This window comes from Lemur catta, chromosome 1 (assembly GCF_020740605.2).
Source record: "Lemur catta isolate mLemCat1 chromosome 1, mLemCat1.pri, whole genome shotgun sequence".
In the NCBI taxonomy this organism is placed as follows: domain Eukaryota; kingdom Metazoa; phylum Chordata; class Mammalia; order Primates; family Lemuridae; genus Lemur; species Lemur catta.
Window position 1 is genome coordinate 151,025,135 of NC_059128.1, and position 1,084,156 is coordinate 152,109,290.

Genomic DNA, 1,084,156 nt, shown 5'->3' on the forward strand with positions numbered 1-1,084,156 from the left:
GCCTCTACCTTGAAGCCTCCAACTTTAATGATGCGAGTGACCTGCAGGAGAAACTGGCATGCTTCATCGCATGGCTAAATATGCGCCTGTCCCAGGAGCTGAGGTACCTGAAGGAAGAGACCTGGTGAAAGCCAAAGGAGCTGCATTCCTGGCCTCTGGTCAATGTCAACAAGGTGAGCCAGAGAGCAGCAATCCCGTGTGTGAGCTGCTACAGTGCTGGTGCCCTGCACTTGTGCATGCAACAATCTTCAGAGCTTTGAAAGAATATGGTTGACGCTTACCTTCAGCCTTGCCAATCCCAAAGTATGTTTCTTGTGGCCCATACTAACCTGAAATTATGCAGGGATGGGAATCCTAGGAAACATAGTTTCTGCTTAGCTAAATTGATACAGCACAAATCTATAATACAAATTCATTGTCCCTAGAGACAGTCTGGGGAATTCATAGTTTTACAGCTTTTCTTCCTGTCTCAAATCCTTGTCAGGTCCCTTTGGCTCACTCTCCAGTTCTGTCCTGGGGACAGCAGGCACGATGGCTTATTCCTTGGCCTTGCAGTCATAGATTCAGAAAGAGATCATGCTGTGGAGAATGGGAGAAAAACGCCATGTTGGAATCACAGCCTTTCCCAGATTTGGTTGTTTCTCCCCTTCCCCCTTGGGGCTGCAGCATGGTTCTCGTGGTAGTTCCCAAGTAAACCGCCCTTACTTCCTGGCTTTCTCTAATCAGGGTGGCAGGGGGATGTGTCCACCTCTACAGCAGCCTTCCTGTGTTGACAACACTGTTTGTTCTTCCCATATCCCTAGGGAGAAGTTGCCTTATCTTTTCTGTGCAACATATTTGGAAAAAACACATTTTTCTCTCTTAAAGGAATGGATTATTGTGCTTCTCAAGACCAAAAAGAAAAGCCATTCTAGACCCAAACACTGGCTTTTAAAAAATAACAAATTCCTCTTACATAGCAAGAGAAAGGGCTATTTTGGTGGTGATTGGCGGTACACTTTTGAATCACTCTGTGCACTAAAATATAGTGTTTGAGTGTGCGTGGGTGAGAGAAACAGAGAGAGACAGAGACAAAGAGACAGGTATAGAGAAAAAGAAAGACAGAAAGAAATAGTTTGAAGTATTTTCCAATCTGCTGACCTAAATTTCTTGTTTGGACAGCTTCCTTGATCCTACAGTGCCAGCAATACGAGGAAGATTGCTTGTCTTTATATAAAAAAATAGTCTGGGCATTTGTAGGGATTAGTTAAGGAGCTCAGGGTTTTGATGATCAAACTTTAATAAGTACTTAAAGGCACCTAAAACTTAAAATTATTTCTGCACAGGAATTATTTGTGTGAAGGGATCCTAAGCTAGTTCCATTGACTTGTGACAATACCTTTTGTGGGAAAAACATTTTAAAAAATATATTTGCAACTGCAAGGAAATTTGTCATTAACTCTGTATTCTAGCTATCTTTGTCAGGTGGATTCCAATCTTCCCTTTCATTCATAACAGAGGGCAACAAAGAGCTTCTGGAATTTCCTCTTAATACAATTCTATGTGTACAACCATTGGTTTTTTTTTTCTTCTTGGGTCTTTTCTGTGAGGTTAACTTAGGAGAGGGTGGGACTAGCTCTAGATCGTTCACTGATTAGCGTAATACATGGTTTCCCTTGAAAAATTGTATTTCATATTAAATTATAAATTAAGGCTATATGTACATTTTCACTTTTGAGACAAAGTTGGAGAAACACAATCAATTGTGTACATGTGTGTATATTTGTGTGTGTTTAGTGTTTTGTTGTCTATGAAAATATTTTCTGGTCTCAATATTAATTAAATAGACATTTATTGAATTGTTTACTATGTTAAAAGCATTAGACTCTATTTGTAATTAGAGACAAGTTCTTAAGAATTTCCTTAATTACTTGGTGAGAGAGTCATTCAATTATCTAAAAAAACAAGGAGAAAGAACTAATTGTTGCAAGTAGGGGCAAACACAAGGCATTTGGGGGACTTAGAAAAAACAGGAATTAATTATCAAATTTGTGGAATTGAAGGAAGCTTTCTCAAGGTCAGGTTGAGTTGAGTTGAGCCTTGAAGGATAAATAGAAAAGAGATAAGAGATGAATAAACTTGTTTAAAGGAACCATGTCAGCACTGACTGGACCAAGAGCTCTTGTTCCCTTTTTTATATTCATTTCTTCATCATTTTTTCCTTGTTTTAGAACAAGCTGGAATACTACTTAGAGATGTTTTTGTTTGCTAAACTATAGATCAGAGCACAGAATAAGAGTGATTTCCAAGATCTAATACGAAGAGCTAACAGATATTGAGCACTTATTCTCCACCAAGCACTTTGTGTGGATGTTCTCATTGAACCTTCACAGCCCACCTGCAAGGGAGATACTATACTTATGTCCATTTGAAGCTTCAAGGGATCAGTTTACTTGCAAAAGATATGGTTAGAAGGTGATGAAACAAGGATTCAAAGCCAGGCAGTCTAAATCTGGAGACTGAACTCTAAGATATGCTATATCATTATTTTCTTAACAGAACACTTTATGGCCTATTATTCTAATGGAGGTAGATCTGAAATTGGCCTTGCCTCAACTATGCCGGCTCCCTTGCCGTCCAGGACACTCCTGCGTGCTGGGTGCAGCTGTGTGCTACAGTGAGTCACCTGGTCCTTACTCATCCCCTCCATGCTCTTCATTATCCCTGGGGCCCCTTCCTCCCAGCTTGCTACTATGGCCAGAAGAACTTAATTCTTGCTCCAGCTCTTCCCTTCAAAGCCTCCTGTTTTATTCTTCTGATTTATATCAGGAATCATTTGAGATTAATATTCCAGTTATTTTTATTTCACGTTTTATTTTCCAACTTACAGAAACATGCAATGTCAACAATCTGCAAGACATAATGAACACTCTTTGTGTTGTGCCTGAGAATGATGTCTCAGGGTACATCACAACCCCAGCAAGATCTTTTAAGATGCTATTTCAAAATAACGTACACTGCCTTTACAAAGCTATATTTTCTAGAAGGTTAATTATCTCAGATGGAAACTTGCCAAAGTCTTAATTATTAATTTTCTGTGACATAGCACGCCTTTCATTTTCTATCATGGATCCTACATATATTAAGAAAAAGCATGAAACTGGTATCTAGCAATCCATGTTCAAATCTCTACTCCACTATTTATTAAGGGGCTAACATCTTCAAGATATAATCAGAATGTACGTCAGTCTTACTCCAAAGCCTATGTTGCTTCCACTAACCTGCAAAACTTTGCTTTGGAAAGACTGAGCACTGTATTATTCAAAAATCCCAAGCAGGAAATGAGTTCTCGCTTCCTGTTGAGAAAAATCCTTGTTAATGAACCCAGGATAATTCAACTCCATCTAAGCATAATGGACTGAGGCTTCAATACTTCTCTTTACTAAATAGCATTGGCTACCATGGCCTATGCACCTGGCCATGTATTTTACTTCCTCTGACTTAAGCTGCCCATTTTTCTTGCAGGTGGAAAATTACTAGTATTACAGTCTTGGACTGGCTAATTAAATGCACTTGGGCCTCCCAATGGTTGCAGGGCCTAATTGCATTTGCAAGCAGCCACCTGCAGGCATAAATTGTCAGCTTAACACTGCACATGGAGGCGGACAGCCAAAGCTTCTAATACTGTCCAGTTGTCCCTATGGATGTTGAATTCTTCAGAACATTGCAGGTATGTGTGCAAGCACTTGATTTGTGTGTAAAAAATGGGGAATGTGGAACAGAAGGCAGAGAAAGGCAATAATGCTTGTTCCAGCCTAACAACAAAACTCAAACCTTTTGAAAATATATCCTTAAAATCATTACAAATGTACGCTCTCCCTGTAGCATCCCTAGTTACAATTTCTTCCTTAAAGAACTTTGGAGGTGAGTTATACACTTAAAGATTGCCATCATCTCACACAGTATTGGACAAGACAGGGCTGGTTTAAGTAGTGTGCATGTCTATTCAGTTTCTTGCTAAGTCATTCAGATGAAGCTAGTTTAATAAACATGAAGTGAGACGAAATAAAGGAAATGATGAAACTGTTCGTTTATTTTGAATCTTCCTGTGCTCTATTCTTTAAGAAAAAATTTGACCCACTTTGAAAAAAAAAAAGGGAACCTCCCTTGATTTTATTTTTATTGACTGAGGTGTAATACTAACTGAAGATTTTAAGAATGTTTTTTGGTAAAATATCTTGGGACAGAGAAAAACTGGAATTAAAACTAAGCAGGATGAAATAATAGTAATCCAGTTAGCTGAATATGTTATAAGTGATCTATAACCTTACAAATAGAAACTCATCTTCTATCAGAATTGACTTCCTTCGAAATGATAATAATAAATCTCTAGCAATCCCAAATTGGCAAAAGCTGTTGTTTATTATAATGTGGCAGTGGGTACAGGGGAAGGAATTTGTTTTATAATTTTAGTTTGAGTTTGACAGAAATTAAATTCTTCTGGGCCTCTATGAAAGAGAACATATTTTGTAAGTTTCCATCACAGGAAATCAGTATCATTCTTTTCTACCTTTGCCCTTTACTCCATCTCTTGGTTTACTTTTTAATAACATTTCCCTAATAGTTTCCTTCTCTTGCTTTCACCAACACAGAAGTCATGCAGATCTCTGATGATGGTACCAGAAATTAGCCTTGGCCCGTGGTTTAAGCAAAAAATCTCTGGAGTTAAACAAAGACACTTGGGCCTGGTGCCCAACACTGTCACTAACTAGGCTATGACATTGTACAAAACACCCAACTTTTCTATGATAAAATGGAAATGATGATAATTCCAACTTCATAAAGTTGTTGATAGAATTCAGTGATTTGAATCATGTAAAGCAATTAGCTAGCTTAGTGCCTGACACGTTGGAATTGCTTATAAAAGGACAGGAATTTTTATTACCACTTTCAAGAGACCAAATGAACACTCTCTTCCTTAATAATGCTGTAACCTCTAAGCTATCCTGAGGCTTTATTTTAGGGAGTAGATATGTGTTATTTTTTTTGTATTTTTTATACGTATAATTACATATAAAAATACACGTAAGTGTTCAGTATGATTACTGTACATACTAACCAAATTTATATGGTGTGTATATATCAATGTAGTTAACACCCCAATCAAAGTATAGAGCATTTTCATCACCCTAGAAAGTCCCTGTCATCTCTTTCCAGCCTATGCTCCTCCCTTCCATAGCTAACCATTATTCTAATTTTTATCCCCATAAACTTGTTTGCCTATTCTTGGGCTTCCATATAGGTGAAAGTACATACAGTAAGTACTCTTTTTTTCTGACTTTTTTTTAGCTCACTATAATGTTTTTGAGATTCATCCATGTTGTTGCAGCTTTCAGTCACTTTTTTTTTCATTCTTGGGGTATTCCATTATGCAAATACAGCACATTTTGTTTATCTGTTCTCTTATTGTTGGACATTTGGGTTTTTTCCTGTGTTGTTTGTAACTTACATTAAAGGAATTAAATAGAGATGGTATGGTATACATAATTTTGTATTAGTTGGCTTTATCCTATATCTTAGATGTGGCACTTAATAAGCATTCCCTCTCTTACATGAATTAAGGTATAAGAATCTAATGTAGGCTTCAGACGAGATCAGACACATTCTGGGTGGGATGGCCATAGATAGATTATGGGCTTCAGAATGGAACCTTAAATTTAGATTCCAAAATGGCCCATGTATAGCCATAGATTTCTAGGATTCTTTGTTGCCTGACTTCTACTAGAAGGTTGGCTGATTCCTGCCAGTAAAACCTTGTTGTGTTTGTCCTGAGTAGAACTTTCCTGTAATGTCCTGTCAAAGCACTTAAATGAACACAGAGTTGTCACTTCCCGAGTTTGCTCACTAGATTATAAACTGTTGTTATGCCTGTTTGATAATAAATGTCTGCATGTGTGACAGAATTTGACCTTAGACTTATTTTCACTGCAACCTGATCATACAAAGGAGAGATGCAAATTTTCCTCATGGTTGCCAATAACTGGAAATTACTGTTAGTTACCAAAAAAACAAAACAAAACAAAACAAAAAAAAACCCATGATAATTTTGAATGAGGCTTGGCTCAGTACATATTAGCTCAATACAAAAACAATATATTTCACAAAATTTAACTGTAAAACAGAATCATTATAAAGAAAATTCTATTTTTCCACTGACCTAAGTATCTTTCCATGGTACCAGGTGAAAATTTTTCTCTAGCAAGGGCTTGTGGTTTATACTAACAAATGGAAATTAAAATTTAACTTCCCATTTCCAATGTAAAGGACTCCAGTTGAGTCACAATCAATACGTATCCAGAAAGGCTCACATCTTGCTGATGTGCTTATAGATCTGATCTTGTAGGTTCCAAAACTCTTATCTGCATTCATGCACTTGTTTCTTCATTTCCTGCCCAAAGAATGTCATGAAAGTTATTTTAATCCTACTGTGTGTTTAAAATCATGCCCTTTCATGGTTTTGTTTTGTTTGTTTTTCGGATATTTTACTTGCTTATTTTTATTTTGTTTAATTTTTTTGAGCCTTTAAGAACCAGTGGGATTGTTGGTTGAATTATATGGGGCTGAATTCACCCATCCCATCACTATCTTTTTTTCAAATGAAAGCTTGCCATTCATGTTGCCCTCACTTGCTAATGACCTCATTCATACCAAAATTGGAACTGGAAGCTGAGGCTCAGATTTTTCTCTGACTCAGTTTCCTGTGTTCTGAAAGAAATTCCTTTTCCTATATTAATTGTTATTCTTCTTTTGTTAAGACTTAAGTGGTATTAAGGTAAATTCTCATGTTATCCTCTAATGCCAACATAAGCTTTTTAAAATATTGGAAGAACTCCCACAAATGAATTGTTCCCACCATTTCCTAGCATCATTCATTGCTCTTATTTCACAGATGAAAACACAAAAACACATCCTTTTGTGCATAACAATCATAAATACTTTCCCAAGGTCAGGAATATTTGTGTCAGGAAAGCCCTATTTTACCAAAGAACAGGATGTTTTGAAAAACTCGATATTCTGAGAATTATCACATGTACCTATCAAAGTTCCCACTGTGAAGTCTTCTACTGTCTCTTTACTGAGAAAGAGGTGAGTCCTTAATCTATCTTCCCTGCCTCCTAAGCTGCCCCTACACAAAGGGTCCAAGTATTGGCTCAATGATTCATAAATTGTGACGATGGAGAATTACATTATTAGGGGAAAAAAAGGAAGGCTCTATGACTGAAAAATTTTAAGATTGCTCCCATGTGTTATTCCTAGGTCTATTGGTGCTTTAACTCTATTCTTCTGCTATATTTTTGATTTGACTTTCATCTTTTTTACTGCATTTTTAAAATTTCAATAATTTAGGGAGTACAAGTGTTTTTTTCATTACATGATTGCATTGTATAATGGTGAAGTCTGGGCTTTTAGTATACCCATCACCTGAACAGTGTACATTGTACCCGATAGATAATTTTTCATCCCTCACTCTCATCCCACCCTCTCTCCTTCTGAGTCTCCAGTGTTCATTATACCACTCTGTGTGAGCATGCATACCCATAGCTTAGCTCCCACTTATAAGTGAGAACATGTGATATTTGGTTTTCCATTTGTGGGTTACTTCACTTAGGGTAATGGCCTCCAGTTCCATCCAAGTTGGTGCAAAAGACATTATTTTATTCTTTTTGTGTGTCTGAGTCATATTATTAATATATATGTGTGCATATATGTATATGTATAGATATAGATATATACACACATACAGAGCACATTTCCATTATCTACTCATTGATTGATGAGCACTTAGGTTGATTTTCCATCTTTATAATTATAAATTGTTCTGACATAAACATACAAGTACAGGTGTCTTTTGATATAATGACTTCTTTTCCTCTGGATGAATACCCAGTAGTGGGATTCCTGTATCAGATGGTAGATCTACTTTTAGTTCTTTGACAAAGCTCCATACCATTTCCCATAAAGGTTATACTAATTTGCATTCATACAAAAACTGTGTATAAGTGTTCCCTTTTCACCACGTCCATGCAAAATATCTATTGTTTTTTGACTTTTTAATAATGGACATTCTGACTGTGGTAATGTGATGTCTTATTGTGGTTGTAATTTGAATTTCCCTCATGATTAGTGATATGGAGCATTTTTTCATATCTTTCTTGACCAATTTGTATGTCTTCTTTTGAAAAATGTCTGTTCATGTTGTTTAGCCCAATTTTAATGGGGTTGTCTTTTCTTTCTGATGTATTTGAGTTTGTTGTAGATTCTGGATATTAGTTCCTGGTCAGATACATAGTTTGCAAATATTTTCTCCCATTCTGTAGGTTGTCTGTTTACTCTATTGATGATTTCTTTTGCCGTACAGAAGCTTTTTAGTTTATTTAGGTCTCATTTATTTATTTAATTTTGGTTTTGTTGCATTTGCTTTTGGGGTCTTAACCATAAATTCTTTTCCTAGGCCAATGTCCAGAAAAGTTTCTCCTAGGTTTTATTCTAGAATTTTTATGATTTCATGTCTTACATTTAAGTCTTTAATCCATCTGGAGTTAATTTTTGTACATGGTGAGAGAAAGGGATTCAGTGTCATTCTTTTGCATGTAGTTATCCAATTTTTTCAGCACCATTTACTGAATAGCATGTCCTTTCCCTGATGTATGCTTTTGTTCATTTTGTTGAAGATCAGTTGGTTGTAGGTATATGGCTGTATTTCTGTGTTCTCTACTCTGTTCCATTGATCTATGTGTCTACTTTTATACCAGTACCATGCTGTTTTGGTTACCATAGCCTTGTAGTATAATCTGAAGTTGAGTAATGTGATGCCTCTAGATTTTTTCTTGTTGCTGAGGATTGCTTTGGCTATTCAGGCTTGTTTTGGGTTCCATATGAATTTTAGGTTCGTGTTTTTCTAATTCTGTGAAAAATGATGTTGATATTTTAATAGGACTTGCATTAAATTTTCAGATTGCTTTGGGAATTATGGTCATTTTAACAATATTGATTCTTCCAATCCATGAGCATGGAATATTTTTCTACCTGTTTATGTCATTCATGACTCCTTTCATCAGTGTTTTATAGTTCTCCTTATAGAGATCTTTCATCTTCTTCATTATGTATTAATACATTCCTACTTTTTTTTAAATTGCAGCTATAGTAAATAGGATTGAGTTCCTGATTGGAGTCTTAGTTTGGTCATTATTGGTGTAGAGAAGTGCTACTGATTTGCATATGTTGATTTTGTAACCTGAGACTTTATTGAATTCATTTTCTTTTTTTTTTTATTTCAGAATATTATGGAAGTATAAACATTTTAATTACGTATAATGCCTTTGCCTCACCCAAGTCAGGGCTACAAGTGTGCCCTTCCCCCATACAGTGCATTCCATATCCATTAGTTGTGAGTTTACCCACCCCACTACCCCTCTCCCACTTGACCAGCACCCAATGAATATCACTTCCATGTGAGCACCTTAGTGTTGATCAGTTAGTACCAATTTGATGGCGAGTGCATGTGGTGCTCGTTTTTCCATTCTTGTGATACTTCACTTCAAAGGATGGGCTCAAGCTCTATCCAGGATAATACAAGAGGTACTATATCACCATTGTTTCTTATAGCTGAATAGTACTCCATGGTACACATATACCACATTTTATTAATCCACTCATGTATTGATGGGCACTTGGGTTGTTTCCACATCTTTGCAGTTGTGAATTGTACTGCCATACACATTTGAGTGCAGATGTCTTTATTATAGAATGTCTTTTTTTTCCTTTGAGTAGATGTCTAGTAGTGGGATTGCTGGATCAAATGGTATTTCTATTTTTAGCTCTTTGAGGTATCTCCAAATTACTTTCCACAGGGGTTGTACTAATTTTTAGTCCCACCCGCAGTGTGAAAGTATTCCTATCTTTCCATATTCATGCCAGCATTTGTTGTTTTGGGACTTTTTGATAAAAGACATCCTCCCTAGAATTAGGTGATATTTCATTGTGGTTTTGATTTGCATTTCCCTAATGATTAGAGATGTTGAGCACTTTTCTATAAGTTTGCTGGCCTTTATTCTGTCTTCTTTTGAAAAGTTTCTGTTCATGTCGTTTGCCCACTTTTTGATGGGGTTGTTTGATTTTTTTCTTGCTGATTTTCCTGAATTCTATATAGATTCTAGTTATCGGCCCTTTATTGGATGTGTAATCTGCAAATATTTTCTCCCATTCTGTAGGTTGTCTATTCACTCTAATAATAGTTTCCTTGGCTGTGCAGAAGCTTTTTCATTTGATCAGGTCCCATTTATTTATATTTCTTGCTACTGTGATTGCTTTGGGGGTCTTGATCATAAATTCTTTGGCTAGACTGATGTCTATAAGAATTTTTCCAACATTTTCTTCTAGAATTCTTAAGGTTTCACACCTTAGATTTAAGTCTGTTATCCATCATGAGTTGATTTTTGTTAAAGGTGAGAGGTGGGGAATCCAGTTTCAATCTTATACATGTGATTATACAGTTTTTCTGGCACTATTTATTGAATAGGGATTCTTTTCCCCAATGTATATTTTTGTCTGCTTTGTCAAAGATTAGATGACAGTATGAGGATGGTTTTATTTCTGGGTTTTCAGTCCTGTTCCAAAGGTCTATATCTCTGTTCTTGTGCCAGTACCATACTGTTTTGACTACTATTGCCTTGTAGTAAAGCTTGAAGTTCGGTAAACTGATGCCTCTCAATTTGTTCTTTTTGGTTAAGATTGCTTTGGCTATACAAGATCTTCTCTGGTTTCATATAAAGCATAGAATTATTTTTTCTAGATCTGTAAAGAATGATGATGGGATTTTGCTAGGGATTGCATTAATTCTGTAGATCACTTTAGTATGGACATTTTAACAATATTGATTCTGCCAATCCATGAGAATGGTAGGGTTTTCCATCTGTTTATATCTTCTATAATTTCTCAGTGTTTCATAATTTTCTCTACATAGGTCTCTCACCTCCTTCGTTAAATATATTCCTAAATATTTAATTTTCTTTGCTGCTATTGTGAAAATTATTGTGTCTTTGATTTGATTTTTGGCTTGACTGTTACTGGCATATATTAATGCCACTGATTCGTGTGAACTGATTTTGTATCCTGACTCTTTACTGAATTCACTTATGAATTCCAGGAGTCTTTTGGTTGAATCCTTGGGATTTTCTAGATATATTATCATATTGTCAGCAAAGAGTGAGAGTTTGACCTCTTTTACCCCCATTTGGATACCCTTTATTTTCTAAATCTAGGTGTTTTCAGTTTTTTGGCTTTCATCTTGATGTTTACTGCTATCACCTCTGGAATTTCTGGTCTTCATTACTGGTTGAACTCCTATGCTTGTCACTTTTTGGTTGGCTTTATTTATTTATTTATTTATTTATTTTGTTGAGGGGAAGCAGGATATAATCCCTTGCGCTTAGCCAAAAGTGAATCCTGATCCAAAGAACTTTTCCTCAGAGTCTAGGTCATTTATTTAGTATATCTCATGTGTTTAGGTAAGAGTGCTGTCATGTTTTGAAAAGTTTGTAGGTATTCTGTGAATAAAAACAATGTCAGGTTTGTTTCTTCTTCTATAAAGTTCTAAATATATATGTATATATACATTTGAGAAAAACATTAAGCATACGCATATAGTTCTTATTATGATACAATAATTTGCCTTTCAAAATGATAAGAAAACCAGGATGTTGCATGCAGTTGATGTGATTATGATAGCATTGCTCCATTATGCCCAGAAACGACTACCTGACAAAGTTTGGATTTTTCACAATTCTGAGTCTGACTCAGATACCTAGTCTTGTAGACTTCCAAGAGTGACTCATTAGTGACTCAGATTCAAAAGACTGTAGCATTCAAAGGTTGAGCCCCACAGGCTTGGGAGTCAAACATGTTGGTCCAAAATCCAGCTGAGATATCCTAAGTATATTCCTTAGAAATTTGAGATTTGGTTATTTCCTTTATAAATGAAGACATCTACCTCATAACATATAGTCTCATGTATACACAAAAACATATAGCAGGTAAGATGGAGTAAAAATGATAGCTCTAATTATCCTGAGAATAATAATAAAGCAGAATTTGTAGAAAGAGACATATTTCTAAGAGGCTTATATAATTTATATGAGACAAATTATATTTAGAAACTCAGTCAAATCTATTATGCAAATTTTAAATGAGTCAGGCTGTGACAATCTAATGCTCCCATTTGCACAAGATGAACATACCTGCCTCCAGGGCCACATGGATGGAGATAGTGGAAGGACATCGTTGATCTGAAATTAGCATCATCAGTCTTTCATTTCAGGTCACTCAGCACTCCTCACTGACACATGCATCAGTTATCTTAAGACCTTTGGTCTGGGTCTAGGCATGTCTTGCTGGTTTCTGAGTTATTTTCTTTCACTAAGATAGTTGAATAGGCCGTGTATGGTGGCTCATGCCTGTAATCCTAGCATGAAAGGCCAAGGCAGGAGGATTGCTTGAGCTCTGGCGTTCAAGACCAGCCTGAGCAAGAGCGAGACCCTGTCTCTACTAAAAATAGAAAAAATTAGCCTGGTGTGATGTCACGCACCTGTAGTCCCAGCTACTCGGGAGGCTGAGGAAGGAGAATTGCTTGAGCTCAGGAGTTTGAGGTTGCAGTGAGCTATGGTGACACCACTGCACTTTACCAGGGTGCCAGAGTGAGACTCTGTCTTAAAAAAAAAAAAAAAAAAAAAGTTGGATATATTTTTTTCTGATCCATTTTTGGGAAAGAATATCTCTCTTCGCACTTATGTGCTGATACAGTTGGAAGACTCAAGATAGCAATTATATTTGCTTTTACTCCCATATCAAAAAAGTCTAAAGACTGAAGAGTAGATATGGATGTTCTTAAATCACATCCACTTAAGCAGGAAGGAGTAGCATGGTTAAGTGATGGGTGGGTGAGGAGGTCAGCAGGGATTAGGCTGGCAGCAAAGTCAAGTATTTGTTGACACTGGGGTAGATCTTATACAATAGCATGAACACTTAAAATAAAAGTACATATCTGGTAATTGTTTGCCTAAACCTTTTAGTTATGAAAGTAGAAGACAGAATATATAACATTGTCTCCAGTTTTTTGAGCTTTCTTCTTAAGTATTCATTATTAACTCTTTTTACACATCCAGAAGCAGACCAGCTCCTAGAAGCCAATTCACTGAATGACCATCTTGCCAAAGGCAAATGTGTTTAATGACCAATTCACCAAACTTCCATTTTTAATACTACTTTTGATGGACAACTTTTCATTTTTGCCTTCATAATGACATGCTAAAGAATCTTCAATGCCTTTTTGTCCCTGCTTCCTGCTGCTTGCTGCTAGAAGATGAGAGGATGAGAGGTAGAGACAAAAACGACTTGGGACATAGGTAGATATTTCACATGATTAATTGCTGAGTATAAAAAAATGCCTGTGAATATACTATTTTGCACGAGGAGATTATGTTGATGAGAATTTTTCACATATATTCAATGAAAATACATTCTGCAATATTTGCTTGAATATTAAGAGCTATAACAAATGTCCACTTGCAAGATTAATAATATATTCTTAAAAATAAATTCAAAAGAATGCTTCATATTTTAGACCATAGTGTTACCATTATACCTTTCTTACTCTCTGCAGTCTATCTTCTACCTTTTCCAGCTTGCCCTTCTCAATTCCCATTCCTCTGTTCTTTCTTCCCTCGGCCTCCTCCTTTCTTTGTTTTGTAGCTGCAGCTAGAAAGGTAGTAACTGTTACAGAAACAAACTAAACATTCCTTAAAATGCTAAAATAAGGATAAGATCAAAACTCATGAACCACAACTAAGTAGGTGAAAGATATAAGTAAATTTGATGAATTAGTCATTTGGTGACTTGCACTTTCAACTATTTGGCTTTAGGCAAATTGTACACTTAACAAATTGACTTCTGATGGATTCACCTAACCTATGTATTCTGGGAAGAGGTAGAGTGACAAAAAACAGGGAACTTGGAAGAGATTAGATTTTTGCATATAAATGGCTTTGGGGATCTATAGTAACTATAGTTCTATGCAAGCAAAGGTGACATGACTCAACTGATCATCAGTCTAGAAACGTAGGTGCAGTAGTTGTGTCCAAAACAATGATAATTTAATACAACTTAATATTTATGTGTTCACTGGGAACCTCATCAATTTTATGGCATATAGAAAATGAGGAGAATAAGCCTGGAAGTTTATGTGATGTGTATGACCAAAATCTTTTTTAAAGTAATTGGCAACAAAGATTATTAAAGTGCCTAGTTACTATGCTTGGCATATTTTTAAAATATGAAGCATCAAATAATTTTTGTTCAGTGGTGCTTATTGAAATCCTCATGCTATACCTCATTTTCAAGGTGTAAACCACATGTGTTGAGCGCCTTATTTGGTTCTCTAATTTAATCATCACGATGACCCGGTGAAGGAAACACTGTTATTATTCCAAGTTTACAAGAGAAAACTGAACTTAGTGAAATTAAGTAACTTGCTCATAGTCTTTCTGCTAGTAGGTCAGGATTCAGAATTTGAATTAAATAGCATTACTAAATCTAGACCAGCACTCTCCAATAAAAATATAATGTGAGACACATATATAATTTTACATTTTCTGGTAGCCATATTTAAAAAGCTAAAAGAAATAAGTTAAATTAATTAATTTCTACAGTATATCTTACTCAGCTCAGTTATAGCCGAAACACTATAATTTCAACATGAAAAATCTATAAAAAATTAATGATATATTTTCTCCCTTTTTCATATTAAGCCTTCAAAATCCAGTATGCATTCTATACTTAAAGCATAGCACATCTCAATTCAGACTGGTCACATTTCAAGTGCTCAATGGCCACATGTAGTAAGTGGCTGTTGTATTGGACAATGCAAGTCTAGACCCTGTTTTTCAATGTAGTCCATGGGCCAGCAGAATACGTGTCACCTGAAAGCTTTTTAGAAATGCAGGCTCTCAGACCCCACCCTATTCTACTGAATCATAATCTTCATTTTAACTAGATGGGTAGGGGAATTATGTGCCCATCAAAGTTGGAAGGCGCTGTGCTAGAGTCCATGGTCTTCACCATTTTACCACAATGATGGCTCAGGGGGCTCACTTGCTACCTTATGTCACAAATGTGTATGCACTGCTTATACATGGCAACCCTCTGTAAGATAAGATTGATGGCAGTGTTACATTGTGAAAAGTACATTGTATTTAGGATGACATAGATTACTTGCCATAATATCTCATAATTCTGTGCAATTAACCACACTAAGCCTTAATGTCTGCATCTGTAGTATGAAGATCACATCTATGTTAGTTGCCAATTAAATATCATTCTCCCCTTCCTTGCAAACTCTCAGTTTTTAGATGAGGACATTGTCTCCAGAAATAAAAAATGCTTTTCTCAGTCTTCCTGTGACTAAGTTCTCATCAATCAGATGTTAACCTAAGTGTCTTCTTTAAAGTTTCTGACACAGTGGAGAGTTATAGTCCGTTTCCCTTCTTTCTTCTTTCTCTCTTTTGGGCTAGACTATAAACATTATAGCTGGAACTCCAGCAACCATACTAAACCATGAGGTGATCTTAATAATAGAAGGTACACACCAGGATAGTAAGGCAGAAAGATAGAATGCTTCCGAATTCCTGGCTACAGAGAAGCCTCCATAAAAACCTAATTGCCTGTCATATTTATTTTTTCTGTGAGAAAGAAAAGTCTGCCTTGTTTAGGCCACTTTGGGTTTTCTGTTTTATACAATTGAACATAATTCTGTTACATCCACCCAGAATGTTTGTTGTACAGATTAAATAAATTAATATATGTGCAGAGCCTCAGTAGGCACTAAATAAACCACTTAATAAATATGAGAGACAGTGCCGGCCCACAAGGAGCTCAAAACAGAAGGTATACAATAAAGTAAATAAGCATTTTCAATAAACATTTACCTGGCATTCCATGAATTATTTCTTGCCTTCAGCATGTAAGTGTAAGCTCACATCTTCTGATTTACTGAAACCAATAACAGATTAATGTAGCTAGTGCTAAATGTGTTTATGTCTAGGTGAGATTTCCTCCTCAAATTAGTAATGAGAAACTGCTAGTGGCAATGATGATTCTTAATCAAATCTGCTCTATTGAATTGCTTTAAAGATTTTTTTTTGTACTATCTGCTACCTTAGCAACACTGTTCTGGATTGTAATACATTGGAATCACCCCCTCTGGCATTGCTTCTAGTCATTTAGGGAGAACATCTCTATTTTCAATGGTCTTTAGCCACAGAACACAGAAGCAGAAATTTTGTTTGGCCATATTTATTATCTAGTTGTTTATTTTGAGACAAAGGATAGAATTAGAAGAGAATCAACACCTGGATTTACAGAATCATTAGTAAAGGTTTTTAGGTTAAGGAACCTTAGATTAAGTTCATCCAACCATCTTCTTTTACAGATAAGGAAACTGAGACCCATAGATGAAAAAGGGCTCATTAGTGTCCATGGAAAGCAGCTTGTGAGTAGAGCTGGCAGTAGAACAGTTTCCCGGCTTCCTGGTGCAATGCACTTTGCAGTGTAGTAATCTATACACACACACACACACACACACACACACACATAAAAACATACATGTTTTTATATCCATGTACTCATACGTACATATGATGGTAATGACTATTCTAAATGTGGGCAGTGAAATGCAGTTTAACAAAGAGCTTTCCCGAACATGATCACATTTTACTCTTTCAAGAGCACTGAGAAGTAGACATTCTTTCTCAGCTGTCAGATAAGGAAACTAAGACGTAGAAACTTAAATTACAGTCAAAGGTTGTCACCCACTATGGAAGAGCACACGATGGACTTGAAAGGGCCTCTCCTGAGTTAAAGGAATAGAGCTATGAGTGCCCTATAGCATATAAACATGCTCTCTGAAGATGTCTTCAAAATTTCCAAATGGATTTGTATTAATGTATTAAATGCATTATCATAATGCTTAATTTTCTATCACCATGGTTAAAACAAGGCAGTCACTAAAGGAGCTCTTAGAGAAAGGTGCTGGGTCATGACATAGAAAACAGGATCTGTCCACTTCATAAGTTCTTAGAAATATTGAGAGAAGAGGCTTATCCATATTTTAGGGGTAAAAGTATGTAGTTTTAAAATATATATTCAAAATACATGAAAAAAATCTGTGATGCCTAATAAAATGCTTTCATAATATAAAATACAAAGTATATAATAGAAATACAAAATATCTTCTTGTTTGAGTGTCAGGGAAGATACAACGATTTTGAAACATGAACATGGTCCCTTTAGGAGACCATACTAGAATCTTTGAGGGGTGGGGGAGACTGAGTTTTTTAAACTGAGAAATAGGTTAAAAGAGTTAAAGTATTGATCAAGATTTTTGTGACTTCAAAAATGAAAAATGTTTAAATGCCCAAGAATTAAAAGTTCATCCTCCTTCTCCCTAAAGAAACTCTATATTGAAGCTGGCAGTCTAGGAGTAGAGTACAAGAATGTGGAGTTACACACCGCCAGGGGGCTATATGCATATCACAGTCTCCATGAGTGGTGTTTCCAGGAGTGGTACAGTATACAGTTGGCACTCTAGGTATCATCCCTAGGCATTTTAGAAGACTATTTTCCACATACAAGTTGGGAACACACGAAAGGAAAAAGCATGGATTTTGCAAAGGCTTAGATTATCATATGTAAATTTTAGTTTCTTTCAGCTTTTTAATTTATTTTTTAATTTTTATAGATTTATGGGGTACATGTTCAGATTTATTACATGGATATATTGTGTGGTGGTAAAGTCTGCACTTTTTGTATAACCTTCACCCAATTAGTGTGCATAGTATCCATTAGGTAATTTCTCATCCCACGTTGCCCTCCACCCTTCGACCCTCCCACCTTTCTGAGTCTCTAATGTCTATTATTCCACTTTCTATGTCCATGCATACTCATTATTAGCTCCCACTTATAAGTGAGAACGTACAGTATTTGACTTTCTGAGTTATTTTACTTAAGATAATGGCCTTCAGTTCCATTCATGTTGCTGTAAAAGACATGATTTCATTCTTTTTGGCTGAGTACTATTCCATGGTGTGGGTGTGTGTATGTGTGTGTATATACACACACATAGACACACCACATTTTTCTTATGCAATCATCAGTTGATGGACTCTTAGGTTGATTCAATATCTTTGCTATTGTGAATAGTGCTGTGATAAACCTATAAGTACAGGTATCTTTTTGATATAATGATTTATTTTCCTTTGGATAGATATCCAGTAGTGGGATTGCTGGATCAAATGATAGCTCTATTTTTAGTTCATTGAGAAATCTCCATACTGTTTTCCATAGAGGTTGTTCTAATTTACCTTCCCACCAACAGTGAGTAACTATTCCCTTTATTCTGCATCCATTTATTGTTTTTTGAGTTTTTAATAATGGTCATTCTAACTGGTGTAAGAAGGTATCTCACTGTAGTTTTGATTTGTATTTCTCTGATAATTAATGATGTTAAGCAGTTTTTCATATGTTTGTTGGCCATTTGTATGTCTTCTTTTGAGAAATGTCTGTTCACGTACTTTGTCCACTTTCTAATTGGGTTATTTGGTTTTTGTTTCTTGTTGAATTATTTGAGTTCCTTGTAGAAAATGGATATTAGTCCTTTGTTGGATGCACACTTTGTTTCATCTTTAAAATGAGTGTGATATAATAAAACCTATCTCTTAAAGTTCTTCCTATGAGAGACTAAGTTTTTTAAGAATAGCAAAATGACCTCAGCTTGGAAGTAAACTCATTAATAGAAATGATGACATTTACCTCTTTTGTGGTAGATGTGGTCATTGAAATGAGGGCAGGTTCCCAGTCATATGGGGCCAGGCATGACAATGACACAGAGTCAAGACAGGAAGTGTCATGGCCATTGCAGCAGACCCTTGGTGCTCCACCCAGCCCCCACATTACTCCAGCTTCTGTGTGCTTTTGCTTGCAATGGATTGTTCCCATAACTTCCTTCAGAGGACTGCCCTCAGGTTACTGGTGCCACTTTTCCACTTTGCATGGAGATCTGGATGCACCAGGGAGAGGATGACCTCTGGGGAAGACCCTCACCCTCGGATGGACTCCTGCAGGTGTATGAAAGCCCAGATCTCTTTCTGAAGGCCAGACAACTCTGAGGGGGAATTCAGACCCCAGAGTTCCTGTAGGATCAGGTGGAGGCTGGGGTTCTGCCTAAAATCATACCCTTCCTTGGACTCTTAACCTTCTCTGCCCTGCTTTCCCCTTGCTCTTGTTGGTTTCTCCTAGGAGCTTGCTTAATAAACCATTTGTACAAGAGTCTAAGAAAAATTAATTGCTTGTGCAATCCAAATATTACCTGGAGTCCTGCTGCACTGGGAAATTAGGTTAAACTTGGCTTGAACCCCAAGTCTGGGTCTTGTGATTGCAAAGCCTGCCACTGTCTCTGCATGCAGCCGGCCCCATTCCAACATGCTTCTCTGCTATTGCTCCCACCCTCATTGTTTGCCTATTCCTGTTGACAATCTCTATACTGTCAGTGATTTTTGAGTTAGTGAAGAAAATGAAGTTATAAACTTTGTGGAATATCTCAAAAATAAGTGCAACCATTGTAAAAATCTCATAGTCTAATTTTTTAAAAGCTACAAGTTAAAATAGAATCACAGAGCAAGAGAGCTAACAGCAATCTCTTGGTAGAGAGCAGAGCTGGTATCATTTTGCTCCATTCATAGCTTTGTTTTACCTATGAATATTAGTAAGTCAAAAATTATTAAATAGAGGGACATATTTTATGTAAAGATAAAAGAATCCCAAACCACTACATGAGTATATATTATAATATATGCCCTCATACATGTATATATGATATAATTATACATGTTTACATATATAGGGATACATATATAAAGGAAATATTCCAAAATGTAAAGGTGACTCTGAGTTTTGGAGTGATTGGTGATTTTAAATGTTTTCCTTTGTACTGAGGTATATTACACATAAAGTGCATAAAATGTATCACTTAATTCATTCATTGAATATGTGATCCTTATGCTACCAGCACCCAGATCAAGATATAAAATTTGTCAAACAATCCAAAGTCTCCTTTGTGTCTCTTCTTAGCCAGTACCACCACCTACACCTCTCTACTCCCCTGCTGAAATACAGCCTTCTCAATTGCTCAACGAGACTGAGGGAATCTTCTCTTATTAATATATGGGTGAATTTTCACCTCTGTTTACTTGGCTATGTTTTCAAATTTTCTACAGTGCACTTGACTTGTTTCATAATTACTAAATAAAGCAAAGTTGACAAATGGACAGCTTCACCCAACAGTCTGGGTGTCTCATATAAATGAGGAAAGTAATTCTCAGAAATTCTAATTCAGGTAGTAAGGAGGAATGTAGGATAGATTTACCACTGGAGTAGAGAGCAGAAGGAAGTTTTTGGACAGAGAGGTCCCTGTGTTGAATGGAGGCCTGAATTTCAGCTCCAATGCTTTCCTTAGGGGGAGGGGTCTTAGGGTGGCAGCCAATGATTTCATTTCTCTTACATTCCTTTCACTTTCTATGCAGTAAAATGGGATTATAGGTTTCAAGAATCAGATTCGCACTGATCTGTATGAGACCCATATTTTTCAAGCCCATCATTATTCAATTGAAGAGTTTGATGTTCCTGAGGAGAGCCAAATTATTGCCTCTGAAGAGTTTTGCTAGCAGAAAGGAAAATATCGCTGATACTGTGGCTCTCTAATTATTTTCAAGTCTGTGCTAGAGTAGAGTCTAAAGCAGCGAGACTGGGGAGATCTTCATTCCATCTCTCCAGCCCTTCATTTTGGAAGGGGGTCTGATGATGGGGAAGTAACAATTTTGCCATGACTGAAGAAAAATTGCTATTCTTCAAACCACCTTTTTGAAGGTTTCAAAGATATGGAGAATTTCTTAGATTTTGAGGCAAGATTTGAAAAGAACTAAATTTTGCTGGCCTGCCACCATCTTCAAACTCTTCTAATAATTCTTTAAAGGGAGTTTTTGTACTGATTTCTGGAGGTACTTAATAGTAGGATTGCTCATTTTTCCCCAAATTTTATTTTTTTTTTATTTCAGCTCATCATGGGGGTACATAAGTTCAGGTCATATACATTGTCCATGTCCCGCCCATCCCCCCAAGTCAGAGTCCCAAGCATGTCCATTCTCATTCTCCAGACAGTGCGCCTGGCACTCATCATGTAGTCATACCTCCATCCCCTCCCCCCCACCTCCCCGGGTCTGCACCTTCAAGCATGACCATTCCCCAGAGGGTGTGCAATGCACTCGTCATGTAGGCATACACCCATCCCCTTCCCCCACCCCCCCCATCCCAGTCTGATATCCAATTGGTATCCTTCCCTGATGTACCTTTAGGTGATGATCAGGGAAACCAGTTTTCTGGTGAGTACATGTGATGCTTGTTTTTCCATTCTTTGGATACTTCACTTAATATAATGGGTTCCAGCTCTCTCCAGGAGAACCAAAGAGATGTCGTATCATCGTTATTTCTTATAGCTGAGTAGTACTCCATGGTATACATATACCATGGTTTACTAATACACTCATGGATTGATGGGCACTTGGGTTGTTTCCACATCTTTGCGATTGTGAATTGTGCTGCTATAAACATTTGGGTACAGGTGTCTTTGTTAAAGAATGACTTTTGTTCTTCTGGGTAGATGCCCAATAATGGGATTGCTGGATCAAATGGTAGGTCTACTTGAATCTGTTTAAGGTATCTCCACATTGCTTTCCATAGGGGTTGCACTAGTTTGCATTCCCACCAGCAGTGTATGAGTGTTCCTGTCTCTCCGCATCCACGCCAACATGTGTTGTTTTGGGATTTTTTGATAAAGGCCATTCTCACTGGAGTTAAGTGGTATCTCATTGTGGTTTTGATTTGCATTTCCCTGATGATTAGGGATGTTGAGCATTTTTTGATATGTTTTTTGGCCATTCCTATGTCTTCTTTTGAAAAATTTCTATTCATGTCCTTTGCCCATTTTTTGATAGGATTGTTTGATTTTTTTCTTGCTGATTTTCCTGAGTTCTAAATAGATTCTTGTTATCAGTCTTTTATCTGATGTGTAGTATGCGAAAATTTTTTACCATTCTGTAGGCTGTCTGTTTATTTTCGTGACTGTTTCCTTGGCTCTGCAGAAGCTTTTTAATTTAATCAGGTCCCATTCGTTTATTTTTGTTGTTGCTGTGATTGCCTTAGGGGTTTTCTTCATAAATTCTTTGCCTAGACCAATGTCTGTAAGAGTCTTTCCTACATTTTCTTCTAGAATTCTAATCGTTTCCCATTTAAGGTTTAAATCTGTTATCCACCGTGATTTGATTTTTGTGAGAGGTGAAATCTGTGGGTCCTGTTTCAGTCTTCTACATGTGGCTATCCAGTATTCCCAGCACCATTGATTGAATAGGGACTCTTGTCCCCAGAGTATGTTTTTGTCTATTTTGTCAAAGATTAGATGGTTATATGAGGATGGTTTTATATTTGGGTTTTCTGTTCTGTTCCACTGGTCTGTGTCCCTGCCCTTGTGCCAATACCAAGCAGTTTTAAGAACCACAGCTTTGTAGTATAGTTTGAAGTCTGGCAAATCAATACCTCCCATTTTGTTTTTATTGCTTAAGATTGCTTTTGCTATACGGGGTCTTCTCTGATTCCATACAAAGTGTATAATTATTTTTTCTAAATCTGTGAAAAATGATGTTGGTAATTTAATAGGAATTGCATTGAATCTATAGATTACTTTGGGTAGTATAGACATTTTAACAATGTTAATTCTTCCAATCCATGAGCATGGTATGGATTTCCACTTATTTACATGTTCTGCAATTTCCTTCCTTAGCGTTTCATAGTTCTCTTTATAGAGGTCCTTTACCTCTTTAGTTAAATATATTCCTAGATATTTTATTTTCTTTGTTGCTATTTTTGAAAGGTATTGAGTCCTTAATTTGGTTCTCCGATTGAATGGTATTGGCATATATGAATGCCTCTGATTTGTGTGTATTGACTTTGTAACCTGAGACATTACTGAATTTGTTAATTAATTCCAGGAGTCTCTTGGTTGAGTCCTTGGGGTTTTCCAGATACAACATCATATCATCAGTGAAGAGTGAGAGTTTGATCTCTTCTGTCCCTATTTGGACACCTTTGATTCTGCTCTCTTGTCTGATAGCTCTCGCAAGGACTTCCAATACTATGTTGAAAAGTAATGGGGACAGTGGGCAGCCTTGTCTGGTTCCAGTTCTGAGTGGGAATGCTTTCAATTTTTCCCCATTGAGTATGATGTTGGCTGTGGGTTTGTCATATATGGCTTGTATTATTTTTAGGTAGCTTTTTCTGCATCTATTGAGAGGATCATATGGTCTTTATTTTTGCTTCTATTTATGTGGTTAATTACATTTATAGATTTCTGTATGTTGAACCACCCCTGCATCTCTGGGATGAAGCCTACTTGGTCGTGATGAATTATTTTTTTAATAAGCACTTGGATACGATTTGCTAGGATTTTATTGAGAATTTTTGCATCTACGTTCATGAGAGAAATTGGTCTGTAGTTTTCTTTTTTTGTTGCATCCTTTCCTGGTTTTGGTATCAATGTTATATTGGCCTGGTAGAATGTGTTGGGGAGAATTCCATCCTTCTCAATATTGAAGAATAGTTTATGTAGGATGGGCACCAGTTCATCTTTGTATGTATGGTAAAATTCAGGTGTGAACCCATCTGGACCAGGGCTTTTCTTTTTGGGAAGGTTTTTTATTGCTGTTTCAATTTCAGTTCTTGATATTGGTCTATTCAGGAATTCTATTTCTTCCTGATTGAGCTTGGGAAGGCTGTGTGTTTCTAAAAATTTGTCCATTTCCTCCTCATTTTCCAATTTGTGTGCATAAAGATTTTTGTAATATTCATAGATAATGCCATGTATCTCTGTGGCTTCGGTTGTGATTTCTCCTTTCATGTTCCTGATGGAAGTTATTAAAGATTTTTCTTTTCTGCTCTTGGTTAGTCTAGCCAGTGGTGTGTCTATTTTATTTATCTTTTCAAAGAACCAACTTTTTGTTTTATTAATTTCTCTTATAGTATTTTTGTTGTCCTTTTCATTTAATTCTGATTTGATCTTAATAATTTCTCACCTTCTGCTGGGTTTGGGGTCAGTCTGTTCTTCTTTCTCCAGCTCTTTGAGTCTATTCATTAAGTTGTCTACTTGTAAGTTGTCTGTCTTTTTGAAATAGGCATTTATGGAAATGAATTTTCCTCTCAGGACTGCTTTAGCTGCATCCCATAGATTTTGATAAGTTGTGTCACCTTTGTCATTTAATTCAAAGAATGTTTTGATTTCTGACTTAATTTCTTCCTTTACAAAATTGTTTTTCAGGAGAAGGTTGTTTAGCTTCCATGACTTTGAGTAGGAATGAGAGTTCCTGTTAGGGTTCATTATTACTTTTATTCCATTGTGATCTGAGAAGATGCAGGGTATGATTTCTATGTTTTTAATTTTTTTAAGACTTGCTTTATGTCCTAGGATATGGTCAATCTTAGAGAATGTCCCGTGAGCTGATGAGAAGAATGTATATTCAGTGGATTTCAGGTAGAATGTCCTGTAGATGTCAGTCAGGCCCATTTGTTCTAGCATTCTGTTTAAGTCTACCATGTCTTTGCTTATTTTCTGCTTGGAGGATCTGTCCAGTGCTGTCAGTGGGGTGTTAAAGTCTCCAACTATTAAAATGTTGTTGTCTATCATTTGGTTTAGATCAAGAAGGATTTGCTTTATGAATCTGGGTGCGCCTAGATTGGGTGCATATATATTAAGTATGGTTATGTCTTCTTGTTGAATTGTGCCTTTCACCAGTATGTAGTAACCGTCTTTGTCTTTTATTACTTTTGTTGGTTTAAAGACTAAGTTATTGGAAATTAAAACTGCCACACTAGCTTTCTTTTGGCTACCATTTGCTTGAAATATCAATTTCCATCCTTTTATTTTCAGTCTAAATGCATCTTTGCCAGTTAAGTGAGTTTCTTGAAGGCAGCAGATACTTGGTTTGTGTTTTTTTATCCATTGGCCCAGTCTATGTCTCTTGAGTGGGGAATTCAGGCCATTGACATTTAGTGAGAGAACTGATAATTGGGACAGATTTCTGTTTATCTAATTGGGTAGAACTTCATTGCTATGTTTTCTCTCTTGAGCCATTGTGGTGGCTAGAATTTGATCTTTAGCTCTTGGATGGTTTTACATTCATTGGTCTTTGTTGTGATGATCCATGTGTAACTCTCTTTTGAGTACTTCTTGGAGGGGTGGTCTTGTCTTGGTGAATTTCCTCAGTCCTTGTTTATCTGAGAATGTCTTAATTTCTCCTTCATATAGAAAGCTTAGCTTAGCTGGGTACAAGATTCTAGGCTGGGCATTATTCTGTTTCAGAAGAGTGAGAATGGGGCCCCAACTTCTTCTTGCTTGTAAAGTTTCAGTTGAGAAATCTGGCGTAATTCTAATGGGTCTCCCTTTGTATGTTACTTGTTTCTTTCCCCTTACAGCTCGAAGAAGGGTCTCTTTAGTGGATATTTTGGTCAGTCTGACGACTACATGGCGTGGTGTTTTCCTATTTGCTATGAATCTACCAGGGGTTTTTTGAGCGTCTTGAACCTGTATATCTAAAGTTTTAGCAAGGCCTGGGAAATTTTCTTCTATTATGTCTTCAAATAGTTTATCCAGCCCTTGCTTATTATCTTCTTCACCTTCAGGGATGCCTATAACTCTCACGTTAGGTTTCTTCACATAATCCCACATTTCTTGAAGACTCTGATCTTTTTTCTTATTTCTTTGCTCTATCTCTGTGACTGTCTTATTTAATTGGAAAGAGTTATCTTCGATCTCTGAGATTATGTCTTCTATTTGATCTACCCTGTTCTTGAGACTTTCCACTGTGTTTTGTAGCTCCCTGAATAAATCTCTCATTTCTAGGAGTTCAGTTTGGTTTTTCTTCAATATGTCTATTTCTTTAGTGAATTTTTCTTCCAAATCCTGGAATTTTTTTGTGGTTTCTTTGTGTTGGATATCTATTTTTTCTTGTATATCATTCAGCTTATTTATAACCCAAGACTGAAATTCTTCTGGTAACATGTTGGTATTCTGAAACTGGCTTGTGCCAATTGGAGGAGAGTTGGTATTTCTCTTTGGGGGCGAGGTTTCCGTTTGGTTTTTTTGTGCTCCCCATATTTTTGCACTGAGCCCTTCCCATCTGGCTCTATCGTTAGATCTTTTCTCACAGCTTTAGTCTGGTTAACAGCATGTCTTATACTCTGTTCTTAGGCTGTGAAACAGTCTAGGTATGTTGCTTCCTTTGTCTAGAGGGGGAGACTGTTGTGTGTTGTTTAGAGTTTTTTTCTATCTCAGTTGGGGGACTGCTTCTGATGGGTCCACCCCCAGAGGGTTGGCTTGACCTAAGACCAGTTTGGCAAGTTAAATCACTGTGTTGTGGACTTTCAGTTAGTAGGCAGGATTCACACTATTTGCAAGCAGAAAGCCTCTTCTCCCTCTCTTTTTCTTTTTTTTCCCCCTGTCTTTTGGTTCTTCCTCTGGATGTGTGGTTTCTGTCTCTTTCCACAGGAAAGACACTGGCTAGGCGGAGGAGGCGGTGCCCTCACTCACTCAGTGCCCCAGCTGCTGCAGCTCCCACGGGCAAAGGTCTACACTGTCCCAGTGTTCCCAAGGTCCGGGCTCCACACTCTTGCATCTGGGGAAGCACTCAGTGTTCACGCCTGGGAAGGGGACCTGGAGAGGGTCTATGGATCAGGGGATGGAGCCTCCTGGGGAGCCGCCTGGCACCCTATGGCTCTGCAGCAGTTAGACCTTGGCCCGCACAATTGCTGCTGCCCACCCGCAGATCACTGGCACTGGGGGGCAATTTTCAGGGTCCGATAGGAATCAGAGCTGGGGGTCTGGAGCACTCAGGAGTATAGAGTAGCTCCTGGGCTGAAGGGCCACCGAAAAGGAGAAAAGAAAAAGAAAGAAAAAAAAGAGAAACAATATGAATAACAAGAAGAAGAAAGAGAAAACAAGAAAGAAAAGAGAAAGGAAGAAAGAAAGAAAGAGAGAGATAAAAAAAAAAAAAATCCCGCTTTAATATTTCATGCTCGCCTCGCCTCGGTGCAGGTCCGCGTCTGTCCCTTTAAGAGATAGGGCACCAAGGAGACCCGCCCGAGTCCAAGCTCTCTCCCGTTTATGTCACCTGTCCTCGGAGCTCCACATCTCCCGCGGTGATTCTGCACCAATTTCAGTCAGATCCCTGACCGAGTGGATGTGGGGGTCAGTGGGGAGATCAAGTCGCTTTGCTGTGGGGCTGAACCCGCCCCACTCTTCGGTGAGGCGGGCACGGCCGTCCCGCACTCCGCTGTCTGTTTTCCGTCCCGCACTCTCCAAATTATCTCGGTCTGATTTCTCACTCGCCTCTGTTTTTTCCTGTTCCCCGTGTCCCACGGTGATTCTCCGTGGGTTCACCCCACCGTTCCTGTGGAGGAGCAATCCTCTAGCGTTGTGGCAGGTGGAGATCCATGCCTTCCTTTCCGGGAGCACAAATCCAGGAGGTCACCTCCACTCTGCCATCTTGCCCCTCCCTCTTTCCCCAAATTTTAGAGGTAGAAGAGGAGGAGTGTATTTTCTGGGATAGTATAATAAAAAAATTAACTATTTGGTAAGTTCAATGTTAGCACGTTAGCCTTGTAAACTATACATCCTTTCACAGTGAGAATAAACAAAGGGATATGGATTCAAGTAGGACTCAGTTGAAATCACATGGAAAATTCTTTTGGGCAAATTGTGTTGAGTCAACACTTAAGTCTTGTGGGCTTATTTTCACCTGTAAATTGAGAACAATATTACTCCTCATAATATTATTGTGGAAATTAAATATTTAAAAAAGAAAAATATCTAAAGCATCAAATGGATACTTCATAAATGCTGGTTTCATCTCTCTCTAACTTTAATTAGATATCCTAAGAAAGGAATAATAAGGGAAATAGGGCATTATGCAATTAAGAACATGTATTTGGGAATTAGCATTTAATAGCTTTAAATTGCAGATCTTCCATCTACTTCCTGTGCCAAACTTGGTGCCCAACCTTGGGCAGGTTACTTAGCCTCTCTGAACCATGGTTTCCTCATTTTAAAAACAGGATTAAAAATGTTTACTAATTCATAGGTTAAATGAAAATTAAATGATATGGACACCTATCAAGTGCTTAGAACAATGTCTTACATGTAGGAAAAAAACAATAAAAAAGAGTTTTTTATCATTTAGATTAGACCTTAGCTACTATCACATTACTCATAAAAGTAGAGAGAGGATATTAATATTTTTGTGTTACATTAAATGGTATCTCTCTATATACATGTGATTTCTCTAAATCTGAGAACACTTTTTTAGGGATGTATTCAGTATTCAGAATCTTTGCCAAAAATTGACTCTATTGACTCCTTAGACTTATATTTCTTTCTTAATTTTGATGTTGTCTTATTAAGAAACTATTCATTGAATAAGGACATGAAATTCTTAGCATTACCTGGACAAATAATAGACATTCTTATATAGAACCAAATTCCTTAAAATTATTTCTGAATTTATAAGTCTTTAATTGGTCCAGTCTCCAGGAGAAAAGACCATTGTATTGCTGAACCTTAGAGGGAAATTAAAAGATTCAGTGATGAATATAATGGTGGCAACATCTAATTCTAGGAGCATAACACACCTGTACCTTTTACTTTCTTGAAATGGCTTGATTAAAAGTAGGGTTCATTCATACATCCATTATTACTCGTTAGAATCAAGTTTGTCTTTTGGTAAACCATGTAGTACCTTATTTTCTATAACCCATAAAATCATTTTATTATCTTCTTTGGCACAAATCAATTTGTGATCTCAGAGAGCAGACATTTCAATAATATCTCTACCTTTATAATTTTGTTTTACTGTAAATAAACTATGTTTTTCAAAGTAGTTTTAGGTTCACAGTAAAATTGATTAGACAGTATAGAGAATTTCCATATACCACACATACAACCTCCTCAACTATTAACATTTCACTCCACAGTGTTACATTGGTTATAATTGATGAACCTATGTTGATACATCATTATTATCTGGAAGCCATAGTTTATGTTATGACTCACTCCTGGTGTTGTACATTATATGGGTTTTGATAAATGTGTAATGACATGTATTCGCCATTGTAATATCATACAAAACAATATCACTGTCCCCAAAATCCTCTGTGCTCTGATTATTCATCTCTCACTCCCCCTACAACCCTAGCAACTGTGGATTTTTTTTTTTTACTGTTGTTATAGTTTTGCATTTTCCAGAATGTCATATAGTTGGAATCATACAGCATGTAGTCTATTCAGATTGGCTTCCTTCACTCAGTAGTATACATTTAAGGTTCTTCCATGTCTCTCCATAGCTTGATAATTCATTTTCTTTTATCACTGAATAATAGTTTATTGTCTGGATGTACCAGAATATTTTCACTTTCTGAAGGACATCTTGATTGCTTCCAAGTTTTGGCAATTATGAATGTAGCTGCTGTAAACATTCATATGCAGGTTTTTATGTGGACATTAAGTTCTCAACTCATTTGGGTTATTACCTAGGGACATTATTTTTGGATCATCTGGGAAAAATATGTTTAGTTTTGTAAGAAACTGCCAAACTGTCTGTAAAATTGACTGTAATATTTTGCATTTTCAAGAGCAATGGTTGAGAGTTCCAGTGTCTCCACATCGTTGTTAGCATTTGTTGTTGTCAGTGTTTTGGATTTTGGTCATTCTAATAGGTATGTATTGGTATCTCATTGTCATATGCATTTGAAGTTCCCTAATGATATATGATGTTGAACTTCTTTTCATATACTATTTGAAATTTGTATATAATCTTTAATAAGACATATGTTAAGATCTTTGGCTTATTTTTTAATAAGATTGTTTTCTCATTGTTTAAAGAATTCTTTGTATATTTTGGATAACAGTCCATTATCAAACTTGTCTTTTGCAAATATTTTCTCCCAAGCTATGGCTTGTCATCTCATTCTCTTGACATTGTCTTTCACAGAACAGAAGTTTTTCATTTTAATGAAGTTCAGCTTATCAATTTCTTTCATGGATCGTGCCTTGTTATATCCAAAGTCATTGTCATATTCCAGGCCTCCTGTGTTATTTTTTGGAGTTTTATAGTTTTATATTTTAAATTTAAGTCTATAAGCCATTTTATTTTTTTAAATGAAAGTTGTAAGGACTGTGTCTAGATTCTTTTTGCTTGTTTTTGCATGTAAATGTCTATTTCTATCACCATTTATTGAAATATGCATTGTATTGCCTTTGCTCCTTTGTCAAAGATCAGTAGGTTATATTTATGTGGGTTTATTTCTGGGCTCTCTAATCTGTTCCACTAATCTATTTGTCTTTTTTTTTTTTTTTTCACTAGTACCACACTGTCTTGATTATGGTAGCTTTACAGTAAATCTTGAAGTCAGGTAGTGCCAATCTTCCAACTTTGTTCTTCTCCTTTAATATTGAGTTGGCTATTCTATTTTCTCTCCATATAAACTTAAGGATCAGTTTGTCTGTATTCACAAAAAAACTTCCTGGGATTTTGATTGGGATTATATTGAATCTGTAGATCAAGTTGGGCAGAATTGACATCTTGACAATATTGAGTCTTGTTATCCATGAACATAAAATACCTTTCCATTTATCTAGTGGATAAATTGATGTCCAACTTGAAAACAGGTGGAAGAACAGCTACTGTAGTCAGTTCTAGAAAGGAAGGTAACAATTTTCACAAAAATCTCCGTGATCACCTCTGAGTTCAAGCAGTGCCAAGGAAAACCTGAGTAGCTCTTAATTAGGATGAAAAGAGGAAAAAAAGGAGGAAAAGCAGAAGGATTATTAACTTCCCAATCTAATTGTCTGTAGCAATAAGTAGGAATTTAGTCAAAGAGATGATGTAAAAGAATAAAAATAAGCTAAGATCTTCGGAGAAAAAAAAGCAGTTAATCAGAATTTTGTAGTTTTTTTTCATATAGGTCTCACACATATTTTGTTAGATTTACATCTATTTTATTTTTAGGGTGCTAATTTTTTAAATTGCTTATATATGGGAAATTAATGTTCTTAAATTTTTTCATCCTCCTTTGCTTTTTATTTTCCAATTATTGTTTGCTACTGCTACATTGTCAATATTTATAACATTTATTTCCTGTCACTGTATTTCCCATAGTTCTATATTCTGTGATTACTTTTGATCCCTTTTGTGCTGTGTCTTCTTTAATCATCCAGTTGTCTGGATTTCATTGTTGAGTGATCTGTTTGTTTAAAAAACAGGCTACTTGGTATTATACTACCGGATTCCTTCACATTTGAAAACCTCCACGTTTGGGCTATTCCATGAGAAACAACTTAACTAGACTTCATACTTCTGTGTCATACTTTTATTTACCTTAAAAGTCATTTTTGTTGTTGTTGTTGTGCATTTGAATGTTTCTTTAGAAAAGTCTGGGCCCAGAGAATTCCTTAGTCTTATCAATTAACGTTATTCTTATCAATTAATGTTAATGCTTATCTAGAAGGTATCTTGATGTCAGTTGTTTATATCAATTTTCCCTTTGATTTGCTTATTTAGTTTTTCCTTCATTTCAGGGACCTCTTTTACTATGACATTTGGTAGAGACCCTTGGCCCTCTGAACACTCTCTGAAAAATCAGCTCACAAAAGCCAGATTAATTGGAGAAAAGGAATACAAATTTATTGAACATGTATATATAGGAGCCTTCAGAATGAAAACCCAGCCCCCCCAGTGGGGTGCAGAGGCTTATATACCATCTTGAGGTTAAAGAAATAATGGGGACTTGGATCCTGGCAAAAGAGCTTGTGGGAGAAGGGAGAGGAATTCTGTTGCAGGCAATAAATGATTACTAGGGAGAATTCGATGAGCTTGAAGAACATATTATATAATCCTCTGGGGCAAAGTCTGTTGGGCCCGGAGAGCAGACAATGGTTTGTGATAAAAGTCTGTCCAGGTTTACTGATAGACTTTAATCTTCCTCTGTGATATGAGTTCAGTTAATGAAAATCAGGGAAGGGACTGGAGGTAATTGTTTTCTTCATTGATAGGTTCTGCAGATAAAGGAATTTCAGCTTTTGCTTTTGGAAAGGTAGGGTATTGAGGGTTAGGAGGAAGAACAATCATTTTTTTTGGTGGTCTGTCCAGTCTTTATGTAGATATGGGAAAAATCTCTTCTAACATCCATTGATATCTAAGGGCTTCTAATTCAAAATACCCGTTATACCAGGGAGCTGTGTTTTGGGGTGAAGTTCTCCACACTCCTTCACATTGATGATACTTTCCCTTCTATTTTGGGTTTTCTATTTCAAGGATACCAGTTAACTTTTTGGTGGATCACCTTTGTATACTGTTAATATCTATTTTCTTCTTTTGAATTATATTAGTATATTAGTCCTTTTTTCCTCTACATTTTACATGGTTATCTTTAGCTTTTTCTCATTGTCCACAGTTTGGTTGTCATCCATGCTTACTTATTTGTGTTTATTTTAAAATATGTTTTTAATTTATGTGTAGTTGTGTTTTTATTCTCCTCAATTTATTATTTTTGTTTTTTTGTTGTTGTGGTCTTGTTCTGTTGCCAAGGCTGGAGTGTAGTGGTGTGATCATAGCTCAATGCAGCCTCAATCTCCTGGCTTCAAGAAATCCTGCTGCCACAGCTTCCCAAATATTTAATAGCTAGGACTACAGGCATGCAACACCATGCCTGGCTAATTTTTAAATTTCTTTTTTTAGAGATAGGGTTTCCCTATGTTGACCAGGCTAGTTTTGAACTACTGACCTTAAGTGGTCTTCCTGGTTTCTCAAGGTGCTAGGATCATAGGAGTGAGCCACCACACCCAGCCTGCTTCCTGTTCTTATCTTGTCTTTGAACACTTATGTCTTAAATTTATGGTCTTATTTAATTCATCTCTCGCCTAAAGCATTTCTAGGGACTTTTCCTCTTTTCTGAAGTGTTATATTTTCTTCCACAATAGATTTGTCACGTATTTTTGGCAGTGTGCCAAAATAGTTCTTTTCACCATCATTTTACTACATGTGCTAGAAGAATTACATTGCAGCTCTCCTCTTTTCCTCTCTTTTATACTGGGTACTCATAAGTGGTCAGTGATGTCCAGGTTTAAAACCTTTCCAACCCAGTTGTGAACTGGTTTTCTTCTAACGTAAAACTTGAAGTTAGAGTTTATGTAGCTCTACCTTCAATGGTGTGGAAAGCAGGAGTGTACTGGGGCCTGCTCATACAAGCTCACGAGAGCAGGTTATTAAAGTTTAATGAGTCAGCTCTTAAAAATATATGGACAGTATTAAAAATTAAATTATATGAAATAAATACATTGTATTAAAAACAAAGGTAACACATCCTCAAAACTTCCTGACCTGATTAGTGCATTTTACTGTTACGTATACAATTGAGGTTGTTTAGGGCCATTTTTGTGCATTCTGTGATGTCACATTAGTTGCTTGAAATCAGCTATGGTGGGAGTTTGTACATCATGGAAATTGGTAAATGCTACAAATCAGGGATTTACTTACTGTTTTGTTGATAATCTAGACTTAATAAAGTGATAGGTACAATATTAACAGTGCAGGTTAAACATATATGTGTGTTGTATATGTTGCCATCACATTGTGATTAGAACAGAAGATTGAGAAACTATTTTTTTGGAATTTGGAAACTACTACTCAATTTGGAAGGAAGTTGCTTAATTTATTGACAAATGACAAACATCTTTGTGGTTTTACTTTATTCTTACTTGATAATTAAGAAAAAATGTCAATGAATATTCATGTTGGAACTACACTCATTTATTGAATGCAACCATAGTTTGGCTATGAATACAAGAATTCAGCAAAAATCAACAAAAATTTACTATGAGAATTATTTGGCTCTATGGAATGTATTATACATTTTTATTATTACTTGTAAATAATATTTGTAACTTTATTATTTTTCATTTGTATGCCACTCACCCTTCACATCAGCACAAATTTTATAAACCTATACATATGCACACATTCCCCTACCCGGGCCCAGAGAGCCAGCTGTTAAACATTTACCAACATCCCTCCAGTGGGAAGGATTGGATGGTGTTGGCTCCACATTTATTTGTGAATCTGAGCATTGTTTTCATGGTTTTTTTGTTTTTGTTTTTGAGACAGAGTTTCACTCTGTTGCCCTGAGTAGAGTGTGGTGGCGTCAGCCTAGCTCACAGCAACCTCAAATTCCTGGGCTCAAGCCATCCTGTTGCTTCAGCCTCCCTAGTAGCTGGGACTACAGGCGAACACCACGATGCCTGGCTAATTTTTCTGTTTTCAGTGGAGACAGGGTCTTGCTGTTGCTCAGGCTGGTCTCGAACTCCTGAGCTCAAGCAATCCTCCCACCTCGGTCTCCCAGAGTGCTAGGATTATAAGAGTGAGCCACCGTGCCTGGCCTGCTGTCATATTTTATGGGCGAGTTCATTCTTTTTTGTCAGATTATATCCAGAAGTTGTAGTCAAAATATTTAACAACCTAAAAGACAAGTGCTCAGGAATCAAAACACCACCGTTGGATATTAGCCATGGTATACTGGCCCCATGAAAAGATACTTTTAGGGATCAAATAATTTTTCCAATTTACCTTGAGGCACTGGAACTTTCTATTCAGTTAGTGAGTCAGCCATATTCTATTATCCCTTTTTAACCCATTGTTTCCAGTAACTATGACCACTTTCTCCCTTTGCCCTGCTCTCCCCGTGATTTGGGAAGAATCTCATGAGAGTCTCTTCCTTCCACTGCCTTTTTTTCTCCAAACATCTTAGCTTATTTTTATTCTTTTACATCATCTCTTTGTCTAAATTCCTGCTTATTGCTACAGACAATTAGATTGGGAAGTTAATAATCCTTCTGCTTTTCCTCCTTTTTTGTCCTCTTTTCATCCTAATTAAGAACTACTCAGGTTTTCCTTGGCACTGCTTGAACTCAGAGGTGATCATGGAGACTTTTGTGAAAATTGTTACCTCCCCTTCTAGAACTGACTACGGTAGCTATTCTTCCACCTCTTTCCAAGTTGGACATCGATTGTAAGAGGTGTGTGTGTGTGTGTGTGTGTGTGTGTGTGTGTGTGTGGTGGAGGGTGTGTTTACTTTCCATTTCCCTTACATTGTCCCTTACATACTTCTGGGGAAGGCAGGCTTTGGAACAGCGAGGATGTCTGCCAAACCCAGTATATTAGTTTTATATGGCCAAGTAACAATTTACTACAAACTTAGTGACTCAAAACAACAGACACATTTATTGTCTTACAGTGTCGGTGGGTCAGAAGTCAGGGCATGGCTCTGCTGGAACCTCTGCTCACCACTGGTGAGCAAGGAATGAGTTGTTCACTTTATTGACAAACGGATACATTTAATTTCCTTGTGGGTGTATGACTGAGATCTCCATTTCATTACTAGCTGCCAGCCATGGACTGCTCCCAGCAGCTAGAGGCCACCCTCAGGTCCTTGCCTCCTGCTCCCCAGAGGCCATTTGCAACATGGCTGTTCGCTTTCTTCCAGGCCAGCAGATGCTCTCTTTGACACTTCAGCTTGTTCCGCTTGATTAAGTCAGGATAATCCATCCAGGATAATCTCTCTTTTGATGAACTCCAAGTCAACTGATTAGTAACCTAGCCACAGGAATGACATCCCATCATATTCTCCGGTTCTACCCAGAGTTAAGGTGGGGAACTACAAGGCATGCATGCACACAAGGGGAGAGCGGATTGAGGGTCCTTTTTAGAATTCTGCCTACCACACTCAGCTGTGCCAGTTTTTAATATTTTCAATCTTTCTCACCAGCAACTAACTTTTTCTGTATTCTCATGATTGATGCTAGTCTATTTTAGCTGTTCTTTTGTTTATTTGCTTTTTTCCTCTGAGTTTACAAGAAAAAGAGAATTTTGAGGTTTGCCTTTACTTTACCATCTTAATCTGAAATCAATAACTGCTTCTATTTATTATTAGCTTTATTATAATGTGCTAAACGTGTTCTGTGTACAATGGGTGAATATTTATGCAATACTTCTCAATGGATTTTCTTTAATCCCTTTTATTTTATTCCCTGTAGGTCTTTCAAAATTCACACCTAAGTCCTGAATATTGTTATATTAACTTTAGAGTAAAGAATTCCAAAGAAAGTATGATATTGGGAAAGTTCCCATCAAAGAGAAAAGGTAGGTGAAAGCTTTTTATATGGGAGAGAAAAAAAGAGATTTGGAAGGATCAATGTTAAAGTAAAGATAAAGCCTGAGACCTTCAGTAGCGCAGTGCACCCTCCCATGGCTGGGAGGGTTCCTGGAGAGAAAAGCCAAGGACAAGACGGGCAGTGACTGAGAGGGTGTCCATGGTGAGTGGTGGTGAGGCAACTGCTGAGTCCCTGCCAGTCTGCAGTATAAAAAAGACCTGGATTGGTGCCAATGCAGCAATGTAGGGAAATGAAGTCTTTACTGTGCCAAGAGGCCAGCCCAGGAGTTACAGTGTCTGTGAACACTTCAGAAGTGGATGCAATGAGAGCAGAGCTTGATGACTAGAGCATTGGCAATATGAGCTACCTTCCACTTGTGGGTCCATGAAGCCATTAAGAATTGTAGTATGAGACAGGAGATTCTCTGAGGCTATGTGAGCTTTCCCACGTGTCCACATGTCATCTTGGGAAGGTATGGGGATAGAAAGATCTTTCAGAAAGAAATGCAAACCTTGTTTTACCCTCAAATGAGACTGTTTACAAAAGGAAAGACTTTATTACTTGTGATTGGAAATAGCTTCTGCCATCAGTGGAAATAGGAACAGCAGAAAAAGTTTGTATTTGTTATAGAAATAGAGAAGCTAAATTCCATGTACATTCCAGGTTGTGTGGCACTAAATTTTGACCCTACTCTTCAAATATTAACTCATTTAATCATTTCATAAACTCTACTATTTCTCTCATTTTAGAACAGATAGTACTGAGATTATAGGACTGCAGATAACTTGGGCAACAACACAGAGCTAGTAAGTCATAGATATAAAATTCTGTTTGACCCCAAAGCTGTCTATTTTAATCATCTTGCTTAATAATATAGAATATAAATTATTTCAGTGACAATGTAAGTACTACCAACATGGGCTTCAATTGAAGTCAATATATGAATTTGTCACTGGGATTCTCAGATAGAAAGTATGTTAATTTTTAAAGTTTAAAGGACAATATTAAACTACAAGGTAGTTTTCTTTGTATCTATGTCTGCATCAAGGCTTAGTTATTTGTCCTCCCTACAGACAATAAAATCAGTATATAATAAAGATGCTTTGTTTGGAATCCTTCTAACCCCTGAAAACAGTATTAGATGCCTCTGTTTTGTATTTCTACATTGTTTGGTACCATATATTACCCCTTATCCAGACCTACCACTGTGCTTGAGCTCAAGGCCAAGGGGTTCAGAGCTGGGGGTTAAATCTAGTCTACCTCCATTTGCCAAGCTGGATATTCACCCTGTAAGCCAGTGGTGGCCCTGACAGTATTTTTTTATGGCAAATGCCTGTTTACCCAAAATGTTCTAGATACCAGGTCCTTGAGGACTAACACCATTTGGTTTCTACTTATCCCCTTCATCCTGTCCTTGATTGCCTCTTTTCTGGGTGTTTCTCATGCTCTTTCCTATATCATCCATTTTGTTCTTTCTCTAAGTGTCAGCTATTTTATCAACAGGCAAAAATCCTCGACTTAATAGGCTGAACCACGCACGATAGGCATATGCTAACTACTACTGTCTTTTTAATTTGGAGAAAGTAAGTAGAAAAAGATTCTGATGTATTTATTTGGAAAAAAAATGGAAATCCAAAAATACTAAGAAAATATATCTTTTCATGTCTTAAAATTTATCTTCCAACAGAACCTACTCAGGGATACTTCATTGTCACCATTGGCCTTTGAAAGATTCAGGCTGAAGATTGATGTGCAATTTCATACCATTTCTGGTAGCTTTAAATGTGCTTGGGCACAGTCAGGTGATCACATAGGTTTCCATCATACTGAAACAGCAGAACCAGGTCAGTAAAATGAGCAAGGTATTTCATTCTAATTTGTTGTTCATATATGAATATTTGCCTGCAAATATAAGTACACATTCTAGATGTACCATGAAATAAAAAAATCTTACATGCTCTTATATATAAGAAAACTCTAGCAGTCACTTGAATATAAATGTACATTTATTATTCCAAGTATAATATGCTATAATTGATAATAATTGATAATTTTGAAAACTGTTAATGTTGTATACTAACTATTATTGAGAACTTTTAAATAATTAAATGAATTGGGAAATGATTGACAAAAAATACTAGTGCTATAAGAGAGTATGTTATCTAGATAACTTGGGAAGAATATTATATTCTTCTTGGATAAAATATATTTACAAAAGTTAAATAATAATATGAGGCAGAAAAATCAAGTTTAAATTATATCATACTTCTAATCTTTATAGGATTATAATAAATTATATAATTAGCATTCACAACATTAAACAAGATACCATTTAAGACTGCATTTAATTTTCACTTCTTTAATTATACTTAGGCCATGAGTCTGTCAAGAAAAATTCTTAATAAGGAATTGTTCCCATTTTGTGAGAATGAGTCAAAAGAAGAATGTCAACTTTCCCAACTTTTTATAGAATGGGAAATCAGAAAAATGTCATACAATTGTCATTGACAATGGAACAAACATAAAAGCTCTGAATGATTCAGGCATCATAAACATTCAATTTTTTCACACTCTCAGAAATGTGTTTGGAAAGTAATTATAGCAATATGTAATGTAACAGATTTGCTGGCTGCAAGCAGAAAGATAGTAGCCATTTTCCTCATTTTCTTTAAGCCATAAACAATCTTCATGAGGTGCTATAAAAGTTGAAACTTCTTATCTGTAATTTTACAAAAATGTTCAACAAAATTGAATAGCAACTATTCCATGTTTAAAACAAAACTGTCTGAAATAAAGCAAGCCTAAATACTAAATTTTGCAAATATGAAAACCTAATTAACAAAAGATGACTGCTTGAAGAGAAGGTAATTTATTAATTGGAATATACTAAAGAATAAAACCAACTGATATTTCTTAAGAATGAAAGTATTTCTTATGTGTATGCTATAAGAATAAAGAATAATCATTCCATTATCCTATTCCAGGAAAGATGCAGCTTCCCAGCTAGTCTTCATTTCTCCATTCTCAAAGTCATTCTAATGATCATGTATGTATTGACTGGTCCAATTAGTTATTCAGCATAGGAAAAGAACTTGTTTCTGGCTGAGTGGCAGAATTTATTAATTATGGTCACTCATTAGGAAGGGACACTGGGAAATTTTAGAGCACAGTGTTATTTGCATAAACACATTATTACCACAAAAATGTTTCCAAAAGTGTTCAGAAATACCTTGTGCCTATTTCTTCCCTGACTATTGCTTCTGACAAGCTTCATAAGACAACAAAGAACCCAAGGAAAGTAATAGTGACCTATAGTCCTCATTTGGAATCAAATGTGAAGGAACTCTTCATCTTGAAGAGAAAAGCTTGAGTTTTAGCAAATTTCAATTGGCTACAATTGAACCCTTCCCATTCAGAATTAGCAAGAATAAAAAAGCAAGAAGAGAGGGATCCACAGTGATATATGGTGAAACATAGGTCAGATTTTGAATTGTTAGCCATTTAGGGTTATAATCCTAGTTCTGCCACTTCACAGCTGTGTGATCTTTAAATTTTCTAAACCTCAGTTTTCTCTTCTATAAAATAGGAATTGTAATAGAGTCTACTGTGTAAGAGCATTACAAGGATTAAAGGAATATTTATAAAATGTTTACCAGTTAGTTATTATTGCATGACAAATACCCCAATACTCATGTCTCAAATAAAAACCACTTAATATTTACCCAGAGTCTGTGGGTTAGCTTGACCCTGCTGCTGATGTAGCCCAGGCCTGAGTAATGTTCTTTGAGCCCTCACATATTCATCGTCAGGGGCAGCCTACTGGGGGATGGTCTAGAATGGCCTCTCTCACATGTATGGAGATTTACCAGATGTTGTTGTCTGGTTACTAAGGTGATTCAGGGACACATATTTCTCATCCTCCAGGTGTCTATCTCAGGCTCATTCTCATAGCAGAAGCAGAAGTGAACACATTTGAGGCTTCTTGAGGGGCTAGGGCTGGAAGTGGCACATCGCTACTTATACTGTATTCTATTGGCCAACACAAATCATGTGACCCAAACCCAACAGTAAGGGAGTGGAAGTACATTCTGCCTCTGTGAGAGGAACGGTAATGTCACATGGCAAAGGTTATGGAAACCAGGGAAAACTGGAGGCCTGAACAGTTGTGGCTATTTATGCAACCTACCACAATGCCTAATACAATGGTTGGCACATAGTGAGCATTCAATAGGAGATCACTATATTCCTATTGTGGAGTAGGTTGGAGAGGGTTAGGGGAGAGGAGAATATTCTGGAGGGGGTGGGAAGCTGGCTTAGGAATGAGGGTGCAATTGAAGAACCATTTGTGCTCTGGTCTTTTGGGAAGAAGGCTGAGCTCTGAGGATGTGCTAGACACCAGCTTCCCCTGTTTCTCTAACTGATCAAGGTCACTGAATTGGAATGTTTGTATCATTCTTTTCAACTACAGGGCACTCTTCAAATATTAAGAAATCCTCGAATTCTTATTCCATAGCTGAATAGAGAATGAATACTCCTATATTCCCAGAGAAGCTTTCTTTATCACAGTGGCAAAGTGATTCATCCACGCAAGGTCACTGGTAAACTGAAGTTTGAGCCAGGACTTTGAGGGAGTTACTATCTTATGACTAAGTGTTTTGACAAGGTGGGATGAGCCAGGTTAATAGAAAAAGCCACTTATAAAGGGGATTTTTTTTTTTCATCTACACACTTTGCTGGAATCCTTAACATAAAGACTGATAGAAAGTTGGAAAAACTGCAGGGGAAAAGAGAAAGGCATTACTGAATATAAGTAGTATAATTTGCTTTTAAAACACCCCATGAGCTACCAATAGGAGCTAACAAAAGGGCTTGGGGGCTTTGGAGTGAAAGTGTACAAATGGAAAAGAGTTATTTTAGGAAGATGGAAGCAAGGATTAAAATTTGGGCTAGGAAAATTTATTACAAACGTGTCTCTCATTATAAATGAAGAAAAACATTGCAATCCTCTACAGACAAGCCCAGAGGCTTATCTGTAACCTCTATTCACACACATATAAGGTACATGCCCAGAATTCTTTTTAATGCAAGCAGATCCCTTCCTCTCTCCTCATCGTATCACTTTAAGACTTATGGTCTTTATTGTCTTGCTCACATTTATATTTAAGAAGGTATAGTAGAATTCAAGTTTGGAATGTTATTATACACCTGTCCCTCTTATAACCTACTCACCTTCTATCTGAAAGGGGTCTCAGAAAACTGAATGATCCTGACAAGAGCTCTACCCCTCCCAATTTTCCACTAATCACAGTTTTAGTGCCTTTATTGGACTTGAGGCCACAGAAATAATATAAATTTGGCTTTTATGCCAGTTTCCTTCAGGCAGCACAAATTGTCCAGGACCCCTAGGCCTCATCATGCCCAGGCCCAAATGCTAACAGTCGGTGTGGGCAGAGAGCTACCTCAGCTACCAACCTCCCCCCCATTTCTACCCTCTTCCATATGTTATTTTTTCCATAGCACTTATCACCAATTGTTCCATGTATCTAAGTTTTTTTTACTAAATTATGTGTTTAATGTGTTTATTTTCTATCCCTGCTAGAATGAAAGCTCAATAAAGGTTGGTATTTCCATTTTGTCTTTTGCTATATTCCTAGTGTCTAGGACAGCATATGGCTATAGGGACACTAAATAAATATTTCTTGAGTTAGTAAATGTCAATGCACCCCGTGTATATATAGAGTTTGGGTGAAAAGCTGTTATGAGGCACACTATTGTATAAATATGAATGTATTATATAACTGAAAACTGGTAGAAATAATCAGAAAAATTGGGCTCCAATCTTGGTAATAAAATGTGAGTGAAAATGATTTGTGTCATGTTGGGATGGAGCATGCTACAGGCAGTGGGAGATGCTGCTATATTCTTTTCTCAATACACGGTAGTCAAAAGCATGGGTCAGGATGGACTGCTTGCCAACTTGGTTCTGTGAGTGACGACAGCAGGCAGAGACCCTTGATGACCCACAGTGAACATATAACATGAACAAGAAATAAACTTATGGTGTGTTAACCATTGAGATGTAGGGCTTGTTACTGAGGTCTAACTAGCCTACCCTGACTGACTCATACACTGTGTGTGATAGGAAGTGCCTATGAAGGTAATGAAGCTATACTGTAGAAATAATGAGGCTTACTGCACAAAACCATAATCAAATTAAATAATGTGTGTAAAGTACTTAGCATGACCTGTTGATTCAAAGCATGTCTTTAATAAAACATAAAAAGATAACTATATGCAGCAGAAATAAAATATCAGTAATGTAACTATATATCACCAAGGTTTTCAGCCTTCTAAGGTCGTCTCTTCATTCAATAGCCAAGGATAATAGCTGCAGCCTTTATATTACAGTGATTGCAGAATGCAATGCCTTCCCCAATAATCCTTCAGGAAAATAGGAATAGGAGAGACTAGAGGATAATTACTCTCTCCTGCTTGCTATTTGCCATTGTTTCTTCCAAAATACTACTTTTGTTCTTGCCTTGGTCCCCTCTGTCCTCTCCCTCTTGATTCTACTAGCTGCACCATCTCAATGAGGTCCATTTCACACCAACGTGTGGAAGATGCCTTCTCCCCTTCATTCACACAGCTGCTAAAATTAGTGCCCTCAAGTGGTTAACGGACCAATACGCATAGAGGTAAGAGGCATCTTGTGTGTCTATGGCAAATCCTGCAATAGTATTAAGTACATAGCAAGCATTCGGTAATTACTTGCAGCTACTTCCTTGTATATAATATTTCCTTTTCATTTAAGCCAGGGGTCAACATTTTCTTTTTTCTGTAAAGGACCAGGTAATAAATGCTTTTGGCTTTGTGGCCCATACAGTTCCTGTCACAACCATTCAATTGGTATTGTAGCATGCAAGCAGACATAAACATCACATGAGCCTGGCCATATTGTAATGAAACTTTACTTAAAATACAGGTAGCCACTGGATTTGGTCCTCAGGCTGACCCATGATTTAATTTATTCCAATTGCCTTTATCTTTCCAGAGAATATATACATTTAAAACACTTCCAGAGATCTTTTCTGCAACTTCCCTTTATTTTTGTTTATTTGACAATGTTATTGGCCATCTACTCTGTCTTGGGCTCTATGTAACATTTTGTCCCTCCCAAGACAAGTAACCAATATCCCTGTCCTCTGGGGTCTCTTAGTCCAGGGGAGGAAATAGAGATGGAAACACAGATAACAATACAACTTGGTGTGAGACTCTTTATAATAAAATCTTCTTTCTCAAAGTGTAGGAACATAGGTATTGTCCTGGAGAGTTTATTTCACCCTTCAAACCTCCTGGAAAAACTGACACACACCAGCCAATCTCACAGGTATATTCTCCATGGTAGGGATTTGAGGAAACCGTCATAACTGAGATGTTAATTTTTTTCCTTAACTTCTGTTTGTTTCTTATCTTAGAAAAAAACAGGAATTTAAAAGAATCAAGGAGTATTTCCAAACAGAATTTCTTCCAATGCTTACAGGCTATGTTTAAATGACAAAACCTAGGGGTGGAAGTATCTATCAAAAATTATGACTGTGCCTTATGAGATTTAAGCAGGCCAATGTCAGCCCCAAGCAATCCATGCAGCTATCACAGTTTATACACACAAAATATTTTTTAAAGTACTACCTTTTTTTTTTTATATTTCCAAAGTCAATAGCAAGCACTTCACAAGGGCAAAGGAACTGCATACTATTCTTCATTCACAAGGATGCTCTGATAAGTCCTAGGAGAATGTAGGATAAGCTGAGAAGGGAGCAAGAGCTGGAATCCTGCCAGCCACTGGCACCACTTCTTGATGGCCATACCAGATGTCTGAATCAACCTCAGCAGATGGGCCAGGCATTCCTCTTTTGAATTTGAAATCATAAGCAGAAACATAAGACAGTTCTTTGTCTTCTTTAAAGGAAAGGGAATTAAGAAGGGAGGCATTTAGAGAATAAAGAAGTAGGGGCCATTGACCTGACTTGTAATGAAGCTTCTCAGCCAAATCCCCATTAGGAAGAAGTCCTTTTCTACGCAGAAATAGTGATGGCCCCACAGCCTCAGACACAATCCCTCTTTGCTGGACTGCAGAGAAGTCCTCAGGTGATCAAAGTGGAGAAGTGCTCCAAAGAAACAGCTTCACCTCAGTGAGTGGAGGACATTTAAACCTTTCTGGGTGGCTGTTTCCTCTGGATAACCTATAGCAGCCATGGCAGCATCTTAAAAATGTCAAGAAGTCAACTTTCAGGTTTGTGTTAAGAAAGGAAGAAGAGAGGTTAGTAAAAATTATACCTAGTAGACATGTAATCAGTGAGCTGGTGTGCTGTTCCTAAGCCAACAAACAAAAAGCAAGACATGATGGCATCCATTGGCTGGATTAGGAACAAGGGCACTGCAAAAGAATTTTCCAAGGATGCTTTTTTTTTTCAGATTTACATTTTTTTATTGATACATAATAGATATACATATTTTTAAGGTACATGTAATATTTTGACACATTCATATAATGTGTAGTAATCAAATCAGGGTAATTGAGATATCCATCACCTTAAACTTTATGTTTTCTTTATGCTGGGAACATTTGAATTATTCTCTACTAGCTATTTTGAAATATACAATAGATTATTGTTGACTGTAGTCACTCTACTGATTTATTGAACACTAGGTCTTATTTTTTTCTACCTGTATTTTTGTACCCATTAATCAACCTCTTGAATGGGTCCACTCTCCTTCCAATAAGGCTGCTCTGTGTGCAAAATAGATTTTTCAGACTCAGTGTTCTAAGTCCTTTATTATTTTAATAGGCCTTAGGAAGACAAATTCTTTTGGCCCCAGTGAGGGTTCTGTAACTGAAATACTGCATGGATTGGCAAAAAGCCTGCAGTATATACCTCCTGGAAGTGATACTTCATCATACACTCGGCTGTAGCACTGATTCTGCTTGTAAGTAAATATTTTCTGTAACCTTACTGCATTCACCTCCAAGAAGAAAGGAGCAGCAAGTAAGTGTGCAGAAAGGTTACTTGATGACTCAAACCACAGATCTCAGGATGAAGTCATGAAAAAAGATTAGGTTACTCTTGTCATTGCTTTTCCCTTTTTCCTTATCAGCATGGTGACCTTGACTACCCTCATCTTGCCCATAGGTTTGTCCTCCAACACCATGCAAAAGGCCTTCTCACTGTGCATCCCATGTGCTGCCCCCAGACACCACTTGCTATTTCTTTCTTGTCCTGTGCTGTTGAACCTGGCTTTGGGAATAATTCTTGCATTTTGTCACTATATTTATACTTGACCTTTGGAATCTCCCTTGTTTTTGCTGTCCAATAGCAAAGTTGTAGAATTTAATTTTCCTTTCCTCCATACCCTACAGACAAGAGTTGGCGCTTTCCACTGGCTTAGACAGATGATGATCCTGGAGGGAAAACAGCCCAGCTAAGCACAGACATTCCCACCTGCTCCAGAAAAGAGGCAGGGATCTATTTTCCACCCTCACAGTTCTAGATAGTCTTTCCTCCCTAAGAGAGGACTGAGTATGCTGGTTTGGGGTTATTGTAATAGGATACAGCTGAGGGTAGAGTATTGAGGCCCAGGAGAAGAGCGTAGACTCCTGCATGGGAGTTCAATGCTGGCATGGCTGAAAGAGCCATTTCAAGTCCAAGACTTGAGAAAGATAAAAGAGAGCAAAGCCACTGGGAGACCAAACAGTACCATTCAGAGAAGGGCACACACCAGAGGAATCTCCACACCTTTACTGGCAGGAAAAGCACAGGGCATTGGTGCACAGGATTACTTTGGGTAAAGTGTTGCAAGTATGCTTTGTATTCACAGAGACAGAGTCAGACCAAACCCAGACTGCTTAGAATTTGAGCCTGTTTCTATTCTCAGGCATAAAATTAGCTGATTTGTCATCTATTTGCTTTTCTCCCAGCCACATGATGGCCAATTATTACCCATTTGACATGACTGGATAGCAATTGGCACATAACGTTAGGGAGATCCAAGGAAAGGAACTAACCATATTCTAGTGGCTTGCGCCAACTTCACATCCCTTAATATCTCCCTCTCCATTCATGGGTGAGGCTCTGTCCCAAAATAATTTTGAAAAGTTTTTCACCATAGCTCTGCAAGCCTCAGTTTTAGCATCTGTAGCATAGGGATCATAATGCCTATCTTACAGGTTGTTTAAGGTTGAACGATATAGAATATAAAGCACCAAGTCACAGTGGTGTATGCAAGGTATATTGTGCTCAATAATGCCAGCTTTGGGGGATCTCTCCAGGCTCCGCCTCTTACCCTTATGGGCTGATCTGTCAGCTCCATCTTCGTATCTCAGGTTCTGATGCTTTGTACGTCTCAGCTTAGGCCCCACAGGCTGACCACTCATCTGTCCTACCTCACTGGCTTATCTTCAGTTCTGGCATGGCACCAGTTGTGCTCATTTAACTCTATAGTTAGAATCCCTGGGACACTGTTCCACCTGTTTATGGCTTCATCTCCCAGATTCCAGACTGCCATTTGTTATGGTTTGACATGCCAACATGATGGCTTTGGCTATGGATGAATATAACTAAACAAAATAGAAAATGGTCATTATGTAGAGCTCTGAGTGAGAGGACAGCTACAAAGCTGGATGGTAAATTCTGAAATTACAGGCTCCTAGCAGAATCTCTAGGGGGGTTCTGGGGTATGTGTCCTACCAATTTTCCTAACCCTGTTTGGTATTTATTCATTTTTTAATATGCTAGAAACTTCAGAAAAGGAAAGAGACCAGGGCCTCCCTTGAACTTTGGCCTTAGCCTGAGTTTATAAGTTGCTTAACAGATTCATTCGCCTGCATTGAAAATGTAGGCTATCTCACAGGGCACATGACAGATTAGCATGGTGGTGGCAACAGCATTGCATTTTGGTTAATAATAGGAGGGAAAGGGGTTAGATCTGAGCAAGTGTGGAGAGAGCTAGGCTTTTGTCTTCCTCTGGATGCTAAAGCTAGAGAAACCAAAGTTTAGCCAAAGCAGAGCCAATGAAATCATGGTGTTCATCTATACGGGGTTGAATAGTGTCACCCCAAAATCACATCCATCTCGAACCTCAGAACATGACCTTTATTTGGAAATAGGGTCTTTGCATATGTAATTAGCTAAGATCACTTCATACTGGATTAGGGTAGACCCTGATTCAATGCTTGGTACCCTTATAAGATGAGAAAACAGAGATACAGAGACATACACAGAGAAAAAAATTCACGTAACAACAAAGGCAGAGATTGGAGTAATGTGTCTACAAGCCAAGAAACACCAAGGGTTGCTGGCAACCACCAGAAGCTAGGAAGAGGCAGAAAAGCTTTCTCCCCTAGAGCCTTCAGGGTACGCATGTCCTTGTCAACAAAGGAATTCTCGACTCCAGAACTGTGAAAGAATAAATTTCTGTTACTTGAAGACACCCTTAACATTTAAGCCTGACCCACGAATGGAGAGGGAGATATTAACGATGTCTAATTGGCTCAGACCTTTAGAATATGATTAGTGCCTTTCCTTGGATCTCCCTAACATTATGTTCCAATTACTATCCAGTCATCCCAAATGTGCTAATTTGTTACAGGAACCCCAGGAAACTAATACACTATCTTTATGGGTGAATCAAAGAGTTGAGAGCTAGAAACCCAAAGCGTAGATAATAAAAATGTCAAACAAATCTCAGTGGCCGCTTACGATCTAAGATGTTAGGTTGTGTCTCTAGCAACATCTAGAAACAATGTTGGGTTGAGCCTAATTCTAGGTGGAAGTTAATGGCCAGAGAAGAGGACATATTCTATGTTCTGACAATGCAGAAGTGTGTGAATCTGAGCATTTCGGCATGTGAGAAATAAAAAAGGAAGCTGGTAGTGGAAAATTCAGGTCCTCCAAGGCTTAGAGGTGGATCTCAATACCTTGAGACCCTTAGAAGGAGGGCTTTTAAAATCAAGAGTTTATTACCCTACAGAGACTAAAACATTTCACCTGCCATGTGAAGCTGACTGATTACTGAAATAGTGATGATGATTATGTAACTCTGATTATTAGGAAACAATTTGATTTACTGTTCTCATAAATGTTTCGCCTTGTTATTACTTTTCTGGATGAGAAACAACTCTTGAAATAAAAATAGAAATTCCCTCAACTTGTGAAGGATATACCATGACTGGATTAGTAAAAGGCAAGTGTCACCAGAGTGAACACAGGACCAAGGACAGTCACGTTGCATTAACACAGCTGGCACACTAACTCTGATTCTAATGATTTATTCAGCATTCGAAACACCCAGCACTCTGTTCAAATATTTATAACACTTCCTTGTTGCTTTGAGGCTTTTAATAGCTCTGAATAAATCTGTAAGTATTGAAAATTTGTCAGCAAATGGACTATAGTGTGGATAACAAAAATTCAAATTGTGTAGCTATATCCATTTACTTTATTTTGGCTAAAGAAAAATATTGCAGTAATCTCCTAGCATCACCAGCTTAAATGAGTTTGCCTTTCTATTTAATTAATCAGGGGATCCCTCTTTAATTATGTGATAAAATCCAATGCTAAGATGATCCTTCTGTCCACTCAGCAAAAAGCCGGGAAAAGTTGTTGTTTCATCCTTTCTTTTTAATTCTTCAGGTGCGGTTTGAATTTTTAATTGCTTAAGATGGTAATTCAAGGTTAAGATTACAGACAGGAGACCTGGACTCTTGAGCCTTCTTCTTACACCAATGAACACAAATTACCCTGCAAACAGGCAAGTTTAATGCAGTGTTTCTCAAATGTTACTCACTCATGTGCTACCTTCACAATTTTGCAAATGCTGTCATATCTAAGTAGTATCTGTAAAATTTTTTGCTTATTTCTAGATTCTTTAAATCAACCTTTCTTGCTTAAAAGCATTTAACTAAGAAAAAAAAACTATATATTGGCATGATAAATGGAAAGCTAGTATCCTGAGCCAATAGTATATGGCAGCTATAAAAATTAGTGTGCATAATTACTGAAATAAATGTGTTAATCTGTAAAAAATCTAAAATCATTTTACATTTCCCCAGTGGTATGAGTGACATAATTTTAGAATTAGTCCCCACATTTAAGGATCCTTGGACTAAAAGTAAAAAAGCTTCTTACTAGTTACCTGAATGACAAGCAAATGCCTCCCCACCTGTGGGCCACAATTTTGTTTATAAAATAAAGGGACTGACTTGGAATCAGATACACACATTTATCCTTCTCCACACACCCACCCCATGTCTATAACAGACATGGCTAATTCATCAGAGCAATTTTTCCTGAGTGAGAATGAAGGATGCTTCTCCATGGCTCTCTCACTGATCCCTCTCACCTTTATCTTTCCATTAAAATTCTTACCGGGTTAAGAATACGCTCAATTTGGGAGAAAAGAAATGCTTTCTTCAACCCCCCTCTTTCCCTTTTCCCATCCCATGCAAACTTGGGGTTATCGTGTCTGCACTTTCTGTTTCTGCTTGTTTACCTCACTCTTCAAACTAGTTCAGTCCAGCTTCATCACTCACCACTGCATCCAAGCAGAACTGACTTAGGTCACTGAAGATCTCTTTGTCTTAAAAATCAATGAACATCTCTTAGTGTTTTCCTACTTGACCTCCCAGCAGCCTTTGAAATATGGACCTAACCGCCTTCTTGAAATACTCTTTTCCCCTTTCTTTTAAGGTACTGCAGTTTTCCTTATAACTGTCTAGCAGCATGTGCTATTTTCTTTTGGACCCCAGATTCAGATCCATTTTTTCCTACTCTAGGCTGATCCTGCTCTAGGCCACTGAGCTATATGGACAGCATCAATAGATCCGCTTGCCACCTGGCTTCCCACTGACTTGGCCACTATAAAGCAACTGTTTCTTCCCTCTAGGGGGAAGCCTGACAATGGTTATGTTCCTCTACCAAGGCCATGGTCCCTGTCCAGCAGGCCTCTCCTGAAGCTATAGTCACAGCCTCAGCATTCTCCATATTTTGGTAATCTCTTCCTTCCTCTGCGTCTTTCAGACCTAAGGTTGGTGTCTTTCCACCATTCTTGCTGTCACACTATCCATTGTTGTTTCCCAAAACTCTTCCTTTCATTAATCTTCCTAATTACCCCCTTTTGATTGTGCCATTTGTTTCCTCCTAGAACTGTGATCTTCTCTTCTCTCTTTAGATTTCCAAACTTTGTAAATATGACACTTTCAAATGCATACTTTTGTTTTCTTCTTAGAATTGTGAAATGATACATGCTTCATTTCAAAGCTTGAAATGTATTATTAAATTTACTCTCTGCTATTGTTTCGACCAATAGGATCAAGTGGGCATTTCCAATAGATACAAAGGCAAATCAATAATCTCGTCAAATTTAGTCTGAAATTCTTGTTTTTAGGATTGTATACTGTGGTGGGCTAAAAACTGTCTCCCTGAAATATCAGTTTCTAATCCTGAAACCAGTAAATGTTACCTTATGTGGAAAAAAGTTTTGCAAATGTACTAAGTTAACAATCTTGAGATGAGGAGCTTATCCTGGTGGGCCCTAAATGTAATCACAAGTGTCCTAATAAGAGGGAGGAAGAATAAGATTTTTACTACAGACTGAGGAGGAGAAGGCAATGTGACCTTGGAGGAAGAAATTGAAGTGATGTGGCCACAAGCCAAGGAATGCCAGCAGCCACCAGAAGCTGGAAGAGGCAAGAAATGAATTCTCCTCTAGAACCTCTGAAAAGAATTTGGCCCTGTGAACACTTTTTGTTTGGCCCAGAAGACAATGAGGACTTCTGACCTTCAAGACTGTGAGAGAATAAATTTCTGCTGTTTTAAGAAATCAAGTGTGTGGTAATTTGTTATGCAACCACAGGCAACTAATATATTAATATATGTTGTATTTGTAACTCTGACACCTTTAAGGCCTTGGGCTCAACACTCTTCATCCACACAGGCACATCTGAGTGCATTCTATATGCAAATGTTTCCATTCACTGTAAAACATCAGTCTCAGTCTGCCTCAGCTGTGGGCAAAGTCTGCTTATGCAGTAGAGAAAAATCTACGATGATTTCTGCATAAGAGGAGATGGAGATATTTACTTTTCAAAATAATTCTGATTACAAAAATATGCTCATTTCTAATAGTATAATATAGAAAGTTATATAGACAGTTTAAAATAAAGGTTAAAATAAAAATAAGACCCATCACTTACAGATATCCCCATTTTTTAGAATTTGACATATATACTTTCAATCTTCTCTCTCTGGCTACACACACACCCATATACACACATGCACACATGCATGCATACTGAACCACGCTGTATTATGCAAATTGGATCTTGCTATACAAGATATTTTATATTTTGCCTTTTCTTCTTAATATTTCATTAAATTCTTTTCTAGTTAGTAAATATGTATATATCATCCTTTTTAATGACTTCATAATATTCTACTACATTGCTTTATCTTGATTTATTCTACTAATGACAATTTTCTTGGATATTTAGTTTCCAGGTTTATTTTGATAATAATCCTATGCATATATCTCTTTGAATTTATCTGAATATTTTTTTCTGGTGTAGATTTCTAGAAGTAAAATTTCTAAGCCAAATAAAATCACTTTTATAATCCTGACACATACTGCTAGATTAACATTTCAAAGTTTGCACCACTGTATACTCCAAAAACAGTATAGTCTTGCCTTAAGAGTTAAGGTTTTTTTGGTTGCAAGCAACAGAAAAAAATGCTAACTAAAGGAGAAAAGTAAAAGATGTATTGAAAGGATACTTGAATTAGCTAATGGGTATAAAGAAAGGACTAAATGCCAGGGCAGAGGCTAGGGCCCCACAACCCACTCTAGGGCCTTCCAGAAAGTGATGCTGATCCATCCTCCTTCTATCCTTTTGTGATTTAAATTCCCAAAAGACAAAACTAGATTGGCAGGGCTTGTTGCAAGTGCTTACTCTCTGGACCGATCACTGCCTTCTGGGCAATGTAGTGCAGCCTTTTGATTGACCATTTCTCACCATAGCCTAGAGCAAAGAGAAAATAGCAGGTCTTCATAACTTGCACGTGAAAGGCCATCAGAGGAATGCAGACTACTTTATGTTCAATCTTATAATGTGGTCTGTTACAAGAACAAATTAATAGCAGCAGTAGCTAAATCTGTAGAAAGAGAGTTGTCGGAAATTTACTTCTCAGAGTGGAAATCACTTGAGGAGTTGTAGAATGACATCAAGACCCCTGAAAATATCAGCAACAATGTGGAACCTGAAGGTCCAGAGAAAGTGACCAACATTTCCCTGAGTGACACCTATCAGGGAATTCCCAAACCACACTCAGTATTCTGCTTAGTCTGATGTTTGTGATCATGCTTATGTTATATGCTGAGCAAACCATGAACTAGAGAAAAAGCACCTCTTAAGGAATTGCCATAAGAAGTCATATTTCTTTCTTGATGAGCTTCGTGAAATTTGGCAGAAACATTATTCTGAACCTCTTCTCCATCACTGATACTCAACCCTCTTTTGCATTGTATCACTTGAATAAAAATGGCACCTCAATTTCCTGACACCCGTCCCCCACAAAACCCATCTATGTCCGTGGATACCAGTGCAATCTACTAGATAACATAAGCCCAAGATTTGACCTTTTCTTCACTCCCACATCCTGTCAGTCCCTAGATTCTACATAACAGTAGCAGCCAACACATTCATAGCATTTACCATACACTGCCTACCCTTCTATTCTTGTTATAGACTAATTCATTTCTCACTACATCTCTAGGGGGTGCTATTATCTCCATTTTGCAGATAAGAGAACTGAGGCACAGGGAGGTTACTCAGCATCTCTTGTCACAAAGGTGGTAAGTGGTGGAGCTGGGATGCAGCCTGGGGCAGTTGAGCTCCAGAATCTATGCTCTTAACTATTAGAGTTTATGTCCTAAACATTTATCAAATATTTTCTCTTTTCTCCATTTTTTCTTTGTTCAAGTCCTTATCAAATTTCACTTGGGTTGTATCTTCATTGTGATGGCCATTACATGAATCTATACATCTGATAAAACTTCATAAACCTGTAGATATGCAAAAACTGATAAAATCTGAGTATGGTCTGTAGTCTAGCTAATAGTATTGTGCCAATATTAGTTTCCTGGTTTTGATATTGTATTATAGTTATACTTTTTTTCTTTTTACTTTTTTTTTTTTTAGGCCAGTCACATAAAGCAGTGGGAGTAGAGAAGGAACAAAGAAATCTTTAACTGGTTGTGACCAATTTGTTGCAAACACCACTGCACTTGGACCAGCCAAGTTGTTACCATTAAAGAGAGCTTGGTTAAGGGCACATAGGATCTCTTCGCTCTATTTTTGCCACTTCTTATGAGTCTATAATTATTTCAAAATAAAAGGCATAAAAAAATTAACTTGGGTTATTACAGCAGCCTCCATGGGAGTCTTCCTGGTTTTCGTCTCTAGGTCCTGCTCTCCAACTCTTTTCATCATTGTAGCCAGAGGTATCTTGATTTTACCCTGTTGTCTACCTGTGGTTCTTCCACATTCTCTATTGCCCTGAAAGATGAAGCTCACATTCCTTAACATATTTAAAAATCTGGTCCCAAGCCAGATCTCCTGTTCTACCCTTAGCCACTCCCTGGTTTCCATACCTTATTCTTAAGTACAAATATTTGTTCTTTCCTGAATGTGTCATAGATTTACTGCTCTGGGACTTTGCTCCTGCTTTTACTCCTGCCTTGAAGAACCTTCCCAACACCCTCCTTCTGTAATGCTAATTCATCGTTTGAGATGAGTATGAACTTAGCATTGCCTTCTCTGGGATTTTCCAGACTGCCCTTCTTTCCCACCTGAGTTGAGTTAGACCCCTCTGAGGTCCCCAAAGCACCTGGTACATACTTCTATCTTAGCATTTCCCAACCTGCCTTATATTCATCTATTTAATCATCTGTTCCTGGCAAATTCCTTTGAAGACTAAAACAAATCTACCCTGTGTATAAAATCTCTGCAACATAGTGAGTCCCGAATAAGTTAGTGAAAAAATAGTGAATGAACTTTTGGAATGACCACTTTTTTATCTTGTCAAAGGCCTTCATTCCTATAACACTTATTCAAACTTCTTTTTCTCCATCACAAAACCATTAATGCACTTCTACATTGACCTCTTCAAAAGCCACACTTTAATTTGTTTAAAACATTTTAAGAGATATTTGAGAGAATTCATAAATGTACAGAAATAATTTCAAATGCTATCAGCTTATGGGAAAAGAAAAAGTGTACAGCATTGCTTGGATTTTAAACATTTCTACACATAAACAAATTTCATTCATATTCATTCTGTCACCCCAGGCCTGATCACTTTGTCCTTTTTCCCTCTTACCAAGGCTGCCTTGGTTTATGCTGAATGTAGCCGATACTAATAGTTCTGAGTTTCCTCAATTCGAGTGTAAAATTAAGGTTTTAAGTATTTGGAATTTTCAGTTACTTTTTCATGTTTATAATTTACAGAAATATCAGGTAGCTTCAAGCTTTGGTATATTTTCATTTCAGTCTTTCAGGTATCATGTTGCACAGAATCTATCCAAAAAAAAGAAAACTCACAAATTTGAGGTTTGCTTTATTTTTTATACATAAGGGAAGACTTTTTTTTGGTTAGATATGACCAGAAATCACTTACAGTAATTCACTGGTAGTCTGAATTCCATGATTATATACAAAAAGTAATAACTAATAGTGAATAAATCCAGCCAGACATATTTCATTCTCAAAGTGTCTCAAACTAGTTTGAGAATGTGGCTCATTTCAGAATGTCCTGTGTACAGTTAGAGCATCACCTTCCATCATTTTTAGGCCCAGGTGTAGTCCAGGGAAATTCAGGACAGATGTTCTGAATGCCTTTAAACTATAATAATTGACATGTTAGTTGAGAATATTTTCTTTAAAACTAGCACCATTGATGGGGGAATTCTGAGATGATTTCAAGACATTTGTTTAAAGCAGGAAATTATTTCTTTAAAGTGGAAGGAGAAGAGCTTGAAGCAAAGAGTGTTGGGTTGAAACTTAGAACTTGAGTAGTTGTCATGAGTTGGCAATTTGAAGTCTGGAGATGCCTTCCGGTATTCCCAAGGTGTTTGAGAGAGAAGTCTGTGCTCTATGCCCTGGTGAGGCCTTAACAATGTAATTCTAATGCCAGGTCTTCTGAAAAGTCTAAAAGTACAATAAATTGCATATTCTTATTAACTACTATAGCATTTGTAATAAGAACAAACCCTACTAGATCCACGTGCTTTTCCAAGTACTTTACATGTATTTTCTTCATTTAATCATCAAAACAGTCTATGAAATAGGTACAGTATTATTATCATCCCCATTTTTCAGATGAAGAAACTGAGGACCAGAAAAGGTAACCTGCCTGAAGTCACATAGCTGGTAACCCAGGCACTGTGGCTCCAGGAACACCTGTTCTTCAACACTTTGTTATGCTGCTTCCCATTTCATATGTGCCTCTGCCACAGCAATGACCCTACTAGAATGTAGTTGGTGTCTGTGGATGCCTTATTTGCTGACTATAAAACCTTTACCTTGTCTACTCCTATATCCACAATGCCACAAACTATCTGCCCATTGTTGGCTGCATAAATAATTGTTGTATCAGTAAATGCATCATATGTTGCTTCAATCATCAGTAAGATAAATATAGATACAAGAAAAAAATAAGGAAAAGATGAGCTCTAATAAAGCATTACTGTGTGTGACTGAGAACAGAATATGCAAAGACCCTGTGGCACCAGGGAGCATGGGGGTGAGCCAGCAGAAGGCACTAAAAGAAAGATTCAGATCATCTTGGGATTTTGTCTCCTCTGTTTTCTCTATTCCTGGTTATCACAGATAATTTGGAATTGGCTGTACCTCACAGGTTTCTAGATGAATGTATTTTTTGGAATAAATTATATTATGTCGTCTTCGTGATATTCAAATCATGTTCCAAGCTATTCAGTTTCCCTCCTCAAAAATGGACCATCACATATAATTTGGCAATTGTTTGTCTGATTTGAAAGGTCAAATCCTGCCTTTTTTATTTTCAAAACATCCTGAATTGAAAACTTTCTAAAGATTAAGGAATCTTGGAAATTATAGTGACCTGGCCAACATTACTGGAGTCCAAGGTATGCCAGCTGCTGCCATTATTGAGCTACCAAAAGAGAAGATTGTTTGAGAATTAAAGAATAATTACAGTCATTTCTTTTGGAAAGTTAAAAAACTGAAATTCCCTCTCAAGAATAAAAATAGCTACTTTATACATGAGATTACCACAGCACTGAGAAAATTCCCATGGACTGATCTAGGAGAGGAAAGAGAACTTGTTCTTAGCTTTTAAAAATAGGTCAGGACATCAGAATCAAAGTGCATGATTATCTTGGTTTCCCAATTTATCTTATTTTATAGTTTCCAAGTTTGTATCTCTCTCTTAGGGAACCATGGGGAAAACAAATGTCTAGTAAGCAGTTTTTCCTCAGAAATAAAAATGTAAAGGTAAAAATGTATTCCTCAATAAACCTATTGTCAGGGGAAATGGTGTAGGAAAGCAACATTCCAATAGACTTTTCCAGAAACCTAGATAAACTGTGAGAATAATTGGAGTTGTCTCATGAGGGATGCCATAAAATGCCATGATGTTGAAATAAATCAAAGATTAAGAAATATTGCGGAGGGCACACTCATTTCCCCGTGCATTGCTCAGGATGCACGCTTGCAGTTGCAGATGTCCTCCGTTCCCAAGGTAGACTTGTGAATTCCAGTGGCAGGGCTGTGGCTCATGGATGCCTGATGGAGTTCCTGGAGACAATTGAGATGATTAAAATTCCCAGTAACTAGAGAAAAAAAAAACTGATTATAAATATAACATAGTTAAAATTGCCAGTGTGTGGTTTGCAAATTGGGTTGCTTTCCTCTGATATATTCTTCTGGTAATGCTAAGCCAGGATATTTGATGGTGGCTGGAATTATGTTTAAAGCAAAATTTATTTGAAATCTTTTATAGTTTATTTTATTTTGCTGGTGGTAACTTGGAAGACTAGTGTTGTTGGATTTGAAATTATTTATTAACACATCTTAACCAGGATTTACTAAGCAGAGATGAATATGGTTTAAAAATGGCTGCTCTTTGATGTGGGGTACCTGATTGGTTCACGTTGGGTACTTTACTTGTAAGTCTCACTAATCTCTCTATATTCTCTAAATCACACTACACAGTCATCATCTTAAATGAGCATGAGTCATCATCTTTTAAAATCTTACTTGGCATCATTTTTTAAAACATTTTTTTATTTTGAAATAATTTCAGACTCACAACAAAATTGCAATAACAGTGCAAGTAATTACTGATTACTCTATACTCAGGTTCCCCCAAATGTTAACCTTTACACTTTTACTGCATTTATTATTCTCTCGCTCTCTCTCAATGAATCAATGAATTACAGGCTTTCTCCATTGATATGTCATACCACTTTTATGTCAGCCTTTTAAATTGTTTCTAAAAATTTTATTTGCCATTTAACTTTCATGGTTTAAAATGCCATGCCAAAAATAAAGTAATTTATCAATTTGTAGAGAACTAAATATAATGCAATCATTTGCTTATACAGCAAATGTACTTTAAAAAAAAAAAAACTAGGGTGAACCAAAGAATTTCAGGAGTAGGTCTAATGAGAAACAGAGGTAGGGAAAAATGAACTTAATTTGTGTTTCTTTGTATTTGGTTTCAGAGACATCATATTTCAAAGCACAACCCTGAGCATATTTGCAGTATGCAGATCTATATGTACTCTTAGCCCAGGAAAGTAAGAGGGAGTAGGAGGTAGGCAATTAAAGAGGCAGAATATAAATTTGGTAAGTGTAGGTGAAATCAATACTGATATAGGAAACTAAATAGAGTTTTGATTAATGTAATTATTTTTTCAAACCCTCTTGCAAAACAACTGCCTGTGAAGTTAAGACTGAAATACAAAGTACCAGCTGTATTACACCCTACCACCTCTGTACTTTGTGTGCTCTGATGTTTTCACACAAACCATGTGTACGTGTGTGCGTGCACAGGCATGTGTGTCTATGAAATAACTTCTTCATCTCATGGAAAAATTAGGATGTGACAAAATATATTTTTATATAAGAGCAGCTGTAATATTTGCTGAAGTGTGAAAAGTTAGCTAGGTGGACATTTCTATATGTATAATCTAGTCTATATCCCTTTCTAGATGAGTATATTTTGCATTTTTATGACTAGTTAGTATGCAAGTCACTTCATAAATATGGACATCGTCAAAGACCAGCAAAGTGCTTCTAATCATTTAATTGTCATTATCTGTTCATAGAATTAAGTACTCAAGAAAATATTTTAACTAAATTAACTTAATAGGTTGATATATTGCCACCAATTGTTAGAGTTGTGTGGGACATGGCTTGATCTGTGTGGTTTTACTTATTTAAAGACAAGCATCTTTTTATTTAAAAAGCCCAACCTATCATTAAAAAAAACACATAGCAGCAACTATCATTTTTGGAGCACCTACTATGTACCAAAGAGTGTGCTTGGCATGATACATACCTGATTTTATTTAATCCTTGCAACAAATTACTAATAAAGACACTATCATTTCAATAATGTAGTTGAAATGACCGAGGCTCATAGAGGACTCAGAGAGGTCACTAAACTAGTGGGTGATGAATTCAGAATTTAAATGAAATTCTCTCTCATGTCGGAGCCCATGATTTTAATAATTGTATAAAATTACCTCTCAAGCTAATTAAAAGAATAAACGTGTAAAGAAATTATCAAAACACAATAGGAATCATTATTGTTAAACTTTATCAATTTGCCTTATGTCTTGCTAAAACTGGAAGCAGAGCTGTAGCTCAGGCTTGCATGATTTGTGTAGTACACAGGTGCCCACCCCAGAGGGAGAGTGAGAGCTGACCCACAGCCCTTGCTAGGCTCCTGTCTGGATCCTTCCATGTCTGCCCACAGGGAGTACCTTTTTCTAATATCAATCAGTCAACTGGAATGAACAAAAACACTCACATAATTCACCCAATTCCTCTGCTTATTTTTAGACCTCTGTTAGAATATGTCTTGCAACTCAATTTGGTGTTCTAAACTTACAAACTTTCTTTTCTAGGTTTCAGACTGGGTTTTTGTCAGAAACTCTTAAAAATAAACCCCAGTGATAACGTTATTCTGTCTTCAGCTAATCAGAAGTACTGTTGGAATTTAATGTGTGCTCTATCCATGTTGTTATTTTCCATTCTCAACTCAAAAGGAAGCCCAAACATGTAGGCTGCAATCCCATGAGTGAATCTCCATGGTCATTTGTACCATTGGAACTAATTTTTTCTAGTCCAAAGACAATATATTTTTTTTACTCTGCATTTCAAGAAAGCATCCAGAATGTGCCCTTTGTGATATTTGAAATGCATATTGAATGCAGTTGAATTTGCATTTAAATACAACTTGATAATGTAATTTGAAAATACAATATGAAAATATGAAATGCATATTGAACTTTTTCAGTATCTCCAAATAATGACTACTCACAACTAACTTTTTTTGACCTTGGATTTTAAACAAAGACAAAAACAAAACAAAATACTTAGAACTTATTCTTAAAGATCTCGTATCCCTATATGTTTCAGTAAGATTTAACAAAATTTGAAAACTATTATTTAACATGTTTTCTCCACAGTCACAAAAATGAGTGACTTATTTCTTCAGTCTGCTTCAGTCCATGACAGGAAATTAAAATTTATATTCAGGGATGAGCAGCAAGAGAAGATAGTTGGAGGATGAGTTTCATGAGCACGTAATGTGTAGCCAAGAGCTAGTAATGAAATCCAGTATAAAATTAGAATTTTCTTTGTTTTCTCCTCCATTCCCCTCCCCCAATTTTATTCTATCATTCATTCATTTATTAAATATTCGTTGAGTATCTATTATATTTTAATCAGTGGGGGTAAAGTAAGGAAAGATAGTATTAACCCACACAGAGTGAGTGTATAGACTACTGCGAAAGGAACAAACACTGAACAAATGATTAGAAAAATAGATAATAAATTATTTGGATGCCTACTAATAAGGAAAGTATGAGGCATATGATAGGTTGGAAATTGTAAATTGAGGTCAGTCCTCAACTCAGTAGAGGGTTCCTGCCCTCTTATCTACTTAGAAGACTTTGGAATATTGCCAGTTAGGTTTCAGAAAGAATGTGAAAATATCATATGTGAGTATAGAAAATTGCACATGAAAATTATAAACTTGAAAATATATCTGTAGTTATCAGAATACACACATATGCACACACACTCTTCTCCTGAGTAAACTGTTTAGGATAAAGACAGAGAAGGGCATTGGCTAAAAGTGCCAAGCGTACATTGGGACTGAGATTGTGTCAGAGGCATCAGCACTAAAGGTGAGGAGCCCAGTGCTCAGGGCTATGTAGGAAGGCCTGCCAGACAGCAGGGACTGATAATTGCCCCATGGACTAGTTTCGTGGATGATTTCCCCACTTTGGTTTCAAGAGAACCTTACTCATCTTATTAGACTAGCCTAGGAAAGCTGCTGGATTTGTTGGCTCATCCATCTGTGGCCAACTCCATCCTTGGAGACTTTGGCTTTTTTCAATTCCTATTTCCTTGACTTTGTTCCCTGGGGAACTAGGGTTGGAAAGAAGGAAAAAAACAGCAGTTAAGAAATCCAAGTATTCCTGGTTTTTATTCTCAATCCTACTAGCCTTAGGATAAAGCTATCTGTTACTAAGGGAACAACTATAAACCTTAACTAGACTTTCAGAAATTCAAACCTGAAACATGTGGCCCTATGAAAATATGCCTTACATGGTCTGGGAGGTCAGGATGAAATGATATTTAAGCAGAAATTTTAGAGCCAGTGAAAGTAGCCAAGTGAAGGAGAGGAGGAGAGAGTACTGGAGGCAGGAGGAATAGAATTATGAACATCTTCTGTTTTAAGTAGCAGAAAGCATAGTGTATTCATTAGACTGAAGGGGAGTGCTGCCGGACCACGATGGGAGAGTGACACAAGATGAGGTCCTTGGAGTCAGGCAGAGGTCAGAATCTGCAGGTTCTCAAGGGCAACCTTAAGAAGTTGGACTATGTTCTACAGTATTGAGAAGCTCTTCAAAGTTTTTATTAAAAAGTGATTAGAAGAAAAGGAGCTCAAGCCAATCGGAGCAAGGTAGGAGATTCATGCCTTTCATTTTCATGCAAGAGAAATGTTGGCATCCAAATTAATATCCTAGCACCTTTAGCACTTGAACTTCTTACACGCACTGTATAGATAAACCTTAGGTATCCTTGGGTCTCCTATGTCTCCTCAGTACTCACCCACAATTCATGGCATTCATGGAAGAGAATTTTCAACCCATTGACAAAAGGACAAGAAACAGCAACTTGTGTTTCAAAGCCGTGAATAATTGGGTGAGATACCTAGGGACGTACTTAATTTGTGGAACAAAATATAAAATTCCATTAGAATTTCAAAGTAAGAGTCTATACAGGGAAAGTTCTTTAGTGGTTATTCCAATTTTAAAGTAAAATTTAAATTTAATTTTAAAAAGGTAAATGTAAATTGTCATTTAGATTTAAGTGCTTTTCCATGAAAATATGTAATGAACTTGGCTGAGGTTATTTCAGAACATCAGTATGAACATAATTAATATATGGAAATATATTAAAATGATCATAAGAAGAATAGAATTAAATAATGAGTGCTCATAATGCAAGGTGAGTTACAAAGGCTTAACATTCATAATGTTCCTCATTTTCAAGGCAATGATATTATTGAACATGAGTGTGATTTAACATAACCCTGCCACTTTAAGTCAGAAAATTGATAAAAGTCTCCCATTTACACATTTTCAATAAAAGTGAATATTAACATTCTCAATATCTAGTCTCAGAAATATTTATTTGCCCAGGATCTACAACACTGGCACAAGCAAAGCTAAATTTGAGTATGGACTCCCAATGTAACTGGTCTGTAAATCTTTTCAATGATTCAAGTTTACAAGTGCTTTTTAAACAAGTATTGCTGACACAGGGATATACCCAGCTCTTTGCTAGGTGCTCTGGAAACAGAAAAGATGCAGAAAATATTGCCCTTGCTTTCTAAGAGCTAATTATCTAGTTGAACACATTGCTTGGGAAAAGTGGCCACAGTGTAAGGGCAAAAATAAATTCTGAAATCATATCTCATCATTTCCTGATAAAGAAAATTTTAAATTAAAGATCAAAGCTGTATTAGTCACATGAGAGCCTTGCATTTACCTAGCACTTTATTATTTAATTTAGCATTGACAGCTCTTAAACTTATTACTTCATATCTCACTACAGTGACTACAACATCCTAGAAGCAGCAGAGTGGGGTTAAACCTTATTTCTACCGAACTCTAAAGTAAATGTTCTTTCCCTACCTGGAGAGCAGACATTTGTTGGATTGCCTGGCCCCAACCCCTCCTTTTTGGACAGCTGCTTCCCCCTCTAATGTTGTGGTTCTGAAGGGGGTTTCAATCCTAATGCTACAGACCCCTGGTCACAAGCATAGGCTCATGTAAGTCATATGTAGGCATGTGACTTAGTCTGTACCAGTCACTGTAACAATCCCCATGTGCACTCTTCTTGGTTAAGAAGTGGATAGACAATTAAACCAAAACAATAATAGCCCTTTCCTAAGCAGTTTCTCTTAGGATAAGGCAGAGAAAAATTCTGTTTCCTTGGTCATGTAGTTGTAAGATGTGACAGCAAAGCTGTTGAGGGCAATGGGTTTAGATGAAAAAGATGGTAGAGAGAATGAAGCTAATAGGTGTAAGAAACAAAAAGATGGGGATGAGAGGGAAAAGTGGAAGGGAGGGGTAGAAGAGCAGAGGGAAGAGTACTAGCCAGACAACAGTGTATATATCCATTGGAACCAATTGTTTCTGGGACTAGTACTTTCTACTCCTTCCCATGATTTGTTTATGAGAATTAATACATTCTCTACTTTTGCTTCAACTAATGTGAGTTGCACTTCCTGGCTCATATACTATTGGGAATTAGCACGTAGAATGCACAGCCATTGTAGTCCCCAGACGGGGTTGAATCCTTACCTAGATGCTTACTAGCAGATTGAACTTGGGGAAGTTACTTAACTTCTTGGAACCTCAGTTTTCTCATCTGTGAAATGGTGTTAAAGTGTTTCTGAAGAATCACACAATGTAATGCACATGATATAGTCCTAAAAGTGCCAAGCAATAACAAAGAAAGAATTAAAGCAAGGATCTTTTTCTTTCTTCACAAACCTTGGTGTCTTTTTTCTGTGTCCCTCAGAGCTTTCCATGGCCCTTTCCAGCTGGCATTCTTGAAAAGCATCTGTTCAGCTAGAGCTTGCAGAGTGACTGCAGAAGTTTCTGTTCTACTGGTGAGCATGCAGCTTTCCTTAATTCAAAGCACAAGCCGCAGCGGTCAGCTGCACACCTGAAACCGCACCAGGATCTTCCCCCCACTTTGTCTTTCCTGTTTGCCTCTATTCTCTGATGACCTTTGGAAATTTTGTAGGAAACTCAACCAGGAAAGCAAACTGAGTATAAAAAATATTTCTGACAATAAGAATTAACTACCACAGAATATAAAGTTGGAAGACTTAGAGAAACTATTGGCAACCAAATTATTTTACAACTGAAGAAGGAAGAACAGGAAAGCAAAAAAAATATTGACCTGAAACTTTATGTGTGTTTCCTTATCCAAGTCATAATTCATTTTAGAAGTAAATTTTATTACAAAATTTGGTAGGTGAGAAAACACAGGGTCAGAAAAGTCATCTGTCCAAGAACACGTGGCTACTGGATGTAGAAATAGCAGTGAGTCTTACTCCAAACACCAGACCCTTCCACTGCAGATTGTTTTTTCCCAGCAGCAAAGCAGCTGATGAAGAGGACTGAGCCAGCATCAGTGATACGTCTTAGGAAAAGAGATTTTGCTAACCAAAGGGCTTCCTGGGAAGAAAAGAGTTTTCAGGATAAGCATGAAATCTGAAATTGCATCTGGGATAAATTTCTTAGCTAAAAAAGTTAAATTCTACTTCTAGTGCCCTTCCCCTCTGTTTTAAGGCCATAATTTTATTTTATAAAATAAATTTCACTTAAGTTTAAAAAATACCACTTCTTCCATCTTTCTCTTAAAGGCTACAAAATTGTGGCTGAATCTTTCAAAAGGACCAAATGAAATGTTGCCACATGGAGAATGTAACGCCTCCTGGAAATGGGAAAGGTCTGTTTCAATTTCACTTTTTCTGAGGCATGCAGTCACTTTCCAATTTAGCTTTTCTTTTTTCCTTTTTTTAAAAAAAATCACGACTGTCCTATTGTAATACCAACACCTGTGAAAAGAATTAATACATGCTAGCAGTTGGAATGGGAGTTGGGGGCACTGGAGATTCTTAAAAGTAAAGAACTAGAATTTTGTATTTTATTGTTTTCTTCTTTCTCTCTCTCTCCCACTCCCTCCCTTTCTCCCTCTCTCTCCATTCACCCCCACCTCCCATATTCTCACACTTTTATATTAACAACTAACAACAAGTTTGGCTATGCAAATTCTCCAACACATCTCAGTATTTTCCATGGACTCTCTTTTTCAACTTCTTACTGCTTCAGGATACTTATATTTTCCATATATAGACCTATAACTAGAATGTTATGCACTTACACCAAGCCAAAATTTCATATTGCTTTGAAAATTGAAATGTTCTGTCCATTTATTTAATCTCATTAACAGCAATCATATTCATCACTATTTGGATGCTTTTAGAATGCAGCATTTTATTTATGTATTTTGAAACATCTTTTTTTAAATTGGCATAGTGCTTTAAAAGCTTAGGTTCTGGAGTCAGATTTTCCTGGGCTTGAATTCTAACTTTCACACCTTCAACCATGAGTCCTTGGCCTAATTACTTAATTGCTTTCATCATTACTTTCCTGATTTGTAAGTCAGGAAAATAATAACATCTATGTCATAGGACTATTGGGAGAGTTAAATGAGGCTATGGATAGAAAATACTTAGTAAAATGGCTGGAACATAGTATGTGTTCAGTAAGAGTTAGTTAGCTATCCATTACCATTATCTTCTTCATCATTTAACTATGAGATATTGATAAAGGAGATATATAAAATGAGAGAATGATATACCCTATCTTAGCTCATGTGTGCTGCTATAAAACCTAAGAGTGGGGAATTTATAAACAACAAAAGTTTAATTCTTATAGTTCTAGAGGCTGGGAAGTCCATGATCAAGGCACCAGCAGATTTGGTGTCTGGTGAAGGCTGCCCTCTGCTTTAAGATGGCCTTGTTGCTGCATCCTTTAGAGGGGTGGAATGAATGCCTCCTCCTCCCATGGTGGAGGGTGGAAGCACAAGACAGTGATACTGTGTGAAGCCTCTTTTATAAGACATTAACATCATTCAAGAGTCAGGAGCCCTCATGAATCAGTCTCCTAAAGGCCCATCTCTAAATACTATCACGTTGAAGATTAAGTTTCAACATAAATTTTAGTGAGGACACTAACATTCAAACCATAGCATGCACAAATCATTCTAAGAAGAGTTTTCCAATATTGATTTTTCTAGTAATTTAAAACAGTCATGGGGATCTGTGCTACTACCAAAAGCTGCAAGTGTGGCTGCAAATTGATGCCCAGCACTTCTAATTCAACTGATGTTGCAGTGAAAATGCTGTGCTTGATGCAGACATGGTTATTCTGTGAGGGCATCGGGCCTTTTGGAAATACCGCGTGGCAAACGGCCTCGTGATGGCAGAGCCAAAGCATCCACTGGATATTTGAACAGGACACATCTGTGTTGTAAGTCCAACTTTGAGTCACCACTTTTTTAACTGTTGCAGATGGAGTAAAAAATTCATGAAAACACCATCTTGTTAGATCACAGAATGCTCAAAGAGTTGAAAGAGATTGAAGCTTCTTTTCTGGAACACAACAGACGTAGAAGTCTTGAGTAGGACTGAGAAGTCATGAGCCTGTCAAAGCCATTGAACAAACATTTCCTGAGCGTCTGCCACATTCCGGCACCCTCTGCCTGGTCCTGTGGAGGCAGTGGAGCACCAGATAGTGTCCTAGAACTCAGGAAACTTAGAACGGTGAGTGGAGTGGGAAGAGAAAGGCCTTTTTAAAAGGGGAATCAGTCAGCTTTTGCTGTAATAACGCTAAACAGCAGATCTTCCAAAATCAACAACTTAAAACAAGCTAAACGGTATGCACAAGGTTACAAAAGAGCTGGTAACCCAGGATTTCTCAACCTTTTGTTCATTAATATCCCCAATGAGGAGGCTTTTCAGACATGTGCTTCTAATCATTCCCGCCAAAATGAAATTTTAATACCTCAGATAAACTGTATGTATGTTTATGTGTTACATATATGGACATCCATGCTTTATACATAAAAAGTAAGAATTTTTTTGTCTTCCTAGTGCCAATTTTTATCCCATTGTGGGCAACAGTGCTCCATTAATAATGCATGATCTACCCTCCCTTGGAGGGTTCAGAAGAAATTTCTAGAGACTGTAATCCTGGGGTTGTGCCTTGGAGGTAGCAAGAGTTTCTCAAAAAAGAAGAGGGAAGTGCATTCTAACCAGTGGGAATAGCAGTGGTACCAATGGGTGAAAGAACCTTCTGTACTTTGGAAACTGCCAGAGTGGTTGGAACGTTGAGCTAACGTCAGGGCGTGGTGTGAGAGAAAGTTGGAGAGGTAGGCATATTATGAATCAGAGCACCTCACCATAAAATCAACATTTCGCAGTTTTTTCAACTTTTCTTGCCTGCTTACACTCTAGTCATGGAAACAACTTTGCTTCTGAGGACAGCTGTCTCTCACTTTAGCCTTTAAAACGCTCCCACAATTGAAGGGGAGGACTGCTTGCAGCAATGAGGCTAGCAACTGAGGTTTAGAAACTGCAATTCTCCTTCTGAATGGGTCAGCTGGGAAATCAAAGGAAATGAATCATTGAAAACAGCTGTGTGGGTTGAACATGCTTTGGCAGTTGGCCATTGTTTGCCAGTAAAAGTAGCAGTAGAAATCAACCTGTACTGAATGTTACTCATACATTTGGCTCAACCAATGGCGAATTTCTTAGAAGCTGAATTAAATTTTCTTCCCAAATTTACTATTAACAAGAAAGCCTATACCACAGAGAGAGATATTTGGATTGACTATCAGTTTGCAGCATTTATGTCAACTCTTCTGTCTTCCACCTTTGCAGCTTTAGCAAGTAAAGAAGTGATACCATAAAGTAATGTACTTATTCTCTTTTGCCTAATTTTTGGTACATTCATATTTTCTAAGCCAAAAATTTGGTCACCATGATGTGACAAACATGAGCCTCCACAGAGGTGAGAAATAAGACAGTAAATTTGAAACCAGGACTGTTCCAAAAAATTTTGGACATAAAGTCACCAAATTTTAGGCTAATCTGGGACTTAGTAAAAACAACCATAGTATAAAATATTGAAATCATTCCCTGACCTACATCTAATTACTTTAATTTCCACTGAAACATTTTAACATTAGCAAACAGCAAAATCCCTCCACTGAATATTTGCAAAATTAAATTTCAAAGCCTGTCTTTAGGTTTGGTTAGTATAACCCAACATGGATTAGATTTCTGACATGCTAAATGGTCTATATTTTTGTAACATATGGAGAAACAGGAAGCCCGGAACTACTAAATCCAGGCCCTTATGCAGACATAATGTAATTGTGCTCAGATGGGATATTCATTCCTCTGGGTCTTATTAAGAACACTCTAATTAATTAAAAAATGGCAGATGTCACTGCTGAATTTCTGCTCTCTTGAGTTAAGGCATTTTCAGGCCGTGGTACCATCTTAGTGAAAGTGAACCATTGATACCACATTAAACACAGTGATGACTTAGTGGCCTGAAATTTTCCTGGTAACTTCACACATCTACACAGTAATAAGGTTCTAAACTTTTGCTTACTTAGACCTTCCCTTTGAATTTTTTCTTCACTGGCCCTTAAATTCATACTTACTTTTCAGGTACAGCCTCTCTCCAAGAACTTACTGACACATCTAAATTACAAATTTTATAACGTATAAATTTAAAATAAATCCTCTTTTCAGCTTCTTTGTACAAAAAGAAAAATACCATGTTAAAAAGAGACAAATAATAAAAACAAAATTAAACAGGGAGTACGGAGCCAAGCTATGCATCACAGGTGAAACTAAGCCCAGTCTCTTTTTAATGCATGAGTTTCCCTGGGTCAGAGACCCCAGTCTGGGTGGGTGCTCTCGGTTTCACATTACAGGCACCCCCTCCTGTGGCCACCACCACCAGCATTCTTAGATATCAGCACTGCAGCCTTCTTCCTCTTCACTATCCACACTCTTTTGACAGTGGGAACCTTCCGTCCAGTTCAGGGCCTGTGTATAGCTCTGAGTCTTCATCAGCCTGCCTGAGACATTGAATGCACTAAAAATGTTTTAGAAAGGGAATCACAGAATTGTGAGGACTGGAGAGGACTGGAGGACTAGGTTGATCCATATCCCTGTTCTTTTCCTCAAGGAAGATGAAGTCACATAGTGACTACATTTTGAAATAAAAAACAACTTCAATATCTATTGAATTCTGAAAATTAAGAGATCTGCTGTGTACCATACCATATCGTTCATGTGGGATTATTTTTTCTCTTAGCTTATTTTTATGAAGAGCAGAGGTGGATTTATGAAGAAACTAATGAAGCTTAAAGACTTTTCCAAAAACATGAGAGAAGCTCTAGTTATGTCTTCATTGTCATATTTTTGTAAAATTTCATAAGTACTAAATTTCTATTCCGACATGCCCTCCATCATAATGTTCCTCATATCAATGTTGAAAATCCATTTCCTTGTTACTTTTTATGCTCCAATATGTGGTCCTAGGGATGCTCATGAGTTAGCATAATATTCACTATATTTGTCCTTCATGGTTGACAATTTATAATATTAAAGAATTTGTATTATTCTAAATCTGTATGTAAGTCTAGATGAAACATGCATGAACTGTATAAGCCTTTTTTCATTGAAAACTAGACAGATATTATCAAGTAGAATTATGGATAGTTTTATTTTTAAAAAACTATTTTTAGAGATTGAGTTGCATTTTCAATAAAATTTTAAAAATTCACTTTTAAATAAATTTAAGCATAAAATATTGATATTCATGTATTATAATTGTATTTTGCTTTTTAAGTTAGTATGCAATTTTAAATATTTTTAGAATAAAATATTTTCTTATAACATGCAAAATAATTTTATTTTTTAATTTTTTACATTGATTTTAATTTATTCTTTCAATGAAAAAATATTAAATTTGTTTATTTGGAATACAATTACATTTTTTATCCTTTAGATGATTAGAACAAAATTATGTTAAAAATTTGATTATTTACAAAGAGATTTTCCTGAAATAAAGAAAAATAGAATAATTTTATGAAATAAAGATATAAAATGTTGTGAATTATGTATGTCTCTATTTGATTATTCACTTAAACATGGCTGGTCCATCAACACAAAACCCAGAAATACACATTGATAATTAAATTCAGTAATGTGTAGTATTTTTTTTTTCATTTAAAAGCCACAACTTTATACATAGTGTTCAAGTTTGTAATTATGAAGATATATTTTGAGGAAGGAATATATAATGTATTTAAGTTTGTTATTTCAATTTATAATTTTAAAATATTTAGATGTATGTTATGTGGGCTCCATCGGTATTCTTACTCCAAGTCCTACAAATATTAGGGGCAGGTGTGCCTTTCCTGACAACTCCATTTTAAAATTTCAACATCACCCACACATGCCCCTATGTACACATCTTTCTCTTCCTAGACTTACTTTTTACTTTTCTATAAAGCTCTTATCAAAATTTTTGCAACTTATGTATTTTGTTTTGTATTTATTGTCTCATTTTCCTCACTAAAATGTAAGCTTAATAACAGGGATTTTTTAAATTTTTTTTTCTTTTTGGTTCACTATTATATTCTCAGTGCTTAAAACAAAGAATGGCACACACTTGGTGCTCAATAAATTCATTTATTCATTCAACCTTCAATCAAAAAAGTTTTTCTTATGTACCTTCTATGTCTCAGACACTGTTGAAATCTGTTCATTGATACTTAGAAAGTAAAGGTAGAAAAAGAAAATGGGCAGGTCTAGTATATTTTTAATTAGAGAAAGAAATTAATGAGGTGATCTCATCCTAGGACTATGTAGTTTTTTAAAAGGGGAATGGAAGAGTACAAGCCACCAACCACTCCCACCTCCCACTGGGGGATTCCATTCAACCACCGTGTTTCAACCCCAAAATCTTTGTCACCCATTCCAGAATACAAGAAGTGACTCACAAATTCTTTAATCCCTTCTGGCACCAAGGTTGTCTCCGCGTCCACATATTTAATTGTTGCCTCAGGAATCATCCCAAAGTAAAGATGAATGTGAACCAATGTTAAATGGTAAGTCTCGCTGTGTCAGACTACAAAGGCTTTTTCTCCTACAAAGGGAATTCACACACATACAGCGGACATCAAAGCCTATTGGCAATTAAACAAGGTCTTATATGGTTACTCATGTACTTTTACCTAGTAGAATAAAAACTGAGCTCATTGCTGAAGCTAACATCATCATTGCCTCTTTTTATAGCAATGCAAGTAGTATTATCTTTGAAAACAATAAACACAGACTAGAAATCTGAGTTCTATTTTCTGCTCTGCCACTATTACCGTGCGACCTTGGGAAAGGTGCTAGAGATTATGTGTGCAAATGATTGGCTGTGTAAATGATAGAGAATGTTCATGGGCTTTCAATATTGAAATAACATATTTGTAATTTAATCTACTTACAATTTGTATTGAATGTATTATATATTCAATATGTTTATAATTGAATAAATCTATAATTTGTATTTGATCTATGTTATATATTTATCCCACTTTGTAGGATTTTTATGTAGAGAAAGGCAAGAGGGGAGACATAAACAAAGCAAGACCTGCTTAAAATATGTGAATTGAATGTTTAATCCAAATGAATTAATAACAAATCAAATGGATGAAAGGAAAAAGCTAATCTAATTCTGGATTTAATTGGCCATTCAGTTTAGTCAAATATCAGTTGACCCCATGTGTGGAAACATAGAAGACCATGTGCCAGCAGGACTGTTGGATTCCCTGCTTACCAGCAGTGCCAGGCAATGTCTCTGCCTGAGGCCAGAAATATGTACAAAGAAGGGTTCTGAAACTCTAATAGGTAATCCAAGGCCCGGATGGATGTGCAAGGATTTTCAACTCGTATTGCCTCTAACAGCAAGAAGGAAGAAATAAACTAAATACCCATTAAAACGAATTGGTTAAATAAAATGTGATAATGAGATATATCCATATAAGGTGGCCATTAATAATGTGGTAGAAATAAATGGGTTGATATGGAAAGATGCTCATGAGATATTAGAGGAAAATTAAAGTTTATAGTGATAAAGCTGACATGATCATTTGCATATGAAAAAGCGTGATATATGAATATACGCAAGTATATTTCCTTTATCTCTTTCATATATGCACATACATATACCCCTATAGAGATGATACACCAAAATCTCTTTTTTTCTTTTACCTTCTTTTTATTATATTTTATTTTTATTTTTATTTTTATTTTTATTTCAGCATATTATGGGGGGTACAAAAGTTTAGGTTATGTATATTGCCCCTGACCCCCCCCCTCCGAATCAGAGCTTCAAGCGTGTCCATCCCCTAGATGGTACGCATCGCGCTCATTATGTATGTATACACCCATCCCCTCCCCCACCCACATCTGCCCAACCCCCAATTAATGTTATTCCTAAATGTGCTCTTAGGTGATGATCAGTGAAACCAATTTGATGGTGAGTACATGTGGTGCTTATTTTTCCATTCTTGGGCTACTTCACTTAGTAGAATGGGTTCCAGCTCTATCCAGGAAAATACAAGAGGTGCTATATTCCCATTATTTCTTATAGCTGAGTAGTACTCCATGGTATATATATACCACATTTTATTAATCCACTCAGATACACCAAAATCTTTACAGCAATTACCTTTGAATAATGTGATTATGGGTAATTATTATTTTATTTCTTATGAATATGCTAATTTTTAAATTTTATTTGATGAACATTATCTATAAACTATTAGTAATATTTAACAACTAAACATTTGAATATTAAAAGCAGTCAATTGCTCTGCCTGCGATCCTAATCCCAGAAACTTAAGAGGTCTTCAGGGTTTTCTACATCAAGAACTTGCACCTCTAATAGGGCATAGCTGATTAACTCTTTCTTGTCAACAGAATGACCATTTAGGGATTCTCCTGGCAGTCCTGTTACTGGAGCTATTCAATCCTGGCTATATAATAATTATCCCTTAGCTTGATACCTTGCTGAAAAATTCAAAACATTAATGCATGCCTCTATTTCTTGAATTAGCCAGCAAATATTTATTAAATGCCAAGCATTTAAAAATTATCATTTTATTTATTATTTTATTATTTATTAAACACCAAGCATTTATTAAACAGAAGCCCAGCTCTGTGCTAGGCAATAGACTTATAAGGGATGCCCCCCCCCAAAAAAAAAAAAGAGAGACATAGTCCCTTCTTCCATGGGCAGCTAAAAAGTTCATTCTCCTATTTTAAAGATGATTAAACTTCAGCACAGAAAGTTTGGGTGACCTGCCGCTAAGTTGTTGAGCATTGACTAGATCACAGCTCTTCTTGTTCTTATAAATCTTGTTCTAGAGCGTTTTCCCATACATGACACTTAAATTAAAAAAAAAAATGCAACCAAGATATAACCCAAATAGGCAATTATCTCCTATAGTAAATGGGATCAAATCAGGGAAATAAGAAGAAAAAGAATTATCACCAGGAAGTTCACCTCTCTAAGCCAACTACTGTTAAAAAAAAATGTATCACTCATCATGCCAGACATTTTTCAATGCTTATAGGTTGGCTGTATACTTTATAAAGAACAAACATGCAGTTAATTAATTAATATAAATTATACAATGAAATGCATACAAATAGTTCACCCTGTCCCCATTAACATTAGACTAAGTCTTTATCATAGATAATCCACTTAATTTTAAAAACCTAATGAATTATTAATAGTTCAATAAGCAGTGATATTTAATACCTATATGTAATGGAGTTTCATATATAATCTATTAAATCTATCATCACAATGCTCATATTTTTACCATAAGCTGAAACAGATACGTTTTACTTGTAAGAAATACAGTATCTTCATCATAATTGGCATCTAGGTTTCTCTCTACACTATATATTGCCAGGGTCATGGCATCTTCAGTTTTTACAAGAATCAACTTATTTTGTAAAACAAAAACAATAATAGTTTCAAAAATTAAAACAGGCCACTTGCCATCTCCTGTCTTCCTCCTCTCATCCAGCACCTTCTCAATGCTTTGGATTGACAAATGAGTTTGCTTCACATCAAATAATAAAAGCCAAAGGTAGGTGCAAGGCGATTTAAGAAAAGGGACAAAAATGTAACCTTTACTGTATAGAAGCATATAAATGTGTATATTTTTTAATGCCATAAGTATATAGGATGTGTTTTTGTCAGAAGTTTCTTCAAGAAAAAATAAGTTTTTCCACAATATCGTAAGACTACTGAGAAGCAGCACACATGCATACATACATAGATGCCCAATTCCAATCAAAGGTTAATTAAACCTTAGTACATAGGCACAGCAACCCCTTCCAGTCCCCCAGCTGTGATGGTACAGAGTCCTCACTGCATCACTGCTGTGAGTTCCTAGGGTGGAGCTTTTATTCTCAGGGCCACTACACCCCCCCAGGTCCCTGAACCAGGTCTCTGTTCCTCTCCACATCCAGCTTTACTTGAATCTCAGTTTGTTTCTCTTCATCTCAAAAATTATAATAATTCACATCAAACTATTTATGAGAATAATGGGCTTTCCTGAACGAGGAAGAACATAGTTTAGAACACAAGTAGGATTTGCTTTTCAGCGACATAAACAACTTCTCAAGGAACAAGCAGGCATCATGCTTCCACAGTGGAATTTTACTGGCCACATTCAGTCCTCACCCGTCTTCATTGGTCTGACTCCTCTCCTGCTCCTCTCAGCCTTGCTCCTTAATCCTTCCCTTCTGCATCGTCCAGGAGTTCAAATTTCACCTACTGTTACGCAGAGCAACTCCATCCCCATTGCACCACTGCGGTCACACTTACACCAGCACAGAGGCTCCCATTTCTCTCAGGCTTTTCAAAGCATTTTTCTCAGATGAAGATAATACTCTCCCAAGAAACTTTTGTTGTACACTGTTAAAACAAATCCTTTATCTCTCTGCGGAGGTCCCCCACAGCTACCTGTTATTCTTGTAGGCACAATTCTTCTCCAAATTTTAGCATTTCTGAAATCCAGGTAAATGTGTACATGTAGTAATAGAGGAAAATTTTGATGGTCAAGGGATTCTGGGTTTGGGGTTGCTGAAAAGTGGTGGTGATGACTCAAATAACATTTTTTCAAAAGGAAAAATAAGTTTGCTTTTGTCTTCTCTGCCTGAAATGCCCAATGAGCTTTGTAACAGAGCCAGATTGTTTCCCTCTGTCCTGGGAAGGTAGTTTTTATTTTAGAGGACTGTTAAGCCCAGTCTTGTCAACTGCTGGATCTTCAGTTTGGATGAATCTTATATGACCATGACATCTCCATGTACGTGCTCAAATACTGTGGTTTGATGAAAACACAGGACCACTTATACTGCACGGTCAGAGTTCCAGCTGCCTAATAATGTAGGTTTTGATGCTCATCTCAAAGTGGCAGTTCCAGAGAAATGTCATTATGTGAATAAACTTTAGAACAATGAAATTTCCGTGGAACAACCAGAAATTAATGATGGCGAAACTCATTTTGAAAATGTCAAGACAGAATGTACAATCCAAACATGTCTGGACTTGCTGCAAAGAGATTTTGAATCATTATTGTCAGAAGTGGCTACCAGGCAACTAATGATAATAACTGTAACACAGAAAATGGCTAATGATGTGACCATTTGTATTAAGGAGATGGAAAACAGAGATACAGCATTAGCTACAAGAAATGAAGAAATGTTTATAAATGGTGAGAAGGAGATTTGCTATATTGTGTGAAGGTGAACAGGTTGATTCTATGGACCACTGTAGCAGACTTTGTCAGTGCTCCAGCTATATGTGTTGGACTTGACAGTGTGCTCATACTGATGTTCATCAATGAGAGTTTTCCTCTCTGTGTATGAGGGTTTATTTTCTCAGAATCACAGATTTCTCTGTCTAGAAGCATGACTATAAGGCCGAAATCCAGGTAATTTAACAATCCTCAGGAGCAGTTCTCAACCAATAACTCTGGAGTATATGTACATATACCCCAGTTCTCTCACTCCTTGGATAGGACAATTCCAAGGTGTGTGTTTTCCTCCACTCCCCAAAACTTTCTCTGTGAAGTTAATCTCCAGTTGCCCTTGTGATAGATGCCTCAACTACTTTTCCTTCCCTCTCTCACTTTATCATTTACCTGCTAGTGTTCCCTGAACTGACCAGATGTCATGTCTCAGATCTGCTTCTGAGAACCAAACCATGGCACCCACCTATCAGATTAAAAATTTGGGGTGTCTGTACATAAAACACTATTTTTTAAGCAGATTAATGTTAACGTTAAGATTCTTTGTTGATGATCTTGGCTGCTAAGTATGATTTGTCATTAGTCTCCATAGTACCCATGTGCAACACCAGACAGCCACATTATAAAGAAGTGAAGTAGAAATTAGCTGATGATGTCATTTTTTTTCTGCATTTTTGGTACTTGGCATTTAGGTTGGCCTATGAATATTGTCAAGAGACTTCAGTGTTTAAAACATACTCATTTTTGGTTATTTATTTCAATGTCTGTGAATTTACAACTTTGGCAAGTGATTTGTGTTTATTTTTAATGGCAGATGTCCATTTTAATGTGGACATTTTAAAATGTTGACACATCCACATTGTGTAGAATATGATCATTAACTTGTAACCAAAGTATGATCTCATATTATTACTTCTCCCTTTGATTGAAAAAAAAGTCTATGTTTTTATTATTTCCCTCTAAGAATAAGTCAGACATTTGGTTGAAATTTTTAAAATGGTAATAAAAAACAGTGATTTTTTTTTTGAACTGAGAAGCTGTTATTTCTATGGTGCTCTTATAATCAATGGTGTCTTAAAATTGAGGAAATGCATGTATACATTTTACTAGCAATATGTACTTATTATAAAGTTTCCTTTAAAGAAAAAGCATAAAGAAAAAAATCAGCCACAATCTGAACACTCAAATGTAAATACTATTAACATTTTCATAGGTTTCTAAACATCTTTTTTCCTATGTCTGTACTCATACTTATGGGCATAAAGAAGATCATAATATAATACATATTGTTTTATAAACTACTTTATTTACATGATAATGCTTCATGAATGTTTTTCTACATTACCTCCTCCTATTCAAAATGCCAACATCTTTCCTGACTAGAGTAGATGCTGTGCAGAGGAGAAATGGATGATCAGTGTCTAGTATTGATCGAATGCACCTTCTGCTTTGAAGTAGCTTCTTCTGCCAACAGCATCTGAAATACTCACCATTGTATTCATTATTTTTAGCTTCTACCTTTTTTGGAGAGGGAGAATATCCAAGGATGTATATGGAAATATTACACAAAATTATATATAACTTTATATATATAACATATATATATATATTTTATATATATATACATTATACATATATATATTATATATATACATATAACTTTATAATGTTTCTGTCTATTCTGATGAACCCAGCAGGATTGTAGAGAGGTAAAATAAACTTGTTCTGAATTTTGGATCTTGTCTCAGCAAGACGGGCTTAGGAAGATCCCCAATGATGAAGGCCCTAGAATATTTAGGGAGCATGGAAAGAAAAAAAACAAAGGTGAGACCATTCTTCTCCTAAGTTTCTGTGTAAAGGACTATTTTCTCAAGCTCTCTTGAGCTTTGGTTTTATCCACTGTACCAAGAGGAGGCTGGTTTTTCTCTATGATCATTTTGCTTGCCAAGACTTTCGAAGTTGACCAGTCTTCGAGTTCCTGGACACTGTTGTGGACATGTATAAAGAGAGCCTAGCTCTCTTTCTCCTGATAACACATCCCGTCTCTTCCTTTTAGAGAACTACACCTTCCCCATTGTCCACTATGCAGCTTATGTGGGGCTGACCCCAGCTCTGGCTCTAGGACAAGGCATGTCAACCAGTCCTGGCCAATCAGAATACCAAATCCCTTTCATCACAATGATTGGTTCAGAGGATGACACGTGACCCAAGTCAGCCAATGAGAACCCTGCTTGGGAAAAAGTCTCTCTACTCAAGTTGCAAATCTAATAGAAGGTAACTCTGGAGCTCCTGATGGCTATCTTTGCTATTGCTTGGGGAGTCTTTGGAGAATAAAGTAAACAATAAACACACAGGAAAGCAGAGCTTGTAGATTGAGGTTCTTTCTGTCTGTACTTCTGAAAGTGTTTTAAGAGAAAGAGGTTTAGGGTCTGCAACAGCAACAGTGACCCCTGAACCACAGTGTGTCCGTTACACAAAGAAGCAGTCAGACATTGAGGAGGCAGGACCAAGACTCTGGCCACGAGATTTCCAGCTTCAACAGTGATTCTCATACTTCATACCTGTCATGGAAGCAGTGATCCACCACTGTGGGCTTGGATGATGAGGATGTGAGTGTTTTTGAGATCTGGCTGTTAGAGATCTTTCCTGTGTTTTCCAGCTACCACATAAACCTCCTGGATTCTGCCGTGAGTCTAAGAGGAGGAGAGGGCTGTAAAATGCACTTAAATTTCCTACCAAGCCAGTTCTGTAAAGGCTTGATGGTAGAATTAAGTTACTTTTTAAAAATTATAAAAATACAGAAATGTGATATTTCTTGCATACCTGAATAATTTAAATAACAACCATGCCAATTGCAGAGTGTGTTTTTTTCTTTTCTCTACACTGCTTTGGAGACTTCACAGAGCTTGACAGCCTGACAGGTTGTCCTTCACAAAGTAGGTGCCATTGCAAGTTGTCAATTTTTTGAAAGGAAATGAGAAGAGCTTTGTTACTGGTATGAGCAATCTGCTAAGAAGGTAGAGTAAGGGGTGTGACAAAACAAGGGTTTCTGCTTGGTAGGGAAAAAAAAGGTGATGCTCAATCTGTTTCTTAGAGCATTCGTAGGACTCAGCTCAGGCAAGGGTGGCAGAAGAAGACACCACATAAGAAGAGTCACAACACCAAAAGGTCACAGCCTTGTAGCCAACAGAAAATGCCTTGTAAGTGAGTATGAATTGAGCTTAGGAAGGAGTGGTGGAAAGTGGGTTAGATTCTGAAGGGATTTGAAAGTTGAACTAGGATTATGAAATTTATCCAACTGGTAACTGAGGTTCCTAAAGAGAACTCACATGAATAATTTTTGGTTTAAAATTTGTCTGATCAAAAGAATATAAGAATAATTATGCTTACTTGGCATTCTCTACATTTTAATTAGTACAAAAGTATAGTGACAGCACTTTTGTTTACCAAACTTAGAATAAAGGAAAAATACGTGAAATTCTCAAAAGACAATTTCAGCCTTCCTAGGATATTTATGTGTAAATAAAATGTTAATATGAATAGAAAAAAAGTTAGTCTGATCATATTGTTTAGGATAATGGTTCAAAGAGTGATCCCAGACCAGCAGCAAAAGCGTCACCCAGAAACTTCTCTGAAATGCAAATGCTCAGGCCACAATCTAGACCTACTAAATCAGAAACATAGCAATCTGTTTTTTTAATAAGCCTTGTGGGTGATTATGATGCACACTCGGGAACCAATGGAATTGTAGAGAAGGGGAAAGTGCCTTTCCTATGAGTCACCTGATGAAACTTGAATTTATTGCCTTCAGATGTGTTAAGTCAAAGGTAATTCAGCCAGCAGCATGTTAACAGGTTGCCCACCCCATAAACAGAGAAAGTAGAATTTATTCCTCCATGTAAGGAACCCGTGAAAGTGCTGCTTTTTTATTTCTTTGTTGAATTACACACTAACTATACAAAACACACCGCAACCTCAACTGTTTTCCAGAGAAATAGAAGCAAGTAGCGTAGGGCTAATATTAAACCACAGGCTCCTCTGATTTCTAATTACCAGAAATCTCTCGTTCTACTAGCCCCTGCTCTGGAGGCATGTGGATACCTTTGGGACAGTGTTTCTTCATGTGAATACCGCACTCAGAGGAACACCAACTTTACTTTGGATTTCTGTGGGTCTGGTTTCAAAGTTATTTCTGAAAGTGTTTGTGATTTAATACCCATGAGATGTTGCTCAGTCAGGCAGGCAAGGTTAGCAGAAAACCCTTCTCTGAGTCCTGCCAAGCCTTGACTGTGCTCACTGGTGCACAGTGCTGCCATGTCAGACCAAGGAGCCTGGAATTCTCCTCACACTGTGGGAGCATCCTATGCTGCAGGAGCAGGGCAGAGGAAGACAAAGCCTTTATTCCCCCAGTCAGAGCCAGCCAACACTATAGTCCCAGTAAAAACACAGTGCCTATTACCACTGATTTTCCAACACATCGGCTCATGCACATTTTGTTTCAAAGACTTATTGTGAATGCAATGAGATGCTCCTGGTGTTTGTAAGAAACTCTATTGGCCTTGAAGAATTACCCTCACTTTCTTCTGCTATTGTGGTCTCTTAAACACTTTCAGAGATGGGTCACGCATTTCTTTGTGGCCACATGGAAAGTGTGAAGCATCAGAGTGTGAACGTGTCAGATACTCCCACATTCTTGGGTGTGGTGTTAGATTGCCAAAGCAGGCCTTCAGAGAAGTTACCTGAGAAGCAGCTATGAAACTGTTAGCAGACCACCCATCTTACCCTACAAATGGAGTCAGAGATGCCAAGAATGAGGTTGGAATGGGAAAGAGCATTTCTTTGGAGAGGATTGATGTGGATATGCTGTGAGTCCCTCCCACCTCCCTCTAAAAATAGTATAAAATATTAGTGTTATTGTGTGTAGAGACTCTTTGCAGGGTAAATTATATTATGTATCTAGAGCAGGGTTTCTGACCTTTAGTACTAATGACATTTGGGCTTGGATAATTTTTTGTTTGGGGAGCCTATTGTGCATTGTAGAATGTTTAACAGCACCCCTGGATTCTATTCACTGGATGCCAACAGCACCCTCCTATCCTCAGTTGTGACAACCAAAAATGTCTCTGAACATTGCCAATGTTCCCTGGTAAACAAAATCACCTCTGGTAGAGAAGCTGTCTAATCCATTTGTTTTGCTATACAGGAATACCTGAGGCTGGGTAATTTTTAAAGAAAAGGGGTTTGTCTGACAGCTCAGCAGCCTATAGAAGAAGCATGGTTCCAGCATCTGCTTCTGGAGAGGGCCTCAGACTTCTACTCATGGCAGCAGTCAAAGGGGAGCCAATGTGTACAGAGACCACATGGCCATGGAGGAAGCAAGAGAGCGAGGGGAGGTGCCAGGCTGTTTTTAACAACAAGCTCTCATGGGAACTAATAGAGCAAGAACTCACTTGCCACCCCCCAGGGAGGGCATTAATCTATTCATAAGGATTCTGCCTCCATGACTCAAACACCTCCCATTAGGCCCCACCTGCAACATTGAAATAGAATTTCAATATAACATTTGGGGGGAACAAATATCCAAACCATAGCCAAAGCATTGATCTAGACTCTATTGCCTCTGAAAATTATTGTGTGCATATATGTGTGTGTGTGTGTGTGTGTGTGTGTGTGTATGTGTGTGTTTGATATGACGGCTACCTGCTTACTGGCCAGGAAAAAGGACAAATGTGCCTTTACCTCACAAGGTTGAGAGACCTCAGAGGAAGCCAGTTGTTGGGATGAAATGTCCAAGATCACTTTGCTTCGTCTTTTGTGGTACCCTCCTTGGCCTCATGTTTCCCTCCCCTACGTGTTATTCAAGACTTAACGCAAACATTTAGAACCACACTGCACTGGGGAAGACCTTGTGATCTATAGACTAGGCTGTTGGGATTGGGGGAGAGAATGAGATAGATCCCAGGGCCAGAGTACTTCTGGCAGCAGGGAATGGTTCTCTCTAAAGTAAGGACTGAGAGTCACATTATAGAAATTTTTAAAATGAGACATTCTATGAGTACAAAGTTGAAGGTTGGGCCTCATTCAAGGATCAAGTATAGGAACAGGGGCCCCAGTGAAGAATTTAACTTTAGTTGTTACTGAATTATTTCTCCTTGGATTCTAGGAACTATTACGTAGAATTCAATGTAAGTGGTAAATTTTCTCTATACCCTAATTCTTGTTGTTTACCCCAATCTCTTAGCTCTCTTACACAGCCTGTGCGGTGGTGGTGTGGGGAACTGAGGAATGGGTGTGCCGGCTAATTGAGTCGTCATCTCTCATTGTACCCTCCTTTCCTGGCTCTCTGTGATGCTGGGCTGGAACGCCACATTTCCGCTTTGCCAGCTGATTCCTTGTTAGGCTCTGATGATAGGGAGTTGTAGAGACAGAGGGACTGTGAGGCTGGAGGAGGCAGGAAGTGTTTTCTTCCTGTCCACTCAGTGTCACCTGGGCAGTGATCCACACTGTCAGTGACAGTTTATGTTAGCAGCAGTTGATTACAGCTTCATTTTTTTTCTTCCTCCAGGAACCAACCATGTAGGGTAACTCCCCCACTCCTGATACCTACCAGAGATATCAGTACCAGCTGGCTGGTTCTGCCACCTTGGAGATCTGTGTTTTACTTCTGTAGGGGTCCTCTTCTGAGCTCCTAAGGCATTTGTCCTGGCTGGAAGTGCCCCCTCTTCAAAGGCCTGACTCCCAGCTCTGCCAGCCCCAAAGTTTTAATAAACCGATTTTTTCTTTATCCTCCCAGGGGTGGTAACTGCTTCCTGTAGTTACTATATCTTTGTTACCTCCAGGATCCTTTTACGGCTTGTTAATACTCTATTGCATATTTTACCAAATCCTTACACTCAATTCTCTGTTAAAATTCCTGGTCTGATTTCTATTTTGCTGGCCAGACCTTGATGGGAACAAGGGAAACAGGGGTATGTCTATGGCATCTTTCTGCTGGGGCCAGGATAGTGGTAGCATTTCTGACTTGAGGCATTCAGCAACCCCACCAGTGTTTCCAGCATGGCCAGCAACAGAGCTCTCAGAGGACTCCAGAGAATGAGTTTGTGATGCTGAGAAACAACTGCTTAATGGACAAACTGGCCACACCCGTGAGAAAATGCCCTTTTTATTCCAAATCTAGAGGTAACTATGGGTTTGCTTCTGTTTTCTTTATAACAAAATAGAGTCTAATCTGGTAAAGAAAACTGTATCCGAGTACATCACATGCAATAAAGATATTATCTTATGAACCTTTGTTTCAGTTTTATATAAAGATATTATCTTATGAACCTTTTGTTTCAGTTTTATATTAATGCATGTATGTGTGTACTGATACCTAATATAAAATGCCTTTTTTTGTTGTAAGTCTGGAGAAAAAGAAAAGGGAACAAGAGCTCGTGGCTGACACTTAGGATTCATGTGAAATCATGACACTTCTGGGCTTTTCGTTAATTCCAAGAAAATTAACCTGGGCAAATGTCTGCACAGTCATTTAGTCTTAGGGTCTCTTCATTCGCTAAAAGGGCTTTCAGTAGGAAATCCCTGTGCTCCCTCAAACTTGACAAATGGAGGCCCAGGAAGGCTCGAGGACCCGTGGAGAGGCCATTGCCCTGGACCCTGCCTACCATTTCTCCTGGGAGCCGCGGTGCTGGCCCTGGCTTTCCCGCTCTCTCCCCATGCTTGCTCTCATTTAAACACACCCACGCCTGCCCCGCTCACTAACATAAGTGGAGGCTCAGAATCCACTGACGTAAAATTATATACACTTTTCAACTTAGCAACATGGCATTCGAAATTATTTAGGCTTTGTGCTAAGGATTATTGGACTTTATCCAATCCAGTGTTGCCTGGGCTTCTAGGATCAGTTTTCTCTTTCTTTCTAAAACTCTATCCCTACTACACAAACACACACACACACACACACACACACACACACACACACACACCCTACTTCCCTTTTATTATAATCCCAGCTGACAGGTATCTGAGGTTAGAATCGTTTTCCCCCCTGAAAGACACAGCACCAGCTGGGTAGAACCCCCTGACCTCAGGAGTCTGTGTCTCTCCTAAAATGTCTGTTCACAGACTGGCCATATTGGGGCAAGAAACTGAGATGAAAGTGTCTGACCTGCTTAAGAATAAAAGGGCCTACATCATCCTAAAAATTGAGAGTAAGCCATTCTCCTGGAGTTTATTTTAAAAGAAGAATATTCCTAATGCAAAAGATGAATGACAAATTTATCTATTTCTTAGGAACCAGGTTTCTGTTATTGTCTAATTTTTCATCAATAAGCTCCTTCCCTAGGCCACTTACCCTAACCTACCAGCATCTGGTCCTGTGATTATACAGTGAGTTCCTTGGAGTGCTTCAGCAACTCCTTGACATTCAATCATATATACTTCATTTTGGAGCCGAGCTGGACTACATTGCTGAGATTTTAAAACTCTTTCATGCTAGGTAAAATAAAGGAAACAGTTACCTTAAGTGCAATTAATGAAGGGCCCAGAGGAGTCCATTCACAAAAGAATGCAGGGGGTGGGGGGTTGGGGGGGAACATTTGCCTGTGAATTCACTTTGTCCTTCCAGACTCTTCAAATCTTCAGTAAATTTTAAAATTTCAATTCTGTGCTGAAACTTGGATGAGATGCATAGAGATTACCTGATCTAATGTTGCAAGCAAGAAAAATAAGAATCGAGGCATTTAAATGACTTATCTGAGCTCATTTAACTGGTCATCAGCAAGGCTGTTGGACATAGCATTGATTTCCAATAGATAATTTATTTTAGGAACAGCAAATATAATCCATTGTTAAGCAGCACACCATATGGCAGGAGGATTGCAATTTCACAAGCATTTACTTGGCATTGAACATTTAATTTAAAAGTTTGCATCAACTAGAAAGCCCCTAATGGAATATCTGGCTCAAGCTCCAGATGGCTTACCACCCCCACCTCAATTCACTATGCCAATGAAAAGGAACATTGTTACTCAAACAGGTAGAGGCGCACAGCATCATTTCCTTGCTCAGGTGTGGGTGCAATTGTGGATACAGTTGTATTCATACCAAAAGTGAGATTTTCAAGAAATGAAGATGAATTTATAGATCTTCAAACTCATGGAATGTCTGAAGAAATGGCATGATCTCAGCTGGCGTGTTGGTATTGAGCACTCAAGATTTCAAATGTCAGCCTGTATTGATATGTTATCAAGTTGGAGAAAGGAGACACTATACTTGTAAGTCACTGTTAGAGCCCTTCTCAAAGTTGAACGTCAACTGGAATCTTGTTAAAAATGCAGACTCAGACTCAGTAGATCTAGGGTGGAATCTGAAATGCTGCCTTTGTAGCAAGCGTCCAGGTGATGCTGTTGCTGCTGCCGCGTGGACCACACTCTAAGTAGCAGGATCTAGTACATTTGTACACAAAGATGAGTAGTAGAAAGATTATAGACCCTGGAGTCAGAACTGCAGGCACCTAAACCTTGTTTCTACCACTCTCTAGATGAATAATCTTAGGAAAATCATTGAACCACTTTAAACATTAGTCTTCTTATGAGTAAAGTGAAATAATAATAATGATACCTGTTCCAAGCAAATGAGAAAATACACGGGCAAGTAGTTTTCAAAAGCCAGGCCATATAAATAATTGCTAGCTATGAATATCATCCTATTATGTACTCAATTGGAACTGAAGGGAAAATGCTTTATGGTTACTACTTAAGGAAAAGTTCCTCAATAAAACTCAGAGAAGTGAATTTTTCTCTATCTGCACTTTATAATCAATATTCCAATAGTTTGGTGGAGAGAAAGTTTCTAGAAGGAAGTGGCTAATATGCCGACAAACACAAGAGCACATTTAACCTTCATGCACTGTGTTTGGTCTTGTTGAGATTTAATTTAACTGATGACATTCATAGGCTGCACTATAAAAACTGAGCCTGACAGTAATGACTCTGCAAACTCTTTGCTTTATTATAGACTTAGGACTTTTGAGGGCTTTCCAGACAATGGTGGGTCTTGAAAGGATGGCACTGCAAGCTGTGCAAACACAGTGTGTGCAGGCGAACTTCTGCTTGGTTAATGGATATCTCACAGCTGAGCAAACTGAAGGCCTATTTGTTAGGCCTTTTTTCCCTTCCATGGTAAACCAAGCAGGAAAGTGAATTCCTTTGGGATAACCCACAGGATGCCTCTCTTAGGTAAATAAGCAGATTTGTAAAAAGTTCTCTGTTCAAACCTTCCCTATTTATATCGCAAAATGGCTTTCTTGGAGCATTTTAAGCTTCCAATGCATGCTGATGTAAGGGATAGATTTATCTGTTAGACTATGGCCCTCTTCCTCCCTCTTGCCTCCTCCCCCAACTAAATTAAAGCAATAAGACCACTCCAATTTATAGTCTGTCCTATTTTAATGGCATGGGAACAGTTTCATAATAACAGCTTTCAACAATCTAATGTGACTAATGAAAATGGGGCCATACTTTATTCTGAGTGCCCAGGTAATAATTTTTTCACTCACAAGACAATATCTTAGCAATGCAAGCTAATACTTAATGTTTATTTTATAAAACTACCTTAAAATTAAAAGCAAGAATAATAATCTCTCTTGAATTAATAAAGAAGAGATTACCTCTAGCAAGTACTTTACAAATATTTGTTCTTATAACTCATTGGTGAAGAAGGCAGCTATAAAGTCAGACCTTTGTTCAAATCCTAGTTCCACCTCCTTCTAGTTGTATAATCTTGGATCATTTACTTGACATCTTACACTTCAGTCTCTTCATCTGTAAAATATGGTAACACCAGCACACAGGGAGTCATTGTGAGACTTAAATAAGATATTTTATGTTTAATGCTTAGCACAGTACTTGGTACATAGTAAGAGTTCAAAAAAATACTAATTATTTACTAGTATCATCTCCACGCTAACCTACTGTCATCATAGTATTACCTACAGACTAGTAGAACACATTTTCTGGGGCCAGAAATTTATAGAAGCAATTTCTATGGTCTTGTAGATGTCTGAGTTCAGTTGATATTGATAGTCATAATGATAGTAGCTGCCATTAATTTAGGAAGACAGAACTGTTTTACATGCATCAATTCTCAGGGCAATTCTAAGATATTTTATCTCCATATACCAGTGAAGAAGACAAGATTTAGAGACTGCTATTGTTTGAATATGGTTTGTGCCCTCCAAAACTCATGTTGAAATTTGATCCCTAGTATATTGGCCTTAGGAGGTAGGGCCTAGTGGGAGGTGTTTGAGTCATGGGTACAGATCCCTTAAGAACAGATTAATGCCCTCCTGTAGGGGTGAATGAGAGCAGGTTGTTAAAAAGAGTCTGGCTTCCTCAGTTTTTGTCTTTTGCTTCCTCCCTTGCCTTATGATCTCTGCACATGTCCACTCCCTTTTCACTTTCCACCATTAGTGGATGCAGCATGAGGCCCAGAGTGGAGCAGATGCTCACAGCATGATTCCCAGCCTGCAGAACCATAAGTTAAATAAACCTCTTTTCTTTATAAATTACCCAGCCTCAGGTATCCTTCAATAGCAACACCAAATGGACTAAGATGGAGACAGAACTGGTAAGTTATAGAATTAGCATTTGAAATTCTGAATGTCTAATCTTTGTGCTCCACAATCTGACATGCTAATTAGCACATGTGCTAAAGCCCAGATGGTTCACACCTGTTTAGTCTCACTCATACTCAACAGCTGTGTACTACTGGAGTACACCACTGGGGACTTCCTGGGGGAGGCACATTTTCCTTCCAGAAAATGAAAAAATTTAGGAAAGTTACAACCATACATTTATGAAAATAATCTCTTCTTTATAAAAGGGAGGTTTCTACCTGTCTCTCAGATATGCTTCGACTTGTAATGAGAAAGATCCACAGGCAAGTTTCACTCTGACAGGGAAGATACCTCTGTCATCTTCAAACATTTATCTGTAAGTCTTACCCTCATGTATCAGGGCAAGTACTCATAGTGTGATTTCAGAAACTTCCATGACCACCCAGATCAGATGATCTCTACCTGTTCCTCAGTGCCCAACTGCCATCAAGGAGGTGCAAACCCATTCTGTTATTGTAGACTATGTAAGACACAAATATATCTGGGAAAAGCAGCAAAATGACATGTTATAGAGGCAGCATTTGTGAAATGAAAAGAATCATGGCTTTAGAGTTCAATAGACCTGAGTTTGCAATCTGAGCAAGCAAGTTTCTTTTAACTTCCCTAAGCCACTTTAAAATAAGTGTAATAAAAATTACCTCACGGACCATTGCAAAGATCAAATGAGGTAACACTTCTAAAACACTTACCAGTTGGAATACAGTAAATGCAACACGAGTAGCTATTGTTATTGCCAGTTATTTTCCAGAAATTAATTTGGAATAAAACATATGGCTCCCAGATACCTGTGAGATGTACGGTATGTTGTGGAAGTGGGGAGGGTAGAAAGTGAAGAGAAGGATAACAATAGGAAGAGACAGACTTCTGAAAATAGTTCACTTACCTCTCAGGGACACTCACGGTGAGCCTTACTATGAATGATCCTCAACTTTGATTGGAGGCATTTTCTGAGTGTGCAGACGTGATCCCCTTTAAGGAGCTTCTATAAATGACTGAAGAATACCAACCTCTTTAAATAGTGACAAGTCCTTCTTGCTCAGCTTGTGAACTGACATTTTTCAGAGGTATAATAATAAAACTTGTTTTAAACCTAAATGATTTTAAAGGATGATAGAAGTAGGCATTAGAAAAGATGATAGGGATGATTAAGAATTTCTTATAACTTGAAAGAATAATTGTGCTATTCCCTGCAGCCCATGACACCCAGTGGTGCTTGATAAAGGTTCATTAAATGAAATGCTTAATAAAGGTTCATTAATGAAATGGAGATGGGTGTTTCGAGGTTTTACTCAATAACCAATGATGTGGGGTGCTATATCTTGGTGTCTCTGAAGTTATTATAAAGATCCTTTCCTAGATATATACACAGGAAAATACCTCTCGTCTCAGCTTTCTACAGTAGAAATGTCTTTTTTCAAAACTTGGATAAAATGCAAGTACTCCCTGAATAGCAACACTTTAGGTCATTCTTATTATTTACTTGGTTATTTTCTTGGAAGAGTCTTCTAATAGCATGTTAGAACTCAGAATAAAATAACTTCTTATCAGTAGGTAGGGAGAGACTAAGTTAAAGAACACATAACCCTAATCTTGAATGCTTGCAACAGTGGCAGCTAAAAGGGACAAGAGGGAAAAAAGAAAGACACTTAGACAAGTTGTTTCTCAAACTTAAGCTGCAGAAGAGACACCTGAAGGGCTTGTTAAAATCCAAGTCCCTAGGCACTGCCCTCAGAGATTCTGATTCAGTAGGTTCAAGATGGTGGCCAAGAAGTCGTATTTCTAAAATGCTCACAAGTGATGCTGATGCTATGAGAACCACACTTTGAATGGCAATGATGAAAGATGTTATGAGGGTATGTATCTGTGTAAAGGAGTGAGGGGTCATATGGGAAGAGGACGAGGCATTCCAAACACTAAGGAATGTATCTAGAGCTAGCCCTTAGTAGAGTATGAGGACAAATTTATAAATCCAACAGAATTAGAGGTGGGAGCCATGTTCTCCAGACTTTGCAAATGCCATATCCATCACCAGGAATGTCCTTAGATCCTTAATCATCTGCTGATGTCCAGTCATCTTTTAAAGGTTTCTGCTACCATCACCTCTTTAAATTGTTCTGTGACCAACAAAGGCCTGGTCACTGACACTTTTGAGCATGCTCCCATAGTACTCTAGTTGGACCTTCATTAACACATTTCACACTGACATGTACTTCCTTGTTTACATCTATCTTTCTTCCAAACCATGAGTGCAGCAAGTTCAGAGTGTGTCATAGTTATCTTTGTAACCATAGCATTTAGTGTCATGTCTTTTATGTAACTGACATGCAGTAAATGGTTGAGGAATTAGTGGAAGCAAATTAGTGGCTACCTTAGATTTACTTTAAAGAACTAATCATTTATTTGCTCTACTTTCCTGCAAAAATCTTCAAAGAGTCCCCTCTACTTGTGCCTCGACTTTCCTCTCATTCTATATTGAACTGACTTCACTTGACTTCAGTTAAGCTTTCATCCCCATTTCTTCATCTTGAAAAGTCACCAAAGATGTCCACATTGATTAAGCCAATGGCCCTTAATGGATTCTCAATTTAATTAACCAACAGCATTTGAATTTTTTATTCCATTGGCTTTAATTAAATCTTCTCTTGAATCACTTCTCTGGGTGCATATTTCTCATAACATTTTGCTCTTTGGCTACACATTCTTAATTTTTCTTTTATTTTTTTTGCTGATTCTTCTTTATCTATTTGACCTCTTAATGTTGGACTGTTCCAAGGCTCTGTCCTTGGACCTCTTCTTTTTTCTGTCTACATTCATTCTGTTGGTGACTGCCTTCAGTCTCATGGCCTAAATGCCATCTCTATGATGATGAACCTCTTGTAGCCTCAACCTCTCTGCTGAATCCCAGATATATGTCTCCATGTAGATGTCTAATTTAACTTATTAAATGACTAATTTAACTTATTTGAGACTTCTTACATTTAACTTTTTCAAAATTGAACCCTTCTGATCTCCCCATATCCTTGTTCCTCTCATAGACTTCTAATATTAGTAAATCTCAGTCTATTCTACCAGTTGATCAAGGCTGAAACTTCAGAGTAGTCTTTGCCTCCTCACTTTTTATTACATTACACCTTCAGCAAATCCCTTTTATACCTTCAAAATATATTCTAAATACATCCACTTCTCTCCAACTTCACTACGTCTACTCAGCTCCATCATCTCTCACCTAGAATATTGTAACAATTTCATGATTGAACTCTTTCTACATCCTTGCCCTATATTGCTAAGTGTAAACTCTACAGTGGATACCTAACAAAGCATCATAAGTTTTAAATGTCTGACTTTTAAAATTTTGTGTGATTATACCATGCTTGTGCTCAAAATACTCCAATGGCTGAACACGTCAGAGTAGAAGCCAGTCTTTACAATGGCCTGGATCTCGGACTTACTCTTCTACCAATACTGGCTTGCTCACCCTGCTCCGGTCACCCCAGCCTTCTTGCTATTCTTCTTACCAAGTACATTCTTGCCATTCTTGCCTTAGGGCTTGTACTTCCTGTCTTTTCTATGTGGAATGCTCTTTCCTTAGACATTCTCACTTCCTTTAGGTTTCTGCTACATATTGCCTTATCAGAGAGATCCTGAAAACTCTTATCTAATATAACCCCCCATGAACTCTTTATCCCTGTCTACTGCTTTATTCTTCTTCACAATACCTGATGTATATTTATTTTATTGTTATTTTATTTTTCTATCTCTCCCAACTAGAACAAATCCTTCCAAAGGAAGGGACTTTATTTAATTTGTTCACTTTTCTATTTCCAGTGCCTAAAATAGTGCCAGCCATATGAATGTGCTATGTGTGCCAGACATAGCAAAAGTAACATATGTGGCAAAAATTAGCTAGAGACCCATGGAATCGATTTCTTCTTTGTGGGACTATTGTTAATTTAACATTGATCAGCACCTTGAGTCTAAGTGGTAACCTTCACCAGTTTTCACCAATGGGAGAGGTGTATTTTCCTGTCTAATTTTATTGAGACCATATTTTGAAAATGACAAAGCCATAAAAAGAAGTCCTTAAGAAGAATGTCCTTAAGCCACCATGTGGAAGACAACCCATGGAACCCCACTGAAAGGAATGTGAACAAGAAAAATACCTCACGCTGTAGTAAGTCACCAAAAATTAAGGACCATTTGTTATAGCAGTTAGCCTTTCCTAACTTTGAAAATCCTATTAAAGCTAAAAAATGTTTAGATTAAAACTAATCTAATATGAAAATACTGAGGCTCAGAAAGATTATATTTGTGATTTCTCCAAGGAAGAGTTGCCAGATAAAATATAGGATGCTCAGTTAAATTTTAATTTTAGATAAACAATGAATAATTTTTACTATAATATTTCATGGGACATCACATACTAAAAAGGTACTCATCATTTATTTGAAATAAAAATTTAACTGTACATTCTGTATTTTCATTTGCTCAATCTGGCAACTTAGTCTAAGAGGACTTTGTAACAGAGCCAGGACTTGAACCTAATTTTAATTACCAATCCAATTTCCTTCCCATTAGTCTACAAAAAAAAAAAAAAAATTGCTAATGTCAACATGTCAGGAGGCAAAACCTCTGAAATTTACATTTTCTATCTTGCATTTAAAAAGAAACCTAACAACATTCAGAAACCTTGAGAAGCCATTCTTCTAGTTCTTTCTCCCCAGAGAGAGTTGTGGTTTTAATATATGATATGGCCTATGGGTATGTCTAATTCTGTGTTCCACACAGCTCAGCTTTAGTATTAATATCCAACAACTTATTATTACCAGCAGAAGTAATTATAACTAGATAATCCCACTGATTATATGACAAGGTCAATTTAAAGGTTAGCTTTGAAATTTAAAAGTGCTATAAAAAATTCATTTGTTCTTGATGCTCATTTCCGGCCAGAAATCACAAATCTCAATGGAGCTTTGGTAATCATCTCCATGGCAACTATTTACTACCTTCATTGTGGAATGAGGACTGTGAAATTCCAGAGAAAAAAGCAAGTATTTGAATAGGCCTTGCTTTCAAACCGAAGCAAAAAAAATAGAAACATATTCACAATATGGAAAAAAATACAATAAATATAAACCTGAAACTGAATGGCTTTCAAAATATTTGCTATTTTTACAAGCCCATCATGGTAAGAACTAATGGATTGCTTTATGAAATTCAAAGATCCTAAGTTTTCTTTTACAGCAACCTATACTCAACAATGACAATTACAATTCATTAAAAGGAAAACTGTAAAAATATAATGCATAAATTAACTTACAGTCAGATGAATAAAAGTTTGAAATGGCCAATAGTTGCTAGAAAATGCATTGTTTATTACAGAACTTTGCACATATGCATTTACAATGTAAATGTTTTACTTTAGATTTTAAAGGATTTAAAATACTGGGTTGTGCTTTAGATCACAAGGGTCAGCAAATTGCAGTTTATGGGCCACATCTTGTCCACCACCACCTGTTTTTAAAAATAAAGTTCATTTGTGCCTTCTCTATGACCATTTTCCACTACAGTGGCAGAGCTGGTAGTTGCAACAGAGACAATAAGGCCTACAAATCCTAAAATGTTTACTCTCTGGCCCTTTACAGAAAAAGTTTGCCAAACCCTGCTTTAGATCCTGCAAATCTGTTACAGGACACTCTTCTTTAAAGTAATTTTACTTCAACTTTAAGTCGTATATTTTTAAGTATATGTTAAAAGATATGACAAAATGCCCCCAAAGTCGTTCTGAACCTAACAAAGTTATAAGGACAAGTCCTGTTATGAACTCCTTAGCTAAAATGGGGAGAGGGCTTTTCTCACTAGAATTCTGAAAATAGAAGCAATATCAAAGATGTGAGATCCACCAAGAGAGCCTAGAAAGAGACAAGGACAACAAACGAAGAGGAACACAAGGGCTGTAGTGAACCTGGCTTCTCCACTGACGGTATCTGCAGTGCAATGTTCCAATGAGAGAATTTCTGAGCCTGCACTGGAGGAAGTTTCTGCCCAGCCAGTGCCATGAAGAGTTGGGTGAATGATTGTTCTGGTCCTATAATTAGCTGGTGGCAAGGCCAGTTCCCCAATTGTCACATTTTCTCCATATCACCCATGTGTGGGTGACATGCTGCATCAACATCCAAGAAACAACCTCAATTAGATGCCATTCTCTAAGTGGTGGCTACCTATTTCATTTTCTTATATTAGATGTGAGATTATTGACTCAAACTCCACTGGGATCCACTTGTTTACAAACTTTGAAGGAAGCCTTTTACCTGAGGATTAAAAGTAACAATAGGAAGGATAAAGTGAGACTAGCTGGATCTATCTGTACATAGAATGAATTTGTGCAGTTCTGGACCTTTAACTTAAATGTACAATAGGCACTATGTAGAAGAAGGACCTTATACAGAATCCACAGATTTCATTCATGGTCATGACTACAACCCCCTTCTAAGGGCTGAAGAATGTCAAACCTGGATCTCCAGCCTAGACCTCTATGCTCAGTTCTGGATTCACAGATCTTCCTGTGTTAGTGGAATCTTCTGAGAAGCAGGTACCAAGCTGAATTTAGAAATCCAAGAGATTTATTAGGAGGAATGCTGTGAAATGTAAAGGGGAAAAGAAGCAGGACTAGGCAGAGAGAACCTTCAGCCCATAGGTCTGAGACCTGTGAAACAAAGGGAGAGGGAGGGAGGGAGATTGGCCAGGAAAAGCCTCAGACTGCAGTGAAGCTCTGGCAAAGTCCCAGCCAACCCAATGGGAAGCTCCCAGTGCAAAGATTGCCTGTAGAAGATCTCTACATTGGACAGAAATGACCAGGGCCCAGTACTCCCATAGTCGCTGGCTGGGGTTGCCTAGGGCATAGCCTAGCCTTGACTCAAAAACTGCAGTAGATCCAGAACATGCTGCAGCTGGAGACTGTTAGAGTGCTGGAGAACAGCACTCTTTCCTGGTTCTTTTTGATAATGACAATTATTATAATATGCTAGTGTCACTAATATGGGATTGTCTGTATTTCTTTTAAAACCAGAAAAACAGTTAGCCCCAACATGTACTGCTCTATGATTTCCATAGCATGTACAGGCAGGAAATGGCACCTTTTAGCATCACTCACTCCCTTCCTTCCTCTTCCCCTCACAGGTGCTGGGGAAAGAAGCAGGAGACAGGACCCTTGGGAAAATATCACAGCCCAGAATGGGACATTTGCCTAATGGTCTATTTGGTACAAACCCTCTGTGTTTGCATTAGAGGAAAAGAGAAAATAGAAATAAGAGTGAGAGCATCAGGAGATTGCCCTGAAAGACCAATCCTCCCCACTTTCGTCCTTCTTGTCAGTAGCCCTGTTCCGTGATTAAATGCATCTCCATGACAGCTGAGATCTCTGGAATCCTCCCAAGGTTGTAGTAATTATATTGAAATTGCATGTTTTTTTTTCAGTTTTCTTTTACATTTTTTGTGTGTGTACGTGTGTGTATGCGTGGATATCTTCATTCATGTTTTAATAAAAAGATTTCACTGGAAACCTCAAACTGTATTTTTAAGCATTGTCTCATAGTAAACTTTGTCATTTAAAACACTTATTTTAATTAAATAAATCTACCTGAACTTAAGAAGTTCTCATCACAATCTTATATAAATTACTCTACTTATAAATGTAATGGATGGAAGAATATCCGTATGTTATTTTTAATTAAAATATGGCTAATGTAGGTAACTAGGTGACACAGATAAGTTCTGTGTTTCTTTTCTCATACTATGTCTACACAAGACCCATTCATCTAGCTAAATATATATAAAAAACATATATATATACTATATCATAGCCAAATGCCAAAAATTTTTGGATACAATGCAAAAAAACAATTAAGGTTAAAAGTTAAAAAATCTAAGAAATGTGTCAGTAAGATTAGAATGTAGACCAGTATTAGCTCACATGGATTGGTGCAGAACACAGAACAGCAGGATGAAATACAAAAAAAGAGATAAGACCAGTATAGAAAAAAGCAAAACAAACAGACCAATTATAGTCTCTGTCATCTTCTATTTACATATCTTCTCAGAACTTTAGTTTTTAATCTGTAAAATGGAGATAATAACACCAGATTATAGTAAGGAAGGATTAAATGAAATAGTATATGTAAAATGTCTAATTAAATCTTCAGCACTTAGTAACCACACAGCAAATGGTAGTTGTTACTACTGCTGATTAATGTGCAGAAAGGGTGGTGATCTTCATGGTAGAAACAAACAAAAAAGAGGCTGAAGAATAAGAATTTATATTTCTCTGAACTTCCAACAGACCCCTTCTACTATGTTTTTCTTTCTACTCTTTAATTAAGTTCTCATTTTTACCTAGAATAAGATTAGGGAAGCTCTCAACCAGATGGACTATGTCTTACTGACACTGGCTGTATCCTGTACTTTTCCTGATCCTTGCATAGCTTCTCATAGTTCTGAGCCGGCTGAAGTAATTGTCTTCCAATTTTCAAACACTGCCTGTGTATCAGTCAGCTATCGTTACATAAAAGCCACCTCAAAACTGAATGGTTGAAAACACCAGCTATTTGTTGTCACTCATGTATCTGAGGACCAGCTGTTGATCAGTGAAACGTTCCTGGGCTTGGACCTAAGCTTCAGGTTAGGCCTAGATCCTCAGACCAGCAAGCTACCAGGGACAGGCTCTTGTCATGGTGATGGCAAAGGCAGAAGAGAGTGATCCAAACCACATAAACATATTCCAAGCCTTTGCTTATGTGGAGTCTGCTAACATCTTAATAGCCAAAGTAATTTTCATGGTTGAACCTAAATTCAGACAGTAGGGTAGAAATGGGAGGAACTGCAAAACAACATTGCAAAGGGCATGGATACTTGGAGGGTAGAAGGAATGGAACCATTACTTCAGTCCATCAATCTACCACAACCTGTTTGCTGACGAGATCTACAGATATCTTTCTTGCCCAGCTCTCTCCTCCAAAACCTCTTACAGCTGGATATGTCTGTACTTGCCCATCTACCTCTCTGTCTCTCCTCTTGAGGATATAATTTGTGAGGAATACTCTAGCTGTTCATTGGAAAATGAGTATTTTCATTTAACTCTCTGATTATAAAGTAAAGATTTATCAGCTCCATAACAAAAAGCTTGCAGAAGGAAAGTGGTAGGTTTAAATTTCTCTTGACTTCATTTTTCAAATCAGAACCTAAAAACCTTATAAAACGCTTTTCATTTATTCCCCTTTTGTCAAAGCTTTGTGAATTCAAAGGGTACATCATGTGCTTCCTCTCTCATATGCACATTCCTTCATCATTAAGTTCTTTGATGTACTGTGAAAAACATTTTAAATTTTAAAATGGAAGTCTCCTCACACAGGCTGTTCTAGATATCTGTGAAAATGCCATGGTGCACGTGGAAGGGGGGTAGCAAAAGAAAGAAAAGGAAAGGAAGAGAAGCGAAGGGAAGGAAAGGAAAGGCTTCTTTTAGCTTGAGTGAAAATGCTAATTTTTACATGCCTTCCCAGCAGTTGCAATCTTACAATCGTGATTTATTGTGGGGCTCCTGCTGGCATGGCCAGGTGCCAAATTACTGTAAAATTATGTAGTTATCAATATATCTCTACCTTGTGCAATCCCTTGCCATCAGCACCCATGCTGCACTGATTCCCATTTGGAATCAAACCAAAGGCAATCATCTGTTTGTTGGGTTTGTCCAAATTTTTGCCCTTTCTTGAGCTGAGAGCTCCGTGGTCCAAATTGAAAGTATTCTGTCTGCCCTGTCAGGAGGCATGACATGGCCCAGCAGCCTCCACATAGAACAAAGGACAGAAAGCCACTTAAGGGACCCTGGCAAACTGAACCTGAATGCCAGGCAGCCAGGCTAGATGATTCGTCTGCCTGCTGTCAAGGCAAGTGAGCTTTTTGTTGTTGTTTTAAATTATCCATCCCTTTCACTGTCCTTATATAATATTCCATGATTTTATTGCCCCTACAGCTAGAATTTAATGAATTTGACTCTCTCTGTTCTTATCTGGCCCTTTGGCAAAAATACTGCTACTCAAGTGAACATCAGGTGAAGGCATCGTTGGATGCCAACATGAGATTTCCTTGAGGTTGAAACAGAATTAACTGTTGGGTTTTTTTCTGCCCCTGTTCTTAGAACTTTCATACCACTGAAGCTGACTGACTACATATTAGGGGTAAATAAGGTTAAATTCCCTTAGTTCTTCACTGATTCATTAAAAACTATTCTCCCGGGTGTTGCGGGAGGTGAAATGAAGCAGATGCTCTGATCCTTGTCTCCAGGGAGCTCATAGAGGAGGTTAAATGCACAAACAGAGGAAAAGAACCAATATTTCAGAATCCATCCATGGTGAGAACAGATGAATAATTTGGGAAATAAGTTTAGAAGAGTTGGATGATGTCAGTTTTTTTCATACTTTTAATTCTGTAACAATGTTTTTCAAATTTAATCTTAGAGTAGGAAAGCACTAAATATAAAATAGATTACAGTGGCTCTCTTTGAAATATCTTCAACCTTGTTCTTCAAAGTTTTAATGATAGAGGTGTTCCCCCTCTAGCTCTGGTACCACTTTGTTAAGCATGTTAGTTAGTTATCCACAAGTGTCATCACTAACTCATGAGCTCCTAGAAGGCAAGTGTCTGTTCATTCTGCACTCCTGAGGCAAGGACAGAGCAAATGTAAGGCAAATGCATTCCAACTTCCCTCTCCCTCTTCAGGGACAGACATTGCTTATTGATTACAGAGTGCTTTTAGTTTGATCCAAGACTTGGCTTAAAAACCCTCATCTCTGTACTCAAGGCAGCCATCACTAATCTACTATGTTGGCAAAGGAGAATAAATTGCCTTGCCTTTTCTGTCCTATTATTAAACACAGTGTTAGAAAATGCTAAGCGCCCAGCAAATGTTCAAAGAAATGATTTTTAAAGAATAGTCTTATTTTCATAGAATGGTAAGTAAAATATAGCCAAAATTTATGCAAGATCCAATGTGGTGAGAAGTGAACACAAAAACATTTCTGTGTCTTGACAATTTTTCCTGCCCTTGAACTTCCATATCCTTCCAATCATTTTCCCTAATCCTAGGAATCTGCACATGAGGATTGCAGATGAATTCTTCTTGTTCACATAAATTTTTATAGGAGTCATTTCAAAGCTGACTTGCATACATATAATTTGTACACAACTTTTTTCCCACTATTAAATCAAAAACTCTGTCAAAATAACAAAGCAATAAATTTCCATTTGCTCTTGGATAGCAAACAATACTTAGACATTTAAATTGCTCTTCAGTTTGTAAAAAATAGCTAAGAACTCAGATCTAAGCAACATTCACATAGTGAGCAATTATTAAGTGCCAGGGACTTTGCAAGTTTTTACTGAGTGAATGAAAGAAAGAATAAATTCTACCAAGTTGTATAATATTTGTTCCTTCTCCTCAAATAATTTATAATCAAATCTGGAATGCAAATGATTAAATAGGTAGTGTCTATAATGCACTTTTGTACCTCTTTTCCTTTCATTCATGCTACTGTCTTGGCTTTAGCTGCCCTGTCTCACCTCCCTTAGCTACCTGGCATAATTCTTCTCATTTGAAGCCTATCTTCTGTACTGAGGCAATCGACCCTATGTCCACTAGCAGAATTTAATGTCATTTCATCTATGTCCCCTTAGTACTTTGTTCATAGCTCTATTATTGCAGGGACCTCTAGTTTTGGATAAAATTCATGTTTCTTTTCCTCAAATATATCCTTCAGGATGAGAGGATGAGAATTATATTTTCTTCTTCCTTTTTTTTTTTATTCGTAGCATTGAGTATAGGCACATATGATGTCATAGTCTGGGTCTCCCAGAGAGCAAAGCATATGGCAAAAGCTTATATGCATTTTTATTAGGTAGTAAAATTTCTGGGAGCAAGAGAAAAAGGAATAGTGGGATGTATAAAGGGAAAGAAGAATTTGCTATGAAGCTGAGTGCTGTCAGCTATCAAATGCGAATGATTGCTTGATCTCACAAGACAGTCTTTTTGAAAGTCATCTGAACAACATTTTTTAGACAACCTATCCTTGAGGAAAATGATGGAAGAATTTATTTCCCATTTTATGTCTCCTATTGGTGAGCTTTGCCCCATATAGCCTGAAGTGGCCCATACTTCTACGTTGTGCATGTATGAGATCAAAATAGATTTTTGCAGTCTTTAATGCGTCAACATCCATAGGGAGATTCACTGCAGGAAGAGAAAGGGGATAAACATGGGCTTCAGGTAGAGTACTGGCAGGTTGTATTTGCTGGAGTGTATCTGAGCCCACACAGAGCTGGTCTACGCAGCAGTGACTGGACCTATGCACAAATAAGACTGAGAGGATCTGAAATGCCTCATAAGAGATGCCTGATGCACAGCATGTATGTAATAATTTTTACAATTGATTTCAATACAAGGTAACCTATAGTGAAACATGAAATGGAGGCACACATGATATGCTGTGGGATCAATTAGCCCTGTCAGGGAGCAAAGGAAGTATCTTGAAGGAGGTATATAGTTTCTATAGATAGAAGAGGCCCATGGACAGGGAATTTGAGGCAGAAGTATCATAAGAAAAAGAATATGAAAAACACATGGAAAATTCAGTAAATGTAAGAAAATCCCATTGAACTCAGAAGATGGCCTGATTATTAAAGAAGGAATAAAGTTAGAAAATTTATAAAGGTTCTTGAATTAATTCATTCAACAAATGCTTTACTGAACACCTACTATGTTCCAAGCATTTTTCTAGTCACTGGAAAAACAGATCCGAGGCTAAAGCATTTGGACTTAATTCAGAAGGCAGTAGAGAGTTAGAGGAGGATTTCCTTTCAAGCTAGGTAATTAAAAGCTGTGAGCTATAGGGCACAAAGCAAAGAAATGGTAAATATCTTTCCTGTGTTTCAGCTGAAGAAAGAATAGTTAATCATGTTACACAGGAAATGCCATGCAGGGGAAATTTATTTTCAGGTCAGGAAGTGACTTTTTCTGCCAGGGAGGATTTATAACACTTCCAACCTCTACTGCTTGGCAGAAAGTGCTCTTTACTGCAGACAATGGAGACACGAGGCAAATAACTCAACTTAGTAAGTAAGTTGCACAAGCACTAAATAGACAGCATTTGAAATAAGCGTGAACATTTAAAGAGCATCATCTGTTTTTGTAAAAGGAATTGGAGAGGCAGCCTTCAATATACAACCATAGATAAATAAAAGTATGCATTTAAGATGAACTTTGAACAGGTACAAATGCAAACAATGAGGTTGTCCCATGCATTCAAAAATAATGCCTAAATCAAGATTTAATGAATTCTAGGCCAGATAGAATTAAATGTAAACAATGCAAAATACATTTAAAAAGCAGCATGTGAAGAAGGAAGATGTTGTATTGGACCAGAATAGAGGCTCTGCCTTTATTATCACTGTATTTAGTAAGAAACAAGTACATCATAATATTAGACTTGACACCACTGGAGTCCCCGAAATTATTGCCTATAGTTAGGCTCAGGTTAATGTATAATATAATATACTACTTTGAACCATATGAAATTGTCTTTTTTATAAGTCAAAAATGGTCAAACATCAGACATTGTATGATTCAAAATTATGAGGGGACTTCAAAACATTTGTGGAAAAATGGAACTAAAAGATAAAAATTTTAAAAATCAACTTTTTTTCTCAACATAAGCTCCATCAAGTTGAAGACACTTTTCTAAGTGATGATACCTGCCATTTTGTCCATCCCTAAAGAACTTAAGGTCCTGAGAATTTAACCATGTCAATGCAGTCTTTTTACACTATTAACTGAAGAGAAAATGGGTGCCCTTTAAAGATTTTTTTTAAGATTAAGAAAGAAAAACATGTCAGAAGGAGCTATAAGGTGGGTGCCTAATGGGTTCCCATAAAAACTCTTACAAAATTGCCCTCGTTCCCTGAGAGGAATGAGCAGGAACATTGTTATGGACTCTGTGGTGAGGCTTTCGTGAACTTTTTCTGTTAAAGCTTTGGCTGACTTTCTCAAAGCATTCTCATAATAAGCATATGTTATTGTTCTTTGGTCTTCCAGAAATTCAACAAGCAAAATGCCTTGAGTATCCAAAAAAACTGTTATCATGACCTTTGCTCTTGACTAGTCTACTTTTACTTTAATTTGGTCACTTTCACCTCTTTGTAGCCATTGCTTTGATTGTACTTTGTCTTCAAGATTGTACCAGTAAACCCATGTTTCATCTCCTATTATAATTCTTCAAAGAAATGCTTTAGGACCTTGATCCTACTTGTTTAAAATTTCCATTGAAAACTCTGCCTTTGTTTGCAGCTGATCTGGGTGCAATGGTTGAGGCACTCATCAAGTGGAAAGCTTGCTTAACTTTAATTTTTTAGTCAGAATTGTGCAAGCTGAACCAATTGAAATGTTGACAATGTTGGGTAATTTTTCTGCTGTTAACTATTGATTCTCTCCAATTAAGGCACAAACAAGATGAGTTTCTTTCCTCACAGATTGATGTGGATGATCTGCTGCTGTGGGCTTCATCTTCACATCATCTTACCTCTTCCTAAAACAAATTATCCATTTGTAAACTGGTGATTTCTTTGAGACATTGTCCCCATAAACTTTTTATAAAGCATCAATGATTTCACCATTCTTTCATTCAAGCTTCACTGTAAATTTGATATTTGTTTTTACTTCAGTTTTAGCAGAATTCATGTTGTTTGGATAGGGGCTCTTTTCAGATTGAAGTCTTGTTCTTCTCAGTGTCTCAAACTAGATCCTGTTCAGACACATTATAACAAGTTAGTTCAAGTTTATTGTGGTGCAAAAATTTCAAAATCCATGCATAGTTTTTTTAATAATAGTCATTTTCCATGAACTTTTTGAAGACCCATTATATAATTCTCTGTTTTCAAATCCAAGAATGGTGAAGTAAGGACCTCTGAAAATCAGCTTCTCCATTAAAAAAATGACAACACTAGTAAGAACGTCAAAATCAACTTTTTTAGAACTCTAAAAATTGACAAAAGACTTGCAATATTCCATGGGTGTTTATTCAAGAAAATGACTGAATTTCAGTAAGAACCATGACTTTGTGCATTTTAACTTTCCCTGAACCCATCACTTTTTTCCACAGGTCCATGGTAGACTTAAAAGCAAAATCCTCAAAACTACAGTAGCTGTGAGAGTCAGCTGCTTATCCGCAACTAGAAAAGGGAAAAATGAATTTGGAGCACCCCAAAAGTTTTATTGCCAGAGAATTGTCACTGTTTCACCTGGCAGCTCACTGAAAATCTCAGCTCGAAGGATTTGTCTTTAATTGACTTGACTCAGAACTTGCTCTATGCAAACAGCACTTTCCACAAGATATTTGTCAAAAATAACCAATAACAATTGTTAATATCAAAGATACCTGAGAAGGCATACTCCTTGGGATATGTCAGAACTAAAAAGTGGTTGAGTGAAAAAATAAAAATAAATAAATAAATCTAGATAATGAACCATCTATAATGGGCTTTGAAAAGCTCTGACATATTCCTGGGAATCTAGAAGGCCAAACCCATAAGCAAGGCCATACAAATGAAAGACATGAGAAGAACCAAATCTCTCACCTTGGCTAAATTTGAGGCTCAGAACAATCAGGAAGTAAAGACTAAAGCAAAGATGTAAAGTGCCTTCTAGAGTATGCCCCAACACATACACTGAGACCACTTGAAAAACTTTGGGAGACTTATTGGTTCAAAGCATTTAACTAAACTTTGATCTAATCGTTAGTCAGCTGACTGAGAAACTGAGCAAATACTCTCATGGCCACACACTACAAAAAATACATATTTCACAGAATTCATCCAGAGAAGGAAAACTAAACAAACACACATAAACAACTACAGCAATAAATTATAACAACAAATCCTGGGGAGGCAAACATCTTATTTCCAGAGTTGCCACTTTACATTATTTAAAATGTTTTCAATAAAAAAAATCACAACATGCAAAGAAGTAGAAAAGTGTTGCCCATACATAGGAGAGAAAAAAAAAAAAAAAAAGACTCAATAGAAACCATTCTCAAAAAACAAAAAACAAAAAAAAGCCCAGATATTGGATGTAATAGACAATGACTCTAAGTAAAGTTTTAAAAATATGCCTAAAGAACTAAAGGAAATGTCTAAAGAACTAAAGAGAGGTGTGAAAACAACACCTCACCAAACAGAGAATATTAATATAGGCATAAGAATCATAAAAAGAGCCAAATAAAAATTCTAGAGCTGACGAGTACAACAACTGAAATAAAACATTTACTAGATGGGAATAACAGCAGATTTGAAGTAGCTGAAGAATGAATCAGCCTAGAGAACAGAAAGAAAAAAATCAAGAAAAAATGAACAGAGCATCAGAGACTCTGGTGCACCAATAAGCAGCATATTCATAATAAAATTTCTAGAAGGAAAGGAGGAAGAGAAAGGGACAAAGATAATTTGAAGAAATAATGGCTAAAATCTTTCGAAACTTGATGAAAAACATTAATCCACATATTCAAAAAACTCAATGAACATCAAGTAGGACAAACTCAAAGAGAGTCACACTTACACACATCATAGTCAAGTTGTCTAAACCAAAGGCAAAGAGATTATCTTGAAAGTAGCAAGAGAAAAAAACTCACCATGTAAAAGGGATCCTCAGTCAACTTTTCAGAAACCATGGAGGAGAGAAAACGGTAGGATGACATAAGGTGCTGAAAGAAGAGACTGTCAACCAAAACTCTATGTTCCGAGAAATTTTTCTTCAAATTAAAGAAAAAATGAAGACATTTCCAGATAAACAAGAAGAGAATTCATCACCAGTAGATTGCCCTATAAGAAATACTAATAGGAATCATTCAACCTTTCAAGAAAAAACAATAGACAGTCAGTCTAATTTACATGAAGAAATCAAGAGAACTGTAAAGGTAAATACATAATTAAATTTAAAATACCATATAAATGTACCTTTGTTGGTGAATTTTTTCTTCTTCTATCTTATTTAAAAGACAGTTTCATAAAGCAATAATTATAAAACTGTGATCACGGGCTTAAAATGAATAAAGATGTAATGTATATGACAACAATAGTACATAAGAGGGGGAGAGAAAGAAGCAAAGTTTTTGCGTACTATTCAAGTTAAACTAGGTCATTAAAAAACACTTTTAAATAAAGTGTCAAAGAAGAAATCACAAGAGTAATTAGAAAATACTTTGAAATGAAATGAATAAAAATGAAAGCACAGTACAACAAAACTTACAAGATGCAGATAAAGCAGCCCTTAGAATGAAATTTATACCTGTGAGGTCTCAAATAAATAATCTAACTTATAACTTAAGGCAATATAAAAAGAAGAGCAAATTAGAAACAAAGCAGTGTGCATCTCCATAAATGCTATAATGCTTGCAAAGTCTTTAATATCATGATGTAATTGTGAATTCCTAAGGGAAAGCATAATATGTTGAATTTCTCAAATTAATTATTAATTTCTCAAATTAATTACTGATGTTTTTCAAGGGACACATTGGGGGAGTATTATCTAGAATTATATTTTTTGAGAAATACTGGCTTAGATAAAGAATCTCTTCTAAAATGTACAGATGACAAATAATGGACTAGAGCAAGGGTACATCTACTCTGCCACTACCAAGATGTAAGCTTAGAAATTGTGTGTAGTGGGTCACAATGAACATTTAAACAAATGGACCTAGGAAAGAACATTTTAGAATTAAATTTCTTAGCAAAAAGAGGACCTTATTTGCTTTAGGAAAAAAAAAAACAAACCCATGAATTCTGGTTGTACACTTCAGATCAACTAGGATGAGTATGATAAAAATTAACTCCAGAGCAACCTACTTTTATAATATCTCCAACTAAATAAAAATAACAAAGCCATGAACCTCTTAAATTTCATCTGAAGATGTATTTTGAGGACAAGGTAGTAGCAGCTTGCATCCTCTATCTGCTTTTGGTCCATTTCCAGCAGCTATCATGAATGTACTTAACTCTCAGTTACAAGTGATTGAAGAACTGACATTTTGGAATGAGTTCATAGATTCACAGATAACATAAAGCCATTTCTAATGGTGCTTGGTGATAATTTTGTTCAGAGATATTTAAAGATTACTATTAAGACTTGTTTATTTTAAATTGTGAAATAAACGGACACATTTCCCAGAACTCCTTAAATATTAACAATGAGAAAAAGCATTTTAAATTATCTTATAGTTGACAGTGCCAAAGCCACTTCCTGAACATGACATCAGATCATTCCTGACCCCTAGGTCCATCTGTTTATACTAAATTTACTGAATCTTAACAACTTGAAGGGATGTTAAAGTCAATTCACTTATTCTAATGAATTCCTTCCTATAACAGTGCTATTGCAAGTCAATTAGATGTAGCTATCACTAAAATGAATAGTGACTCTTAGTTAAAATCCTTTTGAACATGTATTTTTCTTTCTGGTACCTTGAGTCATTCAACAAATATTTGCATGCTTACTACACGCCAGACTCTGTTTTTGTTTGTTTATTTTGCATTTTTTATATAAATAAAACAACTGAGGAGGTAAAATGTGTGCCCCACTGTCAAGTTGCTTTATCTTTTTCATGAGGACATTATTGTGCTGTTTGCTTATGATGTTTTTAACATATACACATCTTATTTTAGTCTGTTTTTGTTGTTGTTGTTCAACCAACACCATTAATCGAATTAGAATACAAAATCAAAACCAAAATGAGATTTTTTTAAACTCTAAGTAAAGGAATATGAAATGTAAATAGCTACAAACAGAATTCTTTCTGTAAATATTCCTGTGACATATGCAATGTTTGAGAGAACAGATCTGATAAAAAAAAAAACTAAGGATTTGCAAATTCTCCATCTGACTCAGCCCTACCCTTTTAATGGTTCAGAACACCAAACCTCCAAAGGAAGAACGGGGCTTAGACACTTAATAGACTACAAGTTGTGGAAGGCACCATCCCCTTCACCCCATTCCTTCTGCTTGAGGAGGGACTAGGTGGAGCTAGCTCAAGGACCGTCACCTACCTTTGAACATGGCCAAGTGAAAACATTCCCTTAATCTACTCCCTTAACCACTGGGGCCCTTGGATAGAGCAGCGATGTTTAAGTTTGTTCGGAAGAAAATGACATCTCACTTTTACTAACCTCAAACTGATATCTAATACTTCTTTTAATTTTGAATGTAGGGAACAACCCACGGTAGTATTAGTAGTATCTACAACTTTGTCACAGATATTTTTATATCATGTTATAGTTGGTGCAGGTATTCCCAAATGTAGTTGACACTTAATCACTACTTCAAAATTGTAGGAATATTAGCTCTGCTTCAAGATATTATCTTTCAATGCCTGAATATAAAAACATATATACAACTGTATCTCATATTTCCTTTTGTTACCATTTTGATAACTTAATATATCTCAATGTAATTGTTTTTCTTTATCATATATATTTTCTTCTATTATTTAGAAACTATTCTGTGGAAGGGCTTATAGGCTTTGCCAGACTACTAAAGAGCCCTATACATGCTAAAAAATAATAACAATAACAATAATAGTTTCTGGCTTAGAGTGAGAGAAAACCCTCAAACATACAATAAAACAAACATACCTCTAAAAGGAACAGACCACTTGGCTCTTTGCCCCAAATACCTGCCACGTGAAACCATCCCTGTGACTCTCCAATGGACTGCATGGGAATCACCTGGAAAATCTTGTTAAAATGCCAAGTTTGAGTCAGCAGGTCTGAGTGGTGCCCACAAATTTGTATTTCTAAGCTCCCAGGTGAAACCAATCTGCTTGCTGGTCCATGGATCATACTGAGTAGTAAGGTTGTAAGTCTCATATTTCACAACGTTTATCTTTTTTTCACCTACCTAGTGCTAAGCTGCAGATAGTATTTATAAAAGCTGATGCAAGTTTACATCACAAATTTTAGAGATAGTGTTTTCTGGCTTGCTGGCCATTTACAAGCATTGTGTCATCATTGTCAGAAAAGTAAATATCTCTAAGAAGCTTAAAAGCAAAAAGCTGTGCCCTCAGCCCAAATAATTAGCACGAGTATTTTTAGCACCATCTTTTTTTCAGGGTGGTCTAATGGGTTGTCCTGGTGTAGAATTTCAACAAGATTATAAGGCTGGTGCCATTAAGTGGAGAGATTTTATTTTATTTTATTTTTTTTTTTATATATATATTTTTTTTATTTCAGCTCATCATGGGGGTACATAAGTTTAGGTTATATACATTTTCCATGTCCCACCCATCCCCCCGAGTCTACTAAGTGGAGAGATTTTAAAATCAAACTGAGCAATCACATTCCCTACCCCCACTTAGGAAGCGAAGAATCACAATAGAGGCTTTAAAAAAGCTCTGTGCATTTTTCCCAGCTTAGCTAAGTGTAAGCTTGGTTAGGTAAATGGCCTTTATGTTTCCGCATTTCCTATCATTGGAAACATCTGTGGAGAGGAAAGATGGTTATCAAGGCAATCACCATTGTCACAGGTTAGTAGTCCCTGGTGGCTTTTTCTAAACCCTTCCCTAGGGCTTTATTTCCCAAAGCAAAGTGGTAAGCATCTGATCTATCCAACCTTCTCATACTGCGCTCACAACCATGCCTCACTTTTAGCCTCAGCTGATGGCTAATCATGAGCCCTCCTTTAAAGACAGGGCCCCAGGGCTCCTCTTGTGGCCAGTCCTGGACATCTTATTTCTCTGGTGGCTCATACACTTCTTGCCCACCTCACACAATAGCCCAGTTCTGTAAGTGAAAGAAACTTGTCTCAATCCCAAAAATATGAGACAGGTTCAGAATTTGGAAAAAGAGAGAATGAAACCAGAAATGTAAGGATGGCCTGGCCAAGTGTGACTGTTTTCAAGAATTAAAATGAGTCAGCAATACCACTGTTTCCTGATCCAGTTACCAGTTCCTTAGTGACTCAAATTTCTGGTATCACAGCTTCAATCCAAGTGTTATGTCCTGTCGCCGTTCACATAGGCTCAGGGCCTATGTTATAGTGTCTAATTCTGCCAGTACCCTGCTAAAATTCTTCGTTGTCCTCCTTGGTCTGCAGTTAAAGGTTCTCTGTTAATGGAGCACCTTTTTACCCTTATCCCCTTTGCACTCTGGCCTTTCTCACCATTTCTGCCACCCTCCAACTTCAGTCAACCCAAACTGCTGACTGTTCCCCAAATGCCCCATGTTCTTAGAGACATTTATCCATGTGCCCACACTGTTTCCTTTGCCTGGAATGTCATCTGTCTCCTTATCTGCCTAAAAAAAAATATCAGAATCTCTGGGTTAAGGAGTTTCTGGTGAAAAGCCTTTGTTCACTTTGCAAAAGAAATTGTTTTTCCTTATATCTCTGTCTTGTTCATAATATCACTGACTCTTGTCACAGTGCTGCACTGTAGTTCCCTGGCTATAGGATACCCTGCTAAATTTTTAGCCACTGGAGCAACAAGGTTTGGTTTATTCCTCTCATTCCCAGACTCTAGCACAGTGCCTGGCACATAGGAGGCACTTCATCAATGTCAGTTAAATGGTTGATTATTTAGCTGATTTATTTTCTCTCTTTACTTTTTAACTAACTGAAAAAAGAAATGGCTTATACAATAGCATTCAACAATGTTGGCATGTCCACAGCTATGTGAAATAAAGACTTGAGCCATTGTTAGCATAATGAAAAGAAGCAGGAATGTTTGTCTGTAAAGAAACATCTGAGCGGTGATCTTTCATTCTCTGCCTGACTTTACAAGATAGAAAAGTTTCACTTGACCTTCAAGCATTATTTATTCTCCTCAAAGATGGCTGGGCTCCATGTGTGTAGATAGGCATGTAGAATTTTGGAGAAGAGAATATGGCCAGGTTATTATTACTTGAATGGTTTGTTTATTGTTTTTCTCTATAGAAACAGAGTTTCACTGATGAGAGATGGACTTGCTTAAGTCAGAGAAAACCTTTTTCTTTCTCTTTCCTTTAAACAACAAAGAAAGCATTTGTTCTTATTTAGTCTCTGTGATCTTTTATTATTCCCTATATTTCAGCAACTAAAGATATTCCTTAGTGGTTAAAAAATATTGATAAAATATAAAATGTTCCTTTGATTATGCATTTTCTCTCTACCTATTCAAATCTGACTGTCTTGTGGGTTAGGTATTCTCACCAGATGAGTCAGTCGAAAGGGTATTTGAGTGGGTACAGCATTGTTGGTCTGAACAAAAATGAAATATCAGAAAATAAGCTCTATAATAGTAAGATTTTTTATTTAAAAAGCAAACTTTTACCAAATGGTAAAACTTAGACTTCACTGGGGCTGGATTTATGTTTTGTCTTCAACTGAATATCTGATACATCTAGAATTAGCTTTAATTCCCTTTGCTGACTTACAATATTTTAGCAATGGACACCTAAATAATCTCTCTGCAGTTTTAAACAAGGTTAACAATGTCAGTCCTTTCTCTTATTCATAGAAATCAACTAGCTTCAAGGAATGATTGCATAAGTTGACCTAAAACATTTTATAAAATTCATGGATTGTTTAAAATGTAAATATAAAAATACATTAGCTGGACCTATGTTCCAGTGGGATACTTCCAGAAGACGGTGGGATATTATTTGATGATGACAGATAGGCTTCCTTTTTTTTTTAGTTTACATAAAAATATATTTAATACAATACTCATTATCTATCTCCATAAATAGATTTGAATAAATGTAATTTTATAATCTGCTTGACCTTGTTAGTAACAGTCTACTTCTGCTATTGAAACCAGGGTTACCCATTTCAGATTTATAATGTCCTGTACTTGTTACAAATTTGCCGCTTATCCTTATGCGAAGTAGCTTTCCTGTTGAGACAACTAATGGGATTTCAATATTTGAAGCCCCTCACTATTTCTAGAGGTCATTGCTTGTTTTGTTTTTAGTTTCTTCCCTCTTAATGTCTCCACCCTTGTTAAACTAGAGTTCACAGAAAGAAGAGAAGAAAACAGAGTAGGGGGTGTTCCTGTTGCATCTTCAGCTCAGCAGGAAAGCTCAGAAATTTTATAAGAAGGTGTTTTGATATGAAGACTTTATTTTACTGATTAGTTTCAGACATCTGGACTTCACATGGTCGCTTGGCCCACACCCAACCCATCTCCGCACGTAGGACTTTCTTGGCCCTTTCAGTGTTGCTATTTCTTTCCTTCTCTTCTCCTATTCGTTTATTTCTACAAACCAGTTCTGTACATGTCACTTAACTGTCATAATTAAATTACTGTGTGGCAATAATAAAAAGCCACCCACATAGCAAGAGAAATATGTTATAAAGCCAACTATTCCAAGGAGCATTTCCTCTGGGGGTGATTTTGAAAATGCCCCAAATATTTAGGGTTTGAATCTATGGGAACCCAGCGCTAGTTTTGTTACTCAATACATTTTCTTTTTTTTGAGACAGGGTCTCGCTTTGCTGCCCAGTGCTAGAGTGCAGTGACATCATCATAGCTCACTGAAACCTCAAACTCCTGGGCTCAAGCAATTCTCTTGCCTCAGCCTCCAGAGTAGCTAGGAATACAGGTGTGCCACCACATCCAGCTAAATTTTTCTATTTTTTTGTAGAGACAGGGGTCTCGCTCTTGCTCAGGCTGGTCTTGAACTCCTGGCCTCAAGGGATCCTCCCACCTCAGCCTCCCAAAGTGCTAGGATTATAGGCATGAGCCACTGAGTCCGTCCTGTTACTCAATACATTTTTCAAGAATGGCATCTATATGTTTCTCCTGAGGGCTAATATGTTGTCTGGTTGGAGGACAGAAGCAGCTGTTAAGTTATCACTTAGTCATCTCCTCATGAAAGTAATATTTGATTTTTTTGGCAGTGACTGACCCTCTATGGGAAAGACCAACATCAAATTTTAACAAGCAGTTATACTCAGAACAGAAATATTAGAGAAGGTACAGGAGGGAGCAATGATGGCTACCAAAGCACAAGAAGTAGGAATTAAAAAAAGAAAGAGCAAAGCAACTGGAGTCCCTCCATCTGATCAGGAAGCAGGGGAGAGCATGAAGACAGTTTTAAAAAGTAGGTAAACAGACTTCTTGGGGCCAGGCACAGTGGCTCATGCCTGTAATCCTAGCACTCCGGGAGGCTGAGGCGGTTGGATCATTTGAGCTCAGGAGTTTGAGACCAGCCTGAGCAAGAGCGAGACCCTGTCTCTACCAAAAATAGAAAGAAATTATATGGACAACTAAAAATATATAGAGAAAAAATTAGCCAGGCATGGTGGCGCATGCCTGTAGTCCCAGCTACTCGGGAGGCGGAGGCAGGAGGATCACTTGAGCCTAGGAGTTTGAGGTTGCTGTGAGCTAGGCTGATGCCACGGCACTTGAACCCAGGCAACAGAGTGAGACTCTGTCTCAAAAAAAAAAAAAAAAAAAAAACAAAAAAGACAGACTTCTTGGGAAGTTAAAACAATGAGGAGATAAAATAGTTAAAGTTTCTAGAATTTTTGACTCTGAAGAAAACAGAAGTCTGAGAGATAATTTTTCATTTGCTTATAGAGTGACACTAGTTGGAGAGGAATGGTAGACTATCTGGTCTGTTTTCAAGAAAAATCATATGAAAAGAATTCCATTTTGTGCTTCAGTGTTAGGGATTGAGGCCAACTCTTGGGATCATTTCAGGACACTGAGGTTTGTAAACACTGGATTAGGCACGTCTGGAATTTACTATCATTTGCAGTAAAACTCTCTGAAGTTTGGAGGAAAATTAATGTTCTCTTTAGTCTGAATTGGTAAAATGTGTCTAGCTCAATGGCAAGAGACAGGAATACAATATATGACTGATGCTCTTTCTGATTGACAATTCTAGGTAGTCGCTGAAAGCAGAATGAAGGATCTCAAATTGAACCCAAGTTTTGTGCATGGTTGGGTTTCACATGACTCTGGAAATATCTAGAAGTTTGATTGGAAGAGCTGCCCAAATTATATTTGCTTCTGGGAAACCAGAGGAAGAAAGAGAGAGAGAACCCATCAGCCAAGCCTTAGTCAATAGACATGAAGAAAAGACTCCATTTGAGGTATGACGATTGCCTCGCCTAACTGTACCAAAGGAGTTAAGTATAGAAAAGTGAGATAATATGTATAGGGTTAGCAAGCAGAGAGAGGCCAAAAATAGAGGTCTAAAAATTTATTTTCATTAAAGTTCCTGTAAAATGTTGGGCTCTCAATAAAACTACCTTGAGATCCACATTTCTAAGAGCAACATAAAATAGGGAGAAATGTGCAGCCCCCATTTCTGCACAAAACAGTCATGGCCTTCGCATTCTGAACAATCCGGCAGGCACCACTTACTCATGTTGAGGGTTCTAATGTCTTCATGACACCAGAGATGTCTGCTAGAGTCAGGGCCACCAACAGAGGTGGCATTGCCAAGTGGAAGGTAACCATAGTGGTGGCAGTGGCAATCATTTCCTGGCTTTTCCTCAGGAAGCTGAGGTCTTGGTAGTCAACCTCAAGAAAGGTCAGGTCTACTGGTGGGGCACAAGTAAGCCACTCTGGAAGATGTCTGAAAATCACTGGGAAATTGTCAGTTCTATTGGTAGGTAGGTGGGGTGGGAGTAAAACAAATAGAGTTTAGGTTATTCCAGTTGTGCACTGGACTATTGTGGCTAAAGAAACATTGGTTCATGTAAAGAAAAACAAATTCTAGTAATGTCAACCCCATGAAGTTTTAAGATAGAAGTGATCCTGAGCAGTTGCAATAGAGTCAGAAACAAAATAGAGCCAATATACATGGAGGAGGGCAATGATCAGGCTTGAAAAATAGCTTGTATATTACAAATGTCATCCACTATTTATATAATTATATAGCTATATACATGTGTGTGTGTGTGTGTGTGTGTGTGAAGCCTTGTATTTGAATGGCTTGTATTTTATTATAGGTGCATTCTCTCCTTTAACCCTCACAATAACCCTGAAAGTAATGATTATTGTATCTGTTATGAGCTGTTCAGCTCTAATTACAGAAGACCTAGCTAAAATTGGTGTAACATTAAGGACCATTATATCTCTTATAGTAAGATGACTGGAGCCAGTGAGGTGCCAGAGCTGATGCACTAATTTATAAATGTCATTAGGAATCCAGGATCTTTGCATCTCTCCGCTATGTCACCCTTTGTGTATTTGCTTCTTTCTCAGCATTGTCTATCACAGTTGCAAGGTGGCTACAGTCCTAGCATCATCATGAAATAACAATTTCTGGCAAAGGAAAGGAGAGTTTTCTCCCTTGCATCTCAGAGGTCTCTAAGTGGATTTTCCTGCAGATCTCACTGGATTTCATTGGATTGAATGAAATCCAGCTGCTAGGTGCAAAGGGAGCTGAGCACGCTCCCTAGCATTTTTGATCAGTTGTGTGGGATCCAGGCTCTCCCAACTAAGACGGGAGGTAGAATGGCAAATAAGTAGGTGACAACCGTTTTATATGTAAAGGGAGCAGAGAGGATAAAAACTTGCCCCAGAGCACAGGGCTGAGTGTAAATTCCATGCACTTAACCATCATGCTACTGTGTGCTTACCACAGAGAGTCACCCTAACCACCTCTTGGAATACCTTGAAAATGTAAGATGACCAAAGCATGGCCTGGGGCCTAGATATACCCTACTGGTGTTTCTTCCATCACATTCTGCCGTCTGGCTTTGTGAAGAAGTCAGTGAGTGAAGTTTGCTGTCTGCTTTAACTTCACTTTCCAGTGTTTCAATTGACATTGGAATATCTCATTTCCTCTGAGTAACTGGAAAAGCCCCTCACTGCGGTTCGAAAACACATTCTATATAAGTCCCTATCAAACATCAAGGAAGCCTCTTTGATTTTAATACTTCTTTAAGTCTCTCAAAGGCTACAAGAAGGACATTTTGCTAAAGAAATAACGAGCTTCAAAAACTGTTAGAAGAATTTTCTTTGTGGTTGCCATTTCAGATTTCTTAAATCCTCATTGTTGCACTTGAAGCTTCCCTTTGGTTTTCAAACGCTTCTTTTGAACACTGATAATTTGCCAAGACATATCTAAGAGCTGAAAGGAAAGGAGTTGTAAAGTACAGTCTCAGTGACATGGTGTGTACCGATGAGTACTGGAGCAGAGTCCCATGTCCAGACTGCGTCTAATTAGCAGTCCTGCACTCACACCTCAACTCGCCCAGCCCTAGCATCACCACAGGGCCGAGAATATCGATCACAGTCCAGTAATCAGGCAAATAAGGTTTCCAATTTAGTCTGTGGTGCTATTAACATTTTGGCCATGACATAAAATATTGACACTCAAAGAATCATTTTTTTTTATTTAGCTCTCAGGTTGTATTTGACATTTTAGCTGAGTCAAGAAAAGGTCCTCTGATGTAGTAAAGTGAGCATGTGAGGACTTGGAGTCCAAAATAAGTCCGTTACACTCACTGACAAACGTGTGACCTTGCACTTGCCACTTTCCACCTCTGATGATCAGTTTCCTCGGGTGATAAATGAACACGATTGTGTCCACTCACAATAACTGTGATAGAGTGAAAAGGGTACCAATGGATACAGGTACAACTTGTTAAGAGACTATCAGAATAATGTTACTAACTTTAGAGTAAATAAAATACAGGCATACCTTGTTTTATTGAGTTTTTAACAAATAGAAAATTTGTGGCAAACTTGTGTCTATCAGTGCCAGTTTTCCAGCAGCATGGGCTCCCTTCATGTCTGTGTCACGTTTTGGTAATTCTTGCAGTATTTCAAAATTTTCATTATTATTGTATCTGTTATGGGGATCTCTGATCAGTGATCTTTGATGTTACTATTGTAATTGTTCTGGGATGTCACAAACTGTGCCCATATAAAACAGCAAACTTCTGTTTGCTCCCTTTTTCCCCCTTTCCATGAACCTCCCTATTCTCTGAGACACAACAATATTGAAGTTATGCCAATTAATAAACCTACAATGGCCTCTAAGTGCTCAAGTGAAGGGAAGAGTCTCTTTAAATCAAAAGCCAGAAATGATTTAAGCATACATAGTGAGGAAGGCATGTCAAAAGCCAAGATAGGCTGAAAACTAGGGCTTTTGCCCCAAACAGTTAGCCAAATTGTGAATGCAAAGGAAAAGTTCTTGAAGGAAATTAAATGTGTTACTTCAGTGAACACACAAATTATAAGAAAGCAAAAGAGCCTTTTTTTCTGATATGGAGAAAGTTTTAATGGTCTGGCTAGAAGATCAAACCAGCCACAACATTCCCTTAAGCCAAAGCCTAGAGAAAGACCCTAACTCTCTTCAAATTCTATGAAGGCTGAGAGGGGTAAGAAAGATGCAGAAGAAAGTGTGAAGCTAGCAGAGGTTGGTTCATGAGGTTTAAGGAAAGAAGCCATCTCCATAGCATAAAAGTGCAAGGTGAAGCAGTAAGTGCTGTTGTAGAAGCTGCAGCAGGTTATCCAAAGACCTAGCCAAGATAATTGATGAAAGCGGCTATGCTAAACAACAGATTTTTAATGTAGATGAAACAGCCTTTTACTAAAAGAAGATGCCATCTAGGAATTTCACAGCTAGAGAGAAGTCAATGCCTGGCTCCAAACTTCAAAAAACAGACTGACTCCCATGTTAAAGGCTAACCAGCTGAAGACTTTAAGTTGAAGCCAATGCTCATTTACCATTTTGAAAATCTTAAAAATTATGCTAAATCTACTCTGTCTGTGCTCTGTAAATGGAAAAACAAAGCCTAGATGACAGCAGATCTGTTTATAGCATGGTTTACTGAATATTTTAAGCCCACTATTGAGACCTACTTCTCAGAAAAAAAAAAAATATTGCTTTCAAAATATTTTTGCTCATTGACAATGCACCTAGTCACCCAACAGCTCTGATAAAGATGTACAAGGAAATTAATATCATTTTCATGTCTGCTAACACAACATCCATTCTGCAGCCCATGAATCAAGAAGTAATTTCAATTTCTAGGTCTTATTATTTAAGAAATAATTCTCATAAGGCAATAGCTTCCACAGAGCGATTCGTCTGTTGAATTTGGGCAAAGTACAATTAAAACCTTCCAGAAAGATTCACCATTCTGGATGTCATGAAGAACATTCATGATTTATGGGAGGAGGTCAAAACATGAACATTAAGAGGAGTTTGGAAGAAGTTGGTCCCAATCTTCATGGATCACTTTCAGGGGTTCAAAATGTTAATGGAGGAAGTTTCTGCAGATGTGGCAGAAATAGCAAGAGAACTAGAATTAGAAGAGGAGCCCAAAGATGTGACTGAATTTTTGCAATCTCATGATAAAATTTGAATGAGTAAACAGTTACTTCTAATGGATAAGCAAAAAAGTGTTTTCTTGCAATGAAATCTACTCCTAGTGAAAATGCTGTGAACATTGTTGCAATGACAAAAAAAAAGGATTTAGAATATTACATAAACTTAATTTATAAAGCAGCAGCAAAGTTTGAGAGGATTGACTCTAATTTTGAAAGAAGTTCTGTGGGTAAAATGCTATGAAATAGCATCACATGCTACAGAGAAATCTTTCATGAAAGGAAACGTCAGTTGATACAGAAAACTTCATTGTTGTCTTATTTTAAGAAATTGCCACATTGACCCCAACCTTTAGCAACCATCATCCTGATCAGTCAGCAGCCATCAACATCCAGGCAAGACCCTCCACCAGCAAAAAATTATGACTCTCTAAAGGCTCAGATTATCATTAGCATTTTTTAGCAATAAAGTATTTTTTATTTAAGGTATGTACTTTTTTTAGACTTAATGCTATTATACACTTCATGGACTACAGTACAGTCTAAACATAACTTTTATATGCCCTGGGAAACCAAAAATTTTGTCTGGTTCACTATAATGCATTATTCCCTTATTGTGGTGGTCTGGAACCAAACCCACCATATCTCCAAGATATGTCTATGGTGGAAATGGTCCCAAATGTGTCTTATTTGTGGGATCTAGTTTGGCTTTCTGATGTCTAGATACAAATCCTACTAGGGAAGAAGCAATTATGTTCTACCATGTCTGCAAGGAACATCTGCCTCTAGGATATGGATGCAAGAAAACTGGCTTGAAATCAAATTTCAAGATGAATAATTCAAGTGAAATATTTTTCAATTATTTTAACTAGAAAATTTATTAACTGGAAAACAATTTTAAAATGATTTTAATAAAGGGGACTTCGACCATCCAACAGCTTTTATTTACATTTTAATTTCATTTTCTTTCATCGCCAGATATCTTATTTGCACTATATAATGATCTTTTTAAGTCCTAAAAAGCAGAATTTGTGTTGGTTTGAGCAGAGTTGGAACAAGAGTCTGGAAGCAAGACCCAAATCCATGCTGATCCTGGCTCCCACTGACTGATGGTTGTCTGCTCTGGCTTAAATATCAATAGAGATGATTCTGGGTCTTGCAGCTGGCTGACACATCCAGGATAGTGACAGCAAAACCACAAGTTCTCCCATTTAGTGGTTTCAGTTTCTCATCTGGGAGAGTACATGTGTGTAGAGATCCCCTGCATTTTCATACTTGCCAAACCATTTCCCTTCCTGACATTGCTTACCTCCCTATGTCCACCTTTGTCCACCTACTGGCATAAATAAGAGTAGGTGCTAATTGGACAAAAGGGGTCAACAACTAATTACATCAAAATCTTGTTGTGTTAGGGTATCATCACAGGGTTTTGCTGTATATACTTCATTTTGCTTTAAAGTTAGCCAGACCTTTGTATGCTTGTCTTTCTGTGAAGACTACAAAGTTCTTCAGGTCTTGCATGCTGTGTGCCCCTTCTTCTCCAATGCCTTGCATTATATATAGTAGATGCTCAATAACAGTTGGTTGAACAAAGTTGATGAATGAGAGACAGAATTAATACTGGAAAAATGAATAGTAATTCTCCATTTTAATTCCAGCTCCATCCAGTGGTGTCCTTGTCAAGGATTCCAAGTATATATGTGAGTGTATACACACATGTATGCTACAAATATTTATGTGTAGCATGATTTGATTGTACAGGAGTACCTTATAGTGAGTACTACTGGTGGAATGCTTGATGCTATAACGCAGGAGCTAAGTTTTCAGTTTAAGACCCAATTTGAAAGTGACTGCACTCACCTAAGCAAAGGAAATATGCTTTTACCTTTCAGTGGGCAGTAGAAAAAAGAGTTGATCAAAACAATACAAATACACAGAGATCAAATTACATATAAAAATTATCACCCTGAATAATAAATAATAATGATTTTCATTTGCCAAAATAAACAGAAAAGAAAAAATTTGTGAAGATATCAATTTACAATAATAATATTGAAGTGAATTTTCAGTGACACATGCCAATTCAAATAAATTAGATATAATTCTTTTAGTTCATAAATATTTGTTGAGCACCTAATATGAGCAAGACGTCATATTAGTGAAAAATGTAAAGGTTTCTACTCTCATGAAACTTAAATTAGTTAATTATCAAATTAGCAAAGACATTTAATAGCCATGCTGCTGAGTGTGAATGAAAATGAGCATTCTCATAAAAGGCTAGTAGAAGTGTCACTTGATGGAAAAATTTTGGAGGAAAATTGGGCAGAAACATTTATACTCATATGTTATAAAATGTATACTATTTGACTCAACAATTACACCTCTACAACTTTACATTAAGGCAGCAATCAGAGATGAAATAAAGATTTATACATATGGGGGTTTATTGTGCTCTATTTTATAAGAGGAGCAGAGAGCAAAGTCAAAATCTCCAAAATTGGGTGATTGTTTAAATAAACATGGCACAATATGTCAAGGGACATCTTTTGAAATCCATTTTCATTTATTTTTTCATCTCTATTGTATATATTAGAGGTGTACAATATGATGTTTTGATATACATAGTGAAGTGCTTACTACACTCAAGTAAATTAACATATCCATCATCTTGCATAGTTACCTTTTTTTTTTTGTGATAACGTGCCTAAAATATACTCTCTGGGCAAATTGATAGCATACAATACCATTATTAGTAACTGTAATCCTCATGGTGTACTTTAGATATCTAGACATTCATTACAGATCACTGTATCTTTGTACCCTTTCAGATCCATTTTTCAAAGCCACTTAATTGTGTGGAAAAATAACCATCATTAATTACTAAGCTAAAAAATAAGTAGGTTATTGTATGCCATATGAGCTTTTTAAAAATATTTGTATTGTGAAGTATAAACCACATACTAAAAAGTAAACAAAACATAAATGAAGAGTTTAACAAAAGTTTCTAAAGTAAATGCCCGTGTCATCACCCCACAGAATATTACTTGAATCACGGCACTCACAAACTTCACTTTCTTTTAGAAGTAAGTATCATTTTGAATTTTACAGTGATAATTTACCATGAAAATTTATTATGATAATTTACCACCTAAGATGTATCTCAAAACAAAATGGCTTAATTTTGTCTATTTTTGAACTTCATATGAATCTAATCATACTGTATTCTTTTGGGCTTTGCTTCTTTTGCTCAACATTATATTTGTAAGGTTTATCCATGCCTGATCATAGTCGTGGTTGAAATGCAATGCTATATATAGTGCATAAAAAGACCATAATTATCATATCTATTCAGGATTCTGTTGCACATGTGCATTATCATCAAATTTACCAGATTATGGAAATTCTTTTTCTGAAGTTGTTCTACCAACTTTTATTCCCACCAGAAATGTATGAAAATATCCATTATATAATATGTAATATGACTACACAAACATTAATCACATAGGGATTTTGATTGGATTGCATCAAATTTATAGACTAATTTGTGAATATTGCTTTGTATAAAACTTTGCTTTTGTTTATGTTTTATATTTATATTGGAGGAAAGCACAGAATGTATATATTACATATACATTCCCATGTATAATATATAAACTGTATATATTTCCATATATATAATGGGAGTACTTTTACTTCCATTGTTGAAATGAGTTTGAAGGCAGAAAGGAAAATAACAAGAAGGACTTGACCATAACAGTAAGAAGGCAGTAAATGTGATGAAGGAAGTGGAGAGGTTGAGACTGATGGAGCATGCAAGTGCTATTAATGTACAGAGAAGAAAGGAAAAAGATAAAAGAACCCACAGCACATCTGAAGATGAAAGTTCAAAGGAAACAGAGAGGGAGAAGAGAAAAGGATCCAAAAATGCTCCCCAAACAAAGGGAATATGATAGATTGAAAATGGATTAAAGTGGATACAGAAGTCATGGGGTCTAGTGTTTTTAAATCTTGAAAGGAAGAGACATGAGCATTTCCCAGAAAGGTAGCTGAAAACAAGCACGTGTAACGCATGTGGAGGGAGCCATAACCCAGGCAAGCATGAAGGAGCATCAGAATGAGAACTGCATCTTGGCTATTGATTCCACCATATACTGGTCTTTGCACAGCACACTAAGTGTTCTACCCCACCCTGTAGTTATTTATAATCTGAGAAGGTGATAAACACAATAAGGTAGAGTCCAGTCCCTTTGTGTTCCCATAGGAGGAAGTCTTTGGGCTGCTCAGCGTGGTCAGTTTTGTGTGTTATACCATAGTTACAATTGATAACCAAAGTCTTATTTTTGGCATAAGGCAGAAACTTTATTATGATGATTGTTTCAATAGACAATTACTAGCTTCATGGTTTTTACAAAGTATTAACATTTTGGATCCCATTCAAAAAAATGTTTCACAGCTTTGTGGAGGTTTATTAACATAATAAACTGCGTACGTTTAAAGTGTACAACTTGACACTTTTTGACATAATGTACACACCAGTGAAACCATAACACAGCCAAGACAAAGTACACGTTTCCTCATTCCCCTTCTTTTCTGGCTCTCCTTGCCTCTTCCGCATTCTCAGGCAACCACTGGTTTGCTTTCAGTTACTACAGAATAGTTGGCATTTACTAGAATTTACATAAATGGGATCCTGCAGTATGTACTCTTTTTTGTCTGGCTATTTCTTTTTGTTTTTCTTTTTTTACTTTTCTTTTTTTAATTTATTTTTAAAATTATTATGGGTACATAATAGTTGTACATCTTTATAGGCTACATGTGATGTTTTGATACAGGCATACAAGGTGAATTAATCAAATCAGGGTAATTGGGTTATCCATCACCTCAGGCATTTATGTCTTTTTTGCGTGTATTAGGAACCATCCAATTCCACTCTTTTAGTTATTTTAAAGTATACCCCAATTTAGTGTTGATTATGGTCACTTTGTTGTGGTTCTTCTGAAGGTGTTCGCTTGCGTGAATAGTTGTTGAATTAGGTGTTTGTGTGGAGGGACGATCGCTGGAGGTTTCTCTTTGTCCATCTTGCTCTGCCTGTGGCTGTTTTCACTCAGTATAATCAGAGATTCATCCATGTTGTTGAGTATCAATAATTCATTCCTTTTTATTGATAAACTTACCCTATCGTACAGATGTATCACAAGTTGTCTATCCATTCACCTATTGATGGACATATACATAGTTTCCAGTTTAGGACTATGACAAATAAAGCTACTGTGAACATTCATACAGAAGTGTGCTTATAAACTAGCATTTTATTTCTTGTGTGTAAATACTTGGAATTGAAATGCCTGGGCTATATAATAGGCGTATGTTTAACTTTTTAAAAACTTCCAAACTGTTTTCCAAAATGATTGTGCTATGTTACATTCCTACCAGCAGCAGTGTATGAGAGTTCTAGTTGCTCTATATCCTTACTAACACTTGGTGTGATCATCCTTTTTAGACATTGTAATAGATGTGTGGTAGTATCTCATATGGTTTTATTTTGCATTTTTCTAATGACCAATGATGTTGAGCACATTTTTATATATTTATATACTGTATGTTTATAGATTGGTGAAGTGCCTATTCAAATCCTTTGTCATTTTCTATTACGGTATGCTTTTTATTGGTAATTTTTGAGAGTGATTTATACATTCTTGATACAAGTTCATTATTAGATGTTATTTGTGAATATATTCTCTCAGTGGACAGTTTTTATTTGTTACCATAATAGTGGTTTTTTTGAAGAGCAGAAATTCTTAATTTTGATAAAGTCCAATTTATTTTTGTTTAGATGGATCATGCTTTTAGTATTGTATCTAAGAAATATTTGCCTAACCCAAGGTCCTAACATATTTCACCTATTTTTTCTTCTGGAAGTTTTGTAGTTTTAAATTTTACATCTTTGCAAATAACCCATTTTAAGCTAATTTCTATATATAGTGCAAGGTATTAAAGGATTGTTTTTGTTTTTGTTTTGATTTTTTGACATATGGGTATTTAAGTTCCAAATCTCTTTGTTGAAAACACTATCCTTTCTCCACTGAATTGCCTTTTGTAACTTCAAGGAAAATCAATTGGCCATACATGGGTTCTATTTCCATACTCTGTATTCTGTTCCATTCATTAATTTGTCCATGTTGACACCAACACAGCACTGTATTGATTATTATAGCTCCATGTATAAGCTTGGAGTCAAATAGTATAAGTTCTTTAAATTTATTTTTATTTTTCAAATTTACTATTTATCATTATTATTAGTTTGCTACTCTAGATCTTGTACATTTTCATATGATTGTTAAAATCAGCTTCTCAATTCCTACAAATAAAATACCTGTTATGACTTTGACTAGGAATGTGTTGGATCCATAGATCAATTTGTATTAACAGAAGAATTCACATTTTAAAGATAAAGCGTCTTCTGATCCATGAAAGGGGCATATCTCTCTATTTCTTTCAGTCTTCTCTCAGCAACTTTTTGTAGTTTTCAGTGTACAAGTATTGTGCAACTTTGTCAGATTTATTTCCAAGTATTTCATATTTTGATGTTATTGTGACAATTTTTTATTTTAATGGCCAATTGTTGCTAGTATATTGAAATGTGATTGATTCTTTATATTGATCTTGTGCACTGCAACCTTGCTGAACTCATTTACTAGTTCTCAGAGTGATTTTGTAGATTCTATTAGACTTTCTACATAGATGATCATGCTATCTTGCAAAATGAAGACAATTTTACTTCTTTTTGTTCCAATTTGTACTTTGTTAATTTTTTTCTGTCTTCTTTTGGATTGACTATTTTATATTATTATATTTTATCTATAGCTTATTGCTTTTAGTTTTTGCTGTTTGAGTTTTTGCTTTAATGTTTATAATATTCAATCTTATCAGGGTCTATCTTTATGGAATATTACATCTTCTCCTTTTTTTATTAGAATGCATAAGGTATACATCCATTTCTCCTCTCCTGATTTTTTGCTCTTGTTTTCAGACATCTTATTTTACAAATATTATAAACAAATACATTATTATTATTTTGCTTTCAACAGTTGATTATCCTTTACAAAGATTTAAATGACAATCAAAATTTATTTATATTTGGCCACATACTTATCTTATATGGTGCTCTTTATCCTTTTGTATAGATCCAGATTTCTATCTGGTATCACTTTCCTTCTGCTGGAAGAATTTCTTTTAGCATTTTTAATAGTTGAGATCTGTTACAAATGAATTCTTTCAGCTTTGGTATGTCTGAAAAAGTCTTTATTTCACTTTCACATTTTAAAAGTATTTTTGCTAAGTAAAGAATTCAGGGTTGTCCTTATTTTTCTTTCAGTACTTTAAAAATGTTACTAAAATATAAAATTGTCTTTAATACTGCATTGTCTCCAACAAGAAATATGATGTCATTCTTATTTTTTTCCTCCATATGTAATATTTCTTTGATCTATGACTACTTGTAAGATTGTCTCTTTAGCACTGATTTTAAGCAAATCAAGGCCTTGCTGCAGTTTTCTTCACATATCTTGTGCTTTGCGTCCTTGAGCTTTATGTTGACCTTTAATTTTTATCAAATTTAGAAAGATTTTAGTCTTTATATCTTAAAATTTTTTTCTGTCCTCCTTCCCATCGTGAAGTCCAATTACATTGCAGTTGTCACACAACTCACTGATACTCTAGTCAACATGTTAAATCTTTCTTCTAGCTTCTTGCACATATGAACTGTAGTTACAATAACTGTTTTAGGGTTCTTGTTGATTAACTATCATCTGTGTCATCTGTGTCATTCTGGGTCAGTTTTAACTGCTTGATTTTTCTCCTTATATGGTTATATTGTATCGTTTCTTTGCAAACACAGTAAGTTCTGATTGGATGCCAGACATTATAATTTTTACCTTTTGGGGTGCTAAATATCCTTATATTACTATATATATTCCAGAGCTTGTTCCAAGATGCAGATAAATTACTTAAAAAACAGTTTGATCAATTTAGGTCTTGCTTTCAAGCTTTGCTGGTTGAGTTGAGAGCAGCACACAGAGGGAAAATTCTTCTGAGTATCCTACCAATGCTTCATGCCTTACGAGGCGCTGCACTGTGGTTGGTGGCAACAGGCAGTATTCCTGGTGCCCTTTATGAACTTTGGGAACTGTTTCCTCTAATTTTTTTGGTGGTTATCTTCCCATGCTTGGTGTTTTCCTCACCAAAAAAAAAAAAAATATATGTGCTACTCAATAGTCGGTTGAAGACTCAAGAGGAATCCTATACAAATTTCTGGAAATCTCTCTCTGTGCAGCTTTCTCCTGTTTGGTACTCTGCCCTGCAACTTCTAGACTTCTTATCCTTCCTGTACACCCAGTTCCATCTGCTCAACTCACAAGAATTGCTGGGCTCCACCTGAGTCCCCCTTCCCTGGATCATATCCTGGACCCTCTTTCCTTTCTTGTCTCAGAGATTTCTGTTCATTGCCTGATGGCAAACATTTTAAGAACCCTTTTTGCATTTATTTTGTCCACTTTTTTGCCATTTTAGATGGGATAAATCCAGTCTCTCTTACTCCATCTTGGCCACTAGTTAGAGTTGCATTGAAAATTTTAATAATGATAGCAATGAAATATTACTATGACATGTTAATTGCTATTATAGAAACCACAGGATAAGACACATGATAATGTATTAACGTTTTGCTTACTTTGTAGACTTTTTAAAAGTGTGTTATCTCTGAATGTGTTAAAAGCAAAAGGGTCTGTAATAAATTGCTACCAAATTTTAGCAAAATTTATTCAAACTTAGCCAAATATTGGTTCAAAGAAATGAAGTAGTTCTAGGCTATTATTGGTTTTAAATGTTTTTTATTTTCTCATGTCCTACAAGAGTGCTTGTAATTCCACATCATGTCAATTTCTACCATAATAAATATTATATTCTGATCTAGAGTCTAAACTGTGAAAAAAGTTGGGCTACTTCCTTAGAAGTAAACCAATATGAAGACTTAGGGACGTAAAAACAATTTTATGACCTCTAATGCTGGATTTACAGGTTTTTAAAACACTCCTGTTCACTTTGATTCAGCCCAACAACAAAGAAGCATAATGTTTGGTACTGAGGATTTAAAAGCAATGGAGATTTAAAGGATTTGAAGATATTGTCACAGCCTTTAGCTTATATTCCAGTGGTCAAATGTATTTATATCATCAAATCTAAACTTTGAAATTTTTTGGCCCAAGAAAACATGTAGAATTATTTTATCTTTCTACTTTCCTACTCATTTCTACCAAAGGATCCAAGGGTATTGATCTTAGGCCTGCATGTCTACAGACACCATCAGTACCCAAATTCAGAACTTTCTAGAGGTGGAGGGGCTAGAGAATCAGAAAATAAAAGAATAATGAGGGCCGGGCGCGGTGGCTCACGCCTGTAATCCTAGCTCTGGGAGGCCGAGGCGGGTGGATCGCTCGAGGTCAGGAGTTCGAGACCAGCCTGAGCAAGAGTGAGACCCCGTCTCTACTAAAAAAATAGAAAGAAATTATCTGGCCAACTAAAAATATATATATACAAAAAAATTAGCCGGGCATGGTGGCTCATGCCTGTAGTCCCAGCTACTAGGGAGGCTGAGGCAGTAGGATCGCTTAAGCCCAGGAGTCTGAGGTTGCTGTGAGCTAGGCTGATGCCACGGCACTCACTCTAGCCCGGGCAACAAAGTGACACTCTGTCTCAAAAAAAAAAAAAAAAAAAAAAAGAATAATGAGGACTAATCATTTCAAGGTTTCAAAAAGATGACCTTAATTTTTTTTCTAGATTAGAAAAGCCATAAGCCTTGCACCACTGAAAATATTTAAGCCAGAGTTGAGTGTGTATATATATTACTATAAAGGTCTTTGAATGGTTACTTATGGAATAACCTTTTTATTTTAGCTTTCCAACCAAGAGTCTGTATTGCTCAGAATTTATTATAGGTTATTTTAAATAGGAAGAAATTTACTGCAGTAAAAACTTACATGATTCTCAGAAAGCTAGATGAATCAAGGTCAACAAAGAAAACTTCAGGAAATCCAGAAGCTGAGCAATTTCAGCAAAGCCATCTCAAGTATTTCAGATACCTGTGGCACCAACATGGGTAATTCCTCGTAAGGTGTCTGAAAGCCATGGGTGAAACTCCGTGCTGGCTGCCAGTGCCCACTCACTGGCCTGCAGCTGCCACTAGAAGGTGATTACTTCTCCTTCTCTTCTGCTTTTAAATCTCATGTAAGTGCATGTATCTCACTGGCAAAATTTAACTAGATCAGGCTGGCAAGAACAACTGAGAGATGCAGCTTGCACTCTTTATGCCTATTCTGAACAGGAGAGAGCTCAGAAAAGTGGTAATAGTTTTAAGTATCAACAAAGAGTATCCACTTCAAAGTCCACAGTTTTAAGCCACCAGTGGGAAGAGAATCCCAGGAACTCAAATTTATTCACCTGTCCATCACTCCAGTAGCTCCTCTATTAACCCATCCATCTATCCATCCATCCCTCCATCCATCATCATTCATCCATATATTTAATCATTCCACAAACATTGAATGAGAATTCTATGCTTGTCAACCACTGGTGTATAGTCCACAGGCAAGGTATTAGACAGTGATTTATTTTTTAAACACACATGACAATCAAGACAATGATCAGATGATGTCATCTGTTATAGCCACATGTAAGAACTAAAATTGCACACATTACATGTACAGTTGTCCCATGGTATCCAGGGGGGTTGGTGCCGGGGACACCCATATATACCAAAATCTGTGCATACCCAAAGTCTCAGTGGAACCCACAAATATGAAAAGTCGGCCCTGCCTATACTCAGGTTTCACATCCCTTGAATACTGCATTTTTCCATCTGCAGTTTGTTTTGAATGCAGAACCGCTGATACAGAGGGACAGACAACTGTATTTATTGGGAAAATCCATGTATAAGTGTTGTTCAAGGGCCTACTGTACTGCGTTTCCCCACTGATTTTGGTGAATCACCACATTGCAATGAAGTTCAGCCAATGTAGAAAACATAACATTCTTCTCTGTTCTCCAACTGTTTTATAGTCTATTTTTATTGCTTATGACAGAACACCTGAAACTGAGTAATTTACAAAGAAAAGGAATTTATTTCACACAGTTATGGAGGCTGAGAAGTTCAAGGTTGAGGGGCCACGTCTGGTGAGGGCCTTCTTGCTGGTGGGGACTCTCTGCAGGGCATCACATGGCAAAGAGGCAGAATGTGCTCACTCAGGTCTTTTTTCCTCTTCTTATAAAGCCACCAGTCCCATTCCCATGATGACCCAGTAATCCATTAATCCATGAATCTGGGACTAGATTAATCTATTCGTGTGGACAGACCCCTCATGACTCAATCACCTCTCAAAAGCCCCACTGCTCAATATTGCCACATTGGGGATTAAATTTCAACATGAGTTTCAGAGGGGACATGTATTCAAACCATAGCACCAACTATTTGCATACTTAGAATGTAGAAAAAATAGACTTTGAATGAGATAACTGGATTACTGTGAGTATCATTAATGGCTTATCTTTCTATTTCTGGTATTTAGCAGAGCAATAGATTCATGCTTAATCTTCAGTAAACATTGTGGAACAGTTAAAAATTTGAACTGCTAAAAGATCTATCAGGATCTTTACATTAGGAAACTCATAAGCTATGTAAGGAAACCTAATATGCTAGCGGAGTTACAATACAATGGCTTCATGCTATAATAAAGATCAGTAATAAAAAAGCAGAGTGCAAGCTTATGCAACAGAGAAGCTCCTTGCCTGAGAACTTTAGAGAAAGCTCTGTAGGGGCAGTGATAATGGAAATGGACCTTGAAGGATGACTAGGAATTTGCCTGGTTCTGGGAATGAAGGACACAACAGGCTGGAGAAATTGACTGCAAATATAGACAGATGCAGAAGTCAAACAAGTGCGTGGCAAAAGGGATCCTGAATTGTAGGGGGACTGGAGGTGTTGATCCAGGAAATGAGGCTGGGCAGGAAATCTGAGCCAAATTGGAAAGTCTTATATACCATGTTAAGAAGCTTGGATTTTGGTCCCTGTTCAGTGGTTTTAAGCAGGGAAATGACACGATCCAATACGTACTTTCGAAAGATAAAGGTGACCGTGTGGAAAAATGGGAGGAGATTAGTTAGGAGGCAGTTGCAGAGTGATAGGTCACTTGTGCTAAGGTGTGATAGTGGGAACAGAAAGGGAAGGGCAGATTCAGTGATATTTTGGAAGTGGTACAACTAATAGGTTAAAGGAGAGGGTGGATTATGGACAACCCACTGTCTTCTAGTTTGGGCAATGGACCGAATGGAGAGTTAGGTTGGAGCCCCACACACATCCCCAGTATCAAGTCTGTAAGACCACTTTGCAGACACTAAGATAGCATTCAGTTGATCAGATTTGATGCAACCTGTTTTCTTTCCTCTCTAGAGTCTCCACTACTCATTGTCCTCTACCCTCAAAACTGACTGGGAAGCAACACCTGACGCCTACGTTTTCATTCTCCTTACTGCTCTCAGGAGGTGAGTTTTAAGTGTTATTTCTCCTTAAGAAACATGCTGTTAATCACTCATTTAAAAAGTAAAAATAAAAAATAGAGGTAAGTGTCTTTAATTTTGAAAGGCTTACCAGGTTTTAAATATCGTTCCTGGAGATGTTGCCTGACTTCTGTCCAGGATGGTGCATAGGAGCCCGACTGAACTCCTGGGGTCTTCCTCATCTCCAAGGGTGGGGTTCATGAATTGTTTTCCCTGTGTCAGACCTGGTCTGTGCTGTGATGACCCATTCTTCAGTTAGGTTTCCGTCTCTTTCAGATAGGCCTGAAGACGTGAGCAGAGTAAAAGAGTAGGTTGGAAATTGTTTCTTTGTTGCCTCTTGGTTCTCTCAAGTGAGCAATTAGCATTTTGAGGGAACCACAACCTTGGAGTTGGAACCACGTGTGTCTCGGTGGTACCACAGCCCCTCGTTGGCATTCCTTTACCTGGCACGAAAAACCTAGTGGGAGAAAATAAATGGATTGCTGAGAAGGATGAGGAAGGATAAGAAAAAGTTCCTCTTTGGCAAGTTTAGATTTTGTAAGTATCCTAACAGTTGCTGAAAGTTTTTAATAGGCAGATAGAGGGGTTATTAATTAAATTTCTGCTTCCAGAGTGGTGTGAACTTAAGGAATATTGTGAGAACTGCCTCTGAGACTCAATACTATTCTACTAAAAATGAAAAACATAAAGATTTCTTAAAATACATCTTCTTAAGGAGAACCAGAAAGAACCTTGAACTGAATATCTGAAAAAGTGAGTTTTGGTTCTGACAGCCTCACTACCAACCTCTACAGCTCTGAGATATAAAACATCCTAGAGTCTTGGGTGTTTTTCATCTCCACAATGAGAAGGTTATGCTAATTATTTAAAGTTATCCAGATCTGAAATTCTATCATTCTATCTTTCCATTTTCCTCTAGTGCTTCTTTAAAAATAAAATTAATGAAAATCAAGTCACCTCACAGCCATCCAGAAATAAGCAGTCCCACCCACTCTATAGAGACACATTTTTTATTTTCAAATATATGTGTGTTTAACTTAAATGTGGTCTTTGCATACCCTGCTCCTTTTTTTTTTTTTATTTTGGGGATAAGCTTTCTTGTCTATATATTAATATAAAGCTTAGGACTGTGTGGTGATTATTAACACAGCAGCCAACAGGTGGCACTGCAGGCCTGTGTCAACTTAAGTCTACAGTCACTTTGCTGTCTCTGCTTTTTTGCAGTAATAGAATATCTACCTCTCTGCATTTCTTCAGCCTGAAATAATAGGATCCAGTGAAACAGCCTAATAGGCCACCAATAAGTATAAACCCCAAGGATCAGTAATATATGTTAGCTGTTTGCTTGCAAATGAATCTGACTGTGGTAGAAAATGTACTACCAAAAAAGTTTGGTGCTTATAGTTGCCTGTATATACGGAAAGGGGAAATTTGTATACATTAAAGGGCAGCCCAGAAACATGTAGGATGATGCTATACACGTCATGGTAGAGACCAGGAAAAGTGTTACAACTATTTACGTATCACCATTCATCAGCCAAATTTGCAATGCTACCATTTTTAATCAAAGAATCATGGCATGATAGTATTCTTGGTAATAACTAAATATGAACAAGGTCATGTTACAGATAGGGTAGCAGAGTCCCAGAAATGCTGTATGACCTCTCTGAAACCATGGCTATTTAATAGCAGGTCCCAAATTATAACTGAGGTTTGTCCCAAGCCCACACTGTTGCTGGAGAACACTGGCTCACTGAGGGTAAGTCCCAGGCTCAGGCAAATCCCCAAGTCTCAATTTCCCCATTTAATGACATCAATACATCAATCAATTAATCTTTGTGACTTACCTGAGTTGCCTTTCATATTCACTACGATAGGTTATAAGCATTAGAAACTGTTATTCTATGGTCGTCAGTATAAGAAAATTAGCTTGCTTTATCGTGCAGTAAAACAATCTGGCCGACACCCTTTTATGACATATTCTATACCTCTTGGACAAGTTGTGTCAAATAAAGAACTTATATAGAATTCCTTTATTCAAGATCAATAAACTAACAAAGAGTGAAGCTGTTTAAGCCTTTAATCTACAGAGGAGCAGAGGAGCTAGCAGTGAAGGAGGAGGGTGAGTAAACATCTGCTTTTTCTCTCTCTGTCATTAAGAAAGGGGCCTCTTTAGGAAAATTCCTGGGCTCCTGCTTGCTCCAACCAATCTGCAAAAGGGACTGATTCCTGACTTCCAAAAGGGACTGATTCCTGACTTCCAAAAGGGACTGATTCTGACCTCCCCTTCACCTCTGACTTTCAGCCTTGCCAACTCCTGGGATCCTGAAGAGAGGGCAACAAAGATTATCTTTACTCAGATTAATCTGTCTGTTTTCTAAATTGTTCTTGGTCAAATGGTTTAAGCAGCTGCCCAGGAATGTTGAGGAGCAAAAACTGGAGATCTGGAGAACTGGTTCAGTTTATCATCATCTTTCTCCTGCCTCATCCCAGAAAAATTGACTCTGTGGGAAGTTCCTGCAAAATGTAATGCAGAAAGAGGGGATATCTGTCTGCCAAGTGCCAATTAATAATAATAATTAATAGTAGGTAATACTATATATATATATCAAGTATATTTCTTCTTACCACAGCATTAATGACACATTTTATTTTTATTTTTTTATTTTTTTTTATTTTTTGAGACAGAGTCTCACTCTGTTGCCCAGGCTAGAGTGAGTGCCGTGGCATCAGCCTAGCTCACAGCAACCTCAAACTCCTGGGCTTAAGCGATCCTCCTGCCTCAGCCTCCCGAGTAGCTGGGACTACAGGCATGTGCCACCATGCCCGGCTAATTTTTTCTATATATATATTTTTAGTTGGCCAGATAATTTCTTTCTATTTTTAGTAGAGACGGGGTCTCACTCTTGCTCAGGCTGGTCTTGAACTCCTGACCTTGAGTGATCCACCCGCCTCGGCCTCCCAGAGTGCTAGGATTACAGGCGTGAGCCACCACGCCCGGCCTGTGACACATTTTAGTAATTCCTTTTCCAGCTGAGAAAACTGAGATTCAGATAGGTTAAATTAGTTGTTTGAAGTCAGAATCTTAATAAGTAACCAGTATACTAGCTGCAAGTGACTCATACCACTATAAATGGTGGAACCAGAATTCAATTTCAAGTTTGTCTGACTCCATTGCTAGTGTTTTTTTGCTAGTGAGCTGACTCAAGTACAGAACCACTGCCTGGAAGCATAACAGTCTGGAAGAATATGATATTTTCAAATGCTCAGCCCAGCTGTCTTAGGCTAAACCGTAACTCCTTAAGATGAATTATTTCATTAATAACCTTTCTTTCTTAATAAATCTGTTGTGTTCTTTATAAAGAAATATGTAACAATTTAAACACATAAAAGAAATACAGTTCATAGTCCCACTGTTGCAATACAAAGCAGCTTTTCAAAATCTGACATCTGGGCCTGGGAAAGCTGAGCAGGAAGTCTAGCTTCCAGGATTGAAGCACTAGGTACAGAGGAGAATCAGACAGTTGAAATTTGAATCCCAGTTTTTTCTTCTCCATGGAGAATTATTTTTATATATTTTTTCCTGAACTCACAAGGAAAAAACCCAGAGAAGTCTCACTTTCCATCTTCCCTGTCTCAGGCACCTGGGCGAAATATCACACAGATGCAGATTGAAAATGTTTATATTGCAGATGAAAAAAGGGTGATCATTTTCCAACTCAGATGTGATCCATTTGGGTGATTTATTCTTATGATTTTTTCCATTTTGTTCCCAGATATGTTCTGTAACAGTCAGGAATTTTAATGACTACATGTAGCAGAAAACTCCTATTAGCTTAATCTGTTCATAATAGAGGTTTATTTTTCTCATGTGGCAACAAGGTTAAATGTAAGCAATTGCTGGTATTGATTGATTCAGTGTCTTGAAGGTGTTAGTGCTGACATTTGTGACTTTCAGTCTCACCTTCAGATTTGGGCGTAAGATATCTGCCCAAATATTAGACAAATACCTGCATTTGAGGCAGGAAGAAAAGAGAGGGTAGCATTACTTATGTCTGTCCTTTTTATTACTGGAGCAAAAATTTTTCAGAAACATGATAACAGACCTCTGCTTACTTCTTATTGGCAATAACTGAGTCTCATGGCTCCCCCTAGGCATGGGCAAAGTAGCCTGAAAAGGTGAGATTTTAGCTTTCGTGGCATCTGAGTGAAAGAGCAAGAGAGAAAGGGCATTGCTAGAAAGTCTGCCACACTTTCTACCACATGAAAGAATGACCCAGGTGGTATGTACCTACAAATGAGAACAGGTACATGTGACCGCTAATTCAGTAGTTTTCAAACAATGTACAATAGATGCAGGTTAGCAGTCATGCATTTAATTCAGCAAATACTTATAAAGCACTATGTTATGCCCCGAAAACCACAGATATAGCATGCTCATATAGAGGTTAAACTCTTTTGCTAGTAATGTTCCTCCACCCAGGCCTTAAATGGTTGGCCAGCTGGTGTAATGATATCAGTAGGCTAGGGATGGCCAGGTAAAGAGATCACAGAGAAGAATGACCTATGTGTAGTGATGCCAAAAACATGCTTCTCCATACCTTTGTCTTTCATAGATCTTCTGACTTTCTAAAGCAAATGCCTGAAACTGTAGTATGGAGAAAAGAAATTTCAACCACTTCTCTGGCTCCACTGCTCACTTTTTTTCTATTTCCTTGCAGTGGAAGAAATACTATTATAATTGTTCAGAGCTTGGGATGTTAAGGGGTCATGATTTCTAATGGGAAAGGAAAATATGTTTTAATAAGTCCTGAAAATGAAGTTCAGATTTCTCCCTTCTGCCCACCTGGTGCTTATGGCTGTATAGAGAGTTTTAAGCTAGATATTTAGTATAGACATGCCCATATTGTTCTCCCCATATGTTTAATTTCTTTCCTCTAGATGACCATCCAAATAATACAAAATCCCAAGACATAGGTTTAAAAACAGAACTTCATCCTAATCTCTATGTGCCAACTCAGCTTTTAATGTAGAGTTTTCTACTATGTATATTAGATTCTTACACAGCTATTAATAAAGTAAGCCTGGTTCCCTTTCTTGTATTATTCATTGTGTATATGGCTCCTTTGGGAATCCCATCCCCTGGAGACGAGATCGATACACAGGGCAGGATTGGGAATTTTTGGGTCTCTTGGAAAATATCATCAATGTAGCCCTAACCCCACATCCTTACTCCATCTCCCATCACTACCTCCCATCATCCATGCCTTTCCACCCCCCAAGTCTTCATTGTCCATCATTCCACACTCTGCTTCCCTGTGTATACATTATTTAGCTCCCACTTGTAAGTGAGAACATGCTGTATTTGCCTTTCTGTATCTGAATTGTTTCATTTAAGAAAATGGCTTCCAATTCCATCCATGGTGCTGCTTGATTTCTGATGAATGTTATTTCCATATATGCACATAAATGTTGACACATCTCAGATAGGCCTGAGATAGACCCGCTGAGACATACTGAGTCAACCTCAGAAAAGAAAAGAGGGAAAAGTAATGTTTTTCCATGGCACAAATCATGGCACTAATAAGTAGTAAACCTGAAGGGGTCTAATGGATGGTGCAAAGAGGACTCAGAGTGAGCTGCATGGGCTGATAGCCGAAGACCAGGTGGGAAAACACACACCTCAGTAGGTGTCAGCATAGATGAACCATAGACCAGACTTACACTTTTCATAACTGTTAATGCTGTACACACATATACCCTATAGAAATTGAAGGCAAAGCTAATTTTAATAGGTGGGGGTTAGGAGTGGAACAACAAGTAAATAACTGTGAATACACTGAAATGACTAACCTTAGATTTCTGCCACTAGGTGACATATGAGCTCAATTAGAAATTACTTTCAGCTGTAGAATATTAAAGTCACAGAAAAATAAATTTATATTTCCTATAAACCTAAATGTATGGTTTCATATTTAATAATTATAATCTAAGGAGTGTAGAAAAAGACAACTGAAAAAACTATTTATTAAAGCTCTAAGCAACTTAGTTTTAGAATCCCTCACAGTATGCTACTTTCTCATTAAAATGGAATTTCATCCAGTGTGGGTATCTCCAGTGCTTCAACTGTGCTGGGTAGCTGTGCTGTGGAATACTATGACTGCCTGTAATCTCATCAAATGGAGTCCCTGAGAGCAAAGATTTGGTGTAATTCTTGAACATTTGTTCTAAGAACTGGAACAAGACAGGAATGCCCACTTTCACTACTTCTACTTACCATGTACTGGAAGTCCTAGCCAGTATAATCAGGCAAGAGAAAGAAAGAAAGGACATCCAAGTTAGAAAAGAGGAAATCAAATTATTTCTGTTTGCTAAAGAATTAATCTTATATTTAGAAAACCCTAAAGACTCCTCCAAAAGACTCCTAGATTTGACAAATGAATTCATTTAAAGTCTCAGGTTATAAAATCAACACACACAAATCAGTATCTTTTCTACATACCAATAATGACCAAGCTGAGAATCAAATCAAGCACTCAATCCCATTTATAATAGCTCCAAAAATAAATACCAAATATATTTAACTGAGAAGGCGAAAGATCTTTACAAAAAGCCTACAAAACACTGATAAAAGAAATCATAGGTGACACAAACAAATGAAAAAACATCCCATGTTCATGTATTGGGAGAATCAATATTGTTAAAATGACCATACTGCCCAAAGCAATCTCAGATTCATGCTATTCCTATCTAAATACCAACATCATTTTACATAGAATTGGAAAAAACAATCCTGAAATTCATATGGAATCAAAAAAGAGCCCAAATAGCCAAAGCTTTCCTAAACAAAAAGAATAAAACTGGAGACATTGTATTACTTGATTTCAAATTGTACTACAAAACACCAGTAACCAAAATAGCATGGTACTAATATAAAAATAGACGTGTAGATTAATGGAGCAGAATTGAGAACCCAGAAATAAAGCCATATACCTAGAACCAAATGATCTTTGACAAAGCAGACAAAAACATACACTGGGTAAAGAATACCCTATTCAATAAATGGTGCTGGGAAAATTGGATAGACATAGGCAAAAGAATGAAACTGGATCCCTATCTCTCACCATATGCAGAACTTAACTCAAGATGAATTAAAAGGTTTAACTGTAAGACTTGAAATCATAAAAATCTAGAATAAAACCTAGGAAAAACTCTTCTGGACATTGGCCTAGGCAAGGAATTTATGACTAAGAGCTAAAACGCAAAAGCAACAATAAATAAATGAGACCTAATTAAACTAAAAAGCTTCTGCCCAGCAAAAGAAAGAATCAACAGTGTAAATAGATAGCCTGCAGAATGGGAGAAAATATCTACAAACTATGCATGCAAAAAAGGACTAGTATCCAGAATCTACAAGGTATTCAAACAACACAGCAAAAAAACAAAACAACAATGAAAAACCCAAATAACCCAATTAAAAATTAGGCAAAAGGCCTGGACAGGCACTTTTCAAAAGAAGATATACAAATATACAAATGACCAATAAACATATGAAAAAATGCTCAACATCACTAATCATCATGGAAATGCAAATTAAAACCACAAGATACCATCTTACTCTAGTTAGAATGTCCATTAATACAAAGTCAAAAAACAATAAATGTTGGTGGAGATACAGTGAAAGGGGAATGCTTATACACTGGTGGTTGGAATGTAAATTAGAATAACCTCTATGAACAACAGTATGGAGATTTCTCAAAGAACTAAAAGTAGATCTGCCACGCTATCCAGCAATCCCACTACTGGGCGTATACTGAAAGGAAAGTAAGTCATTATATTAAAAAGATACCTGTACTTATATGTTTATCCCAACACAATTCACAATAGCAAAGATATGTAATCTACATAAGTGTTCATCTGTGGGTGAGTGGATAAAGAAAATGGAATACTACTTAGCCATAAAAAAGAGTGAAATAATGTCTTTTGCAGCAACTTGGATGGAATAGTCTGGAATAGTCTCCAGACTATTATCCTAAGTGAAGTAACTCAGGAATAGGTAATCAAATACTGCATCTTTTCACTTGCAAGAGGAAGCTAAGCTATGGATACGCATGGTCATACTGAGAGTAATATTAATAATATACATTGGATATTCAAAAGGGGAGTGAGTGGGAGGGTAGTGAGGGATGAAAAACTACCTATTGGGTACGATGTACACTATTCATGTGATGGGTGCACTAAAAGTCCAGACTTCAACACTATATGATATAACCAAGTAACAAAATTCCACTTGTATCCCCTAAATCTGTTGAAATAAAAATATACATGTAAGATTATGGATTTTGCTTCAGAAGGTCTTTATCAATTGAAAAAAAAATTGAAGCAGTCTTTCAATTTTGATTCTGTCTAATGAAGGGGAAAAAATAAGAATCGTAACAGTAACAATTAAAGTATAAGTTGAAGGCCAGCCATGGGAAACCAGGAGGGTCATGATGCCCACAGAGTGAAAGGGTAAGATTGACAAGCACGTAGACCTGTGTGGGAAAGGCTTTGATGGGGACCTTATCCTCTTTGAATGTTCAGAACAGGGTTATGCTGAAAAGCCAAAAGCCAAGGGAACACCTTTTAAAATAAATATACCAAGTCTTGGGCATTGTTTTCCTCTCAAAATAACTTTTGCTTATCTATTTATAGCTTGGGTAACAGGAAAGAAGCTTGTCTTGTGTTAACACAGAGCAGTTAATTCTGAATGCCATTCGGAAATGAAATTTAATCAACCTAGTCCAGTTTCCTAGTTTACAAAGATATCAGAAAGTTCGGATGTGAAACCTGCCATCAGATACCATAATATCTGCTTTCTTTGTGGTTTTTTTTTTTTTGTATTTTGAAATATATCCTTTAAATAAGAGTACATATACCATATTTGTATAATTTAAGGAATAAAATGATAAAACAAATACTGTAAACCAATCACCCAGCTTAACAGAATGTAGCTTTAAAGCTCCCTGTGTATCTGTACCTGATTATTTCCTTATACCTTCTTCTAGAGATAATTAATATCCAGAATGTCATTAAGCATTCTCATAGTTTTCTTCATAGTTTTCTATTTATGCAAGTACCTGTAAACAGTATCTCATCTTATTTTACATGTTTTTATACTTGCATGTCTTATAATACATTTTTGAAAGAATTAGATCACAGTGCTGTATTCTTCCATGACTTTTTTTCATGCAATGTTATGTACTAATATGTATACATTTATACTGACATGTATAGCTACAGCACCTTCATTTTCACTGCTCTATAATATTCCATCATGAAATAAACTACAATGTATCATACATACTAAAGCCTGTAGAGATTTATGTTGGTTCCATGTTTTGTTATTATAAATAATGAGTTTATACATATCTATACAGCTCTTTGTAAAGTATGCCAAGGATATTGCCATGGGGGGATTTCCGGTACTATAAGAAATATGAAATACATTCAAATTTACTAGATTATGCTGAATTATTCTCCAAGTGGCTTCTTCATTTACACTCTCATCACTGACGTACAATATTGCCCACTGGCTCATTGTCTTGCCAACATTTGTTATAATCAGACTTTACTCTTTGCCAATCTTTAATTTGGAGTATCGTTTTCATTTTAATTTGTCATTTTATAATTACTAACAAAGTTGAGCATCTTTTTATTTTTATCAGTTGTGCTACCTTTTCTTTGAAATGTTTGTTCTTATCTTTCCCCATTTTATATTATTGGTCTTTTTCTTGTTGATTTTACAGATCTTTATATATTTTTAATAATAAAGCACTATCAATCATATTTCATACAAATATTCTCCCATCTTGTGGCTTGTGTTTGGGTTAAGGTGTCTTAATTTTAATGTAGCTGAATTTATCAATCCTTTCACTTAAACTTTGTGCTTTTTTGCATTCTTTTAAGAAATCCTTGTCTGGCTTTAAGGAATAAACTTTTTCCCCTATATTTTTGTGTATAAGTTTAGAGCTTGCCTTTAACTTTTAAGTAGTTAACCCATTTGGCATTGATTTTTTAGTATTAATTAATTGTATAATATATGAACACAGTTTCTATCTTGATTTGTTTTGGATATACTGTTATTGTCTCAATATATTTAATTAACATTTTATCCTTTCCCCATGTTCCACAATACCAGTTCTGTCATATATTAAGTTTATTTAAATGCATTAGTCTATTTGGTGTCTCAGTTGTTTCTTTGGTCTGTTTTTCTACATTTGCATCAACATCAAGCTGTCTTAATTTAGATTAAGTTTTTATCCTTGGTTGGACTAATTATCCCCCATTCTTTTCCCCTACTTTTCTATTCTTCACCCTGCTTTTACACTTCAAAATAATTCTTGCTTTAAGAAACTTTATTTCTCAAGAAAACTGTCCCCAATTTATATCCCTGGCTCCCAAGAAAAGGGATTATTTTTCAACTCTAAGAGACCATAGTCCTAGAAGAAATTATCTTACATTATTGTGAGTTATTTCACCAGCACAAATAAATCTTAAATACTGCTTTGATCTATAGGATAGCATTTTGCTCCCAAGAGTAATTAACTCATTGTAGACCACATCTAAGACTCCATAAATCGAAAACACTTGGCCTGGAGTTCCTTGGTGAGTTTATATGACACATATTGTGCTTTCATGGAGGACAGCCAACATAAAAAACGGTGCTTCTTCTCACAAAAACATATGGCTGATTATGAAGAGATTTGGCTGAAGCACAGACAGACCTAGGATCTGGAAAATAGTGTTTATAACTCTGTATCCAAAAATGGTCTTTAAGGGCATGTTAAAATTACTTAGTTTTACACTTCTTCATTCATACTTAGTGATTCATTAAACATTAAATACTCAGATATGAAGAAAAGGACATAGCTGAAGTTGAGATTTCAGTTGTTCTGTAAAGCCAATGTATCAGAGGAAAGACCATTTGATTGTTTACCAAGTACTGAAAGGATAGGATCCTTTATGGTGATGAATTTACCACACTTCAGTTTCTGTCCCTTTAGACTTAGAAGTCCAGTATGTTCAGCGACAGATAGTAGATCTATCTTCAGGGCATAGACTCACATTTAACATGCTCATAAAGGCTAAATCATGATACAGAATGCACTTTATTAATTGACAATCATTACAGGACTTGTAATATTTGACAAACCAGATCTGGAACTTCTTCCTAAGCATAGAATAGAGTCAATTAATTATTGAATACATAATTATTAAAAATCTACTGTGAACCAAGTATGATCACAAGAAGTTAGGTTAATTGTATGATTCAAAATCTTAATGATGGCAGGTGTTTCAGTGATCTGCAGAGTAACAAGGAACCCCAAACTTAGTGGTTTAAAACATCAGCAATCATGTAGTTTGCTCACAAATCTACAAATATGGAAGGACCCAGCCGAGACTGTGTATCTGTGTTCTACATCGGATTTGCTGGAAAGTCTGAATGCTAGAGGTGACTTGATGCCTGGGGGCTGGAATCACCTAAAATTCACTCACTCACGTCTGACAGCTGATGCTGGCTATACATGTGACAGATGCTGGGGCTTTTGGCGTGGATGTCTGTGGGTGGCTTGGCTTTCTCACAGCATGGTGGCTGGTTCCAAAAGTGAACAGCCCAGAGTAAAACGGCAGAAATCCATGGCAATTTTATAAAGTAATCTTGGAAGTCACACACATTACTTACACTGTACTCTACTGGGCAAGGAAGTTGAGGAGGTCTGCTTAGATCCAAGGGCATGGAAAATAAACCTCAGCAGTCTCTGGGAGTAGAGTCATAGTCACATTGTCAAAAGAATGTATAGGATGGGATATTTGTGGCAGGCATCTTTGGAAAATATAATCTGCTACATCAGTCTGTCAGAGTCTAATGCGTCTACTTCTCCACAATTGAGCTATCACTGTTCCTTGAATAAACAGATGATATTATTAACACCATTTAGGGACCCCCCCAGGCAAAGTCATTAGTTTTTAAATGACAAATTTGACATTACTAGATTGGATCTTTTGCCATAATACTCACATTTGAAAAGTATATGGACTAGGAGAAAAGGCAGTGGATAAATAATTAAGAGACATGAATATTAGTCCCAATGCTGCTATAATTTGTAAAATTGGACAATATTAATATCAACCTCTCTGAACAACAGTTTGATAATGAGTTTTCTTTTACTCTAAAATCATGTGACTCTTGCCTCTCAGCATTTTAGCTAAGATCAAGTGTAAAATCATGTGACTTACATATGTTGATGACTGGGTATCTTATTTGTTCAGTATATTTCCCTTTCTGCTTTCTTTTAAGAAAATATTTCTTTGAGTGAAGATTGTCAAGAAGGATGGCATTGAAGCTTCTGAGAGATGTAAATTTTAAAATCTAGAATCCACTGCAAGCCAGAAAATCCTCAAATGTCTTTGACTGCTATTTGGAAAAGTGACTGATTTCCCATCAGCCAATAGAAGAATAGATTTTTAAAAGTCTGGATTATCCCAACCTTCACTAAGAATATCTTCCCTTAGAGTGAAGGAGAATAGAAAGATGATTTGATGAAATCAGCACTGTCCCTCACTAATTACCCTAAAGAAAACTGTACTGATTTTCCTTTGACCTTTAGAGAACTTTGAATTTCAGTTCAGCAGATTTTATAGGTAGTGTAATAGCAAAGGGAGAAAGTCACTATCCTTTAGGCAAGGTTTCTCTACCTCAAATAGATAATTTGGGCTAGATAATTCTTTGTTGCTGGAAACTGTCCTGTTTATTATAGGATGTTTAGCATCTCTGGCCTCTACCCACTAGGTGCCTGTATCATCCTCTACTGCTGTTGTGACAACCAAAAGTGTCTTCAAACATTACCAAATGTCTGGGGCAAAATCATCCCTGATGGAGAATCACTGCTTTAGTATGCCATGCTGGAATTTTGCACATTTTCTCTACCTATTAGTCTCAATAGACAACACAACATTTGAAAATGCAGTGAATTCTGTACATTGTGACTGAGTAAAACTCTAGAACAGCAGTTTTCAGTCAGGGACTCAGCCTCCAAGATTCTGACTTAACTGGTGTGGGTATCACCAAGGCAGGGTTTTGTTGGTGGTGGTGTTTGTTTTTAGATTCTAAGGTGACTGTAATATTCCACCAGGGATAAGAGACGCAACTTTAAAGAAAAGCAAGCATCTCACTCTGAGTCCACTTATGTTTGTGGACATATGACCGTCGCCAAATTACTGAGCAAGAACAAGCTTTGACAGAGTTCAGTCTTCTCATACCAGCAGTGGTCACTCCCAGCCAGACTTAGAGTCGTCTGGCCAGTATCTCCAACAGGGAAGGGTACAATTAGGAAGACAGACTGATTTGTGAATTCAGAGATCAATCCTAGATCTGGGGGTGAAATGGAAAGAGATCTTTATAATTAGTCTGACAAAAAAGCACTAATGGAAGAATTGAAATGCATAACAAATGAATGACAGAGATAAATGCTTGTGGTGGTTGTTCTTTGTGTGAAAAGTCATTGTTACCAACATGAAATTGGTATCTATTGTTATGGGCAAGGTTAGGAAGGCAGATGCCTGCTTAGTAGCAGAGATTGCTTTCAATGGTGCTATTAATATCACTGTGCATTTGTATGCCCATTATAATCAAGTTAAGACTAAGATGGATTTGATAAGAAGTGCCTGGGAAAACTTCATGGCGTTTGGTACTGTACTAGCAAATATTTCCTACTGTTTAAACTTTCAAAATAAGCACATTATTTGTCATAGACATTTGTAAGAAATTTTTAAAATTCAAATCAATAGAAGAGTATCTTTTTTACCATGATACGAGCTAACTTATGCCAGTTCTTCAATCAGATGGAAATCTCTGAGAACTGGCTGGGTTCTGGCTCCCAGAGATATCTAAGATAAGGAAATTTTTGACATTTGGAATTACAAAAAAACATCTGGATGAAAAGTGGTATGTTTCTCAAAGGTACTGGAGGCGCATGGTTCTGAAGGAATAGTGGCATTTCAGAGGAAAAAAGGAACAGGGACTCCCGTAGTCCTTGTCCTACCTTGGCCCTGATTGTCTGTGTGTCGTCATCTAATTATCTTCATCTTGCTGCCCTTCAGTTACCCACCCAATGAGCTGGGATTGGCAAGAGCTAGAAGCCGAAACCCCCTTTCCTTTGTCTAATAGCTTCTCCACAATTTATCACCCTTTATTAAAATCATATACAATCCCCTGAGCCTAATTGCTTCTTCAGGTTTTTTACTTTCTATTGGGGAAGGCTCTATGTATGTAAAATTAAAAGTGTTTTCAAAAATCATGTGCCCTTTTTCTTGTTAATCTGTCTTTTGTCAGTTTGATACACAGGCCCCCGGATGTAGAACATAAGAGAAAAGAGGAAAAGTTTTTCCTCCTCTAAAAAGTGGCTCATACCCATCTCTGTGTCTATGAACATATTGCCTTCTTCACTCTGACCCCCTGCCTCCCTCTCATAGGAGCCCTTGGAGTACATTGAATCCACCCATATAATGCAGTATAATCTCCACCTCTCAAGATTCTTAAATTAATTACATTTGTAAGGTCCCTTTTGCCTTCTGTGGTAACATAGGTTCCAGAGCTGAGGATGTGGGTGTTTTGGAGAGCCATTATTCACCATACCATAGTATCTTATCCCCTACATATGTGGTTCTAACAGAGAGTGGCCCCATCCACTGGCTCAAGGGTGGGGCGTGACCCAGGCTTGGCCAATCAGGGCAATCCACTCTCCTCTAACCACAGTGATTAGATCAAGTTACAGTGTGTGCGTCAAGCTGATCTAATGAGACTTATATCAGAACTACTGGGAGAGGTGAAATTTGTTTCCACTTGGGTTGTGCGTGAATTCAATGAAAGTCTAGAGTTTTTGGTAGGAATATTTGTTGCCAGTTAGGGTACCTCCACCTAAAAATAAGGCATCATGGAAAAATTAGGACCAAGAGATGGAAAGATTGACATCGTTGCTTACTCATACCCAACTCTACCTGAAAGTCTATTCTCCTGATGCTCTTTTAATTAAATATGACTAAAAAGTCCTTTTCTGCTTAATCTAAATTGGATTTTAATGCCTTGAAACCCAGTGTCAAGATCAATACATTATTATTCCCTATTTAGAATATAAAGAAAAAACTAGACATCAGAAGGTGAAGTAACTAAACAATGCCACAAAGACAAAGAAAGAGGCAAGATTTGAAATTATTGACTGGTGTTTTTTTTACATATACCCAACTGAGCTGATAATATCTGATAATGTATGATAAGCATGTAATTTATCTGTTCAGGAAGTTCTTCCATAAATTAGCCAAGTATTTCCTAAGGTTTCTCTCATGATGATAAGTATTCTGCTAAATTCAAATTGGGCTCAGGTCAAGTAATCCAATTAGAGGACAAAGCCTATGCAAGTGGAGTAATTTCTCTGCAAAGGGATAGTACAGAGATAAGTGCTGATGATGTAGGTAATATAAAAATCTTAGAAGTCTATGGAAAGGGGCTGGAAGATTGGAAGATGTCAGGGCTCTTGTTTGTAAGTGACACTCGATCTAACTAGCATAAGGAAAAAGTTTCTTTAGTCAAAATGCAAGAAAGATAGTGTTTGGGTAGGAACTCGTAGCATGGGATGAGAAAGAATTCTTGACACAGAGATTAGGATAGGTTTCAGACTGAGAAGTTTACTTTCCAAAAGAGGGAAGGGCATGACATGAAAGAAAGAAAGAAGTGCCAACCCTGAGGGTGAAGGTTTTGAGCTTTTTATTGGGGATTATAAAGGGTAAAAAAAGTTATTGCTGCAAGCTGATGACAAGAGGTGGCTGTGCCACTGTTTGGTTGGTTGGTTTGTTTGTTTCTTCCTTTCTTTCTTTTTCAGTGAGGCTGGCTTTATCAGTTCCTGGGAATGTGGTTTGGTGGGATGTGGGGGAGGGTCATATTCCTTCTATCTACTCAGTTCTTTTCAAGTGCTATAAAAACAAACTGTTAAAGACAACTAGTTAAGCCACAGGTGGTTGATCAAACAAAGGGAACAGTCGTGTGCTGCGATCCCTCTCTCTTCTTTCTGTTAGTTTATTTTTCTGTGTTAGATGGTTTATTAACAATGCCATCCTTTCAGATAGGAGTAAAGTTGGCCTTAGAGAAACTCTGTATCTTATCTTTCTTGTGTCTTGTTCTCTCTGCCTCTCAGTTCTATTCTCCTCTGCTATAGATTGACTTTCTTACAAAGCAAATTGATTTCCTCCAGCTAATCTGGGGTGACTTGAAGGGGCTTATTCACACAGCTTGTGACCAGGAAGGAAAGGGCTCATCACAGCAGCTCCAGTTCACAACTCTTAAGGAAGAGATTGCCCTGGAGGGTAACCAGTGTGACAAGGAGTGGTGGGAGTGCTATAGGTCTCCAGCTGAATCAGGTGTTATTCACTGTGGCCATGGAAATGCAGTCTTACTAGGTCCCATTGATAGGAGTGATGGGAGACAGAAAGTTGGAAAAAGAGGAGTTCCCCAAAAGGAGGAGAGTGCTATTCCCTTAACAAGAGAAATGTGGTAGATTCGTAGAATAATTGTCTACCACAGCTAGAGAAGAGAGGGAATGCCTCCCAGAGGACTGAGACAGGCTTTGAAAGATGCATCAAATTTGGACATGTATAGAAAAAGGACTCTCTGGTGGCTCCAAAATCACATGCTCTGTGACCTAGAGGAACAAAAAATTATAACCAAAGGGAAAAAAAGGACAAAACCTGGAGAAAATGACCTGAGAGAAGAAGTTTCCCACAGAGAAGTGGTTGTTACTTGTTACTAACTCCTCTATATAAGAACAACCACAACTCACTGACAATATGAGAGAGAATTCAAATCAACAGTAAATGATTTTTTAATCACACAGTAAATGATTAGATTCAAGTGACACCTTCTTCTGTGCAACCATAAAGTTATAGAAAAGTGAGTTTTTATTGTGTATTTTGGTATGATACTGTTACTCTTGCCTAAAAGAGGCACTTGCCTAACCCACCCTAAACTCCAATCAAGCCCAGTTTATAGTTTACAGTTACCGAGAGAATTATGGCCACCCAGGTGGTGTTAACGAGGCAGGAGGAATGTATTCTTTGCAATTTCCTTTTTAGTTAGAAGATTCTGCATTAATTCATAGCATTGCTTTTCATCTTATCCCCATCCCCAAGAAGTAATCTTAGTGAGTAAGAAACTCATTTAGCAACCCAAGTGAGAACTCTTGCTGACATGTGCTCACTGTGGGGGGCCAGGGAAGGGGAATATGTTGTGGAAACAGTATGAATACTATTATATTAACACATTGTAGGTTAATAGGCATCTTGAAAGCCGGTCCTGACATCCCAGAACCTTGTAAAATATTGTTTCTATGAGAAAGTGCAATCTTTGTTGCCTATTGGCCAAACCACAATTTCTTCAGTAAGAGATTCACTGTCGTAGGTGGTTAGGTTGCAAGACAAGAACGATTTATGAAGAACCCTCTTAGGCCAGGCAGAGGAGTTTGCTGCAGGAGGATAGAAGAAACCATGGGAAGTGTCTGGTGATGGAAGTGACAGAATAAGAGCAGCATTATGGGCCAGTTGGATGGGCAGAGCCATGAAGACGTGACTGGATGGAGAGCCTGGCACCAGAATTATCAGCAGCAGAGCAGTGACTGTTAATCTTGTTGCTTTTGTTAGGGGGAAGGAAGGAAGATGAACGTAAACGAATTTTCTAGGATTCTTCACAAAGGCCATTAGCGGTCTCTTCGAGGAAACAAAGGCGCTTCATTTCTCTGTGGCATGATAAATCATGTTCTCTCTAGTTTATGGAGAGAGACTCTGTACTTGAAAACAGACAGCCTTTCCCTTGGAGAGGGACAAACACAAGCATAAACAGAAGTATTCTGTTGGGGTCATGCTTCTGTCAAAAGCTTTAAAAGTTCAGGGGGCACTTGCTCATGCAGAAATGGAAACAGCAGTGGTTTAAGATGAAGCATATCTGTTCAATACAGTCCAGCAGGAAATAAGTATTAATAATTCCTGTGTCCCTCAAAATTGTTTCTACCACCTCCTTAAAAATAATGGAGGCATGCACTTAGAAAAAAAAAAAAAAACACCAGGACTTTATGCCTTCAGAAATGCTTATTTCATAATTAATAATAGGTGAGGTTCTCCTTCCTGCAACTTCTAAGCAACCTTGGATTTCATTGCATACTACCAGATCTACCATTTCCTTCAGAATTCTTATAGTAGTCATGTCTTATTCCTCTGAAATCAGCATGCCAATTATTTAATCATTGAATGTATGCATTTGCTTTGCTGTTATAACAAATTACTACAAACATAATGGATTAAAACAACACAAATTTATTAACTTGCACTTCAGGAGGTCAGAATTCTAAAATGGGTCAGCAGGGCTGTATTCCTTCTGGAGTCTCTAGGAAAAGACCTATTTCCTGATCTTTTTCAGCCTCTTGAAGGTCTGTATTCCTTGACTCATAGCCCCTTGCTATGTTTTCAAAGCCAGGAGTATCACATTTTAAAATCTCTCTCTGACTTCTTCTGTAATCACATCCCTTCTCTGACTGACTCTGCTACTTTCCCCTGTAGAAATTCCCTTGTGATTACACTGGAATAATTCAGGATAATCTCCTCATCTCAAGATCCATAATAAAATGACATCTGTAAAGTCCCTTTTGCCATATTAAGTAACATATTCAAAGATTCTATGGAGTAGGATGTGAATATCACAATATGTATTTTTTAAGTGCCTACTCTACTGTGAAGGGATACTAGCCTCAGATTATCTAAATTCTCGTTAATAAAACAATCCATGTGATTAAAGAAAATTTATTGTGATATTTGATACCATAAGCAGTTGGTTTGGGGGGGGTCATGATTTTGAGGAGATGGTATAGTGGAAGAATGTCTAGAGGCATTGATTCTATTTTGGATTTTCTTAGCTCAGAATGTATAAAGGAAAACATTCCTCGGTTTTCCTCCCTCCTCAGAGGGACCCTACATACCCCTTTGCCTTTCTTCATCCCCATACAATAAAGCTGAACATTTAGGGCGATTTCTTGTGACATTTTCAATCAGCTCTTAAAATTCACTAGGTCAGGAATCAGTTGGGATTCTGCTTTTATGATGAAAAGTATGTGGTGAATGTTTTAAGAGACACAAACTTGGCAGTTCCTAAGCCAGTATAATTCCACAATGAAAGAAGGAAATATATGAACCAACAGAAGTGGGAAAAAAATCTCCACACCTCTGTGTACACTAGTGCTTGATCATTGATGAAAGGCTGATTATTGGATGTTCAAATGTACAGCCCGAGTCAGTGGTGGGCCTCTGCAATGCCTCACCACGTGGTCCCTCACCTCAGAATCTGCACAGTCCGGAGTCCAGGATGGTGATTGTTGTTTAATATTATTTTTGTCTAAGGACCATTTGTAAGACATGGTCTAGGTGTTAACAGGAGTTCAAATGCTGCCTCTAAAGCTGTTTGATCTTGAGCAAGATACTGCAATTGTGTATCTGTTTCCCATTTACAAAAAAGGGCAATGCCCACTCACTGTTCCCTTAAGGCCTTTGATACTATTAGACTTAAATTGCTAGCATATTTATTATAGCAAGAAATAGAATCATGTTAGAGTCCCACAACCCTGTGTTAGGTGTTATAACCACAAGTATCGCCAATTTGTTTTTATAGTTAGTTTTTAGCTGATGAAAGCCAGTGCATCTGAAAGTGTGATGAAGATGACAAGGACATATCTTAGCAGCACTGAAAGAATTAAAACCTAATCATTAAGAGCGTATAGGTAATTATGTCAGATTGTGGTCATATCAGAGATTTCTACCTCCCAAAAATCTATCAAATAAAATGAATACAAAATAAAAATAACATTTTAAGAAAGCAAAAAAAAAAAAAAGCAAAACATGAGCAATAAGAGGCAGAGCCCAGTATCATAAATATCAAAAGGTTTTGGCAAAGTAAAGGAAATCTGTTCCTTTGCTCACAACCTCACAACATTTCTAATAACAAAGGTGTGAGGTTTATCCCAGCAACAACCAATTCTCTAACACTCTATAGAATCAACTGGGGCACTCTATAATTTAATTTCAATTCTGACACTAGCTATCTGGAATTAGCACAAACTTCATAGGTTGAGAGCTCAGTCTCACAAGACTGTTCCTGACTTCAGACACAGTTGCAAATGGTGGGTCCCCAAATTACCCACGTTTCTGTCTGACTTGACTACGTATCAGATTCCCACACCCCTTCCTCGGTTTTTATAATTTGCTACACAGAACTCAGGAAAATACTTTACTTATGTTTGTTGTTTATTATTAAACATGTTATAAAAATGCAAATAAACAGCCAGATGAAGAGGTATATAGATGGCAAGATTGAGAAGGGTCCTTAATGCAGGAATTTCTGTCCAGTGGGGAGTTAGGGTGCACCACCCTCCTTGCATGTGGATGTGTTCACCAATCTGGGAGGAATAAATGAATTAAAAATCTATTCTAAAATAAAAATAATCCAAAAAATGGACATATATGTTTCATTAATGTTTTATGGTTTAGAATAATAAGAACGTGAATTCAACGAATATCTAGACGACAAAACAATGGAATAAAATAGAAGTGGAGGTTGTAAAATTGAGGCAATAAATAAGAAGAAAAATTATTCCATTAGGGACACAATAAATTAATTAAACATAACAAAAAACATAATAAACATAGTTGGCAATAGAATTATGGATATAAGGAAAGTCTTGAAATAATCACCAAGGAAAATGACGGAATGATTAAAGCAATCTGGGAAGAAAATCTTGTGTAAGATGGAGAAACTAATTCAATGTAAGGAAAATTCTATTCCTGAGTGTTCCTGTTAAGGTAAGAAACATCATAAGTGAAATAGAAAGGCATTAAAAGAAATGCCATGAAAAGTCAGGAGAACTTGATCTACAAGTTAGAGAAAAACTCCATTTATTTTAGAAGAAAAGATAGATTCAGAATGATTGACGCCCAGGTGAATCCTAGCTAAGATTTTAAAATTTACTGAAAAAAAGAAATTTTTTTAGGCATTCAGACAGCAAAAAAAGGAGATGCTAGTCTGGTTTTAAGCTTTTCCACATTGGCATTCAAAGGTAGAATTCAAGAGCAAAGTCTATACAATTCTGAGAGGAAAAAAAAATGTAATCCATGAATATGCCCAATCAAGTTGTCATTCCAGAATAAAGGTCATAGACATTTCTAAACATGCAAGAACTCTAGCCATACATATTCACAGATTTCATGGCATAAAAGTACTTAGTGAGTTCTCAATAACTAAGAGATCTTTAAAATAAATTTGGAAATACAGTAGATGAAATAAAAGACTATTGGAAAACATCAAATTTATTAAAAAATTGATGAATAAACCATGGGAATTATGATCCCAGAATAGAATACAAATGTAATTCTTACACACACACACACACACACACACACACACACAAACACATACACATATATGTGCACCCATGTGGATAACAAAAATTAAGTGCCAGGAAAAGGAAACAGTAGGAATTATAAAAGCCTAATTTTATTTTCACCTAGAGGAAGTAATCTGAAATAGGAAAATACATTATAAAAATACCAAAGTGACTCCAAAATCTTAATTATTTTTATAATCTTTTAAAATATAGTTTGAGGAATCTTTTAGGAAGTAATATATATTGGGATTAAGAAACATTGATACTAAGTTTTAAATTTATTTTATTGTGTTTAAATTTTTTCTGTTACATTAAGTACAATAGAATTATATCATTTAACTAATGGATGACTACAGAATTTATCTATGTAAAATCCCACTCCATTAGACCAAGACCTAGGAGCATAAGAGTGATAATTATTTAATATGATTCCAAAACAAAATGCTAAATTGGCCATTCTTTTCTATAATTTTTCAAAAAACAGAATACATGTAGCTCTGATTAAGCAAGATTTACATTCTAATTCAACAAATATTTATTGAACATATACTATGAACAGCTATTCTGTGCTAGGTGCTGTCATAGATTTTATTTGGTTAAATAATCAAAATAATAAACCATCCTACAGAGACTATTTTAAAACAGACAGAAATAATCCTTGTAAGCAACTAGAAGAGTTTCATAATTTTCTACCCTTTCTTTCATACTTATTGAATGGTTTAAATGACTAGACATTCATAGGTTTTCTTTTTTTTCCTTTTCCTTTAGTCTAGCTTAGAGAGTCTTACATGCAATATTTGTAAGAATTAGTGAACAGCATACATGAAAACAAATGTACTCTACTGAATCAGTGATTTAAAAATCTTTGGAAAAAAACAGTGCCTTTATGCACTGGTTTTAGAATCAACTAAGCTAAAGTAAAAATATCACTTCACTTAAAATTCAAATTACTTAATTAAAAAGTACGTTGTGTACTATGATTCCATTTTTATAGACAGAAATCTGTCCACCTTGTTCTCTAGTTATTAAGCTGATAACTCAGCCAAGTGGTTAAAGAGGTATAATGAAATACACTTAAAACTAAAGTTATGAATTCTGAGTGATAGAAAGTTAGGTGATTTTTAAAATTTACTCTTTTAAATACTTTGATATTTTGTTAGAATGCTCTATAATGATCACGAATTGCTATAGGCTGAATTGTATCTCCCCTCCCCCCAAATTCATGTTGATGCCTTAACCCCAATGAGTATATTTGAAGATAGGGCCTTTAAAGCGATAATTAAGGTTGAATGAGGTTGCAGGAGTGGGGCCCTAATCCAATAGGACTGTTATCCTTATCAGAAGAGCAAGAGACACCCAGAGAGCACGTTCACAGAGGAAAGGTCACACGAGAACACAGAGAGAAGATGGCCCTCTGCAAGTCAAGGAGAAAGGTCTCAGGAGAAACCAAATTTGTTGACACTGTGATCTTGGACTTCCAGCCTCTAGAACTGTGAGAAAATAAATTTCTATTGCTTAAGCCACCCAGTCTGTGGTATTTTGTTATGGTAGCCTGACAGATTAATACACCCACTGTTTTTATTAATATATAAGCTCATTCAAACACTCACTCTCCCTCTTTCTCTTTTTTCTTTCTCCCTCTTGCTCATAGTTGATACAATGCCTGAAGGCCTTTTGAGAAAAGATCCTCTAGAAGTGTAAAGATATAATCATGATAAAACTCTGGAAGTTTGAAAGGGACTTGACTTTAGCCACACTAACCAAGACTGCAAAATTGGTCTCAAGCTTTCTCAAGAACAGGCTCTCTCCTGAGTGCATTCTGAACTGTCAATTTCCAATCATGTCGGAGAACACCAAAAGAGCTCTTTTTGCAATAGGTTGGCACTTTAGCTTTTGGTCCCCTCAGGACTCAGAAAGTGCAGTGATCTATTTCTTATTTTTTAAGCTTAAAAATGTTTTGGGCTGTGGGAAGGTGATAGTTCAACTTGATATTGAACTAGCTTTTCCCCAGTACCTTGAGAAAACAAACCCTAGGTTAGGCTATTTCTCCAGCTGGCTATTTCATCACAGGGAAGAGACACATAAACAGAATTTAACTCTTCCATGAGTCCAGTATTTCCCAAAGTTTGCTTCCACTGGATGCTTTGCAAATATACTGTTTTAAAGTCAATGCATTTAAAAACATACTGCCTATCAAATATTTACAACATGGATTCCTCAGAATTCTTGGACATAATCTTAGAGCTCTGGGAGTTCTCTATGAGAACTTTTTATGTTTTTACTTTAATAATCATCAAAAAATTTACAAACGCTCTAGATTATGTATATGACCTCCTTATAATGAAACTTTTTCATGAGAATTCAGTGTCAATGTTCCCTTTTGTGTTTATTAATTGATGCCAATGCCAGGATCACAGATCCTCTGGCATCAAAAACAAACTAAATTTTGGCATCATTTCCAAAAGAGAAAAATGACTAGAGAATTGAGACATCATAAGATACATGGAGTAGATGATGCTGACCTCAAATGAACCTGCTTTGTAACAAAGCATACAATGCTTCTCTGAGAGGACACTTGGTAGGAGTTTCTCACTTTAGTGTAACAGCTTTGAGCAGTTCATTAGCAGTATAAATACTTTTCTGCTAATATCAAATATTCTGTGTATTAATGGTATTATTATAAATACACCAGGAAGAATTTTCTCTTTCTGATTCCAGCAATACTAGGATTGCATACCCATAAAACAAATAAGTAACTAAGGACTTGGATTTTGAGTACTTTGTCAATTTTTCCCTCTAATATCATTTATCTTTTTAAGACATCTGTTATTTCTGCAGCTTGTAAGTGCCCTCATTTACTCTTGCAATCTTATTTTATTATTTTTTTTTCTTTTCTGAGCACTGTAAATACCTAAAAAGAATTGTGAAATTAAAATAGACTTGCAGCTATTCTTGAAACCTAAGGCCTTTGTGCTTCAGAAGAAAGAAGGTGAATTTTTAGATAGGATTTTATCTGGCAATTGTTTCATGCTTCTGTTTCTGGCAGTCACCCAGTTCTTTGCATGTTGTGAAGCTCAAAAGCTATCATAGGGCCAAGTGCAGTGGCTCACGCCTGCAATCCTAGCACTCTGGGAGGCCGAGGCGGGCGGATTGTTCAAGCTCAGGAGTTCAAGATCAGTCTGAGCAAGAGCGAGACCCTGTCTCTACAACAAATAGAAAGAAATTATATGGACAACTAAAAATATATATAGAAAAATTAGCCGGGCATGGTGGTGCATGCCTGTAGTCCCAGCTACTCGGGAGGCTGAGGCAGGAGGATAGCTTGAGCCCAGGAGTTTGAGGTTGCTGTGAGCTAGGCTGATGCCATGGCACTCTAGCCAGGGCAACAGAGTGAGACTCTGCCTCAAAAAAAAAAAAAAAAAAAAATACAAAAGCACAAAAATTAGCCAGACATGGTGGTATGTGCTTGTAGTCCTAACTACATGGGAGGCTGAGGCAGGAGGATGGCTTGAGCCCAAGAGTTTGAGGTTGTAGTGAGCTACGATGATGCCACTGCACTCTACCTGGGGTGACAGAGCAAGACTCTGTCTCAAAAAAAAAATGCTAATATAATTAAAATTCTAGGCAAAGAAACCATTTGTGTCAATCCAGGGTTGGCTTGGTTCCTCTTCAATATCTTTTTACATTCCTAATTTCTTTTTAATGAACATGTAGGAAAAATAAAATAAATATCTTATGTCAGGCTAAATAGTCTTCCACATTCCCTGAAATCCCAGGATCTATGCATAGATCAACCAAAGATATTTTACCTACACTACTGTTCTAAGGTATTCTAAGATCTTCTTTCCCCAAACAGTTACTTATCTTTGTGAGAGCTCTCTCTTCTGTAACTGAAAATGGGGACTCCCCCCTTGTCCATTTATTTGTTGTTCTCTGTCCTTTTAGGCCTGAAATTGGTAAACTTTTTCCATAAGTATTCAGATAGTAAATATTTTCAGCTTTGTGAATCATAAGTCCTCAGTCACAACTACTTAACTCTGGCATTGTAGTGTAAATGCAGACATAGATAATATGTAAGTGAATGGACATGACTGTGTTCCAATAAAGCTTTATTTATAAAAATGGGTGGAAGGACAGATTTGGCTAAATGGGCATAGTTTTTAATTCCTGTTCTAGACTTAAAAAAGTGATGAAGAAAATGTTAATAATGCAGACTAAACTTAAAAGTATGCCACGTCTGTAGCTGTTACATAGTCAATAACATAAGAAAATGAGTAAATGTCTTCATATATTTGAAAACTGTTATGTAATTCAACAAAGAAGTCACTCACATTATTGGTGAATAAGTGAAGTTTCCATTGTCTTGTGACTTCACTCTCATCTCACTGGTTAACACAAGTAAGAATATCAACCAGCATTCAGGTCAGAACTACATTTATTTGTCAATTACAGTTGTAGGTTACTATGAATACAGAGTTTAACAAAAACCCAAGAAAGCATTCCATAAGAATTAACTGGCCATGTAAATTTTTAATAAAGAATGCTGTATATTGGCCGGGCGTGGTGGCTCACGCCTATAATCCTAGCACTCTGGGAGGCCAAGGCGGTGGATAGCTTGAGCTCAGGAGTTCGAGACCAGCCTGAGCAAGAGCGAGACCCCGTCTCTACTAAAAATAGAAAGAAATTATCTGGCCAACTAAAATATATATAGAAAAAATTAGCCGGGCATGGTGGCACATGCCTGTAGTCCCAGCTACTCGGGAGGCTGAGGCAGTAGGATCACTTAAGCGCAGGAGTTTGAGGTTGCTGTGAGCTAGGCTGACGCCACGGCACTCACTCTAGCCCGGGCAACAAAGCGAGACTCTGTCTCAAAAAAAAAAAGAATGCTGTATATTTGTTATTTGAAAATTGTATGCTATATTTCCTTTTCATCAGTAAAACTTGTAATGCATTTATGTGGATACATATAGATTACATATAGATGTGAATGTATTTGCTTTATTTGAGGAGCCATTATAGTTACATGACATCTAACTCTTCCTGAAATCTATAACAACCCAATGATTGACTTTATGTTACTATTATGCTTAGGATTTTGGTCGATGGCCTGGGAAAATCTTGGTAAAAATCATCCATTACAAAATGCTCTGGAGGCAGCATAACAAGGTGATTAAGCTCATGGATCCAATGAAGAAGACCAATCTGAGTTCAAATCCTAGCATTACCTTACAGCTGTACAATCTACTATAATTAACTTTATCCATTTTGCCCTCTATTTTCTCATCTATCAAATATACCATAATGATAATATCTAATGCACAGATTTCTGGAAGGATTAAATAAGAAAATTTACACGAAAGATTTGGTAGAGTGCCTGATAAAGACAGCCTGATAATATTAGCTATGAAATTATAACAATTATAATTGTGTGTCAGAGAGTGCTAGTTGTTTCCCATTCCTTACTTCTTCATTAGTCATCGAGCATAGATATAAATGTTTGCAATGTCCACCTAAGTGCTGTCAAGAGAGGACATTCCCTGGCATATCTCTCTAAGCCCCAGTAGCAAGCTTACAGCCATTTACCAATCAAGTCCTTGAACCCTAGAACCAAGTCCCTTGTACTCTGATTACATGCTAACCAGTCACTTTCTGGTTGTAACCTTGCAGCCCTGATGGTGTGAGGTTCTGGAGAAGTGCTGAACTTAATTATACCATCCCTTCTGCAGTTAAAATTCAAATTTTAATTTAATCAATAGGCATTTTTGTTCTTCATCATAAATTTGGTTTTACGCTGAATGCACTAACCTACATGAGAGAAAAACAAAACAAAACAATTTTGTTTTCTAAAGTTGCAAAGTTTGGAGATAAACTCTGAAAAATGGGAACATTGTATGGCTTTGCTCTCCAAGGTTTTCTAGAATGATTTCCAGGCTTGACTTTCTTAATAAAGCTACCTCTTAACAACAAAAGAAACAAGAAAATAAGGAGCAGAGGTAGGATTGCCCACTTTTATTTTTCTTGATAAGAACATTAACTATAAAATAAAACCGAAGAGATGTTAATAAAGACAGAACTATCTCCACATAAAATTTATTGTATGATATGGCATTATATAGAAACCTTTTTTGATGGAAAGTTGCCAATTCATACATATGTGCACATTTGACAGTGCAGAATAAAGTGGAGTTTGACTATCCAATTTATTCAGGTAATTTATTTTCATTACACTCACTGCCAAAAATTCAGTTTCACAAATTGTAAATTGACAGAATTGAAAACAACACATCTCAAATGATTTCACTCAATTTGGCAAATTCTGGGTGGTGGGAGAGAAGTTGAAAAACAGCTCCAAGCTTCCAGCCCTCCTCTCCTGAGCCATTTCCTCAGCCTTGAGATGAGGATCATACTGAGGGCAGGACAACTTTTCTCTGACAAAATGATGGGTTCAGAAATCCCATGCATGGAGTCAGGGGAAAGACATAATTCCCAGAAAAATGTGACTGGTAGGCAGGAAAAATGTATTTCCCATAAAGAAAAATTATCTAAAGTTTGGAAATAAAACAAAAAGCTTATTGAGATCTTTGATGTAATGCTGTTGCATCAAGAATGGCTAAGGGTCACTTGATTCTCCAGAGGAATGTAGAAGACTATTACCATTACATTAATTACGGCACATATTAATACATATTATATCTTGGTAAAGTTACAATTCTGCAAGATATCAATCTTAGAAAACGATGCAAATTATTTCTATCTCATAGGTATGTAAAAGAGTTCTTTTTCCTGACAGCGATGCAAATGACTTTTGTCTATTAGAGAAGATAACTATAGAAGCAATGTTTTATTGTATTATGGAACATGAATTGGTTTTGTCTTTAATTTATAAATATTACTTGGTCATTTTGTGGGCTTTTTTAAATTTAATGACTACACATATATTTTCTCTTTTGAAGTATTATATAAATATACAATCATTTCATCTTATCTACCTTTGAACTATCTTTATCATCCTCCTGGTTCCCTCATTAATGAGCTAAAATAAAACTCTGGTGTATGCTCACTGATCACTTTCTATTTGTATACTGGTGTGTGTGATATTTTTTTACATTTTGAAAACTAAAAACATTTGAGAGTCCACAACAGGTGTGCACCCCTCTGGGTGGCTACTCATCCATCACAGAGCTGTGAAAGTTGGGCCCTGATCATCCAACACAGGGCGTATGTGACTTTGTCTGAGCAGGATGACATAAAGAAAATTTCATCTTGGCATGGAATTTGGTAACCATTTTCCTCAGAGATAGGCAACAGGCTTTAATCGAGGTGAGCCACTATTTATATTTTTAATTTTTACAGTGATTCCAGCACCCAACTTTGAGTTATATTCCCCACCCCCCATTATCCCCTATTCAACAAGTCACTGAATTCTATTCTTTTAGGTTTAACTATTTTTATCCCATCTATTTCTTTTCCATTCTCCTTACCATTTGCATTCTGCTTAGACTTCCTTCCTCCAACCTCTTCCCAACTTCAAATTATTTCAGTAATTATTCCTGGATCCATCTTCTTAAAACATAGGTGGAATTAGGTCACTGTTCTACTAAAAAGGTCTTTGATGCATCATTATCCACTCATTGCCTATAAAATAAAGTATATAGCTCTCAGATAAATCCCATCTTTCCAGAGTATCTTCTACTCATCATTCTCCTGGTCTACCATTGTACCAAACCAAACTTCCGTTTTTCAGGCATGTCATGGACTTCCATACCTCTATGTGCATAGGAGACAAACCTGTGCTGTGGGAAGAGTGTGAACTTTGGCAGCAGATGGACTTTGGTCAAAGCACCAGTTGCTCTATTTATAAATGAACATGTCTTGAGAAATTTGCTTACCCTCTCTAGGTGTCAGTTTTCTAATCTATAAACTGGTGATAATATCACACTGGGTTATGATGAGGATTCAATGGTGTCACTACTTGATTCATTTGTTTACTTATGCAGTTATTTATCAGTTACTTCAACAAATAGGGAATGGGCGCCCAATGTGTGTCATTGTACCAAGCTCTGGGGTTAAAAAGTCCAATTAAGCAAGGTCTCTATGGCCAGGTCCAAGATATGTAAATTTTCTTTAAATATTTTACCATAGAGAGAATGATATTCTCTGAATATTGAATGAATAAGCTACAACCCAGATCCAAATAACATTCTACTTAAAGACTTCTGCACAGCCAAGGAAACTATCGTTAGAGCGAATAGACAACCTACAGAATGAGAGAAAATATTTGCATGCTACACATTCAATAAAGGGCTGATAACAAGAATCTATATAGAACTTAAGAAAATTAACAAGAAAAAATCAAACAATCTCATCAAAAAATGGACAAAGGACATGAACCAAAATTTTTCAAAAGAAGACAGATAATGGCCAGCAAACATACAAAAAAGTGCTCAACACCTCTAATCACTAGGGAAATGCAAATCAAAACCACAATGAGATATCACCTAACTCTAGTGAAAATGGCCTTTATCAAAAAGTCACAAAACAACAAGTGCTGGTGTGGATGTGGAGAGATTGGAACACTCTTAGACTGCTGGTGGGACTGCAAATTAGTACAACCCCTGTGGAAAGTAATTTGGAGACATCCCAAAGAGCTAAAAATAGAAATACCATTTGATACAGCAATCCCACTACTAGGCATCTACCCAAAGGAAAAAAAGACATTCTGTAATAAATATATCTGCACTTGAATGTTTACAGCAACACAATTCACAGTTGCAAAGATGCGGAAACAACCAAGTGCCCATTGGTATGAGTGGATTAATAAAATGTGGTATATGTATACCATGGAATTCTACTCAACTACAAAAAACAATGGTGATCTAGCACCTCTTATATTATCCTGGACAGAGCTTGAGCCCATCCTTCAAAGGATCACAAGAATGGAAAAACAAGCACCACATCTACTCGCCATCAAATTGGTACTGACTGATCACCACTGAGGTGCTTACATGGTAGTAATACTCATTGGGTGCCGGTCAGTGAGGGTGGGCTAGGGGTGGGTAAACTCACAACTAATGGATGCGGAGCGCACTGTATGGGGGAAGGGCATGCTTGCAGCCCTGGCTTGGGCGAGGCAAGGTATTATATGTAACCAAAAATTTTGTACTCCCGTAATATTCTGAAATAAAAAGAAAAGAAAAGATAAAAAAAAAGAGACACTTGCTCCAGGTTTGCTTAACTAGCAGGCTAGTCTTTACCTGAGAAGGCTGTACTCCAGAAGCACTATCACAAAGTGGATTTGTTACCAACAATAAAGGCTTTTCAATTAGCAAAGTGGATATCAGAAATTAGTTTTTGTTTGTGTAATTAGTATATTGGTAGTGTAATAAATATAAGAAATAGGTTAACATTAGAGAAATCTATGGGTTGGCTAAGTGTTTAGAGCTATTTTCCAGTCTTGCGTGAACAGGATGTAGGAATACAGTGAAGTGTGTGGCTTTCTTCCTGAGGGATGATGCCAAGAGACTTTAAATGGTTCTGTGAAATTGGAGGATTTTAGTCGCTGAATACCTGCTGAAAGGCACCTGTCTTTGCTTGTTAGCAGGGCTGCCTCAGTTGAATCTTCCCCATGCAAGGTGATGGTTAGAACACCTAAAAGCATTAAAAAATGAGATTCGATTAAGCTTTTGGAGCAGTTTATTTTGATTGTTTTTGTGATTGCTTATCATTAGATGTCTAGTTAATAAATATCTGCCTTTACAATTTTGTGAGTGAAGACGTCTACGTTTATTTATCAAAAAGCACTGAAAACGTGCACTTATGAAATTGGATGGGTCATTTTTACATCATTAGGAGACTCTCTATCAAGGGGAGGAGACAGGTGAGTAAAGCGGTAATTACAGGGAAGTATTAGAGGTGTATACACAGGGTGATACGAGAGCATAGAGAAGGCATATTTGAATCAAAGAAGGGTCTTGGTATAAAGGAACCCAAACCTGTCTGGTTATTCACAATTATTAAGTCCTTTTTGGTAAACATTTGTAGCCTCCTATAGTTAGAGTAGATAAAGGCTACAGGTTTCTTTGCCTACGATCTCATTATCAACTGCTGTGTTGAATAATGTGTTGAAAAGACAGAAAGTCTGGGACATTATTCCATCAAGCATTTGAACACTTACTAGAAAGCCAGCACAAAAGCGTAGGCCATCCATATATTTTATAAGCTCTATGAAATCCCAGTGTTCTACTCTTTAAGGTCCTCTAACAAGCACCTTTGTATAAAAGAGTCACTCAACAACATTCTAATAGTGGGATTCAGCTAACCTAGGTCTGTTCAGGTGACAAAATTGCTTGAAAATGGTCACATGCCTGTACACCTAGTGGGGTATAATTTGCTAGGTCCATGCATGGTCAAATGTGTCTATATAATATTTCTAATCAAGTCACACATCTAGAACACCATTTTTTACCTGATAAAAAATAATTTCTTATATCCATTAAACAAATTTACAACCCCAACCCTGGTATTTATCTGAGATAAATAGTTGGTAGCAGCAGCCCCCCAAAAGTGAGTTTGTGAATAGAGCTTTTAAATGCTAACTACCCATCCCTTAAGAGTGCTTTGTTGATTAGAGTACTTCAAATAATAAATGACCATACCTAGTTAGACTAAGCTAACCCAAAAATAATTGCCTCAGTTATGATTAAGTATTTTAAAAGTGCAGGTAATATAACAAAGCTGAAGGGAAAAAACAGTAGGGGGAACATTTTAAAAGGAAGCATCACTTAAACTGAGTTTTAAATACCAAAAGATCACTATAAAGTATGCAGTGCCTGAAACTCTGGGGAGAGGGGCTTAATAAATGTTTTCCTTCCATTTCTTCTTTGCTCATGTCTGTTCTTTCAGTCCAAGACATCCTTTCCATCTCTACTGCTCCAAGTCCTATCCATCTCTGAAAGTCCAGCATAAATGACATTTTTCAGTTGAATCTCCCCTAATCAATAACATAGCTAAGCAAAACCCCTACCTCCCTATTTCTTCCCCATAGCCAGAGTTGCTCTTCTGTATTCCGTGGGCTCCCACACTGTGTTGTTCACTGTATATTAGAGATGTCTTTGAGGCTCCTTTCAGACAAGCACATTATCTTATATTTTCCATGTGCCTCCCATGTAGTGGGTGCTCCATACATGTTTGGAGAATAATAAACAGATGTACAGAGAATTGTTATGACCCTGACATCATCTTATCATTCAGAATTCTTCCCTGTGTCTTTCAGACTTTCCAACTAAATCCTTTCAGAGGCAGTGAAGAGTGCAAAAGAAAGCAGGAAGCACACCTAGAAATGCAAGCAAAGACTTTTCTTTATAGGTTCTTATTTAATCTGAAAAAAAATCGTGCTACTTTGGCATCTTATTCAATATCGCAAAATAAAAATTCTTATTTAGCAAGAATTTAATGCTCAGATAAATTACTTTTAAAAGTGAAGAAAAAATGAAGTGATGTTCCATGTTTATTCTATGGTTGAATGCACTTGGAAAAGCAAGAACCAAGGTTGGCGAAGAATGACTTAGGCCAGACCCTGTTTAAACACCATGGTTCTCATAACATCATCTTTTAATATCAGCTGAGGAACTTGTTGGGAAGTAAAATTCCATGCAGGGCCCCACCTTCAAAATTCTAATTCAGATGTTTAGGGGGGACCCCCAATCAGCACTTTTAATACACAATTTAGGTGATTCCAGTGCAAGTTTATGGTTTCATAGACTCTGTAAAGGGGTAATTTTAGTTGGTTAACACTCAGATTACTAGGTATAGAATGATACTTTCCTAAGCGTTGTTCTTTTTAAGGAACAGAGCTCCAAGGTGTAACTTTGCACTGAAGTTTAAGTGATTTTGCACTGACCCAAGGCTTCTTAAAAACATGTATGGTCTTAAAGCTTTTATAAAATCAAACATGCCTTCTGGGATCATGTAGATTACAGATCTTATAGCTCAAATGGCTCTACAAATTCTAAATAGTTGTCCATTTAATCACTTTCTTCTTGCTTTTTATGATTAAAAAAAGACTCAAAAAGTTGTGACACTTGTTCAGTGTTATATTGTGGGTCAACGGGAGAGTGGGAATAGGTCAGAGAACTAATTATACTCATCTCAGAGTTCCCTCACTACCTTCTCACCAAAGGATTGTTGCATATACCATTTCAATGACTCGCTGACCTAGAAGCTGCCCCTCTGTGGCCAACCAAGCTCCTTCATCCTTGCACTTTATTCAACCTTGGCTTTGACACAGTAAATCCCTCAGGATCTTGCTGAGACTGTGGCAAGTTTTCTACTTAAGATCAGCCTGAGACCACCAGCTCATTTCACAACTGTCAGCAACTAAAGAACTGTCATCCTTCTGTACAGGTTTGAAAGCATGAGTGAGCTGAAGTTGAGCCTTCTCCTGCTTATTATAAATCTCCTGAATCACTCGGCAGGCAAAGCCACTGCAAGAAATCAAAAGTAGGCTTTTGTTCCATTTATAGAACAATATGGGCTTCCTCTAGGGCCAAAGTCACACCTGTGTATTCACTTAATGAAAATGGCTTATAATCAAAGAGTCCATTGTGCCAAAAAAATGCATTGTGATTTCACATGTTTTCTTCATTATGTCAAAAAGTAAGCAGAGAGAAACATAATTAACTTTATAAAATGATTAACAATCAAGGCATAGAGAGATCAAGAGATTTGCAAAGTTCATATAGTAAATTCTAAGGAAATGATTAGAGTGCAAATGTTCTACCCTTCCACATCCAATAGTCTTTGCATTATTTATGATGCTTCTCCTTCTGTATTTCTTCCTATTTTCAAAATATATTTGAGAAACTTTCAATAAAAGCACATACAGAATAAGGCAGATACATATAAAGATTTAAAAAGAGCTTATGAATCCTGTAGAGCAAGGAGAAACATATAAGGAACATGGAATATTAGGTTTGCTCAATTGAGCAATATGATTGGCTTAGAGCTTCCTGTTTACCAATGTGAAAAGAAATAAAAATGAATCATAGGCTTCTAATTGTCTGGTAAAGCAACTATACTGTTTTTCAGAAAGCAGAGTATGAATTTCTAGTCTAAATTCTAAAGAACAAGTATTCTATCGTGATAATGCAAAAAAGTAAAAATGATCTTCATATGATAATTTCTTCTTGCAATCCTTAAAAAAACATAAGGGCATACTATTAAATTGTAATTCAGCAAAGAGCTTTCTAAAGATTGGGTTATTATTCCAACACTTCATTTCAACATTTGCCATGCAGTTCTTCCTTCTAGCAGTGGCCTTTACTTTCCCACCTCTTGAATTTGGTGTAAGTCGTGTGACTTCCTTTTGCCAAAGGGATTTTAGCAGATGGAATGAAGGCAAATACCTGAAATACTCTTCTGTGGTTAGACTTGCTCTGTTGTGCCTCTACCATCAGCATGAGAACATGTTCTGGATATCCTGAAGGTCCAAGGAGGATGAGACTTGCAGGTTAGACCCAGACCTATAGACCTGCAGCAAGAAGCAGAGCTGCTGTAACTATGTCTAGCCAGGTCAACTGTCTATGACCCCTGTGCCAACTCACAAGTCCTAGAGATAATAATGGTATTTTATATTTATCATCACAACAATGCTATTTTAATCCACTACATTTTAGAGTGCTTTGCTGTGCAGAACTTTTTAAACTGATGTTTATTAAGATATAATTTATAGGTGAGGCAATTTGTTCTTTTTAATGCATACAGGCATTTAACCACCACCACAAACAAGGCATAAAACATTTTTATCACCCCCCAAAATTCCTTCATTCCTCTTGGCAGTCATTCCCCTCTACCACTTCCAGCCCCTGTAGATCACTGATCTGTTCTGTGTCTCTATAGTTTTGCCTTTACTAGATTGTCATATAAATAGAATCATACAGTATGTATCTTTTGTGTCTGCCTTTACTTAGAATAATCCATTTGAGATCAATCCGTGTTGTTGCACTTATCAGTGATTTGTCCTTATTATTTCTGAATAGTATTCCGTTGTGCAGCTGTACCACAGTTTGTTCATATACTCTACAGCTTTTGGACATTGGGTTGTTTCCACTTTGGGCTATATGGATAAAGGTGCTATGCAGTCATATGCAACTTTTCATGTGGACATATGTTTTCACTTAGCTTAAATACCTAGGAGCAGAATCACTGGACCATATGGAAGTATATGTTATAAAAAACTGTCAAACTGTTCCCCAAAGTGGCTATCCATTTTGCATTACCTCCAGGATTGTACCAGAGTTCCTGGTGCTCCACATCCTCGCCAAGACTGGCTATTGTCAGATTTTATTATTTCAGCCATTTTTAGAGATGCACAATGGTATCTAACTGTATTTGAGCGGTATCTTTATGCCAGTGCTTAAACCATACAAAAGAGTTAAGCCAATATGATCTAGCTACAAGGTTTCCTGGTGTTCTGAACTTCACAGTTAAACTATTTCTGTTTAAATAAAAAAATCACAAAAGTTAACCTATGTTTTAATTGTTGCAAATTCAGTGTTCCAGAAAGATTTGAAAATCTATTAGGACTTCCATAATGTCCAGTGTTAATTCCTGTAGCCTCCAATATTATAGTGACAATGTATCTGTTCTACGCAACAACTGCTGCTGCAGGTAGTTGTTCTTTCCCTTTTTGTCCTCTCATTTTATTTTAATAGCTGTAACCTGTTTGCTCCACTGACTGCATTAAAAAAATAAAAAGAAAAAGAAAAAAAGAGGCCTAGCAAGAACTGTTTTATTACTTCTGCTTTCTAAAACAGGAACAAAATCCCAGCTAGAATCAAACCTCCAGGACTGGAGGCATGAAAGTTTTCTATGTTCTAGTGTTTAATTTCTCCTTCTTAGTCAGGGAAATGAGATTTCAAAAATGTGTTCTTTTCATTTAAAACTATTTCAAAGGTAAAGTAGATAGTGTTTCAATATATTCCCTGTAAAGTAAAATCTTTTAAATGAAAACTCTGTTTTCCAAATACAAGATGACATTTAGCATAATATCTGCCTTAATTATTGTCAATTCTAAAGGAAATTAACCTAGGAAAAAATGAAATTGGATTTATATATTACCAACTAGTTCTCGGTTTAGTGGTCTGGGACCCCCTGTACCTGTAATAGCAACTGTGTAACTACCTATTCTTTCTTCTGAAAGGCTCTTCCAGGCCTAGGATGTCCTTCCTCCCACTCCAGGTGACAGGCTCCAATAAATCCCATCACATTTTAGTACCATGGGTCACACTTGAAGCAAACACTCTTTCCACCAACCCTGTTGATTCTCAAGTGTCCTAAAGTTTATATCTCAGCAATATTTAACAAGATGTTCTGGTAGGGACATTTGTCCCAAGGAAGAAAAAAACTTAGAAGAAAAGAAAAACTATGTTCAAATATGGTAATCCTCTCATGTGAATGAGAAAAGACACTTACTGTTTTCCAATGGGGAGGACTAGGTATAATGAGAGGATGCTTTGAGAAGTCAGATTTGCTTCAATATAAGGAATAACTATTTTCACTGTTAGAGCTACTGACACCACAGAAGAAATGGTTTCCCTGTGCTCTGTGACACCCAGGCAAAGTTTGAAATCACATCATCTGAATGAGAGCTGTAAGGTTAATTCTCAGCTCTGGGACTCTGTGATTCTCATGCTTGGGCTCTAGAAATAACCTTAGGATTACTTCTCTGGTAGATGTGTTTCTAAAAATGACCCTCCGCCCTTCCCGTACGTACCCCATGGTTTCTGTCTGTCTGTCTCACTCTGTCTCCCCTCTTCTTTGCTCACCTTCCTTCCCCTCCCCCCATTTTTATCTCTATCTCTGTGACAAATGTTGTGGGAAGGGAGAGAGCACAGGGAACTGTGTTTTCCAGCAAATTTTGATTCTTTTAGGATTTTTTCCAGTAAATTTTGGTCTTTGTTTGTGAGTGACAGAAACCTAAACTGAACTGAATATGCCTTCTTCTGTCCCAGAAAAGGGAATACTTTGATTCATGTAAGCAAACTGCAGGAAGGGAATGGGCATAGCTGCCTTAGAAACCAATGAAAGCAGGAACTGGAACACTGCTTATGGCCTCTTTGTTCATCTCTTGTCTCTGTTTTCCTCTGTACTGGATTTTGCTAATCAGCTTTTTCCTGGCTACATGTACAGGGTGCATGGTTTCTGGAAGCATCTAGGTTTTTAACTAACCCTTAAGAGAGAGATTGACCATCTTTCCTTTGTGCCCATCTAAAAAAATCCTAAGAAAGAACTTGGAATGGATAATGTATGCATTCCTGTGGCCTGAGGGGTAAGAAAGTTCCTATAACTGGCAGCCCTATTGAACCACATGAGAAAACAAAGCAATTCATATGCACTGCTGGCTTGAGTTGCTTGATATAACAAACAGCTATAGTGCTTACTATATGGTAGGCGCTATTGTAAGTGCTTTGCAAATATTAATTCATTTCATCCTTATACTAATCCTATAATGTTCCCATTATCATTTATTTTCTTTTAGAGATGAGGAAACTGAGGCTCAGAGCACTTAAGGAATTGCTCAGGGTAGAATGAGACTGAATCAGAATCTACTCATGTGGCACAGTCTGCTTAGCATTCACAAAGTCTGAGAACATGATCCTCAGTTGTATTTTCTAGGTTTCTCCCCCCATCTCTCTTCTCTTTACTTTTCATGGATTTTTATCCTTTTACTGTGTTCTTGCTCATATAACACCTACCAAGGCAATCTTTTGGGCTGGCTGGCTCCCAGTCCTTCTCCCCCAATTGACAGAGGAATAATCTCTATCTGGCTGAGATGTCAAGTGCTGAAAAAATATTGGCATTCCTTAAAGAAGCAATTTGTTCTCTTTTCTCAAGTGTGTCACGTGCAGTTAAATGGCACTGACTTGTGGCCCCACTGACCAAATTTCACAGAGATAGCCTGTCAGACGCTAGAGAATCTTTTGAGGAATGGGTGCCTTCTCTATGGAAATATCCCAATTACTATTTCTTGTGGGAAATGCAACATCACCCCAGAGATCTGTGGCCATCAGGAAAAGTAACCAAGCTGAAGGGACATCCATCTCCATTCCCACTGGGGACACCACCATCTTCTCTAACTTGTTCATCTTGAGCAATAGAAAACTCTAACTAAATAAACGAAAAAGGATGGCAGAAAATAATCCACAGTGACTTATGCATCTTTCTCCATCCATAAATAACTTTATATTTCACTTCTGGCAGCAGAGCTGAGCCAGAAGGTAATCAGCCATTGTGGAAAACCCATCTGTTGCTTATAAGAGGAAAGGCCGGATTTATTGAGGAAGAATCTGGAGTGTAAGTCCTGTTATTGTTAATGGGAGTTGCACATCTAATTGGTCATGCTGAAAATATGCCCTATTATATTCTTTCACTGGCCAGCCAGATGGATGTGCTGAGCTGCAATACTGAGAAGAAAAATGTACCTAAAGAATTTAAGAGTCGGAGTGGACATCACAGCCAGTAGGGAACTGACAGTTCTAATGAGGACAGATAGTACTTGTCCATGGGCCTGATTTAAAGATGATTTCAAAAGAACCTAAAAGGCCCAGTACAGGTCTTTCTAAATGGAGTCACATAGTCCACATAGCCCAGTCCCCTGGAGTGGTCCTACCAGCCCCATAATTAGAAACACTTCTGCTTCTCATTCTTTTGTAACCTGCCTGTTGGTACTTAATAATTGCTTTGAGAATTTCTTAGAATGGTGCTGGATAATGGCAATTGAAAGCCATTCCTCCCAGCTTCCTCTTTACAACTGTGGTGGGAAGAAAGACTGAGAAATCAAAGGCAAGCTATGCCTCATACACTGAATTTTCCCCAACTGAGTTAGAATTATATTTGGGGCTAGAAGGCCCCTGAAAGAAGTGGGAACTAAGCGTTAACACAATTAGTGGTACACTGTAGGTGCTTAATAAATGTTGAAGGAAGGAAAAATATAATAAATTAACAATCATTAGTAGAATCAATCAGTAGAATCTTAGGACATTGTGTCTGGAAGCAATCTTAGAGATTTTATTAGTCAGAATATGCTAATGCTATAACAAAAATTCCCTAATTCTAAGTAACTTAAAAAAGGTTTAGTGCTCTCATAGTAAGGTCTGACTTAGTAGATGTCCATGTGCGGGGGCCCTATGGGCGGGGAGGAAGTGAGGGGGTGCATAATGCTCCACACAGTCATGATACTTCCAACTTCTCTATGCACTCTCCAGGGTCATCACAGAAGGGAAGGAGGGCAAGGAGGACCTGGAAAGGTGTCTTACCATTCAGTCTTGGAGTGAGGTGTGTCACTTCCAGCCCATTCCTCCAGCCAAACCTCAGTCATCTGGTTCCAAATAAGAGAGCAAAGGCTGGGAAATGTAGTCTTCCCGTATGCCCAGAAAAAAAAAAAATTGGGGTTTGGTGAACACATAGAATTGTAACTGTCACTGAGAACTTTTAGTTAGATCCTTCATTTTACAGAAGGTCAAACTGAAATTCTAAGGCAGGAGGATTTTCAGCAAGTCACATGGCTGTTTGTTGAGTCAGGACAAGGACTCTCATACCTTACTTCCTGACACCATTGTGTGTGGAAGAGTGAGAGGAGATAGAATAGGAGAGAGAGGGAGAAGAGGGAGAAACAAGGGAAGAGGAGGGGAGGGGAGGGAAGATGGGCTGTATAACATGTGACTGTACTGAGCACCGTAGGCAATTATAACACGGTGGTAGGCATTTGTGTATCTAACCATAGAAAATGTTCAGTAAAAATACAGGATAAAGATAAAAATGGTACACCTGTATAGCACACTGACCGTGCAGGACTAAAAGTTGCTCTGGGTGAGTCAGTGAATGACTAGGGAGTAAATGTGAAAGCCTAGGACATTACTGTATAGTACTGTAGACTTTATAAGTACTGTACACTTAAGCTACACTGAATTTCAAAAAAAAAAATTCTTTCTTCAATAATAAATTTTCAGAGCTTACTGTAACTTTTTTACTTTATAAACTTTTCAGTTTTCTTAACTTTTTGACTCTTTTGTAATAACATTTAGCTTAAAACACAAACATTGTACATCTATACAAAAAGATTTTTATATTCTTATTCTAGAGCTTTCCTCTATTTTTAAAATTTTTATTTATTTATTTTTAAAATTTTTTGTTAAAAACTAAGACACAAATACACACTTTAGCCTAGGCCCACACAGGGTCAGGATCATCAGTACACTGTCTTCCACCTCCACATCTTGTTCCATTGGACGGTCTGCAGGGGTGATAACACACATGGACACACATATTTTGTACTGTATATAACTGTATATTTTGTACTGTATATAATTTATATGACTGGCAGTGCAGGTTTGTTTTCACCAACATCACCACAAACACGTGAGAAATGCACTGCACTATGACATTAAGAATGCTACAACATCATTACGTAATAGGAATTTTTTAGCTCCATGATACAATCATATGGGATCCACCATGGTATATGTGGTCTGTCGTTGACCAAAATGTCATTATGCAGCTCATGACTGTAGTAAGAAAGGCTATCAATATCAAGGAAGTGGGTGTGAGATGAAGGGTGTGATATAGCAGAAGAAAGACAGGTAGATGCAGCCTCTGGACATCACAGATGTGAGGACAGCACACAGGCCCCTCGCCTGCGGTGAATCAGAGGTCATGGGCATCTTCCCAGAGTCCATTTCACCCTCCCATACTCTCTTTCTCTCTCTCCCCATCCAATCCAGCCTGTTGCCTTCTCATCAGAGACCCATGGGGATGAGCCCCCCCACTGCCCAGCTATCACAAGGCTTGGGAGTAGCTTGACCAAGGGCAGGACTTAGGGGGCCTGGCAGCATGTAGCTGGGCAAGTGCCCCTTCTCCTCCCTTCTCGGGAGCTCGTCTCTCTTACCCACCTTCAAGTGTGCAAGCTGTAGCAGCAAAGGGATTAAGGTGACCCTATAGGAGCCTTCATTAACTGCTCCAAGGCCAGCCAAGCCAGAGAGACCGTCTCCATGCAGGGGTGATAAGAGGCCTCCACAACAAAGCAGCTGGCAGCAGTCTCAAATCCCTTTTCAATTCTGCCCATTTGGCTTGTTCAAAGGGGAAAGGGATCAATTTCTGAAATCAACCTTTCCTTTAAACACAACCAACTGGCAAGCCAAAGCATAAACAGAGGTGATCCTTCAAGGAACAGCACTTCAGGCTCATCAAGTGCTTTCATCTCAGGATTCTGAAGTCCTTTTAAATCATTAATCGCTTTCTCTAAGCCTTCTGTTCTCAGAACCAGGCAGAAGCAGTGTGGAGGCTGTGCAAGAAAGGGTGTGGGGAAACAAGGCTCTAAAAGGCACCAGGAGAGCGCAGTTACATTTCCATCTTCTACCAGGTTTCCATAAATATCATGAGCAGCAATAAAGTATTGCTTGAAATAATGGGTATCATACTGAGGCAACATTTCTCAAACCTGGAGAAGGAGCAATTATGAGCTAGGAAATCTAGAATTATGTTTTTCATTCAGCTGGACTCCACTGATGGTATTGTGGCTGGATCAATCCCTTAATCTCTCTCATAGTCATTCTGTCTTCACCTTTGACTGGGTTAACGTGGAAACATTTTCTAATCATTACGAGAGACCAGTTTGCAATATGACCTTAGACTGCAAATTCTCAAATGGGTTTATATTTGTGGAAGATATGAATTTGCAACTACAAAATCAGGTGTGGTAGAAATAATCACAATTTCTTACTTTTTAACCATCAACCTAAATCAGACTCCAGCCTTCATCTCACCAGGCTGATGGAAGATTTAATCTCAGCCCTGTAGACACTACCCCCATCAGAGTTCAGGAATTCTCAGGCACCCGGTCACTGGTCCTCACTGATTCACCGTGAGAAGTCCATTGGCAGAGCTTGCTCAGTTCCTCCAGGACTGCAACTGCTGCTTCTGTTCATGGTTTGTCAGCTGGTGCTGGAAGCCTCAGTTAGTTCCTCAGATCCTCCACTTTCTGTCCACCAGGCAGCTTCCCTCTGAGGTCTCATTGTTTCCCCAGTGCTGTCTCAGCAGAGGAGGCAATGTGTCCTCCCTGTCCACAGGATGGATGCCTTCTAACCCTTTCCTGGAGGAAGGCAGGAAGAAATTGATTGAAAGAAATCTTTCTTCTTTCTTTTACTACTGGCAAAGACTCTTTCCTTTGACCGAACTTGAGTCAGGTTCCTCTGAGCTCCCTTTTTGACTTATCCCAACGTTGGGCTCTGTTCTTTTCCTATTTAGTCCAGTTTTAGCAAAAATCCTGCTGGGTCAGTTTAGCAACTCTCCCACCCTTGATATCAGGTCAAATTCCTTATCCCCCACCCTCAATGTCTTGTCACCTTCAGCAATAACACTGTCAAGCTGGTTTAGTCAGAATCCCCTACCTATACCGCTGATGTTTCTATCCTCTGACCCCTACCTTGCTCCTTGGCTGTAAATATCTGCTTGTCCTTGTGGCATTGGGAGTTGAACTTGACTCTCTCTATCCTACTATAAAACACCATTGTAATAGCCCCCTTGAATAAGGTTTTCCTTATCAACTTTAGCAGGTGTCATGAATAATTTTTTTCCTTAACACTACCATCAGAGTCATTACACTGTTTCCTGTCCTGCTTCACACTTTTTGCTCAGCAAAAGTTTTTTTTTTTGTTTTTGTTTTGTTTTGTTTTGTTTTGTTTTAATGCAAAGTCCTTGACCTCTGGTTTGAAAAAGAGAAAATTATAGAATGAACAGATAGCTTAAAAATTATTTTAATAAAGCATCATCCTAAATTCTGTCACTAAGTAAAACAACACAGACCAGCACCACCTCAAACTACAGAGAAACCAAGCTCAGACAAAAAGAGAGCCAGAAGTAGGCAATAGGACCTGTGTGTTTGTGACACATATTCCGGTTACTAGTGTTTGCTGTAGACAAAGTTAATGGAATTATTAAAAACTGCTGTGGCTTGAGTGATTCTGTGGGAACTTTCTGTAAGTCTGTATGAGCATTTTCTTGGTTCCGTGTTAGTTAAAGGAGATGGGGTCAAATAGTTCACCGGCTTATCCTTTATCTGAAACACTGTTCTTAGTCAGCTTTCACAATGAGCCAGCACTTTCTCTTGAGGAAGCCCATTACAGATAATAGTTTTTGGACCAAATCTAAACTTCCTCTGGTTGATCACAATTCCATCCTCTAGTCCAAAGTCACAGAGGTTGTTGGGAAGAAAATTAACCTCTGCAAGATTTCCATTATGTGCCAGATATTTTTAGAGCACTTTTTACATTTGCTTCATACAGATTCTGAAAGGTAGCAATTATTGTCTCCATCATGGAGATACAGAAAAACATTCAGGGAAGGTAAGTGACTTGCCAAAAGTCAGTTATAAGAAAAAACGGTAGTACTCTGCCCAATGCAATGTCCTTCCCGCCACACCATGCTGTCTGCCGTCTTGCACATAACCTGCAGGAACGTTATTGCTAATCAGACCACCGCCATGTTCCCACTAGCTTTTCCAGGTTAATCATTCTTTCACCATCACTCTGTCAATAATAATAGTAGCCAATATTTATTAAGGGCATTGTTATGGTCAAGATGTCTGGTCGGCCTTTTATAAAGATCACCTCATTTAAGTATTTCAAGAACCCCATGAGGCAAGTGCAATTGTACTCCCATATTATATTCATAGGGTCCAACTACAGGGCATGTGGCATGTGTTGTCCACATGCTGTGGCTCTGGAGTCAGACCACTTAAGATTCATAGCCAGTTCAACCAGCTATGTGACCTTTGGCAAGCTAGTCTCTCAGTTTCTTATGTATGAAGCTATAGGTATAATAATAGTAACCACCATGTGGGTTGTTGGAGATTTAAGCGCAATCATCATTGGAGAAGCTCTGGAATGCTGTAAGTGCATAATAAATGTTAGTGACCATTACTGGGCATCCCAAGTCCTCTCATTATTATTGTTGTTAATTATGCATAAAACTACTCAATTTTGTCAATAACTGCCTCAAAATAAGGCACCAAATATTAAATATGGTAACCAGGGGCAGTTTGACCAACAAAAATGAGCAATTCAATTTCCTCTTTGTCTTTTAGCTCCCTCTAATAAACCAGTCCAAGAAGCTCTCCAGCCTTCCAGAACATTATATCATACTTTAGACACACACAGGGTACAGTTAGCTGGGGTTTATTTACAAAGAATTTAGGAAAACACAAAGACAATGAAATTTGGCCAGAGCTACTAGACCTGTCCTCTTACCCAGTTTGTTAATAAACTAGGGTCTTGTTTGCACCTCTTTGGCAAATGGCTGCCCACATTCTTTTGAGGCAATCAATTTCCTGCAGGGATTGCTTTTTCAATTGTCTGCACATTCTAAAATAGTTTATTTCCCCTGTTGAGACAGGCTCAACTCGGCATACCACTGCTTTCTGAACAAAAAAGATGAAGATTCTGCAGTTTTACTACAGTGTGGTAGAACTTACTAATAAGATGACTAAATTAAGGTTATCTTTCTGCACCAATTTTTTTTAAGAGACACTGACATGTTTCATACCAGGAAGGAGCTTCCCCCTCATTGTTGGCCCCAAATTCCCAGCCCTAATAGAGATGATGAACCCAAACTATGTTAATGCAAGCAGATAAACATAACTGGTTGTACTTGGAATTTAAACTCAAGCTTTTACATTTCTAATATGGTGTCATACACAGAAACCATAAAACAGCATTAATTCTACCTTACAATAGGAATTGCTCAGCTACATAACTAGGGCATCTGAGGACAAAGTCCTCTGAATGGCAATACACTCCCCTTCCTCCACCCTTGCCAAACTTGCAGAGGAAACATTAACTGTAATGCAGTACATTTTAGAAAGATGTTTTTTTCTCTCCCTTTCTTTTTTTTTCCTATTAAAAGCTCTCCTCAGTTGGAAGCATAATTTCAGGATGTCAGATGATAATCATGGACCTCCTGATTTTTCTAGTGAAATAAAAATTTAATACATGGCAGTTAAAAATCAATCAAAGTCTGATAATTCTGGACAAAGGAGAAGACAGATGAATCTCACTCACTGCAGTAATGACAAGTGAAAGGAGTGAGACCCAAATGAGTATACGTCGTATGTTTCCATTAATATAGAGCTCAAAGCAGGAAATTCAAACCTATGGCTTGACATCAGGCTGGGAGTTACCTTTGAAGAGGTAGTACCTAGTAGAGTGCACAGGAGGAGTTTCTGGAGTGCTGGTCATATTCTGTTCCTTGATCTGGCTGTTGGTTACATAAGTGTATATAATTTGTGAAAAGTCATTGAGCTGCAATTATATATATACTTCTCTGTATGTTACACTTTAATAAAAAGTTTACTAAAACTCAACATATCAAAAACAGATTAAAAATGTATTCACATGAAGACATGTGCACATGAGAGTTCATTCAGCATTGTAGAAAATATTAAAAAAAAAACTAGTATATGGGACATCAGAATTTTAGTTGAAGAAAGTAGTGCTTAATAAAACCATCATATTTAGATGTAGAGCCAGAGAATAATGACATTTTTCTATTCTCCTTTGTCTATCTTCCTTTTTTTTTTCTGAAAATGATACCATTTGAACTAAACAGGCATTTATAAAATATACTATGAGACAGCATATTATCTTCACTTACTCACCAAAAAATCAAAAATATCCTTCTCCATTTTAAAGAGAGTCAAGTAATTAAATCAATTTCATCCAGACTGAGACATTGTTCTCTGAGAAAAGGAAGCCAATAGTCATCGTATACTTAATTGTAACCTAGTGAGGTTTTATTTGTAGGCAACATAATGCTGTCCTAAAAACTGATATCTTTATAAAAATATTTTTCTCTAAAGGGGTTTGGAATATTGGAGAAGTTACTAACTTCTCCTCTCCACATGCTGATGCAGTGGAGACTGCAGGACTCACTTAGTTGTTCTTTTTGGAAACCTTTCCCATACCTTGAGGTCTGGGGTAGGAGGCTCTCCTTTGAGCTTCCAGAGAGCCTATGCTAATTCTATCACTGGGTTTAGCATATTACACCTTGTCAGTTTACATGTTCATCTTCCACTCTGTAACGCAAGCTCTTTGACCACAGGTGAGATGCTGGGTTGCTTTGCCCCTGTGTCCTCAGTCTACCTCAGCAATCACCTGCAGCTTCACAGAACAGGGACTGTGCGCTCTGACAGCTTCCCAATTCAAGTGCCTAAGTCTCTGTAATTCTATACCTGCTGGAACTTGCCCAGGTATGCAGGACAGCCTAAATGTCCTAGAGACTTAATGTTTCATGACTAATAAGGGCTGGATATTGGTGGATACATGCCCAGGTCTGTTTGTCTACTGCTGTGTAACAAAGTACCCCAAACTTAGAGCCATACAGCAATGCTGATTTTATCAGAGAACTCACAAATTCTGGGAGTCAGGAATTTGGAAAGAGTAAAGCAAGGACAGCTTGTCTCTGCTCCATGATGTTTAGGTCTCATTAGAGAAGATGCAAAGGCTTGGGGTGTCTTGATGATTGAAGGCTGGACGCATCAGAAGACTTGCTCACTCACTTTTCTGACAGTAAAAGCTGGCATAGCTGGGTCCTCATCTGGGTCTAAGGGCTAGGACATCTGCATGTATAATCCCCATGAAATTTGGGCTTCATGACATGTGTTCAAGGAGCGAGCATTCTAAGAGAAACTAGAAGCAGCTGTGTTGCCCTATATGTTTCAGTCTTTGAAATCACATAGCATCACTTCCACTAGTGTCTCAAGTTCACCCATATTTAGGGGGAGGGAATGTAGACCCAAGCTCTTGAGTCACATGGTAACAAGAGTATTCGGGATAGGAGGTATTGTTGTGGTCATGTTTGGAAAGGAAAATATGCCAGATTCAGTTCTTTTTTTCCTTATTGGGACAATTCTGAAGTATATTCTATATCCATGGTCCCCAACCTTTTAGGCACCAGGGACCAGTTTCATGGAAGACAATTTTTCCAGAGGCAAAGGGTGGGGGGAGTGGAGCTCAGGCAGTGATGCACAGCCTGGTTCCTAACAGGCTGTGGGCCAGTACTGGACCGTGGCCCTGGGGTTAGGAACTGCAGTTACATGTGATTCTTCCAAATGTCTCCAGTAGGACTGAGTGCCAGCTGCCTACAGCAATAACCTATTCATAAATACACACACGGCTGGCTTTTCTAACTTACTGTGTCACTTTCCCCAGCCCTCTACTTGTGCTTCCTGGGATCACCTTCCAAATACTTCTGCACCCAAGTCCTTGCCTTTCAGAATGCCTCTGGTAAACCCAATTAAGAGGAGTTGGGTCTTTATATTCTGTATAGCTGGAGTCTCACACAGTGGCTATGTCATAATTAGTGCTTAATAAAAGCTGATTGGGCATATGGATATTCTCATTTCCTGTATTGCAATAGTGCTATAAGAAAAAATTGGCAGAGCAGCTATTTTTAGAGCTAAAAATTGAACTCATGTTGACATTATTATAGTATTTTCTTTTGTACACAAGCCCAGAGCTCTTCAAGAGTTGTTGAACCATCTCTCAAATATTCTAGAAAGTAGGATCATAATTAGCCCATATAATTTGACTCTTACTCTGTTACCATCTTATTCTAACACAACCGTTGCCATTACCAGTGGGGTAATTTCTGTGTATCTCATACAGTTAATGCCTCTATGTATGATAAACAACTGTGAACTCCACAGTGCTCTGGGGGATACATGTCAGTCTGGTCAATTAAGGCAACTGAATATATTTTTATCCTTGCAGTTGTTTTGAAGGATTATTCTATCACTTTCTGTATTTTTAAGTCAGGTTCTTCCTTGGAATAGTTTTAATGATGAGGTAATTTTGTTCCAAATTCACAATTTCAGTGGCTATTGCTCTATATCTACAAAGTATCATAGAATCAACATTTCATTGTAGGGAAAAAAAAACCTTCAAAAATCTAAGGCAATCTCCTCTACATACTGAAGAATTCTGAGCAAAGTAAAGTGTAGCTCAGAGAATTCAAAATGACTCATTAAAAAATGCAGCTAGTTTATGAACCATGTTTATTAGACTCTCAGTCTTAGCTAAGGAGATGAGTTCAAAGTGAGGTAGACAAGCTTCTTCTTAATGCCTGGTCTGATAATATAAATCCTAGCTGCAATATCAGAGGTTATAAATAATTAAGTTTTAGAAGTAGAACTTATTTCATAGACAATCTATTCTAGTCTACTAGTTATAAAAGCTTACATTCAGAAAGGTTTAGTGAATTTATTTATTAGTACATTCATTCAACAAACATTTATTGAGCACCTATATTTTGTGCCAACCACTATTGTATGCATTGATGAGCCAAAGGTAAACAAAGTTTTCAAGGAGCTTACATTATGGTCTAAATAGGATCTTACTCGACCTTTAAGTTTTTTTTACTGTTATTTGCCTCTCAAATATTTGGGTTTTGAACAAACACTGAACATCATAACGTGCACTTGGCTACGTATAACACAGATGTCTCACATGCAGTTTACTGGTGAAATGTATTCTGTAATTTCCAATTTGTAAGTGTGAGAGGGACTTCTGAATATAGAAGGCCGTGAAACAGAGTATCAAGAAGGTAAATACCTAAGATCTAGAGTCCAACTTGCCAAGGAGAGTAACAAGGGGAGTTATGGCAAGAGGGGAAGACAAAGAAAGACCAAGAAGTTCCAAATGCTAATTTTGTCTCCAAAGGAAAAGTGGCTAAAAGATGGAAATTCCCATTGGGAATCATCTTTCAGCATCTGGTTTTTTCCTTTGAAGTACCAGAAATTAGTCTTTTGTCAATCTCAAGCTACAGAAAATTTGCAGACACATTACCAGGAATGTTTTGTTCTGAACCATTTGAGGCAAGTTGCCAACATGATGCCTTATCTCCTCCCACCCCATCACCAGTAAGTTAGTGTGTCCTCTCTACAAACAAGGGTATTCTGTAGAACCACAATGCACTCATCAAAATAAGGGAAGTTATCACTGATACATTACTACCTTCTAATCTGCAGACCACATTCAAGTTTTGTCAACTGTTTCAATAAAGACCTTTATGGCAAAAAGCATTCCTTTCAAAACTAAGCATTGCATTAAGTTGCCATGTCTTTCTGTTCTCTATTTGGGAATAGTTCTTCTGTCTCCCCTTGATGATGTTGATGATTACAAGCCTGTTATTTTCATAAAATATTCCTCAATGTGTCTTTACCTGATGTTTCTGCATGATTAGACTTAGATTATGCCTCCTTCACAGGAGTATCACAGATGAGTTACTGTGTTCTTTTCTTTGCAGTCTGTCAGCTGGTGGAATACAATTTTGCTTTGTCCCTTTATTGATTATGTCAACTGTGATCATTTGATTAAGGTGATATCCACCAGGTTTTTTTCACTGGAAAATCACTCATTTCCTCTTTGAAATCAATAAGGATTTTGTGGGGAAACACATTGAAACTATGTAAATATCCCATTCCTCATCAAACTTTTAATTTATTTGTTTATTTATATCCTTATAAACTCATGGTTTCCTTTTACTTAGAGGAAAACAGTTTCCTCAGATTTGGCCAGGGAAGCCCTTGCAGTCTGGTTTCTGTGTCTTTTTGACATAGCCCATCATTATTTGGGAACTTCCTTACTTCCTGTCAAAAGGTATTCTAGGTTCTTATGTTTTTCATGTCCCATCTCTAGAACTAGTCATTTATCCAAGCAGCCCTGCTTTCTTTCAATGGAGAAGAATATAAGGAACCAAAATTTGGGTGGTTGCTAAGTGTCCTCATAACTATTGGGATGTTGTTGTTCTTAGTAAACAGAACTAAAGAATGTGTGTGTGTGTGTGTGTGTGTGTGTGTGTGTGTGTGTGCATATATGTGTATGTAGTATATAGATGTGTGCTTGTGTACATTGTCCTAGTCTGTTTGTGCTGCTATAACAGAATACCATACCCTGGGTAATTTATGAAAAATAGAAATTTATTTCTCACAGTTCTAGAGACACCAGCAGGCTCTGGCATCTGGTCTGGTAAAGGCCTTCTTGTTTTGTCCTCACATGGCAGAAAGCAGAAGGGCGAGGTAGCCTAATATATGAAGGCTCCTTTTTTTTTTAAAGGCCTTAATCTCATTCATGAGGGATCACCCGTTAGAGACTCTGACTCTTAAATAATCACACTGGCACCATCTGGATTTTTGAGGGGGCACATTCAAACCATGGAATGTATATAGACATTTATCTATCCACTTATCTCTTTATCTATCTATCTTTATATTGTGACCCATCATGCACTCTAATATCTCCAATTCCAAGTGAACGTCACAAGGATAATTATGATTTTCCCCTTTTCCATATTTGTACTTTTCCTATCTGACAGTGATCGACCTGGCTCCTATTACTCTTGATATGTTTATTTATCTGATCAATCCCTTGTATGTAACCAATCTCTCTTGGCCACCATGCTCCCACCCCCATCACAGATGCCCTCCTCACCCTGCTCCTGCTATGAAAGCACTTGCTGGGCTCCACCAACATGAACATCCTCCTCACCCCACTGTGGCTGTGACACCATACACCACCCATCCATGGGGATGCTTTCCTTACCCGACTTGGGCTCTAAAAATTCATGCACTGGCTGTAACGCCTCCCCTCACCTGCCCATGTGCAGTCTTCCTCACTCTGCTTGGGTTCTGACACCTTCTCTAGGTCACTGCCCACTGTCCACCCTCTGTAGAATTTTTTTTTTTTTAGCAAGCTTGGACTCCATCACCCTGCTCTAGGCACTTGTGGCTCCCCTACATATACTTTGTTTGTTTTTAATAGTTTTTAGACTAAACTATTCAGGAAGGAACAAAAAAGGAAAGAAGGGGAAAAGGGACCAAAAAGAACAAAGGGATAAAGATGTTTTATTATTAGAAGTGATCAGACCTCAAGGAATTGACTCATAAGGAAGAGGAAATATGAAACTAAGCTAGAGCTACAAAAGTTGTTATAAAAAAAAAACTTTCCAGATGATCATGATGAGCTGCCAAGGCCGAGAACTATGGAGTTAGATGGCTCAAAGGTTGAAATGCTAATTGGCATCAGTTTATGATGCCTTAACACATACTACTTATGCTTGGACCAGAAATAACTGAGTTTGGTTAATGCCTCTCCTACTTTTTCCTTCAACAGCACAAGGAAATTCACTACCATTTTCTTTTTCTGATACTCTCATTCTTCTGTGTTTACAAATCTGATGAACATCCTTCTATTTGACATAATTATTTCTTAGGTATTGCTGATCCATTCAGTCAGGTTATAGTGGTCCAGGCTTATTCAGAAAAACTTCACATAACAGACTCAGAGCCAATATGCTGATTTTAATAATAATATGAACAGGTACCAAGGGGGTAGCATCGGGGTTCAGAACATACCACCCCAAAATATGCTACTTTGGCATATTGATTATTTTGAGTCAAAGCACTCAAAAAACAGCAGATGCAAAAAGGGGACTCTGACCTTCTGTTTTCATCCTGAAAGTAGAAGATAAAATTCCCATAAGAATGGCACCTCCCTGTACCAGGAGGAAAGAAGACATTCTTATCACCAGAGATGGGGAGTCAAGGCTGAGAGAAATCTGTACAATTTGTTTTAAACTAATCCTTATGTATCTAGCAGTTTCTCACAATTAACTGTGGTAGCCCAAACTTCTTTGTCTTGTGACATTTGCACAATTTACTACTCTTTGTCCAATTTAGTATAGAAGCTTTCAGCCCTAACTACTTCTTTGGGTCTTCATTTTTCTTGTGGAGGCTCCTATGTACATGTAAGAATTACAAAGTAAAATATGTATGCTTTTCTCTTAATTCTTTTTATGTTGATTTAATTTGTAGGCCCAATCAGAGACCCTAGAAAGATATAGGAGAAATTTTACCTTGCCTACAGTAGTTTCTATGTTCCTAGCACCGGAGCAAGAACTTTTTTATTTATCTCATTTATTACTGCAGCTCTACAAAGTAAATAAATGTGTCCCCATTTTACAGATAAGGCTGAAAGAGATTAAGCAACTTGTTTTAGGTTATTGGACAGCCAATTTTGACTCCAAATTCCGTGTTCTTCCTGTGTGTTGCTCTGCCTCTTTAGTGTTCAAAGGCCAATCACCTATTTGCTCATTTTCACATTTTTTGAAGAAATTTCCCATAATTGTAGCACTCAAGTGCTCACAACATTCGCTGTAACATAATTCACTAAAAACTGGATTTTAATGTGAGTAGGGGCAATCCTGGATGCCTCTCAAAGAGTTTTACTAACAGCGATTGGAAAGCCGAAAGGAAGTTTTCATAAACAAGATTCATGTGTGGACCCAGATGGACTCCTGTCAGAGTAAAGCTCAATATGGTAAATTGGAAGGGAAAACAGAGGCAATCTTGTTAATGTGGTTTCTTTGTGCTGTAAGCGTGCATTCTTGAGCAGCTTGAGTACAAAGTCTGAAAAGAAAATTGTTTGACCCAGGAATTGTCATTTGAATTTTCCCCAAGGGCCACACTCAGGTATATGAAAGCAATTAATTTAAATATTACATTAAAATGTCTATTATCTAATCCTCAGGTAGTTCTCAAGTAAAATATTATTATTAGGAGCTTTCCAAGAACCATTGGCTGATTTTTCTTTATATTTCTATTAATGTGAGTCGCCCATAACCTGAATTATGCAACAAAGGGAACTAAAAGGGACAAAGAAAAGGAGAATAGAGGAAACAAGCAAGGAAGAAAGAAACTGACTTTTGGCCTAGGTGGTGGAGTCAAAGTGTCACTAATTGCATAGGAGGATATAGCTCAGAAATGGGATCTACCTTAGCACAAATTTCCCTGTTCCTAGAGGAGGGAACATTTATCAGGTTATTAATGACCCATGATATTTGCAATTCATTGTTCACCCAGAAAAAATTAATACCATGTGAGGAAGTTTAAATGGATGGCTATGGCTCCATTTATCGGTTGAAGAAAAGATTGTGCAGAATTCAGAACTTGCTTTGTTCTTTATCACTTGATAGTTCTGTAAGCATTGATTTGTGAATCCAGCTAGCTTGTGTGCTCCAAGATCAGGTATTAAAGGAAAATTATAAACCATCTGGGGACAACTTATATAAAGAAGTTTTCTGGATGGTTCTATGAGGATTTTGATTAAGTCATGGATGCAATAATTAGTCCCCATGACCTTAGGATAATTGACTAACCTTGAGGGTACTTCCAGAAAATTAGAATATTCTAGGTTTTGTTCTTTCCTTTTTTATTCCTCTCTCCAAGGACTTGCATGTCAGAGTTGCAACTTTCTAAGTGGTGGTCTCCAAAAATTTTTGGCCACATATTTCTGTCAATTAAAAATAGTTTGTGAACATATCCCCAAAATTAACAGATTTGTACTACTATAATAATATAAATAATACATTAAAAATTTATTTATATGTAATCTATAAATGGCAGGAGTATGAGATGTAATAATAAATAAGAATTTTATTATTTTAATTTTGTAGTCCACTTTGAGGGTCATTTCTCAAACTTAAATGTACATAAAAATCACCTAGGGATATTGTTAAAATGCAGATATTGATTCAGTAAGAGGTGTGGCCTGAGAATTTGCATTTTTAACAAGCAAGCAAGTGATGCTGATGTTGCTGGTCCATGGTCCACATTTTTAGCAGCAAGACTCAGAATCGAATATCACATGACATAAATTATTTCCTTCTTCCTCTTTGCCACATTTTTAAAAATTTAAGGGCACATCCTTGGTCCAAGAAACCTACCAAACCACTCACATACATATTACTATGGTTGGGCTGTCTTGCTTTGAAAGGCGATGTCCCCAGATAGGTCTGTGCTGCTTTCAATCCTCTGCAAATGAGGCTGGCTTCCCCAAAACCTGGGCTTCCTCACTGATGATCCAATGGATAGATTCTTTTGGCTCTCAATCTTCCTGCTCATAATTTCCTAAATACAGTGCCTTGAGCTTATGTTTTGGTAACCAACTCCTTTTAGCTTAGTACCAACAAAACTGGGACAAGAGTGAAGCACTATCCTTGGACAACAAAATGTTAAAGGGAGGCTTAAAAAAATTAGTAATCAAGGTAGATAGTGTTATAATTCAATATTGTAAACAATTAAATTGACAAACTGTTTTTATAAATAAAGTTTTATTAGTCCAGATATTCTTCTTTGCCTCACCTGTTGGGCATTGCACACTGCAGCACAAGGGGCTAGATCAGACATCTAAATGTCCTCTTCCAGATAGTCCTTAAATGCAGCTTTCAATAAACTGACTTTAAAAAAAAAAAAAATCTTAAACCATAGTACATAATATTTGAAGAAAGAATCAAATATTTTAACATCACAACTCTGTACTATTAAAAGTTAAGAAGGAATATTTGAACTTACGAAGTCTTTTAATGGAATTAGCCTGAAAGGTAGAATGGCCCCAGTGGTAAAAATATTATATTAATTCCAGTTTTTAATATTGCCTAAAGTCTGTCCCACAATTTTGTTACCAAATCAAACTGCAGTTCACTTGCCCAGCCCAGCAAAGTCAAACATGGAAGCCAAGAGTTTCAGTGGAAGGAAAAGGTTGCACTGCAGGGCACCCAGCAAAAAGTACAGTCAGCTAACCAGCTAATGCTTAAGACCAGAACCCACAGATGGTTTATAAGCCAGGGTTTTTACAGGCAGAGGTACATTTCAGGCAGGCAAAACTGTGAATCAATACATAGAGGTTACACTTTGGTTTGGTCCAAAAAGGTGGGATATCCTGAAGTGGGGGCCTAAGGGCCATAAGGTGGATTCAAGGATTTTGGGATTGTCAGAAAAGAATGTTAAGATGGATGTGACTATCTCCACACCCCTCAGGGAGAAATTTAGAACAAAGAGCAACCAGAGTTCAATTCCTCAGTTCTCCCTTATCTGCTTTTCCCATTATTTGGGTGTTTCTGAAGGTTAGGCAGGGGTCAAATCTGCAGGTGGCTGGTACAGGTGAGGAAGGTGGTTCCTAGGGGCAGAAGGGACTGCAGGAAAATGCAGGACACCTGATAATCAGTTGGTACCATCCCACACCTCTGTAAGCCCTCCCCCGTACCAGGCCAATAAAAGGAAACCACCTGGGAGTCCTCAATATCTTTCTCCACTCGTGGATACCAATCCATTCCTCTCTCTGGAAAGTGTTTTCACTCTGGGTAGCTTTCTACTTTACTTTTATTTTGTATAGTTTCTTTCTTTTCTGTAATAAACTGTGTGTGATTGCTTTGTATTTGTGACCTCTCCATTATCAGTTCAACACGGTACCAGTACTCCCTCTTGACACTGGGAACCGAGGACCAGGGAATATTAAGATAGATCTAAGCTGCACACGAACTGAAGAACATGTGTTAAGTTTCTATATGGAACTAAAAAGTCATGACTCTAGCTTGCCTGGAGGATTATTGTTACTCTCATTCACTTTTTAAGGCTAGTGAGGTGCCCAGAACTTCCCCTGAAGGTACTCAAAATTTTCTTTATTTCCACGTTGTCCCCACCTACCCCACAGGCCCCTAGAAGGGGTCCCTGCTTTGTCTAAATTTCTCCACTGAAAATGAAATGCAAAAGGTACCAGATGTAGGGGCCAAGGGAAAAACTTCAGTTTTGCGCTCAGAAGGTTTGCTGAAAAATCAACGCACAAAAGGCAGATTAATTGGAGAAAAGGCATATAAAATTTATTAACATGTACATGGGGAGCATCACAGGGTGATTATCCAGTTCCCCAATGGGGAACAGAAGCTTATACACCATCTTGAGGTTACAGAAAGAATGGAGGCTTGGATCTTGGAAAAATAGATTATGGTTGCAAAATAGGTTATGGGAGGGGGAATGTCAGGATTCAGTGTGAAAATGTCGTTTCTTGGCATGCCCATGATTGAAGAATGACCAGATGAAATTTATTGAGGGGGAGAAAGATAGGATTACAATAGGATTACAGGACAAGAGTAAGATACAGGTTTACAGAGCATGATACATACACCACAGACTACCATTGGACCCCTTGCTACTGCAGGAAAAGAGAGAGCAAAAGTCAGGGTGCAAAAGGGAGCTGGTTATGGTCTGCATCTTGTTTTATAGTGCCCAGATTGGGACCTCCCTCGTGACTCAGATGTCACCATAGAACCACCTTGATTGGACAGTTGGGAGTTACATCACTAAGCATTCTGGTTGTTCTAGGTCAATTTCCGGACTCTGTGGTACCTATGCTGCTTGGCTCGTGTGCTAGAGAGTCCTCTGCATTCTTTTGCAGCTGGCGCACTGTTATGATTGGCCGATTCACAGGGTATTCCCTCCTCCCCAGGTATGGCAGTCGCTCAGGAGATTAGGGGTGGGGCAGGACCAAGATGGGGGAAATTGCACCAAAGCAACAGCACCCACTTTTGTCTCTAGGAGACTCAGAATCCTTTGCTGTCTACCTAAGAGGAAGAAGAGAAGGCTTGTCTGTAAAGGCGGTCTTGTTCTGTAAATAAAATCTCATAAGTAGCAGCCCTCACAGAAAATAGATGGTAAATGTTTCTTTCAGATCCTTAAGGTGTCAGACTCTTAGTTACTCTTACCTAGATCCACACAGGGAAGGCCTGGCTGCATCATGCAGATCCTGCACGGATGCAAATTTCCCCCACAAAGGACAGCTTTGGAGAACTACTGGCTCTCTGACAGCCATATCAAAATACATCAAAGAAATATACTTTGGAGTAAAATATTTTGGTTTCCTTCACAGATTTGGTAGCACTTCTACATAAAGGGTAGAAAAATTGCTTTAAAACATCTACAAAGAAATAATGCATTCAAACTCCATACTCTTGAGTTGTCTTAATACATCAGTGAATGGCATTAAGATCCACTCAATCACCAAATTGGAAACTTTTATGCCGTCTTTCCTGTTTTCTTTCTTTAACATTTGGCCACCATCAGTTGGTTGCTAAGTTGTTTTAATTCTATTCCTCAGAGGCTTTTGGATCTGCTTGTATCCTTTCTAGGCCTTCTGCCAGTAAGCCTCACCTCATGCTGCCTGCATGCCTCTTCAAGAGCCCAGGTTCTTCCAGTTCCAATTCATTTTCTACATTGCTATTAGAGTAATCCTTCTGAAATAAAGACCTATCCATTTCATTTCACAGCTTTAAAACTTTATAAAGCTCTCTGTTACATGCTAAATGTGAGGCATTCAATCTGGCTCCAATACTATCTAGCCTTATCTTCTACTATTTCCCAGTTACAACTCCCGTCACTTTGCACTGTGTTTGCTGAAATCATTGAAAAATATATATTATTGTCCTCTAGGAAATCACAGGTCTCAAATATATAAGTCTGCTACCACTTGGGGTTTTGTTTGTTTTTGTAGAGAGTCTGAGCTGGGCATGGTGGCTCATGCCTGAAATCTCAGCAACTCGGGAGGTTGAAGTGGAGAATGCCTTAAAGCTAGAAGTTGGAGACCAGCCTGGGCAACAGAGCAAGACTCTGTCTCCAAAAAATTTTTTTAAAAACTTAGCTGGGTGTGGTGGTGCATGCCCGTTGTCCCAGATTCTCAGGAGGCTGCGGCAGGAGGATCTTTTTAGCCCATGAGTTTGAGGCTGCAGAGAGCTATGATCACACCATTGTACTCCAGCCTGGGTGACAGAGCAAGACCCTGTCTCTTAAGAAAAATAAACAAATAAATAAAAATAAAAAAGAGAATCTGAGAGTAAAACCAAAAGAAAGAAAGTAATCAAGAAATAGATAAATGGAGAAAAAGATAAATGGAGATGGAGATAGGGGTGGGTAGAGAGAGAACAGGAGAGCTGACAGGATTATTTAAGACTTGGATACAACCATGCCTAAAACAATCTAGATATAAATATCCAGGTCTTTATGTAAATATATTTTTTACAATAAATTTCTTCTCTTTGCATAGACTAGTTTGAGTTGAGTTTCTGTGGTTTTCCACTAAAAGGCTCCTGACCAATACAATGAACCTGATAAAAATGGAATTCTGGTGCTGTTCAATATAATAAAATTGATATATGTACTTCTCTGGTTTCTAGTTGAGATTGGCCAAAATGAAGAGCATATAAAAAACATTCCTGTGGGTTAGGACATGGAGGAAAGCAAATATACCTGTAATTAAAGACAGGTAAACAGTATTTATTTCCATGAAGGTTTTTCATTTTCTGGTTGGCCCACATTTTAGAATTGTTCAAAACCAACTAGACCCCCATACTTACAAATATACATAGTGCAGTATATATGGATTATATGTACATACTCAACACAATCAATAATTTAAAAAATAATATGCATTTTTCAGAGCTGGTGAATTTTCTTGCTCTACTGAAACTAATATTATTCAGGGTGGGGATAAAGGACAAGAAAAAATTTATCTTCATCATTGTGCTTATACTTGCATCTTTGCTGAGTGTCACAGCAACCTTCTCAATGCAGATGCTCACAAGCTGCCGGTGTCTCAACATCTGTTACCGTTGCTACTCTGGAAATTCAGAGACTCAATGTACAGCTGGACTTTGCATTTATTAGGGTCACAAATGCAATCTCCAAAGCCAGTGGGGTTGATTATGTCAGATGATTTGACTCAAAGCACTATATACCCTTCAGCCATTTGCTCTGGCCTGAGCTACCAGGAAGTATGAGACGAACTTGGACTTGTGATTCTCCCTCCAAATTGCTGGCCACAGCAAAAGCATTTGTGGCAATCAACAGGAATTAATTAAATTATACATTTGTCCTTATTTTAATAACTTTACTCTTTTAGGTATCATAATTAACTGCCTTAAAACCATACATTGTTGTCTGAAAAAGACAAATCCTGTCTAAAAATAACCTGCAAATTGACTCACTTACTAACAAAATCAAAGGCTGGTGGCATCCTCTTCAAATCTCCAAAACTAAGCCTAGAGAGGATGTTTGGCCAAATGTTCTTGTATAAAACTTTACAGACTTTCCATCACTGTTAACATTTCATCAGGAAAGGAAGTAAGACGCATTCTTTTTGGAAATCCGCAACTCAGACCAGCAATCCCTGAAAAGCAATAGACAGTTTCTTTCATGTACAGAACATTCTTTTCTCATTAGCAAATCGGTAATGCAGGCAGGATGTTGGCTGTCCTGATGCTATTGGGCATGGACTTTGGCAGCAGCGCTCAGCTAGCGAGCCTGTAGACATGCTGAGGGTCACCCGTCACATGTCCTCTTCTCTTAATTTCACTCCCATACCTCTCATTAAGATGAGAAGTCTCACCTCCCCTACGCATGGCTTTCTCAGCAGCTTTCTGGTCTGTTCACTAGTTGGGTTGATTTATGATTTAATTTTATGGATGATATCACACAATTATCTCCAGATGGAATAATCAGGATGAAGAGCTGCCAACCAACATTAGGAATGAAGCAGGTTCATCCAGCACCAACCATTTCTGCACTGTAATTATTTTTTGTTTTGACTTCATAAATTCATCCAGAGACACTGGGGTGTTCCTTTTCAGCAGGGCCTCATTTGTCTAATTCAAATGAGATTATCTCACCCTGGTCCCATATTTTTCTTATCACTCTGCATCCAACAGGGAGACTCATAAATTATGATTTGTGGAGCTAAAAATATACAAAATCTAATCTGCCCAGTTTATGATGTACTCACAGAGTCATCTTGATGAATTGTGAATCTTAAAGTTTTGATTTAGGCTAGCACTTTGATGAGGGGAAGAAGCAGAGGAGAAGCAGCGTTGGTGATGCGCAGGTTCCCTCAGCACTGAAATCACCTGAATAAACCTTGCTGTGTGAAAAAAGAGCCAGAAATATATGGACAGATGTAATCACTGTGTCTATTGCATTCACTGAGCCTTCAATTATTGCTACGTGATCCCATTATCCAAAAGGACATTTGTTCTGTTTTATTTCATTAATCCCACACTATAGAATTCTGATGGATCTTTCTGGCCAAGTGTTTTTCATCTTTCTTGTTTTCTCCCGGGCATAAGAAAACTGCATGCCTCATGCTAGGCAAAATGTATCACAGTAGCTCGTAAGAGTATCTTAACCATAATGGCCCCTTAGTTGGGCATTGGTACTTACAAAAGTATAACAAAACATACTCCAAAAGCTCAAGACACTTGCTTATTTATTTATTTATTCAACAAATGTTCATTGTTATGACTACTTTCATGCTTGTAGGCTATATTAAGTTTCTTTAATTAAAGAATAATAAAACTGTATAATAGTATCTAAAGTAGGGATGGGAGAGCAATGAGGAATGACAATGAGATCTTACAGGTTGTGGGTTACGGAAAAACTACTGGAGTAGGCAGTAGCTCTTTAAGGGTGGTTCCTGAACCAAGCCTCTTAGCATTGCCAGTGAGCTTGTTAGAAATGTAAATTCTGAGCCCCAGCCCAGACCCATTGAATCAGAAACTTTGTGGGTGGAGCTGACTAATTTGTAGTTTAAGGAGCCCTCCAGGTGATTGTGATGCAAAGTAAAGTCACAAGTGTGGCAAGAGTGGCTGCTGAGGATTTTAGATGAACATCTTTGTTTGCTAATACGCAGTTGACCCTTGTACAACACAGGTTTGCACTGCAAAAGTCCACTTACACATGGATTTTCTCTTGTTTGTGCCACTCCTGAAATAGCAAGAACAATCCCACCTCTTCCTCCTCCTCCTCAGCCTACTCAACATGAAAACTATGAGGATGAAGACCTTTATGATGATCTACTTCCATTGAATGAGTAATAAATATATTTTCTCTTCCTTGTGATTTTAATAATATTTTCTTTTCTTTAGTTTACTTTGTTATAGGAATATGGTGTATAAAACATATAACATACAAAATATATGTTAATTGGATGTTTATGTTATTGGTAGGCTTCGCATCAACAGTAGGCTAATATATTAGTAAAGATTTGAGGGCATCAGAAGTTATACTTGGATTTGCAAATACATGAGGAGTTGGTACCCCAGCCCCCGAGTTATTTAAGGGTCAACTGTACAGTCATGCCTTGTTTAAAGACAGGGATATGTTCTGAAAAATACACTGTTAAGCAATTTCCTCATTCTGTGAACTTCATAGAGGGTGCTTACACAAACCTAGATGGTATAGCCTACTACACACCTAGGCTATATGATATAGCATACTGTTTCTAGGCTACAAACCTATACAGCATGTTACTATACTGAATGCTGTAGGCAATTGTAACACATTGGTAACTACTTGTGTTTCTAAACATATCCAAACATAGAAAAGGTACAGTAAAAATATTATAATCTTATGGGAACAGCATCATGTATGTGCAGTCCATTGTTGACCGAAACAATGCTATGTAGCACGTGATCATAATTCTCTTTGTTTTGGAATTGGAAATGCTACAAAACCTTAAAAAGTGAACTCAGAAAGTGTTCTTTCAGTTTTCTTGAATGATGAATAATCTCAAATGTAGGGCAAAAGGAAATCCAAAAAATTATCCCCACCTGACCCAGCAATATTCCACCAAAATCAGGCAAGATCTGTAGTATTTAGCTGCAAGATTTTACAAAATCTTTTAAAAAGTGCTTCAAGGCAATTGTCAAGATTATTATGAGCATATTCTTACTTGAATTAATGCAAATTTTATTGACATTATTTATTGCATTGAAAAGTCTTCACTGTGTATGACCTTAAGAGCTACTTCAAATGCATCATAAGATCATGATCTTTCATCAAATAGACTTTGGTTCACATTGTAGTTAGGTCATTTATTAGCTGTGCAACTTTGGACAAGTTACTTAACCACTGTATGTTTCCAATTATGAATGTGATGATTGTGACTGTTATAATTTTTTAAAATCATGAAATGATGTTAGCAGTTGGTCAAGCATATAATGACAGTTCTATAAATATTAGTTCTCTCCCAGTTATTCCATTTAATAACAACCGAAATCTCATGCCACTTAGTTTCTTTCCATGTATGGGTTCTAAATGTTGTGTTAGTGTTACAGGAAGGGTTGGTCCAGATTCAGATATGAGGCAGAGTTTGGTGTGCAAGGTATTTTTTAGGGGTCAACACCTATGAAAAGAAGTGCACAGAAGCAGAACTGGGAGGAGGGTGAAGTTCAACTATTAAGAAGGTCTGATGAAGCCTTGGCCAACCAGGCAAGGAGCTCAGAAATAAATATTACCCACCAGAGTTGTCCTATGGTTAAAATGACTAGATTTTTATATCTCCATCTCATTCAGTCACTGAATCTAGAACTATACTGCAAATTGTGTGACCTTGAGCAGAACAGCTTTCTATAGAAGAGGTAAACACTAAAGATGATCTCCGCTGGAGGCTCCTGCTGAGCTCAGTCTCCACAGCTATAAAGCACGACAGTCCTTGAAGTGAGACATGGTCAGTTTCCATGTCCATCATATGTGGGTACAAATCCTGACTTCACTATCTGCTATGTGTGGAACTAGTAATAATAATAATAATAATAAAAAGCCAATTCTTAGTAAGCTTTACTGTTCCAGGCACTGTTCCAAGTGCTTTACATCCCTTACATTTAACAACCCTGTGAGATAGGTACTGTAAGTATCCCCATTTTACAAAAAAGAAAACTGAGGCATAGAGAAAATAAATAACTTTCCAGAAAGTCACATAGTTAGTAAATAGCAGACCACTTTTCAAATTTTGTCTAAATTGTCTTTAGAACCTGCAATCTATTGTAAGTCTCTAAATCTAGTTGCCTCATCTGTAAAATATGATTGATATTGAGGATTAAATTAGATAATCCATTGCTATAGTTTGAATATTTTTGTCCCTCCAACATTCTTGTTGAAATTTAATCTCCAATGCAACTCTACTAAGAGGTTGGGCCTCTAACAGGTGATTAGGTCATGAAAGCTCCTCCCTCGTAAATGGGATTAAAAGCCTAACAAAGGGGCTTCCCACAGCTTTTGGCCCCTTCCTGCCATTCCACCTTCAGCCATGTGAGAACACAGCGTTCAAGGCACCATCTTAGATGAATAGACCAGGTCCTCAATGGACACCAAACCTGATGGAATCTTGACCTTGAACTTCCCAGGCTTCAGAAATGTGAGAAATAAAATTATGTTGTTTATAATTTACCCAGTCCATGATTTTTTTTTTAAATAAATAGAGACAGAGTCTCACTATTGCTCAGGTTAGTCTCAAACTCCTGAGCTCAAGCAATCCTCCCGCCTCGGCCTCCCAGAGTGCTGGAATTACAGGCATAAGCCAACACGCCTGGCTCAGTCTATGATATTTTGGTATAACAGCAAAGCATCTATCCCACTGTCTCAATTAGAGTTGTTATTATTAAAATGAAAGTTGTGAATTAGAAGCTTTAAGTCATGCATTTTCAACACGAGAGATATTGCCTCCATAGGAGGAAAAAATTGGCTCCTGGGGGACAAATATCCTCATCTTGTTCCTAATATTAGGAGGAAAGTATTTAGTTATTCAACATTATATTATATTAATATTATGTTAGCTGGGAGGTTTTACATTTCTAACTCAATATTTATATTTTGTGGCCTATTCAGATTTTCTATTTCTTCTTCAGTCAATTTGGGTTTTTCTTTTTTCTGTATATGTCCATTCATCTAGGCTATCTAATTTGTTGGCATTTACTTGTTCATTTCCTTATAATCCTTTTAAAAAAAATTTCTCTAAGATCAGTGGTAGTAATGTCCAGGATTTCTTTCTTAATTTTAGTAATTTGAATTTAGTTTTTTAAGCCAGTGTAGCTGAAGATTCATCAATTAATTTTGTGAATTTTTTTCAAAGAAACAGTTTTTAGTTTTATCAAATTTGCCCATTGGATTTTTAATTCTCTATTTTATTAATTTCTACATTAATTATTATTATTTCCTTCCTCCCGCTTGCTTGGGTTTCTTTTGCTCTATCTTTACAGTTTTTTAAAGTGAAAGTTTAGGTTACTGATTTGGGACCTTGTTTCTTTTTGTTAATATAGGTATTTGCACATACAATTTTTCTTCTAAGCATGGTTTTAGCTGCATTGTATGTGTGTTGGTATGTTGTAATTAGTTTTTATTTATTTCAAAGTATTTTGTAATGCCCCTCATGACTTTTTCCTTTGATCCATAACTTAAGAGTATTGTTTAATTTATACAGATTGAGTTTTCCTAATTTCTGTTATTGATTTCTAATTTCATTCCATTATGTTTAGAAAACAAACTTGTATAATTTCAAACCTTTGATAAAAGGCTTCTTTTATGGCTTAACATATGAACATTTGGTCTATATAGGAAAATGCTGCATATGCACTTGAGAAGAAAATCTATCTGCTGTTGTGGGTAAAGTTTTCTACAGATGTCTGTTGGTTTGTAGTGTTGTCAAATCTTCTATTTCCTAGTCAATCTTCTGTCTATTTATTCCATCTATTATTGAAAGTGAAGTAATTGACTCTTCACCTATTATTGTTGAATTGTCTATCTCTCCTTTCAATTTTGTCAGTTTTAGTGTCATGTATTTTGGGGCTCTGTTATTATATGTATGCATGCTCATAATTGTTAACATCTTTCTAATGGATTAAGCCTTTTACTATTACAAAATGTCCTTTGTGTCTAGTAACAAGTTTTGCCTTAATGTCTATTTGTCTGGTATTATTATTGCCACTCTACCTCTCTTTTGGATATTGTTTATATGGTATATCTTTTACCATTCTTTTATTTTTAACTTATGTGTGTTTTTGAAAGTGTCTCTTGTAGACAGTAAATAGCTTGATCATGTTTTTTTGTTTTATTTTATCCATACTGCCAGTCTGTGCTTTTTGATCAGACTGTTTAATACATTTACATTTAATGCCCTTACTGATAATGCAGCATTTACATATGCCATTTTGCTATTTGATTTCTATATGTATTATGTCTTTTGTTCTTCTATTCCTCCATTTCTGCCTTCTTTTTAGTTAAATAGATATTTTCTGACGTAATATTTAACTTCTTTGTTGTCTCTTTTACTATATATTTTTTAAGTTATTTTATTATTTTCCCTGAAGATTATAATGAGCAACCCAACAATTTAGTATAAATCGATACAAACTTAATTTCAATAATATACAAAAATTGTGTTCAAGTATATGTTAATTCCTCTACTTTCTTTGTACTATGATTGCCATACAAATTATATCTATATGTGTTTTAACCCTATCACTACAATTTTATAATAATTGCTGTGTGTAGTCTTTTAAATCAGATAGGAGAATCAAAAAGTTAAAAACAAAATACATTTATGCTGTCTTTTATATTTATCTGTGTATTTACCTTTACTGGTACTACTTTTTAGTTTGTGTGTTTTCAAATTATTGTCCAACAGCCTTTATTTCATCCTGAAAGAACCCCATCTTATTTCTTGCAGGTCAGGTCTAATAATAGTGAATTCTCTCTGTTTTGAGAGAATATATGAGAGAATATATATGAGAATATATTAATTTCTCCATTTTTGAGGAACAGTTTTATTGGATATAGGATTCTTGGCTAAGAATTTTTTTTTTTTTTAGCACTTTGAATATGCACCCCCTGCATTTCTGTTTCTATGACTTCTGAGGAGAACTCAGCTGTTAATCTCATTGAGGATCCCTTTTATGTGTTGAGTGGTTTCTCTCTTTCTGCCTTCAAGATTCTGTCTTTGTCCTTGGCTTACACAGTTTATTACAGTGTTTCTAGGTATTGATCTTTTTGAGTTTATCCTACTGAACTTTCATTGAGTTTCTTTACTGTGCAAACGAGTATTTTTTTATCAAATTTGTGAAGTTTTCTGTTGTTACATTTTCAAATATTCTTTCATTCCCTTTTCTCTCTTCTCATATTTTGGGACTTCTACTTTAAATATGTTGGTACACTTGATATTATCCCATAGATCTCTTAGGCTCTATTTATTTTTCTTCATTCTTTTTCCCTTGCACATAATCTGAGGGTGTATAATCTCAATTGACCTATTTTAAATTTCACTGATGAGTTTATATTTAACTCTTTTTATAATATCTAGCTCTTTATTAATATTTATTTTGTGAAATATCATTCTTATACTTTCCTTTAGTTCTTTATATGTGGTTTCTTTTAGTTCTTTGAATGCATTTATAATAGCTGATTTAAAGTCTTTATCTAAAAAATTCAAAGTTTGGGATTCCTCAGGGATAATTGCTATTGACTGCTTTTTTCCCTGTGTATAGGAGATACTTTCCTTGTGTTTTGCATGTCTTTAATTTATAGCAGGTCATGTAGGTGGCATGGTGGAGAAATGAACTCAGAACTATTTGTCTCAAAGCATGCTTTTATAGTTAAAATAAAAAATAATATTTTAATAATATAATGATGCTGTATTGCTGCTGCTTCTTGGTTAGGGATTTTTTGTTTGTTTGCTTGTTTAATGATGTTCCAGAAGTAACTCCATAACGTTTGTATTCTTTTTCATGCATGGCCACTGATTTCTCTGCTCAGTATTTTACTTGTCAGCTAATGTTTGCATAAAGATTTCCTTAAATGCCTTTAATCAATAAGTCTATCAGCCTTTGCTCAGGGAATCTGAGTATGTTGAAGCATGCCTTCAGTGCTCTAGCAGGCAGTTTAACATTCTAGCTTAGCCTTTCTTTTCTGCTTGCATAGAGGCTCAGGGTGAGAGATTAGGTCTTCTCAGGTCTTTCTGGGCATGTGTAAAAATCTGTGCATGCACACAGCCTGTTAGCATTCCAGATCATGTCACAACTTTTCAAAGGCCCCTATTGAGATTTTATTTCCTAGCTTTTCCTTTTAAGTTTTTGGTTATACTCTTGTTTTCCTTTTTTTTTTTTTTTTTTTTTGAGACAGAGTCTCGCTTTGTTGCCCGACTAGAGTGAGTGCCGAGGCGTCAGCCTAGCTCACAGCAACCTCAAACTCCTGGGCTCAAGGGATTCTCCTGCTTCAGCCTCCCGAGTAGCTGGGACTACAGGCGCAAGCCACAATGCCCGGCTAATTTTTCTGTTTCTATATTTAGTTGACTGGCTAATTTTTTCCTCATACCTGAAAACAGTTGTATGCCTAGTCTTCCCTGTTTTGTATATATTTATGGCGAGATAACTAGTTCAGTACCTGTTAGTTACTTCACCAAACCTGGAGGCAGAATCTCTCTGGGTGCCTTTTGAAGTGCTGTTAAGGAAAATCTTAAGTAAGTGATATAGTTCACGGCCCCTTCTTTCCAAATGGTAACAGGAGGATGGTTATGTTCTTGTGGGGTGGAATAATAAATGAAAAATCCTAAGAAAAATTGTTAAGCAAGGGTCAAAGTTTTATTTCAAATTTGTTGCAAAGGAATAGACTCTAAGCAAAGTCAAAATATTTTTATAGAAAATAAAGGAAGTAGTAAATGAATGTCTAGTTAAAATTTTTAACTTCTATACTAACAGTTTGCAGTGTGGATGGGTAATTAACTCCTCAAAAGAAATCTTAATCTTATTAAATGTATCAGAAAATTGCTTTAAGTATTTTCTCTGGAATGCTAACTATTTCTCAGAAGAGAAGATAGTAAATCATATTAGTTGACGTACTTCTACCTACTGTAGGTTTTGAACATTTTTTTTTCTTAATTGTAACATTTAATCCTCACTTCCTTAAAACTAGTGTCATAACTGTGGGAAGACAAATGGAGCCTGGGGCAAGCGGCTGTGATAGCCCTCATTTCCACTATTAAATCCAGACAGTGGTCATCCCCAACCTCATAAATTCCAAGATTTATACTGTGTTCTGCAGGATTCCGGAGAGGCGATGGCAAAATGACTGCTGTGTCCTCAGTTAAGATCTAATTTGGTAAATTGGAAGCAGATGAGACATGGCAATTTTAATGCTGGTTGGTTCTAGGCTGTCCTCTAGCTGCAATTAGAGAAAAACTTGTTTCTGTCTGCTGGTGCCTTGCCAGTCCCCAGTGCAGAGGTCCAACTTCACTGAAGGCGTATACTTGCATTAACACAGCTTTTCAGGTTTGAATATTATACTTTTCTAGTTCTTCCTTAGTGACTAGATACAGATGATGGTGAAGGAGGAAAAGAAAAGTAAAATAACACAAGATAATATCAATGATCAAAATTAAACTTCAAGTGACTGCATACTCATTGTCTCAAAATCCTCTCATAACTCATTTTTAACATTCTTTGTCACTAAATAAAGCATTTTAAAATTTGCTTTGATGATTAATTGGTATAATAAATTTATATCCAGTACGTTGTGGTCAAAAAGAATGAGTCTATTTGTCTTTCACGTTTAAAGGGAGATACATCCAGCAGATGGAATTAGTTTCTGCCTTCCATGTTTTCTGAGATGAGAAGTAGCAGAAATGTTTCCATTCTGCTAATTGTCAAGTAGAAAGTCCCCAGCCTGGTATGTCTATCACAGGTAGGGCCAACTGGCCTGATGGAGATCATTAGTGAAAGCATCCGCTAGCTGACTGTTTGAAGTATCTGGCACAAGATAATTAACCAGTGCAAAAATGACTTTGCATGTTCAATAAGTAAGAAAAACATTAAAGCTCCTCACTCCCAAATCAGAAACCTGTCAGGCAACTCATGCCATTATAGCAGGGTTTCTCAACCTTGGCACTACTGACATTTTGGGCTGGATAATTCTTTGTTACTAAGGGTGGGGGAACTGTGAGGGGGAAACTGTCTTATGTATTATAGGATGTCTAGTAGCATCCTTGGTCTCCATGTACTATATGCCAGTAGAAACTCTCCCCAGCAAATGTGACAATCAAATGTCTCCAGACATTGCCCAAGGTCCCCTAGAAAGGAGCAAAATCACCCATATTTGAGAATCACTTTTCTACACACAGAGAAGTATCAAAATTATTTGTTTAAATTACAAATTTCACTTTTTCCCCCCTCCCTGTATTAGTTTGCTAGGGCTGCCACAGCAGAATACCACAGACAGGGTAGCTTAACCTACAGAAATTCATTTTCTTAGAGTTCTAGAGACCGGACATCCAAGATCAAGGTGTCAGCAGGTTTGGTTTCTTCTAAGACTTCTGTTCTTGGCTTGCAGATGGTCCCCACTATGGGCTGAATATGTTTGTCCCTTCCAAAATTCATAAGCTGAAACACTAATTCCACTGTGGTGGTATCTGGAGGTGTGGATTTAGGAGGTAATTAGATCGTGAGAGTGGAGCCCTGATAAATGGGATTAGGGCTCTTATAAGAAGAGACACAAGAGCAATGAATGATTTCTCTCTCAGCCATGTGAGGATACAATGAGAAGACAGCTATCTGCAAACCAGGAAGCCTGCCCTCACCAGATACCGATCTGCAGCCACCTTGATCTTGGACTTCCTGGCCTCCAGAACTGTGAAAAATAAGTTTCTGTTGTTTAATCCACCCAGTTTATGTTATTCTGTAATAGCATCCTGAGCTAAGATAGCCACCTTCTTGCTGGGTCCTCACATGTTCTTTTCTATGTGCACATACATTCCTGGTGACTCTCACTGTGTGTCCTAATCTCTTCTTTTTATAAGGACATCAGTCATATTAGGTTAGGGCCCAATCTAAAGCACTCAATTTAATTATCTCTTTAAAGCCCTATCTACAAATACAGGCACATTCTGAAGTACTGGGGGTTAGGGCTTCAACTTACAAATTTTGGGGGACACAATTCAGTCCATAATACTCCCCTACCCTGGACGATCAAGTATTGTTTGGGGATGCTGGTGGCAAGCAATTCAATTTCTGAAAAAGAACAGGAAGGTAGTTTGAGAAAGCCAGGACCATAGGCTTTGCTTTCTTCAGCACCTTCTCCCACCCTACTGGCCACCCTTGTGCCATAGCCACCAAATGAATGCTTCATTGTCTCAACCCAGTTTAATTATAGATCAGATTTTTCACATTGACTGTGACAGAATCAGTGTGAGACTTGGTGATCCAGATAAATTCAGTCATTCTGGCAATTTCAAATGTATTCTTTTACTTGCAGTTTATACTGATGAAATGGGAAGATTGCTTTTACAAATATTTGCAAAAATTCAGGAATGGAGATCAAAAGATTAGGGATTGGGTTTGGTTACGATGAGCTTTTTGAACTTGACGTTTTAGTTTTATTTTTTAAAATCCCAAGCCATCTTTCCTTTAGGTAATAGACTTTCTTATATCAATTTTTCAATTCACCTGATGTCATCTATCCATTACATATGCTTATTAAAATATATAATACTATTTAGATCATTTAATATTTTTCTGTACTTGGTAACACTTTGAAAAGAAAGTTTAAAGTTATAAATCTAATTCAATGTAGAATAAAAAAATGTTGATGACCATTTGGTTATTGATACTCTGACTTATATCTGGTTACTGAGGTGAATTGAAAATTGAAATTTTTTTCTAAATGATACATTGAAGTACAATGTACACTGGATGGAAAGGGGCACCAAAATTGTTTTTTTCTATCCCTAACAAGATTGCAAAGGCCTTTGCAAATAACAAATAAATGTAAGATCCCTTAATGTTAAAGTTAAAAAAAAAAAGAGATAGAAATATATATCAAAATATTCTCAATATAACTAGAGACTTTAATTTTTTCTTCTTTATACTTTTCTCATTTTTTTACCATTTTCAATAAAAAGCCTGTATTAATTTTGTAATCAGAACAAAATTAAATATCCTCCATAAATATTTGTGATGGCTGTGGTGGACTGGCTTTCAACAAGAACCTCTTCCTCCTTCTCATATGCCTTAGAGTACTACAGAGCCTGACTAGCCAAAAATTGCATTTCCCCAACTCTTTTGTAGCTGTTCCAAATCATCTTTAGGCTCAACCAATTAGACTAATTTCCTTGGGATTTGGAACACAAAGGTGAGGCAGAGATATAGTTGGAATGATGTTGGGTTTCCCTGAACAGCACTAAAATTCATGGTCTTTATGGAGGTCAAGAGGCAAGGCACAGGGCATCCATTTTTTCCCCAGCAGATATCTAGTAGGCATGACATGGCTCTAGTGACATGGCAGGGACTTCCTGACCCATGGAACCTGGTCAAATTGATTTGCTTGTGGAACTCACACTTCCATTAGCTTTTTGATAGAGGTTACCACTCCTCTAGTGGACTAATCCCACAGTGTTTTTCTGGCATTCATGGAATTCATGGCACAGCCAAAGTCCTGAGACGTTCTGCAAATTTTTTTGATTTGACCTAATTCACTATATTAAGTCATTTTCTTCTTAACATAGCTGGAAAGGTTTATGTTTTGTGAAAATGTAGTTCAATGTACCAAAAACTATAGGACATTTTAAATAATCAATTATAATTCTTTGTGGGGTTGCTATTCATAAGTAAATAATACTGAAGAAAAACAAAAGAGATCTAAGTTTCTGTTTCCCTTTTACTTCACTGAGCTAATAATCTGATTGTCTTATAAGCAGCTAAAATGCAAGGAATGATGCAAGTTCGCAGAATAAACCAAATGCTGAACGCAGTTATCAAGAAGGCAGCATTGATGTAAGCGGCATATAAGGTCAACATTTAGGGGTTTTCACAGCTGGAACTGGGGATAGAGGATCAGAAGTTATAAAGAAAAATTACTAACAGGATTTGGCTAATAGCATGGCTATGAAAGGTGGAGAAAAGTGAGTAGCCAAAGATTAACTGGGTTTTACATTTGAGAGACTGGGAGAATATCGATGCCACGAAGAGAATTAGACATACAGACATGCAGTTGGGTTTGTGATGAAGATAATAAACCCAGATTTAAACATGTTAATTAAAGCCCAGGTCTGTTAAATGGGATAGATACTTCCGCTAGGGTGGTAGAAAGAGTTGAAATTATTGGGAATATTACACAAGAGACTGATCGTGGAATTGTCCAGCTAACAAAAGAAATAAGATCAATAAGTAATAAGTAGGATTCTAAGGAAGGAGAAGAGGAGAGGAAGCCACAGATCAGCACATCAAACAAATGCATATGCTACATCAAGGAAAAGATCGAACAACCACAGTGAGCTCAAGCAAGTGGAGGGGAAGCTGTGGTGGTGGGGGGAGGTCTCTCTGAAAGCCTTAATGTGGGAATATCAGGCTCAAGCCAGGGCATTCCTTTTACAAGGACCCTGGTGCTTTTGTCCAGGCTGGGGGCCTTAAGGAGCTGGGCCAGTAATGGATAAGGTGCCAATAAAGTTATCTGGCAAGAAATACCAGCAAACAATCGACAATGCCAGGCTGTGTCTTTAGTGAGTGGTTAAGGTTACAGATTTAGACTTTGAGGCCATTCTCATTGAGGTGAGAGTTGACACCACTGATGGTAAGACACAACGGGGTAGTATAGTGGAAGAATCAGCAAATGAGACTTAAAAGGAAGATTCTAAGAGACTTAAAAGGAAAATTCTGGGAGATAAAAAAACAGAGCAGTACTATTTACTGCATGAAGAGAGACAGAACTGCAAGTAGCAGAGGGTGGCTGACAGCATCAAATGCTGCTGAAAGGTGGAAGAAGGGATTGTTAAATGACTATTGGACATTGTTAACTGAAAGGTCATTTGTCATTGGTGACCTTCAAGGACAGAATTTGAGTAGCATGACCGGAGTAAAAGAAAAAAGCTACGGGATTAAGGAGGTCACAGATGGTATTATGAGAGGCTATTTTGGGCTTCCAGCTTAATCAGCAGGCAGAGATCAAAAGTCCAAGCTATTCTAGTTCATATTTCTTGGCAAGTGATGCCCTGGACTCCTGTATCTTCCTGCAATATCTTTTTGTCTTAGAATAATTGACTTCACCTTTCTCTGGGTAGAAAGGTAAAACCAATGCATTTTAAAATAACATCTGGTCTATTGAACCTGGGCAGGAGGTAGAAGACACAGGAACATCATTCCCTACTGAGATGATAAAATAACTTGGATCTTTCAGTGCTTATAGACTCCATATCACAAGATGCCAGAGCTGAAAAGGGGATAATGAGAGGGTTTCTTACAGGGGTAATAGAATTAAGAGCAAGTTTAGAGCGTCAGACTGATTTTTCTCATTGTTGCCTTAAAGGTTTTCCATTTTCCTGTCTAATACAATAATTTTTCTTGTTAGTGGGGAGTGGGGAAGAATTATGTTGACAAAAGATTATCTATTTGGGGGTTAAAGGGGATTTTATATTTCCTATATAACCTTGTCTATACTGTCTGTTTTGAGGCTGGCCGGGGGCAGGCATTACTCCAGCTCCCATAGGCTCCCCTGGGCAACATGAAATCAGAAAAATTCCAAGACAATATAAACCAGATTAGTCTCTGTCTTAAGTTACTATGGAAACACAGAACCAGGGAAATGGGTACTGAAGAGAAAGTCCTTTAACAGGTGATATTAGAAACTCAAGCTCAAAATGAAAATGTGTATCTCTAGGTGTGTATACATATATCTGTGTATGTAGGTGTGTCTGTGTATGTATATGGATGTGTTCTACTTGGAACATTCTTCCCCTCCAGATATCCACAAAACTGATTCCTTCTCCTCACTCAGATACCAGCCCAAACATCACCTCGTTAGTGGGGTTTTCCCCAGAATCCCATCTAAAGTAGCTCTACCACCTCTGCTTGTCATTTCTCAGGATACTACTCTATTTTCTTCAAAGCATTCATCACTTTCTGAAATTATCTTATTCATATCTGTTTTATTTATAGTCTGTTTCCATCTGCATTTCCAGTGTCTATGACAGTGTCTCGAATATAGTAATTGATCAATCAGCAGTTGTTAAATGAATAAATGAATGTGCCTAGATAGTAAAAGAATCTCTTAGGTCAGGAATACAGGATGACATTGAAGAGAGTTAAGGAAATATTAACAGTGTTTATAGAATAGAAGAATAGAATATGTTATAGGTAAAAATATATATATAAGATGTTGAAGATGGAAGGAAAAAAAAGTAGCTGCCTGATAGAGTAATAACCAAAGTATCGGTTTAACTTTAGAATAAAGTAGCAACTTTCTTCAGTTAGAGGGACCAGTGAAAAGAAGAGTGAAATAAGTAAATATTAGAAAAAATTTGAGGTGAAGAGAAGTGAATTACAAGAGAAGTGTTAAGAAAGAAGAAGGTTGAACACTGAATTTTTTATAGCACCTCGCCTTTACTAGCTTCTATTTTTTTCTAGAGAAGTTCTATAGTAATTGGTATTGATTTTCATAAATAACAGTAACAAATTGTGTTGGCTTCCCTTTCTCCTTTCTTCCCTCCTCTGTGTCTAAATAGGCCAAGTAGCTGTTGTTTGTGTTGGCCCAAGATCTGCAGAGGAGCTCTCATCAGCCACAGCCCTGGAAGGGTCTGCCCCAGTGCTCACTGCCCACCGAAGTTCTCTTCAAACACCATCAATTAGCATCCACTGTGTAAGCCTTGTCCTGATTGGGAACTTAGGTCTTGGTGCATACTCAGCAGTTTCCCTGTCCTTCCCAGGTGCAACGGGCCCAATCTTCTATCAGTACATTCACTCCTTGCATTATTTCTCACACACACACACACACACACACACACACACACACACACACACCACACATATCATTCCATGCGTGCATATTTGTCTTCTTCTAAATTTTAAGGCCCTTGGAAGCACATATGTGATTTTAAAAATTTTGCCAACCCTCTATGCTGCCTGAATCCATAGGCCTAGATAATGCTTTACACAGATTTTATTCTGAAGGAACATATCTATCTAATGAGCTATAAATATATCAAGGGCTTTTGCTCTCCGCTAGCTGAGATGCCAAACTACAAGGAAATATTTACACATTAACCAGTGGTGAGACTCTCCCTTCATACTATCATCATCTTTAGAGATGCCTAAATATCTAGGCAAAGAGATTAGTCAAAGATAGGTACAGGGTTAAGAGAAACCAGCAGGGAATCTTGCACTTTCCCCAGGGCTAGTAACAGTGGAGCGCCACTATTAAAGTGGCAAGGGAAAGGAGAGGCTTTCAGATCACATAGTGTGGGCTGTCTACCAGAAGCTGTGACCTTCAGAAGAAAGCCACAGACACTCCACTGCAACACAGCAGGGAAGGGGCCAGAGGGACACATACTCTGATACTCTTCAGTCTTCTGCTAGTGTCTGCACACCCACGGAGGAGCAGAAGTCAGGGAGCTGTAGGTGTATGCACCTTTCGGGGCAGCCTCTTTGGACAGGCAACAAGATAGAGGAGTCAATCTGGAGGGGAAAATTGGAAATACCTAGCATGCCCTACCTTCATTGAGGGGTGCATATGTGTGTCCAGGACTGGAAAGAAGGGTGTTCCCATGGAACGGAAAATACAGAGACTGGCAGAATCATTCTAAATGAGATGACTGACAGGTGGGGCCTACGGATGGTGACGTGGTCCTCACGGGAACGGGGGTGGGGGGAACGTGAAGGACAACTCAGCTATCTCAGTAGCAGCTCAGTGCTCCTCGTCCCAGGCTTCTCAGTCTCATGTTCTCCTCTCCAAATAGTCCCTTGCTTTTTCCGCTTTTCAAGCCCAAGTCATTTTTTTTCACTCATCTTTGAGAGAAGGAAAGTTTTCTAAGTAAGCCTGCATCGAAATTTTTATGTCTTTCACTTTAGCCAGTAGTTTGTGCCTCAGTAGTTGAGTACTTTTTAGCCTTTGTTTAAATTTTATAGCGGGTAATTTAAGTCTACTACAAGAGGGCCTTAGGGCACAAATAAAAAAGGAATTTGTGGGATGGTATTAAGGGCAAAGAAAACAAACTCAAACTTCAATATGCTACCATCTACATAAATTTTTATAGTAATAGTAACAAAAATGTATTTGTGCTATTGAATATACAGGACAGAAGGAAAGCATCTAAGATGACTATGTGTTTTATGATCCAGGCGGTGCTCTTGAAATATATTAAAAAATGGTTCTTGCCCCTCATATATATTAGCAGCTATGCATGAAAGTAAGAAGACAGAAACATTTTGTTTTACCTTTGCAATTTCCAGTATGACAACTTATGTTTAAAATTCAAGCTAAAAATAAAAGATAAAATAAAACATGAATCTTTAAATAATGGAAATTTTCTTTCTGTTTACAAATGTGAAACATGGCCATGAAAATGATTCCCTGATTGATACACAATTAGTGTAGATCATGAGTGGTCACATGGTTTATTGAATATATATGTGCCCCATTCTGTCAACCCAGGGCCCAGGGATATATTAAAAAGTCAACATCTGGTTTCAGACAGCCCTTCCTGGCTGGTTTTCCCCTCCAGCAAGTCTGAACTACTCTTTATTCCACCACCACTCTTTCCTCATCCCTTCTTTGGAACTCTACTCCTCTTTCAAGATTCCATACACATTTCTCCCACTTATTTTCACATTGACAATACTATGAATTGTATTTGTGATCAACTGTAGAAGAACAATGTCCAACATCTTTATATTTAGGGCACCATTTGATATAGCTCTCCTTAACAGCTAAGAATCCAAGCACACTGTCTAAGGCAGTGACATTCAAATTGTGGTGCAGTGACCAGCGGCATTTGCATCATCTGAGAGCTGATTAGAGAAGCAAATTGACAGGTCCTACTTGCAGAGACCATAGGAAAGGAATAAAGATAATTTTTAGTGATCAATTTTACATACCACCTAACTCTAGAGGACATTCTTAACTGAGAGATTTATTTATTTATTTATTTATTTATTTATTTATTTATTTATTTATTTATTTGTTTATTTATTTCCTTTCTTTCTTTTCTAGCCATTTAATATTTTCAAAATTAACTTCTCAGCAGTTAATGTAGTTTAGTAAAGGAATTAGTGATTTCAATGAGGCTTTCCCTGGCCCTGGATTTAGTTTGGCTTCTTCTTGTTTTCCAAGTTGATCAAAGTAATAATTGATAGAGAAAATACACATAGATCCACAGAACGTTCAAGTTAGGAAGGCTATTAGAACACCCATTTGAGGATTCTGAAATACAAAAGTCATGAAAAAGGATTTTGCCATAGTTACTTAGTGTAAACACAAAGAAGTATTATCATAATCAAGATAGTCCTCATAACAACTACACTATATGAATACTATTTGTCTATTTCACAGACAAATACAGAGAGGTTAAATAACTTGCCTAAGACACATAATGAGCAGCTAGTTTAGGTGGCATTCAAGCCTTGGCAGCCTGGCTCTAAAGTTTCCAGTCTTAACTATTATACTATAGGCTTCTTTTTAATATTATCCTGCATTTTCTAAACACTGAAGTCAAATAATCAATAATCCGTATTCACATAGTAGAGTCACCACTCTAGCTTAAGTTCTGCCCAATGCTGTAATAGAGACATACCTAGCCACACGGAGAAGACTTATGTGGCAAATATGACTAAAGCTACTATGTGTGGTAGTTTTCCAGAGTGGAAGAATTGGGTTGGGCAGTTTTCTAAAGACAGAGGGTTTGAAATACAGTATCTTATTTCCACCAAAACATATTAACCCCAAAAGAGAAATGGACGATAGGCAGAATTCAAAGGTGATGTTATGATGAGTGATTATGTCAAGCACTTGGACATAGGTAATGCTGTTTGGTGTTTAAGCGTTGAAGTTAGATACTAAATGGGGGGAATGGAAGCATTCTCTGGTTTCTGCACGGGTCACTGTTTAGCCTCGGCACCTCACGGGTTTTCAAGATGTCATTCTCAGCAGTTTGCAGCTCTTTGGAGATGGCTAACTCTCCACCTTGGGAGTGATGAGGTATCCTCAAGGGAAGAGCAATAGGCAGGTGCCATGAGGCAGAAAAGACTTTTATGGACTCACTTGGGATATTTGATAAAGACTCTCATAAATATGTGGAATATTATTTTCAAGGTATGAAAGATCTTCGTATCAGTTAGAGTTCAGTCAAATAACAAAATCGCTGTATGTATTCCGAGTATAGGAGGTCTTCAAATGTTTTTTTCACTCAATGTCATTTCATTATAACATTGATGAGGGAAAAAAATTGATTCCTGGCAGGGTCTGTGTGGATTCTTTCCAGGTACTTTGGTTTCCTCCCACATCTGAAAAGTGTGCACATTAGGTGAATTGGCATGGCTGACTGGTCGCAGTCTAAGTGAGTGTGGGTGTGTGTGAGAGCCCAGTGGAGTGGCATCCTGCCCAGGGCTGGTTTCTGAGTTGTTGGGGTAGGCTCTGGCCAGTGACCCTGAACTGTAATAAGTGGGCTGGGAAATGAATGAATGAATGAATACAGATTATTGTCAAGTAAACATTCATAAAATCTTTGATAATCAAACAAATTCATGACAATAAACATGTAGTATGAAAGCACTTAGTGAGCCTGCCGTATTTGTGATTGTTGGTTTTTGAACTCTGTGGTGGTAGGAGGTACTACTGACAATTTTTGCTTTGAAAACATTTATTCTTTGATTTACTTCACTGCCACTACAACTGCTGTCACTCACTAATGCACCAAAAGTTGGGTAAATAATTATCTTACTTGTTTTTGTTAATCTTTCTTAAATGTATGTATAGCTCACATTTATTTCAATGTTTAACACTGGAAGTGTTTTGGGTCTTTATTTAGGAGTTTGGTGATGTTTATATCAATGGCCTATTGTAAAATTGGTTTAATTATATGTTGTTTTGCTTAGAGTCACAGTTTCGAAGAATCTATAGAGGATGTCAAGTGGGGTCGTACTGCATAACAGATTTATTATAGAATTAGGGGTGTATGTGACAATTAAAAGAATGGCAGCGAAGCTACTATGGAAGGCCAGGGGACATGCCACCAAAAGTCAGAGGAATTGATGTTGAAGATTTCAGTCTGAAGCAGCAAATTTCGTAATGCTTCAAAATTTGTCTGGAGGCTGCTACAACTTTTGAGAATCACTGAGAAGCTCACACCATCTGCTTTACCTTCAAAGGGGGTCACATGCTGGAGTTCACCAGGAAGCTGCTCTGAAACTCTCATCCCCCTACACATCTAGCTGTACCTGCCTCCAGGAAATAATGATTTCTGCATTGCCTCCACCTTTCGAATTTGACATAAGCTCCTTTCATTGGCAACCATGGATCTGGAACCACACACAGCAGATTCTAAGAAATATAGTTCCCAGCCTTAGAGAACTGTGGTGGTGCAAAACTGACAGCAGATAATCTAGTTCAGTTTTGTGATTGCACTAGGAGCAAGACCCAACAAAATAGTAAATTGCTGCCAGTTATAAAATGTCTGAAAGAAACCAAAGCAGCACAGATATAAAAGAACAAATTTAAAAAATAAAACAAAATAGTCTTATACTTAACTAGTAATGATAACAGTATGAGTGAGTAGAATAAAAGATTCATAAGGGATAAACGCACAAATGATTTTGAAACAGGTCAGTGTTTTAGAAAAGAAAATACTATGCAAATTCCAGAAAGATCACCAAAAATCAGGCATTAGGTTGAGTATGAAAAATACAAATAAGAATTTCACTTTAGCTTCCAGAATATGCATGAAATCAAGGCATACATTTTGACTAGAGAGATGTAAAAGAAAGAGTAAAATAACCCCCCTAAATGCATTGACTGAATAGTCATTTGAAAGTAACCATGCGATGAGAATAAATTATATTTTCTCATAGTTTTTGATAGATACAGAAAAGAACAAGGTTACTTCAGGAAACAAATTCCGAGTTTAAAAACAAAATTTCTCAGAACCAGGAAGATAATGCTTAATTTAGGGGTTAAATGTCTTACATTATAAGCTTTAGATATCAATTCCAATATGGGTAGGAAATAACTTATATCCATATATATATTTATGTATATACCTATGTGTGTGTGTGTGTGTTTGTGTATTTTAGAGACAGGTAGAGACAGGGTCTCACTCTGTCACCCAGGCTGGAGTACAGTGGCACAATTGTAGCTCACTGCAACGTCCAACTCCTGGGCTCGAGCATCCTCCTGCCTCAGCCTCCTGAGTAGCTGGGACTACAGCCGTGCACCACCATGCCTGGCTAACTTTTTTTTATTTTTTGTAGAGACAGGGTCTCACTATGTTCTCAGGCTGGTTTCGAATTCCTGGCCTTAAGTGATATTCCTGCGTTGGCCTCCCAAAGTGTTGGGATTACAGGTATGAGCCACTGTGCAGGACCAAATAACCTATATTTTAAAGTACCATTAAATAAACTCCACAGGCTGAGCTATTAGCCATAACTCTATTCTTCTCAAAGGATATGAAATCAAATTAAAATGTTGGCAAGAGGTAAGAAACGAACAGTACAAAATAGAGGAATAATTATTTTCTCAACTACTTATAGTTTTACATTTTGCCTCTAAGACCATGGAGATTTTTGTTTGTTTTTGTTTTGTTTTGTTTTTTGGTCTATAGATTTCTTATTGCTCCTACACACCCTTTGACAAAAAGACCGTATTTCCACCACCTAAATACTTTGCACTTTTGTTAAAAAATCAGTTGAGTATTTTTGTTTGGGTGTTTGGTTTTTTTTTGGTTTCTCTATTCTGTTCTATTGATTGATGGGTTTTATCCCTCCACAGAGTTTTGATTACTGTTTTTAATTTTAGTTTCTGCATGCTCATTGTTAGTATATAAAAATGTGATTAATTTTTGCATGTTGATCTTGTATTTGGCAACCTTGCTGACATGTAAGGTTAACAGGAAAGGTTGAGAATTAACATCTTCTCCCCTGCAGAACCCCTTAACCAACAACTGACAAGAGTATAGGAATGTAAATACCTCAGTTTCCTTGTCCTTCACCAGGTAACATTGAGGAGTATATTTGCATCATTTCCAGAGCTTCTCCACAGGATTAATATATCCTTTATTGTTCATTTTTCCTCCACGGTATCTCTCTACCCCTTACCTACCTACCCATGCCTCTTGCACTTCCCAATAAACTGCTTGCACTCAAATCTTTGTCTCAGAGCCTGCTTTGGGGGAAACCAACATAAGACATTTAATGTCATATATGAGTGTCTTATGCATATGGAACATGTTGATCAAAATTTGATACTTTAAATTGAAAATCAGAAAATATTGTAAGAAAAAAACATGGAATTTATACTTAGAGCTTATATTTGTGTCTTACATGCCTGGTGTGTGTGTGTGTGTGTGTCCATGTGAATTATGCACAAATGATCATCTTATGAGGTGCACGAAAAGTAAATTTAGTGGAAATAAGTGCGCTATTTCAAATCACATGTATGTGAAACAGATTCCAAGACTCCAGTCATGCTCTTGGCTGCATGTAGGAATTTTTGTTTGGTCCTAGAGTAAAAATTTAGTGAACATAAACTAAAATTCCTCCCTAGCCTTTTCTCTTTTGAAATGACGTAGGAAAACCAAAATAACAACAAAAGTGCCTGTGAATAGCACTAGTAGAAAAGCAAATAGGATGACTATTTAAAAAACATAAGATGATTTTTTTTGCAATAAAATTACATCAATTACACACTGAAAATTTGGTATGCAACTTGGGGATATTTTCCTTCATACAATTTTGTGCTTGTAAGTGAAAGCATGCATAAAAATAAAAAATCTTTGGATGCTTCTTTTCTGAGTGCCCTTATATACAAGGGGTCATCAGGTATTTTCCTGGAATAATATGGAATTTTGAAGTTGGGTTCAGGAATTAAAGGTGGTAGCTGTAATTTTTGGAGCTCATGAGATAATTCCTTGGGAGATGCTAGTTAATAGAATGGGTTAACATTCCAAATAGTTGTTCATCTGAAGGTTCAGTGCTGGGAAGGTAAATATAGTATGAAAGCAAATGAAAGAAAGACTTTGGAACTAGGTGAGGAAGAGTAATGAGCAGCATGAGGCAAGGAGCATAATGTGGGGCTTGAAGCAATACCTGAGTCTGTGCTGCAAGGAGCTACAGTATATTTACCTACAATGCCCACAGGCTCAGTGTGGGGTGGGGATACAGTGGTGAATGTGGATCATCTCCAGGAACATTTTGTTTGTTTGAAATGCATGCAAATATCCATAAATACAGACCCCCTTCCTCTTATCACCTAAACCTGTTTAACATCAAAGTTTCAACAGTATCCTTTCCTATTACCTCACACAAAATCTTTCTCAGCAATTTTTTGAACTTCTCATCTTGTTTCCTTGAAGGCAAAAATGGGGAGAAAATATCAGAAAAGGATCTTTAAAATCTGGAGTGTGAAATCACTAGATATAAAAATTTTTAAAAGAAATGTAGCAAACTGCCCTTGGGAAAGACTAGTGAGATAAGGGTAGCAAATTTGCCCTGCTAGGAGTCTACCTGCATGTGGGATTTTAGGAGACCCATGCCTGTAACTTGTGAGCTAATTTTATTATAGTGGCCTCTTTCCTTGCTATTGGAACAGTTCTGAAGTTTTCAATATAAATGGAATTTTTTACTTATATGAACTTCAAGATTACTATGGGATTGCACATGTATTAACTAAATGATCCTCAAAACAGCTCTATGAAGTGAGTCCAGTGTATTCTCATTACTACTATAGTACAGATTAAAGAAAGGTAACTTGTCAAGGAATTTCATCTTAAAATGCAAACGTTCCTGGGAATCAGTCACTACATAACACCTCAAAAAGAAAAGAATCCTGGACAGGTGCCTGCTTGAAATTCAGGTCAGAAGAGATTAGGGCATGGAGGATGTAAAGGTACTAGAAAGTGACTTTAGAATTTCTTAATATGTCTAGGACCATCCCTGAATGAAATCTAGTGCCTCAAGTCATGACTACACTTAAAACACAAACACTTTCATTGTAAACTGCTCAAAAACTCCCCAAACATCTCTCCGGATTGCCTGTTCATGCTGTCTAAAGTTTTGAAAAACAGGAAGGGGAAAAATTGTTTTTCTCTCTTAAATCTCTGTAGTAGTTGGCCTGTTTAATTCAATTATCATAGAAGGCTTGCTTTCTCCACCTAGTGGCCAGGAAAAGAATATTTTCATCTCTACGGAGATAAAAAGTGGCAGGAAACAAAAAGCAACAGAATACATGGAGTAATCGTAAGCAACAATAGTTTGTTGAGTGTTTGTGCAGATACTGTGCTAAGTACTTTACATACACTAACAATCTCCACACCCTCGGAGACAGGAGTTACTATCCCCATTTCACTGAAGCAAAGACACGTTAAGTGACTTGCCCAGGTCTGCGTAATTTGAATGTGGCATGGCCAGAAATTTAACCCAGGTGTGTGACTCCAAAGCCAGTGCTGTACTTCATTAAAAAATTTGCTTCTAGACACACAGATGCTAGACATTCTGTGATCTTTTTTGAAATAAAGTCATATATCACATATTAATCACCAAGCTTAGCAATAAGACTAAATACGGAAGAGGATCTAGGTTTCAGTATCGAGGAACTCTAATTTGTGTGTGTGTGTGTGTGTATGTCTGTGTCGGTGTGTCTAAGATGGGTCTAGTTCTTTACCTCAGAAGGATAATTTGTTAATTTTCATTACCAAGCAGCTGTAATATTGTTCATCTTTCTCTTATTTGTCTCCCAAACAGAATATCCCAAAGGAGAATATATTTAAAACCATTAAACCACACAATACATACTTAGCAGATTCTACAGAAATCTCACCAAATAAGTGGGTTGGATGTGCAGAAAGAAGTTATAAAATATGCAGCCCATAGATTGCAGAGAATACCAGCAAGAGAGAGGGAGAGAGAGAGAGAGAGAGAACTCACAGCTACATGGGTGGCCAGTGTTCCCTACCTACAAAGAAGCAAAGTTCCAAAAAGTATATATATATTTTTTAAATGTACCTATACCATTCAAAATTTCTCTAGCACTTGCTCTGATACAAAGTAAAATGAGATGGCACATTTGGAGGTGGTTGCTTCAGATCCAGGAAAGGGTGATGAGATGAGTTGCATTTGTTCTAATGATTGCCAAAAACTAACATTTTTGCTTAATGGAACATGGGGCATATGATCCACTCTGTGAGTAGGTAGCGAGATAGAAAAGGAAAGCAGAGTTTTCTCTCTATCCAGGTAACATTTTACTGATATTTTTGGTAACTTCTGAAACTAACTAGCTAGCTGATAATATTATAAAATGAAATAAAATAAATCATGACCTAAGGTACATTAAAGCTAAAAACCTGAAATACACATCTCCTTCTGCCCCTCAAATCCTCCTGGAACACCTTTCTAATTTGGATAGTGTTTGTTACAGAACAATGGGGTTTCTCATGGTGAAGCCTTTCCCTAAGCTAGGTTAGGCTATCAGTAAAGTAGGCAGATCCAGCTATCTCATCTTAAGGCCATAGATCCTCAAATGGTGGTCTAGGACCATCAGCATCAGCAGCCTCTGGGAACTTATTAGAAAGGCAAATTCTCAGGCCCTGCCTCAGATCTACAAAAACAACTCTGGGGCTGACGCTCAGCAATCTGTTTTAATAAGCCCTCCAGGTGATTCTGATACCCGCTAAAGTTTAAGAATCATTGCATTAGGTAGTAATGACGTCTTCCAAAATTAAGAGGTAAGGTCTAGCAATAACAGCTAACATAAAAGAACGTATCACTCTCCCAACATTTTCAGATTACATTAGTACTCCAGAAATCAGAGGCAGTCCTGGATAAGAGGAAAGCACAAATTAACTGTGATTAATTTTCCACCAAAACATGCAAGGTAAAAAAGGTGCTGAAAATAAAGATTAAGTTGCGTTAGAGAAAAAAAGAAAATATCACTTCTTGCACATTTAGTTTTGTGGATTTAGAGTGTACCTGCCACACTATATTGCCACTCCTACTTACTGGTTATTAAGATTGCTAAGCCCTGTAAATTCTCATTAAATTGTTGAAAATTCCTTCTTGCTACTGCAAAAAAAAATTAAATTTTAAAAATAACAAGGCATGAATCTGATGGTAAAATAAGTTTTGGCATTTCATAAAAAAAATAAATACCCAATCTTCAACCACAAATCTTTACAAGGCTTTCATTGCTAGTGTAACCACATTTCCCCTACCCTTCCACCCCTAGATACAATTGACAATTTCCTAAGTATGGAGAAGATATGATAATTTCCAATTGTGATTTTACATGTCAATGCAATTATAAAATTTTAAATACAATAATTTATAAAGAAATTAATTTGATTAGACAGAAGTAACCTCCCTTACCCCAAACCTTAATCATAAAACAGACGTAATCTTCACCAAGTTTTTGAAAACTCCTCAGTGATCTCACTTAAGGGAAGTGCTTCTCATCATAAAAACTCCAATAATAATTTACAACTTTATATAGTGTTTTGTAGTACCTAGAGTTTTCCCATAATTTTTCTCATTTAATTTTTACAAAAGTCCTGCTCACAGGGTATTATCATTCACATTTTTTGAATGACATATCTGTGATTTGGAGAATTGGTTAGTGTCTTCCCTGAGATTGTAAAGTTAATGGAGGTAGAACCAAGCATTCCTCAGAGAATGGGTTTCCATTGGGATATCCCACTTGTCCTTGGCTGGACACTCTTAAGTGTTACAGCTGAATCCACCTGCACACCAAACCACTCAAACACAGTGATATAAAACAGCAGCAGTTACTTGTTAATGTCATTCTCATGGTTCTGGAGGTGGATTAGGCTCAGACAAGAGATTCTCACTGAGAGTCTCTCATGTTTGTAGTCACATGACTGGCACTGGAGTCGTCGTAAAGGTTTCTTCACTTACATATCTGGTTACTAGGCTGGAGAGACTTAAATGGATGGAGACCAGAACAGCTGGGTCTACTCTGGCATCTGTCTCTCTTTATGACATCTCTCCTCTGGAGCACGGCAGGTGCAGGGTAGCCAAACTTCTTACAGGATGGCGCTGCACTCCCCATGTGCATGTCTCAGGAAGTGAGTTAGGCAGAACTATAGGCACCTTTTAGAATCTAGACTCTGAAGTCACTGAATGTCATTTCCTCCATCTTATATTTGTTAGATGCATAACAGTAACGTCAGCCCATGTTCAAGGGAAAGCAAATTAGACTTCACCTCTTGATGGGAGCAGTGCCAACGAATTTACAGATACATGTGGAAGCAAGATGGTTGGATGCATAAATCCAAAATGGACCAAATCATTGATTAAGACTTTATATAAATCATTCATATGCTTAGGTCCTTTCTTGACCCCAATCAGCCAGGTTATTACCCTCCTCATCCCCTAAAGGAGACCTAGAATTTATTCTCTGGAGCAGTTAGACTGGAGATGCTCTGAACCTGGGAACACGGAAGAGCACAGGGTGGATGTGGAACATAAAGCTAAAAACATGAGGATTAAGCATCCTGAGCCCACACCACTAGTTGCCAAGCATATCCCACCTCTATCCCCATCCAGGCAGGAGCTGGGTATATTTTCTCTGGAAAAACAGAATAGCTCCTGAGCAAAGACCTTCAGACACTGATTTTTGGGTGTCTTTCAGCTAAGAGCTGTTTCACAAATAAGCACTTTGTATTGAAGCCCATCCCTGCACACAGTGCTTTTTAGTGCCTGGCACTTAGATATGGATGACAATCAATCATTTGAAAAAAGTTTCTGACAGATGAGAAGGAATCAGAAGTAAACAGAAATGGAGAACTATAAACAATTCAGAGCTCAGATCTGCTATGTGCTAGGCAGTTTTCAAGGTGCATCAAAAGCTGCGTATCTCTTATTCTTGCAGTAAACTTGCAAGTAGCCATCATGCCATCCCCATTTAGCAATGACACTTAGGCACAGGGTTTAACATGACTTGCTCACAGTCACTCAATGAGGAAGTGTGAAAGCCATTGCTGATACCTAAAGTCTCCTGCCCTGTATGCTGTGTGAGTTCTAGCTTTATAACTCTCTCCTGTGCCCATCTTTTCTTCTCTAACTTCCCTGCAACATTTTTGAAATAATTAATATACCATATAATGTCCTGTTTCCTAATTGCCTGTGCAGGACTATTTAGCTCTTTGTCATGTCTGTATACATTGTTGAATGCAAGTAGTGTTTTTTCTGCCATTTAATTTGCTATTCTGTTGAAATAGAGTCTATCACTTTACCTCTTTAATGAAACCAGGTTGTAAAAGATACCATTTTCTCAGCTTTCCAGGAAAATCTGGCACTGGGGTTTTATTTAATTAACCTTGGCTATTGTTTGCAGATAAATCCCTCCATTTTTGTAAGAGAATAACAAGAAGAGGCCCTTTTGGAAGTGAAGATAGATAATAGGCAAAGTGTTTGCCTTTTTCCCCCTAGAAGAAAATAGACCTTATTCTTCACTGGTTGGAGAGAAAAAATAAAAAAAAGACAAGAGTCATTGTGGCTTAAAGTAGCATTTCAGTTTAGCAGCAAGCATATGTCTCTCTTCTGAATCATTTCAGGAACTAGAAAAGGATCCCCTAGAGGAAGTAATTAAAATTTGGCAGTAGGAACATAAGCAGATTTTAATACTCCAAATCAGAATTATGGGTCAAATCTCTTGGAAATATTTGAAGACAAAGTTTAAGATTCACTATCAGTTACAGATCGTCAACACTGAACTAGGTTCTACCTGGGATAGAGAAAAGATGTATGTGTGTCTTTGAGAAATGTTGATTACTTTATTTTATTGGCTTTAAGAATAAATCATTTCAATTATGATTATTTTAAATAATACATGTATAAGCTCAAGCCTGTTAATTCCCTTAATTATCAGGGAAAGCAGGTGTCTTTCAGTTTAGAATTGTGTGGCAATGGTACTGTACATGACTATCTCATGATAGCACCAAGGCTAAAACACAACTGTAAAAATCCAGCCCAGAAAAAAATAATTTCTTGTGTTTCTATAGCACTTATAATTTACTGGATGCTTTTGCCAGTATTGCTTTTATTGATTCTCAAAATAATCTTGTGAGTTTTAGCTACAACATCCCTAAATTAGGTCAGAATCGATGAAGACAACTTTGAGCTGGTTATAGGATTGCGAGATTTAACAAATAAAAATACAAGATACTCAGTTAAATCTGAATTTCTTACAGATAATAAAGAATTTTTTCAGTATATTTCATGCAATATTTGGGACCCATTTATATTAAAAATGTATTCATATTTGTTTCTCATCTGAAGCTCAATTTTAACTAGGTGTTCTATATTTATCTGGCAACCCTAAGCTGGTATTATGGGCAGATATGATGAACATATTAAACATATATGTACATATTTGCCCAGAATTTCTTTAGTGAAGTGCCCCTTCTTCATTCTTAACCAGTGTGATTAAGTTCAGAGACTATGCATAGCTAAGGCCTAGCCAGTCAAAAGACTTCATCATCTTGGCCAGAGTGATTGCTCAGCAATAAGCATGTAGCTAAAGTTGGACCAATGGATAGATTCCCAGGACTTTTGGTAAAACTCTTTTCACTAGATTGCTAATTGTCAGCACAACGTGAGTTTAGAATTGCTTGAGGGTTGAAGAGATTCTTTTTTTTTTTTTTAATGTAGCAGTTTGTTCATTACAAAGTACATTTACATCAGGATACTATTTATTTTTCACAATAACTCTGTGAATTTAAGTATCCCTATAATTTTATTATTAGGTTAACTGAAGTTCAGAAAATATGTTACTTGTTCATAGCCACAGAGCTTGCTAATCCACATTCTTCTCCCCACGTAAACATCCTCCTCTTCTAGTATTCCTTATCACATTTAGATAAAGATTAGACCCACTGGTGTTTTATTTGTAACACTTTTAATCATACCTCTAACATAACACTATGGTATTATATTCTTACAACCGAAGTATAAAATGTTTTATTCCTACATTGTCTTTGTTGATATGAATCCTTAATATAATTGTCATATTTTGAGCATGTTTGTGCACCATCTGGGGAATGGTCATGCTTGAAGGTGCTGACTCGAGGAGGTGGGGGGTGGGGGAAGAGGATGGAGGTATGACTACATGGTGAGTGCCAGGCGCACTGTCTGGAGAATGGACACGCTTGAGGCTCTGACTCAGGGGGATGGGCAGGACATGGACAACGTATATAACCTGAGCTTTTGTACCCCCATGAAGAGCTGAAATAAAAAATAAATAAATAAATAAAATAAAAATAAAATAATATTAGACGATTTTCTTTTTCTAAAAGTGATCTATTTTGCTAAGTAAAGTTATTAGGTTGCTGGCATTTAAACCATTTTGGGGAGAAATTATTAACAGAAATGAAACAATAAGTATTTGTTTTATTGATGTAGTAGGCTTAGACCTGTGTTTAAGTGTTTAACAAACAAGCCTAATAATAGCACCGTGATTAGACTCTAGCCTACTTTTCCAAGCCATCATTTTACAATTTCCCAAGCAAACAAGGAATCAAATGGCTCCCATCCATTCACCTGATGTGATCTTTTATACACAAACTAAGTCCCATTTGGAACAGCTGAAAATCTTTTAGTAAAAGCTTTAAAGATGAGCTCATGAACTCAGTTTAAATATCACCAGTTAAATTAGGTCAAATGAAAGGAACTCAAATAAGTAGTTGCCCAATCAGAGCCCATTATTTGTAAGTCATCAGTTCCCCCAACCTTAAACTCCTCTTTGACTGAATTATTGAAAACCTACATATAACAAGGTGAAAGGATTAATTTCCATTCTTCAACCTCTCAATCCCAGGTTTTCAAAGAAAACCCTACCTATGGAATACTTAATTAAAATCAGGTAGGAAAATTAAAGTCTGCATAGTTATGAATCAGATTTGTTCCACTACAACCAGATTGCGTACAATTACATCAATTGGTTCTGTACACACCCTAGAACTGACCAGGACAAAGTCTGGCATAGAAAAGCTGTAAGAAATAGGTTACTAACTACAGAAGTTGAAAAGTTCAAAAGGATATGAAAAAAACTAATTTGAGGATATTCCGCATTTGTAACCAATTATTAAGCCTGAAGTCAAGTATTTTTGGCCATTACTAGGCTAATAAACTAGGACTCTTTCAAACCAAGCCAAAGTAGAACAGGCTTCTAGTTGTACAGTACTGAGGCTTCCAGTCAATTCTATTACTTGTAGCTTAAATCCATTTTATGCAGGTCACTGGCATTGTTAGTGCTTCTCTTTTAACACTACAGGAAATTAATGAATTTATGAGCATATTTAATGAATTCCATGACTATCCTGGCTATTGGCCACTCTCTGTTCTCAACAAGGAAATAAGTCTTTCCACCCTACTATCTTCACTAAATCTAAAATTCTTCCTCCACGGCCTCCCAAAGTTTGCTTGTTGCTGAAACTGAACTTTGCTTCTTTCAGACAATGACTCTTCAGTCAAGGGGGACTACTTTTCCCATATATTTATTCTTGTTAGCCATAATCCCCGTGCCACTTGCTTTTCTGAGAGGTTGCTAAGGTGGAACTCTTGGAGGTCACAGCCTGGGCAGCTTTAAGCCTAATTTCATAAATACATTTGATTCACAGACGTATGTGGTTCTGGTGGCTGTTGTTGGTTAGAATTATTGCATTTACAGGGCTATCTTACTAGATATGCCAAACCAGCTCCTACTCCAGCAACACCAGCAAAAGCCAGCAGCACATTTCTGATGTCGCCTTCCAGGGCTTCTACATGGAACAACTCCACAAATCCATTCCAGTCTATTTGACTAGCCAGTCTCTTTCGTCCTTACAAGGATGTCTGTGATTCTTTCTACTAATGGTTCGATGCAGCTGTCTTGGTTTATGCTGTTCAAGTGTTTGGCCACAAAGCCACAAAAAGAAATTAGAGTCGCAATCCTGCCCCAGTTTATTACGTTGTCACTGAAAACATGGACCATCACTCGTGACAAAGATTTGCTGTTGTCTTCATTTTTGATGTCCAGTTTCTGAAGCATGCCTTGGAAGGCTGCCTGGTGTTTGCCCTGCACATTGTCTGCAACATGTCGTAAGATCTCTAGCGCCCTCCTGCTGGTGGCCCCAGACCTGACCGTTGGCTTTGAGTCCTTGGCACCGGTTGCTTGCTCCCCTAGGTACCAAGAGACAATCTCCAGCGACTGCCGGTACAACTCGTCCTCCTAGTCTTCCTCTGCTGGGGGCGGTGACTCGTCTATGCTGGGACCATAACTGGCCTCCCAGATCAACTCCAGCAAGGGCAGGACAGACGGCCACTTCCCGAGAGGCTCCGGCTGGTACCCATCCAGCTCATCTTTGGGCAACATGATCGCTTGAGGTGATTCTGAGAATAAAGTCATCTCAGAGAAAAACAGATATAGGAAAGAAACTGTCTGTGAAATTATTTGAGCCTCCGGTTCCAGCTACACTTGAAGTGAGGTACAGTCCTTGATGTTTAAATGGGATTTTGTCACTTACAACCAATAGATTTCTGATTAACAAGCTGAGAGATGTCAATTCCTTTCTAACTTGCCCATTAAATCAGATCTTCCGGACGCCCAGGCTTGTGTGTACAGCCTTCTCTGGCTTCTTCTGACCTTCACCCCTATTTCTCCTTTCTAGAACAAGAAACTACTCAGGGACAGCACTCCCCAGAATTGTGAATTTCTCTGAAGCATAAATTCTGTATATGATGGAAGTGAGTTCTCCTCAGGCCAATCTAGCTGACGGGCTTCCTGTAAAGCCCCCAAATTATTCATCTAAAGCACAAGTCAGCAAACTTTGACTGCATGGGGCCAAAAGTGAACATTTTCAGTTTTGTAGGCTATGTGATTTCTGTCATGATGACTCAACATTGCGATTTTAGTGGGAAAGTAGCCACAGACAATAAGTCACTGAATATGCATGTCTATGTTCTAGTACAACTGTATTTACTAAAATAGGAAGGGGACCAAACTTGGCCTGCAAACCATAATTTGCTGACCCCTAACTAAAGGATTCATCAAACGGCAGCATAAAATATCAGATGGGTATTCTCAGATGATCAAAGAGTTCCCATTGTAATAATCCAACTAATTCTGAGACTAGTGAGAGTTTTAGATTTGTAAGTTCATCTCCTGGGTGGCATGCAGATATAGATGCAGCCCCAAATCTGTCAATTTGTACATCTTCTTAATTTTTGCATTTGGAATGTATGGACTCTTCAAGTTTATTTAAGAAATATTTTCTCTGTACATTTAAATGGAAAAAAGACCCTTCTTTCTTTTTTAATATTTCTTCAGCATGGGCATTTGGAGATATTGCCCGGACATTGATCTTCTGCAAGCTTTCGCACATTATTGTTTACCCCAGGTTGATCAGACAGTTATTAAAGACTGCTTATTATTTACATTTGTAACAATTTTTTGGTTATTGCTATACAAACCACCCTAAAACTTGATGACTTAAAACAATAACAATCATTAATTTTTCTCACAAATGTGTAATTTGGGTAGGTCTGGATGGAGAAGGCTCATTTCTATCCTAGGTGACATTAGCAGGAGTCTCTTGCCTAGGAGTTGAGGAATTTATTCCCAATATAGCTGACAATTGATGCTGGCTATGATGTGGAAACTCAGCAGAGCTGAAGGATAAAGTTTCAGTTCTTCTTTAAATTGGCAGAGCCATGAGGCCTGGCCTTCTTCACAGTATGGTGGCCATGTGCGAAGTCCCATCCCAAGAGGATGACCCAGATGTAAGCTGTATTACATTACAGAATTACATATCACCACCTCTGCCTCAGTCTATTCATTGAGACAGTCATAAGGGCCCACCCAATTTCAAGGGAAGGGAATGTAGACCTCACCTCTCTTTTTTGGCGAAGTGGAAAAGTTCTGGAAATATAGATAGAATCAGAAATATTTTTAAAGGGAAAATTTTAATTTTATTACAATTTTAATAAATGTTGCACAAATAAAACATTTTAATAAAATAATGGTATTAAACAGAGAGAGAGAAAGAGAGAGAGAGAGAAACAGAGAGAGAGGGAACATCCAAAAATGTTTAGAATAAGTTTAAGGTGGAAAAAATGTTAAAAATCTCATAATCCAGCATAGGAACAAGAGGTCTAAACTTATAAACTATGGATTTAAAAATTTATAACTATAAAACAAAAATATAATCCTTATGTTATCTTAATCACAGGTACATTCTTCAGCAAAACTTTAAAAGGTAAAATTATATTTCATAGTATTTGATATCTTATTTCTGGCTTTTCCACAGAAACAAAGACTGTTTATGCAATTTAATCTTATATTTTAAAAAGTTTAAACACTGAGAAGTAAGGATTCTACTAATTTTTAGAAAATAAAATGTTACAAACAATAACAACAACAACAAAAACCATGAATACAAGACATAATTAGTACTGGGGGTGTGAGCATCTTTAAATACATTATCCCATAGACAAAGGGATAATTTTATGGATGAATAAATAATTCTTTCAACAACCATCACTCTTTTATACATCAGTATGACTGTTTTGTAGTAAGTGCTGGGGACAGAAACATGGAAGACACAATAAGCCTTCAATTAGTCCAGTTCACAAGTGACATAGAAAAGTAGAAAACAACTACAATACAGTGTGGGAAAAAATGCTAAAACAAAGAATGATCTAAAAAATGCTAAATCAAATCTAGTGGAATTAAGGAAGTTATTCCCCTAGGAAGTGTTGCCTAACTTGGGTCTTGGGATGACAGAAGTTAGCCAGGGATAGATGGGAGAATGACGATGGGTATAGCATGTGCAGAGGTGGGGAGGCAGAGGAAGATGTTTGGCGATGAAGGATAAATAATAGTGTGTCTGTAACATGGGATGCATGCAAGGGCGTGGCACCTGGTGCACTGATAATGTCCACATGGGCCCAGCCATGAAGGGTCTCATCTGACATGCTGAAGAGTTAAGTTGGAATCCTCAACTCCCTCTTTTTAAGCAAGGTCTTATGGTGATATGACCAGTTCTAAACTTTTAAAAAATCCCCTGTGGTAGCACTGGACCAGTGAGTATCATTGATTAGAAATGAGAGCCTACAGTAACACAGTAACAGTGGTGACTAATTCAAGTACGATTCATGAGAAAGAAATGACTGATCTTGGTGAATGACTAGATGTGGAGAATGAAAAAGAAGATGACTAAGATATCCAAATTTTAGCTCCGTGTTCTAGCCATCTAAATACATTGCCTCAAATAAAAACAGGACTGGAAATCAATCTACTTGTGAAAAAATGCTGAGATTGTACCTGAAGTTTTAAAATACTCTGTAGGAAGTTGTAGCATAGAGGTTGGAATGTTTTCAGGCTAACGGCACCTTTTGTCACTTGATGAGCTACAGCCAATGTATTAGATCCCTAGGGCTGCTATAACAAAGTACCACAAACTGGGTGGTTTTAAACAACAGAAATTTATTTTCTCACAGTTCTGGAAGCCAGAAATCTGAAATGAAATCAAGATGTTGGCAGGGTTGGTTCCTTCTGGAAATTCTGAGGGACAATCTGTTCCAGGCTTTTCTCCTAGCTCCTGGTGGTTGATAGAAATCCTTGGTGTTCCTTGGCTTGGAGACACATCACTCCAATCTCTGCCTCTGTCTTCATGGAATGCTCCTCTGTGTCTTCTGTGCCTCTGTGCCTTCACATGACCTCTTCTCTGTATTCCTGTGTTCAAATTTTCCTTTAATAAGGACCCCTGTCATTGGATTAGGGTCCATCCTAATCTAGAATGATCTCACGGTAACTTGATTACATCTGCAAAGACCTTGTTTCCAAATGAGATCATTTTGACAGGTTCTAAGTGGACATGAAATCCGGAGGGAAATTTTTCAACCCGGTCCAGGCAGGGACACTGGTTTGGGGGCCATGCTGTCTTTTTTTTTAAGAAGTTGTGCAAAATACCTTATAACCCATAGACTCCTCTGTTGCTGACAAACTAAATTGTGCAAGTCTATCATTTTGGTAGATTGTATTAATGGCCTCACTTATCCCCTCTATGACTTTGTAGTTCTTCCCACTAAAGAATTTAAGTGTATTTTCCCCCTCTGGACTTTGGATATGACCAAATAGCATATTTTCTTTGACTAACAGAATAATTAGTGAATGTGACAGTGTGCCAATTTTAAATCTAGGACTCAAGAATTGCATGTTTTTTCTTGTTCCTTGTTGCCTCTTCCATCAGCATGAGAAGAGCGTGCCAAGGCTTACTATTGCTCCTAAAAAGAGAATTAGAAACATATGGTACAGAGCTGAGCCAAAGCCAGCCAGGCCCAACCTAGATCTGCCCACCCCCAGCTGATCCCCAGGTAATCTATAGATCCTTGGGGATAAATGGCTGTTGTTTTTTTTTTTTAGCAATCACTAGCTAATACAACTCCGACAATAGTAATATTCTATAACTTATGTTTATGTGGCATATTTCTGCTATGAATGTCATCAATTTATGTTTGAAAGGAGATACTTAAGAGACTAGTAGAAACTCAATAACAATGCAATAATAGTTAACGTCTATTGAGAGTTTATCATATACCAGGCACTTTGCTAAGCATTTTACATTAATCATACAGCAATTTGAAGAAGTAGGTTGAGTAAAGACAAAGTTGGGGAACCTTGGATTTTTGTTTCCTGCTTCTTTTCAGCAGTTTAACAAGGAGCTGGTGTACAATAAAGAACAGAAGTTGCACTCTGCAGTCTCCTTCTTTCTGATGAGGTTGTCTTCCTGAGCCAGAGGCTCTGTGTTACACACTGACCTAGGTGTTCCCTGCCCCCTTTCTCTGTTGATATGTGGAGCATTGTAGGGGCAGAGTCATTGCAGTGGACACTCACCATGGGGCATCCAACCCAATACCATTCTGTCAATGCACACATCCTTTGGTGTATTGAGAACCAAGGGATTTGTGCTCTGATACTCCACTGCTGTAATAAATGGTGTGGTATTAATATTATATGTGTATCCATGCCTACTTTGCTCAACATAGGAAATATTCTTATCCCATGTTATTGACAAGAAAAGTGAGGCTCAGGAAGTTTAATTCAACATTATACCACTGCTAGGGCTTGGACTTGAATCTAGGTCTCTGACTCGGAAGCTTGTGCTCCCAATCACTACTCCATCCTCTTTCACCTTGTCAATGGCTGTCTTCTTTGGCCTTTACCTATGATTCGGTACTCTACTATCTGCACTCCACCCACCCTGCCCCTCAGCAATCTCCACAGCCCCTGCCACTGCCATCTGAGTTCTGCACTTGATTTTAGCCAAAAGGCCGAGAAACAATGCCATCTGAGTTCTCAGGTTAGTGATGGATACTTCTTGTTATTGCTCCTTCCTTTATCATCTTACTCCTCCAGTACTCTTTGATTTTGGAGACATGTCAGTCTACCCCTTATACCACATCTTTCTTTCCTGTTACCTTATAAATTATTGACCTCCTTCCAAATAGTTCATTACCTCATGGTGAACAGAAACCATGTCTTTGTTCATTTCTTTATAGATTCATTCATTTATTAGACCGACATTTACTGAGTAACTGCTGTGAGTCAGACTTCCTGATAGGTGCTGAGAATTTTGAATATGGCAAAGTTCCAGCCCGCAAGGTCTTTACAGCTGAATTCCTCTTTTGTGTCTTCTGATGTCTGCCATAGTCCTAGGTAGATGTTAACCACTGTCATGCTGTTTCTTGACAGTGCAAGAGAAGGGTAGAGAGGCTGAAATGTTCTTGATTAAAATAACTAATTTAAAAAATATATATCACTTAAAGAACTGCCATCCTTCACCTACTTGGAAACTTGATGTTTTGTAACACTGCTTAGTCTCTTTTATTCTTTTTAAAGCAGGAGGTATGAACAAAGGGAAATAAGAAAAACAAAAAGAACTTATAAAAAAGAGGAATAAAACAAATGCACAAAGATAGCATTAATATTTAGTAAAATGTTACTACACAGAAAACCACATATATTGTTAAATAAATGAAAAGATTTCATCCTATAGAAAGCAACTGATGAAATGGCAGAGTAAAATTCAGAGAAATTAGGTAGCTGATACTTTTCCTTGGAGCCAATAAAATAAAAACACTTCAAGAAAAATTTGTAAATCAAAGTCCAATATTCTCCCGAGGTAGCTTGTATTTTCTGAAGATGTCCACACCAACATCTCCTATCCCACATACCTTTATTAAAACGATGTGACCTTGATATTCTTCCCATATAGCAGTGGAGTCTGTGGATGGATGTTTGTGATAGTCTTGTTAAATAGAGTGCTTTATGTAACTTCTAAGGTTAACTCATAAAAATATCATGTACTTCCTACTGGTTCTCTTGGGATGTTTGCTCTTGGAACACAGCTACCATGCTGTGAGGAAGCTCAAGCAGCCCATGTAGAGGATCATGTGGAGAGGAACCAAGTCGCCCAGCCCACAGCCCAACTGATCCGTCCAATAGCCAGACCAACTTGAAAGCCATGTCAGTGAGCCAGCTTGAAAGAGAACTCTCACCCAGGCTCCATTTGAGCCAACCCAGCAAAGGCCAAATAGAGCACAGTTGTCATCCCCACAAAGCCCTGTCAGTATTGTGGATTCATAATCAAAATAATGATTTTTATTGTTTTAAACCACTAAGTTTCAGAGTGATTTTTTTTATAGCAATAGCAAATGGAATATTTCTTCTTCTCCTTCTTCTTCTTCTTCTTTTTTTATTTTTTATTTTTTGGTTATTTCAGCACCACCTCAAACAGTAAAATTTTCATATTAAATTCCAGGAACAATATTGCCAATAAAACCTTACACTTAGACACTGGAAAAGCTTGAATTGTGCTTTCTTCAGTTATATTACAGTTGACCCTTGAACAACAGAAGTTTGAACTGTGTGGGCCCATTGTTATATGGATTTTATTCCACCTCTCCCATCCCTGAGACAGCAAGACCCTTTCTCTTCCTCTTCCTCCTCAGCCTACTCAATGTGAAGAGGACAAAGATGAAGATCTTATGATGATCTATTTCCATTAAATGAATAGTAAATATATTTTGTCTTTCTTACGATTTTCTTAATAACATTTTCTTTTCTCTAGCTTACTTTATTAAAATAATATAGTATATAATGTATATAACATACAAAATATGTGTTAATTGACTCTTTATGTGATTGGTAAGGCTTCTAGTCAATGATAGGCTACTAGTAGTTAAGATTTTTGGAGACTCAAAAGTTATGTTGGATTTTCAACTGCATAGGGGTTAGGGCCTCTAATCTCCATATTGTTCAAGGGTCAACTGTACCTGGTTTTTAATTTGTTTGCTGGTTGGTTAGTTCCTTGGTTAATTGAGTTTGTTTTTTGTTTTTTATTTTTGGAAAAACTGGAAAATAAAAATCAGTTACTTTTGTTTTTTACTAATGCATTAACTTGGGTAAATTTTTCTGGGTTTTTAAAATGTACTAATCAAAATAAAAATTGTTTTTCTTGAGTCTTAAAAAAATAAACAAGTCATTACTGGTTGAAATGTCAGGAGCATGTGCAGTAGGTCCTTTTTCTTAGAAAACATTGAAGTCTTAATTACCTGAGTCAATCGGCAGATTTCAGCACTAAACCAGGTGAATAAGCTAAGCTGGTTTTTCATCACTGAGACACTAAGAAGGTGTGATAGACTGAGCCAGCTGTATTTTGCATGCCTCAAGCTGTTGAAAAGAGGTTTATATTTTTAACTTGGCACAGTCTTAAGTTTCTACTGTGTGTTGTCATTGAATTAGCTAGTTGTGCTTATTTCTTTCTAGTTGTTCCCCTGTTGCCTAATCAGGTTAATTCTCTGTTCTCTGCCTTGCCTTGTACACTAGATTGAGGCAACAAATGGGCCCCCTTAATAGCTGGCCTCGGTTGGATTTCATCAATAAGAGACAGTAGCAAGAGACCAGATGGCAGAAGGAAGTAGTTTGGGTGTTTGTTCCTCATTTATTTCCTGGTCTGATGAAATATCTCTGGCAGCAGCTGCATGTCTTCATGACTCCAGCCCACTAGACATTTCCTCCATGGTTCCAGCTCTCAGTCTGGTATACTGTCTTCTGCTTTTATCTCTTCAACCCTAGTGGTGATGACAGCTTTCCACTGTGGTTAGTCTCATCATTGCCTTTTTATTTTATTTTATTTTTATTTTTTCATCTCTGCCCACACTTATTAAAGTAGTTCTTTCATCAATGTTTCTCATTTGAACCATCTGGGGTGAATTCTGTTTCATGTTTGAATAATGACTGATATGTTAATTAGTAAATTAGTTTGGAGAAAAAGATATCTTTTCTCTTTATTGTTGAGAAAGGTGCCACAAAATCACCCATGTGAAAGCATGCAAACCTTTTCCTTGCAATGGGATAATTATGTCTCTTAGAAATTCTGAAGCACCTTGAAGACAAATATATATATATATGCATACATATATATATATGTACATATATACATATGGTCCAGGACAGTTTCTTGAAGAAAGACTTTTCTGCCTAAGGGTTAGAAAAAGAGAAGTTACATAAATAGATATTCCTCCATAAGAAGGCATATGAATGTCCAGTGGGAATATTAAAAGATAGCATCACCAATCAGCAGGAAATTGCAAATCCAAATCATGCTGAGGTGTCACTTCACAAGTGTTGGTAAGGATGTGGCAAAATTGGAACCTTTGTGCATTGTCGGTATAACAGAAATGTAAAATGATACCATGGAAAATAGTATGGTCTAGGGATTTCCCAAAAATTTAAAAAGAGAACTACCATATAATCCAGCAATCCCATTTTTGGGTATTTATCCAAAAGAATTCAAATCAAGATCTTGAAGAGATATTTGTTCTTCTATGTTCATTGCAGCATTATTCACAACAGGCAAGAGGTGGAAACAACCTAAATATCCGTGGTGGATAATTAGATAAAGAAAATGTGATATATAAATACAATGGAATACTATGCAATCTTAAAAAAAGAAGGAAATCCTGCCATTGGTGACAACATGGATGAACTTTGAGGACATTATGCTAAGTGAAATATGCCAATCACATAAGGACAAATACTACATTATTCTATTTTGTTCAGTATCTAAAATTGTCAAATTGTGGAAGCAGAGAGTAGAATGGTGGTTGCTAGGTGCTGTGGGGAGAGGAAAAAGAGAGTTTTGTTCAGTGGATAAGAAGTTTCAGTTATGCAAGATGAAAAAGTTCTAGATATCTAGAGATCTTACTTTTAATAAAGTAAGCTAGAGAAAAGAAAATGTTTTAAAGAAAATCAGAAAGAAGAGAAAATATATTTAGTAGTCATTAACAGGAAGTAGATCACCATAAGATCTTCATCTTTGTCCTCTTCACATTGACTAGACTGAAGAGGAGGAGGAGGAAGAGGAAGAGAATGGGTTGGTCTTGCTGTCTCAGGGATGGAAGAGGTAAAAGAAAATCCACATAAAAATGAATCCACTTAGTTCAAACCCATGTTGTTCAAGGGTCAAATGTAATATAACTGAAGAAAGCAAAATTCAAGTTTTTCCAGAATCTTAAGTGTAAGGTTTTATTGGCAATATTGTTTTGTATTGTCACCATAGTGCCTATAGTTAACAATACTCTATTGTACACTTAAAAAAATTGTTGAGAGTTGATCTCAAGTTAAATGTTCTTACCAGAAAAAGAGGAGGGTAGAGCCAGGAGGAAACTTTTAGAGGTGATGAATATGTTTATTATTACATATGTTGATTGTGGTGATGGTTTCACAGGTGTATGCATACGTTCAAACCCATTAAATTGTGTACATTAAACATGAAATTTTTTATATCAATTGCACCTCAATAAAAGCATAAATTAATTGAAGTAGTAGTATCTGGAGAGAGGGGGAAATGGGGACTTTCTGTTCAATAGGTATAACAAAGTTTCAGTCACGCAAGATGAAAAAATTCTAGAGATCTGCCATACAGTTTTGCACTCATAGTTAACAATACTGCACTGTTAACTTAAAAAATTAAGAGGGTAGAACTCATGTGTTTTTTTTTACCACAACAATGGATAAAAAAAGTTACAATGATTATGAGCCTCCATGTCCTCATCTCAAGACATTCTATAAACAAAGTCTATAATATAACAAAGAGGGAGGCCTCAATCAGTGGTAATCCCCTAAAATGTTTGAGAAAAAGATAGGTGTCAGAACTTTGGTGTTTACAAATATAAAAGGAAGAGAGTTTGAGATAGGGGCAGGCTGAGAGAAGACAGCAGGAAGGGACAGGGAATCCTATAGTAGAATAATGTAGCTGAATCCTGAGCCTACCAGGTTGACATAGCTTTGGTTTTCCTAATGGTCCAAAAAATGTGAAGGCCCATGGGCAGGAAAAAGCATATTCTGCCCTAAGCAGTTTCTGAGACTCAGAAATGGAAAAACATCAGAGTGGAAAGTAGCTCCAATAGTAGTGAAGGATTATGAACTATCACCTTAGGACCTTGGGGCCAGGTGCCCTGGCTCATGCCTTTAATTCTAGCACTCTGGGAGGCCGAGGCGGTGGGGGGAGGGGGAGGAACTCTTGAGCTCAGAAGTTCGAGACCAGCCTGAGCAAGAGCAAGACCCTGTCTCTACAAAAAATAGAAAAATTAGCTGAGTGTGGTGGTGCTGGGCCACAGAGTGAGATTCTGCCTCCAAAAAAAACAGAAAAGAAAGAAAGAAAAAAAAGGACTATCACCTTGCAATGAAATTTGGGACAACTCTTTTATATCCAGTGCTGATATTTAGCATCCTTGAACCTCTGGTTATTCGCCACCTCAACTATCTCTCCTATCCTGGATAGAATATGCCCCATCAGCTCCTTTATTCAATTTTACATTCAATCAGATGACCACAGGTAGGCAGGTGTTCTTTCAGACTTCATCTTATTATCATTTCTTTGTTTGGGTCCATCATGCCAGGGATAGATGAGAGCTGCTACATTTGTTATAGAAGGAAAGTAAAAACCAGAAATTATTATAAAGTATCTATCATTAGAAGCAACTGAATCAAATAATTTGTTGTTTATATATTAATATAATATTTTTTAAACATCTATCTCACTAGGATTAATTCTGGAGTGTCCTGATACCACTTAGCCTCAAGAGTCCACCTTTTGGATAAACCAGTTTACCAAAATTATAATTTTAACTGATTTCCTTTAGTTTCAACATCACTGGTTTATGGATCTGTATGTTCTTCTAGATATGAAAAAAAAGAATAAACTTGTTTTGAAATTACAAAATCATAATAACTTTCATCATTCCTCTTTTGTCTTAAATTTTTACTTAATAAATCTGTTAGATTATTGTTTTCTGAATTTCTCCTAATAATTTTTATGAACCAAACCCTGTCTAGGCTTGTTAACTATTTTTCCTGAAAGATTCATGAAGAAGGAGAAAATACTTTAGGAAGGGTTGAGGCATCTGGGACCTCCAGGTGATTTTTTTTCTCCTGATAGGAACAGATAAGATTAAGAGTTTTCTTCCTTATTTTCAATGTGAGTTATGCCATTGTCACTGGGCCATTTCTTGAGACATAGGTGGTATTTCTTTCCTGAAGATTATGTGACATCAGCAAATATCCTGCTTAAAGTCTGTTTGCATAGGACTCCTGTATGCCTGAACTTTTTGATAAATTAGGGAAGATTATTTCAAACACAGAAAAGGAAGTTGCAATCCTATTACTTCACTGCGGCTCCTACAATTTCTGCTAGAAATAGACCGTCCCTTGGCTGGAATTGATGACTATAAGGGTTCCATAGTCTGCTTTGGGCATAGTCCCATGATCTGCTCCTGATCACTGAGTGGGAGGTGCCAGCCCTGGGCTTTTGGACCACGTAGAGAATTGAAGAAACCTCCTTGAAGCCAAATTCTGGAAGCAGAACAACTAACATCTGGATATCACTTCTTCTTCCATTTAATAGGCAACAAAAGCCAAGGAAAAGCTTTGTACTGCCCTCTGCTCTTGGTTTTCCCACAATTTCCATCCTATTGTGATTAAAGGAAGCAAATCACAGTATAAAAGCATCCTATTTGGCAACTGCCAACCACTAGATCTCTTATGAGAACATAGGCAGTACTTTGTGTAGAAGAAGCCATACCCTGTCTACAGTTTACAAATCCCTTTAGGGATCGGCATTTAAAGTCACTCCATATGGAGTTGACTCTTAACTTGTGGTCTGACGGAGAAGCAACAACATGCCTTATGAAGACAATAAGAATTATTTGCAGCCCATCATGGGCATTAGAGGTTATACCATTAGCTAGTTGAAACCTTCTAGTTTGCTTTTAAGTTCTCTTCCTCACTCTAACTCTAGCACTGAAATTTTCAGCTTTTCCTTTTCTTATGTTGAACTTCCATGTTCTATACTCTCAAAAAAACTATAGCAGACTGAAAACTATTCACAGAAAGTGGGTTGAGAAAATAGACTTGTGCAGAAAGGTGCAGGCATATTAAGTTGGAACATTTTCAACCTCTAAAAGAAGGGCACATTCTTAAGAAGTAAACTTTGAACACATCCAAAGATGCTAGGACCTACTTTAAGATTTATAGTTAGCACTTACTCATTGAGCATAAATAAGCATTGCTGTATGTAATTCAACATAGGATCACATACATACAATCAGATTTTCTGCTTTAAAACCTGGCTCGTAGACTTATTTAATGCAGAGTCTTGCATCTCAACAAAATTTAGAGTTGAGAGATCAAAGATAAAATTCAGAAAAATATTCTTTTTAGTAAAAAAAGACTCTAGCCAGTTAATTTCAGATTTGACACGACAATACTTGCCTAGAACTTCCCAGGACTCCTGTGCATTTCTATTAACTCTTGACATGGTATTACCAGGAACAAGATTTTAGAGAAGATTTTAAGGATGAAGATATATAATGATCTTTCCTAAAGGTTCCTAACAAATTAATCTTCTTTGAGATAAAGGCTTTAAAAGTCTGGGGTCCATTTTGTAAATTTACAGAGTAGGCAACAACATACATGATATGATTAATAGAAGACCAAAACCCTCCCTCTTCCCAGGACCTAAACCATTTCCCTGAATATATTGCCAAAATGCTCCTTTGGCCATATTTTGTGCTTCAGGCATTATATCAAGGAAGATCTTATATGGAAAAATCATCACCTGCCAGGAATGAGGTTTGGTGAATGAATAAAAAAAAAAAAAAAGAAAATTATTGAAGAGAAAAGTAGAGAAAAGTCTAAAATGTGGGGAATAATCAGAAAGCAACCTGAGGTCAAAGAGTGACCTGGTTAAGGTTTAGGTGAAAATGGAATCCAGAAATGAGTTGGAGGTGCTGAAAATATAATCAATCCCATTTTGCTTAAGGTTCATTCTTGCTTGGGTTCTTAATTAGAACCAGCAAGGGAAGAATGTTACTGTTTCTCTCAGATTTATATTAACATTAAGATAGTTCTGGTGTTCTGCCTAAGGGCATACAATGCTAGGAGATTCCCTATGGAATTGTTTCTCCAGTTCTTGCTGGGAAAGACAGAGCATACAATCAAGCTCTGCTATCCCTTAAAAAGAACACCATCTCCTTGGAATCTATCGTTTGGAGGGCACTCATCAGTGCAGTAGTTTTATAGTGTGCTATTTTATTTTAATAGTCAGCCTAAATCGACTATTAAAACAGTAACACATTAAGAATATTGCTGCACTGCTAGGGGAAAAACAAAGAAGAAGAAGAAAAAAGACTAAGAAAAACATTTTCTGGAAGTTGGCAGAAAGTATGTCAACTCAGAAACAGAATGTGTGATAGAGCAAAAGGGAATCTCTCTGCTTACTTTAAGGAATAACATGTAAAAAGAGTGGTCTTCCAAAGCATGGCTGGGCATGGAGGCTCACACCTGTAATCCCAGCACTTTGGGAGGCCAAGGAGGGAGGATCAGTTGAGGCCAGGAATTCGAGACTAGCTTGGGCAAAAGAGTGAGACCCCATCTCTAAAATAAATAAATACATTAATTAATTAAAGCAAGCACATTGATGAACAGATGGCTCTGGTCCCATCAGTAAAATTGCAACCAAATATTCACACTTAGAATTAATATACAGAGAGCTATTTAGGGGAAAGGAGAAAATGAGTGAAAGATAAAAATAAAACAGACTGATAGCAGAGCTTGCCCCTGCTCATTCTGTTATGAGATATGATTTCAGGAAAACCCTCAATAATCGGCTTTAGTTCTTGTGGTCCTTCATTCTGATTTGAATACTCTGAAAACTGGTCCTGGTAGGCAAAAACCACTCATCTACACAGAAAAGCCAACCCTTTCCTCAAGTTTTTAAGTTCTGATACCTGAAGATAAGTAGACCTTCTCCTGCCCCTGCCCCCAGTCTTAACCTGCTGGCCACTGGGCAGGGCGTCTGCCCTTTTTCCTATCCCATTGTTATGTTTAGAGGGCCAAGAGGAGGTAAGTTTGCTTTAAGAGGGATTTTTTCCAATCTCAGGGAAATCCCAGGCTTGATTTCTGTCCCAGGCAAGATTCCAATTTCATCAGGGAAGAATCTATTTTCCAAGTCTGAGAGAGCCCTGTAGAAGAAATCTGCATATCTGATTCTTTACCCAAGATCTGCTAATAACTAGTTATTCAAGATTTAAAAAGCACATGCACATTGACATGCCAATTCCACTTCTAGGCATTTATTTTCCAAATATTCTTTTATACATGTGCAAAATGCCATTTGGACAATATTAAATGCTACATTTTAGAAAAAGCAAGAGGTTGGAAACAGCACAAATTTTTAGCAATATGGGACTAGCTAAATCAATTTTGGTATACTTATATACTGAAATATTATACAGCCAGTAAAATGAGTGAAGTAATTCTCTATACAGGAAATACTGTTACATGGGAAAATTAAAGTATCAAATGTATATGTGTATATATGATAATCCCTCACATTTGTGTTGATTATCTCTGGGGAAAAAATACACAAGAAACTGATAATAATGGTTTTCACAGGGGAAAGAAAAGATACATTTTAGGTTTCAAACTTGGAGCATTTTGAATACTTCATACTATGTATTACCTACTCAAAAATATAATAAAAATATAAAGTAGAGTAAAATAATTACAATGTTACTTAAAAATTACTGACTATAGAAAGAAAGTAACTACGAAATGATAGGTAGATTATACTGCTTCACTGTCCTAACCATTTTATTCTCTATATGTATCCCATAACATCATTTTTAAACCTCAAGTCTACATAATAAAATTGATTTTAAAAATAAATTTAAAAGTATGTTCTTACAATGTTTATTTATATATGTATGTCAATATATTTTATATGATTATAAGACTATAATAAACTTACACATTAGGTGGTAACACAAATTACCTAAACACAGCATGGGGGGGGTGGTGTTGTGGGTGGGCTGAGAGATAAGCATGGAAAGATAAGTGAGAGAAAATTTAAAAAAAAAGTAGTGTGCACTTTTAAAAACCTTGCATGTGTGATATGAGCCCATTTTGTAAAAAGTGTATATGTTTGCATATATGACTGAAGAAATTAAAAAGAAAAAGAGTTTGATTTCTATCTAGTGACTGGTCTGAATATCCATGGATGGAACTGGAAACCATTACCCTAAGTGAAGTAAAGAATGGAAAAACAAACACCACGTGTACTCACTATTAAATTGGAACTGACTGATGGGCGCACATGTGCATAGAGGGTAGTAAAACTCAATGGAATCGAACAGGAGGGAGGGAGAAGGGGATGGGTGAAAACCTACCTAATGGGTACAATGAACACTATCTGGGTGACGGGAACACTTAAAACCCTGACTCAAGCATTATAAAATTGATCCTTGTAACCAAAAACATTTGTAACCCCATAATACTTTGAAATAAAAAAAATGGTTTGCAAAGTGATACATGCTATTGTTTAATTTTGGCAAAAATTAGAAACAAAAATTTCTTTTGTCTTCACCAGCATACACACATCCATATAAATACCATGGTTATGTCTTTTTAAGGATAAAGGAATGGAAGGATACTCACCTAGGCATTACCAGTAAGTTTTTTAGTAGAATGGCATTTAAGAAGAGGTGGGATGAAAAGGCGATTAGCTTTGCCTTTGTGTATCTTTATTTCACTTGTCTTATAAGAATATGTAACTTTCTTAATTTAGAAAGTATAAATAAACAAAAGGGGCCCAGGTAATATGATTTCCAAAATCACTTTCAAGAATCACCTTATGGTTTTACTATAGTTCTTAAAATAAGCAGAAGAAGACCATTGGGGTTTAACAGAATAGGCATTTGGTCATTTGAAGCACGTGTGGTTACTGCTCTGGGTGCTGATGGCTTTGAGTGGGCATTAGCACGGAGACGGTAGGTGTATATCAAAATTCCTTTGAAAGGGTAAATACATCAATACCTGAGAGTACTTGTGGATGATCTGCCACTTTTCTGCCCTCCAAAATGCTTTCCTGTCATTCATACCCAGAAACAATGACATCAGACAAAAATGTTTGACTTTATTGCTCCAAGTGGACTTCACTTCATATAAAATAATGAAGTTTTATGGGTTTCTTGATCTGGCAAGTGGTATTTTCCTTCCTGTGACTTCACAAGTTCTGTGGAATCAAATGACCACAGATAAACCTGTTCTTCCCAACATGTGAGGACTTCAGAGTCCACATCACCCTTCACCCACAAACAGATTTGTGTTTTAATCTGGCATTTACCATGTACAAGGCGGATGACCTTGACTAAGGTGAATCATTTTATGGCTCTAGAAATTTAGTTTTCTCATTTATATAAATGGGGAAAATACTATTCCTTCATAGGATTGTTGTAAGGATTACATGACATAATATATGTAAATCACTTAGCAGAAAGATTAACTGAACCCAAAGTACCTGTCATTATTATTATTGACTACTACCACTACTCTTGCTATAATTGTGGTTATAATTGTCCATGTTGTTACTACCTAGTATATTTTTATAAATACACATTTATTATACAATATAGTCATTTTATATATTATATACATCTAAATATAAATTATGTATCTTATATGCAAATGTGTATATTCATGAGTATTCATGCTATCCATATTACTATATAAATAATAAAATATGATTCTAGAAAATGTACTGTTTATTATAAGGTAAAATATATATACACATATTATACATATACTATATACATATATCTTATATTTATTTGAGAAAATGAGAGTCAGAGAGACTGGCCTGCCCTAGTTTCCTTTTTCTCTGCCAGATCATCTTTCCCAGACTACAAAGCTGCTATTATCTATTTATTTTTCACACACACACTTGAATTTAAAAAGAAAGTAAGAATAAAGTAAGAAGGGAGGTAGGAAAGAGGGAGGGAGAAAGGGAGGGAGGGAAGAAGGAAGGAAGGAAGGAAGGAAGGAAGGAAGGAAGGAAGGAAGGAAGGAAGGAAGGAAAAATGCTAGCAAAAGTCAACATATTTGGGCAAGTAATGATTTAAGCTGCTCAGAACTTCAGGTCCCAGGAACACAGGTCATCAAAGGAAAATGGGAATAGAGAGGAGAATTCGGGGTGAGCCCTGAGCTCTTCATCCCACAATGCTGTGCTGCTGACCCTGTTTTCACAGCAGGTAGAGGAAGCAGGAGCCTATTGGCATATTGATGTCATTGTCTATCTCAGGTCTGACCTGCTTAGCTTTGACAAGCTGTTTACAGCTGGCAGGAGGAAGTACCATGTGTGCAGGCTGACTGTTCCATTACTGACTTCCTCTGGAATCTTGGGTTGGCCAGACCATTTAGAAGCTGCAAGAACCAGTGGTTGGCATGGTATATCCTGAGCCTGGTTGGGGCAGGAGTAGGAAAGGGATGGAGGTGACATTTAGCCAAGAGTGACTATTCTGAAAGGGCAGAAGGAGGCCCTGCAGATTTGGCACGTTTTCCAATTTTGGAAAGAAATTACCCTACATATTTTTGCCCTGGAATTTGGCAAAGTAAGCTTTGCAGAGCTGAGTTTAAATCTCTAAAATTAAAAATATAAGGATCCAAGATTTAATTTTTATTCATGATATAGGAAAACTGTTCAAGATGATGATTATCTGCCAATCCACATACAGTGCTTCATAGTTCAAAATCATTTGTATGTGCATCACAATCCAAGATATTCATTACCACCCTCCCTTTTAGCCATGGCTGGGTATGTTCCCCTTCTCACACAAGTGGAAATTGAAACTCAGATTATGTGTGTGACCCAAAGTCACTCAAATAATATGTGGTGACATCAAGATGAGGATTCTAAAAAAATAAGATCAAGCAGAAAGATAATAGTAACTATAAATAATAATACAATGTATAAGATATTAAAAAGTTACTTCCTGCTCTGGTTCTTAGGTTGAGTTCCTCCAGAAGCAGAATCTGGACAAAGATTTAAGCACAAGTAGTTTATTTGGAAAGTGATTATCAGGAGATGTTTCTCCATGGGTATCTCACATTTCTACACACCCTGTGAACAGAACCACTGTCTTGGGTCTAAAATATTTTTTCAAGGGTAGCAGACATCCTTGGAAGATAGAGATAGTGTCTCTCTCCACAGAAAAAGGCTTTTTTTGTATTTTTACTTTCCAATAGCAAAGATGACTCACTTTTGGAGCAAAGGTTCATCTTCTATAACACAACTTGAATGTGCAAGTATCATGTGGTCCTCTGGTGTCACACTGTGGAAATTGGAGCTTGGGAAACAAGCTAGTGCACTAATGCTCTGGTTACTGTTATTGCTGTGAGTAATAAAGCCCTTTGTGTCTGACCCAGGAGTCTTGTGTCTTCTACCAGCATTCATGATATTGTGCCAAGTTAACTTAAGACCTTGCAAGTAGAACGAAATCTCAGACCCTTCATAGTTCTTGACAGTGACCCCAGGAGGCACCAGTAGGGGAGCATGAAAAAGTAAGACAGGGAAGGAAAGCAAGCCAACAAAAATGTATTTATCAAGCAGGTTACCGCTATGGGAAACTGAAGACTGGAACTTTGAAAGGCTATATAGAGCATGGCTCAGCTAACCCCTGCTATTATTCTTAGTTTGGGGCCCTGAAATAACTCTGAAATAAAAGGAAAAATTCAAATTTAAATAACATACAAAATACTCAATTTAACTTTCTTCCTATAAACTACTAGACTGAAATATTTGAGGGGTAGGAACCGTGTCTTCTGTCTCTTATTTCTTCTTTGTTTCTCCAAGTGTGGTACTTGGCCATATGTAATGCTCAAAACAAAACAAAATAAAAACAATTGAACTAAAATTTAATACCTTTGAAAGCACTGCCTGAAGACCAAAATTGTACTTGTTTTAGTTATTTCTTGAGTTGTCTATAATTTAATAATTTAAACTTGAAGTTAGCAAAATCCATAAACCCAAGTGAAAATTGGCAATGCTATATATCCACCGTTCCCTCTCTGGCTAGTTGTAAGAAATCTTTTCAGTTCCCAAGAAGAATAAAATAACAAGGCAAAAGGGAAAAGAACAGTCATCAAAGGTACATTTTTTTTTCCTTTCTTTCTGTCTTCTGGACCTCTGAGGCTGCACCTTGAGTTTGAACATGTATTAAAATTGGCACGGAGCCATTTTCCTCCCAGGCTATAATTTCAGAAAGCCTTGTCTGGGAAGAAATGACCTTTCTGCCACTTCAAAAGCAGCTCCTCCCTTAAGCCCTATGATGTCAGGCTGACTGGGACTATGGCAGAGCTCTCAATTAGAAAGATGACTTCTAAATGGTGTCTCATCGAGTCCCCTCAGGTTTGTGGTAGTGACCTCTGTGGCCAGAGGGAGAATTGTGGCTACACAGGAGTCAAAAGTTAGAGTCCTGAGTTTGGAAATGAACAGAAAAATGAAAAGGAGAATACCACCACTCTTCAGTGGAGAATGTTTTCAGAATATGAAATACAGGCGGCTCTGAATAGACCTAGAGTAGTCCACTTGGCTTCACACTGGGGATAGCTGGCTTGCTCTGGGCTCTACTTCCCAAGCCTTGTCCTGCAGCTCTTTGATCCAAAGGACATTTAAGCTTTTTGAAGATCAAAGGCATCCTTGGGAATACATCTTTATTTTTCTCAGCCTATCTTCCCTTGTTCATTCTTCTCTGAATATTTTTCATCTATCCCTCTAATGCATCTCTTGGGCTTTGGAATAAAGTTAAGAAAGGTAGTTCCCTGCGAGACAGGAAGTCTTGTTACAATTTGATCTATCCAAATAAGCTATCCATTATCTTGTTTTGACAGTTCTAGTCAAATGCAGCTATTGAGTGTTCTATCACATGTAACACTGACAGATGTATGGCCCTCACTGGCCTTCCCATTAAAAATAAAAAAAAAAAAAAAGCAAGAGATGCTTTTATCTTGCAAATGTAGGATGAAGGATTCTGACCAGTAATATAACTGCCTAAAATCCCCTAGGAGAAACTCTGAAAGGTTATATTATTCTACTCAGATTTCTAATTTCCAGATGTATGGCCAATTTAAATATACCTAGACAAAGGTTTGTATACAAATATTTCATTCAATGAACTGTGCAAGGAAAATTGGTTAACATGTTAATTTAAACAAACTTCCCACTGTACTTTACATTCCAGTAGTATAAAAGGATCAGGGTCAAGAAATTAAACTATTTTTAAAAGAATCTGACCTCAGGGTGGGAAGGAGGATAAAAAAATTTAAAGCAGTGGAAGCAAGCACAAAGAAAAAGATGGATTAGATAAGACTACAAACAACAGCAAAACTGTGTGAAAGACTGTAAGAAACAGTAGGAAGATATTAAGAAAGAATGTGGTAAACGTGAGTATGCTAAAATAGCAGGGTGTCATATTTAATTCTGAAAAGGCAAGTTGCATATAGTCTAATTCTGTTGTTTAATAATTACATATATGCATACATATGTGTGTGTTATTGATGATATATATCATCTATCTCCTGGGCTTTTATATGTTAATGCAATCACAGCAGCTGCAACTTTATCTAATTTAAATATTTACATGTCAGATTCTAGAATAAATTTAATTAAATAAAATTATTCTAATTGATTTAACAAACCTCTCTTTTTGGCCAATTTGTTTTAAGATTTTCATTACTAGAATAAAGGCTTTCAAAACATTGGTCTGCATACCTACCCTAAGTATTTCCAAAGGAGAAACTTCTAAAAGTGGAATTGCTGGGTATAAACTAGTGTATATTTTAAAACACTTCCTGTGTACTCCCCAAAATAATTTCCACTGACATTGAGCAAGATTACAATCCCACTAGTAAGGCATACCTGTAATTCCCCAACCCCCTAGCCCACCCCACTGTCAATTAAGGTATTTTCTCATTTTATTGTAATTTTTAATTGGCCCTTGTGAAGGCAAATATGTTTATTGATATACTTTGCCCACTTTAATTTGGTGTTTTAAATTTCTTTCTTTTTGATTTGTGTATCTGTTAAGAACTATGCCTGGCTTCATTTAAAGGACCATCCTCATAAAGTGCCTTAAGTAAAGAGATTGTTTTTTTTCCCCTAAAAGGAAGTCCACAGTTTTTAGGCCCTTGCTGATTTTCTTATTGTCACAAATGGCAAGGCCAACTCTAGTATTATAAAACTACTTCAGGTAAAAAGAAGCGGAAGGACAAAAAGCACAAAACATGTGCCTTCTGGGTTTGCTCCATTCTCCTTGAAGCCCCGCCCAGTGACTTCCACTTACTTTCTATTGCTCAGTACTATATCACATGGCAGCTATTCCCTCAAAAAGAGGCTGGAAAACAAAATTAGATACACACATTGCCTCCCAGCAACCCCCACATAGATACATAAATAAAACTGACGATACTGGATTAGCCAGCAGTAATGTCAGCCACAATTTCAAAATGTTTTTGCCTACTGAGGATAGCCTTTGTCTTTTGTTTTAAATGTTATCTATTGTTTTATTAACATAAATTTATTAACATTGAGATTTTTACTTTTACTATTGCTATTAAATTTACAAATCTTTTCATTCAGAGATTTTTTTTTCCTTTGCTGCTGTATTTTTCTATTTCTGTATAGTCGTATTAGTAGTATTCACCACTTTTCTGGGTTTTTCCAACTTCTATGTGCATGGTACGATTGTACCTCCAGTTGCCCCCGATGCAACCTGTGACTTAGCTTGGTCAATAAGCTCTAAGTGGAAGTGTATTTGCAGTCTTAAATATATGCATGTCTATATTCTTGCTTTTAATCTTTACTTATATATCAGTCATGAGACCATCTGGTTATGATAGGCTAGATTATGCTGCAGTATCAAATAACCCCCAAATCTCAGTGGTTTAAAACTAGAAATGTTTATTAATTCCTCATAGTAATTGTCGAAGGTGGGCTAATTAGGGCTTCTACTCTGTCAAATTGTTGAGCAGCTCTTGGCAATTTCCCTTGTAAAGTGAGTCAAATACCACTGTCATTTCCCTGGCCAAAGCAAGCAAGATGGTCATACCCAACTTGTTCAAGAGGTAGGGAAATGCAATCCTATTATACACAGAAGGCAGAAAATAGAGTAAGTTTGCCAAAAATTAGTAAATAAAAATACAAGATGCCCACTTAAATTTGAATTTCATACAAATATAATTTTTAGAATAAATATACCCTATACAATATTTCAGACATACTTATACATAAAAAATTCATTATTTGTCTAAAATTCAAATTTAACTGACTGTCCTTGATTTTATCTGGGAAACTTAACAGAGAATTATAACTACTTAGTGAAGAGTGAAGAGCACTGATGACTTACAGCCCTATAACCTCCCTTTGTCCATTTCCCTATGACTTAAGAAAGTCTTGTGCTTGTCTCTTCTCCTTCACTGATTAAAGTTTTTACAGCATTCCAATATGCTTCTCTTTCTCTTTTTTTTTTCTTTGGAGAGAGACAAGATCTTGCTCTGTCACGCTGGCTGGAGTGCAGTGGTGCAATCATAGCTTATTGTAACCTTGAACTCCTGGGCTCAAGGGACCTCTGGCCTCAACCTCCCAAGTAGCTGGGACTACAGGTACACACCACTACACTCAGGTAATTTTTTGATTTTTTGTAAATATAGAGTTTCACAGGTTGGTCTCTAACTCCTGGCCTCAAGTGAATCTCTGCCTTGGCCTCCCAAAGTGCTGTGATTACAGGCATGAGCCACCACACCCAGCTCTCAATATACTTCTTTTGTGAAGTCTTGTGTTTCTCACTACTTTGACTAATTAAGAAATTTTTATAGAATTCCATTATGTTTTCCATTGCCTCCATGACGGTTTTTAATTTGTGAGTCATATTTATGTAGTAGTTAATAGCCATGGACATTTTTCAACTCTGATATTTCCTTTTTTGTGCTCAATCAAGTTTCATCCAATGACTTTTGATGAGAATACTAATTGCAAATTTTTCTCTAGTTTTATCATTTTTATTATAGAATCTCTTTATGGTACTAATAAATTTGCTTTGATTCATTAGATTTATTAATTCATTTAATGATTACTAATTAAATGTTTTACTCATTTAAACATTCTTGTAATATCTGACCTTTCATTTGCTACTTGTTCATTCTTACAGAGAAAGATTTGTGGTTTTTTGTTTTGTTTTCAGCATTGGGATTAGAACTGGATGTTATGAGAGATGATATGGGTCATTTGTTTAATCATTCAGTAAATATGCAGAAAGAAGGGAAAGTTTATTTTTACTAGACTTTGCAGGCAGAAGGTAGAGGAAGGGATCAGAGAGATATTTTTGTTTTTATTTGTTTGACTTGTTTTGATTTGGCAGTAGGAAATGTTATTTCTCTGCAGAAGACTTTTTCCATTGTGTGTTGGCAGCCCTGAGCTAAGCAGACAGCTCCACCCTCCCTGGCAGGCTGCTCTTTCCTGGAGGCAGCTTTGGCACTTCCATTGGCGCCATATGCAAATACAGACTATGTGCCATCCTGGCCCCTGATTCTTCTAGCTTTGGGCACCTGTACCATGTCTCCAGCACTGTTGTGATTGAAATGTATCTCACTCACCTTCTTCCTCACACTCCATCTCATTTCTAGGCATACTTGCTCCAAATTAAGGAAGACAACGATAGCCTTCAGCTGAATATTCTTCCAATCACTTACAATCTGCAAGCAGGAGGTGGGGCTTAGATTGTTTTTTCCTTCAAATTGGTGTCATTTGAATCAAAGGTGGATTGCGGAGTCACCAAACTCCATAGATGGCTAGGGGTGCTACAATTGTGGGGCAAAAATATCACTGAAAACATGAAACAAAATAAAACTGTATTTGCCCATACTCCCCTTGGGAAGAGGACTTTAGATGGTGAGAAGGAATACTTTGATAAACTGTTTAGAGGGGGATTAAGCCCAAGAGGAAGCCGCTCAGGTAATACTAGATCATCACTGAATAACCCTGGGTGGGGGCTGTATTAACTGCTAAGTGGGATGTGCAAGTTGGAAGTTGAGGAACATTGTCCCTGATTAGATTTGCAGGCCCCTGCTCTTCCAGGCAATCCCTCATGTTTTTTATAAAGAAATGTTCATCAGATATTCAAAAAATATGGCTTTGAAGGGGCATCCAATTACCTGGTCCAAGGCTGTCGTGTAATTTAATCTGGCTCTAATCTGTGTTCTGTATGCAGAAATTCCTTAATATTTCTGGCCTGTGGCTGAAACCATTTTATCTAGTTTCTAGGGCTGATACAATCCCTCCCACCTTTTATTTTAGATATTCACTTGGACTTTCAGTGGATATCTGGGGATTAAACAGGATTTTTCAAGTTGCCACATTATCTGATTTTATCTATTCACAAGTTTAAAAAATTCTGGCTCTCAAAAATATCTTGATTTTCATGTATAAAACTTGGTACACATTTCTAGTCCAAAAATGAATTTGTTTCTTAAATTGGTTAAGCTACATTTTTAAGGACATGATGATATAGCTGAAGAGTTTCATACAGGAAGTCAGCATCTTAGGCATAAGTTTTAGGCATGGCTTGACTTTGATATGCCCAGGTTTTTAATGCTCTACCACAAAGATTTAAAATTAAGATGGTATGATTTCAGAGTGGGTTGTCATAACATCAAGTGAACCAAAAGTTACCCAGAGAGAAATAATGCTATACAGCAACGATAACAACACAAAAATCCATTGGAATGGATCTGTGACAATTACATGATTAATACAAATGCTAAAGGTTTCCTATCAGTAAATCCTTTACAGCATTTAATCAATTTTCAAATCCAATAAACCCAAATCATGTTCAAATTTTCTCAGATGCTTACAGATATCCAAGAGTCACTCAGATTGAATATTTTTCAGAGCTCATATTGTCAGAGCTGCACTCAGAATAGCTTCCTCTGTGGATACGTCTCATCACCCCTCTTGACATGCCTGTCACTCTTCTATCATGTTGACTGCCTTGGTTTAAATGTTTGTGATCCCTCCAAAATCCATGTTGAAACTTAACCATCAATGTGATGGTATGAAGAGGTGGGACCTTTAGGAGGTGATTAAGACATGAAGGTGGTGCTCTCATGAATGGGATCAATAACTGCATGAAAGGACTGAGGAACAAGGTAGGCCCCCTTTTGCCATTTTCCATCCTTTCTGCCATGAGATGACACAGTGTTAATCCCCTCTAGAGAACACAGCATTCAAGGTGTCACCTCAGAAGAAGAGACTGGGTCCTCTCTAGACACCAAACCTGCCAGCATCTTGATCTTGAACTTCCCAGTCTCCAGAACAAATGTCTGGTCTTTACAAATTACCTAGTCCTCAGGTATTTGGCTATAGCAGCAGGAATGGACTAATACACTGACACTTCTGCCATTTTCCTCAGGACCCTCACTTCCTCTGGGGCCTGTGCTTTGCCTCTGGTGCCATGGGATCCAGCAGGCTCAGCTCACTGCCTCCTCCCCAGACAGTCTGTCCTCCATTGTGCTAAAGGGCAGCTTCTCTGGGCCTCCCCTGCTTGCAAGAACCTGCTTCCTCTTTCACATCTGAGAGCTCATCTAATGGGAGGCACTGATTCTCCCAGTGGGAAGACTGAAAGAACAGCCTACAGGGAAGGTCAATGAGATGGGACACAGGGACCTTCTGGCTTCATTTAACCTTCACCCAAATATCAGGAGCAAGTTTTTTCCTACTAGAAGCAATGTGATTGAGGTGACGCTTTTAGATATGATAAATTTGCCTTTTGAATGATAACACAGCAAAAGGGCATTGTTGAAGGCTTCCTGAAATAGAAAGTTTTGTGTGTGTATGGCAGGGGGATAATGAAAGAAATTCATATTCTAGTAAAAGATAAAAGACAAATATGAATAGCTGAGTCTTTGTGAAGTTACTTAACTGTTCTCATCAATATTTCTAGCATTAAGGATCTGAAATTATCAGATTTTTAGCACATCAAGGGAATGAGTTATGCCTCAGGAAATTCAATTAATAAATAAGCCCTCTAGATATATTTAGACTTTATTAGAAATACACATACATATATTAGGTATCAAGTACAGAATAAAGCAGGCTTTTAGATCTAATATATTATGAAAATGTGCACTACTTTTGAAGAAAGAGAATTAAAACACACTCACACACACCCACACACAACACATTTGGGAGCTTGAATTCAGTGTCTTTCATTTGACATTAAATCCTTGAATTATGTGCTTATTTTTTTATCATCTCCCCTCAGCCCACTCCTTTTCCAACATTCCTTGCCTGGGAGATATCCTTCCTTCTCCATCTAGTCAGTTACCAAAGCCTGCTCATTTTAGCTACTTAACAGCTCTCAGATCCACCCACTCCATCATTCTCCTCTATCTGCCTCTGTTCAGTTCGGTTTCAGTCTTTGTTTCAGAGGATCAACAGAACCCTAACTGCCCTCACTGCTTGCAGCTTGCTTCCTCCAAGCTTGATATCATCACACGTGATCATCAGTTACTCTTCTAAAACAAAATGTGGTCAAGTCTTTCCCACTTCTTTTTGGCTAATAGCGATAAGAAACTGCCTAGGATGGTGCAACATGGTTTGGCCCCTCCAAGCTTTCTCATCTCAACTCTCATTACCACCCTCTTGTACTATTTACTCCCATTATACTCAACTGTTTGAAATTGCCTCTATGCATTTTATTCTCACACAGATCTTACTCCTTGACTTGGGTAAGTCCTACTCCCCCAACCCATATGAAGCAATGACTCCAGCAAGAGTTCTTCCCAGATTACCTCCAGACTGGGTGAGAATCCTTTCCTATGGCCTCCAAAAGCACTACGTGATTATCTCTCTCATAGTAGCTTTCTTACTATAGCTGAACAATCAATATACTTTCATTGCTAGACTCAAGGGCAGGGTTGACATTTTATTTTCTATTTAAACCCCTGTATCTACTGCCAAGCCTGGCATATGGGAGAAACTCATTAACTTAGAGCTTCGTACCAGCTGTTTCCTCTGCCTTCAACATTTTTCCCAAATAGCTGCATGGCTAACTCCCTCACTTCCCTCTAGTCTTTACTCAAACGTTACCTTCTCAATGACGCCAACCTTGGCAGAAAGAGACAGACTGCAAATCTAAGTTGTAATCTAACCCTAAAACTTATATACATAAGGCAAAAAAGAAAATTATGTAATCTCATTTATGAATATATATATATAAATATCTTTAAAAGTACCAGTAAATACAATTTAACAATGTAGCAAAAGAATAATTCATGCTAAACTATGGAAATGCAAAAATATATGTATTATTTTTAAAACTAACATAATATATAATATTAACTAATAAAATACTCAAAATTCAGTTGTCTCAGTAGATCCTAGAAAAGACAGTGGGTTAAATTTAACTCTAATTCTGTATAAAAGTAAGTAATAAGTAATAAACCAGAAAAAGAATGATATTTATTAACCTCATGAAGATGTTAGCAAATCAATTCATTACACCTGAAGGCAAAACATTAGAGATAATTTCTTTAAAACCATAATGAAGGCAAAGATATGAAGTATCATATATATATGTATATATATATATATATATACATAGAGAGAGAGAGAGAGACAGAGAGAGAGAGACAGAAAGAGAGACAGAGAGAGTCAGAGAGAAAGAGTCTTGTTATGTTGTCCAGGCTGGAGTGCAGTGGCTGTTCACAGGCATGATCATTGTGCAATTCAACCTTGAACTTCTGGACTCGAAGTGATTCTCCTGCCTCAGCCTTCCAAGTAGCTGGGACTACAGGTGTGTGCATTCAGCTTCATTAATATTTTTAATATTTTGGAAGTTGTAACCCAAACAATAGACAATGTAATCAAAATAAGAATTTTAATAATTAGAAAAGAAAAATCTCATTATTGGGGATTATAATATTGAGTATAGAAAACTTATTGAATCAATTGGAAAGTTAAAACAAATAAAGATTCAGAAGGATATACAAATATCTAAAAATATATTAAAAATTTTCCTAAATACCAGCAATAAACAGGTGGAAAATGTAATAGGAAATATCCTCTTCAAAATATCAACAAAGTATAAAATTGATAAAAATAATTGAAGCCATTGTGTGCTGGACTTTTATGAAAAGAAACCACCAAACATTACTGAAATATATAACAGAAATGTTAAAAAGTAAAGACAGAACAATTGTTTGACAGGTCTGTGTCAATATTATTTTTAAAAGGCAATTATTTCTAAGTGTATTTATATGTTTGACATAATCTCAATTTGAATATCTTTTGGAACTTGAAATTATAATTCTAGATTTTCTCTAGAAAAATTAAAAATAAATGAAAATGGCTATTTTTTAAAAATTAAAGTTTTGGTATTTAACAAGATTTGGCTACTAAAGTACATTATGAAACTTTGATAATGAAATGGAATAAAAGTTGAGTGGCAGATTTATGAAACAAAGTAATATCACTTAGATACAGACTCTATTGTACATAAGAGCTTAATACAGTAGATGAAGTACATAAATCAGTGCAGAAGAGTTTTATTTAAGAAATATTTTTAGAATATTGATTTGATGCTAGTAAAAAACCAAAACAATAGAAACTGAGAACAAAAAAAAAATTTAGATCCTCACCTTATGTCAAAATAGATTCCAAAGGTAATAAAAAGCAAAATATTTAAATTTTTTAAAATTTCCATAGTGTGTATATATATATGTATATATATATACATATATATATATACATATATATATTTTTTTATTCGTATTTCAGCATATTGTGGGGGTACAAAAATTTAGGTTATGTATATTTCCCTTGCCCCCCCCACCCCCTAAAAAGTACAATGTGTATGTGGCTATTTAATTTATTTCTATAGGAGAAAGATGCAATAATAAAAAAGTAGAAGAGATACCAAAGGAAAATATCTTGATTTGAATGTTAAAAATAAATAACTTTTACTTACCAAAGAAAACATAAAGTTAAAAAACAAACAACAAACATTTATAGTAAATAAGGCACTGAAATGGTTAATATAATCAATATAGGAAAAGTTCACATGAAACTCATGTATATGGTAAATTAAAACAAAAGTGATTTGCAAATAGGACTGCATTACTGCTGATACAATACAGAAACTGTTTAATCTCAGTGGTAATCAGACAAATCCAAATTAAAATATAATTTTTGCTTATTAAATTAGTAAAGATTAGAACATTCTAAAATGCAACTTCAGCAGACCATCATTGAAATATGCACCCTCATACATAATTGGGAGTAGAAAGTTGTATACTGTTTTTGAAAAGCAATTAAAATATCCCTACCCTATGACTTAGTAATTTCCCTTTTAGAAAAATCTACCCTGAGGAAAGAATTTGACATATAGATAGAGATTTATGCATTGTTTACAACAGTGAAAATTTAGCAATAACCTAATTGTTTAACCTTGGGGCAACAGCTAAGAAAATTATGATCCATCCATATAATGTATTATGCTACACAGAGGTCACAAATTCAAAATGAGTAGAGGCCAGTCAGTTAATATAAGTGAGTAAAACAGGCAGATGAAAGAAAACCCTACTGACAAGCCAATACTTGGTTTGAATTAGCTGCTGCCACTCAGCTCTAAGTAACAATAAGTTTCCTTCTGGGGATACAAGCACCTTTTTTTTTGAATTTCCTATTTTCCTAGAGCAGGTAGAAATCTGGATTATTTAATGTTAAATCAGCCAACTTTCAAATTACTGGCAGCTAATTTAAACTTCGTGTCTATAAACAAACCAAGTCCCCCCACTCCAGGTAATGGATGGAAAGTTGTTTTAAATCTTCTGTTATTCAGCTATTAAAATTAATTTTTATAGAAATCTTATTTTTATGACAAGGGAAATTGCCTATAATATAACAAACAGGAGATCAAAAAATTGAAGACTAAAAACTGCCTAAGGACAAGAATGACTAGTGTTTATCTTTATCGTCCTTGCCTGCCCAGGACCTAGCGCTGTGTCTGGTACAGAGTTAGCAGTTGCTCAGCAAACATTCAGATTGTTGTCAGAGGAAAACATTCAGTCAAGTGTAAATAAAAATGCATAAATTGATTACTAGAAAATGTATCAAAATGTCAACATTGATTGCCTCTTATTTTCCTTATCTAGTTTTGAAACTAGTACTTGAAAGAAAAATATTAGATTTATTTTACCCATTAATGTCTCATTCATTCATTCATTTCATAAATATTTATTGAGGGCCCAGCAGTTACTAGGGACTATTTAAATAATGGCGATAAAGAAGTGAAAAAAAAACCACCAAAATAAATTCCTGCTCTATGAAACTTGTGTTCTAATTAGGGAAGACTATATATTAAACTGTATAGTAGGTTATGTGCTAAGTGATAAGAAATAAGAAGTAAATGGTTTAAAATGTGTACTCGAGTTTTGTTTTAATTAGGTATGGCAAGAAACACAGACACAAGATGATTTTCATGAAGGAAGAAGTTCATACTCACAGATCCCTAGATACAAGAGGTACAGCTGGTCTTGCAGGGCCATGTGCAGAAGCACCAAGGAGAACAGAAGGCAGAGGGGCTGAGGGGAAGACAAAGGCTACAGCCTTGATGGGGTTTCCATGGGGAAGGCAAGGTAGGACAGGGTAAACAGCCTTGGACTGGCTGGTTTGAATAACTTTGGTGGACTCTGGGGCATAGGGCCTGTCCCTAGTGGGCTGACTACTGGCCCTGGCTTGACTGGGGGCAGAGGAAATGTTGGCCTTGGTATGTGAGAACTTGATAAAGGAGATTGTTAGGGGCGTGAGCTCTGGTTTGGTTAGTTTGTATATGAAAGGTGTGTTAATACAGTAAAATACAGCAAACAAAAGGGACAGAGACTGTTGCCATGGGGGGGGGGTTGCAATTTTAGATAGGAATGCCAGGGTAGGCCTCACTGAGAAGATGGAAAATTGTGTAAAGACCTGAAGTTGGTGAGGGAGTGAGCCATTTGTATTTCTAGAGAAAGTTCTTTCCAGGCAGAAGAATCTGCAAATGCAAGGGCATTGATGTGGGAAGGTGCCTGGCAGTTTAGAAGAATGAAAAGGAAGACAGAATGACTGAATACCTGAGTGCATAGGGAAAGTTGAAGAAAATAGAGTCAGAGCTATAATGGGGATGGGGACCCAGGGGGCCAGCAAGTGCTATAGAGCCTTATAAGCCATTGCAAGGAAATTGACTTTCAGCCAACGAAATCCAGAAATGTACTTATATATTATATATAATGGCCAAGTATGGCTTACCCTAAGAACATGAAGTGATTAAAGTGAGAAAATACATTAACTTAATTTACTACATTAATGGACTAAAAGCAAAAAAATGAGGTTAGTCTTTCATTTGATTCAGACAAAGCACTTGATGGATTTCAGTACTTATTTAAAACTTTAAAATAAATCTTAGCAAACTAAGATTAGAAGGGAACCTTCTGCACTTCAGAGAGTTCACATACCAAAAATGTGTAACACACACTACTCCTAGCAGACTTAAGTACATTCCCTTTAAAATTGGGAATGAGATCAATATACCCACTCTCACCATCAATGCCTAGCATGGTGCTGGAAGTCCTGGCAAACAGTGTAATAAAAGAAAAAGAGACAGAAGAGTGGTATTAACAATATTTAAAACAGAAGAAATAAAATGGTAATTATTTACAGAATTGTCATTATTCACAGAAGTATTATCTGTCATAAAACATAAAAATCAGAAATTATTAAATATAATAAGAAAGTTAAGTAAAGTTGCTATGTATGAGTTTTTTAAAAAAACTAAGTTCACAATACTTATATGGAGGACATTTTAAATATCTAATAAAGCACATAAAATATATTTGGAGTCATTGGGGAGACAGTCATTGCCCTTGGGTAAGATAACAGTGTAAAAATGTCAATTATACTTAAACTAAATTCAGTTCAAGACCAACCAAATATTTATTTTTATTTTTAAAGGAACTTAATAAATCTACTCTAAAACTTACATGACTAGATAAATATCCACCAATCACTAAGTTTATTTTAATTAAAGAAGAAAGAAAAGAGGAATGATTTTTTCTTCTGAATATTAAGATATGCCACAACATGTTTTTAAGAGCAGTATGATGTTGATGAAAAAATCAAAAATTGGCCAATAAAAAGAATGGAAAGGTAAAAGGCAGATCGATGTAGATATGAAAATTCAATATACAATGCAGTTGGCACCACCAAATCAATGAGGAGAGTATAGATTACTTGGGAAAACGCTCATATAATCAAGAGAAAATGAAACTTTTCCCTACATACCACTACGTATAAAAGTAGATCCCAGGTAGATTAAAGACCTAAATGTGAAAAACAAATTGATAAGCTACCTGGAAGAAAATAAAGAAAAATATCATTGCAAACTGCAGGAACGTAATTCTTAAACATAACTCCAAATGTACAAGCCATAAGAAAATAATATATATAAATTATATAAAAATTAAGAATTTCTGTTCAAAAAATGATTTCATAGATAAAATTAATAAATAAGTTACAGAATGGGAAAAATAATTTGCAATTGTTTAAAATCACCAGGAGATTAATATCTAAACTATAAAAGGAACTCTTACAAATTTATAAGACAGAAAAACCAAGACAAAAATAAACAATGGATATGAATACACAGTTTAACAAAAAGGAAATTCAAAATTAAGCATATGAATTCATATTCAAAATAAACAGGTAAATGAAAGTTAAACCACAATGAGATATTGTTTTGCACCCATTAGCCTGACAAATTAGAAAGCTAAGTAATGCTGAGCATTGGTGAGGATACAGACCTCTTGCACACTGCTGGTGGGAAAGTAGAGTGGTACAGCCATTGTGGAGTACAGTCTAGCATCAGTAAGGTGAATTAAGAAAATGCATATTCACCCTATCATCTAGAAATTACACTCTTGGACATATATGGTGGAAGTTAGTGCTAATCATCAAATATTTCTAGCTCTCAACCTTCCAGGCACATGGTAAGCTTGAGCTGCTTTTCTCCTCCACTTTGAAGATTGTTATGGCCATATGATTTGCTTTGGCCTATGGAAAGTGAGTAGATGTATGCTTTCTTGCTACTGCTGCACTAATAATGGAAGCAAAATGTCAAGATGGCGTTTTGGTAAACCCAGATCCTTGGGTGGCTACGGTGAGCATATCCCCTGTGTTAGGACCTGTGTTGGATCTCCAGTGTAAGTGGAAAATAAACTTTTGTTATGTTAAGCCACTGAAGTTGTGAGGTTGTTTGTTCTTGCAGTACAGGATACAGTAATCCGAAAAATTTCTCATTTAGGTACATCTTATGGACTGAATGTCTGTGTCCCCTCCAAATTCATATCTTGAAGCTCTAACCCTCAGTGTGGTTGTATTTGGAGACAGGGCTTTTAGGAGGTACAGGAAGTAAGATTTTTCTCTCTCCTTCCATGTACGCACAGAGGAAAGGACATATGAAGCCATGGTTAGAAGGTGGGATCTGCAAGTTAGGAAGAGATCTCTCACCAGGAGCCAAATTGGCCAGCATCTTGATCATGAACTTCCAGCCTCCAGAACTGTGAGAAAATAAATTTCTGTCATTTAAGCTGCCCAGTCTGCAGTATTTCGTTATGGCAGCCTGAGCAGTCAAATGCAGCTTTCATCCTTGAGAGAATGGACAGGTAAACTGTGGTGGATATAAATAGTATTAAATAGTAATGGACAACAGGTATGCATAGTAACATGAATGGATATTAGCCAGGCAGTGTGAAGTGCAAAAATAAATAATAAAATAAGACCTATAACACAATGCCATTTTAAAATAAAATAACACAAAACTGTCAGTATAAAATTTAGAAGAACCATATAAACAGAAAGATACACATTGAAAGATTCAGAATCATTGCCAAAAGTGGGGAAAGGGCACGGAATAAGACTAAATTATAAGCAGTAAAAAGAAAATAAACCCTAAATATTTAAAAGAAGAAAGAAGTGGCCTTGCATGGACTAATCATAACAATGTGACCCAAACAGGATAATAATTAATTCAACTCTGAGCCTGAGATTTGAAAAGGGAAAAAGTGTGCCAAGTCACATTCCTACTGTCTTACCCAGAAAAATGTAATGAAGGCACTTTGTAAATCAGATGATCACTTGGCTAACACGAAATTAATAAAAGTAGATGGAGAAGTTCTATATAAAGGAAAATAAATTTTTGTTTAAAAAATCTATTATTTCCGTCTGTGGCAAAATATATATATCTACCGCTCTTAAAAGTCATCCCCTTCCTTATAATATTTCTTGTTTCTCCTCTAGAATCACCTGGGAATGTACTTTTATTAATATACTTTTTTAAATCCACTTTTATTATGGACTCTATGGTAGATTAGATTGCTGATCGGGACTATTCCCTCTGTCCAGCTCCCACTGTCCCCACCATCTCCATGATAGGAATGTTTTTCCCTAGCCCTTGCCTTTGGACTTGGCCATGGAATTGCCTCAGTCAATGGGATGCCAGCAAACATGATGCAATCAAAGGCATAAAATGTCTTTATGTAATTGGGCTTGTTCTCTCACACTTCCACCTTTGCCATGAGAGAGGATTCCCTCTGTGGCTGCTTGGGCCTCCAGATGGTTACATGGGGAGCAGACTGAGCCAACTGGCAGTCAGGAGCCAAGTCTAGCTGCATCCTGGGCTTGAAATAGACTTCTGCAGTCAAGTAAGCCCAGCACAAATTAGCAAAAACCCTACTAACTAGTAGATGCATGAGTAATTAGTGGTTTTTAAAAAAATTTTTAATTATTATGGGTACATAATAAATTAGTGTTGTTTTAAGCCATTAAATTTGGGGTTGATTTATTACACAGTAATAACTAACTGATACAGACACTGACATTAATTGGTCCTTAATAATGAGAATGTATTTCCTCTGAAATGAATTCTGGTTTCTTGCACTCCAATCAGAATATAAGTTTCAAAAGTAGATGGCCCCTGGAAAGAAAACTAAGAGCATCTACACACATTTAAGGATCAACTCTCAGAATTAATCAGTTTCTGACATAGTTAAATAACCTCAGGGTCTTCCACAAGGAAAACTTTCATAACCACATAGCCCCAATCACTAAACACACAAACACACAAACACACATGTATGTTGTATTATTCTATATACTCTCATAGTATCAGGCATTTTCCTTTTGCACACTTATGTTCTATGATTATTTAGTTAATTAGTGAAACCATGTCTTTTTTCCTCCTCTTTTCTGTAACTCAAAAGTCTAACATGGTACCCGGCTCATAGAAGGTGCTTAATGAATCAACATTTGTTGGTAGACTGACTCTGAGGAATGACTCACTAATATTGCTCACAGGCTCTTTGAGGCCAACCCCAAACTTGGAACAATATAGAACCTCCACGGGTCCTCTCAAGAAATCTTTCAAATTTCACAGTGTCATCTGACATATAACAACCTCCAGATTAAATTTCATAGTGATATATTAGAGAACAGAATGGCCTGGGAAATAGAAAGCCCAGGTTCAAGTCACAGTTCTCTCACTTAGGAGCTGCATAACCTTGAACAAATAACTAAAGCTGTTTTCTTATCTACAAATTGCAACTGGTGAAGGATTAAATGAGATTTTACCATAGACACTTCTTGTTTCGCCTGCCCCCAAACACAATTTCTTCTAAGAATGACATCCATTTTACGTGGGGAGCTTCTCTTGTCTGTGCTATAACCATTTGATTCTCCTAGGAGTGTCAGGTTGTCTTCTTATCCTCACCAACCCAACTCTCCCTCCCCACTCCAACCATATCAAAGCCCTTCCCCCGGATTTTTTTTTAATTAGGAATTAGAGATGACATCAATCAGCACAGCTGCAGCAGTGGTCTTAAAGGAGAGAGAATGAAATTGGAACTCAAGGAAAAGCAAAAATAAAGGCAGAAACAAGGTTTTATTGACATTTAAGTTCCTAGTTCCAGATGTTTTTGAGATCATTGATATCTTTCCCCACCTGCAGCTTAATTTTTAAGCCAATGCGTCCCCTCATTGAGTGTAAGTCATATAAAACTGACTCTCATTCATTTGGAAGCAAAATAATAGAGGTCTCAAACAAGACTTCAAGTTTTCTAGCTTCTTCACCCCAAAAAGTTTCAAGAACAGAATCTAAGACTTGGAGGGGGACAGATGGTTCTCAGCATGTAGACATTTCTTTGAAAGGAGAAAATATATCAATACTTGGAAAAATCACTATTAAAAAATTGGTCTTTTGTCTTTGTGGAATAAGCAGAGAATGAAAACACTTTAGAAACTCTAAAGCATTTTATTAGTTGCTTTGTAAAGGACAATTATTCTTTGGTTTATCTAGCAGCTACAGTAAATCACTGGAATGCAAGTTTATTCTAGTGCTATTAAGTTGCTCCCTGTAATTCATGAGGGAGGCTATGGTACAACCTAGCTGGACATAAGAAAGGGAAAAAATCTCTCCCTCAAAGTTAACAGTTTCTGGAAGACAGGGTGGGTGCTGACATGGTCAGACTGAGGGTTGAGACTTCATCCACTGCAGCTGTCTGCAGAGGAAGCAGCAAGGACTGTCGCTGCGGTGCTCTGGGCCTATCTTCAGACTTTAGGGGGTAGTTCTAGGAATCTTTGGGAGTAACGTGTTGAAATGATGGCTGTAGTATTTCATTCTCTTCCAATTTCTTAACCATTCTTTTCTCTACCAAAGGGCAGATTTTATACATCTTCCTGAGCCACTGGAATATTTCCCAAGCAGACTGGGTTCTGGAAATTGGCTTTTCTAGATACAAATTAGATAATAAAGAAATTCACTCTCCTCAGTCTCAATTCACATGACCTTCTGAGGGTTCATCCTGAGCCCTCCTGAAGCTTCATGGATTCCACCTTTCAATTTAGACAGTACCTTTTCCCATTCCTACAGTGAAATAGCTAAAATCTGCTACAGTAATGAAATGAAATTTTTTCATGCTATTCATCATGTATACTATTCACTGCCAACAATAATTATGCTTCACAATTTCTTCCCCAGAATCTCAAAACTCAGTAAAAACATTCATCATCTAGCACTTAATAAGTAGATAGCACCTAATTAGTTTTAATATCTCTAATGCTTTGGAAGAAAGGCAGCTTATTAGTAGGAATTTCTAAACATGTATTAAGCCTAGTTATACTCCCTGTGAATGCTGCAAACTTTTAAATATTTTAGTTCATAAATACTGAGAGATTTGAAGTTACTTGTCACACCACCAGACAGTAAGTTAGTGAAGCTGGGAGTGAATTCTAATTTTTGACCCATTGCTTTCACTACAGAACTCCATAGAATTCCTTTTGATGGTGGACAAAGTAGCACAATGCAGCCCCTAGTATTATTATATGATTTGGTGCTTGATGTCTTTTATCTTACGTGTCTGTTGCAGTTTCTTTGTCATTACAATGGAAAATATTGACAGCCCAGTGCAGATGTGTTCAATCCAAAATAAAATAAAGGCAGGAGCATTATGACTGAATTCAAAATTCTGTTAATAAACATCACTGGCAGAGTACCTTAGCTTAATTAGCAAGTCAAACTTCTGCAACATTAAGATGTGTGAAAATCTGAAAAAGCTTTCAACATTTCCACACAAGCCTGCAAGGTTTAGGATTACAGAGGGCCAAATTTTTCTGAAGGCATTCCCATTTATAATGAAAGACTGACACTTTCAAAGCTCATTTTTCTAGACAGGTATTTACTTAATTGCTGTTTCATGCACTTTGAGACATAAAGTTCCCTTGAAGCAAAATAAAATTGCTCAATAGCCACAGACCAATCCAGGAGAATTATTCTCAAAATACCATCCAAACACAGCACCTCTCATTGCTCAGAGAAGTTTAGAAAGAAGGGAAAAAATTGAACGGTTAGCCCTTCCCTTTCTCTTCTGTCAAATACCATTATTTTTATGATCCTCTTTCTGGAAAATCATCCAATGACAACCTTGCAACCAATGCTATCAGCCAATTTCTGCATAGTCAAAAAACACACCAAATATGCTCTCTTAAAATAATTTAACTCCAGTTGGGCTTTTTTATGTATTAAGAAATATTTAAGACAAAGAAGTATGAGGAATAATATAATGTAGTCAACATGCTGCTTCCCAAAGAAAATGCAAATATGGTTAAAGCCCTTTGTGTACTTCTACCCTGTTACTTTCCCAACGTTTTTCTCCCAGAAATAATCACTGCTTTGAAGTTGACATTTTATCATTTCTCTGCATTTGTTATTTGAGATTCATCATATAGATATGTACTTCATTAATTTCACTGCAGTACTGCATTCCACTGCATGAATATAATTTATTTATTCAATGTTCTATTAATGGAAATTAAAATTATTCCCATTAGGAGCTATTAAGAACAATGCTGCAAAAAGCATGCATCCACACATCTGCTCATACATGTGAGTAAGAGTTACTTTAGGGTATATAACTTCTAGGTTATGCGCATGTACAACGTCCCGGGATTATGATGCACTCCCCCAAAAGATTGCACCAATTCAACTTTTTGATAAACTTAGTATCATCAAGCTTTATAATTTTGCCAATACTTGGGAAATGGAGCAACTTTTCACATGTGTTTATTGGTCATTGTCTTCCTCCTTTTTAAAATAGTCTTTCACATCTTTTATTTTTTATTATTGATTTATAAACATTATTTATATATTTTGGATACTAAAAATATACACTCCAGATTAGAATAGGAAGATGGAAAGCTTTATCAGGGAATTTGCCCCAAAATGTATTTAATTGAATATCTGATGTGTTTTTATACAGTGAAAAGAATGTTTGGTTCTTTTTGAAGATATAGAGATAAATGTGTTATTGTTAAAAACCTATGACAATAAATGTAGGTAATTATTAAATACCAGGAAAAACAAAAACTTGAACAATAGTATAATCAGTGTACTCATGAGGCTCAGTTTTGAATTATATTTACAGAGTAATAAAAATGTAAATACCATTATTGACTTAACCAAGAAGAGTAGCATAATTTTATTGTCAAGTAGATTTGTGTGGGGATATGGGATACAACAGAACTAAATGCTCATTTTCCATAGAAAATCAGTAGATTACATAAAACATTTTTAAAAATCAATGAATTTCATTTCACTTAGAAATATGCAGAAAAACAGCTAAATAATAAATCACTAAACTAGTTGAAAGCATTTGCCTCTGAGGACTAGAATTGGACATAGGGAAGGATGAGACAGGGAACTGTTGTTTTTCACTATAAATGTAGTGTTAATAATCAACTTTTAAAATTTATATATGTATTGCTTTGACAAAAATTCAATTTAAAAATTTGATAGATTATAAACATAAAAATTAACATAGGCCAGGTGTGGTGGGTCATGCCTATAATCCTAGCACTGTGGGAGGCTGAGGCAGGAGGATTGCTTGAGGCCAGGAGTTCAAGACCAGCCTGAGCAAGAGTGAGACCACCCCTCTACAAAAAATAAAAAAATTAGCCAGGCATGGTGGCATGTACCTATAGTCTCAGCTACTTGGGAGGCTCAGGCAGGAGGATTGTTTGAGCCCAGGAATTTGAGGTTGCAATGAGCTATGATGACACCACTGCACTCTAGCCTGGGTGACAGAGTGAGACGCTATCTCAGGAAAAAAAAAATAATAATAATAACATAGGAAACCCATGAACCAAATGTTTAACAGTGTTTGTATGGAGTACTGAGATTATAATTAATTTATATTTTCTACTTTTGAGTTTTCCAACATTTCTAAAAGATGTATATATTCATTTCTTACCAGAATATCAGTTTTATTAATTTTTAAGGTGAAAAGAAATAATTACACAGAACAAGATTATCCTTCAAAGGGTGTACGAAATGGACTCCAAGGGGCATGGGAAATTGACTCCAAAGGACAGGAGAGGAGACCAAAAGCAGAGAACAATTAGGAAGCCATGAAGTCCTAAACTAGAGAATGTCCATGGAAATGTTAAAGAGCTAAAATTAACATGTTTTGGTGAGAAACTGCATGTGGGGATGAAATTGGAGCATAAATTTTGAGAGTCTTCAAGTTTTCTGGTTTCGACAAGTTGGGGATCCCATTCACTGAAACATGGAAGTTGTTTTGTAGAGCAAAATAAGTTCCATTTTAGAGATATTGAGTCCTTTATTATATTGCAATAATCAGAGTAGTCCAACAGCTGTAGCTAACAACACAATTCTCAGTGGCCTAACACAATTGTACTCTTCCTTCCGTCGAATCTTGTGACACCACCACCCTCCAACGCTGTCAGGGAAGAGAAGGAGCTTGGAGGATCCTGTGGGACATTACAGGGATGAGAAGCAGAAGGGATGTGTGTTGATCCTACCCACATTTCGCTAGCCTTTTGACTAGTGCATAGCCTACACAACTGCAAGAAAAGCTGGCAACTATGTGCCCTGTAAAACACAAAAGAGAAAGCAATAGTTTGGGTGGACACATAGCATTTTCCCTACTCTAGACATCTAGGTGGGGCAATTCAGGAGACAGAAATGGGAGACTGAATCTCAGAGGTCTGAACCAGAGAAAAGATTCAAAAATCATCATTACATACATGGTAGCTGAAGTTAGAATGAGGTGACTTAGGGGGCATGTAGACTGAGAAAGAAGGAATAAGAATGAAAACTGTAGGGGAAAAACCATAACTTCTTTTCTTTCCCTTTTTAGGTTCTTAATTGAGAAACTAAAAACACTCTCCTGAAAACAAAAATCAGATTAGCAAAAAAAAAAAAAAAAAAAAAACAAGCATAAGTTTGTTAACATGTGTTGTACCCATCTTGCAGGAGAGGCCTCAGTTCAAAAGAGTTTCTCTCTCAAGGCAGTGGCTTAGAGAGTCCCTGCTTAAATAGTATTTTCACAAAGAGCTATAAATCCTATACAGTGACAAGAAAAAGGAGAGAGCACTTCCAGTCTTTTAAAAGGTGGGGAAATGTGGAAAGACAATCAAATCTGTTCCCAGATTCCTCTGGTTCCTGCTGGTGCCTTTTCTCTCCGCCAGAAAGCAAGTGCTGTCTCCGGTAAGGGAGGCTTTACGTCCTGCCATCAGGCAAACAGGTTGAGGCAGAGTGTTTACCTGCATTTTCAGTGTCTTTAATTTAACAATCCTCTGTATGTGGGGGGGGACATTTTGATTTGGCTCAAACCCAAAAGAATGTGTAAGCACAGGGAGAGGAAGAGGAAAGATGCAGAGAGGAAATAGCTAGAGAGAGGAAGTTAATCTAGATGACAGAATCAGAAAAGGAAGGAAGTCTGCAATGCCACATGGTACAGAAAGGCAAATCAAATGGGGACAATAAGGTTTCTGTTGACCTTGACAACCAGAAGGTCATTGGTAGCCTTAACATAAGCAGTTTCAGTGAAGTTCAGAAGCAAAAAGCAATGATTGGGGATTGTAGAAGAAATGGGAAATATGGACAACATGTATCTCTTTCAATTCCTTAAATGCAGTGAAGGAAAGGAGAGAGAGAAGGCAATTAGAAGGGTAGGGTGCATGGGTGATGGAACACTCCATATATTTAGTCAGCAACCATTTTATTTCCTATTTTTATTAGTCAGAAATACTTAATTGACGAATAGATTCTGATCAATGCAAACATAGTGGTTTGCTATAATTACAATGCAAAAGAATATACTGCTTTACTCAGATGTAATGTCCATATCTAGAGGTTTGAATTATTGATTACAATTTGTCAATTCTTTACTATTTATATTGACCTGGAGCCCCCAGGTGGAGAGCCCATGTTCCCTATTAAATTGCTCAAACATGTGGCAGTCATGAATTCTCATAATTAAATTTTGTAAGAGGAGGATTTAAGCTTTGTAGAAAATGCAAAATAGTCTAGTATTGGGCAGGATTAGAATAAGAAAACCATGATATTGTTGGGGAAAGGAGCAAAGCCAGAAGAAAAGTTATATTTGCTAACAAACATGCTATGTGGAATGTTCGTTTAGTTATATATTTAAATGGCTTACTAATTCCTTTTTTAAATAATAAAATATTTATTTATTTTCCTTATGTTCCTTTGTTTTTGTTTGTGTGGTAAGAACACTTAAGTGAGAATTTTAGTAATTTCTTAATTGCTGTATGAAAACAGAAACAATTGCAATCACTATCCAGAGTCCCAGGGAAAGTGGGAGGGTCAATTTAGGCTTTAGATGATTGCTCAGCCTCAAAGCTATGTTATCTCTATGAGACACTTGGTAGATATAAGCTCATGTTGTTATTCAAAGTGATTGGGGAGTGGCTTAAACTGTTGGGAAACATTTACTTCCCTCTCCCCACTGCCTCTTCATATAGGATTCCTCAATTCATAAGCCTGAAAGCCATCCCATAGTAAGCCTAGAAATTCTGAGCCTGGAAAGCCAATGCCTTTGTTACTCCTAATTGTGTCTCCCCTCAGCACCTTTGCAGAAGTCCCTGGCCATGGGCTGGAAAACGCACTTAGTACTCCTCAGCAGTGTAACAAGAGGAAACAGGGGGAGGGAAATCACATTTTCTCATGAGAAATTATGATCAGCTGTGATCCTCTGCCAGCCCATGAATTTCAAATGGCACTCCATTTTCAAATGCACTATTTCAGTCCTAATCAGCCAGTCGAGAGCAGCCGTGGGAGTTATACTTCACAAGCACTTTGGCTTACTGAACACTCACAGGAGACTGCAAGTGAGCTTTCAGCTGATAAAATTTGCCCCTCAGAGTACAAAGGGAGTGTAAGTAAATCTGTCTTTACAGGCCCAGTATTTGAAGCAAACTAAAGCGTGGCTTGCAAGCATTTGATTGTCAGAGACTGGGGGCAAAGCCTGAATTTTCAATAGGTGATGACCTGGGGTATGTTCTGTGCTGAAGGGAGCAGCATTTTCTCATTGCATTACTGGGTTGGAAATGGACAGACACACTTAATTTCTAGTGCTGGAGAAACAGCAGGAGGGACAAGCCTTGCTTTCTGTAGCTTCCTGGGAAATTACATCTATTCCACAGAACACACAAATTCCAAATACTTGTTCCAGATGAATCCCAACAAGCAAAATTGTAGGTAGATTTCATCATCGGGTTATGGTAGCTAAAACAGTTTTCCATCATCCATAACCTTGTGGAAGTAACACATGTAAATATAAAATTAAGCCACTGTTTCTGCTTTGTTTTTGTTTTCCATCTGGAGGGTAAAAAATGTCTGACGGTTATAGTCAAATTAATGCCTTTAAGACAAATCCTACCTTATTGACAAATCAATAATGTTCACTGTTGATCTTAAAAATCTCTCCTTGTTATAAAAATATAAAGCCTGAAACTAGCTGCATTAGGTTATTGTGTTTACGTACTCAGACCTGCAAGCACGCTTGCTGGATTCTAGTCTATGGCGCCCTCTGGTGGAAAGGAATCACTATCTTGTCTCTTAATTCTTAAAACTTGTCAATTTTCAAATAAATCTAGTTCAGTTCTGTTTTGTTTTCTCAATGACCATAAAGTCCCTTACTTTTGAATATTCTTCTTTTGGCATCACAATGCAAAGCTATTTCTTGCTTCCAGGCCTCATGATAAATGATACAATAACTTCTCAATTTTTATAAATGAAGATGACATTATGTCTTCAATCCACCACGATGAAAGAAGCTTAGAAGTACTAATGGAAATATGGAAATCTACATGATAACATAGGGTGTTGCTAAGGAAGGCCGACTAACTGAAGTAGTACTTACTTTAGTAAATTCTTCAACACCCTTCTTCCATACCCCAGGCTTTCAGACATAGAAACTCGCTTTCTCAGTGCCTAAAACTTTATCAGGATCAGGAATGCTAATCAGATATAGGTAGATGTGTGAACTTTTTCAGAACAGAATCTATGTGTTTTGTTCGCCATGATATAGAGTGTCCCCAGGCCTCAACTACAATGCCTTCAGGGACTAGGCAGGTAACATAAATGAGTGAGATTGTCAGAGTACAGAGCCAGTGGGAATTGGACAGCATATGCCCTATTTAAAGGCATTGGATTTTTATTATTCCAAAATACTCTCTGGCCAAATAAATAACAATAACAACAAAAACATTTAATAGTTGGTATTAATAGAAATAAACACTATGTTATTACTATTATTATCAGCATCATTATGTTTTCATTTTACGGACTCTACTATTTGGTTATGAAATTTAAATAATACCCTTTGTTCCCACATATTAGCCATTCAGTAATAAGTAATAAACGCATTTATTCAATTTCCCCTTTCTTCTTTTTTAAGTTTAATCTTAATCCTTCTGTTCAGGTTTCCCTAGTCATTTCTCAGTTGGATGAAGCTCCTCCTCTAGTCAACTCTTCAGGAAAGGCTCAGAAGTACAACATTCCCCAAGTTTTTCAGTGTTTGAATCTGTTTTTCTATGGCCTTAATACTTGAAAGACAGTTGGCTGGATGTAAAATCATGGGTCATACATCCATACCTCGAATTTCTTGAAATTATTGCACCACTATTATTTTATTTTGCCCACTACTGTCCAGATCCTACTGATTTTATGTTTCGTTAAAAATGTGGTCTTTTTTCCTGGAGTAACAGATTTTTAAAATTTCTATAGCATTGACATCTGTTTCCTAGGATATGTCTCAAAGTTGCTCCTTCTGGTCACATTGACTTCTTCCAATATGCATATTAAATTTTTTTATTTCTGGACAGTTCTCTTTGATAATACTTTTAAATATTAGTTTGTTTCACTGTTTTGTTTTTCTTGGATCTTCTTCCTATCTCGTGTATCACTGTCTTTATTACTTCCTTTTTCTTTCTCTTGGCTGCTTGCATTCCTCTCCTAATGTCGTTTCTATTTTTAGTTGATACTATACTACCTAGGTTACTTATAATTTACTCTCTATTTCTGAGATAAGTTTGTCTTTTTCTTCAATTTATTTGTTAGGATTGGTCAATTCTCATATTAGATCTTCCTGTTTGGGCCCATTGCTAGTCTGAATTTTTTTCTAACATACGATGTTCTTTCATATTTACAAATGCTTATTTAAAGATACTTAATTCACATCAGAGTGCTATTTTATAGGTTTTCTCTGTTTTATGATTTCTCTTGTGGGAACATTTTCATTAGCTGAGGAGTTTTGATTTTCGTGTTCTGTTTTCTTCTCATAATAGCTTTCTATAGCTATTGCTCTTCATTTTCTGTTTATTTTTAAATGGCCTAAATTTTCCTGAGTGAATAATAGCATGTGTTTCTGAGATGAGGAGCCTGGGATTTAGGTGGTTCACTATGTTTCTAAGTTCAAGAATGCACTCTTTGGTTGGCACAGTGAAAGGCAGGTTGTTTAATGGAGTGTTTGTGAGATGGGGAGGGCAGTGTGTCTGACTCTGTAATTCTTTTTTGTTTCTGGAAGACCCTTAATTTATAAACTTGTTTATTTCTTTCTTTTCACTCCCAAGCCTCTAAGGGAGGACTTTCCCTGCCAAGATAGCTGCATCTCTTCCAGAAGCACTACTTTCTCAAGACAAACCCTTTTGAGCTTAGGCACATCCAAATCCTTTTCAGTTGATCTACCATACGTTAGTTATCTATTGCTGTATAACAATTAACCCAAAATTTAGTGGCTTAAAACAACAATTATTATACATTTGCAAGTTGGATACTCCCAACAGTCTTGACTTAAAGTTACTAATTATAATTAACTAATAATTATATAATAATTGTATTTATAATATATTCATATTATAATATACTTATTATATGATACTTATAATAATGATAATGAATTATAATTAATTCTCCCAGCAGTCTTGACTTATAGATATTATCATTTCCATTTTAAAGACAGAGATTTAAAGAGGTGAAACATCTTGTCCGAGGTCACACTTACTTCTTAGAAAGTGGAGGCTCTGCAGTTTGAACCCAAAGCTCCCAATGACAAAAAAAAAAAAAAAAAGATTTTTGACTGAACTTCTACATATATAGGCTGCTGGAATGTGTAAGTGTATGTTTGTAAACTTTCCCCTCCACTGAAACTTCTCAAAGACAGAAATGATATTTGTTTCATCATTTCTAGTTAAGAGTCAGTGTTTAACAAAAGTTACCATCAGGAGAGGAATAAATTCTTCAAGGGACTGTTCATCTGTTTCTTTTGATTTCTGGCATTAAAGATCTCTGTAGTCCTGCTAGAAATTTTCCATCAAGGTTATTCTCCAAGTTCTTGTGGATGACTTTGAAATTTAAATTTTCCCATCATCTTCTAGAATGAAGGCTGAGGTTAAAAAGGCATATTTCATTTTCTGCTTTTCCCCATGGCCTTCAATGTCTCTTTCTTCTTCCCATTATCCTTTCCCTCATCTGTGATATATCTGAAAAATGTTTTACTTATATCATCTTGAGCTGGCTCTCTTCTTCCCATTTCTCAGTTCTTTAAGCTTCTAAAGCTGCATCTTTCCTGTGGAACTTATGCCAAATATAATTACCCTGCACTGTTTGGGAAAGGCTTAGATTTGTTTCATAGGTTGTTTCTTTAGCCTTAATAAGTACAGACACTTATTAGCTGGCCACAATTTCATTCTCCCCTCTGTGGGTTGCATTTCATTGCTCGTTAATGTGTAAATCATAGATTTCTATAATTACATACTGTTGTTTTTTCCTTTCATTTCAGAGCTTGAAAATTAGTAAAGGGCTGGGACCCTGATAGAAATGTCTAGAATGGTTTCTTCACACACATTTGGGTATGCTACTGGGACAGAGTAAATTTAGCTTCAATGTGTGTTTGTGTGGTTGGCTACTCTCAAGTTCAATTTCTCTTTGATTCTGATGTTAAGAATGCAACAGTCAGTGTGTAAAGAAAAAACACATCTCAAGAACCTCAGCCTTGCAAACTGAAAACTGGAAATTCAAATGAACTAATCAAATGTTCAGTAAATACTATAGTAATTTTGCCATTTTTTGTTATTATCACTTATCTCATGTCTCCTAAAAATTTAACTCTGAAATTGCCAATCTTTGTGCTTCTGGTAAAAAGCCAGAAATGCTTTTTTACCTGCCCATAAACTTATTTTATTTGAATCAACTGTAGTAATTATTTGAACCAGTTTGTGTATGAAAAAACATGTAAAACTGATTATAATTAGGATTATTTTTGAAATTCTTCTAATGAACGAAAACCAAAATATACTGTTTCTTTCTCACCATGTAGTCTTGTACCTTGCAGCATAGGTGTCAGATCTGAGGCCATACCCACCAGACACTGTCTGGATTTACAAAATCATAATTTGCATAATTTGCATTTTAACAAGATCTCCTAGTGATTCTGTGCACATTAAAGCTTGGGAAGCACGATTCATTATCATAGATCCCTCCAAAATACTTTGCTTTGAAATATATGGATAATTCAACCAAATTTCCGAACAAAAAAAAAAGGTAGCTAGATAGCATTTATATAAATCTAACCTACAGAAAGAATTCAAGTTTTCAATAGAGTTTTCGGCTGATTTACTTTGTTCCTATAAGGAGCACTACTTACAAATATTCACCATATTATAACATTCATGTTTGTTTCTGTTTCAGAGTATTTCTGTTGGCTAGAACTTAATTCAAAGAGGATTATAGAGTCGATGAAGAGAATACCACCACTAAGAAGGGTGTAGTCATTAAAACCAATCTCAGTTTCTCAAGGAGTGAGGATAAAGCCATGTAGAGTTGCGAACTTCTATCACCAAATATTTAGGTTTCCAGCTTAGGTGTTTTTGTATGTTTTACTAAATGAGTATTGATTTTGTTCTCCTTTTTAAGGAAACATCAGATGAAATCTTTCATTCTTCTTTAAGAGCTGCTCTGAGTGGTTGGTTTGCCATTCTGATCTTACTTTTTTTGAGTTGTGGTGTTTTGGACTGATTTGGCAATGACTCAAGTGTGGCTAAAATGGCAAGGGATTATTTGCTTATAAATTACAATATGTTATACCAGATCTCCCTATTTATTTCCCTTATCTCTGAAATAGAATTTTAAAAACAAAAACAAAAAGCTCAACAAAATTAGCAGTCTTGCAAATGACTAGAAAATATTTATCAGCATAGTAAAAATAAAAAAAAATTAGCTCTCTGCTCATTACCCCGAGTAATAACACAAAAGTAAGGTCTACCAAAAGAATTGGTATTAAAATTCACTAAATGATTGGCTAGAATGCACTAGATAGAAGGACTCTCTCATTGAAGAACTTTTAATCATCGTATTTTTCTTTCCATTTATAGAAAATTATTTCTGGTCAAGGAAAGTTGGGGGTGGGGAATTGGATAAACAAACAACTCAGCAAATGTGCTAGAGGCATTTACTTGACACTTCTGTTGTATCCTTGTCAAATGACTTTATTCCAAGTACTCTTTCTTGGGATATTGATCTAAGGAGGGGCACTGTTAAATGTTTTTGCATGGAAAATACTTTTGAGAAATTTCTATAACCAAATTAATTAAATTTAAAGGTTATTAGGTATGAAATGTCCGATTTCCTTAAGTACTAAGTTTGACAGTTGGTATCTCTGACATTTCACTTTTACGCTTCCTGGTTTACTTTTATTGTGAAGATACATCCTCAGTCTTTCAAAAGCATGTTTTGGCTTGTGATTATCTTTCAATTTTTTAATATCAATTTTTGTGAAATCGTGGAAATCAAAAATTCGTGTTTATTTTTGAAGATGAGTTCTATCGTGGAAGCAGTGCAGCACAGACAGCTTGAAACATCAACGAAGTGTTTGGGAAGGATGTGGGTAATGAATGCACAGTACGTCCATGGTCTGAGAAATTCTATTCTGGTCATTTTAATCTTTAAAATGAGCCACATGGGTGACCTGAGACCAAGGTGGATAACGATGAGCTGAAAGCTGTAGTGGAAGCGAATCCATCTCAACCTATGTGTGAATTAGCAACAAGTTTTGACGTTGCTATTCCAACAATATTGGACCGTTTGAAACAAATGGGCAGGGTTAAGAAGTTGGATAGATAGATGGGTACCGCATGAATGAAACGAGTGTGAGAAAAGAATTGGTCTCAAAGCTTTCCTTTCTCTGCTATCATGACATAATGGTGAACCATTTCTACACCGTATTGTTATGTGTGATAAAAAATGGATTCTTTTTGACGATTGTAAGCATTCAGCACAATCGTTGGATAAAGATGAAGTCCTGAAACATAATCCAAAACTGAATATTCATCAAAAAAAAAAGCTAATGGTGTCTGTTTGGTGGTCCAGCGCTGGTATTATCCACTACAGCTTCAGGAAACCTGGTCAATCAATTACAGCTGATGTCTACTGCAAACAGTTGGATGAAATGATGAGGATGGTTGTGATTAAGCAGTCGAGATTGGTCAATAGAGACAGGGCAATCTTCTTGAAAGACAACGATGGACCGCATGTCACATAAACCATGCTGCTCAAACTGCAGAGGCTAGACTTGGAAACTCTCTGTCATCCACTGTATTCACCAGACCTTGCACCAACTGACTGTGACTTCTTCCAGGCTTTGGGTCACTTCTTGCAAGGAACAACATTTAATTCTCAACAAGCTGTGGAAAACACCTTCTATGATTTCATCACCACTTCTCTCTTTATTTTTTATTCAATTACACATTTTATTTTTATATCCCTAAAAATAAAATGTAAAAATAAAATGCAAAATAGAATGGCATGGTAAAGAGAGCATGGGACAAGGATTGGACAAACCTGTGTTTAAATCCTGGCTCTGTCAGGTCACACAGTGGGCATAAGACTCGTCATCTGTAAGGTGCAGCTGCCACCAGCTACCCTCAGGTCATTGCCACTCTCTCTCCAGGCTTCTTTGCTGCTGGTATAAACAAGCTACCATTAAGATGGCAAACCTGTATCCATAGTTTAGGCTCATACTTTCATTAATTGTACTGCTTCCCGTTTGAGATATAATAAACTACACTTTTGATTTGAAATCAGATATTTCATATTTAATGCTGTGGGACAGCACAGCTTTATGCCATGTGGCTCATTTTCATCCTTTAAGGCTGTTAAAAAAAATAGCTGCATAGGGGCAAAAAGTTAATATTTTTTATCACCCATCACAAGGGTTATGGCTGACACTCCTGTAATGAAAGACAGGTTAGCAAGAGAAAAACAAAACAAATTTATTTAACAAAGTTATATGTGAAATGAAAGGTTTCAGAAACAATGACCCAAAGACCAGGGAAAACTATATTTTTATGCTTAGGTTGGATAAAAAAATGGACAGTTATGTAGAAAGAAATGTGATTGGGCAAAAAGGGTATGATTTATTGGTAAAACACTGAGGCAGGGAGCCCATCAAGGTCTGTTTCTTCAGATTCTTCTTGGCCTCTCAGTGTAGCATTCCTTCCCCCGACCCTGGGTATCGAGCAGGACCCCTCTGGAATGAGTGTCTGATGACCTACTTTCAGGCAATGTTGGTCAGTAAATTCCTTTAAACCACCCTTTATAAAATTAATAAAGGGCCACAAGGTGGGAACTGTGGTAGGGGCCTGAACTCTGGAAAAGTATAGTTATAGTTAAAATATATATATAACCAGCCGTTGTTCTCTAGCTTGCTTTCCTGCTTGTAGTCATATAGATGATGGTCATAAAGACTTTTAGTTTTCTTCATTGCTCCCATAGATCACATCACCCTTGTGGAACTTAAGGCTAGTTTTTGATATATCTTCTAGGCCTTGCATTCCGGTGGACCTGCTGACGCACCCAAACCGATGAGACCCCCACCCAGGAACTGATCAGCACACGTAGATAATTCCTACATCCCTACGATTCCACCCCAAACCCAGCAAATCAGCAAATCCAATTGCCTATCCCTTTGCCCGCCAAACTCTCTTTAAAAAATATTTCGCCCAAATTCTCAGAGAGATGCATTTGAGAAATCCCTCCCGTCTCCTCACATGGCAATATTAAACTCTTTCTGCACTGTAACACTTACTGTCTTGGTGTATTGGCTTCCTCTTGAGCAGTAGGTGATGAACCAAAGTTATTATTAATAATTTTATCTCAATTATCTTACTTAACCTTATTTTTAGTGATACCAGTCATGATATCAAAATTTTGGGGCTAAATTATATTCTTCGAACATTATGCAGACTCATACTAAAAATATGGAAAACATACTTTATCCATGTATCATCAAATAACATGTTGTATATTACTCGTGGCACATGTACTCCAATTTTAAAGATAATGATCTGATACAAACCTTTTGTGGAAGGAAACAACTTCTTCTGGTCATAGTCTAATTGTGTTCTTGGCTCTTTTTAAGACTGAAGAATGAAAAACATTCTACTGTTCTGCCAATGTCTTCTCCTTTGGCTATCTCTCCAAAGGCACTTTTTTGTCTTTTATACTCTGTTCAAATTTATGCATTTTATACATTTTATTTCTACTAAGTGAATTTTATACCTTATACCTCAAATATAATAGAGTCCACCTCTGATGGTAACTGCTTCTTCAACTGTTGAATCTGGTCTTTACAAAAGTTGTCCCTGACTAAACCCTCCCCCAAAATAAGGCAGAAGGGATGATTAGAACACATTTCTGTATATATGAGCAATGAAATAGGATACGTGATGTCAAAAATGATGTTGAGGCATAGGGCTACCCAAAGTGTGCTATAGGGGCAGGCGCCAGTGGGTGAACAGTTTAATACTGGCCTACAGTAGGCACAAAAACTGAGAATCAGCATTTTAATTCTTTTATAGCAATTTGACAGAGTAGTTTAATGTCAGTTGAGTCTAATAATAATTAAAAATTCAAGTTTGAATTTTATGTTTCTTTATTTTATTTTATTTTTTCTAGTAATAAGTTTTTGTTGTGTTCTACAAAAGAATTGGTTTGCAATGAACTACAAATTAAAAAAAAAACAATGATTCTTTACCAGAGATTGAGAAGCATTTGTATAAAAAACAAAATGGAAGATAAAATATTCTTTTAAAAAGAACTCAGAATATTGTAAGAATATCATCTCATTTTTTTAAAAAAAGATATAATTTATGGATATTGTAGAAAAAAAAGTAGAAAGAAGCATATACACTGGTATATGAGTGGTGGGACGTGACCAAAAAATGCATAGCATAACCAGAAAGTTTTTAAAAAAGGAAGTGGAAATATTTGTTTTCCTACAATTGACTCTCTTACTTTCTTTACCCCAAAGGCTCTGTCTGATTTTCAGTAGTTCTAATCATGAACACCACCACTCTCAACAACATTTACAAGTAGCTTCAGACTGAATTCATTTCATAGGAGAGCTTTGAATTAAATACAACATTGCTGGAACATGTTTATAAACATTTAGGCAAAACATAACAAGTCTTTAAAACAGAAGTAGAAACATATTTAGTCACGCCGTGATCCTGGATTACCTAAATTTCTGCTTACCGGATGTAATAAAATACAGTTTCTGCCAAGATGTTCTTGTCTGCTTTCAGACAAACTGATTCTCATAGATCAAATGGACTCATCAGATACTGAAACATGGAAACACACTCATATGTAATTGGTATTCCACTTTGTGGCCATTACCTATGTGACGTGATGTAGCTGAAGGAATAATGAAATTTGAAGCCAAATTTGAAGTTTGACATTGAATGCCAATTCATTAGCTGGTTCTACCATAATGAATGTTTCAAAAATCAGATATTAAGTATGTAAGAAGCTGAAGATAAACTTTATTTCATATATAGGGTTTTAAAGTAATCAATAAGATTTTATTTAAAAAATTAGAAATGAACCTAAATATAGGACACTAAACTCAATCTGCTATTACATTGCATGAAGGCCTAGTTGTAGTTGAGATATATAGATGTCATTGCTAGTTTAGGGATAAATTTCAGAAAAAAGTAAGATTTTCCTCTCAAAATCCCTAGTCAACCTACTTGCAATCTGGCTTCTATACCAGTCTACCACAGCCATATTCAATAATATTGCTCTCTCTCTTCTCGAAACTGACTTCTTTCTTATTTCCTGTAACACTGTATTTCTCCTTCTAGCTTCAAACAATATTTTCTCAGCGTATTTTCTTGGTTTCTTCTACTCTCTCCAGACTTTGTTTGTGTGACCACTGTTCTTTCTTTGGCCCAATTTTATGTTCATTACTCATTTTCTCCCTGAGCCACTTTATTAAGTCTCATGACATTAGCTACCAGCTATAACCTAATGGCTTATCTTTTTCTGTCTTCACTCCTGATACTGTCTCAAACTTTGAGTTATGTATACAGCTGTCTGCTAAATTGTCTCATCTAGATGTTCCATTAAGAGTTCCAACTCAAAATGTCTCATATTGACCTCATTAATCTTTGCCACAAAAGCTATTTCTCTTCTACTAATTGTGGTTTCAGGTTTTGGAACAAATATATCTTTTAGTCACTCTAATCAGAACCTAGAGAAAGTTGTACAATGTTTCCCTCTTTCCTCCTTATAGTCACTTTGTTGTGTTATCAAATATTGTCCATTCTATCTAACTATATTTTACACCCATTAACCATCTCCACTTTATACTTACTCCCTGCTACCCTTCCTGGCCTCTGGTAACCATCCCTCTACTCTCTGTCTCCATGAGATCAATTATTTTTAATATTTATCTCCCATGTATGTATGAAAACATGCAAGATTTGTCATTCTGTGCTTGATTTATTTTGCTTAACATAATGTTCTCCAGTTCTATCCATCTTGTTTCAAATAGCAGGATTTCATTCTTTTATGTGGCTATATAATATTTCATTGTGCATATGTACCACAATTTCTTTATCCATTCATCCATTGATGGACACTTAGTTTGATTCCACATCTTGGCTACTGTGAATAGTGCTGCAATAAACATGGGAGTGCACATATCTTTTTTTTTTTTTTTTTTTTTTTTTGAGACAGAGTCTCGCTCTGTTGCCCAGGCTAGAGTGAGTGCCGTGGCATCAGCCTAGCTCACAGCAACCTCAAATTCCTGGGCTCAAGCCATCCTCCTGCCTCAGCCTCCCGAGTAGCTGGGACTACAGGCATGCGCCACCATGCCCGGCTAATACATATCTTTTTGATACACCGAATTCCCCTCCTTTGGATATATACCAAGCAGTGGCATTGCTGGGTCATGTGATAGTTCTATTTTTAGTGTTTTGAGGAGCCTATAGTTTTCCATAGTGGTTGCACTAATTTAAATTCCCACCAACAGTGTACATGGATCCCCCTTTCTCCATATCCTCACCTGCATTCATTATTGCCTGTCTTTTTGATAAAAGCAGTTTTAACTGGGGTGAGATGATATCTCACTGTAGTTTTGACTTGCATTTCTCTGATGACCAATGATGTTGAGCATTTTTTCATATACCTGTTGGTCATTTGTATGTCTTCTTTTGAGAAATGTCTATTTAAATATTTTGTCCATTTTTTAATCAGATTATTTGATTTTTTCTTGCCAGGTTATTGGAGTCCCTTATATATTCTAGTTATTAATCCTTTGTCAGATGGGCAGTTTGCAAATATTTTCTCCTATTCTGTGGGTTGTCTCTTCACTTTATTGATTGTTTCCTTTGCTGTGCAGAAGCTTTTTAGCTTGATGTGATCCCATTTGTCCAATTTTGCTTTGGGTGTATTACTAAAGAAGTCCTTGCCCAGATCAATGTCCTGAAGCATTTCCTAGATGTTTTCTTTTGGTAGTTTCAGAGTTCAGGTCTTAGATTTAAGTCTTTAATCCATTTTGATTTGATTTTTGTACCTGGTGAAAGATAAGGGTCTTGTTTTGTGGCCTAACATATGGTATATCCTTGAGAATGATCCATGAGCTGAAGAAAAGAACATGAATCTATAGCTGTTGCATGAAACATTCCATAAATACCAATTAGGTCCATTTGGTCTATTATGCAGAGTAAGTCCAAAGTTTCATTGTTGACTTTCTGTCTGGATGATGTCCAATACCAAAATTGGAGAGTTGAGATCTCCATTGTTGATTATATTGGGCTCTCTCTCTCTCTCTTTAGTTGTGGTAATATTTGCTTTATATATCTGAGTAGTCCAGTGTTAGGTGCATATATATTTAGAATTATCATATTATCTTCCTGAATTGACCCCTTTATCATTATATAATGACCTTCTTTGTCTCTTTTCAGTTTTTGTTTTGAAATCTATTTTATCTGATCGAAGTATAGCCACTCTTGCTATTTTTTGGTGTTCATTTGCATGGAATATCTTTTTTCATCTTTTTATTAATTCATTAATTCATTTTTGTTAATTCATTTAACCTTCACAAAACTCATTTGAGAGAGAGATTATTTTACTCATTTCATTGATAAAGAAAACAAGGTTTACAAACTTAATAATGGAGTGTTGAAGATTAATTACAAGTTCCCTGACTTGAAAGCCTGTACATTTGATTGCTGGGCTCTACCTCTGCTATGTAGTGGAGATGGACTTGAGGGGAATTCTTACTCACTAGATGCCCCATTTTTATTACCCTTAATATTTTTAGGTGTATTTTCTGTTTAAAGAGTAACAGATGTACTGTTTATGAAGAATATTGACAGCTGTGCCCATATTGTATTATAAAGACTATTAAATTAAAGTTTATTTTAATTTTTTAGACTATGTAAGATACATTTAGCATTGTAAATAACCTAATTGAATATCAGAAAAAAGAGCTGTCTGAAAATGTCAAAAGTTTTAGAGGGAAAAAAATATCCATACTGTTAGGTACAAGTCACTTGTAATGGCATGGTCCACAGCAGACAGGTGGGAAGATTATGCCCCAGTTGCAGTTGAAAGAGCCCCCATAGTCAGTAGACTTATGACTTTTTACTTTACTCTCCCTGCTATGATGACTCCAAATGCAGTAGCTCAGTGTAGCAAATAAAAAAAAAAAAAAAATCTCGAGATGGGTTATTTCTCATCAGAATTGTTGGCAGAGATGTTATTGAAACCTTAAGGGAGTTTCAGCCTAGATCCAGTTGCTCACCCTACAAAGATGCAATTATCAAGACAACAAGGCTTGCCAAGAAAGAAAGGAATTTCAATGCAAAAGATGTCTGTCAGGAGAATGAGAGAAATAGTCTCAAATTCATCTCCGTGACCCAAACAGGTCATGGGATTTTAAGGAGGGGCCATATGCACTGGGACAAGTCATGGAGGGATAGTGATTCTTGCTGGGGCCTTCAGAATCTCAACTCCTTTGTCTTGTAAAAATCCCACCATTTCTGGGAAACAACTCCAAAAGTTCAAGTAGTTGAAGGAGAAGATTATAAAAAAAAATACAGGGGTCATTAAAATTTTTTTCATAGAATTGGTTACAAAGATATCCCCAGACCAGTCCCATCTGCAAGGCACCCCAGACTTCACCAGTGCTCAAGTAAGACAAGGAGAGCTGGACAGCAAGGTGCTTTTTCTTCTTCTCTGTCCCATCATTCCTTACATTTTTGGGGCCTGGAAAGATGAGGGGACAGTGGAGAAACAGAGAAACTGCTGCTCTGTAGTGAAGGAAATTAGAGACATTTTTACCCTAAAATATCACATTTTAACATTCTGGGCCAGGGCATGGTGGTTCACGCCTGTAATCCTAGCACTCTGGGAGGCCGAGATGGGTGGATCGCTCGAGGTCAGGAGTTCGAGACCAGCCTGAGCAAGAGTGAGACCCCATCTCTACTAAAAATAGAAAGAAATTATATGGACAGCTAAAAATATATATATACAGAAAAAATTAGCCGGGCATGGTGGCACATGCCTGTAGTCCCAGCTACTCGGGAGGCTGAGGCAGGAAGATTGCTTGAGCCCAGGAATTTGAGGTTGCTGTGAGCTAGGCTGATGCCATGGCACTCTACTCAGGGCAACAGAGTGAGGCACTGACTCAAAAAAAAAGAAAAAAGAAAAAACATTCTGGACTGACTGAAGAAGCCTCAAGTTCCCTCTGACCTTCCCCACCCTACCCAATGGCTCTCCCCAAATAATTGAAATTTCTTTTTTAGATATATATTTTTTTTTCAGAATATTATGAGGGTACAAATATTTAGGTTACATATATTGCCTTTGCCCCACCTGAGTCAGAGCTTCAAGCACATCCATCCCCCAGACAGTACACATCGCACCCATTAGGTGTGTATATACCCAATTCCTCCTCCCACCCACTCCCCCCCTGCAAATTATAATGGGAAACAAAAGGAGTTGCCATTTCAGTTGATGGACACATGTTTAATATGTTCCACAAGCTGTGCTTTTATGTAAACTATGGTGTATTGGCAACTTCTGGCTCTGGATGCTCTCCCAATAAAGTCTGGCACCAGCTGCCCCTTAGCAATCATTGTCTGAATAAGCAGATGATGAGTGACATGCTGCCAAACATTAAATGAAGCTTTACAACCAACCTTTCCTTGGGACTCAGCTATTGCTTTAAGAATGAGGCTACTACTCTCTCAAGGACATTTAGTTTTGGACTTTTGCTGTGTTTCTTAGCTGTAAAGGACGTTAAACATTGAAAGAGACTACAAAAAGAATTTGTGATCTCTGAAACTGAAGATCTTTACAGTTTGGATAATGTAGACTTGTGTGTAGTTTTCAGAGGAATAATAGCTATCTTGGGGTTTCAAACACAAGCAGAATTGTTTGTTCTCTCATGATGTATAACACTCATATTCTCACAAAACCCAAGCTGGCTTGCATTTATATAAAGTAAAATTCAGACAAAATCTTTCTAGGTTTTTAGAATTCAAGATACAGTTACCCTTGGAAGGGGAGGTTTACATAATGACTAGAAGCTAGAAGGGGAGAGTTGTGTCTTTTGGGGTGCTGATAATATTCTGTTTCTAGGTCACAACTCTGTATTCAGCTTGTGAACATCATTGTGCTGATCACTTATGATATATGGATGTTTGTTTATGATATTACTATATTGCAATAAAAAGTAAAAATAAAACTCCAAAACAAACAGGAAATAAGTCAACCATAAGGCAAAAGAGGAAGGGGAAACCATGGCATCAGGCAAAGAGGTAGACTATATATTATGTGTATTTTACAACTATGATCTCATGCTCATTCGACTTATTTCAGATGCTTTAAAGGCCAGATCTCATTTGTGTTTTTCTAGTAGAAATCATTTGTCTCAGAAATATTTGTTTGATACAACCTGCTCATTGGTGTGACTATTATATTTTGATCGTGTTCACATTTTGGGATAAAACATACCTTATGAAATTGAGGTCTGCAGAAGACCCTATCCCCAAGTTCTTCAATCCTGTTTGAAGCTCACAACACATGCTAGTCTTCTCAGATTGTTAATATCTGTCTCCTTACATCAGATTGTATGCCACTGTGTTGGAAGTCCCAAGAAGGCAGAGGGAGTTTGGTGATTGTATAATGACTCACGATTGTCATTCAACATTGTGGGTGAATTTAGCTCAATTAGCAGCTAAGTCTCTATGTTCTCTTGTTCTTGTGGCCTGGGAGCTGGTGGTTTCAAGCCTGAGGTTTGTAACCTGCAGAATCTGGGCAGCACTGCAAAGTAGCTGTGTTACCTCCATTCTACCATTGTTATCTTGCCAACTTTCATCTTCTCAGGTATTCATCTTGTCTTTAACTCTCAGAAGTTACCTTTACAAGAATATCTTGTGCTTTACAGGAGAATTCAAAACTAAAAAGCTAAAATTATGCATAGTGTTTGATTGCCTTTACCATTTTTAGAGCATTTATACATGATACGTACATTGTCTATTTTATCCTCATATCCACTCTGAGAAATAAGAGGTATGCCTTTGACAAATAAAGAAGCTGGCATTCAAAGAGAAAGAGAGAAAAATATGTTTTGTAGATAGCATACCTAAAGTCAGAATCTAAGATCTTTCCACTGCTTACCCAGTACTCTTTCCAATATTTTGTGATCTTCCTCTAAGAATAAAATTATAATGGTGAAATGTCAGGTAATATAAAAGTTATTTTGGTCAAACTATGAATCCCTTCAAACAACATCGGTAGATCCAGCACTATTAGGAGGAAAATCTTTGGGTTTTTTACCCAGCACATCCTAAGCTTGGATCCTCTCAACACCATGAAAATACGGCCAAGTAATGCAACTTTTCAAAGCCTCAGTTCCCCCATATTTAAAGTGTGGCCAGCACTTTACCTTCCATGATTGTGAAAAAGTCAGTGGGAATAAATAGTAGCTGCTCCTAGAGTTATGGCCAGCTAAGAATGTTATATTCTACTCTCCTTGTTGTCAAAAGAGTTAAATGTGCCAGGACATCTGAGAAAAGGCCAACTGACGGGGCTGGATTAGGGGACAGGTGTCAGTCAGTGGGCTAGAAGACCCTCCATATAAGTTGATGAGAAGAGGTGACTGCATTTAGACCAGAAAGTTTTTCCATCTATTAATACTTTGCATCAAGCCTTAGAAGGGTTAAACATATTTCCGGTAAAACTCTCTGATCTTATTTTATGCTAAAATGTTATCATAAAGCAGTACTTGCTAGAATATGACATCCTTACAAACAAGAACCACGTCTACTCTGCTTTTGTATCATTAAAATATTTATGAAGGACCTATATGCTACACACTGTTAAACGAGTGAGTCAATGAAAAGTTAAGCCTATCTAATGTGGTAGACAGGTCCTTTCCTTCCGGAACAAATCAAAGGCAGACAGGCTCAGATCAAGAGAAGACTGAAACATCAAGTTATTTCCAAGATGGGAAATGTGAATTTTTTGAGCTTCTGCCCCCAAGGTGATTAGAACGAATGTCCAATGCCTTTCTTCTGCAGAAACCAAAAATCCCAGGCCAAGTCAAAAAAAAAAAATATATATATATATAATCACTGATTTTAAAAAAGTGCCTTCCACATTGGCATTTCCCAAAGTCATTTAGAAGAGGAAAGCTTTGAAGCCAGGGGTTGAGAATTTGAATCTGTTTTTAAAAGCACACTCTAGCCCTCCCTAAGTATAGGTCCATGGGTAGGTTGCCCAGCTCTGCAGGCCTCATCTGTGAAATGGGGAAAATGGTAGTGCCGACCTCAGAACACTCTGTGAAGGTTGTGTGAACTCAAGTATATGAAGCACTTCAGCAATTCCTGGCACAGAGTGAGGGCTCAGTTAATGGTGCGCCTTTCTCTTACAGCCCTCTCACATTACTGGTTCTGTTTAGCAATGCAGAATCTGGGGTTTGGGTGCGGAATCCACTGGAGACTAACACAGCAGCGCCACCTGGTGACCATTTTACCACAATGGTAACCTACAACTTTCCAAGGGCAGGAGAAAGATCATCTGAGGATTTAAATGAAAATGCATTCTTTTGATATATTAGAGAGATTTTTTTCATCATTATTGTAAATAACACTCCTTTACAGAAAATCCAGAAATAATCAAATACTCGGAGATTAGGTTTAAGCTATATTATTTTTCATTTTACTACCTTTGGAAAGCAGCTAAATGTTACCTTTGTCAGCAGCCCTCAAAAAAGCATTATGGAACATGAACCTTGTTAGAAGTATTGAAAGTGTACAAAGCACTTTGTTCTTCTTGGAGCAAATAAATTGTAAAACAGTAAAAAATACATAGATATGAAGTTAGGAAATCATGATTATTTTATGCATGAGGGACACCATGATAAATGTAGTTTGTTCCTTCATTCTCTATTCTTCTTTCTCATATCTTTGTATCTTGAAACCAAGGATTCTTCACCAGAAGCGTATGGATGCATTTTAGGAAATTTATAAATGCCTTTCATTTTGAAGTAAAATTTTTGTGCATATGGGCTGGTGGTAGTGATGGTGATATTATTATTATTATTGAAGTCTTAAACAAACAAATACCAACAAAAAAAAACCCTTCTGACCTAAAAAAAATACTGTGATGGAACATGGGTGTGATGTTCTGGGCGTTTATGTCTCTTCAAAATTAATATGCTGAATTCCTTACCCTTAAAGTGATGGTATGAAAAAGTGGGGCCCTTAGGATGTGATTAGTGCCATTTTAAAAGAGGTTTGAGGGAACTAGTTTGCTCCTTCCACCAGAACTATGAGCAATACAGTTCTGTTATTTATAAATTACCCAGTCCAATGCATTTTGTTACAGCAACCCAGATGAACTAAGACAGTGGGTAAAATTAAACTCAAGATCTTTGTTCTAGTCTTGTTTTCTTATGTTCTCCAATAAATCCATTCTTTGAGCCTTCTCTTCAAGTCTTCTATGCTGCCAGTGCAATGTTAAGTAATGTTCATGGAAGGAAAAGGTATATTTACAACATATTGTTAGAGTCTGGGCTCTGGCTCCACACTCCTCCTTGGGTGCATATATTCTAAAGCATGAAGACTCCATGTGGAAAATTACCTTGATGGAGTGGTAGCCTCCAAATACACTATCATGCAAGTTATACTAGCAGTCATGGAACAGAAAGGCTCATCAGCCAAATAAAGATGCTCAAAGCACAGGCTTCTTAAATCAATTTAAAACCCATAGCAAGAAACAAGGGGAAAGACATGGGGTAGGCTGACTCATTGAGGATAGAGTGCAAGAAGGGTGGGAGTACCACACAAATTGAATATTCTGCAGAATTCATACATCCTCCCTTTTCCTCTGCCACATCATCTTTCTCCCCCATGATGTGTTACAAGCATCAGAGTTGAGGTTTGAGCAATGAGAGCAACAGAAAAAGGGAGACAATGAAACATACTTACTCCTTCTGAGAGAAGCCAGGGCAAGCAGTTGAAATTCACCAATTACCCTGATGAGCTGTCTTGGGTGCCAGAGTGGATGTCAACAAAGTGTGAGCAAATTAAGACAATGAATATTGAATGCCTCATGTTTTTCATGTATATTTAATGCATCATAGATATATAGGGTTTTCCTTGTCTTTCTATCCCTTTCTATTTTGTTCACACTCACATGCTCTAGTTTATCTGTCTTAAAAGTTATTTACTTTGTTGTTTAATACATAGTATGCATTTCATTCATCCCACTTGTTTTACTGTCTTCTGTAGCAAACTAGAATATTTTTGAACAATACAGAAAACGCATATTCCAGAATGGAATATTCTTGGCCCTTGAGTATGTGCTCCAAGCTAGTTTGGATGATTCTGGACAAAAGAAAGATAGTTTTTGCTTATTTGCTTACCATAGTCATCCACAGCTTGAGGAATGGCCGCTTTTGATTTTGGTTGACCTGGAGTTTAATCCTTGCAGGGACACAAACCACAGTCATCAAAAGAAATCTCGTTACTGTTTTTTTCAACTCTATACCTCCTGACCTTCACACAAGATGCATCAAGTAGTTGACGGATGTTAGACATGTTTGGAGATAGGTGTTGGGTCCCTAAGCATAAGAACTAGCAAGAGTGTGGGAGGCCCTGGGAGGACCTAAATGGACGGTTTCCTTTAAAGCACCCCAACAGTGGCTTTCTCAGGTCACTTTGGATGACTAGAATGCTCCTCTCTCACTTTTTGTTACCAGGGATGATCCTTTATTTGAGGAATTCCACCCCTATACCAGATTACATATGAACACTGCTCCCTCATATCTGCCGTCTGCCCCCAACTGGTCTCTGGAAGAGGCAGAAAAACACAACAGCCCTACTTGATTGATTTTATTTTCATTTTTTATTGAAAGCTTCATCAAAGAAAACAGAAGTTTAAACCTAACATCCACTGATCTACAGAAAGCCCAAGGAATGGGGGAAATGGTATCTAATTTGACTGTGGTACAGATGAAAAAAATTAAAAATAAAACCAGAAACACCTTAGAATTACAGAACTTTCCATGACAGTCAGAGACAGCAATACAAAAATGCTCTTAAATAAAGTCCAAAATTGAATGATGTTTCAGAAGTTCCATGAAGTCGAATATGGCCTGAAATAGGGGTTTTAAAAGAAGCTGTGTCCCATTTTGTTTTTAGAAACTGAATATCTCATAGCAAGTACTTTTACATATATTTTTTAAAATTAAGACTCCAATTATATTCTTCTTCTTCTTAAATAAATGGAAGCACTTATTTCCAGAATGGAGAAAACTTTTTCAAGTGTCTCTTTGAAATAATTTTTACAGTTCCTGAAAAGTATGAAATAACTTCTTTTTTTTATATATGAGGAAATAACATATTTTGGGGAGGAGGACAGAGCATCTTTCTTAATAATCTAAGACCAGAAGGTTTAAAATACAAAGTATAACACTAAAGTTACACTTTGGACATTTTTAAAATTTGATGTAATCATAAAAATATCCAATGGAGTGTCAAAGTCATTTAGCCTCAAAACAGTAATGCAAAGTCAAAAAATAACAAAAACAATGTATCTTTTTTAGTCAAAGATTTAAGATAGGCATAAGAGTGTAATTCAATTAAGAGCTATTATTATAGTCTCATAACAGAAATTGTGTTGATCTGTCCTATTGTTTAAAATTTAGTGGAGTAAATGAAATCAAAACAGCTTTCTTTTCAGGGAAGTCACATTTTTTGCTTTAATTTTTTCTTTTCATTCTGCAAGAATACAGCCAACTCTCAATTATTTATGGTAGATGGGGAAAAGACATTATGGATAATAAAAATTCATGGTGTATAATGCACTGATATTAATTTTGTCAATGATTTCAAACTCCTTTCATAAATCGATACTTAACAAGAAACAAAATAATCTGATTTGCATTTTATTTCCAATTGTTTCTTTGTCCACCCTCAGGGTGTAATAAAAGGAAACAGAACCCAAGCCCTAACAGTTGAAAAGAAGAGACAAAATATATCCACAAAGTAGGTAATTAGCCCTTCAAAAATTGAGAGTGATTGTATTTATGCACAACTCAGAAATTGGGGAAGTATTAAGAGAAGCTCAAGTGCCACTCAGTGGCCTAGTGGTTCTTGCTGCAGGCTCCAAGGTTGATTGCACCACTGCTTTAGCTTTAAAGTTTTCTGAGTGAAAGAAATTTTTCTTGATACATTATTTTCCCTCTAAGAAATAACCAGAAATAAATATTGAAAGCTATCTTTCCCCCTTTTTTTTTTTTTTTTTTTTTTGCAACAGTGAGCATCTATATGTTTTGGTATAAAATAAAACATAAAAGAAATCATTAATCTGGTATGAACTTCCCTTCCCCACATCATAAAAGGTCCTTGGGGCACCTTGGGGATTTAGTATTAAGCTTTTGTACTTTCCTGAACTCTGGGTAATCCACAAAGGACAGCCATGACCAAGAGCATTTGGATTAACGGACCAACTTCATATTTAAGAATGTTTGGTAAGAAATGTTAAACTTGAGTCAGACCCAATGGTCTTCCAATGCCAGAGTGGATGTTTTTGTAAAACAAAGTGATTCATTAATAAAATCCCATTATCACTTTGCCACAGGAAGGGTACAGTGTATAGAATCAATGAGCCTGTTTAAATTCTGTCAATCCCACAGATTGAAGCAAGAGACGGTCAGTCCCAGTGAGCTCAAAATTTGGAAGCATGCCAGCCACAATAACATGAAAAACAAAATCTCATCCTTTACTCCTTACTATAGACAAAATATTATAAATCAAGGTTCTATGACATGATTAAATTTTATTATAATTCGAGCCTCCTCAAATGTGCTGGATGTTGTCATACAGGTACATAAATACTGTCCTTTCACTTGATTTGAAATCCTATAAAAATTTACTACTGAACCCCACTTAAGAATTTTTCTCTGCTTATCAGCTTGTCTATGGTGGTTCATGAACTCAAATTAAGAATAAACTGAATTGTCAAATGTATACTTAGTCTCTTATTAACATCATAATCTGTCTAGACAGCCCATTGAAACTTCTCCTCAATCATGAAGAAAAGACTGCAAGAGTCCTATTTAAATCAAATTTCACTTTTCATTAAAAAAGATTTTAGGCCACTGTAAAAAATACATTAGTATATGATATACATCCTAATTATTCAAATAAAGTTTTTTGGGGAGGAAATAAACTAAGTACTTATTATGGTTATACATGAAGTGAAAGTGATTTTAAAGCAGTTTTGCAAGGGGGTCAACAACATATTTTGCAGGCATAGTGAAATAATGTGAACACCCTACTCTATCCAGCCTTCTTCAGTTCTCATTCTTCCATCTCTAATGGGAGTGCTTTTAACACCATGCAATTTGTCATTAGAAGAGGGTGGAAGTGAGTCATATGCTTTCAAATGTGGTAGATCTGCTAAGGTCACAAAACGAACTAATTCAAGTGAAATATAGAGATGACATTCTGAATTGTTGAACTCTACCAAGGAAACAAACTAATTCTGGCTAAACTGGAGTCAGGTAGAGGATTTTTTTTTTTTAGAACATTATATCATTTGCAATATTAAGACATGTCAGCATTCAAGGACAAACTGTCATCAGCACCTGCTAGTATTACCGTTATTTCACTTACGGTCTATTGTGTTGTCTTTAGAAGACATGGCCATGTCTTGGGGAGCTCCCAGTCACTATGCACACTTTGCCTCCCCTGACACTTTACTGTTATTAAAAGAAAACCCACCTTTCCATTGACCATGTAACTACAGTTTGGATGAGATAGTGTTTATCCCATTTGGATTGTGACTTCAGTTTGTTTCTTGATGTTTAGGCTGTTTTGGCAATTAAATTCGAAAGGAAAAATTGAAACATCTGAATAAATGCGTGAAAATCTGGTGAACCAGAATACATTGAAATTAACTTAAACTTTAAAAAAGATTATAGTCCTAAACAGGATTAAAATCTTACATATAATTGTTGATTAATTAGAATTCTGATGTCTGCATAATTGAACACAATATTTTGGTGTGTTTTATTTTCATGCAATGTAATGCTCCTTACCTGTTGATGCTTTTTTCTTCCCTATAATTGGCGCTTCAAAACAATTCTTAGGTAAGATGACAGAAAAAGGGGGCGAAAGTTGAATATGTGCCATGTGCCATTTTTCCATCTTTTTTTTTTTTTTTGGTTTGAAAAAATACAATTTATAAAATGGCATGATATAAACTATTCAAACACAAAACACACATGGACACATAAAATGACAGGTAATTTCCTTTTGCATGAAGTGGCTTAAAAAAATCCAGATTATTGAAATTTCATAGTTGAAAAAAAATGTTTCTGAATGTATAAATAAAGCAGCAGTTTTGAATAGAAACGGGAAGTTACCTAGGCACATTCATCAGCCACATGGTAGCTACCTCTTAGCCTCATTGTTGATCGTGTAAATGAGACTTTCTTTGTATCACATTAATACATGTTTTTGGTTTTCTTTTTTTTTTTTTACAGAAACAAAATACAGCATGTTGGTTTTATATTCAAATGAATTATGCCCAGGATAATCCTTATTTATACAAAGAGTTCAGAGAGTGGAAAAGAGAAACAGAAAATATGGTTCCCATACATGTTTTTTCATACCCTTGAAACTGAGGGCCCACTTTTCAAAGACAAAACTTAAGTGCCACCCTTACAATGCATGGGAAGCTGAAAGATAAAACAGAAGAAAGCCTAAATCTAGCACTTTCTCTAAAGCATGGAGAATCATAAGGATGGGTGTGATCAGTTGGAATTTCTCTGTAGCACGTGCTACATTTTCTTGTATACACTTTTGCTTCTAATTTGGCTACAAAGATATGGAGTCACTTTCTGATTTAAGCTTCCAATTCATGGGGTTGCAAATAAGAGAACGAAGGTCTATATAAACAGTGGAATATTGACAATTTCCCTTGAGTAAACTTTACTACTCATGTTGACCCAAAGGGAATATGATTTGCCTTTAAAATTTTAGTTTTTAAAACCTACCCTGTTTTCTTGTATAGTACACTTAACACATTTCCTTCTTCCTTCTGGGCTAAGACAGGTTCCTGTGACTTATTTAGTTTGTGAAAAGAGTTTCACATATTTGATTCAAATGATTCATTGAGAAAGCAATCTAGTGAATGGTTCAATTAACAAAATTCTATTCCATACTCCTTAATTTTAGGTAAAACTGTACAGGTTGAACACACATTTCATGAATCAAAAATGTAGAGATGTTTTCTAGGTAAGTCAATTTAATTTATTTTAGACAAAGTTTTGCATCATTCTAAATGCAAATATGCCTCCTTTGGCTTCAATGATTGAGCAAACCTAATTCTTTTGGTGCTTATTGATATAAACCATACAGTTTCTTGATTGTCAACTAGCATTTTAAGAGCTTCCCTAAATTCCACTAATAGAATCCTCAATTTTATTGGTCCTACTGCCTCAGAGAGTTAAATGAAATAAAAAGGTCTATTTTGTCTTTCTTTCTGGCAACACTAAGATATGAAAATACAATGAAAAGAGGCAGAAAGAAGATACCTCCTCCCCAATTGCAGAATCAAGGTGGCTATTCGTGGTAGACAATGATGAAGACTGAGGTGAGAAGACAAAAACAAGAGGTGTTGAAATTTAGAAGGAAGACTATTGTTACAAATACAATGAGATCTTTTCAGGAGACCACTCACCATTTCACAGAATATCACTAAGCTTTTTTGACAAGTGACCTTTCAGACCAGGTTCAGAAAGTGTCTTTTAAAGTGTCAAAATTCAGATAAAGACATTTCAACCTGTTAAATAAGTGTCTTGGCTTCTTGGTGTCCATCAATACAGGTTTCACTATTCCAGAGAGCTAGTGAGGAACCAGAAAAGCTCACAGAATTTAAAGCCACTTGGCTCTATCAGTTGATATCCAGAACTCTTCATGTTGGAACTACTGAACACAGCAGGTGCAAGCTTCCACTATAAATGAATATACATTGAAAGAAAAACAAAAATCTATTTTTTTTTTTTTGCAGTATGTAAAACACCAGTGGAAGGTAGTTTAAACAAACAACAAAATAAGAACTGGTCCGGCCATGTAGGTCAAATAAAATTTTTTAAAAAAGAAAAGAAAAGAAAAACAACCTCTATCCTCTGGACTGTAATAGGGTGTCACTTCATCTTTGGTATAAAATAGGCCATCCATAGGCTGAATTTGATCACAACTAGGAAAGACTACAGAAATTGTCAACAATTTCTCTATCTATTGCTTTTTTTGTTTTTTTGCACTTTTTGACCATAAGCTCCTATCTACTTAAGTTTTTTTTTTTTTAATGCTCTTAAGCTAGGTTTTGCAATGTGACAAGCAAAGCTGACTAAAAACTTTGTAAAGCTCATAAAAAAGACTGCAGATAAAAAGCACTAATGCTTTTGCTAGCGATCACGCTTTGTAAATTAAAAAAATCTGCATTCTGCCTCCCCAACACGCATTATTTCTAATGCAGTTGTTTTTAAACCAACATTAATAACTTTACTGTGAAATGTTTTAGCCTTCTAGAATGACTCGTGTCAACACTTAAGACAAAGTTCATGAAAAGTCCCAGCATTTTCCCAATTCTTGCAGTTGCCACGGTTTCTTTTATCAACAAATTTTCTTCAAATGAAGAAAAACATTTTCACTTAAACTGTACAGTTTTTTTTTCACCCTAAAAACTCAGTCTTAAACTTCTGTACCAGTTAAAGCTGGCACAATATTTCAATTCTTTCTTGATTTTTTTTTTAACAAGACGTTGACAGCTTGCCTCGAGAGCCTTTGACGTCCTTAAAATTAAGGCAATTAAGATTCAAGATAAACCTTACCTAAATATTTCTAAGAAAAAATAAAATAAAAAAACCAACCCACTAGATTTAAACAAGAAGGGAAAAAGAGAGACAGAGTAGCTTAATTACTGAGGAAGACAATCTGTTTCCATTTCTGTTTGCCCACCTCTTGACATCAGGTTTTCTGTTAAAAAAAAAAAAAAAAAAATCTATCTACACCTTCAGGAAAATTTTGAATTCAAATCTTCTTCCAGATAAAATGTCAACCTTTGATGTTTTGTTTTATAGTTTTTTTTTTTTTTTCCTCTTCTGGGATTTTTTTCTTTAATTAAAAAAAATGATGGCAAAAATAAATTGTCAGACCACATGAAGGAACTATTTGCACAGCACATAAAAACTTTGTTTTCATTGGGTAAAGTATAAAATTAAAAAAAAAGCATTCCATTGACGCCTGTGCAAACTGGAAGCCAACTTCTTGTTCAATGAAGTTTCTTCATTCAAGGCAAAGTTTCAGACGGACATTCTTCATTTCTGTTTATGGTCTGTGAAAACAATTGAATAAGTGTGGTCATTATATCAAACTAACTTTAAAATCACCTTTTGTGCTCTTTTCCAATGAGGTCTCTTTAAAAGAGTACAACCTATGAATATAACACAGTCACTAAAGAAATTATAAAAGCATATTGCACCCATGAGATTGTCAAATTCTGCCACTTTCACACAAATATATATTTGAGACAGAGAGTTTGTTTACATTAAAAATCAAAGTTAATAGATCAAGAATTGGATCCATTCTTTTGATTCTAAAGCAATAAATAAAAAAGTGTACCCAAAATATACCCAGAGATGCAATACTCCCTATGAGCCTGGAACCTAGTTCTTAATGCCTGGCTTATGTTGTAGCTCCCCTCACAGATTCTTTGAGTAATTCCTTCCCTTCAGAACTACCATGGAATTCATCACTAACTCAGTCAACAAATGTGTGATTCTCTACTCTGTACCCAAGATATCTGGGTTGTATGTTATCTTGTGGTATTCACCAAGTCTGTTCGCATAAGCCTTATTGGCCCAGGAAATAAGTAAGATAATTAAGAGGTCAATGAAGTTTTATTCTCTTTTCCTCTTCCCTTTCTCTTCTTTCTTGTTCATTCCTCCCATCAAGATTATAAACTTGTGAGAGCAAGGACTATATTTTAATTCTACTTTTTATTCTTTTGGCAGAGTGATATACATATAATAGGTATTTTAACTAGACAAATATTATTTTACTATATGCCACTTTGCTTAGCCCAGTCCAAATAATGACTTCTGCTACTGTCCCATCCGCATGGCAGGATTGAGCTTCTAGTGGGTTGACTTTACTCTTAGCTCTCTGCCCACAGACTAAAATTGTGTTACATAGTTTCAGAGTTGTGCTGTAGAAAGAAGGACCTTTATACTATCTGTGGGTCACATTGAGATGAAGGCCTCTTCCCTCAGGACACAGGATGACAGAGAAAAGTTATTTAGGTTCTTCTGATGCCCAGTTGCTTAATTTAGTCAATAAGGTTCAGCATTGCTGAGTATAGTTTTATAGGTTGTTCACCACAGAAGATGCAGAGCTGAAGGAGTGGGGGCTAAGTCCCAGCCCTCCATCTGCTCCCTAAGCAATGTACTCTGGTGCAGAGCTGCATCTAAAATTCACAAAAAAAGCTTTCAACAATATTTTAAACTGTATGATATTAAGACTGAGATGGCCCAGAAAGTTCTCCTTTTACTAATTTGTGAAAAGCCATTATATGAGCCAGATGTGGCTATTAGGAACCTGATTAACTTGTTTCTAGAAGCATGCAAGGAAAGCTGTTAGTTAATGAACTGACTATTTTTTACCAATCTTTTAAGTCTCTAGAAATACATCATTTTTTCTGTGTTAAATGAGAAAGTGAGATTTCTTCTAAGAAGGAATATAACTACAATTTTTATAGAGCAACAACAATAGGGGAAATTTTATTATAATAGTAGTAGTCATGGGAACCATGGTTTATATTTTAGCTCGCTTTCTCTACCTTTGCAAACTATAGACTTGCTCCATTTATTTCTAAAAATTTATATTGCTATAGAACAAATTTTTTTTCTTGGTTTTGTGTTTTTGCTTTTTTTTTGGGGGGGGGGATCTGTACTTTGTTTCCTACTCCCTTGTTCCATCAGGTGTATCGTATAGAAAATACCTAAAAACATCACAAATTGCTTTAACAGCTGCACAGTGAATGGTGTATTACTCAATGGACTATGGTGCAAAGAATAATATCACCACTCAGGTACTGGATACTCACTGATCTCAGAGACATCAATATTTATGGGCTAGGCTGAAGCTACTTTTAGGTTTTATAACCTTATACAAATGTTTCCAATAGCCTTCTCCCATAATTTGCTTGGTTCATAAAATGGCCTCATTGCTACATGAAAACAAAATGATGAGAAATACATGGTTGTACATTACATGTTCATGGTTGATAGCTGAAATTTGAAGAAAAAAGGTGTTGCTATTTAATAGAATTGAATCCACTCCTGCCCACCTTCTCTGTCCTAGATGAAGGGTGAATGTACACATTTACATAATGCTTATGGATTTCACTGATATTCATAGAAATAGAAGAGTTCTAAATTTTCAAGGCTAGGATCTTTAGCAACAAGAATATTTTAAGCTGGACAATAAGATTAGAAATAAAATGGGTCACAACTTAAAAAGAAGAATTCATGTGAAAGGGATAATGAGTATGAAAACCATTTGCAAACTGTAAAGGACAGTGCACATGGAATGTATTATTACCCACAATACCTGGTATGTATTACAAGTCATAGAATATATTATTACTCATAAGCTTAAAGTACATCAAGGACATAATTTGCACATCGTTAACAAACTGCCAATGTATAGGAATTTGGTGTTTATAGCAGTTCAGTTAGCCAGAGAAGATTTGAATAAAAAGAACTTGCAATACCGGAGTTGAGATTAGGGACTTCTAAGGCAAGAGTAAATGTTGGTAGAATAGGCATTTCACTGAATTTAAGAATATAGAGTCACTTTGAATTCTTCCTCTCCCTCAAAAAACAAAAACAAACACAAAACAAAACAAAGCAAAAATCCCACATGAATACATTGGGAAATAGAAACCCACAATGCTGGCAATCTAGGGGTTTTTTTTAGAGCTAGAAGTCTTAGAGATCATCAAATGATGTAATATTTTCCAGAGTAATTCCTGATAAATTAGGTTCATGTGATGTTATGTAAAAAGAAAGAGTTTGTGGTCCAAAGTGAGAAATAAAATCCTAAGTCCCCCAACGAACTGAACAGACCCCCTCTTGGCCAAGGGGACCCCTGAGAAACCTTAAAACTGAGTTCCTGGCCATGGTTGCATGGGAAGTCAGACATGCCTCCTTATACTCCCCTCTTTATACCCACTCCCTCATTTAATCCTATTAGGCTTTCTTCCCTAAGGGTTAAACAGAAACCAGCCCTTTGGGAAGACTTGCTCTGCTGCAGATTTCAACCCACAGTCTAATGCTGCTCCTCTCTTTCTGCTGTTTTGACACAACAACTGACCAGCATTCCTTCTGATTAGAGAACACTGACCATGGAGTGGTTCTGGTCAGCCTATGGAGGGTGTACCATGAGGATTTACGTGTCCTTGGCTTCACCTTTTGACATCAGAGGGCCAAAAACTCCACCCTTTGATTATGATAATGCCACCATTTCTTTTTATTATATTTTTTTGTTTCAGTGTATTACGAGGATACAAATGTTTAGGTTTGCATATATTGCATTTGCCTAACCCGAGTCAGAGCTTCAAGTGTGTCCATCCCCCAGATGGTGTGCACCACACCCATTAGGTGTGAATACACTCATCCCCTCCTCCCTTCTACCACCTGCCTGACACCCAGTGAATGTTACTGCTAAATGTGCACATAGTGTTGATCAGTTAATACTAATTTGATGGTGAGTACATGCAGTGCTTGTTTTTCCATTCTTTGATACTTCACTTAGTAGAATGGGCTCCAGCTCTATCCAGGATAACACAAGAGGTAGGTACTATATCACCATTGTTTGTTGTGGCTGAGTAGAACTCCATTGTATACATATAGCACATTTTATTAATCCACTCATGTATTGATGGGCACTTGGGTTGTTTCCACATCTTTGCAATTGTGAACTGTGCTGCTATAAACATTCGAGTGCAGATGTCTTTTTTACAGAATGTCTTTTTTTCCTTTGGGTAGATGCCCAGTAATGGGATTGCTGGATCAAATGGTAGTTCTACTTGTAGCTCTTTGAGGTATCTCCATATTTCTTTCCATAGGGGTTGTACTAGTTTGCAGTCCCACCAGCAGTGTATGAGTGTTCCTATGTCTTCACATCCACACCAACATTTACTGTTTTGGGACTTTTTGATAAAAACCATTTTCACTGAAGTTCAGTGATATCTCATTGTGGTTTTGATTTGCATTTCCCTCATAATTAGAGATACTGAGCATTTTTCGTATGTTTGTTGGCCATTAATCTATCTTCTTTTGAAAAGTTTCTGTTCATATCCTTTTCCCACTTTTTAATGGGGTTATTTGATTTTTTTTTCTTCCTGATTTTCCTGATTTCCATATAGATTCTAGTTATCAGTCCTTTATCAGATGTATAGCATGCAAATATTTTCTCCCATTCTGTAGGTTGTCTGCTCTCATGATAGTTTCTTTTGCTGTGCAGAAGCTTTTTAATTTGATCAGGTCCCATTTATTTACTTTTGTTATTGCTGTGACTGCCTTTGGGGTCTTCTTCATAAATTCTTTCCCTAGGCCAATGTCCATCAGAATTGTTCCAACATTTTCTCCTAGAATTCTTATAGTTTCATGCCTAAGGTTTAAGGCTATTAACCACCATGAGTTGATTTTTGTGAGAGGTGAGAAGTGCAGATCCTGTTTCAGTCTTCTACATGTGGCTATCTAGTTTTTTCCAGCACCATTTATTGAATAAGGATTCTTTTCCCCGGTGTATGTTTTTATCTGCCTTATCAAAGATCAGATGGCTATATGAGGATGGTTGTATATCTGGTTCTCAGTTCTGTTCCATTGGTCTATGTCTCCGTTCTTGTTCCAGTGCCATGCTGTTTTAGTTACTATAGCCTTATAGTATAGCTTGAAGTCTGGTAAATTGATGCCTCCCAATTTGTTCTTTTTACTTAAGATTGCTTTTGCTATATGGGGTCTTCTCTGGTTCCATATGAACCGTAGAATTATTTTTTCTAGTTCTGTGAAAAATGATGTTGGCATTTGAACAGGGATTGCATTGAATCTGTAGATCACTTCGGATAGTATAAACACTTTAACAATGTTAATTCTGCCAACCCACGAGCATGGTATGGTTTTCCATCTGTTTATGTCCTCTGCTATTTTCTTCCTCAGTGTTTCATAGTTCTCCTTGTAGAGGTCTTTCACCTGCTTAGTTAAATATATTCCTAGGTATTTTGTTTTCTTTGTTGCTGTTGTGAAGGGTGTTGAGTCTTTGATTTGGTTCTCAGTTTGACTGTTGTTGAATGCCACCATGTTTTAAACATGGGTCCCAAGAAGCTGCATGTAACTCAATTGGGCATGGGTATGTTTCTCTGTTCATAAATATTCATGACTTCTCCTACATCTTGTTACAGATACATATACATACACACACACACACACACACACACACACACACACACACACACACACACACATTTGGCCACCCTGCTCAGCATAAATTCCTATTCCTTTACCATTCCCTGGAAGTGTTTGCTCTTGGCTTCTGGCCCAAGGCTATGTTGGCCAGCCTGCAGGCTGCAACCCTTTATGAGAAATAAAGCTCTCCTTTCCAAATTTATGAATCTTGTCATTCTTCATCTGACAAAAGTGTGGGAAAAACTGCACACTATATTCCTGTTTCTAAATTACACACAGGTAAACCAAATAAGTGGTAAGGGCACCAACAAAGAATACCCATATTTTTTAAAATGTTTCTGAAATAATGTAATCTTTTATATTAGTATCAAAATAATCAATTTGTAGATAATCAAAATTTTGTTAGACTTTTTAAGTAATTTAATATCTTTTTTTTAAAAAACGTTTCTTGGAATTCCATAGGAAGAAGGCAACACATACCCTAATCTTTCAGGGAGTAAAACATTTGAAGTGTATTTCTGGCTCTCTAGGAGGTCACATCCATTAGTATTTCAATGGCTTTGAAAAAAATACAGTTAAGAAAAGTATTTCACTTAGTTTAAAGCAGTGTATCCCAACATAATTTGACTAAGAAGTGTTTCCCTTCCATCCTACCCCAACACCAGGGCACTGTAGTAAATCCACTGTCAGCACTAGAGATCTATTGGTCTAGGCAAAGAATTTATGAAGAAAACCCCTAAGGCAATCACAGCAACAACAAAAATAAATGAATGGGACCTGATTAAATTAAAAAGCTTCTGCACAGCCAAAGAAACAGTCACAAAAATAAACAGACAGCCTACAGAATGGGAAAAAATTTTCACATACTACACATCAGATAAAAGACTGATAACAAGAATCTATTTAGAACTCAGGAAAATCAGCAAGAAAAAAATCAAACAATCCTATCAAAAAGTGGGCAAATGACATGAATAGAACTTTTTCAAAAGAAGATATAAGAATGGCTAAAAAACGTATGAAAAAATGCTCAACATCCCTAATCATCAGGGAAATGCAAATCAAAACCACAATGAGATACCACTTAACTCCGGTGAGAATGGCCTTTATCAAAAAATCCCAAAACAACACATGTTGGCGTGGATGCAGGGAGACAGGAACACTCATACACTGCTGATGGGAATGCAAACTAGTGCAACCCCTGTGGAAAGCATTATGGAGATACCTTAAACAGATTCAAGTAGACCTACCATTCGATCCAGCAATCCCATTATTGGGCATCTACCCAGAAGAACAAAAGTCATTCTATAACAAAGACACCTGTACCCGAATGTTTATAGCAGCACAATTCACAATCGCAAAGATGTGGAAACAACCCAAGTGCCCATCAATCCACGAATGGATTAGTAAACCGTGGTATATGTATACCATGGAGTATTACTCAGCTATAAGAAATAACGATGATATGACATCTCTTTGGTTCTGCTGGAGAGAGCTGGAACCCATTATATTAAGTGAAGTATCCAAAGAATGGAAAAACAAGCATCACATGTACTCACCAGAAAACTGGTTTCCCTGATCATCACCTAAATGCACATCGGGGAAGGATACCAATTGGATATCAGACTGAGACGGGGGGTGGGATGGGGGGAGGGGATGGATGTATGCCTACATGATGAGTGCGTTGCGCACCCTCTGGGGAATGGTCATGCTTGAAGGTGCTGACTCCGGGAGGTGGGGGGGGGGGGAGGGGGTGGAGGTATGACTACCTGGTGAATGCCAGGCACACTGTCTGGAGAATGGACACGGCCTGAGGCTCTGACTCAGGGGGATGGGCGGGACATGGACAATGTATATAACCTGAGCTTTTGTACCCCCATGAAGAGCTGAAATTAAAAAAAAAAAAAAAAGAGAATACTGACGTCTAATCCTCTCACTTTAAACAAAAGGAACATGAAGCTCCAAAAGGTTGAGTGATGATAACTAAGAAGTGGCAAAGGTAAAATCTGAACCAAAACCTTCTGATTCTGCCTATTAGAATTTAACTTTCCTTGTAGACTTACATATTTCAGAGCCTACTTATTTTTAAGATTTCCTACAGAGCACAAAGAAAAATAGATAACTTGGGTGGGAATTGGAATTTCCAAAATAAACCACGATTATAATTTCCTCCTTCTGTAATAAGAGCTCAGAATCCTTTTGCATTAATATCCTCTTCTAACAGTGGGGGGGAGGCGAGGAAAGCATAAATACAAAATGTGAAGTCCTGTGTTTTAACTCAGAATGTAAAATTTGGAATATTAAAATATTTGCTGATATATATCTCAAATATAGTTCCTTAGTTCATGGGCACATCATTTATATTTCTCAAACTTTTCTCCTGCAGCCTTTTGTTGTGATGTCTGTAATTTACTTTACAATATTTTTAGTATACACACTGTGGTGTTAAATATTTGTGTGATACGTTAAGCTACTTTTCAGGGGCACTCAACTGCCCTAATCAGAATTTCACACCCTACAGGAGGTCAGCTAGCATTTAATAAGAACGGCCAGAGGTTTGTACAAGTACTTAAAACTATCTGTATCTCAATTAACATAATGGTTGTTGGAAATGGGGTACCTGATGAAAGTAATGGCATGTTAATTAGCATAATGATGCTGGAAATGAGCTGCCCTTATGAAATTTGTGGATTGGTTAAATTATTTCAGAGATATTCTCCGCCATACAAGGTCAGAACAAATACACTAAGAATGTGGGGAAATGTGTATCCTATAACTAACTTTAGGATATTTCTTGAGCTTGATCTCCAAATTGGACTGTCATGGAGTTGATTTCTGGTGGCCTCTGTAAGGATAACACAGCCCTACCTCTAGAAGTGGTCAAATCTAACTGGAGTTAATTTTTCACGTGAGTTATGGTTAGATTACTTTAAAGAACGGATCTGAGACTTTATCAAGTACACAGAGAAAACTGTACAAATTGTTTTGTGCCTGCTTTCTAATGAATCCTTGCTTAATTAATGCCTCTCTGGGTGCTTTTGCATCCCTCACACTTTTGCCAGTGATGGTTACCTAACAAACCAGTTTGTGTAACCCAAATGTTCACCTTAATTCCCAGTGTCTTACTTGAATGGTTTTGAAGAATCTCATGTCTTACTATAACTGGCTCCATGAACAAATTTCAATGACCCCTAATTGTTTTTTTTATAACCCTCTCCCTTAACTACTTGACCTTTTGAGTCATTTTCCAGATATGATGGATTTTCTGCAAGGCAAGAGATCCTGAAGGCCCAAGAGTGGATTTCCTGATGCCAGGACTCACCATCCTCCTCAACCTGCCCCAAGGCCCCTCCTTAAAAAGCCCATAATCACCATTAGTCAGAGAGACAGATTTGAGGCAGCTTCTCCCATTCTCCTGATAAGAAATATGTCATACTAAAAAAAAAAAAAAAAGAATTCCTTTCTGCCTTGGCAATCCTCATCTCAATAATTGGATTTTTGTGCAATGAGCAACTAAACCTGGGCTGAAACCCTTTCCACAACATTACCATGACACAGATTAGCTTCCCTTGGCGGAAATGGATAAAACTTGGATAGGGTCATATGAATTACACCCTTTTACAAAATTTCAGGAGAGATTACCCTCCACAAATTTTTTTGACTTAGGGTATTGTTTTTGATTAATTTGATATTGTGTTGCTGTTGTTCTTATTTTAAGTCAAAAGCTTTTAGTATTTTGTATTGTGTACTAAAATAAAATCTTAAGCCCCACCCAAAGACTGAATGAACCCCTCTTGGCCAAAGGCACCCCTTAAAAACCTTCAACTGAGTTGCCAGCCATGAGGAGAACGGAGGTCAGACAAGCCTAGTTATGCCCCCTCTCTTTTGGAGTTATTCTTTGTAACAATAAGAAAATAAATAATTAACAGGCCCAATGCCATGCAATACAAAGCTTAAAAAGTATATTCCCTGCTACAACATACCGGAGATGAAAGCATCCTGGAACATTTCAAAAATGTAACACGTAAAAACCACTTATATTAACTTGTGGACAGTTTTTGAATGTTTTTGAAATCTGGAGAAAATTTTAACAGGTCCTTCTTATATTCTTCCCTTTGATATGATACTGTTAATGGAAAAAAACCCATTAACAACTGCAGGCCATCAATTTACTTAATAGATCACTTGAGTTTCAGTAAATGTCTGGTGGCTTGTCTCTGATTAACAGACATCATTATCTTAAATTAAAACATTCCAATATTTTAGACAAAGTTTCATTTTTTTAACCAAATTACAAATTAAAGCATCTTTAAACCCATCTATAACCTGTAAGCCCCCCCCCCCCCCCACCCTCCACATCCATTTGAGATGTCTTTCCTTTTTGGGCCAAAACAATGTATTAATATGTCTTTCCTATATTGACTTACAACCTTACATGTAATTCTTATCTCCATGAATGTATAACACCCAACTGTAACCCAACTACTGTGGGCATATTTTCTCTGGATCTCTTGAGTTCATGTGCTTTGGGGCTGGTCACACACATTTGTCTCAGAATAAACCTCTTTAAATTATTTTCCAGTGTTTGGATTTTTTCCATTAACAGTATCGTATCAAAGGGAAGAATATAAACAGGACCTGTTAAAATTTTCTCCAGACTTCAAGAACATTCAAAAACTGTCCACAGGGCAATATAAGTGGTTTTCACATGTTACACTTTTGAAATGTTCCATGTTTCAGGGTGTTTTCATCTCTGGTATGTTGTAGTAGGGAAGATGCCCTGTGGAACATCCTATAACATATATCCCTGCATGAGTGCAGAAGAACATTCCTTCAAATAAGGAAACCCTTATCATAATTTTTACCAGTATGAAGACACGGGATGGGTGATTTCCTTCCTTGATATTTATTACTTTTGGAACACACAGGATTATCAACCATGAGAATCCATATCTCAAGGCATATGACCACAGTGTAACCAAAATTTTAAATACATTTAAACACTTAAAATTGTATGTGGTCAGACTCAGACTTCCTCAAATATTTCAAGGAATAAAGCTTCTTTGAATTGACTTATCATAAGAATAATTCAATTCCTTGTCTTTGTCCACAAATCAGGCCCTCCTGAGATTTTAGCTCATCTGCCTCTGTTAATGGCATCAATAACTCCATTGTTTTGCTTTGAATTTTAAAGTCTTATTTGCCTTTTTCTCTTCCTGCAGTCTATCCCCACTCTGCCTCCGTACCTCCACCATTACAGCTGCTACCATCATACTTTAGACCTTTGCTCCCTTCTATCTGAACCACTGCAATAATAGGACATTGATTCCCATTGTTTCCAAATTCATTGCCTACTTCAACTGGAAGAGCAGTTGTAGAACAAAGAAAATGCAGTCCAAGTACATCAGCATGGCACCTGATATTAAAATCTGGTTTTGTAGCAAAGGTAAAGGTCTGAAAAAGGGCAAAATGTATTACAAGTTGTCTCTTTACACCCTCCCCCCACTCTTTTTGGGAATTAAAACCTGTATGCCTGCCTGAGGCCAGTAATCAAATGGGCAGAAAAATGTTCTTTGTTTTCTAGTATCTTAAACCATAGGAGATGGCTCAACAGAATTGTATGGAGGTCATGAGATCATCTTTACCAGAGATAAGGTCTATCAAAACCACCAACTACAGTCAAACAACAATAGCCCAAAGCCACAACATGTGACACTGGTCACACAGTTTTGAGCCAAACATCTGAAAACCCCCCTTTAAAAAGCCCTGTATTTCTACTTAAAGGTAGGATGGCAGTCTTTTAAGACACTAGTCTTCCAACCTTCTCATTTGCCAGCAAATTAATAAACTTCTCTTTCCTTTTCCTCAAATCACTTGTCCTCGTTCTTCATTCTCACTGATTCAGCCTTGGTAACAAGTACTGAACTTTTGGTAACAAAATTTGGCATCCCTGGGTGGGGCCATTGGTGTCCCAGTGGAATGGCACCCCATGACTGCTGTCATGGCTGGAAGAGGTGGGGAGCAGCCCTGAGTCAAGCCATGGGTCTTCACCAATAGGAGCATCATCTTTTCTTGGTGAGAGAGTGAGGGATCACCCCAGCAGCTGCCAGAGCCTGTTCCTGGGGAACTCCTGTTGAATATCATGAACGTTTCAATCCAAACTTGGAAGAACCCACTCCCCCAGCACTGGCTCCCCTATATCCACCACTGCCAGTGGAGGGGCCCACAGGCGAGGAAAGTGTGACTGGAACTGATTCTTTAATCCCATGCCCACAGGGTTATGACTTGGGAGTAGGAATGGTCTCTCCTTCCAAGACCTGGCAGGGAACTCAATTTGGCCAGAAGGCACCCATAGCCATGGCAGGGCAATTTCCATTATAGCAATATCTGATAGGGGCTTGAATGCACAAGGACAGCCAGCAGGGTATTATTGGACTTGCACCCCATTTTCCATCTCTGACTCATTGAATTGGAAAAACTGAAACCCAACCTATAGAGAGGACCCTCAGAGAATGACAGAATTGTTCTCAACCATCTTTGCAATGCACCACCCCCTTGGGTGGACATACAGATCCAACTGAATATTTTACTTACTGCAGATGAACATAGACTGGTGGTAGACAAGGCCAAGGAAGAGGCACAGCATCTCCATGGTAAGGATCCTAATCAGACCCCAGACCCCAATGTTGCCATTCCAATGGCAGAAAGAAATTGGGAGCCTAATGAGGACACAGACAGTGTGAGAATAAATCATTACTGAAAGTGTATTCTGGAGGGGAGTACCTAGACAGAAGAGTTTAAACAAGTTCCGAGAATTACAACAAAAAGCTAGTGAAGATCCCTCTGAATTTTTGGAATGCAACTATCGGGCATATCAGAAATATATATATGGAGATTCACAGGCCCCTGAAAATATGCACATGGTTAATATGACTTATAGGGCAGAGTGTTCCAGATATAAGGAGGAAACTACAGCATGAAGAAGGGGCAATTGCCATGAATCCCTCGTAGCTTGTTGATATTGCCTTTAAAGTACATAATGCTAGAGAAGAGAACAGAAACTGAAACATATCTGTTCTGTTAGCTGCACCGGCCAAGGGTCGTTTGAGACAGTCAAAAGGAAAGCATGGAAAAAGCCACACTAGGTTGAAGTACAATCAGTGTGGTTTTTGTAAAGAGGAAGGACATTGAAAAGAACACTGCCTGAAATTGCAAAGGACTCCAGGTAACAAGAACCCCCCAGGAAAGCAAATGTTTTCTTGAGTCCAGGACTCAGATGAAAAATGAGGGGGCCTGGGACTCCATGCCTCACTAATGGCTCCCGTCCAATATCCCCACAAACCCTTGGTACAATTGACAGTGGGAACTCATTAGTGGACTTCTTAATTGACACAGGAGCTACCTTTTCTGTTCTAAACTCTAAACTAACTTCCTTTAACACGAACATGGTGGCAGTGGTTGGGGTAACTGGTCAGACCGAACAATGACCCATGCGCCAACCTCTTGAGTGCCAACTGGGAGAAAAAAAGTCGAGACACAGTTTCCTACGTATGCCAGACTGTCGAATACCTCCCCTAGGCCGTGATTTGTTATGCAGGATGAATGCCCAAATAACTTTTTCTCCAGAGAAGCAACAACTCTACCTGCAAGTTTTGCCCAAAAATCCTCTCTGGTTTCAATGTCTACTCTCTGACAAAGAAGAAGAAACAAATTCTATTCCTCCTGAGGTCTACCAAAAAGTGAGTAAGGCCATATGGGCTAACAGGTGCCTGGGACGTGCCATAACAGCCACACCAATTACCATTCTGATAAAAGAAGGGGACTCATGCTCTCATAAGAAATAATACCCCCTTAAAAAGAAAGCAGTGGAAGGAATTCAACCTATATTGAACAGATTTCTAGAGCATGGACTAATTCATCCCTGTCGGTCCCCTTATAATATGCCAATTTTACCTGTCAAGAAGCCCCATACCAATGAGTATAGATTCATACAGGATCTACATGCCATTAATGATATTGTACAAGACACATCCTACAGTGCCAAACCCATATACTCTTTTTTCAGTGCCAGGTTACTAGATTTAAAAGATGCTTTGTTTTGGATTCCTCTGGAAAAAGAGAGTCAACTCCTTTTTGCATTTGAATGGCAAGATCCTAAAACTAGGATGACCTCATAGTACTGCTGGACTGTGTTGCCTCAGGGGTTTAAAACCTCTCTTAGTTACCCAGTTTAGTGAGAGCTTAGCAAGAGACTTGTGGAACCTGCAATTGGACCACGGGATTCTGTTACAATATGTGGATGATTTACTTATAGCCAGCTCCCATTATGATCATTGTCTTACAAATACAGTGGCTGTGCTAAATTATCTGGCTTCATGTGGCTGTAAAGTATTACCCCAAAAGGCACATATTTGCAAGCAGCAGGTTACTTATTTGGGATTCCAAATTAGCAAGGGAACCTGCAGCCTAATGTCAGACTGAAAACAAGTCCTCTTGAATCTTAAGGTGCATTAAAATAAAAGACAACTGCATGGGTTCCTAGAAATGGCAGGGTTCTGTTGCATCTGGATCCCAAACTTTGGACTAATAGCAAAGCTCTTGTACAAAGCCCTTTAAGAGACAGACGTGGAGCCCCTGATCTGGACCACAGACTGTCAAAATGGCTTTGAAAAACTACAGCAGAGTCTTAGGACTGTCCCTGCTTTGGGGCTGCCTGACTTGCAGAAAGAATTTAAATTATTCATGGCAATTTCATGATAAACAAGGAATGGGCCATGGAGTCTTATCACAGATTCTGGGAGACACGCCATGGCAGTGGCATATTTGTCAATGCAGCTGGACAATACTGTGAGAGGATGGCTTCCTTGTTTCCAGGCAGTAGCAGCTACTTGTGACTTGTTACAGGAGGCCAAAAACCACCTTAGGACAGCATAGTGTGGTATATGCCCCCCAGCAGGTTCTGGCCTTATTAGAACAGAAAGGGGGGTTATTGGCTGACTGCAGGAAAGTCCAGGAAAATACCAGGCCATTCTTTTGGATAATCCAAACATTAAATTAAAGACTGTGTTTACTCTCAATCCTGCCACCCTGTTACCAGCTGAAGAGAATGAGCCTTTGCAGTATGACTGCTCAGAGATGCTGGAGGCTCTCTATTCCAGCAGGATGGATCTGTCAGATCAGCTGATGCTGATGCCAGATTGGGATCTTTTCACCAAAGAGAGCAGCTTTATGGACAATCAACAATGAAGGGCTGGATATAAGGTTCTCATGGAACAATGGGTACTGGAAACAATGGCACTGCTGCCGCCTGGGACTTCAGCCCAGAAGGCTGACCTGATTGCTTTAACCAGGGCTCTTCAGTTAACTAGAGGGAAAAATGTAAACATTTATACGGACTCTAAATATGCTTTTACGGTTCTGCATGCTCATGGTACCATCTGGAAGGAAAGGGGGCTCCTGATGGCAGGAAATAAGGATATTAAGTATGCCAGTGAAATAATGGCCCTGATACAGGCTGTGGCTGAGCCCAAGCAGGTGGCCATCATGAACTGTCCTGATCACCAAAAACGAGACACTTACGTTGCAAAAAGAAATCAGGCTGCTGCCAAGGCTGCCAAGAAGGCCACTAAAGGTGAGTTGTTCCTCAGGGCCTTGATACCTCAGCTAGATTTACATCAATATAAACCCCACTACACTGATGAGGATGAAAAGAGAGCTAAAGACTGGGGCTTTGACACTTGGGATGACACAGCTAAGTGGAGACAGAATTCTCATGGACTTATTCTTCTACCCGAAGCCTTGCTTCAGCCTTTTAGGGGGTACCTACATGAATACACACATTATAGGTGTGACGCCTTAATGGATTTGGTGGGACCTCATTTAAGAGGACCCAGTTTGAAACAAACTATTTAACAAATAATTCAGAGCTACTTTCTGTGTTCTCAAAACAATCCAAAACCAGAAAAGTGACCTGCTCTACAGGGGACCCGACATGTGGGGATCCACACTTTGTGATGATTGGCAAATTGATTCCACTGAGATGCTTAATACTTGCTTGTATTAGTTGATAGCTTTTCAGGCTGGGTAGAGGTTTATCCTACCTGAACAGAGAGAACGTTCCTTCTAAAGGAACTCATTCTGAGATATGGACTCCCTGCCTCCATACAGAGTGATAATGGACCCTCTTTATATTGGAGGTAACTCAGCATGTAAATAAAGCTCTGCATATAGAACAGAAATTGCATGCATCCTGGAGACCTCAATCTACAGGAAAAATGGAGAAAATGAATCATGCTTTTAAAAAAAACTGTAGCAAAATTGATGCAGCAAACCCATTTAAAGTGGGATAAGGTGTTGCCGCTTGCCTTCCTCCAGATAAGGGTATCCCCTAGAAGTAGGTTTAACTTAAGCCTCTATGAAATAGTTTATGGGAGACCCTTTCTAGCACCCTAAGGTAAGTATGGTAATATAACTATAAGTAAAGAAAACCGAGTAAAGCAATATGTCAAACAAATAAATCAAATACTAACCACTATGCATGAGTTTGCCTCTTTCAGGTCCCCACCCCAGTTGGAAGCACCCCTCCACCCCTTTAAACCAGGAGACTGTGTGTTGCTTAAAGCTTGGAACAAACAAGGACCCAAACAACAACTGGCAGAGCAAGAGAAGGGACCCTATGAAGTGCTTCTAACAACTCACATCTCGTTGAAATTGTTGGGAATAAAATCTTGAGTCCATCATACCAGAGTAAAAAGGTATCCCATGGAAGAAGACGATACAAGCCCCCAGTGGGTAAGCCAGTCTTTAGGTGATCTAAACTATCTATTTAAGAAGAAGAGAAAATGGAAACGTTGATATTTTTGCTGACCTTTCTCTGGTTATTTGTTCTGTCTATGGAATGGAGAGACAACTCCTTAGAGAGTATTTCCCAGACTATTGCCTGTTCTGCTGATCTGTCTTGCTGCTGGGTTTGTTATTGTGACTAATAGCTCAGTACTCAGAGGTCCCATGTTTCTTTCTTACTCAGCCCCATATCAGACATTATGTATAAGGCAATAGTAAGGACCCACAGTCCTACCGGTGTCTTAGATACCAAGCAGGGTAAAATCTCTCTTATCAGGTATCCTCAATTTCGCCTTGTTAATCCTCATAGTTATAGTTGTTGCTTATGCCGTTTTCGACTGATAATCTGTTGAATTCTTTATTTTTTTTGTTAATCTACTACCAAAGCTTTGAAAAACCAAAAAGAGAAATGGCACAAATAAATACAATCCTTCCATCTAAAACAGCACCCCCATTCAGCAGGAAATAGCTTGATGACTACATTGCCCCTTCTCCCATGGATATGGAAAGATAAAATTGACAGTGGGGAATATACAACAGAGGTAAAATGGGCAAAATGTATTATGAGTTGTCTCTTTAACCACCACTCCCCCCCCCCCCCCCGCCGACCCTTTTTGGGAATTAAAACCTGCCTTCCTGCCCAAAGCCAATAATCAAAAGGGCAGAAAAATGTTCTTTGTTGTTTGTTTTCTAGTATCTTAAACCACAGGAGGTAGCTCACCAGAATTGTTTGGAAGGTCATAAGGTCATCTGTACCAGAGATAAGTGTTAGGCTGAACCCAGAGGCTGGTAGGAGGTTCCATGGGAACTTTCCCTTTAAACTGGCCCCACCCCTTTGAGGACCCACCCAAACTCCACCTCTTTGAGAGCTTGCCCAAATCTGACTATAAAAGCCCTAGATGCCCACCATCTCCATGCTGACGCCATCCTGGCCTCAGCCCGTCTGTATGCAGTTGTTAAAATAAACTTCTTTTCACCTCTCCTGGCTTGGTGCATTCCTCCCTGGACATTCTAACAATAAGGTCGACCAAAACCACCAACTACAGGCCAAAGCCACGATATGTGACACTGGTCACATAGACTTGAGACCAACCTCTGGAAACCCCCGTTTAAAAAGCCCTGTATGTCTGCTTAAAGGCAGGATGGTGGTCTTTTAAGACACTAGTCTTCTATCCTCCTCATTTGCCAGCAAATTAATAAACTTCTCTTTCCTTTTCTTCAAACCACTTGTCCTTGTTTTTCTCTCATTGATTCAGCCTCAGAGACAAGTACAGACCTTTTAGTAACAGTTCGAATCTGCCTTTTCACACTATCCTACCATTCTGCTCCACTTCTTGAAGAAACACTCTAAGCTTTCCCACCCCTGGACTTTGGTAAAGCTGTTAGTCCACCTGGAACATTGCTTTTTCCCAGCTCCAGTTGCCATAACCTCCAACAAAGTTTACCCAGCCAGGAAAAATTAAGTGCATTCTCCTATTACTAAACTACATTTTAAAAGAGTCCTTTTCACTATTTTCCTTGAAGTATATATATTTTGCTATGTGTAGATCTAGATCTCATCCTAGATTATGAGTCCTGGATGGCAGGATCCTGTCTGCTAGCATAATACCTGGGATAGAGCTGGTAACACAAGTGCAGCTGAACATGGGGGTGGAGGTAGATGGGGGGACTGTCACCAGACTCCACAAGAGACAGAAATTCTCTCATTGGATCAGGCAGAGCATCTCCTTCCCCACAACATCATACAATGACCAGGGAAATGTACCTTACTTCTGGGTAAAGATAACCCTGAGAAAGAAGAGAGCACTTCATTGTGGGCTGACAAGTAGGAATAATTAAAGCTCCTTTAATCAGGCAGGGAGAGAAGATGGTTCTGGACAGTTGCAAGAAGGGAGGAAATTTGCATCCCAAAACCCATCCTTGCAACAACATATCCCTCTAGGCCCAGCCTCCATTGGTAATAGAGTCATTGATATGTAAATCCTATCATGCTATTCCTTTTTAAAAGCCTTCCAAAAGTTTTCTAACTCACTTAGAATAAAACAAAGTATAATTACTCTACACAAAGCCAAGTATCCAAGGGCTCTATAAGAGCTGGCCTATTTGACTTCATCTCCTACAACTTTCCCCTCTAATCCATGACACTCTGGCCTCAGGTCTCTCATTAGGTCCTCTGAACTTTATGTTTCCTCTGCTTAAAATGCTTTTTCTCCAAATCTCTTTAAGATTAGCTTCCAATTATCTTTCAGATCCCAGGACTGTATGAGAGGCTTTGTTTGATACCAAACTTTAGATGCTCAGTCACTTTTTATCAACATAATCTTTCTGAATAATCTTCCTTGCAATTTTGTTTCTTTTTGATTGTTTTCCAATTGATAGATTATGAGTCTACTTGTAGTGGAAGGTAAATCCCAAAAGAGTGAAGAAGGCATCTGCCTCTTTCATTGGTCTTTCCCTAGCACAGGTGTGGGGAACCTTTTCATGTTGGAAGACTGCATTAATATAGATTTAATCAAATAAGGTCACATTCAAGAAACTTCAATTAGATACACTGAAAAATGTACATCATTTTACTACTATGTATTTAATAATTTCAAAAAATGAAAATTTGTTAATTTTAAAGTTGTTAATTTTAAAGTTAATCTTTCAATGACTTTGTTCTGTCTGATTTTTGTTGGAAAGCATTTGAACATTTGGTTGCAGTATGGAGGTCCATAGTTTCAGATGATCCTCTAGATGGGTATCAGTCATTTGTGAACTTAAAGGTACCTTGATTTGGGTTAGCTAGGAGAATGTAGATTCACAATGAAGGCATGGGTATTCTACTGAAGTTTTCCATATTTCAATTGGATCTTTCTTAGCATCAAACAATGACTTTACAATGTCATCTACTGAGAGCTCCATCAAATCCATCTGTAGTTCTTTAGGTGCCTTGGTGATATCAACTAGGTGAGGCTGAAATGCTAATTTGAGGGTGACATCATGATTCTCAAAGTCAGTGAACCTTTCATTGTATTCACCAATTAACAGGTCTATAATAGCTGTGTATTCTTCAAATGATTCGCATATATCATCCTGCTCATCAATGACCTTTGCTAACTATGGAAAATGTTCATCTAAAATTTCCTTTTGAAGACGTGGTATTTTGAAAAGAGATAGCTTTTTTTCCCAAAGTGATTGGATGGATTTTTTTTGCCACATATCATATATAGACTTAGTTTTACCTTGCAAAGAAATATTCAAGTTGTTTTGATTTGACATGATATCACATAGAAATGCTGCATTCCTATAGAAATCTTCTTTCAATAATTCACATTGCTGATTCTGTTCTTCATATTTAATTATTTGTTCTCCCAGAGATAAAATTTTGGGTAACACCTGTCCCTGTGATAGCCAACACACTTTAGAATGATATGGCAAATCCACACTGAGTACCTCATCTTTCAACTCAAGCATGTTATGAAACTGACAATGCCATATTGCATTTGCTCAAATATAGTTATAGTACTTACAACTTGTTGCAAAGTTTCACTTAAAATAGTAGCCTTAGCACAGAGATTTTGCTGATGCAAGATACAATGAAAAGAAATGAGAACATCTGTTAATACTTTTTTAAAATCTGTGTAATAAGCCCTTCATGTTTTCCTGTCGTGGAAGGTGCACCGTCTGTAGACACACTCACTAAATTTACCAAATTCAGTCCAACTTAATGACATTTATCTTGAAAGTTGTTGAAGGTATCTATCCCCCCTGTTCTGTTTGCAAGAGTGCCCAAGGTGAGTAACTCTCATAGCAAAGAAAACCTCCCAGTATTATCTGAATGAAGTATAAAACCTGTACCAAGTCAGTAGCATCAGTTGATTCATCCAATGTGATTGAATAATATATATTTTCCTCTTGAAGTATTGCATGAAGTTGTTCTCTTAAGTTGAAGGCTGATTCATGCTGCTGATTAGTTATGGTTCTTTTTGTAAGAGGCAGTTGTTTGTACTTTGAAACATTATCAGGGTCTAAGCATCCTACAACTTTTGACAATGAATTCTCTCACAATTTCTACATCACTGAATGGCTTCCCTTTTATCCTGAGTATATAAGCTGCTTTATAAGTCTCTTCGTTGGCATTCCTTCCAGGTCTTATTGCTGCTTGAAAGAATTGTCTTTGCTTTTGCTTTTTGTCTTTTAATTTCTGCAATACAACCTTTTACACCTCTCCCTCTAATTTAAAGTATTTGTGGTCCTTATGAGTGTTATAATGCAGATGATCATTGAATTTCTTTAATATTGATATTGCAGTATCACAAAGCAACCAAATCATCATATCTTTAGCAGAAACAAGATAATATTGAAATTCCCAATCCTCATTAAAAAATCTGTTTTCTTCTTTCAGAGTTCTCCTGGTCTTTGAAATGATGGGCTGTTAAGCAGACAGAATTAAAAAATACTGTCGAGCTGTGCAACTATTCACAAATTGCACTTCAAGCAGCAACACAGTACACTGTTGTTAAAAGCTGGTAACAGACCATTGTATTTACCCCATAAACTCTTGCCAACTAGTAGTGGTGCCAATCAGGCAGGGAAATTAGCACTAAGTCATGAGCATAGCAGCCTCAATTTAGCCCTTATTGCTTACTAATGTTCTAATTGTTCCAGTCAATCTGGGAGGATTATTTTGTTGAAACTTATTTTATTCTTCAGTATTTTAAATATGTTCATTTTAAAAATAGAATAAAATATAAAAGATGAACAAAAATGTATTAATAAAAGTAAAAGGATTTGTTCTGTAAAATTTGAATTCAGTCGAAAGGCCTCACTTAAGGATCTAGAAAGCCACATGTGGCCTTATGGCCATAGGTTCCCAATCCCACAAGAACCGATAATGTAGTTTAAATTTCAGTTTAAAAACCTAAGAACCAGGAAAGCTGATGGTACAAATTCCAGTTCCAGAGCTGGCAAGCTTAAGACACAAGAAGAGCCAATGTTTCAGTTCAAGTTCAAAGGCAAAAAAATACTGATATTCTATCTCAAGTAGTCAGGCCACAGGAGTTTCCTCTTACTTATAGGAAATTCAACTTTTTGTCCTATTTAGGCCTTCAACTGATTGGATGGAAGCCACCCACATTGGGAAGGGCAATATACTTTACTCAGATTACTGATTCAAATGTTAATCTCATCCAAAAGCACCCTCAAAGACATACCCCAAAATAATGTTTGACCAAATATATGAGTACCCCTTGGCTCAGTCAAACTGACACATACAATTACTCCTCACACATAGTCTCTTATCTCCCACCAGTGTCTCTCACTGTGCTTATACAGACCCAGTATCTGTTCCTCTCCCCACACCCATTGACCAGACTGAGAAAAAATTCTAATATACTTAGCCCAGAGTATCAGAGATGACCATAGTGTTCATTGCATGTAAAAGTGATTCACATAGGCTATGCTGATTAAACCAACACTAAGAACAAACTGCTTTACTAAGTAACACTCTTTCCTGAAAGCTATTATTGATAGTAATAATGGAAATAATATTAATACTTTATATTTGTTAGGTTAAGTCATATTCTGAGCAAATTTAATTTGGGGGGCTGATTTTAGAAGCTAAACTATGTATAGAAGACTCCATTTCTTTGATTAATCTAATAACAAACCAATCTCTTAATGTGTATTGAGGATAAAGAGTGACAGACTCTTGCTGAAATTTTAGTTAGGTTACTCTGAGCCCTTTTCTTGAGTAGGCCTGGATTTTGGTCCCCATTTTTGACAGGTCTGTATAGTCTAGTTTTAGCAAAAATCTTACCAAGTTTGTTTAGAAAGAATCTCCCATTCTTGATATCTGAACCCCCTCAATATCAGACCAATTTCCTTATCCCCCACCTTTGATGTATCAGTCCCTGATCTACCTTCAGTAAGAATTTTGTCAAGTTGGTTTAGTAATAATTCCCCTACCCTTGATGTTTCCCCTAGATCCTTATCCTCTCACTCTGCTTATTGGCTACAAATCCCCAGCTTTCTTTGCTATATTCTGAATTGAGCCTGATCTCTTTTCCCTATTGCAATAATCTTGATACCTATTATAATAGTCCTGAATAAAGTCTCAGTGTTTTAGTAAGTGTCAGAATAATTTTTTCTTTAACAAGAAAATTATGATAAATAAAGGGAGCAACACTGTGTAGACAGGCAAGATCATCTGGAAATTCTCTGTTCACCAGGGGTTGGTTGTTATCTACAAAGTTGAATAGTTTGCATGCCAAGACATCTGCATATAGACTTTCCTTTTGTTAATTCTGGTTTCAATAAAAAACTCTCAAACTTTAGTCTACTTATTTACTCAACACAAAGCCAAATGTACTTTGCATTAAGACTCATTTAAGGATTTTCAAGAGTAATTCTGATAGTTGGTTTTTCCTTTGCCTTTTTATTCCTGAATAAGACCATATTCTCCTTTGCTTTATATTTTATAATACTCTTTTCAATGAACATTTAACTGTATGTTCAAAGCAACTCTACAAGGAGAGTGTTATTGTCTTCATTTCAGTCTGAGGAGACAGAACAAAATGAAGGTTCTCTATCCAGTTTCAGCTGGGAATATGGAAATTTTTCCAAGAATATGTGTGGTAGACTTTTTTTTTTCCTAAAAACAACTGCAATACCTCTCTCTGTATCAAGACTTTTAGTACTTATTTCCTAAATTGACTCTGCTTGACCATGTGACTTGTTTTGGGCAATGAGACAGTAGCAAATGAGTCATAACCAGAATCAAGAAAAGTGCTTGTATATTTGGGCTTGTTCTCTTGCTGTTCTTGGAATTTTGAGACTTCCATGTGAATAAGCCTGCTGGAGGATCAAAAACATGTGGCCCAATCATTTCTGTCACCCATCCAACAACCAGTCAACACCCAGAAGCATGGATGATCAGCAGCTTTTCCTAGATGCTTGACTCTTGCCAAGATCAGAAGAACCATCCACCTGACGTTAGCTCAAATTTCAAACCCACATAATCATGAGTTAAATAAATGTTTACTACTAAGTTTGAGGTAGTTTATATCTTAGCAAAAGCTGACAGATACACATGAAAAAGTGATGTCAAGGTGGTTAATCTTGAGGAAAAGAGCTTAGCATAGCACAAACTTACTTTGACTGTTGGTAAGAATATGCAGATGCATGTTCGTTGGATGTGTCCACTGCTATCTGTTGCTGCTGACCACTGGTGTCCTGGGATGAAGGTGCCACTGTCTGGGGAGAGGTATCAGTAACAACACCCTAAGGAGGCAAATAAAAACACAAAAGCCTTACTTGTTTAAGCAAAGGGCCCTCTTCCAGGTGGGCCGTAAATACCCCTTTTCTATTCGGCTTGAGTAGAGATGCTCTCAGCTACATGAAGCCGTGATAAATACTTAAAGGAAAACCTCAGAACATGTGGATAAGGGCTGAAAAATTCTTCCTAACGTGACACCAAGAAGCCTTGCCGTCAGAAGTGGTCAGAAACCATTTTGCCCACACTAGGAATTTTTAAACCATAGTTGCATACAGTCACACTAAATAACAATTTATTAATGAAACACTCATTCAGGATTCCTATAAAAAAACTTGTATGTTCAAATATTTCCTTGGGGTAGTTCACTGTACCATGTCTATATCATTTGGCAAAACAATAGACTCTGACCTTAATAAAAGTCTACATCAAAGTTTGGAAATCTTTTAAAAGGATGCTGCTGAGTAGGTTTTCCCTTCAGCAATTTGATTTGTTTTATTTTGTTGTTTTTTCCAGGACATGAACTAGAATTCATTTGGAAGTTTCAGAAAACAAAAAACAACTTGTTCTTAATTTTGCTCTTCCTTCATCCTTTTTTCCTTCTTGTTTCTCACAAATGCCAGCAAGAATGAATTGCTGGAATTGGCCATGACTGGGGACATATGCTTGGTTCCAAGAGAGGCACAGGTGGCTTTACCTGGCCATTAGTAGGCCCAAGGAGGGCATTGACCTGAGTACATTCTCCTGGTTTTACTTATGGTTTTGGATACCTGCAGTGACATGTGGTTTCAAATGTTTCAAATGTTTCCAGTGTCTAATTCTCTGTCACTGACTAAAGTTCCCTAAATTTCCTTTTTAGAATCTGGAAATTCTCCCTATTTTAATTCATTCTTTTCTTTCCTAATGTACATTTTCTGAACCTCCCACCAGCATTTACTTGGATAGATACTGGCAAATGAAGATTCAATGAGTGTTTTTACACAGAAAATGAATTAGTGCTTTTCTTTATAAATACAAATTCAAGCCAGTATATCAGAGTATACATATATTTTTCTCAGTGAAAGATTGCTGTTAATCCTCAAATTTAACTATAACTAGATTGTTTCCAATAAGCTACACTGCCAAATGTGCCTCATAGTCATCAAAATTCTCAACTTTTGTAGATAAGCACATGCTTTTGGTATAGGCACAGAGATGTGCAAATATGTGTCAGAGATTTATACTTAAAGTGCCAAGAATGTCCAGATTCTTAATTTTCTCATGCCATGAGTGCTTTTTGATAGCTAACTATAGCAAAGAACTTGTAATTTAATCACATATTCTTGAAATTCTGAAAATCCAATTAAAATTTATTTAATATGACACATTTAGTGGGGGGTCTATAGGCCTGGAACACATAAAAGATTTAAAAATTGAACCTCTTTGGTTTCCTAAGTTACATAACAGCATCCTGTTAAACTTCTAGGTTTACCAAATCTTGATATGATTTGGTAACATTTGTCACACACCAAAACCAAATAAACTAACATTTTAAAAGATCCAATTTAGTCTGTAAAGGTCTTGCTTAATCTCTATAGCTCCAGAGGTGGAGAAAGTCTTGGGGGATCTTCATGTAAAGTGGTGCCAACACACTAGCTGCTTGCCAATCACTGGAGTAGCAAAGACATCAATTCCAGAGGGCTCCCAGCTGATGAGAAGGAATGCACAGTGGCCATAATGCACATGGGTGTCAGGTGAAGGGAAGAAAGGGCAATAAAAAATAATTGCTAGAACCAGGAAGAGGCATTCACATCTCCGTGTTTTACCACCATCTGTATAGCTCTGTGCCCTCTCCTTTTCTACGTAGCTTGATGGCTCTGTCCAGTAAAATGATGTGTAGAGGGCATGGATTTAGCTCAGAGGAAAGAGAGAAGGAAAGGGACAAAACTTCCATTAAGACAAGATGACATCATCATTCATCATGTCCACATCAGAGTGGTACAACAACTTCTTCCTTGTCTATAGGAAGCCACAAACCTATCATTCACTAGAGCAGTGGTTTTTAATCTTTGGTACATACTAGAATCACTTGAGATCTTTCAAAAATCCTGATGTCCAGTCCATACTATAGACAAATCCATGATCAGAATTTTTAAAGAGGATAAGACTCAGGAATCAATATTTTTTAAAGTTCCTGAAATAATTTCAATGTGCAAAAAAGTTTGAAAACAAGTGCACTAGTCCAGTGTCTCTCAAATTTTAATGTGCATCTGGATCACTGAGTGATCCTCTTAAACTGCAAATTCAGATCCAGTAGGTCCGTGGGCATCTGAGAGTCTGCATTTCTAACAAGCTCTCAGGGGACGCTAACGACGCTGGCCCGGGAACCACTCTTTCAGTGGCAAGGCACTAGAGAAGTCGCTCATTCAAATAGCTGCAAACGTTTTTCCCCTCTATGTATAAGTATTTGTGGTTAACTTTTGATAGGATAGTGATTTGGTCTCTGCTCTTTTCTTTAAATATGAAAATGACATTCCCCTTATACCTCTGTAGCAGGTTAGCTCATTTCATTTGCCAAGCAAAACAGACAAGTTTGAGTTCATACTTTCATACACTAAGGTTTTAATTTCAAATTTTAGAGTAGCACAAAAAATTAAAAATGAGTATTCCTTGGGTTATTGGGAGACTGTGATATATGTGACTAAGATTTATTTCCCCTAACCTCTCTCTGTTAGACAGGGATAGACTTACTTCAATGGAAACAGCTGTCGGAGGCACAGGCGTGTACTGGGGAATGTAGGTCCCTTGCATAGGAGCAGCAGCAGTCATATACTAGAGGGAATCAAAGAAAAATGCACGTGAACTTTGGGTTGCAACCAGAGAGGAAATTAAACACCACACGAGACTGCTTTAGATGTATGGCCGTGGCCAGTGCATAATTAGTCAAACTCTATTTTGACCAACAACAAGGCAGTTCCTATCAGCATTGCATGATCTTTGCTTACTGATTCAGTTCAAACAACAGACCCACCTACAAAGTTTCAGTACAATTAATTCTCTCCTATTCTCTCATTTTGTCCTTTTAAATATTCTGTATAAGATCTCAAACATTTCACATTTCACAACTAAAAACAAACTCCTTGAAGGTGAGATGATGTCTGTTTTTTTCGCCATTTTATTTCTAGCACCTGTCACATAGTAGGCTCTCAATAAGTATTTGTTGAATGAATGAATGAATGAATGAATCATCATATTAATCGTTAATAATAATTTATTTTCAAATTTTAAAAAGTAGAGAAACAATGTAAGAAATACTTATGTAGCCCATTCATTATTGGTAAATGTTGTAATTTTTATATCACATTATTTAAAACAAAAGAAATAGAGTATCACAGATAATGTCGAAGTCTCTTTTCTTCTTTTCTCCTATTCCATTCTCATGTCACTGTTAGTATTCCCTTTCCAACATTAATCCTCCAAATTTTCTTCATCAGGATGAATAATGAAATAGCCAAATCATTTATGCTAAGTTGTTGTATTCGGCAAAGTATGTATCAGGGGTAAAATGTATTTTTGCCATGAAAAAAGGGAGCCCAAGTAACATACATGCTCACCTACTTAAGCATAAATTATGATCCATCTTCCTAACACACACATTCTCCCCGCAGATTCAAAATTCTGCTCTTTGAGGACTGAATTTTCTATGGAATAAACTATGATTCTGAGTTTCTAAACTTGACCAATATCACAAAACTTCAAAAACCTGAATAATCTAATTAAAAGAAGGATTCTCAATTTATAGAGGAATGATTTTTATGAAAATATCAATAGCCTCTGATACTTCATTCTTCTAAGTTTGCTGAGATAAATACTAAGTCCATATATAAATATAGAAAACCTAAATTACTATGTTTTGTGTGTCTTAGTACTTTCAGTGTCCGAGAGGCATGGACGTTCTGACTCGAGAGAAATGTCTTCATGGAGACTAGCCCACTAGTGGTGGTTGTTGTTTATAATCATCCATACTCATGGATCATGATAGTAATAAATCAACTTTGGAATAAATGAATCTCCACCCTAAACTAAACACTATTCTACTCTATTTACTTGCTAAAAATAGAGTCTTAATGAAACAACCCTAAATCAAACAAACCAAACTGTTGTCTGCAATATATGTGTTGCTACTAATAACAATTGAGTGCAATTCATATTTATACAAAAACTACTTTGTAATTTGGACCAACAGCAATTGTTTAAAAGGCCTAGTGATATTAGTAATTTAGCCTTGTAGTTCAAAATTATCAGAGATTTCTGTACCCCGTCCTCCAATTTCCTCCAACATTCATAACTCTTCTAGTAAAATTGTCCAGACTATCATATTTTTAAAGGCCTAGGCCAAGTTTTATTTGTCTCTGCATCTCCTAATATGCAAGGTAGTGCCTGGTACTCAGTAAGTGATTGTTCAATGATGGAATGAAAGGATACAAGAAGAAAGCCTTCCATTTCCAATTAAAAAATCTTGCATGTCTCTTGGCCATTGATAATTCTGAGCTCATTATAGATACTAATTTCACCACTCCCATAATGTATTTGTATAACCTTTAAATAAATACTGTAGCCAACTCTGCTCATCACTGTCCTTGTGTCTTTAAGCAGGCAATAAATATTCAGATGTTTGACTGCCATCAATTTTTCAAACGGGTACAGAACTCTGGAGTCACATTTCATCAAATATTATTTCACATCTAGATCCCTGTGGCTGGCAGACATCTGCCTTGTCAACAAAACTGTTCTAGAGAATGCGTTGTGGATAACAGTTCCCTGGCCATTTCAGACAGGTGATTTGTCCCTGTTACATAGGTTCTAAATATCCTTTAATTTATTATAGCATTTCCTACACTGTATTCTTTGGAACATGAGCTATACGGAGAGAAAAGCTTTCTGTGTTCTAATGCATTTGAGCAATGCTGCATAATATATCTCTTCTTGATATTGACATGTAGTAAAAAGAAAATAAAAACCTCTGAGAAATCATGTTTTACAAAAGCCTATTTAAAGGTAATTAAACCAGTATTTCTAAAACTATTTTTTTGGTAGTACCTATTAGTGTTGCTTAAAACTAGTGCTCTAAGGAATATATTTTAGAAAATATTTCTTTAATTGCATCTCAAAAATCTGGCTGATTTGTAGCAAGTGGGAATATATTGTTTTACCAACTGTTAATTTTTATCTAAGTACAGAATTGATACAGTTGTAGCCATGTTCCATCCTTTGGTCATGGTTTTTCACAGTGTACCATACACCAGTTTATATATGTTAATATTAATCTCTCACTTATTTGGATATTTTCTATTCTCAAGTTAGTAATGCTAAACTTTGCAATTGGGCCTAATAAGTTAGTATGTTTGCTCTTTGCATGAGACGATGTTACTGGCATTCATTTGCAGGACTCTTCTCTGATTCGTCTCTATTCCACTGTCTACGTCTCTAAGCAGATATTCTGTGAATTAAAGGTCATTAGGGACCTCACCTGTGGCCATACATATAGCAATATTCACTAGCTCACATGAAGAGCCACTTCATTATTTAGACCCCGCTTAACAAATTAAAAAGTTTCCAGGTAGTATGGTTAATGAGAAGCATTTTATGTGACTTTTGCCTAAGGTTCTTCAAATGACTGAGTTATTTAAAACTACATCTGTGTTTTATTTTAGCGAACTAAATAAGTGTAATATATCTTCACTCCTCCTATGACAATGCAATTGTAAGCATCACCCAAACTGAACTGAGCAATTCATACCCATTTTTTTGGAACAATACTGGCAGGGATGATTTACCCATTTTACAGATGGAGAAACTGAGACCTAAATACAATGGGAATAAACTCCAAGTTCTTCTGACCTATGATTCAGCACATTTCTTAGTCTACTTCATTATCTTTGGAGGTAAGTAAATAAGGTCCTAAGACCTTCTTTCTGATCATTACCATCTAATATAGATATTAGCTTATTTTAATGGGCTTTAGTAATTGTTTAAGAAATATAGAATAATATGCCATCAATATGCAATATGATATTTTTATTGTTATTTATTTTCCATATGTATTTTTCAGCTTCATTCTTTACTCAAAACAACTAATTTTCTTCTAGGGGGACTACCTCATATACTTAGTAACTTACTTTTATGCTGCTATTCTGAATAGATCCAATAGAGATTTTATGGTATAAATGAGATCAGCTCAGTTAAGTGTGCTATGTGTGTGTATGTGTGTGTACCTTTTAATTTAAAAAATCTCCCTGGTTGCTTTTCTTTTGTCATAAAAACCCTAATAGATCTTGAGAAAGTTGTTTGATAATTAGGAACAGAATTACTTTAAATAAGTCAATGCTCTACAGTTTCATGCCCCTTAAGACGATTATCTCTGGATAAATTTTTGCAGTGAAGTTCTTCTGTGGTAGACAGATATTTTTTAGGGTAAAGCCTCAAGAAGTGACAGTCTTGTAAAATTAGGAACAAGTGTTACAAGAAATGGCTACAACTATGTGTAAACTCAACTCTCAGCTTTAGGTAACTAGTGACAAATAACTCTGAACTGTCTTTGCAAGCACACAGTTTGATTTTTTTGATTAAGTCTACAGTTAGACTTAATAATAGAGCAGAACAAACACTGGTTAGATCTGGGTGCCTCAGAGACTGCTTTCATTTTATCCAGCTAATAAATGGCAGAGGACTAAGAGAATGACCTATGAAACCAATTCTGCCCTTTTGACTGATAAATTCTCATAGGGTACTTATTAAAACCACAATAAGAATAAATATATATATCCCTTAAGCTAATTTATTAGCATCTCTCAAAAGCTAGAAAATATCTGTCCTAATTTTTTCATGAACACAAACTACTTATTTTGCAATTTCTTGGCACAGGGGTTAATGGGAACTGTGTTACGATGAAATGATATAGATAAAATGGGTTCATCTATACAATATGTCCCCGTCAGTAGCAGTTCAAAGGTATAGCATTAATGAATAAATACACATATGTACTTTTTGGTAAACAGCTTAATGATTTTTACGTATTCTGAAATCACTAGATCTTCACATGTGAGTGTGTAGGAGTACTAAATAGCCATTTTCAAACCCACAGAATAAATTCCAGACTCCATCACTTGTTCCAAGAAGTCTAGACACTGCATCACTAAGATAGTTACATGAAGGAAAAAAAAAAATGTGAGATTGGAAAGGAATTGTGTTTTTGCCTATTTAAATTGGAACAAACTACTTCTGTTACTGTGGAATCATTGATTATGTCTGAGGAAACAAAGAAAGAAAATCCCAGATTTTTAGTTCTGGATTGCTTCTTTCTTCTCCCACCAAATAAAAACAAAATAAAAATGTTTTATGAATTTCCTGTGAGGAAACTTTCCATTTTAATTATTTGTAGAGCGAAGGAGGGGCAAGGAAGTTCTCGCATTTCAATTTTTGGAATTTCTTAAAATAATTGATCAATCTCATTTGAAGTTATCATTATGCTGTTTAGATTTTAAGTTGTGCTTCTAGTCCTTGGTACAAAATTTGTAAAGCTGATTAACAAATTTCAGAAAGAGGAGTTGGCCAGGCACGGTAGCTCATGCCTGTAATCCTAGCACTCTGGGAGACCAAGGCAGGAGGATTGCTTGAGGTCAGGAGTTCCAAACCAGCCTGAGCAAGAGCAAGACCCCATCTCTACTATAGTAAAAATAGAAAAAATTAGCTGGGCATGGTGGTGTGTTACTGTAGTCCCAGCTACTTGGAAGGCTGAGGCAAGAGGATTGCTTGAGCTCAGGAGTTTGAGGTTGCTGTGATCCAGACTGATGCCATGGCACTCTAGCCCAGGCAACAGAGTGAGACTCTATCACAAAGGGGGAAAAAAAAAAAAAAAAAAAAAACAGAAAGAGGAGATATTCACATCAAACTTGGAAAGTCAATAGGAAGACCAGAGGAAAAATGCATCTGTGAAAGAAGTTGAGCAGAAGAAAACAGAGATTGTGGTAGATGGTGCTAACAGCATGCTGTATGAATTATCTTCAAAATCATGTAGTCCAAAGTTTCTTTTAACAAAAGAAGCTTGAGGATATAAGAAACAACCTGAGCTACGATTTGCCAGCGTTGGGTGAATGGCTGAGAGAAAGGCACAGCTATCTCAAGTAGAGGTAGTCTGAAGTTTTGAGGGCCATATTTCTTAGATTTGTATAATATAATTCCATCATTTCTGAATTAAGGCACATTCCTGAACGTGGGTTGGCAAATTGATATCATTTTGCATGTTTGCTTTGTTTAACTTAGTAGTAACAGCTGCCTCAAGTGTAATTCTAAGAATGCTTTCTAAGTCTGCATGTTACTCAATGGATGAGAGGCTATCCATAGAGAGGGAGAGAACTGCCGAGATTCTCCTTAAAAGTAAAAAGTATCCCCAGTAGGTCACAGTAAGGCGGGACTCCTACCTAGACCTTTACTCCTCAGTTATTCTTATGCTTTTTCTACTTCTACCAATGAAATATTGGATAATGAAGTGGATCCCATCCAGAAAAGTAATAGTGTATGCTTTCATAATAGTTTATATCAGCATTACTATTAATATATAAAACAGACTATTTACTTTTAAGGTATGAATAGAGAAATAGCAGTCAGGCATGGGGGTGCACACCTGTACTCCCAGTTACTTGGGAGGCTGAGGTGGGAAGAACCCAGATGTTTGAGCCTAGCCTGGACAACATAGCAATACCCTGCCCCATCCCTCCAAAAGTCAAACTTTATGCCTGTAATACCAGAACTTTGGGAAGCCAAGGTGGGAAGATTGCTTAATGTCAGGAGTTTGAGACCAGCCTGGGCAACATAGGAAGACCTCATCTCTAAAACAAAAAAAGTAATATTAAAAAAAGACAAAACAAAGTAGACAGCTGTGAATGATGAAATAATTGTCCCTGAAGAGTAGGTGGAGGTGAACACAGAGTAGGATATACTTCTACTAGAAGTGAAAGCACTGGAAGAAGGAGAAAGACTAGTTAGTGGATTTGATAGATTTTTGGAGCTCAGGGAACTATTGAATAAGAAATACAGATTGTTTTCATTGTATTCTGGAAAGGGGGGCATTGGTTGGTGGTATACAGCAAAGAGAATAACAAGGAAGAGTCTTGGATATTGTTCTCAGCTTGGAAGTCTACAAAACCTTACCCCCTGCACAACAGTGAGAAATATTCCTGTTTAATCACAGGCTATGGAGGCCTTCAACTTGGCAGAGAAAGTAATTTTCATGAATGTATTGGAAAAATACAAGGCATATCAAGTTTGAACATGTGCTTAGATCTTTATTGTATCAATAAAAATAAAAGATAATGCTATGGAAATGTAGCTGATTAAGAAATTATGTCTTAAAATTTGAATCTGAAACAACCCTATATAGGCAGTATGAATTATCTCCCTGTCTCCAAATTTTGTAATAGGTTTGGCCTAACATGAAATCTAGAGAAAGATGAGGCAGAGGGAAGATTCGGTGGACCATGAAGACCACTTGGGAGGTAAAGACAAGTAATTCAGATAAAAACTGAGAACTTAACTGTCCATCAGATGGAAGAGTGGAGGTTATTTGTAAATATGAAAGCATATTTACAGCAGAGTAGAGGGAATGACCCATTGGATTCAATAGAAAATGGAAAGTGAGTATGTAGAAAAGATCATTAAGAGGATATTAGGAACAACCTTGTACCAATAAATTTGACCACATATAAAATGGACAAATTTGTTGAAAATGACAATTTAGCAAAACTGACATAAAAAGGAATATATTATTTAAATAGTTTTATATCTACTAGAGAAAATGAATTCATAATCCAAAAGTTTCCCACAATAAAACCTTCAGCTTCAATTGGCTTCTCTGGTGAATTTTCCAAACATTTAAAGAATTAATAATACCAATCTTGTATAAATTCTTCCAGAGAATACTAAAGAAGGAATACTTCCAACTCATTTTCATGAAGCTAGCATACTCCTTATACCAAAGTCTGACAGGGTCATTACAAGAAGAGGAAACTATAGCCCAATATCTCTCATGAACATTTATATAAACTTCCTAAATAACATTTTAGCCAATAAATCTAGTATGGGATTTATTCATGATTACCTGGTAGGTTTAACATTTGAAAAATCAATCAACATAACTCACCACATTTAAAAAAAGCATCATCTCAAAAGATTAAGAATAATCTTTCATAAAATTTAACATCTGCATATAAAAAAGTCTTAGCAAACTAAGAATAGATGAGAACTATAAATAGAAGTCTATATATAAAAAACATACAGCTAACATCACAGATAATGTTGAAATACTGAATACTTTCCATTTAAATTTTGGAATGAGATAAAGTTGTCCAATGTTACCTCCTCAAATATTGTCCTCAAGGTTCTAGACAGAGCAATAACACAAGAAAAAGAAATGGAAAGTGTAAAGATGAAATAAATAAAACTGTCATTATTCACAGGTGACATTCTCAAATATACACTAAAGAAGAAAAAACAATTATTATAATTAATAAGGAAATTTAGCAAGGTTGCTGAATACAAGTCAATTAAAAATTGTATTTCTATATACCAGCAAGAGGTGATTAAAAATGAAATTTTAAAATGATACTACATATACAGCATCCAAAAAATCAAATAGATAGAAATAAGTTTGAGAAAAGGCAATGAAAACTTCTATACTGAAAATTAGAAAGCCTTGATGAAAGAAATTAAATAAGACCTAAATAAATGGAGAGATACACCACATTCATCAATTAAAAGACTCAGTACTGTTAAAATGTCAATTCTCCTAACTAATTATAATCCCAATCGAAATCCAAGCAGATTTCTTGGTAGAAATAAACAAGTCCATTCTAAAATGTATATGTAAATGTGGAGGACTTAGAATATTAAAGAAAATTTAGAAGCAAAAAGACAAAATTGAAAGATGTATATTACTAGATATTAAGAGTTACTAAAAAGTCATAGTAACTAAGATAGTGTAATTAGTGTGGTATTGTTGCCAGGATAGAAAAATAAACTAATGAAACTGAATAGAGAGACTAGAAACAAACATATAATATGTATTTGCCACCTGGTTTATAACAAGAGTGCCACTGCAATTCAGTAAAAGAAAGAATGATCTTTTAAATGATGCTGGATAAGCCAGATATCTCTACAGGAAAGTGATCTTGATTCCTTCCTTATATGATAACAATTAATAAACAACTGGATCATAGACATAAATATAAAAAGTATGATAATATGGCTTTTAGAAGAAAACAGGAGGGAAGCTTCATGATCTTGGGAAAAGCAAAAATTTCTGTTTTTTTTTTTTGAGACAGAGTCTTGCTCTGTCACCCTGGCTAGAGTGCTATTGCGTCAGCCTAGCTCACAGCAACCTCAAACTCCTGGGCTTAAGTGATCCTTCTGCCTCAGCCTCCCGAGTAGCTGGGACTACAGGCATGCGCCACCATGCCCAGCTAATTTTTTCTATCTATATATTTTTAGTTGGCTAGATAATTTCTTTCTATTTTTAGTAGAGACGGGGTCTCGCTCTTGCTCAGGCTGGTCTTGAACTCCTGACCTCGAGCAATCCTCCTACCTCGGGCTCCCAGAGTGCTAGGATTACAGGCGTGAGCCACTGTGCCCAGCTGCAAAAATGTCTTAAACATGACTCATTGAGCACTAACTATAAAAGAAAATATTGATAAATTATCAAGAGACTGAGGGAAGATATTTATAATATACATACCTGAGAAGCACACATTTTATACAGAATATATATTTTTAAAAATTCCACAAATCAATAAGAAAACAGAAAACCCAATTTAAAAAGTGAGTCTGAACAAATCATTAATGCACACAGCAATTTAGATTGATCTCCAGGTAATTGTGCTGAGCCAGACAAAGAAAAAAGCCAATTCCAAAAGACTATATACTGTATGATTTCATGTCTATAACACTTTGGATGTGCCAAAATTTTAGAAACGGAGGACAGATTAATGGTTGCCAGAGTTAGGGACGAGGGAAGTGAAAGGAAGGCAGATATGGCTGTGAAGGAGAGGGATCCTTATGGTATTGAAACTGTCCATTATCCTGCCTGTGGTGGTGGATAAACACATTTATATAGGTAATAAAATTGTATAGAACTTATATACACAAATGAATAAAAGCAAAACTGAGAAAATCTGAATAAGATCTGTAAATTGTATCCATGTCAATTCCCAATTGTGATGTTATACTATAGTTGTGCAAAATGTTACCATTGGGGAAAAGGGGGCAAGGGTACAAGGGATCCCTCTATATGATTTCTTATAACTTTGTGTGAGTCTACAGTGATCTCAATAAAAATGTCATTAAAACACACCCCAATTTAAATACATATGTGTGTGCATGTGTGTATATATGTGTGTGTGTGTATATATAATATATATATAAATAATTTACTTAGTTGATGTAAATGGCCAATGTGCATGTGAAAACATGATTAATCTCACCTATTGGTGATCAGGGAAATGCAAGTTAAAAGTATTATGATAGGACACTATACTCTAACCAGGATGGCAAAAAGGAAAAAGATTGATAATACCCAGTATTGGTGAAGATATGGACAATAGGAACTTTCACACACTGCTAGTGGGAGTTTAAGTTTGTACATCCACACTGTAAACTGTTTGGCAGTGCCAATAAAACAGAACATTTGCAGAAGTTATGACTAAGCAATTACATTCCTAGGTATGCACACAACAGAAATTCTTACAAATATCCACCAAAAGACATGTACGATATATTTAAAGTAGCATTATTTATAATGGTTCCAAGCTATAAATACTCTACATATTCACATACAGTAGAATTAATAAATTATAATATGTGTACCTGGTATAATATAAAACAATGAAAAAACAAACTGCTCTACAAATACAGATGAACCTCACAGATACAATGTTGAATTCAAGAAGGCAGATATGAAAGTCTTCATACAGTACGATTTCATTTCCTTAAAGTTCAAAAACAATCAAAACCAATCTATGGTGATAGAAGTCAGGGTTGTGGATGCATTTGTAGGGATAGTAAAAGAACAGAAACATGAGGAAGGCTTCTGTGATGATAAGACTTTTATATCTTGATCTGGATGGTGAATACATGAGTGTTTATACTTTGTAAAATTTATGGGACTGTAAATTTGTGAATTGTGCAATTTTCTTTATATCTGTTATACTTCAATAAAACAGTATTTAAAAAAGACCGGAAAAAGGCCAACTTTAGATGAGAGAAGTGACATTTTATTCATTTGAAAAGGATAGAACTAATGGATTCAGATTTGAGAAGGTTGGGAAATTAATAAGGTGTCTGCATCCTCTTTTCATCATTTATGTCTTTGAGGCAAGATGTGAGGTGAAGGTGAAAGGCAGCGGCTTGGCAGTCTGAGAGAAGTATCAAATAGTTGTCGTGGAGAGTGGAAGAGTGAAAGGACCAGTGGTGTGTAATAAGATTTCTAGGTAGTGCTGATGGGACATTTAAGTTGTGTAGTCACAAAATTAATGTGAAATCTATCAGCATAGTGGCATGCTTTACTCTAGCTACATAAAGCTGTTCGAAAGAAGGGAGCAGACTGAGAATTGAATGCAAGTGAGATCAAAGTTTCACCAGAAGAGTATGATGGAGGCAGAGTTAGCCAAGACCCATGAAAGACAGTGATTACAATGTTCTACTATGGAACCTAATCTAGAGCTGGATATGAGGAGATGGAGTGGAAAACTTACACTGAAAGAGTGGGAGGCAATACACAGAAAGTCAGGCTTAATCATGTCAAAGAATTGTTGCAACAAGGGTCTTGAAAGAAGTGTGTGAAAGGAAGGTGGTGGTCATCAGAAAGCGGTATGTTTGAAATTGAGTGTTTAAAATTGAGAATTGGAGTAAACAGAGTGATTGCTAATGACAAATTCTAGGATAGGGTAGAGAAAGATCACCAGAAGTGAGAAGCTCAGGAAACTGAGAGGCCAAAGTCCCCTTTTGTTAAACTCCAGTAAGGGATGCACATACTTAATTCACTTATTAGTAACATTCAGTCAAAAATTTTTGAGCCCCTGCTATATGCTAAGTAGTGTGTTAAGGAACCATATACTGGAGCACTAAAGCACAGACTGGGGCATACGACATGATAAAGCCCAGAAGAAACTGGTTTTGTTACTAAGCCATTGGGTATCCTTTCTCATCTTACATACATAAAGCTATTTGATTTTATGTGTTATTCATTATTGCCACTCTTACATTTACCATACAGTAGCCAATCAAATCCTTTCAAGTTGCATCTTTTGTATTATTACTACTTTCTTCTGTTAGTCTTCTCGTTTCACATTTGAATTTCCTATCTGCTTATACTCTCCTTAGTGTCCCTTAACATTCTCTAATTTGCCATATTGGTTTGGTTTATAAATGGTAAAGAATTTAAAAATTTCTGTAAACCGGTGGTCTCTTTAAATGAGAGATTATGTTAAGGCCAAACCAACATTTATTATCAGTCTCTAAAGTTGAAATTGTCAAGAAGAAATTATTTTAACAAATAACAGGACTGGTCTGTTATCTAGATAGTTCTTTCAGAAACTTATATGAACACACAACTGAATAACATGTCCTCAGCCTCTTTAGGTTCATTTAATTTTTTTCTCTAGGAAGCTAGGCTTTTTTCTTTAGTTTGGAAATGAAAGACTGTGAGACTTTGTCAAGAAGGCAAGGGAACTAAGAAATCCTCAATGTGCCTGGAAGCTTTGTTGTTTTCTATTTAAGTTCTGTGACTAAAGCATTAAATTGGGTTGAGTAAAGATGCTTCAGCCAAAATGAAAGGGACCTCATTCAGACTGCCACAAGCACTGTAAATTCCATTCCTCACAAAACATTTCCTCTCCATGGTGTCGGGCCCACACATCGTGAATGCCAATCATCCCAGTGTGCTAGAGTTGATGATACAACTCAACGAGAGAGAATGCTGAAGGTGCCCCTTAATGTCCTTTGAAACAGAGCTCAGTCTCTATAAGAGTCAACAAATGTTCCTTTTTAATGTGTTTGTTTTTCAGTCAAGAGATTTGAGAGACAGAACTTGACCTACTCAGCTATTTAGAATATTCATACTAGAGATTGATCCAAGATGGGTGGGGAACAAACAAAGGCTGGGAGAAAGTGGGGAAAAGAAAGAAAGAGGCTAGCAACATTATAAACAAAGAGGAAATAATAGAAAACAAGTTAGAAACTGCAAAAATAGGGCATAAAGCTATTTGACTAAAATACTTTTAGGAACTGCACATATTTAGAGGAAAAACAGATTTAAATGGTACTACTTTATCCATGGGAGCACATATAATCTTGGCAATACAAAAACATAATAGAAGAGTTTCTGCCAAGCTACAGATATTATCACTCTTTCCTCTAAGTATATGAAGAAGTGAAAGTAAGGAGCCAAGGGATAGAAAGGACTGGAAGGAAATCGACCCTCTGGTGCCAGAGTCCAGTTTCCACTTCTTGCCAAAGAATTGAAGAATAGTATGTTTGATGAGAACTGTCAAACAATGGAGAGGCAGCACATGTTATCTTGGGGTAAATTTTAACCCACTCCTACTTAGTTCTTGGTACCACTGTGACCTATGTCATCTCACTTATGTTTGGCTATACCCACATCCACTGCTCAAGTTAAGAGCACCCACTTTGTAATCTTCTTCCTCTGTGCCTTCTTTGTTTCCACTGTGTTCAAACCGTTTTTTATCCACCTCCAACACAAATCCAAAACCTGCTGCTTAAGCTAAGTCCAAATGCCAAATTCCTGTATGCTGCTTTGCTTCAGTTCCCCATTTGGAAATAACTCTCTCTCATGACTTCTAGCAGCTCTTTATCCAGACTTCCTCTATAGCTCTTAGCAGTCAAATAATGTAAGCTTCTGAAAAGACCTTGCCTGATTCATCATGGATGGTATTAATAGTTAACATGCATTTGTTGAATAAATGAATGAGTGAATAATTAAGCACTCTGGGTGAAAAACTTAAGGTTTTTAGGGAGAACATAAAAAATACAGGGAGAATAAGGCCAGCAAAGAAAAAAGCCTTCTTTTTTAAAAAAATTAAATAATTAAGGAGTGGAATGAAGGGGAAAAATTAAAATTAAGAGAAAAGGGCCGGATGGGGGATGGGAAAGAATAAAAAAAGAAGAAAAAGAAAGAGAAAAGGGCCAGGGATGGTGGCTCATGCTTGTAATCCTAGCACTCTGGGAGGTCAAAGTGGGAGGATCACTTGAGCTCAGGAGTTTCAGACCAGCCTGAGCAAGAGCAAGACCTGTCTCTACCAAAAATAGAAAAAGTTATCTGGGTGTGGTGGCACATGCCTGTAGTCCCAGCTATTTAGGAGGCTGAGGCAGGAGGATGGCTTGAACCTAGGAGTTTGAAGTTGCTGTGATACTCCAGCTTGGGTGACAGAGTGAGACTCTGTCAAAAAAAAAAAAAAGAGAGAGAAAAGGAACTCAGAACCAGTAAAAAATATTTCCTTAAGTCCTACACATATTTGAGAAGAAACTGGATCCAATTATAAAATAACTTAAAATTTTTAAAAGATCCAATTGTATTAGGACAGAAAGAAGCAGGACACCTAATGTGGAAGTAAGATCTTCCCTTCTAGGAAGATCTCGACTACACAGAGGCTGTATAGTACTCTGTTGAAAGTCATCCTGAGGCTAAAGCTGAAATCAATGGTAATGAAATGTAGTTTTGAGGAGGTAGGAAGAGATGAGTATCGGGCCAGGGTGAAATAGTGAATTCAAGAAAGGAGGCTTTTTTTTTTTTTTTTTTGCAATTAAAGAAAATAAGTTGAGAGTGATTACCAGAACCAATCAGTTCTTAAGTTCATATCAGGAACCCGAAGGAGTATACACTTGGCATCCTTAATTTTCTGTGAAAATGGTGTAATTTTACTGCCCAAGAGTACTGGTGCAGTACTGTGAGCAGAAAGGGAATGTTTGCAATCTTTTCGTTGAAATAGGTTGAAAGGTGAATATTTGAAATTATTTCATTGGAGGATTAGAGAGAGATGTGACCCAGAACAAAGAAAAACATTTCAAGCCACCCCATTATTATTATTATTAACTGTGGTAGTAAGGGTGGTTGCTGTCAAGAGAGCATTTGAAGTGATACACAATGTTTTCCAGGCTGGAGAGGGAAAGAAATGGAACAGGGAGAGATGATGGACTCAGTGGGAAAGGAAAGATGTGAGAATAAAATGTTGGTAAAGCAGGTATGAGGGTTTTAACATTTCAGAAGGGAAGGCATTATGGTTAGGTGCAAAATGTATTCTCTGAGGCAGCTGGCTACAGTGGCATGAGGTGAAGTACCTTGGCATCAGGAGGTTAAGGAAGGCTGACACTACAATATTACTATAAGAGGCAAGGTTGGAGGCAAGAGGAATCTAATGACAAAAAGGTATATACGGGGATTGTCAAGGAGATCAATGGATAATAGTAATGAGAGGGGGAAGAAGACAGCACCCTGGGACAGTGTTATCATTAAAGAGCAAAGAATTCATACAAAAAGTCTAGAAGAGGCAATAGTGATACAGAAGACTGTTAACCCCTCCCTCTCAACTCCAATGGTTAGAGGGTAGAAAAACATTTGAGAGGGTAGTTGGAAAAGCCATATTCTTAGGGAAAAAAACAAGTATTAGACAAGACATGAAGCAGAGAGGACTTTCTGTACAGAGCATGAGGATGTACAGGAATTTATCTTTGGGTTTATAAAAGTGCTTTCAGAGGGACACGGAGGAAAATATATCACATAAGATCAGTAGTAAATGGATGGTCTATTGGACAAGTCTTAATAGCACAGAGTGTTTGGGGAATGAAGACTGTATGAAGGTAGAAGCTCCAGCAGGAGTGAATTAGGATGGTGATTCAGCAGATGAGGGTGAGGTCTGTTGGCATCTGCCCATTCCTAAATTCCAGCCAGGCCAGGTGAGACCTCATATGTTTTCACCAGCCTAATATACAGATGCCTATAAGTAATGACAAAACTATTACTTGTTTGGTCGGTAAATACTCTTTCTTTTTTTCCCCCTACATTATTAGAGGTTGTTCACTCAATATTTGAAAAAATAAGAATGCACATTTCATTTCATTTCAAGTTCAACTTAAACATAAGCGGATGTTCCCTGTGCTGAACTTTGTCAAAAGAATAAATCTTAAAAAATGCTAGTTTTTATAGAAATCTTCTTAGATATTATTTTTCTTGACCCACTAGTGCTTTCGCAATTTCTTAATGGACAGGGAGAAAGGATACCTAACAATAACTCTCTTTATTACTAGTGTTTATCAGAAAAACTTATTTGAAAGATACACAAACTTTTCAATCATAGAATAATCTGGCAACATACCTGAACTTGTATTCTTCTGGTTTTGTTTCTTGTTCTTTCTTTTTATTATTGTTTTTCTTGAGTATATTAATTATTATGCTTTTAGGCATATTATCATATTAACACAGTATTTTTAGTGCTCTCTAACACATAAGAAACACACTTATTTTATACATATGTTCTATTTGTTTTATTTTCAAGCATCTAGAACTCATTTGTGGTTGAATCATAGTCACGTTAGTTTGAAGATTATTTAAAAATAAATTAGTCTAACACTGCTTCAAATTAAAGCAAACTAGTGATGAAGATGATGTTCATGGTAAATATTACATATTCTGGACCAAAAAAAGGCTAAAATTATTTCATTTTTGGGGAGGGTTTATATATGTACTTATACAAATACATGTTACAAAGGGATTTCTCAATTTGAACACTGGTATAAGGTTACACAGGTATCAATGTATTTCTTTTCAAAATAATCATTACCTATCTAACAGTTGGGGTTTAGAAGTAATTTTCTATTTAAGATTTTTAAGGCAATGTGAAAAAAATCTCTAAAATAATATCAACCAATAAAAATCTAGGGAAATATGTCTACTTTCAGCTGTTTAGCATGATGGATAAGAAACATCTGTGTTTGTATCTATAAATCTCAGTTCTCTTATTGTGAAATGGAGTCAATCACTTATTCTTTAAAGTGTTTTTGAAAATTTTAATGAAATAATGCATACAAAACTCTTACCTAGGGCTAGGTACACATTAGACCCTAATAGATGGTATAATTATTATTATAAGGTTAAAACGTCATTATCTTAATAGTTTATTTGGATCAAAAATAAGGTTGGGCAGGAAATTCTCATCTATTTTCTCTTGGAAATTATATTGATAAGACATTTGATGTAGATAGTCAGGCCCTAACAATGTGGGTGACAGACACTTGACCTACACGAAGAGATAGTTATAAAGGGGGAATGGGAGGAGCTCATATTTCTGAGAAAGAAAGGGAGAAAGGAAACCTGGAGGAGCTAGCAGAAAGGGGAGGACAGAGGTGCCCATGAGTGGTATGAGCCTACACACATGGAGGGGAATAGCTGGTGAAACCTCACTGTGCTGAAGACATCAAAGGGTGTTTTAATTAAAGAGATGCACCTTTATATTCAACATGAAATGGTTTGAATGGCCATCATGTTTCCGTTACTGAACACACTCCAAATCTTCACTAATGTAACTCTGAGTGGGAGTTTTGTGAGGAAATTGAAAAGGAGAAATTTTACATCAAAATCAGCATAATGTGGAGTAAAGAGAGCAGAGAAAAGTGACCACAATGTCCTCAAAAACTCAAATACATATTGCAGAAAGCTTCAGACTTCTAAAGGGTATGGAATTGGAGATTTTAACCAATCATTTGGTTTCAAAATGTTGAGGGGCCCAATGAGATCTGGTTTGCATTCTTAAACAAGGAAAATAAAATTGGATGCAATCAACTCAAAAAGGCAAATCTTAATACCTCTCATCTATCAGAAAAATGAGAGATAAAAGTTCTGATCATTAAGAGAAGCATGTAATAAGTAGCTCCAAAAAGAAATAAAACTAATGAGATAAAAAAAAAAAAAAAAAAACAACTCCAGATATATACTTTCTTCAGTAGTGGCAAAGAAGAAGTAAGGCAGCCAAAGTAAAACAAAAGGAAAAGGAATATAGATAATACACATCACTCTTCATTTTTATCTCCTAATTTTCTTGGCTTGGTCCCACTTAGTTCTTGGTCCTTGACTACTCATCCTAGAAGACTCCAGTTTCTATTAAGGGCCTGGAGACACTGCTTCACTAATTCACAGGCTATTGTGGTTACTTCTCCAAGAATGTTAACTACAGATTTCTCTAAAGTTTTGGTCCTGTTTTTCTTTCTTTTGCCTAATGGTGTTGTGTTTCCTATATATCATTCAAAATAATTATTGACAGTCAATTATATTTAAAATTCTGAGTTGTATAGTGGTAAATATAAACTATCCTCCTCCTTAAAAAATTTCATATATATTTATAAAAAATAAAAATACACAGGTTTATATTTGTTAAAAAATACTCTTAGCATTATCTAAGGATATTTATAAACTAACGAGTAATTTAAAAAAAGGGATCAATGACTTAAGATCAAAAGTAAAAATCAATCAAAAGTTATAAGTGTGGATTCTACAGAGGAGGATTTGAAGAATGACAACAGTGGAATTCTATTTTGTGGGTTTTTTTCTTTACCACTCAGCATCCATCATCTCTTCTCAGAGAAAATCCACATTTCCTTTGGAAATCCTTATGTTCCCACTTCTCAACCATGTATTTAGAATGTGATTGGCTCCACAATTAGTATATCCTGATCCTCTGTCCAGAAATGAATGGAAATAACTCTAGCAAAGCCAATGAAACTTGAGAAGTTGTTTATTTGAGATTCTGGAAAAGGAAAACACTATTATGTATAGAGACTTCTGGAAGTGACCTTTTTCTTCCCTTGCATGGTGTAGTGTAAGTATGTGAGGTCATCACTGTGACAGCCACTTTGCTGCTATGATAGGGAGAATCTAGATTTGTTAGACGTGATAATATGGAATGTGAAGATGTAATGCAAATAAGTAAAAAGAAAACAGGTAGGTATTTATTGACATTATTTGAGCCAGCTCTTCCTATGACTTTTCAGGTGCATGAATCAATTTCCTTTTAAATTAAACCAACCATTTTGAGCTGTTTAGCTGTTCTTTGTAGTTGGGGAGATCATATGAATTTAGAAGGGAAAATTAGGCCAGAGAGAAAATCAGTTAAAAAAAATACACAACATCATCAATTCTAATAGAATTGGCCAAAAATGTATCAGAGCAGGGATAACATGAGTCTTGAAGTCTTGCCTATTAGGCATTTAATCTTCTCTTTTCCTGTCAATAAGACTCAATTGCTGATGGAACTTTCTCTAACATTCGTAGTTGGCTATTCATTTTAATATTTTTATCCAAATGCAATTTGCCTAATTACTTTAAATATTTTCACCACTATCTACAATGACTCAAAAATTTTTTGTAATTAAGACACTCTAATTAAGCAGATATTTTTGAGACCTCTTAGGAAACCCCAGTGGAAAACAATTACCATCACTTTGCATTTGCCTTACAACTAAAAATCCATCATAGCACTTAAAATTCCATCACAAGAGTTAAATGTTAATTCATTCAGAAATTAGTATTTTATCATATAATTGGCTCCCCAGAAGGGGTTGGGAGAAATGTGAGAAAAGGGTACAGGTCAGTTTTCATGAAGAAAAGAAGGAATTCCAAGACCAGAACTGATTAGATAGGCCCCGGAGGTATAAATTTCTGAGATAAAGTTTTTATAAAAGCCTAAAAGAAGAGAATATAAAGTGGAGATTAAGTGCGATAGAACAGGGATATTGGAAAAATCCCAAACTAATCAATTTGCTTGCACTGACCCTGTATCCCTTCCTGTGTTACTAAATGTTGGATTTCTACCATTCCTCTAACTCTTTTGTTTTGTTAATTTTTGGAGACTGACTTTTTAAAACTAAATTTCATATGGTGCTTGGGATCCAAATACCCTATTTCTATGAGATACTCTGTATAATTGTGAACTCTTATGCTAAACTTCACAAGTTATCTTAAATATCAAAAGCCACATGAGAATAAAGTAAGATCTGGATATAACCAGGTTTTTAAAGTATTTCCAGAAAATGCCGTGGATTTCTTTTAATCAATATCTTCCAATTATGCTTCATGGAAGGAGTATTTCAAGGGATTTTTTTCACAGGTATTCCATATACAAAGAAATTTCTGAGTAAACAAGTTTGAAAGATGAAGATATAAACCAAGCAAAGCAGGTTTTTATTTTTTCTTGGGGGTGTGAGTTCTTTTTTCTCTTTTCCTCCTTCATTCTTTGCCTCCATGTTTTCTTCCCTGCAGGACTAATCAGAATCTTTCACGTGAAAATGTTTATTGTGATTGGCTAAGTGTTTCTAGAAGACAAATACGGTTTGCTACATTTCCCAAATGTAGTGTATCTTAGAATTTTCTTTTTTTAAAAGTACAACATTATGGTAAGACTGAGGAGCATTCTTTAGGACCCAGGTTTTCAAACTTGGCTTTACATTGGAATCACCTGGGAAGATTTAACAAAATACTGTTGCCTGGGTCCCCTACAGATATCCTGTTTACTGGGCCTGGAGTGTGGCCTAGGTATTGGGATTTTTAATGCTCTCCTGGTGATTCTCATATGCTACAAAATTTCATATCTCCTACCCTAGGGGATGTGTGGGAAGTGATGCTTAAATATGTTCCCCAAGGAAATCTATATGACCAAAATATCAATCAAGTTTAAATGATGAATTTGTGTTGAGTACTCTAAATTTTGAATATTTTTCCATGGGAATCTAAAAATAGGAAAATAAAAGAGAAAATAAAATCCCCAAAGGAACTGGAAGCAATCGTGAAGGGAACAGGAGATAAGTAAATATATGTACAATAAAATTTCCTCCCAATTCTACACAAGATTCATTCTACAGGCACTGAGAGAAAAATAGAAAAAAAAAAAAAAAAAGAGTACAGCTGTCCTCATTAGCAATGAGTCAAAGTGAATCTGTAGACAATGAAGGTGAACTTGGCTGTGAAACTGGGGACTCAGCTGAGAGCTTTATTTGTAGCTTTATATATTTCAGAAAATATAAACAGTGAATAACCAGGATTAGATGCTTCCAGTTATAAAAACAGTCTTAATATCCAAGAACAGTGTAATCCTCTTAGGTGGTATTGACACCAGCGGAAAATAAAGAGTCAATTTAGTTTTTATCCTAAATACTATAGGCTCAAAGGAATGTGCTGGGGAGGCAGCGGCTTGTTGACATGGTGTCACCATACATATCATATGAGTTTTGGCCCATTTTAAAAATAGAGCCTTAACTCAGTAAAACTTATCTAAAGTAACCATGTAGAAAAGACTAGGAGGACTTTATCCCCTCACATTACCGTGGCTATGTTTGTAAACAGTTGTGGTTCCCTTGTCTCCACAGTGAGAGATGAGGACTGAGCTCTCATAGTGGTTTTAGGCCTCTATAATTCTACAAGTTATCTCTTGATGACTAACTATTCTATAGTGGATACTCATACTATGCCAATGGCCTGATTCATTTCATCTTTTCTAGGAGTTCCTAAAATATATCATTTTACCCTGATAATTTTGAGTGTACTGCATAAATCAAAGATGGATTTATCTATTTCTCCTGAAGGGACCCAATATCCTCATTTCCAACCTAAGTGAAACTCTGTTGGTATTAAAAGAAATCATGCAAAAGGAAGGAAGTCATAAAAGAAAACAAAATATAATACAATTCTGGAAGGAAGGAAAGAGTTTGAGTAATAGTGGGTAATTAACATTCTACTTTTATTTCACCATCAGTTTAATTCCCTCCCATGGTCTTAATTATTTTAAGGTCCCCATTCACACACATGCCTGTGATTGGCTGGTTGGCTTAAAGCAGTGGTTCTCAAGCTCCAGTGTGCATCAGAATCACCAGGAGGGCTTCTTAAAGAAGAGACTTCTGGGCCCACCACCAGTCTTGGATTCAGTAGATCGGGGGTGGGGCCTGAGAATTTGTATTTCTAACAAGCTCTCAGGAGGCGCTGGTGCTGCCAGACTAGGACCAACATTTTGAGAACCAATGGTTTAGTGAATTGAAAATCTTAAGTCAAAAGCTTGGAATCCTGGGAAGTGAGGAAGATTGACTATGTATTATGACTATTCTAATATCACATCTAACTCTTATAATATATCTCTGTCAGGTATTATCATTGTCTTCATTTACAGATGAGAAGGCAGCTCCAGAGAAGCCATACAAAGCATACATGGAAGAGCTGGCATTTAAATGCTCATTTTCCTTAAATCTGTGTTCTTTCTTTTCCTGCATGCTGCTTGACCAGCATTGGGATGGAATGAGGTACTTCTGTTGAGCTGTCAAATTCTCATGTCTTCTCATTAAGTCTGATCACTCAAGAGTGGACTATGGTTAGGAAGATGTAATAAAGGGAGCCCACCTCAGAAATGATCACAAAAACTGAACTTTCATGCTTTATTTAACAAGAATGCATTGGTTGTATTACTAGCTTTAATACCCATTTTCTTAACATAAAAATTAGTGATGTGCTTTGCTGTTGCCAAATAATGGTATCCTACTCTTGGTGAGATTCCTAAGGAAAGTTATTTTAGAAACTGGAACCTATACACAGGTACACATTGAATTAATTAAGCATCACATTGAATTAATTCTTCAAATGAACTTGAAGTCTAAATGGCTCAGGTAATGATCACGAGTTTTAAAGCCAATAGGCATCTTATAAAATATAAGCTAAAGGCAAAATAATTCAGCTAAATTTAGGGGATTAAAAAAACACCCACTCAAGTCTTTCCTGAACTGGCCAAGTTCAAGAGCATCAATCAAGTTCCTAAAGGCATAAAAATAATAGGGGAGTAATATCTGCATGACTGCTAAAAGAATAAGAAAAATAAATAATGGCTCTTTATATTTATATCCAGTTTTATAACTAGAAAAATCAAGGGGAACAACATCTCTTTGAGAATAAGAAATTCAAAAAGCTGGAATCCACAGACAAGAACAATAAAAAAGAAAGGCTTTCAAAAGACTAATTGATATTTTATCCCTTTGAATATTGTTAATCCGTAAGTATTTTCAATGTCATTTAGAAAACACTAGTTAAATTCCTTACAGACTGTCAGTATAAATTAGGACAAAACAAATGATAAATGGAGAGAGAAAGATAGAGCAAACTTTCTTGCTAGATGAAAGGGTGTCTTGTTTGATCATGGCTGAAAAATCCTATTTAAGGAAAACGAGCTCTATGTCCACAGGCTGGCCGCCCTTCTTTGGTAAGCTCTCAATATAACAGTGTATCACTAACATATTGAGTAAGGTGCTTTTCTGTTTCACCAGTGAAAAAGAGCTAAAGGCCACTACTTGTTCCGATTACCATTCATAATGACAGCGGGGCGTCTGATGTGTGTCTTCCAGAATTCTCTGTGAAAGGCATGATACAGACTATTGAAGAATTGATAAAAATGAGACAAAGATGCCACATTGGGACCACAGTGTGTCTGCAATAGTATGCCTGTGAGGGACTTGGGCAATAAAAAGGGTATAGAAGTACTTTCAGAAGGTGACACTGGGGAATCAATTATAATGGTGTTAGTAAGATAAATGAATATGATAGCGATCTAGGGAAAATAATTAATAAAATAAAATCTTTTAGATAAGACATATTGCTGAAGGGCAGTCATATTTCCAACAGACACGTAGGTTTCCACCAATACTTCAAATTATTTTATGTAAGAATCATTTCCCAATCATTCTACTTTCTCTATATCCTTTCACTTTTTTTCTATTTTCTCATTCATTAGTTTTTTCTATCCCATTCAGAAAGCTTTCTGCACTTAGTTATTAATTCAAATTTCCAAATTTCTTGGGAATTCTGAGACTATTATCCTTTTGATATTTTAATCTTTTGAGGCAAAGGTTAAGATTATTTAGAAGGTGTGCCCAGCAAATTGGCATTCTTACATATAGGCACCATTTATTCAATCAATAACTATTTGCTGAACACCTACCATGCCAAGATGCTGCTGGATAATGGAGAAATATGAATAGTTCCTGCTTAAAAGAGTTTATAGGCTTGACTCTAGAGGGGAAGAAAGATAATTTAACTGAAAAAAGGTGATTCAGTACACTAAATGTTATGATGAAGATATTCTCAGGGACCTAAGGGCATAGAAATGTGGCAACTGTAAGACAAGACAAAAGCATGAGGGAGGCTTTCAAAGGAGAAGAAAGCATCTGAGACAATTACTGCAAAACAAGCCAGTATTAGTAAGTTGAAGGGTAGAATAAAAGCTTTCTAGACAGAGGAATTGCTCTTATTTGTCATATTCCCATCCTGGAAACCGGAAGCAGTTCATTACAGCTGGAGCACGGAAGTAGTAAGAGATGAGTCTGAAGAAGTACACATCAGGATCATGAAGGGTTTTGTAGCACAGGCTAAGGACTGAGGATTACGTCTTAAAAGCTGTGGAAGGGTTTGAAGCATGTCCTGTTTGTTTTAGGAAGATGGCTCTGGGGCTGTAGAGAGAATGGATTGAGGTAGGATAAAGCTTGAACCATTAAGACCAGTTAGATGGATGTCATGGTAGTCCTGCCAAGGTATGACAGTTACCTAGAGTAATGTTCTGGAAAAGATAATCTTAAGTTTTAGGCCTGTTAGAGAACATTTAGGCATCCAACTAGCCTAGTATTGCCTCCACATTTTGTCCTCCACATTGATTTGGAGACTCAATTAAAGACTGAAGTCTTTAATTGAGGGTGAGTCCTTACTGAAAGATTGTTTTCATCACAAGTTTAAGCTTTAGTACCACAATGGATAAAAGAAATAGCAGAGTCCTTGATCTCCAAACCCCCAGGGATCTACAATGTAAAGATGGGGTGGGGAGAAGATGGTGAGGTATGTACAAGTATTGTGACATAAAGTGAAATACAACAGATATTAACAGAACTTCGAGAGTTTTCAAAATAAAGTGTGAAAATCAGAAAGAAATGAATAGAAGAGATAGACTGTTAGAGATGGGTAAGATTTGACCAGCAGGTGTAGCAAGGAAGAAATTCCAGGTAGAAAGTCAGCATAAACAAAGGCAAGAAAGAAAGGGCTCACAGCCAAGCATATCACACAAGTAACTGTGACTAGCGACAGAAGAGTCATGCACGAAGACAAGAAGAAAAAAGTTGGGAGAGTAACTTGAGGATTATACCATGGCAGGTCTCAAACACAAGGCTGATGAGTCCTTCTTAATTCCTGTAGCCTTTGAGTTGTGGCTCTTCACGGGCAAAATAATACATTCGCAGTCTCCATGTCCAGAATTTATTTAATTATAGCCCACCTTCTCCCCAAGAGGATTTAAGGCAGCTTCCAAGGTTATATAAAATATTATAGTGTCAAATAAGTGAGAAAAATGAGGCAAAGGGAAAGAAAATAAGATGAAGTCAGCACTATTAAATTAAATAAATGCCATTAAAATTTTATCAGAGTTAGTTAGCAATGAATTACACAAGTCACCGTGTCCATTAGGAAAGAAAATAAACTAGGTGTGTAGAAGAATAATTCCCAATATGAAGGCAAGAGAAATGTTTCTCCTGTCAGTCTGAAAGGAGCAGACACAATGTAGTCTAATGAACAACAGCCTTAAAGTAAGCAAAGCAAGTTTCCAAGGGCTATTTGTTATAGTGTCCTTCAAACATAAGTGAATGGCACTGTGCCAAGTCACCCTTCATGAAAAACTATTTTTCAGGGGGCCAGTGGGATGCAGTCATCCAGGTAAAACAGCTTTCTCAGCTTAATCCAGGGATATAATTTAGAATATCCAAGGAAAATGTATATACTGCATAACATCCAAATGTTCCTCCAAAAATATTATTTCTCTTAGTCAAGGTTCTGAAAGGAATGAGCGGCAGTGACTGGGGAATGGACACGCTTGAGGCTCTGACTCAGGGGGATGGGCGGGACATGGGCAATATATATAACCTGAACTTTTGTAACCCCATAATAAGCTGAAATAAAAAAAAAAGACACATTTATTTGGGCTTAAAGACAAATAATATATCAAAAAGAAAAAAAAAAGGAATTGTTATACTTCTTGACAAGTACTTGGAATGTATCTTTCTTTGCTGCTGGTTACACATAGGCACATATGTTTTAACCATTGGCTGAAATTGGCCTTGGATAGATAGTCTCAAATGGAAGAGGCTAAGAAGAATTTAAAAGTACCCACTGACTCTGTCCAACACATACACCCATTTATTTGGAGGTTAGCTGTGGGAAGGACAATATTTTTTTCAGAAAAATTTTTGGTCTGCTCTCACACAGGCCAATGGGCAAGCATCACATTGTGATTCTAACATTATGACATAGTCTTATCGCCCACTTCACTGTAGAACAATCTCTGTAAACTAACCACAGCTCTGAGTACTGTAACATTTCTGGTATATCCTGTTTGCAAATTCCACAGTTACTATTAATATTAGAAAATATAACTTCAGATTCAGAAATCTGATCTGTATCCTAGCTTTTGGCAGTAACCGGATGGTAGGGATAGTTATACTAAGACCATGGCCTTTCAGATAAAGTTTTTAAAAATGGTAATCTTGAAATTTATTCAGGCATTTGTGTGAAGGAAGCACAAGAAAGGAAAGGGCCAGGTGTTAACATCAAGAAAACATTGCAATAATAAAATTAAAAGGTAACAAGGATGCAGCCTGGACCAGGGTAATAGAATGAAATGGGTAGAACAGATTCAAAATATATTGTGGATATACAATCTACATAAAAAAGGAAGACTGCATGTGGGATAGAGTGTGCCAAAATACCTCTGAGGTTTAAGCACAATTGGCTAAAATAAAGACTCACCAATTTATGAGAGAATTACTATCCTACTCCAAGCTCAGTTGAATATTAAATCATATGTTTCTCACTTAAAAAGAAGAGCTACCCTCCAAGCCACTATCAAAAGACTGTAACAATCCTAAGCTTATAGCTACATGACTAAAAATTGTGGCTTAGAGAAATAATACTTACAGAAGTTTGACTGAACCCTAGGGAAGTCTGCAGAAGAAACTGTATTGAGAAGACAGGTTATAAGACTGAAATTGTGAATATGAAGTTTGTACTACCAGTGGGCTAGCTAAGGGTGGTAGGAGTGGAAAGGGACATCTAAGAAGTAGTTGGAAACACTGGCATGAAAATCAAATCAGAAGATATGATTAGCAATATAGATTTAGAGGTCATCCACATGACGGTTAAAGGTGAGGAAGCAGATGACATCATTGAGGAAGAAAATGAAGAAAAACAAAGTGTCCTAAGACCAGCACCCTGCAAACCTTGAGATAAAAAGGATCTATACATTTTATTAAGTCCAGGAAAAGTTACCAATGCATAAGTATATATTAGAGAAGGTGCATCTGGAATAGAGGATAATCAATGCCGTAAGACCATAAAAACAGGTTCAGACAGAAGAAATCAAGGCCATGGGAGGAAGAGTTAACATTGACAAAAGGAAGACTACGGCTTGACAAAACTGGATGATAGGAAGAATGAGGAAACAAACATTTGAAATGAAAAGGAAGCGTTTGAAGATTAATCAAATGTGGTATTCATCTTCTCATAAAGGAGGAGACAGTCATTTTCTGATCACATATGGCAGGACTCATGTTTTGAATGTGAGAAGGTCAAAAAGCTTAAAACAGCTTAAGGAGCATAATATGAGTGAGGGTCCGGTTGAGCTAAAAAAGAACCAATTTGTAGAAGACACAGAAACTCCCTTATAGAATGATTATGACAATCAAATGTTACGAATCAGTCCACATAAAACACTAAGTACAGTGCCTAGAACATAGTGTGCACTTTGTATATGCAAATTCATCTTTTAATTCCCAGTACCTTCCAAATATTCTCAATATATGTGATGAATTTAACACCATTTTGGCCTAGCTTATCTTTGCATTTATATTTTATCAAGGCCATTTAATATTCTGTTATATGTTTGTCAAGTGGTATTATAATTGCCCTTGAGATAAGGAAAGAATTCATGGAAACCTTTCAAATAATCTTTAACTAGCGGCTAGCTATTTTCAAGGTCATAGCATTCCCAATTAAACAATTTTCAAATATCAACAATTATCAGACAAGGCCATTTAATGACTACAGTGGATAAAAGAGAGACAAAGACATTCTGCAAACCTAAAAACGATTAAACATCTCCCTTTTCTGTTTAACATTAACTGCATCTTTGCCAATGAGAACTCCAGCCCTGATTTGTTCCTCCGTCTAGTAGATAACACTTGAGACACCCAGTATTCAATTGCCCCTCACTTCTTGTTAGCGCCCAATGCAGGATAAATTGTCACTTCCTTAAGCCCTTCTCCAAGTCACCATGCACAACCTCAAGTCCTATAACAAGCCCCTCCAAATTTCCTCTTCTGAGATGCCTATGGTTCACCTGATGCACTTTCTTACTTGTTTCAGCAAGCTAGTGAATCCTAGTTGGTCTCTGGTCTTCTTTGCCTAGTTGTCTTCAACTTTCCGAAACAAGTATTTCAAAAATATCAATGATTTTTACCAACTCTGCATATTTTATTTGCTAATATAACTGCTCAATTATGAATGAAATTCGCATTTGCTGAATCTTGAGTCCTGTGTTTTCCCAGATCTGAGTCTCTTAAGCAGACTGCTGGACTAAGAGCAGACACACAGAGTAATTAATGTATGCCTTATAGGGGCCTGCAACCCTTTATTCTCAAAACAACGTGGTTTTGTTGCTAACTGAAATGTGTACATTTCATGTGAATCAAAGGGCACTATTGGCTTAAAAATGTTTTCAACTTTGTGGTTTTCAGTTTTAGGGAAGCTTGATGTGAAGTGATTACAGTTTGAATATATAGTATCAAGGTCACTCACCTGATAGCTTTTCAACCAATGTTTAATCAAAGATAAGTCACGGTGAATGCAACAACATGTATGGTTCAGACAAGTGAAAAAGAAGGACTAGCCTGATGAAAAATAATATACTCTTAGTGACATGTTTCACATTATGAAAATGAATAAAACAATGATAGAAAAAAATAAAGAATAAGTAATATCTTGGGTGGCCACTAGACTTTGGAATGATATCAATTTGATTTTGGTAGGTATAAATATTTTGTGTTCTACAGCTTGGGGAAACAAGTTATCTCCAACAGCAGGAGATTTTGTTTTAAGTAGTGAAGTGAATATGTGTGTGTGTGTGTGTGTGTGTGTGTGTGTGTGTGTGTGTGTGTGTGTGTGTATGTCTAACTTGTGGAACTTAGACTTAATATGTAAAGCTTATTATATATGTCACAATTTCAAACATGTTCTTTCAATGCCATAAACCACAAGAAACTAGAAGCTTCACATCACAGACACTGGGAAGAGTTCAGGTTGCTCCAGGTGCTGCAGGTAAGGAATACAATATATCATTTGAAATGTGATTGCAATGTGAAAAAATCGTAAAAACAGCTTATACTGTATTTTTATTTTCATCCTCATATTAATACAGTCACATTTTCCTGGTATTTAAATATCTCCCCAAAATTATATATCTGCAAAGGCTGTTATTACAAGTTTAGCAGATTATACAAGTTGCAAAGCAACATTTTGAAAAATTTAGGAAACAGAAATTAGAAACACATATGATAATTATTCTATGTATTCCTTTCTAAATTTTTTCATGTGCATGTCTTAGGACTCAAAATCATAATGATTATTCACTTTTGTCACCCTCTTTTCACTACACATTATGAATATTATGTTTCATGTTATCATAAAATATTTATAATTTATTTATTATATTAATTCTGCTAATAATATTATAATAGTTCAGCCAATAGAGAAGATATGTAATGAATTCCCTTAATATTTCTTCTATTTTTAGATATTGGCTTTGGAGGATTTATTTTAAAACCCTCCGTTGGTTCTGTCAATTTGTCATAGCAAATAAGGTTAGTGATACTTCAAAAAGGCTTAACACACTTTCCTGACTTCGGAGAAATGAAGCAGGAAGGAAGCCTCAATTATTTAATATCTACTATGAGTCAGGCACTTACTCAGTACTTTGGATATGTCATCTCAGTTAATTCTTATATTATTGTTGTTTATACATAAAGAGGTGATAATATATTATTATCTATTCTTAAGAAAAGAAACCTCCATAAAATTTAAGTAACTCTCATTGTTAAATAATTATTAAATATTGAAACCAGGAATCACTTATATCCTCTTGACTCTAAAAGCTATTTCTACTTTTTATACCTTACTTTTTCCTATTCAAAGTTGCATGTGTGAGAATGAATAAAAACAGTGCCTGATGGCAATTTTTAGGTAATACATTTAGTTTTTACTATAGGAATGAGAGCCTTTGTACTTTCAAGTTGAATATGTGAAGGGTTTATAGAATTAACCACTATATTAAGAAGTACAATTTAGATCACCAACAAATCAAAAAACAGTTGAGAGCAATAGAGAAAACATGCTACGAGGAACATTTGCAATGTGCCCCATCTAATGCCAGCTATTCTGATGAGCAAGGCTCAAAGGGAAATACATTAAGTTGAATATTTCACATTGTCAGTTCAAAAGAAGCATATCCACTCATCTGGAGAGAGATACTTGCCAAGGTACCAAATTCAATGAGCAATTCATCATTTGCTTTTTTATATTATATAAGGGACACTGGGTAAAATGACAGACAATTATGCCTACTGTGGTATCTCAAAAAAGCTAATAACATTATTTAAATGTTTGTGTAATATATCACCTCTCTAAGAAAGAAGAGGTTAAAATATTAAATTTTAACTCAGAGAAAGCATTTCCATAGGGATGTACAATTATATGGTTCAGGCATTTTACTTTCTGATAAACTAATTTAACATAGAATATAAACAAATGTTAACATGTCTGTAAGGTACTATCTCTCCAGTATCAGATGTCTCCAGCATGCCTCTGGCAGGGGCTGAATCACAGTCAATTCATGGCTGCATTCTCTGACAGGAGCCTCAAGTGCCTACTTTGTGCTGTCAATTTAAAAAGGGAATTATGTGATTTCAGTAATAGATGTGCTGATTTGTGCACATGCAATTGGCTTACATTAAAATCTATTGTTGTCTTGAAAGTGCTCTCCTGCCTAGTATGTAGGCTCTGCCCTTTTGTAGATGACTGAGGTACTAAGGTGATGCTAGTGTAGTGTGTTCTTAAGTCGTTTGCTACCACTTGAATTCTATTGCAAAAACACAGCATTTTGGGATGCTGCCTTTTTATTTGATGTGTGTTGTGTATCAGCAAGGAGCATTTTGCTCTGACCTTGCCACAGAGGGCAGTCATATCTCCAGCCACCCCAGGCCTGCCCTCTGCAGTGTTTAGTCTTTAGACAAGACCAGGAAAGCTTTCCTTCACCATTAGAGTGCAAAGCAGAATTCAGTATTTAGAGAAGCAGTTACCTAAGGGGAAATAGAATAGCTAATACTGGTAGATCAAGAATTTATAAAGAAGACCCCAAAAGCAATCACAGCATCATCGAAAATAAATAAATGGGACCTGATCAAATTAAAAAGCTTCTGCACAGCCAAGGAAACAATCATTAGAGCAAACAGACAACCTACAGAATGGGAGAAAATATTTGCATGCTATACATCCGATAAAGGGCTGATAACTACAACTTATAAAGAACTCAAGAAAATCAGCAAGAAAAAAAATCAAACAACCCCATTAAAATATGGGCAGAAGACATGAACAGAAACTTTTCAAAAGAAGATAGACTAATGGCCAACAAATATATGAAAAAATGCTCAACATCTCTAATCATCAATGTTTATAGTGGCACAATTCACAATTGCAAAGATGTGGAAACAACCCAAGTGCCCATCAATACATGAGTGGATTAATAAAATGTGATTTATGTATACCATAGAGTACTACTCAGCCATAAAAAATATGGTGAATGAATACTTCTTCTATTACTCTCGATGGAGCTGGAGACCATTCTAAGTGAAGTATCACAAGAATGGAAAAACAAATACCACACGTGCTCACTGTTAAATTGGAACTAATTGATCAACACTAATGTGCCCATATGGAAATAACATTCATTGGAAAAAAGCAGGTGGGAGCAGGGAGGAGGAAATGGGTAAATTCACACTTAATGTATACAATTCACACTATCTGGGGGATGGGCACAGCTATAACTTTGACTCAAATGGTACAAAAAGCAATTTAAATTTAACAAAATTAAAAAAAGAGTAATTTCAGTGAACACTAATTCACAATAGCAACAACAAAACTATTGAAGGTAATGTAATAAAGATGTAAAATATATTTTTGCTACAAATCTTTGGGGATGATGTATTCCTCATTTTTTCTCTAAATTTCTAAAAGTACAGAATTTTAAAGGCTGCCAAGAGGATATTAAACAGAATATAAATTTGATTTTCCTGGTTGGTGATCCCCTGTTGCTAGTACACACAAATATGTCCTGGAAGACCAACATATGATGAGATGTGAAAAACAAAAATATATTTATGTATTTTAATATATTGGTACTATAATCAATTGTTCTGTACAAACTAAAACACTAATAAACATCTCTCTCAACCTCCCTCTCAATTTCTGCCACCTCTGATCTGACATTTCATCTGCTTTTTATGAAATTTTATCACAAAAATGCTAACTTTAAGCTTTATCACAAAAATGGCACTTCATGTATATTATAAAGACTGTCAGTGATAGTATTTAATTTGGAATACTTATGAATATAAAATAAATAGATTAGAGCAGGGGTAGTCAAACTATAGCTCACAGACCAAATCCAGCTTGCTGCCTATTTTTGTAAATCAAGCTTTAATGGAACATAGCAATGCTAATTCATCTGAATACAGTTTGTGCTACAATGACAAAGTTGAGTAGTTGTGACATAGACCACGTGGCTTGCAAAACCAAAAATAGTTACTATCTGGACCTTTACAGAAAAAGCTTGCTGGATTAGAAGATAAAACATAGGATTTTGCACCTTCCTATCCCACCCTTTGGGGAGGGGGCGGAAAACTGGGCTAGACAACAGTGAAGTTTACATATAAGAACAATCTATTTGCCTAAATTCCCTTTAGGATGACTTATTGAATATATCAATAAAAATTGTGGCCCCATGGAAAAAGTTTTTAGGACTTCATTTTTATAATTTAGGGAACAAAATAAATGCACCAGCAGGAACATAATAATTCAGCATACACATGCCTATTTGTCCAATACTTGTGCAGATATCATGTACAGAGTCCCATTCTACAGATCACGCCTATGCTATCTGTCAAATGCTATGTTATGTGATCATTCTTTATAACTCTGGTCCTTTGTTGTTAGATCCTTCATTCTTTGAGGGCAGGGAATGAATCTATTATTCTATACCTTCTAGACCTGTTTCCTTGTAGCACTGCAGGAGCTCTGTAAATATTAGTTGAATGAATGAATAAGAAGTAGAGCAAAATCTCCCTCATAAGAACTTATCAAAAAGAAAAAAATCAATTAATTAGTATATTTAAAGAAATGCAGTTTTGAAATTAACATAAATGCACAGTATTTGAGCAAAGAAATGAAACTGATTTTTATGTGTGGCTTGTGGGAACTTATAACTCTGTCAGGTCTTTTACAGTAAATACAATTTAATGACTAATTGTTGCTAATTGGAGGTACTAATGGACCTAATTTTTAATTACGAGATGGAAGTTATTTGTAATTAGCTCATGGTATCCACAAAAACAAATGTTATATAGAGCTTGAAAAATGCTTTTGTTCTTTGATATAACTTACTCTCCTTTCCCATCCCCCAGTGATATGGTATAGTTCCATAAAGTAATTATTACCCAAGAAGAGACAGCATAAAGATAGGCCTCAGTCAAATCTTTGGCTAATCATCACCAATTCCAAATTGATGAAGCTTCCCAATGCAAATTCCTATTACTGACTAGCAAGAACAATGTGAAAAACTGTATAATATTTTTAATAGTGGATTTTGTCTCAACTGGGGCAAGTGCCCCTATGAGGAACTGTATTGTTAGAGCATAACTCCATGAGTAGAAATCTGATGCCTAAGAATTCCATATTCAAGTAGTATATCGTGACCTACATATATTTTTTCTGTGAAATCTCATAGTGAAGTTATACTGATTCAATTTACTATTTCCACCTATTTTAGCTGGTGTGCAAAGGGATAGGGCAGAGAATTAATATATGTTCCACAATTTGTATGGTTTTTTTTTTTTATTTTCAATGTAGTTTTTGGCCTCAGTTTTCATTTTTTTAAATTTTTTTCAAACCCAGTTTCAAATTTTGGCCTCTAAACTTTTAAGAAAAGGAGGATACATTTTGATTCTTCTTTTGTCCTCTGGCAAAAGTAGTCTTTTGCTTGAATTCATGCTGGTGCCCTTCAAGGAAATATAGCAAAAGCAATCTTAAGCAAAAAGAACAAATTGGGAAGCATCAATTTACGAGATTTCAAGCTATACCACAAGGTTATAGTAACTAAAACAGCATGTTACTAGCACAAGAACAGAGACATAGACCGATGGAACAGAACTGAGAACCCAGATAGAAAACCATCTTCATATAACCATCCGATCTTTGACAAAGCAGACAAAAACATACACTGGGAAAAAGAATCCTTACTCAATAAATGGTGCTGGGAAAATTGGATAGCCACATGTAGAAGACTGAAACAGGATCCACATCTCTCACCTCTCACAAAAATCAACTCACAGTGGATAACAGATTTAAACCTAAGTCAAGAAACTATAAGAATTCTAGAAGAAAATGGTAGAAAAACTCTGATAGACATTGGCCTAGGCAAAGAATTTATGAAGAAGACCCCAAAGGCAATCATAGCAACACCAAAAATGAATAAATGGGACCTAATCAAATTAAAAAGCTTCTGCACAGCCAAGGAAACTATCATGAGAGCAAACAGACACCCTACAAAATGGGAGAAAATATTTGTGTGCTACACATCCAATAAAGGGCTGATAACTGGAATCATTGTAGAAGTCAGGAAAATCAGCAAGAAAAGAAATCAAACAACCCCATTAAAAAGTGGGCAAAGGATATGAACAGGAACTTTTCAAAACAAGACAGACTAATGGCTGACAAACATGAAAAAATGCTCACCATCTCGAATCATCAGAGAAATGCAAATAAAAACCACAATAAGATATCACTTAGCTCCAGTGAGAATGGCCCTTATCAAAAAGTCCCAAAATAATACATGTTGGCGTGGATGCAGAGAGATAAGAATACTCATACATTGCTGGTGGGACTGCAAACTAGTACAACCTCTGTGGAAAGTAATATGGAGACACTGCAAAGAGATACAAGTAGATCTACCATTTGATCCAGCAATCCCATTACTAGGCATCTACCCAAAGGAAAAAAAAAGACATTTTATAAAAAAGACATCTGCACTAGAATGTTTATAGCAGCACAATTCACAATTGCAAAGTTGTCGAAACAACGCAAGTGCCCATCAATACATGAGTGGATTAATAAATTGTGGTATATGCATACCATGAAGTTCTACTCAGCCACAACAAACAAAGGTGATCTAGCACCTCTTGCATTATCCTGGATACAGCTGGAGCCCATTGTACTAAGTGAAATATCACAAGGATGGGAAAACAAGCACTACATGTACTCACCATCAAATTGGTATTAACTGATCAACACTTATGTGCACACATAGTAGTAACATTCATTGGGTGTTGGGCAGGTGGGAGAAAGCAGAGGGGAAGGGTATATTCACACCTAATGGGTGCGGTGCGCATCATCTGGGGGATGGACACACTTGAGGCTCTGACTTGGATGGGGCAAAGGAAATATATGTAACCTGAACATTTGTACCCCCGTAATATGCTGAAATAAAAGAAAAATAAATAAATAAATAAATAAATAAACAACTGAGATAAAAACTTGACTACATATTGTCTGCAGTTTTCATATATGCTTTATATAATCCAAGCATGTATAAAAATAATATTTTATTCTTCATTTACATATTTTTTCACTAAAATTTGCTTAAAATAGGTGGATCTTTTAAGGAGTTATAGTTGTTATGGAATAGAAACATTAAAAAGAGGGCAGATTCCTGATTCTGTGTAAAAATGTACAAGGCAGTTTCAGCCTTCTGTCCTCTGTGCTTGAAATGAGCTGGGTAAGGTGTAGCAGAGATACAGGCAAGGAGAGGTGACGCCAACGAAATAAATTGGAGACTTTCATTTCCCCAAACTTCTGCCACTTCCTTTTGGACATTAGCAGTCCTGCTGTAGCTCTTTATTCCCAAATTATTATTTTTAAATAAATGTATTCACTGCTGAAGCTTAAATATTTACCTCAGACTCCTACTAAGCAAAACATTTTTTAAGCTAAGCATAGTTTATTAATGGCAAAAAAATCCAGATATGCAAAAATATCCCACTTAAATAGCAACTTCTTATGTTCATATTGATTGACTTTCTTAACTTCAGTTACCTTCACCTCAAGTCTACTGTGGCCACTTGCTCACAAGACTGAAATTTTGCCAAGAGATAGTTTATTATCTGAAATCTTAAATCCAGGTATTTCACATCTGACCACTCTGTACAACTCATTGAAACCTCTAGTGTCTATATTTTCTGTTTTCTTCCTATCTCCCATCCCCCACTGCTGTCTTTTTTTTCGTCCTCCTCTTCCTTGAAACCAGTTTGCACTCAATTACTTTCTTGCCAATATCATTGATGAACATTGCCCTTTTTTTTCTCACTCCACTCAGTAAATCCTTAACCCTGCACCAATTCGCCTGTCTTCTTGACTACTAATCATTATTGTAGAAAATCAAACATTCTCACATATTAATATCATAAAAATCCATAGTCTATAATGTCAAATGAAATTCCAGTACCACCCCACAAATTTCTATGGATTGCTAATTGGCCTTCACACTCCACAGTTTTACAAATCTCTGTTATCCCGAAGTCATTACCATGCCATCTCCCACTCACTTTCAGAAGATGCTGTCACTTAATACTTCACATAAAAATAAGTAGCATTCACCACGTGGGAAATCCTTTGACTTCCTATTCCTACATTTACAAACTTACATGCACATACATCATCCCTTCCTCCTGTCCTCCCACATTCCTAGAAGAGATGTCTGGCTTCCTCATGGACCTTGTTCCATAAGTCATCTTCCTTAGGAATTACGTCTTCAAACTTTAGAACCCTCTCCTGGCTTATTCCCACCAGGGAATATTTCCATCTTAAAAATATTTCCCATCTTAAAAATAAATCAATAAATCAATCAGTTCCATTATCTATTTGTTTTCTGCTATTGTCTTCTCTACTTCTCTTTACAGTCAAATTTGTTGAGTTTCCTATACTTTGCTACATCCATTTCCTTATATGTGATTCACTGTCTTTGCCCTTCCTGCTAAAATTGCACCATCAAATTCACTAGTGACCCCTGTTTAACTAAATCTAACAGCTTTTTTTTTTTCAAGACTTATGTTACTGGTCAGGCATCTCTTTTGAAACACTCTTGATTTTGGCTTCTTTGAAACTCGTACTTTTGGTTTTCCTTCTATGTCTGTAGTTATCTTTTTCAATCTTTATTTTAGGCTCCTTTTTCTTCCATTCTTTATTTTCAAGGTTCAGCCTGCCTCTCTTGGCTTTAAGCACATTTTCTGGGTGACATAACTTAGTTACATGATAGTAACTCCAAAACCCACCTCCACCTAAGAGATGTCGTTTGAGCTCAGATATACACATCTAAACATCCACTGAGCATCTCTCCCTGGATGCATGCTAGTTATCTCAAACTCAACATGTTCAAAACTGAACTCAGCCTTGTTCCTGACACACTGGATTTTCCTTCTTGTGGTTCAGATCTCAGAAAATGGCACCTCAGGCTCTTGAGTTATTAAGAACTTAAGAGCTACATTTAATTGTTCTCTCTCCTTTTATTCTTACATTTAATTAGTTACCAAGTCTTGTGTGTTCTACCTCCTTATTATATCATGAATATGTCAACCCTCCATTCTCCTTTCCACAACTTGAGTATGTGCCACCAGGATTTCTTGCTGGAATGCTTGAGTTCTGTTCCCCCTCTTTGACCTCTTTCCAATGCTTTCTCCACCTTATAGCCAGAGCGATCATGTCACTCCCTAACTTAAAAACATTTTAGTGTATTTCTATTGCCATCAAGATAGAGTTCAAGTTTCCATACCTGATGATATTGCTCCAGCTTATTTATATCTCCAGGCTTGTTTTCTCTACTCCTCATGTCTCTATATGTATCCTTGCCTTATTTAACCACTTCTTGTTCCCTAATACTGCCATACCTTTCTCCCATGAGCCCTTGCACATGCTGCCCTTGGTCTGAAACTTTCCCCTCTCATTTATTTTTTATTTAGCCAATTCCCATGTGTCTTAATGTTTATGTTTAGAGATTTATTCCTTTGGGACTTTTCCTCTGACCTTTCCTAGTATATATTAGCTGTTCTTTCTCTGTAACATCACAGTACCTTGTACCAATAATGATTAGCACAGCTGTGGCTTATAACATTTGGGCACTTGTTTTGTGCCAGGATCTGTTCTATGCAGGTTATGCATCTTAACTCATCTAATGCTTACAACAACCTTATTATATATTTATTATTATTTCCCCATATGAGTAAGCTAAACTTAAGAGAAGTTAAGTAATTTTCCCAAGTTTCTACAGCTAGTAAATGACACAAGTAAGTTCTGAACTCAGGCATCTTATTAAAAAAGTTTATGAACTTAAATATCATAATGTTTGTTCATATTGAAACATTTATGACACTGCATTGTAATAACCCATTTACACCTAACTTCTTTGCAAAAATAACAGGAAAATACCTAATCCTACAATTTCCCCAGTAATACTTAAAATCAATCCTATGAGTTTTCTCACTAACAGGCACCCTGCAGGATTTCTGTTTTGCACAACTTCTGAAAAGAGCTGAATGGATGGAAAAGAGATGTAAATCTCTCTCTTTCAAAATTGTTTTTTGAGAATCTGCTTTTACACAGTTCCTGAGTAAATAGCAGGAGAACGAGCTCCAGGTCTCAACCATATCTCAAGGTCAGAGTCACATCTCCCATAATAATCCCTACTCCAAGGAAAGGCAGGAAACCAAGTCTTGGACCTTGACATCCTTTTGTTATCAACTGCCATCACTATTTTTTTAATCAACTGCTATCATTATTTTTTTTTCTCTTCATCACCCTTAAAATCAGTGAGCCACTTGGCCTTGCGGCTGGCATCCCCTTCTCTTTCTTTGGGATGCCACACCATCTCCCTGCTCTCTTCCCGTCCCCTTCCTCTCTCTCTTTTACTCTCTCACTCTCTCTCCTCTAGGAAGATGAAATAAATTTTGCTTTTATATATCTTAATCTCTGCATGAGAAATCTTTCTCCACCCGTGCCGTGAACACCTACTAGGCTTTCCACCCTAACATCCCTAACTACACCCTAAATTATTAGGAGGAAGTTGCATCCCCCAGCACTTAGCACAGTGATTAATACATAGTATGCTTCCAATAAACATTATTTAAATAAATAAAAGAACAAGATGATACATGTCAAAAAGAAATAGTCCCTAACCCAAATCAGATTTATACTGACCTAGATTTGGTGCATGCCAGAGTGGCATTTTTTCCCCAACGATACTGAGTGACTTGCTGTCATCTAATCATCCCATACTGTTTCCTGTCTCTAAGGGTTTACACATCCTGTTCCATTTGCGTAATATACCTTCCCACTCTTGTCTAACTTGGTCTTCCTTCCAAATCCAGCTCAGAATTCACTTCATTTCTGAGGATTTCAAATCTTCTTTCTAAATTCTTGTTTCTCTACATTTTATACATTTAACATCACAAATAACAATAATATGATTAACCACGATTTTTTACCAAGGGTTTATTTTCTATTTATCTTTGTATCCACAGTACTTGAGTGTAGGGTATAGCACTCAGAAGTTGTTCAATAAATGCTGAAATATTGATTGAATGAAATTAGGTTGGGCTATCTAGCAGAACTCTAATAAATTACAGAAATTTAGTTGGCTCTTACACTGGCACAGAATTGATTATTTGCATTATCCAATATTGGTATATTGGAAGATTTGAGAAGGAGATATTACAACACTCTTGCCTATTTCACTTTCCTGATCTGGTCAAGTATTGTACAAAAGATATTCAATTTTTCAAAAGTCCCTGAAGTTGTCCCACCAGCTAATTAACAAACATTTTAGAAAGGAGATACCATTTCTGTTTAGAGGTAGAAAAAGTAAGTCTATTAAAATTTATATGTCAAACTACCAATAAATCTTAGAAGGGGAAAATAATGGTGAAATGCCCCCAGATGTTATTTTTCATATCAACTCTATATTTAATTCTTCCTTTGTACTCCACTCCTGGGACTCTAGCACCATTTTTTTTTTTATTATAAATACGGTATATCATTATCTGGGCTCTCTAACTGTTCTATATGATTCTTAATTCTTCTTTCTCAAACATACACATAACTTCCATATCAAATTTCTTAAAGTATCACTTTTATCAAGTCATCTGTTTGCTCAGGAACTTTCAGTGGCTCCTGTCTGTGGAATCAGATGAGAACTCCTGAGCCTGAATTTTCAGCCAGCTATTCTGCCTTAATTGATTTGTGTGGAGCCTGACCCATGACTGATATCTGTTAAGTATTTTAGTGTTTTGATTGCTTTTTTCCAATTGTGTTTTTGCAAGTAAAATCAGAAAACCTAGTTGAAGGAAAGTTCTACTTTATGTCTTTTATTATTACAAATATTGGTAAATTATCAAGAGTAGATGCCTCTTATTTAACAAAGATGCTGGGTGTTAAACAAAGTAGAAGATGTATATATTTAAAAAAGTCTCTTCCCAGGAGTTCCACATCCTAAATGAAACAGGCATGTGAAGACATGACAGGTTATGTGCTTTGGGAAAAGATAGGTGATATTTTAATTAGTGACAATTTATAGAGATATTGAAGAGGACCAATGTGAGTTCACAGCTTCACAGCTGAATGCTAACTCATTGTTCCTCAGTGGGGCATTCTTAATTGAAGTTCCAATAAGACTATTCAGCCATGAGCATAACTAAACAAGTCTACAAGACATTAGAAAAGGATAACCCTTCAGATGCTGGGTCAAGCAAACAGGGTGGCCCCGAGCAAGATGATCTCTGCTTGAAAACCACCATCAGGTTGCCAGACTCAATTGTCCCATGAGCTTTTCTAGCCTATTTCTGGCCTTTGTTTCTTGCTCTGTCTTTCCAGTTCCCTTGGTTTCTATTTTATGCTTTTGCCATCTGAGGGATCAAAGAGTTCAAGCTCTTCAGATTGGCAGTGTTTTATTTTGTTAAAAAAAATCAACAAAAATGAAAATTGTGCCCATTTTCCTCTCTGCAAGAAACCAAAATTTGAAATTAGGGTGAAAACACAAGAAAGATCTGTGCAGTCCAAAATAAAAATCCACCTCTTCACATACATATACCCTGTTACAAACTAAATTTTATGAAACAACTTAAATATTGCTCATTAAAATCCTTAAGACGTTATTGTTGATTCCCAAATCAACCCATGCCACTTTGTTGTACAAATGGAACAATGGCAGCTTCTCTTTCAATATCCAAAATATCATTTTTGGAACAAATTTGAAGTTTTGATTCATTCAACAAACAATTATATTGAGCACCTACTATGTGTCAGACACTATGGGGGTGCTGAGCAAGCAAAATGGGATAATTTTCCAATTTCAGAAGAATTTGGGTCTCTAAAGCAGTGCTTCTCAAACTATTTTTTATTAATATGTGCCCTCTTTTGCTAAACAAAATTTTTTCCCACTTCTCAGAAATTCTGATGACCTTGTCTAACACTGAGAATTACTGATACACAGAATATAGACTCTATCTTCTGTGTATCCTTGATAGACAAAGTGTCTTTGAGTTTTAGTTTTTATTTAAAAGTCAATGTATTTATTTTCCAGACATAAAACTGGATTATAATATTTAATATACTTTTCTGAACTACATATGCCCCCTTCCAAACTGAAATTCAAATGTCCTGCACCTACCCCTGTTGAGAATCACTGCTTTAAAGAGTTTTGGAGAAAACCAGGCAACCTCAGTCTCTCCCCTCCAATCCAGTCTTAAAGGAATTAGAATTTTCCTACCTGACACAACAGCTGGTGGAGTATCATAATCCTGTCTTGGGATTGAATCTTTGAATGAAAAGAGCATGAGAAAGAATGCAATGAAGTACAAAAGAAAATAAAATAGAACCTTAGTTCTAAAACTTGGAAGGGCTTGCTGTGTGCTATATGGTTGTTTAGCCCTGCTGCCTTCAAGCAGTCAAGGCACTGTGACCCCTAGTTTATAGGTGATATCGTGGTCCCCATCACCACCACATTGTGCACGTTGTTAGGACCATTTGTCCCAGAACATTGTTATCTTCCGCAGTGTGTTTAGTTCCTCCCTTAAGGAATCGGTGTAAAATCGTTACCCACTCTGGCTGACACAAAGGTTCTACAAGGCAGCCCATCTGAAGGGGGCCCAGAGCATGACAGGAGACAAAGTCCTAAAGAACAAAAGGAAGAACTAAAATTTAAAAGAGACAAAAGAAAAAAATTGCACATTCTCATACTCTGTGGAGGCTAGTGCATTTTGAAGCCCAAGTTTCATCATTAATCACTGAGCTCCAGCTCTGATCCCAGTGGTTGTCGGTGAGGCATATTGGTGGGTACTTTTGGCTCAAGGCCAAGAAGCTTTGTGTGCTATAATAGTGGGGGCGTGAGAGATGGAACAGAATCTACTGAACAGATGATTGTTGTCTTTGTCCCAAAGGTCCTAACATTGGAGGTGTCAAATTCTAGAGAAAGCTTAATTAAACTCCATGGCAGTCATTTCAAAATGAGGGTTACAGAGGACAAAATATGTCTGCTTGTTTGAAAATGAAAGGCTTTGGCTCAATACAATTTCTTTAGCCAGGGATCTTAAAAAGGAGAGTGGGACATAGCCTATGGCCTTAGGTCCCCCCTTCTAAAAATGGAAAATTTTAATTTTATCCCAGCTCCCGCTGGAGGGTTAAATTGTATAAAAGGGACCTGGTATTGTTTACATTCAAATAAACTGCCAATACATGGTTAAATACATGTTCTTGAGTGTCCCTTATTCCACTTATATAACCTTTATTCCATTTTAAAAGCTAAAAAACTAAAGCCTCAAACTTCATTTTGCCATCCACTTGACAACTTTTGGAGTATCACAAATTTCTCACTTTCATCTCTTTGCCACAAAAGGATAAAGTTAATCACTCTTTCATGAATAAATGGCATGTGAGAAGACAGATTAGAACTTGAACATTGCAAGGCATTTTGAGCAGCAAAAGCAAACATGACCAAAAGATTCAAATGCAAATAAACCAGAATTAAAAGTTATTTCACTCCTAGCAATAGGTATGTGAACTAGTGAGTTGATTATAATCCCCAAATCTAGAATAAGCAGAATCATTTTTAAAGTGTCTCCATATGTTATATTAATAGAAGTGGTAATTTCTAGTACCTTTTTAAGAACTGCAATCACATATTACCACTCCAATCCAAAAAAAAAAAAAAAAAAAAAAGCTACTTTTTGGACCATGCCTAGTAGTCATTTTCTAAGAATATATTTATAACATTTTAAAATAAATAATAAAAGCAAATAATGTTTATTGTTGAATAGCTGCAGAGTATGCAAAAGTATGATTAATATAGAAATTACTCCTAATCCCATCACCTAGAAATAGCCACACTTGTTTTGTATTTCTCCACAGCCTTATTTGATAAATATTTGTTCACAGTTGATATTGCACTCCACACATGCAAATTTACATCAGCTTTTTTGATTTAATAATATAAATAACCCTTTTTCCTAATTATTTTATACTCTTACAATTCCATGCTGCATTCGATTCTGGTTTATGGATGGATTCTAGTTTATTTAATTATTCTTCTTTATTAGACATTACAAAGAACACTGTGCCAAACATTTTTGAGGCATAAAAGCCTTTCTATTATTTTAGAATATTTCCATATACTAGCTTCTCAAAACTATAGCTGCTTAGTTAGTAAACATAAATGTTTTGAAGTGTTTTGACTGCCTACCTTGCTTTCTAGCAGATACTTACACAAATTTAGATTCCTATCATCAAGCAATCAGTGTTTGAGAATGCTTATTTTCCTACAGTTTCATCAGCACTATGTACTGTATTTTGATAACTTGATTTGTTGGAGTGTGTGTATGTGTGTGTGCATGAATGTATGTATGTACTTGATGAAACTGCTATTTCTATTTCTTGGATTAAAACTTTTTCATATGTTCTTTGGCATTCTATTTCCTCCTTTATCAACTATCTGTTAATGTTCTTTGGCATTGTGTCTACTGAGGCTTTTCTCTTATGTTGCTAATTTATTAGAACTCAGAATCCCTTTTCTTAAAACAGCAAAAGTTTAATATTTGCAAATAAACTGTTTCAGACTTTTACTTAATGCCTATTCATTTATTGTTTCTAATGTAAGACTACCTTCAAAGGTCTTTTGTTTCACAATAAGACTAAACCAATTTTTAGAAAACTATTACCTTTCAATCTATATATTCTTCTTTGTGTTTGAGTGTTTTTAATTAATTGATAGTTTTTCCAAAAAAAAAAATTTTAGGAGATGTACTCATTACCATGTATTTATGAAACTATTTTATGAGTCAGGTGTCCATTTAACTTTACTTTTTATAACTCTCAGTCTTAATACTTATATTTATACCTAATAAGGGGAAAAAAGACAATCTCTAAGCAAAGTGAATAATTCAGGATTTTCACCTGATACCATCAGAATTTTTGAGCAATAAAGGGATGGTATGATTAAATAATGCTAGAAAACTGTGATGAACAAATAAATGAAGTTCTATTACAAGGTTATTTTTGTGAGTGGCTATGGTTACACCATGGGAATCCAATGATGTCACAAACCACCAGTGGCTTAGAGAACACAAACCGAACTGCAGATAAGGAGCCTACAGAACAAAAACTTCTTTTTTCTTTCAACAGATTCTGGTGCCATTGTAAGCCACTGGTGACCATTCCCTGAACAAATGAAAAGGAGATAAGAAACTTGTAAAACAAGACTGTCATGCAATTTGGAGGTTCTCATAACACTGTAAAATCTCCAGTGGTTTCTGCTAAAGCTTACAATAAAGTGATAAGAAATTATGGATAATGGGGCTTCGGTTCCATCAAGGGAATAGTGTGACAAAAAAATAAACAAAAGCAGAAAGGCTAGAAAAACCCTTCAAGGTTAGGAGAGCCCTGGAATAAAACAGTTACACTAATTGCATAACATTCATTTTTTTTAAGGCCTACAGATTCTGCCTAGCTTAAAAAATAATTAGAGAATTGAACAATAAACATTTAAGTTGGCAAAATGTAAGAGAAAGGTTAATTAAATTACATGGCATCCATTTCAAAATTTGGGGTTGTGGGCAACCAAACACATCTGCTTTTGTGAGGAGAATAAAGCTACGATACAATTCCTGTAGCCAGGGACCTTAAAAAGAAGAGTGGGACTTAGCCTTCGGCCTAAGGTCCCCCTTCAAAAACTGGAAAATTATAATCTAGCTCCAACTCCCATCACACCTGATCACTGCCTACTCCAGATTATTCACTGGACCTCTCTGCTCTGCCCTTGGATCCCATCTGTCTCTGGAGTTTAGGTTCCTATCTTATCTTGTCTTTGTCACCACTCACACTTCATTTGACAGAATTTCAGTGAGCTTGGATGTCTGAAAGCCTGGAAAAAGTTCTGGGTTGGAGAGAGACACAGTCAGATAGTTTTAGATTGACTAGCTGTGACACATGGTGGACAATGGACTGGAGCAAACTGAGATTGAAAGCAGGAAGAATAGTTAGGAGACTATTGCAGTTAGCCAAATGAGGCCCAGGGCAGAGACTCTAGAAATGTGGAAGAAAGGATGTATTTGGTAAATGTCTATGACACAAAATTGGTGGGACTTGAAAAGTACTTATATACGGTGGTGAGGGAAAAGGAAGGGGTCTAGACTGAGTTGGAGGTGTTTGGTTTGGCTACTGGGCAAATGGTCATGGCATTGGCTTGAAAGATAACAGGGAGCAGGAACATCCAAGAGGAAGAGGTTCCAGTTGGAACGAAGCTCAGGGAAGTTCATGAGATTAGTTTGGGTCATGGTGACTTTGAGATGTCTGAGGGAGATTTACATGGAGATATTTAGCAAGTAGTTTGATAAATGAGTCTAAAATTCTATGATGAGGTTAATGCTGGGGACTCAGATTTAGGAGTCTTCAGCACAGAAGACAGGGTTTAAAACCATGGAAGTCAATGAGATTGGTTAAGAAAATCATATGGAATAAGTGAGTTAAAAATGAAACCCTGGCTTAGGAGCCTGTGAGAGAAAAGAAGAAGGAATGGCCAGAGAGGTTTGAGTAGAACCAGGAAAACCTTGGGCAGGAATCACAGAGTGGAGGATTTGGGGACAAACTGACCCTAATTTTCAAATATAGGGAAATTTCACATCAAAATTCTAATATTCAGCTTACCTCCAAATATTGGAAGGTGAGATCAGCCTGGGTCTGTATGCCCATGTGGCAATAGCTGTCTGGAGTTGAGGAGTGAGTGGCTGCCCTCTCTAGACAAGGCATCCACATTCCAGGCTGCCAAAGGCACCACCCTTTCATTGGTTTGCCCAACACTCAGGCAGAAACAGTGTTATTATTGCACTGAAAATATCTCTAAAATATGATCTCCAATATCATACATATTTATGTGACATGACTGTTTATGGCATAGGCAAATATAAAAAAATCGATTATATATTTCCAAGGTTTTTTTTGCATGAAGTCAGTCAGCTTTGTTAATTAAAATGACTTGGCTAGCCCTCTAGACTTTTGAGTTTGAAACCCTGGAAGAGTATGTTAGCAGCTAAAGAAGTGGAGACTTTAAAGAAGTGAGCTGTATCAAGTGCAATAGACCAGATCAGTGAGTTACATTGTGAATGCTACAGGGTGTTCCAACCCTTCTGGTGACTTGGATTAGACTCCCACCAGTTAGAAGCCACTGGGGGTAGAGAGGTAAGAGCAGCTCATTTGATAAGCACCTATCGAGTACCACACACTGTATTAGGTATGCTGCATATATCATTTCATTTAACATTCACAACATCCCTGGAAGGTAAACATCATGTTTCCAACTTTGTAAAACAGGAAGCAAAAGTTCCAAAAGGTTAAGTAACCTGCCTAAACATGCATAGCTAATAAGGGGGCAGAGCCAGGCTTTGAACTCAAATTTGATTCCAAAGCCGACTAGTCTTTCCATGATGTCAGGCTGCGTTCCCATCAGTGGAAATGTTGGAAAGATGCGAAAATTTTATTTAAAAAAAATCAGCCTCTACTGCATAATAGCCACTCCAAATGCCAATCAAAAATTCAGATTAAATGAATCTATGATGGCATATCAAACTACTAGAGTGACAGTCTAAGAAAAAAAAATATAACAATATTCTATACACTAACCAGATTCCATAGTATTTTGTTAAATGAATCAACAAAGTAATACTGTTTTTTCTCTGCCTCTCCAAAACCTTATTAAATTTTAAACATTCCCATGACATCATGTTACACAAATCTTATAATATATCTAAGAATTATTTAGTACAAATGTAAAGGGAGAAAAGAAAAATAAAGAAAAGAAAAAAGCTACAGGAAATCTGGTGTTAAACATAAGCCACATTCTTAAAACTTTTACTCTCCAAGAAAAGGAGTGGTATGTATCATTGTTGAATTATTTGGCTATTACCAGCTGTGTAAAAAGTGTGGTCTCATATAAATGTGTTCTTGTTGAAAATGCTCAAATACAAAATCATAATATATGTTATTGAATCAATAACTATTATAATTCTGAGTCTGTTCTATATCTTTTAGCTTATTTTTCAATTCCATAATGGATTCAGTCATATACTCAGTTAACTAGCTCTTATATTTTTACTAGTTTGCAAACTTGAACTTTAGCAAGTCATCTGGCTTTGCTTTTGACTTAAGCAAGTAAAATTTATAAAGTGTTTCTTTTTATTCTTTGCATTATAACTTCCTCTTTTATCAGATTCCCGATTGTCATTCAATATGGTAAAATTACATTACTTCACTCATTCAGAATTGATGCTCATTTAAGGAGAGGAAGGCTGATATGGAGGAAAATCTGTAATGGGAAAATGAGAAACTTCAGGGGTCCCAATACTATTCTTGGGAACTCTTATTAGTAATATACAAAGTGACTACAAATAATCCTTGCACATTGCTAGTAGTGATAAAATATTACCTTAAAACTCTATCTCCCTGATAAAAATTAGCTGTACCAGAGTGTATAGCTATTAATAAATGTATCTTAGACATGACTTACAAAAGTGTAGATCAAAAACCTAAGAAATCATTTTATCCAGCCCAAGCATTCAGACACATAAGGTATATAAACTGCTTTTTGCAACTTCTGCAACTGAGGCCTTAGAGATAGGTACTTTATGTTAATACTACTAAATACCTATATTAAAACAGTGTGACTGTTTGCACTGAGGTATATTGACTTTCTTCCTATTAAGGACAGATTAGTGAGGGCTCAGTGGACATGTCAGAAACTTCTTACATTCCAAAAGCCTATGAATCAACAACATCTATTTGGCAAGCAAGCCAGTACTATAAGGTAAAATTCCTGATACATAGCTAGTGTGCATGGTGCACACTGATATTTGGAGATAAAATCGGCATAACTCTGAAAGTCATAAAGGTGGTGTCTATGAGACATATAGGCTTAAAGAGATAGAACCCTATTAGTTGAAGGGGCCTCATATATCATCAAATTCAATACTTCAACTAGATAGAGAGAAAAATTGAGACTAGAAGATATTATTTTCCCCAAAACAGATAGAGACCACAGGGCTCAATGAAGATTTGGATCTCAGATTCCTGACTCCTAGTCCAGTGCTCTTTCTACTATATTCAAGCTGTCTCAGTCAGAAGAAAACATGTTTTTCTTTCTACGTCTTTAAAAATGACAATATTAGCTGCACTAACAATTATGAAAAATAAAACTGTTATTGATGGTGTCACATGAGAGGTTTGCATTGTTCTCTGTGTGGTAATTAGAAAAGTTTCGGTATTCTAGGTTGTATTAGACACTTGCCTTCTTGAGTATTTAGGAAACAATCTTTTTAAAAGTAAAACATAAAGTCTCGCCCATGATTTAGAATACCTCGTTGATATAAAATCAAGGTGGCAATAGGCATTTTTCAATATACTTTTGTTCCTCAAGGAGAAATATGACTAGTCAAAAATATTTCAACCTATAAGAGAGATCAAGCATGTTAGATTTCTTTCCTTCTTTTCCACATCATCTATGTCAACATATCCAAAAGGAAGATTAAAAGAGCTCAATTACATCAGGTTCTCAATTACTTTTCATTGAGTTAAACATTGAAAATAAATAAAGATCCCTTTGTATCAGTCATAGAGTTGGCCTCTCACTTGTAAATAACCTGAGAATGACATATTGCCTGAACTGGTAAGAGCTAGGAGGAGAAAACCAGGAACAAGCATATTAAGTCACAGGGTCTAGATTTGCAGGTGCATGGAAAAGGACACCTTTCCCAAAACAAACATTATACTTGGTGCATTGTGCCATAAGAACAAAAAATAACTGCAATTTAAATGCAACACAGTAGATTCTCAGCCTTGTCAATGTGAGTAAATGTACCCGGGAATTGAACATGCATGTAGAATGCAGCTTTTTCATACTAGAACCTGAAAGGTTTGTTAGTCAATGATACAGAAGCAGTTTTGCTAATAATGTCAGTGAAAACAGAGAATATTGCATCTTATCAAAAAATTGTAAGAAAACAAAACAAAATGAACTCTTCAACTCACCGTTCCTGTTGTGCCCAATGAAAGGTGATTCATCTGCTGTGTCAGGGGGCCCATCATGTTTGCTGGCTGCATTGACATAGGATGGTCCATTGTTGGTGTAATCACAGCACCCTACAAGCATATACAGTGTCCATTTGAGAAGATGTTCTATGAGGAAGGATACTTTTTAAAAAATAGTAAACACAGTAAACTATTTTAATGTGTTAACACCAGATGTTTTTACTTTTTAATGAAAAGGCTAAATTTAACTGTATATAATTTTTATGTCTCTCCATGTCATCTTGTGCTTCTCTAAATATGTGGTAGAATGTATTCAAAGATTTCATAAATCTCCTCTCTCCACTGTTCTAAATATAAAATTCTCTGACTGAAAAATATAAATATTAATGAAAATTCTCTAATTTTCTTGATATTGAATAAGATTTTTGGTTTATGCCGTTTACCTATGACTTATGTAGATAATTCTTGACACTCCATTACAATCTACCAATGGAAGCCATAACACTGGCCCACATGGGTTTCTTGACAGGTCTCTTTGAAGGACATACTAAAATCTAACATTAATGATCTAAAATTCAGAGTTACTATTTCCCATTTGTTTTCCTTCTACTCTTTTGACCTATTTTCTAGCTATGCTTTTGACACAAGACAGAATACTGAACTCAATTAAAGCTGGTCAAATTTTTATGTTCATCCATAAATTAAAATTTTTTAAAAAAGCAAAAATGTCAAGTTTTTAATACAATGTTACAGATGGCATACTTATAGAATATGTCTTTTTATTATAATTGTTGAGAATACAAGAAAGAATAGACAATTTTAAAAACTTCCATCCATATACAAAGTGTCACATAGCTAGTGAAGAATGGTGCTAGGTTATACTACATTTCCTTTTTTTGTCCTCTACCCTATTACTCTCTCCTAATTAACTGATTTGGAGAATGGAACAATATTTTTAAAAAACAAAATTAAAAACTAGGATTGGATGGAACCTTTGAGATCATATAATTCCAATGTTTATTTTAAAGATTATGATAAAAACAGAAGCTCATAACAACCCATTGAAATACTCATTGTAACAAAATGATCATGTATCTGAATAAATTATTTTCCCTAAACATTATTTTTTCACTGACTTTTTTTCCCACATAAGTAAACATTTTGAAGGAATAAAACTAGGACAGATGTACGTAGATGAAAAGATCTCAGCCCCTAAACTAAATACCCACAAGCAAATATTTCCTAAAATGCTTTTGCTCAGGCTGATCAATTCCTCCTGGTATTATCCAAATCCAACTTCCTGACTGTATCTGTTAAGAGATCAGGCTACCACTCAGCCTTCGCTGTGGGCTCCTCTACATTAATTTTGAGGGAGAATAGAAATTGAGCCAAATATTTGGACGTACTTGGCATATGGAGCCAGCTCTGTTCACAGAGACATTTGTACTTCTGAGGACTCAACCGGAAAATACATATTTTACAGGTCTTGTAGCTTATATAATAAATATACATAGCTGTGCATTTGTATTGTTTGAATTTCATGATGCTTCTGTGAATTGTCATTCATCAGGATGCTTCTTAAATGAGAAATATGGTAAGATAAGCTTTTACTTAATCATAATTCAGAGACATAGCACTTTTCTCTCTGCTGCCTGAATCTCTTTAACAAAAGCATCTTTATTTTTTCCTTTTTAAAAAAATACTTACTGGCCTTCATTTCAGGTATTTGTTGTGCCAGACCAGAAGTAAACACTTTAAGAAGAACTAGGGTTCTTCTTAAATCACCTAGGGATAAATTATAGAATAACCTCAGAGTTAAGATGTAAGTCCTGAAGCATTGTTTTCAACCAAAAAGTGGCAGTTTTATAACATTCTAATCCTTAGCAGGTGCAAGATTTCGATTCTTTTCTTTAAGTTGACACTTAGGCTATTTTTTAAAAACTATTTGCCCCTACCATTCCAACATGCAACTACACTATCACAACCCCAGAAACCCCTCAATTCTAAGCAGCCTGGTCTAGCCACATAAAGGATCATCGCTGTAAATCAGAGGTAAAGACCAAATTGTGTTTGGTGAGGATACTTTCTTCTCAGCGCCCTGGAGGTTGTGTCATTCTCCATGGGTGTCTGCAGTAGACTTTAGTCTTTTTTGGAGCGGGAATATGCAAATGAAGTAGGTGAGTATGTGGTAGATCAATCAAAATTCATGCATGATAAGAATAGAAGGACTGAATGCCTGTACTTGGAATTAATTTTGGAAAGACTGGTCTCTTTGAGAATCTTTTCATTGAAAGTGGTGTGTGGGGACTCATTTGATTACAGATGTCACAGAGTGAGTGCTGCATCTGTGTATAAACCAGAAACCTGACAATCAAAGTAAAGAGTAAGAAGGGATTTGTCATAATTTGGAATTGTAAATAGCAGCAGTAGGCACAGAGTGGAAAACAATGTAAGGAAAATATTCCTTTTCTAAGCAGACCAGTTATGAACAATAAAATGAATAAATAAATGAACAATAAAATAAGAATTCTTGGGGAAGCAGATGTAAGAATAAATACTCTTATTCGTATTCAGTAAAAATGTTCAGTGAATAAAAAATTCCTACAAATTAAGAACACAATTTTTTTAATTTTGAGAGTGGAAAAAATTTACAATCACTGAGTAAACTGGAAGTCATTGACAAGAATCCCTTGGAAAAATGAATTTTCTTGATGATACTTTACCTGAGACAGAGTTTTAGGTATTGGTTACCTATAACAAAGAATGGTGTGTGCCAGCCACTTTGCTTATCAAAGATTACAGAATCTCCTTTGTATTATGTATGACAAATAAAAAAATGAACGAAAGACAAAAGAAAAGAAAAGCAAAAGAAAAACCTTATGGTTGTTAAGGCAAAACTCATGCCCTCAACCGTAATTGTGCCTCATTAAATACACTGTCAAATCCATTTTTACTCAACGCATTTAAGCCATAGACTGAAAAGTGTTTTGTGACAGATGTTGCCAACACATTAAACGCAATTTCGTTTACTTGAAACATATAGAATGTGCTGTCTGACAGAGTTCACTTGGCAAATCGCAAAGCAAGAGGAAATAGATTTTTCATTTTAGCATCTCCGGATGTCTGGGTTTGCTCAATGTTTAAGCTGCAAAGAAAAATATTGTAGCATTCTGTAATTTCACTAAAAAACACAATGACCAAACAGCTGATGGGAACGTCTGGTCCATTTTAGCCACAGCCTTTGCAAAACAAAGCTGCTCCCACTCAAGAGACAAAGGGTGGATTTAGTCGCCCTAGTTCCGCAATAAACAATTTCAACAGTAATTTGGTAAAAAGTTTCCAAAGATCATCATGTGTGGAGTAAATATATCTGACCTAAGGCCAGGAAAACATCTGCGTTGTTAACCTTCTGCCAATATTTGAAGTCTATGATAGTTCATCAAAATTTTAATTTCCTATCTGAAATATAGAATCATTAGCAAATCAGGTAAAGCTCTTGTAGGCTCTCTCCCATCAAGAGCACACATAGTTGGCTTAATACCTATATTAATGCCAGAAGATGAACTACAAGGAGAAAAATTAGTTGTATTAATATTGCTGTGATAGTATTCTAGGCCACTCCAACTATGGTCTGTGGATTAGCAGCAGCAACAGACCAAGAATTATAATCTCTGGGATTCAGGCCCTGAAAACTGTGGTTTAACAAACTCTGCAGGTGATTCTGATTATACCCAAAAGTTTGAGAAGTACGTTTTGTCTATAAGCTGCTATTGTATAAGCTAATGTTACAGTTCTAAGAGGCAAACAATTGGCTTTACTTTATTTGTACTGTTTCTCAATCATTTGTTTTAATCCCATCTTGTTACAGGACATGGGCCTTGATGTAATAAACAAATTATATGTTGTTAAAAAAATTCAAAGTCTAAACTTGCATTTTTGATGAGCTGAATAGGGAGAGATTACCTGAATAATTCAGGACTAAGCCTGATGACCCGACATGCTACCATTTGATCAGTTAACTTGTGTTATATTTGGAAATCTTTCCCATTTGGAATCTTAGTAGCCTTGTATTTGAAATCATAGAAATGTAAAAGTAAAAAGTAAGAAAATTATTTGAATAGTAACAAATTTTAAAAAGACAAAAAAATCCCCCCTTTTTTCTTATTTTATCTAAATGCCTCTAGTGAAAATATTTGTAGTCTATAATATATTATTCCCTATAATGATTTATGCAAAACTAGGAGTTTTTTAATAATATTCATTCTACATGATTTTTACAAATGTGGTTTAGGTCATTATTTTTCTTTCTTATCTGTCTGATTTTTGCCTCTGTCAGTTTTTACTATTTCTAGAATAAATACTTAGTTGAGTTTGTGTATACCAACCTATTTATAGCACATGTAAAATGGGGTGCAGAGAATGAAATGAGCTTATAAGTGAACTAGCTAGTGTAATGATTTTCCAATGGCAACACTGATTTCATAATATGAATGGCATAAAGGTATCTTCTTTAATCTGGGGAATAGCTATCCAAATGCAGTGTCCTGCAATATTAACGTGCAACATTTCTTGTCTTATACTACATGTAGAGATGTTTAAGGTTTTTCATTTGTTGATATCAGCATGGTTTTTTGGATGATGGCAGGGTTTAAGAAGGGCTGCTATGGAGAGAGGAAAAGAGGAGCAAGAAATGTCCCCCATCTTTAGAAGCAATCATTAATCCTCAGCTACCCCGACAAACTTCCAACCATGTTGGAGGGGCAGCCTGACTTTTTACAATTATGTTTGAAATCCAGAAAGCTACAGCAAAGGTGGTACCTTCAACTTTGGAGAATTTTGTACTGAAAAATTCTGGAGGTATGGGAGAAGGATGAATAACCATAGTAAGTCAACAGCCACAATGCCCCTAGAATTCCATCTTAGCACTTAATCCCTTCCTCTCCTTTGCTATTCTCTAAGTGCTTCTTTCAATATTATATCTTCCAAGAGGGCAAAGATTGTATTTATGCAACTTTTGTAATCCCCATAAACAGGAATTATGTGCAGTAGATACCCAAACACAGTTTTGTAAATTATTTTATGTATCAGTACTACTAGTTGTTCTATTAAATTAAAAACAGTTAACATTTCCCAACAGTTCTGATTTAGACTGTGCATTCTCACAGGGTTGAAATTATGTTTGTTTTCTTCACCACTACCTATTTAGTGTCTATGGTGCTATATAATGTCATATGTTATATGCTTCATAAATATTTGCTTAGAGAATGATGAAAGAACAAAACTCCAACTCAAAAAGTACTTAGAAATGATTACTAGTCAAAATGGAGCGTTCCAAATTTTTTTGAGAAAACTTGTTCTCTCAAGGGGAAGTTCAATTTTAAAACCATGGTTTAGTTCACATATATGTGCATTTATGATACCTTTGACCATCCTACCCTTAAAGATGAGATCTGAAACTCATTTGATGTAAAAAGTTCTGCTAATGCCATAGGTATGAAAATTATTAAAACAACAAACATTTGTGTATGTGCATATATCAGTGGTTCTCAACTGAGAGTAATTTTGCAATGTCTGGAGACATTTTTGGTTATCATAATTGGAGAGGTGTCCTATTGGCACCAGGAGGTAGAGGGTATTGATGTTGGTAAACATCTTATAACACATAGGACTGTTCCCCACAACAAAGAATTATCCAGCCAAAAGTATCATTATTGTTGAGGTTCAGAAACCCTGGTATGTGCATATATATATATATATATATATATATATATATATATATATATATATAAGCTCCACTTTTACAAAATGAGAATTTGAAAGTGCAGTAACTAGAAGATGGCACAAAGCATTCCTCCACTATCCATTCCCTATAACTAAGAGCAAATCTTAGATTCTATGTCAAGATTGTATTTATGATATAAACCAATTGCCCAAATTCTATAATTGAACAATTAAAGGCAAAAGGACTATTACACAACTTTCAATGGCTATATAATTATTTTTAAGTTTAAATTCATTTTGCTGTCTATTTTGGAAATGGGGCTAACTAGTGCTGGTTATGTAAGCTTGGATAGGATTAGATTTGATTGACATATTATTTGGACTACTACGTAGAGATATGTAGCTATGGGCTAGGGGTATGATGTTTAGAAGTAAGATATTTTCCATTGTTATATGATAAATATAGAAGAGTTATGTTGATAGTTTTCCTAATGAGGGAATATCTATTATTTATAAAAATAGAGTTTTTCTTCTACTTTTAATAAAATGTCCTTAATTTCAGTTTGCTTTTTTATTAAATAATCATTAATTAAAAGTATATTTTTTAAAATGTAACAATAAAAGACACTAAAATAAATTAATTTCAGCCATGGAAGCCTTTTTAAAAGAATTCTAATTACATATGATTCCTATTCAAGTGTGAATAATGGTTTCAATTATTAGTTAAATACCTATTAATATAATTTGAGTGAGAATAAAAAGTAAATATGTCACATTGAAGTATTTCTTACCAAAGCAGATACATAGATATTAATCATTGGGATTCGCAAAAACATGAATAAAAAATACTGTAGGCTTTTGTGCCTAAAACTACAGAAACATGTTTAGCAGTAGCTTTTGGTGTTTTCAACAAGCTTCTTTAGAATCCTAATAGAGCAAAGTGCCTTTTAAATATATGACATTATTGAGGGACAGGCAAAAATTTGAAACTTTGGGAATCCTTTCCAAACAGTCCAGTGGTCAGATGGTTTGTCAACTAACTATACAATAGTTAGTTGTATAGTTAGTTCTTTCATCATTAAACTTGTACAACTGATTATAAGAACTGATCCCTTCCTAATGGGTGTCTGGGGGATGTCCTAATGAGCACTGTCTGGGGGATGGACACACTTGAAGCTCTGACTTGGGTGGGGCAAAGTCAATATACGTAACCTAAGCATTTGTACCCCCGTAATACGCTGAAATTTAAAAAATGGAAAAAAAACCCAATCCCTTGAAATAATAGAAATTTTATTATGCATATGGGTTATCACATTCGTTTCCTTTCATATTTCTACTAAAGGAGGTTAAAGTTGCTGAGTGAAAGTAAATATTAATTGTTTATAGAAAGATCTCAGGCAGCGCCTCTACTGCAGTTTCTAACTGCATCGTAACAAAGGGTTACGATGAACTTGCATTCGTCAGCTTCTGACTCCAATTACGTGACCGACAAGTAGCTCTCAGCTGTAGGTGTCTACCTCTCCCAAACATATGTGCCATAAAAATCTACGTGGTGTGGTGTAGATGATGGGAAAGAATGAGACTATTTGTTTAGAAAACTTAATGATGTAACTTAAGTCCTATATCTTCACTTTGCAAGGTCCCCATGGTATACAACTTCTACACAAGGATACACTGGACACCTCCAAAATCCATTAAAAGGGATAAGAAATAAAACAAAACAAAAAGAATAAAGACCATTAAGCTATGACACTTAAAAACTGAATGGGTTTATCAGAATATATTTTATCACCTTCCACACTTTTTTATTTTTTATTTTTTTGAGACAAGGTCTCACTCTGTTGCCCAGGCTAGAGTGCAGTAGCATCATCATTGTTCACTGCAACTTCAAACTCCTAGGCTCAAGCAATCTTCCCTTCCTCAATCTCCCTAGTAGTTGGGATTACAGGTGTGTTCCACCATGCCTGGCTCATTTTTCTGTTTTTTGTAGAGATAGGGTCTCGCTCTTGCTCAGGCTGGTCTTGAACTCCTAGCCTCAAACAATCCTCCTGCCTCAGCCTCCCAAAGTGCTAGGATTACAGGCATGAGCCATTGTGCCCAGCCCACATTTTTCAAACACAAAAAAAATCCCTCCTGATCACTATGTATACATGTTATAATAATATATTATTATAAGTTAATAGAAAATTATATTAGAGATAGAGAGAAGAGCTTCTATTTTTCTACCTTAGCAACAATAACCAAAAAAAAAAAAAAAAAAGCACATTGCTTTAAAGATAAGGAGGCCTAATTTTCCCTATTTTTTGTTCTAAGCAGCGATATAAAGGAAATGGTGTCAAACTACTACCTTCTTTCCCCAAGTACAGTCTAGATCGCATTTTTACAGCTGAGTTCACATCTTGAAAAATATCATTTCATAGTGGAAATGTCATGTTTAGGACATTGGCACTGTTAAGCCAATGGCTACTATAAGTTAAATATGTGTGGAGGAGTGTAAGGGTAGAGAGGACTATTCAGTGATGGCATCAAAACATTTTCTATTCCTGCTTGCCCTATTCAGAAGACATCTAGAGTGAATGAGTAATACGGTCACCCATTAGCATGTGCTTTCCTACTCTGTTTCAGCATCACCTCCACCCACAAAAAGGCTTCCACAGGTAGGTCTAGGATGACTTTGTTAGCATAGTACTCATGGTCTGTAAAGGTCACACAGCTTCCAATGTACCCTTGTATCCTGATTCCCCAAGGCCATCCACCTGACGCCTCTCCCCACACCACACTACTACTCATTATCCTCTGGTCCATCTTATTCTCTTATCCTCGTTGTCTCTGCCAGGAGTGCTGGGCATTTACAGAAGGTTCACATGTGTCCTCTAAGGTTCTTATCAAATACTGCATTCTGTAGCACACCTTCCATGACTGCCCCAGACTATTGGTCACTTGCTCCTCTTTTCTCCCATAATATTTTGCACACACCTTGATCATGATCATACTTTATTTCTCCCCTGCATTCTAAGTCCACTGGTGACATTTACAACACATTATATATTTACTTTTTAATGGACCCGCAGCCTAGCACAGGGTCTGTCATTAAACAGGTGCTTGGGTAACAGTGCTGAAGGAATGCATGGCACCCGCTCATCAGGGGTGGTTCTCATGACTTTAATGGAATGTGAAACAACAACAGCATCTCCGTGCTCAGACTGCATGAGAAGATTCAATTCAAATAAAAGAAGCATTCTCTTGATTGACCAAAAGCATTGACTTAAAAGATCCATCCATCCATTTTCTCTGCTTTCCTTTAAAAGTGTCTCTATCTGATCACTGCCAGCTTGACCTTCTTATCATTTAGTGAGAGAACTACAGGGCTTCTGAGAACCACACGCCACCCAAGGAACTTTAATGTTGGAGTTCACTACATGATTTCCATGGTGTGGAAGAATTACATATACCCAATTAAATTCTGCAAACTTTTCTTCACATATTACAGCCAATGTGCACTGCCACAAATATAGCTTAAGTTTTTTTTTTTTTAATTAGGGCTTTCCTGTGCCATGAACTGTTTTAGTAGCCATATATCTGCCTAAAATACTTGTCAAAACTTGCATGCGATAAAAGAAGTGTTGTATTCACTTGTACAGCAATCACTTTGTATACTTCCAAGTAGATTTTCAACTTACAGAAGGTTCAAATGTGCATCAGATGCAGTATTCCAGACCAGTCTTCTTCCAAATGATAAGGCAAACAGGGTTCCCAGCAGATGCCTGAAATTTATGGGCCCTATCTTTTGTCTGGTAAAATGTTTATCTGGCTTTAACTAGCACTCAGGACTATAAGCTGTCATAAAGCTCCTCATTAAAAACTTCTCCTTGCTGACAAATAGGCCAAAAGTCCCGGCTACAAATCATTTTCAAGGTCTTGCAGGATTCCACTGGTGAATGGGCCTGGGAAATCATTTCTCAAACCACAGGGGTGATCAAGAGGAAAAGCTGCCTGTTATCTTACTTATGGCCATTGTTTAGAGTACAAATTGCCTAAATATGTCACAAAGCACCTCAATTCTGGCAATTACTAGGAAAGTAGCTATTGCTTGTCCTGCAATTTGCTACAAAATGCACTTTATTCTGTGGTCCCTCAGAGGACATTTCTGGGTTTTTGTTTGTTTTCTAAGACATTTTTAGGAATTTGGTTTGAGCTGGCAACTCAACTAGATCCAAGGAATACAGGTGTGAAGTCATGACCCTATTAAAGAACTAATTTTTTGCCTTCAAAGTACACTGTCTATTAGTATTACTGTTATTAACATGTATCAAACTCAGTATACACCCTATTAAAGACATGTTTTGTAACCTAAGGCTGAGATTAAGTATGTCCTGGTGGAATTGGGCATATCCTAAAGTATAATGAAAACTTATATATTAGCCTCCAAACAAGATCTATTCTGAGACCTTCAAGATTTCAGTTAATGTGTTTAAAGATTAGATGAAAGAGCTTTCTGCTGCTCTTCTTCAGTGTCCTTCTTATTTGTTGTAGGATTTGTGCAACAAACTTATGTTACATGTTTTATTCCACTTGGATATTACTGTCATTTCTCCTAAACAGTAATACTACACAAGTAATTTTTACTTTTTTTTTAGTTTAATAGCATGGTCCTAAACTCTCCAGTACCTTGTTCCTCAGAGTGTGGTATGGTACCACATAGGTATCAACCGGAGCTTAGTGCAGAATCTCACTTAGTGCAACCCTACTGCATCAGAGTCCCCATTTCAACAAGATTCCCAGGTGAGTCATAGTCACAGCAAAGTTTGAGCAGCTTTGCTCTACTTTTTGTCTGCCATGACTCTGTTGGAGTGAATTTTCTATTGTATTGCTTCTAAAGAGATTCTTGGTTTAATTCATAATCATTTTTTTAAATTTCATTTTTAGTTCTTGCTTGAGGGCCAAATAGCTTGAAATAATATTAGTGATACTGATATGCCTCCTTGTTATAACCACAGACAGACAGGAATCTTTAGTTTAATTCCTCAATCATCTCTGTAGGATTTCTGCTCTTATCCATAAAATCTCCTTTACAAAAGGAAAGTCCCTTTCCTTTCCTATGACATATTTTCATGGCAGCCTTCACACCAAAACCTCCATTCTTTCCAAATGACATCATCTGCTTCACCAATGAGTTAAAAATAGATATTACAGCCAAGAGTTAGAAGAGATGCTAAATGCCTTTTAAAACAGTTAAGAGTCAGCATCTAGATATTTTTGTTAACTCTATGTACATACATACCCCTTATTTTTAGGGGTTAGTAAAGTGTTAGAAGTAAAATTCCAAAATATTATTCTTTATTAGGACCTGATGGAATTAATCCAAAGTGATGAAATGAGTATAAAAGTCAAAAGTTTTGAATAGTTCTTTCTTGCCTTAATCTTGATCCAAATTTCCAACTGCCCACTGAATCTAGAATCTCGTGTACCTCAAGACAGCCATGTTCCATTCCGAATATTTTCTGTCTCTTTCATCCTCAGAGCATATTCATTATTCTCTGTTTGAGTCTTGGAATAATATAGAAACTTTCAGGTCATCCTTACCATTTCCTTCTCCCTCATTCCCCGATCACAAGCCAGTAGTCAAGTCTTATCAACACAACATCAATGTCTCCAAATCTGCTTTTTCTCCTTTTTAAAATCTTTCATTATGATCAATTCAGTTACTTCCTATGGTGTGCCTCTGTCATTTGTGGCTGCAGACATTTACTTTTTAATACTCTCTCCAGATGTCATTAGTTCCCCACAAAGCAAATCCTGCCTTTTCAATGTAGAATTGGAAAAAACAAACAGACAAACAAACAAACAAATAAACAACAGCAACAACAAAAAAACCCTCTACATTTCCTGGATCCACTTGCTGTTGAATATAGATTTGTGAATTCTGATAAGCAGAAGCACTGGCAAGAGAATTAGAGTTGGAAAACAGTTTAGAATAAGAAATAAGCAACAAATGTGGCATCCATTCTGCTGGCCAGGCGTTGATAAAAGTAGCACAGTTCCAGGGTGTGCAGCAGAGGTTGCCGTTTCCTTACCAGAGCAGAACGGTGTGGTTTGGGAATAGCACCGCTTTGGTCATGTAACAGGGCATCAAGAATTTTAATGTCCATGAATATTCAGCATTTATTTGCTATCAGATTAACCTATTGTAAAGAGTCCTCTTTCTATAGCAACTATATGAGATAAAAATATATGCTGATTTCATTGTTTTTAATTTATTTCAAAGGTAGATGGGGTGAGAAACTAAACTAATATTCTATCAAAAATAGCTCACTAAGATATTTTTATTATTTCTTACTTCCCCTTCACTAGAAACAATATGGTTTTATGGCTACTAGCGAGTATTCAAATTTTGAAGTGTTTATCAACATGAGGCCTCTATGACATACCATTTTTGTATTACCTTTCAAAACCTCGGTAGAAAATAACATGGGGCTGCAAATATATTACCGTAAACTTATTGCAAAAACACATTTTCTGACCTCTCAGGCTCCAGCTGAAATTATACTGCTGAATTAAACTTATCCAAGAAAAAAAATCTTCAGAACCAGATTTTTCTCTGAGTTTTTTTTTTCCCTCTCACCTTTTTTTTATTAGCACTCCCTTCCTTTTCTCATAGATTATACATGGGATAGGCCAGGAAATGAATATTCAGCAAAATCAGGCGATTTGACGAATGTCAGAGATTTTCAACATATACTTTTGCTTTATTTCACGCAAGAACAAGCCTGAAGCCATCTGCCTGCCAACAACTACATCTTTCATTCTCATTATGGAGACAGAACCCCTACCTCATCATTAAAACACAGTCTTCAAAGGCACATTGTTTTTGCTTATTCCTGTTGTGACAGATGTTTTATATCATCTACCTCCACGTGCTAGTTCATCTGTAATGGACTGCCCACTCGTTGCAGCCAGCTGTGGAAATAGCTCCGTTGTCAACTGTGGCCACTCTCATTCCATTCCTCTGACCTCACCGAAGACCACATCCATGAGCAGGAAAAACCAACAGCCCTGATAACTTCCTTGAAAAAGTTTCCAGGGTGGGAGGTAGGCTCCCTGTAAACGAGACCTCTTTACAAAGTATGTAACAAAAGAGAGGCAAGCTTATTTGAAACCCTGAAATGTTACCAAGTTAGCCAATTGAGGTAATCCCTAGATTAAGGAATAATGAAGCAATAGCAACTGTACGCATGATTCAGCCGAAAACATCTGGTTGACTCACTACCACTTCAATTAGGGGAGGGTGCGTCAGTCAATCATTTCTTTTGTTTTGATTGTATAAAGTTCCCACAAGGAAATGTTTACCACACCAACTTATCCAACTCTTTGAAATACTGTTAAGAGACTATATAGCACATTTCTTAAATGGATAGACAATCAACCTGAATTGCTCCATGGCAGAATTATAACCTGACTTTAGGATATATTTTTAGAAACAAATATTAATCTGATTTTAAAAATTCTATCTTGGCTTGCTTGAAATTGACAAAGAAAATTTTTAGTTTTAGTAGGAATTACACCACCTTCAGATATTGAGGGGCCTACTCAAATTATAGTATGTATGCCAAACTGTCTGCAATGTCAGAGCTTTCATAACTTTTTAAAAGATATTTTGGTAATATATAGTGTTTAAAATCAAGAGCATTCATTAATTCATCCATTCACTAATACTGAGTGTCTAATTTGTCTTGCTCTGAAAGCACTTAGAATTAAGAGTTAAATAATTTTAAAGAGCTATAACAGAACAAGTTTCAAAAATGTAAAACAAACAAAGGAATCACAGAGATTAAGATTTTCCACAGAAGTCATTGCTGGCAATACCATGCCAATTTCTGTTTTCTTTTAGTTTAAAATTTTGGGTGGCTGATGATAACACTCAACTCCTGGAGTCGCAGGTGAGCCCTGTGACTCGTGTCCCCCCTTATAAGTTAAGGCATTATCTCTGCTGAGCAAGCTTGTACATTTTGCTTCAGTAGGAGGCTGTAGGTCCCCAGGAAACAGCCTGAGATCATCGACCATCAGGTTGAAGAATAGAATGTAAGAAGGAAATAGCTCTGAAAAATGAGGGGGAATTATAGACATACCAGATGGTGTCTTAAAAAAATGATTTGATTGCTATCTTAATTATCAAGATCAAAAATGCCTTTACAGGCCTAGAGTCCTGAAGTCTCAGGGATGGATGGCTCATCTTTAAAGAAGAGTTGGCAATAATTACATATGTATACTTTCTGTTGTCAAGCACAGCTCATCATGGGGAAAGCCCTCTTTCTCCCTGTCTCTGATCAATGCCAGCTGTCAGCACATTTGTTAATTGATTGGTAATATTTTACACTATGTCATTCCTCCTGACAATTTCGCCTACACCCCAAAATGGCCCTTCAATTGACAGCATTTTAAATTTGCATGGCAGTGGGGTAGCAAACACATCTAACCCACACATTCTAAGTGGCTACTTATTCTGCCTGTAGCAGGTATTTTGTAAGATTAAAAAAACCAAAAAGTCCAATTACAATCCCAGGGTTTCTTCATAGGATAGACTGAACAAATATATATATATATTTTCCTCCTAAAGTTTTTAATTTATTTATTTATTTTTTAGTTTTTTTATTTCAGCTCTTCATGGGGGTACAAAAGCTCAGGTTATATACATTGTCCGTGTCCCGCCCATCTCTCTGAGTCAGAGCCTCAAGCGTGTCCATTCTCCAGACAGTGCACCTGGCACTCACCATGTAGTCATACCTCCATCCCCTCCCCCCACCCCCCACCTCCTCGAGTCAGCACCATCAAGCATGACCATTCCCCAGATGGTGCACAATGCACTCATCATATAGGCATACACCCATCACCTCCCTCCACCCCCCCATCTCAGTCTGATATCCAATTGGTATCCTTCCCCGATGTGCATGTAGGTGATGATCAGGGAAACCAATTTTCTGGTGAGTACATGTGATGCTTGTTTTTCCATTCTTTGGATACTTCACTTAATATAATGGGTTCCAACTCTCTCCAGGAGAACCAAAGAGATGTCGTATCACTGTTATTTCTTATACCTGAGTAATACTCCATGGCATACATATACCACAGTTTACTAATCCAAAGGCCTTCCTTTTAAAAAATTACTCTTATACAATGTCCCCAAACATACAAAATTACAAGTAATACAATTAAATGGCTCATAATAGTTTATTCTATTTTTAAAATAATGATTTCTTTTATGCATATTAACTGGGGGCCTTAATGAATTATGGAAACAATTATCAAAGTTAAAAAAATTTATATCCCAATAATGTATCCACATAAGAAATGATGATTTGATCCCATCCTAGTTGGTCCAGCTATAGAGAGGACTCAGATGGGTAAATAACCTTCTTAGAATACTGATTTTTGGATAAAGTAGTAGTGTGCCAGAATTTTAGAAAAAGACAGAGAACTGTTTTAGTTTACCCATGTTTTTTTAAAACAACAACAAAAATGCAGTGCTTAATTTGGCATTCTTTCTAGTGTCTAAATCGTGAAGGCCACTAATCATATTTGTCAATGTACTCATACTACAAAATTTCTAAAAGTCAAACTATAAATGAGCCTCTCAGCTTTTCAGTTTATAGTCAAAAGAGGAGTAGGAAATCTCCTGGTCCATTTCGAATATCAAAACTTACAGACAAAAGTGAATGGCAATTCACATTTCATTTTATTTGGTCTTATTCACCTTTTTGATCTGATTTGATTTTAACCCCATGTGACTAATTTCCAGCAGGTCAGTGAGGCTCTTGCTTCTTATTACTGCTACACGGGACCTCACTCATGAATCAGACCTCCAGAGGCCCTGGAACATTTTTCTCTTAAGTACATTAAAAACTTAGAGAGGCCAATATTGGAACAACCAGCTTTTCCGAGGAGTTCTGGAGCTAAGAGGCTAAAATTACATTACATCAACCAAATTATTCCATAATTATTTTCCTTAGAATCTGAGTGTAGGGAAAAGCAAGGAGGTCATTGGGAACAAAATTTGTGAATGAAATGGCAAAAAGTTTACAATCTATAGAGCTTAAGGAAACAGGTGCAACTGCCTCAGGTAGTAACCTTAGCAGTATACAGCCGGGGGCCTATTTCATAGGGAAATAGAACCTGCAGCTATCTAGAATTTTTGGCCCCTGAATGTAGTTGAGGGTGGGATTCCCTAGGCCCACACCATGCAGGCAATACAAGTATTAAAATAAAATTGTCCAAGATATAGAAATCATCAAAGACTTGTATGTTTTGACTATAACTCCTAAGAGAGGAGGAATTACAATAAGACTGTAAAGGGACAGCTAACAAAAATTAAAACTGGGATTAGCAAATGTAGCAATTATTGACTCCATGAACTGCATTAAACAAGCAGTGTGCACACCTATATACAAAGTAGCTATGAGCGTCTGGATGCATTGAGGTTCTACAGTTCTGACAACTGCATTTCTACCCAGGAAAGCTTCATTCCTCTTCTGCCTTCTACAAGAAATTTTATCTTTCTCTGGCTCTTTATTTTACACCTGTCCCTCTATGATTTCTGGAAAAGATGCTGTAGTCCCCCGTGCCATGGATTGATTGGTAAACCAAGGTAGATTTTATCTTCCAACAGGAATAGGCTGGTTCCCATCTTTGTTTTTCACTTAGTGAGTTAGAAGCAAATCAGTGAAACTCACTGCATTTGTTTCTGTCATATGAAAATGTCTGTGCTTGGCAAATTATTCTCAATGTCATTACATAAACATAAGATTATAAGCAAAATCTCCTAAATGGTTAAAAATCAATTAGGAAAAAACTCTAAAAAACAAGTCGAAAATATTCTATCTTTATTAATAATTGTTTTCTCATTTTTTAAAGAATGTGAGCCTATGAAAAGAAAAATACATTTTTTTTGTTTTTTAAGACTGATTTTATTTTTACTTTACAATATAAATAATATCTAATACAAGGAAAATGAAAAAATATTGCTACCTTAGTAGAAACCATTTTTTATTTGAGAAACTATTCAATTTGAGTTTAATTCAGAACTCCTTGATCTTTTTGACTTAATATGTGGGGTTTTGAAAAAAAATAAAAGTATCTCTTCTCCAAAAACAAAATTAAGTGAAAATTGCTATACAATATTCAAAATTCATTACCTGCTACAATAGTAAACTACCCTATATGTGGAAAACTGAAAAGGAATTTAACATATAGTTTCAGACAGAGCTCTAGTGAACACAAGCTTAAAGAAAATACAGTGACACATTTTTTATATTGTGCTTTCATAGAATTTTTTCATAGTTATTTAACCTACCTGTTTTAAAATGCAAAAAAATGCCATTAATTTGATAACCTGAAGTATCTCTACAATAGTCATAATACTAATGTGGGCTATATGCAGTTTATGCAGATTAAAAATAAGTTATATTTACCTCAGACATATCATCCAGCATTGCATTATTTTGAGGCAAAAAGAATTAAATTATGATACCATTTGGATGAATGTCTCTGTCAAAATCAAAGCTTTTAACTAAATCATAAAACTCCTTTCCACTTAAAGTATAAAGATAGGATTGCTAAAAGATTAAAAATATCTTACTTTTTATGCTAATCTAATTGGCATTAATGGACACAGAAAACATATTAATATTTTGTATTCTATGTATAAAAGGACCCAGTCATAATATTTTTTATTAATATGTCAACTTGATTTACTCTAGGTTAAATTATATAACCTGAAATATCAAAATTTAATGAAGAATCAAGCCAGATATAATGAAATAGAATTGGTGTTAACTGAATTGAAACAGACCTGTCCCAGCTCTGCCACCATTTTGGGTGATATTAGAAATGCCAATTAACCTCTTGAGCCTCATTTCCTTTATCCATAAAATCATTATTCTATAATATTCAGATTTATCTTTTGTGATAGCATATGCAATATTATACAATAGCCTTATAAGAAGGCATCGTAAAGGACGTCTCTGTAACCTGAATAGGCAGGACATTATTCCAACAGAAGACTTCAAATCCAAAGGACCAATGCACTAGATTGCTGATGCCTGAAATGTTCTGGAAGGTTAAGAAACTTTTGATTACAAAGTAATAGGAAAAAACTGGCACATACTCAAGTCCTTTGATAACCTTCTACAAACCAAGATGCTAAGGACCAGATCCAATTTTTCAGGAGAAGTTTTGAGAGAAGCACTCACTCTGTTAGTTTAGTTGGAGTGGAAGGCTGTTTTCTATTTCCCATGACCCTCTTTAGGCTCCTACCAAATGCATGCACGTACACACACACACACACACACACACACACACACACACACACACACATTTTAAGTCAGGGCCCACTTTATATGAGATCAGAGTCTCATGCGTCTTTCTTTAATAGAACTTATGACCAGTTTAATTTCTTATTCCTTAAAATACTGATTTGACTTATCTCTCTCCTAATACATTGTAAGTTTCTTAAGGATAGGAGCTATAATGTACCTAATTTACTCTCCACTGTATCCCTGAATACAGAACAGTACATGTGTCTGGCATATAGTGGGTTTGCTGTAAGTATTGTTTAAACAAAAAAGCGAAAGAGAGAAACAATGAACTTTTGGAACATCTAAGTGTCTTAGAGAAACAACATCACCAAGTGGAAAGAAAGAATGTTGAAAATAATGGCTGAGATTCCCAAACACAAATTATACCTGATTGACATTTTTACTAAAATCTGGCTTTAAATACTTAATACCATTTGTCAGTGTATTCACTTTTCTATTATTTTTCCCCTGATGGAATGTAAGTTCTATAAGTGGGAAACCCTTGCTTTGTTCAGTTTTGTATTCCAAGTGTCTGGAATGGCAGTGCCTGGCACATAGCAGACTTCCAATAAATGTCTGTTGAATAAATGAAGGAAGGAATGAAGGATGGACTCTGGTTTCATTCTTCCAATAAGTTTACTGATTTAAAAATGATTTAACATTTTTAGTATTAAGAAAAACACTGGAAAAGAATATTAACTTTTTCATTGCTGTCATTCTTCCAAGGTCCAGGCAACAGAAATTTCCTTGATTCTACTGAAAATATTTCAGAAATTAACTAATTACATGATAATTATAATCTGTAGCTCTTGAACCTTCCTTTAGAGGATTCTTAAATACCTTGAGATTAATAAAATTTAAAACATATTTTTCTTCCTCTAAGGAATCTTTTTAATTTTCAAATACACATATTTTTTTGGAAATGTAACCCACATGTTTCTGATCCACTTATACTTGCAGTGTTCCATCCCAATTTTGGTTAGACTGATATGATAATTAACAGGCTACTTTAAGACAAACATATGCTTCTCCTGAACTGCCAATTAGTAAGTTTTCTAATAAAAGCAATGCAAGGAATATCTAACTGCTTCCAGATAGGTTCAAAATTCTGAGTTCTGAGGACCTTTAAAAAAAAGGCATGAAAAGAAAGTATATGCTGTGTAATGGATATTCACTAGAGATTGTTATACTTGAATTCAAGAAGAGAAGATACACCTTAAGCAAAAGTATGAGGTGATTTAGTAATTGTCTAATGAACTGAATCAGTATAAGATCAAAAGTAAATGGAGAGAGAGGGAAGGAGAAAAAGTCTATCAGAGAGCACAGGGATATGAGTAAAAGTAGAAGGACATTCTTTATTGCATAATTTTGACTTTGCTAGGAAATCGATGCTGTAACAATTTATTAATATTTCATTTTCTAGGACAGTTGTAAGAAGAAACTGTGTCAGCCAGAACATTTCTCATCATATGCCTGGCCATGTGTAATAGAAATGGACATGATCAAATGATTGGACCATACTGATTTACGTGAGACTGTCTACATAACTTCATAAGCAAGGGTGATTGCTACTAACTGGGCTGCCTTGCTGAATCATTATAAATCAGAAATACTGGGAACACATTCTAGTCCATCTCAAGAGAAAAGACTAAAGATACATGCTTTTGTATTAGGAGTTTGTTCCAGGTGCAGCATTAACAGTCTTGCTTTTTTTCTTTGTTACAATTATAGAAGTAAAATACAAAAAACAAACCAAAAAAATGACAAATTCTTTGATACTGGTTCAGGTGTCAGTAATTAGATGGTACAGATTAAACGTTTATATTTGAAACATTTAATCTCTTTGTATTACAGTTAATATTCCAGTAAATGGCCCTCTTGCTGATTGTCAATGAATACTCACTCTTGACAATTTCAGGCTGAACCTTATGTTTAGAAAAAGACATGAAGGACAGTTAAATTTTCGAGCCACAACCCAATTTGTAAACACTTATCTAGAAATAAGGACATACTATTAGGGATTCTTAAGAAACTTACTACAAACTTCTGCTCTTTAAAATGTCAAATAGAACAGAGAGAAAACACTAAGGAAAAGCATGCATAAAATGCTCAGGGCATGGAAAAACCCCACAGAAAAACAGTATGTTCTTCAATAATTTAGCTCTCACATTCCCCCTATGTATTAATAGCTTTTTCAAGTGGGCCATTTGAAACACGGGAATTAGTGAGTCATTCTGAGCTCATACTTCCATGATCAGTGAAAGTGATTCTTATTACCAGCATCAACCATAACGTTAGAGAAAAATATGGTTTAAAGCCTCGAGGGCCAAAGATGGGATTATCCAGCAAAGCCTGAAATAATCTACTCTTGTCAATAAAGCAGAAGAAATGAAAATTTTTCAGAAACAGGAAGAAGAACTATTCTATAAGCAGTGGGAACTCTGAAGTGGTAATAATGTAAGGTTTATAAATTCCCACATTCACAGTGACTAACAATGAGATAAATAAATATAAACAACACGATAAAAATAAATAAATAAATAAATAAACAAACAGAGGCATCTTTAAATTCTTTCATAGGTTTGACAAAGGAGCTGATTGCTCTCTTCCTTTGTACTAGGCAGGGGCTTGTTGCTGTGCTTTTCAAATTGTGCTGCTCTTCCTTTCCTGGGTTGGTAGCTATAGAGGAAAGGCAATTTAACGAAAAAATGTCTTCCTGAAATGTTATGCAAGATTGAAAGGAAATAGGTTTTCATGAGCTTACATGACAATTTCTGGAACCTTTATATCAACTGATAGACTTCAAAGGAGGTTATGTAATAGCCCCTGAGATTTCTTCTAAATTTGAAGTATCTTTTCCTATTTTTTAACTTATCACTGTGGTCAGCTCCCTAAGTGGAAATATCAGATATATATACATTTGCTTGATTCAGAAGGATATATGTAATATATAATACCTAATTAGCCATAAAATTATACGTATGAGAAACTACATAATTGCACTGCTAAATGATCTTGCTTGCAAGAGGCATAAGTTAGTACTGGATTTAGTGTACATGGACTAGTACACTTAAGGTGATGTCATTATATGCATATTATGTCATTATATGCATATTATGTCATTATATGCATATTTATGTTTTTAAGTCTAAGAGCTATTGTATAGATCAAGCATAGTAATTATGAAAAATAAATGAGTTGCTAGATATTCCTTCAATTCTCCCCAATAGAAATAAATGACTCCCAAGTCTAGTACTGCTACTTTTGCATGTCAAACCTCTATTTCAAGGTACATATTGAAAACTTTTATCTGGCTTCACAAACTCAACATGCCCAAAAGGAACTCTATATTCCTGATCCTGAACTCATTCTTTCTCTTACACATCCTATTTCAGTTGAAGGACATCACTTTCTACCTAGCCACCTAGACTAAATATGCTAGAGTCAGTTTTGATCCATACATCCTCTTCCTTAGTTTTTCTATTTTGCCTGCTTTATAACTTTTGCTTTTTTTCCTCCTCTCATTCTAATTTATACCATGAATCTCAACAGTGTTCAGTCTTTTGGGGGTCAGGAGGGTATCATAAAAATGGAACACTGAACATCTTCATCTAAGCACACAGTTGTGTTATATATGTCAGTGTTTTGGTTGGATAATATCTATAGTGGAGCTCAGCCCTTGTGGACAGTAATGTGTACATAGTATCCATCAATCCATCCATCTGTTCATGCCATGAATAATATAAACTATTCCTTCAAATAAATTCCACACATGCATCTCAGAAAGTTAAAAAGAGATATTTTGGAGTGTAATATTAGAATCTAAGGATTTATGTGTGTAGCATGGAACAAAAACTTGGCAGCAAAATGATTTTCAGTATTGATTGAAAATACTTACAGATACAAGACCGAGGAGATAAAAGACTTTATAGGAAAGTAAGAATCGATTTTTAATATACAACATTGTTATGCAGAAATGGTTCTAATGTGTATTGATTAGAAACCCTTTAAGGATAACTCTTTGATAAAAGGTCTCTCTTATGAATAGAAGTTTTAAGATTATTCAGAATGCAACTTGATAATAGGCTGATTTCTTCTCTGCTAAATGAGAATTAAAAAGCCAAGAGCATAATGTTCTTTTTAACATGGATAAGAACTAATCTTCTTTCTTGGAATTTGCTTTCAGTTTTCTCAGCTTGTTCTTAGTATTTCTCTTCAATTATGTGCAATGAATTTATAGTTAAGTGATGTAAAAAGGGACAAGCACTACCCTAAGTTATGCATAAAAATATTATACATAAATGGTGTGATGTCAATTGAACTACTTGCATATCTTCCTGACAAAGTCAGCAAGAAGGTAAGTTTTCTCTGCTGATGATATGGTTTTGCTGTCACTTCTCAAGTGTTACTCTCAAAGTCACCTGAACTTGTTGAGTAATTACTGTAAGATAGAATGGTTTATTATCAGCCATGCCTGAAGCCAAACCGTCAGTTTATGCAAGTGCTCTAAATTTCTTATGGTACATATCAAATAATTTTATTCTATCCTTTCAGTTTTTGACCAAGGAGTACAGTTTACACCTGACTCATCTTGGCAAGCACATCAGGATCTAACACTACTAAAAGTCACAAGTACTTCATAAGCCACAGAGTAATAATCACTGATTGTTCTCACATCTGCTCTCAATATTTTAGGTGAACTTTGCCTCTCAAACATTCAGAGGCACAGAACTATGGGATCTCACTTTAGTACATGCTCAAGCTCTTCTATAAACTCTAAGGATTTAATAAGAAAAATTGTGGGACAAACCAGATAATCTTGCAGTCCCTTCCATAAGAAGGTAAAACAGCCTTTACCTAGATGATACTATAAGTCAGATACTATAATGTTAATAAAATCCTGGCTGAGACTAAGGAAATTTGAAACACCAAACAAGCCACATGTTAACCAACTGGATTTACTAGGTGTTATTTTTGTATCAAGCTAGGTCATGAGAAACTTATATACCTGAAGAATATTAATTTAGCTGCTCTATAAATTTCTTCACAAAATTGAAAGTTAACATTTGCTTGGCTTTTATTGAGTTAATAAAATGACCACAAGAAAATGTTTCTCTCTATACATACATAAATGACATTTAAAACATCAGGGTGAAATATAACATTATATCATTATAATTTTTTTTCTAGAATATAGTAGCAGAAAAAAATCCTCTCTGGGACATATATGTTTCCTTATACCATAGAATAAAACCATACAACTGTTTTTAAAGCTATTTTGGCTTTGGCTTTAGAAAACTTAAGACAAAATTTAAATGCCCCATTGTCGTAACTAGCCATCATTTAAACTTCTAACAAATTTATTTCCTCTGCTATATGACTTCTGTTCCTTCTCCTTAATTTAATGTTTTAAATGTGTCTTTAATCATAAGTAACCTCAGCTTCTTTTTAAGAGTAAAAAAAGGTAGAAGTTCTTATTACTTATTCACCTTGGGTCTGAAGAGGGTGATGGATATCTCTTTTTCATTCAAATGCATATTGGTACCAGAAAAAGAGGGTTGCCAATAAAACATCAGGTCACACAGGAAGTAAAACTAAACTTGTTGAACTATCATAAGTACAAGCTTTTTCAAATTGACTTTTTTTATTCAACCCAAGACGAATGTTTCCCTATATCCTAGCGTAAACAAGGGTCGCTGCTTGTTTTAACAAATAGATCTAATAATTTTCAGATTTTTAGGAATGAAAAGAGAAAATGAAGAATAGTGGAGGAGGATAATCTTCACTCTCTACAGCCTTTGCCTGTAATGATCAAACATGACCAGCAAGTGCATAAAAGTGTTTGCAAACACTGCATTCTAGAGCTTCATAATGAGCACACGAGATCTTCCAAACCATTTCTAGACTTCTCGGTAAGTGGGGGAGAGCAGAGATGAAGGAACAAATAGACTTAGTGAGTAACACAGTTGCTCAAGCTATAAACGAATCCGCAACTGAAAAGCAATTAGAATTCTACATTACGGACATAAGTTGTTTTTAACAAACTTGCTTATTGGAGATGACAAGATTTAACGATTAAATTTACAAAGACAAATTTGTTATCAGCATCAATTTCCCTTTTTTGTTGGGTTTGGGTTCGAAGAAATGCATACCTTTACTTCTCTCAGAAACCTGTGTCAATATTCTTGTCTAACAGCACCTTGAAATTTGCCAGTGCAGAGATACTTTATGAAGCGTTACTTAACCTCAAATGTTTATTTAGTACCTACTCTGTGTGAGAAAGAAAATGGAAAGGAAGAGATATTGTAAATTATATGTGATAAACCCTCAAATAATAAAATTATACCCTGGTGGAGAAAGAAGAAATAGTCATATGTCTTAGGATAAGATACCTATTATCTATCTTTTGTTTGGCCATCCATCAATCCATCTATCATCCATCCATCTGTCCCTCCATTCTTCTATTATGGGAATATAACATGATGGATTTGTTTTTCTTGTATGATTAATTATTATCTGTGAAAATTATTCCTAAAGGAGAAATTATTAAAATTTCTCAGTTAAGATGACGTGCCTGGAGAATGTCTCCCAAAGTAATTTCATTGCATGGGGAAAAAAAAACCCTCATGTAGACATATAAGTTTTGGTATTTTTCCTCAAGTTGTCAATCCTCTTTATTATTTGAATCATTTAGCAATAATGCATCTGATTACAGTCAGGTAATGAGACACTAAGCATTCTTGGTGTTCTGAGGGGTACAGGGATCCCACTTACAGCTGGGCTGCTCAGAGAACTAGACCTAAGTTAGCCCCATGCAGAGGCTGTCATAATTATTTTATGACTTCCAAGTGATACCAAAAACATGCCCTGTACATTATATTCAACTCTTAGCGGGGAGCTTGTGATGGAATACATTGGACACTGGTGAGGGGACTTTGCCCATATACGCAGGCAGATCATGATTAAGTGACATCTTCTCTGTCATAACTGTTGAATGATACACAAATGTGGTGCATATGCCTGAGTGTTAGAGGCACCAGGTAGCCTACAGAAACACCTTCCCTCTCTCAGATGCTCACCAGCTGTAACACATGGTGGACAGATCAAAGCCCTGGTTATAACCTAGTGTTTACTTTGTTCAGAACACCCTTCCTGCCTGAGATCTGACACTTGTCTATCTAGAAAACTCTTCTTTATTTTTCGAAACCAAGTTGAAGAGTTATCTACTCTGTGAAGCCAGTCCTTATTCCTTTACCTCCTGGCGCATTAAATAACTTCCTCTTCTTTACTACTTGTATACTTTGCACATATTAATAAATTAATGGTTAACCATAGATTACTATATTATAATTGTTTTCTGACAGAGAGTCTGATCAGGAGGGAAACAAATTATATTAAAACAAGGAGAAAATATAAATTTTTTTTTTGAGACAGGGTCTCACTTTGTCACCTGGGCTAGAGTGCAGTGGCATCATCATAGCTCCCTGCAACCTCCAACTCCTGGGCTCAAGCTATCCTCTTGTCTCAGCCTCCCAAGTAGCTGGGACTACAGGTGTGCGTCATCACGCCTGGCTAATTTTTCTATTTTCTGTAGATACAGGGTGTCACTATGTTACTCAAGCTGGTCTCAAACTCCTAGTCTCAAGTGATCCTCCCACCTCAGCCTCCCAAAGAGCTAGGATTATAGACATGAGCCATCATACCTGGCCTAATTCCTACTTTTGATAAATATTCTTCTTAGACAGTAGACAAGTTTGAGGGTACTTTACTTGTATTTGTGTTACAATTTTGGAAAATATAACTCTAAACTGTATGATATTTCACAATTATTGATGAAACTAATATAATACAGGTCTTTTTTCAGAGCATACCTGATTCACTCATACACATACATGCACACACGCACAAGAGAAAACTACATATATAGTTTTTCCTTTTCTTTCTGTTATCCACCACTGTTCCTGGTATATCCTAGTTAGTTGACCTACAAAACTCAGGCTAGTCTACACCATTAACCATGATCCTAATTTGCAGACATCGCACCTTGGTAGAAATAAGGAGGCTTTCCAGAGCTAATGTAGCAAAGTCAATATTCAGAGCAAACTAAAGTATACCAATGATCCTGAGAGGCAAGAAATGGAGAATAGTATCTTTTGATGTTTAAGAATACTTTCAATATTTGAATCCCTTTATGGCCATATATTTAATGAATACTCACAGACTTCACATAACTATTAAGGTTTTAAATATACGTGGATACTTTATTACAATATGCTATGAAAGAACAAATAGTTCCCTAGACTATCTGTACGCTCGTCCTCAATCCTTTGGTGATTTCATGAGTAATTTCTGTTACCCTGACAACATTTATAAAATCAATGATTTATCCCAACTCTATCTGATTACGTTGCCCTGGTAATTTGATGTTTTCTAGAGAGTCTGACATGGACTTTATTTTAGCTGCATATTTTATTTCTTTAGGAAACAAAGATTTAATAGATTGGATACCTAACATTGTATTTCTACCTTAATTATATTTAATATGTTAAGTAGCTATTAAGGAAGTTATGTTGTCAACATCTTTATGAAGGAACTGGCAAGGTAGTAATATTCTGGTTTACTAATGGTGAAGTAATGAAGAAATTCGAAGTACTATCCAAGGACACATTGGAGATCATGTATGACTGAAATTTTGCCTCTTGGCAGCTGTCAGTCTCGTGTCCAGAATGCTGTGCCTGCAGTTTTAAAAAGTAATACATTATATCTTGAGCTATTCTTTATTTTTAAAGGCTCATAGTAAAATAACATAAAACCACATGCAGAAAGACAGGCTACACAAACACACACACACAAACACAAATCCACCTACACATTCCCATATTACTGGAGTTAGAATACTTGAGCCAGGGCCAATTTTTACATTACTGGATGTAGAGACAGTGACCGTGTAGATGCATCCACATATATTCTGAAGATATGTTGGTGCCTAGCACTTGGCAGCTTCTAACGACTATATCTGAGAAATTTTTAAATATATTATATATTTTTAGATCTCGAAAGATTCTAGAATCACCACTGCTTTTAGACACTCCAGTGCTTACGAGGCAGGGATCTTAGACAGCAAGGAATATTACCTTCATAAAAGTTTTTGGAAGCTCTACCTGGAAGATGAACATTACCACCAAAATTATTTTTATGCATATAAAATGACTGTATGTACAGAGGCTTTTGCATAATGGCATTTCACAATGTAGCAAAATTAAAAATTTTTTCTATTTATGATTGATTCATACATTATTCCACTGGAAATTGTTACTTTTTCCACACACATCGGTGATGTAATTTACTCTTTCTGTTTTACATTTTCCAAAGTAAACCTAAATTCTAGACAATAGTGTTGGGATTGTCAAGCTAATAAAAAATATGTAGGAAAGTCTGCCAGATTTGATGCCATGAAAGTTGTACTTCAATAGACTGCAGTTTATCTTTCCAACCAAATCTTTCTTTCCCTTATTCCCTAACACAACATTTCACTTAAGGTAGGCTATTTGCCTCTCTGCCCCTTCTCCCTTTCAAAATAACTTGATATCCCCTCCTATATTTTTTGTATATTATTTTAACCTAAAATGCCTTTTTTTTTTTTTCTTTTTAACCCCACGAGCACCACTCGCCCTTTAAGGTCATGTTTATGTATCATTCTTCCCTGTCCATAACTGTCCATAGAGGCCTCTCCATTTTTAATGTTACAAAATTGCTAAACATTTGACACATTTTCAGCTGTATATTTTTAATTAAATCATCTCAAGCATATAGAAATTTTCTCTACAACTAGATTGCATTCCATGAGGACAGATCATTTTTTATTCCTTCTCCCCCATTTCAACAATATCTAGAAGGATATTTTGTACATATTTGATGCTCAAAAATAATTTTTTATTATTCGTTGATTTTTTTCATTGAACCCAAGTTTCTCACACGAGTCAATGACTAGCATAACTAAGGGCTCAGGAAAAGAAAAACTGAATCAAGTGAACATTTGAGGAAAACATTCCTCAAATTTCACCACAATGAAGGTTATTAAAAAACTACATATGTTATTAAAATCATAAGTTATTGATTTGTAACTTCCTAATATCTAGAAATTTCTTATTAAACAGTTGGTAACAGATTACTTTTATGTGCAATATATTTAATTTAAGATCTATATGGCCTAAAAATCAACCTAGTCATGGAGCAACTAATAATGCTAATTTGGTTTAAGAACACGGCATTTCATAATCCAATTGTTTTGATCATTTAGCAACTAAACCACTAATTATGCAACAATTTGATAGAATTTTAATGATCATATGTGATATTTACAAATCCTTAAATGGATTATAAAGGCTTAGTCTCCAGAGAACAGATTTGACAGGAGTATGACTACATGATGAGTGCCAGGCGCACTGTCTGGAGAATGAGAACGGACGACGCGCTTGGGACTCTGACTCGGGGGGATGGGCGGGACATGGACAATGTATATGACCTAAACTTATGTACCCCCATGATGAGCTGAAATAAAAAAAAAAATAAATAAATAAATAAAAACTGGGTGTGGTGAAATAAATGCATCCTTTCCTAAAAACCAAGAGAATCTCACATGTAAATTATTTAAAATCTTCAAAAATAGATACTTCTAATGCTATTTAAAATTGTTTCAGCATTTAGAGGAAAAGAAATCCTACCAAATTAATTTTTATAAAACTTTGTTATTCTGACATTCAAACCTGACAAAAATAGCATACCTCAAAGAGAACACTGGTTAATAATTTCATTAATAAAAACTGATGCCAAAATAATAAATGAGATATTAACAAGTACAATCCAGAAATATGTTCTTAAGAAGGATACATCATGATCAAATGGAGTTCATGGCAGAATGGCTCCACCTTAAGAAATATACTAATAATTATAATATAATTAATTATATTAATAAAATAAAAGTAGCAAAAGAAAAAAGAATCTGAAAATTTCTCAGAAAATCTTTGATTAAATTCCACATCTACACGTGAATTAAAAAAAAACACTTCATAGTGGCATTTTCATTACAATAAGAAATAAGTCAAAGAATATACTCCAATGCAATTGGGCCAGAAAATGGATTATGAAATATAAATATTTAAAATAAGGTGGAAAATTTAATTATTTTTGGTGGCCTGGACACTTGAGAATTGATAAAATAATCTATTGGAAACAATGAGGGAATTCAGAAAGATAGTTGGTTATAAAAATTATTTCATTTATGAACTAGGAGAACAGGCTAAAAACAGCACCATGAAGAATCAGCCAGACATTTCTCCAAGATGAGGTACTATGCAGAACAGTCAATTAGAAATGTGAGGGGGGAAAGAAACCCACTATGCTAGATTAATAGAGCCTTAAGGGATATAATAGCCAGATTTAATACATGGTCATTGATTGTTTCCTGGTTTGGGTAAACAAGCTCTAAAGGCCATTTTTGGTCAGTTGAGAAAATTTGATTAGAGAAGATAAAAAAATTCTTGACATGGGAAAGAGGAAATTATTAGCAGAAAATAGTAGTTTAAAAATAATGTGTACTGTGTGATCTCATTTTGGCGAAAGATACACAAACACATATGTGATATATATAATATGTATGTAAGAGAGTGTGTATGTGGATATAGATAAAAAAGTAGTATAGATATAAATACACATAAATACCTGAAAACATATAACATTAGATGTTAACTTTAGTAATTTTTGGGTAAGAGGAAATTTGTGTTTTGCATTCCTATTTTCACTTATCTATACACTCTAAATTTCAACAATGCTTTTGAATTAATCAATATTTTTAATTAAAATAAATAAAATTGGTATACAAATTATTTTTCTATACATCAAAGTGACAAATGAGAAAACATAATAAAACATTTATAACTAGAGTGCTAAAGTTAGAATGTATTCCCTGAAAGTTCAAGTGTTAGAAACTTCTCTGTCCTCATGAATGGATCAATGTCAGCTCCATCCTCATTAATGAATTAGTGTTGCTATCATGGGAATGGATTCACTATCATGGGAATAGCTTTGTTATAAAAGCCATCTCTCTTTGTTTCTCTTGTTTTTGCTCTCTTGCGATATGATGTCCTCAATCATGTTATGACATAACAAGGGGGCCCTCACCAGATGCCTGCACCAAGCTCTGGGACTTCCTACCCTCCAGGACCATGAGCTAAATGAACTTCTTCTTTTTTTTTTTGTAAATTACCCAGTCTGTGGTATTCTGGTATAGCAACAGAAACCAGACCAGGACATATAGCTACAAAAATATTAAGATGCCAAAGAAAACATTTAAGAAATGTATAGAACATATGTGAAGGAAACTTTAATGCTCTATTAAAGGACCCAAACGACATCAAATTAATTCTTGAGTAAACGAAAAGTTTTTTTTTGTGGATAGAAAAATTCAATGTTTTAAATATGTCATATTCTTAAATTTCCCATAAGTCAATAGATAATTCAGTGATATCAATTAAAATTTTAGTGAATTTTTTAACTTGATAAAATGCTGAAATTCTTCTGAAAATGTAAAATAGCTAGAAAAATTCTTGAGACACAAGAAAAAAATAATGTTAGGGACAGGTCTTACCTGTGTATAAAGTACTGTAAAGTTATAGAAACCAAAATAGAGTAATGGTCAAAAAAAAATAGATAAATAGAACAAAAGAGAGTTCAGAAATAGACCCAAAGATAAAAAGAGTTTTATTCTGTGATTAATATTGGCATAAAATTTTATGTCAGTAGAGAAATTATAGGTGGCTTATTTGGTAAAATTTGTTCTGATAATTGGTTACACATTTGGGAAAAAATACTTGGATCATAATCTCATCTCATACTACAAAATAAATTTCAAAAGTAATAAATTTTTTAAATAAAATGTACTATAAGCACAGTAAAAAACTATGGTACTTTAAATCTTGTAGTGATTAAGATATTTTGCATGGAATCCAGATGCCCTAAAGCAGGGTTGTCAAAACATAGGACATAAGCCAAATATGGCCCTCACCTATTTCTGTAAATAAAGTTTTATTGGAACTCAGCCACACTCATTCATTTATGTATTGTCTATGTCTGCTTTCACAGTAAACCATAGAACTAAGTAAATGTGACAGAGACCATATGCCTCACAAAACTGAAAATATTTGCTGTTTGGCTCTTTACAGAAAAAGTTTGCTGACCCTTGTTCTAAAGAGAAAGACTGATAACTGTGAATACATAAATACTAAAAATCTGCAGGACAAACATCACAAAAGTAAAATTTAAAGTAAACTCAGAAAATATCTAGATTGTCTATGACAGTATAAATTTACTAATTGTAAGATCTTTCCCTCCCTCCCTCTCTCTCTTTCTCTTTCTGCCTCTCTTCCTTCCTTTCTTCCTCCCTCCCTCCCTCCTTCCCTCCCTCTCTGTCTCTTTCTCCCTTTTCCTCTTTCTCTCTCTTTTTTTTCGTCTCTGTCTTCCAAGCTGGAATGCAGAGCATGATCATAGCTCACTGCATCCTTGAATTCCTGAGATTAAGCAAATCCCTTCTATCTCAGCTTCCTGAGTACCTGGGACTACAGGCATGTGCTACCATGCCTGGCTAATTTTTATTATTTTTTGTAGAGATGGGGTCTCACTATGTTTCCCAGGGTAGTCTCGAAATCCCGGGCTCGAGCGATACTTCCACCTCAGCCTCCCAAAGTGCTAGGATTACAGATGTGAATCACAGCGCCCAGCCAGAAGATTTTTTTTTTTTTTTTTTTTTTTTTGAGACAGAGTCTCATTCTGTTGCCCGGGCTAGAGTGAGTGCCGTGGCATCAGCCTAGCTCACAGCAACCTCAGACTCCTGGGCTCAAGAGATCCTCCTGCCTCAGCCTCCCGAGTAGTTGGGACTACAGGCATGCGCCACCATGCCCGGCTCAGTTTTTCTATATATATGTTTTTAGCTGTCCGTATAATTTCTTTTTTCTATTTTTAGTAGAGACGGGGTCTCGCTCTTGCTCAGGCTGGTCTCGAACTCCTGAGCTCAAACAATCCGCCCGCCTTGGCCTCCCAGAGTGCTAGGATTATAGGCGTGAGCCACCGCGCCCGGCCCAGAAGATCTTTTATAAATAAGAAAAGATCAACATCCTAAAAGAAAGATGAGCAAAGCAAATTAACTTGGAATTCAGAGATAAAGAAAATAAAATCAGTCAATAAACATACGAAAAATAACTCAACTCCTATAGGACTCAGAAATAAAAGAAAAACTTCAGTAAGACACCATTTACTATTTACCACATTAACAAAATATTTAAAATTTGAATTCACTCAGTGTTAATTGAGGCCATGGAGAAAGAAAAACTGACATATAAGGCAATTTGACAATAATACATATCAAATTTTAAAACACATGCACCTCTTATGCCAGCAATTTATCCTACAGATATTTTCTCACTAGTGCTCAATATTATGGCCTTGAGTTTTTGAGCAAGTAGTAGAAGCAACTTAAAGAACTATGAATAGGAAATTAGTTAAATACCTTTTTGGTGCATTTATACAATGGCATATTATGAAGCTGTTAATAAAAATGGATATAGATCTATATGTGACTCATATGTAATGATATCCTAAACATTCTATTATCGTAGAAAAATAAAGGGCATTGCAATACAATATTTGTAGAATAATCTTATTTATATGTTAAAATACACATTTACACACATGAACACATATACTTTCACGTGCATAAAAAATTGCCTGAATGGTGACATACGAATTTGTTCACAAAGGTTACTTATGGAGAATAGAAATGATGAATGAAGGGATCCTAGGTGGAAAATCTTATATACTCTATAGGCTTTTGAATTATAAGCCTTGAATTTTTTTTAAAGTTATCTTTACTAAAGTTATATAAAATTATTTTTGAAAAATCACTGTAGAATTTTGAAGTTTAACAATTGCAAAGTCAGTATTGCTTTCTACAGCAGTTAAGGGATCTAAGAGACTTGCTGTAGAAATTGTTTTGTTCATATTTACTTTACTCTAGCACTATATTTAAAAGGAGGTGACACTCAAAAGAAGATCTGTACAACAAAACCTCCTAAGGTTATTCTCATTCATTTGAATTCTCTTCTAGCAGAAATAGTATAGTATATATCTAGGTTAGGGTTGTCGTTTGGTTTTGTTTCTTTGCTATTTAGTTAAAAAAAAGATTTAGCCTATAAATGTGTGTGTGTGTGTGTGCGTGTGTGCTAACCACTTAGATAGCAAAAGGATTTTACACTTGGTTCTTTAGTAATGAAACCATGAGGGTTATGATTTTTGCTCAGCTCAGGTGTTGAAGTAAAAGGGTAGTATCTAGATACCTTGCTTTCTGAACAGAATTCTAATATTCTTTCCAAATTTAGTGATAATGTCTTTTCAGAAAACACACCTGAAAATTTGTAGGACACAGACTTTAAAACTAGGCCATAGACCTTACCTGTTTAAGGGCAAAGAATGACCAAATAAGTATTCTGGGGCTTTCTTAAACAGTCTTGTTATATTTGCTCTTTAGCTGTAAACTTTGGGTTTATTAATCATAAAAATTATAATTTAGCCATGCAGGGCAACAAATCATGTATTGATTCAATAAAGGCATCTTGCATTTCTTGGAATACTGTAATTAGATAACCAATTTGTAATTAAGTAAAAATGAAAGCTGACCTTTCTCGCTGAGATGATATAACACTAACCATATGGAGAAAAAAAGATTTATGATTCAAATGAGCCTAAATAGAATTTAAGGAAATGGAACTCTTTCCTTTTGGGAACTATCATCTTTTCTCCTTGTCAGTAGCACAGATATAACAAAATATCCAATGTACTGGAACACAGGAATTTCAATTATGCATTCATATGACATTGCAATGTGACATGCTGCTCTGTAGAGTAGATATTTGGTGCAATTCATCAACTATTAAAATTCTGTCAGTGTAATGGTAAGATTTCAGAGTACAGTGCAGAACCCTGTGCTGAGAAGCAGAAACAAATAACCAATTGCTTTAACAAAGTCAGCATTTTTACTTCCTCACAGCAAAAAGGGAATTCCTAATTTAGCCTAACAGTGCTCTCGCCTCAGAGTCTGCTCAGGTGATCAATAACAAAGTACAAACAGAAATGCTCTTGCTTCCCTAAGTGGGGTTTGACAACTTTCCAGGAGATCCAAAAAGGTCCCATGGTCCAATAACAGAGATCTTGTTTCTTGCACAAATACCAGGATGATGCTTATAACCCATGAGAGACTTTTGTCCCTTTTCCCACACTGTATTCTACTTAGAAAATTAAATTTCCAAAGAAACAAATTTAAATGGCAAGTTTCAGCAAACTATACACCTATGGTTTTTCTCTCATGCCTTTACTGTTCCCCCCCCCTTCTCTGCATCATTCACTTCTCTCTTACCAATTATCACCCTTTCAGTTTACCCATTCATCCACCCTAGTAAAGAGTCCAAGGGCCCTGAGCTCTACTTGAAAACTTTGCTGAAGCACTGTGTTTCTCTTCAGATGCAAACCTGCCTGAGACCCTGGAGCCCTTCAAGTCAAGCCTGAGAGAGAACCTGAAGGACTCCAACTCAGGAGTCCGTATGCATGCATGGTGATGCCTCTAACAGTGAGAGCTCATGCATGGAATTCTCTCAAAATGAGAAAAGAAAAAATGTGATAGAAAAGTTGCAAGCAAATTAGAATTACTGGCAACATATTTGGGATGTGGATATTGACATCTTGAATTTATTTGTAAAGTAGGCTCCCATTACTGATAAAAGAGGTACACAATTGGCATTTTTTTAAAGTTTTAGGTCTCAGATGGTTTGTAAGTAAATGAAATAAGTACCAACCTAAGCAATTTATCTTATTTAGAGGGGCTCTCTACAAAACTCATTAGCATATTAAGTTAAATAAGCACTATGAATGTGGTAAAAATAGTTGATTCTCAATAAAGTTGCTTATTCTCCATTTTCTTCTTATAACAACACTCATGGTATATAATTGGGCTAATGTGAAGCATAATGAAAAGTCTACTTTTAGAACAATAATAATTTATTGTTTGCTGTTTGCCAGGAACTATTTCAAGAGCTTTAATATTTTATTTTATTCAATGAGCAAAACACAGAATTATTTAGGTATTATTATTTCCATATTACAGATGAGAAAACTAGCTCAAGAAGTTTAAGTAAATTGCCCAACACCCTATAGCTAAGAAAAGTTTTCTAACCCAATGAATCTAACCAAGAATCCATGTTATTAATCATCAAGTTCCTCATTTATTTTTCTCAGATCCAGGCATTTTTTTCTTGCTGCTTGGTGGCTTAAGTGTTTTTATATTTTAGTATCATAGAGTAGTTAATTTAACCCCTACTTTGATGATGAAACTAAGGCCAGTTGGATAAAGTTACTTATGCAATATACACAGCAAGCCTGCTACAGAACAGTTGATGGTACAAACTCTCTGTTTCCATGACAGTAATTTTTTTATGTTAAAGATGACAAAAGTGGTGGGTGCTCCAGCCTCTTCTTTTTTCCAGGAATCCAACACAGCCATAAACATTACATTTTAAACCTAGTGTCCCAGGCCCAAACATGATGCACAATCTAATCATGGGCAGTGATATAATATCAGTGATATGTGACCACAGCAAGGAAAATCCAAGGGGACAAATTAAAACACACACATACATACACACACAGACACACACACACCCCTATTGCTCTAGGAAGATGTGTGAGAAATAATACATGCAAACATGGGGCTGAAGCTGTGCTTGGGTAGAGGGGGAGGTATATGAAAATCTTTGCTAATGTCCTGTGTGACAGTTTAAATAAAGATCCACACAATCATCTTCCCTTCTCCTAACTTCTCTAGAAATACTGAAGACTCTTAGATACTTAGACAAAATATTCCAACTTTGCCAGATGTGCATTCCTTTTGGCCACAAAGAGATGATGATGAGCCTCAGTGTGAGAACTAAACATCGGTGTTGTGTAGAGGAACACATTATTTTTTTAGAAGGTGGTTGTTTCCTTCTAGAAAGTCTCTTCTTTAGAACTTGGCAGGACTGCCCTTTTCCTTTGTTGGCTCAGTCTGTGCTATGCTATATATTGGTTTGGCAGCACATCTTGAATTTTACCTTATGACTTGGACAGAAAAGTTTAGCCTGGATATGTTGCATATTGGTATGATTTATAGAACATAGACCACATGAACTCAGAAAGCCCCCAAGGTGTGTAAATAATAGTAAATAGAGGGATTTGCAAATTATGGTCCAAAATTCTGCTGCGGTAAGCTACATATATCTTATTCTTTAAATAAAAAACAAACTATTGCAGTGTCAGGAGCAACATGGAAAGTTCCATATTTAAAAAATAAAATGGACAAAGCCCAAATATAAAAACCAGATTCTCTGATCCTAAGTCCAGGAAATGGATGCCTGTATATTTAACTCTCTGGTATTTAATATGTGTTACCTTACTTAAAATGATCTTCCAAAGGGGTTAAAATGTAGCATTGCTTCTTCTTTGTACAACTAACACATTCAATAATAATAAGGATAACAGTAATAAGTATGTATAGCATGGCATGCTTTCTACATTATTCTCACATATACTCTCTTATTTGATCCTTCCAAAAGCACTGTTAAATATAGTGACAGAAAAGGAAACAAAGGCGCAGATGAGTAAACAAAGGCATTCCCAGAAGAGTCACCAGAGACCCTGTCACACAAATTCCTGTCTGGTTCTTTTCCCTGTCTTGCACTCTCATGAGTGTGTTGCTATTGAAATTTCTATCTTGTACTTCTATAGAGTTACAAAGCCTGGAAGACCTAGACAAAGATAAATGGAATCATTAGCCTTCAGTCTAGATTCTAATGTAGTTTGTCATACTTTTCACTTGAAACTGATGTAATACCGTGCCACGAAATGGGAAATCTAGCAAGTAGAAAATAGAGTTTGAATATTTTTTGGAAGAAATTTTCCACTACAGAAAAAGAGAACAGCTATAGGTAGTTAATATAAACAATATTTACCCACCTGGCTATTTATCTACATCCATCTAGTACTAGACAACTACCTTCATGTTTGAAATCTATCGCTTCAAATCAACACTTGGCCACGATACCTAAAATTGTCCCCAAAGTACATCAGAATGTGGCTAAAGAAAGCAAAGCATAACAGAAAGAGAAGAGAAACAAAAAGACTTTCCTTTTATAATGAATTTACTTGTCCAGAGTTCTGAGCTCCTGCATGAAGCAGAAATTCCTCATTCATAAGAAATCATACACATCAGCTTGGGAGGTTGACTGCTATTTCCTCCAATAAAGTTTGCTCACTATTTCTCTCTCTCTCTTTTTATCTCTCTCTATCTTTAACTCTCTCTTGTACATGTTTTTGTAGAATTTCAGGAACAGCTTTTCATCTGGAGAAAATGGCTGCCTGAAAGAGTTACAGAATATTAATAAAAGCTTTACCCCAAAGCTTCTATGCATTCCAAAAGCTTGCACTCGGATAATAGAAACATTTAGCCTCAGGTGACTGAGAACACTTACTGTTGGTTGCATAACGTATGGCGGATGAGGCATCCATGAAGTGCTCTGGACCTATGCATCAAACAGCATTTATTAGCACAAGGCAATCACAGAGAGAACTTGGTTCTTGCGTTCAGTGGAGTCACACTAGGTCATAAGAAAGTGGAGTCCATCTGACTTTACAGCTAATTAGTGCTCAAAACCAGGATAAAAAGGGAATTCTTGGACGTGATTAATTTGGTCCCTGAAACATGGTAAAATGTAAAGCAACTTCTCATTTCACTGGAGCTGGCTTCAGTGCTCACACGGATCAAGCTAAGTCTTGGAACATATTTTGAGGTTGATGTTGAAGACTAAAGTCTTAGAAGGCCTCAGAGACCATTTGGAGGTCAACTCCCAGGGGATGCCCTGGAAAGTAATGAAGGAAGCAAGAGTTGACTGCTAAGACTTCCTCTTTTTCTGTCACCAGTTATAACTTCAAATGCTCAAGTGATCTCATCTTAGAAATATGTCGAAGTGGTAAAAGTTATGGTAAGAACTAAAGAGATAAACCAGAAATTTGGGGGAGTGACTTGGGTTAAACCCAAGTTAAGCAAGTTTGCAATTTTTTTTCCTCTCTTGGTAATTGGTACGACAGATACAAATGAGTATTTGAGCCAGCCAACTGTTCTTATATGTACCATGTGTCAGCCAAATGAGAAAGTCAGCCTGTATAAGCTGAATGTCACATAAAGAACCCTGAAGATTTTGTTTTTTAATATACTCACATCAACAAAATTGCCGATACACTTTGGATTAAAAAAAATAGTGGTGAAAGGAGAGAATCAACAACACAGGAAATTGCTTTAATCCCTTTTTGAGAAAAGGGAACTGGAGTTAAATTCCACTTATGAGCCCTCCCAAGTAAAATCACTTTTCTGTGGATATTTTATTCATGTCACCAAAATGCTCTACACTGTGGCTTAATGGGTGGTCTTGGCTCAGAGGCCAAGTTTAGGAAAAAAAGGAAACACACACACACACACACACACACACACGTACACACACACTACAACCAGACAGGCCTGTGGGAAGTACAAAAACTGGACAGCACCTGCACATATCCTCAGGGGTCCCAAGGAAAGGCAATTAAGAAATCAGCCATTCTGAAACCCTCTAATGCAATTCAAACAAAAGTCTATTCCATTCTCCCACGGATATGTTTCAAGAGTCTGAGTGCAGAAAAAGAATGAAAATGATCTGCTTCAGGGGGAATCAGTTAACGAAAAATGCATATAGTCTCAAGTTTGATGCTCTGACAGCTGGGACATCCTGAAATGTGGCAGAAAAAGGTAAAACTTTACTGAATTAGTAGCAGTCAGCAACATTACAGTTTTACTCATTGTAAAACATCCAGCTCGACGATCTGCAAAATATAGAGAACCACATGCATGCACACACTTTCACTCTCTCTTTCTCTCTCCAAGCTTTTAAAAAATGGCACTAGACTGTTTCTACATGCAGCATTTATAGGCATTTTCTAATTAGAATTGAAAGAATTGTTTAAAGGACAACATTAGGTAGAGAACAGCAGGGAGTAATATCACATAGTTAATAACTCAAAGGAATAAAATTAGAGATCTTGTTTGAGGATGAAGTGTGACTATTTCAATCCACCTGTGTACTTGGAACTAACTGGTTACAACATCTGGTTTAGGACACACATGGAGGCTCAGATTTTCCAGCATCTCAACATGCGGAGCCCCTGAGGTCTCTTTTGGTTCTCTGCAACTGAGAATGAAGTAAGAACAGGGAGTAGAAACTTTTTACCACTTTGGTAATCTCTATTTCTTGGGAAGTATGATTTAACATCTGCCTGTGTAGCTTTACCAGGACAACCATGAGAAAATGAGATGACAATGATGAACTATCCTGGCGTGAGGGAAAGAATTGCTAGAAATGTGCTTTTAGAAAGGACACAATGGGGAATGTGAACCACCAAAATAACACACAACAAAAAACAATTTCCCAGTGGTAAGAGAGCTGTATTAATGTTGGTTGGAAAGTAGCGTAATCATGAAAACTCAGCGGGAAGAATGAAAAGCATAGTGGATCTTATTATTCAGTGAATTGATGCAAACAGGCCTTTGAAAGTATAGGCTGATTGATAACTTCAGCATTATTACATTAAGATGTGACTCAAGTATATGAGGAAATTTTTTCTTTTAATTCTACTGTGTCCTTTTTGCCTCTAAATAGTATATTACTGGCAAGGAAAGATCTCTCCTGAGGTGCAGGTAAATTGGACATACCTGGTATGTGGAGACAGGGGAAGCAGCAATGAATGGCGTGATAGATGTCTGTGGAATCATGCGGTTGGTTGCAATACTGTACGGTGAAGAATAAAATCTGCAAACAGAAAACAAAAAAAAGAAGATTCATGAAGACGCTGCGTGCCTGGCTGCTAATCAAATGCTATCAAGCACCTCTGGGAAAGACAGATTTCTACCCGCATGTTTTTCCACCAACTGTTAACAGGAGCATCCAGGAGATTTACAGTATCTGATTCCACTAAAAGAAATAAATTGTTCTGAACAAAATGACAATGTTGAGTCATCTTATAAAATTAGCCACACAAAAATCTCTCTCGTATGCCAAGTGAATGAGTCTTTAACCAACAGAAGAAGAAAAGCCATAGGCATTATTAAAAAGAAAAAAAAAGGCAGTGCCATTTGAAAGCTCTTTGGAAGAAAGACAAAATGAAAACACCAAGCTGTATAAAGGTGGATGATGTTACACATACACAGGAATTGGATCCTCCCATTCAAGAAATAAGGATCAGTTTCTAGAAAGTTCTGGATATTTTGTGCTAGGCATGGGCCCATGCCCTCATGCAGAAAATACGTTCTCCATGAAAAGAGAAGAAAGAGGACCATTTTTGTTTAGGTTGGAATAGGAATGTTTTCTTGATGTAATCAAGACACTGGTGGAGATATTAGTCCTACATGATATATTCCTGTAGACTTTGTGAAAAGCACTGAATTTTCTAGTCGCCCAGAGCCCTTAATTGAACAGTTACAGAATGATACCAGGCGGGATCAGGAATTCACAAATCAGAAGAGGGGTGGATGATCCTTCTGGAGATCTATTAAAGGGTAGGTTTTGGATATGAAAATAGTGGCATGCCCATCTCTACTCAGACTATACTGTAGAGTCCATAAGTTACCTAATGTTCAAATTCTTCAGCTGAATTTTAAATCATGTATTCTGCTTCATGTCTTGCTGATAAGTGAGAGGCTAGAGTGGCCAGCCACAGAATTGATGAAATTGATCTCAGATTGCTTGAGATGGAATATGTAAGTGATGTGAAGATAAATTAGAAAAATGCCTATCAGGAATAATGGTATCATTATCTTACTTTTCCATACTTTTAGGAAAACTTAATTACTCTGTTCAGTTTTTTAATAGTATGACTGAAGTTGGAATTTGGGGGACAAAGTCTTCATCAAATCTCATGGGTCACTGATATTTTGAGTAGAGAATTTCATGAGTTACTTTTCTAAGAAAGTCTTCCATAAGACTCTCATTGAATGTGGAAGAGCTAGAATTTAAGGTTTGAAGGATTCAAGGAGTAAATTATTCAATTTTAGGTTACTATAAGTCTTCAAGGAGGGATTATGGAATTATAGTACTAAATTTACTTTATGTCTTAACAAGGATTTTATAAGGGAATGCTCTTTTGATTAAAAAAAGGGAAAGATGAAAAAAATTACCCCATCGTACAGTATATCCTTATTATCCATACACACTGGACCCCTAAGTTTATAGTTTTGAAGTTTAAGAAAAAGACATTGACTACACATCTATTGGAATGGCAAGAAAAAAAAAAGATGATACTAAGTTAAAAAAATAACAATACTAAGTGCTGACAAGGATGCAGAAAAAGTAGAACTCTCACTCATTGCTGGTGGGAAAGCAAAACAGTATGCCATTTTGGAAAACAGCCTGGCAGTTTCTTATACAGTTAGACGTATATATACCATATGACCCAGCAATCCCACTCCTTGGTACTAACAAAAGATAGATAAGAACTTTTGTTACACAAAAACCTTAATGCAAATGTTTATAGCAGCTTTATTCATACTTGCTCCAAACTGAAAACAACCCAAATATCCTTTAACTGAATCCATAAACAAACTGTGGTACATCCACACAATGGAACATTACTTAGCATTAAAAGGGAAATAACTACTGATACATTCAACATGATGAATCTCAAGTAAATTATGCTAAATGAAAGAAGTTTGACTCAGAAGGCTATACACTATATAATTTCATTGTATTGCAATATGGAAAAGGCAAAACTATAGGAGGATCAGGGAAAGGGCTGATTCCAAAGGAGCATGAGGAAATTTGGGGAGGGGCTGTAGCTATTCTATATTTTGATTGTTGTGGTAGCTGCATGCTTATGCCTGTTCTTCAGAATCATATAATTGTACCCTAAAAAGAGTGAATATACTCTATGCAAATTATACCTAATAAATATGACTTTAAGAAAAAAGACAATTACCATGTGAGAAAGCTTTCATCCTTCCACTTTAAAAAATTATTGAGCATTTACCATGTGTAGATCAAAGACTCTAAAACATCCCTTTGAGCATTCACTTGAATGGTAGCTTATTCTTACACTAATCAGCCTAAAACCCTCCAAAGGCTTTCTATTGCAATGAGAACAAAATTTGAACTCCTTGTACTGGCCGGTGAAATCAGGCAACATTCTACCTCTCTGATATGTTTTTTCCTTCCCATCTCCCTATAGTCAAGTAGGATGCAGCCACACTTAATCTCTTCATTCTCACTCCCATCTGTCCACTGAACTTGCAATTCTCTCTACCCAGAATGCTCATTTCTCCAAATCGTCATACGGCTGTCTCGCTCGACTGTCCCTGCTTCAGAGAGGCCTGTATCTCAATTACCAACTGCCATCTCTGCCCCAATTGCTCTTAAACCCTGTATCCTAATTTATTTTTTAATTGCTCTTATCACTATCTGAAGTAGTAATTTAAAAAAATTCTCTATGTATGCTATGGAATATATGTTTGTGTCCCCACAAATTGATATGTTGAAACCCTAACCCCGACCCCCAGTGTGGTTGTATTTGGCAATAGGGCCTCTAAGGCAGGAATTAAGGTTGAATGAGATCATGAGGACACGGCCTTCATGGGATAGAATTAGTGTCCTTAAAAAAAGAGACACCAGAAAATTCACTCTGGTTCTCTCTCCTCACACATACACACACTGAGCCAAGGCCATGTGAAGGCAAAGCAAGACTGCAGCCATCTGCAAGCCAGGAAGACAACCCTCCCCAAAACCGTCCACAGCCTTGATCTGGAATTTCTAGTGTTCAGAACTGTGAGGGGATAAATTTCTGTTGTTTAAGCCACTCAGTCAATGAGTTTTTGTTATAGCACCTGAGCTGACAAACACAGTGTATTTATTGACTATTTCTCATTCTGGAAGGTCAGCCCCAACAGGGTTGAGGACATATCAGCTTTGCTGCCTAGAACAGAGCCTATAAATATATGTCAAATGGATGAATAAATGCTAAACAGCTCAGGGAATTCAATGGTGATTTTAGTACAGGATGGTCAATGCCAAGATGACGGGAGAATGGAAGATGGGTCCCTGAAACAGGTAGCAAATCAAGAGACAAGAGCCCTGAGATGGATCACATATTTGTAAATGCTCAATGGAAGCTCAACTAATACCTGCTACTGAGCATGAAAGGACATTAGTAACTACGGAGCATAGTCCTTTCTTATGAAAATCATGGTTGGCATTTAAAAATTCCCTTTAGGTCTTGTCTTTGACAGATGTTATTTATGAGGCAGTGAACAGAAAGACTTATTTGGGGCTCATAATGATATGAGAGGCACCCAAGACCACTCAACAAACAGTCCTTCTCAGATATCATGCAGTGGTTTAATTTCTGGTAGAAACCCAGATTCAGCCTCTTATACAGACTGAGCAAATTGCACATCACATTTTAGCGTGGCTGATCTGTTTTGTAAAATGTACCAACTGGAGTATTAAAAATGAAAGCAATAAAGATTGGATTGACAGGCAGAGTTTACAGGAAATTCTATGGGGAAAACAGAGAGCAGAAACATAAAGAAACCAGCCAAGTAAACTGATACTACCAAAGAGAACCCTTGGGGGGAAATTTAATGCATTTTTGGTCTATCTGCTCTAATCCTATCCATCAAACAAGAATTATATTTCATACTTACCAGCAAGTTCCAATACTGCCACTCAAGTCAGAGTCATTTAGAATGAAAAATGTACTGGGAAGAATGGACTCAGTGCAGTGTCTTGATCCCCTAATTCTGGTATTCTGAAATAAGCTCTTTTCAAGTCCAAACATAAACCAGATGAATTTACAGGAAAGCCTTGCTTAAACCATGACAAGAGAGGCTACTATTGCATCTGAGGCTTACAGGTACCATATCTAAACAAAATACATAGGGCCATACTCCAAAGAAAGAACTGCAGAATGTGTTTCCCAATCTTGTAGCTTTTTCTCAGTCCCTGCCATGTGTCCACCATGAGTTTGAAAACACTTCCATACAGGCATCATGTTAAAAAAAAATAGGATATCCAAATAAATACTTTAAGCAGAGGTGTCATATTATTGTGGAACAGAAAAGAGAAAATCGATGGGACTTTTTAGCCATAACAACAAAATAAGGTAATTCTAAACATGTGTTTATATTTGGTAACATACATATTATGCCTTGCAGATGCTGTTACAGAAAATAGGGAATGAATTATTTAATAAACTATTTTCCTGGGAATAGTTTTATTCTCTTAGGAGTTATTTCTTTGCCAAGATTAACATTGCACTACGTGTATACCAAGTGCTTTTATCCTTAGCCCTTAGCCCAGTGGTTCTAAGCCACAGGTGATTTTGCCTCCCACCACCCCAGCAGACATTTGGCAATGTTTGGGGACATTTTTTTGTTTTTTTGTAGGGAAAAAGGAATCTCGCTATATTGCCCAGGCTGGTCTCAAACTCCTGGACTCAAGTGATCCTCCTGCCCTGACCTCTCAAAGTGCTACCATTATAGGCATGAGACACATGCCCACCCTAGAGACATTTGTAGTTGTCAGAACTGTGGGAGAAGGAGGAACTACTGGCATTCAGTGGGTAGATGTCTGGGATACTGCTAGACATGCTACAATGCATAGGACAATTTCCACAACAAAAATTATCTGGGCCTAAAATGCTAATAATGTTGAGATTGAAAAACCTTGCTTTAAGCATATGAGCTAGTTACCTCTGCAGAAGTTTCTTTCACATGAAAGAAATACCAAATGCCAAAGTGGCTAAGAGGAGTTAACTAAATATGATCTATAGAACTCTGAGCTGGTCTTTGAAAAACTTAAATGAATGCAAGGAATTACTTGGTTCTCTGGCATTAAAGGCACGTGCCCTCCAGAAGTCCAGAAAATGCAAGTCTAGGTCACTAATAGGACATTATTTTGCCTGCAGAAAAGTCATCTTCAGGGATTTGGCAGTCAGTAGTAATATGGTGAAATCTTATTTCACTGACAATAAAAATAACATGAATATATCAATAACCCTAGGGTAGAATGTTTTTTTACTGTAGAAAAAACATACAAAATCCTATTTGCACACTGAAATAAACAGCACTGGCTTGTGTTTCATGTCCGCAGGCAATAGTGTTAGAGTTGGAAACAGGAATACTATCCTCAAGGTAATACAATAGCACAAGATTAATAAGTTATTGGTCATTTTTATTATAATACCAACATATCCTTCACATTAGATTCCTTTCCTAGTGTAATAAGGTAAGGCTTCTGTATCACTTAGTATCAAATGCCCATATAAAACAGCTGGCAAACCAACGCTATAGAAAACATTCTTATTAACATCTCCCCCAAGAATACATTTTATTCAAATAAAACAATCCGAGAGGCTTTTACACAGCAGCTTTCAGTGAAAAGGGCACAGGAATGATGAGATTTTGAATATGAGAGGGATTATTCCTCACCTCCAATCCTCATATTTGAAAGAGATGGAATTTTATATCAGACTGCTAAAGAAGCAGTAAGGCATCAGTAAAAAAAAAAAAAATTATAGAGTTTTGCTGAATAGCTCCAGAAGAAGAATGGGTGTTTTTACTCCCGTAAGTTAGCCTATAGTAAAACGTACAAAGGTTTTTACTTTTCAGTTGTGACACAGATACTTCTTCACTCTAACCTTCAAAGCCTTAAACAGAAGTGACATTGAACTAATTTTTTGAAAGTGATAATTTGAATAGATTCAGGCAGATGACAGAACTGATATTTTCTATTGCCCAAATGCAAACAGCACAGACACACCACGGTCTAGTTACAAAATGTTTGTTCCTCATTAGCTAACAATCAAGCTAAATTTGGGAGTCTTTATTTCAGTTTCATGTTTTTGTATTAATGCGAAGGTTTTGGAATTCAGAACACTTAACTGTTTATGCAGTTTGAGCTACTAGCTACAATGCAGATACATATTTGCTTATGATACTCAGAATGCCCTATGGCTTAGTATACACTTACAGGATACCATAAGGTCATAAAATATGTCCTTTAGCTAGGATGCGGCATCTTTCCAAGAAGAAAACCTCATGTCAGTGCCCTATCAAGAAGCTTTCCAAATTTCTCCTTAGAACACAACTGTCTTTCCTTTGTGGTCCTAAGGAATTAATTTTCTTTATTTTTCTTTTTAAAAAAATATAAAAAGATAAAGAGTGCAAGATAAGTTTCCTTCTTGTCCCTATTTCCCAGTACTCCATCAGCCTTTTCCAGAGACCCACTTTCACTTTTCCCTGTGTACTCTTTCAGAAATATTTTATACTTATAAAAGTGAATATATGCATAAACCTTATAGTACTTTGCACTCAGGAAGAGAGAATTCCATGTGTAACAAAACACAGAGGTGCAAAGCAGCATGGGATGTTCTGGAATCACACACAGTCCAGTTCAGCTGCAGTAACCAAATCAAGGAGTTCTCTTTGTACCATTTGGGGGAGTTTGAATTTCACCCTGTAGTTAGTATACGGCCGCTTAATACTTTAAACCAGGTAGGTAGGTGATTTCTATGATTATATTTGGTCAAAAATGTCTCACAAAGAAATGTGAAAATGATATGGGAGGGAATTACATTAAAGGCAGGTGTAAGGCAGCTTAGTACAGGTAGGGAATGGTGATTGAATAAACTCAACCAGTGGCAGAGAAGAAGGACTGGGTTGAAGATATTTCAGATATAGATTGAACAAATTTTAATGATCAATTTGTGAAGAATGTAGGAGAAGAAAGAGCCCAGAGAACTGGAATTTATAGCCTAAATTGCTTTAGAGTAGTGGTCCCCAACCTTTTTGGCACCAGGGACCAGTTTTATGGAAGACAATTTTTCCACGGACTGGGGATCAGGGGTGGGGGAATGTTTCGGGATGATTTGAGCACATTACATTTATTGTTCAGTCAAACGTCTCTGCTAATGATAATCTGTATTTGCGGCCATTCCCCAGCGCTAGCATCACTTCCTCAGCTCCACCTCAGATCATCAGGCATTAGATTCTCATAAGGGGCACACAACCTAGATCCCTCACATACAGTAGGGTTCACACTCCCATGAGAATCTAATGTCACTGCTCATCTAACAGGAGCCGGAGCTCAGGCGGTGATGTGAGTGCTGGGGAGCAGCTGTAAATACAGATGAAGCTTCACTTGCCCACCCGCTGCTCACCTCCTGCTAACAGGCCAAGGAGCTGTGCTGGTCTGCAGCCAAGGGGTTGGGCACCGCAGCTTTACAGTGACTTTTAAACAAAGGAAAAATTATTTGATATGTAGCTTTTTTTATTTGAATTTGTGTGGTTTGTATTATAAAGTATTAATAAGGATAATGACCTCCAGTTGGGACAAAGACATCTAGTAGCAATACCTAATAAGCAGTTAGAAGCATAGATGACAGATCTCTGCAGATAGTGATAGACTTGAACTTGGGAGTCTTCAGTTCCTGAAATCAAAAGGAGTGGATGAGATCAACTAGAAAGAAGAAACAGTGAGAATAAACTAGATCCTGAGAAAGATTAGTGAAAGTGTGTAGAAGAGGAATCAGAAGAGACTGAGCAGTAAGAGTGGGGAGCAAGAAGGAACAGCAAAGAATGAAGTTGTGGGATCCAAGGGATAAGAAAGTTTCAGAGAGGTATAAATCACAACAAAAAGAAAAGTCAAATGGAGCAAAGTTTCAAATAGTATAAGAATTAAAAGTGTCAGTTACAACTGGTCAATTTGGAGCTCATTAAGGACATCAGCAAGGAAAATTCCAGTTATTTTTAGACTAAAATTTCTACCTGAAGAGGCTAAATTAGAGAAGAATAAGGGAAGACAGTTTGTGTGGAAAACTGAAGATATTTACCAGTGAAGAGAAGGCTAACAAAGTGCAGTTGCTAGAAGTGATGCTGTTGGCAGGAAAGGACTGTTTTGCTTCTACCCTCTTTGTAGGTGGGAAAGACTTGAGTATATGCACAGGCTGAAAGGAATACTCAGTACACAGGGAAGTATGGAAAAGAGGGACTTTACTTCTAGAAGGACTGTTGGTACCATTAGCAGAAAGACAAGGAAATGAAGTGAGGAAAGATGATAAGCTCAATTTCAGTAGAATAAAGTTCTTTATTATGAGATTTTTCTTTATGAGAATAGATAAATATAATAGTAGATAAAATCAATAATTTGGGTATCCTTAGCTTCTCAAGTTTGTTTCTTGAGGAAAATAGTCATTGTTGTAAATATCTAAGTGGGCAGAGGCAGAGGGTGAACCACTTTTATAACTTTTCAATAGTTCAAAGGATACAATGTTATATTGCCAATATAAGGTATAGATAAACACATATTATATTGCAGGTGATTTAAGGTTGACAGTTGTACCTGCAGCAATCTCAATATGGTCTAGAGGTGGTAACTTGAAATGTAAGGTAGAAATTTTCAGGAGAAAGGAAAAATGTTCATTGTGTACTGGACAGTCCTCACTGCCTCTAACCTGGCACTGCCCAAAGTTCACCTTTGGCTGCTCAGATTAGAAGCTGAAACCTCAATTTTTTTTCTCTTTAGGCTTGTAATGAATAATGACAAGTACTCGGGAAATTATGTTTTTAGATAATTTTACATTGTGCATTGGAGAATGACACATAAGATGGTATCCCTCCCTAATTCCAGTTCTATGTTTACAAATGACGCTTGATCATTTTTGTTTTAGTGAGGCTCATGAGTTAGGTAGGCATGTCTGAAATTGAGCATGTCATCTTCCCTCCACTTTTTTCCCTACCTTTCTGCTAAGGGTACCACCAGTCCTTCAAGGATTAAAATTTCGGAGTCACTTTTGTTTCTCTCTTCCGACATCAAATATAACATCCAGTCATAAAATGTTGTCAGAGCTCAGCTCAAGGGATCACTTGTTCAGAGAAGTTTTAGCTAACTATCCAAGCAAGACTACACTCTTTATAACACCCTGCAATTCACCACTGGGTGCTTATTTTGTATAAATAATGAAAAATTTTAATGTCAATTTCTATTGCTACAATGTAGGAGAGCAAAGACTGGGCTTGCCTTATTCACCCATATGTCCCCAATCTTTGATAGAGTCCTGAACATAGAATTGTTTAATGGCTATTTGCATAAATGAATAGTTCCTTCAGGATGTCTCTCCTTTTGGTTCCCTTCTATTCATTCATTGACCACTCTAGAACAAACTCTTACCCCCTCATAACTGGACTATTTTAATATCCTGTTAATGATGCTTTCTACTTAGAGGATCTTCCTGTTCCTATTTATGCTTGATTATTTATACTGTATCACTCTGTTGTCTGCCCCCCCCAAAAAAGTCCATAATGACTCTCCAGGCTTAGGAATTAAAAACCAAATCTTTAAACTTGCAAATCTGGCACCAACAAAACTTTCTAAACTTACAAAGCTCTTTCATAAGAAACTTTCACTCTAGTAAAATTGGCTGACTTGCTAATCTCTACAAACTCCACTTTCATTCATACCAGTCCACTTTCCCAAAAAGCACCTTTGCTGGAAATGGTGGCCACACTTGCAACCCTGGCACTTGGGGAGGCTAAGGTGGGAGGATTGCTTGAGGCCAGGAGTTTGAGATCAGCCTGAGCATAAGAGAGACCCTGTCTCCACAAAAAATAGAAAAATTAGCTGGGGATGGTGGCGCATGCCTGTAGCCCCAGCTACTCAGGAGGCTGAGGCAGAAGGATTACTTGAGCCCAGGAGACTGAGGATGCAAGTGACCAATGATGATGCCACTGCACTATAGCACAAGTGACAGAGTGAGACACTGTCTCAAAAAAAAAAAAAAAAAGAAACTTTCCCTTTCCCTATGTCTATTGTTGATAAACTAAGTGATCTTTGATTATCTATATCAAATCTCATTGCTTCCACATAGCCTTCCTTTTATCCTAGCTGGACAAAGATATCAGGTTCTATTTAGAGTCAGAGCCTGGCATTTGACCCCCATCTCTACTTCTGCCTGGGTGGCCTTAATTTCTTATCTGTAAAATAGGAATATTAACACTCACCCAAAATGGATATCATTAGTAAATGAAATAACCCTTTTTATGTATTTTCATAGAACTTTATGATTTTGCTTCAGAATTGACCAGCTATAAAGTACATTGTGGGGGCAACTGAGAAAAGTTGCACATAATCTGGATAATAGATGATATTTTGAAATTAGTACTAACTGCATTTTATGTGATAATGATATTGTCATCATGTGACTAATGTCCTTATTTTTGAAGATGTAAGGATTTAGAAATAAAGTATTTGATGTCTAAATTTTACTTTGATATGGCCCAGCAAAAATATCTAATCTAAGCTTTATGAATGCAAAAGCAATGTGTGTCTGGGTCATTGCTACATCTCTAATCCCAGATACGGAGTCTTTAGTGACTCTACCTCAGGTACTTTTTATAAGTTGATATGTGTGTGTGTGTGTGTGTGTGTGTGTGTGTAGTAGTAGTAGATAGGTATATACATATGTACGTAATGCATAAGTACATGCATACACATGCATGTATGAAATATATTGCAAAATATTCATACTTGTTGAATCTAACTAGTGGGCATACAGGTAATCATTCAACTATTATTTCTGTTTTCCTGTGTATAAATTTTCAAAATAAGTTTTTAATTGCTATCACATGTATTCATTTGACTCATAAACTATGTGACATTAAATTACAAATACAGAGTACGTTGTACATAGTGTGTGTTCAATGAATGTCATTTATTCCATTACAGTACCTATTTTCTGTCACTGTCACTTAGCACATAATGCCTTATTTTTACCTTTTGAGTTAAATATTTTATCTCCAACTATATAATATGATTCTAGAGGACTTTCTTCCCCATGTTTTTACTTCTTTCTACCCACCAAGTTTATAGCTCCTTGGAAATAAATAAATGCTTCTTAGATAAATGAAAGGCTATCCTTAATTTTCACTCCTAGATGGAAGTTTTCATCAACCAAAGGACAAAGGACTAAACTCCTACCCTAGTCCACCGCTGGTGTTTATTTGTTAATGGAAGAGTAAACTGGGAGCTTCTTGAGGGAAAAGACCTTGTCTCATATGTTATTTTTGTAAATTGATAGAACATAGAACTGTGCCTGGCAGACTCACTAGATGTTTGTTGATTGACTAAATAAACAACTGCCTGAATGAATAACTATAAGAATAAGAGATAGCTATTTAAACAATTTCAATATCCTATAGATTTTCATTAGAGGTCATTGACCAAACAGAAAATGGAGTTTAATTCATTCTACCCCCATATTGATCTTAAAGGAGGCCTTTATCATAATTGATTCTTTAATGAGACTGAAAGATAGACAAATGAAAGGCATAGAGAAGTCCAAAATAAAAGGTTGTGAAAATAAAACAAGCAACCAACCAAAAAATAATTATTTTCATTTGCCAGAAAGCCAAAGCAAAGCAAAGAGATTAGGAAGTGAGAAGAAAGTTTCAACCAAAGATATTCAGAATTCACAGAATTTTAGAGAGGCCAGACCATGTAGTTTAACACTTTTGTAGAGGATAAATTGTGAACTTTATGATTTGTTCTAAGTAAGAGGCTACAAATTTCCAGATGCTAATTAAAATGAAGAATGAAGGTACAATCACTTGAGTTACTAACTTGGCTTCCGTTTATTACAATTTCCCTGATCACCAGAAGGAAAGAATAAACACATTATTAATGTAGACCTAGACTTGGGCACACACTAAAAATTATTGAAAGGTAAACTCTAGAATTATTAGCAGGGCAACATACTTGTCCTAGGACACACAGATAATTGTCTCAGGCTAGTTTTATCTATACTCCAGAGAGAGAGAGGAGAATTTAATGTGGGCAGAGGCATTGTGAGACTGGGAGATCAGACTCACTTATGAGAAGAAAAAAATTACAATGATGAGAAATATTTGTTTTAAAGTTTGTGTTCAAAGATGTAAAATAAAAGCAAACAGATTTGAACATTTTTCTTTGGCACTGATTCAGAGCTCAAAGACCTCTTATCAATTAAAATAGAGAAAATGTGGTCTACTTACCCATTCTGTATGGCGGCTGTAGGGTCATAGGTCAGAGCCATGCCAGCCTGTACATACAGGGGGAGAAGGAATAAAATAGATATTAACATTTTTATCGTGGTGCCCAAAACATTGAGTACACACGAAGACTTTTATCTATTCTTTCCACAATTTAAGTTTATTTTCTTCTACATATTTCTCCACTCTTACTGCCAAGACTAGCTTTTTTACTACCCATAAACCAGAATCCACCAGTGAGTTGGGAGTACATATTATACATCCAGACAAAACAAGGAACAATGCAGCTTGGATGATTTCCATTTTTACTTCATATACCATCCTCTATCTAATCTGGTATCCTTATACTCTCTCACTATTGTCAAGAGCACCTATTATACACCTCAAGGCATGGAAAAAAAATAAGAATGAGTCCTGCAGTCAGGATAAAAATAAAAGCCATTTAAAATGCATTCAACCTTATAGAACAAAACTTTAAGAAATATTTATTTTAAAATCCATCCTATGCCTCAGGGGTGTGCAGGTAATGAGTCACAGAGAGCTTGTTCAATACCTTGCTAGTACCTCTCCTACTAAAAGTGGTAGAAAGGGAAGATCATTTACATATGATGGAAATTCTAGGCCACATGGCTAATAAGGAGGTAGTTGTGTTTTGTTTCTAAGAATAAGACCACCTCTGAAAAACTACACTTCTATAATTGGCAGTAGTTTCAGAAAAAAAAAAATATAAACTTGCTGATTCACAGCCTAAGTCACCCCTTCATATACATCATCATATTTGTCCTTCACAACAACCCTATGAAGTAGGCAGGGGAAATATTTTTTCCATTTTATAGATGAAGACATGGAAGCTTGGAAAGATCAAGTGACTTGCTCAAAGTCACACATTTGGAGGCAGAACCAGATTTCAACCCAAGTCTTCCCATATGGACTCCTTTCCACTCCTCTGCCATACATTGGCCTAAGATTTAAATGAGACCTGAGCATCAACTCCAACAATATGGGGGACCATTCTCTGTGGCTATATGGACCTACATCCTTTGCTTACCGGGATTGTCTGCATGGTTATCACCTATAAATAGGAACAAAATATAGAATGTAAATTAAAACTGCCCAGGTTGTCTGGAGGCTGGATTGTTTTTCTTTTTCAAATTTAAAAGTGAATTAAAACAACAATAATTTCCTGGCTTTGACAGTATACGATAGTTACATAAAATGTAACCACTGGGAGAAACTAAGTAAAAGTTATACAGGGCCTCCCTGTACATTTCTCAACTTCCTGTGAAACTCTAATTACTTCAAAATAAAAAGTTAGGGAAAAAAAAAGTGAGTAAGCTTTGAGGACTTCTGTAGAAGATAAGATAAACATTTTAAAGGAAAAAAAAAAAAAAAGCTTGCATGTATCCCTTTTTTCTTTTTCCAGTGTGGCTGAAGGTGGTTTTCTCTTGGGCTTATTGAATTCCTGGGATTTAGCATGTGACTGAATTGAAAATTCTCCAGCTTCTTAACATGGAGCCTTACATACGGTATGTCCTGCTGTATTCAAGATTACATTGCATGCATTATTTTCTCTAAATAATAATGTTTAAATTATCATGAAGATTGATATGAGGAACAAAAGTGTAGACCCATATATGAATGAGATTGGTATAAACGAAGCATACATAAATTGAAATGGTGTTTGCAAACAAAATTTAGATGACTGCCAGATGTTAACAGAGTTGCAGTGTGTACTGTGTAATGATTATCATTACATGTGTAATGATAATTGCATGACCTCTTTAAAGGAAAATGAAAAGAGAATAAAATGGCAGAAATGAAGAAAGGTTTTTGTCTGTGCCTTTGGGACAAGCAAAAAGGTAGTGGTATCCACATAAATAGAGATCCCGAGTCTAAGGTCTTCCCAGGGATGGGGCCTCTGCCACATGACTCGTGGGAGGCGGGCCCTAGGCTGAGCACACCTCAAAATGGTGTTGTCAAGCACTAAGCTGAAATTCCATGGTCCTATAATGGAGAGGGCAGCTGTAAAAGCTGTCCATCTGGGATGAGAGTTCCCTCTTAGGAACACTAAACTTCTCTCCTCTAACTTATCTAAGATGCCACACCGGAGGCAGAATGAAAAAAGTGGGCTTTATATTCAATAGAGTTATTGTTAGTTCATGAGAGATTTAGGGTGATAGTCATTTCTTCATCCTTCTAATTACCCCAAATTGTTTAAATCCTGGGGACTTACAGGAAGCCTTCTCGAGTAAACCCCACATTTATTCATTTTCCCGTACTTATTTTCCTATAGTGCTCAGAGAGAGACCAATGCTATCTAGCCCTTCTTGAATTATAAACTATCTTGAACATTCTCTTTTTATGCCATGTTTATTGGTTCTGACTACTTTAGATAAGAATTTCTTTTTTTCTCATTTTACTTGAATTCTTCATGGATTCAAGTTAACCATTCAGTTCTTGCTAAGACTATAGTAAATATCAATAAGCTCTATCTCTTTGTCCAGTACATATTTGTTAATCAGAAAACCTAAACTGGCTGGGCACAGTGGCTCAGGCCTGTAATCCTAGCACTCTGGGAGGCTGAGGGGGGAGAATCGCTTGAGGTCAGGAGTGCAAGACCAGCCTGAGCAAGAGTGAGACCCCATCTCTACTAAAAATAGAAAGAATTAGCCAGTTGTGGTGGCGAGCACCTGTAATCCCAGCTACTTGTAAGGCTGAGGCAGGAGGATCGCTTGAGCCAGGAGTTTGAGGTTGCTGTGAGCTAGGCTGAGGCCACGGCACTCTAGCCTGGGCAACAGAGTGAGACTCTGTCTCAAAAAAAACAAAAAAGAAAAAAGAAAAGAAAAAGAAAACCTAAATTTAATTCTTTCTCCAACTTAAACCCTCATGCTATCTTTCAGAAGATGGAAAAGAACTGAATAAATGTCAATACGGTACAGTGGAAAGCATTTATGTTTTGGAGTCAGGCCTGAGTTTAAGTACTAGCTTTGTTACTTTCTAGCAGTGTGACTTTGGGCAAATTATTTAACCTATTTGAGCCTCAGTTTCCTTAGCTGTTAAATGGTATAATAACACCTACCTCATTGGAATGTTGTGAAATTTAAAAGAGATTATGTTTGTAAAGCGCCCAGCACAGTGCCTGGAGACAAGATACATAGGTAAATATTATAATACAAAGCAAGATGTGTCAAGTGCCATATGAGTGCTATGGACGAGGTGCAGAGGAAAGAGGCTGGAGGTGGTCAGAGAAGGCACGTAGAGAAGGCAGAGCTGAGCAGAGCCCTGAACAATGAGCAGGATGTCCACAGATGGAGATGAGAGGTGAAGGCCAGCTCGGGCAAAAGGAATAGCATGGGAAGAAGTGTGTAAATAAAAATGGCAAGGGGAGTGATCTACTTGTAGTATCATGTGTGGAAGGGAGAGTGGGAAACAAGAATGAAAAGGTAAGGAGGGAGGATCTTAATTGCTCAGCTCCTCCAGGGGAGCCACTAAACATTTTTGAGCAGGAAAGTTATACAATCAAAGAAGGATTGGGCAACAGGAGATACCATGAGCCCTCTGAAAAACAGAGGGTAAATCCAGAGCAGTGAGCAACTGGAGTAGGTACCTGGGGACAGGGAGGTGGAGAGAATCTAAGCTGAGATTGTCATTGCAAAAGGGTAGGGAATGAATACAAGATTCACCTACTTCACGATTTTGCCTAGGGACAGTCCTGCCTCTGAGTACCTTTGGCAAGAGGAGACAACAAGAGATAATGTCAGATCATATGCATTTGGCACATCATGGGTAACAAAACAAGGCATGGGTTAAACAAATGGTTTTTTGAACTTAACCCATTGGCTGAATATCACAGCACAATAACTAACACTTGGCTACTCCTGTTTTTCACTTCATGCGTAACAGATTGTTGAGTTATAATTCTAATATGGTGTTAATGCAAGTTTTGCATTCAATTTCCCTTTGTCTCTTTCCACAAAGGTAAAAAAGAAATCAATTTTGCTGCTCTGTCTAGTCCCCTTTATACTAAGCTAGAACCATAAAATTATCATTATATAATCACCAAAAATTACGGCATGTTTACAAACTCCAGAGTCACACAAAAAGTAAAGTATCTTGAAACAAAATGAAAATGTCACACCACATATGCAGAAAAGTGATGTTTAATCCTGTCACTTACTTTCAAAAAAAAAAAAGTCCTTTTCAGACTCAGAAATATTTTCCATTTTCAAGTTCACATTATTTGTATATTGGAGTCATTTATAATTTAAGACAAAATGGGGCATTTTTGTCATTTGCAACAGCAGCTAGGTTTTGGCTCAGTATTTCAGCCATAATAGGATATTTTTAGGGCTTCCAGACAGGATGTGTACTACAAGAGCTAAATATTTTAGAGGAGTTTTAATGTTTTATTGGAGTAACTAATGCATCTTTATTTTTAATAAATGTGGGGGATTTAGTGAGACAAATCAGTTGACTCAGGAGCTAGATATTTGATATTAATAACTGTAAATGCTTAGGTTATATCGAGGTAATAATTATGGAAATACTGCTTGCAGTGTACACATTAGGGAGCAGGCATTTCTACTGCAGAAAATCCCCTGAACTGTAATACTTGGTCTTATCTGGGGAGCAGAGAATCATTGACTATAACAAAGCCACTGAGAAGAGGGGTTGACAGAATTGTTTTATCATCTGTGAAAATGTTTTTAGACTGTAAGGTGAATGAGACTCAAAAAGTTTGAGGCAGTAAATTTTATACAAACTGATACAGACTGAAATTCTTGGAAAATCAAAACATTGCTGTTTTAGCCTAATATTTTTCTCTCTTTTTTTTTAAGATCTGCCTTGACATACCTCTGGATGAAATACAAATGAATAATTACAAGGATTTCCATTCTTCTATGATCAGATTTAAAACAACGCTTTAGTAAATATGTAGTAAAGATTGTATATTTTAGTAAATACTGGATTAGCACAAGTTGAGTTCAGAAAACTAAAGAAGACAAAGATCATAGAGTTTTCCGGATGTCATTCTTAAAGAGTTTATTTCTTGCAACCAATTTTAACAATATTTACAACTGTTAGCCAGCTATAATTAAAAAAATCAATAAATACAATAATATGACTTAAAAGGTGATGTATATAACAGGGGCTTGAAAATCATGATGTGTTATAAATATCTAGGTATTGCTATTGAAGTGAAATTTCTCTTAATTTGCTTATCTTTATTTATCAGTATTTTTATTTAGAAAATATGTCCTTTAGTGAACAAATCATGACATGAAATTATGTGTACAATATGTGTAGAAAATAAAAATTTATAAACTTATAAAAATCTCTGACTAGAAAGAAAACTAAAAATGAATTTCAACAAGATGATAAAATATCGGGGTGGTATAAATGACTTTTCTTCCTTTCATACTTTTTGTCTGACATTGTAAAGTTATATATAATAATAATTACTTTTATAATGTGTGGGTGAGAGCTCCTTTAATGTATAAAAGCGCTTTATGTCCTCTATGACTTGTTTTAAAATTTTAAATTTAAGACAGGGGTAGGGGGAAGACATATCATTTGTGAAAGTAATATAGATCAGAGGCTTGATTCAGAAGTAAGCTTGAAAATGTCATGAGGCATTTAGCTTTTCTGGGTAAACAGAATACAGAAAAGGTAGGATGGAATGGGGGTGCTACAACCAGAAGTGAGAGTGAGCAGGAGCTAAGTATTAAAGACTGAAAATACAGGGTTAATGATACAATGTTTCTAGTGGTAGAAGACAGTAAGAATTCAGAAATCCAAATGGCCACACACTGGCTGAGAGGTCTCCTTTGTGACGCCAGAAGTATGGCTATCCAAGATATTGAGAGGAATAAAAAAAACATCAATGACCAGAAAATCAGTAGATGGCCAACATTAAGTCAAACTTTTGGCCAAAGAAAGAGCTTTTAACATTCTTCATGTCAAAGCAGGAACTAACCCTAGGAAAAAATATATTCAGAGCAAAGTTGATGGCAGGTTATTAATTCACTTGCTAAAAGGGCCTATGAGAGAATAAATTTCTGACCTTCTTAAGAGTCAAGTGGTAGAGTTTTACTGGGGAACAGCCCTGGCACAGTCAGGGGACTATTGAATGGTTTGTTTCTCTCCGGAGAGGCAGTCAACCATGCAAGGCAGTGGTCTGCTCTCACCTGCTGAAGGGATGCTCCCTGGGCTACTGAGTGGCCATTCACTCCCTTGAAGAGAAGATGAGGGACAAATTAGATAGTAAATAAGGAAATTCTCAAGGTCTATGCAGTCCTGAGATAAGACAAAAAAAATCCTGGTTAATCCTACTATAAAAGGTGCTAACCAATCTGTGAAATGGCTCACACTACACTAATTTTCATAATTTCTGAATCCAAGGAATATTTTTATTCCAAATTATATTTGATTAGTTAATATCATTCACCAGTGAATTTTTTTTCTTCTTTCAGAACTCCTTCCCTTGGCTTCTGTGATTGTCTCCCTTGTTTTTTCTGACCTCTCAGAAAGCAGTTTCTTCTTTGGCGTTACTTGATTCAACCGCCTTTGAGATGCCAGTGCTCAAGGCTCCTCTGCTTGTGTATAGTGGTGACATTCACTTTCTGATTTCCAGCTATTATTTACGTCCTGATGATGCTGGAATCCTTGTCTCAAACTCAAGTTTTTATCCTGAATTCCAGACAAGCATTGCCAAGTTAAATTAGTAAGTTCAATGCATGGTCACTGTCTTCTTACAAGTTATCATTTCTTGTTTTGGTGTTTACTAATATTTTTTGATATAATATCCTCTCCTTCCTTTGCTCAAAACCTTCCTCCAGTCCATCAGCCATGCCACTGTGTTGTGAGGATTGTGCTTGTCAGAGGCAAATCTGACCACATTATGGTCCTTCGTCTCAGTGGCACCCTGTTACCTTGAGATAAAACATGGCCCACAGAACTCTTCATGATCAAGTCCCTATGTACCTGTTGATCTCCACAACTTTCTAATGTAACTCTAGACAAGAGTTCACCAAACTCAGACATAGACATACGCTCGCTCACCCTGCCCTGGAGCATTACCTCTGGGCCGTTGTATGGGTAGTTTTTGGCTGGAAAGTCTCCATCACTATTTGTGGGAATATTGGTATTCTATTCTTCCAGCCTCAGACTAGATGCCAGAGCCTCTTAAACCCAGCTCTTCCTCCATGTAGCATTAACTGCTGCCTTTGTTCAGCCTTCGTGACCAGGATGGGAGCTATTATGATCATGGTTTGCCAGGTGTGTCTCTCAACTAGGTTCTTGGTCATGTCCATCTTGGTATCTCCTCTTCCTAGCCCAGTGTTTGAAACACCGTAGAGGCTTAATAAATGTTGGTTAAATGAAATAATAAATACATAAATGATTTAAAGTAAATCTCGAATTTAGACTTTAAATTTGTATGTGAAAATTGAATTAGAGTACATTCTTAATTTTGCCTTATTTTATTAGTAAAATTTCCTTTGGGAAAATTTCAGCTGGACTCAAGTGAACGTCTAAAGATAACGTCTAAAGATCACAGGACCACGCCTATGATCCCAGCACTCTGGGAGGCCAAAGAGGGAGGATCGCTTGAGGTCAGAAGTATGAGACCAGGCTGAGCAAGAGGGAGAACACGTCTCTACTAAAAATAGAAAGAAAACAAAATTATCCAAGCATGGACTACTTGCTTGTAGTCCCAGTTCCTTGGGAGGCTGAGGCAGGAGGATTGCTTGAGCCCAGGAGTTGGAGGTTGCTGTGAGCTAAGCTGACGCCACGGCACTCTAGCCTGGGCAACAGAGCAATACTCTTCTCAAAAAAAAAAAAAAAAAAAGATAAAGATAATGTTTTAGCTCTAGATTGGTGAGAGAGACGGGGGAAGCAAGATGAATATTGGGATTTCTAAGAGACCTTTCCGATGCAGTGGGGAAGCCAGTGTACCTGAACCAAATCATGGGCAGAACCCAGAGGAAGCCAGAAAACCTGGAGGCCTTTCTTCCCGAAATGACTGCCCAGAACCAGGATAAGAGAAGGACTATTAAATGTCATCTTGATAGCTTCAAAAGATTTTTTCAGGAATTAAGCAAATAAGATGCAGGCGATTAATCACTTTAAATGTAGCAAAAATAGAGAACAGAGAAAATTAACTTTTTTATGTGTGAGAAAAGAACATCAAGGGGAGACTTAATGTTGTTATTTATGTGTTATGTCATCACAAATCTTTCTCTTTTTTGGCTTTTACTAAAGTATTTTTGGCAGACAGAGATTTTTTTCCCCCTTATATAGCCAAAGAGAAGGACGAGATAGAAAGATGTCAACAGACTAAGACTGGAAGGCTGAGAAAGCCTATAACAGCACTGAACAAGCGTGGCTGAAAGGGAAGAAGAAGAAAAGGTACAATATGATATAGCTGGCTGAAGGTCCCAAAGTCTTGAGAAAAAGTTCTTGTCTGAGTTTGTCATGAAAACCAAAGTTTAGTTAATCTTTAATTGATAACCATAAAAAAGATGAGAGAACATTATCATATTTTATGTAGGTGCATCTGTTTTTATGTTACTCTAAATGACTGAATTTCATAGATTTCAAGATACAGGGTTTTTTTCACATTTTTAGTATTTGTGAAATTGGGATTCACATGAAAATTGATGGCATTTCCTAGTTTTTCAAGTTCTTTTTCTTTTTTTTTTTTTCGGTGGTATTTAAAACAATATTTTATCTTTAATAGATGGTACCTTATAGTCAGTGATGTAGTATCTATACTGTTAAATCCCACCAGAACATGACAAAGTGGGATGAAAAATATAAAATGCTGAGATTGTTACCAGGGTAAGCCTGTGTAGCATTAAATAGGGGCAAGGTCTAGGTATCTGGCTAACTGACTCATGGACTTTCAGGTCCTAGTTATAGTCCGATACTACCTGGAGGTTGTAAACTGTGGCTTACACATCTAAGAAGATGATTCTGATTCTTATCGCAGGCTAGGATTGCAGGACACTGCAAACAACTCCAGAATTCTCCCAGTTGGTTGATGCCCCATTTAGTTGCCTTGATCCACAGAGATTGGGTCCGGAGAAGACAGGGGACGTGGAGATCCACCACCAGCCTTTCTCCCTTGTAACTGCTTGCTATAATCTTCCTAGCATAAAGTCCCTCCTCAAATCCCCACCCCTAACTTTGCCCCAAGAATATAAATTCGTTATGCCATCCTTTTCCTTGAGAACACAGCTAGACACAGAACTGGAGCTCATCGCCAATTACCTTAATCCAAAATTACACTATTACAGGGATTTACAAGTCTTATTTTTTATCCTTAGTGATCACAGGTTAGTAAATATTGGGTATAGCAGCTTTAAAATAGAACACTTAACTGAGTAAGAAAGTTTTCATGCTGAATTATTGAGAATTCAAAGTTCTTGGGCCAATGGGAAATTTTCTTTTAAAATGAGAAGGGCCATTCACCTTGAGCCTGCTCTCTAAATTGTAGGTAAAGTATAGAAAATAAATAAAACCACATGTGGTGGGCTAACTAATAAACCCAACTTGCAAGTGCTCACATGCATCATAACAGCCAACAATTCTTTTCAAGATCACGTATATAAAGACTCTCGTTTAGTTTAAGGTTAAAAAGACTATTTGCAGAACCTGGCAATGTGGATAGATATATCTTAATTTTTTTCCAAAGAATATTGACTAGTGACTGATCAAATAGTTAATGCACTACGTGCACCATTCAGAGCAGATGGCTATTTTGTTGAGTTGTGTATTGTCTTCCTCACTGCTAAGAATGTCTCAAAGCATGTGCCTTCCAGTAGCATTGGTGTCAGCCAAATGCTTTCAAGAAACTCCACAAAACATTCTGCTGAGAGCGTTCCCCACAAGCAGTAACCACACGGAGAAGCCTCTTTCTCTCTAGATTTTATGTAGCATGTTTGAGATATATTTCCCATTACTTCCAGAGCCATCTATGTGCCCTTTAACATCAATATTTCCCATGCCAATAGAAAGAAGGCAGAGCATCACCTTTTTCTACTTCAGTTAAGAGTGTGCCTGTCAGGTGACTCAAATTCTTCACCACGCTGCATGTCTGTGAATGACTGTGAAAGCACCATGAGTACTGATTCTGGCATTTCAAATAAATTTTAATGAGTAGATAAATTCTCAAATATGAACCTGTGAATAATGAGGATTGGCTATATCTTTTTTCAAACTGATAATGTCATGAGTCTGAGTCTTTCACAAACAAAAGAAAATTTTATAAATGGCATTAATACCATTATTTGTAAAGACTTGAAAAACTAAAGATTCTAAAAGTTACACAGAAGAATTTAGTAATGTCACCCTGCATATATAAATTACTATGTGGAAGCATAGAGGTTATCTACATTCAGCACTACGGAGACAGTATATGCAAATAAATTCCTGTTTCCCAATTCTTTGCTAAATTCTATAAGCCACCAATTGTGGCATTTAGAATGCTTCTTCTCTCGAAGATAATTGCTTTGAATCATGATGGAGAGTACTTGAACATGAGGAGTCCTTCTCATAGCCACTAAAGTTGCCCAAGCACCTCTGGTATCCAAAATTTATTGCCATTATTTGCCACAATAAGTTAAAACCTCATCTTTTTTCTCTTTAAAAACACTGACTATGTAATTTATCAGTTCTCAATAGTAGCTTGATCTTTTCCTTGATTTCTGGCAAAAGTTTATGTTTTTCTTTATTTTTCCTTTATCTTTTTCTTTTATCTTCTCCATCCAAGCCCTCCTCTCCCTGCTGGCCCTTGGCTTTATGATTATATGACCTTCAAAAGAAAATGGGCTAGAAACTTGAAAACCACATAACGTTTCAGTGCTAAATAATGCTTTATGATTTGAAGTGTGATATTATAAAAACATTAATATAATGTGGATCAAAGTTAAAATATATTATTTTCTATCAATATTGTTAAGGGTATACTGTAAAATAACTAAAAGAGTGGAAGTGGAATGTTCCTAACACAAAGGAATGATAAATGCTTGAGGTGATGGGTTATTGATCAAATCACACATTGTACACCTGTATCAAAATATCACATGTACCCTATAAATATATACAACTATTATGTACCTATAATAAATATTAAAATATATACATGATCTACTTATTTTTTAAAATATGTTTTATAATCTAAAAAAATGCAGCCGGAAGATTATATTGGCAACAATTTTTTTTCAAATACATGTATCATTTAAAATAATTCTGGTTTGGAAAATAAACTGACATGGTATAAAATTGAAAATCAAGGGGTTAAAGCATTCTAGTCTTAGAAATACATAGCAAAGCTGGCTTTCGGGTTAAAAAGCCCTGAGTTGCACTGATTATATTATGATAGTATAATAATAGCTACTGCTTGAGCAATTATCGTTTGCCAGGTACTGTGCTCAGTGCTTTGCTCTTGACCACCTCATTGAATCCATACAATCACTAAATACACACTCTCAACCATTCTCATTCTACTGGTGAGGAAACTGAAATGTAAGGACTTTCAAAACTTTGTCCAGTGTTGTCACTCAGCTCGGAAGTTGTGGACTTGTGATTTATACTCTAGAGTTTGCTCCCTTAACCACTGAAGGAGAGTGCCTGGAAAATTATGAAGATAAGCACATAATATTGAGCGCATCACAGTAACACACTTGATTCCTTAAAATTCAGGAAGAATTATTATTCTCAGTGGGTGCATCAGAGATGGACTTAAGATTCATGAAATATTCACAGCCTGAAGCTCAGCTTGCTTCTCTAAATGTTATTCTCTGTGTGCCACTCAGCACCCAAAGGCATAGAGGCCTCCACTGGCCAAGTGACACAGTGAAGTTTTCCGACTCTGGGAAGCATTTCTCGTTTGTAAATGCACATAAATCAATTTCTCAGTTACCTACCCTGAAAAACAAACAAAGAAGCAGTTATTATCTAGTAACAAGACGAAGGTAAACTGATGTTCTTGTACCTGCTGCTTTTGTTCTTGTTATTTTTATTATTTTGGTTGTGGCTTTCTTTCACTGGAATAGACACGAAGCCAGTTACAGTCAATGATTTGATTTCTACAACACTAAATTATATTCCATTCTATTTTTAATGTCTACTCTGCAGATAGAGAATATCTTTGCCATTTTAGGCTCCGATGGAGTATGGGACCTGTCTGTGTTTACATCATGTCCATAGCAGCCAGGCCCATGGCCCCTATACAGTGGATATTCAACACGTGATCACTCACTGACTGAACACTTGTTGTTTAAGCTGCTTCTTCTTCATATTATCTTTTAAAAACTCTCTAACAGAATCCTTCTCTTAGAAGAACATTTCTGTATAAAGTAGTTATACACTGAGAAAGTAAGAAAGCAAACAGGAAACACAGGAGATGAAAGGAGTTCTCACTGAGAATGTTTAATGTGCATTCAGGACAGGGGTCATTCCCTATACCTAATGAGGTACACGTCCTTACACATCCTCAGTATGCAGCATGAATTATAAATCAATGAAGGAACAAATGCCTATGATAACATTAGTGATGATAATGGTAATAAAAACAGTTGAAATTAGTAATTATGATGCCAGTTTTTCATGTATTCACCCTCCTTCAAAAAAATAAAAATGAAACAAAAAATAGAACATATCCCTTAAAGAAAATTTTTATTCACCTAGAGTCTGAATATAGGATGTAAATATTATATTATTGATATGGCTATCTGCCTACTTAGAAGTCTAAAAAAAAAAATCTTTGTCTCATTCATAGATGGACTTAGAATAAACAAGTCCTCCCAGTGCCTTGAGGCACAATGGAAATAGACTGGCTGTTTGGAATCAAGTTTATCAACTTTGCCTGCACTTGGCTATAGATTCATAACAGCATGGGAAATTCCATTCTCCCCCATGACTTTTGCAGGCCTTCATTCACTTACTGGCACTGAAGAGAATTTTTATTAATAGTAGCTCTGAACAGACAAGAGTTATAACTTTACTGCACAGTGCAAGTTTGCATCCGCCACTGAAAACAAGTTGATTTCAGGTCTGAATACAGACATTTTATCTGGGTTATAGGTCATAACAAATAATCTAGCTTAGGTTAGCTGTGATAAAACTGATAACTTTAGCTTTCAGCTCACTAATACTGGATTTCGTGAGTGTGTTAATGGGACCTCCTAATTTAAGGAAAGTAAAGTACACTATGTCATCATATTACATCTAATTTGTATGAATGGCACTCTTAATATTGTGTATATACTGTGTGTGTATATATATATATAATGTATATACTGTACTCCTGTACCTTGCCTGTGTCTTGGGCAAATAAAAATGCATTTAAATAAAATACCTTCAAGAAATACTATATCATTATGCCTCACCTAAAACTTGTTCTTTAACTGGGAATAGGTAAGGAATTGCAAACTTTAATATTCCTAGAATGCATGCCCAAAACCTTATTTAATTTTCTCTTCAACAACTTCCCTGTAAAGTATTTGCTTCAACAACTTCCCTGTAAAGTATTCCTGGGAACCTGAGTGTTGATTGTTAACAATATCACATTAGTTCCATTAGTTCATTTTCATATCTAGATCGTGAAGATAATCTTGTTAAATGTTTTCAAAGTAAGGAAAAATATCTTCAGAGCATCAAATAGAAAAATGTTCACTATTGTTCATTGTTTTTAAATTGACTCCAGCAGAGAAAAGTAAATAAGATAAAGGCAAGAAATGTAATTTTATTGATTTTTGTTTTTATAAAAAAATCTTGGCACATTTTCACTAGACATCTGAGTACTTTGTTCAGTTACTTTTTGTTCAATTGCCATGTCTCTGGTTTGTGTCCGCAGCCAAAACATTATTTCTTGGAAGTACAATTCCCAAAGCAATTGCTATCAATGGCATTTACTAACTCAATTAATATAGGGCTTGGGAAGATTTTATGAAAGCTAGATGGAGTTTTGAAGCCAGTAAAAACTGGTTTGTTTATGAGATTCGCACTATTTAAGGACAAAACCTCAGCAAAAAATTTTGATGAAATAGTACCATATTGAAACTTAGCATTTACCTATATTTGAAAATTCTCAAGGAAACCCAAAGACCAGTCACAACGAAAGTTAACATAAAGCAATTTCAAAATTTGAGTGACTCTCATCATCATAGTGGAAAATTATCCATTGTTTGATTTAACCCAATCATCTTTACAACACAGTTAAATAAGTTTGTAAAAATATGCTTACCACAAGTTAGAAAGTGTGTTTGTGTATGTGTTGTGGTGGTCATAGTTGAATGAATGAATGAATAAATGTGTATTTTAATTTACAATTAAATTCACTGAGGCACTAAATCGCCATCAATCAGATTTTGATGTGGCCATCTGGGAAATTCTTGCAACTATTTGCTTTTTGATCAGCTGTTCTTATTATTTGGGGTGTGGAGTCCAAGGTGGTGGCCTTTGGCAGTCATTGGAAATGTCTTCTTTGAGGACACAGGAGGAAGCAACAGGGGTTCCTCTTCATATTCCTGATATATTTTTGAACTGGTTTGAAGCATTCCTGGTTCCACACTAGCCATTTCGGGGAGCACAAACATGGTCAATTTGGACAGCATTTTGCCTGAATTAAGAACTGAGAATATGGACTTATATGGAATTGAACACCTTGGAGCTCCATTATTACAGCAATAATAGAGTAAGAGGACTCCTGAGCTAGAGGTGACATTAAAAACATTTCATTACCAGTAGGTCATAAGCACTGGCCAATCAGAACGTAAGTGCTGGAGTAGGAGCATGTGGGGAACTCCTGCTGTGCCAGCCAGCAACCCATTATTGCTGCATCATGGGAGGTCTTGGAGGAGGGTGGAAGGGGAAGTTGGGTTGCACTGATGGACTATGGGCAGTGGTTATTTATCCAAACGACAAAGATGTGTTTTAACACATTAACAAGCCGCATGGCCCTTTTAGTATACTGAAGCTGAACATCAGCCCTGTCCTTGGCTTAAGCTTCTCTAAGATAGTGGTTCTCAAAGTGTGGCCTAAAGAATCCTGAGGGTTCCCAAGATCCTTTTAGGGATCCATAAGGTCCTCTCTTTTTTAAACAACAAACTGTTATCTAGGTGAAGTTAGATTTTCCTTGTATTTTTAAAACAAGACAGCATACAACAACAGATTGAATGCCAAAGCAAATGTACAAATCCGGTCATCTTTTACTGAGCCAGACGTTAAAGTGATTTGCAAAAATGTAAAAGGTTGCCACTCTTCTCAAAAAATTGCCTTTGCTTTGGAAAACATAGTTATTTTTCATAAAAGATACTGTTTTTATCAGCATGTCATAGGTTTATTTTTGTTATTATTTATTTTGTTATAAATAATAAATTTAAGAGTATAAAGGGATCCAAGACCCAAGAGTTAGAGAACTGCTGCTTAAAGGAAAAAACAAGAACTGTAGGACAGGGCCAGGCTCTGTGGCTCACACCTGTAATCCTAGCACTTTGGGAGGCCGAGGCGGGAGGATCGCTTGAGCTCATGAATTCGAGTCCAGTCTGAGCAAGAGCAAGACTCCCATCTCTACTAAAGATGGAAAAAAATTAGCCAGTCAACTAAAAATAGAAACAAAAAATTAGCTGGATGTGGTGCTCACACCTGTTGTCCTAGCTTCTCAGGAGGCTGAGACAGGAGGATCGTTTGACCCCAGGAGTTTGAGGTTGCTGTGAGTTAGGCTGATGCCATGGTACTCACTGTAGCCAGGGCAACAAAGCAAGACTCTGTCTCAAAAAAAAAAAAAGAACTGTAGGACACCAGGGAAGAAGAGCCTAGTAGCCCCAATCCCTTGATCATTTTACTCAGAGTTCCAGTTGTCTCTTGAAAAATTGGTTGATAATTTTTAAATATCCCAGTATTTTTCACTTAATGCAAAAACCATTGGCATATATTTATATTTTAAAATCTTGCTATTTACAGTAATATATGGGTATAAAATTTTCAGTATTAGATTTTTTATAAAGAAATGCATTTTATCAAACTGCTATAAAATTGTTATCAAAATGCCACTCAAAAAAAAATACCTTCAACTAATAAATTAAAATTTTAATCAGCCTATCAATTGGCACATTTGTGGTACTTTTCTAAAGTGCTTGCAATCTACCGATTTTGTATCTTAAGCACTTAATCAGAAACCTTTTTCGCATTCTCATTGTTTTACTTCACTTTCAAGAGAGAGGAAAGTAAACATTAGCCTTAGTCTGAGCAATTATCTCAAATTCTGAACAGCAGAATCTGCATTACCACTTTCACTTTTTCGAAGACAATAAGGATTGAAAGGCACACCATTGTTTTATGTACCAAAACAAACAAACAAACAAAATGATCTCCTTGTAAAGTTAGGAGGTCAACTTTACTGTAACAGTAAATGAAAAACCAAACCACCCATCAGAAATGGAAAGTTAGCACTGAATGAAGGAAAGGAACAGGGAAAAATCTCCCCTGAAAATCTGACCCAGAGTCCTCACTTTGGTTAGTGTTTTCATTAAAGACCTCAAGCAGAGAATGTAGGTAGAGCCCCCAGGTGACTAACAGGAGCAAATGAAAACTGTCTTGTAAAATGCCATCGATTATTAGAGGGGAACAAGTTTCAGAAGTGTTAAGGTGTGGAAAAATGACAATAACAAAAACATGTATCTTAGAATCCATAAAACACAATAATCAGAATTTACTGGTATATAAAATTAATTAAATACTGCTCATTTTTAATTATTTTGTATTATGTCATACTTTATCAACCATGCTAATGTACTTTACTCTAGCAAGTACAATACAGGGGAAATAGAAGCAAAAAACTATAAATGATGGTCACACGGTTATCTAACATTCTTGGTGTGTCCACTTCTAAGACCACCGTCAAAGAATACAAATTAACATGCTCATCCCCAAACCAAGAAATTTGATAAGCATATTTCTAGTGCATATCATTTCTTTTCTTGATTTCTCCCCTCTCCCCTCTCCCCTCTCAATGTGTCTACACATTTGGTGTATACTTTAATTGGTCACAGACAAAGTTATTATGGTCCTTTGATTTTCATAGTCTAACAAGAAAATCTATAGTTTTTAAAAATCAACATTTGAAAACAAAGATTAGGAATACACCTTTAAGACCTATATCTAAATTAAAAGGTGCTCTAGGTCCTAAAACTGACTCTACAATTGTTCCAGGCCATAATACATATGATGTTTATTATGCTCTGAACCAAAAGCCCTAGATTTTATGTACCATAGCTGGGTGGAAGCTCTAGTTCTATATTTATTTTATGTTTAATGATTTGATTTCTAAGACATGTAGACTGTGACAAAGTGTCTTGCAGTAGCTGCCTTCTATTGTGTGAAGGTTATATCACAGGTTCTTAAGGAGACAGAAACTGAAGTTTTAGTCATTAGTGCTAACTTACATAATTGAGTCTTGGGGCTTTTGGTCTTTGGTCTGTGATCCAAAGATATCTCTAATCAGAAGGCATTTACCGAACCAAATTTTAAAAGTTTAAATGAGTCGTTTTAGACTATGGATGTTTTGGCGTGGGATGGATGTAATAATGAGTGCTATCAGGCATCAGCAGTCTTCTAGGGACAATGGAGTCACCTGCTGATGCACTAAACTCCATGCTAAGCACATCACCTCCTTTACAGAAAATAATATATACTGCCTTTCTAAAGAGAATATTAAAACTCTTGCCTTTTTTATTAGCATTCAATGCTCAACTATGATTCTGTTTTTCATGTCTTAATGTAATGAGTTATGGATCATATAGTACGTGAACAGAACTATACACTTTAAGAGGGGTTTTGAGACCTGCATGGAAACACTCAAAACAGACAATAGTCTTAGGAACTGAAAATTGGCTAAAGGATTTGCTGAGAAAAACTCCAGGCTTCTTTCTTTCTTACAGCTGCTCTCAGTGTTGAAAGTGTAAAATGTGGCATCAAGCACAATGCCTCTTAAATGATAAATGGATGAAGTAGGTGCTTTGAATAGAAATACTAAATAAAGCTTTTCTGTTGAAATTATAGCCTTGGCACAAAATGGCATTTATTCAAGCCATTCAAACAACTCCATTCCATTTTACAAATAATGAAAAGACCCCATAGAAACCCAGACACCTTTCCCTTGTCTGCTTACAAAAAAGTAACCAAAAGGAATCGATTCCCAAGTAGTATTGGATCCATAAGCTTGCTTTTCTACCAATTTGTATTAAGAGGGTAAATAGATAGTTAACTGTTGGATGTTTTTCCTTTTCTTTGTTGTGAAAAGCAGAACTCTGTATGTATCAACTTTTCTTCCCCCTTTTTGACCAACAGAAAATGGTATATTTTATACTGATATATACAAAAATACACACATATCAACACATTTATGACATATAGGCATATGCATAAGTATATGTACATGTGCAAACCGATCATCTCAATGGTAGGATGAAAAAATCTAAAATTTTGCTTGCCTTTTTCAAAACATAAACATTCAGACTCTTACTATGACTTCACTGAAAATATTTTCTTAAGTAATCATATCCTCATTTTATGACTATTATACAATTACAGATCAATTCATTGTGGAGAAGTCTTTCACTGAGTTCCTTTTAGGTTCAAGTTAGGTTAAGGACAGAAGACTTACTGTACTACAGAACTGAGGTTAATTTTGAAGTCCTATACTCCTTCTCAAGTAATTTCATCCTGAACACATTAACACAGGGCTACTCACTTGCCCCTTTGAAGTTATTTGGTTTTCCATGGGACCTAATTTCATCATGGCACCAAATGTCTGCCTTGCCACCATTCTGAGGGATGTCTGCTGCCAAATTTCTGAGCAAAAGTTGTCAATCAGGACTCACCTCTCCTTCCCTGGGCCAAGGCCTCCCATTCTGGGTATATTTGCTTTGATTCTGTCGCTTCTTTTGTCCTCCATCAGCAAATTTGCACAGTAAAGGCTCACTGGGGGCTGGGAAGATAAGAAACCAATTCTATATTAGCAAATCCCCCTTAAAAATAAGTGATTATTTGAATCATAGTAGTGCTTTGTAAGGAATATCTTTTGAAGTAAAGTCTTGCTCCTGGAGAGATATTTGGCCCCCTTTTAGTCTCAACTCTGTTGGCTGCTGTTCTAACTAACTGGGCTTCAAAAAAAAGTACTGGCAGACCATAAAAGAACATAACAAATATTGTTGAAAAAATAATCAGTTGAAGCAGAATGTGAACGCGCCTTGGAAGTAAAGAGACAGGCACTGACCCTTCCAGTTATGTTAGAAACATACTCAAAATTGGTATTTATGAGTGGATAAATATTTCTCCCTCAATGCAACTGTGTTTTCACTGTAGCAACTGTAGGATTCAATTTTGGAAAGAGATGCTTAGGAACTTCTTTCTAAAAAGGAAGATATTTTGCTAATTGCAATCAAATTAGCTTTGTTTTTTTGTTAATCCTCTGCAAATTTCAAAGAAGTTGATCCTCCACCCAACTCTTTTCGCTCCAATTTCCCAGTAAAATCTAGACAGAATCCCAGGGAGAACAATCATTAGAATGTTAAGTGAACCCACATGATAAAGTACAGCTAAAGGATATGGGTACAACTCATGAATCACAACTGATTGTGGTAGTCCTGCATGACAATAAATATCCATAGATATTTATTTCCTAAGAGAAAGTGACCAAAACTAAAGTGTGTCAGAATTCCTCTTCCAACAATGACATTGCGAAATGACAATCTTTTAAAACCCAACAGGGCAAAATTATTCTGTGAGAACTGATGTTCCTTTTCACATCCCTACTTGAATGGAAAATTGCTGCTTGTTATTACCACAAATATAATGAATGAATGAATAAAAAGAATGCAATGTTGGCCTGACAAACTTGGTCAATACATTAATATGGTTGGGGGGTGGGGGGGTAACATATAAGTTTATTTGCTTCAGTAAACCAAATATTAATTTGTCAGGTTATAGTCTGAAAACCCAAATGAACCCCCTCATCACTCCCTGGGGAAATGTGTTCTGCAAAAGACTAATGGTATTACTGGCCCTAAATCTCTAGCCCTCCCTGTGTCCTTGGCCTTTGCTCTGCAATTGCGGAGCCCTCTCACTCTGACTCTTGGTCTCACCCCATGTAAATGGCTTTGGTCAATGGGATGTTAGTACATGAGACACAAGCGGAAGCTTGAAATGGGTTTAGGTGTTGAGGCTTGCTTCTTTTGCTCTTCTGCGTGGCTATGTGAACATGCCCAGGCTAGTATGCTGGAGGATAAGATGAAAATGGAGATGAGTCATCCCTTTAATCCCAGCCAAGTCCGTCCTAGATCATCCCTTGGCCAGCCACTACCCAGACACGTGAGTGAGCAATCCAAGAAGAGCAGCAGCGCAGAGCTAACCTGCAGTTGACCACAGAAAAATGCATAAGCTCAGGTGATATAAGTCAAGTCTAGCGTGCAAATGTGTGAACTAAAGACATCTTTATTGTTTCATGCCACTATGATTTTGTAATTGATATGTGGCATTATTGTCTTAGTACATAGTTGACACACTTTTTCCCAACATCCATTCTTCCTCATTCCCATCTCCAGCTAAATTAATTGCATTTATTCATCTGGATAAAGCTAAATATTATTAGAGAATTCATGAGAATCCATAATTGTTTCCAAAATCAATAATGGAAAAAGAATAAAGACAAACAGGTATCTACAAATAAATATTTAGAAACCATTTGGTTCCATGGGGCAGAAATATTTTGTCTGATCCTCTTAGTTTACTCTTTAGTAGCAGATCTCTGTTCATCAGTACTAGAGGAAATGGCTCAAAGAGACAGGGGTCACCATTGACCAAGAGAAATGAAAAATAAAATGTCATTTTTGCCCTATACAAAACACACAGCTCTGTATATAAAGAGCACTCAATAAATGTCATTGCCTCACTGAACACAAATGTTTTTCAGCTGACTGCTCTGAGAAGCCTCTGACTTTGGTGACTTTGGGGAAGCCACAAAATCACAGAAGAGAAAGACTGCTTCATGGAATATCTACAGAAAGTTGCTGCCTTTATGTAAGAAGTAGTGTCAATTCTTACTCCAGATGAAAAACCTAAAGGTTAAATGCAATCACTGATTCCCAATATTCTATGAGTAAGAAAATTTCCTGTGAGATTTCAAAACTATGTATTTATATAATATGTAAAAATCATTCTTCTCTATAAAGTATTTTACCTCCTGACGTTTTGAAGATTCACAATACATATATCATTAAAATGGAGTAGTCATGCAAACATGTCAGTTCGTCACTGGCAGTAGTATAGATTTCTCACAAAAGGTTAACAAATCTAGAAGCACCTTCCATTTCCTGCTATAAAGAAATTGGTTCCAATTTCCTGTGAGGACGGGTATCAGCCTTATATGCCTCTGTCAGGTAAAAGATTTTCCTAGCAACTAAATACACACACACACACACACACACACACGCACACAAACTTTTCTGGTTTTGTTTTTAAGAGATTTAGTGAGTCAACTGACATACAATAAACTGCACATATCATACTATATAGTCTGTAAGTGTTGGCATGTGTTTATCCCCATGTGATCATCACCGCTGTCAAGATAATGAACCAATCATCACCCCTACAAGTCAGAAGCTTCTTTCTACTCAAATATAGTCTTTTTGTTTAACCAAGGATTATTATCCAAGGAAAGAATTTTTTTTTTCAGTATTTCATGCTAATTGACTAAAATTTATCAAGCACTTCCATTTTACATAGATCATTGCCCTTAATCCTCACTACAACTCTGTGAGGCAATTAATATTTCCCCCTATTTTACAAGTGAGGGAAATGAGATTCAGAATGGTTAAGTGGCTCATCCCAGGTCACAGACCTGAGATTTAAACCCAGAGAGCAGTTAAACCACTAAGTGCAATTGTGCCCATTCTCGATTAGAATGATTTGCTAAGCATCGCCCTCAAGTAAGAAAATGTCTTGTCATACCTCTATGCACTGTGTCCAAATAAACTGGGATTTGACCACACATAAGAACTTTCATTTATGTCCAGATCTACATTTGCATGTCCTACAGTCCATGTCTAAAGGACCATTAGTGGTCCAATATGTCCTGGGAAAGAATGAGTATCCTCTTGGATGTCTAATCTATAGATGGGGAACATGTTGCCACTCCTTTCCTTCCTCAGTCCCGATTCTAGTTTCCTCTTAAAATCATAAAGCTTCTGTTATTAAGCTTATGTCATATTTGTATTTAAAAAGGGACCAACTTGCTTATTTTGTTCCTAACATCTTTTCTGATAGTTTCCAGATTTTTATTCGGTCTTATGGCTGCAACAACACACTGACCAGTGACTATAGCAAACCGTCAGTTCCCTTTCCAAGTTGTAAATGGTAATTTATCTTTAAATCATTAAATTCTACCTTTTATACTTCTTGGGTAACGGCTTTTATGAGCCGTACTTTCTACTCTCTGAAGCAGGGTTATCTTTAGGGTCCTCTAATAATGAGCTTTTAAGGTACTGGTTCTAATAGTGACTTCCCTTTAGGTAGTTTGTGTGTCTATAGGCTTTAACACTTCAGTCCCCAATCCATGGTCCATGGACCATTATTGGTCTGTGGCCTGTTAGGGACCAGGCCACAGAGCCCCCTTTCCATCCCCACAGCCTTCCGTGGAAAAATTTTCTTCCATGAAACTTAGGAAGGGAGGGGTCTGCACAGAAGGAAGTGAGTGGCAGGCCAGTAAGTGGAGCTTCACCTGTGTTTACAGCTGCTCGCCATCACTCTCATCACTGCCCGAGCTCCTCCACCCCCAACCCTGGTCCGTGGAAAAATTGTGTTCCATGAAACCTGTCCTGGTGCCAAAAATGTTGGGGACTGCTGCTGTGTTTAACACATCCATTGGGTACATTTAATTGTTAGTGGGTACCACCAGTCTGCTTCCTGGGTTTGAAGTCTGGTTTCCTGACTAGCTACAAGATATCAGGCAAGATTTTTATTCTTTGTTTCTTTTTAAACATTTCTGTGACTCATTTTTCTCATGTATAAGATGAGGATAATAATATTAAATATTTGATAGAGCTGTTGCAAAGATTACATAAATTAATGAATGCAAAGGGCTTAAAAGAGTGTATGGTACATGAATAAATACTAAATCCATTTTAGCTGCAACAATTATCATTGCTTAGCATCTCTTGTAGCCACTTTCCAGTTATCAGCTAGGAAACCTGATCACTTGTCAGTGTCGGAGCATTCAGAATGGCTTTATTTTCATTAGCTCTGTTCCATTTTAACTCTATGGAGGTTTCATCAGCATAACTTGCAACTATACTCCAAGAAAAGTAAACAGAAGATGTGTTCATGGAGAAGATCTGTGTTTTTGAAATGGTTCTTGTTTGACTATAGCTTGTCATTGGGGACATCTGGCCACTACAGTGCTAGGTCTCTCTTCTGAGTCATTACCAGAATTTGGCTTCCATTATCTCCTGAGTATGATGTAAGTCATGTTCCTCTTATTTGTGTTAACCTACAGTTGGCTACAATGAATGCTTCCTGTTCTTTTATTCATTTCTAATTATTATTACTATAAATTTTTAGAGATGGGGTCTTGATATGTTTCCCAGGCTGGCTTCAAACTCCTGGCTTCAAGTGATCCTTCCATCTCAGCCTCCTCAGTTGCTAGAACTACAGGCATGCACCACCATGCCTTGTTGATTTTTTTTAATTTATTTTTTTAGAAATGGGGTCTCACTATGTTGCCCAGGCAGGGCTTGAACTCTTGGCCTCAAGTTGAACCTTCCACCTCCACGTCCCAAAGTGTTGGGATTACAGAATTGAGCCTGGCCTCATCCATCTTTTCTTAATGACACATTTGGAAATTCATTTCTGTTTTTTTTTTTCTTTTTAATGCATTTGGTAAAAATATTCTGGTCCTATCTGTATTCTCATTTTAATTATCTTAAAATTAATAGACTAACACCAGATGTTTCAACTTAGCAATGTCAATAAATATAAATAGGTCATTATCAATATCAATAGCCTAACAGCTTATGAAGATCCTCAAATATCAGGTTGGCTAAAATTTGAGATCTTTAAGAAAGTATAAAATTTACAAAGACAATTCACAAGGACATCTCAGTTGAAAGCTAAGAAGGTCTCACCTCATGACTTTTTAGATTTCTCTTAGTATTAAAAATAATTCTTTGAAAGTTCTCTTTTCAATAATGGAAAACTTCAAGATAGGCTTAAAATGCAGAATCTCATATGTGTATTTGATACTCTATGTGTATTTGATCCTTGGCAAGCTAGAATATATTAATAGTTATTTGGCAATATTTGTTTCAGGGATTCTTCTACTAAATTTTTTTATACCCAGGAGTTCCAGGTTACAGTTAGTTATGATCACACTACTGCACCCCAGGCTAGGTGACAGAGCAAGACCCTGTCTCAAAAAAAAAAAAAAAAAAAAAAAGATAAATATATAGCCATAGTATTACCCTTGAATTCTAAGAGTCTAATTCTGATATTTCCTTTTGGGAATATCAGAGTGGCAAGGAAAACATTAGCCAATTAGGTGAATTAAGATTCTTACAATCTTCTAGTTATTAGGTGATTCCTGCATACCTATGAGTTAAAATACAAATTCCTTGATTAGTAGATAAGGATTTGTCCCCTTAGTCACATCTTTATCAGTATCCTTCTACTCCTGAATGGTTTAGAGTCCCCTTACTTCTAAATGCAGTTCCTCCACCCACCTATGCACCCCCAGCACACACACACACCCTCTCTGTCTGGTAAACTATTAATGCAAGGAAGCCCTCTTTGACTCTATCCTAGCTCACCACTAGAGTGAAATTATCTAGTGCCTACTCAGCAGGTTTTCATAGGTTGAATGTTATTTGTGTTAGGTAAGTCCTTTGATATGAGCAATTAATTTTCAAGGCTTGGGGATAGAAAGTTATCATAATGGAGGTTGGGGTGAAGTTTGGAGTGTATGTGTGTATGTCATATTATTAACAGCATTTTGCACTTAGGTATAGATAACACATGAAGTGATCCTACTCATAGTAGGGTCAATGGACCAGCAGCAAAGGTGTCACCACCTGTGAGCTTGTTAGAAATACAGAATCTTGGGCACCAACCCCCCCAGGCCAACTGAATCAACATCTATATTTTAACCAGATACTCAGATGATTTGTGTGCTTCTCAAACTAAGTTTGAGAAAGACTGTTTTGGTTATGATTGGCTTCTTAACTGAAGGAGGAATACATCTTAGATGTTAAACATGAAATCCTCTGAATAATGAGATGATTTCAGTAGCACAGAAATATTATATTGCCTACAATTTCCTTATTGCAGGATTATGGTGCCAATTAATTTTGTTTAGTCTCTTTTAACAGTAGTTAAAATAGAGACTAAATGAAGAAGAGGCCTTTGTGGAAGTGAGATGTTGTTATAAGCCACAGATTGTAATGTGCTAGAAGATGTTACGGTCTATCATGCAAATGGGGAGTATTTAAAATATAATTATAACAATGTATGGCAATAAAATTGCACAGTAATTATGAAGGAGTAATTACTGCTTGCCTATTTAGCGGAGTATTTCTTGTCTTCCAAACTTCATATTAAACATGAAACATCCAATGCATAAACTGATATGATGATATAATGGCTTACAGGATTTGCTGTTTTAAGCAAACAAAACACCAGCAAAACCTTTGCTTAGCAAAATTAATTTATTTTGGTTTTCTGTTTAAAATGTAAAATATCTGAAGTGTGATAAGTCACTAAGAATGCTCTCTAACATCATATTGATGAGTAGATATTAGCATCTAATATATTTCAATAGCAGAAATCCTGCTTTTCCTTGGAGAATTTGAACATTTTTGATTTTTAGAATTCAATTTATTTAAATTCTTGCAGTATTAGTATTAGATTGTGGTCATGGTTTTTAAATATGTCTTTATTACCATAGTCACTAGTTTGGTGGTTTAAATATTAAATTTAAAAGTTCCTCACCTCAGATAGATTATAAATCTTACTTCAGAAAAAAAATAAAAGTAAGGTGTGAGGAGCTGGGTGGAGAAGATAAGCTAATGACAACAGAAGCAGTTTACTGGAAGTGAGTTTATAAAGTCTTAGCATGATGAAGGAATGAGACCAGGAATTTAACAAAAGAATTTCAAGAATTATAAGATAAAATGTGATAAAACTCTAACCCAGGAATACCTTTTCTAAAAGTATTGTGTGGATTTGAATTAGTTTTCAATTAAAAAAAAAAAAAACCCAAACTATCCCTGTGATATTCTGGGTGACTTGCACATTAAAAAGTTGTTCATACTAATGGATGAAAAAATGATACTAATGGAAGGATAATAAAACTCAGAAACATTTTTAATATAGTCATTCTTTTTTTTTTTTTTTAACTCAAATCTATTCAGTACCTGATATATACTGGTACCACCCTGGACTTTGCACCTGGCAAAGCAGTCACAGTCTAGAGGGAGAGAAAGCCAAGTAGAAGGAAAACTTTAATACATTGTAATGGCTGTAATTTCTGTAATAACAGAAATATGCATAGGCATTTGGAGAGCATAGAATGATGTCAACCTCCAGCACTACAGTCACAGAATATTCTTGAGCTTAGAAATCACATCTAATATCACACAGAGTTTTGAAACTTAACAGCTGACAAATATGTCCCCCAAGCCTCACCCATGCCAACTACCAAATCATCAACAAGCACATGGAGGACTAATCAATCAAGTCTTACTTAGTCTGGATAAAAAGAGGTTTTCATCAAATGTTTGTTGAGTGAAAACATAAATTTATGAGATGGATGAAATAATAAGATTTAGTGGAAATGCCTTTAGGACATCAGGGGCCATCTAGACCTGAAGTTAACAATTGACAGCCTTATTTGCTCCAATCCTCCGCAATCCTTATGCTTCTTGTTGTTTTATACCTGACCAGCATCCCTCTTTTCCTTTCAGATGTAGACTGAAGTAGTCTGTGTTAATTTGGGACCAAGAATATACTTACGTAAAAATGTTAGAAATAAGTATATTTGAAGTTAACTGTATGTTGGAACCCATGCTTTTATTTTTCTTTAGTCTAAAATACTATTTTTTGTTATATCCCAGAAAGTTTTGCAAAGATCTATGCAAATGTTTTGTTCAAAAATGTTCATTTTTCTCTCCCACATATGCCCTATAGATGGTACATTATAGATTTTTTATGCATGTAAGTGTGTGTATGCGTGTACTTCTAGATGTAATAGAGAGAGCAAGCTCCAAATTTAAATCACAGTTTACGTGGCAAACATTACTTGAAGGTTACAACATGAAATTATTATATTTTAAAATTAGAAAACCTTTGCATATGGCAAACAGGGCTGGTTGGTTCCATTTTCTTTTAACTTTTGGCATCCTGTTTAGCATTTAATTATGGTTTGTATACTGGAATAAGCTAGGTATAGTTTTGTGTAGTTCTTAGTTTTAATAAAATTCCTTTCTAGAATGCATATAGATCCTGTTTGTCATATAATCATAAAATTTATCTAAGTCAAACTCTTTATTTAGTCAATAAGGAAAATAAAAATAAAAGTTCAATGAATTGCCAGCTCATTTGTGGCAGTTGTTGGCAAAGTTACAAGCAGAACCGTATTCTTTTGATTTCTAAGTCGACGCTCTATCCAACTGCTTATTTTTTTCCTTCTTTACCAACAGAAGTAAAAGGAAATGAACTTTAAGCAGTTCTTGTCACTGACTTCATTATTTTGGAATGGGGCAAAATGATTGAATATTCATTAAAATATGATTATAGTGGTTCTCTGACCACAGGTTAGAATTAGAACTGAAAACTAAGCAATCAATGAGATCACCTAGGTGATTTATCATGCCCCTCTAATAATGGTTTGTTTTAACAGAATAAACAAATCACGCGGGTTATATTTATAAGTGTCAGCCATATGTTCACCTTTATCATTTAGGCCCAAATTGACAGAGGAACATAAACCCCAAAAGTGGAAATAAATAAAAAGTTAGTAGCCCACTAAAAAAAAAGTAATTTGCCTGTACATTGCTAATTTTATCCATCAGTAATGTATTATTGCTTATATTTAGTTTAATCTATAATTCTGTACAATGTGAAATAGTCTTACAAGACGGAAAATGCCCCCACAGTGATGATAAAAGCAGAGAACAGCTGTTTGCCTAGAAATAGTGCAGAGTAACAAATGATATCATGGCCTAAATAATGATCTCAAGATCACCTCTCTATTTTAAGAATTAAACCACCATCAATTTAAAAAAAAAAATTATAATAGTTCTCTGATAATTCTCTTCCTTGAAAGAAGAAACCATGTCCCATAAGGGGAATAACACAACGCTATTGTTTCAAAGAGACAAAGTTAATGTTTCAGGTAAATGGGGCACAAAGTATCTGCTGACAGTCAAATCTGGTTCATTTTAAGGAGAAAATAATGGAAACATGAGTCCTGAATAAAGATAATGTTTTGACACCAAGAAATTGGAAAGAACAAGCAGTTCCAAGAAGCATCAATTGACTGACTTAAGTACAGACTAGGAAACCTCATGTAGTAGAAAAGCAGAGCACCAAGGAAAAGGTTTCTAAGTTGAAGAGTCTTTAAAATTAGGAAAATTTTACTTATTGACCAAGATGAACCATCTCTGATTCTGCCTCATTCCTTTCTCCTCCTTGTTTTTATGGTTCCATACTTGCTTCTGGTAGAGCTCTTTGCCTACCATATTTCATATTAATAGATTACTACATATTATATATAAAATGGCATTTTTTATTAAAAAGAGGTGCAAAAGAAAAATATAGCTATGATATTACAGGGTAGATACCCTTTTGATATTAAAAATGCAAAAAATACATAAGTGGTCTGGGGAATGGACACACTTGAAGTTCTGACTCGGGGGGATGGGCGGGACATGGGCAGTGTATGTGGCCTGAACTTTTGTACCCCCATTATGATAAGCTGAAATAAAAAAAAATACATAAGTGGAAGGAGGACATGTATAAAGTTGGTAAATTCAAACTATACAAAGGATAAAAACAAAAAGTAAAAGACCTCTTTGCAACCTCTCTACCCTTTTTGATTCCTTCCAGAAAAATGTGTAAGTATACATCTTCTAATTCATCTATCTAGTTCCTCTTTTTTGTTAGTTCCAAAGAAGGAAATATTGCTTAGCATATTGGTTTTGTTTATTTGTTTACTTTAATTATACATGAAGAGCTTCCCATATTAGCACATATCATCTTCTAGAAATGTTGCTTAGTATTGTAGCATAATTATGATGTACCATAATTTATAAATGTTCATCAATAGGGGATGAGCTAAATCTCATTCAATTTCCGTGATGCATTTCCATGTTCTTCTCCACCACTATGAGAATTTTATTTGATTGCAGTGAGGAGCTAGGACCTATTCACCTTTGCCTAACATCTACCTTAGTGTTCTTGTAAAGTGGCTGAGGATAATACATGTTTCATTATCGCTTGGTCAAATTGTTAAATAAATGTAGACAGATAAATAAAAGGAATTCTTAATATCACTTCTACAATGAAATTTTAAGTAGTTGGGCAAAATCTTTTTTTTTTTTCTTTTAAAAGAGTATAGAGTCCCCAAATTTCTATGTATACATACAACTAGCCAGCCTTCTGGTAAAAGAAAAAAAAAGTAAGAAAGAATTCCAAGTCCTAATCCCAGGTGTAACTCTAATTTCATGTGGACTTCATTTTAACTGCCCTAGGAAAAAACAAATGGAGGGAGGAATCTTATAATGAAAAACAACAGGATTCTTTCTAGTACAGTATCTACTTAACAATCTTCCATCAAGGAAGCAAACACATATGCACCCCCAATCTAAACTCAAACTCAGGTCGAGAAAACAAATCTCAATTTCCCTCCTGCTGTTCCAAGCGTATATTTCCTGTGCTAGAGGCTGAAAGAATTCCCTGAGTTAGTAGAAATAAATACAATTCCAGTTTCAAAGTGAAACCTATATATTACAACGTAGCTATCAGTTAACAAGAATAGAGGCATCAGCTAGGAGAACCTCACCTTCAGTAGGTGAAGGATTTACAACTAAAATATATATATGTATATATATATAGAAAAAAATTAGCTGGGCATGGTGGCACATGCCTGTAATCCCAGCAACTCAGGAGGCTGAGGCAGTAGGATCGCTTAAGCCTAGGAGTTCGAGGTTGCTGTCAGCTAGGCTGATGCCACGGCACTCACCCTAGCCCGGGCAAAAAAGCGAGACTCTGTCTAAAAAAAAAAAAAAAAAAAAAGAGTCAAAGTACTGAAATTGTGACAATTTGAAGAGTGCTTGTGTGTAAAGGAATCACTTACTAATCAATACAATATAAATTTAACCCAAGTCCTAGAAACTGAGTTTTTCAAAGAAGTATTAAAGACCATTCAGTGCTGTAAACATCTGTGGATAAATCAATCTAAGGAATCATAAAATACATATTAATAAATAAATATATTGGCAGCCTCACCTACCAATAAGTTTAGTGTAAAACCAATGCATACAAATGGCTCTAAAATACAATTCCGTCTGTTTTTCCTATAGAAACAAAGGGATAAAATAGCCTTTAGGGCTAGACTACCTTAGGGAAAAAGGCTGAGTGACTGTCCAGAAATCCATTTTTTCTTAGATAGGTACCAAATTCTTCCATTGGAAATGAGCATTAAAGGTATCTTATATGGATTATAATTGTCTATAGATCTTTCTAAAATGCAAATTTTATGTTAATCCCCCACATGTTCACCTATAGGATAAAGTGGAAACTCTTTAATAAAAGAGCCCATCAAACATCATCACCTAAATATGTACATCTCTATTTCTAACTTGCAGAACTTCTCAAAAAGGGTTGAGACCGTCTACACTTTCCCAGATTTACTTACACTGCTTCTTCTATCTGGCTTCCCTCTTTTCCTACTTAATCACTTTCATAGAATCTTTTCTGACCTGTTTTCCCATTCCCCAAATTCCCTTAAAAAAGTATTTATTATTAATTAATGTTTAATACATTGATTCAATTTATTTATTCACCCTTGCCTGAAATTCATTTGAAACATGGTGCAATATATCAGGTCTTGGGCTACCTATGAAAGACTAAGCAGTGAATCAAATGGACACAGTTCTAGTCCTTAAAGAATATTCTTTTTGATAGCAAAGCAGACATTAAATATTTTTTTAGAATTATAAGTCAATTCTAACTTCTTCCTTTATGCGTCTAGCATGTAGCCATTTAATTTGGCATCTGTAAAACACCTCAGCTCACTCATTTGTTTATATGCTTTTCTCTATAATTTAAATGCCTCTTGAGGCTAGGATCTCTGAATTATTCATCGGTGTATTCCCCAAGTACAATGTAGTTCCTAGAATGTAGTAGATTATATACACATGCACGCACATACAAATTTTAGCAAGTTTACTTATTTTTTTTTTTCAGAGCAGAAGACACCTTGAAAACTGTCCTATGGCTTGACAACAGCAGAGCACCCACTCTGCTGAATAAGTCAAGATGGCACTTAATTCAGCCAGACAGTGGATCTACCTGTCAGGTTTTTAAAACACCTCTGCATAAACAAGGTCTGTAAATTTCTTAATAATACATTTCATATTTAATAAGTCTGTCAGGAAGTCTTCCTTATCTACTACAGTAGGCACTGGAAATCTTTCTTGCATTATCTAAAGATCATCGCAAATTTGGCTAGTTACATATTGGATATATTCTAAATATAGCAATTACAGTTTTCAATGTGTTCATTTTTACTTAAAAATAATCATAATCAAAAAAGTAAATATTTCATATTAAACATAGCATGCATTTCTTGGGCATATGATGGTTAGATACAATGCATAGAAGCAGTCACACTTAACTTTCTAGGAATCTGTAAAAGTTTTCCTGAAAGTGAAAAGTCATTTGATACAGTTCTCACAAACTGAGAGTAGTTGAGGGTATGATATATATGATCCTTTTGCTGATAATGGATTTTATTTCCACATTTCAGTTTTACCACAGTAAAAACTTGGACCAGCCACTTAAACTTTCTGGAACCTATTTATAAATTGGGGCTGCCTCCTAACTCACAGAATTACATGATTTTGCATTGAGCACTTAACCCCAAACCTGGTACATTGTAGCATGGAGTAAATATTTGTTGAATGAATGAAAGGTTGGGAGTAATTTGGGCTATTATATAAGATAGCAAGGGAATAACTTTTATAAACCATGGAAGCACACAAAACAACTGTTAGGTATTATTAATATCGTTGGGGTACACATAAAAAGAATTACTTTTAGGGCCATGTTCCTGGAGCCATTCCTCTCATTTTATTCCCACCATAGGAATAGTACAGTCAATTGAAAATAGACCTAAAACTCTGCAGACATCACAGCGATGCATTTCAGAATTGATGAGAGTTCAAAGGCTCTATTTTAGACTATAAAACTTAAAGTGGTAAGGAGAGCTTTCTTTTTATTTGGATTATGATCTGTTTTACCAGGGTTGACTTTGTGAAAGGACCTAAATATGCTACATTACTATAAAACACTCTGCTTTGTTTCACTCTTGTAGACAAAGCCCATGAGAGACACTGTCAAATATGCCAGGTAACATAAAGGGCAAAATACAACCATTCTTCACTTTTTTTTTCCATTTTGGATGCTCTCAAAGAAAGTTAGCTAACAATGGAGCCAACATCTGTCTTCCTTTCTCTGTGACCATGAAATGAAATGATCCTCCTGCCAGAGGCAGAGGTGGTGAACTGCTCCTATTTTAGTATTGGGCATATCACATTGTAATTTTATTTGGCCAATACCTGGAGGCCTTCAGAGGAGTGGAGTCTTCTGAAGGTGGCTCAAATCTAGAATCAATCACCTGGTTCCTGACATAAGAAGTGGGTTCTGAGGAAATTGGTTTTAGATGGTCAGGAGAGAGAACCCCCTGCCTTTTTTCAAACTATAATGGGAACAGATGTATCAGAATTTGCTCCTCCTTGGTATATACAAAACAGTGAGAAGTAAATTGCAATTTAAGATCTGATATGAATTGTAAATTCTAAGAACAGATGAACTTTTCTAAGGCAAATTAAATAGTAACCAATTTTGAAGCTTCTTTTGTGTTTGATATTCTGTTAGATGCTTTAATACATTCACATTTATTCCTCAATGTTTTTGAGTTGAAACCCATTTTGGGATGAAAAACTAAAAGTCAGAGAGTTTAAGTGAATTGAGTAAGTATACACAGCTAAAAAGTGTCAGAACCAGGATTTAATTCCAGGTCTTAGATATTCCATAGTTCATCTGCTACTTATTTGATACTTCCTGTATCAAATAAGCCTCCTTACTTACCATGATTTTGAATGATTTCATCTTTTCTCAAAAGTAACAGAAGAACATTCATTTATTCAACAAATATTTATTGAGCAATTATTATGTTCTAGGCATTTTTCTAGGTCCCACAGAACTAAACTAATGAACACTGTCCTCATAGTGATTATATGGTAGCAAGAAGAGATGGCCAAGAGACAAGTAACTGTATAAATAATACTTCAAACAATTGTGAGGTGCTGAAAAAAAAATAGTCAGGGTAATATAAAGAGTAGAGAGTGACAGGGAAGGGGGAAATATTTTAGATCCAATAGTCTGGAAAGATCTCAGCAAAGATCTAAATGAAAGAACAAAGCAAGCTTTGGATATATGAGAAATGAAAGTATTCCAGACAAAAGGACAGAAGTGTGGGACCTAAATGAAGAAGGAGGAGGTGGTGGGAGAGGAGTCCAGAGGACTACTTTCCTGCGAGAATAAAAGGGACCTCTGGAGGCCAGGTAGGATGCCTAAGGAGAAGGGTGCAACTCAAGGGATGAGAACCAAATTTCAAGGTCTCTCTGTCCCTAATTAAGTGGAGATACTTTCACTGTCAAACCTAAGAATTTGGGTTTTATTTGTTTGTAAAGATAACAAATCCGTAAGTGTTTTCCTATGTATGTGATGGTATTGAAGAAACTATCTAAACTTCCTCATTCTAAGAATCAGTGAAAGTCATCCTTACTCCCTGTGGCTCCCAAGTCCCCAGTGACAATGGAGAACCAGATAGAAATTTCCGTCAGTTACACCCAAAGGAGTCTAGAAAGATAGTGATGACATAATTTCTAAAGAGCCAGAGTTTCAATGGAATAGAGGATGACAGTAGAAAAATAAAGAGATTCCTTTGTGGGCATTCAGTCTTATACCTTCAGTGAACATTAACCAAGTGGATAGAATGGTTTATTTGTGAATGATTATGTAACCTAACTAAATATTGCCTCTTTCATGGTCCAACTTCAGCATGGAGTCAAATGTAAAGAGAAACAATTAAGGAACATTAAAAAGCCATTCAATCTACCCTAATAGTTTAAAGAAACAAACAAAAAGTAGAAAGGAGATGGCATTAATAAGCCTTTCTCTCTGTGTCTTTTTCATTTTCTCTGCATATCGCATCTGCCCCCTATTACTTCTCAGGCTTCACAGGATTCTGTCTTTCTACTCTCAGGCCTTGTCCTCTAGGATCAAGTCTAATCTCTTGTTGGTAGCTTTCCAAAAAAAAGGAAATGTTGCTAGACTGTCCCAGCTCCTTCCAAATTTGGACCTCTGTCTCCTATTATCTTTATCAAAAGTGCAAAAAACAGGGAGACATAAACTATTCTTTGGAAAGCATAGGATGGATAAGGCTGCAAATATTCAGGAATTCATAATTTTCTCCAAAACAAAATGTGTATGTTTACTGATTATTCCTCCAGTGTCTGAGCTGCTGCTTCTAAATCCTTACATGAAATGGAATAAAAAAATTTCTATTATGTAGGTAAGATTCATTCTCATTGAGCATTGTTATTACAATGGACATCAAAATGGAAATGCACTGTAGAATGCTAAGAGAATTTACAACATTACCTGATTAACCCAAATATTGTAGTTGACAAAACAGTCCTTTAATTGACCTACTTTTAAATGTGGCATACACGCACATAAATACACACATACACACATTCCTTTGATGGAGAGGGTGGAGGCAATTCTAGTTGTGTATGTGTCCAAGAGAATTTTCAAAAAAGGAGTAAGTTTGAGTGTATTTCTCATATTATCTGTTTCTGTCTATATTGTTAGATAAAAGAGCATCAAGGTCTCTAAGAGGCCGCAAATACATCAACAAACAAAAAAATATATTTTGTGATTTTTCTGATCAAATAAAAATGATTCCAATTACATTCCAAGGAGTAACTCTAGCATTCACAATGCGAAATTGAACAAATGTCCTAGAATTGTAGCGTTTTTCCCTTTCTCTCTACTTAGGTTTTAGTTTGTCCCCATATATTTTTGAGCCTGACTTATTAATTACACAAAAGCTCTTAAAAGTTGAAAAACAAAACAAAACAAAAAACCATGCTGCTCAATCATCCTTTGTATTCTTGCTTTTATTTATTTTTTAAAAGTAATTTCTCTTTATAGAAACTTTCAAATGCATATGGAAGTAGAGAGAATAATATAATGAATCTCCAGATTCCCACCAACTAGTGCCAGTAATTATTTATTGTGTGTCTATATTGTTTGATCTAACATTCCTCCCCCTTTTTTGGCTACAGCATTATAAAGCAATTCACAGAATATGTGAAAATTTAAAAATAAAAGTCCTAGATTATTTTTAACCCCCTGGACTTCTTTGTTGGATTTTCCAAGTTCAAAAGTTGCTCTGGGACCTATAGTTATCCCTGGACAAACTCTAAAGCATATTATAACTATACACATAAGTTTCGAGTAAAAGACAAAATAGAAACCTCTGCATTGCCATTAAATATGAATTATAGAAGAGTAAGGCAGCACTAGAACAATGCTAAATGGCATAGTTCATACAACACAAGCATATGCAGAAAAGTGACTTATGACATGTTGGAGAAAGATCCTGTAAATGTATGCACGCCCGACCAGGTGCACTGGCTGGCTGCTGTGTAAGACCTCACAAAGGCTGTGCCTCTGAAGGAAAGGACTTCTGTGAGCTGTCCTTCCCTCTCTCCGTAAATGGCCATCAGCAACTGAGGAACAATACAATTGATTCCTTCATTCAGAGGCTTAGGGGGGTGACTAGGAAAACAGTGAATAAAGAGTTGACTCTATTCTGTATTGAGACAGGTATCCTGGAACTCCAAAAAATATGAAGGGGAAAAAATCACATCCCACTGTGTAGATTCACAGTGTTTTATTTAAAACAGAAAGCCAGAGTGGTCCAGATTTATCCCTTTACTGAACTTAACAGAATTACTAGTCTGACTGCTTCACAAGAAAAAGAATTTTAAATGAGTTACTGATACCTCACTTTACTAGCATTATGGCCCTGACCTAAGACTTAATATAGAAAATTATAGATCTTGGCCTAGGGTAATTTTAATCTCTGCCCATAATAACAGGCCTTTAGCTGCCAAAGGCAAGGGCTTTGTGTGCTGAAATTGGAACTCTGACCCTGAGTTACAAAGTCATAACTAGCAAGCACAAAGAAAGATTCCAGAACTTGGGAGTTAATATCTCTTTACAGAAGTTACATACAAACAAATGTGCATCAGATTATTTATACACACAATGTGCATCTTGTACATCATTTTCTCTTAGATCAGAGAAGAGGACCTCCTGCTCAATATAAACTATTTTATTTGATGTGATTAAAAACATAAAAGGCAAGTTTAATTCATCATTCTAAAGGGCTTCATCCATTTATGTCTCCAAAACAGGCTTTCCCAAGGCTATGTCATGTAAATATTAATAACTTCCCTGAAATGACAAACATATTTATCCTATGTTACCTTGTTATTGTGTGTGTCATGTAACAGGGCCTCTTTCATATTTGACTATTTCCTGGATTCTACATCAGATGGTCATGGATATGGTAGACTACAACAAACTACTTAATTAACTCAAAATTCCGGTTTAATATTTTTATTACATTAGGGGAAGAAAAAAAAAACACAACATAGTTTTTTTTGGTTTTTTTTTTGTTTTTTTTAAACAAGGCAGATATACAAACCTATTTTTAGTAAGAACTACTCTTTCTTCCTGGCTAATCAATTCATTTGGGCCCTGGATGAACTCTCAATTGAAAAGAATTTTTTTTTTGGTTTTTGATTCTCAAGTAAAATTTATTTGCCTTGATTTACACAATCCTATCTTTGTAAATTCTATCAGGTGTTTTCAGAGAGGACATTTATGAACTTCTAAACTAAGTTATGCTCTAAACTTTCTAGCAACAGAGCACCTAAAAGAAAAGATATTGATTCATCACATTACTGAATTGCATTCATAACAAGCAGTCATCCAAAAAATAGGTACAATCCTAGAATGACATTGCTATATTATTTGAAAGGCCAAAAGATTTGCATATGAATAACAGCCAGTTAAATGTCTAAGAGGGGACTGAAACACAGGTGCAAAGCCTAACTCTTGATATCCCATAAAAAGCCCATTTTTTTCCCCAGTGTTCATCTCACTACCATCTCTGGTTGCTCAAGCCCTAAACCTAGGATTTCTTCTTTCATCTCAACACTCTTATCTAACTTTTGACTCTACCTTCAAAATATGTCCCAAATATTCCACTTCTGTCCATCTCCCCACCCACCTAATTTGTTCAAAATTACCACCATCTCTTTTCAGAATTCTGCAATGGCTTCTATTATAAATTTTCTATAGATCAGTCAGAGTGATCTTTCTAAAGCAAAAATCAGGTCACATCCCTCTCCTGTTTAAAGGCCTTCAATAATTTCATGTCAAATATAGAAAAAAAAAATTAAGCTTTTTTTCATAGAGAAAAAGGTCCCTACTTATCTTTATTGTCTCATTTCTAACAATTCTGCCTATTGCTCACATTGCCTTAATTACATTTTAACTAGTTAAGGTGCTCTTGTTTGGGGGCCTTTGCACTTGGAATTCTCCTCACCAGGAAGTCTTTCCCCCCAAATACTCTGATGCCACTCATATCTCAGCTGAAATGCTGCTTCTTTGGAAAAGGCATTCCTGACCATACACAACATAAGCCTTACCCAGTTAGTCTTAACCAAATCCTCCTGTTTTCATATATTCATAGGAATTATTATGATATGAAATTACGTAGTTCATTTATATTTCTTGGTTTTTGCCTATTTCCCTCTTTGCTGCTCCAGAATTCAAATTCCATGAGAGCAAAGACCTCGTCTATTTTGTTTATTGCTTATTCCCAGCCTCTAGAACACAGTAGACACCTAATAAATACTTGTCTAATGAATGATTAATAATTGTATATGTCTATCACAAATAGTCAAATCAATATTTTATTAGCTTATACATGTTAATATGAATCAAGAAATCTCAATACTGTTATATTAAAAGCACACATATGTAGGCATTTAATTGGTTTTTAAGCAACTGGTAGATAAAATGAATAAAAATGCATGGTAACAACAAAACCACCATCTTTCTAGAGGCCGTACTACATGGCAATGCTTTATGCCATTTAGTTACTATAATAATCTGATGAGTTGAATCTATTTTACAATGGAAGAAACAGAGATTCATAGAGTTTTAAAAGCTTACCTAAAGTCATAGAGTTAGTGGTAGATTTTTAACTATAACCTCTCACTGCTTCTAAAATAATCATAATGATGGCTACAAAGACTACGACAGTCATTGAGCTATTCTAACTATGTGCCAGGCATCTTGCTAAGCGTTTTGAATGTTGTGGAAAGGACCATCCTTATAAATATCCATGTTCCTAGTCTTCCTCTATGTTTTCAAGTCTCCCTGGCATGTAAACTAACAAACGTAACAAGTGCTGCTTCTGAGCTAAGCCTTCAGGGCTGGTGTTGCCCCTTCCATCTCTCACCTCCTATCATCATGTTCCTGGAGGCCTTGTGTTCTACAGGTGAGGCAAAGTCTGCTTTCCACAAGGTTCTGGGTGGCTGTGCATAGCAGAGCCCCCAAAACATACCTTTGTAACGTGAACAAGGAATAACACTTTTTTAAAGTGTTAAACCACTAGGATTTGAGGACTTAACTTATTGCCACAATATGATATATCTGATTCAAACCATTTCAGATACAGTACCTCATTTAATTCCTAAAACAATTCAATGAAGTATATTATTACCTCCATTTTATGGATTATATAAATAAGTCTTAGTGATATTAAATAACTTACACAAAATCATATAATTAGTAAATGAATGTAAATGCTGGACTATCTGAATCCAAATTCTGAATCTTCCACTGAACACTGTATTCAGTTCCATTAATGAGATTTGTTTCTTTGCAGCAAATACATTTAAATTATTCAGTGGTGATATTAGTCATATTGCTTTAGTTGGATAACCTCCTGGAGAAAGTTTAGATTAAAGAAAAAGTAAAAGTCTTATTATCATAGCAAGAAATATGATCAAATTACACATTAGTTAATGGTAACATTTCTGTACTCTGTGTTCTCTAACAAATCTTAAATACAACACTCCAATAACTGATTTTAAGATTTTATTGACTAGCTCAGTCATAATTGCTTTACAATTTGTAACTCCCCCATTGCTCTCCATTTTATCAAATATCATTGATTGTGCAGGTCCCCATGGGAACCAATTATAAGGAAAAAAAATTCAAAGAGCCTTCACAGCCCATCTCAGTAAAAGTGGTCAGTTATTTTACAATTAGAATAATATTTATATAACCAAGGAATTTGTATATCTATTTGCATTATTCCTGATATATATGGAACTTCTACCAAAAGCAAAAATGTAAAGCTACATATATTTAATATGAATCCAAAGAAAGGCTGCAGCCAAGTATTTCAGTCAACAGTTTTCCCCACCCCTCGATGTATAAATTATACTTTCTGTGAACACACTAACTGAAAGCAGCTTTTAACATTCAGTTCTTTATAATCAGAGGTGCAAAAGATGAACAATAGTGTATACACTTCCTTTTTCATTAATGAAGAAGAAAACCCTAGTTAATGTCCCTGGGCTTAATAAATTCTTTGTATATTATAGCAAAAGATTTTGGTTATAGATTATAAACAACGAAATATACCTCAGTGGCTATTGGGATAAACAAATGTAAACAAAATATGTGCCCATGAATATCATTTCAATAATTTCAGTGTTTTAAGATCACACTTATGCTGGGGACATAAAAATAACTGTAGTCCTGTATTATTTATCTGCATAGTCCTATATCTCTACATTTTAAATTCTACTTAATATTACTTTCCAGTAAAGAGACGGGGTTAAGTTCTGTGAGAATTATGTTCAAGGCAATCGGTTCTACAAAAGACAGTGTGTTTTCATTTGAATGTACTTGGATTCATATGACAAAAACAAGAAAGGCCTTTAAGTTAACAGTTCACAATATGCTCATTGTAAAAAACGATCTAATCCATTATGGCAAAGGGATTGAACCTAAATGTATTACCTAATTTAAGTGCAAAGCACTACCATAGATGCTTGATTCTAGAGGCAGAATCTAATGGCATGGAATATAGAAAGAAATGGAAGTAAAAAGTGTATATTACTTTTCTATGGCTGCTGTAACAAATTCCCACAAACTCAGTGGCTTAAAACAATACAAATTTATTCTCTTGAAGTTCTGAAGGTCAGAACTCTAAAATCAAAGTGTCAGCAGAGCTGTGTCCCTTCTGGAGGCTTTAAAGGAACATCTATTTCCTTGCCTTTTCAGCTTCTAGAAGCTGCTGTATTCCTTGGCTGGTAGCCCCTTCCTCATATCACTCCAACCTCTTGCTTCATTATCAAATCTACTACTAAATCTGATCTTCCTGTCTCCCTCTCATAAGGACCCTTGCAATTACACTGGGCTCATCTGGAATATCCAGGGTAATCTTTCCAAGATCCTTAACCTAATCACTTCTGCAAAGCAAGGCAACATATTCACAGGTTCTGAGGATCAAGACATGGATATCTCCGGAGCACAATTATTTAGCCTACCACAAGGGGGAAAGAGATGAAAGAAATAGCATATAGATGGAAGCCTTGCAAGTATTGTTCTAATAATAATAATAATGATAGTAATTACTATTGTTCGTTCATTGAACAAATACCTATTAAACCATTAAATCATATCAAATAAGGTCTGGAATATGGTAGACACACTCTAAAAAGATGAGCCTATATTAGCACACTGGCCACGCATGCAAATGCTTATGGCCATCTAATTCAGCATATCTGAGTTAATATTAAGAAACAAATCATAATCCAAATAAGCCCTCAATGACAAGTTTTAAAAGTAGCTTTGTTTATTCAGTTTCTCCAAAATGCAAAATAAATAAATAAATAAATAAATAGATTTGGTCCCAGGATGCAGTTAATAATGACCATAACATGGATAGTGCACAGAAAACAGCAACTTCAAAATATACGCTCACAAAAGCAGTTTTAGCTGAAGAAAATTCTTTTACTGTGAAAAGATATGAAATATTGTAGAGTGAGTTGAAGCTAAAAGTATAAATGAAGGTGTAAGAACAGCCATTCTAACGCAAGAACATTTTTTCCATGTGGAGATCTCATTTTTTGTAATCATTAACAAAAATAAGAAGAGAAGACACTAAGCAGTTGGATGAAAAAGACAAGTAATTTCTAAGATCTTCTCTTTTATGCCTATGGGACAATTAGACTTGGATTTTAGATTCTTCTTCCTAACAAGAAAATGGAAACACTTATGAAAGTAGAACAAATTTTGCCTCAGGACAACTTCAGGAATTATAATTTTAGAATACAACTATTTTGATAGATTTCTCCAATTACAGACACCATCATTTCCTGATAAACTTTTCAAAACCACATTGTAGTCACAAAAGATGTATTGTATAGGGGACTTTCAATACATGGAGGTGGAAGAAAGGAGCATTTAATTAGCATCACTACTAATTATTGCTATTCATTCATTTAGCAAATACCTATTGATCCTTTACATTATATCAGGTAAGGTCTGGTACATGGTAGACACAGTCTAAAAAGGTAAGTGTAAATTATCTACACTGGCCATGTATTCAAATGCTTATGGCCTATCTGTATCTGGATGTCCAGAGTTAATATTGACAAATAAATCATATTCTGAACACAACTTCAATGACAAGTTTCAAAAGTATCTGTGTTTATTCAGTTCCTCTATTATTATTTTATTATTCCCCAAGTAATAAAAACCACAGAGGAGAGGTATAGTGTATGAAATTTGTACAGTACTGAATTTCCAAGTCATCAGATTGAGAATGGTCTATCAAAAACAGTGAATTATTATTAAGAAAAATATTTGTGAGGCATACAACAAATGAAGGGTTAATTTGGTTAATATGTTGAGAGTGCTAACAAATCGACATATAAAAATATACAACCCAAGAGAAAAATAATCAAAGGACTGAAGCCATGTGTACATGGTGAAAGATATATAATTGAACAATAAATACATGAGAAATGATCAGACTCACTAGTAAAGAGGAAAATCATAAAACAAAAAGATAACACTGTGAACTCTTAGAGTGGCAGAGACTGTAAAATTCATTCTTTCCCAGTATTTTAAAGAGCTGGGAAACAGGAATTTATATTATTTTGGCTAAATTAAATATTTATAAAACTTTTTCACTGGGAGCCAGCACGCCATACTTTAAAATATACATAACTTTTAACCCAGTAATTCACTTTTAAATTTCCATCCTTTACATAAACCCATGCATGTGAACAAACATATCTTTATAAAGACATTCATTGCAACATTGTAAGGAGAAAAACCATCTCAAAGCAATAAATACATTCATTTGCAGATCAGTTTGTATAAATATTGTACGTTCATTGGAATGGAATATTATGCAGCTACAAAAAATAAAATACATCTATCATAGGTTGACAGTTCTCAAAGTATGGTCTGAGGACCTGTGGGTGTCTCAGAGACCCTTTCAAGGGGTTCACAAAGTCAAAATTCTTTCATAATAATAATAAAGTATTACTGGTTTTCTTTCACTCCTTTAAATCCTCATTCTCAACAGGCAGGGTGGAGTTCTTTTAGAGTACATGACATGTGATATGGCAAATGCCAAACCATATACGAAAATTCAGTTGTGTTCTATTAAGTCAAACATTAAAAAGTTTTGAAAAAAATGTAAAATAATTCCACCCTTATCACAAATATTTTTGTTTGTTTGGAAAATACAGTTGTTTTCATAAAATCTTATATTAATTGATATTCAATGGTTTTATCATTTTTAATGAATTCATAATTTTTAATTGTCAGTTTTAATTTTTAATATGGAAAATGTTGATATATAACCAACATAAACAAAAGTTCATTTGGAGTTATTGATAATTTTTAATAGTATAAAGGTGTCTGTCCTGAGAACAAAATGTTTGAAAACCCTGACCTCAGCCAATGTGCTGTTGCCCCGTAGAGATCACCAATCTAATCTTTCCCTTATAGCTTCATGTGATAAGTGCAGATATGTAGGAAGAAGAGAAAGGGAGAAGGGTATAAATAAGGAAAAAAACCCACAGAAGAATGGAAGCTATGAAGAAGAAGCATTCTTGCATAATTTTCAAAGTATATTGAATAGCATTAAGTAACTGGTATAAATACCATAGACACAACTATTGTCTTTAATTAGGCAATAAGATTATACATTGAAAATCTTTAAAAAATACTGTTTTTGTAATATTTTTCTTTGTGTTTATTTACATGATCATTATTTTAGCATTTTAAACATTTTTTTCTAATAATTATTTTATAGTATTTGCAAAATATAGCCCACAAAGAAGAAATCTGTAAGTCCACGGCTGACACCAATGATTGTTATCATCTTGGAATATTTCTTCTGAGTATTTCCTATTATAATTGAATTATTTATAAAGTAAAAATGAGTTCATTTTTATTGCTTTTTAAGGTAACATTTAATAAACATTTCAGTGTTATTCCAAGTATATCTTAAAAAGTTTTCCCATTAATAATTTTGAGAGGTGTACCTCTATGAAACTTTATAAGAGTTTGGCATTATTGTCAGGAAAATAACTTAAAAGCATAAAATGAAGGGGGTCTTGTTTTTTAAGAGGTGTTGGGACACTTAGAACAAAATATTGGCAGCAGATGTTTGTAGCTGTGGCTCTTAAGACAACAGAAGCTTTCCTGACCATGAGAACCGCTGCAGGGAGGCCTTGTAACTGAGAGAATAAATGATTAGGCCAAATGTCATTGCTGTCTGGAAATTCTTTGGGGAGTCACAGAAACCTCTCAGAAATTTAGAGGTGTTCCCTGCACACAGGAAGAAAGCCATCTGTGCATTTCAGCATCAGAGGCCAGTTAAAATAATTATTGGCTGTCACCAAATTCATGGGTACAGATGAAGAACTGGGACTACCTGGAAAGGTATTAACAAATCCACTCATTACGGTTGACATTTTAGTTCTGGAATGAAGGATAATTATTCACTTTAGTAAGACCTTAACCCTTAATGAAGAAGATTCACAAAAGATAACTCCAATAAAAGCTGTCTTCCTGGCAGCCATTATAAGAATGTTTATTAACATAAACTAGTGAATTTCACACTCTTCTCATATTTCATTATACCTACATTCTGAGAGCTACCTAATGGTGACCCAAGTTCACAGAAATTACGAGCCTGTTTTCTAGATTGTTTTAGCAAACAAAAACATGCCAGTTCACAATATAAATGTAAACTTGACACTCATGGGTACATGTACTATTTGTATTCAGGTTTTCTGGTTAATTGATTTAATTACTGCATAAAACCAAGACTAATAAATTGCTAGTTTGAACTAAAAAATAACTGACTACATCAGATTTAGCAAATATCTATCATTTATTCATAAAACCCTCCAGTGTTAAGGTGCATCAAAATGATTAAGTTAGGTAAAAATACGGACTTATGGAATAAAATCAATCAAAACACTGGAAAAGTGGGAAATCCACAATGTAATGTGTTTCTTACTATTTTAAATTAGACATCTCTTAAGCTTTTCCATTTCAATTCTTTTGTTTGAAATATTCAGAATATATAATACTGGATAAAAATCAAAATAGTATTGAAGAACATATTGTTACATAAGACTCAAGTGGTCATACCATAATCTAAGTGTTATTAATGAATAATGGATAAATTTATAGTAGAAAGTATTAGTTTTATTTTTTAAAAATATACTATTCAAAAGGAAGATTAGAGTCAGGGCTACCAAAAACCTATTTTCTCACATAAGCTTAGAGAATGACAATTAGGCACATTTCACACATGATAGGGAAACCTGTAGGAAACAGTACAAGGGTTCTGTAGTATGTTCCTGTGTTTGTAACTTGGAAGACCTCTGGCAGTATGAAGGAATGCAAGAATGCATCATTTAAAAGAAAATGGCACTTTGAGAGGCCAAGGCCAGAGAACCATTGAGGCCAGGAGTTTGAGACTAGCCTGGGCAACATAATGAGACCCCATCTCCATAAAAAAAAAAAAAAAAATAGCTGGGCATGGTTTTGCACACCTGCAGTTCTAGCTATTTGAGAGGCTGAGGAGGGAGAATCATCTGAGCCTAAAAGTTTGAGTTTACGGTAACCTACAATCATGCCGCCACTGTACTTCAGCCCAGTTATACAGCGAGACAGGATCTCAAGAAAAGAGGAAGGGAAGGGAAGAGAAGGGAAGAGAAGGGGAGGGGAGGGGATGGAAGGGAAGAGGAGGGGAGGGGATGGGAGGAAAGAGGAGGGGAGGGGAGGGGAAGGGAAGGGAAGGGGAGAGGAGGGGAGGGGAGTGGAGGGGAAGGGAAGGGAAGGGAAGGGAAGGGGGCTCACCATTTATAGCCAGCAGGAACACATGACCATTGAGACACAAAATCAATGAATCATATCACATTTCTCATCAGGGTTCACAAGAAATGCTATTTGATCTTTGGTGCCTAAAATCACTGATTATTGTGGCTTTAGAGTTTCACATTTCACATTTCCTTGAAACTAAACATTTAATGTATTATTGTCCAAATTTCCAGAGACAATTCTGTTGACCAAGAAATTAAATATTCTCTTAACTTCATAAAATATAGAAGGAAAAATATTCATTCCAGCAGTTTTATTTTCTTTTATTGCACAAAGATTTCATTAATTAGTGGAATTTATTAAATGCATGAGCAGCACATACCAGACTAGGGAGGGGTACCACAATTCATCCAACTCTGATTCTGATATTGATTTATAGCTAGCTATAGGTAGGGAGAAAACAGGGCTAAAGTTTGGGCAGCTTTATTGAATAAGACAAGAATCAGAGTTAAATGTTCAAAACGTATACTAATTATAATTAAAGTATTAGAAAGAAAAGCAAAGAAATTAAAACTGAATACCCAAGACATAATAAAAATAACCCACAATAAAACCACAGTGAGGATAAGGTAAGAGTTGTGTATTGAAGTCCTGTACTGTTATTGCATTGTCTATTTCTGTCTTTAGATCTGTTATTATTTGCTTAATATATTTAGGTGCCCTGATATTGGATGCATATATATTTATAATTAGTACATCCTCTTGATGAATTGGCCCCTTTATAATTATTAAGTGATCTTTGTTTCTTTGTACAGTTTTTGACTTAAGGCTTATTTTATCTGATATAAGTATAGCTACCCTGGCTTTTTTTTTTTTTTTTTTTTTTTTAGTTTCTATTTTCATGGATTACCTTTCTCCATCCCTGTATTTTAGTCTGTATGTGCCCTTAAACCTGAAATGAGTCTCATGTAAGCAGTGCTTAGTTGGGTCTTGTTTTTTATCTTATCCAGTCACTCTATCTGTCTTTGATTGGAAATTTAATTCATTGACATTTAAAATACTTATTGATAGGTAAAGACTATTGCCATTTTGCTAATTGTTTTCTCTCTGTTTTACAGATCCTTTGTTCCTTTCTTTCTCTGTTACTGTCTTCCTTTGGGAATTGATCATTTTCTGTAGTGGTATGCTTTGATTCATTTCTCTTTATTTTTTGTGTATCTACTACAGGTTTTTGCTTTATGGTTACCTTGAAGCTTACATAGTACATCTTAAATTTATAACAGTCTATTTTAAGCAGATAACAACTTAACTTTGTATACAAAAAATCTACACTTTTACTCTCTTCCATTTTATATTTTTGTTCTCACAATTTATATCTTTTTCTATTGTGCATCTATTAACAAATTACTATAGCTATAATTATTTTTAATACTTTTGCCATTTAACCTTTTTATTAAAGTTATGAGTGATTTACACTCCACCATTACAGTATTAAAGCATTCTGAGTTTTTCTACATATTTACCTTTACCAGTGAGTTTTATACTTTTATATGTTTTCATGTAACTAATTAGCATCATTTTATTTCAGCTGTCAGAACTCCCTTTACCATTTCTTGTAAGGCAAGTTTAATTGTGATGAACTCCCTCAGCTTATCTTTGTTTGGGAAGGTCTTTATTTCTTCATTTCTGAAGGACAGCTATGCCAGGTAAATTATTCCTTTTTTGCATTTTTTTCAGCCATTTTTTTCAAACTATTTCCTGTCTGATGGTCTCATGTGGATTCCCTTGTATGATAAACCTGTTTTCTCTTGCTGCTTTCAAAATTCTCTTTGTTTTTAATATTTTACAGTTTGATTATAATGTAGTTAGTCTTTTTTGGGTTGAACCTATTTGGAGACTTTTGAGCTTCATATACCTGGATGTCCATCTCTCTCTCTAGATTTGGAAAATTTCAGCCATTATTTCTTTTTTATTTACTTATTAATTTTTAGTTTTTTTTATTTCAGCATATTATGAAGGTACAAACGTTTAGGTTACATAGATTGCCTTTGCCCCACATGAGTCAGAGCTTCAAGTGTGTCCATCCCCGAGACGGTGCACACGGCACCCATTAGGTGTGTACATACCCATCCCCTCTCCCCCTCTATCACCTGCCTGACACCCGATGAATGTTACTACTATATGTGCACATAAGTGTTGATTAGTTTATACCAATTTGATGGTGAGTACATGTGGTTCTTATTTTTGCATTCTTGTGATACTTCACTTAGTAGAATGGGCTCCAGCTCTATCCAGGATAACACAAGAGATGCTAGATCACCATTGTTTTTTGTGGCTGAGTAGAACCCCATGGTATACATATACCTCATTTTATTAATCCACTCCTCTATTATTTCTTTAAATAGTCATTCATCCCCTTTCTCTGTCTCCCCTTCTGGAATTCTCATACTGCAAACATTTGTTTCCATGATAGTGTTCTATAAATCCTGTAGGCTGTGTTCGTTTCTTTTCATTTTTTTTTTTTCTCTTCTGATTGGATACTTTCAAACAGTATGTCTTCAAGTTCACAGATTCTCTCTTCTGCTTGATCAAGTCAGCTGTTGACACTCTTTATTGCAATTTTCATCTTATTCATGTATTCTTCAGCTCCAGAATCTGTTTGTTTCCTTTTACAATTTCTATAACTTTATTGAACTTCTCATTTTTTTTTTTTGTATTTTTTCTTCTGATTTCATTGAGGCTTTTTGTGTGTGTTCTCTTGTAGCTTACTCAATACCCTTAAGGAATTGTTTCCTTAAAACAATTATTTTGAAGACAATTTGTCAAGCAATTTATAGACCCATTTTTTTGTGGGTTGGTTACTGGAATTTTATTGTGCTCCTTTGATGGTGTCATGTTTCCTGATTTTTCATGTTCCTGGAAGTCCTGCATTGTTGTCTTCTCATTTGAAGAAACTGTTATCTCCTCCAGCCTTTACTGATTAGCTTTGAAAGAGAAAAGCTTTCACCAATCAACCCAGGCAGGGATTCCAAGGCTCTCTTAGAACTCTTCTATGGCTACAACTGTACCACACTGCTTGTTTCCTCTTGAGGAGGAATTCTTAAGATTTTATGCCTTCTCTTGATCCCACAAAACCAGGGAAGGTGCTGAGAGTCTCCCATTAGTTTTCTCTAGGGCAATGTCCTGAAATATTTAAATTCATGTGCCTTTTCCCAATCCTGCAGAGTCAAGCAGGCTGTCTCAGTAAGATATTTGTCCTTGCTGTCCAAAAGAGTGAACTCAGGGAGCTGGTTTGCAAGGGGAGTGGGGGTGCATGGAGCATTTGGCATGTTCATAAGCCAGCTGGAGAGGATTCATGGGCAAGGCATCCTAAGTGGTTCATGGGTGGGCTTCCTGATGGAGTCCACAGTGTGGTTAGTAGGACCTAACCACTTCCTTCCTTTTTCCCAGCCTCTTCCAACCCCTCAGCCATGCCAATGACCTCAGTACCCTGGGTAGGGTGAGAAAGAAGAGTGCTTCTTGGGCAGCATCCCAGATGGCTGAGGGATCTGGGCTCTCACACACTATGTGCTTACTTTCCCCATGGGAGAAATTGTGAGCTGAGGGAATCTCTCTCCGCACTGAGCTACGCCACATTGCAGGAAGGGTGACATGGGTAAAATGAACTGTTTCTTTTTACCCTTTTCAATGTGTCTATTCTCAAAAACGTTCACTCCAACAGTGTGCTGGAACTTCTCTGCTAGATGCCCAGATTCCCACAAAGGTATTTTTTTTTTTTTTTTACTATTTCCATTTTCCAGATAGGAAAATTAGGAATGGGAGAGAATTAGTAACCTGCCTAAAGTTACTGGTAAATGCAGAAGTCTAAGCTTACTTCAAATCTAGTAATGCTTGTTCTACTCCACAAAACCAAATTAAATCTTGAGTCTGTAAATCTATTTTTAAAAATGACACATTGTCATTTTAAGTCTTTAACATGGTACCAGATAAGGAGACAACATAATACCTTCAGTAAATCTATCTTTCTTGGTAAATCTTTGTAAGAGGTCATGATACTAATTTCTACACCATAATTTCTGGTGGGAAAAGTGATTTTTAAAAAACACAAGGGAATATTATAGAGAAATATAAAAGAAAAAGGGACAGTTCTACAATGAAATAAGTCATCTGAGCTCTATAAAACTTATGATCACACACCAAAATTGATTTGGGATAGCCTTTATCATATATGAAATACTACATCCCATGATATTAATTCTCCCATGCTATTTTGTTATTTAAAGTGAAGGTCTACTCTCTGAAATTTCTGGTGATTCAAGAATGTGTTAATGCTTTTAACAAATCCTATAGAAATTTGAACCCTAGATAATCAAGAGGTACAATCAATCTATCAGTCTCTGGTATGCCAGGATCTTATACAGAATTTTGCAGGAAAATGACTTCTCTAACACACTGGCTAAACATTTTTGCTTTTTCTTAATAAAAGTACATGAGGAATCTTGAAATATTTATTTTACCTCCCATGTCATGAAGTATTGAGTGAATTATAATAATTAGAGTAACTATATGATAGAGTTTTTATATATTTATTTTATACTCCTCTGATTTTAAATTTTCTATATTAGAAATCTTATTTTACATTCACCTTGAATCATTTAGAAGATTTAGAATTTTAGAATCATTTAGAATTTTTTGAGGTATAAATACAGCACTTTTAAAGCTTGAAAGGACCTAGCACATTATTTTTCCTTCACATTTTTGCTGTAGCTAGGAACATTGAGGGACAAACAAGTCCTGCAATGGGGGACAATGTCTGAGGTAACTTTAAGAAGAGGAAAAGTAGACCTAGAACCCACACTCTTAAATTCTACTTAGTCCCCATAAGGAGGATTTGATAAGTGCATTATAAGCAAACAAACATAGCTTGGTGTTTAGTGTGTCCTTTTTTCATTCATCTTTGGCACCATTCGATCTGTAAATAGAGGTTAAAGTAAAAAGCATATAGCAGCCATGCTTTAGTTCTTTCATATAGAGAAGTTGCTTAAAACCTACTGTGAGTAAATTCTTAGGCAGTCAAAAGCTCTCTCACAGAAGGTCTGTGCTGTTTTAAATATAGTATTTTTTCACAGATGCCTGAAGAACTAGATATTTAAACATTTATTGGTACAAGGTCATTGCTTTAGTGAAGTGGCTTTAACGTGATATAAATCAACTTAGTACTTCTGTATATCCCTTCTTTAAGGAAGGACATAGAAATCTGAAGTTTAAGGTCACTTTAATTCTTGCTCGTCCATACTTACTGAGGTAATATTCTAGCTCTCCGTGCTTCTATTTTCTGTTGGGTGTTTCAGATCAAATGGTATTGTAAACATTGCTGGAAATGAATGCACAAGTGGCAAAAGGTCTGAACTGCAATTTGTGAAACTAAACAACTTGCTTTTGTATTTGATGCATTCTGTAGAAATAAAAATGAAAGAGTCCAAAAGCCATAATTTTCAGATAAGTGCTAAAATTCTCATCAAAAGAAATCCTCTAGGGGGCTTTTGGGGCCTGTGTATCTGTATTACATACATACCTACTCTATGTATTATACTTGGTCAAGCTTTTTGAATGAATTATTGACCACAATCAGAAGGATTCGTGTCTTGAAATGTCTGTCTTGTTTTCGGTGCCAGTGATAGCTTGCCCTGAATCTTCACTACCATCACTTGCGATCTATCGAGTTTATTTGTAAGACAAGTGGGTTAAAAGCAAAACATGCAAAATTAAGGCAGAGCTGAAGATGGTATTAAGTAGTAGACTATCTGCTTCATATCTGCTCCAGAGCAACATTTTACTTTGCAAAAACTAAAATGCTCTGTTCTTAAATTAAACCCCTGCTTTAGTTTCATGAGCACTACTCTTTAATCAAATTGTTTAAACTTAAAATTTGTAATATAAAAAAAATTCCTTTCAAGTTTCCCCTAGCAAAATTTTTTCAAAAATGTCTCAAGGGAGAAGTAACAAGTAGAGAAAAAGATTATTACCCACTAAAAATAGCTGCAGCATATAATTAGCTAATAAGCATATAGAAATGAAGCCCAAAGAAAGAGAACAGCTTGCTAACAAAATAGTATTCTCTCTCCACATCCTCTCCAGCATTTGTTGTTCTGGGACTTTTTGATAAAGGCCATTCTCAGTGGAGTTAGGCCATATCTCACTGTGGTTTTGATTTGCATTTCCCTAATGATTAGAGATGTTGAGCATTTTTTTTATATGCTTGCTGGCCATTATTCTGTCTTCTTTTGAAAAGTTTCTGTTCACGTCTTTTGCCCATTTATTGATAAGGTTGTAAAACAAAAAGAATCAATGCAGATAAACAAAAGAAAAACTACTATAAGTCATTTTTCATCACCACTCAGAAATAAATACTATTAAGATTTTGATGTAAAAAAATAAATAGTATTCTCTCTACCTGAAATGAGACTTTCACAAATAACTCCAAAATAAGGCAGAATTTTTAAAAAAATAATTCCCTTGACCAAAGTAGTGAAGAGGGATAAAGGGACAGGAAGCTCCATATTAATTCTGCAAGTTATAACCAGATATGCTATGATCCAAGCATGAGAAACAGGCCGAAATGTAATGGAAGGAGACAATTTCTCTTAGCAGAGGCATTCTCCTCTTGATGTTCCTTTCTAGTCTGTCCTCTGCTATGAGACCTTTGGGAAACATTCTCACACCTGCATTCCATCTTATGCCTGATATTGAAATAACAAACATGATGAGAATTTTTGTTAAATCTTTGCTAAACTCAAAATTTCATCAGCATCAACTCTAAGCAAGAGATAAACATTTTTTTTTTAAAAAGTAATGTGCTCAATGCTTGGATAAAACAGTCTCTTTTTATTCCCCATTGTTTCCACCTGCATTCTGCTTTGGCTATTTCACAATACTCTACAGTATATTTAAGATAAAATGAAGACTTTGGTGTTGGCAGCTCTGGAGAAGTGAGATGGAAGATTTAAATCAGATGAGAAAGAGAGAGAAAAAATTCTACCAGAGAGGTGGGAAACATATCTGTTTTTATCTTAGCAGTATGTTCAGCAAGTTGTGCGTCAAGAAATGAGCAAAGAAACTCCAAATGAGCATTGCAGACTAAGAAACTTGCTTGCTAACAGCAGGCTGGATGCCAAAGACACACAGCATCTCTTCACCCTTCTTTTCACTATGTGGGTTATTACTGAGCAGACAGTTATCTTTAGAATGATAAGAAAACAAATGCTTAAGCATGTAAATTGATTGCAGAGAATGCAAATATTTCCATTCTGCTTTGCTAAGGCCATTAAAAACACACACAGGGAAAAAAAAAAACTTACTACTTTTCCACAAATTAATTTTCCTTCTCTAGACTGTGCAGTTTCCAATCCAACATCTGTTACCTTTGTTAGTCTATGATCTGCCAGAGACTGTTCTTTATAAGACCTATCTAGGGAAATGTGAAATTCATAATTTTAATTCTGAATATCATAAAATTTCTTAAAGTATATATGTCTTATTTAAGGAACTAAGTCATGTGGGGGACATGTTGATTATCCATTTGAAGGAAAGATATGTGTTCTGACCTCTCATATCACTTAGCATTCGGGGAAAAAAATCATAGAAGAGAATGTGCTTGATGTATTTTTTTTTTTATCTTCTACGTTACTTAGCACTAAACACTTTTCAGAAGAGTAAGTAGGCATATCAACTGAGCAGTCCATGTAAGTGTTCTGACCAGATATTGTCAAGTGACCTGTTTATGTTAAAACAAAATAAATGATAATAATAACAATAACACAAAGGTTGAAGTTGAAGGCTCACTGCTGAAAAGAAAGAGAAAAAGGGCCTCCAGAGGGAGACAGGGTCCTGCAGTATAGCGACAGGGCTCCTTGGAATACAAGGCCGGTGAAATTTTGTGTGGCTGGGAAGTAATTTCTAGGATGGCATGGCTATAAGATTTAGGTTGGCATCTGAGAAGTTCTGTGCTATGCTGCTCCTCCATTCCATCACTCACTCACTCATACACACATGCACCACACACACCCCACACACAAATTTTGCTGAAGCAAAAAATTATGAACTGGGCTACTCTTGAGATGTCAGGGGTAAGAACCAGGGGGAAGGAGAAAAATGATTCACAGTTTCTGGCTGCTGTGAGGTTACCATCAGGCAAAACATTTACCATGATTCAAAAGATTTAACAGAGACACAACCTGATTATTCCATTTCTGCACAGAACTGAGGGAGAGTCTCTGATTGTAAGTCAGAATTGAGAGTTCCAGCCCTGGCTCAGTTACCAACAAAGGAGCCATGTGATCTGGGAAACTTGTTAACCTTCTGGTTGTCAGCACGTATATTTATAAAACAAAGGGGAAAGATAAGATAAAATGTAAGAACCCTGAAGATCCAAAACTTTTATGACCCCAGGAAATTTATTGAAAGTAATGTACATATGAGAAAAAACAAAACAAAAATTGTCACAAAAAAGCCATTGATCGTAGACACTTGTACCACCATGCTGACAGTCAGATGGCCCTGAAAGAACCATTGCATCTGCAGATTCCATTAATCACTTCTGCTAAACTTGACTAATGGCAGTTCAAATTAGAATGCATCTGCAAGAATCTTCTAGGGGAAGTATCGGACCTCTTGACACCGGTGACTTTATGGAAGCTTCTCCACCAATTAAAAAATGATAGTTAGGTTCCAGCCCCCATGACCACATAGCAGAGGTATGATCTGAGGTCAGGCATTTAATCTCTCATAAATAAACAAAATTCTTAATTTGCTGGAATATAAGTAGCTGTATTGGAGGTCCATTCTAATTAAAAACTCTGTGACTCAATTCCTTCTTTGCCTCTCTTTCAAGTCTTATTACAACTAAACAACTTCATAAAGATGCGTAAGCCAGTTTGGCACTCTAGAACAATATGTCTTTCATCAAGCTTTATCATTTACCATTTTTCCCCACAAACTTTTAATCCTTGTGACTGTTTCTATTGCACAGTAGAGAAAAATTAATCTCAGAGTAGTGAAATGATTGCACCCTCAAATAACCATCAAAGTAAGCATGAGTAAGCTACCCAAATTGCCAACATGAAGGTATTCCAAGGAGAAATATACCAACTCTTTCATTTCTGTATTATAACAACTTCACACCAATTTTAGCACCAGAAAATTTATCTTAGGTAGAAGTTCATTTTAATACATCTACTGATGATGAAGGTTGTATGTGGATAAACTTGGAAATTAGTTTTCAATTTTAATTCTATATAACAAATTCCAAAAATATCTAGCTCAAAACTCTACATGATGAGAGCATGCTACTTTAAAGAAAAGAATACTATATTTGCTTTCATAGATATAGCTACTGATTCCTAATGAATGAAGAAACTAAAAATTCACATCAAAGAATATGTGATTAATTTTACACAAATCATTTTTATTATCACTTAGGCTTTTCTGAAATTCAATTATGGTAGCACACCAAATACACCTGCATTATTTTCCATTTCCCCACTCTGCTCATTCTCATATCAATTCATTTCTACAGCACCTGCTGTTCTTATAATATGTATTCTGAGAATAAGGCATCAGTACGATATCCTTAAACAGATATTTTGTTTGGATGGATGTTCATTCTAACCCTTTTTCATTGTTGTCAAAAATATAATTGATAGAACATCCTAAAGTAGGTATTCAAATTACAGATAAATGGCAGGTCAGAGTAAGATAGTTTGTTTATTTATATTTGCCAACAAAATAGACCATTAAAATCTGGGTGTTTCATTCTAATGACAAGGAACACAATGACAGCATAAATGAATTGAAGGCCCCCATGAGGGCTCATATAAGCTCTGGTCTGGCTATGTTTCATCAGACCTTGCTTGCCTTTAAAACTCATGGGTACTATACCATTGTGTGTAACCATGCTACACACTTACCCTTGTCATTTTTGGTCCCACTTATTATCCATCATTACTACTTCAAAATAATTTCATTTCTATATATTCCTCTATAATATATTCCATGTTAAATTGAAAGATTTTATATATATGTTTAAATCACATGTAGTTATCAAAAGTAATCAAAGGAAGTGCGTTATAAAGAACTATCAGCAGAGCATAGTGGGTCACACCTGTAATCCCACCGATTTGGGAGGCTGAGATGAGAGGATTGCTTGAGGACAGGAATTCAAAACCATCCTGGGCAACAAAGACAGACCTTGTCTCTACAGAAAAAGAAGAAAAATTAGCCAGGCGTGGTGGTGTGCCTATAGTCCCAGCTACTTGGGAGGCTGAGGCAGGAGAATTGCTTGAGCCCAGGAGTTCAAGGTTGCAATGAACTATGATTGCTCCACTGTGCTCCAGCCTGGGTGACAGAGCAAGACCCTATCTCTAAAAAACTAAAAATTAAAAAATAAATTAAAAAGAAGTATCTCAATACACTCTACCTTTTAATTAAAGCCATTTTCTTTATGTTCTAAAATTTTACCCACATATTTTAATTATTACTTTTTAAGTCATTTTACCTTAATGATATTTCAGAATCAGTTGGTTTTAACACTTATTTTCCCAACTCTTGAAGACAGCAACTTCAGAATTATAGAGTAAAAGCCTCTGGCATCCCAGAGGCAACAATATAAAGCGCTGGAAAATTTTAAGAATAAAACAACAATGGAGCAGCCCTGTCTTCTGAGTGTAATGATACGGACATGTTATAGAAAATAAAAAGAATCTATGTTCAATACTTCCTTTCATTTGAGACTTCCAAAGGACTATTTTCATGAACTTTCACTGGTATGAGGTTTAGACAAAGGATAGAATTTTAAGCATTCTGTAACAAATTTCCTCTATGCATGTACTTGTATTTAGTTAAATCTTGGATTCACTTTGTAATGTTTTATCTCAAAGAAATTAATTGTTTTAAACACTGATTTCTTAAGCAAGCTAATCAACTGCTTCAAATATGGCATTAAAACCTCATACATTGGTTTAATTTCTCATCATTATGGCCATAACAATGAAAAGCATACATATAAAGAAGTAAATATATACCACTTTTTAAATAAATAAAACTCTCAAATATATTTCTTAGAAACTGAAAAAGTTTCCTTTTCAAACTTGCTACATTTTCAAAACATTGTGTCTCCAAAAGAAAAGAAATCTTGTCTCTGAAGCAACTAGTATGAATCACTTTACTAAAAGTAGATATCTTGCGATGAGAACTAGTCTCATTTATTTTCCTTAACAAATCCCACAAATAACTCATACTTTCAGTTCTTGTATAAAAACTGGATGAAAAAGGAAAGAGACAGTGAAGAGAAAGAGAAATACTAGCTTGCCTTTCTTTTCAGTGTTTTTAGGTAGACTTTTAGTAATACCTCTTCATGATTGAAGAACAGATAAAGCAATGAACTTACTCCTCAAGGTACTGTAGCAGGTCTATTCAATCATTCACCCCTTCACTGATTTAGCCATTCATTCACCCAGCCAGCCACTCATTTATTCATTTGTCTATTCTTTTAAAAGCAAAGGCCATACTATATCTTTTCTTTTTTACTCTGGGCAATGAACCTCATTAAAGAAAAGTGTCATGTTATTTTAACAAAATTTCTATTGTGAACAATTTCAGTCTCTGATTGGAGCCAATGTTTAATGGGAAGGGATTTTCTGGCTACTGTTACTTGTTCCAAGCCATTGAGAACAGTTTAGCCATAATCTTTTTCATATGATGCAAGAAAATTCTGTATTCAGAGCCATGCAAAGAATCATACCATATCCTAATAACAATTTACAGATATCTTGGAGATAGTGTGGGTTTGGTTCCAGACAACTGCAATAAAGCAAATATTACAATAAAGTGAGTCACGTGAATATTTTGGTTTCTCAGTACATATAAAAGTTATGTCTCCACTATACTGGAGTCTATTAAGTATGAAATAGCAGTATGTCTTTAAAAATGTACATACCTTAAAAATATCTTATTGCAAAAAATTCTAACAATCATGTGAGCCTTCAGTGAGTCATAATCTTTTTACTGGTGAATGTCTTATCTCAATGTTGATGGCTGGTAACTGATCAGATTGGAAGTTGCTGAAGGTTGTGTTGGGTGTGGCAATTTCTTAAAATAAGACAACAATGAAGTTTGCTGCATTGAATGACTCTTCCTTTCACAAATGATTTCTCTGTATTATGTAAAGCCGTTTGAAAGCATTTTACTTGGTAGAATTTCTTCCAAAATTGGAGTCAAACCTCTCAAATCCTGTCACTGCTTTACCAACTAATTTTATGTGATATTCTAAATCTTTTGTCATCATTTCAACAATGTTCAAAGCATCCTTACCAGGAGTAGATTTCATCTCAAAAAAAAAAGAAAAAAAAACACTTTCTTTGCTTATTCCTAATAAGTAACTCCTCATCCATTCAAATTCGATCATGAAATTGCAGCAATCCAATCACATCTTTGGGCTCCATTCCTAAATCTAGTTCTTATGTTGTTTCCACCAAATCTACAGGTATTAATACTTCCTCCTCTAACGTCTTAAACCCCTCAACATAATCCATGATAGCTCAAATCAACTTCTTCCAAACTCCTGGTAATGTTGATATTTTGACTTCCTCTCATGAATCACAAATGTTCTTAATAATAAGTAGAACTGTGAATCCTTTCCAGGTTTTCTATTTACCTTGTTCTGATCTATCACAGGAATCACTATTTATGGCAGCTATAGCCTTACAAAATGTATTTTTTTTTTTATTTCAGCTCTTCATGGGGGTACAAAAGCTCAGGTTATATACATTGTCCGTGTCCCGCCCATCCCCCTGAGTCAGAGCCTCAAGCGTGTCCATTCTCCAGACAGTGCGCCTGGCATTCACCTTGTAGTCATATCTCCATCCCCTCCCCCCCCCACCTCCCCGAGTCAGCACCTTCAAGCATGACCATTCCCCAGACGGTGCGCAATGCACTCATCATGTAGGTATACATCCATCCCCTCCCCCCACCCCCCATCTCAGTCTGATATCCAATTGGTATCCTTCCCCGATGTGCATTTAGGTGATGATCAGGGAAACCAATTTTCTGGTGAGTACATGTGATGCTTGTTTTTCCATTCTTTGGATACTTCACTTAATATAATGGGTTCCAACTCTCTCCAGGAGAACCAAAGAGATGTCGTATCATCGTTATTTCTTATAGCTGAGTAATACTCCATGGTATACATATACCACAGTTTACTAATCCATTTGTGGATTGACGGGCACTTGGGTTGTTTCCACATCTTTGTGATTGTGAATTGTGCTGCTATAAACATTCAGGTACAGGTGTCTTTGTTATAGAATGACTAAGACTTGAAAGTTCAAATGACTCCTTGATCCATGGTCTGAAGAATGGAGGTTGTGTTAGCAGGCATGAAAATGACATTAGTCTTCTTGGACATCTCCATCAGAGCTCTTAGGTGACCAGGAGTATTGTTAATGACCAGTAATATTTTGAAAGAAATCTTTTTTTCCCCTAAGCTCTAGGCCTCAACAGTGGGCTTAAATATAAACACAGGTGCGTCATCCAAGCTTTGTTGTTCTATTTGTAGAGCACACACAGAGTAGATTTGGCATAATTCTTAAGGGCCCTAGGATTTTTGCAATGGTAAAAGTGAGCACTGGCTTCAACTTAAAGTCACCAGTTGCAGTAGGCCCTAACAAGAGGGTAAGCCTGTCCTTTGAAGCTTTGAAGCCAGGCATTGACTTTTCCTCTGTAGCTATGAAAGCTCTAGATGGCATCTGCTTCTAATATAAGGCTGTTTGGTCTACATTGAAAATCTGTTGTTGGGTGTAGATACCTACATAAATTATCTTAGCTGGATTTTCTGGGTAACTTGCTGTAGCTTCTCCATCAGCACTTGCTGCTTCATCTTGTACTTCTATGCTACGGTCATGGCTTCTGTTCTTAAACCTTATGAACCAACCTCTGCTAGCTTCCAACTTTTCTTCTGTAGCTTCCTCACCTCTCTCAGCTTTCATAGAATTAAAGCGAGTTGTGGCCTTGCTCTGGATTATGTTTCAGCTTAGGGAATGTTGTGGCTGATTTGATCTTCTATCCAGACCACTAAAACTTTCTGCATATCAGCAATAAGGCTGTTTCCCTTTCTTGTCATTCATATATTAAATGGAATAGAATTTTTAAATTCCTTCAACAATTTTTCCTTTGTATTCACAATTTGGTTAACTTTTGGGTTAGCTTTTGGTCTAGCTTGGCTTTTGACATACCTTCCTCATTAAGCTTAATTCTTTCTAGATATTGATTGAAAGTGAGAAACATGCAACTCTTCCTTTCACTTGAACACTTAGAGGCCACTGTAGGGTTATTAATTGGCCTGATTTAAATATGGTATCACATGGAACAGAGAGGCCTGAAGAGAGAGAGACAAATGGGGATATGGCCAGTTGGTGGATCAGTCAGACCATACACAACATTTATTGATTAAATTAATCATTTTATGAGGGCGTGGTTTCTGGCACCCCAAAAGAATTGCAGTAATAACATAAAAGATCATGGACCACAGATATCACCTTACTAAGTATAACAGTAATCAAAATATTTGAAATATTGTAAGAAAGATCAAAATGTGACACATTAACAAAAAGTGAGTACTGCAGTTGGAACGATGGTGTTGATATAGAGTTGCCTGACTCAGGGTTGCCACAAGCCTTTAATATGTAAAAAAAAAAATGCAGTATCTGTAAAGAACAGTAAAGAAAAACACAATAAAATGAAGTATGCCTGTGCAGGGGGCAATGAGTTAGCTGAAGACAAGGACTGACCCAGGTGTCAGGAGACCAGAGATCCAGTTTCTCTTTATTAATCTTCAGCTATTTCAGGAAAGTCTTCAGATATCCAGATGCCAACTTGGCTTTTGTAGTGGTTTCTGCTAGGAAACCTTTGGTTTTTCTCTCTTCCCTAAAGTATCATCTTCTTTTGGAGTGTGTTATGTCCAGAGCAGAGTGACATTTAGAAATACAGGAAAACACTTTATCTAGAACAAGTGAAGGAAACTAGGTTCTTCTCATATTTTATCTGGTGGTCATGTAGAAAAATTATAGAAATATGACACTGATCTAGGTGGGTTTTCTGGGAGCAGAATAAGCGAGTGCTCTCAGGTGAAACCTGTGAGGAAATGATTGAGGCAGGATAGGCTAGGGGAAAAAGCTAAGCAAGCTGCTATCTCAGGTTAGAGTTTTGGCTTGACCACATGGGGAGCTGGGAAGCAGGTATGGCACCATCAAATTGTGCCTCCTTGGAGCAAGAGAGATGGTATTTTGTACCCTATGTCAGTCATTGGCTGTTGATTGCCCCTAGGGGAAGGCAGTGATCTCCAAGGACTTCACCCAGTACTTTATTAACTTACAGATGAGATTAATAATCATAGCTACTTCAAGGAATTCTGAGGATTAAATAGAGTGCTTAGAAAGTGCTATGTCTCTTATGTATAGCAGACATCAAATGTTTCTTTTTATCTTATTTTGCATGACCTTATTCTTATACTTTTAATGAAAAGTATAAGATTTTCTTGAAAGCTTTTGAAAGCTAAACGCTATTTTTCCAATTTGGTAGGAGTCAGTTTGGGTCACTGAGATTCCAACTGCCTTGTGGAGTGCTGTGCATTGATGATATGCCCTTATCAGTGATTAGATCATTGTAATGATGAGTTTTAGTTTTTACTATGGATATTTTCATCTACAATAATAACATTAGTTAAAATGCTGCTTGCATCTTTAGCCATCATAAGCCCTGAGTCTCCTATAGCCACTGTTCACCATAAGAGCTCATGCTTTCTCTTGTCCAATATTTACACTATATTTTTGGCTTTAAATGTCCCTGTTATGTATCTCTGCAAGACTAAATTCAGCTTATCTTTAAGTGCCACATCAAATATTCCTCTTCCATGAAAACTTCTCTGTTCATACCATCTGTTAAGATCTCTCTTTCATTTAGTAAACAACTGCTGTATCATTTTTCACTTTTAACTTTGTATATTCTATAATAGTTAGCTACCATATTAGTTTTCTATTGGTATAACAGACTACTATGACTCGATGGCTTAAAACAATGCAGATTTAATATTTTACAGTTCTGTAGGTTAGAAGCCTGACATGTGCCTCACTGGGCTAAAATCAAGGTGTCACCAGGATTGCATTCTTTTCTGGATGCTCTAGGAGAGAATTCAATTCCTTGTCTGTTTTGGTTTCTGGAGGCCACCTACATTCCTTGGCTCATGGCCAGCAAAAGTGGGCCAAGTTCTTCTCACAGAATACCACTCTGATCTCCTCTCTTATACTGCCTCTCCCTTATACTTTTAAAAATTCTTGTGATTATTGTGGGCCTATCCAGATAATAAAGGATAATTTTCTCATCTTAAGGCAGTTGATTAACAACCTTAATTCCATCTGCAACTTTAAATCCCCTTTGTCATGTAATATAACATCTTCACAGGTTCCAGGGATTAGAACTTGGAGGGCCATTATACTGCCTAACACAATAGTGAACAGAAAAGTCATTTCCTTATTATGGAGCTTACAATCTAGTGGGGTGAGAGGAAGATATAGGTAAAACAGGTAAATAAATAACCAAATGAATGACTATAAGTTGTGAGAATAGCTGAGAAAGAAATAAACCAGATGAGCTGTTAGAACATGAAAAGATATAGACAGATAATCAGGGCTGGCATCACTGAAGAGGTGACATTTAAACTGAAACCTGAGGCAGGAGACTGGCACTCCTGTGAATGGCAACAGGTTGGAATCAGGAAAGGTTAGGAAAGGGGGATAAAGGGGGATAAAGAATTGTTTTCCAGGCAGTAGAAACCACACTACAAAGTTCAAAAGGTAATAGGAGAGGTTCTCATGTTTGGTGAACCATAGAGCCCATGGTGGAGCTACAGTTTAATGGGCTTGGGCCAGGGTGGGTGGCAGGCGATAGTCTTGAAGTGACTAGGACCATATCTCACCTTAATAAGGACCTGGATTTTGTTGGAAAGGAAATGGGAAGTTGGTAACAGTTTTCAACGAAGGAGCTGTGATCTGATCTTTATTTTTAAAAAGGCCTGTCTCTTTTGTAAAGAGTAATGTCTTAGTCCATTGAGGCTGCTATAACAAGCTACCATAACCTTATATGGCTTATAAACAACAGAAACTTATTTCTTACAATTCTGGAGGCTGGCAAGTCCACAATAAAGGCAGTGGCATATTGACTGTCTGGGAAGGGCCTCCTTCTCATAGATGGCACCATCTCACAAGGTACCACACGGTGGGAAGGCAAACAAGCTCTCTCCTTTATAAGGACACTAACTATATTCGTGAATGCTCTGCTTTCATGGTTGAATCACCTTCCAAAGGCCCCACCTTTTCATACCATCACCATGGAGGTTAGGATTTCAACACATTAATTTTGAGGCACACAAATATTCAGATCATAGAAACTAGACTGGAAGTAGCCAAGAATAGATGTGGGGAAACTATAACAGTCACGACATTAACAACTAAATTTTCTCTTTAAATCAAAAATACCAAGTATTATCAAGAATGTACAGTAAGCAGAACTCTCATATATTGCTGGTGGATATGTAAGTGGGGACAACTAAACACTGGGGTAGAAAACTCTTTGTCAAGCTATACTTGGATACCTTATGACCAAGTAATTTCACACCTAGGTATAAAGGAAATATTTCCATCAGAAATGAATATATGTGCTCTCCTAAACACATGGGCTAGAGAACTGTGCTGTCCAATACAATAGACACTGATCAAATACGACTATTTAAATTTAAATTAGTTAAAATTAGCTAAAATCGAGTTTATTTTCTCAGCCACACCAGCCACACATTTCAAGAGCTCGATAGCCACATGTAGCTAGTGGCCACCATATTTGGCAGTGCATATCAAGAACATTTCTATCATTGTAGGAAGTTCTATTGCACTATGCTATTCTTGAATGTTTCATTGGCATTACTAGTAATGGACAAAAATTAGAAACTACCTAAATGTCTGTCAACATACTGTGACATATTCATTCAAAAGGATACTACACAGCAATGAGAATGAATAATCTACTTCTACAGGAATTAGTATGAGTGATTCTCATAAACATATTTTTGAATGAAACATCTCAGTCATAAAAGAGTACAGACTGTTCCTATTTATATAAAGTACAAAACAGATAACACTCATCTATTGTGTTAAAGTTAGGATAGTGGTGATCCATGGTGGATGGAGGGTGATGACTGGGGAAGAAAATGACAGGGTCATTTAGGAAGCTGTGGGTTACATGGGTGTGTTCAGCTTATGAAAATGTATAGAGCTATATATTTATAATATACACAGTTTCATATATGTTATACTTTAATAAAAATAATTTTTTTAAAAAAACTGCAGCACAGCTTTTAAATGTGAATTTAAAAATGTAAATATTCAATCTCTCCTCCAATGCTAGAATAAGTGTGGTACTTCATTTTCTGAACTAAGCAACAAAGCATAATGTATTCTCCAGGTACCATACTTTAGGCAGTCCTTTCTAACTTTTCCAAATAGGGCATACAACATGGCCATGAGACACTGCACTAGAGGATTTACAAATATCTCTTATCACTAGCCCTGCCACCTTCCACCAGAAAAGATACCTCAAATGTAATATGGCAACCATGACACCATCCCAGGTAGACATGAATAGTGCAATTAATGAAGGCTCACTAAGCTTGCTCAGTTTGCCCGTTGTCACACAGCAAATCAGTAATGGGAAGTCAGATCAAATCTGTATCGTCTCCATGTACTCTCTCCAGTATATTGCTTTAACTTTCTAGTCTGGATTTTTAGCCCCAAAGACAATAATTTATGGCATAAATTGTCATTTGATACATTGAAAAATGTAGACACATCAAATAGAGAGTGGAGTGTTGGAGAGAAACTCAATCTAAAGCCAAAATTAATCGAAGTGTCTCAGAATCTGACATTGCTAGAAGAAACATTACTATGACTCTCAATTTATTCCACCAAGAAAGTACAGCGTAATATGTCTTAATGCACTTTCTTTAGGTCTGCAATGCAAGTTTGATTTGTTCTTCCCAGAAGCAATTTACTTTTAAATTCCAAAGCCTTCGACGTCATTGAAGAATGTTCTGGACTCCTTAATCACTGCAACAGGGATTCAACTAGGAAACTGGCAGAAATATATAGTCTGTTTAAAGTTAGGCAGTCAATGGTCTTAAGGACATGAGGAATAAAACTCTCAAGTACTCGCAGTCTCACACGGAGACTCAAGAAGTGGCGAATGGCACAGAATGCCCTGAAGAATGAAACATGTCCACGCAAATGTGAAGAGAGGAGCACCTGCCACTCTGACAAAAAGCACATGAGAAAGGAGACCTAGAAGCTTACTCAAGATAGTGTTCATAATTATGAATTAAAGAGATAAATACAAAATGCTAGGACAATTGAAAATAGAGAAAAGTTGTAGAAAAGAAATCATGAAACTCTTCAGAACCTAAACAAAATTTTAGGAAAATGAGAGAAAAATCAAACTGTGCATAGGTGCTTGTATTACATAAAAATTTACCTTGAAAATGTCTATCAATGATCACAGATAATAATATGTATACTTGACTGGTTGGATAGTGGATTCCATTTGTGCAGAATAACAATAAGGGAATATACGAACATGAATTTCACATTTGCACTTCTACAGGAAGCCAATCTGTTCCAATCATAAAACACCACTATTCAAGGCAATGAATATCCTTGGAAGAGTGCTGAAAAATCTGATAGCAATTAACAATGGTTGCTTCCAGGGAAGAGAATTAGCTGGAGTAAGATTTTTTCTTGTTGTTGTTGTTTTTGACATTCAGTCTCACTATGTTGTCCAGGCTGATCGGGAATTCCTAGGCTCAAGTAATCCTACCCCTGCCTCAGCTTCCAGAGTAGCTGGGATTACAGGCAGGTGCTATCAGTGAGAATTACTTTTCTATTGTGTATTCTCTTATACTCTTGGAATTTTGTAGTACCACGTGCATTAATTAGTTTAGAAAGTAACACTTTTTACTGTCTATCCAATGGCAGTTTATCTGAATAATAAGCAAAGAAATTTGAATGATACAATCTTGCAGACCAAAACCTAAATGGTAACAGAAAATATCTTAGGGCAAAAGGGGCTACTTGCATTCTGAGCTTATAAATAACTAAGTTTGAATAAAATGAATACTATACTTTGAATTAGCTGGTTTGAACACAAGAGGAAAAACAAAATCACAGGTAAGAAATATAAAATGGTACTTGATTGAACTATTGGAAAAATTAACATGAATTTCTCAAACTCCTCTTGTAGAAAAAGCCTGTGTTTTACAATCAAAAAATATTCAAATTGTCACTTTTAAAGATAAAGTCCTTGTGTCGTGATAATGTGCCATTTTAATAAACAGACCATACTATTTAAATTTACCATTTCATTAACCTAACATTTAATATAAGGGGTAGAAATAAAGAGAGTAGCTTCAACCCTTTGATTCTGTCTAGATTCACCAAAATGGTTAGCTGATCTCTGTTCCATGATTTTCATCTACAAGAAAATGTCTTTTGAGCTGCTAACTTAGATACAGAGAATGTGATAGGTGATCTGAATGTCACTGCAGTATCATAGAGAATCCTTTGCATATATACACAGGAAGAGGAGCTGAAGGACAACCACTGCAGCATTGCTGACAACTGGGAAACAAAACAAATACCCATCATTAAAAGATTAGATAAATAAACAAATTCACATAGCATGTTAAACAAAGGAGCTATATCCATATGTACCAACAAATGGAAATCTCAAAATCACAACGCTCAACTAAAAAGTTGCCAAAATATATTTTGATGGAATTCAAAAAAATTTAAAAATACAAGACTTAGTACAACACATCAAGAGTTGGCAAACTCCAGCTTGTGGGCCTAATCTGTCTTGTCACCTGTTGATGTAAATAAAGTTTTATTAGAACACAACTACCTCCATTCATTTGCACCCTGTTTATGTTTGCTCTTGTGCCACAAAGGAAGAGTTGAGTAGTTGCCACAGACAGTTTGTGGACAACAAAGCCTGAAATATTAACTATCTGGCCCTTGCAGTGAAAGTTTGCAGACTCCCGTGATACATGCCTATGGCTATGTGGAATGGATAACAACCTGCAAGGGGAGTAGGACACACTGCTTTAGGAGAGTGGTTGCACCCCTAGAGACAAGACTAGAATGCTTGATGTTTGACTTAACACCAGCAATCTAGAAATATAGTACAAATCACTGACATCTTTTTTTAACCTTGTTAAGTGTTAATGAAATGCATTTCTTTTTTAATTTTACTCAAATTTTCCTGCCTTTAGTAAACTACTTTTTCAGAAATGTTTAATACAATTTTAATTTAAAGTCCACTACTTTGTATTTCTCTTTTGTAGGTTTTTGATAGTAAAATTAAGCATTTATGATGTTAAGAAACACAAAGATAGCAACTATGGAAAATATTTGAACTGCTAAATTCAATATAAGTAATTTAGGCTTATTCAACATTAATCCAAATGAGGAGCCCTATTATATATATTCAGGGGCTGTCAAGCAAACACAGGCATATTGATTATTATTTTACTAATAAAACTTGAAATTCCTGAATAAATTAACCAATACTGATGGTTGATTAATAAATAATGCATAATGAATAGTGTTTTGCTTATTCCAATTCAGTCTCTGTTGAGAAAATCAAGGTTGCACAGTAAGTTGAATATTACTCTCACTTTTCAAAGCATCTAAGTTTACATATTATCATCATGAACAACACAGGTTTTTACATGGGCAATATTGATATCAAAATGCAAGCCCAAATCATTGGGAAACTATATCAGCAGGGTTCAAGCAGTATCAAAGGTCAGCTAGAAAAATTTACAAGAATTATTAAGAAGGAACTCTTAGGAAAAAAAAAGATACACATGGACAAAAAAACATGAAATATACAACCTGACAGTTATTCAAAAATTAAAATTATTCTACCCATTAAAGAAGCAAAAATTTTAAACTAGTAATTAAAGAAAAGGATTGAAAAATATTACTGTATACTGTTGGTGGGAGAGAAAAGTTATACAACTTCTTTGGGAGGTAATTTAGCAGTTATTGATTAAAGTTAACATTTTCAATGAAAAATATGGAACTCAAATATTAAATGAGCTTCTCTTATTTAGACAGCACAATGTCAAATGTACCATTAATTATATCTTTCTCATTATTTATATCTATGTTTATTTATATATCTCTGTATATATAAATATAATCAGAGTTGACTGAAAAATTGAATCTAGTACTTAAGACCACTTTGTATAAAAAGATCTGACCTAACATACAGTATGGCATATAGCAGGTGTACAATAAATCTTCAATTACTAGGTGAATGGACGAGTGGATGCGTGGTTATATTGGTGATTCAGTAATACATTGACTCTAGGAGCAGTACTGAAGTAGACTGCTGAATATGCAATGACTCTTTCTGCTTGTTTGTTTTTTGTTTAAATATTCTATTTCTTTTCAAAAATTATTTCAAACAATTTATCCTTTTTTCACATCAGCCTATATATATATATACACTTCCCGCTAGGAATACAATCTTCCAAAATGGAATATGACATTGTATTAATATACCTACTTTTCTATATTAAGTATGTTGAGCAAAAGCATTTCTTATTTCTGATGTTTTCTTTCCAAAATGCATTCTGACTTCTACTTTCAGACTCCATTAGAAATAATAAAATTTTAAGAAAACACACATTAAATTCAATTTGTCTCTTTCAAAATGTGCCTTTTAAAAATTGATAAATGGAACCCATTTTAATTTTTTAAAAACTAATAAAAGGATAACTAATGAGAGGTATTTGACATATACTTCATTTTTTATTTATCTATTCTTTGTGTATTTATTTAGGTGCCAACTGGAACCAAACATGCCATATGGATGTGCCAATTTTTGTGGCCTGAAAAAGTTTTCTAGGTATGGAAATGACTATTTTTCAATGGTGACTTTTTGGGCAAAAATGGAAAGGGCTCAACATTATGAGCATTGATAATAATATCTTTGTATTAAATGGTTTCCAAGTACCACAAGAACCTTTGATTTCTGGGCTTGGCTGCATTGAACTCCAACAAAGCAAATAACAATCAAAGGAATGCTTAGAGGTTGTGCCAATTAACAAAAATATGTTGGTTTTATATCCAAATGATAATCACAGCACAGGCTTGCAGAAATGTTCACCAGCATCTGTGTTCTGTTTCTCTTGGGCATATAACCAGATTAGGTTTCCCAGGTCTCCTGAAAGGAGGGAATTTGATCACATGGTGGAGTTCTGTCCAGTGATGTATGTGAGGGAGGAATGCATATGACTTTTTGGCTTCACTAATAAGGCAATCCTCTATGCTTTCTCTCTTCCTTTTCCTGCTAACTGGAAAGAAGAGGGTCCAGTGGAAAAAATGGAAGCCCTCAAAATGGTCGAGCCACATGACAGGAAGGTCTGCGTTCTTGCATGTGGGCACAGATTAGAATCCACATTCTCTATAACCCACCACACTGGACTATGACATGACTACAGATTAACTTTTACTTAGTTATGCCAGGTAGCCAATAATAACTACAGAAATAGCTAATACACTATCCAATGCAATCCTCACAGCCCCCGTTTTTAATTTTAATTTTAACACTACTATAACAAAGAAAAAACTGAGGCGTTGCCTTCAACTTTTAAACAGATGTCACTCTAAAGCCCATATTCTTAAACATTACAGTATGTTGTTTCCTGAGGAGGAATGTGGAAGCTAAAAGGAAGAGAAGGAGATACAACTATGGTTTTTAACTACTTAAAGTTGTAAAAGAAAGTAATTGCTGCAGGGTAGTTGAAATGGGTGATATTTAAGGTTTTGGGTGTGTATGGAAACTAGAATGCAGATAGGAAACATAGGAACCTGGGAATGATCTTAAATGACCAAGGTTGATGCCTGTTTCTGCCTCTAAAGTGACAACCAAATCTGCTCTCAGCTTGGGCTGTAGTTTGAGATGAGACACCAGGCCCCCAGGAATGTGCCAGGGAGAGGAAAAATGTTCAGCCATTTGTGTCTGGATGATCTTCCTTGCCACTGCAGTGTTGCTCCACTACTGCTCAGGATGTCTTTTTAGGAACATCATTTCTCACCAAAATATGCATCCACTTCAATTTTTCAAGAAAACCAATTTTGAAACTTTACCTTCTGTAAGAAGCAGCAGATAACAGAGAGCTGTGTGCTAAATATTGCTTCCTAAATTAGCATTAGTTATCTTCCAAGCTCTTACTATTCTCTAGAAAATGTTCTCTAAAAGCTGGAAAATGAGATATCCATTTTAAAACTCTGTATAGCACACCATGGTTTTCTGAGGGACCAACACTTGCTAGAAAACCATCCTAACTCATGCCCCTTTGGGGCTATTATGCCAAGAATCTTATGGAAATCCAATTTTATGTAAATAAATTTTCGAGAGTTGGTTGTAAAATATTTACCACATTATGAACTAGGTATGTATAATAACCTATAAAATACTGAAAACAAATAATGGCTTTGAGAAATTTATCCTAAGCAAATAATTGAGTACCTATGGAAAGGTGTAGACACAAGTATGTTTATCACAGCATTATTCATAATATGAAAACTAGAAACACCATTCATGTCCAATAGGAGGGGATTAGTTACATATCATGGCAAATGAAGACATTAAGAGGCATATTTATATGTAAAAGAGTTCATAATATATTACTGCATGAAAATAGGTGCTACAATATAAAATATATAAAACCATGTATATGTGTATGTATATATACATTCATCTCTGATACACACACAGACACACATATAGCTGGTAAGCTGAAAAATCAGGACTCAAGATCTAATGAAAATGTAATTTTATTTATGCCTCCTACCATCCCTTTAAACTTGATTCACGAAGTGGAGCAGGGGGGATCATAATCTTCCCAAACCCCTAGAAAATGGCAATGGCAAGGGCATGCTTTAGGTCTTACTGGTCATTCTCATGAAAAAGAAAATCACTTTCTCACTTTTGGTAATAAAACCATTTTCATTTCAATACTTCAAATGCAAATCCCAAGTAATAGTCAAACCCTTGAACCTAACCTGGCTTTAAATATGCCTCCCACCCCAAGTTTTAGATGGGCAGGCTGGATTCCAACACAGCAGCAGCCTCCTGGTCCTGCTACCAAAATAGTTGGTCAGCTCTCACCTTGCCCTCTCCATTTTAGGGAACTGGGCAGAGAGAGCTAGATCCTGGATAACAGCTGGGTTTAGATTTTTGAAGCCTAAGTCAAGCACCAGTACTCAGAGTCTTCCAACAGCAGAACATAAATTTCAAAGCTCTCAATGAGGGTCTCCTTAAAACTCTCCTCACTAAGCTTGGGGTCAGAAAGTGGGACCTTACACTTTCTTCAAAGGTAGTAGTAGAGGTGGCAGGACAGTGAAGACTTATAGCAAGGTAATCGCTCTCTCCCAAGAAATCTTTTTATCAATCCCTCCCCTCTCCTCTTTCTAGGACCTCTTTTTATATCTTTAATTTAGCTGAAGGGCTTGTATCCAAAAACTTTATCACATTCTTGTACCCATTTTTCCTGTAATTCCACATGTAGGGGAGGGGAGCGTGTCTGACTCACACTTTGTATCCTGATAACAATCATGTTGGTATATCTCAGTGGAAGCTTAAGCCACAGAAGTCCCAGCCTAACATCTTATAATGTCTACTTCTGTCATAAAATATGAACATACAACAAGATATCAAGCATGACTTTTTCTATTCCATAGAAATTGACATATATAGCCCAAGTCTAGGGATAAAAAATACAGTGTCATCCACATTCTTAAATGACCAATCTCCTCCACAACTGACTTAAAAATGGCAGAAAAAGCCTGGCCAGCAATTACCAGCAACCATGATTAGATCTCCCACCCAGAGGGGAACAAGTTTTGAACTAACCTCATGTCTCCCCTTTGGCATGGTAAAGACACAGTTATTTCCTGTGGGTCCTTAGAATGCAGGCTCCATGAGAGCAAGGACTTTTGGTGTCTTTGCACTGATGAATCTCAAGAACTTAGAACACCAAGCCCATAGAATGTGCTCAAGAAATATTTGTAGAATGAATGGAGTAGGCATCACAGAAAATAGCCAGTTTGAGCTGTCCTGCTGTCCACCAATTAAGAAGGCTGCTAACTGGACAGCTGCCAGAGGCTGTTTGGCTGTCCAGGAGCACCACGAATTGGCAGCTTGGCAGGGAGAGGCGGATCTGGAGATAACTCCTGCATGTCAGGGCACTATGAAGTGGAGCAGTTCCAGGACCACACCAGAGACTCCCAAAGAGAGCACCAATCTTCAGCCATTACCTGAAGAACTACACAAACCAAGGGAGAAAAAAAAAAATCCCTCATGCTCCCAGTGATTGAAAGTATTTGCCTTCTTCACCTCTGTTTTAGTCCAACCCCAGTACAATAGGATTTTGACTTAAATTTAGACTTAAAAGGGAGAGGGAAGTATCCTAGGACCAGATGCCACAATTGTAGCCCTCTGCAGTCAAGCTGTTCAATGATCCAATGCTATGGATAAAATGTTCATTATCAAATAAATGAGTTTGGAAAAAATATATATACATTAAAAATAAGTAACAGTTTTCTCTACTGGGAGAGTTTGCTTTATTACATAGGTGCATTTTCTATTGGCTTCTAAAAAACAAAACAAATTGATATGTTATAAAAACCAAAAGTAACCAAAAGTAAGCCTCCATATATCAAAGTTTTCAAGAATGCAAAGAGAAATATTAGTTACTTTAATTCTTATTATTGTCTTATCCTACAATAAAAAGTTACAAATGTAAACACACACGTGTGTGTATGTGTGTGTTTGTATGTGCATTTGAGATGTCACCTGGAAGGAGATTTGTCAATTGCAAAATAGCTCCAAGATAGTTTGAAGATTTCAACCATTCTCTTAAATAGAAATAAGCTGCAATGAAATATAAGTGGTCCTTGAACAACATAAAAGGAAACTAAAATAAGTTTATATTTTAAGTTAGAAATAAAAGAATTTATAACTGAAGAGAATGTTAGAGATGAAGAGGTCACCTATCTCTAATTAGACATTACTCTTTATGTCTCTTGTGTTTATGCACCTAAATTACCTTTTCAAGATTACTATCTTTTAAAGGATACATTGTGTCAATTATAATCAAGATAAAAATAATTATTTTCTATAACTAAGGGTATAATATAATCTAGAAATTATGCTATTTCGTTACATTTCTAACCAGAATGGCTTATTTGACTTTGACAAAGGAATTAAAAAATGATGCTTCTTGGTTAAGAACATGAGAAAATTCCCTAAGACCTGTGTCAGTATTATAGTAAAATGAAATAAAACAAAACTTGAAAATATTTAACCAGTAAAAGGAAAATTAAAGAACCAAGATGAGGAGGGTGATGAAAATTTTTACTTTAAACTCATGTTGCTTATGTACTTTTTTCCTCCGTCCAAAATTCCTAAGATGAAAGTTATTTCCTTCGTTTATTAGAAAGCATTTCAGCCTAACATTGCGGTCTTCACAGGAAATACCAGTTCATTGTGTTAATCATCACAGTAATTGAATCTTAAAGAAAATTGCCTAGAAAGTAGGTTTTCTCTTCTAATCCTTGAAAAATATGTGAGGAAAACAGGCACAGTTAGGGAAGAGAAAAATATATAAGCTCTGAAATTAACTGTTTGCCGTCTATCAAGGCAAAGAAACAAAAATGACCTTTATAAATCAAATATGAGATAAGCTTTTAACTCTAACTTGAGTAATGAAAATTGGAATTGGTGATAAATATTACATAGTTGAAGGCCTTTTTTGCTAATAATTACAACAATTTATTGTCTCATCCTAGAATAAAAAGTTGTACACAAATGTGCCTATACAAATGCTAAGCTGGCATAACATGAACACATGTAGTTTCCATGTGGACAAAAGAAACAAATATAACACCCACATATTTTGCTAAGATGTTCTTTTCCACTGCACATGATCCCGTCACTGAAAAAACTCCTATTTAAAATCATTTCAATGTATTAATAGTTGGAGTTCTTATTACTGACATAATAATGACAATAAAATAACAATGAAATTCTCTAATGCCAAAGAACCAAACCCAAATTTCTAAAAAAGATTTAAGTGTGTATAATCCTTAATACTTTCCCAAAAATGCACATTTAATGTTATTTTACCTACTCATTAAACACTGTTTACTCTGTTTCCCATATTTGGAAAATAAGAGGAAAAATTATCAAAGTTATGGTGTAGAAATGGAAATTTAAATACTTCTGTTAAATTAATTGGGAGTTGATTAGGCTGATACAGCTTGAGCACCTTGTGTTCCTATGTAAGCAAACTGAAACACAACTCAATATAAACAGTAAAATAAAACCTAAATTTAACCAATCAGAAATCACAAACTAACCTCTCTATGGACTTTCCATTTTAACCAATAAAATATTTTCTTTGTATTGCTTCCATGAACACCTTATAAAAGTTGGGGCTCAAGTTAGGGTACACCAAAATACGGCACCTTGGCATTTAAGGAAACCACAGAGGCAAAAAGGTTACTCTGACTTATCTTGCCTTTTCTTAAAGTAGGTCATAAGACCCTCATGTGCCCCATACTAAGAAGAGAAGAATGTCACACAGAGATACTACGAAGAATCTGAAGAAACTGGCCCTGTTAAGTTCCCCCCAGTTTATTACTAGTAGATCATATTTTTTTGTCGTTCAACCATACTTCTGCATGATTGTCCATAAAAATACAGTTTTCCCTGTTTTGAGAAGGTCTTCATTTCTGAAGGCTCCTGTGTTATGTAAAACTTATATTACGTAAATGTATATGCTTTTGTCTTATTAATCTGCCTTTTGTTATAAGGCCCTCAGCTACGAATCTAGCAACAGGTGAGAAAAGAAATGTTTTAGCCCCTACAAAGTTTTCCTTTTATGCCTCCTTGGTGGAGCCCTGACCAAGATCTGGAGCTGCCCAATTCATGAATTGCTAAAATGAACTCTTTAAAATTTTAGTATGCCTAAGTTTATCTTTTATCATTTCTGATATATCAATGCCATGCACATATACTTTTTTTGTGGTGAAAACAAAAAAATATTAAAAATGTATCTTATATTTTCCATGATCCAAAAATATTATGACAAAATGAATTTAGCTTATTGATGAACATTAACTGAATTTTTACAAAAGGATTTTGAGATAAATTTCTCATTTCTTATGCTGGTCCACTAACAAAAGGTCTGTTTGTTGTGGGGTTTTTAAAATATCATTCCAGTCTGATATCCAATTGGTATCCTTCCCTGATGTACATTTAGGTGATGATCAGGGAAACCAGTTTTCTGGTGAGTACATGTGATGCTTGTTTTTCCATTCTTTGGATACTTCACTTAGTATAATGGGTTCCAGCTCTCTCCAGGAGAACCAAAGAGATGTCGTATCATTGTTATTTCTTATAGCTGAGTAGTACTCCATGGTATACATATACCACAGTTTACTAATCCATTCGTGGATTGATGGGCACTTGGATGGGGGGTGGGGGGAGGGGATGGGTGTATGCCTACATGATGAGTGCGTTGCACACCCTCTGGGGAATGGTCATGCTTGAAGGTGCAGACCCGGGGAGGTGGGGGGGGGAGGGGATGGAGGTATGACTACATGATGAGTGCCAGGTGCACTGTCGGGAGAATGAGAACGGACGCGCTTGGGACTCTGACTCGGGGGGATGGGTGGGACATGGAAAATGTATATAACCTAAACTTATGTACCCCCATGATGAGCTGAAATAAAAAAAATATATATATAAAAAAAAAAATAAAAAATAAAAAAAAATAAAAAATAAAAAATAAAAAATTAAAAAAAAAAAAATAAATAAAATAAAATATCATTCCATTCAACATTTGAAGTCTGAGATAGTGACAAATAATTCTGTTTTGACTCTTAAAATTTATTTTATCTTTCCCATTGACTGTTAGGAAATGACAGTAAATCAGTACTAACTAGATCTTTGGATCATTCCATAGTTAAAGAAAAATAAGGGGAATCCACATTAAGGTTCTTTCCAATCACTGTAAAAAATTACATTTAGGATTAATGTTTCCTCACTGACCATTTTTGTTTAGTGTCCTTAACTGAATTCAAGAGGATTTCTTTAAAATATCTTCTTAAATAAAGTCTCAACCTCATTAAAATATCAAGACTGCTACTGTCACTATAATGCTTTTCAAACCATGGTATCCAATGGACTGATCCTACCCATTTCTAAGGGCTTTTCATATGTTTTCTCTCTTTATAATTTAGTTCTCAAAACAACTGAACAGGTCTAAGTAATAATTAAGCAGGTAGCAGGATGAAGCACACTGTGATGTTTTATTATAAGCAGTGAGGGCCAACCAGCCATTAAATTATTTAGTCCATTCTTATACTGATGCTGGACTAAGGGATCCGCATTATGCTTGGGTGCTTTACTGAATATCTGATCAGAAGATTTGCTCCAGGTATTGTGAAAAATTCTTCCCTCCAGGGGGGAAAATGAATGTGTCACACCATAACCTCAGCAATGCATCCTTATTTTACCACTCTGTGTTTCAAATTGCAAAATCCTTTGGCATTTTCCTTTTCATTTGTCACTTGGCTTTAGAAGGTGAGAGATTTCCTGGAGCACATTCCATTGCATGGTTCACAATATCAATTCCACATTAGATACATTAGAAAGCAAAAAGAAAAAGAAAAGAAGCCAAATTGGGTATAAATAATTAAATTTATAAAAGGTCAGTGAGCAAATAGCAGGAAGAAGAAAGGCTGAAGTTATGGGGCTTTGATGCTGAGCTACAGGGATATTAAAATATGAATATTATCTGCTGACATAGCTAACAAAAGGAATGAGCAAGAAAAATTTTCCCAAGTTTTGTGAGATCCTGAAGCATGGTGATAATCAAATGGTGACCTGTTAATTGTGTTTTAAATAAATAATGAGAGTTAAATGCCATACACCATGGATTCCTACATTCTGCAGTAAACCTGGTGTTAGAGCAACTAATCCACCCAATAAATGTGGTATGCTGGGTATAACAGCTTTGACTCAAATTTTGGTAGCACTAATTTGGAAAAACTGCACTTGGTTTTGCATAAACAGAGTCAATTTCATTTATTAAGTGAAAAAACTGAAATTTGGAATTAAGCTATAGGAGAAATAGAGGAATAAAAATGGTTAGGATTCAGAATAAGAAAATACTATTTTTTTTCCATTACCCAAACAAATATAGTTAGATACTACACACACACACACACACGTACACACACATACCTTCACATAATATTTTATACCTACAATGGGATTGAGTTCCATCTAGTGATCTACATTTGCTTATTTCATGTAACAATATGCTGTGGAACATCTTGCCAAATCTTCACACTCCCATCTCATCTGTTTTTAATGTCTGCATAGTACTCCACTGTACATTTCAAACTTTTAAATATCTTTCTCTCATTGAAAGACATTTGAGTTGTAATACCAGCTTTTTATATTACTAACTGCTGCAGTAAACATCTTTGTATCAACATCTATATGCACAGATGCTACTATTTCTGTGGGACAGAGTCCTGCATATAAGATTGCTGGGTCAATAGGTTATGCATATTTTACATTTTAATATGCAAAGCAAAATTACCCTCCAATAAGATGTTTTGTCTTGGCAGCAGTCACGTAAATTGTTTTATTTAATTTCATTTATTAGTGCATTAGAATCCCTGCCTTATTCTGAGAAGGACTTGGGAAAGCTTAGAGACTAGATTTATGCAGACTAAAAAAGACAGTGGCTTAGTTAGTGAGACAGTGACATTTTCGTCATGTTGCAATGCAAAAACCAATCTTGATGCTGACAGTTTTATGTTCTTACTGTTTTATTTCAGGTGCTTGTAGGAATTTTTTCCTTTGGACCCTCTATAACCCTGTCCTGTTAGGGAAGTAGACATGTCATTTGTTTCTCTGCTTCTAAAGGTTTTCCTGCTTAATTGTCCATTTGTAAATGAAAGCATATATTTTTATACATACTCCATTTACAGATTAATAACGCATATTGTCAAAGTGGATGGGTTTTGACATTTGAAAGAAAATACAGATGTTCAGGACTCGGACATTTATAACATGGAAGAACAAATTCCCTTCAACTACATGGTAAAAAAAAATTAGAAATCCTTTTTGCAAAAACAACTGCAAACAGATAATCTGTGAAAAGTAGTAGAATTAAAAAGCATAGCTCCTTCATCAATATTCAGGACTCGACATAGAATAATCAGTAGGTGCTAAAAGAAATAGAATTCATGACATACCTGAATAAAGCGAGAGAGAATTCACCATGGTTGAGAAATTTGAGATCACCTCATAATAATTATTAATAAGCCATGATATACTAGACTGGATTCTACAAATAGACATGGTGAAGAGACTGAAGCAATCATTATCTCTCTAGTCTTCCTTGCTACATAAAATTGACATTTTTCTTTTGGACTCTGGGCTAAGACTTTGAGTGTGAGACTTGCCCAAGCAGGTTAAAAAATTGTGTTGGCTTCCTTCGTTTTCTCTATCAAAACCGTGCCAGCTGGTATGGTCAATGGGAAGCATGAAATAGTCCTAAATTTTGCAACACAACTTTTCCACAAAATATGGTGCATTCTAAAACACACTTTTGTGCATGACTTTAGATTATCTGTCAAAATAGACAACCTGTGTTTATGTTCTATTTCATTGGCTTAGATTATCAAGGGGAGAGCTCATGGATAAAGCATTTCATCATTTAGCTAATAATAGTTTGAAATACTTGCACAGTGACATGATATCAAAATGACAGGAAATAAATGAGTGGTTAAAAAATAAATTCTGTTCTTTTAAACTATTGATACTCTTTGCATGGGTTCTTTTTCTAGGGTTCTGGTACTGTCTGTAGGTTTGCAGTTCTCTGAGGAAAGAAACAGCTCATGTATCAAATAGGTTTGAAAAATCTATTATTCTCTGGAATAAAAAAAGAAGCTACTTCTTATTCTTACTTCTTATACATTTTGAAGAAAAAGTTAGTGTTGAAAGCAGATATTAGAGGGCAGTTAAAGTGAGAGGGAGAGAATTTTCAATCAACTTTGAATACACATGAGGGAACAAAAATCTCTTTATATTTGTCCATTTTTAATGTGCAGTCATGCATGGCTTAATGGCAGGGATACATTCTGAGAAATGTGTCATAAGGTGATTTCATTGTTATACGAACATCATAGAGTGTAACTGAACAAACATAGATGGTATAGCCTACTACACACTTAGGCTATATGGTATAGCCTATTGATCCTAGGCTATAAACCTGTACAGCATGTTGCTGTACTGAATACTGTCGGCAACTGTAGCACAATAGTAAGTATTTGTGTATCTGAGCATATCTAAAGATAGAAAAGGTAGAGTAAAAAACAGTATGAAAGATTTTTAAAAATGGCACACTTGTATAGGGCTCTTATGAAAGGAGCTTGTAGGACTGGAAGTTGCTCTGGGTGAGTCAGTGAGCAACTGGGGAGTGAATGCGAAGGCCTAGGACATTACAGTACACTACCATACACCACTGTAGACTACTGTGCACTTAGGCTATACTAAATTTATGAAATAATTTTCTCTTTTCAATAATAAATTAACTTTAGCTTACTGTAACTTTTTACTTTATAAATTTTAAATTTTTTTCTAACTTTTTGACTCTTTTGTACTAACATTGTTTAAAGAACAAACATGTTCTACAGCTGTAAAATATTTTCTTTCTTTCTATCCTTATTCTATAAGCTTTTTTCTATTTTTAAAATTTTAATTTTTTTTTTACTCTTAAAATTTTTGTTAAAAGCCATGACAAAAACATACATATTAGCCTAGGCCTACACAGGGTCAGGATCATCAATACTGTTATCTTCCACTTCCAAATCTTGTTCTACCCGCAAGTCTTTAGGGGCAATAACATGCACAGAGCTGTCATCTCCTATAGTAACAGTACCTTCTTCTGGAATACCTCCTGAAGAACCTGCCTGAGGCTGTTTTACAGTTAAGTTTTGTTATAGGTAGAAGGAGTACACTCTAAAATAACCATAAAAAGTATAGCATAGTAAATACATAAACAATTAACATATTCATTTATTTTAATCATTATCTAGTATTATGTACTATAGAGAATTGTATGTACTTTCATACAACTGGCAGCATAGCAGGTTTGTTGGCACCAGCATCACCACAAACACATGAGTAATGCATTGCATTGTGACATTACAATGGCTACAGTGTCATTAGGTGATAGAAAATTTTCGGTTCCATTATAATCTTATGGGACCACCATCATATATACAGTCCGTTGTTGACTGAAAGGTCATTATGCGACACATGACTATACTTAGAAATGCAACCATTGAATAACAGAACAGATAAAAAGAACCACTAGTACTAGTAGGCTCAGTATAGAGAATTAAACTGATTCAGTAGGTAGCACTGAAAATTTCAACAGAATTTTCCCCCCACCAACACACATACATACACACACGTCTTTGCCCAGAAAGCATGATAAATTGTAGTAAGGTATGTTATTAATTGGACCATTAAAAGCCACTGGCACCTTCATTTATACATCAGAAAAAATATCACAGATTCATTTTGTCATTTCTTTAAGACATTATGCAAATTGAGATTTCATTCCATGCTGTGAAAATGAAGAAACTGACTTTTTGACAAGGAAGAAATCAGAAAAAGACTTTCCATTAAAAATGGCCTATCTCTAGTTTCTAGAAAAAAACAGTAATATAGAAGCATTTTATAAAACATGCAAAACTTATTAGAAGTGCACACTTGGTATCAGAAAACCAAGTTTTACTATTTCTTAAGAGTAGTGAAATAGTAGAGTTGAATCTCAATCATTGACACATGGTGTATCTAATTTGTAGTTTCCATGATCAATCTTAAAACATGCATAGCCTTCTCTTTTGCCATTTACCAAGCCCTGGGTTGCCTCTAAATTACTTAGCCCATATTCAAAATATATTAATGCAAATTGAATCTGTCTAGATATTATGAAGCAAACTATAAATTATTTGAATATGTTTTGTGATTCTCTTTTCCCTTGCTAGTTTCTCTAATCAAGTCCAAAACATTCAGGTGCCTAGATTGACATCAATACATCTATCTTAGAGGTCAGTATTTTCCTCTCTTTTAGTTTTATCTCAAACATGAGGGCTCCTAGACAATATGAAGAGATAAAACACAAATAATTTCAGTCTTACATATTTTTTTTGTAAACAATGATAAAAAGACCAAGTTTTGACAAACCTACTATAAAGTGATTTACATGCAGCCTGGTGGTCTAGGGTAAATGACTTCTCTTGGCATAAATTTTCTTATCTGTGATGATAAATTTGGATTACATGTTCCATAATGTTTCCTGTATGCTTTTATAAAAAATCAGAAGCAGTTTAGAAGAAAAATATACATAGAAGAATAAAATAGCTTACTTTCCTCTCTGGATGCATAAAATATTGCCAAATTCAATGTGATTCTACTCTTAATTATTCATGTGATAATAATTACAATAATTACCATCAGTTAACTTACTCTCAAATGGTTTAAAAATGTGTTTCTTGTTCTTTACTTACAGTTTTCTGTAACTTAAGATTGTTTGTGTGTATATATAAATATATTAAAAATTACATAAATATGTTAATGAATATATCTTCTGTCTCTATCTTATGAAACCCCAGCTAACTTGCAAACTGTAAAGACTACAGTAAGGTGATAGATGCTCCTGCGAATTGTAGCCTTCATCTTTAACACTCCTTTTCCCACCAACTTCCTCTCAATTAGATCCATTCACATAACCCCATAGTGGGGACGGGCAGAGGTAGGGTACTCTATGCTGCCATTAAAGGTAATACTTTACATTTTTTCAGTACTTTGATTTTTTTCATGAAGCATCTTCACAGTCACCATTTAATTTCAATCTTAAAAAAAATCTCAGGAAATATAAGCATAGCAGTGGGTTATTATCATGTATTATATAGATGAAAATACTCATTTTCTTAAGTCTCTAAAATTCAAAGTGGCAGAGCTAAACTAAAACCTGAATTTGCTGATTTCTCATAACTAGTAAAAAAGAGAAAGGGATTTGGCAGGGTCTTGGCTATGTCACGTATTCTCTCTGAGCCTCAGTTTCTTCATTTGTACAAGGAGAACATTAATCTTTTTTGCCTCAAGGACCTATGAGAATCAGATGGTATCACATCATAGAGCTATAATACTAGGACTTTCAGACAAAACCCTTGATGATATTTACAGAAAGTCAATCACCTTGTCTGCCTCTTCCAACTCCCTCACATCAATCAGGAGTCTGTGTTTTCAGTATTCACTGTTCAGAGTACTGGATCTTAAAAGTAGAAAGTGCCTTATAGTAAGGGTAAAGTGTACTAAGATACACAGCCCCATTTTGTAAATGTTGAAACCACACTGAATGCTAGTTATCATTTTTGCATCTACATCATACTGCTCTAACTCTACTTGGCCACACACTGGTCAACTGTCTCGCTTCTCTGCTAGGATTTTACTCTCAACCAAAGTCACTTCTAATTAGAAATTGACATGCCAGGCATTGGATTAAAAATAAATTAAAAGTAAGATAAGTGTCTTGTTACAACTAGAATGGAGGTAGAGGTAAAATAATTTAACTATTGCTTCACTTTGTTGACATGTAGGCGCACAGTATTTGTCAGAAGCAAACAATGGTCTTTGGACAATGTGTGTTAAAATGACAATGGGTCATATTTAAGTAAATATTGTGCTAGTCCGGATCTTTTAATATGCCCTATCAAAATAATCAAAGTATCAGGCATAATTTTTCTTCTTGCCACAAGAACTGGGATATGTTTTACACAATTGTATAACTTTATCTTGAGATTAAAGGCAACCTTTGCTGCTCATTTAATATGAGAATAGCAGAAAGCCTTCTAAGAATCCATAAAAGAAAGTCCATGATTGATGACATCAATTTTGCCACTGCCCAGTCAGATAGATGAATAGCGGTAGGTGAACAAATAGACCATAAAGTCTAGACAATTGGACTGATACTTAATTAGATATTCCTAAATGGCTCCTGGTTTATACCTAGGCTTGCTCTCAGGTTTTAATAGTAGAGCAAGAGTGTGACAGATGGAAAGATACCAGAAAAAAAACAACCAAACCTTCCAGGTCTAAATATCGATGATGCTAAATATTCAAGACACGTATGGTACTCTATGTTTTCCAAAGTGTACATTACCTTATTTGAAATCAAAGTAGAGTTTGGGAATTTCAAAGAGAGAAAAAGACAGACATGTTGGAAAGCATGGATAGCTTAACCCTAAAAGTCAATAAAAATCCTAGCAGCTCCCATTTATTTAATGCACAGTATGCTCTAATTCTCACAACAACCCCAAAAGTAGGTATGAATGGCCCAATTTTATGGATGAGGAAATTAAGCCGACAGAGCTTGGAAAGAGAAGTGGTAGAATTTGAACCCAGGCCATCTTTAAGGCCTAGAATCTTTCCAAGCATGCTTTACAAGTCATGAGAAAAAAAGCAGAAATTCCTAGAAGGTCATATTTTACTGCATGTCATAAAATCAATACTGTAAGGAGGAATTTGCCCTAGAACATGTTTTCTTTCATGGCAGAGAGATATTTATCTTATAAATGAGGAAGAAAGAAGAAATACAATATTTGAATTTGGTTACATGGCATTTTCCTTAAAAGCCAAGAAGCTGAGACTAAGAGCAATGATTCTTCAAGCACGGTAAGTAAAACACCATTGAGCCACAAAGGGGTCTCCAAGCGATCTGGGCACTAACTTCCATTGCTGTTTTAACATGAAAAACATTAAAACTTTGGCTTTTGAATGGGCTTTAATTAAATAATGTAAAGCTTCCTTATACTATCTTACATTAACATACTTATTAGCTTATACTAGCTTTCAATAGCAAGACTGTTAAGCCCCACTTATTTCTTTATTCTGATTACGTGGGGTGGGACGGGGCGGTGTGTGCATGTGTGCAGACATGCACTAGCATGCTCATGAGAGGAGCAACAGGTGAGGAGGTAAGCAAGAAGAGACTAGGTAGGTAGTTCCAGGTCTGGAAAATAAGTAAGTTCGCAAAGACTGATTTCTGCAAAGAAAGATATTAACCAGTCACCATTAAGGGTCTTGTTTTGTTTTGTTTTTATACTTTATTTTTATTAAAAATGGGCAGTATTAAATAGACTCTAATTGCTCTGGCTCTGCAGAAAATAATACTACAGAATTTTAAAATTTCATTGCTATGATTAGTTATTAATATAAAAATATGTGTTATAGTATAGTTATTGTACATACCCTTGAGATCTAATGATCTTATGATGTACAGACTTTTTCAAGTAGGTAGGAATAGTAACAATTGCCAAATATTGTGATAAAGTCTTATATAGAAAACATCTCAAAAATTATTTTATATTTCATTCTATGTAATTGAAACTTTGTGACACTTATATGAAAATGGGATTATTTTTAAATAAAAAATTTTATAGAAAACAAGTTTCTTTAGAGAGAATATTTAATACTGTGTCTTTAACTGCTAACTCCTTTCCTTTCCTCTTTTCTTTCCTGGCTTAAGACAAAACCATAAAGATGGAGGAAGAGAGAAACACTATAATGGTGAAAAATATTAAGGCCTTTCCTGGAAACCATTTAGATCATCAGTTAACAGAGTTCAAAAGGGCAGGGAGTGAATAAAACTGGAGATTTTTTCCTGCACTGCATCAGATGAGCTTAAGTTGAATCTGATCCGTATTCTCTGTGTTGGCTTTGATTCCTAGATGCCATTCAGGATACATGGTGCATCTGTTATGCAACGTGAGCGAGGCAGCTAAAATGGACAGGCAGTGACTACAAATCTTACTGAAGGTGTCTGTGAAGAACAAAGGCTGTGGGAAAAGGGTATCAAAATATACTGGGTAACATTTTCCATATATTTGCTGATATAACCAAAACTTGCAGTGGGGCAGTGGGTGTGGAGATTCCTCTACACCATCCTTGTGGGGGCAAACAGAGACAGCTAGATATAAATCATGAAGAGTAATGAAATTCCAGGATCAGCTTTCTAACAGTTTTTATTTTTGTTTCCATCAATGTAAATTTTCTATGTAAACGAGTATAACTCATTTTAATGAAGTGTATACTTTAAATGTATTAAAATGAATTATTCAGGAACACAGTAGGAAAGCAACAGATGTACCCATCCGAGGGGGGTCATGCTTAGTTTCACTTGATGAATGTTTATTTTGTTGCTTTGAAAAATTAATGCAATAAAATATTTAAAATGAATAAAGAAGTTTTAAATTGACTTGGAGAAGAAGTCTTGCCTCCCAGGGTTTCCTTTTTTTTTTTTTTTTCCTGTGGTGCCATTGGCATTAAGTAGGATAGTATTAACAGTTTGTCTTGTGCTAGAAAAGTTGCAGAGAATATTAAGTGTGGATATATGATTACTTATAGTACATTATGCATAGTGCATTTAAAGACAAGTTTTGAAATGTGGGAAACTTCAAGCATATCCTGTCACTCAGATAACTCAAAAAAAAAAAAAAAACCTGAACAGTTTGGAAACTTTGATGACTTGGTAGAGGAAAATAGAGGATTATATAATATTTGAATAGCTTTGACCATTTGGGTTTGAAATTTCTTCAACAACCTTCTTATCTTAGAGCTTAGTTTAGCATTAGGCCAACTCTATTTATAGTTGATTGAGAGGAATTCACCCTTATTAATGGGTTTGGCTGCTCTCATTGGTAAATCAATGATATGTCTTAAGAAAAGACTGAAATCATTGCTAAATACTTTAAAATAAGTTGAAGAAAAAAATAACCTTAAGTCTCCATTTTTAAGGTTAGATTGTACAATTCATTGTAATTAGGAAAAAGATAACAAAGGGTAAATATTAATATTATTAAAATTGATAGTGCAATAAGAATTTATGTGTAACAAGTGATTTCAAAGATCTTGATGATAAACTGCTTAAATCTGTAGAGTCACCCCAAATTCCACTGCTGCAACAATATTTGACAATACTTCTTTGATACACTCGGTTGTTAAGGGCACAGACACCAACCTTCATTTCTATGTCACTGAGTCTGCTTAGTTTCAAATAGGCTAAGGTGAGGGTTTTGTAAATCTAAACCTTCTTAAAAGATTCTCTAAATGGTTTGGTGAAAAGAACAGCATCTCAACAGCAAGCAACGGTGTTAGCACATCTCAAATTTCAGGGAAATGTCTCATATTCGATGTCTGTTTATGTTATGGAGTTTTTGTTGCCAATGGAGTTAAAGAAGAGAAAAAATTGATTTGGGGACAATATCAACACACCTCTCTCTCTTCCTTCCTTCCTCCCTCCCTCCTTTATATCTTTGCCCCTCTTTTCTTTTCTTTTTTCTTTCTTTCTTCTCATATCTCCAAATGAGATACCAGCTAAAATAGAAGTTAAGTACTCTTTATATATTAAAATATAATCTATTTATTATATATAAGTATATATTTATATTTATGTATAATATATAATAAATGCACAGTATATTTGTACAATGCATAATAAACATATATTCTATAATATAATATAATATAATATAATATGAGTTATATACCTCTTTGACTAAATAACCAGCTTTAATTTTAAAAATTTCATTTGCACCAAATACTGTCTTATCTATTTCTGCTCATTCTCTCTCAGCTATGCACACCCTTTACTCCTTTTTTCTTTTTTGGAGCAAATATTCTGCCTAAGATTTGGTGAAAGACTTGACCAACATGAACTATTTAATTCTGGCATTTAGACTTTCTTTAGATTCTCAATAACCCCTTTATGCAACTAGTTAAATTGAATGAGGGTGAAGCATGGTGCAGTAGGAGAATTTACTTTGGAGTCAAAAGATTTTATTATAATTCTATCTTGGACATTTCGGAGCTGTAGCCTTTGGCCAAGTCACTTAGATTCCATTTCATCACCAGTAAAATAACATTGTACCAGATGATTACACCCTAGTAGATATAATCTACATGCTTTAATTTGAATTGTGTACATCATTATATCTGACCTCATCTTGTCTCGCTACTTTCATCTCAAATTGGCCCAATGTAGACAGTCTGTGCCACAGCCTTGCTAAAGTTTTCCCCACTCTCCAATCTCACATGTCATTTCATAATTGCATCTTTCCTCTGAATGGAATCTTCTACGCCAACCATTCTTCCTTCTTAGCTTGGAAAATTCTCACTCAACTTTAAAGAGTCAGGTTATATGTCACTTATATGTAAAGACTTCCTAAGCTTCCCATAGTACAGGCATTCTTTGTTTTGCAGAGAGTCACTTTATTGCACTTACAGATACTGCATTTTTTACAAATTGAAGGTTTGTAGCATACTTGCATCAGTGCCATCAATGGCATCTATCAGTGCCATTTCTCCAATAACGTGGTCACTTCATGTTTCTGTGTCAAATTTAAATAATTCTAGAAATATTTCTACTTTTTTTCTCATTATTATATCTGTTATGATGATATGTATGATCTTTCATGGTACTATTGCAATGGTTGGGGGTGCCACGAGCCACACCCACGTAAGACGGCAAACTTAATAGACAAACGTTCTGTGTGTTCTGACTGCTGCCCTGACTGGCCACTCCCCCATGTCTCTCTGTTTCTGTCCCTGCCTCCCTCTCCGCTCCCCCCCACAAGGCCTCCCTATTCCCTGAGACACACAATATGGAAATTAGGCCAACTGATAACCCTACGATGGCCTATGTGCTCAAGTGAAAGGAAAGTTTACACATCCCTCACCTTAAATCAAAACTAAACTGATTAAGCTTAGTAAGGAGGCATGTTGAAAGCCAAGATATGCAGAAAGCTAGTCCTCTTGTGCCCTACAGTTAGCCAATTAGTGAAGGAAAAGTCCTTGAAGGAAATTAAAAGTGCTACTTCAGTGAACAAATGAATGACAAGAAAGGGAAACAACCTTAGTGCTGAGATGCAGAAAGTTTTAGTGGTCTGGATAGAAGATCAAATCGTCCACAATATTCCCCTAAGGTGAAACATAATCCAGAATAAGGGCATACCTCTCTTCGATTCTGTGAAGCCTGAGAGAGGTGAGGAAGCTGCCGAAGAAAAGTTGGAAGCTAGCAGAGGTTGGCTCATGAGGGTTAAGGACAGAAACCATCTCCATAGCATAGAAGTACAAGATGAAGCAGCAAGTGCTGATGGAGAAGTTGCAGCAAGTTATTCAGAAGACCTAGCTAAGATAATTGATCTAGGCAGATACACTAAACAACAGATTTTCAATGTAGATCAAACAGCCTCACATTAGAAGAAGATATCATCAAGGACTTTCATAGCTAGAGAGGAGAAGTCAGTGCCTGGCTTCAAAGCTTCAGAGGATAGACTGATTCTCTTATTGGGGGCTAATGCAGCTAGTGACTTCTTTCTGGTGAAGCCAATGCTTATTTATCACTCCAAAAATCCTAGGACTCTTAAGAATTATGCTAAATCAATTCTTCTTGTGCTGTACAAATGAAACACCAAAGCCTGCATGATAGCACAGCTGTTTACAGCATGGTTTACTGAATATTTTAAGCCCACTTTTGAGGCCTACAGCTTAGAAAAAAAAGATTCCTTTCAAAATATTACTGGTCATTGACAATGCACCTGGTCACTCAAGAGCTCTGATGGAGATTAATGTTGTTTTCATGTTTCATGCCTGCTAACACAACATCCATTCTGCAGTCCATGGATCAAGAGTAATTTCACCTTTCAAGTATTATTATTTAAGAAATATTTTTTGTAAAGCATAGCTGCCATAGATAGTGATTCCTTTGATTGATCTGGGCAAAGTAAATTGAAAACCTTCTGGAAAGGATTCACCATACTAGATGCCATTAAGAACATTTGTGATTCATGGGCGGAGGTCACAATATCATCATTAACAGGAGTTTTAAGAAGTTAATTCCAACTATCATGGATGACATTAAGGGATTCAAGACTTCAGTGGAGGAAGTAACTGCAAATGTGATGGAAATAGCAAGAGAACTAGAATTAGAAGCAGAGCCTAAAGATGTGACTGAATTGCTGCAATCTCACATAAAACTTAAATAGCTGAGGAGTTGCTTGTTATGAATGAGCAAGGAAAGTGATTTCTTGAGTTGGAATCTACTCCTGGTGAAGATGCTGTGAATGTTGTTGAAATGACAACAGAGAATTTAGAATACTACATAAACTTAGTTAATAATGCAGCAGCAGGGTTCCAGAGGCTTGACTTTAATTTTATAAGAAGATCTACAGTGCATAAAATACTATCAAACAGCTTTGCATGCTACAGAGAAATCATTTGTGAAAGGAAGAGTCAATCAATGTGGCAAACTTCATCGCTGTCTTATTTTAGGAAATTGCCATAGCCACCCCAATCCTCAGCAACCACCACCCTGATCAGTCAGCAGCTATCAACAATGAGTCGAGACCCTCCAACAGCAAAAAAAAAAAAAAAGACTATGACTTGCTGAAGGCTCAGATGACTGTTAGCATTTTTTAGCAATTAAGAATTTTTAAATTAAGGTATGTACGTGTTTTATTTAGACATAATGCTATTGCTTACTTAATGGAATACAATATAGTGTAAACATAACCTTTATATGCACTGAGAAACCAAAATGTTCATGTGGCTTACTTTATTGAAATATTTATTTCAGTGGTGTGGAACTGAACCCACAATACTTCTGAGGTATGCCTGTACTTTGGTCATCTTTCGCTCTTGTATCATACAGAGTTATATGTTCTCTTCATATTCATTTCCCACTCCTCTGCCATCTACCAGTATAGTAACTGTGTTTTATTCAAATAGGCTGGCACATAGTAGGTGCTAAATACATTTTATACCCTTTTATAGAATTCTGTTAATTTCTATTTTATCAAGTAATCAGTAAAGCAATGGATGGGTCCAATATCCTTTCCTGCTAGTAATGCACAGAATGCTAGGATGGGCATGGACCTTCACAGGCCATCTTGCTGTCCCCTTCCCCCTTCTTCACAGTTTACAGAGGAGAAAGGTGAGTCCAACAGATTTTTTAAAATATACTCAAAACTACATAACTTCCTAATAATGTATCATGGATTAGAATCTAATTCCACTATCATTTATCAATTGATTAGTTTAACAAACATTTGTTGAGCTTATACTTAATATACAATATTAGGCTAGACATAACAGTAAATAAAACTGACAAGGTTCCTGATCTCATAGAGTTGGTGCTCTAGTGCAGAGAGATGGGAATTAGTTAGTAAACAAATCAACCAGATATGCAGTTTTAAGATGAGAAGAAAATAAAATGCTCTATTTTATCTTGTTGGTCATGTGTATAGTTAACCAGAAAAATACAAAGATACATTTTAAGTAAGTACTCAGCCATGAAGTTTATAGAGATAGAGCACGTCTCTGATGTATTTCCAAGACTGAGTATCGATTTCGTGGGGTTACTGGCTTTCACTTTCTGTGAGGCACACACAAGCATCTGTGCTTTTTATCCTCTTCCAGGAAATCCTGGATTGTTAGCAAGCACTTACAATTACGGCAAAAGGCACAGAAAGATGCCAGCAATGCCACTGTGTTCACCATCGTTCTTCTGCCTTTTCCTCATCCCCATCAAACAACAGCCAAAATGATAGAAGAGGCAAGTAGAGAAACATTCCCTATGATAACATACATGGAACCTGGGAATCTGATGGGGTCCAGTAATAACAAAATTAAAAATGTCCATGTTACTGAACAACCTATAGCCTTGAACAAAGAGTATTAATGAGTTGAGAATGGCAAGCACAGAGTTACACTACCATAACGGGTATGTTTTGTAAAGGGAGCCCTGTGAGAAAGAAAATGAATTTAATAGATTCTTTTTTTCCATCCCCTTTAGCAAAATTTTTAGCTCTGTGTCCTTCTCATTATTTATTTGTGGATAGCTGTGTACCAGATGCAAGACTATGTGTATATTCACATGATAAATCTCCTAAATAGAGGGTTTCAAGCTAGTCAAAGAATCTCTTTAGGGAAAAGCAGTGCTTGCTAGGCCCATGATTCATTTATGGTCTCAAATTTTTGCAAGGTACTGTGCCTGAAAATCTACTTACATCCATGATTCAAGGCCTGGATCATGTGGTTTTAAGGTGCTCCCCCATGGAGAGGGCTAAGGAACAGCCAGGAAGCATTACCTGTAGGAGCAGTCTATCAACAAAATCTAAGTGTCCAATGGGATTCTGCATTAACTAGAAAGGACCAAAGAATGACCATACATCTTTAAACCAGCATGGAAGTTGCATTAGTGAAACTAAGCTTCACAGAATGCAATGTGTTCATGATTCTCATCTGCTTACCAGCTTAGTGAAAGATATGACTGACTAAAGAGAGTTGGAGTTGACTGCATTTGTAATTAGCCAAAATTATTTTTATTATGCTCTTCAAAACAGAATACATTTCTTAAGTAAGTGTATCATTATCCATCTTAAATAAGAGAAGGTATTGTTTGGATAAATGAATTCTATATATGACTGTTTTAGAAACAGAAAATATGACATGCAATTTTATTATTTTTTCATTGACTTAATGATTCATTTAATAAATATTAAATGAACAAAAATTATTACCAAAGAATTATTCAGATTGTTAGTATACAGCACTGAAAAAAATGACAAAGATTCTTGGCTCCCCCAAAAGCTAACATTCTCAGCCAGATCATGTATTAATAAGTTACTACATTTCTCCTTTTGCTTTTGCTTTCAGGAAGCTCAATTATAGCTTATTTCAGGTCTCAACTTAAATGTCATGCCCATGATCCCACAAAAGTTTAATTAATGTCCCTTCTCACTGACTATTTCTCTTTCTTGCTTTGCTTTGGTTTCATTTACTTATATTTTATTTTATCTGTTACTAGGTAAACTCAAATATATTTGTGTTAAACTCAGAATTTGGTGAGGTATAAATGATAATTTAATTAAAGAGTAAATGATCAAGCAGAAAAATAAACTATATTTTTGCTCCCTCTTTTTCTATTTCATTTGGCCAGTTTTTGATTCTGGCATCTAATGTCAGCAGGTATCAAATCCTGGCTCAGCCACTTATTAGGTGTTTGAGGCGATTACTTTAAATTCTGTGAAATTCAGCTTTAAATCAGAAATGACAGAAACTAAGTTGTAGGATTTTGGGGGGAGGGGATAAGATGTGATGTTCCACAAGCACTTAGAACAGTGCTTGGCATTATTGGTGTTTTATCAATCTTAGTTCTATTTACCTCCCTCTTTCTCCATTCCATTTTAATGAGCAATAGTTACTAAAAAAAGAGAATGGGAAACATACGATGATGTTCACACATAGCAAGTCAAAGTGGACTTTCTATCACAAGAGCTTTTGAGCATGCTGAAGATAATATATGGATATTAGATAAAATAGACTTATAATACATAGAGTCTCTAAACCCACTTTTAAAGTAAGAGCTTGCCTATACTTTTCCATAATTATGAAGACACTGCTTAATTGATCTTAAACTAAGCATATGTTGCATATACGTTGCATTTTTTGACAACTTAAAATAAGCCAGCAGCTATGGGCATTATATGTCCATAGCTCATTGGATTCTCAGGAGAGACCACCGGGGTGGGCATTATTATTCCCATGACACAAAGAAAGTACTTTTCCCAGGGTCATACAGCAGGGAGGGGGTGGCATGGTCTGAATCCATGGTTTAGTGCCAGTGCCCACCTTCTTAGCCACTAACTAGTACTGCAACAAACTGAGGCAAACATTTTGAGACTGTGTTTGCTCAAGCTCCTCACAAATACGTAACCTAACCCATAACTAGGGTTAGGTTATAGATTACAGAAGAAGAAAAAGAACCACAGCTTCAGCTGGGGATTGCAGCCGTGTTTAAATTCACGCGGGCTTTCCTTGCAGTTAGAACCAGCTCTGCATTTAGAAGTGAGGTCTAAACTTCTCATGGAGGTCAGTTTGCAGAGAATTCTGGCATAAGAGTCATGCCAGCATACAGAGGTACAGCACCTGAAGGGAGTTCTTTGGGGTTCTCAGAAATATTTTGGTAAAATGTATCCTGTTTGAAATAAATCTTTAATACACCCTCATTGATGGAACATTCATAACTCTAGTCTTGCCACCCTGAGGAGTGCTTGGGGGAATGTGTGCTATGGGCAATATGTATAGTATTTATTTATTTATTGTTGGTTTCTAGAGAGTTCTTCTTCACATGGCACTTTATTGCCATCCCTGGAGATGACAATCCATTATTGAGAGGCCTTGTGTTTCCCCTTGCATCACCCTTCACCCAACAGAAATAAATCAAAATAATTGATGTTTTTAAATCCTCTCATATATTCCCTCACCATTAAAGTAGAAAATGTTTTCTCCAGATAATTCCTTTTCAATTTTTAAAAAGAGAATCATTAAGGGATTTAAAAAGCAACTTTGCCTTCTCTGCGGCAGTAGAAAGTTTTTTCAGAGGAAACTTTGTAGAGAGCATGCAATTCCCCTGCAGACCTTGGGACAGATGGAGGGTGGAAGTGAGCACCCGGCCTCTGCACCTGGGGCATAGCACAGTGCTTGGGGCAAGGAAGGGGCTCCAAAGAGTAGCTGTTGGATGAATGGGAATGTTAAATCTGTCTAGAGGAAGGAGAAGAGTTAGTCCTCAAACATCAACATGAAGGCAAGTGTTTCTCTCACCACTTCTTTCTGATCTATGCTTACTGTAAATTAGCAGAGCAATGTGGCCAACACTGAAGTCAATCTTATTAACTGTGTTCACAACAAACAAGGCATTTTCATCTCTTCCAGGAAGAAAAGTATCCCCATCAAATCACAAAACAGACAAAAAATAAACAACGAATGAAGGTCTCTGATGCTAACAGGCCTTTCTTTGAGCGTATCAGAGATGTGAACCCCAACCTAAATCTCATCAAAAATCAATTGAGTTTTTACTGAGCACTTGCCTTGTGCAGGTATTTTACTGGATACTTACACTGATTATTTTATCTTAAATGTCAATTTCAAAAAGCTTTTTTGATCACTCAATCTAAAGTAGGTCATATCTTATTCTTTCTCATTGAATCCTGTTATTTTCCTTTATAGAGTTATCAAAATGTACAACAATTCATTTGCAGGGTATTTGATTATCAACTGTCTCCCACCCAGCATTAAGCTTCATGAGTTCAGGGATCAGAAGAATTTTGTTTGTCACTGTATTTCCAGGGCCTCACACTGTGTCTGCTTCATAGTAGAGATTTAGTAAATATTTGCTGAACAAAGAAATAAATTCCAGCACAGAGAGATAGTGATTTCCCTAAATACTATCTTCCTTTTTTTCCTTTTAATTGTCTTACCTACTCTAGAAAATAATGAGGGCTGCCAACAAGAATAGCTATATCCCACTCCAAAATCTGAATTGCAGAGTTTAGAATGCTAAATAAAGCAAAGTAGAAGTATGTAAGTGCTATTGATCTCTATTTGTGTTGATGATGGTGATAAATATTATAGCAAATATTTACTGAGTGCTTATCACGAGTTATCTCTATCTTAAAGGCTTTATATGTATATAACCATTTAACTTAATACTATGAGGTGGGTGCTATTATTGTTCTCATTGAATAGATGAGGATACCAAGTCACAGAGGGGTTAAGTCACTTGCCTAAGGTTATACAGCTAGTCCATGGTACAGCTAGGATTCTGATCTAGGCAGTCTGCTTTCAAAGTTCTTGCTACCCTTTTTTAGGATCAACCACAGATACAAAGGTATGTACACATGTTGGGTAGATGACAAGGCTAGAAAACTCTGTAAGCATCAATGCATGGAGCCAAAGCATGAAGGACTCTGTATTTCAAAGTAAGAACTTCACAGGGAACATGGAGAACAATAAGCCATATTGTGAACTCCTTTGCCAGAAGTTGAAATGCAGTTTGGTGTGTACCTATTTTTTGATAACTGGAACTGAGATTGTTAAAAACGAATGATAATTATGAACTGAAGCAGGAAACCAAAGTTTGGATATTGGTATAAATCCATTTTTCTCTCCTTTTTAACCCTCTGTCACTCTTAGATTGAAAACATAAAAAGCACAAAAGAAAATCATGATATTATATGGCGAACAGTGTGACATTATAAAAATGAATTTTGGCCTCATGTGCTTGATTTTTTTTTATTTTAATAAATCGGATTTAAAAGTCAAGATCATAGATGTTTCTGGTCAACTAAAAATACATATAATAAACTACTGCAGAATTTAAATTTGGAGAGATTAAGATTTATCATTATTTTTAATTTAAATATAAAATCTGGTCAATTTAGGAAAAGAATTGGTAATAATTATTAAATGCATGAATAACCATTATATGCTAGTGCCAATTCAACTTTTTTATTTTATGCCCAAGACATCGCAACACAAATGCAAGATGCACGGACATATCTGTCACTGTTTTGTTGATGGAAATCTCTATTCAGATACCCACAAACTAGCTTTTAGTGGACTCTGCCAGGATGTCTTAGAAGAGGAGGAGGTTCTGTCTTGAGGTTTTCCTAGCTGAACAGAATGAAGTCTGGGGGAAGAGGAAAGGTCTAGCTACTTAATGATGTTCAAATGCACTATCTCTGAGGTAAGAAAATCCTCTACTCTTAACGAAAAACAGCAAAACCTATTCCTTACAGACTGGACCAAGTTCAAAGCCATCTTTCAAAAATGAATTTTCTGGGAGGAAAGAAAAAAAGAAAGAAACCCTGAGAAGCTATTTGAATAATGATATCAACTAAAGTACACTACTGTTTGTTCTTTTTATCATTTGTTATTGTTTTTTAATGACATCTTGAAACTGCAAAGATAACAGGTAAGAGACTTTTAAACATCATTTCAATGTCTTTGGTCAGCCACTTTCATTTCAGGACATGGAATTTCTATTAAAACAGCAATACATAAAAAATGGGACTGGCTGATAGGCTTTAAGATGAGATCAATGCAGGAAATGGAAATGCATTTCTACTAGGCAGTATTTACATAACACCCATCTTAGAAAGAAATCAATGTTATTCACCTATTCACCCCATTTATGTATGAGAGCCTCCTTAAAAACAAAACCAAAAAAAAAAAAATAGAAGGGCTTCTAAAAGCAGAATTTCATACAAGATTTCTTAAATATACCAGTACAGAGGAGTAAGGTACACCTCCCATCAAGGTTTCAATTTCCTTGTTATCTAATTTCCTTATCAGTTTCCAACCAAATCTTACACTCAAGGTGAGGGAGGAGCCAAAGCTAAACAACCACAATGGGTCTGCAGAGTGCAGTGTCAGGGGACATTTACCAAAAAGAATTAAAAGCTTCGAAAAGCAAATGTAAATCAAATTTGTATTTCAAAGATCATGCTAACTGGAAAATTGTATTCAATATCAAAGAATAAATATTTACTATTGAGACTATAAAAATATCAGTATTTTAAACATCAAAATCCCTGTAAGTGACTCAAAAAACAAGAAAATAGGGGTGGGCACAGAAAAGCAGTCCTTTTGAAAATGAACTCATTTTCCTGAATACTTAATCTCTTCCTGTAAAGCACTTCATAAATCACAATACCAGAGAAATGAAAGGTGGAGGGAGTTATTGTGGAGAATCTCTGACATCTGTGTAGGCTTAGTCCCAATGGCATACTTCTGAGAGCTTTGATATTCACAGAAAATCATTAAGGCAAAATTTTTTAATGACTATACAAGAAGTATGGGTTATAGATTACTCATGAATGAATCATGCTCTTGGAAAATTCATGGAACCAAAACCTACAAAATATTAATACATTAATACTTAACCATCTGTACTAAGGGAAAATAAATCATGTTACCAAATCCTCATGATGGCCTACTATACTTTATGAAAGATGCTTCCCAAAATTAAACATTATAATGCGAGTGTTTTCATTCTTTAAATATGAGATCTAATCTTTATAGCACACTTATATTTTATTTAGGTATAATGTTTTAAATTTTATATACTGCTTTTCCCCACTTTTTAAGAATTTTTAAAAGTTGTACTTAAAATACTGAGCAAGAAACTTCTCTATATCAATGCAGAAGAGAGATATTTACTTCAGCAAAAAATATGTTCATATTGAAAGAAAAATGGAAAAGGATCTCCATGTTTGGGTTGTTTTAGCTGAAATCACCTGTAAACATTCAAAGGGTTATAAGATGATGTAACACCTTCTGCCTTTAAGATTTGGAAGAGATAGAAAATGGATAGCAATGCCTATGAAGTGGAAGTGATTTAAGTCACACTGTCAAGTGTAGCAAGACATTCTGGAACATCTGGCTATAATTTGAAATGGGTGCCAGATGATGTCGTAGTTTTCCTTTGGTAACAAGCATTAAAAGTTGAAAATTTCCTCCAGAAAACAATAGGTTCTTCTTGCTTAAAATTATAGATGCACAAATCATAAAATGGCCATATATTTGGGAGGGTAGGTAAAATATGAATTCTAAAGTTAGTGTAAAAAATAGATAAGCAAAAACAGCCAGAAATATTATTTTTAAAAAAGATAAATAGTAGAGTGGTGGTGGATATAACTCTCCTAGATATTAAAACATCACATAAAATACAGACTGTCAAATTTATAAATAAATATCATGGGACATGTATAAAGTAATAACACATTTGTCAATTAAAACAACTGAAATTTCAGGGAAATAAAAAATACACATGGGATTTAGTAGATGGAAATGTAACATTTGAACTCAATGCAAAAATGATATTATTCAATAAATGTTGTCAGGACAACTGATTATCAGGAAATTGAAAAAAATAAAGCTGGTTTATCCATCTTACAACTAATGCTAAAATAAATTCTAAATGAATTAAAGATTAAATTTTTAAAAATTAAATAAAATTATTAGAGAAAAAAACCAGTGACATTTTAATATTTTCAGTGTGAACATTACATATATATGAGAAAATTAAATATATATACACATAACCTTTTTAAAAATCTGAATGGCAAAAAAACCACCATGAATGAAGTCAAAAGATAAATGACAGACAAACATCAAATTTCTTGAATGTAATAAAGTTCTTCTAAATTTATCTTAAAAAGCCCACCAATCCAGTTGAAAAAATGGGCAAAGAATATGAATAGAGAGTTCAAGAAAAAGAAATATTAAAGTTCTAAACACATGAAAAGATATTCAACCTTATTTCACGTTTCTCTTATTTTTAGTAAGACTATAATATGATAAGCTTTTCGTCTATTATATTAGGTAGGATAAAGATTCATAACCATTGTATTGGCCAGGGTGGTAGGAAGCAGCAATTCTCATAGTGGCTGGTCTGAGTGTAACTTAGGAATAACCTATAGGCAGAGCAATTCGGCAAACATTTATCAAAATTAAATAAGCATATACTATTTTACCTAGCAAGTCCAGTTTATTTACTTTTCCTATAGATATACTTGCACCTATGAGTAAAAAGTTTCAACATTAATTTTTGCTTTTGTGCTATTTGTAATAGATAAGGATTGGAAACAACTTAGGTATCGATGGGCAAGGAACTGTTTGAACAGTTTTATTAAAAGTATGGTACATTTAATCCATGGAATACTATACAGCCATCAGAAATAATGTGACAGCTTTCCTTATACTATTAAAAATGAACTCCAAGGTACATTGTTGAATCAAATTTCTAAAAACTGATAATAATCAAAATGTTCTTCAACCGGAGAATAAGAAGAATGTGGTCTAACCTTTCAATGAAGTACTACTGAGCAACAAAATGGAACAAAGGAATGGTACATGCAACAACAATACAAATGAGTTTTAAATGACCTATGCAAGGTGAAGAAAGGCAGATTAGGAAGGCTACACTCTGTATGATTTCATATACATAAACATCTGGAAAAGACAAAACTAAAGGATGGAAAACAGAGTAGTGGTTTCCAATGATTAAGGGTGGAAAGGAGAGTCTGACCACAATGGGGGAGCAAAAGAGAGTTCTTAGGAACTATTCTGTATCTTGATATAGTACTCTCATAATATGTCATTTATATTTTGTTGAAAATGTGATGAAATTATTTTTGAAGTAGATCTGGAAAGTGGAAATAGCAAAAGCCAGAAGAGCTAAAAAATAAAAAGATATCAATTGGCAAGGAAAATTTAGAGCAGGGACTCATTCTCTGAGATAAGATATATTATAATGATTTGTAAATATACTGGGATTATTCTTGCACAAAGCAAGCACACATATTACAGGTAAGTAACTAGTATAAATATTTCTTGTAGGAAAAAGGTGATATCAAACAGTATGAAAGGAATGGATTAACTTTTAAGTGTGGCTAAGATATTAGTTTTGGGGGATAATAATTAGTTTAGACATTTATTTGATACTAAATATATTATAGAGTTAAATGTAGAGAAAAAGTAAAAGAGAAGTTAATGTTAATGAAACCTCTTGCAGTTAAAGTGATTCTTAAAAAAGGTATAATGGAAAAGATTATTCCACATAAAAATTTAACTATTACTTTAAAGAAATAGAAATAAAAGTTAAATGGCAAATGAGGAAAAAATGTGTGGGACAAATGCCATAGACAATTGTTAAATATCCTTAATATAAAAAGCATACAGTTAAACCAATAAGATCAGATCAAATTACACTGTTTTTATTCATTACGCTGAAAACTGATTCTTGTGTCTACCTGGTACTCAAAGATATTTGTTTAATCAATGAAGAAAAAACTAATTCAAGCATCTACAAGTGTAAAGGACATTGAAATATCATAAGAGAGTCTAGGCTCTAAAATATACTGTCTTTATGTGCCTTCAATCACTGAACTACTGGATCTTCTTCTATGTCACTGAGACTTTATTTCATTTATTTATTTATTTTTTGATCTTAATCTAGGATCCCCGGGATTGTTTTAATCTCAGTAGATGTTACTCTTCTTTATGACTGTGGGATTTTCAGCTTCTTTGTAACCACAGAAGGAACTCTGTCCAGGTCTTTTGCATTAGGTACCTGTGGCAATTGTTTTTCTAAGTGGCACTTTACAGCCACTCAGTTTCCACAGCTTCTTTGGCATAGAGAGAGAAAGGATACCATACAGATGAAGAAAAAATAGGTCTGTCTATTCTACTAATGGGGGCTTTTTAAATGATGTGCCTTTTCTTCTGGACCTAGCTCTTGAACTCTATAAGCAATTCACAACAGTTATATGCAGAACATAATTCTACAGCTTAGTTTTCAAAGAAAGAATTGTTTCGCTAAAGGAAGTTTCTATAAATAGGTTACGTTTCCTCTAAAAAAAAGAACCACTTATTAAACACAAGTATAAAAACCAAGCACATGGTTTTCTGAAAGTGATGGCCAAGTATTTCTATTCTTCTGAAAACTAGAATGAGTGTTGAAGTATGGAGCTGAATCTCAAGGACGAAGGCTTTGGTCAGATTAAAGGATTGAAATATTTAACCCAATAATGAATATTAATATTCATTCTATTTAGCAAATAGGGAAGAAAGTTGGTCCTCCAAGTTTGGGAATGGAGGGAAGGGCCACTGGATTTCTTACTGATTTCTTCTCCTATAGTTTATCTCCTCTCCATCAAAGAAAAGACCTTATCTCATACCAATATAAAGTTAACATGTAAGTAGCACTTAGTATTTACCAGAAACATCCCAAAAGCTCTACGTAGTTTAACTTATTTAATCCACAGCCACCCTCACAATATCCGTACAGAAAGGGACTATGGTTATCCCCATTTTATCAATAAAGAAACTGAGAAACAGAGAGGTGAAGTAACTCGCCCAAGTTCACACATTTAATAAGTGGCAGAGCCAAATCCTGGGATCAATTAGCCCATCTACTACTGACATTACTACTATGTCTGAGTCGGAGCAATTTATATACATTCTGAAAACCCCAGCCTCCTTGTCAGCAAAATGGAACAGTGCACTGGTTTAAAAGGCTGTTTAGAGAAATAAATTAAAAACATTACAAGGCACTAAGTACAATGTTTGCCACATAGTAATTCCCCAACCCCCTTTGCAAAAAAAAAAATATATATATATATATATTTATTGATAAGATTGGGGACAGGAGATCAGAAAATTTTCTCTTATATTTTTTAGGAGATACTGGTGTGAAAAAGTGAACTTGAAGTAATCACATAGAAATAATAACAAGAGAAATACTCTATAGGCAGACAAAAGACAGAAAGACGAATATGCATAAGGTAGGAAATGCTTAAATCCTGAAGTTAAAAAAGGAAACCCATAGACAGAAATTATCTTTTCTGCAGAAGCCGAAAGACTGTAAAATAATTCTATTGAATACAGGACTAATATGTTTCTGTGCCAAACCTGAGGCAGTAAGAGGATTAACAATGTAAATAAAACAGATTGATAAAAAATTTCTGAATGAACTGGTGGCAAAAGTCAAGGGGAGAAGATCTCGATGCTATTGATAAAAGACTTCATTAAGCTATCAGGGGAAAAGGGTATAAATATTTATTCGAACGACACTTCAAATCAATGTAAAGGTTAATGAATCCATCTTGCTGATGGCACAGGGCACTCCAACCCTAATACCCTGCAAGGACAGAACCTGCAGGAAACTTTGGGAGAAGAGAAACCTTTGAGAAGACTATAGCTGTGTTTTCAAATGATTTTAATTAGAAAAAAATATGTCTCATTACCAGCTGTAGAATTAATTGTAACAACCAACAGAATGTTTGGTGTTCCAACACATTTATTTTATATTCCTTTTGTTTCTTCTAATTTCCATAGGCCATTGCTTTTTTTAAAACTCAATCTGGAGAAAGCAGCAATGGTAAGTAGAAAGAAGAATGGAAAGATAATTTAACCTTTATGAAAATGAAAAGGATTCTTGTGCTTTTGAACGTTGGAACCATCACAGTTGAAGATTTCTGCATTCATTCTACAATCATTTACTAATCAAGTGCATTATTAAGAGAGAATTAAGACAGTATTAGAAAATCACACTACAATAATATGCTCAACTATTTTTAATTCAATTCAATGTGTCTATATTAAGCATCCTATGTTCCAATGCTAGGTGTTAGAGGAAATACAAAGATAAAAAAGGTATAATTCTGCCATCCAGTGGGATAAGGTAAGTATACAGCAGTTGTTAAATGAGATTACATATTACAAATAGACACCTAATATAAGAGAAAATAATTCAGTGCAGTGTAGTGAGAGTTAAGGGAAGATGAGCTGGAAATCAGGAAAATTTGCATGAAAAGTGTTGCATTTATATTTGATCAGAAATGACGGTAGAAGAAGGGGATTCTGTATCTGGGAAATGAAGGTAGAAGAAAGGGATTCTAGGCCCTATTAACCAGAGATGCAAAGATATACTGAGAAACCATTACATGAAGTTTGGGATCATACAAATTTTTGTAATTTTACCTAAATTAGTGACACTCTGCATTAACATAGCCAGCCTGGTCCTAAAAAAAAATATGACAGTGTTTATAGAATCTGGGGGTCACCAGAGCAAATTCCAAGTAAATATTTAGCTGATGCTATACTATACTCTTTCCAATCATACCCCCAAACTGTCAAGCTCCAACATTGCCACTTAGAATTTATTGGATACCATTCTTGAATGAGATACAGCAACTGTGCATAAGGCCCAAAATGGAAGAATAGTCTTTACCTACTTATAAAGGAGGTATATCTTACATAGCCCATGTACCAGATAATGCTCATCAATGATGTAGTTCGTAGACTTCAACAGTTAAATTATATTTCCAGCCTAGAAAGTGGATATTGATGAAATGATTGTCATGATGCTAATAAGTGCTACTAATAATGCTACTAATACTATCTACCATTTGTTGCCATAACTCCTTGTGGAGCTGTATAACATCTCTCAGTTAATTCTAGCAACACTTTTGTAAAGGAGATATTATTAACATCTGATGGAATCATTAGGTTCCATGAGGAATCATGCAAGAGGCTAAATAACTTGCCCAAATTTAAAAGCAAAGAAGAGACAGTATGAAAACTCAAAGCAAATGCAAAGATGGTCTTCTCTGTAGTATTAATATATGTTCTCCCAACCATTAAATTTACAGAGGGAAAAGAGGATTCCAGCCATGAGGTTCTCATAGAAAGCATATCATAAGCTGGATGGATGTTGCTCTTTTCTTTAACATCATATAGGTGCAGCAAAGATGCAAAACACTTGTCTTTGGCATGAGAGAAATGAAGAAGTTGTCAAAGGATGTAAACAAATATTAAATTGTGTCCTTTCAAAATAAATTACAGGATAAATTTCTCTTAAATTCTTTCATCTATTACATGGATTAATTCTGTTAAAATTATAACCAGTTACTAAGAATAATTAGAGAATTACTTTCCTTAAAGATCTTTCAAATTAGGTTAAGATGAAATAAGCTTAAAGAAATCATGCTTATGTGACTCTACCATCGGAGACTTTACCATTTCTGGAAAAAAAAAATTTATGTGAACATGAATAGCAAACAGTGTTCACTTTGTTACATGTTATTATTTAGATTATTATTTAATTATTTAAATTATTTAAATTATTATTATTTTACTAACATAGCAAGTAAAGGGAAAAATAAATAAATAAATAAATATTATTATTAATATTACTATTACCATTTACTACAATTGGCCAACCTAGAAGCTCATACTTAAGATGTATCCCACATGGTGAACAGCACTCAGTGGTGAAGCCCAGCCGTAAAATGAACACTATATGAAATTAGCAGCAACCAAAAGAGGCAACACAGAACAGTTCTTACAATGATAACATAACTTGCATGTCATATCTGCGGTTAGCTTTCTGGCTCTTGATATTAGTCTTAAACTCTCCCTAAGTTCTGGCAGACTCACACATGCACTCACAAATTCACACAGTCCAATTCCTACAATTCCAGTATACTGCATATGCTATTTAAACACATGCTTTTAATAAAACATTCAAATATTCTGTCAAACAGTATGCTATTTGCTAATAAAATGATGATGCAAATGTTCAGAATAATAATCATTGTCTCTGCATTGATAAAAAAAAAAAACACACTCACTATAGATTAAAATACCTGAACGCTTGTTTACAAAAAATAGTGGTATAACTGCTTCAATTAAAATGCCTTTTTAAATTCCTGCATTTAAACTAGCTTTCTAGAATACACATAGGTTCCCAAAATAAGATAAAAAAAAATGAGAGGATATTTTAAACTTCACTGTTATCCTGATTATCTTTCTTATTTGGTCTTTTCTAGTTCTAGAAAGATGAAAGGGCTTGAACTGCATATCAGCAGTTTTCAGGGTTTATTTGTTTGTTTTTTATATTTATCTCAGGACTGTTTTAACTCTTAAAAATGATTGAAGACCCGAAGGACTTTTGTTTATATAGGTTATATTTATCGATATTTATCATTAAAAAATAAAACTGAAAATTTTTTGATGTTTCCTTATTAATCTATTTTAAAATAATAATGATAGACCCGTTACATAACAACATAAATAATATGTTTATTTTCAAAAACTATTAAAAAAAATAAGGAGTGGCCTTGTAATTCTGGCTTAATAGAAAACAGGTGGGTTTTCATATTTGTTTCTGCATTCAATCTTTTGCCATATCACAAATCATGTACCCTCTGGGAAACCCACTCTACACTCATGAGAGAATCAGAATGAAAAAGGCAAATAGGCAAATAATATATTAATATTATTATAAAAATATTCTTGACCTTGCAGACCACCAGAAAGGATCTCAAGTACCTCCAGGGGTCGCTGGAACACCATTTGTCTCAAATTCACTATACCATCTTAAAATGGTTGCATGTAAAAGCTAGGTTTAATATTTGACTTCAATGCTCTTGTGTACTTTGTTAAGTTTTTTATATCAAAACTCCATTATCTTATATATTTGTAGAATTTTGATTGTTTTGAATGGAGCTTTATTAAGACATATTGTGATTAGCTAAATTCTACTATCAACCAGTGATCTGCTCACTCACAGGAGACCTGATTACAATTTTATCTACCGTTACACAGGCTTACCAATATGGTGTATGTCTGTATGTCTTTTACAAAGAGGCCTGTTATATATCAATGAGTGCGACCTTACTTAGAGTGTGCCTAGTATGTCTACCTCCAGTGAAGTCAGGGAGTTTGAGGAGTTTTATACTCTCTTTTGAGTTCTCTCTCTAACTAACCTTCTGTTACTCAAGAGTACGTTTCTGTTTACTCAAGAGTACGTTTTACAGATGAAATTTTAAAGCTCAAAATATTAATGAAAATAATAGATCACAGAATAGTGAATTTAATGCCTATATGAATTTATACCTGTCTTAAAACTTTTGAGTTCACCAGAAGCAGACCTTGAAACAAGGTTGCCTGTGAAAGTGAATAATTAGGAAGTACTTCCAGGAAAAGCCAGTAGGGGAAGGGGAATTGAGACTGTCAAGTGAAGGGCCCAAGCAAGGGTGTGGTGTTAAGCAGAGACCCACAAAGTGTAACTGGGTTGCATCCTTCAGGGAAGCTGTGGAGACTGTATAGGTTACACACAGGGTGTCCTCATCAGCAGCAAAAGAACTGAGAGAGTGACACCTGCCAGTCATTGTTTATGGGCTGCCCCAAGCAGAAGTATGTAAATTCCCAGGCCCTTAGGACACTCATTGCTCATAGGCAAAACAGGCTCCTGCAGCCCAAGGCAGTCCACCTAGACAGAAGTGCAGATGTAGGTGATCGCTGAGGGACAAACACCCAGAGAGCACTAAAATCTGCCCTAATACCGAACAGCTAGAAACCAACCTACATTGTGGAGCTGTTTTTCTTCAGGGCATCTCAGTGACTCAACTAGTGCAATTGTTTGATATAAACCTTTGATCCAAAATAAGTTGCACTCTTAGTTCAAGAGAAAATGGTGATGTTTTCATATTTAAAGCCTTCCAGTCTTACTACAGGGATAATATATCTTTGGCTGAGAAATCTATTTTTCAAAATTCTCTTAAATTTTTTTAAAATCATTTCAATCATAAGAATTATCTATCTTTGTTAATACATAATAATTATGCATATTTCCCACCCTTGAATTTGTACTACGTGTCTCAAAACTAAGCTTTCAAATGAAACAACCACTTAGAGCTTTGGGACACTCTATTTCACAGGGCAGTGAGCTGGGGTGGGGGCAACATCTATGGCTTAGACGTAATCATCTAAAACTTAAAGATGATTATAACCTCGATGAGTTCTATTTTGTTATTATAAGCCCTAATAATTTTTCAATAATATGCATTATTGAAAGCAAGTATTAGGGTTGAGTCCTAAGAGATACACAGTTAAATTTGCAATTGGTATACTTTTATGGCATATTATATGGTACCAGATGTTTTAAGTTAATATTTTATATCTTTAGGTCCAAACAATGTGCTCTGAAATATAAGGACCACCAAAGGCTCTCTTTTTGGATGTTTAACAGTTTTTTAATTCTAACATATCCTTATGAGAAGGTATAGAGAAACTGTGAAGTTAAAATAATTAACAGGATAGTATTTTCCTGTTCAACATATAATCAAACTAACTAAATGATACTGACAAAGATTCTCTGCTTGGCCTGAGTAACAGTCAGCCTTCTGAACCTTTTCCTAGGCCCATCTGTGGACTTTTTTGTAAAATCTAGTTTTAGCAAAAGACTTCAGCTAAGTCAGTTTAGACAGAATCTTGCATCCTCAGTTTCGGATTATCCTCAATTTCTGATCAGGTTCCTTATCCTCCACCATTCCCCAGGTGATGCCTGAACAAACACCCTGGCCTGTCATCAGCAAGAATCCTGTTTGGTTAGTTTAACCAGAATTTCTCTTACCCCTGATGTTTCCTGTTAGTAATTTTCCATCCACTGATACCTCTGCTGCTGTTTGGCTATAAATTCTCATTTTCCCATGCTATATTTAGAGTTGGGCTTAATCTCTCTCCCCCACTGCAAGACCTTATTGCAGTGGTCTCTGTACCTAATGCCATGGTCCTAAAAAAAGTCTTTCTTGGTATGCTTTAATAAGTATTACTGAATAATTTTTTCCTTAATCATACTCATGAAGAAGTTAAAAATTAGGAGAAACTGTGAGAGTTCTTCAGAGGCTATTTAATAATTTACTATAGGAATAGTTTGGATGATATTCAGCTAAAACAAGTTCTGTACTAGTATATTAGTTTCTGTTGCTGCTGTAACAAATTATCAAAAACTCAGAGGCATAAAATCACACAGATTTATTATCTTACAGTTCTGTAGGTCAGAAGTCTGAAACAAATCCCATGGAGTTAAAATCAAGGTGTCAGCAGGGCTGAGTTTATTTCTGGAAGATCTAGGGGACGATTCAATTTTTGCCTTTTTCACTTCCAAAGGCTGTCCGTATTCCTCCAATTTCAAGGCCAACAGTGGTGGCTCATGTCCTTCTCACATTGCATCACTCCGACCTCCTCTTCTGCCTTTCTCCTCCACTTCTAAGAATGCTTGTGATTACACTGGGCACACCCAGGTAATCCATGATAATTTCCGTATGTTAAGGTCAGTTTACTAGCAACTTTAATTCCAGCTGCAAACTTAATTCTTTTTTCCCATTTAACTTAACATATCTATAGGTTCTGGGGATTAGGACTTAGAGATCTTTGGAGAACTATTGTTCTGCCTACCACAACTAGATATTTACTTATTTGTTTAACAAATTATCATTAGTATTGTTCTGTGTCAGGCATTAGATTAGATGCTTGAAACAAACAGCAAGGTACAATCCTTGTATTCAAAGAGTTTGTAAAGTAATCGTTTAAGGAAAATGAGAGATAAACATCAAAGTCCTTTCCTAGAAAAACCCACAATCTAATGGGACAAATGTGTCTTTGAAATTCATGAAGTCTAGAAAAAGCCATAAGCATGCCAATTTCCTATGAAAGATTTGTCTTTTTGTACTGAAAAATGACTAAAATAATAGTCATATAATTGATTCATCATGCAGGGCTTAAAGACATAAGAGATCAGAGGAAGTAGCTAATAAGATAAACAAATGATGACTGGTTCAGAGCTTGCCTAATGAATGTTTTCATTCATATTCTTCTTAAAATATTTTAAGTGTTTCAGGCTTTTCATTCTAAAAAATTAGATAAATAATGAGTTGTGTGTATGACAGGCTTTTTGACAGTTACTGGGAGAGAGTAGCAATTCAGAATACTATCCATTAATTTAAAAGTTGGTCAGAATGTGTTTTTAAATCAATTCTATTAAATGAAATTCTAGACTCTGAAATACACTAAGCACTTAATTATTCAGTTTGGTTTCCCTGGCTTGTGTCTTAATTGGTCTTAAGCCACTCAACTCTCTTTGCTTGCTAATAGGACTCATTGGAACAGACACTAAATGGTTTAACTACTCATTAGTGATGCTGACAGAAAGCAAAGCCCAACATGGTCTTCGAAATAAAATTAAGGTTTTATCATTTATTTTGGAAGATTTTAGTGTGAAATCTTCGGTTCAGAAATTTGTGCAGACCTGAATGGAGTTACTATTTTAGAAATTGTAATGAAGATAGTTCATGATTTTGGAGATGTACAGAAAATCTCTGCATCCCTTTTCTCTAGCCCATGAAATTATGACTACTTTAAACGATTGGATCCTGGAACCAAATCTAGACTCCAGACAAATTCTGCCACTACTCATTGATGCTTTACACATAACTATAGAAAAGGTATGGCCAAAAAATGTATTAATCATATCCTATTGATAAAAAAAACTATAGATTATATTATATGATAACATTATAAAAGGAATAATAAACTAATGTGGTACTTCCTCTAGGCAGGGAGAAGCAACAACATTATGTCAAAAGGGACAAAAGCATAGACCAGGAAATTCTTTTTGGTTTATTCTCAAGATTTTTATGTGAAAAAGAACTAAAGGAAGTGAAAGGTTAGCATAATCATAGTGCTTAACTAGCTTCAGTGGTAAAAAGTCAAGATAGAAACATTATTTCAATATAATTAGATAAGATCATTTGCCATGTCAGAAAGCAGAATTCATCGTTGCATTGCACTGTCCAAGAATGAGTTCCTTAAAGAAATAACAATTAGGCCTACAGCATGACACCTTGAAAAGCAGTCTTGGAAAAATAAGGCTTTTAAAAAAGTAACTGGAATCTTGCTCAAGGAAGTTTCTTATTCTTGTAAACTTCTTTCTTTTCTGTTCTATTTACATATACATATGCTGGAGAGAATTTTTATCATTTTTTTTAATTTAAGGATTCTCCACAGTGTTTTCCCCAAGTTGGTTGCATGCTTGTTTAGCCAGAGCTATGAATCCCTCACACACCCTCAGGAAGTTTATTAAAAGCAAATGTAAGTATGAGGGTTACTCAATCCATGGAATTGTACAACTCCAAACAATATTTACTGAGAACTTACACTGAGCTAAGCACACAGCCCTTAAAGCTACAAAAATGAAAAAGACCCCGGTTTGGAAAACTCAGAAGCAGATAAATTTTTAAAAAATCACTTCACCATTGTTCACACTTTTTAACCTGTTCCTACCAAGTTTAGAACTTCAGGAGAAAATCAAGGGAAGTGTGAGATTACATAATAAAATCTAAAATATTATTGAAAGACTTTCCCACCTTCTAATCAGAAGCCTTCAATTGTTCAGCTAAAGATCATCTTCACTTTGCCAGCCAGCCAATGAACCTCATTGCCAATGTCCACCACTCTATCTTTATCCAAGACCAAAACCTTCTCTGTGATGATAATGTTCAACACCTGCACCTCCCCTTCACTTTGCTGGCATTTTGACTGCTCTAAAAATTTTCTATTTTCATCAGCCATCCACCTCTTTAGGTTCTCAATTGCTTTGAGGCCAGCCATGCCGTTGCTGGCACCTCATCCCTATCTTCTCCATGCATCTCTTGCTCAGTTTAAACTCTGGCTTACACCTGCCTACTACCACTAATATTCACCCTCATCAACTCTACTCTATGGTTTGTAATCTCTGCTGTTAACAAAAAAGTCATAAAAACAGTATATTAATCGTGAAATTCACTTCATCACTTTAGCTAGGTCTACCTTCCTCTACAGCTATAAGTTTTGAATCAAAAAGTAGTTCCCCAACACAATTACTGAAACCTTAATTTTAATTTGCATTAGCAGAGCCTGGGACAAGATAGTTTAATTGGGATTTGATGTTAGGAAGCAGATATGTTGAAAAAAAATGAAAGAAAAAAAATGCCAATAAAGGGTGTCTCGCTGAGCTTATTACCACTATGGGCAACTTTTCAAAAAACCCCATGGAATGTGACTCAGAATTGTTCCTCCAAAGGATGAGAGGCTCAGTGGTATCCAGTGATTCCCATTGATTGAGGATCATCCCAGGGGGTGATAACTCCCCTAAAGATTGCAGAAGACTTGTGTGTGTGTGAGCAAGCTTTTACAGATTTTTGTCTTGAAGTAGAAAAATGAAGAAATGAGGTGGACACCTGAGGTGAGATGCTTCCAGGGTGCACGGAGACCGCCATGTCATCTGCCACTGAAATCACAGGTGGGCAGAGTGGATAAGCAATGGGCACAAAACCCATTTCAATTATTTCTATTCTCCTGAAGATGACTCCTTGACCCTTCTCTATCTAGCTTCTCATTATTCAGATTTAGAAATATAATAATCCCTGCTTTCTTTCTCCTATATCTAATCAGTTATCAACATATAACATGGTAACTTTCACAATATCAGATGTGGCTCCATAGAAAGGTCAAGAAATGATTGACCAAACAAATTTCCATAGAATTCACGCAAATTCTAGGACTCCATTGACCATGAAGGTGTCCAGCTGCTCTGTGAAATTCACTAATATTATAAAGGTGTTTGTTTCATCATGAAGCAGCTATGTGTTTGATATGTAGAAATAATCTAGAAGGCATCATTAACAATAAAAATCAGAAGCTTCACAGAAAGTAACTCCTAAGTATTGCAAAAATCCTCTCACTAATGAGAAATCTAAAGTAAGAGCTAACTGGGGATTCGCAAAGTCTTTTCTGCAAATGATATTTTAGTTTCACAAAGATGAAACACTTAGAGTCGGGCAATGCTTCACCTGAGCAGACAATAAAGATATATTTTTACCAAACTACCAGGGGTGGGCAACCTTCAGCCTTAAGGCATACACTATAGCATTTTTCTATTTGTTACCTCTTCCTCAACTATAGTCGTATCTGTGGTCTTAATAGACTGGTACCACTGAGGAGACACAGATTGTGAGTCTCTGCAACATTTCCCACTGATAAAAATTTGTGAATCTATTGCTTATATTCAGATTTTTAAACTATGTCTTTTAATACAAATTGCATTTAACTATGTTGTCAAAATTTTACTCTAACAGAAATGCTAAATTTAAACAAAAATTTTTCCTTATTCAAAAAAAATCATACTGTAATTTTTTCCCTTGCATGCTTTCATGAAGTATTCATATATATACACAACCATGTATATTTTTTATTTACATAAGAACATAACAGTAAATTTACTATGTCAAAGCATCAAAAAGAAATACGTTTTATTTTATTTATTGGAAAAATGATTCCTCTAATACTTAACTATTTGTCCAACTTTCTGTCGGTCACAAGATTTGCTAAAATTAGATGTGGTGAGCTCTCTCTCTCTCCTCAAACTTTCCCTGTTTCTTAAAGAGTTCAATTAGGATTAGAAACAATTATCTAAAGAGTAAGAAAATCATACCAGAAGTAGGTTATTCCATTTGCTTCTGGAAAGACTGCTCCACTGATAGGAACATGTGCTTACAGGCAAAAGTCTAGTTTGAGAGCAAAACATGATTTATTTTTTTACAAACAGCCTGCATGTTCTGTTCATCAATACATGTCCTTACACGTGGAAGCCTTTTCCGCATGGTGCATCACTCTGCTCTGGGGGCTCTTTGAAAGCAAGCCTTTCAAGTTCATGCCCCACAGATCCCTGAAGTGTCTGGGAACTAACCCTTTGCTTTTGCCAGAGGTTTGAAAATGGAACGCTTTGGGGCTCCACAACATTGCTGTGCAATTCATTACGGGACAAAGAAATGTCTGGGGTTAGGCAGGCAAGCAACTAATGATCCTTCATTTTGTCCAGAAAACATCAAGATCGATATGTAGGACATGCAACATTTATGGAACGCTGTGTTTTCTTTTCCCTCTAGGGGAGGGAGAAAACACTGGATGATCTCTTTCTGCTGATGGCTACAACACTCAAATGATCGACGCTGTTTAACACACGCCTTTGGCCTCTCCTTCTCATCTGTCAGTAGCAACACTAATGCTTGATCTTTGTTAACTTCTTAGATACTAGTATTCAATAATTTCATTTTCGGCATATGTATCTAGCTTCATTGATCCAGGTAACCAAAGTCTGGGGATAACATTATAATCTAGAGTAAATAGAGATAGTTCTGGGACACACTAATAGGCCTTAATGATCCATGATGTATTCATTAAAAAATAGACCTTTATGAATAAAAAAGGGAAGCCCAGAGAGAGAAAGCACAATCTAAAAGAAAATATCTACAAAATATCCTTCCAACTCACATAATCTGTCAGGAATTAGAACCCAATACCAACATAGATCATATTTAATGAGCAAATTATTTGTATAATGACTCAAATAAAAATGGGGGCAGCAACATAAATGTGGTCAATGTTGTACGTCCTTGTAAATGTCCTTAATGATGATGTTTCTAGAATTTGAAATTCAGACCAATGTCAAAGTTTTAGGTCAAAGTAGATTTTATTTCCTTGTTCTTTTATAGAAATTACATAATAGGAGATTTGGACACTAGATGATCACCTAGGGAAAATAATTAGCATTGCCTCTCCTTTAAGAGTAACGTTTATTGTCAAGAGTGACAGAAATTGAAATGGCACTTATTTGCCCAAACACAGACACATTTCCCCAAGTTATCCTTCCATAGAGAAGTAAGCAATGTGCATATGGCACTAATTGTTCTGTACTTGCTTAGAGTAAGAATAAAAGCAGGGCTGTAGTATGAGAAGATGGTTGATTTAATACTAAATCTTTCAATAGCTTTCTTAGGGCCCAAGGATCTCAGGTCATTATTGTATCACTGCAGGTCCCTCATTCACATGACCTAAAGCAATGCCTTGAAACCACCGATGTGCTGTTCTATAAAGCCACAAACTGTTAAATTTAAAGATGCTTAATCTTGATAAGGCAGAACACTGGGATTTTTTCAAATTTTTTGAATTCTATTTTAGTTGTCTGTGGGTCAGGCTACTTACAGCTGGTTTTACTTAGTACATTAACAAGCAAGGGCAAGCTTTAGAGTATTGAAATACTTTAGAGTATTTTTCAGTACTTTAGAGTATTGAAAAAGGTTAGGAAATTGATCACTTTTTAAAAAGAATGACCACAATATCTGATGTCAGGGCTCATAATGATATCCTATACTGGATTAAGATATGATTTCTGAAAGATTTCAACTATCCCCAAGAAATAAGCAATGAGGACCAATAAAGGCAGACATCATATACCCAAATTTTATTATACTTGTCATGGCTTAGTAATTATACCCAATGAGGGCATATTACTACTTTAGCTTTCAAAATATCCATATCTTATATTACATCCTCTTTTTATTCCACATCAAATTTAAGTATCAAAGATTAAATGTCTTCGGTTAGCGTTTGAGCCCTTTATTATACTCTATTTAACTTCCAAAGTGATGTATAAATAAGCAAATTCAAGTACTGATGATGATCAATATTACATACTTAGCTCTATTATGTTGAGTACAAATCTCAGAAGCAGAAATTTAACTCTCTTAAGAGTTCTATAACTGGCATAATCATTTTGTCTTTCTTACTCCCACAAGATAAGAATGAGAAACTTATAACCAAGTTCTTGCTATTCACAATGTTTCCATTGGGTGTAGCTATGATATTAGATAGGTTAATATCATAGCCTGCATATTCTGGAAGGATGCCCAGACATTTGGGGATTTGTAGTGACTTTCTTTGTCTTCAGCATTAAATTGTATCAGTCAGTGGTATGTTCTATGGGGAAAACCAAATAAAATACTTTGAAATCAATCAGAGCAAGAAAGATTTCAATATGTCTTTTTACAAAAAGGAAGAAATCTGACAAATTGAGACCTGTGCTAAAACTTGAATCAACAATAATTTCTACATAGTGTCCTCATTTTTGAATTTTTTATATAACAACATATTTACAACTGGTCTGAATGCCTTCTATATAGAGAGAGGAATAGGCATCTGTTGGATAAAGTGGGATAAACAAGAGGAAAATCCACTAACAATGCAACTCCTTTATTCAAAGACGAGTCTGAATAAAGTGTCTTAAAATGTCTGTTTATGCTAACCAAAAAAAAAAAAAAAAAAGTATTTCTCCTAAAATGTGAGGGCAGCTTACATGCTGAGATGAAAACTGCTAACTCTTTTTTTTAACAACACCATATGTTTCCAATTGAATCATAATGCAGTTGGTTCTCAAGGGAACATTCACATGGAAGCTAACAAAATCGAGACACAGTCTTCACTCTACGTTGGCTCACTGATTAACTAGTGATCTGCTACTTTGGGTTTTCCAGATCATGCAAGTGTTAGTCTGAAGGGTCTTTTCTGCATCCCCTACATCTTCCCCAAACCAAGCGAGTCACAAAAGGACCTCTAGCTTTTCACAGGTTTTTTATTTCTTTCCTAGTTTTGTTTTGTTTTGTTTTTAGAGAGGAGGTCTCTCTATGTTGCCCAGCTGGAGTGCAGTGACTATTCACAGGCACGATCATCGCTTTCTACACCCTCAAACTTCTGGGCTCCCAGAAATCCTCCTGTCTCAACTATCTGAGGAGCTGGGACTACAGGGATGTACCACCATGCCCGGCTCACACTTCCTCTTCTATATAATCTCAATATATTTTAAGGAACTACAATGCCCAGCCCCTAAACTCTCTAGTGGATTTTAAATAGTAGATGCATCATAGTAAACACTATTGAAATCCAGCTTAAGCTTAAAAAGACCAAAAAGTAAATACTGTAAGACTGAAGAAGTCACCTTTTTTTTCCCCTGAGAATAACCATAAACAAATGAGCAACAAATAAACCAACATTCATTAGTCAGATATTTGTTCATTGTAATATTTCTTAGTTTAGCGTTTCATTCAATCTTTATTTTTTTAAATGAATGAGTAAGATATATTTAAAAATTTAGGCCAGGTATGGTGGTTCACGCCTATAATCCTAGCACTTTGGGAGGCCAAGGTGGGAAGATCACTTAAAGCCAGGAGTTTAAGACCAACCTGACCAAGAGCAAGACCCTGTGTCTATAAAAAATAGAAAAATTGGCCAGATGTGGTGGTATGCACCTGTTGTCACAGCTACTTAGGAGGCTAAGGCAGGAGGATTGCTCAAGCCCAGGAGTTTGAGGTTGCAGGGAGTTATGATGATACCACTGCACTTTAACCAGGGCTATAGAGTGAGACCCTATCTCAAAAAATAAATAAATAAGTAAATAAAATTTACATACTTAATGTTAAATACTACTGCCAGATTAATATCAAGGTGAGGATTTTGTAGCTTTGATACACATGATTCTTTTTTGTTGAATATAATTCTTTTATGTTGAATGTAATTCTTAATAGTATAAAGTTATGATGTGTGTAAAATTCTAAGAATTTTGCCTTGGAAAATGTGAAATGCCCTGGGATAGTCTAGACTGGAGCTTCTAAAACTCTCTGATGAATGGACAGTATTTTTTTAAATTTCCAATGTGTCAGTAACTGGTATTTTTGTAAAATATAAAATTATGCCCTCGGATTTCATGACAGTTGAAATTGCTATAAAATTTTCTAAATACTTACTCTCACTTTCTATATTTTTCTTGTCACAGACTGGTAAGAAACCTTTGGGGCCTGGCATCACCCTGTGGCTATCACTGCATAGATATTTTGTAATTTGGAAATCAGGGTTTCAATACTAATGATAAGAGTCATTAACTTCTTTCACTTCAAGTGCATCATTCTTTGCTGTGGTTTTCATCTAATCCACTTTTGGGAATTAACAGCAGGGATTTAAGAAAAGGCCAAAGAAGAACCACCAAAAAGCTTTTGAAAATGATGAGTTGCTACATAATATTTAAAAAAAAAATTCACAAAAGCAAACTTTTCCATCCCAGTGACCAAGAAGGGCTTTCCCATGTACTCATTCTAATAAGCGCAATAATCCTAGGCACTATTTAGTGATTTATTAATGGCATTTCTTACCTGGGATGCCTGGTGGTGTTTTCAGGTATTTTCCATTAAAATGTTGAATTACCACTTCACATTTTTCAGTAGACTCCATTCTGGAAAAAGAAAGTAAACAGGGGATCATACACTATTGTCAAGTTGTACGTATCCAAAAAAAAAAAAAGAACTACAAAAGAAAAGGAGAACAAGAAAGCCATGGGAAAGCTTAATTTGAGAAGTTTACCCAACTGTCAACTGTTGTAACAACCACAATGGACAGATTGATAGGAGAACATCACAAACCCATCATTGCTGAGAAAGCATCTTTCCCTATATGGAAAGTTGCCTTGTGGATGACTCTGTACTGAGCCCTCATCCAGAGGTAACCCTAAGGCATTATTTTACTTAATTAACACAATGATATTTAGCAATTCAAAGTGCTCCATAGAGGCCAGGTGCAGTGTGGTGGCTCACACCTGTAATCTTAGTACTCTTGGAGGCTCAGGCGGAAAGATCACTTGAGGCCAGGAGTTCGAGACCAGACTGGGCAACAGGGAGAAATCTCGTCTCTTTTAAAAAAAAAAGAAAAAAATTTTTTAAAAGAAAATGCTCAATAAATGTCTGTTGAATGACTGAATTAGCAAACCTGATAGGTAGGTCTTGTTATTGTCTTTCACATCAATGAGGGAACTGAGGCTTAGAGAGATAAACTACCTTTATAATAAGTGGTAGAGTTGGGATTTGAACTGATGCCTACCCAGCACTAACACCTGTACTATAACTACTAAACTACACTGCTGAGGGACTCCACAAAGTAAGTTGAGAAGATGTGTTTTATTTGAACAGCTTGTAGCCTAAAGGAGAGATTAGTACAGTACTGTAGTCATCAATACCATGACATTTTATTGAAGACCCATTGCATGAAAGAAACCCAGAGAGAGTTATCTGGAATCCTACATATTGATATAAATATACAAACCTCAGGTCTTAATTTTAAATTTTGGACAATCTCCTATTTCTTTCATACTAGATATCAATATTCCCAAATTGGGGTTCTTGTGCCAAATTTTGGCATCTCTCAAACAATCTAAAGAATGAAGATTTTGAGCCATACCATCATAATATCAATTCTGGCAGCATTAGTATTTGTGGCATTTTCTAAATAATGAATTACATCTGGCCTTTACTATTTTATAACATTGGGTGGGGAAGATAAAAATTAAAGGGTGGGTTCTGATTAAAAGAAATTAAGTCCTACCAAGAGTACACTAGAGGCAAAAATGAATTCAAGAAAACAGCACAAATACACATGAAAGAATGTGTATAAAACGTGTAAAATTTGTCTGAAAGGCAAAGTACAATTTTGGATTTTCTGCCATGTTTTTAATATGAGTTTTCTTGGAATGGAGCCCCTCGATGCAAGTTATAAAACTTTCCTACATCTACATTTTATGTGTGTTTTCAGGACCACATTACACGACCATATTACATGCACAGGAAACAAGATAAGAAAAAAATATGTTAATGGATGTCAAATAAGTCATATATATTTACTATAGCTACTAGAATTCAAATGTGAGAAGCATCCTAGAAGCCATGAAGTGCTAAGAAGAGGCACAGAAGGCAGGAAAGGCCTTTGAAGAAGTAATTAGGGTGGGGCTGAGTTGGGCAGGAGGGAGGGCCTGGGTCCTCTGTACCCTGGGTAGAGGGAACAGACCATGAGTCTCAGTGAAAGGCTCACCCAGGAAACTCTTAGAAATAAACTGGGTGATGCAGATAGGGCATCTGTATTGCCTGTTCAACAAGTTTGAAGATGGTATCAGCAGCTGGTTCCATTGAGGAGCTGTAATTATTTTCTGGCAAATTTTTCAGTTTGTTTTCAGAGATGCATTCCCATGAAGCGTGGACATGAATCTTTCCGTATTGATATGCCTGCTTAGTGGTAGAGATTTTCCATGTTTGAGACTACCATGTATGCGTTCCATCCTTAGAACATCCCTGCACTTGGTATAAAGTTCTGCTGTCACTGTCTTGAACTTCTTAATAACTTTTTAACAAAGAGATCTGTGTTGTTATCTTTCACTGGGCCCCATAATTTACATAGCTGATCCTGCTATGACAAGAGAGTATGAGAAAATAATTTTAATGTTAAGATCAGTATTTATTTCATCGGATGACCCAAATTTTAAGAATAAATCAATTGGAGTCTAAGTGAAAAAAACATCTTTGAGCTTCATAACATGTAATTTTAATAAATAAAAATAAAAACAAAGATAGCATTTTGTTTGCTGCTTAATCACAAGTTCTCCCAAATCAGAAGATGTTTCGACAAAAAAAGAAGGATAAATTTTTCCCTATTCTAAATATTTAGGAACAGTTAAGTACAGTTTTCCTAACTCTTTCAAATTTTCTTTCCCGTGGAAACTTTTTGTCATAAGTCTTCCAATTTGTCTATTTTTTTTTTTAAAAAAGTAAGAAACTTTCATTTCTAGGAACAAAAGAATTCTAACTCTGCTTTCTCTCTTCCCACAGGATCTACTATTGTCTCTTAGGGAAAATAACCTTGCCTCCTAACAGAGACATGAATGGGAGAGGAAATGTAAGCCCTTAATTACTACAGATGTTACTTTATGGAATTTTTATTCCAGGAAAGCTACAGAATGAAAAGTTTATGCCCCAGAGCCCCCTCCCTGTTCAATCTCTCTCTGGGTACTCATCTAGATAAAAGGCAGTTAAGAATCTAACGCTTGCTTGCAAGAGCCCTACAAATCAAATCTTTTCTCTTTGTCTTAAAATGACATGGAATTCTAAAGGAAGACTGAAACTAGATGGGTGTGTATGTGTGGGGGGCGGGGTGTGTGTGAGTGAGTGTGCTTGTTGATTCTACATAATGTATTTTAGGGAATACAGAGAAGCTAAAGAAGAAAATCAGGTGGCTAACCCACTCCACCCACTTAAAATATTTTTGTCCTGGTTTGAAAGCTTCAAGTTTTCCCATCTGGATTTTAGGTATGATCATCTGTCTTTTCTTAACACTGTTTTACAGCCATATCAAGCCGGATGGGGGCTGTTCCTATGAACACAAAGACAGCAGCGTAGATTGTTCACTTTGGGTTCATTCAGATTTAACTAAGTGAATGTCTGCTGTGAGCCTTTAGAGACTCTCCTCTCTGAAAGAATAAATGCAATAAAAGTCTGTTTTCTGTAGCTGCCGGCGCTTAGTGTCAAACCATGTTATGCTGCACCACCCAGCAGTGACAATTTCATTTTAATACACGGGGCACATTTTAACAAGGCAAAGCAGTCCCAGCAAAGATGGCAATATAGGAGCTGCCAAGGGGAAAAGACTCAGTGTTCCTCATGCATTTTATGTGGAAAGAGAACAAAAGTGAGACCCAGAAAGCTCTGGGGGGAAGGAGACTGTATTTGAGTAGCCATCTTAGTTAGGAAGAATGTGCCCATTTTCTTCTCAAGTTTCACAATTAACTGCTCTGAAATGCCAGCTCAAGCTATCTGAAATCTGGCACACGCTTCAGCTGAAACTGACACTAGCATTATCAAGTGAGTCTGAAAAGACAGCATACCAGACACAGCTGCCTTTATATGCTCCTTTCAGACGGACCACTGAATCACTACAACTGCATCTATTCTTCCTAGGTGGTACCTGAACCCCCTTGTGTCTCTCAGAACAGCTCAAGTGCCAGGCCAACCATTCACCTGACAATACATTAATTAGGTTCTTACAAGGCTCCAATCATTGTACAAAGCTTCAGGGTTTTCTGTTAGGTCTGATGTTTAAATACAAATACACATTAAAGGTCCTGTTTGACATTCTTTCTTGTCTCAGTGCTTAGGAACCTGGCTTCAGTCATTTGAAACACACCACAGAATTGTGTTTCTTCTGCTGCTGCTGCTTCTTTTAACAACAGCTACTAAGAAGAGCTAGTCTCACAGCCAATACAATTCCCACAGGCAAATTACATCAGATGAGAGACTGATCCAATATTAGTAGAATGTTCTGGGTCAGATTTAATATGCAGATGTAGGGGCGAAACTGTACTTTGCAAAACCATTTACAGCCTATCCATCTCACCTCCATAGAATCTCAGTCTGTGATCTTAAAGCAAGAAGCATTATTAACCATGTATTTAAAACAAATCTACCATATCACTTACTGTGGTTAATTAGAGGTTTCCAGTATTGTGAAATGTTTGTGGTTTTGCAATCACAGGCTCTGTACAAATTATTGGCAACTTAGAGTATCCAATGTTGTAAACCAGTCATCCTCATTTCTGGTAAGATTTATACAGAGGGTCAACATTAAAAGATTTTTAAAAGTACTAAAATATGCACTCCTTTTGACATTTCAAAAACAAATTATGTCATTTAGTTCTTAATCCATTGTAAATAATAGAAGGAATAACAGTGAGTCCTAGGAACAAAGATGAATGAATGAATTGTATTTTTTTCTTAGTTTTTGTAACTTGTTTTCTTCCTGCCAGGCGCCTGACATTCTTAGGATACAAGTGTCATAAACGCCAAGTAGCGAAGTGGAGTGGCCTCCCTTCCATCCTCTTTTGCAGAAACCCATACGTTTTAGAGATATCTTGCTCAGCGTTACAATATATTCCTCTTAGGAAATGGAACTTTAGACAATATTTGACTAATGAAAACCCACTCCAGAGTTTTAGAATTACATAATGGCGGAACTAGAACTGGCCTCAGATATCAACTTATATGTTGTACAAATGAAGACACTAACATTAGAAGACTGTGGGTTAATTTCCCTAAAGACTAGTTAACGCATAAGCCTGGAAGAGAACCTTTGTCTCTTGACCCTTAATTTAGATGGTTTATTTGGAAGAAACGCAGTTTCATTGCTGGCCTCATGTTATCCCTCCTGATTTCTTCTACTGACTGATCTACTTCAATCTGTTCTGAAGCAGGATGGGTCCTGCTATCTCCACCCCATCCAGCCGCTATTAACTAGAGCAGTTGTTTTCAAAAATGGGGATATGCCCTGATATAATGTGACAAGAAGGGCACTTCACCTGGGTGGTATTCTTTCCAAAAACCCATACATAATATGGGTCCTGTCATGAGAAAAACATGACACAAACTGGATCTGGAGACATCCTCCAGGACACCTGATCAGTACTACTCAAGGAAAACAAAGAAAGCTTGAAAATTTGTCAAGTATCAGAGCAGGCTGGTGAGACAGAAAAACTAAATGAAATACAGTACCCTGGATTGGATCCTGGGACATAAGGGGCATATTAATGGAAAAGTTGGTAAGACCCGAGTAGAGTCTGGAGTTTAGTTAATAGTAATGTGCTAATGTTAGTTTCCTAATTTTGAAAAATGTGCCATAGTAATGTAAGGTGTTAGTGGGGGAAACTGGGTGTGCGGTATATAGGAACACTATGTCATCTTTATAACTTTTCTGTAAATGTAAACTTATTCTAAAATAAAAAGTTTATTTTAAAAATCACTGTACACTAAAATTATCAGGAAACTATTTTTTAAAAATTTCAGTGTCTGAGGCCCAGCCCAGGAGATTCTGACTTAATGGTTTTGGCATAAGGCCCAGGCACAAAGTTTTCAAAGCTACTCAGGTGATTCCAGTGTGCAGCCAGGGTTGAAAGCTACTGTTTTGGAGTTCCATGTCAGGTATTCCAGACTGGAAACCATGGGCCAAATCCATCCATGTTTTGTTTGGATGGCAAAAAGGTTTTGGAAATTTGAAATGATTGTCAACATTTAAAAATTGAGAGACTTCACGTGAAAATTTGAATTTCTGACACTTCTTGAAAGATGGGATGGTCTGACCCATGTTTCCGCATGGCAACTGTAATGTAATAAAACATGTTTGGTCTTTGTCCCAGGTTCCTGGCATAGAGCTCATAAAACCCTTGGAATTTCCTGAGTAATAGGTATGTCTTTTATTATTCACAACAGACCCTTTTTGACCACATCTGAGTTTACACTAATGAGGTCACTTAGGGTGGGGCCTCTAGATAACTTCAGGATGGGGGCTGGTCACCAGAAAGACCAAGACAAGATTAGCGGGTTGAGACTTTTTTTGAGCCCCACCCTCTGACTTCTGAGGAATGGAGAAGGGAAGATTGTGACCAATGATTTAATCAACCAATCATTCTTACATAATGAAACCTCCATAAAAACCCCTAAACACAAGGTTCAGGAACTTCCAGGTTGGTGAACACATTGATGTGCTGGGCATGGAAGCTACGGGGTCCTTTCTCCTGCCATTTGCATTTCTTCCATTTGTCTGTTCCTGAGTTGTATCCTCTATAATAGACTGGTAACATAAGTAAAGTGTTTTTGTGAGTCATTGTGGTGAGTTATTGAACTGAGACAAGGAGGTTGTGGGAATTCCCACATTTGTAGTTGGCTGGGCGGAAGTGCAGGCAGCCTGGGCACTCCATTTGCAGCTAGCAAGGAACTGAGCCCTCACACCTGTGGAGTTTCACAATCATTCCAGGCAGTTAAGCGTCAAAATTGAATGGGACTGTAGGACACCTAGTTGATGTTAGAGAATTGGAGAATTGTTATGCTAAAACAACATGCATTTGACGTCAGAGAAAAACACACATTTGGTTTCACAGTGGTGTCAGAAAAAAGATATCACAGCAACCATGAGGTAGTGTTAAAGAGCAGTTGCTTTCTTTAAATAAAGCCAGTATGTTATCATTCCACCAATCCATGTCAATTGACAATCCTAAGGCAAAGTAGTAGATGCTATTTATCCCTAAACTTGTTTTATTTTTAATAATAGATTCAAGAGGGAAAAAAAGGAAGTGTTAGGTAGATAGGGATTCTGGCTCTCATAGGGACAAAGGTGGATGGCTTTCCTTGGTGCTGTCTCAAGCAATTGCCCCATGTGGGAAGAAGAACAAAGGTGGGCACTCTGTGTTGGTGCTGCCCATCTTAATTCCATCAGAAGCAATTGCCACACCTGGGGGAAGGAGGAAACCCTGCTAATCTGCAAAAGTATTCAGGGAATCCCCTAGCCCTCAGGCCAGGCAGCCCAAGTTCAGTAGGATTTGGAAAGTGACCTAGAGTAATCATGTCCTTAACTGTCTATCAACGTGGTTTAGTGGTGATATCTGAACCAGAAGGAGGGCCCAATCCAGATACTATAAAACAAGACCCCAGACCATTACCAGGGCTCTTTTGTTATGACAGAGGGGTCCGTTGGTCACTCTGTGGTGAACGTATCTTGCTCTTACTCCGTAAACATGTATCTTTCTCTTGCTCTGTAAACCTATCTTGTCCTTCCTCAGTAAAGGTTTCATGCTTGCCTTGCTTTTGGCGTATCTGGTCATTCTTTGGCCAAGAGCACAGCAAGAACAGAGAACAGAACAAGATTGCAACCTGATGGAAGTAGTAACTTTAATTTATCTATGTGTGCTGATGCTTTTCTATTTGCCCTTCCCCTAAATGTCTTCTCTGCCCTGCTCTCTGCTCCAAAGAAGTGACCTTTCTATAAATTATATCATCTTGGCTGTCTTACCTACCAGGTTTCCATTGGGTTCTGCCATTGGAGGCCTGAAAGGACATCAAAAGGGAGAAATAGAGAGAAATTTGAGTGGTTTTCCCTCATTATCTCCCTGCTCTGAGGCTCTGGGTCTCACTGTGCTCTGGGAACACCCCTCCACTTGCCTCTTCTGCCCTCAGGGTGGTAAGGGCTTTCTCCCCTGTTGTTCCCCTCTGGGAATCTCAATATCTCCTTGTCAGTTCTCTTAACTTTGCTTCTGTAAGTACTTAGTGAATACTCCTTTTTTCAGTTGAGTCCCTTCAGTTGAATCATCTGGAGTGACATTCTGCTTCCAGCTAGCACCCTGATGGCTACGCGATAAAACTATCAGCAATAGAGGAATAAAAGATTATCCCAGAGACTGTGTATTTCAAGAAACACATAAGAAAGGAAGTTTTTCCTCACACTTGATCTAGAAATTACTTCTCTTACTTAGATTACTTGACTACCTAACTACCCCTGTCTTTGTGCATTATAATCTAAATCTACCTTTTAGCCAGAAACCAATTTTTTCCAGAAGGATTTTGGTAAAGAAATGGAAGACTATTAAACTTAAAAAAATTAAACTTCGATACAGGAGAAATTAAGTATAGGTCTAGAAAAGCCCTGCCACTAAATGCCTCTGGAATGCATTATCACTTTTAATCAATTTCTTTGAGCTACAGCCATATTTCATTCCTAGATATTGTTATCTATCATATCTGTTTCCCTTACTCAATGGTTTAAAACTTTGTTTCTTTTCTGTTTCCCAAACATGCCAAATGCAGCCCCACTTTAGATCTTCTACTTCCTTTTCTCTTAGCCAGGATTGCTCTCTTTACTCCACCCCCAGGGAGAGATTTTTATGGCTGGTTCCTTCTTGCCATTTGCAATTCAGTTTAAATGTTCCCTCTTCTGAGGGCTTTCCTGTCCCTGACCTCTCCTCTCTTAATCCCCTTACTCACTACCATACCCCTCTGTTTTGTTTTGTTTTTGTAACACTTTGATATTAATTATTTGATACTATTTGGTATTTAATTTTTTTTATTCCATACTTATTGTCATCTCCCCAAGCCAGCAGAAAGAATGTTGGTCCATGAAAGCAGATGTTTTCTCTTTGTGTACATCTTTGAATTCCTGCATCTAGAACAATTACTGGCATGTTAGTAGTGCCCAAGACGTATTTATTGGATAAACTGAATGAATGAATACATTTTATATATCAGAAAAAGAGGCTCAGAGAGTTTAGTAACTGACCCACAAACACAGTAAGAAGTCCAGAACTAAGATGCAAGTTATTTCTGATCCATGTAGAGCCATGTTCCTAACCACAGAGATGTGGAGAATTAATGGGTTGGTCCAACTCACAGAAAGGTGAGAGTATAGGAAAGATACTAAATAAAAGAGCCTCAGACTTGTAGTCCAAAAGACATTGGACCATATTTTCAAGTCTTTCTTCTCTATTAGCCAGAATCAGACTACCTGCCTCAAATCCCCAAAGCCTTCTGAATGCCCCAAGAGTCCCTGTCACACTTTGCACGTAGAGCAGTTACAGGGCAAAGACATCTAACTGGCCCTGAGCGTGTTGAATGGCCACCATTTCCAATTTAAAGGTAACGAAGTTCCCTCAATTCAGTTTCACACGGGTAAATAATTTTTCAGAACTCTTCCCATCCCACAGAAAGCGGGCTTTGGAATATAGTCATTTCCATTTTATAACAATAAAGCAATAAAGTATATGTTGTTCCAACCCCTTCTCCACATGTTTATAAAGGTGTGTATAAAATAAAACTGGAGTCCAGGAGATTTCAGAATAATAAGTATTTGATGTTATTTGATGCAATTTAATTAATTTGTTTGTTTGGTTGGTTGGTTTGGATTTTAAAACCCAGGGCTCTGAATGTATGAAAAAGGAAGCAGAATGTTCTGCCTTCTCCAGCCCTGATTATGACTTTCTGATGGAAAGAGAAAGAACAAAGGTGCAATGAGAAGGAACAGATAAAGGTAAAAGAAAAGACATGCAAAATAAGAACAAAGTTGAAGAAGCTGTAGGGGGGGACCAGGAATACACTCCGTAGTAGACCACATCTGCTGGCAATTGGAAGAGGAATTAAAATTACTAAAAGTAATGAAACATAACAGCCCTTATTCTCTTCAATCTCAGCAAACACAATTGTAACCTGTTTCTGTGAAAACACAGCTGTAGTTTGGAGATTACTAATCACTAAGTTTACACTTTAGAGATTTACTCTGGTCACATTTGATTTCCTAGTTCCATGTGTTTGAGACAGTAATGGCAAAAGAATTACCAAATTGGCAAGGGAGGGAATGTTAGTGCAACAATGGACTCAGGTATGTATAATCAAATCGTATTCCAAACAATAAAAACAAATTTTGATAGACTGGATGGTCATTATAAAGCATCACATATTTGTCTACAAAGGAAGAATTGGTATTTGCTTAATATTTTCTTAAATTCCTATATTTTCATATATTTATTCTGCATCAGTGTTCTCATTACATTTGAGGAGATGGAAGAAGGTAGGAAGCAAGATGTATCAGGGAGTGGAAGGTAAATCAATAAAAGTTTAATGATATTCAAAGTTATTAATATAAAATACAAATAAAATTTAACCTAATATTTATACAGATTTTTAATAATCAGGCTAGTATTTGCCTATAACCACCTTTAATTTTTTTTTTTACTTGGTGAAAAGAAAGAAGAACTAATATTATTTATTTAGGAAACTTGTTCATTCAATAGGGAGAGGTGGAACACAGGGCTGCCCATATGTTAAAAGTCATTCAAACAAAGCTCCATGAGAATCAAATTAAGAGTACAGAGGAGGGGCAAAAAAATACTACAAAATACAAAGGTCTCTGTGTTCAGCGGTCTCTCACGCTCTTTAGCTCACCAGGGGACAGTAAAGGCATCTCTTAAAGAAGTTCTATGTTCCCAGATGTTGAAGCTGGATTAATTGTGAATGCTCACCTCCCATCCCTTTTCCACTTTGGGTCACTCTTTACTGGCCTCTCATAACACTCTTTCAATATGACGTTTGCTGGACAAACGGTCTCATGTTTCTGGGAATGGGAAATGGATAACATGAGCACACAGTAATGTCCCTCCAGACTCTGGCTGATTTATGCTGTGATCCTCACCCTCCCAGGCAAGGTAGTCTGTCGGCATTCGCTAGCGCTGCAGTAGTGGCTCTGTCAGCATTCCCACCATAAACTTCTGTTTTTAAAGGTTTATGACTTGGCTATAAAAGGCTGCCTGGAGGGGGGTGGATCTTACAAAATTGTTTTAAGTTACAAGAGAGTAAAAAAATAAAAATAAAAAAATAAAATGTCTGTAATTTCAGACACTATCTAGTGCTTCTGGAACTTTGAAAAGCCTGTAATTGTGCTGTCTGTGCACCCTACTGGCATTCCAATCAATGCTTTGAAGTTCAGTGTTTTAAATATAAAATGAAGATACTCCTTTTACTTTGAAGGGATGGTTATCAAAGAAGATTAATGTATAGCTTGCAAGTGAAATAATAATGGGGGTTTTTCTTTCTAGTCAAAGGAATTTTAGAATTTCTTGCACGTGAATTAAGGACTACATCTGTTGCTTAGGAGTGACCAATGGTGCTATTAAAAATGAAGCCTGCTGAAAGAATTATTCAGGTTTTGTGAATTGAGATAGTCATAAATTCAAGAGCTATGTACAACAATTTACTAGACACAATTATAGGCTGGCTGTTCTCCCAATTAAATAAGTATATTCTTTTAATAATGCCTGTGGCACTGAGAACTTTTAGAGAAAGAAAGAAAGAAAGTGAGCTTAATACTAGTTGGGTTGATGTTGCTATAGTTTTCTCTAATATTTCAGTACTCCTTATCTCAGAATTGGCTTCTCATTATCATCAAATGTTGTCTCCCTGTGTATTGATTGTCATATAGTCAGAAACAAACAAACAAAAAAAAAAACTTGAAGTGACTTCATTTATTCATCATCAGAAATTTGCTGAAGATCAATTATATGCCAGATAAAATTTAGGTGCTGGAACAGATATAAAGAAGAATAAGGCATGGTCTCTACTCCTAAGGAACAGGGAGATAGAGTCACGATTAGTACATTTTGAGAAAATGGTACAGTGTAACAAAGGCATCATTGACAGGCATCAACTCCATCTGCAAAAATCACAGATGACTTTAGAGCAGTAGTTCTCAAAGTGTGGTTCTCAGATCAGTGTGTCAGCATCACCAGGAACTTGTTAGAAATGCAAATGACTGAATCTCATCTCAGTTCTACTGAATCAGAAACTTTAAGAATGGAGACCAGCAATCAGAGCTTTTACAGACCTTTCAGATGATCCTAGGAATCAGTCTTAATGCCCTAAGGCAATGTTCTCAAGTGTTAGAGAGCAGTAGAGTCCTCTAAAGTGCTTGTGAACACACTGGTAACAGATTGCTGTCCACTCCCACCACCAGATTGTTGATTCAGTTGGTTGGGAGCAGAACAATTTGCATTTCTAACAAGGTCTCAGGTGATGCTGAAGCTGCTGATCTGGGAGCCACACTTTGGAGAACCACTGTCCCAAGACATCTGCATTTAATCCAATAACTTCTCTCCTTTATTATGTACTATCCTTGGAAGAATGGAGAAAAAATAGTGACTCAAACCATCTTCTGTTTTATGGTTCAGATGGGAGTTCCAAATGAGAAGGCTGAGGGGAAACAGGACAGGATGATATTTTAAAAAGGAGGAACACTTGCGCAACAGTTAAGTTGTGAACGACCAAGTTAGTTAAGACAAGAGCCACAACTGTTTGAGAAACTGCAGACCAAATGTTAAAGTGTGAGGAAGCAGGAATTTGGGCAGATCTACTTACATAGGCATAGCTAAAATTATTTTCTCACCCCATCAGATTAGGTTAATCATGTGGGATCCTGCTCCTCAAAATTTAAAGTCTAAGATATGTGGAGAATGAAATACTTATTCTGTGTTACTTTCCTGGCTTCTTACAAAAAAGTCAAGATTCACATTTTCTTTTTATTTCTTAGACATAAGAAATCATTGGCTTGACTTGAACCTATGTTTTCCTTTTTAATCTACATGCCACTTTCCAAAATTGGAAAATACATGACTTAGAGTACAGAGACCTAAGTTTCAGTATTGGGGTGTGCCTGATAATTCATATCCAAAGCTCAAAGTTTGACCATTGAGTTTAGCTATTCAGGAACTTCCTGGAATGGTAATTATGAAGTCCAATACCCACCCACACATCCATCCAATAATGAAAAAGGGAACTTGACTTAAGGAAGCGTCCAATCCAATAGGTGAAAACAGAAATTAAATCATGAATTCACTGCAATATGATAAATTTTATTTGAAAAACAAACAAAACTTTTATAGAAGTTGTAACAAGCACACCTAACTTTGTGTGAAGCCTGGGGGTGGAGGTCAGTGAAGGATTCTTTGAAGAAAAGACGTTTAGGCTGATACCTGACAGATGAGTGGCAGAAGAGCCATGGAAAGTATAACCAGTCAAGAAGGGCAGTTTGTGCCCTGAAGCAGGAATAGTCAAGACCAGGAAGATGAGTGACACCAGCAATGATGCTAGAGAGGGTGGCAAGTAAAATCGCTTGGGCCATACTATGGAATTGTAAACAGGACACTGACATGATCAGATTTGAATTTTTAAGGGCTCATCTCTGGTCACTATGTGCAAAATGCAATGGAGGAGAGACTGCCTTCTGATAAAGTATCAATTTAAAATTCCCACCCTTCCTCAGTTCCTAAAGAAAAATAACTTCATAAGTTTTACTCTTTCATCATGACTTCATGACACACCATGATTCATATACCATGATTACAGTTGCTTCTTACAATATAGATTAAGAGGCTCTGCACTTAAGAATATGTTTCATTGTAAGCAAACTCAGTGTGTAGAAAAGATAAAGTGAAAGGAGTGAATAGTTCAATCATTGTGTTATGAGCTGAATTTTGTCCCCTCCAAAATTCACATGCTGAAGTTGTAATCTAGTACCTGAACTCTGGTACCTCAGAATGGGAATGTATTTGGAGACAGGGTCTTTAAAAAGGTAATTAAGTTAAAAATAGGCCAATAGTGTGGCCCTAATCCATTATGACTGCTGTCCTTATAAACAGAAGAGATCAGGACACAGACACATACAGAGAGAAGATGATGTGAAGACACAAGAAGAAAACAGCCACCCATAGCCAAGAAGAAAAGCCTCACAAGAAACCAACCTTTAAGATACCTTGATTCTAGCCTCCAGAATTGTGAGAAAATACATTTTTGTTACTTAAGCCACCTAGTCTGTGGTATTTTGTTATGGCAGCCCTGGCAAATTAATATACTTTGAACCAAAAAATCCTTCGGTTTTTTTTTTTTTTTTTAAAGTTACAATAGATCTTAGAAATGTGTTCTCTCAATGAATTTGAGATGCATTTATTTCTCAGCAGGAAAAGGAGAAACTAACGTATTAGAAAGAGTTTTTGGAGGGCAGGATATGAAGGAAGAACCAAAGGAATGTGCTCGCTGTGTAAAGTGAAACACGGCTGTGGTTTCCGTGACTCCTACATTGCTCAAACCTTAAATAGCAGGTTGTACACCACTCAAGAATGACTGCGCTGGCCAAATTCAGAGACCCAGGTGATGTCATTATCTTTGCCTTGACCATGAAAATCAACAGTTGTCAATGTTCTGAAAGCCTGAATACCTCATGCACACATACAAGTCAGGAAGATTTTCTTCATTCTTCTCAATTCTATTCAAATCATCAAGCATGTATCTTGCCTATGTCTATTGGTCTACTTTGTTACATTATTAGGAATGTAAAGAATTTTAGGACATGGTCTACAACCTCAAGGAAATCAAGTTAGGGATCAGTTAACACATAATTACAATTTGTTGTCTTTCAAAGTGAGTTGACAGAAGTTAGTTTGGAATGGTTCACACACCTGCCTGCAATGAGCTGACTTCTAGATGACACCCAATATCCATCCATTCATCCATGTTAAATCAGCTGGAGACACACATAAACACATCAAGCCATGACAGCATGACTTTTATTTTTTTCATTGTTATTGAGCAGTTTCTTTTTCTCTGTGGTTTCTTTAGCTTTGTTTTTCATGAAAGCACAGCAGGTACAACCATTTTAACTCTATTTCTGGCTGAGATCCTCTTTTGTAAACATTCCCTTAACGTTAAAATGAAAACTACTCTTCCTTTTCCAACAATGAAAGAAATACAATTTTTTTTTTTTTTCTGTTCTGCCTAAAATATCAAAAACACTCTGCCGGGGTGCTAAATGCAAATGCCTCCTTGACCTTCCCTTACATTTCTGGGTTCCTTAGGACTTCCCAATAATTCCTGTTTCTCTAAATCTTTTTTCTCTTCCTTCTCCTTACTGAGAAATTCTACTACCTCTCTTCTTTGGAAATCCATTTCAAAACATTTAGATGCTTTGTTCACCACACGGGCTCTTTTGCTTTGGAGTACAGGGCATTTATTACTACTGGCAGGAACTGGCAGAATCTGAATTTGTTGATCTGCAGGGACAGATAGGACTGAGAACTGGGTATGAATATCATTACGATTTGGGACACACAAACACATTCCATGTACATATTTTAGCAAGCATAGTGTATTTATAATTACATTGGAATTCTTTGGCTCCAAGCAAAGATTCAGACAGGTTTGATAAGCTAATTTTTTTCTTTGCATATTCTATTGCTTTGGGCCCTAGTATTTAAAAGGCATGGAATTAAAAGGGAACAATGAGGAAAGATTGATTACATATGGAGCAAGAGTTTTACCTGGCAAAGCCAACACCTCTGCTGACTCCATTAGCATCTCTTAGTATTCTTGTGGAAATGACATGTCCGAAGGGTTTCAGCATATTCTCGAGTTCCTGCTCATCCATAGAAATGGGGAGATTTGAGATGTATAAGTTTGTTGGGTCTTGCTCTTGTTGCTAAGGGAAGGAAAGAAACAAATGCAGTAAGTTCTGAATATTGATAAACATCGCACAAATGGAAAACTTTTGCTAAAACTGCATCTAGATTCACATCTCCAAAGTCCTCTTAAAAGTCCTCTCACTAGGGGCACTACTTGTTTTCACTGAATCCCCTTCTTGTGCAGAATGTTTTTCATAGACACAATGTCATTAGTGAAAGCCAAGCTCTCTGTCCACCATTCCTTAGAAAAGACTAATAAACTTTCATTGCAATTGAACTAAAACAAATGGGTATATTATTTCTATTACCACTAACTACTAACTTCCACAATCACTGTAACTACCATGGCCACTAGTTACTGATGTTCCATTTAGTGAGGGCTCAGAACATGCTAGGCACGGTTTTAAGCACTTAATTGGCATTATTTCATTTAATATTCCCAGTAAGTATAATTACCATTTTACAGATGATAACATTGATCCCTAGCTTATCCAAGTTGCACAGCTCATAAGGGTCAAAGCTAGGGCTGCAATCTGGGCCTATCAGCAAAGTGCATGGCTTTCACTGCCCTGCTATACCGACTAGATCATGGGGTCTCAAAGTGTGGGCCCAGAGCTGCAACTGCAGCTGCAGCATCACCTAGGAACCTCTTAGGAATACAAATTCTCAGGCCTCCCCCCAGAACTACTAGATCAGAAACTCTGAGGGCTGGCTAAGCAATCTGTGTTTGGATAAGCTCTACAGGTGATTTTGATAACTGCTTAAGTTTTAGAATCGCTGTCCTAGAGCAAGCATGAATATTTATGTACAAATAAGATTCTGATGTCTATCATTTTCTAACTCAGCAGGAATAATGGTTAAATAAGCTTTGCTTAATAGAATGAGAAACCAAACCACAATTGCTAGCATCGGTTCCATCGCTATGATTATTCTCTATTTCACACAATAAATTAATAACTTAGAACTTAGTTATATGTATGTCTCAAAATAAAATACAACCATAAACCTGACATGATTAATCATTAATATCAAAATATGTTAGATGTCGAACTGAACTATTATATTTTAACCAAACAATAACCTTAACTTCAATGATAAGCAAGAGATTAAATCAGATAAAGAAATTCTGAAGTCTATAGGAAATGGTATTATGTAACAGTAAAATATCTTTTGTGAAGAGATGATATCACATTGTTAGAAAATGTATGGCTATAAACACAATGGAAAAGTACAATAAACAGATTTCAAATATTATTTAGGATGAAGAAAGAATTTCGGTATGAAACTAAATTCCATTATTTTTAACAACTCTAAATATTTAGATAGTTCGTAGTACTTTTATTAACCCTTGGAATGAATAAGATCCATTCTTCATTTTATTTTTTTAAATGTAGTTTACTTTTCAAGCTTTTTAGCACCATGGAAAATAATAAAACTAAACATATAATCAAAATAAAAAAACTAGAGCCTTAATATTTAGCAACAGTATAAATGAAGAGACTGAAGAACTGAAGTTAGTCTTTTTTGCTCACACACACAATCGCACCCCCCAGCACCACCAGATTTCATGGTCCTAGAGAGAAGACAGAGATAATATTATCCTTACCTAAGTAGTTTTGATCTTATTATTGTTTTTGCTTTTGTTTTGTTTTTTTGTTAGGGTGGTAAAAAAAGAAAAAGTGTTGTTTCAGACACACAATAACGAACCTTATTTACATAAAACTTTCAACTTTTATAGTATTTCACTATCCATCACTTAACACATCATCATTCCAAAGCTAATTTGGCAAATATCATTGTACTTATTGAATACTGAGGAAATGGAGGCATGAAAGACTCATTATCTTGCCCAAGGACAATCCAATAATTAGTGACAAGGTTAAAATTAGAGTTAGCGACTAAGGTTCCTGTCTTCCAGCTCAGGGCATTTTCCACCAGCTCAATGTTTCCCAAACATCAGTCATTTGCAATATCAAATCTTAGAAATTTTTGCCAGCCATGCACTATTATTTATTTAAGAGTTTATTTTTCTAAATAAACATATCTTTGGGGCTTAAATAAATTCATTTTAAAAGATAAATTTATGTTGCTACCATAATTAAAGAGACAGTATCACTAGTCATAAATAGAAGATAACTATAAGAACAGAGAACAAATTAATGTTTTTAAAGTATAGCTAAATACTGTTTGTTTGCAGAAAGCTTTGGCACTCCTGGCTGACTCTCTTTGTTGCAAAGGGGAATCATAACTAAGGGAGGTATTAGAAGCACACTAACACCAGACTGAGTCTTTTTACTGGAAAGAATCAGAATTGAGGAAAAAATTAAGAAGGGAAAAAGTTTCTTATGATGTGATTTCTGAGTCCCACATGCCTAGATCTATTCAAGTTCCATGAGAAGCACATGTCCCATTCCTTAGGCGTTCCTCATCAACCAAGAGCTTACCAATGAGTGGGCCACAGAAAATGGGAGTCCCATGAATGGGTTGGAATTTCCCTAATATTCTGCACCCCTGTGCCCTCAATCATTAGGCTAAACAACCACAAGCAACCTGCACAATTGTCCCAGGGTACTGTACAGATCTTGTCATATTCTCTAGGTAGCAATGCATCAATTTACCCTAATGCAAATCCATTTCCAAATTCCCTAAGTGTTGAATGCATTCCAGCTGCTCAAAATGGTGTATCATAAACACGCAGAGCTTAGTACATAAGGGATTGCCCAGGAAGCTATTTTCTGAATCCAAATTCAAATAACAAGGCCAACTCCTTAATTTGCATTCACAGAGACAGTATAGCACTGGATGGTGTCATTCCTTAATTTATATTCACAGAAAGAATATGGCATGGGGTAGTGTTATTTATTAAGTAGTTCTGTCCTTTGAAATGCAGTATTAGTCTTGAATATATTTGTTGACAATAGAATTTAAGCTCTGCATAGAATGAACTTTAAAATAGTATTAATATATATGCTTATATTTTTACTTCCAATTTTATTTATATTTCAGGCTTATATAAATGGATGGTCATTTTCAAAAGGTTTATTGGCAATATGAACCAGGGAGCACTTTCTTTTTAACTATCCAGAAGAATTTTTCATATGATAACTGCAATCTAAAAGAACTTTTTAAAAGTTTTTTTTTTTTTTTTAACTTAAATTTTCATGGACACTTACCTCCAGAATAGACCTACGGAGACATCTTGTCCAATCTTATAATTTAACAGAGAGAAAAAAACAAAAGCTAGAGAAGTGGTTATAACTTACCCAAGACCACTCAGGCTAATTAGTAACAGGCTAGAAATAGAATCCATGTCCTTTTATACCGCGTCCAGTGTTATTACCAGTTTGATACTGACTTTACTTTTGAAATCCAATGACTAGTAAACAACAGGTTGCAGTTCCATGGAAAATTAGTACAGAGAAAAATAAATATATCTGAATTCCTGGTTTTATTCACTTTTTTTTAGTCATCAATTAGCTTGAGTTACAGAATTAAGGCTATGAAAAAAGAGTTCCTAGACTTACCTAGCATTCTTCACATAGTCACTGAATGAATACCGTGCAGTGTGTACTAGTTTGTAAAAGCATACAACTACAATTCATACATCTATTACACTTAATTGGCTATGTCACTAAAAGTAACTCCTACATTTTGGTCTGTTTCTACATATTTTCATCTGTACAGAGATTTCTTGATTATTTAGTTTTGTCAAAAGCTCATGAAAATGTTAGAAAAGTATCCTCTCCATTGTTAATGGGAGCAGAAATCTGTCATTTTATGCAATAATATGTAAAAAATTTATTTTTTTGAAATGACTTCTTTTTCCTTAGGTTTTTAGTGTATGTAAATTGCCAAAATAGGATTTGTTGGCACTCATTTGCTTTTTAACAGTTTAAGACAACTTCATAACTTCAGAACATTACAAAGTGGCCAAGCAAATTAATACTTACGAAGGGCAAAAAAAAAACATTGCCAATATCTACATCAAAGGTTATACATGGGGCTTGTTTTTTGAATATGCATTATGGCTAATATATAAACAGAATTCTGAAAAGGTCTATTAGTAGAACACAATTTTGAAAACTTAACAACCTGATAACACATATTTAATGAAATGACATTTAAATGGTCTGGAAGTAGTTACAGTATTGGCATCAAATAAAGTCTTTAGAGAACTATTTCTCAAGCTACCTGGGATGGGAAACATTTTTATTCCAATCTTTCAAGGACCAATAATTGTAGAATATAATAAAACAAGTTAATAAAAAATAAAGTAAAAAGATGCAAAATGCAAGTCCCAACTTTTATTACTACGTTCAGCACACAAAATTACATTTTGAATTAGATGTCATGTTAATATCAAAATATTACAATAGGTTTTAAATTCTTACTCTCAATTTCTGTACATATTTCATTGTGGACAGGTAGCAGTTGGTGGAATAAACTTTGAATAACACTATTTTAGGGGACTATATTCCTATGTATTTCCCTTTATAACATAGCACCTTATGGGTCTTAGTAAGTTATTAGTTTTTGCTTACTTTATATACTATCAAGTCCTTTTTTTTTTTTTTAAGAGACAGAGACACAGTCTTACTCTGTTGCACAGGCTAGAGTACAGTGATATGATCATAGCTCACTACAGCCTCAAACTCCTGGGCTCAAGTGATCTTCCCACCTCAGCCTTCTGAGTAGTTGGGATTACATGGTGTGCCACCATGCCCAGCTAATTGTTTTTATATATATTTTGTACAGACAGGGTCTTGCTATGTTGACCAGGGTGGTCTCAAACTACTGGGCTCAAACAATTACCCCACCCAGGCCTCCCAAAGTGCTGAGATTACAGGCCCGAGCCACCATGCCCAGTCCCTACCAAGTCCTTTTTTAAAAAAATTTAAAAAATTTTAGTTGACGCATAATAATTGTACATATGTAGGGCGTACAGAGTGATATTTTGATATGTGTATGCAATGTGTAATGATCAAATCAGGGTAATTAGCATATTCATCACCTCAAACGTTTATCATTTCTTTGTATTGGGAACATTAAAAATCCTCTCTTCTAGCTATTTGAAAATATACAATAAATTACTGTTAACTATCGTCACTCTGCAGTGCTATAGAACACTAGAACTTATTCCTTCTAATTAGTGGAGGAATTAATTTTGTATGTGTTAACCAACAGGTCTCCCTATCTCCCCACCCCACTATGCTTCCAAGCCTCTAGTAACCGTAATTCTACTCTCTATTTCTATGAGCGTAACTTTTATCCCTGTGTGGGAACATGCAATGTTTATCTTTTTGTGCCTGACTTATTTCACTTAAAATAACGTCCTCCAGGTTAATCCATGTTGCTGTAAATGATAGAATTTCATTCTTTTTTATGATTGACTAGTATTCCATTCTGTGTGTGTGTTTGTATACATACATATCACATTTTTAAAATAGTGTCAGAACAACTGGATATTCTTATAAAGAAAAATGAACAAGACCTCTATCTCTTATCATATACAAAAATCAACTCAAAATGAATTACAGACTTGAATGTAAGACCTGAAACTATAAAACTACTAGCACACAACGTAGGGTTAAAACTTCAGGCATTGGTCTGGACAAAGATTTTATAGATAAGACTTCAAAAACACAGGCAACAAAAGCAAAAACAGAAAAATGATATTATATCAAACTGAAAAGCTTTTTCACAGCAAAGGGAAAAGTCAACAGAGTGAATAGATAATCTGCAGAATGGGATAGAATATTTGAAAATTATTCATCTGACAAGGGATTAATATCCAGAATATATAAGGAACTCAACAGCATACACACAAAAAATCTAATTAAAGGTGGGCAAATGATCTGAATAGACATTTCTAAAAAAAAAGACATAAAAATGTTACAAACAGGTATATGAAAAATGACCAACATCACTACTTATCAGGGAAATGAAAATCAAAACCATAATGAGATATCATCTCACCACAGTTAGAATGGCTGTCATCAAAAAAACAAAAAATAACAAATGCTAGTGAGAACACGGAGAAAGGAGAACTCTTATACACTATCAATGTGAATGTAAGTTAGTGTAGCAACTATAGAGAACAGTATGAAGTTCTTCAAAACACTAAAAATAGAACCATTAAATACCATATGATCCAGCAATCCCATTACTGGGTATTTCCTCAAAGGAAAGGAAATCAGTATATCAAAAAGGTACCTGTACTGCCATGTTTATTTCAAGTGCTTTTTAATCACAAAATTGTGTATAACCAATTTATAGACATTTTAAAACTATTAGGTGAAAAAAATGCCTTCTCAAGATGAATTATCCTAAATAGTTGTGACAAAAAATCCAGAAAAATGCTGAGGAGGTTGGAAACAATTCTAAAGGCAGCATGAGACTATAGATATTTTAAAAGCACATCAGGAGGGATGTTCATATAGACTGAAGATAATAATGTTACCTTAAATAGAATAGAATTTTATAATATTCAAAATGTTTCAGGCCCTTTATAATAACCCTATAAGGTAGATCAGACAAGAGTCATTATCCCAACAATACAAATGAGGAAACTGTTTTTGATATCTTAAGTGTGTTATCAAGGTCACATGGCTAGTAAGTGAATAAGCAACATCATAAGTGGTATTATTTGATGCTTGATTTGGTACTTTTTCTACTACACTACACCAATTCTGGAGATTTCCTATAAATATTGTCATTCAATGGACCTCACCTGTAGAAAAGAAAATCAATGTGGAGGCAAAGGAGCAATAGTTTTGTTTTAATGGAACAGTATATTTTAATGCTGTAGCAATTTGAAAATTAATAATGAAAACTAAATGTTTTCTCCTACTTGGAAAACAGGGAGTCAGAGCATTCTGTGTTAACAAGCTGCTCAAAGGCATCAGATATCTTGGAATTAGTTTAACACTAACTTTGTACAAAGATGTTCTCACTCTTGTAGTGATAGTGTCAGCATGTTTGGTGCACGTCTGTGAGAGTTTCAGCACCTCCACATGAGAGCTGGAGGAAGCCTGATGTTTTGGCCACGCTTGCTTCAGTATTATACCTGTGTGTGATAGTTAATTTTATGCGTCAACTTGACTGAGCTACAGTGGGCCTACATATTTGGTCAAACAATCTGCTTTCTGTGACACCAAAAGCAGATTGTCCTCCTTATTGTGGATACACCTCATCTAATCAGTTGATGGCCGGAATAAAACAAAAAGGCTGACTCTCCCTAGAGTTAAGAAAGAATTCCTCCTGTCTGACTGCCTTTGAACTAGGACCTTCTATTTAATTACTTATTTTCCTGCCTTCAGAACCTGACTCTTCCCGGGTCTCGAGCCTGCCAGCCTTTGTCGTGGAACTACACTGTTGGCTCTCCTGGGTCTCCAGCTTGCTGGCTGAAGATTTTGGGACATGTCGGCCTCCATAATCTCATGAGTCAATTCTATATAATAAATTGAGAGAGAGAGAGAGAGAGAGAGAGACGGAGGGAGGGAAGGAAGGAAGAGAGAATATTGGTTCTGTTTCTCTGGAGAACCATGACTAACACATGTATTAGTTTTGTCAAATCTGTATTGCTACGAAAAAATAAGGATACGTGCTCAGCTCTGACCTTCACCCTAGGACTTCCGCCTACTCTAGCCACAAAGCCATTGCCCTGGACTAGGCAATGTGAGACGCACAGCCTTACCTTAAGATAGGTGCTCTAGAAGCAAAAATCCAAGGTAATGCATCAAAGACCAAAGGGAACAGTAAAGAAGGTCTGCCAAGAAGTAGGCTTTCACTCCTAAATGGTACCTAATAACATGCCTTCTGTCCTGTTTGCTAATCAGTGAAGGGGGCCCTCTGTTTTCAATTACCTGCAATTGTTTTCAATTTCCTTAAAAGAGAAAAGGTGATTTCTCTTCTGCTAGTTCCACGTGGTGATGGAGTTAGAGGAGGGTGACTACCAATTATTCCTCCCAAAGCAACAATAAGAATAATTTGCCTAAAATAAGAACCATTTCCCCAAGGAACACCTGTTTTAAAAGCAGCATTTAATTATTTCAGATATAATGTAAGCACAGCATCAGCAATTGGAGTTCATGTCCTCAAGTTCAATTGGAAGGTTTAATTCTGGAGAACAAACTCAGCAAGGGCCTGATTGTGAAATGCTGCCCGCTGCTCCTGACGACTGGGGCATTTGTGCTGTTCTTTAAGGCTCGGGCTAACTTTGATTTCTCTATCAACTGAGCAGCCTTGAATTGAGATGAGCAGCAAGTGATTAAATGAGCATCTTGAATCTTTATGACTAGATTTGAATTACCTGTGGTCCTGGAACAGGTGGCCAGATTGGATCCCTGGCTTTGCTTGACTTCTCCCTCCACATGCACCTCCTGAACTCGAACTCAGTATCACCAGTTATCAGCCCTGATGTGATGGTTTCTCCTGTGAGAAAATGCTAAATTAACATTTTACAATATTGAGATCTCTCTATAGTTTTATTGTAATGTATTACTATATCACAAATATGTATGTTTTGTACTCAGGGTCCTGATGGTCAAAAATGAGAACAGGAAACAAAACTATAGAGAACTACTCAATATTGTAAACAAATCACATTTTCTCAGAGTCTAACTCACTACGCTAAAGGGGGCTCCCCAGGGATGTCTATTTTATCCACCTGCTGTGAACTCTGGGCTAGAAAGTTGTCACCTGATTTGCTGATAATGACCATAATCCTTCTCCAAACACCTATGGAATTATGGAAATGGCATGATGATAGCCATAAGTTAACTATGATACCCTACTAATTTCTTCGGGAATAACCACCACAACACATATAAATATAGAACAGATGCAAAACATTTTTGTATCTTCTGCCTAGAATATGACAGCTTAAACCGGCCGCAGCTCACTCAGATCCATATTTAGGATACACACACAAATGCATCAGTGAGACGTAAAACATGTTAGGGGCATGAACATCCATTCAAGGGAAACTATTTTTGTTGTAGTCTATGTAAATGACACCCTCAAAACACAGCAGAAGTGGTAACTCTTGGAATGATGCAACAAAGCCCATATGGCAAACACTATGTCCTACAAAATTAGGGCTGCCTATCTGATAAAAGATACCCTGTAAAGTTTGAATTTATGATAAACAACAAATAATATTTTCTGTTATAAGCATATCCCAAATATTACATAGGGCATACTTATACTAAAATACTCATTGCCACATAGAATTAATAGTAATATAACTTTATAGAAATTATTCATTGTTAAGATTCATACTATGACCTTCTTATGGTATGATATTATCGAGTATATATTCTGAATTTACCATATGTCAGACATTGTGCTTTAAAGTCATTTAAATTCATTATATTTTTATTCCTTAAAACAACCCTTGAGGAAGATACTATTAATATTCCCATTTTACGTGTGAGAAAGTTGAGGTTGTAGGAAGCTATGAAATTATCCAAATCACATGGCTGCTAAGAAGCCTAACAAGAATTCAAATCCAATTGATGAGATTTCAACATAAACAGTGTATTTAATGGCTGGCTCACAACTTTTTTTGAGAGATCAAGGTGAAAAATCCACTGTGAGATGGATTCGTACAGGTGTTCAAAATGTATACCTGCTTAGCAATACAATTCACCTTCCTAAGAATGGGAATCATTTAATCATACTAGGGAAATAAGGTAGCAAAAGAAGATACAAGTTTATCTTATTTGTAAGGCTCGAGCAATAAAATTTCCTAAGCTACTGAGGAAAACATACCTGGCTAATTTTTTCTAACATCTATTCCACACAGAAAAGATATATATACAAAGTGAAAAATCACAGGTTTGCATACAAAATATTCTGTTGTGTTGCTGTTTTGCTTGAATCTACTTTTATTCCTAAATTGTCCAATGTCAGTTTTACAGGAAACAGGCTCTATAAAGCCATGCATATTTCACATGGTATAGACTAAGCAGTCAGCTCTACACTGGCACTTTAACAAAAAAACCAAAAAACAAATTCAACTGTATATTAAAATTCTGTCAGTCTAAGTGAAGGATGGTGTATCCTAAATTCATTTAATCCTAGTCTTTCCAAAGAGAGCCTGAACAGGCTACACAACACTTGGTACACTAAAAAAATGTGGTGTGTGGTGTGGAGAGTGTGTGAGTATATGCGTGTGTTTATCTCTCAATGAAAACTGGTTTATTAATGCAGGGTGGGACGTGAGAGGAACCTAACTAGGTGCTACTGTCTTCCTTCCATTTCTTATATTAACATGGTGACCTTGGTAGAGAAATAGCAAAGAGGAGGTGCAATACGGGGGTGAAGGTGTTCAAATGAGGTAAATCATTTTGTCTTTTAAGTGAGTACTTTTCATCATAATTGCCAGCTTTTATTTGGCAAGCACGTTATTTGTATTTTTCTTAATACTCATCAGTGGGAAAGAGATGTCTTATTCTTAATGTGACTCAACAAGGAGTTACATGATTTCACCAGGAGTGCTTAGATTATTAAATGAAAAAGGAATGCATACATCTTAGTTTGTCTCTTAGTTGCAGGTTTTCTATCTGCAGGAGTCCTGTGATTCAGGAACTAGCACACCTGAACAATTGGAGGCACTTATGGTCACAACACTAATCCAATTCAAAATCAGTTGTCGATTTACATATCTTGACTCATGGCCCTTTACTAAATGGAGCATCCACTTATTTTTGACATATTTGCTCTTGACCATTCATTCACTAATTCAAGATTTTTTTAATCTTGTAGTATATGCCAGCCCCTGAGCTAAATTCTAAGGACACAGGCATGATCAGCCATGATCTCTGCCTGCCTTACAGAGTTGAGCCTAGTGGATACTTTATAGCTAAATTTCAATAATAAAGTGCTATTTCTCATTAGCTAACCCATTAGTGCAGCCAACAGTGTAGACAGACATCTGCCCCCATCTTTTACAGTCCATAACTCGAAATTCTATTTTCCTCAAAATGGTGATTAGACAATCTAAATTATTTCTGAATGGTGTCTGAGCTACATGATAAACATGAAAATTAAATCTTGAAATATAAAATCCTTGCAGACACATTAAGCCCTAAGAAAACTACAAATGTTAATTTGGGCGTATCTATAACTATATGTTTCCATTTCATTAAAAATGATTTTGTCCATAGTCCTCTAGAAAACTTTGGGTAGGAATGATCTGTGAACATGCAGTGACACGGTGGCCCTAATATTAACTAGTTATTAACATTTCTCAGCAAATTGCCTGAACTGAAAAATGGAGATAATAATACTAACAACCTCAGAGGGTTATTGTGGGAATTCAAATGATATGATATACTAAAAATTTAGTAGAATGCCAGGTACATAAAAGAAGCTCAGTAATTCACCATTATTTCCATAGCTATTATTACATAAAGAAATTTAGAACATTGTAAGAGGACAGTTACTAACTAAATATAAGTCATGTTCATAAAAGAACAATTATCACTATTTAATATTTAGCCCATTGTGTCCCCATAGGTACAAATTTACTAAAGATTATATTAAATTATATGGAGGTGGGCATATTAAATTAATGATGAGATCCTTAAAATGTGGCTAACTGTATCAGCAAGAGAATCTAGAAACATATTACAGGGTGGGAAACATAACACTGTTCCTATCATTTATGAGCTACAAAGATTAATGATTTATTACTGGGCTCATTAATCAAAACCATGTGGCTTTTTTTTTTTTTTTTTTAAGGAGCAATTCCACTGTTCAAGTCAATTAGCTCACCAAAGCTATTACACCAAAGAAGCTGCAATGTTATTCAGGCTTCCCCGGGAGTATTTAGAGTATAAAATAAATGCTATTATTCAGAAGATACCGAATTGCTAAGCTTCTTAAATTCATACAATTGGGAACCTGCAGTACATTAAAATGCTGAAACTCATTAAGAACCTTTTTTTCCCAGCTTCGGAGTCATTGGCATTCTCAGCACTGTTAAGAACAATAAAACGCTCCTGGCTTCCAAGGAGAGAGTGACTTCCGCTCCTTCAGCTCCATTTCAATGAATCACTGAGGCAGAACTGGCACCCAGCCATTGAGACAATGACAGCTTCTGCTGGATTACCCTAATACCTGAACAGGCCTACAAAATTAGCTAATATGTTACACTAAAGAGGGGAAAAGAGAATAACTAGTGCATATTGATCATTTATCTTTACCTTCTTAGAGCTCTATTCAAAATGTTTGAGCATCAATACATAAAATGTTAGTATTAATTTTAACCCATAAAATAAAGTAAGAATCTATGAGTTCCTTCTCATATAAGTGAATTACTAAATAAAAGAGGGTAAAGGAAAAACTATGCTTAAAGTATGATAAAAATGAATAAATGTGGAAAGAACGTTGGAATTACAAAATCATCACATGGCATTCATCACAGTAATAATTGATTTAGGCAAGAATGATCAGTGGACTCCCCTGAAGCTCTGACTTGGGTGGGGCAAAGGCAATATAGGTAACCTAAACATTTGTACCCCCATAATATGCTGAAATAATAAAAAAAAAGATCAGTGGATGTCAAAACTAGTGAGTGAAAGTTTGGTGGGAGCTAGTAAATGTATACAATCTCAAAGAATCTTGCCAAAACATACTTATTACTTACAAGGAGGAAAACAGTAACTTTTCCTTGGGGATACCTGACAGACATTACCTTAAACAAGTGATTAAAGTAGCATCACTAGAGTGGGACAAATGGATACCCATGTACCTACTAATACACTACACAGAGAAGGACATCACTGCACTGTGGCATTCCCGTTAGCAATGGATAACCTGAATCTAATCATGGAAAAACATCTGACAGACCTAAGATGGGAAACCTTCTACACAATAATAGGCCTGTAATCTTCAAAATTGTCAAGATGAAAAAAGACTGAGGAACTATTGCAAATTAAAGGAGACTAAGAGGCATGTAAATGTAACATCTAATCCTGGATTGAATCTTGGATCCCTGCCCCCTCCCAAATTTTTGTTTATTATAAAGGACAGTAGTGGGATAATACAAAATTTGACTAAGTTCTATAGATTAGACATTTCTATTGTATTAATGTTATTTTCCTGATGTTGATTATTTTACTGTGGTTATATAAGTAAATGTCCTTCTTGTTAGGACATAAATTAAAGTATTTATGGATAAAGGTGCACCCTGTCTATAATTTACTCTCAAATATCTTAGAATAATAATGCCAATGTGTATATATCTACAGAGAAAATGATAAAGCAAATGTGAGAGATGGTAACAGGTAGAAAATCTGGATGAAAAACATTATATTATTTTCACATTTAAGTTTGAAATTATTTAAAAACAAAAGCTAAAACAAGTGTAAAAATAAAATAAGCAACTTATTAATCTTGATAGCCAAAATCCAAAAATAATAAAAGTATTCATCATAAATACTTTACCTTATAAGAGAAATATAAGGCAGTATACATTTTGTACTTTGCATTTAAACTGTATTCCCTCAAGACAGAAAGAATACAAAACATGGAAATCAGCATCTGCTTTCCCTAATACTGCATGATTTAATTATCATACTCAGTAACAAGTTAGGCAGTGTCCATTTATTTGGTTCATTTGTATACTACTAGCTCATTGTCTCCACTAAAGGTTTTAGGTAACATTTTGGGTTAGGTGATTTTCAGAAAGAAAGAAGATGGGGATTCAAACTGCATTCCAGGTATTAATAAGCAACAGTGAATAAAAGAAGAGCCAGATAAATTCTTTAAATGTAAACATGATTCTCCTCTACCACCACTGTGCTCACCTGACCCTGCCCAATTTTCTCCTCATAATGTACCCTGTATATGCACCATCAGAATCATTTCCTCATTAATAGACACAAAGATATACTTTTGTGAGTTTGCAACCTTATATACAACATGTGATAAAGGAGAGGTTCTATTTGAGTAATGTATAGACCAATGATTACGAAACAGGGCAATTTTGCCTCTTAGAGGGCAGTGGAAATATCTGGAGACATTTTTGGCACAACTGCAGTGAAGGGGCTGCCACTAGCATCCTACATGCATAGGAAAGTCCCCTACAACAAAGAATTATCTGTGAAAGAAGTATCTATCATGCCATGGTTGATGTACCCTGGAATTAGACTCCTTTAAGAGGAAAGAAAAAAATATATATGTATAATGTTATTATATATCTAATATGTTATGTATTTAATATATCATCACATTATATATCATATATAAATATACATAAGACTTTCAGTATTGATTTGGGTATTTTCATTATGGAGCCCTTAAATATGTGCAAGCATACACTGAGGTATAAATGCACCTGTTTATAGCTTGAATGCGACTCTTAAGCCAGATACACTTTAAAATTATGTAAAAGCAAACTTGCAAAACCAACACATTCAATTAAAATATTAATTTAGTATCATGAATAATGTCACTTTGCCAAATCTAAATTGCCACTCAAAATGCGAATATGCTACTGACTACTGAAACACTAAATATTTTTGAAATTCATAGGCTATATTCTTTGTGCCGTATGCCATTCTGATTCTTCCACTACTTTTTTCTATGAAACTTTCATCTGAGTGCAGCTTGCCAGGATAACAGCTTTCATTTGGTTTAAAAGCATCATTTACTTATTAAGTCAGCCTCTTTTTTGCTTTCTTTCCTCATTAGCCCCAGACAATGACAGTAGGCCTCCTTGGCACCATATGATTATAGATACAAATACAGACACAGACAGTGACATCAACTGGTCACCCAGATGATCTGAAATATGTTTTCATAATTTTAAAAACATTACCATAGAATGAAAACTCTCAGACGGATATATTCTTAAAAATTATTTCCACAGGCTCTGGTGAGAAAGATGACAATACAACAACAACAAAAAATTACCAAGTATTTCCATGGATGATCAATTTGCTTTCAGATCTAAAAGCACTTATGTATTAGCTATATATAAGTGTGTGTGTATAAAACGCACATATATATCCTATAATTCTGGACCAGTGAGTTCACTTCCTTGAGTCTTTGTTTCCTCACAATTTAAAAAAATAATACTACTACCATAGGATTATTGTAAAGGACACTTTGCAATGTTAATATCTTTTCTTCTTCTTGTTCTTCAGCCATGAAAAAGAATGAAATAATGTTGTTTGCAGCAAGTTGGATGGAACTGGAGACCATTATCCCAAGTGAAGTATCTCAGAATGGAAAACCTAACACCATGTGTTCTCATTAATGCGTGGGAGCTAAATGATGGGTACACATGGTCATAAAGTGGCATAAAGAACACTGGAAGCTAAGAAGGGAGGAGGGTGAAAGGGGAGTGATGGATAAAAATCTATCTATTGGGTACACTATTCTGGTGACAAGCACACTAAAAGCCCTGAGTTTAGCATTATACAACTCATCCATGTAACAAGAACACTTTGTACCCCTCATATTTTGAAATAAAAATTATAAACTATATATGGAGATATATATTCATAGGTTGTAGTGTCTAACTCATTAGATAGTCTATAAAAACCATATCTGTTTTAGTACAGTGCAAATCAGAAGTTATAGAGGACAGATACGAAGGACACAGAGGGCAAAAATCATGGCTTCCTTTTAATATTTTCTTTCCATTTCTATTTTCTGGTGAACCTTATAAAAAGTGCCAGGTTAAGACTTACAATGGCTAAATATGATATAATTTATATAGACAAAGCATTGATGAATTGAAAAGAAAAATTCTACAAAATCCATAGCACTCAAAACATTTTCAAAGAAGGCCAAAAGGCCACGTCCCTCAGGCAGGCAAGACCTTCCTGTGTACATGGTAAAGAAAAAGGGCCAGTGTGGTTGAAGCAGAGGGAGCTCGGAGGTAGTGGCATGAAATGACATTGGATGGGTAGGCAGGAACCAGCTCATATGGTGCCTTGTAGGCTGTGCCTACACACTGGGAATTGGAATTATGTTAAGTACAATCGGAAGGCACTGAAGAACGTAAGTGGGGAATGACATGATCTGATTTGCTTAAGACACAAGTTTGTGTATAAGAGAATGGAGGGCTAAGAAGTGGAGTGAGTTTCCCATTAGGTGGGGAGATACTGTGGTAGGTCAGAAGCATGTTTTGGACATAGCAGTGGAGATGGTTATAAAGAAAAGTGAATTAAAAAAATCTGTTTTGCATGTAAAGTCTACATACTTTCTGATGCATAGGATGTGAGGAATTTTGGAAAGGAAGGTTCAAGGATGAATCTCGGGGATTTGCTAATTGCATCTTTGCCTACACAGTTACCATTTACTGTCACAGAAGATAGGGAAGACCAAACTTGAGGGGGAAAATCCAGAACTCTTTTTTGGATACTTGAAGTTTGATATATGCCTATTAGACATCTAGTTTTGCCCTCTGATTCATCTGGTTTCAATTAATAAGACTAGTGATGATGGGTAAACACAGACATTCAGGAAACCTGGATCATCCTAAATCTTTAGAGGCTTAGTTTGACCCCACACATGTATAAAACTGAGTAGAAAAGAAGCATATTCTATTCACAAGGAATGCATATGCCGCATCAAGACATACTCCCTAGAACGGAGGCACCGGAATGATACCATGTCCAGATTTCTTTTTCCAGAGAACAGAAAAAGAGTTGAGCAAGGTCCCAAAGCAAATTTATAGCTAGAAATTAGATTCTCCCAGCTCCTAGTTCAATATGTCTGTCTTTATGAAAACTTAGCAGACCCTTATGAAAATACTTTCACAATGTACAAGTTCCCTTCAGGTTATTTCACTGTAGAACCTTGAACTCAAAGCCTGGTTTGTGGATCGGCAACACATGGGAAATCGTTAGAAACGGAGCCTCTCAGGCCCTACCCCAGACCAACTAAATTAGATCTGTAGTTTAACAAGGTGCACAGGTGATTCATGTGTACATAAAAGTTTAAGAAACACTGTTTTAGAAGAAGTTAAATCACTCTTGGTTTTATGAAATATTATTTTAGCATACCTATATGTTCACACAGTAAAATAAGGAAAAACACTGGCATTATACTCTCTTACATGATTAGCTAGCCCACTCTACTATTCAATGAGAAATGCTTCCATTAAAAACTAAAAGAATGTGTGCATGTACAAATTTGGAAATCTACCCAAGATACATTATTGAATTTTTTAAAAAGCTAGTTGAAGAACAGCATGCAGGGCAGTATTGCAGACCACACTCCTGATACGCTACAGCGTGAGTCCTTGGCCTACCTGACTACAACACAAGCATGGTGGATGGTCATAGGCCATTGCCAGTTTTCTTCCCAAGCACGTGCTGGGTTTCTCTGCTCTGCTTTTTCCAAAGCTGCAGAAGGTTGCTCAGCTGTGGACATGTGTAATACAAGTTGCAGGGAACATAACGCCTGGAGGCAGCTTTCAACCAATAGGGTATGGATGTAGAATGATAAATGTGCCAACCTCCCTATCTGAGGTGCATCTTACATGGTTCCTCCAAGGTTCCCCCTGGGGTTGTGCTCCAATTGCCCACAGCCAAAACCTGCTTAATAGAGCATTCTTTTTGGAGTTTTCTCCTGTCCCTCTCTCATTTTCCCCACTCCATTTCTTTTACTTTCCAGGATCAACTCCTAAATAAACTAAATGTACTCAAATGTTCATTTCAGAGGCTACTTTGAGGGGAAAAATTCTATTGCTAAAGTGTGTATGATACAGATATGTGATATACAGAAGTATAAAGACTGGAACATGCACATGAACATAGAGAAAGATGGGAAACTTTACAGATGAAAAAGATAATGTTTTTCTCTGGGGACAGATTGACAGGAGACCTTTACTTCAGATATTTGTGTATTGTTATCATTATTGACTACATTTTTATAAAGTAAAAAAAAAGATAAAAATGGAAAACATCAGAAAAAGGATCTTTTGATCCCTGTACTAAAGATAGAGAATCAAATGTCAGTGCACACTACAAAATTACATAATCACAACTGTCATCTAGTCCCTCTATGGCTTCCATTTCCCATGAGAATATGACTGATAATGACAATATTTCCCTTCACAAAGGATGGCCCTCCCTGATCTTTACGATTTTTTTTTTTCCCTGAGAAATATAAAGTGCCTGTAGTGAAATCCAAAGTTAAGATGCAGAAAAGCCACAGGGCATAAGGAAGAGATCTAAACAGGTTATTATCAATTTGCCACACAGCTAAATTATTTTTCTGCTTCTATTCCTGCTCCATTTTGAAGTCTACACCAGAATCACTAAGTCTAAATTTTACTATTTATGAGGTAAGTGAGAAAATTGTAAGAGTCCAAGCCCCACATTTTTGCACAATCCTAATGAGCCAATGGCTTCATTACTGTACACACTAAAGAATTTTTGCTTTTACAGAAATGTTAAAAAACTTTTAAAAATCAGCAATTTAGTAGTTCTGATTTAAGAGATACTAACTCATATAGATATGAAAGACAATCTGGATCTCATGGTTTTATCATAATTTTCATTTTAATGCTAGAAATCTACAATTCATATTTTAGCAATACTTGGGGTAGGAAAAGGGATAAAAAGGAAGGAGAAAATGGAGAATGGGGTTATTATAGAAATGTATGCATAAGCTTAACACAACGTATAGCCAAGAAAAACATCCATGACTAGAAGTGAAGAAAAACAAAACAAAAACTACAATAGTATCAAAAGAAGGGTGTGATTAATGAGCACTAAGTAACAATAGTAATGGTGACTACATTTTACTGAGCACATACTATATATTGTCTGTTTTAGAGAGCCATATGTGAGTCCTTTGCTTTTAATAACAACATAGAGTAATAAGCAAATATTTTGGCATGGTTATCTTTGCCCAGATATCCTAATTCTGGTAGCTATGTGAGTATATCTAGAGGATATATTTCAAGCAGTAGAATTACTAGATAAAAAGAAGTACAAATTTAATACATCTCAGGTATTTCCCAAAATTTGTACCAATTTATAAATCCACTGATGATAAGTAAAAGTCCCATTTTTCTCACACACCTACTACAGTAGTGTGGCTCATCTTTTTAACTTTTGCTGACCTATTTGCTGAATTCAGGGGTCACCTAATACCTTCAGTTCTTTGAATCATTGAAATTCAAATATCATATTGTAAGACTCTTTTAAAAAATGTCCTAGAAATAATAAGGCAGAACAAAAGATGAAAAAGTATCAAAGGGTAATCAGACCTGTTTGGGATTTGCAAAGGCCATGTGAGTATATATACAGAAGAAATGTGCACAGATATGATAAGGAATTGATGAACTAAATTGGACAAGCCCTTCATTGAACACTTACAGTTTTCCAGCACGTAGTATACCCTGAACAAAATGATTTGTCACTAGAGAACTGGGCCCCTGGTTTCACTTCTAACCTTCAGATTGGTTTTTCATTTCTCAGTTACCAGGTCTATGGAATGAAGCTAATGGGCAATGAGGATTAAGGTGGTTGTACATTGAACATACAGGGGAGTTCTCCAAGGGAAGATGCTGTCAACACAATTCACTATTCAAATGTGTGCTTAGTTCCATGGTTGGAAGAGAGTAAGCATTAATTTCAGGGAAGTAACAGCAGATAGACTTACAACTTTAGGAAGATCTGCTTGAATTAAACTGTAGGCAGAAATTTTGTAGAAGTATGGAAAGGCACAGTTATAAAAATATGCAGTATGTTATACAGAGAAAAGGGCATAGATTTGAGTTATAAAACGCATTTTACTAACTTGACTGGTCACTTAGTCTCCCTGAATCTCACTTTTCTCAGCCATAAAAGAAGCACACTATACCAATATCACAGATTCACTAGTCGAATTAGGTGAGGACATTTATGAAATGCTGGACGGTGCTTGGCATATATGGGCCCCCCTCAAGTACCCCTTGGATTTCACATTGGTTCCTTAAAGAAATTAATCTTGACCAACTGGAGGACATTATTACAAAATTCATAAAGAACAGGGAAATCACCTTCTGGAAAATATTTTTTGAACCAAAATTTCAAACAAAACCACTAATTGGGTAAAAGCAAGGGATTAACTCAGAATTACCTGCAAGAAGCTGTTTGCTTTTATTTTTTTCCAAGAAATTAAAACAATTATCTATTATCTATGGGTGATAAAACTACAGAAGGTCCCCTTGTGCTTTGTAACATGGAGAGTATTCAGCTCGCTACCCAAATAATCAGACTTAGGCCCAGGAAAAAAGGTTTGCCTCAAGGCCTGTAACTGCTAACTTCTATCATACTTATCATGGGCCAAGTTTCAGAAAAAGCCAACATTCTACATTGCCTCCATATCTTCATAGCTCTTATTTGAGAGAGAGGCAGTGTGTGTGTACACGTATGCACACACATACCTAAATATCTAAACTACTTTATACAACCTAAGCCTACCTAACATGCTAAATGGGAAAAAAAAGTAACTTATTATGCTATATCTATATTTCTCTCTAACTTAAATATACATAGAGAGAGAAAGAGAAACAGTGAGAGAGAGAGAGCATGAGTGCAAGATAAGAGGAGATTTATTACAGGAATTGGCGCACGCAATTATGGAAACCAAGAAGTCCCAGGACATGCTGTCTGCAAGCTAGAAAACCAGGAAACTGGTGTTATAATTCAGTCCAAGGCCAAAGGCCTGAGAACCTGGGGGTGCTGCTGATGTAAGTCTCAGAGTCTGAAGTTTAAACCTGAAGTTCTGATGTTCAAGAGCAGGAGAAACTCGTCCCAGTTTCAGAAGAGACAGCCAATTTACCCTTTCTCCACCTTTTTGTTCTATTTGAACTCTCAGCAGATTGGACAAGTCCTGCCCACATTGGTGAGGGCAGATCTTCTTCACTCAGTCTACTGATTCAGATGCCATTCTCTTCTAGAAATATCCTCACAGACATACCCAGAAATAATGTTTTACTACCCATCAGAGTATCCCTTAATCCAGTCAAACTGAGACCTAAAATTATCCATCACAGTTAGGGATGACTTTAAATATCCTTTTTCAAAAACAGAAACAACCTCTTTCTTATGGATCTTCTTCTTGGATCTTATAATGATCCAAAAAAACCAAATTAATGGAGAGTTTCTGATTCTCTAAACCACAGACTTGATTCTGGGAGAAAATATTTTTCTATCATAATTAATCACATAAAGAAGAAAAAAACAGCAGCAAAGTGATCACCTAAAAGCATAGTGATTCCATTAATTACAAGCTACCCAAAGAAATATGAGCAGTTATCATCCATTGAATGTTAACTCCTTTAATAGTTATGCTAGTATTCATTTTCATATTGGTAAATAATGTGGTTGGTTTGCTTTATTGCTCTCTCTTTCTTCAGTAACTAGCATTGAGCCAGATGTTTGCTCAGTCACAAAAGACAATGGCTAATCTTATAACCCTGCCCAAAGTTGAGAATTGTCTGTTCTATTTATTAGGTTAAGACCAGGATGTGCCAAAGATTAGAGTGTGTGCATGGAGCCATGGGAAGAGTGTGACCCCTGGAGAAGAGAAATGGATTGTGGCCTGGCTTTTGCCATGAACTCATTCTGAGATCCTGGGTTAGTAGTTTGACTTCTCTTGGCTCGGAATTTTCTGCATCTGTTTGAAATGATTGGATTAGGTGGTCTCTAAGGTCCTCTCAAGTTCCAATTTTCATGACTGTATCCATCAGGCAACCTCTTAGGCCATGCTCCAAGTTCCTTAGAGGCCAGAAACATGACCCAGTTATTCACACTCAGGCCAAGTGCACAGACCCAAACCATCAAAACTTTCTTCCCAAACATGTTCAGAACAGCTCAGAGAGCCAATGGATATAGGGGAAACCATTTCCAGGAACAGTGTGTCTAAGGCACACATTCAACAATGGGCCAAAATTACACATCAAATTGGTAGAGGAGGGGTCATCAATCTAATCAAGTGCCAATAAATGGGGAAAATGACACTAAGCTTTGGACTGGGTTATAATGAGAGTTGTTTGCAGAAATGGCTGCTATCCGAACTAATACTCTGAGAAGGATGACCCAATATTTGGGAACAGTTATGGAAAAGTTTAGAGCTTAAAGTTCCTAGGTCTTTGTTTATCTTAGCTATATCAATTGGGTTAAGCACGCTGAGGTATAACGTTTTGGAGAAAAAGGATTGGAAACACTAGGGAAAAAATAATCACTTGCATATTTTAGAACACTTTAAAAATTTAACTATATAAAACACATTTAAAAATCACAGATTTATAACAATGAAAATTTTTAGGTCATGTTAATCAGCAATTACATGGCTCAAAACCTGCCCTTTAGACACCACTTTATATTGACTCATGCATTTTTAAATAACATTTCATTGTTTTTATGGCATAAATGAGAAAAAAAAATTTCCTTAGGGGAAGCAAATTTTTCTTATTACAGAATGTGCTTAGGTTAAAAACGTTAACAGCTCATGGATGAATTCATTAGAGCAAATTATAATAAATTTGTCCTTAGGATTCATACTGCTCATCTCTTTCTTCATAAGAAAATAAACATCATGAAAGTGGACATATGTCTATTTTCTGTACTACATTAGTCTCCCCTTATCTATGGTTTTGCTTTCTGTGGTTATAGTACCGTACAATAAGATGTTTTGAGAGAGAAAGAGAGAAAAAGAGAGAAAGAACATTCACATAGCTTTTATTATGGTATGTGGTTATAATTGTTCCATTTTATTTATTTTATTATTATTGTTAAGCTCTTACTGTGCATAATTTATAAATTAAACATTATCATACATATGTATAAGGAAAAAACATAGTACATATAGGGTTTAGTACTATCTGTGTTTTAGGAACCCCTGGGGGTCTTGGAACATAGTCCCTTGGGACTACCATATGCTATAGTTAGTGTCTGACACAGTGCCTAACACAAAGTAAGTACTCAAATATTTTATGATGAATGAACTAATGTCTCTTGGCATATATTATAATGGCTATATAAACAATTGTTCACACTGAGAAATTCAGGAATTAAACCATTTCCATAAGACATAGCATTAACTTAGTGCCAAGTAATAAAAAATATGTAAAGAGAAGCCTGATACTTCTGGAAGCCTCCAAAGAGAAAAAGAACACCTCAAACTCAATTTCAGAGGTTTCAAAAAAAAAGCAGTGACATGCATGACCTGACAGTTAAACTGGATGAAGAAAATTCTCTAAGATGAGACAGATTATGATTTTTATCTCTGAGTTAGCACACTATGTTTTCAGTTGAAGCTGATTCTATTCCTTTAGAGCAGTGATGTCCAAGCTTTTTGGCACCAGGGACCAGTTTCATGGAAGACAATTTTTCCATGTATGGGGTAGGGGGATGGTTTGGGGATGATTCAAGCACATTACATTTATTGTGCAGTCAAACCTCTCTGCTAATGATAATCTATTATTTGCAGCTGCTCCCCAGCGTTAGCATCATTGCCTCAGCTCCACCTCAGATTATCAGGCATTAGATTCTCACAAGGAGCGCACAGCCTAGATTCCTCGCATGAGCAGTTTACAGTAGGGTTTGTGCTCCTATTAGAATCTAATGCCAGGCTGATCTCACAGGAGGCGTAGCTTATGCAGTGATGTGATCAGTGGGGAGTGGCTGTAAATACAGATAAAGCTTCATTCACTCACCTGCTGCTCACCTCCTGCTGTGTGGCCTGGTTCCTAGCAGGCCACGGAGGACCTGTACAGGTCCGCAGCCTGGGGGTTGGGGACCGTAGCTTTAGAGGACACAGTGCTGTCATCCACTACTGTTCAGGATATTGGAAAGAACGTAGTGCCAGTTTCAGGCTGCCTGACCCTGAATGCTATGCTTGCTACTCTCTAGCTGTGTACACTGTACTGACTCTGAGCCTTAGCTTCTCATAGGTTTATTGGGAGCTTCCTTAAAAGACTTCTGTAGAAACAGAGAAAGTATATGTGGAGGCACTAGTATATTGCCTGAACAGATAATATATGCAATGAAATTGAGTGGTTATTATCACTGAGTGTATTTATAATACCTTATTATATACTACTCACATAGAGAAAAGAATATTTAAACTTAGCATTCCTAATGAATGTCTGCCTTCAAAGAAAAAAAAGGTCCTTATAAATTCATAATGCCTGAGCCCTTTCTATTTCCAAGTCTGAAAAGACAAATAAATAAAACTTCCAATAACAGAAAGGTGAACTTTAAAAATCAAAAGGGCTTAAAGGGTTTCTTCTTTGAAAATTTTCATATGTGTAACAACAAGTTCGAATGGGTAATGCCAATTTCTCACATGAATCATCTCTTTCCATTTGATTTATTTCCATTTCACGAGGAAGTTATGAATGTAATCTGAAAAATGGCAACTTGTTTTTCCCTCAAGTGTCTTTCAACTATTCCTTCACTTGACTACCCCCAAATCCACTTTACTGCCTTTTAATATTCTTTGTGACTGATAAAATATCAAAAAATGACTTCTATTCAAGATAATGCTTTATCTTTATGATTACATATGATTATAGCTTTCTTAGAGTAAGAAGCAAATGTAAATATAGACTTTTTTCAATTAGCCACAGGCAGTTTATTTAAAAGTTAGATTTTAAAGTATGCATTATATAAGGCATTTGTATTCAAACGTAAGAAAAAAGTACTTTGGGGACAAACATAAATGATTCTTGGTAATTCATTGTTTTAGTGTATATTGGCCACCACTGCCCTGCATTGCAGATAACTGAATTGGCAGCATCAGTGAGTACTGATAATGAAGGCAATAACTCTCTAAAATCTTAAATCACAGGGTAGAAGTATTTCAAAAGGCAAAAATTCATAGGGCCATGCACATAACTCAAACACTGTAAGAACTTCATTACACTAAAGCCAATATACTTCTCACAAAGCGGAATACAGTCTTTTGATTTTCTTCAACCCCGTCAGGAGCTAATGCTTGATCCCAGATGAAAAGATAAAGGATTGGGACCTTCCTTAGGCCCATTCACATAACATTTCTGTACTTTTAATGTTAGCTGTGAAGTTGCTAGCATTGCTAACAAGATCCATCAAACATAAAACGGGGTCACAATCCTACAATGTGACTGTAATTGCAAACAATCAAGTACAAGAATTCTAAATGTGACTGATGACTTGTTGGCTGCAGATTGGTTCCCTTGGGAAGCCGGCCCTGAGACGGAGTCCAGAGTGTGTTGTGTGTATTAAGGAGAGATTTGGGGACTGTCACCTGTGAAAGGGAATGTAGGGAAGCAGGAGTGAGCAGAGGGAGAAATCAAACTGTGATGCAGGTCTGACCCCAGCAGGCCCCAGTGGGAGTTAGAATGGTCCTTACTTTTCTGGAGTTGGGCAGAAATGGCCAGGCATAAAATAGAAGCACACTGATCAGTTGTTGGATATGGCCCACCCCGCTAACCACATGACAATGGGGCAACTGGCTTTCTGCATCTGGGACCATTCCTTTTAGGCATTGAAGGTTTTCTGTCAACGGCCCTCTCAGTGGCTAGGGCAACAAGTTCTCTGAAAGGGTGTGTGGTTTGCATGTCACAGTGTCACCATATACTTCAAAACTTCCAAGTTAGATAGAACCTCTTAGTATGATTTCTGATAGATCTGCCTGAAACAGGTGTGGGGATCCCACCCGTAGTCTCTGCTTCCCATCCGAGAGGACTGGCTTGGATCTGACCATTCCACCACTGATGAGCGGTAGTTGTTGCCAGAATCACCCCAACCACCAGAGACGTCTCCCAGCAGGAGTATCAAATCCAGAAAATGAAGTAAAAATTAAATTTACACAGCTTTAAATAATTTCTTAGTGAGAAAAATAATTTCTCACAAGATCTAACTCCCACTCTGTAGGGATTACACTATTTATTATTTTATTTTCCAAAATAGAACACCTGTTGCAGTCAATAATTTGTGGTAATTCTTAGTATTCTTGCCCACACTTAGAGCCAAAAGTACCCATGCCCTGAAATGGTGACTACTTTAGGTCAGTGACTTAGGTGAGTGACTTAGGTCAGTGACTATTTTATAACATAATCAGCATGCTTCAAAACTTTCTACCTGATATGTAAATGAAAACTAGAGATAATCAGTACTAAAGGTCATCTTCAATCTATTCTCTTGCCTCTTGAATTCTAAAGGAAGGTTGTTTGGGAAATTGGCCTCCTTCTTGTATGAAGTATCATGTGAGGTGTCAAGTGTTAAAGAATTAAAAACAAAAGTAGCATACATTGCTGTCAATCGGTAGGGGCTTTGGTCTGCTCTTAGTTGCAAAAGACGTGATGCTTTCTCAATGGAAGGAGCAATTAGCCCATGTCAGGTCTGCCACCAGGAACGCTTGACACTATCACACTTGAGGGCCATCCCACAGGCTGAGCCAATCACTCGATGTTCAATAGAACTTAACAATAAAATACACCACAATAAAAGTGTCGGCTGAAAGCATCATGACATATAAAAAGCTGTTTGTATTTTGTAGGCTTTCTAAAATGAAAAACCTTGACCTGTCTTTTCTCAAATGGGCTTACTGGCACTTGACAGTCTTTCCATTCCTGCCCTCGTTTGGCAAGAAACACAGTAAGACATACTCCCACGGTGGAGAGAAATGGCAGCAGACCAAAAAATAAAACTGTCTTTGATTTCTGTAAACATGAATTGTGTCTAGCTTGGCCTTATGTGCGTTTGAAGGAATAGACAAAGAAAAAACAAGGCATACTTTTTCCTTATGGGAAAGACAGAAAAACTGTCAGCTTTTTTCTTTTTTGCAAAAGAATTATTTAGTTGTTTTTCCTGTCAGATGTTTCTTTTATTTTTATAGTGAAGACAGTGATAATCCATTGCTATAACTTATGAAAAATAATTTTAACATGGAATTGTATTTTCAAAATGAACAGGCCTGGAAAAGATGGCTCTTTAAATCAAAAAAATAATTTTTTAAATTATATTTATGGGAATGTCATTAATCCCTGATTTACATTTAAATATTCTTGCTATAAGGATGAATGTTTTTGTTCACCCAGTGAGTAAAATTTGCCCAGGCACAAAAGTAGACTCGGATTTATTTCACACAACTCAATTCGCTTGTTGCAATAATCATCTTTAAAAGAGTAGTGTAAAGGTAAAACGTTCACAAGAACAAAGTCCACATCTGTTTTGTAAATCATTCTAAGTACCATCTTGACACATAGCAGGTACTTGACAAATACGATTACTATCTTCAAGCATATTTCTTTTTACAAATTTGCATTCCTTTTAAGAAAGTTCCAAAATTGGTGATGTATTAATATTTCCTGACATCGGAAATTCAGGGTTCATGATGCTTGTAAATGCTCTTCATTGGAAACTCTGCGAACATTAGGAAGACTTTCAAAGGCACTCCAGAGGATGACTTGACTTGCACCTTGCACAGACTACGGTAAAGAAGTTTGGTTCATCCTTATTTTGAAACAGTCTTCAAGACAGCAAAGTAAATGAACATTGGTTTTTTTGTTTTTTGTTTTTTGAAGCTATCTATGGCTTTATGATTTTTTTCTTTTACATAGAAGTAATTTAAATTTTGTGAGGGGAGGAGTGATGGGTGTATACATACATAATGAGTGCGATGTGCACTGCCTAGGAGATGGACACGCTTGAAGTGGTGGGGGTGGGGGACAAGGGCAATATACGTAACCTAAACTTTTGTACCCCCATAATATGCTGAAATAAAAAAATGAACATTGGTTTGATGTGTACATGTGAACTAGGATGGTCAAAGACTTTCAGAGCTAGATTGACTTTAGAAGTCTTCTCATTCATATTAAAATTTTTAGAAATTTAATGTAAATTGTAAGACAACTAGAAGAACCTGAAATTTTATTAAATGTTCACTATGTTAAATAGCAAATATCAGTAGTCCATTAATTATTGAGTCTGAAAGGAATTTTACTCTGGAATATAAAAGCTATTATATAGCTGTAACTCATACAATATCAAAAGAGGTTTTTTGTTGTTTTTGTTTTATTCTGTCTAATCATTAACTGATAATAAATAAACTTGAAATCTTCAAAAAAATAACAATCCTTAAAAGAGAAACTACATAGGCACTGGCATAATCTGTTTAAATGATATATGATAAAACTTTATTTGGGGACAGAAACATTATTATCAGGAAACACTTTCCAGATGTGAAAAAGCCATCTTTCATGGAAGACATTAATTTCAAACATTTTTTTCATGTCTGTTAGATTTCTCCACCCATACAAAGGCAGAGACAATTCATGTATATGCCCCATTTGAATTTGAAAAGTACATAGGTGGCCCCTTTCCATTCATTTGCCATCTTAAAGGGAGGCAACAGTGACCTCCCTGAGACCTCCAGATTATGTCAAGAACAGATAAATAGAAAACTACTTTTAGAAAGTCTGCATTTTTCCCCTTCCTCTCCAAGAAAATGGATGCAAGATAACTTTGGGGACTTCAGCTCTCCTCACACCATCTTCTATTCTTAGAGTACTCTGGAAAACCAAGAATAAAAATGTCCTGTACACTAAGGTTTCTTGGAAAAATACAGGAGCCACTGTGGTTACGGTAAGGTATCCCTTTGTTGGATACAGAGTGTTTAAATGATGGTGATGGGTTTTATGAACATCCTTCCCATTCATGGCTTCATCCCTGAAGATCTGCAGAAAGTTTCAAGAAGTCACTGGTTGTTCTCCCTGAAGAGATTTTTGTGGAAGAGAGGTATAGTGGGTATATGTTTTTATACGATGAGTTCTGCCAAATCTTGAGTCTAAGCTTCACTGAAAGGTATCCTTGGAGATGTCTTTTGTAGACAGCTCTCTTCTCATCTCCCACCCCAGTGCTGTCTGTGAAATAAACAATGAAGCAGAGCGACTGAGCCTGCTTGGGTCTGGAAGTCTTGATTATGTGTCACTCTTGATTGATGTCATGACAATATCGTAACATCCTTTGGAGAACAGAGAGCAAGTCGGGGTTATAGATACTTCAGTATTTTTAGAGATTTTATTAGAGGTGGGAGAACCACAAATATCAAAGCAAGAAATTACAATACTGGGATTATTGTCTAGAAAGCAAGTAATTATGAATGTCAGGGTCTTGAATGCTTCTGTGAAGGAGATTTTCATGACAAATTTAGGCATACAGCAGATTCACCACTGTTTATAATTTCTCTTCCTGACATTAAGTAGCAGTGTTCTCACAGTCAATGGCATATGCTTCCTTTGTACCAGGGACCAATTATTCTGTGACAACAGAATGGAAGCCTTCAGCAGGTGACATCATGTCCTTGGAGCTTCAGTGGTTCCCAATTCCTAGAACCAGCTTGCTGTGAATGACAGCCATGAAGGGAAGGCAGAGCCCTTGCTGGTATACCTGCTGTTTTGTTGAATAATAATGGAAAACTCAGCCAATACCCCTTACTCTCTTGTTTTCAGGCAGTAAACAAACCTGAAATTACCACAATATGCTACATGAGTAGTGACATCACTGTATGGAGTTAATACCACCCTAGTTCCCAAATCTAAATGCCAACTCTAGCTCCTGACATTGGCATATACTGTCACATATGGCCTCTCAGTTCTTCACCACAAACCTGCAATGTAATTATGTGATGAGAATGCTTCTCTGTGAATTAAGCTTGCATGTGGGGAAGAAATAAAAAGAGGAGGTTAGTAGAAGGATGTGGAGGTGAGTCATTGTAGGGAATGATTTAAAAAACCCACAGAAGGTAAAACAAATGAACTATATTCATTCACACAAGAAAAATAAATCTGGTAAATTTTTACATTAATTAAATTCCATTTTAACATATTTTCAATTTCATTATCTTTTCACTGACTGTGCTTAAGTATAGTACTGAACCACTTTCTCATGCTCTGGAGGGACATTTCTGACCCTGGCTTCAAAGAAAAGGAAGAGCTCCTACAGCGTGTGAGTCTTTACTTACAAAAGCAAAAATAGAGGAGAAGAAAGCAAACTTTATTTGCATAGAGTGCCACTTTTAAAAAACATGTCCTGATCCAAAGGAAAAGTTGCGGATTTACCTCATATACTTTTTGCTTTATGAAAATTACTTTTAAACTTTATATGATACTAGATTCACACACTCTTATGGATCACATATGCCAGGAAATCTTTTAACACCTTACCCTGCAATGTGGCTGTATTGACTGATCAAGTGCAACAGGATTGCCATTCACTCTGGACATGACTGAGAAGGCTATTGCTTCATTTGGTGAATCAAACAGCTCCTAGTCAAAACCTAGTATCTCGTCACACACACGAGGAAATTGATACCAACAAGCATGTTCCCTTGGAAAACCATGGGGTTGGATTTTAATTAAACCAATGGTCATGTGACAAGAATCTTGCTAACCTCATATATTGAAATTAAGATCTAACCTTGCCAAGCAATGGCCAAAGCTAATAAATGCCATGCTGGCCTCTTTTCTGAAAAATATTTTATCTTTGCATTGGAAAAAAAAATGTAAAGTAGCATTTTTCCCATTAAAAAATCTACATTCTTCACTGAGCTCTAATAATATTTTAGTAATTATTTCAATCAGAAAGTTTGAAATCAATACAGTAATTTTGAAAGTAATCTCAGTATTTTTAAATAATGATACTGCAACTATGGGGCCAAAGAAGAAAAAGAAATAACTGGTATAAAATTGGTTGAATGCTCACTAGATGCCACTACTTTACGTATGTTTTCCCACAATAATTCTATAAAATAGGCTTTATTATTACCATTTTACAGATGAGAGAACTGTGACTTTGAGTGGTTAGGTCATTTGCCCAACGTGGCAAAAATGAGTTATTTCTGTTGCTCTTGGGGGTTTGTTTTTACCTTTTAAAATATGACTAGACATTTAAAGAAAAATGTGGTAAGAGCCGAAATGCATCTGTATTTCTACACTGGAAACATTTATCCAATAAAACATTCTATGTCTACCAATCTTTTTTTGGGATATACACATGCATTTTATTTAATTTTTAATCTTTGAAACAGAAATAAAGATTAAATGACTATTTAAAGGTAATACATGTCTTTCAGAATAAAACTGGGCACCTGAAATATTGACTCTCAACCTTCTAAATCCATTCTAATGAAGTGAATTTTTACCTACTTCAATAGCAATTGACTTGGTGCAAATGGAAGAATGATAAAACATACTTTGTTATAACATAGCACTAGCAGGGTAGAACTTTAACCCAACCACTTGTACAAATATTCTGGGCATGGTGGAAATGTTAGCACACGTGAACCTATACGTACTAAGAAAGTTTTCACCCATACTTTCCATCTAATATTCAGATACCCTCCTTAAATAGCATTTGTTAAGAAGTTTCTGGCAATTGATCTCTTAAAAATGTTTGCTGTAGACAATTTTTTTTAATAATTTCACTAGCTTTTGAGTCCAATTGTCCCCCACACTGAATTAATAGACTATGTACATATATTAACCAACTTCCAGCAAAAGAGTTTTGCCTCCCTGCTTCATTATAGTTTCCATGAAGACAGTACATTCCAGTAGTGAAGTGAGTGGACCCTGGAAACAAACTACCTGATTTCAGGTCATGCTTCTAGAACTGGCTTGTTATATGGGTTCAGAAGTGTAATTTAACTATACTTATGCCTCAGTCTACACAAATGTAAATGAGGACGATGAAAATACACACCTAAAGGAGTTATTTTGAAAGTTAAATAATGTCCTGAAATGTCTCCAAATAGCATCTTTATCAGTATTAGATTAGATACATCTAATAGCATCTAATACTGACATAAACACTCACAAGTTAGTCATTACTAACCTCTCTAGGGGTCCTAATCAGGTTTTTAGTCTCCTGGTGGGTTACCAAACAATTATTCTCAAAGTTGCAGTGAGTAGGCTTTTGTTTTTGGTTGTTTGTTTAATTTATTTGGTGGAGGGGAGGGGTGACATTCTCTACTTTAAACTTTTAAACAGCTTTTTATAGTCTTCAGAATTAATTTCAAAAGGTTTAGCTAGCTTAATAAAGCCCTTTAAGATCTGGCCCTAGCTTACCTCTCCAACTTCTTTACTTTTCTCAATAACCACAATGTCTTATCCCCAACACACATGCATGCACACACATGTGAACACACACACACACACACACACACACTCATAATCTCCCTCCAGTATCCTATAACCAGATTACTTTCATGTAGCTCTCTGATTTGTCTTGTTTTCCTTCTTTCCTTTTTGAACCTCTAAACCTTCCTACAAGATATTCCCTCCTCCCATAACTACATCTTTTACTTCCCTTGGCTAATTATACCTTGTCTTCACTTTTCCTGGAAAAAAAATTCCTAAACTATTGCGTTAGGATTTCCTTTTCTGTGTCTATTCATACCATACTACAGTATTTGCCATACATAACATTCTATAATTACCAATTTTCTTGCCTGTCTAATCTAAACTCCAAGTTCCTTGTGAGCAGGTATAATTTGCTATTTATATTTTCATTCCTGGAGCCAGCCAGTCGAGTCTTTGTATAATGAATTGTTTGGGAACATGGACTCTGCAAGAGATGTAGAAAAGACGTATTCTGAAAAGAGAAATTCTGGCGCCTCCTCAGCTCATGTTCCACAACTAGCCTCCCTGGGAAGGCTTCAAACACAACACAGTTTGGTGTCAATTCAGCAACATATGGAATAGAATGAGAAAGAACTCCATATTTTTCCTATCTTCACCAAGAAATTACACTCAAGCTTATCACAGCAAAGAGCCTCCGTATTTTGATGTCTAAGTGTAACATATCTATAATAAATCTAATGGCAGATACTGAAAAGTCAGAAAAAAGTGTTCTGGGGATCAAAGAACTGAGAGAGAAGAAAAGATATCCAGAGGTCACAGTTCAGTAGTGTGACTTTATTTAGGATGTGGCTAAAACCATCTACTTTAGAAAGTCTCTTAGAAAGTTCAATAAATATAACTACGTGGTGCCTATGCATCTAATTAAATATGCCAAATCTGGTTCCTTTGTTCAGTCTTAAAGGAAGTAAAATAAAATGCTGGGCCATCATCATCCTATATACCCTTGCTAGTGTCCAGGAATAAGTGGCCTTGGCTCTCAGGGCTTGCCTCAGAACTACTAAATCATAATCAGAAGAAGGAGGTTTCACGGACAGGTAGTGTGGGTACATGTGCAGTGTTGTTTAGAAAACAAATTAGTGTTATCTTTCCTTATTTGAAATATAGCAGTATATATGGGGGTTATGTCTTTATATTATGGGGAAGTGATTAATTATAATATGATAATATGCAGACACTAAAGATGTTTATAAAGAATTGTTTTTGATATAGGTAATACATCACAATGTTAACAGGGAAAAAAGGCTATAGGAGTTTATATGTCTATATACATCTTAATCTCCTATGCTTTCAGGATTGTGGGTATGTGCAAACCGAACAAAAGTTAGAAGGAAAAAGTTAACAATATTATCTCTGGGTAATAAGATTATAGTTTATTTTCTTTTTTCTTTTTGCGCATTCTAAATTTTAGCCATTAAAAAATAGCTATACATTTGAAACCAAAAGGTACTTATATAAAAAGATCCTTTGTGTATGCTAAAGGCTCTTTACTGGGACAGCATTTCATAACAAACATCTGGAATTAAGACAATTGCCTGCCAATTGGAAACTGATTTATTAAACTGTGATGTATTCACAAAATGGAACTTTATGCATTTGTCAGAAATGAATGGGAAGTGATTACATTTGTTGTTATAAAGGGAGCACCAGAATATGTTGTTATGTGAAGACAGGTAGATAGATAAAACTACAGAAATAGTATGCCACTATTAATCTAAAAAGTAGTTAGTGGGTATGAATATAAACACATCTTTTCCTAAATTAGAAAAATTGTATTTTTCTAAATTAAAAAAATGAGAGTTAAATTGTAATTCAAGATTATTATTTTTGAGTGGAAGGCAGGAACAGGGTTGAAAGGAAAGGGATAAAAATTAGACTTATTTGAATATAGTTTGTTTTCTAAATTTTACTTCGTAATCTTGTTAATATTTTTACATAATTACAATAAAATTGAATTAAATAATAAATTTAAATCCATTGAAAGTAAGATAAAACAAATAAATAAGCCCAAAGGAGGACAAAACTGGTGGTATAAGCAAAGAGAAAAGAATGTACAAAGTAATTTTAACATATAGTAATTTGGCTGTAAATCTCTGTTAGCGTACGCCCTAAGGCAGGGGTCTAGGGGGAAGAACTGCAAAAATATCTCAAACTTTCAGTATCACATTATTGGTGGTAAGACTGTACTGTTATTCTAAGATTCATTTTACAAATAAGTAACTATCTCCTTAAAAACCAAGTATTTTGATGAGAAGAAAAAATATAGATATAAGATAAATGAAGTTAATAAAAACCTATGGTCCTGAATTTGAATTGTAAGTATTATGAAACTATGATGTACTTTATCTTGAAAAAAAAAATACTGAACTGCCCACTGAAAATGCCTAGAAACTATTACCACACCAAAAGCTAGGAGCGTTCTCAATGCCCAGATTTTGTTTTTTAATTACCGTTTCTCACTAAAAAGAACCAGGGCTCCTTGAAAACTTAGGTGACTGTAGTGCTGAGATATGAGAAGTAAAAAATGAGATTGGAATATCCTGTCCTACCTAAAAACAAAGAAATTGAGACTACTAGGACTGCATCAAAATGACTGCAATGGACTGAATTATGTCCCCTCCCCCATTCCTACGTTGAAGCCCTAACTCCCAATGCAATGCAATATAATGGTGTTTAGAGATGGGGCCTTTGGGAGGTAAGGTTTAGATGAGGTCATGATGGGGGCACGTGGTTCATGATCAGATTAGTGTCCTTATAAGAAGAAACACCAAAAAGCTTGCATCACTCTTTTTTTCCTATATAAGACCCAGTGAGAAATCAGCCATCTGCAAACTAGGAGGAAAGCTCTTCACCAGAACTCAATCATCCTGTCACACTGATCCTGGACTTTTGGCTTCCAGAGTGTGAAAAATAAATTTCTATTGTGTAATTGTGTAAGCCACCCAGTTTATAGTATTTTATTATAGCAGCCCAAGCAGACTAAGACAACAACTCAGAAAGCAATTGGAAGAATTTCCCACTGATGTCTTCCATTGGAACAATTTTAGCATAAACAAAAATATAACTGCAATACATTGAAATATAACAAATGCCTTTTTTCTAAGATTTCGTAATGACACTCAAAACAAAATAAAAAAAAAAAACATAACCCAAAAAACCTTTACTGGTCACTTTTACAAAAACAATTTATAAGCAAATTATTTTATTTGATTACAAGGGGAAAGAATTAAACACTTATACCACCTTTCCTATATAAACTATATCACAGGTCACTGAATATTTGAAAAATATTGAAATAATTGAAATATGGCAATTTCCCTTTATATAATTATTTCAGCTAATAAATGAGAAAGGAATGGTAGAATTAAAATATCACCATTTTGCCACTCCTCATGGATTAATAGTCTTGACAATGGTCACCAAAGGCTGTTGCATCACAGAAAATGAGACAACCAGACATTACGTCCCTCTTGGTGGTACCACCTATGAAGTAATCTTTCTAAACCTCAAAGTTTAATTATCAATTCACAAGAAACAGAGTGTAGAGGAGTACATTGAATGACACTATAGGGATGCTATAGCAAATTCCAGACTATAGCAAACTCTACAGACAAATAACTTGGTTTCTTATTTTTAAAAATTGCAAGATAAAAAAGAAGAGAGATGAAGATAAACCCATAAACAAGATTTAAGACATATGTCATCCAATCACATGTATAGACATTATTCAGATCCTGAGCCAAATAAACTGAAACTTTAAGGAGAAATATGCACATTGAACATTCAATAATATTAATGGATTATTAATTTAGGCAATAATTTTAGCATTGGGGCTATGTTTTTTTTAAAGTACCCGTATATTTTAGAGATACTTGCAGATATACTTATAGATATTATAATTTCAATTTGCTTCAAAATAATCTGGAAGGAAAAGTAGTAGAATTATAGATGAAACAAAATTGTCCATGAATAAATACTTGTTGTGTAATGGGAACAAGGATGTGCATTATATTATGTGCTCTATCTTTGTATATGTCTGGTATTTTTTTAATAAAAATGGAAAGCACCAACAAAATAGAAAAATGAGCAAAGCACATGAACAGATAATTCACAGAAATCAAATGGCTAATATACATATTTTAAAGAGATTAATACCAGTATACAGAAAAGTGTCAACTAAAATCAGAACTTATTTCACTCATAAGATTAACATAAAAAAGATGATTTAGGCCTGGCACGGTGGCTAATGCCTGTAATCCTAGCACTCTGGGAGGCCAAGGCGGGTGGATGGCTCAAGGTCAGGAGTTCGAGACTAGCCTGAGCAAGAGCGAGATCCTGTATCTACTGAAAAAAAAAAAAAAAATAGAAAGAAATTATCTGGCCAACTAAAATATATATAGCAAAAATTAGCCGGGCATGGTGGCACATGCCTGTAGTCCCAGCTACCCGGGAGGCTGAGGCAGTAGGATTGCTGAAGCCCAGGAGTTTGAGGTTGCTGTGAGCTGGGCTGACACCAAGGCACTCACTCTAGTCCAGGCAACAAAGCGAGACTCTGTCTCAATAAAAAAAAAAAGATGATTTAAAAGCTAGTTTTTGTGTTACTTAGCCTATTAGCCTAAGATATGAAAACAAAACAAAATCTGTTACTTCAATGATACTTGCCTTAGCAAACTGCCTCTAAACAAGGAAGTGAAGGCCTAGCTAGAGTTGGAATGACGAGTATCTTGAATATGATTTAGAGCCAATGTTCATGCCATCACAAACACTAGTCATTAGATGACCACCCAGGCTCCTCTTTAGGGTTTGCTTTTTAAATGTTACCTTATATAACTGACCATCTAAAACAAATTTTGCTGGAAAATGAGGATTTTTTTTGTAGTTCTTTCATGAGAAACCACTTGATTCTGAAAGCCTTAAGCTACCTCAAGCACAGACAGACCAGCTATAGATCAAGGTATTAATAGAAATTCAAAGAATCATGTCCATTCCTGTGAACAATGGAGTTGTTCCATGGTTTTCTGCACTCATGGATATGCTGACATCATTTAATTCCATTATCTCAGACTCCATCATCCCATTACCTGTTGTATAGTGAACACCATCATACCCTCAGCCAAATATAGCAGCATTTGAAGATAGGTATTTTATGATATTCTTTAATATGGTAATATTAATTAAATAAATTTTTCTTGCAAACAAAAAATGTGTAGTTATGTTCAAAGAGTCAAAAGAATAATTAAAAGTATGCTCTATGAATTATGTAAAATGTTCCCTCCTTAATAAACATTAGGAATAGCATAGTCCACACAGAGTTCTTCCAAAAATTTTGATACTTTGAAAATAAATGAGAAGACTTGAGAGATGGTAACAGTAAATGATTGTACTCACTGTCCTTCACATTTTGGTAGACTTCTCTTTATGCTCATTACAATAGAAAATATTTTTTTATTTAATCCCATATCTTGACCAACCATCCATAAAAATTGGCACATTTGAATGCATAAACAAAGAGTGTTGAGGAGAAGTCAAGTTTCCTCCAAAGACTATATTTCTCCATTTACCACATTCATGGAAATGTCCATTATATCCTGACTATAAAATTTACATGAAAAAAAATCTGGTTTACAGCATTTTCACACATAAATTGCTTCAGTTTTATTATTCCAATAAAAACAATGGATTGTTGATGCTCTGTTTTCCTTTCTCACCAGGGACTACATTTTGCCAAGATTGCATTTGCTGTGTATGTAGAATTCTGTGCATTGCTCAGAACTTTCTGGACACTTATAAAACTGAAGCCCTATGGCTATAAATAGAATAACAGTAGTCTGAAGAAGGAGCATTAATTTCACAGGATTGTAGGCACAGCCACAGACTTGTCCCTTCAGGGAGCTCACACAAAATGAAGCACCAGGTATGATTTCTGTGTTGCTTTTCCCCCTTAGTTGCTAAGACTGAGGTGTATATGGAGTATGTCAGAGGAATAACAATTATCAGCAGTATATCAAAAGGATAAGTTGGTAGAATCTACAAGTGAATGCACTACTAAGCAGAATGGCACCTAGGAGGCAGTGTGGCTGATATAACAAAAGATTCCCCCTTCTCAGTCCTTATACAATCTGTGACATTGCTCTTTAAAGTAGAAGAGTAGTTATCTAAATTTTTGTACACAGATTTAGCATCCCTAATCTAAAAATCTGAAATCCAAAATGCTCCAAAATATGAAATATTTTGTAAAAAAAGATTCAGAAATACACCCCAAGTAGACATTTCCACCCCTGATCTCAGGTGTTGGGCTGCAATCAAAATACAGTCAAAACTTTGTTTCATGCACAAAATTATTTTAAAATGTTGTATAAAATTACCTTCAGACTATGTGTATAAGGTATATATGAAACACAAATGAATTTTGTGTTTAGACTGGGTTCCCATTCCCAAGATATCTCATTATGTATATGCAAATATTCCAAAATATGAAAAAATCTGAAATCTAAAACACTTCTGGTCCCAAGCATTTCTGATAAGGGATTCTCAACCTGTAATTAATATCTTCCTTTGAGATGTAGAATACTAGATTAAAATAAACTCTTTCCACTCAGTTTATGGATAACATTGATATGCAAGGTAGCTCAGATAGGTAGATAAAACAGTGAAAAGAAAGGGAACCTGGGTAAAGTTCTGGTCATGTCCCCCCAAAGTTTCAGAGAGATGGACAAGCACGGGAATAAAACTGATAAATATGGTTGTGAAAATGGGCTCATATAAAAGCAAGTGTGCAAGGATTGATGGTTTGGAGGAAGTTATCTAAAATCCCATAGGTGTATTATAGCTTTTTTTTTAAAATACCAAAACTACATTTATTTCAATACCAAATTTCAATATAAACCCATTGTATTCTTTAGAATGTATGTTAAGGAAGATTCTCATTAAAACATCCCCAAGTTCATACCAATATTACCATATGAGTAATTAATACAGATGCTTTTTGTGCCCATTTATATGCCCTTGTCCTTACCAACACAGGGCACGCATTCCCTGCAACTGTTTATGTAAGGACTTCTCTGGCTGGCTAGATCTCCTCTGTCCTCCTTTGTAGCAAGTTAGAAGTGCTGGAAAACTACCAGACCACTATGGGAGACACTTACCTAGTGACAGTCAGGGGTTGGTGAATAAATAACTCAGCTCCCTCGTCCCTAAGTATGATAACTCTAAGGTGTGTATCCTGCCCTAGTTGCCCCAGTGGGGTTGACCTCCAATCACCCAGAGCAGTAGCTGCATTGGTAAGGTATTCTTGATTTCTTGTTTCATCCCCCATTCACTGCTGGTGTTTCTTCATGTCACAAGTAAACTACCTGTTCTTGAATCTTTATCTTAGCATCTGCTTTTGGGGGAGCTCAAGCTAATACAGAAATTATCATCCATTTTCAAGTATTAGGAGAGAAGTGATTTTATTAACAACTAACTTTCCATCATCTTTTGACCTCTGTTCAGAAAGGCAGAACCAACAGTCACCTATGAGGCAGCGTGGCTGATATAACAAAATTCTCTCCTTCTCAGTTCTCATACAGTGTATGACATTGCTCCTTAAGGACCTTTCAGCAACGAATGATTAATTGTTGAGCAATGACATTGCTTTCCATGAATAAGATGTAAAATTAGTATAAATGATCACCATTGATTAGCTTGCAATGATAATGGCAGGCATTGTTCATCCAGCTCTTTCTATATTCCATGCTGTGTGCTAAGTGCATTTATCTTACTGTAAGGTGGGTACTATAATCTGAACTCTAATTAGTTACTATAATCAGGAGCTATAATTCCCATTTTAAAGATGAAAACACTGAAAGCCTAACTCTCGTGAAATCACACTGCTAGTAAGGGGCAGAGCTGGGATTGGGAGCCAGAACTGCTTGAATTGGATGCCTGTGAGCTTCCATAATTGTCATCATCCATCACTGTTATAGGGATCAGGATCCTAAGGAAATTGTTTAACAGAGGACCAGGAGAAGTTTTAAAACATCAGTGCCTAGGGAACCTTTATTGAAGGCAAGTAGGGAAAAAGAAACATTGAAATCCTAAAGCCTGGTCTTGATTTGGGGAAACACAACAGCTAATGACCCCTGTCCTTACCCTTTGTTCCTTGGCCATCTCACTGCTCAATTTGACTAGTTCAATCAACAAAGGGATGGAAAAGAAATAAAAATTAAATTGGAAATTAGCACAACTTTTTACTGTGGGAACTGGTTTACATTTTTGGCTAAAATTAAGTTTGGGATTGTTTGTGAAACTAAATGAAGCAAGAGTTGGCAATGTATACAAGCAAAGTTTGTTCTCCAGTGCTGTATACAATTTTCTAAAAATAAAAAGACAATTCATTATCTGTTGGTAAGAGTTAACAAAGTTTCATAACTTCCTGGAATTATTACTCTGATAGTTCATAATGGTTAATTTTTCACATGAAATTGTTACCTGAGGGCTACCTGAAATTTCACTTAAAATTTTGCACTGGTAGGAAAAAGAGAGAGGAAGAATGGGACTCCAAGAGAATGAAACTCTGGAAGAGAAGAACTAACATTTAAAGAGCCAAAATAATAATTAAGAGTAAGATCTATATACCGAGTAAAGGGTCTCCTCTTTAATAAACGTTAGGAACACATATTCTAAACAGAGTTCTAAGAAGTTAGAAAAGAACTTATATTTATGGAATGCCTACTGTGTGTTCAGCCAACAACTCTCATTATTTCATTTAACGTTTATAGGAATCTAGTAAAGATGGTTATCACTAACCTTCTTTTTTTAATAAGGAAAATGTCACAAAAACTGAATCCATGTTATTTTGACTCTTATCCATTTGTTTTATTTATCTTTTCTTATACTAAACTTTTGCAAAACTGGAGTAAGAATTCATTCCTTCTATACAATCCATGAGATCCTAGTATGAACAAATTTTTACTTTGCTAGTAGTAATAATAAAACTCAAAAAGGAAGTTGAAATTGTTGGTGTTATTTGTGCAAAGGTATTCAAAAAAAAAAAAAAAAACATTGCCAGACATAAGACATATGCTTAGATAAATTATAAATAACCACACCAGGAATGTTTCTACTTAGGCTCTCTGTGCCTGACAATTGCTACCTGAATTATAAAGTCTTCCGCCTTGGTTTCTTTTTACTGTTTATATGTACCTATTTCACTTTGTTAGATTTTAAAATTTGGGGGTGGGGTAGGGAGGTGGACAGGAACAGTTTTTTGTTTGTTTTTAAATGTTTTTTATGCTTTCTCTCCTTTAGCCACAACATCTAAGACAGTGACTTGCACCGAGAATGTGTTTGAAACATCATTGAACTCTAACTTTATGCAAATCATGAATTACCTAGAAATTCAAAAACCATCTATATTAATTAGAATTCAAAAAATGTAAGCAGGAAAATACTGTGACCACTTGCATTTATACACAGATTTCCAAACTAATCTTTAGCTTTTGCTAACAATGGGTCCCAAATAACGCAGAACAGAGTAGCTCTTTCTAACTGATCCTATAGTAATAACTTTCTCAGGAATAAGAGTAAGATAGTCCTATAAAATATTTTTAAAGCAGATTTCTTTTCTCATGGATTAACAGTGGTAAGAAATTTGCCTTTCTATGATATCAAGTTGTCTTCCCCAAACAGTAAATAAGTTTTTTTTTTACAGAGGATTCTACGAATGATTTTTGGGATGATGGTTGAAAATGAAAGAGAAATATATTTTCACATTTGGGTGGAAATGTGACAAAGGGATGACATGATTTGTCAAAACTTAATGAAAACCAGATATCAGAACCAGACGCAACTAGGCTAGCCATGGTTACCCACCCTACCCCCACACCTGCCTTACTCTCCAGAGGGTATCTTGGCTGACACAGAGGATGCATTCCACACATGTTTCAAATACCAAGAATCAGCAAGCAAATACAAGTGTTCATTGCATAAGACTATGGTTCTTGTCATTTTGTGGTATTTTGAAGAGACCACTGTGAAACAACTTGATTCAGCTACTGTTTTATAATTCAAACAGTGATCATGTTAACACTGATCGTGTTTGAAAAAAAAATGGGTCAGCTTTTTACTATTTGTCTTTAAAGAACAAGACAGGAATAGTATGTCCAATCTAAATAAGAGGGGAAAAACAGAAAAAGATAGAGAATTCAAAGTTTTATCTTACAATAAACACAAGTCAATTATTAATCATTGTTTAAATCATTGAAATCATCACTGTGCAGTTTCAGTCTCAACTTAATTCACTGATTTCACCCTTTTCTCCATCAAGAAGGGCAGATTTATGAATCTGAAAAGAAAAGGTGCAAGTAAAGTATGTTACACTTTCATATATGTTAATACTAGTTAATCCTCACAATAATCTTATGAAATTACATGAGTTGTTTTACAAATTAAAAAAAATAGAGACACAGAAAAATAAGTCATTTGTCCAAGACCACAGTCAATAAATGAATGTGGATGGTAAATTTTAGCTGAGTGGAAATAAATTGGCGTGTTTCTCCCATCCCCCATCATTGTCATCAGATATAACGCTCATGACTTGGCCATTAGATACAGAGTAAGGCAGGTGTGGGGGGTAGGGTGAGTAACCATGGCTATCCTAGTTGTTTTCTAGTAGGTAGATATCTTTAAATCATGCTAAAATTTGGGGGGAAAAAAAGAAGGGCCTTGTATTTTTTTCAAATACCATAATGTTGATTTGTCAGAGAGAAACATATCTCAGCAAAAGACCACTTTAGTCTCAAGGTAATTATACAGAAGTGTCTTAGCCATTAAACAGAATCAGTTACGGTATATGTTTATGAAAATATACATGTTAATCATGATATCTAGTCAGTGACTTTAAAAATATTGAGTAAAGCAATCATATAAAGCATCCTTCTGTGCCAAAACATAAATAAGCACAATGCATTTTTATCTTTTTTTTTTTTAGAAATAAGGCCTCCTTGTGTTGCCCCGGCTGGACTCAAACTCCTGGGTTCAGGAGATCGTCCTGCCTCAGCCTCTCAAGTAGCTGGAACTCCAGGTGCACACCACTATGACTGGCTTTAACACAATACACTTTTTATAAGGCAAATATAAGCACTGAAGTTGAACACTAATCACTTATCCTAAAGAATAGACAGCATAATTATTCTCAGTGTTATATTATGTTGTATGTTTTGTAAAACACCCATCCTACCTTTCCACCCCTTTGGAGTTAGCATGTTAATTACTATCATGCAGGAGCAATATAGCTATTTGCATTTGCAGCATGCATTGCAAGAATACTTTTAGATGGTGTAGTAGAGGACTGAAGAAATTACATTATTATACACCTTCTCCTTTCCTCATGTTCCTTCATTGAAAGGAAGCCTGAAAATGAGGCTATGGATCATGATGAGAAATGATGGGAGGGGAAATGATAGGGAATCTGCAAAAAACCCTTCTTAATGTAGGGGTTACAAGAATATCTTGAGATGATTATGGGTCTTTTCCTCCTTGTTCTGTTGTTTTCTTTCTAATGTCAGCAAGTCAGGTCACTCAAGCATATGCAGGTTCAACTCAGTAAAACCTAATAATGCTTATTGCTATACTTCATTGTAAACAAGTCCCCCGACAATGAATACTGGCAAGCTAAAATTATACCTCTTTAGGTCTTGGCAAGGTTAGCTAAATGTTTAGATATGCAAAATCAAGTCAAAATGGAAACATATGGCATTTTAAAGAATATAATGAAGGGCCACACATAAATAAGATTTATATTTAATTTGTTTGGTTGCTACCAGTGTTAGATTTCATAGCCATCCACAGAACTACTAGCAGAAAATCCATATTGTTATGTGCTGGAGAGAAGACAGTATCTAGAGATAAAAACATGCTATTTATTTTCAATAAGTGTCTTTTGCATTAGATTTAACTCTAGGGAAGAATTATGAGCTTTTGACAGAGAAACCAGACTAAAAGTAAAATTTAACCTGGTGCTTGTACATCTTACATAATGGAAGAAATAAGTCTCAATAAATCACAAGTGTCAAGAATTAAGCCATTTTGTTTGAGTTTGTTTTTTTCCTTTGCGGTGTTTCTGTGGGACTTCTTGACTTTTCTTTCTTAGATGAGTAGAAATGAGGAACCCACTAAAATGATTGGCTGTTACAAAGAACACTTGATCAGTGTTGACAGAAATCCACAAAGAACTCACGAAAAGAGAAGTAATAAGAGCATGTGCTATTATTTCGTAATAGAAGAGCAGAGAAGGGTCACTTTCCAGCCATATTTTGGGTCAATCTTATCAGGTGAGAAAGTTATTCCTCAGGTCAAGGGCAGGTATTTTGGAAGGAGGTACAGAACCCCCAGCTATTTAATCAATTTTCTTTTTGGTGCTTTTATGGCCTAGAAGACTTAGTGTAAATACAAGAGAAAACTTGTGCTCTACAAAATACTTACAAGATCTTATACCTTAAGATTAATGCTTTATTCTCCCACATTTTGACGGAAGTGTCAATACACAACTGTGATGTCAAAATATGATTGGCATATTTGTACAATATCTCTTTCTGCCTGCAATTCCATGGAGTTGAACTTGCCTTTCAAACCACAAGATACTAAAACTCCCTCTGGTAGATGATATGTTCTAGGTATACTTAATCCTCTATACATATATAAACCTTACTAAACATTTCACACAAAGAATATAAAAAATCCTTTTAAGTAGATGCTAATTATGAAATTAAAAATATATGCCCATTCTTTTAGATTGAGACATAAGACATATTTTCAGTTCTGTGAGTTATACTGACATAAAAATCCCTAAAAGAACATTCCTTTCTAGTCAATTTTGATGTGTTAAAATTAGTCCAAACATTCAAACTGCAGCAGAAGGCAGGAAAGTAAAAGTAGGAATTTAATGACAGAACACAAAGTTCAAACTGTTTAGACAAAACGAAAAATACAAAACTGAAATACTGATATGGAAAGTACAGAAGTTGAAAGAAGATTCTGGGCTTCTAAAATTTCTGATCAGTTTACTAAGTAATGACAATGATTTTCAAAACTCTTTTGGCAATATGAATATAGAGATTATTTAGCACTTGAAAATTGTGAAAACTGAATCACAAAAATACATAACCAGTTCCAGAGATAGCAAGAAAACAAAATTAATTGATTCAAGGGTTCTGGGAGGTGAAGGTTAATATGAATCATTTATAAAAGCAATTTTTTGAAAAATTATAATTTTATTTTCTCTCAATGATCTCTATCAACCTCTTATACATGTCATTTATATTATTCTATATATTGTGACAGAAGTGAAGAATAAAATTTATATCCTCAACCTACACTGGAAAATCAATATCTTAAGCAATGTCTGATTGCTTTTGAGTAGCCAGTAGCTAGATTATCAAAGACGCAATCATTTTATAGTGCTTCCCTTTCAAAATATTTTTATAAAGATGCAAAACATGTGTGCAAGGCAGAGTCTTCTCTGTAATAAAAGTTATTTTTTGTCTCTTTCTTGGTCTAATAACCTAGAATATATTATTATTTGAACAGTGCTTCCTCACAAGGTAAGCATCCAAGTTAATCAGCATATGTAAACAAATTCTATTCAGGGCTCCGTTTTGCCAGTTTGGGATAAACCTTTGTATACATTCTACTCTGCTGTCCTGGTAGCATTTCCCTAATAAAACGTAAAACTCATAAACCATCAATATTTGACATACAAGTAAAATTAATCCCCAGAGACTATCTACTGCTTTATGTATTAGTTCAACTTTAAATATTCAAAATGTATGGGTCACAATATTAAGCTTAAAACCACATTTGCTTATAAGTTCATTTGTATACTTTAAAAACATTTTGAGGGAAAAGAATCCTAAATAATTTCCACCTAATTTCTACTCTATAGGCCTGGAGAACACAGAAATAATGACAGGCACAAGAAGCAGATTCTCTTTTACAATTATGCATTTTGCTTTATTTTAAGGCAAGAATATCGAAGGGGCATTGTAATAAATTAGTTTAAATTCCTAAAGCAATTTATCTTTTAAAAAATATTGACCAAATACACAAATTCTAAAGGAGGTAGGAAACCAATATAACCTTTTTCAAAAAAAGATTAGCTCTAGAAATCTTGGTACAGAGTTAGTAGATAACATTGCTGTGATATCGTCCCATGCAGAGGTCAAATCATGATGTCTTCACAAATTTCTACCTCTCTGATTTCCTTTTTAAGAGAAAATCTCTCCACCAATCTCCATCAAGAAACATCCTATGATTTTCTGTGCCTGACTTAGCTATTTCCATGAATCAAGATGAAAAAAATTTAATATACTAAACTAAAAAGTTAAATTTACAACGTGGGAAGTTCTACTCTTCCAGAAAAATGTAGATGGTAGTATATGAAGATTTTAAAAACATTACAATTTGTGGATAGAAAAATATTCTCTCTCTTTGTTCTCTTCTAAACTGACACAAGAGCTATCAACAAGAATGTATTAAGCCCTTCAAATGACAATAAGAATTTTGGGGAATTACCAAAGAAGCAAATAATCTCTCTACTCTCGAGAAAAGAGGTAAATGAAAATAATGCACATGAAAGCATTTGAAGGCTATTCACTGTTTGAGGATGTGGTACTGCCTAAGTACATTAGGAGGTGAGAATAGAAAAGAAAAAACAAACGAAGCCTGAATAACCCATCTTATCAAGCAGAAAGATGAGAAAGCTGATCCTTGTCTGGGAAAAGTACTATACAATTGGAGCTGAATTGAATGGAAGCAGTATCAGTTTGGATGTTCCATGAAACTCACGGTAATTATTCATGCAGTTTCCTTAAATAATAATATGAATAATAATTGAATTGTAACAATAATAATAATGAATAATAATATGACTCTATTGTCTTTTGTGGCAAGAAAATATCAAAACACCTGTAACCTGGATATATTCTAATAAATGTAATTATTACTCTATACTCTACATACTTGACTTCAGTTCATGGGTCTAATAATCCCTTTGAAGCTAGTTGTTATCATAATTGATAGGCATGACATCATTTTGTTATCTTTTGCAACTTATTTCTAGCAAATCGCAATTGTGAAAATGTTGTCATCTTCCCGACAACCTAGAAACTGAGACAGAAAAGTTTGAATTGCTCAAATTTTTTCTTCAAAGTCATGTTTTTTCTGTTGTAATTTTTTACATTTAAAAAGAGGAAACATTCCTCATGTGTGCCAACAGAGCATACCCCAAAAGCCTTAGTGCCTAATTATCAGTTCTTATTTATCATTTATTTCTCAAAATAATTAGCTCAGTGCCTGTGTAATGCAGGCAAATGGGGATTAAATTGAGACATCTCATGTCAAATATGAAAAAGATATTCTTTGCTCTACAAATCTGAACTAAATATCTTTACGTTGAAGGAAAAAGAAACCCTGTAGATAATGTTTAAATGCCTAGATAACTTTTTCAAAACTAAATAACATAATACATGTTGCCTATGGACCAGATTCTTTGAAAAATCTATTCTTTTGATTATTTGAAGATGATCATAAGGCTTTAAATATCAGGGACGTAAAATACATTCTAAAGGGATTGGATTAAACAGAAACCTGGTTGTTCTGGAGATTTGGAAAAAATCTTTTTTATGTTTGATGGCTTTTAAGATTACTTTTACTATCTGTAGCTATGTCTTCAGTTGACACAGTTTACAAGATTTTGCATAAAGGTGTAAGCCAGACCTGAAAAGTAAAGAAAAAAATCTATCTGACTCAAAAAGAAGCCACATATAAAGAACACCCACAAAATATGCTCCACTTTCAAAATTCATGACCTCATTCTTTCCTGGTAGTCTGGATGCAAAACAAAGCAAATTATATCCTTGTAGAGTGGAGCATCTAACCAGTACCTGCCTTTTTATCTAACAAAGATAACGATCATGTTTACTAAGGACAGCAAGCCCCTCCTCCTTAAGCAAAAGAATTAATGCATTTCTCACAAGCCTCAAATTTGGTTACACACACAAAAATTGAAGGAAAAAATAAACAATAACAACTAACTTGTTTAAAATTACACTGCATTATTTTGGAGTTTATTTGTACAAAGATGGTTATGTGACATAAAATGAAGGTATGTATATGTGAAAATATAAACAATCAATGGTTCTTATATTTAATTCATTTTCTACCCTTTGCAATTATAAAATATTAAACTGTCCATGATAGTCTATCCAACAATGAATATGTCCCAAGCCCTTCACAGACACATTGAGCTTGTGAAGATGGATTGAAATAGTTCTTGATATGGAGGGATTCAAGCAGACCATGTTTAACTGGGAGGCATGCACGCAATTCAATTAAAATGTGCTGATTTAAGTATTAGAGGCATGATTAAGATGGAACAAGTGAAAGCGCAAAAGAAAAATGTCATTTGCCTAGATTGGCCAGCGAAATTCTTGGGATGGGAGCCCTCCTGAAAATGTACTAAGTGCCAGTTGGCACCCATCTTTCAAGCCACCTATTTAAGGTCAAAAGTACTTGCCATAGCAAAGTGCTTGCCTCCAGAGGAAAAATGATGTCATACAATTCAAAGTTGGGCCCACATTGGAAGGATTGCTGGTAAACATTGGAAAACAAACCCAAGAAGTCTCCCTAATTCACCCGGCTGCAGAGCAGGGTGATGACGATGGTGGTAGTGACAGCGCACAGACGACTGGCAGGAAAGCTCACTGGAGCTCTTACCAAAGTGGTGATGCAGAGAAGTGCTAGATATCTTCTAAAATGCATACAAGTTCTCAAAGAAAGTTGATTGAATAAACATAAACTTTTCCTGGCCATTAGGCTTATTTGTTCAAGGTCAAGTCCCATGGTCCTTGCCTATTGTTTAAGCAAATGATTTCTTTCTAACCATGTATACACGCCTTTTTATATATTTACTTATCTGCCCATATCCATGGCTGAGGGAGAGAAGAAGCTGGCACTTGTGCCAAGTAATGGCTAAAAAAGACCTGGTGTAACTAATGCTTTTCCCTTTTTCAGAGGATGGAATGGACTCCCATGGGACAAAAGAGTGATGAACTCAGGATAGAGGTTAAACAGCAACCTGAGCATCACATTAAAGTGTAAAAGAAAAAAAAAAAAACCAGAAACTAATATAGAAAGTACTAAAACTACTTCTATAAAAATTGTTTACCAGCAATTGTTTTACCACTAAAAGATATAAAAGTTATATGTATACACACACACACACACACACACACACACACACACAATGGAAGGAAAATTAAAATCTGATAAAATGAAACAGTAAAATATACAACGTAAAGCAGAGATAATTTTTTTTGGATTCATCAAGAAACATAGTAAGAAAGAGAAAAACTGTTATTCCTTAAAGTACACAAAGACCAGCCTCTTTATCTCATATTGTGTGTGCATGTTTATATGTGTGTGTGTATGCATGTTCATAATGAACCTTAAATTTTAGCTGTTTGATACAATTCACAATTGCAATGATAAGGAATCAACCTAAGTGCCCACCAATGGATGACTGGATAAAGAAAATGGGATATATATACACACACACATATACATACACCGTGGAATATTACTCAGCCACAAAAAAGAATGAAATAATGTCTTTTGCAGCAACTTGGATGAAACTGAAGGCCATTATTCTAAGCGAAGTAATCCAGGAACAAAAAACCAAATACAGTTTATTCTCACTTACAAGTGGGAACTAAGTCATGGTCATACAGAGTGACTTAAGGGACACTGGAGACTCAAGTGGAGAGCGGGAGAAGAACGTGGGATGAAAAATTACTGGCTATTTGGGTATAATATATTAATAGCCTAGACTTCTCTACTATACGATTCAGCCATGTACCAAAAAAAACAGTTGTACCCCCTAAATCCATTTAAATAAAATTTAGCTGTCTGAATTTTGGTTGTGACATTCAAATTTTGAATAACATGCAATATTAAAAATTGGTTTCTCTGACAAAAGAAATAGAAGGAAGAAGTCATATGTGAAAAAAAATACTAACCCAGAACTTATGACGGAAATTTTTATCTCTATCTATCAAACAGAAAATTAACAAACAAAACAATACTTTCTGTGAAAAAAAGTTCATTCCATAACTCTCTAAATTAAATTCCATACACAGTTAAATATATCCAATGGAAGTGATTTTTTTTAATCCCATAATTGGTTTATTTGATTCCATAAATGCTATAATCATGTGATAAAACTTATCATATAGCTACCGACAGAAATACATTTAATATTTTTACAGAATACTTACTTTACAAAACTGTGTGTTTCTGAAAATCTCACTTATTTTAAAATATTAAAATGCATTATAATATGGCATTTGATGTTCTTCAGAGTGTCAAGGAATAATAGAGAAAGGCATCAAAAGTGAAAATTTAAATATTGGGACTCTTGTCTTCCTAAGAGTATGGGAGGCATTTATTTTATTGTATTCGTTAGTTTTAATTAATAGACCTCCCAGAACAGCACCGTAACTATTAAAATTGCTGCCCAGAGTATTACTAAATATATCTCCTGAATGCATTGAGAAAATTCTATGTAATGCAATATTTAAAACCAAAAATGAACCATACTTGTACCACATAAGTGTCAATAATTAATGGGCTTCTCACAAGAATATACTTTGTAGCTCCTTTTGTTTATTTCACTATTTACACCTTTCCTAGGCCAAGAGTCCTATTCTTAACAGAACTATATAAATCTAGAGAGGAAAAATGATCCTAAGCATATGATTGACACCAGAAGCATCAAGCCAGCAGCTCTGGGGAGAGTCATTGTACAAAACTGCTTAGTCATTCCTGTCCAGTCCTGTGATGCCCAAGTATCAGCTGCTGAGAAACCATATCATGAAAAGTTAATTTGGCTCTTAAAGATAACATGCTTTTAAGAAGTGATAAGAAAGAAAAGTTGAGCTGGGTTCAGACAGACTGTCTCTGTTCCCAAGTTCTGAAAATGCACTCCCAGAAATATTTTCTGTGACCTTATCAGCAGCAACATTCCTCCGCAATCCTGGTGAAATAAAATTTTTCTCCCTTCAAGGAGGCAGGGTGTATGTGTATTTGTGTTTGTGTGTGTGTCTATATGTGTGTATCTCCCTGCCTTGCCCCTGCCACCCTGTGTATTTCTGGTCAAGAGTTAGCATAAAACTTGGAAAGAAAACCAACTCTATAGGCATGTCTCCTTAAACTTCACACTTTCCTAAAGCTGTTTTTTTCTTTGCTCTCACATGAGTTGTCTCTCCTGTCTGCCCCATGTATTCCCCTCTGCTGTTGTTTAATTTCGCTGCACATTTATGGATGCAATCTATATGAGACCCGCCATGTGAAATAAACTCACGCTCTATTCTCGGCATCCTTCCTTCTCTCGTCTGTCCCCCTTGGAAAAATGTGATAACCTTTGTTTTCGAAAACACTACTGGCTTGTGTGTGTATTTGCTTTGAAAATTGAGTCTTTGAAAATGATCCTGAGCAAAGCTATTCACACTTGGGGAACACAGCAGTGAAGACAGAGATCACACGGAGGCTACGAGGAACCAAACAAATTGTCTTGACATCTGCTGAAGTGTTCTAACGAAAGCCAGGTAGTAAAAAGATGAAAGCAAAGCTTGAGTCTTCACCCTACCATCCTTCTCCCAACATGCTAAGAATAATCTTGACTGACCCAGTATCTATTTGCCTCTCAGAGAAAAGCAGTTAGGTTGAGCTGAGCATTATTATCCCACAGTAGCAGTGATCCAAATATCTAACCACTTAGAATTACACACTTTGCATAGGAAGGGTAATACCTGGAGTATTTCAGTGTTAAAGCAAATCATGACACATTTTTATTCTTAGAATGACAGAATATGCCAATTCCTGCCTTTCCATCTTTATCTCTCTCTCTTTTGCTCTCTTTCTCCCCTACCTTGTATATTCAAAACTTATTTAGAGAGCCCTTTTTTGAGTAGGATTGTTTCAAAGAAACACAGGTTATTTCAATAGTAGATAAGTATGTACCAGAACAGAAAATGTGTTAGAGTGGTACCCAGTGCCCTTCTGCCTCATTCAGTTGCCCAGTTCGGCAGTTTGCTCCCCATACCAACAGTGGAAAAGGAGTGCCACCAAGCCCTTGCCTCCTGGCTCCAGCTCACCTGGGGCAGACACCGCTAAGCAATTGTGGTATTCTTCCCCTAAGTACAGACATAGCCTCAGATCCTTCTTAACACAGCACTTCAAGCAGCCAACAGTCATTATCAATGCACCAGGGCTGGCTTGGAAAACAGCATCTAGTTGCCTTTCTGCATCTAGCCATCCTTCCTTAAGATCAAGGAGCATGGCGAAAGTTCTGGATCGATCAGCATGAGGCTATCTACTTTTGTTGGAGGTGTTGGTGAGGGAGGAAGCTGATTTGCTTTCATTTATACATCTTTACATTCTTCTACTGATTCTGATGAAACATTTCATAAAGAAAATTTAAGAAACCATAAGCTAAGTGCAGGATATATAGGTTGACAATTAGGCTGAATAGAATGTCATTTTCATTAAAAGAGTAGAGAAAGATAGCAAAGAAAAGATGAAAATAGCTTCCTCAGTTACCCCGTAAAGTCCTAGGGGAGCCTCCTTCTTAAATCAGGAAAAGCATTAGAGTTCTAGCAGTATGTATACATCAATTCAGGCATATATATTAATTCATTGCTAGGATGATGGAAACGTTCTTTCTCTGGAGAGGGCTTTGGGTTACGCAGGTGAGATACGTTTGGCAAAGCTCATTAAATAGTGTACTTAAGATTCATGCATTTCATTGTATTGAAATTTCACTCCAAAAGAAAAAAAAAACAAATATTGAACTCTAGTTAATGATATGCATGCTGAGTATTTAGAGGTGAAGCATACTGATACGTGATGTCTTACTGAAAAAATTAAGTTGGATTGATGAATGGATAGAGCAATAGGAAGGTAATAAAGCAAGTAGAGCAAAAGGCTAATTGTATAATCAAGGTAGTGAGTTCTTTGCAAACTTCTTTTCACTTTTCTGTGTGTTTGAGTATTTTTATAATAAAATGTTTTGGGGGAAATTACAATATATACCTTATCTCACCATGAAACTCTCATGAGCTGCCTGTCCTCTCTCTGTTTCCTTCTGATTAGAATCAAGAAATATTTTAGTCACTATTTATACCAGGTGAAATTAAATGGAATGGCTTGTTACTGAAAAGTCTTGATTTTCTGCTTCATCAAAAAGTGTTGGAATGTGCCTCAGAAACTCTATCCAAGGGGAGAAAAAGACACATTATTTTACTTAGAACTCACGATGCTCATCATACCCAGAGCAATAAAAGTGGCCCAAGTTAAGGTATCTTAACCCAGAATTTCTGTTAGGCTAAACATCACTCAGTTGCAAATATAAAAACATGTTTGCCTTAGCTTGATTAGGACATCACTGATTTTATTTCTTCCCCCCTTAGGGCATGCAGACGTTAATGCTGACTTGGCAAACCATGGTTGATAAACTACTGTTCTGTCAAATCTACACTGGGGAGTTTAGAGTCTAAATGACGGATACTGTGAAGCACAGAGTATTCAAGGCTTGGGATTTTGTAAAACATGTGCAAACAGCTCGGTGAAAACCTATTATCGCTGGCAGAATGGAAGAGGCAACGCAATGGTATATCATCAGCAGTGGCCGTCATCAAATTCACATGAAATATGTTCCAATTCTAAATCATCCAGTTTAGCAGTTTGAGCGCAGCTGGACATGGCATGCTAAAACAAGAGTATTTTTTAACAAACGGAACTAAGAACAGGATATTTAACCTATCCTATTAATGCTCATAGCCATGTGTGAGTTAATATGATGTAGCAATAATTTATAACACTTGATCATATATGTATGTAAGAGTGTGTGTGTATATTTTTACACATACATAAATAAAATATAGCTATCCTCTAGTCTGGCTTTGGGAACTAAAATTCCCAGGGAATAGTATGATATAATATGGCAAATAAGAATTGAGCACACTGCAATATGCTTCAAGGGTTCACCGCTCAGCCTGTGGCTCCATGCTTTTTAATTTCCTTGTACAAACAGTGAACTGAAAAAAAGGAAAATGCATTTGCCTGGTTTGAGCTACAAATTAAATCCTTGATTAGATTTTGGCAATTATATCTCCAGGTCGTTTCCATTTAAACATTTTAAATTCATTTAAATAAGCTTCTTAATCATGATCTTGGCAATCCATTGTATGGCAAAAAGGACTCTAATAAATACTATTAAGAGGTTGGCTGACAAATAGAAAAATTGACAGATACTGCAAAGAAATATTTTATTCTGCTTTTCAGTTGTTTGCATGTGGGCATATGTTTCCAAGAGTCAAAAAATAAATACAAGAAGTTCATGTATGTCTTTAACTGGTAAAGAATAATCAATATCAGTGGTTTTCAAACTTCAACATGCATGAAAATCACCTGAAAGGCTTGTTAAACCAGACTCTTGGGACTGCACCCCCCAGGTCTGGGTAGTACCCATGAATTTTCATTTCTAACAAATATGCAAGTGATGCTGATACTGTGATCCTAGGACCACTTGGAGCAGTGCTTGTCCAAATCTTTTCAATATATGCAATCACACTAAATGGTTGTCAGAAAGTTAAAGAAACAATGTATGATAACTGTAAATCATCTGTTCAGCTTTTAAAGATATCCAGCAAGGTGATTGATTACGTTATCTCACTTAATAGCCAGTCAGTGGTTAATAACTCCTATTGAGGTTTGGATCTCAATAAAACAGAGAGGTAGATGGACCTCCAGACTCCACATGCTGCTGCACCCTTTTCCCTCTAAGGTGATATAAATTCTTCCCCCTTCAAGAATCCATGCGTCCAGTTGCCTTCTCCCCAGTGCCAATCAAACTTGCTTTAGAAAACTTTCAGGTAACTCTTTCTCTCAAACTTTTAGTTGTTATATTACCTCGTTCTGGGATAACGGCCCTCTTGTGGGTGACAAAATACTTTTGTTGCCTAGTCAAAGCAATAACATTTTAATATGGAAATTATGGCATCAATCCCTACAATATGAGACGTGCTTACCAGGTAGGGGAATGAGTGGACATTCTCAAGCCCCTTATACCACAAGGGTGGCTCCTCCCTACGAAGAAGCCTGACCCTGTTTTTATTGTCTGGGGATTATTCCTGATACAACTGAAACCAGTTTTCATTTGCCCTGTACTTATTAGAGGCAAAAAATCTTGGTTATTAATCTCTTCTATATCACAAGTAGTAAAGTTTTAAATCTCCTTTCTGACTTTTCCTCTCCAAGCAAAATACTATCAGCTTCTTTAGTTTTGGTATAGGAACTGCTTCCTAACCCAGTTTATGATATTTATAAATCTCTGAATTCTTTCTAAATTGAGTGCATGTAAGTACTTAAAATCAATGTTCCCATTTGATACATTTTTTTTTAAAATTCCTTCTTGCCTTTACTTTTCTCCCAACCATCCCCAACCCACCAGAATATTTTCTATCAATCAAATTTTCAATGAATCGTGTTGACGTATTGAAGAATAGGGATGGACAACTTTAACACAGGCCCGCTAGAGCGGAGCACAATGGAAGCATTGGTTCCTGGTTCCTCCATGTATTAATCTTACTTTCTTTAGCCCTCCAGTTCCTTTTAAATAAATAATAGCTAGAATTCTGTTTATATTTCACATGTTATTTACTTATAGATTCAGGTAGGTTACTCATTTAATCCTCACAATTTTGTAAAAAAAACGTGAGGTTCTGAGAGTTTTGGTGATCTAGCCAAGGCCACAGAGCTGGTGTGTGACAGACAGACCACAGTTAGAATTCAGCTTGTCTCACTCACACTCTGAGGATTTTTCTATTACACTACACTCACCCCAAGAGTGTAACAACTCTTATTACATTATCCTTCATTATATCTAGTTTTCAAGAAAACTGTCCTAAACTGCCTGTGGAAAAAAAGGGTACACTTTCCAGAAACCAAAATGAAGAAAAGAACAAAAAAATTGAGAAGCTGAGACTATCTATAGTAACAGTGGGAAAATGGCACAATTCCAGAGAGCAGATGTTGAAGTATAGATGCCAAATGCAGAGAGAGCTGTGATGAGAAGTAGAACAGACACTCCTGAAAACAAGTCACTGGTATGATACACAGGCTTTCAGAAAATCACACCAAACAAAAACATTCAGAAGTTTAACTAAACATTTCTAAAAAAAAAAAATAATGAAGACTTTCATAAACCTATATAGATCTAAATCAGCTATCATATTTTAGAAAAAAAATTGATATAAAACAAGCAATAACTATTGAATTTCAAGGATTGAGAGAAAAAAATCCTTGAGACATCCATCCTGTCAGCCGTCAGGTAGAAATCAGGATCACTGTAGCGACGCTATCACTAGAAGAAAACAAAAAACAAAGCAAGCAAAGAAATAAAAAAGAAAACAAAACTGCAATGCAATGAGTTTTGAAGTGAGGGAAATGACATGAATTTTGTACCCAGTAAAGTTATCATTCTTGTGTAAATGTAAAAAAAAATAAATGGCATTCTGACCAGACTGAGCAACATAGTGAGACCCCATCTTTACAAAAAATAAAAAAATAAAAAACTAGCCAGGCGTGGTGGCACACCCCTGTAGTCCCACCTACTTGGGAGGCTGAGACAGGAGGATCACTTGAGCTCAGGAGTTTGAGGTTGCTGTGAGCTATGAGCCACTGTACTATAGCTCCGGTGACAGAGTGAGATCCTGTCTCAAAAAAAAAGGCATTCTAAATTATGCACAGACATTGGAACAGAGCACCCACATGGTTTCTTTCAAAAACTGCTGGTTGATGAAATCCAGAAAATTACAATATAAATATGAGAATTTAAGAATTGCATAGCCATTACACAAAATAATTGAAAGTTGTTACTATTTTCATTTAAATACAGAAGTAAAGCTGAACGACAATTTTGGTTATGGTGGTTGTATAATAAAATTTAAATATAAAACTGGATATTTCATAATCCAGTTACATAAAACACTTAATACACTTAATACACATAATACACCTGTTACACGTAAGTGTAACGTTGTATGTAGATGGTTTTCTGTGACTCCATTTTGTCCACTGTACAATGAGGTAACCCATGTGAGGCTCAAAGCTGAGGGGTGTGGAGAAAGAGTATGGGTACTGTCTCAGGTCACAGTACCCAGATGCAAGGCCTGAGGCGGAGATTCAGGACATGTGACTTACTGACAGTGTTGTAAGAGAGGTAAAGTGGGTGGGGAGGAGAGGAGCAAAGATGAAATCTCAGGTGAAGTCTAGCCCTTTGCCTTTTCCATGGAAGGTTCTGGAGCACATTTCACATTGTAGGCTCGTTCTGCCTTGAAACAATGGAGATGGTGATTGTCACAGCAGCAGGGCCACCCAGAGTATGTGAGGCAACTCCCTTAAGCCCAGGGCAATTCTTCAGAAAACAAGGCAGATATGACCCAGAAGAAACCAATACTTCCAGCAACGGAGCAAGGGAGGTACTAACCTGGCAGATTTCCTTCCAAAGCCTCAGTTCTATAACTGAAAAATAATTGAAAAAAAAATCACAGGTAGAAGAATGCCAAGGGTCACTTGAGCTCTGAAATGTTGTGATTCTATGAGGTCCACTTAATAGTTTTAAGATTCGTCCTCGCATCTGTGTGGGTGTTTTGCTTCCTTTCTTGCAGCTTTATTCCACCTTTTTGTGCATTATTCTGTACCTCAGGGGCTAGCATCCTACAAACTGCCTTTTCCTGCTAAATTCTGGTTAGTTCTGTCAATGAGAGAGGTACAAGTAGGATACTGAAGGTAGGAAAAATGAAAGTATTATTTTTTTCTTGGCTTCTGAAGTTGTCAACAGCATCAGTAGGCAGCTACCAGTTCCAGCAAACTTTGGCAGCCCCAGTTCAGCCGCTAGCTAGCTCTAGCACCACTGTCTAAAACAGCAGGGCCAGCTTGGACCAGCAGTAGTATTTGGCGGCTCTCACAATGGGATTGGTGGCAGTTCCCACAGGAGCAGAGTCCTACAGCAGGGTTAGACAAGAGTGTGCCCATGAGATATGCTGAGACCACCTCCTCAGCTTTGTTTGGCCAGCCTGAGGGGTAATAGCAGTTTCTTGTTTTTAGTTTCTGAGTTACTTCATTCATCCTCCTCTCTTCCCTCCTCAAGTCCTAACAAATTTGTAAACAATTCCTGTATTAAAGGCCCTTAGTCTGAAATACCTAGAGTGTGTTCTTTTTCTGTCTGGATAACTGACTGATAGAATATAACACATACCCTATCCATGAAGAAGCTAACATGGTTCACTATGAGAATGACACAAAATAGACTAAAATAGTGATTAATTGCACAGCTCAAAAATAGTAAAGGAAGTGTCTTGTGGGGGCATCTGCTACCCTTATTCTGATAAGTTACTTCTTGCTCTATTTCCTAAGTCAAAATTTATAGATATGGTATACTTTAAAATAAATAGGAGAGTAGAATTGGAATGTTCCCAACTCAAAGAAATGATAAATTCTTGAGGTGATTGATACCCCAATTACCCTGATTTGATTATTTTTACACATTGTATGTCTGTATCAAAACATCACATAGACTCTATAGATATATACAACTATTGTGTACCCAAAATAATTTAATTTTTTTTTAAAAAGGTAACCAGGAAAACTTTATAGAGGTTCAATAAAAAAGAACACTCATTTTGTTTTGTTTTACATGAATATGAGTACATGAATATGAGTCGCCATCCTTAGAGGATTACTGAAGTTCTATTTTACATACACTTTTTTTTTACATATTTATATTTCTAAATACAGACAGAGATTTCTGCACATAAAAATCAAACCAAAATCCAGAGGAAGATTGGGTTACTGCTGCAAATCTCCAACAAATAATATTAATGTGTGCCAGTAGAGTGTCACTTCAGAGGACTTTCTTTCAGACCATCAATATAATTGATGGTTCCTTAGTAACCATCAATATAATTTCTTCCGGGAGAGAACGTATATTTTGCATCTTTGTGTTTTGCATGAGACATGCATTATACATAATAGAGGCTCCATATATATTTACTGAATGGGAATAATCAGCATTTCTCAAGCTAGTTGCATCAGAACCACCGGAAATACTTGTTAAAAAACTGATTACTAGGCCCCACTCTCAGAGTTTCTGCTTAAGAGGTTTGGGGTGGGGCCCAAAAATTTACATTTCAAACAAGTTCCCAGGGGATACTGATGATGTTGGTCTAAAAACCACATGTTGAAACACCAGGATAGATTATAGAACCCTGTGAGAGTTAAATGTAGCTAAGTGGTGAATCCTCACCCAGGAAAAATGGGTATTTTCCAACGTATGTCAATGTCAATCTGATAGTAGGTAGTGAGCTCTGTTTTTCAATATTATATGCCATTACACCCATTGCCAGACCTCACCCGGTCATCACTGATGTTCTCCACTTGCTGTCTTTCCAATTTCATTGAGGGAAGGAAGGCAAGCACATTATTTCCAGGTCTTAGAGTCAGTGAAAGGACTTAGATTTTAAATATTAATTTACATTTTGAGATAATTTCAACAATTGGCTTATTGAGTATAAGACAGGGCAGTAAAACCATTTTAATTCTTATTTTCCTTGTTTGATGCTAGCAGGATAATGCCCTACCTTAGTAGATCATTAAATCAGACAGGTCAGTAGGGTTTAGGTAAATGATTTAACTTCAAAGCTAACAAATTGAGCGTTACTGATTAATGATTGTGATGAATTCATTTCTATTTGTATAAGCATACTAAATATGAAATTATTGCTATACATAGTAATCAATTTGAAAAAAAATTAAATATGTCTCTTGGCTGATTTACACACTTTTGTTCATAAAAAGTCATGAAATTAATTCCAGCGATGCAAATGATACTACATTTTCAATTAAATTAATATTCAACTAATAGAGAGAATTATTTAAGATAAAAGTGTTTCTACATATCAATTACATATTTAATTATGTGTCATTCCCTCCACTCAAGTATAAAAGGGAGTTACCTTTCTTCTATTCCATCTATTTGCCATAAAGGATCTGGAACCCCAAAATACACATTTCTGCTGAGAGAGCAAAGAAGTTTGAAAACTGTGTGAAAATATAAAATGCAGTGAGTACGCATTTATTGATTTCTTAAACAAATATCTAAATGAATACTGAGTGCCCCCTAGGTGCCAGGCACTATTTTGTTTGGACACATAGCAGTGACAGTTGCAAAGATCCTTGCCCTCATCAAGCTTTCATTCAAGTAGGTGAAAATAGACAATTTAAAAAGTAAATCGTTTTACACATTATAAGGGCTGTGAAGAAAAATTAAGTGTAGATAAGGATAGAAGTTCTGAAGTAGCAGGGAAATAATTTTCAGTAGGTCAGGGAGGTCAATTTGTCAAGGTGACATCTGAACAGACACTTGAAAGAGATGAGGGAGACAAATGGGCATTTGGGAGATTACTGGTCCAGGCAGAGGAAAGGCCACATGCACAGGCTCTGAGTGTGCCTCGGGACTGCCCAGACTGCAGAGAACCAGTATGAACAAGGGGATGAGGGCTGGGGAGATAACAAGAGGGTTAACTGTAGACCAGTGATACTCTAGGGCATTTTAGATTATTCTAAGGACTGGCTTTTACTCTGACTGAGATGGGGAGTCATTAATGAGAATTTTACTAAACATTAGATATGAACTAGTACTTTCAGATAATAGTACTGGTATTTAATTAAGATTAGCAACTTTATCTGCACTGCACAGTTGGAAAGTTTCATACAGAATCCCTACCATAGTACCAGATATGAGGGATAATTAATTAATTTTTTGTTCTTGGAACATATAAAACATTTGAAATGAGAAAGATCAAACTGTGTTTAACTGGTTATCAACAAGTTGTTCTCAAAATGAAATGAGTTCTAAGTTATAAAACCCAGAATAGAAACATTGGTGAACTTAAATGCTTACTTATTTGGAGCAACTGTTTATATTGCCATCAGTTTTGTTTGCACAGAGGGGCTATTATCGGAATGTTTATGTCCATGATATCATTCCTGACAAATTAACCAGTTTGGGCTAGGAGAGGAAGAGACAGATAGTGTATGGGAAAGGAAGGAGGAAAAAGGATCCTGAATTATGAAAATATGACTTTGGTTAAAAATAATAGAATATTAAATCCAGTTAAAGATAAGTTACATAAACTATTTTATTTTCAAACTATATTGATGTTTTACAAAGGAAAAAATGACAGAATTGAATTAGTCACTGATACATAATTGGTTACATTTTCTTTAGGGCAATATAGAATTTGTTTTGTTCTTCAATGGCCTCATGTTTACAAAATACCAGTAAAAATAGTAAAAAAAAAAAAAAAAAAAAAAAGAATTCAATTCACAGAGCCTATCACACACAGAATAACTAGCTAAATATTTATCTTCCAAAAATCTGGCAATAACAGGTTTCCAAAAGAGTGGCTATGCCTAATTCTGGTTACCAGCATCTTCATTATTTATTCTATACCTTTCTTTAGCTGGTATTATCTAGAGAGCTGGAATATTATTTTCATTTAACATTATTCTTTACAATTTCTTCTATTCATCCTACTCATACTTGGTCTTTAAATATTCTTCCTTTCTTTTCCTTCTGGCTAACTCAAATAAGCAATGTCTTTTTCTTTTCTTCCACAATGGGTTCTTGCATTATACAGAAATCTAGAATAATCTTCTATGAACTCTTTCCTATTTGGTGTTCAGAAGTAAACAGTATTTACCTAGAAATGATCTAAACTATGCCTCAATCCATATTTAACATTGGGGTCCAATTAACAGGTGTATTGTACAAAATGTTTAAGTATCTTCTAAAGGTTATTTTTGCTTTAATATGCATTGCTATCAACATAAACATAAAAATATTTTCTTCTTGTCTGAGTCTATTACCAAGTTGGTGTTTGGTAATAAGAGAGAATTTTCTGCCTCAATTCTATTTTCCTTTATAACATGGATCATACCAATTCCATTGGTCTGGTTATCATATTTATAAAACTTCATTGGTTCAACTTTGGAAAATAATGACAAGTCATAGTCTTAATAAATACATACTTAAAAATAACTTTGATCAACAAATGCAGTCTACATCCAATCCCCTTAAATCCATCATCTCAAATTTCTGGATCCAAGTTAGAGATATCCTCCTCCTGCATTAAAAGTGGTGAAATTCATGGTCGAAATTGATTACCAGATAATTTCATCATTTTCAAGAAGCTCATACTTACATATATATATCTCAAATTACAGTATTTAGTAGAAAACTATTTCAACAGCTTCTGTTTTAAAGGTTTACCAAAATTAGTAAATTGAAGCCATAGAAATTTTCCAATTGAGCAATTAATTAATCCATTCCTTCATCCAAAATATTTATTGAGCTTCCCCTTCTCCAGCCACTATTGTAGACACTAAGAACATAGCCTTGAACTCATAGACAAAGCCCTGACTCCCAAGGAACATATGAGCTAACCAAAACCAAAATATGTTCTCTATCTAAAATATAATTTTTTAAAAAAGAAATAACCTATGGATATCACTGATCACAATAGATTGCAAGGAGCCTCCCACTGATGCTAAGGTGTGTTCAGACTAATCATAAAAGTTATTAGATAGTACAGGTCTCCCAAAATTGCCTCTAGTGGCTACCAGAACTTCTTCTCCTTTTGGAAGAATTCCATGAAATTATCAGAAGAATCAGGAAACAGAAAAAAGTTCATTGGCCGGGCACGGTGGCTCATGCCTATAATCCTAGCACTCTGGGAGGCCGAGGTGGGAGGATCGCTAGCGGTCAGGAGTTCGAGACCAGCCTGAGCAAGAGCGAGACCTTGTCTCTACTAAAAATAGAAAGAAATGATCTGGACAGCTAAAAATATATATAGAAAAAATTAGCCAGACATGGTGGCACATGCCTGTAGTCCCAGCTACTCGGGAGGCTGAGGCAGTAAGGATCACTTAAGCCCAGGAGTTTGAGGTTGCTGTGAGCTAGGCTGATGCCACAGCACTCACTCTAGCCTGGGCAACAGAGCGAGACTCTGTCTCAAAAAGAAAAAGAAAAAGAAAAAGAAAAAAGAAAAAGGTTCATTAATAGCCACAAAATACCTTTATGGCCATTTTGTTAACCAAAACTAAAAAATTGCTCTTTCTCAATACTCTCCAAAAAAAATGGCATTGCTGATAATTCAGAGGTAAAGCCTTGAATATGCAAGAAATAAACTATAATCGTTGGAATATGTTAACATAGGCTACTAAAGAATTTTAGGAGTTATTGCCATTTGTGTACTTCATAGGAGATGACAGACATTAAATGTCTCTCATGAAATGTTCATGGAGGAAATTTAAAACTTTGAACCATTTTTTGTTTATTTTGTTAAAAATTACAAGGGGAAACTGTGGGGTAACAACATTAATTTTTTTTTTAGTACCTACTCTGTGAGACACATTGTAGGAATGAGGTTGTGAAAGAAAATAAAGCACAGCCTTTGTCTCTAAAGAACTTTCCACCAGATGGTAACCTCAGCCTCCACGGATTCTACTATCTTTCATCCTGATGGATAACAAACTTACACCAAAAAACTCCAGAAATTTATTAAAACTGTATTAGATTTACATTCACAAGTAAAGATATTCTTGGAAAAATGAGATGTTTTATATCATTTATAGTAATAAATAAAATATAAAGTTGGTACCCTAGCAGCACAAACTTCCTGTTACCAACACATTGGTGAACCACTGCCTCCTTTTCATGAAATATCTATTATTTCCATGGCTCTCATTTCTGGTTTCCCATGGAAAAGAAATCCCTAGAGAGGCAGTTTAAGAAGAGAGAAGGACCACATGGATAGAATTCAAAAATAATTATTTGGAGATGGGCAGAGACATCAAATTAGTATGCTAAGAGCCCTTTGGGGTGTAAACAATAATTTTCAATCCCAATTTTCTCATAGTGTTGGAATTCAGCGTGTTTGCAGTTCATGTTGACAGCTTGGCTCTACCACTAACTTTTGGTTACTTTAGGTATGCATCAAAGCTTGCTTGTTTTTCACTGTCAATTTTTGTGCCACAAGGATCTGGGTTTCTTTTATGACATACAGCTGAAATGAACTGAGTTAATATATGTATAAAGCATTGCCAATTTTTCAGAAAAAAATCAAACAAACATTTATATATTGCCAGTTAATCTTTATGCTTCTTCTCCCTTTCCAATGCTTAGAAACAGGTAATATAGATTGGTACTTCTGTTGAAAACACTAGGAAATGGCAAAGGGTGTAATTAGGCTCTCTTTCAATATTTTAATTTCCAGAAGTGTCATGACTCCATACATTTTCATATGTAAATGTATACATACATGGCTAAATATAATCACAGTTATCAAATCCCTTTTCTTTTACTGCATCTGTTTAATTTTTAACAGAACAATTCCATGTAAATGAAACCTTAAATATAGAACATTTTCCCTAAAAGAAGAAATGCAAACATTGTTACAAAATGTGCATAGACCACCCCGCTGACAAGTATAATAAAATAATAAATAGGCCTGTTGGTTGTAAACCTGAAAATATGTGCACTGAGGATGCACAATGGCCACAGTGCACTGTGACAAGAAGTAGGGACTGGGATTTTTGATCCGGTGGGTGGTCTGGGTTCCCAGGCTCTAGAAGCATCACCATCCATTTTCTCTAAGTTATTGACATTATAGCATTCACTATGGAGATAAGACAGCAGGATAAGTGAAAGGAGAGCAAAGGGCAAAGTGAAAATCTGACCCTCTCCAGAGTCTTCAAAGCCCACTGGCAGACCACTGCCTACATTAGCCGAAGTCTTGACTTGGCTACAGAATTCCATAAACATAAAGATAGCCCTACTTTGAAAGAAGAGAGGAAAAATTCAAGCATCCTTGACAATGACAAACTTGAAGCAGATTATATATTGCTAGGCGGACAATTAAGGAGAAAAGATAACTGATATTAATGGAAACAATAGTGACCTAAATTAAATAATCTAGTAGAAATCCGAAGACACTGCTCTGAAAAAGAATAAAATTAGCTTTATTAGAAAAAGGAGCCAGAAAAGATGATATAGCCTTAAAAGCCACTTATTGTTTACCATTTAAATTTCTAGTCTTCTCTTCAGCATACCAAGGAAATGATAATGCCAGAACAACCAGTGACAGGCAATAACTCAAAGAGATCATGTGCAAAACCAGCAGATAGAGGATTTTGGGTAGGTGGTAGAGTAAGGAAGCACCAGGAATCTGCCTCTCCACCTGTACAATTGTGCTGGCAGGAGCTGTCTGATTTAACTGTTTTAGAACTCTGGAGTCTGTTGAAGGTTTACCGTTTCCAGGGAAAGGCTTAGATGATAAGTTGTGGTTAATTTCAGTCAATTTTCACTCCTACCATAACAGCAGTTACCTATCTCCCCTGTACCCCCAATTCCCATGGCAGGCAGTTGTGCACATATTTCTGGAGCAACCTGTGTGTAACTAGTAGTGGTTAGGGTAAACAAAAATGATCCTGTCCCCCAAATATTGGGGATCCATCCACTGATCACTGATTGCTTCTTCTGATAGAGGTGCAAACAAAGAAGCTGGCAGCCATAATTGTTGTACCTGCTCCCACTGTTGCAAGCCCCTGCCCCTCCAGATGAAATGATTTTCAGGGGATTTAAAGAGCCAGTGCCGGCCAGGCAAGGTAGCTCACGCCTGTAATCCTAGCACTCTGGGAGGCCGAGGCGGGTGGATTGCTCGAGGTCAGGAGTTCGAGACCAGCCTGAGCAAGAGCGAGACCCCCGTCTCTACTAAAAAATAGAAAGAAATTATCTGGCCAACTAAAAATATATGTAGAAAAAATTAGCCAGGCATGGTGGTGCATGCCTGTAGTCTCAGCTACTCGGGAAACTGAGGCAGAAGGATCGCTTAAGCCCAGGAGTTTGAGGTTGCTGTGAGCTAGGCTGATGCCACGGCACTCACTCTAGCCTGGGCAACAGCGCGAGACTCTGTCTCAAAAAAAAAAAAAAAAAAGCAGCCAGTGCCTTCCCCCCAACCTCTTTCATTTTTCATTTTTCTCCTTCTAGGAGCCAGATATTAAAGACTAGGACTTTCAAAAGAAACATCAGATATGGGTAAAATTAGAAAATGGCCATAGATGCCCAGGGAAAGATGCAGGTTCAAAAAAGATCTGAGAACACCTTAAGTGTGTACCTCAGAATGATTCTTGGTTCTTGGCATATAGACAACCTACAACAATCAAAAACATAAAGTAATAACCAAAAAAACAAAAAACAAATAACAGCAAAACCTAGGTAAGTTGACAAATAGAAAAATGATAGAAGTAAGTCCTTCTTCATCAGTAAATACTTTAAATATAAATAGATTACACTTCCAATTAAAAGATATAGATTTGTGGGATGGATAAAAAGAAAAACATAATCTAACTATCTGCTCTCTATAAGAGACTCACCTTGGATTCAAAGTAGTAGAAAGTGAAAGAATGGAAAATAATATTCCATGAAAATAGTATTGAAAAGAGAGCAGGGGTGGCTACACTAACATCAGACAAAATAGATCAAATCAAAAAAGTTTATAAGACAAAAAAGACATTATGTATTAATAAAAGGTTCAATACAGCAAGATGATATAACATTATGAACATTTATGTACCTATTACCAGATCATCAAAAACAGAATTGAAGAGAGAAACAGTTCTACAAAAATAGTTAAAGACTTCAATACCCCACTCTCACTATCAATAAATAATCTATGAAGGAAATTACAAAAACAATATTATTTTAATGGCATCAGAAAGAATAAAATACTTAGGGCTGGATGTGGTGGATCAAGCTTGTAATTCCAGCAATTGGGGGCAATTTGGGAGGCCAAGGCAGGAGGATCACTTGAATCCAGGAGTTTAAGACCTGCCTGGGCAAAATAGTAAGACCCCATCTCCATACACACACACATACACACACACATGCGCGCGCGCACGCGCACGTGCACAATGAAATTATCTGTACACAGTGATGTATGCTTGCAGTGTTAGGTACTTGGGAGGCCGAGGTGGGAGGATCACTGAAGCCTAGGAAGTTGAGGTTAAAATAAGCTATGTTTAGGCCACTGCACTCCAGCCTTGGTGACAAAGCGAGAACCTCTCTCTCTCTCTCCCTCCCTCCCTATATATACATATATATATGTATATAAATAGTTAGGAATTAACTTAGCCAAGGAGATTGAAGACTTGCACAATGAAAACTATAAAACATTGCTGAAAGAAATTAAAGAAGACACAGATAAATGGAAACACATCCCATGTCCGTTGATTGGAAGGGTTAATATTGTAAAAATGTCAGTGCCATCCAAAGTGATCTACAGATTTAATGCAACCCCTATCAAAATCCCAATGACATTTTTTTGTAGAAATAGAAAACTCATAAAATTCATATGGAATTGCAAGGAACTCCAAATAGCCAAAACAATATTGAAAATGATGAACACAGCTGGAGAACTCATACTTCCTGATTTCAAAATTTACTACAAAGCTCCAGAAATCAAAACAGTTGGTACCGACATAAAGACAGAAATACAGACCTATGGAATAGAATAGAGAGCCCAGAAATAAACTCCCATATAGGTGGTCAAGTGATTTTGACAAGGGTGCCAAGAGCATTCAATGGAGAAATGACAGTCTTTTCAAAAAATGGTGCTGGGTAAACTGGATATCCACATACAAAAAAATAAAATTGGACCATTACTAATACCATATACAAAAATTAACTCGAACTCAAAGTGATACAAGTAGAACTATCATTTGATCCAGCAATCCCATTACTGGGCATCTACCCAAAAGAACAAAAGACATTCTATAAAAAAGACATCTGCTCTAGAACGTTTATAGAAGCACTATTCACAATTGCAAAGATGAAACAACCCAAGTGCCTATCAATATGTGAGTGGATTCATAAAATGTGGTATATGTATACCATGGAGTTCTATTCAGCCACAAAAAAACAATGGTGATATAATGTATTATCCTGGATACAGCTAGAACTCATTTTACTAAGTGAAGTATCCCAAGAATGGAAGAACAAGCACCACATGTACTTATCATCAAATTGGTTTAAACTGATCAACACTTATGTGCACATATAGAAATAACACTCACTGGGTGTTGGGCAGATGGGAGCAAGGAGGAGGGGATGGGTATATTCACACCTAATGGGTGCGGTGCACACTGTCTGGGGGATGGACATGCTTGAAGCTCTGACTTAGGTGGGGCAAGAGCAATATACGTAACCTAAACATTTGTATCCCCATAGTATGCTGAAAGAAAAAGAAAAAAAGTGACATATACAGAGTGTTGGAATATTTTAATTAAATAAAAATGTATAAAAATGAAAAAAATTAAGTCAAAATGGATCAAAGACTTAAATACCTAAACAGTATAACTTTAAAACCTAAAACAATAAAGCTTTTATTACTAGAAGTAAACATAGAGCAAAATCTTCACACTGTTGGATTTGGCACTGATTTCCTAGATATGACACCAAAGGCACAGGTAAGAAAAGAAAAAAATAGACAAATTGGACTTCATGCAAGTAAATAAAATATGCATCAGAAGACAATATCAAGAGAGCAAAAAGGCAACCTACGTGATGGGAGAAAATATTTGTAAAGCATATTCTTGATAATAGATTAATATACAGAATATGCAGATAACTCCTAAATCTCAACAACAAAAGAAAACAAAACAGAAAACTAGCCTGATTCCAAAATGGGCAGAGGAATTCAATAGATGTTTCTCTCAAGAAGATATATAAATGGCCAATAAGCGCAGGAAAAGAGGCTCAACATCATTAATCATTAGGGAAATGTATATCGAAACTACAGTGAGATAGCACCTTACACCCAAGAAAACAGAAAATGAGAAGTGTTGGTAAGGATGTAGAGAAATTAGAACCCTTGTGCACTATTGGTGGGAATGTAAAATGGTATAGCTGCTATGGAAAATAGTATGGAAGTTTCTCAAAAAATAAAAAATGGAATTGCCATATGGTACAGCAATTCTGCTTCTCAGCACATAGCAAAAGAAGTGAAAAGAGGCCCTCAAAAAGATATTTGTATGCCCATATTCATAGAAGGATTATTCACAATAGCTAAAACATGGAAGCAATCTAACTATCTACAGACTGTTGAATGGGTAAGCAAAATATAGAGTGTGTATACACACACACACACATATATAAAATGGAATATTATGCAGCCTTAAATACAAAGGAAATTCTGATACATGCTACAACATGGATGATCCTTAGGATGTTATGTTAAATGAAATAAGCCAAAGACACATATTGTACGAGTACATAATTTAGAGTAGTCAAAATCATAAATGGAAAGTAGCATGGTTGTTGCCAGGGGTGGGAAAGACAGGAATGGGGAATTATTGTTTATTAGGAATGAGGTTTTAGCTGCATATGATGAAAAGAGTTCTGGAGATGGATGGTGGTGATGTTGCACAACATTGTGAATCTATTTAATACCACTAAATAATACATTTAAAAATGGCTAAAATAGTAAATTTTATGTTTTTATGTATTAATATATTTTACCACAATTTTAAAAATTGAAAAAAAAACCCTGCACACTTAAAACAGGTGTGTTTTATTGCATATAAATTATTCCTCAATAAAGTTGATTTAAAAAGAGCAAATGACAAATAGGAATATCAAAAAGCCTCATTAATATTGAAGCAGATTGATCTTACTTCATTGGTCCTTAAAACTACATTCCTAAGCCACAAAAATTCTCATCACCAAGTTATGACAGGAATGAAAATTTGGGTAACTTATTTTGGTCCTCAGACTCTAGCTCAACAGCATCATTTGCATACTTATAGAAGCTTCTCAGATATTTTGTATCACAAGAAGTAATTTCTCTTTCTCATCACCTGCCAGGAAGCAAATTATCGCATTCATAGATGAAGAGCAGATAACCCAAGATTTAGATAAGGATAAAACTACAAAACTGTAACTAAAGTTTAACTCCTTGATTTTCAAAGTGTGGTCCATGGAATAGCAAAATCAATGTCATCTAGAAACTTGCAAGAAATGCAGAATCTCAGGTTCCATGCCTGACCTCAAGAGCCAGAATCTCCGTATTAACATGATACTCAGGTGACAAGTATGCCATAACATTTTGAGAAGCATTGTTTAAAGCATTTTTCTGTGTAAGAATCTTGTTTTCTTCTCTGTGTGATTATAACAATTAACCTTTATCAAGTGCTTTCAAGTGACCATGCATTGTTATGAGCTCCTCACAAACATCATCTGACAGATACTCGCTGAGACATCATGAGTTCTATTTTTGTTATTATATTTATTTTCCAAAAGAGGAAAATGAGTTTCAGAATTAACTTCCCAAGAATTACAGATAAGATTTGGTGTGCCTAGGATTTAAATCTGGGTAGTCTGTTTATAGAACTCTTAAACACTACCCTCTTACTGCCTAAAGATAGACAATTATTGGAGGATATTTTTGTCACTTATTTACCTCAAAGCTTTCCATCTTCATGGATTTTTAGAAGATTTTTCAAAGGTAAATTTAACCTATACTTTTCACAGATACTTAGGTTGCCATTTCTTGTCACAAGCATCAGTTTGGGTGGATGTGTATCTATCTTCTTTACTCTTATCTTTTATGAACCATTAACAGCCACACCATATAAAGCATTATACTAAAAGAGCAAGAACAAAGAACATTTGAATTGTTTTTTGTGTGTTGATTAGTACAGACTTCCTACAGTAATCAAAGTCACTGTATAATTTCATAATATCCAATCATTTTTTTTTACATTACACATCACTCTAAAGAGAACCCTGCCCTTCCCATGACAGTCTCAGAATCAAAAACTAAAAATAACTAACATATTTTTGGATTTCTATCCAGGAATTAACTATTTCCATCAGGACATGGCTAAGGAAATCACAGACAGTAAAAGGCCATGTTCATCATTGTCAACGTTTACTGACAATAAATGTCCTCAAAGTTAAACACTCTCAGCACTCAATGGAGAACAAACCTCCCTTATAAGCAATAAGATGGAGAATGTAGTGAGTGTATGGAGAAAACAAAGGTTAAAAAAGCCTTCCAAATAGTATGCAAAATATTTAACAGAAAACCAAGAGGCCAGTATGATAGCTGCAAAGCTGTGACAGAATAAAGAGAATGGTGAACTCTATCTCCAGTGTCTTCTGTTAAAGGAATCAATCATATTCTTGGCAGATGATAAAATGGAAGGACAAGAGACTAAAAACATTTTAGGCTTGGCAATGACTGTGGGTTGATTAAAACGATTTCCTCTTCTTTGGGGCAGAGTTCTACTACGTTTCCCAGCCTCCCTCGTGTGGCAATGCAACGAGATCTAACCAAGGGGATGTGAGTCAAAAATCTTTGCTCAAAATAATCTTCCACATATAATTGACTGTACTCTTATCACATTTGGCAGCTAAGGCAGAAGCCTCAAGGATAAGGGAGCCATAGGATGGAAGAGGCTTGGTTTCTTAAATAATTCTGTGAAATGTCACCCCCTAACTAGAAATATCTGAGAGAGAAATGAACTGGTATTAGGTTAATCTAATATGTTGGGGTATGTTTCAGGAGTTTGTCTTAAGTCCAGTGATTAAAAAGACAATTTTATTAGAGCATAAAATGGATTATGAGTCAGAATTTTCAGTAGATAGGTCACATGTTATTTCCCAAATATACCTGTGCACCCTACTCCAATAGATACAAACTCACAAACTCACATTGTGAGGCTTTTGCTCTCTTCAGATTATATAGCATACAGAGCCTATGCAGTCATGCTTTCCTATTAAGGATGGGGATACGTTCTGAGAAATGCATCACTACATGATTTAATCATTGTGCCAACATCATAGAGTGTAGGATCTACACAAACCTAGGTAGTATAGCCTACTACACACCTTGGCTCTAGGCTACAGACCCGTATGGCATGTTACTGTACTGAATACTGTAGATACTTATAACACAATAAGTTTTTGTGTATCTACAAATATCTAAACATAGAAAAGGTAAAGGAAAAATATGGCATAAAACATAATAAATGGTATACTTGTATAGGGGCACTTGACCACGAATGGAGCTTGCAGGACTGGAAGTTCTGGGTGAGTGAGGGAGTGGGTAGGAAGTGAATGTGAAGGCCTAGGACATTACTGTACACCACTTCAAAACACTGTAGGTGACTGGACACTTAGGTTACAAGAAATTGATTAAAATTTTTCTTCAATAATAAATTAACCTTATCTTACTGTAACATTCTTACTTTGTAATTTTTTAACACAAATTCTTTTTTGTTTTTTTTTTTCCTTGAGACAAGGTCTCACTCTGTTGCCCAGGCTAGAGTGCAGTGGCATCCTCAGCTCACTACAACCTCAAACTCCTGGGCTCAAGTGATCCTCCTGCCTCAGACAACAGGTGCACACCACCACACCCAGCTAATTTTTCTATTTTTTTGTAGAGATGGGGTCTTGCTTATTGCTCAGGCTGGTCTCAAACTCCGGGCCTCAAGCAATTCTCCTGCCTCAGGCTCCCAAAGTGTTGCTGGGAGCCACCACGCCCAGCCTAGCACACACATTTTATAGTTGTAAAAAAATATTTTCTTTCTTTATATTATTATTTTATAAGATTTTTCCAGTTTTAATTATTATTATTAATTTTTACTTCTTAAACTTTTTTTTAAAAAAACTAAGACACAAACACACATATTAGCCTAGGCCTATATAGGGTCAAGATCATCAATATCACTGTCTTCCACCTCCACCTCTTGTCCCACTGGAAGGTCTTCAGGGGTAACAACACACATGAAGATGTCATCTCCTATGATAACAATGCCTTTTTCTGGAAGAGCTCCTCAAGGACCTGGCTTAGTCTATGTTACAGTTAACTTCTTTTTATAAGCAGAAGGAATATACTCTAAAATAACAATAAAAAGTATCCTATAGTAAATACATAAACCAGTAACATGGTTGTTTATTATCACTATCAAGTATTATGCACTGTGCGTATTTGCACTTTTATAGAACTGGCAATGCAGTAGGTTTATTTACACCAGCATCGCCACTAATATGTGAGTAATGCATCGTGCTATGATGTTATGGCAGCTACAACGTCACCCGGGATAGGAACTTTTCAGCTTCATTATAATCATATGGGACCACTATTGTATATGTGGTCTGTCCTTGACCAGAACGTCAATCTAAGACACATAACTGTGGTATCATACAAACAAACTGTCAGGATTCCAATGCCACTTCACGGTTCACCACAGGAGATAGTCATGAAGAAATATTTTCAGTTTTCTCCTCCCTAGTTTCTTCTTTTATAACTCCCTGCAGACAGGGAACTAAATGGTCTCGCTCTCTTTCCATGAAAGCACACATGATTCAAATGCTACTTAGTATTCACAAACCATTGTTCTTCCACCAGCGAGAAGCACTTAACCAAATGACCTCATTAATCTTCACATGTGCCACGATGCTTGGTCTTTTGAAGGCAAAAAACAAATGCTCTTATCCCTATTTTACAGATGAAGACACTGAGGAAGAAAGAGTATGAAGGAAAAAGCTACAGTAAAACAAAAGGGCACCAGTTAAAATACAATATGAAATAAAGCATCTGGTTTTAGAGGTAAAACTCTAATCCTCTGAGGTGACAAGGTCAATGAGGCCAGGTTTTGTTTGGCTAGTACTGCCTTTAAAAATATATGTTAATGTTTAAAAATCATGTACATACCACACACACACACACCCACACACCCCAACCCAACCATGTATTCTGGCTTCTATTGAAAACTCAGAAGACGTAGTCACACAGCCTATATTCCTGCATTGCAGGGCTCCCTACAGTTGTACATGAGTAGTCGTAGCCTTCTATCCTCCAGGTTTATACTCTCCAATTTGGTAGTGACAACTTTGTGTCCAATAATTACTGATGATATACGAGTTTGTGGCCCTATACTTAACATATATCTTTACGAAGTTAAGAAAAGAAATCCAGATCCTTCCATTACCTAATCCCTTCCTATTACATGCTAGGTTTATCATTTGTAAAATGGGTTTAAAATGATCAGTATAGGGATTACATGCATAGTCTTTTTTTGCTAATTTTTCCTTCTCTCTCCTTTAACATCATGTCTATAGTTGCAGCTGTTAAAAAGGGGGATAGGGCAGAGGTACCAGGTAAATGGTACCTGCAACATGACTCACTGCCAATCTCTCTTTTTGAAGAAATGCAAAAGGGAATAAAGTTCACTCAGAGGGATGTAATTCACCGCATTCTTATAAATTCTCAAGCAGAGAACCACAGGTATGTACTAAATGAGTGAATGCATGACAAGGTTTATGAGGATACAGGAAAAAAAGACTGAAAACAGACCTTGGAATTGAGGATTAACAATTTCTGTTCTGTGGAAAACATTAGACCTTCCCAAGCACCGCACTGTGGTCAAGAAATCTGACTCATGGCAAAGTCAGGAAGGGCAGAACTGTGACAAGATGATTACTAGAGATATATTATGGCTATTGCTAATGGTGGTTGAGGAAAAGCCTCAGGGCTTATTTGGGGAAAGAAATACCCCAACTGCTATGGGCCAAAACCACAATGAAAGTGTTATTAGTATGAGAGGGTGATTATGTTAATTAAAGTTTAGATGCAAGGACTAGTATCACCTAGAAGGCCATAAATGCATATCTTCACCCTGGTCCATGGCTTAGAAGTCTTCAATTGAAAGAAAACTATATTAACCCCGAAATTATTGTGTATTTGGCCTTGCACACCTAAACATGGTTCAGGAGTGGTTACCCTCAGCTCTGTATCATGCTTTAGACTTTAAACAGCACTATGCATCTGCTGTTTAAAGATAGTGTCATCGTGATGACAACAATGAGGATAAGAAAGAAAAATCATCGTAGATATAACTTACTCTTTGCCAGGTTCTAGGTTAAAAGTTTCTATTCAATAACTGTAATCCTTAAAACAACCATGCAATTTAACTTATCCCAATTTCACAGATGAGGAAATGTCACTCAGAGAGTTTTAAGTAGCTTGTCTGAGAACTCATAGTTAATAAGCAACAGATCTAGAATTAAATGCTTGATCTATATTGATCGAAAGCCTCACCATGGTGCCACTATCACAAAGGTTTCTAAACGAATCTTAACAACTAATGAGAGTTTTTCGTTTAATTGTTCCCAATAATGACTCTTTTCCAATCAATATCTCCAAACATTTGTTTTCTCCTTAACCTACTCTTTCATGTGGAATTTGACTACAGAAGTTGATTTCTATTCCACATTCCTACTGACATAAAACCTGCTGCTCTCCAATTCCTTGTTTTCTGCAAGTTCTCTCTTCTAGCCTTCTGGTATGGTTAGGCCAGGGTGATTGAAACAGGATTTGAACTTTAGAGGTCAGCCTTACACCTCCAGGAGCAGAAAATTAATACCTGTGAAGTTTGAATTTCCATAGAGTTCAGAAATTCACAAAAGAGTATGCAGCTTGGTAAAGAGATTCCTTCTGGACCTCTGAGATTAGAAGGCTCCAGGCACAAAACAACCCTTAGAGATGTCTGAGAAACAAAATTCCAAATATTTTGCCTGCTTAAACACCCTTAACTTTTTTTTCTTGCATAAATGGATTATACATTTCCAAAAAGAGCTTCCTTTGGAAAATTTTAGCTTTGTGTCTTATTCTATGCATGTGAGCAATAAAATTCTGCTACAGCCTCTTACTCAATTTCTCCCCAGATCCATTACAAGTATGTAATTATAAGATCACTAGCAGGAGAGCCTAAAACCATTGATTCGCGATAAATATTAAATGGCTAAAAGTAGGCATAAAACTTAAAAATAATATTGGTTTTCTTATCTAATATTCAGTTTGTATCTGAGTTCCACATATTTTGGAGAGCATCCCAGTGATACTTAAATAATTGCCATTTATATGAGTTTTTGGCTTTCTCTTTACTTCAGTTCCCATCTCTCTACAAGTATACAAGGTTTGAGAAACATTTAGAGACTTTGGCTGAAATTTTTTCATTAACATGAAAATTTATATTTATAAAAACAAAACAGGATGAAATTGCAGCTAAGGAAATTGTAACTATGTTCATCTCAATGCACTTCACAGGTTCATGAAAACTTTGAGAATTTGCCAACCCATTGAAATTTCTACATTTCTAGATTGTTTGGGATCAAAGATATCCTCTGACCACCATAATCCTCATCAAAAAGGGGGATTTAATACTTTTTCTGGAATTTTATGGTCAGTCCAAACAGAAGGAGGAGAATACAGTTACATATTTGTGTATGTGTGAACTAGAGTATGCTGGAGTTCAGTTTTTAAGTTGACTAAGAAAAAATAGATTCAAAAACTATCATTTATTTGTGAAAAGGCTAAAAAATTAAGTACTCTAAGTGAAATTACATTGTTTATTTCTATAATGTATTCAAAATCCTGATGTGATACACGATAACTTGTATCTAGTGCTGAGTTGAATGAGACCTTGCTAAGCTATCTACCATCCAAACTGACTTGTTGTAATCACTCAGCTATTTGCTTTGAAATAGAGAAAGTAAGGAGTCTTAATACGATTCATATCACTGAAATACTGTGTAGAAAATATGCTGAAAGAGGTTTCTATTTAGGATTGGGCACAAGATTGCTATTTCAGGGCTGACAGTGCTTGAAAACTAACTTTCAATCACAAATCACATGTGTTTGCATGTGTGCATTCATGTGTATGTGTGTGCGTATTTTCTTAATTTTGAAAACTAATAAAATCAAAATGAATTTATTTGCTTAATTTCTGAATATTCGTGTATAAACTGTAGGTGACCCTTCAACTTTAAATATATCATGACATGAGACTAAGGAAGGTTTTATTCAGTTGTGCCAAAATCTACCATTTTACCTGGCTCAAAGAATAATATCCATAATCAACACCCCTAGCCTTCAGCCCACAATGAAGTAAGTTGTTTCTTTTAGAAATATATTTTGAGTATAATCTGAGTTTCCTTTACTTTTTCAATTGCAAAAATTAGATGCTCTTTCTAATTAACACCTACATACAGAAAGAGCAAGGACAAACCCCAGGGTTTAATGTATTGTGAATGTGTTTATAAATGTTCAGGTTACAAATTTTCATAGCCTGCCCCATCCCTATTTTGTAGAAGCTAATTAAGTAAAATAGACCATTCAACATGTCTTACATGTATTAATCCTCTCAGGCCAGGCGAAGGCCTAAGCAAGATCTCTATCCTGATCCCCATGCCCTGAAATCAGTAGTTTTTGTAGCAGGGAAGGCATTTGCTGTTGATCCAAGGAGGCTGTTATTAAGTCAGTCTTGCAGCCTTTCATGTGACAGCTTGATGGCCTATTGGTGTGATAAAGTAATAAATATGGTTTTGATTTTTTTTAAAGGCAATACCAAAAGACATCAACAACTAAAATAGTTGGGATTTATCCTGGGTAATAGAACTATATAAAGACTTCAGATTCTATAAAATAAATTGCATTTATACCCTGGTGAATAAGCCAGCATTCCTAAATGCAACATCATATTTAATAAATTCCTGAAATGTGGTTACAATCACTAGGTTTTCCAAATAAATAGATGGTTGAAGAATTAGAAAATCTTGCAAGAATGCATCTTTAATAAAATGGGCACTTTTAGCTGACATACCTGAAAGACAATTTTAGTGCTGCCTTTTAATAACTTAAGCAATTTCCTACCCAGTAATTAAATTGTCTTGTCTAATTCAATTCATTTGTCCATTGGGCAAGTACCTTGTCAAACACTACATATCATTGACACTTTGGCTGCCATAATGGAACTATTTTTTCAAGTAGAAAAAGTAAAGGACTAGTTGATTTACTTAAGTTTAAAGTATTGCATAGGCCTCTCTACATAGAAACATTTCAAGTACACTCATTTTCTGTTTACTTTCCTATTTGGAAATTGGGGAGATATCTGTTTTTTTTTTTTTTTAATCTCACAGACAATTTTCTTAAACAAAACAAAATAACATCCAAACGAGGATGCAAAACTAAGTAAGCCACTCTTCTCTGGACAGTCTCGGAAATGCTTATCTTCCTATCTTGCTCACCACAACCTCATCCTGAGGGGAGTGGCAGATTGGCATCTGCCTTTCTGAATAAGAGTGCTTGGTCCCATGCCTTGTGACCCCACCTCCTTGATAGCAATGGTCTGCGCCAGAGTTCAGGCTGGAGTTTGTGGCACTCAGTGGATGTAGAGGGCATCTTCTCAATCATGCGTTATGGTGACAGAACAACCAGAGTATCTCCACTTTGGATACTAACTAACCCACTCAAACCTTTATCTTTAGGGAGTACATGCACACACATAAAAGACAGTAAAAATTGCTTCTTGGTGGAAGAAAGAAAAATATGGCAAGTAAACTTGTCCTTGTATCATGAATGACAATGTGTCATTTCCACCTCTCCAGTTGTTTGATAAACATTTCAGCTTGGGAACTTCTGAGACTCAGAGGTACTTTGCAGCTGCCTAGAAGGTTCATTATGCTTCCTCCGTTCCCACACATGCTTATAATAAGCACCCGTCACCCATGACAGCATATTTTTCCTTATGACTTGTAAGAGCCCAAGTAATACACACCTTCACAGGCCACAAATCTTATATTTACTTCACTTACTTAGTTTGCCTAGTTAGCTAAAGAAAAATAAGAATGTGCTTGTATGAGTTTTAAAAATGTCATGAGTTAGAATTTTGATGACACAGTCAGAAAAATAATGATAAATTCACATGGCATTTGTACAACTCCATCAAATGGAAATTGTGCCCCAGAGCTACATAGCAAGATTCCATGGCTTCAGGAGGGAAACTGTGTTAATGATGGCCAGGGGTGATTAGGAGACTCTTCTTTTCATTTATTGACATGTGAACACGTTACCTATTCAAAAAGTAAATAAAATACAAATTGAAATGTAATTAAGGTAAAGAAAAAATTACATGGGAACAAGTAGTGTTTATAAAAATGGAAGGAAGAAATGAGTAACAGACTTTGACAGCCTTGGAACAAAGAAGTTTTGCTTATTAAAAAGCATATTAATTCTGAAGTAGGGAATAAGGACAAAGTCACCACGTTAGTGAGGCCAAAAGGCCTAGGGGCACCTTCTATACTCTCAAAACAGGTGGTGAAGTTGCACTGGTTCCCAGGGGATTTTCCTAAAGCTGGGAACAATGAGACAGTCTGTTCTGCTCTACGGGGTGTTTCTATGACATGAATGAGCTCATATCCCATCGAAAATGAAGAGACTGATGTAAGGACAACATGGAAGTCTTGTTGATTCCTCTGAGATTTTTCCAAGCTTGGTAATGTTTTTAAATGACCAAGGGTAAGCTTTCTTACAAGTAAAGAAAAAAACCTAAACATTTAGAGATGTTTATGAAAAAAAAAAAAAACTAAGAATTCTACAGAATTTCTTTTATTTAGCTCAAGATGGTTTAGGAGCTTCAAGGATATCTTTGCTTTCCTCTATGCTAACTCATCTGCCAAATCTGTGAGTTCAGGTCAAGAAGCTGCAAAGACATTTCTTCAATGTTAGAACAATAAATTAATGGAAACAACTGAACAATGATTTTTAAAATTCTAATTAAAAGGGTGTCTGGGAGAACTGAATCTCCTCCAATACCTATATCCAGAAGGAGCAAGAACCAAAGGTTTAAGGTTGCATTGTGGATGTGTTTATAAATGTTCAGGTTACAAATTTTCATAGCCTGCCCCATGTCTATTTTTTCAAGGTCTCATTATTTCTGGTACATGATTTTGCAGAACATAAAGTCTTTCAGGAACACACATATGGTGTTATAGTAGCAACACCTCTGTATGATTTTTCATTCAGTACATCTAATGGATCTTAACCTTCTTTATGCAAGTCTTCATAATTGAGATTGATTAATTTTTCACTCTCTCAACTAACATTTATATATCCCTACCTAAGTGGCCACTGTGATCAGGATATGAAAACAAATAAAATATGAAAAGCAGTAATTATGATTTAAAGGCAGAAGTAGTATAATAGGGCAGTATAAGGACTCGATGCTTAGCACCTCTAGGAAAGCTGACAAGGGACTCGATGCTTAGCACCTCAAGGGAAAGCAAGAAGTTTTCAACATGACTCCCAAAGGTCCCTCCCTCCTGTCATTCACGCTCTTGGGTAATACCCTCGAAGAGTGTGGGCTGGATATGGAGACTTGCTTCTAACAAACAGAATATCAGAAAAGTGATAGGCTATCATTTCCAAGGTTAGGTTATAAAAGACTGATTTCCATCTTCTTTGCACTCTTTCTCTGGCTCCTTGCACTTCTTGTTTTGATGCAATAAGCTGCCCCGTTGTAAGCTTCTCTATGGAGAAGCCCATGTGTTGAGAAACTGCAGCCTCAGTCCAATATCCCATGAGGAACTGAATTCCCCCAACAACCATATGAGTGACCTTGGAAACAGATCCTCCCCACGTGTAGCCCTGAACACCTTAGGGGTGGCTTGTGAGAGACTCTGAGCTAGTGGACCCAGCTAAGCTCTTCTCAGATTTCTGAGCCACAGAAACAATGAGACAATAAATGTTGTTTTACGTCACTAAGTGTTGAAGTAATTTGTTATGAAGCAATAGATAGCTAATACTGTGTGGTAGTGCTTTGCTACAAACGGAGCAACTGAGCAACGTTGAATGATGAGTACAAGTTCTCAAAATAGTTGATGGACAGGAGTACGTTCCAATCATAGAGAAAGCACATGCACAGTTTGCACTGGGAACTGCAAGGGGTCAGATATTGCTAAAATGTGGGTGCTTGAGGAGAGTGGTGGTAGCAGATAAGACAGTAAAGGTAAGCAGCAAAACACTCACAAAAGATTTGAGGATTTTTGAAAATACTCCTAGTAATATTTATCTATATTTTAAGACTGTGGTCCCCAGTCCCCAGGCTGCAGACCCTTACTGGTCAGCGGCCTGTTAGGGATGGAGCCCAGAGGTCTGTGGCACTGCCTCCACCCCCAGGGTGACACAGCAGGAGGTGAGCAGCGCGGGTGAGCCATGTCTACAACCCAGCCACTCCCCATCACTCGCATCACCACCTGAGCTCCGCCTCCCCCCTTCCACTCCCACTCCTCCCGGTCCCTGGAAAAATTCTCTTCTATGACACTGGTCCCAGGTGCCAAAAAGGCTGAGGACCACTGTGTATAATCAGTTTTAAAAAATCATGGCAAGAATCTTATGTCTATATCAGAGTGCTGTGAAATCCCCAGATCTTAAACTTTCAGGTTTATCTAAACATGTCTTTGAAATGGTTACCTCCTGCTCTGAATACACAGTCTGGAAGTATAATATATTCCTAATCATCCCAAATTCTCAAAAATCCTAAGCTTTTAAGAGACTAATCACGAGTAAAACAACTTCTTTTAGTGTGTGCATTTGTTTCCACACTGAATTATTCCAGCATATTTAGTTGTTATGAATTTCTCCCTCTATATACAAACCTGACAATGGAACATTTAGGCTTCTGCCATGTGATTATTTCATATAAAAACTTTGAATCATAAGAAAGTTTTTTGGAATTTGATGAGTCCCAGCTTTAAGAAAAAGAACAAGTGGCAATATCCACAATGAGTTAGGACACTTCCTGGCAAGGGCCACCAATCCCCACGGGCATTTAGATTCTAATACTTGATAGAAAAGAATAGAGAAGGATGTTTTGGAAGCCTTGTACTTGCCTCTAGATAATACTACATATGTCCACACACACATGCAGAATAAGAAAGATAAATGTGCAAGATAAATGACTTGCCCCAAAGACTCTTCCACTTAACCCAAATTATGTGAGAGACTCTAAAAACAGAATATCTCCCTAAAAAGACACATTTAACTGTCCTTCTTTTCTTCCCTCTGACACCTAAACATCATTAAGACAGAATTACAGGGCTAGGAGAAGGGAAGGAAAGGGGAGAAAAAAGAAAGGAAGGGAAAATTGTAGTTAGGGTAGGAAAAGGAGGTGGAAAAATGAGCCCATGGTTGGCATGACATAGAAATGATTTGGCGTGGAAAAAGAAACAAAAAACAAAACAGAAAAATTGTTAAGAAACTTAAAACAGTATTTAAAAGTAGACCTATTGGCAAGAGTCATTAGGTAACATATTAACTACAGTGAAACAAAAAGAACTCTGAAGTGGCCATTTGCCCTGTTCCTTTTAAAGAATTAATAAGACAAACATTTGAATGATTTCATTTATAATTGTAGCAAGAACTCATGATGAGATGTAATTACAAGTATGCACCTTCCAAGAATCTCAGCCACTTTTATTGACTTTGCTATTTCTGGTATTGAACCTGGGATTGTACAGCCACGATTGCTCTCTGACTCTAAGTCAATGTAGACTTTCTTTTTCATAAGTTTATCAAGCATTTAAAGCAGAACTTTATGCAATAATGGAAATATGCTATGCCTGACCGTCCAATCTGGAAGCCACTACTTGCATGTAGCTACCAAGCACTCGAACTGTGACCACTACAATTAGGAAACTGAATTTTTAATTTTATTTAACTGAAATTAATTTAATTTCAGTTTAAAAAGTCATATGGCCAAATGGTTACTCTACCGGACAGCACAGATTCAAGGGAATGAAAGGCAGCTGGATTGAATTTCACTAATGTAACATAGCCATGCGTGTCCAGCAAGAATGCCTAAATAGGTAAGAGGTAGTGTAAGGCTTTGCAGCAATTCCTAGGTATGGACCATGACAAAGCATCACATAAACAGTCAGTATAAATGTAAAAGACTATATATGCAGGGATGATGACCAGTGATCCAGTGAAAATTCACCCAAACTACGAAGTCTTTAAATATTACCAAAAACATTGAACAATGCCAATATGGGAGGTATGACATCCATGTTGTAAAACATCAAATATGCCCTTGGAAAATTTTAATTGTCTGAGAAAGAAAAACTATCACAAAACTGAAGTAGACTCTACTTCAAAAGTAAAATGTGTTACATGTATTTGCTTTTTAAAAGAATAAAACAAAGATGATGGGAAATAAACAGTATTAAAAATGATACAGTAAAATGGAAGATCCCTTATACATTGGATCAAAATTTGGAATCATCGCCTCATCACCATTTAACTAAAGTTCAAAGTTGATAGCGCTCTTTGTACAGAAATTAACTAGATTGAGAGCAGCTTGATAATTCATATATGGCAATAATGGAATTTATTATTGTTCTTTATACAAAAACCCTTCTGTCCTGGGACATTCCTTGGAAAGCACCAGACACCCTGGCAAAGAATGAATAAGACACAAAGCTGAACTTTTACAAAGCCCAACTCATTCAGCAGATATTAATTTGAACAAAGAAATCAACAATGTATACCAATTTGCAGATCACAATCACTCGTGTAATTCAAGATCTTGGGTTTAAAGCAGAGAAAAGAGTGCCACATTTGTAAATACCTAGAGGTTCCATTGCTCAGACAAGCTCTTAATATGCAGTCTCCTTTTTGCATTTCCTACATTCCTGAATCATTTTAACTTGTGTTGAAAAATAGCCTTGAGAAATGCAAGAACTGATGTTCTTTTTATTTGTGCCAATTATGTACTGAGAGATGCTGGAATCATTGCAAGTCATTGACATAACAGAATTTTTTCCCCCACATTTTGATTCTGTAAGAAGTGAGCCATGGTTAAGCAATGTTTCTGTAGGGATTAGCCACCGTGGCATTAATTTCCCATGAATGTTTTCACATTGTCAGATGAATGATGTTCTATCAAGTGATATAGTATCGACATGCTTAATGTAATTTTTATTGGGTAAACATTTCAATCAGTGAATGTAATGGATTGAAATACACACTCAGGCTTATGGAGGCATTGATAAAAATGCCCAACGTGATCTACTCTTTAGCTATAATTTTATTTTCATCTGTGCTTAGGAGTCAAAAAATTATAGTGCCTGAAATAAGAGACTAAAATTTGTATAATATTGTCTTGGATAATAGTTCAAAACTAGGGTTTGTTTGCAGTTTTACTGAACTTCTTAGACAAAGTCCTATCAATTGTATTTGTGAAATCTGAACCTAGAACAAATGAGGAGATGACATAGCTAGAAGCAGAACAAAGAGCACTAAAACCAGTGTTCATGCTCCATCCAAAACACATCACGCTCTCCTGAGCTTCAGACTCCAGACTCAAATATATTTACGATTTATGATTCAGCAACAGTCCTTTTGTGCACAGAGGCACACCCAAACAATACAGCTCCTGGAAGCATATGCCTCCCACAATTACAGGAATAAAAGCATTTTTTAAGCTCACAAAAGTTTCAGTTGAAAGGGTACAAAATATGTTTGAAACCTGTTCAAAATTACAACACAACAATTTAACACAGCATTTCACATTTCCTCTTTTTTGTAGTGTTCTACCTAATGTGTTGTGTTATGATTGCCAGAGGCTATTTGGGAAGCCCATTTATCATGGATAACTTTGGGGAAAATTACTATTACTACATTATAAACCTATTAGTGACCAGAATTCCCCTGTATTAGATTCAAATGCTTAGATTCAGACTGACCAAGCAGTGATTATGAAAAGTTGGAGACATGTTCAAAATATGGGAATAGAAGAAAAGAGGCCTGCTGCTAGTGTAACAATTTTTCAGGGTCACCTCAGTTTTGGAGTGTCAGAAACCAATGCACTTGGGAAACATTTTGCTTTATAAGAATAATATGAAATTATCATAAATGGAGGTTTTCAGACAAAAATATGGCAGGGTATTAATTAAGGCTCCCATTCTCTGGATGTGTGTGTATTTTCCTCTTTTGTCATTCCTTACATTCCATATTAAAATTGTGATTACAAAATGAGACATAATCAATATTGTCTAGAGCTTGCCATTCAGAGACACTGACAGACTAAATATCTGTTAACTGTCTCTTTTCTCTTGTCTTTTCTCTATAAAACCTCCTTCTCAAATCATCCACATCGATAGAGAAATGACATGCAAAATAGTTCTCAAACAACAGTGCTTTCCTTGAAGAAAATAACTTTCTCATTTTTCTCCCATTTGTTTTCCTGCAGATTACATTGCACTCCTTAATTTATCCCTGCATGAGAACATAAGCAAATGGATCCAAGAATTCACCCCTCCTCCTCTGCTGCATTCTGAAAGGAGAATCCGAAGCTTGTCAGAATTTGAAGCTGAACTTAGAAATCTTCAGTGATGGAGGGGAAGAGTGGGAAAGAGGACAAAACAAAAACTCCCTAAGAGCCCACTCTGGGGGAAGTCAACAAAGAAATCACACCGCCATGGAGCTCATGAAGCCCATGCCGGCCAAAAACCTCGTTCCTAAAAGCTCCCCATGTGTGGCTGCTAATGCACAGGAAATGTGATTAGCTGCCTGAGAAAGGCCTAGAATTACTCCCATTCTGACTAGATTACTGGATAATTAGATTGGTAGCACTCTTCCCTGACTGTGGCTGTCAGATTAAATCCGGCTGGTTCTCTTTAGACAACTGTCATGCCCCAAAATAACAAACAGGGCCTGACACAGGGAGCAGGTTTTTTTTTTTTTTTTTTAAGTGTTCAAAGAATCAAAGTGCCTATTTCCCCTCAATAATAAAACATGAAAAATGTTCAATAGACTTGCGTTTATTCAAATTGTCATTATATTTGATTAAGAAAATGCTAGGAGACAAGCCTGGCCAGACAGGCTTAATCTGTGTTGGTAAATGGAAATCACCAGGCTTGACTACCCAGCTTTGGGATCTACTAATGGAAAGGCAGCCTTGAATTACCCAGAGAATAAGTCAGTGGTTCTGTTTTAAAGCTCTGAGTCTCTAGTCTTTTACAGCTCAAATCAAGTTCAACATGGCATACAGAGCACCTTCTCTGAGAACTAGCTAAACCTCCAGGGCTGTTCTTTTTTCCCCTCTGAGACAAGGACACAGACGCTTTACACTGTACAAATTGTATCCTCATCCTCAATACTCCAGGAACCATCCAGAAGAGAGTGAGAACAAAGAAGCCAACAGAAGAAACGGACAACGTTTCCAGGTTCTTACAAAGTGCCTATAGTCTTGTTCTGCTTCCCCTAGTGACAGCATTTTTTGTTAGGGAAGCTTTGGGGCATTGTTTCCTCAGATGTGATACCCAGGCCTCTGGCAGGAGATGGGAGAAAAAGGTAGAGGGATGAGATGCTTTTAGGTGGTCCACATGTAACCATACATTTTTCTTTATTTTATTTGTATGTGGTAAATACTACAAATTTTCTATTTATGATAAAGATATCAAGTTTCCTTTTAAAAGAAACTTTCCAAAAATAAGATTTTCAAAAATAAACCGAGGAGCTCAATTTAAGGAAAAGTTCAACAGGTAGAAATGACAAAAATCACAAACTGAAAGTTGAGAAACCTGAGTGTAAATGAGAGAGGACAGAGAGCAGAAATTCAGATCTGATGTTGAATCCCGGAAGCCCCACTGAGAACTGCAAACTCTTGGGCGAGTTCATTCACTTCTCCTTGGCTTAGGATTTACTGCATTGGCATACCTGCACATTATACCCTTTCCAACCACAGACAATTGTAAAATACCGGCCATGAGCCTGTCACAGTATGCATGTTCAATAACTGAAAGCAGTTATTGTTTCTAACAAGTGAAAGTGGAGGGTTACATCTCTTCATAAAATGTTCAAGAAATGTCAGTTCGCTTTTGGTAGAACTTGTCAAATCTCCCTGTCTTTTGGTTCCCCCTCCCTTGGAAAGACAGCTCCAAGAAAATCTCTTGGCTTCTAATGTTTAGCAAGTATCTCCAAGGCCCCTAGAGGAACCATGAAAATTTCACTGCTCATCATAGCAGTCTGCTCATCATAGACGCTACCGACCTTCGCACGTGTCCTAGTGTTTCCATGCCTCACCCTGTACAACCTGACTGCCTCGAGCAGGTGCTCAGCAAATGTTACTTCAGTGAATGTGACAATTTAAGAAGTGATAAAATATTCTTTAAAATATTCAAATGTTCATGTAATACACAAAAGAAAAAAGTGGCTAAATTTTTTCAAACTTAATGAAGTAAGCTAAAAAATTAAATGGCATTGCCAATTTTTCTTTCAAAGAGAACATGAATGTATCTATTGTTTAATGAGTGTTTCATATACTAGCAAAAGTGATAATTGGCACAAACTCTCTGAAAGGCAGTTGATCAATACATAAAAACGTATTAAATGTATATTACAAATATATCATTTGGTTTAGTAATTCTAACTTTAGAAACTGATTCTAAAGTAATAATCATGGATGTGCACACATGTTTAGTTATAAAGATGGTCAATGTAGCCTTCTGAAATATCAATGATTTGAAAACAACTGTTATCTCCAACGATATTATATTACTTAAATAAAGTATGATGCTTCCTTATAAATGGAAAAGCATGTTGCCTCTGAAAATGATGTTTTGGAACAATATTTAATAACAGAGAAAGTTAATTAGTTCACATAACATTTAACAATCTGATTAAAATACAATATGTATGAGTACGTTCATTTTTGCATTTTTTGTTTAAACAAAGAAGGAAGATGAAAAGATACCAGAATGACAGTACTGCCTGCCTTGGAGGTGAAAAGATAGATGATTTTTATTTCCTTCCTAACGCTTTTATTCTGAACTTTCTATTATGAACACATACAAATCATAGCTAATCTATTTTGTGCAATTGGCCACAGACTATGCTGCGCTTGTTATATGTGTCCATCACGTAATCCACACAAAAGCCCTACGAAGTAGGAAGCATCAGGGTCCCCATCTACAGATGGGTTAACACAGCAGCAGAGGAGGTCACACAGGACTAAGAGGTAGGGGCAACCTTCAAACACAGTTTATCTCACAGCAGAAATTGAATGTGTTAGGGTTAAATGCAATCCTGTTTTATAAGCATTATTCTTTATGTAGAGAAAAAGCTATCTTTAAAAGAAGGAAAAGAAGCCAAGAGTCACTGTATGATTGATAGCAAAAAGAATTGTACAGATGAATGTAAAAATCATTAAAATGTTTTCCCCACTTTGAACCAGTGGAATCTATGCATGATCCAACAGTTCAGTGTAAATTATTTTGGGTAACACATCCTCCCTCAAGAACCCAGGGATTTTGTTTTGTTTACAATAGACTAACCAATAAGTCTTTCTAAATGTTAATTAGCATAGCATAGCTCTTGGTCCTATAGGATTTTAAATGATTAAGCTTTGCTTATCTTCTATTAAGTTTAGAATTTTTTGTTGAAAATCTCTGAAAATGATCTTTATTTCCCTAAAGTTTAATCAATTTTCCTTTGTTATAGAAGTAATATATACCTAATCTCAGCATCCAGAGATAACATTTCTACTTTTTGTTCTCTCTTCTTCAGGTCTTTCTGGTGTGTGTTTGTGTAACCAAAATGTCAACTGCATGAGATTACCCAGATCTTTCATATTTTTGAAGTCACACTCATATATATTTAGGGAAGTACTTGAGATAGCTACACATCTGTATATGCTCCTCTGCCATTCTGATTTGCCGGTGTTCTCTTCTCTCAGCCTTGCATCAACTTGGATGTGTAATATAGCGGTGGTTTTTCTCTTAAGTCCTCCCAGAGCATGCTTACTGAAGGTTAGGGCACAGGACGGGATTACATCCCAGTTCAGAACAACACTGGGCAGCAAATAATTTACATTTTCATGGTAACATCCCTTAATTTGTGTCTTTCAGTTAACTCCACCATCTGAATACCTCATTGAACAATTACTCATTTTCCTCCTCAATCTTTAATCTCTTGCTCAATATCCTTTCCTTTTCCTTTTAAATATATCTGTCCTTGTTCCAAGAAATACCCAGGAAAACTAAAAAGTCCTGTCGTTCTCCTGCTGTCCTTTTAGTCATGCTTTGTCTCACACTTGTCCTCTCAGACAGACACTGGGCTTCTTCATTTATATGAAGGTTTGTGGGTTTTTTTTTTTTAACAAATAGAGGACTTCCAAAGCCAGGTTTTACAATGGCACTTTTTATTTGCTGTGTGCTGCATTCTGATCATACTGTGTGTATGTGTGTGTGTGTGTGTGTGTGTGTGTGTGTAGTTTAATATTCCGCTTTTGTCATCAAGTATTTTATTGCAAATATCTCCTCATTTTGGTACAAATACTTTGGAAAGAGAATATAATGGCCAAATAAAATTCAACCTTACAGATGTAATAGTGAGATGTGTCCAAAATTTGCAAAATAGTAAGTATCACCAGGGGTGTTTATAAAAAATACAATTTTCAAAACCTTCCCTTGGATATTTTGATTTGGTAGGTCTGGGATAGAACCTAGGAATCTGTACTTTGTAATAAGTGTTTCCAAATTAACTTTCCTATATATGACCATTTCCTTTCCCTTAGATGTGAAGGTCATTTCTAACTTTTTGCACAGGTACATAAATGCTATCAAATTCTGAAGCCTTTCATGCAGAGATTAAGTTAAATCACTTGGAAATTCAGCAGAGGTAGACCATCTAAACATGCCCAAAGCCGCACCCAAGCCTCTTTCCCCAATTTGAACTGTTCCTTAAAATGGCACTTTTATGCCTTTATAAATAAACTGGAACAAATAACTTAAAAGAAAATCTGTAAGACTTCAAAATAAAGGACAATTAAAGAAACTTTTAACTTTTAAGGAAAGAATTGTTATGATTCATATTTTTAGCAGAGACAGGTATTGGAAAGTGCTTTCCAATTTTTCAAATAAAAAATGTGGTCTTATTTTACACCAATTTATATTAAGAAAAGTTTAAGTTTGAAGCAACATCTGATAAACAACAACCTTTGGATTAATTTGCAAAATGCACCACCAATAACCAAATAGTCTAGAGCTCCAGATAGACCTAATTTGGTAGTTTCTAAAGAACAGCACATATTTTGACCTTTCCTACAATATTTCAAGTTAAGAAATGTCTATGATGACATTTTAGAGTGGGAGAAACCATGGAATATGTTGGCCTGTCTCTTCCTTGCAGATCTTTACAGACTTCTAATGCTTCAAAAAACGTTTACTTAAAAAACAATTGAATATTTCAGGATTGAGGATATCTTTTAGTAGTTCCAGGATGAGATAATAACTGAGAATTACACTCCAAATAGTGACCATGAGACAACCATCAACAGTTTCTGAGCTGTGCTGGGTAACAGAAGACAGTGACAAATAAACTATCAAGTAATTTTGCAGCTGTGAGGGAAAATCTTGTAAGCCACATAATCCAGAGAGATTAAATGAAATTCTCAGGATAATATCAGAATATTAAAAGTTGTAAGTTACAGCCTTGTTGGATTAATGATTTTAAATGCATATCTATCATGTACTATAAGAGAGGCTCATAATCTATTGCCAAATTAGAATGAATTTCAATATATGTCTTTACTCCAGAAAGATAATAATGCCTCATGACCCAGTCCTGGCAGGTTTTCCAAAATATGTACAATAAGGAAAAAATTACCACAATGTAACTCATTAGCATATTGTTCTTAGTTATATTAAAATTGCGTTTTAGGCTGGGAGTGATGGCTCACGCCTATAATCCCAGCACTCTGGGAGGCTGAGGCGGGAGGACCATTTGAGGTCAGGAGTTCAACACCAGTCTGAGCAAGAGCAAGACCCCATCTCTAGTAGTCTCAGCTACTTGGGAGGCTGAGCCAAGAGGATCACTTTAGCCCAGGAGAGAGTTTGAGGTTGCTGTGAGCTAGGTACTCTAGCCTAGGTAACATAGCAAGACTCTGCCTCAAAAAAAAAAAAAAAAATTATGTATCTTTTTGTTTGGTGGGGATGGAGGTGGGGACTTACTTTATTTTCCTATGCTTTCCAAGAACACATTCCCAAATTGTTTAACATACTTATATATACCTTGACCTAAGTGGTATCCTACTAAAATAAAGCTAGATCTTTAATGCAAGGTATCCCTTCACAACCCATGACTCTTCCAGATGGAATGAATGTTTAAGAAAAGATGAACAGATTTTTTTTCCAGTGGCAAAGAACAAAGAAGATGGCATCTAACTATAATCAGTGGCTTCTTAGGGGCTTTTTAACACTTTTAGAGTTTGAGTGTTGTTAGGCAAGTTTCTTTATTGCATTGAAAGCTATCACTCCCATTTTACAAAGAGAGAGATGTCTACTCCAGCATCCATGTTGTTATGGGTACTAAAGTCTGTATAAATGTATCCTGGTAATAAATACTCCATAATGAGGATATGAGGGACTTGCAAAGATAATACAGTACTAAACTTAGTGCTTTTAGTCTAAGATCCATCATGCTGCCTGTTTGTACAGAAGGGTGCTTCTTAAACTTGCCTGATGATAAGAATAAGCTGAGATGTTGAAAGTAAAGAAACATGGGCATCACCCTGACCTTAATCTCTAATAGAAGAATTTTAAAATCTACATTTTAATATGCACACATCTTTTATAATCAGGCAATTGTAGAAACACTGGGTTATAGCAAAGATTGCAGTTCTGAAAAGGTTGTATTTGAGAAAGGCATAATGAGATAGAATATTTAATTTCTCCTAAGCCAACCTTAGCCAAATTAACTTGGCTTCTGTTTCTTTTAGAGCAGTGTCCAGTAGCATATCAACCAAAATTTCAGGAGGGTTTTAGTTTTTGCCTCTGGAAACCTAAAATCACTAAGAAATCCATCCAGAAACACAGAGCTCCTGCTTGCTGCCTTTATTTGCACAGGCACCAACAGGAAACAGCAGTCCCCAGGGATGTCAATCTGGCATCTCTTCGGATCAGCAAATTAAGTAGAAATAAACCCACAAATGAGCAACAAGAAAAAAATCAAAAGTGCTGCTTCCTGCTGAAACAAACTTTGAGTGGCATCATTGCAAATGAAAGACCGGGATGCTCCTATGTGAAAAAACTTTCTCCAGCCTCATTAGGAGCTTCCATACTGCTAATAACCTGGGACTGAAATTAGAAACAGTTACATTTCACACATACATGATAGGTTGCCCAATGCTTAGTAGAAATGACCCATTTGCTACTTTATATAACTTAGACAAACAGTAGCCTTCTCTTTCTATACAGATAAATCTTTCATTCTTGGTTCAGCTAGTTATTTTACTCATTAGAGAAAATAAAACCTAATTAAAATGGGCTTCATATACCTATTTGGAAAATCGCCTCCTATGGCAGAAAGACGGAAGCAAGTAACTGTGCCTTCATTTACCATATGAAGTCCTGCTGTGCAAATACATTTCCGCCTGAGGTGACTCTAACATCAGTATTTCCAACACAAATGCTCATACAAAATATCTTTGCTTCTAATACTCTATCCAACAACTAGAAACCCATTAAATGCTTTAAATTTCATATTCAAGGGGAAAACTTGTGGAGCATTCTGTAATCCAAAAGCCAAAACAAGACAAAATAACAATGTGATTCTAAACACTGTCCCACCCTCTCTGCCTACCCTTCACACATACATTAATAGTTTGAGTGACAGAGTATTCATGTATTAGCTTTAGTGTATTTGATTTCTTTTAGGAAAATTTTTATTTGCTCTTTACAACTATCATTAACTTCAAAGGATGCTTCTCAATTTATTAAATTAAAAGGCAGCCAATTTTGAGTTGGAGTCACTGCAAATTAATTGTCTTACAAGGCCACACTGGGTCATTTCCTGAGCTGATGGTAATAAATAGCCCTTATTCTAATATTAAAAAAAAAAACAAGTGAGTATAGTAATGCTGTTCTGATTAAAATACTCAGAAGTGGGCAGGACCTAGGCTCAGGGTAAACCATGGGCAATTTTATACCATCTGTGGTAGAAAATCTTTATCTACACAATGTACATTTTCTCTTTCTTCCTAACTGGAAAAAAAAAGGAAAAACCTAATTTTCTTAATGGCAGCATCAGACCCTTGTAAACACTTTCATTTCCCAGAATCCCTTGCAGCTAAACTGGCCATATGACACTGTAATGGGATTCCTCAGTTTTGCTTTCTAGCTGTAGGTACTGTTTTCTTCCCTGCTTCTGTCTTTTTCTTTTTCCTGCCTGGAGCACAGATGGGAGATTTGGGATACATGAGCCTAGGATTGGGGGGGAAGCTGAGATGTATAGTTGATTAGGATTATCCCGTAAAACTACCACACCTTAGAAGCTACTAGAACCTAAGTTTTGAGAATATAGGAACCATATGTATCTTGTTCAATATGCATCCCCAATGCCTAGAGTGTAGCTGACACTGAACCAAATGCTTAAATCTGTGGAATGAATGAATATACTAATTAATGAATGAACTAATATAGCTGGAGTGGAGAGAGGGGGTGAGTAGTACAAGGAGAGGGTCAGAGTGTGTTAGAAACTCTTCAAGTCTGCCCGTATAGGCCAATGTAAGGATGTGGCTTTTATCCGGAGTGAGATAAGGATCCATTGCATGGCTTTTTGCAGTAGAGGGCCATGGTATGTGACCCAACAGTTTAAAGGAGCTCTCTGTCTTCTTGAGACTAGAAAGAATGCAGCAAGGACAGAAGCAAGAACAACCAGAAGGTACAGCAATCCAGGTGAAAGCTGATGTTGGCTTGTGCCAGAATTTCACCTGTGGAGAGGGTGAGAAGTGGTCAGATTCTGAATATATTTTGAAGTTAATGACATGAGGATTTCCTAATGGATTGGGAGTAGATTATGAGGATTAAGGATGAATCAAAGATATCTTCAAAGCAACTAGAAGGATGGAGCTGCCATCAACTGCAATGGGAAAGGCCTCAGAAAGAGTAGTTTTATTGGAGAAGACCAGAGGTTCAGCTTTGACATTTTGAATTTGAAATGTCTAATAGATATCCAAGTGCAGACGTCAAGTAGGCAATGGTATCTAAATGACTGGAATTTATGAGAAAGGTTTTATGTGGAAATATAATTCTTGGAAGTCAGTGGCATATAGATAATATTTAAAGCCAGGAAACTGGATGATGATATTACTAACATAGTGAATGTAGAAACCTCTGAGGATTCTTTTTTTTTATTTCAGCATATTATAGGGGTACAAATGTTTAGGTTACATATATTGCCTTTGTTCCACCAGAGTCAGAACTTCAAGTGTGTCCATCCCCCACACGGCGCACACTGCACCCATTAGGTGTATATACTCAACCCCTCCTCCCCCCCCACCTGCCCAACACCCAATGAATGTTATTACTATGTATGCACTTAAGTGTTGATCAGTTAATGTCAATTTGATGGTGAGTACATGTGGTGCTTGTTTTTCCATTCTTGTGATACTTCACTTAGTAGAATGGGCTCCAGCTCCATCCAGGATAATACAAGAGGTGCTATGTCACCATTGTTTTTTGTGGCTGAGTAGAACTCCATGGTATACATATAAAACAAGCATATGAAAAAATGTTCAACATCTCTAATCATCAGGGAAATGCATATCAAAACCTCTGTAGATTCTTAAATGCTAAGACCATGGATCAAATAGATGATTGCTTAAACTTGTCTGGTAGTGCTTTATAAGATGACCTGAAAGTTATACAAGCTAGAAGTAGAAATGCTAGTTAGAATACTGCGGCAGTAATTGAGGCCCAGGTGGAAGAAGGCCAGGACTCGCGTGCTACTAGGGGCTCAATGTGCAAGTGTTGATGGTGAGTACAGTATTGAGTGTGGAAGGAAATGGTGGTGTTTTGGAAGAACCTATATTTTTCTAATCTAAATGAATAGGAGGTATTAGAAAAAGGTTATTGTCTTGGTTAGGATTCCCCTAGAAATAAACCCTGAGATGAGGACTTAAGTAAAAATAGTTTATTTGGGAGGTGATTCCGAGAAACCCCTAGAGGGGAAGGGAGAGTAAATCAAGAAAGGAAAAAGAGTCAATAAAGAGTGTGTTATCAAGCGAGGACCACTGTGGGAAACTGGGAACCTCTGAGACACAGTATAGAGCACCTGCCTTAGATTTAACCCAAAGAAGTGGTATTAATTTACCTACTCCCCATTTGTTAGTAAGTGAGGGCTGCTGCTCCCAAAACAAAAAGCCTGTAGGCTACCAGATACAATGAACACTATTCAGGTGATGGGCACACCAATAGCCCTGATTTGAGCACTATAAAAGCTACCCATGTAACAAAAACATTTGTACCTCCTTGATATTTTGAAATTAAAAAAGCCTGTAGGTAGAGAGTCCCAGGTGTTTGCAGCAAGCTGCTTTCCACGTACAGAGATAAAGGAGAAGGAAATATGATTGGAACACCCACAGAATCTGCTGTTACTAAATTGTAAGAGAAGGTAAATTTGGTTTATGAAAATAGTGCAGGATCTTGCTTCTAAATGAGAAACATGTTGATATTAACACAGCCAATTGCTCATAGTATGTATCTGCATATTAAACCAATCCCAATGGTGGGCCAAAATGCTATGCCACCCAAATGCTAGGTAGTGAAAAAACACCTCAAGGAAACACAGTGCCAAGGAGAGACTATATCTTTTTCCACCTTTTTATACCTATAATGCCAAGAATTATGCTAAAATGCTGTCAGTGATCAATAAATCCCTATTATTAATAAATCATTTAATCTAGTTATTTTGGTGATATATACATCTTCCTTTGACAGAGGCAACAATTAGTACTGCAGGTATTAAAACATTGTGATAAATTTTTTAATGCATATTAGCCTCTTAATTTGCTCCATTTTGCCAAATGTTCTTTAAGAGAAAAAGATGAAATTATTGAGTGGGATTATTTAAATGGAGTCTCCTCTTACTCAGAGCTATTCATATTCAGCAGATAAAATGTGGAATGGAAGTCAGAAACCACGGTGTCCATTCTCAATCCATTCAGGAAATCAGCCAAAAGTATAAGCTGAGTCTTTTGTCTGACTGCAGCAACATGGCAGGAGTTCTGGATATTCATCTGTGGATTCCTCTCTCTTACTCTGTTTCTGAGAAATTGAGTTGGTAAAGAATTTTCCCTCTACTTGCTCTCTGAGCTAGGGTGTATGGCTCAAGGTACTTTTTAGGGCACAGACAGGTTTCTAGCATTGGCCAAACCAGTAGTTGCCCACCCCCAAAAATAATTTGGAAGCCCCCCAAAAGCCCTTTGGTGGTTTATAATATTGAGCACAAATAGGTAGATGGGATTCAGATGCCCAAGATAGCAGTAAACTTGTATTTAGCACTAACTTTGACTCTGGATTCTAAAATACAAAACTATGAAATGGTAATACTACACTGTGTAAAAATAATATGATATGGCATAGACATTCTCCCATCTTTTGATGCTCTTGCTACATAAGAGTTCTTAATTTAAAAATGCATGACAAATTATACAGTTCATATTGGAGAAATTACAAAGTAAGACCATCCAAACTCCAATAATATTATCTAGAGATTATATGAAGATAGAAGGCCCTATGCCCATTTGTTTTCCTGCTATTGTCCAATTGCATTTTTTCTGTACTATAAATTACTCTCTTGAGAAGGTTATCCATAGTTCAGGTAGGGAATTGGAATTAACATGTATGTCTAAATTTGGCCACAAGTTTTAAACCAGAAGCTGAGTTTTAAAAAATTTCTTCCATCTTGAATGTTCACATTTTCAGGCAGCCATACAAACATTTCATTGTTTTCTGAGTATTTATATGTAGAGGTAAAACAAGCTATGAATAAATGAGTATTATGTATTTGATAGTATTTGAAAAAAGAAGCAGATCTAGAGATCATGCTTCAGTAGGATGAGTTCAGTGAAAACCTAGAACTCATTTCCCTGGAACATCTTCAAGTGTTATTTATAGGAATACAGTATAAGATTTGCTTAGAGATCTTTATAAAACTGCTTGTAGCACACAGTAAGCCTCATTAGAATAAAAATGAAAACATTTAGTTGTGCCAGTAACTCAGAAAAATGTGCCAATGGAAACTATTACTATATAAGGTATTGGGAAATAAGCAGAGGAAGGATATGCAGGGCCTTGTTCTTGTATTGTCCAGAGAAAATCTCTTAAATTAATGTTAGGAAGAATGAACACAAAGATCCATTCTTCGCTTATTAAGTATAAAACACTCATAAATCTCATTTCACAGAAGTTACCTTTTAGCGTTTTCGAAACATTACAAAGACCCATTTAGTCATTTCTCCTGGCATTTGGATAGCAAAATGCTATTTACAATACTGTGCATTTTCAATGCTACCACAAAATCCTCTTTATAATTATCATCAAAAGCACCACCCACATAAAACAAGGGAAGAATACGATTTCCATGTCCCAAGATACACAAATGCCCAAATGTTTAGCAGCTCTCAGTTTTGAAAGGAAAGATAGAATTTAAAAATTGTCTAGTATGTCAATTAAAAAAACCAATTTGTCATTATTAACCAATAAATCTTAAATAATTATAAATATATTCAGTTGCAAACACTAAATACTTTCCCAAATCTCTTACTCTCTTTTTTGCACCAAAACTGTTAAGGAAGTTGGCAAACAAAAACACAAGTGATTTAATGCAGAACAAAGGTAATTCCATATCAAAATTTTTGTTTTCATACTGGGTATTTAAGTGATCAATGATCACGACAAAGTTGCTAACTGAATCCTCTGTGCCTGCATCTGTGCGAGATTTGGTTAACATGAAATTTCACTCTACTCTAATGGAAATCACATTGGGAAAAAAATCTCCTCAAAGCACATGCCCAGGCTCTGAACTGAAGTGGCTCTACGGAGAAATACAGCAGGCACCAATCTATAAAGATAAAGAAAGTATCTAATTTAACAGCTATTCAACTGCAATGAGGTGTTGCGAACACACTTTACACCCACCAGTTTGCTCTGCTGGGTGGCCTGGGCATGCACATGTATGTGTCTCTTGTTCCTCTTTGAGGCCAGGAAGTTTTCCTGGGAGTGAGGAGAGTCAGAGGATAATTGCTTCTTGCTTACCATTCACCCAGAATAAAAAAAGTTTTGAAAAGTTAACCTTGCCTTTCCTCCCCTTTTTTTGTTTAATTTGCACAGATCATTAGCAAATGAAAAGTCCTCTGCAAACAGAACAAAATAGGTTTTCAGATAGACAAATAGTGATTTACAAAGACTAGAAAATATGCTGAAACTGGGCTATTCATTGAAGAAAATCTCATTATAAACGAATCAATAAGCACCAGTGATACGGGGACATGTGCGATTATTTTGGTTAGTGTCAACCTTTGGTGTGGTGGGATTCTGGTGTTTGACTTATGGTGTATCAATATGTCTTACTAAAGAAAAGTAATAATATTTTAAAACTATTGCAAAAATCTCTGCTTATGTTTATTTAAATGTTAATCAAAATCTTACATGGAAATTTGAACCTCATTTCCTCTGGGATTGAGCTATCGGGTCACTCAATAATATTTATTATTTATAATGCTTTATCTGACTCAGACGCTAAAGATAACAAAGAGAAGCAGTTAGAGATGAAATGATGGTGCCAAAATTGTACATGTCTAGAGACAGATAAAGTGAACAAATAGAGCTTGGCAAGGTTATTGTGCATCCCTTTTATCCTACTGCAATAGGAAGCCGGAAAGAAGTAGAGTCTCAAGGATGGTTTTCATTTTTATGTGATCTTGTGCATTCACAGTTTTTAAAGACAGTTTTGTTTTATTTATTGTCTTTACTATAATGGATATACTACAATTAGTAGACATAGAAAAAGTTTCTGACTTTCTGGGTCATTCTATCTCTTAATCAATACCAACTTAACACCTTTTAAAAATACTGAAATTTTACTGAGCACTAAAATATATTAGGTCTTGAGATTATAATTTAAAAAAAATGCTTTCCTGCTGCCCAATGAGAGGTGACAAAGAGCTCTCAGAGAAGAGTGAAATGATGGTTTTGAAATAAATCCTAAAATAAAACTTTCTCCCCTGTCATTTTGCTGTCCGCATTCTAATATTCCCACTGGTGTGAAATGTTCAAATGCTAAGTTGGTCTGTAATAAATTTTTATCAACTTAAAAATTACTTTTTAAAAAAGCATCATTGTATTCCAGTGTTTAAAAAATTTGCCTGAGCATAAGAATCACCAATAATAATAATAAATATAGACTTCACAGTCTTACACTTGAGGATTTGGATTCAAGGGCCTGGGATGGGCCTTAAAATTATATTTCTAACCATAAATGCAGGGCATGATATATATGATTAAGCCAGTTGCTTTACTGTATTGCTGTGACTTAGAAAGAAATCAAGAATCATCTCTAGAGAGCTAATTTCCTTTCTCTTCCTTTTTCCTTTCAATTCTTACTAAATTTTTATAACAGTCAACAAAAATTTACTGAATTTCCTATGTATGGCAGGCACTGTAGCAGGCACTAGGGGAAGCTGACAGTGAATTAGTCCCCAAGTCTTGCTCCCAGACTGCTCATTGTCTGTTACTGGAATGATAAAAATCTATCACAATAAAACACATGTGATAGCATCAATTTCTCCCAAACTCTCCTGACTTGAACAGCAACTGTTAGTGACTATGACAATGTTATTCACCAGCTTTTCTATCCGAAGAGTCAGAAGTAAAAACAAAACCAAGATGGCACTTAATACAAGTTCTACTTTACATTTTGTGAAAGGGACCAGAACCTGTTTCTTGCTCTATGGCAAATGAGATGCTTTTTCCTGATTCTTCAGGGGCTGGCAAGACAGAGGAAACAACAGAAATCAAAAGGAAAAATAACAAAGGTAGCCAGTGGCTACGAAGTTTCAGTCACCTTCTGGAAGAAACCATATATAGGATTTTAGTTTCTGACACTCTGTCTTTTTCTGTTCCATAAGATGAGAAACTGATGATTTCCTGTGACCTACTATGAATTTAATAGAGAATTAACACCAAGAATGATAATGCTAATCCTTGGATTTTAATTTTCAAGACTTGTACGGGAGGTTATTAGTGCTTACATTGAGAAACACATGTTAAATAGAATAGATAGTCTTGTCAGGTCAACTGTACTTTAAGCCATGATTTAGTCTCTGAGTTAACATTTGGTAAAAATCGGACTGAAAAGGAATGCAGGAAAAAAAAAATAAAATAAATTCTTGAACAGCTACTGATTCATCATTTGGCCTTAGCCAAAATTGAAATTCTTGATAGGAGAAAGAAAAAACAGCTCACAACACAGCTATGGATGGGTTCCCTGTTAGGTGAACTGTATTAAACACAGAATTATGTGAATGTGCCCATCATCTTCAAAAGTAACCAATTCATTACTAAGACATAACAACTCTAACAATTTTAGCAGTTTCCACTTGGAACATCCCATATAAAATGTTCAAATACAGAAAGAACATCAGTTAAAACTGAGCTGTGATTTCAAAAAGAGAAAACAATATATTTTTGAAAAACTATTCAGAGAAAAGAGGTTTATTTTTATTTATATCACCAATGTTCCTTTAAGGCAGTTTTCACCGATGAAGAAACTGAGACTCAGAGAAGTTAAATAATTTGCCCTCATTAAAATAGCTTGCATAATAGATAGCAGAAGAATGTGAACTCAGCTCTGCCTGGTGCTGAAATCTCTGTACTTTCCACTCGGAATTCTCTCAAGCCTTTAATGTAGATAGTAGACAGTTCCCATCATTAAGGTGTGAATTACTTATTTCATCAATTTTAAAATGCACATTTTAACTGCCTCTGAAATTAGGATTCTTCTTAAAGTAGCTGTCAACCAGATACAATCATGATGTAATCATCACTGCCTGCATATACACTTCAAAACAGCAAGAATGGGTAATTTGGAGAAAACCCCAGAGACATCAGTGGAGCATCCTTCTCAGCAACGCTATGCAGATGAGGCTCTTGATGGTGCAGCAGAGCACACTGTGTGGGGGAAAAGCATGGGCAACAGCAATGCTCAGTCATAAAACCATTCAGAATTAATTCTGATCGTGAGAAACTGTTTTGAACGACTCAGTTTAATTTACTTATGCTTTCCTTTTTATTAATATGAGCACACAAGGATGATTAAAAAATCTCTGCCTAAATACTTCTAAAAGAGCTATAAAAGTATTGCAAGTTATGAAACACTGTGGTATCAGGTTAAAAAACAATGCTTTTTCTTTCCTTGTGATAGATAAAATAATGATGTATATTAAACTAAATGAAATACAGTAATCAGATCTTTGAAACTCTGAAATACAAGGATTTCAGACAAGATGCCAGTACGCTGGTTTAAGCTCTCGATAGCCTCTAAAAGTTGGATATGGCAAGGACCAGCCTCCTAGAGAGACCATAGGGCCCCTCTGAAGTTCACTCCCACTGAAGTCCATTCTGAGAGGTGGGTAGAGATGCTAGTCTTTGGAGAGAATCACTGACATAGCCAGTTCTATGAGAGGAAAGCCTCTATCCTCCCTTTCCCCAGGGGGAAATGTTCCGATTGCACTGACATTCAATGTGGAACTCGGCACTTTTTTTTATTTGTTTTGACAAAATCATGGAGTCATGGTATAGCTGGGGCATCCTTTGTGTTTGAACTTGATGGTGAGAATTAATCACTATAGTTGGTCTGTGCTGTGAGTTTCCTCTTATAACATATGAATTAGTCCCTTCACATCCCTCTGAAACAAGGGCTAGTTTCATGTTCTGTTTTATTTGACTGAAGCTATTGGGTTTCTATAGAGGATGTAATGTTTCTGCTAAACGTAGGGTTGATTCCCTTATAAACAATAATGGACCACGTCTCTTGCAGAAGTTGGGCCTCTCCCTGGGAGTAAGTGGTGGCATCTGTACATTAACTCCTTAGGAACTTAGTTACTCCTTCATTCTTGCCACAGCAGAGGGCCCTGAAAGATACATGATGGGACATTAGACAATATCAAAACTAACTTCTCTTTTTTCTGTTTGAGAAAACAGAGACTCTGATAGACTAACTGAGTCCTCCAGGGTGACTAGTTAAGTGACATGGCCAGGTCAATTACTTTCCTCCCTCCCCTCTCCCTCCCTCCCTTCCTTCTTTCCTTCCTTCCTTCCACAAATATGTATAAAGTGCCTACTACATGAGAACCAAAGGTGAGGAGGACATAATTCCAGACCAAAGTAAACATAGTCTATGGGGGGAAATGGATAAGTAAACAGGACACAAGGCAGACATTTATTTGGAGGTATACATACAGGAGCACATAGGACAGATGGTAAATTCCAACTGTGATGTTCACAGAATGCTTTCCTGGAGGAAGTGGCATCTCAGCTAACATCTAAAAGATGCTTGAGAGTAGTGGTTCTCAACTGGGGGTGATTTGCCTCCCAGGAGGTTATGACTGAGAGCGGGAGGATGTTATACTACTGGCATTTAGTAGGCAGAGGCTAAGGATTCTGCTAAACACCCTACAATGCATAGGACAGCCTCCCACAATAAGGCATTATCCTGCTCCAAGTACCAATAGTGATCAGGCTAAGAAAGTCTGATTTGGAGTTTGCAAGGCAGAGGGGCATGTGTGTGTGGGTAAAATAGGTGAGACATGAATAACATGGTAGATGTTCCTCTCCGCACTTTAATGAAAGTTACTGCAATAAATGTTTTTTTTCTTTAATCCTAACATTTGGATAGTTCCTGAAAACTACAATGGAATTGAAGATACATTATCCCATTAAGTCTTTCAGTAATGAGAGGGGTAGATATTCTTGTTACCATTTTTCAGATATGGAAACCGAGACTCAAACAAAAGAAGGGATAGAACTAGGGTAGCAACTAGCCTTTATTATTCCATATAACAATATGATAGACATCTTTTTCTTGTGTTATGGACTGTTCTAGGCACTTTGCATGTATTTACTCACTTAATCCTATTATTATTCTCATTTGGACATGTGAAGAAACTGAGGCACCGAAAGATTGAGTAACATCATCACTGATTCAGTTAATAATGAATCTAGGATATCAGGTACTCTTGTTTCAGGGTTCAAGCCCTTAATCTCAACACTATGTCCTTGTTCTATTTGCATGTTACACTTGCTAATATTTATTAAACATTGGCATTTACATCCAAATCTACTGACTTTCAGGTACTTTGGTGTTTTTTAATCTTCATAATGATGTTTCTATTATAATATTTGTATATTCCCATTTTATTGCTCAATGATTACTAAACAAGCCTAGTACTAAAAATACTATTCATATGCTAACAGTAAATCTTTGGCCATCATTCTGGGTAAATAATTATGTCCTAATGTTTTAGATGTATGTCACTCATTGCCCCTTCACCACCATACTACAACACTCATCCTCAAATTCTATCTCCCATAGGCCAGAATAGCTAATATTCATACCTAGAATAAGGAGAGCTTGATTGTGTGCTGTCAAAATTCATAGACTTTTACTTTCAATTGGACAAAGAAGCTAGATAATGCAGAATTGTTAAGCCTATTTTATACTGCATTACATGAAAATGTGTTTTTCCAAGATCATGGAAATAGCATCCCGAGCCATTCTTCCCTCTTCATAACCAAACGTTCATATGACGAAGCACAGGGCTGTGTAGGCACCTATTACATATACACCTTATATTTTAAAGGGTTTTTGTTGTTGTATGCTGCTAAAATTAGTAATTAAGTCATACTCTGAAGCTGTTCTTTTCCTGGTACTTCAGAGGAGGTGCATATCCCCAGAATGGCTGTCTTCTTATAATTCAGCATTGAACTGGTTTGGTGACCTTCTTAACACCTGGGCAGCACATTTGCTGTTCTGGAAGAGTTTACACTTTGTAGATCAAGCAGATATTATTGGCTATAGATCACAGAAAGCTGTCAAAGCTGATGGATGGTGGGGCTAAGGAGGCTTCACCAAGAAAAGACCTCTTGCATCAAATCATCTTCTCCGAGGATCAAAGGTTTTGTTTACGGTTGTTTTAAGTTAGTTCCATGGGGTTTGTTACACAAACACTACAGACATCTAAAAAAATCACTGTGTTCAGTAACGCCACAGTTTCCTTAAGTGCTGAGAATTTTAAATAATTTGTAGTCAATATTCTAAGCCAAGGGAAAACCTGATGGGACCAAGAGATATATTCCTTTCCTTCGAAACGTATCATCATACACTGAAATTCTTTGAAAAACAAAGAAAATGTCCATACTTATTTATGCTCATCTATGAACTCCTTTTGTTTTTTTTTAAACTTTTAAAATAAAGATAAAACAAATATAACTATCTGAAACAGAAACAGACTGCAGCCCTTTGGAGTTATCAGTTTCATATACTTCTCCTTCATCTTACTACATTCCTCTTTCCAGCATTCAGAGAACCAGCTCAGAAACTAATACTAAACAATAGTACGAGGAAGACAAAGGATATGGTTAATCAAAGGCTAATAAATGTTTACAGACTCTATATTCAGGATACTCAAAAGTGAATTTTCAGTATTTTGAGGGTTTCCAAACTGTAAAGGAAGTAGCAAAGGCCTTTAACTTTACTCTTTAGAGTTTTGCTTTGTAGCAATAAGGTTTCCTATTTTTTATTGCTCTAAAAATAATAGAGTTTTTTATTTGGGGGAAATACTAGACTCTATATTACAGACATAGGGAATGAAATAGTGAATAACTTCCATTTGTAGTCCCATTTAAAAAGAGTTTAAAAGTACTTTCTTAAAATCCTTATCCGAAATGATTATTGTACATATTGTGGTGGAAGTTTCCTGTGGCTCATGTATACATGCCTAGTTGAGCATATTTACAAGTAACTTGGAGTATACTTTGGAAGTGAGCTCTTAGAGATCAAGGTAGACACAAATGTAACCCTGGGATGGTAGGTAAAAATACAAGAGCCTATAACAATAGCCATATTGTTATATAATAGCCATACTGGCAGTCTGCTTTTTTTTTTTCCATAATTTAAGCAAACTATCCTTCTCAAAATTTACTAGACTTATATAAAAAATTTTGTGGTTTCCAGCAGGCAAGTTGAGAAAATGGTGTAGTGACACTCCATAAAATGTAAGCTTCATTCATAGACCATGGTCATCTATCACTTAGTCCATTAGTCCATTGACATCTACCATCATGGCAGCATTCCATGTTCCAGCAAAGGGATGAAGGGAATTTGGGTTATTTTTCCTCTAGGGGAAGCTTTCATGGTTTCTCCAACACAACTCATAAGCTTTAAATATAATCTTTTTAAAAATGACTCATTTATGTAACACAAAAGGTCATTGTTGGGAGAAGGAGGATAGAGAAATGAATTTTATAATGTTTACTCATTGTCTAGTAGTCAGTGAATATTTAATGTTAGTATTTTAATTACATTATGACCATCTTAAAATTAAATACATTAAAATAGATAGTAATAATAACTTGGACTTTTCCCCAAAAGTAGATTGATTTAATCTCATTTAATTTCCATGACAACTTTATAAAATGGAGACTACTTTTTAATCCCCTTTTACAGATGAGAACCCTGAGGCACAGGGAAATAAATTAACTTGCCTAAGTTTCCACAATAAGTAGCAGAGCTGGAATGTGCACTTGGACAGTCTGGCTCCATGATCTGTGCTCCACATTGCTACTCATTGCACCTCCACAGTTAGTGTTACTTTGATAGCACTAAATAGTTATATAAAATTAAAGTCCCTTCCTAGGTACTTGATAATTTTTTACACCTTGGATACCAATACTACGTGGGACAGGGAGGTAAATAAGTATATTTTATTATATATTTCATCTGATAGAAGATTATTCTACTGGATAGTATTTGCAGGCCCGTTATTTAAAGTTGGCTCTCAAAATGTCTTGATGTATTTATTTTAAAAACTATATTTAGATTAATATTATAAAAACTAATTGTACATGCACCGTCTCAACATCACCTTGCCCTCCAGGCTCTATTCTGACAATACACATAGCTCCCTCAGGCACTATCACATCATCATATGTTCTTTTTTTTCTTTACTGAATTTATTACTATCCAAAATTATATTTTATTTGTGCTTTCTTCAGGCTCATTTCCCCAGATGTAAGCCCCATTAGGGCAGGTAAATTCTCTGTCTTGTTCGCTCTATCAACAATATCTATAGCACAGTTTCTAAATTATAATAAATATTGGTAGGAAGAATAAATGAATACATTCATTGATTTTTTTCCATAGAATTTTAGAGCAAGAAGAGTTTGGAGTTCATTGGATCCTTTAATTACATAAAGGAAGGAAAGATAGTCTTGTAAATGAAGACTACAACAAAGTATAATGCTTGAACCAGGCATGCTTAATTTTGGCCAAACCAAATATTGTGTAGCCATTTTATTTTTATTCTGGAAATTGATATTGTCAAGAGACTTTTCTGATAAGTTATAGGTTGTCCTTCCCAACTAATGGAAGTAAAACTCGTTACCTTTACTGAACAGTTTAATAAAAAAGCAAACAAACAAACAAACAGAAAACAAACGAGGTTCTGTGTAGATGTAACACCTACCTTTTGTTGCCTTATTTTATCAATGACAGAAAGACCATTAAAAGTAATCTACAGAGTTTATGACAGTCAGGAGTCCCATGTGCCAGACCTATCTTGCCCACCGATCACTGAGCACCTTGTGAAATGGAGACTGTTTCAATTTTCTAAAGTTCAACATTTATAACTACACGAGTGCCTGTAGATTTATATTTTCATTCTAGTGTTTGCAATGTTTTCAGAGTTGGTAAGAGTTTAAAGTTCTATCCCATTATTTGTTGTATCAGTTACATTTAAATAAGTACAATTTGTATGCTCTCTTTCACCCATTATAAGCATAATGAAAAGAAGTGGATATTTGGAACAAGATGACATGAATTAATAACCCCTGAAGACTCACAAAGACAAGAATCAGAGTTTCAGAAACACTATATTGGCTTAATTCTCACATGAGCTGGCATGTTCCAGCAGCCCATATCAGCTATGGGTTCTCTGGGTGTGACTGAGAAGCATGGGATGGAGAATTTCATTTAAAAACAAGCAATATTAGATTGGATTTCTTAGACTTAGTAGATATATTCAGGTACTAAAATAATCAGTATGTATATTTTAGCACAAGTAAAAATAATAATAAAGAAAAAAATAATTGGTTAATAAAAGTATTTCAATTATTACTAAAACCACTCAGTTTAATTCTCTAAAAAGATAAACTTTTAAAAAAGGCTAAACCGATAACTTCAGATTACTAAAAAAAAAAAAAAAAAAAAAAAAAGATTAAAAACATCCAAGGACTTGTTTCTAGGATGATTTATTAAGAAAAATCTCTAAGAACAAAGTTAAGTATATTTTTTTCTCTCTAAATGAAAGTCCTTAAAAGAATGCCAAAGTTAACTCATGGAATTTGTTAAAAAATAAAGTTTTACTTAAAACACACTGTTTTAAATGCAGATATAGAAATCAAGTACACAAAGAAAATACACATAAATATTCTAATTCATTTTTTGAAGCATTTATACAGTGGGTGGTCCACCTCAATTAAAGAACAATGACTTATGTCACATAAACATTATCCTAATTATAGCCTCTAAGATTCTTTTAGTTGTGATTTAAGGATACTGGTGACTTCAATGGAAAGTGAGGTATAAGCTTTAAGCCCGAATATATGAAAGAGAAATCATCAGTGGAAAAAGTGGATTCTTACAATAATCATACAAAGTAGTCATTGAAAAGTAGCCAATCACATAGAATATGCAACCTGGAATATATGGAAAATTTTGCTTTAATATCCTAAAATTCTTAGTAAGAGGCACACACTAATATGTCAATAAAAATAAGAATGATGACATGTAGATCTAAGCATTAAAGGGTCCAAATCAGAAGACAAAATTTCATGCTGGCCAAAAAAAGTTATTAAATTCATTGCTGCCATTGGTATCCCCCAAATTTTTCATTTGTTTTCTGGAAACTAAGTCTCTCCACACCATTATTCACCCTTATTTTAACTTACAAGAACATTATTTCTTCTTCTTTTTTTATTTTATCTTATTTTTTTTCCTCTCCCCCCACCCCCCACCTCCCCGAGTCAGCACCTTCAAGCATGACCATTCCCCAGACGGTGTGCAATGCACTCATCATGTAGGCATACACCCATCACCTCCCCCCACCCCCCGTCTCAGGCTGATATCCAATTGGTATCCTTCCCCGATGTGCATTTAGGTGATGATCAGGGAAACCAATTTTCTGGTGAGTACATGTGATGCTTGTTTTTCCATTCTTGGGATACTTCACTTAATAGAATGGATTCCAACTCTCTCCAGAAGAACCAAAGAGATGTCGTATCACCGTTATTTCTTATAGCTGAGTAATACTCCATGGTATACATATACCACAGTTTACTAATCCATTCGTGGATTGATGGGCACTTGGGTTGTTTCCACATCTTTGCAATTGTGAATTGTGCTGCTATAAACATTCAGGTACAGGTGTCTTTGTTATAGAATGACTTTTGTTCCTTTGGGTAGATGCCCAATAATGGGATTGCTGGATAGAATGGTAGGTCTACTTGAATCTGTTTAAGGTATCTCCATATTGCTTTCCACAGGGGTTGCACTAGTTTGCAGTCCCACACATCAGATAAAGGACTGATAACAAGAATCTATATAGAACTCAGGAAAATCAGCAAGAAAAAATCAAACAACCCTATCAAAAAGTGGGCAAACGACATGAATAGAAATTTTTCAAAAGAAGATATAAGAATGGCTAACAAACATATGAAAAAATGCTCAACATCTGTAATCATCAGGGAAATGCAAATCAAAACCACAGTGAGATATCACTTAACTCCGGTGAGAATGGCCTTTATCAAAAAGTCCCAAAACAACACATGTTGGCGTGGATGCGGAGAGACAGGAACACTCATACAAGAACATTTTTTTCAGTGTTCAAAGAATTTGTAAGTTTATTCTCCTATTCCCTGATTTTTATTCTCTAAGATGTAGGGTTCACAATCTTCTGGTAAATACAACTCAACATACCAGAGTTCCTTGGATGAATAAAACATTTAGCAGGAAATTCTTAGGAAGACAAGAATAAATAGACTTACGTGCAAAAAGTTCACTGTATTAGAACATGCTACACTCAACAATTTATGTAAGTTAAGTATAAATTAGATCCTATCCAATAGGGTTTAGTACTTTCTAAAGTTAAACCTTTGCGTCATTAAAAATACAGTTCAAGCCAGGCGTGGTGGTGCACCTGTAGTCCCAGTTACTTGGGAAGTTGAGGCAAGAAGATCCCTTGAGCCTAGGAGTTTGAGGTTGCAGTGAGCTATCATCATGCCACTGTACTCCAGCCTGGGTGACAGCCTGTCAAAAAAAAAATACAGCACAGCAACAAAATTTCCCTGTTTCCAGATCTCTCTGCATGGAAATTTTGGAGTATTCAACTGAATCAAGTGAGTTATATTTTATAACTGGCAGAGAGATTAATTAGAGTAATGTGCCCACTGTATAGATGGATACAGTGAGGCCCAGGGGATAAAATATTGGTCCAAAGTCAGCAGGGAGTGGATTCCTTTTCCACTGATTGCTTTCTCTCTTGCCACATTGCCCACCTGGTATCTTACATGCTTATATCCATGCTAGGAGGGGTACAAAAGAAACTGACAACAGGGGCCTCATCTAAAGAAGCTTACACTATCATGTCTAGCATTGTAATTTTAAGCAATTTGCAACTATCCTTAATTCTAATAAGCACATCACGATTTTTTTTGGAAGAAGGTTTTTTTTTTGGATTGTTTTTTGGGTTTTTTCTCCTTCACTTTTGGCTGAAACGGTGTTTTCAGACTTTCACTTCCCTATCATTTTCTAAGTATAACAAAAACATTTTATCTACGTGTGCACTTTCCTTCTCACATTCCCTCCCACACACTTTAGAAGAAAATCTTAAAAACTGTTTTCTCTGTGTAATTCTTTCCCTGCTTAATTTTGTTTGGGCTTGGAAATAATCACCACTCCTTCCGGTAGATGCTTTTCTAAGTTAATTTTTATTGTTGTCATTATTCCTGCGGTGATAGGGAAAAGGAGAAGCAAATTAAAGCAGCATCCAGTTACTTGCTATGGGCTGTGATAGTAAGTATTTGCTAAAATTATTATGGTATTTAAAAATGATTATTATCTGACATTCCTACTAGAAATCCCTGGAAACTAAAGTATTTTTGATAATAGTTTGGATCATGGGGGAAAAAAGGCTTTATTTACTGTGAGAAAGCTGACTTTTTTGGACTAGAGTATCTTGGCAGACTCATCGTAACATTACCTAATCTCTAATCACAAAGTACCAGGCCAATAGAGAAAGGACAGGGAGGAGGAACTTGGGCTTTGCTCGGTGATATTTTTAAAAATTTATTTAATTTCCCAAATAGCTAATACATGTTATTCTTCAAAATATAGGAAGTATTACAAGGTAGGTTGTGAAAAGCCTCCCACTCCTCTCTTCTATCTCCCTTCCCCAAACAACCAGTGTATTGTTAAAAAAAAATCTGTGAGGCAGTTTTATAGCATCATACAAGAACATATGAGAATACCCACCCGGCATTTTTTTAAACACCAGAGATTAATACCTATCTTGCTGGTTTTTTATTTACATAAAAAGTTGGCTTGTGTTATTTAAGTAGTGAATATGCATATGCACATATGTATACACATGTGTACATGTTCACATACACACCTCCCTGCAACTGCTCCCCAGATAAAACAGTAGAACATCAATAACCCGGAAGCCTCCCTTGTCCCCCTTCCCAGTTTTCTTCCTCTACCTAAAGGTAGCACCTATTCTGATTTTCATCATCATAGCTCAGCTTTGATAGTCTTTGAACTTTATACAAATGAAATCATAGTATGTGCTCTTTTTTGCATCTGGTTTCTTACACTAACTTCTTAACATGGATGATTTCATTTAATCATCAGATCAACACTGCAACATTGATATTATCATCTCTATTTTACAATTCACAAAAATGAAGTTCAGCAAGGTTGACAGATAGTCCATATTATATAAAAACATTAGTGCTGGGGATGGGATTAAAATCTGAGTCTTCCAACATTAAGCCTATGTTCTTACCCACCAGGCAACATAGTCTTATTCTTTCTCTTCCAGCTCCTCAGTTTTCCAAGTTATTACCAGTTAAGTGTCCTTGCTGTGGTCATCTCTCTATTCCTCCCTGCTTCCTTCCATCCATTTAGTGATTCCGCTCTTATGCACTACAGTGAAAATGAAATGACTTTTACTCTGGACAGATCTGCAGGGATCTAGGAGTTGTATTTTCAAAAATTGATCTTCCTGGGACTTCTCCATCTATATATTTTCCCCCTATCAACTTGCATTTTGAAAGTGAACCTATCTTCTTTGGCATTACTATTGCACATTTTAAATTTTAAACAGTATTTCTTCTACATGATTGCTTCTGACTATTAAATAAAGTTGGCCAATTACTTATGAAATATATTATATTTATTTTCCTAAGAATAGAGAACAAATCTACCGGTTTAAAAAAATCTCTAGGGAATCATAGCAGATAAATTTATTGGGGGATATTTAAAGAGATATTATTAGGCTGCAAGGTCCAAGTCCTAATCTGCAGCTGCAGCACATCAGGGAGGGAGGAATCAGCTGCAAAGAAGCACAAGGAGCCACTTGGGAGTGACAGAAATATCCTGTAACTTGATTGTGGTGGTGGTCTCAGAATTGTATACATCTGTGAAAATGCATTATTTTGTAAACTTTCAACGGATGCAGTTTGGTGTACATAAATTAGACCTCAATAAAGCTGGCCTTAAAAAAGAAAACTGGAGAAGAAAAGTGGCTCAATTTTTTACACTTTCCTCCAGTAACTACCTCTTGTTTTCTCTTTGCACTGTTTCTCTGTCGTATGACCATGGCCATGAACCAGTGGCTTTTATAATTGCTCAGTCTTTCTTTTCTTCAGCCGGAGTTGCTTCAGTTCCCTAAACCCTACATTTGAAAATACACACAGCAAGTACTTCTATTCCTCGTTTTGAAAATTATTTCTTCTCATCATACTGTGGCTCTTAAAATTAAAACAAACCAAAGGTAAAGACAGAAGAATGAGACTTTTCATTTATATGAGTTATTGATGAAAGACAATAAAAATCAAATTCAGTTATGAGCTTTGCTTTTCCGTGTCGAGTATCTCTGGGTCACTTAGGAAGTGGAACTCAAAATTACAGAACTCTACATTCAGCACGAAAGATATCAGTGAGCTGCCATATGCAGTCCATATTCCTAATTTACCACAATACCTCAGTTTTCAAATAAAAATTGTCATAACTTTGATGTTGAATCTAATATTAAACACTAAACAATCACTCTGGGACTCAGTGTTCTCACCAGCTGATGAAGTCTCTGGAATAAATTATCTATAATGTCTTTTACTATAATAAAAAAACATATTCTAAAAAAAGTGCTATGACCCCCCAAGCATAGGTTCTCTGTCTAGCAATTACATAAGGTCAAATGAACTGAATCTGTTCCCCCAACATAAAATTTAGTTTAAGGAAGTTAATAAATTACATATATTCTAAAAGTGTCAATTTTGTTAATTGAAAAATGCTTTAAACATATATTTTGATATGTGAAAATTTTTAATCCCAATGTATGCACATTGTACACAAATTGTGATAGGCACCTGGACTTTACAATTTAGTTGTTTTCATTTCTGCTTATCCTAATCTTAAATACATTATTAAAATCATAAAATCTGACTTAAAATACACCTTGTCTGACTCAATTGTATCTGTGACATATATGAAAATATTACTTATGTGAAATATCATTTTTTTGGTTTGTTTGTTTTAAACAATAATTTTCTTGGGTGTTCACTGTGGTATAGGTCCTTCATATAGATTATCTCATTAATTTTCAAAACTAAATCTATGATATAGATTTTAATACTATTATTCTAATTTTAAAATCAAGAAAGATAAGCTCAGAGAGTCTCTTAAGACTTAAGATCACAGACATCAGGACTGAAGCCAAGTGGTCTGATTCTAGGACATGAACAGCTCTCATTTTCCACAGTTGTTTGTAAGATCTTTAATTGCTTTTGACTTATTTATCAGAAAGAAGAAGCCAGTCATGGAATATTATGGGGACAATTGCCTCCAATTAGAACCAATTATCAGAATGTGGTAAAAAAAAAAAAATCTGGACTGGGGAAGAAAGAGAAGGTGGCAAAGCTAATTCAGTTCAGGTTCAAGATGTGTTATTACTGTGCATGTCATGTCACTGGGCACAAAATCATTAAACTTCCCTGAGCTTCAGTTTTGTTTTCAAATTGGGATAATTGGACAATTAGATCTCTATAGTATACATCATCAGTGAAAATGAGCAATTCCCATTTGGCCTGGGAAAATATATTTGTCTATGTATAGTGATATCCTGCCACACCACTGTAGAATAAAAGTTTATGTAAACGCATGGCATTTTTATTGTTTAAAAAATAGGTTCCCTTTGAAATAGATCTATATCAAAATCTCATTCACAATTATTTTCTCACTTCTCTATACCATTTGGCTATTACATTTAAAAAATAGTTTCCAGAGTTATCATATTTTTATTTTATATTTATCTCTTTAACCATCTGGAATTTATATTGGTGTATGTTATGAGATGAGGCTAGAACCTAATTTAATTTTTTTCCACACTTGTCAACCAGTTGTTCCTTGGCTACTTAGTCTATCATTCCCTCATTGATTTATGATACCAACTTAATAAAGTTTTATTTTATTTTATTTTTGTTTTAAAATATGTATACATTGTGGAATGGTTAAATGAAGCTAATTAATATATCCATTACCTCACATTCTTATCATTTATTTTTGTCGTGAAAACACTTAAAATCTACTCTTCTAGCAATTTTCAAATACATAATAAGTTGTTTTTAAGTATTGTTATCATATTGTATAATAGATCCTTTGAATTTATTCTTCCTGTGTAACTTCTTGTCCTCCTTTCAGCGCCTGGCAACCACCATTCTACTCACTACTTTTATGCTTTTTCTAATTACACATACAAGTAAAATCATGCAGTATTTGCCTTTTGGTGCCTGGCTTATTTCACTTAACATAATGTCATCCAGGTTTACCCACATTGTTGCAAATGACAGGATTTCCTTCTTTTCTAAGGCTGAATAGTGTTATTCTATTGTATACCACATTTTCCACATTTTGTTTATCCATCCATCCATTAATGGACATTTAGGTTGATTTCATAACTTGGCTATTGTGAACAACACTGAATGACATACTGATTTCATTTCCTTTGGATATATACCCAAGAGTGGGATTGCTGGATCATAGGGTAGTTCTATTTTTAATTTTTACAGAACCTCCATATTTTTTCCATAATGGCTATACTAATTTACGTTCCCACCAACAGTGCACAAGGGTTCCCTTTTCTCCACATTCTCTCCAACACTTGTGATCTTCCATCGTCTTGATTCTAACAAAAGCATATCTCATTGAAGTGATATCTCATTGTGGTTTTAATTTGCACTACTCTGATGACTGGTGATGTTCAGTATTTTTCATATACTTATTGTCCATTTATATGTCTTCTTTTGAAAAATTCAGGTCCTTTGCCCATTTTTGATTAGGTTATTTGTTTTCTTGCTGTTGAGTTGTTTGAGTGCCTTATATTTTGGATTTGGCTGATACATTTTTGCTGATAGCCTGTATAGATATTTAAATGATGCCATTTTCTCAGAAGTAAGGTACAAACTCAACCATGAGGCATTTCCAAACAGAAAAACAAATAAATATACTAATTGTGTTTCAACTGAGCCAGCCTAATTAGTAGGAAATTTAATTATTGCCAATTAATACTGGCTATAGGAAAGTTATAGGACCCAATGCAAAATGAACTAGAGGAGCCTCTTATTAAAAAATTATTACTAAGCATGGGGCTCTGTCACACACTCTTGAAGCCGGTTCTGATGTTAACAGGGTAAAGCAAGTAGAGGAGAACATGAAATTGGATTGAGTTAAACTCCTTGTTTCATGTCCTAAAAAAATTAATTGCCATAATTATCTTATAAAACTAATTTGATCACTTAACTATATAATTTTAAAACTGTATATTAAGGTTGTGAAAATTGCCATTTGCAATATTTCTTTCAGACTTCAACGAAGTTGTATGTTTGAAATGTAATTCTTCACTTCAGTTTTGATTTATAATGTGTGACTACTGGTCAAAAAAGCAAAAGCAATCACATGCTACCAATCAAACCTATCTTATAAACTCTATTGTGGCCTTTCTATTTCAGTATATCATTTATAATCTTTTATTCCAAAGATTATGCCCTAAATAAACAGTTTTCAAAACATCTCCTTTACATGGCAACTTCCTCATTTCGGTGGTAGTAGAAAAACTTAGCAAAAAATTTGTAGGTATTTGTCATTAACTAACAATATTTTAAATGCATATAACCTTAGATGAACATCTATGTATTTATCCTGCAGATACAGTTTTATAAGAACACAATCATATACAAAGATGCTATTACAACATTTTTAGTACAGCACAAGGCTGGAAAAATATGACATTCATCAATAGAGGACTCATACATTAAATTATGGTATATCTATGAACTAAAGTTCTTTACAGTGATTACAAACAAATCTTCAATATATTAGTAACATGAAAATGTATCCAAGATATATGGCAAAAGCAAGTTGCAGACCAGTACCTACAGGTACACACTTGCATAAATATGAAAAAATAGATATGTGCAAATACCATTTACAAATATATGCTCATTCTTTTAATTTAAATATTATTTTGTTATTCATAATAACAAAAGTAATCTATAGTTAACTTTGATTGACTGTTCCTTCAATAAGATATATGCTCTTCTAAGCTTAAGCCACAAAGCAACCCTATATGGCATAGATATTATAATCATCCTCGTATTACAAATGAGGAAATTGAGGAGTGGGGAGGATCAATAATATACTTAAAGCCACACAGCTTGTGGGTGAGGCCCAGGAAGGAATTTGATTCCAGGCCTTGCACTAATAACTACTATGCTGCACATTTTTCTGCACATATTTCTACCTCTCATGTGTACACATTGAGGAGGATACACTAGTGTTTGGGTACACATAGAAAATATCTAGATGTACATATTGGACCTGTTAACAGCGATCAGCTCTGGGGACAAACGAGGAATGAGGGCTTACTTTGTATTTCATACTCTAAAGAACTGTTAACTTTTTTACATTAAAAATGTACTCCCTTAAAATATATATTAATGTACAAAATGCACAGCACTTCTGGTTTTCTATCCTGAAACCTCAACAGCAGAATTATAAAAGTTGCCTGTGAGTACGGAGCTCCAGCCTTCTGGTTTTACCTACTGAAAGATTAACTTGAATTACAAATGTGTGAAGATTCCTTGATTCACTCAATACTTACGTGATTCCAGTATATAAGATTGACTTTTTATAGCTTTGTACAGTATGCAATTACATAAAATACACATCAAACGAATTCAAATACCCAATCATTTAGCTGTCTGTTTGGTGTACTTATGCATTCTGTCACATACTGTGAGCAAAACACAGCCAAATTTGATCAGGCTGCCGTTTACAATTTAAAACAGGGACCTCTAAATGACTCCTTTTTGGTACATTTCTGGAAAGGTCAGGCATCAGCGTGTTTTACCAAATAAAACTTGGGCTTGAAGAATATGCCTTCTAAACTGATTTTTACTACCTGGACTATAATAAGTTTTACAGGGCTTCTTTGTTAAATTGCCCTGACAATTTCCATTTCCAGTTGCTTCAATCATATTAACAGAAGGTAAAGTTCACAAATAGTAAAATATGTCATTGCACTGCATTTGGGTTTTCAGAAATAGATCACGCACCTGACAAACACACAAGACATAATATTTGGCATTCCAATTCATGTTTGGCTTGGCATATCTCATTTGAGACAGCACAAGATGCCCTACCACAAACGGAAGTATCTCATTACTCAGGAAATAAAACATGTCTGCACCAAAGACTTGACAAATCCCATTAACTATATAAAAAAGGATGGAATTTTTTTTTCCCAAGGAAAGGGAGAAAGGTCAGGGATGTGGGATAGAAAATATGTGTGTAGATAAATTAGTTCTTGTATAGCTTTAAAAATATATGTGTAAAATTCCACCAGAATGCATGAATCTTTTACAGAATCATTTCTCCTTCCAAAATATGATGCCATACTCTATTCACAGCTGTGCCCAGCAGGAGTAGGGGCAGAGGCAGACAGTGTTTTCTAGGAAATTAAAATAAGGCCATACAGTTTCTGAAGTTTTATTAATAGATCCACAATCTAATATTTATTTCATTTTCAGTATACATTATTGGAGCCTCTACATGCCAGTCATGGGGGTAGCACTGTGGAAGAGACCAGAATTAAAGAGGCAATGTCAAAATGCTTTAAGTCCTTTGACAACATAATTAAAGGAGGCTGGAGAGGCTCAGGGAAAGGACACATAACTAAATATGGGTGGAAGCACTGTCCCTCAAAGTAGTCCTGAAAGAAGTGTCATCTACCCAGACATCTGAAAAATCACTTTGTGTTACTTCATCAAGGCAGGAAAGGCAGGATGGTGAGAACAGTCTTATGCCTAGGTCTGGGCTGGAGAAAGAACATGACAAATTGTGGTGACTGCTGTATAAAATTTATTTCTTGTGGGTATTTTAGCCTTATATTAGCTTGCTACTGTTTTCTAGCTGATGTTGTGCATTAATCTGTCATATTCAATCTAGACTATACATATATTAATGATAGGGCCCACATTAATCTTGTATCTACTTTCATCAGTTAATACTCCGTATCCACCTTGGTATTTGTCCTCAGATAAAGAAAATAAATCATCTAAAAATATTGAGAATAAAGTTTTGAAGATAACTTTTTTTAGAATAGGCCTCGATTCAAAGTAAAATGGAGCTTTACAATTAAGATTTCTACTTATGTGGAGAAAGCCAAAATGTTACAGCTGCAAGCATACAAACAGGATTAGGTCAAATAAAGAGAAAAGCTCCACATGCATCTCAAAGCAAATGTACATTAACAATTCTTTACCATGGACCTGGGTTCAAGAACAATTTGCTTCTTTTTGTGCATGACTCCCTTTACGTCTGATTAGAAAGGAAGCTCTGCACATCCTGAAATTGATGTAGACACACATTATTTTCGTGTCTGAATTACCATGGCTTAATAAAAACTTCAAAAGAGAAGTGTTCCTTCTACAACTTTGAATGAGTCACCTACTAACTTAATAAACATTAACTCAGCATCTACTATGTGCCTGGCCTTTTGCTAGGCCCATAGGCAACAATAGGCTCCCTGTTCTCCACATCTCTATAGATGTAGAGATGTAAGCAGTGCAGATTTTCCACTGACAGGTGCTGGTATGGTTTGTATATGGTTAACCTAGTTGTTAACATAGTGAAATACTTCATACCTGGGGGAAAACAGTTTCTGACTGACTCTTCCCCATCCAAATTGTCTCTAAGACTCCTTGGTTACCCTGACTCCTCCTATAAGACCTATGGAATCATCTTGCAATCGAGTTAAAACGTAGCATGGATTAGAGGCATCCAGGACCCTTTCTCCAGCTCTTTGGTTGGGTCTATGCTTGCTGGTCATTGACAGTGCCATGCAGTACCGGCAATTCAGTACTGTGGTTATCACCCCTGCATGTAGACCAACAGTCTGGACCAGTACTACATTAAGTGTGGCCTGCAGACTAGGCTCACATCAATAAGTGTTTATTACATGTCGAAGAAGAGACAGGAACAGAAATTCAGAGTAAGCATATAGAAACTTTTATAGCAATTTGATAGATGAGTTTTATGCCTATTAAAACTAATAAAAATGGGGCTTGTATTTTTTATGTTTTTGTTTTCTTTTATTTCATTTTTCTGGCAATTCATTTTTATTGTATTTTACAAAAGCATCAGTCCACAACAAATTGGAAATAAAAACAAACAGTCGTACAACACAAAGAGTTTGAGAAGCAAGTATTCCACTAGTACCAACACCCTGAAGTGAATGCTGCACATAAAGAATAAGAATGCAATATAGAAGGAATACATAAACCAAATATTCTATTAGCATAAGAGAAGACCCCTGGCTGTCCTCTAATATTCTCCTCAACCTAAACAAGAAGCACCAAAAACACACACAAAATATGCCACTAAGCACATTAAATTTCTACACTCACTAAGGGAACATTCAGACCTCTTGCCCTCCCAACTATTCTGGTTGAAGTGTAAATTAAGCAGTACTTTTCCTAAGTAGTTTTGGTGAGCATATCCAGCTGCCTATTCTTGCTATGACCACCTTCTTCTCCCAATATCAGCTGTTTCATGCAGTTTATAAGAAATGTATAAAATTTAGATGAGTAATGCATGTAAATGAAGAAATACATTCTGCCACCTTTCATCATCCAAACAATAGGATAACAGTAAAAACCAACCCCAAAGTGATTAGCCTGGAAAGTTTTCTGCAAAACTGCGTAGTCTTGACTTTAAGCACCATGAAACTCAACAACAATGAAACTAAGGATATAAGAAGACAAGTGCCATGTCTTATCCTTCAATATCCTATTAGCATTATTATACTTAGTTTCAAGTCATTTTTTCAGATAATTTTTAATTATTTTATTAGAAATATTTGCTTGATTTTAATTGCAGGACATTCCACCAAACTTGTTAAAACATTTTAACAAAAATTAAAACTAGTTTTAAAAAATACCTTAATCTGGGTGGTAGATCCATGAGTACATATAATTCTTAGCTGGTAGAGGCAAATGGTGAAGTATTCAAAGATAAAATGACATGATGCCTGGGATGTGCTCTAACAGTGAGAAAGTTGAGAAAAGGCTTGGGTGAAACGAGACCAACAGTAGGACAAATGCTGAAGTTGGATGATGGGCATATTGAGGTTCCATACACTGTGTTATTATAGAATTTTCTCTGCTTTTGTATATGTTTTAAAAATTCTATAGTAAAAGTAAAATATACATAAAATATGTATATGCATATCTTTTTCCACAAAGCTTATATTTTTTTTCTTAAAGCCAGCAGCAAGGAATTAACATTATAAATAAATAATGGACTAAAATTTAGGAGCAAAATCTTCAAAATCATTCATTAATTAATTTTTATAGATTTCAGTTCTAATGTGCTCTGATTGGTAATTTTAGGCAAAGAATAATGTGGAAAATGCAACAGAGTAAAACATGAATTTTCTCAAAGTAAAGTAAAAATGCAAAATGCTTAAACTGCCTTTCTAGTAAAGGTGTTTGGGAAAAAATTCAACATTTAGAAAGCTAAAAATAGGCAATCCTTTTTGTCGATTGTAAAACTACTATGTTCTGAATGTTGTGTTCCCCCCAAAATGCATGTTTTGAAACCCTAACTCCTAAAACGATGGTATCAGGAAATGGGGCAATTTAGGAGGTAATTAGATCACGAGGGCAGAGTCCCCATATTAATAAATGGTAATAATGCCCTCATAGAATAGGCACAAGGGAACTTGGTTGCCCTTTCCGCAATGTGAGGACACAGCTAGAAGGCTCCATCTGAAGCTGGAACGAGGCCCTCACCAGAGATCAAATCTCCCATGGCCTTGATCTTTCACATTCTAGCCTCCAAAACTGTGAAGAATAAATTTCTGTTGTTTATAAGCTACCCAGTCTATGGTATTTTGATATAACAGTCCAAATAACCTAAGGCAATAGCAAATAGAAGAGGATTTTATAAAGTAAATTAAAATTAAAACAAATATTTGGTTTACTATTTCAATCTTTCTATTCATAAATACCTATCATTGTCAATAAATTGACAATATAAATTAACAATATCTTGGAAATATAACTAACATAGCAATTCTGAAATCCCAAACAGGATGTTTGCTATTTTCCAACATGTCTCAGGACACTGATTTTAATAGAATGTTTATGTTGAGTCAAGCTGTGAAGAAAACACTGTTTTTCTCTTTGTTGTCAGTTTATTTTATTTATTTATTTATCTTGTATGTTTTTCCTATTGTTTGGGTTGCATATTATAGAAAAGTTGTGGTTCACATAGGAAAAATTTTGCCCTAAATTAATACAGTGGGGATTTTTTCCCAACTTAATGGGGAAAAAGTACATCGATGGATAGAATATTTTCCGTGTTTTCCCTCACATATTTTTTCTTAAACATTGGCATGGGCAACATTTGTCTGTGAGTGAGCTTTAGAAGTTAAAAGAATGAATAAACAAACAGTAAAGAAACACTAGAGAAAAACTCAGAAACAGATGTGAATGTTTAATCTGGCTGCTGGTTTTTCTCATGTCCACTTATGCCTGGTTGTGATTTTATACTGCATACATAAAATACAGTCATATGTTCTGCTCGTAAAATCAACCCTACTTATAAGAAATTACACACGACAGCTTCTCATGGATGCTTTATACTTAGAGAATCTAAGGAAAGATTCCTATGACGTGAGCAAACTATGTCCAACTCCAACTCTGATTCAAAATTCTACGTGATGGAAATCCTCTGGGATCTAAAAAATCTTATGTTGATGTTCAAAAGAAGACAAACACACTTAAAAATGCTTGAGAACAAAATCCTTTGGTGTGCAAGTGACCTGGCCAGAATGTCTACCAGCCAGCCCGTAAACCAAGTCGTGATCCAGTCACGTTTGCATAAACTGATGGGAATCAGGTTTCAAATAATATATAGTCTTTAATCATCAATTACATGACCATCCAAAGGGAGTGTTATAATATCATTGAGTATATGCTGAAGAAAAACTAGGAGTGAGGAAAAACATCCATCCCTGATCTAATTTCTCATTAAACAACCCAAAGAGATCAGACCATCTGCAATCTCACAGCACTGGCACATGACTCAACAAAACTCCTACTTACTAAGAAAAGCCAAACCCTGTAAACTGAGTTTCACCAAAGCTAGGATAGAATATAACAAGAATACAAAATGTAACTCTTAAGATACCTACACCCTGTCGAGCAGTGAAGAAGGAAACCCGGCTTATTTTAACAAAACCAGAGAGAGGAGAAAACAGCAAGATATCGTAACACCTAACTGCTACAGTTTAGCAGGTGCTAAATAGTTATAACAACATTTTTGGAAGTGCAATGAGTGTGTTAGTAGCATGAGTGTGAAAAGACATAAATCATTGGAACTGGTACACTGGATATGGTACACTACATCCACTTACTAAAACTGAATTAGGGAGAACACTGAAAAAGGGTCAGGAAGCTACACTGTTTTTCCCCCTTGTAGAATCTTAATTGCCAAAACCAATGTATAATACACATCTATTTCTATTCTCACTAGTTCATCAACTTATAAAGCAATGTTATATTAGCTCCATTTGTACTTTTTCTATCTTCTCTTGGCTAACCCTTACCTGCATCCATTCTCAACCCCATTTCCTTTTCTACCAGGTTCTGTCACAAAGTACATAAAGTAAGTAGGTAGTTCTCTAATCGATACCGTAATCTGGAATCATTAATATTAGTTTATGAATTAACTTCATTTAAAATTTTGGAAAACTCAAAGGAATTCCTAGAACATTATACAATATCATTTTATATATTGAAATGTAGAATAGTCTGGAGGGGGGGAATTGCCTATATTAAAACACTAGGCATCCTTCTCCTGTTGCATTGACCTTTTTACTATCCGGTCAATGCCAATAATAACTAAACATAGTATTTCTCATTTTTTTCTTCAGTGTAAGAATTTATACTCTGCACAGGTGGCCCATTTAATCCATATCTTGTTTTCAGGTTGTGTTTGAAAGAAATAAATAAGGATAAACAATTTGCCAAAATATAAGCAGAATATAAATTCTATGCTTAAAATATTTAGAAAAGGAATAGAACCATAATCTTCAAAGCAAGTTACAAAACCAGCTAAAGGAAAGTTGTAGTGCATGCATAAAGGAAAGAAAGTCATGATAAGGCTTACTTTTGCTTTATTTTGGAGGAATATGTCAACATAGCCAATATGTCAAAAGGTATCACAAAGTTCCAACTTTAAAAAAGATGTGCTGGGAGACAAATGCCAATCAAATTTTCATTCCTTTAATGTTCTATCCCTGGAGGAAAACTAATGATTACTAACTGCTAAGATCCATTGAGTGATAAATATTGAAAAATAAAGGAACAGAGCTGTTTCCTGGAAAAAATTCTAACATCCATCGTAAATTATCCAGAAGCATAATCATATATGATTTCAGAACTCTAATTGAAGGAAATTTTAATGATTGGAAATTTAATATCTGAGCTGATTTGCTGATAATGCAGTATAATAACTATTTTAACCAATTGCTTTTTTTCAACTGACATTTAATTACTCAGCCTCTGAAAGAAAACTAACTTACTTTGAGTTATCCACTAAAAGTGTGAGATCCTATCAAATGCAGAATCATAATTCACAGTTGCAAGGATGTGGAAACAACCCAAGTGCCCATCGATAACATGAATGGATTGATAAAATGTAGCATATTTATACCATGGATTACTACTCAACCATAAAAAACAATGGTGATTTAGCACCTCTTGTATTATCCTGGATGGAGCCGGAGCCCATTCTACTAAGTGAAGTATCACAAGAATGGAAAAACAAGCACCACACGTACTCACTATCATCAAATTGGTATTAATAGATGAACACTTATGTGCACATATAGTAATAACATTCATAGGGTGTCGCGCAGCTGGGAGGGGGGAGGGGGAGGTGGGGATGGGTATGTATACTCACACCTAAGGGGTGTGGTGTGCACTGTCTGGGGGATGGATACACTTGAAGTTCTGACTTAGGCAGGGCAAAGGCAATGTATGTAACCTGAACATTTGTACCCCCATAATGTACTGAAATAAAAAAAATAAATAAAACAATGCTACAGGAAGTATGAAGATGAATCAGGCCTGGACTCTTTCCCCCAAGGAGAGTATGGTCACAGAACTAAACTTGAAAAATGGAAGTGCCAAAGAGGCTTAAGATTGGACTACAATAGAAACCCAAAAGGAAGGAGGTACAATAAACTATTATTGTTAAGTATGACATGCCATTAAAGTTATTAAAGATGGTAATTTTTTTCAAACAAGTAATCATATAGTTTCTTGTCATTTATGAGATAATATACACATGCATACACTAAATTTTATTGCCAATTACAACATGTAAAAATAATAATTGAGGGTAGTGAAATTAGCTGAATTTTTAAAATGCAGTGGCAACAACAATGACCTGGCATTATCATTCCAAAATAGGGTTTCTCAACCTCAACATTACAGACATTTTGGACCAAATAATTTCTTGTTGGTGGGAAGGGAGTGCTGTCCCATGTATTGTAAGATGTTTAGCAGCATTCGTGGTCTCTACTTTCCAATAGATGTCAGGAGCAATCCCTGCCCCAGTTGTGACAGCCAAAAATGTGTCTAGACATTGCAGTTGAGAACCACTACTCTAAAGCATGCTTCGGATATTAACTTAGATGCCACTTTCTCCAGGAAAGCATTTTTGAGCATCCCAGATGAAATATACTGTCTTCACTATGTTCTCTTGTATTTACACCTCTAGATAACTCTACCATGTATAATAATAACCTACTTATCTGTACCTCCTGTAAACTCTAAGTTTCCTCTGGTTTGAAATTGTGTCTTATTCACTATTGGTTCTATACAGATTAGGCACTCTATGCATATGCTTTATGCTGAATGACTCAGCGAAGGCAGGAAGGAAGGAAACAAAGAAGGTAGTTAGTTGAACTGGCCAGTGTGGTATGGAATATCTCTTTCAAACATCATGGGGTACCAGTAGATGCCAATACCATTTCTTCTCCAAGCCATGAGAACCAAAAATGTCTCTAGACATTGCCAAAAATGTCTCTGGTTGAAAACCACTTCCCTAAAAGATTGTACAGAAAAAATAGCAAATGTTCAGTAAGTTTGAATTTTGTTATAAAAAGAAAGATGAATTTTGACATCCAGTTGGTTGTAAGACTTTGGATAAATTAAACTCTTTGAGTTTTGATTTCTTCATTTGTAAAACTGGGACAATAATGACTAGCACATAGAGTTCTTTCATTCAACAAGCATTATTACTTGCTGCTTGCTAGGTAGGCATTTGGCTTGGTTCCAAAGGTATACAATAGTAGTGGGAACAATTATGGTCTTTGCATTTATGTACTTTATACTCTCAACCAAGAGAGCAACAGTAATTCAATATTTTCCCAAATAAAATTTAAATTACAAATTGTGAATACATTAATAGATTCTATGAAGGTGAATAAGGTTTTGTGAGAACATATAAGAAGAGAAGCATGACTTAGATTGAATTGTCACTGAGGTTTTCCTGAGGAAGTGACATTTGAACTAGGGTCTGAAGAACACATGAATATTAACTATGAAAGGGGAGCAGGAGGAGAAGGGTGGGGAGATTAAATGAGAAACATATGGAAGCACATAGCACAAGGCTGTCCTGATACTCTGTAAATAATCAATGAGTGTAAGCAATGGGTTATAAATAATTAACAATATCACTAACAAAATTAACAGATAGGAATAGGACATTAAACAAAGTGACACTGAATTTAATATCTTTCTCACAACTAAAAGGTATTCATAATTCATTTTACAGAATTATAAGCTAATTATTATAATGTTATAAGAAAATTTAACAAAATATATTACTAAAATATTTTTATTTTAACAAAGTTAAATTAAAAAACATGATTTTTGTTAAAATAAAAAAATTTTATATAGAATGTTGGTGCCATTAACATCCTGACTTTCTGGATGTACAATTTTCCATTGTATTGTGTATTATGGTTAAATTCTTCAACTAGGGAACAACGAGGATTAGCACATAGTCTGGTTAATAAAGCCCTACTATTCCACTGTGCTAATAGCCCCTATGAGAACTCGAGCCATCAGTTACACAAATCATTTGGCTGGGATTGGAGTGTTTACCATATGCACAAGTTACTAATTTCCTGGACATTATCAGCCATTAGCTGGTTTCCTGTGTCCCAACAAATGCTGAGGTGAGAGCCTTGATTGCCTAGATCGAACATTTCAGACATTTTTCCATGGACCATTTCCTCCATCTAAGATATAATAACACTCTCTATTTGTAGTTCTTTTGTCAAATGCATATGGGAAAGGCCCAGAAAGTTCAAGTGAAGGGAAATGAGTAAAAAAGAAAAGCTAACAGTGTACCCGTGTACAGAGCAATTATGCTGGTGGAACTCATTTTTGGGGAATTCAGTTTTCCACAGCAAGAGGAGAACTAAACAGAACAAATCACCAGGAAACTCCAACACAGCATTTAAGGATTTACTCAGAGCTCAGAGTATGTCTAAATGGATGACGATTGTCATTCCCTTCCTTCCTAGACTAAAGCGTTGTTCTCTGGCTAGTCAGGATTCCCAAGGTGGAGAAGGGATATACCAGGTTGCTCTTAACTCCATTCAAGACTTCACTGCCTATGTTCATCCATTAGGGATGTTACTACCATCTCTTTTTCTGTTTCATCTTGGTGACTTCAAGACATATCTAAAAAGGTGCATCATCAGACAATAAAGACTGAGAGTCTGAATTAAACAATTAAGTGACCAGAGCATTATTTTTCACTCTCAGTATTCTACCACTGACATTTAATGGGCAGAACATTACACTTTGTTTACAATTAGAAACTATTTGCACAGTGAAACATTTGACCAATAAAATAGGACGGTAGTCTGGTTTTTAATACTATGAGGCTTACTGATGATATTTTATTAAGGTAAATAGATGTCCTTTACTTGTTAGAATACATAAGGAGTGTTCACCTTTTGATCTTGGCATATCACTTCATCACTTGAAATATTTCTGGAATATTTCTTTATGCTTCTGTCTAGCTCAAAACTCTGTCTTTAAATAGAGACTGGCAACTTTCAAACCTTTATAAGTAACGTTATTCATTTAATCTTAGACATCCCTTTAAAACTGAAGAGCTAACTTAAGTAAACTAAAGTAGGAAGGCCCTCAATTTCATAATTTCAAAGATGTCAACATACTTTTATCATGTGGAATCAGGACATACAATTAGTAGCCTTTCACAGTTAAATTTTGTGATGGTTATTAGCAAACATCAGAATTACATTTCCTAAGTAATATATGGTTAAAAAACACAACAGTGTGCAAAAAATTATATATTTATATATATTTACATATTTATAAATATTATATACAAAATGTAATAAACATATATATTATGTTATATTATTGGGTGAGCTCAGTTGTTACAATCAGTTGCTAATTAAAGAGATTGATTTGATTTAGCATTTGATAAAGGATAGTTCCATTATTGTTCATGCTCTGACAATCTAATTAGCACTTGCTATGTGACAGGTTTGGTCTCTGAATAATCAGCTAGTTGAATTTTTGTAAACAATATTTATTATCTTTCTATTATGATGTCATTTTTATTATAAACTAGCCAATGCTAATTCTAGAAAATTGGAAAACACAGATATATTTAAGATAACTATGGTTAAGATTTTAGTATATTTCCTTATTTGCTTTTCTATGAAAATCAATTAATAAAGGAAAATATGTAGTAAGTAGTATTAATTATCATTTTGTTACTGGCTTACTACTTAATATTCTACTTGGACTCTTTTTTTCTTAAGATTAAATATGCTTCAAAACATAACATTTTTCAGTGGTAGCAGTTTATGGCTTTGCCATAACCTGTCAAACTACTACTCTGCAGAGACTTTGTCAAGCAGGATTATTCTTGGCTATTTGACATTATTCAAATTGTTCATACTTATAATTCATGCTACAACAGACCTTAGTTTGCATCTTGGATGTTTTTTAAGCTAGGTTTCTAGAAGGAAATCAGTAGTTCAAACACGAAAAAGCAATTTTTGGAAAAGTCAAACCAATTCACATTTCAACAATTGCTAGCTTTGCCAAAATATTACACTTTTGTATGTTTTAATCAGTGCAAATTTGAGAGTAAAAAACCTCTTAGTTTTTATTTACATTTCTTTTATTACTAGTAATATTTTTGATGATTTATGAGGTGACTGGGCATCTGTATTTTCATCTGTGACTTGTCTGCTCCTGTCTTTTCTTATTTATTGTATTCTGCACTTCAAATGGACAGCCTTCCTGTGGCTTTTCTCGGAAGACTGAGACTACAATTTTATGGTCATACCTTCCACAATCAGTAATCATTACTCAATTGTCTTTTGATTTTTAACCCTATATTGAATATATTAAGGAGCTGATTTTTGTTTCTTTCCAGTTAATATAGTTCCCCCCTCCCTCGCAGGGATGTTTGTACATTTTTAATTTTGGCTATTTAAAAAATGCTTAAATATCTGTAGACTTGTGTCCTTTCATGTTGCTTACAACGTAGTCAATCCTTTCAATCTCCATGAAAGGATATATCATCTCTGAAAAGATGTCTTCAGTTTATATACCACCTGGTTATTGCTTCTGTTTCTGCTATCCTTATTTCTGTTTCTAGATGATATACCCTTTGTTCTGTTGGATCTCCACTCTCTGTCCACCATGCATATCATAGTTTCTCTCATCCCCTAAGCTGATCACAGAGTTAAACATTAGTATTACTGGAGAAACATCTTAAAAATACATATTCTCAGGTCCTGCTCTCAGAGACTCTGACCTGTTAGTTCTTGTGGGTTGGGGTTGGAGGATGAACAGGGAAAGAAAATGCATTATCAAAAAATACAAAGAATAAAGAAATAAAATTTAAAAACCAGCTCCTCAGATGAATCTGAGGCTCCGCAGGAATGACTGCAATAGAAGATGCCAATATTTGGCAATATGATACAGTTGATATGTGTTGGTTTGTGTGTTTGCATGTAATCTTATCTTCTAGAATTTAAGCAAGGGAGAGAGGATTAGGAAAACTTGATTTTTCTGTGTAAAATATTTAATAAGGTAGTGGGATGTTAAGAATATCAATTCTGCTCCAAGGTTTTAGCAGTGATTATAAAATTCCTGAATGTTTCTGGGAATCTATTGTCTGTTAATATTGATTTTTCAAAGTTAGCTGTTGATCATTTTATTCTGTATTGTTGCATATTTCATGGGGAAATTGGGAGTGTCTTCTTCAGTGACATATAAAGCCAGAAGCTGGATAGACAATTTTAATGACTTTCATATTAGTAAATTAATAATTTATTTTCCAGGAGTTTAGAATACAGACTTTTGTGTGCTGTATTCAATAGCAAATATTCCCTAATATGACAAACTTACTTTGACAGTGTGTCTTTATAAAGTAGTGACATTTCTTATGTGAATGTCTAACTGGGACTGCTTCTGAAGCCAGATACCTAAGGATATATATGTAAGTATGGGTACCCCCAGCAATATGTCATTCTTGCCATGGCATGTGAATTGTATTTTTGAATGATGATGATGTCAGTAATGTCTATCACCTCACCAGCAATTTACCTTTAAAGTAGAAAAGAGTAAAATTTATTTTATGCTGGGCTTATAATGCAGCTTTGTTCAGTTGCCTTAAATATGAACACCAGGGAAAGTTTATGTTTGATATATGAATATGATTCCCAAATGGATCCATAGGCTAAAATTCCTTCATTAGTATGAAAAAATGAGCCCTTAGTATTGTGTTAAAACTTTATTTCCTTTATCCAAAAGCACAAAATTGCTTAAGTCACTTTCACAGAGAAATCAAAAAAAATAATTTCAATAGGGAAAGGAAGTCTGTATTTAGAATTTCACCATTTTTCTTAAGTTGAATGTTTTCTTTAAGTTTGGAATACTCTTAGATCTGGAGAAGAGGTAAATGTGCTTGCAGACATTGGAATGTCAACTCCTACTGATTTGGCCAGCAGGCTCTGAGTTTCATGGAATAGTTGGGTAATTCAAACAGCAGTTAAAAAGTCTGTCCTGGACGTGGTAGGAAAAGAGAGTCAAAGTGAAAATGGTGCCTAACTCATTCACAGCATTCAAATGTCTGTTTTAGATTTCCATGATAAGTGAATCACTCCCACAAGTGTCCAAGTGAAACAGATCATAGTGTAATAAATATAATACATACAGAAAACTAGAGATCACAGAGATCTATTATTTAAGTTTGTTTATGACTTAATTTTATGTTCTATTTTCAATAAGAAAGGCAGATGTGCTGTGGAGCTGCCAAATGGTTTTGTACTTATCATGTAACTGCATGAGAAAATTGTAGCTTCTCATCATAATTAAACATCTTTTAAAAAAAATGTATTTTGTGGTTGCATGTGTGTGCACTCATGTACATGTATCCAAGTGTATACCCAATATTTTTCAAGCTTCTAAAATGCAAGAGTTATTGGTCTTGATTTCCAAATCCCTATCAGATGCCTTCTCAAGAAACAAAGATGTGCAACCTGTCCCAAACCCTCTAGCCCCCTAGTCAACAGCAGGAATGATTACACTGAACCATCGTTTGTGGGCTCAGGAATTATGTCCTCCTGGATAATTAGTTATGATAGTGAACTAAAGGAACATCCCTGAGAAAGTTAGGGATGTAACATCACAGTCATTTATAAGAGTTGAAAATCATTAAAACATAAACAACACTGGTTATTTATTCGCTCATTTGTCTATTCATTCATTCAACAAAGATTCATCAAGTCCCACTATGTAAATCAGGAACTCTAACAGATTCTGAACTCCACTGTATTAATAATTTGTTCATTCTGTTCTTTCACTTTAGAAATGCAAAAACTAAGTACCACTGAAGAGATCAAAGAACAGCATTAGCAGCCTTATGATTTCCTTGGAAAGAACAAAGCTTTGGAACCAGATAGGTTTGGGTTCGAATCCAGATTTTACCATTGACTGACTACCCTAGTGAATGTGAGATGTCTACTGTTCTTCATCTGTAAAACTGAGATAATAATACCTACCTACCAGGAAGAATTAAATGAGATAATAATTATGAAAACACTTAACCTATTCACTAGCATAGAGCAGGTGTTAGAGCAATATAATTTCCTTTATCCCATCATCCTCTTGTTTTCTTCCTTGCCTTTTTAAGAATAAATATGGTTAAGGGATGGAAGAGAGTCACAGAGCACACTAGCAGTAAACATGGAAGGTGGACCACATACCTCAGTGGTTCAGCTTGTTTCTCAACGTTAAACTGTTAAACCATTTAGCATAATGCATATAATATATAACTCTAACATTCTAACCCATCTACTCATTTTCTGTAGGGTACAGTACACAAATAGAATGCAGAAAGCAATTATGGTTGGTTATGAGCTGGGGCCAGGGAAGTTTCCACACCTTCTCATTGTATTTTCATTTGGAAGGATATTGGTGCAACATTCCTGATCCTTCTCTTACTTGTCCACTGACTTAACATTCCCAAATGGAAGAAGTAATACTGACTGGTGAGTTTGAGCGGAAGAACTCAGCAAGTGTGGTTCATTGACCCCTCCTTTGTCCTTGGGATGTATCTGCCAGCAGAGAGCACATTTACTATTTCTTTCTAGGTCTCATAATAAGACAAGACCTTATCCATTGGTCAGGAGGCCCATGGTTGCCCAACACTCCCTGTGACTGCATGGCTAAATCAAATTTTGGATTTCAGCACTAAAAGATTTATTTCCCTCACAAACCTAGGTCACATTTTTCTAACACAATACTGCTACTAATACATTCAATAGTTTTCTTATTTTGACATACTTCTTTGTCTTTTTCAATAGGATTAGAATCTATATGGGACAACGCAGTGCTTTTAATTAGGCCCCCTCAATCTACAACAATGGTTATTAGAGAAAGGATTTTTTCCTTTCAACCTTAAGAACAAATTATTAAAGCTGTGAAAGAAGACTCTTCATTATTAGGCTTCTCAACAATACATCAAGAAATGAGTTATTGATTGAGATCAGCCTGTGGACACACTCCCTTCAAAGAGTCAGGATGAAAGTGTTGATATTTCTGGCAAATGTAAGAGGACTTGTATTCCATACATACCCTACAGTAAGAAAGTGACTGGCCAACTGGTAGAGACCACAATTTAAATCACTAAGGCAAATTTTTTGTTGACTTTTGTTTTTGTCCAGTGCTAAAAAAGCAGTAATTCTGCTAGCATATATATCCACCATTACACTGAAGAGGATACAGTAGAGTCCTTGCAAAAGCACAGGGTAGCACCCACAGGCAGATTATGGAAATCATTCGATAGAAGCTAATACAAATATTTAACTTTAGAGGATTCTGCTTAAAAACCTTAAATAATTAATGAGTAGGATTAAGATTAACCCTGACAATTTCAATATTGGGTTTTGAATCCCTGCATTCAGCATTAGGATTATCAAAAAAAAGATTGAGCCAAGTTGACATAGCCAACAAAGCAGACATTCATAAATATTTTATAAACATGCAAAAGACCAACCACTAAGTATTTTTTTTTACTAAAAACTTCAAAAATTTCAATCATGAGGAAAATAGTACTTATGTTTATTAGAGATGTTCATCTGCTAGAGATATATCCCATAGGAGCACATGACACAGACATCCATTTTAGGAAATTAGATAGAGCAAGGTTTTCATCACATAACATCAGTCATCCAAGGAGGGATGAACTATGTTAAAAGCAACATTGAACTGCTTTTCACTGGAATCACTGTTATTTAAAATACATTCCACAGCAGTGGTGTGGAGTATCTTGTCATATTCTTACATTCATGTGTGTAACAAAATAACATGATTTGAAGAAGTTAAGTGTTGGAAGAAAATACTTACTTATTCAATTACAATTTGGTTCACATAAAAAATCTTCTGAAAATGTATCACTAGAATGATCTGAAACCAGAGGATGCCCGCAAAAAATAAAGGGGACATTACAATGGTGTATACAACTCTTCTATTATTAAGAAGAAGGTATACAATATAGATGATAACAAAACCCAGGCATGTTATCTTACTAAAAATCCTTTAAAATAAATATATGTATAGTGTTCTCTTCTCATTTCTTTTAGATATCCATTCAAATGTCATATCATCATAGAGGCCTTCCCTGACCACTCTACCTAAAAATAACTTCCTGCCCAATCTTTAACCACTATCCCCATCTCATGTTTTATACCTTTAAACAGCTTTAATTATATTCAAACCACTAATTACTATTTATTAAATTATATCTCTTTTTTCTACATTCATTTTTTGCCTTGCCCATATAATCTTCATGAAACTTTGGTTCAGTGCTAAGTCTGCAGCATGTAGAGCAATTCTGGTGCATAGTAGGTGTTCAACATACATGTGTTGAGAATGTGGGAAAATGAGAGATTCCTGCTTCAATTCAAGACTATAACTGTTGTCCCCCTGAGAAAAAATTTGGCTACAAGCAAATGATAGTATATAGGTATCTCTGATCCTTTGATCTTATTATCAAAACAAACAAACAAACAGACCTGGACATTATTCTAGGGACAATGAAATCCCCACATAGCACTTGTCTATCATTATATAATGGATTGATTTGAGTTTCCTATCCAACTTCAGAAAGCAACAATTCCCCAATTGCCAACTCAAGTTGTCCTTAAACAATGTCTCTCTCCTTCCCACATGAAGGCTCTTGAGAAGTCTCCATTTTTGCTGGTTTGCCAGCACGTTCTACCCCATTGTAGTAACCCATGAACACCAAATAGCCTGTGCACCCTGCTTTACCTAAGAATGGTAAAAACAGAGACTACTAACTATCCTAGACCACAAGGTTAGCTGACAAAGCCTGGAATAAACTGGTGCATTCAGAAGAGCAGCTTCAGTAGGCAACAAGTCACATCACGAGCCCAGTAGTTGTGCTTTCTAAAAAATTTCTAGAATATTTTATGTAATAGGCTCTTCCTTAATTAAATAAAATTCTTTTACTGGAATATAACTGGTAGAGCTCCACCAAGATGATGTATTTTATAAATTAATTCTGTGTGCATGTATACATATATACACATATTTTTGAATTTAAAGCATTTGCTTTCTTATATTCATTAACTTTCACTTTTCGTCTCCTCATATTTCAAGTTAAAAATCCACTCATTTTGTTTTTTTCTTAAGAGAACTACTATCAAGGTCATTGATTTATAGGAGAGAATTCCTTTTGTCTGGTCCCAATCTAGTTCTCTGCCAAGGCAGACATAATATTTTTATGTCATCCCTGTCAAAGTACTCGACATCCTCTTGGATGGCTGGTATCTTTTGTGATCTCTCAACTTTGATTTACTCTACATATCCCCCTGTGGAGTGAATCACCTTTGGGAACACTCGTGGCAGTCCTAGCAGTAGGCATGCTGAAGGCTCATCTTAAGGCCCTGAGAGGGAGTAACTTCTTTTTTACAGACCTTTCATCTGGAATAACATATATTATGTTTACTCACATTTGTAATTGACAGAAAGCAAATAAGAAAGAGGCCTGTTAAGCTTGAGATAATGCAAAACTTGGCTGGTAATAATAGGGGACTGTTTAATGTGTAGAGCCTATCTAAAGTCTCTACATTTATACCCAGGAAAAGTCTGTTTCCAAAGCCAAAGAGCCCTCCAGCGAGGCCTCAAAGAGGTCATGGGGAATGAAGGGCAAGTAAGATCCCTCTGGATGGCAGGATCAGGGGTTATGTCATTGTATAACCAAAGAATTCAATGCACTAGTAAAGCAAGAATTCTATTCCTGACCAGCAGGATTTGATATGTGTTAGAGATTAGTGATTAAAATGTTTTTTTTCCCCATTCTCTCCTTTCCTAAATAGTAGTTTTCCTTTAATTGTATTTATTCTGTTGTTTCTCTATTATTCTATATTGCAGCAGTTCAGACAAATAACTTATCTTTTAAAGTTTGGGTTACTGAGCTGTGAGGAGCAGCCATGGCCTAAGGGAGATGTTGGCATCACCAGATATGGTAGCAGGACAAAGCGTGGAGGTGGGCTCCCCTGGGGAAGGGATTAATGCATGCCACTTAAACCATATGAATGGGAATAATGGTGTCAGGTATGTTGGATAGCCAAGGGTATAAACTATTCTTAATTTTCTCAACTACAGAGGCAAAGAAGCTAAAATACTCATCATCTCATGTTCTCTTGCAGCAAAGGGGAAAGCAGTGTGACTCATTTGACCTTTGAGATGTAAGCACAAGTTGCTGAACTAGAGAAGCCTTCAAAAGAACAAGATCAACCATGATGCTCCTTCAGCCATTTGCTCTTTTCTCGTTTTCCTGGATTCACTGAGGATACAAGAGTTGGAACTTTAGAAACCACATTATAAATGCATGAAATAAAAGCCAATGGCAGAACAGCCTTGATCCTTGATGCTACCCCAAAGCATTTGCTCTTTGCTGCCTTTCTATGGCCTTATTACATGAGTGAAATAAACACTTGCAACTTAAGCTATTGTTAGCAGAGTTTTCTTCACCTTTTTTTTTTTTTTTTTTTTTTGTCATGCTTACAGAGACAAATGTTCCTTGCCCAGTAACTTTCTTCTATATACCTGGAAGTTGGCAAGAACGTTAACAGCCAAAACTCTTAGCCTAGAGCTGTAGCAATCTGGGAGACAGAATGAATGTTAAAAATTCAGAATAAAAAGGAGGTTTTATTCAATCTTGATTCTCTAATACCCAGTTCAGTGCCTGGCACAGAGTAGGCAATAAAACTTGTTTGCTGACTGATGCTATTTATTATATATTTTCAAGAAACTAATTTGTAATAACACAACACCAAAAACACGCATTAGAACTTATAGAATGTTTAGTGGCAAATTTGAATTTAATGCATAATAACATTAATAGAATAATTAACATTTACTGAATTCTTACTACAGTCTAGGCACTATGCTCTATTTTTTGTGCAGTTTAAAAGAATTCTCACAGCAATCATATAACCTAAGTATTATTATTATAGAGTTTTGGAGATATTTAAATAACTTAGCTAAAGCCACACAGGCAGGTGGTACCACAGCCAGGATTCAAGGGGAAGTTTATCTCCCTCCAAACCTATGCTTTTAACCACTGTGTATTACTAAAATATTCTAAATCTGCTGTCCTAAAAGAAACATATCCTTTGATCCTGAAAAACTCTTTTAGGCAGAACAGCAAGTATACAGAAAATGTTTGCCTGTGTTAATGGTTATTCATTATTAGTTAATTAACACTTCCTAGATGATTTGTTATTTAATTCCTTTTAGTTGACAAATCAGTTGGATTTTTCATATGCACACATTGAAATAAGTTAGCTCAATAAAGCTATTCACACACAGAGTTTCATATTATCTCTAGGTTGCTACTGGGAACCCAGATTATTTGTAGCATTTTTATTTTAAAATCCTGGAGTCATTAAAATGTGACACCACAAACTGCATAGTGGGATACTGATAAGAACAAGGATGCAGGAGGAGATTCAGTAGATACTTAAATTACAAAAAATATAGTGCAAGTCTCACACACCCTGCAGACTACAGGTTTATATGATAATAAATAATAGTTATCACAAGGACAAAGGAAATAATGCCATGAAATCCAATAGCTCAGTGAGAAATCTGCTAATACAGGTGGTCAAGCTTGTCCCATTTCATTGTCAAGGGGAGGCTATTTATTTGCTTCTGGATAGTTAAATTACAGTCATTCATTGCTGAAAGTTTTCCAGCAGGCAGATGTGAATCTAAAGCTCTAGTCTTTAGAGTCAAACTTTGTGAGAAAAAGAGAATAAGGATTTATTTATTTCATAGGCAGCACAATTGATAAGGTAAAAATCTTTGAGCAACTACAGAAATAAAAGAGACTTTAAACATTTCCATTGGAATCTCCTTACTGTGTTCCTTGGGCATGGAACAAGGGCCAAAATGCTGGCTAGAAAAAATAATCGTATTAGAAGCTCTTTAAAATATTTCCCCTGTGATAGCCTCCTGACTAGGTGATTAGAGTGTGTGTACAGTGTGCATGTGTGCGTTTGCGTGCGTGTGTGTGCACAAGAGACAGAAAGAGAGAGAGGGATTCCTTGCACATATCAGTATGCCCCAAAACAGAGGAGAACTATTCCTAATGCTTCCTTAGAAGTTATAAAATCAATGTCAACTTTGTTTTATGGTTGCACTACAAGATACTAGTGGTTTTTATCCAATAACTAACTTACTATATATTCTAAGAACATTTGAAACAGTGGAGATTATGCACTCTGTTTTCATTATTTCTAAACTGCTATAGTATAGTAACCTCTAAAATTCAGGAGTTTACCAATAGAATATAGCAAAGATATTCCAATATCAATTTTTATAAGCATTTTTGTAAACATTTGTTTGCCAATGAGTGTTGCTTTCAGTCCAAATTCAAGTTACATACTTTGCATTACCTAACAGCTATATTTTATCATTTGTTTTTCTGGGTACAGGAAGTTGCTTAAGTTGCTATTGACTCTTTGCCAAGTAACCTTTAAACCAAGACATGTACATAATTTCCTTATTAATTAAAAATATTAACTTCATCAATCTTAGTTCATGACCAAATCCAAAGCTTCCAGGCATAATCCTTATGCGGAATAAATTACACAGCTGAAAGAATTCAAATTCTAATTTATACTGCCTTGAATAACAATTCATATGTTATAAAGGACAATGAGTCCACCAAAGTAATCTATTTGGGCAGTGACTCGCAAAAAAAGGTTAACAGATATGGCCTGTATCAGCTAGCTAGAAGACATCTGAAGATGAAGGAACCAAATATTCCATCTCTTATTATCTAAGGTTGAAATTGGAAAATGTTATCAGAGAATGTTAGTAATCATAACAAAATCCAAATGACTGAAAATTTGATTACTTCATTATTATATCACTCAGCTCTTATGGGAATAGTTAAGTGTAAGTGTATACATGAATATATTAATAGCATAAATACATTAGATCAGGATGTCAATGTCTGTTGGCTATTCTACACAAAATTTTGAGAATCTGGAGATAAACAATTTCAGTTCTATTAATCAGAAAAAATATTCAAAAACTTAGATTGCATGTGAACAAATCCAAAATGATCATTATTTTAAAGTAAATGTCTACCATGTATGCATACATTATAAATAATTTTTTAAACTTTTTATTTAGAAATAATTATAGATTTACAGGAAGTTGCAAAGACAGTCTGGAGAGATCCCATGTGCCTTTCAGCCAGTTTTCCTAAAGGTTACCTACATTAACATAATTATAGTACAATATCAAAACCAGAAAATTGACATTGGTACAATGTGTGTGTATAGTTCTATGTCACATTATCACATCTAGAGTCTTGTAACCACCACTACAATCAGGATATATAAAACTATAATAAATGCTTTATTTTTTTAGATAAAAAATGCATTATAATTTCAGATAGAAGGATCCATACTACTTATTCTACATAACAATAAATAATTATTGAAAGTTACCAATATCTAGGAAATTATTATTTAGGAAAACTCTCTATATAAAGGCCAAAGTGAAATTCCAGTAAACCAGACAAGGTATACTTCGATTAAACTCATTTTCCTGCACAGATCAGACAACTCTATCATTCAACAGTCAGCTCTCCCCAATATGAGAATGAAAAACATCTTTAGCACACAATTCACCAAAGACAACTTACTAATACTACTACTCCAAAACTTTATCAGCAAAAGTCCCAGATACACATACATAGGCACAGACACACACCTGCTTTCTCAGGCAGAACAGAACACTTCATGAGTATCCTTAAATCACTAATGAGCTTACCATAACAAAAGAATATATTAATGAACATACATAAAGAAAAAATGAAATAAATCAGCCAGATTCTTCCAAGCCAAATCTACTATGGAGTGAGTTTCTTATTTTCCCTAACAAGTAAATATAAACCAAATTGTTACAAATCCCACTTCTGAGTCAGCTCATAGTAAAGAAGAAATATTTGATATCTTTCTCTCTCACACACACACACACACACATGCACACACAATCAAATCTAGACATCAGTCTTACCTTGGCCATCTGTGCCTGCACGCCATTCGCCTTGAGAGACGCTACCGCTTTCTGTGCAGCTGCAGGACTGTCAAAATCTACAAAACCATAACCTGTGAAAATACAAAACCCCTTGTTAGTACTCAAAAAAGCTGCATCTCTATCATACTGATGAAATGCAGCTTTAGGGTCAGACTTGCATTAATTTCCTCTGAGACATGACCCTGTTGACGGTGTGGAATCTGTGGCCTCAAGGCCCCATGCGGCCCTCCAGATCCTCAATTGCGGCCCCTCAACCAAATTCAAATTTTACAGAACAAATCCCGGGATTTGTTCTGTGAAGTCTGGATTTGGTCAAAAGAATCCAGAGGCCACATGTGGCCCCAGGGCCACAAGTTCTCCACCCCATTACTTTCTTCAGCAGATTTTTCTACAAAAGTGAGGAGCACAAAAAGTTGGAAAATATAGAAAGTCTATCTCTAAGTTAATTTTATAACCTCAAAACATTTATGTTAATAAAAGCCATGATAAGAACTTGCATAAGGTTATCAACTGCAGTAGTGCCTGGCACAGAGTAGGTATTCAATAAATATGTTGCCTGCATCAATCAATAAAGGTTGTGAATGAGAGTTTTTAAACCTAGTTCCATTTGATTACTATGTTCCTCCATTACAAGACTTTGTCTCTTTCAATGACAATTTTTTAACTAAACTATTCTGACTCTTAAGTGATCAGTGATAAAGAGTGATTAGATAGATAAATATTCAAGTTTCTTTTAAAAAATAAGAAGAAAAAACTCCATCACTTATTTGTTACTAGGGTACAATCTGAAAAGGATATAGGAGTTGCCTGTATTGTGCAGATTGTGTGCTTATGTGGATGTGTATATACGGTGAAGCCAAAGAAATAGCCAGTAAAACAGAATCAATGAAAAGGCAATTGTGAATGCCCTTAAGGTAACTGATATTAGTCCAGGGCTTATCCTAACAGCAACGTTAACTGCCAGGAATATTTCATAATATAAATGCTCAAGAATGATATGAGGGCAGCTCTGTTTGGCACGCCTAACAAGCCCACCACATGTATCCTCCACCTCTTCTCATCTGTCAGGCAGGGATTTGTCTGCATTCTCACACTTGTCTCATTTAGAAGTTTCAAGGTGAGCCACTGAAGCAAACCTACTAACCATGTACTGTGACACTGCCCTCCCGCCCCAAAATAACCAAAGAAAAGTGCAAGGGAATTCAATTACCAAGTTGTTTCTTTTAATTAACTTTTTAATTTTCTCCCCTCGAATCTCATCTTCTTTTTCTCCCTCCCAGCATGTTATCCTAAAATGAACTTGTTACACAGCAGTGTACCATAAAATGCTCTTGAAAAGCTGAGCAGAGAAGCTGTGAAGTTTGTATTTCTAATCCAAGAGGAAGTCTGTACTGTAAGTACTGCTGATTCTTCTCTTCCCACAAAATTCAAACTATGTGAGTAATATGAGTATTACCACCCACTAAGATGAATAAAATAGGGGAAAAAGGCAGAAAGAAAAGGCAGAAATAGTTAAGAAGTTTAATCAGAGGGAGAGGAAAGCAAAACTAAAATTTGGACTTATTGCCCATATGCCAGTTGCCGTGCTGGGTAGCTGACACACTGGCGACTGGTGAAGCCATAATAACTTCCTCCACTACTGGCCTCATGCACGTTCTGCACATGAAGAAACTGTGACCTAAAATCACAAGCCACTCAGTGGGCTGATCCAGGATTTGAAGCCAAGTCTGCATATGCTGTTTCAATTACACCATACAATGAAATGCTTTATAATCCCACTTCATAAACTATTTCTACTAGCCTCTGAAGTGCACCCAGCAGAGACTCAATTCTTGAAAATTCCTTAAATTTGGAAGTTAAGACAGGGAATAAAACAGTTCTATGAAAGGATTCAATCAAGCTCATTTAATTAGTACATTTGTTAATGGTGTGGTTGAGTTCTACCGAGAACTCTCTAGAAGAGGTTTGGGCAAGCATCCCCTTCCACATAATACTTTGGTCAATCTTCCTCATTCATTCCTAGGCTCCTTTGTTCATTCAGTAATGAAATTCTATGTCAGGCACTGTGTGAAGCATAGGGAATATAATGGTGGGAAAAAATAGCCTCAGTTTCCACTCTTAAGCAACTTAAAGTTGAGTTAGGAATGGACAAGAACCAAATAACCACACAAATGAACCCGGAATTACAGAATGGCATGTCTTCTTTGAGAGAAAATGAGAGCATATAATATAGAATCTAATACTGACTGTTTATTATTGAATGTTTTAAGGAAGCAGTGGCATGAAATGATCTTCATTTTTTATTAATAAAATTATCACCGTAGTTGGAGATTGAATTGTTGTGGGAGAGGGGGGCAGAGTGGGAACAGCTAGATGGCTCAGGGGCTCCTGCAGCAGTCCAGAGGAACAGCAGCCGGCAGGAAATGGATGGGGTGAAATGGAGGGTGTGAATTATATTTTGAAGGCTGAATTAACGGGACTTGGTGATGGATTGATTGGGTTGAGAGTAAGGAAGATATAGCCAAGTATTACTACTGGGAATTTGTTGCCATAAGCCACTGGGTGAGTAGAGATGTGATTTACTGAAATGGGGAGACTGTAGGAGGATCCAAGAGGGGAGAGAGGGAAAATTAAAATATTAGTATGAGACATGTTGAGTCTGAAATGCCTATGAGAATCTAAGTAGAAATGTCTAGTAGCAGTTGGATATATTAGGCTGGTGCTCAGAAAAAGGGATGGAATTGGAAATACAAAGTAGGAGAGCAACAGCATAAAGATGTTGTTTACAGAGATAGAAATAGACAAAAATACCTAAGAGTAAGTATTAAAAGGGCCCAGCTTTGAAACTTCAATAACTTCAGCATTTAGCATCAGATAAGAAAAGGAGATTGCAAAGAAGGCTGAAGGAGAATCAGAAAGGAAGAAAGAAATGAAAACGGAATGGTATGTCTTAAAGCCAAGGTAAGAGTGTGTTCCAAGGAGAGAGAAATCAACTGTGTGAAATGCTACTGAAAATGTGAGCAAGGAGAGAGCTTGAAGATGTACAGTGTGTTTAGAAACAGGATGTTGTTATCATGACTTGCTTCAGGCAAGTGGTGGTGACTGAAGCCTGCAGTGGTGGTGACTGAAGTGGTAGTTGAAGAGTAAAAGAAAGATGAGCAGGAGGGTTTGTAGGCCTCTTTGCAGTTATCTTGGCTGCAAAGGAGATTTAAGAGACAAGTTTAGCTAGCAAGGGATATGAGGTCAACCGAGTTGATTTTGCTTGCTTGCTTTAAGGTAGGAGATGCTATACCTGTGTGTGTGTGTGTGTGTGTGTGTGTGTGTGTGTGTGTGTGTGTACATGTGCATACGTGTGTATTCCCCACCTGATTCCAGTGTGAAGCTGGGGTAGAGAAATACTGAGTATTCATTTATTCAACAGATATTTATTGACCACCTTCTATAGGGCAGTTATTGTTCTTTGCAGTTTTTAATATTGATAGGAAAGATCAAGCAGAAAATGAGACTAAAGCTTCAAAAGCACAAGGGGATAATTTATAGAATAATATTTCTGAGTAAGTGAAGGGGTAGAGGGACATGGAACACATCTGACATATCTGAAAGTGTTACCCCTTTGCTGAAAGAGAGACCCTCCCCTTTGCCCATTGTAACTGGAAAGAAGAGAAAAGAGCACTCTTGGTGACCAGTTGTTATTTCTTCGTACATCCCCAGTTACTGGGATTGTAGACTGTAGCTAACACATAGCCAGTGCTTAATCAGTATTTTTCAAAATATATTGAAAACATATTTAAAAGATACCAACTTATTTCATGGCACTACCATGGGGATTAATGGATAAAAATATTTATTAATAGTTTTCAACTATAAAGAACAATATAGATGCTAAGTGGTCAAAGTTCTGTTTCAGCCATGCTGCCGCCAGCAAGGCAGCCCAGAGTTTCACGACCCTCATCATTTACTCTAGTGCGGCTTCTTCTCTCCAGCTTTTCCCCGTTCCTTCCACCCCCACACATTTCACAGGATATTACAAAATCAAGATGCTGACCTCCAGGGCTGAACTCCAATCCAAACAGAGGAAATTTCTGTGAAGGCATGAGATACCCCAAGCTTGCTCTGAATCAGGGAAGTTATGGCTAAACTTTGTGAAAAGTGTCCTTATAAAGAGTCATCATTCCAGCAAGGAGACAGAGTGGCCACTTTGTGCAAAACAACTGTTCTGATGGCTCCATGCCAAGAGAGGAGCAAAGATTCCATAAACAAAATTATATGTAAACGCCGAGCTACCGAATCTGAACTATTTCACTGAGTTACGTGTTTTTCATGCATACCTTCTTTCACTAGTTAGAATGAAAGTTGAGGTAAAAATGTCTCAAGCAACTCTGAAAAATACTCCCATTCTAGAAATAACCATTGCATCCCTGAGTTTTACGTGACAGTAGATACTACATCACAATCAGACGAAAACAAAATGAAATATGAGACTGCCCCTAAAGAATAATGATGCATTTACTAAGGAATAAAGCCACTTTAATTTGGTCTGGTTTGGTTTCAATTTGCTTTCCTTAATGACAAATAATCAAGTCTGGGTACAGCAACCTCTGTACCTACATCTGGTGAGGGGAAGGTTAGGGAGATTAGTTCAGCTCCAGCTAATAATGCTTTATGGTAACTGCTAAAATCCTCAACAAAACAGCCGCTAATGCTAACCATCGGAAACTCCGGCCCCAGTGGCTGTAAGCCCACCCGTCTCACTCTCTCAATTATATAATTAAGCTTGGCAGCAGGTTCAAATGAATTAAAACTGAATGTCACTGTTTTCTCCACACACCCCTGTCCTTGTTTTTCTTGCTTGTCAGGGGGAGAAGGCCAGCAGTTCTGCAATTAGCGGGAAGCAGAGCAGTGAGAAAGAACCAACTCTGTGATAATTAGGTCATTTGCCAAATGCACTCGTTCCATTGGCAGATATAATCAATGCTTTCCTGAAATGCTTTAATCCTGTGTGTTAATTTAAAGTTTTCCTGTTTTTTATTGCACCAAAAAAGTGGTGAATTTATAGAACACATATATTTATATATATTTTATATATTTATTTATATATAATATAAAGAATATATATTTATATATAAATATAATATATTATATAAAAATAATATGTAATATATTACTTATATATTTTATATAATATAGATAATATATTTATATATAAATAAATAGAATATTTGTATATATTATATATATAAATTATAACAGAATTCTACAAATAGTACTATTGCCCAGAGGGTGCTTGTTTTGTTTCCTTTAGTGCATTTGCAGACAACATCTTCTCTGAGACCTCTGCCACTCAACTGAACCACTGTGTGGCAATCCATTTGGAATTTCATTAAAAGTCTCTACCATCTTCAACAGCTTATTTGATATTTCTGTGTTGCTGTCTTAAATTCTCTAGTTAAACTGTTTATTTATTTACCACCTTTGGGATTGTTCTCTATATGCGTGTGGGGGGAGGGAGGTAACGATAAACAAGAATCCCTGCTTTAGCTTTGCAATGGCATCAACAGTCAGCCAGGGGAGACTTGCTCTCAGAATGTAACTGCACTCCGCATTGCACATTTGTATTGTTCTTCCTCTTCAGAATGACTGTCATAAAAGCCCACTTGAAACACAGATGGCTTGGTGTAACACCCAAATTCTTTCAAAGACGATCCAGCTGTGAGTCAAATGTGATTTCTAAACAGAATAAGTGAGTACTTTGGCTAAGAATTACGCATTCAATTGAAATGCTACTCAAGTTTAACAGGTGAAGATGTTTAAGAATTGTCCTTCCATAAATTCCCCCTCCTTCCATTTAGTCTTAACAACATTCTGTGGCTGTTGTCAGAGCTCAGACCAGGAAGACTGAGTTGCCCGGAGAGAGGGATGGTCAACAGGAAGGGAGGCATGGTTTGCAGGCTGCCTGGAAGTCTGGTGGAGCCTAGGCTGCCTCCATGCCTCTGGAGTTCTGCTGTATTTCTATTGCACCCCCAAAATATTAAATGATTCCTGAATATCTTTCCCTATTATTGGATTTCCTAGTTCTCTGCATATGTGATCACAGAAGGTAGTTAAAGACAGCACTGATATCTTTTTTTTTTCCCCCCAAGACTGGGTCTTGCTCTGTCTCCCAGGCTAGAGTCCAGTGGCATCATCATAGCTCACTGCAACCTCAAACTCCTAGCTCAAGGGATCCTACTGCCTCAGCCTCCCAAGTATCTGGGACTATAGGTATGCACCACCACACCTGGCTAATTTTTCTATTTTTTTTGTAGAAATGGGGGTCTTGCTCTTGCCCAGGCTGGTCTTGAACTCCTGGCCTCAAGCAATCCTCCCGCCTTGGCCTCCTAAAGCAGTGATATCTTTATTGCTACTTTTCTGATTATAAAAACAAAAAAGAGAACCTCATCATTTCTTCAGTATCTTCTTTTCCACCCATTTCCTGTGAGTGATCATTACATTAAAGCCAGGCTACCATAGAAGAACGAACACAATAGCGATATGGCCTACCTTAGATTTGTAAAAAAAATAAATAAAAGCAAAAGACAAATCCTGCTGAAATGCAAAAGCCAGAGACAACGGTGCTTATCATGAAAGAAAATTCTAAACCATGACAATATGGAATCACCTCTGCTTTTAAATATCTTTAGAATATAGGCCTCAACAACTTTATACAGAAAAGAAACTACATTTGGACTGCCTGTACAAAAAGCTGCAACTTAGCAAATAGAGGCAAATAAGATGGGTAACAATGCCCATTATACACAAAACAGGCTTCTTTACTACATACCCCTGATATTCCAGTTTAATTGCCTACACATTCTTATAGTCTAGTGACAGAAACGCTAAAATAAGACATTAGCTTTTGGAATAGGTTTTGCCCATTACTAGTGAAATGTTTGAACCATGATGTGACTCTCCTGCTATTACTATTAAATTTACTAAGCATCTACTATGCGCAAGGAAGATAGTGTGCTAGATACTGTAAGAAAAACAAAAACAACTCTAACATGACCTTTTCTGCAAAGACTATGATTTAGTAGAGTTGGTAAAGAAATTTCAATATAGTGGAGTGTCTCTCATGCATAGGGGTTAAGTTAGGTGAGCATATGCAAAATGGCATGTAGTCAAAACTATATTCACATTATTGGACTAATTTCCTGTAGTATAGTATACTATGCATAGTTTTGGGTATACAGTACAGTTCAAAAGCTGAACAACTGAGCCAGGATACTGTCAATGAGTGGCATGATGGTAAATTTATCCACATTCTAAATTCATGTACATACGTATACATTATTCTATCTTTCTGTCTCTCAGTTTCTATGCATAGTTGAAATGAATTAAGTTAAATACAAGGTAGAGAGAGGAATCACCACCATATAAAAGGCAGAAAGAAAGTGTAAGCATTATAAAATGGCAACAATTTCTTCCAGGTGGGGGCAAACTCAGTACATTTTGTGCATAAATGACAAAAGTGTAGACTGGGGGAAAAAAATTAGGTCCCAAATGGCATTTCCCAGCAGAATAAAACAATTACAAAGAAAGACAAATTTAGGAAGCAAAGTATTTAGTAGTATGCCACTTGAAAATGGGACACTTTCTCATTCCATTTATGTTACACAAAAAATCTTATTAAACTAAACACAAATTCAAATCCCAAAACTCACTTCCCTCTTCACCATGTTCAATTGATTTTTAAATGAGAGAAATTGCTTCTTTATACTGAATAAAGTCAAAATTACGATCAGGATCATTATTTATGGGCTTAGTGCAATCACTATGCTTTATTAAGATTAAAGAAACTCAGTGATTTTCCAAGGTCCCAGCATTATTTTATTATAATATTGCAGAGATTAAGGGAGCAGTCTTATTGGCTGTAAATGGGCAGATTAACCTCTGTGAACCATCTAGTAAAGCTTTCCTTTGCTAACTGGCAGTGAGTGGTTAAGTATACAAATAAAATATATGTCTTGTGTGAATCATAGGTCCTATGTGCCTCTGCCATCAAAACAGCAGGAGGTACAAGTGGGTAATGGTGACTGTAGGAACAATCCCAGAGTATTGATAAAACAATTCCATTGGGGTGGGCGTGGTGGCTCACACCTGTAATCCTGGCACTTGGGAGGCTGAGGCAGGAGGATCATTTGAGCTCAGGAGTTCAAGACCAGCCTGAGCAAGAGCGAGACCCCGTCTCTACTAAAAATAGAAAGAAATTAGCTGGACAACTAAAAATATAGAAAAAATTAGCCGGGCATAGTGGTACATGCCTGTAGTCCCAGCTACTCAGGAGGCTGAGGCAAGAGGATTGCTTGAGCCCAGGAGTTGGAGGTTGCTGTGAGCTAGGCTGATTGGCACTCTAGCTGGGGCAACAGAGTGAGATTCTGTCTCAAAAAATAATAATAATAATAATTCCATTGAGTTTGTAACTCTGATGGAAGCAAGCTATAACTGAAAACTTTAAATGTAGCTCTACAGTCCCCAGCCAGTGGTAGGGTAGGCAAACCTGACTAGGATTTTATCCCTGGGCCCCCCATCCTTCCCCTCCTCTCCTTGCTCTGGCCGTACAGGTAGAACTGTGAGACTATTCCTCCATGAAAGGAATGGGGATAATGGCCTCAGTGTGTGAGCATCAACTGGAGCACAGCCTCCCTGCCCCTTGCCAGGTATTATACTTTAATCCACATTCACAGTCAATGGCTCCAGCAAATGGCCTGGAAGCATGTTTGTACTTATCCCTACTTACTCCTTTCTACAACAGAAACATCCCTTTCCTCACCACCCATTCATCTTTACAGGATGGGCCATTGTAGTAAAGCTAGTCAACCACCCAGAGGAATGCATTAAGTACCTCCGCATAGACAGGAAGAAAAATGAATCCTACATGTAAAGTAATCCTTTTAAGAAGCATGTATTCCCTGAGAGTTTCTGTTTTCGTTATACTCCACATTCTGGATATTCCCTCCACCAACTTGTCACTTCATCTAAATTGCCATATAAAGCTCTGTGTGCTTTTGAACATCATTATTTTCCTGGGAAAGGACTCCATCCGTGATTTCCTCCTTCAATACCTTTGACAAAACTCACTTCTAAGCTCTCAGGAATACTCCATTCAACTTCAGTTGTGCATTTCATAATTTATACTCACATTTTATTGAATATACTCCTCAGTCACATATTTATAGGCTTTATTCCAAATATTCTTAACAAATGTCCTCAAATACTGTCCCTATCCCTGTGAGACATGGTGGCTTTTACAACTTCTTAGATACCAAATCACTTTTCTCCGCCTCATCTGACATACCAAATACAATTCTACTTTTGTATTGAAATTTTAAAAAATCAAAAAACTTTATGTGTACATACATGCAATTTGAGAGTGACAAATTTACATCATAAAAAAAAAACAATCAAGCCAAACAAAACTGTATTCAGTGAAATAGCAGTTTCCTTCCATCTAGACTTTGGTGTGTTAGTCTACATTTCCAGCAAACTGTCCTATGATTCTTCTTATGACTCTACTTGGAAAGGCAACTAGAATTAATTCTTGAACTCTCACTATTCTATGGATTAGAAATACCCAAGGATTTATACAGAAATAAAAATATAATTCTTGCTACCAAAAATTATGAAATGAAAACGTGTATAGTTAAGATTTTATAAATGGATCCCAATTGTATATGTTTTCCTGGACATAAAAAGTGGTTGTTTGCTTCTAATTTTAAAAGTTATACAATTTTATTTTAGAAATTCCATACAATACAGAGAGAAATTAGCTATGATGCCACCATCCAAAAATAAATTGTTAATTAAAATTGCTTTTATTTGTTGTTAACCAAAATGTTATTAGATTATGCACACAATTTTATCATCTGTTTTCTCTGAACAACACACATGACTGCCTTTCCAGGTCAATAAATATGGATATACATAATCCTTTCAATCTGATATTTTCAGCATTTCAAATGCTTAGGTCTTCTTTAAAGATTTCTGAGCTCCACAGTATACCTTAGCTAAATGTTTCCTAACTTGCAAAACTGATTTTATTCCAAGATTTGGAAAGATTTTTTAAAATTAATAAAATAGAAATAGATCATGCTTTCAAAGCCTCCTAGACTTTAACAAGTGATTTTTCCTAAGTTTTTTGTTTCATTCAAAGATGTTTCAAAAAAGAAGTTTTATGCATTGCAGAAGCCAGTTACGTCAAATTCAAACGCCCATATCCTGAAACATAGGGGATTGGAAGCCTGTTTTCCCTTTCATTATAGTTATGTTGGATCCATCTCAAAGGAATTTTGGAAACACGTCAGAACTTTATGAAACAAAGCTTGAAATCTGTGATTGAAAAAGAATACTAAGAGTTTGAGTATCATGTCATTTTACCATGATTACACATTTAGTTGTAAGTTCAAGTGGTAGGTTCTGGTATTTCTCTCAGAATTATACCTGGTCTATTTTTTTTTTTTAATCTAAAACTTTTCCTTCTTTCTGAGATGATCTATTGACTGATGTCTCTAGTCAGCCGTCTTGCTCCTGTAATTTTTTGTTCAATAGTCAAAGACATATTTTCCCCAAGGAAATTTTACTGTAATTTGTAAGTTGGTGTGCTTGCTGATAGCACCAACTCTTTTACGTCCCTTTAAATAGCTGGTGATTCATGACTTACAGCTGAGATCTTCTCTCTCTTTGACAGCGTCCTAGTTGTACAATAGAATGGTATTTCAGGATCCTAGGACGTGCTGGTTGAGATGCAGTTTAGGGAACCATTTAGTGTAGGATGTTTACATATAATTGTCATAACTAGGGTCCAAGACCTGGATCACTAAGGAAATGGCTCTGCAAGAGGAAACCAGAGGGGCCTCACCTGAGTGGTTTTCTACTTTGCTACTCAGACGTAATCTATGGATTGGCAACATTAGCATCACTTAGGAGATTGTCAGAAACGCAGAAATTCAAGCCTGCCCCAGATCTACTGAATCAGGCTCTACATTTTGACAAGATCTTTAGAAGATCCATATGCACTTTAAAGATTGAGATGCCCTGAACTCCAACAAGCCACTCAGCAAGTCAGGATGGCACCTGCTATTCTCATGAAACTGAAGAGAGAATGGGGATCTTAAAAGTCATCTCTTCCAACCTCTATCAGATCTTCAAATCTCCCTTTGCCAAACACTCCTCCAGGATCTACCTGGACAGTTCTAATGTTAGGGAGTACACAGTCTCCCAAGGCAGCCCATGCTAGGCAAGTGTATTTAATAGAAAACTATTTATTTTAGTTGAAGGACAAAAATGTTGCCATCATGCAGCCTAAATTCAAATCCTAGCTCCATTATTTGATAGCAATGAGTCCTTAGGCACAGAACCCTCAACCAAAAATAAGGGTAATAATAATAATACCTAAATTCTATGTTGGCTCTGGGTATTGAATGAGTTTAAGTGCACTTAAGCACCTGGACTAATGCCTAAGGCATCCTCTCTCTCCAACTCCCTCACCTTCTTTGTCCTGAAATCTCGCACCCTAATTTAATCCATCTGTCTTAAATACATTCTAAGAGACAAACTAGACAAGTGTATTCCTTTCTTCATATAACAAATTTTTATATTTTTAAAGACAGCACTCCTTCTTCTCCTGCTTATATTTGCGAAACGAATATTTGAAAATACAGGCTACAGGCTGTATTTTTACATAATAGCCTATTTCAGAACAAGTGCATGCCCTCCTTCTCTCTCTCTTTTATGTTTGTCCATCAGAGATATACCTAATTCTGTTTAGTTACAAAGTTCAAATTGGCCCTACATTAATTCATCCCTTTAAAAAAGTAATGTTCATTTGAGGAAGCAGGTAACCAATGTGAAGAATGATTATACATTAAGTGTATTATGCAAATTCCAGTGAACATTTTATGCATACTGGATAAAGAATCAAATTAAAGTCTCATAACCCTTAGAAAATTAAAGTTAGCAAGCACAGAGGTTGATTTGCCCTTGAACACAAAAACTGCTAAGGGCAGACATTCCGCCATCATTTCCACAAAACTGAACCATTTCTGAAGGTTTCAGATTAAAATAAGAAATCCCCTGGGAGTCATAAAGATCAGCTATTTTTACAGGAATAATTTGGAGTTGCAATCTTAAAGCGTTATGAGTTGGAAGGAATTCGTGAACTTCTGTGTCATATTTTGAAAAGCTAATATTCCAGGTAATCGGCGAGTTGAGAACACCAAAAATTGCATCGAGACAGAGGATGCAGGAAAGAGGGAAAGGGTTTCTCAAGGGTAAGCACAGGAGGACTGATTTACACAGATTTCCTTGTAACAACTGAGGCAGTTATGCAATAGACCACTGTGCTCCTTCGATTTTCCTTCACTCGATGTAAATAATAGGACCTAATAGTCGTCTTCCTATTACACTGCTGTGTCCCCTCTTTGCAGCTTGCCAACCCTGATTCCACCACTGGACTCCCCACAGAGAAATAATGGACTATTAAGAAGGATAATGGAGAGGGTCTGTACAGCATTTACCTATTGGAGTAACTATCACAAGCATTTCATTAAATCAAGAAACAAGCAAGGGTGTGAAGAAGGTAGGTCAGAAACCCCATTCTGCCCCCAATTTTTACATGTGGAGACAGGATGTGGGCTCCAATGGCAAGAACAGTGCATTCATTCATCAACCCCTGGAAATCAATTTCTTTTCCTGTTCATCCTTTTTGGGAACCAGGCAGGATGTAAATATAAAAATATTGCTATTGATTTAACAAATGCTCAGTGAGGTCCTTTTATGAATTCTGAGGTAGGTGCTATGGGGGGATAAAAAGACAAATGAGATGTGGTTTCTCTCTTTAGGGGAAATGCAAGTCTAATGGAGAAACAGCCATTTTAACACCATGACCCTCATTAAAGGCTCTATGTGGTATGCTTATCACAAATACAGAAACCTATAGCACATAGCAAGATGGTAGAAAGAAGGCTTATTTCTTACTAGGATAGAGATAATTGAGAAGATAAACTTGCGAATTTTAAAATTGCTGTCATTTTTTCTTATTCTGTAACTTTTTAATCAACTTCATTGAAGTGTAATTTATATATGTTAAATGCCCATTTCAGTGCACATTTTGATGAGTTTTGACAAATATATTCACCTGTGTAACTACCACAACAATCAAGACACATAACACATTCGTCACCCCACACAGTTTCTTTGTATCCCTTTGCAACCAGACCCCCACCCCCAGCAACCACATATCTGTTGTTAGAGATGAAGTTTGCCTGTTCAAGAATCTCATATCAACATAATCACAGAGTTTGCACCCTTTTTCTGTTTTTGTTTTTGTTATTTGCTCAGCACAATGATAACATTTAGGGATGAGGGGGAAATGATATTTTAGTTTGAGCAAATATTTGGGGACAGTTAAGAAAAATGAGTTCAAGCAATTAACAGAAGACCTCTAATCTAGAACAAAGTGGAGGGGCTGGGGAAGGTGTTGTGTGAAATAGCATAGGACAGGTAACAGTACTTGACCGTGTATTAGGCAGAACTTCTTCACAAATTGTACACCAAATCCTATGTCACTCCCCTACTTCCTCACTATACTTTGGCCACGTTATTGTGAGGCCCCTGCTGTTCCCTGCTCTTCCCTCTGACTGGAATGCTTGCCTCCCAGATTGTACAGATGCTGAATTCTTCCTCTCCTGCACTGGTCTCTATCACCACATTGCACTGGGCACATTAGTGGATTATTTTGTTTATAAGAATATTGTATTTCACCCTAACAGACTGTTAAGTGCCAAGATCATAGACAGCAGGATGGTCTTGCTTGTAATTGTATTGTCAGGACTTACCATAATTTCTGGCTCATATTAGCCACTGAAAGAATGAGTGCATAAGTAAATGAGTGGGTGAATGAATAAAACTATAACAAAGTAAAATCCTCTGCTTTTATCCAGTGACATATATAATTTCAGGCATCTCACAACTCTCTTTGACAAACAATTCCTCACCCCTCTTCTTCTAAAATACCCTTCTATTATCATATAATTTAAGGAACAACACAGAGTCTTGTGAATTTGCAACACCAACCCTAAAATTGTGACATTGGCCTAATCTGTGTGTTAGCATTTTAGGGCACAACAGGGTAAAATATTTAACTTAAAGAGAGACCTGGAAAATGTTAGATATAAAAGTCACCATAACTAAAAATACAGTAATTATTATTATAATGAGGCAGGATTCTCTTTTCTAAATACGTCAAATGTGCACTAACAACAAGCATGTCAAATATTTTGGTGTCAATGCTTTGGCAGTTTTTGAGGAACTTGAGTTTTATGCTATAAAGGTGAGATTGGCACAGTGTGGTTTTCAGATCAATAAAGGACTTTGTGTTAAGGGCCTGCTGCCTACTTGCCTCGTTTATTGTGACTTAACAAAAGGGTCCAGGAACAGTGTTGCTCAGCAGAAGAAAAAAAAAATAGGTGAGCTGATGGATCATCTTGAAGGGACAAAAAAATGTCAAGATCAAGGATGCTCACAAAGAAGTGCTGTTTAGAGAAGGCCTCAACTCCATAGTGAAATCACTGTTGTCAAATGCTGCCCTCAGAAACATGACCTTGGAAATGTTTTCAAACACACAAAAATTCACAACAGCTGCACAAGCCAGAATTTTTTTTCTTTCTGACACATTTATACCACATTAATAACTCATTCTCTATTAGATCCTGAGAACTCTAGTTTACACTGTATTCTAAGGTCCTTTAACCATTTCTCAAATACCATCTACAAGATAAATAAATGTTTTAAAACATAATTTAAACTTCCTTCCCCAAACTAGTATTGAAGGGAGAATAAATTTCCCTCTTCTTCATTTTATATCAGTGTTTTTTGCTGATGAACAGGAAGCCTGAAATTCCTTCTGGTTTTGAATTACACATGGAAGAAAAAGATCAGCTTAAGAATGCTTGCTTTCTCTCCTTATGAGGGAGGAAAGGATGAAAAAAAAATAAGACCAAAGGAAACTCCTGCGGCCCAAGCATCCTCTTCTAGGAAGCAAAGCAGCAAGAGTTTCAATAACATTAGACGTTTTGAGATTGATTTTTAAAGATATCCTCCTTTCATTGGAAATGATACAATTGACTTGTATCTAGTCCCAACTATGGCATTGCTTTTTAAGAAGCTGACCTGCCAAAACTGAGACATTACAACAGGATGAATTCCACTCTGAAAAAGTGAGGTACAACTGGAGAGCCGTACTCCCCTATCAAGTTTCTGCAAGGTAGTTTAAACTTTCTGGTTTCAGGTAGATAAAATGTTCTAGCGTCCAAAATATATGCATCAAAATTTACATAATAATAAAAATAAAACCTACATACTCTATGCTGGGCACTGCTACTTTTCTTTCATAGTTTATCTCATTAAAATCTCACAACTTTATAAGTATTATTACTCTCATTTTGCACAAGGTAACCTAATATCAAAGAGTTAAAATTTGCTTATCGTAACATAGATGAGCCCCGTAAGCAGTGGGACATTTTGCACCTGGGCTTTACGTAATACATAGTTTTTAAAAAAGACTTAGCCATAAATTCAGAAACATTTTCTACAAAATGTGCTTCAATCAAAATGCTTATACATGATGTAAACAAGGAATCTTTTTAAAAAATTCATCTGTTAGTCTCCAATATTTAAAAGAATAACTGGCATAATGTAAGCCTTCCATAAACATTAATTCAATAAATGGGTGAAAATATGTTATTGAAACCTCTGTTCCTGTCTAATTAATACAAGAGGATCCTCCTTAGGTAATAAAGATAAAAGATGTATGAATTTCCATGCTGAGGAAATTATCCTGGCTGAGGTTTCAGATAGGTGTTGAATCACTATGGTGTCTTCACTACCAGCAGAAATATCTGAAATGTGGCAGCTACTCAAGAAATATTGGTTGAATGAATGAATGAACAATTCCATGCTGGTCAAAAGTCACTTTGGGCAATTGACAATAGGATTAAAGCATGAAATATCTGAGAGTTTTAGAAGAATGTTAATCAATTAATGTGTATCTTTCCTTCTCTACATCTTTCAAAGTAATAGAAATAGTCCTGGCTCAGACATATGAAACAAGAATATCCTTTCAAGTAGACCTGTAGATTACTTTCCAGAAAGGCTCCTGGGAATGGGACAGGGAGAGATTATGAATGAGAAAAGGCAGCCCTCTACAATGACATGTTTTCTGGGGGTTTATCTGATTATCACTTCATAGGTCAGGATCACAGGAGACCTGGTTCAGCACTGTCTTTGCTGGATCAAAGCATGAAATCAACAATCATATAAATCCCTTAACTTTGTCTCTTTCTGTCTCTGTTTTTTTTTTCCTTTTAGGCTTTTCTTCCAGACATGTCTCTATCTTTCAGTTCTTTAAGTGACACACTAAGCTCAAAACACAAATGGAACTACCTAAGTGGGTTTTCAATATTTCAAGAATGTTTTCCCCTGATGGAACTATATTTTTAACACAATTATTTTGCCTAGGGATGGTTTTGATATTTTGCTCAAAGGCAGCCTATGCTCATGAAAGATGAGTATGGCTTAGAGGAGGATGGAACTGAACTAGGATGTGTGAATAAAGAAAAATCTATGAAGGAGGAATGGTGATGACAGCAAACCCTCCTTGCAGGCAGTTAGCAACTCAAGGTAGATCCTCAAAAGGTCAAACTATATTTGGAATTCTACCCAAGCAAACTTATACCAAATAAGGGAGAGACTGAGGGAATAAAAATCGCCCCTTGGTTTAGGTGAGCTTCTGAACATTCCCTGGAGGCACCAAGTCATCACAGTCATCACTTGACATAGGAGACTCCATAATCAACACCATGGTTTCCTCCTTGTAAACCAGCAGCGCATACAGTAGAGTTGGCCCACAAATGAGATCTCTTTGGTCTACACTGTTTTTAAATTTTTTGAATTCATTTAATTCTCTGCAACACATTTTCAAATTAAGGAAATGTCAGATAAGAGTGGGATTTTCAGGTTCTCTTTAATAATCAAAAGTTTGGGCTGCAGTGGGCCTATATGAAAATAGTTGACCATTGCTGAGTGGATGCTGCTGTCTTCTGCAGCCTGCCCACGGTGCTGTCAGTCTGCCACAGTGTCCATCCAGCCACCCTTACCTCCATTTCTTGCCTGCAACACTCCTGGCTGATGCAAACAAACAAAAATCACTCAAATAGTTGTATTTTTAATATTCTAAGGCTTCCAGCTCTGAAAATTAGAATTAAAGGATGCTACAGTTCAATAACTGAATCATGTTTAAAAAGAAAAGTAACTTTACAGTCTTCTCTTTGTTATCAGTTAATACTACACTACTTTTCTCGTGTAATGCATCGCCGGGATAGTTTATAGGAGTATGCGTACGTGGATTTCAACTTCTTGCCAAAATATGTATCATCGTTTGAGAAACAACAAGCAGAGCACTCTAGTTAAGCACTTGAACTCAAGCCAGACTATCTGGCATCAAATTCTGGTTATTATAATTATTATTTTTTAACCCTTCTACCTGCACACTGAAAATTCTGGTTATTAACATCTGTTGTACCTCCATTTCCTCATTGATGAAATGGGGATAATCACAGTGCCTATTTACAATTCATAGGGTTGTTGTGAAGGCTAAATGAGTTAATATACATAAATCACTTAAAACAGTCATTATTTAAAGCAATGTCGTTATTTTTCTGTCAGCAAAGGCTTCAAATAGGTTTTGATTAAAACCTATATTTTATATATGTTAATATATATATAATTTAATATATATTAAAACCTATATCTTAAATAACTTTATCAGTTACAAAAAGGGATGGCCCACAGGTGAGCCACAGCATTGGCTGTGTTGTCTTTAAGCCATCAGTACAAGTACTCAAGCACAATGAGCCGGCAGCCATGGCTAATTCTGTTCTATAAATCACTGGATGATCTTGAGGTTCACTTTAAACCTAACTGGGCTTTGTTTCATTTTCTATGTTTTTTAAAGAAACACAGTCATGCTTTCAAAGGGTTCTGATTTTTTAAAACTTGGCATTTCATATTAAAATATTTGGTTTTTATCAACTCATTAGGGAGGAAGTATGTATACTCATTAGGACATTTTAAAAACACAGTTTATACACTAAAATGACCATCTTTAATTCTAGTCACCGCCAGAGTCATCTTCTCTTTCAAAATCATGGCACTCTTTAATTCCATCGTGTGCTCCTGAATAAACGATTTGGGGGCACCTGCTGTGCATGCAGTGTTGGGGAGAAGCATTTTACAATCCTCACATGAAAATAACAATTAATTCAAATTTTATGAATGATTTTTCCCTTATTTCAGAGACCTTTGTTCCTACTTGTCTTTGGAGACGTGTGTGTGTTTGTGTGTGTGTGTGTGTGTGTGTGTGTGTGTGTGTGTTTGCGTGCGCACGTGCCGGAAAGCATGCTGTTTATATGTGAGTACATTCCATACTATTTTTGTTGCTAAGTTACCAAATATTTCTGTACTTTTGAATACTTTTATATAACTCACATAGTTGCAAAACATAAATGGCCATAAGAAATCTCATGATCTGAGGTAGTAATGGGATGGAATATAGTCATTACAGTGAGAAAAAGATTCTTTGGCAGAGAAAATAATTAATTATAAAATTCCAGATGGGCTCTTATTTTTGGCATGCAATATTTGTTTGGAAATACAATGTCATCAACTTTTAAAACGCAGGAAACTCCATCTGGTATTTGTATGTCTCTGTGTGAGGATCTTGGATTCTCCTATTGTCATTTTTCACCCACATTGAACAAAATTATCACTTTTGGTTAAATTTAAATAATGATCATATAGATACACAATCATCTATGACAAGTGATTTAAATATTTTTGAAGGCTGAGGTAAGTGAGGAAGTAATGAACTTACACTGGGCTGAGATCAGACCATGTAAAATAAAATACCTTTGTAAGTCACAGAGTGCTGTGCACCCAGAAGGCACTCTATCAAGTTTGTTGAATTGTGTACTTAAGGAATGAGAACTATAAGTATATATAATTAAAAATGCTAATGGCCTTTGAAAGGAAACTCTTGGTTTCTGTTAGAAACCACCAGAAAAAATAAAAGTATGCCACATATTTTAGCCAATGATTCAACAATTCATTGATTTGATTCATTCATTCACTCATTCAATAAATGCCAAGGAGTGGTAACCCCACTGTGGGGATCACTTACTCTGCAGAACATTCACAGATGGTCTACACAATTCTGTAGACAAGTTTGGAAAATGCTGGAATAAGCAACATTAAACAAGCTTCTTTTTTTAAAACATGGAGACTTTTCAGAACTTTTAAAATACTAACATGCATAGTCAATTTTTAATGAAAGATAAAGAAGGTGATGAATGTTTTCCAGGTGGGATGACAGAATTCACAGCTGGCATTTAGCTCAATGGTATGGGGGACAGGGTAGGAGCTTCACCAAGGAGACAACCCAGTACAGGGGTGGGGAAGCTGAGGCCTTGGGGCTACATGTGACCTTCTGGATCCTTGAGGGCAGCCCTTGGACTGAATTTTACAGAACAAATCCCTTCAATTATTAAAAGGATTTGTTCTGTGGTTTGGATTCAGTCGAGGGGCCACAATTTGGGATCTGGAGGGCCACATGTGGCCTTAAGGCTGCAGGTTCCACACCCCACTAAGAGATAATTACTGTTAATAACTTTTGGATTTCCTCACAGTCTTTGTTTATTTGACATCTAGCTCTCCCTTTCAATCATTTTCTGTAGTTAACGAACTTAATATGTAAAGTCTTACACACTGACTTATCTGTGCAATATTGCACTATTATAATTTTTCTAGAGTGTTAATCTTCAAAGATACTATTTCATTGGCTAAAATTATGAAATCATTCCACTGAAGTGGAACATTTCTGTTCCTTTCCCTCCAGGACTTCTGTTAATGCAAAGCAGTGGTTTTCAGTGTGTGGTTCCAGGACTAGCTCCACCAGCATCACCTGGGAACTTCTTAGAAATGTCAATTCTTGGGACCTATCCTCGACCTACTGAATTAGAAATGCCAGGGTAAATCTCAGCAAATAAATAATTGTGATGCTTATAACTTTACACAAATCTTTATACATAGTTGTGACATATTTATATGTAATTATCTTTAATTCCATACACAGATTATTTCAGGTTCTAAGGGTTTACACTATTGTATTTTCAGTACCTAACACAGTGCTACACAAATACTAAGAGCTTAATATTTGTTAAATGAATGAAAATGTTTCTAAATTTGCTTCACCACTCTTTGAAATTTAGTGCTGCAAATAATTCTATAGGGCTAAAACAATATCAATTGCTTTACACATATACTATATTTTTCTTCCTGAATGCTTGTTAGTCTATTTCCTTATAATTTAAAAATATCAGGATATGTGTCTAATCGTTTTTTAAATAATTTTGCCTGGATCATGGTCAGCCCCTCTAATCTGCATTCCTAGTTTCCCACCCTTTTCCTCTCAAGCCCTCAGATTTCCACAGATTTCTTCAACTGTGTCTTTAATTCCTACTTCTGTTCCAGTTAATCTAGTTTCCTTCTAGAAACTTTTAGATTGTATCTTATTCATTTGTCCTGAATATCTAATATCACTTTCTTCTGTTCTTCTATGTGCTATTATGGGATGGTTTATGTATGGAGGGGTTGACTGGAAAGTGATTTTTAATTCCAAAATTATTGTGTTGGACTCCTTGTGCACATCCTTTATCTCACTGAGAGCTCCCATCTCGTCCCAGTTTGTTGCCTTGGCCTCATATCCTGTCTTCTTTTCATCTCATCCTGTTGTCCCTTCATCTCAGCTTGCTCTATTTTGTGGCTTTCTTTTCCTGTTTACCAAAAGCAATGTCTTCTTAAATCAGATTAAGTATGATAAATAGTCTTCCAAATTTTCTCTGGTTCCTGTAATAAACAACGTTCAGAGGTCTGCTCTTCCTCTTGTCTTCAGGATGTTGTTCCTTTTCATTTTTGCCATTGGATGGTTTTATAAGTTATATATATATTTTTTTACCATTTATCCAAAATTAGGAGAAAATTACCCAGACTTGGCATTTATAAATAGACACAGTTAGTGGAGTTCCTTTGGTTCACTGTTATTCTCTAAATACCTAGGTTACAATCCCAATCAGATTTGTGACTGGACTGCAGCTAGACCAGTTCTAGTATCTAACAGTCACTTTGTGTGAATATCCTGGGCAGAAGTTTGCTCTTCTACCCCTCTGCTCTGCAACCGAATCTCTGAACTAATCAAACACTTTTCAATCTTCAGTCTCAGCATGCCCTTCTGCTAGATCTCTTCTTCTATCTTCTCACCTAAGCATCTCACTTGTAGGAACTAGACCTCCAGCTAGAGCTTAGTCTCAGCAGCTCTTTCCACATCCCAGAATTGTACTTCTTGTTTGGGTATAGAAAGAAGGAAGTTGGTAGAGGTGCTCACAGCACCTTGGCTACCTTAAAAAAATAACATCCACACAGGCAGCCTGCTTGTTCTATTCCTATGAATGTTAGTTACTGGATCTGTATGTCATTTTAGCTTGTTGAGAAAGTTCTGTTTTGTTTTGCTTATCTCTCTGAGGGTATATTTACATAGCTTAGAAGATTTGTTAACTCAGAATATATCTCTCAATGGTAGAATACAAAAAAGAGATGTTTTAAGCAAAAGCACTGTCTCAGGCTTCCCTAGAAGCATACTGTAGAACACATGTTTATATAGAAGCTGTTTACTAAGAAAGTGCTTTCAGGAAAACCTGTTTTGGAGTGACAAAAGCAATCAGAGAATGAAAAACAGTCAAGCAAGGGTATGATTTCAGACAAAGTTTCATAAAGGTTGGTTTTAGCCTAACCTGACAGGGGAGCTCTAGATTATAAGTCATACCCCTGAGTTTGTCCCGACTCAAGAGAGGGAGCTGGGCTTTCATATTCAGGCAATGGGTAGTCATTGGGTATGAACCACTGCTGGGCAAGAGAGAGGCTATTAAACTTCCAGACACTTTTGCTCCTGTTTACTTACAGACAAAGCAGCTCTAGCAGCCTAAGAACTGCCCTAGGAAGAAGAGTCACAAATACTATTGAATGAATGAATAATTTTAAATAGGTAATTGGTCTTTATGTAAATAGTACCAAAGCCTACCACTCTAAGGTGATTATATACTCACAAATTATGAATGAATGAAGGAAAGAACAAAAAAGGAAAGAATAAGGTAATAAACTTTCCTTGAACCAGTGCAGTATGTTTCTAACTGGGATATGAGTCTCCTACATATCTCCCCAAATAATACATGGTTCATATTAATGCTGCCCGACTTTCTTCTGAAGCACTAATCTCATGATGGTACTATTCTGTTCAAGACTATCTTTTGACTTACAGAGAAATTCAAACTCTTTAATATTGGGTTCAAGTCCCTGGAATGTATGACCCTAAATTATTTTTTCCATCATCTCTTCATCCCCTATAAGCCTCCTGTACCAGATGGCGCATAACTGTAAATTACTTTTATGTCCTTTTTTCTTTGCTATTACTTTTCTTTTGGCTGAAAATGCCCTGATCATCTTTTTTTCCTTGTCTAAATTTTACTCATCCTGAGAAGCCTTGCTTAAAATCTTCCTCCTCTGTGAAGCCTTTCCCTCCTATACAGTTATAAGTAATTGCTCCTGTCTCTGCTCCATTGTATCACTGGCCATGTTTTATTGTATAGCTACTTATTTACTTTGATTAATAGTAATTTTCATTTTATAATTTTCATTCATAAGTACTTTTGAGGAAAAGACTGAGTATTATCATAATTAAATCTGACCTTTAATGTAACATGAGCCATCATTGACTACTACAGTTTACTGAATTGAACTGATTTGCTGAGTTTGGAAATTTATAATTTACAGTACAACTTGACAGGGAAAAACTAGAAACAAACTGAAGGCCAAGTGATAAGAGTATAGTCAAGCCATTTATAGTACATCAACTCATTAGAATTTGGGGGTTCTAGTAAAGTTATAAAAATTAGTAGCCATGTGAAAATATTTATGAGGTAATATTAAGTTAAAATATATATATACCATAAATATGCCTATTCAAATATATTTGCATATTAGGGAAGATAATATAATTAGAAGAATATAGTAGATATCTTAGCATAGAATAATCATGTGTTCATTTAAAATCCCTTTATTTTTCTTATAATGTTATTTATCCCATGAAAATGAAAACAAAGGCTAATAGTAAGCTAGGCTTTGAAGAAGGTTACAATGATTATAAAATGGTCTAACATTATTAACTCACAGATTCAGCAACTGTATCGACACCATAATAAGAGGACAAGCTAAACATCAAAATTCCCATGGTGTATCTTTTAGGCGATAAGAAGGCAAGTGCCTAGGGAAATGTTATATTTCATTGAATTAGCCAGTTAATTTTAGTATTGTAAAAATTTGCTTCATATTGTTCTCAATTTCAGCATGCAAGATCTATTGTTAAATAAATCAAGACACTGGTAACAATGAAAATAATGTTATATATGCACATGTGATGGATGCACTGGTGGGGCAGCAGGTGCCTCCTTTGGGAGTAAGTACTCATTCTCCCAGCTGTTGATGGTGGTGGTGCCTGCCAGCTGCCAGATGAATCACTATCTGGGCAGTATCCTCAGCCCAAGAGAGCCACCTGGCCCAAGATTATGCCCCTTCCCATCCAGAACAGCAGTTTCTATTCAAGGACTCATTGATGCGACGGGTATATAAAGGCTCACTCTCCTCTTCCTAAACTGGGACGACCTAGAAGAGCCATTCCAGCCCATGAGATCAAGGGATTGTGAGGTCCTGTGACATCTCAGTCTCTCCTTCTGCTGGTTCCTGTTGCTTCACTCCCGGCTTTTGTTGATCCCAAGAGTACTCCCCAATAAACTTCACTCACACATCTCTGCCTCATACCCTGTTTCCCAGGAAACTTTACAAGATAGCCTCTATAATTAAATCTGCCTAAAACCTAAAAAGTTGGAAACAATCAGATACAGAAAAAAAATGTTTTGTGAGGTAAATCTTAGTAACTTGGGAATAAAAGCAATATGGTTTCATGTTTTCTAAGAACTTAGGTTCAAGGCACAGTACATGCCAAGAATTTTATAGAAATTAATGTATTTAATGTTCAAAACAACCCTATGAGGCTGATACTACTCTCTATCATCCCTATTTGCAAATGAAAATCTGAGCCTTAGAGTAGTAGGTTAACCTATCCAAGGTTGCATAGCTAGTTAGTGGTAGAACAAGATTTGGAACTTAGGATTTGCACGGAGCTTCTACCATTTACTGTCTCTCTATAAAGCACCATGCCCTAAGAAATTGCACATACAAAGAGAACACATATATTTTGCATTTCCATTTGGTGTTATAACCTTTTAGGAATTAGCAAAAACCTCCAATTCCAAGGTGTTGAGCATTGTGATTATTTTTTTTCTTTTCTTCAGTCAATATCCCATAAAACTTGTGAGGAATGAAAGGTTCAAAGAAAAACTATCAGAATAACACTACTTCTATTCACTTTTTACTTAGAGATGACGATTGATGCATTTTATTACCAATTAACTTTATTCTCAGTGTACTTTAAAGGGAAATAAAACACTTCCTCTGAACACTTTTGGGATTGCAAAAATCAAATGAAAAGAAGACCAGGCCATTTTAAGGGTCATGCTGCAGGGAAGATTCCAGAGTACAAAGACTGTTTTCATTAAAGATACGCATTTTTTAAATGCATACTCTGACAATGGATGTAGAGTTCAGAAAAGGCGAGTGTGCCAATTTAGATCTTGAGCAAACCTCATGGGACTTTGGAATAATAACTACAGCTTCCAAAAAGGGCAGGAATGTGAAACATTTGAGATAACATGGTCCTGAGTACTGAAATATGTTTTCATCCTGATGTTCTAAGGAGACTTGCACACCAACTTCAGCAAAAGTAAACATTCTTTTCACCCCCAAAAGCCAGAGTGTGCTGTGTCAAGGTTTTTATTTTCAATTTACATATTCAGAATTCCATCAATTAGCCCCTGAAATACACTTCTGACTAAAATTTGGCATTCAAGGATAGAAGTAAATTTGTTATGCAGTGTTTTATTTTTCAACCATTTATAAACCTGAACAGTTAGTATTAGTGAATATTGCAAATATATCTCACTAAAACAAGCCAATAGTAGGTTCAGCAAATACTGAGTCTGCAGCAACAAATGGGAACTAAAACTTTCTTTTCCAGAAGCAAAGAGCTTAAGATAAAGTGATATGCACATATTATAAGATGTCTGTGATAAAAATTCTTTTGATGTTGATATACTGAATGTTTCTAGAAAAAAAGAGATAAGAATTTGGATACTTTTTCACATTTAAATTGTCAGATTACTTTTTACATTTTGACAAAGTAAAATGTTTTTCTTTCTTTTCCAACATCTCCCATATTATTCCTCTCATGTTTCAATAACAAGATATATTTCTGCAATGAAAACTAACCACTTATGAGTTACTGAATTTACAACAAATACACAGGTAAGACCTTAAATACAATTGACTCTGGTTATTTTCTTTATCCCTATAGTATCTTTGTAATTTTTAAAGCATTTATCCAAAACTTCCAGGAACTTCAGATTTATTAATCTGACAAGATCTCCCCTTGATTTTATGGCTGGAAGCATAAGCTAATTCATATAATTTGGAAGTTGACCATCTAATTTTGTTATATACTATCACTCTCTTGACAAATTTGTCAATAATCTATAACCTGCCTTCTCCCAAGTTTCCTGCTCATCTTCGTAAGATACCATGTGTCGATCTAAAATTAAATCCTCAGGGTGAAAATAGAAATGATGGACAAATCTCAAAAGATCTACATGCCAATCAAAATGTGATAAAAATGATGTTAGCTCACATCTGTGCTCTGGCTTTCTTATCTCCATGATGTTTACACTGTTCTGCCCATGAAGTGTCTTTTTATTTCCTGTTCCTACCTGCCTCTCAAGGCTTAAATTCCATCTCTATGATAGCATTCCCAGTTAGAAGATGTTGTCTCTTTCTTTAAATGCCTGCAGTACATTCACACCTCTCTAATGCCAAGTAAGTAATCACTCTCTTATTGTGTAAGTATCACAAGGCGAATGTAGCAGAGATCTTAGTGGTCATCAATTACCCATGAACTTCCCTCCATTCCCAGTCTCTGTTGCAGTTATACTGAGGCCATGTGACCAGTTCTGTCCAATAGGCTGTGAGCATAAGTGATGTGTGTTGCTTCCAGGCCAAAGAAGACAAAGAGCCAGTGATGCCCTCCCATTTCTTTCGTTCCCTGGCTGCTGGTACCTTGGAAGATACTTGCTAAAATTTGTAGGGTTGGCAGATAAAATACAAGACGCCCATTTAAACTTAAATTTCAGATAAACAGAAAATAATTTTTAGTGCAAGCATGTCCCAAATATTGCATGGGACATATAACAAAAATTATTATTACACAAAATTATTATGCAATTATACTATAATGCTGTATACTACCCACTATTATACTATATTAAATACTATAAAATAGTCTTATACTGTATTACTATATAATAAATATACTCTATATGCTGAATTATTATACTATTTATATACTGAAAACTTATATTACACTATTTTTTCCTAAATTATTGAACTTCAGATGAACAACAAATACTTTTTTAGTATAAGTATGTTCCAAATATTGCTTGGGACATACTTATACTAAAAATACCTGAAATTCAAATTTAATGGAACATTCTATATTTTATACATCTATGTATTGCACCATTACAAAGTGGAAAAAACTTCAAACTCTGACTTACCAGATGAAAGAGAATATCTGCTGATTCATATCAGACTTGGTGTGGGTGAGAAATAGATGTTCCTTGAGCTTAATTTCACTAAAAATACTGAAATGTTACTGCTGCAAAGCCTGTGCTTTCCTGACTAATACAGGACCAGTGGAACATAAAGTTGGGAAAGAAGAATGAGATCAGATATTTGAGAGCTTCAGCCGGCAGGGTAGATGTTTCAGTTTTACCTCGGAGCAGTGTGAACGTGGTAAATGTTTGGGAAATGGGAACTGACACCACCAGAGCCTATTGATTTTATTTTATGTTTGGTTGCTGTTTTTTGTTTTGTTTGTTTGTTTGTTTGTCAATGAATAAAAGAGCAAGGACAAGCACAGAATAAGCAATAGGACAAGAGAGCAGGATGTAACATGGCCATCTGTCAGAGAACCTGTTTGTTGGGTCACATAAAGTTAGAAATAAGGTTTTACTACCTTAAGTCCAAGAACCATATACTAGATTTGTTTTTCCTCTGTGGCCTAGCACAGCTGCCAGACTTATTAAGCATTCCACGCCATTCCTAATGCCTTGAAATATTCTTCCCGGTTAATGTTTTTAAAGATCAATCCAATTATATTCTTTTTCTTCGATTTTTCTCTGTGCCCAAAGTGATCAGGAATAGAGGGTCAAAGGCAGTCTTTTGCCCTAGCTCACCTTCTTCTATAACCAGGGGCCAATGTATTCTTTTTCCTTAAAAATTTCATCTGCCACCAATCAAATTCCAGATGTCACTGAAAGACACCAAGAAGGCACAAATATTGACAGTGGGAAAGAAACAACTAGGGAAAAATCAAGAGGAGCAAAATATAAAGGGAAAGAAAGGAAATGTGAGAAGATATAATACAAGTATAGATGAGGGGGAAGAATGGAGAGGGATGGAAAGAAAACAGACGTGATTTAAAAAAAAAAAAAAAAAAGGAGAACTTGGGCCTGTGCACACATCTTTGTTTTCTTGATCACCAATTTGGCGATTTGTGATTCAACAGAAAAGACTTGCTCAAATTTGAAATGATTTTCACTCTCTTTCAGCAGCTTTTATGTATGAGAGTTCGGTTTGCTATGAGAATAACATATATTGGCCAAGATTCTCCATCTCAACGAACATGAGATATTCTAGAGTTTAGCATATTATCTTCTCCATATTTTTGCTGTAGAAACAGTGGGTAAAGAGCTCGCTTGATAAACCGAGAGAATTTCTTACTCTTTGGGAAGTGGTTTTGTGATGGAGAGTTAGATGTTGAGGACTGGAGAGACATGACGTGCATTGGGCGACTTGGAGCTCTAGTACTTGATGGTTGCATTGGAAGCCAGATGATGACATTTGACAATGAGTTTATAGAAGCCTGGTTGGTTTTCTGGTTTGATACAGTTTTGCTTTTTCTTATAAAGTTTTGATGAACTTTCTAACAACTCCTACTTACATGCTTCATTAACTTTTTACAGATGGATTTATTTCCTGAGAAAAATTTCAATCCACAAACAAGCTTATCAAGCAACCATGAGTTTATTGTGACCTGACTCTACTTCCAGCAGATTTATACAAACTATTCTCTGAAAGGGCTTGGACTGAATAACTGGTGAGTGGTTTCTTGAAAGTATCTAAGAGTTTTTGTTTTTCATTTAAAATCTATATAGTCATTTTGTACCTTGTAATTATGGCCAGTGAAATTCTTGAATTAAAAAAAATGATACCTCAGCAATATGAAAAATTTCAATATAGATAATCCTATCGGGTTGGACACGCCTATATTTTTTTCCTCTTATTTTTCTTTGTTAATGTAACTTACAATAACACAGGGTGATTTTGTTTATTTTCTAATTGTTGTGATAATTGCTTGATGGAAGAGTAATGATGGACCAACTGTTGAGGATCTTTGTGAAACTGAGAATGAAGTTATTACCTACATTGTGTTGGTAAATAGGGTAATGAAAAGTGTCATCCATAGTAACTTGATCTCTTTCTGAATGGCATTTAGGTTGAAGAAGTGCAAATGCTGTGTAAAGTTTAAGAGGGTAGAGTTCTAATAAAGATAAAGCTTAAGTTGTAGAGGTCTAAATAAAGTGTCATTTGTCGTTACTTAAAGATATTTTCTGAGATTTCTAGATAGCATTGGGTGTTATGGACTTCCTGTCATCAATGATCTCTCATTCAGGTAGGAAAGAGGTGCCAAAGTCTCCTTGGCCACCTTCAATTCCAAGATGGAAAGAGTCTACTCCAAAAAAAGAAAGATTCCTCGCCTCATTCCTAAGAAAATTATTGTCTTTATCCCAGCCTGATGCAATAGACTAGCAAAACAATGCTCACTTACCTCACCACTGTGCTACTAGCCCCAGTACATATTTATAGGTTGTCAAAAATTTAGTTTAGGCCTGTAAAAAACTAAAGTTTTCTTCCTGAACTATGATAAAATTTCAAGTTTCTTTTAAGGTAAGCACATCGGGTTTTTTGTTTATTTGTTTTAGGTATATGTGAGAAGTTGCATAGCATGGACTTTTTTATTGTATACTGCTTCTTTAGCATTTTTATGTGCACCTATCTCATAAGTTAATGCCATACAGTTGTTAAGGCTACATAGCAAGTGTGGTGAAGAAGGAAGGAAAGGGAAATATTATCACAACCTACCTGGGTGTGAATCCTAGCTCTGCCACCCTGTGTACCTTGTGGTAGTACACTTAACATCTCTGTGCCTCATTCTTCTCTTTCGTAAAATGAACAATAATGAATAATAAGCATGCTTACCTTCTAGGGTTGTCATAAAGATTAAATGACTATATATATGCATATACAAACGAATATATATGTAAAACCAACAGTGCCAGCAACATATTAAGCATTGAATAAAGCCTTTTAAAAAAGTTGTTCTTGTTTTTTGTTAGCATGCTTTATTCTGGTAGAATAGAATCTGTTACTAACCACTAGCTAAAGTTTTCCTTAGAAAAACTAACATTACAGAGCAAAAAAGAGTACACAAAAAAGACGAGTTCATAATGGAATTTCATTGTATAGTTTAAATAGAAAGACTAGAGAGGGCCACAGATCTGGGGATTTGAACAGCCTTTCAAGTTTTCTCTACATTCCTGAAGAACTCAATCCCTAACCTATTTTACAATGCTGGATGTTGTGAAATACATCCTTTTCTGAGAATAAAAAAAAAAGAATGTTTCAACTGGCAGTGGCAAAAAAAGACAAGATTTTTTTTTTTTTAGTTTTAAGACGAGCTGAAAGGAGCCTAACTTCTAATGTTAAAACAACACAAAATTTTGATTTCTTTTTAGGAGAGTTTATGTAGTGATGGTTCTCTTCAATCCAGAGCTGAAAAGCCTGTTTCTTTGAGATTTTGAGAGTTTGAATTCTCATGGTAAAAACAAAATTAAAATCACATAAGATTATTTATAGGGCTACAAAATATTTTAAGATTTTATTAAAAGTATCTCCTCGATCATAATTGAATACTCTTTCGTGTTACACATTTTTTTCCAAATTGAAATACCTTTGCTGTTTTTTTATTCTGGTTATAAAAGCAACATACTATATGCAAAAACATCATAGAGTATTAAAAAAAAGAAAAATTACTTGCAATAATAATCAAATCCAGAGTCATATCCTTAATGTTTTATAGCTTCTTCCTTTTCCAATTAACCATGTATTACGGATGTTATATCATGTCAGTACATATAAACATATGACATCATTTTTGTGAATATGTAGTACCTCATTGTATGAATAAACTATAATACACACATAATTTATTTCTTGCTGAAAGGCTTTTTAGATTGTTTCCTTTTGTTACTATCACAAATAATATTACAATAAATATCCTTGTAGATAATATCTTTATACATTTGTCCAAATATTCCCTTAGGATAAAATATTAGAAGTGAGATTGCTATGTCAAAGGCTAGAAACTTTCATAAAGTCTTTTGATATGGCCTCATTATTGCCCACCCAAAGGGCTGTAACAGTTAACAACTTCACCAACATATATAATCAGAGGGTAGCAAACTATGGCCATAAGCCAAATCCCAGTCATTGTCTGTTTTTGTGAGTAAAATTTTATTGGACTACAGTCATACCCATTCTTATACATATAATCAATGGCTGTTTTTATGGCATATTGACAGAGTTGAATATATAGACTATATGGCCTGAAAATATGAAATATTTCATGTCTGGCCCTTGACAGAAAGTGTTTTCCAAACATTAATACAGACCATTCTTTTGTCATAATGGGCTATCATCAAATAGACACACACCTCTCCACACCGTACACACACACGGTTTCCCTTCCCCTTTTTCCTATTCTCTTCAGTAGGATTCCTAGTAATTACAGGGCACTGGAAATCTTATACAAAATCATGAAAGCTTAGCCTAACCCCTTTGTTTTAAAGGAAGATAAATAGAATTTAGAGAATATGATCAAAGAAAGTAGCATTTTATAATTACTGCTGCAATCAACTCAGGTGTTTTGACTCTCAGCTTATCTTTCTGCCATATATGAATATTTCCACAGAAAAGACTTTTTGATATTAAAAAACAACTAGGTGACATTTTGTGTTGACATCTTTTCTGCTAAAAAGCCAAATTTGTAAGACTTCTCAAGGGAGCATGGACCAACTTGATTTCATCATTGGTGCAAAAAAACTTTTTAATTGAAAATGAATTGATAAATGATCTCTAAGATATTATTCTTCCCCAAATTTCCTCTAGTTTCCTTTCTTTTCATTACTTTATTTATTATGTGGTATTAAAGTCTGGCAAAAGTAAAATTGAATCAATAGATAATCTTTAACCTCCAGTCTTTTACAATCTAGTTGGAATATTGAGATTACAACATAAAACAGAATTTGATCAATTTTATCTTTTTCCTTTGTATACTGTGTTAGGGTAGCAAAGGCAACTTGGCTGATAATTCTCTTATCATTATAAAAAATTACATTACTTTAAAAAAGTATTTACTCTTCCCATAATCATCAAAATAAACTTAAATATCAGCAGGATGATAAAATTATTAGATATCAATCTCATTCCAATACTTTTATTACCTCAATAACTATATCCCAGTTATTCTAATCATTATAATTTCTATTTTAAAAGAGTATTATACCTATTCTGAAAAATAGACAAGAGTCTAAAAAAATGCCATATACTGCATTTTACAGTTTCTTCAAAATCGGATTACAGAACACATCTCAAGCAATGCATTGCAACATTCTCTGTGACAAGACAGAGAATAAACTAAGTAATTTTTGGTCCTTTTATTTATTCGGTAAATATGAATTGTCATATCATATGTGATTCTGTTCAAAACATTTTTTCAAAAGACTAAACTTTTCAATGACTATGGAAAACTGTGGTTTTACTGGCCTTTTTTCTTGCTTCATATTTATGTTTTCTGGTTTTCCTTCAAATTGAATTCAGAAAACATAAACCTTTCCCTGGTATATCTAGCAGAACTTGAGTTTATCTTTTGATAGCAATACCACCTCTAATCCTGAACTTGACAGACATGCCTCTTAGAGGTCAAGGAAGAACATGGTTTTCATTCTATTTGTTCTTTTCCCTCCAGGTGGTGGTCTCTCTCCTCTGTCCACTTTCTGGAAACTCTCCCTCATTCAAAGAGGGGACACAGGCAGCGGATTCTTCCCCACAGTGAACATGACCAATGTTTTATCATTTCTCTTAAACTTGAATCATTTAAAAATATTTTTATTGCTTCTGAAAACTCTTACAGACTATTAAATTTTACATTTACCAAAGATGGTGAATAGTATTTTACAGATTATTTAAGAGATTCTCTGATCTTTTTACAAAAAGCAAGAAGAGAAGATAGTCTTTGACATAAATGCCCCGGGTGATGGTAAAATAAAAGAAAAGGAGAATTATTTAAACTTTACAACTGTCAGCCAACCTCAAACTGGTTCAACACTTATTAGAAGGAACAGAGTATTTAACAGGAAGAAAACTGTCACTTCCCTTGCTATTTTTAAATTGGAGATGTCAATTCTTGATTTTGGGCAAAAAATTCCACCTGCTTGTTAGAATAAGGGACAAGAAATGGGCAAAGGAAAAGTATTAAAGTCTAAAAGACATTACCTTATACTAGATTTACTTTAACCAAAAGGGGGTAGAAGTTTTTATTTTCTGATGAATTATTAATCTCACCCAATAATCATTCATAATTCACTCAATAAATATTTATTGAGAGTCCACCATGTCTCAGGATGTTCTAGATCCTGGATATACAAAATCTGAACCAGATAAGTCTTTACCCTCATAAAACTTACATGCCAGGAGGAACCCAGACAATTGATAAAGAAAAAAAACAAAACATAATTTTGATAAATTTCAAGGGGAAAAATAAAATGAGAAATGGAACGGGACTATCCATTTTAGTGGGGTGGCATGGGAAGGCCTCATGGTGAAGGCAACATCTTCAAGGAACCACTCAGAGGAGGAAAAAGCAAACAGGTACATCCAGGAGAAGAGCAGGTAGCCGTAGCAGAGGGAACAGATGAGCCGAAGCCTGGGGCAGTGACAGGCTGGAGCAGTGAGGAAGAGGAGACAGAGACCAGCGGGAAGGGCAGAGGAGGTGGGGGACAGATGATGGAAGGCTTCACAGGCCACAGCAAAGGCCTTGCATTTCACTCTGTGTGAGACAGAGAGCCACCCGAGCAGTGATGAGGCGAGGAACGGCATGGCCTGTCATAGATTCCCACAGGATCCCTTAGGTTGTCAGCTGTGTAGAGAATGAAGAGGGGCAAGGGAGGGAGAGAGGCAGCAAGTTAGAAGGCAACTGCCTCCTCCCAAGTGAGAGGCGAGTGTACTTGGGCCGGGGTGTGGCATGGAGGTGCTGCAAGATGAGCTGGGACTAGGCTTCTGCTTTAAAAGAAAGGCCAACAGGCTTTGCTGACATCCTGAGTTGTGTTGGGAAGGGCAGGGATAAAAAAAAGAGAAATGTTGAGGCCAACTTGAGACTTTTGTCCTGAGCAACTGGAAGAGCAGTGTTGCCTTTTACTAAGTGAAGAAAGCCTCGAAGAAGAGAAGAAAGGCTTTAGGAAGGAAAACTAGGCATTTGGTTTTGGCTTGTTAGAGAGGTCTATTTGTCACCTAAGTGGAACTGCAGACGGGGCAGGTAGGTGTGTGGGGCTGCATTTCTGGCTAGGAGGTATCAGGTCTTTATACATTTTGGGGAGTTTTTACACATATAAATGGCATTTAAAATCATAATTTTATATTCATTTAGTGTTTAACAGTACAAAGTTTAAGCCCACCCACCTAAAGGAGGTGACACCAAAGGTAAACTTGGTTAGGCCACATTCATGTCCCTGTGAGTCACACAATGGATACATAGCCTTCTATTTCTTAGCTCATTTCCCTGAAATTGTTTATAAATACACAATTATTTGATGATATTTGCATGAGAGTAATAACACAATTCAGCTGAGTAGGAAAACACTTCTGAGAAACATCACAAATTGTGAAGAAATCGACCCCTATATTAAATGGAGAAAGGGCTGCATTACTACACTTTCTGAAAGAAATATCATGGGTGTAAGTAGCAGTTTTCTGTTCCCAGACATCAACCCCGACCCATGGCTGTGTGTCAGTAGCCTCACTCAGAGTATTGGCATAAAGAGGTAAATCCCCACTAGCTGGGTACAATCTCAGCTCACACATCTACTAGCTAAGTGGTGCAAGTTATTTAACCTCTCAGGCCTGTTATCTCACCTGTAAAATGAGGATTGTAATTTCAGCCATGTTGAAGAGTTATTATGGAGCTGTACTGAGATCATGTTTGTAAGCCTTGATCTGAGAGCTCAGTACAGATTAGGAGCACAATAAATGTTAGCTAGTAAAGAACTGGTAGACTCAGTCTAGACACTACTCAATATGTTATACACACATCAGAAATATTAGGTGGAACTGTTGCTTGTTAATTAACAAACGGTGTGTAGAATACAGAGTCTTATATACTAGAGTCAAATGAAAAGAAGTAAATTAACTACCTAATGAAAATTTCATAAACAAATTTCAAAAAGAAGAAAATTCTGTTGTCATAATATATCTGGGAAGTATAAGAGCTACATTACAATTTATTACATCCTCACAATTTGTGTGTCACATGGGAAGCACTTATTGCTGTTTTGAGTTAAGGAATAGATGAGATATAAAGATTTCTCCTTTACAATGTCACAGGAATATGGCCTATGGACAAAGAAAGATTCAAACATAGTTGAAATAAATGATAAAACTTAGAGATATTTACTAGTTAATTTAAAACACTTTAGGGTTGTTTTAAGTCTTGCATTTTCCCTGTCAATGAAACCCAGAGAAAAAGAAACACAATATTATCCAGAGGCATTTAGATGAGACATAAGGAACAATGCTTGAACAATGAATGTTGCCAAACCTCTGAGCAAATCTACCAGGAAGATGATTCCTTCTCTCATATTCTTTAAGAATAAACAGTTTCCTCCTATGAATGATCCAAGGTAAATTTCAATAAAAAGAGCTGTAATTATTAGTGAATACAACTGAATATGCAAGCATTCAAAAAAATTAATGATGTTGAACTTTGTGCCCGTGGGGCACTCGCGATGCCTTGTCAGTCTTTCAAAACTCCTGGAGAAAACAGAGTAACATTTCACCTTTTCAGAGCACAGTGAAAACCAGCAATTAAGTCAAAAGGAGCTCCATAGAACTAAAAGAGAAGTCACAGAGTTCATGCATAAAAACCCAGGTACTTGATACCTAGACGACCAGATTCTATTTATTCTCATTTTATTCACAGTTAAAATTAGCTCGGTTAGCTGATCTTCAAGTCCAGAGCAGATTAGATGTAATAAACTGGAAGGAGGTGAAGGAGCTACAAGGGCTGGTAGATGGAGCAGGGTGACTCTGAAATACCAAATGCACGGGAGGTTGAGGTGACCTGAGTAGGGCAAACATTCCAACGACCACAAAGTGCCTCGAGTCGCCTCTGTATTAAAGCAGAATTAAGTCTGATGATCCTGAATTGCTACAAAGGAGTTTATTTTTATTTGGTATATTCACCTTGAAAAGGAAGAAAGGGTACAATTCAATTGAGAAAGATTTCATTATAAATAGTTATCTTTATTTTTTGAAACAATAGCATATTTGGTTTCCAAAGGAGTAGATGCTCGGCTTTGGAAGCCTGCATATGCATAATAACTCATTTTCTGCAAGTCCCAAATAGCTACAGTATTGTGTGCCAAATGGAATTGAGTCAGAAGGAAGCCCAGACTTCGGTTATAATTTCTGTGATTATCGTCATTCATTTGCGTATGTTATTCCTCTACAGAAGTTGAAATTATTGACCAGAAGGAAAAATAAGCATTAAAAATAGGGACATATTTTTTCTTTAGCTATCAAATTTTGAGACACTACTATGGTAATCTTAGATATTTTACATATATTTTATCATGTAATCTCAATAACTTTGTAATTTGACATTTTTAGTTTACAGATTTAACAATATCATGAAGGTCACTGAGGTCACAGAACCTAACAAAGGACACACAGCTGGGTATAAATCCAGGTTGGTTTGACCCTGTGCTCCCTGCTGGGCAGTATGTGCCTTTATTGACCATAGGGACTAAGTCTACCAAAGTGAACCACTCGATACTTATTATCCTCTCTTTAGAATACGATGGCATTTATAGAAGTAATACTGAAAAAAATCAAAGCTTATAATTCAGAAACATAAATCTACCCATAGAACTGTTTTTAAGCATTACGCAAATTCAAACTCACTGGCTTCTTAGCAACTGTTATTTAAATAAATTGAGAACATTTCTTTTAGAAATTTCCGCCAGGAAAAATTTTGGCCTCTGCTGAGGGACTTCCTCGGTTATAATAAGGATAACGATGTTCCTTATTTGTATTCCTTTTTGTTTGGGTTACCAGGAAACTTAGCACTCAGTAACAGTATATATCTCCTTCCTTTTCCTGCCAGTGCTCTTGGTTTTCTATTTCTAGCTCGAATTTATTATGTTCATTGTAAGACATATTCTTTTGTAAGTCACTTCAAATCTTTCGTGGGAAAATCAGGGTACATAAATTATACACAGGCCAAAATAATTTTTATGTACCTGATAGCAACATAAATGCTCTAGTGTTCGGCTATCCATGTATCCACGTTTATCTTTATTCATGCTTCTTGAGTAAAACCCAAGGTAAGTCTATAGTGCTTTTCTATGATATGTGATAACCTGCCCAAGCATGTGAATGATATGTTACATTTAGGGCCAAGCTTATACAGTGGGTTAGCATAATGGGTATAGCCTATTTTCCAAGATATAGAGTTATCTTACCTCTACTTTCTAAATTTTGCCAAATTTAAATATATACATACAACAAATACAAGGCTTGAAACATTTGCCAGTACAATATGTTAATAGTCAGTCAGGACTCATATTGTGAAGTTGAAATGCAAAAGATTCAAGTACATGGTACCAGAGGAAGAATTTGTTTTTATAAGGCCTCCTGCATTAGTTCCTGTGAAGATGGCACAAAAGGTTTTTTGAAACAACTTTCACCCAAGAAATTTAATTTAAGGTATTTTGGTAACTTCTCAGGAGTTTCATGGTATACACTAGCATGTACTGACTCCAAATTGCTATTGCAAAGAGAGCAGATTTGAAAGCCAGAATATTCTTCTATTAAAATACTATTCTTCACCCAGTAAAATAAAACAATATATCACCTAGTACCTTTAAGGCCAACATTAGGGTCCTGACAAACCATTTAAAATTCCACTTGAACTAGAGAAAATGTGCCAGTGGTTCATTCAGCCAACATATATGTTTCTAAGTAGAGAAAAAGAGAAATTATTTACAAAGGTTATTGAAGTAGCAATTCAGTAATGAATAATCTAGCTGCTTCATCCTTTTTACTAGGGAAATTTTCTTCAACCACTTTCCCCCATGTGTCGGTTTTTAATCTGTCTTCCCTTGTCTCCCATTTCCCTTTAGCAAAAGATCTAGAAACTTTTTTTATTAATAAAATAATCAATCTGAATTCATTTAGAAAAATCAATTTGGAAATTTGGGGAAGCCATAATTCCCTGTGTTTCCCAAAAAGGAAGCACAAATGTTAGGTACAAAGTAAGAATTATTTTCCTTTTCTTTGACTTATAACATCCTCTCAAAAACCTACAGGTAGTAAATTAGTAGTACAATATGTATCAAGTCATTTCAAACTGCATCTCTGAGACACACTGACCCACACTCTTAGATTCAGTCCAATTCTCATATTTTACATTATTACCTGCAGTTGGGGTAGAAACTGCTTTTGTCATCCTAAGTGGTAAGAGACGCAGGCACAGAATATGACAATTCATTTTCTCTCTTTCTATTTACAATTTAGGGTGGCATCACAGCAAAATAATTAATTGACCTGCCCAGAGAACAAATAAATCACAAATTCAATATGCTGCTTAGAATTTGCAGCTCATTTCTGCAGCGCTGCTGTGCAATGCAGCTAACATATGAGGTCAGTAAGCTCTTCTGACACATCTTCAAGTCTTTGTAACCCCTTGCAAGGTTATGGTAGTGAAATATAATAGAGATCGTGGTGTAGTTACAATAGCATATGTTCCAAGTCAGTAACTATGAGAATAGAACGCACAACTGTAACAAAACTGATGCAGCATGCAGCCCATGGTGCAGTGATAAGGGAGGTCAAAAGAACCAATCTTAATAATCGTTTAGTAATCCTAGAAGTAATTCTTTTTTTGTCCAGCCTGAAAAAAATTAAAATATACTGATCTAGAGTATTATTAATACTAGTGTCACTTGGTTATTGAAAAGTAGTCAAACACATGTACAAAAATTCTTTCCCTTGTACGTCAAGTTTCCAGTTAATGAAATTACCATAAATGACTATTTGGCTTCTGTTGCTTCTGTGTGGAGCACACATGCCTACCAAAGACTCTTGGCATTGCCTTTCTCAGATATTCTTTACTTAGGAAAGCAGTACAAATCAAAAAAGAAGTTTGAAACTACCCACTATGCTAACTTTCCAGATCTTTTTATTCCTCCCTGTTAAGAGGTTCAGAGGTCATTTCTTGGTGGTAATATACATGTCTAGCTTATTTTGTAAATTGGTTTTAGATGCAATTTAAAGCAGAGTAAGATTAGTACACTTTGGAAACTATTAGAACAACTATTTGTTGCTTATTCTCAAATATATATAACCAAGTATCACTGACATGTCAAACTACCAGATTATGCACAGACTATTAAGTGGGAAATAACTCCAATAGAATTCTTGTTTAAATTATAAATCAGTCTATGAGGGGAGCCAGGCAGTCCAAACCCACTATCTTGAATACCTCTTGATCAGTTGCAATCCAACTGCTATTTATCAGCAATAAAAAGCAAGCAATGACATCAACCGCTGAACTTAAAACTAAATGCCTTATTAGATAGACAGCTGTTTTATAAGTATGACAATTCTTTACAACTAGAGCAGCCAGAGAAAGTTTGTGATGTAGACTAGGTGTTGGCAAGCTCCAGATATGAAAAAATCCCATTATCCTGAATCTTTAGAAATCTTCAGAGGGTGGAAAAAATTAATCAGGAGAATTTCATACCCAAAAGGCAGAATAAATTTACCGGTGATGGCAATTAGCTCCTTTTTAGCTATAGTCAAAGGATTTTAACAGTTAGTATATACTGAAAAAATTTTAATGGAATGATTTTATAATCCAGCCAATGAGATTACAGAATGATGCACCACCTACCATCTCACACAACTTGTCAAGATGAAAACAAACACAAAGTGCCATTTGTAAGATTTTTATTGTAAATAGTAATCTCTAACTACATACCATCTCTAACTACAAATATCTTTGTTATATAATGATCTATTTTATTGTCTCAATTCAAACTTGCTCTGAAAGACCCTACGGAAAGTTAGCAAAAACATATAAACCCCTTTTCTCTGATAGTGGAATGTCCATAATAAAGAAACCTTAGGAAAATGATCTTGTAAACCGTATGCTAAATTGCTCCATTACTTGCAGTCAGTTTCATTTATAGGAATAAAATACACCTTTGGTATTTAGTTTGTCATTTTCCATAAAACCAGGTGTCAACATGTATCATATTGTTGACTGAGTTTTTCTTTTCTCAATTTGTGTTGGGCTTTCTTTTATTCAAACCTATCCATTTAATAAATAATGCCCACCATGAAAAAAAAAAAAAACTTTTAACCAATTAAGGTGTTATAGTTGTAATTCTTCACCAAGGATGCATGATGACATATGATATGAGTAGATAATGTGTCAGCTGTGCTGCTGAAAGCTGTGGAACCGAACTTGAAGGTTGATGGATAAACAAAGCTTGTTTAAAGCATAATTAGTCACCATCTAGAAGATCTGATACAAATTCTTCTAAATTCCCACTGCTAAATATTGTCATGGTGCAAAAGGTTAAACTAATTCCAACAAAATCTTTACAATCTAAAATTGGACATCTTAAATATCTTACTGCTAACTCAAAGCGGAAAGAATCTTTAGAAAAAATTTATCACATTTACCAGATGTGGATTATCTCTCACCTATGACATGTGTGTAAGAAAGACAACATTTTTGTTTTTCCCCATTATAGAGTATGAATTTGGGTAATGATTACAAAATGAGAAATTTCTTAAATGAATGAAGTAAACCTATGACTTTGTTTCACTCAACCAAGACAAATGGAGGGGAAAAGTCACTTCTTGGTCACCACTTTTGGAGAGACAATGTATCTGGCCAGTCTTTTTCCTTCTGTACATGCTCAGATTTCTTCTTTAAGGGTAAGTGATTGAATTTCAAAATAGAATGCACTTGGTGGTAAAGGCTTACTTGGGATGCTGCTGGAACATGACCTTTGTCCCCACACTACTGAGAAGGAAGAAAACTATGTCCTTCAGAAACATTTGCTGCATCTACACATGGAGGTGCTATTATTATGTGAAGATGGGGCATAACATAGTACGATAAATAGGGAACTATAATTCATGAAGTTACAAGGTCTCCTTTTGAGCCCATAGTGCTTAATTACTCTTGTGTTTACTTTTCCATGGAGAAAATGGACAGAATAATGATACAGATTTAGGAGTGACCCATAATGGTCATCGAAAAACACTTGGTAAATACTTGCCTGGCTTTTTAATCCCAGGGCATTTAATGCTCAGCAGAACAAATAGATTAGAAAAAGATTTTCTTAATCACTATAGGAAGAACTGAACAAAGCATAAACTCCAGAAGTGCATTTAATAGATAATGGTAGTTAAAAAATAACGGCATTAAAATGAACCTGGCAAGACAATATCTATACTGACCATGTGGGCTAAATGCTTTTGGCTTGTGATGACTTTATGATTGATTGGCATAAAATATAACCCTTAAAAAATTCAAAATAAGAAAAAGGCAGTGGAGAGAAAAGTAATCATCAGAAACTTTTACGGTAGTAATTTTAAAAAGAAATCTGTGGTAGAAATCCCAAAATCCAGATAGTAAACTTATGCAGGTATCCAGTGGTTTCCTTCATTCAAAGTACTTTTAGAAGTCACGCTTCTCTGATTTGTGTCACTTCATAAAGTGAAGACTAGAAGACCATACACAGAAATGTGCTACATTGCTTTCTATTAGAGGGATTTTGATGCACTTTACACTATCAATTATTTTAATTTCTCAGAGAATCAGTTGTAACACTTATTTTTAAGAGCTTGGAAACTTTTCTCAATCAAAATTTTATGAAGAACCATAATATGTACAGTGGGCACAGTGTTGGCAAGCAGGGAAACTGGACCCCTGTTCACTTAGTTTTCCTCAGCTCAGAATGGCACCTAAGGCATGTATGTTGAGTCCTGGTGGACCAAGGGACTCTTGTCTTAGGACATACCAACTGAAAAGCACCACAAATAATATGAATAATAGATCCATGGAAATAAATACATGCATACATACACACACACAGGAAAGCCACAGTATTTCAGTCTAATTTTCACTTTGTAGATGAAGAAAGTGAAAGATAAACAGGTAAATAGTACTTCAAAGTGACATATCTAATTATTAATAGTGATGGGGGGAGAGAGAGAGAGAGAGAAAGAATGATGTATACTGAATGCCTGTATTATTAGCAGGCACTGTGCTTATGCGGGTCTCCTAACACTCAGAATGGCACTCTTTCTGTTATTCCAAGGAACAGGGTAAACGGACTGGAGACCATAATAGTTAGTTGATAAGGCTCCTGGAAGAATGTGTAAGTAATGGAAAAAGAGAGAAAATACAAGGGAATTGCTACGTGACAAAAGACAGTTTACATGGATCCCCAAATGGGCTAGCTGAGTGTAGTGCACACTCTTATGGTCCAAGTTCTATTTTTGTTCCTGAAGTTTGTGTCCAAATTTAATAAATGTTGAGAGGGACAGAGGCTTAGCATCATATTCATTACCAGGACAACATCCTGCACAAGCACAGGGTTACATTTTCCTTGCAGCCTCAGCAAGAACACTTGAGATGCTCAAACATCAAAGTGCTTATTAACAACAAAAACATCAGACGCCGCAACAGAGGACACGTGGAACATCGGCGTCTCTTATTCTATAAATATTCTAGCCACAAAATTCAGCTCTGAAACAGATCACAAGGTTTTCTTTTCAAATCACATTGTTTATGTCTCCTCATAAATGAAGTGGAAAAATTGAACAAATGAGGAACAAAAGATATACTATTATATTATACAGGCATAAAGGTGGGTGGCATTTCCATGCTGTCTGTAGTTTAAATAAACTGAAATGAGAACAGTTCAGGTAAATCTCATGGTTGAAGCAGTATTAAAAGAAAACAGTGTTTCTTAAGTTTCATTGTATGTAACAATAATCTAAGGATCTTGTTAAAATGCAGATTCTGATTCAGTAGACTTGGTCTGAGACTAAGACTCTACATTTCTGGCAAGCCCCCAGGTGATGCTGATGCTGCAGTTTTGAAGACCATGCTTTGAATAGCAAGGGAATTGACCACTATTCCCTGGGTGATGGATACAAAATACTCAGTCTTCATCCCTCATTGGGATGGCAGTGTTAAATTTTCACTGTTGACTTTTCATTTTGCTAAATTCTCTAATTTAACAAATCTGAGCTCTGCATAAATTTAAATACCCCTTAAGCTCCTGAGAGTGAAGGACATTCTAATCCCACCATTTAGGTTCCATTATTTTGACCAACAAAACATTTTTACTTCATGTTTATGGCTACAAAATTATTTAGATCAAATTAGATCAGCATTAAAGAATTTTCATAAAGAATTTTCCAAATCAACTGCATTTAGGCAAGTTGATTTCCTTATCAATTTTTAATACATGGCATCAAAGCATTTTAATTTTACTTTTATTGAAATTATTTTCTGTGTCAGTCATTTTCCATGTAAACTTTACAAATTGTATTTTTTTTTTTTCTAGCCCATATCAAATTTTATCATTGTGAATTTTCTTTGGTGGCTATTACTTTAACACATCCAGATTTCTGGGGTGGAAACTTTTCACTTCTAAACTTGGTGTATATTTTTTGATTCTTCTGGAAACTTTACAATGTGCTATTTTAGCTGTCAGCAAGAATTTGTTTGTGTTGACTAATTTATGCACAAATATGAATTTTATAAAAGACAGAGAGCTTGCATTTATTTCTCAGAACAAATGGCCTAAGATGGAAAAGGCCACTGGATCTGGGTACAAAATAGGGTCATCCCGGATGAGTTTTGAGTAAAAAAGGCTATTGAGATGAAAGAACGAGTTCCCAGAGTGTGCAGGGCAAGGGAAGCCTAGCAGAAGGAATGAAAATTTCAGAGGAAAATGAAATATATTGGAATGACAAAAATATTTACTTACTATCCAATAAAACATACCATCCACCCTACATATGATATTGATAAGTGCAATCAATTCTTTGTCTATCCTGCAGTGTACTGGTTCTTTTCTTTCCCTTTCCAGTAATTACCCATATGTATTTAAGAAGGGCTAATGGAATTTTATAAACAATGCCACAGATCCCATTAACTGAAAAAATGCCATAATTTCACAGTGATGTTATCTGTGAATTTTGCTTTCAGTCCATAAAATAAAAAATGGAACTTTCAATTTCTATTCTTCAATAAAATACAATTCAGGAATTAATCTTTAGAACTCACTGAAGCACCTACATCTACAGTGATAATCTTCTTTTACTACTCTTCTCTAGTGGAATGGCCTATATGAAAAATTTGAAAATGGATCATATATACTATATTTTGAATTTTTAAAAATATGTATCTATGGGATGTGTATACTCTCTATATTTTTCTGATTTCTGTTTATGCTCTCTTCAGAACAGAAAAGTCTTTTTGGATTTAGATTAAATAATGAAGTCAAAAATGACTAAATGCTTTCTTACAGAATCTTGCATTTTCCAAAAAATAAAATTTTGTGTATTTGTAAAACATTATATGCATACAGATTAGAGATCATCTGTTTCCTCCTTTCTCCCCTCAAGTTTTGCATCCCTCTATTCCACATGACCATAATCTACATGTGTGATATTTCTAGGAGGTATAGGCATTACTCAGAAGATTAGATGCTGTGCATGAGAAAATTCCTTACATGTGGTATGACTTCAGGCTCTTCTATCATACAGCACACATATCCTGGTCTAAAGAATAGCCTTTGATCAATCAATACATTCCCATAAGCTCACATTTTTCATTCTCATTTTCCATCCTAAAATATGAACAGCAAGTCAATGCTAGATTTTATTTTTTCTCAAAGGCAACATGAGAGCAAATGACTACTCTGCTACCAAAATTCTTTCAATAAAACAATTTTCCAAATTTTTCAGACATTTTCAATATGGTTCTCCATTGTAAGGCAGGTTTTATATCTCTAAACAAAAAGACATGCATTTGAAAACAAATTCTGGAGTAAGCATAAAATGCTATGAAAATTAAAAGTATAAAATGATAATGAAAATGTAATTGATACCATTCCTTGAGATCAGCAGCATTCAACCTCTTACATATCATGGAAGACATTGGAATAATGTATGTTGCTCTAGTTGGTACAATTTTTCAGGAGATCTAATACCATATATTCCACTTAAAGGAATTTGGTAAATTTATTTGCATTTTTTGAATGTTTCAGACATGTTTAACATTTCTTTTTTTAATTTATTTATTCTATATTTTATTTTATTTTATTTTATTTTATTTTTTATTTTATTTTATTTCAGCTTATTATGGGGGTACAAAAGTTCCGGTTATATATATTGCCCATGCCCCCCCATCCCCCTGAGTCAGAGCTTCAAGCATGTCCATTCCCCAGACAGTGCGCATAGAATTCATCATGTAGGTATACACCCATCCCTTCCCCCCACCCCTGTCCCCCTCCCAGTCAAATTACTTGCCCTCATTTGTTTATGTTTCTTTGCAATTATGATTGTAAAGGCAATCAACAGTGCTTGAGTGTTTGAGGAAAAAAAGAAAGAAAGACTGAAAACTTATCAGGAAGATCATATCTGGCATTTCTATGTGGAAGGTCTAGTCAAAAATTAGGCAACATTTCTATGTTAAATTAAAATGGTGTTGTCAATTAATTTACTCATGTCTTTGCAATGCATTAGATCTGAAAAGAGTCATACTTTAGGACTTTACTTGTTACACAGCATCAGGTAGTTAGTGTGGCTAATTAATGGAAGGTCAAATTGTAATTCTGCATTTTATTACTGAAGCTTTAGTACTACTTAGCATAGTTTGCATTTAAGTACTTCCATCTTTTTTTGCTCTACCTATTGATGACGTCTGAAACACTGATGTCACTCACTGGATCCTCCTAGGCATAGGGACCTGGTAGTCTCTAAGAGGATGCTTTGAAACATTTCAGTCAGCAGCAGCAGCTCTATGTTCTACGGTTTTAAAGAGTCCCTGCATTTCTATACAAACACACTTGATAAAATTAACTTACCAATTTATCAAATAAAATATTATATACCATTTTAGACATCATATGTTAAGAGGGTGACTGACAACTTGACAACTGCAGTCCATTAATAAAATAGTAATCATCATGTTGAAAATTTGGAAGCCTGGCAAGGCAAGGAATGGTTGAGAAAACCACATGGCATGAAAAGAGATGAGGGAGGGATGAAGGAATAGTAGGTAAGAGGAAATGAAAGAGAGAATGAGAGAGAGAGAAATAGAGAGAGAGAAAGGGTGACATAAAGGGATTGGATGCTATGGGTTGGGAACATATTAGTTACCTACACATATTAGATGAATCATATAAGACTTACTCTGTTTGCTCTAAAGAGATGAAACAAGGCTTAAGTGTGGAAATTATAAGGAGGCAGAGTTTAGTTGTTTAACAATTTTTATATTAATATAAGTGACACTTTTATTATTGGAAATACCCAAAAAGAGGGTGAAAAAAATCTTCAGAACTGCTTAGAAGACCAAAAATAAGCCAGATCACTGTTTCTCAAACTTTAACTATCTCATAAAACACTTGGGGTATTGCTAAAAGGCATATCTGACTCCACAGCAGTGGATGGGGCCTAAGACTACACATTTCTAACAAGCTCCCAGTGGATGGCCACGCTGCTCTGCTCCTCTGTGGATCATAGTTTCAGTAGTTAGGGACTTCCTTTTTTTCACTGCAAATATTGAGTGTTTTCTCTGGTAGGTAGTGGAATAAAAGAAATAAAGAAAATCACAAGAGTCAGCTATACTACATGTTCGAATTTCATTGATAAAATAGCTAAACCATCCTGTCTTTTAGCGGCAGAAAATAGCTGGAAAACAACACTTCAGAGATAATAGCATAAGCACTGGGATAATGATACTAAAATGCCCTCAAAGAAAATTGGCAGCAGTTTCAGATTCATACCCAGTGTAGACAACTATGACGATCTTGAAACCGAATGTAACCCCTAATATTGAAATTGGACCCTGCCAGCTAACAGCATGTTCACACAAGCCTGTGTTTAGAGGACAAAGATTGAAGATTGAAGAACTCCTCGATGAGACAAGGCTCTGAATATGTTGCACCATTGGGCGGTGGTGGGAGTGGAATTACAAACTAGTACACTGAGCTGCTCTGTCTTCCTTTTGACCTTTGGACTCAAGCAAACCCAAAAAGGAAAGAGAATTGGCATCTTGGTTGCATCCCATGCTACTTTTAATCAGCTGCAAGATTGCGCTGCCCTTGAGAATGCTGCTCCCTATTCTGTGCGAACAGCTTGACCGAGGGCCAGCTGAAGGGATGTCACTCGGTCAACAGGAAGTGAGTGTGGACAAAAGGTCCAAGTTTAGGAATGCCTCCCTGAATTTTATTTTGATACAGAGCCTAGTCAAACTCAGTCCTTGCGGCCAGAGCCAGAATAAAAAATGTGCTCACAGGCTAATTGTGGATTTTTTTCCCCCATTTTTAAAGGCACAGTCCCCAATAATACAGTCATATGCAGAAACCCAATTGGAGGAAAAGCCCAAAATGTAAGAAAGAAGTATGAATTTCTTAATTAATCCCAGTTACTTTTAAAATATATTTCCTAATGTTTTTCTCACTAAAAACAATTTATTGTTCAGATGCTTTCTTCTGCTCTTTGTGGTCACAAGGGATCATTCTCAAGAATGTAAAGGCAGCCCTTCATATCTACCATGCCCCATGTTTTGTGAAATCAGCGTACAGTGTGTGCATAAAACAGCATCATCACTGCTTAGGCATCATAAGGAGCAGGTGCACTACCTTCATCACCACATGCTTTCATGTTGCGCGGCATTGAATTTCTTTGAAATCTTAGTAGGTTTTGTAGCTAGACAGGAGTTCAAATCCTTTCTGCTACTTACTAGGTGTGGTACATGAGCCTGAGTTTCCTCCTCTTGAAATTAGACATAATAATGATTGAAAAATAATCAGGTAGCAAAAAAGAATACAAAGTAAATATATTAGAAAATTGTATCAGAAAGCTCATAGCGTTGTTCTGGGTATTTTCAAAAGATCCCCACTTTATGATTTTGCCTCCAAAAAGACAGGATGGTTTAGCTATTTATCAATGAAATTTGAACATGTCATGTAGATGACTCCTCTGTAATTTACTTTATTTCTTTTATTCCATCTCTTTATGGTTAATGGGGGCAAAAAGCTATTTAGATACAATGAACAATATTTGATAGCACAACAAAGTGACTACAATCAATAAGTTAGGATATCCTTTAAAATAACTAAAAGAGTGAGATTGGAATGTTCCTAACACAAAGAAATGATAAGTGCCTGAGGTGACGGGTAGCCCAATTACCCTGATTTGATTAAATTACATCGTATGCCTCTATCAAAACATCACATGTACCCTGTAAATAAATACAACAATTATGTACCCATAATAATTAAAAATTCTTAACTTTATTTTTTAATAAAAAAGATCATGTATGTAAAACTTCTGAAGTATAGTAAGCCATCAATAGCAGACTGATAACAGAAAGTAGCTATTTTAAGACTGTTTATCTCATTAACTTCCCAGGAATCCAACTGATTCTTTTCCCAAGATTGAGGGGTAGCTTTTATTACAATATCACTTCCCTAGGTAACATTGGAGACATCTAAAGAGGATATTCCTGGATATTTGACCCTGTGGATGCTGCCTTCCCAACAAAACATTCAGCAATAAAGGTGAAAAAGCATAAAAATGAACAGCCAGACTATGAGAGATGAGACCACTGAAACATGAAAAACAATAACAACAAAAGCAGTTTGCAAAACAAGCCCAAGTGATTATAAAAGTTTAAGAAACTAAGTGACTACTACATAATATTAAAATCAGAAATTCATTTGTTTTTTTTTTTCCGAACAAGTATTTAATGAGCACCTGCTACACAGTGTCCAGCCCTGGATGCTCAGTGAATGAGGCAGGAATCTTGCGAGGCAGTAGCAGGTGGTAGTTAGAGAATGGACATTGGAGCTAGGCAGTCTGGGTTTGAATTCAGGTTCTGCCACTTACTCAGTGATATTGTGGGAAATACTATTGTGCCTTGGTTTCCCCATCTGGAATATTGGGATGATAGTTTTGCTTACTTCACAGGGCTCTGGTAGGATTAAAGAAGTCACCGTATGAACAACACTCACATCATAAATGCTTTGAGCAGTGACTCTGTGCCCACCACTATTCTAACACCTATAATGCCACAAAAGAGGAGAGGCACTAAAAAGGACCCCAGGAATACTGAATTCAGAGGACCTCTGAAGAGAGCACCACATGGGTGTGCATCATGTGTGCAGTCAACTCCCTTTTGGCCTTCGGGACTATTCTGCACTGTATCCTTGCAATCGACATTTCTCAGATTCCTCTGCCAACTGGCTCTTCCAGTAGGTTTGACCAATGGGAGGCACTGGCAGAAGAGCAGAAGATGGAAGCAATGGAGAAGTCAGGGTATTTTTTTCTCCTACAGTGTCTCCTCCTGGTCCTAGCTCCCACCAGACAGTCCTGCCATGGTTCCAGCTTTCACTGGATGGCTCCAACTTTTGAATTAGGGTAATCCTATCTCCTCCCACTGTCCTCTAGACTTACAGATAGTAGCAGTTTCCTGTGACCCCACCTCCTTCTGCTATCCCTCAAGACCTAGATGTGCCAGTGTTTCCTGCTATCCTAACCTCTGGGTCACTCCTCTAGACTACTTAGCTTCTTGGCTGTTCCATCTCTATGCAAGCAATCTTCTTTATAAACTTTATAAAACATCGAGGTGTTTCCATTTTCCTGATTGGACCCTGATTTTATAGCATGCCAGGTCTTGTAAAATGGGTAAGACTGGGTTATGTTAAGAAGAAGATAAAGGACATCCCAAACTGACTGTGTGCCCAAACCAGATTAAATAACTCACGATCTTAAACTTTCAATGAAGAGGTTAAGTGTAGTTATCTTTGGTAAATAAACAAGGTCAGCTGCATTAACCTTATGTATTTGGGTTGTTAAAAATTTCCAGAGCTAGCCTATCTGGATTCAAATTCTGGCTCTGTCACTTACTGATGGTGTGACCTGAGCAAGTGGTGCCTTTCCTTGCCTCGGTTTCCTTATCTGAAAATGGGGATAATAATAGTGCTGATGTTACAATGAGAATAAATGAGTTGATCTACATAAAGAAGTGAGAACAGGGCTGGACAGAAAGAATGTGCTTCGTATTCTGTTAATTCCACTGTAAGAGAAGCAAACAAATTTGTTAGCACAGGTTTGTACATCATGAACTCAATTTCCTGGCATGCCAGTTCAGAAAGTTTAGAGCCATTGAGAGTAAGATTGTTCTAGGAAGGTAAACTCGGTGAACCCTAGAGCCCTGGCTACACAGGTGACTGCCGTGTTCCCAGCACCTACCATGGGCTTGACTCGGGATGGGAGCTCAACATGAGAAAGTAACTGAGCAGAGGTTGAGGAGGTATGTTTTGCTGATTTCCAAAATATTAATAAGAAAGACTAATTAAAACTTAGTTTTGGAGTCATCAACAAAGTATTAAGTAACAAGCAATAATAGGAAACGTACTAGGAAACATAGGAAACGTACTAGGAAACATCAGAAAGCTCATAGGATCACAATACCTACCTATAAACTGGGTACAGCTCTAGGCTCTGAGGACACTGCAGTGAACAATTTTGCTATCATGAAGTTTATGCTAATTGGGGAGGCAGAAAATAATATAAACTCCTTAATACAATTTAAAATATTAATACAATAAAGTATGGAGTGGAATAAGATAGAATGTCAGTGTTATGAAAAAAATAATAAAGCGGGGTAAGAGTAAGAGTGACAGGGTACTATTTTAGATAATAAGTCAGAGTAGAGCCTCCTGAAGAGATGACATTTGAGCAAAGACCTGAACACTGTAAGGGACAACCCTTGGGACTCTCAGTGGAAAGTATGCTACAGGCAGAGAGAGCAGTTAGTATTAGTTCTGACATGATCCCTGATCTTAGCAGGTAATACATTGTGATTCCTTCCAAATTTAAGTGTCTATGATATAAGATTCTTTAACCTCACTAAATAGAATTAAACACTGAGTTATGACTGGGACTCCATGAGGAAATATTACGTGTATCCATAAAATCACAAAGAAATCAGTGCTTTCAATGTTTTGCTAAGAAACAACAATAAAGCATAACAAACCCTTTGAATTAATTTATGCACAGTGCATATCCATTTATCCATTTTCTGATCTGGACTAACTAGCCCTCCCAAAAGTGTTTTTCAAATTAAACTACCTCCACTAACATGAAGATATACTATTATTCTTCTCAGTTTAGGTTGGCTAAGTTTTTTTTTGTATAAATCTTGCATAACTTTTAGTCAGCCTACCATGCTGTTGGTATATATTTGCCTTATTGAAAATATCTTCTGTGAGGTAAAACAACTAAAAACCCAAATGTCCCCTAGGTCTAGAAAACCAGTCCTATCCAATAAAAATACAGTGCAAGCCACAAATATAATTTTAAATTTTCTAGTACATATATTGAAAAAAGTAAAAGAAACAGCTAAAATTAATTTTATTATATTTTATTTAACCTAAGCTATTCAAAATATTATCGTTTTTAACACGTAATCAGTTTTGAAATTATTAATTAAATACTGTACATTCTTTTTTAATAGTAGGTCTATAAAACCTGGTGTGTGTTTTTTATTTTCAGCCCATCTCAATTTTAACTAAGCACATTTCAAGTGCTCCTCAGCCACACTTGGCTCTTGCCTACTGTCACCAGGTCTAGATCATTAGAATGACTGGATCTTCTTAATATTGGGACAAGGTTGCCAGATTTAGTAAACAAAAATACAGACTGGCCGGTTGAATTTGAATGTCAGATAAACAATTAATAATAACTGTATGGGACATACTTATACTAAAAATACTTATCCTAAATAAATACTACACTAAATAAAAACATATTCATTGTTTGTCTGACATTCATATTAACTGGAGATCCTGTATTTTATCTGGCAACTCTAAATGGAAGAGAAGAAGTCAGACTTTTGGCCAGGGATTCAATAAATCACAGTAAAAGTTATCAAGCGGTATAAAAGAATGACTATTCTTAAGGATGTCGTTGTAAAACTTCCATTTTAATAACAATGAGGCAGTTTGTGCTACTTTTGAGGGAAAACAAGGTCCAAGTCTGAGATTTCAGCAGTAAAATCTACCCCACAAAGCCATCGTAACTGGTATCATTGACAGGAAGTGTGAGGGCAAAGTAGGAAATTTTCAGATAGAAACCAAATAGCAAAAGAACTGCCAGTCAAACAGCTGATCAGATTTGAGCTCTGTTACTTGACCTCTGAGTTTCACAGCCCTGTCCCAGGAGAATGGCACAGCACAGAGTGGTTTTCAGACTGTGGCCCTCACCTAACAGTTAAGAGAAGTGCCTGAGGGGCCAGGGGGAAAAGGCCTAGAGATCCTCCCACCCAAGCTTCAAACATGGGTGTTCCGTACTTATTTGTTTCATCTGTGTTGTGTCCATCTAAAATTTTACCAAATAACAAAGTTTAAAAATCACTAACTTCTAAGAATATTCCTAAACTTCATAATTCTATAGTAACACATAGGAAGATTAAGCATGTATGAATGCTTTCAAGTTATTTTTATGGCACAAACAGTAAAAAAAACAAAATAGTATTACTATCAAATCAAAGAAGAAATAATGTCATTATCCTACTCCATACAGATTATGATATTTTCATATTTGCTGTCTTCATCCAGTTTTTTCCCTGATGCATATAAATTATAATCATAACAGAAGTGTATTTTATTCTCATTTTTTACTTAATTTTACATCATAAGAATTTTACTAAGATGCAACACAGCCCTCACAATTATCACTGTGTATTAGAATTCCATTTAATAAATATATTTTTTATTTCGTTTCTGGAGGGATTCCCTCCCAAAGATAACTTGTGGTCTAAATCTCTTATCTCCAGCCTAGATATCTTTTTCTAATCTCAGATCTCTCCACTTGGTCATGCAGACCTCTCGATTACAACAGCTCTCAAAGCAAAAGTTTTGTGACCTTTCTAGTACTTTTTTTTTCTCCTTGTACATTTTGTTTATCAATGAATGATCCAAGACAGTTGTCCAAGTCAGAAACCTAGAAATCATTCTAGGATCCTTTCTCTTCCTGACCTTGTATCCTCCACTTATCCCTTCCGTCACCTAACTCCATAAACTTGGCTTTCTAACACTTCTTAAAACCCTTAAATCTTCTCCATTCACACAGCCCTTGACTTATTCAGCCCTCATGATTCCTTATTTATGTTCTACAGATGACTTTCTTCTTCTCTTGGATGACTTTCTGTCCCAAGGTCAGTTCCCAGTAGTGTAAATGCTGAAACAATACACCTACGGGCTTTGAAACACATGGGCAAATTGCTTTCTAGAAGGGTTGTACAAATTTACATTACAAATATCAGTAGAAGACATGGCAACTTTACTCCAACATTGCCAGTTCATGCTATCATTACTTTATGTTTTGGAATATAAAAATATACAGAACCATGGAATTTGCTCTATTTGTATTCTACTTTCTTGCAGAAGGTTCATGACAATTTTGCTCATATAAAGTGCCCACTTTCAATTGCTTCCTTCCCATCTCTCTTCTCACTCCAGGTCCTTAGCAGCCTTGCTCACATAGGTAGCCCTATCATCCACAGTTATTTTTTGGTTTTGGTGAACATCATGATTAATTCCTTATGGAAGAATTAAATACATTATTAGTTGAAACACAAAATTAGAACATCATCTCTGCCACGTAATAACACAGAATGTGTAAGTAGACCCCTGCCTCCGGCAAATTGCAAACTGTGAATAAGCTAGGATATCTTACCAATTTTGAAGGATGAACAAAGAAAGTGGTATGAAATGTGTTGACAAGATGAAAACGGCCACTTAAACTTTAGACATGCCCTGCCAAGGTGAAAAGAGAATTGCTAATTGACCCTGCAAACTATAAATGTTTTCATATTCTTTTCTGTTAAAGGATACATCTTTACTGATGGCCTTCTTTTACTATGGAACAGGTCAGGAGGCTATATCTATGCACATTTATTAACAACAAAATTTTTCTGTATATTTCCTAAGGTATTTTTATTATTTGCATGTGTCCACGCATGGAGCTGGCAACTTTATAGCCTAAAACAAGAAATAGAAGCAGCAGTTTGGTACCCAATGTCTTGATATAACTCATAAAATAATAGCTCTTCTGTTTTTAGAGTTTAGAAGGAAATTCATTTCTAAGTGGCTATAAATCCACATAGGAAAAATGAATATTTTTTATTATTTCTCCAAATAAACCACAGAGAAATCTGACTAATTTCTTGATAGTAATGCTGGTGCTAGCTAGACTCAATGGCCTATGCCTAGTACAATGTCAGACACATAATGATCACTCAAGATATACTTGAAGATACATGAATGAATGCCCTGCTCTTAGAAAAAGATAAGAGGCAAGGATTATCTAAAAATGGGAGGCGTCATGAGTTACTCTTACTTGGGCACAACAAACTTTCCTTCTGCCCTTTTAGCTACCGCAAGATGTTCTACAAGACATAGTTTTGTAAAAGCTACAGGTATGGGTATTTAGAAAAACCTAGGGCACGTAGTAGTATTTCTGAGAAACAAGAAATAATGTTCAATATCTTCACTTAGAACTTTATTCATGGGGTGTGACAATATTTTGTGATGTTTCTTTTCCAAAATACCATTTTTGTCTTTTAATAGATTTTGGAACTGCCTTGATTTCTATGTGATTTATTCTGTTAACACAACTAGTCCCTGCAAGAATATGAATTCAACCTACATACATGGTTAAGACATTCAAGTGTTCATGTATTCACTGTTTTAACATCTATTGAACAACAGTAATGACCTAATTGCTAACCCAATATCTTGTTTACATTCTTAAGTAGTCTAAGGTATTTGACATTGTTGATTATTTCTTTTTAGAAATGCTATGCCTAGCTTTTATGACATTGCTCCTCTTCCTCTTGACTTTTTCCCCTTCCCCTTAAAACGTCTCTCTCCTTAGTCTTCTGCTATATGCCACCCTAGATGTTCTTCTTAGGTGATTTCACCAACTGCTATGGTTTAGATTCCCTTAATGCTTAGATCATCATCTTATGGCCTCAATATATCTGAATGAAATGTATTATTTTGTCCAGTAAAAACTGATCTTACCTTATTCTCCCCATCTCAGTTAAAACCATTATCACTGATACAGTTGCCAAAGTCCAAACCACAGCATCTTCCTCCCCTTCCCAGTTGGCCTCAGCATATTGGTCTCCAGGTCTTACTGATCCTCATCCCTAATGTTTTTCTCCACTTTACCTCTTCTGTCCTCAAAGCTCTAGTCCATGTCTACTTCAACTCTCACGTAGATAATTGCAATATCTACTTTGACAGAACTCTCTTCCTGTAAGCAATCTATTTTATTAATGGTTGGCAATGTGCCCACCTATAACAGCCACAATTTCCAGCATCACTTGGGTACCATGAACCCATGACCATGTTACAGTGTGGGGCTGATTACATATAAGTGGAAAGCTCTTAAACAAGGACACACTCAGCTGGCACTTGTCTTTTGCCCTTTAGCCTTCCTGTTCTTTCTGCCTGGAATGGAAATGTAAAATGCTAAATGTGGAGCAGCTCTCTGCAACCACAAGGCAAAGGCATACACCAAGGATAGATGAGTGCTAAGTCTCTAATGATAGAAGCACCACGCTGAATCTGGATTGTGTACCTTCGTTCTCCTTGTGCTATGGGGGAAAACAGTTGACTTCATGGTTTAGTTATTATTTCTGTTACTAGCAAATGAATGCAAGGAGAAGAATACATCCTCTTAGCCTGTCTACCTGCATCTTAGCTTTCCTCCTCCTCTGTGACTAACAGTTCTTTGCCAGAAATGACTTTCCAAAATATACCTCTAACCACATATTTCCTCTACCTATAAGCCTCTTCTTGGTTCCCATCACTTTTATAACAAGCTTATTACTCTGGCTTTTATGCAAGACCCTTCACAATAACAACTTGAGCCTGCATTTCAGGTGATGTCACTTATTCTTCCCATACATGCAAGCACTGTACTTCTAAGTGATCAGAAAATGTCATGCACTTCTACAACCATGCTCTTTCCTCTTCCAGGTAAATCTTTTCTTGCCATCTCTGCTACATAAACTTCCATTCATCCTTCAGAGTCAAGCTCAAATATCACCTTTCCTCTGAGCCTTTTCCAAACTTGGGGGCGATTTAACATCCTCATTTTTGTCTAAGAGCACTTTATTTATAGCACTATTGCATAGCAGTTAAGAGCATATATTTGGAACTGCCTGGACTCAGGCTCTATGGGTTGGAGGCTGAATGATCTTGAGCATAGTGCTTCAGTACTCCCATCTGTGAAATGGTGACAACTTTAACATCTACCTCATAGGGTCTTTGAAGGATTAAATGAGTTAAGATGTGGAGTTATTAGATGAAGATCTGACATGTAAAAAGTACTCATTGATCATCAGATATTATTATTAGCTCTTACCCTCATTTATCTTTCTTTTAAGCAAGGTCCATTGCTTCAGAAACATATTATCACATTATCTTTGTGGGATGTGTGTGTGTGTGTGTGTGTGTGTGTGTGTGTGTGTGTGTGTGTGTAGTACCTGTCTTTCCTTCCCTGGAGGACTTGGAGGTAGGCAATATATCTTCCATTTCTTATTCTCAGTGTCAAGAATAGTGTCTGCCAAAAATACATATCTGACAAATGTTGGACCAAATCAGATTAAGTAGCTGGTATGTGCAAATCCCATTCAATGTTTAATATTAGGCTACTAAAGTTCATTTTAATACATGTTATATATGTTAAATGAGATAAGTACTACCAATCCCCATCAAACCCAAATAATTATTGGAAAGAAAACCATTCACTAAGAGGAGCAACTACTTCCAAGGAAGTCTGAGTAGCGTTAGGTTGCCAAACAGGTTTCCATGAAGTAGATAAGATATAGAGAAGAACTAAAAATGTTAGAAGAGAGGAAATGGTGTTATTGCTATCCCTTCAACACACTTTTAAATTCAGAGAATATTCTCTGACTTTTTAAGGTGTGTAATTAATCCCATCCTTCCCCACTTTATGTATCCCCACGCTATCAGATGCTACCCATTCTAGCCTACTTCCCCCTTTAAATATGAATCAATGCCTTTAAACATGTCTGGCACTATGCTAGGCACCTGGAATATAAAGATTAACAAGAGCCTCAACTCTAGGAGGAGAAGCCAAGGGCACAGAATGCTTTATAGAGTGATGAATATCATTCTATTTCCCCAGGGCATGAATTGTGTCAAAGGAAGTTATGGGCGTTGAATTTTGAGACCACATCCAGCATTTTATTTTTCCCAGATATGGAAAAACTAGGCAAGAAGGAAAGTATAGAATGAAATTAGGAAAGGAAGAAAGCACATTTTTATAAACTTGACTATGGCCCAGCAATAATTTATTTCAAATGGAAGGCTATGGAAATGGGCAAAATATATGGTGCCTCACAAAGAGAAATTTTATAGGAACCCCGCATACTGCTCTCACAAATTGCCTCCTCCTCCCAAATGAAATAAAAAATATATATAGAAGTTACTAAAAGAACTGAAGAAATCCTGGCAGGGTAATTAATGAATGACAGGTCAGTCACCCATGTGAAAAAATAAAATGTGGCAAGGATTCATGGCTTTGTCAAGAATTTTGAGGTTTTTAAACTGGAAGCAATTTGTACAATGACTATTTTGACCATACAACTTCCTAATCTCAGTTCCCATAAAGTCTGGGTGGGGGCCAATTGGAATGGTTCATCTCAGCTGCGCAGATATCATTCACAGAGGAAATAAAAGGATTTTAAACACTGGAGTCATTTCCTTTGGTTCTCAGCTCTTTGAGGAAAAAAAAAAAATTCCTTTTGGTCAGTGATATCTCCAGCTCAATTCCTGCAGCCTAGCTTAGAAAAATAACAATATCTGTTTCCTGAAACGTTTTCCAATCAGACAAGTACAGTTTTCAACTCAAAACATTTAAGTCCAATAAAAGACTTTGCTTTGCCAGAGGGTTCTAAGAAGACTAACACCTTTTTAAGGTTCAGACTGCTCTCTAACGAGTTACATAAAAACCCGCAACCAGTGTAAATGTCAAATGCGAAAGGATGTGTTCAGGAGAGAGACCTGTATAATCAAATCTCTAGCCGCTGCTTTGGAACTGCTGCTAAGGGGTCTTGCTGAAAATAATAGGGCCCATTTATGACACACAGCACAAATGGTAATAGCAAGTTACCTCTCAAGTGGAACCTTAGCAGCTTTGGAATGGTTACCTGAATGTGGTTAAGAGCAGAAAAGCAGCACTTTCCAAATATATCCTCCAGCTAAGGACTTTTGGAACTGCTGTAAGATTATAAAGAAAAGATGGATTGTTGGAATTCTCCTCTGCTCATGTGTATGCATTCTAAATGCCAGAGCTGGAAGCCTAGTGCACACAGTACTGTTCACATGCCACAGAATTTGAAATATTAGACGGCCTTTGTGCTAGATTGATTTAAAAGGAGCAGGAAGTATTATAGTTCTACCACCACTGCATTTTGTCTTTACTAATATTTTCCCTGAAAAGTCGTTGGTGTTAATTCTGAAGTCTTTGGATCAAAAGGAAACCATAAAGCAGACTAAATCAAATAGCAAGTGGAAAATGTAAATAAATGGATTTTCATTTATATTTTGATATCAAATCTTAAAGGTTTAAGACTATTTAAGTTATGTGTTCCAGGAATATTTGTAAATAGTTATACATTTTAATTATTAAATTTAAGGAGTCATGCAGTATTTACAGTGTCTAGATAATAATTTAATTCAAACTGTATTAATAACATCAGGTGAATCAAAATTTGCTCATTGCACTCATCACCTGCTGCAGCTAAAGAATAAATTACACCTTTTACCCTTTTCAAATGCTCAAATCCAAAACTTAGAAACCTGTGATGTCTTTATTTACTAACTAACCTAACATAAAAATGACAGAGCAATCCTCCACTTGCCTAATAATCCTATCTGATGAAAATAAGGAAGACAGCCTTTCCATCATGTGTGGGCTTTCCCTTTTTTTCTTTCCCTTGATTTTACTTTAGTAAATCTGAAAAAATAGTTACAAGTGATAAAAAAAAAGGAGCCTTTTGCTAAATATATGAAAAACGTCTAATGTTTCTGAAACCAGAAAGGAAAAAATATTAATACCATAACATAAGAATTTTAATTGCACACAAATTTAAACCAAATGTTACTGGAAAGGCTTGCCTTTTACTTTCCAACTTCTGCTCTCCAAGGAATTCCAAACCCAGGAGCATAGTGTCAGCAAAGTGACTCTGAACATGAACAGAAATGAAATTTCTGTTTTCAGTTAGTCTTATGACACATATGTTTTCATTCTTTCTGAAGACACAATTGTACCTCTCAACTTTAAAGTCATAATGTGAAAATCCATTTTGTTATTATTATTATAAATGGTGAACTGAATAATATTCTCCAAATAAGGCAAAAGTGTTATATTCTTTATATATGATGGTCCTATTAGGCCCATAATTTTAATTTTTTTGTGATTAATGATTCAGACTCTTCCACCTAGTTCCTCTTTATTACCTACAGCAGACATTGGCAAAGCATTGGGCTGAACTGAGGTCTTCTGACATGGGGTAGAGTCAGTAGACCAAACATAGTGACTCACAGAGGCACGAACAACTATCAGGGGAGAGTAAAAACTGCTCTTTGCATATGTTATACACTAAATATTTAAGTTACATAAATGCTCATGCACAGAACTAGTTGGATGCTGTCATCTATTCAAATGCATTATTAGGATCACTGTTAAATTTGAGAGTCAAACTTATTTTTAGGAAGTTAGGTTAGAAATCACTTTTGACTTTGATCAACTCTTTTCTCTGTACTGTTGAATATTTTTCTGCTTTATCATTACCCAAAGAAAAACTCAAATCTTTTCATAGTGAAATATTTGTAAAACATGCAGAGTAGATCTTAGCACATAGTGGGCACTCAATTAACTTATGATTTTAAACTAGAAAAATCCATGGCATTTGTTAATAATGTTACAGGAAAAATATGCTAACATAACTAATGCAGTGCTGGAAATAATCAGCAATATTACAGGTTGAGCATCCCTAATCCAAAAATCCAAAATTAAAAATACTCCAAAATCTAAAACTTTCTGAGTTGTTGACATGATGTTCAAAGGTCATGCTCAAAGGAAATGTTCATTGGAGCATTTTGAATTTCAGATTTTCAGATTAGGGTTACTCAATAGGAATGTGAATATTCCAAGATTTGAAATAATCTAAAATCTGAAACACTTCTGGTCACACGCATTTCAGATAAGGGATACTAAATCTGCATTAAGTGGTAAATTATTTGACATAGGTAATAAAAGTCTATAGAAAAGGGACTTTATCAAGGCCTAAAGTAGACAGGGAAGAGTCCATAAAGTAGGTAGAATTTGAATTTGCCTAATAATCTAAGTCAGGTTTAGAAGGGAAGAAGGCTATAGAAAGGGGTGTTCTGGGGAATGCATATGAGCTGAATAAAGACCCAAGGGTGGTATAAGCGTAGTGTGTTGGGAGAGTAAAGTGACTGGCCTGCTTAGCATCAAAGATAACATGTTGGAACAGAATGAAAAAATACTGTGGGTTGATCCATGTTATGAATGCCCTTTAAAGCCATGTTGAGGAATTCAGACTGGATAAAGAATGAAATAACAAGTCACGGACAGGTTTTAAGTAGGCAAATAATGAGACTAAAGCAGTGTTTAATGAAGGAACATATCTGCAAAAGAACCTTGAGCCCGTATGTTCTTAACAAGAATGTGTGCTTACTACAGCTCTGTGATAACTGACTGTAATTTTATCCTAGTTTCTAATCACAACCAAAATCACACGTGTGATCATTTCTTGGTACTACATCCATGAACTGAGAGTCTTAGATGTGGTTAAACCATTCATTATTTTATTCTTCCAGATATGTATTGGATAACTACTTCATGTGTCAAGCATTTGCTAAGCATAAGTGAACAAAAAATGAATACAATGTCTTTTAATTTTCTGTCTGAAGAGGTATACAATTTTCACTTTTGATAAGCCCATGGACTAAGTGGAACATGAAAAAGAAAAATCACTGATTATATCCAGTTTGCTAAATGCTGGCTACACTTTGGGAGAATACAGAGTTGTATTAAGGGATGTAGAGGAAGGATACCTAAGGCAACTTGGGCTGGGATGGAGGAAGAGGGAAAGCTTTAGAAAACTCATAAGCTGAATCCTGCAAGTTAAGGAAGTGCACAAAGACAGCACAGAAGAGGGAAAGCTTGTAAGAGATTAAGTTGTCAGGCTTTAAAACAAGGCAGACCTGAATTTATGTCCCCGATCTGCCATTTCATGTTGTGCCGACTTGGGCAAGTTACTTACCTCCCTCACCTAAAAAATGAAGATGATAAATGTACCAATTTGAAAAAAAAAAAAAAAAAAAACTACACTAATATATATAAAGCTCTTAGCATAAGAGTTTTGTGTACATAATAAATGCTCAATAAATACCAGACATTATTAGTAAATGTGGTGGGGGAGGGGGAGGTTGTAAAGTTACACAAAGAGCAAAGGAATAGGCACCAAAGTATTTTTGCAAATGGCATGTATACAGTTGAGTATGGTTGGATAGGTGGAAAGAGATAAGAATTGACCAGGACCATCACTATGGCCATGCTGGTTGCTCATTGTACAATTCTAGTGGTGCTATTCACATGGACTATGATGTAACTATTCTCCCACACCCAGAGTTGTGAATGACTCATATTATGCCAACAGTTCAGTAGCTCCGCTGTTAGAGAGGAGAGGACACACCAGATCACGAGAGATCTTAAATTTTATGACAAGTAGTTACAAGTTGATCCTTTTTTTGACATCTTATTTCATATATTAGAGATTTAAAAATTTATGTATATAATTGAATTTTAATGACAACATACATCTTTAAACTTTCTCATTATTGAATAAATGTTTTCTCTAGTTGCATTTCAGTACTGTTAAATTATGCTGACACTACCCTAGTCATTATTATTGTTTCTCTAGATAGCACAATTATTTTTTTAAAAAAATATAATGGACATTTAAAATCAATATCTCACCAACAAAGAATCCTTGTAATCACTGCTTTATGATTCTTATTCCTTCAAGTCCTTAGACTTCTGAATGTATTATTTTTTATAGAATTGAGGTCAGATCATAGATACAATTTGGTAATTTGCTTTTTTTGCTATCTTTTTATAGGTTAATTGAGAAATATCATTAGCCCTTATTTTGTTCTAGGTCTTAGTTTTGCAGATATGGTAAAATATGGTCCCTCCCTCAAAGAAAGTCACAGTCCAGAGAAGGAGACAGACATGTCAACCAATTATTACATATATCAAGCAATAATATCTTCAGAAGTCATCACTCATGTTTTGACCTAGTTATAGTAGAGCATACATAGAATTTTTTCCCACTTAACACTATCTGCAGCCAGTTTTTCATGCTGCCTCAATCTTAACAATTTTCTTTGCTGTAATTGTAAAATATTGTATTGTTTTAGCAAGGGATTAGCCATTCCCTATTTGTGCATAATTAGGTTATTTTCAAATTTTCAGTAATATAAAACAATGATTACATTCACATATATCTTTTCTATGCCTAAAATATGATTTGTTTAGAAAACATATATACATAACTGAGTGTAGTTGCTTAGAGGATGTGGAAAATTTAGTGGCTCTTGAAATGTAGTCATAAGGAAAAAAATCCCAAAGCTTGTTTTTAAATAAAGCTGAATAGAAAAGGGCCATCCCAATGTTACACTTTTAAGTATCAAGAAAAATAAGAACAAACTAAGCCCAACGTTAGTAGAATAAAGGACATAATAAAGATCAAAGCAAAAAGAAATGAAATAGAAACTAGAAAAACAATAGAAAAGATCAAAAAAGCCAAGAGTTGGTTTTTTGAAAAGATAAACAAAATTGGCAAACCTTTAGCTAGACTAACAAAGAAAAAAGAGAGAAGACTCAAATAATATCAGAAATGAAAGAGGAGACATTACAGTTTATACCACAGAAAAGATCATAAGAGACTACTATGAGCAATTATACGCCAACAAATTGAATGAAATGGATAAATTCATAAATACATAAAACCTACCAAGACTGAACCTTGAAGAAATGGAAACTCTAAACAGACAAATAACAAGTAAGGAGATTGAAACAGGAAAAAATGTCTCATTTCAAAGAAAAACCCAAGGCCCAATGGATTCACTGTTTAATTTCATCAAACATTTAAAGAAGATCTAATACCAGATTTTTTCAAATGCATCAAAAAACTGAAGAAGAGGGAATACTTCCAAATGCATATTGCAAGGCCAGCATTACCCGTATGCCAAACCCTGAGAAGGATACTTTAAGAAAAAAATGACCCTGATAAACAAAATGCTAATGTCCTCAACAAAATACTAACAAACTGAACTCAAAAGCACATTTAAGAGACCATTCACCATGTTCAAGTGGGATTTATTCCAGTGATGCAAACATTATTCAACATGCACAAATCTATAAGTGAGATACACCACCTTAACAAAATGAAGGACAACAACCATATGATCATAGATAGATGCATAAAAAGCATTTAACAAAATTCAACATCCTTGCATTATAAAAACTCTCAACAAATTACCTGTAGAAGTAATGTACCTCAACACCAAAAGGCCATAAATGACAAATCCACAGCTAACATCCTATTCAATGATGAAAAGTTAAAAAATTTTCTTCTAAGATCAAGAACAAGACAAGGATGCCCACTCTTGTCACTTCTATTCAACATAGTACTGGAAGTCCTAGCCAGAGCAATTGGGCAAAAGACAGAAATAAAAGGCTTCCATTGGAAAAGAAGAAGTACAATTTTCCCTGTTTTCAAATGACCTGATGTTACATATAGAACACACTAAAGATGTCACCAAAAAATTTGTTAGAACTAATAAACGAATTTAGTAAAGTTGCAGGATACTGAATCAGCATTTAAAAATTAGTGGCATTTCTATACACTAACAAGGAATATCCAAAAAGAAATTTTAAAAAATCCCATTTATAATAGCTATAAAAAATAAAATACTTAGGAATACATTTAATCAAGGAGATGAAAGTCCTGTACATTGAAAACTATCAAACACTGTTGTAAAAAATTGAAGACACAAATAAATGGAAAGATATCTCGTGTTCACTCATTGGAAGAATTAACATTGTTAAAATTAATTAGAATTAATATTGTTAAAATTCCCATACTACCCAAAGCAATCTATAGGTTAAATGTGATCACTATCAAAATTCCAATGACATTTTCACAGAAATAGAAAAATATATATACTAAAATTTGTATGGAACCACAAAAGACCCTGAATAGCCAAATCAATTTCAACAAAAATAAAAAAAGAAAAGGCTGGAGGCATCATATCACTTGACTTCAAAATATACTACAAAGCTATAGTAATCAAGATAGAAAGCTACTGGCATAAAAAAATGACACATAGACCAACGGAATAGTATAGAGAGCCCAGATATAAATTCATGCTTTTACGGTCAAGTGATTTTTGACAAAGATGCCAAGAATACACAATGGTGAAAAGACAGTTGCTTCAATAAATTGTATTGAGACAAGTGGATATACACATGCAGAAGAATGAAATTAGAACGTTATTTCACACCATATACAAAAATCAACTCAAAATTGATTAAAGATGTAAATGTAATACCTGAAAATATAAAACTACTAGAAGAAAACACAGCAGAAAATCTCTATGACATTGGTCTGGGCAATGATTTTTTGCATATGACCCAAAAAGCACAGATAACAAAAGCAAAAATAGGCAAATGGGATCACATCATGCTAAAAAGTACAGCCAAGGAAACAATCAACAGAATGAAAAGACAACCTATGAAATGGGAGAAAATTTTTGCAAACCATACATCTGATAAGGTTTTAATATATAAGATATATATGGAACTCAAAAACTCAATATTCTAATTAAAAAATGGGCAAAGGATCTGAACAGGTTATTTCTCAAAAAAAGACATGCAAATGGCCAACAGATATATGAAAAAAATGCTTAATATCACTAATCATCAGAGAAATGAAAATTAAAACCACAATAAGATGTCACCACATAACTGTTATTAATAGAATGACTATTAGGAAAAATATGAAACATAAGTATTGATGAGGATGTAGAGAAAAGGGCTTGTGTACTTTTGGTGGAAATGTAAATTAGTACAACCATTAAAGAAAACAGTATAGAAACTTCTCAAAAAACTAAAAATAGAACTACCTATTATATGATCCAGGAGTCCCACTACTGGGTACATATCTGAAGGAAATGCAATTAGCATGTCAGAGAGATGTCTGCACTCCCATATTCAATGCAGCAGCATTCACATGGCCAAGATATAGAATCAACCTAAATAAATGTCCACCAGTGGATGAGTGGGTAAAGAAAATGTGGTGTATATACACAGTGGAATACTATTTAGCCCTAAAAGAACAAGAAATCTGTTGTTTGGATGGATCTGGAGGTCATTCTATTAAGTGAAATAAGCAAGGCACAGAAAGACAAATACCACATGATCTCACTTACATGTGATTCCACTTACAAAAAAGGCAACCTCATAGAAGCAGAGATTAGAATGGTTATTACCAGGGGCTGGGAGAGACGGGGAGCGGGAAATGGGGATTGGGATATATCTGTCAAAGGATACAGAATTTCAGTTAGAAAAGAGGAACAAGCTCAAGAGATCTATTGTACAACATGGTACCTACAGTTAATAATGTATTCTCGAAAACTGCTAAGAGTACATTTTAAGTGTTCTTGCTACAAAACATGAAATGTGAGTTCCTGCATATGTTAATTAGCTTAACTTAGCCATTCCACAATGTATACACATTTCAAAACATCATGTTGTACACAATAAATACATATAATTTTTATTTCTCAATTAAAAACTAATAAATTAGAAAAAAAGAAAGGAGACACATTTACTGTCTCCTAAATTAATTTTTTGATTGACTTCTCACAGATCCATTGTCAATAATTTCCACTTTGAGTCCATGTTTTGTGGCTCCCCAAATCATAAGGGCTTGTGTGCTTTAAGTGAGCTGCTTTTCCCCGGACCAAGGACAAAGCCAAGTCTTCATGACGCACGTATTACTCAAGAGGTCATTTTTTTTTCCCCCTACTGACTGGAACAGCTCAGACGTATGTGGGACCTGGGCAAAACATCAGTCCCAGTTCCTGGCGAGTGAGAAGGAAGCATTTCCTCTCTAAACTTAGAGACCAAGTTTGTATTTCTGGAGTGGATTTGAAGGTCATAGCCTTTCTGTTTTTCCACATGTGTACAGTTAACTAATGAGGGCTGGGAATTCTGAACACAACCATCCACAAACTGTTTAGGAAACAAAGCCCAGATGAGACCATTTGCTGCACAGAGCTTCAGGTAATGCTTTAACTCCTGGGTTAAATCCAAATGAAAAAGCCTTTATGTCTTCCCCCTATCATTTCTCAAAAAAATTAAAAAATTCTAACAATGTCTAAGCTAACTGGTTACCATGAAGGAACAGGGATGCCAGCCCACATAAGATGTTACTATATCCAGTGCAGAGGTACTTCACAGTTTACCTTCTGAAAATCTTCAGCTTGACAAGAATGGGATGAAATACATTCATGCTCTGCCTGAGAATGACTTGATTTTGAGTACAAATATGAAATGGCTGCCTTGCTGTATGCTGCTTCCTACAAAAATCCCATCAGCAAAATTAATGCAGATGATGGTGTTAGAGAAGTAAAATAATTTTCTCAATGGTCCCAATAAGCAGGATCTAGTTGTAAGATCAGTATCTAGAAGTAGAATGCCAGGCCTGAGAAAGATAGCATAACTCTCAGAGACAAGACAAGAAAGAAACGTAGTTAGACTGTAACACTGCAGAAATCCAGACTCAAACTTGGGCAGGTGAATGTAGAATGAGTACACAGAAATAAAGCATATGCTTGAATATAGCCTTACATAAAAACTGAGTACAGATGCCTAAGGTTTCCTTAAAGCACATAATGGAATGAGAGGCGAGGCAACCTTTAGGTAAGAGACCAGAAGGCAATTTGAGACAATAGGAGACTATGTGGATGGAGGAAGACCCTTTTGAGAAAAACCAGACAGCAAAAGGAAAAATTGGCCTTAGCAGGCATTTGGATGTTTTGCTGCAAGAACTGGTTCCTGGATAAATTCAAAACATAAAAAAAGTCTTTGGATTAAACTTTATCATACCTTTAAAATCCAAATAAAAAAGAGTTGCTAATTTCTGGGTTCATCTATCAAGAAGATAATGACCCCAAAACACTCTCTGCGACTAAGTGCAAGCTATTTAAAGACAAGAAGAGAGCCTGGTAAGTAATTGGGATAGAGTGGCCTCTTCAGAGGTCTTAACCTTATCCCCCCGAGCAAACATGGGAGGCAAGCCAAACATAACTTAAATAAGATGAAAGAGAGCATTTGCTGTGAAGCTCTACCACATAGGCCCTTTAAAGGAAGCACATGCCTCATTCTGAGTCCAGAGAGTAAGAGAAATTATCAGCCACACTTTGTCTTCCTACCACCACCCATAATTATGTGGCTATTTTCCCACTTACAATTTATTAGACTGCTGCTCACTTTAAAGTTAACCTAGATAGAAGCCTAGGCATTGGCCAATATAACAGGAGTGCAAAATTGAAGTTAGCAGAAAAACATTCTCAAAATATCAAAAAGGAAAATGACTCTAAATGGAACAAAATTATCAAAATATTTTCAAAAAGAAAATGTGCTTTCAGAGTACAATCTCTGTGTTTTCTACATCTATATTAAGCAACAAACAGAACTAGAACCCCTAATCAATACTGTTTATAGTGGGATGGATGTGGGTGGGTAAGAAATACTGCATTTTTCTTTCAAACTGTCCATCTTTATATAAACTCAAAACATGGTGCTTGTGTCTGCTTGTTATTCATAACATCCAGAATCCTTTACTTCAAGTCTTATTTGTGGGGATTATTTTATGGGATTATTTTATCTAAGCATAAGACCTATGTTTAGATGACTGTAGGATGTCTGACACATTTTTCAGCATCTCATGAGTAAAATGGGGATAATAATTCTCTTAGTTACTTGATAGCTATCTAGCAACGGTATAGGTTATTGAAAGTTGGAGATGTATAATACATGCCTTCAGTAGCCAAGCAGGCACAAAAGTGAGTGAAATAGGCTGGTTTTAAGAAAATACAGGGTGGTTTATGCTCCACTAAAAGGCATTTTCATTTAAATACTTTAAAGCAGTGTTGTAGCCAAACAACATTCCTCCGCTAGACAAATCTGCCCTTCTGATGAATTACAGGAATGTTCTAGACTATAGTATGCTAAACAACTATTTGATAAGGGCTGAGTTGCATAGCATATTAATATAAATATATCTCCTGCCACCATAACCATTGCTTACCATATTTCTGAAAACTCCACGGCTCATCATCAACTCATTCTCTGCTTACACTCTTAAGCAGGGCTTCACTCCTGGGCAGACAAACCAATGACACCATTCCCGACCCCTGCCCTTAGGATTTATTCCCTTTTTGTTGTTTGTTTTTTGGTCTTGGTCCTTTAGTCTGTTTTATTTGGTTCACTGATTGAGTGGTTGGTTGATAGGTTGATGGGAAATAGGCTGAAGAGTTTACCTTCTATGCTGAAGAAAATTCAGACAGGAAACAAAGAAATAAAAATGTTGGTAAATGCTAACAGATAGGACTGACCCTTGATTCTACAAGAGACTGCAGGTTAATAGAAGCACCACAAGTCTTCTTTTGAAAACAGATAAACTAATCTCTGGTATGCTACAGTGGCTGATATTTTCACCAGTTTATATTCCATACTGGCTTTTACTGTCTAAGAAGGTCATTTGTAAACTGGAATCATCTTATCTGGAAAGATACACTTTATATATGATTTTTTTTTTAATTTCCCCAATAGGAAACAGAGCCAAAGGACTGGTTTTAGACTAGTAACTTTTGAATGACATAGAGAGTGGAAAGATAGGCTGAATTGGATACCCTATTAGGTTATATTTAGTTGTATTAATAGTTTATATCAACAGGACATAATAGGTGGCAAATACAATGATGTAAAGTAGACCTGTTAAGCTTTCATGCAGATTTCAAGCATATACACGCTTTATCAATGCTTGAACAAGCTTTATTTGATATTTGTATATGCAATGTTAACTCATTATTACTTGTCTTACATTATTTCTCACAGTAGCAAACAACCACAAAGAACCTGACAACTACCTAAGGCAGTACAACTTCCCCAGGACTTTTTGGTTTATGTAACACAGCAGCTGCTTAATTACAAAGAACAATAGGGATTTCACTCCAAGATTCTTGTAAGAAAATTACATTTAATTAAACTTTTAGGTAAATCTTTATATAACAATTTTTAAAGCTCTCTTAGAATAAGAGTATTTCATAAATATTTTTCCCCCATCACACACACACACACACACACACACACACACACACAGAAATGTGTTGTCATACATGTGTAATAATATACAGTCATGTGATGCTTAATGATAGGGATTTATTCTGAAAAATGCATTGTTAGGCAATTTTGTAGTCATGCAAACATAATAGAGTATACTTACAAAAACCTAGATAGTATAACCTACTACACATCTAGGCTATAAGGTATAGCCTGTTGCTTTTAGGATACAAACCTATACAGCATGTTACTATACTGAATGCTATAGGCAATTGCAACCCAGTGGTATTTGTGTATCTAAACATATCTAAACATAGAAAAGGCACAGTAAAAAATACAATACTATAATCTTATTGGACCACTGCCATCATGAAAACTCTCACTGAAATATCATTATATGACACATGACTGTATATGTATAATAAATATATAAGTTAATATTATATATAATAAAAGTTACATATGTTTATTTATATTTTACTTGAAGTTATTCTTCTTTGGTTCTAAATAATGATTAGAAATTGAGGTAGATTGGGAAAAATTCTAATCTTCATATGGGAATCTTTGGCTTACTAAATTTTCCTCTTTTCAAATCCTCTCAATTTCATCTTTTTCCCTATAAAAATATAGTATTATCCATAATTTCCTTATATCTTACATGTGAAATTAGGGATTTTCTAATCCTGAACCCCTTGTCACTCAAAAAAATCTTCTGGGAACCCTTGAGAAATATTTAAGCCACAGTGTTTTAATAGTATATTTTAATGAGCCTCCAAATTCTACCTCATATAATTCTCTTTTCTGGAAAAAGCTTTTTTCATTTATTCCTTCCTTCAAGAAAAAGCTACAGTTTTCAGTCTATCTATTGTAGGAAAAGTGTCCCAAAGACATAAACTCCAAGGTGCCTTATATTTGTCATGGAATTTTGCAACAAGATTTCATTCAGTACTTCTAAAACATGGTTATTTTTCACATTAGCTTTCCGAAATCCCAATATGTTCTTTGACAGTTGCTTCCCCAGAATCTTCTGTTTCAGCTCCTGCTTATCCCATAGTGGACAAGCCCTAAGAATGTGAACAGCTGTGATATCTGCAGCTTAAGCTTCCTATTGCCTCCTCAGAGAAATGGTATCTTTAAAAGTGGCATAGAAAAGGTGCTGCAAATATGCTTCATGAATACAGGTTTCTTTTAATTCAGGTCTGATGCCAGTTGAATGGCCAATAGGTCTGTCTGAATGCCAAGCAGTTAAAATGAACTTTTGCATAACAAAAGTAGAAATTAAATACAAATTTGTAATTTTTTCTTATTCCACAACAGAGGGAGAAAACCATGCCAGCTTTTAAGATGATAATATCAATCAGAGACCTTATACTTCTAATATTTTATGGATGAAGAGATATTTGAGCCCACTTATAGGCACTTACATGATAAGAAAGGTACATTCATTTTTCAAACTCAATTTAGGTTTTTATAGTTTGTTTTTTTCCTTTTTTTGTTTTTGGTTTTTAGCTATGTATATGAGTTTTTCTCTTTTATCCTCCAAGTTCTCCTTTCTTTACTAAAGGAAAAATAACCATTTTAATAGTGATATGATTCATCGATAAGTTAGTAAGAACAATTGCTATCATCAAAACAAATGACCATTAACCATGCCTTAAATGTCATATGCTTTCACTATGGTTTCAAAAACTAAAGAAGCAAGAATATTTAGGCTTTTATTTCTTTTTACCTTTAAACTGTAAAACAACATTACAGAGTGAACAGCATAAGAGTGAACAAAGAAGCATTTTTTCCCAGAACCTATCCAACTCAATTACAATGAATCCCACCACCTGCTACAGTGTCGGAATGCACTTTTTTTCTCAAAGACATCAGGTTTATAGGCACTGAAAAATCCTGAGGGCCAGCATATAGCCCACACCAAAATGTATGAAAGAAACTTCTCTTAGGTACTTAACACTTTTTGCTATTAACAAAGCCAGTCCCAATAAACCTATGTCAATTCATGAAACACACATTCCTTACACTTAAAATGTACTCAGAACTCCACTAAATTATGTACATTATGTAGGCACTCTAGACAAGACGGTTCCTGTAAGAAGAAATCCAATTCCAAGGCCATAGAAACATTTACCTGATGTATGTGCCAGGCACATGACAAATACGGTGGTTCCACGTAATTTTGAAAATATTTTTTGTGTTGTGGGTATAAATATCCTCATTTGACAGTTGAGAAACAGATGTTCAGAGATGTTATGTAACTTGTCCAAGAAAATTAAGATTATTATTTTGAGATTTTCTTGGTATGCAGACTTTACCCGGAAAATCTTGAAGGACTGTGTCTTTTTATATTTAAAAGGTCATTTATTTATATGGTATTTCAAGCTACATAAATTTTAATAAACTGAATATACACACATATATCTCATATTTGTGCATTGCACATTATATTTTGCATATTATTTTAAATATATTACTATATGTAACTTCCCATATATTCATAAAATCATTGAGTGAAAATAGATAACTTCAAACCAGTAAAAGAAATAATTGCACATTAATAAAATAAAAGCTTTGAGTTAAAAATGATTACTTTTAAAGAATAACTTGGGAAACATGTATCTGTGTGTCTTTGGCACCCTTGGTGTTTGTACAGGCCTATGCAACACCTAGCTGGCCAAGTTTCTGCATTTCATTGATGCAACATCAAAGGTACCCAGAGACAAAAGTAGAGCACCTGGAACCTAAGTGACCACCCAGAATTGTCCTGCATCCTCAATACCTTGACAATAGAAAATAAGTCCCACCTGGAACTCAAGGAGTTTATAATCTACAGGAAGGACACAAACTAATTATAAAAGCATGAGAGAAAGGGTAGCCTAAGAGCTTAGCTCTCAGATGGTGCCCCAAGGAGGTGGTATTGTAAAGTGTTTGAATAGCCTGGGGAGAACCCCCAGGACTTCTTGAGAAGGTATCTTTTGGAAGAAATAATTGACATGGACCAGTAGAGGCAAGAAGAGAGAGCATTTTATGTGTATTGACATTAGCCAAACTCTAAAATAAGGAATTTGAAAGACAGGAACAGGGGAGCAAGCAGAATATCTGGACAAAAGTGTTTCTGTTTAAGCAGAAGATATAGAATAGTAAAGTTTACATTCAGGTTATGGGTGAAAGCAATAGAACTCCATTGTTTTCTTAAGCCATTTTAGATTCCACAACAATTATTTCAAACTTTTTCCCAAATAAATCATATTACTTCTGCATGTATTAATACAAAAGCATTAGGGAGGTAGATTACAATATTAAATGCTGTCAAATACAAAGTTATGCTTAAAATAGCAATATTGCCTGTTGTATCTAATGTTTGTGGATAGTTTTACTTTTGCCTAATATGTATATTAACAGTGATAACAAGCAAATGCTAAGTAAATATATAGCTATAAAACCCTGTTGAAAAACATGCAGCTATATGACTCCCAAAACATAAGTACCTATATGTTTTACACTTATTTCAAAGACTACTCAAAGTTAACACAGAATAATAATAAAATAATCCTCCAAAATATTTAATATCCTGACATTGGAAATAATAACTTTGGAAGAATAATTTTTGGCAAAGGAAATATCTATAGTTGTAGTTCTCTGGTTGTGTTGTAGACAACAAATGAAGACGACCATTTACCACCATAGTTGATATTCTTTCTAAAGTTTAAGGCCATAAAAATTGGCATTTTCTCAAAAGAGGCCCACAGTGAAAATTCCATGTTAAAGATACCTATTGGACAATTCTGAGTAAGGCTGATACACTGAATAAAAGTACCAAAGTTTCTACATAAATTAACCTTTTCTGAAATGAAAACAAAAACCAATATCAATACCAAATGAAGCAAACATCTAAGTTTATATGCTGATCACCTGTGACTAGTGGTAAAATTTATACCACAATAGATTAGAGCAAAATTAACAAAATACATATAGGAAAATATCACACACTTTATGTTCCAAAGCAAAATGTAGTTGTCTAAAATAAAAGTGTTTTTATCTGATTTTTTTTTTTTTGGTAACCTAATCCTATTATTTGAAAATTAAATAAATGTGTTTTTCAGGCCATTTTTCTCCCCATGAGCTTTTTGCTCAATAGACTGTGAACCCACCTGGTGGAGGTGCCTATTCCTCTCAAAATGTAATCTTCAGACTCATAAATTTCACAGAACATTTATTTTAGTTTGTACTGCTTTCAGAAAATAAAGATACGAGAAAAGAGACTTTCCATGGTGTTGGTTTCTTCCTTTGCTTGCTTTCTCTCCATGTGGATGAGTTCAGAATAGGTTTGCTATCTACCAGAATTAAGTAGTTGCTCTTACACATACACATTCCACCCCTGGTGTGTGTCAGTGTCGCTTGTTAGGACAGACACATAGGTAGCAGCTACCTCATACCCTGTGATAACTCTACCTAAACCTATGACAAAATATAATATCCACTCCCCCTCCGGGTTCATGGGGTTTAATGCAGAAAGCTGCACTTCCTTCACATGCTGTATAAATATTCCCGATTAGCGCATATGGGGGAAAACTAAAAAATGAAATCAATTAATTCTAAGTTCATCCAAATGCATGGCCTAGAAATAGGAACACTCACCTAGAAATACTTTTTTAAAATGTATAACATGGCTATGAATCTAGAACTGCTAATGGCTTTAGTCCAATAACAAAGTCTACTCCTCTCTGAAACAATCTAGATGGGCTCTGTCTCTCTCTATAAAATGAGAGAAATATGCACAATTATTTCTCTTACTGAAGAAATAATTTATTTCATTTCATAAAGAATAAATGATATCCTTCATGGATGATTTCAGAACCTTTGGATACTAGTCTTCAACCTTGATTTTGAGAGCCCAGTGAAATCTCAAAGGTAACATAAGCCTCCATAAATATAATTCAATCAGCCTGTGATAACAAAGGCAGAAGAGAGTATTTCAAATTCACTTCTAAAGTGAGCTGGTATGTTTGGGACACTCTAACTACTCTTACATTCTATGGCTAATAGGCATGGAAACTTTCTATGGAATATCCATTACTCATTCCCTCTAAACACACAGCCTGTCAGAAAAATGGTGGCGGGGGTGGAGGGTGGGAGCAGAGGGAAGCCAACCTTAAAAAGCAGGAAAAGGCACTGACAAGAAACTCATTTAGGATGTACGCCTTGTTTTCAAAAGCTTCTTTCATTTAATTTTCCCTGACCTTTTAAATTAGCAAATACGCTAGACCCAGGAGGAAGACACAGGAGAAAAAACAAAACAAAACAAAAAATGCAGTGCAGATTTCCATGACTTATACAATAGCTTTTATTTCATCCTTGTGTTTGAATATCTGAATGAACTGTGGTCTGTGTTTCATTACTCCCCATCTGGAGCTGTTGCCCGCTTTGTTCAGCAATTTCTGGTCATTTTGGCTTGATGGTGACTGTTTTGTTTTATGTTGCCACATTATACAGAATGAAAGCTGCTGCAATCACCACCCAAGAAAGAATAATCTTGATACGAGAGGTTATGTTGAAAGTTCCTGATGGCCCCTTCCGGAATAAAGAAGTGAGTGTGTCCATCTGGGGCTGACTACGGTCCCTAACTAGGTGTGTGTGGGATGCAGGAGAAAACAAAAGCCTTTCTATTAGATGCTAAAATAGAATTAGATTCTGTTGGTTTAATACATCAAGGTTAATTTTGATACCTTTTCTTTTCATCTCTAAGGAGACTAGTGCAAGGACTTTCTCATACCTTGCTAAACATATAACTTACACATAATATGCTGCATGGGCAACAGCTCATGAGAAACTGAATTCATATCATATCTTTAAAAAGAAAAATAAATTCTTGACTTCGCAATATTTGGTTTTAATTGCATAGCCTTCATCTGAAGGCAAAGCCGCAAATGATTCAATACCAAGTGTTTCAGGGAAGAACAGGTCCAATTTGTGGTCTCTAATGACAGTCTCGATGCTCTTAGTTATTTTGTTTGAAAAGCCACCTCACACATCCTGTAGTATCTTTCCTTAAGAAAGCAATGGTCAAGAAGAGCTCAATTTCTGCCTACTATTTTAAAGAGCAAAGCATGGCATTCTCTTCTAATTCTTTGCTATTTTCATCTGACATTATTTTATAAAAACTCAGAAATAGATAGTCATGAGTTACTCGGGTTTCATAGAAAGAACCACCAAAATTTAAACATAATTGATACCAGTTTAATTTTTCCAAGAGCTATATTTTTTTTCTTGTCTGAAAAGACAACAGAACAGATTTGGAGAAATGTTAAGATAATAATAATATATCACCTATAATCCTACCACCTTAAGACAAACATTTTTGTTTTGCTTACTATATTGCCAGTATTTTACATGAAAGTGACAGGAGGCATGGTCAAACATTTTCCACGTATTAATTCTTTTCATCATCACAACACCCTGTGAGTGAGGCTCTATTATTATTACCATTTTATAGATGGGAAAACTACGGCACAGCAAGGCTGAGTAATTTACAGTAGGTCACAAAGCTACCGAGCGAACAGGTAGTGTTTAAACCAGGCAATTTGGCTCTATCACAGTCATAACCATACAGTTCCACATTTAGTGTATACATCATTTCATATGCTTCTATATTGATTTAAGTTAACATACTAAACATCTTTCAGGGTTTGATATAGTCTAGTCTTTATGACTATCATTGTAATAGCTACATAACAGTTGTATATGCTCCATAAGTTAGGATCTGGATGTTTCCTATATTTTTTTCCTAGTATAGAGAATGAGAATGCTCAGAATTATGCATATATACATATTTTTAAAATATACTTGAATAAAATATTTGGGACAATGTTCTCAGTGGAATAACTAGTATAAACAGTATGCCCTTTACTGCTCTTTCCATACCGACTTTTTAAGAAGGCTCTTCCAATTTAGCGTGGTGGTAATGAAGAATGGATGAACCAGCATTGGATGGCCTGCATGTTATAATGTTTGCTACTTGAGTAGATATAAACTATCACTGCAGATTGCTTTAATTTGCATGTTTCCGATCATTACTAAGCTTACCCTGAGGACGCTAGTATCCCTTGTAGCTCTCTCAAGTTTTAGTTTTTTGTGTTTTTTTCTCCCACATCCGCCCTCCCACTGGACCTGCAAGTAGGGAGTCCTCCTTGTTCCTTTCTCAGTATGGTTTCTCCTCTACCTAAAATTTTCAATTTAGAATGTCACATCATCAAATTGAGTAACCAGCTAATCTTCATTTTCACCCTAGTTGCATTCCTGGTCATTTCTCCACAGATATCCTCTGGATTAGTCACTTTTTCTAATACTACTCCTACTGCATTTCTTGGCAATTCCAATAAATATGTAGATGCTTGTTTTAATACTCTGTCTTGTTAGTTCTGTAAACTTCCCGATGACCTCACAACTCTCTCCCAACCTCAGCAACTTGCTCCCCTGGCAGTCATTAACAATTATACACAATTTTCCGTAAATGTAATTGTCTCTTCCTAATTGGATCTACTTGGAACTATTTCAAGGTCCATATTCCTGAAAGGAAATACTCTAAATAAGACTGAGTATATTATTAAAACAGTATTTTCCTAAAACCATGACACTGATAGTAGTATATTTTTGATCATGACTGCTTACTTTTAGGGTACCTCCCCCATGACGTGCTTAATAAAAGTTGTGATTCAGAGTCACCACTGCTAACCACAGGCTGTAAACGCTGAGGTCAAAGCAAGGCACCTGGAGGCTTTTATAAGCAGTAACTGCCAGCTGGACACCCTCCAGTGATCACCCTCCCTTCTTTACGTTACCCTCAAGTCAAAAGGTCTAACAGCCCTCCTGACCTATACAGTGTCTTTAGCTTTCCTTCTATTAGCGATTTTGCTAGGTTATTTACCACAGTCTCTTTTTCCCTTTCTCCCTCCCTCCCTCTTTTCCTTCATTCTTTCCTTCCTTCCTTCTTTCCTCCCCTTCTTCTCTCCTTCTCTTAATCCTTCTTTTCTTACTTACATATTTATTGGTGCTTATTATGTCCAAACAAGTAGTCTCCAAACTACTTTTTAAATTCATATCACTATGAATAAAAATATTTTGGAGCAGCAAACACAATATTTACATATTTATTTAAAATGTATGCATTTGTAAGATTGTACCAATATATATTATAAAATATTCACAAAAAGTTGATATGAAAACAAGAGAGATGACAGTTTTAATATATTCTTCCAGTGCTCCCAATAAACAGTCTTGTATCCCTATGCACACATCCCACTTTGGAGATAAGTATTCTAGGGTACATGGGCCCAGTTTTCATCAATTTTAGAAATCTCTCTGCAGACACAGAAAATTAAATAACCCATCACAAAAACAAAATGTGGGTAGGTCTGTTAGAAGTTGAAGTGATCACAGTACGACTTGTCCAGATCTGTACACCCTCACCTGTCTTTGACATCACCCACATGGATGTCACACCAGGGCCTCTAACTCAGCATGTCCAGTAAATAATTTATCATTTTCTCCCTAAAACATACCACTACTACTTCTGGACTTCTTACCTCAGCAAATGGCACAGCCATCTTCCCCAGTCATGAAGGCTCAACACATAGGCTTCATCTCATACATTCCTCTCTTTCACTTTTATGGAGAATAACAAATTCTACCTCTAAAAATGCTCATGGTGATCCCATTTCTATTAGTAATAGCCAGGGTGACTTTTTTCTAATTTTCCTCTTGAACTATGGCTTTAAAATCTACGTTTGTTTTTGGTTCCACTCTCTCCCCTTGTAATTCGATTTCACTCACTTTTGCCAAAATAGCTTTTCTAAAACACATATATAATCATATTGTGTGTGCTCAAAAACTATTAAGAGGTCCACGTTACATACAGAATTAAGTTCAAAATATTCAAGGTATCACTTTAAAAGACTCCAAAATCTTGACTCCTTTCTTCTCTCCACCAATATTCTTACTGGTCATTTTTCTATTCCAGCTACATGGACAAAGTCAATTACATTCTGAAATTCTTTCTCCTGAACGTCAACATGTCCCAAGCTCATGCATTCTGCTTTGCCTTTATAAACTTCATTCCTCAAAAAGGAATCTCCATATTTTCCTCTAACAGTAGTTTGTGGATACTTCTGTTTTAGGTACTTTTGTTATACTATCACATATATTAGGGTGATATATTCGATCCTAATAAGGATATTAGAATTAGTTTCTTTGCTTTCTTGGTTTCTTTTCAACTAGAAATTGAGCTATTAGGTGGCAGAAATCATGTCTTATTAGTCTTTGTCTCATAATATGTGCTGCATTTCTGAGTTTATAGGAGACATGCAATGTATTTATTTTTTACCTTCTGCATTGAATCTGATGACCATTATTCAAGCAGGTTAGGAGATATTTGTGATTTTCTGAGTGTTCTTTCCTAAAACTTTTGCACTTTCTATTTGTATGTGAAATAGGGGCAGTATTTAAAATGATCTTGGCTCTACCACACTTCTTGATTTCAGTAGTACAACAAAAACTGGATTAGAAAAGCAACAAATAACATATGTTACAAGAAGCATTCCAATTTTCCAGTAAGAACTGAGTCATCCAAGAGAGAACATACAGATTTTACAAATAATTTAACGCAACTTTTAAAAGACTATGGGATTCCCAGACATGACGAAACATGAGCCACAGATATAGTCAAATGGCTTTAGAAATATTTCCAGGGGGAAAAAATGCCTGACTTAATAAGATACCAACTCTGAAATCCTGTGAGATCCTTACAGCTGAAGCTTAGATACAATGGGCCCATCCGTAAATTCATTCCTAGTCAACCAATGTTGGTAAAGCTTTAAAGAACAGAGAAATTAAAACATGTTTTGCATGGGGAAGTTTTCCCCAGAGTTCCTCATTTTTATATAGGAAATCAATTTGCATCACTGATGATATCATTCAAATCAGACAACCCAGAGTTGTTAGGAGGTAATTTAGTTTTATGCTGAAGCAATTTGATACTTGTTCTGATTTGTGATTTTCATTTTGTTTGTTAATGAAAAAAATTAATGAGCAATGTTGCTAGAAATACAACTCATCAAAGCATTGGTGTTATTAAAGAGGTTTGCCATATACTATACATTGTGATCACCGTGCAGCTGGTGCCTGGACCTCGGTGAGGGGGGATCCATCAATGAAACAGCATAGGCAATAGCTCAGGGTACAGATGCCCTTACACATACCTTTGCACTGATTTGTGTTTTTGTCAAGAATTGCCTTTGTGGATACAATTTTTCCATACCTGTAAGAGAGAGAAAAAAAAATCGATGTTATTGTAACCCAATGAAGACACTTAAAATACCCTAATGAACGTCAGGGCACACACAATTGAGCATGGATAAACCAAGAAAACAAGCTCTGAATTCCCATTTCACACCTGAATGATCTCTTTTCACCAGTTCTTTATACCTCAGGAATGTGTTTCCCTATGTAAGCACTGGGTTGAGCCTTCAAATATAAACCTGTCAGGCTGTCACAGGTGGCCACAAGGAGATTGCATGTGATTGTGATCACAGTAAAGTGCACCCTGTGGATTCACGGAGGAAAGTGTGGGCCTTGGCTCCGGGCTGAACACAGGGTTTGGATCCACTCGGACTCCTACCTAGTGTTATAACTTTGAAAAGTTCAACTTGACCTCTCCAAACCACAGCTTTTTTCCATCTGTAAAAATGAGAAGCTACATATATCAAATTTTCTGTTTCAACCAACTTTCATGCCTTTGAGAATCCAGATACTGTATTAGGCTCCAGGAGCAATGTGGTATAGTAGTTAAAAGGATATACTGTGACACCAAACTGCCATGGCTCAAATCCCAATTCATCCTGGGCATTCGTGGTTGGCTAAGTCAGTCTTATGTTTTTGCATCATATCATCATCTATAATGATATAAATATATTTATTTAAAAACAATTTAGATTATTTATTTATAATGATGTAAATATGTTTATAAATATATAAAAGGAGGATAATGTTGTCTTCCTTATAATATTGTCAACCCTCATTGTTGTGAGGGTTAAATAGGGTTTACCTAGGGTGCTGAGGACAGTGGCTGACACAGAGTAAGTGCTCATTAAACGTTATTAAAGCTCTTATTCCAGTTACTCTCTTCCTGTTATCTGCTATATAAAAATATCTCCAGTCTTTGGCATTCTCTGAGGTAGATGAGAAGTGGAAGGGGATGAAGATTCTGTCCAAAATAACAGCTTCAAACATGACTACTGAGACTGTCAAAATCTTTCACTAAGAAATTTATCAGGTAAAGTTATTTGCTAAAAGATAATTTACATTGTTATTTTTAATATCAGAAACTTTATTAACTATGTTCTCATTGTATTTATTTACACAAATACTCACAAGTTAAAAGAATTTTGTTTGCTTAGTATTATCAAAATGTATATTACCATATAAGTTCACTCCCTCCATGAACTCCCAAACCCCTCTTTCCCATTTCCCCAAAAATGTTCTCTTTCAAGTTCTATTTCATGCCAAGAGTTTCTCTATTGAGAAAATAATCAGTAAAATGATATCATATTTGAACAGTCTCTTCACTAGACAGTGCTTAATGGTAACCACAACTGTTCCCATTAACTAGCTATAATGTTTACTAGATTTGGGCTATTTAGGCAAATACATGTTTGCAAAATTATATGTACTTTAGAGTATTAAGAAAAAGACAAGAAAGGGAAATGTTGCTGAGACTTTTTTCCCACACAAAACGCCAATACAGTATGTAACAACCAGAGATAGAAAAAGAATTTAGAACATTTATAACCATCACACATCAGGCATATAAAGCCTTATATCAAAAATCCTTAATTAGTTTCTAAAGCTGCACCTAAAATTTTTGTGTTAAGTACCTTCTAAATTAAAATTTAGCTTTTTTATTTTTCTTTTGAGAAAGGGTCTCACTCTGTCACAAGGGCTAGAGTCCAGTGGCATCATCACAGCTCACTGCAACCTCAAACTCCTGGGCTCAAGCAATCTTCCTGCCTCAGCCTCCTCCTGAGTAGCTGGGACTACAGGTACCAGGCTGATTTTTCTATTTTTTGTAGAGATGGGTTCTTGCTACTGCTCAGGCTGGTCTTGAACTCCTGATCTCAAGCGATCCTCCTGCCTCAGTCTCCCAGAGTGCTAGGATTATAGGCCTGAGCTACTGTGCCTGGCCTAGCTCTGTCTTTTAAAGATGAATTCAAAATTACCGTGTCTCATAGTGAATTACATCTCACAATTGGACTGTTAACCTATGGTGTGCATATTGTCCTATTGTATCAATATTATTATACAAGGATATCCTCTACTTTATTAAATATAGTATGCGTAAAAAAAGGGCTATCATTTTTTACAGCAAAAAAAAGTATTTTGGCAAGCAACTTTTTCCTAAAAAAATTCCTTTATTTCCCAGAAAGTATTACAATATTACTAAAAATGGAAAATCACACACACACACCCCAAAAAAGCAAACTGTGCTATTTCCTGATTTCTCTATTCATAATCACACTCTAGGCAAGACTTTCCAATAGTACAGAATCACAAAACAATGGAACATAACTCAGAGTACTTGACACAGCCTCTACTCTGACTCGAGTTATAGGAATTTCATTCTTTGGCTCAGATACAACACTCTGCATTAACAATTATTTTGCAAGGCTAGAATATTCTTTAAACAACAAGAGAAGGTACTTAATGGGCCACTGGTTACAGTTCGTGTCTGAACTCACACGACGACAAACAGGTACTTTCCACATGACTAGCGCTGCATTCTTCATGATCTGCAAAGTCAACAACGGCTATAGGTAAATAAAGTTTAGACTTTTTTTTAAAGACCTAAACCACCATAAATGCAAAAGCCACCCATATAATGGACCTGTGAAGAATTATATTAATTTGCCTTCCTGATATTTGAATCAAAGTACATTAATAGACTAGAATAAAAACAGCTACAGAGACTAAAATGACATATTTTTTTGCACATTTTGAAGAAAGATTTCTGCGGTAAAAGGTATTCCTAGATGTGTATTTCCTCAGTTACTTACTCTTCCTCTTCTTAGGGTTCAGATCAAGACCTTTAAGTCTTCCTAAAGTTTTTCTTCAACTATGCCACCCACAAGTGGAAAGCAAAATCTAATAGTAAAGAAAAATATGTGACCCAATTGCTAAATAATGCCTGGAAATAGACACCTGAGAACTGGTCCCATGTGCTTCCTGGCTCCTAAAGCTTTCAGACAAATCCAATTCGCTTCTCTATCCTTTCATTTCCTACAGCTAGAAGAGATAAAATACTACGCACAGTCAACTTCCTCGGGGATTTGAACTTCTTGGGGGAAACAAATAAACGAAATAAATACATTTTATACTATAATTCTTTCCATGTGGGCCTCTTCTAGCCAACGTGAGAAGCCGCTAATACAGCATTGCTGGGATACATTTTGGAAAAAAGTATGCAACCGCATATCATATCTACATATTCTCCAACTATCCCAAGTGCTCATATATTCTCCAAATACAGCCAGGTCTCAAAGAACATGTTCTTTGTATTCTAAGAGTACACTATAAAAGAGTAAGTAGCTCTTCTACAAATAACTACCCACTTATATTTTTGAGTTTTCATAACTGAATTTCATAAATTCATGTGTTGTCTATTAACTCTAAAATACTTTTACCCTAGCTTGTCAATACAAGTTTTACATTTAATTTTTTAAAGAAATAACCAGTTCTTTTCTGGCATTTATTTTTAGTCTTAAACAGCATCTAAGTCAAACTATATTTGTTGATACACTCGATTATTTCACATAGAAGCCTAATTTAAACTAATGGCATCTTTTATATTTGAAAGTTGAAGAGAAAATAGAGCTATTATGGGTGTACTCTTCATAAATTATGAAGACATCAAATTGGTGGGATCTTTCTATAAAGAATTTATTTTTAAACCCTTTTGCTGAATCACCCACTGTGTATATTAATTCAAAAAATACAGGCAGAGACTGAAAATAGTCTCCGCAGTCAATTAACTCTCAGCTAACTCATTTTTCACATGCCTTCTATATTGATACCAGACTAGGAAAAGGTATCACATTTATGTAATGGATGAAACATTATCCTTTTAGCAAATGTGGTTGTTTGCCTACTCCTAGATGGCTCATTCATTCCCTGGTATTTGGGGATGCTGCTAATGGAGCATATCTGTAGTTTTAGGGGGCCAGTTGGAAGGTGGTGGGGCTCTCTCTCTAATGGAAGACATCAGCCAGGTTTCATCTACAAGTCCACAACCCATTACTATTCTGAAACATTAACAAGTTCAAGCTACAAACAAGGGGTCAAAGCCTTGCACAATTGTTTTGGGCTGAATTGTGCCTCCCCCCAGCCAGTTAATATTAATATGTTGACACTGTAATACTCACCACCTCAGAATGTGACTGTATTCGGACATAGGGCCCTTCAAGAGGTAATGAAGGTAAAAGGTCATATGGGTGGGCCCCAATCCAATATGACTAGTGTACTTGTAAGAAGAGAGAGGCCGGCAGGGAAGATGAGTTGATGGCATACGGGGAAGATCCCCATCTATAGGCCAAAGGAGAAGGCCTGAGAAGCAGCAACCTTGCCAACACCTTGTTCATACTTCCAGCCTCCAGAACTGTGAGAAAATAAATTTTTATTAAGCAACCCAGTCTGTGGTATTTTGTTATGGTAGCCTAACATACTAGTACAATAACTTCTCCAAGCCCTGGTGAGCTTTGGGAAAGGAAACAGAAGTGAGATGATTCAGCCGATAATACTTTTTTTAAATGCTTTGCTCAACAATTTTGATTTTGCACTTGGCCCTTCCAAGCCATGACCTAAGACCTCCAAGCTCTTTCTCATCCAACGTTTGTGTGTGATAACAGAGGCCAAGAAGTATCACAGTGTCACACAGAGCAGACGACTAATAATCCAGAACCTAGTCTTTGGCCGTAAAGTCTGGGCACTCCTTCTTTCCCCTCAGAGATAATTAAACTCTTTAATCATGGATCCACATCAAGTAAATTTCACAAGTTGATTGTAAGACCAAAATGTCTTTATTAACATACAACTTGTAACACCTTACAAAGAACACAAAATAGGAGTCTCCAGCTGGGAAAATTAGAGAAAAGATTTTAGAAGAGGAAGTGTTTGATGAAAGGGCAACATTTTAACAACCACCAGAAATGATTTTTATTCTTCTTAGGAATAAGAAAAACAATTCTAAAAAAAAAAAAAAAAAAAAAAAAAAATTGTGTCTTTTTTCCAGGCCAGTGTATTGCTATTTAGCAAATTGCTATTTTCATGCTACAAATGGTTTCACCAGAATCCTAGGGCTACAGTGCAGCATTTAAAATTTGACATACTCTTAAGAAAATGGGTCTCGAACTTTAATGTGCACCAGAATCTCCTGGAGGGCTTGTTAACACAGATTGCTGGGCCCCACCCTAGACACTGACTCAGCAGATATGAGTGAGCCTGGAGAATTTGCATTTCTAGATCCCAGGTGAGGCTGATACTGCTGATAGTGCTTTCAGAACCACTGCTCCAAAACTAATACACAACAGCAAAACACATGATTTGTTATTTTCAAGACTCCAGAGAGTAAGGGAGCTTTCTAAAGACATGGAGAGATACTTTGAAAACTGCAAACAACATTTTTTTTGTTCAAATAATGCTCCACATTGAAAAAGGTGGACTGTATATTTTTTTCAGGATTTTTGCCTAATGATATTCTTCATTTAGCCAATATGTTAATAGTAACAACTTACAACTCAAGTGTAACTCTTTAGACATTCTTTTTCAGATACCTTCTAGAAACAAAGTCCAAAGAAAACATGGACAATGTTTGTGACTCTCTCCCATCACCTGAAATACCTAGTTGCTAATTTGTAATTTGATTGAATTAGCGTGCTAATCTAGTGAGAAAATTGGCAAGCAGATAATGATTAGTAACTGGTTGGTGCCTTTACTGGTTCTTAAATTAGCAAAGGATGTAAACCTGGAACAAAAATAGCACACCAAAAAAATGCATACTTCAACTTCAGGAAGCAAAAGAAATCACTAAGTTGCTAGTTCTTAGAGTTAGTAACTCTTGAGTTATATTTTAGGATACATATTTGGGTTATGTAGTTTGAGTATATAGCCTGCATTTTAGCAAAAGTTTGTTAAGAATAGGATTTCCATGCAAACATGGTTGCAAATCACATCATCTAGGTATTTCTACAACTGATTCCAGCACACTGCAACATGTTTAACATCCTTTAATATTTGGTCAGCTAATGTGGAAAGAGAATGAGTTTAGAATCAATTAATATAGAATCTGAGCTCTACCACACATTTGACCTGGGGCAAATTACTCAACCCCTCAGCACCTGTTTGTTGATGTGTATAATGTGATTACCCTGTTTTTTTATAGTGGCTGTAAGGATAAAATAAAATGAAATAGTGTGTGTTAAAACTCCTAGCACAATGTGTGACATATTGAAATTGTTTCCATTCTCTTATTAAATCCTGCCTTATTATCTATACATTTACTGTATAGCAATATGATAATTCAGATAACAATATCTCTTGACTGTTTGATAAAGCCAGCATATCTGAGTTCAATGCATCCAGAGCCCCCCGTAGGAAGCACATGCTTTAGCACTATCATGGCTTTTTATTTATCCTCCAAGTCAATTCACAGTTTCTTCTTCACTCACTCAGTCTCCTGGCAATACCTAACTACTTGCTCAGCCTGATGCTCAGCCACTTCAGTGCTATCTCCACTACGGTCCCGGATGCCTTTGTCTCCTAATCTTTCCACCAGGATCCACTGCTCTACTCAGTACCCCAGCTCTACTCTCTTCTCTGTTTCCTCCTTTTCTAGCCATCAGCCAAGAAAGTCATCGTACCTGTTCAACCACATCTTGACCTTGGCATTTCCTGGTTCTCACTGTTGTCAACTTCTTGTTAATTCATGCACGGTTGACTGTGAATGGTAACCCGCTCCCAGAGCCATTTTGTTTTCTAGAGCCCAATCCTGTGGTATCGATTCTCAGGGTCTTCTGTAAGTGGCTTTTAGGTTTTGGAGGTTTTAAATAACTCTCAGGAATTCTTGGACCTCTCTTACCTTCATCCCAATTTGTTTTATTTAGTTGGCACTCACTTTTATAACACTTCCTACAGGCCAGCCCATTTTCTAAGCTCTCTACATATATTAACTCACGTTAATCATCACAGTCACCCCATGAGGTAAGTCACTGTCTTTAGCTGCATTTTACAGATGAAGTCACTAAGCAAGGGACATGGTAAGTAATTTTCTCAAGGTCCTATGACTAGAAAGTAGAAAAAGCAGTATCCAGTCTCAGGCAGTCTGATTTAAAGCCCAGGCTCTGCCAACATGGAAATATTAATATGTTGCTTCTCAGCTCTAGTGCCACTTGCCACCCTCCTATCTCGAAAAGAAAGCCACTGCTTCTCCTTTTCTCCCCAGTTACTATTTATCCCTGTGATGTCTATGCCCTGTTCCCCTACATATCACCTCTATTTTCTGAAATGTATACGTTTTTCCCAATGCCAAGGCTCTTTCCCCTTTGCCTGCCCTTAAACATTTGCTACCCCTTCTCTTGTATGCACTGGCTATCATTAGGTTTCTCTCTTTTCATTCACTGCCAGACTTTTCTTGAATGATTGCTCTACTCATGCTACTTCTTTCTTTCCATTATCCAAACACTGCCTTCTATCTATTGGAACAATACTCTGAAAAGTAACCGGTAACTTCTTAAGAAGTAAAATAATCAATTAGCCTTGACGTCTTGCCACCATTTGACCTACTGAATACCTTCCTCTTGAAATATTCTTCCCTTGGGTTCCATGCATTACCCTGACCTAGTTCTTATCTTTTATCCTTGCAGATACTTCTTTATCTCCATCACTTGCCCCCTTTCCTCTTCTAGGTTCTGAAAGGTGCATGTACAGTAAGATCAATCCTCTGTCAACTTGAGTTTTGGTGCTACAATATCCATGAGACTGATAATTCTCAAAAATTGGCAACGCATGAGAATCATCTGATGGCTTCTTATAACTCTGGGGCCCCAACACCAGACTTTCTGATTCAGATTATCTGGTATTGGTCACAAGAGCTGAACCAAGCACCACACTATAAGAACCATTGTATTAGAAATCTCCTTTATTACCATGCTTTGAATTTCCATTTCTTTGTGTTTCCCTATCATCTTTTCTTCTCTAGATCTACCTTTACCTTCAAGCCTCAGTCCTGAATTGCCAATTAGAATTATTAGGTATTTCCCCTTGAATGTTGAATGGTCATCTCAAATGACACAGCAAATTTGAATTCACCATCTTCCCCTTTATTCCTTCTCTGAAAACATTTCTAGGGCAGAAGCCAATTAGGTAGTGAAGTGGGTACAGGGTGGAGACTATGCTGACCTGGAGAACTCAAGCTTCAACCACAGGGACACCAGCACGTCAGCTCCAGCCACTGTTACAATTAAAGAACATATTCCCAGCATTGCCAGGCCTTCTGATTTTTTTCAAAGAAATCTTGATTTTTTAGACAAAATTTTACAAGTTTTCAAAGTTAGCTTAGAGATTATATAAAACAATGTGAAGGCCAAATAAAACAGATCTTCCAAGTCAACTGGGCCTGAAGACTGCACGTTTGTGGCCTTGGCTTTGCTATCTTTCCGTTTCCCCTTTTCTTTCTAAATAATATGGTTCCTTCAGCGCTAAACTGCATGTTCTGACCTCCTTGACCACCAGCTATTTCTCTTAAATCTGAATAGCTGCTATGCTCACAGCCTATATAAAATGACCCAGCATTGTATTTATTTTTTTCTATTTTATGATGTTGTCTGTTTGTTCCCCATGAGATTGTCTCTTCAAACAGACCTGCATTTCAGAGGGGCCTAAATAACCTTTTATTTTGCTCTGATCATCCCCAAAATATCCAGTATAGAGCTTGATGTATAACAAAACTCCATGAAAATATTTTAATTTTTCAGTAAATTTTATGGACCTGGCAACTTTTTCCAGATCAGAAACACCTACTAGCGATTGGACTACATGTCTACATAACATGTTATGTATATACCATTAATTGAGCACCTGCTATGCAACAGAGTACATTTAAATATTTTATTTAAAATTCTTACACATACCTAATAAATTGATGTTACTATTCTCATTTTTTTAAAGGTGAAAAAATTCAAGTTAGGTATGTTAAGCTACTTGCCCAGGTTTAAAAGCTCTTAAGTTACATTGCTCAGATTTAAATTCAGGTCCATTTGGCTGCAAAATCCCTATTTTTTCTTTGATTTCATACTGTCCTGTCCCTATGTACAATGAACAAGCCCAGATAAAAGTTAGCCCACTGGCCAGTCAAGAGGCCACAAAACCATTTGTGAGTTTTTGCAAATATTGGACATAATTAGTCCCCTAAAGCATAAAAAAATTATCAACATTCTTTGGAGTTAATATAGCTGGACATTCACCACTGACTGTTAGAACTCATGTCTAAAGCAACTTATTCTGTAAAGAAGCTATGGCTTCATAACATGTAGCACATTCTAATACAACCGTGTATCTAACATCAACTGAATGTATAATAAAAAGCATAGCTTCACAGCATAATTTACATTTACTATTTGGGGAAAACATCAAATCTGTTTCTGAAAATCCTGGTATCACCTACAGTCTCAGTAGTATTTAAGAGAAAACTCCACCAAACCTACAACATTTGTAACCATTTTCAGAACATTTGAGCAGAGTGGAATTCAGCTATTTACAGCACACTTGGTGCTATGGTCTGAATGTTTGTATTTTCCCCAAATTTGTAAGTTGAAATCCAATTACTATCATGATACTATTAGAAAGTGGACCCTTTGGGAGGTGATTAGGTTATAAGGATGAGGCCCTCAAGAATGTAATTAGTGCCCTTATCAAAAAGGCCCCAAAGAGCTATCCTGCCACTTGCACTATGTGAGGGCACAGATGGAAAGCACCATCTAGGAACCAGACAGTGGGCCCTCACTAGACACTGAATCTACTGGTGCCTTGATCTTGAACTTCTCATCCTCCAGAACTGTGAGAAATAAATTCCTGTTGTTTACAAGCCACCTAGTTTGTGGCATTTTGCTATATCAGACTGAATGGACTAAGACAAAGGGTTTTCACTGTATCTGCCAGCACAGCTCAAAAGCACATGTTAAGTTCACAAAATGTTTTATGTCATTACTGTTGCCAATGAAGTAGCAGTTCCCAAGCCTAGCATGGTCACTTAGCTTTATTCTAACCTCCTCTTAAGTTACCTTTGTCACTAACCTCATTCTCCTCGCCCAGCTCAACTGACATCCCTCTGATGTCAAGCAGCTAATTTCTTTTCTGATTGTGATCCAACAGGACATTGAGCATGTATTTCTTATTAGTAATTGCATTGGATGATCAATTGCATCAATGATAAAATGTAATATTTTATCATTACTGTATTTTATTGTACTGTATTTTTGCTTATCCTAATAGTGAGGATGAGTTCTCCAAGAGTACAGCCTAGGCCTAATTTTTTGTTATATCCTTGGCATTACACATACGGCTCAATAAATGTTTGTTGAATGAGTGAATAAATAAGTGAATACCCTATATGTCATCCCTAACAAGAGGCAAGGTGATTAGGATGGCAATGAGAGTCAGGTATGTCTCGGCAGAGTGGTGTGTCTCCTACTTTGCAAAGAGGCAAAGTGCATATCCTACTGATAATGATACATTGCTTTTTACATTGCATGTTGAACACAAGTACTTCATTTCATCCAAAAAGAGAGTGAGCTATAATATCACTCAAGGGCCAAACTAAAAAATAGTTTTAAAGTCTTTATTGTAAAATGTTTTATGAAATTATATTATTTTAAAACTACAAGGACATTCAAGGAAAAGAAATTGAGGTGAAATGCTAAAAGAGAAATTTCACATAATATAGCAGCTGCTATAAGCTTTAAGTGTATACACAGTTTTTACTATTGCTATGAATAAGTGCTTAATGCAAAGAACTCAATGATGTATTTCACAGGGAGATTTGTCTGTAAAAAAATGATAGTCTTGAGCTGTCTGTGGAATCTTTCTGAGCTTCATAAAATTTAAAAATGCACTTCTGTGATTAAGTAGTACAAGAATGCAACTGCTCCATTTAAAAGAATCAGAAGCCACAAAGGGCAAAACAGAGAAAGCCATATTATGTAGAAAGAAGTAGATCCAGGAAAGTGATTATAATTATTTTTTAAATTACATACCTACAAAAAGCAGAAAAGATGAAATCAAGCCCAACTTTAATTTAAAATAACCCTCTCTTTCTTAATTCCAAAAAATGTATAAAACAAAGTATCCAAGTGGAAGAGAACACAGTTATTTTTGCCCAGACATCAATTTCTTTCTATTAAGTTTTGAGAAGCATAATGAATAAAGCTGCTCTGTGTCACCCCAAAAGATCAGTCCTTGGGGAACTATACCAGGAAGCCCATTGTCTAGTGTATGTTAAAATTTTGCATAAAATTTAACATAAATCAATGGTGTAGTTCAATTACCTATGTGAAAACTGTTGGCTTTATAGACTCTGTATTATTCATAGAACTTTTAAAATTGTATGTAAAATGCATGTAACTACCTCACTGAGTAGGGGAGAAGACTTAAAAGAGTACATGCTAAGCATTCTAGCTCAATGATAGGCTTATGGTATATACTCAAAAACTGAGGGTGATGAAAAATTTTTCAATTGCCTAAGGGTCAGAAAATTCAGCCTTATGTTTTGATTAGATTCAGTAGAGCATAATCAAGAAAGAGAACAGATTGCAAAATTTGTGTAATGCTGTCTCAAGTATCAGTGACTTCTGGCTCACTTATTTGTTTGTCTTAAGCATTCCCCACTATTACTATAAGTGCACCCCCTCCCCCAAACATTCCTTTCATTCCTCTGGGGGTGCGAGATGTTTTGTGTTACAACACATCTATGCCACTTGGGAGAGTCATGGGCTCAAGAGAAAAATCTAAGAAAAATTCAGCTGTTCCCCATATGCCAGGAAGAATATAATGTCTTCTTATGGATTTTGTTTTTACCTGATCAACTCATTTAATAAGCCTTAAATATATTTATCTAACTTCCGCCACAGGCCCCACAGGATGCTCTTAATATGACATGATATCTATACTCTCACAACCCAAAGCCCTGTTTTCATACTTTTTTGAAATATTTATGACTATAAATCTTTGTATTTAAGCACAGATCATATCCCATAACACTTAAGGGGAGACTCCATGGTTTATATATACTTATGGTGCAAAGAATATTTACGTCTAGTAAAAATACAGTAAACATCTAATGATTCTGTAATGTTCTTCCAGGAAAGATAAGACCAGCTGCTCTCAACTGTGGTGTGAATAAGAAAGAAAAGGAGAAATTTATTAAAGCTAATCACTTACTGACAAATGCATTTTGCTTGATTATTCTTCTTATTTTTGGTATTTAATTGTGCCTTAAGAGTCCATTACAGACACTATTTACACCATAATAAACTCTTCATTATCATATGTATCACTTTGCTCAGCTGGATTGCAATATCATCTCAGGGAAATATCCAAGAATATTTTTATGTTTTAACAGTCCTTTCCTCCTTTACAATACTTTACATAACTTATTTATACTATCTGGGGAGATACTTAGTATCAGGGGAGATACTAAGTTCATTTTCTCTTTCTAGTCTCCAGTCCCACCACTCTCCCGTGTGAGCCCCTAAATACAACCAAATTTGATTACGGGAAGATTCTAGAATATTCCCTGCTATAATGTAATTCCATTAACCAAGAATTTTCTTCCTGTCTCTACTCACAACTTATTTTGCCTAATATCAATTTGATTGTCTCCTCCAAGCATAATTCATTCACCCACCATCTTTCTGTTAGCCTAATTAGGAGCACTGTTCCCACTGTATGGTAAACACAGATTTAGTCCTGACAGATACTTGAAAACATAAACCATGCCTTCCTTGTACTTATCACCCTGTCATTACACATGCAGCATAAAATAGGTGTTCAATAAAAATTGTTAAATAGGCAATGAGAGGGTGTTAATCCTATGTAAATTATCAGCTTAAAAGAAAACTTAAACTTGAAATTTTTCTGTTAGACCTGCAACGTATACAATTATTACAGAAGCAGTGTTTCTTTTTCCTTGTACTAATACCTTGTACTAAACACACCGTTTACAAATATAAGAATGTTTGTTAGCCCCTTACAACTGGAAACTGACCAAATAATTAATAGAATGGATAAATATATTGGGTTTATTGAAAGAATGGAATAACATATAATTATGAGAACAAACTAGAGCTACAAGCAACAATGTGGGTGAATTTTCAAACAATGTTGTGAAGAAGACACCAGATGTACAAAAGTACACAGTATATAATTTTATTTTTATAAATTAATGTATTAGAAGTCAGGATAATGGTTATTCTTAGAATTAATTAAAAATTAGAAGAGGCATGAGGGGTTTTAACTATGCTGGTCACACTCTGTTCCATGATTTCACTGCTGGTTGTGAAAATACAACACACTGTACACTGATAATTAGGATATCTTTCTATTTGGTACTTTTCAGTAAAACATGCAGAAATAATAACATTGTTTTATTTTCCAGTGAAGATGAGCCACATGGACGTGAAGTAAGAAATGCTTCCTATCCATCATTCTCTCAGGAAATTTTACTGTGTTATGTTTAAAGTTTCTAAAATTTGTAATTTACAACCATTTGTCACAGAATGAATAAAGAAGAAATATACAAACAACAGTACAAATTAGAAATGAGAATAAATTGTCAGTCAACATTTTGGATTTGATTGTATAAAGAGATTGTATCCATATCAAAGGATAGTAATTAGGAAAAACATAATTCCCTCTGATATACAATTATTAATAATTATAGTAATGAAAATTGTAGTTTTGAGAAGTGACTAGCATATGCCCTATTTGCCCATACATATATCTGTTTCTTGTAAATAAGCCTGATTCCACTGCCAGGTGGGTTTCCTTCAAAGCTACCTGATTTTTCCCCAACTGGATTATCAAAGGTTCCATTGTGTTGTTGCTACAGATGTGTACTGGATAATGGAATTCACCTACCGACAAGATGTAATATACTTTGCTCAGGAGGTGGCCCTTTGTTCACTTGTCTTAATATTAACCATGGGTAAGGCAAAGTAAAAGTTGATATGTTTAGGTGGTATGTACTTTTCACATGCCATGGGAATATAATTGGTTCCACTTTCCTTAACATTAAATGTAATGAAAGCTGCATTTCCTGCCAATAAAACTGAAATACTCTTAACAGTCTTCAGCCCACTCCTTACCTGAGTACTGACATTATAAATTGATTATTTTTTCCAATATAGAGGGAATATATCTCATAAAATCCAACATAGAAAATGTAGAAAAAATAGAAATATAAAAATTATTCATAATTCCATCACACACAGACTTACTATGTTGGTTAATTTTCTTTTCTACACATGGTTTTTCTTGTGCGTTTCACACAGTTGTAATCATACCACATAAATAAGTTTGTATCTAGCACTACCACTTTTAAAAACTTTCTACATGACTTTTAAGAAATGCCAAAAACAATGTATTTAATACAAAAAATCTGTCACTACCATTAGAAAATTTTAACAGGGCAAGCCCCACACACAAGCAAACAGGCATGAAGTAAGTAATGATTCTCACAGGGTGGTTTATAATTTACCATTTATTAGGGAATCTTGACTGTTATCATTACTATTATTTATTAAGTTTATTTGTTTATTGATTCATTAATTGATTGATTGTGAAAAGTTACTAAATACTAAATGTTCAGGTGACAACTCATTTAATTCATTTCTACTGTTGTTTTTGTTCCAAGTATACCATCATTCAAGGGTATGTTAGCATACCAAGAAACTTCAAAAGAATAAAACCATCAGCAGCTGATACCTACCAATGTATATGTCTACCAGTTATATATAATTAAAATTGCCATAAGTATCTTTTGAGCTAACATGTATTGCTTCCTTCTGGAAATCACGTGTTTCTTTAAAAAAAAAATAACATCAGAAACCATGGACATCTGTGTGTCTATGCGTATGCCTTTGTGTATGTGTGCTTATAGAAAGGGCTCTTTCTACAGTGGGGTCACTAAGTGACAACAGTTAATATTGTTTGAGAAATAACTTATCCCTATTTAAAGTTGTTGATACACCGAAAGAATTCATTAACTGCACATAAGAAGTGACATGTCTTCTGAAGATTTGAAAGAATCTTTGAAACTATAGAACTTCAGTTTAATATTAGCTGGTTGCAGGGTATTTTAAACTACTTACTGTCAAATTACATTTTAAAACAAACAGACATTCAAAAAACTTAAAGTATGCATCACTTTTCAACATCAAAAGGTAAATGGTTGGAATTACTCACAGATTTTTTAAAATTTTAGTTTATTTACATCCATGCACTATCTTGTTTTATTAATGTTATAATTTTTAAATATTTTGGTATATTTATTTATTATAATTCAAATCAAATATAATCACTATATATTATACCTTTATATATTTTAATTGTATATTATCTAAAAATTTTATATAACATGGTTATTATATATTAAATTACATATTATATAATTATATATGAATACATATTTCTATATACATGGATATTTAATATGTGAAAGATTATTTGTAACATATGTAAAAGACTTTAAAAAGTTAAAAATGAACATACATCACAGAGCTTAAGAAACACAGGGTGGTTGTCGTGAAATATCTCGCTTGCCTTTCCAACCCCACCTCCTCCACTCTCCCCCACAGACATCTTTTCCACTTTTCTGTGTTCTATAACAAACTATCCCTTGTTTGTCTCTATTGTTTCATCACATGTATATGATTGTATGTGTGTATGTATCTATATATATGCATTGCCTAATTTTAATCATGTTATCATTTTGTTTAAATGAACCATAGTTTACATAATTTACAACTTTCCTTTTTACTTAACATTTATGTCATGAAATCAACCATGATGGCTATGATTCTGTTATTTTTACTGGGGGATAGAGTTCCGTTAAATAATTCACAATTTATGTACCATTTCTCCCCTCTGTTTTCACTTAGGTTTATTCAAACACCTCCTCCTCTGTTTTTGACATTACAAACACTGCTGTTATTAACATTCTCAAATCTATTTATTGGTGAAAACGTGCAAAAGTTTTACTAGGGCATATGTTCAGGGGTGAGATTGCTGAAACATGCAGAATACATGATTCCCAAAGTGATTGTCTCATTAAAAGAATAATAGTTTCTCCACAACGTTAACAATGTTTAGTGTTGCAAAATTCTTTAACATTTCCCAAACTATTGAGTTAAAACAGTATCATTATTTGTAAAATTTCTAGGTTTTACAGATCAATGAACAATGCATTAATAAAACTTGAAGGACAAATCAAAATTAGGCAGTTTCACAGCATGCTTCCCTGCTATTTATCAAAATGCTAAACCATAGCTTTATTGAGTTGTGAAATAGTTCTAATATATGATCTGATTTTTAGAAGGGATAAATGTTTGTGACGTTGTGTCCCACCATCTCTGTATAATTCACCATGCTTTAAAGGGGTATCTTGAGTGTGTGCATGTGTGTGTGAGTGTGTGTGTGTGTCTTTGGATATATTATAACATAGACAAAAAAATAGCAACTGAAAAATGGCATTATCCAGAAAGCATCCTTATTTCCAAACATCCTTATTTTCAGTTCCTTAGATGGTTCTGTCTCCACAAGATTTTGGTTCACTGGAGGCAGTTTACATTAGATCTAGGGAAGATTCTTCTAGCTTAGAAAAACGATTTCATATGAAATAAACTAGGTAGGAGAGTATTGAAATAATTCAGATAATAAATAGTTAACAGTAAAAATAAAACTGTTTTTTAATGTTATCATAGAGCTGAAATTGGGAGATAGAGTAAATGTTTATCTTATTTACAAATATTAGATATTGTAGGACCTTCTATATTGGAAAACCCAAAAGCCCAAGTCCTACGAAGTTACTATATTCCACCAAGTACTCAGGATAAGCCACTTAACTTATTCCAGATTAGTTTAATGCCACATGATGTTTTTCTAAGTGCAATGGCTACATTTAAAGCTGAGCCTTTCCGGAGGTAACATGTGGGTATTGTGTGCGGTTATCAAAACAAGCTTGAGTTCCATCAACCCGCAAGCCGTCTGGGGGATCTGCCACCACAAAATTCAGAGGACATGTAGATCTTCCATTCTACCCTTCCTTTTTGAAGAATGGAAAATTTCAAGAACATCAACAATTTTAGCACGCAGACTGCTGGCAGACACTTACATTCACTTAGAAACCATAAAATCAACAAAAGCAACCCAATTTATGGAATATTTTAGGATCCTGAAATCATTTCCTCTTTCACATATATTTCTGATTTATACATAGATGAGACCACATTAATGTAGAGAAAAAAAAATAGCTGAAGGTGTCAATAGCATTCCTTGAAAGGTTAAACTTTTGTTAATAGGCAGAAGTCAAGCGTTATTTACTCCTGAAAAAAGTCCTTAATAGATCCTTGGTTCTTCGAGTTAAGAGTACCTCTACATATTTTTGGGAAGCCTGATACTTCTACCAATATAAGATGTTATATGTTTAATTCTCATGTTTTATGACCTTGCTATTCAAAGTGTGGTCTGTGGAGCAATGAATTGGCATCACCTTGAGCTTCTTAACAATGCAGAATATGGGGCTCCACCCCAGACAGACAGAACCACAATCTGTATTTCAAAAAGATCACCTAGGATTTCATATGCATATCACTATTTGAAATACAGTTTTATGACACACACACACTTATGTGTACACACATACACAAAGTCATGAACTTCCATGCATTTTCATTGAACCTGGGAGCTAGAAGAAATTAGTTTTGTATTAAGAGTCAAGATAACTTTTCAAGTTAGTACAACTCTGCATTTGCTAAAACTGAAGTAGCTAAAAGGTACATTTGAACTTTACATGAAGCTCTTGTTTTCTTTCTCTTTTGCAAGATTTTTGTAAAGCTTCCAGCTGACATGTTCACATAATCTATAACTAATACATGCAGACATTTCATGGCAAGCCAAAATTTGAGCAAAAAGCACTTTGGTATCATATGGAGAATTTCGTAAAATATACAAGGAAAAGAAAAACCTAGCGTAGAGAATGTGAGAACTCTTCACAAATTTAATTATATGTTTTCATTTGGCCTAAAATTTCCCCGTAGCCTTTGGTCAAACAATTTTAGAGTAATCTAGTAGAAATGGGATATGTGTTATCAAGACTAAATCAATGCCAACCTTATATAAATAAAGACTTAGGGACACAGAGCCAAACTTCACTGGCACCCTGTGTTAGTGTCAGTGAATACAATGGTAATAAAACAATTAAGCAAACATTCAAAGTGCACAGAGAGTTAAAATTACAGTGCAATTATTACCTAAATCACAGATTAAGAAAAAACTAAGGCCAGCCATGTCTGTATATAAACAGTGCTTAATTTGTTATTGTGTTGAGCTGTATGTGTGGGTGCCTTATGTCTGACACGCCGTTCAGCCTCCTGCTTTCTGAAGTAGGTTTTACTGTTAAATTATGTCTAGAATTAACCAACATGCCAGCACATCATGATATTAATCTCCCAACTATTCAATCACTTAACAATAGCATCATTATTCTGGGGAACTCTGCTTCTTCAGTGTTTGTTCATGTTTTTAGATGTTTCATTAAGAACAATTTCATTTCAAAAGAATTCAAAAGCTGCACAAATGCGTCATCTAAAAAAAAAAAACAAACTTAAATATTTAATATTCCAAAGGAATAAAAAAAAAGATAAACAATCACTAGGTCTGTGAATTCGGATTATTTTTTTTTTAAATTAAAGCACGCTGAAGAGTTCATAGAGAGGGCACTTGAGAGTGTGAAGCACAGGAGGCTGAACTCTGCTTTCATAGAGAAATCACCAACTTCCAGGTATGTGCTTTGTCAGTTGCCATAATTCAGCTGCCGTTGCAATAGTGTGTGTCTCCTGCTTGTTACATATCTATAATCTTTAATTGGCATTGGTGTGCAGAAATGAGTATAATCACTGTATCAGAAATGACCTTCTCTTCAGACTACTGATTTTTATAGTTCATTAAAAGCATTTCTCACGAGGCATTCATATTGAATTTTGACTTCCAGAATGACCACAAAGAAACAGCTACAGGCAGTGAGTGAGATCCCGCAGTGGAGTCATGCTGATACCTGAATCACATCCAAAAATCGTGAGCCCAGTGTTTCCAGGACCTGCTGCTTACACAGCTGTTTAGATGGCCCAGGGCAAACCAGAAGGACCGATTTTTCTCTCCTAGTCCATTCTACCATAATATGCCCGGACCCAAATCAGGATGGAATTTAAGAAAATAAAATAACAAAGTATACAGGTAAGATACCCTTCAAGTCAATGATGACTCATTGCTTTGGAAAAATAAACCCTCTGAATAGCAACAATTTCTGTCTTCGAAACACCATTTTAGCACTTGACATAAAGTATTCCAATTAAAAGGATTTTTCACCATATAGATTACCTGAGCTTATAAATACAAAGTATGTGTTTCTGAAAGGCCTCCAGGCTCATGTCAAGGGGATAAAATAATGTTTCAAAGGAAATGCACATTCCCTCTTATTTTGGTCCTGAATCATAAAGCCTTTTAAAAAAATAAATAGAGACCACCTAATAGGCCAGAGATAATAGAAGCCATTTCTCTGGAGGAACATATTAATTATTTATTATTAATCATTTAAGTGCTGTAGTGTTCCCATCCCTAAATATACTGTTGTAGGTTAGAAAGAGTCATTAAAATGTATTGCCTAACTACAATGCTCAAGCATTACACCAAGAAGCTGGCACAGTTAACCACAATAAATCCATTCACTGACATTTTATTCACGTGACTTCTGCTGTGGCTTTTCAGAACATAGAAAAAAACTAAAACAGCCAGATTCACATTTTCCATTCCCTATCTTTAAAACCCCTTGTGTTATTTTCATCATTCATTGTGGACCCTGCACATTGTTTTAGAGAAATAACATTGAGTTAGATAAGTAAATGAATGTGTTTATCACTGTCATGTTTATTATTTACTATTCATTTATGTATTTTATACCTATGTATCTGGCACCTTCTGCGTTCCAATCATTGTCCTTCAAATCCAGAGATAAATGATACGTGAGTTCTGCCCCCATAATGCTTATGGACCAGTGCAGGCTGACAGACATGAAAATAAATCAGTCCAATGTGATGTTAGTGGTACTGAGTGGCTGGGACTGAAGTACACAGGATGAGACCTCACAAGGGGACAAAGGCAGGTACGGATGTATTTATGCTGGAAGCTAGGAATAAGGTGGGGACGGACAGAGGAAGACAAGTCCCAAAGGCTTCCCAGAGACAGCAGCACTTGAGCTGAGTTTCGGAGATTTGCATTTTTTTTTTTCCCTTGGGATGAACAGCATTCAATGTATGATGTTCATCAATAGCCTGTGGCCTCTGACAGTCATGGAGAGTTCGATCCATGGGCCAAATGCTTCTTTGTTGCCCGTTAAGTATAGCAGGTGCCACAGAAAATTAAAAAAAGAGATTTCAAGACAAGCTTCTGACTTTACATTGTTTCTAGTTTACCTGAGAAAAATTATGGCTTGAACAATACATTTGAAAGCCCTAGTTGACTAATAATATGGTCCCTTTCAAACTCAAATTTGATATTTTAAAGGAGATGCTTTGGGTACTGGAGGGCAAAGAAGGAGAGTTACTCTCAGTGTAACCTCTGCTGTCTTGAGCAAATGACTCTTTTAACAATCTTGAACCAAAATAAATGCCCTGCAGTTGGCCGTTCACCTGCCTTAGAAGGTGGTTTAGAAACTGCCTATTGTTTCTCAAGACCCTTCAGGGCCTCACTTCCTACCTCCCATACTCACCGGCTGCAGCCACCGACTTATTTACAGTTTTTATAATCTTCTTATATTTCTTAATATTTTAGAGACCCTTAGAGCCCTGGGTAGTGGTCAGGCTGATTTTCCACTGAATTGTGGTGAATATTCACACAAGTTAAGGGTCGCAGATGCTCAAGGAGAAACAAGATCATTACAGATCTTGAAAGTCTCAAAGACCTTAATTACACATTGTGTATAAAACATTTTATTGGACCTAGGTGGCTGCCAACTATGACTTGTGCCTTGATATATGGACTGTGAGGCAGAGCAGCATCTAGTCACCCCAAAACAGGTAAGTCAACAGGACAACACTCTTTTATTTTGTTTATCTAAGCTCCACAAGACAGTTCAATGTAGTGTGTACTGTGGGGTTAGGTTAGAGAGTAAGGGAAGGGGCTATGTAGAGAGTGCCCACTGCAGTGCATGTCTAAGCAATGAGGATGTCCACTCCACTCACGTCACCTGGACTGACACTATGTGTTCCAGCTACTAGGAACTAGAGTAGTGCCATTGAGACCTCTCTCTTTAAGTAAAGAACATTACTACTTAGCATTGTTTTATAACTAATCACAAATATATAATATTGAAATTTTGATATTTTAACAAGTGGCCCTGTATTCTTTTTGTAACCAAAGAACTCCAAGAGCAATGAGGCTAATAGGACCAGGCACAGCTGGAAAGGGAGAAAGGAGGAGATTCTAGGCCTGGGAAGAAACAAACCTTGTCTATGAAGAATGAGTCACGAGCCATACATATAGCTCTGGATTTCAACATATTGACCTCAGCCATCTCAAAAGCTAGATTCATACATATTTAAGCCAAATGTTAGAATGGTATTTCCTATTAGGGTAGGGCTGTGAGGTACAAATTCACCATTTTTCTTTGCTAATCTAAAGTTATATTGATATAGGTACATGTACTCATGGATCCTTTATCTGAGCAACCACAATGCTCAAACATTCACCTAAAAATAGGTTAAATATTAACAAATATGTGATTGTGCTACATATAAGCTCTGGAGACACATCTTGTCTAAATATTACCTTGTCATTGGAACCCTTTCCCTTAGGTTCCCCTCCTCTTCAGCTTAAATCAGATTCCTTTAAAATATACTCTCAGAATACCTGGACTTTTTTTTCCATAGCATTAAGTAGTTTCATGTCCAACTCCTTTAAACAGACTTAAAAATTCATAAGAACATCATCATATCTATACTGTTTTCCCGAAATTTCCCAATACTTGACACAGCACCAGTCATATAATAAACATTTAATAGAAATTTGTTGAAGAAATGACTGAATTCTGTATCTAAAAATCTGTAGCTATCTGAAAAATAGGTTTAATTTTTCAATTCTAGTCAGTTTTCTAAAGTACATTCTGTGTTTCTTAGCAAAAAATAATATTTAAAGAGCTCTAATAGGCAAATTATATCCCTCTAGGTTATGAAGTTATCATTCTCAACAACCCAGCTGTGTAGAAATCTATGAGTATATATTTCAGCACACATCAAAAATAGCTTCATTGATACTGCAGGAAAAAAAAAAGGAGAAGCAAGGGTAAAGTAAGTGTTATATCCATTCTAAGGGCTGGGTGACATTAGGAAAAGCAGAGAGAGCAGGTAGTATTATCCCAGAGCTGACATTTAAGAAGCAATCAAGAAAACTGAGAAGGAGCAGCTCTAAGTTCAAGGCAGTGCAGCTGCCAACAATTTAGCCTAGACTGCCCAAAAAGCTTAATAAATGGACAACAGAAGTAAATGAGAATATGCTATGCCATCCAATTAGGAAGTGATATATGATAGCGTATAGGCTAGAAAGCAGGAGTGATTTATCATTAAATATTTGGAATTGACAACAAGATGAAATGAATAAATGGCACAGATTGAAGACAGCCTCTCCTAAAAGGAGGCATGCAGCCTGAAGCTGATGTTAATACCACTGAGAAAGGGTCTGTAGAGAAATAGGATTTAACCTAACAAACAGAGCTGTAATTCAGGAATCAAATGAACAGTGGTAATTAGAAAAAACCTTCCATGAGTGTAATTCTTTATATTTTATCATGCATTTAAATCACTCAACCTCATGATGTATTATCACCCCATTTTAAGGAGAAAGAAATACAGACTCAGAAAATTAAATAACTTCCCTAAAATTTATAAGGCTAATGAGTGGCAGGTTTGAACTCAAAAGTTTAGACTCCCTTTATACGTTTAGACTTCCTCTTGCTATACTTCAAAATATTAAAAGTTCCTCAATATCCCACAGAGTAGAAAATTACTTCCTATTCCTCTACACATAGTTCATGAGTTCAGTCCTATATAATGTTGCAATATTACCGAGAGGTAGGCCTTTCCAATCTGTGTATATCAGCTTCTTTCTGCATTTGTTACAGTTTATAAAGAGTTTTTGGAATTGCATGAAACTAGGGAATGTCATTTTGTTGTCTGCACAACAGAAGAGTCCTGGAAAGAGGGACTATGTAGGGCATAGTAAGGATTGTGAAAACCTGGAAAGGTAAGGCTAAGTAAGGTTCAGGATTTCAGGAAGAAAGAGGAGAAGATAAAGGAATGGGCATGATGCCAAGGCATACATCTCTAAAAGCAAAGAGCTTGATACGATGGGGGAATCCCTCAAAACTGCAAGCATATTACACAATGAAAGTCTCCTCAAAAACAGCCTTTGGATGATTCTAAGGTAAAAGAAGGTGCACAAGAATGGAGGAAGGGGAGAAAACTAAATGTTAAGGTAAAACAACAACCACAAAATGAGAAAATCAAGACAGGACTTGGGACTTGAAGTGTCAAGTTGGGAAATGACAAATAGTAAGCGCAGTTGTGTGCTATTTTGCATAGGAATTTTCTGTTAGGGAAAGTCAATTTTGGACTACAGAAGTTAGATGAAATTGATGGTAATATTACAAAAGAAAACAGACTGCTTTGTGAAGCTGTCCCCCAAATTAAGGACAATTCAAGGAACATATCAGAAAACTAAGATGAGTCAGACACTCTCCAAGGTCATCAAACATGACAAATGAGTAACTCCTGGGAATCAGACACTGTCTTCTGCCAGTCCTTCCTGTGTCTGCATTTCTAACCCTGACCTCCCCTTCCAGCTCTGTTCCCAAGTCTCCATCTGTCTCCAAACTGGGCTGTGAAGAGGATTATTAAAATTTCCATTTGTATTTACTTTGATTTAAAAATATAAAAGAAATTAAGCATTATGAACGAATTTACTAACCAAAGCATTACTAAGCATTTGCTATACGGATTGACACTCCTGCCCTGTCTTGGCTCTCAGGTAAGCTGGTTGTGTGTCACTTAGGACAGTGGTACTCAGAGTGGCCTCCACAGGTCACCAGTAGCAGAACTTAGGGGCTTATTAAAAATGTAATTCATAGACCCCACCCCAGACAGTTTGAATCAGAACCTGGAGGACAGGAAAGGGAAATGGGACACAGAGATTTGTTTTTTTAACAAACTGTCCAGGTGATTCTCATGCACCCTGACATTCATTTGAGAAGCACCTATTTAGGTGTAGGGTTTGTGAAATCTCCTGTGGAGACATGCAAGTGGTATTTTATTTTATTTTACTTTCTTTTATTGTATTTTATTTTATTTATTATGACCCATATTGGGAAATAAATTTTACTTTGGGAGTCAGTATATACAGAAACATAAACAGAAATGATCACACACACACACAAAGCAAACATATCATGAAACAATACTTACTACGTGTAAAACACACCGATATCTTGTATTTTATTTTATTTTAAATCTTACCCACTGGACTGATCTCATCACCCACTGATTACAACTGGTCCACTGATAAAACTCTGTTCTGTTGTGTATATTCAGAAAAGATTTTGGATTGTGAACAGCCTTCTACCAATGGTGCATTGATTTTATTTAGCCTGGAGAAAAGACTCAAGGTCACTGACAATTACCTTGTTATATTTGCAAGACTGTTATGCTGAGGAAGAATTAGCTTTGTCCTACATGGCAAGATGTATTTTGACTCATTACAAGAAAACACGTCATAGACAACAAAAGTTCATCAAGGGTAACATGAAATACATCAAGCGGTGGGGAGTACATCTTATTAGAAGTGTCCAAGCCAAGCCAGTGGGCCACTTGGCACTTGAGTTTTAGATGTAAACTCCAGCTTTAGAAAATAGTTTGGACTCGATGTGTTTCAATGCCCACCCTAATCCTAGGATTCTGTGGTTCCCTCAATTCTGAATTCTTGCTTCACATGAGCACATTTCTGGTCTACATTCTCTACAGGCCTCAAAGGACCTGTATTACAGAAATGCATCTAAAGCAAAAATGTTTTAAATCAGAGACCATGCACTTGCAGTGAGCACACTACTGCAATTATTTCATTCCCTTTATTCCCCTCCACTCACGTCTAAGGTCCTTATGGGGCAGGTCTTTGTTATAATCACTTTTTATTAATATTTTCAGCACCTATCACAGAGGCTTCAACATAGCTGGCAATTAGTAAGAGTTTGCTAAATAAGTAAAAGACTGAATGAATAAATATTTCTCATAATGATAAGCACCCATGCTTAGGAATTACAAGACAGTTTATAAGAAGAGTATAATTTGTCTTTATGACATCTTAAACCGGTAAATAATAAATAATGCCATTCTTTATTTTTTAGATGATTTTTAGATGCTTATGGAATTCCTCAGTTGATAATGGAACAAAAAGAGAATACAAATCAAATTTTTAAACTCTAATCAATCTCTCTTTGATGAGGAATGCCCTCACCTCTCATAGATTATCATGACATCAGACGCTATTGGACTGGAAAACCATGGGGGAGAGGGTAAAGTTTTAAATCAAGTAAACTAATCTTGTCAATTTACTTCTTAACGATAATTAAGAAAAGATGATGTGTGTTTATCAATGGACCTTGGAAAGTGCCCTGCACATAACAGTATGCTACTAACACACTTGTCTGCAGGAACAAATGACCTTGGGAAGTTCTGATTGGCTCATCCCAGCAGCTCCTTCAGCAGAGAGTCAGATTAATTTACCCCCAGGTAACGGAGTCAGAACAAGATCTCCTATTGCTGTTACAGTGTTCATTTTCCCACCCAGGCTCTCTCACATCATGATGTAATAGGAAAAATGACTAACTGTAGAGAAAAACATTACATACATTGAATAAAAGAAGACAGAAGACATAGCCCTAAATGTTTGTAATAAATTATATAATGTGATGTGCTTAGCTGAAAGTATGGTGGTAATAATTTATCCTGTTTCCACCTGAGTACTCAAAAACGATATAGATAATTTGCAATACTCAATGTGTATGCTTTGAGAAATAATTTAAATGCTCGCCCGTTTGTCCTGTCAAGACTTTTAGTAGGCCTTTTACATATAGTCAGCCCTCTATCTCCTATCCCCAGATTCAACCAACCATAGATTTAAAATATTCAGGAAAAAAACCCAAAAAGATAAAAAAAAAATATGACAATAAAGATAATATAATTTTAAAATATATAGCATTTACATTGTGTTACGTATTATAAGTAATCTAGAGATGAAGTACATTGGTGGTATATTGGTGAGCATAGCTGCCTTCCAAGTAATCTAGAAATGATTTAAAGATGCAGGGTATGTATGTGGGTTATATGTAAATATTACACAACTTTATATAAGAGACTTAATCATCATCAGAATTTGGTATTTTTGCAGAGTCCTGGAACCAATCACCTCTGGATACCGAGAGGTATCCCATCTAATTTAAAGAATTAACCATTAGTTATCATGAACCATCTATGTATAGATAAGTACTAATATATAGATAAATAATGTACCATCTTAGCACCATCTTCCACAAAAAATATTCACTAGCCTGTGTGCCTGTCTTTGTGCTATTTCAATTTATACTGGAAAATTTGCAAGGACAAATAAGATGTAGTCTTTGTCTGCAAAGAATTTCCAATATGGTTGGAGGGGAGCCAACAATTTAAGATGTATTTGTAATGCACTTGGATTAGTTCTATATGGACTAAGCACAGGGTATACTATGTGAGAAATTCAGAAGGCCATCTCATCTAATCTAGAAGGAGTCAGGATGGATTTCCTAAAGGAATTGGCATGTAGGTTGATCTCTGAACAGGTAAACAGGAATTACTTAGTCAGGACAGTGGTGGGAAAGGTAGGATGTTCCAGGCAGAGGGAACCACATGTATAAAAGCCTGTTGGCAAAAGACAACACGGCAATTATAGGGAATTGAGGTGAGTTTCTTAATATTGATTAGAAAGTGCAAAGTGAGAAATGGTAAAAGGTGAGGTCGGAGATGAAAGTAGGGAACCTACTTGACCCTGAGTTATCTTTATAACATGCAAAGACTATGGAGAATCCTTAAAGGGCTCTGAGATTAGAGGTAACATTACTTGGTTGACACAAAGGGAAGTCAGTTCTAGTTGCAAAGTGGGGAACAGATTTAAGGGCCTTTAATAGAGGCAGGAGAACAGTTAAGAGGCCTTTGCAGTAAGAGATAGCAGGGACCAGAATGAAGGTGGTAGTAGGGAGGATGAAGAGCAAAGGATGTACAAAGTCAGGAGAAATCCAGGAGATAGACACAGGACATGGTAACTGATAGCTCGTGGAGATGGAGAAGGAGGGAGGAGTCAAAGATGTCTTCCATTGCCAATTTGAGTGAGTCAAACCTAACTCTATGCCAACTTGTGCCACATGCTCCACACACACACTGTTCTATCTGAGCTTAAGCAACCCTGAGCAAGCCCTGTGCTGTCCTCTGTTCATGCTTTTCCCTGTGCCTCAGCGTGACACAACCTGCCCTGCAAGGACCATCTCAAAAGATCCTTTCCAGATCTTCTCACTCTGATGACATCTCTATCACAATATGTAATGTCCATCACCCTCATGCAAAAGTTAATTATAGACTTATTTAATTCCTTTGTTATGCCTTCCTTCAGCCTTGTATTGTCAGGACCTATGCCTTGCCATGTATTTTTTATATCACCTTCATACACAAACACTTGATGAATAAATTGAACACATTTACTTAAAGATGAGAGAGTTTAATTTTTTTGAGTTTCCTCAAATACTCACGTATACACATATTTGAATAATATCTTGGAAGACTTAATACCCATTTTTTTTTCTATTAGGAAAAATCTATTACTGTCAAAATGGCCATTACCTTCCTATGAGTCTTAATGAATGCATCTTTCTGGTATTGTTCATGATGCCACACAGGATGAATAAAAATATGCTTGTAATATATCCAGTGGTACATAGTGGATTGGATGAATTGCGGAGGAAAGTTCCCCAGAGTGAATTATCATCAATAATACATGCATATCCATATTCTATTCTGAGTCAAGCTCATTGTTGCTACGGCAAATCCATTTTGCAGATATTTGTGCTCAGGATGTACCTTTATGCATATTATACTTTATTTTTAGTATAATATTGCATTAACTTCTATATTAGAGCAAATTATAGAGGGAGCAGAGTACCTTCTGGAAAACACATGTTTTTAAATTGTCTCACTTTTCTGAATTAAATAATCAAGATAAATAAGGAGTGCTTTGGATATCATATAATTTTAAAATAAAATCTTCAAATGAGAATTTCTTAATCACTAGTTGTAATATACTCCACAGAAAGTAAGTTCTCTAATTCTATACCCACCACACACCCAATTTGGATTAAACAAAATGCCGACTATCATATTAAATATTAGTGATACACAATACAGGTGATCCTCATTATTCACTGATTCTGTATTTACAAATTTGCCTACTTGCTAAAATTTATTTGAGATCCCCAAATCAGTACTCACAGCAGTTTTGAGGTCCTCTGCAGACACGTGTAATTTGGTGAAAAAATTGGCCTGACACGCACATTCCCAGCTGAGGTAGAACAAGGCAATGATCTGTCTTCTTGTTTCAGCTCTCATACTATAAATAAGTATCCTTTTTGGGGTCTATTTAATGCCATGTTTTTCACATTTTGTGCTTTTTTGGGTGATTTTTCTGTTTAAAATGGACCCCTAATATAGCAGCAAAGTGTTCCCTAGTGTTCCTAAGCACAAGAAGACTATGACATGCCTTAGAGAAAATTCATATATTAGATAACCTTCATTTAGGCATGAGTTACAGTGCTATTGGCCATGAGTTCAATATTAATGAATAAAACAATATATATTAAATAGGTGGCTTTCAACATAAACACACATAAAACAAAGTGATGCATTGACTGGTTGATAAAAATGTGGTGACCAGAAGCTCATAAGAATCTAACCCTGCATTTTCCATAGGAGCTTTGGTTCAGTATTTGCTAATTCAGTGTTCATGACAACGTCATAGCAATAACGTCCGTGAATAACAAGAATCAACTGTACCTCTGTACTCGGAAACTAAAATGCTCTTGCAGTAAATGGTGTTAATCTCACTTCACTATACAATTTAATTTCAGTGAAATTATAATGTATACAAATATGGATCAGATCACAATTTCTGCTTTCAGAGTGCTCACAGTCTAGCAGAAGAGATGAATAGGTAAAAATGAACTAGAACACAGGGTGAAAAGTATGACAATCAAGATACAGATAAAAGGAAATGGGAACACAGATGTATGTTGTGCCAAATGATTCTGCCAAAATGGGAGAAAGAACGTGGAGTGCATTATGCAACGCATTTGAGTTGGTTTTGTAGGTATGAGTGGGTGCTCAGCAGATACATAGGGAGGGGCTGAAGTAAATGAAGGCTCAAACACAAATTACCCAACTATGACATCATGAACAAAATGCCAAACACTAATCTGTTACTTTGATAACTGAAACGTATTGCCACATTAAAAAAGCACTCAGATATACTATTGTGAAATTATTCATGAGTGAAATATTGATTAGTTAAAATGCTAATATTTTTTTCCTGAAAACCAGATATGAGAGTCTTCTTTGCCTGTGACATACAAAGCCGTTAGAGTTGTTGTACATGGTGGGTTACTGCAATAAAGTTTTTCATATAAATGGCCAAGTAAGTAAAAGAATGTCAGTGTATCTGACCAAAAGAAGAAAAAAAAATTACAATTGCAGATTAACATTGAAACTGCATTCTCATTCTATTTACTTTGTCTACATTAAGTGATAGACATGCTAGTCGTATATCTAGTTCAAGAAAGTAATCACATATTAGGAATAAAAGACAGGTTTCATAGAAAGCACCCTGTTGGTGCTTGTCCTGTGTGGTGAGGCTGGAATCCCAGCAATTAAAGACAATAGAGTCCTTGTTCCTCCGTGCCAATATTTTTAATAGATCCACCATTGTAGTATACTTCAACTTTCCCCAGGAGAAATTACAGGCATCCTTTCAAGGATGCTGAGAATTACCCGATGGCTATGTTCAAATTGTCAGACTTCATTTTGAACCATTCTGAATAGCTCTTTAAGTTCCAGGGAAACAACATGGAGGGCACAGAGCTGAAAACTGTATTATGGTGTCTGTTAAAGAACAGTGGGAAACTAATCTTGCCAGAGTCCCTTCTCCTCACTCCCACCCCAACAAAAGAAGAGAGATGAGTGCTTTCCAGATATGCTGTGCCCAACTCCTGCTAACTCAGTTTAAATTCATCAGCAGCTGCAGCAAACTTGCAGATGGTGCCAGACCCAGGAGGGGAATACCTACCGAGAGCCTGAGCCTCCAGGAAAGCCATGCTTTCTCCCTTCCAAAAGCCTAACATCAAATTATTCTCAAGGTCCAGAAGTTCTGGCAGAAGAGGGGAGTTAAAATGCCTAGGGAAGGAATTTTCTCCACTTTTGAGACACAGAGAAAATTTAGTGAGACCTTGCTCACCCATTGCTACTATCATCATGCTCAGGCATTATGGCTCTATCTCCTGGCCCAGTTTCTCTTCCCTCACCTCATCCAGCTCATTTCCTCTTGACAAGTTTGCTCACCAGGCCCCTCAGTCTTAGCACTTTTCACAAAGAACAGTGCAAAATAGATGCCAGGAGGGCCAAAGGCAGACACCAGCAGGCTGTCACTTCTTCGCCCCTGGCTAGAGTGGAATGCCAGCAGCTTATATTGATTCTACCCTCTTCCAGCCAGCCTCTAGTGCAAGCATGCTCTGGCCAGGGCCCCCACAGTGTCAGTCATGGCTGCCAAGTATTCTCTCAGCTTTAGGTGGTCTACAAGCATCCTACTCCAGCCAGAAGCCACCGCTCAGGATTCAGGCAGGGCAACCTGCTGGAGACCACCCTTGCCAGGGCAAAGCCAACCACGAGGCGAGAAGAGAACAGTGCCAGAAAAAGCCTCCAGGGTTCAGTTGCTAACTGGGTTGGAGGATCTGGCAACAGAGATGTAGCCCCAAGCACACTGCTCAGATTCGCTGCAATAACCAGCTGCTTGTCTGGCTGCTTGTTGCCAAATAGCAATCTTGGCACTTAGCCATTAGGCTGGCACCACGTCTGAAATGCTGTAGTTCAACAGTTTTCACTAGGCTGTGCCAAACCAGAGATACAGAGCACTTCCCTGTCTAAAATCTAATCCAGTGGTGTTCACTTCCTGTGGAAGCTTTAAGTCCCAGTGTTCTTTGCCTAAAGGGACTAAAAAGCATTCCAGAGAAAATGGCTAAAAAGCAATGCTGCAGACTAAAACATATCTTCCAAATGAGTTCAAAGTAAAACATTTGAGATTAGTTAAATTTGGTGTCCCAGATACAGCTGTCCTTGTCCCTGTGACTTTTGTCTTAGCAAGCAGGAGAAGCTGTGGGGATTCAGAGAACTTTCAGCGTAAATTCAAAGAATATGTAGATTGTCTTCCATTTATAAACATATTAATAGAAAGATTACAAGTATTGGGTTCCTGTGTAGCCAGAATCCACTAAAATTTGTATTAATTTTTAAAACATTTTCAGGCTATGTAACCATGACTCTTAAAGATGTACATTCAAGCATACTTTCAGAATATTTCATAAAACTTTAGTAGCTTCTTAGACACCAGTTGAGAAGACAGATTTACCTCAATTTCTTCTGTTTAATATCAAATTCCTAGTTTGAGCTACTCAAGAAGGATAGTGCCAATGTATGTTTCTTTCTATTTCATTGAATGTTTATACCTGTTTTCATAAACCATAACTTAGGTCCCCTACATAAAAATCAAGTAAACAAAGGTCAGATAATTTGGTGGGACATTAATGATGACTAATTTCTACAGCTCAATAGCTTAAATTGTTTCTTGTCCCTAGCTCTCCTGGGCTTGTTTCAATTCTTCGCACACAAAAAAATACTGAACAACACTTGAAACTTATACATTCATTGTGTTACTAATATTGGCTTATTGGCATTCTAGGTGCCAGAATAACATAATTGTTCATCATGTTGACATTTGGAATCATAAAGCTCTGTTTTTCTAGCTATCTCAAGAAATCTTGTCTTTGGTATAGATTTTGCACAAATTTGTTGATACTAGATCACAGAGTGAAATATATGATAATGTCTATAATTAGCTCCAGGTCCAGGGCTCCAAAAACAGGAGGCAGCGAATAAACCATTGGCTTATGCCATATTTTGTTTCCATTGTTCCAGATGGCAAGAAAGCCTATCAATGCTTTGTTTAAAACTGACCCGCACACCCCTGAGGGCAGTTGAAAATGAGAGGTAAAACAGAGAGGTGAATAAGTTGAGATTCAACTAGGAGGGACATTTTCTATAAGGAAGCTAAACATAGTACATATCACAGACAAAGACTATGAGCTTCTCACAGAGGAAAATTCCTGCATCTGGTGTCATGTTTAAATGTATTTGACATCCTGCAAATACAACAAGCACATCTAGATCCAAAAAACATGCTCTGAAAGTCTTGTGACCCAGTTTGTCTTTGTTTACCCAAAATATTCCTCATAACATTCACTATGCCATTATGTCTTTTTCCCCCTTTTCAGGGTTAATTAACGAAAGGGATTAGAAAATTGTGTCATTGCACTTGAGTGACACCATGATTTGTTCACATCATTCACAGAGGATATGCTGCAGCAACATGAATGCAGTATGCTCGTAGAGTCCCAGGGATAAACTTTTCTTAAAACACAGTTGCATATTTACTGTCTATCCTGGCCAATAAAGATCAGACAGGCACCTGTCCATTAGCCCATCTTAAATAAGGCAACTAAACATAAACAAATGAGCACATTACCAAATAGTTCTGATCCAAGAGGAAAAAAAGAAAACAAAATTCCAACATTCTTCCTTCTTCAGAGGTTTAGGGCAAAACCTGACATCCCTCCCCTCTCAAAAAGTGAGGGGTCTTGATCTACTTTACTATCCGAAGCAAACAAAACCAAAAATCCTCATAAGAAGAAGGTTGAGGTCACTGTAGGTAATATTGAATATTATGTAATTCTATACTGGGGAGAGACTAAAATGCTGGTGGAGAAGGGTCTTCTGTCTGTTAACTCTTTCCTGATATCCCCAAATTTCAACTTTACTACCTTTATTTTAAAAAGTCCAGAGGGCTGGGTGTGGTGGCTCACACCTGTAATCCTAGCACTCTGGGAGGCTAGAGGATGCCTTGAGGTCAGGAGTTCAAGACCAGCCTGAGCAAGAGTGAGACCCATCTCAACTAAAAAAAAAAAAAAAAAAATTAGAAAAAGATTGGGGAAAAAAATGTCCAGAGAGGGGAGATGGCACTGATTTTTGCAAGTTTCTAAGACAATATCCTGTAATAATTTCTTTCTTCTTCACCTTCTTCACCATCACCTACACCCCTCCAACTATCTGGCTCAGTATTTTGAAGTTATAAAAACGTTGGTCTTATAATTTTAATATACAAAAAGATATCAATACAAATTATTTATTCTGTGAAGTTTTAGTTCTATGGAATGTAATTTCTTCCCACTCTTTCCTAAGGGGCAAAATGATAAAAGTTTAAGATATAAAAAGCATACATAGGACCTAGAAATGAGTTCCAATAGTTAAAACATTTCTTAACAGAAGTTATTACTGGGCACCAGATATGTGGCAAGCATTGAGTTAAATGTTCAGGAGACAATGATGAAGACACTATTCCTACCCCCAGGGAAATTATAGTTTCCAAATATGAAAGTGTTAACAAGCATGTTGACACTGTGTGTGCATGTTGCGGGGGTGGTACGTGCTGATGGGTACTGGACATAATACTTGCTTTGGAAAACTAACCAAAGGTTTGCAATCTGCCCCACTATTTTTGGTACATTAAGTATTTGCTTTCTTTATTCCTTCATAATCTGATGCTTTTTGTTTGTTTGTTTTCTATGTTTCATCATGGTTTAGTCTTAGGGCATTTACCTTTCATCAGGTGTCAAAGTTACCTCTATGAACAAGGCATTCACGAATAAAAGATGAGTAATATGTTTGCAGTAATTTCAATGTTTTAGCAATTAGCACCAACACCAAGCAGTTCTGTGCACAAAGGCAACATAGGATTTTAAATTTAGGTGAAACTGCTATGATGAAAACCCAGGTAAAACTTATTGCTGTGCTTGAAAAGACAAATCTACTAACTCAGTAGACTGATTAATACTTCAGTGAACACTGTTCATTAGCAGAAAGCTGGGATCTCAGAAAATTGGAAATCAAACAGTTGTGTGTTAAGTAATGAAAGGAGATTGGAAGGTCATAAAATCACAGGGGCAACTGAGGCTTGGGCAGGCAAAAGGGACTTGCCAAGGCCATGGAGCTCTTTGGTAGCTGGGCTGGGAAGAGACTTCAAATCTCCTAATTCCTAGCTGATGCACTAGTGGCCAATCCTTGCCAACATTTTCCCTGACCCAATGTATACCTTTCAAATACATTCCGTCCTTGCTACTTGTTGGCCAGTTAGGAGCTCTGGATGAGGGGTAAGTACTCCGGCTGAGAATCCCTCTTCCCTTGGGCACAGTAGGCAGATGTTAGGCCAGTTGCCTCTTGCTTCCTTCTTGGCTCTGGCTGAGGGACTGTGGTTCCTTTGCTTTTCTCAGTTTTCCCAGAAAACTATCAATTGAGTGAAATAGCATGAAATATGCTGCTCCCATTTCTGTCAACACACAGATGTGAAATTGGAATTCTACAATGACTGTGGTGAAAAAAAACAAAACACTGGAACAAGTTGGAAAACTCAGCCCCAGGTAATGTTGCATTGAACTTAGCATCTCAAATAGCACACAGGTACCAAAAACCACACAGTGATAAAAACTTGTGGTCAAAATTTTTTTACAACATCACCTCTATTTTTGAAATATGTTGGGATACAGTTTGACTTTCTTGTCCATGACACTAAGATGATGGCTCTTTCAGTGTTAAAATGAACTTTTAAAAAATGTGCTGGTGATAGTAAATGTATGCTATTTGATCTGTAAGCTAGTAAATAATAGTAACTATTTTGTTTTCAAAACATTGTTTAATAAAATTAAAAGTTGACAATAGCAAGTTGCCCCCCTCTCCTTATTTTGTTATTTTACTGCTTTTCTAAATCCAAAAGTTTAAGAATTCTTATACTACTCTACCGGGAACATTTGGTTGCTTATGCAGGCAGTAAGTGACAAAAATAATTAAACTGTATTGAAAGACATTTATATTTCACTGATAACCAGGAAACAGTAACTTTCCTTGAAACATAATTTCATATTTGCAGATATTTTATCATAATTTATCTGAAAAGTTTTTCATGCTCTTTTTAAAAAGAAGAAAGACCATTAACACAAATGAAACACATTTTGCTGATATGATTTTTCCCTAAAGTAGACATTTAACTCTATTTCTTAAGTAACTACTATGCAAGGTACTACATCATCTATAAATTATAGGTATGACGTTTTGGCAAAATTTTGCAACTAAGTTATTAATTTTCTAGTAGTGGCTCAGAAAGACATTTCTTTGTAGCCACTGACAAGCATTTCTGAGACTGAAGTTTGCATTATGGCTTGATGTCACCAACAAATGGTGTGGAAATAATTTTCCTTCTCTCCTTACATCCACGGGAACTGAAGTATCCAAGTTCTAAGCAAAGTTCTGGTGAATAGGATCTAGTTCAACAACTTAAGTTATTCCAATAGTTAAACCTAGGTAGAGACTAAGAAAGTAGGCTCCAATATCTGGGTTTGAATTCTTAATCCGCCAGTTTTAGGAAACATCTGTAGCTATTAAAACTTCAGAAATTACTTAACCTCTCAGTGCCTTAGTTCTGTTAGTTGCAAAAAAGAATAATGGCACCTCATTGGGAATAGAGGGGGTTGATAATTAAATGAAATAATACTTATAAATAGAGCTGTGGTTTGCCTGATACTAAGGGTTTCCCAGGATGTACGACTTTCATGGTAAAACCAGGACAGTTCTGGGAAAACCAGAAAGAGTTGATTGTTCTACCTGTGAAGTGGTTGAAAGAATACCTGGTAAAACACCCTCACTAAAATGTCAGCTTTCACTATAATTGTCCTCTTCGCTGGACTTCAAACATGGAATGAATACAAATGCATCATTCTTCTGCAGAATTAGCCTAAAGTTGTAATCTAATAAATCCTACCCTTCTGCTTTGGAGTTAGAGAAAAGAGACTCACACACAGAGAAGGAGAACTAAGAACTGAAGGTGTATTTAAAGGCCCACAGCAAATCACTTTCTGCTGAGGCAAAATGATCCTGACATAAAAGTGTTCCCTGGAAATATGCCCTATTTCCCTCCCTCAGAGGTGTCATTCGTTAAGGATAACTCCTCTTTTAAATGTTGAAATGTGAGAAACCTTTTACAGTTCTCTGATAACCTCATTTCCAGTTCTTACTTGAACTGCTTTCAGCCCTTTTCTGGTTTGTTGTCACGAAAGTGTCCTGAGGACACCTAATATCCAATAAAACACTCAGGTGATTGTAGCCATCAGAGTTCACCGTGCGATTGCACCACAGTTCTGTGTTGAGACATGCAGGTCATCTATAGATTATGCCTCTGGCTTGCTCTGTGGTGTTGAAACATGAATCAGTGAAAAAGGTCCATTCTTTATCTTAAACTTGGTTGCTGGTGATGATTATATAGGTTCATATATAATTGTCAAAAGTCATAAAATCCTACACTTGAAATGAGTGAGTGCACTCAATTTTACTTCTCAATAATGTTGACTTAAAAACTAAAACAAAAACAAACTCTATTCACAAAAATTCTGGAGACATATTTATTGTGTAAAATAAAGTGCTTGTTTGTCAAAAGATATTACAGTGTTAGAGATATAATGAATATGACAACAGATAAGAAGTAAAGCAAAAAGGGAAGGACATTTAAAAAAATTTAAGGATTATTTTAACTATAATGTATTGTCAATGATATGATTCAATAATGTATATAGATCACAGTACTGCCAATTTTCAGATAAAAGCCTTCCATTTTTAACATGCCAAAACCATAGATATGCTTTGTGTTTTTTCATCAACAGTCTCCTATTTGGGGCCCCCAAAAGTCACTGGTTGCAAAGGGAAATCTGTGAAAAAACTCCAGAGCCAAAAATGTTTTTAGCAAACACCATTCAAGGAGTTCAAATTACGTTGCAGTATATATAGAATTAGCAGAGTCAGTAGAACAATGGGATCTGTTTGACAGCTGAAATCTGATAGTTTAGGCAAGAATAAGTGGTTAATTTTTTTGTCTGAGCGGCAATATTGAGTAAGCAAAGTATTGATCCTTATTTGTTTCCTTTAATACATGTGATTCAAGTTATCCTGAGGCTTCCGTCCAAAACTCTCCTTGGGATCTACACAATAAAAAAGCTTCATATTCAGAACCCTTTTTATTTCACTTTAGTGATACAATGTTGGATGCAGTGTCTAAGATAAAACGCTGTTTCCTATATCTCCCACTATAAACTCAAAGTCTACTCCAGAACAACTTTTATGACATAAATCCAATAAAATCATCTTTACATTACTGATGAATTTGGGCTTTATTCATTTGTTATATATTTATAAGTTACCACTTAAATACTTAGCAGTGTGCTAGGAACTAGGGGTACAAAAATAAATTGGATAAATCTATTGTCCTCAAAGGTTTTCAACTAAGGAAAGAGTGAAGATTGGTAGGGATAGCGGAGGGTTAAAAAGAGAGGAGAGAAGAGAGAAAGAGTGGCAGAGAAGAGATAGAGCAAAAATAGAAATGGAATAGTGACAGATATAGAGACGATGACAGAGTAAGCCAGAAGATCGGGGGAAAACATGTTAGGAAATATTTACCTATAATTGGGACACAAAAGAGAGCCAGTCATTTCCACTTGAAAGAATTCTCAAGTGGTGACCCTGAAGAAAAACCACTCCAGATGGCTCTCAGCTTCTACTCCTCTACAAAGACTGTCCTGGTGAAGCTTGACGCTTCACATGTTGCTGAATCCAAACGTAACTCTCTGTTGGTATATTCGTTGATTTCTCAATAGTATTCAACACGCTTCTTCATTCTGCCTTCTTTTTTTTTTTTTTTTTTTGAGACAGAGTCTCACTTTGTTGCCCGGGCTGGAGCGAGTGCCGTGGGGTCAGCCTAGCTCACAGCAACCTCAAACTCCTGGGCTTAAGCGATCCTACTGCCTCAGCCTCCCGAGTAGCTGGGACTACAGGCATGCGCCACCATGCCCGGCTAATTTTTTCTATATAGATTTTTAGTTGTCCAGATAATCTTTATTTCTATTTTTAGTAGAGACAGGGTCTCGCTCAGACTGGTCTCGAACTCCTGACCTCGAGCAATCCACCCGCCTCGGCCTCCCAGAGTGCTAGGATTACAGGCGTGAGCCACCGCGCCCGGCCTCATTTTGCCTTCTTGAAATACACTCTTCTCTCAGCTTCTATAGCATAATACTTTCCTGGACTCATGGTTTTCCTGTACCTCATTGATTTTCCTTTATAAACTCCTTTCTTAGCTTCTTGTCCTCTCAGAGACTCAGAATGTTGAGTTGTGTAAACATTTGGGGGCTCTTAAACCAAACTTCTTAAATTAAACCCTGAAACGGCCAGTTACCAGCTGTGTGACCTTGGGAAAGTCACTTAACTTCTTTGCCATTGTTTTCTCTTCTATAAAATGGGGGTTGGAATGAGGTATAAATGAGTAATTTATACATGTAATATGAAGTGCTTACATGCAAAATACCTAGAATAGTATGTAACACATAGTAGATACCATATTATTATCACACCAATATGATGGGTTAAAAGCCATTTATGATGCTATGATTCTCATTTTATATCTTTTACTCTAAATTTCACTTTGAAAACTAGAGTCATATATCAAACTACCCACTGAATACTGCCTCATTTTAGATGTCTAATAGGATCTCAAAACTAAGAAGACTGAGAACTCTTGATTTCTCTCCATCCAGAATTGCTCCTTCCACAATTCATGTGTAAATTCAATCAAAACTATCTCCACAATATATCCTGAATTCATCACATCTAACCCCATCTACCACTATGATCCTACCCCAAGCCATTCACATCCCCTTCCTGGACTTCCACAATGGAATTTTGCTCACTTTTTCACTTCTCCTCTCATACTCCAATTAAATCCATTCTTTACAGAAGAATACCTGACCTCCTTTATGTTCCTTGAATACACCAAGATCATTTCCACCTTCAGACTTCATCCAAGCTCTTACGTATGTCTGTAATGCCCTTATTTATAAATATTATCTGCCTTATTCCTTCTTGAAATTGAGATTTCACATTAAAGAGAACACAGTCTATGATAACCTCATAGTTGTTACTTGCAACCTGCTTTTCATGGCATTTACATATTCTGATGTTTATTCATGTATTCATGCATTGTCTCTCTCCATTACAACGCAAGCTCTATTGAGAAATTTACCAGTCCTTAAGATATCTACAGTGCTTGGTACATAGATGACAGTCAATAAATACTTTTGAAAATGAGCAAATGAACTATGGCAGTAGTGAACCAGAAGATTTACTGGATACCATAAACAGCAACCAGTTGAAACCTGTATACCTTGGGAAATGATTATAGCTTGGGGAATAAAGTGATCCCAAGATTTTTTATTCCGACCCCTGGGTGGATGATGGTACTATTCATGTAGAAAGAGAATATTAAAGAAGGGGTAAGCCTAGAAATAATTCTTTTTGACAGTGAGTTGATAGCTCTTGGGATGCAAAATTGGAATTGTCTAGGGAATAATGAGATATGGATCTAGGACTGAAAAAAGACTCCATGGGCTGGAGATAGAGATTTAACAATCACTAGAACAGCTAAAGCTGTTTAAGTAGCAGAGAGCAGATAGTCTGTAGAGTGAGAAGAAAGGTCTAACCTCCAGAAAACTTCAAAATATTCAAGAGGCAGGTAGATAAAGAGAAGCTAGAAAAAAAAAATCTCCAAAAGGTAGGCTGAGGAAAGAGGAATATGACAGCCATGGAAGAAGAAAGTTTTGAGAATAAAGGAGGAGTCAGGGTCAAGTAACAGAGAAATCAAATAAAATAAGGACTAAAAAGAGTCAGCTGTGCTTGTCAATTAGAAAATCATTGGACAAATTAAAAGCCATAATGCCATCTGGACTTGCCAGGGTCTGCCCTTGAGCTACACGTTCCTCAAATTTTCAAGCACTCAGCACAATATCTGCCTGGAGTTCCACCTCTCCTGAAGTTCCAGGCCTTTAGTTGGCACATCCAGAAAGAGTTGACAAAATCCTTTACATCCCGATCTTTTCTGTGCTGTCACCAACATGGTACACTAAGTTAACTGGTGCTGTCCCTGGTTTCATTTTTACTTTTCTCCTCTCTGTTCCTGGGATAAATAGGAAAAACCATTAATAGCTATCAGCAATTTAAATGTTTTCAAATGGATCATGAGATATATAAACATTCAACAGTACATACTTCATCCAAAGAAATAAAAAGGATAATGAATGAATGGTCAATGAATCAGTGAAATAATAATTTCCAGGATGCCCCCTCAATGCTGGAAAATGCAAGTTATTTTTAAGATTCACTAGACTTATATGTTCACTACTCTACAGTCAGCAAGAAAAATGTAAGTATATACAGAAATTTAATAACATGAGTCAAAATAGAACTTGATCATCAACTAACTGCAAACATTATTAAAAAGTAGAATGTTGAAGAAATGTTTGACTTATGAAAATTATGTGAAGAAGGAGAACAAGATCCTTCCAAGCACATCTGTTAAAATACTTGCAGTGGGCTATTCCAGAGTTTGAGTTTTTATATGCCTAACCTAAAATTCCCATTTTGTTATCAGAAAATACAATTCATATCAAAATCTTCTTTATAAGATTTATTTTTTAAGTCTTCTGGTTAATTGAAAGCAAATTGGTAGATCCTATGAAATTGCTGGATCCTAGGAAAGTCAGAGGGAAGAAGCCAAAACAGAGGATTAAATTATGTTTTCCAATTCATGTGGGCATCGTTAACTCCAAGAGTTCTCAAACTTTGCTACACAGAAGAATTACCTGAGTAGGCTTTTAAAAATCCCAATGTCCAGGTAGACTCCATACTAGTTAAATGAGAATCCCTGAAGGGATAAGATCCAGATCTACTTTTTAAAACTTTCTAAGAGATTTTCATGGGCACTCATGGATTTGAGAACCCATGACTTGTGCTATCCTTGTTTTCATCTTATGAATGTTTTAGTGATTATGAATAAGGGCTTTGACGTGAGATTCAGATTTTGAATACTTGTGGCTGTATAAACATGGACAAGTTCCTTAACCTTTTTGAGCCTCAGTTTACTCGACTTTTACTCAGAAATTATTATTCCCACTTCATAGGGTTGTTTTGAGCATTAACTGAGATAATATAAAAACTTAGGTACGTGATACATAATAAATGTTAATTTTATAAATAATAATATATAATAAAACAATGTATTATTAATCACAATTATTTATTAATTACTAATTAAAAACTATGTCTGATTTACAATAGATTCTTGACAAACATAGTTTTGCCTAAAACTAAATTAATATACACAACCAAGTGTCAGATCTGTGCTGACTCGAGAAATTCAAACATCCAGTTTGGGACTCTAGGGCATTCCCTCATTGAAAATACACAAAGGTAGAGTTCAAAGATTCTAGGATTCTAGAATTCACTTCCTGCTCGCACCTGCCACCACACAGATTTATGACACCTCAAAAGCAGCTGCGTAATTTGAGTCTGACTTGCAGAAGAAAGCCACTAATAAATTTCCTCGGGTCTTATTAGAGGGAACTTTTAAATCTTCAATGACACAGTAAGAAAGAACTCTAAAAATTTCCAGTCACATTTTTCTTATTTACTTGGTTACCCTGGAGTGCATGATGACTTGTTTTCCTTTAGTTGTATCTGAACAGTTTGACAGATTACTGTGACAAGGTTACTTTTAAATTGATAAAAGGTTTGATTGCGTCCGTGCATTTGTCAAAACTGTCTGACACTGTGTATAATGGACTCTGCACCCGGAGCCTGGATGGCACTTGAGTCTGGCTCTTACTATTCAGTATTCGGTGTGCACCATAATGAGACATCCAGCAGGGTTGGGGAAAAGTCAGGGAGATTAGCTTGGCCAGACCCTTCAGCTTTTGAGCACAAACACTCCTGTTTTGGTCCCTGGCTTTTCATTGTGGGTGTTTCTCCTCTTGTTAAATGTTAAAGTGACATTCAGCATTTTATTTTAAAGGAGGAAATGCTAGGATGTCATAACTTGAGCAAAGAGAAGAAAAGAGAACATTTACAGAGACAAGTGATGGGCAGGCAGCTTTCCTGCTCCTCCGGTGCTGATTGGAAATATGTATGCGCCTCCTCGAGAGTTTCCCGCCATCTTCCTTCATTCTGTTTCAAGTGGCCTTAACAGCAGTGTGTTCACTTTATAACAGAAAAACAATTCACTCTATTTCTTCACAATATTTTAATTAATTCCAGATTAGTTAATGACGTGGAAGTAGGGAAAATTGGCTGGGGCTTCCTGGGAGCATTGTATTAATTAAAATTTATAAGTCACAAGATGGTTAGATAATAGATGTCGTAGATGTAGAAAATATAAACACATTAAATGATTTTTTTCCATTTTAAATTCTACACATTATGATAAATACATGATTTTATTTTTTAAGAGCAATTTAAATGTATTTCAAGGCCATGTTCACAGTCATAAAATAGAAGTCACTAATTTCTTTGAAGGAGAAAATGTAACTTAAAGCATGAAAAATCATTACACCACCAAAATTTTATTTAGTCCAAAAGTGTTGTAATGCTCTCTCTCACTTTATTAAACCAAATCTATCTTCTCCAACTTCTATCTGCTCCTCTTGATATAAGCATAGAAGGTATATAATCCGTGTGTTGTATACATAATAATCAACTAATAATCCATCCCATGAATACATTCGTATAATCAACTGGAGTTCTAGTCTTCATTATATCACCTTTAGGGCTTTTAATATTATAGTCATTCAATGTTTAATAGTATATTGCTGACCTACTCATGACTGGGTAAGCAAAAGTGATAAACTGAAAGTCAACTGATTTGGGCTCTATTCTATGCTACTTTGCTATTTCTTTTGAAGTTCATTTGGTTCATTGTCTCTATAGTCCTTGTTTTTTAATGGGAAAATGGATGCATATGACAAAAGACATCCTCCATCACACATAATTTTTCCACTATCCTTAATTATTAATTCTTACACCCTCCTCTCTGAACACAAATTCTTCTTCCAGTTTACTTTTCCACTATTCCTACTTTGATTATTCATTGATCTTATGAGATCCCTTCTCTCTACTCTGCAACTGGAGTTACCTTTTTTTAAAAAAAATACAATTATGTCACCTTCCTGTTTATGACAATTCAACGGTTTCCTTCATTGCTCTCAGTACAAATCAAAGCTCCTAACATAATCTACAAAGGGATCATCTTGTCCCTCCATGTTTTCTAGCTCATGTTGTCCCCTACTCCACCTCCCTCTTTCTATTGCAGCCACGCTGGCCTTACCTCAGCCCCTTGTCCTTGCCCTGCCCCTTCCAGCCAATCGGCCTGCACATGTGCACATGAAGCTCCCTCTGCCTGGAATGCTCTTCCCTTCCTTTCTCATTTAAACTTATTTATCCTTCTGATTTTAGCTCAGTTGTCACTTCCTCAGAGATGACTTTGCTAATCACTCTAACTAGATCTAATCTCATATTATAAACTCTCGTAGTACCATGCTCCTCTCTTTTTTTGTACTTATAATTACAATTTTATATCAAGTCATATAATTATTTATGTCTACATTTCCTGGAATATAAATTCTCCTCTGTCTAAATTTACTCACCACCAAATCCTCACACAGGCTTGCTGCAGGTACTCTGTAAATATTTTTTAATTGAGACTACAATAAACTCCCTTGCGTTTTCTCAAGATAAAGACATTACAAAATCTTCACAGTATTTCCTATAGTACACAAAATGTAATATATTCATCAAAAATATAGGTATAACTAGAGAGATTATTTTTTAGAGGAGAATCATTCCCCATGTCCATTATTCTTCAGCTTTATCTTCTTTTCTTTGATTTTACTTGTGATCTGAACATAGAAGCTTTGATGATAAATGTGAATAGAATCCCTTAATAAGAATCTGCTCTCAGATTAACACTGAGAAATAATGCAATTTCTATTACTTTAATATCATCGTTTTACTGCTCATTAGCATTAATATGGATATTATATACTAATACCAGAAAATTCAATATGTCTATGCTTTTTTGTGTATCTCTGTTTTCTATTATTTTATTATCATAGACATTAGCAAATATTGCATTTCCTATAAGGAATATTAACTCTTAAAGTACTTATAATTTCATAGAAAGAAATATGGAAGATGAATCCTGATGGCAAGTTCATTTAAATCTATAAATATTATCTGTTTTGTAGGTGAAATTATTTTAAAGTGTTAGATGAGTAATAGGAATGCAAAATCATTTTAATCTTTAGAAGACTATTAATGTGAAATAGTAACGAGCACTGTAGGAGGCTAACGCTGCAAGAAAGGAAGCAGGGTTTTACAAATGACCTTACTCTCTTAGCAAAGTCATCCCCAGCCCATCAGATCACACCTATGCAGCTCAATCAACTCAGGCTGTGGCCCTGCCAACACTGCATGAGGGGATTGGAGAAAGATATAAACGGTGATCCAGAGCAAGTCTTGCTGCTAAGTAATGAGGCCCTCAGTCAAATAGTAAAATTTTAGACTGAAAGAAGTATAAAATATTATTGAGCTCAAATCCATTATTATATACATAGGGGAGACCAGAGTTAAGAGGGGACAAGTCATTTGTGTAAGGCCACAGATCCAGTTGAAAGCACAGCCAAGAATGAAAGTTACATCTCTTAGTGTACAGTTGTCTCCAGCACATTATGTTGCCTGATCACACAAATTGTCTAAGGTTCTCTAGGATAAAGAACCTAAGCAATAAACTCCAGGTACAGATAACTTTGGTAACTGGAGAACTCACAAACATTTCTGCAGTAACAATACATACCAGGTCTTAATAGCTAGAAAATATTAATATAAACAAGTAACTATTACCCTCTGTACACTTAGCATCCTTTAAATTTCTCAAATGCACACAAGAAACATTAACAAAACTTATTTCCTCAATAACAATGTTTCTGTATCACTACATCTCTTTCCTGAGTTAAAAATGCCAATATAGGCTGTTAGGTAATAATTTCCATTTATAAAATTCTGGCAGTTCTTTGCAGAAATGGATATTAACACAGAAATTCATAGTATGACACTATATCAGTGGGATGTTTGTAAACCAGATCTCCAATAAAATACAATTTAAAATAAAGCTCTGATTTGTAGGATATGCTGATTCTTATGTTAGAAATACTCTCACTACGGCCAATTTTAAGCTACCAAGTTTGTAACAAATGACTCATAAAATTTTTTAGTATTTTACAATTGTCTCCAGTGTGCCAGTCAGAGGCAGCTCCAGCACCCCACTGACACAACAAGGAAACCTAGAAATGACCAAACTCAACCCACTCTTAATAAAGAGGAAACTGAGGCTCAAAAGGAGAAAGTAATCTGCCTCAAGAGCATACAGTTGGTGAGCAGGTTTTAGTACTCAGGATTCACCTTAACCGCCCATATCAATTAAGTGAAATTTTATGCAATAGAAATAGTCAGTGCTCTTCGTGACTGTGGAGATAAGTATTTCTCAAAAGACCAGCAGCATCACCAACACTCGAGAGTCTGTCAGAAATGCATATTTTGGGGCTCCAGCCCAGACCTAGTGAATCATAATATCTTGGGCCTGGAAATCTGTTTCAACAAGCTCTACAAGTAGTATAGAGCAATGGGAAAGAACCTTTCCTCATTATCCGCCGATATTTTCTGTGAATGAGATTTAATTACGAATCAAAGGTAATAGCTATTCTTATTGCATCAGCATTGATTAAAAGGGAACTGCTTCATCTGAACACTCTGTCATAAAGCCTACAATCTTTCACATTTCCAAAGACCTTGCTTTTCAATAAAGAGTTTAGATTTTTCCAACAACAACAAGAAAAAATTAAGTGATTTATCTTCAAGTTCTCAACTCAATATTCTATAGAACAAAACATAACATGTGTTTGCCTGGCTTAGCTCTGGCATTTTTAACATTTTTAAAATAACTTCCTTTAAATAAATATTTATCTTTCAAGGTTCTCCCTTGCCTCTTTCACAAATCAAGGCACCCCCACCCTAATCTACCTACTGCCTTGTCAACTGATTATACAGTTATGTATGTGTGTTTTAGTTTATCTGCCACTTTCTGTTGTTTTGATATGTACTCCCAATCTCAAAATTCGGAACAAAGGCAAATAAATATTGTCAGCTTTATTTTCCTCTTTCAATCTTTTAGAGGTTGGAAAATTTACAAAATAAATATCCTTGCAACTTTCTTTCAAAAGCATTGCAAAAGAGAAAAAGAACAATTGAGTAATAGTTTCCTAAAATTTAAAAACACCCAGCTAAGGCACAATCGAATGACAAATATCTGTACTGATATTACTTTGAAAATAATCAGAAATAATGTAAAAATACAGGTCTATGATTCTTAATTCATTACTCATTTTTACTCTTATTTGTAGGGTAAACTTAAATATGTTTAATTTATTTGTACAGAAACAAGAAAAATAATGACATGAGTTTTGGTAGATAAGAGATTAACAGAAACATTTTGCAGGGGATGTAATCATTGCCACGCTTCCTAGCAAATATAAAACTAGTGAGCGCGGTTCTTGGCCTTGGTGGGAGATACCTTCACTGGACTTGGCAGTAGATATTTTCAAGGAAACTAGAGGATTAGCATTATACTTCTCCAATTACCTGGTCCTGGCTGAACCTACATTTACCAAACACTGGCCAGAAAAAACTTTGAAACACAAGAGGTAATCATCCTGAAATCTACCACTTCTGAGTTTTTGAGATTCTTTTCATTAGTACTTCTCAAAAGCAGCTTTTTCTCATGAGATTTATCACAGACTCCACCAGACCATGGCTTGAGAGCACAACTCTGCCATTGGTCTTCATCTTTCAGGCCAATGTGTGCAAATCAACCAGCACTTCCAGGTATATCTGCTCAAGAACCTCCACTTCTACAACAAAAATTAGACAAATTCCATTCCCTAAGAAAAACTATAATCAAATGTCAAATTTAAGTCCTTTTTGTGAAGAACAGCCTTCCTCACTGAGACACCAATGAATGGGTACATTGGGTACATTGTTAACCAGTCCTGTCCATGCAGGTCGGAATGTGAATGAGAAACAGCTCAGAGAGCAGAAGGACACTTACGGTTGGCACAGCTTGATTAGGTCCTGGTCAGTGGTGCCTGGCGGGAGGCCTCGAATGTACAGGTTGGTTTTACTCAACTGTTCCCCGCTGCTGTTGTTGCTGCTGTTGTTGCTGCTGCTGTTTGTGCTGGGGCTGGGAGGAGCCATGGGGTGGGGAGCTGGTGCATAGGACTGCTGGAAACAGAAAAAGCTGTTACTGGAAAAACAAAAGCCAGCACCTGCTCACAGGCCAGCAGCACAACTCGAAAGCAATGTGAGCTTCTTGTCGTCTCCAATACATGTACACATACACACACACACACACACACACACACACCACACATACACACACATTTATATCAGTGTGCTGTGTTGCATCTGGGACCATCATTTGCTTTTTCTTTTCCCCCTCTGGCCCTCCATTTTGATCAGCGCAAGTCAGCCATAAATGAGACAAAAAGAAGTTATCAGGTGCTCTTGGTAATAGCATATGACTTTTGAATTTGTCCCTAACCACAATGACTCTCTTTAGACGTGTAAAGTAGCATATCTCACTGATAGAATAAAACAGTTCATTCTTGGTATCAAAGCTCTGCCCCTGGCTTACCTTTAATAGCCAAGCATCTTTGGTTTGCCTCTACTCTTTGGTCCCTCCTTTTCTCCAAAGAAACTTCCTCATATTGTTTTCCTCACCATTACTGTCCAGCACAATTCATTCTATGAATGATTGAATTTATGAATCCATCTCAGCTTCTTTCTCCATCCTCAAAATGGCTTCTTCATGTTGAATTCCCTTGTTTGCAAGATTGAGCCAGCATTCTCTTGTTACTTTCAAGATTCTCTTTCAATTACTCTAATTCAGGCTCTCAACCTAGGCACTACGGACCACCTGGACAGGATAACTCTTTGTTGTTGCAGGCGCTGACCTGTTCATTCTAGGATAGCCCTTACCTATCAGATTTGAAGAGCACCCATCCCCCAGTTGCAATGGCCAAAAATATATTAACATTGCCAAATGTGTCCTGGAGGCAAAAGGCATCTCTCCCATTAGAGAACCACTGCTTTAATGGGTCACACCATTATGCAGCAAAATGATGATGATTAAATGACTCCCATAAAATTAGAATGTGAGTGTGAGTATGCTTATGATTATAAATGTCAGAATTAGTGTATATATTTACTCATTAGGCTTACTTCTTTTTGATACAGGTTTATCTTTAAAAATTCTCAACTTCCACTGAAAGCCTGGGTTGAGTGCCTGCTGTGCCACTTATTGGCTCTGTGACCTTTAAATGGTGCCTTAACCTCTCAGAGACAGCATTCTCATCAATGTAAAGAGGATAATAATAATAATCTCCTATGTTATAAGGCATTTTTAAAAACTTGAGTTAATACAAACAAAATAGGTTCTATAAATTAGTAAGTGCACACTAAATATTAGCAAGAAAACAATAATGTTAATATTTGTGGTTTGCATCAGTCTTGTCAATGATATTAGCCTATATAACTATCCCAAATTTTCTCAGTTGTAACCCTGAATGTTACCCAAAGGTACAACGAGCATATTCATCAAGATTCCACTGGGGAAACTTTTGGCTGTGTCTAACCTGAAGACTCATCAGCTGTTTTATCAGGGTTGGGAGGTGTATACTTACCAAACAGCAAGTTTGGGGCACAATAGCAAAAAAGTATTTATTTAGATGAGGTTAAACTACAAAACCTTTTGTGCCATGAAACAAAGCTAAGAGATAATATGATAGCTTAAGGGAAGAAAATGAAGAAAAACAGCGTGCTTTATGCCTCTACAGTCTCATTCTAAAAAAATAAAATAAAATAAAATAAAAACTTAGGAAACATAACCACATGTAAACAGAACAGACTTTTCATTCCAAAACTGTGTGCTTCAGCCCAAATTGTCAGGCCTACTGGGTCCAGGTAAATAATGGGACATTCTGGAAATAGAGCTAAATGTGGCCTTAATCACAGAGAGCTGAACTCGTTAGATAGGATCCTGCAGTGGCTTCCCACTGGACTTATTAAAAAGTCCTGAAAGCCCCATATGATTTTTTCTGCCTTTTCCTCCAATCACATCTTGGGCCAGACCCAATGGTACTCCCAACTTTCCACCCTTCCCATTCTCAGCCCAACTCTACTTGTTTGGCTCTAATCCATCCTTCTGATTTCAAATTAAGTATCACCCTACAGCATTCTTTTATTTTCCTTCACAGGTTTCAGGATTTTTGGTCTCTATTAAATGTGTTTTTGGCTTACTTAATGCCTATCCCTAGCATTAATCTGTATGTTCTCTGAGAGCAGGGACTCTGTCAACCCTTATATGAATAGGACCTAGGCTAGTGCCTGATATACAGGAGATGCTTAAAAAATATTTAGGCTACACTGTGTACAATAAAAATGGAATAAACACAGCATGTGACCTATAGAGACAGGAAGCCAAGTTTTAGCAGTACTCAGCCTTGTTTCTTGCTATAAGTCTTTTTTACACGATCCAGGATTTCAGATTTTCCCAATCCCTATTTCCACGTGGCTATAAGACAATGCTTTTTAGATTCAGTATATCAAAATAAAACTCATTACACCTGTTTTCTCCTTTCCCCATTCCCCACACCAGCCACCCATCACAATTACTCAATTTCCTTCAATGTTTTAGCATTATTCCAGCCTTCTTGCTAAGAAACTTGGTGCTAAATTCATCTGTTTCCTAATCCTAAATCTCAAAATGTGGTCAGCCACTGAGATCTCTGACAGGCTTCTAGAATCATCTTCTCCTCCGGATTCCCATCGTTTCCCTAAGCCAGAGTCGTACCACCTTCATATATAAAGGGCTTCAAGCTTTCTACCATGTTTCCCCATGTGTGCTTCTCATTCACGGCAGGGGGGATAGGGGATAAGACAGAATCACCCAACACAAACACAAACTGGCCAAGAATTAAGGGACGGGGGGAAGTGAAAGAGCAGACATTCCAGGAGCAAAACCCAGAGCCTCCAACTCCCTTCTTTGAAATAAACATTTTCTCAACCATTTCTTTAGTTTTATTACTTAATTTAGTCTCAACATTTTAATGTAGAATATTAAAATGAATTACACAGAAGAATACTTTCTTTTCCTAATATTTGAATTAAATGGAATATATTCATTGCCTTTTGGAATTTATTAATAATATCTGCATAAAGCTCAAGTTTCTTTGCAGGCATGAAAAGCTCTGACTTAGTTCCTGACATAAAGGATTCTGTTTCTCTCCTTGGAATCTGCACTGCACAACACCTGAACTCTTTTACAAGCCCTGCACACAGTAGGTGTTCAGTACATGCTTGCTTGCTGGAGTGGCTTCCTGGTCTTTCTCTCTGACAGTGGGTCAGAGGAAATTTCTCTTTTACTTCCCTTATGAGTTTTATTCTCTTAAAATTCCCAGGGCTTTTTTAAAGCTGTTAGCTACCACTTTCACCTCCCCTCTCTTGGAATTTTTTGAATTCCATTCTGTATCAGCTTCTTTTAAAATGAGACTTTGTTTAAAGCAGTTTCTCCCACTGTATAGCCTTTAAAACCACCGGGGAGCCAGAAAAATGTCTCCAGCTTTAGGTATCACAGATTAGATGGACCAGTTCAGACTGAGTCCTTGACTGATCAAATAAGAAAGCACCCGCTACGGGATGATCAATATGTGTTTACTTAATTCTTTTTTTCCCCCAGGGCTCTTTGTGAGCATTTCCATAACCAGAACACCATTTAGCAAATTGCATGATGCCTAAAACAATAAATGTGTCCTTCAAAGGACCCAACAAATTCACTGGGAAAAAAATTAAACAAAATAATCAAAAGCAAACCAAAGTTGGGATGAGAATAGGGAACTTGTGTGCGTGAAAATGAGATACGTAATTTATAAATAGGAGCAGAAACACCAGACTTGTGGAGAAAGTGTGTATTTCAGAAGCCCTTTGAAAAAAAATACGCACTCAAAAGTAGTTTTATTGTGTCATATTCTTGCTTGTGAATTCTAGAAATTCTGCTGAAAGAGGTAGATTTTTCTCAGTGTTATTGAACCAATCAATCCACAGATTTTAGCACCCAGTGTGGGAACTGTTCCTAATCTTTAATATTTCATTTATCTGTTGATGATGCACTGATTGATTCAGGTAGCAGTCAGCATTGTAAATCATTCCTTGGTCTTAAGAATTATAAATTCCTTCCTCTCCACCCATTTTCAAAATACACATCCTTTAATCAACAAAATGTTGGCAGAAGGTTCCCAGAATGTCTGACAAATGCACAGGCCTAAATGAATTAATTTGTGAAAAGCAGAAGTGATTTTGTATGCTCTGGCTGCCAAAGACAGATGACCAAACTACAGCATCTTAAAAAAAAAAAAAAAAAAGGGGAGTGTCAATAATCTCTAGGGGTTAATGGGTCACAGCACCCACTTTCCTGATTAAAATGGCTCTCTGCTTCCTTTCTCAATTCTTTGTCTTTAGATGGTATGGAATTTTATCACTGATTAGCTTTTAAATCATTTTCAGACATTGAGGAAGGAATTTTAAAATGTTAGTAAAAAAAAATATTTTCCTTCAGATAAAACTGACTTAGCTATATTGCTCAAAGTCACCCCGCATAAATCCTATTTAGGAGTAGGGAGCATTTACAATCCAGGGTTACTGAACACTGTAACACTGTGCTGTAACAGGGCAAGAGGTTGCTATGAATGTGCAGTGTCAGCTTGGTTAGAAGCAGTAGAACTAGCAGATTTTCAGAAGGGTACTTTAGATAACACTCTGATTGAAGGAGAGAGATATAGGGCTTCTCTTGAAGCCACATTTTCTTGGTTAGTATGCAGATTGTTCTTAGATGTTTATTCCTGGTGGCATTGCTGGGAGGTTCTGTTAGGGATTATGGAAGACGGACTGGAGTTCCTTACCCATACATCAGGGTTGCTAAATCAGAGGTTCAGTGCCACTGTCCTCTTTAGGAAATGAAATAAAATGACTTGGAATCCATTTTGGAATATGCTATTCCTAAAACAGTAAATCTAATGATCATAGGTAACATCTGCTGTATGCTTGCTCCGCATTTTAGCCCAATGAGGCAAATAATATTCCTCTCATTTCTCAAATGAGGAAACTAAAGCACAAAAAGGTAAATGACCTTTGCAAGGTCACACAGCTGGAGCCCAAATTTGAACCCAGGGAGTCTGACTCCAGAAGCCATGCTGTCCCCTGTGACACCATAGAATTATAACTCTTAATGATGTAGACACAGGTAAACATAAACACTTCTTTGAAGTAAACTCTGGAGGATGACACTCTGACAGCGCCTCTGGTGCATCCGAGTTTAAGCACGAGGAGAAGAAAGATGAGGAAAAGCAGCAGACAGTCAAGATGAAGGTTAACAGGCCTTTTCTCTCTATCAAAATTTAAATGAAGTCCATCTTAAAATTTAATTTCAAAGGGGAAGTGACCATTAGAATCAAGTGTGTTATGAGTTTTTCAAATAATGCCAAACGAGTGGGTTCATTTGTCAAGATTCATGGTTTGTTATTTAATAACAGGAAAATGAACTGGCTTGTAGATCACCCTAAACAGCTGATTCATTTAGTGTGCTTTGTTAATATGCCTCATTTATCAAGTTTGAAAAGTGAATCAACCAGGTCCTTCTACATTCTTGTAAAATGTGTGGTTTGAGTGTGTAGATTTGGAGGAAGGTTAGTTGTGGGTTTTTTCTTTATGTATTTTGTTTTAACAGAATGCATTTGGGATATTCCATAAGTGTTACACATCAATAAAGTAAATCATTTAAAAATCATCTTTTATACAATAGCAATCTATACTTGATGAACATTTGTCTGTAGGTGAGGTTTTAGTGAATGCACTAACATACATTAATTTTAAACCAGGGCACTCAACTTTGGCACTACTAACATTTTGGGGCAAGATAACTCTTTGTTATAGGGAGATGTCCTGGGCATTGTAGTGTATTTAACATCATCCCTGTCCTCTGTGTACAAGATGCCAGTTGTACTGCCCTCTCTTCAAGTTGTGACAACCAAAAATGTCTTCAGATATTGTCAAATGTCCCCTGGGGGGATCAGGAACTCTCCTGTAGTTAAAAATCACTATTTTAAACAGAGCTAGCCCCTCTCCTTGAAAGGATAATACAGTACCCCTTGTAGAATAATGATACAAACTCTATGGCCTAAAAACTACTTAATTGAAAACCTCTACCACCAAACTATAATTCAATTTCTTACCCTCAAGTATAGATGGCATTCTCTCCCTCCCATATACATACCTCCACTCTCTAACCAAGATGTTGGTATGCCACATTTCATTTGTAGCAGATTAGGTCTGAAACATACTTCCTCTGATTGAAAACATAACTCTTTTACAAAGAGAATTTTAAATATTTTTTGCATGCAATTCCCCTTGGCTGGGAATCACAGAGCCCTGATGCCAAACTGCAGTCAATTCTATTGCCGGCATCTGGTTGCTGGCAGGATCCTCAGGCAGTTGGTCTGGTGGTTTTGGAGTAGCCTTGGACTCCATCACGCAGCAGTCTGTTCTGCTGATGGTCTCCCCAATTTGTTTTTATTCATCTCCAATGCAATAGAATTTGTACTCTTTTATCCACACAAGGGTAAAGCCTTGGATAAAGTCTCCCAAGGGATTAACATGCCAATTCTTTTACTATCCAAAAATGAATACAAACCACATTCTCATCTTAAATCATACATTATTTAGCCTGCACATACACATGCAATCCATTGCTCAGTGGATAACACCACTGTAGGCTATTGGATTCATCTCCCAGACAGTGTAATTTCCACATAACCTTGCTTCTGCAGACCTCTCCTTTAATGTGAACAGAACATGAGAGAGTGGACATAGCAAGAACTGTGGCAGTCACTGCTGTGTCTATAATAGCCTCAAATGAGGGTGAATATGAATACTGTCCATGCAAGCAATAACAAACACAGCTAAATTAATATCTAAGCAAGCCATGCAATTTTAGCCGTAGTTTCATGAACCACATACATTATGGCTTTGCAATTTTATGCCAGGCAATTGCCTCTCCATTATCTAGAATATGGCCATAGAAAACAATTGTTTCAATTATGCTTTGTATAATAGAGTTTGGTGAAAACCTGCCCTACTTCTCTTTTCCTACACACAGCTCAGACATGAAAATGAGCAATAAAAGATGAAACTCCTCACAAAAGGCAATCATTTGAACATTCTCTGTCAACTAGCCCAGGTAATAGCTGCTGTCAACAGCGGTACCATGGTGCTTAAGAGCTGCAGATTGCCCGCTATGAATCCAGTGCCACTACTACCTAGGCACTTAAACCTCTTGTCATGAGTGAAAGAGGGATGATGATCATCTCACTTCACAGGACTCTTGTGAAACTAAAATATATAAATTATACGTAAAATATTTAGCACAGGAGCTGACATGCAGCCAATATTCAGTAAATATTTCTTTTGTTTTGTCATCATTGCCATCCTCCTCACCATCATGAGGCAGACCCTTAACATGAGCATTGTTCTAGTAGGAGTAATTTACCTTCAAGGGGGTGTTATAAGAGCCAGTCGCTTTTTTTTTTCTTCTAATAAATACAGGAGCCACTATGCTTGAAGTGAAATTATGTCATTAGAACTGTGGTTTGCCATTTTCATCAAGAGCTAAGCAGTGATGAAACAGTCATTGTGGATGGAATGGCTAATTAGTTTCAAAGTATTTACAAATCACTACTGAGTTTTTATTAAAATTCTGTTAGGATGAGATTCACTTTTGCTCTAAATATTAGTTTTTGAAAACCTCAGCAGATTGCATAATCACACATTGCCCTGTGCTTTTTAAAAATAGGCTTAATTTAAAGTCATTGAATTCCATTCAGGGGCTTAGATAGTAAATGACATTTTAAAATTCATGGTACTTAGAAACACAAGTAAACTAGTTATTGTTCAGTTCAAGCACCTATAAACCAATTGCATTAATAGACGTATAAGCTAGAGAAGAATGGCTGCTATAAATGATGCCAGTGGCCCTTTATAAAGAATTATCAACTCTTCAAATGCCAGTCGCATCTGGTATTTGCCCAATGGGCTTTTAATTTGACCAACTTTTTATCTCTTTAAGAAAAAACAAACAATTAACATGCACTTCAAAATCTGGGGTTCTTATGGCATTAGTTTAAAAAAGACAGGTGTATACTTTGAAAATAACCCAAATAGCTAAGAACTTCAATATTGATAACAATTGGTTCCTTGTAGAAAAATGAGCCATGATTTGTTCCCCAGGTGAAGATTATAATATTGGCTACGCTATGAAAAATAATTGTTACAATCAGGACATTCCCCAGAAATCCTGAAGGCGACCATAATCCCTGAATGGAACATCTGCTCTGTTTGTCCAGAAAAAAAAAGTGACTGGTTCTTATAACACCTTAGAGATCAACCCAAAGGTCTCCTTTCATGATGAGCTAGGATCACTGGGCCAACACTGAAAACCCAGAATGCGTCACCAGCAACTGTTCATGGGGATCTCTGGGCTAGCATCTCCATTCCAAACACAATCAGAGATAAAGAGATCTTCTGAAAAGTGAAATAATTACATTTAGAATCACATTCTCATATCTTATAAGATATATTTGCCTAATTTTTTAGTTCAGTTTCTCTCTGTAATCTCTATTTTTGACTCTTCCTAATGTTCTTTTTTTTTCAGTAATATTCTGTTTCACAGTCTAATACTTTCTGTTTCCCTAAAATTATAATTAGTAACATTGCCAACAATTAATTCCTCCAACTTTATTAATTAAATACCCTCCTAAATAGAATGAAAACAAATAGATGTAGCTTAAAGGGCACCACCAGAAGATACTTTGAGATAATACTTTATTGCAACTAAATGAACTCTTTCAAAGTTTCTTCCTTCAGTCATGAAAGTCATAGCTCCAGATATAATGAGGCATTTTCCCACTCAATTGACTAATTTGCATATTACCCAATCATATTATTGATTTGGTTACTGGAAGTTAATGAATAATAGAAATAACACATTTTGTTCCCAACTATGTATAACAAAAATCACTATCAATAATGGAAATCTAATCAGAATACCAACGAGTATAAGGCTCTTTTGATATGCCAAATATTTTTTTTCAATTAAATGAGATTTTTGCTTTTCTGAAAGTGAATCTATGTTAACTCAGGAGCAATGGGATAATAGCATAAATAGTATGTACAATCAAATCTAATTTCTTTATCCAGGCTTTCATCTCAACTCCATCATGTGTCTCCAACCCATATGCAACTCTATCTCCTGATTCCCAGTACTTACCACTGATACCACACCGTAGTCACATCTGCACCTATACTTTAATTTGTCTTCCTCCCTCTGCCTGGGCTATACTCGTACATCTGATTCTAAGGTGACTCCAAAATTTATTTTACAAACTGGGACACATTTGAGATCAAAGAGGTGAGATATTAACAATTAAACCAGGACACAAGGAATACATTGAGATTGTCTGAAGCAAATCAGAGTGTATGGTCATCCTATAATTACTTTGTATTTATCTAAATTCCACATAGTCCTCTAGAATCACCTAAAATACTATCCCATTCATGACAGCTTCTTTTTTATTATGCATATATTATATTCCAGGCAGAGTTCTAAGAGCCTTACATTCATTGATTTATTTCTTGATCTCAGAACTCTTGAAGATAAGTACTATTATTATCACAACGTTAAAGATGAGAATACTAAGACTCAGGGAGGTTAAATGACTTTCCAAGGTTGTTCAGCGGCTTGGCAACATATCCAGGACCTGAAGCTAGTTAGTCTTCATTCCAGGTAACTCTAGGTTTACCTTTAGATATGCACAATCCAATATGGTAGCCACTAGCCATATGCAGCTATTTAAATTTAAGTATAATTAATTAAATTAGATTAAATTTTAAAATTCAGGTCCTCAGTTACATTTTAAATACTCAAAACCAAAAGTTGGTATTGACTGCTATATCCAACATGTAGATATAGAACGTTTCCATCTTAGGAGAAAGTTCTATTGGACAGTGCTCATGTAGAACATTCTTATAGTTACAATGTATTATCTCCCACACTGTTGTACACATGGACAGTACCTAAATGTGTTGAGAAAATAATGGTCAGAATTTTTATGCTGTTATTTATAGGAATTATTTTTTAAAGTGCAATTAATCTCCTTTTAGCAGAGACCATATTTAAGCTTCTCCCTACATCCAGGGAGTGGGTTAGATTTGGGCATATAAAATCTCTTTCAACGGATACCTCCCCTGACCAAAAGTGAACACTATAAAAAGAGATTTCCAGGAAGTATTACATAGTAAATAATAATTTTTACTATAAAAACATAGTTCAAAAGATGTATTTCATTTGTCTTTAACCAATAACCAAAGTTTCACCTGTATTGTAAAAGCCACTATATGGCTGATTTTAACCTACAAACAGTCCAACAACTGAGTAACAACATTTCTGAGAATTTAATACTCAGTTCTCACGAGTGGTTCTCACCAGCTCCAGGACCCTACCACAACCCATACAGTGGAACCATAGATGAAATGCTATGCAACAGCCCAACATCCTAGAAGATACACGCAAATGAAAGGGGTTTTATGCAGAGTAGTAAAGAAGCAGCTAGTACCTTTGGGGAACAGAATAAGATTTCTTGGAGGTCCTGCCTCCACTCCTAGGACCAGCAGGCACCAAGAGAATGCTTGGGCAGAATGTGCAGGCTGATTTAGTAAGTCTTCATGATAAACGAAGGAGTAGCACAGGAAACATAAGAATTTCTTGAAGAAAAGGTTGGGGCACTCAAAGAGAATAAAAGAGAGCAATTGAGATTAACTGTTGGTACAGAATAAATGTCTCTCTCTTTGGCAGACAAGCTTCCTGCCTAAGCCATCCTGCGTTTTCAGTCCTACGTCATCTACTTTACCTGCACATCCCAAGAGAGGACTCCCCCATCCCTACACTTCACGTAATATACTTTTCTACCAATCTTCTTTCTGTCTAAAAAAAGAGAAAGGCAAAAAAGGAGAATGCTTTTATTACAGTGATCTACTGGGGCAATTCAGCAAATTCATAAACAATAACCTATATTTCATGACATAAAATAGTTGTGTTGTTTTATTATCATTCATAATTTATTGATATAGCAAAATTAAACGTAAACAGAACCTAAGCTTTTAAAGTCCTAAATCTAAGAAATTTGGACTATAAAACACAATAATTTCCTCAAGAAGACAATGTTAGAGCACAGATCAAAAATGTGACAGCAATTAATACACACAAAGTAATTGCTTCCCTGTAAAAATTGCAAGGAGCACTTGCACAGATAATTTCTGATAAATACATTTTCAAAATTTATTATGTTTTGGGTTGTGAGGTGGTAACTATGAGAATAAATTAATGCTCAAGATCAAGAAAATAATGATCTCATGATGAAATGAATATTAGGCGTTTTATATTGTTATCAAACTTATTATAATTTTATAATCAGAAACTTATTAAACATTTACATATTCAACTTCTATTTCTCATCATTATAAACCTCCATGAGGATTCCCTTTTTCAATATATTTTAAGTCAATACATCTTGTACCTTAGAGAATTTCTCAAAATAGTACAGAGACATCCAATTTCTAATGCATCTTTTCTTTATTGTGTGATTTCTGGAGTTTTTTTTTTTTGGCCTGGCTACGGTCTCCATAAGAGAAAGAACTATCCCCAATCCTAAAATAGATCTGCTTTTCCTTCACCATATTGCTCTTGTCCTTTTTCAAAAAAGTGAGTAAGGTTCAGAGATTGACAAATGAAGGGTGTTTTTCCTCAACTGGAATACTCCCCAAAGGCTCAGGACGAAGAAGAGAATATTATTGTTACTATGTAGTGGCTAAGAACATAGATCCTGAAGACGCAACCCAGGCTGAAATCTTGCTTTACCACTTACTGCCTGTCTGACCTTGGGGAAAATTACCGAACTTCTTTTGTCTCAGTCTCCTCATCTGTAAAAATGGGAATAATGACTACCTCAGAAAATTGTTAAACATTTTGAACGAGTGAGTGTGCATAAAGCACTGAGCATAAAGCCTGGCACACAGTAAGCACTCTATAGGTGCTAGCTATTATTATTACATAACTCTCAAAGTACCTTCACAATGTCCATTATTATGAACAATAATGTTCTTTTGAGTAACAGGTATATTGGTTCGTTGACTGATCTATTCAACTCTGATTTGCCCAGTTTAAAAATCTTATGAAACAAAGTAAAAAGTCCACTGATGTTTGTCAAAATGAAATTCTCTAGATTATAAATCAAGAAATGTCCTTCAATTGGACATTAGGTTCAGTTAGTACTATTCTAGCCACTAACACTAATTGCCTTCAGATAAACTGATGACAAGACCCTGAGAAGAATTTTTTCAGACAAATATAAACTCTTACAAGAGAAATCATTCTTAGAATATACAGATTCTGGGAAAATACCTAAAACTTGTGAAAGCACTCATTAAAATAAGATATGTCTTACTGCCAGTGGAAAAAGCTTACAGGTTAAATAATACACCAACTACTAAATGTCTGTGCACCTAATATACAGAAAATAAACTATACCAATTTCACAGCTTCTAACACTACAAATAATTAGGTTTTTTAAGTGGTTGCCCTGCAAGAATATTTTGTGGGTAAATAATGGCTTAAATTGTTTATTTCATTTTAATTATCTCCCTAATTTCTAACAAGTCATACGATATGTGCCCTAGGGTAGCTGAAGCAAATAGTTTATAGTATAAAAATGGAATAGTAATATATTTATATATTCTGAAGTACTTACTATACATCTTCAATATTCAGAGGATGGTTTTGTTTTGTTTTGTTTTGCTTTGGTTTGGAGAATACTATGTGGGACTTGGCAAACAGTGATAACAGCCTTTTCTAAAGCACAATCACTAAAAGAAAGAGTTTTCTAGGAGTAACCATTTCTTTGCTTCCCCCAAAGACACCTCAGTGCACTGGAAATTGGCAAGAGTGGTGAGTCAAAACAGAAAACTCCCACTCTTTAGTGGGCTGATGTTCCGGATCTCTGAGGGAAATAATAGGGGAAAAAGCCTTGATTTATAGCTTTGCTGATTTTTTTCATGTAACTATATGGCTGATTTTAACCTACAAACAGTCCAACAACTGAGTAACAACATTTCTGAGAATTTAATACTCAGTTCTCATGAGTGGTTCTCACCAGCTCCAGGACCCTACCACAACCCATACAGTGGGACCATAGATGAAATGCTATGCAACAGCCCAACATCCTAGAAGATACACGCAAATGAAAGGGGTTTTATGCAGAGTAGTAAAGAAGCAGCTAGTACCTTTGGGGAACAGAATAAGATTTCTTGGTGGTCCTGCCTCCACTCCTAGGACGAGCAGGCACCAAGAGAATGCTTGGGCAGAATGTGCAGGCTGATTTAGTAAGTCTTCATGATAAACGAAGGAGTAGCATAGGAAACATAGGAATTTCTTGAAGAAAAGGTTGGGGCACTCAAAGAGAATCACCCTATTCATTACCCAACTGCAAATAATCTTTGCTGATGTCATCCTGTGCCTTACAAACACTCAGGACCTACTTTAAACTCTTTGAGAACAGACCATTAAAATAATAAATTTGATAACATCTTAAGCAGAATCAAAACAGAGACAACCAAACGTAGGAAGTCAAACTGAGACAGCATCGGTCACCAAAGCAAAAAGTATAGCATCAACTACTGGAGTAATAATACAAATTGCCTCCTTGAAATCACGTTGGAGGTGTTGTAAGCATTCCTTAAATTCAGAAAATGAGTCTAAATAATAGCTTGTGGAATTAAACACTTGAATAAGCTACATTAACATATTAATTTACATAGGTACTTATATATACGTTACATCACCCCTTCTTATAACCAGTATCATACAGAACCCACAACTTTGGCAAATAATGGGTAAGTGACTTGTTCAAGTTTACAAAACATTTGTAGTAAAACAGCCTAAAATTACAGCTCATTATATTACTATATTACTATATACTATATTAGTATGTACATATATTACTATATATCACTATAGTGAAAGTTTTATACTAATAAATAGAGAAAATGTTTTTTATCTATGTATCAACTTCCTAAGGCTGCTGGCATTAAGAATTCCTTTCCAGAATTTTGACTTGAAGGAGGGATCTAATTAGAGAAAAGTTATTATAAGAAAGAAAGTCTAAAGATTTCTAATTTTCAGATAACTGATAAAAATTTACCCACACTACAACATTTGTAAAACAGAACAGATAATTATAATTTATCAGGTAAATGCAAAAATAATATTATAAAAATAAATATTATTATGAGAAAATATTTTTTAAAATAAAATATAGCCAGTGACAATTACTTCTTAAAACAATAAGGAAACAAAAATAGAACAGTTTACACAGGTGAGGTTAACAGAGTTTTCAGCACATATCACAGGATACATAGCAAATAAAAGATAAATAGAGAAAATTTTTGTTTCTCTATTTTGGTATACCAAGTTTGATATACCAAGTGGTAATACCAAAGTGTGGTCTATATTTATCTCTGTTAGAGTACAAGAAAAAAGGGGGTGACTGTGTCCAATGCTAATTCTTATGAGAATGTCTGTTTCTTTTACTACAAGCTATACTCTTCATAATAAATAAAGAACTACACATTTTACTACTCAGAGTGATCATTTTAAGTACCAGAATGAACAGAACTGTGGAATGAATGGTCTAGTTTTATAACTAAAGTTCTCAAAGACAATAAACATAATTAATTTGCTTTTTCTTGTTTGCAGTAATTGGAGAAATTACTTTAATAATAATATAGATAATAAAGTGAGAGAAAGGACTAAGAACATATAACTTTCTCCACTAGCAATGGTGACTTCTAGTCAACTGAGTTAAAATCTATCAGTAGACTCATACATAAGACATTTTTTGGCACAGAAGTATGTTTTATCCAGTGAAAACAGGCTTTAACTACTGCTATGTTCTGATTTCAACAGAAAAAAATAAATATTCCTGAAGTATAGAATACACCACAGTGACAGAACTCTTTATTAATGCCTAAATTCTCCCAATTTAGGCATGCAAAAAAGTGAGATCGTATCACTTACCATTGGCCAAGAAGCACTTTTTGTAATATTACAATATTCTGCAACATTGACTGGCCATTCCTCCTGAATCTGGCTATGTACTGTGTGAAGACAAATTTCCTTTTACTTATTTGGATCCCACTAGTCATTAATTTCAATGAAATACTAAGGCTTCTGATAAGATTAGTTAATGTCATGTGTTAGCAATTTGAGAGAGTCAGATAGACACACCCGTAATCTTGGCCACCAGTTTCTATTGTAGACCCAATCTACAATCTTGTGCGATGACACAGATAATGACAAAAAAGAGGCATGTTTTGCTCTTGATTAGAAAACTGAGAATGGCATGATCTAGTGTGCTCCATATCACATCCTAACAGGTCAAATGCAGTTAAGACTTGTTTATGAATGGAATGAAAATGAAAATTATGTTTGTAGCTAATATGCTAGTTCTAGTGACTAATCAATATCCCCATGTCTTATCCCTACCTAATGTTATAGGTTATTATTTATTGAAGACACACAGGAATTGTGGAAAACTAGACAAATGATCACTGACATTAAAACTTTGCCCATTATATAAACCTAGATTTCAGTGGATGATCTTCATGTGAGCCAGAACACATCTTACGTGCTCCATTACAAAATGGAGTAAAATAATTATTTAACATTTATTTCACTGGCTATAAAGTATTGACAAATGATAGACAATTTCTTACATTGGCAGTAGATCAAGATCCCTTCTATACTTCTGAAAATACTTTTCTGAATGAAACTAATTAAAATTACTGAAATTCTCTAAATGGAATAACATTGCATGTTCAGATCTTCCTGACTTTAGTAAATACTCTACTGTGTTTTTTGTTTTGAACCATATATCTCTGTTTTGAAACAATTTTAAAGCTCTGCCTAAATATATTTCTCAAATACTATGCTATGCAGAAAGGAGAATATCCTTTTTAAATTGAATTAGGGTATAGCATATTAAGGGGTACTAAAATATTCCACTAATATATAAAACAGCAAGATATTCCCTAATTATTAATTATAATAGAGAATTAGGATATTATTGGGTAGAGCTAAATGATTGACAACACCATGAAAGTTGAAAGCAACAGATGTTTAACTCCAAATGGCCTGCGTGGAAGAACCATGGGTTAAGATTATGTACTTGATTATGAAAATTAAGGTTCCCCCCCCCAACCGAGGGACAGATCCAGGTTTTGTTGTCCCTAAAGTTTATACAATTTGAGGGGCACATGAAAAAAAGGATAAAATTTATAAATATAAAATTACTTATAAAAATAAATATTTGTTTAGAACAAAAACAAAGTTGCAACAAATTACCAATTTTAAAAAGCTGATCAATAACAAAAACATCAAAAATGCAGAAAATAATATTAACTCCCTGACAGCCTTCAAAAATAATCCCCTTTTTTGCTGCATACTCTTTTACTGTCTCTTCATATGATAGTAATTTCACAATATTTTTCTAGAGAGAATACAAAGATAATTCTGTCTGTCCTCTAATGGTTGATGGGCATTTATTTTTTTTCTATTGAGATAGTTCAGAAATTTTTCTTCTTATAGTTAAGAAAATTCTTCTTTTCAACAATTTGGATGAATTTTGCATAGACTTGTCTTCTGGCTTCAGACCTTACAAACCTATTTTCTTCTACTTCCTACATACTTCCAGTATCGGGCACCAGAGGCCACACTCCTATCGCAATAGGATCTTGGCTTGGTCCAGCATGTTCCTACCATAATGCCTGAGACTTCAGTATAGTAGGCAGCATGAATATTCTTGGAAACCGTCTTACCACAGAACAGCTTGTGATAACCCAAATATATATCCCATTAAACCCAGACTAAATGTATCTTCTACCTAACTCACCCTTAGCTAAATTCCAAAATACCCACCACCAGGTGAGGAAAAAAAAAAGTGCAAATGAGGAAGCTAGCATGGAAAAGAACAAGGATCTTAACCAGTTGTGATTAAAATAGCTTTCTTTTGAAATTTTTCCAAACCTATGTGACCATGAAAACACATTGCTAGCCAATGGAAGAATGTGGCTTTTGTGGGACCTGAAGTTTATACAATTTGGATGGCCATTGGCCATTTTTAAGGAGAATTATACAAAATGATAATACAAGATTAGACATAGGATCATGGAAGGGGTCAGAGAAAAGGAGGAGCCCTAAAGCCTAAATTTCATAACCTTCCAGGTTTCTGCCATCGCTGACTCCTTAACACACCTTTCCAGCCACCCCTACCCCTCTCCATATACTAAGAAGTGATCTGAAAATTCCACCTTTCTGCCATACCAAGAGGTGATCTCCAATTTTCAGACGTAAGTATCTCATGTGATCATTCACATCTATGCTTTTCTGTTTGTTGTTCCTTCTGCCTACTATGTGCTTTTAGTGTGTGTCCCTTGCTGTCCTCTTCTAGACACTTTTGCTGACGGCTCTACATGCTGAAGGGAACTTCCAGGTGTTACCCCAAATAATGGCATGAACATTTCATCCTACATTATGCCTTGAATGTTCACTTGAAATTGACAATCATTTTCCACAGACCAGCAGTGGATTGGTGACTTAACATCTGGATACATCTGTGTTTTTATTTTGTTTTGTTTAGTTTGTTTTCATGGCTATCCCTCATCCAGGCACCAAGTCCTGCCTATGCTTCGTCCTCAGCATCTCCCACATCTGTCTCTTCCATTCATTCCACGGCTCCTAGTCTTGTCTAGGAGCACTTCACTTCACATATGGATTAATGTAACTGTCTCCAAATTGTGTTTCCTATTCCCAAGCTCCAAGTACTCTAATCTATCCCACATGGACCCTTAAGATTTATCTTCCTAAAACAAAAATTAATTTTCACACTTTATCCCCATGTTAAAAAACACAATCCTGAAATGCTCTTCAGAGTCTACAGATCACCTTTCTTACACTGACATTCAAGGGCTCTGGACCGGTTTCTCCTTGACCATTAGCGTGCAAAAATAAATTCCTATTTCCAAATGTTCATAAAATTTACTGCCTTGGGTCTGCAAGTGATTCCATTTATTGTTGCAAATTTGTAATAATGTAATGCTTTTTGCTGAAAAAGAGAACCTATTGCTTCCCGATGCACATCTGAGTACCCATTATTCAATAAAGCATTTAATTTCCAAATTGTTGGTTTCTACAGTTTACTTGTTTTCCAGCTAAAAATGCAACACAACTGGACACTTATGAGGGCTCTGTTGAGTAATATCATTTTGATGGGCAGAAATGTATTTGCAAAATTCATATTTACAAAGATATGAGTTATACAAATCTTCCTTACACAAGGGGAATGCTCCAGTGTGACCACTTACATCTAAATGGTCTGGGAATTGTTCTTCTCAGCATTTATCAGCCATATCCTCATTTTATTCTATTAGAAGAGAAGGAAGAGGAATGCTAGACTGATCAATGTCCCAGTGAATCTTATGGCTGTATTTTAGAATGACCTATATTAAAGGAGTTAGGCAAACGTAAGAGAAATTTACGACTCACAGGATAATGGCTCACTGCAGTGTAAGGGTGTCCCAAACATGGCATATTCTTGCTTTATTTATGCCCCAATGCTTGACTGATAGTCTTTCTCATATTTTGCCTTACTTTTGAAAGCACAGATTTTCTTGCCTTATTGATCTCTTTATACCCTTATCATTTTTCCCCTGAGTTATTTGGCATGATGACAGCAGTGTGTCGCCGAGGCTGATTTAACATCATCTCCCAAGTATGCAGCACTGAGCTCAGAGTGGAATATTTTAAGACTGAAACATGTAACACATCTGTCAGGCAACGATACAAATACAGTCCCTTGTCAGAACTAACGAATGAGGTAATCCAGAGTATGGATAAATAGCAGGAAAATGGAAGATGCTAGAAAGTATGTTTTGCCAAAAGCATTTCTGAGTAATTAAATTATTTGGGGGAAGAATGATGTTCCTTTGTTTTGGGTTCTAACGCATGTATTTTTTTCACAAAAAGACCTTAGTAGTTATCTCTAGAGAATGAAAGTGCAGTAGGAGGCAGATAGCTACACACACGTTAATGGAAAAAGTGGGTGGTCCTTGGACTGTGGTCTATCCCACGGGAAGCACATATTTTCCAATAAATATTTTGTAAACTTGTTAATCAGGTTTAAAAGGTTTAAAAAGTTCCCCTTTACTTGATTGCAATCCAGTTCTTTCTTGGTTTTGTTTTTGATTTTGCAAAAACCTCATTATGGATATGACCAGGCACAGTGATAAACACAGAAACTCTAAGATGTTTCAACAGTGATTAGAAATCGACACAGGTTACCTGTCAATATTGTCTCATCCAAAAACCTTAAAAGATTTCTCCACAAGGAGGAAATAATATCCCAAGACTGGTTGTTTTTCACTGAGTATGTATAAGCACATTGCCAAAGGGGGAAGGGAGTAGAAGTATAGAAGTGTCTCTGTGTGTGTGATTCAAGAAGAGATGATAGAACAGCAACCTGTAAGGGCTAAGGTTAAGTGAAAGAAAGAGAAAGAAATAGGACCATGTTTCTGATGCAGAGATTGATTATTCTATTGGGAAGGAAGTTCCCAACTTTACGCAGGATCTACTCAGTTATTTATAACTTGGATGCGACATTTTAAGCAGTGATTAAGTTCTGTGGGTGGCCCTCATACACTCAATTCTCTTTGTCTAGGAACAGAAATGGAAATCTAGCAGTGAGGATCCAAGAGAAAAATGATCTGCTAGTCCTTCTAAGTACTATGTAAATAGAAGTATTTACTAATCTTATTTAGCTCCAGATGTCCTAGGATCTTATTATACTATAGGGTCTCCCAAAAGTGGCCCTACATAGAGAAAATGGGAAATTATAGCTAAATGTACCTTTATGTACAAAACATTCATTATAAAATTTTACAAAATTCATACTACTATGTTTGATATTATCTCAGGTGGCACCAATGTGACTATTAAATATAACAATAATTATATTCATAAATATTTGAGCTATTAAATATTTACTAGTGTATATATACACACATGTATATATACACACACACATCATAGTCTGGTATTCTGATCAAAATTATATTGAATTTCTCCTGATTTTTCAGCTGCAACTCCTCCAACAAGGGAAGAGAAATGTCAGTGTTCAAACAGGGTCACCTATGCTTTTCAGTGTCATCTAACCTAACAGTGGTATTTGAGCATGCTCTGATAAAGACATTTGCAAGCAAGGAATCCACTGCCTCCTGATCCATGTTGTTGCTCTATGGGGAATGCCCTCTTTCTTGCTCCTGTAGCCAAACCTATTTATTCTTAAGGACTGACTCGAATTTCACTTCCTCTGAGAAGAGTTTATCTTCTCCCCTAAGGTTCTTGGGGACATTTTCCTCATTACACTGCTGATGATAAATATTTTGTGCAATATTTTGTCCTTGCTACTCCTGGAGTGCTGGATAGTTGAAGACAAGGCATGGGACCAGCCACACCTCTGATCCTCAGTATGTGTGTGTGTGTGTGTGTGTGTGTGTGTGTGTGTGTGTGTGTGTGTGTGTGTATACACACACATATACACAGAACAAAATCTTTCAGTGGGTACTTAATCATTTTCTGGAAGGTGACTTTTACCGTAACAATCTAGTCAACAATGATTATTCTTGGGAGAAACTTAACCCCCAATTATATTCTTAGTTTTATTAGATAAATATATGTTGCATTATGTGGTTATGAAAACATGGCAACTTGAGGAGTGGTTACACTTGCCTTTGGGCTGCTGAAGACCTGTGGTAAGAACAGAAAAAAGGGAGCCATCCTAAATATATCTCCTTAGTTCTCCTCCTTCTGCAGCTCTCTGCCAAAACACCTACCAGATGTTTGCTTACAGACACAGCCACAGCATCCGGGCTACCCCAAAAGTAAGCACAGTGGCTTATGGCAATATATTTGCTCATCACTGACCATGAAGAATACACCTATCTGTTTCAAGCATAGGATAGTCATTACATGTCTGTCAAAACTGTGAAGGAAGTCAACTCCATATTTTGGGTCTCACCATATATGTATAAAATGAATTTTGCCTGTTACAGAAATATAGATGCAGAAAGAGCCGTAAGATTTTTGCAATACATGTAAATGAAGGTTTTTTTCTCTTACAAACTGACTAAATGCACATTTGAACTACAAAATTATTTAACTATCATCATTGACTTGTTATCTTTAAATCTTGATTTATGTAAGTTAAAATAGTTGTTACTATGTAGTTTCCCAAATATTTTAGTAAAAAACTTTCTTGCTATTTAATATTACATCTTTCGATAGACATGTGGCATTCATAAGAGTTTCTTTCTGCTTCACATCAGATTTGTGTATGTGTTTGAAACAATAAAAACTCCAATCAATTCAGTTGCTATTTGTGAGTGGTGATGGAAAAGATCCATTCTTTGCTGGAAAAGAAATATATTTGTAGCAAATAGCCACCAACTTTAGTAGAGAAAATTATTTGCACACTGAACAGGGAAACTGCCAAAGCAAAGAACAGAGCATCTGCTGCAGACAAGGGTATAATTATCTTGCTCATCCAAACACCGTTGGGCATAAAAGTTTCACTCTCTCTCTCTGGCAAGACACTCTGCTCAGACTTTTAACACAACATTATTAGCAAATAATAACTAGTTTGAAGTCCTGTCAATAACAACAGTATGTCTTTTGGACCATTTCCTGAAAAATGGAAAACAGGCTCTAATCTGATAAAATCATGAACCCTTTAGGTACCAAAATGATCAAAAGCTTCATTCTTGTCCTGTCTTAGACATTTCACATACCTTCGTGCATTGTTTGATGTAGACATGAGGTTTTTTTCTAACGAGGAAATGTTCTATCTTTCTGGCTCTAAATTGCAATTTATTGTATGTTTCTAGGAACTGTTTTCTGATCCCTAATGTTCTTTTTCCTCAGGTGATGAGATTACCATTACTGTTAGGCCACCTTTACCTCTTTTTAGAATGAAATATCAGTAGATCTTTTTGTGAGGCCAGATGGATGAGATGAAAGAAGGCTGTTTATGATAAACAGATATCAACTATCAAAGGGATGGCTGCTCTTCTGATTCTGTTGTTGCCACTTCTAACTTTTCTCTGGGGATTTCAACCAGAGAGGGGCAAGAGACTTGAGTCTAATCATAAAACTAACAAAGAAAGGAAGGTTGGATTTCCATTTCCAATTGCTTACATGCAGTTGTTGTGTTGCCTTTCTTTTAAAAGAAGAAAGGAGATAGGAATCATGAAGCCATTGCCAATAAATGTCCTAAATAGGCAGGCCTGCTAAAATAACACCATGCACTGTCTTTCCCAAAACTTTCCAACGGTTATCAGCAACAGCTGACAAGCACCAGCTAATTTGAAATTGTGTGTTCTCTCCTGTCAACACCAGACCACACACACAGTATTGAAAAACACCCAGTGAATACCACAATTTTTCAAACAGAGGGTTCATCGTGTTCCATCTTCTCACACTTAAAAAATAAAGTGTCTTTGTATTCTTTACCAGTCTTTTAAATTTTCATTTTAAAACTTTATTCTTTGGGAGCTGGGGGAAGAGGACAACAAATATTAAAGTCAGGAAAAAAAGCAGAAGTGACAAGTTCCCCCAAGGTTGGTGGTACCAGACACTGGAGCAAATACGTCCATCTGGGTATCTCAAGGACATATTCCCACATGAGGATCCAAGAGGGAAAGTGTCACAGAACTAACAGATGGGCTTTCCTTGCCTAGACCAGCCTAATGGAGCTTTAGGCAATTTGCATACTAGCTGTCAGTGACACAGGTGTGTATCAAGAACTTGCGGGAGGCCAAAAGAAGCCTTACATAGGATATAGTTTCATGGCTAATTCGTGTTTGTGTTTATTTGTGCATGCTGATAGGTGACATTTGTTAGGAGGCCAGCAGTTCTGTGGCAGCACTTTGATTTCTCCTTCTGAGTTACAGGCTGCAGCAGTTTAGCATAGGTTCAAGGCAGAATAATTTTCATCTCAACGAAAGACTAATACTGAAGCCTTGCTCTTTTTATTAATATTAGTGAATTATATCCAAAATAGTATTCACATGCCTTCACTTTTTTGTACTTACACATTGAAAATCTTGGCTCTTTTCTGGTCTTATGGTCAAAGATTTGAATGTTGAAATGTTGAGAGCTGCCTGGCTCTAGCTCAATCTCACTATCTGGAATAAAGAAACAGTGGCTGCCAAAACCAATGTGAACATTCCATTGCTCACTAAACTCTGGAAAGTTTCAAGTTTTCCCCAATCCTATAATACACCCATGACCATGTACTGTATACTGGAGCAATGAAACAATGCAAAAAAAAAATGGCCAATTAACTTAAGTAGCATTACATGTCACGTATCACGCCTTATTCTTTTTGACCTTGACCACATAAATTATCTGCCACTTTGGTAGGCAGGCACATTGGTGACTCCAAATGAACTGCATCTTCCATAATTCATGCTCTAGCCCAGTACCTTCCCACATTAGCTCTGAGCTTGGCTATAGATTTGCTGTGACCAATAGACATTCACAAGTATGATACAACCAGAGATTTGATGAACACGTGCACATCGGGGCTTATTCTCTGGAGATGCTCCCTGTTGGAACCCAGCCACCATGCTGTAAGGAAATAATCCCAACAACATGATTTTCTGACGTTGATTTATTCAGATAAGATTTGGGGACAATAATTTGTACTCAACGTAAGGAAGACTGTGTTAAGAGTTAGGGCTGAAACACATGCCGTTGCAGCCCCAGAATATTCTGCCAGAGAGGGAGGCCATGTGGAGACACGCTGAGGAAGAGACACCATATGGAAAAGGAGGCCATGTAGAAGAGAACCGAGGTGCCCCAACTGAGGTGCCCCAGCCATGCTCTGAGACAACTAGAGCTATATTAGTAACCCCAGTTGGTACTATGTGAAACAGAGGCCTGCTAAGTCAATGCAGAAAAAGTCATTGGAAAAAATAAATCACTATTGTTTTTAACCACTTTGTTATCTATTGTTACTTGTTATGAAGAAACTGATAACTGAGATAGTCATTTTCTAATGTAACTTTTTTGTGAGATAATGATGGACAACTAACTTGCTGTGTGACATTTAATCTGCCAGAGGCTGTTTTCTCATCTATACTACAAACAAGTTGAACTAGACAATCTCAAAGATTCCTTCCAGCCCTGAGAGTCTATTGCATTCTGTACTGGGATTAAAATAAAGGTGGCTAGCATCCTCCCTGCAATAGCAAACTAATTATGCAACATCGCATCCTTAAAAGAAAGGGATTTAAGTTGGCAACCACAGTTTAATATAAATCCACCAGATAACAAAACATGCTTTGTGAAAAAGGCTTTTAGCTCAGCCTTATGATAGCTGAGCATTTTGATGCAGATTCTTCAACTCTGTATTGTGTATATTCTGAAGAAAAAAAAAAAAACCAATTGTTTAGTATAGTGATTACACAATATAATAGGATGAATGCTTTTCAAAAAAGCTGGGATCTGCTACTGTCAGTTTATTCTATGATTTAGAAAGAAAAGGCCTAAAAAATATAATATATTATGATGACATTAGAAAGTCTGAGATCTGTACCTATTTACATCTATAAATCTTCTATGATTACAGAGTAATTTAAATGCCATTATTAAATGTTTATTTTATATCATTTAAGTGCAAAGAATAAAGTTATAATTTTTTTCTTGACTCTGGGAGGTTTTTTTCCTCCTAAAGCATCACTTTTATAGTGCTACAGTGTGCCATGCAGTGTTCCAGACATTTTTCAGATGAGGAAACTGAAGCAAAGAGAGACTAAGAGCAGAGATGGCCTTATTGTCCAAGCAGGCTGGCTCCAGATTCTGTATTCTCACCCATAAACACACTGCTTCAACTCATATTAGAAATGAGCCCAAGGTCTTTTTATTTGAACCAAATTCTGACTAATTGAGCTAATTAATGACAGCTATATTAAGTGTTAAAGAATTATGTCAGAAACTGTTTAGGAGTGTGAAGGTATTACCAAGAGAAAAATCAAAGACCAGCTGACGTCAAAAGAAATCTGTCATCCGAAGGCACATTAAACAAACACCTTTTTTACTCAACTTTCAAAGTCACCTATTAAAACTGCTTTCCTCTGAGTTCCACAATATTTTTTAAACATACTAACATGTATTTACTAATATTATTCCCATTATGCATGTGAATTATAATATTATTATTCAAATTAGAATATTTATGCACAAAAATTCCAAAAGCATAATTTCATGATATTGATTTATTCAGATCAGCTTTGGGGACAATGATTTGTATTTACTACAAAGAAGAGTGTGCTAAGAGTTAGGCCTGAAACGTGAGCCATTTCATCCACAGAAGCAAGTGTGATGTTCAAACCTAACTCAGTTATCTGTTAGGGTGAAGAGGGAGGAGGTGGTAGAAATGGTTAAGTACCTGGCTAAATGGCTGGACCCTGAAAGCATCTTCCTGTACTAAGATTCTTTGACTCTATATAATTTAATTACATTTCCCTTATTGTATAATCTGCATATTTAAACCAAATTATAAGCATATTGTATCTGCCTATACTAAGGTTCTTTGACTACATATTTTTAAATCAAATTATGGTGAGTATATTGATAAGAAAAATAGCCCTTAGTGTTCAGCCACAGATCCAAGTGGTCAGGATGGGGACTCTGAAACCCACTGCCAAGGTCTGTACACATGCTTCCTCAGTCGCTAGTCATGTGACCTTGGAGAAGTTATGTAACTTCTCTGAGACTCAGTTTCCATGTGTGAAAATTCAAGATAACAGTAATTACCAACATCCTCAGGCTGTTATGATATCAAGTGAATTGAGCAGACATAAACCACTTAGAATAGTTCCTGGTATTGAGCAAGTATGAAATACTTGTTAGTCATTGTTATCATCTATATTCCTATTTTAAAATTTATTACTGAACTGCGTTGGCATCTACATTGGTTCTCAAAATGTATCGGATACCTTCTGCATGTCAGAGCTTCAAACTGGAGACATTGTCTGTAAAGAGACCAGCATGTGTCTAAGTTTTAAGAATATGGGTTAAAGTCATTTCTTCTTGGCAATAGAAACCTGGATATAGGTAAGTAACTGTAATATGGACAGCTAATTTGATTTTTAAATTAAAAAAATTCTGCCAATTTTAACTATTGCTTCACTACTTACATGAAAACAAGTAAAATTTCAAAGGAATAGAATAACGTTTTGCCATTTCTAACTTGAAACAGTCAACAAAAAGTAAAAATTCAGTTTAATAAAACAAAATTATTTAACTATAAGCATGTCTATGAGCATATGTACACACATATATTTTTAAACAGTTAAGGACCTAGTGAAGGGTTATAAACAATAGTTTCTAATGTTGAGCACAGTTTTGGCTCACGATATGTGCACTATAAATATTTGCTGAAATATTGAACGGACGACAAGGCAAAGCAGCAGAACTTAGCAAATCATGTGTAAGGAATGTTTGGCTTGATTATTCAAGGGAGTTGTCATGTGATTTAATGAGCCAGACCACCTTTCAGCCAGACATAGAAAGGGCCTTGGATTGTCATTTAGGGAATTGTAGCAGTTTGAAATAAATGCATTGCTCTGTGTCAGTTTTAAAAATTACAATCACAGCTTTTAGTGCAGATTTCATTATTAATAATCTCCTTAAAAATCACTAAAAATATCACCCCACCGTGTAATTTGTTTCTTTCACACTGATGGCACTCCTACTGTTTAAAACTAATTGCTTTTTTACATTTTCTTAAGGTCAGGCTCTGCAGAATGAATTTGGAGACAGCATAACTGTGAGCTACAACTGTTTAACACATCAAGAGCAGATCACAATGCTGAATGAATATCTCCTTCAGAATTGCACCAAACATATCTACTTTAATTTGCCTCCAGGCAAGCTTCACAATGAGTGACAGTGTGACTTTCAAGTTTATTAAACATAGTCTGTGTGTTTATTTGCTGCTCTCTGGAAGACAGTCTAGAAATTATGTTCATTTTTTTTAATTCAACAATTAGTGTATGCAGCAGGGAAAAAAATCATGTCTGGCTTTGACTGAAATTTTTGTGGGGACATTCAAGTACTGTTTTAATTTATCTAATCTAATACACTTCTCAAAAAATAGCAAATAAGTTCAAAAGTTGTGTAACATCTTCACCTTTTCCCAATAGTGGCAAATTCAACACCCAAAACAACAAATTGTATTTTTATAAATGAATCCCTAGGTGACTATGTACACACTGGCATAATGGCAAATACAGCTGAAATGGCTGCATTTTCCCCACTGCTATAGTTGACAAATGAAGCAAACTGCTGAATGATAGCCATACAATTTGCAGATTGAGTTACGCAAGATGTGTTTAAGCAAGTCTGTGGGGGGGGGGAGGGGAAGAGAAAGAGACTCCTTCACCTAATTAGTACACATTCTCTCCTTCCTACCTTACTCGAGATATATTATGACCACATCAAAAGTCAATGATACTACCTATAAAAATTATGTACCCTGATTTTCCTCAAAAACAATAAATGTAGACAAGAATATTTATGGATTCAGAAGTATCGGTGGAAAAAAAACATTGTCTTTTCTTAGAGGTAACATAAGAATAAAGAATTCTTAAAAGTATAACCTGGCAAATAAATTTGCTGTGAATTTTTTTAAACATGGACACGGGATTATATACAATTAGAAGTTAGTATCTAAAAGCATAAATATGGTTTAACTATCTTGCAGTATCTGTTTTCTCAGAGAAGTTCTGACAATCTTAGAATCTCAGAGAAAGCATAGAGGCTTCCCAATAACTTACTCATGAACAACACCTGATCCTCCCATAAAGCTCTAACTTTCTATTGAGAAGAACTTTTAAAAATCTATTTGAGTTTGATCTGAGAATTTAAAACACATTCTCCAAACATAAACCCTAGGCACAAAGTGACTAAATGCAATAATTTACCCATGGTTATTGTGACTTTTAACCCTAGGTAAATATTTTCTTCCATTTCTAGTTTTATTATCATTCATTACAATTCAGAGACAGTGAAAGGACCATCTAGCATTATATTCTTTCCACAGTTAAATGCCTATCCAAGACTACATTATTTGACAATTTTTACAGTTACATTTTTGTGGCCATCTTTTTCAGTATGTATTTTTTCACCAGAGGCAAAGGGAGAGAAGAAGAGAGGAAGCTAATGTGTTCAGTCTGCAGGTACTTTGCCATCTTCAGAACTGACCTATTTGTAACTCAAAAGGCAAATTGAATATTTATCACTTAAGGCTGCCTTGCCAACTCATCATCATTATACTACTTAGGACACGGGACAGGGGGTGTCACTAGAGAATCCAGAGCTACCCAGGCAGTGACGTTCTTCCTCAGAGTAGCTAGTTAAAAAATAAAGAAAAAGCCTTTGACTCTGAAAATAATGCTACAATTAAGTGATAATGCTGCAAAAATACAGCCTGCAAACAGTTGGCTTAAACATGCTCTTCATTCATTTAAGTGGGACCTAACAGAGACCATGTAGATAGTAGGCCATACATATGATAAATGTCTTCTAACTAGCAAAATGAGGAGGAAATCTTACCAAAATAATAATAGAATCATAGGATGCAACCAATCATTTAGTGTGCTCCAACTTCATTTTATAAATGGGATAAAGAGGGGTAAATCACTGCCCCCAAAACAAATAGCAAAGCCAGAATGCTAAATAAGTAATACTAAGTATGGTTCATGGATTGGTGCTACTTTGTAAACTGTGACCAGTCTGCAACAAGATCAATCACAGAAATTGAGAGTAAAGACTTAAAAACTTTTATGGCAGTGTGTCACTATCAAGTCATTCAAATGTCTGATTTTATATTAGTCTGCAGTCGATTGGAAATAAATAAAAACTCAATCTTCATCTTGGGTAGTCTGAGAAGCACTGCTGGAAATCAGTCCCCTAGCTCCCAGGATATTGGTGTCTCTACACCACACTCATGTTCTTTACTCTGACCCAAATCTATTAAATATGATGATATTGCACAATCCAGTTGAGAAAAGTGTTGATAGCATAACACAAAAGTCATTCAGATTTCTATTACCAAGAAGTTTCATATGGGAGAAGGGAGAAATCACTGAGCAGTTTGGGAACTACTTAGTGTTGTCTGTCTTTCGGACAGATTTGCATACTTTTTTTTTAAAAAAAGTGTCATCTATTATTTTCTTAGGTTCAAAGTAGGAATAAGGGATTTGTTTCTTTATTAATAAAGATCTTTAATCTCATGTCTGCAATCACTTGTTAACAATGACAGAAAAGGAAAGAGGTGTAAAAATGATTGTTTTCCCCAACTTTAATTGCAATTTACTGTTTCATCCACTTCACAATCATCTTTCCAGAGTTGTCAACAGCCCTGAAATGTCCTTTCAGAAATCCCATTGCTACTTCAAGTCTGATTGTCCCTGTGAGCCCCACAAAGGATTAAGCCTAAAGTAGAAAGTGCCCTTTTTACATGTCCGAGGTTAGCTTTTCCTCCCACTCATCTTCCCAGGGTGTTAAGAAGATGGTAAAGTTGACTACCCAAGTGGTTCTAGTTCTTCTGCCTAGAACCAGCTTTAGTCTGGACTCTACCGTGTTGCTTCCTTCAGCCATACCTTAAAGTGACAGAAGATGCTTTCCATATTTTCTCTAAGCAAGCACCTTAAATGATACCAAGAAATGTTCTATGCCATGTACACTTCTTTCCTTTTGACCTCTCCTCCTGAATCTTACTTAGCTTAGGCATGGCTGGCACTTTCCTGTCAGAATAAAGAAATATATCAAGCTGCAATTCTTGAAGAACTATAGGAAAGTAAGAGATGAATGATTTTTTTGTTTTCTTTGTTTTTTGCTTCTAATTTTGTAACTCTTTTACTTGGCTTAAGAATAGGTCATCTCTGATTCACGTATGACCAACAGCTCAACCCCTGTCCCTTTTACTCTCGTATTTTAAAATATTCAAGGATCTTCTTATATTTTCTGTTATTTCTTCAGGGCCTTGTACAAATTGCTCAGTAAATAAGCTATAAACAGCGGATAACTATAGTATAAGATCACTGTGTTTTTTGTCTCTCATTGTTTGGAACTGGTGAGTTACTTTGTGCCAATAAACTCTAGCTCATCATCCAACCATTCAATTTGAATTCTTCTTTGTCAACTCAGCTTGAATAATTTCTGGTGTAAAGTTCTGTGACACAGACTACAAACATTGTGTAGAACATAGTCCCTTCCCTTGGAAAATGTAAAATCTAAAACCAGTTCAAAATCAGTAAAGATGCTACATTTTGGAGTAAGGACAGGGTATACAGGAGAGGTCTCCAAAATCATCAGGTCTTTGACCAATTATACATCTAACCAAGAATGTTATCTAATCAAAGGGGGAAACATTTCCAAGGTATCTCTGAAAAGATTGATATAGCTAACTCACTACGAACACTATTGGAAAAAAAAGATAAACAAAGCACATCTCACAATTATTATATAATTTTACTCACAGTTTTGGTTTCTAGTGTTGTAAAAACCTACATCAGTGCTTAATCTGTTCACTCAAGAACCATTTATTGAACATAAACTCTGCAGGGAATACAAAAACAAATAAGACACAATCCCTTAAAATATTTTGACTGATTTCTAAGATGGGCAATTGAGCTGTTTGTATATTTGGCTTAACGCTATGATTCTTCTGGGGTCTTTAGTACTACCTTGAATTCTTGGTTAAAGATACTGTAGATAAGCTCTTTTTTCATTAGAATAATTTTTCCTACACACATGCCTCCTATGGTCTGAAGGCCACAGAATTTACACCTTTTTCAGGCATATATCCAAAAGCCTAGTCTTCAGTATGTTACTAAGGACTGTTTTCATCACTGCCAGTGTAAAAAGTCAACACTGTGGCATAAAATAAAGAACACTGAAAGTGGCAATCATCCATAAGTCTCAACAACTAACAGACACTAGCTTGGTATCCGTGCTGTTATCTAAATTACAGTATAGGCAGCTTCACTAACGTTCTTGACATTTAAAATGCTTTACTCTGGGGCAACTTGTTCAAAGCTGTCTTTCTTTAATTTGAGGCAATTTCCCCTCTTCCAGTTTTAAAAAATTAACCGTCGCAGCCATGACCACAAGATAGTAGAGAATTGTAGCAGCTGTCTGAACACTGAGGATAAAACCTTGGCACTAAAGTTTTGCTGTAAAGGGAGCTTCTCTGTTTCAAAAAGTTTAAAGAAAATTAAATTCAAGTTGGGTTTCACTTGTAAGCAGGATTTGAAAGGAAGGCAGATAGATTCCTGTCCTTAATCTTCACTCAGAAGTTCCCACCTGTCATTCTATACATCTGTGCTCCTTTATGACATAAAAGTGATTATTACTATTTAAATAAAAAGCCATAGTCTTGCTATATCTTTTCTTAAAACATGACCTAGGTTTAAGTAAGCAGTAGTAAGCAGAAGCAATATTTCTTTCTGTAGCTCTGTACCAATGACAGCATTACTATCTTCTCATGATTAAAAGGTATGTTGTTGTGAAACCCTCCACACTCTTCTGGAAAATGTTAGGCTGAAAATGCAAAGACTATAAATGCAGGAGACCCTAGTTACATTTCACATTGCTTTTGTAGAGGTAAATGTAACAGTTTATAACTTCACTGTATCAAAGATTTGCTGGTATGTTACTAAAATATCTTTTGTGCCAATGTTAAATGATAAAACAAATTTTTTAATAATTTAAAATTAATGTAGGCTATCAGGGGAAAAATGAGACCATTCTGAGTCAACTGGATTTCAGCCTGGGTTTCATTCCATCTTGCCCCATATCGTACCAGCAGTTAAGATCAAGAGCTGTAATTGTATCTTGCTCTCCTTCTCTCACTTGATTTGCACTACTACTTCTCTGAGTTCAAGGCAATATTGGCATATCAAGAACTTCCCCAAAGGTTCCAGTGGCTTCCAGCTATACAAGGAATTGCATATATCTTTTTACCTCAGTATCCACTTATACTCCAGACTAACTTTCCAGTCCGCAACTCTCCCATTTATAATCCATGTTCCAGGCTCCAGGCAAAGGAGTCTGCCTTAGAAATGGCATAGCTCTCTCACCATGTCCCCTACCATTTCACCCATAAAACTGAAAGCATCTGTCAAAATCCATCTTAAAGTAGAAAGTACCATATAAATGGAGAACAATTTCCTTATTTGGCCAACCAAATAGGATCCATTCCTCCATTTTGGGCTATTTATTATGCTCCACCTGGTTTAAAATTAAGTAGGTACTATTCCTACTTGCTCATTATAAATTACTTGATGGCAGCTACTTTACTTTTGTTCTGTTTCCTTTTTTTTTTTTTATTGTGGTAGAATATACATAACAAAATTTACCATGGTAGCCATTTTTAGCGTACAATTCAGTGGGATTAAGTACAATTACATTATTGTGCAATCATTACCAGCATCCTTCCTCAGAACTGTTCATCATCCTCAACAGAAACTGTACCCATTAAACAATACGGTTACTCCTCATTCCCTACTCCTCCGGGCCCCTGGTAACCACCCTCCCATTTTTTGTCTCCATGAATTTGACTACTCTAAGTACCTCAAATAAGTGGAATCATACAATATTTGTCCTGTACCGGGCCTGTTTCACTTAGAATAATGTCATCAAAGTCCAGCCATACTGTAGCATGTGTCAGAATTCCTGTGGTACCAGCACAGTGCTTTTGAACTCAATAGATAGTCCATAAATAGTCCTCAAAGTGGATTCAACTCTTTGTCTCAGAATGAAATAAAAACAACATTAAATTGCATTAGTAGGCTTATCAAGATTTTTCCCCCAGAAGACATGGAATATAGACATGTAAAAAAATTAATAACTGCTCCAGCTGAGTATTCTGTTTGGTGCAACAACCTTTCTGCTTCTGAATCTATAAAACCTTTGCTATGCTTTTTCTCCATATCTTTGAAACCCGAATTCAGCAACCTGATACATGTATAGAATTTGATACCTAAAGGCTCTTTCTCTGTTTATAACTCATCCACCCCACTATTAAAACAAACAAACAAACAAACACCATAGTGTCAGTAGGTATTGTTAGGTTAAAAAAATCCAACTTTTCTAATCAAGGTAATAAATTTAGCTGACAAACATCTTTGGCTTTTGTTCCTCGCCCTTTGGCTTTAGTGAAGCATTTAGTATGGGCAGAATGTAGATAGTGATGTAATCAGGGCTTGATGCTGGAGGTTCTGCACCTATTTTGAGACATGAGGCTAAAGCCAAAGTGCTATGGGTGTCTGAAATTTTTGAGCAGTGGTTCAACTTTGGAGTGTTTGCCTCAGCCTTCTTTTGTAAAATTTAAACAAACCTCAATGTTTTCAAGTTCCTGAGAGATATTCTTTTTCTTGTAACCAAGAGCCTGTATTTCTTAATCAGAATGCTTGGTTAAATTGTCAATAAATGCAAGAAACTAATTTTTGTTAAAATCACTTTCAAATTCAAGTTCTTTACTACCAAACTGTTACTGATATGAGCCTGTGAGATGAAAACATGTATAGATGTGTATTTACGTGCATTTGTATATCAATATGGAGGTAAGGCCACAGCTGTTTGAGATTGGGGCTTTGTTTATTTGTTCAAAGGATAGCCTCGCAATTTATGAACGGAAGTTAAAATTTTCAGGGACAAGAAAAGGGGATGAGGCAGGGCTAGCTGGAGAGAAAAGGCTTGATATAAGAAATGACTTTTCAAAGCTGGCATTCATCCAGAAACATTGCCTATCATTGGCAGCCTGGGAACATGGGAAATGAAAATGCATTGCTAAGGAGATCTACAAAGTCATTCATACTCACAACAAGCATTTCCCAGATGTACAGCATAAAATCATAAGAAAAACACCAAAATCCTCCTCTTTAAAGCTGAGTTCAGAGAGCCTAAATCACATTCTCCCCTTTGTAAATGTCCTCTTGTGTGTCAATACATCATATAAAATAGGCTGGCTGAGATTCACAGTTCTTGATCTTATTCATGTCATGTAAACATTTTTTGAGTCACTTGACACTTGCAGCACATAACATTCTTAGAAGACAGAGTCTCATAAGCACTAAGAATACTGTTCCACCTCACACCTGTCTTGACAGTGTTTCCAGAAGTCCTATTACAAACAGTCATGATGGGCAATGGCCATGTGTTACGGCTGGAATTCTGCCAACAGGGAAGATCTGAGAAGGATCTTTTCATCTCTAATTCAGAAAAATTTTCAAATCACAAAAATAATTCTGGCTTTTGCCAACCCAATACCTGGTTATTATCAGTTAAAAGATGATTTTATTCGCTTCAATAGCTTGCATATGATTCTAGAAAGGCCAGTTGATGAGACATTGGCCTTTAAGGTCTTCTTGAAGACCAGAGAGAGAAACAGAGAGGAATTTGTCTCCCCTGTTTGTGATCCCCCTCACATAAATCACATCCATCCTGCTCACTTCCCCAAAAAGATCTGGAAAGACTGTCTTAAAGAGGTGAACTCTCCAAAAAGTAAAATTAAACAAATAACATTACTGAGTAAACTGACAATAAAAACAGCATGTTATACAGCATTGCACAGCCCACAAAAGTCCTCAGAATTGGTATTGCCAACACCCCAATTTGACAGATGAGGAGTCTGTGATTCAGTGAGGTTAGCTTATGATGCTCACATAGCTACTAAGTGGTAAAGAAGGGATCTAGACTTTGCACTCTCATTAACAGCACTGAGAGTAGCTATGTGTATAATTCTCCAAAGACCATGGAAAGATTTAAAAGTAGTCTCTCCCACATCCTTTCTTCCTGGCATTGAACATGTTCAGTATAATGGTAAAAGTTGAGAAGAACCATTCAACACAGTGACCATTTAAGACCAAGGCCAATTTCATAGGTGCCACCATAATGGATTGAGAACTAATTGACTTTAATTTACATAGAACCATGGGATCTTAAAGAGGAATATAATCAGTCTTAGAAAGTAAATAAATTCAACTGTAGACCAGAGGAAACATGTTCCTAAACCATGCTGTACTATGAGCATTTAAGCAGATATCTAAGACCATGTACCCAGAAGTGTAATGAACGGAAACTTTGCATACAACATACAAACTCATAACTTGCCATGTCAATCTGGCAATTGTGTATATAAACATGCATTTAAAGAGCATCAGTTGGTTAAATCCATCTGTAGTTCTCTCTTTATAAAATGATTTGAAGTGCATATTGAATTTGTGTTCCTAACACATATGGGGCACAGCCATTTGAAAATGAATGATGCACAATTTCATTATTAAACACTCAGCAGGCTTCAAAGACAACTGCATTTCATTAATAATAAATAATAAAAATGAAAATGCAGTAAAATATTATCATATCAAACACCTCTGTATTGCTATTTTTATGCACAAAACATCTTACCTTCCCAAGAGACTAAGTCCCTGCCTGATTGTAAGTTAGGTATTTACTAAAGAAAATAAACTCTTCCAGATGAATCAAATAAACAGAGCCTCAACTACTGTGCCTCATTATTTTAAAAAGTCTTTTATTTGGAAATAATTTCAAATACACAAAGTTGCATGAATAGTACAAAGAATATCCAAGAATACCCATATATCCTTTCCCAGATTCACCCATTACATTTTGCCCCATTTGCTTTAAAATTTGCTGCTCTCTCTGTCTTGATCCATCTATCTGTCCATCTATCTATCTTAAAACAGTTTTTTTCTGAACCATCCAAGAGTAAACTGGTAATTCATGGCCCTTTATCCCTAAGAACTTCAGTACAAATTTCCCAGGAAGAAGGATATATACTTACATGACCATAGTATAGTTATTGACATCAATAAATCTAACATTGATAAAATAATCTAGAGTCAGTACTCCAATTTTGCCTTGTAACTGCATAATGACCTGACTAGCATTTTCCCCCTACAATACAGGATCCAGTCACAGTGCATTTGATTGTTACATCTCTTTAACCTGGAACATTCCTTGGTTTTTCTTTGTCTTTTGTGACATTGGCATTTTTGAAGAATACAAGCTTTTTGTTTTGTTTTGTTTAAGAATGCTCTTTATTTGGGATTCATGTAATGTTTCCTTGTGATTAAATTCAGTGAATGCATTATTCCTAGCTGGGACATACATAAGTTATTAATATATTATGTCTTCAAGGAATCACATACATAGGTACATGATGTTTACCTGCTCTTCATTGGTGATGTTGATCACCTGGCCAAAGTGCTGTCCAAATTTTCCACTGTATAATTACTTTTTTTTTTCCAGCTTGCAGCTAATAAACAATCTATGAAGAGGTTCTTTAAGATTATGCAAATATCTTACTCATCAAAATTTCCTAGATTTAGCATCCATTGATAATTCTTTACTTTGATTTCAATATGATGAGTTTCCAATTTTGGCCTCCGTCCATATTTAATGTACCTCATTATTTATCTCATTATTTCAGTGGAAAAAGTGGTGGGGCAGAAAATATGCTCAACATTACCAGAGAACACTTTATTTCTTGGTAGCAATTTGATCCTAGACGAGGCACTGACCTTCTTTGAATCTAAATTTTACCATTTAAATAATGCCAACAATATTTTTGAGAAAATTAAAATACTGGTTTATTTGAAAACAATGACTTACATGCTTACTGGTTTTGAAAGTAGAATACTTTATAAAAATATAAGGTGTTATTAAATGTAAGTACTTAAATGTTCGTAGCTGCTATGCTAATAATGAGAAATGTCATTACACTCTCCAGTTTTAAGAGCACTTTGACATACATTCACCTATTTTCACCTAACAAAAGTGCTGTGAGTTAAGTAGAACAGGCATTACCCTCACTTTACAGATGGGGATTTGACCCTAAGTATTTCTTATAACAACTGCCCCATTGTTTTTCCAATACCCTACATGCCTTTACACAAATACATATGCAATACACACAAATATACATATATGCTCACATGCACATCTATGTATTTACCATCAATATGCAAGATAATTGCAGAAGTTTGAGATGGGATAGTTCCAATGGTGACTACAAAAATTTGTTGTAGAAAATGGCAAGTAACAGAGAGGAGTGGGGGCCTGGTATAACTAGCTCCTGATGCTTTTCTCATTCGAACTAGAAAATAGTAATGAGCATATAAAAATAACATACATTCTTCTTTACTGATTGATGCCCAACCCAACATACATACAATTGAACAGAGTAACATTGGGAGATTAGGAGGTCGGGTGGGGATAGGGGCTGCAGGCGCAGTTTGTAAATTTAAGTAGGGTGGTCAGGGCAGACGTGATAGACAAGATTACATTTTTTTTTATTTCAGCAGATTACGGGGTACAAATGTTTAGGTTATGTATATTGCCCTTGCCCCCCAACCCCCAACTCAAGATTTCATTTGAACAAAGTCTTAAAGGAGGTGTGGCTATCTGAGGAAAGAGCACTTCAGACAGAAGGAATAGACAGTGCAAAAGAATGGAACCAAGGCCATGTTTGAGGGCCACCAGCAAGGAGGCCACTGTGGCTGACGCAGGATGAATCAGGAAAGTAATGAGACGAGATGCAGTCCAAGAGGTGGCTGGGGACAGGGGAGATCACGAAAGGCCTTAAAGGCCAGTGTGAGGACTTTGGCAAGTCACTAAATGGTTTGGGGCACAGGAGTCACATGACCTGACTTACATTTTTAATAGGATCAGTAAGGTTGATGTTTTCATTTTATGTGATAAGCCTGGTTTTGCTAAATATGATACTATCAAATGGGTACCTAGATAGCTCCCCATCTGCTAGTCATTCTTACTATCTCCTTGTCCTGATGGTTTTCCATTTCATAATAAAATTGTGTGTGTGCGTGTAAAATTTGGAATATATACCTCTTAAACCATCTCTGTCAGAATTCTTTAATTCTTAAACATTTCTCTCTATTTATCCATAATAATTTCAAAAGAGCCATTCCTTTCTTTACTACCTTATACTGTATTTATTTACGTATTGGTATCATATCCTGGATCACGAGTTCCTTGAGTGTAGTCCCATGTATCTTTTAATTGTCAGCATACAAATTAGTTTGTGGGTCACCGTACGGGGATCTACAATGCTAAATGAATGACTATACAGAGAGATGGGTTATGTCTGACCATAGGTTCACACAGTATATTACAAGTCATAGAAAAAGTTATATTCTGTTAAGAGTTCAATTAAAATACCTTGATGTTACAAAAAAAATAAAGCAAATTGCCTTGAGAATTGTCACTGAAAAATGATAAATTTTAAACCAACTTTTAGGTTTTGTAAGACATAAGGAAAACTCACAAATGAAAAATTTTAAAAGGTTCATTTTTTTCTGAGGCAGCATTAGAATACAAAGTGACAGAAAGCTTAATATATTCCCTGGTACATATTCACATATAAATATATTTTGGAAGTTTACAATTCAAAGTCTCATGATAAAAAAATGTGGGTCATATCCTTGGGATGCTGAAACATCCTTTCATCCCCATCTGAGTGTTGATTTTCAAAGATGTAGCTTCACCTTTGTGGTGTATTTTTCACATATATACCAGGAAAAGTTTACTCATTGTTAAAGGAATCTGGGGAAATGGTGGCTCTTTCATAAAAAGGTGAAAAAAATGTCAGCAGGATGAATTTGACCCTGAGCTTTGGAAGAAAAATTATAATAGGGAGAAGGTAAGGCTTCTTTTTTGGTTTCTTTGCAGACACCATGCCATCGTGCAATGCTTTGATGGGCAACTGCAGAAAAGTGATGCCTGGCATGACCTCTTTCCACCTGAGAAACATAGCAGTGGATTCTCTTCTGTTACCCTTGCCATCATATATGTACAATTAGGACTGATCACATTAAGGCAATTCATATATGGAACATTTCCTTCACTGTGGCAGCATGGTTTGTGGCCTAAAATATTTTGTTGTCTGTAATTTTGAAAAATTCCTCACAAGAATATTATCTACTAAGCAAAGGTTTAAAAGCTTTATGGAGGACAGTATCAAATTATGATAATTAATAAATGGGATGAGTTAAGTTATATTTCATTTATTCATTCATTTACTTTGCAACTATTTTGCACATATTTATTGAGTGACTCCTATATTCCAGGCATTCCAGTTGGATATAGTGATGAAAAAGACAAAGTCTACTCTCATGAGTGGTACTTTCCAAGTGTATGAAACAGAGAATATACAAGTAAGCAAAAAATAAGATTATTTCAGGTACTGTAATATGCATACCCATTTGGTAATGTTTTATAGCCCACCTAATCTTTTATTTTTTTCTATGTTTGCTTAATTTGACTTTATTTATCAAGGCTATAATTCATCTGTTATGTTAAACATTGATCTTATTGTTCTCATTTAGGTATTAATGAGTTACATAATGTTATTGATTTGTATTCCTATACATATTTAGTTTTACAAAAAGTAATTACATACGTGATATATATATATATACACATACTCCTTTTCTATTCACTCTTTTATCTTAAATTAATAGATTTCCAACAAAACAAAATTTCATTAAGGAGAGAACTTCATGGAGTACTCTACTTTACAATTCCAGAATGACAGTATCTGATATTTTTATATTCCTAGGTCAGTGAACATTTCCTCTTTAGGGGTTCTCAATTACTCAATGCTGTTCATCCCACTTTACAGGTAAGAAAGTACAGACTGCAAAGTTGATTTGAACATCTTTTTCCAAGAATCTGAACCATGTAACTCTCTCTTTCCTGACCCTTCCCATATAAATTTCACAAATATAATTTGGGTCACCACCTGATATCAGATTAAAACAGTATTCTAGGAAAAGCTCTATGCTTAAAGCTAGTATTATATCACTGACAATAATAACTTTTTAAGTTGTATCTTTCCTCATAAACTTTCACCAGTCAAAATCTCAATCTCCTTTTTTTAGTTCAATTTTTAATAATAAAGTCACAAAGATTTTCTCTCAGAAATCCGATAGCTTGTTCAGAATATTTTCTTTGATTTTTTTTTTTTTTCTGGATTCTCAACACTTGCCCCACCTGACTTGTGGTATCTATTTTCTTTTAAGGTTGTTTTTCATTTCTTCTCTTTCTCAGTATTTCTTCACATCTTTCAATGAATTATCTGTCTTTGCCATGCTTGTACTGGATGATATTTCACCAGTTATTTTCAAATATATTTGAAGTTATTTCTTGAGCCAAATTTTTATTTGTTCATTTCTTGCATTTGAAGAACTCTTCAGCAACATTCTTGGCCTGAGATTCTTTGCCATAGAGCTTAACTACTTGGCAAGTGCAATCAACCATTCTATGGGGTTTTCTCTCTCTGTTAGTTCCTACTTTCTTATTGTAATTAACCTTAATTATGTTGATTTGGTGTTCAGCACAAAGGGCCTCCACCAACTTTACATACATAGGCTCATCACAGTTGGATGCAAGCATACAAAGATGGGCTTGGCACTGTCCAAGGCTCTGACAGATTCCTGAATTTCATGTGCTAGGCTATCCTGGATGGAGGCAGTCTTCAGCACCTATTATAAAGCAGTATTATCATTCATTACACCTCCAGCAGCAACGCCTTCCTTGGCCACATGGTGCGTTACATGTAAAGCCCAGCCTTGAACACAACTGAGCCTCTGCCTCCTTGCAACTCAAAGAATGTTTAACAAATGTTATGAAGTGGGGTGGTATGATTGAAACTCAGCTTATCAGGCAGCTAAGAAATGCTAGTTTAAAGAAGTTTTAACAGAGTTCTTTAGACCTCTGAACCTCTCAGAACCTACAATGTACTAACGTACTCTGTGGCTCTCCAAAAAGGTAGTACATATATATTTCATAAATTCAAAGATATGTCTTTTTATTTTCCTACAAATAAACTTTGATATGAAGATGCTTCTTATAATCAAATCATAGTTTAATTGATAGTATTTTTTCTTAGCAGTACATTAAAACAGTCTATATTATAATCAAGGGCATCTTAGATTCAGTGATATACATTAATAGGCAGTAACTGCCAAGCTTATTTGACTAGGGAACATTTTTTTAATCATAAAATGTCTCTTTGGCTATGTGTAATGAAACAATTTTTTAAAAAAATATTGTGTCGAAACCATATTTCCCTAATCTATTTATTTTAGAACAGTAACATTTTTTGCTGAAATTGGAAATCCCCAAGCTATCTACAAAGGCAGGGGGTCGGGGAGGGGGATTCCAGCAATCTTCAATTTTCAAAAGAATTTTAAAAATATCCCACAGCTCTGTTACTCATTCAGAATGGAGTTTAATATAAAGCCATGCAAACATCAATCAAAACTTAATTTTTTTTGCCAGGGTGGTACCAAAGGGTCTTGTAGGAGGGGTCCTTTAAACCACTCTACTTTCCATCAGCACACTTACTGGCTATCAATATCTACCGAAACCATCACAAACAAACATACAATCTAAGTCAAAAGAGTATGCTGGCCACCCTCAGTAGCAGTCCCCCTCCCTTCCTTCCATCAGCCAGCAGTCCCTAATCCTTCCCCCCACCCCTAGGAAGCAATTCTGGAGCCATCGCTAATAAGGACTTAACCTGCACGTAGTGGAACCTCCGAACAGCAGATCGTGATGAGAGAAACAAAACTAAACCACAACTTTCATTTAGTGGACAAGAGTAAAGTCTGCAACTATGCAAACCAGCTGGATATTATTGCTGTTGTTTTATTTGGTACCCACTTCCCTAGTCCCAGTCAGTGTCTATCACACAGAGAACTTTAGAACAAAGGAAGACACTTTGCTGAGCATTTCTGTCACCATCCAACTCAATGTAAAATTCATACTTTAGCCAGATGGGAGATGCTGAATCAAGATAGTGAGTAGGACTTACACCGCCTGGTAATCTGACCATGGAGTCTGCATGTACTTAACGATGCCCAGTCCACAAATAAATTATGCCTAAGGATGTTCAGTGGGTTGTGCATGTCCTTGAACAGTCCAGTCTCTGTGATAAAACACTTGCTCAGGTATTTTAACATCAGTGAACAGGCAGCAAATGCAGAGCCAAGTGCAGTTTTGTAGCTAAAATGTAGCCTTTTCCCCCATTTTTTTCTTCATTAAATTTGTAAACTTGTCTTATGAGAGACTGGGATCTCAGTTACAGCAATCTCAAGGGTGGGATGTTTTAACACAGAAAATAAAAAAAGCCAAGCTAATGGCAAAGAAGAGAAATGAAAATTCATGGCCAAGAAACATACCTGGACAATCAGAGAGGAAGAAAAGATACCAAGACCTGGATCTTTTTGTCCATTTTTATTTTTTTCTTGTCTAGAAGGAATGTCAAACTGATTCTGCTGTTATCACTTCACTAGTTTTCCTAAAGTAGGATACTTTTAAATTTAAAAAAAATCAAGAGAGGATTTAATTTTTAGTTAAATGTTATCCCTTCCTACCCAATTCCTTTCAAATGCTCAGACCAATATTGGAGGAAACTGCTCAATGATATGTCTGCAAGCTCTTTATGTAGGGAAGAAATGGTATCTTGTTGCAACCGATAGCTGGGGAAAGGGTGAGTGGGCAGGCCTAAAATGGTGGTTATTCCATGTCAAATTCTCTAATTACAGTGGCCTTCCTGGAAAGCAAACCTTGGGTTAAACATTACAGTGATAAAAAAAAGATAAACAATCAAAGTTAATCTCATACTCTTTCATTCAGTGAGTTATTCAGGCAACAAATACTTATTTTGCTTCTGCTATGTGCTATCTACTCATCTAGGTACTAGAAATCTGGTAATGAACAAAAATTTATACCTTTCTGAAACTTACATTCTATTACAGAGAGTCAGACAATAAACAAACTATCTATCTTGAGGGATTTTAGAACATGGAAACAAAGCAGATAAAAGTATATGGAAATCTAGAAGAGAGCAGTGATATACATGTATTATATATATATACATACACACACATACATATATACATAAACATATGTATAGTTTTGCTGGGGAAGTTCTCTTTGGTGGGATGATATCAGAGACCTGAGTAAATGAACCAAACAGTTAAATGAGGCTGGGAATGGCAGGAGGGAGGGTTGGGGTCCTCTTATCACAAGAAATTGGTTAGGATGCAGTAAATTAGGAGAGGGGAAGAGGGTAAGACAGAAAAGTAGCAGGGCCTAGCGGATGTTTATAAAAACTTTTTTTTTTACTTGGAATGAGATGGAAAACTTTTGGAAGTTTGGGGGCAGAAACATTCCATGAATTTACGTATGTTTTAAAAGACTTACTGTGGCTGCAGGGTGGAGAAGAGATAACAAGGAAGCAGGGGTATAAGCAGGATTATCAGTTAAAGAGGTATTGCAATAATATAGGCAAGCAATTACGTAGGTTTGGGTCAGGATTATAGTGATGGAAATGGTGAAAAATGGTCAGGCGGAGCCATTAATATTTGCTGATACATTCTATGTGACACGTGAGGGAAAAAAGAGGAATGAAAATTTTAGCTGAATCAGCAAGAAGGATATAGGTTGCCCTTTATTTTGATGGTAAAGACTGAAGGTACAGCAGGTTTGGGAGGAAGTGATGACTTGTTTTGAACATGTTAACCCTGGAATTCCCATTTAACATCCTAAATGGAAATGCTAGCTTTCAGTTTCCTAGAGGTCTGAAGTTAAAAGTCAAGCTTAGCAATATAAATTTGAGAATTATCAAGATATAGATGATATTTGAAGAGATGAGCTCCCTAAGGAAATGAGTAGGGATGAAGACATCCAGAGATCCAAGGCCTGAACACTGGAATGCTCTAACATTGAAATGAGGGAAAACCAGCCAGGGGGACTGAGAAGCAGCAGCTGCTGAGCTAGTGAGGAACATCAGAGAGAACAGTGACTCACAATCCCAATTTTGAGAAAGAACAGTTGATCAAGGGTATCAAATGTTGTCAAGATTTAAAAGCAAAAGGAGAAATGGGTGGTCCATTGGACTGGGCAACACATAGATCTTTGATGATGCTGATAAGAGTCATTTTGCTAGAGTAATGGGGATGAAAACATGGTTGGAGTGGCTTCAGAGAGATTGAGAAGAGAGGAAGTGGAAACAGCGAGTAGAGACTTCTCCCTTAGGGAGTTTTGTTTTAAAATGGGGCAGAGAGATCAGGCAGTCACTGAAAATGAAATGCAGTTGAGAGTTTTCTTTCTTTTATTCTTAAGAGAAGATGCATTATAGCATGTATGTATGCTGATAAAAATAACTCAGTTGAAAGGGCAAAAATAATCGATGGTGCAGGAGAGTGACGATTGCTGCTTTATATAGGAAGGAGGGCATGAGACCCAGTGCATGGGTGGAAAGATGACACTGATGATTCATCCACAGTAACAGGAAAGGGAAAGAGTATAAGGATACAGATGTTGGTAGTTTGGAAGGGTTGGAAGACGTTGTAGTGGGGCCATTTTGAAGTTCTCTTTGGATTGCTTCTGTTTTCAGTGAGGTAACAAAGTTATCAGCTGGAATAAATTTGGAGCTGGAGAGAGGAAAGTACAAATCATTCATCTAAGGAAGTGGGAAAATGAATGGACCAGAGAAATATAATAATGATAGGTTGTGTGGCAGCACTTAGGGCTCACTTGAGGTTAGTAGTCATAATGTTACAGTGAGAACAGTCAGCATGGTAGACTGTTTTTCTCCATCCCTGTTTAGGTGTATGCAGGTAAAAAAAAAAAAAAAGAAGAAGAAGACAGCTGGAGACAGCCAGGATTAGGATTTTACCAGAGTGGCTCAAAGTAGGGAGAGAGGGACATGAAAGTTTACACATGTGTATGCAAGAGAATAATAATGATTTTCCTCGGAATCTAAGCAGAGTATGGAGGAACATGAAAGAATGAGGAGAATGAACGGCAAAAAAAAGATAATAGAAATAATGGCTCATTGTTCCTAAAGGTTTAAAAAAAAAGTGTTGGTATCAGAATACCCAAAGTACTGAGCTGCAAAAATAGGAAGAAGTAATCCAAGAGTAAGATCCCTGAGGTTGGGATTATGGAGGGTTTTTAGTAATTGGTAATGACAGAGTTCACATTATGGCCATTGCAGGAGCGACTGAGGTAAGATAGAAATAAAAATCACTGGCCGGGCGCGGTGGCTCATGCCTGTAATCCTAGCCCTCTGGGAGGCCGAGGCGGGTGGATTGCTCGAGGTCAGGAGTTCGAGACCAGCCTGAGCAAGAGCAAGACCCCCGTCTCTACTAAAAATAGAAACAAATTAGCTGGCCAACTAAAATATATATAGAAAAAATTAGCTGGGCATGGTGGTACATGCCTGTAGTCCCAGCTACTCGGGAGGCTGAGGCAGTAGGATCGCTTAAGCCCAGGAGTTTGAGGTTGCTGTGAGCTAGGCTGATGCCACAGCACTCACTCTAGCCAGAGCAACAAAGTGACACTCTTTCTCAAAAAAAAAAAAAAAAAAAAAAAAAAAAAAAAATCATTGGAGAAGAAGAGGCCAAAGTACTAAAATCACCAAGCATATGGCAGGATTAGTACAGGATGCAGTGAGTAAAGCAAGGAGAGGTTGTGGGTGACATGGTTTAAAGATGCATGAGATTAGAAGATGAAGGTTTGTACAGAACATGTGAGAATGATCTAGAAATGTCAAAGAGGAAGGCCCACTGGCACCTGCAGGTACGCTTCCCCAATTTGAGGGGGCTTTAGAGGAAGCAGTGTCTTCTGCAGTATCCAAGCTTGAGTTTCAGTGAGAAAATGAAAGCAAGAGTCGAGGAAAAATTGAGGATAAAGGAGATTTTGTATATGACTGTGAGTTCCAGAAGGCCCATGGGCAAGGGGTTGGTTGCGGGGTCAGAAAAGGGAGTGGACAAATCTGTGGGGATTAGGGTCTGAGTGTTAACCAGACAGTTCTGGATGTCTTATGGTAATAGGATTAGTCCTGAAGGTCTGCTGGGCATTAAACACGACTGTGGTCATTTTAGCGTGTGCTCAGGAGTAGCATGCAAAATCAGTCTGGCTAATTTTTCTCCTTAAGGGGTTTGCTTTCTGATCAGTGTCTTTCAGAATGGCAAATACTATTAATATGTACCTTCAGTCAATGCTGGTTTAAGCACTCACTGAGGAGTGTCTATTGTTTAGATTTTACCTTTCTGCCTTCCTGTCGCACACAACAGGCAGGAAACAGGGTGTCAGAGATGGGAAAGTCTGCTCGCTCGGCAACGCTTTTTTTTTTTTTGTTAACTTTAGGAGTTATAAGATTTCTGCTCCAAAAGCACTGACTTGGACAGCTGGAATTGTGGTGACAAGAAATGTACGCTAATACTTTTTCATTTAACCAGAACAAGGTAATCTGAGCCAACTAGAAAGCGTTTCTCTCCTCCCTGCTCACAACACTGAGGAATGTCAGAGGCCCTCAGGGAGCGAGGATGCTTTATGGAGAGTGGCCTGGGAAGGCAGGAAACCGCCTATTGGTTTCATAGTTTTCAACCTCTGAAATGCTCGTCTTTTTTCAGACCTTCTCATTTAGACTCCAGACATCAAGTCACACTTGCTGTATTAATATGGTTAAGGCATCAAATTATCGTCACTGGCAGCAAAACTTCTCTCCCTGTTTTATGACACAGGTAGTTCAATAAAAAGTTTCAGGTCAGAAAAGAGGAGCTATGGGCCTCTATTTTACTTCACTGCCCTCCTTCAAATCCTGTCCGATGTTGCTTCATATGTCTGGAGTCTCTCGGGCTTATCTTTTTTTTGGTGTCTGTGTTTTTACTTCTTAAGCAAAGTTAGAATAACATCTTCACACTCAGATTCTCTCTCACTATGATTTAACCTTTACTAACCACCTCAAGGTAACAGTTCACATCAAAGTTTGGTGAGTAAAAAAATACTTATTTACATAGTTAACCTGTACCAGTTGCTCACTATCGGCTAAATACTTTACACACTTTACCTGTTCCATTTGCATAATAATTCCATGAGTTACGTGGTAATATTGCCCACATTTTACAGCTGAAAATACTAAAACACAGGAAACTTAGGATCTGGGATCGTATAGTAGTAGAGCCAAAATTTAAACCTAAGTAGTTGGATTCTAGATCACATATATTCTTAGTTACTACAAAACATTGCCGGGTACTGAGTTACGTGCCAAGGAATGAAGTTGACTAAGGTGACTGACCTAGAGGAGCTCATAGTTTAGTATGAAATTAGATATTTTATGCTGACAATATCTTCCTATCCCTCGACTCCCAAGTGTACACCCACACACAACAGTGTGAGTCTGAACCACCATAAATTTAACTAGCCACCTGCATGGATTTTTAGAGCATGCTTGTAGACTGAGAAGAACCCTTCTTGGCAAGTCAATTTACAAGTGTCTTGGAAGAAAGATTAGCGTGACAGAAATAACTTTCTTCAGCCTTTTCCCTGCCTTCAAGGGGTAAGTAGCATGAGGAAACACTGATAGCCAAAAGATGTGCATCCAGGGTCAGAGGCAGAATCAAGAAAGACAGTTACACGTTGTAACTCTTCCCACATAGACAAGCGGTGAGAGGAGAGCAAGCTAGTCTCAGAAAAGGAATATTGAAACACTTAAGTTTTCGTTCTTATCATCGAAAAATACAACTTTTACTTATTTATGGAGTCAAAATGATAACTGCTATTTTGGCAAAGATCATCTTCCTATTATAAGTAGTATCCTAAAAATAAAAAGCTTTGTTATTTTAACAGACTATATCATCTATGACATTGTAGCTGGGAGGCTGCTTGAAGCTCCTGCAGGCCTGAGACAAGGGGAGTGTAGGGTTCCCGAAGCCACTCTTTTTGCCAGTTACACCAGATCGCTTGGACATCTTGCTTTGTTTTGTTTTCTCATCAGACGGGTTATTAATAATATAGATATGTCTACATGTGTATAGGTTTTTCATTAATCATCCACAGATAGTGTTAATTTGCTTAAATAGGGTTGGTAAAAGGAATAGAAAAGTAACAACAAAATCCAGAATGTCATCTCTCTAGACTCTATATTAAAATTGAAAAGAATGTTTTTGTGTTAGTTGTTTAAGAGGTGGTAGTATAGAAAGGGGATATAAATTTTAAAAATCTGAATCCTCACATAGCTAGAGTCTATGTTAAAATTGAAAAAAATATGTTAGTAGATCACATTGTAAGTATTGTCTCTTAAAGTCAAAACAAAGTGTTGCTTCCAGAACTTGAGTGAACACAGTCATCATCCAATAAAAGTTGTTTTATTTTCAGTGCTTCCAAGAGTAAATAGAAGAACTTTGAACACTTCAGAGCACTAGTGTTCATATACCCCTTCCTCTTCTCCACACATGAGGGAAAAATTTCTTAAGTGAAGCAAGTTAGATTAAAAAAAGCAACAAATAAAACTTTGCAAAACTGAAGATGCAAGAAGTAGTAAGTATTAAGGAAGATATCAATATAGCACAAATCCATGCTTTTGCATATACATTATTATATGTGTGGGACCATTCATGTCACTGTGTGCTGCAGACCAATTGCTTCTATGTTCCCATTTACTATCCATGAAGCAAATTACCCAAGGCAGAGTCTGTCTTCTACTGGAATAAGTTGGTGGGTAATTTGAAATGAAATTTTCATTGTTTTGGACTTAAGACAATATGAAAACCAAATGTCTCCTCCAAATTCCACATTTTACCTCTTTATCTCTGTGAGTGCCTTGTTTGTGGAAGCATCTGGACTTTATGAGAATTGTAAGCCTTCAGAATTTCTTTATCAGACCTATGATTCTATTCAAAACTGCAAGCAAATACCCATCCATTGGGAATATTTACTCCACGCTATGATTTTTATCATAAGTTTTTTCTAATTTTCCAGAGAGAGAGAGAGAACAGAGGAGAAAGGAGAGGGGTGAGAAGAGAGAAGAGAGAAATAAAGAAACTGTTCGTATGCTAGGATGCCAGTCCTGTTCTCTTCCAGGAAAGGGAGAGGAATTTGGTTCTACAGCCAACATAGAATACCGAACACATGAGGTGACATTAATAACAACAACACAAAAGACAAAAATGCACTCATCACTTCCACCCAGGTGCCATATATCTGATATCTGACCTGGAAAGAGTCATTAGCTAAGTGAACAAAATAAACCTCTAGAAGGAGCAAGTGGGTGGTGGGAGGTATGATTTAAGGGCTATCATATTGGATTAAAAGATAAAGATTTCTGAATATTGTACTGCTGACACTGATTTTCTGCATAATAGTAGGAACATCATTTCATATTATTTTCTTCACTTGAGAATAATTGTGCCAGTTTTCATACAACAAAGACGGAACTGTGAAACCCTCCTCAGCATCCCTCTGCACCCCACCCCACCCAATGGTGATAATATTACAGAAATCTACCCAGACCTCATAACTGATCCCATTTCTCCAGGCCGGTAGATTATGACTAGAAGAGTAGGTTATTTCCTTGGTAGAGAGAAAAGGTAGCACATACTATTGGTCCAATTAACACCATTCTCAAATCTTCTGGACCACTTTACCTGATACAATATTGATAAGTACTTAGCACTTATACTACCTTGCTTCTCCCATACATAGGCTCACAATTTCCAAAGGTGTTACAGAATGGTTGCAGGAAGGTGACTGTCATACTATGGAACCTAAACTACTATTTGGCAGTGTCAGTGGAGAGCCAGAGGTCATATGATCACTTCCCTTTCTGGACCTTTCTCTCACACTTACTTCCTCATAGGCCCAAGAGGTGAGGAAAAAAATGAAATGAGCTTCCACAAGGCAAATTACCAATGATACTTTTTGTACATGACATATTACATGGAGTATCAGGAGACACAAGAGAGGAGATTTAACAGTTCATTTTATCCATGGTGGCAGAGCATATAGTTCAGAGCATTACTTTTTCAACTATCTGAGGTGAAGGACCATTCTTCTCCCAATCCATCATGGACCGAAATGTGTCCCTACAGTTCACGACTTATATGCAGTTTATGTCACATGCAATTCCACACCATTTTGACAACACTCAAACTGGGCTATACTTTGTTTAATGGCACAAGGCCATTGATCACACATTTACTCTCAATTTCTACATTTAGCACAGACCAATGATAAACAATTCACAGACGGCCATCAGTGTGTGGATTACACTTTGAGTAATGCTGATTTGGAGTATGGGATTTGCTGTGCCCTAATCCTGGTGCCACTGCTTAATTACTAATGTGTGTGACATGGGAATTTGCTTAACCCCTCTGTGACTGTTTCCTTATCTGTGAAGTGGTAAAAAAAAATAATACTTATCTCACAGGGTTGCTGTGAGGACTAAAATGAGTTAACATAGGCAAAGCATTGTATGACAATTAAACACTACTAAACACATTGTAACCACTATGTTTTATAATTTGATTTATTATGCCACTTGAACTAATTGGCTTTGCAACCTGTGTAGAGCAGCACATAGGTAAGTGAATATATCAGCATCCCTTGCCACTTGCCAGAACAAATCATATTTATAATAAGCTAACATGTTTTTAAAAGTATAAGATACTGAAAAAAAATTCCTTATATACAGAGAGAGAGAGAGAGAGAGAGATGTGCGTGTGTATGGGTGTCACTCCCCTAATAAAAACCCAGTGCATTCCCACTACTCTTTATTCCTTAACCTGGCTGAATGGCCCTGAGGGATACGGCAGCCACTCTTCATTTGGGGTGTCGTGTTAATCATGTTCCTGCCCCTTTGCTCTTCTTGCAGGACCTCATACTCTTTTGCTCTTCTCCACTGTCAGAAACGTCCTCCTCTGAGTCTCTGCAAAACTAATCAGTTCTATTTCTTCAGGTCTCAGATGAAAGGTCATCTCTTCAGAGTGCCTTTCCTTGACCATACTAACTAAATTAAGTCTCCCCAATTATTTTCTATTCCTACCCCTTGCTTATTTCCTTTAGAGCTCTGATCAAAGTTGGAAATGATTTACTTGTTGTTTGTCTACCTCAATGTGGACCAAAGCTGTATCTATGGTCTTCACTATTAAATCCCATCTCTAGCTCAATATCTGGCACATAGTAAATATTTGTTAATCAATGAAGTGTATTACTCTATTAATCTAAAAGAAAATTTTAATAATTTTTGACCTTTTATTCCTTGTTACTTTAACTTCTCCTCAACTTCAAAATATTAATTTTCTGAATCAACCATTCATTCAATATTTACTGGATTATAGATATTAATACATATCAGAACTCTTAGGTGCAAGGGGATAGAATGATACATTGGGTCACTGCTTTTAAGAATTAGAGACAAAAACATATTAAACAAATAACCTTTATAATATGTGACACGTGCTATATGAGGGCCTGTGTCTGTGAGTTCATGTGTGTGTCTGTATACGTGTGTATGTTTGATGCTCAGGAAACTCAGCGGAAAACACAGAGAATGGAACAAGGAATTTTATCATAGAAAGATTCAAAGGCCATAAATGTGAGAGTGACCTTGAAGGAAAATCTCTCTATAGACAAAGCTCTGGAGGCTAAGAAAGTTAGGCCCATAAACTTGTTTCAAAGGTTATAAAATCAAATGGGAGATGCTATCCCAAATACCAAGTGAGTTTATTTTGAAAACAAATTGTGTTTATTCCCATATGAATGAATTTTGGTTTTATACAACTTTTTCGTCTTGGTTTGATTTTGACATCACACTTAATGATTAGGAATGGTCACTAGAAAAAATCATTTTAAGATTTTTCAATAAAATTCTGTTTTAATAAAATCAGAATCTGTAACCCAATCAGATCTACAACTGGAAGAATATGTATCAGGAGAAAACTTATATCTCTGAACATATGCATTTAGATGTTTATCTTTACTTATAACAGCTAATACCACTTGGTTAGCCAGTAAAGCATAAACAATACTTTACAGCTGTAGGTTGATACACTTTTCAAAATTATCTCATCAGCATTATCTCATATAATCCTTACAATACCCCTATGAGATAGACAGGTATTTTTATCTCTGTTTCACAGAGCAGGCAGCTGACACAGAGATGCTAAGGGACTTGTCCAAGGCTACAAAGCTAGTGAAGAGGCAGATTAGAAGGGGAAACTCAGCAGTATTTCCACTATAACTTTTGGCTTTTCCTGGCAACCAATACCCAATGAGAGGAAGGAGGACTACTATATGTTGAGGTTATGATATTTGAAATGGGATCAATATACACAGGCTGACCAAAAATACATGTAACAAGAGTCATTTTATTCTATTGAGATTCTTGCTGAAAAGCCAGACTTCAAATAGTTCAATTAAAACTATTTTTAGGACTACCACCACTTTTTTGCTGATTAGAATGAAAGCCTTAACATATGTGATAACCACAATGAGTAGCAATCCCAGTGGAGTGGACACACATCTGTTCGCCCAGCATCTGTCATGGTGGGGTTGCTCTGATACAGGAGCATGGCTGGGCAGAGGGATGACTGCCCTGGCCAGAGTGATTGGTTGAGAGATGGGTACACATGGCCCAAAGCCAGGCCAATTAAGTTTCTCCCAGGGACTTTTAATGAAACTACTGGGAAAGAATACCTCTCTTGTTTGGAGATGAGCAGCTCTGAGAGTTTTGCAATCTTGAAGCTGGTAGCCAACATGGCACTAAGGGAAGATTCAGTAGGTAAGTGAACAAATGTAGGTCACGTAGGCAGCAGGGTAATAAGGGAAAGCAAACATCAGTAAGGAGATAGAAAGCAAAAATTAATCTGTTTTGCCTAGGCTTGTCGTTCTCAATCTTGGCTTCACAGGAGTAGCACCAGGGAGCCTTTAAAAATTCCAACGTCCAGGCCTCATCTAAGACCAATCAAATCAGAACCTCTGGTTCTGTTCATCTTTCACGTTCATGCTCAGCATATCTGACCACCAGTGGTGCCCCAAGTCCTTGGCTTTGGCAGAGGCTCTGCTGCTATAGCTGGAGTGGCTCATTAACTGCTAAGAAATGGAACCACTAAGAAAGAAGCCAAAGGAAGACTGACAAAAGAAGCTGACTTTAGCAAATAGCTACATTGAACTCATTGTGTCTTTTTAACTGCTCTTGTGACATCTTCAGAATCACTAGCCTGCTGCTGCTTTACATGTGGGTGAGAGTAAGAGCAATCAAAGTGGTGAGTGGAAAGCCAGTTTCAAGCTATGAACATTATCTCACAGAATGGGGAAGACGTGCAGTAGCACACCACTATATGGTATTTTCTCCACACAGATACCTGTACATAACTGCAAAAGCATAGATAAGAGTAAAACATAGTAAAATCATTATGAAGTAATGAATTTTGAGCATTACCTTTTCTATATGCTCTCATTTATTTATTTACAATTGCTTCTCAACTTACAAAGGGGTTACTTCCCAATAAATGCATCATAAATTGAAAGTATCAGAACATGCATTTAATACACCTAGTCCACCGAACATCACAGCTTATGCCAGCCTACCCTAAACATGCTCAGAACACTTATATTAGCCTATAGTTGGGTAAAATCACCTAACACAAAGACTATTTTATAATAAAGTGCTGAATATCTTAAGTAATTTATTGAATACTGTGCTGAAAGTGAAAACCACAATGGTTGTATTGGTAATTGAAGTACAGTTTCTATTAATACTGAATGCATCTTGCTTTTGCACAACTGTAAAGCAGAAAAATCACAAGTCTAAAGATGGACTGGAATGTTTGGAATCTTTGTCAAATTGGAGACTGTGTAAGTTTCTATAATATGATTTTTAATATTGATTTTGTTTAAAAAACAGATTGCAAAATTCCTGGAAAATTAAAAGCTCATCTCTACAAGTTAGTCCAAGCTACTTGTAGCACACTGATACCTTCTACAACCTAACAGATGCATTCTACTTAACCAACACAGATTTACTGGAACGCTGTTTATCCAGGTTGTAAATGACTCATCTTCGTAATTTTAGTATCTTCTTGCTGATCCCTGACATTTTGGATTGGTTGTTCCACTCAGATGGAGAGCCGTCAAATGTTTATAGTCCCCACGGTCACACATTCTCCCGTCTCTGTAAACTCATGGGTATCCCGCTGCTGCCCTCCCAATAAACTTTCTTTCCCAGAAAATGTGCATAGCCTTCTGGGTTTCTTTGCCTCAGTGCTTTGTATCTACTGCTCTAAAGCTGACCACTCACCCACCAGTAGGATTTGTAAGTCTTCCACACTGACTAGGCAGGATGCTAATACACCATTTGATTTGCATCATTGTGCCTCCAGCTCCAAACATTCCAGTCATCTTTAATGCTAAAGAGGTTTTGATTACTTCTGAGAATACCACCCATCCCAATTCTACCCTTTTCAAACAGCAAAGTCTAGAATTTCATTTCCTGCAAACAGGCACTCAGAAACCAGCTAGACGAATATCAAAAATGCATTCTTCTAAATGGCAAGACTCTTTCCAAAGGGATTCCTCAAGGCTCAATTACTTGCCACTTCTTTGCTTGCTTTCGTATGTTAGCATTCCTTCCCAGTCTCGAGCACAAACCGTAAGGACCTTAACCACTGATAACAGACTACAAACAGGGAAACTGATCATTACCATTTCTTTAACCGACACCAAGGGTTTCCTTCCCACAAAGTCTGGGGGCCAAGTCTGAATCCTGTTTCCCTTTTACATCTTTTAGTTAATTGTTTCAATTTGTTCCATTTCCATTCACTTTCTTTTGCTAAATCACAATTACTCATCACATATGTGCAGCCAGGAGGTTAGGGAGAACACCCAGCTGGTATTACTGGGAAGCCAAAATTTCTTTTAGGGGGAGGATTATCCTTGGCATGACCCAACAGTATTTTTTGTTATTGTTCAGTTTCAGTCAGAAGCTGCTTCTACACAGGGTAACAGTGCTGGGAATTCACTGGATTGCACGTGATCAATGGGTTCTGGAAGCAAACCGACAGGATGAATTCAAGATTAACACACAAGGAGACCATGATAACACCACCCTATGCATGTGGCCTCCAGACAGGAACTCTAATACCAGAAACCCTACACACTGATTTAGAAAGTAGTTTCAAGCACCCTGTTTTATGGAATTAAAAATCCAGAGAGAGTTACGTGTGCCAATGTCTTAAAACTTTTCCTGCTAGTTTTTAAAGTTTATGTTTAGGTTTAGTAATGTATAAACACAAAATAAAGCTAACATAATTGAACATTCACTCTATTCCATGCACTATTCTAAGGCCCTCAAGTGCATTTTTTCTCAATGGAACATCACGATAAGGCTATTGTTAGGTAGGTAGTATTACTCCCATTTTATAGATGAGTAAACTTGAAAGCAAATCTTTTTGTCCCTTTTTGTTTTTATGCAATGGTAATTTTAGGCAGAGTAGACATCTCAATTAATGTTTTTTTCTTTTTTTAATCTCAGAAGAAAGATGTGCTTTGTCTCCTACAGACATTTATTATTAGTGAAACAACAGTAAAATTAAGAGAGAGAAAAAATGGAAAACTAATACATAAAAACATTACAATTTAAAAAATTAAGTGGAATTATCTTGTTGCATATTGGTTCAAGAAGCCATTGGGACTTTTTCTCCCAATAAAGTCATTTGAATGTTTTCTTTTTTCTTAGAATAGTCTGCACTTAAGTTTCTGAAATATTTCTGTTTGATTATTGACTACATACCACCCTGTTTATCATAAGGGGGAAATAATGACACTTTAGCTAGTTTATCTTATTATAAACAAATACATCCAAGAATTATTAATATTAAAGTTCTTTTTTTAAAAAAAACTTTTTATAATAAACAAAATGAAAATGTTTTGGTAAACTTTCATAATCTTACTGTTTAATACATCTACACTTGCATACTAATGGTAATCACCGGAAGTTTATATGTGCTTCCATAGTCCCCCCTCATTAGTGATTCTTTTTGGCTATGTTTATTGTTTTATCACCTAGAACGGTTATTGTTGAATCCCTCTCTTCTAATAGAACATTGATACATGCTTGTTACTTAAATACATTCAAAGGATTAATGCCTGAAGAAATGAGTGAATGGAGAAATTTTTTAAAGGTGGTAAGGATATGGACAAATAATTCAAAAAGACCTTTATGTACATAGAACTGACTGAAAGACTGTCTAGTTCTCCAAGCTCTGGATTAGTCAGGTTTGCTGATTTTACATCCTCTCTCCTCCAGAGTATCATCTCCATCTTTAATCTGGACCTTACCTGAGAAACTTAGATCAAATGTAAAGCCTTCCTTGAACCCAAGAAAGCAAAATTACTTGTGCCATCCTCTGCCTCCCTTTAGAATAACACTTACGCAACCACATAGTCACATACATACTCTCATATATACTCACAGACATTCACACACACACTCACACAAACAGCTAATGGTATCACTGTCAAGTTTTAATATGGTTATTTGTGCATGTTATTGCTCAGTTCCCTGAGATCAATAAAGCACATGAGTAATGTGTCTCCAACATCATTTTACAGATAAAATCCAATTCTGATGCATAAACTTCTCTGGCCCATCAAGTACACACTTTTGCTTTTCAACACCAAAGACTGTCCCAACCCATTGGCAAAACTGATCAAATATCTGTTTCTATTTTAAAGATGAACTATTCAAACTTATCACCTTGTACCTGCCTTCTCCCTGCCCTACCCCCAGCCCCATGTCATCGAAGAAAAACCTAAAACGTTAAGTATGTTGAAACAATTCTCAGGTTGACTGGCCAGAACACAGGTGTGGTAGACAGCTGTGTCAGAGAAGATACATCCACTCCATGAACAAAACCATTGCACTTTCATAAGGGACCTTAACACAGCATTTTGGGAATGTGGATCCAGCTCATTGCTGGAGGACTGAGCAAACAAAGATAGCATAAAAATAAAATCATGAAAATGGCATCAGCAATCATGACATTCACACATTCTTATACCTCTCTTTTAAAATGTCAGCTCCTCCTGACAGCTGGATCCAGCCATGGAGGTAAGAAATGTTTCTATTTGTGAATCCCTTTACCCTCTGCCATGTAGGACTTCAAACAGCCATCAGTAAACAGCATTCTCATCACTCCAGCCCAGACGGAATTCTAATCAAGGTCTTTTAAATGCCATTGAACAAATCTATATACTATGGATTGTTTCTTGTATGCCTCTGGCCAAATGCTATTCACTGGGACATTTATTATTTTTAGAAAACCAAAACAATCCACACTAATAGTGTAAATTACAGCACATCTAGAAGCAGGATCCAGGCATTCTTGTTGATTTAATACCAGAACTGAAAGAAGCTTTTAATTATCCCTCCTCTAGTGATTTATTAGACACTTGGAACATAGGACTCTCACAAGTGGATGAACCAGGTTTATAATACCATTAACCAATAGAAAGGGTCTGGTCTAAATATGCCTTAAAAGCCTCGTACTAAAACCCATGAGGTATGCATAGCTGAGTCCAAAAAGAACTACAATATAGAAATTAAAAGTCCAACATATTATCTAAACCAATAAATTTACCAAGAGACAGGAACCCCAAAACAGATTATCTAGCATGAAAATGGATATACAATACAACCTAAACAGCATTTTCTGCAAAGTGTTCACATAAACTGCTCAGCTACAAAAAACAATGGTGAACTAACACCTCTTGTATTATCCTGGATGGAGCTAGAGCCCATTATCCTAAGTGAAATATCACAAGAATGGAAAAACAAGCACCACATATATTCATCATCAAATTGTTGCTAACTGATTGACACTTATGTGCATATGTGGAAGTAACATTCATCGGGTGTTGGGCAGGTGGGAGCAGGGAGAAGGGGATGGGTATATTCACACCTAATGGGTGCATCGCACACTGTCTGGGGCATGGGCATGCTCGTAGCCCTGACTGGGGCAGTGCAAAGGCAATACATGTGACCTAAACATTTGTACCCCGTAATATTCTGAAATTAAAAAAACGAAAAAAATTAATTTAAGACATGAGATGTAGGATATTATGACTGTACCTCAAACAGGTTCGTAGGCTCAACAAAGCCCAGATGAAACCAACAAACAACATTGTAATCCACTTGTCCTCTCTTGACAAAAGTTCATCAGGAATGTGATAGAGAAAACAGCAGACAACTTGGCTGCTGGTGTTCTTTACATCTGTAGACAAGTCAATTAAAAAGACTTCCCAGAACTACATGTCATCAGACCTATCTGTCCGTCATCCCTGAATGTATGAAAGGAAAACCACAAAGCCCTTTCTCCAGGCTATTTTTTTTAGAGAACCATAATTTTAGGCTTCAAGAAAATAACATCTGAAAGAAAAGCTGGTGCCTGCATTGTATCTTCAGATTAATTAAGCCAAAGCCTTAGAGGTTTGGAATTGAAGTTTCAGACTAGCTGCTTCTTTACTGAGAAACGTTATCTCCAAATCAAGGTTGGAATTGGAGAGTGTAATAGGAATGGCTGCTTTTAAAAATCCTCACTATCACTATTTGGGGACCTCTTTACTGGGAAGAAAGAATTTTAGCTACATTCATCTCCAGGCCCAATAATCAATTCCACATTAGTTCTCCATATTTCTCTCTTTGTCATTTAGCTCTGGACTCTGGGTCATTTTCCCACCAGTCTTCCCTATACTCCCCCTTCCTTGATGCCACCCCAACCCTTACCAAGACAAGCTGAAAGGAAACTTCCACAGCACCCTTAATTATCAGAACTTCTTGTTCTTCATTGTTCCCTCTCCCCCCCCATCCTCATTGTGTGTGTGTGTGTGTGTGTGTGTGTGTGTTAAGAGTGATGATCTGGGTTGGGGACAGTGGCTTAAGAAGTTTCATTTGAATTACTGTAAACATTTGTGAGATTAAAAAAAAAACTAATACAAACTGGGAATGTCATAGATTTAAGAAATCTGAAAGTCTCATACTTTTCTCTGTTTGATTTAAACTTAAAATGAGGCCTTTTTCTAAACAGCCCCTCATGAACTCACATTTTTCAGTAATGATGTGAAAGATGGCTCAGATTGAAGCCTTTAGAATTCATGATTCATCAGACAAATATTTACTAGGTGCCAGGCAAGGTACTATGCACTTTACGGAGGATAAAGTGATGACAAATTTGGTCTCCAGTAAAACTCAAATGAACAAAGATTAACCTGCTCCACTTTCAGCCTTCCACATCTCAGTGAGGACAATTTCATCTTCGCAGGTGATCAGGCCACGTACTAATAGGATTTGCTAGTTCACAGAGCTGCAACAGCTTTACTCCACAGACCTTGGAGCTCTTTTTTCACCAAATGATGCAATGTTGTACTCACTTATAATTTCTAATGGCAAGCTAGTTCAGCCTGAAACTTCTTCTTCTTTTTTTTTTGTTAATTTCAGCTCATCATGGGGGTACATAAGTTCAGGTTATATACATTGACCATGTCCCGCCTATCCCCCTGAGTCAGAGCCTCAAGCGTGTCCATTCTCCAGACAGTGCGTGAAACTTCTTTATTCTGATAGAAAGTTAACTAAATTGATGGCCACATTAGAATCCCAAAGTTATATACGAGGAGATATTTTACAGTTCTGTGATTAATGCAGTATTTGAAAAACTAGTTACAGTTTCAGTGAGTTCCATATGCAGACTGGTCTCTATGTATAAAAGAAAGATGCAACAATGATTTACTTATTCCCATCAAAGCTGAAATCTCAATCTTTGTTTTATGGATGTTTGAACATATCCTCCTCAATATTTCCTTTCATTTATTGGCTTAGAACAGAGGAAGAAAGCATAATAAAATAAAGTGCACTATTGTCCTTCCTGATTAGTAATAATCTAGTTGTAGAGAAAGTACATTACTGTCTTTTTTTTCTAGCTGCATCAAAATATTTGATTAAGCATGGGGGAATATTATTTGCCTCTTTTTAAAAATCAACTTTATATTTTCTTCTAAGAGTGATATATATTCTTTATAGGAAAAAATAGAAAATATAGGAAGTCATAAATAAACAAAAAACAATTATATTCCTATCAAGCAAGTGCAACCATGATTTTTAAAAATCATGTTTTTTGAATTTTACTATGCTTTGGTTTTTTTTCCTTGTAAATAAAATATCACTTACTACATTTTTCTGATTATAAAGGTAATACATGTTAATAACATAAAATTTGGAAAATGGAGAATTGTATAAAAGATAAATAAATTATCTCTGTTTCTATCAATATTATCATTCTGGTACATTTCTGTTCCACATCATATTAAATGTTTTCTATTTCCTGTCCCTGCTTCTCTGTTTGTCTGTTTCTCTCCCTCTCTCTCTCTCTCACACACACACACACACACAAACAAATGTACATGCATATTCCATATTGCTTTCTTAATATTTTTGAATTGTTTTTTCAGATAATTAAAAACATTTTTGAACATAAGTTTTAGTGGAGATATAGTATTTCACATAGATGTAAAATAATTGAGTGCTTACATATTATTTGAGTTAGATAAACCATTTTTCTATTACAATTGATGATGAGATGAACATCAATTTTTCTTTAACATACATTGCTGAGTTTTTTCATAAAATGGAACACCACATCAAATATTTTAAGCATGTTGAAGTTTCGACATACATATTGTCTATTAGATTCAGCAGAAGTAATGTTTACATAGTTTTAACTGGACATTATATACAAATTTACAGTCTTTTACATTTTTAGTTTTTCCAAGTGTTACTCCATGTCATTTTATAAAATACTTTCTATATAATATTTTTCTCATTGTTAGACTTTTGGGATTCCAATCAGCCTTTATAATTTTTTGATTACTTAATCAAGGATCAAAATACTTTTCTAGTAGAGACTGACTTTTGCTTTCATTTCTAAAGTTATAGATAAAAAAATAACAATGACAAAGAAGTCATCAAAAAGTGACACAGCCCTGCTACAGAAAGAAGGATAAAAGAATGCAGGGAGATGAATCTAATTTTATTTGTGCTAAAGTAATTGATTTGCTCTTTGAGGTGTTTAGGAAGGTCATAAAGAGAGATACCACATTCTCTCTAGTTCTTTGAATAGTTGAATTCAGAAACACAAATTTGGAGGCATCTTTCAATAGGATTCTAAGTTCTTTTTTATATTTCTGAAATAGATCAGTATAGATTTATGCGGTTAGATAATGTCTGCATGGCATTGATAATGCAATTATTACCTAACCAAGTAATCCTATTTTTAAATGATTTTATATGAAAAAGTAAACCTGACATCAGATATATTTTTACACACTGATTTCTTTGTCCCAAATTTATATGCATACTTCAGTGTAGAATATTCTTAAAGCTGAAAGTTGGTGCAATTCTTATTTCATATCCTTTTTCCTAAAATTATAACATGTGACTTTTCTTCCAATCAAAATAATGAAAGCAAATGAATGAAGTCACTTAAGTCAAATGTGATGTTTCAGGATAGTACTCAGTAAATTGCTGAGAACCAGCCACATCTCACAAAGGTTAAGGAGACAATAGTCAAGAACTAGAGAAAAGGCTATGGAAATGTCAGGTTCAGAAAGTTTCAAAATAAAATGTAGGGAACTAGTAAGTGGGACAATTAGCAGCTAAATTAAGCTGATTTCTTTTTCCCATTCAGGAACAGAGAAAATGCAGCAGATAGTTGCATGCATTTAATGGAGAAGTGAAGGAGAAAAATGTGAAAGTCCTGGCAATAAACAGGGTATCCTCAGGAGGGATAAAGGAATAGCATGGAGAGAGATACATAAGAAACAAAGGTTATCTTTTCTAATAGTGTGGACTGGAAGGAAAGAATATATAGAGATTTAACACAATGAATACTATGCCTTTTTTGTTTTATATTCATTGCAGTTTGGTAAAATATTTTTTTCTTTAATTTTAACCTAGAAGATCCAGATGTTGAACATCATTCATAAGAAAGTATTGTTTTCCTTTTCTCCTTTGATATGGAGAGGGGAAATAACCCATCCTATCAATATTTGAATGATGAGAAAATGCTCTATTACACTAAATTTCCTAAATGAATGCCTTAATTTTTTAAAAACATGTATAATATATATCTTTCCTAAATATTTTTTATATCCTTACTTTGAAAAGGCAAACCTTCATGTCAAATTTATATATTATTGTTTCCTAAAGCCTTCCTCAAAAATATTGTTGCACTTATAAAATTTCCATTTGATATAGCCAAGGACTTCTCCAAAATCTGTCTGTGTAAAAATTGCAATTTAATGCAATAATTTCCATACATATACAAATAGGTCCTATTGGATGATCTTAATATTGATATTAATCGAACCTGGGGTCAAACTCTAATACAAAATATCAAAAATATCAAATATCAAAATATGAAAAATCATTTTACGTGATCTTCCAATTTAGCCCTTGTGAAGTCTATTTTTGTTAATTAGGTCTTATCCTTTCACTGAGCTCTTAGAAATGAAGAAAAGGGAGGATTTTGTAGAGCTATTGCAATCCAAACCCCACAAATTTTTTTAGGCATCAGTGACACCATGGACTCATTATTCTGGCAACTTTGGAGGAAGGAATAAGTTGACAATCCCAGTACTTTAAGCTATAAGAAAATAGAAAAAGCATAAAAGGAAACTGCACCTGAAGCTTAAAAAGCCTGTATACAGAGAAGTTTAATTTATTATTCTAATGACTTTCACAGCATGAGGCTCTCACCAGGAGACACATGTCTATGCAAGTAATAAGGCTGCAGAGATTGGGCTATTCCTGAAGGACTCTCATGGCTGTTTCCAAAGCATCTTTTTATAGATGGGAAAATATAAAGTATGTGAAAAAGGGTCAAGACTGACGCTATGTATGCTGTTTTGCTGCTAGCTAACTTCATATATATTCCTCAGAAATGAAGCCAATTTTAGCCAGCAAACTTCAATTAAATATTTAGGTTGTTTTTACTAAATACTTATTCATATTTTGCTCTTGAAGCCTGAGAAAACCTAGATAAGATATACTGTGGTTAGGATAAAACTCCTGGAATGCTTTGCTTAGTTGTAAAATATAACTGAGGTCTGCCAAAAGTAAGAGCCTCATAGTTTGTCCTTCTCCATTTCATCATCCTTCCCTGAATCCTACTTACTCTCCAGGTTGCTGTCAATGTTTCCATGCAATTGCAAATTTTTAGGGACATATACCCATATATCTATTTTTTACATAACATGGTCACTGTTTTGCAAGATTTTTTTCAATTAATAATATACATGAGAGTTTTCAATGTCATATATGTATCTGTTCCATATTTAATTATCCCTCTTCCTCACTTCGGGTATTTAGTGGTTTCCAACATGTCTGCAATAACATTCCTGTACATATATCATTTTGTACATATGCACATAATTCCTAGAAGTAGAAATGTTATACCTAAGACATACGAATTAAAAATCTGATAGATATTTCCAAATGTTAATGCCTAAGTTTTCCTGAGTTACACTTAATAGCATATGAGAGTAACTATTTCTGCTCATCTTTGCCACATTAGGTGATATGTATTTGTATTTAAAATTTACATTCATTTGATAGCAAAAAAAGGATTTATTACTGTTTTTTAATTTGAACTTAAATTAACTTTATGGTAATGTATAAATATTTTCACTACATAGTGAAGCCTCAATCATTCTTTTTACATGTTGAGGTTTCATAAAGCCCTATGTTAGAGAATCTCTGCAGGTATTATATTACATAATAATCGGGTCTTGCTGATCTCTTCACAATTACTTGCAGTAAAGACACTCATTCACAAAGTAGGCAAATCCCAATAAGGAACAATCTATTCCCAATTCTTTCCAGGCTTGTTTCTGCCCAAATGTATAATCAATTACACATATCATGCCCCACTCTTTCTGGATAGCATACTAAGTCTCCTGAGGGATTACCATGAGGCTCTTTTCAGATTTAGGCCAAAGTATCAGGAAAGGCCAAGTTCAATGAGAAAGTCATCGAGGTAAGAATAAAAATCAAAATTGAACACTGAAGCCACTATCAGATGTTTGGGAAAAACTTTCATCTAGGCGAGGCCAGGCATAAGGGCAGATAAGAGAGAGGGAAAATTTATACAAGACCTAAAATGTCAAAAGCAAGAGAATTACTTTTTATTTGTATGCAGTGAGATCTCAGCATATATATATACACACACACACACACACACACAGATATGGGGGGGGAATGGATTGACATACCAAATATGACTTTAACCAAAGAGCTAAAGAAGAGCAATACAATGAAGCTAACTTTTACCAGGGAGTAGATTCTGAATCACTGTTAATTAGCTCGAGTATGGTCAAAATTACACCTCAAAATACCTTTACCCTTTTGCGTAATACACTATATGTGGTCCAATCTAGAAAGTAAGTTGTAGGATTTTGGAAGATACCCTATAGGTTAAAATTGTGATTGCACCCACTGTTTTCCCCTTTTTTAACTGGATTATTTTTATCCCTATATAATCACTCATGGATAATACCTTGTAAAGCTGCACTCAATGTAAGACCTGCTCTTTTTATCAATTTCCAAACCAACTAACACCCAAAATTTCTGGAGTGCTTTATCTCATTTGGACCTCCCAGCAGCTGGATGAAATAAGTGCTATCATTAACTCTCAATTTACAGCAGAGAAAAATAGCGTCTCTGGTGGTCACATTGGAGGTATTAGGTATCTGAACACATGTACACATTCACTGACAAACACATACATCATTCTCAGTAAATATTATTCACTATGTAAACTTCAGACATGAATATGTATAAACCAGCAACTTTTTAAAGAGACACAGTCCTTGAGAAAAATGATTCATTTAACAATTACAGTGGCCATGCTATTTTCATATGCATAATTGGTAAGAATGGTTAGGACAATTATGAACACTTATTTAATAGAATGAAAGTCACTACAATCACATTTTAGCTAGTCTTGACAACTGGAAGGAGGTTAACCAGGCTCTCTGAAACTAGAAGATGCTATTATTTCTTCACAGGGTTATTTGGCCAAATAAATTGCCTTAAGAAAATATTCTCTTGAGGGATTATTATAATCTAATTGCTTGACAGCTGAGTACCACAGAATTTGCCACTAGGTCAACAAAACAGAGTAAAAGTATTTTCCCATCACTACTTTACTGAGAGAGTTGTGAAACCACAGCACACAGTAGTCATTCAAAAGAAAAAGACAATGCAACAGAGGTGAGAGAAACTGCTAGGATAAGACCTGTTTCTCGAGAGTAATCTTAAAATACCCTTCCATGTCTGCATTCAACATTACTTATGAATTCAATTTGCACTGGTCATATTTTATCAGCACCTTTCTCTGTATGCTGTACCTACATGTAGCCAACTAGTGGTCCTTAAAAATACAAAGGTGATCACAATCACAGGTATTTTTTAGTAACTTCTGGTTTTGTAAAATTCAAAACAAAAAACAAAAAACAACAACAAGAAAAAGAAAATCAGAACATAAAAAAAATGAAGTTCTAGAACAGGTAATGTTGAGTTATTGTGATAGAAATCACATCACTGCTTACCAAAGGTGGGAAGAACTGGCTGGAACAGGGAATACGGAACTTTCTGGAGGACCAGAATTGCTCTTTATCTTGATTAAGATGGTAGTTATGAGTTACCTTTATCAAAAGCTACTGAACAATAAACATAAGATTTGTGCTTTTCTGATATATGTAGATTATTCTTCAATGTAATTTCCACTATGATTTCTTCTTTATGGGAAAATAAAGGAATTCTCCCACACTCAAAGCTTTCTGTTTGATTTGGAAACACACATTTGGGGCACTCACTGTGTAGTCACTGATACACTGAAAGACTAAATGGTGCTATAACGAGTGGTATGGTTTTTCTGGGATGCAACAAATATGTAACCATGTTTCCCAATTAAACAGGTGTCATCAGAAGATGACCAGATTTTCTACCTTTTTTCCTTTTGTTTTTTTTTAACTGTGTGTATTTTCCCATAAGGAGTCACCTTCTTTGGTTTAAAAAGTGGGAAATGTGTTAGGAAGCTCCAAGATGGCAAAAATAGCCATTTGGCAAAAGAACTTCTGAAGTGCATTGATGATAAATGGAAATGAAGCAGTGAGTCAGATGAGGTACAAGCTAGAGAAATATGATGTGCTGTTTTTCTGTATTACCTTTTCTTAACCAAACCTCATCTTTTCAAAGTTTATTATGAAGGTTGTTTATTAGGGATACATATGATAAGGGATATTACAGAGACAAACTTCTACTTCAATTCAATTTAAAAAAAAAACCACTTATGTATCCTCTATTAAATGCCAGGCACTGTGTTGACACAAGATAGAAAGACAGGCAAGATCCACCTGGCTCCTTATTCAGAGAACATGTAGTCATTATACGAATAATTACAACACAGCCTAAGGAATGAGATAGTGCTGTAGTGGATAACAGTATGGGCTAAGGAACCATACTGCCTGGCTCACATCTGGGTTTGTACTTATCAGTTGTATAACTGTAGTTGGACAAGTTACTTAAATGCCTTGTGCCTCAAATGCCCATCTGAAAATGGAATGGATAAAAAGTATCTATTGCATAGGCTTTATAAGGGTTAAGTAAGGTGATATAGTTAAAGTTCTTAGAACACACCCTGACACAGAGTGAGTGCTATGTAAGTAACAGAGAGATATGAGGCCACCAAGGAAAAGTACAATTGGCCAAAACTGGCACTGTCTAAATAATTACCATCTGGGAAGGAACACTTCCTCTTGGTCAGTATCTACTCTGCCAGTTGTCCTGATGTTGGCAATGAATGCATCACGTTTGCAGGGCCTGCTACTCTTTAACAATAGTATCAATCATCTCTTCTTGTTTTAGCTCCATGGAAATCCCTAAAAACTTGACTCACTATGAAGCATACTATGTGTGTGTGTGTGTGTGTGTGTGTGTGTGTGTGTGTGTATGTGCCAAAGATATAAATAATCAAGAAAAAGAAAATACATGTATGCATAAGTGTGTATGCGTTTTATATATATATACACATACATATGTGTATATATATATGTATATATATATATAGAGAGAGAGAGAGAGAGAGAGAGAGAGAGAGATACTATGTGACCATGAGAGGAAAGAATAAAGTCTGCTAGACAGTTACATTTCACATCATAAATGAACCAAATTCTATTATGGCATGAATATTTATATACATAAAACACTATGGAAATGAACATACAAACATTTGTAAACACATATATACATCATACAAACACGCATATGTAGAATGAGAGAAAGAGAGCGAGTAAACATTCTGATATGTGGGCATTTCCTAATTTTAGAGTTTAGATAAAAACATTAAGAAAGGTAGAAATGCCAATAATTAATCAATAAATCATAAGAGCAATTTAGGATGCATTTCATAAAAACATCTACCACTAAATAGAGATCAGAAAGGAAAACAAAACAAAAAAAATAATCAAACCAAATGAAAGCCCCTCGCATTTTTACCAGAGACTAGAGGAATTGTTGGCAAAGCACCCAGAGCCAATACTAATTGATATCCACTGATGTGATTTCAAATGTTGTAGAGTGCAGATGAAGAACACATCTACTTATAAAAGACTTCTGGCTCATACTTAAAATAAGGATTTTGCTAATAAGAAACTGCATATGTGTAAAAACATAAGTGTTGATCTTTCTTTTTCCCAGTTTATAATTTTATTTCATAAAAGTCCATATGCCCCTTGGTAGAAATGTCCAAGCAATAACTAATTATGTTGTTTTAAAACATTATTGGTTATTTTGGGTTTCTTAGGTTGTGAATATTAGAATAACATTAGCAAAATCATCAGGCAAAAAATATAACCCTATTTGATTTGCTATACAGAGATTCCATGATTAATAATTAAAACATTCCCACCAGACTTCTGGTTTCAGATGGCAGAATGAAGCACAATTGCAACATCTTGCTTCCCACAAACCTAATTATAAGTAAGTAAAAGAACAGCAAAAATGCCCAGCTTCAGTCAAGCAAAGAAAGAAACTCTGGTCATTTAAGAAATAAATGCTTCCATGAATCTATGCTCCTTAATACAGAAAAGGCAAAGAGTTCAAGTCTAATATAACTAAAATAACCTTAATAATAGAAATATCTACTTTCTTTACACCAACACACACACACACACACACACACACACACACACATAACATATACACACACACGAAGTCAAATGCTACCATCATATTTAATGAGGAAATAAGAAATAATTTTCATTAAAATTAACATCACAAGAATGTGATATAATTTTATGCTGCTCTGGAACTACTAGATAATGCAATCAGTTAGGAGAAAGATAAAGAATTATAGAAATAGGATAGCAGGAGACATATTTATCATTAATCGTAGGTGATGTGATTATGTCTAAGGAAACCCAAGAATTTCAAATTAAAAATATAGTAGGAACACTTAGATAATTCTGTAAGTGATACATAAAATTATCATTTAAATATAGTAAATATAATGAAGGCATAAACCAATTTTCAATAGCAAGCAAAAACATAAAATACTAATTACAAGGCTAAAAGAAATTTAAATCACTTATGTGAAGAAAATTTAAAATTCTACTGTATACCATAGGTGTTTTAGTGAATGAATTGATATACCATGCACCATAAAAGGAAGACATGATTGTATAAAGAAGTCAAAATTGGCTGGGTGTAGTGGCTCACACCTATAATCCCAGCACTTAGGGAGGCCAATGTGGGAGGACTGCTTGAAGCCAGGAGTTTGAAACTAGCCTGGGCATCATAGTGAGACCCTGTTTCTAAAAAAAAGAAAAAAAATAGGAAAAATTAGCTAGGATCCCTTGAGCTCAGGGAGTTTGAGGTTGTAGGAAGCTTTGATTGTGCCACCACACTTTAGTCTGGGCAACAGAGCAAGACCCTTCCACTAAAAAAATAAAACAATACAAATTAACTTTTTAAAGTCAAAATTGTTCAAAAACAATCTATAAATACAACTTAGTCCCAATTGAAATATCCATAAAGTACTATATGTTTGTGAAAATGAACAAATTTTTTTCTCAAGAAAAGACTTACAGAAAATTTTCAAAAATGAAGATTCAAGATGGGAGAATAGACCTCAAATATATTATTACTAATTATAAAGTTATAATTTTTAAAACTTTTTGGGGAGAGGAGAAATAGATTTATAGAAAGTGGAACAAATTAGAAAAATTAAAAATATACTCAAATCATATGAGAATTAAATCATGATACAATTAAATTTCAAATCAGTGTGGAAAGAGGAATTATTCAATAATTAGTGTTGGGACTCTAGACCCAGTTGATTGGATATAAATTACATATATATACACATGTATGTGTGCATATATGTGTGTGTATAGATAGATGTATGGGCATGCACATGTGTATATGTATTTTACCCTTACACAAAAATATAAAAATAAATGAAATGTCTAGAAGAAAGTGTAGTTGCATATATTCATAATCTTTGAATGGGAGAAGTGTTTTAGGTAAATACCAAAACCTAGAAAGCTCAAAAAAATTGGATTTTATTACAAATATATTTTAAACTTCTGATGACAAAAATATCACAAACGTGGGCAATCTCTAAATATGTGGGTAATCTCTAAAATGAATGAACAAATCCTAACTTAATTGAACATTCAATTTTCAAAAATAAAACAAATAACCAACCATGTTAACTAATAGGAATAGTCATTCCTTAATTCTTATCTATAATTTTATGACAACAATATTTTAAAAATCTCTTACTTTCAAAAATGTTAAAATGAATTGCTAGAATTATAGGAACAAATGGAGATTCACTGGATGGATTCACAAAGGAAACTGCAATAATAAGTTCTGAAGGCTGTTAGAATTTAAATCATTTGCAACAGTATGTTATATTTGGATTCTTTAAATAGATAGCACATAACTAAGTGAAGTTGTGAGACACACCATACAATAGCATTTGCAAAATTTTAGAGTAGGGTGACAGAGAGCTGGTTAAATGGCCTAAAGTCTACATTGAGGGTTAAAAATTGGTTTAGACCAATGAAACAAGGAAGAAGGAATTGTGTAAAAGATATGTTTGGAGAAATTTGTTCTGTGCTTACTTCTCAAGCTAAGAGAGTAGAGCTTCAGAGGAACCCCTTAAGAGCTTGGTATGTTTCCTCTGAGTTAATAGGGCAAATTGGATTTTGTCTGGTCCTATTTAGGAAATGTAGAGGACAAAGTAAGCAAATGATGAGCTGCTTTGGGCACAAAGTGAAAGGGTGTGGCAGTATTGGGATTGGCCTGCACTCTCAAGCTTTGTTAGAGCCAGGGATGGATGACAACTTCCCTGAACAAGATGTAGGTTACAGAGGAGAGAGAGCCAGCCAGGCTGGAGCTTTTGTTTCCTGTCTGAGAGATACAATGGCAGGCTTAATGAGACTCCCACAGAGGGAATTTGAAGAGTAGACCTCTGGGTTTGGGGGTGCTGGGGGTGGTAAAAGGGAGCAGAGAGCTATAGAAAAAATATATCATTGATGTCACAGTTGTGCTTTCAAATGAGATTTGGGTGTGTTCAGGGTGTTATGGCCATGGGCACGGACTCACATGGGCTTTCTGATAGTAGAGGCTTCTAAGGAGCCTAAGAAAGTTCCCAAGAAAGAGACCTGGTAAGAGTACACAAAGTCTGCTTAAGAAAGTCAAGTGAGAACTTCCCTGGCTTCCTCCCCTTCTCTTCCCTCCTCACTCTGACACCAGCAGGGACAGAAATGAGAGTCAGCAGGCTGAGGGAGCAGGGGAACTACAAGAGAGGGAAGAGAAAGAAGCTCTATGCCTCCCTCTTTACTCTGAAGTCTATTCTGCTCCAGACTTGAGCTGGAGGAAGAAACACAATGTTGATCCACATTTTTATTAAAGATGGATTATTGAATGGGAACTGCACATTCTATTTTCTGAATTGAGCCTCAATTTGCTACTTAAAGTGGATCCTGGATCTCTGTGACCTCACTTAATTAAGGAAGAAATTGGAGCTCAGAGAGTTTAAGATTTTTGGTTTTTGCCAATCGCTACTCAAATTATTAGTGAAAAGCGGAGACTGTAAGCCACATTTCCATTACTGTATTGAACCCCTTTTTAAAAATAAAGAGTTGTTCGATTTGTTTTCTTTAGAGGAGAGGAGTCAAAAGTGAAAAGTTCCCACGGCCTTAAGTCTACCACAAGTATGTGACACTACAATAAAGCCTGTTGATGAACTGCATAACTTAACTTTCATTTTCTGGAGACAGTAAATGCAGTGTTTTGTCTGACTATATGCTCTAAGAACAATGTAGCATTTTATAGCATTTCTTTTATGCATAACCCCTCTTGCATATTATTAATATTTCCTGACTAGATTAAGAGTCTTGGAAATGATTTTGCCTGAAATATTTCAGTTCAATGTCCCCTTTGGGGAATTATTTTCAGCCTTAATTAGCTTAATTGACAAGGCAGGCAAAAGTTTTGAAACAAGAGGAAAACAGGAATACTGAGGGAAAAAAGATAAGGTTTCTAACTTTATTGATAAAGAAATCCTGAAACTCAGTAAATTGCAAGTATTCAGGATCCTGGAAAACTCATTTGTTGTTTACTTCATTACTATTTCATGTATATATAAAGTCAACCCCACTCTACACAGTTTCGTTCCTTTCTGAAGTGTTTTGAATAGGTTATTATTACGATCACCAATGTAAACTTTTTAAAGGCCTATATCATCTTGAATGCTTCAGTGCTTCATACTGCAAAAAACTGTGTGCAGAAAAACAAGTTTGTATTCTCTCTCTCTTGCACGGGTGCTGTCACAACTGGTTTTATTTAGAGAAATAAACTAAACATTTAATTCTGTCCCCACCCTGTACTCCTCCCAAAGTAAACCAATTGAATTGTAATTCCATCCAAACTCCCTCCAGACCTTGGTTCACCAATTTCAGGGGTGAAATCTTTGTCATAGCCTTGGGAATTGTGTGGAATCCACATAATTTACTATTTCCTGTGATTCGTCAAAATGCCATTCTTCCCAACAGACCATTTTCCCCCATGATGAACACACACACCCCATAGATAATAACTTTAATTATCAAGAGTATACAAGATAGACTATAATTTAACAGGATTACAAGTAAGTTTAGTTTTATTAAATTAAAGAAAAAGATCCCCAGACCACCCTTTCCCCTATGTATTTTAGTCTGCAACCTGCATGCAAAAAATGGAACTTATATATTAAATATCTTTAAAAATTACAAATCTAGAAATAGTACACTTACCTATACATATTTATCTGTCACTTAAAAAATACTGGCCTTTGTTAAACTTGAAAGTGCTAGAAAGTTAAGTTGATGCTTCTTAAAAATTCTTTTAAGTCATTTCAGATCTTATTTTGAAAAGAAAATGAAATAAATTGCAGGAATTGGCATGAAGTTTATGGCTTCTCCATTTTTTTGTCTTTCTCATCAGCCTCCAGAGTCCTCATATTTCCTTTTGGGCACCAAAGGAATTCCCGACATTCTTGGTGAAACTCCTTTTTCGTGTAGGGAAGGCATTAAGTGAAAACCCACTACCAGGCTTTACTGAGCAAAAACTGAAAAACCTGAAATCTAGCAAGAACTTGTTTTTCATATCACTTTCAGTTAGAAAGTTACGGTCAACAGCAATTAAAATGTTATGCTTGCAGGCCAAAGGAGTTCTTTTATGTAATATTTTCTTTGTGCCCTAAGAGCTCCAACCCCACAAAATCATATGTTAGCTTTTACAGAAACCCAGAAATGTTTAAACTAAGTTGCATATGCAAAGAGGCCTGAAATATGCCCTTGCCAATGCTTACTAATAATCTGCAATCTGGTCTATGATAATTCAAGTGTTCTGAACGTATAAGATCTAATTACCTTCACTGGAATTCACAACACAACAGAAATTACCAACAAAACAAAAATATAAACTGGAAGCAAAACTGCACAGTCCTATTAATCTGTCGTACTCAAAAACATTGTTTTGGCTGCCTCTGTGCACGTACAAACACACACACACAATAAACCCCTACTATGTGCTAAGTCATCTGCTGGTGTTTTTGTGTAGTTGTATTCCCTCTAACGTAGCAACAAGCAAGTAGTCATTTTGACTGAGAATTAATTTATATTAATATGGGCCGACTTTAGTTGTGTGCACGTATTCCCTCTGTTTCCTGAACATGGCTGCATCTTCAGTCAGCAGCCTTGCAAAAGGAGCTGAGACAATAAACCCAAAGACACACCAAAAAAAAAAAAAAAAAACCAACATATAAATAACTCATAACTTTTTACCTTTGCAGGATCCTCTCGATAAAAGAACAATGACATAGTTTTAACATATATCTTCACTTTTCCTTTCTCTATATCAAAAAGTGGGCTCCTATGGCCACACGTACAGTCTGGGGGTATAATCAAACCATTTTTCTAATTAGTTTGAAACACTCTCTAACTCCAAATTAATCATTTTAATTATGCTGTCAACATCTGTGTCAGGACTTCAATCAAACCTGTTTCCTTAATGGCCTCCTCCTCCGGCCATGGATTGTCAGCCTGTCCCTTAAAACATCAGACCTACAAGTAAGGCTGATAACATGCATTTTCTAGGAGACTCTGGTAAGCTGCACTGGAGCATGGTGAGCTGTACATTTGAATGAGAAAACCACATGCAAGGCAAGTAAAATATACAGATGGAAAGAGCTGTCTCCTATGAGAGGACTTCCTACGGAGAGAGGCATTTTATGTCTTTCAGAGGAATCCCCATAAAAGCAATGGGGGAAATCAAGGTTTTAGATAAAGCAAAGTCAAGAGCAAGAAAGAATGGGAGAAAAAATAACCTCCTCCTTCAAAATTGTTAGAATGTAGAACTTCCTGTTATTAAATAGTCCTTAGTCGAGACAATTGAAATCTATAGCATTTCTGTGACAGAAGTTGATGAAGCCATGAGCTTCAAGAGACAATTTACTCCTCTTTCTGTTCCCTTCACAAGGGAAATTATAGACAAGACTACCAGGTAGAATTCATTGAACAAAGAATGCAAATTGCTGCCCCTTAGCTCAAGAGATCATTTAAAATAATAAAGGAAGTCTAGAGGAATGAGAAGACCCCAGTCAATAGCTCACTTTCACCATAACTAACAAGTTAGCCTTGAAGGAAAATAGTGTAGCAGTAATTTAACTTCAGGGTCTTTAACAAGATGTATATTGCTGCCATCACAGTTTGGCTAAGTAGTGTTTGCAGAATGGCTGAAATTCAACATTTGATAATTAAGAATTGTACAGCTCTTTGTGAAAAGACATCTTGGGCTTGAAGTTTCCGTTACGAGTTAGAAATGACAGCCACTGGGGATGTCTGCACTTTTTTTTTGGAGAATTCCCTTATGGAGAAAATTATAAGAGAATCTATTATATTCATTTCCTTTATGCCTAAATGTTGAAAAGTTTAAATAATACTTCTTGGACAGAGAGAAAGGAAAACACATACACGAAAAATGTTGGCTTAAGCTACTCCCAGAAAAGCACCAGTAACTGTCTCTATTCCTTGCCTGCGGTGTAGGTGCCAGACACCGGTAAGCATACACAAAAGAGAGCAGTCACCTTTTAATGGGTAGCCTGCTTGCACATAATAGATAATTGATTTTGGACTGCATTTAAGACATTAGCCTCAACAAAGGGAATACCATTTATAGACACAAGAGTCTTTATGAAACTAAAAATAGTAGCTATGATTGGGAACTTGCTCTCTACCAGTAATTCCCAAAAGAAGATTCAGAACTGGTGAACTGAAGCAGAACAAAGGACAATTTCAATTTGCCCTTGTTTAGTTTAGAGAAGTGTAAGTTTTTAGGAGACAGTGTCTGTTCTACTTTTCAGGAAACCAGCGATTGCTATTGTGTGATATAATTCTACACACCACATGGTACTGTGATAGTATTCAAAACCCTGCAGCACTCCGGGGTGCCTGGCACAGCACCTGGTCTACTGCACACCTTTAAAAATAATGGATGAATAAAAATGATAGGAAAAGACTTTCCTTTACAAATATGAGGGAGTTTAGTTTCTTTGATTTGATGGAAGGAAGGAAGGAAGGAAGGGAAGGAGGGAGAGAAAAGAAGAAAAATGTGACTTTTTTCTGTCTGGGGTCATTATAGGCAATAACATAGACTTAGGAAAGAGATCTAGGTTTAAATCCCAGATTCACCACCCATTATTACATGACCTTAGGCAAGTATTATACTTGAACTGCACACTCTCCCCATTTCCTTATCTAGGAAATAAAAACATCATTATTTATGCTTGTAGTGCATTATTTTAGTAAAGAACAAGAACAATGGAGACAACCTGTGTGTAGCTTAATCCATTAAATATCACAGTAAATTGGAGAATGGAGAGGGTGGTCTCAGTTCAAATTTCTCGCTCTGTTAATTACTAGCTGTGATCCTAGGATCAAAGGCAGGAGGGAAGTAAAATTTATGCCACTATACTCTATTTTTTGTTTTGTGAAGGAACTGTTATAAGCAGAAGTGTTTTCTCAGGGGCAATGAGTTAGAATCAGCTTTCCCCCGACACCTTAAATTCACCAACATGCCTACAAAGACCTAAGTGCTATTCCAATTGGGAGGAATGTTATCTTCCATCTTTGAAGTTAGGAAGATTTTCCTGTGATTTGATGTTAAATACTAAAGAAAATCATTTTCATAAATAAGGGGAAAATATTAGCCATCTACTAAAGAGAAACTACTGGATATTAATTAGACAGATATGTAAATTATTTTTCCAAGTAGCCAAGTTTATTTTGAAAGTTCCTAAAATTATTCACTCACACTAAAATAGTTAATATGTTAAATTGCATTTTTCTTCTTTGTCAATTAAAGTAGTTAACTTATACTTAGCAACATTATCAGTGTTGGTATGACTAGACAAGTAAAAAAAAGTCCCAATACAGCATTATTTACACACATATTCACTTGATATATTTTGTTAATCTCAAAAGACAGTTCACTCAGACCAGCACTCATAACCTTTATGTACTCATGGAAGCTCTTTCTTATGTTGTTTCTACCTATATTACTTCACTAGATCAAAAACATGGGTGCAAACATGTTACTGAATTGAGTTATATATAGAGAGATAAACATTTCACCATTGTAGAAATCATTCTCCTACTGAATAGTAACTATATAAGAAACCAGTTGCACTAAAATTCTTTCCTAATACACCAACTTTTAAAATAGCTTAGACATATAATACATACCATTCATCTGATTAGAATTTCAGTCTCTACTTCACAAGCCAGAAAATCAATTTTTCCACCAGTAAATCATTCCAACAAAACATTTTAGTTGGTTTATCTTAATATTACCAGCTTAGAGTCTTACATTGAGAAGGGGCTGGAAGATGTTCTCCAACTCTTTGTCAAATGCATGAACTGTTTTGTACAGGGTGTGAAAAACTGTCTGATTCAATCAGACCTTAGAGATTGTAATGTGTACTTATCTGACTATACAATTGGTCAAAATAGGAGTAGAACATAAGATTCAAGGTGATTATATTTTTGACAACTATGGAAATTAATTTCTCACTCACTTGATAATATCTAATTGCATACAGCTAAGTTATGCTATCTTATCCATTATTGTTTTCATGATCTAAGTTCTAAGTTAACTATTTATTATACTGTGGTCCTTAAAGACATCCTTTAAAGGATAATTTTTCTCAGCGATTCTAAACTTTCAATACCTTATGCAAATAGAAACGAGAAGGGCAGATAACAGACACAATGAATAAGGCACAGGTAAATTAATTTTTAGCATATTACAAATCCAGAAAAGCAACAGGCTGAAAATATACTCAAGCCAATAAAAGATTTCCATTTTCTGTCCATTTGAAATTGGCTTCAAAGTTGATTTTAGGATGAATCAGTTCTTCAATGTACCTGTGAGTAGTAAACAAAACTAGGTCTCTAATCCCCATGGATGATCCACTAAGTCAGTTGGTAAGGAACCCGAGTATCTATTTTCAGTTCATATCTGAAGCCCCCATTTCTAGAAATAACTCAAGATTCAGCACTGTACCTTCTTGATTTATCCTACATTACTTTGAAAATATACCTCCCTATCACACCAGGAATCATTATCTTACTTCCAGACTTCTCTAGAGTCACCAGCTATACCAACTGTATCCCCAGGGATGCAAGCAATCTTCCTAAACACATGATGTTTTATGAAGATTAAGCAAGAAAGGAGAGGTTACATAGACAAGAGAAAATGTGCCCTTTCGGTTTTAATCCAATTAAATTAAATCTAATTAACGGCGTTTGGCATGGTATGGAAAATGAAGAGCTCAGTTTTACATTCTCAGAATAAAAATGACTATGGTTTGTCTTTCTTGTTTAAGGGCAATTATTATTTTAGATGGTGGGAAATGGAAATAATAATAATTCTATACCTATTAAATAGGTAGCAACTCTTATAAACTACTGAAGAGAAATGCATGCTGTTAAGAGTAATAAGTGGAGGAGAAGCCAAATAGAGATGGTGTGGCCTAGGGCCAAAAACACAGACCTGGGGTCCTCAGTGCAATGTTGCAAACTCTGACAGGCTCCTGGAGAATTGATCAAGCTCAGACACCTCACCTTACTTCCTTGAGCATCAATAACCTTGCTGGTCAAATTGAATATCACTGTACAACTTAATATAATTAAGAGTAGACATAAAAAGATATAACAGAATAAAAATTTTTTAGAGACAGGGGTCTACTATGTTGCCCAGACTCGTCTCAAACTCCTGGTCTCAAGTGATCCTACCTCCTTGGCCTCCCAAGGTGCTAGGATTACAGGAGCGAACCAGCATGGTTGGCCTTAGAGTATTTTAAAACGTTATGCTTGAGGGAAGAATGGAAAGAACATGTATTTTGGAATTAACAGATGAGTGTTTGAACCTTCCAATGGGTGATAATGTGCAACATAAGTAAATTTCCCTGAATTTCTTTATCTGAAAAAAGGACGATACTATCTATATTTCACAGAGTTAATAATTAAATGAGAGAACATATGAAACATTTTTATTCTTTTGTATTTCTTAATAGAATTTTTATGCAATTATCACTTTTAAGTTTTATTACTTATAAAGATTTTACTGCTTATTTACTTTATATAAGCATATGTATAGCAACATTTTATGTATATATGAATTATATATATGGATATATTTCTATAAATATAGGAATTTATTTATTTTTATACTTATATGGACCTACTTTTCCTCCAACACACAAAAAGGATTATTGCTCCTGGCTAGCTCTTCTTCTTTACTGCAAGAGTGGTATAGAGCTTATGACAATATCTCACATGTTGAAAACTAATATGAATATGTTAAAAAAGAATATGTTTAAAATAATTAAATTAAATTTCAATTCAATTAAAAAGCATTAAATATAGCATTTTATCTATTCAAAAAGGATGTAACTTACTCTAATTTTTTAATAAAGGAGATATATATACATATATATGTAGAGAGAAGGAGTGACAGAAAACATAAAATATACTTTATTTGCTTCCATTTCTGTTATAACACTGAAACACTATGCTATAATTATCTTGTCAAACCAAGAAAACAAAGCACATAGAGGAAACTGAGATATCTGACATCTCCTAAAAGGTAGAATTGGTTTTAGGGGATTTTACAGCTTTGTTTTTGCTATAATAGATTCAGACAAAAGGTATTCCTCTCTCATAAGAACACCTGACTTTTGAACAGAGGGAAGGATTTGTCATTTTGCCCAATTTCACTAGTACAAACTTGGAACCCATGCTATATAAGAATATGATGAATGGTGCAGAGACATATGAATTTGAGACACATTCAACTCTCAATTTATTTGGCCATTAGAGAAAGTACTCCTCTATCCTCAAAATTCTTCATTAAATCAAGAGAAAACTTTTAATATCCAATGTTGTAATCAGACTTTACAAAATTGTATTCTGTCATAAGACAGCACCCTAGTGATGATATACATTGGGCAAAAAGGGGGAAAAATATCTTGAAAAAAGTAGTAAGTGGAAGATGGCCAGCTTCATGGGTATGAGACCTGTGCACAGGGCTCCTCGCTTAGAAGGACACCATTCTTGGTTGAATTCTCTGCTACCACCATCTTGAAATTTTATACACACACACACATGTACACACACACACACACACACATATATATTTTTAACAAGGAGCCTCACGTTATCATTTTGCACTAGGCTCCACAAATTATGTAGACAGTCCTGGGAGAAGAAAGACAAACTTTATTAAAATCTCTCCCTCTGTGTGTTTGACATGGCTTTGATCTAGGATTCTGCTTTGACAGAAGAAACGTATCAGTAGAGACCTGTCCTCAGCAAAAATGCAAGGCAATCTTTATGTCTAGTCTCATCTCCATTTTCTTTTTTTTTTACACAATTTTTCCCTTGGCAGCCATCTTCTTGGGTGCAAAGGATGCTGCTGTTCTTATTTTCCTCCTACCTGCAGCCAACAAAATGTGTTTCTCTCCCCACCCCAGTACATAATCTAATAACAGAACTCTGCACCATCTTGTGATTTTTAAAGCAATAGTTTGTCTCTTCTCAAGGCATTTTTACTTCAGATCTTCCTCTAATTTATTCAAAATTTTCTTCTCTATTAAAAGAATTTATGGCATCTGAGATTTGTCAGTAACATACTATTTTATATGGAAGTTCTTCCCAAAACTCTTGCAATTGTACTTGTGAGGAAACTACTTATTTAATACCACTGTCTGCCTCCCTAGAAAGATTCAACTGTCCCAACAGCATATGTTCACATTTTTTTAAAAAGTATTAAGAGCTACCTGAGGTCTATTCAGTTTGAGGTGCTGTTAGGAGTTAAATAACAGCCATAAAGCTCTTCTAGTCCTTTGCTTAATAATCATGATTAATGACTCTGCAACATAGCACTTTCCAGCCATTTTCGGACAACAAAAGATCAGAAATTCCACATCTGTGAGGATCTGCAGCCACTTCCTGGCACTCATACCAGCACACAAAACACCGACAGAGAGAACAACTGATTTCTTATTAGGCACACTCCAAAGCTCCTGCTCCCAAGATTTTTCCACTTGTAAATGCCATTTGTCTTGGTCTTTCTTCAGTCAGACAAGGATAATGAAGTAAATTTAGTGTCGGTGAAAACGGAATTTGGGCCTAGAGCTTGAAGAATGAGCCTTCCCTACTTATCTCCAAAAGAATTATGGCATGGGCCCTAGAGAAGGCAGGCTCCCCCACCTAACTCATCTCTTTCCACAGCCCTACCCAGGAGGTACCTCAGGAAGAGGTGAGAGGGCAACAAAAGTGAGAAGATTGTGGAGTCTCTTGGCTTACAGTGGCTGACCTCTCAGTGGGGTCTGCCACAAAGATGCCAATTAGTAGCAAGAGCAACAGAGACAAACAGGTGGGGCAATCATTTGAAATTAGCAAGGAAAACACCTGCCAAGAATCATATCAAAATTGATAATGCTGGTCCACTCATCCATAAAGCAGTGATAACATTTGTTCTAAACCATATCTGAATAATAGGGATAATACTGATAAAGTGGTTGCTTAGCAATTGTATATTTAAAGGACATTAATTATGCAAAACCAAGAAACTAAAGTTTTATGTAATAAGGAAGGAAAAAGGAAGAAATAAAGAATGGGAAGAAAAAAGGAAGGAAGGGAGGGAGAGAGGGAGGGAGGGAGGGAGAAAACCTAGGCCAGTATAATCTAAATCAGTGACCAGTAGCTCTGACAATTAGTGTCCATCAGAATTATCTGCAGAGCTTTTAACACCAAGATTGCTAGACTCCACTCCTTTAGCTTCTGATTTAGTAGGTCTGAGGAGGAGTCTGAGAATTTGCATTTCTTACAAGTTCCCAGGCAGTGTTAAAGATGCTGGTCCAGGGACCACACTTTGAGAACCACTGTTCTAAACCTTTACAGCAGTGAGTCAATTCCATAGTTTATAAAGGACATATTGTCGGGCTGAAGGAAAGCCAATTATTCTTTTTGTGTGTGTGTGCCTCAGTTGACGTCAATCTGTAAAGTATGAAACATTTTATTTGCTTTTATATAACTCACAGATGAAGTATAAAATACATTCTAAGCCTCATTTGTGATATTTAAGATGCTGGAATTGATATTTTATAGCTGGCGCATAAAAATGAATGCAAATCAAAGACAAAATAGATGTGGAGCTTGTTGGAAAAAGCTTAAAGACGGCCAATCACAACACAGAAGAAAGAGCATGGACCGGGGCCATGCAGGTTTTGTTCCCAGATCCCTACATCTGTAACTGGCCTTAGCTCTTGGACCTGTCACTTGATACTGGTAAGCCTCAGTTTTTCCATCTCAAAAACGGGGAGGCCATTAATCATCTTCACAAAATAACAAAAAGGATAAGCTTTGGGGGTCAAGAATAATCAAAGATATTATATACATTAATACTATAGGGTTAATTTTAGAATTTTTAGCATGTTACAATGAAATTATAATGACAGCATTTTTAAAAACAAAGTTTCAGGTTTGCTAAAGCTCTATACTTAAAACATCAAATAGTGTCAGAAGGCTAGGAAAGGAGAGAAGGTATACAGAATATGAGCTGAATTTTTTTCCTAATTATTTTAATTTGCATTAGACCCAAAAGATCAATATATTGTCACCTTTTCCTTTCCTAAGGGGGAACATGTTGGCAAAGGAGACGGTACCGGCCTGGGTTTGAATACCTATGCTAGTATTTATCAGCCAGTTTACTTTTGGAAATTTGCTAAATTTTCTGAGCTTCAGTTTTCTCATTACAAAATGACTAATAATTTCTTTATAGGTTTAAATGAGAATATATATCTCTCTACATATAAGATATATATTACTATATCCCACTTATAATGCCTAAGACTTGGTAGTCGATTAATAAATTACAGAAGGGATTATAGTTCTTAGAAAGGTTCAGCTTTCCTATAAGGCTCTTCCCTTTGGTTTAGTACTAAAGTAACTGCCATCTGTTTTGTTTGTGATTTATGCTGCAAACAAAACCTCACAGGTTGGCTGTGTTTTTCTTCATGTGAAACTACATAAGAAAAATCAGTATTGGCATGTATCAGTAAATCTTGATTGAACATTTCACTTTGGATACTTGTATTTGAATTTTATGTAAAGGCTGACTTGTGATAAAAGTTGTGCCTTGCTAACAAACACAATTGCTGGGTTATCTTTTGGACCGGAAAACATCCTGGAACAAAATATGTTGTACATGCACACAAAAGTACCTCAACTCTTCAGCCTGTGAAAATTAACAGAAAGCTTGTTTCAAATTGTGCTTACCACACAAAACATGAAGAAAATGTTAAAATCTTTTTTTCTTACTTGTTTGAGCTCTATTTTTAGATGGTTTTTGAATAGAGAACACATATTTGTTAAAGACGCCGAATTCATTCCAGATGGAGGCTTTGCTATGAAGTTATGGGATGTAAAAGATCTGGTTTTCCTTTGTTAAGAGAACCCGGAAAGGCTGATCAGCTGAAAAATTAAGGCTTTACAAGCCCAGGCCTAAGAATTTCCATGAATATTTTATAATCATTTTTAATACATTTAGACCAGAGTTTCCCTTCAAAAATAAAACAGAATAAAACACAAAATCAAAAACAGGAAGAGAAGGAGGAAGGGAGGAATTGAGAGGAAGGGAGGAAAAAAGGAAAGAAGGAAGACAGAGAAAGAGAACTTCACAACTTTCACAAATCTATTTTTTGGTCTGTTCCTACTCAGGCTAAACCCTGCCCCTGTCCTCCCTGTTGAGCTCTGTGCTGGGTTGCTGTGAGGCTTTGGAATGCTCACACTCCAGACGTGACAGACCCTGTACAATGGGCAGTCCCAGAGTTACGAGTTTCTCCCACATACCAAATATATTAAGTAGCAGTGGAGTGCTTGGAAGAGCTTTGGCATGGGGCCACTTTGTAACAGGAACTTGCTTGGCAAAGAGCTACTTTAAGCACATTTGCTGTGTGCATATTTGTAGTGATTTCTTTCCCTGTTAGCCCCTTGAAACTGACATGGGAGGGCCAGTTCTTTGAGCATGTCCCCCGCTGACCAAAATACAAATGCCTGACCGTCCAGAATTTGCCACATGGGCTACATCCACAACTTCTGATCATTCTCTCACTGCTTGCACCAACATGCATTATATTGGCACACACCACATGCAATTCTCTTCTGTAGTGAACTGAGACTTAAAATACTATATCAGTAAGGATGATCACTGGAAATTGAATCAAAATCAGGAAGGAGGTAAGTAATGTCTGCTCTATCACAAAACTGGCAAAATCAGATATGATAGGCTTTTGTAGGAAAAATGCAAATATCTACAACACTTATAGCTTAGTCTAATTGTAGCAGTCAACCATTTAAAAAATATCAAATATAATTGAGAAGCAGGCTTCATTTTCCAGTATGTTAACAGCAAAAAAGGCAGACTATATTCAGGAGGATAATGCCTGCTATTAAAACATAACTGATGAATGTTACAAAAAGAGTATTTGTCATCAAACAATGCTTCCATTGTAAAACAATTCCAACCTATGCATGAAAGATTCTAAATGCTAGTACAGCATTCAATTTGATACTGGAGTTTTATCATATTATTTCATGCAAAGAAGAATTATATACTCAATCTGTCTGACAGCTTTGCATATAAAGAACAGTTTCTGCATGACAAATGTGGTGAGCTTATTAAGTTACCAATACACTGCCAAGCCATATTGTCTCAGTGACAGCAGACCCAAAATATTTTCAAATGATTCTTTAAAGGGCAATGCAAGAAAGCCTGAACAACCACGTTCTGACTTTAATAAAATTCACAATTGCAGGAACATTTACCTTACATCTAATTAGAACAAATCATCCATAAGCCTCATTTAGCCCATATTTAGTCTGTCACAGACTTTTATTTTTTGAGGTAGTTGGAAATATTAGTTTTTGATTTATCATCTGCTGCTTCACAGCTGCAAAAAAACCCAAAAAACCCATTAAACTGAATATAAAAACAGAACACTGTTCCTTAAAAATATAGAGATATGAGAGTCTTTGTAAACCTTCTTGTATGATAGGGAAAAATAAACTATCAAATAATGCAAAATATTACTTTAAGAATATATTTAATCAAAATTAGGGATAGAAAGTAATTCAAGAAAACTGGCCTCCTAATTTCTTCATATTATTTTTTTTAGAAATAGGGTCTCACTATATATTGCCCAGGCTGGTCTCAAACTCCTAGCCTCAAGCAATCCTTCTGCCTCAACCTCCCTAGTAGCTGGGATTACTGCTATAAGCCACTGTACGCAGCTTAATTACTTCTGATTTTTAAAGACATCTTTACTCTTAATCTTGGAATAAGCTAAAAATATTAAGTTATAATTGTACTGCAAACGGGAATTGTGAAAAGGTTGGATAATAATCATGTATAATAAAAACTAAAGGCTAATGCAACAACTGTGACTACTATTAACATTATTAACTGGCACCACTATTAAAGAATACTTGCTAGGTGTCAGGTACTACACTAAGCACTTTAGACATAATTGTTTTTATTCTCACATCAACTCTCTAATACAGTCCCATTGTACTGATGAGGAAAATAAACCACAAAATTATACAACTTGTCTATGGTCATGGGGCTATATACAAATCCAGGTCTCTACAATCACAGACGCACTGAGCACTTAACCATTCTGTTTTACTGTATTTTCTTGTTTCACTGAGTCAGGGAGAATGTTTCCTGCACAAATAGAACCTAAATAAGGTTGTCAGGCTATCCTATGAAGAACTATCAGTCATATCAGAAATCATAGCCCAATCATACTACAATAACAAAGACAACTTTATATCCCTGTTCTTATTCAACAATTGTGCAATGGAGACGCAACTTGCTTGCAGGCATCACTCTGTTGAATATTTTCAAGTCTCACCCATTCCAGTTACAAAGGGAAATTTCTAACTTAGAACACGGCCATACTAAATTGCCCTAATTGTAGCTTCACTATAAATTTAAAAGTTAAACTGTCCAGTAGGTTGAAATCAGTTGTTTTGTTTTGATTTTTTCCCCAATATGATCTTAGAGTTAAAAAAAAAGAAACAATGGATTAATGAAGTGGAATACTTTTTTAAATGTATACTTTTGATGAAGTCCCATGACGTCTTAAGCCACTTTCCCAGCACTGAATGTTACATGTGCTGACACTGCATAATAGTGCCACTGATTTCTAATCGGGGCATAAAACCTTGAGAGAGCCCTGGATGCAAATGATCATTGACTATCTCAACTCTGGGGATAAGAATAGGAAATAATCTACCAGGTAGTATCATGACATGAAAGGGCAGACAACTGATTTGAAGATGGATTAGGAATAGTTTTAGAGTTTGCCAGGGTTTTTTCCTTAATTTCTGTCTGATAGAAAAGTAACATATCCAAATGTTAGTATATACATGAATTACATACTCACACACATATACAAATTTAAGAGGATACTAATCAAAAAAAATGCATGGTTACAAAATGAAAGGTTAGGTTTTCCTGTTGCTAAATTATTTCCAATATTTATTTTCTGTTACTGAAATTTTTCTATGTTTAAGAGAGTAGCTGAGAAAATAATAACTAGGAAAATCATATGCTAGTCTACAACAAGGGTATGAAGTCATCCTAGAACAATGTCATTATTTAATTATACTCTGAATTCTCATTTCAAAGTTACCCTGCTAATGATTGCAGGAACATGCAACATAAATACAATTTCCTTATTTATTTTCCAATGTAATCAATTATGTATTTGGGGCAGGACTTTGGGGCAGGTAGCTTTCTGTCCTCACAATAGATATAGTGCCAAATTCATCTGATCCTTGTTTTATTTATTCAATGTTAATTTGAAAAAAAACATTTGTGGAGCACCAACTGCATGCAAGGCACTCTTGGAAAGAGGGCATATAACTGGATATTTCAGGTATTCATTTAAAGAGTTTAGAACTGAAGTAGACATTTATACCATATTGAGTGTGCTGTTATAAAATTCAGGAATACCTTCTGGAACATTCATGCCCAGACAAGTTGTCCTCAGTGCCCTGGGCTAATTTTATATTATATTCAGGTCAGCTTTCATTCTTGAAAAGGTACTCATTTCTGAGATAAAGCATGTTTTCCAGTTAATATTCCTTAAGTATTTGAGAAACACACATACACACACAGAGAAATAAAGACAGACAGAGAGAACTGGAAAAAAAACATTTCATTTGCAAATAAAGACCCCAGGAAAAAAATAAAAGGAGGCAACAAAATGATCATGGTTATTTCTTGTTGTTTTGTTCCCAATGCATCACTTCCTAACTTGCCATTGGTTCTTAATTATTCTGATACTCAGATATCTACTGGATTAGGGATGTAAAATTCATTAGACTTAAAAGGGATAAATCTGTGTTTGAGGAGCTGAGCTGAATAAACTGAAACAAAAGTGGCTAAAAAAGTGAAGCAATCATAGGAACTGTTACCATGAACATGGATAGACTTCAGTCCTTTCATCACAGAAGGCAGCAAACAGCTATCCAGCAGCTAGGGAGTCAAAGATACCAAGCAAGGGCTTGTCAGGGGTTCCGATGACCAGGTACCCCCAAAGAATTCACAGTCCAGTTTGAGAAACAAATTTTGTAATTGGAGGTTGTATGTGGCCTGTGTTCTAGTAGATGGAAAAGCCAGTTTCAGAAGGACAGCAGAGTTGTGGCACCTGAGGAAAACTCCAGAAAGAAAAGAAGTTGTTCTGGATTTGACTAATGAGTAAATTTTGTGATCTCAGAAAACTCAAAGCAATATTATGGAAACTCAAATCAATCTGGAAAAAGAAAAAAAAAAAAAAACCCTTGTGATTCCCATGGGCGGGCTCAAATGTGTTTACCATGAGGAAAACAGCCATAGAAACCAGGTCAGTTAATAGCTCCAGGCTGAGGAGCCTGACTGTCACATTCTAGGTAGATCACAGGACAGAGACTGGTGTCTTGAGTCTGGTTTCCTAGAAGCAAAGTCTGAGATGAGGATTTGTTGGTAAAATTTATTAAAGAAGTGCTCCCAAGATAAACTGGTAAGGGAGTTGGGGGAAAACAAGACAGAGAAGGGAAAGAAGCCAAGCAAGAGTACGTTTCAAGCGAAGCTCTATGAAGTGTAGCACAGGCTGTAAGTTACACATTAGAGTGTGTCTCAACTTAAGGCAAGGGAGCTGGGCTTTCACACACAGCCAAGAGGGATGTGAACTCCCAGGCACCTCAGCTCGCTAGCTATCCTAGGGCAGCCCTCCAAAGAAAGTCACAAGTGCTAGCCAGCATAAGCAAAGCATCCAGAAGCTGGGGATGAGAACACAGAAATGGTAAAAAGGATTTAAAGAGATATAGGTAGAGTGCCAACACTGGGTAGTATACAGACTGATGAAAAATGGGAGAGGATGGTCTTATCCCATCACCATAATCCATTCTATTTCTGGGACAAGACCTGAAACACATCCTCCTAGGATGGACAGGTCCAGCCAATACCCTGTCCCAACACCACTACAAACATGCCAGCATAGTCCTTGCATTAATCTAACGCTACAATTAGATCATGCAGGAAGGGAAGAACACTACTAGCTGTGAAATTCATATGTCTGCAAAGCAATTTTATCCCAGTGGCATAAGCAATTCAATCACCACCCTGGTGCTGCAGATTTAATAGCTTAATTTTCTATGGACTGACAATGTCCATCCTAACAAGCCCCTTGTGGAATGCCTTAGGACAAGGCTACACAACACATCATTTGGTGCTGTGTGCTTACATAATTATTCCCCCTCCAGAAGCATCTCATAGGGTGGGCAGGGAGGAATGAGTTAGCAGGGGAAACTTAAGCACTGCTTCAATATTTAGAGAACATAAGGTATTATTATAGGATTAATAAGCAAGGCTAGCTCAGCAATAGGGAAGGCTGCCAAGGGAGGCTGTGGAATTGCTATCACTGGAGATAATGAAGGCTGAGAATAGATACCCACCCAGAATGGATTTTATAGACAATAAAAATCTATCCCACTATTCTAGAAAAGGGGATGAGCTATGTGTTTCGCTGTAGGGCTCTTCCAGCCCAAATGGGTTCATAAATTAGATAAAGCAGTTTAGTTTAAAATATTACTTATTAAGTATTACTTATTCCAAAGTGGATTTGGTACAGGGGTGGTTGAATTCAGAAGCTACTGAGTGACAAACATAACTGGAATTACAAGCACACCAGCACCTATAAACAAACGCCCACTCTGAAAACAGGACCGTGGAGATCCAGGAAGGCAGATTTTTGTAGTGTGGAGAAACAGAGACCAAAATACCACACAGCGGTGTATTCAAGCTTAGATACGTGGGGGCCTTGAACGAGCAATAGTTGCAAGTGTTGGATCTGTGCTCTGTGCAAACACTGTCTGATGTCTACGGTTTAGAGACACAGAGCTCTGTATACCTGGTCTATTCTGGCAACAGTTCAAAAGATTTGAACTGTTGCACAGGACAAATAGTTCTAGAAGTTGGAAGAATGAATAAGATTTTAAAGCATCCTGTGAATGTGGTGAGAAGTTCACATTTCCCAGATCTGATCATGGGCTCTTTAGGTCAGAAACAAAAATTCTGTGAGGCAGTAGAGGACCAGTTCACCACTCAGATGTGGTGTCTTACTTAATTGTGCATTAAGCCTGGCTCAATGCATGGCACACCAAAGCACTTCATCTTCTTTGAATGAGTGAATTGAGACAATTATAATCCACCTACTTAATAGTCTGTAATAGCCTCTGTCCAAAGGACAGGTGGAGAGTAATATATTTCTCTAAACCTTATTCAGCTTTCTATGATGCTATTCTATGATTCAACTCCTAAGAGATTATTCCTTTTGGTTACATTATAAGTCTTCCAATAAATCCTCTTTCTGTGGTTTTCATTGTATATCCATAGGACACATGCTAACTATTGAATCTCCTGTGATTTTTAAATTTTTAGGTTCTGATCTTAGAGCAACAAAATAAATTACTGGAACCTCTCAACCACCTGCCCTTCCAAATTTTAATTACACCATGAGCTTTGGGGAATTTTATATACATTTTAAAGTCTACATGCTTACAATACTTGTAAATGGTTTATAAAAATGTGAATGTGGTTATTCCCTGAAACCAAAGAGGTTATTTTTTAAAAAAATTAGAGTATCTGTAATTGAATTATAGGGGGAAAAGATATATGTTGTGGAATTAAAAACCAAAAACACATTTGTTACCTATATAGCAACATTAAACACTCAACATTAATTAATTTTTCAGAGTAAAGAAATGGTACTGATTTGAATTTCAGAAAATTAATAAGAGCATAAAATCATAACTAAATGTGAATTTGATATATTCCAAATCGTTCTGTATAGCCCAAAATGACTACTTTTAGCTCTGAACAGTCTTTTATCTTTCAAAACTATTTCCTCAGTTATGATTACATGCCAAATATTATACTGTAATAGAAACTGATGATACAACAGTGTGTTGAAGATTGTCCTTAGCTCTATGGGGCTTTAGGATTAATAGGGAAGGAAGACTAATAAAAACCATCATGTAAACAAAGGTGAATCTGAAATTGTGCCAACTGTTAGGAAGTAAGCAGTGCCCTGAGCATCTTTATGGGGGATCTGACCTAGCCAAGGATGTCAGGGAAGACCCGCACTGATATAAAAAGGATAAATAAAAGTCAACTAAGTGAATAAAAGAGAGAAACACTTGGTTGGCCATGAAAAGACTAGTAGCATTATTGCCAATAAACTTACCTGCAGGTAGAGGGAAAGGAGGACATATTCCAGAATTTTTAAATCATCTAACTTTTGCATGGAACCTGTGGAAAGCAACAGACCAACTCTAATTCCGGGGTGAAGAATTGGGTTGTGGAGATCGTAGAATTGAAAAGGCCCATGTTGTTTCACCCTTCAAGCTTTAACATTTCATTTCAGCTTGTTCACATTCACAGAAAACAGATCTATCACTTCTAACGGATAATCACCACCTCATCATTCTCAGACTTTCCATTTCAACATTTAAATTCATTCCCACTGTCTCATAGTCTTGGGCTCAGTAGAAACTTTGCTGATTTTCAAAATATAATGTGCAAAAAACCAAGAATTTTATAGCACTAGTAAACCACTTAAATGTGCCACATTGTTTCAATGGAGAGGCACTCTGAAAACAGTTGAAGGGAAATGCACTGCATGGTACCATTAGCAAGACGTAATGATGTTATAATAGACTAGACCAGAGAAGTCCCTCCCAAGTGGTCCCTCCTAAGTCCCTGCTAAATAATGCCAATTCCTTTTATTTCTTTGGTCACGGACAATAATCATTTATTAATAAAAGAAGAAAGGTATCCAACAACTAAGATGCAGGGATTAAGACTGCTTTATTTCTGCCTCTAAAACTTCTACTAGCATTCCACTAGCATGCTGAGGGGATAAGTAATTCTTTGGTGCTAATTTTGATGAATTGAAAAGGCAAAAATGAGTTTTATATATAAATACTAGGTTTTATTAGGAGATACAAAACAGGGTGACTGATCTTTGGATAAGATAAAGATATGCAGGCCGGGCGCGGTGGCTCACGCCTGTAATCCTAGCACTCTGAGAGGCCAAGGCGGAAGGATTGCTCAAGGTCAGGAGTTCGAGACCAGCCTGAGCAAGAGTGAGAGCCCGTCTCTACTAAAAATAGAAAGAAATTATCTGGACAACTAAAAATATATATAGAAAAAATTAGCCGGGTATGGTGGCACATGCCTGTAGTCCAAGCTACTCTGGAGGCTGAGGCAGAAGGATTGCTTGAGCCCAGGAGTTTGAGGTTGCTGTGAGCTAGGCTGACACCATGGCACTCTAGCCTGGGCAACAGAGCGAGACTCCATCTCAAAAAATAAAAAATAAAAAAATAAATAAAGATATGATGACTAAAACACCTCCTTGTAGTAAAACTGACTCCAATTCTGAGTGCCACTTAGTAATGTATCTATGTAATACATAGGACCCACATGCCATCAAAGAATTCTTATTTAATGATGAGTATTTACTCCAAGATGACAACTTCATATTTTTTCAACAAAGGTACGAGTCCAGCTGAGCTAGGCTAGTCTATTAAGCTATTATTTTTCCAGATTAGGGGGAAATAATAATAGTGATAATATTAAGTAAGAGGAGGAGGAGGAAAAGGAGAAAGAGGAGAAGGAAGAAGAGCAAACTTCTCATTTTTTCTCCATTCAGAATTTTCAGATTATTTTTTGGAGAACACTCAACTCTGTCTATAGATAGCATAGAGGTAACCTGAGCTTTTACAATTAAATATAAACATAAGACTTCAAAGTAACAAGAAGGATCAAAATGTTTTTAAGGCATAATTAACAAAAAGATATCACCATTCATAGTAGTGTATTGCCTTAAACGTCATCAAAATAAATACCAAGGAGATAATCAAAGAGAATCCGATAGAATATATTCAAAACTAAATCATTTTCTTATGGAAAATAATGAAGAAATTGGACAGTTTGCTTTACATATTCAATTTTCATGTCCTAATATAAAGGCATTTCTTTCTTTCCCAAGACCTTCTGTAACATTAGTTCCTCACTTTAAAAAAAAAAAAAGGAATTCTAAAACACTTTTTTCCCATACAGAAAAGGCATGCAATAGTGACACTGATGCATTGCTTAATAGACCAATATTTATTAGTCACAAAATTACTTATCAAACACTGGGCTCAGCATGAGGGAATATGAGGGTAACCAAGACCTTCATCTCTGCTGCCGAACACTCACTAGTTAGTAGGGAAGGCAGTCACATACACAAATATCTGGAATACACCACAATGAGTAAATTTATAACAGGGGTAGTTACATGGGACCATGAGAACATAAATAAGAGAGAAATTAATTGTCAATGGTTGGGGATCAGAACTACAGAGAGAAGGCTTGTTTGTATGAAACCATTAAATGGTAATAAGATGTCTGCAAGACATATAAGATACATTGTTGGCAAATAGAAAGTCATCAGCAAAGCCATGGAGGACTATTGGGGAGCATATTTAGAGAAAGAACAGGTCTAGAGTGTTTGTGAAAAGAATCAGTGGCTGGAGATGAGAATGAGGTTGAACTGCGTGACTTGCCAAGGAGTTTAGTCCACACTTACTCTGCAAGCAGTGAGGAGAGACAGGACGCATTTGGTCAGAGTAACAAGATTCTACTGCAGCGTAAAACATACATTTGGTGGCAATGAGAACATGAGACCCACAAGGAATGCCTAGGATTCAGAGTGACTTCTCAGGGATAAAACACTATAATCTCAGTGGTAGATCATGAGAGCCTAATCTATAGCTATGTGCAAAGTTAATAAACTTGGACGGAAAAATAATTCAGACTTGTCACACCTCACACTACTACCCAGGTGGCCAAGGAAAATTATAAGACTCTAAAAGTTTCTATAGCACAGAAGAAAAGTGAAGTAAAACTTTAAGGACATAATAGCTCAGGCAAATTAGTGATGAATTTTTGATGTCTTAAGGCAAGAAAAGATTAGGTTAATTGTATGAAACTGCCAACAGTTTTTTTTTTTCCCTATAGAAACAACAATTTTACAAGACTCAAACCATAGACAGCTAATGTTGTAGAAGAGCACCCATGAGTTTGAATGACTACACCAGTCATGTCAATTCTTGTTTTGCTTTTTTTTTTTTTTTTTGGCATTTGATGGATTAGTAGTTTTCTTTCCACTGAATCTTACTTTGGCTTTTCAGATTTACATTATTATATTTAATTTTTTGCATAGACAACATATTGACATGTTTTTAAAAGTTAATAATTACAAAAAGGTATAACAATATCTTTCTTCCCACTATTTCTCAGCATACTTGTCCTTGACACCCATGAGCAATTTCCTACACAAATTTCTTTGAGTGTTAACTAGTAGCAATCAAAATACAAAACAGAATATTATTCCCACCACCACTTTTTTCACAAAGGAAACATAAAATACAAATGCTCTGTACTTGACTTCTTTTTCACTTAAAAAAACAGCTTGGAGATATTCACAAACTAATACGTGGATTGCTTCCTGGTTCTTTTCTATAGTTGCATGGTATTCCATTTTATGGGCATGCCATAGTTTACCCAACTTGTCTCCTATTAATGGACATCTAAGTTGTTTCCAACCTTCTTTTATTACAAAGAATACAACAGTTAATCCTTATCTGCATGCATTGTTTTACCTGTGTACAAATAGGATAAATATCCATAAGTTGGGATCTAGTTTTCCTCACAAAAAGGAAATGAAATTAGAAGAAAGATAATAATAGAAAAACAAAAGAAAATGAAGGGAATAATGAGAGGAAGGCAGGCAGGCAGGCAAGTAGGAAAAAATGCTAGGAAAGACAAAAAGAAAGAGGGAATGATAAAAGGAAACAAGGAAAGAAGAAAAGAATGAAGAGAGGAGAAAGCTCTTGTCTTTTTTAGGATATCACAAGGGAAGTGATTAAACTATAGTGCAGAGAGTTGTAAGGGCTTAATGGAAGGGCACTTGGGAAACATCCTGGAGCTCTACAATGCTGGAAGAACATAACAAGGAAGTGACTTTTCCTGTCCAAACAATCCTACCCACTACAGGAGAACAGAAGGAATAAATTCCAAGGCCAAAAATGCAGCACAGAGAGGCAGATGTCTCTGAACAGAGCCCAGGACATGGCGATTCCAGGTTATGTAGTAAACTTACCACTCAGGCAGAGGCCACACATTTTGAAAAAGAACCAATTGCATATAAAGACCTGGCTCTTGAGGCATATGTTAATCATGTTAGCCCAAACTGTACATCATCTTTAAATAGCTGTGCGGCCCCAACTATAAGAAGCTCACAGGAGTAGTGCAAATAGAAAGGGACAAAGAAAAGACTGAAGACAGAAAGAAGAACCAGACCAGAATACTGTGCCTTTTCTCCCAGCCACAGTGACTAATGGTTCCAACCGGGTCCCTCCTGAGGAAAATGAAAGGTTGAAGTCAGTGTTCATGATTTGCTTTATACAAGTGCATTTAAGTTCATTGCACAGTAAAATCTATGTTATTCTCACTCCAGTGAATTCCTTTGTCCTCTTAATAAAGTCCAGAGTTAAAAATAAAAACAAAATAAAAATCTCTAGGTATTGTTAAAAGACAGTGATTTAGCTTGCAGGGATGTTTTTTTCCAAATACAGTGGGCAAATCCAATAAAATAGGCCCCTTTTTCAGAGCATTGTTAGAACAAGGGTAATATCTGAATGGGCGTGTTATTTTATTGGCTTCATTAATGTTTTGCAAAAGTTCCTATGAAAGCATAATATCTTAAAAACCTTATTTCATGACTGAAATTGCCTACATGCTTATAAAAATCATGAGGGAAATAACCAGGAAGGGTGTGAATGATATTAAAACATATTAAACAGTTGATTCTTTAAATTTCATCTAGAACTCAATCCATCTCAGTTGTGTGTGTGTGTATAATTCTGCATGCACAACATCAGAAGGAGCACAAATTTCAGAAGTGTAGAAAGGAGCCAAGAACACAACTGACATATTACATATGGCCTCTGATTTCTGTTTCTTTCCTTTGTTAATTTTAATATGTATGCTGGAGTTAAACAAGCATTTTAGGCCACGTAAAGATCAGAATAGTATAAATAATATAGAAGATCTGAATCTCAACATTTTCCAACTTCTAGTTACCACAGTCACAACTTTGCCAAATTATTATAATAACACTGCCCTATCCAAACATTCAAAGGATCACAGGAATAATATTAGCTATTTTATAGTTTTGTTTCTTTACTATTGTAGTTGTAGATAACAAAAAAAGTCAACTTTGTGTGAAAAATGAAATGTTTCTATTTTTAATTAGATAATTTATGCATTAACATAAAAATAATTTATATCTGTTACCTCAAGAATCATATATACACACACATGCACACACACACCCACACACACATACATATAGGTGTTTGATATCGTGGAAGCACCTTCAAAAGTGATTATACCAGTGATAGTCTGAGCTTCGGTCTTTCTTTTTTTTCCTTTTTTTATTTCAAAATACTAAGGGAGTACAAATGTTTTTGTTACATGGATATGCTCTATAATGCTGAAGTCAGGGCTTTCAGTGTGCCTGCTACCAGAACAGTGTTCATTGTACCCAATAGGTAAGTTTTTATTCCTCACTCCCCCACCCTCCCCTCTTCTTGGTTTCCAAAGACCTTTACAGAGGCTGGCGTGGTTACAGGAAAAAAAGGTATGCTTCTACACTGTTGGTGGGACTGCAAATTAGTAAGACCTCTGTGGAAAACAGTATAAAGATGACTCCAAAAGCTAAAAGTAGACCTACCATTCAATCCAGCAATCCCACTACAGGGTATCTACCCAAAGGACAAGTTTCTTTTCACTTGCTCTTGACTTTAGCAGCACCAGCTTCTCCTTGGTTCTAACGGATGAGAATTAGAATTTGGTGGTCTCCATGGTGATGCCAAGTCGAGTTCGTGGCACACTGTATGCACTTAAATAACACTTATAGATAAATGGATGACTTCTAGTGAGAAATGTCAAAAAAAAATAATCTTTAAACAATGGGCTGCCCCAGAGTTCTAAGCAGCCCCATAAATTCTCCATACTATTCATTCAGTGACAAAGAGGAGCTACCCTCCTTGACTTAAGTAGCTAAAGAGCTTATGGCAATCATTTATAAACCCTCTCCATGCCTTGAGGTTTAAGTTCCTTCTAAAGCCCATGAAAATTAACTCCAAGAAGCCATCCACAAATCCTTTGCATACAGTGAGGTTTCCTTATGTGACATTTTTCCTGAAATAGAAAGACTGGCGGCTGGAATATGGCCTTTTTTTTCACAAATGAAAAATAATTAGCATGGCAATTGACTTGATTGGACTAGATGGTTTAAGAGAACTGCAGTCAAGAATAGAAGAACTAAGATTTTTTTATTCATAAAATGCACACCTCATATTCACCAGATCAATTTGAACATTAGAGGATGAATGTTTTAATCGTGTCTATGGCATATGGAGAATTACATTAGATGATATAGGTCCCAGAGTATTGTTTTATTTTAAGGTGTCTAAAATGATTTGTTTGAATTCATATATTTAGATGTAAATAAAGATAACTCCTGGATGGATTAAAAGCAAAAAAATTTTTACTAAATTACACACTAATTTTTCATATCCTTAGTTCCTCCTATGTTGTCTGGCTTTTACTGGGGACACAATAAATGTTGACCAACTCAAAGAAGAAAGCAGGTAGGGAAGAAGGGAAGGAAGGAAGGAAAGAAATGGGAAGGAAGAAAATGAAGAAAAGAATAGGTAGGTAGAGCTCTTCACAGAGGAAGCATCATATAGAAAAGTCTATATAACACTAGGCATAGTGCCTGGAAAAATCTTTTATTTCTTTTTCCACATTTTTAAAATATGTTCTTGGGCATTTTCATAATTAAAGCCATGATTGAGATCATTATAATATCTAACTTTGAAAAATCAATAAATAAAATATGCACTAAACATATTTTTCTTCTTAAAAGGAGACCATTTAGAGCCACTTAGTGTTTACTGAGTAAGCTGCACAGCACTTAGAGGAGAAAGAATAAATGTGCCCATGACTCAGGAGTTCTGCAGTTGCAGCCCTTGGCTGGATATCTTTCACCAGCTTGGTGGCTTTGACCTTTGTAGATGTATAAATTGCTTTATTTTTAGCTTTTTAACTCATTATTGGTATTGATGATGGACCTCTGGTTAAAATGCAGGAAGCATATGGAACACTAGCGTTGAAAATACAATTTCTGTTCACCTTAGTACATCAAAATGGCCCTAGTACTTCATAGGTAACTGCAAGAAGAAAAACTACATGTAGATATATTTGGGTCTTTATTTATAAAGAACAAAAAATTATACATGCCAGCAACATGTAACAAATCGAGAAAGCTCACAAAGTTTTCCCTTATCTCATCATTTAGAGACAACTTAGGAAAATTATAAAATTTAGCGCATATGATGTACATTGCAATCTGAAATCTTTTGCAGTCAAATTATAATTATTTTCCTATTTTTCTTTTAAGTTTCCTACAGATTTAACTTTGAAGTAACTGAACAGGGTACAACATTTGTTAAATGGGAACAATAAAAAATTGTCTTGTTATTTTATTTTATACCAGGTAGTAACATCAAAACAATTATTTTTAATTCCCAAGGAAGTTGCTAGGATCATATATTTCAATGAAAATGGCTAATACATCATAAAAGTTTGGGAAGCCCGTGCCTGGTACAATAAAACACTTAATGCAAGGTTATTATGAGGAGGTTATTCAGGTTGTAAATGAAGGAAATTGCTATACAGAATTCTACCTTCAGGTTCCTGCCCCCTGACATGAAAAGGTGATCTACAAGTCATTTGGTGCCTTTATTGGCTAAGTATTTTATATCTTAACTCAATTCATTCCTCAAAACACACTGGTTTGCAAGACAGAGGAGAAAAGTTCAAAGACTTTTCTAAGATCATAGACACAAAGAGCACTGGAGCCAAAAGGACTCTCTCTGACTTCAAAGTTTATGCTTTTCAATATGCCAAATTACATTTAACTGATCTTTCTATTAAAAAGTATTTTATCTGGCATTTCAGTACCTCTTCCACTTTGAAAAAAACAACAGTTATTTATTCAAACTCTTAATTAATAACTAAAAACAAAAGTTTTTCTTTAACGCTTATCTTATGACTCCAAGCTGCCTGAATATTAAAGCCATGATATTATTGCTAATAAATAGCTAACACAAAATAAAAAATCAAACTCCTAGCAAATGCTACCTTTAAAAATATTCATATGTAAGTGAATAAAATTCTCTTTGATGAGGATTAAAAATCTCCAGGGAATGTACGGCATGCTTGTAAATTTTTCTCTGTGACAGTATGAATTTCTCCGTTTATATAGATAATCTGAGGGTGAAATTAATTCCTTGTTATCTATCAGTAATTCTGGCAGTTTGTGCAAATGTGATCTAGATAGCCTATTTAACGTCTACCTGTGAAAATGTTAATAAAATCCACGAACTTAGAGAAAAAGAACTTCATGAAGTAAGTCAGCTGTCTCATTTTACATAGCAGGTGCTAAAGCCCAGAGAACTTAACTGACTTGAGTCTGATTCAAAGATTGTTGGCCGGGCGTGGTGGCTCACACCTGTAATCCTAGCACTCTGGGAGGCTGAGGTGGGTGGATCGCTCAAGGTCAGGAGTTCTAGACCAGCCTGAGCAAGAGCGAGAGCCCGTCTCTACTAAAAATAGAAATAAATCATCTGGACAACTAAAAATACATATATAGAAAAAAATTAGCCGGGCATGGTGGCGCATGCCTGTAGTCCCAGCTACTCGGGAGGCTGAGGCAGGAGGATTGCTTGAGCCCAGGAGTTTGAGGTTGCTGTGAGCTAGGCTGATGCCATGGCACTCACTCTAGCCCGGGCAACAAAGCGAGACTCTGTCTCAAAAAAAAAAAAAAAAAAAAAAGATTGTTATGGTCAGCACCAAGTTTAAAACCTAAGTCTCCAGAATCTCAAAACTGATTCTTCCTATCATATGCCTGCCAGAATATTAGCACAGAAGGTTCAAGAGAGCAGGGTGTTATGGGGAGAGGGTACTAACTCACTATGTCCTTAACAGCTTTGATGTGTGCTGACACATGAACAATTTGAATAAGAATAGAGGCAAGTTTAAGCGTTAGTCTTAATTAGTATTCTAAGAACTTTGGATTCAGATCTGGGAGAATACTCCCCAGACTGGGAAGTATTAGAAAGAATGGTTTTCTGAAAACACACCAACCACAGTTAAAAACCCCAAATTTCCTATTTACTGTGCAACTAGAAGCAAGATACTTATTTTACTTTTCTGTATATGGAGGTGATAATAATATCAATAGATAGGGTGAGGATTAAATGAGGTACCATGTAAATGGTCTGTCACAGTGCCTGGCCCACAGCAACTACTGGCTGAGACTGATTATTGCTCATGCCTCCCTTGACAGCATCTCTGCCCTTTTCCTAGATAGTCTAACAACTAGTATTAATAAAGCAGAAATTGTTCATGAGAACTAGGAAGACTGAGCACACTCCCAGAGCTTAAGAGAAGAAATACAGTTCCCCATTTAGGAATTCACATAAGAAGAGGACTGCTTTGACTATGAAGCTCATACCTCAAACCCCATGGAAATGCCCTGAACAAGACAAGGGAAGAGATCTATGGCCGTATGATATAGAATTGGCACAATGCCAGAATGCAATGGCATGGGCAGGGTAAATCCTTTCTTTAACCTATATCAACTTGTTCCAGATTTTGGCATCATAGTCCCTAGTTTACCATCTCAATCTTTTGTGATCTGACCTCTGTTTTTAACCTTAGCTTCAGCACCTACCACCTATCCCTCAGCTCCCATTGCTCAAACCACGTTGAAGTATTTGCCATTGCTCAGATGTCTGGGGCTGTTTTATGTCTCCTTGCTTTTCACATGCTACAATGATTCTGTCTCATTGCTTCTGTAACTAACAATCCTACTCATTCTTCAAAATTTAGTGTAAATATAGGTTCCTCCAGAACATTTTCCCTGAATCTGATTTTGATACCTGTATGCTCCCCTAGTATTCTGTTCATCCTTCCATTAGAGCGCTGATAAAAATGTAATGTAATCATTGATTTGCATATTTATTACTCACTATAAGCCTCTTGAAATTTCAGATCTCGTCTCTGTATCCCTGACATGTAGCATGATACCTGGCCCACAGTTGGCACAAGATACGTGATGAATGTGTGAGTAAATTAATGAAACGTCAAAAGAAAGAAGTTATTCTACAATTACCTACATTGGTTGTGATTGCTGGCAAATCACAAACTCTACCCAATCATTTAAAGATAATCATTCAGAACTAATTGTTAATCAGTACTAGTAGGAGATGTGTTTCATGGGAAGAGTCTCTTGTGTTGGATGAGTTAAAACAGTCCAGACCTTGCATTTTGAGGGCTTTACAGAAGTGAGACATTAGCCAGCTACCAAATAAGGCCACGCATTTGTTTCATGCAGTGCATCTCACTCTTCCTGCTGTTGCTCCCAGTACCCAGGTTATGGCTTCTGCATCCTTGTGAGTGATCATTTTGATTGGCAACTAACACCCAAGTGACCTCAGGCTCTACATTTCTAGTCCACAAGATTCTTGACAGCCTAGATTATAAACCTCAGAAGAGGTTAACCAAAGTAGTCCATGAAAAAATATTTTAAGATGGATACTGCATAAAATAAAAGCTTTTCTTTGAAGTATAGTGGAGACACCAGATTGTTATGAAAGTTACAAATGCCTGATTTTTCTAGTTGGATTGACATGAACAGAAAAAGAAACAGGAAATTAATACTGAAGGCTTGTAGGACAATAGAAAAGTGTTTAACATGATCCCCAATAGGGTAATTTGATCTTTCCCATTATTATCTTTTATGTACCTACAAATCAGAACAGGAAAAGGAATTCTTGAAAAAAATTAACTAAGATGAAATAAGATATTGCATTCGTCACTGAAATGCAACTATAAAGAGGTTAAAGCTGCCCTGTAAACTCCAGATAAAAGGCTCATAACTCATTTCCACTGGAGGATGATAAGACAAGCTGTTCTTTCCATGAGTGGATGAAACAAGTGCAATCTTGTAAGAAGAAAACTAAAGATGAGCAAAACAAACTAGACAGTTTAAATGATGTGACATTGTGACATTATTCTATACTTTGCCCTTTTATGGTGGGTAGAGGAAGTAGTCCTTCTCAAATCTTTACTACGTAAATATACAATACAAATTACAAAATCTTTTACATTTTATAGTTTCTTAAATATCTTATTACTTATATCTAGTTTCTTTTATTTTCATGTATTTTGTTGAGAGTGTGCATGTGTATATATTATAGGTATTTATTGATTCTTGTCTTTTCTACCCAATTAATAATAGTATACGTGGTTTGCCTCTGTGGCTTCTGAATGGCTGTGAATTCATTACACCTTCCTTCTCACGTCACAATAATGATAGAAAAGGTGAGATTTTTATCCACAGATTATTTAAAGCATTTAAATTCAAGTAAATCTTATAGCCAGAGAAACATACTGAACAAAACTCAACATGCTACTATAGTTCTCCTAACAAATACCCCATCAGGACACATAATGAAATGTAATGGCAAAAAAATTAATTTCATTCACCAATTGTATGTGTTTCTGAATATATCATTGTTGAGCTCTATCAGAGCTTAGTTTAGTTAAGCTAAAAACATATTAGCAAACCACATAAACCTTCCTAAACAAGAATAAATGTCACAGTAGTCAATCTGAACAGGCTTTCTTTTAGATCTATCATATTTTGTCTTGGAGCTTTGTCAAATATTTGACTGAGTTTTTTCTAAACTCCTTTTATCCCTAAAAATATTTAGATAAAAGAGTGAATCTCAAAAAATAAACTAAATCTAGCACACAAGCAACAGTGCAGTATAAGTATAAATTAGACATCAAATTAGAGTTTTAGATAAATTTCATGTTGGTATGTCAATATATCTAATATTCATTGTTTATATTAGAATCACTAAAATTTCTACAGGTGAATAACAATGGTATTAATATTTTTCACTCAACCAACAAACATCTCTTGAGTACATAGAACTTAAATGTTAAGCCACATAGCCACTTACATAAGTCTCATTTCCAAGAAGTGTCTAGTTTAGAATAGAAGACTGGAAAAGTTCATAATAGCTATTAAATAGTATAGCTCAAAATACAGGGACAACAAGTAATGGCCCAGAGGCTGGTCAACTGTTTTTATAAGTATAATTTCATCAGAACACAACCACCCAGACTCATTTGTTTCTGCATTGTTTTTGGCTATTTTTACTTTATATAGAGCAAAGTTGAATATGGTAGAGAGTCTGTGCCCAGCAAGTGCAAAAATATTTATTATCTGGTCCTTTACAGGAAAGTTTGCAGATCCCTGATGAAGATGATAGTAACTAGCCATAGCCATACTAGTTTTTTGTGGCTGGAGTAGGCAGTCACACAAACATTTTTTTTTTTTTTTTTTTTTTTTGCAGTTCACAGTACCTTTTCTGAAATATTGCTAACAATTCTTAAATATTCTGAGTATCACCCCTGGTAGTACATATCAAAACCTATAAGATATAGCCAAGAGAGTATTTAAAGGACAGTTTATAATTTAAAATAAATTTATTCTAAAACATAAAAAGACATAGCATGTATCTTTAGAAGCTAGAAAAAGAACAAAATAAACCTATAGTACTCTCGTATGTTGTTTGTGGAAAAGTAAATTGGTACACTGTTAGTGGAAAAGTCAATTATCAGTGATAGTGGCAGGGTGGAGATGCACTGCAACTAATCAATAAAAATTTAAATGTCCTTTTAATTCAGCAATTCTACTTCTAAAATTTGATTTTGATTTCATAGACATGCTTCTACACATGCATGAAAAATACAGCAAGTAGTGTGTTCAGACAGCATGTTTGTATGATCAGAATTAGAAACAATCTTAGTATTCACCAGGTTAAATGTTTAACAGCACATGCTGACTCTAGAATACCATTTAGTAAAGAAAAGAATTACGCAGATCCATATACTCTGACAAAAAGAGAATACCCATAATTTGATGGAAAAAGTAAGGTATTGGGCAATATCTACAGCCTTACAATTTTCTTAGAAATTATATTTTTGTATATATAATGTAGCTAAATGTATGTGTATGTATGCAAAAACATATATATACATATGTGTGTATATAAGTGCATATATGTATATGTGTGTGTATGAGTAAGGGAGAAAGAAATATAATGATGAAGATTTGAAGTATATATCAAACTGTTAAGAGTGGTTGGACTTTTGCTAGTGGAATCAAAGTGAGAAGCATTTTCACATTTTACTTTATATATTTCTGTTTGATTTCTTTTCAATCAGAATGCAATTCTTAGTTAAATAAATGATCAACAAATAAATAAATAAAACTGTGACAAACACCTCTGAACATACACCTCTTCTACCTCTCCAGATATGAGGTTATTAGATGAAAGCTCATGAACATATTGAGGTTATTGATAAATACTGTCAAATTTCAATGGTGCCAATAGCGTCTAATTTATACATTTCATATTTCAAGTTAAATTTTAGCAAGTGATGTGATGGGACCACAGATTGCCATGCTCCTAGGCCTAAAAGCTTTAGGCTACAAACATTTGAGCTCTACATTTCTGGCTGCAGGCATTTACAATGTCTCCCAATCCTGGATTCCCCAAAGCTAAGTCCAGATGGAGGATCCAACGCTTTTTTGGCATATTTCTTACTGATCTCATATGCCAGCTACTGGTGTCACCTTACCAAGCAAAAGCACATGCCTTTTGGGGGCACTTTAGGAAAAAGCAACTCTAATTCAGAAGAGCACAATACAAGGCAACACTCATGTCTGATATATGAAGTTAGGTTTAAAATAATTCCTCCAGTTCATGAAACCCATTTTGAGATAAAACTTGAAACTTTAAATCAAAGTTGCACCCCCTTGACAAGCCAACACCGAGCTTCGGCTCCCCGGTAGGTTTTGTGCACACCATATCTTGTTTCCTCCATCCATCCCTGTGCATCTGGGGATAAAAGCAGGATGTAATGCTGAAACACAGGGCATTTGTAACTAAACCAGGGTCAGAGACACGGCCTCCTAACTGTTAAGCAACAACTTTATCCTTCTCTTAGATATCTTTTATAAACTGCAGGCTATACCGTAGTTACAGAAAGCATAAAACCGGGAGCCACACTGACTCTGTAAGCCTGCTGCCTTCTAGCAATGTGATCTTGGAAAAGTGACCTAAACATTTTGTACCTCTATTTCCTAATCTGGAAAATGAGGATACTAATAGGATAGAAAACCCCTGTCTTATCTTTTTAAATGGAATCTAAGTATTCAACCCCACAAATATGAGAAGGTATTATTGCAAGTTAATGAAAAGAGCAGAGTTAGCTAGCTGGCTAAGAAGTCCAAGGACTCTGGAGCCAACTGACAACTACATTATATCTGAATTTGTAGGGTATGGTATTACAATATTTTATGATAAGGTTGCTATAATAACCGAGTTAAATACCTAGAACAGGGCCTGGTATGAAGTAGGTGGTACATTTAATGTTAACTATTGTCACTATGACTTTTTTTGTCACTATCACCACCCCTCTACCTCCACTGGTACACCACCACAAATTAGACAAAACCAAAGAAAGATAATTTGCCAATGACTAAGTAGCAAGAGGATGATAAAAATAACAGCAAGGAGATTTTTATATATTAGGTCAAGGATAATCCCTCCAGGTTATACTGACTACTCTCTACTCATCCTGACTTTTTCCTTTGCCAATAAGTCAACAGATAAACTCTGGGAGGGGATAGGGCCAAGACTCGAGGCTGGCATTCAATCTATAAAAGAGATTGGATTTATATTAAGCAAGCTGTCCATCTATGAACTCATCACCTACTCGGTACACGTGGCTTGCTCTGGAGACCAACACTGGTCTTGTAGGCATCATGCCACCTTAAAAAATATTGCCAACCTGAAGTCTATATACCATAAGGTGTAGAATATTATTCCTATGAGGAAGTTTTAGTATTTCTGAAGGGAAAATGTATTGCTTTGTGATCAGCAATGTTGAAGGCAGCAGTGGTTCACATCAACCTTATTAATGCCATGACATTTAACTTGACACTGCTGCAAGTAAATCATGTCACCACAGACACCAGTGACCTGTGCCTCAACCTTCTTTGTTCAAGGCAGGAGTCCCAGACTGGAATTTGGAAAAGTAGGACACACAGAGCTTTCATGCTCATGGACACGCAAGAGAATCTTGGCAACTGTAGTTGTTGTGGAATTAACTTCCTACGGGAGGCAGTAAGTTTCATAATACAATGGCAGAAAGAGAAAGCTATGAAAGTTGAGGGCAGTGAAGACTATTACGTGTTTCCTGCCTCCTTCTTGTTGTACATTAAACAAGACCAGATGTTCCAACAAAGAAATGAAACCAAAGTCACACTACATTTGATTTGTGGGACCACCCTTACTTGAAATGCCTGCTTATCATTCCAAGGTTTGAAAAATGATGTGCATAACAAGCAAGATAAGAAATGAGAGCATTCCTTTAAAAGGTAATTAATTATATAGTCCACAAATCAGAAAAAAAAGTGCCTTCCAGGTTGGCATTGAAAAATGCAAAATTATTTGCTTAGGGGTTAGAACAACGGTGGCCTCTCTTATGCCTCTCCAAGTCTCTGTCCTGAAATGATGGGGTGAATAAGAATGCCACTGCGGGAGACAATGAGGTTAAAGGGAAAAGCAGAACAGAATCCACAAAAGCCAGAAAAGGAGAGTGAGCAGATCAAAGGCAAAAGATATTGGAATTATCTAGAGTGTCCACAGTTTCCAGGCAGTTCTGCAAAAGGTCAATACAGGGAGTCATGGATCAGGCACATTTAAGTTATAGAACTTCAACTCTCTGTGCCCTGATGTACTGCCTTCTTGAAAAGAAAAAGAAGAGGGAAGGGACAGGAGAGGAGAGAGAGAAAAGGAAAGGGAGACAGATGAAGGGACAGAAATGGATAGAGACATACAGATATATAGGGAAAAGGACAGAAAAAGATACACATACAAATGCAAACAAAAGGAGCAAGAGAGCACAGAATGAATTGGAATGAATTAGGAATTTAAATTTGTGATCACTTACTAATGCCACCACCATTCCACTAACGCATTTATATTAAATAAAAGAGGGTGAGATAAAGTGCTGGAATATTAATTTGCCTTTCCCTGGTCACTCTCGGTTCTCTTATATCTCTGTGTAAGTGAACCTCTTGTCAAATTGAGAGCAGTTTAAGTTTTTAAAAATAGAGTATATATACTTCAAAAAACATAGCCTTTAAACATAAGTTCATTACTTTATCTTATGCTCAAGCAAAGAAACAGAATGCCAGAGAAAAAATAACTGGCTGTTTTAGATTTTAAATTCTTGGTAATTGCCTTATAATTTAGAATGTAACCCCAGTGTTAGAATGGAGTCTTGTTATTCTCCACAAGACTATGTTGCCACAAAGTTTAGGAAGGGGTGGGTTCATGAAGTTTAAACAGGTTTCCTACCTTCAGACCTTCTGATATCTTTTGATATACTAATCAGCATTAGGACTCTAGGGTGCAGACAGATTGCACAGCATTTCCAAACTGACTTGATTATAGAGATTATAGACCCTTTCTTTTTTACAAAGTACACCTCACAGCTCAAGTGCATAGCAGAACACACTTGGGAATCGCTGGTTCAATTCAAGGCTTCCCATTTCCAAATGAGAAAACCTAGGCCTATCTAATAGCACACACCTGGCTATCCAAATGCTGCAAAATGGTGATGACACTGACTGATTTAATGACCACTATAGACATGTCCTATTCCTTCATACGCTTATTCTTTTACCTGTAGATCACTACAGTGGCCGATTACCACATTCTTGTCTTCTGCTAGTCAAATGTATTATATATGCCAAAATCAAGCAAATCTTCCTAAATGCAGATTTCATTGCAGCATTCCTATATTTATTACTCTATAGTAGCATGCAATTGCTTACATCAGTAAATCTCAAATTTTCCCCAAACACTTGAATTAAATGGGCACCCCAAGAACATATGCCATACTCACATACCTCCTGGAACAATACCAATTGGTGGCTTGCACACTGTGGTGTGAGATACACCTTAGAATATCAAGTACTTATTCCTCAATCAATCTGGCAGTGAGTGCCCCTTACACTCAGCCCAATATTCCATCCTACCTGTGTTCCTCCTTCCTCAAGGCCTGGCTATGGAGCACAAAGCAATCTACAGAAACCGTTATTACATTCTTCAAACCCAGGCTGATCAGAGATCTCAATTCCAATTCAGAGAAGAGCTATATTAGAGAACTGGAGAATGATATTCTCCTGCCAGGGCTCTCTAGAGATAATAAGAGAACCTTACAAACAAACCCACCTCAAATCTGTTTGCACATAACAGATAATGTCTAGCTTTGCTTATTAACTCTGTTTATCAACCAGTGCCATGTTCAGCAGCCTCATTAACCTACTGAATCAGGGATATGATTTGAAAAGAAATGCCTGTGGCTTGGGCCACAGAAGAAGCAGCATTCAGGAGTGACAACACAGTGGCACAGTTGATATGTAACATCAAAGATAGATTGGGACTCACCAGGGGTTACACTGTGCAAACTAAAAGCTTTTATGTTTTGTTTTGGTTTGCGTTGCTTTGCTTCACTTTTATCTAATAACAAAAAACTCAGTGTAGATAAAACACTAGTTAATCTACGTAAGAAAAATAGAATAACAGATGACCACTGGAGCCACAAGCATGAACGAATGTGCCAGAAGCTGCTCTCCAAAGTGCCACGTGACAGTAAATTTTCCTCACCTCAGTTTACCCCAGGGAGCCCTTCTTGAGTGATTTTTCCCTCCAGCTTTAGCCTAATAACAATGTGGAAGGTGGAACCGGAGGATAACTCCTGCGGCTTTCCTTGGTTTCATGTTCCTCAGGAAGAGAAAATCCTCCCATAAAACAAACAAATCTTAAAATGTGAATACACAAATAGGGTTTACAGGCCTCTCATCCTTAACCATCTTTTTCAGAATTTCACTAAAACTCAAACCTTTTTAAAACATATAGAAGATTAAAATCGGGGGTTCAAGTGTATTTAAAAATTATAATGGACAGGATCCAATTCCACCACCACATGTATTTCCTGTTCATTTAATAATAGTTTCTTCTGTTTCCAAATCCCTTAATTATTGGAACTCTAAAGCATGAAGTTTTAGTAGGAAGACAAATTTGCCTTTGCCTCTCCAGATATGACCTTACTCAGGCCCCCCGGCTCACCCACAGAGGATGGCCTACTTTACTGAGATTAAAGTTTTCAGACATGATCTATTTCCACTTTGTCCCAACACAAAATTTATCTTCATCCTTATCCACCCTCTCTTTCTTCCTTTCTTAGAGAAAGAAGTGATTATGGATTAGATTTTCTAAAGCCAACTGCCCCACCTATGCTCTTGATCTGCTCAATATCTGTCCCCGAGGTCTAGGATATGCCTTTAATGGTATTTTTTACCTCTTTCTTCACATCTCCAGTCCTTCACTGCCACCTCCTCCTTCGACTGAGATCACAAATACCCTCAGGCCTCCCTATTTCACAAACACCTTCCCTTAGTTATGTTATCCCACATTAGATGTGCCTACTTCTAATTTTTAATCTCAAACTTATAGAAAGAGTTAGGTTACACTAATGGCTCTAGTTCTGAACACTCACTAAATTGTCAACCCCTTTTTCACTTGGCCTCCAACTGAAACTATTTTCCTGAAGGTCAACAATGACCTCAAATTATTAAATATAATGCATTTTTCTCAGTCTTCCAATACCTTAAACTCTTTCCAATATATGGAATCACTAAATACTCCTTTTGGCATGATATTTCATATTTTCTTTGTCATCATAATACTCATTTCTGTTTCTTCCATCTCTCTGATCAATTCTCATTCCTTCACTAACTATAATAGCTCCTTAATATTCCCTAGGACTCTGTCTTTGAATCCTTTTTCTTCTATGTCTACACTATTCCTTTTAATTTTGTGTGTGCTATGATGACCACTACCAAATATTATCAAAATGATACAATATAAGCCCCTCAAAAAGTGTTAATTGTTGCTGTTATTGCCATTTTCAATATTTTTAAATCTAAATATTTACTATGAATCTTTATTTCAAACCTCAGTACACATTTCTATCGGGCTTCTAGGCAGCTACGGCTGACAAACAAATGCTCCCAAATTCACATGTCTAAAACTTAACTGTCATGGCCCCCAAAACTTGACCTTCCTCCTGTCTCACATCAGAATACTCCATCTTCATTGTTTGTTCCAGCACAAAGCACTTGACTCACTTTCAAAAGCTCTCTATCCCTCACCCCCAGGAGTCAACATACTGCCTGGTTTCTGCCAATACTGCCTCCACACGGCCTCTTCACTTTCAACGGAATTTTCCTAAGCCAGAAATTCATCATCTCTCCCCTGTGTTATTTCTATAGCTCCAAAACTGACCTCCTATCTCCAAGTTCTCCCTTTAGCAGCCCCATACTAACCAATACTAGAGTAATTGTTCTAAACCATTGTCTGATAACATCATCTGCACTGAGGAACAAGGTTAGCACTCATCACCTTCTAGAGAAAACATAGCAGCATCCTTACCATGGTGCTCAAGGTTTTCCAATTGCTGAACAAACTTTCTTTTCTAGTTTTATCTTCCTGTTTTTTACCACTATGCTATATTTCTCTCAAGCACATACTTTTTTAACTCCAGACCTTTGGCCATACCATTCCTTCAGACATTTATGTACAATTCTATAGATTCTTTAAAATTCATATCAAATGGTACATCTTCCATGAAGTTTTCACCAATATTCCAGACTGACATACTCTCTAAACTCTTTTTAGCCCTTGCAGTTTTCTCTACCTACTATAGGACTTAACATATCACATAACACACATACTAATCTTATGTGTTCCTGTCTTAAAACCTTTCATAAGTCATAAACTGATGTCTTATTTAGTAATTTAGCCTCCTTATTTATTCATTGTTCACGGAGTGTTTTCTATGTACTGGACACTGTGATAGACTCTGGAAAAGTAATGCAAAAATAACTGTCTCCTCCTGGTATATGACAGATGCTGAATAAATACATGTAGAATGGAATTGTCCCTAATCATGCAGGTTAAATAAAGTCACCATGAATTCAAACACTTCACTAAATCTCTGCAGCCAGCTTATAACTCTATGAGGAGTTGAACTCAACATTTATTAGTTTCAAGTATTCATTCCAATTGCCAGAACATACCGTGTGACAACTCTTAAAAAAAAAAGAAAAAAAAAACTGCTATACTACTTTAATGGGGTTATAAAATGCTGCTTCAAAAAAAACCTGGGCTTCCAATATATAGGAATTTTTTTAGTGGTGAAGAATCTGGGATGTTTTCAGTAAATTTAACTAAAAAAAAAGCATACTGTGAGGGGGTAATTTGCTTGATTTATATAATTTATTTATGTACTTAATGATTTATTCATTCACTTATTAATTTTTTATCTACCATAATAAATTTAATATATACTATAAAAGATATTATATGAATAAAAATTGCTCATAAATCAATAGTTGATTTATACTCAGCAGCTCTTATTCTATGCTCCCTCAAATCATAGATAAGCAATTAATTTATAAAGCCTTCTATTTTCTACATTGCTAGAATAAAACTACCTTTGGATTGTTGTAATATTCTTCTACCTGTAAATTACATGGTTTTCTTTTATTTTCTCTTGAAATCCCAGCATCAAAGATAGTCACTTCCTACATGTGTAGCACTCTAAATGGGGTCTCTCTTCTGTCATTCTCAGGCTTCAATTTTGTACTGTACAACGCCGTGGTCCCAAGGAAACACAAAACAGTGCACTGTAGTGAGTAACCTAAATCCTCCTGGGTTTCTCTACTCAGCATAATCTTGACCTCTAGAAAACCCCTCTCCCAATATAGACCACCACTTATAGCTGGGCTAACCTGGGGAGGGATTAGGAGCTACTTTATAAATAGAGAATCACACGCTTACTCATTGCTCAATACCAGCTGTAAATATATTACTTAAAATAGGACTAACATACAAACACAATTGCTTAGAAGCAAAGCAGAAATATTTACATTGAAGAGAACTGGACCTTCCTCCAACTCTCCACTTATAATTTCTTTAGATGAAGCACAATGCCTTGATTAGCTCCATGACCACCTATGGAAAGGACATTAATGCAGGTGGAAACATTTGGTAAGGGGAGGGGAGTGATTATTGAGAGGAGAAGATATTTTAAAGCTGCCCGAGTTTGAAGAATGAAATGGAAATATTGGCTGCAGAACTAGCAGCTATTTTAAACAAGGTCAACAAATTGAGCAGTGAATATATTTTTTAAAGGAGTGAATGTCCTTCTAATTGTGGGGTTTTTTCCCCTTCATTTAACAGATTAAATTAAAATGTGGCTTTTTGTCTAGCAACAAGATTGAAAGCTCTTGGCGACATGCTGTGGGGGCCACAAAATGAATCAGATTAACTGAAGGACAGGGGAAAGGTTCATTTTAATCTCTGAAGCTACAGTCCTAAGAGGAGGTAGAATGTGAGCAGAACATGTAAGGTAGAGATGGGGCAGGAAGAACAGAGAAAGGGGCTGCCATGAGAAAAGTCAAGCAGATAGAACCTCAACTTGATCAACTGAAAGCAGCCTTCTGGCAAGGCAAACTCTGCTTTCCATATGTTTACATGCACATCACATAGCTCTGGCTCTGGCAGAAATGCAGAAGGAAGAGAGGGGAAATCTGAGGCTCTGCTGTATTTCCCCATAATATTAAATATCAATTCCTTGTCATATTGTTGTTTGATGTTTATTAAATACTTACTCTCTGTGAGTTAAGGTTTTATGGTTGCAAGTGACAGTATTTGATTCTTGTAAGCCAACGCAAAAAAAAAAAAAAAAAAAATCTGGCTAACTGGGGCAAACCTGAAGAAGCAGGCCTCTGAGAAGCTCTGAGGATCTAAGCTGGAGAAGCTAATACTTTCTTTCAAATGCTAAAGATAACATGGATATATCAAGACATGTCTTCTTAGGAAAGAACAGCTACCTTTCTTAGACTGGGTCAAGAGGCCGCCTTGTGTCCAAATGCCTTGCCCTTTGATAAGCAATTGAACCTGAACTATATCCAACGGGAGATAAGAAATCTGGGGTGTAATTATGAAAACAAGGGAGAATAGATGCTGTACTTGCAAAATCAGATATCCATACTATGCAGAACAGAGATTTTCTAAAGATCTAAGAGAAGAGAAAAGATGTGTCAACAGATGGGCATGGGAGTGTGCATGCACCTCTGCTATTGTTTCTTCATGTGTTTTGGGAACAACTGATGAATGTGCCCTGGTCTGCTGAAGTTCATTCTCCCCTCCGACCACTGTGCAACTGCTGAATTAGTGGGACCGAAACTCTGAATCTCTATGGTTTATTATTTTGATAACTTCCTTCAGCTGTTTTTAAAATGAAGAGCAAATTTTCTCTAATAATTTCCTCTGGAAAATCACATTACTTAAAAAAAAATGTGGATAATTCACTGCAGGTGCCATCAATCCAATTCTTACAGAATGGAAATCCAGAAACAACTTTAAGGATCAAAGATAGGCAAGTCATTTTGATTTCATGCTCAGGTAAACTTATGATGCCTCCTGGAACACTACAAGAACCCCAAGGCTGTGGTGGGCATAGCCTCCAATTATCAATGTCTCCCTGGCTGCAGGAGGTGAGCAAATGAAGCTGCACAATATATCTGAAGTGAGTAGATTTATTTTTGTTATCAGAGACAAAAGAATCACCAGCTTGGCATACATTATGGCATAGGAACTGGGAGAACGGATCCAGAAACAGACATAAATCTGAGGGGCAGCTGGTTACTCACTTGACAAATATTTATTGAGCAGCTACTAGTTGTCATCCATTTTTCTGGGCTCTGCGGATATAGCATAAAATCAGATACCTGTTCCCATACAGCTTACATTTTAATAGGGAAAGCAGATAGTAAACAAATAAGAAAATACACGAGAAAATTATCCAGTGACAATAAGAACTGTGTGCATTGCAAGGCATTAAAATATGGTGAAACAATGGAGATTGACTGGGATCTTTGTGTAAACTAGTTGGTCAGCAAAGGCATTTAATATGAGATCTGAAAAACAGGAAGAATTCATTTATGTTAAAACTGGCTGAGGGTGGGGGGAATTAAGGAAGCTCTTGCCAAGGTCCTGGGGCTGGAAAGGTAGAATGTCTGGGCATGTTGGAGCAACAGGAAGAAGGCCAGTGTGGCTGGAATATGAAAGGGTGAGGGAAGAGCAGTAGAAGATGAGGTCACAGAGCCGAGCAGGGACCCGGTTGGTGGTTGGTAAGGGTGGTTTCTAAAGTGCAAACTCAGATGATGCTTCAAAAAGCAGACACTGAAGATATATATTAGGATGGTGGAAAAGCCAAGCAAAGACAGTCAAGTTGGTGAAGAGCCATATATGGAAATTTGGGGATGAAGGGAAGGTTCAACGAGGGACTAGATTTAATTTAGGAGGAAGAGGATGGCTATGCAAAATGCTGGGGACTCAGAGTCCACCACAAAATAGAGCACAGAGCACAAGGCAAATTGTCATATTGGGTGGAATGACTGGTGAGTCGGGATTAAGGGAGAACTGCAGTTCTATGAAAACTCAAGGGCAACACAGTTACCTCGAGATGGTCTTGTGGAGCGTGCCAGGGCATTGCTGGTACTTGTGATCAGATCAACACATTCCCATACTTGGGTGGCTAGTTTATTTCTGGGATCTTCTGCGTGGTAAGATTAGAGCTGTAATAGCCCTCCTCAAGTCAGTCAAGATTGGAGCAGGCCTTTGGATATAAATGAATCCAAATGTGAAAAGCCCAAGAAGGCAGAGGCAGGGCTAAAAAGTGGTGAGTCCAGATATATTTTCTGAGTGCTTCTACATCCATCTTTGCTCAGTCTTACCACCCATACTAAATATCAGTTTAAATTAGAACATATTGCATAACTACCATTACTCTAGTATGTACCAAGTACCATCAACTGGGCAAATTGCATACATTATCCCTAATCCTTGCAAACAAACCTCTTAGAGAAGAAAAAAAATTGAAACCTCAAAATGATAGTAAATGATTAGGATCAAGATTTTATGATCACTTTCCTGCCATCATAACAGACTATGCATAAAAGCAAGCAAATACTGAGTTTTCTATGAAAAGAAAAAAAAAGTTTCTCTATTCTCCTTTACTAACTAATGAATATGTGGATGCATTTTTAGTGTCTATTAATGCAGTAAGTCTACAATCCATTCAACCTTATTTGGTGCTCTGAGGCATATCTTTCCCTCTGATATGTTCTTAATAATGTATTCATCTCAATAGCACTTATTCTTTGTGGTTTTTATCAAGTGTCATCCTGTGCTACAAAGGTTAAAAAGGGAAATTCAATGAAAGGAAAATTTACTTGTAAAGGTAAGCAAAATAGACAGGTTTTATAATACAGATATGTGATTCTTAAATTAAAGTTAAGGAAGGGGCCTCAGGGTTAAGGTTTGGTGGATTCTTACTCTAACATCTGAACCCAATGTTAAGCATCACGCTTCAAACTAAGACATCACAAAAGAGAAACACCCCACAACATTGTGCAATATTTCTGAACAGTGAACCCAGCCTTTTGAATCATTTCAATTGCCAGGTTCATGAGATAGTCAGACTCCAATAGAAGGTTGTGGCCTCCACTTCAAAATGAAAGGGCTGGCCCTGATGATTTTAAAGTTCCTTTCACTTTTATAAAATTCTACAGCTCTGCTTCCTAGTGAATGAACAAATAAACAGCAGGTAAAGTGCTCAGAAGAGCAAACGAGTTTCCATTGAGGCATGGCTGTTGGCTGTTCAGAGGACCCACCCTTTGGCTGTCTTGTGAATTTATGGTGGTCCATGGTTGTTCTCCCATCCCTGCAGATTTAGGAACTGGACTTTTCAACACACACTGAGATCGTTAGAATCCTGGAGACAGACTCATCCTAAATGAATTCACGTGAGACTAATGTATAAACCAGAAGGCTAATTTATCAATATACAACAGAAAACATCCCTTTGTAATCAGCATATTCACATTTCATAGAAGTAAAAACATAAGGAGTTTGCTGGTAAAATGCAATGAAAAGACAAGGAAATGGACAAACAAGAGGATTTATCCCCAGACCAGGTTGCAGCCTAATGAAGCATACCAGCCATATAACAGAGAACTCCCTACTGACAAGAATGTTTGGACTTTGGGATTCAAATTTACTCTTTCTGGGCCAGGACAGCACACATCTACCCAACTGTCAGTTCCTCCTGTAGTATATTTAAAAATCACTGATTACACTAGATATTCATATACACCTGGATAAATATTATTTTTCAGCATGTACGGATAAAATCAGTTCATTTTAGCTCTCAGAACACAAACTTTTTTTTTTTTTTTTTTGCCAAGATCCTAGGGACAGCTCTCTGAGCTTCCCATTAAATCTCTTTCCAATTATACAATGAAAGTCCGAAGGTACCAAAGTCAGAGCCAGGAAGAGCAAGCCATTAAAAAAATTAATTATTTAAATTACAGACAAATTCAGATCTGGATAAATGGCTATATTGTGTATAATAGCAATCAGAAAGTACACCGTCAATAATTTTCAACATTATACTTGGTGATGAAGTTGAATATGCCTTTGTATAAAGGGGCTACGTGAAAATGCAAATGGGCTTCACAGTCATGTTTCCTTGAACATGGAATTCCTATTCCACCTGTGGTTAGCAGATCAGCAGCAGCAGCGTCTCTTAGGAGATCATGAGAAATAGTTCTCAGGCCCCATCCCACACCTATGGAGTCAGAATTTCTATAAGAAAGCAACATGAGCCAATGTTTCCACTAGTCCTCCAGAGGATTGTTATGCATGCTAAAGTTTGAGAACAAATGCCCTAAAATACAACGTGAGAAAGAAATCCCACATAAGACAGTCAATTGGCCTTTCAAGAAAAACAAACAAAAAGCAACAAACAAAAAAGTCATTCAAACAAGTAAACAAATGAAATACGCCCAACTCTCTCCTTCTTTCTGAAGAAAACTTTTCAAAACTGGGTAGATCCCCTCAAAAGGATCATTAGAACAAAATAGAAAGTGAATGTCGGGGCAATTGCATGTAAGGATAAAATGAAAACCTAGAAAAGAACGGTTCAGACTTTAAAGGTGGGTTAAGTTTCTGCCAGACAAGTTTTGCAAACTTTCTGAGGTTTATCACTCAAATACTCTTGCTGGTTACTCTTTTCTTAACATGAGTCTTGTCACTCTGGGAACAATCTTCAACAATCATAAAGAAAAGCATAGCACAGATAGAATGGGAGGAGAGGAAAGCCCTCTTGTTATAGTTTTCAGACAAGTTACCCCTCTCTACAATTGTCACTTTATCCTCACTTTTGGTAATCTCATTCATACTTATCACTTCAAATGTCACCTCAATGGAGATGATACCTAAATCTCTTTTTGGAGACAATGGATTCAGAGAAGCCTTGAGTTTTCTTTTTCTGCCAGTCTAGAGCACATCTTCATCTGGGTGTCCCATCGTTATCCCAAAATTCACGTTTAAAGCTGGACCATCATCTTTATTTTCAGTATGGTCACGGGCTCCATTTCTCCAGGCTTAGTGTCATCTACCAAACATTGGCCTTTGTCTGGTCCCATATATTCTGTGGTTTCCTATCTATGTTTCCTCAGGTTTAGCTTAATTTCCTAAATGTTACATTTCTGCTACGTTATATCTTGTAAAGCACTAGAAATCAATCAAAGCACTTTCCATGTACGTTACTTCTCTTTCAACTAAACAACTCGCAATGGCTCCCTTCTATTAACTGCATCAAGATCCTTCTTTACTTGGCTTCCTCTTAATTAATTTATTTATTTTAGAAACAACTTAACTTTCAACATTTGCAACAACCATTAATTCATATTCAAAAGCATTAAAAAAATGTATGTAACTCCAAAAACCCAGATAAAACCTTTCCTATATTTTTATAGGAACAAATATAGATACAAGCATAAACATGCACACATACACACACACAACAGAGAGAGATTTTACAGACAGGTTTGGAATCGTATTATAAAACTGTCTTATAACTTTTTAAAATCTAACAATATGGTATTTTCCCCAATCATTATTCCATATTCATTGATTTCATGGCTGTATAGTGGTTCTTTGTAAACATACCATCATTTATTTAATCTATTCCCTACTAATGGACATTTAGATTGCTTATAATCTGCTCTGTTAAAAGCAGTGCTGCAATAAGCATCTTTGTGCATACATACTTTAACCCCTTTGCAACCATTTCTAGAATTGGTCTTGCTGTACACCGGGGCATGTATGTATTTAAAGCCTTTGATATATTCTTTCAAATTAAGATTCCAAATCCACTTATTCAGCAATATTCCCCTGAGGATGCATAACGAGTAGGAGTGGCTATCTTCCTATATCTCAGTCAACCCTAGTGGTTAGGAAATGTTTCAATCTATAAATCCTTGCAGGTGAATATAATAGCTCACTCTTTTTTTAGTTACCCTTTCTTTGATTCTTAGTGACTTATACTTTTGAGGGCTTGGCAGCTACTTCTATTTTTTCACTTATAAATTCTGGTCCCTTTTATTATTGGAGTGTTTCCTCCCTTTTTCCTACTGAGTTATAGAAGCAAATTTTGTAACAAGGGTATTAAACTTTTGTCATATATGCTACAAGCCTTTTATACAAGAGTATTTTGTTTGCTTTTTATTTTTAATCAGGGTAGGTTTTTTGCTATATGAAGATTTATAAATACAGTTGTTCCTCAGTATCCATGCAGTACTGGTTCCAGGACTTCCCCTCAGGTACCAAAATCTGAGGATATTCAAGTCCCTTATATATTATAAAATGGCATAGTCTTAACATGTAACCCACACACATCATCCCATATCCTTTAAATCATCTCTAGATTACTGATAATACCTAATACAATGTAAATGTGAGGCAAATAGTTGCTATACTATATTTTTTATTTGCATTACTTTTATTGTTATGTCATTATTTTTTATTTTATGTTTTCAAATATTTTCCACTGCAGTCGGTGGAACCTGTGGTTGGTGGAAGCTGCAGGTGGTGGGACTCATGGTTGGTAGAGTCCACAAATATGGAAGGGCAATCCTAGTCCTTTAGTCAAAATATAGGAATTTCATTAAAATAATAAATAATTTAAAACCTATCATCTGTATTTATGCTCATGTCTTTCAAATGAAACTTACAAAACCACACCCTGCACAAAGATTAAAAAAGTATTCACTTTTTTTCTGACCTCTTAAAGCCTTTCAGTAGTTTCTGTGCTCTGCTTATCAAACATGGAGCCTCTCCAACTAATCCTTTATTCCAGCTAATTCTGTTTTCTCACTATCCCGTCTCCCTTCCAATTCCAGTCTCATGTCCGTGTTATGTTTCTACTCTTGTTCCAGCATAAATACCCTCCGTTCTTTCTCTGATTTAACCAATATGCCAAATACCCAAATCTTTTGCCCATCTCAAGCTTCACCCAAAACTGTTGTCTTCTCCCTTCAAGGGTCCACTTGCTAAAACAGTCCTTGCCCTTTCTCCTCAATTTAAGTCAAAGCTGTATGACCCAGCATTTAATTACTCTCTTTTGTTCCATGAGTCATCTGTTTTCTCAAATAAATTAACTTCTGAGGGGCAAGAATCATGTCATAACCTCCTCTGTCTTGTTCAAACCACCCCATGCAGTGCTGACCTAAGGGAGAGCTCTAGAAACATGGATCCACTTTATTTCACGTTCTAATATTCCAAGTACCAACCCCTTCTTAATAAATGTAGGATACAAAATGAGTGAACACAGTACTGGACTGTAAGATATTACAATTAAACATTGTACAAACACTGAAAAATTTTATTTCTCTCTCTTTTTTTTTTTTTTTTTTACAAAATACCATCATACAGATATATGCAAAAGAGTGGCAAAAGGTAGATGTACTGAGATACCTTTTTTTTATTAAGTCAATGTTGACTTGCGAGTAAACACACAGGTTAAGTAAGCAAGAAGACAGCAAATATTTTACGGAAAAGTGCCAAACAGCTTGAGGAGAATTTTACCTTAATATTTTTTTCCTAGCTTTTATATGAGTGTCTTTGGAGTTGAACGTAAAATATTATTTTGAATTATTAAAAAGGAATAAAGCAAACTATAAGAGAAGCACAGATAAGTATGGAGTAGTTTTATTAAAGTTTCCTGAAGATTATGAAATCCATTAAAGGATGTCTAGGGAATGAGACCACCATTCTTTATTCAGTAGCTATTGACTAGCACTGACTATGCACAAGCCAGTGCTGTGAGATCTGAGGGGCAACAGAAAGATGGAGCAGAGAAGGATTCTACTCTGGGAGCTAACAGGATATACCAAAGGGAAGGAAAAATGTCTAAGGGCCCCCAAAGTAGAGTTCAGGATATGGAACAGCAACTTCCATGTAGACCAATCATTTAGTCAATTGATATTTATTAAGCACCCACCACATGCCAGGGCAGGGGTTAAGGATCACACAGCTTGAAGACCTTTGAGATGGCCCTTGAGTTTTGAGCATGAAGAGCTTGATGAGGGCAGCCATGGTAATTTGAGGAATATTAACAAAAGGGTAAAATATACGTTTAGCAATGCTAAATGTGAGCAAGTTTGAAAGATACTTGAAAGCTCAATGCTAAGCTGGAGAAACTAAAATGAATTCCCTCATTCCCCAATGAATAGTCTGGAGAACTATCTAGTTAAAACCCAATACCACACCCAGGGCGAGGGCTGGCCTCACTCACAGCATTTTTAAACATGAGGTTTCACTCTGGGGAAGCACGAGCTGACACTCTGTAAGCTGCCTGCAAGAAAATGACACCTTTTCTCTCCTCTAATTTATTTACTCTAGGGTACAAAAGGAATCCTGGAAACTTAAATAAGGAAAGTGCAAGTATTGTGAAATATAGCAATGTAAAAACCAGACAATTTTCCAATATATTTATTTCAGACTACAGGGTGAGTTTTCTATAGAGTGCTGAGACAGACTTGCACAGCTTTTCAAAACAAGACAATAAAAGAATTCCTGTAAGAAGTATGAGAAATATTGAAGGCAAATCTCTATATGATTTCAGTCCAGCTGATTGCAGAGATGGATGCTGGAGAACATAATGGAAGTGCAAAAAAATGTTTCAATGAATAGCATTGATCTGATCAATCATAAGGATCTATGCTCCATTATATTCATGTATCAAGTCAATTTCAAGCTTTTCAATCTCCCTCTCCTTACCATTACCACTAACAACAATCTCTTTGAGTTAATGATTCTTATTTATATTTTATCACTTTCATAATATGTTAATATATTGACATTCTTTGCAGAACATTGGAACACATTACTTGGTCTAATATTGATCCCCAAGACATTCTTATCAAATAACTAAATATTCTTGTGATGGGAAGAAATGACAAGAAACTGAAATATTAAAGTAAGGAAGCCCTGGGGAAATGCATTAAAGCAAATTATAGAATCAAAAACCAGCCCTCTCAGAACTTTCGCTCTATCTTGCACAGAGTGCTCTCACTCAACCAAACTACTGTTTTCACTTCTGATTACTGAATTCCTCTCCCAGACTTTGTTAAAATGTTTCTACTTGTACTTTAAGTATTATATACTAATAATTTTTAAGCGTGGGTAAAAAATAGTCTTCCATTTATAAAAAGAGGAAATGCAAATTTGGCTACTGTGTTGAACCAAGTTGCCTACCCCCATCTCACACATATCAAAGCCACATGTAGAAGACTGAAACAAGACCCACAAATTTCACCTCTCACAAAAATCAAATCACGGTGGATAACAGATTTAAACCTTAAATGGGAAACAATTAGAATTTTAGAAGAAAATGTAGGAAAGACTCTTACAGACATTGGTCTAGGCAAAGAATTTATGAAGACCCCTAAGGCAATCACAAGAACAACAAAAATAAACGAATGGGACCTGATTAAATTAAAAAGCTTCTGCACAGCCAAAGAAACAGTCATGAAAATAAACAGACAGCCTACAGAATGGGAAAAAATTTTCGCATACTACACATCAGATAAAGGACTGATAACAAGAATCTATTTAGAACTCAGGAAAATCAGCAAGAAGAAATCAAACAACCCTATCAAAAAGTGGGCAAACGACATGAATAGAAATTTTTCAAAAGAAGATATAAGAATGGCTAACAAACATATGAAAAAATGCTCAACATCCCTAATCATCAGGGAAATGCAAATCAAAACCACAATGAGATATCACTTAACTCCAGTGAGAATGGCCTTTATCAAAAAGTCCCAAAACAACACATGTTGGCATGGATGCAGAGAGACAGGAACACTCATACACTGCTGGTGGGAATGCAAACTAGTGCACCTCCTGTTGAAAGCAATATGGAGATACCTTAAACAGATTCAAGTAGACCTACCATTCGATCTGGCAATCCCATTATTGGGGATCTACCCAAAGGAACAAAAGTCATTCTATAACAAAGACACCTGTACCCGAATGTTTATAGCAGCACAATTCACAATCACAAAAATGTGGAAACAACCCAATGCCCATCAATCCACGAATGGATTAGTAAACTGTGGTATATGTATACCATGGAGTATTACTCAGCTATAAGAAGTAACGGTGAGATGACATCTCTTTGGTTCTCCTGGAGAGAGTTGGAACCCATTATATTAAGTGAAGTATCCAAAGAATGGAAAAACAAGCATCACATGTACTCACCAGAAAATTGGTTTCCCTGATCACCTAAATGCACATCGGGGAAGGATACCAATTGGATATCAGACTGAGATGGGGGGTGAGGGGAGGTGATGGGTGTATGCCTACATGATGAGTGCATTGCGCACCGTCTGGGGAATTGCTATGTTTGAAGGTGCTGACTCGGGGAGGTGGGGGTGCGGGGAGGGGATGGAGGTATGACTACATGGTGAGTGCCAGGTGCACTGTCTGGAGAATGGACATGCTTGAGGCTCTGACTCAGGGGGATGGGCAGGACATGGACAATGTATATAACCTGAGCTTTTGTACCCCCATGATGAGCTGAAATTAAAAAAAAAAAAAAAGTAAAAGACAAAAAAAGGTTATTTTTGCTGGTCTTTGGTAAGGAAAGACTCCCTGGATTTCCAAAGTGTGTGAGACTTGGCCATCACACTTTGAAAAGTGTGATTAATTCTGTAAAATGTGAATATATGAAGAGAATAAAGTGTTATTAGAAATACATTTTCTTTAACTTTTCTCATACCAGAAGCAAACTGTTGAGGCTTTATGATCTACTGCCTTCCAGGCAGATTTTAGGGAGTAAATATTTCTACATCCTCCTAGCACAGCACCTTCAGTAGGTAAACTTTTATATTATAATTGTTATTGCCATGTTCTGATCTTAATTAAAATTAGAATTAGAAGTGAGAAACAGGAAAAATACAGGGGGAAAAATAAAATCAGATTTAGCCTAGGTTCATTAGATTGACCAGAGTCACTTTGACTAGTTCAATTGATACATGATAACATTACTTAACATTGATCCAGTAGCAGCAAACAAGTTAAACAGATGAGGGTTACCAAAAAAATGCCATTGTGTATATCCCAAGATAGTAATATAAAAGGAAAAATTCTGATTCCCAAACTCTTTGGAAAAAAATATTTGCTGTAGTACAGAAGCCTTTCGGTGGGCTTCCAAAACTATTAGGAAGATTTGGGCTGCTTAAAGTTGGTCCTTGCCCGCTGCTGCTCTTTCGACTTTGTATGTGAGTTGGCAGACAGAGGAAATTGACCTGGAACACAGGGGCATCCCGCAGAAATGAATGAGGAACGATGAACTAGTAGAATTACTGACCCCAAACACCTGTTGGGATCCATGATGGTATCACAAAGGAAATGAGACATTCGTGGTTCTGTCAAATATGAGCATCCCCTTTCAGTTTGAACTTCAATTAGGAAGTTCATCTTCTTACCAAAAGGAGCAAAATATAACCCTTTCACCAAAACACAAAGGGGCAGGACAATCATGCAGGGCACAGAATATTAAGGTTAGGAATTGAAGAAGAGATATCAATTCCTGTGTAATAAGAAGCCCATCAAGGCAATTTTCAGTGTTGTGAAAGAAGTAAACCTGATTAGAAGATTATAGATTGAATTTTCAGTATTTAAATGATGAGTACCTTGAATATGTATCGTAGCATTACTCACAGCGGCAAAACAATGACAATAAAATACATGCCCACCAATGGCCAACACTTGCATAAACACGGTAGGAACAATTACCCTGACAATAAGAAAAAGAAGGATCTGATGATGAGGTGAGACTCTATAAAGTATTTCTGACATTGAAAAAGGTAGTTAACCTGTTCAGTTTGATCTTATACATTATAGGTCTGATTTCATGTTTGCAAGAGCATAGAGAATGCTGTAGGAGGACACATACCTAGCTATTAATATTGGATATTTCAGAGAGTCCTTGATGACCTGTACCATGTGTTGAGGGCGATTACTAACGTTTTTATCATGTACTTAGAATTGTTTCCCTGGATACACGAAGTATGTATTACCTTGCAATAGAAAAATTTACTATATTTTGAGGAATTATAGAAACTGTATTTTCTGCAAATAGAATAAGGACCTCATTTCAATGAAAACTATGATAGAGAAAAAAATCACAGAACAAACATAAGAGATTCATTACAACTTGGAAAAATCAAGAGAAGTCCAAACCAAAATCACAGTTTGTTCTCTTAGCCACAACTGGGTTACTGTTTTCATATATTCCTTAGTAAGGAAGGCTTTGAGGTTTATATCAGAATTCCATCATGTAATCATCCTGCATTAGTTTAGACATGTATTTATACCTCCTTAGTCAACTGCATAGGGAAACTGCAGGGTTTTCCTTCCACAATGGGAAATTTGTCATTCTCACCTGATCCTTGAAGTCTTTTCAAAATTCTGAGTTAAAAAAAACCATCTGGGTATTGTGGATAGGCATACGGTATGCATGGTTAATAAATGACTATTTTACCAATTTGAGTAAGCAAAATTGACAAAAAGATGGGCCTAAGATTCAGCCCATCTTCTAGCACTTTAAGCTAAGTTCTATCCTGATATGTCTAACTTTTTGCCAACCCATGAAAGGAAGCCACATATAAAGGCTGATATTCTTGGCAATTGCTCAGGAATTGCCTCTCCAAACCACCACTACTACCATTTAGTCCTGGCCTACTTGCTTACTCTCAACCCCCAGTTCCAAATCCTGGCTACTTAGTCTGTCTTGGAAATCCACTCTGCCCCTGACTGAGTCTGCACATGTCTTGACTCTCTTGCCAGCATCCTGGAATGTAGCACTATGGCAGTTTCTTTTCTTTCTTTTTTTCCTATTTTGGTTTCTAACTTAACTCACCTTCTGCTTCATGGTGTGTCCCACCAGCTAGGAATGTAAACCAACTCCAGCCAACAGCCCTAGTGTTCCTAGCCAAGTGACCCACATGTTTCAGGAGAAAAGGTAAAGGCACCAAGAGGTTGCATCAATCTAAACACGTAAAGAGAGAATACTTTCTAAGATTTATTTCTGCTACACAGAATGCCTTTTGACATAAAGAATCATAGAACTGAAGATGACATTAAGCAACTCTGGTTTAAAAAAGCATTGCCTTTTTTAATGAACTAATATATAAGATACACAGACAAGACATATTAATTCATTCTGAAAACATTTTCTTATAACCTCAGTCTGCATCAGGTACTACACTAGATATTGTAGGGCATTCAAAGATGAACACTGTAGACCTAGTCCTCAGATTGTTCATTGACTAACTCTTAAACAAATATTATTCTAAAGAGTATAGGTATGTTTTAAAAGCTGAAAATAAATTTACAGTCAAGCAAAGAAGGGAAAAAGTCAAAATCCAAACTCACTCTATCTTGAACAGAAATGGGGGAAAAAAAAACCAAAAGGAATAATTAAAAATAAAAAGACAGGAAAAGACTGATAGCTGAGAGAACAAAAGGAAGCAGAAGTTAAAGATCATAGAGGAGGGAGGCAAAGAAGGCAAATCCATAGCAGAAAACTTGAGAATAGGAGAATAGGGAGTAAGCAGGAAAGAGTGAGGGAAGTGGAAGCTATTATGCAGAAATCAAATAATTAGCCCTAGGAAGGACACTCTGGGAAAGGCAGGGAGATCCAGAAGATACAATGTAAGAGCAACATCAGACAGCCATCCTAAATGGAATAAGGATGAAGAATGAGTATAATGCACTTGGCAGAAAAGAGGGACTATGAATAATAACAGCAGTAATAGCTAGTCTTTTGGACCATGCTGAAATGTAGATATTCTTTCGTCAGGCTCCACCCCTCTAACATGTGCTTGTGCTGAGAGTCCAGAGCAAATAAGCACAACTGCACACACATCCTCAATTGACCCACTCCTTGAGTCCCCAGGCACAGTAGTGGCTCTCAAACATCACTGTTGTTTAATTGGCAATTTGCATTGTGTGGTTCTCATGCCAATACAGCTTTTCTGGTTTCAGACTAATGTTGTTTCCAATCAAAAGCATCAATAAGGCTTTTATCCAGGTCTTCCTTGAGAATTAATGACGGGTAAGTCAAAATAACAAAAGCAATTACTGGGTATTACTGTGTGCTGCAACATGTGAAAAACCAAAACAAAGCACTAATAGTCCACATAAGCATTAGTTGTCTTCATAAGACGCCAAAAGTCTTCACTACATGACTCCTCCACATCAAGTTGTATATTCATATTAAAGTTTTTTCCCAAGATAGTTCTTCTATTTGTAAACTATCTTTTTCCTTGCCAAATAGCTCGTATACTTTGCCTTTGGAAAGGAAAACAAGTTATCAAATTCCAGAAATATTAAAAAGTGGATTAAGACCTGATACCTTTAGCTTTTCTTGATAGTTCATTTTCTGTTTCCTGTTTCTTCTTCCCTTTATTTTATCTTTCTTGGTATTTCTCATAAATCACTGGTTAAATTAAAGTTGTTCAACTGTCATCTTTTCATTTTTTTCTACCCTGGTATTGACAGCCTCATCACTAAAAGCTTTGAGGATCATTAGACTCTCCACAGTTTAAACAACTATTATAAAATTATTTGAGAAAATTAGAATCAATCAATCAACAAGATTTCTAAAAGATGCTATCAAGAATAACAGGAAAAAAGAGAGTAGATATTTAACTTGCATAACATACTGTCTACGTGTCTCAGATAATGGAAAGACAGTACTCTTTTGAAAGAAAGTGAAAAACATTAATCACCCCTATTTTGGGGAGACTCACCCCTTTGTGCTACCAAGTAGCAGCAAAAAAATTTTATTATAACTAGAAAGAACAGGTATGTGTCTCCCTAAGCCTACTTTGCTCCTCTGTATTTCTCCGTGGTCATTTAGCCTCAGAGGAAATCAGAACCATTATAATAATTCTTAAAGTTTTCAGGAGTGTGTGTGTGTGTGTGTGTGTGTGTGTGTGTGTGTGTGTGTGTTTTATGTGCATGAGAGACAATTAAAGCTGATCCATTGAATTTGCTGATGAAATTCAGTAGGACCTAGCTAGAGGTCTGGGAAGAAAAATTAGATGAAGAACCAAAACATGGGGTGATTATGAGAGACTTCTCCCTCAAGGATAGGGGGCAGGAGTGTATTTTCAGGTATGAGGATATATATAAAGCTAGAGAGAGAAAAATACTCTTCCCGAACAAGATGGGAGAGGATGGCCATGTCTGCACTTGGGGTCCTGATTTTCTTGTAATACTGGGATAAGAATGAAAATGAAGGAAGCCATCACTCTTGGCTGAGGGCTAGAAAAGCACTATCTTCACAGTGTCCAATAGTTTGTGAGTGTGATGGTGGGTCTGGTTGGGGTGTGCATACCTGTAGAGACATGTGTTCTTTAAAAGGCACATATATTCCCTAGGGCAGAGAAAGACTTCTGGATGCCAGTAGACATTATACTGGGTGAATAACCATGGGAACTGGGGCACAAGAGGAGGTGGTAGTTTTAATACATATAAAAAATCCATGACACTATTTTGAGACAAAAGAATTTAGAAAGATCATGCCACAGAATAAGTATCATGCCACTGATTTGCCTTCTGCCTGTGCCCCTAAGCTGGGGGCCCAGGGAAACACCTGTTGCACTCAAGCTGTGTCTCAAGTAAACACTTTAGCCAATTATGCAACGAAAAATTCTGCGAACCTGGCGCCCAGACCTGGAACTCCCAGTTGCTCTCACTGCCAAAGGTCAATCCAATGTGTCTGCTTTTGAGATATTTTAGCCAAAGAATGTTAATGACATTTTCCAATACACTGTACTGTTCTACCACATGTCCCTCCCCGGAAATTTGGGATTACTAAAATACAGAGATATCTTAAATGCCAAAAGGCCATGTTAAGGACTCACAAAAACACTGGTGAAAAATGTATTGCCTCTAAACTCTAAAAACTGCAAAATCAAAATTAATTAACATTTATTTGCATATCAAAAAACATAACACTCTTTATTCAGTGTTCCACTTAGTCTTCTGATGATCTCTTTGTACCTCAAAAAGATTTGTAGATTCGATTTTTTTTCATTTTACAAGAACCCTCACATATGCACAATGATGGCCCCAAATTCATAGACACACCTAAATTAAATGAACTTCATGAATTTCATTTCAGAGAATTTCAGGAGCAAAATCATAAAAGTTCTTTCAATCTTTTATTGCAAAAGCAGCAAATCTCATGTGGAATGTTAGCACACTTTAATATGTTTATTTGGATGTGCGATGGAGGCCTTAAAAAGTGTCTACAAAATATGTAGGTTTTAAAATGACCCTGAAATTCTCCCATTGTTAAAGGAAGTCATAAAACTTGAAGAAAAATTCTTCCACGTTCATTGATCTATCTATGCTGGCTTATTCTTGCGTTTTTCCAGATTACCAACTAAATTAAACAGAATAAGAACAAATCAGAAAATGAAGCTATTGCTAACATGAAGCCAAATTGTCCTAAACAAGTGAATAATGATGTTTAAAGGCAGTGGTTAAGTTTTTGGAATAAATTGAGAAAAAAAATCAGAATTTTATTCTTTTCAGTATTCCCTGCCTACCTTAGATTAAAAATGCAATATTCTTAGTTCTAGAGGTCTAGTCTGAATTGGTGTACACAGCAATGGATGAGAGGCCATGCTAACGGCCAAAAGCTGAGACCAAGGCTAATCTAGGGCTTGCCACAACCCTCCAAGGGACGAGCACCAAGTCAAAGAAAATAAAATGTGGTTTTCTCATCTTTCAGTAAGAATTAAACATCATAAGCATGCCGTATGTTTATTTGTTGGGGATCCCAAAAACAATCTCTGAGATTTTAAATAAACACAGAGATGAGATGAATTATCTGAAAATGCTGTCACCAAAATTACCCCAAATTTCTTATATACTTCTTCAAATACTTCATCTACTCAAAACTATTTGGTATTTAAAAAATACATGTGCTTGAATTCTAAGTTATTTAGATTCAAGTTATATTTGAGGCACCACCATCCAATTTATGTGATTGATACATTTAAAAAGGAGCAACATGAGAATTTCCAGACATCAACAATAGCTTCAACTATGGCTCACATACATAAGAAAATTTTTAAGATATATTAACCAGTTCCAGAAAACCAGATAGTTAGCATTTTGTTTACTGTTTTCTTTTTTCTTAAATGTCATCAATCAGCAAATGTGACTAAGTTAAATAGCATTATACAAGATTAAAAAACAGTAAGATGTCTCAAAACTCCTCATTAAATTCTGTACATAATCTATATGTAGCTTGAAAATTATCAGTTAAGAATGTGATAACAAAAAGAACATCCGTATAGAGCATATTGAACGTAATATATACCAATTTCTTAACCCTACAATATAATAATAGGAAAGGTAATTTTAAGACAAATTTAAAAATCAGCTCCTAAAATGATTACTATCAATATTTAATACATTGTTACACTTATTTTTCTCCTATTATCTCTTACTCTACACATGACAGGAAAAGGTGCTGTCAGGTTTACCTTGACTGAGTATGTATTCTAGTCTAGTTTTTACATTTATTGTTCATAAAACAAAATTCAGCATTCTACTGACTTTCTTTTTTTCCCCTTGAGAATTTAATGTATTTCCTTTAAGCCTTTTTATATGTGTGTATTTGTATTCCTTATGCTTTTATAATATTGGGAGCATAGTTACCTGCTTTAACCATTTGATGTATTGTAAACTTCCCCCATCATTAAATATGTTTCTACATATGATTTTTAATGGTTTTATGGTAAAGGGTTATGCTCCAGCAAATACAAATGGCTGTTTACACTTTTGGGGAGCTCCTAAACTCTTTTCTGTTTTAAACTGACAGACTCCCCCCCCTCAAAGCTGAGACTGTAATAAAGTAAATAAAAATATGCAGTGAGGCTTCAGAAATGATAACATTGCTGCTTATTTATAGACTGCTCTTCTCTGAACAGCTCAGCAAATTTATACCTTCCCATAGCAGATGCCACTGTAATGTATTGTTGAAGCTGGGGTCATTGTACCTATTTCACAAATGAATAAATGAACACACAGATTAGTATGGGCACAAACAAATTTTCCCAAAGGATTATGTCCTTGTCTCACACTCCAAATACACACATTATTACCACGAGCATAAGAGCAATTTATGCATTAAGTTATATAAAAACAATCTGTGATTTTTAAAGCTTAAATAATAAATCATTTAAAATGGGATATTATATGTCATTTACTTTCATCAATTCGGTTAACAGGGGCTTTTTGAGAAACAATAAGGGTATGGAGGAAGAAAAAGGAAGAAAGATAATGTTCTTATTTATGTCTTTGAGAAGTTATTATTTCCTGCCTACAATACCATATCCTAGAGTAACTACAGTATTTTGTTCCCATGTGTTCAAGGCCACTATTCTGACATTCAGAGATATGTAGGTTTTGCAAATTTGTAGGGTTTGCATCCAGTCAAAATAATATTTCATCTATCAATTGTTATTTCTGTATTTCCATTGAGTCCTATTTTCATTCCTGAAATTAAGGTTGTCAGTATCCTAATGTGGCAATCCTAGTTTCCTTTGTTACCTCAACTGGTTTAGTCAAACACATGTATAACCATTTAGCTCTTTCATCACCTTTAGAAAGGATGTTAAATGAGGAATAGTAAAGCATCACAATATCACTATTAAGTCTTTGGATAAGCCCTAATTTTACTTACTCAAAAGAAAAAACTTTAACCACCATAACAAAGCTGGCAATGATAATGATTAAATGATGCCTGTCATTTTGTCCTACCCGTGGGAACCGCTCTCCACCCACTCCCAAGTGATGGATGTGTTTCTTTTGGTGCACTGGATTTAGATACAGTGAAGGATGCAGACAGTTAAATTTGTCAAATTACTGGAGAGCCAACAAAGCAGCATTTGATCTGCTCTGCAGAAAGCATTAGGGAACCAAAGGAAAACTCATGAATGGCACAAGATCGAGGTCACCTCCCAATACCACTAATACACCAAAGCAGGCTCAGCTATCTCAATGTGAGAGTCACAGATGTGAAACCTGGAAGGAATCTTAGTGAATGAACTTGACCTAGAAACCAATGTATTGACATATAAATCAGAGAATCCCTCCCACCAAAAAACACAAAATCCATGTCTTATATTTTATTATCATGCCCTTAAAATTTGATATCTATTAGAGACTGAAGTTTTGAATCACCAAAACTTGGTTCATATATCTGATTCTGCATGGTATATAGTTCCTGATAAATAAACCTATATGGAAAAAGCAAAAATTTTAAACATGAACAAATTCTCTGCCAAAATCAACTTAAAAGAAAGAAAAATTAGAAACAAAACAAAACCACATTCACTTCACCTCTGTCCACCCTTCTTTTTTTCCTTTTTAAAATTACTTTTTAGTGTCTGAAATCGGAAATCTGAAAACCAATAGCCAACTCTACAGGCATTTTCAAGGCCCTTATTAATAAATTCTATAAATTTGTTAGTATTTATTTTACTTATTATAACAAATCTACAGGACTTATTAGTATTTTAATCCTATAAATTTATTATCTCTAGAAAGCTAAAGATTATAATTTTCATGAAGAAATATCACTTCAAAAATACTGTAGTTAAAACATCCTATAAAAAGCAGAAACTGCTTTACTGTAACATCCTGCTTAAAAAAAAAAAAATGGAAGCAAAAGTTGTATGTCCTTGTGTAACTTTGTGATTTTAACACTGTCAAGAAAAGAGCAATATTTATATGAAATTGAATATCATATTTCCAAACATCTTTAAAAAGAAATATACTGCTGTTTACTTTGCCATCTGTTGAGTTACTGATCCTTATTACCTTCCACTCTTTTCTTTAGGAATAAATGGCCTGAAGATTTTCTCACAATAGTTCCATAAATTAAAGTAGCCAAAAACAAAGAAGAAAAATATTTATAATTTCAATGCAGAAATGAGAATTTCACTTTTGCTTTTCAAATGTGTGCTCTATGAGAGTAATTTAGATCCTTCCATTTGCATTGGTTCCAGACCCACTCCGTACCTATGAGTTTCTTAATTAAATGGCATTATCCACTCCATATTTTAAAAAATCATATTATCTGTTTCCATTTTCAAAAAGCATATTTTTTAAAGAACATCCGAAATAATTCAACATTTTCCCACTATTGCAAAAATAGGAACACATATCCTCAACACACATATTATACCGTATGAATACATTTTTGCTCTTGGTTTCCCTTTAGTTCCATCTGCACTTTTGCTGCGCAACAGCTATAGCATAAAAACGTCTATTCTCACATGCTTTTGATATTACACTATTTAATCACATACAGCTGTGGCTTATGAGACTGTTACAAAACAATTTTAATGTAGTACTCAAAGCCAATTTTGAATAAACATCAACCATTTACTCTGAATAAAAAGTTTGACATTAAAAAAGTTTTCTTCTAAGGGAAAAGACTGGTTTTTTAAGAATTTGGCATAGGCATAATTGTGACCAAGCCCACTCTCTGCCAAAAAGACTGATAATGTCAAAAAGAATTGTGTAAAATCATATTAGTGCAAAAATGAAGCTTGCCAGAATTCCTGAAGCCAGAAAGACCTGGAATGAACTGCCTCCCCCCTTCATTTTGACATCCCTTTTTTCTGCAAATCGCCCCTACCCTCAGCCCTCAAATAGGTTTTATTACTTCATGGAAATAATTTTGTGTTATAATTCTGTTATGTTTTCCAAATTGAGAAAAAGTGAAAGGAAAATATTTTAGGAAGATTCTGTTAAAAGACATATACATGGTGTTTCCCCAAGTTTAGATTTATTCTGGAGAAAGAATGTGAATTTTTAACATTTCTACTCCATTTAAGTAGGCACCAAACTTAGTGTTGTTAAAAGTATGACTACATTACAGAAAAGACTGCAAAAAATGCCTTGGAACTGTGTCCAATCCCACTGAAAATAAGGATTTGGGTTAGTGAAGAAGAAGAAAAAAAAACTAAAAAGAGAGTAGCCTCTCATTTCTATTTTTCTCTTATTTAAAACCAATTACATTTCCATACATTCTAAAATGAGACAAGATTTATCATAGTTTCATGCTATCCTATTACCCCCCTGAAGTGAAAGAAAATATTTGGAGTTGTACCTAAAAATTCTATCCCTGGAAGATTTTTAGAAAACCAGTTTTGTATTTTTCAGGCTTTCAAAGGAAAACAGAACTTGGGAGTTTTCAAGGCTGTTTTAAAACAACTGGCAAGTTACCAACTCTGGCTATCAATGCAAATCTGAGGCAGGAAGTACTAAGGAAATTCTAAACTGATTCCCTCCCTATGCAAGATTTTCTACATTTTCATGTATAAGGAGTTGTTCAGTGGTTGTTTTGTTTTGCTTTTGAAGGGTCTGTACCTTCACATCTTTAAGAATATCCTTTGCCCCACAGGACTCTCTCTTCCTTTGCCTATTACTCACTCCTTGTGTTCTCAAGTGTTTGCTCTTTCTATGGCACAATCAACCGAGCTCCAGCTAGACTTTTAGGGCCGGGCGGCAGTCCAGGCTGCAGATGGTTGAATATTCAGCCTGAAATCAGTGTGTAGTTGATGAATTACTCCTTACACCTGACCCCTTCTCCACACCAGGCACTGAACACAATCTCAGCACCACCAGCCAGAGAAACCCTGTTAGGGTTCCCTAGTTTGAAGCCCTTTCTTCAGGACCTTCTGGGGAGCCAGATGGCCAAAGAAGGGAATGCAGCAAACAGATATAAGAGCAATGTGATTAGAAACTGTGCACTGGATTGGTAGGAACACAGTGGACTAGCAAGGGTGCGGAAAAGGAAGAAAGGAGAAACTTGCTGTGTGTGCTTGGGTGATTTTTTAAGTTTTAGGAAGATGACTAAAGTTTCCCAAATATTATATGTGAGAGAAATATCTATTTCTCAACTGCAAAACATCAATTCATCACATTGTGACCATGTTTTAGTCTTTTTAGCTTTTCTAGTTAATTTGCTTTTTTTTCAAGAAAACCGCCAAAGTACTTCAAGTTCAGAATGAAATTCATCTGGGATCTCATAATCCAACAACTACAGGTTTTTTTTTTTTGAAAGGGTTGTAACAAAACACTGGAAAAATGTTAGGTTACAACTAATCAAACATCATTTTGTATTTTGTCATTAAGCTAAGGAACTATTTTTGAGTCCCCTTTCCCCAAAATTTGTTGATTATTCTGAGTGGCCTTCCAAACAGCAAATTTGCTTTGTAAACAGTTTTTCAACCCAGCCATGTTTCTTATTTAAATATTGTAACATGTCACTAAGATTTCTTCATTAGTCCTGAAGGACAAGCAATGTTCCTTCTCAAAATTGCTTCTTTTGGTATGACAGAAACTGGTCAAAAAGAAAATTATTAAATGACAACTTTTAAGATACGAGGATAGCTGCAAGTCAACCACTGGATTTTCGTCTTATTTAACTTTCATTTACATTTTTCTAATATAAAACATTTTAAATGTGTGGAAAATTATTTAAAGGAATAGAGCATAAATATCTTATTTCTATTATTTTTAAGAAGCAAAGTTGAGAGTTTTGTTCTAATATAATGGGACATAATAGGAGTAGAAAAGGCAAGAAGTGTCACAAGTTCCTCTAAAACTTTAATATGCATTGAGAGAATGGAAAACATTTGCATTTATTTTAAAAATCCCATTTTTATTTTGTTTTGTCATGGGAAAATAGCAGCTGTATCTAACACTACGCATATTTAAGTAGAATGAGAGTTCAACCTCTGCATTTTCTGAAAGATAACAATAATAAACATTTCAATTCTTTAAAACTCCATGAAGATTTTACCCCAAAACTAATGTCAGCAAATAGCTCTTGTGGATTGAGGAGGAATCACCTGAATTTAGAGAACAATTTAAGACATCATCTCACCAGAATATGATTTCTCTCTACTATAGAATTCTATTTTTATCAAATGTAAATATTATTTACGTATCAGCATCATTTTAAATAGCTATGATTTTAAAATTGGATTATAATTACCAGTCAAGCCTCAAACAGTAGATTTTATGAATTCTACCCAGGCTTATCAAATAAATATAAGAAGCATGTACTTTCTTTAAAATTATTATAAATTATACTTTGAGATATAGGTGTAAAGGGGCAAAGAGTGATGTGGAAATAACCCAGTTGTTCTGTTACACTGGGGTATGAGAGTGCTTCATCGTACAGTATTAACTGTGTCAGAAAGTCTCCACATTTTAAAATATAATTGCATATTGACCCTTCATCCCATTCCCTCTGCACCCAAGTTTTGAAACAAGGCATGTTTTCACATCTTCAGCTTCCAGGAATGTTGTTATTGTCTGTCATTTCAGAGCCACCATAACAATATTTGACAACTTCATAGGACTGTCAAAATTTTACACCATAATAATCAATATGAACTACCATGATAGCCAAGGTAACTGATCTTCTATTCCCTCCTACTCTGATCTGATTACTAGAATATCAGCTTAGGACGCCTAATGGATCTAAATTCTTTAAAAATGTTCCAGAAGTTGATGGCGTTGGCTAGCTTGAAAGTAACAAGATCCAGATGCTGCCTGTCCATACAACACAAAACTACATAGAACCCCAAAACATATTTTTTAAAACTATATTTTTCAGACTCTCCTCTTTTCCCTCACCACTCCACTTTCCCTCTTTACTCTCATCACACACACACACACACACACACACACACACACACACACACACACGCACATATACACACGGTTTCTACTAGTGTAGCTCATCCAGCACCCTGTGTCTTTGAGGTGCTGTGTACAGCTTTCATTATTTCCTGCTAGTAATACGTTAAAAGAAATCTCAAGCAGAAAAACAGTTTTTTCATTAATTTCAATCTAAAGTTTCTTGTCTGAATATACACCATAGTAGAAAACAAGGACCAAAAACAAAGCGTGGTTTTTGAAACATTTGGAAAAATTTACCCAAATGAGTAAAAGGGATGGAATGTCTGATATTTCTCATACAACCCTTGAGTTTATTATTTTTTTTTCTTTGGGGGATGAGAAATGACTATAAATTTCCCCTTTTTAACTTGTCCTTGCTTTGCCATTTCCTTGAGAAAAGGCAGGCAGTATTCTCTACCCAGTCCCCCAAAGAGTTAAAACTCAAGGCACTGAAGAGGAGGGCTAGTCTATTTAAGCAGCAGCAGCACAAACTAAATGCTCACAAAGGCAAAAAGCAATGTGAGTCGACCTTGGAGGGGTAAGGTGGATCGGATGGTAGAGCAATTGAAAAAGAAAAAAAACAACAACCTTTAACATAATACTGAAAGTCTGCTGCCCAGTCTGTTTTACAAATAGGCATTGTTTGATGAGATAAATGAGAGATAACTACAGCATGAATTACCAAACCCTAATCATATCAGGAGTCCTGGTGACAGCACAGATCATTCAGGCATGCCTTGTTCACTTTCAGCATATTTATTTATTAAGACGGTGGACTCTGGCTAATGCAATATGAAATAATATCATCCATGCACTTGAGGAGGTAACTCTACCAACACTGTTTCCTTCACATCAAGTCCAATTTAATTGACAAGTTGGAGCAGTGATTTTACACCTGAGAGTCTTTCATGTCTTAACTGCAGGATGAAGTTCAGGGTTGGCACTGCCCACTGCTTACTTACGTGGGCTTGCCTCTGGGCCCCTAACGATCCTCTGAGCACACACACATAAAGCCTAAAGTATTTAACCACTTCAAGTCCAATTATGACCAGTTACATTTCATTTCTTTTCAGGACCAGGCCTCCTGATGGCAGCTGACACAGAAAAATAGAGCTTCTAAAAGTAAGAAAACATCTATCATAAAGCTCTTAATTTAGTCTCTAGCATCCTGATCATCCTCAATATAAAATAAAATATGCAAGGAAAATTAAAAATAAAAATATACCCAAACATACTCTAGGAGCCTTTGGTAGGTGCCCTATACTTTCCCACACCCTTTTTTTTCATTCTAGACACAGCGATTAAAAGTTTGAGTCGCCCCCACCCTGGCCTGTCCCATCCAGTGGGAAAAACCCTTTTAGAGCCACAAACAAAGAACAGCTCACCAGAAAAGCCCCTGAAATTATATTCTTGTGCCTAATAATCACTGTTGTGATCTCGTTTCTAAAAACCCTGCCCATCTGCAAAGGACTTTCGGATATCAGGACCATTTATGCTGCCAAATAACAACAAAGGAACTGAACTCCAGTGAAACTATTATCTCTCCTTAAAGAGAAAGCTACAATTCCGGGTTTGCTGCTTTCTTCTTATTTCTTCCTCTGCCTCATTAACTCCACTGGTATGTTACTAATTTCAAAGAAGCAGGAAAAGGTGACGGGGGTTGGGGGGGTTAAACAATAATTCACACGCCTGTCTGTTTCCCATCCCAAGTGCAGAACGATACCACGCTGATTGCCTGACCGTGGGTCGAGCCATACCTTGGTTTGGAGATAATGAGGATAGTAGTAAGTGTACTGGGGGTACATTTGTGGCTGATCCAGGCGTTTGCCCATGTAGCTGGAATCTTTATCTCCGAGGCAGGGAACTGGATGACAGGGTATAGTGCCCCAGGCCGAGCTTCCTCTTAAACCACTATTCCTGACAGTCCCGATGACTGATGAGGCTTCAGAGACTCCACCACTCGCTAGTTCCAACACAGCAAGAATTTTTTTTAAAAAAGAAAACAAAACAAAACAAAAAGCATACACACCAAAAAAAAAAAAAAAAAAAAAAAAGGGTGGGGAGTGAGATCTGTAGAAAAAACCCCACACGCAGCCTCTCCTTTCCTGGCTTGCCCCAGCTGCCGGGGTCCACTTGGGAAGAGGCAGTTTGTTCTCTAACCAGGCTGTCTGTAGTGATGTCAATTGCCAGCGTTTGTAAAGGGGGGGAAAAAATCAAGTCCTTTTAGCACAACTCCGAATCCTTGCAGATCAGCTTCCTGTCTCCTGTTTGTCTCTTTCCCCACCTTAAAGAAAAAAGAAAAAAAGAGAGAGAGAGAGAAAGAAAGAAGGAAAAGAAAAAAAAAGAAAGAAAGAAAAAGAAGGGAAAAGAAAAAAAAAAAAAAAAAAAACCTTGCACAGCTTAGTTGCTGCTGTCTCCCTCCCAGAGTGACATGGTGTTCGGGGCTTGTCCTGTCCTTTCATTCACTTCCCCTCCTTCCAGCCGGTGGGTGGAACCGAGAGAGCCTCTCCAGGGAGCAGCGTACGCAGTCCAGAAGGCTGCAGTATTTCCTCCAAGAAAAAAAAAAAAAAAAACAGGCTGCTTCAACCCCTGCTGCAAGCAAAGTTCCGATTCCCTCTGCTGGCTATCTCGAATAGCAAAGCGATTTTTGCAGCAACGCTGCTGCCGCTGGAACTGAACCTGAAGAACTCAAATGCGGGTGGTGGATTATTTCTCATCCCTCCCTCCATCTACTCCACACAAGAGCTGTCTTTTTTTCTTTTCGTGCCAAGTTCCAAGATAAGCCACCCTGCTAAACAAAACACAGAAGACCACAGGAGGGAAGAGAGGACGAAAGGAGGAAGAAGAAAGGAAAAATAAAAGAGGCAGAGGAACTAACCTTGCCATTAAAATGGAAAAAAGTGTGTCCCAGATGCTTTCAAAACCTGTTAACACACTAAAGCCAGATGACTGCAAGACCTGCTTGAGAAACTAACCTTTTACTTCCTGGAAGAAGTAGAGGATGCTAACTACTGAAGAAATTTTAGGGTCTACTTCAGGACCATTATTAACAAGCCATACATCATCAGATTGGACTGATCAACTGAATATATCAGAAATAATAACTCTTATCATTACATCCATTTTGTAAAAATCAAAGGAAGTGGCCCCTTAGGTTTATCAGCTCCTTTATAAATAACATCAGTGTTTCTTGCATCGTCTCTCTTTTTATGATTATTTTGATTCATTGATGCTTTAATCGCTGTACTGATACCATCTCAAAAAAAAAAAGAACAAAAATCATAATTACTTGGCAGAGTTTTTCTCCATCAATGATAATATTCTGACATGTCTATCAGCTGCGACATTATAATACAAATTGTTTCAGAGAAAATATATTTCCTTAAAGGGTCCCTTTTCAAGGCGGCCGAGGCTAAAATTAGATGTGCCAGCTGTGTTTTGCTGCGAGTGCTCACGCATGCCCAAAGCGTGGGCAGACCGATATTGAGCTCCTCTCTACTTTGTCAAGTCGGCTCTGTTCTCCAGAGCCCAGAGTCGCCTTTTCAGATAAAAGGTTCTTGGTACAAATCCAGCTTCCTAGGCAAGAAGAACAGAGAATTCGGGCTCAATGCACACATGGTGTCCATCCACGTACAAGCCCCACCGCCCCTGAGGCAACTGCCTTCTGCTGAGGGGAACTGGTTTCTGGAAACTGTGTGAGTGCATGTGTGTTCCTTGGAGAAAGATAAGGATGGTGGGTAAATAGTTTTATGTTTTACTTTTGACAAGAATAACAATCAGAAGGAAGGAAGGAGAAAGGGAGGGGGTAAGAGTTAGGAGCCCTGACAACATGGTAATTAAGAAAATTAAATCAACTCTGCTGATGTCTTAAATGTGTTCTACTGGGCCTCAGTTGTTCCATCTGTACAATGGAGATACTGTCAACTTACCTGGCTACAGGCAGTAAGTTGAATCAGATGCTAAAAATCACATTGATCTAAAAATCCTTCAGTGGTAACACATTGCTCAGACAATAAAGTCCTAACTCTTTACCTCAGTTCAAGACACTTGAGTACTTGGCTGGTCCCTTGCTTTCTGCTCCTGTCTCAGACCCTAAGGTCTGGCCCTCACATTCTACACCTGAGTCACAAATGAGCTACTTCCAGGACCCTCTGTCATGCCCTCTTCACAGATTGCTCTCCCAACCTCATCTCTACCTCTCTTACCCATCAGCAGGTCCTGCAGGTCTCAGCATGGATATCACCACCTCAGAGTGGTGTATTAACCTTTACTTACTGGGGCACTTTCTATTTGCCCTAATAGAACGCTTGTCCTACTTTATTTGCCTGTTGACTGCTTGTTTCTTCCATGATGTCCTAAACTCTGGGAAAACAGGAGGTCACATCATTCTTGTTCATCTTTATATTTCCAAAAACTGGCATGGAGTCCAGCCCAAAACGGTGCTCACTTAGTGTCTGAATAAAATGTTTTAAACAAAGTCAGTAATTTCAACCCAACTTATATCCTTTCTTGAGCACATTTCAGTCCTTGCCACAGGTCAAGAACTGATCTGGGTGCAGGGAATATAGACAGATATAAATCAGAATAAAGCCCTTCCTTCATATGGTCTATATTCTAGCTTTTTGGGGGGGGGTAGGGTAAACAAAGGAATAAAAAAGTAAATATGCAGAGATATATAGTGCTGTAGGAAATATAAAACAAAATAAAGAGAAACAGAGTCACGGGGATTCTACTTAAAATAAGATAGTCAGGAAAATGCTCTTCAAGGACGAACCCTAAGATTAAAGCAAGGATGTGGACACTGCCCTGGGTGCTATGTACTGTGAGAGTACTTAGTGTTAAAGCCTTAGCTCCCACCCAGACTGCCTGGGTTCTGATCCTGCCTCTGCTGAATCCTTCTGCCTCAATGTCTTCATCCATCAAATGTCACTATCCACTTCATACAGTTATGAGAATCCACCAAGATAAACACATGAAGCATTTAGAACACTTTATAACATGTTGAATCTGCTCAATAAATACCACCTTGCATTTGGGAGAAGAGCATCCCAGTCAGAGGAAACAGCAAGTACAGAAAGGCCTGCAGTGGAAACATGTCTTTGCAACGTGTAAGACGTGGCACAGAGGCTGGAATGAAGCATATGAGGAGTAGAGACCATAAAACGAGGGTGAGGAGGTGCCCTAAGGCCAGATCATACAAGCCTTGGTAAAGACTTGGTACGGAAAGTTAAACAAGTGATAGCTAATAGGAGAACAGGGATCTATTCAAATATTCAGATTGTAGACCCAGCCATCTTCAAGTATAAAATGCTCATTTTAGATAACCTACTGTGGTCCCTCCAAATTATAGGATTCTAGATTGCTTTTGCCAATTCCGGCACTATGAACAAAGGGTATCATATTATTTTATTAATAACTGGCCTAAGATACTCCTTGAAGGGAAAAGAGTACTGTCATCTTTGCACATGAAAGGCCAAATAACTCCCCAGCCATAACTACAGCCCATTATATGTACAGTTCCCAGTATGTGTTGATACTATCAACAATTTCTATACAATTTCTATACTTCTCACAATGCTATTCTATTTTATTGAATTATTGTAATGTTTTGAGTATGAGTTATCATTAGCCTATGAATACTCATTGTACATTTACAGCTTTTCTTGATGAAAAGTGAGTTTACCACTTGTGAGAATGTGAAAGCTGCGTTTTCATTTTATTTTTTTTTACTTTTTTTCCCTCCGAGATACCAGTAGCCATAGCAATTCAGGAGGCAAGATACTCATGTCAGAAATAGTTTTTATATCATTTCTGCTCTGTTGGAGCAGTAGCGCTTTCCATTTAAATGATCAAGTTAAGGTAGGAGGTAACTGGTTTAAGGCACTCTCTAAATCAGCAGCCAGCTGTGTGCCATTTGCCAACTAACCAACACATTTTGTACAAATCCAAGAGCAGCAAACTGCATCAAAGGGCATGGACTCTCACAGGTTCACATGGTGCCCAGCGCAAACAGAAGAGGCCCTGATTTAAGGCAAGTTTTGACTAATGGGACTGAGGTGATGCCTCAGATATGGCACTGGGAGGTGGGAAAGCGAAGGCACTGAAGTGAAGGCCAACTGGATAGAGATGGAGACTCTCTTCTGGTTTACTCTTGGCTTATCCACTCAAAGAACAGCTCAATTCTTACTTTGCATGATTTGTTTTGTAAATTATAAAGACTTAGTCAAAAGCAAAAAAATAAATAAATATAATGAAACCCTATTTCTACTATCTTCATAAGCAAGTACGTATACTATTCTATAATCAAGAAGGACACATATGACCTTGAATAAACTTTTTTTTTTTAATCTTGCCGTTTCCTGCCCACTTTATTCAAAATTATTGTAAAAACTCTTTTCAACATAGCAGTTGTGAAAGGGATGTTAAACATTAAAGTTGGTTTTTTTAAAAAAAAAGACGAGATAGTAGATTGTAAATTCTGACACCAACTTAGTATTACAACTTCTTTTTCTCCTACTGAATGCTTACCAGCGGTTTAGGAAAACACTCAAGACAAATTAGGGGAGAAGACAAATTAGGGGAGAACAGTAGTGATTCAATCATGGGTGATCCAAATTTAAACTATAATTGAATATAAATATGTTAGCATAAATTCAATAAAAATTGGCCTTGGAAGACAATTTCAAACCTCAGGAAAAACTATAATATAATATAGTTTGAGACATTAAATCAGGTAGAAAATCAAGAAGAATTTAAAACAATGAACCTTGTTAACTTCAACAGAGTTTTACTGAGCATCTACTATGTACCTAAATAATCAAGGATACCAATATAAATATTATCATTCTTGTCCTCAAATAGACTGAACAACTTTACATTAACCAAATGCCAGCCATTCATGAATGATCCTAACGTGTTTTTCGTATCTGAGTGCCAATTTGTTAAGATAGTTATTACATAGCTTTTTTTTTTAAATAAACTCAATTTTTTCTGAACTATATACTTTATCATTTTAAGCAATTATTTTCATGAAAACCTATGTTTATTTTGCTTCTATCATCTTTACAAAGAATACACACCCTCTATACTCTCACACTCTATGTACTTTTTTCATAGCATCTAATACTTTTGGTAGGCACATCCTGGTCCCTTTTTCCAGTAGGATTTCCAAGATTCACACTTCCCACTCCATTCCAAGTAGGCATAACTGTGTGACTTGCTATGACCAGTAAAATACGAAGCAGCAGTGACATGAGTAAAAGCTTTTAGCTGCTGCTGGTTGATTTTCCTCTGGTGGAAGCACGAGCTTATGTGGAGCAGCCATGGAAGGGAGCATCCTGGAAAGCTGAGAGTAACTGCTTTGGAGAGCTGTCTGGACCCACAGAGTAGCTGAGCCACCCCTGATTAATATAGCATTACTTGCAGTTTGATAATATATTTGTTGGTTTTCTGGTTTGGATTTCTCTCCCACTAATATCTAAGTTCCACAGGGTAAGGAATCTATCATATTTACATTATATCCTCAACACAAAACAGTCCTTGGGATTTAATACACACTTAATAAATACTTGTTAAATAAATTAATGAATACAGTAGTTTCCCCTTAACTGCAGGGGATATGTTCCAAGTCTCCCAGTGAATGCCTGAAACCACAAATAGTACTGAACCCCATGCACACACACACACACACACACACGTGTGTGTTTTTTTCTATATACACATACCTATGATAAATGTTAATTTATAAATTAGGCATAGTAAGAAATTAACAACAACCAATAATGCAATAGAACAATTATATTTAATAACAATATGCTGCAGTAACAGTTATGTGAACGTGGTGTCTCTGTCTTTCTATCTCCCCCACCTCAAAATATCTTATTGCACAGTACTGTGGGTATCTGAAACACTGAAACCATGGAAAGCAAAACTATGAATAAGTGGGAGTATGAGGGGAGTCTATCGTAAATGGTTCCATCTAAAATCATCTCATGTAACTATAGTGGTTAACATATACTATTTTGTGTAAAAATAGAAGAGGAAATGAGGCTTATACACAAAAGGTAAAAAAAAAATGTTAAGTTTTCTGGGAGGAGAACTGCTAAAGTACTAACTGCTCAGAAGAAGGAAAAGGGTTGACTATTGGGAATGGGTACTGAGGCTGACTAGCTAGGAAAGAAAAAAAGTGAGTGTTACCAACTGAATGTTTGTATCCCCCCAAAATTCTTATATTGAAATCCTGACATCCATGTGATGATATGAGGGGCCTTGGGAAGTAATTAGGGCACGAGAGCAGAGACCTCATGAATGAGATTAGTGTCCTTATAAGAAGGGACATGAAAGAGATGATCTGTTTTGGCTCAGTGCCATGAGAGGATGCAATGAGCAGGCTGCCATCTGAAAACCAGGAAGCAGGCCCTCAGCAGATACCAGATCTTCCACCACCTTGATCTTGCACTTCTCAGCCTCCAGAACTGTGAGAAATGAATGTGTGTTGCTTAAGCCACCCAGTCTATGGTAATTTGTCACAGCAGCCCAAACTGACTGAGACAAGGAAGAAATGAACTAAAATATAGATAGCCTGCTACATACTAGATACTGTTCTAGAAACATAAACATCTCCTCAGTTAAAACTCACAAGCACCTGGGAAGTGAGTATGATTTTTCATACTTACCATTGAGAAAGTTGAGAGGGGGAAGCTTTAACTACCCTATCCAAGTTCACCCTGTTACAACACGAAAGAGGAATATTCCTGACTCATGTCTGTTTAGGGCCCAAACCCAGGCTTTTTTTCTCAGCATCTTTTGATGGGGATCTTAAATGTTTTATTCCAAAATTGAGGATGGGACAATCTTTGTGTTTAAAATGGAAAATATCATATGCATAAAAGTTCTAAATAAGTCAGTTATGTATATATAGAGGCAGATGGTATTTAGTGGAGAGAAAACTTGAAAGAAAGGGCATGGCCTCCTATCACAGAGTATAAACTCTATTTGGATGACGGATGTGATGGCTATTTGCATGTGTCAACTTGGCTAGGCTATGGGGCCAGTTGTTTGGTCATGCACCGGTCTAGATGTTGCTGTGAGGTAATTTTTAGATGTGATTAATATGTAATTTAGTACACTTTGTATAAAGCAGATTGCCCCTCATAATGTGGGTGGGCCTCATCAATCAGTTGAAGGCCTTAAGAATAAAGACTAAAATCTTCGAAAAGGAAGGAATTCTGACTCCAGACTGCGTTTGGACTCAAGACGCAACACCAACTTATCCCTGGGTCTCCAGCCTGCTGGCCTACCTGCAGGTTTCAGACACGCCGGCCCCCACAACAATTATGTGTGTCAATTCCTTAAAATCTCTCTTTTTATATCTATATCTGTCTATATCTATATCAATATTTACATCTATATCTATAGCTATATCTTACTGATTCTGTTTCTTTGGAGAATCCTGACTAATATAACAGGTTAATGAAATGAAAGGAAATAAGGCAGCTATAAAGATCAGTGAGATAGGCACTCTTATACATGCATAATAAATATCTATAATGTTTTAAACATAGTTTAATGAAATATATATTCTTAAAAATCATCATCCCTTCACCTAGTAATTTCAGTTCTAAGAATCTAAAACAGATCATCATATGAGCATTTTAAGAGTAAGTAACTGGAGAAATCTGATGTCCAACCCTAGCAGGTTGGTTAAATAAATCACAATACTGATTATGATTCAACCATTAAAATGATACTTTGAAAACATTTTATCTTCATGGTAAATCTTTAGGTGGAATAACTAATGGAAAAAAATCAGAATGCAACATTGTATATGCAGATTTTCAACTATGAAATATAAATACATAGAGAGTAGGAGAACTATACCAAAATAACAACAGCAGAATTTTTTCTCTGTGGTTGGGTTATTGGTAATTTTATTTTTCTTTTTGATTAATTTTGGCATTTCCAAAATGTTTTAAAATGAGCATGTATTTCATTATTTAAAATAAACATTATTTTGAAATAAATTTTAGATAAATATATTCCAAAATATAGTTCTTATTATTAGCTGAGAGGAAATTTTTAAAGGCCCAAAGTGACAATATAAAAATACATTACATATGTACTTTAAGTAGCCATTTCCTCCCTATCTGTATCGGACATCAATTTAAGAAAAGTTTAAGTCTTTTCTTTAAAGTCTGTGAGCATTAATTCTACATCAAAATAATGTCAAAACTTTCATTTAAGACCTAAAGACAAATATTCTTATGTAATGAAAAAATAACAGCTACTAATGGCAAAGAAGAAATCTTTGAAAGGGTTAAAATAAACCTGCATAAGTATCCAAGATTTTCATTTTTTAACATCAACTAATGTTGCTTTTGTACTTTTGCCATGTACTTCTCACTATATTTATTTTTTAAAAAAAATTAATGCCTCTCTGACAGCTTGTTTATAATGTGTTGTAGGAATAGGGAATGTTTTTCAGTTTATCACTATGCCTCCTATATATTTCCATACGAAGAATTCTACTGCTTGCAGACCTTTGAGTCAATTTTGTCCTGATGTAGGTGGCAGATTCCAGTGGCCCTTTTCACAAGCACATCTTCTGCCATGTCATGTGCCATTAGTGGACCAGTGCATTGGAAAAGACCAAACTGAAAACCTCAAAGGAGGGAAGAAAAATAAGTAGCTGCTTTGCCACATGTGAAACTCATTTTTCTAAAACGAATATCATCACTTTTTATTGACCTTCTAGCTTCCAGCTGCCAATAGCTAAGCAAATTGGGTCGATACGGCTAGGTTTTATTTGGCTGGGCCGATTCTTCTCCCTAGAAAAATCCAGAGTGGCAAAAGTCTAGACTGAAAGGCTACTAGTTAGAATTACCATATAAAATACAAGACACTTAGTTCAATTTAAACTTCAGAAAATAAGAAATGAGTTTTTCATGTGTCTAAAATATTACATATGGTATGTCTTGAGAAATATTTAGACCATACTTATAAAAATTATTTATTGCTTGTCTAAGATTTAAATTTAGTTGGGTGTTTTGTATTTTTATTTCCTAAATCTGGCAACTCTATTCCTAATTGATGCACTGAGATAGCACACAGGCCTTGGAGATGACACAGAAGGTTTGGTAGTGTCTCCAAATTTAATGACAAGTGATTTTCAATTCTCTTTACACTGAACCCAGGTAAACAAAAAATGTCCCCAAATTAACTCTCCCTTAAGAGACTTGAACCACAGTTATCTTCCTGATAGAAATCTATACAGTAGTCCAGGAGTTCTGTTTTTGTTATAGTTTTAACTCTGTGCCTTTCCTTTTAGCACAAGGGAAAATTTAAATTTTTTTCTTTAATAGTTATTCAACACAATAAAGAGCTGTGTAGAATGACAGATGTCCAGATCCCCATTCTTTATATCAAAAGGTGCAATTTAGAGAGACCACACAAATGTGCAAAACAGAAGAGAAAAAAGATCAAAAGCAACGCTGCCCAGAGTGTGGTACACAGACAAGTGCTAACTGGCAAACTCTTATGCATCCTTGACCAGTGAGTACAGGGATCAAGAATTCATGACCAGTAACTTTATAATAATTTATCTGAAAAATTTTATGTCTCCTGCCTCTAAGTAATAAAGTTTGGACTTGGATTTTGGAAGTCTGCTTTTTCCATTTCACTTTTCTAATAATTTTTACTGCATATTACAAAAATATCAGCTGGGGTCAATTAGAAAAGAACAAAAACCAGTCTTTCACATAGTTTGAAAAGTGCTGCTCTAGAAAATATAAAATTTTCTTATTTTCCTTCATTTCTGTTGGCTCACCTCTAGTGATAAAAAATTTGCATTGTTGTGTCTTCTGATCATAATACAAAGAATAAACCTACAATAATTACAAAGGACTAATTTAATTCTCTCAAATTTACTTTTCTTGTTTTCCTAACTCACTCTCTTTTCTTTGTCTATTTCTTACCCTCTAATCTGCACCACCTTCCTGACCCAAAGGAAGACATTTAATAGTATCAAACCCAAAGTCAGGACATGCGGGGCTTCTTGGCTGTGAGTGACTGACTGATCCAGGCGATATTGATTTCCCAGCTGGAGCCTCAGTTATGTTACCTTGCGTAAAACGCAGGTTGAACTTAGTCACTGAAGGTAGCTTTCCGACTCTTATTTTCCACAGTGCTACACCGCACTTGCTTATTAGGCTAAGATGAGACTGCATCTTTTGAGGGGTGGATGGCAAGGCTCACATCAGCAGCATGAGGCTGACACACCCGAGCCAGGGTTTTGGGAGACTCCCAGCCACTCCCAGCAGCTATATGTTGGGAGGCTCCGACTCCACAAAAAGCCCCATGAATTATGATCTGCCTTCTAGAGACGACATCCCCATGAATGGCCCTAAACCATGGCCATACGGTCAGCCTGACATTTTTGCCAGTGCCCTGAAATCAGTTCAACCCCTGGCAGTCCAGATGTTCCACCCATCCCACCAGGGCTTTCAGGGTTCTGAATGTTTATGCTCATTATGCAGCCAGGAAACATAATTATTCATTTTGCTTTAAGTAAGTTTATGACTGAAGGTAATGGGGGGAACATAAATGTACTGACTGTTTACTGAGACTCGTAAATGCTAAGAACACAGACAAATAATTGTCACTTGGAGATTTGTTCTTGCAGTATAGAATCTTCATTTTTAGCAATTTAACTACTAAAAGTTTACCCACCTTGAGGAGAATTATTTAGTGGGAAATAAAACTTAGCACCTATTTCATTCCCTGCTCCTACAACTTTCATCCTTTCAGAAAATCAGCTTTCACATAAAATGTACAGAAGGTAGCTTGTTATATAGGGCTAGTAAAACTAAGAGGGAATTAGTACAAGCTAAACCTCTAAATAACAATGCCAAGTTTTGAACACTTGCAGAGCTCTGGATCAACATTAACTAATATGTTCTCTCTTTTCCTCTGTGAGAGATAAACTTTGTTACTCACAAATTATCAAGAAAGAATAAAACACAGAGAGGTTAAGAAATCTGTCTTGTCCAACTAGTAAAAAAGTGACAAAGTTCTGGTCAGAATCCAGCAAGTTTGATAAAAGGTTTATACCTCTTCAGAGTTAAGTATAGTATCTGTTTATGGCTAGGATGGGCCATTGGGTGGACTGAGCTCATTTTAGGCAGTGTCTGGGAAGGTTTGGCAAAACCAGCATGAAGCCTCTGAGACTTTAGGACTCCTGATCTTAACTGCCACAGTGATAGGTGAATAGTGACATTATTGGGAGAGGGGCAGTCAGAGACCCAGCATGTAGGTGGCCTGTCTGTGGCTTCTTCCTGCTCACAGTGGAAAGCTGCATTAAATTTGACAGTTAACCTCTTCTCATCCCCTCCAGATGTGGCCACCCTCTCATTCCCCACCAGGCCGCCTCTTTGCAAGCAAAGAAAGTACAAAGGGAACCACTCTAACAAAGGATTTTTTTTTCTTTTAATGCTAAATAAGTTTTCTTACCAGCTCACTCTTCCTTCTTGTGTACATCCGATGGGAAAAAGATGTGAGAGCTTTTCAGGATTAGCAACATGGCATCAAACACCACTTGCAGGGAGGGTACAGAGAAGACTCCTTGGTACCATCCTTTGGGGAGTGGCACCTGGGAGCCAGAGACACCATATTTCCAAAAAGCAACAGTTGCAAAAGCAGACATCTGGCCCAGAAATGCCTCTCCATTATTTCTTCCTCAGGCTAAAAGCGTGGGTTTTCATTCCAAGAAAGAGGGCAAATTGTTGAGAGAAATGAACATAAGGAAGCCAATCTATTTGCTCAGTGTGATGGATTATCCCTAACCCATGATCTGGTGTGAGATGTTTTATTCTTCCTTTCTCTTTGATTAGGGGCATGGAGAGAGTATGCCAGTGGTTGCGTTCATAATGGTATGGAGACTAAGACATATTTTTCTATCCCCTAACCAAAATTCACTCTTCCAGGAGAAAGATACAAATGTTACCAAAAACAAGGGAAACAGGCAGGGGATCCCTGTGCTAAGCAGACATGCAGAGTCTATGGTTCTAATATGTAATCCTCATACAGTAGCTGGTAAAGGCCTGTACAACCCCAGCTTATTTATTGTTGCTGCAAACTCTAAAAATTACCTCATTTCTTAGTAAAGAAACAATGCTTGTGTTGAGACCCCGAGAAAAATTGCAGAGTGTTGTTCCATAGGCTCATAATGGAAGGCTCTATCCATTATGACCAGAGATAAATGTATTGGATTCAATATGTTTGGTTTGGGAAATCTCTTTTTGTCAGTTCCAGTATAACCAATTGTCCATTATAGCATGTCCTTGCTAAGAGTATCCGATGCAGAAATATTTAACCTCCCTATCCATAAACATTTCTTTCCTCCCAGAGCAGGAAAGAGCTGAGTTTCTTAAGGCCTTAATATTATTTATTTTCCAGTGAGGGGATGATTTTTATACCAGGTACAGTATTCCTTCAGTATTTTTTAAGTGTCTGCCTTTTTAAATGATTCCTAAAGCTAAGATTCTGACCACTTGCCCTCAGTAAATATCTGGTGATCCTTTTCCCCAACAGATGGGAAGGGCCTCCTGATATGCCCCTGGCCTAATTTCAATTTGGGTAATTGCATTCTGTCGACTTAAAATTTCCTCACCAGTTTCATCTGCCTGGGATATGATGCCTCATTCTTGGTGCTGCATTGCCTGGCATGCCGTTGGAGACGGAGGAACAGCTGGTGCATTCCACCCCAGAAGTGGATGCATTTTAGTGGCAGGTGCAAAGGTTTTCTTCTGCCGAATACAAATTCTAACCTAGGAATAAGCTTCATGGATGCTTTTTTATTTTTGCAATGAACATGAGTAACTACAAGAAAACCAGAAATATAAATGTATCTAAAGCATAAATATGAATTGGGAAGAAAATACACTTTCACTAAAGTCAATCTATTGTGTGATCTTTTTGCACTCCATAAATTTTATAACATTTCTAAGATTTGAATGTGGACAATAAGGATAAATAATTCACACAATGTAGGCAACCATTAACTTGTCATATGTGTGTGTGTGTGTATCTTTGAGTTTTGAGATAAGTGTTTATATTTTGTTCACATATATAAAAGTAGCTGGAATAAAAGTACCTTTTCCCATGAAACCTCATTAGGCATCCTATGCATATTGTCATTACAGTAGGTAACACTTTTAATTGAAATGAGATTATCTCCTGTATTAAGCTGGAATCTTAAAAGGTATTCTATCCATTTCTGTTTCCCCAGCACCTAGAACATAATACAGACTCAATAGATGAATTAAAATACAAACTATATAGGCCAAACCAATTTGTCCAAGCTCTGACCCCCAAGATGCTATTTCTAAGGGCTGTCAGTCACCAGGAACTTTGGTAGCTCATGTCTCATCCCCTCAGCCACCTCAGTTCTAGGAAACAGTTCCATATGAGCATGTACTCACCTTGCATAAAGCACTTCACTTCAATCAAATGTCACATAATGTTCCGTTTCTGCCCCAAGGCCTATTCCCAGAGGTAGCTTCCAGAGGTGCTGGACAGTTGGGTGAGTGCAGCCTGGAAATGAGGACAATTGCACTAAGGCAGCACAAAGCAGTGGAGGACAGAAGCTGGGAGATCAATGCCCCTGCCTCCCAGCCTGCAGGCCGATAACTCTGGAAGTCCTCTGCACCTTCTGAGGAGGTCTCAGTGATACCAAACCCCACTAGCCGACTCTAGATTTGGATTTTTTTTGGTTTGTTTTTTGCTGCAAACTTTTTAGCAATGACCTTGATAACTCACCATTATGTTGAATTTTCCTCCTTCTACTCCTCACTTCCTATTGGTCTCTGGTATCCCTTACTTCGGGGAATCACATTCCAAGCAAACTATCTGTACCCAAGGTTTGCCTTGGACTCTGATTTTGGAGAAACCCAAACTCTGACAACTTTGGACATCACCATACTGACAGTCACACTGGCAGACTGTCCACATGAAAACACAGAGTGTACCTGTTCAGCCACCATTTCATTTTCCTTCCTATCATACAGCAGATAAACAACCCACCAAGAGTGCTCCAGCATATATAGGCTGATAGATTATATGCTATGCTTATGCCAGGAAATAGGGGTAGGAATAAGATTGTCCCTTTATGTCTATTCTGAAACATTAAATATGTTAGCTCTAAATATTATATCTTACCAATGACACATGAATCATTCCCAAAGTCTCATAACTAGTGGAAAAGCCCAGATTCTGCCTTTTTAGCCCCTGTAGATCACCATACTTTAGTTTAGAGGCCCCAAGCCCCTATGTGACTCAAGCTGACTCAAACCCTAATTTATACTATGCAGCAATCCTGGTGATTTCGGCTGCTTAGTCTCATCCTGCCTTGGCCCTAGGGGTGGGAAAACATTTATGCATTAAAAGTTGTGACTACTGTCCTTGTTTCACATAGATCATCAGTAGGTAGTGCCCTAACCTAGGAGGAAGGCCTTGTGATGTCTGGAGTCCACCATTTTATGCCTACACAGTTTGGGGCCAGCCCACCCTTGAATTTGACAGCCCATACTCACTGCAGGGGTAGCCAGTTGGCTCCATGAGATAGAGTAATGCAGTGGACAGGTGAGCTGCAGAGAATTCTCACCAGTTCTTTAGAGCAGTGCTGTTTAGACCTCAGACTTGCACGATGTATCCAAATTGAGGCTAAAGGCTGACATAGGAGCTAGAGGGAGGCAAGGGTGGGCTGGGGGGTCCCAGAGCATCTCTCTGTTTTATGAAAAAGACTCCAAGCCTGCAAAAGTTGTATTAGAGAAGGGCTGCAGGCCCCCTGGATCATCTTCCTTTGAGTTTTGTAAAATTATTAGCTTTTTCCTGAATATAAAAGCTCTACTTTTTACTGTAAAATGTTAAACAGCAACATTATATAAAAACACACACAAAAATTCACACATATGATCCCATCTGATCCTATCATCCAGAGGTAATTGCTATTAATATTTACTCTATTTGCTTCTGGTTTTTTCCCCTATGAATATATGAATATATATTTCTCCCTCCTTCTTTCTCTCTCCCTCTCTCCTTATATGTGAGAACTTGATAAAATCCTTATTTTATTTAGATTTTATAAAATTTCTTTATATTCTTTCTTTTGACAATGTATTGTGAGCATTTTTTTTGAAAACACCAATTATTGAATACATATATTTAATGATATTTTATGATTCTGTTAATAGATGAATAGGTTATTTCTTATGTTTGTTATTACAAATGAGACTACAACTTACAACTTAAGCATATATATTTGTATGAGTCTTGGGGTTTCTCCCCTCTTGGTATAGATTCTGCAACTCCTTTCTGAAGCAAGAGGCCAATACTTATCAGTAGATGGTGCCAGGACCAATGACTTAATTATGGCAAGCCACCTCAGTATGTTAATACTCACCCTCGTGGTCATGAAGATGATTGCAGCAGTCTCAGCCATGTTATCCTAACCACCAACTTCTGGAGGTATATACCATTTCCATCTGTATCTTTTAAAAATCTAAGATACATTTACCAAAAGGTCTTGCCCCTAGAAGACCTTTCTCATGTTTCACTGGACAGAACTGGTCACATGCAATTTCCTAAGTCATTTTCTGATGAGGGAAATGGAATTATTATGATTGGTTAGACTACCCAAGATCGACCATCCTTTGAGCCACAGAGAAAGAGCATTTTCTCAGAGCACGCGGCTGCATACAGCTAAAACATGGCAGGTACTACAGAACAAAATCGGAGGTCTCCAGGAAAAAAGGGGGGAATTGATGTGAAATTAATTTGGGTAGGCAAAACACAAGTGTCTCCAATACCAAATATATTTGATTTGGTACCATCCCACCTACGTTATCACACTCTTTTCCCTGATAACCTTAACCCTCCCTCCTTAACTCACCACCTAGACACCTGTTTTTGAATCAAATTTCTGCTGGTCATCCATGAGTCTCTAAGAAGTTAAGTGAAAGTTAACATTACAGTGATAATGAGCTTAAGGTCTTGTCTCTCCTTGGGGGCAGTTGTGTTCTAAAAGGGAGCTCTAGAAGACATAAACATCTCCAAGATCTACATGAATAAAGCAATAACAGGGTATGGCAGGTAAAGAAATATTCAAGGCACAGCGCAGTCCTACCACCTCCTCACTTCATCTCCTATCCTGCTCGCCTGCTCACTCTTCTATAGCCACACTGGCCTCCTTGCTGTTCCTCCAAATAGGCCAGTGTACTCGCACCTTGGAGTCTTTGCACTTGACTTCCCTCTGCCTGCAGCAAGCTTTCTTCAGATAACCATGTAACTTCATTCTTCACTTCTATCGATCTCTGCTCACATGCCACCTTATTAAAGAGGTCTTTAGATAAAGGAATGGAATGCAAGAGGAGAACTTACTTTCCTTATCCCTCCCAGTTGTTTGAAAAGAATTTATTTACTCCTCCAGAAAAACCCTCTATAAAACCCAAGGCTCTCCGCTTTTCTCTTATGGATGCCCTTTTTTGTCTCTACCCATCTGTACCCAGATGCTCAAAATAAACAGCATTTTCCTACCCCACCCAAAAAAGAAAAAGAAAGAAAGAAGGAACGAAAGAAAGAAAGAAAGTTTTTCCCTGATCATCTTATGCAACACAGCAACTTCCCTTCATTCTTTGTCCTATCACCCATTATGCATGCTGATTGATGGCACTTATAACCACTTAACATGGCAGGCATTTGTTTACTGCTTTCTTCTAAGTAGATAATAAATTCCATTTACAAGTGTTTACATTTTGTTCACTGTTGGTTCCTCTGAGCCTAAAACAGTGCCTAACACATTATAGGTATTTCATAGCTATGTGTAGAATGAATTGATGGATGTATGTGAGCCATGGGAAGCTTAGATGGTCATCTTTCTCCTCCTTAACCTGGATCACAAGGGAAGTCAAGAGGTACCTAATCCTGGGTAGGCATCTTTCTCTATAATAATCAATGATGCCCCTAGTAAGTTCAAGTAAGTCAATATTTTTCTTCTTTCATCTACTTTCCTCTAAGCAAGACACTCATTTTTTTAGGATGAGCTGTATATGTTGAAAGATGAACAGCGTCTGTCATTCTAATAAGAAGTGAAGGGCAAATCCTAACAGAGTAGTGAGTGAGATACATGATACAGCTTGTAATACTCTCTAATTAACAAAATATGTTTTTATTCTGATTAAAATTTATTTTGCATGCCAGAAATAGTCATAAAAACATATCTCAAAGCCAAGAGGAAATAGGGTAATGTAATTATTTAACAGTAACTCAAGAAGTAAGTCTCGTATGCCTGTGAATTTCCATTTGATGTGATGTTTAAGCCACACACACACACACACACACACACACACACACACACACACAAATGTTTCAGAAGGCTTCCAGACAAAATGGCAATATGAATTCAGGGACAAAATAGCCAAGAGAAAAATATGGAAAACTCTGTATATGAGATTGAAAGGAAGACAACCAGACCACAGTGATAAGCAGGTGAGGGAACAGCCTATCTGAAGTAGTAAATAAAAGAGATTCTGGCAGAAGCTAGTAACACCCACTATCTGTGCGGGGACAGTGATGGTGGGTGCATATCTGGATCCCACCAGTTTTGCTGGGAAGACCATGAGATACCAGAGACCATGAAGAACAGCCTGTTCAGGGGACATTAGGTGAGAACAGCCCAGTCAACATAGGAAGGGGCTAATCTTGGAATGAGGGAACCTTCCCTGGCAGAGAACAGGACTCTGGCCACCTAACTCTTGCCTTCCTCTACAAACTTAGAGAATAAACTCTTTCGCAAATCTCCCAAGTTAAAAATGCTCTTGAAGTGGCAAGATAAAAGCACAGCAAACCCAAATAGATACCTTTTCTGAAAGACTTCTTCAGGTTGCCCCCAATCTCCGACAGAATCTATTCCAATTCTCAGTTCTGAGTATTGGATAATATGTTTGATTTGTGAAATGCTACATAACTTTTATTTTCAATATCATATTCTAAATATTGAAAGATGTAGGATACCCTTTTGTCATGATATATGTTATATTAAGTGAAAAATGTACATATTAGTAGGTATTACCAGATTACAACATCAAGATATTTTATACACCTACACACACACAAATTCATACAAAATTATGAAACAGATACACAGTTGTCCTTCCATATCCATGGGGGGTTGGTTCAGATAACCATGTGACTTAATTCACAATACCAAAATCTATGGATGCTCAAGTCCCTTAATGATGTAGTATTTGCATATAACCTATGTATATCGTCCTATATACTTTAAATCATACCTAGATTATTTATAATACCTAATACAATGTAAATGCTATGTAAATAGTTCATATACTGTATTGTTTAGGGAATAATGCCAAGAAAAATGTCTGTACCTGCTTAGTACAGATGCAACCATCTTTTTTCTCCCAAATATTAATATTTTAATCTGCAGTTGGTTGATTCCATGGATGCAGAACCCACTGATACAGAGGGGCGACTGTACTCCATTATGGTAGCAGTGCCAAAAAACTTGAAGTTACTTTTATTATTACTATTTCGTATGTTATATAAAAAGGAACTTAATTGGTCTTTTATTTGTAATATATCCAGAATCCAAACACTATCCATTGCTACCATTCTGGTCTGAACCACCATCCTTTCTCCCCTAGATTGCTGCATTACCCTTCTAATAGGTCTAGTAAGTCTCCTGTCTTCCCACTGTGTGTCCCACAGTCTATTCTCGATGTAAGTCAGGTTCCTCTGTTCAGAACTCTTCAGTGGCTCCGTGTCACACTCATTTCATAAGTCTCTCTGTGGCTTTTCATACTTTATCTCCTGCTACTATCCTTATACTGACACATGTCCAAACACTCTAGCCTCCTTGTTGGTCCTTAGACTTGCCAAACATGCTCTTTTCTCTGTGCAGGCTGTTCCAGGTGCCTAGAACACTCTCCCCTCAAATAACACCATCTTCAAGTTTTTAATATCACTTTCTCGAGAAATCCAGCTACCTCCCTCAACATACCTCCTCCTCCTTCCACTCTTGCCAAGTCTCCCATCCTTCCCAGAGCCACGGGATAAGAGTCTTATTAAATAGAATGTGAACGGTACCCTCTGAATTGTATACAACATATGTTATTTTTTTCCATAGGTCTTATCACCTTCTAAGATACTATATCATTTACTTTTTAAAACTGTCTATCTCCCTCTATAAGATTGTCAGCTCCCTGAGGGTAGGAGTGTCTATTTTGTGTACTTCTATAACATCAGTTCTTAGAGCAATGCCTGGCACATAGTACGTGCTGAAGTATGAAAGAATCACAAGGTAGTAGAAATAAAAGTGATTATTACTTTTTTTTCTATAAATTACCTATATTTTCCCTATTACTTTTAAAACTAAAAAATATACAAAAAAGAAAAACTTATAATAGTGCTCATTTCATTGCTCTTATTCTTAGCCTGGAAAATAAACTAAATTTCTTCTATATTCAAACTAAGGAACAACAAAAGATCTGTTTAAACTATCCTTGAATCAAACACCAATAAAACATATCTAAACTCTGAAGTTATTTCCATGGGTTTTTCCCACTCCTACTGATTTTGGTGTAGTTTCTGATCAATCATGATGGTGGGAGATGACCCAGTTTCATAACATCTGAAGCGATTCAATTTTTCTATGATACAATTCCATCATGGGCCAAGTCGAATGGTCCAGCAGAGAGAGGCTCTCACATTCTCTTAAAAGGTTATTCTTTTGGCTTTCTTTTGAGATATTGTTTTCTTAGACAGGAGGAAAATTGAAGCCCATATCTAAGCGCAAAACTGTGTGATGAAAACTTTTTCTCTATTACCAATTCTTCCTATGCACACACAAGGGAGGAACAATTCTTGGCTTAGATTTTTAGTTTTAAGTGATTGTAAATGAATTTGAACCCTATCTTTAAATCTCCTTTCAAATACCTGTTTTATAAGTTAGACATTAACCAATTGAAAATGTTGATAATTTACAAAATATGCCAAAGTTGACTCTGACAATGATACATAAAACAAAACCAACAAACAAAAACAATAGACGAGACTTGTTTTCTTTGCAACTCTTAGCTTTACTTAACAATGCAGCATTTTCCTCTGTAATAACTCAAAACCCAGCAAAGACATACCAATCATAGAGGAGAAAATAAATCTGGTCAACAGAGATTTGCAACCCACCTTTAATCCTTTAATAATGGTCCAAAAATAATTTATCTCTTGCTGTTATTTCGCATCTGGCAATTCAACTAAAGACATCATTTTGTCCTCAGCAGGGGCAGTGATTTTTACACTAGCCTCTGTGGATATCTTGGTGTAACTTATGTAGTTTTTAATATTGGTAATAGCAACTAGCTGGCCAAGGCATTAAGCACTTTTTTTTAACACAGAATAAATAAAGAAATCTCTCACATTTCAATTAACTAACTGCGCTAAGCACAATGAGTATGGCTGTTTCATTTCATATGGCTGCTGCTCAAAACATGTTCTTTAAAAATGTTTCATTGTTAATATTCATAATGTTTACACTAATATTATATTTAACATTATAATGTTCACACTAATATTGGAAAATTAGGAAAACACCAATCTATGATAGAATGGCCCATTTCACCAATCCCCAAAATCTTGTTTTTTATCAAATGAATGGTGTTGGCCTTGGCTTTTTACTTTTTGAAATGTGACAGGTGCCAAGGAAGCAAAGGATGGGAACTGAAGGTGATGTGGCATACAAGAACATGAATGATTAGCCCTACTTATTTAAAAATCTTTTGAACCTGTCAATAATCTCTCTGGTTTTATGCTTTATGCTGAAGAATTTAAAATATATGAGCATGAAAATACCATTTCTGATATTGACATGATAGAACGTCGTAGTAGTCATTGACAAACTATTAATAAACGTCATCAAAATTTCTTCTGAAATACAACATATGATGATTGTATGTGAGAACACCATATAGTTCCTGGACCAAATATAAGAAAATGTATGCAGATTCTATCAAAAGTCTATACCTTTGATTGACTTAGAAGCACATATGAATATAATTCTTACAAGCACTTGTATGTACTATATTATTTGAAAGTGACAATCATTTTAAATAACCCATTTTCAGATTAATTTCAAAGATATTAAATTAATTAATGATCTAGAATTATATAACTCTAGGTGTAAGCTTCTTCCTACTTGTTATTTGGCCATCAATATTTATAAATTTCATGCACCTTTTTTTCCCTACATTTACATATATCTGAAGGCAGGTTTGTTACATAGTGGACAACATTATAGTTTAATAGGAAACTTTTTGTTTTCCTTCCTTGTAGAACATAAAATAATGATATATCTTGAAATCAGTGCTTTGTGAATTCAATGAAATGCAGGAATAGGTATTGTTTACCTCTGTCATGGATTGTATTTATTTCATCAAGTTATATCCTGGCCAAAATTGCTTAAATAAACATACTCCAGGACAGCCCAATGAAGGGCCCAAATTCATACATGTAGGACACTTAACACAGTGTTTGGTAAAATGTGAGCTCTCAGTAAATGAGAACTATTGCCTTCTTTTACACATAAAGAACATTTAGGTATGTATAGCAGGTTCTGTTTCAGCCCCTGCCAGATCTTCTTTACCAAGCCCATGTTCTTATCTTCTCACATTTTTCTGGAGACTTGCCTCTAGCCGACAGGAGCCACCCCATCTGTAGTTGCCAATTGTCTGGGAGGTTATAACTACCAAACCCACTCCCATCCCCTGCTCTAGCACCACCTGCCCAACCAAGAGGTATAAAAGCCAAGCTACTTTGCCTGAATTTAGGCACAGCTCATGTTCCAGAACTCCCCAGAGGACCAGCTTGAAGCTAGACTTCTGAAATCACTTCTTTGCCTAAGTTTTTCTCCTGTTATGCTTGGTTTCCCTCGCTTTTTTACAGGTTTCTGCTGAGATCACTCCCTCAATAAATCACTTTCACAAGAATAGCCATCTCTGACTGTGCTTATAGGCAAGTCTACATAAGAGTATGATTCCTTAGGTTTCAGCTGGGTGTGGTATTTATGTTACCACTGGTTTCTATAATATGAAGGTTTCAATAATATAAGGTATGTGATCAGCATAATCATGTGAAAAAAAACAACCAGCTGAACCTTGGCGAACCGTATCTCTGAAGTCATATAGCTACCTTTAAGAGCCCAGAAGAGAAACAGATAGGTAAATAGACATTTACAAATTATTAAACTGTTCATATATAAAAGGTGCTATGGAAATACAGGAGACAGTGAATAACTAACACTGCCTGGGAATTCATCGAAAGCTTCACTGAGGAGGTAAGATATGAGTTCAGTCATAAAGACATGAAGATCACCAAGATTTGCTCAGATAGACAAGGGGGGAAAGGGTGAACCAAAGAGAAAATACTATGTGTTAACACTCAGAGGTTTCAGAAAGCATGATGTGTTCACAAATCTGCAAGTAGTTTAGTGTGCAGGATATACAATGAAAATTGGCACAAGATGAGGATATACATACATATATACACATATATATACACACACACTCACATATACAATTACATACATATGATTCACAGTCAATTACATGATATAATTCAATTTGGTTTTTTTTTATTTTAATTACTTGTTTAAATGTGTGTGAAGTATGCACAAGGAGAATCTCAGAAGATACAAGAGATAAAGAAAAATTGAGTGTAATGAGTAAGATTCTGGTGGCAGTGTGGAGAATGTATAGGAATGATTTTGCAGAGAGGGAGAAAGACCAGTTAAGAGATTCAGAAATAGAGTGAAAGTGCTTAGAACTTAGGATGCTAGGGAGATATAAGCCGCTGAAGAATTCATCTAAATGTTAACTCTCATCACAAGCAGATGCATGTTGGCGTTGTTCCATTTCTTGCACTTAGTAGGTAAGCAAGCATGTAGGCAGACTCTCTAATACATTTGGGAGAGGCCACAGAGTAGAAAACTTCATGTGAGGAAGGTAAAGAAAAATTCTTGAGAAAGTAAAGGGCTCATTCATCCATCAGACCCTATCACTGGGGACAGGGTCCCTCTGTGAAGACAAGGGACATTTGTCTCTCCAGTGAGATGAATGTTTCTGAATCTCCAGCTTTGTAAAACCATCTCCATGCCATTGATATTTTGCCTCTTTTATTTATATTAAAGGGACTCTCGTATCCTTTGATTTCTCAGTAAATTGCCATTACATTTTTGACAAGCATATTATAATATCTTAAGGAGGAAGTGATGAGAATATGAACTAAGATAATGGTCTAGAGAAACAGAAAGGGGGGATAAGGGAGGGAGCACTGAGAGATTTAGTTGGCAAAAATAAAATAAATGCAAATTAGCTATCATTTGGATGTAAGGTAGAAGTAGAAAATACCTATTTATGCCACCTTAAAAATCCCCATACTTAAAAATGCTTCAGTGTTCACACACTCAAATAATATTAAATAGCCTGATGCTTGTTAAACCACAAAAGCATAACAGCTCACAAAACTCAACTCAAGACAAGCAGATAAGGGAAGCGGAATGGGGACATAAACAAAAGCTATCTACCTAAACCATAAAAGTAAGATATGAACGCTTAGCCTAGATCTGCAAGCTAAGAAAACAAACAAAAAGTACTATTTTCCCTCATGAGATTTCAGTATTAGACTACAGGTCCACTAACTACAGCCATGAATCATGGCTACATGGCATGGATTCTACTCTATTGTCTTCTAGAATGAGACCACTATGTCATTACAGTTATGGAAGCAGATCCAAATCCAGCTAATGACTACTCAGTGTCTTAGGTATCCAAGGACACATGCTTTCCTGCCAGGAATGAGCAGATTCGGCTGTGAGGTGTATCTTCCTATTATTAAGCAGGTTTCCTGAGGAGTAGAAACTTTTCTTGTAAGAAAAGAGGAAGAAGGAAGAAAGAGCTACTTCTTTCTTTGATCAGAGGGATGTGTCTAGCAATGATTCAACTCCTGAATGTCAGATGAGGGTGGACTCTGTTCATGACTGGCACATGATAGTCCCTTGAATATCCTCTGATAAAGGCTCACAGTTGCCCCATTTCTGGATAATTACCCTTATCTGATACCTTACCCAGTCCCCACTTTCAAGAGGAAAATATCTTATAGTACAATGTTTGCTTCAGAGTTTCCTGTGGATCAGGATAAGGCTTCCTGTTTTTACCTGGAAGGACATCCTTGCTTCACGCTTTCCCCTTCCTCACTTCCTTTAAAGTATTTTGTTCATTTTTTTTTCCCCTGAAAAGTGCTCTGCAGTAAATCACATACACCTGAATCCTGTCTAAAGATTTGCTTCTAGAAACCTGATCTAAGACAAATGGGTTAAAAATAATACAGCTGGTTTTACGTAAAAACTGACAATTGAGATTTTTACAAGAAGAGAGAATACATTCTTCATTGACAATATTAATAATCCTAAAAATATTGGCAGAAAAAGAGACGCTTATATTTTATTAGGTCTCCAGATAACATAATGGTCCAACAGAGAGGAGTTATGTAGTAATTATCCATGACAACTGCAACATCACATCAGCAAGACAGACTAACAATTACATGTGTTTTCCTTCAAAACTGTATTGACAGTAATAAAAGACTTGTACAGATCATTATATTTGTACGTCATTAAGTATGCAACCTTGAAAAAAAAACTGCTTAATATCTCTGATCCTCAGTTTCCCCATCAGTAAGATGAGTTTAAGAATGTCTTCTACCTATAATCATCATGAATATTAAATGAGAGGCTCCCGTGAAGCAATTAGCATAGTACTTGGCTCTCTCCACATATTAATTTAGTTCCACTTTCCTAGCTTGTCACCATCAATTAATATTTCTTGTTAAAGTACTGGCTGCATTATACTTTAATCAACACTAAGATTTAATCTAAGTTTATTTTTTTATCATTGTTCAAGGTGATGTGATTAGTCTGAATAACTCTTCCCCCTGAAAACAACATATGAAGAATTGATGGGACTAGCTAAGTTACTATAATAGACATTTGTATTTTTGCCTGCCATTTGTCCCTTTTATCTTTTTGTTTGGTAATAGCATGCTAATTTTCCCCAGAGGACAGTCCCATTAAAGTTTTATTATAGTTGCATGAATTTTATTCATACAAGGGTTGGACACTTGAGCCTGATTCAGTTGAATCAATCAGATTCATTTCCTGAAAATGTATGTCTTGAGTGACATCAAAATGGAAAATAGTTGGCATTTCTTCATCACCACTGTGATGCCTTAAAGGGAATCCTCACTAGTTCCTATTTCTTGATCTCTCAAATTCAGCACCTGTTTGATAGGGCTTTTGATTTTTCCAATTCACATATCATCAATTACTTTTATTGCTGTTAGCCAGAGATAGTCTCTGTTGCCTGATATCACAGGGCTCTTCAATTTTAAAAAATTCCAATAATTTCAAAAGTCTTAGAAGACAGATTTCTACTTCATTCTAAAGTGATATGGCTTTTAAAAAAGGCAAACAAAGGAAATAGTCTCAATTTTATTTGATAAGATCAATAACATGATTATTCATAAACATATGTTTGGTATATAGGATCATGTGTCAGTTCAGATGCCAACAGATTACACATCTTAATTAAACATTTTAATACTAGAAATATATTACACATGTCAAAAAATTCAGATACCCCCTTTATGCCTCACATGTTCCATTTATGTGTTTTATAACATAAGCCCTCACTCAAACTAAAAGTGAGTGTATTTATTACAAGACATTAATACCCCTACCTTTCAGGTTGAAAACATAAATATTAATGAGATTGTCAAATTATAACTCAGTTATGGTAGGATTTAAAAATGTATCCTAGAGCTTCTGATTACAGATGAATTTCTGCAAACCAACAATGCACTCTCCCACAGGTATGGAATATGTCCTGGTATCTGTTATTAATCTATTAAATACCAAATGGGAATTAATTTGGTGGCAGCAGATACTGAATTATATCAGAATGATTCTCACAGGTAAGAGAAGCGTCTCTTCCAGGCATGCCCTGCACCCATCTCACCCATGTCATCAACATGCTATCCCATCCCTGAATTACATACAAACATGCTTAGACTAGATAGGTAAGAAGAAGACCAGGCCCTCTATGGAACTCAAGGCAGGACAGCTCCTGATCCGTGGAAATCGAGAAGGTCCATGGCATTCTGGAGACCAAGTATAGGTCCCTAAAGTGTTGTGTTATTCTCAATAACTCACTTAGGTTTTCAGCCACTAAGAGCTCCAAGTTCTCCCCACCCAACCCCTCACATTACTCTGTCTCTCTCAGAGAAGCAGCTTCAGGATATCTGAGCTTAAAAAAAAAAAGAAAAAAAACTCAAATCTCCTTGAATGGCACACATTTTATCTGCGTTGTGGTGTGCTTTGTAAACATGAAAGATAAAATGACTTGGCTACCTGAATGCTTTGTTCCTTGAGAAGAAATCATTCTTCCCACCCCCCCTTTGGCATATTGATTACTCATTAATCCAGCAAAACAAAGGATTAATTAATCTCCATGGTTCAATGAAGAATAAATTAGCACAGTTTAAAATGGGTCTGATCCAATATTACAAATTGGAGGAAATGTTCCACACACTCTCTCTCCATTCAGTTCTCCAAACCTAATCTCCAGAGAATGGCATCAGAAGGCTGAATTTAGTTTGCATGGTATTTGGTATTCTGGCTCCTTCTTTAGAATTCAGTCCCTTGAAGGTACTCAGTACTTTTCCCAAACCCCACTTTAACTATTGCCAAACCCAGAAACAGCAGCATTTCTAAAAAGTGCTCTAGACATAGCACTTACCTGAAACAACTTTTCCTGTGTAGAAAACAATTTTAATAGCTAGTTTTTCAAAAATGAAAATAATATAACAGGCACATACATTTAGGTATTTACATAATTGTCTGATTATTTCCCCTGGCACATGAACAGGAATCATACATATCATCATATTGACTTAGCATGCTTTCGTATTCTACAAAACATGTGTAAGGTGCAGTCTCTCTGAGCATTCTCAGGGAAAGAAAGGGCATATTTTCTGAGGCCTATTTTTTTTTTTTTTGTTCTAACTTGAGTTTTTTCAGGGATATAAAAGAAATCCACTGTCAAATTCTTAGAATGCAATAAGGGTTAGGAATATACACTTGTAAAGAAAATATCTCCATTTGAAATGTCAATATCTAGGACACAATATACCTTTCCATGCCTACTCCCCAGTTTTTCTTGCAATTATATGAGTTTAAAAGAATTATGTATCTAGATTTGGCCTCTGAATTCCTTGTCAAAATTCCTACAAATACATAGCATTTGAAAGAGTAGAGAAAGAAAATCTTATGCTTAGTTTTGGTTTTCTCTAAGTTTATCTTTATTATAAGATATTCTAAGACAACCATTTCATTTTCTGTCTCTTTGAGGAGAGATGATAAACAATTTTTCAGTACAAAGTTTAAAACAATAACTGAAAAACCAGATCATTTCTGTAAAGATGAAAAAATTAAAGCCTATATTATATTACTTATTTCTATAATATAGTATCAACATAGTAAAATATAGTATCAAGAGGAAACTCTATTGCCAAGGGAAATTTTATGGTGTGTCTTGGCAATACAGTATGAGGGAAGAGTTCAGAACTGGTGAATAAATGCTGTTTCTTATTCCAGACTGCCCTCCCTACTTGTGTGGCTTAGTCCAATCCTTCCCACTCCCTGGAGGTTTAGGCTGCTCATCTGGAGACTCAGGAGCTCAGACCACATGAACTTTAAGGTCATTAGCAACTCTAAAATTGCATGACTCAATAATTCATCTTGCCACTCCTGATGACATTGTTAAAATGATGTTGGCTCTGGGTCCTACATTTGAAGGCTAGGTACCTTTGGCAAGATAAAGCTTTCAAGGAGCCAAGTTGGCAACGAAGCTTGAGGAAGGCAAGTGGAAGTGTTGTTGTTGCTGGCGAAGAGCCACAAATGGCTCCACAGCTCCAAATCATCCCAGACTCTGTCCATAGTCGCGGTGGCCCAGCGGCCAGTATTCACTAAGCACAATTCCTTTTGAAGCACAATAATGCTTCACTAAGAGGCTACCCTATCTCTTTATGGCTTTGTGCTCAGATGGTCCTGGGATCAAAACCGTGCTAAGGCTAGACCTGGCTGGTGGGGCAGGGATTCAGTAGCCTCCATCTCCATATCCGTAAATGGAGACAGAAACCCATATCTCCTTTCTTGAGAATTTTTTTAAGATTAAATGAAATAGTGGTTGAAAAACAGCATAATACTCATATTACTGTTAGCAGTTGTTATAAACCTTTGTGACCTTCAGACAAAAGCAAATCTGCATTTAGGTTCACCTTCACCATATGTTTTAGAAACACTAAATGATTCCAACAGCAAGTCAACAGAATTTCGCAGTAGGTAACAATTTATTTCCTTAAATTTAAGTGTTTTGTTTTATTAAAACAAACAAAACAAAGGTAATAAGATTCCGTTACTGCTTTCAGCTGAGTATTTGCGTGAATGTAATTATAGCCATGCTCGATAAATATGACAGCTATTTTCAAATTTGATTGGGAGATTTTACACAAGTGTATGCACTGCACTCCGCTGAGCTGTTTGGGACACAGGTGACATACAAATGCAGTCGCATTAAAATTTAGAGAACCACTTGGAAGCCTGTGCAACACTAAAAACAACTATAATATACAGACTCCAGGCCTGAAATACCCACAAACTTTATGTTCATCATTGGTCATGCTGGGCAGGAAAGCCTCTGCTTTCTGATATAATCAACTTCAGAATGACTGTGAAGCCAACAGCTGTGTCAGAGCAATTGGAAAATGGATTCAGAACAAAGGGGAAGACCCATCTCTCTAGGATATCTCCCTCTTGAACATACACTAAGCTTCAATGGAATGTATAAATATTTCATTTGCTATTTTGTACTACATTCCTCCCATAATTTATATGCCTGATCCATTACTTTTAAAAGTACATTAATGTCCCCTTTTAGAGGCATCTCCTGGAATGCCTGGCTCTGTTACTTAGTGGGCCTAAGGGGATTGGAACCCTAAGTAAAATCTGCGTCTATTCTGCATAACATCACAGGCTACCAAAATATAAATTCATTTATTTTGATTTTGTGGAAGTGTGACGAGATAGCTGCTATCCAGGATGTTTTCTGCCGTGTGTGTGTATGTGTGTGTGTGTGTGTTTCATATATGATATGTGAGAGGGATGGGGTGCTTCTGAAACAGTGGTGTGAGAAGGTGAGGTGAAATTACATGCTCTATTTCCTTTGGTGTCTGAAAGTAGCCGAGAGAGAAATGGAGGGAGAGGTGGGCAGAAGATGGGCAGGAAGCAGAGAGCAAATGTGAAACTGCTAGAAGGAGCTGGGGTCCACACTCTGGTTCACTGATCTCTTTACAGTCTCATGGCTGGGCCAGTGGTGTCAAGGCTGTGGCATAGACAGGATCAACACGGCCTCTTCCAGCTGCTGACTTTTGTCTTTGCAAATTATATGTAATAAGAAAGGAAAATAAACTCAGAGTTCAAGTAGGTTTGAATAAATGCAACATGTGATTAAGTATGATCCCCATTTGGTGATTTTTCACTTGGTGACCAGATCTAAAAATTAAAAAGATGTAAGCTAGAACACTACAGGGTGTCTTCCAAGTCAGGGAACATAGGATAAAAAAAATAGTTTAGTTACATTTTTAAATAATATGATATACATGATTTTCCTTAATCTCCAGATACCCTTTCAGGTAATGTAGTTCTAAATTTAAAATAATGGGTTCAATTTTTCATCTGGGGAAAAAGTACTATAAATAGTACGTTATTTTGCTTCTAGTACAAAACATTTTGGATACTCTCAAATGTTCCTGATCCCCTAAATACAAGTAGAGCTGCACTGGTATAGAAGGAATGTTTCAGAGTAAACTGACATTTTTTTTCATTCAATGAAAGGTTCCTGTACAGGTAGGTCCCTGGTCATTCTGCCCCCTGTCCATTCCTTGTCATGCCCCATCTTTCATTAGAGGGTTTACTCAATGCACAGCCTAAATCAGATTCCTTCTCTGCTGGCTTCTGCCTGGGCTCCATCTGGCTCAAGACTAGAAGCATGAAGAGTAAAAAGTTGGTCATTTCCCACTTCTTCTTGGCTTTTGCAGGCTTCTTTCTCCATCAGAAGGAAGCTTCTCAGCAGTTTTAGCTCTACCAGTTGCTCCGGTATGAGGCTCCAGCAGACAACTTTTTCTGTTTGCCACCAGCCCTAGACGGTTCCTTCCTGCTGCTGACAACCCCACAGGTGCTTCAAAGTGACCTGTTTGGCTTCTCAGTTCCTTTATCACCTGTGTAGCCAATGCCCTCGCACCAAGTTCTATTTTTGTAAATAAGTAACATAGATTCTGTATTCCTGACTGGACTGTGCCTGACACAGCCCCACCGTAATCTAGAAACTATTCATTTGTCTTTAATTTGTTCAACATTTATTGAGCATATGTGGCAGGTGCCATCTCAGTTGCTAGAGATGTACCATGGAACAAAGCAAACGATATCTCTGTTGTCATAAAATTCATGAGTTTCAGAAAGATAGATAAGAAACAAAAATGTAAAATAACATGGTAATAAGTGTAATGCAGAAAATTAACGGTAGGTGATGTGAGAGTGAAAGAGTGAGCACTACTTTAGAGAGTTAAGAAAAGCCCCACAGCTGAGATGTGAAGAACGAGCAGGGACCAGCTACGTAATGAGAAAGGGAAAGAGTATTTCAGGCAGAGACAAAGAAATCTGAGCTGGAAGGATCTGAAAATAATTAGGCAACAGAGAGGTGAAGAAAGTAAAACTTAGAAAAGTAGGGGACAGAGGTCAGGGACTGAGGTAGAAGACTGACCGTGGGGCTTAGAGTTTGAATTTTACTTTTCTAAGTGAGAGAAAAAGCCACTGGAGAGTTTTAAGCAGGAGTAGGGAGCATGATTTAATTTAAAGTTTTAGAAGATCACTATGACTGCTTTTGGGGGGAAAAGGATTATAGAAGGACTGGGGCACAAGCTGAGAGATGAGTCACCTTTATAGACAGGTGACTGTGATGGTGGTGATTGGACTAATGTGGTAGCCGTGGAGAGGGAGGCAATTTTTCAGATGTCAGATATGTTTTGAAGGGAGAGGAGAAAGGATTGTTGATGAATAGAATTTCAGAAGAATGAAAGATAATTGTGATTTTTGGTTGAGTAACTAGGAGGATCCTTAAACCAAAGTCATTCTCAACCATATTTCTTTCATGTCTTATTCTAGTTAACTTTCTTTTCTTGAAAAGTATTCATACATGAATATAGAAATGGTATTTGTTTCATTCATCAACATTTAATTTTGAAAACTCTCAAACCTTTGGAAATGTTGCAAGGACAGTACTATAAACACCAGTATTTTCCTTTACCTAGATTCATCAATGTTAACATTTTGCTACATCTTACACATACATATATATTTTTTTCCTGAAACATTTAAAAGTGGCAGACCTGACACTTCTCCTCTTGATTATTCAGCATATCTCTTCTAAGAACAAGAACATTCTCCCAGAGAACTACTACATCATTAATATTTTCACTCCTAAGAATTTTGACATGAATGTAGCACCATTATCTAAGATATAGTCCCTATTCAAACTTCCCCAATTGTCTCCTCAAAAATGTTTCCTATGGCTCTTATAGCATTAAAAAATCCAGCACCCAGTGAAGGATCATATAGTTTTCATGTCTCTTTAGTCTCCTGTAACCTAAAATAGACACAGTCTTTTTTTTTTTTTTTAAAGTTTCGTCATGGTCTTAACATTCTCTCTCTCTCTCTCTCTCTCTCTCTCTCTCTCTCTCTCTCTCTCTCTCTCTCTCTCTCTCTCTTTTCCCCCAGAGATGGGATGTTTCTCTCTTGCCCCATGCTGGAGTGCAGTGGCATGAACACAGCTCACTGCAGCCTCAAACTCCTGGGGCTCAAGCAATCCTCTCAAGTAGCTAGGACTACAGGTGCATGCCACCATGCCTGGCTAAAGAGGGTGTCTCTATGTTGCCCAGGATGGTCTTGAATTCCTTGACTCTCAAAGTGCTGGGCATACATACATGAGCCACCATGACTTGGCATTCTCGAACAGTCCAAGCCAGTTAAAATTGTCCTCAATAGGGATTTGTCTAATTGTTTCCTTGTGATTAGATTCAAGATAAACTTCATTTGGCAGAATTACTGCACAGGTGATATTGTGCACCTCCTAGTGCCTCAGTTCATCAGGTACATCCTATTACTTGGATCTGATTATGGGTGACACTGAGTTTGATCACTTGGTAAAAATGGTGACATTTGGTTTTAACAAACACAGTATTTAACAGCTCTTGACAACTACCACATTTAACCAACTCATTAGACTAGAGAAACCTCCATTTTCTATTTACAATATGAGAGTAGCTACTGTACAGAATGTGCATAAAAAATGTCTACTGCCTTTAAGAACTTTGTATTCAAGATTGATAGCCATCTGGAAGTATAAGGATATAGGGAGACTCATAGCAGGAATGGTGAAAGAAGAAAATGAGTTTGTCACTCATCTTAGAAAAGCAACTGTAACTACTTTCCATTACCAATAACTCTTTGAAAAAGAGTTAGAACATAGTATGAGTAGAAAACGATATACAATTCTGTATTCAAATGATCACAAAAAGTGAATTCTTCCATGCATAATGTCAATCATTTGCTTGAAATAAATGTCATCAGCTAATTCTTGGAAAAGAAACTCACACATAACAAGCAAATATTTATCCAGGCAATATACAGGGTGTTCTTGCACTTGTTTTCACAATTCATCTTCAGAAAAATCTTTTTTTTTTAAATATGGAGTAGTGGAGGCTCATAAAGTTTCTATAAGTTTTAATAGTTCTCAAAGTTAAAAAAAATTATCATTTGAATCAGTATCTATATTACCCTAAGATCCATGTACTTTTCAGTAATACCTTGCAGCTCCACAGAACATATTCTTCAATGACAAGTTTTAGAGTCATCATTCTTTTCCTTGATTATAGTCATAAATGGAAATGGGAATAAGTTAAGAAATGAATTAGAATACACAAACACCTTGTTTTTATTTCACCCTTTAAGGAAACATGGGAAAGAAGTAGATATTTCCGTCTTTTTCCTTTCTGCTATAATAACTTTTAGAAAATAATAAATAATCAGTGAAATATAATACTATGGTTAAAACCTCAATATAAGTTAAAACAAGTTATATATTGAATTCAAGTATTACTTTTAAAAAACATTTTTATAGCCATCTTTGTAAAATTCTTTCCTATAATTTTTAATTCATGGAAGCAATCCTTGATGGCTGGTTGGTATTGTTAAGCTCATTTAATGGCTTAGTACTGTGTACTTAAATACAAAAACATCATCAACTGGTTTACTGGTGAACATGGTCTATAGAAAATTGTACATACAATTGAGGGAAATGGAAAAATTGGCAGGCATAGTAGATACACATTCTTTCCAATGACTACAACTGAACTGCAGGCCAATTACAGTTTAGGATAACAATAATCTTTAGTATTCTACACAAAAATCCTAAGAGTAAATAAAATTAAATAAAACAGGGCTCCTATCCATAAGCAATTTATAATCTAGCCCATAACTTTTTGATCTGGGAATAATAGCAAGAAATAGTTCAACAAAGTTTTTTTATTTTTTTCCAGCACATTATATTGGGACTTAAAATTCCCTCAATTTGTCATGCATTGTCATTTCTTCAATCATCCTCAACTTCTCAACTTTCTCAGGAACTATGCCTTTAAAAAAGAAAATTCAAGAAAGTGGTGAAAGTTGAAGGGTTGGAATAAAAAACCAAGATGAAAAAACATTTTGTTAGTGTAATCAGTTTGGATTTTTAATTTTTTTAAATCAGTTTCTAACATGTTAGGAATATTACAACCTCATGACTGATGCAACAACAACAATCAGCTTTAAGCCAAAAAAAAAAAAAAAATTAATCTTCACACTTCAAGTTTTTTCGGCTTTCAATTTTAGGAAACTGTCTGCTTTGCAGTCCTTTGATTTTGCTTATTTTGACTGTTTATCTTCCTTAAAGCATTATAATCAGTAATAGGTAAATATGTATAAAGTATTTAATTTTAAAACACAGAAATTTTCCCTCAAGGATCTCCAATTCTTTTAAAAAATTGACTCCACTTTTCATAATGTCTTCATATGGTAAGCAAAAGGCCAGGGGTTTTGACAATCGGGAGGAAGGAAACTTAGATATGCAGAATATTTGAATAGAACTTTCCAGAATGACATAATAGTCAGAACGAGAGAGAGAGAGAGAGAGAGATTCTTGAATTTCTCTTCATTCTGGATATTAAGCTACTAAAATACAACTTCCCTGTACCCTTACAGACTTAAAGCACCAGGTGAAAAATGAATAAACACAAGAACACTAAATGGATATCCTTCAAAAAAGGGCAAGATGTTTGGATTCTAGTTCAGCTCTGAAATTATCCAGCTCTACGAATTTGGAAAATTCTCAGATATCCTATATGCTTCTTGATAAGGGGACCGGACAAACTCCTTTCCAGCTGTAAGATTTCACAACTTCATGATTAAAAGCTTATAGAATTGTCTTTCTAGTAGCCCATTGTATAGGATACTGGATACTGAGTATCTCTATGACCCAGGGAGAAGTTGAGATTATCTGACGCAATTTTATACTTTTCAAAACAAAAACTAGGTTTCTTTTCTAAATGTATATTTTTTTAACTAGTATTGCGTGCATGTGTATATGAGTTTGTATACCTTTATATAGAAAATACTAAAACCTTACTACCTTACATCCTGCAATAAAGTTAATTTGGATATAACACTAGGTGACTGACTCCTAGACCCTAAAACTCCCAGTCAGCTGGCTGAGCTTGTTACTCCAAGCATCTCATGAAACTCTCAATAATATAAACAAACATTTTGTGCATTTGAATTTTTGATCTCCACTTACACTACAATGTTGGGATTTTACTGATATGTCTGAGTCTCTGGGTGTTTATCTCATTAAATACAAAGTCAAGGGTGGTTGTTTCCTTTCTTGCTGTGTTTTACAATGATTGTTCTATGTAAAGTGTAAAAAGCAAAACAAACAAAAAAAAAAACTGAACTGTCAGTGGAAGGGTCAGGAGACAGGCTGTGATTTCAAAGATTCCACTTCCTCGATGCCTCCAGATCCTTTCTGCTGGAGGATCATTTCCTGCTCATTGGTTTCATACCAGAGGACAGTGATCAGACAGTCCCAAGAGAGCCATGATTGAAAATCCATTTAAGAATGAAGCATATTCAGATGGAATGAAAAATCCTAACATCTAACTACTGGAAATTCTCACAGACACAATGCAAATGGGCCTTCTAAAACAGTTCTCCATCCTAGTTTCTTTCTCAGCATTTTTACAGACAGGAATTTTTCCCCCTCTCTCCAGTTGAACGACAAAGAACAAAAGTAGATTCCCCAAAGGAGGAATCATTTGCACTAAGTTTCTTTATGTAGGTCACCTCTGATGTGTTCTTGGTTGCATTTCAACTGCTAAATTTCCCATATCAAGCTTTCAGTTCTGATGGCTCTGCACATAAAGTCTATTGCTTTCAAATAGAATAATTGTTTAAATTTCCTGTTTGAATGTTGAAGGATATTATATGTTTGACAGATGCTCAATACATTATTGGTTATGTTAGTAGCATGATATAAAATGCCAGAATATTTTACCTTGATGTGTCTCTGAGTGTGCACATTTTAATATGTAAACAGGAAAAAATTTTCTCATTAACCAAGTCTAATTTAAAGAGAGTAACTATCACCTATACTCAAATAGATTATAAATACATGATTTTTGTTACCAGCTGCTGATATACCAGACCAGTTTCTCTAATCTTTTTCCCTTCTACAGAATTCAGTCTTATAAATATCTCTTGGGCCCATCTCCTCCTCTATATTCCAACTGTCATTGTCTTGGTTCAAGCCTTTGGCAAGCCATTCTTCACCTTCAATCCATCCTTTATTCTATCATCAATTGTTTCTACAAATAGATCTCATCAACTCACTTTTGCTTTAGAACATTTCCTGGTTCATTACTGCTTATGAGATAAGATTCAAACACCCTAACAAGGTATTTGAAATCTCTGATAATCTGTCACTAACTTATTTACTCAGCCTCAATTCATTCATGTGTTCATTTAATCATTCCACACAAGGATAGAATGAAATGTGCCCCCCTAGAATATTAAGTGCCCCAGTAGAACATAAGCTCTAGGAGGGTATATATTTTTGTTAATTTTATTCACTAATGTTTACCAAACATCTAGAACAGTACTGGCATTCAGTAGATGCTTTAAAAATAGTTTGAGAATTAATGAATTCAGCAATATTTGTTGAATGCTTATTATGTGCCACATAGAAAGCTTAACATTGGGAATCCAGCGATAAAAGCCATAATCTCTATTTTTAAAGAGCTGGCTGGGTAAATTGATATTTATATGAATTCAGTGTGTATCCATAAAAATGAGTCTGGTATCTGTAGTGATAAGCACCTTGCAATTAGGGTAATGGTTTATTCATCTCTATATTCTTTGTTGCTAACTAAGGGTTTATTAAATATTTACTAAATAAATTGATCTAAGAATGCAACTAGCAAAGAATGTCTGTAGGTTGTGATAAACAAAAAATGCCCCTTCCAAAATCATGTTCAGATCCTAATTCCAGGAATCTATGAATATGTTATGTTACATAACAAAAGGGATTTTGCTGATGCAATTAAGGTTAAAGACCTTGAGATGGGGAGATTATATCAGATTATCCAGGTGGGCCCAATCTAATCACACAAGTCCTTTAAAAGTAGAAAAGGAAGGAAGAGTGAGTGAGTCAAAGAAACGTGACTTTTGAGAAGGACTCAAATCATCCTTACTGGCTCTGAAGATGTAGGAAAGGAAGCATGAGCCAAGGAATGTGGAGGCCTCTAAAAGCTGGAATGATTCTCAGCTGACAGCCAACAAGTGACAGCCAGTGGTGACTCCAGTCCTACAACTGCAAGGAACTGAATTCTGCCAACAACTAAAATGAGCACCTGATTTCCTAATGGTGCCTCCAGAAAGAACATAGTCTTGTCTGTACCTTGAATGTAGGCTGGTGAGACCTTTATCAGACTTTTAACCTACAGAACTGTAAGATATTAATAATAAACTTGTGTTGTTTTAAGATGCTAAGTTTGTGGTAATTTGTTATGGCAACAACAGAAACTTAATACAGTGCTCATCATATTCTTGGAAGACTGGCCAAAGTGAACCTCTGCCATAGGTTTCCATGACCAAAGAGAAAATGATTATCCTTGAAATTCCACAATACAATGTCTACATTTTCGAGCAAAGAATGTGGACAAATAAAAAATTAGCTACATACGATAAAACAAAAGTGTTCTTCAGAAGTGGAATTTAGATACAGCCATTGTCCAAAATGATGATTACAGGTTGGATCATCAGAATTAATATCTTTGGTTTTCAAGCTGTACTATGAAAAAACTACACACATAGCCCTTGTAGTGTTTTCAGATTGCTACGCCCTTGAAGATTAACTCTGACATCAGGAAAATGCTGAGTTAGCCTTCATCTCATTCCAGTGAGCAGCAGGAAAGCACCACGATCATCCAAGAACAGAAATTTAAAGGTAAAGAAGCATGAGGGTATATATTAAACAGGAAATATCCTTAGTCATGAATGAACAAGTTGGCCCAAGACTTCCATTTGCATTCTTGTGGATCTTTCACTGCACATGGGGCAAGTATTGACTAAAACCCAGGCTCACAAAGCCATAGGCTTTGCCATGGGGCAGCAACCTCCTGGAGGAAGGGGCCCCTTGACAGCAAATACTGTAAGGGTGAACAGGTTCTGCCTGGAATGACTCCAGAGCAATCCTTCACAAAGATTACGGTGAGGATGGCATTCTTAAAGGTGTGCTATGTAGTGGCCCTAAACTTTCTGTTGTTTGTTTGCCAAGCATTCTCCAGGCAAGCTGTTTTATCAAGAAGGGTGGCATTTTCCAATTCTTGCAATGGAGTCACATATGCTAAAGTGATCCTGGTTGAGCCTGATGATACTGGGAATCAATATGTGTTGACTTTTTATGTTATTGATACACAAAGTAACCATCAATTAGGTACAGAAAAATAAAAAAGGAAGCTAAGATCTGGGTTTACAAGTATTTGAGGGACAAATGAAGTGATTTCTATATCCTACTCTCAGAAAACCATACGGAGATTATAAGTACCTGCCTAAAATTAAAGTGGGAGATGATTTGAGAAGTCTTGGCCACTCAGTTCCAATACATCCTGTAGCCTTTTCTCAGGTTAGAAGCGGTGAAAATGAAAACTTTACCCAGAGCCACTCCTGTCCTCTAAGTGTGGACTGCCTCCAGAATCTGCCTGCCTTGGGTCTCTGTCCAGTGGTTTCAGTTAGTTGTTCTTTATATTTTGTCCAAAGTTTTTTTTTGTTGTTGTTGTTATCTGTAGAAAATTTGATCTAATAGGAGCTACTCTGCCACACTGGAAGCAGATTCTTCACTAGCTGAACTCTTGTCAAATGTGTCCAGGTATTACTGGTTTGTCCCAGAAATGTTCATCATAAATAGCACAACCATATACTCCAGTTTTCCTGAAAGAGTCCCTATTTAAGCCTTTGTCCTGGCATACCATTCAGTTTAGCATTTGTACTGAATTATTTTGGCTTCAGCAAACTATATATATATTTTATATACATATATATGTAGAAAGAGAGAGAGAGTCACATAGATAAAAGATATTTTAGCAAGAAAATTATATCTTCTAGAAGACAAATCTAGAAAAAGAAGGACTCATGAGATAGCAAGAAAAGTTTGCTTCCATGCCTATCTACCTTTTACCCAAGGAGAGAGTATTACATGTTTGAAGATACCCTGGGGACATTAACCTATTTCTATGTTAATTATGATAAAACTCTGCCTAAACACTCTTTTGTTGAAATTTAATCCCATTTTCTCTCATCTTGTACATTCTATAAATTGATACTGTTTTCCTTTCTTCCTTAAAATTACCCTTTATATACTTCTAGAGAATTAAGAAATCACCTTTTAGCTATGTTTTCCAGACTGAATAACCTCAATTCCTCTTTCTCCAATCATAAGTACTATTTTACTGTATTTTAATCATTTGATTTGCTGTCCTTCACTCTGAACAGCATTCCAAATTGCTTTTGGAAAATATAAACCTGACCCTACAACCCAAGGATTTTACTCATAGGTATATACTCAAGAGAAATGAGTACCCATGTGCACACAAACTTGTGATAAGAGTGCACACAGTAACTTTAACCCAAGTATCTATCTATGTGTATGTGAAGGTGGAGTGGGTCTGAGAGTGGTGTTTGCTTTGGACTAGAAAAGGCATGAGGGAGCTCCCTGGGAGAGATGGAAATGTTCTATATCTTGATGTGGGTGGTAGTAACATGGGTTTACACCTTTATTATATATACTTAATGAATAATAAAAATATTCATTAAGTATACACATATATAATCAAATACATAGATGTGTGTGTATGTAGAGATATATGTATACAGATGCCTGCGTGTGTTTGTGCATGTGTATGCAAATCAAAGCTAAACATTATTTCACAAAGAAAGTTCTCAGTGATGAAAGATCCTAAAACTTAAATCTGCAGCCTTCCTCACTGTTGTGTGCATGACAGAACTGACTACCTTTCCAACAGAATGGACAAAGAAAGAAAAGCCTCGGGGACTTTTGTGAAAATAGGGACTGTACTACAGCAAATAGATAAAAACACCAGCAAGACACCTCCAGGTGGGAAAGTCCATCTGATGAGAGAATGCAGTCCACAGATGCTTCACAGCATGTCTGCAAGTGACAGAAAAGTCATCAAAAAACTCAGTAATTAAATGTGCCAACTTGACTGAGTGCAATATCTCTGAGTCCCTGACCTAAAGTTCCAGGTTGCAGAAGTTGCTGCAAGCTCAGAAAACAAAGAGCCAGGCCTTTGAGGTAGGATAGCCCCGGAAGTGTGTGCATCCCATCTTGGTCTCTACTCAGCTATGTGACTCTGTGAAATTCTGTTAACCTCTGAGATGTTCACTTGCCCAATCAGGTAAATGGAATAATGTCTAGCCTTTTCTGAGAATTAAGTGAAATAACAGAAAGTGTTTAGTAAAATGTTAGCAGAGAGAAGAAAAATTGATAATATCTTAAAATTGTAATCTGCATAAAATCTCTGAAAGGATTGTAGGGTTAATTATCTCTTATTAATTTGATAATGAGATATAGCAGGGACCACTCTTAGGGGTTTGCTGGGCCTCCCCAAGCATGGAAGTAAAAGAAAGATCTTAAGCCCCTTCAAGGGAAATTCCAGGGACCTAGCTAGGCTTGAAAAGTAAATGAACAATCTGATAAGCCAAAAGATAGTAATACTTTAAAACAATAGTTCCCCAAGCAAGCCAGAGCCAGGAGATGTTTTGGTTCCTTATGGAAATGAAAAGTTAACATGCTAAACGTATGTTCTTGAGGTGTTTTTCAGAATCCCCCCCTCCACCCGACCCAGATGGAAAATGCTGACCGGCAGCATGTAGACCTCAGATAAAGGGGAACTAAAGACTGAACTCACTGCTGTTTTCTGTTCTAAATGTCTTCCTGAAGGGCCTGGAGTCACACCCATAGGCCAAACCCTAACATTCGTTTCCACTGATCCTAAGTTTTTAGACAAGGCCTTCCTTCCTTAACCAATTGCTAATCAAAGAATCTCTGAATCCATCTATTGCCTGTAAGCCCCCACTTCAAGATATCCCAACTTTTGGGGCCAAAACTATGTATAACCTCCATATACTGATTTACAATTTTATCTGACACTTCTGCTTTCCTGAAATGTACCCCTGCCTTTGCCTTAAAAACTCTTCCTTCTAAGCCATAAGGGGGCTTGAATCTTAAGGATTAGCTGTTCATTCTCCGTCCTTGGTGCCACGTAATAAATGCCTTTTTCTCTTACTGCAAATCTTGACGTCAGTGTCTGGCTTTATCGCAATGGGAGAGCAGACCCCAGTTCGGTTCAGTAATATTAAGTGCTCTTAGGAAAAATCCTGGATTCCACAAAGGGTAAGTTTTACACCAAGCACTGCACAATGCTGGTTAGAATATAGTTCTGACAATAACATGGGGGTTTGATGAAGCCTCATAGGAGTCAGTCAATTTCAATTTGGTCTATGGTAAATGGCCAAAGCCTTAGCTAGAGCCAGCCCTCTGTTAATTGTAGTATCTGGCCTCAAGTGAGAACAGATGTGAGAGTATGAAAGGACCACTGCAAATCTATCTATCTAGACCAGAGAAATGATTCAAGCTATGAACTGGATACCATGGGTCAGTTATACTGCTATGCATAAAAAAAACAGGATTTCTTGTGATCTGGGAAAACTCAGGAGACTTTAGAAACGACTGGTGGGAAGGGTTTGACAAGGAAAGGAATAGTTCAAAACAGCATCAGGGCTGCACAACCAAACTGCTGCTTTTCATTCCCTCCCACTCCCACCCCAAAATTCAAGCATCTGGCCAGTGACCAATAAGAGAACTGCCTGTAATTGCTGATAATCCAAAACTCATTTGCTTAGTTTCCCATCTGTTGGAAACAGTATAAATTGTGGCTTTGCATCCTGCACATATCTGTGACAGACAGGAATAACTGGAGAGAACGGGCATATTTACTGAGCAGCTATCCTCTAATGGGAGTCCATTGATTTTTATCCACTGTCTTTGCTTCCTGACACACAGATCTCTAATCTTTTTTTAACAGACACTTAACTGACTTTCCTAAGGAAGATTATAATATTCCTTCCCACTTTTTTGAGGTGACATTTTTTAATCAAAAAGGTTTCACTTGGGCTGGTCATGGTGGCTCATACCTATAATCTTAGCATTCTGAGAGGCCAAGGCAGGAGGGCTGCTTGAGCTTAGGAGTTCAAGAGCATCCTGAGCAAGAGTGAGACCCCATATCTAGTAAAAACAGAAAAATTAGCTGGGTACAGATGGTGCCTATAATCCCAGCTACTGGGGAGGCTGAGACAGGAGGATCATGTGAGCCCAGGTGTTGAGGTTGCAGTGAGCTATGATGATGCCACTGCACTCTTGCCAGGGTGACAAAGTGAGACTCTATCTCAAAAAAAAAAAAAAAAAAAAAAAAAAAGTTTTCACTGAGCATGCACTCTGGGCCTTTTATACTTTCATAAAACATTAGATGAAAAGGTGCTTTAAGAGAAAATAAAAATCTTGGGATAAAAGAAGTTTGGAAAATGAACCAAACACTATTTACAATATATATATCCACATGTGCCTGTGGTTATAGGATTGTCCTATGGCTTTAAATAACATCTATAAGCTGGTGATTTCTAGATTTTTAATCTCCAGCCCAGCCTTCTCTCCTAAATTCCCAACTCGATAGATACATATACATATATAGGTATACATAGATTAATATATATAAATTAATTTAATAATTTTAACAACCCTATGAGGCAGGTGGTATTATCATCATTTTGAAGATTAAAATGGAAGGCACAAAGAGGTAATATGGCATTTTCAAGGTAACACATTCAGTAAGTTGCAAAGGCAGGAATTGAACCCAGACAGATTGGTTTTCATATCCACCTATGTTCTTGACAACTCTACTTGGATGTTTAATAGATATCTCCAACTTAGCACGTCTAAAACTGAACTCCTGATCCACCAGCAATCTTCCCCGTTACCGTAAATGGTGACTTTATCTTTCCAGTTGCTCAGGTCATAGAATTTAGAGTCATCTTTGACACTTTTTATTCTTTCATATACTGTATCTAAGGTATCAAGAAATCTTGTCATCTCTATTATTAAAAATATCCAATTTCTGGCTGCTTGTCACTGCCTTTACTGCTACCACTTTAGACTGAGCCACCTTCTGTATCTGGATTAGTACATTACCCTCAAATAGTTGTCCTCTTTTTACTCTTGCTTCCCTAGACTCTATTCTCCAAAGAGCAGCCATGCGGACCTTTCTATTATACAAGAGAGTTAGATTGTATCCTTTTTTGCTCAAAGCCTCTGTTGTTTTCCCATTTCATTCAGAGTAAAGCCACAGTCCTTGCAATGGCAAATAATGCCAAATCCCATTACCTCTGACCACAACTACTTCTCCCCATCTCATTAACCTCTTCACATGGCCTTCATACTCACTTTAGCCACATGGCCTTCTTGCTAGTTTTCACATACTCCAGGTACAATCCTACCTCAGATTGTAGGGGCTATTTTGCACAGGCTATTTTCTTTGCCCACAATGTTTTTCCTTCTATTCTCCTGGCTAATTTCCTTATCGCTCCCAAGTCTTGATCAATTGTCACATTTGCAATGAGGTCTACCTTCACTAAGAAGATGTAAGCTTCCAACCTGCTCTCCTCCATCTTTGCCCAATCCCCTTTCCCTGCTCTAGGTTTTCCTTTCTCTAGTCTACAGCATTTATCACTATCTAATTCAATATATATTTTACTTCTTACATTTATTTTTTAAGGTCTACCTTCCCTACTGGGGCATAAAGACCACAAAGTCTTGAAATCATTGTTTTGTTACTGCCATATCCCAGTCCCCTAGAACGGCATGCAGCCTGCTAGACAGATTATTAAAGGCTCTGAGTAGTCCTCTATAAAGATTTTCCGTATTTTTTGGTTTATAATAAAATATCTAAAACTCATAGAATCACAGACCCATTTTTTCCATAAAACAAAGCTAATGACATTAGTGCTTCAAGGGAAGGAGTTTGGTGATGGCTTTTTGGAGGATACGGAAAAGCATATGAAAGATTGTATTCAGCTTTCAAGGAACAGCCAAAGCCACCCAGGTTTTATACTCTATATTCAATAGAGTATAAATTGTTGCATATGTGAACACTGAATAACTATTAATATCTCTAGTGTTATATTGTTTTCAGTAGACTACAGAATGGGAATACATCGAATAATACTTTGCACATATATTTACTATCATGTCAAAATTAACCTTCATAGACCTTTCTAGATGACACAAATGTGCATACAACGTGTGCTATGTTTTATATCAAAGTTTTACTGTAAATCCCACAAGAGTCAATTAAATGAAGGGATTATCAACAAGTAGTAGACAAGAAAAAGACAAAGACGGCTGACATATATAGATTATACAATGTATTTAATTCATCCTTAAACAGGAAATGTGGTTTAAGCTTCAAACACACTGTAAAACACTCAAGGAATATTTAAGGAAAAGAACTTTGGACCCAAGAATCAGGAGTTTTAGTTATGGTTCGGCTAACTAGCTGTGGGGATCTGAACAAGTTATGTCAGTCGGGCTTTAACTTCTTCATCTGTGAAATGAGGGGAACATAATGTCTCAGATTGGCTTCCAGCCATTTAAGTTATTTTTAAAATCAAAATCTGATGAGAGGTAATAGCCACCAATACTTTTTGTAAATTTTAATGACAAGAAGATCACAACAATTATTTGAAATGCCTTCTCATATGTTCCTTGGAAAACTATTTTAATAGTTATAACTTAAGTTGTTAAGGTATAATAATATTAGAAAGCATGATTTTGAATTTCTGTAAAGGATATTTGTATTCCAAAAATTAGATATAGAAATAAGAAGACAATGATATAATTAAAACTGATTAGTCACAAAACACTTTTGAAAAAAAATTAAAGAAGACCTAAATAAATGGAAAGACATATCATGTTTGTGGATTATAAGTTTAAACATATATTAAACTATAGTTCAGTTTTGGATAAAAGGACATCTTTATAATAAAGTTAAACATACTCTGACCACATTTTCCATCCCACTCCTGGGCATTTAAACAAAGAAAATGCAAAATTATATTTACATAAAAGCCTATGCAAACATATTTATAACAGTCTTATCTGTAATTGAAAAATAGTAGAAACAAACCAAATATTTCTCAACTTGGAAATGGATTTAGAAATAAATTAAAAAACACCTAGTGTTATATCCATGCAATAGAATACTACCTAGCACTAAAAAGGAATGAACTACTGAAACATGAAATAACAAAATTTTAAATACACAGTAGATGAAAAAATCCAGATTTAAAATGTTACATATCATATAACATACTGTAAGATATAAAACTACAGAGATAGAAAAAATAATTGATCATTGCTAGGACCTGGAGGTAGAAAAAGAGTTTGACTGCACGATAGCATAAAAAATGTGGGGGGTAGTGATGGTTACATCGCCATGTTCATTTGTCAAAACACAGAAATGTATACTAAAAATGGCAATTTTTTTACTGTGTTCAAATTATGCTTTTCTAAAATAAAAAAAATTAAAAAATAAAGTAAAAGTTATTTAATTGGACCTGAAAATAAAATGAGATTTCAATTTTGTCAAAAAAACCATATGATGCTTTTTAAAAAACATTAAAAAGTGATTAATCATTTTTCAAATCTTGGCTTTTCCATGAAATTTTTCAAACCTAGGAATATACTAAATCTATTAGGAAAATTATTTTCCTAAAAACAGAAGCAGTATGATTAAAATAACTCTTTGAGCAATTTTGGCAGTAAAATGAAGGAAGCTAATAGTAGAGAATTTGGAAAAAGAAAAGGATATAAATGTAAAGTGTGGTAAGATCTAAACCTTGAAAGTTGCCTAAAATAAGATAATGAAGGCAAATACCCCTACAAATCAATTCATTTTTCTAAATTTTGGAAATTTATTTAGATAATTCAATAAAAACTGTTGTGCTCTTTAATTCATGAAATACTCATGGATTGACAATAAACTAACATCTGTGGGTCCTGCTGTTAAAATGCATTATCATTGTAAAAGAGCTACATAGTTACACATGAGTTTCAAAAACTGGAGAAGGTATAGCAATAGAAGCACAGTGTAGAAGATAACGTTAATGGAGAGAAATACTGAGTGTTAGACAAGAACTATTTGATTATGCTCTTTCTCTTATCTGGATGTTTCTTTGACACTGTGCATTCCATACTTCATTATATAGGATTACTGCAAATAGAAGGTGAGGAGCTAGGATAAAGGACAAAGTATTCTTAAGTAGAGAAAGGGAACTATGTAATCAAAAAGTTTCATCTGTGCTTGAAAGGTAACCATTATCCTGCAATCCTCTCCCATTTTTATTAGATTTTTCAAATCATTTGTAAGTATGGATTATTCAAAGTTTTTCAAAAGAATAATACAGAAATGGCCATACTCTGTGTGTAATAGAAATGCTACTCATAAATAAATAAAAAATAAGATCCAGGAAAATATTTGTTTCTTACATTGGGAAAGCAGGATACAATATTTTACACAGTCAAGAACTTTATTTTATACACACACACACACACACACAAAAAAAAAAACCACTATGAGGAAAAAACCAAGAGGCTCTTCTTCCTCAGCTACACTATTTGTAATTCCCTTAAAGAATCTTGAATATTATATAATCATGACGACTAAAATCACAATTTACTTTCAGTTCTATATTTAAAGAAAAACCCTGGGTGGTTTCCCAGCTCACATTCAATTAATAGAAAAATTGTCTATATAGCTGTTGGAGTATTTTTCTTACAAATACTTTTTTACTTGAAGTCATTTCCAACAAAGTGTCACCTTACGTTCTGATCAAGTAAAGAGCAAATTCCCCCATGACATGCCACTGTGTTAGTTGGCAACAGCTCAGACAGTAGGTGTTTTAAATCACCGAGAGCAGTTCAAGTCCTTTGCCCCACACATTTCAGATTTACCCACTAAATCTCCTTAAATTGATGCTCTGTGAGAACAATTCCAAAAAATTAGATTTTTGTACACAGCTTCAATCAAATCTTTTCTTAAAAAATAGAATTTATTTGTAGGGTAAAAGCACAATTTAGACATTCATTCATTTTTCATTGATTAATTTATTCAACTAATATTTAGTGAGCACCTAAAAGTTACAGGCACTTTTCTAGGAACTTGAGCAAAATAAACATCGGCCATGCTCTCTAACAGGGGAGACAGACAAGAAAGGGCATAAAACAAACAAAATTCAAAGGATCAATAGGGAAGATAAATATGTTCACTAGAAAACTTAAAGAGCATCTAACAGCAAGTCAATTTAAGTTCCATATACAGCAAAAGAGTTTTATTTTCCACATTGTCAGTAAAAGACAAGCAGAGCTAACTGAAGATATTCTGCTTACACCTCTTCTCAGGAACATTGTTGAATTCAAATGAGATTCAAATGTGCTGACCTGTCACATAGCTTGCAACAAATCACTCTGAATTATTTTAATCTTTCATCCAGGACTACTAAAAATTCTGCTCTCTTCTCATAGATAATAAATTAGATGATTTCTGTTGTGTTACCTATTTTGGTTATTTGGATTCAGCTTTGCATATTTGTTCTCCCACTCCCTCTAACCACTCTTCAGTAAACAGAGAACCCCTAGCAAAACAGCTTGCTGTTAGAGACTCAGTCTTATTGTATTGAAATAAAAGAATTACAAAAGGATCGAATAACCAAAGCTAATCAATATATACCCTGATTCTGGCAACATCAAATGACTTAGATGTGTTCATCCTCTTCTACCTTTCCTATGTCCAATTCCACAACCCAATCTTATCAAAGACAAGGAGTGAAAGGAGGGGAATCATGCCTCTTTAAATCAGATATCCAATTTGTGGCAGTTTCTGAAGGATATCACTGAAATGCTCCATTTGACCAGGTCAGATTTCATTTGTCTTGTACTTTTATCATTCTCAAAGCTAGTGCAATGTGTTGGCAATAGAAATAAGGAAAACAAAAATGAACTGCCCCATTGACTTGTCAGATTAAAAAATGTAGATTGATTTTATACCTTTGAAATCAGCAGCTGGCTATAAGGCTCTATCTTCTTAAAGATTTTTGTACTTTTTGGACTCAAAGAGAAGCGTTAGGTTGGATAAATGTAGAACACAGTTCTATTCATGGTGACAACACGAGCTAACATTTATTGAGCACTAATTATGTGCTAAGGGTGGAGCTAAATGATTTATGTTCATTATCTTACTTAATAGGGAAAACAATTATTATTACAACTTCTTTCTATTTGCTTTTTAAACTGCTCTCACCCTTCTTTACCTTCTACTTTCTCTCAATCTATTGCTTTCTTCACCTCATTTTTTAAATTTAGCTTAGATCCTGTGGTTCATTATTTTCAAAATGCATTTGGAGGGCCATAACCTCTCTTAGTGCTTACCTAGAAAATCAAACAAATATTAATAATATGTACTCTATTCTTGAGTAGCTGAGCTCAGCTGAAGTCCCACAGGAGGACAGCTGCGTTCCACTGTAATTTCATGATCACTAAACTCAAATGGGAGCATAGCACTGGCTGGCAAAAATGGGTTCATTTCTTGGACCAACTCAATTTCTCATTGCCTACAACTTCAATCTTCTCTACTCTTCTCAAAGATCCAACTTCTAGTCCTTTCACTCTCTTTCATCATCATCTCAGAAGATGACCCTGCCTTCTACTTTAGTGAGTAAAGCTTGGAGCAACCAGACAGAAATGCCCTCAATTCCCTTCTGTGAAACTACAATTCCACCTAATGCTCCAGCTTCCCTTTCTTTGACTTTCATGATCCCTTATGTTACTGCAGAGGGGTGCCCTTCCTACCATTTAAGCCCAATAAAATCCTTTATTTCTTCCTCAGTTTCTATTATCTTCTTTCTCAGTAACTTTGATGCTGTTTGTCTCCTATATATTCAACCAGTTCTTCTCAATTGGATTTTTGTCCATCAAAATTTAATCATGCTTATGTCTTTCCCACTTTGAAATATCCCTTCAACTATTATCCCAAGATCTTTATAGTCTTTCTTTCATTTCACAGATAATTTTTTTGAAACAGGTGATTCCACATTCAATATTTATACCTCAATCCAGTTGATACTGGATTATGACCCCATCTGAATGGAAACAACGCTAGCTGGGCACTTGGAGACAGATGAAACTGCTCATTTTACAAAGGTGGCAGTGGCGGAGGTGAGATTTGAACCCATGTCAGCTTGATTCTAGAACCCAAGATATGAACTAATAAGTTAAATTACATTTTAAAAATTAACCTACATCTATCCAAATTACAAAAAAATAACCTTTTCACCCAATAATTTCAATCTTGAATATTTACCTTAAAAGTGTATTTTCACATCTGCAGAATGGCATATACACAACAAGGTTATTCCTTGTTCATAGCAAACATTTGGAAACAAATGAGATATCCCTAAATAGAAGACTGGACAAATAGATTATGTTACCTGGACAAAACTGAATACTATGAAGTTAGATAAAAAAATGAAGAAGCTCTTTAATTACTGACACAGAAATATTTTCAAGGTATATTAAGTTTTAAAAAGTATGGTGAAACTGTGTGCATAGTCTGTATAAAGATGAGGGAAAATGAAAGTATTCCCATTTGCTTGCTTCTTTACAAAGGACATATGCAGACACTTATAACAAAAGGGGGCCGGCCGGGTGGCTCATGCCTATAATCCTAGCACTCTGGGAGGCCGAGGCGGGTGGGTCGCTCAAGGTCAGGAGTTCAAGATCAGGCTGAGCAAGAGCGAGACCCCATCTCTACTAAAAAAATAGAAAGAAATTATCTGGCCAACTGAAATATATATAGAAAAAATTAGCCGGGCATGGTGGCACATGCCTGTAGTCCCAGCTACCCGGGAGGCTGAGGCAGTAGGATCGCTGAAGCCCAGGAGTTTGAGGTTGCTATGAGCTAGGCTGATGCCACGGTACTCACTCTAGCCTGGGCAACAAAGTGAGACCCTGTCTCAAAAAAAAAAAAAAACAAAAAAAACATAAAAGGGGTTACCTCATCTTGGTGGATGTCGGGAATGGCAAAGATGGGAAAGAGTGAGCAGGAGTGCAATTTATCACAGTATACCTTTATACACTTTTTGATTTTTGAACCATGATATTGTGATAGTTATTCAAAACTGAAATTTTAATTGCTACCATATGGATTTCCCATGATGAATTTATGAGTAGAAAAATATTCAAACATGAAGTAAAACAATATTAGTATAACAGTTGATTTATATATTTGCTCTATCACATCATTCCCTATAACTTTTCCAACAGCTTTCCTCCTGCAACCAAAATAAAATCCAACTTTTTATCAAGGCCTACAAGGCTCTCTCTGGAGAAAAATTTATCAAAATACATTCAAAAATTTTTCCAGAATGACAACATGATTTTCCCAATTAAAAGGGCATCCTGAGTTTCTAGAAAAATGAATGAAAAATAACCATACCAAGCCATGTCATTTTGGAATTTCAGATCACATATACAACATTGGGAAATAAATGCCATCTAATTTTTGGACATCAACATTCAAAGCTGGGAGACAATAAAAAAATGAATTCAACATTCTAAGAGAAATGATTTCCAACCTAGAATTCTTTATCCAACCAAACTATCAATCAAATGTGAACCAAGAATAAAGCAAAATTGACCCCTTTCAGGAAACTATTGTAAGGAATCATTCACCAAAATGAAGGAGTAAGTAAAGAGAAAGGAAGACATTGGAGCCAGGAAGCAGAGAAACCAATGAAGAAAAAAGGAAACAAGGGAATTCCCAGGACAGAGTGAAAGGAGATCCCAGGACGCCAGTTCTGCAGCAGTTCTTGAGAGCAACTCTCCAGATTAGAAATTGAAAACTAAGCAAACAACAGCAAAAGTGAGATTATTATCAGGGTACATTAAAAAATTACGCAGTCAGGCATAGTGGCTTGTGCCTATAGTCTCAACTACTTCGGAGGCTGAGGAGGGAGGATTGCTTGAGCCCAGGAGTTCAAGGTTGCAGTAAGCTATGATCCAGCCACTGCACTCCAGCCTGGGGGACAGAGCAAGACTCTATCTCTCAAAAGAAAAATTACACAAAAAAGAAGTATATCATTAGTACAAAGCATAGTTCAGCTGTGCAATAATAATTCAAACACTGAACCATCATCTAACAAAATATTAAGATACAGCTATATTTGGAGAAGTATGATGAAGAGGTATGTGCATGCATATATGAAAATGAGTTAAAGCTTCAACTTCTATAATGAAAAAACTGGATAATATCTAAAAATCCAAGTATCAAGAAACAAAAGGATAGGTATATTACTGAGAACTATAGAAAGACTTCTCAAGGAAATCACAGGACAATTTCCAAGTAGTTGCTTCTGGGAGCAGTAAGCAAGGACAGATAAAGGAACTGCTATTTTTTCTCATTTTCCTTTTAGAAATATTGAATTAACTACAAACATGAATAACTATAATAAAAATCTGAAGTTCAAGAAGGAAGAGAAAATTTTCTCAACATCTGAACTTTAAGTAAAAAGTGTTAGTTAAGTCACTGTCATAGTTAAAGAGAGGGAAAGGAGAAATTCAAAGATCTTATTTCTTTGGCATTTTGAGAATGACACAAAATTAATAAACTATCTGCTAAGATGTAACATTAATATTCTTTGGGGAAAATATTGAGAGTTTATTCATTCCTCAAAGCTGCTTTTCAATTCATCTTGCATTCTTAGACAGAAACTCTCACTAAAATTACTGGTAGTTATTTGAGTGTAAACAAAGGATAATATATTTTTCTACAAGCCAGGAAGTACTTAATGAAAACAGTGTGAGGAGGGATTATTGTTGAATTAAAAATAATTCTTAATGGCCAAATAACATTACTAAAAATGAAATAACAGTAAATACCTCATTATTTTGCAGCATTTTTACTGCTTTTGAGGAGTAAAGTGACAACTTTCAAAAAATTTTTAAGTTCACAAGCATTTATGTGTTATTAAACTTCAATTTCACTGGTAGTACAATGTCTCATCTATTCCTGTATTATTTGTAATTGGGGAAATTTTATCACTACTACATTTTATTTAAATCATCAATAATCTCAAGATTTTAGCTACAATATTATAGTACTATATTATTTTAAAAATTACTAATAAATTTCTTGAATTTTGTGCTTATTGATAAAACAAAAGGACTGCAGTTATTGTAAAGAAGAAAGAATTTTTCTGCTGAATTATGATGTCATTAAATAACTTGCTTTCTCTCTTAGATGTTATGAGGTTTTCTGTTTTGGGGGTGTTTTCTGTCATTCGATTCATAGTTTATTATAATTGAGGCCTATTTCTTTTTAAAATAAGATTATTTTCTTATACTTCGAAACATTTTCAAAAATGTTTAATTTTGAAAATGCAGAGAAATTAATAGAATAAAAAGAATAAAACATCACCAGTGCTTTTTCTCTTGCTGCTCTGAACACTGATGACACAAGATGACATGGTAGAATCTCTATTAGGCTAATTCTCTGAAATACTATTTGGAGCAGAGTTCTCTATCAATGCAGGCAATAAGGAGACCAATAAATAAATCTTTTTTGTATTAGGCCACTGAGATTTCAGGGATATTTTGTTACTACAGTAAAAGTCAGCTTATCCTGACAAATACTACCCCTGACTCTAGCTCCATCAACCTCTCCAAAAGGGGGAAATAAGAAGGGAAGGAGGGCGAGAGGAAGGAGGGGAGGGAAAGCCAGCCATCCCAGGTCCACTTGCGCTTATGGTAAGATTCTGATGCTAACCTACCAGGCCACACTTAGTAAAGCATGAGAATAATTTAGGCAAAGACTATCTTAATTCTAGCGCTCAAAAAAACAAAACAAAACAACCAAAAATTTTTGAGAGAATGTGGTAGACTCTATAAAAGTTTATCAATAATTTTAATAATAATAGCCAATGATGGCTGAGAGAGTATTTTATGCCAAATCCAGTTCTAATCATTTTTCACATGTGAACATATTTAATTTGTACAACTCTATGAAGCAGATACTAATATTACTCTCCATTTCACAAATGAATACACTGAGACACAGAGCGGTATATAATTTTGCCAAGATCATACAACAAGTAAATAATAGAGCAAAGATTTAAGTCTAAGAAGACTGACCACAGAAAATACGCTCTTATCCACCAGGGTATGCTGCCTTATCAGTAATTAGAGAAATGTAATTCTTCATATGAGAAAATGCCATATTAATGTGGTCAACTATAAAATAGATGTAGATATAGTATACAGTATATAATAATTTATGGATTACCCAATTCCTTTGCTTATATTTGCTTTCTGCTTCTACTTTCTTATATTTTTAGCATGTTCCTCTGCCAGAGAACAGATGGGATTCTGGAGGCAAAGCAGTAAGTGGCAGAGGCTGAAGAAGATGGAGGACAAAGCAAGGGCTTTTTTCATTCTTAACATGTCCCTTTCCCTTTTGAGAGAAAGGAAAGCATGGAGGTTAAGAGATTTGAAGGCTTAAAGACCTAAATTTGAATTCCTGGACGTTATTGGGCAAACTATTTTATAAATGAAGAGACTGATATAACTGTATCAAACCAATCTGGTTCAGCTTTTATATAATAAAGTAGTGAGGTTTCGTTTTTTTGTTTTTTTTTTTTACCTTTTGTAATTTTCACTTTTTTCCTCTTTTTTTTTTTGAATCTTCCAAGGTGTTTTTTATTTTTTTATTTTATCTTATTTTTTATTTCAAAGTATTACGGGGGTACAAATGTTTTTGGTTACATAGAATGCTTCTGTAGTGCTTGAGTCAGGGTTAAAAGTGTGTCCATCACCATGATAGTGTTCATTGTACCCGTTTAGGTAGGCTTTCACCTATCCCCTCCTCCCCTCTTCCCCCATTTGATTTCCATTGAGTTTTACTTCCCTTTACGCACATGTGTGCTCATCAGTTAGTTCTAACTTAATAGTGAATATATGTAGTGTTTGATTTTCCATTCTTAGATACTTCATTTAGGATAATGGTCTCCAATTCTATCCAAATTATTGCAAAAGGCATTCAGGCATCCTTCCTCATGGCTGAGTATCATTCCATGGTATACATATACTACATTTTGTTAATCCACTCATGAGTTGATGGGCATTTGGATTGATGCTGCATCTTGGTAATTGTGAATTGTGCTGCAATAAACATTCCTATGCAGGAGTCTTTTTGATAAAATAACTTCTTTTTTTGGGGGGTAAATACCCAGTAGTGGGATTGCTGGATAAAATGGTAGCTCTATTTTTAGTTCTTGAAGGAATCTCCAAACTATTTTCCATAGGGGTTGCACTAGTTTGTAGTCCCACCAACAGTGTATAAGCATTCCTTTCTCTCTGCATCCATGCCAGCATCTATTGTTTTTGGACTTTTTAATAAAAGCCATGCTGACTGGGGTAAGGGGGTATCTCACTGTGGTTTTAATTTGCATTTCCCTGATGATTAGTGACATTGAGCATTTTTTCATATCTATATTGGCCATTGTTCAGTTGCCATAGACTCTTAGGTTGAAGGTCACATAACCTGAGCATGCTCAGATGAACCAAGCGTGTAACTATCAGTGGAAGCTAAGTGCTTAGACTGAGGAGTGGGGACTTCTCAAAGCAGACACTGCATAGCAGGATCAAGGATCTTTTCAGATCGAGGCCTGGCATCACCCCACTGCAAGATCCAATCAGATCACACCTCATCACCCTCTTACTATAAAACCTGCCCCAATCCACAGCTTGGAGAGACAGATTTGAACCTATCCCTATCTCCTTGTTTGGCTGCCTGGCAATAAACTTTTCTTATTGCAAAAACCTGTGCTTTGGTGGTTGGCTTTCCATTGTGCATGGGAAAACTTATCAAGTTCAGTTCCATAACCCTGAGGTTCCATGATATTATTAAGCCCTGGTTTCTTCGTTTGTAAAACAGTAATTATGAAGCCTTCCTCAGAGATTTACTGTGGCAAAAAAACAATATCTTATGGAAGGTGCTGATCACAATGACTGACCCAAATAGTGATCAACAGATTGCTAGTAAGAGACTACCTAACTGGAACTAGCTTGGAAAATGGGGGATTTATTGGCTCCTATGTCTGTAGCTTTAAGCAGGGGCTGAAACAAAGTCATCTGGGTCTTGTCTCTTACTATTTTTCAGCTCTGATTCCTACAGAAGTATCTCCATTCTCAGGCAGGTTTGACCCTCATAGAGGCAAGAAACATTCCCAAAGTCTCCAACACCACATTCTACTTCATCAGCCTCTCTAAGGAAAAGAAAATGCCTTCCTGCCAGGTTCTCAAGGGAAAATCCTAAAAATTCAACTGATTGAAACTAACCGCTTTGGTTTGTGTGATGTGCTTATGTCTGTTGTGTGGAGCATGCTGATTGGCCAGACCTAGATGACATGTCCACCTTGAGAACAACAATTGGGATTAATTCTACCTTAAATATATGTGCTAAAGTAAGAGAAGTGTGGTTTCCCAAAAAAGGAAAAAAAGGATAAATGGATAATGCATGAAAAGAACAACCAATATCCACTAAAAGTAAATATTTCTCCGATATTATGTTTCATAAATAAACAAGAGAAACATTAGGGAATCAGTCAAGTTCTTCCTGTCAAGACGAACTGGTACTGATTGGTTAGACCTTAGAATCTCATCAAGACAATGCTAAGATTTATTTTTCAAAAGACCAAGAAATACAAATAGTAACAATAATGATGTGTTTTACAGAATGTAATTTTATAATATGAAATACTTAATTTTGAGCAGGTTAAAACAAAGCATTTTAGGAATAAATATATTTATTTCCAGTTTTGTTAAAAATAAAAATATTTGGAAAGAATTTATATGTATATTATGGAATATTTTGTCCCAGCTAAATGCCATGGCCCTTAGCTAATTTGAAAGTAGTGCTCTTTCTGTTTTATAATAAGTCATCTTTTTAAAAGAACTGCCCTCCTTCTAACAATATTCTAATAAGCCAGGAAGCATAAGAATGTACAGAAAAGCCAGCAATTCACAAGGCTGCATAGGGTTCTTTGGGTGGTTAAACACGACACGCCAAAACATTTTAGCAAACTATATTGCACAACTCTTTTCTGTCGGATATTGGAAAGGTTCACATTTTAAAACTATTGATAAATAAGCATGATTTTATTTTACAAATTTACATAAAACAATGATTGGCAAACTATTGTATAGCCCACAGGCCAGATTTTGCCTGCCATCTGTTTTTGCAAATAAAGTTTTATTGGAACACATATTCATTCATTTACATATGATCCATAGCTGTTTTTGCACTAAAACAGCAAAATGGAGAAGTTGAGGTAGAAACTAGATGGCCCACAAGTATAAAATATTTATTATCTGGCCTTTTATAAAAAAAGTTTGCTGACTCCTTATGTTGACAATATAGGCAAACTATATCAATGACTCCAGATCTAAAAACGTCAAACTCTCTAACACAGAAAAGCAAGATGTTCTTTTTCCTGATTCAATAATGTTATAGCAGCTGTCCCTACAAGGCATCAATAGCATCTGTGTTTTTAAATGATTTTGTATTTGTTTTGCTAAATCATGAAATATACATTGGTATTTTAAAACCGTACAGAGGCTTCTCTGGGTCCTGAGATAATTTATAATCTAATAGCAAAAATACATGGTTTTGAAACACTACAATGATATTTGAGGACAGAATGCCAGGAAACACCAATATGATGCTCTGATAAATATTTATGAGCACCTCCACCTGGCCTTCAAGTTTTCCATGCTTCAATGCTAATGTATTTGTGTCTGCATGGAGGGATATGTGGTGTGTGTGTGTGTGTGTGTGTGTGTGTGTGTGTGTGTGTGTGAGCGAGAGAGACAGAGAGAGAGAGAGAGAGAGAGAGAGAGGAGGTTGGGGAAAAGGAGAACCATTGTGATCCAATATCTCACAGAATTACCAAATATGTTAAATTCAGATTACGCCCCCTCCTTCCCTTTTGTGTACTTTGACTGCAGATCATTACAAATTATGGGCATCTTTGGACCCTAAGTGTAGAATCCTTTTCTGAATCTTGTTTATTCACTGTTTTCCTTCATGTAATTTTCTCTCCTCCTTCTTGAAACACATTTTTTTACATTTCTCTTAGATCATTTCCATGAGCACACAAGCATGCTATATTAACTCCCTCCAGTTTACACTAATTTCTTTCATTATCCTTACAATTACACTCATTGAAAGACCTTTCTATATTTGCTCTCTCCAATTACTCTCTTCCATTCTCTTTTGAATTCATTCCAATCAGAATTTTTGGCCCCCTGCTCCCTATTCCATTGAAACTGTTCTTTTCAAGTCATTAAGGACTCTCATATCACTAAATTTTATATTCAAATCTCAATCCTTATTTACTTAGCCTTTCAGCAAAACTTATGAATGTCTACCGATACCTTCTCCTTATAATTCTTTATTTGCCTTCTGAAATACCACTCTCTTCTGGTTTTCTTACTAGCTCTCTGGACATTTCTCAGACACTCTGACCAGCCCAGCCCCATTTTTCTGACTTCTAGACATTAGAGTGATCCTAGGTTTATTCATCAGACCTCTTCTTTATTTCTATACTCACATTCTAGGTGAATTTATCCAATCTCATTATTTTAAATACTGTTGTTACACTGGTTACTAGCTTTCAGGTGGGATGGACAACAGTATGCCTTCACTGTCTTTCTCAGGGCTATATCAGCTCTCCTTCCCTCCGCCATAATCTAGTCCATGGTAACCTGGTTTGTCTGGATATTCTATAGGTTACCACATTGGTCTACCACACTGATGGCATCATGCTGATTGGACCTGGAGGACAGGAAGTAACATGAAGCTTAGATGCCTTACTAAGACACATGAATGACAGATGATGGGCCAGATAAACAGAGAAATTCAGAGGCCTACTACCTTTGTGAAGTTTCTGAGACTCCAGTGGTTTGGAACAACTTGGCATACTTCCTTCAAAGTGAGAAATTAATTATGGCAACTTGCCCAATCTGGAATTAAGAAAGAGACATAGTGCTAATTTTGTATTTTTGGATTTTGGAGGTAAAATACAGCACACTTGAGTGTAGTGCTCCAAATCATTTATTTAAAGGGTAACTTTAAGGCTTCTGATTATGAGTGGGGCTCAAAGAAAGAGAAGATTCTGCTGCAGGTCTAGGTTGCAACGAAAGCTGCTCTGTTACTTGGGCCTTATGGCTTATCAGATCTTATGGATTTAGAGTATTTGTGGAAAATATGAATGTTTCATAGACTTGCTAGTAACCATCAATAAGACAATCACAATGTATACTTTTAAGATTTCAGACAAAGGCTTATTCTATTGTATAGAAGCACTCTTTTTTCAAGGAACAGTTCCTAGATTGTCACTGGGCTCTCATAGATGCATATGCTTAACTTTGGGACACCAAGTGACCATGCATCCTGAGCTGCCTGCCATGTTATTTAACCTGTTGAACAGAAGATTGGGCACATGCACCAACAATCTACCAAGTTGCAATGGGATAGGAAATGCATTTGGAGCAGGTCCTGAAGGAAGAAGTAATTTATGTGAGCAAATGATTCCTATAGCATCTACTCCTGCTACATTGCCTCCTCTCCCTCAATCTATACTCAAGGCTTTGTGGGAAAGTCTTATGGACAGTTTGAGGATAAAAACTTAGGCTTGGTTTACAACATGCTATCCTGAAACAACTGGAAATAGATTGCTTCAGCATCACCGCACCAATCTGGGTAGTTCTGAAAGATAAAATTGAAGGGAGAACATCCTGCTAGAGAGGATTTGAGCAGAAATTTTGTTGTTCCTTTCTGTAGATTCAGAGATAGCCAGAGAGGAGATGATCTATAATGATTCATGGGCAGTGGCTAATAGTTTGGTTCAATGGTCAGAGACTTGAAAAGAACAGAATTGGAAGATTGGTGACAAGAAGTTTTGGGGAGAAGTTATGTGATGGATCTCTCAGAATAGATACATGTAAAGATATTTTTGTCCTCTATGAGTTATACCTAAGTGCCATTCACTACAGAGGAGGCTTTCAATAATCAGGTGGTCAAGATGATACATCGTGTATGTTGGCTGGCTTTTTCTCTAGTCAGTCCAGTGCTTGATAAAAGCGTTCATTTAAAAAGTAACCCAAACAGCAAGGATTGAGGGTGCCATGTGTTCAAAAGCATGGACTTCCCCCAGCAAGGCTGATTAGACTCTCACCATTGTTGAGTAACTGCAATCATTAGAAATAAAGGCAGAGCTTCCTATATAACACCAATTCCAGGAAAACCAAACAGCCAGCAGTGGATTACATTGCTTCTATTATTAGAAATGAAGGCAGAGCCTCCAATATGACACAAATTTCAGGGAGACCAAACAGCCAGCAGTGGATTATACTGCTTCTATCACAGTGTAAGTGGTGATTTGTTTTCATATTGTATATACTTATATTAGACATTGATTTGTATTTCTTCTTTGTAATGCTTCAGACAGCATCACCATCTCATAACACATTGCTTCTGACTCAGAACTAATGTTATACCAAAAGGCTGAGCAATGGGCTCATGTGCATGGAATCCACTGGTGTTATTACATATATCGTTATCCAGAAGGCATTAATCTGATAGGTCATTAGAATGGCCTATTGAAGACTCAGGCATGGCATACATTGGGAAGTAACATTCTGAAAATTTGGAGTGTTAACCTATAGTATGTAGTATAGCATTTGGACCAGGGACCAATATAAAGTCCTGTTTTTCCTATAGCCAGAATACTATGGTAGAAGTAAGAATGGTTCCTTTCACTATTACAACTATTATCCCACTCATAAAATTATTGCTTTCTGTTCCTCCAAATTTAGGTTCTTCTAATTTAGCTGTCTTAGTTCCCAAAGGAAGAATAGTTTGACCAGGTGACGCAACAAAGTTTCCACTTAATTGGAAGCTGACATCATCACCTGGACATCTTGAGCTTTTTAGTTGAAGTAATAGTCAAATGTGATTAAAATATTGGTTGGGTACTCGGAAATTAGGTTGATGTTATCCAGTGGGGACAGGAAGGAATATGTCTGGAACCCAGGAGATTGTCCAAGATACCTCTTCATATTTTCATGTCCAAGAGTATAACTTATCTGAAAGCTATAGGAAAACATAAAGGCACAACACTGAGAATTCTAGATTTTCAGACCTTTCAGGAATGAAGGTTCAATTTAACCCACTAATTTAAAAACTCTGTTCAGATGAAAGGCTTGCTGATGGGATAAGGAATATGAAATGGGTAATGGGAGGATAAAGCTATAAATACCAACAACAGCTTCATGTCCAATTATAGGAATGAGGACTGTAATATATATTTATGTTTTCTTCCTTCCTTATCGTCTGTGTTTATTAATAATATTATATTAATTTTCTCACCCTCCCCATTTCCTTCATTATACAAGGACATTTAAGTTACATTATATTCAGGTGGGATGTAAATGAATTAAAAGAAGAATAAACGATCAAGAGATGGAAATGCTGACTGTTGAATTTGTCCTTCCCTTGTCTGGGGTGAAGGGAGAGGGTTGTTGTATAAAGAATAGGCAATAACTTGCTGAAAACTCTCCAAAGCTTCCTATCTTGTTTTGAATGAAATACAAAGTCTTTACCTTGGCTTGAAAGTTTCTACAAGTTCTGCTTCCCAGAAATATCTCAGGTTTCATCTCTTACCACTCTCCCTCATGTGTGCTCTGTTCGTCACACTGGTCTCCTTAGTGTTCTTGGAATACCCAGGCACTATCCCAGCTCAGGGCCATTGCGCTTGTTATGATCTGCGCTTGACCCATGACCCATTTCAATGGGATCTCTATAAAAGTGCCACTTGTAAGAGGGCCTTTCCTGACCACTCTAAAACATCCCATATCATTTCTCTTTAACTTTTACCCTACTATATTTTCTTCTTATCATACTACCAGATTACAGATCAAATCTTATTAGTTATCTATTTATTTATTAACATTCTTTTTAAATATTTTAATATTATTTAATAATTTTTATAATTATTTTTTTTATCTCAGTAAATTAAGGGGGTACAAGTTAAATTCCATAACATGCATATATTATATAGTAGTAAATTCTTGGCTAAGAGTGTACCCATCACCCAGATGGTGTACATTGTACCAAATTGATAATTTTTTATCATTAAATTATTTTTCCTCTCCTATCCAGAATATAAGGTCCACAATGTTATTTGTGTTCACGGCTGTATCCCCATTGCCTAATATAATGTCTGGTATATAGTACTAGAATCAGGATGCCCTTTTATCTTGCACTACCCAGCCATCCTCTATTCACTTTTGAAGCAGTCAAGGGGATTCGCTGCTGTCATGTGTTATGCTCCTCAGTATATTTGACCTTGTCAAATGAGCACAGTATCAAATACAGCTCTGGATTCATCACTTAATAACTGACACACTTACAACCTTACTACCTTCCTTGGTGCCAAATTTAACCCTTGACAACTTTTTTGCCCTTTGCAGAGCATTTATTTACTTACCAACTCCTGGATAAGGACCCAATGGAAAGGAATAAAAAATTAGTGTCCCATTAATATTGAAAGGCCAAGCCAGGTGTGGTGGCTTACATCTGTAGTGCCAGCTAGTACAGAGGCTGAGGCAGGAGGCTTGCTTGAGCCCAGGAGTTCAAGGCTGCAGTAAGCTATGATTGTGCCACTGCTCTCCAGCCTGAGCAAGAGAGCAAGGCCAAAGACTTCCTCTTAATATTATTAGTATTAGGTTGTCAACCCTTCAGTCTTTGTTTTTGCCTCTCTCAGAAAACATGCCTGCCTGAACTTCTGTTCCAGACTTGAGCAACATCACAGTCTAACTCCTTGTCACAGAACTAGGTTGTATTTGTAGGCATTATGGGCACATCTGTTCTCTTGTGATGTTGTTTTAAACCCCCCAATAGACCATATATTATTAAATACTTTACCCTAATGATTCCACATGTCTATGTTCTCCAGAGATGGGGGTATGAAAATACAGAACGACAAAACAAGGATGCATCTGTTGTATCTGATTACTCCCAAAGTTCTTTTGTAATTCAAACCTGATGTAAAACTATTTAGAGAAGGAATGGCTGTTGAAAGAAGTTGAGGATAAATCTGAAGAGTGAACATACTTCAGCACAAGTTACTGGTTGCCTCAATATCTGTTCATTTTTTCCATGATATTAGAATTTTAGTTGGTACATGATCATCAAGGTAAAAACTTGGTTTATAATTCTCTCTTTGTAATAAAATACCATTTGACTAAATTCTAACCAATGAATATGAGATGTAATGGAGTATTCTTATGCTTTTTATGTGATAGAATATATTCATAATTTCCTTAAATTACTATTATTTTGGATCTCTCTCACAACTTCTAAACTGAGAGTACTGTGACAGACTCAACATGCTATTCTAAGTCCATTTATTGTGAAATATAGTTTTTAAGAGCACAGACTTAAGTCAGTCTTTGGATTTGAAGCCTGGTTCACCCTTTATTAGCTGTGGAATCATGGTGAAGTGACTTTACCTGTCTGGGCTTTCAGTAAAATCAAGACAGTATTAGTGCTACCACATACATTTGGTGCTAAATGCAATGAGCTACTACACTTTACATGCTTAGAACAGAACCTGGCACTTAGTAAACACTCAATAAGCATTACCTAATTTCATTTATTTAGAAATGGTCCAAAACCATTCATTCAATCAAGTTTTCATCATCTCGGTGAAGCTTTGTGTGTCATAAGTTTCACTCTCCTAGCAGTTGTCTGACAATCCCTGCTTGAGGGAGAACTGCCTTTGCTGAGAAAACTCTGAAAAGCCCAATTGGGGTATGTGAATTCATTGGGGCATAAGTAGAGGCTGCTGCCAAAATGTTTAAAATGTGGTTTGATTACTCTGAAGGGAGCCAAAAGAGACATTTCTTTGATACCTGGGGTGTATAAAGCAAGAGCGAAGCAGCAAGTGAAAGACACGGCGGTAGGCTATGCGACATCTGCCATCCCCTCTCTGGGGTCATGAAATACACAGTGAACTTACTCAAGCCCAGTGTGACTGAACATTTTTGAGGAACCTGATGATGGAGTTGAATTTCCCGTTCTATTAATAGTTGATGTTGAGCAAAACAGAGCCTGTGTAAGCAGGAGCAGCATTGAAGATAGAAGTTACCTGTGAGCATGTAAAAAACTTAGAAATTTGTTAAAAATAATCTGAGATAAGTCTTCAGGTCATCTCAGTGCATGGACTTGGAAAATTAAGTCAAGTTCAGGTGGACCTCTGCCTGCAGATGTCCATCCCATCTTCTCATCTCCAGCTTCCAGAGAAGTTGACCACATTCTCCCTGGTGTTTCCATTGTAACAGGTACATACCTCTTTTCTCTCAGCTATTAATATTACATTGTGCTAAATGTTGCTATTGCTTCTTAATATATTTTCCCCCTACTAGAATGTGAATCCCAGTGGCAGGGATGCCCCAAATTCTTGCAAAGAATACAAGTGCTTGTTGAATGAATGATGTCAAATAATGCCCTGATAAGTACTTTTCTACTTATTATTCACAAGCAAAGAGAAAAGGGTAGTGGGTACAGCCATCTATGATGAGTGATGATAGAAAGAGACAGAAAAACTACAACTATTCCATCATGTGCCTATTGCGATGATCATAATAACGTGTCTAACATTATATTCTGTCAATCAAAATTGCCAATGGCTAATCACTTTTTCAAAGATAGGCTTAGTTTAGTAAGAACAACATAGAATTTATTCAAAATATCTGTTTATATCACTTTAGTGTATCTTTTATTGCCCTGATCAATAGAAGCAGGTTAACTATCTTAGAACCCCAAATAGAAGGAAATCTTTAGTTCCCAGACTAGATTATCCCCTACATAGAACATGACCTTTCTTCTATATCTATAAGCCTTTCAGGGTCTCTTGACATATTCTGTTGTTTTAAGATCAGTGGAAATCTTGCTTTAAAAAAATACAGAAAACATATGTTAGTCATTTGAGAGTGGGGAGGGAGGTTGGAGACATTTATGGGAAACATTTAAAGGATGGGTAGATGACGAGAACAACAATTTCTCAGCAATATTGACATTCTACCCTTATTTCAAGGAATAAGGACATTTGAAGAGATTAGAGAGTTTGGTTAATGTTTTGTATTTCCAACTTTATAATAGTATGTGTAATTATGTGCAGATTAATTCAGTAGTTTACATGTGAGTGGTGAGAATGCTCACAAGAAAGAAAACAATAGGAAGTGTAAAACAAAATTCTTGAGCTGAGATCTCCACTATGAATGAAGGTGGACTTCTTATGATTTGCTGTGCGCCTGTCCCTGCCAACCCCAACTGGAACCAATGGAGACTGTTAATTCAATAATTATCAAATGCATTAAACATGATTGTTTTCATTATTCTCAGCTTGAAGTATTGCATTTTATTTTTGAGTTTTAATATGCTTTTATACAGGGATCCCTTTTGGGGCTTTTGATCTTAAGATCTGATAGAGTTCATCTGTGGCAGAGTAAATGCAAATAATATCCAGCCCAACTTGGAAAGGACAGTATGTGCAGCTTATGAGCAACTTAAGGTGGAAAAAGAAAGCCCTAGTGTATTATGTGCAGAAAAATCTCATTACTTTCTATTGATGGATGATTTTCCTTTGCAAAGCTGTTTTGCTCCTTAATAAAATGAGAAGAGGTACTGCAAATCCAAAATTTTAAGGTGGTAGAGAAAGAGACTTAGATGTATACACAGCGAACGCATGGAAGATTTAAGGAGACCTAAAGGACAAAGGAGGTTTACAAAGCTCCGTGAAGAATACTGACATTCAATCATTTAGCATATATTGATTTAGTTTTAATCTGCAGTACAGCTTTTCATTTATAATACCTCACTCACCACTGCCACTAAATTACAGCAATTCGAATGCTGGCTTTAAAATTCTTATTGACTTCATAGACCCTGCCCAAATCACATATCACTTGGATTGACAATCTGTAAAGATTTGCAAGGCCTCTCAGGGACAGTGAGCAGATGTAAGAAGGTGTGAAAAGGACCTGAAATGTTGGCAAGTGGGGCATGAGGGATTGGAAGAGCAGGACTGGAAGAAAACAAGCGTGGAAGCACGGAGGAAAACTAGCCCATGCCACAATAGGAGAACATTTGATGCAAAGATGAAATGAATTTGGACAAGATCCATATAAAAAAGTCAGATTCTTTGTTTGCTTAACTTACTTTGGTAGGTATACCATTAAGAGAATAGACTGCTAATCATTTGGTTTGTGATGAAGCCCCACAATTTTTTTTAACAGCTCAGCACTTACAGCAAAAAACCGAACCCAAAAGGATTAAATTATAATGTAGGATCTTAATCTGATGAGTTACTTTTGAAGCTTAATTATATTTGTCCAACAGTAATTTAAAGAATTAGAACAGGGCTTTTACAATATCCTTATTAATGATGAAGTTTGTTCTGGTTTTCCTGCTCAGATGAATTCTTCTCATTACACAGCATATTAGTGAAAAACATAATATCTGGTTTTAGACTATTGTATCTATCAGTTTCATGACACTGGGTCACTTTCTAGCCTTTAAACCTACATTTTTTTTCATCTCTAAAATGGTGATAACAGCAGCCTCTATCTTAGAGGTAACTAATAGAATTAAATGAAGTGATGGTTAAAGAGTTTTATTCACTGCCAAACATAATTAGCACTCAATAAATGTTAGCTGTTAGCACTACTGTTATCATAAGGCTCATCTCAGACACAATGTGTTCAAGGAATGTTCCCATTTGGGAATATGCTGTATAAGAATGTGGAGATCTGTTCAAATGCTATGCCTTGGAAGACAGAATTGTTTCCACAAAAAACTATGAACTAATATTTACTTAATATCCTTCCCCCAAACCCTGGGTTATCTAAGGTAAGCCACTTAAGCCCCCTGTTTCTTTGTAACTATCACATTAGAGAACATAACACTGTGTACTTCACAGTATGGCTTTGATAATTATGAAGTAATGACGTTAAATGGTTTAGAAAACACCAAGTACTTATGCCAACGTAAATGATATTAACCTAGAAATATATTTAGCAATTTTGAATAGCTTAGGTAAAATAGAGAAATTATTTAAATCTTCTTTACCATACTGCTAAAGATCTTCAGATTATAGCCTACTTATTTTGATTAATTTTATTATCTTTATCTGAATGCGATAAACAGATAAAATAATATGCCTTTGAATCTTATGCTGACACTAACAAAATATGTGAAACACTACAATAAATGCCAAGTGTCTATTTTAATATAATAGATTTTCATGTCATTTTTCTTAAAATCATCTGGCTCTCTTATGACTTTTTGGGAATTGTTCTTATTATGAAAACATAAATTCTAAAGTGTGCTAACAACAGATACAAAGTGCATTTCTTTTTGAAAAATACACAAATAAAAAACACTTTAAAGGCATAGGAATAGTTTTCTGTTAAGTACGATTTTCAAGAAATGCTAACACCTACTCTCTAACCATCAAAGAAAAAGAACTCCAGGGGAGCCAAAGAAAATCCATTTTTCAGCCTCAAACAAGGGAGAAACCATCTGTGCTAAATCATAAAACAAATGCACCGAGAGTTTATATCAATATACACATGGGAAGGAGGATATTTACTCTGTGGAGGAAAAATCCTCGTTATATTTAATCATGTGAATTTCATGGGCAAGTAGACTCCTAGACCATTTTTATGTTTTAAAAAAATTCTGAGAGTTTTCATCTTAAAGAAATATACTCAATCCAATGGCAATTAAACTCTTCAAAAAGAGCCATGCTTAGGAACTGCCTTATCTCTATCCATGAGGTTTAAAATTTAAATTCTATAATAGATGTTAAAAATTGAGGCATATACATCTTTTCAAGTTAATTCTTTCTCTCTAGAAATCTTTTACATTACCTTTTTTGCACGTTGACTGGTTCTGCTTATGAACTCTTGAAGGCTTAACTAAGAATACACAAAACACTGCGGTGTGAAAGTATTCTAGAAAGTGTAATTTTTTTCTTTTAAATCAGGTTACTATTTTTTCCTAATAGATAGGTTTGGATATCTGAGATAAATAACAAAGGCTTTTCTATATTGGATTCAGAATAAAGTTGGTCCATCCTGAACCCATCCTAAGGTGTTTATGCCTGGAAGTGATAAAAAAACAAACAAACAAAAAAAAAACTCTCGTTATAACTCTATCCTATGGCAGGAGGTCTAAGGACAGCTTTCTTACAAAGTCACAGATTGTGACTCTAAATACTAAATGTTTTGAAATATTAAACTTGAAGAAAAAGAAAATAAGGGAACTTGTAGGAAAAGAAAAATAAGGGAAAACTTGCTGAAAAGCAATTGCAATAGAATTGAAAATAATTTGCTACCATTCAAAGATGGAGAGGTAGACTATATAATTAATAAGCACTTAAATTGAAGTTTTCACATTCATAGAAATTTTTGTAATCAATATTTTAATCTGTAGTGTTAACTTACATAGGCGATGTGTTGCCTTGGTGAGGGCAGAAATGGGTCTCTAACTTTCAAAGATTTGGCTGGAAGGAAGTGCTTCCTAGAATTGAAACATTTCTCTAAACAACTTAATGAATAACAAAATTTCTCTCAGAGTTACACCGAACAATAGGAGTAGCTTGTCTTGTATAAATAAATTAAGAGAAAAATGGAAAGACAGAGGCACAAAAGAAAATTATAAATTTTTTGGAGTTTTTATTAAACATGGGATAAAGGTATTTTAAGAATTATAATGGCTTCCACCATAAGAATCTGCATAAATGAATTTAATCCCCATGCTCTGCATTGTAGTCATCAAAATTTGTTACATGCTAAGATAAGTCTATAAAATATATTCATTCTTTGCATTTAAAACTTCACTCCATCCGAATAACTTTATATTTCTCCCCTAGTCTTTATGAATACTTTAACATTCATTTCCATTGTGTAAATGAAAAGCCAGCTTCTTATTTGCTTACATGCAAGATTCATAAAGTTTTAATTCTGAAATAACATCACTTCTAAACTTCCCCTCATGCATTGTTGGCTTCGGTTGAATATCTGACAGTCCCTCACATCTTGTTTACGATCTGCGGATGTGAACTTTCTGCTTGTACCTTGACTGCCCAAAAAGTTACACAAACAACCCTGAGAACTTTTCATTTTTCACTCAACACTCAGGCAGCAGGTACACATTGAACACCTCCCATGTAGTGGTTTTCTGCTAACTGCTAGGGATACAGGGGTCACCATACTGACCTGGTGGCTCCTGCCCTCCAGGAATATGTACTTAAGTGGAAAAGACACATCTGAGGGGTGTAGTAATATACAACAGAGAGCACAGTAAATGTAATTTGTCCAAGACAGTTCAAACTGAGTTTACTTTTTAAATCTGCAAAATACACAGTTTGTTTTATTGACTATAAATATTGGGCTATTTGTTAAAAGAACAAACCATTGAGTTAAAGTTTTATGTTTAATGATGTGAATACCCATAAAATGATGCGTTGCTTTTCAAGGTAAGAGTTTTCTTTATTTAATTAATTTATTAAATTTTTATTTTAATAAGGTTGTAGGTAATTTACTAAATTTATTCTGTAAAACAAGGACAGGTGTGCACATACCTATACTTCTTCCTCCCCACCTAGAACAGACATCAGTAATTTGTCACAGTTCTTCTTAAGATGAACCTGGATGTGATCTTACAATCCTCAACACAGCACTTAAAGCATTCCTATCAGTTGGATAGCTGAAGAAGAGAAACCTCTTTACTGTGCCTTGTGGAAGGACACGTTACTTGAGGACAGAGCTAACATTTTTACCATAAAGGTCAGCACATTGTTTTGCATGTAGTAGATATTCAGAACTGTAGAATTCCTAGGAGAATAGAACTTGGAGAGAGACCTGAACTCATCTAATTCAACTCTCTCATGTTACAAACAAATTTGGGCCCCAAATGACTAATGATGCATGAAGAAATAAGCCTTTCCCTTGCTATTATGTCTGTTTTTAATGGCATCCCATACATAGCTAACCCTTAACTTTCCAAGGTTCCACTAAACTGTCCTTTCTTCTCTAAAGCCATCCCTGGTTAGAAAGCAAAGCCAATCATCTCATCTTTGGTACTTCCATGGCACTTTCCACAGACTTTGATTTACCCTTGTCTTGCAATTCTAATGATCTGTAGGTGTCTCCTATTCCCTTAAACTAAAAACTCTGTGAGTAATTACACCTTATTTATTTCTGCATCCTGCGTCTCTGGAACAACATGTGGCACACAGAAGATGCTCCATAAATATTTTTCAAAAGAATGAATGAATGAATGAATGAATACATAGCCATTCTCAATTTAGATATAACCTGTGTTTTAAAGGAATACTATAAGTACTTTGTGATTTAAACCACATTTCCCCCAGGAACACATTTATGTAAGGATGTGCAATAATGTGTATCCACAAGCCTGTAGCAATGTTTTAATACAGAGGAAGGAGGAGTCAGGAAGAGCTTGCTAGAGGAAGTAACACCTTCACTAAATTCAAAATTAAGGGAATTTTAAATGATTACCTTCATTTTTGGAAGGAGAGCACTCTTTGATTCAAAGGATTAGGAAGGAGGAAATAGTGGGGACAAGTGGGAGCTGGAAGAGTAAGGACAGGGATGGAGGAGGGAGGGATGAAAGTTGCTACTGAATCAGTAATACACAGAAGAAAAAAGAATCCATGAAACTGTCTGCAGTTCATTAAAAAAACTGCTTTCTTGATCCTAGAAGAATTATAGTGAAAACTTTGAATGAAGTAAAATAGGGAGAGCTTAGGAATTAGGATAGTCTAGGCAGGATGGAGAGCTCAGAATAGACAGTGATTGTAGAGAGAGAATAGGAGGAACTTAACAGACTGCCAGCTTCAATCAGAAAAGTTTGATTCTAATGATGTTAGTATTTTCTCATAAATATTAAATATTCACTAAGTGCTTTCACCAATGTTATCATACTTTGCAGAGAAGAGAAGCAAGTCAGGATTACAAATGGTTTTCCCAGATCACCAAATAAATGACAAAGTCAGGACACAGACTTAGGCCTTCGGATACTCCATCGTCTGTCATTGCAGCGTCAACGCACAGAACAAAGTACGAAAAGAGGATGGTAGAGAGGAGACAGGTGGTATGTCAGTTGAGATTACCTGGTCTAAGTCCCTTTAGTTTTCTTCTCAAAAATATTACTCAACTTTTGCTTTTAGCCATTATGGAGTGTTTATATATGCTTCATATCCCCTTAAAACAATTTCAGAGTTTTCCCTATCTTTAAAGAAAAAAAACATTGGTTTTTAAAAAATCTGTTGAGTCTTTTATGTACAAGTAGAATGAAGAAGAACAAAAGGGAGACTTTCTATCCTGAGGTGTACATATCACATAACAATTTTAAGGTTTCACCGACTAGGCTTCCAATTAGATATTTTCTACATACAGCAATACTTTGCAGTGTTTCTTGTTCTCTAGTAATACCACATTATCTATTAAAAACTAAGGCAATTGGACTACTCTGCCACATAAACTCCCATGTTGAATTACTTTTGTATCCTAGGGTTCAAGGGTGATCTTGTACTTGTCCTCCTTAGACAAAAGATGCCATGAAGTAATTTATACAAGGAAAGGAAAGGGATGGCATTGCAAAAAAAAAAAATCAAATGATGGAGTTAGAATAGGAATTCATACAATCTTTCATCCTTAATTGGTTGAAGATTTCCACTGGTATAGATTTTGAGAGAAACATAGAATGACAGTGATTTAATCTTTTAATCTATGCTTCAGAATAAGTTCCAAATTAAGTAGCTGAATTTTAATAAAGTTAGAATCCAGGGGGGTGGAGATGAGAATGATAGTAAGGGCACTTTGAGCAAACTCTGAAAATAACACGCTAGATGATGATAAAAAATGAATATATTACCAAAAGGTACATCAGATGTTCCTGAGTTAAATTTGTAATAATCTTGCTATACATTTTTGGGCAGGGGACTCTTTGAAGGTAGTATTTTCATATGAAATGATCTGAGTTGAGGTACACAGAACACTTACATAATAATAATTCATAATTGACAATAATAAATGTGATGAAAATTCTTAGTATAAGAGCAAAGCATATTTATCATGCAAAAAATTTTAAAGGAAAATATTTTAAAAGTCTTTGCCAAATATATATTGGCTTTGGAACAGTCTCAGTGGTTTTGAGTTGTCAGAAATTTTAAGATGGCAGAGCATATTTCTTTTTTTGCATAATTTCATGCATGGAATAGAAAACAAGTTCTCAATATTGACTAAGAACTCTATTAAAAGCACCGTTACATCATGGTTAGAAGCATGGGTTTTGGAGTCAGACTCGGGTAGATCTAACTCTGCTTCTTCATCAGCTGTGTTACCTTGCAGAAGTTATTTAAATTCCCTAAAACTTCATGTCTTTGTCTCTAAAAGAAGAAACAATAATATCTACATTTGTTTAAAAGGATTAAATGAGATAAAGTTTTCAAAATAATAAGCAAAAATCCCTGTACACAGAGTCAGTAAAGACTTCCAGGAACCACATAATGTGCCCTCTGCTTCCACTCTGCTCCTCTATCCCACCCCCAACCTCAGTCAACAAGCTTTGCCAGACTCATCTTCTTTCTGTCCTCTAAACCAGTGGTCCCAACCTTTTTGGCACCAGGGACCAGTTTCATGGAAGACAATCTTTCCATGGATGGGGGTAGGGGGATGGTTTCGGTATGGTTCAAGCACATTATATTTATTGTGCAGTCAAACCTCTCTGCTAATGATAATCTGTATTTGCAGCTGCTCCCCAGCGTTAGCATCGCTGCCTCAGCTCCACCTCAGATCATCAGGCATTATGTTCTCACAAGGAGTGCGCAGCCTAGATCCCTCGCATGAGCAGTTTACAGTAGGGTTCATGTTCCTGGGAGAATCTAATGCCGCAGCTTATCTGACAGGAGGGGGGAGTTCAGGCAGTGATGCCAGTGATGAGGAGGGGCTGTAAATACAGATGAAGCTTCACTAACCCACCACTGACCTTCTGTTGTGTGGCCCGGTTCCTAACAGGCCACAGACCGATACCAGGAGTTGGGGTCCACAGCTCTAAACACTCTAAGCCTTTTCAGATTGCCCTTTGTCCTCTCTCTGGATAGCTTTTCTCTAAGTCTTCGCATGGTGGACTCTTTCCTTTTATTCAGATCTCAGAAGGGAATTTCGCAACAGAAATTCTTTCTCTCATTATGCCACTTAGAACAGCTCCCTTCCCTCCACTGTTCACCCTGAATCCCATTGCTGTTTGTTGTTTCCTTTTCAGCACTCACCACTAACTGTAATTCTTATTTATATATTTCTTTTTGTGTTTATTGTCTATCTCACTATACTAGAATCGTTGCTCCATACAAATAGAAACCTCATCTGTCTTGTCTACTATCGTAGCACATTTGGCAGAGACTGGCTTTGTGCTCACCAAACTTGTTTCCTCTCTTCTAAAAAACATGGTTATGCCACATTTCTCAGCTTTCTTTATAATCAGCATAACCGCATAGCTGAGTCCTAGTGTGTGGAATGTGGTGGCAGCAATGTGTGCCCCCCAAGGCCAGATCCACAAAGGCGTCTCAAATCGCAATTCTTGATTCTCTCCTCCCTTCTTTGCAAGTTGGGTAAAGAAGGTCCTGGGATGACTCCAAGGCCCTAGGGGTTTGCAAAGTTGGGAGGTAAAATGAAACTAGTGCCCTAATCCCTATTTGGAAAAACTTCTGACTCCTGAATGGACTTCACTTGAATAAGAAATATTTCCATTTTGTTACGTATCTGAGATTTTAGGCACTTTTTTATAACAATCAACCATAGGAATACCCCAAAAAACACACTTTAAACCTAGAAAACTTCCAGGCATATAGTAGGTCCTCAATAAATATGCAACAAATATTGGATAAACAAAATAATCAAATTAATGATATTATGCGATCTAGCATATCAAGTCTGTCCCTAAACTATATTCTTTCAGAGTGAGTCAAAGAAGACATCATCACTCTGTGATAAGAAATACCACTCAGACGATGCTTAGAGACCTCCAAGCTGTGTACAATGCTTGAGGTTCGGGATATTATGCCTCCTGGGTTTAGAAATTTAGTGAATATTAACAGAAAAACAAAAATCAAAGAGATTGGTGTACAGTATTACTCATTCCCTGCACGGACATCTCCTGTTTTGGATCATAAAGGGAATATGAAGGACTCATAAAAACCTAAATGAATTGTGCCATAAATGTTAACTGCCACTGATAGCACTGTTGAACAGCACTCCGATGCAATGCTGCTACAGGGTTTATCTCTGCTGTGGTACCTGAGAGTGAAAGCAAAGCAAAGTCAGTCAAGTCCAAATGTGTATGCATTAAATAGACACCACCTCTCCCGTCCCAAACTGAGGCTACATTTTTATTCATGTCCATCAGTAAAAATCTTTGGCAATAAAAGTTCTATTCATTTAAACAAGACAGTTCTCCCACCCTGAAGAGTCTACTTCAAAAAAATTCCTATGTATTTTAATTAATAAATCTAAAAGTGACAATTATTACCCTTTCAGTGTGAGCTAGATGAACATGTGAAGTCCCTCCTACTTAGGTCTCAATAACAAACACAGAAGATTTCAGAAACTCATCCTCTCAATTTAGGAAGCAGTAGAAGGTTACAAGTGTCAGGTCTATATTATAATATATGCACACTATCAATTAAGGAGACTAGTTGGCTAAATTTTAAAAAATATATAGTTTTTACACAAGTGGTTTTGAGTAGATTTGTTGAGTCAGGTGCCATCTCTATGTTTCATCCTTTTTAGAAGACTCCTTTGAGAACTTTTATTACTTGTGGGACCATATGAAGTAAAAGAATCAGAGTAATTGCTATCATCAGAATGTTCCCTCTGCCAGATTAGGTACAGGCATCCAGGCTATTCGGAATTGGTGAAATGGCTTTGCAAACTCTGCACTGAATCCCTGCCAAATCTACTGGCATTTGAACCCCTCAGATGTGATCATTAAGCTTTAGAGTGGTAATCCTTTTTTATGTGCCACTGTAGAAATGGAAAAAAGCAAGCACTGAGGTTTTAATTTTATAAGAAATGTTTTACAAATATGAGAAATTATAAAGCATAGATGCAAATACTTGTGTCCATATCACCTGGCTTCGGAAATAGAACATTACCAGGAAAGTTGAGATACCCATAGACCTCTCCAGTGTTTCCTCTGATTCTGAGTTTTGTAATTTTACTGGGTTTTATGTATGCTTTTGCCAAACTGAGTCATTAACACTTAAAAATATTTTCACTAAAAGCTTGCTCTCTGGAACAGAGATTAGAATCTTGAATATATGACACCTTATTTAAGAACCTTTGCAGTAATAAATTGATAAGCATTTTGGTGTGTTTTATTTTAATTTGACATCTGTTGATTTCTAAATTTGTTACAAACATGTACCAGATGAGAAAACATGGCTGAAAGTGTTTTGAAAATTTGTTGGTTTTTTTTCATTTTATTTTAAACACTCAAACTATAGATTTTAAGCAGCAAACCCAGACAAATCCATTTATTTTTAGCATGGTTAGTTCTGTGATTTTTTAAGATGAAGTACAAATAGCCGCAAAAATACCAATTTTCAGGTGATACAAACTTAATTCTATTGCTTTTATGATGAAAATACAGTTGCAGTAAAATGGCAAACATCTCTTCAGTTACACTGCTCTACCATATATTATCACTCTACTTTCATTCAGGGAAGTAACTCAAGTCTTAAAAAGTTATAGATGGTTGATAAATATTTGAAAATAAGGTTAGTCTACCCAGTGAGAAGAGAAATGCAAATTAAAATAATAGAATACCATTTTCAACCAAAGTAACAAAAGTCTAATTAACTGACAGTATCTAATATAAGCTAGAGTGTGGTGAAGCATACCCTGTCAACATCGTTGAGAAGGCAACTTAGCAGTTACCGTAAAAATTTTAAATGAAAAGATCATTGTCATAACAACTCTGCTTCTCTAAAACAATTATAAAGAAACAATATCACAAACATACAGAGGTATATACATACGCACATGCACCTTACACACTCGTATATATGCAAAATTACATACACATTCATTCTACATTGTGAAGATAAAGAACTGGAGACCGCCTAAATGGTCCCTAAGAAGGGAAGACTTAAATACTTCATCATGAAGCTATATTATTATACTTATACAAAAATCAAAAGGAAGATATAGTCTATATTTTTAGCAAGGAATGAACGGTCATATATGCTGTTGACTGAAGAAAATACAGTTCCAGAATAGTAAGTGTAGTGGGCTTCCCTCTCTGCTAAGTCTCATTTCTATTTCACCAGAATTCATTTAGGGACAACATTGTATTTTTTCCAAAGAAATTCCTTGATAAGCTTCTCTGGGATGGAATCTGAGGTCCCAGGGGAACTGAGTGGATGTGCCATTGTTCTTCCCCAGGGAACTTCTTTGCGGCTCCATAGATTATGCAAAGGTAGAGGAGAGAAGCAAGGAGACAGGTTGGGATACACGACAACACGCTGCACTGAAGGTCTGACTCCACTTAGTCATCCCTCAACGTTCCACATAAAAATCACAAAAGGAATACTGAGGGTGAATTCAGTATGGAAAGGAGGGATAAGCTGCCATCTTTGCTCTGATTGTCCTGGAAGGAGGAAATCAGAAAGAAGAGGCAGCCACCGTCTGCTGTGTGGTAAAAAAAAAATTTTCAATCTGCAAAAAGCATCACCCATTAAAAAAAAATAATGATTAATTTTACTACATTTAAATTAAGATCATTGCTCATCAAAGACACTGTAAAAATGAAATATGATCAAGAAACTGAGAAGAGGTATTTACTATATCCAGAGCTGACAAAGATTATTATCCAGTTTTATAAAGAAACTTTATAAATCATAGGGAAAAAGCCAAATATCCCAATAGGAAAATGAAGAAAAGACACTATAGCATTGCACACAAGAGGAAATAGAAGAGGCTTGCACTTAACCATAAGCTGAGGTACAGCTAAGACTAGCCCAGACGATTTGAATACACCATACTCTGTAAACCAGCAATTCTAGCACTTAGTGTATGTAACATGTGCACCAGTAAACAGCAACTCAGCAGCATTACTCATTATATAGTAAAAACAAAAACAGCCCATATGCCCATCAATATTAAAATAGATAAATCAAATGTGATATATTCAGACAACGAACTATATAAAACAATGAAATTGAGTGAATTATATAGTTAATCACATCAAAATGGATGGATCTCAAAAACATAATGTTGACTGAAACCAAAAAGATTATAAGAATACATATAGTACATTTTGCATTGATATGAAGTTCAAAACCAGGCAATGCATATTTAGGTACTCATAAGTGGCAAAACTATGAAGAAAGGCAAGGAAATGCTTAAGACAAAATCCTGGATTATGGTTACCTGTGGGGCTGGAAAGGGAATGAATCAAAGGAGCATAATGAGAGCTTCAAAGGGGTTCATAATTTTCGGTTCCTGAAGCCAACTGTTGAATTTAACAGTGCATATTTTGTTATATTTTTGTTATTAATTCTCTATTACTAGTGTCTACATACACATCTGAGTTTAAAGCGCTTTGAAGAATAAGCATTCACAACCAAAAAGTGCCTGGCAGAAAGTTTGAATTTTCTTTAACTCTAATGTATACCCCTAAAGTTTGAGTGTTTGTCTCAAAAGAACTTACACTAATTTTGTAATTGGAAAAAAAAAAAAAAAAAAAGGCCTGACCCAGACTTAATGGATCTTTACATGCAAATGATTACAGAGACGCTCCAATGAGTTCAGCTGATAAGCTGATGTCATTCAAGTTTACAGCCTATGATTGCTGCAAAGCCTGGTCTTAGAGACAGCATTTAAAGTCTCTTCACAGAAGTGACTGACAAAATTTGCCTTCCTTAAAAGGGTTAAGCGAGCTGATGAGAAGCATCTTTGTTTTTAAGCTTAAAGTTATTTTACTTTTCAAAAGGGACTCATTACAATAAAAGTATGTTATGTCACTGTTTCTTTCAAAGATTCAGCTTTAAAAAGATTGTGTATAGGAGGCTTCCCTCATATAGAAAACAGATAGGTAAAACTAGTAATTTATATCATTTAGAGTAGCACTGATCATAAACCAAAACCTTCCCATCTCATGTGACTTTGTAACTTTTTTTCTTATCATCTTTAAATTTTTCTCATGTATTAGACTTTCTGTTATAAAGAGAGTTTAATCCCACCCCAGTGGTCACAACCAAATTGTATAAGATAACATGCTGGCAACTAAAGTATCTGAAAATAGTTTATTTCTGTACGTAATATTATTTTACTGATAATTTTAAAATTTACTATTTAATATGGTATTTATTACATTTGATCAATTTCAATGTTAATTTTTAAAAATTATTATGGCAGGGAATTTTTTTTAAAAAAATCAAACATATAAAACTGAGTAGAACAGCATAAAATACCACAGCTTGGAGTTCTAGCAGTGTCTTATGAATTACAACCATCTGCCATGGGAAGTATAGACCAAGCCTAGGTGGATAGCTGAATCCAGTCCCCAGACATCTGTTTTGGATATTCAGAATTAAGTAGTATCAATCCATGCACTATAGAAATAATGTAAAGGACTATTAGACAAGAAGAAATATCATGGGAAGGTAGACTATCATGGTCAGGGACTAAACAAAGGGAACGAAAAGTTCTAATGCCTCCCTAGTCTTGGATGTTAAACACCAAATAAAGCAGAAAGGCTGAAATTTCCAGGCAGATACAAATAAGTCTTTATGTATCTGAGGTGCTTTCAATAGTCTAAAACCTTAGTCCCAGGGTGACATAGATTGGATATTTGTCCCCACCAAATCTCATGTTGAAATTGGATCCCCATTGTTGAAGGTGGGGCTTGGTGGGAGAAGTTTGGGTCATGGAGGCAGATCCACCATGAATGGTGTGATGGCAGTCTGTTGAAAAGAGCCTTGCACCTCCCCCTCTCCCCTCTCTTCCTCCTTCTCTCATCATGTGACACATTAGCCTCCCTCTTTACCTTCCACCATGATTGGAAACTTCATGAAGCCCTCACCAGAAGCAGATGCTGGCGTCATGTTTTATGTATAGCCTGCAGCACTGTGATCCACATAAACCTCTTTTCTTTATAAATTACCTCAGGTATTTCCTTCACTGCAGTGCAAATGAACTTAGACATAGGGTCTTAAAGAAGACAACACCAAAATAGTACAAAATGGGAATCTGTAAGCCTTCTTTGATGATCCAAATTAAAATTGATTTCTTTCCTATTTTAATATAACTTCTATCTATTAAGTGATTTATAAGAGATAATCCTGTGTTAAACAGCTTTACACATATTATCTCATTAAATTCTCACAATGGCCTCAAGAAGTGGGCTATGATTGTCCTTTCTTTATAGAGGAGGAAGTCGATTCTGAGACAGTCAATAATGTTGCCTTAGGTCACACAGCTCATAAATGATAGAGTTGGGATATACACCCATGTCAGTCTGATTCCAGAGTCCCAGTGTTAAGCCATTACATGCCTGCAGCTTCCTCAACCTACAGTGCCTCAAGGGCCCACATTTAGCATTGGGAACCATTGGTTTAAAACTCTGCCACCATCATCTAATATCAGTTGGTCTCCTCAACTCTCTTCCCCACTAACTTTTAAGCAACTTAAATATAGGGACATTTTATATTACTCTCCATTCCCTTCCTCTTCTACTATACTCCCTAAGTTGTACCCACCCAACACAACACCTGTCACACAACATGTACTCAAGTAATATCTGCTGCATTGAAGGTATGACCTCATTCAAAGTTTAAGAGAATTGAGGGGTCGTGGCTGGGACTCAGCTTCTCTAGGAAGGATATATGGATACTAGACAACTGAAAAAGTATATAGTCAAGGAACAAACTCATTTTCATGAAGCAAGCCTAAGACTCTAAATGATTAAGCAAGAGAAGGGGAAAAGTTTAGGACAACACACTAGCTACACAGCCACGTATCACAGCTAAAGCAAACTTGGTTTTAAACATTATGACATAAGCAGCAGTTTGCTTTTAGCCTGTAATTTTTAAAATTTTCTTCCAAGGAGGCTTAATCTTCTTGAAGATACTTCAGGGCATGCTGGGGGAGCCAAAACAAGATAGGTCTGGGCAGATGCTGTTGGTTGTTTTTCCAATAGTCATTCCCCTTTCTCTGTACTAATAGAATCCTGAACTTATTTAGGTGATAATGTATCAAGGCTAGCCCCTGCAGTACCACACTCCAGGGCATCCAGGATCTAGACTTTCTCCAACAGACCCGGCATACATATCTGTCCTAGCAGACCCCAGTGCTGGACCAAGCCCCACAGACCCAGGCTCCAGGACCCAGGTCTCAGGTCCCAGGCAAGCTCCCAAGACTTGAAGCCCCAGACCAGCTCTCACATACCTAGCCTCTAGACCAGAACCTTATATGACCAGCTTCCAGGCAGATACCAGTGGACAGGGCTCCAAACTGGTCTCTGTACCCCAGCTCTAGGCTAGTGTCTCCAGGTAAAAGGCCAGCACTTAAAATCCTAGGCTCCAGATTAGCCCTCACAGACCCAGGCTCCACACCTGGTTGGGAAGTGGCAATGTTACATTGCAGAGAAGTATGGGGGATTGGCGGTATTATTGCAGCCCTCTTTGGCAAACATAAGTGAGCACTTCTTTATCCAGAGTTTTTATTAAAACATTTAATATGCACCTATGCTTTTGAAACCACTGTCTATAGATATATTATTCTATTATGAGTCACAAAATACAGTAAACTCCAGTAACAAAAGAATCCTAACGGATAAGGTTCCTTACCTTACCTTCAATGAAGGCAACCATATTATTATGCTTTATATATTTAGTCTTGTAGGAGGTTCTGTTGGGGGAAAAATGGTAAACTTAGACATGGTGTGCTATGAAAATGATACAGGAGTACTGAGTATTTAATCTCTTGGCCTTTGGAGAAGCTGGGCAGAGTTGGGAGAAGCCAGAGGCATGAATTCTGAGCAGTTGTTTTCACTAAAAGTGGCAAAAGAAGTTTGAGAAAAATTACTGTTAAATAGTGGTCTTCAAACTCTATTCACACATTCCTAGAAGAATTTTGAAAAATCATACGGCCTAGTTCCCACTTTACAGTTATATAAAAATCTCATTATAAGTTTAAATAATTGCAAAAGTTATAAGTTTCAGACAATGATAACACTGACAACCCTAGCACCGATATATATGTATATATACACATACACACACACACACACATACACACAAACACACACACACACACATACACACATATATAGCTGGGAAAGACCAGAAGCCCCATTGGTTTATGGTGCCTGATTAATCATTACATGAAGCATCTCCTTTGTTGGTGCTTCCTGAAGAGATTGTATACCCTGAGGCAGTGTACCACAGTAAGATTTATGTGCAAGGAATATGCCTTTTTTTGTAAAGGCCTGTGGTAGGGAGACCATATAATATATCTTCTAAACCTAAACATTTTTGAGAATGAAAAAAGATACCATTAATAACTATGATAGTGGGCATCCTCGTCATGTTCCAGTTCTGAGCAGGAACACTTTCAAGCTTTCCCATTCAACATGACACTGGCTGTGGGTTTGTCATATATGACTTTTATAATTTTGAGGTATGTTTCCTCTATGCCTATTTTGTTAAGAGTTTTTATCATAAAAGGGTGCTGAATTTTGTTGAATGAATTTTCTGCATCTATTGAGATGATCATATGATCTTTGTTTTTGCTTCTGTTTATGTGGTGAATCACATTTATGGATTTACATATGTTGAATCATCCTTGCATCCCTGGAATGAAGCCCACTTGGTCATGGTGGATTATTTTTTGATGTGCTGCTGAATTTGGTTTGCTAGAGTTTTATTGAGGATTTTTTCATTTATATTCATAGGGATATTTGTCTATAGTTTTCTTTTGTTGTTATTGTTTCCTTTCCTGGCTTTGGTGTCAAGGTGATACTGGCTTTGTAGAATGAACTGGGGAGGATTCCTTGCTTCTTGATGTTATGAAATAATTTCTGTAGTATAGGTACCAATTCTTCTTTGTAGGTCTGATAAAATTTGGCTATGAAATGATTTGGTCTGGGACTTTTTTTTTGTTAGAATACTTTTTTAGTGCAGCTTCAATCTTATTGCTCATAACTGGTCTGTTCATGAGTTCTATTTCTTCTTGATTGAGACTTGGAAGGTTGTGTGTTTCCAGGAATTTGTCCATTTCCTCAAGGTTTTCAAATTTATTTGCATGGAGATTTTTATAATATTCACAGTTGATATTTTGTATTTCTGTGGTATCAGTTATAATATCTCCTTTTTCATTTCTGATTGAGCTTATTTGGGTCCTTTCTTTTCTATTTCTGGTTAATCTAGCAAGAGGTGCAACAATTTTGTTTACCTTTTCAAAGAATCAACTCTTTGTTTCATTAATCTTCTGTAAAACATTTTTGTTTTTGATTTCATTTAACACTTCTATTCAGTATAGTGCTGGAAGTCCTAGTCAGAGCAATGAGGCAAGAGGAGGAAATTAATGGTATCCAAACAGAGAAAGAGGAGGTCATACTATTGCTCTTAGCTGATGATATGATCTTAAATCCCCAAAACCCCAAAGATTCCACCAAGAGACTCTTGGAATTGATAAATAAATTCAGCAAAGTCTCAGGCTACAAAATCAATATATACAAATCAGTAGCATTCCTATACACCAACAACAGCCAAGTTGAGAATCAAATCATAGACTCAGTATCTTTCACAATAGCAACAAAGAACATAAAATACCAGGAATATATTTAACCAAGGAGGTGAAGGATATCTACACAGAGAACTGAGGAAACAATTTGCAGATAATGTAAATAAATGGAAAAACATATCATGCTCATGGATCAGCAGAATCAGCATTATTAAAATGTTCATACTACCCAAAGTGATTTACAGATGCAATGCAATCCCCAACAAAATACAAATATAATTTTTCATAGATCTAGAAAAAATAATTCTATGCTTCATTTGGAACCTGAAAAGAGCATGAATAGTCAAGCAACCTTAATCAAAAGGAACAAATCTGGAGGTATCACCTTACCAGACTTCAAGCTATACTATAAGGCTACAGTAACCAAAACACCATGGTACTGGCACAAAACAGCATGGTACTGGTCTACTGTTCCATAGACCAATGGAACAGAACAGAGAACCCAGATATAAAACTATCCACATATTGCCATCTGATCTTTGACGAAGTAGACAGTAATATACACTGGGGAAAGGAATCCATATTCCATAAGTGGTGCTGGGGAAACTGGATAGCCCCATGTAGAAGATTGAAACAGGATCCATATCTCTCACCACTCACTAGAATTAATTCAAGATGACTTACAGACTTAAATCTAAGACAAGAAACTATAAGAATTCTAGAAGACAATGTTGTAAGAACTCTTCTAGATATTGGCCTAGGCCAAGAATTTATGAAGACAACCCCAAGAGCAATCATAGCAACAACAAAAATAAGTAAATTGGACTTGATTAAATTAAAAAGCTTCTGCACAGCCAGGGAAACAATCAACAGAGCAAATAGACAACCCACAGAATGAGAGGAAATATTCACATTCTGCATATTTGATAAAGGGCTAATAACCAGAATCTACAAAGAACTCAAGCAAGCCAACAAGAAAAAAATCAAACAACCCCATTAAAAAGTGGGCAAAAGACATGGACAGAAGGTTTTCAACAGAAGATAGGCTAATGGCCAATAAACATATGAAAAAGTGCTCAACATCACTAATCATCAGAGAAATAGGAATAAAAACCACAATGAGATAACAATTAACCCCCGTGAGAATGGCTTTTTCAAAAAGCCCCCAAACAATAGATGCTGGCATAGATGCTGGGAGAAAGGAACCCTTATACATTGTTGGTGGGACTTCAAACTAGTGCAATCTCTATGGAAAATAATATGGAGATTCCTCAAAGAACTAAAAGTAGACCTACCATTTGATCCAGCAATCCCACTACTGGGTATTTACCTAAAGGAAAAAAAGTCATTTTATCAAAAAGACTCTTCCACTGGAATGTTTATTTCAGCACAATTCTCAATTTCAACGATGTGGAATTAACCCAAGTGCCCATCAATTTATAAGTGGATTAATAAAATATAGTATATGTACACCATGGAGTACTACTCAGCCATAAAAAATGAATTAATATCCTTTGCAACAATCTGGATGGAACTGGAGGTCATCCTCCTAAGTAAAGTAGCTCAAGAATGGAAAAACAAATGCCACATGTACTCACTATTAAATCGGAACTAACCAATCAGCACTCATGGGCACAAATGGAAGTAAATCTCAGCAGAAATCATTCAGGTGGAAGTGGGGAAGAGGGGATGAGTGAAATCATGCCTAACGGGTACAATGTACACTATCTGGGTAATAGGCACACTTATAACTTTGAATCAAGCAGTACAAAAACAATCCATGTAACCAAAATATGTGTACTCCCATAACATTCTAAAATCAAAACGTGCAAAAAAATAATAACTATGTTAGGAAATAAGTATAAACCAGAAAAATTGGGATATATAATGACCCTAGATATTATAATACAGGTGAATTATCAAGAAATCAGTTTACAAAAGAAAATTCATACAAGCTGAAGACCTGGTCATTATTTCCCTGAAAACTTCAAGTTCAGCACTTTTTGAAAAGTTTTCTACAGCTCCAAGAATTTATGCAAACCTATTATTAAACTAGCATCCACTGTTAAAATATTAAGACACTTCTATATGTGTTAGTAAACAGAATAAAAGTAACTTGGATAACTAAAGAAAATAATTAATAATCTAAATTCCAGTATTTGTATATCATTTCATAAACCACAAACAAGCAAGCTATGATTCCAGACATCTTTCTGTCTTAGGCATTAGAGCACAGCACTAGAGGACCTGTGACAGAAGATTTGTTATATATTTTTAAAGTTGTTGGGTAGTCTTGAAGCATTAAAGTCCTCATGTAGGAGAAAGGAGACTTGCAACCTCTTCCTATCTCTTCCATAAATTTCCAAAAAATGTGTATCCCTGTCCATGGGAAAAAGTAGGGTCTGGGATAAGGTAGAAGCTAGACAGCCTACTGGGCACTGTGCATATAGGCAGTGGCCAGGGACATAGGCAGAAAAACATGCCTTTATTGTGGGATAATGTCTCTTCTGGCGAGTTTGGAGAACCCTCATTTTATTTGACAACTTAACTCTTGGTGAAAGGCAGTTGTCCCTGTGCTTTGTAAACAAATTTCTAGGGAGAGAATCTCCTGGAAACCTATTTAATGACTGAAAGTGAGAGTCTTCTAGCAAGAAAGTGCCATGTCTTCACCCTTCCCCTTGCACACTTTATTTGAAAAAGAAATCTAGCACCAAGATGGCCACTCTTCCTCTCCTACATGTCTGTTCTTCTCTCGAAGGATAGACAAAGCCTTAGAAGAAGCTTCTATTACCTCCAGGCAGCATGAAACTCTGACCACACTCCTATTGCTGTTTTACTTTTTCTTACCTCTTCTTCACCCCTTTCTGGTTTGTCCCCCTTATTAACTGGACTCCACCTGGTACTGCCCATGGTTGGCCCAAGCTGTCTCCTGATTAGCCTCAATGGGGTGCAGAGTCATGTTGGGCTTCCTCACTGGAGAAAAAGAAAAAAAATGCACAGGCTTCTGGCCTCAGCAGCTAGGATCAGATCATTCCTACCTACTTTTCATCTCTTCCTGCATCCCTTCTTCTCTCCATCTCCCTAGGATCAGACAAATGATAACATCATTTCAGGTATGAGAAGAGAAAGGCACAGAGAGGAGCAGAGGCAGGAAGAGTAGAAAATTGGCGTGAAGGTAGCTGGTGAATTCCCTTCCTTTATGATTATTAACATGACCCCAGTCTCCATGTGGCTTTCTATTAATAGGAAGTTGTTGGGAATTTGATGTTGTTTCCTAAGTTAAGTCATAAAGCAGATAGGATTATCATCTAGCTAGTGACTAAAGTGTCAAATGAAGGATCACACAAACACATCAGGCACTATATCAATACTATTTGAAAGCTGTTAGAATGATGTTTGAATGAAATGTGCTACAAATAATATGACTAGATAAGAAATTTACATTATATATCATTATCTTCCTTAGATAATAAAAAGTAAATGAAATGTTTAATATTTGACTTAAAAGTTTTATTATCACACTACTTGAATATTTTGAATATTTTTGCTATTTCATATCCCAAGTTGAAGAGGCCATGCTGGATGCCTGGAAATTGTTTCTTCATTTTCTGGTACAGTGAATTAAACACTGGCAGAGCCTTAGTAACCTCGTGTTTGCTCTTTCTTTTAAGATATGTATTGTAGTAGTTACCAAGGAGATAGTTATCATCTACTTCAATGTAGGAGTGGACAAACAGTAGATTTCAGACAATTCAAACTTGCATTTGTGAGTTTCAGTGACTTTGAATTGCCGTAGGGTATCCGTTTCTATCCTCCATCACTTAAAGTATCCCTTTCACATTATCTCCCTCAGTAAAATAAGCTTCCTTAATTTCAGGAAGCCCCAAATACTTACCTAATGGCTCAGAAGTTAACCACTGAGTCACCAGACATTATGATCATGGTAAGCTGAATAACAGTTCACCAAGATGCCCATGACCTAATCCCAGGACCTGTGAGTGTTAATTATATGGCAAAGGGGATTTTGTAGATACAATTAAGTTAAAGATCTTTAGATAGGGAGATTATTCTGGATTATTAGGGTGGGCCCATAAATGAAATCACAAGTGACCTTATAAGTAGGAGGCAGAAAGAGATTTGATTATAGATAGGGAAGGCCACATGAAGATGAAGTGGAGATAGATTTGAAGATACTATGCTGTTGGCCTTGAAGATGAAAGAAGGGCCTGAGCCAAGACATTCAACACATGCAGCTCTAGAAGATGGAAATGGATTCCCCTCCAGAGCCTTGTAAGGGAGCAGAGCCTTGCCAACACCTTGATGTCAGCTCAGTGAAACTCATTTCAGACTTCTAGCCTTCTGAACTATAAGAGAATGTACATTTATTGTATATTGTTTTTAGCCACAAGTTTGTGGTAATTTGTCACAGCAGCATAGGAAAGTAATACAGTGATGTCAAGAAAAGGGGGCTTTTAGAAAACCCTTACTTGGTCAGGTAAAGAACTAACTACATTCTGAGATTTTAACAAGGCTACCAGTTCCAAGTTAACTAATCAGACACCTGTGGGATATCAAGATTCTTCACTAGCAAAGGAATAGAAGTAAAGGGGAACCCTTTGAGTCATATGTACTTACCACAAACATCACATTGGCTGCCTCCCTGGTAACCCCAGGAAACCAGTTAAAAAACTGGAAATCTTCAATCAAATAGTGACTTGGAGAAAAGGACCAGAGTCTCACAAGGCAAGCAGAGCATTTATAGCTCCATTAAAGGCTACTAAATTATATGGCTGAAGAAAATCACTGGGAATCTATTCAGACAAGAATTCCAGTTCTGTGGTTTTAGCCACAAAACCTCTGTGGATCTTACACTACAGAGCAACTATGGAATCTACTCTCACATTTTGGAGTCCCAAATATTTTTCTTGTAAAATGCGCCCAAGTAAAAATTATGAAATAGTCAACATTTTTGGATGTTTTCCTCCTAAACCAGCTCTCAGAGTCTCCCTGTACTGAATCTCTGGTTTATTTTTAGATGATATAATTCCTTTTACAAAGCAGTAGTAGAGTTAAATGAGAACTGATCTTGTAATCAAGAGTCTAATGCCATCTGACCAGGCATAGGAAGAAAATTTGAAAGAAAGTTTAAATGTTAGAATAATAGAAGAATGTCAAGTAGGCTTTAAAATTGTTACTTAGAGTATCCTTGAATCAGAAGTACAAAACCTATGACTCTTTTTTAAGGATTTTCTAATATTTTGCTTCTACTTTTCTTACTTGACTCACTTTTTACTCACAGCAGTTTGACAAAAGAAAGTATCAGTTGTTGTTTTTTAAAGCACAAAAAATATCTAGAATACCTATAATTTTCCCAGCGGTTTCTAAAACAGGATAGCACTTTTTCTTCATCCCTAATCCCAGCCCTAAAATCAGGTATCCTACAAATACAAATACTTCCCTAAGGAATAACATGAACATTTAGATTATATGATTAGAAAGAGTTCTATCTAGGGTACAATCTTGTAATTGTCCTCAGCATGTAAATGAAGACAAAGTGATTCAATGGCAAGGATCAGTAGAATACATTGGGTAAGAATCCTGGTAGCAGGCTAGCCAAGCCTATGCTTGAATCTCAGGTCCCACTGCTGGCTGTGTAACTTAGGGCAGGATACTTAATTTTTCTGAACTTCATTTCACTAGCCCTTAAAATGATGATAATAATGGTACCTACCTCCTAGGGCTATTTTGAATATATATATATATATATATATATATATATATATATATATATATATGTATATATATATAATGCATGTAAAAGTGCTTAGTATAGAGCTTAGAAATTAAGTGTTCAATAAATGTCAGCTACTTTTAGATGACTTTAAGGCCAAGAAGAATATGAATTGTAATATTTCATTAAATTATAATTTGTCATCTTCTGTCTTGATAAATAATGACTAAAGGGGAAAATAATGGGACATATTAGATATGGAACTGGTTACTAAAGAAAAAATTGTTTGAAAATATTTTGAATAAAACATGGATCAAAGGACATTATAAGAAAAAGTCTTTTGTTATAGTCACATGTGTGTAGTACTTTCCTAATTTGATTCTGTGCTTTCCTTCTTAGTACTCTACCAGAAAATTTCTACCCAGCAGCCACTGTAAATTCTAAAAAAAATTATGTCATATCATCTCCTTGCTTAAAACTCCAATGGTTTCCCATTACTCTTAAGTAAAACACAAACTCCTTACTCTAGATTACAAGGTGCTACATAATCTGTTCCCTGGCTTTCTCTCTGACCTTATCTCCCTTGACTCCCTCCAAATTAAGCTCCAAATACACTGGCTTTCTCCCTGTATAGTGAACATTAAGGCTCATTCCTGCCTCAAGTCCTTACACTAACTATTTCTTCTGGTTAGAATGCTCTTCCTCCTGAACTCTGCCTAGTTTTATCTCTTTTTCACTCAGATCTCAGATAAAATCTGGCCTCCTGAATAAGGACTTGGCTGACCACACAATCTTAAGTAGCCACCCAACCATTCTCTATCACTTCAACCTATTTTAAGTCTCCACATAGCATTTAACACTACTGTATAATTTTCTTATTTGTTTGCATCTTTTTATTTACTTATATGTTTATTTATGTAATCACTAACTTCTCCATTCCCTAGAATAGAAGCTACAGGAGAACAAGACTTGGTTTTGTTTAGCCCTGTGTCTCTTTCACCTAGAAGAATGCTGAAACATCAAAAACGGTTAATAAATAAATGCTTAATAAATTTTTGTTGAAAGAATGGATAACTGAAAAGAAAAGATAGTTATTTAGGTTCTTTTTCCAAGTAATTTCTCAACTGTTGCTAACACCATTCTTGTGCATATATCCTGTACATATCCAATTAAATGCCATAAGTTTAATTATTGAGTTGAAGAGTATGCACAATTTAAATTTTGATAGTTATTTCCAAATTGCCTTTGAACAAAGTCATACTAATTTACATTTTGAGCGAATTCCTGAGCCTTCCTTTAAGTGACATCATGACGTGATATTCGAAATACATTCTCTCACTTAGAAGCCCTGGATACTTTAGAATTCTACAAGCTTGACATGCAAACAGGATTACCAAAGTACAGAAGTCCACAGTGGGCCTTCTGAATGGCTGCAGAATACATGTCCACCATGACTAACCAATTAGAGGAGCCGCTATGAGAGGCACATACATCTCACTTTCAAAGATCTTTCATTATCCAGGAGTCCTATAAATGGTTTTTAGCAGTAAACAGAGATCTTTCTAATCAACATTCATCATGATCCTTTCCAAGTAGGCAAAAGGTAAGTGGCAATAAACAAAAATCTTAGTTTATGAGGACTGGGTTGAGACACATAAAAACATATTGGCAAAACCGGAACCCTATTCTAAAAGGTCTTCAAATTCCATGAGTTCATTTTTCCCTTACTAAAGGTTCATTTCCTTTGCCTTTGAGTCATCTATGCCAAAAACCTCAAAGTTCTGGGTGGCAGTAGCTGGAAAATACCCTACTGATGAATTTAGTTCTACATATTTATATCGATATAAATATACCAACAAGGCCATTGATGAAAGTGAGGGCATACAGAATCCACTGACTTCTCAGTGCCATTTTGAAAGATACTGTCACAAAGGCAACCAATTAAAATCATAAGCAACAACCAAGAGGATTCCAGAAGAATAAAACTAGCAACATACATACATTCAGTCTCCACATCAACACCACTCTGAAAATACTGCCAATTTACATCACCAAGAAATAACTAAGTGAAACGTCAGTTTTCAGCAAAGATCATCCAAACATATGTCATTTAAACACTTGAGACATTCTTCATTACTCATGTCTTTTGTTCAAGAACATCTTTGAAAAGTTATAGCTTTAGAAAAACAGCCCAATTTATAGATGCCAACTCTAGATCCAAAATGTGCCCACACAAAGCACACAATTTACTAAATGCAGAAAACAGAGTACTTACAGCAGGGTGTCCAGTACAGTAGGTATAGCTGGCATGGGACTGGTAGTGCAAGCTTGCTCTTGGAAAGGAGTATGTGTTCCAGGCTGGTTGGCTGCTGTTCCACTGGGAGCTGAAGCCAGGGCTCATGGTCACTCGTGACTTACTGCTTTGATAGGCTCTCACTGTGGAGCTAGACTATCAAGAAGAAAGAAATGCGATGTAAAGACAGTTCTGTATAAAATTCAAGCCAGCTATATATAGCAGCATATATTCCCATGTATGAGCACGGCACAGGACTCAGCTGATTAATATAAATGGCTGATGGCTTAAGAGGATGCATTAAATACTGTTCTGATTAGGATAAAAATGCTTTCTCACTATTAGATTTTGACTAGATCACAAGGTACAAAGGTTGAAATTGATCTTACTGAAAATAGTTTTTTCTAGTTGCAAGATACAACTCTATCTTTCAGAAATAAGATATGTTTTAGTGGTGACAGCAACAGTGATATTTTCAATACATAAATATCTTTTAATCATAATGTTCACCTTAGAAATTCACCATTAGTCTCATCTGAAGGCAGTAAACAAAGATCATTGCTTATGAAGATTGGCTTGAGGCATAGATTCATACACAACACTAAATGGTCTTTAAGTTCTATGAGTATATTTCTGTCTCAGGGAAACATCAGCAGAAATCTGGGCACATTTGTACAGGTCACCATTCTACTGTCTAAAGACAATAAAATAGTAAAGGATTTGAAATCATCATTAACCCCAAGTTACTCTACCAATGTAATTGAAAATAGAGGAGTAGGAAAATATCAATTTGCCAATGTTAAATATATCTGGTTGTTGGTAACTATACATAGAGTAGAATTAACTGAAAACAAAACTCACTTGTATCTTCTCCCTTTCTTTGTCCTCAGATGGCCATGGCATATAATCCTACAATAGTTTCTTTTCAGAGAACACGTTCTATCATCAAATTGCAATAGCCACTTACCCTAGTAACACAGTGACTTTCACAATAAATTCTATTTACAAATCTATGGTCACATGCTAACTCAATCACTGGGGAAATGTGCTAATCATATTGCCATTATATTTAGGGAACACAGTGGGAAAGAAACTCTTACCCAAGTCTTTGTTTCCCATTGGGCTAGATTCTGATACCACTAGACATGTATAGCAATGACTTTTCTGAAGACAGGTTTGATCACCTTGAGATAACTAAAAGTAAGGACCTCAGTGATTCAAATGCTCTAGTAGGGCCATTTCTCTTAAAATAGCTTCAAAAATATTTAGAAAAGGAAAAGAAAATTTAAATCAGTGATTTAATGGTAGTTATCAATTCAAAATGTTTAACCCTCAAACTGGAAAACACGTCCTTGTTAAGGTAGCCAAATTTGTCCGATTGTCTATCTTTCCCATTCCTATCTCCCTCAACATCCTAACCATATTTGCCACCCACATGGTTCAATAGTTCAATGAGACATGCAGATAGAGGCATACACGACCGCACATGTCCCTGCACATTGTGTTGGAGAAGTTAACAGTGGACTTTTGCAAACACAGATATATATGCTTGATTCTAAGCACAGAAGCTCCGTATTTATATAAAATCCCTGGTTATTTGTGACTCATACACAGTTACTTCAAAGAATAAATGAGCCCACCACGAAGCTTACCTTTGGCCCTGACAGTGTCTTGGTTTGTGCTCTGCATCTATGGTCACTAAAATCAATCACTTTCACTAATTCAGTTGCTTCTGTAAGTAGCTCTTTGTCTCTTACCAGTTTTCACATTTAGATTAGTTTAAAGCCCTTAAATTTTATGATAAGTTTGTAAATACCCTCAGCTCTTGGCTTAATTATGTTCCCCCAAATCATCAGTCTCTCCCAATGATTTTATTCATGGTGGTCTTCCTGTTGCAAATCCTTCCTCTCTTCTTTTGTAAAGTTCATGTTCAAGTTGTACCTCTGAATTGCTTCCGTTTCTGATGCTTCCAGTGTATGTCCCTTGTCTTCCTGCTCTCACAGGGCCTACACTGTGTTGCTCAAATACTTTAGCATATAATTATGTTATTTTACATTGTTCTTATGTATATAAATCCCAGCTTTCAAGCTGAACTTCAGAGACCCACTGAAGTCAAGATGGTATATTGCCTTTCCCACAGCTCTAAGGAGTTTCATCCTCCTTGGCTTTTGAAACCTCTAACGGTGTTTACCCCACCTCCTTACAATCATCTTTCCCTTTGACTCCTTGTCCATTCTGATTGTACTTCCTTTTCTCATTACTTGTGTTTTTTCCCCCTTATTCTCCCTAAATTAGGTCATTTCCCAGGGCTTAATCCTCAGTTCTGCATTCTTAACTCTTTTAACTTTTCTCCTTTGTGATCTTATTCATGGTCAAAGCTTTAAGTATTACTTCTAAGAAGATGACTCCCAGATATAATTTAACACTCCAAATACTTTCTTGAATTCCAACTGCAAATATTAAAATGTTTGCTACATATGAATGCATAACCACAAAAGAGACCAAGGTTTAAATTACTATGCATAAAATTAAATGAATTGTTTTACTCTAAGATTTCACCTCCTCCATAGTTTAAATTATTTTTGTTAATGTTATGACCACATTTTAAAACCAACTGCCTTGAAGACTTTTAACAACTTTGATTCATTTGTCTCTCCTCCAACTTTCTTTATTGATGTCAACAAATTCTATTGACCCTATTCAATAGATGTCGAATTGATATTGTCCTTTCCATTCCCATTACCACTAACCATTTTTAGCATTTTGTCAGTTTATGTCAGAGCTACTAAAACTGAATCAAGAACCTTGTACTTTAAGTCTCAATTGACCCTCAACAATGGCACCAGATTACTCTTTTCAAAAAAACCTGATTTTATTGTGTTATTCCTTGCTGAAAAATGTTCAGTGCCTCTACTATCTATGAGACAAAGTCAAAACTTCTTGGTCTCTCATTTGAGATTCTTTATAATTTCATCCTGACATTGTAAATCTCATTTTTCATTCCTTTCCATATAATCTCAATCTCCAGAGAGACTGTCACTTCAAAATGACTTATATGTTCATGCCATTGTCACAGGCATTACTTTCTAGAATGTCTTCACCTTCTTTCAGTTCACACTTCATTGACCCTGTCAGACTCAACCTTTTCTGTAAAACCTATTCCAACAGCTTCAACTACCAGCCCACAGGGACTTTTGCTTCTACTAGGTACTAACATTACTGATTTTCTGCCAGGTTCCTCTGATCTTTTAATTTGTGTGGCTACCCAGGAAATTATCGCATAACATTATCCACACAACTCAACAAGTTAGTCTTTCACACAACAACTCCTATGTCCCAACATCTCCTGAAATAGATGCCTTAGTTGTGTTTCTTCACAACTAAGAACTTCAGTACAAGTAGCTCGTTTTGGAATTGGTCCTAGAAAAAAATCAGTAGGATAAATCACTAGTGAAAAAGAGTGAGCCAATACATTTGCATCACTGAATAAGTTATTCCTGTGGAGAACTGAGGCTCAGTTCCACCGGGGGACTCTGGCAGACAGAATAGAACATGCTGCAGAGTTATCCCACCCAATGTGCAAGCTGGAGTGTTTAAACACCAGTTCTCCTTTGTGTTGGCTGAGGGCTGCTCCTAAAAGCATTAATTCCTTGGCACTTCTGGCCTGTCCTACATATAGGCCAAAAGAAAGTTCTCAAGTAGAATGTCCCAGGACATTGTTGACATGCCTTAGAAAAGAAAGTGCCAGGAAGGTATGAGCAGAGTATCGACAGTGATAACATCTGTTACTAAATGGACGATGATTTCCTGAACTTCTTTTTATCCTCCATAGAACTCCAGACACTCACATTTTCCTTTTCAATGACTGAGAGAAAAGGCTCAAAAGCATGCGTCAAATTGGCCTGATTTCACTGCCATTAAAGTCTTGAAAAAATAATGCACAAAAGAAGATACTGGAATGGCCAGTAGGCATGTGAAAAGATGTTCAAAATCATTAGTCATCAGGGAAATATAAAATAAAGCTACAATAATATACCAGTTTATACCCACAAAAATGGCTAAAACTAAAAAGACTGACAACTAAATGTAGATGAGTTATTGTGGACCTGGAATTCCCATACATTGTCAGTGGCTGGGTAAAATGGTACAGCTACTTTGAAGAACTCTTAGTTAGCTTTCCATAAAATTAAATATACTTCTATCTTATGACACAACAATTCCACCCCCAGTTACTTGCCCAAAAGAAAATACATGTATACAAAAACACTTTTATAAGAATGTGAATAGCAGCTTTATTCATAATAGCCCCAAACTGGAAATGACCTACTGTCTATTAACAGGAAAATGGATTTTAAAAATAAGAGTATATTCATGTAACAAAATATTATTCAGCTATCAAAAATTAGCTTCTAATACACATGGCAACATGGACAAGTCTCAAAACCATGCCAAATAAAAGAAGACAGGAACAAAAGAATAGATATATGTGATTTCATTTATATGAGGTCCAAGATGAGGAAAACACATATAGTAATAGAATTCAGAAAGTGGGCTAAGCACAGTGGCTCACACCTGTAACCCTAGCACTCTGGGAGGCCAAGGCAGGAGTATTTCTTGAGGTCAGAAGTTTGAGTCCAGCCTGAGCAAGACAAAAACCCCATTTCTACAAAACATAGAAAAATTAGCTAAGTGGTATCATGGTGCATGCCTGTAGTCCCAACTATTTGGGAGGCTGAGGCAGGAGAATCACTTGAGCCCTGGAGTTTGTGATTGCATTGAGCTATGGTGATGCCACTACACTCTACCCAGGGTGACAGAGTGAGATTCTGTCTCAAAAAAAAAAAAAAAAAAAAATAGAAAGAAAGTAGTTATTGAGGGAGTTGAGGAGAAATTATTAGAAAGAACAATAAGGTAATTTATAATACTAGGATGATGGAATTGTTTGCTATCGTATTTTGGGGGGTGGTCATTATAAAAACGCATATATTTGCCAAAATTCATCAAATTGAACACTTGAGATCTGTGCATTTTATTATATCTTAATTATATTTCAATCAAAGAAAAATAATACTGCTTTTGCAAAAGGCTGACTGTGATTTTTCCATGGTAACAAAGGGTAGAGAAGCCTCAAAAACTGAAACCTAGTGATCCCAAAATCCTAATTTTCTAGATTCCATAATTGGCTAATCTGAGTTCCACTATCTTTCCTCTCCTTGGCACGCCCTCTGAGAGCAATGCCAGGGAGCATCTAATAGCCAAAAGGCAGGCAGCCAGAGAGAAGAGCGAAGAGTCTGGATAAAGAGCCTCTGAATAACTAAGAGCTGGCAGCAGCATCCGGTGTCTGCCAACAGATCAGGGGTCAGGGCTGTTGGAACAAGAAAAAATGGAGCACAGCACAAAAGAAAAGCCCTCATACATGCTTCCAGAAATTACAGAGCTCCAGGGAACACTTGCTGCTCTATCTACTCAGTCAGCACTAGCAAACAAAAGAAAGAAAGGGAGGGGCTGAAGGAAGCTGCATTAAGAAAAAAAAAATACAATGAGAAAGCAGGAAATAATCAACACTGTAAGATTCCTAGGTAGAACTGAATGAGTGCTGCAGGGAATTATTAACAATAAGAGCTAACACATTCCATGAAACCTACTACCTTTCACAGTGTTTCAAGAGCTTTGTATTTACACTGTAGTGACTCATGTATTCCTCATAAAAATAATAAGAGGTAGTTACTATTATTGTCTGCAATTTATAGGTAAGAAAACTGAGGCAGAAAGAAATGAGGTAACTGAAAAATTTAAGATCATGTAACTATGAAACAGTTGAGTTGGGATTCAAATCCAGGTGGGGACTCCAGAACCCATGCTCTTGATATTCTGGGATAATGCTACCTGAGTTTGGGCTCTTCTTAAAGCAGATTCTAAGACAAGGACTAGGGTAGATTTGGGTTTTTTTTTTGCTTTGGTTTTTGTTTGTTTGTTTGAGGGGGAAGGATGATGGGAGAGGTAAGCCCCCAAAGCAAGCCGGAGAAACTAAAGAGAAAGACTGGGTGAGAAAATGAAGAATCAACATAAATTTATGTTATTGAGATCTATGATACAAGATAAAGGCACTAGATTCTGCTGAGACCTCTCAGAAGTGTTCAAAATGCCATATAGAATTGTCCCCTAAAAGATGAGGGCTGGAGCATTTGCCACTGGGAAAGGGTTGCCCGCAAGGGAATCATCAGCTGTGTTTGGGCAATGGGAGAATGGGCTCTCTTAGCATCAGAGAAGGCTCCAGGGCAAAAAGTGGAAAGGCACAGAGGTAAAATCAGGCTGTCAAGTTCTGGGGGTGTTATAATTGTCCATTATAGCTGCTGCTGAAATCAGAGATTAGCCAGGAATGAGGATGGGACAATCTGATAGAGTTACTACAGCCACCTCCCTAAGAATAGTAAGTGAAATGGTGATAATCATAATATCAATATTAATTGCACATTTTGCTATGATGTGTCTTTCATGTATTGTCTCTGAATCATCAGAACAATCTAATGATGTAGGTGTTATTATCTACATTTTACTGATGAAGACACTGGGACGTACAGGGGTTAGGCAACTTGCCTAAGGACATACCACTAATAAGGGTACAGAGCTAAGGATCAGAGGTTCAAAGGATACAGGCCTAGGGTTGATTATGTTATTAACAACTTGTCATCTCTAAAGAATAAAGTGCAGAATGAAACACATACCCCACTCTGAAAGAGAGATTAAGAGAAAAACCATTATAGACATATGTTAATATAAATATATAGAGAAAGTCAATGATCAGAAGGAACACAGGATTGCTGTGAGATGCAGAGGTGAAAAACACTCATTGTTATAAAATAATACGATCTTTCCCTGTTAATAATACAAATGCCATGTGATAATGCATTAAAGTTAACTCAAGTTATCAGTGATGATGCAATAGCCAACTCAAATTGCCCACCTCTGTCTCTTTTAAAAGTTGCTCAGTCACTATCAGTGAATGTCCTCAGCAGGAAGAAACTGCAAGATAATTCTAGAAGTAGTCAATAAATTTACACTGAAATTACTTTAAGTATATTCCAATGGTAACTTTAAAATAGTGCTTTAGTCTTAACAAAAATCTATGTCCTTTGTAACAAATACTATTAAAACATGGAATATACTGCATGTAGTAACAGAGCAGAGTCCCATAACAATTATTATATTCACAGTAGGTGTGTCTCCCCAGCCTTAGCAGCCCAGCTACTCTTTCCGCAGCCCCTGCTGAAGCATATCCTTATACAGACATGGTTATTCTAGGTGACTTCCTCAACTGAAGTCTAATTGATCCAGGTTGTCACCTGAACCAACCTGAGCCAATCAGATGTCTTCTCCTGGAAATACAGAATTGTTATGCAATGAATCATAAATCTCTACTGGGCATTTGAACTAAGAAGTGATGTAAAGGAATAACTAGGGTTTAGTTGTATAAACAGAGAAACAAACAAAAAGTCTATCTGGCAAGGAGTATCAGACAGGCAGGAGAGGGAGAAAGAAAAAGTATAGGCAGTAACACAGGTAAGAGATGATCTTATTCAAAGGAGATGGAAGAAATATTTCAGCTCTGGCGAGTTTCTTAGTTTTTGGTTCCAGTTTCTTGTAACACCTAGCTCTACTAATTTGGAGATCCATAGGTTATCCTGGAGCATTGGTTGTTAGGCTGGGTGCAGTGGCTCATGCCTGTAATCATAGTTTTTTGGGAGGCTGAGGCAGGAGGATCACTTGAGGCCGGGAGTTTGAGACCAGCCTGAACAAGAGCAAGACCTCACCCATCTCTACAAAAAAGAAAAACAGAAAAATTATCTGGGCATGATGGCATACATCTGTAGTCCACTCAGGAGGTTAGACAGGAGAATCGCTTGAGCCTGGGAGTTTGAGGTTGCAGTGAGCTATGATGACACCACTACACTCTAGCTGGGTGACAGAGTGAGACTCTATCTCAAAAAAAAAAATAAAAATAAAAAGATATTCCAGAACAGATGAGCAGAAAGAAACCAAGCTAAGGTAAGGGACTATGGGGACTATGTGGCCCAAATAGAGTGAGAAACCAAGGACTTTCTGGATCCCACAGGCCTGTGACATGTTTCACAGGAATCCTGCATATCATTCCAGTGACTCCCACTTTGCCTTCACTAGTTTGACTAGATTTCTCTTCCTAACAACTAAATGGTCACTTTGGGGACAATGGCATACTTGCCCTTCTTTCATGTACCGTCATTTTTTACTGTAAAATGCATTTGTTGTCCCTGTCCTTTGGCTTTTTGAATCAGAATTTCCAGCTCACATTAGGGATTCAATGACCCTTCATTGAAGATTTTAAAGTTGTTTCAGCTCTAAAGCCAGAATAATATAAGATTAAAAATTTGAACCAAACATTGCATATAAATAATGACATTGTGAGTCGAGCAGTTAGAATAAAACACAAGGTATATGTGAGAAAGGCCATCCAGTGGATTGTGAAAGATTTGTTTAGAAATCTATCATGTATATATAGCTTCTACTCCTAAAAAACAATGTTGCAAAAAGGCATCAACACCTATATTTTTTGTGTTACTCTTTTTCCCCATTGTTAGCTTTATTTTTAGCAGTACTCATTATGAACATCATGACATGGGAGAATTAGAAAATGTTTATATACACACTGTGTGTGTGTGTGTGTGTGTGTGTGTGCGCGCGCACATACGTATACACATACACACATACACACACGTTCCTACATTTTTTTTTTTAACTTCCCACAATGGACTTTTTGGTAAGCAAATGTCAACATGAAGTTCACAGAGAGGCTAAATAACTTCCTGTGTGTGTTTATTTCCCGTACTGCCTGTGAGGAAGTCTAAAAAGAACAGTTTCTACCCAACAGCTCTCAGAGTTTCAATAGGTTTTTCAAAGTTACCTCCCCACCCTGTGCCCCAAGCAAAGGATTCCTGCTGTGTGGTTTCTAAAGATTTCACTTACAACTGGCTGAATACAGGGCCTGAATGGACAGTAAAACCCACACCAAACCTCTCTTTGCACCCTGTGTGGGACAAGTGGTTACTTTGTTCATTTACAAAGACCTAAAAGAGAGAGAGACAAACTGCCCCTATGGTATAAGAAGTTTCTTTCAAATAAATCCTTTTAAAGGGATCTAAATCATGACACTCAAAAGGAAGGAGGCTGCACAAGGAAATGGGTAGAACTTTTAAGTTCTGCTCACACCCCAGCACCCCAGAGGAACAGAAAATATGTCTTCTCTTTTTTGACATTATCTTTTGTAACATTCCTGAAAGATGAGTGTCTTGCTTGGTCTCAGCAAATTTGCTTCTGGAGGAAAGTGAGGCTTTTTTGTTATTGTTGTTGTTGCTCCCCCGACGTGGGGATCGTCTTTATTTTTCCAGCATCACTTGTTTTATGACTTGTAAACATAAAGTATCTGAGTGAGCTTTGCTTACCACAGATCCTTTTTTATGAAATAATCATAAAACATGGTGCTTTATGGCACTTAATTTTATCGTTATTGTCAAGCTTCAAAACTTCTAAGGGTGGAATGTGATAGAACATTCTGTATGCTCCAGTAGACATGTTTTAGGGCCCTTGCCAGCCAAGCTGTGCTTCCCCACCTCCCACTGAAGACTATCCCTAGACCAGCATGGCGTGCCAGGTGACTCTCAGGGAGTCTCCCGATGCGATCCGCCCCGACTGATCAGATGCTGTCTCCTGGAAACTGGGAACTGCCACTCAGTGACTAGTAAACCTCTACTAGGACAGAGTAAGATGAAGCTCTGTTTACTATTAAGTACTAATTATGGACAGATGTGGGGGGTGGGGGGAGGGGATGGGTGTATACCTACATAATGAGTGAGATGTGCAGTGTCTGGGGAATGGACACGCTTGAAGCTCTGACTCGCGGGGGATGGGGGGCATGGGCAATATACATAACCTAAACTTTTGTACCCCCATAATGAGCTGAAATTAAAGAAAAAGTACTGATTATTACAATGACTCATAGTACTTTGGAGACTGGGAAAAGGGTTTCTGGCATGAATGTGAATGGAGAGGCAATTTCAAATTCTCTCAGTTGCTTTCACATACTTAGCCAGGAAATGGTCACATATATATGAGGGGAATGCAAAGAACATTGGACCTAAGGCCTAGACATCAATTTTGTGCCTGCCTATTTCTACCTAAGGATCTTGAGTAAGTCCCTCCATAATTCTGCACTCTTCCCTGCTCTGAAAATCCCTGGCTCCCTGGGCTAATGTGGAGGTTAGAATAAAATGAAGTATGTGAGAGTATCTGGTATAGATGATATTCCATAAAAATATGTTGAAAAAGAGCAACAGTGGACAAAAGTGGTTCAGATCAGAGTCTGAGGGACAACTGCTATCATCAAAGTGGGTTCTCTTTACACCTCAGCTTTATAACTTTCCTAAAGTCCCTTATCCTTCCTGTGCCTCAATTTCCTTATCTGTAAAGTTGGACTAATAAAAGAATGTATCTCATAAGAAGGTCATCGGGATTAAATAAGTTAATAAAACATTTAACAGAGTGTCTTGTGCTCATTAGATGTTATTAGTAACTATTATTGAATTTAAAAGCTACTATTTATTTTTTATTTTTAAAACAATATACACACATAACCTTGCTTGGGGACAGACATTTGTGAAAGCCTTCTGTCTTCCCCTTCTTCCTTCCCTTTTCCTCTCCTACCTCTCTCTCCTTTTCCCTCCCTCCTTCCCTCTTTTCCTCCCCTCTTTCCTCTCTTTCTTTCTAAATGAAAAAAAAAAAAAATCAACCTAGCACAGGCTAATTTCTTTATATTTGAGTAATTGATTCCAATACTTATTTTTCTTTTTCACACTAGAAGTCACTTTACAGCCAATTCCTGGCTCAGTGCACATTCAATGAGCCCAAGCACACTACTGCTCCTGCATGAGTGTGTTGAAAGTTAAAGTCACATAGAACATCCCTGGAGGACAGTCCTGCAGCCCCAAAGTGACTGCGACTGCAATGGGCTGATTCCCCAAAATGAAATTAGCCTATAAAAATGACAATAAGATGAATGGGAAACGATTCTTACAAGTCTTTTAATAGTTCAACATCAAGAGGTAAGCTAGTTTATCTGTTTCAAGAAGAATGTCAATGCTAGACCATGAAGGATGCTGGGGCAGGAGTTAATCATCTTATCTCTGCATCTAGTCCCATGTCTAATACACCGTGCTCCACATGAATCATCCATCTATTCATTCATTACACACGTATTTAATGAGGGCCTATGATGGGCCAGGTACTGTGTAAAGGCTGGAACTACCACCATAAGAAGGCACAGACCCTGCTTTTATAGACATTATTGGCAAGTGAGGCAGACATTGAATATACATAAAAATAGTGATATTTTTGAATATCTCTGTAGAAGGCTCTGTGCTGGAGATTTAGAAGTCATCAGTAACTAAAACCATGCAAATAGACTGAGTTGAGAAGGCAGAAAGCTTAAGGCTATCACCAAATTTATTAGTATAAGCTTAAGGTGATGAGCTAATTCAATTAGGCCCAGTATCCAAAAAATTAATTCCCATCGGCTAAAGACATAAGGAGTGGCTTATTAGTGGAAAATTCTATAAAATTACTGTTTCCATACTGCAAAGTATGGCCAAGTAACATAAGTAGCTTGCCCTTGGCAAGCTCATTCTAATATTAGTACCACTTATTGAATTCCTACTTCAAAAGGCAGAGATGACTGGGAGTTTTCATTTTAAAGCACAGAATGTACTCTCTCCCAGCCACAAAAATCATTACAGACTGAAAAACTGTTTGGAATACCAGAGAATTAAGGCTAGAGTAACAAATGAATCTTAGTAACAAATGATAACACCCAAGAAGTGTTTTATCTACCACAAAACTTCAGTTGCAATAACCCTTCCATGCATCCTCTTCAAGAAATCTTGCCAGAAGTTATGTCTCTCCAACGTCACGGTTTATACTGCAGAATGTTATCATGCAATTGTTACATATTACTTCATCAGCTAATTAAATGATTGGTATTTATTATCAAGTTACTATGTTCAAGGCTCTGCACTAGATCCTGCCGAAGGCACAAGGGACATATTCTCACCCCGAGTAAACTTTTCATCTCCTGGAATATATCAATAGATACTCAGTAAATACTTACTGAAATAACTGTCTCTGCTCACTTGTCGCTACCAACTTTTACTAATTTTCAAGTGTTCTAATGAAATGTGAGCTATTCTGTGAAATACTGCCCAATTTCTAGCCCTTCAGCAAATATTAATTTTTCCTTTGTTTATTATCATATCATTTTGGAACTTATTTTTTTGTGGCAGGTATATCTAAGTTTAAAAGCATGAAATATATATTTATGCATGTATTTATATCTTACTGTATTACACACACACACACACAACTCACAATCTTTGAGACCAAAAGTTGGCAAAATTCCTTCTGCAAAGGTCCAGATTGTAATGTTTTAGACTATGTGGGCCATACAGCCTCAGTAGCAACTATTCAGCTCTGCTGTGGTTAACACAAAAGCAGCCATAGACAATCTGTAAAAGAATGGGTGTGGCTGAGTGCCAATAAAACTTTATTTACAAACCAGTAGGCTGGATTTGGCTTGCCATAGTTTGTCATTGTTCTAAACTGTCAACTTTTTAAATGTATCATTGTACTTTTTCCACCAACTATCATAATGCTATGAAAATAAAAACCACTGAAAGAAAAGGTTTCAAATCAATTCATGCATTTTTTATGCCCATTGTAGAAAGTAACTGACATTGAAATTTAGGGGAAAAGATCACCAAGATGGTAGATCTGTACAACAGGATGAATAATGGTATTGATGAGAATGATGGGGAAGAAGGAAATTGTTTCCTTCCTCCTATACTCATCAGTATTTTGTTCTATATACCTACAGGGTATCCAATTGAAAATATCTTACAGAAATGAAGATGAATAGGTCTAAACATAAAGTCAGAGAATTATAGGTTAGAGATGTATATTTTTGAACAGGCACCAAAACAAAAGCAAAATAGTTGATATTTGTTTTTAGAAGATGATGCTCCTGAAGAATTAAGTTGGGAAAAAAAAAAAAAGAATCAGAAAGATCTGGGGTCTACTACAGGGAAAAGTAAATCTTCAGGTAAGGGACAAAGTAGAAAGTTGGTTAATACTAATTGGTAAATTTGGCTTTAAGGGAATCTCAGTAATTAAGCATAATTATCATTTTTATAAGTGTTCAGTATGTTTACCAGGCATATCTCATTCTACAGGCCTAAACAAGGAATAAGTTTCTTGGTTTCTTTTTCTCTAGTGCTGCCACTAATCCAGTTCACTCTACAGATAACATTGCAAATATGGGAAACGATGCTTAAAGAGTTTAAGTATATATATGTAAATTCATATACATGTGTAAATACATTATATGTTATATATGTATGTGTAGACATTTATATTTTTGTGATTTAAAATAAGTATGATTCACCTAGAGCTGTGGATAATGACAGTTTTATTCATTTTTTCTCTTCCTTATATGTGATCTACTCAGAGTTTGCTGGGGAGTCTATGTCACTTCTGGGGAATAAGAAAGACTTGAGTAGATTCTTAGAAGAGAAGAGTATAAGAAAAATTTGCAATAGAAGCAGAATTTATTGTTATTAATATATATAGACCTCTTGTGTGTGTCTATATATAAATGGATATATGTGTACACACATGTATACACACACATGCACACATACACACCCCACACAGTGATATTGTATTGTGTTATACAGTCATGAGCCCTATAATGACATTTTAGACAAAAACGGACTGCATATATAATGGCGGTCTCATAAGACATTTTAGCCATGTCATACTTCAATGCATTACTCACATTTGTAGTGATGCTGGTGTAAACAAATCCACTGTACTGCCAGTCATATAAAAATTTAGCACATACTATCATGTACAGTACATAATACTTGATAATGACAATAAATGACTATGTTACTGGTTTATGTACTTACTATAATTCCATCATTATTTAAGAGTGTACTGCCACTTATAAGAAAAAGTTCTATAAAGCAGCCTCAGGCAGGTCCTCCAGGAGCTATTCCAAAAGAAGGCATTGTTATCATAGAAGATGACAGCTCCATGCATGTTATCACCCACGAAGACCATCCAGTGGGACAGGATGTGGAAGCAGAAGACAGTGATCTTGATGATCCTGACCCTGTGTAGGCCTAAGCTAGTGTGTGTATTTGTGCCTTGGTTTTCAACAAAAAGTTTTAAAAAGTAAAGAAACAAAATAAAATATTTTTAAAATAAAAAAGCTTACAGAATAAGGATATAAAGAAAAAATATTTTTGTGCAGCTATACGATGTATTTGTATTTTAAGCTAAGTGTTATTACAAAAGAGTCAAAAAGTTAAAACAAATTAAAAGTTTATAAAGCAAATAAGTTACGATAAGCTAAGGGTAATTTATTATTGAAGAAAGAAGAGTATTTTTTAATAAATTTAGTGTAGCCTAAGCGTACAGTGTTTATAAAGTCTATAGAATGTTACAATAGTGTCTTAGGCTTTCACATTCACTCACCACTTACTCACTGACTCCCCCAGTCCTGCAAGCTCTATTCATGGTAAGTGCCCTATACACGTGTATCTTTTTTACGATATTTTATGCTGTATTTTTACTTCACCTTTTCTATGTTTAGATATGTTTAAATACACAAATACTTACCATTATGTTACAGTTGCCTACAGTATTCAGTATAGTAACATGCTGTACAGGTTCGTAGCGTAGGAGTAGTAGGCTTTTGTCATACAGCCTAGGTGTGAGTAGGCTACATCATCCAGGTGTGTGTGTAAGTACACTCTGATATTCGCACAACAAAATTGCCTCGAGATTTCTCAGAACATACTCCTGTCATTAACTGATGTGTGATGGTATATACATAGCACAGTTCATTGTATGATATATACACACACATACACATGTGCAAATATACACACACAGTGAATGAGAGCGAGCAAGAGAGTGAGAGTGAGAGAGAGAATGCTTATCATTGCCTAGTACTTTGTACATTATATAATTCATCCTCAAAACAACAGTTCATGAAGTCAATACTGACGATTCTGGGGCTAGAGTTTGCAATTAGTGAAACTAAGTTTCAAAAGTAAACATCTCTAAACCTCAGAGCACATGCTCTTTAGCCACTGCTAAATTGTCTTCTACTCAGATAAATCACAGAAGCAGAAGTAGAAGTAACCAGAAGGGTCCAAAAGAGAAAAAAAATTACTGGGAACAAATGAGACAAAGAGGTAAAACAAATTGTGGAAAAGGGCCCTCAAGAGCTATGCTTCCACTTGGGGATTTATTGTTTGGGGGAACAAGTGGCTATCTGTAATTAGACAGTGACATCCTCAGGAGCCCTTTGCAGTGGCTTTTTTTGGTGGGGTTCTGTGCTACCTGGTTGAGTAGCCACAGTTTTCTAATACTTTGACCCCACAACAATCCAGTCTCAGCCCCAACCTCTATAGTTCCTATTGACATGATGAGCGAAGTATCTGGCAAAAAGGGCATTCCTCCTGGGCAAGCACACTAATGGCTGATGAAGGGCAAGTGAAAGAAAGAAATATGCCTTGAGGTTGCAAATATTAACACTGATAACTGTAATGGGATAACTGAAGCTTAAATGAGGAGCTTTCGAGTGGGACTATGCTTCAAAAATAAGCTAGTGGTTGTTTGGATATTGGGATAAAACTGACAGCAGAATTTCAGTGATGCCGTCAGCAGATGGTGTGTCCGTCAGCAAGGAGGGAATCTGGCAGAAAAGAAACTCTAAGAGAAAGAGGAATTGTCAGATCTTGGAACAGCACTGAGATATCCAGGTAAAGTGTCTGAGAAATGCCTAGAAATGCAGCACATTACTTTTAAAGTTGCTGTGTGAGTAGGAAAAATGGATGGGGATTATCTATATCTCCATAGTCAGAAAACTGCCAATTTTGCAAAATGGTTTGCAGCCTACACATGAGTAACCCTTGCAGGCAGGAGCCTTGATTTGTTAAATTGATCCTGAAGATTTTGCTTTTTCTTCTTTGGGATGCTTAAATAGATACAGCAAAGTGGGTTTTGTAGTCATAAAAGAAAACACATGTGACCCAATTAAGGAAGCTAATCTCACATTTCCTGCCACATCAGAAGTCTCAACTTTGTAGGATGTAATCCATAAAATTTTTTTAAAAATCAAAGAATCTTCCATAACTCATGGTTAAGATTAGGCAGGGCATACAATTTTGTTTGTATAAGTTGAAATTTGATATCTTTAAAAAGTGGCATACATTTAGTCTTAATGAAAACATCACTAAATAACTTAAGTGTATGTGCGTGTGTACACATGTCCTGATGTTTTTATTTCCTCCAGAAGCTTCACCATAGGAAAATGCAGTTTCTGTTAACTCTTTTAAACATTGGGCATGTAAGCTTCCTCATTCCCTACCCCCACCCCATCACTACTTCCACCAACAACTGGGACTCTCAGCCATTCTAGGCTGTCAGTGAATAGGTTTAGTGTCCAGAAATGTTTTCTGAAACATATCTCAACTCAACTTTGCAAACATTTTTTTTCAAAATCAGGATTATTTTTTTTTAAATCAGGATTTTAAAATTGCGACTTTACACAAAAAAACAAAAATTTGGAGTAGAAGCCAAAGTTCTCACGATGGTCTTCGAGGCCCAACCTGATCTGAGCCTCCTACATGGATGTATCCCCCTCTCCCCCTCAACCACTGTCCCCCAGCCACGCAGGCCTCCCTGTTGTCCGTAACATACATTCAGCCTGCTCTTGCTTCAGATGCGGCACCTGCTCTTCCTACATCCTGGAAACAACTCTTCCCCCAGAAATCTTACAGCTGTGTTTACATGTCACATACCCCGGAGGCTGCCCTGCATCTTCCTACATAAAAGGGGCACCATGCTCTTCCCACTCCTGCTCTACCTATCCCTTTATCCTGTATGGTAGGCAGAATTCTAAGATGGTCCTCATGTTCCCCAACCCTCAGTGTACTTACTTGTCCTTCATAACTTCCAGGACTGTGAATATGATGAATTTGTACTTCTCTTCTTGGGTTATGTTAGAAGGCACAGTTGACTTTAAGAAAAGATGATTTTCTGAGTGGGCCTGAGCTAATCATTTGGATCCTTTAAAGCTGGGTCCACAGGTTGGAGATAGAGGAAATCAGCTTCCAAGTGGCAGAGAGATTCTCCTGCCAGTCTTGAAGAAGCAACTGCCATGTTGTACAAAGGACAACATGGCAGAAAATGGTGGGCAGCTTCTAAGAGCTTAGAACAACCCTCCGGTAGATAGATAGCAAGGAAACAGGGATCTTAGTCCTACAAATGCAAGGAACTGAGTTCAGCCAACAAACTAACAAGCTTGGAAGAGGACCCCAAGCCTCTGATGAGACAGCAGCCTTGGCTGATTCCTTGATTTCAACCATGTGAGATCCTGAGCAGAGCATCCATCTATGTCATGCTGGATTCCTGACCAAAGGAAACTGTGAGACAGCAGTTTGCGTTATTTCAAGCTGCTAGGTTAGTGATGATGTATTACACAAGCATTGGAAAACAAATACAACCTTTTTATCTTTTCCAAAGCACTTATCTCCAATTGGCATATTATTTATCTACTTTTTTCTTTATCATTTGTCTCTCCTCACTAGAATGTATGTTCCATGAATACATGGGCTTTTTTAGTTTTGTTCACTATGGTTTGTCCACCTCCTAAAATAGTCTCTACAATACAATAGGCTCTTACTGAATATTTATTGAATGAATAAAGGACACTTTACACTTGAGGAAAGTGGATGCTTCCTTCAAAAAGAGATAAGGTAGAATCTCTAGTGCCTGGTGACACCCAGAAAAAATGGGAGGGCCTCTTCCCAGGAGATTGGCAATTATCCCACTAAACCTTTCACTCTCCCCCTGTCTTTGTTCACTGTCCTTGGAAATTAAACTGAAGCACACCTTTCCCAGAAATGAGACTCACCTATATCTCTAGAGCAGGTGCTGGGAAACAAATTCAACATTTACTGAAGGGCTCAGAGGAGAGCTCATGAACAAAAATGAACCCTCAACCATGAAGCAAATCAAAACTGCAATGAGGTTCCACTTCACACCCATTGAAATGGCTACAACAATAAAAAGAAAATAACAAGTGTTGGTGAGGATGTGGAGAAACTGGAACCCTTGCACACTGTTGATGAAAATAAAAAATGGTACAGTTGCAATACAAAATAGTATGACAGTTTATCAAAAAAGTAAAAATAGAGTTACTATATGATCCTGCAAACTCAACTCTGGGTATAAAGTCTTGAAGAGATATTTGTGCATTCATGTTTATAGCAGCACTATTCATAATAGCTAAAACATGGAAGGAACCAAAATGCCCATTAAAGGGTGAATGGATAAGCAAAATATGTCATCAACAGGTGAATGGATAAGTAAAATAATATTTTATTATTCATAAATGGAATGTTATTCAGTCTTTAAAAAGAAGAAAAGTCTGATATATACTACAACATGGATGAATCTTGAGGACATTATACTATGAGAAATAAGCCAATCACAAAAAGTCAAACACTGTATGATTCCACTTATATAAGGTACTTAGAGCAGTCAAAATCATAGAGACAGAAAGAATGGTGGTTGCCAGGGGCTGGGGAAGGGGAAAATGGGTGGTTATTGTTTATGGGTATAGAATCTCAGTTTTGCAATCAAAGGAAGAAAAAAATTATGTTTAATTTTAAATCAATACATTAAACAAATAGTATTCTTTGGAAAAAAAAATTTTACTATCATTGACTCAAAAAGGAAAATGAAAAGGAAGTCAAGCTCTACCTTAAAAAGTATCACTAGACCCAAACAGACTCAGGGATGAATTTCATTAAAACTTTAATGAACATAATATTTATCTCATAGACATGTCTGTGTGTGTGTGTGTGTGTGTGTGTGTGTGTTCGTGCATATATACATATACATACATAATGCTCCAGAAAGAGAAGGAAAACTGTTAGCACATTGCATAGGTCAGTCAGTAGAGCCAGCTGAAATTCAATTCTCTTTTACACCCAGTGTTTGTCAGTTAACCTCACTTATGAACATAAATCCAAAACTACTATATTAAATATTAACAAATCTAGATATATTCTAAAACAAAACTACTTCATAATAAAATAGGGTTTTCAAAATGACTAACTTTACTTATTACACCTATTTATTGCTACCTGTCATATGTAACTTTGGGCAAGTCATATGACCATTGTGTGCCCCAGTTTCCTCAGAAGCAAAATTATTGTTTGAGAAATGAAAGAGAGAGTGCATTAAAACACCTAGAACAGTAGCTGTCATAAAGAACTAAATACATGTTAGTCTCTATTATTGTTTTTTTGTTAATAGCAGTACATAAATGAATGAAAAAAATGTGTAGCATCTTTACCAATGAGAAAACCTCAGCAAATTAGCATTAGCAGAAAATATACTCTACTTAATCGATGATATCTACTAAAAAACTAAGATAAGTATTAAACATCATGACTGAGTATTACAAATGATCCTATTTTGTTCAGTAACTATATAAAGAATTTGGTATTTATTCATCATTGAATGGGATATACTAGTCGATACAATTAGAGAAGAAAAACACAAAATGTTACAAAAGTAGAAAGGAGAAAAACTGTCTTTTTTGACTACAAAAACTGTCTTTTTTTGACTTTGACTAAGTCAAGACAACATAGTCATCTCCATGAGGATTAAATTTGAATTTATAGATATATTAAGAGACTTCAGAAAGGTGATGGATTCAGAATCAAATCACATAAATTAATATTTTCCATATATAGTCAACATATCTAGTCAAAAAATTTAACAGGAAAAACAGTATATTGCCATGCTAACAAAAGTAGACAATTCTAAGGAATAAATCTTGAAAAAAGTTTGCAATGCCTTTATAATACAAAACTAAAATAATCTACTTTTATAGATCGTGACAAACTAATTTTAGTAGTCATAAAAGTCAAAAGATACAGAATATTCAAGCAATATTGAGAAAAAATAACAAGTGGAGACTTCTACCAAATATAAGGTGATAGTATCAGGGGTGACTAATTTTAAAAACAGTGTTATATAGGCACAAAAGTAGACAAGTAGGTCATAGTAACAGAGGAGATTTTGAAAAAGTCCATGTGTGCATGAGAATTGAGATTATGACAATGATGATATTTCAATCTAATGAAAACAATTTAGTATTGAATAATTAGTGTAGAGACAATATCTATTTGTTTAAGAAAAAAATAAAAACAGAATTGTACTTAGATCTTTCCAAAAACAAAGCAAAACCCAGATGGATTAAAGAACTAAATGTAAACACAAAATAACTGAAGGGGAAAAAAAGCAATTGAAGAAAAGTTAGAATTAGAATAAAGTTAGAATTTTATTATAGAACTGACCTTTATATAAATAAAATATAAAATCCATCAATTGTAGAGAAAATTTTTTATAAAGTACATTTAAATTAGAAACTTCTATATGGCAAAAGAACTCTTTTTAATCATTTAAAAACAAAGCGATAGATTGTAAAAATAAAATATAGAAAGGAATATTATCCACATTATATTAAAAATCATAATGAATCAAAGAACACAAAGAAATAGAAAACACTAAAATGTTAAAATAAGAAGATATAAATTAAATATTTACAGAGATGGAAGAAAAATTACAAAAAGCATATTAAAAGATGCAGAACCTCCTATCATCAACCAAAATGTGCTAAGTAAAATAATAATATGATGTCATTTTCTCCCCCACAATAGCCAGACTTTGGGAGTTAAAATGTTGACAAATATATGGTGAGCCAAGTATTGCCATGTACTGTTAGAAGACTATAAGATGGTACAATCATTTTGGAGAGCAGCTGGCAGTTTATATTAAAATTGAAATATTTCATATCCTAGGGCCCATAAATTCCTCTTCATTATATTTCTGTAGAAGAAACGAACCCACACATGAACAAGGAGGCGCATCCAGTGATTTTCACTGAAGCACTGTTTTTAATAGCACAGAGTAGACATAATCTAAATGTACATGAGTATGGAAAATTAAATAAGTATCTTCTTTGGTGGACTGACTGTGTTAGCTGCCCATCCATCAGCCATCCCTTTCTTCTTCCATATAACCAGAACAGTTTTGTTTCATTAATATGTGTAGTCTCAATGACATATTATTATAGGTTTAATCCAGTGACAAATATTTGTTTCCCCTTCGCTGGACACTCATGTCCCCACCCTCCCTGGCAGCTGGTGTAGAACTGACCGAATTCCAGTGAGTAAGATGTAATGGGAGGCATGTTGAAGATTACTGGGCTTTCTGATAAAAGGAAAGTTATTTTGTCCTGGCCCTTTTCCTCTTGCTTTGACCCACAGTATGAATGGAGCCCAGAGCTTAGGTAGTCAGAAAGCATGAGGGAAAAAGCCAACAGGTGAGGATGGTTAGGAAAGGTAAAAAGAATCTGGTCCCTGGATGACACTGCGGAGCCACTGAGCCTTCAGCCCTCTTGTTAGAGAAATGACAAAGTGTCTATATCATTGGAGTCATAGTTAGAGGAGTTTTGGCTACTCTGAATCAGATGTCTTCATTATATACACTGTGGAATATTATGTGGTAGTCAAAGGGAATCAGATAAATCTGTATTTACTGATATATTAAATGTTAAAAGCAAGCTGTAAAATTATATATATTTATATATGTGTATATGCATTGTATATATTGTTAAAACATCTGTGAGGGTGTATATAACTATATATCTATATAAATGCTTACATAAAGATCTGAAAGCATAGACAGCAAACTGTTAACTGATAAAAGTGGTGTCTAGGGAGGGTGAACAAGTTGGAGACAGAGGTGCAGTTGGGGATATATTCATTGTCATTATGAGTTCTTATGTGACTAAAAGTAGATATATAAAAAGTTAAGTGAAATAAAATAATTTATTTAAAATAGTAAACAGTTGAAATATGCAGTTTATTAACTTCAAATTCTGACCAAACTGCATCAAATGGTCATAAACTCTGAATAAGTCATGAATGCAAAGTTTTTTAAAGTATCAATTTATACTTAAAGTGTATGAAAGGTATTGTCTATATATGGTATAAGCATACATTTTCAACAATCCTGTAGAAAATAGATTTATTTATACTAAATAAACAAAGAGACTGAGAAATGCATGTCCTGACTATTTAGAGGTATATGGGAAACAGAAGCTTCCACACACAAAAGGATTTATTTCTCCATAGATGTTGCTGTGGAAGGTCTTACGTTGTCCTGCTGTTGTGGTGAGTACATTGTAAAAGAGAAGTATGGTGTCGCCTTAATCCATAAAGACAATCCCACAAATGGCAACCCACAATATTTTCCAGAATCCACCACAAGATAGCAGATGGTGATGGCACAAATTACAGAAAATTGTTAAGACATTATGTGCTGAAAACATCAGAACATTTACTCATGAGATTAATAATGGAGTTAGACATTAGTAGACAGGAGAAAAAGATATGTTTAAGGGTGAGATTAAAATGAGATAGAAAGCCAATTAATGTGATAAATCAGCAAAGCCAGACAATAACTTTGTGAAAACACAGGAAACTTCAATTGACACAGGAAAAAATGTGAGCTCTTTCTCAAACTTTGTACCTCAGGTCCAAGGACTAGTTATTAATGCACATTCATTGCATGCCTGCCATGTGCCAAAGATTGCACTGGGTATTCGGAATTTAAAATTGAAAATGCACAAACTTTTTTAAGGCATTACCATCTAGTTGTTACAAACAAGTAACATTAGAGTGTGGTGAAAGGAATTTTACCAAACAAGCAAGGTAGAGAAAGTGGCCCGGATTGGGAATAATAAATGCTATCAAGGAAAGGAGGAAATAAGATGTAAGGCTGGTGGCAGGCACCCCTCCCCTCCCTAATGGAAAAAGAAGCAGGCCATGAGACCTGCCAAGGACAATGCCTGCAATGCTCAGCTAAGTTAAAGGACGACCACACCTTGATATTTACCCTGATAAGACTCTGGGTTCCTGGAGTCCACACATACCACTGGCCCCTCCTATTTCTCAATACCCTCCCTAAAACTGCAACAAAGAAATTCCTCATTCTTTGTGCCAAAATCTTCCTGCGGAAGAAACGCCCATTCCTCAATTCTAAAAACATAAATGAGCCCACTCAAACTTCTGGGCAATGTGACTTCTCGAGTCTCTCTCCCTCTCTCTCCTTGGACCTGAGAATCTTGCCCGGGCCCCTCTCTTGGGACCCGTTACCCTTCCCCAGGAGCACCCCAATAAAGCCTCTTTACTTATCCCTTTCAACTCTGTTCGTCTTTCTTTCTCTGGCGCCGGCCAATCCAAAAAACCTTACATAAGGAAGGAGGTGATACAGGACAAATTGGACATGAGGAGAAATCAGACATGTTTATGGAACTGAGAACAATCAGGTTTTGATGCACAAATGAGAAGGGGGCGTGATGAGGCCAGTAAGTGGCTGCAGCCAAACTCAGCAGGGCTGGTAATGCTAATAAAAATGTGTCCTTAGATGCTGAGATGCAACTGGAGTGACATAGTGAGACATACATTTTGAAAATTTTAGACTAGCATTTTACTCTGGCATTGTGAGTAGAGGGACTGAAAAGGACAAACTGGGGACATGGAAAGCTATTGCAACAGTCTAAATAGGCAATGATGAGAGCCTGAATTCATGCATATGTCCAGTACTCAAAAAATATTTGGTGAATAAAATAATCTGAATGCATTGCTATCATGTTCACTTTAAAGTAAGAAAAGAAGCAAAGAAAATAGAGAAGAAAGCAGAGAAGAGAAAAAGAAGGAAGAAAGACACACAGAAAGGGAAAAAGAACCTGTCTGTGGCATAGCAATTCCAATGTTCATGAAGGTTAAGAATTTGGGATTGTCAAATCTCCAACTTTTCTCAATATACATCATCTTCTTTCCTGGTTTCCATATGTTCTTTTAATAGATTTTTTCCTTAATAACTCTGCTGGAAAAATTCTGTTTCTTCTTTTTATCAGCCTGATTTCCGTATTAGTAACCTACTTCAAATTCTTTTTCCATCAGCTCTTCCCAGATTCACAATCACCTGTCTCTTATGAAAACTATATTAGTCATTCTTGATTATATGATGCATTTTACTTTTTTCTAGCTATTTTGTGTGTTCCCATTGCCTTCCTAATTAATGTTATGCTTCTTAGAGGTTAGGGATTTCAAATATTTGCATTTCAGTACCTAGCAAAGTGTTGAGCCCAGAGAATTATCAAATTTTAAGAGCCATAGGGGAGCTAAAATCACCTTATAAAAATTTCTCATGTTATAAATGAGGAAACTCTTACTCAGAAATATTAAGGATCTTACTCAAGATCATACTGCTAGAGAAAGAACTAGAATTAGAACCTTGGTGTTTATTCAGTCAAGCATTTTCTGAGAGCCTGCTTTGTACCAGGTCATTATTCTAGATTTTTGTTTCAAAATGCAATAGAAGATCATCTAGATTTTCAGGCCTGATCATGCTTCCAACAAGCTTCTCATTTCATTGCAAAGGCAAGCGGATGAATTTTGCAATAGAAACTGCTAATCCATTAGGCAAACCTGAGTATCTAAGTTCTGCTGAGATCCCAGCTAAAGATATTAAGAGGGGAGATTGCTAAATAAAAATGTTTAAGAGATATTGTACCTGAAAACTCCATCTCTTTACTAATCACAAGAAGATATGTGCTAGATGTACCAAAAAGGGAATGGATTCTGTACATTTTATAAAAGTGGTCACGAACTATCTCATGGAAAGCTCTGAAATGAGGAAAACAAAGAGTACACTGTAAATCCTACAGCACTCAAAGGAAATATTCTCTCTCTCCACCCCTCTCTCTTCTGAAAGCAACAGTTAAACTAATTGCAAAGAACTTCCGGTCTTGCACTCAAATTAAATATTCATAGAACTCCATTTATGTGCTGCATTTAGAAGTTAAGAGACTTTAAAAACCCTTCTGCATTCCCAATAGTCAGCTAATCCATTAGAAATGTGATACCCACTCTAACCCACAGTAGCAGAGTGCCAGCCCAGGTGGCCAGCTGAGCTTGGGAGCGTTTTCAAGAGTTGTAGGCAGGGGTTTGAAGATGCTAAGTCATTCTGGCAGCAAATCTCTGGCACTTCTCATCAGTGAGGTTTATCACCAAGCAGTTAAGTAAAAGAGAGGGACATGCTAACAAGAATTATGTGAAGGGGGAGGGCAATGTTTTGTGGTAATAAAGCCATTATTTTATTTGGTAATGACAACTGATTCATATGTGGTATAGGGGGAAAATATCTAGTACTCAAGGAATTTAAACCTTTCTTTAAGTTGAATTTGATTATAAATGTGTTTATACAAAGAAGACTGGCTGCTGTATAGACACGTGGCTTTTTTTCCCATATTATCCATTTTTCATTTTGTTAGAATAGGGATCCGTAAACTGCAGTCCTGGGGACCACATTCAGCCTGCTCCTGTTTTTGTAAATAAAGGCTTATTGGAAGGCAGCCATGTCTACTTGTTTCATATTATTGAGTAGTTTCAACAGAGATAGTATGGCCTGAATAGCCAAAAATATTTTCTATTTGACACTTTCCAGAAAGCTTCCTGACCCTTGCTTTAGAAAGATAACAACATTATATACAAAGTTCAAATTTTGAACTATGCCACATGTGTCTATACTATATTTTACTATATGTATTAAACAAACACATAACCACACACACACAAATACACACACACACATTTATAGTATCAGGAAGGTAAAATTGGTGATTCAAGATTTAAGAGAATTCAAAATTCCGGGAAGTGAAATTTTTTACAACATGCTTTGTCTGAACAGGCACAAATGAAAGAAGATTTTTGAGTATTACAATGTAACCATTACTGAGTAACAGTGTTTTTGATCCCGTCTCCTTGAATTTTCTACCATTTGTCAGCATATTCAGAACTTACTGGTGGAAACCACATTTTACTCTTATGATTCCTCCCACCCAAAGGGGGTGGGGCAAAATAATTCATGGTGACAAAAGAAATTGCTTGGGTTAAATCTGTTTGTTATATACCAGATGGGCTGGAAAGCTTGATGGAAACAATCCTTCATAAGCTCTCGTGCTATCCTCTGAACATTGTATTATTTATTCACAGCAAGTCTGCCATGGCACATAAGAAATACATATGTTGTTTCATTTATTATTTACCTGACATGTTGTTAGCAACTAGAATTGGAAATCGGTCAGAGCACAATTTCTTAAGAAAAGACCAAGTAAGGGGATCAGAAGACTCAGGCCAGCATGGTCACTATGTACATAATTCCTATGGCAGTTTTTCAACTCAGATCCCTTGGGAAACAAGATGAGACAGAAATAAATAGAAATACAACAGTTCACTTTCACTTTATATGTGGATCTTTTCTGGCATGGCAGAAAAAAAGGGAACAGGACCGAATGGGCCGGCCAACCACATTCTCTCCAGGAAAGAAAGAAGTGTTCAACGAAATAAAATGATATTTGTTCCTTTGCATCCCTGGAGAACTAATGTCTTAGATAATCTGACAAGAGCCACTTCCGTCATCTCTTAGGCACTGGGAATGTAACTTTTTATAAAAAGTAAACTTATTTAACCTTACTTTACTTTTGTTTAATCACAAACAGATATCATGCATTCCACTGATCTTAAGATCACATATCACGTTTCTAAGCTTGGTTCAGTGGGCGTTTGTTGAGCTCCTGTTATATGCTAGACACTAGGCTTCCAAACATGAATAAGGCACAGATGTCACCCTTGACAAGGTCATAGTTTAGTAGGGAAGGGAGATATTACAAAATATTGAGTATATATTCAATAGATCATTTCAATATAATGAATATATTTCTCTGATCATTTCAAAATAATATTTTAAGAGTTAAGAAAAGGTTTACAAACTGTAATCCCGTCTTTAATAATTTTGTTCATGAAATAGGAAGCAGATACACAAAATAAACAAATTAAAATATGTATTAATATAATGCTTTTCATCATTCTTTGCTCTCAGCCTATATATTAACAAAACCAAAAGTAAATATTCACTGGTTCTTCATGAACAGTTTTCAAGAAAAGATGACTCTCTCTTGGACCTTTTTTCCTAGAGCGCCTAATATATTCAAAGCTCCTAAAGGAGCCAGGCATGCTGGTTAATCCTATACTCCTAGCACTTTGGGAGGCCGAGGTGGCAGGATTGCTTGTGGTCAGAAGTTTGAGACCAGCCTGAATAAGAGCAAGATCCTGTTTCTACAAAAAATGGAAAAATTAGCCAGGCATGGAGGCACACGCCTATAGTCTCAGCTACTTGGGAGGCTGAGGCAAGAGGATCACTCGAGCCCAGGAGTTTGAGGTTGCAGTGAGCTATGATGACACCACTGTACTTTAGCTGGTATGACATAGAGAAACCCTGTCTCAAAAAAAAAAAAAAATTAATTGAAATAAATAAATAAAAGCTCCTAAAGGAAAGGGACTATATGTTGAACATCCCTGTACTTCCCACAGCACCCTTGCACAACATGAAATGAACACAAGGAGATACCCAGGGTCCCACAGTGAATGAATGGCAAAATACAGGTCCCCTTCTCAAGACTTGCAGCTTCACCGTATCATCCTCAGGGCCAATCCTGATGATTTAGGAGGCTAATCAGATTCCAAATGATGGGTTCTACATGCTAACACTTCCGACAGCTCACACCTATAGAGCAGATATTCGTTTTGCTCAGCTTCCCCTGCAAAAAGGAAGAAATGCTATCCGTGCTGTTGTCACCTAAGTCCACACAGAACCAAGAGCTCCTTGCCACAAAGGTCACTCCAGTGTCTGGCTCAATCCAGTATCCTGGACTTTAGTTTCTTACAACTCTCAAAGCTCAGTGATGTTTTTTGCCTTTTTAATTTTGTTTGAATAAAATAGGTACAAAGGATTGTGCTATAAGGCACATTTCCAGTTGTAAATATTTTGAGCAACTCCTTAGCGTCTCTCTCTCTTCCTTTGCTTTTCCTTCCCCTTGGCTTCCCCCACTCTCTCTTTTCTTTATCTTACTGTATGTGCACACGTTTATGTGAAAAAAAAAAAAAAATCAATGCTTTTATTTGTTTACTTTTGAGCAGACAGTTTCATTCTTTTAGTCTTCTGATCTTTTTAATAATAAGAGTTAAAATTGAAACATGGAGATAACCAAGAAAGGAACAATGTGAAATGCAAAAATATGAGCAAAGCTAATTGAAAAATGACATAGATTATTATTAATGTGACATGAATTTGATAAATGTTTAAAATCATACTAACGGAGTGCTTTGCAAGCAGCTCAAGTACACACACATGATCTCTCCAAGTTTATAGATTCACAGCCTTCATTTTATAACTTCTTCCTGCTAGTCCACTTTTTAAATTTTTAAAAAATCATCTGAATACCTTTCAGCAGAAAATACGGATAGAGACCCAAGAATGTGGGGTGAAAAGTTCAGCACTAAAAGTATCTTATTTGTCACTGCTCTTAGTGTACTTGCAGACTGGCTTTCTTTAATTTGACAAAGAATTAACTTTATTAAAATAGTTAATTATATTTATATTTTTATCATCTAAATGAATCTTCACTTTTGAAAATCACACATTCAGTCAAGTTATTCAGATGCCTCTCAAAAGGTTTTTCACATTTCATTTCCTTAGGCTATCTATACGTCTAAGACTTTGGGCCATAGGATCCTATAATTTAATTAGTACAGTAGAAGTTTTAGCAGCACCCCAGCTGCTTACTTCAAGACCTGCCCCAGGAACAGTAGGAACTGGGGCCTTTTACACAATTTGGATTTTGTCTATGATGAAACAGACCGCTACCACATATGAAATTATTTTAAAAGAATATAGTAATATAAGCAGGAGGCTTGTTAAAAAAAAGCCATATTTTGGAGTTTATTTTCAAATGAATGAATCAGGTGCTATGTAAGTGGTTAAAGCTTAATTCATAAATTTTGAAGGAACAAAAAGCAGCCAGGCAAGAATCTAACAAAGGAGTCCAGAATCAGAGCTTCAAACCCCATGGTTCTCAACCAGGGATGATTTGGGCCCCCAGGACACATTTGGCAATGTCTGGAGACATCTGTAATTGTCAAAACTGGTGGTGGTGGTGGGGGGGGGTGACGCTGCTGGCATGGAGTGGCTTTGCACAAGACAGCACCTCACAACAAAGATCTGTAAGTCTTAAAATGCCAATAGTGCTGAGGCTGAGAAACCCCGTGCCAGCCCCATGATCCATAATCTTTGGGAGTTGCCACACCGTATCATTTTAAATCACACTTTTAAACATGCCACGTGGCATGTATTATTCATCTTATAAATTGAAGTAAATAAAAGTTAATTTTCTTTTTAGCATTTCAGCAACACTCCTTAACCTAACCAGAGCCAATCAGGTAGGTGCTGCACAACTAGGACTGTGGATTAATAATCCTAATTTAGAGCTGACCCAGTTAAGTGGACACACTTTGGCACTAAATTCTTTGGCTCAAAGAATTTAGAAGAGTAGTATTTCATTTCCCATTTCACTGCTAGTTCCACAAAAACCTTTAAACACACCTTCAAGTTTAGAATAAATAAGATCATAATCACTAGAAGTATATATATTATAGTTTTTCACCTCTAAGCAGAGAAAGAGCAATTTATAGAGGAAAAACATTCTTTGACTTTTGATCTTATCTTCTTGTGAAATTTTCCATGTGCAAAAGTCAGGGGTTGAAATAACATATTAGGTTTACAAAGTGCTACTTAATTTAAGCCTCATAAAGTACAGAGGACAGGGAAAACCCAGCAAACATATTCCGGATGTCACCCATTGCAGAACTGCTCAGAGGCCTTAACATGTTAGTGTGCCCTATGAATCTCCGGTGGCAGACCATATTCCACAGGGTTTCCTAAACTAATTTCACTACAGAACCTTTTAGTTGGTTGTATTTTATGGAATTGGAGTTCCACAGGGCATATTTGGAAAGCATTGGAATAATAAAGCTGGCCTCTTCCCAATAAAAGCTCTTTCCATGTGGAGTAAAAGCAGTGGCCTCAGGCAGCTTATCTGATGGATCTATTAGCTAACTTGTCTCTCCTTCAACTGGACCAAGTCAAGCCCATGCTAATGCAGTTTATCAGCTTGTTGTAATGGATACGGCTTGTTCTCTCACTCTTTAAACAACCTAAACCCTTCCAGAGCCAACTGGTCACATTCTGTAGAATACAAAGCACCCCAGGTGCCTCTGAACTGGTGGATTTTCTATTTTCATTCTTATTTAAAGAAATGTTTCCTATATATTGCTCAATATATAGGAAGTAGTGAAGTCATAAAAAGCATAAAGACATATGCTATCATACCTTTAAAAACAGCATTGCTTTTTTCCAAAGTCAAATGATCAGGGAAGTTTATATAAATATTTACATGCACAGAAAAATATAAATATGGGTAAAGTAATGGTAAAGATTTCTAGTGTTCAAAGCGGATTTTCATTAAATAGGATGGATTTTGTATCCCATAGTAGATTCAATAAATCATGAATATTTTGCTAAATGTGTTATCCTTCACTAACATGACAATACCATACGAAGGATTTATGCTTTAAGGCACATTTTCAGTTACAAGAAAGGATTCATTTTGATTCATCAACATTCTCTTCCCTAGATCTTCTTATCAAGAGTAAGACATGCTTATGGCTCTGACTTGGGTGGGGCAGAGGCAATATATGTAACCTACACATTTGTACCCCCATAATATCCTGAAGTAAAAACAAAAAAAGAATAAGCATTTACTGGGCTGCTGTTCACATTTTGAAGTTGTGTAAGCAGTTGGTCCATAGTAGATTTGAACCAAAAGCCTTATTTTATTTAACACTAGATTCTTATTTACTCAGTGAACCAGCCACCTATAGGATTATAGCCTTGTTGCACTGTACGGCTTCTTCTTTTTAATAGCAGAGGTATTTTTTTTATCTTAGTATGGACACAAAAATTAAAACCTGTTCACAAACCTGAGGCAATACCAAAGGAGGCATAGAAGAGCAAGGAAGTTATATTCAAGTCAAGAATTTTTCTCTTTGGTCAGAATACAAAAGTACTGACGTCGGGAAAAACAGCTGATCTCTTCTTTCAAAGAACTTACTTGTATTTATTTTTACACTTAACTGATTATAAAATTGTCTCCATTTTAGGTGCTCTCTTCCTTCCTCCCTTCCTCCTTACCCCCCTTCTCATTCATGCATTCATTCACTCAACATTATTTGAACACTGTCATCCATTCTACTAGGAAGAAGTAGTACAGTGACACAAAAATAGTGCTAGAAAGGACACTAGAAAACAGTGGAAATGGGTCTGATTTGTAAAACACTGCAGCAGTAAACATGGGTGGGAGGGACCCAAACAACCACTTTAGGATGAAGAGATATGCGACAGCTTAATAAATGTTTTCAGTGCTTCATTAAAACCTTTGTTTTCATATAATTCAGGGGTCAGCAAACCACAGCCTGAGAGCCAAATCCAGCCCACTGCCTGTTTTTGTCCTGCCTACAAGCTAAGAATGGTTTTTACATTTTTAAAGGGTTGGAAAAGTGTCAAAAGAATAATATTTTGTGACATAAAAATTATATGAACTCAAATTACATATAATACCTACAACTAAAGTTTTATTGGAACACAGCCATGCCCATCCGTTTATATTGTCTATGACTGCTTTCATGCTATAATAACAGAGTCAATTAGTTGTCCCAGAAACCATATGACCCACAAAGCCTAAAATATTTACTATCTGGCCTTTAAAAGAAAAGGCTTACCAACCTCTGATATAATTGATCTAAGAAAAGCATTATGTGTACACACTATAACTTCAAATTCTGTACTTTTAAAAACAATCAATAAGAGGGTTTTCTATTTGTCTACCAACATATAAAATAGCCTGGAAAAAGATAAAATATCTTAATCCACATGGAAGTATGTGAAGAATGAATAAAGGAATCACAATAGTCTATGACTTTGTAGTGTGACTCTGGGGTATAAGAATAAAAATATATCCAAGAATCATTAGGTAATCCATCTACCCATGCAGGTCAGCAGTGCCTTGATCCTACTAAAATACCAAGTCTGGTTTATATGAAGAGTTTAGAAAGAATTAAGAGAAATATATAAAGCTAGAAACAGATAGATGGAAAAAGATGAAAGAAATCAGGATAATTTAGTGAGGGAGGAAGAAGGCCAAAGGGTGATTTACTGCTGGAATTTTAGGCATGAAGAAGGCAAGGCAAAGACAATGATCTGGAGATATAGTTGAAGGCACTGAGTTTACGTATTAGGGAAACTTTTTTGACAAACTGTGTTATTAATCATGGAACTGTGTTATCTGTAAAGACAATGGTTCTTTAAGTCTGGAAGTCCTAAAGAAAAAACCAAAACAACCCAAAAAAAGGCATTCATCCATGTTATCCTTTAGAGGAAAATTGATTTAAGAAAGTAGGCTGTATTAAGTGACCTCTCAGGAGGTCTAATTATTCTAAGCCTATTTCAGCAAATATAAAAATGTTAACAATTTTCATTAGCAGTTAGGAGGAGGAAGTCCGAGGGACGAGCACGTACATGATGATTGCATCTGCCAGTTGTTGCCATAAAATGGGAATGGGGAGGGGAAAAAGCCCTCCTGAGTGTCTTTGCTGCAGAGCTCTAAACAACTCGGAATCAAGAGTCTTTTTGCCAAAAGCAGAGCTTTCCAAACAGGACTTATATTTTTGGCCTTGATTTATACTGATCAACAACCATATGTCTGTAGGGATTAAATTAATTAGAGGAGATTTGCTGGATAATGTTCAAAGACAATAAAATTCCTCAAGGTTTATAGGCCATACAAGTTGAAGCACAAAATGGTACACCTTGGGGGAGGATTAAGAGGAACTAATTTTGTACCCAAAGCACTGTCATTTTCTATCCTCATGCAAAAGGGGCGGGGTGGGGGGACTTTGCTTCAACAAGTTTCCAATTGGAGAACTAGGTTAATTCCTACAAAGTTACATTTGTTGGGAAATGAATCTTATAAAGATAAACTTAGAAAAAAAGGATTTAGCATGAAGTATAAAAGACAAATAGCCTATTAAAAAAGTTTTCAAGTGTCCAAAGGAAAGACAGAGGGTATTAAGCAGTTATTTTCCATTTAAAACAATTTTTTATATAATAGGATAACAGAATGGTTTGCCTTCATTAAGTTATAGAATAAATTTCCAGATGAAGAGGGGGCTGTTAAATTTCAGGTGAATTATTTTTAAAGCTTTGAAATCTCTTAAAATAGGGTTATTTTCAACTAGGATGGTTCCATGGGAACACAACTTTTTCATTCAAGGCAGGAGACAGAGATACAACTTGACAAGATTTTCTTCAATCCCAGAGAGCCTGATGGTTGCCTGTGCTCTATGACTTAAAGCTTACCTAAAGGCCCACCTGCATGAAGCATCTTCAAGATCTTATCCCTCCAACAGAATCAATCAAGAAAGTGCCCCCAAATTTGCATTTCTTGGTTCCCAGAGGATGTTCTTGCTGCTGGTCCAGAGACCATACTATGAGAACCACTGGTCTAAAGCCATCTCTTTTCCTTTTTATGTAACACAGAGAAAAAAAGCACCAAAGACCCAACTCTCCATCCTAACTAACAGTCTGTCACTCCTGAACATGAACACTTTTACATTATGCTTAAATTGGCACCTTCTGTTAGACTTATATCAAATTAATTACTAATCAAGTTGAGTCATGACCTATTCTATTAATACTCAAAAAGATACAACACAGCCAATGTGTTCCTGAGAAAACATATGACAAGAAAAGGAATAGTGCTTTGGATACGGCTAAAAGCTAGAAGTCTACCAGGTCCCCCCACCCACTTCTTAGTACCACAAATTCAATTAAAAAAAAAAGCTGTTTCAGATCCCAGTTGGCATTTCACATTTCAGAGCCTTCCACAGAAAATTCAAAGGGAAGCAGAGATATATTAATAATGACTCAAACAATTAGGAAGCATGATCTCAGAGAACATTTTGGGAATGTGAAATGCAAGAAATTTATTAAGACCTTGAACATACCAAAATATGCAAGTCAGTAGATGATTATGTCAAATGATATTTTCCCCAGAGTTCCAGTAGACCCTATGACAAATACCCTTAGGTTTATTCTATGTTAATAATGATTTACAATGTTGGAGTTAAATCTGTATGAAGTACCAACTCTAAGACTGATTCCTTTATCCAGTCAATATGTTAGAACTAGCTAAGAAGCATATTCTTATAAAAAAGATGTTCTAAAAGCATTTTGAGCCAATTATATATACATAAATTGAATCATTTTACACGTAGTAAGGGCCTTCGTTAGTCAAAGTAACTTATAATGAATCATTTGATTAAGTATGCATTCTTTTTTAGATAAATAATTTACCTTTGTATTCAATGTTGACAAGTTTTAGGTTTGGTGTAACAAACTTGGCATTTGAGAAACTGAGACACAACAATTTTATGTTCTTTGCTGAGGGCAAACTTGGTTCCTTATTATGACTATCACTTGAAAAAATAAAAAAGACAAAACAGAAGAAAAGAGGGAAGGAAGGAAATATATTTTCTCTTTAAGTGGGGGGTGATTTTAAACTCTATACTCTGAGATTACTCTGCCAAGGTTTAGCATAAATAATTTCACAACCAAATACTGGGAAGCTCATGAATACCAGCTAAAGTTGTGAAAAATGTGTAATATCTGCAGTGCCACACAGGTGCCACCAATTAGTTTTCATCTAGTAGATTTTAGCCAGCTACATAGGAATGAAAAATTTTGGGATTTAAATGAATTATTTTGTCTTGATGTTTTCAAAGCATTGACTTCAAGGTCTTGGAGATGTATACATATAAATACCTGTGACCAAACTGCTACAGAGCCCATATTATAAAATATATTTAAATGGTTAACACTTTTAAAAGTCTTCTTAATTACCAAGACCTGCTAAAAGGCATAGCAGAATATAAGATTCTCTAATTTCTGTAATTGTGCAGCACATCCAAGTCAAAAGCTTGTATACTCATAGTAGTGTAATAACTGCTGACTAGAGAGTGAAACATCTCACATAAAGTGAAAACAGACAGGCAGATAGTAACACATGTCCCTTTTGTAAAATGCAGTTGAATTTAGAGCTCCATCTGTTCCCAGACTTGAAAAGTCTGGGGTTTTCTCAATATCACCACAAAAGATTTTTATGTTGTACCAACAGAATTCACATATTTTATAAGCATTGATTGGGCCAAATAATCATTTAAAAATAAATTCTCATCCTCACAACTAAGAATATTCAGAATATTCAGTGAGAATGCCCCTACCTTTAACAAAATAGCATTGGCCCCTCGTATATTGTCATTATTTACCACCATTTTTACAAGATGAATGCAGCATTCATCTTATAAAAATAGAGTAAAAAGGAAATAGCCAGTTTTCCCAATCTGCAAGGATATTTTCAGGACTTTGCCCTTGAAAAAGGTGGATTTCTCTGTAGTTTCCTCCCCAAACTTGTTTCAATCACTTTCTTGCAATTTTGTGCAAGAAAACACTGCAAGGCAAACATCAGTGATCTTACATCAGGCAAGCTTTCCTCCTTGATAATAAATATGTTAGTTTGGAGCAGGCTCACAAAGAATCCAGACAGCTCCGATCTGGCCCTATTCCAGGAGAGAAGCGTCTGGTGTCAGGGAGAAACTCTCAGCTGTCTTTCAGATGTGTACTTCTATCTACCCCTACTGTCTGCAGCTTGAAACAGAAATGCTGGCTATTAAAGACCTGTCTTTTGGGCACTGGTGTAAAACATCTTTGCTAAATACCACGTACAGTCAACTGAGAATATCCCGTGTTTACTAAAGATTGATCTTTTGAAATTGTATGGCATATGTCAGGTTAGAAACTAGAGAGTTAACAAGAATTATATGCCACTCTTTGTCAGGATTAATAGTTGAAATTATAGCATTAGTACAGACAATCCGGAGTTTCTTTCTGAATCAAATTTACATACTTTCCCCAGGGGATTCAGGGATGACAGGTGCCATGTTTGCAGCTTCTTTTGTGTAAGTTGCACATGTAAGAGCTCAGCCAAAAGCCCAAGCCTGGGGCATTTGGCCAACTTCCCCACATATGCAGTTAAATAACTTAAGAAGCAAATAGTAGTACTTCTGCTTTAACAACCCAAACAGTACTTTGGGAATAATAGGAATTCACTTAATGCTCAATAAGAGGGAGTGTGTATATAACCTATTGCAAAGCACAAAGAAGGTGATAAGAATATTTAGTAGGAGATTCCCCAACAGTTTTGCTTGTATAGTTTCTAAAAACTGACTCAGATGTCACAAAAGGTTAAAAAGGACAAGTTGAAAGGGAGAAGCAATCTCTGAGTGCTAAGAGTGCATTGGAAGTTCCTAAGTCAGCAGGTGGCCTAAAGAAGTAGACATGGTGGGCGGCTGCTGTGCAGGTCTAGTCCAGTACAGGGCAATGGGATCCAACAGGCACTGGGCCCAGGTCAGGGACCAATGGCCATTGAGGAACCAGGTTTCTGTGGTGATAGAACAACCAAGACAGCTGGTAATCATACAAGAAGTGGGGAAAAACCAAGGTCAATTTGGACCCAAGACTGAATTGACAGTGAAGTCAAAACAAGGTGGAAGGCAGGTAAAAAGCAAAGGTAGAAAGGCAAGGGGCATCAAGCACGATTAAAACACTATTACCTCTAGATATCTAGAAGCCCAGTGCTAAAGCATTCATCACAGACTCAGATGACTGCAGAGCCAAGCTGGTAACCTGAACATAGAGATCTGGTGGCTGAGGGTAAGACAACAGGGAGTTGTGGCCCCATGGCCAACCCTAGTCAGGGGGATCATCATTCCATGTTTGAAAATATATATGATATTATATTCTGGCAGCTGAATTTATCTACCACTTTGTGTTCTGAAACAAAGGCACTAGGATAAGCGAATAACATAAGACTACTAGTGTTCAGCATGAGGTCTGGTAGAGTGGGGTTACCTGCCTTGAAGATCAAGACAAGGAAGCTTTTATAGTAAATCAGGCCATTTATTTATCAGCCAAGAGTGTAGTTGTAGAAAACAAGGCATTTAAACAAAATAAAAATCTGCCTACATTTGGTGTGGGCTGCAATTTATTCCTTAGCAATTTATTGAGTTCTACTTAAGAGCTCCAAATGCAAGGGGAAAAAAAACACTTAAAAATAAACCATACAATATTATTAAATATGTCTTAGCCCAGGAGGGTGGAAAGTTGTTGAGGGCTTGGGGAATGTAAATGTAGACAAATGTAGAGGAAGTGGGCAAAGAAACAGCTAAGAAATTAATAACATTAAAAAAGGAAGCCAAATGTTAAGGCAATAATCACATTACAGGTAAAATAGCAATATCTATGTCACAAAACTAAAAGATATAACAGGAAATCATGAAAACACACTGGGGCCACAATTAGGAATCAACATTAATGTTCATGGAGTAACTTGTTACATGAAAGTCACCACCCTATGTTTAGATGCAGGACTTGATGACTAGGTGTTCAGGTTGGAATTCCAATTCCAGTTCCATTGCTAGTTGTGTGAGCTAAACTAAGTTATCCTCCCTGTAGCTCACTTTTCTTCTTAAAAATGGGAGTAAAAATAAGGTTATCTCACGGGGCTTAGAGAAATGGAAGAGTATTTGTAAAGCATTCAGAACTTGTCTGGCATGTAGTAAGTTTTACATAAGTTTAAATACAAATGTTCTGGGTACTTTACAAACATTATTTTATCTAATCCTACCAACAAATCTGCAAGATAGTATTATTCCTAGATTATACTTTATGGATGAGAAATTTAGATATAGATTCTATCAGTAACTCTCTAAGGATCACAGAACTGGGAGTTGGCAGGGCTTTGCTAGGAGTCTCACCTTCCCTATCATATCACTGGACCACCAGCTCCAGGGCATGATGAAGTATGTCATTCCAGAAGCATGCTTGGCAACATCTCCACATTGGAGTTTCTGTCCTAACATTTTCCATTCCTGAATACTTCTCACCTTTAGAAATTGACCAGACCCTTTACCAGGACTGTGGAAAATTGCTAAATTACACCCAACCATGTTAAGAATTAGGAGATAGGAAGGGAAATAGCTTTTCTTATGAATATGCAAATAAAGTTTAAGTTACATCTACATATTTAAAATAGGTACTCGGAGGAAATGTGAGCCTCTGTCAGAGAAGGAATGGTTGCTGGATATAAGTTTGTGGAACCCACTATCTTAACTATTGTAAAATAATTGTACTGTCAACATGTTGATATTTCTTGTCTAAATGTGAGTAACTGTAAGCCATACATTAGAATAAAAGTATTTAAAAAAAGGAAAAAAGTCACGGAATTTTTTTTTTTTTTTTCAGTAATTAGGAGCTGCTAAGGTTCAGATTTGCAAACTGACTGCCCATACTCCTAATGTCACATCTGGAAATTCCAAGTTCTGGCATGCAAGCATCATGGACAGGGCCTCTGGAAAAATCTCCTGCCAGGGAGAATTGTGGATTCTCAGCCATTCATGCTGAGTTTGGAATGTTACTGTCCAATTAAAATTTCCAAGCCCTTTCCCCAAAGAAGCTTTTCAGGCACCCTGACCAGGCCTTGCCCAGAGCCTTAGGACTCAGAAAAAATTCAGAAAGGGAAGGTTTCCAAAGAGGGTAACTAGAAGTAAATATACGGTAAGAGTGAGAAGGAGAAAAAAGTGTTTAAAGTTGTTTAGGGGTAAGCTTGAAAAGGCGACTTAAAAACAGGAGGAGGAAGAGAGAATGAGAGAAACAGAAAGAAGAGAGGCAGATGGAAAATTTAAACACACAGCCAAGAGACAGGAAAGCAAAGGAGGAAAATTATGAACTATGGAATTAGATTTCATGCAATGGAGTCATCAGTATGAGTGGACCGTGTCGCTTTTCAAAAGAAATTCTCCATACTTCCTCCTACTTCAATACAGAAAATAGTATATAAAGCATGAAGAAAGAATGGGAAGGAAATAAGCAAGGGAAAAAGATGATTCATTTTTCAGGGATTCTACACCCTCATTTCCTCACCCCATGTGGTTTAGGATTTACTCCCATCCACCCAGTACAGGGAGAATAAACAGTAATGCAGAAGACCTCTACAAGCACCTTTCACCCAAAGTTCAAAGCAATCCCTAAATAACTCAAATGTCTGTCATGAATATCTGTTCATAACTTACTGTCTAAAGCAGGGCATAAATGGAAAAGCAAATACAGAAGGGAAAAAAGCAAAAGCCAAGTCTTCCTCCTTTCTTCTCTGTTTCAAGTACCATGTGGCTTTCATCTTTCCCCTAACCTCCAAAGCCACCCGAAAGGAATGCACTGACAATGTCAGCTACTCGGGGAAGGGCCTCCACACGGGGCCCAGGTTCTCTCTCCCTCTTTCTCTTCAGCTTCACTCCAAGATTACGCAGGGGCAAGTTTCCTGCTCACACTCAAGACTAAGAGAAAGAGGAAAGAAATAGTCTTAAATATCAATTGGCAGTGATTCCCCCACTCCCTTCCAGCAAGAGTGCTCTAACTGAATTTGATGCTGAAATTGTGGTTTACAAAGAAGTTTCCTGGTTGCTGTAGGGTTAAGGAGTTGTGTTGCTCTGTCCCCTCCCTCAGAGTTCAAAGCCTGCCTATTTGTGATATTAGCCACTGCTGAGATGAAAGTAGTGAGGAAATCAGTCTGCAGTGAGTGGACTGGGGCTGGCGGTTATATGTGT

General features: G+C 36.2%; 1 protein-coding gene and 2 pseudogenes across 10 annotated transcripts; all 3 read right to left on the reverse strand.

The window, feature by feature from the left end:
- Positions 1-220,312: 220,312 nt before the first annotated feature.
- Positions 220,313-221,027, reverse strand: LOC123642844 (annotated as a pseudogene).
- Positions 221,028-288,943: 67,916 nt separating this feature from the next.
- RBMS3 (RNA binding motif single stranded interacting protein 3) lies at positions 288,944-954,637 on the reverse strand. 10 transcript variants are annotated; one of them, XM_045537582.1, is made up of 16 exons: positions 954,595-954,623; positions 953,962-954,167; positions 816,689-816,861; positions 769,000-769,058; positions 689,090-689,181; positions 549,588-549,745; positions 534,253-534,332; positions 436,690-436,796; positions 417,806-417,852; positions 405,446-405,542; positions 403,176-403,226; positions 365,504-365,614; positions 357,705-357,752; positions 316,144-316,224; positions 313,294-313,421; positions 288,944-290,185 (listed from the first exon to the last, which is right to left on the reverse strand). In XM_045537582.1, exons 2-16 carry the CDS (start codon positions 954,034-954,036, stop codon positions 290,179-290,181), a joined length of 1,314 nt encoding a protein of 437 aa, XP_045393538.1. In that variant the 5' UTR covers positions 954,037-954,167; positions 954,595-954,623; the 3' UTR covers positions 288,944-290,178. The 10 variants fall into 10 exon arrangements, with proteins under 10 accessions (XP_045393538.1, XP_045393587.1, XP_045393571.1 ...); XM_045537631.1 differs by lacking the exon at positions 403,176-403,226; XM_045537615.1 differs by lacking the exon at positions 357,705-357,752.
- On the reverse strand, positions 856,869-857,613 carry LOC123628041 (annotated as a pseudogene).
- Positions 954,638-1,084,156: the final 129,519 nt, after the last annotated feature.

Excerpts from the sequence above, each read along its gene's own strand:
- RBMS3 (XM_045537582.1), bottom strand. The coding sequence starts at position 954,036 with ATGGGCAAACGCCTGGATCAGCCACAAATGTACCCCCAGTACACTTAC. Across the intron at positions 689,182-768,999 it reads AAACACAAATCAGTGCAAAG|GTTATGGTTTTGTAGATTTT; the intron begins GTATGTGTAAGG and ends GTATTTTCACAG. Across the intron at positions 365,615-403,175 it reads CATACGTTATGCAACCAACA|GGTGCTGTGATTACACCAAC; the intron begins GTAAGTGTTCTC and ends ATATGCTTGTAG.